This window comes from Miniopterus natalensis, chromosome 7 (assembly GCF_054644295.1).
Source record: "Miniopterus natalensis isolate mMinNat1 chromosome 7, mMinNat1.hap1, whole genome shotgun sequence".
NCBI lineage: Eukaryota > Metazoa > Chordata > Mammalia > Chiroptera > Miniopteridae > Miniopterus > Miniopterus natalensis.
In genome coordinates this window covers 37,436,723-38,557,481 of record NC_142087.1, presented here as the reverse complement: position 1 = coordinate 38,557,481, position 1,120,759 = coordinate 37,436,723, and the positions used below count along the sequence as shown (strand labels likewise).

At 41.2% G+C, this 1,120,759-nt stretch overlaps 4 protein-coding genes, 2 non-coding genes and 2 pseudogenes across 6 annotated transcripts; 4 read left to right on the top strand and 4 right to left on the bottom strand.

Annotated features, from left to right (window-relative positions):
- The first annotated feature begins 36,948 nt into the window (after nt 1-36,948).
- Nucleotides 36,949-37,854, top strand: LRRC30 (leucine rich repeat containing 30). The gene has a single exon (XM_016211540.2). It carries the CDS (start codon nt 36,949-36,951, stop codon nt 37,852-37,854), a length of 906 nt encoding a protein of 301 aa, XP_016067026.2.
- Nucleotides 37,855-112,275: 74,421 nt separating this feature from the next.
- Nucleotides 112,276-112,380, bottom strand: LOC148092747 (U6 spliceosomal RNA). Its single transcript, XR_015714865.1, has one exon. It is a non-coding gene; the product is annotated as a U6 spliceosomal RNA (small nuclear RNA).
- Nucleotides 112,381-170,734: 58,354 nt separating this feature from the next.
- LOC107535927 (G1/S-specific cyclin-E2 pseudogene) lies at nt 170,735-171,969 on the bottom strand (annotated as a pseudogene).
- Nucleotides 171,970-267,688: 95,719 nt separating this feature from the next.
- Nucleotides 267,689-884,835, top strand: PTPRM (protein tyrosine phosphatase receptor type M). Its single transcript, XM_087818949.1, has 33 exons — nt 267,689-268,124; nt 416,200-416,322; nt 496,188-496,459; nt 513,189-513,267; nt 527,990-528,105; nt 545,535-545,709; nt 550,535-550,828; nt 623,630-623,938; nt 628,224-628,333; nt 633,840-634,041; nt 636,799-636,901; nt 659,880-660,153; nt 661,148-661,184; nt 667,657-667,731; nt 691,491-691,623; nt 760,269-760,420; nt 764,117-764,191; nt 769,437-769,624; nt 805,012-805,099; nt 815,085-815,161; nt 818,969-819,005; nt 837,575-837,672; nt 853,988-854,104; nt 854,807-854,857; nt 858,506-858,660; nt 858,901-859,036; nt 860,813-860,962; nt 861,632-861,805; nt 863,440-863,571; nt 867,888-868,013; nt 870,070-870,233; nt 875,650-875,785; nt 884,088-884,835. The coding sequence occupies exons 1-33, from the start codon at nt 268,055-268,057 to the stop codon at nt 884,139-884,141; spliced, it is 4,482 nt and encodes a 1,493-aa protein (XP_087675075.1). The 5' UTR covers nt 267,689-268,054; the 3' UTR covers nt 884,142-884,835.
- Nucleotides 452,207-452,338, bottom strand: LOC148092746 (small nucleolar RNA SNORA51). Its single transcript, XR_015714849.1, has one exon. It is a non-coding gene; the product is annotated as a small nucleolar RNA SNORA51 (small nucleolar RNA).
- A 57,688-nt stretch (nt 884,836-942,523) lies between the features above and the next one.
- Nucleotides 942,524-943,089, bottom strand: LOC107535926 (large ribosomal subunit protein uL5 pseudogene; annotated as a pseudogene).
- Nucleotides 943,090-958,515: 15,426 nt separating this feature from the next.
- On the top strand, nt 958,516-984,360 carry RAB12 (RAB12, member RAS oncogene family). Its single transcript, XM_087818948.1, has 6 exons — nt 958,516-959,014; nt 974,078-974,138; nt 979,316-979,454; nt 981,419-981,508; nt 982,141-982,245; nt 983,176-984,360. Exons 1-6 carry the CDS (start codon nt 958,516-958,518, stop codon nt 983,287-983,289), a joined length of 1,008 nt encoding a protein of 335 aa, XP_087675074.1. The 3' UTR covers nt 983,290-984,360.
- A 22,897-nt stretch (nt 984,361-1,007,257) lies between these two features.
- MTCL1 (microtubule crosslinking factor 1) lies at nt 1,007,258-1,118,622 on the top strand. The gene is given in 16 exon segments (XM_087818947.1): nt 1,007,258-1,008,267; nt 1,008,269-1,008,418; nt 1,016,384-1,016,608; nt 1,017,954-1,018,112; nt 1,068,517-1,068,576; nt 1,069,691-1,069,768; nt 1,073,699-1,075,000; nt 1,076,102-1,076,257; nt 1,084,090-1,084,320; nt 1,085,532-1,085,729; nt 1,097,255-1,097,422; nt 1,100,862-1,101,116; nt 1,106,100-1,106,393; nt 1,108,097-1,108,128; nt 1,110,674-1,112,213; nt 1,117,434-1,118,622. Coding segments are annotated over 16 exon segments (5,988 nt in total). The 5' UTR covers nt 1,007,258-1,007,367; the 3' UTR covers nt 1,117,674-1,118,622.
- Nucleotides 1,118,623-1,120,759: the final 2,137 nt, after the last annotated feature.

Sequence of the window (1,120,759 nt, the reverse complement as noted above, 5' to 3'; positions counted from 1 at the left end):
CTGAGCAACCCCATCCTTCCAGAGCTCAGACACCTTTCCCTCTGGCTAGGATGCCCATTCCCTTCTTTTTTCACCTGTTGAATTCCTGGTGATCCTCTAAGACCCAACTCAGACACCTCCTCCCCTAGGACTGACTGTGCCAGTACCCATGGGCTACTTGCCCTTTCCTGCTGCCAATGTACTTTGTAATATAGTCTCTCTTGTAACCTATTTACTAATTTTATTAACATATTTTTCACATTAAACAAAGAACTCATGCTCTTTTTCATTTTAATTTGTCTTAACATTTCCCACAGTGTCTAAAACTTGACAAATATTTGTTGAATATGACAATAATGTTGTTGCATTCAACATATGTAATCATGTTGTTGCAATTCTTGGTTATGTGCTATGTTCCAAGCATTATGCTAAATGTGTAATATAGACTATTTCGAAGCACTATAAACGCCCCAAGGTGGCAGAAGGAAATGTAAGCTACTAAGCATAAACAGAGTTCTCAGTTACAAGCAACACAAACTAACTGGCCACCTTAAAAAAAGACAAATTAATTGGGGAGATATCAGGGGGCAGGAAGAATGGGGTTCACAGAATCCACAGGAGCCTGGAGAACACACAGAAACAGAGTTAAGATGCTAGGCAATGGGATCATGGCCAAGGTCACCCACAGAAACTGTACAGCTGAAGGAGACCACAGCACAGTGAGCCAACTGACCTTCAGACACTCACTTCACCTGTTTTACTAGCTCAAGGTCCCAAACCTGGGGAACCAGTAACTGCTCAGCTGAGCTTAAATTGTGTGCCCAAGGTGAGGGTAGAAGAGGCAGTGACCCCTCTCTCCCATGGTAGGAACTGGGAATGAGAAAGAGGGAAAAAGATTTTACACAACAGGAACCCTCCCTACCCGACAACGCAACCCACGGAGAGGACAGTGTGCTAACAGGAAGAGACAACCAAAATAGCAAATGTCTTCTGCTGGTGGTCAGAAAGAGCTTTATGGAAAGGGTGAGACTTGCGAAGTCAATAAAGAATCAGTATGACTCGGAAAGGCAGAAAGAAAAGTTTGTGGGCGATAGCCTAAGCAAGGAAACAAAGCAAAAAAAGAAAAAAAAAAAGGATGTGTTTGGGTGGGTAGGGCCACAGGCAGACAGAATGCAACATGGCTCATGGGCCTCCTCAGGTCCCTTCAGTGCTGGACCAACCTGGCACCTACCTGAGCTGTTGGGCCCTCTGCTCTGGCTTCTCCTGACAGCTTCTGGAGTCTCTCTCCTCCTTATACTTTTGGCCTTGCTGAAACACCCCATGCCACACTGCGTGAGATCTGGCACCTGAAGCAGCAACCAAACAGGACCCATGACAAAACCCATGAGTGGGGCGAGTTTATTCACTGTGGGGGGAATGTCAATCAATGAGAAACAGAAGACGAAGGGAGTCAGACTGAGAAATAGCTTCTGTTTCTGTCTACCACGCGCTGCTCGAAGGCCGGGGATCTCCTTGAGCCTGCCCAGAGAAGCCCAGCGTGCAGACACTCTGGTCAGGCCCCTGGTGAGCTCCTGGTGGCCCACCCAGAAGCAGAAGCAGCGCCTAACGCCTCTCCCCGTTCAGCTTCCCGCCTCTCCTTCCTTCGCCACATTCTCCTCTTCTCTGTTGCCATGGATTTTGCTTTTCAAATAAAACATCAGCATTTTAATTTTCACCTCGGCGTCTGCTTACAGAGACACTTAGCTAAGAACAGACCCTCCTGAAGGGAGCAGTTCATTGAGAAGCAGGTTTAGATACTGCAACGAGGCCACCACGTGTAGGAAGAAAGCAGACTGAGGAATTAGAACTTGAGACAGGGGTGATGGGAAATTATTATAGAGTCTTAAGCAGAGAAACAAGACCGAAGTCCTTCTAAAGAAAATCTGTTAGAAATAAACAGAAAGAATGAAATCAAGAGAAATGGAAGGTTGGTGGCCATGATAGTAACAGAGTGGAGGTGCGGAGGGCCTAGAAGAGAGTGGCAGTGGGCCTGGGGAGTAGAGAGAATAAAGTGGGATTTCAAAAGAGGAAACATGACTTAGAAACTAATTGGATACAGATGATAAAGGAAATTGGGAATTTAAAATTTCCTTTGTGAGAATGAAAAAATAGGTTAGAGGGGAAGGTGAGCCAATGGGAGAGGAAGTAATGAGTACAGTTGATTGTTGTGGTTCAGATGTTACCAGATAGTCAAATGGAGATGTTAGAAAAACAGCTGGGAATTCAAGGCAGATGGAGAGCTCAGTCTTCTCGGCATGATCACAAAGCCATGGTCATGAGAGAGCTCAGGAACAGCGGGGCTGCTCAGGGAGAGGGCGTGAGGAGCTCCAGTGAAGGCGAGGCAAGGAAACAGAGCCCCGGGCAGATGGTAGACCACTTTCATGAAAAGGAGATGCAGAACTGGTCCAGTGAAGGTAAAAGTCAGTGTAAGGAAATTTGGAGGAGAAAGGACAAAGGGTGAAGTAATGGCTATGGTGAATACTCCAGAATGTTATGCAGAAAAGGGACACTCGCTCTAATGGGCATTCTGTATGTCAGCTGCTTAATCCTCGCCTGCAAGATAAACATTATTTCCAGGTTATGGGTAAAACAATAGAGTCTCAGAGGGGAAAACCAACTTGCTCAAAGTCACACGGCTATAAAGTGTATCAGTCAGTTTTGCTATGTCACAAATCAGCCCAAACTTAATGGATTAGAGCAAAATTATTTCTTTTTCTCAAGATGATTCTATGGGGTGATGGTTGGGCTGGCTCAGCTGGGTGCTTTTCCTGCTGGTCTTCCCTGGGCTCCTTCATGGGTCTGTAGTCAACTCCAGGTAAAGGAATTAGGTGATTTAGGGGGAGCTACAGCTGGGATGCATGGGGCAAAACCTCAGAGTTCACCATTGTCAAAGGATGCTAATAGATTTAGTGAATTAGAAATTAGAAAGAAGTTAGAACAAAATATCCCAAATAACAGGAATTCAGAGCAACTCTAATAATAGCAGTTGCCAACAGCTCATCATAATGACAACGATTATTAGAACTAACAGCTATTAAGCATTTGTAATGGGCCAGGGACTGCTCTTAGTGCTCCAAATAGATTATCTCATTTAATCCCCACAGCAACCCAGTGAGATAGGTGTGGTTGTCAGTTTTGGTTTTTTTGTGAGGAAACAGGCACAAAATGCCTAAGTAGTTTAACCAAGATGAATCTGGGAAGAGGGGTCAGGAGTTTGAAATTTTGAAGAAAGATTTAATTCAGGGATTTTAGTCTTGGTGTAGATGCTTTATAATGAGTTTTAGGATATGATCTGAATGGATTATAAAGATTAATATAAAGAAAAAAGTTCTAAATGTAAGGAGGGCAGAAACTATGAGTCTAAGATACTGAAGGTCATAAACACAGATGTGAAGCCCATAAGAATAATGATGAATAATAAGGCACAGACTAAAAAGCTATGCAAACCGAGTCCTGAAAACTCCAGTGATGCTCAGGATGTGAAAAGGTTACACAATACTGTGAAACAAATGTAAAAGACAAGCACAGGAGAGGACATTTTGTCAGGAGAGGACAGATTATATTGCAGTAGCAAACGCTCCCAAATCTCAGAAGGTTAAAATAACAAGGGCACCTTTCTCGATCACTGTGGATTAGCAGCAGGCTCTGTGCACTCTGTACCTCAGGGGTCCAAGCTGATGGAGGCTTCATTTCAATACATGCTTCCATTATCACCGAGGCAGCAAAAGAAACAAATTACATGCTGGATCTTAAAGTTTCCATTTACATTTTATTGGTCAGGGCAAGTCACTTGGCCATCCCTGACCTCAGTGGAATCCTATCATGCGCTTATAAGTAGAGGAGAATCAGAAACATCTGGAGGAATAGTGCTAGTGACAGCCACAGAGAAATTCCTGTGGACTATGATAGGGCGTGATGGGCAGACAGATTAGCACAAGGACACAGATACAGGGATCCCGGCTGAGTGTATAGAAGTGTAGTGGGCAGTTAGATAGGCACGAGCGGAGCAAGAATGATGGGCCCAGTGCAGAGATCAACAGGGTGGAGAGCCCCAGCTGCCTAGCAATGGAAAAAACTACAAGTTCTTGCACCAGCGCTCCCTTAAGCATTAACTCCTGGAGGTGACATCTCCTGGAGATGTGTTTTAGCTCCAGGCTCGGAGAAGCAGAAAAACCAGGTGGAGCAACTCCATGGCTTATATCAGGACCAACTGTAATGACTAATGACATGCTCCCCTGGTGCCGACCAATCAGTAGAGGCCACGACCTTGAGGAGACACACCAAGAAAGCTGATGGGTATGCTATCGAGATCTTCCCCCAGCCTTCAGATAAAAGCCTTCAGGATGGGGAACCCAGGGCTGCCCTCTCTACGGAACAGGTGCCTTTCCCCACCTCCTCCTTTCCCCAGGGCATGCTTTCTTTCTCTCTTTCCTCCCTCAGGTGCATCTCTCTCTCCCTCTTTCTCCTAAGCTCCAAGGGCCCTTCTTTTGCTGTAACTTATTTCCTGAGCCCATTTCTTCTACAGCTCGTTTCTTCTGTGACTTTCTAAGTAAACTTTCACTTATAGTTTGTCTTGGCTCTGAATTTTCTTAGCCAGAGCTCAAGAGCTGAGGTTGCTGGACCAAGGCTAACACCTGGTGCAGGTTTTCCACTGCTAACAGAAGAGGAAACGGAGAGCAAGAGAGAAAGATGGGTACTGAGGCCAGATTAGCAGGGAGTAAGATCAACCCAAGCTAAGATCAAAAGCACAATGAAGATTGCTGTCCGAAGGCAGTTGTGCAGATGGAGGATGCTGCAATCAGGGAAGCTTATTATTAGAGCAGCATGGGGCTTCTGCTGAGACCCTCCTCCAACCCAGAAAACTCTGTGCTGTGTTAGGATTGAGGTTTTTTTCCTTCTGATCCGGACATTCTTTAAGTCTGTCCTCAGACAACATTATCAATTCAAGGTGTGGAATGAGAACTTCACTAGGGACAAGAAAAGCCTTAAATTACAGAAGTGAGCAGAGTCACGTTGTCTCCAGGGCCTGCGTCTCCATAGCTGAGCACCTTCCAGGGGCCCTGACCCAGACCATTTGAAAAACCAAATAGTTTAGCTATGAATCAGTATCCAGGTTAGGCTCCTCATTACAATTCTTTCAAAGATTTAGCTTTTAGGTTTCCTAACAACTAAGGCAAAAATTCAAGTGCCAGTGGCTATATCGTTTTCATTTTTTAATAAAAGAAATCAGCAGGATGAGCATAAATAAATGGAAGAATGAATTCATTATTTGTGAATTATCAGCATAGTGGACAATATTTTCAGTTACACGTTTCCAAGAGACAGTGCTGTTCAAACAGATTCTTCTGTTAACCTTCTGGAGTGCCCAGGGCATAGCTTCACCTCTGTAACTCAGAGAGGGCTTTCAGGGAGAAGGGGACTATTGAGATAATGAAGCCAGGTTTGTTTGTTTTTTGATTACCTACATTCCTAAGGTATTTAGGGCCTAAGTAATCTAGAAGCATGCATCAATTAGATCGTCTTACTTAAATATCAGATGTTTCAAGTAAGCCTGTACCAGATCTCAGTCACTTTATGCTGAATTCTCTAACATCTACAGGAATGCATCGAGAGCAGAGAAGGTAAGTTATGCATAGCTCCATAACTCACAGGTGAAAAGCTATGATCCTAAAATCTAGAAAGCAGCAGGCACCCGCCTAGGCCTATTTTAATGAGAACCATTGGTGCAAGGCAGACTTCTTAAATTTCAGCACAGACATCAGAGAAGAAAGCAAAACATGTAGTGGGGGAAAATAAACAGATTTCAAGAGCAAAGCAGCATATGTCTTTCCTCCCTGAGAGTTCAGCCAAAAATGTCCTCCCTTCAAAGTCAGAAGGACAAGCTAAGCAGCCAAGGATTTAAAACATAATAACCCATATGAAGAAAAGGAAAAGAGTTTAAAGAAGGTCACATACCACATGTGCTGGTCACAATGTTGTGACTGTTCAAGGGGGAGCTTAATCTACTCTTCTCTAAGTCACCAGCTCATTGAGCTGGAGGATTTTCTTGATATGTGTCTTAATTGAATTGCTACTTTTCACTAACATTCTACACAGTTTTGGTTGTCAGGAATGGTTCCATAGGCAGTTGCTATTCTTGAAAGGCTGAGGTTTAATTATGAGATGAAGATCATATATGATTAATTTTAATAAGGACAGTAGTGTTCACCAAAGCCTGTATATATGACCCTGGGTAGAAGACACTACGAGTTATAACCCCACCTCCCTTCTTGCTAACAAACCCTCAGTTTATCCAAGTTTAAGATTGTCGTGCTTGAAGGAAGGCCAGCTCTTTCTCACACCAGGGAGTGAAGTTGATAAATTCAGACTGATCAGGGTAATTCTATTCTGTTTGCCAGGATGGCTTAGATACAAGCTGGTGACTCAGCTCTTTTTTCTTAATCAGTATTATTGAGGTATATTTATGTATATATATATATTAAAAATATAATATAATATATATTAACATAATTAACATAGATACGTAATAAAATCCATCAAATGTAATTGTTTGATTTGATAAGGTCGACAAATGTAAACTTGTAACTACTGCCACGTTCATGATATAAAACATTTTCCTAATCCCCAAAAGCTTCCTACTGTCTTTTTGCAGTCAGTTCCTTCCCCCACCTTCTATAAACAACTGTTCTGCTTCATGTCACTAAAGGTTAGCCTTATTGAAACTGTCACACAAATAAAAGTATCAGTATGTAGCCTTTGAGCCTATTCCCTTTGACTTAACATAATGCGTTTGCGATTCAGCCGCGTTGTGGAAGTCAGCAGTCCGTTCCTTTCATAGCTGAACAGCTTTCCTTATATGGCTGTACGGAAACTTACTTATCAATGTGGGTGACTTAGATTTTAGCTCGTGCTAAAAGCTGTTGTAAACATTCAAGTACAAATCTTTGTGTGGGCAAGTCTTATCATTTCTCTTGAGTAAATACACAGGAGTGGGTTTTCTGAATCACGGGATAAGTCTATATAAACTTAAGAAGCTGCAGAAATGCTTTCCAAAGTAGGAGTCCCGCAAGGGTCGTAGTTGACACAGTGAGGATAACAAACGGAAACAGGCAAAGAATTTGGGTCCTTGATAATATTGCTGGGCTATTGAATTATACAATCTGGATCAAGCTACTTCCAAACTTCTTGTTATGTGAGAAATATTTTTTAAATTATTTAAACAAATTAAATTGTATTTTATGTTACTTGCAGCCAAAACCACCCTAATTGAGTCGTTCTTTTAAATACACATATTTTTGCCAGCTTTGTTATTCTAGGTTGCTTGGTCATTCCCCTTTTTTAAAAAAGTTGAATTGAATAAAAATTATTGAGTGAGACACTGTGCCAACAATTATGGGAAATGCAGAGATAAGTATTACCTACCTGATCCCTGACTTTGAGGCACTTATATTCTTGTATAGGAGAAAATAAAGTAACAATCTAACATCTATGCTAAAGGAGCAGTAAAATAAGTCATAGAAGGAAAAAAATAAGGTCAATAAACCCTTTTGAGTGAATAATTGAATAAATCCAGTTGAGTTTCCAGAATGTCTGCAAGGGTCAAAACATTAGGTGACATAAGTGACCTTACTCTTAACAAGGCCCTACTGTGTGTTATGTACATTAGATTTGCATAATATTAAGTATTATATATATATTTAAGTTAAATGAAGGAACAAAATGAAACAAAAGAGCAAAACCTTCCCAAATAATAAATTTAGCCATAATAATATATTTTCACTTTAAACATTGGCCTAATAAAAAAGATCGGAACATCTATGTAGATAAAGGAATACATGGAGCTGGCTTAAATTTACTTTCTTCTGTTGCTACTACCTGTTTTTTTTAATTGAAAAATCCTAAAGAGATCTTCCACTTTTTGGAAACAAGTATATTAAAAAAAATTATTTTGGAAATGATTATAGTTACTCTATTGTCTTTCAAATTAGGTATGGTCAAGAATATAATTAAATCTTTTTTGGGGGAAAAAAATCTGCTTACAAAACATGAAGAAGGGTTTTACTTATCCTAAGAGCTTAACCTGAACAATGCTACTTCTTTTTCCATTATGTGTATAACTGGTTGAAACAAGTCTACAAATGTGCTTTAGATTATGTGAAAAATGTGATAGAAAAATCACCAGTGTCATGAATTGAGACCATCAACATCCAAGAGAAAGGAGAGAGTAACCAAAAGCCATGAAATCCAGGAAGACTTAGATTGAGATACAAGAATCCTCGGTGATGGCAGAAAGAGGGTATTTTAGCAATAATGCCAAAGAGAGTAAATGGCAGTGGAAGACCATTTCTGACACACAATTAAAAACACAGGGGATGGAACAACCTCCCTCCTACATTTTCTTGTGGGGTGAAGATAATTAAACATTTGAGAATTGTGTACTTTCCTCTGATGTGATTTACCTTCCAAATACCTAGAACTGTTTGCTGTTGGACAAGAGTGATAAAAACAAGAGGATTAGCTTTGTCTGCTGATAGTGCATTCCAATACAGTCTCAGGTACAGATTGTGAAGACCTCTCACCCAGCCAATGTCCCCCTCCTTGTCCCTCGCCTCACAATGTCCACACTGCCACACACTTAATTGGAAAAAGTGTTAACACCAGGTCACATGCAACCACTGTGCCTTGGACTAGTTTATTGGTAGTTATGAGCGAGAGAAATTACCAGTGACTATCTCTCATTGGTCAAAGTGTACCCGATGGGGTGCTGACTTCGCTGACCTTGCAGGTAGGGAAGCTAGATCCCACGTCCAATATGCATCATCTGAGTCAGGAAACGAAGGGACAACCAGGGACTTCCTTTGGTTCAGTTGGGTTCCAGGATTGCTACAGAGCAATGAAGGCCATACCAGAGTCTGACGTTCACCACAGGGGACAGAAAGGCCACCTGTGATGCTAAGAGAGGAGGTCACTCTTGTGGCATCTGGAGCTTTCAGCGGAGCAAGGCATCAAGGGCCTGGGAGGCAGATGGGGGGAAGCAAAAATAAGGAAGTGAATCCGCAGCAGACACACGACAGTAAGATCCGTCTTCCTCCACCTTTGCCAATGCTAAATATTGTCAATCTTTTCTATCTTTGCAACATAATAATATGAAGTATGTACAGCTTTAGTTATTTTTTTTTCATTTCTAATATAATATTTAAAATGTTAAATAATAAATGTATTGCTTATATGCCTTTCTTCTTTTTTGAATTGCTTATTTGGCTATTTTTCGATTAGGATATACGTTCTTTATTAACGTGCAGGGGTTATTGCATTAGTGATATTAATGCTTGTCATTCGTGTGGTTGGAAGGGAAATAAGAATCATGAGTCCTGGACCTTGCTCTGGCCATATGAAAACACAATGTTCTACTGACCCTTTCCACTCAGATGTAAGAAGAATTCACCCAAGTATTTGATTTTGAATTTCAACCATCTTGCCAGCTCTTAATGTTGCTAAGGTGGAGATGTCCCTTTGTTTTGTAAAAGACCCCGTGGGCCTCTGGCTGTCAAGGGAGTCTAGATGGATGGGGATTGCAGCAATGAAAACTAGGCTTCCCTGATTACAGGAAAAAAAATTTGAAAGTAATAATGCAAAATTTAAATCTTTCCCTGACTGAAAAGCTGGGTAGACAAAGTTTTGAGATGCCTGGGACTGGGCAGAAGAGTTGAGAGAGGCGAGCTGAGGGTCTTGGCAGGGGTCGGAGGGCCAAGCAGAATGGCAGTAGGTGGGGCCATGAGGGGACGGGTGTTGAATGAGAGTCTCCCATAATTAAAAGTGGAGAAATGGAACAGTGACGTGTTCTACTACATTTTGAAACAGCACCCTGCTGAAATGGCCTTTCCATTAGAAAAGGACTGCTCCCCGCCGGCCCTGTGGTAGAGGAACCGAACAGAATGCGGGAAAAGAGGCGGTGCCCAGGGTGGGCAGGGGCGAGGACAGGGCAAAGCCGCCTGGCACTGGCACGCTGCGAGTTCCTCCGGAACGGTGATTCTGAACAGGGAGTGACAGCTGACCCCCACCGAGCCCTTCAGAGGACGCTCGGGAGGCGGTGTCAGGGCACAGGCACCCCAATACACGTACATGGGGTGACGACGGATTCATTTCAATTTGATCTTAAAGGAACAATAAGGAGGATTTAGGAACCTCAGTGTGACAGACACCTGGTAAAACGCATGTGGAAAATGCTTCCCTCCTGCTCTGCGGGTGTGGCTAAGCGGGCGAGCGTTGACCCAGGAACCTGGGGACCACGGTTCGATTCCCGGTCAGGGCACTACCCAGGTTTCCCCCTTGATCCCCAGCAGGGGGCGTGTAAGAGGCAGGCAATCAATGAGTCTCACCATTGATGTTTCTCTCTCTTCCCTTCCTCTCTCTGAAATCAATAATAAAATAATAAAATTTCCCCTCTTTATTGTCTACCTTTTAACCAGGATCATGCTTTCAGTGCTTTGCTCTTTTGCAGTAGACAAACCTACCTTGTGGCCTCCCTTTTTTGTCATTTACTTTGTTCGATCTTATATCAATTCATATCACATTCCACTGCATATAACAAAAGGAGCACAGTAATCATGGCTTAAACGTGTAAACCTTTATTTTCCCACAAAGAACCTGGAGGAGCCAGTTCAGGACTAGTTTGGAGGTTCCAGCAAATCTTCAGGAACCAGGGTGTTTCTGCTTCATCACTCTCACCTTAAGGATTCTTTCTTGAAGGTCACCTCATGGCCCAATAACTGCTGGAGCTTCATCCAGCAAGTCTGCGTTCCTGGCTGGCGCAACAAGCAGAAGAGTGAAAATGACCCAGCTCCTAGGTTCAGCTCCTGGCAAGTTAGCTTTCCTGGAAGTCCCCCACAGTTTCACTTATATCTCATTGTCTAGACACGGCCACATCTAGAAGGAAGGGAGGCTGGGAAATGTAGTCTTTTATGTGAGGAACATTTTCGCCCCAAGGAAAATCGAAGTTCCTTAACTAAGCAATAACTTCCAATTATCAATTGCAAGGTAGCAAAAATTGTTGTCTGCCACACTCTATTACATCATCCCATCCCTAAATATACGTAGGACTTGTCTAAGGATCTTTCTCCAACCTTTCTTCTGTTTCTCAACACCCTTCTCTTCAGTAGTTTTGTCCAAGACAGATATCAGCAATTACCTCTTTGACATCCTGTCTCCGATATCACTTTCAAACTCTCCTACAGTACTGCCAAGTTCATCTCCCCAAAGCCCACACTACATACTGTCCATCGCCTACCAGGCAAGTTCAAGCGCTCCAATGAGGCTCTGCCCCTCTACAACCAGCCTGACCCCTTTCAGTGTCCTTTCCCAGTGCCTTCTGTGCATACAGTACTTTTAAAGTCAACTTCTACTTTCTCCAAACACAGTTTGCCTTTCTAGCCCACTTTGCTTTGTGTGGAAAGACCCTACAACTGATTCCATCTGGTGAAACCCTATCCATCTTTTTAAAGGAGGTGTAGTCACAGGAAGACACAGCTAATGTCAGAGACACGGTGCCAAAGAAAGTAGGGAGCAAGGAAGGAACAGCATGACCTCTCCCCTCCCCTTTCTCTCTCTGAATGATGTCTCTGATAGCTGAATCCTTTAGAGGCAGTCTGGACAGGGAGTTGGGTGTGGTCACTGGGATCAGCCGAGGCATGGAGCTGGGCAGAGAAAGGCAGGGAATGGAGCTGGAAGCAAGTAGAGATTATCCACACAACATGTAATAATGATGAGTAAACTTAAATATATAATGATTGTTCATTTTTCCCCCCTGTAATACAAAAGTCTCTTGTCGTTAATTTTTTATCCTAATCTGGAATAAATTGATTGAACACAGGCAAATGGAGCAATAGAGTTTTTGATGTAGGAGGGGACACCGACTTCAGACTTCCGGACCACGAACAGTTTGTCCAGAGTGCCACTAGATGGCGCTGCTTATCCATGCTGCTGCATAAACCTGTACTCCACAGTTAGTTTCCAAACTTACTCAAATGGGACAAGTGTGAATTTCTGCATGAAATCACAGAGTGAGTGTACCATGTCATTTGTTTTTGGTAATAGCCTATCACTAACCAAAAATACTACCTCCCGATAATGCCTAGCACACTTAGCACCTGTTTAACTATCAAACCCCATCCCTGCCTTGGGTCCTCCTAAGTTTTCACCAGAAAGGAGCCAAAAGAACGCCACTTCTCCTGCAATAGTAGACGCCTAGAATTTATTTCTCCCTTTTTCAGTTCTACCTCCATCTTCCTCACAACTCTATTGCTGTCCTAAAATATCCAGAGCCCTTGATCTCCATGGCTTCTATTCCCAGGGGTATCAGGCCAGTCCCTAACACCTAACCTGCTGGCTGGGGGCCTCCATTGGAGTTTGGAGCCGGATTTCAGTGCCTCCTCTCTACCAGGTGGAGGGAGGTATTCCTGGCACCTCAAGTCTTCATGGGGACGAACACTGTTTAGCCAGTTGTCAAATGCAGCATTTTACTTCCACTAGACTAGGGATTAAATGGGTTTTAGGGAGCTGGTGGAGAACCTAGCCACCAATCCTAACATTGTCATTTAAAGAGTGCAAAACTCAAAGGGGGTGATTGACAGAGTTAAACAGGAATCAAAATTCGTTAACAGTAGTTCATCTTCAGTATCCCACATTGAGTGCTGGAACAGGGCCCTGAAGAAAGTGCTGTGCGCAGGGTGACTCATTCTTCGTGGTGGTGGCAAGCTGAAGGAAGGCTTGCAGAGGAGGTGGTGCTGAGCCCCAAATCTGAAGAGCTCGCTCAGTGGAGGGTGGAGAGGCATGGGGAAAGCCCACAGAGCCCACTGCATGCTGCTGGACTAAGGCGTTCACGAGGTTTGAGTGTAGACTGTAGGAGATTGGCCAAACACAAGACTGGAAGGCAGCTGAGGACAGACTCTGGGGACTGTGAATGTTCTGACATTTATATGTACCTGAAACACTAAACTATGAGAAGTCAGCAAAGGTTGCCCAGGTCTGTCTCCCTATGAAAAGATGTGGATTCTTAACTCTAGTGCCTATAAATGTGACCTTATTTGGAAGGAAGGTCATTGCAGATGTAATTTGTTTAGGTAAGATGAGGTCATACTGGGGCATGTGGTCCCTAACATAACATGGCTGGTGTCCTCATAAAAGAAGACTCACAGGCACGCAAGGAGAGAACGCCATGTGATGAGAGGCAGAGGCTGGAGTTACCCAGCTGCAAGCCACCAACTGTGGCAACCACCAGAAGCTGCAAGAGGCGAGGAAAGACCCCCTACACACTTCAGAGGGAGCATGGCCCTACTGACACCTTGATTTAGACGCCTGGCCTGCATATCTTGAAGATAATACATTTCTGTTATTTTAAGCCCCGCAGTCTGTGGTGCCTTGTTGGAGTATCCTTGCCTCAAGGACCAACTCCAAGCCTATTTCATCACTGCTCCCTCTCGGGAGCGGCACTGTCAGACGCCCCCAGCTGTGTGTGTACCTGAAGAACCCACAAGAGCGATCATCATGGGACCACTGCCTCCTGGAGGGAGGGCACTGACACCAGATAATGACTAAACACTAGTAATTCCTTTCACTCGTCCACCTCCACCCTGCCCCTCACAGCTGCCCGGGTGATGCCAGCTCCACATCAGGCCTGAGCTATGGGAAGCTGTGATTTGAATGAGAGACTTACATTTTGAGTCATAAAGGGTCTGAACTTTTTAAGGTCTAAAAACGAGACTGTTCTAATCCTTGAAAGTGACAATGAAAGCCTCCAGACATCTTTCAGGCCTTGGAAACAGAGATCAGACTGAGCAGATGTTACAACAGTAGGGGGAGAAAAAAGTTCCTTTTTTCTTGTTTCCAACAAGGTGAGTTCATCCAAAAATGAGTTAAGTATGTGGAATGCTTTCTTTCTACTGACTTTATTACCTTCAGTTTTAGAAGAGTTGGCATTTTAAATGATCCTAATGACATCAAATCTATCTTAATTACAACCTTTCCTCTCAGGGTACGGAGTTGCCTATGGAAGAATTTTCTAAATTTCTTAATTAACCTGAAGTGAATTTATTTTGCCAAAGATTGTGCTCTGAAACCATTACAAGATATTCTCGACATGCTATCCAGAGTAGTTAAAAATAAAAATAAAATAACTACATCAAAAAGCAAAAATCCTATAACAAAAAACTACTCAATGATAAAAAGTCATAAAGACTAAAGGAAATAGGCAGCAACTAGATTAAAAATGTATAGTTCCAAAGTTGCAGAGGTCCGCATTCACATTCTGACCACATCATTTCAAAGGGAGTATTTAAGGATAAATTCTATTGTTTTTACCTGTTTCAAATCTAATTTTCGATGAGGAGGGTTTTTTAAGCAAGCTTAAATTCATTAATATATGGCTTTTTACTATCTACTTTATCTTTCAAAGAAAGTAGTTAATCCTTCCACTAAACAGAGCCGTATCTTGAGTTTAATAGGATTGAGCAGAGACGTGACTGGGAGGAAAACATATCTTCCTTGTTTCTCTCGGTGCTCTTATCCCTTCCAGCTGCAGAAGGCTTACCTGGAGACTAATGAAACGTCAGTGTCCTCCTCAGGTCTGTTGTAGGCCTGAGAGGGACTCAGGACCCAACAATATCTTCACCTGGTCATTATGGTACATCCCAATGACAAATTTAAGATGATTTAACTGCAAAAGATCAAGAGCACCTTATCTTTCCACTCCAGCTTGCCCTTTCCAGAACTTACTTTGGGTTGGGTGGCATTGGGGTGGCTGTGGGCATTTTGGGGGCTCGACTAAGGCAAAATTGAGCTAATATGGATTCAGGGTACAGAGATATGAGGTGTAGGTGGAGAATCCCTGGCATCAGGCTGGTTCTTGATGGGTGCTGCCCCTCAGATACTGTCCCGGGTTGCTGGGGACTCAGCAATATTCCAAAATACAACTAGGATTTACACTTTTCCCAAAGCTTTCTAAACCTGAGAAATGCTAAGCTGTAGCTTTATTTTCCTCCTGAAAGCTTACATGCCTCTCCCCTTCCCGTCCACAAGAGGCACCTCCAGAAGGTGTGGCTTTTTCTCTTCAGCAAGACTAGAGGCTTGAAGCCAGGCTCTGTCTTGAGACAGGAATTCCCAGATTCCTCCAGTCGCATCTTAGTGCAGAACCAGCAAGGAGCTGTACAGCTTAGAGCAAACCCTGTCTCTAAGAACCGGGAAACTGTCAGGGAGCCCTCTGGAATTGCAGGCCAGTTTGGGGTGAATGGTGGGACGTGTAAGTTCTATGCAAAATGTTTGGTTCAGCAGATGACGTCATAATGTTCATAATCAGGTGCTGACCTTTTGGATACTCTGGCTGAGGAGGGGAGAGCTCTTAGAAGTAATTTCAGCTCATGTGAGATACACGTCCCACCATTCACCCCAAACTGGCCTGCAATTCCAGAGGGCTCCCTGACAGTTTCCCTCCCCGTGCAATGGACAGTGGATTTTGTGTGTGTGTGATTGCCAAGTTTTTACCACTAAAGATTCACCTTGGGGGTAAAAAATAAAATCAAATGGTAACACACAGGGCCCCTCAGGGCGCTCATCAGACCATCTGCAGCCTCACACCTGGAGGAGGGCAGCTCTGTAGGAAGCCACAGGAGTAATTTTGAATTTGTGGACTGTGGACAGGCACCTGCATAAGTTGGGGCAATATGGGTGCGAGGAGGGAAGAGCAGTAGGGAGTGGGGCAGGGCGAGGGGGGCTGGGGTCCCCAAGGTTGGCATCAGTGCAGATGGGTGGGCGCTCAGGTACAGGGACTCCCTCTTTTTCTTAAGGGAAATTATTTTATTTCTCTTTAAAAATGGGCAGATGATGTTTTATTGAGCTGTACATTTGAAATCTGTAAGGTTTTGCAAACCAATGTCACCCCAATAAATTCAATAAAAGAAAAATATAAATAAGACAAATTTTATTTTATAAAAGCACATATATACATATTAGAAACATATATATAAATATTTCTAATATATATGTAAGAAAACAGATACACAGAAATAAAACACCAAGTTCATACCAATCTAACAGTAGATTTCTACTGTTAACCCTTTCGTGTATATCCTTTCCACAGACATAAATACTTTATCCAAATGAGATGGTTCTGTCCATGCCAGTGTGTGAGCTGCTTTTGTCAATGAATGGTCTCCAACTCTCCATGGATTTTCATCCCATCCATTGTCCATTCTGTATTCAAATTTCCCAAATAGTCCCAAATGTGTTTCACAGTCAGTTCATCCTGACCTGGATCCAATCTGAGCACGCTTGCTGTGCCTGGTTCATATGTCCTTAGGTCTAGAATATTGAGGGGTCCTGCCAGGTGTCCTACCAGGGTTCCTGCAGAACATAGCTGCCAGATGTGTTTACTCCATGGAGATATTTTGCTCTTCACCTCTGGCGTTTCCAGTAACTGAGAGTTGTATCTGAAGGCTTTGTAAACCAGTTGAGCAAGAACACATGGTTTCCTCACATAAGCCTGAGACCCAAAACCCCTGCATGGCCCCCTATGGACTAGGACTGGCTCCTGAACTCAGGCCCTTTGTCTTTTTAAATTTTATGTTGTACATATGCATGAACACATGTATGCATGTAGGTATTATTACTGCAGATGGGAGAACTGAGAAGTACAAACATCTCTTCAGGCCAGGCATGAGGAATTTGCAGCCTGGAGCCTAACATCTGACCTGGTTCCCATCTTCTGTGATGTGCTGCGAATCTCTCCAATCCCTCCACAAGTTAGAGACATTTATATTAGCAGTTAAATGACAACAGCAATGTGGATCTCCTACATGACAGGGACGTTTTGAAACCCAGGCAGGGTAGAAGTTGTATTAAAATGACTTGTACAGTTTAAGTTTCTATACAAACACAAGTTCTTCGTGATGGATGGGATGTGAGAAAATAGAGAAAAGGCATAAAAATCACTTTGTGGCTGTTGTGGCTGTTTGTTTGTGATGCAAAATATCCCCAACTCAACTAATTCATCGCACAATGCTGCTCATATTCACGATGCCAGCTTTTTGTTGTTTGTTTTCCAATAGTAAAGGTCCACTGGTCCTCCTGTGCCCCCGCCTCCCTGCTAAGCACACGGACAGACCTCATGCTTTATCTACTCCTATGCTTCCCAAACGACTTGTTTCCCTATGCAGTTTCACCTTTGCTTGTTTCTCTTATTTTCTGTAGCTGAATTGATTATCTTGAAGTCATACAACAAACATGCCCTGCAAACCCACCTCGGTCCGCATCCACCCTGTCCTGAGCCACAGGCCCCTCCTCCCCCACTATGCCTCCCAGGGCTCCTCAGCTGAAGGCCTTTCCCTCCCCCTTTCTCAGAGGGTGCTCTCCAGTACCGCCCACGGCCCACAGCGCTGCCCACCTAAGCCTCTGCAGCAGGTTCACTTGTTGGGGAGGAAAGACGCTGTGCCATCTGAGAATTTGCTCCCTGATTCTGTCACCAGCTGGACTCCTGTAAAAGACGAAACTGTAAGAGAGGGAGACGTGTCCTCAACGGGAGATACTCCCTGGGGCTCTCAGAGATTCTAGAACTGGGGAGGACTTCTCCATGGGGCCAAGATTCTGCAGTGACAAAATGGGTTTAGCAAGCTAACAAAAATTCAGGTCTCAGGGATATTGTGACCTGTTTTGTACCCTCGGGCCGTGGGGGCTAGCAATATCCAGTGTCTTTGAACTGGATTGAAAAAAAAATTTTTTTTAAAGGGCGCCTGGTTAATTGACAAGGTTTTCATGGCCATTTCTTCTTTAATAAGCAGGTTTAAGACCACTTACCACATAACTCTTGACCTACTATTCCTTTCAACATTAATGAAATGTGTTTCTTATATGCATTTTTTATAATTTTACTCTATATTAGAGTAGTTAGCATTTGATGATGAACATGAAGCCAGCTGAACTTTCTTTAGACTTTCAAGGTAGCTGATTGAGTTTATCAGCTTTTTTCTCACAGCATCGTTACTGCCTCTCTGAATGATTAGAGAGTGCTTTCGTAATTGTGGCAAGCCTGAAGTGATCATGAAACACTCCTAATCAGAAAGCGGCTGAACAGACATGCAAAATGATAGCTGATTTACTGAGTAATGAAGGGCTAACAGCTCCCCCTAGTGCAATTACAGGGGTATAAATGTTTATGCCAGCTAAATTAGGAACCCCATTAAATCAGCACAAACTCACGTTTAAAACACATTTTACTCCAGGTTTTCACAAGTAGAATAAAAAACTCTAAGTGAAAATTCTAATTGTCAGTTAGAAATAAGTTAAACACTATGTCAATTATTCTTTTTGTAACTGAAAGACTATAATAGCATGCATTTATTTAAATTGCCATAAATCTGAAAAGACACAGACAAAAGCTAATTCAATTATCTCAGGACAATCATTCATATTGACTTATCAAAACATAATCATAAGGATTTATTAGAACATCAAATATTGATATACTACTGGTAAGACCAAAGTATTTTTGACTAGATTTTTATAAGAAATTTGAAATATAGTTAAGTAACTGCCACTAATAAATTTGGGGAAAATTATAAAATACTAAGAAAGAAACACATATTCAATTTTTCTTTTCAAAATTTTCCCCAAGTATGAACAATGCTTAGTAGAGATTGGCGACATTTTCCCTTAATTGCTTCATTTATCTAAATAGAAAATGATTCTAAATAATTCTACATTAATATGCAACAAGAAAGAAGAGATTCCTAGGAGACTTTAAAAATTAAACTGAAAAGACCCAAAGGCTAAAATTATATGGAGCCACAAATTGCACAGGAAAATCAAATCAATAAGGTTTTATCATCTGATGGAAAAGACTTGATAGAGAAGAAATCATTTTTTTCAGACTCTTCTAGTCATTTAATATGAACATGTGTTAATGGTATTTATTCATAATTTAATTGAATTCACTTATCAAATTAGAGGCAAGCTACTATTAAATTAAATTGAAAAATGTAGGCCATATAGAGTTGATTAAATTTAATATTAACTCACTATTATTTTGTAGTCAATAAAGTGCACGAAGAAAAGGTCACGCATAAAACTAGGCAGTGAGACATTCAAAGTTGTTTTGGGTTTCAGACAGAAATATAAATCTAACAATTCATGATTAGCTACAGAGTTTCTGATATAAACATCCAGAAAAATGAGTTTCAAAGCAATTAGTTTTCATTAACTAAACCTGATGGGTCAAAAAAAAAATCAAACCAACACCTTAATGTGTGTAATTTCTGGAACGGAATCTAAATTTGGAGCCCTGGGTATGCCCAGCAGTGGTTATCTGGGCCTATCCATCCTGACCGAGCCTGTTCAAAAGCACCTGTCCTGATCGCAGAGATGCGAGAGTGTGAGCAGAGCTCACTGTTTCTGGCTCAGGACTTAGCGTAGCCTCCCGCCCATTTGCTTGCTTTTAAAACCCTCTGTGCTTCCTTGATGACCTTGGTTCTTTAATTCTATTTTTTCTTCTCTACCTACATATACGCTCTCAAAAACTTAGCTATGAGGACAAAACAAGGAAGCATGTTTTCCAAAAGTAGCATCTTTTCAATATTCTCAATTAGACTATGTTGCCATATTATGACAATTGTTAAGATTAAGATGAAAATACAAGAGTACTTGAAAATACAACAGTATGGGTATAGACGTGTTGACTAATTCTTCTGCTTACCTGAACTAAATATGCTAGGCAACAAAATAATTACAACATACCGATAAATTAACATGAAATTAACATATGCATACAGGCTGAAAGCTAAGTGAAAGGAGAACCTGAAATAGAAAGTAAGTAGGAGGCAAGTTTTAACCTTGAGTACATTTGCCAAACCTGGCGCTTTGGTCTTTGGTTTTTATGGCGGGTCCAAGAAGAAGACTTTAATAGGAGACCCCCTTGCATTAAGCTGGAACTTCACATGATTTCCCACTTGATGTCAGGGTGGACTAAAGATACTGAGCTCCCATCCCCAGACGACTATAAAGGAAAGAAATCTTTAAAAACGTATTACTACCAGGTGGCCTCTTGCAGGTTTGCACCTTGAATTCACTCAGATTTGGTAGTCCAGAACTTTTTTGAACTATAATTTAGCTTACAGTAGTCCAGGGTTGTTGGAGCCCTGAGATAACTGGCAAAAACAGACCAACGTTATCTTTGGAGGCATTTACCTTCAATTGAGCCCTCAAATAATTTCTTTATATAAAATCCAAAAATATGAACTCAATGTTAAAAATAACAAAATGCACAAGGAATCAAGGCACCATGATTGAGAGCCAGCAAAAACTAGGTCAACAGAATCATACTTACAAAACTGCAGGTATTGGGGTTGTCAGATACAGAACATAAAAGAAGAATGTTTAATATGTTTTAAAGAAATAAAAGTGAGAGCTTAAAATAATAAAATAGAAAGCAGGTTTTGCAAATAATTTCTAGATAAGACGTGTAATAACTGACATTAAAACAGTTGGAAGGTTTAGCAGCAGTTTATAAATAGAGAATTATGTACAAATGAAAGCTAATTCTGAAGAAATTATCTAGAGTTAGCCCCTGAGGACAACAGATAGAACATATAACAGAGACGTGGCAGCTAGAGGGAAAGAGCACCGACAGAATGGGTCAAAGGCAATATTTAAGGAGATAACTGCGGATTCTCCAAAACTATTAAAAACTTCAGTTTCACAGAATAAACCTCAAAATTTCCAAATACTATTAAAAGAAAATAAGAAACTCCCATTTAATTATATCATAATGAGACAAAGTGATCTTTTCAAAAACTAGAAAGAAAGCGGGTTAACAACTGAATGACATTTAGTTGGGGACTTGATTTCTTACTGGCAGCTGGGAGGCCAGGGCAGTGAAACAGGATTTTTAGTGTGCTTGGATGAAATAAATGTCAGCTTAGAATCGTATTCTTAACAAAAAACATCTATCAAAAATGAAAGTAAAATAAAATCATTTTCAAAACAATAAAAACATTTCTAGCCATCAACTTTTATTATTTAGGAAATTCTGAAGGATGTATTTCATGAAAAGGAAAGTGATTCTAAATGTGGATCTGAGGTGGAGGAGAAGTGCTGAGGAAGAATAAATCTATGTAAGCACCGACTCTATAAAATATCAATAAATCCTACAGAATTAAATAAAACAAGGAAGAAAAATGTACTACAAAAGGAGTAATCGCAACAAGGCATGAGTTTCCTTTTCTGTGCATCTTCGCCAACATATGTTATTTGTTAACTTTTTGTTAATAAAAATTCTCACAGGTGTGAGTTGATAGCTTACTGTGGTTTTGATTGGCAGTTCCCTGAAGGGTAGTGATGTTGAGCAACTTTTCATTGTTTCATATGTCTGCTGGCCATCTGTATGTCTTCTTTGGAGAAATGCCTTTTTACGTGGGCATCTACTATGGAAAACAGTATGGAGATTTTTTAAAAATCTAAAAATACCCCAAAATTCCACTTCTGGGTATTTATCTGAAGAAAACAAAAACACTAATTCAAAAAGATGTATGCACCCCTATATTCATTACAGCATTATTTACAATAACCAAGATATAGAAGCAACCTGAGAATCTGTCAATAGACAAATGAATAAAGAAGAAGTGGTATATACATGAAAGAATATTACACAGCAATAAAAAAGGAATAAAATCTTACCTTTTCAACTACATGGATGGACCTAGAGGGTATGATACTAACTGAAATAAGTCAGACAGAGAAAGACAAATACTGTATGATGTCACTATATGTGAAATCTAAAAAACAAACAAGTGTACAAACAAAACAAAAACAGACTTATGGAAATAGAGAAAAAATGGATGGTTACTAGACTGGAGGGAAATGGAGAATGGGTTAAAAGGTGAACGGGGAACATAGTCAATAATATTGTGATAAGTTTGTGCAGTGACAATGATTACTAGAATTAGTGGGATGATGATATTGTAAAGTATCAAAATGTTGAATCACTATATTGTACACCTGAAACTAATAAACTAATATTATATATCGACTACACTTAAAGATAAAAGAAGAAACAATTTTTTTAAAAAGGGGGAGTAATCAAACTTATAATGTTCCAGATTTCTTACAGAAAGTTGTAAAGGTATTAACTCTAACCTTGGTTAAGGTAAATAATATTGATACCAGACACAAAACAGGTCCATTACTGCCTGTCACCACTAAGCCAATAAGCAGAGACAAGGTTGAATCTTTTATGAGCATTTATTAATCAGATAGTTGGCAATCTAAGAGAGCAGCAGGTATAGGACCTTGAAAAAACACAAACTCATATAAGGTTAGTGGGTGTGAAAAAAATCTAAAGTTAGTGAGTTCCCAGGGTCTACCTTGTTTCATTGACTTTGCAAAGATTAGCCCGGAATGCTCTCTCCCTTCAGATAGGTCCAGCCCTTGATCTGGGCTCCAGGCTGCGTTATCTCCAGGGTGTTCTTCTTCTTGTAACAAGTCCTTCAGTTTCCCAGGGTCTGTAAGAAAATCTCTTCTTTATAGTGATTAGCTATTAAACAAATGTGATTTTATTTCTATTAGGTGTTTCTCCCCTATCAATATGTCAAAATTTGGGGAGTTACTATATGCCACTTAAATGCCAAAGGCTCCAAAATTTATATCTTCAGTCCAGATCTCTGCTTTGAACTCCAGATTCATATATCAAACTGTTTTCTTGACATCTCCACTTGGTTGTTTATTAGACAATTCAATCTTACCACATCCAAAAGCTAATTCCTTATCTGCCCTCCTCCCACCAACAAAACAAAACAAAAACCCTGTTCTAATTACAGGCTTCCCAGTCTCGTCATTGAAACTCTTCCCAGTTGTTCAATAAAAAAAATAAAAAAAAGTCTCTTTCTCAATCCATCAGGAAGTGTGGGTGACTATGTTAAAACTATTTCCAGACCACATCCCACCACTTACCACTGGTAACATCCTGCTCTGAGAAAAACTTGCTGGGATGTTTGTCTAGATTTATCAAATTACAGATCATTTAGAGGACAATTGACATTTAACAATGTTGAGTCCTTCAATTGATGAAAATCTTTTCCTCTTAGCAGTGTTTTGTGGTTTTTAATGTACAATTCTTATACATCTTTTATCAAATTTATCCTTAAATATTTCATATTCTTGATGCTGTATAATTGGTATCTTTTGTTTAATTTAAATGTATAATTGTTTGTTGCTAGGATATAGGAATAAACCAATTTTTGTACATTGACATTGTATCCTGAAACTTCTGTAAACTCACTCATTGGTTATTTTAGGTATTTATATATTCTGTAGAATTTTCTAAAGGTCATTTGTGAATGAGCACTGTTTCCCTTCTTCCTTTCTGATCTAGAAGATTTTTCTTTCTTTTCCCTCTTTTATTGCATTGGCTATGACCTCTAGTTCAATGTTGAATGTAAGTGGTGACAGTGCACATCTTTTCCTTCTTATTGATCTTAGGGGGAAATAATTTAGTCTTTAACCATTGAGTAGAATGTTAGCTATAGGTGTTTTGTAGATGCTCTTGATCAGTTTAAGGGAGTTTCCTTCTATTTCTAGTTTGTACAGTTTTGTTTTGTTTTATCAGGAATGGATGTTGAGTTTTGTCAAATGATTTTTCTGCATCTATCGAGATGATCATATAGGTTTTCTTTTTTAGTTTGTTAATATATTAATCACACTGATTAATTTTCAAATGTTACATTAACCTTGCATTTCTGCAATAGGCACGCTGTATAATTCTTTTTATATATTGCTTAATTAAACTTGTTATACTTTGTTAAGAATTTTTACATCTATGTTCTTGAGGGATATTGATCTATAGTTTCCTTTCCTATAATACTTTTGTCTTGATTGGTATCTGAGTAATGCTGGCCTCACAGATGAGTGGTTAAGTATTCCCTCCTCTACAATTTTATTGAAGAGTTTATGTAGAATTGGTAATATTTGTTCCTTAAATGTTTTTTTAAATTTTTTATAATTTTAAAAAATTTTATTGACTTGAGAGAGAGAGAGATTGATGTGAGAGAGAAACACTCATCAATCAGTTAACTCCAGCATGAGCCCCAACTGGGGATGGAAGCCACAACTTGGGTATGTGCCCTGACAGGGAATCAAACTCGCCACCTTTTGGTGTACTGCCCAATGCTCCAACCAACTGAGTCACACCGGCCAGGGCTGTTCCTTATGTGTTTGATGAATTTTAACCAGAGAGGTGAGTGCTACATAAAGAAAGGGCTCTGAAGATCTGCTAGGTCAAACTGAATAGTTCCATCTAAGTATATGCTTGATAAGAGGCAAGAACCAGAGTGACCAGTTTTTGAAAAAGTACAATTAATAACTTAAATCTGTATAGTAAAGCATGATTTACAATGAGTCATCAAATCTGTTATCCTGCTGAATCACTTTCAAGACCTGTTGTAGATGATGGCTTGTCTCAATTTTTAAAGAAGAACCTGAAATGCAGAGGCAGAAGGAGACGCATGTTGCTCAGGCAGTCAGTGAAAGAGCTGGATCTCAAAGCCAAGCCTCCTCACTGCAAAGTGAACCCTCCATTCAGCACCCAACATAATGATGACACATTGCCTCCAGTGTCTCCTTTATATTCCTGTGAGGGAAGGAAGGTTTAGAGGCTCCACATTGACACCCAGTGTTCTGCATGCCCACCCAAATTCTCCCTTTCCTCTCCCAAAGCTCATTTTAATTGGAGGGAGAAAAGGCAGGCACACATTCTCTTCAGGGGGTATCTTAGATGTGCAAGGCAGTCCATACCAGTGACCAGAATATTTCTATCTATTGACTAAGGCCTGGAAAGTCAACCAATCAAAGCCTCATTCTATTTATTTTGAAGATTTAATTCTTCTTAGAATACAGTATCACTGAGAAGGGTAGTCAGGATTCAAATTCAGCCTTGGCTTTGCCATCAGCTATGTAGACCTATGTGCATTACTCAACAGCACCAGATCTCAGTTCAATTATCCATACATTCAGGGACAGTAAACCAGAGACCTGGAATTCCTCCCAGCTTTTGGATGCTAGGTTTTTGTTAAGCTTTATTGTAGTGTGTTGATGTTTAGACTTTTCAATTGTTTTGAATTATGAGATTAGAATCAACAGCCGAAGAATATAAACCTCTGATGACATACTTGAGAGAGGCTTTAGTGTCTACTGTTTAGAAAGAATTTGTTTGGCTCCTAAGAGATAGTTGTGAAGCGTTTGGCAGAACGTTATATAGAAGAACTTGACTATAGCCAGCCTATTTCAAATGATGCTTGTTGAAGTTGCTGAAAACAAAATCTTTCTTGAATACTGTTCTAGGAAAAGATGCTGTTATATCAACTTAATTTTGAGTGCCATTATGTTCCTACAATTACTTTCAAAAATGATCACCTTTCCAAGTCCCTCCAAGCACTTACCCTCAGTTGTCATCACACCCTATTTCTTTACATATTTACTACATGCATTTTATTTTCTTTTCACTTCTCTCTTACTCTCCACATATTTTCTATTTCATCCACTTTAACTGTCTATTTTGGAAAAATGCCTGGGGCTCAGTGTTTCATAGACTTAGAATAAACACAAGAGTTTTATTGCATCATTGGGGCTAATCTAGTCATTTGTTAGAATTGCTGAATCTGTTAAATCTGCAAAATGCCGTTCTTGGGATTATGCTTAACCTTGCAATTAATTAATAAAAATCATTACACTGCAAAAAGTCTGTTCAGCTCTCCGATTGAAGCTTCAATTTTCCACCTGTCTTCCCCCATCGTCTACTCTTCTTCTGGCTGCTGCTCAAAGGCAGTGTCCGTATCTTGGTGCCTCCCCACAGCAGATGCCATAGTGTCTGATACATAGCAGTGATGTTGGGTTGAATAAGAGATAGAGAAATAGAAACACTAGGTACATAGTGCGTAAATACACACAAATAGATTGGGAAGCAAGGAGTAAGAGAGGGCCAAACAGATTTCATTCTGCCTAGTTTTCCCAGTGTACTTCTTGATTCCCATTTTGCCTGCCCTGATTTCTTTTAGATAAGTCACCTCTGTACTTTTATATGGGAGGGAAGAAGTAAGACAATGAAAATGATAGCTGCCTTTATTTATTGAGCTTGTCCTGTGAGCCAGACTCTGTGCTGAGGCACACTCAGTCCTTACAACAGCTCTCCAATATGCAGAGAGGGACCTGAGGCTCCAGGAATGCAGAGACAGTGCCGTAAAGGCAAAGGTGCTTCTCTCCCACTCATTTTGAAAAGAGGTAACTTTTTTGAACTAGGAATCAATTTTTGGGGAAGTAATTCTCAAAAGTAAGGGTAGAAAACACAAGCATTTGTAGATATTTCAAAAGAATCAGGGTCTTGAAAAAAGTAAAAGGAACAGAAATGTGATTCTCAAGCTACGGCAAGAAAAAACTAGAATCTCCAGGCTGAAAAGTTAGATGTGAAATATATTCTCCCACTTATCCTCAGTGCTTCCATTTCCACCTCTCCCACATACTTTTTACTAAAAGTCAGCATAACTCCTTCGAAGACAAACATGGCCAGAGGGAGGTGGTGCATGAGAAAGAAGCTTACATAGTGATGGCAAGTCACCATTCATAAGAGACCTCTGCTTCCATGCTGCTTTATAGGAGGTCATGTGGCAATTTGTCCTGGACATAAGTGATGAAATAATGCAAGTTGCTGTGCTGGGAAACAAAAATCCCTTCCACCCTTCCACAATCTAACCTGCAGCCTGTCAGTAACATCATCCCAAAGAGGCGGGCGGGGTGGGTGGGTGCTCGGTGCTGGATGGGTTGTGCTCTCTGGGTCTGCTGCTGCCCCATCTCAGCCTTCCTGAGCTTTTACATGTAAGCTTTTCTACTTAGCAACAGATTCCCCGCTGAGCAATGCTTCCAAATTACAGAGAAGTGTGGCCCAGATTTTGAAGTTCCTAAAACAGCTATCTTCCCCCCCTTCCTCTCTGTTCTTTCCTCTCATCCCCTCCGCTCCATCCCCTCTTCCCTCCTTTCGCCCTCCCTCTTCTTACCCTTTTCCTCCTTTTCTAGGCTCTGTTGAGTCACTTCAAATCTTTTCTCTAGGCTTTTATATCTTTCCTTTTTTCTTATTTGTTTTTTTTTCCTCTTAAGAACATCTCTGCATGCATTGCAGAATGGGTGCCGAATCCATACACTGAAATAACACTATATTCAATGCAGCATGCGAGAAGGCTTTTAGAAATATCTTTATTACAAGTGCTCTCCCTTTTAACTGAGATATAATAGACATGTAACATTGTGTAAGTGTGAGGTGTACAACCAGTTGGTTTGATACTTTTACATATTGCATGTCATTACTACAGGGAGTTGGCTAACACCTTTGTCACTTCACATAATTATCATTATTTGAGTGTTGAGTACAATTAGAATCTAACCTCTTAGCAAATCCAAAGCTTATAACACAGTATTGTTGACCATAATCACCATGTTTATTAGATCTCCACAACTTATTTATCTACTAGTCTCAAGTTTATACATGCAAATAAAATAATAAATAGGGGAAAAATTGGAACCAAATGTTCCTGTAGCTGACTGTGCATTTCCTATGAAAAGACAGCTATAGAATTCTAAAGGAAGAGCTTCTTCGAAAGGAAGAAAATTAAAAGCACTAACAAAGACCATTCAAAGCAAGGAGGAGAAGGTGATTTTCCTTGCCATGTGGAGATAGTTTCTGTACCCTCTCTTCCTGTAGCCACTCTGCTTTCCTTATTTCCCCTAGATTCCCAATAAGTTTGTAAGAGTGAGACTTGTGCATTGAACAAGCTGAGCTGGGGCACAGAAAGGAAAGTTTTATTTTCTCCAACTGCTGCCTTCAACTATATTTTCCTTTCCCTAAACATACCTTGGAAAAATTCCCCAGTTCTTTTGTTCACTTTAAGTATTAAAAATGTCCATTCCAATTTAAAACTTGAATGTACTATCCTCTTGCCTCCTCACTACTGTGTGATTCTTACAATTTGCTTCTCACAGAGTAATCTCAACCAATTTAATTGTTCATCTTCATCACTTTTGTTTCACATTCCATTTCCTTAAGAAACCTTTTAAACAATTTAATTTGAATTAATTTTAGACTTAGAGAAAAGTTGCAAAATGATACAGAGTTCCTACATATACTTAAAACAGAATGTTCAAATAATATTTTACCTCATTTACTTTATTATTGTTTTATATTTATAGTATTCAATAAATATATTTATATACATCTATTTTTAAAGCATTTTTAAAATATATATCTTTATTAATTTTGGAGTGAGGAAGGGAGAGAGTGAGACAGAAACATCAATGATGAGAGAGTTGTCATTGATCGGCTGCCTCCTACACGCCCCTAAATGGGGATCGAGCCCACAATCTGGGCATGTGCCCTGACCAGGAATGGAACCACAATCTCCTGGATCTTAGGCTGATGCTCAACTGCTGAGTCACGTCCGGCTGGGCTACATCTATTTTTACTCATTTGAGAGACAGTTGTAGACATAATGCCTCTTTGCTCCTAAATACTTCAGCATGCATTTCAATTAAAAAAGATGACATTCTGAATATAACCATAGTATGATTTTCAAAGCATAAAATTAACATTGATGCAATCCTATTATCTAATCTACAAACCATATCCAAATTTCAGAATTATTCTACTAATGTTCTTATATTAAGTTAAAAAATTAATTTTTCCTGATTCAAGATCCAATCAAGGATCACACATTTTATGTTGCTCATTTCTCTTTAAGATCCTTTTATCTGGAACAATTCCTTAGTTTTTTTTTGAACTTACATGATCTTGACATTTTTGGAGAGTATAGGCCATCTTCATTGTAGAATGGTGCTCAATTAGGATTTGCTATTTTATTTATTCTTTTAACTGAATTTTCTCTGTTTTTTAATTTTTATTTTTAGTAAATAAAGTTAAAGATGACAAAAGAAGGTACTCTTCCTATACACTCAATTCATGAGTCCATGATTTCTTTCTTGTTATATTGAAACTTTCCAAAATATATTTCCAAAGGCTATTTCCAAAGGCTTATTCATGCTTTATCATTATTCCCATGAAAAAAAAAAGAAGGAAGGAAGGAAGGAAGGAAGGAAGGAAGGAAGGAAGGAAGGAAGGAAGGAAGGAAGGAAGGAAAGAAGGAAGGAAGGAAGGAAGGAAGGAAGGAAGGAAGGAAGGAAGGAAGGAAGGAAGGAAGGAAGGAAGGAAGGAAGGAAGGAAGGAAAGAAAGAAAGAAGGAAGGGAGAAAGGAAGGAAGGACATAAAGGAAAATGTATAACTCATTTATGATTTTATACAATGTATTGTTGAGTACATTTCTGACAAAAGAGAAGTATTTTCGCTAGGCATGGTTGAGAACCAAACCCACTGTGTATAACTTTACATTGCTGCATAACAAACCACTCCCAAATTAATGGCTTTAAGCAATGACTATTTTATTTGCTCCCGATTCTTTGGATCAGCAAGTTGGATTGGGTTGGGCTCAGCTGGGTGGTTCTGCTAATCTGACTTGTAATCATTCATGAAGATGCGGCCATCTGATGCTTTAACTTGGCTGGCTGGGCTCAGACGACCTCACTCACACACCGGGTAGCTAGTGCTGGCTATCAGCTAGGTGTCTCTTTTCTTATGGACTTCTAGCCTCAAGGGAGCTAGCCTGGGCTTCTTCACGTGGTAGAAATAGGGTGAGAGTGGAAGCTGAATGCAGACCTACACAACTTACTGAACTGCAGAAAACAGAATCTACCACTTCTATTATATTCTTTTGGTCAAACTAAGTCCCAGAATGGCCCAGATTAAAGGCACTGGGAAATAGACTCCACCTCTTAATGAGACATGCAAGAAACACACATAGTAAAAGTAGATATACAGAGTGGGAAGAGCTATTACAGCCAACTTTGCAAACAAAGCACCACAATGTCTGACAACTGAAAAAAACTTTCCACAAATTAGCTTCTGGTTCCAGGAGCCACAGGACACTAGTATCTCAACATGACCTCCGGTTTTCACCTTCATGTCATGACATCAATTGAAATATACAGTGGATGATAAAAGTTGTCCTAGAAGCTATTTTGACTCCAGGATCGCTAGCAATAATTTAATTAACCATGGAAGTAACAGAGAACCATATAGATACATTCCACTAAGCCCAAACGAGATGTGCTACTTGTATAAATTTCTTTCATCTGAATCCCCAAAATGTTTAGATACTTCAATGTCATCTGAACCAAGAGGCAGTGCAATAGAGGGGAAGACAAGTGGTCCATAGCTGAAATGCCTCACTTTTATACATTTTATTTTTTTAAATGCCACAACATGAACATATCACTAGGGTCTCACCTGGTGTTATGAGAGCATCTGGGACAAGTGGGGGCCCTGGAATTTAAGCTGCACCAGCTTCACAGTAAATCTGCCTCTGCCGGGGAGTTCCTCAGAGCACCTTACAGTGAGTACAGATTGGGCTCTTCTAAAACCACAAGTCCAGGTACATGGAGCCAGAAGTCTCTGAAAGAAAATTTGACTCTAGGGCTGGATATTTCATATGCTTACAGACTGATAGAGAAGATTTTGAGTGGCATAAGGTACCATTCTAGACTTACTCTTTTGGAGCATATTTCCTTCTGAAAGGGCAAATATACAGGGATGTGAGCTGAACGAAAAGCCAAAACAAACTGCTCCAATTTACTGAACTGCAGAACAAATTGAATCCAAATATACAAATCTTTACAGAGCCATGAACCATGGAAAGGTTGATTTTCTTTTCCTTTCAAAAAAACATGTTTTGCTTTCTTTCCCATGATGTTTTCATAAATTTCGTTTTTGAATTTTAAAAAACTCTGTAGATAGAGTATGCATGATTTTCAGTCAAAATGAGCTGTGCAAAAAGTAAATTTCTTGTTTTCTTATAACCAAACTGAAGTCTATCTCAAGCTCTCACAGCTTACTGGAAGCTAAAAACCCATACAAAATCATCCACACAAATGCAATTAAAATCAGAGATTTTGCAATAATTTTGGGTTTAAACTCAATCAAATTTAAAAATTTCTCCTTCCCTGCCCCTTGGTTGGTTCTGAGCTCTCTGCTGGACTTACCATCCTGTAGAACAACCAGACAGGAGGTTGGGAAACCACTCTGTGGTTTACAGCCTCCAAAGAGGGTCATCAACATCCTCTGAATTCTCAGTCCCCTAGGCAAGCCCCACCATCAGGAAGTTAGCTGGGGCTCTAGGCAGTGCACAGGGATTTGCAAAGATGTGAGCTCCACGCTGGGGAATGCAGGTCCTGGTGTAGGACCCAGTCTAGTGCCCTCCAGAAAGAGGCCTGCATGCCTCGGGGGAGTTTGCAAGGGGAAAAGCATAGAAGGTGAGAATATGTGACCCTAGGACATGTGTTAACGTGGAAATAAAGTTTACTTAGCTGGACATAATATATAACTGAGAAATTTTAAGCCTTTTCAGTACTTAAGACTTCTTTCCATTTTTTTGAATTATTTTAAGAGTTATTTAAAATCCATTACAATATTAAATAATTAAATCTTGTGAAGGCCTAAATGCACAGTCATTGAACCCTTGGGGAGACTGAACACGAAACCTTGGCATATAGGGACGATGCTATAACCACTGAGCTACCTGGTCAGGGCCCAAGTGCCTTCTGCATTGTTCTTTTCTCAGATCAAACTTTCATGGGGGCCCAAATGTTTGTTCTTTCAGGAATCGTTTATTGGGCACTTACTGTGTCCTGAGAATTGTTCGAGGGCTCTAGGGGAGACAAGGAGCTTGAAATCTAACTGAGCCAGCAGCAAATGTGAGCTGAATGAACAGAGTGAGACAGTAAACAAACCTGAGGAGAAAGGACTTGGGAAGAGGAGTTTGACATACAGAGAAAAGCAGTTCAGTTTAACTCTGCCTGACAACCTGCCCCCAAACCTCTCACCTCCAAAGCATGTCTTTCCCTAGGAAGAGCAGATTGCCTGCTGATTGACTAAGGAAGTTTTCAGGAAAGAAAAGAGCCAGGCCCACCCTGTGCTGATGAAGATCCTTGCACTTGAGCTCTTGGAGTGGAATTGGCTGTCTTCCCAGTGGGTCATCAGGTATCCATTCATGAGCTACCTATGGGGACTGTTCTGTTCATTACAGAGACATGTTTTATGCATTTTATGTGTATTAAGTCATTTAAGCCTCACAACTGCCTCATAAGGTACTACGATGATCTCCATTTTACATATGAAGAAATGGAAATACAGACAAGTTCACACAGCCTTTCAGTAATAAACTCAGGATGAAAACCTAAGACGGTCAGACACAGCAACCTGGGCTAATGGCATTAACCGCCAGGCTGTTGCTACCTTTCAATATGGATGCTGTGAGCTGGAAGGCTGGGACATGTTCTAATCAGAGTAATAATAAGCCGCGTTACTAAGAAAATAATCTGTGCAGAGCAAAGCCAGTTATTCACATAGTAGAAGGAGAACAGGAGTTAGATCACAAGACCAGGTTTCGATAATAATGCTGATACTAACTAGTTTTGTAATTGGAGCATAAGTCAACCCCACTGAAGGTTGGCTTCGCCGTATTTAACATGAGGTTAATAATATTGACCTTATGAGTCTTACGAAAGTCAGGTAGACCAAATAACACTGTCTAAAATAGCTCTTGACACTCAGTAAATACTCTGTAAATGTAAGGTGAGTGAAAGATAAATAAGAGTGCTTCACGAATACAGCATTAATTGGCCCTGAAGAGAGTGTAAAGTTCATGTACAAGGACAAAATAAAATCCAACACGTGGAGAATGTTCAGTAAATGCAGCCAGGGGCATGTGTATGTGTGTGGGGTTTTCGTGTATAATATCTACCGTTCATATAAAATATATCATTTACCATCACTGTACTGTGGGTCACATACCACCAATAACCATGGTTTAGGGGATTTTGTTATATACTTTGGATTTTGTCATTACATGCAACTTACAGATGCTTAACCATGGGCTATTCTGAGACATGGTGGTTTAACAGAGCCTCTCTGCAGATGTCTGCAAAACCTGGCAACAGACTGTGTTTGATGCAAAGATGAGGCCAGCTCAGGATGCATGGCCCTTATCTCTTCTACCTCCTTGTCTGATTTTCCAGCCTCCTTACTTTTACTTGCCTGGATTGTACTAGCCCCGTAGCTTTTGCCTCAAGCTCTGCTTTTGAGGAAATCTGGACTAAGACAAGTGAAAAAAAAATTGTGTTTGTATGTGAAAGAAAATACATTGACAAAGATAAGCATAGGAAAAATATCTAGATTTATATATGCAAAATGTTAACTGGATTATCTTTCTTCATATTTTTCTATATTTTCTATTTAAGAAATTTTAAATCAGTAAAATGGTTATTTTAATAAATTTTTTAAACACACACATTTCTTTCTTCCAAAAGTAACAGATATGACATGTCTGTTAAACTGAAAAGCCATTGCAATAATAAAAGGAATTGTTTTCAATAGATATTCCATTAGTGTGAATTCAGGAGCAGCTTTGGATGTTTTTAAAACCTACCATTTTATACTCTCATATACTCATTATTTTAGTTTTATTTTACTTAGGATTAAAAAATAATAAATGTCAATTTTTATATGTTGGAATTATTAATTGGAATATACAAAAATGTAGTAAATGCATGAAGCACACCAAATACACTTCAATTATTACATAGCTTCCTTAGGTTTTAAAGACAGCCTCAGTACACACCATGCCCTGGAATTTCAAACCTCCGTCCAGCAGTGCCTCACTCTGAGACTCATGCCAAACTGAAGTCCACTCAGAGAGTCCTGAAAAGCCTCTTTGAGGAAAAGTCTGATGTGTGGTCTCCATAGTGAATCCTAAAACCAACAGCATTCTCTGGTACAGTTTTGGGTTTTTTTTAAATAAAAAGTTTATTTAAAAAGAAAGGAAAGAAGGAAGGAAGGGAGGAAAGGAGAGAGGTAGGGAGCCCTGTTACTATTTATTCCCCAGGGATCAATATCAATGTAAGCAAAATAAAAGCTGCCTTGGATTTTGCATGCTTTCACCAGAAAAGAGGTTAAATGTGACTTACACTTCCCTACAGTGGTTCCATGTGTAGTGAGAAGCCAACTTGCAGAGTGAGAAGGGGCCCTGGGAAATCATCCCCCCCGAAAGGCCTGTTTCATAGATGAGGACAGGGACTGAGAGACCAGGACAGTCTTCTAGGTGACCCGTGCTCTGACTGCACAACCATGATTAACTAAGTGGACAGTATCTGCATTTCAAAAAATTAGAAGAAATAAAGTCAGCGATTCACACACTTGTCCATTTGATATATGAGAACCTCACTAGAGAAGAACTGAACTATTTCTGGAGGGGATTAAATCCATTAAGTCAAGGTCTTCTGGAATGATATTTTAACTTTTGCTTTTCCTAGCTGTGATGGGGCAGAGAAAGCAGGGTTAATGCCTACCTATGTAGTTATGCAGTCATTTCTTTACCTATGGTCTTTCCAGACCTAACCTTTAGCAACTTGAAAAGGAAAAAACATAATCTAGCCATAGTTATTCCATCTTTCTACAGAGCTAAGCCCAGAGTCTTCTTATGGTTCCAGCAGGCTGTAGAGCCCGACTCACTGGGTTCGAATTCTGTTTCTGCTATATGACTAGACAGGTACTTGAACTTGGGCTAGTGACTTGATCTTGCTTAAGTTACTTGACCTCTTCCTATCTTTGCTTCCTTATCTGTAAAATAAAGATAATTTTAATAGTTCCACCCTGCATGTAAAGTGCCTAGCGCAATGCCTTTCACATAGTAAACATTCAATAAATGTTGGCTATTGATAAATGCTCAAAAAGTTGTTATTGGAGAAAATATCTTAAGAGGAAAAGAGGGAACTGCCACAAAGAAGAAAGCTGTTGATCCTTGTTCAAACCATTCTAGCTCCTACTATTTTCCACATTTCAGGAGCTCTAGCATAATTTCTCATGTTCATGAAAGAAACAAGGGAAAGGAGCCTAGTTAACTTTTTCTAAAACAGCAGAACTTTACTGTCATATGCATATATAAGGCATGGTTTGTTCCAAAAACTTAAGGTACAAATTTAGCTACATTACCCCCTCTCCAATTAACAGAACATTCAAGTATTCCATTAAAAAAATCCAAAGTCTCCACCTTTGCCCAAGATTTCCAGGGGCTTACTCGGTCCAAAGGGGTCAGACCTCTTTCAAATCCTAAATGGAGTGAGAAATGGCCTTCATTGCTTTACACCTCCTGCTGCGGCTCCTGCCCAAACACTGGCCACTCAGTGGATGGGCCCGCAGATTCCCCAGGCAGTGCCCAGTCAGGGCCCAGCTCCAGCTTCTGGCTTGGTGATTAGACTCTGAGACCACGGTCACTGGACCAGCATCTCTCTCCAGGATACACAACTGCTGTGCCGGGGTTTGAGCACAAGGCTGCTGCCTGCAAAAGCCACAGACTTCCTGGCCAACTCAGACCTCACTTCAGGCTGCAAACCCCTTTCTCAGAACCTGAGTCACCAGCCCTGATATCGCTTCTCTCCTTAATCACTGCCTATTTTTATAATTTTTTACCTAAGCCTGTCCCTGCCTCCTCCCAGCCGTATCAGGGCTGCTGGGACAAAGCACCACAGACTGAGTGGTTTAAAGAACAGAAATCCACAGGGTACACATCCAAGTTCAAGGTGTCAGTAGGACTGGTTGCTTCTGAGACTTCTGTCCTTGGCTTGCAAATGGTGGTTTTCTCCCCATGTTCTCACAGGGCTCAATCTCCTAACAGTCACATCCTGAAGTACTGGGGGTTAGGAATTCAACATTTGAAATTTGGAGGAAACACAAGCCCACAACACCAACTATTTATGCTATTTACTTAGGGTATAAGTTAACTTTTTTTTTTTTTAAATTCAAGAGTGGGGCAGGTGGAGAGGGAGAGAAGGAGAGAGGGAAAGAGAGAGAGGTACATACCCAGGGAGGTCTCTCTATACTATTTTTTCAGATCAGTGGGCACCCTGTGCTCACTTACTAAGGCAGCCACTTTAGAGGTGGTTCGGGCATTTAAAGTGCATGCACCCTACTAAACTCAGAACCCCTGTAAAACAGAAGACCCCAGAGCTTTTCTGGTTGGAATGGGAGTGGAGGTACAGACCCCTCCCTTCTCTCCTCACTGAGTCACCTCTGACAAGCACTGTGTAAAACTGTGGCCTGGAAGGTTCTAGGTGTCCAGGCCACTTCCATCTATTTCCCACAACTACACAGTTCACCCAAATATGAAATGAGTGAGTATAATATCGTCTGATGATCCTTAGTTTTGGAAACGAAAACTCTGTCACTAGGATATAGTCCAGTTTCGCTGTGGAGTCCGGATGAGTCTGGGAGCCATGTAGACTGATGTTTGCATGACCCGCTTTATTTTTCCACTTGGCTTTTTGGAGGTGGGCTTGTTAATCGCCCTGCTCAGCTGTGGTACCCAAGAGAAGCTGAGAGGGGAGAGTTACATAAGGCCTCCCTGCGACCTGTTTGCACACAGCAGCCTGGTAAACCGGGCAGAATGACAGTGACAGCTGCCTTGCAGCAAACAGAGGGACTGAAGCGGTTCAGTTCCACAGCCCAGGGACAAGTATATCATTACAGCCCTGCTGCCCAGAGGGAAACCATCTGAACTCGCCGCCTGTCCCGTGGCCTCGGCGAGGCGCCTTGGACATCTGACCCAGGCCCCCGCGAGCGTCCTCGGCCTGGCCTGCCTGGCCGCCTCCTGTTCTCGCCGCCACCTGCGCTCCCTGACTGCGACAGCCAGGCTTTCAGCTGGGGTAGGCCCCATCCCAACCCTCGGGCAGCAGGGGAAGAGGGTGGAGAGGAAAGTAATGGGGGCCAGGCAGTCGAGTGCCGGTTCCAAGGACAAAGGCCCCGGGGGGATGGCGTGCCTGCGGAGGAGGCAGAAATTGTCCCCATGGGATGATGCCCTCCTCTCGGGAAAGGACCCCCGGTCCCTGCTGAAGCGGGGCATGCGCCACATCAGCTTCAGCCTGGTCACCAAGGGAATGACAGACATCCCCGACTTTCTGTGGGGCTTGTCCGAGGTCCAGAAGCTCAATCTGTCTCACAACCAGCTGCGGGTCCTGCCGCCCGAGGTGGGGAGGCTGAGCAGGCTGGTGGTGCTGAACCTGTGCGGGAACCACCTGAAGAGCCTGCCCCAGGAAATCAGCCTCCTCAGGGGCCTGAAGGTGCTGTTCGCCAACATGAACTGCCTGGCCGAGCTGCCGGCCGAGCTGGGCGCCTGCAGGGGCCTGGAAGTCCTGAGCCTGTCGCACAACCGCCTGTCGCAGCTGCCCGCCAGCCTCGCCGACCTCTCCAGGCTGAGGAAGCTGAACCTCAGCAACAACTGCTTTGCCCACATCCCCATCTGCGTGTTTGCGCTGAAGGAGCTGGATTTCCTGCACGTGGGCTCCAATCGCCTGGAAAACATCGCCGAGAGCATCCAGTGCCTGAGCAGCCTTCAGATCTTCATCGCGGAGAACAACAACATCCACTCCTTCCCGCGGTCGCTCTGCCGGCTCGCCAGCCTCGAGCTGCTGAACCTCAATGACAATGACATCCAGACCCTCCCCGATGAGCTCTACCTGCTGTGCAGACTGCCGAGGATTGCTTGGAATCCCATGGACAAAGGGCTCCACATTTCCCACAACCCTTTAGCCAAGCCTCTGCCTGAGCTGGTGGAGGGGGGCCTGGAGATGCTGGTCAGCTACCTGAAGGAAAAAAAACACAACTGACTGGCCTCCGGAGGCAGGAACAGTAGCCAGCCCACCGGGACTCTGCCAGCTGGGTACTTCTCTAGTCTAAACTTTCTCCTCTTACTGTTTGTTCTTTGGGTTGGTCAAGGCTCGTGTAAATATTTGCTAAATCGTAGTTGAACACCATTCTAGGCAGGGGTTTGTTTTAACTCTGTATGTCCCCATAATATGTTCATCTCATTTTCAACATAAATTGAAACAGGACTTTGGTTTTTTCCAAAGAGAAATGATTGCTCTAGTTTTCCTGAGGAGCAGTGGGCTTTGACCCTTGGAATAATGGTCTGCAGGTCTGATTCAATGGGATCCAAAAGTTAAATATTTACTAAGTATGTGCCAGGTATGGTATGAGGCCTTGATAACATCTGGTTTCAACCCTTGAATTGGCAACCTGTAGCCAGGTAGCAACAGCAAGACATGCTCCTGCACCAGCCTGGACCAAGCATTACTTGGGACCAAAGAGCAAGCTGGAGCCTGCTCTCCTGGCAATGACCAAATCAGGCAGATTTTCCCCTCGAGTTCTGGGGAAACAATCAGAGGAAATTTGACTCTAAAATGGCTGTAGAGTAACAATCAAGCTGCTCATGTTTATGTGTGGTGGTGAGTGATTGAAACAGCATGATGGCTTTCAGATAATAAATACAAACTGATTTTTAAGTGCAGTTTCAGCCTTCTTTCCCAGTCCTCTTGCAACCATCGTCATATCCCTGAGCTTTTCTAAAGATGCCAGCCAACGCTTGTCATCTTTTACTAACTTCATGTCTCCTCCCTTACTGCATTTGCCCTCTCAGAGATGAGATAATTATTGAGAAAAAAAATGGCCAAATGGCAGGAAAGGAGGTAAGGCATGGACAAACCACATAAAACATGTAATTACCCTTCTAACATTCAGAGAAGGGTAATATTTGCCACTTGGCTTTCACATGTGGACATTTAAAAAGGCTGTAAAATATTAAATTTGTTTTGTTTTTAATTATAAAAGCACACAACTGTTACCTTAATGTGACATCAGGATGAGCAATTTTAGAGTTCCTGCCACAAGGGTCATTGGGTCTTACTGCTGTCACAGTAGCCAGCAGCCCCTAAGACATTTACTATTTATTGAGAATTAAACAATTAGAATGAAGTGGTGGCAGTGAAGGAAGTACAGCACCTACAGATCAGTGGAGAGCCCACTGTTCATGTGTCTTGGCACTTTTGTCTACAGAATGTGGCCAACAATATCGACAGAATTTGGGTTGGCTGCCAAGACTTGTCTAACTTCTTAATACCCTTGGATTAATTCAGTTAAATTTATGTTTTTTAGCACCTCTCTCTACTCCACTGGGCTGGGAATCTGAGAGGAATAAAACCCTGCTCCTTCTCCCAAGGAGCTCAGTGTGGTGAAAGGGACAGAGACCCACCTGGGTTCCTGCAATGTGTAGCAAGTCGAGATCCCTCTCAAGAGAAATGTAAGTGATGGGCTGGAGTAAGGGTAACACGCTGGATGGTGTAGACTAGACGGAGCCCCAAGTTTTCAGTAAACAAAGAACGGTAACCAAAGAACAGGACTGGGAGAAATCAGTCAAACCCTTATTCACTGCAGCCATTGTGCCTTAATTCCTCCACCTCTTACCTTCACCCTATGTGGGAAAGAGCAGCAAAGTGCTGGAACAGTGGGTCTGAGCACAGGCAGGTTTTATGCGGAGCTGCCATCTTCTTCTAAGGGCTGTTCAAAGAGGGTCCCTATAATTTATTAATAGGTCAGGTGATTTCCCAAACAGACCTCAAAGTGAATTTTCCACTCATAAAAGATGAAAGCCAATTCCTGCTCTCATCATTAGATACTATAGTTCGTTAGCACAGTTGTGCATGAGCTTTCATTACAAATAGATCTTACCAGTGTCACTGGGCCGCAGCTGAAGTTCCCCCTTCATTCCCTCTTCAGTAGCAACCAGAGACCTCCCCCTCCCTGCCAGGCACACACAGGCACGCTCCAGTGTCCTCACCCACATTAGCTTGCCAGAGCCACGACTATTTAAAGACATCAGTGGGGTTTTGACTTGACCTCATGACTCAGTGGGAAATTGCAGGGCGAGCCCCCCTCTGCAGAGCAGAGCTGGGCAGATCACTTACTGAGCGCTGGCTGAAGCACATGCAGCCGTCAGACAAACGCGGCGGGTGCCAGGGTCACGCCTGCTCGTGCCTGCTGCTGAAGAACCTCCTGGGCTCCCGCTGATTTCCATGACCTTGCTGTGGGCAGAGAGGCCGGCCCGGACGGCAGCACCACGCTTTTCCTGCCGAGCAATCAGTTTCTTTCCTCTCCTCCCTTTTTCAGTCACTTGATCCCACAGTAACTCCGCTCCAGGAAAGGAACCTAACCGTATTTTAAAGGTGGCCCAAGGGCTCATTACACTTTTTATGTGAAAAAAAAGTGGTATGAACTTGGTCACAGGCTTCCATAGGTGCCTTTTAAAAGTATAGTAACAAGGTTCTTTGTTAACACTTAGCATTGAAGAAATCATAGAAGTAATAGTAGTTGCCTAATGTGCTTTAGATATTAATTCTTTGTGAATGCTCCTTTTTATTGATAAAGGGAAGTGCTGACTAAAATACTGGTTAATGTGCTCAGTTATTCAAAACAGTAACGTGGGGGGAGTTTGATACAACCTTCTGTGTTTTGCTGTTGAACTCTACAGTTTGCTGATTGACTCTGAAATGCTTCTTCCCTACCTTTTTGCAGTTCTAATCCTGCCACATTCAAATAACTCCCAGGTATTTCTAAGGCTTCTGAATTCAAAGCACTGCATTGGCTGCGAAGTATATTCAGCCGAAGAATATGAGCTAATTGGGTGCTCGATGTGGAAGCTGGCTGCTCACATTCTTGATGATATTGTGGTCTTCGTGTCACCTGGCACAGTGATGGAGCAATCTCAGTGGTGTGTTCAGAGCACCATTTGAAGCAGTTGCATCTTACAAGTACACAATTAAGAAGGAATCCTCTGTCCCTAGGCAAGAAAGACGACTTTGAAAAGACACATCTGTTCCAGGAATAATACTGCTAAATGCATAAAACTGCTGCATATTAGAAAGGAATATGTAGTCATTACTTAGCTTGTTGACTTAATAAATGGTTAATAGAAGAAATGCACTCCATTCTCAGGCTTCAGTTAAAAGACTGCCTTTCTGTACTAACCAAAGATAAAATGACTCCAGCACTCTGCACCTGTACTTCACAATGATATCCTGTCTACGCTGAAGAGGGATAAAGAGGGGATGCTGTCATTATTTGCAGGGATGCATTAAACTAAACCCTTTTCTTTTGGTGATGGATTAGTGCTCTTTAAAATTCATATGCCTCAAAGCACATACCAAATATGCATTTGATAGCTATGCATTAAAAACAGAGGGGGTAGGGTGGAGGGAAAGAACAAAAAAGAGAGAACTCATGGACAGGTTACAACGGTGTGGTTATTGCATGGGGGAAGGTAAAGGGGGGGGAAGAGGGGCGTAGAGGGGATAAATGGTGATAAAAATAAAATTAATAAATTAAAAAATAAATAAAAACAGAGGAAGATTAAAGGACTGTGGGCTTGGTCACTGGAAGACACATGGAGGTATCAACATGGACCGGGTTGATTCATTTCAGTAATATACAGACAGTAGGCAGAGTCTGGATGGAGTCATTGAGATTCTGTTACAAATGGTGACAAATAGAAGGTGAGTTCAGGAAATGGTCTAAAAAGAGAAAAAAATACAAAAAATTTGAGCTGTTAGATTTAGCCAATATGAAGATGCTAAATACTCAGTTATTACACTTAAGTAACCACATGTGCTCTATCTTCTTACTCCACCAAAGAATGATTTTCAGTTCTGTGTAAGATATACAGTTGAGAAACACAAAATATCCAGCCTGGATTAAATGTGCAACTAAGTACCAGTAGCTTTGATGATGCAACTAAGTACCAGTATTAGTTAGAATTCATCCAATAACAACAGCAAAATACAACCCCATCATATATTTTAAGAAAGCAAAATAAAATATAGAGAAATAGTAAAGCTATTATAAACAATAATGGGAACAATCTTGACCTTGTTGAGAAAAGAACTTCTTACAAATGTTTCTTTTAATTTACCTGTCAGGTTACATGTTGATTCCAAAGCATTACTAATTTAAAAAAGAAGAAAAGGACAGCATAATAATAAAAGGGAAGCAAAGAGGGCTCATAACAAATCTGTAGGAGCATGGGTGTCATTACGCAAGCATAACTGAAAGCTATTAGCATGAAGCTTGCTATGCAGATTTTTTTAGTAGTGTCATAGGAATCTACTTGCAAGCAGGGAGCTTTTTTTCTACTGTGTCTAGGTTCACTCCTTATTTCAACACAGGACAAAAAATAAAAGATGAACTAGAGTCCACTTGAAAAGTGTCAAAGTATTTCTTGATCCCTTGAGAGAAACATGCATTATGAAAATAAGAAGACTATTGGCTTTGATGGTATGAGTTAGAGCTGCCAATGGAACACAACACAATCCCCCAGATTCTTTGCTCTTGAGTGATTTGAGTTTCCTAGAAGTCAGTGTGCCAGGACATGCCACTTGGGAAGTCTATTTTTTCCTGTGTCCAGAATATCATGCCCATCAACATATGCAAGCCTGAGATAAGAGGCCCTGTGGGTGGCAGGATAAGCCCTGGACCAAGAGCTGCCCATTGTTGGTTTCATAGCACTTACTGAGCATCTGTGTATCCTAAGACTGTGCAGGTGTTGGAAACTTAGCTTGGGGACATGCTCCCTGCCCTCTACAGGGTCCCAAATCCATGGACAAAGAAGATGAGGCTCAGCTAAACATAATGCAATCCTGTGATTACAACTGCCTTAACAGTTGCATAAATGTACAAAGGCATGTGGGTGAGATGGCAGGAGGGACAGAGGTGTGATGTGACTAAAATGGCATGAAGAACACACAATCTAACACAACAATTACTGATCCAATGGTTCCTTTGTTTTGCTTTGTCTTGATGGAAAATTTGTGAATCTCACTGTCCCAGAGTGGTCAGCTTTATAACACTTTGGTGTAATTTCCCCCCCCTACCTGAATCTAAGATGTTGAGCAGGCACATGGCTGGAAATACTGCATATTATGATAATGGCGACACCGTGTGTCATAGGCTCTGGTACCTCGGAGCCTCCCCTACTTCACTGTGCGGTAAGTTCTTTCCTGAGGGTTCTGAAAGGACTCAGGTTGGCAGTGGTCCCCAAAGCTGCTGCTCATCAAAATCCCCTTTGGGACTTTAAAAAAAGAGAGAGAGAGAGAGAGAGAGGGAAAGCCCTTGACCCCAATTTGAGGGATTCTGACATAGTTGGTCTGAGGCCAGGGCTTCTTTAATTTGTCTTTAAAGCTCAGTAGATAATTCTGTTGCTGACTCTGAACTGAGAAATGCTAATACAGGCTCCTACTTAAAAAGTCAGAATGCGACTTTTAAGCCAACTGGGTCAGGAGTTTACCAACTGAAAGAGGGCAGTAGAAGGTGAGAGGTCGCTGATCGTGGTTGGCCAGCAGCTGAAGCTTTGCTAGTGCCTCATGATTAGATTCATCTGGGCACTTGTTAAACATTTAGAGTCCCAGGTCCCTTTGGTATACTTTCAGATTCAGGAGGTCGAACCAACTGCCCAGCTGTTTCCTATCAAAATGCAGACTGGAGAAAGCCTGGGCTAGCAGAAGGTGCCCGCTGGAAAATGGTGAAGCACTGTATGTATTCTAGATTCAGCTGCTACCTGGTGGTGCTACTTCTCCTGACTAGCTCTGTCCTAGACTTTGAACTCTGCTTTTATCTTTGCATCCAGCATAGGGAAGACATTCAATAATAATATATGAATGAGTAACTTGAATAAGTGAAAAAGTGAACCAGTTTGCGCAGATGACTTGATCTCTCTGGGCCTCAGTTTTCTATAAATTGAACTCATGTTAAGGTGAACTCTCTTTAAGTTTCTTTCAGATTTGAAATTCAGGCTGTATTATTATTATTATTTGCTTTGTCTTCCCCTCGTCAAATGCCTCAATAAATAGATACCTGAGATTATAATTATCATAATTACTCAAGAAAAGCAAAAAACATTGAGGAGACGAGACAAGTTCAGTATGAGTGTTTTAATATCCCCTTGCAGAACCATAAAAATATAATTTAATTTTGGTTGACTTTCAGAAGTATACAAGGAACTAAGCATTTATTAAGGGTGAATCTAGAAGTTTGCAGACTTCCAAATTGTCTGGATTCCATCCCTAACTTTTTATTGGATTGGAGGCTCAGAGGGAACATTTCTATTTGCTTTGTTGATTGATTGATTTAAAACTCCTCCTATGTTTCTGGAAGAGAAGGAATTCCTAATTATCTGTTTTTTATTTTTTTTAAAAAGCCTCATTGGATTTGATTCAATATTATTATTTGGGCACTTAGAGCTGAAATCTTTCCTATTTAAAAAAGCATACTCTGTTCCAAAGAGTGAGTTGAGCTCTTGTAATAAAACTCATGTCTCCTCCACAGCACTTCCCTTCCATATACACTTGAGTCAAACTTGAATTTTGCTATGGATTTTCAAAAACAACTTCTGCAAATGAATACACATAAAGCTGTAAAATAACTCTTCCTTTGGTTTCTTTGGTTCTTAATAATACTCCTTCTCTCTGCCTCTGCTGTCTTAGTCAAAGTCACAAATTGATGTCTACATGATGAAAACCAGAAATTTATGACTTTAACTTGTTTTTTACTAACCTTCCTTATAAGAGTTGGTAAGTTACAATTGTGTTTGATAAGAATTCTTGAATTGTCATGACAAACATTATTTCTTCACTGCTGTTCCTGCCAGCTGTGCTATCTGGGCATACCCAGAACTTTAAACTAAACATGGCAAGGAGAAGAGCTTAAGAAGAATTTCTCCATATGTTTCTTTGGTTGCTGTCTAAAGTTCAAAAGAGAAACCTGGGGTTTGGTAGGTGTGCATAACGGGAGCACATACCATAATAAGTCTGGAACATGTGAGTCCAGAACCCTGGCTTGTTATTTTAGCTCTCAGAGCTGGAACACTCAAATATAACTTCCAACTCTGCCTGTGAATAATTGATTTCGCGGTAAAGTCTATGATACCTTAATATTTTTGCAAGAGATTTTTCCTGAGCCATTAAACATAAAGCGGATGGAAGGTAAGATACAATAGTAACTCTGAGCCAACAGTCAGGAAATTGTTTAAATTTTACTGCTTCCATTTCTCTAGCATTTTTGTATGTATGTACATGTACATTGCCCAATATTTTTAATAGTGTTTTAAGAAGAAATTGTAAGTTACCTCTGAGACTCCTGGCAGTCTTCCTGCATTGTCTCTCTTTACTTCCTTTTGTTTGTACCTTGGAAAAGTCCCTCTTGGGTTTTTAATCAGAATGTGACTTTTCATTTGTAAAATAAAAACAAATTTGAAAACTCATAAAAAAAAAAGAATTCTTGAATAATTTTGTTTCCATAACTACTTTGAGGATTCAAAGTATAGTTCTGGTATTATCCTCTTCAGCCAAGACATATAAGAGAAGGTTAAGAAATATTTTTGTTCTGGAAATTACAGGAGTAGTATAAATAAAGAATCTAGCCAAGAAGGAGATAAATCTTCTTTATGTTTACTCTTTTATGCTTTCTTATTATGATGATTAAACTTCTATCATAAATAATCTAGAAATCTGGTTAATCTCCCAGAAATGTATATAATATGTTAGTTATAGATGAATCTAATTGTTCATTTGACCATATAATATGCTGGTTATAGAAAATTGAGTTTAGTCACTTAATTTGTAAATGAAATTTCCAGGCATTTATTATTAACTACTACCACAAATATCACTTTAGTTGACCTTCTCCTATAGCTTAAGAAGGAAAGCATTTCTGTTTCTGATAGAGCAAAATGAACAGGTTAATTTTTTTATGCCATGTGAGGTTGATTCCTTCATAGTCATCTATTGTGCAATGCCAAGGATGAATTTGAACAAATCACGTGGTATGTATGCAGTAAAGCATTGACTCAGCAGATCTGGGGTATTCAAACTCTGCACATTTCAAGGAATGGCCTTTGACCAACTCCTGGGAAATGACCTCTAATTCCTTGGATCTTCTTGCCTGATAATGATAAATATATAAAGAAAAATAAAGCAGTGAGGGGAAAATAGAGCTGGAGGGATATTTGTTATAGGCAGTCATGAAAGTTGCCCAGAAAATCATTTTGGAACAGAGACCTATAGAAGGTGAGGTAGAGAGCTAAGTACATACCATAGGAAAAAATAATCCCAAAGAAGAGAAAGCATGTGGAAAGGCAGAAATGTGACTGGCTTGCCCATGGCATGGAGTGGGTGTAGAGGAGAGCACTGAAGTCATATTGATGTTGGGGATGACTCTTGTAAGGCTTTAGGCCATTGGGAGGACTTTGGCTTTTGCTCTTAGTGAGGTGGAAAGCCATTGGAGATTTTTCAGTAAGGAAGAAATACATGCTAACTTGCATTTTAGAGGAGTTACTTTGATTACTGGATTGAGAATAGGGGCAAAAGTAAAAGCATGGAGATTAGTTAGGAATCTGTTAAAATATTTCAAGTGATGAGTAATGGTGGCTTCAACCATGGTTGAAGTGGTGGATGTGATCCGATTGTGGAAATATTTTGATGTTAGCTCCAGTGGAAATTGCTGATGGATTGGATGGGATAGAAAAGATGCAGACTAATTTTAATGTGTTTAACCAGTGCAAATGGGAAGATAAAGCCATGTATTATGAGAGGAAGAATTTAGGGAAAAAATATCAACATACTAATTTTGAGATGACAAATAGATTTTCAAATGGGTCTGCAGAGCAGGATTTGGATAAAGAATCTAGGGTTCTGGGGAGTAGTGTTGATTGGAGATATAAATTTGGAAATCACCAGTAAAATACACGGGAGGAAGTCATGAAGAGAAGTACCCATTGTGAAAGGTTTCAATAAAAAATAGTAATTCTTTTTCTTAAGTTTTGGTACTCAAAGTGCTATCTATGCTCAGTCACCTGGAAAATTCCCATATGTGATAATGCTTGTTTTTTCCAGAAGCTGGACAAATGGGATATTATTATATCTAAATCTCAGACCTGTATTTGTGAAAACCCTTGAAATTATTGGTTGCTAGGAAGAGAGACATTCTCTAGTCACACAGAAGTTAAAAATTTGTAGAGTGGCTTTGTGTAGTAGGTGTGCTGTAGCGTCCAGTGGCTCAGCCTCCTCAGTCACCTGAGCTGGGCCTTCTAGGTGCTCCCCTGTGTGGGCTGTGTGCACTGTCCTGTTGTAGTTGAGCCTTGGTTGCTGTTGGCATCCCTGGGAGGAACTGACCCCCAGGCCAATCAGCTGTGAGGACCGGCTGCAACTACAGCCAAAGAGCTGCTGTGCTGGAGACACCCCTATGGAGCAGGATTTACTTAGGTGGGGCTTTGGTGTTCACCAAGTGTGCCCCTTGAGTGTGTCACTCGTGGATGTGGTAGGGTTGTAATCCAGCGTGGTCAGGTCTGCCCACCAGGTGCACTGTCTCTGAGGCCTCCTGGGAGGTGCAAAGTCAGCCTGTGCCAGTGCCTTGCCCAGGGCCACCCAACCTGAGCTACACAGCACTCCGTGGAAGGCTGCTACTTGTGCTGGGCTTGGAGGTGTCCAGGAGAGGCCAAGCTATGAGCCAGTGCAGGCTGCCGCCAGTGCCAGGCCTGGGGCCACTTATCAAGCCGTATGGGGCATGCTGCTGCTTGTTTGAGACATTTTAGGAAAGTCCTAAGCATGAGGCTCGAGAGGCCACTTGCACAGAAAAGCCCCTGGAAATGGCCTGGATGAGCTGCAGGTGGGGAGGGGCGGGGCCTCCGGGAATCACGGGGCGGGGCCAAAGGTGAGCCAGGTGCTGGCGATTCAAATATGGCGCCTGCCTGCCGGCTGTGTGCGGGGAGGACTCGCCAAAGGAGCCATGGCCTCCGCCAGCCCTTCTGCCTGGGAGGAAGCCGCCCCTCCGCCTCTCGCCCGGATCTCAGGCAGGTTAGTTCCTCCCCGAGTGTCCCGGGTCCTTTCAGGCTGCTGCCCGGCGCTGGGCTCAGAGGGAGCGTCCGAGTGAGTCCGTGCCGGGCCCTTTAGAGGAGCTGCTGGGGCTCCCGCAGCCTCCGCGACCCTCAGGGACAGTCCCCGCTGGTTTCACAGCCCGAAGGTGTGGGGACGTCTCTTCCTGGCCCTGGAGCGCTGGGCTGGGGGCCTGCTTTCGGGCTGGGACCCCTCCCTCCTCCGGGAAACCCCCACTGCCGAGATTCCCTCCCGGGTTTCAACCGCGGCACCAGGTGTGGGCCCGTGGCCCCGTCTCCCAGATTCAGCCCTGATCTGCCCAAGTCTCCCCCCCTCCTACTGCTCTCGGTGCGTCTTCAGCTCCCTGGCTGTGGGGCTTCTGTGCAGCCAGATCTCAGGAGGCTCTGAGTGATGGTGGCTCTGTGTTTTAGTTGTAATTTTGATGTGGTTGCGGAGGCGGCGGGTGCAGCCGTTACCTACGCGCCCTCCTGTTTCCCCCCCAGGACATCTCGATGGGCCCGTGGGGCAGGGGAAGCAGAGGGCTTTCTGCTGCTCCCTGCTGTAGCAGGCGTTCATTCCTCTGCTACTCTTGGTCTGAATTACTGATGTATCTCCTATTTAAGCAGAAGTGAACCTCTCTCTTTCGAAACTCTAAGTAAATTATATCCTTTATTTCGGCGGCGGCCCATATCCCTCCACAGGCATGGAAACACCATGAAGTCATGAACAAGGTGGAATTACTGCGGCTGGCATTCTCCGCCTTACATATGCGCAAGAAACCGCGCCCTTCACGGCGATGGGTTTGCACACAAGTCACCCAGAGAGGGGCTCTCTTTCTGGGATCAGTGCAGGATGTGATCCATTGTTCCCTCCCCCCCCCCCAGCAGGATATTTGAAAGAAAGTAAAACACAATGCTGAATAGTTTTGGAAAACAAAGAAAAAGTTCCACGGGCCTGAATGCGTGCGCATTTCTCCCACATACTGGTGTAATGATCCGCTTGTCATTTGTATCCTGCTAATACAAGGGCTTTGGAATAGATTCTACACTCCTGCCTCAAAGTGCAGGCAGCTCACAGAATTTTATCTCCTCACTGGGAAATTATTTTCTCCACATGTGTTTTGATGATGACAGGCTTTTTCCATCTTGCAGTTCCTTCTCCTTGGGGGATAGAAATGGAAGAAATAATTTCTGATTTGATACTTGCCGTTCCACCCACGTATCGCTGCAGCTTAAAAACCGTCTACAAACTTGCTAACAACTTACTTTAAACCTTTGCTTTGGGACAATGAGAGACAAAGAGGAAGAGAAATAAGAACCTGTTAAAATAATACATTTGTGAATATATGTGAAATATTTGGAGGAAAAGACGACTCACTAATTCTACTGGATGTACAGCATGTATAAAGCTACATCTATGGGGCTGCGCAGGATCATTTCTAAAGTCCTATAGTTCTGCTACATAGGAAGCCTCACTCTAAGTGAGGATATCTTCCTCTATACCTTTCTTAATTAAAAACTATCATTGTCCATCATTATTCAAGAAAAAAGTGATCAGTATTTCTGTTTACCAGCTAAAATGAAATGCAGTTATAGGAAAGTAACATAAACAGGATTCAAAATTCCCAGGATTTATCAGTTTTGGAATCATAACTTTTGATTTTTTTTAACTTAGGAGATTGTCATTATTTTGAATTTTGTACAAAAATAAGGCTTCATGATAATATTACCACATCATTTCACATAGTTTCAAAACTCCAATTTTCATATAATGTAACAATATTGTGTAATGCAAAGAAGCAGCAATTAATTTAATATTAAAGGCAATAAAAAATTACAAGCTGTACCCAATTTCATAGGTCAAGGTGTGGTCAAACATTTCTTTTCCTTTTTTTCTTAGTATTATCAGGCTAACATCCATGCAATGGTTGAAAACTTTAGAATTAGAACAAACCGACCTTAAAATTCATCGAATCTAAATTTCCCCATACATATTTTAAAAAAAAAAAGTTTATGCTTAAATACTTTCAGTAAAAGGGACTCATCCATGTGAAAACAGTCCAGTCCACTGATTTCTTGATAAATTTTCTCTTTGATATTATTCCCCTCCCTGTTTTCCATCTCAAAATGGGACCCCATCCACCCAGAAACCTGGGGTTCATTCTAGTCATCTTCTCATGCTCCTTTCATCTAATCTGTCACCCAGTTCTGAGATTCCCTCTACAATTCTTCCCATCTCTTCGATCAGCCTGCCTAAGCCCCACCATGCCTCCCTCTGGTCTCCCTAATTCCTCCTCTCAATCCCTTTCCATCCATTCTCCACATAGGCACAAAGAGGGATTTTTAGAAATGCAAATTGATCATGTTAGATCCCTGCTTAAAGCTCCTCAATATTTACTTGCAATAAAATCCAAAATCCTTAACGTGCTCTACAAGGCCTTGCAAACTCGAGCTCTCTTTCTTCAGATCCATTGCCCAGCGCTCGGTTCTCTCCCAAATGAGCGCCCATACCAGCCGTCTTCAGTTCCTGAAGATTTTCTGAACACCACCCTATCTTAGGTCTTTCAAACACACTCCTCCCTTATCCTGGGATGACCTTGCATGGCCAAAGCCTACTCATCTTTTCGGGTTCAGTTCAAATATACTTTCTCAGAAAAACTTTCTCTGACCCTCCACATTTCCTTCCTAGTACTTACCATAACTTAAATTATATGCATATGATTGTGTACATGTATAATTAATGCATGTGTAATTACACAGAGTCATACAGATGTATAACTTGTATAATATCTATTTCCCACCCCACCACAGTAAGCAGCATAGCCACCTTATTTCAATGCTGCATTACCGTGCATGTAACTTTTTTTCTGGTCAACATTAGTACTTAATACATTAGTACAAAATGCATTCATTTCTAATTATTAGAAATCATTGATTTGGAAATTGTGCCATAGTTGAAATTTTTTAATCAATCAACTGATACATGTGAATCCCTGATTAAGAAATACCTTTTAATATAAAACAAAGTTACATTTAATAAAATATATTGTACTTGAGAAGTAAATCAACATATGAAAGCACTCATCACTTATTTAGGTTAACTTTAACATTAACAGTGCATACATAATTAAACTCACAGTCCTGAGTCAAATAAATAAATGATTAGCCTGGGGACAGGATGGTTACCATGGGTAGTATCATCTCATTGACTGTTTGTCAGAGGACATTATCTAGTTGCTGCGATTTAGCTACTGTTTTCTAGTTGGTGGTACAGTGTATGTGGAGTAAATAAAAATAATGATTAAATGTAATAACACAAATACAGATACCATTTATTGAGTACTTAGCATGAGTATTTAATTGTTATAAGATGCTATTATTAGCCCATTTTACAGGTTGGAAAACTAGTTCTTGGAGAGCTTAAATTACTTATCAATCTAGTAATGGAAGGAGCTTGGCAATGACCATAGAGCTGTCAATTCCACTGTTCTATGTGATATCTCAGGTGTATTTCCCTGATCTACCCAGGGAGGGGAATGGGATCGTGATTGTGACTACAGGGGACCCCCTCATTTTGCTTAGATGTCTCCCCTTAGTACACAAAACTTCAACTCAAAACTTTATAAGAAAAGATTGAAGTAAAGAGAGTTATATAGTTTATTGATGATTAAATTCAGTTTGTACATCTGAATGTATATCAAAGAAAGAGATCATTAATATTCACCATGACCATGGTAGTTTTTGGAATTACTAACAATCCCCCCAAAATTGGTACTGGTGAATCCTCATATAGGAACTGATCTACATTGAATAACTATATAGTGATTTATATCTCCCAATTAATCTTTGCAAGAACCCTTTTAATTGGTTATTTTCCATAAATGTGGAGAATGGGGCACAAAGGGTGCCCACAGTTATGTGTCAGCAACAGCGAGCCTGGAGGGAGCGATGCCTCTGTAGCCTGCAGGTGGCAGCACTGCATGCATCCCAGTTGCTGCACTGTGACAGTGCCACAGGAAAATTTCAGAAGCCACTTGAACAGGAGGCACCATCTAAGGCCGGGACCCTTTGGAAGAATCAGAAGTCAGTGTGGGTGAAAGCTGGAGAAAATAAGAGAAAGAGGGGATGGATGGGAGATGGTGAAAACTGAGGCAAGTCAGATTTCACAAGCTTCCAGGACAAGAGCCAGGGGCTGGTAAATGTCCAGGAGCCAGGGCAGTGGGCAGATCCCTGACTATCTTCACTCCTCTGCCACCCAGCCAAGAGCCTCTGGGGCGGGCTCTGTCCCACTTCTGGGCAGGCCTCTTTGTCATTCGACTTTGATTCTTCTTGCTTGTTCCATCCCTGATGTCACTGTTGGAGTGGTTCCCTCCTGTAACAAAACCAGCATGTTCCTCTAAGAGAGCCCTTCGTTTTTGTGCCATGCAGTTCAATCCTCCAGGAACAGCCGACTTTGCACTGAGATGCATGGAGTGCACCCCTTCTGCTCATATTTCTCCCCATATGATCTTTGAGTTCCTAGTGATGGATACCCAAACTCATACCACTTTGGAATCAGGGTGACTCTGATGTGTGTGCCCCACCACAGGCTCCAGAGCCTCCACTGCTCTTGTGGGCACATTCTAAGACTTCGTTGTTGTTTACTGGGAAAGAAATTCTCATCTCGGGTGCATGTTCACAGAGAGATCTCTGCCATTGACCAGGCAGTCTATCCTCTCCCTGCCTCCCTCTCACAGGCATCTTCCATCTGACTCTTTGGGCTGAGACTGGAAGCCCATCTCTCCAGGTTAAACACTGTCTATGATACCTGCCCAGTCCATAGTCCAGGCCAGACAGTGGTTAACTGCATTAAGCCCATAGCATTTCAGGCTCCAGAGCTTTGGACATGCCAACCTGTCCCGATTTAAATTCTATCATTTCTGACTCAAGCAGGTCTGCAAGCATTGTAGTTATACTTTACTGATTATCTTTCCCAATAAACAAATATACACATTTTTACACTCTGGTTTCAGTTGTAGCAACTGTGTTCAAATATTTAGCTGTGAAAATCGAAGACAGTTAAGAAGTGTTGTAGACATCAACTCAGCCCTTCAAGAATGTGTTCAATACTTCTAAAAGTGACAGTAAATCAAGGATGAAATGAAACAGTAAACAGAGCGAAGGCAAATTTCACATATGGTGGCAGCTCTGTCATTTCAAGCCTCGGACGGAACACTGGATCAAAATGACAAATGTGATGGATGATGTTTGCATGTCCCAGATGAATTGCTTTGGCTGGTGACAGAGAGCATGCTTTTTGCACTATGTATTCCAAGTAAAAAATAAAATAAAAATAAATGTAGAGCAAAGTTTATTTCATCCCATGGGAATCTCCGTGCCCTGGGATATCCTTGTAAGAGGTGCGGGTCCAGACACGCCATTCCGGAGTTTGCCCCTGGCTGGGAGGGGGCATCAATGAAGAAGGAAGGTCAACAGCTCTACCAGGGTGCCGGGGAGCGGCCCACCAGAACCCTCATGTGCCAACCCCAACTTTTAGAGGCAGATTCTACTCCTTACTGTTGTTTCACAGCCTCATTCACCAGCAGGAGTTTCAAGCTCAAGTCCCCTTTCTCCCAGGCCTTGCCTTCACATTTCCTAAAAGCCTCCTTATGCAGGGTCCATTTCCCCACTGCAGTGTCTCCTAGTTCTGTTTCTGGATCTGGTTTCTATTCAGATACCTCTGAAGTTATTCCACTTGGCTGTGTGAAACCTTTATTGTCGAGGTCCAAGTTAGCCACTGCCTGCTCAAATCCCAGGGCCCTACATAAGATTCCCTCACCCCCTTTTGAGGATGTGGTTCTGAGGCAACATATCCTCACATGTTACAAGTTTGAAATGCTGTTCTGGCATTCCTTGTTAAGTGATTGACAGGAATTAATGTCACTTGCCTCTTACCCTCTTGCTGTGCCTCTAATTTCAAGAGCCATGATGTAGAGCCACCTGTCCTCCACTATATTTATCAATATATTTAGACAAGGCTAATCCCTCTACTCTACTGGGCTGTCCATAGCCTCTGGGGCTGACATCATAGCCACCGTTAAGCACTATTGTAGGTATGTGCCTGTGAGGGACTCGTGTCAAAAGATGGCATCTAATTGAGTGGCCAGATCTTTTCATGCCTTCTGTTGATGATAGCAGTTTTGTGGCATCATGGATGCCATATGGCAAAGTGTGAATTTCCTGGCACAGCCCCACTATTGCTTAAAATAGTTCCTTACATGTGGTCAGCAGGGTTGGTTGTCACAGAGACCATGTTACAGGAGGGATTTTCCAAGTCTGTTTAGAAGCTGGAATTAATACTGTTAGATGAAGTAAAGTATCTCCTCTTATTGTTCCTTTTGAACTAAATGAGCTTCAGCAAATTACAGCCTGCACACCAAATCTGGCTCACTGCCTCTTTGTGTAAATAAAGTTTTATTGGAACGCTGCCATGCTCATTCTTTTATATGTTGTTTCTGACTGGGTCCACATTACAACAACAGAATTGAGTAGTTGCAACACAGACCCTTGGACTGTATCTTTGCTTCTGAGGTTTGTTCCTTTGTGAACACAGGACTTCCTTGGTGTTTGTGAATGTGTTCAGAGCATGTGACCTTTCCTTCAGTAGAGTTTCGATGATAGTGGGTCATGAAGAAGTGATTTGTCCCAAAGAGATAGACATTCCATCTATTGCAGCAGTGGTTTGAGAAAAGAAGCTTATCAAATTCTGATTTTTCCTTTTGCCTACATATCTAAGGTTAATGATCATGGTATTCCAGAACTGGTCCTCTAAATTCTATATGGAATTGAAATTACTGCTATTTAGTCCCATTTATCCTGCCATCTATAAGTTTCTTTTTTCCTTTCTTGCTCTCTTTTAGATTTAATTTTTTTCTCATTTTCCTTTCACCATACTAGTTGGAAAGTTATGCAATATAGTTTTCTAGTGCATACTTACCAAAGTCTAAATTTAATCAATGTCTCTATAGTCCTGTACAAGGTCTTTAAAATAATTGTGATTACCTCTTTCCCTACTACTTATTACACATTTTCCACATTTTAGTACACATATGCATTTTATATTTTGGGAATGTGTTCTCTTTTTAAAATAAATTAAGCAAGACAGTTTTATTATTGTTTACTAAAATTTATGTTTTAGTTTTACCCACACATTTAGCCCATTTTTGTCTTATCATTCTATCTTCTAGCTTAGACAGCCCACCTGGGAATAACATTTCTTTTTTAGCCAGCACAATCTATTCAGATTCCCTTTGATTAAAGTATATTAGTTGTTATTGAAAAATGTTACCAGTTTTTATTTAGTTAAACATATCTTTGTTTTGTCTTCATTACTGAATTATAATTTTTCCAGAAATATATCTCTGGGCTGACTTATTTTCTTTTAGCACATTGAAACCTTTTATCCACTGCATGTTGTTCTTCCATTGCTGTTTTTGAAAAATCAGCTGTCAGTCTAATTGCTATCTTTTTAGGCAACTCATTCTATCTGTGGCTGATTTCATGATGTTTTTCCCTTTGCTTGTGTTGTTCTTCACTTTCATGATGGTGTGTCTTACTGATTTATTTATCAGGCTTGACTGGGATTCAGTGCTTCTTAAATTTTCAGACTGATGTTTTTCCTCAGTTCTGTAAAATTCTCAGCAGTTACATGATTGTTTCTCTCAATTCTAGCCATACTTGGTCTAACTCCAAATCAGTGTTTGCTAGATTTTTCTCACTCTATCATAGATCTTAACCTCTTTTTTTCTTAATTTTAAAAATCACTTTCTCCTTTCTAGGCTGAATTCTAGAAAATTTCTTCAGGTATATCTCCTAGTTCAATAATTTCTCTTCAGTTAAGTTTTGATCAGTTCAACCACATTCATTGAATTTTTAATTTCAGTAGTTATGTTTTAATTTCTAAAAATTCTACTTGGTTCTTAGTCCAATCTCTTAGGCCTTTCTTTCTAATCCTTTTCTCATTACTATTTTCTATCCTTTTTCTTTCCATGTCTTTTAACTTATTAAACATACTTATTTTATAATCCATTGTCTGATTCCAGTATCTAATGTCTTATCCCTATTCTACTATTTTTGTTTCTATTGCCTCTTACAACAGAAATGATCATCATTGCTACAATTTTTTACTGTGGGGCTTTCTCTGAAGAAACTGAAGGAACCCTTTGACACCTAGGCTGAAGGTGAAGAGGCGATTTATCCAGAGAGGAAGTGCATCTGCTTCTGCTAGTTCGTGGAACCCTCACCTACATAGGATGGCTTTAAAGCTTTGGACTATCCATTTGGTGCAAATTTGGGCTGCACACCTGCTTGAAGCATAGCATGTTGTATAAATTCTAGGTGGATATTTTTTTCTCTACCCAGCCCAAATCTTCAAGACTGGACATTTCTATAGCTGTCCCTTGAGGAGAGGAATGTAGGTTTATTCCCAATTCACATTTGCCTTGATGGTTAGACATTTGGTTGCAGTTTGGTTTTTTGTTTTTGTTTTTTGCAGGGCAAAGGACATCTCACCTTGGGCAGACCCCAGGCTTTGTGTCTTTTTCTTCATGCCCTGAAAAGCTATAGAAATTTAAGCTCAGGTTTATCTAGGTTTGGCAAATACTTGGGTTTGAAAAATAACTGCCTCATCTGTTCCCTTCCTTTTCTGAATTCCCACTTGCCACATCACTGCTGCATACAGCTAAAATAATTTTTAGGCCCTGGCTAAGTAGCTCAGTTAGTTAGAGTGTCATTCAGATGTGCCATAGTTTCGGGTTCAATCCCCAGTCAGGGCACATAATCAACCAATGAATCAATAAATAAATGAAACAAATCAATCTTTCTCCCTCTCTCCCTCTCCCTCTCTCTCCCCTCCAAAATCAATCAATAAAAAATAAAAATAAAATAAAAAAATAATTTTTAAAAAATGATACACTGACTTTTTATTTGTTGTATGTGGGATCATTACTCAGGTTTTGCCATGGTGCTAGAGACAAAAGCCTGGAATTGAGACTTTATGAGAATGTCAACTTATATCTATCTTTTAAATAACTTCATGTGGGCATAACATACATTTAAATGGGAATTTTTTTTTAAGTAACATTTCACATATTAAGATTTAATATAATGTTTATTGTGTTTGTTCTGATTGACACAATAAACATTACACTACAGACATTAAATGAAATGGAAAAGTATTAATAAGAAAGTGATACCATCCCTACTCCTCCCACCCAGAAGAAACCCTGGCTCATATTTTGTTAATCTACTTTTATCCAGCTTTTTGTATGCTATCCTTTTAAAAAATAGTTCAGAACACATTGCTTTAAATAGATTTATTTAATCAAAAGATTACCTTTTTTGAGATGTAAATTATAGAATAGCATTGTTTCTCTCCCTTTCTATTCTGAAGTCATAGCAGATCAGTTAACTGCTTGTAAGTTATTCTGCATTCCTCAGTGTAATCTATCCTGCTGGATCTAATCAAAAGAATTCACTCAGAAAACCATGAGGGAATAGTAATTGAAGAAACAGTGCACTCGGTGAGGGGTGGTAACATGTCTAGCTATAAAAAAACTAATGACATTGTCATTTAAATGCTGCTGCAGGCAGTGCTTGATCTCCATTTAACAGAAACGGGCTTATGATGATATTATGACTTGGATTGAAAGAATCATCTGTATTTTACAAATAAAAATACTTCAATATAATAACCCAATTACAATTACAAAGTTTCACATGAGCTCAGACCTCTGTGGGTTCATCTCTGAGATGGGGATAGAATTACACCCATTTCATACCCCATGCAAAGGCCTGAACATGCCCATCTTGACTCCCTGTGGTAGATACAAGCTTTATGTCCAAGCTACCAAAATCTCTGAAAAATGACAAAAATGTCCAATTGATCTGAAATATTTTGGCCCATAACCATGCTTTTCTCTCCACTAAAGCCCGGAAGAGACCCAGTATCCTTATGGGTGGAGGTGTAAGGTATGCAGAATACAGTGGAAGAGGGTGCCAAATAAAGACCCTAGGACACAGCTGACAGCAAGGCAAGGAAGCCTCAGACCTTCCCTGTCGACCTCAATGAGCCAAAATATGAGGTGTCTTTTTTTTTTTTAAACTCCTTCAACAAGAGGTCTTGGTGGGTATGCACTGCCCTTTGACTCTTTATGAGGGATAACAACCATTACACTTTATTTAGGGTGAGTGGGACCTACTATTACAAAAAGCACAGGCTCTAGTGTCACAAAGATGAGTCCAAGCGGCAGGTCAGCAACTTCCTGGCTGCATGAATCCACAAGAGGTATTTAGCAGCTCATCTCAAACATAGTGATGATAATACCTATCATTGCAGGGCTGCTGGAAGGATTGAAAATGATCTCTCTAATGCACCTGGTGCAGGTAAAAGGCAGCAATTCCACCTGTAAGTCCATGATTTCTGGAACCATTCCTTGATCATCACTGCTTCTAAAATAGCTGTCCAGTAGTAGTTATTCTACAAATAGTCACTGAATGAGTGGATAAAGTAATCTAATATAGAATGAATCAATCTTGGAAGACAGAGGCAAAATGTGCATTGCTGTCCTATTAGCAAGCTTTCAGTGGACCAACCTTGATCATTTCATACTGGATGTTCCAGCTGCTGCACGGATGAAAGTTGTCACTTCTCTGCCTGCTGCAGCCTCAGACATCTGGACGTGGTGGTGGCCCTTATTTCCTTGCTCGTTGCCTGACTCCTGACTCTGTCTAACAGACTGACCAGACATCCATCTATACCAGCTTTTGGTGCCCCCCGCCACCTTCCTTTGCCCCCTTCCCATTGACTTCTCAGCCTGCCCACCTGTTCTACTCATGTAGCCAGGATTCATCAGCTCCTACATGCCACTCAAGGGAAATAGGAAACAGATGGAGGCAGAAGGGGGGAAACGTGTTTGCAGGTACGGCAGAAGAGGACATTGAAAGTCGAACCCTGCTGTGAGAAACTATCAGATTGTGTTACTTGGAGGCAGATTTAATAAATTATAGCAGTGACTCAGAAGGGTGATGTCAGATAAATGAAATATTTAACACGATGTAATAATCCCACCAGTAATGCTAGAATGCTTGCATCTATTAATCTAAAGCACCTGCTGATGAGACGGTTGAATGGTTGAACATGCTGGGAGGCTTCTTTCTACATCGTGGCATCCCCTAGAGTCAGGGAAGGGAGATCCTCTTTCCTGGTCTTCTCAGGGCGGTGGGATTTACCCTTCAATCCAGAAGGCTTTCCTCTGATTAACAAATAATGAGTTAAGGACACCTAGTAAAGTACTCTCTCCCTTGTGGACAGAATTTGCACATGCCCCCTGTATGCTTCTTGCTTAGATGGGAAAGGTTGGTAAAGTACTTCCGTTTATCTTCCACCTTGCAATTTAGTGTTGAACTGAGGAGACAGACACACAACAGACACTCCCCAGGCTGGCAGCTGGTTTGCTTGTTCACAAAACTGAGATCAGCTGAGGCTTTGTCAACTTTCAGGTTTCTATTTATTGGCATAAAAGAAGAAAAAAAAAGGAAACAAACAAACAAAAGCCTTTATTCAGAATCCCCAGGCTCACGTACCACAGAGTTGTCATTTTAAGACCAAACTGCTTAGATACTTAATTCACAGCATGGTTATTAATTTATTTATTAAGTAGTTGGTATCCATTTCTGGATAATTTTCATTTGATAATTAAACTACTACCTCTAAGGGAGACAGACAATGACAACTGAATTGTCACTACATCCCAGCGGACCCTTTGCTGCTGATAAATCCTTCCACAGTATAGTTGTGAACTCACGGAGGACTGATTGTTGCATGTGACAGGAGGAGTGCCACCTGCCAGTCACTCTTGGGTACCTCTGCTGGACCCCTATGGCCGCTCTGAACTTACTGCACATGCCTCCCACGTATCAGAGAAAGCTGGAAACCAAACGGGAGGCCAGAGAGATGGCTCTTGGCACAAACAATTCATTTCAGTTCTTTCAAGCCTGGGGTGAATTTGGAGGTTATTGGTCAATGCATTTAGGTTATAAAAATTATCTAATTAACCAGACCCAGAAAGTAGGTTATCTGCCTGTGTGGTAGTTCCAGAGCTTCATCTGTGGCATTTCTGGCTGATAGAAATAGGGGATGCCAATTAGATGTTTGGGGCAGTGGCCAAATATCTATCAAAGGCTGGAAAATAGTCAGCTCTGATATTTGCAAGCAAAGCAGGGTTTTGTAGCAGGATCCAGAGGTGAATGTCTGTTTTACTGGCTGCATAGCTGAAATGTTTCTGTTTTGACAAGGAGCTGGCAAGAACCATATTCCCTTACGTTGCAGAAGTGGCTAAAACAGCTGTTTTAAGATGTTCCTCTGGAATGGCAGATGATGGCAAACTATCGGCTGCCTTGTCACTTCTGGGACCCTCAAGGCATTCTGGAAGTGGGAAAGCTATAAAACAAGTACATTTGTGCACAGGTGTCCACTTGGAAACTTGATTTTTTGTTTGTGTGTCTATTGGTTTGTTTCAAGATCCCCAAACAAAATAAAAATAGTTTATTGGTAGGTATCTTCTTTCTCAGGGTATACATCCTTTATGTTTCTTCCAGTATTTGATCTTGTCTCAACCACATCTCAAAAATATGTGGAAAATAGTCAAGGGAAATTCTAATGGGAAAAATGAAAATTTTGAAATATTTCTATATCTAATAGCAATGAGGTGTTGATTTTTGAGAGGACTGTGTGTCTCTCAGGTAAGGGTCCAGTGAGCTCTTCTTCCTGGAGGCTGGTCTACAGAGATGAGCTGAGAGGCAGGGAGGGGAAGGGGCACCCTTGGTCTGCTCCAACAGGCCAAACAGAAAGAACTGTTACCAGATCCAGAGTCCCAAGACACCTTCAAAGTCCTTTATTAACCAGAGTCACCCACATAGGCCAACGGTAGCTGCTCAGCATGCTATTTGGCAAAGGAGATCTCTCAAAGGCACAATAGTATCTCATTACCTTTCAAGCCCTCTAGTCACCAAAAACAATGAGGGGAGTAAAGTATCCAGAAGGCTGTGATTGGTGGCCACGTTTGATTGCTTTTCTTTTGCCAGAAGATCTTTGGGGCAGGGGAAAGAATGTGGTCATAATTTCTATCCACTTGGCCGTTTGGCTGACTTGGAGACCTAGTTCTTAGGTCAAAAGCCAAGCAGAGAGGAAAAAATAGCAAAGCTGGCTCTTCTACTCTGTGCAAGGCTAGTGGATATTTTCTATTTTTTTTGCTAATTGTCACAATGATCCCCATTCATAGACGAGGAAATGGAGGCTGACAGTGGTTATATACTTTGCTGACTGTGAGAAAATGCCAGACCTGGAATTTTAACTCAGGATTGCTCTCTAAGGCCCAAAGTGTCAAGAATCCAGGTCCCAATGGCACAAGGCACAGTGAAAGAGACTTTGGTCATCACTGGGGTTTCAGTCATTCTGATGGCTGATCCAGGAGGGGTCGCCTCACAGACTGGAAAGAGCTGAGATGACAGGCCCATGCTTTCCTACAGGGACGGGCGTAGGGAGTCCACCAGGAAGCCCCAGCTCCAGCCTCAGCTAGGGAAGGAAGTAGTGGTCAGGCAGAAGCTAAGGCCAACTGGACAGGACAACTAATATTTTGCTTTAAGTATTCAGAAGTTTAACAGACGTTGCTGAAACTGGCAATAAAATCTTATTGATTTCTACATAGCTGGTTATTGTCACAACTGTTTCTCAGCAGTTTTTGTTCTGTTGTTGAAATAGTATATCTAATTCAAATTACAAATTGTTATTTTGCTAATTTTCATTTAACCTCCCTCCTCATCTAATATCCAGAAATGTTGAGTAACCGCAATTATGCTGGAGAGAAAAGGAATCTTTGATTTATGTTACTTCAGGCAGATGTTGTCCCCACTAAGCCTAGAATGGTGATGGTTCCAGCCCAGTGTCCAGAGCAGGTCTTTAACGGGGCGTTTGTGTGGTCTCTGGAACAGTGCTGGTGCTGGTGCTGGTAAGGACAGCAGGAGGGTCTCCTCACTGAGCGGATTTTCTGCATTCTGAGTGAGCCACCTTGGACCCCGCAGAGGGGTCAGGACCAAGAGGAGCAGCGCACATGGTTCCCTCCGGATCTGCTGGACAGTGGTGCCCCAGCCCCAGGCAGGCCAGGATGAGACGCCCCCAAGGTGCAGTGGGCACCTCGGCACATCGTCCTCATGCATTCCCTTTTATCCCTTTATTGATTAGACACTTAAAACTTACAATGTTAAGTTCTCTGGGAGTTAGTCAGTGATTCGGTGATTTTATTTTTATGTTGGTAGGGAAGGAAATGCAAAGAAGTTTTCTAATTTAAAAAGTCATCTGTCCAGCAGTTCCTAATTCAGTCTCCCTAAGCTCTCATGAAAATAACTGTCAACTTATAAGAAAAGAATACATTCCCAACTCCATCACCAAGACTGACAGTCAATCTCTTGCCAGAGTTTGGGAAGAATTTCCACAAACGGTGGGCCTAACGGGACTCCCTAGCTGCCCCCCCCCCCCCCGCTGGTCCCCCAGGAGTGGTCCTGAGGGCTGGGAGAGGCAGGGGCCCTTTCCTCCTCCCACCCTGCCTGGTTCAGAAGCTCCGAGTCTGTAACAGACAGGAAGCTTATGCCTTGACTCCCCAGGTGCTACTTTTTGACACAGTGGACTTCTGTCTTCCTCCCTGTGTAAGTACTTTTGTTGCTGGATCTAGTTGGGTAAGCTGGGTATCTAAGGCACGGCGCTGCGTTCTGGAGAAAATAGTGCCCTGAAAGAAGGCCCATTAAAGGTGAGAGCGTCTGGAAGAGCCCAACTGGCAATGCCTCCTGAGAATTGTTACTTGTCAGATCCTCAAATTTTACAAAAAGTCAGAAGGTCAGACAGTGAGGGTAGGAAAGACACACTAGAAGCAAGCTCCATAGACACGGGTAGCTGAGAGGAGTGCACACATCTGCTGCTCTTCCTAGGAGTGGCCATGTGCATAGGGTGGGGACAGGGACCTGGGGCATGCCCACTCTCCTTCTCTAGTGTTGGACAGAGCCCTGTGTTCATAGATGAGAAAACAGGAAAAAGGGGGAGTCTTTGAAAAACTCCTAGACCAAAGGAAGTGAACTTGGTGCTAAACTTTCACCAGAAGCAATTTTTTCTACCAAAACCACTACAATGTTTTAGAGAAAAATGATCATCCTTCATAAGATGAAAAGTTGTGTTGCCTTTTTGAAATAGGAACAAAATGTCTAAAGGAGAGTGGAATGGAATGGAACTAAGACAGAACGTGAAGAAAAGGGAGATAAAAGAAGGAAGTATTACAGGAAACTAAAAGTTCAACACTGAATTAATCCACCCGGATACAGTAAGGAGCAGAAATGACACCTTGGAAACCCAGATCAGTAGTGGGGAAGACAGACCTGAGACATTCTGCTAGAATGAAGAGAAAAGCACATCACATGTAAAAATGGGACAAAAGGTGGGACTGATTGACAGGAAAGGAAGAGAGCACAGTGGGGGGTGTCAAAGGGCATGAGCTTCGGGCTCACAGACATAGACTTGAAGCTCAGGCCCAGCACTTGCTGTGATGTGGACTTGGATACATCTTCCATCTGCAAAACAGTGATAACATATCCACTCACAGCACTATGGGGAGAGAGCAAGCAAATCTGTGTGAGAAATTAGCATGACAAATGGCATATGTGAGCACTCACTGTGGTTAACAGGAGGGAGGGAAACAGAGAGAAGTCAGGGCTGCTCCCCCAGGACAAAGACAAAGCAAGTGGGACAGATACAATAATAATCAGACATGATGGGGGAGGGGAGGAGAACTTTCCTGAGCCTGAGCTGAAAAGAGGACCTGAGTATGCTATTAGAAAGAAGTCACTGAACTGAGGCATCAATGGCATGAGCTGCCACTCTAATATTTTTGAATTGCTAGGATCAAGAAAAAAAATTCAACAAGCATTCAGGCAGAAAAAAATAGGTTACCTACAGAAGTTCAGAAATTAGGTGGTCGCAAAGAATCATTCAATACCAGAGTCTGATGACAGAACATTTGCCATTTTGAAGCCAGGCAATTACAACCCTAATATATATGCCCAGTTGAGTTATTTTTTTATATGAAGACAACAGAAAGACATTCCAGAATATTTAAAGTTTAAGAAATAGGCATTAATGTACTATCCTAGTAAAAATTGCTTTAAATGTCCTTTAGCCAACCAAGAAAACCACTGTTAGTGAATGGATAATTGTGATATAAAAGGACCAATGCTGAACAATGAAATCTGCTTAAAATATAGCATAAAACCTATAAATTTGTTATAGATTTAACCTGAAAACATACTGAAAATTTTGAATTTGATGTAGGATTATATTTGATAGAAAAATAATTTATCAAGAGCAAATTGGTCTAAAACCCTAGATTTTATTAGCAAAGTTCAGCATATAGGAGGTGATGGTAAATTAAAGCAATGCTAAATACCTTCTCTTATGTGAGGTACATAAAAGCTACCATGTCATGGTCTTCCTCTGGTAGTTAGGGAAATATATGTGAAGTTATAGTTTTATAGCTTAAGATTTAATAGGTTTAAAATAGGATGTGACTTCCATATCTTTGAAAAAGATACAAGCAGGCAAAACCTAGTGTTTAACAAAAAACTTAAAATATAGCCTCAGTGAAGAGCCAGAAAAAACAGTGAGTTTTTAATGACAAGGGACAATATGCAGAACTTAATTTATATACACAGTATGATTTAAACTTTAATATTTGTGTGTGTACATGCATGTGAGAAGGGATGTTAGGAAAAAAGACCCCCAAAATGGGCCAAAATTTGTTGGCTTTTATAAAACATGTTGCTTTTATATTTAGAGAAAACAAGCAATATGACAACCTTAACAACACCCCTGATATGTAGACAACCATCCAGAATATCACTGGGCCAAACCCTTGGTCGACTGTAAGAAGCTGGCAGGTGTGGGGTATGAGGTCTTTCCCTAGAATTCCCTCAGCAGGCCCTCACTAAGCCCATTCACCTCTGCTCCCAGCATCTTATCAGAGAACGTGGACTCAGATATTTGCCCTTTTTCATTTAAATTTTATATAAGGTGCTAATTTAACATCTATTCTTCCAATGACATTTATACCTTAATAGATATACAGTTTAACCATTAATTTTCTAATGGTGGGAATTCAAGAAGCAGAAGAAATGCATTTGTGTGGGACACACTGCTTAACCCTCTGAACCAGGGCCAGCTTACCCATGTGGCAGGCACAGTGCCCTGGCCCATGATGGTTTTAGGGGTCCATTAAAATGATTAAATTATGATTTCTTTAAAAATCAGGAGAAAAACTGAACATAATAACAAACATATAATAATGAAGCCAGCTTGTATTATATTTGTCTTATGCCAATACAGTCAAATGATATAAATCTTAATATTTTTTATGGAATAAGGGACACAAAAATGCTTAGGGCACATGAAAGTCATAGTGCAGTTCTGCTGTGAATTCACAGCACCCTGAGTTCATTGCACCCTGCATTGATAGCACCTCTCGGCTCATAGACCACTAAACTTCTAGGATCCTGAGTTCATTGCACCCCTGAGCTCACAGGATCCTTGAAGCCACAGCTTTCTAAATCAGAACTCCTGATCTCATAACATCCCTGAACTCATCCGCTCTGTACTCATAGCACCCTGAATTCTTAGCACGTCTGAGTTCATAGCATCCCTGAGCTCATTTCACCTCTGAACTCATAGCACCCTTGAAATTATAGACCCCAGAGCTCATAGCACTTATGACCTCATAGCATCCCCTAAAACACCACCCTCATCTCAAAGCACCCTGCATTCATTGCACCCCTGAGCTTATGGCACCCATGAGCTTATAACACCCCAACTTGTAGCACCCTACTGTATTCTTTCATGCTTGAATCACCCTAACTTATGAGGTGGCCCCTGTCATAATGTTATTATTCAAATACCTTATCAAGGGCAGAAAATGTCACACTTATTGGCAAATCAGTGTTACTGATCTATACAAACAATGTTGTTTGTATTCTATTTTTATGTGAGAAAAGATTTTGACACTTTTTATTGTCCGTTGTCTGACACAAAACAAAGTACACATATGAGTGGCCATGGAAAAGCCTGGATTTGGAAGTTAGGATAGTTTGACCCACGGTCTAACTTCTATTAGATGCTAAACATAAGAGATATTACTAAACTGGCCTGAGGTTCAGTTTCCTATCTGCAAAATGAGGGTAGCTTTTATTTTTAGAGTTTTCATGTAGTTAATATGAAACATACGCAAAGTGCTGGCACTTCTCTGGATACGGTTTTACTCAATAAATGGTTGCATAACAGATCTTTAATAGCATGTCTGGGAACTGACCTGTTTCAAATTAATGATATTTCTAGAGTTTATCTATCTTAATGGGAAAGGCTGTAATGACTAGAAAGTAAAAGACTCTTGTCCAAAGGATGTGTTTAATAATGTGAGACTCATAGTTTGGTAGGAAATGAACAGTTAAGAAGATACATTTGGCTTCAAAATGTTGCATGTTTATAAATATAGCATGCATAGCAATTAAATCACCTATGAAATTTCCCTAATCATTTGGCATAAACCAGAAACATGTGAGTTTACTTGAAATGTAAAAAATAAGCCAGTATAAAAAATACCATATACTGACATAGACTTGTTCAACCATCATTCCTGGATCTACAGATAATTATTGAACACTTATTTTGTGCTTCTAATCACTGAGGATTCAGTATCGAGTGAGACAAAGTCCCTCTCAACAAGGAAGGAAATGCATAGCAGTGGTGTGCTTCTGAGTGTGCAATACATCATTTTGCATTATATTCATCATATATTATTTCAGATGGTGTTCACTGCTTGGAGAAAAATAAACCAAGGTTAACAGTAGGTAGTAACATGAGTGGAGGGGTTGCAAAGGAGGCAATTTTTGTCCAAATGTTCAGAGAAGGCAAGTTTATATCGTACTCTTTCCCTCCCAGGGTGCTGAGGACAAAGTCTGAGGCCCAGTAGGCTCTCAAACAGCTTTACTAAGTCAGTGTTATCAGTATCATGAAAATAGATGTTATGACTGACATGCTTTGATAGTCTTTAATAATTTTTTGAGATCTACCTTAAGATATTTTTCCTTTGCCCAGGAAGCCTTCAATTATTGAAATGAAAATGTTATATCACCATAGAAACTAATTTGACTTTATTGGCTTCTATTGCAAATGATGTGTGAGCATCCTTGGAAGAGGAATTCTGGTCATTGATATCCCAGTTAACAGTGAGTCACCGAATGTCACATTTAGCACCGTTGATGTTCAATTTTAGGAAATTGGATCACAGGAAAATATACTTGACACTAAAATTTCACTGAACATAATCCAATCATTGATGATTTAGAGGCACCTTAAGGTCTCATAGTGTCTCCTGTGACTATCACTTGCTTCTGCTCATGTGTCAGGAAATAGATTCATGAAGAATTATATGGTAGATAGCAGGGAGAGGCGGTGTGAATGCATTCTGATCATAATGGTGGTAGGACAGGGGATAAATCACGTATCTGTCACAAAGCTGTGAAGTAAGTTCTGCACAAAATAAAAATGGTGCAGGAAAAGGTTGAAAGAGAAAACAAGACCCTCTCACGTTGGAGACATAGTATGGAGTTATCCTGGTTTTACCTAGATCACATGTTGTGAGCAGGTCGGTAGCTATCATGGGCCTGTCCCTCACTTTCCCAGGCTGTGGGTGGAGGGGCTGTGCGGGCAGGAAAAGGAAGGGGCACGCCTCACCTTTGGGCTACACGGGTCTGCGATCACCTTCCTGATCATGGCCCGGTGAGCTGTGCTCGGTTTGTGGCCCCTTTGTCTTGATCGCCATTGCCAATCCATTTCGGTTTATTTTGTCTCTAGCTCACTCAGGTTAGACACACCTCCCGCACACATGCACAGATCCAAAAGTTGTTTCCAGAAAGCATTTAATGAAAAACCCTTTGTTTTTTGGAGTAACACGTGTGAGTCTGTGTGTTCTTCTTTTCTGTGGTATTTGCATTTTAATTTTCATTTTAAATTTTATCTAGAAGTGCTAACTCTTGTGAAAGTTTCAGAAAATGATTGGGAAAAGTAGATCCCTGCCCTCACTACAAGGAGGAAGTTAACAAATAATGTTTATCACCATCATCATCATCATCACACTCTATACCTTCAAAGCCCTTGCATCGGCACCACCCTCGCCGATACCCTGAAATGGCACCTGTGCTCTGTCAGCCACTTCACCTACTCTCATGGCTTGCTTTGGCCGTTGCAAAAAATTTTCCAAGACCCTTTCTAGTTCTAACCTGCTACAGTTCACTGATTCCATGGGACAGTTTCCTGCAATCTTATTATTTTATCTAACCCACAGTGACAACTATTTATTTCCATATGTTAACTATTCAGTTTTAGTTCCATCTGCCAGGAGTTTTGCTGGGAAGTGTGGCGTACTTCCAATCTTCAGATGAAGAATCTTTCCAAAGAGCTAGATGCTTGGGAGTATGCCTCCCTGGATATCTCTGGAAATGTGAAAATAACTCCAGGCAGGGCAAAACATAGTGTGGAAATTGAGAGACATAGGCTAGCATGCCTGCATGCCTTCATACAGCATCAACAGACGACGTTTTTGTGCACAGTTGTACAACTTTGAGTATGGGTGTCAAAGTGAACACCACTTTCAGGTCTGACAATGGACAGCAGGTGGCACTCTTGTTTTAGGATTCCAGCTAGTAAGTAAGGCAGTAACAAGGGAAAATTTCAGGTGCATTTAAAAATTTATATATATATTTTTTCCCTCTGCCAAGCCAGAAATGCACTCTATTTTCTTTAACCAGGTTCATTTGCTTCCTACTGTGTTCCTCCAATTGGGTAATAGTCAACCAGACTCCTCCCCTGGCTATGTTCTTTCCTAGAGCCCAGTGTGAGGTTTTAGATTTGCCAGAGTTTGGGCCTTAGCTGTAAGTGCAGATCTGGCAGACAACAGACATGCTGCATCTACATGCAGAGCTGGGTGTCCCTCCCATAACGCCCAGTGCTCACGCAGACACCGGCTTGGCAGGGGGCATGTTTACTCTGAGTGTGGAGACTGTCTGCTGCCCTCCCCTGAGGCTAGGGAGCCCAGAGGAGGGAGTCAGAGAAGGGCTTGCCTAGAAAGCTGGGTGGTGGTCCAGGTGACAAGTGAGGGAGTGTGCTGGCATCACTCCTTGTTGGGCCCCCGGGAGCACCTTTGCTCACTCCACTGAGTCTGCAATGAGCATGGCCTTTGGTCAGCTACCAAACAGCACCGCGAGCGCTGGTTCATTCATTCGGTCATTCATTCGGCAAGTATGGGCCTCCTAAATTCCGAAAGTGCTATTTGTTCGTGGTGCCAGTCAGGAGACAGAAACCACACTAGTATTTTGAGAGCGAGGCATAAAGTTGTTAACTAGTTAACTAAACAGACAAAAGGAGCACAGCAAGGCATCCAGGGTGGTGACCGAGGAGCAGCCGCCTCCCTGCGGCTGGAGCTTCCTTCTGAAAGCTCAGCAGTGCGTGGTGCTGGGCCTCGGCCTCTGAGGAGGGGGCTCTACTCAGCTGGTGCCTGGCATGAGGGTGCTTCTGTGAGCTTCAGAAAAACTGCTGCTTGGATTCGGCTGCTGCTGTGGAGAGGAATCGCCACCGTTGGGAGAATGAACTGTGGCTAGGGGACACTCAGGAATGGGGAGCCAACAGCAGGATCGTTTCTCCTTCCTCCCTCTAGCGGCCCCCCCAAAGCCTGGCCTGTGCTGGGGGCACAGCCGTGATGTGGCTTAAGGTGCCAGCGCAGCTTCCCAGGGCAGGGTGCGGAGACAGTAGAGAGTCACCACCTACAGACACACTCACAGAGCTTCCCCCACCCTCATGGACTTCTTTCTACCCAGGACCAAGGGCCATGGGCCTGAAGGACTGGTCCTCTGTATTTGATGAGGCTCGGAGCCCAGGAGGGAGAATGCAGTCAGTTGACTCGTTTCCTTTCATTGCTTTGATGAGACTTAAAACGTCACAAAAAGCAGCACAACTGATTTTCTCTCTTTTTATTTTATAAAATAAAATCTCCTCATTTTACCTTTTCACCCTCCCCCATTACATCCTCATATTTTCTTAGCATGGTTTTACCTTTCACACAAATCAGATCCAAGAGGAGGGAAAGTATGTCAAAATGTCATCATGTGTCTTTTGTTAAATGTAAATGGACACGGTGAATTGAATTAATGCGCTTTCAAACTAGGCAGAGTGACTACACTTTCAACAGCTTTCATTGTGATGCTAACACCTCTTGTCAGGCCTAATAAATTTGACACATATTGGCATTCCCACTCTTTGTTAGGATGTTGACTTGTGCATTTTTTTCTTTTATTCAAGAAAAGTAGAAGTGGAAGGGATTAGGGAAGTTTGGGTCCAAAGGAGAGAAAACAGAAGTGAATGGAGAATTATTTTGAAGACCACTTGGTCATTGCTTTTTATTTAGGAAATGCGTTTATCTAGGACAGTAAGCAAAAGTGAGTAATCACCTGCACTGACCGGGTTGCTCAGTGGTTGGAGCGTCATCCTTTACAACAAAAGTAGGTGGGTTGGATCCTTGGTTGGGGCACATGCGGGAGGCAACTTAGTGCTATTTCTCACATCAGTGTTTCTCTCTGTCTCTCCCTTCCTCTCCTTAAAATCAATTTTTTAAAAGTTGGGTAAGCACCAGTCAGAACTGTACAGTGGCTGAAAGTTAGGGAGGCTGTTGTTGAAGGAAAGACACCAAATTAGAAATACTAAGATAGAGGTTGGACTGGGTGTTATCTGTTGGCAATAAATTTTCTTATGTTTTTTCTCATGTTTCACAGGCCAGAAACTTGGAAACCACATTTCTCCTTCTCTCTTGCCAGGAGCTCTGCACACATTTTAAATTCCATCAGTGAGTTGAATTTACTTGATAGTTGGCAGGTGAAATGGTGACAGGAGCCGGTTTTCTTCTCCCTCTGGAAGCCATGGAGTGGTCTTGCAGAAAGGAGTTGTCCAGCAGCTCAAGCCTCCGTATCTTGTTCGCCTCAGGCCTACAGAGGACCACCTGTGAGACCTGCAGCAATTGTCTGTAGGTTCCTGACTCAGAGCAGTGTCCCCTCTTAACTTTCTAACAGCAAACCCCAAAGTTAAGGTGGTCCCAGGTTTTCCCTTCTTCAGGATTCCAGTGGTTTTACAAGCACCTCAATCCCTCTACCCACTCCCTTCCTGCTCGACCTACCAAGAGAGGTCTCTACTTTCCTGAGCACACCCACACTGATTCAGAAGCGTGTGGGAGTATGGTCAAAAAGGCGCATTCCATGAGAAAGTCATTTTCTCTGATAAGTTAGTCTTATTTCACCACGTTTACCAGCTAGACAGGTTTTAAGAAGCTCAAGAGGTTATATTCTCTACATATCTTGATGACCCAACTTAGATTTGTATGGGTTGTCGGGAGATTTAGAAACCTCTTGGCCTCAGTCCAGAATTAAAATATCCTCATAGTATCTTTAACATACAAAGGACAGCTGAGGTGACCATGAGGAGGAAATGACTACCCTTTTTTGCTGGTCTGAGCCAGGCAATCTAAGTCAGAAGCAAGGAGGGGGTGTTCTCCTTCTTGCAGATGACATAAACCTAGAGTCACTTTTCATGCAATAGATCTGGCTCAAGTCCTTTATGAGATGTGAAATTTAATATTCATCTCTGGAATGAAGATTCATCTCTTTGAAAGCTGCTCACCACCTCACTCAGGTGTCAGTATGCACACGGGATGAACTGAGAAGGCCACTTCAATTCTGTCTTCCCAGGGGTTCTGGATTTTCAGGAAAAGAATTTAGTCCCCGAAACAAAATTCTTTTCATCAGTACTTGTCTTAAATATACTCTTTGTCTTCGCTCTATTTCCCACTCTTTATCTTTTTAAAAGTCTGTCTTAAATATGCGTTATCTTATGAGTTTATAATTATAAGACAATATTGTAAATTGCAGATGGTTAAATAAATACTTCCTAATCATTTCTCATTCATAATTTCTTGAATAACTTCTTCCTTGAAGATACTGAAAAGTAAAAGGATCGTTCATTGGCCAAAATAACAGTCTGGATGGAGGCCACCTAGTGCCTCTGGTCATGGTGTTTCTGAGAAGGGACCATCAACTCTGCAAAGCTACAGTCTGTTCATTTGGGTGATATATTTGGTGTCAGAGCTGAGAGACATTGGTTGACAACACTTAGTATTTGCTTTTCTTAAGTGTGATCACAGATTGTCCTATGGGTTGGTCACGATGGCACTGTGAAGTGGGTAGAACACATGGTAGCATGCTCCCATCTAACCACACTGAAAAGAGACACACTTTTCTCAGCAGCCGCGAGATCTTGGTGCCCCGGTGTGGCCAAGAACAGAATTACCGAAGATTCTGACCACTAATTTTGGCATTGCCCAGGTAATCCTTGGACCAATTACAGAGTAAGACAAAACGAAAAATCTAAAATGTTCAAGAGAAGTAGGAATCAAACACTTGTAGCTATTCTAAAACCCTAAAGGGTGAAGAGAATAATTTTATCCTGTCACTCAAAGAACTGGGATTCTGTTTGACTACAAACTCTAGCTGGCCTTCCAAGCCCCTGATCAAGAACCACAGCCACCAAGATCCCTCAGTGACCCTACAAGCCCCACCTGTCTGCTCCTCTTCACAGCCCTACGGCTCCAATGAACACATCATGGATGTTGGTGAGCTGACACAGGGTGCCCCAGATGGCTCTCTATTTCTCTCAGTGTCTTGTCTTATCTCCTGACTAGACTGAAAGAGTCTGGACAAAAATTGTGTGCTGGAGAGCCACACACAACTCTGGGGCTATCCTACCAGTCAGCCCAGCTCACATGAGGTTGACCCAGGACACCATGTGGCCACCTCTGACCCCCTTCCAGCCTTCCCTGGCATATCCAAGCACAGCTCCGGCACAGAGGACAAAGATGCAATCCTTCCTGTAGGGCAGTGTCTCCCATTTTTACACCCACCCTCTTCTCCAGGAGCTAGCTCTTCAGCAAAAGAGGATTGTGAACTTATGGAATTGGGAACACAGTAGACGAAATGGCCTAAGGAAGGGTGGACACAGTGATGCAAATAATATCACCATTCTTTCTCTTCTTTTTCCTCTCTCTCCAGTTGGTCTTTGCTTAGCTTGGTAAATTGGGTTCTTCTTTCCCTTCTAATTGAAACAGATTATATCCACTGGGCATAGGGCACTGATGAAGCCAGGCTTATGCCATGTCAAGGAAGCAACCCCAGAGGAAAGGAACCTCTCCCTCCTGCTTCAGTGTATGTGATTCCCAGGGAAGGTGTCCCACTGGCCTGCCAAGGGTGGCGCAGTCACTGCTGCGGCCAGCCACTGAGTGTGGGCTGGTGCTATCAATCTCCAGGCCGGCTATCAGGAACCGAGTAGAGCTGAGGAAAAGCAGCTCTGCCAAAATGGGGGGGCTGTTATATCCACATCGAGTGTCCATTATGGTGATTTTTGGAAGAGTCAACATATCATTTGTGCAGTGAATTCCTCCTGTTAATAAAGGAAACAATGAGGAGAATGAATGTTTGACCCATATATATACACTCTGGCACAAGTACCCACTGGCAAGGTCTCTTGGGGTGAGCAGTAGAATTCAGTTCAGAAGTCATCCTCTCTGATAGAAACACGCAGGGAGGCATCCTACATGGCCGTTCTGGGTATTATGCGTGGCTCAAGCCAACATTATCTGTCACTCAGTTTCAGGAACATCTGACACACCTTTTCGTGCTGAGAGCTAATTGCCCTATTTTCCACCCTAGAGCTGTCCCTCCTGTGATATTTTTCCAATCGTGGTGATATATTTGTCTAGCCAGCAAGCGCTGCCAAAGCCAGAGCTATTCTGGAGAGAAGTTCGGGTGGGGAGCAGGGGAATTATTCAGTAACCCAGTAGACAAAAGGAAATTCTCTCCGAATCGAAAGTTACAAAGCAATTGCGTACTTTCCCTAATAACACATGTATGAAAATAAAAATGGTTTGCTCTCCATTTTTAATCTTCATGAAATGAATACACTCAATCATAGAAGTTATGGGGGAGCTGCTTACTTCAAATAATGCAATGAATACATTAGAGAAGTAATGAAGTGAGAACTCAAGTGAAGTAGAGCTGTGTTCTATACCAATGCTTCTTCATAACCGAATGAAAAACAAAACAATACGGGAAAGAAACAGGAGAAAGATAAATAAAAACCAAGACAGGAGGTATGCAGAAATAAATAAGGTCCAACGTTGAACATCGAGTTAGGCTCCATACTTCTTTACCCCTCAAAATATTAATTTTTTCACCTAGGACTGAGGAAACAATAAATACTTCAACCTGTACTTTGATTTATTTATCACTAATAATTAGTTACTATCATTTGCTACATATAAAATATTCTTGCAAGAATGTAGAGGATACCAAATAAAGCATAAAACATTGATCCTTGTCTTCCAGGAGATTAGAGCCTAGTTAAGGAGTTATATCCAGAGCACACAAGACTATAAAATTAGGTGAGCTGGGTAGTATATCTTATGAGCAAAATACATGGTATTTTCCTTTGGAACTTAGAAGAAAAGAGAAATTAGGGCATAACTTTTTGGAGATGCCATTTGTCCTTGACTTTGAAATGTGGACAGGGATTCCATACATGAAGATGCTGAGGGTGGCTAGGAAGGGACCTGCCCTGGGAAAGCATGGTGGGCATGGCAAATAGTTGAGTATGAAAGAAGCAAAAATTCCAGTAGGAAGGCCAGGAAGATGCAGCTGGAAAGGGAGATGGCAACAAAATCGTGGGAGCCTTAAATGCTAGAACGAAGCTTTTCAAACTTACTATACAGGTGGAAGGAGGCTGTTGGAATTTTTTGAGAAGGGGAGTGTACTAGTCAACTTGGTGATTTAGGGAAACTTTTCTTGCCCTTGGTCATGCAGAAGGACATTGTCATTGGAAGGGGAGGGACTGGGAGCTTGGAAAGTGGTTAGTAAGCTAATTAGGGTTTGGGGGTTGTATCAATCTGTTAGGGCTGCCCTAACAAAGTACACAGACTGGCTCAGACAACAGACATTTATGTTCATAGTTTTGAAGACTGGAGAGCTGAGATCAAGGTATCAGTGGGGTTGGTTTCTTCTGAGGCCTCTCTCATTGGCTTGTAGACGGTTATCTTTTCCCTTGGCCTCATGTGATCTTTCCTGTGTGTGGATTTTAATCTCCTTTTCCCATAACACCAGTCATATAGGATTAGGGCTCACCCACATGACTTCCTTTTACCTTACTTACCCCTCTAAAGGCCCTATCTCCAAATACTGTTACATTCTGTGGGACAGTAGTCCCTCCGTATCTGCAGTTTTGCTTTCTGTGGTTTCAGTTACCTACAGTCAGTGGTGGTCTGATAATATTTAATGGAAAATTCATAAGTTTTAAATTGCATGCTGTTCTGAGTAGCATGGTGAAATCTCTAGTCATCCTGCTCCATCCCACAGGAGACATGAATCATCCCTTTGTCCAGTGTCTCCACACTGTATATGCTCCCCTCCCTGCCCTTTAGTCACTTAGTAGGCATCTAGGCTATCAGATCAATTATCATGATATCACAATGCTTGTGTTCAAATAATACTTATTTTACTTAACTATGGTCTCAAACAGCAAAATTAGTGATGCTGGCAACTCAGATATGCCAAAGAGAAGCCATATAGTACTTCCTCTAAGTGAAAAAGTAGGTATGTATAGGAAAAATATAGTACCTATAGAGTTTGGTACTATTCATGATTTTAAGCAAACACTGGGGGTCTTGGAACAACTTTTGATGAAAGGTGTGGGGAAGGGAGAAGGCTGCTTGGTGAGGCTGTGGGTAAAGTTTGTTTTTTCTAAAAAGTAAGGGATGAAAGAGAAGGAAAAACAAGTATAAATATAGACCACACATAAAAGCTTTATTTTTTGTATAGAGCAAAGTTCAACAGATTTAGAAACAAAGGGGAAGGAGGCAGGAGACAAAGAAACCAAAGATGATTCAAGGAAGCACAGAGAAGGGATTAAAACAGGCAAAGAAATTCCTTTCAGATATGGGAGGGATAGTCCTTATTTATTTATTTTTAATTAATTAATTTATTTTTAGAGAGGGAGGAAGGGAGAGAGAGAAGCATGGATTTGTTCTTCAACTTAATTATGCATTCATTGGTTGATTCTCGTATGTGCCCTGACTGGGGATCAAGCCCACAACCTTGGCTTTTCAGGATGATGCTCTAACCAGCTGAGCTACCTGGCCATGTCAGGAGGGGTAATCTTTTAGTTAAGACAAGAGAAAATGAAGAGAGTGCAGATGACTCCAAAGATACATTAAAATGCAGAAGATGGAATACAAGGGAACTCAACCTGGGGATCTCAATTTTCTTGGTAAAGCTTGAGGCAAGATGTAGTAGAAACATCTGGATTAGTTAATAAACTCGAGTTTTATGTTTGGGAGTCAGAAAAGCTGTTGGAGTCCCAACTCTCGTAAGGGATCCTGAGAATTCCTTTCTTTACCTGTTTGCTGCTGTCTAGAGCAGGAATGTTACCTCCCCGGAGCACCACTGAGATAGACAAGTAAAAGCATTTTGTGAACTAGGAAGTCTTCTAAAATCATTGGCTGTTATCATTATTTTATTTATTTATTGTGAGTGTGAAGATTACCCACAGATAAAGCAGACCCTTCAGAACCACCGTGGACCCAAATGGATTTCAACCTTCAGATGTCCGGGGGTCCCCTCCGTGGACCAGATTGGGCTGAAATAGGCCTATTCTCTAATACACTGGGAAGACCCCCCCTTTCCCAAGAGCTCCCACCTTTAACCACTAGACCTTGAACTTAGTACTTTCACAGCATGGTGTACTGAAGCACCTTACCACAGCATCCAGAGTAATTTAATGCCCACGCCGTGAGAGTTCACATAAAGCTAGCTGCTAACACTTCATAAATTACCTTAGTTTCTTGCATTTTTATATCAGGATGTCATATTCCCTTCTAATCTAATATATCACTTCAGGACACAATGTCATTCTAAAATATTTGAAATACTATAGGAAATATTCTTCACGTCTTTGCTACTTATCAATGACTCTTATTCAAAAATTGCCACTATTACTCATGAACTGATGAACAAGTTGGTTTCCAAAAGTTTGTTTGAAGTCAACTGTTTTTCCCAAGATGGAAATTTTCTGTTACAAAAATTATATATATGCTGGTTAGGTTTCCAGGTAAACTTACGAAAATCTATATAACTCTGAAAGAGAATGGGACACCACAGCCTTACACCACTCAGTCCAAAGCAAGGGAAAGTATTTCTTTTACTAGCTTTCTCAGAAGCAGAGAGAAGATTCTTTCTCAGAAACACTCATTGCCCCAAATTATGTCCATTTCTAAACACTTCCTCTGGGGATGGTATGTGTTCATTGACTTCAGCCATTTGGGGGTGGGAGTGATGTAAAGTCTCCCTGAAACTCCTGGACTGAAAGGTGAAAGGACTAATAGCTGAATAAATAAGGGAAATGAAGGGAGGATGCTGGACAGCCTCACACAGCGCCCTATTCACTACTCGTGTGCTGCAGAAAGAAGCAAGAGGAAGAAATGTTTTCTTTCTGGCTTCTTGTACAAAGTCAGGTTACATACCTTGAAAGTCACCTGTCCTTACTAAATCCCTCTGTTCCGCACACCTAGGCCCTCACTGAGGCCAAAGTAGTGCACATAAAGAATAACCCATTCAATTCTCCTAAGTTCTTCATGCCATCCATTCTCTCTTCCAAACCTCCAACTAGTAAGAAGACTAGGTGACTAGTAAGAAGAAGATAAATAGAAGCTAGACACACTGAAGTTGGTAAGTCACTAACTCAGATATTCTTGTTTTTAAAGTAGATGGTTATTTCTACCCCAACATTCCAATAGATTGCAGACTGGTGAAATTTCAGGCTGCATAAACATAGAGAAATAATAAATGCAAGTAGAGATGACAAGCAAACCAACTGTGCCTGGGTCCCGCTATGTCTAGGTGTCTTCCTCGGGGTACACTTTCTTTACTACTCCTTCCATTTATGCAATATTCTCTTTCCTAATTCTCAGTCCACTGACACCTTACAAGCTCTAAGGAGACACCTGAGAACATGCATGTCAATGGCAACAGGGGGAAGGAACAGGGTAGGGCACTGTCACATTTTGATGTAAGTTATGGACTCCTTCCACACGCATCCATCAAGTAAAGGTCACCGGTGGAGTTATAGATGAATTGCTAGATAGGCATGTGACGAATGATAGATACAATCGCACGGCATTCCATTAGCTATAAGTCATCATCCATTATAAGAAACATTATTTTATATAATGCCAAGAAAGGCAAAAATTACTACCAATTATAAAAGCCATCAGTGTTTAAAATGAAAAAATGTGCATTTTAGAATTGATGGAATACAGTATATGCACTCTTTCCAAAATTAGATCATTTTCTAATTTATCTGCAGTTTGAAATTAGTAGCTAGGAGTGATCATACGCCAAGACGGTGTCAAAGAAATCTCTCATTGCAGTTCAGGATTAGCCTTGCAGGTGAAGATTCAAATAGTTAGTTTTTCTTTTTTATCAAAAATCCAAATATATTTTCCCATTCCTGGGCCCTTTAAACTATTCATTCAAAAACCCACTAATAGTGTATGAGAACTATATACAAGTTAGTGTGCTAGGGTCTGTGGAGAGTACAAATAAATATAAACTGTGGTAATAGCTCTTAAGATGTTTATAACTTAGTTGAGACAAGAAATCATATAAAATAAAAATAAAAACTTAACAAACAGAGGAAGGCATTATGCAGGGTGGGGTAAAAGTAGGTTTACAGTTGTTTGTATGGAAAATAATACAATAATTAATAAATAATAATACAAGAATAAGCTCTGTGTTTTACATACTCAGAACTGAAAACCTACTTTTGCCCCATCCTGTATTATGTTGCAAATGATTCTGGAAGGATTACTATAGCCTGGCACCATAGGGGAGACTTTGGACTTGAACTGTATCTTGAGGAATGGGTAAGATCTGGACAGTGGTGGTAGGGGTTCTGTGTTCTACTAGGAGGGGGAAGAGCAAAGTGCTCTGATGTGCAAATGCACCTGAGACCTCCTGGAGCCAGCTGGTTGCTTATTCACTCCTATTCAAACTCCACTAGGAAAAACAGCTGGAGAATCAAAGGCACAGTGAGTAGACTGACTTGGTTTCTTCCACCTTCCCCAGATTGCTTCTCTAGTGCTCTTCTGGCCAGTGAATCTAAATGAGGTTCTTCAAACTCAATTCTTAGCCATGCATCCTCGTTAATTGAATTCTCTTTATGCCCCAACTACCGGTATCATGGGATTTTTTTTGGTAAAGTTGTTATATGGTCAGATTGGAAACTACCCCATGGTATTTTGAGAGCTCTTGGTCAAGGAGCCAGGACTATTAAAACTCACCCTTGATCACAATTTCCTCCTAAGCCTCTGAGGATCTAGGACAATGATTAGCAAATCAAGGGCTAAGCAATGTTTGTGTTGCGTATGGCTTTGACCCAAATCCCACTGAAGAACTTCAATAGGCTGGGCTGGGTCCTGGCAAAGACCCATTTGTCCAGTACTGAAGCTTAAGTAGCCACTTTTCTCTCTGCCTAAATCTAAATTTCAGATTATACCACGCTGCAAAGAAAGGTCAAATATATACAGTCCTGACAGAAAAGAATTGGAACAGAGAGTTCTCATTTCCTAGTAGAAGCTTATGCCTATCATCAAGCTCAACCCACCTGAAAATGTGGCCTAATAGGTTGGGCCAACTGGTCTCCTCTTTGACAGTGGCGTCAAGAGGACAGAGACAACTCTTCCCTAGGGAGTCAAGGGCATGACCCTTACTCCTGACCCCAAAATCACTACAGTGGACTGGCAAAGGAATAATACTTAAATCACATATGATGCTCTTTCTAATGAATATTGAAAAGAATAAATGATGTGAAAATCTAGGCACTATAAAGACCAGAGAAAGAGGTAAAATATTCTCTGATTGTTTATATACATAAACAGAATGTCTCAGATGAAAATAAAAGTAAAAATCTTCTCTTCAAAAACAAGTTGGGGAGGGGAACACCAGAGACTCCCTGCAATATCAGGATTATTACAACATCTCTGTACTTGGCACCCTTTGGGCCATCCAAATATTGACAACTGGGTCAGCTCCTGGTTGAAATGCCAGTTCTGCACCCTTGTACCCTTGCTTTCACTTATAACATTTATCTACCACCACATGACTCAGCATCTCTGGCTTTGTCTAAAATGTTAAGTAGTAAAAGATCCTAGAGAGTTCTTGACTTACTATTTAAAATTGATCAACCAATCACTGAAAATAAGGCTACAATTCATATCATTCTATGGTAACAACAAATTATGGGTCATTAGTCTAAAAAAAGGCAGGGGGAGATTGTAGCCAAGGTTTTACCTTCCTGCTACATTTTTTTTTTAAAGGAGCCAGTGAGATGTTCATTTGTCTGCAGAGCTTCAAGCTCCTATCCTCTGGAAAAGAAACCAAATCTCCAGAGTGAAATATGATTATCTGATCAGCCCTCCTTGAGGGTTGCCTGAAGGAGCTGAGGTAGTGGTCAGTGACCTAAGTGGCTTTACTTTCTAAGGTCAAATGTTAATCTCAAAGGGTGCAGCTCCAACAAGCAAACACGCATGTACTCTGACTTCCACCCACCCACCCATCTCCCACAGCTGCTCATTCCCTACTTCTCCCAGCCCCTCAGCCTAATGGCTCTTGCCTCAAATGGCTGTTCTTTGCCATATCATGTCCACCAGGTCAGAGATCATGAGGATAGATAGATAGATAGATAGATAGATAGATAGATAGATAGATAGATAGATAGATAGATAGATAGATAGATAGATGATAGATAGATGATTGATAGATAGATAGATAGATAGATAGATAGATAGATAGATAGATAGATGATAGATAGATAGATAGATGATAGATAGATGATAGATAGATGATAGATAGATAGATAGATAGATAGATAGATAGATAGATAGATAGATGATAGATAGATGATAGATAGATGAGATAGATAGATAGATAGATAGATAGATAGTAATTGATCATACAACACCCAAACACATGCACACACACATTACACCTGCACATACATATGCACAACACATACACACACATATATGATTTTTTTTTTAATTGTCACAATGCTTCCTCTTAGAAACAAATTCCTGGTTTTCCCTCCTAGCATTTCCTGTTTGAGTTTACAGTGGACGGTGTTATAGTCAAATGCTGTAAATAATACTCTCCAACTAAATGACACCTGCTGGAAAGTTACTTCTTTATGGTTTCAGAAGGCAGAGTTGGAGTGGGGGGAACGATGAAAGACTTGAGATTTTCAAACATGACCCTATTGATACATGTAAGAAAAATACGGAGCCTGCCCAGGCAAACAGCACTACGTTAAATGGAAAATGCAATACCAGCTGCAGTGGCCACTGCGGCCAATACACATATTTTAGGAAATCAGTTTACTTTTAAATGGAAGTTTAACATTGGTAAAAAGAAGTCACGCTGAATCCCTTATTTATATGAAAACTGTCTTCAGCAGAGAGGAAAAATGCGCATGCTCCCATAATCTGCGGAGATAGGAAACTAAGCAAACTTCAAGAAACATGTTTGTTTTCTCAATTACTTATTTACATCCAGGCTAGGTGGGCAAAGATGGGGAAGGAGGTGGGGCGGGGAGAGGGACGTGGGAAGGTCTGCGTCACAGGCCTGCCTGCTCTCTTGTTCCTGGCTGTCCATGATTGGTGCTTTTGAGCAGAGTTTCTTTCTCCCACACACTGTGAGTCCTCTTTCAGGACTTGGGGACCTGTCTTCCTCAAGAGAGATGGGAGATGATGATGCCTGCAGAGAGCTACATTACTTTGCTGAAGACCTATACAAAATGGAGATCCCATTCTCTAATTCAGCTCTGAATTAGAGCTCTGTGACCATGGGCCTGTTGCTTAACTTCTCTGGGCTCAATTTCTTCATCTGTAAAGTAAAATGACAACACTCACCTTTAGGCATTTCATGAGAACTAAATTAGAGAACATATATGCACAAGAGGCATAGGGACTAGCTAGTCAACAAAAATAACAACTACTTCTCTCTTTTTCTTTCCCTGGTTGAAATAAAGACTTATGTCTTGGTCCAAGTCCAAGAGTCAGATGGTCCACCCATCTTTCTGATTCATAAGCACAGCCAAGCAAGGGTCTTTCTTCCTCACAAGAAGGGGCCTAAGAGGAACTGAGACTGGTTAGTGCTAATGACTCAGGTAACTTGGTTAAATTTATACACTTAATTAGCTGAGGCTCTGGTTTATTTTGGCACAAGGGTACTTTTTCTAAGAGCTTAAATAAAATTGTATGAACAGTAAGCCAGAAAATCCCCTTGGCTGGGCTGAAGATTACCTAAGCAAATAGCAATTCTGATGATTGCACATTTTCAATGCTGGGAAGGGATCCTCTATTTAGGCAGAAACAGCCAAGTCCTGCCTCTCCCCTCCTTTTGGAGCAGGGAGTTGCCCTGGGAGGAGGGTCACAGAGTACCCTCTTCAAGAACAATAGAGTCCCAGGGCCCCAGGTCTACCATAGGGAATTCAAGGTCATGTCTCTTGCTCCTATCTGATGGCTGATCCCCAGCATCCTGTAGGGATCTCCAGTGACCATCAGTGAGGGCTCTTTGTTTGCATCACACACAGGCCTTTTCAAAGCCCCAGGCCTGGGGACTCACAGGAGACAGTATTTTTCTCTGATCTTCCATCTTGGCTACTTAACTCCTTTAGAAATGACGTGAAGAAAGAGTTTTATTAATATTATAATGTACAAGGTAATCCATGTGAGTGAACAAGAATCCACACAGCCAATTTTGATTCTAATAAGAATCTGAAAATAAATTCTCCACTGTGAAATTTGTATCATTTAATCATCAAATTATGTATCCTGTCCACATTGTTCCCATATTTTGGTATTTTTAATATAAATATCAATATAGAATGGATTACCTATTTTTGGTTTGATATCATAAACACAGATATGTTCCTTTGGAAAGATTATAAAGAAGTCACTTAAGCACCACAGATCTCCCCCAGTCCCTGCCGCATCATCCACATAAGCCTTGGGGAGACATACACAAGAGCACAGGAAAATTGACCTTCGACTCCCATCATGCCGAAAGAGCTTTTTGGCATCTTTATGACTACTCCTTCTCTGTCTCTCTCTTTCCCTCTCTCTCTCTCTCTCGCTCTCTCTCCCCGCCCCCCTCTGCAAAAAAAGGCTAAACAGATCCCAGTTAGACTCATCTATCAGAATCACAGGAATTGTAGTGTTAATTCTACCTGTGTTTTTTTCCCTTCCTTTTTACACTGCAGGTGCCTTGGTACATATTGTGTTAAAAGTTGATTAATTTTCTCCATTCTGGCTCTAAAACGCATTAAATTCATCATGTTTTGGATTTCAAAGCTCAGTGTTTCTGGATGGGTGAGCACTTTGAGTTTTCAAAACAGACTTCTTACAGGCTATTATTTTCTGTCCTTACTCACAATGAAATAAAATGTGGATTTAGTGCCACACCCACTTCAACCTGTTTTCTCTGTGCCCTTACCAAATCCAGAGCTTGTGGCTGGAAATACAAAACTAAGACTCAAAACCTAAACTAACAAAGACCCAGAAATATGCCCAGTGCTGTGGTTGTTTATGTGTACCCTTCATCTACACCCATGCTTCTCATGTCAGGAGAGGGACCCCTCTGTTGCCAGCTTTCCTGCAGATTCCTCCCTCCTTGAGTAGCATGTGGCCTGTATCTCCAGCTCTGCACCTACCAACTGAGTGAACCAGAGTAAGCAACCTTTTCCGCCTCAATTTTCTCATCTCTAAAATGGCAATATAATTGTACCTATCTTATAGGGTTGTTATGGAAATGAAATTTGGAATCCAGGGACATGCCTAATATCATGCCAAGTGCATGTAAACATTCTCACATCATCCATCATTATGCCCCTAAACGTTCTCCTCCAATGAAACATAAAGATGCTTAAATCTGCATCTCTTGCCTCCCATTGCTTCCCACTCCAGCCTTCCTTGGCCCCCAGCAGCCAACATGGGTACTCTAACTTCTTCAATCTCTTAACCATATTTCCTACAGGGACATGGGCCATTATTGGGAGACTCCCACTCTAGCCACTGAGCAACACCTGCATCTCCATCAACTCAGCTAACACCGTTAGCCCCGCCTTGGTGATTCCCTGAGGCCCTGCCTCACACAACTTGTGGGCCCATCCAAGCCGTTCCCAGTGGCCTTTCCATACAACTAGCCTCTCTTGCCTCATGCTTTGGACTTTCCTAAAATCTCTAGGACAGGTCAAATAGTAATAATACTCTAAGGATGGGATTTGGGAAGAGCTCCAAATCCATTCTGCTTCCTCCAGTGGCTGCTGGGGTGCTGGGTTTTTTTGTGTGTGTGGGTTTTTTTTTTTTTTGTCATTGTTGTTTGTTTGTTTGGTTTTTAGCTATGACAGTTGTGAGGCTTGTTGGTTCTCAAGATTATCACAGAGCTGATGAGAGGGAGATAGGGTTAGTGCATGAAAAAATGGTACAAATCTTATTGTAGTTACCGAAATTGAGCTTTCTTGAAGAAACTTTCCTCAGACTATTGCAAGCCTCTAGTTAATTTCCAGAATTCTGATAAAGTTGAATTTGACAGTTCTCACTAGTGTTCTCATTGCTTTTATGGAGGAATGGATTTACAGAAGTTTTTACTCCACTGTCCTGGAAAATAGAATCCTTCAATGCAAATAAAAGTCCAGCATGTAGAGAAGGCAGTGAAGAGTGTTTCAGGAATTGGGGTAGAGCATAGAGGCCAGAAGCATAAGGGAGTGTGGCCCATGAAGGGCAGCTCAGTGTGGTTGAAAACAGAGATTTCCCTTGGGAAAGAATTGGGGAGATGAGAATGAGAATTTAGGCAGTGATCACACTGCAAGTGGGCTTACATCCAGGTTATTTACCTCTGGCTTTTAAAATTTAGAATTTTGTATCATAATGGGGGAAAACTGTGGTTCCAGGACAATTATTCCCTTTGGTAATTATATGATTCCAGTTGCCTGACTGCTCCCCAGTTCTTGGGCTTTGTGCATCGCACCTGCCACCTGCTCTCTCTTTCCTCCCCCCCAGGATCAAGGGAGCCCTATGTAGACTGGGCCACACAGCACTGGGCTGGCCACTGAGAGGAATATGACCCTTAGCCCTGGCCCCAGAATGCCATTTCTGCCTGAAATCAGTGTGCACTGCCTCGGGGTAAACATAAAGATGTTATGTTAGGTATGTTGATGGAAGCGATATGATTAAACACAGAAAGATAGGGAGCCATCAGACAGTGTCTGAGAACTGAAATAAGCTGATTCTATAGTGTACTTTTCTTCTTTTATTTTCTCCCCACTAGTTCTGAAAACTTTCTTAATTTGGTGGCATGACCACCTTTGCCCTTCACCCTCCAACACCAAACAGTCCAAACGTACAGATTTATGACAAACTGCATTTGGCCTGAGAAGCGTGAGCTGCGAAGAGAACGCTGCGCGGGGCTCAGGCCTGGCTCGCGTCCGTCTCGTCCACCTCTGTGCTCCTTACCGCTCGCCTTCCTATCTGGTATCTCATCTCCCGCTCTTGTCAGGCTGCGGCGAGGATCGCGGCCCCTTTCTGACCTAGTTCAGGCTTTTGAAAAGCGATTTGGGATCAGAAAGCTTTAAGCTCTTTGACAAAACTTTCCCATTTAAAGACAAGACTCTCTCCTCGTCCTTACGAGGGTGATTTATGGCTTAACAAAGATTTATACATGTCACGAATTGTAGCTCTGGACTTGAGCTCTGTGCTGACAATTCAGAGGGGGAGAGAGTATTTACTATCATCGTGACTTCAGTCCAGATGAGGGGTGAGCCAGCTGGAGCAAGTGGTAGGAAGGGACAGAGATGGGGGAAGTGACCACAGGACTGCTGTCCCCGGCAAATACTACCACTTACCCCAAACAGGCAGGCATTCTAGAACTAGATTCAGCCCTCAGAACCACATGGAGGTGTTTTCTACTTTTATTTTTTCCATTAAAAAATAAAGGCAGTATTTAAAAACAAACTTCTTACTTATTTTTTTCTTAACTTCTGTGAAAAGCAAGCTTTCTACAAGAAATACTCGTGAGCCCTGTTGCTGCGAGCTGTCAGCACGGCTGTGCAGAGCGCCGGGAGCAGGCCTGCATTTATGTGGCACACAGGTGGCGATGTGGAGAACTTCGAGGGGACTCTGCTCCAAGCCAAGGGAGATCAGTCAGGATGCTGCTGGCTCCCCGAGGCTGTGAGCACAGGGTGGAGCGGAAGGAGCAAAGATATTGAAGAAGTTTACTTGACTGACTTCACGATTTCTGGGGTTGGGACAAAGTGGGAGAGGGTAAAGCTACTAAGATGGCCCCCGGGTTGTGGTTTGAGTAACTGGAAGTTGGTCCCTTTCACTGAGACAGTGAAGAAGCCTGAGGAGAAAGATGACCTTGGTTTAGAACATGTTGAAGCTGGTGTATCTGGAGGACTCAAGCAGCTGGGTCCGCAAGCAGGTGAACATATAAGGAGTAAGAGGGTGTTTGTATTGTTTTGCCTGTTTTTCAGAATAATCATCATGGCAGCTAATCTTTGTAGAGCTACTTCTATGGGTCAGCCCCCATTCTAAGTGCTTCACGCATATTAACTCAGCTGGTACTCCCCAAAAGAGACAGTGCTATCGTGTTGAGAGGCTGAGAAGTTGTTGAAGATCTGAGTGCCAGTGGGGCAAAGTCCACAAGGAGACCTTGTCTGCTGAGACTTAGGAAAAGAAAGGCGTCAGTGAGCTTACACTTATGAGGACCTGTGTTGGTCAGCGTGGCCCTGTGAAAAGAGGGACAATGAGTTGGGTGGGGCTGGGCAGAGGGATTGAGGACAGTAGCGAGGTATGGGACAGCCTCTGGGGGCAGAGGGACACGCTGAGCAGGAGACCAGGTGTTTGCAGTGGCCGCCCTCTACAGCAGCATGGGGGTGGAGGACCACAGGGACTGCTGGTTCTCTAGCCCAGATCCACACCCCACTTTCCTTACTAATAGAGCCCTATTCTGTTTAGAGAGGCAATGTGACAAGTGAAAACACATTTATTAACCTCCATTGCATTCAGGGGTGACCTGTCCCTAGATAGTCCTTTTATGAAAGGTTTTTGTTTTTTTTTCAATTATTTGTTTGTTTGTGGGCACATTCACCCAGCATGCGCCCTTTACTCTTTGACTCTTTTCCTTCCTGAAATACAGACACAATGTTAGATGTAGAGCAACTGTGTTGGGACCATAAGACAACAAACATGAGGACAAAAGCTACATCCTAACAATGACTGAGTGAAGAGGAAGAAAGAGCCTGTTGTGAGCATTGTACATGCACACATCAGCCCTGCAGATTTTTTAATGGGGGAAAAAGTAAAACCTCTATGTGATTAAGCCACCAGTGTCAGGTTTTATCACATACAACAAAATACAATCTCAACTGATACCGGGAGGGAAAACAGATTGTGGAACTGCTCTGATTGAAGCTCTGCAGGACGGGATGCTAGGGGTGGAAGGTCTTGAGGAAAGAGTGGTTATATAATCAGCTGTGGGGTCTAGACTGGAGCGGGAAGGAGGAGAGGCCCAGAGAGAGCCAGAAAGCTGGGGGAATGGTGGGTCAATGACACACGGGAGTCGGCAGACTTAGTGCATGAAGGCCCAGACGCTATGGAAGGACAGGAACTTGGACTTGTTTGTTGATTTCAGGATAGACATAGAAAAGACATAACCACTGAGAAGCTAGGGAAGCCAGAACCCACTCCCAGCAGGGCTCACAATGGGTTACTTTCCCAGGGATGCCCAAGACAGTTCAGTTAAGATCAAAGCCACCCCTCCTCTCCCTGCAGAACTTTGTGCATTTGTAACAACTTCATCTCGGTCCCAGGGGATGTCATTTGGCCCTGTTCTTAGACTTTGGTTACCCTTCTCTTCTTTTCCCTTCAAAGGTAAATCCCTTTGCAAAGGTGTTAATGGATACTTTTCAGAAACTGGCAAGGCTCTGTCAGTAATATTTCCTGCAGGACTGCAAATTTGAGCCCGTCTCCACAATATATAACCTGATTATAAATCATGATACCCACTTTTCCAAAAATCTGTCACCTCCACGACAGATCTCTACTTTGGGTTCTTCACAAAATGACGAATGGCCCCATACTGAGACGGCCATTAAATAAACCAAACCAGGTCTGGATGCATAGCAGAGGGAGAGGTTAGCAAATGACATGAACTGAGTGGCCACCACACCAGCCCCTCCTCACTAGCCCTCCCCTGGGCCTCCGCCCTGGGGCTGCATGTAGACTGACGGGCCCCTTCCCTGCATGCCCCGCCTCCTTGTTGCTCCAGGGCATTATAAAGGGGTAACTGCACCCCAGATATTTATGTCCGGACAGTAACTCCCTGTGTTTTCTTCTGGCTGCAGGGTCTCTACGGCAGACTCGAGACTCCTCTGAAATCTCTCTTCCCATTAGCTGGCGAGTGGCACAGCTCTAAACCTTAAGACGGGATGATTTGTTACCCTAGAGACATTTCATTCTAATTCTTTAAGAAATTGCTCACGGTTATTCTTGGGGAAAAAGAAAACAAAATTAAAAACTATAGTTGAATCTTTTCACTCAAAGCCACTTGCTATTAAAACCACTTGCTGTTTAAAATCGACTACATTTTTTCAGGAATGCTTGACTGATTACGCGGCCCCTTCTCTGGAAATATTGACGGATTCTCAGGCTGTGTTGGTTCCCCAAGCACACATAACACATAATCCTTGGCAAAATTACTAAAGGAATCATTTATATGGGCTGGGAGACTGCAGCTCTCCTGGAGAATTGCGTTATTTCTTATCTCAACGACGCTGCTGTCACTCTCAAAGTGGGCTGGCAGCACGGCTCCCCGGGGACCTCCCACCACAAGGCTGCGCTGCCTCCTGAGATGAGCCAAGTGTCAGGCGTGAGATGGACGGCAGCGGCCTCGGTCACGCCTCCTCCAGAGAGCGCTCCTGCTCTGCCCCAGTGGACACTGAGGCCGTGTGGGCTCCTCTACGCCACCCTGAGGAGCAGAGAAATGGCTCCGAGCGAGGGTTCAGGACCGGTGCAGGCCTGGCCTTGGCTAATTTAGTCAGCATCTGTCTCGGCCTGACATCCCTCCGCATCTAGAATATCACTACCTATTTCTCTCCTTTGATTCATAAGAGGATGAAATTGGCTCAAGCAGCTACAGAGCCAAGAGCACCATAAACTATCCACAAAGGGTCCTTGTCATCCTAGCTCCTAAGGACCATGTTCCCTGCGATGCAAATGCAGCCTTGGTCCTGAACCAAACTGGAAAACTACATTGTTCCTAAAAGCCACCCAAACCTTGGCTTGCTGGAAAAACTGATTCTCAAGTTATGCATCTTGAGCAAGGAAGGGAAAGAGTGAGAAGGGGATTTCTATCAACTCCATAATACAAACAAGCAAAAGCAAACCTCAGCTAACTCTTCCTACCTCCTGGTTAAATGTACCGGAGACAGAGGTTCCCAGGAAGGGCCCAAACCCCTGCCAACACCCCCATCCCTACCCAGAGGCGTGTGTGTGTCAGATGCTTCCCAGAGGAGGTAGTGCTGGGACATTTGTATGTTAATTAAAGAAATCATGGTTTTAAAGTTTGATAAACACTAATTAATACATACATTGACAACATTTTATAGCCCCTGCTTTAGATTTTCATTTCTTTCCCACAAATATTTATGAAATATCCAATCAATCTTCTGAATACCCTCCAAAATAGAAAAGAAATACCTGCTGGATTTCTTCTTGCCCTGGCCTGCAGTGGAGCACAGGGCAGAATGCTGTTTATTTCTAAAGGACACAACAAATATTTATTGAGCACCTACTATGTGCCAGTCACTGTTTTAGTGGTAAACAGAAGAAAGCATCTACCTTTATAGAGATTATATTTGGGTGAGACAAACACTGAGTAAGCAATAAATAATGTAATTTAAGATGACGATAGATGCTATGAAGAGAGGACAGAAAGGACAGAGACTTGAACCAGAGTCCTTGTGTCCTCAGTCACACCTCTGCCCCTAGTATGTGAGCCTATGCCCCATTTCCACCTAAGCAAATGGTTTTTCTTCTCTTTATTCTCACCGGAGGATATGTTTATTGATTTTAGAGAGAGAGGAAGGGAGAGAGAGAGATGTCAATATAAGAGAGAAAAATTGATCATTTGCCCCCCTGGACGCGCCCCAACCAGGGATCAAACTAGCAACCTAGGTATGTGCCCTGACTGGGAATTGAAACCCAGGAAGATGCTCCAATTAGCTGAGCCACCGACCAGAGCTCTGTTTCAGCAAATTTGAGCTGAGTCTCTAACACTTGCAACAGAAGGGGACCCGACTAGCCCACAGAGCTAGCATGATTTTTGGTTTTGCAAATGAAGACACTGAAGTTCAGAGAGGTGGTTTGCCCAAGGTCCCACACTGATACAGTCAGAGCTGAGACTGCGACTGGGTCTTTGTCCATAGACCCTGCTCTCAACACCATAGCCTTCTGACTCTTGGGGGATAACTCCCAGCGCTTCCCTCTGTCCCACCAAATCACATCTGTCCTGCAGGAAAATTACACTATCCTGGAGAACTGGTGTCTAAAAGGAGCTGAGGCATACGGCGGGGGTGAGGGGAGGTAGAGGGGTGCAAAGGAGGGTGAGGATGGGGGACAACTGTGGGGAAGGAGGCTCTGCCAACACCCAGGGTCTCAGATGACATGGATATCTCTAAGCAGCCTGCGGCGGGGCTTCTGTGGGCTAGAGAAAGGTGATGAGGCACCACACTGGCCCTGGTCTTGGTCGTTTTGTGTATGCCGAGCACCTTTGCCCAAGGATAGAAGACAGGGCTCAGCTCTGCGATGGTCACTTTTGTATCACACCCTGGGAACACAAATAAAGAAATAAAACAAAAAGAAGCTGGGTTTCAGACCTAAGAGCCCACGACAAGGAAGCAAACAGATTTAGGCTGTTTTCATTTTCTCAAAAATAAAAGAAGTCACCACTTGTGTTTAAACTGGCATTCAAAGGCGGTTACAAATCAGTCCATCAGCAGCTATAAAAATCCATGCTGATCCACTCCAGAAAAACTGAAAGAGAATGAAACCTGGGAGAAGGGTGATTGGCTTGCTTCTGAGCAGGCTGATGGCTATATCCCTGAACAGCCACAAATGTTTCCACCACTGAAACACTGCAGAAGTCGAATTGGATAAAACATACTCAGATCAGATAATTTTGTATTCAAAATACCTTCAGAGGAAACACTGCGCTCTCCCCTGTGGCTGAAGCATTCTAGGGGAACACCAGGGCCTGGATTTGCAGGCTTACTTGGCGTGCATGCTGAGCGGAGGAATTTGCTGTGCGTTATGCCATCCTAACTTCCCGGCGGTGTGTGGAGAATCCAGGAAAATCTGCACAAGGCTGCTTAAGCAGACAGCAAAGATGGTCTTGGCAGAAAGGGAAATTACTTGTCTCCTTGGTCGTTTTCTCACTGCTTCCCTCCCAGCACTCTCCATTCCTTGCCATCACACTGGCTCAGCAGCTCGTGGCTCTCCCTCTTCCACTTGCTGGAAATTCCCTTAAACTTTAACTCTTACCCGGCTTCCTCCATGTGACAGGCAGGACTTGGGAGCTGGCGCAGAAGAGTGCTCTGCCCAATATGAGTGTTGAGGTTACTCATCCTCTTTGTGCCTCGATTTCCCCATCTAAAAAGAAATGAAAATGAAACACCCACTTAATAAGGCCCTATGAAGATGCATTGAGCTAATCAAGATGAAGCCTTCACACTGTGCTTTCCGACATGGTAAACACCCAGCAGAAGCAGGCCATAGCATTACCATTACTATCTTTCTCAAAAGCAACGTTCATTATTTCCCATTTTGGCTTCAAAAACGTCCTATCATTTCCAGGTCTTCATCTAGAGGTATAGCATTCCAAGTTCTATCACTGTCTCTAGATGTCCCCAACCTGATTTTTCACTGCTGTCCTAAAAGCTAATTTGCATCCAGGAGACCTACCCGCACCTATGTGCCCTGGTTCAACATTGTAGAAATTCCATTATGTGCCAGGTGCTGTGCTAGGGGAGGTGAAATAAGATGAACAATGCTTATTTCCCTGGCGACAGCAAAGCTCTCCACACCGATCTGCTTTATCACAAGTCACTGGTGGTCTCTGTTTCTAATTTTTTAATTGATACAATGGTATAGAGCTTTCCCCATCCATTGTGGAAAGAGGTGTACTGTTGGTTGTGACACTGATAATGGTGAAACTATAATGAATGCATAGAAGAAGTGTAGGAATATAGCTTAATGGATATGTTCTTTGGTGTGTATGCTTGTTGTTGGTTTTTAATCCTCACTCGAGGATATGCTTATTAATTTTAGAGAGGGGAAGGGAGAGAGAGAGGCATCGATTGGTTGCTTTCTGATACACCCCCCAAACGGGGATTGAACCGCAACCTGGGTTTGTGCCCTGAATGGGCATCAACCCCTCAACCTTTTGCTGTACGGGACAACGTTCCAACCAACTGAGCCACACCGGCCAGGGCTGTGTGCTTGTTTTTGTCCCATGGTGGCTAAAGGATGAGACATGGGAGTCCTGGTGGCGAAGCCTAATTTATGACTTAACTGAGGTTTACAAAGAAGCAGCAGCTCATAGACGCATGTTGACTGAGCATTTAGACAGTGGCCTCGGGTCTTATCAGCGACCTTAGGAAGGACCGAGGTGGCGGCCCTGTAGCTCCTTCCTCTGGGCCCCAGAGAACACAGCACTGGTGACCAAGCCCTGCGTCTGCCTCCGGATTAGCCTCTGAGCCCAGGAGTGCAGGCCACTGTCCTATTGATCACGATAGCCCCAGTGCCTGTTAACTAAACGTATGAAGAAAAGGAGGTGACCATGCCCATATCTTTTAAGAAAACCTCTCAGCTTATATGAAAGGACAAAGGAAGCATTGCTTCCCCAAAAAGATTCCACAAGAAAATAGACCTGCCAATGTTTATTTCTTATATCTGTTCAAGTGTGGAACATGGGATTCGCCTCTCAGGTGGATGTGTACACACAAGTACACAATGTGATCATTGGGTGAGGGAAGAAAATATCAGAACTTTATATTTAATTTAATGTCAACTTTTAAAGCTTTATATTATCTATCCTTTATAATGTGCATAATACATTAGCACAATGACATGTAAATATGCAGAATATATGTGTATATATTGAGGATGCTTAAAATTCGTCGTGGAGAGTATTACAATACAAATGTTTGCAAAGTGTTGATCTGAATATTTATATATTGCACCTGAGTTGTATATAACTTCTGAATGAGTATTAGTAAATATTTAAGTACATATATGATATCAATTTTAATTTGCCAGTGGCTCCATCCAGTCTCAGGGCAATTTCCTTTTCTTAAGACAGGTAAACATAAATTTCAAAGATGAACAAGTAGGTGGGTGGGCAGAGGGATGGGAGGACTGACAGTGCTTGCTTGTACTTACTGTAACATGGGGTCCCCCAATGGTGTCAGGGATTCTGAGAGCCACCTAAAGTTGCACATGATATATCCCTAAAAGGTTAAGGTTAAAAATTGGGGGAAACTTTTAGAGAAGTGTTTATGACATAATGTAATTCAAGATGCTTAAAAGCATTTTATTCTTCAGATCATTTTATTGATTATAATGGCTCATGTAACAAGATTACGCCATGGGAGGGCAATTGGAACAGAAAAGGCCCCCTACTGTAGATTTTTATATGGGGAAGACAGGAAAGGAGTGTGACAGTAGAAACAATGTGAAAATGATCATAGAACTGCTTTTTTCTCTTTGCCATAAATGCAGTTCAATCCTAAATCAGAGGTGGTGATGTTTAATATCAATTAACATTTCTTTAGCCTTTAGACATTTACTGATGTTATTTTAACTTTGAAAACCTTGTCAGAAGACGATGAGCTTCAACTTATTTATATATTTATCCAGCATAGCAAATAAAGTCCAGGGCTTAACAGAGTTTCTCACTCAATATAAGCTATTGAAAAATATTTGTCCCATTGAATGCCTCCCTTCTCTGAGCTCAAGGAGCACCTGAATATGGGACACCCGTTGTACAGGTGTGATCTTGTTCCCTGACACCTGTGTGGGCCCAGGGGCTAGGGACTCTTCCACTCAGTCCTGAGTGTCTTGTCTTCTTCCCTGATAAAATTTCAGCAGAAAAAAAGAAAGAAAAACACCCTACATACCATGATAAAGTCATCCTGATGATGAACAGTGGCCTTAATTGGTATTAAAGGTTATTTATGTTGGGATGGCCAAGTTAAAACCCCTAATTGATTGGAGACACTTGAGTAATACTATCCATGGAGTCCCATTAGTTTTACGTGGACATATTAGCTTAGCACTTGATGGTTAAAGGATACGGATGAGAGCCTTGCACTGTAGCACTTCCAGGGTAAGATTTCTGACCTTAGATTTATGTTATCTAAAGCAACAAGCCCAGCTGCCTACTGCATGGTCTGAATTACAGATTTTCCATTTAGCCACACAATGTGAATCTGCTGCTACTACACCGCCCCCTTGAGTGCCAGCAGCATTCTAATGAGCTTGTTTACTCTACCTCTGGCTTTTTCTTGGAGTTCAGGCAGAGCCCACCCCCTTTCCATTGGAAGGCAGGCAGAGCCCACCCCCTTTCCTCCGCAGAGCTGTCGCCAGACAGATGCCAGTGATACTCTCAGGAGCGACTTCCCTGCTATTCTGTTCATTGCTGCTTTTTTCTCTTCTAAGGAGATTTCTTTCATCAGAACTTTCCAATCTGAAGAGTAATGAACTCAGTTCTCCCTCTCTGTTCAGGGAAAGTACATTCCCAGAGCAGAGCAGAGAGGAGCTTCTAAAATTTAGCAAGTATTGGCTGAGCCCTGCATTGCACTTGGCCCTCGGGTAGGAGAGTGTGCGTTCACATCCTGGGCCACCATCAATGTGTCTGTTCCATGATTTTCTCCCAAATGTACCCTCCAGCTGCTTAGCTCTGGTCCTGTAATTTTGAAATATAGTCTGTATTTTATGTCCAGTCTCTGCTTCTAAGCTTTTCCTTTTTCTTTCCTTTTAATGAAAATGTCATATTATATGGGCTGTTTTATGATCTGCTTTTCAAAAATGTAAAAAAGTTAACAACAAGTGTTGGCAAGTATGTGGAGAAAAGGGAACCTCATGCACTGCTGGTGGGAATGCAGACTGGCGCAGCCACTGTGGAAAGCAGCATGGAGCTACCTCATAAAATTAAAAATGGAGCTGCCTATGACCCAGTGATTCCATTTCTGGGAATGTATCCAAAAAAACCCCTGAAACAATAATTTGAAAGAATATATGCACCCTTATGTTCATTGCAGTGTTATATACAATAGTGAAGATCTGGAAGCAGCCCAAGTGCCCATCGGTAGCTGAGTGGGTAAACCAGCTGTGGGGCATTCACACCATGGGATACTTCGTGACTGTAAAGAAGGATCTCTTACCCTTTGGGACAGTGTGGATGGACCTGCAGAGCATTATGCTAAGCGAAGGAAGCCAGGCAGAGAAAGACAAGCACCATAGGACTTCACTCATATGTGGAATCTAAAGAACAAAATGAACTTACAAGCAAAATAGTGACAGACTTTTAGAAAGAGCGCAGGCTAACAGCTGTCGGAGGAGAGTTCTGGGGGGGGGGGTGAAGTGATTGAGCAAAAAAGAAAAAAAAGAGAAAATTCTCACGGACATGGACAACAGTGTGGTTATTGCCAAGAGGGACAGTTTGGGTGGAGGGAGGTGGAGGAGGGTATGGGGGGTCAATGGTGACAGACAGAGACTTGATTTGGGGTGGTGAACACACAGTACAGTCTATAGATGGTTGTGGGGAATTGTGCACCTGAAACCTGTATAATTTTGTTAACCAGTGTCACCCCAATAAATTCAATAAAAAGGAAAAAAAAGGGCATAAGCTTTACAGTCAGTCTACCTGTATTATTCAAGGTTTATTATTAATTTTTCACTAACTCCATGACTCAGAGAAAGTCTCACCTTCACTCAGTTTCTGCTTCCTTAACTGGAACTTGGATGTAATAATGCCTACATCACAGGGCTATTCATTCACATATTCATTCTTTTATTTCATTCATTCTTCAAATCCTATTGAGTACCTACAATGGACTGCCCTAGTTGCTGAGAAGACAGCAGTGAACAGAACAGCCACAATCCCTGCCTGCATTTAAATGGGGACACATACATCAGCTGCAACATCATTTATTTAACTTATACTTCAGTGTTTGATATTTAGAACATTTTCTATTTTTATGGTCATAAACAATTATAGGGTGTAGTTAGTGGTAGAGAAGAGGAATTAAAAATAAATAGTAAAATAAATTGTAATTTAAATGAATATGAATGCTTAAAAAAAATAAAGTGAGAGGTGGGGATAGGAGTACCAAAGAGGCAGTGAGAGAGGGGACAGTGTTGTGGTTTTAGAGAGGCAGCCAGGTAAGACTTCACTGAAAAGATGATGGCTGAGTGAAATCCTGAAGGAGATGAGGGAGTGAGCCATGAAGATATCAGGAGGAAGAGTGTACTGGGCTAAGGAAACAGAAAGTGCAAAGGTCCTGAGGCAGCACCGTGCCTGGAATGTTTTAGAAAGGAAGTCAATAAGAACAAGGTGGGTGAGAAAGCTAAGGCCAGCCAGGTAATGGGGACAGTTCGTGTTGTAAGCACTTAGCTTGTATTGTCCCTGTGTCTAAAGCCATTGACAGATTCTTAGTGAAGGCATGATATGATCTAACTCAGTGTTTTTCAAAGCATTGTCTGGGGACTCCATGTGGAGTCAAAATACCTTCACAGTAATAATAAGACATAATGTGCTCTTTTTAACTTCATCTTCTCAGGAGTATACAGTGGAGTTTCTAGAGGCGTAATACTTCACAGATTGAAAGCAAAAGCAGATAGGAGTAGCCATGTACATTCTGTTAAGCAAGACATTAAGGAGATTTTCAAAGTAGGCTTACAGTTGTCAGTACATGAAACACAGAGTTAATAAAGCTACTGTAATAATCATGACCTGCATGTCTTTTTCCATATGAGCAACTGTAAACTTACTTTTGCCCACCCCTGTATACTTTTCAAAATGTACACCACTTTTCTCACTTTATTGTTTTGTTTTATGAAATGTTATTTTTCATAAAATTGTTTTATTTATGTTAACATGCAATAGGTTTATTATTATTTTAAATAAATGAATTACTTTTAAACTTTCAGTTTTAATTTAGAGTACAGTAAAGATCAATAGATATTCATCTCCACAGCAAAAGCTTTTCAGGGCCCTCAATTTCTCCTAAGGGCATAAAGTGTTTCGAGACCAAACACGTGAGCACCGCTGGTCTAACAAAGGTTAGCTGGGGCTTCTTGTGTTGAGCAGAGACTGGGAGGCCATATCAATGGCAGATGGTGGGTTGACTAGGGTCCTGACAGTGGGGAGGCTGAGAAGTGTTTAGATTCTGGATATATTTTGAAGGTAAAACTGACATAAATTACTGATGACCATGTGTAGTTTGAGAGAAAGAGTTAAGAATTGCTCATTGGTTTTGGTCTGATCAACCAGAAGGATAGAACTTTTCACTAAAGTGAGGAGGACTTGGGGAGCAGGCTTGAGGTGGCAGGGACAGGGAGGGCAGGCAGATCAGGAGTTCTGTTTTGAACATGATAAGTTTTATGTGTCTGTAGGTATTCAGGTAGAGATTTCAAGTAAGTAGATGTGCATATAAGTCTGAAGTCCAAGAGAGGGAATCAGGCTGGAGATATGCTTTTGGGGCGTCACCAGCACATAGCGGCATTTAAAGTCATGCAACTGGCTCCAGGAGCAAGTGTGGTTAAGAGTGAGTGGGTTACCAGTATAAAGGGTGACACATCCAAAGATGCCACAACATCCAGAGCTGAAGAGAAGAGGAAAGAGCAGAGGAGACTGAGAAGGAACAGTAGAAAGAGAAGAGATGTGGGTTTCTGGATTCCAAGTGAAGAAAAGATGTTAAGGAAAAGTGTCGACAATCTTGAACAGTGGGTATTGACTACTGAGTTTACAACTGGAGGTTAGTGGTGCCTTTGATCACAGCATTTCCGTGGATGGGTGGGAGAAAGTTGACTGCAGTGAGTTGGTGAGAGAATGGAGAACACGAGGATGGACAATTCTGCTGAGTTTGCTGTAATGGGAAGGAGAGACATCAAGTGTTAGTAGAGGGAGTGCAAAATCCAAAGAGCATTTTAAATTAATTTATTTATTTTTGATAGAGGAGAAAAAGTATTCTTATTCTTGTTTTTTAATTGTTATTAAACTTATACAATGTTGGGGAAATATTATTGGGGAAACATTGGTTAATAACATTGTATAAGTTTCAGGTATACAACTTTATAATATGACATCTGTGTCCTCCATTGTCTGCCCACAACCTGAAGTCTAGTCTCCTTCCATCACCATGTATTTGATGTCCTTCACCCTCTTTGACCTCCCCCAACCCCTTCCCCTCTGGTAGCTATCATTCAGTTGTCTGTGTCTATGCATCTGGGTTTTCGTTTGTATGCTTGTTTTATTTGCTCATTTGTAGATTTCTGTTTTTTAACCCACCTGTGAGTGAAATCATATGGTTCTTCTCCTTTTCCATCAGACTTATTTCACTTAGCACAATACTGTCAAAGTCCATCCATGTCGTTGCAAGTGGCTATATTTCTTTTTTTTTTTTTTTGGGCTGAGAAGTATTCCATGGACATAGACAACACATCTTCTTTACCAATCATCCCTGGAGGACTGTTTGGTTGTGTTCGTGTCTTGGCCACTGTGAAAAATGTTGCAGTGAACATAGGGGGTGCATTTATCTTTATGAATAAGTATTGCCAAAATTTTCAGGTAAATAAAAGAGTAGAAAAGCATGCTTTGACAAGACAGAAAAGAGCCTGGAAAATTAATTGCATAAAAGAATTCTTAGAAAGGAGAGAGGAAGGAGTCTAGTGAGATGTGAAGGAGTTGGCCTTGCTCAGGGTGATAGGAGGGAGACAGAGAACATGGATGCAGATGCAGGAGCATGGAGAGTGAGCCAGTCCTTTCTCTCTGCTTCTCTTTCCTCAGTGAAATTGGAAGCAAGTGCATCATTGAGAGTTATGCTGGGGTAAGAGTTGATGGAACTTAAAAAAAAAAAAGAATGTGTGAGATAGTTATCACGGTAGTCATAAGACCACGTACATATTCTTTAGCTCTGGATAAATGCTTGATGCTGTTTATGCTTAACTATAGATCTGGGAAGGCAGCACTATTTTTTGCTGTGTTTTATGTGTCCCCAGTATAAAGGGCATCACTATTTTCTATTGGTCGAATGCACACATTCAATAATATTTGTCTTCCTATTGACACCCTCCCATATTTCCCACTGTAATCCTCAGGTCTATGGAGATGTTGAGGAGACACTGCTTTATAATATGTACTTTAATATAGTTTTGATGACTAAAGATGAAAAATGAGTTCATACCTCTGGCCCCTAGTTACCCATTAAAAAACCTGGAAGAATTAGATAAATTAAGTCACCCGGTGCACTTTCATGCAGTTTATAGAAGATGTGCCTGGAAAATGCTGCCTTGTATGTACATCCAGAGCTATAGTACCTGTAAAAGGAGAAGTGCCAAGTGAGGAGGGTGCCAAGGGAAGATATTAAGCCATGTGTTCTCTTTCCAGTCAATTTCTCCACAGGCCCCGGGGGCCTCCCTCCAGCCCCCGCAGCTAGCAATGATTCATCATTGTCTTAGGGGGAAGTCACCTTTGAAGAACCAAGGGCAATAAATTCTTGGCTTTTCAGTTCAAGAGCCTTCTCTTTTCCCCTCCCTCACCCAAGCAAGAGAGGTGGACACTGGCTGCCAATCCCCCCAACCCCTAGCTGTATTGAGGGTGGTAAAAAGGAGTAGAAGTCCAGATGGCCAAGGACGCAGTGACAGAGGGAAATCTCCCTAGCGCGCAAGGACAGCGGAACGGGAATATAGCAAGGTGGGCCTGGAGCTGGGAGAGTCTGCCTCTGTCTCAGAGAAATCAGGGAGAGCTTTCTCAAGTTTCCTGAGTCCTAGAGGAGCCTGTGGTCAGGACAAGAAAGATACAAAGTGGAGACAGCTCATTTGAAGTGTTGGTAGAACTCCAGTGGGTGCAGCAGGAATGACTCCACAGAAGGATCAGAGAGGATGCCTGCACCGTGCTGTGAGTGCCAGCACAAGCAGGCCGAGTCTCAGTATCAATGCTGATCCCTCCTGAGAGACATTGCAGCACCTTGTAAACACGCCAACTGAGCAAGAAACCCTGAATTGAACTTCCTGAATTCAATCCTGAAGATGACCAAGTCTACTCATTACAGAAATTATATTTCTGTCATCAGGAGGGTTAAATTAGAAATTAATTGGGATACAGAAAAATTCACAATTCTACTCATATGCATTGCTTCTCTTTAATACCACTTACAAAATGGAAGTATTCATTGAAGAAATAACATCATAAGTCACTAACATGTTAGTATGCATGATCTTATTACAATGGCCCTCAAAAGTGGAAGATTTTGCTCCCTGAAGACACTGGGCAATGTCTGGAGAAGTTCTGGCTGTCACAGCTTGGGGAGAGGGGTTGGTTGCTACTGGCATCTAGTGGGAAGAGCCCATGAAGGCTGTTGAACACCCTACAATGCACAGGTCAGACCTCCACAACAAAGAATTATCCAACCCCTAATATCAATAGTACTGAAGTTAAGAAACCCTCAATTTCTTTCCTGAATCAAAAGATAAGTTCATCACAAAAGGATCAAATTCCTCATGGAGGAAGTTGGTACAGATGGAGGAAGAATATAAATTGAAACAGAGAGAAAAATAAATTCTAGACTACTCTAGACTTTGAAGTACCAGTAGTTTCCGCATGGTAATTTATGATATCTAACACCCAGAGAAGAAAGAACTTCACAGCTAATTGCATCCTATTTCCAATAGCACACAAAACAAACACTCAAACTACTAACAGCCACACAATACAACAAAAACACTAAGATTTTATTTCATCACCATCTGGCATGCATAACAAACACTTCCCACATTAAGTTGGGTGAGATTCGGGCCAAATTGGGCTAACAGATTAGTGAAATTCTATCCTTGGAGGTTAGTGAACTTCCTTCAATAGTCAAAGGCAAGATAAGCCTCATAGCTCTTTCTCATCTACTTTACATACTTCTCTGATTCTGAGGAAGTTTCTTGATCACTTTTCTTTTAAAAAGCTTGGTTTAATGGTAGCTCCAGGCAGAAATGACCTTTCACACACACACACACACACACACACACACACACACACACACACCCCTTTTCTTACTCCTTGCCTCAGCCACCCTGCTTCCTAGAGCCAACTGTAGCTTCCAAATGGGCTTCCTGCCTCCAAGAACATGAGGCCAGGGGGCAACCTCCACACCATGCAGAATGTCAGGAGCTTGACATCTGTCCTTTATCTGGTACAAGATACCATCCCAACACACTTTCCATTCCTCCTCTTCCCCATTCCTCTATAGCATTCTGTACTAATGAACTGGTCACTCTCTCTACTCTGGCCATAGTTTTCATGAGGCTGTCATTTTCATTTCTCGCCCTCTCTAATTGGATCTCCCTCTCTACTTGCTCCCTTTGGGTCTTCCTGACCTGTTCCTCCCACTATCTCCAGTTTTGTTCTTTCCCCTGTCCTTTGTTTTAATCTTTATTTTGGCAACTCACCTGGACCTCTTGGCCCCCTTCACCAGATGCTTGTCTCTATTCTGAATTCTCTCCTGAGGCCAAGGCCAGAATTTCCAACTGTTTACTAGTCATATGACTCTTTCTGTCCAGTTACATCACCTCTAAAATGAGGGTAATAGTAGTACCTTTGTCATAGGGTTATCGCGAAGAATAAATGGGGTGACACTCTGCTTGATGTAAAGTAAGCACTCAAGAAATGCTGACTGTTATTATTGTTATATTTTTCCACTTAGAAGTCCAAACACTACATCAAACCTATGTCCACAACCAGATACACCTTCCTCTAAACCTGTTTCTTTTTCACTGTCTCACCCTTCTAGTTACTCAACTCAACATCACTTCTAACTGAGGCAATCATGTAATTTATTGTCCAAACTGGTGCTCTTGTAAAGAGAACACTATTAATAATTACACTAGAGCATGCCGAAGCCACAACAGTTCCTGGAAAGCTAGAGAGATGTGTGGTCCTTCTGTCTTTAAACGTTTTCTCTTCCCGTCACTGGTGGGCAGGCCCTCATCAGACCACCATGGCCTCTAATTTGCATTATCATTAGCATCACATTCTCCTTGCAGATGGCCCTCTCCTCACTTTTCCCCTTCCACTGAGTGCCCCACATTCTTCCCTGCTCTAAAACTTTCAGTTTCCTAATAAGGAATAGGGAATAAATTATGTACCGAGTTCAAGGCTTTCTAAGATCTCAGACAACATTTATACATTCATGGCTCAGAACCAGGCCAACTGAATGCACCCTTCAATGCCTACAGGCCCAGCCTGGACGTCCCTCTCCTCTTCGATGCCTTTGTTCTGGAATGCTCTTTTCCCTCCTTTCCTCAAGACCTCCTATCCCCATTCCATCTTCATAGATCTGCATCCTACCTACCCCCAGAGCTCATTTCCCGACTCTCTCACAAGCCTTTCTACAGTGAGCATTTTGAGGGTAAGGGGCCCTGATTTCCCAACTGTAATGTTCTCTCCCCTGAGCCCATATCATACTTAATTTGTATCTCTTTCATGGCACCAATCCCCTCCAACCTGAAATTAGTTACTTGGATTCACACATTTATTTTCCCACAATATACTGTAAAATCCTTCAGAGCAAGGATGTGAGCTCAATAATTTATCCAAGGAACCTAGTTTTAGTACTTGGTGGATGCTCAGTAGATATTTGTTGACTGTGATACTTACACAGTCTCTTTTGATTATTTTTTGTTGACTGCATATCAGAGTATATTTACTGAATTTCCTTACTGGCTTTGCCATTAGACGGTTTCAGCCCATGTATGGTCCTCAGAAACTCTCATTTCCTTTCTTTGTGTGTGTGGGGTGGGTGGGAGGGGGTGGAGGAAACAGCATGAGGGATGCTTACAGAGAGCTGGGGGAAAATGTGAAGCTCATTAATATTTATATTAAGTAAAGAGCCTTAGGCAATGGCAATTTGGGTGTGCTGATAGGCAAACTGAGGCTCAGGAAATATCATATGGCTTTAGAAGATAGTCCTGGTCAATACCCAGATGGAGTTATTGCTGAGAGTTGTTTCAGCCACCCCTTCCTTTTACCTCAGAGGAGCCCACAACACTGAGAGGTGAGACGAGGTGACTCTCCCTTCACTCCCATCCCCATCACGGAGAATATGTCACAGAGCCCTTATCTCTTGCCCTAGATGGTTTGTATCTTTAAAGACTTACATTCACGTAAAAGAGATGAGTCACTGGTTTGTATCTTGTGAAGTAGAAAGGAAACATTTAGAAACTATAATTTCTGTAAATGAATAACTTTCTCATGTAGTAAAATGTGGGCCACTGCCAATGGCATAGTTGGTCTGAGAAAACTGGGTGGCCTGGCACTTGCCTGACTGGCTGGTCACTTCCTGTGGGTCACAAATGGAATGGGGGAGTTGCTTCCCACATACCAGGAACAGCACAGAGCTCTTTAGTCAACACCTCATTTTATTCTCACACACCTCCATAAGCTCTGTTCATGGAGATTAAGTACTTGCCCAAAGTCGGGTAAGTGGGGAGTTGGGATTTGAACCCATGCAACCTAATTTTAATAACTAGTGTGCTATATGCAGCAAGAATTTGAGGAGGAGAGGAGTGGAGGGAAAATTTCATGACCACACACACCCAGGACCACAGCACAAGAGGAGAGCTTGGCTGGGCCAAAGTGGCCAGCATGGTCCCCTCAGAGAGGCGCACTGAGTGCAGGCACATATCTTCCAGAGGCTTCTTCCCTTTGCTCACAATATGCATTTGTCTGCAGGCAAATGAGGATGAGCAGGGCCAGCCAGATGCAAAGCTGAGACACTCCCAAAATTGTTTCTGAGCTCCCTTTTATTTCAATAGCACCTCCTTCTAACCCATGCCAGGTGACCATTGCTTTTCTACATTTCTTCTGTCACAGCTATTAAGACCTGATGTCATTTTATACTGCTTGCCAGAAATTTATTCACACTTTTGTGTAAGCTCCCCTGGGGATTCGCATATTTGAGCTTTCTTGCTATTCCAGCAGAATGAATGGCATGACTCCCCTGAAATGAGTTTTAGGCAACATCCAGGCCTTAAGGGAGAGACTTAGGTTGGTTGTCCCTAAAATTATATTCTGCCTTAAGGCTTGCCCTGAGGTACACCTGCTTCCCTTACTGATGTGCTTGGGGCCTGAGAGACCTGGAGTCTGGGCCACCTCCCAGCACCATTAAAGCAGAGCAGAGGGGTGGGGAGAATTCAGAACGAGCACAGAGTGGGCATTTTCACTTTCCATGTTGCCTTTGTCTTCCTAGCAGTGGCAGCAATAATAACAGACTAATAACTCCTTTATTCAGGAGTGCCTACTGTATGCGAGGCACTATGCTCTGTTCTTTATATACTTCTTTTCTAAAGCTCTGATCATTCACTGAGTGTTTGGATTTGCAAAATAGGCTATCATAGTATATGACATTAAAGATTTGCTGTGAGGATAAGTGAAAAAAACGTATGTAACTACTTAGCACAGAAGCTAGCATGTAAGACCTGCTCTGTAAGTGTCAGCCTTTCAGGGGAGGTTTCACTGTCTCCCTTTTACAAATTTGGAAATTGAGCCTCAGAGAGGTAAAGTGTCCAAGATTATACAGCTAGAAAGCAGATAAGTTAGGATTTAAACCCAGATCTAATTTTCTCCACTACCAGTATTCTCCACTGCTATTTAGGGGACGCCATAAGTATGAGCTACATTGCATTGTATGCATCGCTGGTTTGGGAAGTATAATGCTCCTGATTCAGTACATTATATCTGTCTCCATTCATGTGAATGAATGGATCCCACATACCATCTCGGGTGAGGGACTTTCCTACCATGGTAAGGCAATATGGTAGCTGTTTTTACAATAAGCAAGTTTTATTTTCAAAATAGCAATTTCACTTTTTAAAATTTTGAGATAGTATTTCCAAGATCACTCGTGCACCAAAACCAAACCACAAACCCTCTTCATTCCAAGTCAGGGCTCTTGTATATGGTAGTTTAAGGAATGAGAATGACACATGGGTTTGTGAGGAGTCATCCCTGGTGGTCTGTATGTGCATATACAGTAACCTGCAAAGTGCGCAGACAAGCCCACCCTGAATCCCATCGAAGGGGCTACAAAAGCTATTACAGCTACTTCAACACACACATACACACACACACAGGCTTTAGGTAAACTTTCTAGAAGGTGTTTCCATTACCACACCCAAGGACAACTTAGAGTCAGGCCCCAGCTGGTGTCCGTTCCACTTCAAGCAAGTGGCTTACTCATTTGACTTTTATTAGTAAAATCTGGGTGCGGCTAACTACCTCTCTTCTAACCAGTTCAATGTCCCACTATCCAAAAGGACGACTCTTAAGTTTCTTTTCTGTTGTTTATTGCTAAAAATGCCATGATGCAGGCCCTCAGTTCTCGATGCTCTTGTCATGGGAATCGGGACCATGGACCCAGTGTGGTGCACTCTAATGCTCAGCTGTGGATCGGGATCATATAATAATATTACATTTCACAGTTAACTCACGACTCTGGCAGTACACACATGTTCAAAATGAATATCAATGCAGCTGTATTACTTACAGCTTCCATGGCTTTGAACTCATCTTTATTCATCTCTTTCTCTGGATAACATTGGCTCTGTAGAGCACAGAGACAAACGCAAACACCTTAAATCCCCCTTTTCAACTCAGCTGCAAAGGGATATTAGAGTTCACGTTACCTCCCCTAGAACATGTTCAGGCCAAACAGTATCTTGCAAGGTCTGGGGTTAAGGATCACTGGAATGATCCACAGCAGTGGTTCTAGGAATATCTGTGTTAAAGGACCAGTTTGTTTGTTTGTTTGTTTTTGTTGTTGTTGTTAATTCTCAACTGAGGATATTTTTTCCATTGCTTCTCAGAGAGAATGGAAGGGACGGAGGAGGAGAGAGAAAGAGAGAAACATTGATGTGAAAGAGACACATCAATTGGTTGCCTCCTGCATGTGCCCAACCAGGGTCAAGGATCAAGCCTGCAACCCAAGCACATGCCCTTGACCGGAAATCGAACCTGGGATCCTTTGCTGCACAGGCTGACGCTCTAACCACTGTGCAACAATGGCCAGGGCCAGTTCATTTTGTTGTTGTTGTTGTTTTATAATTTATAATCTATTACATGCTGATACTTAATTTAAATACAATAAAAATGAATTATTAGAAAATTAATAGAAAAAAACCCATAAAGATATAGCCCCCAAATTAAAATTAAGATTCAGAAGACATACAGTGACTCTGTCAAATTCCTGTAATAGTTTCTAAATGCTTACTCTCACTTTCTGGACTCACCCCCCTCATGGACCTGAAACAAATTGCATATGGGCACTTTCCCCAGAATGCAATTTGGATATACTCAATGTGTTGAGCAGTGGATGCTCTCTCAAGGCCTTCATTCCCACCCCCTGCCTCCCTGCTCTGGCATCCGAAGTCCTATGTCTACCTTAAGACCCAGCCAGTCACAGAGTATCACTTCATACTGAGCAGAGTAGCCCAGGCCACGTGTTCCTTCTGTGGTCTGAACAGCCTTCGGCTCTTAAATTATGACCCTGATTGTGTCAGTATCTGGTTCAAGAGCACAGCTGACTGTTATCTGCTCTGTTCATGAGCACACAAATCACAGCTTTCCAATCGGGACTGTTAAGAAGGGATGCTTTGATGCTCTGATTAGTTATACATCAGTTAATTAATTTGTTGGCTTTAGTGAATTGAATCAATTATTTTAAGTGGCTTTTAATTGCTAATATATGCATTCTAACAAAAGACAAGCTGTTAATAGAATTTAACATGAAAACCTCCCAGGACAGGACATGGCCTTGTAAAATAGATTAAAGTTTCCCAAAGTGTCTCTGTGACTCCCCAAAAGCCAATGGTATCTGAAGAAATATGGGATTCTGTTTAAAGGTCCTGTTAGAAATAATCATAAACTAATACAAATGAATAAGGTCCGAGGATTTATTGAAAGATCACTGTCATCTATACAGCTATCTCTAATCTCCTGCATGTAGGTCTCGCAGGGAAACTAGAAGGTTCTTTGAGAGCAGGATTACCTCTGTTCAGCAGCATACATCTCATCCAGAGCAGCGCACATCTCATCCAGAGCTCAGCGATGTGTGAGTGAGGCGGGCACTGGATGTGTTAACAACGAGTGGCTTTGAGGATTCTAGATTTTCTCTCACTCCAGGGAAGAAGAGAAGTGAGAGGGTGGAGTCTGGACAATACTGGGCTGGGGGTGGAGGCAGGGGGGGTTCTTCAAGAGTCACCATCTTGTCTCCTCCAGTCTAGAAATCTGGAGCCAAGAAACCAGTGGAGGAAGGAGACAAGGACTCAGCTATGCCTCCTGAGGAGGGGGAGGGACACTTGAGGGACGCCCTCCCTCTGTCTTCTGTTCCTGGGTTAACCCCATGGGATATGAGAGGAAGAGAACAGAGGGAAAGTTAGAGAGTGGGATTAGAGCAGTTAGCAATTTTCTTCCCTACGGTAACTTACTCAGCAGCCACAGGGAAGATCTTCAAGAATGAGCCAAAGTAGCTCCTTGGCTAAACTTTCACAAACTGCAGTATTTTTACTGGGAAGTTCAGAGCTGATCCACAAATAAGCCTCATTTTATAGACTGATTCTTGCCTTTGAAAACTGTCCCAGGTGTCCAAAAGAAGGTAATCAGAAGAATAAGTGTATTTTTAAAAATATTCTCTGATTAATTCATCTATTGTTCCAACATTTGAAGGCCCCCTATATGCCAGGCCATGTGCTAGGTGCTGAGTTAAAAGAGCAAACTGTGTGCCTGTGCTCTCAACAAGATGAAAATCTGGTAACAAACAACTGGAACATCATGTAATAAATGCTACAAAAAGGCGAATAATGAGGGTTTATAATAACATAATGAAATGCCACTTCATTCAGGCTTGCAAAACCATGAAGGATACAAAAAGTAGGTGAGTCCTGAAGGACAGTGCAGGAGTTAGCTAAGCAAAAAATCAGGTCAGAGAAGGAAGATATCTGGCAGAGAAAGAACCAGAAGACTTGGGAAAGCTTTGTCAGGGCAAGAGTGCAGGCCGGCTGGAGGTCCAGACTGAATCACACAGGTGACAAGAAGCCATTGAATGGTTTTAGGATAAAGAATAGCATGATTGTGTCTGTGTTTAGAATGATCATCACAGCAGCAGTGTGGGAATGGATTGGAGAGAGGTACAGACAATAAACAGAAATAAACTAGGACCCTGTTACACCAATTCAGGAAAAAAGTAATGGGAACCCCAAATAACTAACCTGCAAGGATGGAGGTAAAGACTTGGGGGTGGCAGTGATGTGGACACTGTGATGTGCCACTCAAATGTCGTGTCAGTGAAGCGCCTGCTGCCCCACTTCCCGGGAGTGCAGTGAGCTGTCGTATTCAGGTGCCAAGCCCTTCAAGGATTGCTGGGGTGGCAGAGAGTTGCTCACCTGAGGCCACTTCCCATCCCAATGTGTCCAATGACTGAGTGATGTGAAGGGATGACGGCTTGGCCAACTTGGTCCCATTCTGGGCCACTCTGAAGGGTCGTTCCAGCTCCACGGCTCCCTGTGGAAAGACGCGAAGCTGGTGCTGCTTGACATCTCCCTCTGTCCACTCCTGCTTCGTTCTCTTCTCTTCCACAGGGCTGATCAGAGGAGCATACCTTAATAAACACCCCGCACACTAAACTCCGTCTGCGTCTGCTTCCTAGGGAACTCAAGCTGCAACTTGATTCATAGGTAAGGAAGGGGGAAAAGCCAATAACAATTCCAAGATTTCTACCTTAGGAAATAAAGGAAGAAGAACATTTTAGAAGGGGAGCGCTGCATCCATTCTGAGCATTGTCTTAATTTTTTAGTGACGTCACAATTTTCATGTTTCCTTGGCTTGATACCCTATTAGCCCTTTTCTTAACTTCAAACTCAATTGTCAATAAGCCTTATCTATTATTTCCTTCATACATCTCTGGGATTCAAGCCTTCTACTTTATTGCTACTTTTTACTTTTATCTATTCCAAGTCTTACCATTTTATGACCAAATTGCCACATCAGCCTTAGAATAGACCTTCTTGGCCTCTGTCCCTAACTTCTTGGTTCTAAACAGCTTCCCTTAAGGACCATTTTCATTATGCTACTTTCCAGCTTAGCATATCTCAAAGTTTAGAGCCATGTAATAGATATTGGTAAACTTCTTGTCCCAGTCCATTCAATTTGATTCTATTTAAGAAGTAATGCTTGAGCTCCTACTACAATCCAGGCATGATACTAGTAGCTTGGGGTTCCAATGTGAATAAGAGATAGTCTCTGCCATCCAGGAATTCTCAATTTAGTCAGGAGACTAGTACTTAAATAATAGTGAAACAGTGTGATGACAGCTCAGTTGAGACAGAGGTTTTTATAGAATACAGAGTAGAAAGAAATTATTTCTGTCAAGACTCTTTTGATGGATATAAACTATTTCCAATGTACTATCATCTGGATCCACCATGCTCATCCATTCTAATTTTCCCACTCCCCAAGTTGGTGTATTCACTGCCTGTGGATCATAACCAACCTCCAGGAATCCTTGGCTTCAGATACTCATGCTCTGTGTAGTCTGTCCTTACCCCACTCCCCAACATACAAATACTGGAAAGAGATACTTTCTCTAACCAGCAGGATATTGTGGAAATGATGAAGTGTACATTCTGGGGCTAGGTCATAAGACTTTTTACTTTATGTGACTAAAATATATGACATCTGGTTCTCAAGACACTGGACAGTCATGAAGGACAGTAATTGCTAAAAGGTGGGAAAAACTTTCTGATGTTACTGTCTTGAGAGAGTTTCCAGGGCACAGCACAGGAAGGGGAAGACCAGGAGGAGCAGACTCACTGTTGAGGACCCAGAGTTGAGAATCTATGGAGAAGAGTTTGCAGAACAGAATATTAGGAGTGAGAACTCCAGGTCCATCTATGTTGATGCAAAAGGTAAGATTTCCTTCTTCTTTATGGCCAAGGAGTATCCATGGTATAAATATGACACAGCTTTTTTATCCATTCGTCTACTGATGGACACTTGGGCTGCTTCCAAATCTTCGCTATTGTAAATAATGCTGTAGTGAACATAGGGGTGCTTATATTCTTTCAAATTAGTTTTTCAGGTTTTTTCCAATAAATTCCCAGAAGTGGAATCATTGGGTCTTAGGCAGCTCCTTTTTTAATTTTTTGAGGTAATTTCATACTGCTTTCCACAGTGGCTGCACCAGTCCGCATTCCCACCAACAGTGCATGAGGGTTCCCTTTTCTCCACATCCTCACCAACACTTGTTATGTGTTGATTTATTGATGATGCCATTCTGACAGGTGTGAGGACTTGCACTCTTATAAGAAGAGAAAGGATCAATTGTTCTTGGTCTCTCCTGTCCACCATGTGGGAACACAACAGCAATAAGAAGGCCATTTACAAATCAGGAAGTGGGTCTTCACCAGTCACAAAATCTACCAGCACCTTGATCTTGGGCTTCGCATCTTCCAGAACTTTGAGAAATAAATGTGTGTTGTTTCAGCCACCCAGCCTATGGTATTCTGTTATAGCAGCAGCCCAAACCACCAAGACAAAATTGAAGTGGTGTAATATCTCTTGAAGGTCAACTAGGATAAGTTAATGATGTTTACTATAAACCCTAAAGGAGCCAGTCAAATAACAAAACAAGTAGTTAGAGCTAATAAGCCAACAATGGAGATAAAATGGAATAATAAAAAAATATTTAGTTAGCTCAAAAAAGGGGTAGAACAAAAAGAAAAATGGAATAAATAAAAGATGAAACAAGTAGAAAATAAACAGCAAGATGGTAGATATAAACTTGAACATATCCATATTCATAGTAAACATTATTGCTCTAAACATTTCAACTAAAAGGCTAAAATTGTCAGATTGTATAAAAAAGCAACACAGTTGTATGCTGCCTACAAAGAACACAATTTAAATATAAAGGCACAGATAGATTAAAAATAAATGAAGAAAAATATATTGCATGCTACCATTAATCAAAAGAATGTTGTGGTAGCTATATTAATTTCAGGCAAAGTAGATTTCAGAGCAGAGAATATTATCAGGATAAAAAAGTTCATTTCATAATGATAAAGAGGTCAATTCATCAATAAGACATAAAAATCTTCAATATGCACCTAATAATAAAGTTTCAAAATACATAGAGCAACAACTGATAGAAGTACAGGAAAAACAAACAAATGAACAGTTACAGTTACTTACTTCAGTATCCTTCTCTCAATTATTGATAGAAAAATTAGATAGAAAACCAGTAAAGAAATAGAAAACTTGAACACATTTATGAACCAACGTAACCTAACTAATATTGATTCAAAATAGATCATACGCCTAAATGTAAAATCTAAAGCTATAGAGTTTCTAGAAGGGAAGAGCTGTAAATTTGGTGAGGCAAAGATTTTCTAGATGTGACACCTAAAGCACGAACCATAAAAACAAATTTATTCATTTATTTATTTGTTTGTTTATTTACTTACTGGTTGGATTCACTTTATTGTAAGTTCTCCCACCCCATAACAGTAGGATCTCCCTTATGGTGTAGGGCCCCAGATGAGTCTCCTAATTTATCCTTCCATGTGACAACCTTGCTCTTGGTGACTGGAGGTACTTTCCACCTTTATTTCCTTTCTTCTGCTTAGTTTTGGTTTTATTTTCTGAAAATATGGAACACTTCACAAATTTGAGTGACCCTTGTGCAAGGGCCATGCTAATGTTCTCTGTATCATTCCAATTTTAGTATATGTGCTGCCGAAGAGAGCACAAAAAACAAGTTTATTCATTAGACTTCATTAAAATTAAAGGCTGCTTTTTAAATAACGCTGTTTAGAGGATGCAAACTTAAGCAAAAACTGAACATATTGAGGAGGCTATGCAGGAACTAGAAATCTTACTCACTGCTGGTGGAATATAAAATGATATAAACACTTTAGAAAACAGTCTTAAATTTCTTAGAAAGGTATACATAAACCTAGCACACAATCAAACCACACAAAGACTTGTACACAAATACTTACAGTAGCTTAATTTGCAAAAGGTCACACCAGGAGACAAGCCAGCTGTCCCTCAGCAGGCACATGGATAAACAAAATGCAGCGCATTCCTGCAATGGAATACCACTTAGCAACGAAAAAGGAAGGAACTACTGATATATACCAACATCATGGGGAAGTCTCAAAATAATCATGCTGGATGAAAAAACACATGAAAAGAGTAGAGACTGTACGATTCTATTTATATAAAATTATAGAAAATACTAGCTGATTTAGAGTGAGGAAAGCACATCAGTGGTTGCCTGCAGGCAGGGAGAGTGGAAGAGTGACCAGGCAGGATCACTAAGGGACAGGAAAAGACTTTGTGAGATGATGGATATGTTTACTATCTTGATCACGGCAAATTTTTCCCAGGTGTATCCATATATCAAAACATCAAATATTACAATTTTAATATATGCATTTGAATGTGTATCAATTATACCTGAATTAAGATAATAAAAAAATTTCTGAAACTTATTAGCTACATTATAGTTTCAAAGAACTCTGATCTGGCTATGTAAGCAGCCAGGCTAAGGAACACATACATTACTCCAGTCTTTCTCTGCCAGAAAGTGTGGCAGGTAAAGGGGACGGCATCAGCATTTCCCCCCATTAGATTATGCACCTGCCAAGCCCCTGTGCCCTGACTACAATCGCACCAGCAGAGCTGGCCTTTCTTTGCAACCTTTTAACCTCCAGCCCAGCATGAAACCTTTGTTCAGACTGAGCCATCCTTCTCTGGATGTTGCAGGTCAGCACCAGGTGACTGCAGAACTCCCCTAGAAAACCCACATCGTTATAAGAGCTACGCTGGTTTTCGACGGGCCCAGAGAGCCCGTCTTCTACCTGCCCTGCAGACAGGCAATTGTTCTCCTTTATTGCTGTGTTCAACCTTACCGGCCTCCAGCCACCTCTCCGTCACTCTAATGATGCCAAGCACCATGCTGGACCATTTCCAGATGCCATAAGCTCCTTAAGGAAGGGTTGTGAGCTGTGTCCTATTCATCTTGCACTCCTGACACGAAACATAGTTCCTGGACCAAAATCGGCAGTGAATGCATGTTTATTTTATGAATGAATGGACAAGTGAATGTTTAATGTAAAAAAGACATTTTTCAAGGTAACCCTAATATGTAATAATATTCACAGTATAAACAGGTTGTTATGTAAACCGTAATTCTTAAGAAAGTTACTTAGAATTAGCAACATATTTACCTACAGAATAATGATAGCTAGCACTTATCACATGCCTACTATGGTAGACACTTTCCTAACGTTTCATTCATGCATTGCCCCTTGGAATCCTCACAAGCACCTGTATTCGTTTGCCAGGTCCACCATAGCAAAATACCACATCCTGGATGGCTTAAACAAGAGGCATTTATTTTACACAATTCTAGAGGCTACAAGTCCAAGATCAAGGTGTCAGCAGGGTTATTTTTTTCTGAAACCTCTCTCATTGACACAGATGGCCACCTTCTTCCTATGTCTTCACATGGTCTTCCCTCCGTGTGTGCCTGTGTCCTAATTTCCTCTTCTTATAAAGACCCTAGTCATATTGAAATAGGGCTTACCCATGGGACTTTATTTTAACTCATTTACCCTACTAAAGGCTCTATGTCCAAATACAGTCACATTCTGAGGTACTGGGGTTAAGACTTCAACATATGAATTTTAAGGGGACACAATTCAGCCCATAATAGCACCTTTAAGTTCAGTTACAATTACTGTTCTCATTTTACAGATGAGAAAAACAAGGCAAAGAGCAGCCTCACTGTCCAAGGTTATATCTTTAACCAATGTTGGAGCCTGGAAGCTTGAACTCTCCAGAACTGCTAGACCCCAAAGCCTAATTCATCACAGTTGGAATCAACACAGTTGGACTACTACTCAGTATCCAAAGAGCCAGTGTTGGAAGCCTTAAGGCACAAAGAGAAGTTGAAATTGGAAATGAGCGCAGGGCCTCCACAAGCAATAGCTCTGGGGCACTGGCTGGGTCAGTGGTAGCCAGGGACTTTGGTGACTGTGACATTATAAGAGGACAGAGGATCAATGGATATTTTTATGCAAGGGCTTTTTGTTAGTCAAGTGGTTTAATTCTGAGACTGCCTATGTTTACAAGAGACTAAATGAATAGAACAGAAGGCATAATTAATATGCCACTGGGGCCTTGAAATAATATGTGGATTGTTTTAGGGCTTTTAATTTACTTTAACCTTCTTAATGTATTGTAATATACTACATAGATATGTGCAATATAATTTTAAATCACTGGAGGCTTTCTTTTTTGATAGTGATTAATTTCACAGCATGGCAATGCTTCTTAGACTAAATCTCTCAGGCAGCAGGCAGTGTGGACTCCTTTCTCCCTTCACTTACAATGCACCCTGCACCCTGCAACCTATTGTTTAAACCATATTTTCCTGGCCTGTTTGTACCCTATGTGACATTCAGGTTTGTCAACACCAACTTTTGCTTGGTCTCTATTATGATGTAATGCACATTCTAAAAGGTACTTATAGCCTGGCCAGTGTTGCTCAGTGGTTGGGCTTCACCCCATGCTCCAAGAGGTCATCGTTCAATTAGTGGTCAAAGCATATGCCTGGGTTGAGGACTTGATCCCCAGTAGGGGGTATGCAGGAGGCAGCCGATCCATGTTCCTTTCTCATTGATGTTTCTCTCTCTCTACTTCTTTCCTCTCTCTCTAAAAGATCAATAAAAACATATTTAAAAGGTACTTGAAAAAGAGCCTATTCAAAAGCTGCTCATATCAAGGGCTATTCCCCATCTATGTGGTTTCAGTCAACAGATATTTAGGCATGATTCTAGGCATGGGAATGATTTTAATGCCATAGGACAGATAAGGACAGTACCCTGTCCTCTTGCCCACTGAGGGATGTGGCCCCACAGGGGAGATGCCCATGTGCAGGAAAGGCTGTGCTGGGTGTGCTGAGGAGAAAGTCTAGACTACATGAAATTCTGAGTCACTGTAAAAGTTCTTTGGTTAGCGTTGGCCCAGCCCTTGGCTCTTCAGCCTAATGGTCCTAGGATGGCGACTTTCAGCCTTTGCATGGGCAGGTCAGAACTGAGAGGCAGGAAGAAAGGCTGATTTATTTCTCCTCCACCAGAGGGACAGAAGTTACCTTTGATGTGTGTAACCCAAAAGAAGCTGAACTTTCAAACTCTCAGCATCACATTCAAAAGAAACACCAATCAGCCTGGCTAGTGTGCCCAGTGGTTAGAGCATTAGCCTGCACACCAAAGGGTTGCTGGTTTGATTCCCAGTCAAGAGCACGTACCTGGGCTGCAGGTTCAATCCCTGGCCCCAGTCGGCCCTGGTTGGGGTGCATATAGGAGGCAGCCAATTGATGTGAGACATCGATCTCTCTCTCTCTCTCTCTCTCTCTCTCTCTCTCTCTCTCTCTCTCTCTCTCTCTCCCACCTCCCTCCTTTCTGCTCTCTCTAAAAATCAATGGAAAAATATCCTTAGGTGAAGATAAAAAAAAAAAGAAAAAAGAAACACCAGTCAGATATCAAAAGAAGCAATTAAAAGTAATTTTTAAATCTTGATAAATTTTCAAAAGAGACCAAAATGGTATTTCGTTCATAAATTTGAGCAAAGTTGTTAAAAATCTTCTTTCCCATATATTTCCCCAGATCCCCACTGATGATAACACAGCAGCTGCCTCCATTGGCTCCTCAAGTGCCTAATAGAGATGTGGTGGGGCAGAGAGCTGCACTTGAACCTCTCACCAAGCCTGAGGGGTGCCCTCTGTGAGCCTGGCTTGACACAGAACAGGAAGCTGTGACTTTTATGGTATCCTTCTGTCCTGGGAACTCTCTGCCTGATTCCCAACCTGGGTCCCCTAGAGCTGGGTTCCAGGTCGCCCTTTCCATGGAGCCCTGCTGCCTGCCATTCTCTCTGGGTAGAGCTGGTGTCAAGGGGAGTGAACACCTGCCCACTGGTCAGAAACACCTGGGCTCGTACTTTCTATGGGTCGCCATCTCCCATCCCCCATATACCCCAGGGACGGAGGTGCTCAACAGGCTTAAACTCCCTTCTCCTCACATTTCCAGTTATATCTCTTTAGGAACATTCCATCTCTCCACCTCTCCAGAAATCTAGAGGCAGGAGAACAAACTTCCCCCTTCCTTCCTCACTCCCTGCCTCCTTTATTTCTTCTCTCTATCCCCTCCTGCTCTCCTTCATTCCTTAGAGAGAAATGAAGTTTGCTTAATTAGAAGTTGGTTTCTACTTTCAATTACCACGTTTTGAATGTCTATGTAATCCCAGTGGGCTGTGTCATGTGATGAGCGTTTTCTGGGATATTGGCATTGTCAATGTTAGAGTTTGGTCTTCGTTGCATTATTTATAGTGACCACTGCTTTGTGCATCTCACTGCTTCCTTCTGGATTTCCTTATATTTTTGATGAGGTACATCCTTTGTCTTTGTAGCTTTCAAATTATCATGCCCTCATTCTTGAATGGTAATTTAGCTCTCTGTGCAATTCTAGGTTGATAGTGTTCTCCTTCAGCACATGGATGATATTGCTCCAAGCTCTTCTGGTCCCTGGGTTTCCTGATGAAAAGAATGCTCTCAATCCAATTGTTATTCCTTTGGGATAATCTGGGTTTAGGACTTTTCCTTCTCTAGTATCTTAATTTCTCTTTTTCTTGATGATGTAGAGTTAATCTGTGTTTTCACAACTCTGTGTTCTTGCAATCTGAAGACTTGTATATTTATTTATTATTAATTCTCAGCCATTATCTCTTTGAATATTGCCTCACCACTATTTCCTCTCCTTCTGAATTACTAATAGATGTCTGATGATGGCTCTTTCTCTAACATATCTCAACATTATTCACTTTTCTTTCATCTTTTGATCTCTTAGTGTTGTATTCTGAGTAAATTCTTTTTTAAAAAAATGTTTTCATTGATTTCAGAGAGAGGAAGGGAGAGGGAGAAAGAGAGAGAAACATCAAGGATGAGAGAGAATCATTGATTGGCTGTCTCCTGCACACCCCCTATTGGGGATTGAGCCTACAACCTTGGCATGTACCCTGACCTCTTGGTTCATAGGTTGATACTTAACCACTGAGCCACACTAGCTGGGCCTGAGTAAATTCTTCAATACGTAATGCATTTCTCTACTTCTTCTCTTTGGCTGTATCTTATACAGATTTGATTACTTCTGTTGAATTTTTTTTCAATAACTATGTTTTTCATTTCCAGGCTTCTAACATGCTTTTTTATATCTACCTATTGATGATTAATATCTTCCAATTTTTGTATTTTTTAAATAAAGTTTTTCCTTTTTTTTTAACCTAATTTGAAATATTACCATACTTATTTTAAACCCTTTAAGATTACTCTATTACTTTCATTTCTTCAGGAATGAATTCTCTAGTTGTTGAGTGTTTTGGCCACTTTTTATGAGTAAGTTTTCTTATGTGTTTTGAAATTTTGAGTGTGAATTCTTTGTTTTTCATCTCCTCTCCTCATGTCCAAATTTTCATGTCTGTTCTTTTTGAGATTGTCATCTCCCAGCACTGTAGCATCCCTAGTTATAATAAAGTTTTATGTGGGGAGAGCATGAGTCCTTACATGTAAGCAAACGCAATTTTTTGCCACTATAAAGTTAGGCCTAACTTGATATTACAGAACTATTTCTATTCTTTTCTTTCACCCAAGAAAGAAGGTAACTTTCTACCACAGCTCTAGTTAGTAGTTATAACTCATTTCAGACTATGTTCTTTTGTAGGGAGCACCAGGTCATCCCACCTGGTTGTGCAGGGCTAGTTTTCCATCCCTTTTCTTTCTTTGCAGTAGAACTGGCCACCCCAGCTTATCTCTGCCCATGGTTTCCAACAGGCCTGGGATTTGGCCCCTGCTCACCATTCAGTGTTCCCATTTATTTGTGGCCCATGTAGATGATTATGTTGCTTCTTGAGTACTGGGTATTTATTTTAATTGAGTCTTTTAAAGTAAGCAAATATATATTTTAAATATTTTTCTTATCATAGCTTTGTGTTTAAAATGGAATCTGGGTGTTTCTGCAGTAACTTGCTGCCTTCTTGCCCACCTCTGCTGCAGTCCCTTCTTTTGCTCCTCCAACAAGACATATTACCATGCGTGAGTTTTACTCCAACTCAGTGTCATTCTCATTAAGTGTATATTTTTTCATTTATTTACATATTTAATCCCTATATTTGGCTTTGCCTAAGCTAAAGAAAGCTGGCCATTGGGAGGAGATAAGGAAAAATGTGGGGTCAGCAGGATCTGGTTTTGGCTTGCCCTGATACAGGGAGATTTCTAAGCCCAGGCTGGACTGTAAGCATGTTGTAGGCTTTCTAGGATGCCTTTCAATGCCAACTCAGCAGGAACAAGAGGATGCTTCTGTTGGTTCATCTTTTTCTCCCCTTTCTTAGCTTCCTGCTTCCCATTTTTCATACCTATCAAGATCCATTATTTTGGAGGATTCAACCTCTCTTCTCCTTGTAGCTCTTTTCTTCATGCCACCGATTCTTAATTAGATCATCTCTATCACCCCTAAGTCTACAATCCATAACTGTGTAAGCCAAGATTACTTTTGTATCAAGCTCCTCCACACCCAAGACACTTAGTCATGTTGAGTACCTACTTCCAGGCCTTTGTCAGAAGTCAGGGAACTGGCAGGGTTGGGAAGCTTTGTTGAAACATTCTTTTTCTAATAAGAATGAGTGATGTAATGTGTATGAAGGGCAAATATTCTATGACTAATCGCATTAGGGAAAAATGTTTACTTGATGCTGATTGTAAATATTTGAAACTTGTAAAATAAGAAAGGATAAAATTAAAATGTTGGTGTTTACTTTCTTTTTAATGGGCTTCCTTCTTCTTATGTTTAACTACTGCATAGTATGCAAATTTGCATATGACAAATTAACTTTCTTATAAGTTTCATTTCATTACAAAAGAAAATAAAGAAGTATTTATTATGGAGAGAGACCTAAAGTTAATAAATTTCTACAATATTGTCTTATATATGTATAATATAAATATATAAGTATATATACAAATATATTTGTCATAGTTTATTGTATATGTATCATGAGTTTTGCTATTGCCTTTGTATATTCTGCTCAAAACTATAAAAAGTTTAGAAGAAAAAGAGTGTGTGATTTAGTAGCTAATATGATAAATTAATTTTAGCAAAGATTTAATAGTTGATAATGGCTTGCCACCCATAAGTAATATATTGGATTTTAATAAACTCTTTGAACATCTTATTTAAAGATTGAGCAGAAGAAGAAATTAAATTACCTATATTAGGCTAATTTGGAGATATTTTGCATAGATTTTTCAGTATGCTTTAAGTCCTATTACAATGACAGTTCAGAAGGCAGACATAGTTCCCTCTTCATGTGGAACTGGTTCTTATCCTAAGCAAAACAATATCTACAGCATGCCACTGAACCAACCTCATGATAGGAAGGTGATCTTTTAAATTTTTCTAATATTTTGCAATTTGATAAGTTAAAAATGGAAATGAAACCCCAATGTTTTACCTTGCACATCTTTGACTATTAATGGGAGCCACTGTAATCAAAAGAGCCTGGTACTGGCACAAGAACAGACATATAGATCAGTGCAACAGAACAGAGGACCCAGAAATTAACCCATACCCTTACGGTCAATTAATATTTGACAAAGGAGGTAAGAGCATACAATGTAATAAAAATAGTCTCTTCAATAAATGGTGTTGGGAAAATTGGACAGATATATACAAAAAAAAAAAAAAGAAAGAAACTAGACCACCATACACAGGAATAAACTCAAAATGGATAAAAGACTTAAATGTAAGTCACAAAACCATAAAAATCCTGGAAGAAAACATAGGCAATAAAATATCAGACATCTCGCATAGCAGTATTTTGCCAATAGATTGCCTAGGGCAAGGGAAAAAACAAACAAACAGGACTACATCAAATTAAAAAGCTTCTGCACAGCAAAAGAAACCATCAATAAAATGAAAAGGGAGCCCACTGTATGGGGGAACATATTAGCCAAGGATGTATCTAATAAGGGGTTAATTTCCAAAATATATAAAAAACTTACACAATTCAACACCAGAAAGACAAACAATCCAATTATAAAAAATGGGCCAAGGACCTGAATAGACACTTCTTCAAAGAGGACATGCAGATGACCAATAGACATATGCTCAACATTACTAATCATTAGAGAGATGCAAATTAAAACTACAATGAGTTATCACCTCACATCTGCCAGAATGGCTACTATCAACAAATCAATAAACAACAAATGCTGGTAAGGATATGGAGAAAAGAAAACCCTAGTACACTGTTGGTGGGAATGCAGACTGGTGCAGCCACTGTGGAAAACAGTATGAAGTGTCCTCAAAAAATTAAAAATGAAACTACCTTTTGACCCAGGGATCCTATTTCTAGAAATATATCCTAAGAATCCCAAAACACCAATCAGAAAAAATATATGCACCCCTATGTTTCTAGCAGCATTATTTACAATAGCGAAGATCTGGAAACAGCCCAAGTGTCCATCAGTAGATGACTGGATAAAAAAAGCTGTGGGACATTTACACCATGGAATACCACATGGCTATAGAAAAGAAGAAACTCTTACCCTTTGCAACGGCATGAATAGACTTAGAGATTATTGTGCTAAGCGAAATAAACCAGAGAAAGACAAATATCACATGATCTCACTTATATGTGGAATCTAATGAACAAAATAAACTGATAAGCAAAATAGAACCAGAGGCATGGATATATGGAACAGACTGACATGTCAGAGAGAAGGGGAGTGAGGGACCCTGGATAAAAGAAGGTGAGAAGATTAGCCAAAGGACATAAATATGCCTAGCTCATGGTCACAGACAATAGTGCGGTGAAGGCCAGGGGAAAGGGGGACATCTGTAATAGTGTCAACAATAAAGAAAAAAAGAAAATTTTAATATGTCTTTGGTTATCTATGTTTCTTTCTGTAAATTGTCTTTTCATATTCCTTCACCACCTTTTAAAGGGTGTTTGCCTTCCTTTGGATTTAAAAAGAAACTTCTTTGTATGGTAAAGGTTATTATGATATTTTAATTGACAAAAATCTAAAGATATAAATAAAAGGAGTTTTATTCTCTTATTTTATAATAACACAAGTTTCTGATCTTATAAATTTACAAAGATAGGCATTGGCTACAACTGAATGCACTACCTCTGTTCATCCTGAATCCTGCCTTCTGTTGTTGAATTAGCTATCTCACCCCAAAGGACAGCACATGGCATTGTTCTTCCTCCTTTTTGACATTTAAAATATTTAAAATTTGGCCAAGATAAAAAGACTAGAAAAGAAAACATCAATTTCTTATAATGAATCACCCACAAGAGATTTTTGTATTGTGTAGCCAGCATTATATTTGCATAAAGTGAGAGGGTAGGACATATGAAGTGTTTGATTCATCAGCAAAAACAATTTGCAAATGTCACATTTAAACTGTCTTTTACAGTTAGCCAAATATGCAATACAATAGGACCCTACATTTGTTCAAACCTTTCTAAGGGGACCTTAGAATCTTTCCCCAGCTGTATGGCCCTCTTGCCCCTTATTTTACTATGCTAACTTAATCTTTGTCACCTAATTCTCTCTTATTTATTAGGACATATTTCAGACATCAAAAACATATGCAAAGGCTAATTTATCACATATTAATTTGTCCCTTTTCAGCTTAACTAGTGAACATCACAAAGGCAATGGGCACTCTCTGTATTGATCCTTAGCCCAAATATCCCATTTCCTCCCCATGCAGAGGTAACTGCCACCCTGGATTTGGTATTTATATGTCCCATGCATGACTATACTCACATGTGCATGTACCTTTAAACAATATATCAAACTAACTGGTTTGCATGGTTTTTAAGCTTATGTAAAGAATACAAGACATGTAACCTTTACTCAACATTATGTTTTTGAGATTTACCCATGTGGTTACTTGAAGCTCTACTTAATTTACTTTTGCTGCTATAAAGTATCCCATTGTATGATTTCCCACTAAACTTGCTCTCCTTGAAATTCATCGCTCACATTTATTTTCCTGTATAAAGCCAGTGGAAGTGAAGTATCTCCCACTCATTTCCACCCCCATAATTCCAGAGCATGTCAAGAGAGCAAATACCTTCTCTAATGTTACCTTTGCAAAATATTGTTCAGTGCGTGTTGGTGTTGGTGCTGTTACGTTACCCTTTTGCTTTATCTGCAATTCTCCCCCTCTTCATTCTCTATCATTTTACACATAGAAGAAGAAATGAAATGGAAACTTTTCTCTGGGAGCCCTGACTCTTATCGAGGTTCCTCATTTGTATACAGGTCATTGTTTACCCACCAGAGGGCTGTGGAGTTCCTGGGCTGATTCACACTTTACTCCCACTTCAGCAACACTGATACCCGGCCCTTGACCTCGCGACTTGCTGCCGCCAGCCACAAAGTTATGAAATGGAGGAAACATGCCACCAGAAACACAAGTCTTCCTGATTCCTGGACTCTTTCCTTCATTCAAACTAATGGAGTTTTGCTTTTTATTACAAATGAAAACCTTTAGTGTTTGAATTTCTCCCATAGAACTTGAGGCATCTGCACATGGGAGTGGAGATGAGAGGGGTGGAGGCCGTCTGCCCCTGCAACACTGTTCCCTGGAAGTCATGGCTGCTGGAGTCAGAGAAAGCTGCTCTCAGCCCAGCTTTGCTGCATGCTGGCTCTGAGACTGTGCAAATTACTTACCCTCCCTCATCCTGCACATCCTCATTTAAAAAGTAAACTTCTTTTCAGGATCATATAAGATTAAACACATTACATATGCAAAAGCAACACCCAGAGAGAGTAAATGCTAAAAAACTGTTAGTTGTCTTCATTTCATTTCTTCCCTATTATTCTCCCTTGAGTTCTGTTAACACCAAGATAAGACCTGACTACCTTTCCACTCTAGCAATCAGAAGATCTGGGAGCCCAGAGAAGACCTCTTTGTATATTAATCAGAATTTTTTCATTAATAAGTGAAGGAAACTCAACTTAAATCAGTCCTGGGGGAAACAGTAGAGGCTGGGGCTTTATTGGAGCCTGTAACTCTGAAGGCCAAGGGTAGATTGGATCAGATGTGGTTGGTTCCTGGGTCCCAAACACATCAGAGCACACCACCCACTCCCACCTTGTATGTGTGTATGTGTGTGTGTGTGTCTATCTGTCTGTCTAGCTTAGCTTTACTCTCCTTTTCTTATTGTTCTCATTTTTTCCTGGCAGAGACAGGAATAGGGAAAGGGGCTCCTTTCTTCAAGGCCCTTTCCTTTTAGTTCATAATACTATGGAAATAGAAGGCTGCCCTGCCTTAATATCTAAAGGAGTGTCACATTTTAACACTAATGCAAGAGCTCATGACAGACAATCCCACCGGAACCATAAAGGTCAAGATAAAGGGGGATCTAGAACAGAAGGGAGGGTGCTGGGTGGATGAAAAGCATCAGATATCCTAAGGTCCAAGAGACTGTCAAGGTTCTATATTCTGATATGACAGAAATAAGAAGCACTATCGAGCTCAACACACATTCAGGAGCCCTTTTCTCAGTATCTATAGGGATAGAAGGTGTTATTAGCTCTCACAGAGGTTTCCTGTTCTCCTCCCTTCCCAGGCTTAGCGAAGATCACACTTCCTGCCCCCTTGATGAGCTGTGGCCATGTGGTTTGCTTTGAGCAATGAAATGGGAGCAGAAGTGATGTGGGTAACGTATAAGTGGAAGCATGTAAGAGTCATCGTGCAATTTTCCATACTTTCTTCCCTTGTAGCCATGATCATGAAGGAATTCTTATGGAGAAAAGAAAGAGCCAGAGATTTAAGAGCCATTTCAGGTCACAACAGGATTTGGAGTGAGAAATAAACTTTGTGTCATAAGCCATTGAGCTTTGGAAGTTGTTACTGTAGCATTGCTTAACCTATCCCAACTAATGCAATTGGGTGTTGAAAAACTACATAATTCTAACTTTTCAATAAACTCTGTGAACTTGGACATTTCACTTAACTCCTCTGAACCGAAATTCATTTTTGTAAATTGTGTAAGATCATTGCAGAGAAAAGCATTAGCTGACTATTAGTGGATGTGATGGCCTGAGATAGTGTCCATGGTGTCAGAGACTGGCTATCTGCTCACTGGTACCGTTTAGGTGTCCTGGCACTCAAGAAATGTACATTTCCCAGCATGCCTGCAGAAGGCTGGTGGAATATGGGCAGAATAGTATCTTTGCCTTCCAGGCTAGTCATTAAACATTCACATGATCTTCCTTGATTTCTCCCTTTCCCATTTGTGAGGCTAAGAGTGAAGGACTCAATAATTATGGGGCATACAATGACAGGACCCTAATTTCTGGGTTACATTTAAGGAGAAAGTTGGAGGATTACTGATGCTGACCTTGAAAGTCACCTGACCAACACAGCAAAACCTTGTCTACCTTAAATAATATACCAAGTTAGAATTATGTCAAGGAGCAGACCCCACATTCAGAGAAGGTAGGAAGGTTCTGTGATTAAATGAGGAGCATGGGCCACCATCAAGGCTCAGGGACTGACACCCAGGGTCAATATTCCAAACTTCTGGCTTTTATTAAATGATGGTGACTAAGCACAACTGAGTGGATGGCCACTGAGCAAACCACTCCAAGATGAAGGCCCTTCACAAACTACTTCCAAACTTATTTTTGTTTGACTGTTTTGCTTTGTTTGAGGAGCACCCCTGTTCATCTGCTCTGGGATCAGAGGACTGTCTGGAGTGTTTTTTCCCCTGTGGAGGTTCTTTCCACAATCACACTGAGCCAGGACCAGCGGAGAGGCTGTGGGCTCTCCCTCCTGCCCAGTCCCCTAACCCCAACCAATACACACATTTCTCTTCTCTTCTTTGTTGTGCCTGGGCACAGTAATGAATAATTATAATAATAAATATTAAGTGATATTTTAAGAAGCTTTTGATAATGTTCCAGATTTACCTTTAAATACCCTAGGGGGGAAATACCTGTTATGAAGAAAAGTTTAAAAGCTTTAATTAGGGTTTTGAAATTCAAACCTAAGACATGCTAGCTATATTCCATCTGGGATTTCAACCACATGTGTCCAAATTCAAAACCTTTGTTAGTTCCAGTGTACCAGGCTACGGTTCAAACAGGACTTGTCTTCAGCTTTATATGTGCCAAGCACTGTGCTAAGCACTTTATATGGTGGGATGGATGTTATTAATTCTAGTGAAATTCCTTCCCAAATGGCAGAGTCAGTCCTGGAACCTTAGCCCAAGTTCAGACTCCTTGGCTAAAACTGTTTTGTGCTAATATTTGCTCTTCTGTTGTCCTGACTTTATATCCTTCAGAAGATTAATGAAAACCATGGTGACCAGGGAGGGTTCCCCCTTCCATAAACTGACCCCAGTCATAGCAGGATGGGGTGTGCCAGCATCCACAAGATGCTGAGAGTAGGGAAGGAATTTAAGGATGAATGAAACATACAAGCAACCCAGAAGTGCTTGGATCCATGATTATTATATTTCTGCTGGGGTAGAACTCAAGAATAATGAAGCATGCTTCTCATCAGGTTTATTGTAGAATAAACAATTCAATAAACACAAAACAAAGCTGCTGAAAAAGCAGTTTGTTTCATGAAGCATAAAGGGTGATTCGGGTGCAAGCATTACAATAGCTATCCTGAAGCACTTATAGATGTAAGTGACCTTAGAGAAGCTCTGAGTTAGCAACAGACCTTGCCCCAGAAGCTTGAGGTGGGGAAGGGGCAAAGTCTATTCTTTATGTCAACAATACCTCTTTTGCCCGTTCGCACACTAGAAGAGAAGGAAATACTTCTCACACAGCTGGGGAAATAGTCTGCATTCCTGTGCTCGCAGCGGTGGGGCTTATAATACTGGACAATAGAGCGACGTCCCACAGCTGTCCTGTGGGTTGAGGAAGCAGTGCTCAGACTGCCGTTGTAAGAAAGACCCTCAGATAAAGATTTAATAGCACCGACCCCTAATAGGTATTGACCTTCGTCTCTGTGGTGGGCCTGTGCATGTGAACCTCGTGACCATCCTCTGGGACAAGCACTTTGATGATCCCATCTCAGAGATGAGGAAATGGTACATAGCTTACCTAAGCTCTCACAGCTCCTAAGTGATAAAGCCCAGGGCATTTGGCTCCTGAGCCCAAACACAGACCCACAGTTCTGCGCTGTGGGACCCAGGCATTGAGGGCCTGGCACTATCCCGGGTTTTCAGGCCAACGCAAGGAACTGCTGCTGTTCCCTGTGCCATGTCCAAATAGCCTGTCTGTGGCCCACTTTGGCCTCAGCCTCCCAGTCATGGGCCCCATGGGAAGATTAGGGCAGCTCCCAGGGAAGGAATGGCAGCCACACAATATAGGGGCTCGAGTGAATAGGCTACGGTGACCACAGGGCCCCTTGCCACCCCCCTTGGCCACCTCTCCTTTCAGCTGCTGTTGTGAGAGAGGGTCTTTGTAATGCTCCCAGTGGGGCCACTTCCAGTGTCCAATGAGTCTTTCATCTCTTTGGCTTCAGGTCTTTGTCCAAAACCTTCAGAGTTCGTTCAATCCAAGAGCTAAGCAGCCTGGCAGGTGTGGGGAGGGCATGAAAAGGCAGACAACCCTCAACCAACAAGATCTGGAGTCAGTGAATAAAAGGAAATTCCAAGGCACATAGTCTATATGTTCCTTAGAGGGTCCCCAGAAGGACTGAGCCTAACTATCCATGGGGTTAGGCAGCTCAACAGTACCTACCTTCCTCTTCCACCTTACATTTCTCCCTTCTTACTTCTGCTCCCTGGTGTCACCTAACAAACCCCTGTATCCCAGGCCTTGTCTCAGGCTCTGCTTTGGGGGGAAACCAAGCTAAGACAGGAGTTATTCAGGGTGTAACCCTTCCACGGCAATGACAGCCAGGGAGAAATCCCAAGACTCGGAGCCTCTTTCTGAGCTCCTCCCCCCACTCAGTCATCGTGGTGGCCCAGGGCCACCTTCTGGACACACTGCAGCCTGTCTTCTGGAAGTTGATGCTGAAGTGGAGTTTGGGGGACAAGGTGTGGATTAGAGATGGGTGCATGTGGAAGGAAAGGCAAAGCAGAATCAGGAACAAGGGGGCTTCAAATGCAACTCAGGCCCTACAAAGCCTCGGCCCACCCTGCAGGCTCTGGAACAAATGCGGCCCTAAGTCGTCCTGCGCTGGGCCTTTATCCCCCTGACGTCTCTGCATCACTGGGTGCAGCTGCCCAGGAAGGGCTCGACCTTGGACCCAGGACTCTGCTCCGGGCAGCAAGCTCTTCCCTAAGTGAGGACAGGCGGCAGGCCTCTGCGCCTGCCGCATTGTGGATGGTGCTGCTTGTTCTGGACTTGTCTGGACCCCAGTGCGTAGGGAGAGCCTCTTGGGGGCAGTGACTGGTCTTCAACAACCAGCACATTGCCTGGCACAAGTGAACAGCCAATGGCTGTTAAATGATTTCGTATTTGATATCAGTGATTAAGAAAGGTCCTAGTACATCCTTCATTTTACAGGTGTAAAGAGCTGGAGCCCAGAGTGATTATAGGACCTGCCCAAGGTCGCATAGCCAGGGAGGGGCAGAGGCACTTCTAATCCAGGACTTTGACTCTGAGTCCCTTCATTCTCCCACTGCTCTCAGAAACCTGAGCTGGTAGTAGTACCCATTTTCTCACGTCGATTCTCTGCTGGATACATACAGCCCAGCAGATTTCTAGCCATATTAAAAATAATGAAGAAAAAAATCCAGAACCATTAACCACCTAGGAGCCTCAGGGCTAGAAGGACACAAGGGCAATGTTCTGTACCCAGTTGTCACCATGTGCCTTGGATGGAGGCAAACACTACATTCCTTGAAAGGTGATCCCAAGCTTTATTTATTTTTTTATTTTATTATATTATCTTTTTTTGTTGTTGTTTAAAATATTACAGGTGTCCCTTTTTCTCCCCAATGACCCATTGCACCCCGTCCCACCCCCCTCCCCAGGCCCTCTCCCCACCATTGTCCATGTCCTTGGGTTGTGCATATACGCGTATAAATTCTTTGGTTACTCTCTCCCCCTCCAAGCTTTCTTTTTAAGGCAGACTGTTGTAGGTCAAGCCTACATGCTGTATCTAATCCTCTGCGCTAATAAAATTGTACACTTTCCAAGCCACCCTCCCAACTCTGGAAAGTCACCCCAAAAGGAGGGCAGGTCCTTTGGACAAAACTATAGCTGAGCTGGGGCTGCCCAAGGATCAAGAAGGTGGCATGTATATCCACGAGTGCTGCAGTGTGGGCTCCACGCCGAGGCTCAGGGCTGTGCTCCTGGGGAGTCCTGACCATGTAGACGGAACCAGCGCTGGGATCCAGGTGCAGACCCTCACTGATTCTGCCACAGCCCAAAGCCCAGACATTGCCTTATCACTCAGCGGCTGCCATTCCCGGGACTCTGATGACTAGTTCCTAAGTCTGGCCATCTGCAGGATGTAAGAAGAATAGAAGGAAGCTGGGGTCCTCACGGCCACATTTATAATTAGCAACGTGATGATTTCCAGGGTGCTCTGAATGGGACTTGAATATTTGTGCTGCACCGCTGCATGGTGATCTGGCCCTGATGATTACAGCCGTTTGTGGAGAATCAAGCACCCATTCCTATTGGGAAAGCAAAAGAGGTGTCCTGTACAGCTTACTCGTCAGGTTTAGAGGAGCTACCGTGGCAGGCCAGCGAGAGGACCCCTAAATCATGGCGCGAAAGGAAACTTGGTGCATTCATAATACTTTATCTTAGGTCCCTTTTATTTATGCACTTATTCTGTGCCACCCAGCAAAATCCATTTCCCAAAAATATTTTGGAAGCTGGGGAAAAAAGAAAAGAAGAAGAAACTAGGACACAGCTAGGTCTTTTATGTCTGATGAAAGAAACTCCCAGAAAAGTTTGCAGTCCTCTCACCTCCCAGTGTGAGGAGTCTTCAGACACCAGCCCTAAGGCAGACATGGAAACTAGTCAGTGAAAAGGGTGCCTGCCAGTCACCCTTTCTTTGCCTGTGTCACCCCGGCTCGAAGGACTCACCGGCGCTCTTCTCGTTTTGTCACTGTGGTGTTTACAGTCATCGGGAGAGGGTTCCACTAGGGCCAGGCAGGTGCACAACAGCTGTGAGCACACCTTTCTAGTGGCGCATTGATCTGGGTGTCTAAAGGAAGGCCGTGAGGATGACAGGTACACACATGCTGACACAAACACAGGCACAACTTGTCCCTTTATCTGGGACACGCAAGGAAATGTTAGGGTTGGTCAGAGAGCTCTAAGAATCTCCTGATACTGAGGATGGGGTGAGACAGAACGAGGGGGAGTCAACAGGGATCACACCATCCAAGAACCCTCCTCCTCCTGAGGGATGTGTGGGACCCACTGCAGACATAAACCCGAGGGTCAAGTTCACACCTGCCCCCAGCCCTTGTCTGTCCGACAGCGCGGCCCTCCTCTCTGCCGCTCCTTCTCCAGCCTTCCACTGGGGCCCCTCACTCACCTTGTTAATGACATGTACATCTCACACAGATGACTTTCTCCATGTCATTTGTTCCCTGGTGTCATATTCTGCAAAGGATTCAATAAAAACTGAACTGAAGATCAGAAAGGTCTAGGCAGACAGGCAGCTGAATGCCAAATACTCCTGACTGGGGGAAAGCAGCATTCCCCACCCGGTGCCACCCCAAAAGCGCTGGCCTTTGAACGCCAGCCCAGCCCAGGAGCCGCTGCCAGGCTGCCAGGGCAACCTTGAGCAGGGCACAGCAATCGCCCTGGGAAAACCGACCCAGTGCTAACTCTGGTGGGAGGGCATCCTGAGAGGAGGGAAAAGTAATTGACTTTCAGGAAAAGATGTCATTTTCTCCCAGAAGTTGAAAGGGGGGGAGGGAGGAATTCGCAAGGCTGCATAGTCAGATAGGGCCAGTGTTTTGAACAAACATCTTATGGGTAGTTTAAATTAGAGACAGTCACAGATAAAGATGTATTTCATCCAGCTGTTTGCTCAGGACTTAGCCCTAATTCTATCTCAAACGCTATTCATTGTTTAAAGTCTTTATATTCAGAAGTTGTTCCCAAGCATATCTGCAGGGGAAGGAGCAGAATGCTGATAGCATTTGTGAGCTGTGTTGGCCAGGCTGGGTCTCAGGAAACAGAATGAGATAAACGCCTGAGTGGGAGGGCCCCCTCTCAGTGATTGGATTCTGTGCACAGCCCAGACCTCAGATGACACCAGAGGCTTCAGCTGCCCTAAGGTCCCTCTGAGTGGAGGGGCCAGAGCAGCTGGGACCAGCCAAGACCTTTTCCGGAGCCAGGTCCTGGCACTGAAGCCAGATGGAGGAAGAGGAAGAGGAGTGGTTTCCTGTCTGTGTGTATCTTTCCCAAAGTAGGGTCCACTGGTTGGGCAGGAAAAAGATGGCCTCTCTGATAGGAATGCTGTTTAATTGTTTGGAACAATAGATTAGGGTCTTGGTAAAGGCGTTATTTGAACTCAACTGTTTTGTTGTGTTATGAAAAAGGTTATTATGTGATTTCCATCTGATTATTGTGTAGCTGAGTTAATGATGGATGATGCAATTGCTTTTCTGAAATACGAAAATCACAATAAGCTTGGATTTAATCTTTGCAGATATTCACTGGGATTTCTAAAGCAGTTAAGGGCAAAGTGCAAAATAATATACGAAGGAAAGAGGGATAAAATATATTAGTGGTCGCACCCCATCCCTGTACTTAAGGAAGTGCTCCAATAGCCTACAAGTGCTTGAAAGAGAAACACTTTGCCTGTTGAGGGAGCCAAAAGTTGACCAAGGAGTAGAATATGAGAGTAAGAACATAGAGCTAGAAGGAGCCCCTTCCTTCTTTTTTTTTTTTTTTTTAAATGAGGAAACAGTGGTGAAGTGTTTTTGCTTGGAGGCCAAACAGCTTATTCAGCCATAATGAGGTCTCAGACCCAGTTCTTCTGACTCCCAGTACAGTGCTCATGGAAAACTAGGATGAGCAACAGGGGCTGTGTTCTCAGGGAGGTGCCTGGTGGGTGAGGACAAGCTTGGAGAGAGGGTGGGTTGTGGAGAGCTCTCAATTTGACTGATGGTCAAATTAAAATGGGCAGATTGGAGATAAAGACAAGAAGATCAAATGCAAGAATATCCAGAGTAAAGAACAAAGCCAGGAGAGGTCAGAGAGGGTGCAGGGCTGGGAGAGGGTTTGTGAGGCCATTACACTTACGGTGAAACAGCATCATTTAACTTCTTTTTAAAGTCTCTTGGGGAAGTGGAGCAAACCTAGTTGTTAAAGTGAAAAAAAAATTAACTACTATTTTTAAGTGTAAATTGCATGCCTGTGTGAAGGGCATCTATAGGGCCCAAAAACAGAACAGGAACCTATCTCTGAGGTAGAAAATTGTTAGGACGGTCTGGAGATTCTTTTTCCCCCAGGGGAACAAACAAACAAACAAACAAAACATTTGTTCAACAGAAGCCAGTTGAATATGTGTTCATGCACCATGAATATTCATGATGGATAAGTGCTAGTTAATATAGGTGTTTGACATCAGTATCCAACAATGACAAAACTAAAATGGGAGGCCTCAGCTTACATCCCAACAGGGAAAGACAGAAAAGTAGTAAGTAGAAAACAAGATTATTTCATAAGGCATCTCTTTGGGTTATCAGCTGCTATATGACAACCATGCCCACACTTAAAGGCTTAAAACAACAGTTTATTATTATTGCTTGTGTTTCCATGGGTTGACTTGACTCAGAGGGGACCTAGCTCCCAGAAGTCTTAGCATGTTACTTCCACATTTTATTGGTCAAGCAAATCACTGTTAGCCCAGATTCAAGTGTATTTGTTTCTTACTCTACATTCTTGCATCTGACCTTTTGGTTTTTATCTCCAATTCTCTCTCTCCAAACTTGCATTCACCCACCAGGCACCACACTTTAGAAACAGAGCCAATGTCCAGGACTCCCTGTTACTCAGCTAACTTTTTCTTTTCCATGAGCACTGTACTGGGAGTCAGAAGGACTGGACCTGGGAATTGGCCATGCTGAAGATAACCTCAGAACAAGACATTTCATCTGTACCTGTTGTTGAGGGGTGGCCAGTCACACTACAGAAAAGCATATGAGATGGGAGACCATGCCACAGCCATCTTTGGAAAAGCATTCTTTCCGAGTGGATTCACTTTGCTTTGCACATTAATTGAATAGATGTATTCTTTACAAATAATAACTCTACTCTCTCCTATTTTTCTTGACATACACAAGCCTCCCAGGTCTATTTTTCATTTTCCTTCTTTTGATAGAGACATAGTACAATAAATATTCCAATTTCCTTTGAACACATCTATGAAAAAAAATGACAGTGCAAGCATAATGACAAATGGGAGCTCATATTATCACAGGGAAATCTGGGGAGAAGTAGGCACTGTGGTGAAGTGGCCCATGCATGCCCCATCTAGCAGGGACTGGCACTCAGCTGGAGCTGATTATTATCACGTGAGAAACACTGTTGATTATATTGCCTATAATTTACTTTAAAATACTCCAGCACATTCAGTGTGATACATAAGTGTATACAATTTAATTTTAATCTATGCCCTAGGTGCAGTTAACAGTTGAAGTACCTTCCAAATTAGAAATCCACACTCCTGGGGTGGTTAGTTAACATTTTAAAGACCCTAATCAAAGGTCTCCATTTCAGACACAAACACTTCAAATATTGCTATTTAAATCTGCACTAAATGGTTCACTAATAATCCTAAAACGGGTGACTACACCTCCTAGTGTTGCTAGTGTACACCTGCTGTTCAAGCACAATCACATACAGTATGAACCCACCTGCCCTCTACAACTCCAGGATCCCATCAGCTCCACTGAAATCAGGGAGTCCATTCGAAATGGCCAATTCCCTATGGTCATACCTGGCCTACAAAAGAGACTGACCTCAGAGTTTTTCAGGGCTGCAGGTGCTCCCCTCATTAATATAATTTTCAGTACCTTAATGAAACAAAGGTCTCCCAGACCTCCGTGGTAGTTGTGGGGGGTGGGGGGATGTATAGGTCATACATGATAAACCCAGTTACAAATTCCTTTTGTTCTAAACCTTTGGATTCCCTCCTCTACATTATGCCAGGGATGCTCTGGCATGTCACCTTCAGTAAGCCACTGCTGAGTCACAGTTTCAGCTAACCAAACAAGTTTATTGTTAGAGCCACTTCCAATGGCAGGAGCTGACACAAGAAATCCAAAAACTAGTAAGTGAATTGACATCAAGGAATTTGGTCTTATCCACTACTATATTTCTCCCTCCCTATCTATCACCCTTGGAATCCACCCCTACATGTGTTCCCCAGGTTTCTATGGGTATATATTAGAGAAGTCTTGCAGTTCTTTTGGTGTGTAGCCTATTTCTCCCTGGCCATAGTGTGTGCCTGTACCCCTCGAACATACTGAGATGTGAGCCAAGTTATGGGTTAGTGACATGAGGTGGTTCTGGATGGTGTCGAGGAGAATGGGCAGACTCCTTCAGGGCACCTGCCCCACTGGGGTGAGATTATCACAGAGTTTTCAAGCAAACACCTCTGGTCTCCCCAGAACTGGAGGGCAAGCCACTTTTCCTGGTAGGTGAGACTCGGATGTCAGTTTCAGGTGACAATGCATCCAGCGAGATGTTCCCATTCTAAGTTTCAGGAGCCTATTTTCCCCCATTCAATGTCCTGGCTTTTACGTGAGAAACTTGGTGAGACTGTGAATCCAACTGTCATAATTAACTAATACAATTAAATTTTGTGTTCAGTTTTCAGCAATGTGAACCCTATGGCAACAAGAAATAAGAAATTCTTTTAGGGCTGTCATGGAGCTTCCTTGGTTCGCAGACTGTGACTTGAACTAAGTAAGAGGATCTGAACTTGTCTTTTTTTTTTCTGTATATGCTCAGTGCACTCAAAGGAATCCATCCCACACCACAAACCTTTAGTAATTATTATAATGGTCAAGTGTACCAGTAACTTGGGCTCCCAAGGCACTTCATCACAATCCACCACAGGTAATAACTTGATTAATGTGATGTTACTGTGCCATGGCCTACTGGTATCCCATCTCTATTGTTACTGAGCTCAGCATTGTGCTCAAACCAAAGGCAGCACCGAACCAATCCCAAATACATCTTTTGCAAGTCTATTTCCTGGGACCACTCTATGTACCAATTGCGTATCAGTCAAGGTCTAATCAGAAAACAGGAAACACACAGTAATTTGTATAGGGAATATTTAATATAAAGAATTTGTCACAGGAGATTGGGATATGGGACTTGACTGGTGAGAGTTAAAGAGAATTCTAAAGAATTATAGAATTGCAGATATAAGATACAGCCTTGGGGACAAGGCTAGGATATAGCACCCATGTAAGGGACATAGTCCTGCACCTGCAAGGCTTGAGTTCCAGGCCTCCTCGGAGAGGACATGGTTGCAGTCCCTGGGGAAATCAATCATTGTAGTGCCACGCAGGTGGAACTTACTGTAATTCTGCCTTCTAGAGCACCAGGAGAAGCTTTCCACTAGGAGGTGCTGTGTCTCAGAACTTTGCTACAAAGTCCTTAGGGGATTCCAGGGAAGCCATGCACAGAGCAGTGTCTCCCTGGTGGCACTGGGCTGCAAAGCTGTTCAAGAGGGTTCTGGGGGAAGCTGCTGGCCACTTGGCATTGCTGGCCACCAGGCGCTGCCAGACCCAGGTGCTGGAGAAACCACATGTGTAAAACCCTGGAGAGGAATATACCAGAATAAGGAAGGGAAACCCTGCCTCCTCCGACGTCCCTCCAGTGTTCTGTATACTGACAAAGCATCACCACGTTCCAGCTGGTGAAGGAAAATATTCACGGGTTCGTGTGCATTACAGAGGAGCAGGCAATGGGGGATGGATCTGAAGATGAGACGCAGGAAACTGAGAAATGGAACAACCACCTTTATACTTACAAGTGTCCTGGTTTAGACAGTAGATTATATAGTTAATCCTGTTCATAAGGGTTCTTAGAAACAATTTCTTATAGATGTAATGAATACACTTTATTCATACACTTCCATTCTTGCATGAATGGGGCTTGAGAATCTTGAAAGCCCAACATATTGGGAGTGGCACCTTTGGTCTGGAACTCTGTTTGGTCCTTTGTCTCATAACTTATTGAATGATGACATTGACTAATATCATCAGAAGGGCAGTCAATCTTCTATCAGAACACTGTCTCATTTTTGTCTGAGCGAATCTTTCAGAAATATGTTTTTCAGAGTACCTTCAGACAGGACTGGGGACTTCCCAGAATTTACAAAATAGATATGACATTTTATGCATATTTCTAATAAATGTTGACATTTTATAGCTTCATCTTGCCATAGGACCCATCATCATCAGAGTTTCCAGTTTTGAAAGAAACACCACAGATCTGGATATTTTTTGTGCAAAATTTCCCAAGTTGTAAATGTTGGTAAGTGAACTTAGCCCATGTTGTTAGACAAATAAAATCCACATCTGTGTAACTTTAGGCAGTTGCTTAACCTCTCTGTGCCCCCATCAAATGGGATACTGCTACTACTACTTCATAGGGCTGTTATAGGCTATATCAGTCTATGTTTAGTGTTTAACAGGGACTGGGCACATATTAAAAACTATATGTGTTGACAATTAAGAAATAAATAAGTAAATTTCTGCCAGCCACATGTCCAGGGGCTGCCCACTTTTAGCATCCTCTCATCCCAGGCTTCATGTTACCTACCCATTTGCATTGCTCGCTTAGGCTCATACGGCTAATCTACAGAGAAGGCAGAAGTGAGATTTTCAACTAAAAATACACTGAAGGAAGAAACTTGACCAATGACTGAGACAAGTGTACACACTGAAAGAAATGTTCAGAACTCACACTTCTCAAGAAGGCTGTCTTCTCTTTCCTTCTGCCATTCTGTTCTCCCGAGGATAAAGGCAAACATGTACACTGCTGCTGCCAAACACTCAGAGTTGATTCAGTTCAGTTCTGGGCACAGGGTAGGTGCCCAATAAATGTGTTGACTTATCTGGACACATGGGAGTTTAAACGCTTCACCTAGAAGCCATCTTTCCCTGGTAGAAATGTTGGCTCAACACTTTGGCATTTAAAGCACCAAAAATCAGCCTATTAATTCCTATTTGAGTCAAAGCCATGGATAAAAATCTTGAAGCTCTAATCAAGGCATTTAATCTTTCCTTCATAGCAGTTGGCATTGCTACCTTAGGAGTAGATAGGCCTGAACTTTGAGCACAAACAGAACATTATGGCTTCTTTAAGAAACCATATTGCTTCTCCCTGTCTCAGGAATCCAAGATTTGATTCCCACAACTTACCCCACACACTCTGACTGAGAGACCCACAGTGAGTCATCTCTCACCTCACAGCTAGTCATCCCTCCAAGAGGAGACCTACGGCCCTGGGACAGGATGGGAACATAGCTAGTGCTCAGCAGCTGACAGTGGGTGCAGCCCATGTGATGGGCCCCTGTCATTCGGTTTTGTCTTTGTGCTCCTTCATCAGTCTTACGGGATGAACATGCAGACACAGCCTGGTGCCGCAGTAGGGCTCCCGTGCTTTCCCCCATAACTGCTCACGGGGATGATCACCTTTGTCAGCCAACATTAAAGCTTGTTCAATGTTTGAGGGAATGCCCTCTTTGGTACTTAAAACTCATTCCCACCAAACACACACCAGGGCATCCAGGAAAAAATAAACTTCTTGCCATCCACCAGATGTGTTTATTGCAAGGGAGATAAAAGCCAAAGAACATCTCCCCAGGTGGCCAGAATCTTAACAAGGACAGTAATTCCCTTAACATTCAGATAGAGCGTTAACTGCATCCATAAACAAAATCTAAAAACAGCAAAAATAGTAATAAAAAGAACCTATTTATGTAGGCAATGTAAGAGATAACAGTAAAGAGATTCCCATCGCCTCGTCAATCCCTGAGCTCTGTGGTCCTGAATAACTGGCAACCTTCCATCCTCATAAACTCCAAGCACTGCTGTGTCCGTCCAGCAGCACCTCCTGCCCCTCCGAGTCTTGGGTTCCTTAAAGAAAGGTGAGATGATCAGTGTGCATACATTGTATTGGGACGGAAGGTGAAAGAGGCCTTTTGCTTTCATTTAAAGCAGAAAGTTTCCCATACTTATGGGAAATCACGATCTTTGTGTATTTTTAAGTTCTCATTTAATTAATGAGCAAAAATGTCAGAGCCACTGACAAGGCTGTCCCCATGCTGTAAGGGCCGCCACCCTCTGAACAACCCAGAAGCCAGAGGCCTGGTGGGGTCTGCATTGTGGGACAGGCAGCGACAGTTTCTCAAGAAGAACAATAGAAGGCCAGCAGAGGAGGGGAGAAATAACAACAATGATTTATGTGCACGTCACACATTTTGTTCTTGACTTGAAAGCCCTACCCACATAAATTAAATCTCCAGCATTCATCGGAGGTCAGCCTCCTCGCCCCATTTTACAGGTGGGGAGAGAGGCCCAGCGCATGACAAGGGCAGCCCACCCCAGCAGTAGAGCTATGGATAGGACTGTTGTTGTTGGTGTGTGTGTGTGTGTGTGTGTGTGTGTGTGTGTGTGTGTGTGTGTCCGGCTGCTTCCCTCCTGCATTAGAATCCAGCCAAAACCTCAGACGGGAACAGAAGCAACGACTCGGCCTCTCCTCCTTCCGCGGGAGTCAGGGCTAATCCCCAGTGCTGTGAGTGGAGGGGCCTTTGGAACAGGACCTCTGAGAAGCAGATCTCCCATCTGCTCTTTGTGGACATTTAATATCTCAGGGCAGCTTCCACAGAGCAAAGTTTATCCCAGTCCCTGGGCTGGATGCTCCTCACAGATCGCAGGGGCCACGTGTTATTTGTGTTCCTGGCTGTGGCTCTCTCAGCCCCTGAAGAGGCTGAATGAGAAGATCAGGCGGCCTGCATGTCCGAGGGGGCCGGCAGAAACACACAAGGGGGTCCTCGTCTTTAACCCTGTGTCAGCAGGGCCATCCCATGTCCAAAGGACACCATGTTTTCCTATCAGGCAGATAAAATGGACTTCCCTCGATGGTGGGATGCCTGCAAATTTGAAAACAAGAAAGCATTTTACTTTGCTGCAATTCAGTTTTTGGGTAAATAATACTCGAAGAGTTAGGAAGATAAAACTCATTTTTGTCATCTTCCAGCCCAGAGAGGGGAAAAAAAGAAATTAACACTCTCAATTTGTGTGAATGTGATGAGAAACAAAATTCAGAGTGTAACTATTAAGCAGTAATTTCCAGAAGACTTGAAGTGCCGTGGGAACGATTCGGAAGGTCCTGTGAGGGGTCTTGGATGGCCAGCGGCATTGGAGCTGTTTGCTCGACCATCTCTGCTTTTCCCCTTCCTCTTCTGGTTTCTAAGCAGAGAGGTCAAATCCAGAGTAGCAAAGCAGGCAGAAGGCACGTCTGGATTTTCTGTCCTCTCTCCTGCTTATCTTTGTTCTTTCCCCCCTTGTCAATTTCCCTTTTACTCTCTGTAAACTTTGTCTCTCCCACCACCTTTCTATACACACACACACACATATTGATTTCAGATAGAGGAAGGGAGAGGGATAGAGAGAAACATCGATGAGAGAGAATCATTGATTGGCTGCCTACTGCACACCTTCTACTGGGGATCGAGCCCAAAACCTGGGCATGTGCCCTGACCTGGAATCTATCCATTGACCTCTTGGTTCATGGGTCGACATTCAACCATTGAGCTACACTGGCTGGGTTGGCCATTGCCTTTTAAGTAAATCCTAAGCCTCACTTTCACTGCCTGCAGAACTTCAAGATTTCAAAGCATAATGCTAAGCAAATGAGTTTCTGCAACCTCAAAAATTTTGAATAATGAAATCACTACCAAAATTCCAATGATGTTTTATGCAGAAATAGAAAAATTTATCCTAATAGTAATATGCAATTTTAAGGGACTCAAATAGCTAAAATAATCTTGAAGAAGAACAGAATTGAAAGTCTCACATTTCTCAGTTGTAAAAGTTTTTATAAAGCTATAGTAATCAAAAACAGTGTGGTACTGGCATATAGACAGACATAAAGACCAATGGAATGAGGAGTCCAGAAATAAACCCTCACATTTATGGTCAAATGACTTTTTAAGAAAGTGCCATTCAATGAAGAAATTATAATCTTTTCAACAAATAATACTGGGAAAATTGATATTCACATGTAAAAGGATAAAGTTGAACCCTTACCTTATAACATATACAAAAATTAACTCAAAATAAATCAAAGAGCTAAAACTATAAAACTCGTAGAAGAAAATGTAGGAGAAAAGTTGCATGACATTGGATTTCACAATGATATCTTAGATATGACACCAAAAGCACAGTCACCTAAAGTAAAAGAGAGAAATTGGGCTACTTAAAAATTAAAAACTTCTGTGCATCAAGGGAAACAATAAACAGTGAATAAGCAACCCACAGAATAAGAGAAAATACTTATGAATCATATCCAGAATATATAAAGAACTCCTCAATCCGACAACAAAAATAAACAACCTGATTCAAAAACAAGCAAAGAACTTGAATAAACATTTCTAGAGAGATCTACATATAGCCAATACGTATATGAAAAGATGTTCAACATCACTAACCATCAAAGAAATGCAAGTAAAAACCACCGTGAGATGTCACCATACACACATTAGAGTGGCAACTATAAAACAAGCAGGCAAACAAACAAAAAACAAAAGATAACAAGTGCTGGGGAGGATGTGGAGAAACACTATGTTCATAGTATTATTCACAATACTGAAAAGATGAAAGCAACCCAAGGGCTCATTAGTTAGTGAACCGATAAACAAAATGTGGTGTATACATACAATTGAATATAACTCACTCTTTAAAAGGAAGGACATTCTAACACATGCTACAACATTAATGAAACTGGAAGACATGATGCTAAATCAAATAAACCAATCACAAAAAGATGAATACTGTGTCATTACACTTATATGAGGTGCTTAGAGTAGTCAAATTCATAGAGTCAGGAAGTAGAATGGTGGTTACCAGGGGCAAGGGGGAGGAGGGAATGGGAAGTTACTTAATGGGTACAGAGTTTTAGTTTGGGAATATGAAAAAGTTCTAGACATTGGTTGTGCAATAATGTGAATGTACTTAACACTATTGAATTATACATTTAAGATGGTGAATTTTGTCATGTGTATTTTACCATAATTTAAAAACTTAAAAGCACACACATACAAAAAATTTAAAAACACAGCTTAATTGTTAGAAAGTTAGAGCAGGGATCAGGAGATTGGGTTGCTGTCCTAACTTTGGTTAGTGTGTATCTTAGCTTGGACTTACCTAAAAAATAAATGAGAACCAGCACTTTGAGCATTTTTTTAAAAAAGGATGATATTATTATTAATGACTATTGGCATATGTCACTATTAAAACACTATACTATGAAACGAACATTTTACCTGACAAATTTTAGGCGAAAACAGATGACAGAGAAGCTCCCCTATCAGCTCATGTTAACATCCTAATAGAAGAAAGGGCAAACCTGAAAACTGAAGTCATTTATTTAAAAGCAAAAAATAATAAAAATAGTACAGTAAATCTGTGACACAGGCTTCATTTGCCATTAGGAATGAATTTGGATGGGTCTTAGATCCTTATACTATGAAACAAAAAAACAAATTTGAATTTGGATGATTTTCTTTTTCATATGATATATTTAACTCTGATCTGATGGATATATGGGCAAATAAGTAATGCCATGTGCACAGCAAATTAAGCTAAAGCCATCTTCTTTCTTTAGGGATTTAACCTGGAGAAACCACTATACAGGAATGATTTCTTCAGGCACTCACCCCTGTCAGAGACTGCCAAAGACCTGAATTATTAACATAGTATTAAAGAAGAAATTTGGTCCTCTTACCCACGTGCTCTCCCTGAGCCCTGTTAACTGGACTTCAGTGTTCCCTGTGTAATGGGCTTGTTGCTAGGTAACAGACACAGGGACCCCAGAAAGTCTTTCCTCCGGCTGCACATATTTTCTACTGAAGCCCCAGCTTCTGCAGTCTGAAAACTATTTCCATTACTCATTGTCTCTGTTGCTCTTCCTCACATTTGTTTTTGTTTACAGATCCCAACTTAACAAATGAGTCCATACATCTTCTTCCATTAACCAGCTGTGTAAAATGGAGACCCCACTTTAATGGTATGGGGCCACTACAACAAGTAATTTAATAAAGAGCATTTGGCTACCGGCATTTGTCTTCACTTCATACAAAGAGAAGTGTTTAAAATCATGCAACCATATTAAAATATTTTATTGCAATAGAATGCTGTTTTGTTTTGTTTTTTAAATTTATCTTTATTGTTGAAAGTATCACAAATGTCCCCCTTCTCCCCCCATTAATCCCCTCCACCCTGCATGCCCCCTCCAGGCCTTCACTACACTATTGTCTATGTCCATGGGTTATGCATGTATGTATATAAATTCTTAGGTTAATCTCTACCCCACCCACCCTTGCCTTTCCTCTGAGATTTGTCAGTCTGTTCCATGCTCTATGCTCTATGTCTCTGGATCTATTTGGTTCATCAGTTTATTTTGTTCATTAGATTCCACATATGAGTAAGATCATGTGATACTTGTCTTTCTCTGACTGGCTTATTTCACTTAGCATAATACTCTCCAGGTCCCATCATGCTGTCTCAAAAGGTAAGGGGATTCTTCTTTTTTACAACTGCATACTCTTCCATGGTGTGAATGTCCAAGAAGATGTTTGATATGATTTCAATCTTCTTGAACTTGTAGAGACTTGTTTTGTGTCCTCATATATGGTCTATTATGAGAATGTCCCATGTACACTTGAAAAGAAGGTATATTCTGCAACTTTGGGGTGAAATATTCTGTAAATGTCAATTAAATCCATCTGATCTAGTGTGTCATTTAGAGTCACTGTTTCCTTGTTGATTTTTTGTCTGAAAGATCTATTCAGTAAAGTAAGTGGGATGTTAAAGTCTCCAACTATGACTATATTGCTGTTGAACTTTCCCTTAAAGTCTTCCAGACATTTTTGTTTTTCAGCTTGTGTGAGTCTTTTGTTCTGAGATGGGTCTCTTGTAGACAGCATATATTTGGGTCTTGTTTTCTTATTCATTCAGCTACCTTATGTCTTTTGATTGGAACATTTAATCCATTTATATTTAAGGTTATTATCGATAGGTACTTACCTATCGCCATTTTATTTCTGTATGCCTTTTTATTTCTTTATGCCTATGTTTCTCATTCTCTCTATTTCAATTTCTTATTATAGCAGTCCCTTTAACATTTCTTGCAATGCTGGTTTAGTAGTGATAAAGTCCTTTAGCCTTTTATTTATCTGGGATATTCTTTGTTTCACCATCTATTTTGAGTGATACCTTGCTGGATAGAGTATTTGTGGTTTCAGATCCTTGCTTTTCATTTACTGAATACTTCATGCTGTCCCTTTCTAGCCTATAGAATTCCTGATGAGAAATCAGCTGGCAGCCTTATGAGAGCTCCTTTGTAGGTAACAGATTGTTTTTCTCTTGCTGCGTTTAAGATTCTCTCTTTGCCTTGAATTTTTAGCATTTTAATTATGATGTGTCTGGGCATGGGCCTCTTTGGGTTCTTCTTGCTTGGAACTCTCTGTGCCTCCTGAACTTGTGTAACTTTTCCTTCACAAGGTTAGGGAAGTTTTCTGCCATTATTTCTTCAAACAGATCCTCTAACCATTGCTTACTTTCTACATCTTCTGGAAGTCTAATGATGCAAATATTATTATGTTTCATGTTGCCCCACAATTATTCAGTAAATGTGCTACACTCAAAATGATTTGTGAAAGTGGAAAATGAGTCAGGTGTCAACTTTCATGTTGTAGGAGAGTCAAAGATATAGGATGGCAAGACAATCCATAAATTTTCCCCTTTCCATGGAAGTCAGAGTCATAGGTGACCATGAGAATCAGGCTCCTTAGACAACCATGGAAACCTTTGGAAAGGGTTTGAATTTTTACAGAGAATTAAATTGGACTTGAAGCAATCTCATCTTGATATAAATGGCTCAACTTGCATTGGGGCAATACCTTTTAATTTTTCTTCAGGTCTGTGAAGGTTGAAATAAAGTGTTATATTACCCCATTTGTAACGATGTAAGGTATATATTAATTTATTAATTGCTCAGATCATAAAATAAGTAGAACTCGTTTACTGTGACAGTCATTCAACACAATTATTGAACATATAGAGTGTTTCAGGTACTTGTTATGAGCTGAAGACTGATGTAGTGGCAGTGAGCTTTATTTTGGCATGGTTGTAAGACAAGGATAGGTAAATATCACCTGAAAATAATGCCAAAAGAATTTGCTGATGAGTTAAATATGAAATTCAAGATAAAAAGAAGAGTAAACAGTGGGATTACAGTTTTTGGCCTGAATATCAGGAAAGATTGAGTTGTCATTAACTGATATGGGGAAGGCTATGGGAGGGGCAAGTTTGAAAAGAATAGTAGAACATTAAGGCCTGGATATGTTAAATGTGAGGTACTATTTGACATCTAGTGGAGATATTTAGAAGGCAGATGAATATATAAATCAGGAGTTTACAGGAAAGGTCTGGAATAGAGATATAAATTTGGAGTGTGTGTGTGTGTGCGTGTGTGCCTGCCAAGGTGAGATGGGCAGGCAGACTAAAAGAGGGGAATTGTGGGCAAAAGCCTTGACTGTGGTTTCCATAGGAAGGAATGAGCATGGCAGGGTAAACAGGCTTGTTGAATGGCTGGCTAATTGGAATAATTTCAACACGCTCTGGGGCCTAGGGATTATATCTATATAACTGGCACCAGGCAGATTAGGGATGATGAGGGCAGATGCTTAGTGTTCTGGAGTGGTTGGTTTGCATTTGAAAGGCACGCTCACAGGCAGGCAAGTTGTTTACAATCCCTAGGAATCGTCTAACCAGGTCAGGCACAGTCCCTCCAGGGTCAGCAAGGCCCCAAATATCAAAACATCATCCTGAAGAAGATAAAAGACATAGTTATGATAACAGTGTTTAAAGTCATGAGCATAGATGAGGTCACAAAGGGTTGGAGCCCTGGGCACTTTAAGCAAGAGGTCAGCAAGATGGAAAGGATCCAGTAAAGCAAACTGATAAAAGGAAAAAAAAAAAAAAGCCAGCAGAGAATGTGAAGGGAAGTCAGCAGAATGTGTTATCCAGAAAGTCAATGAATAGTTTCCAGAAGGAGGGAAACTGTGCCAAATGCTACCGACAGGCCAAGTAAACATCACTTGGGTCATTGGTGACCTTTACAAGAGTAATTTTTGGTGTAGTGCTAGGGTCCAAAGTTCAAACGAATGAGATTTAAGAGAAAACAGGAGGGAAAAATTGGGACAAAGTAGCAGTCACTCCTTCGAGGTGTTTGCTGTAAAGGGAGCATGTCTATGAAGGTGAACCTGGAAGGGGGAGAATACATCACAGCAGGCTGAACCGGCTGGGTTTTTTGTTTTGTTTATTTTTTTTGTTTTTCTTATCCTCACCTGAAGGTATGTTTTTCATTGATTCCAGAGAGAGAGGAAGAAAGAGAGAGAAACATTGATGTGAGAGAGAAATGTGGATCCGTTGCCTCCCACATGCACCCCGACCAGGGATCAAACCTGCAGCCTCAGTATGTGTCCTGACTGGAAACTGAACCCATGACCCTTCATTGCACGGAACAACACTCTAACCAACTGAGCCACACTGGCCAGGGCCTGGCTGGGGTTTTCACTGTGGTCCAAGGCTGGCAGTTTCTTGACTTTGCACAGGAAAGAATTCAAGAGTAAATCGAGTGAGAGTGAAAGCAAGTTTTATCGAGGTAGAGAAAAAGAGGCCGGGACATGGGTTCCTGGGGACAAGATCGGGGTGAGCCGGGCGAGTGCTGCTCCCCCTGCTCCCCCGGCCGCAAATCGCACTGGGTGTTGCTGTGAAAGAAGCAAAAGTACACGTCCGAGTGGGCGGGGAAACACGAGTGAGTTTCGCACCACAGCCAGTCAGTTCTTGAGATTTTATATGTTTCCATGCGTAGGTTGTTCCTGAACTTTGGGGTGCCAAATTCTGTCTCTGCCTTCTGGTTGGGAGGGGGTCTTATTCCTAACATTGCTCATTCCAGAAGTATCATGCTGTTCATGCCCCTCAGGCCCCCTTCTACTTGTAGTATCAGTTTTCATTATAAGGATGGAATAATAAGTTTTGGGGCCTTTTGGGGGGTCATTTTTCCTCCATCTTGGGTTGATCTGGTTCTAGCCAGTTCTTGTTGATTTCTGTGACACCACAAGAATTTCCTGCCCTAAACTGCTTCCCTTCGATCCTGCATGGAGGTGGGACGACTTAGTGCCTCATCAGCCTGTGATGCTTGTTCCTAGTTCCTCATTTCACTTGTTGGGGGCTTTCCCTAACTTCTTTCTACCCTGCCTCAAATAGAGGTTCTATTTTTTTTTTTTTTTTTTTAAGATGGAGGAAAAACAGTTTGTGTGTGATCAGAGGAACAGGAGTAGGAAAAACCTGGCGAGATGCCTCTGAGAAGACAAGACGGGGCCAAGAGGAAGGTCCAGCTTTGGGCAGGACCCTGGGCGGCTCAGCAGCAGCAATGGGGAGGGGGTGTGTGGGCACAGACTGCAGATGTGGCGGGAGCGGGTGGAAGTGCTTCCAGGGGGCTCTGTTCTCTCAGTGCAGGAGTGACCAGCTCGAGGCTTGTTCTTTTAGCTGATGCTGATTTGATGGGCTTCACTGGATGGGGGACAACAATCTGATTCGTATGAAGTGAAAGAGACTGTCCCATCTCCTTTTTAATTTTGGCATGGCATTGTAAATGAAGGAGAGTGAAAGAAATGTAAATCTATAAATTTAGAAACACAAACTAGAAGAGTATGATCCTGATTAAATGGCTTATCCCATCTTGTGAACCAATGTATGTGGGAAGAGAAAGAACTGAGTGTGATAACAGTAAACATTTTAATGCTGCTTCCAATAAGCAAAACGTTAGTTACCTCCCAGAGTATTCTAAAGGTAAAAGAGGGAGGTGGGGAAAACTGTGGATTCAGCATTTAACTACAGTGAGAACAGCTTAATAGCCTCCTAGGGAGTTCCTTAAGCAACTGGTTTAGGGGAAAGACATGTGCAGGCACACACACCCTCTGCACTTAACACGCTCACCCCCTCTGATCCCTGACAGATCACCGTCTTGGGAATTATGTTCCTGGAACTGGGACGCCTTTATTCAGGCAGCTTATTCTTTCGACCTTGCAGTTGTTATATGCCAGTCACAATGATGTGTCCCCTGATCTCCTCTTATAAATAAAGACAATTTACTCATCAGCTGTCAAGCAGGGCCAGAGGATACCTATATTTTTTTCCACGTTCCTAACTTAATGTGCAAAGTGGGTGGGGTAGACTTCCCAGACATGATGGGGTTCTGAGCCTGATGGGAAGTCAATGCTCCCGCTGCAGGTAAGGATCATTTCTGAGAGTTGCCTGTCCGGTGCTCAGGTGCGGCAGGAGGCAGGCCCTGGGCCTGTGAACCACGGTGCTGCTGGCGAATTTTCTGGGAGGTCTTCTGAGGGGCTGGGCCTCATCAGTACAGGGCTGCAACTCCTCACCCAACACAGAGCCTACAGGCAGTAACATGGGCAATGGCTTCCTTCATTTAATGAATTCCCCCACCACTTCCAAGAACCTCTGTGCTTCACAGATGCCCCGTGAGCATTTATCACCTCCTTTGGGTGAACATTTGATGTCCAAATCCTAGGTGTCTCAGTTGGGCCTTAAAAGTCACTTAATTTCTAATTAACCCCTTGACTGCCATTTTCAAGCCACTTTCTCACCTGTGTCATATCTGTCTCTTGCAAAGACCTATCTCCAGAAAATAAGTGGCAGACAGCGGGGTTTTATTTGTAGAGAAGGCCCCTGTGTTATCTGTCATGCTTTTCACAACTCTTTTTTCCAGGCCTCCTTCTCTGTTATGAAAATATATCACAGTTAAGAAAAAGAAAGCTCCAACATCTAGAGTCCTCTGAGGTCCTGATTTAAACCAGACAGGCTTTTCTGTTTGCCCTTTCTTGCCATGGAAACAGAATCTGCACTCTGTGGCCAGTGTCCAGGGAAGGGAGTTATTCGTGTTTATCATAGGGATAGCCAGTACTGCTCCCTGATTCTCGTTTTTTTTCTGGTATGGATTGCAGATTAATCTTTATTCAGACACAGGAACTCTTGATTTATGTCACTAATAAGTATGTGCTTTGTGTTGCAGCCAGTGTGAACTGCTCAGAATACGTGATGTGCTGGTTGTGAATTGATAACCATATACTGCGGATCATGGGAGCTCAGAAGGAGGCAACGATGTGAGTCAAATTCATACGACACGGCCTGGTCCCAACAAGCAAGTCCCAGCTTGGCGGTCAGGGCGTCTTCGTGAAACCAGATTACGCAGCATGAGTCTTCCTTATGAATCCAACTGTACACTAGGAACCCTTATCTCACAAATGAAAAATTGCCCCGTTATCTGTCTGCCTTATGGGGAAACGAAGGTCCCTACACCTTAAGAGGTAAACTTCAATGATACACGAATGAACTTTGACTTCACACAGAAGGGTACAGTGTCTTTTTCTAGCATCTTCAGAGAAAAATAACGCATGGTGTACACATGAGAAGCAACAAAGTGAACTGCAGGTCCAGCAAAGCCCAGCCACATGGCGTCATCTCTTTGCTCAGCCTCCTTTCCTAGTTCACTCCTTTCATCGGTCAAGATCTCACAGAAACATATTGAGTTAAAGCTTCGGTTTTATTCATTGCTTCATGGGCTGCTTTTCAGAAAGCATTTGTGATAGTCCTTGAAATGGAAAACGATGAGTGGAAATTCACAAGAAACACTGATGAAGTTGAAATGCCTTTGCGTCTGTCTTGGACTCTGGGACCCCCACGGAACTGCATTGTAGCGCAGGCAGCAAGGTGATTGAGCTTCCACAATGACTATGGGCTCCAGTAAGTTCATGTAGGAAGGATGATGATTGCTTTGCTTACCTTAAAACTTGCCTGATTGTTAGAGTTATCTGAGAGAGCGATTTTTAAGATTTGTATTAATAATTATTTTCCCCAGAAAATGGGGGACATCAAAAACCTGGTTTTCCTTTTACAAAAACCTGATTGTTCCCCCCAGGGAAAGGGACAATCCACTTCCTCTAAAGTTCTTAGTCATAATATTAAATATCACAAGAAAATAAAAGCATGGCACTCCACCAGGACTGCCAGCTGAGACAGAAAACCTGATTAGCAGCAAATTTGGCACCTGAGACTTCTGCAAACGGGATGTACTGCCAAAGGCCTAGTGACATTGCCTTTCATTCCATTTTAGCAGAAGTATGTGTTACTCGATATGGAGCATTAATTGTTTTCTTAGGAAGCTGCAGTGTAAATATAATTTTTAGTATGTTTCTTTATAGAGGCATTTTATGTAGCTGACTATTTAATTAAATGCTTAAACTTTTAAAGACATTGTGCCAAATTTACAAATTATCTCAACTAGCAAAAACCATATAGGGCATGCTTAGGTTAATTACTGCCAGGAAGATTTTGGAGGTCCTGACATATTTTCAATTTCAGTAAGAAAAATGCAGCATTGCTAGGGGTGTTATGCCAATAACTAATTCCTATAAATGAAAATATATGACTGTATAAATCTCAGCTGTCAAGATGGATGGTTTGGGTCTATAGTGACACTACTTAGGAAAGTAGAAATTCTAAATGAAAAGTTCTGGAAGACACGGAAAAGGTCAGGTAGCCCATTCCCCTCACTCTGTTTATCACCAATGCAAACCTCTCAAATATTTATATTTTTCATTTCCTTAAAAGTCAAAATATGAAGCTGAGGTAGTTACCACATCTGATAAAGGGTAGGAACAGAGTTGAGTACAATTAAAAATTTAGCACTGAACATATTTGATATAGCATTTTTGTCATTATTTTTTAAAAAATAGACACAATTTTCCATCTGCAGAGCCTTAAGTTCTGCTAGAGATGTGTCAGGACCTTTATAGCACAGTAAACGATTGGGGAGGCCAACATGAAATATCACTGAGCCTCCTGCTCCGCACTCTAAAAGGAGCAGCTCCACCTTTATTTCTCTATAATCCCAGGTTGTAAGAAAGAAGGGTTCTGCTATTTAAAGGAGTTTGCAAACAACTGGGTTATTTTCATCTATTTAATACCAATAAGACCTTAAAGAATATTATAGAAACAATTTAAAACATGGAAACCCATTTATGACATTCTAAAATTTTAAAAAATGGTAACAACAAACTATGAACATTATAAGCCCTTTTGGCAAATATACTCATTTTACACACACACATACAAAAGATGATTAAATAAAAAACCAAATCAGATTGAGAGCAGAGTATTGGGAAGTAAGATACTTTTATTTCATTATGTTTGCTTCTTAGTATTTTTTTAAACTTTCTGTTTTGAAACAATTCTAGACTTACAAGAAATTGGGAAAATAGTACAGAGAGGTCCTGTGTACACTTTACACCTTTCCTCCAATGACAACAGCAATAGTAGCATAATTATGGCATGGTATCAAAACAAAGAAATTAACATCAGTACAACTCCAATTTTACATGCACTTATTTGAGTGTGTGTATGTGTGCACAAAATTCTATGTGATTTTATCACATGTAGATTCTTGCAATGACTACAAAAATTAAGATATAGAATAATTTCATCACCACAAAGATCCCTCATACTCTATTTTTTAAAAATTTTCACTGATTTTAGAGAGAGGAAGGGAAAGAGAGAGAGAGAAACATTGATGTGAGAGGGAAACATCAGTCGGCTGCCTCCCGCACACACCCTGACCAGGGATGGAACCCACAACCTGGTTATGTACCCTGACCCGGAATCAAGCCCACCACCTTTTGGTGTACGAGACAATGCTCCAACCAACTGAGCCACACTGGCCAAGGCCTTCATACTCTATTTTGATAATCACCACCCCCAGCCTTGTTTCTAACCTCTGGTAACCACTAGATCAGTTCTCTATTTCCATCTCTGTGATGTGGTCATTTCAGGAATGTTATATACATGGAACAATAGCATGTAGCCTTTTGAGACTGGCTTTTTGTCACTCAACATAATTCCTCCCAGTTTCATCCAAATTGTGTTTACAAACTGTTCCTTTTCATTGCTGAGTAGTATTCCATGGGTACGGCTGTAGCACAGTTTGTTTTGCCAGTAGTCACCCACTGAAGGACATGTGAGTTATTTCCAAATCTGTAATCTTTATTACAAATAAAGATACTGAGAATATTCATGTATACATTTTTGTGTGTGGACATACATTTTCATTTCTCTAGGATAAATTCTCAGAAGTTGGATTTCTGGTTAAATACTAAATATGCTTAGTTTTTAAAGAAATTGCCAAACTGTTTTTCAGAGTGGCAGTACCAGTTTATAGTCTCACCAGCAATGCATGAGAGAACCAGTTTCTCTGCATCCTCGCCAGCACTTGGAATTGTCGCTCTTTGTATTTCAGCTGTTCTAGTAGGTTAGGGATGTCTCATCATGGCTTTAACTGGCATTCCCCTAATGGTTAGTGATGTTGAACATATTGTCATGTGGTTACTTACCATCTGGGTATTCTCTTTTGCCCATTTTCTAACTGGGCTGCTTGCTTTTTTTACTGGAGAGTTCTGTGTGTTCTTTATGTTTTCTGAGTCCTTTGCCAGATAGTGGTTTCCACACATTTTCTTCAGGTCTGCAGCTTGTCTTCTTATCCTCTTAACAAGGTTTTTCACTGCACATGTTTTTATTTTGATGTTTTACTCGCCATTGCATCTAAAGAGGCCTGCACGGTGGCTGGCACATGGGAGGCACTGGGGAAATATCTGGTGAAAATAGGGAGGGAAATGGCAAGGAGGGAGGGAGGAGAGGAGAAAGCAGGAAAGAATAAAGGAAAACAGAGCATCTATCCCTAGAAACAGTGCCCAGGAAACCACAGCATCACCCGAACTCCATACAGGCCCCTTTTTTATGTTACAAAGAGAGGTTTCACGCATCTGCACATCCACTGCGGAAACACTCCCCCTCTGAGCCACAGGCAGAGAGGGCTGTCTCTCACCAAGTACACTCTCAGAGACCCAGCTACCAGAACTGCCCGTGGCATCTCCAAGCCCTTTCGTCATATCTCTTCTGGTTGAGACAGAAAGAACAAGACATGCCCCCCCCCCCCAAGCCTGGTGTGTCTGTGACTCTGGGAAGACAAGATGAGCAGACCCTCGTGGCTTCTCACCGGGAGAGTCGTCTCGAGGCCTAAGGGAAGCTCTTATTAGAAAATGTCAGGCAGCACAGAGATGAAGTGATTTAATGCACACGAAAAAATGCTGAGGAAATCCTCAGACAGGAGCCTTCGCCAAGATTATTTAGAATTAAAAGATAAAAAATACATTCAGAGGGGAAATAATGTTACAGTGTCTGGTGAGATGGATTTGCTCTGGCCCCTGGACGCTGGGACAGGTAGCCCGCTCCCCGGGAAGGCCTGCCGTAAACCGGGACCTGCGTATATGCATGAAGACGAGGCCTTGAGAGCGAGTGCAACCTCCGCTCTGTCTTGATCAGTTTGCACGACTCACGGTTGAAAAATTGAATTCATTTCCTGGCCTTATAAATATTGAAATGCAGTTTCTGGTGGAACCTGAGAGAGCCTTCTCCCTTATTCCCCTCCCGCTGGCCTGCGTGTTTCCACGTTAAGTGCTGGCCCCGGCTTCCTCTCTGAAGACAGAAGGGCAGCTCTGAAGGGAGTGACCCATCCACACAGAAGAAGAGCTTCTAGGAAAGGGAGATGGGCTTAAAGGTTAGAGAGCCTTACAAGGACAGGATGGAAACCTGAGCGTGCCACTTTGAGACGCCAGGGGAGAACCGGGGGCCAAAAGGAGCTGAGAGTGAGGCTGGAGGAGTCAGAATAAAACAGACTAGAGGGAGAACTCTCCACCAGCTTTGCCTGTTTTGTTTTGTTTTATTAAGGCTTTTCTTTTAGCGCTATTTTAGAATCAAAGCAAAATTGAATAGATTTCCAATACACCCTCTGCCCCCACGTACACAGCCTCTCATTATCAACATCACCAGAGTGGTACATTTGTTACAATAAATGAACCTACATTGACATATTATCACCTAGAGTCTATAGTTTACATTAGAGCTCCCTGTTGGTGTTATTACATTCTATGGGTTGGGACAAATGTGTATTGATCTGTATCCATCATTATGGTCTCATACAGAGTATTTGCACTGCCCTAAAAATCCCACCTATTCACCCTTCACTCCTGACCTTGCTTGTTGTTGTTAATCAAAACTGGAGTCTGAAAGTTGATATAATTCATCCCACAATAAGAGAAAGTAAGTTTTATTTGGTTTACCCCCTAGAGAAATATGTCGCCAAGAGATTTTTTTTCTTGAAGGTTGAAAGGTAAAGCAATTTAATACCAAACAACTCACTATTTTATATGTTGGAATTTATGATTAAATGTATATTGGGGAACGGAAGGCATGCTGGTTGCCAGCCTTATTCAACAATTAGGATGGAGTTAGAGAACATGATTTTGTTTACATCATCTTACCAGGAATTTTGCAATTATTTGCTACTACATCTAAAGCCCAAAGTGGATTTCATCTTGTTTCTTAGTTTATGTTATAAAACTGAAATATTAAGCTTTTTCTGCCAATTGTGTCTTATGTCTTCAGAATTATCCAAAATGTAAAATTAAACTTAGTCCTTGATATTATGAATTTTCTTCCTTACATTTTATTAGTAGTTGGTTTTCATAATTAATTTAACAAACAGGAGCCACTGGAAACAAGGCTAAAATCATGTGGCATTGCACTGATTTGGTGAGTGACTTTTATTTATAGCATTAACTAAAATATATTAATTATATTTTAGAACTAATAATTAACCAAATGAGATTCCTTCCTAAAGTCCTGAAATACAAAGATGTTCAATATAACAAAACCTGTTAGAATAATTTACCGTTAGTCAAAAGAGAAAATGATTGTCTTAGATGACAAAAAGCCATCTTTTAAACTCTTTACATTTTCTGAAAAATTATTGTTATATGCACATATGCATAAATTAGAAACAGCAAGCATAATGATAAAAAACAGAAAACAAAAAAAAAACCATAATCCCTCAAATTAGAGTTAGAATCAGTTTATGTTTTACTTAACCGATTTCTGTTAATATTAGCTTGGACATGCTGACATATATAAGGGAAAACAAAAATGAAAGAAAAGGTATTAACAACGAAAAAAAGAAGAAAATTATTGTTATTTTCTGATGATACTTTTACATATTGAAAACCTAGGATTAACAAATGCACAAAAATTAGGAACAATAAAAAATCTTATCAGGTGACCATATACAATAAATATTGAAAAACAAGATATTGAAAGAAAAGCAGGTGTTCATTTCAGGCCCTTTGCACTGGTTGTGCTCTGGCTGTGCCTGGAATCTGCATGGTTTACCCCTCATTTCCATTCCAATTTTTTGCTCAAGTGTCACCAGCTCAATTAGGCATATCCTGGTCATCTTTTTTAAATGCAATATCTCCCCCCCCCCCCCCCCAATTCTCCCAGTTCTCCAGAACCTCTTCTGTGTTTTCCCTTTTTTTACACCTACCTTTCATTTTCTAGCTGACTATTTAATTCACTTAGTTTTAATCTGTGTTGATTGTAGTCTATCCCCATTATTATAAAGATTCACAATGATAAAGATTTTTGTCTGTTTTCTTCACATAGATCTAAGTCTAGCACATAGGCAAGCCACCTAGGAATATTTGTTGAGTGAATTGCTGAACAATATTTGTCATAAGCTTCTCTCCCTGGTAAGATCTAAGTAAAGCACTGTAATGATCAAATGGAACTCATGAACGCACAGTGCTGATAGTTAGATTCTAGGAAAACTCAGAGAGACACTAAGGAAATTGTTGCTGTTTTCATATTCAGTTTTAGATGATCATTTATTATTTTCTTCCAAAAGATTATCTTGCAGCAACAAATTGAGAACCCATTTAAAGAACTAATGACAGAAAATTTCCCTACCCTAGTGAAGGAAATAGAAATACAAACCCAGAAAGAGTAGTGTCCCAAATAAGATGAACCCAAAGAGGCCCACATCAAAACACATCATAATTAAATACAAAAGTTTAAAGAGAAAGAGAGAATCCTAAAAGCAGCCAGAGAAAAGCAGTTAGTTAGCTACTATGGAGCTCCTATAAGACTGTTAGCTGATTTCTCAACAGGAACTTTGCAAGCCAGAGGGATTGGTAAGAAATATTCAAAGTGATAAAAAGTAAGGATCTACACAAAAATTACTCTACCCTGCAAGGCTATTATTTAGAATCTAAGAACAGATAAAGAGCTCACTAGATAAGAAAAACACATAAAGAACTTACTAGATAAGAATAACCTAAAGGAGTTCATCACCACCAAACCAGTATTACAAGAAATGTTAAAGGGACTTCTTTAAGAAGAGAAAAAAAATAAGATAAAAATATGAATAATAAAATGGCAATAAATACTGTACATACTGATAAATAATTACTTTAAATGTAAATAGATTAAATGCTCCAGTCAAAAAACAAGGTGGCCAAATGGGTAAGAAAAAAAGACCCATACATATTCTTCCTATAAGAGACCCACTTCAGACTAAAAGAACCACATAGACTGCAAGTAAAGAGATGGAAAAAAAGATGTTTCATGCAAATGGAAACAAACAAACAGAAAGCTGGGGTAGTAATACTTAATATCCGACAAAAGAGATTTTAAAATAAAGGCTATAATGAGACAAAGAAGGACCCAGCAATTCCACTTCTGGATGTTTATCTGAAGAAATCCAAAACATTAATTCAAAAAGACGTATGCACCTCTATGTTCATTGCAGTATTTATTATTTACAATAGCAAAGATATGGAAGCAACCCAAGTGTCCACTGATAGATGAACAAATAAAGAAGATGTGATAAATACATTCAATGGAATATTACTCAGCCACAAAAAGAATGAAATGTTATTGGCAATAACATAGATGGACATAGAGGGTATTGTGCTAAGTGAAATAAGTCAGACAGAGAAAGACAAATACCATATGATTTCACTTACGTGTAGAATCTAAAAAGCAAAATAAATCAACAAACCAAACAGAAACAAACTCATAGATACAGAGACCATTTTGAAGATTGCCAGATGGGAGGGGGGTTAAAAAGGGGAAGGGATTAATATATGCAAATTGCCAGCTATAAAAACAGTCACAGGGCTGTAAATGAGTACATCATAGGGAATATAGTTAATAATATTGTAATAATTATGTGTGACCAGATGACTACTAGACTTATTGGGGTGATCACTTTGTAAGTTATATAAATGTCTAATCACTATGTTGTACACTTAAAACTACTCTACTATTATGTCAACTGAAATTAAAAAATTAAAAAATTATTTTAAAGTTTCTCTCACTGATTGCAGGCCCACCCCAATCTCCTAGCCACAATAATAATAAAAAATAATAACTATAATGAAAGTAGTCCCCTTACAATTTCAGAACTCACTAATATTTGTCTATCTGTTATCTATTGAATCCTCATGAAGAACCTGTAAGTTAGGTAGACAACTATTTGGTGGATCAAAAATATTACTTTTTGCTCTAGCCAGTTAGCTCAGTGGTTAGAGCATCGGCCCATGGACCGAAGGGTACTGGACTTGATTCTGAGCAAAAGCATGTACCTCCCAGGAGGCAACAAATTGGTGTTTCTCTCTCTCTCTTCCTTCCACTCTCTCTGGAAAGTAGTGGAAAAAATATCCTTGGGTGAGGATTAAATAAATAAATAAATAAATAAATAAATAAATAAATAAATAAATAAAAATACTACTTTTAACCACGAAGCTACTTCTTTTCTTTTTTTTTTTTTTTATAGCTATTTTCATTTTCATTTTGGCTTCAGTATTAAAAGGGGTTAAATTATACTGAAAGGATATTATATAAGGTAAAAATTGTTGACAATGCTTCAAAAAATTTTCAGAACAACTAGATAAGAATGGAGAGCTCTGTAGTTGTTATTTTTGTCATAAATATTTAGTTCAAAGCCAAGAATTTATATTTGATTTCAAAGCTATTTAAAAGCTCCAGAGAAAATTATTTGTCTGCTTATTTTAAAAGTCCACTCTTTGAAATCAGCCGCAAACTCAAGGAGTTTTACAGAAAACTTAAATATGATTGGATGTCTGAGAGCACTCGGTTTATAAACAGTGCAGACTTGAAGTGGCTGCTTTAGGGGCCAGGCTGAAGGTGGAGGCAGAGAAGGAGGGGGTGGGTTTATGATTCTGCTGCTGCAAGACAACCTTTCCCAGATCTGCCAACCCCCAGAGCCAGAGCTCTCAGCTCTCCCTAAGGGTCCCAGATAGGCCTAGGCTTTGCCACCACTTTGTTTTATTTTATAGATGTCTTACAATCGGGGGTGACACAACACTTGCTAAAATTTATGAGGCTACTTTTTAAAAAGGACTTTTATGAATTTTCCTCAGCATGGAAAATTGAAGTTAAAAGACTAATTTAATCATTTTTCTTTCTGAGTCTAACGTATTTGTAAAACAATGTCAGGGTTGTGAGTTTTATGGTTATGTCTATGGGTCAGCAAAAACTGTGGGCTTAAAATGGATCTTATTATTTTAATCGTCCAAATACTTGAGTTCAATTGGTGCTTTTCATCCTTGAGACCTCCACACGGCCTGCTTTTAACTGCAACAAGAACACTGTGTGTCACAGCCAAAGACATCTCTGTACTGAGATCTGACACATATTGATGGGATGTGCAATTTGTAAGTAAAAGCTGCTTCTAGCCTAAAACTGCATTTTCAAATCTATTTGTATTTGATGTTTGATAAGAGGAGAAAATGAGGAGTTTGGAAACAGGGAATGGGGAAAGTGGAAATAAATTATGATTTCAAGAAACATTTGAAGTGGCAAAGTTAGGAAGAAATTATTCTCTTTAGGGCTTAATATGTGAAATGCCAGTGTGTGCCATAAGTGTGTGTGTGCACACACGTGTGCATGCGAGCCTTTGTATTTTGAGGGTATAGTTTAGGAAAATGTGGCTAACTATTTTATTTGATTAACCTTCAGAATCAACTGATTAATTGCAAATGATCTGTTGAGAGTCTCTGAGCAAAATATTTGTCATTAATTACACACACTTAACATTTACTGAAACTCTCAACCCAGCTACATTAATTTGTAAATGAAATTGTTTTACAAATACCTTAGACTCAGAAAGAAAAATGTGGATAGAATAATGATTGAATATCTCCCTGTGGCCCATTGGACTCGGCATGGTGTATTTTAACAGGACCCACCCACACTGAGCCATCTCAGTTGATGCCCCCACACCTATGCCCTGGTCATTTTCAGCTTAGCCTCCAGTTCAGCAACGGCACTTTCACCAGATAGGGTTCCAGAAGTCCTCCAAACTCCAGAACTTGGATCCAGCAGATCAACTATGCATACAATGCGGGCACAGCGGGCCCCTGCTGGAGAGAGCCAGGCAGAGGCTGACAGGTATGGATGAAGTTAACAAGTTCAGTAAGCAGTCAACATTTTGCAGTGCATATTCAAGCCAAACCCCTGCGTTAATTAATTGGGATGTCGAGGAAATTCACAGGCATACACGGATCACTAGGGCTTTACAACAAGGAAGAGGACATTGCCCCAGAGGATCCATTACAGGGCCTGAGGTGCTTGCGGCACCCAGAAAGATGAGAGAGCTTAGCCAGGACCACAGCGGTGACACTGAAATCCCAGAGACCCCAGACCCCAAGACTCCTTAGATTCCCTCTAATGCTCCTTCTGGTGGTCTCTGCACTGTGAAAAACTTAAAGAGTACTTTCCAGTTATTAAACACAGTTTTTAAATATGTTAAATTTAAAAAAGAGCAACATCTAAATGGATGGCATACCCCTTTCACTTCTGATGTTTTCCCATAAAATGAATAACTGAGGCTCTATTGGTACACCTGAATATTTGCCTAATGGCTATCAAATATCAAGCCAGATGATAAAAACCAAATACTTCTTAGTCTTTCTATCTTGGAAGCAGTAAAACAAAAAGATTTTGAGTGTTCATGGCTTTTGAGAAAACTTATTTTCTCAGTCTTTGTAATATTACTTCCATACCTAATCAATATCACCAAGATAAACAACTACTGCATATGTTGTCTCCTGTCATCTTTAAACAGCTGGATAAGGTAGGTGGATGATGTATTTCCCATATCAGAGATGCAGAGTGTGAGGCACTGAGGAGTAGAGTCACTTGCCTGAGGCTCCAGCTGGAAAGGACAGGAGCTAGACATTGACCTGAGACCATGTGACCACACAGTGGTGACCTTCCTGTGCTATTTGCCTCCTGGTTCACAGTCTGATTTCACAAATTCAGAAATATTCCTTGAGTCTTGAAATCTTTAACACAGACAAGTGAACATTGGTTAAAACAAATGTGATGTCAGAGTTAACTTCCATCCAGAATGTATGTTCTTATAGTTGTAATTTCCAACAAATGAGAACCATAACTTTCCAGTATGCTTCAGACACTTGGGTAATAAATTATGGAACTTCAAGAACACTTGCAAAGCACCTACTATGTACCACATGCTGTTCCAGAGTCTGGGCTTACAAGGGTGATTTAGTTCCTGCCTTAGAAGAGCACAGTTGGGGAGGTGGTGACAGGACAGGTGATGTCAGCACAACAGATACTATGGTAATGGTTTGCACGAGGTGCCCTGGGTCACAAAAGGAGGCACCAAACCCAACTGATGAGGGGGAGAGGCTCACGGAGTCATTCTGAGGAGGTGACATCTAAGCTGAACTTGGAGTATAGTAGAAGCAGGTCAGGGGAGGAAGGAAACACTAGAAGGGGGCAGTGTGGGTGAATGAGGAGGTTCTAGATGAAGGAAATGCCATGAGCAGAAGGGCCCAGCAGGAGACACTGCAGTATTTTCTGGAGCTTAAAGGGTGTTCAGGTTTCATCCTGAACGCTGCTTCCTCAGAGGAGCCTTTCCAGACCACCAAGTCATCTAACGTCGGTTGTCCTCCTATTTCTCATAACATCAGTTTCTGCTATTTGTGATGATGTGTTTGTGTGTCTGGCGTATTTCTCTCCCATTGCACTGTGAAACCTATGACAGCAGAGATCAGGTCACTTTGGGGCACCGCTGGAGAACCAAGCCTGCCCCAGCGCCTGCACCCTGCAGACACTAAGTATGGAGCCACTCTGCAGCTGGAGATGCATTTGAAAAGGCTGGCAGGTAGAAATGCTTCCAAGCAGAGAGATTAGCATGGACAAAGACAGAGAGGTCGATGTCACAGCACACAGTTGAGTAACCCGAGTAGTAGGTACAGCCAGTGAAGAACATGCCGGAAGCTCCAACCCAGTCCGATTCTGAGGTTCTCCAAAGCTGGCTTGGGAAGGTTGGTCACACCTGAGATGGTGGGACACCTGAATGCTCAGTCATGTCTAAAGTAGCACTAAGTTGAGGTCTAAGCACAGGTGGGGCCCTGACTAAGACCCTAACAGAACACAGTTGAGAGCTGCACAGAACAACCTTTGTCCTTGAGCTTATGTCCAAGGGGGGGCAAATCAAAATCGTGTAGCACCTTGGCACTGAATGCCACATCCCAAACTCAAGAATCTCTTCGTCTTGAGCTGAATGTTAGTAAATGGCTATCTTTGTGGAAAGCAAGCTGTGAACACACATAAGTTTGTTCCAAAATGAATGAAAATATTTAAACTGGAGAGAGAATTTATAAAACAGCCAAGGAGTGATGGAGTGGTGTGGAGGAAACCACCCCCACTCGCCCTTGTCCAGGCAGAGCAGCTCTGAAGTCCTGCTTCCACACACTCTGTGTGACTCTGGGCGAGGATGTTACCTGTTGGCCCCATTGTCTCATCTGTACATCGTCGAGTGGTGGGTTCACCTGAACTTCCAGGCCTTTGTAGATAAACAGGGGCCTCTGGATCGTAAACAGCTTGAATGCACTCAGACTTTTCTAGCATTGTAATTCCAAGCTGACAATATTTTCATTAAACATCACAATCTGAGATTACATCATGTGGTAATATCATAAGAAATTTATTGTCTGCAATTCTGCTGAAGTACAGCGTGATCACAGAAGCAGCACTCTCATATTGGAGCTTGTTTGTCCTTTTATTAAACACTAAATTCTACACCCTTATGCTCTCAGCCATCTCTTAAAATCATTGGTAAAATTCAGTTAACCCAGAAACACAAGTCTGAGCTTATAAAAGAACTCATAAAAAAGTCCTGAAATAATTCCAAAATGAAATACAAAATTGCCACCTAATAACTGAGAAAAGTGAGACACAAGGCCTGAGCTTTCTCAACTCTTCTCTCACTGACATATGTATTTTTATGTGCACCAGCATAGTCTACCGTCCATTTCATGAGGATGAAGCTTTCCTCTGTGTCCTTGAGCTGGTCCCTCCTGCCTGTGCCAGGACCTCACTCCATTATCATCCCACTCTCCCTCCTGATGTATCTTTATTTTCTGTCTGCCGAATAGTTCCCTCCACTCAATCTATAAACATCTCTAACTCTCACTTTCTGAATATACTGTATTTTACCAATTCTAAGACTTACATTTTTTCACAGTTAACATCTTTAAAATCAGGATGTTCCTTACAATGAAGGCCTTTACAATTCTCCTGAAAGTTTTTTCTTCTTTCTTGGAACATAAATAGTCGTGTGCCTTACAGCTGATGACATCTTAGATCAGACATAATACAAAGCAAAGCTCTTCTTTGTCCCCCGCCCCACCACCACCACCACCATACCACCTGCCTTGGGGTGGGCTCTCTGAGGTTGTCAGAAAAATAGGATCACTTGGATATCTTAGTTAATGAGGATTTAGTATAAGCTGCCACAGACAGAGAGGAAACCGTGTTGGCAGTGCCCCAGCCAGCAGAACTGGGAGGTCGTGGCTCTTTGGTGAACAGCAGGAGCTCTAATGACTCAATACAGCAATGATCATCCAGGATCAACTCTGGTGCCAGCTCATGACTCAGCTGTCCCCTCTCGGCTTCTACAAAGTCAGCCTCACATTCAAGCTCGGTAAAAGAAAGGATCAGGTTCATCAGCAAGACTCTTGCCAGGCTATTGCAGCTTATATAGATTAGACATCAACTCATTTCAATCTAGTCACATGTGGCCAGAGCTGGGACAAGACATGGTGACTTATAAGTAAAGAACAGACTCAGAAGAGGCTGTGGCTTGGGAGGTATTTATAACTTAATAGATTTATCTTCACATCTGCCTCCAGCTGATTTTTCAGATTCTGTTTTCAATCCAAGTTTTCCAAAAGAGTGATTTAAACTCGCTGTTCCCACCTCCATCCTTCCACCCAGTTCAAACCGACTTCCCTCCCAGCAGCTCGGGAAGCGTGTTCTAGCCGTGCTCGCGCTCAGCATGGCCTTGTGCCGGTTACTCCGGCGGACACTTTGCAGTCTCTGCCTTACCAGGTGTGGGGCTGCAGAAGTCACGCTAATGTTCTCGCCCCCCAGGCCCCCCTTCATCAGGCCGTACGCCCATCTTCTAGGTGCTTCAAGAACTGACTGCTAAGGGCTCACAGCACAGCTGACGGGAGCCCGCAGGTGACACCGGCTGATGAGGCTGCCTCAGTGCTCGGGCTGGTTATGCTCCGGTCAGGCTGCAGCCAGGCGCCAGCTAAACACCCATCTCCACTTAGCTTCTTCTCCTGTTCGATCCTTTGCACCTCACATCTTTCTAGGTTTCTCTTAAGAGGGCTTCCTCAATAAATCACCTGCCCAAGAAGCTCCATCTGAGGCTGTTTCTAGGGAACCAACTAGGATACCTTGTGCCTTGCAAATCTCTGCTCCCTAGATTTCCTTGTTACCACAGTCTCTTGCTTTCCCCATCCTTTGATTTTCAGTGTTTCCTGGGCTGGCACACTCCGTTCGTCTCTTTTCCCACTCCACAGCAGCGGTTCCCAAACCAGCAGACCCACACGCTGCTAATAGCAAGTATCTCATAACGCCCCCTTTACTATCCTGAAGCGGACAATAGCACTGCCTTCTGGAATCTCACTTGCTGAAAAATGTAATTTTATATGTTTGTGTGTGTGTGTGTAAATGTCAAGTAAAATGTAAACATGACTTTAAATGTAATCTGTCGTTTCATCAGTTCATTATTAAGATAGAGAACATACTTTTAAATATGAGAGATCAAAATATAAATTAGGAAAAAAAGAATGGTATAGGAGTAAAAAACACAGGCTCAGGAATCAGACTGCCAGGGTTTCACCTCCACAAGATTCCCTTTCATAGCCGTGTGGCTTCGTGCAAGTTACCTCATCTCTCTGTTTCAAATTCCTATTTACCTACTTGATAGCAGTGTTGTAAGTTTTTTTTTATTAAAAAAAAATTATATGTGAGCATATAGGACCACTGCTGGGCCTATGTGAGTTTTAACTTATGTTTTTTAGACAGTAAATCATATTTTCTTTTGTTCTAGCACAGGGGTAAACCATCTCTTTTTTGCAGCAGCAGGAACAGCAGGCCAGATAGTAAATAATTTAGGTTTTGTGGGCCATACCCTGACTATGTTATATATTATTCTCCTTCTTATTTATTTATTTTTTTACAGTTCTTGAAAAATGTAAAAACTTAGCCTGTGGACCTTAGTTTGCCAACTCTGTTTTGGTTAAAGACCATAGAGAGTTTAATATGTAGTATTAAGAAAGGTTTCCTATTTGCACCACTTTTGTTCTTTTTAAAACTGTAAAACATGTAAACACGAAGTATGGAGAATGATGTAATACCATGTACCTTTCACCCAGCTATAAAAACGTTAAATTTTGCATACTTACTCCAGTTTTCCTCTTTTCCTGACTACATATAGCAACTATCCAGAAGTTACTGTGTACCCTTCCCACCTGTGGCCACTCACCAAAATCAGTTCTCTTTCTTCTTGGACCCGAGGTGAAACTACAGTTCCCAGGCCTTCGCGCATTTAGGTGTGGGCATGTGACTGATTTCTGGCCACTGGAACTTGGGTAGAAGGGATGTCACTTCTATGCCCAGGTAGTGACTTGGAAATATGTCTTGCACATGATCCTCCCAATCTGCCACCTGAAGAGAGGGGGACCAGGGTCCACAAAGTGGAAACAGCCAGGTTCCTTGAGTGGCCATGTAAAACCAGGAACACTTCATTACACTGGGATGTAAATGAGAATAAATAAGCACTTATGGCATTAAAACCATTAAATATCAGGGCTTATCTGTTAGAGCAGCTGGTGTTATATGATTTTCAATAAATCCATGATTTTATAATTTTACTAAACAAGTATTTACCTATAATATAATACATAGTACCACTTTGTATTTCAAAAATTTGAACAAATGGTTAAAAAATAATATATAGCATTCTACAACTTGTTTGTGTGTGTGTATGTATGTGTGTGTGTGCTCAAGAGTATATTTTTGAGATCTATCCACATTGGTAAATGTTCACAGTTTATCAATGTTAATTATTTGTTTGATTTAAATAAGCTACCTTAGGCCCATCCAAATGTATTAAAATATTTTAATTAATGTTTAAAAATGATCATGTGTTCAAAACTCCAGAAAGGTCAAATTGTTTTCAGTTAGCATGTAATTAGCACTAGTCAGCTTATGATACACATTGGTCAGGTTGTTTATGTTCACATTGCATTTTCACATATCTCCTTTTATATGCTTCTCTCAAAACGGCCCTGTGAGTCAGGGAGGCTGGCATTACCATTCTCAGTTTGGATGTGAGGACCTGGATAGGGAGAAATGAAGAGCCCGGCCTTTGGAGAGAGAGGTATGGGCTCTGACCCCAAGCACCGCCAGTTGTGTGACTTGTGCCCATTACCTGACCACTGCTCATTCAAGGTCTTCTTTTCTGACATGGATATGAACTGTACCTATATCTTTGGATGCTTATGAGAATTAAGTGCATAAAAAGCACATAGCCCAGTGCTGGGCACATAGTAAACATTCCATAAATGTTAACTACTATAATCCTTGTGGCAGAAAACGTGACTATGTTATATGCAGTTAATATAAACTACAACCCTGAGCACACAGGCTCACTGAGGAAAACCAGGCTCATCAGCCTGAGTGCTGTTTTCTGAGTCTTTTCACCACATCTCTCCATTGTTCATTTGTTTCATGTCCACTGGGACCTGTTTACAACCACTAAATATTGTTGGGTTTGGTTTTTCAATTTTCAAGCAAAAATTTAATATCCCAAACACTCAGCCAATTTGTTCCCCATTCTTGAATTTTACAAGTAGTGTCACTGGGCCCAGCACTACGGGCTTCACTGTGCCCTGCGTCAACCACATGCCTTGATTTCTCCTTGGCCAATCCTTGTTTACTTACCCTGGTCTTGCATTACAAATGCCTCATGCATACTTGCTTTTCTTTTTCAGAGGTGTGCATTTTCCCACTTCTTTTCTTTTCCTCCAGGTTACATCTCTGATGTTCCTCCTGTGGCATTTTCATCTCCCTTTCCACTTTTAGATTTTAGCTTCTGATTCTAAGTTGTTGTCAACTGAGATGTCACTGAATTGTAAACAGCTGTTATTGTTTAGTTTGGCGTTAGTGGTGTCTTAAAAACCAAACGTGTACTTCAAAATTCTGTTTTTATACAACAAGGGCTAAGAAAACACAATCTTATTATTAAAAGCAAAACAGAAAACCTCTTTTCCACGGTCATCCCACTAATAAGGTGGTACTTTCCCCCATAACCAGATCTTTTGACTCCAAAGTCATGCTGTTTCCTCCAGGCTCCATTGGAGACATACCAGATCAAAGGAAAAAATAAAACCACTATCCAAAGAATCAATAACCTGAGGGGAAGGGCTTCAGAGAGAGAAATATCTAGCTTGTTTTCCTAAATTCTTATCATTAAATTACTTATGGTCCTGACTTCTCATGAGTCACATCTATAAATAGCTAAGCCTCTACAGGAAAATAAAAGAAGGGAAGGTCTCTGGCCAACAGAGGAGCTGAGGAAGCCAGAGCTTAAGGGGTGGGTTCTCTGGTCAGTGTGCCAGGTGAGCGAGACCCTCTTCCTTGCCCATTCCAGGGCTGTTTCTGCATGTAGACAATATCTTCCCCAGAGGACATTCTGTCCTGTTATTTAAAGACTCGACAGTACTGGCAAAGGGCCTAATTGGTCTTACTTATTATATGCTGTGCAAAATTTCACCTGGTTAATGCATTAAACTTCTAATTATTTCATTTGTATCACAGGAGCAGAGATAGCACCATCTGCTTCCCATGGCTTTACAGGAGAGGTATTTAGGTCTTTTCAGCTGCTCTGACTCTGCGCCTCCTACACCAACCCTAATTCAAGATCCAAGAGATAGTATCAGGTTTAAGAGCATTAAATTGCATGAAAATAGGGCACTGCATTTAGACATTCTCCCTGGAGACTCTGGGAGAGGCGATGTGCAATGGCCTGCTTAAAGATAGAAGTTAATTGGCAGACTTAAGACGGTTGACCAGACCTGTAGATTAATTATCTGCTGTGATGGAGAAGGAGAGCCTATTGCATAGCTGTGTATTTTTAGATAGGAGGTCAAATGGACCTAAGTTCGGAAAGTAGTGAGCTTTTAAAAGGCATTTATTCTTTGCCTGTAAACTGAGGTGGACACTCCGGTCAGCAACCATGTAAAAAGATAGGGCTTCTTCCTCTCACATCCAAGGAGTTCAGTTTCCAGTCCTTTCCTGGGGAGGAAAAAGAAGAATCTTGAACGAAATTTACCTTTCTTACATAGTCTTATATTTCAAATTGTGTTGATACTTAGAAATCTTCGATTTCCGTATTGTATAGGTAGGTGATTCTGCTTTCTTAAAATTACCTTATGATAATCTTATAAAGCTACATAAAACAAGAATAGAGTCTATTTTATTCATTAGCTATCAAAGGAAATAATAATTTAGTCATTTTTATCATAGGATTCCTGACAGTTTTCTTAAACTCAACTTTACGGAGAAATTATTTATGTACAAAAAAAATGAATCCATTTAAACTGTGCAATTCTATGAGTTTGATAGTTGTATACACCAGAGAAACCATCACCACAACTAAGATACAGAACATTTCCCTCAGCCTCAAAAGACTCCTCCTGCCTATCGCCCATCCCTTCCCCTACCCAGAGCCACAGGGGACGACTCACTCACCTGTTTTCCCCACAATTTTGTTTAAGCCAGAAATTTGTTTGTTTCCACTTCTGGTGATGAGGAAAAGATGGCCACAGGGGTAAAGAACTTCTGGGGTTATTTTGAAAGACCTTCCAGTACCTGTGTCCTCTACAAGTGCTCATTCACAAAAGGGATACTTTGTCTCTTTCATTTTCCTAATGCCAGAGGAGACAGACAGGGCTGAGGTTAAGCGGACAGCTCTGAGCATTTCAGTAAAGAGGCACAGTGGGGAGACCAGCGCACCCTGCCTCTCCGCCCTGCTACATCGGACAATGCGCACTTGATAGCTAGAAGCGTTAGTGTGAGTGTGTGTGCTGGGCGGGTGGGAGAGAGCACTGGGCCGAGGCAGGTGGTTTCTACCTGTGTGGCTTCGGGTAGGTGATTCTGCTTTCCCAGTCTCTCTCATTTCTCTGGCAAAGTGAGAAGGCTGGACTAACAATTCTCTAAAGACTCTCCCAGGTCTACAAATCCATGTTGAACCATAAACAAGCGACCGTAGGTCATTACAAGTCAAGTTAGGCAATGGAATGAAAACAAAGAGCCAAAAATATGTAAAAGAACTATTTTAAAACACTCCATAGCTCTTGCAGAAATGATCCTTTAACCTCAATTGTCTGGCACAAACATTAGTTCAATTGTCTTTCTTGGCTCTTTTTAACCTTTATTTTAATGATTCTATCATGTGATCTTACTTTGAGAATAAAGAGAGAAATACATAAAAAGTAAACGTTAACATCTCTGAACTTAGCAGAAAAATACTGTTTTCTTGGAAGCAGTGTTATGTTTACTTTTTTAAGACTGCAACATTTTAATTCACCTGCTGGATCACCTTTATTTAAGAAGGCTTTGAAACCAAGTAATACAAAAACCATAATTTTTTAACGCTTATTTTGGCACCTAGGAAAAAAAGCAGAGAAAAATTGGAGCCCTTGCTGAATATCTTATTCCAAACAGATTACCCATATGGGCAATTGTAGTACCATTTCAAGTCGAGTTATAATTAAAGTTATAACTAAGGTTATAACATCTACTTTCTTTCAATAAGAAAAATATTCAGAGGAGGGGCAAGTCAAACTACAAAAGCACTTACTTTTCTGCCTTTTCAGAGATAATTCTACATGTTCCTCCAACTCTTACACAGTTTCTAACTTTGGAGACTTGAATCTTGCAAATATTCAGCTCAGCTATTTCTAACCCAGTCTGTGGATTACACCATTTCCCCCCCTCTTTATAATTACTCTCTGCTACTGCAAATGGAGACCAAGTAAGTCCATTTTTCAACTTATTGTAATATACGTAGTTGGAGAAAACTTGAACCTTTTCATTACAAAGAAATTTGCGGATTTTTGGCATTTTGTAATGGCACCAAAAGAAGTCACATCAGTTTTTCAGAGCCTCTGTCTAAACTGAATCTAAATGACATAATTTTTTTTATCCATTCAGCAAACTGAGACAATAGGAAAATATGCTTTAACTGCAAACAAAGTTGAATATTTTCTTTTTTTTAAGAGTTTTTTTAAAAATTGATTTGAGAGAGAGATGAAGAGAGGGAAAGAGAAACACCAATTAGTTGCCTCCCTAACATGCCCCGAGTGGAGAGGGAACCTGAAACCTAGGCGTGTGCCCTGACCCAGAATGGAACCTGTAACCTTTCCTTGCATGGGACGATGCTGCAGCCAACTGAGCCACACTGGCTAGAGCCAGTGTCGAGTATTTCCTAACATAATTTTAGAACATGAAAATAATTTCTGAACCTGAAACAAACTAATAATTTTTTCCCAAGCAATGTTAAAATGTTACTTTTAAGCAGTTAGTTAAAATTTTTTAACTTTTTAAAAAATATGTCTTTATTGATTTCAGAGAGAGAAAAGGAAAGGGAGAGAGGGAGAGAGAAACATCAATGATGAGAGAGTCATTGATCGGCTGCCTCCTGCCCGCTCCCGAGTGGGGAGGGAACCTGCAACCCAGGCATGTGCCCTGACCGGGAATCCAACCGTGATCTTCTGGATCTTAGGTCAATGCTCAATCTCTGAGCCACGCCCAGCAAGGCTTAACTTTTATTTTTATACAATAGGCTAAATGTAAACAGTATTAAAAGATGTTTAGCCCTGGCCAATGTTGCTCAGTGGTTAGAGCATCTGCCCCCACCAAAAGGTCACTGGTCCAGTTCCTGGTCAAGGACAGGTACCTGGGTTGCAGGTTTGCTCCCCACTCGGTCAGGGCGCATGCAACCAATAGACGTGTGTCTCTCACATCGATGTTTCTCTCTCTCCCTCTCTCTCTCGCCTTTCTTCCCTTTCACTCTCTCCAAAAATCAATGGGAAAAAATATATATCCTCAGGTGAGGATTAAAAAAAAAGGTGAAGTTTCTATATAATACATGTGTACACATTTAGTGGTATTTTCAGCTAAAATACTGAAACAGTTTAAAAACAAAAACTATACAGAAGACTTCATGGCATAATAGCTTAAATTTATAATTTCTTCAAAGAAGAGATTCACATATTCAGTAACAGAATAAACTAACAGTCTAGTATAACATGTTTTCTAATTAAATCCACTTCTGAGGCTGAAATTTCTTTTTTTTTTAAATAAAAAAAATCTCTGTAGAATTAGCTAGTCTTTATAGAGCAAACTCCTTTGTGAAGTTTATTTTGTTTTTTTAAATAGATAGATTGCTGGGAGTTAGTGTACATTTAATACTTCTCCTTTACAGAGGTTTAAGTCAGGTGTTACACTTTATCACTGACACAGTCCTTAACCCATATGGCAATTTAAAAAGGACTTTAATCATTTTGCAAACATAAATAAAGCCTTAGTCATGCTAAATTAAAAAAAAAAAAATAGGGATACCTTAGAGTAATGAAGTGACTTGCTCATATAAATATTTTGAAAGGATACTTCAGATTTTTCACTCAAATCATAATGTACAAAAAATGACTATAAAGCAACCTATAGGTCAAAGCCCCAAGTTAGAGCCACAGCATTTATCGTGCTTATAATTTTTTAAACACCATGTTCTTCTAAGCCTCGGGAGTTAAATATGTTATTTATGGCAAGGCAAGTAAACTACTTAAAACACAGATGAAAGTTCACCATTTGTAAAAATTCAAGTTTTATAATAGCTTGCTATAGCTAGATAAATTAGTCACTTTATTACAAAACTAAACCTTTGTAAACAAGTTTAAATTTTATTTTCAAGAACCAAATTGCACTAAGCAAGAGTATATGAATTTTAAGAATCTGAAAACTAGATCCAAAGTACTATGTCACTTAATGTACCCTTTAAGGTAATAAGTATCTAGTCTAAAACTAATGATAAAATTCCTGGTTTATCAAGATAAACATAGTAGCACCAGATAAGAAAATGTTGTGGCATAAATCATGGCTGGCTTCTATCCAGTCACCTTGGGAATGAATTCATATTTATAAATAAGTCCTGCTGTTTCTTTAAACAACTAACATAGGAATGAAATAAATTTCTACCATAGTGCCAATTTTAAGTGTTGTGTGTGTGTGTTTTAATCAAAGAATGGCAGTGAAATTTCTGAATTGGCCAGAACAGTCACAATACTATTTTCCTGGAAAACTTTAGTAGTTTATTTTATGAAATTCTACCCAATACTCGGTGAATGCTTGTCTGCTTGGTTAATGTCCTTAGTGTCCCCTGGTGGTTTTTCAGTGCTCTTCGGTGGTGTCATAATGCCTGCATTGCACACTGGTGACAACTGTCCCCCCTTCCTGAAGGCGTTTACGTAATTTACTTCACCCAGCGTGGCCAGATAATTTGTATGTGTCTGGATACTGCGTCTGTCTCCCATAGTAATCTTCTGAAAAATCTTCAGCTTCCCTGGACTAGCCCTTTTTGCTACCCTGACCAAGGGCACCATCCAACCTACGCCTTCCGAAATGCTGTCCTGTTCCAGAGCTGAGGCTGTGCTAACGACGTCAGCCAGGTGAGCCGGGAAGAGGCGGCAGCCGGCGTCTGCACCGAACTCTAAGGCATCCGTGGCTGGAATGCACCCATCCGGAGCTGAGCTCGCTCAGTGACCTTTCCCTGGGAACACGGAGGTGGAGGAACTGCAGGAGCATCTTTACGAGCATCGGCTTGGAGGAAGAGGTTTCACCAGGGCATGGCTGTTTCAGGACAAAGCCCCCATTTTAAAGCGTTTAATGTGAAGAGTTCCACCGTCACACGCCCTCTTGGCTGCAAGCACCTGCGCGACATAAGCAGACGCCCGCAGCTCGGGAGCAGCGACTTCCTCACACTTGGAGGCAATGAGTGATGAGAATTCCTGTGGGTTGAAGCATATTGTTATCTATATCCTTTTGTGTCAACATAAATCCAACAGAAAAGTCTTGCACAGGATAAAATGCTTCCCTATGAAGTGTGCATACTTCACATACCTCTAAACCCAGTTGAGAAGCCTTGACCTCGTCCGTGGTTTCAAGTCAGGACGCAGAACTTCAAACTATTTGCCGTGAATGTATCGGGCCTCTTTCTTTAACATGTTGAGGCAAACACCCTTTGAACATCCCCAGCATAAATCAGGCAAAGGTGAAGGACTGATACAAAGATTTTTAAATCCGTAATTTGTAAATCTGGAGAAGTCACCTGTCCTATTTCTCGGTGGGGTGTCTCAATGATAACGCAAGGACCGATCCCCTCAGACAACACAGGGGGCCCACAATTCCTAGTGTCAGATGATGTTTCTTGGCCACCTTCTCCTCTTTTCTTCTTCTGGGCTGTTTTCCTCTTTTCTGCCTGAATTATCTGGGCTTCTTGGGGGGAATCGGTCAGGCTGGGCTGGGGCTGCTGCTTAGCTTGTAAATGGCTGTGTTTTGACATTCTCTCTTCAGGCACAAGAAACCTCACTGCTAGGCTCTCCTGATAATTATTTGATTTGCATCTCAGCTCTACAAATCTATAATTTTATTTATTATCTCATTTCAAAGTTGTCATGAATACATCATCCTCAAAAGCTAACCATGTAGGGTTTGTTTTAAAAGGTTCATATTAGAACAGATTGTGCTCATGTAGCAAAGTTGTATATCATTTCAGTAACTTACACAGATGTGGATATATGTGGATTTATGTAGATATATGTATAATGTATATGTGTGTATACATACAGATATAATGTAATATAATGTATACCATAATGTAATATTGCTATACTTTACAGGTGGCTTAAAAACTATCTTCTATACTACATACAGATACAGACGTATCTTCTTATCTATCTATATCTATCTATTTATCTATCATCTATCATCTGTCTATGTAATCTATCATCTATCTTTGTTTAACAGTTCTTTACCTGATGGTAGACAGAAATATTCCTCCAGGGCTGTGGAGTATGTTCCAAAATTTTTAGTTAGTTCTTACTTGTCCATCAATTCATTTTAGATCAGCTCAATTTCTTTCAAATCCTGAGCTTATATGCCTCTGCTCATTTGCATAGCTGTGCATGCAATCGTAAATGTGAGAAAGATTAACGGTAGCGAATTGAAACGTACTGAAAGAGAGGTCAGCAACTTTGGTCCCTCTATTACCCAGGGGACGAGGGATGGCAATGTCTCAGGTGTCGGGTCTCTTCAGCTAACACCTCTTACCTCAGTGATTTGTTGAAGACAGACAATGGGCTGGGCCTGCACCAGCCAGCATGCTCCAAGTCCGACAAGCAGAGCACCAACAATGCCTCTATTCACCGTTTCCGCACACTAAGGAGGGGTGAGGACACGCTAAAGGTCAACAGGGGCTGTGGCTATCAAGCCAGGTGGGCTCAAATGTCACATTGAAGCCAAAAACTTGTACCTGCTACAACTACAGTAATCAGAGCAGATCACCATAATGGCAGGGCCTCCCTGCCCTAAGGAGGCGGGCTGTGTGCTGAGAGGGACAGCTAATAAACTCTATGCACAATCTCAGTTCCTTGGCCATGGGTGAGGCCATATTTTAAGCAATATTAAAAATATCAAGGAAGAGAAGGGGTTCATTAGAAAACCAGGAAAATTCTCCTGACCAATGTGCCTGGATGATCAGGCTTTGGGCTTCCTGGAATGCATGTTCCATTTGTGATGAAAACAATTAGACTTTTCACAGCACTAACTAATTATTGAGTGTTTGTTATAAACTGTGACCTTCATGAGTTTGGGGGATGTGTGTGTGTGTGTGTGTGTGTATAATTTTTGTCTTTTTGGTCCATTGCTATTTCCCAAGTGCCAAGAACAGTACCTGGCCCATAACTGGCACTCAGTAAATACTTGTTGATTGAGTTATTGTTTCAAGCACTGTTCATAGGTTCTAATATTTTAGATATATTATTTCATTTAAGTTTCAACAATTTGAATAACACAGATACTGAGCACACCCCAGTGTACAGATGAGAACACCAGTCATAGAGAAGTCAAGCAACTTCCCTAGACCACACATCCAGAGGTGAAAGACGCAGGATTCAAACCCTAGCGGTCTGTCCAAAGAGTGTGTACGCTTAACCATATGCACACTGACTCTCAGCTCAGAAAGTCTATACTTCATACTTATTTTATACGAAAACATAACCACCTTATTGTGTTGCACATGGTTCATGACAAGACTGGTTTCTCTGTTTCTAGAACGTCTACTGCAAATGCTCTGACACTTCAGAAATATTACCTTTTGGAATGGCAGTTCTTCTCTGTCTGCCCCTTTAACTGTCTTTGTCTGAGTCTCCAGCAAAGTTTGAATTGATCAATCTGCAGAAGTTAGACTGTAAAAGGCAACTAACGATAGACTTCAGGCTATGGCCATATTTTTCAGGCTGTGGGGAGCCCTTACTTCTACCTGGATTACCGACTCATCCTAACGGAAGATGGCTTGCTTTTCTTTCCGAGTCTGTGAATGAGTTTGGCTCTGAAGATAGATGCTGTATTGAAACCTCTGGAGAAACAAGTTTCTTCAGTTTACGCTTACAAGGGGGCTGTGTGGCTTGAGCCATACTCTGTTACAGCTAATGAGCCAAACCCTACCCTGAAGTGCTCACTCAGAGAAAGGGGGACTAGCTCAGCTTCCATGACTGCTCCCTCCTGGGCCAACGGCAGCTCACAATAGCTTTTGTAACACGGGCACTTGAATTAGGAGCTGGGCTGAGACCATGCAGGCGGCAGAGTGGCAATAAAACAATGTGATTACTTTCTGCTATGATAGGCTCGGACCATGTGAGCGGCAGGTGATAAATTCCATAACCCATTAGTGCTTCTCGATTTTATCCATTTTCCATATGAGGGTATGGTTAGCTTTTTTCTTTTTTTCTTAAAGGATTACTTTCACATTAAGGTTGCCTTTAAAAAAATTTTTATAACTGCCTGATTTGCAGTAAACTTCATTTATGTTCTGGAACTGAGGTTTGGATTCAGAGCAAAATAATCCAGAAGGAAATGGAAGGTAAGGATTATAATCTACCTCCAGGACTTTTTTGAGTAATAGTCAAGATATAGAGAAAGACGAACAGGTTATTTTCTCCCAAAGAATTCATGCCCCGCTGGAAACAATATGAACTGGGCAATCATACCAGCAATAACTATTTGTATTTTGGACATGTTCAATGCATAGAGATTAGAGAAGAAAAATGTATTACAATTTAGCAGTTCATAGCCATTAAAATAAAGTATTCTGTCTGAAAGTCGGTCTGAACTATCTCCTCTATCTTATTTCCCACAACTGTCAAAAAATCGAGGAAGATAATTTAGAAAGTTAAGCTAGAGGAGGGTTAAAGTTGATTCAAGACCTTATGAAATAAATATTACAGGAGACAGGGACAAAGAAGTGTGTGCGTGCTCTAATCAAGATGTCATCGTTTGTGTATCAGAGGGAATAGGAATCCTTGTCATTCTGAAAAGCCACTATCAGGTGTGTTCAAGGCACATGAGCAGTTTTCTGAGAAGAGGGTTCATAGCTTCATCAGGCTCACGTCAGTCATGAATCATTGTTCTAGTGAAGTGTTGAATTTTTCACATTATGATTACATCTGTCAGTGGCCACTTAGGCAGGATGTCTGAATATGACGTTTAGATTCCACTAGAGTTTCCAACTTCTAGGAAGAGACTCACACCTGGATCTGAGATGAACAATCTATAAACTAATCGCAAATGAGGCAATAAAAGTAAACTTCTTAGGGTATTATGAAGCACATGGAAGAAAATGCATTGAAAAGTAGCCTTTTGTTGCCCTAAAAAAAGTTTCTTTCCCTTACTTGATGAGCACTTCACTCTCAGAGATACCTCCCAGTCTCATTCTCACTGTTTCCAGACAAAGTGCAAAGAAGCTGAAAGTGGGAATGATGTTCCTCTCTCAGCACCACCCATGCTCTGCCCGGTCCCAGCTACAGCGGCCCATCATCTACTAGATCTTCCAGTGCATCTTTCTTTACTTGGTTGAGGACAGAACAACATTATAGTTTATTTATTTATGTGATATGTCATTTATGTTCCCCAACAGGATGTGAAGATTCAAAACTTTGTGAAAGCAGCAGTTTTACTGGGTGTTAAGAAACAGCTAGAGCAAGGATGATAGCCACACTGAAACTACAGACCTCCATGAGGATCTACCGACTGAGAGTCATGAACCCTTTCCAGAAATATGCACACTTGCCCCAAGTAGACGAAAATGGGCTCCTGGATCCTCACAACTCATCTGTGAGTCCATTAATGTCAGATCAAGAAGCTCTACTCTAGAGCAGGAGTTCTCAAGTTGGCACCATTGACTTGGGGCTGGAAAATTCTTTGTTGTGAGGTTGTCCTGTGAATTGTAGGATATTCAACAACATGCCAGCCTCTATTCACTAAAGGCCAGTAGCACTTAACCTCTCCATCTGTGACAGTAAGAAATGCCTCCAGAAATTTCCCCTCCCAGTTGGGAAACACTGGGGTAGAGAAACCACAATGAAACTTTATGAAATCATCTCCCCTGTAGAAGGAAGTTTTCCATGCCCTCCATGTAACCAGACTATCTAGATTCACAAGTGGAACAGGAATTCACACTTGTGTGACATTATTACACTCATGTGCTCACTTAGTGCACAACCACCCAGTGAAATGAGCAGCCACATGTGTAAATCCAAGTTTAGAGCCACCCTGACACCAAACCCAATGCTCTTTCCAACATGTATGATAAAATAGTTGGACTATAATTTGAAGAGCTGAGTTCTAGCTGGGGTTCTGAGCCTTCATTAGGCCTTAACTTGTCTGCAAGTCAGCTGTGTGGCTCACCTGTGTGATAAGAAGGATACCTCTATCTGTTTCACAGGAGCAGATGAGAGACTGCTGAGTGACACTTTAAAGACCACCCACACCAGTCTAAATGTAAGGTGCTATTAAATTGAAAAGTATCCATTAGTCTATAAGAATTACAGGGAAATCAGCACTCTAAAATCTTTTTTATGAATAGAATCTTAAAAAATGATTACACTTGTAGAATATTAAAAACTGAAATTGCCCAGGGATTGGCTGTCATACTTGACATTAATTTCCTTTACACGGTCCAGTAGAGCAGGCGTATTCAAAACCAGTCATTGTGTATTCCAAAAAGAAGTCACTCTAAGATGAAATAAAATAGGCTAACAATAACTGATTATTTTTTTGCCCCTTTCCAAAGCCTTCATTGGATTTTCAGTAAAACAATGGTACTATTTGAGTAGAACAAAAACACCCTGACATGAATCTGTAAAGAATTATGGATGAGTTAGTTATATCTCACCTGTGTTTAAAAACTGAAGGCTCACATGACTCCATAAAATGGGTGCCAATGATGTCACCACATTCTAAAGGTAGTTGATTCTTCCTCATGAAACCCTTGGGTGGGAGGCAGAAGCAATCACATCTATCTTAGCTCCTGGGGCTAAATGACAAGCAGGCATCAGCAGCAGTCCAGGCATCAGATGTCATCTTCTGGGTGCTCATCCAAGGGCTATGGCCTCTCTGGAATAATAATTAGGGTAATTCTTATTCAATTGCTGTTGGGAGCCCATGAGGACAGAAAAATTATGCTTAGCCCCAGAGGTCACTTGTTTGGTTAATTTTTCACTAATTATTTCTTAGTTGCTTTTTTATTTCTCAGAAAAGAGAAAAAATATGTTCTTTTACCAGTGTTTTATGAAGAATGGTTAGGGGCCTTTACAAAAGTGCAGGGTTCATAGGACTAGGGCACTTAAAAAGGGGGTATCACACACAGTACACTGAAATCAGTCAAGACAGCACTACACCTACAATATAATTTTTTAAAGGACAAGACCCTTTGGATGAGTACAGCAGATGAGGGATAATAAACGGCTGGGGTGACAGTAGGTGGACTTGGCCCAGAGCTTTTTGGCTCTGAAACGTATTAAAATAATAACAAAATACCCATAGGTAAGGGTAGATTCTGAGGCTTATTGAAATGCTGATGGGAAAGACTGAAAAAGAACTAGTCTGAGCCTTGTGCAGCCAAAGCCAACTGGCCTATGGATGTCTCTTACATATTGCTACTTTTTTATTTATTTTTAAAAAATATATCTTTATTGATTTCAGAGAGAGAATGGGAGAGGGAGAGAGACAGAAACATCAATGATGAGAGAGACATCATTGATCAGCTGCTCTTGCAAGCCCCTGACTGGGGATCAAGCCCCCAACCCGAGCATGTGTCCTGACCAGGAATCGAACCTCTATCTCCTGGATCCTAGGCCGATGCTCAACTGCCGAGCCACGCCTGGCCAGGCTATTGCTACTTACTTAAGACTTAACAACCCAGACTTTTATGCCAGTCCTTCTATCAGATTAGTGTGACTGTGTTGTTAGAACCACAGGGGCAGAACAAATCCTGGTGGCCTGAAGGGTGAAGGGTTTCCACCTAATGGAATTGATGAGTTTGCTGTCCTTCACCCTGAAAGGGGGCCTATCCCATCCCAGCGCAGAAAATGTGGATTGGAGAAGTAAACCAGGACTGGAAGGAAAAGATAAAAGACTTCATTTTTCTGGAGCCAGGAGCAATCTGATGTGATGAGGTGAGCCAATGCATGGGGCACTTCAGGTCCTGGAGATGAGGAAGGGGGAGTAAGGTGGCAGTGAGGGCAGAGGAAGCTGGAGTCAGGTGTAAGTTATTCTCTTCGTTTCATTCTTTTCTGGTATTTTTGAAACTTCAATAAAGCCTGATCAAAAGTGTGGCAGGATAACATTCTGAGGAAATGAGAACTGTTTTTTCCCATATCATCTTCTGCGGTATAAACCCTCTACCATTACATCAGTGCTACCACTGCTTCGGCGGGGGGCCAACACACCAAGAACAAAGGTATCAATTGAATGCTTGAACATAGTTTTTTTAAACTGATAACTAAGATGCTGAAAGCAGATGATTTCTATTGCAAGAGTTAGGTTTTTTGAGGTAGAGAGTGTTTGTGAGCCCCAAAGGCTGGGACAAGTGGGACAAAATGCATGATGACATCTTCACAGTGTTTTCACCCAAAAGAAGGAGTTCAAGGAGCTGATGGGGAGAAAAGTTCTAGAGGAACCATGACCAGAGCACGTATGGTCACAAGTGCCTAAGGAAGGTCTTTACTCTTTGAAACCTCTGGGCAAAGCTCCAGGGGAAGAGGGAATGGCCAACCCCCTAAGATGGGGGTGGAGGAAGCACAGAGGTAGAGTCTGAGAAGGCAGCTGGTATGGAAGTAGAGGACCAGCAATCCACCAGCTCTCCAAGAAAAGGTGGTGGCTTGTAGAAATGGGTGCAGGGTGTTTTTAGCAGAGAGGCACCAAACATCTACCTCTTCTTTGCTTCAAGTCTCTCCCAACTCCTGAATGGTGAGTAGAATAGATTGTATTATTTGTTCCAAACATTTGTTCCCATAGAAGCTGCTGGATTCCAATAATAAGAGGACACTGAGCAAAGCCTCAGTTGATATGTAATATGAAAATGAACCTATATTATTGCAAGCCATTGAGATTTTAGGGGAGAGGTTGTTTTTCAAAAGCTATTAGAGGAGGCCCACCCAAAAGCATTCCAAGCCCCTAAGGTCAGGGAAGGACTGATGGGCAAGGGGTATTGAAGATGTTTTGTAGTTATGGACAGGGCTAAGAGGACAGAGTGACCTAGGTAGGCCTGAAAGCCAAAACACAGCAGGAACATGGGACATTCAGCTGTAGACAAAGCATGGTTGAATTCAATGAAAATAGGCAGTAGATACAATATTGAACTGAGCCAGATAAAGAAGAAATAGATGCTCCCTTCCACTGATGCCTAGTTGGTTCTTAGATTACTCAGGGGGAGAGATAATGAGAAGGGAGAGGAAAACATCCTGAACTATTTACCCAAAATAGAGCAGGAACTACTTAGGAACATAGTTTATAATTCAATTGACAATAACAAGCTCTCTGCCATCAGCAGAAATGGGAGATCAAAAACTAAGTTCAGTTATAGAGAAATAGTTTCATTTTTACACACTTGTGACTATGAAACTCATATCCTCTTGTGTGCATTGTACTGTGCAGAATGACAGATGAGGACCCTGTCCCATGGTTAATAGAGAGAAGCTGAAGAGAAAGATGTTTAGGTTGAAGCAGGGCTCCAGGGGGACAGTAGCACCACCACTGACCACATATCTAGAGCACCAGTGGACACAGAAGTGCAGTGGCAGCCCCAGGGCCAGGTCCCAGGGACCCCTCGCATCCCTGCAGAACACTGAGAAGTTAATTTCTAGCAATCAAGCTGATAGGGCTGGTGCCATAGTAATTTGGTTTGCATCAGTGGAAGCTGTCATTTATTGAGGGTCTACTAAGCACCATCTGCTCTGAAGATGTGGGAAGGTTTGCCTTTTCTTGACATTTATTTGCATATGCAAGACATTAATAGAATGTTTCATTTTTCTAGAACTCAACTAAAAAGGGACCAGCCCCATTTTGGCTAATGGCAGAAAATGTAATCTTAGGCAGTTATAGCTTTTCTCCATCATCGCAGGCGTCAAATTTCCTCCTGGTCTGCTCTTCCCCCTGGGGTGGCATGTGGCCACAGACATCCCTCCATGTTGACTCCTCTTTGATACGTACTTCCCAGCCCCCCACCTCTTTCCACACAGCTTTTCTTTGGCCTGCTGCCCTCCCTCTGTTGATTCTTTCTCTGGGGCAGAAAAAGCTTTCAAATGGTCCACCTTTCTTAGCACACAGAAGATGCAGGAGCCTGTCCTGGGTCCCCTGGTTCCAGAACTGCCCTGACACAAGGCGACCTCCACAGCTGCCTACACGCACACCCATACAGGGAAGATGTGGAGGGGACTCGGGTCTTCACTGCTTCCTCCAGCCTTGTCCATACCAGGAGCCCAAGGTCCCTCTGCCCATAGATGCACAACCTTAGGCTCTGTCATTGCCAGCACTACCCATGTTATATCAGCAGTTCCACCAATGCATCCCCAATACCTACTTTTCTTGTTTCTTTCCTGATACTTGCCCCCCTCTTCTCTACACACACACACACACACACACACTACATATAAGAGGAGTTTTACCTAGTGATGAGAGGAGGTATTGTGGTATTTTTCTAAGAGCTGTCTATCTTCATCCCATGATATTTATTTGTTTTTTAACTTAAAAGCCAAGAACTTGACCTTATTGTTCTCTAGTGCCACTCCCTCGTAGGACACTGGAGACCTCATATTCTGGGGCTTGGATGAATGAAATATGTGAGGGTCAATGCTTTTAATAGGGAGTGTGTGTTAGGGAAATGCATCAATTAACACTTTCAAAAAATTATCATAAGTGTCCTTTCTCGTGGACCTTTATTATTGCACAAAGGATGCTATGTTTCTTTCACCTCTCCCCAGCCTGAGATCTGGGTGTTTGCTGACATTTCACCTCCCTTCACCAGGAGTAAATACTCCTTACAGGCTTTACTCTGCTTCCCTACACCAGGACCATCAGGCAGGGGAGGAGGCAGAGTCTCCACTCAGCTATCTCTCTATAGGCCTGGCAGAGCCTAGATCACAGGCTCTCAGCCCTGACCACATAGTAGAATGAACTGGGGAGCTTTCAAAAACTTATGGAACACCCATTAGGATGGTTACTACTAAAAAAATAAATGTTGGCAACGATGTGGAGAAGTCGGAACCCTTGTGCATTGTTGGTGACAGTGAAAAATGGTGCAGCTGCTGTGGAAAACAATATGGCTGGTGGTGCCTCCAAAAGTTAAACACAGAAGCACCATGCTACCCAGCAATTCCACTTCTGAGTATACACGCAAAAGAATCGAAAGCAGAGTCTGGAAGGAGCAGGTAATCTTACACTTGCAGCCTGGCCTCTGGGCCTCAGGAGGGGAAACTCTGCCTCTGAGCCTAGGTTCCCAGTGGACCAGTCAAGCCTCTTTAGTTTCTAAATGCGCCTAGGCCTGCTCTGTTTCTGCAGTGTTCAGGGAAGGTTCAGGGTCAGGCCTGAGAGAGAGGCAGATCTGACAGAATAATTCTCAGATTGTCCTGTCTTACTCCTTCGGTGAGGGCTGTTCTGTTTTGTTTTCATTAAAAGCAAGATTTTGACTTATTTTTTCTTCTGGTTCAACTTTTATTTAGTGCTAAGAGATCCCAATGGTAGCAGATCATATAAAGAATGGAAAAGGTAAAAGGGTGTGTGCATGTGTGTGTGTGTGTGTGTGTGTGTGTGTATGAATTTGGAGGTACACATTAATTATTACTTCTAAAAAATAATCTTGCCATATATCATTTAGTCCTCAATAAAGCCCCATAAGGAAAATATTATTAACCCGCTTTTTCATAAGGGAAACTGAGGCTGAGAGATACTAAATAGCATGTTAGAGATCATAAAGGTGTAGATGGCATATCCAGAGCCCAGACTCAGATCTGCCACAGTGCAAAGCCTGTGTTTTTTCCACCATAGTACATTCCAATAGTTTCCTTGACATTTTTCTTCCAGAAATACTGTCCAGATCTCATCTGTCTCCTCCCTTGACCATTTGCTTCACCAGCCTGTAGATCTAACATCTGTTGCAGGGCTCACCATTGATGCTGTTGGAGTGGCCAACTCGCGGCTTCCAGGGAGGAGCGTGCACTAGGTGAAGCAGTGGGAATTAGCTCTATGGGGACAGATGATATTTTCTGCTTGGGACCTGTAGCCAGTTCTATAAACATATCTTGCAAGGGCCCAGGATCATGTGCCCATTTTGTAGATCAAAAATTGTACCAACTCCCATTGACATTTGATAGCCCAAAACTTGGAAGTTATACATCATTTAATATATGCATTTGGCAATACTTTCTTCTGCAAGAGCAAAAAGACTGTCTTAGGTGTGTGTTCGAGTCACTGACACTGAGAGTAAATCGTCCCTGTGAAAGCTCTGGGGCACCCTGAGATTCCACCCGCCTGGAGCAGAAGCGTCACATTTGCAGACGCCTGTGGTTTGCCTAATTACATTTTGACAAACCCTTGGAAACCGTTGAGTGCTTCAGCTGCACCATGCATGTGGTCTAATGAGGTTTCTGAACCCTATATTATGAAATTGTCACAGGTTATTTGTCAGAGAGAGGCTGCTTGTCACTATTGCAGGCTTAAAATGTGGAGTATACAGATTTTAATAATGATTCTTTATAATTATGAAAATTATAATTATGAAAATACTACGATTTCAATTATATGCAACAAGTATTTTCTGAGCATTTATTTCAAATGCACATAAGGTTTCCAGATTTGGGTTTTCCTCTGAGCATTCCTGAGGGATTGGAAAGTAACAGGTGCTGCTGCCCTCATCCTTAAATTTGAGAAATAATGTTTTTTTAATAAAAACAGATCTTAAAATGAATTGATCAATATTGATTTCCTTTCCCTGTAGATAGATTATCTACTGTATGCTCTTATGTTTACCTTTTTGGCACATTATTGCATTGCATCCATTTTTTTTATATGTATTTACTGTAATTACTATCATCCCCTGGTTATTAAGGGATTGATGACCTCATGAGAGAATTATTCTTGCCCTTTGCTGGTAGGTCATTTCTCCTCCTTTCTTTCTCTTTCAGGCTCCTTGCTTTGTAACCCTGCTGTTGCTAATTATGAGTTTTCTACACCAACTGGAGCATTACCACAGCATCACCGTATTAACACCCCTGTGGCTGGGGAGCCTCCTGTCACCTGGAGCCAGGGAGCTCAGATACACTAGCAGTTGGGGCTTGGAAATAAACTTCTACAATGCTTTGTCCTAAGGCCAAACTGCCTGGGGCTTACCGAACCCTCACTATTGACAAAGCCCTCAGTGTAGAACCTCTCTAGTCTTTGGGGGAGGAGAACTCATTGTCCATATTCTTTCTACAGGAATCTATTAGCTTCTCAGGGTTTCTCTGTCCTGCTCTAGAAGCAACCTAACCTGTATGTCGAAGAATCATTAAATTATTAATACATGTTCACTGTACAGAATTTGGAAAATGCAGAAAAACAAACACACACAAAACAAGTGTAATGGCATGACCCAGAGATAACCCCAGTTTTAAATCTCTGAATACATGTCAATGTCTATTTTATTTATATCATAATGCTGTTTTATTAACTGACTTTTAAAAATTAATCATATCTTGTTATTTCACATGACATGAAACACTGTGCTGGATGACTGCTAAGTGATGCATCAAATGATTATTGTCACATACTTAAATCTTCTTATTTAGGGTGACTTGTTTTTTATCATAAATAATGTGCAATATAAAAAGATTTCCAAGGATATTTGTGAATATCTTATTTTCTGATAGAAAATTTCCACAATTAAAATTGTTGCTTCAAAAAGTAAGCACATTTTAGAGTGAGAGCTCATTTCTTACCATGGTTCTATCAGTTCTGCTTCCCATGGCTAGATTTCCCTAGTCCTATGTTTGTCAGTGCCGATATCAGACCCACTTTGGAAGAATTACATGCAGGTTCCTGGTTGTCCCACCCCACCCATACCTAGAGTGGCCGCTCAAGGGTCTGCATACCTAATCCTCTCCAAAAATGTTGCTCAGGAATAGGAAAGTCATGAACCACCACTCAGTCTCACATGGCCAGTAACCCTGTTGTGTTAAAAATGTACTAGATTTGTTTTAATCAGGTATAGTAAGACAGCAGACATGGAAGTGATTGTCATGAAGGAATATGTTTATACTCACAGATCCCTAGAATCAGGATGCACACCAAGCCATACAGGGCCACATGGGAAAGCACCAGGGTCCATCGGGATGCTGAAAAGGAGGAAAAAGAGCATGGCCCAAAGCCTGTGCTAGGGTTTTCTCAGGAAAAGGGGGCAAAGCAGGGTAAGTACATGGAGTGAACTTAGTCTTGAATACTGTGAATAATTTTGGTGGGTCCTAAGCTATAGGGTGGTCCCTAGTTGCTTTGTACTTGACCCTGGGGTGATTTAGGAAATAAGGAATAATGGCTTGGTGTGTTGTACTTGTGAGAATTTGATGAAAGAGAAAGTTGGGGATATGGGCTCTGGAAGCTTAGTTTATAAAGCAAAGATGTGCTTGCCAGGGAATTGTTGGCTATCTCTAGGAATGGATCAGCCTAGGGAAAGGCAGCCCCTCCAGGATCAAGGCACCACATGCCAGCACATTAAGAATAGAGAAAATTAGAAAATATGGTCAATACACTTGTCCACTCTGAGCCTCATCTCAGAACTCTTAAGGCCACTGCCCTATTTCCTCTTTGATTACAACCTCCTTTGAAAATAGGTGTTTACTAGATTGAATTAGAATTTTGCCAACTTCTCCAGACTTGATTACAGCTGCTCCATACTCCCAGATTTCCCAGCAGTTGGCACAAGGCCTCAGCTTCCAGTCGTGCCTGCCAAACTCTTTGGACACCCAGAATAGTCCCTAAATGAGCCTTCCTCCAGCTATGACCATGCCAAATCTTCCTCTGTGTCAGTTCACCCAAAATTAGGCACCAAAAGGCTAAACTATCCAAACTCAAAACAAATTGCTTACTTCCAGTGCTCTATATAGAAAGGTCTACTGGGAAGAGACTGAAATTCTTGGCAAGATAATATTTATGAATTAGCTGTGAATTTTAAATATCTTTGCATCAATATCACTTCATCAGCATGGATAAAAAATTCTAATTATGGAGTAAATGTTTTTAAAAAGAGGAGAGAAAAAACTTTTTACCACAATCCCTGGTATTTCTCTTTTATAGGAAAATCTAAATTATACAAGAAAGAAATGGAACTATGAGCTTTCAACATTCTCCTGCGACTGGATCACTACATATGATGATTATTTCTATTCATGGTCTACATTGCTTTTGCTAGAGCTGTTATTACTGGAAATAAAAACAAACAAAAAATAACTCTTTGAAATCTTTTCCAGCAAATTCTCTAAATAGGTAGACGTCTTCCTATCTCATCTCAATTCCTTCCTAAGAGGTCAGCTAATTTTACCTTTTAAAATCATTGATATTTAAATCCACTTTCTTTAATATTTAGTTACTTGCCAAGAATTGTCATATCTCTTCCTTGAGCACAACAGTAAAAATGTCTTCAGCTATTGAGAGGCAACTGATCTGTGTTATCCCCATGGGGAGACAGGGCACCTTCCCCTCACCAGGAGAACCAGTGTTTCATTCTTCTGTTGGTGGGTTGTGTGGCTCCCCTCAGATGGGTGTGGGAGCTGAGAGTTCCCTGTGTGATCTGCAGGCCTGGGAGGGACGTGACAGACAGGCAGCCTTCCCGGAGCTGCCGAGCTCACCCACCTGCCCTGCTGCAGACAGGCAACAGGCAAATGAGCAGGCCTTACAGCCTGCAGCAGCTCTGGCACCTGGACGGAGTGCCCTTCACTGTGTCACTGCTCTTTCCCACGCGCCAGGCCACCCTGGCATTTCACTGGCATAGACCACATAGGCACAATTTTCCTTTCTAAGACCCTAGACATCTATTGCTTGTTCTGTTCTAGCCCTGCAGGCTGGGTCTGGGCTGGAGCCATCTCCATGCTCCCCTCCCACCACACTGCATGTGAATCAGGCCACAAGGAGCAGTAGAGACCATTTTAAGCAGCCTCCTGAAGCTGGGTTTGCTGCAGCAACATCCTTGTCAGCGATCAGATCTCTTGTCCCTTTATACTCTGATGAAAAATTCTGGAACAGTAGCTCCAAGAAAGCTTTTCTCTCTCCTGGCCCTGGCCAGTGTGCCTGCGGATCACCAGTATTTCTTCTGAGGCCCGCCACAGCACACTGGGCCCTGGGGCCGCCGGCTCACTCTGCTCCTTTGATGGCCACATGAATGCAGATTCCTGTCTGTTTCAGCTGTGCTCTCTCTAAAGACTTTCTCTGAAATGCTAAACGCTGAACTCCAGCCAGCATGATGCAGTTTCATTTTGCTTCAGCCAGACCCCAAATACCAAAAGCTCCGACAAAGACATTCAAACTGAGTTTTAGAAATGAGAGAAATAAATACAAGTGTTGGAACACTTTGCAGGAGTGAAAGTTAGATCTTTACAAAGTCAGTTTTAAATGGAATGAAAGATAATACAAACTGGATTCAACTACAGAAAATGGTACCAAAATTCCCAGATAGACCATTATTCAGAATTTCTAAAACAGCACGAAGAGGGCTGTTAGCTGTATATTTTTGCCAAGAAAAAAAAAGTGAGAGCAGGATTGTATCTTCTATCTGATGCGAGTCTCTTTCTTTGTCACCTTATTTCACTGTGCAAACACCAGTGGCGTAATGTCAGCAGCTTGTTCCATAATGAAAAATGCTCCGCATGGGTTTCAGTTGTAAACAGGTCATCAGTCTCCCATGTGCGCAAAAGGGGATGGTTCTCCCAAAGCTGTACAATGCTTGTTTCTCCGTCTCCTTCGAAGAACCTATGTGCTCAGAGAAATCTCAGGTGCTCATCTGCAGCATGTGGGGAACAACTCTCACACGTGGAAAGAGAACACTGGTTATCCAAACAGGTTTTGATAAAACTAGGTGATACCCAGGGGCTGTGCTCAGGCAGGAAGGAAAGAGAGTGCTCTTTCTGGGAGGTATGTGCCGAAATATTTTGTTTCCTATCCTGTGGTTTGGAAGGAAGAGTAAACAAAACTGGATTGCAGGAGGAAGCCTTCTTTTCTGGAGCTCACTTGTTTGTCAGCCTTGCAATGCAGAATAAGTCTTATTTGTTTTTTGGTGAACTGAGAAGCAAATGCTGGGACATGTGGCTTTTGCAAACAGCTTTGCAAAAGAGGAGGGGCTCTCTGATGCTTTTTGCCTTCTGTTGGCACCTTCAAGATTGTCGTCTTTAACACAACCAGGTTGGCACATATGTTTTTTTAATCTGAAATCCTTATTATTTTATATTTTGTTTAGACACCGACTAGTTTTCACTCTCCTGAGGAAGTATATGTCCATGCCTCCAGGAGGTAAAGCAGGGACTTGAATTTTGGACACAGGTTCAAAATCCAAAGGGTTTCAAAACCAAAACCAAACCTAAACACCCCAAACACAATTTCTGAAACTATGTGGTTGTGATGTTCTCCATGATTGCAGCATATTTCATTTTTTCTTCTCTCTATATAATACTAATAATAAATGTTAGAGGATGATATCCTTTTTTAGGACTGGTTTTAAATTTTTCAAATTCAACAAATGATTATTTAAGTGATTAAGTGAAATTGGTGATACATATTTTGTCAGATGAAAGGCATGTGGTTAAATAAATGTGGTTTTCTCTAGGCAATTTAGTAAAATGCATCGTTTCTAGCTTGGGAAATCAGCCATTCACATTCTGTGGTGATATCATTGAGCACAGGTCACTCTCTGGCCAGTTCATTCAACAGTGGTCCAGTCAGTGAGCTGTACTCGCACTCAGAGCTTGGAAACGAGCACTTGCTGTGGAGAGTGGCAGCTTTGCCTGGCTGAGCACTGAGACTCCGTCAGGTGGCTGGGGGCAGGGGCTCAGGCATGGCCAGCATACATTTGCAGCAAGAGTTAGAGTTTCATTTTATGTCAGTTATACCACCATAAAAAATCTTTACAGAATATATTGGTAGGGATATGTAAAAAGTAAATGATGTTTGACTTACAAGAGTGAACATCGGAAAGCTGGTGAAAAAGTTCTTAAGCTCACAGAAATCAAACTGAATCATCCAATTTTTTATTTGAAGATATAATCATATTAACATAGTCTGTATAATTTTTACAATTTAGGAAATATCCCTTTGTGTGTCGTCAAATCAACCCAAAGAACAAACACTACTATATAGTTGAGTGTCATGTTTTCTATGTATTTGTATTCTTTTGTTTTGTTCTTACACATGCGACAGAATATACACCCAAAATAAAAGTGACTGTTTTAGTTTTTTAAAAAAAGAGATTTAAATGTTTATCAATGGATAGGATAGACTCATTTACCGCCTTGGCTTCATATCACCCCTCATCTCCCTTTCATGTTTCCTGATTTGGTCTAAATTTGTAATGGTTTAAAGATGAAAGAGGGAAACAAAGAGAGTGTGTCTAATAATTGGATTATATTTTGACAAGTTAATTCTCCACAGATATCTGTGCTGCCAGTCTCACTGCTACCTGGCTTCGTTTCACATTACACTCTTAAGAGCTACTCACCAGGAAGATCATTTTTAAAGACAAAATAGAGTGTCATCTTATATCAGAAGAAGGAAATTCCTGTCTCTCAAAGTTGTTTTCTATGTGGGCAAAGTAGCTGCATCCAGTGTGTGAAGTACCAGGCAAGATTAGGAAATTAATAAATTTTTATCCACACAAGAGAGAATGTGACTATGAGCAGCTTCACAATGCTTAGTTTTCAGCAGTGTAAATGGAATCTAAACCACATGCCATAAATCAGTGACACCTCTGATTCATTACAGATAATCAAGAGGAAGCTCATCTGATTATCAGTGCTGACAGATTCATAGCTCCTCATCTCCCTCAAATACCACCATCAGTCAAAAGAAGGGACTAGCCACTGGTGCACGTGGGGTAGCTTTAGGCACGGGGTCATAGCCACACTCTCTCAGGTACCTGCTGGGAACTAGGCAATTTAGAATCCATTTCACTGCAGCCCAATGTGGTGGATGCTATAACCCTCCATAGCACAGACTTTGAGGCAGGGTAGTCAGAAGCAAAAAAAAATTCCTGGGCAAGTAGAATGGCTGAGACAAAATAATTTAACAAGGCCAAACAATTTAAGCAACTTACAACCAGCTGGTGAATTGCAAGACCTTATCTTCGCTAACTAAGGTCAGTTGAGAGCAAGTGGTTTATACCTCTTCTCCCTAACCAGAGAATAAACAGCTAAAATCATCCTGGTCCGGGAGATGAAAGACAGAGACCCAATTAATGCCATTTGTACCAGCCAAACCCAAGGACAGGTGAAGTCAGGGGAACAAATAATAAAAACTCAATTAGAGCCAGACAGACCCAAGATAAAAGTAAAATAGCAAAGCAGACCAAAAATAATCCCACACTCACCTACACTCTCATTTTGATGCATCAACATATTAAAAACACACCTGGAAAGCTAATAAATATTCTACTGAAACCCTCCCCTAAGATTCTCATCCACAGAAGAAAGATAAAAACCCTTAAGACAAAGGCCCGTTGCAGACTTGCCTCAAGCATTCCCGCGTCCCTTCTCTGGCATGCACTTCTTATTTCTTCCTAAACACTAAGGGTTCCCAAGAGACTTGTAACCAGGGGAGCAGCAGACAGTGGCAGCTTTTCTGGGGTTTACTCCTGATTCTGTTTCCAAGGCCCCCATTTTCTCTGACTTCCTAATGAGCCAATAGCAGCCCCACCTTGGCGCACTTCTTTCCTATAACGTTTCTAGGGAGTCAAAGCAGACACCACCTTGGCTGTGCCCTGTTGCTTCTTCTACCCCATGTACTTCCCCAAACCATGCACATTGTTTTCTTCATGTGTTTTGGTCAGATCTGTGTGAAATGTCCTTCATCCCCATCTCATTCTTACTCATCCTTCAGAATCCTTCTCAGGCATATTTCTTCCAGAAACCCCTTCCTGAGTCAGGGACCCTGTGTCTGCTTCACTGTTAGGATAATAGGGTGACAGTGAAACCAGGTGTTTACTTGTTACTCTCATCCACTAGGCTCCAGGGCTTCAGTAACAGGGGCTAGAGTGTCTCATTTATCTTTCAGTCATCAACATCTGTTTTATACATAGTAGATTCTCAACCAAAATTTATTGAATTGTTGTTTTCTAGTTGGAGAAATGTTGTTCCTTTAAGAAAAATTATTATGTATTTGGAGTTTCCCCCCCTAACCAGTTCACAACTTGCCCAAACTTGAGGGAGAGAACGAGGGTGAGCAAATAAAGGAGAAAAGCTCGGGCAATAGCTGCAGGAGTTGCATGTGGAGATGAGTACCTGGGACCAGACAGATGAAACAGGCAGACGGACTTCCAGAATAAGTTTGCCAATGACATGAGTGGCATGAAGGAGCCCTTGACCATTGAGCGTCAGCCTCCTGGGCTGAAAGCTCAAAGGAAATAAGTGTGCTCACCACTGGCCTTAAAGTTCATGCTTGACCTTGGGAAAATTGCACATCCTTCCCTGTCTCTTTGATGGTGGGAGGCTTGCTCCCCCAAGTCCTTCGTGGGGAGCAAAAATCTCAGGCAGAACACAATGCTGTCTGGAAACCAGAAATCTGAGATTTCATGCTGCTCAGCTACTAATTTAAGTTAGTGGAGAAAATTAACGCAGGACTACAAAAAAAAAAAAATAGGGTATCTAAAAATTTGAAGCCATGGTCTAAGATAAAAAGAGTCTCCTGGGAAACATAATTGCAGTATAAAGAGGTTGAGGCAATACAACCTGGCACTCCTACGGTACTTTAACCACCCTGCTTCCTTTAATCTCTATGAAGGCTTGTCTTATAGATATGGACTTATATGTAACCTATAGCTGGGGATTTTAAAAAATTTAGTCTGGCAGAAATTTAGTACATTCATATTGATGGTGAATACTTATATATTTGGATTCATTGCTACTATTTTATTTTGTATATTCTGTTTGTCTCAACTTTCTAGATGGCTTTTTTCTTTTCCTTTCTGGCTTTCTTTTGCATTGTTAGAGAGTATTCTCCCTTCCCCCTTATTTTAGTTTTTCTGTTAGTTTGAAGATTACACATTACACATTCTAATTTCTATCAGCTTTATCACTTTTGAAAAATTCTCCTTAATTGATTTCTCATATATTTCCTTTCCTCCATTTTCTCCATTAACTCCTGCTGGAATTCCACTGAGAGGTATGTCAGACTTCTCCCTCTTCCTTTAGTATCTCTTGAACTCTACCCAGAGACCCCCAATACTAACCACTAGTCTTCACTGCCCCCAGCAAAGAGGCCTACTTGCCATGTCTATAGATTTCTGCTCTCCCCACATAAGCAGGAGCTGAAAATGAATTCACAGCTAACCAGGATTCTCGACAGTGACCAGCCTCTGAGGGAGCTAGACAACCCCTGAGAGCAGTAATACTGTCCCTGTGTGAGAAGACTCTTCCTTGCCTAATGAACTCCGCTGAAGGCTGGGGGGCAGAAACTTGGGGTGTTTTCCCATTGTTTCAGCTTAGCAGTCAAAATCCGAGTAGACTGTAGCTCCTGGCCAAATTCTGTTACTAATATCATTGTTTATGCACTTGGGTTTATTCCAACATCTCTATGGAGCCTCATTTAACAGGATGTGACTGGCTGGTGTCATCTTCATCTAATATAAGCATAGATGAGGCTGGATTTACATGTGTGCTCAAACGGCCAAGTCTGTATCTGCCTTCCAGCAAGAATCCCAGCTTTTCCTGGGATTGGGAATAACTCCAGTTAAATAGATCCAAGGTTCTCAAACATGTGGCCTCCCACCCCTCCCCAGGAAGTGACAAACCATGCCACCAGCCCATGCATGTGATCGAGCTCCCGCCCCTCCCTGCCTCATGATGGCCGTTCTTTCACGTCCTAGAGAGAGACCGATGGCACTCTGGTCATGTCCCCCCAACCCCAGCACTGTATCCCTTTCTGTTCACGAAGGTTTATCTGCCCCATGTGCACCGGGAGGTTCCAGGACCTGGCACTGACCCTCGAGCCTTCTTAGGGCACTTTGCCAGGCTCCTTCATACCACCAGGTGAGTTCTTCCTTGGGGCTCCTAAGGGCTTTTACAGAAATGTGCCTTTCCAGCAATTTTTATTTTAGTTTTTGATTGCTCAGGCTGTGCTAAGGTCCCTGCTCATTTTCTTCCAGGATGCTATTTTCATCTGCTCTAAGATGCATTTCCACTTCTTAGCATCTTCACATGGTCATAGCTCTGAAAGCAGGGTGTGCCTCAGCATCAATAGCTTTTCACAATCAGAACTGGCAGCAACTTTTTAAGTTGGTGCATAAAAAACAGTGCATTCTGCAATTGGTGGCATCTTAGATTTAATAAAATACAGCAACTTTGTAGATGCAAAGAAGCTCATGGGCAAAGGGGCAGCTCCTCATATCACTGGTACAGAGCATCCAGACCCCAACACAGCTGTCCAGTCAGGGAGACAAGCTGCCTCCCTGTCCCCGTCCCCTAAGGACACGAGAACCTCTGCATGACAACCAATATTTCCTCTTATATCTGGAAAAATTGTGAGCCAAAAGACTTTCATAGCTATCATTGCACAAAGGGGAAAAGTTGCTGTCTAGACATAGACTATAATTACTATTATTATTTAAAGTCACTGAAATGCCTGCATTGCAGAAAGAAGCAAAGGGGCTCATATATGCCAAAAGCCCTGTTATAATCTCCAGCAAACACTTCCCCGTTTGATACAGCATCTACTCCAGACTTTACAGGGGGTGCTGGTAAAAGAAGCTGCCAGTACCTCTAAGAATTCTGTAGCTGATCCAACCCATAGACAGTATTTCTTTAGTAAGCTTTTTTTAAAGTGCTCTCAATTTCGTTTACTCTGAGGTCAATTAAAATCTTGAAATGACTGTGCAAAGCAGCACAACACGCTGACATGAGCAAAGAACTTGTCAGGATTTCATTCCATTTGTGCAGCTGTCAACAGATCCCACATAATGTCCCTCTTTTTATATTTTAAGAAGTTTGACATATGATTCATTCTTAGATCTACATTGGTCAAAGCACAATATTTGGAAAACAACCACAAGTCGCGGCAGCATATATAAACATTGCAAACTGTTTTTAAAAATAATTGGCCTTCCAACATTTTCTACTTAGCGACCTTCAATCATACTTACCGACATATTTGCTCTTCTTACTCACATCTGTCTCCTTTTACTGCTCCTCTCAACTGCAAAAAATACCTTCTTTCATGGGCAGGACAGAGGACTGGGAGGTAGGTGTGGGAGGCCCCAAAGCTGAGGCGCTCTCCAGTGACCACTTGACTCACGTCAGTCATGGCATCCCTTCCTGGACAAAGCTGCGACCCGCTGAGTCCCACCTACAGGAAAGGCCATCCTCAGCTTCTCTTCCTAGGACCAGTCCAAATCCAGAAAGATTATAAGTCCATCTTTGGAGCTATATGTGAGTCACACTGCTGCCAGGGGACTGTGGCCCTAATACTGAGGTCCATCTTGGCCTAGCCCAGGCATCTCCTTGGGAGATGCATTGGGATCCTGGTAAGCTGCCTCAGCTCCTCTGAGTGCTGGAGCTCTAATTACTTTCCACTTCCATTTCCAAGGCCTGGGTCTCTAAATCTTCACTGAGCCCCAGCTGTGGCAGGGACTGCTCTCTCCACAGCCCTGCCTAATGCCATTGACTCTCCTGCATCGCCTTCTTGAAGATGAGCCACTCTGCATCCCACTGTCACTGTTCTCTGCTGCTGGAGATCTCTTGTTCTGCCATCTGTGTCATTCCCAAAACACTGACATATCAAACATGATAGCATTTGTACAAACTTTAAAAACATAAAGCATTTTAATTAGGCAAATATGCATATGTAGTGGAAATATAAATGTGATGGAGAAGATACTTACCAAAGTCAAGACTGTGGTTCATTCTGAGATGAGAGGGAAATGAAAAAGGTTGGGGGTACATCTGTAATAATGTCAACAACAAAAAGGCCTCAATTATATTTGTATGTTGTCTATGTTTATTGGTTCATTAATCTCTTCCTATTTCCTCCCATTTATTCTTGAGCTCACTTCAATCTGGATTTTGCCCTGACTACAACACTAAAACATCTATTGTCATGCTATCCAAAGACTTCTATATTGACACTTTTCTGTCCACATTTTACTTGACTTCAACAGGAACAAATCCTCCCTTCTTCTCAATGTCATTCTGTCGCTTGACTTCTGATGTCACTTGACTCCTTTTGAGGCTTCTGTCTTAGCTCTTCCTCAGCCAGTGGTAGAATGCCCGTTGATCATTCCTGGGTTTTGTCTATTTTACCAACCTTCTCTCTCCAGGTATTCTTATGCCATCTGCATGTCATTGACTCTCAAATTCATAACTCTTTCCCTGAGCATTTTACTCATATCTGTCAACTTGACATTTTGACTTGGACGTCTACTAATCTCAAACTTAATATATCTGAACTAAATTTCATGATCTTCTCCCACGTGCAAACATGTTTACCTCCTGGTCTTTATTCATAAGTGGTCCTACATTCATTATATTCTTCAAGCCAATATTCTAGGAGTCATACTTGATTCCTCTCTTCAACTCACTCCATTGATTCGTCACCAAGTCTGATTGGCACCACCATGACTTCTCCCACCTCCATCATTTCTTGTCTGGATTAATAATGTGTTAGTCAACCTTCCCCTAGGGAGCTTTGCTTTCTTTTTTTATTGTCATTTTCCATAAGCAGATGAAGGGATCTTTTTTTATGCCTGTCTCTAGATCTTAAATATTTCATAATAACATTTTGAAATATGAAAACAGCCACAACCAACCCCACCCCCCAAATCTATACCCACATACCCACAAGGAAGTTTAAGGAATAACATATTACAAAGTAGTGAAAGCCCTTGGGTAGTCTTCTCTCATTATGTTACCTTTCCTCCCGATCAAAGAAAAGCATTAAATTGGATTTTGTTTGTCATTAACATGTGTTTCTATATATTTTTATCCTTTTGTTCAATTTTTTAAACAATATATAATTTTTGTGTTTTAAAAACTTATTTATGAGTATTCTATTAAGTATATTTTCTACACACTTTTACTCCACACTATGTTTGCGAGATTAATCCATTTTGATACCCATGACTCATATTTCTTCATTTTCACTGCTGTATGATATTCCAAATATATAAAATAATGTATTCATTTTCCTGTTGATGTATAATTTGTTTCTTTTGGTTATTACACGCAATGCAACTTACTGCTATTGACTGTGTCCTTGAAAAATTCATATGTTGAAACCTAACCCCTAATCGCTTTGGGAAGTGATTAAGTCATGAGGGTGGAGCCATCATGAATGTGATGAATGTTCTTATAAATAAGACCCCAGTGAGCTTCCTTCTGCTATGTAACAATACAGCAACGAGTCAGCAGTCTGCAGCCTAGAATAGGGCTCTCACCAAAACCTGACCATGCTGGCACCCTGACCTCCAACTTCCAGCCTCCAGAACTGTGAGAAATAAGTGTCTGTCTTTTACAAACCATGTAGTCTAAGGTACTTTGTTATAGAAACCCAAACAGACTGAGGCAACTACTATGTTTTTGAGATATTTCCTTGCATACATGTGCAAGAATTTATCTAAGGTGTACATTCTGTGCTGGAATTTCTGGGTTGAAGAGATTGAGCATTTTCAGCTTTTCTTGATAGTACCACACCATTCACCAAAACTTTTTTACCAATTTAGCATCCCCCAGCAGTGTGTGAGCTCCTACTTCTCTATATACTTTCCAACACTTTACATTGCAAGTCTAATAATTTTTACCGATCTGATGGATGTGAAATGGTATCTGGTAGCGCGTTATATCTGAGTACCAGCCACAGTAAACATCTTTTACACGTTTGACTTCTATTTCCCATTCATACCTTCAACTCATTTTTTTATTGACTTTATTCCTTTTTATTGACTTATAGGAAAAAGATACGTCTTCCGGATAAAAATTATTGGTTGGTTCTATGCTTGTTTGTTGCTTTACTTTGTAAATCATGTTTTTTGATAACAGAATTTTTTATTTCATTGCAAGATTTATAAATCTCCTTTATGATTTGCTTGTTATGCCTTGTTTAAGAAATCCTGCCCTACACTGGCCTTCGAGCAATGCAAATCAGACCAGGCCATGTCCATGTCCTGCCCAAAGGCCTCCAACGACTCTCTCCGCCTGGAATATGAAATCCAATTTCCTTCCTTGCTTACTTCCCTGACCTGCTGCGCACACCGCCCCCTCGCTCACTCCACGCTCCTTCCCTTCCTCCTCAAGGACGCCGAGCTCATCCCCGTCTCTCAGGTCATGGCACTCGCTGCTTTCCGGTCGATCTCGGCCTGACCAGGAGCACAGCTGGATTCTTTTTACCACTCAGGTCTCCGCTCAGACGTCGCTTCAGCGAGACCTCTTCTGACCCGTCTCTAGTGCTCCTCCGCCCTCCCTTTCTAGAACTCTCCCGTTTTACGCTCTCTATAGTGCTGTTGCCTTATGAAATCATCATGGGCTTGTATTTGTGTAGCCGCAGGGCTGTCCGTCCCCTCCTCTAGCCTGTAACTGTCTGTGAAGCAGGGCCTTGCCATCTGCTCACCTTTGTATGTTCACTTGTGGAGCAGTGATCACGCACTCAGAACACTGAGTGAATATCTGTCAAATGAGTAAATAAATAGAGAACCATTTGAAGAAATCTTACCAAAACGATGGGGAAGCAGAAATCTGTAAAAGTGATAGATGATACATGTGAGGTACGGACCAAGAGGCCCAAGATAGGTGTCATTCTTATTTCTGAAGAAAATACCAGGATAAATTAAACAAAATCAACCAAAGATACAATGGGCTTATTTATTTAAAGTATTTCTGAAGAAAAACACTGAATTTTCCCCACCCTAGTCTGTTCTTAATATAGCTGCCATAATGTTCCCTTCACAGCATGTCCGATCAGATCTTTCCTCTGCTCAAAGCCCTGCAGTGGCTCCCAGGTCACTCAGAGAGAAAGCCAAAGGCCCCCAGTGGCCACAGGGTCCTGCAGGATCCAGCCCCAGCCCTCTCCAACCTCACTTCCTCTCCCTGTCTCCCCTCTCACTCTGCAGTTCCCACCACACCAGCCTCCTGCTGCTTCTGCTCAGCTCTCCCTCCCCCTTCTGCTAGGCCCTCCCTCCTCCTAGAACTCTTCTCAAATGTCGCTTCCAATTCAGGCCTACCCAAACCAACCCACTTAAAATTGCAACCCACCTCTATTCTGCAGGTGCGGTAGCCCTTCCAGAACACTCATTATCTCTCGAAACACTTTATAGCTTATTCTTTATATTATGTTTACTGGCCGTCTCCCTCCATGAGAGTATAATCCCTAAAAGGGAAAGGCTTTTGTCTGTTTTGTTCACTGACATATCCGCAGCACCCAGAATACTGCCTGGCACCTGATAGGTACTTAACACATATTTGCTGAATGAATGAATGAATGAATGAATGAATGAATGAATGAATGCATTCAGCATATCTGTGTGACAGAGAATGGTCAACAACAAGACACATTTGAGTAAATTTATAGGGCCTCAATTTCAGCTGAAGAATCCTATGGGGATCCAGGCAGAAGAAGGAAATATATTCTATAGGGGAGGGGAGGAGAGGACACCAGGGTAGCACTGACTTGTCCTCCGTCATCGGTGCCAGACTACAGTGGGCAACGCCTGTGAATCGGAAGGAGAAAGAGCATGAGACCAGCATGTATAAGAAGCCAAGTTGTTCTTCGTGTATAAAGGCAATAGACTGTCTCAACCAGGCAAGAGCCCAAGGAAACCACAGCCATCCAGCCATCGCTTTCTGCACTGGTCTGCTCAGAGCTGCACTTAGGAAGGAGGGGCCACGTTGTTCGCCATGTGCCACTCTGTTCCCCTAGACTGGTCACATCACTTCCGCCTGGGACCACAGGCCTGTCATTTACTGCCTGATCGATCACTATGGGCCAGAGCTTTGCACACCCTACCCAATGAAAACCTCACACTCTCATTTATGAGGTAGAGAGCCCCTCACATATGAGAAATATATGAGAAATCAGAAGAAGAGCACATGTTAAGCGACTCCCCAGAGTCCGCAGTGACAGAAGCAGAATTCAAACCCAGGCCTGCCCAGAAGCAAGGCTTGCACTACATGGCTTTGTAAATATTAACCAGGTACCTATCAAACTACTGGGCAAACAGCACCTATTGGCCTTCTCTTAAAGCCAAGACCTCCATCATGCAAAAATAGTCTCCAAATCTTTATTTCTCCAATGTTGCAACCACTCAAGAAATGCCAGGACCCGAACTATCCTCCCTGAATTAATACAAAAGAGATTAGGACTTCCCATCTGGAAAAGAAAATATGAATAAAGGACTTCATGAATATAATCTTTAATATTGTGAGTGCCATGGATAATGTAGACTGGTGGTTACCAGAGGCTGGGGGGTAGGAGGGTGCGGGATTGGGAAGATGTTAAGTATACAAACTTGGAACTGGTAGATTAAGTTCTGGAGAGTGTAGTGATTACAGATAACAATGCTGTATTAGAAACTTCAAAGTTGCTAAGAGACTAGAGTCTAATTGTGCCCACCACAAAAAAGAAATGATCATTAAGTGATGGGATGGAGGTGCTACCTAATGCTCTGGTGGCAATCGAATTGCAGTATATACATGTATTAAATCAACACGTTTAAAACTTAACCTTGCACCATGTTATATATCAATTATATTGATATAAAAATATAAAGAGGAAGGGCTCTTCTCTATGATAAATCTGTGCAACTCTTATCCAAAAAGGGAGAGAGGTAAGAAATGTAAATAGATTCAAACTGCTAGGATGCTTTGAGGAATCTAGTGCCCTAAAAATCTTTTTTCCATGTGAGAATGCAGCCACCAGCAGGACGGCTTAGAGTCAGAAAGACCTGAGTGTAAATCTTACTCTTATTTAACACAGCTTTTTATTTACTCCATAAGCTTTCTGTTGGAACAGAGCAATGATTTGTTTTATACTACTCTTATGACTGGTTTCATTTAATTTGTAAGGAATTATTTATTTACATTCTTTCTGCTGCTACTTGATAAAGAAATATTGCATCTTTTAAGAAATGGTTGAAAGCTCAGACAACAAAACAATAAAGAGAATAGAAAAATAGCAGAAATGAAAGAGAAGTAATTAGACTTGAATCTGAAATCATTTTAAAGAGCTAACGCAATATATTAGAACAAAAGAGAGAGTAATGGTTTTTCATTTACCTTAATATTTATGATCATTTTACAAAACACATAATAATATTTAGGGGAAACCGTGGTTTAAGCCAGTGGATACGAAGCTTTCTACTTGCACTGCATTACACTGGTCCATTTCTGAGCTCGTAATTTTTCCTGCACAAGAAAAAATCTTTTGCAGAAAATAATAAAATGTTACAAGCCTCATTCTTTTTTTTTATTTTAAATTTGTACATTTTCAAATAATGAATGCAGTATCAGCTATGTTCCAAAATATTACCTCATTATTTCTTCATCCCCAAAGAGTATCTTTGTGGAGGCTGAAGTTGCAAAAAATACTGTAACGTGGTGGACAACTTGTGATACTGTTGCCCTTTAGCCACATTTTGTTGTTGAGTAAGACACTGTGGCACTGGTTTATTTTTCCTTTCCTTACTGGACGTGTATTCTGAAAGGAAGTTTGCTTCTTACCACCTCTGACTATTGTATTCTTTTAACTTTTTTATGTTTTAAGCTTACGGATTGTGTTATAAGCAGCATAACTAGAATGAGCCCGGATATTCCCTCCTCAGCTGCCTGAGAGGGTGAAGGCCAGTAGGCCCACAGCCGAGCCTGAACGAGTCGCCAGAGCTGCCATTTGGGGCCCCAGCCTGGCTCTCGTCAGGCCCCTCAATCCCAGACCAGCCTCCGGGCCACTTCTTCCCAGGGGCAGCCATCAAGATGCGTGCTGCAGGAGTAGCCACTCCTGAAGGCTCTGAGGGCTGGGAGTGCTCTAGCACCAGTGACCACTGCAGGCTTCGGGGCCATTTGAGGCATCTCACCCACATGCCCAGATATCTCCTGTTCCCTGTCATCCCGGTCAGAGGCAATTACCGGATCATGCTCAGAACCACTCTCCAGACAAACTCAATATTAGTGTCTTCCTCTCTTTGCCGGACCTGGCCAGTAGAAGCACTCTAGCAACACAGGAGGCCCCAGACTCAGAGCAGAAAGAGAAAACTATGTAATAAAAATAGTTTGGTGCCCACCTCGTGGCACTCTAGAGCCACACTATCTGATAGATCAGCCACTAGTCACTGTGGCTTTTCAAACTTAAAGTAATTAAACGCAAATAAAATTTTAAACTCAGTTTCACTATTTCACACACTCACTAGTCGCATGTGGCTAATGACTGTCACATGGGACAGCACAGAGTGTAGCAGCTCTCCGTCGCTGCGGAAAGTTCTTTGGCCAGCACTGCCCTAGAAAGTTCCTGTTCCCTGCAGCCGATGAGTCTGGGCGGAGAGTTCTGCCAGGTCACTGTCAACGGAAGAAAGCTCTACCTCACTCTGACTGATGCCAGCCTGCGATGGACCGGATAAGGCATCCCCCTACTTGGGAGAGCTTCCTGGAATTAGATTTTGGCCCATAATGGTAGAAAGGCAGACCTCACATGGCCCATGGGTCTTACATTACTCATCTCTGCTTTGGCCTTTTGTACAATTGTTTTTATTGAATTGTGGTTTTGTATCGTATCTTCTACTTATATAAAGACAATTATATAAAATCCAGTATTGCATTCATTTTAGGGATATTTTTTGAACATTTAAAAAATTTTATTACATAGTTTTCTGTTTATGAGACACAATAGGAGAAATTTCCCTCAGGCCTCAGGGCCAGGACAAAATGTGTTCCTCATAAGCAAATAGAGGGCATTTAGGCTTTAAAACAATGTGATTTTTGTAACTACTTTTATTTTCCTCTTTGTTGCCTCTTTGAGGAGCCTCAGACCAATAACATTGGAAGCTGTTAAGCTGGATCTTACGGTACTCATTTCTCTTTCCTATTTGTAACTCTAATAAAAGCTTTTAGAAAGCCATCACAATATTTTTTGAGGAACAAGTTGGAATAAATTATTTCATTAATTGGGGGAAATACATGCTCAAAACCCCCAACCCCTTGAGTACATCCTAAAAATGCATAACCTAAAATCCACACTAAGAGAATCCATCTGTTGAGAAGATATTCTTTCAAAGATCTGTGCTAAACAGACTCAACCTGAGATCTGGAAATTGGTAGACACATTTCTGGAGTAAAGTAAAAGACTAAAAGAAATAGTGTGCCCGAAGTTATAAATTCAGATGTTCTAAAGATGGGAAAATGAAAACATATCACTTTGTTCTTAAGCACAGGGTTCTGTTGTTGTGGTTGTTTAAAAAAAAAAAAAAAAATGCATGTTTCTAAAATTGTCACATTGACAGAGTTCTCACCATTTCCACATTAAGCATGATTTCTATTATTGAAAACCTCCTCTAAATTGAGGAATAAATTAGTAAAAGTAAAAGTATCTCACCCCTTAAAACACTTTCATCTTTATTTTCTTTATTTTGATCATGGTCAAAATGTATTTTTGGGGTCAAAATATATTTCTCAAATTAAAAAGTGTTCTAGAAAACTATATGACAACTTTCCACTCAGAATTATAATGTCATCGTACTAGACTTAATAAAGAAGGAAAAATAAATGTTTTGGAATCAAAATTTGGTCCAGACTACAGTGTACCCAGATAGAGTACATAAGAATTATCTGGAAATTACTGAATTTGAAATTTGTGCTTAGTCAAAGTAACAGAGCCCTGAAAGAGTCCCTTAAACAGCAGAACTAGAGTTTGGTTCCATCATGAACACATGCTCTGTAGTGGTCATGTAACATGCACTGCTTTTAAGAAGAATATGCTACTCATTCCTATATTGAGGCATAAAAAACAGCACCAAATATTCCTTTTATCAAATACCTGAGAGTCTCTTCCACTCGTATGTGTAACACAAATGAATGATCATTGATATACTTGTCTTCTCAATCATTTTGCCAAGTAAAGGGCACAATTAGGAGCATTACTTAAATAATAATAAATGATGTTTATTAAGAATTTAGTATGTGCCATGCACTCTGGCCAGTGTTCTACATGGATTCTCTTATTAACACACTATGGGGTAGGCACTGTTCCTGTTCTCATAATTTAATAGAGAAAACATAGGAGCTAACTTTTCCAGAGTCCACAACCACTCAGTAACAAATGGGACTCCAGCCTGAGACTGCCGCTTAGGCAGGACACTGTAAGTCCTTTGCAGAAGAGAAATGACCTGATTGCAAATTCATGGTAGAGTTGAGAAAAAAACCCAGAGAGAGGGACCCACACTTCACCAACCCTACACTGGAAGAATTCTTCTGAGCTTTATCTCCACTGCTTAGAATGAATGAGAGCGGACAAAGACACACAGAGACCCAGGACGAATGGCTGTCAAGTAATTAGGAGAAGGAATTCTGGCTTGGCTTCTTATCATCTGATGTCGAAATTTTTCATTTTGCTTCTCCCTGAACAGATAACAAGTGTGTTTTCACTTACACATGATTAATTTGCCTATAGTGTGCTTAATAATAATCATTCTAATTATCCAAGTTTTCAGACACCAGATAGATGTGACCCTGAGTAGGCTCAGCTCTCCTATCTCTCTGCTTCCAATTCATTAAACAAAAATGGATAAAAAGCTTTCTTATCAAAGTACCTCAGTATTTGATGGCTGCAGCAAACGAATGCCGAGCTGCCGCTGTATCCAGCTTACAAGGCCAGGCATTTTCCAGTAAAGCTTCTATCCACATTGAAAGGCCTAATCCAAATACAGTTTCTATAAAAAATAACCAAGAAATCATATTTTAGAGATAGCATTTTAACATTCACAAATAATTAAGTACTAATGGTTGGTAAGGCATCTCTCTAAAGATTGTGGCTCACTTCATCTTAGAAGTTGCCTTAGTTTCTCTGTAGAGTGAACACATGTTGACTCATCCTTTCCAGGTTGAGTAGAACTGGTTGGGGTGGACAGAAGAGGGGGTAGACCCAATCCCTTATTTTTGCATTTGGGAACTAGAGCATCTCAGCTTGAGGTTTGAGGCTCTGTGGGCTGCCATTGATAGGATGGGACTACCTCCTTGAGAAGAAAGGATGCCCGTCTGGGCGTGCCCAAGCCACGGGTACTGGCAGCTTCCCCAGAAGAGCTATATTTCAAGCATTTTTATGACATTGTTTAGCTCTCTTGGGATCCTCCCCCACCATATTTAGACTTTGGCTTTTATAACTCTTTCCATGTGAAAGTAAGCAACTGCCTGGATTTTGATCTAAGATTACAGTTGCTGTTTATAAATCTCATTGATCTATTACTGTTTGTAAAATAGAGAGAGAAATTGTTTAGATACATTTATTTGATTAATACTTGTTGGGATCCCTTTGCATCTGTTACTTGAACATATTTTCCTGAACATAAAGGAAAATAGCATTTCCTGGGCTTCCCCTCTTTCTCTGGTCCAAAAGGGAAAATAACTTGGTGCTAGTTGACCAGCTACTGGCCACCTGGGATGGCTGATACAATTTCCCATCCCCTCACTAGCCTCTCACCTTCCACCTCTGTATTACACCCAGCTGCCTGAACACAAGGATGTTGACAAGCATCCCCTGGACTCTCAGTGCGTTTGGACTCCGTAAATTCTGGCAGCTTTGCCTTAGAGCAAAGTTTGATTGAGTCATGAGCCAAAGTTGACTAAAAAGTTCTTCCAAGGGGAACTCATCTGGGTCCTAAGAGGGCTTTCTCAGGGGATTTGCCATAGAAGGGCCCTCGGCAGACTGGGATGGCAGGTCAAAAGAGAAATGACCAGTTTTAACAAAGGCATTGTGCCTGAGTGTGACCCGTGGAAGCTCTGCTTATGTTCCAACTCCCTGGGGAGTCAGGTACAAAGACACATTTTATTGCAATAATTAAAAAAGCCATTGACTTACATGGTTCTGGAAATCCATCTAGCCACATGGAAGAACACAAGGAAACAAGAACTACTCCTATTCCCTCCCTCCTCCCTTCATGAATGTGGGTTTGGAGGAAAATATGACTTGTGGATGATGCAGAGAGCAGGAATCCACCTGCTAGTCATCAGTATGGGCAGGGTGGCAGGAGGACCTCATCCTGCTCTTGTTTCACATTTTTGACAATGACCTAGATTAAGACATAAAAGGTATGGATAGTGTAAATTTGTCTTTTTTGCCCTGTCTGGCATTTGAACCTTCCCCTTGTGTTTAAAGAATTACTGACATATTAAGCCATGGTAGGGGACAGAGCTCATCTCTACCACTGAAGAGTACCAGACACTTGCATTCCCAGCCTTTTTGCAGCAAAGGTGTGGGTAGGTGACCTTGGCCTGGCCACTAAGGCTCACATACTGCTTTGAACCAGAGGACGGGGGCTCAGAAGTGAGCAGGGTAAACCCTTCTAATGGCAGCAGATGGGCTAAGCCAGCAGCTCTGGGGGTCCTGAGTGCTGGCACACTGTAAGGCCTGTGTCCATGGTCCAGGGCGAGAGGCCTGGTAGGCTGTGCCATCCAGGCACAAGGGGCAGCGACATCCTCCACATTTGGGATCTGTAGACGGCTTTGCGATGGCATCCTTCCTACAGCTCAGCCCAAGGATCTGTGGCCTTCCCCCTGAGCCTATGAGCCACGCCCTCTTCCCCAATCTTTGCGATTACTTCTCTACTGACTGCAACCAAATTGATTTGGTTGCTTGCAACTGAGAACATTGACTGGTGGCATGCTTTTCAAATCTACCAAGGCATGAAGCTGGCAAGGAGGCAATCTACTGGATGACAGAATTGGGGAAAAAAAGATTGTCAGGACTGGAGCCTAATAAGATGAGGTCAAACAGGGGCACGTGTGTGTATGTGTGTGCGTGTGCGTGTGTGTGTGTGTGAGTGTGTGTGTTTGTGTGAGTGTGTGTGCACGCACACATGCTTAAAGTGGGGCCCAAGAGCCAACTCCATAAGATCAGACTTGAGCAACACTTCTCCAGCCTGAGCTGGAAAATACAGACGCTTTTAAAAACAAAGGGACCCCCTCAGGGTTGATTCTATTTCTTTGCTACTCAAATATAAAAAAACATAAAATTGGGTATAAACTCCTTATGATCAGGGCTCGTTTACAGTTATAAAACCAAAACAAATTTACAAATTAATTACAAGCAGGCCTACAAAAGCAATAACATTCAAATTAACATCATTAATTTAATGTGAGAGATGATGATGTTTTGCTGAAACTGGATCATTGCTCACCACATGGCTCTGGCACCAACTGCTGAGGCACCAGGGGTGTCTAAGTGGGGTGGCCTGTCTGCAGCCCCCTAAGCTAACAGTGCACTGAGCCCTGGGCACCCTCACATCCATCACATTACAGCTTCCCTGGAATTTTCAGCAAGATTATTCTCTCCAGATAGCTTGGCTTTTGTCTTATTGCCTTGACTCACGCTTAAATTTCTTATTCCTAGAACCAATCCCTCTTTAATTGAGCTTCAACACTCTGGGAGTGAACACATTGACCCAACATGAAGTCAGTGTTGACCCCTGGTCAAACCAACTTAAGCCAGGAGGCACAATCGAATGGTGCTAATATGATGGCTTCCTCAGCATTCATGAGGATGGGGAGGGGAGGTTCACAGTACAGTGCTGGACACCCATTTCAGGGAGCAATATGACATGACTAAGTCTTTTGTGACCCAAACTTTCAATTCTGGCATAAATACCACGGGAATTCTGATGTGTACCCAGAGGATGAACATGAGGATGTTCACCAAAGCACTATTTGTGGTGGCAGGGGGTTGGTGGTGATATGGTTCCCATTACTAGGAAAGTGGCCCGTGGCAAATGCACACCATGTCTACTGTGCAACAATTAGGACAATGGAAGTTGACATATCAACCTATATGCACCTAAGAAGCATGGTGATAAATAGAATGAGGTTTAAAATACTATTCACATAAACTAAAGATACCTACCAAAAACAATTACACATTTTGCAAGAGGGCGTGCAAATACAAAGATGCCTATTACATTTAAATATTTGCCTGTGACACTGAGACAGGAAGGGTAGTAAAGTATGATGATAAAAGAGACCAAATATAAAAACAACCAAACTCACTCCCTCACTAACAAATGATAGAAAAACCCTGTACAAACCAACGATAATACCCATGAGCATTAATGCTTAAGAAACGCTGAAGTTAACCCCTTGTACCCAAGGCAAAAGGCAAAAAGAAGGCATGAGAGGAGGAGGAAGGAGGGAGGAGGGAAGAAAAGGAGTGCTGGATACTACAGGTATCTGCCACACATGCAAATTATAAAGATTCTTTCTAAAATCTTATTTCACATGATGAGAGAAAGTCTTTTGAAAGCTGCAATTAGAAAATCTAGCTTTAAAAGGAAAAGGGAATGTCATTTGATTCAGGGTAAGGAACAGCTATTAGGACTGCAGCAGTGCCTACCAAAAGTCTGCCTTATGTTCCAAAATCTACATCTTAAAAAGTAACCCAGTCTTTACTCTGACTTTGACTTATCTAAATGCAAGTCTACCAAGCGTGATTTGAACGTAATGAACATGAAGCTATTCTTTATTGCACAATAAGTTTGCACATAGCTTTATCTTTTCAAGCCAGAATAGGCTGTGTTATTTCAGTTACATTTGAATGAAATACCCTAGTCATGATTCATGAGAACATTTCATTAACTGATTATAGATCTTGTCGCTTCGGTGGGGGAACTGAGAAGTGCACTTCTGACCTGAAAATCCTTCCGTAGAGATTGAGTGACATACCAAGTGTTACAATCCCCCATCCAATTGATAGTAAGAGATGCTGAGAAAGTGACATTTCTTTCTAACCAAGCACCAGCCACATATTAAATAAGGGGATGATTTCCACAGCCATCTCAGGATATATAAAAATCCTTAAGGCTTTGCAAATAAGTTTTTGAAATAGTGGTTTGGTGTACACAAGAATCAACACCAACTGATTCTTAACTCCAAGACATAAAAATAAGCTTGTTATGGTTTGGCATTGAGTTGAACTTTCACTTTAAATTAAATCACAGTGATAAGATACTTATTCTCAATATGCAAATAAATTATATGATATCTCTCAGCTGTATAAAACAGCTACTCTCTTGAAACTTATCTACTCTCTGGTTCATTCTAGACAAAGTCAACCAATTTGTGTAATGATCTGTGAGTTAATCACGATAGATTTTGCTTCAATATCTATGTGCCCTCCCACATTTTACAGTTAGGTGGAGTCTATTGAGTTTCTCTGGTTACCCGGCTGCAAATGGGAGTGATGAGTTTCACATCTGATTTGAGGAACTTAAGATCTGCAGCAAGTTCTCCACCCCCTCAGCTTCCCCATTGTAGTGACCATGGAGCTTACCTGTGAGGTATTGAATTGCCTGTCAGCTGGGGTCCCTGAGCTACTGCGAGGGACAAGTACCCCACTGACTTGCACTGGACAAGAAAGAAACCTCTGCTCAGCTAAGCCACTGAGATCTGAGGGCTACTTAGTTATTGCAGCACAACCTAATCTATACTAATATTCACACTGAGTGACTTAATTAACCCGATTAATCACATCCTGGGATGAAAAGAACAAAAACAAACTTAAACATAACTGTCACTGGAAAGTTAAACAACAACTTAAAAATACAGAAGAAAAATTTCTTGAGGATATATCATGTAATTAGGTGAAAAGTGAGTGATATGGAGAGCAAGTGCTCCAGATTCAGAAGTGGTATCTGGATTGCGGGACTAGAATAAAGGTTAACAAAAGAAGGTGGGCTTCAAGCTAACCCTTGTAATTTAGGCTAAATTCGAAGAGGCTGGAGTAAGAATGTAAGGATCTATAATTAAGAATGGACCTAGAATGGTCCAAAGAGAGTGGAAAGAGAGATTCATGTAGAATAATTGGAAATAAAGTTTGAAAATATTTTCATACCATGATGAGATGATGAGAGAGAGAGATTGAAAGAAAGTAAATCTACACAGTCGTCTCTTTCAGCTGTCAGGGAAAGTGGTTTTAGGAATATTAACTGACATCAGTGTTCATGGTAGATCTGAGGAGCCGACTGAGTAGAAGCTGGAAGATCCATATGACTGAAGGTTCACTGAGGTGCTGATAATGAAGAGAAAAGGAAAGCATGAAAGGCGTTACGGACAATTACAGATATTAGTGACTGAGTAGACTCAGAAAGCAAAGGCAAAGGATGGTTATCAAGTCATTCATTCGTTCATTCATTCAGCAGCAAATAGATATTATGTACCCACTACTTGCCAGACACTGTCCTAGGCTCCCGGGATACAGCAGCAAAAACACAAAGTCCCTGTTCTCATGGAATTTAAATACACTAGTCAGGAGAGACAGACAAAAACAAATAGGTACCAGAGGTTATATCAAGAGAAGAAAAAAGTACTGGCTAAGTGGGTAATGAAAGACAGAGGTTGGGGGAATGGGCAGAAGGCCTCACTGATAAGGTTGCAATTGAGCAGAGTCTGAACTAAGTGAGAAAGCAAACCATGTAAATATCTTGGGAGGAGCATTTAGGAGAGAGAATATATAGACTACCTATAATTTTCTTTTGGTAATTACTTTTTTTGAATAGGTACTACATATACTGGTCAAAAAGTCACAATGTGCTAAAGGGTGTACACTGAAAAGCCTCTCCTCCCCAGCCTCACCCAGCTCCCCTCTCTAGAAGAAAGCTGTAAATGAATGAATGGATGGATGGGTGAGCGAACAAATGCATACATACACTTTTTTTTTTGCTTACAATACTTTCATAGTGAAGTGTTTTTTTTTAAATTACCCTCATTTTCTCATTGAGGAGGAGAAGGAAGGAAAGAGGAGGGGGGAGCTGGAGGAAGGAGAGACAATGTCTGACCAGCTCTTTCCTCTTCCAGGCTCATGGAGTCTTTGAGAAATGCAGGCTGGTCCCTGGCTTTTCCAGGCCTGCTCTAAGAAGAGGGCTCACTCTAGCGTAGAGTTTTCCCAGGCTTCATGGTTTTGGGGAGATCACTGGAAAGAATTGTCCTCCAAATCTCTCTCCAGACGGGGTTTCAGTGTGGCACAGCTATTGACCACCCCTCCCCTGAAAGACACCAGGTTCTGAATCAACTGTTTGTTTATTAACCCATAACATGGAGGGTCTTTCTTATTGTAAAAATAGTTCATGCTTATTAGCAGAAAACAGCAGAAAACATGTAAAAGTATGAAGACAAAAATAAAATTTTAAATAGTTGTAATTCTACCATTTATATAATTGTTTAATCGTCAAGTAGTGATATGGCTACTGAGCTAATAATTGAAATAAACGAAAACAAATTAAATAGGAAAGTTATTATCACATCTAGAAATCACAATACAAAAAGGGGGGTTGAAAATGACTTTAATGAAAACAATCATTATTTTAAGAATTTCTCACATTCTTTAGTAAGCAGGATTTCAATATGGTATTTGGATTAACTTAAGTTTCCCTTACCCTCTATCTTCTCTTCACCAAGATGTAAACATTCGAGGGCGATAAGTATGCTCAAGGGATAAATTTTAAAGCAGATCAGCCATGCCAAATAATTTATCATGTGTTAAAACTAGTCTCGAGATTTAGTTGCTCGCATATTGGTTCGCTGCTCTCGTTCTCGGAAGTTATGCTTAGTGACCGCGCCTGGCCCTGTCCTGTTCCCCCAGCAGCCAGAAACCGAGGCTGTCCCTTCACAGAGGCAGAAGACAAGGGGGCAAAACCACACGGATTCTACTTGAAGACCGTGAGTCAGTGTAGGCAGGAGCTGACTTTCCAAGCAAGTCAGCCTCCTTTTACTGCGAGTATAAATTAATAGCTTAATCAAGATAGATGTTTAGAATATTTATTTTAACAAGTTTGTCTTACACAGTTCTGGTGTCACATTGTTCTTATTTACCATTAAAAAGTATTTTAGCCTCATTTATGTTATTCATAATGTTTATCTTAATGTATTAAAATCATTTAAAGTAAAATATTTCTTTTCTCTTAAGTCCAAAATAGTGAGATTTTACTATAATAAATTGTCCAGAAATTTGTGCATTATACAAAAAATAGGGAATATAGCTGTTTTAGGACAGTTAAAAATTTGAAGGTCTGAACTTGAATCATGGGTGAATAATAAAGTGAAGATATTTATAAAAGTTATTAAAATTAGATTTGAGTTTATTTACCAAGATTTAGCTGGGTACTTAGGACACTCATATTTATCATCCACTTTTATTTTATTTAGAAATGATTTCAGCTCTGACCAGTGTGACTCAGTTTGTTGGATTGTCATCCTGACCACCAAAAGGTTGTGGGTTTGATTCCCAGATGAGGCACATACACAGGTTGTGGGTTTGATCCCGGCCCATCTATGTTTCTCCCTCTCTCTCTCTCTCTCTCTCTCTCTCTCTCTCCCTCTCTCTCTCTCTCTCTCAAAATCAATGAAGGACATATCCTCTGGTGAGGATTGTGACTGTGAAATTGCCATGAACTTTTTCTCTACTATCCAAAAAGAGATGTTGACTACTTCAAACCACTAGCTGAACTACAACTAACTAGTCAGAAGCAAGTGCTTTTTAATTCCATTTGTAAAATAACCAAGGCAAAAGAGCACCACTTTGCAAGAATAATCTGTCACTAAATCTCCTCCCTGCTCTGAATAGCTCTACCATAAAGAAGCTCTTCATTTCAGTTCATTAAAATCTCTAAAACCATAACTTAACCCCATTTCTTCTCCTGGGATCAGTTGTGTTTGAATCTATTGCCTGTGACTTTCACTTTTATCGAGGCATAAGTCTTGATTTCTAGGCTGTTTTGGCTTTGTCTTGCTTATAATCCACTTGTGCTTATTTGTTTGACAAGGGCAATTGTTTGAGTTGTGTACAGGCAACACACAATTGCAAATTCTACTTCCAAACTTAGTTTCTAAAACGGTTGTGACTAGTGGGGTCACTTTTTTTGCTAAAAATTTGTAAAACCTTGTGAAAATTATACAAGAAATGCCAAATATATTCCTATTATAAAAAATTCAAAAACATGGAAGTATACAAAGTAAAACACTGACACTTCCTCTCACCTCTCCCCAATGGTTTCTAGTCCAACCTTTTTCTGCCTACACTCTCAGTCCAGTTCCTATCCCAGGCTTTCTGTCAGTCCGTTTTGATCCTGCCCCCCCCCCCCATTGCCTTCCCAAGATTCAATTAGGGCTTATTTTCTCTGTTTATATAACAATAGAAGAAACACAGATTGATTGAATCAAATTACATCAATAATCAATAGAAAAAAGATTCTTATGTCTTCTTATAGAAGCTGGATACTCGGATCTAGCAGCTGCTTCTTGACCCAGCCATCTTGAGTCACACCAGCGGTCCATTGTGTTCAGTGTCCAGTCTGATAATTGAACCAGGACTCACCCAGGCAGAGAGCTTGACAGATATCCTCAGCAAACCACCCCCTCCTCCCCCACAAAAGCCCAATTTAGCTTCAATTACCCTTCACAGACCTATTACACTTAAATGGTCTTTCATGGCATTAAAGGACCCAGTAACTAGTTGAGTGACCTTGGGAACATCACATAACCTCAGGGGCCTCCTTTTATCATGTATAAATCAGGTAGTCAGATTATGCCATTTCTAGATTTTCTCCCTTCTTCTAAATTCTTTCATATCCTTTATTTTCTTCAGATGAGAGGCTAAAATTAAGATGATGATCTTAGCAAGAATATTCAAAAAAAGACATAGCAAGTGTTTTTCAGTGGGGAATTTTTCTCCTTTCCTATTTAAAATATTGGTTGAGAGACCTCGACATTAACAACTGAGAAATGATTCCTAATCTGCGATCAGAGGGAGCAAGGGATATGCACTGAACTGCAAAGTCTCTGGGAGGGCAACTGCCAAAGGGAGAGGCTGCAGTCTAGTTTGAGAAAAGAGCAGAAGTTCAAAGTCAAGAACATTAAAAAAAAAAAATCAAGTTCCACCAATGAGGCACAGCCATAAAGGAGAGAGAAAATCACATTTCAAAATAGACCATATATAGACTAAATATAAGAGTGGGGGAAAGGCAGTGCCATGGTGGACAATATGAAGCTTTTTGAGTTTCATATTGGTTATTTACTGCTGCATAACAAATTCCTCTAAAGTTAGCTGCTTAAAACAACAAACATCTATTTTCTCATATACTTTCTAAGAGTCATGGAGCTGGGAATGGCACTTAGCTGGGTGGTCTGGCTCAGGGTCTCTCATGAGGTTGCAATCAAGTTGTTGGCTCAGGCTACAGTATCTGAATTCTTGACTGGGGCTGGTGGATCCACTTCCAAGTTCACTTACGTGGCGATGGCAAGAAGTTTGCTCTCCACATAGGCTTGTCCATAGAGTTGCTCATAACACAACTTTCCCAAGCCAAGTGATCTGAGAGTGAGAGGGCCAGAAAGAGATCAAAATGAAACATGTCTTTAATAATGTAATCTCAGAAATGGCACTCAGTCACCTCCACCATATTCTTCTGGTCACACACTGACCCTAGTGCAATGTGAAAGGGGACCACACAGTGGTGTAAATGCTAGGATCACTGGGACCATCTTTAGGGACTGGTTACTACAAGTCCCATGTTGCAGTCCACCTGTTTTGGGATGGCTTTTTTGTTGTTGAGGAAAGAAAAACTCAGTGTGGACTTTTAATCTGAACAGAAACTTCACAGAGTGTTAGGAGTCAGGTCAAAGGTAACTAATGCTAGGAGCCAGCAAATGAAGGGAAATGGCAGGGTTATCTGCCTGAAACAAGTTAACAGAATAGAGCAGAAGTCATCAACCTTCTTTTGGAAAGAAAATAAGAAATACTTCAGGCTTTGTGGGTCATGCAGTCTCTCTTGCAATCACTTAACTCTGCTATTATAGTGTAAAAGCAGCCATAGGCCATACATAAATGGATGAGCATGGCTATGTTCCAATAAAACTTTATTTGCAGACACTGAAATTTGAATTTTATGTAATTTTTGTGCATCACAAAATATTATTCCTTGGAATTTTTAAACCATTTTAAAATGTAAAACTGTTTCTTAGCTCACATGGTATACAAAAACAAGACTGTGGGCCACACCCGCAGCCCATAGTTTGCAGTTCCCTGAGGCACAATGAATGGGATATCTGAAGCTTAGTATGTCCTGCTTGAACTAGGATTAATATAGCAAAGTGCTGCTTTTCAAGATGAATTTTAATCATAATAATATGGTGAATACTTAATGCTCCTCACCAGATAATCAAACTTCAAAATATGTAAGCTACACTATAAAGGTTTATAAACAACTTAAAAATTTATCTTTATTGATTTCAAAGAGAGGAAGGGAGAGAGAGATAGAAACATCAATGGTAAGAGAGAGTCACTGATCGGCTGCCTCCTGCACGCCCCCCACCAGGGATCGAGCCCACAACCCAGTCATGTGCCCTGATGGGCTGCTGAGCCACACAGGCTGGGCTATAAACAACTTTTAAGCTCCAAATGTTTTAATCAAGAATGTTGGTGGTAATGGAACCAGAACCAAAGATAGAGGGGACCAAGATATAATTAAAATTCATATTATCTTTTACAAACTAAAATCCAGAGATTATTATTAACAACTGCTATGTAAATATTTCATTTGATATTTACTAATTGAAAATCTTTCTCACCTCTTAATAAAATAATTTTTAAATTTTGACATGTAATTAGGAGAATGGAGGCACTTTAAGCCAAATTTATTTCACTAGGGCAAGCAAAGAGAACCATAGGAATTTGAAATTGAGACTGAGAACTTATCTTTAAAGGACTAAACTTTTAGACCAATGTGATTCCCAAAAAATAGACACTTTGAATTCATAAACCAACCCTACTAAAACTGCAAGTAACAGGATGTTAGGACCATGCATTGAACATCTTCAAGTGTGCTGTGACTGCATGGGAGAAAGTTAGTGCTGATGTCTGAGCTCTTGCTCTTTCGAATTTTATTTCATCCTTTAAACAGATGAGAGATACAATGGGAAAAATATTATGCCTATTATTTGTGTTTTTGAAGTTGGAAAAAATTAATCACTCTGTCTCCTTTAGTGATTGCTTATATTTCATTTCAACAGCATGCTAAATGCAGGCCTCTTTAGAATAGTAATAAGACAATAAGCCATCTGCTGGGTAGTATCTTTCTAATTGGCAATGGCCTCAAAGCACAGAGCCCTCTGAGCCATTCATTCCCAGGGTAACTCAAGAAATGTCTCTGAAGTGGCCAAATCACTACAAAACTTTGTCAGTCATTTCTCAGTCTCATGCATTCGCTCCTTCCTCATTCATCCATCCAAACATCTACTTTGGAGTTTCTGTTATTTTTCCAGTCCCCAGCTCCACATAAGCAAGCTTCTATACAGTGCAAATATGACCTAATCTCAGCAGGATTATAGAGCCCCTCGTCTCTAATAAAACTTTCTTATTTGTGCAGTCAGAAAAACTCAAATCACTAGTTTGCCCTGACATTTATAATAATAAAACACAGTGCCTTTTTTATTGACTTAATCTTAGTTCTTTTTTAAATGTATCTGCCAAAGCTAAGAAAAGCCCAATAGCACATTCTTAAATGATTAATAAATGAACTTAATATTTATTATACATATATGGCTGCTAAGTAATAAATTTGTACCATTAAATGAGAAAAAAAAAGCAGACACAGAGACAGTACTTTTCAATTGCCTTTTAATTACCTCAATCAGGGTGTTGCATAATAAAAAAAACACATTTCTGATAGCTGCATAGCATTTTTAGTTCAGGGAATCAGGGTTTGTAAGTGGACAAAAGAACCATCTGGAAAAGATGCCTGGTGCTATTCTCACTTCTCATAGCTCAGCGTGACATCTCAAAAACATTAGAAGAAGCTCAGAGCTAGAATAGAAAATTCTGCTTTTAATTTGTCCAATCATTGTCAGTTATCAGAAGGGGTTGTTTTGGTTGGGGAGACTATTGGAATGCCTAGGGAAATCTTCTGATTCTTTATTGATTTCATTTGGTCAAGAGATGCACTGCTCTGTGAACCACTTTCTTTCTTACAAGGGAGAGCAATTAGTTAGAAAGAAAATGAATGTACTTTTTGAAAGAAAGATCATGAGAAGGGACACTCCCTTGCTAGAACTAAAAGCAATCCATTAGGAATCTAATGAAAGTTGGCATTTTTTATAGTATCTGAGATGGGATGAAGTGTAGGAAGATGGGCACCCCTGCATCATTGCCGTATGTGATGGCTCCATTTTCCCACTCAAGCCTGGGAAGCCATTAACCAAATGTTCCCCATGTCATTCCTCTTTCTGCCACATGTTGACCTCTGGAAAATTAGGTCTGTTAATACTTCAGGGCACTTGTGAAAACGATAGTTCTGAACTGATTTAGATAAGAAAAAACACATATAATTTCAAAATAATTCTTTTTCATGGGTGATACATTTAACCATAGTCATAACTGAATGAGCAGAAGATTGCACTTCATCCTCAAGTGAGGAAGGAAACGCATTCACCATTTTATATATATCACCTCAATGCATATCAAAGAGATTTTCACAAGCGTATCTCCTGTCTTTCAGGAGCTGCCCATTCCAAGTTGAAATCATGTAAATGAAACAAGAACTTGGGCATGAAAGCAATAAACCAATGCACGAATATGCAGTGCCTTATTTACACCAAATTCAACTCAAAATGATTTAAAGATAGTGATTATGAAAAACAGTCTATCTGGGGTAGAACTAAGGAGTTTGGGAATAAAATTTCAATTCTAGTCAGGAGGGAGACGTTTTAATCAATCTTCCTAATCAATACAGAAATTTTCCTAACTGTGTACCTAAAACAAGCAGCTAAATTTGAAATGACTACCCGAGAAAAGGGGCATGATTATTTTTTCTTAGAAACAAAGGAGTGACTAGAGCTTAGTGAAGGCCAGCACCCTGTGCTCTGTCACCCACAGAGGACCTAGATTTGCCCTTGGGGTACTACCCTGGCCAGTCCTTACAGACCCAGGGGCTGCAGGCCTCCCTCCTTTAGTGAAGATTTGTATAGTGTAAGTTTCTCACTACAGGGATCAGCTAGACAGCACACACTGCTGGCAGGGAGGTGGGGGGTAGTGTTTTAGACTGGATTTGGGCACAGTAGTTTACTGTGGAGATGACCCTCAGAAGCAGAAGTGAGGGAGGAAACCTGGGAGAGATGGGAGTAGTAAAAGTCACTATAGTATACATTATAGAGTTGGTTACTGCTCTGGACACCTGAGTCAAATGTTCAAGTCATCAAAGAATAAGGGAACTGACAGCCCTGGCAACTGACAGCCCTGACCTGGAAGGTTGAAGAGGGAAAAAAGAGTTTTCACTTGAAACCTGAGGAAAATGAATTCCCGTGGGGGTAGCCAGCTTTCTGATAAAACAGCAATCAGAAAACTACCACCCCAGGCCACGTCTGGCCCTTGATTATGCAAATAAAGCTTTACTGGAACTAGCCATGCTCACTTATTTATATACTTTCTATGGTTGCTTGTGTGCTAGCATGGCAAAGTTAGGTCACTGGAACAGAGGCTATATGGTCCGCAATGCATAAAATATGCAGTACTTAGCCCTACTCACAAAATGTTTGCCAACACCTGAGTTAGAGCAAGAAGGGGAATGGAATACTCAGGCAAGAGGTTAATGATACATTGGGACTTCGTTGATAATGACCTATGAATTTCAGAGGAAGCTTTTCAAATGATTTGGGGGAGGGAGAAGGTGGATGATGAGGTCAGATTAGGACATATTTGGGACAACGATGGTGATCTTGAGGCTTAGACTTCTAATGTTGATGGAGGCAGCCTGGGTGGTGAGAAGCTTAATGAGCTAGGCCCTCCAGGTTGGGGGAGCTCCACGCGGGTGGAGGTGCTGAGGCAGCTGGAGGAGCTTACAGTAACTGAAGACCTTGGGAAGTTGGTTTGCCCTTGGCTAGTGCACAGGAACATGCAGCAGTGAAGATCTCTGGAGGCTGGTATTGCCGGCATCTGGTCTGGGGCAGCTCCTTAAGTGCAGGCACTGCCTGGTTCCTAAAGGGGTTCTTGGGATATAAAGGAAGGGGAGAGAAGGACAGAGAGAGGGAAAGGCAGCAGGCAAACAGACAAGCTATATAAATGAGTTAAAAATGACAGCTCTGGGCCTAGCTGGTTTTGCTCAGTGGCTAGGGAGTCAGCTTGTGGACTGAAGGGTCCCAGGTTTGATTCCTGCCAAGGACACATGCCCGGTTGCAGGCTTGATCCCCGGCCCCCGTCAGGGTGCATGCGGGAGGCATCCGATAGATGTGTCTCTCTCACATGGATGTTTCTCTCTCTCTCTCTCTCTCTCTCTCTCTCGTCCACTCTTTCTGAAAAGCAATGGGAAAAAAAAAAAGACAGCTCTGGGTTACATATATTAGTTCTAGAAAATCATAAACCAGATAAGATATCAGCATACATTTCATATTAAAAAGTCTCTTTATGACCTTAGACAACCCAAGTAAGAAATCTTATTATCAGTGCTAAGGTCTCTTCCAAGTCCGAAGAACTCCATGGTTCAGTGATAGTCAGATACACTGTATATTTTATTCCCTTTCAATTTATTATCCTTCGAATCAACTACCTACAGATCTAAACAGTGATTAGAGTGCTTCTTTTAAATTTACCTGCCTTTTAACTTGTGTGGAAACTCTAGCAGGGTAAATAAGTAACACAGGGCAGCCGGCTAGCCCTGGTGGGACTGCTTTCCCCCAGTTACGCAGTTAAGAAGTTTCTACCTGTCTCAGCCACCCTTTCTCACCTTCTATCAGAATAAAGAAGGGCTTCTTTATTCTTGTCTCCTGCCATCTCAGTTCTTCTCTGGTAAGATCCATGCTCCACCACTTAAAATCCTCTTTTCTGGCTTCCCATGAGGATGTACAGCTGTGTCATACCCCCAGAAAAACTTAACCCAAATGCCGGGTAGGTAACTGCCAATTCTAGGACACTCCACCAGTTAATGACTGATTTTAATACATCCCCTTTTCATAAGGGTAGAATTGCCTCCCTTCCTTTTCTTTCAGTCCAAGAGCTGACTACTGGATTTGCATACTGTTAAATATTTCTCAGCTTTGCTGCCGTTAGCAAATGTTTTTCCTTCTAAACTTTTTGAGACCAAATGGCCAGCCCTAACAAGAAAAATAAAAACAAGACTCTCAAAGAAAAGATTTAATAGCAATTCTGAGCGGAGTTGATCTCGTTTCATCATAGAATCCCTGACATTCCACAGGGAAAAAACCTAATTTAAGGGTGGAGAGTGAAATAGCTCTGATAACCAAAAGTTCTGAGAGCCAGAAATGACATCTAAAAATAATTTTTGTAAATGTACCCAGAGGCTATTGCATGATGGGCACCCACAGGAGCAGGGCCCTAGGCATCTGCTTATGCCTCAGGCTGCTTGTGTTGATTGGCCAAAAATAGCAACAGCAAGCTTTCACCTAAGGTTCCTACCAATATTCCCCCTAGCTACAAATGTAACTCCCAACCTAAGAATCAGACTGATTCACTTACAAAAAAATGTGTTCCATTGTGAGCAAGTCTGCATTTTGCTGCAGTGCACAGTTCATTCACTTTGAAGCCGATGAATTTCCATTATCATTCTTCCAGCTGCTGTCTCTTGTGTTATTACATTTACTTTTCTTTACTAACTCATTTCTATGTGCTTTCTCTACTTTTCCTGCCTCTATTTCTACCTGGGCTTTGAAACCCCAGAGAAAGAACAATTAATTCTAATATAGGCATTCTTAGCTCTTAAGAAGACTTCACAGAATGTGCAACTCTCTAGGGAAAGGAAATAGCTCAAAGTCACTTGGCATGTTCTTGGACCTATGAGTAGTTTATTGTGGCTAAAGCAAAGGATATGTCAAAGCTTGGGTTGGACTGTGAACCTTTATCCTAGAGGCAGTGGTCAGTAATGAAAGATTCTATGCTAGCGACACAATGAGTTCTCTGCTGTAGAATAATTAATCTTTGAATTACGGAAGTCTGTAATAGTTCTCTATGGCTGTGTAACAAATTACCCCAAAATTTAAAGACTTAAATCAATAAAAATTGACTACCTTATAGTTTCTCTGGGTGAGGAATCCACATGGCTTAGCTAGATGCTTCTCTTCAAAGTCTCCCTGAGCCTGCGATCAAGGAGTCGGCCAGGATGGCAGTCCTCTCAGGGCTGACTAGGTGAGGATCCAGTTCCAAAGTAACTCAAGTGGTTGTTGGCATGATATAGTTCCTCACTGGCTATTGCTTGCAGGCCTACCTTAGATCCTTGACACTCTTCTCTGGGTTTCTACATGTGAAGCCCACTTCCTATTGGCTTCTCCACAGAGCAGCTCACAGTACGGCAACTGGCTCCATCAGAGTGAGCAAATGATAGAGCAAGAGAGGGCAAGCAAGATGGAAGCTAGTGTCTTTTTGTAGCCTAATCTCATAGGGGACATCCTATCATTTTTTGTGTGTTCTATTCATTTGGAGGAAGGAAGAGGAGGATTTCGAGGATTTCGAGGATTTCGAGGAGTGGGAAGTCATACATGGCAGAGAGATGTCAATTCACCCCAGCCAAAGCCTTCTAGGCACCTACCGGTAGTTGAACAGTTGGGCATGCGTGTTGCAGGTATGAAGGCACACACTACAGGGAACCACAGAGTATCTAGTAATATCTGGGTTTTGGCTGTCTGATTTAGGGGAGTCTAAGGAAGGAGAGACCCAGTGTGGTTTCTGTCAGGGAGCAGGGACAGTTCCATGATTGGGTATCTCAACGCATCTTATCTACAGGGAGGGAGAATTAGAAAGAGGATAGCATTGTAATCATTTTGGCCGAGAGAAGGGGTGCTTGGTATTTTGTGATAGCACAGGGACCTTGCTTTTGTCTATTCTTGGACAAAATGATGAAATGGACTTACTCTGGCCCATTTGCCATGGTCTAACAGTAGCCTTGGCTGAGGTTCTCTGAAGCTGTTTACGTCTAATGGAAGAATAGCATGACCTACCCAGGAGTGCCAGGCAGCTTCATTCAGAGTAGCAGGGGCTGCTCTTCTTCCTTTCTCAGTGGTCAAGTTAAAAGAAACCATCAATAGTGTAATTAAGACAAGTAGGGGCTAAGAACATGACTCTGGAGTCAGAGAGCCTGGATTCAAGTCCTGACTTCATCGCTAACAAGTTATGTCACCTGGGTCCTTTGGTAAACCTTCCTGTCCTTTAGTTTTCCCAACTTACAGTGGAAAATTTAATAATATCCATCTCATTGGCTTGTTCTGAGGATTCATGAATTAATATACATGTAAAGTATTTCGAACAAAATTAGCAGATAAGAACTATATAAACGCTGATTATCATTATCATCTATGATCCTTGAAGGAGCAATTTTGTTAGAGTGGCAGAAGACAGAAGCCAGGCTGCAATGGGCAAAGATAAATAGCAGCTGATGAAGTAAACTCAGCATGTGCCCAATAGTCCTTCAAGGGGGATCCTGACCAAAAATTCTGGAAATCATGCAGAAAGGGGAAGGAAATTGATTTATCCAAGGTTGGTATAGAGCAGTGTTTCTCAAAGAGTGTTAGAAATGCAAAGTCTCAAGCCATCCAGTTGATTCTTTTTAAAAACAGGTTTGTTGAAATATGGTTGACATATAGTAAATTGCATCTATTTAAAATATATAATTTGGTCAGTTTTGACAAATGCACACAGCATAAAACTATCACCACAGCCAACACAATCATTTCCCCTTGGTAGTCCCTCCCTCCTGTTTTTCCCTCCACCCCACCCCAAGTGAGTCTGATGTGAATGCACGACAACCACTGGGGTCTTAAAACAAATTCTGTCATTAGGAGGGGACCTAGGATCATGGCTCAAGAAATAGTAATAAAAATGAAATGCTAACAGTGAAGAAATGAAGGAAATGGAAGATAAGCAGCAAGATGGTTGTCTGGGAAAGACAGCCTGAGCTTTACAGAGCAGGTTAGGGAGGACTGTCGGACTCAAGGCCATGAACAGAGCATGTACTCAGTTCTTTCACTAGGTGAAGGCCGGCGCAGGGAGCAGTGAAGACACGGTGGCTTTTAAGGGTCACCACTCACACACTTCTGCTAGAAAAATCTTTCCGCTTCAGGTCTCTGATTATGGCACATTCCTGTTTAAAATCCTTAATGGATCCCCTTTTCTATAAGATGTGGTGACAACAAATAGACTGAGGAACAGGCACAACAAAGCCTTCTCAGCCTTGACTCTACGTGGTCTGGCTCCAACTGTCCGTCCAACATTCTTTTCCTCTCCCCCTCCAGTGACTTCTGATCCCATCCATGGGTTTGTTTCCTGTTCTGCCTAGTTGTTCCTTTCTTCCTTCCTTCAGAAAGCACATCCCCCTCCTCCCCGCATGTCTACCACCCATTCATTTAAACATTGCCATTTCCCAAAGCCTTTCTGAGAGCACACCTGGGACTAATCTCTCTTTGCTCTGAATGGTTGGATCATATATGATATCATTCTTGTTGAAAGCGGCAAATTCTTAAGGGAAATGATTGTGTGCCTCTCATCTTTACCTCCTAGCACCTGGCACACGACCTTGAATACACGCACCGAATGTTTGCTGATATATGGGTTCTTATGGCTATGTTTCTCAACCTTGGCACTTCTGACATTTTTGTCCAGATAATTCCTTGAGGTGGGGGCTTTCTTGGGCATTTTTGGATGTTTAGAAGCATCCCTGGTCTCTGCCCAATAGATGATAGTATCACCACTTTCCGAGTGCAGCAACCACAAATGTTTTCAGAGATTGCCAAATATTCCGTGGGAGGTGGGAGAGATAACCCTGATTGAGACACTTGAACATTGACTTGTCAGGTTTTCCTATAAAATATGCATTAAGAAAAAGATAATGGCAATGATTTAATCCAGGTCAAGAAAAGAAGGAAAGTGTTTAACAGCTGGAACCCTTTCCAAGTCCCAGGAAACTTTGTGCACTTCGGTAAGTGGCTTCCTCACTATTTTTTTTCTCTTCCGTCTTCTTTGCTGCTACTTGGGACTTTATTCTAATAGACTGTCCATCAATTCCTGCTAACAGCAAAAGAAAATACATCATGCACCAGAGTAGTGAAGTGTTAGAATGGAATGGATTCAAGTAAATTGGTATTTTGAAATGAGGAGTCCATTAGGTTCCTCAAACTGAGCTATGCAGGTGCCTCTTACTTTAGGTCCTCATAATGTCTGCTGTACAATCTACGACCCTCTGTTCTCAGGAAGTGAAGATGGTAAATCGCTCTCCCACATTTGTTAGGAGGTAACACATTTACCATCTTAACTTTATGTGGACAAGTTCTGAAAGTGACAAAATCAGGAAACACTGATTCCTGCTCTGTCTCTCTGAGCTATTTAAAATCTTAACTATTCCCCCCTCCACCTCATGATCCAGTCTTAGTTGTAATACATTTTCTTCCTTATTATGATATATGGTGCTCATTTTGCAAGTCTAAATCAATGAACTATTTGCTCAATGGGCTATTAAAATAGAAGAATGGCCTGTTGCCCTAAGCTGCTGTCTGATTGCTTTAAGTGCTCAGCCTCCCTCCTATCCTGCCACCCACTGCCCCCACCATGGCGCCCTCCACTGCTACAGGCGGGTTGCTCCCTCTCTCTTTCACAGCCTCTTCTACCCACTTGTCCCCTTTCTTCCCAATCTACTTCACGCTGACATTTTCCTTTGATCTTTTTCTGCTTTATAGATCGTTTGTCTCTGTTCTCATACTCAGCTTCTCTCTGGGTTATGTGCTTCAATTTCAAATCACCAGGCACATAAGCTGTATAGCCCTGTTTCCCCCCTTAAGTCACAAAAGCAAAAAAATTTTTTGAAAAGTAAACTATCTTTCTACCCGAGTGAAGCCTTATTCATGCAGTTAGTCAGTAGGTCTGTTGCTCAATACCAGCTGGCATGAATGCTGGACACGATCATCTTAATGAGGGAACTTCTGATGCAAATGAAAAGCATATGCTTGTGGAAAATAGCCTGAGAAAACCTGGTAAGTTACCCATCAGTAGGAAAATCAAAATTAATAATGGCATTCTCATCGTTTTGATATAATAACAATACTTAGCTTTCCAAGAACAGTAGAATGTGTCCTTGATACAATGATTTTGGATTTATGAATTAATTTTGAGTGTGCCTCACACAAATGGAAAATATATTTGGTCATATCCTTTGGTCAGTAACAAGCAATGAGAGATTCAGCAACTCAGGTCAGAACAATACTTCAGAATCATAGCCTCTAAAACGAAAGCCAGCCCCATGGTGAAAGATCTTGCCATTCTATGCAGGTCACTGTGTTTATATCCATCTGTTCCTTTCTCTCATTGTTGTTAGGAGCATCTATAGCTATAGATGGGATAAACAGAAATGGACATATGACCAGAAATGTAGACTTGAGTCTACATATAATAGCAGCTTAACAAATGTTACAAACCAGTTTGGGGAATAATGATGTACTATTTCCTAAGAAGGAAAGCATTAAGCTCTCTCCCAGAGGTCCTCTGTTCTCTTTTGAACTCTTTTATCGACTCGTCACCTTCCCTGATTACATATGCAGCCTGCAGAATCTGGAAGGAAAGATATTCCAGGTTCTTCCTCCCAACTATCAGAAAAGTCTTTTCAAAACTCTCAAAAACCATTTATGTATCTCTTCCAGCCCCAGGGAAAGCTGAGAGCTTGACAGACAAGCAAGTTTAGAAAGGCAAATGGGCTAAGACTGAAAGGTGGTGGCAACTGTTGCAGGTATGGAATTTCAGACTGGAGATTAGAGAACCAGAGGTAAAATATGGAGATGTTGCTAATTCCTCCTGAGTGAATCCTCACAAGGTAGCCTCTATTTCATTTGCTATGAATGCACTGAATAACAAAGATACCCTAATTCATATTGCAGTCCAAAATTTATTTTCCAAAAACAAATAGAAATAATGTCGAATGTTTTTCAATAACAGTGTATATATTCTCCCATATCCTTTTATTAAACAAGACATTTAAAAAACGAAGCTGATCTTTAAAAATATATAATATAAAAGGATTGTAAATCTGTAAATGATATCTCATGTTTATTTTGAAATTGATATTTCTTTTCTTTAAGAAAGGCAAGATAATGGCAATGCTATTTTAGCCTTTCTCCCTACTGAACTCAATCAATTTACAAAGATAAATGTCATAATTAGAGATCAGCAATCAGACAGTATAGGATATTACAAGGGATTTCATTTTGATCTGGCAGGAGGTATTGCTTTGCAGTATTTTAAAATTTATTATAAAATTTTGGAGGATTTTTTTTTCTTCTTTTTAATTTTAACTCTTTAGCTGATATAGTATTTTCTTTGTCTGTTCTCTCACGACTTTTCTTTCTCATTTTTGTTCTCTGAGTCACCTCTGTTTTGTGATACTGCGTCTCTATGAGTTGTACATAAATATACTTTCTATATTTTTCCCCATTTTTAGTCACACTGGACCCTTGAGTTGTAACCTTTGGGGAAATAAGGCTCAATTGTCCATAATATCACTTTAGTCTTCATGATATTCTGAAGTATCGTGTGGCAAATGGTCAGATCTGGAAGTGAGAAAGGTGATAATCATAACAGCCCCATTTGAGCCTGACATCAGATGAAGCCCTCAATACAGAGTGCCCCTGACATCATTTTATATGTTCTACACTGTTGCTCAGAGTTATGGCTTGATCTCATCACAATAAGGCTCTGTACTTATGAAGAAAGTAGACACAGGACTAAAGGGTGACCAGGGCTCAAAATCACTAAGCTGAAGTGCAAGAAAATTATATCAAGAGCTTGAATACAGCACAGTGTAAACTTATATGTTGCTATAATGTCAACGGAACTCTTGAATGGTGGGGAAGGAGTTGTACTAATTATAACTTTGAGGGAAAATCTGATAATGGAGTAGGCAAAAGGTGCTTATGGAATGTTATTACAGTTCACAAAGATTCTTGAAAACATGCCGTCATGAATAAATAACTTACCAGTATTTCTCTTGACAGGACCCAGGAGCAATATTGAGTCATTATTTATTAAGAAATACCCTCAGGAACTGGGTAATATCTAAAGGCTAAGAGGAGAGTGAAGGTTCTGGACCATAAGAAGAGATGGTATTAAATTACCCCTCCTCCTCATCTGTTACACTATTTTGTGATTCTACCTGGTATATAGAAAGAAGTTGATCCCTCATTGCATCACAAAAAAGTAAGGTGTGATTAAAGAAGTCTTTTAAAGGTAATTAATGATTATAAGTCACTGAAATAAAAAATATTAGCTATAAGGGGCTTTCACTTTTTTGGTTTTCTTTTTTTTTTTTTTGTCTTTTATGAGGAAACAGGGGTAAAAGAAAGGCTAACTGACATTTATTAAATACTTCCCATGAAAAAGGCAACCGTTTAAAGCCTCTGCAAATGGTCCTAAGAGCAAAGAGAAAATAAAGAAAACATTTATTCAATAAAATCTATGAAAATTTGGTAAGAAAGATGAGAGTCTGGTATTCCCCCCAGCTCCCAATAGAAGGGCTTCCTTCCCCAAAAGAAAAAGACCTCAGTATTTCTCATCCTGCCCTCTGCACTTGAAAAGTGGGGACTCTCTTCCTCTGCACAGCTCCGACTCACGGAATGGAGGCTCTGTCTCAGGCACAGCGCACTGAGAATCCTGGGGCCATGGACCCTTGCCCTACCTCCTGGTCGTATGCTTAGAGAAATGAAGCAAGGGAACCTCAGGCTGCTGCAGATCTCCATCCCACAGTCCACCAAGTGCTCAGCTCCTAGAGCAGCAGCGTCAGAGAGAAGGTTGCCATTATCCCACTCCCAGCTCCAGGGTCCTGGCTTAGAGGTTTTGCCTGGGAGAAGAAGCCGTTGTAACACCCATAGTTCTCAATCTCTTCCCAAATGAATTGCCTCCAATCACAACAAAGTATGGATAAATTTAAACCTAAAGCGCTCTCAAGAACAGTAGAGATTATAGTGAAAGGCAATTAAGAGGACATTCAAGGTACTATCTAAATTGTTATGCCCCAGAACATTGCTGAAAATACTGGAGTAAAAATCAGCAACTACTAAAATTTAACAACTGGGTATAGTCAAAGAAGGAGAGAAATAGAGCCCCACCAAAACCACTGCCATCCCAGTGTCATTTTATAAATTACGATGTATTTGAGAGGGGGAAACAAGATGCCGGCGTAGGTAACAGTTGCACCCGCCGCCTCCCGCAACCACATCAAAATTACAACTAAAATACAGAACCATCGTCACTCAGAGCCTCCTGAGATCTGGCTGCACAGAAGCCCCACAACCAGGGAGCTGAAGCAGCACCGAGACCGGTAGGAGGGGCGGAGACGCGGGCGGATCGGGGCTGAATCGCAGAGACCAGGCCGCGGGCCCACACCCGGTGCCACGGGGTAAACCCGGGAGGGAATCTCAGCGGCGGAGTTTTCCCAGAGGAGGGAGGGTCCCAGCCCCACAGCAGGCCCCAGCCCAGGGCTCCAGGCCCAGAAGAAACGTCCCCACAACTCCGGGCTGTGAAACCAGCGGGGACTGTCCCTGAGGGTCGCGGAGGCTGCGGGAGCCCCAGAAGCTCCTCTAAAGGGCCCGGCACGGACTCACTCGGACGCTCCCTCTGAGCCCAGCGCCCGGCAGCAGCCTGAAAGGACCCGGGACACTCGGGGAGGAACTAACCTGCCTGAGATCCGGGCGAGAGGCGGAGGGGCGGCTTCCTCCCAGGCAGAAGGGCTGGCAGAGGCCATGGCTCCTTTGGCGAGTCCTCCCCACACACAGACCGCAGGCAGGCGCCATATTTGAATCGCCAGCACCTTTGGCCCCGCCCAGGGATTCCCAGAGGCCCCGCCCCTCCCCACCTGCAGCTCATCCAGGCCATTTCCAGGGGCTTTTCTGTGCAAGTGGCCTCTCAAGCCTTACACTTAGGACTTTCCTAAAATCTCTCAAACAAGCAGCAGTGGGCCCCATACGGCTTGATAAGTGGCCCCAGGCCTGGCACTAGTGGCAGCCTGCACTGGCTCATAGCTTGGCCTCTCCTGGACACCTCCAAGCCCAGCACAAGTAGCAGCCAACTATGGTTTGCTGTGTAGCTCATGCTGGGTGGCCCTGGGCAAGGCACTGGCACAGGCTCACTTTGCACCTCCCAGGAGGCCCCAGAGACAGTGCACCTGGTGGTCAGACTTCACTACGCTGGATTACAACCCTACCACATCTACCAGTGACACACTCAAGGGACACACTTGGTGAACACCAAAGCTCCACTGAAGTAAATCCTGCTCCATAGGGGTGTTTCCAGCACAGTAGCTCTTTGGCTGTAGTTGCAGCTGGTCCTCACAGCTGATTGGCCTGGGGGTCAGTTCCTCCCAGGGATGCCAACAGCAACCAAGGCTCAACTACAACAAGACAGTGCTCACGGCCAACACAGGGGAGCACCTAGAAGGCCCAGCTCAGGTGACTGGGGAGGCTGAGCCACTGGACCCTACAGTACACGTACTACACAGAGCCACTCTACAAATTCCAGGACACATAGCAGCTCTATCTAATACATAGAAACAAACACCTGGAAGCAGCCAAAATATGGAGGCAAAGAAACATGTCACGAAGGAAAGAACAGAAGAAATCTCTAGAAGAGGAGCTAAATGAAATAGATCCAAACAAGCTAACAGATAGAGAGTTGAGAATTTTGGTTATAAGGATGTTTAAACAAATGGTTAGGGAAATAACTGAGAAAATCAATAACATAATAAAGTACCAATTTGAAATGAAGGCTACACGAACTGAAATGAAGAATAATTTACAGGGAATCAACAGTAGAGTAGAGGACGCTGAGAATCAAATCAGCAATTTGGAACATGGAGAAACAAAAAACACCCAACCAGAAGAGCAAAAAGAAAAAAGAATCCAGAAATATGAAGATAGCATAAGGAGTCTCTGGGACAACTTCAAGAGGCCCAACATTCATATTATTGGGGTGCCAGAAGAGGCAGAAAGAGACCAAGGAATTGAAAACCTATTTGAAAAAATAATTACAGAAAACTTCCCCTACCTGGGGAAAGAAATCAACTTTCAAGTCCAGGAAGCACAGAGGGTCCCAAAGTAGAGGAACCCAAAGAGGCCCACAGCAAGACACATCATAATTAAAATGCCAAAGGCTAAAGACAAAGAAAGAATCTTAAAAGCAGCAAGAGAAAAGCAGTTAGTTACCTACAAGGGAGCACCCATATGACTGTCAGCTGATTTCTCAACAGAAACCTTGCAGGCCAGAAGGGAGCGGCAAGAAATATTCAAAGTGATGAAAAACATGGAACTACAACCCAGATTGCTCTACCCAGCAAAGCTATCATTTAGAATTGAAGGTCAGATAAAGAGCTTCACAGATAAGAAAAAGCTAAAGGAGTTCATCACCGCCAGACCAGCACTACAGGAAATGTGGGAGGGTCTTCTTTAAGAAGAAGCTAATGAACAAAAGAACCTGATGAACTAAATAGATCCAGACATTGACACACGCAACAGACGACCATATTTCAGAGGAAAGAGGGGCGGGGGGTGGAGGGTGGGAAGAGATTAACCAAAGAAGTTATATAAATATATGCATTACCCATGGACACAGTCAATAACGGGGTGAAGGCCTGGGGAGGGGGTGGGAGCGAAGTGGAGGGGGTCAGTTGTGGAGGAAAATAGTATACCTGTAATACTCTCAACAATAAAGATAAATTTAAAAAGTAAAAAGAAAAAAGATGTATTTGATAAACTCTAGAGCAACCACCAAATAACTCAGAAAATGCAGTAACAACGTCATTACAAAAATTAAAGTGCTGCACTAGAAAATACTGATTTATTATATAAGGAAGCAGTAGAGAAGAGATAGAGAAAAAGACATAAGACATAAAAAACAAAAAGAAAAATGTCAGACTTAAATCCAACTATACCAACAATAGCATTAAATGTGAATGGATTAACTAATCCAATCAAAATGCAGAGACTGTCAACCGTGACTTTGAAAAACAAGATTTATCTATATGCTGTCTACAGGAGATAGACTTTAGACTCGAAGATATATCAATCATATACTTACATGTACTTTAAACAAAGGTCCAAAATACATGAAGCAAAAACTGACATAACTGAAGGGAGGAATAAACAACACAACAATCGCTGGAGACATTAATATCTCACTTTCAACAATGGATAGAACAACCAGGCAGAAGATCAACAAGAACATAGAAGGCTTGAACAAAGCTATAAACTAACTACACTTAACAGACAGCTATAGAAAACTCCACCCAATAACAATAGCATAAACATTCTCCTCAAGTACACATGGGACATTCTCTAGGATAAATATATGCCAGGCCATAAAACAAACCTAGAAAATTTAAGGATAAATATAATACAAAGTATGTTCTCCAATAACAATAAAATAAAATTAGAAAGCAACTGCAGAAAATAAATGGAAAACATAAATATGTGGAAATTAAACAGCACACTTTTAAATAACTAATGAGTCAAAGAAAAAACCACAAGGAAAATCAGAAAACACTTTGAGATGAATGAAAATGAAGACAAAACATATCAAAACTGATGGGATGCAGCTAAAGCAGAGCTTAGAGAGAAATTTATGGTTGTAAATGTACATATTAAAATGAAAAATATTTCTAACAATAAGCTTAACTTTCACTTTAAGACACTGGAAAAAGAAGAACAAACAAAACCTAAAGCAAGCAGAAAATACTAAAGATTAAAGCATAAATTAACAAAAGAAAGAATAGAAAAATAATATAAAAAATCAGTGAAACCAAAAGCTGGTTCTTAGAAAAACATCAACATAATTGACAAACTTTTAAGCAGAACAACCAAGGGAAAAAGAAAAGACTCAAATTACTAGAATCAGAATAAAACAGAGGATGTTATTACTCACCTTACAGGGTTTTTTTAAAGAGACATAAAGCAACATTATAAACAACTGTACACCAACAACTTAGATAAACTAAGTGAAATGGACAATATTCTTGAAAAATACAAACTACTAAAACTGCCAAAAAAATAGATAATCTGAATAAACCTACGACAAGTGAAGGGATTGAGTTGGTAATCAAAAACACTCACAAAGAAAAGCCCAGGCCCACAGAGTCCCACTACTAAATGCTACCAAGCATTTACAGAATTAATACCAATTATCCATAAACTCCTCCAAAAAGTAGAAGAGGGAACACTTTCCAGCGCATTTTATGAGGCAAATATTACTCTGATACTAAAAACAGACAAAAAAATTACAAGAAAAGGAAACTAAAAACCAATCTCTCTTATGAAGAGGGACACGGATATCCTCAACAAAATGCTAGCAAACGGAATGCAACAGCATATAGAATGGATTATATACCACGACCAGGTGGGATTTAGCTCAAGGATGTGAAGTTGATTCAACATCTGAAAGTTAATTAGCATGATACAGCATAGCAATAAAAATTTTAAAACCACATGATCATTTCAGTAGATGCAGAAAAAGCATTTGATAAAATCCAACATTGTTTGATGGTGAAAAAAAACAACAAAACAGAACAGCTTGGTAAACTAGGAATAGAAGGGAGCTTTCTCAACATAAAGACCACATATAAAAAAATCCACAGCTAACATCATACTTAATGCTGGGAGACTGCATATTTTCCTCCTATGTCAGGAGCAAGACCAGAAAGTCTACTCTCACCACTTTTATTCAACATTGTACTTGAGGTTCTTACCAGGGCAGTTAAGCAAGAAAAAGATATAAAAAGCATTTAAATTTGAAAGGCAGAAGTACACCTGTCTTTATTTGCATTTGACATGATTTTGTATATAGAAAATCCCAAGGAATCCATTAAAAATAAACTGCTAAACTAGTCTGCAAGTTTTCAGATTAAGAGATCCATTATTAAACATCAATTGTATTTCTACACACTTGAAAAAAAATCTGAAAATTAAATTAAGAAAACAATTCTATTTATAATAACATAAAAATAAAAATATTTAGGAATAAATTTAACAAAAGACGTGCAAAGTTATACTCTGAAAACTACAAAATGTTGTTGAAAGAAATTAAAGATAAATAATTGGAAAAACATTTTGTGTTCATGGATCGTAAGACAATATTGTTAAGGTGATGATATTCTTAAAATTGATCTAAAGATTCAATGCAACTCCAACCAGAATCCCAATTTATATCTTTGTAGAAATTGACAAGTTGATTTTGAAATTCATATGGAATTACAAGGAACAAGGAATAGCAAAAACAATCCTGAAAAAAAAAGAACAAAGTAGAAGGACTCAGACCTCACAACATTAAAACTTACTACAAAGCAACATTAATTGAGCCAATGTGGTACTAACATAAGAGTACACACATAGATTAATGGAGTAGAAATGAGAGTCCAGAAATAAACTCATAAATCTATTGTCAATTGATTTTCAACAAGGGCGCCAAGCTCATCCAATGGGAAAAAAATAATCTTCAACGATGGTGCTGGGAAAACTGGGTAGTCATATGAAATAGAATAAAGCTGGACCATTGCATTACACCATATACAAAAATTAATTTAAAATAGATAAACGGCCTAAGTATAAGATCTAAAACTATAAAACTCTTAGAAGAAAATATAGGGAGAAATCTACATGACCTTGGATTTGGCAAAGCATTCTTTTTTTTATCCTCACACGAGGATATTTTTTCCATTGCTTTTCAGAGAGAGAGAAACATTGATGCGAGAGACACATCATTTGGTTGCCTCCTGATCCTGTTAAATAATAATCAGGGTATTACAATGGCTTCAAAGCAACATCTAAATGGATACATGAAGAATGAATAAACAAATGTGGTATATCCAGATAATGGACTATTATTCAGACAAAAAAATATTAAAATACTGATATATGCTATAACATGGATGGATCTTGATAAAATTATGCTAAGTGGAAGAACACACACTCAGAAGACCACGTAATATATGATTCCATTCATGTGAAATGCCCAGAACAGGGAAATCTATAGAGACATGAAATAGATTGAGGGTTGCTTAGGACTGGGGATTAGGGATAGAGAAACAGAGGGGTGATAACTAAAGGAGGATACAGGGTTTCTTTTTGAGGTGATGAAAATGTTCTAAAATTGACAATTTTGATGGTTGAACATTATCTAAAAACTAGAAATCATAGAATTTTACACTTAGTTAGTGAATTGTATGATATTTGAATTATATTTCAATAAAGTTGTTTGTTTCGTGTTTTTTTTAAATTGATCTTTATTTTGAAAGTATTACAGGCATCCTATTTTTTTGCCCCAATTGACCCCCTCCACCTCGCTCCCACCCCCTCCCCAGGCCTTCACCCCGTTATTGACTGTGTCCATGGGTAATGCATATATTTATATAACTTCTTTGGTTAATCTCTTTCCACCTTCCATCTCCCTTCCCTTTTTCCTCTGAAATATGATCATCTGTTACATGTGTCAATGTCTCTGGATCTATTTAGTTCATCAGGTTCTTTTGTTCATTAGCTTCTTCTTAAAGAAGACCCTCCCACATTTCCTGTAGTGCTGGTCTGGCGGTGATGAACTCCTTTAGCTTTTTCTTATCTGTGAAGCTCTTTATCTGACCTTCAATTCTAAATGATAGCTTTGCTGGGTAGAGCAATCTGGGTTGTAGTTCCATGTTTTTCATCACTTTGAATATTTCTTGCCGCTCCCTTCTGGCCTGCAAGGTTTCTGTTGAGAAATCAGCTGACAGTCATATGGGTGCTCCCTTGTAGGTAACTAACTGCTTTTCTCTTGCTGCTTTTAAGATTCTTTCTTTGTCTTTAGCCTTTGGCATTTTAATTATGATGTGTCTTGCTGTGGGCCTCTTTGGGTTCCTCTACTTTGGGACCCTCTGTGCTTCCTGGACTTGAAAGTTGATTTCTTTCCCCAGGTAGGGGAAGTTTTCTGTAATTATTTTTTCAAATAGGTTTTCAATTCCTTGGTCTCTTTCTGCCTCTTCTGGCACCCCAATAATATGAATGTTGGGCCTCTTGAAGTTGTCCCAGAGACTCCTTATGCTATCTTCATATTTCTGGATTCTTTTTTCTTTTTGCTCTTCTGGTTGGGTGTTTTTTGTTTCTCCATGTTCCAAATTGCTGATTTGATTCTCAGCGTCCTCTACTCTACTGTTGATTCCCTGTAAATTATTCTTCATTTCAGTTGATGTAGCATCGATTTTCTCAATTATTTTCGTCATACTCTTGAGCAACCTTATAACCGCTATTATGAACTCTGTATCTGTTAGCTTGTTTGGATCTATTTCATTTAGCTCCTCTTCTAGAGATTTCTTCTGTTCTTTCCTTTGTGACATGTTTCTTTGCCTCTGCATTTTGGCTGCTTCCAGGTGTTTGTTTCTATGTATTAGGTAGAGTTGCTATGTGTCCTGGAATTTGTAGAGTGGCTTTGTGTAGTAGGTGTCTTGTAAGATCCAGTGGCTCAGCCTCCTCAGTCACCTGAGCTGGGCCTTCTAGGTGCTCCCCTGTGTGGGCTGTGTGCACTGTCCTGTTGTAGTTGAGCTTTGGTTGCTGCTGGCATCCCTGGGAGGAATTGACCCCCAGGCCAATCAGCTGTGAGGACCAGCTGCAACTACAGCCAAAGAGCTGCTGTGCTGGAGACACCCCTATGGAGCAGGATTTACTTCAGTGGGGCTTTGGTGTTCACCAAGTGCGCCCTTGAGTGTGTCACTTGTGGATGTGGTAGGGTTCTAATCCAATGTGGTCAGGTCTGCCCACCAGGTGCACTGTCTCTGGGGCCTCCCGGGAGGTGCAAAGTCAGCCTGTGCCAGTGCCTTGCCCAGGGCCACCCAGCATGAGCTACACAGCAAACCATAGTTGGCTGCTACTTGTGCTGGGCTTGGAGGTGCCCAGGAGAGGCCAAGCTATGAGCCAGTGCAGGCTGCCACTAGTGCCAGGCCTGGGGCCACTTATCAAGCCGTATGGGGCCCACTGCTGCTTGTTTGAGAGATTTTAGGAAAGTCCTAAGTATGAGGCTTGAGAGGCCACTTGCACAGAAAAGCCCCTGGAAATGGCCTGGATGAGCTGCAGGTGGGGAGGGGCGGGGCCTCCGGGAATCACGGGGCGGGGCCAAGGGCGTGAGTCAGGAGCTGGCGGTTCAAATATGGCGCCTGCCTGCGGTCTGTGTGCGGGGAGGACTCGCCAAAGGAGCCATCGCCTCCGCCAGCTCTTCTGCCTGGGAGGAAGCCGCCCCTCCGCCTCTCGCCCGGATCTCAGGCAGGTTAGTTCCTCCCGAGTGTCCCGGGTCCTTTCCTGCTGCCCGGCGCTGGGCTCAGAGGGAGCGTCCGAGTGAGTCCGTGCCGGGCCCTTTAGAGGAGCTGCTGGGGCTCCCGCGGCCTCCGCGACCCTCAGGGACAGTCCCCGCTGGTTTCACAGCCCGGAGTTGTGGGGACGTCTCTTCCCGACCTGGAGCCCTGGGCTGGGGGCCTGCTGTCAGGCTGGGACCCCTCCCTCCTCCGGGAAACCCCCACCCGGAGATTCTCTCCTGTGTTTACCTTGTGGCACCGGGTGTGGGCCCGCGGCCGCGTCTCCCAGATTCAGCCCCAATCCACCCACTTCTCCGCCCCTCCTACCGCTGTCAGTGCTTCTTCAGCTCCCTGGTTGTGGGGCTTCTGTTCAGCTAGATTTCAGGAGGCTCTGAGTGATGGTGGTTCTGTGTTTTAGTTGTAATTTTGATGTGGTTGCAGAAGGCGGCGGGTGCAGCGGTAACCTCCGCCTCCATCTTATTTCCTCCTGTCAAAGTTGCTTTTTAAGTAAAAACCTATCATGAGATTAAAACAGCACTAAACATTTTATATAACAGTATCTCATTTCTATGTTCCCATTTTGCAGATGAGGAAACTTAGGCTTACTAGGGCTAAGTAGCCATTCCAGGGTCATGCTATGAGGAAGTGGTAGAGCTGGCACTAGAGGAAGAAAACTCCCATTTCACTATCAGATACAACATTTGTTGGATTTAATTAGGTAGTGAACTCACTGCTTTTCCATGCATTGTACCATTTATTTTTGAAACACTTGCTGAGATATAAATATTACTTTCCTTACTTTAAAAAAAAGGAAATTGATATTCACCAAAATTATGAAACTGGCAAAATTTCAAACCATTCTTTTTACTGAAAGTCTCATGCTTACTGCACCTCACCAGAGCTAAAGGTCAGCAGAAAGTAGCTGACACCCAAGTACAGAGACACTTTGACTGTAATACTCATATTAAATGGAGACTTTTAACTACATGCAAAAAAAAAAAAAAAAAAATAGGCCTAAGCTTAGAAAATGCTTCTGCAGTTGAAACAATGTCATCAACTCATTATTTCAATTTATTTATGATTTTTGGTCTTAGCTTAGACCACATGAATGCAAAGACCACCCTTCCATAAGCCAAATTTTTCAATGCATTAATTTAATTCAAGAGTAATGTGTTTTGAGCCTGCATCCTATCACCACTTATTTATTTAGCTGAATTGCAGATCAGCTTAAAAAGTCCATTAATTGTGAAACAACCTCTTTCAGAAGGACAATTGTACAAAATGTGTCAGTACTTTTACAGAGAATAAAATGCTTATTACGAAAATTTGTCTTCAGAGATTTCCGAAATTTGGGCAATGCGCATCTGTTGGTGGGATCCACCAGGTGAGCCCCGTGCTGCTTTCTAGAGTTTCCCTAAAACAACTTGAAGAACAAGAAGCAAATCCTAAGACTGGGGAAGTAAAGGGGGTGATGGGCAGAAGGAAACTATTTCCAGGACAGGAGAAGGGACACCCACAGGGGCCTGCATTATCTGATTACGTTCTCTCCTCCTTCCCCATCCTGAGAAATAACAGCAAGACAGGGAGCAGCACCCTTTCGGAAGAGAACATTCAGAGCCTGCATCTAAGAGCAGAGAAGCTGCAAATCCCACGTGGTTCTTCCTAAAGTAGGTCTTGGGCAGGAACCCTTATTGTCCCGGGTTATTGTTCAAGACATAAATAGCATTGGTTTCTGTTTAAATATCGTATGTTTCTACAGAGGAATATAAGAACTATATTTAAGGGCCACCAGTGAGACAATTATTTTGTGACACCATAGCTGACCTACAAGGGTAGATTTCATGGAAGCAGCTTTTCTTGTATGCAAAATACCTTTTTACATCATTGCTTCAGCAAGGTACTTATTCTTTTTAAGATTACGTACCTTTTTAAGTACCTTTTTAAGATTAAGTACCTTTAAGGAATGCCAAATGCAATACGATCTTCTGAGAAGAGGGAGAAAGTTCCTGGAGAGCCTATTAAATACCAGTGCAGGTATTGCCTGAGAGATTTAGGATCATTTGGCATTTTCCCAGGAAAGTCAGTCCTTCAACTGCTGGCTTGTCATATTTCCAACTTTAGACTCTCTCAATTCCAATTTATGCAAGGATAAAAAATCTTTAAGACCCTGAAAGCATTCAGAAAAAAATTCACAGCCAGTTAAATGAACCAAAACCCAAATGCCTGGGTTATCTACTCTTCTCATTGTGTTGGTAACGGAGGCAATCAGTTTTTCTAAAGCCAAGAGACAATGCTTCTTGCAGTGCAAATGCCCCCTTCATTAGAGCCCACAGAGTGTCCTTCACTAGCGCAACTTCTGATAGCTTCAGTCACAATTTTGAATTACTTTGAGAGAAAAGATGTGTTGCTAGGAAGCAGTTCAGATATCCATTACTCTGAGACAAGACAGGAGCCATTCTTGCTGGGAAAGGAATGCCTGCAAACCCTGACAGTGAAAGGAGAAAACTGCTTAGCTCATTCCCTCCCTCTCTTCCAGCTGAAAGGTGCACGGGCAGGCTAAATAGCCATCTCAGATGGGCAAATAAAGAAAAATTAAAATTTTTAAAAGGGGATTGGGATATCCAGAGGGAAGGGCTACACAGCACTGAGCCAAAGGGCATTGGGTCCATGATGTCAGCAAAAATATACTTGGGACAGCGAAACAAGAAAGAGCATAGAAGACGCAACAGGAGAGCCAAGGCTGGGCTGCTTTGGTTCCCTGAGAAGTCAGAGAGTGAAGGGGGCCTTGGAGACAGGTTCGGGGCTAAGCCCAGAACAAGCTGCAACTGCCCATTGCTTCCCTGGTTGCAAGTCTCCTGGGGGTCCCCTCGGAGAGATGGAGATATCACTGGCATGCTCCCTTGATGGAGAGCACACAGTGGGTCCTTTGTCCTGAATGTATTTATCTCTTTCTTGTAGGCAGGAATCTTAGTGTAGGTCTCAGGGGAGCCTCTCAATAGAATATTAATCAGCTTCCCAGGTGTGGCTCTTTCAGGTTCATGGTCTCCACTGATTGGTTGGTGCCAGGGCAGGGGCGTCATTAGTCAGTGTAGCTGGTCCTGAGGCAGCCACAGTGCCATTTGTCTGGCCTGACTGCTTATCTGGGCCTGGAGCTGAAATACAACTGAGGCCTGGATGTTTTCTTTAGAGAGGAGCCCTCTGGGGTCTAAGATATGTGAGAGGAGGACAGATTACCCTGGGGACAAGGGTCTTGTTTTCCCAGTCTTCCCCCTTGCTAGGCATCGGGGGCTTCCGGCCTTGGTGAGTTTCTGTACCTGGGTCTCTGTACCCGGGTCTCTGCCTGGCCCATCTAACACCAGCTCTGTCTGTTTTCTGCAGATGTTTTACATAGCTTACACAGACAACAGCTGACACAGGCCACTGATTCAGTTTGGGTTGAAAAAGTGATCTCCTGAGGACAACAATCTCTTTAGGCTGTGATTGTAGAATTGTTACTCACTCTTTTAGTAATGCGAAAAAAAAAAAAAAATCAACTTAGAAAAAATATATGAACATTGTCAGTAATAAACTTCTGAGGAAGTCAGGTTTTTTTACTTTTAATTTTAGATGGGTAAACATGATTCGATGATAGGGTAATATAACTTCCAGCTAATGGCTCTTGTCCTCCTAACTCATCCTACCTTTGGCTTTCCTCTTTTGTGATTGGACAGTGATTAGTGTGAGAGTGAGATTACATTTCTAGGACTTCTTTCCACATTCCTGATGTTCTTTGACCTTATAAAGGAACTTCCATTAGAGTAAGTCTGCTGTCCTCTCCCACCTTCATCCCCACTGTCTTTTTCCTATGGGAGGGCTTGTCACATTTTCCTGGACAGCTTGATGGAAAGATTGAACGTGCACAGGCCAAGCCCTTCTGGGCACCTCTTCAGGGTCTGCCTGTCCACAGAGTAGTCTAGCCTGCACCCATGCTTCCTTGGCCAGTCTGTCACTGTGAGAAAGGCCAAGAGGATGGGAGGAGTCTGTGGTTGGCAAGTAGTTGCATGAATTTAGTTTTGGAGAGTTAATGTAGAGTTAGGAAGCTTGTTATGACCACCCATCTAAGCTTCATCTTTCAATCCAGCATTTATTTGTAACAATGCTGATTTTTTAAAAATCTCCTTCTGCCATAGTCAGACTCATTGAGATAGGAAGTAGAATGGTGGGTGCCAGGGCCTGGGGGGATGGGAGGTTATGGAGTTATTGTTTAAGGGTATATATTTTCAGGTTTGCAAGATGAAATGGGTTCTGGAGATGGGTGGTGGTGATGATTACACAACAAAATGAATGTACTTATGTACTTAATACCACTGAACTATATACTTAAAAATAATTAATCTGGTAAATTTTATGTTATGTTTATTTTACCACAATAAAAAAAATTATAAAAAAATCTTCTAATGCCTATGCTTATGTTCCCCAGGGTTGGACAGGTTTTATTTGATCATACATTTAATTGTTAGTTTCAATGACTTAAAGGAGCCATAGCTGGAAATGTTATAAAAGAGACTTCATCTAATGGTCTTTTGTTCTATGATGGGACTTCCCCTGAGAGTAACATTCTGGCCTCTCTCCATTCTCTCACTCCTTCATTTCCTTGAGAGGAAAAGTGATTTGCACTGCCAGGCAAGCTCTGACTCGCTCTCTTTGAACCATCCTGCCTGGAGGAGGCTGCCATAAATGAAAGCCTTGCCATCTCTACAAAAGAGATTATGGGTTGTCCAGATCTTCCTGGAACCAGATGGATTACTTAAGTTCAGAAATGTGTTAGGCCACCAATGCAGTTGTACAATAAGCTATGTTTTTCAGTCTTGTTTTCATTCATTTGTCTAAATATTTCTTGAGTATCTATATGTCCCAGTCACTCTTCTAAGTACCTGGGACAAAGTAATAAAACTGTTATTTTTATCTCTGTCTGCCCAATTCCTGGGTCTTAATGTTTCATTGGGGAAGGAAAGAGAAAGGTATAATGTATTGACCTACTTAAAACTCTACAATTAACATACTTATTCTAATTAGCTCAGTATGGGATGCATGTCAAATTCTCTATATACCCTAAACAAAAGTCAGTCCTCCTTGAGCAGTTTCCTTTACAAATGTTGGCGAATGCCAGAAATATGGAAATTTAGAAAGGAAGGCTGAAGTCTAACAGAAAGGAAAACACAGCCTAAAATTAGGACAGAGTCAGATATAATGCTTAGAGGTTAGCAGTAACAGGAATCAACATAAAATGGATAACATTAGCCATCTGCAAAATCATCTCAGGAAATAAGCCACCCAAGAGATGATTCATGAACATATTGCTAGCAATTTGAGGGTGCTTTCTAAGTCTCACCAGGGCTCTAGCATGCTTCCCTAAAAGGGAAGTCATCAATTTAAAATGTAACTGGTAGAAGATTAGCAGTAATTTAAGAAATTGCAAACTGTCATAAGGAAATGACAGAGGTTTTAAATGACAGATACAGAATATAGAAAATGAATAGTATAGTAGATTTTGTCACTATGTCCTCACAACTTCTAGGGAAGGGAATGTGCTGCTACCAAAGATTACTAGGGGTTATTATCTTAGACAGAAATAGCCCTAAACCAAGAGGAGCTATTCATCTTGTTCAGTAACTGGATGGCCCCTGAGTATAACCAGATCTATCTTATTCTTGTTCCATGTTTACTAATCACCTGCTGATCCAACTGATGGGCCAGCACCAACTCCCACTTCAGTGGCCCAGTAATCATGTGCAAATGACCACGAAGAGCCATCCTATTATATATAATTCCTAAGGTAAATAAATGAATGGATATGCTCATTCCCAAATCACTCTTAGTGAATTGGATCAAAGGAATTGATCCTCTAGAGTATGCTTATCTTAGATCATTAATAAATTAATATGTATTCTATAAGTGTTGCTGTCATTCAGGTTCAGAAATATCAAAACATGGGGTATAAAGAACTAGTTTGTCTATCTCATTTTTTTAATTGCCTCAGCTTCCTTTATTTTCAATTCACTCAAGTTCAAAATCTTAAAACTTTCTTTAAATTCTCAGTCGACATTATATTTTAACACTAACTGTATATCCAATGTATTTTTCCTTCTTAAACTTTTTTCTACCTAAGTCTAGGCCTTGAGAACATCATAATTATGTGGTGGCAAAATTTTTAAAGTACTAATTTATGTGATTACCTATGCTCACTCCTAATCCCACTTGTCATTCATTTGTTCCCTGAGAGCCCCCACCCAGATCAAAGTTAGACAGGGAACACTCATGGTCACTGTGAAACTCACTAAAAAAACAGGGGAGAAAAAAAGGCAGCAAAGGCAGAAAATGCTTGATTCTTAAGTTCAAAACCCTCTGGTCTTCAGGCAACACTGAAAGACTCAGATGCATGTATATGATTCCCTTACATAGACTAAAAGGAAAAAACTAAACTAAAAAAACTCTAAAAAACAAGCAAACAGATAAACAACAACAAACCCAAGCTGAAAAAGAAGGAAATGAGGGGAGAGGTTGGCAGAGAAAACGCAACAGAGTTAAACATGAGTGCGATGAATCCTAAGAGATTTCAAATAGATCCTCTTAGTTAAGTTTGGGGATCTATGGATAGAAAGTTGATCTGAAAGAGTGGAGGTGGGAGATAGAAGACAGCATATGTGGGAGACAACCCCACTTTCCTACCCCCACCATCTCACCATCATTGAGAAGAAGCTTCGAGGTGAAACTGGTGGTGACTCACGTGTGGATAACAGCTGAAGACAATTCACCTGGTGCCTATGGGCTGGAGTGGTGTGGATAATGTCTGAACACTCCCATGGCCCTCAATTCTGGAGACTAAAGTTATCTAAGAGAGGGGCCTGCAAGGGGTTTCATAGTCAGAATGAGGGAACTTCTCAGAAAGAGGATTTTGTGTAGACAGTCAGAGCTCCCAATGACCATCCACCCTTCGCCTGAGAGGACAGATGAGAGGAGTGGCATTGGGAATAGACTCCCACATAGTGAGTACAGGTTACAATGATTATCTCCCACACCCACCTTCTCATTCCTTCCACCCCATCCTGAAATGATGGAATTCAAAACCCCCAGAAACACAGAAATGGACTTAGTTTACCTGGAAGTGATTAGAGTAAATTTTCTTCAGCAAGTAGAATGGAGACTTAGCACCAGAAATTAAAGTGAATTATAGAAAATGAGAATAGTTGCCAGTTTTTTTTTATGTTGTTGCTGCACACTTGACTAGGGTCTTTAAAATTTGTACCTGCTACCTTTATCTTATTAAAATATATTTTTAATAAGCTCCCTGCATCTATCTTACATATTGCTGCCAAATTAATCTTCCTAAATACCGACTTTAACAGTGCATTTGATAGCATCCTGTTGCTTTCAGGATGAAGTCCAAACTCTCCATCCCTGAAGCATTGTGCAAGGCCCACACCATCTGCTCCCCAACTGCTTTTCACCCTTTACCTTCTGCCATTTCCAATAGGAACTCTTTGTTTCCAGGGAGCCATCCTTCTGCCTTCCCGCTTCTACCCTATGCCTTTGTTCACCATCTCCTCTAGCCACCTTCACCATATCTGAAGCCTTCTCCCTGCTTCTTTTCTTTCTCTTATGGAGATCTCAACTTACCTTCTCATTTGCTTAACAAATGGTTTTTAAAGTCCATACTTGTAGTTTTTAAAATACATCTATCCATTTTTATTCCATGATGTCCTAAGAAAAGTGGCGGTGAGCTGACCTGGGAAATGAGAGGAAAGGTAGATTACTCCTAGATAGGGCTGTCAGGGGAGGCTTTGCAGAAAGTGTGCACATGTGCTTGGCCATGAAGCTGGGGAAGATTTAGAAATACAGAGATGGAGGAGGTGCTGGAAGAGGACTCCACAAGAGATAAAACTATGAGCAAGGAAATTACCTGTACATTTGGGGATTGCTAAATGTTTGAATCAGGCACAAACCGAGTTCCACTTTCTTAACTCCCCAAATATTTGTTGTCTCTTCCACTTCCTTTTGTATGTAACATATCTATACACCATATCATCTCCCTGTATACGCTACTTTACTTAAGTTATCTATCAACCTACCTACTGGGATGGTTCATGTACATGACTTACCTCCAACTAGAAAAACATTAGCTGGGTGTGAGTGGCACCTCTTAAAAATCACAGACAATTTCTCACTGAGTAGCTCCAACTTTATTAGTGGCAATGCATGAGAAGTTAGGGAAACAGGTTCTAGAACTGAGAACTGAGTTCTCTGTGGACCTAATTGCCATTTATATCTCATTTAGTGTTTCTAAAAAATGAAATATATAAGGTGACATGAACAGATGCTTAGAGTTAATGATGGTGATTAAAGACTCTGGATGCAATAAAAGCAACTAGAGAGAAGACAGTGGACATGAAAGAGAGAACAAGATAATCTGACGCAAGAACAACAGGTGCTTCTGATACAAAGAACTAAAGCAAAACTAAACAATACAAGATGGTTCAAGCTTACAGGAAAGATTTTTCTTAGATTCAGAACTTTACGCTCTGTTGCTCAATGGAAACTTTGATCCCAGTATCACTGCTGAAAGAGCCAGTTCTTCTAGGTAAGAAGTTGAAATTCTAACATTGCATATTGGAGAACTGATTTTTTTCATAGAAAAAAAAATAGTGTTTAAATACAGTTAAATATTTTTAGGATAAGTTCAAATAATTTTTGAGTCAAACTGGCATTTGTGAGCTGGTTTAGATAAAGAGTCAATGTTTTAATATTGTTTCATGTGGAAATGCATTGAGTAGCAAAGCTTTACCTTAGACATAAACTTCTAGAACATAAATCAGTTTTTAATTTGGGAACTATGTTTTTTGTGGGGGTTTTTTGGTAATAGTTTGAGAGCCTAGCAGAAAATTACACTCATAACTGGAGGCTAGTAAATACCTGTTGGAAAAAAAACAAATGTATGCAGGCATTTCTGTCTGAATTCACTGGGTAAGAAGAGCAGTGGTTTGAGTGCTGGATGGAAAATGCTCCCATTCTTCAAGCAATAATTTTGAGAAACCACAAGCACAAAATAGTTACTACACACTAAAAATGATAATAAATCTTATCACAGCAGGGCAGGGATGGTGGTTTCAGCATGTAATTGTGTCCTCTTGGAGCTGTAAATGGTACAGAACTGTGACATGGATCAGCAAAGTGACAGGAAAGCTTCAAAGGACCTTGGAAGTAAACTGGATGTGTGAGTCTTAAACTCATTTGGAAATGTATATATAACAATTTCCACTCTTAAACCACATTTGATCCTTCCATTCATTCATTTTTATTTATTATTTATTTATTTTTCACCTAAAGTATTATTTTCTACCTCTGTGCTAACCAATACAACAAATTTTGCAGCTTAGTATAACAAAAATGTCATTTTACAATTACGTAGGTCAGAGGTACCTGGGAAAATCAGTGTATCAGCCAGCTTGACTCTTTTTTTTCTATTTCTGAATTTGTTTATTCATAGTTTTATTCTCTTTAGGAAACTCACTCCCATTTGAAAGAAATGTGGTCAAGCAGATTGAAATGTATCTTTTTAAATGGCTTGATCCTTCAGCTCACAATGCTTCCAACCATGTGCTGGTGTTAAAACAAGCAGAGAGAATGAAGCAGGACGGGGGGGGGGGGGGGGGGGGGGGGGACAGGCGGAGGAATAATGTGAGAGGAGAAAGTTATAATATGAGTACAGTATCTAGATCTTCACTGATGAAATCCTTCTTGGGAATGCTTCCAAGATTTAGGAATTCAGCTCTGGAAATACTACGTTGCAAGTTACAAATGATGTTGTATTTTTCTGCCATAGAGTTCGTTATAAACACTCCTGGAAATGAGGCCTACATCTCGTTACGCCTACTATATAGAAACTTCTCCAGAGCCACTTGGAAGAGGAGAGAAAAAAGGGGATGTTAAAGCACTGTGGCAGCAGATTGAGAAAAACTGGAAGTCCATATAAGTAAGTAGATACACAAAGTGGTGGCTTTGTGGTCTTCTGTTACACATGCCTGAAACAGGCCTTCAAAATGCACCTGTCCTGAAGGAGACATCATTCTGTAGCTGAGAGCAAACACATGGTTCCAGACTCAGACACTAGGTTTCTTCCTAGGAAGAAACAAAGACCCCCTCTAGGGCCAATCCTTCTGAGCTTATCTCAGTAATAAAGAATCATGACCTGCAATTGCAAAGGAGGACTTAACATGGAAGTATGTCTTTTATAGATGTGGTAGACGTGAAGCCAAGTTGAATCTATTTTAATGTTTGAACTAAATAGAAGCTTCTCTTTGGAAACATGTCAGACTTGAAAATTTTTCTCCATGCTGCAATGGACTCTTACATACAAAGTCCACTGGTTTGCAGCTTTGATTGAGTGGAAAGGAATAGATTCTGAGTTCGGGTATAAAGTTTGCAAAAACAATGTAAAGAATAGCCAGAGTGGATTAAAAATTCTGTGCCATTCTCTTTAAGCTTGGGTTTTTTTAGTTTTGATTAAAAAGATCACAGAGAAGGAATTACTTAGATCCCTTCCTCAGGGGGTTGCTGGCTTAAGAGACCGAACTGATAAAACAAGAAAGATTAACTACACTCCATTTCTAATATGTGACCCATATCCCTCAGGGTGAATGATAAGGCCTGGCTTTGGTTGCATAGATCACTGATTAGATTTTTCAGGTGGGGACAACTGCAGTAGTCCCCCCTTATTTGTGGTTTTCCTTGCCTTAGTTTCAGTTAGCCATGGTCAACTGTGGTCTGAAAATATTAAATGAAAAATTCTAGAAATAAACAATTTATAGGTTTTAATCTGCATGCCTTTCTGAAGAAATCTTAATCCATTCACCTCTGTTATACCTGAGATGTAAATTATCCCTTTGTCCAATGTACCCACACTGTATACGCTGACCACCCCTTAGTCACTTTGCCTTCTCCATGATCAGATCCACTGCGATAGTATCAAAGTGCTTGTGTCCAGCTAACCCTTATTTTCCTTAATAATGACCTCAAAGCCATTCACATAACTTTCATATAGTACATTTTTATAATTATTCTAGTTTATTATTGGTAATTGTGATTAATCTCTTATGCCTAATTTATAAATTAAGCTTTATTATAGGTATATATGTATAGGAAAAAACATAGTGTATGTAGTGCTCATTACTATCCTCAGTTTCAGGCATCCACTGGGTGCCTTTGAACTTATCCCCCATAGGTAAGCTATGACTACTATAAGAAAAAGCAGGAATGTAATGATCATGGTGTAACTAATCATGATCTTTCTTTATGCATGTAACTCAGTGAAATAACAGCATAAATATTTATACATTATCTTTAATTTCTTGGTATAAGAATGGGATAAATGTGGAAAAACTTTCAAAAAATATTTATACCAAGGCAAAGTAACATTTATAATCATTAAATTTGACTGTCATTGTTAGCAGCGTAATGGCACCGCAATGTTACCTTGGTTCAGCAACCTCAGTACTTGAGTTCTGGCTAAGAAAGAATTCTGAGCCATGACTCGAATACAAATAAAAGTTTATTTAGAAAGTCACAGAAGTAGAAAGAGTGAGCTGTGGAAGAAGTGAGCCAACTGGGATCTTTGGGCTCAGGAAACAAGTTACAGAGATAAAAGAAGGGCCCTTGGAGTTTAGGAGAAAAAATAGGCAAGGCTATATGTGCCTGGAGGAAGGAGAATCTCAGGGGAGGGTCTCAATAGAATATTCATCAGCTTTCCAGGAGTGTCCTTTCAGGATTGTGGTCTCTACTGATTGGTTGGTGCCAGAGCAAGGAGTCATTAGTCATTGGGGGGGTCCTGATATCAGCTGTGGAGTCGCTGCTTTTCTGGGCCTAGAGCTGAAACACAACTGAGGCCTAGATGTTATCTCTAGGGCTTAATGCTTCAGGAAATGGTCATGCAATGGCTTTTATGGTGGTCCTATGAGGCTATTCTCAGGCCCACTTGCTCCCCCTCTAAGGGGGTCTACACATGACTAGAGACATTCCAGGGGAGGAAAGGTCAGGGGAGGGTCCAAACCACATGACCAGTGACAAGAAAGGTCAAGGGATCTAAATCTCATGGCCAAGGATCTGCTAGGGGAGGAAAGGTCACTCTGCAGGTGAGGTCCCACCCTACAATTGTCCATTGCTAGGCACTCAGGGCTTTCCACCCTGGTGACATTCCATACCTGGCCTATCTTTCCTACACTGTTCACGCCTGTCTAACTGCCTACTATGCCATCAGTATAGTTAATATAAATTTACTTTTTTTATCCAGGCTAAATAGAAAATAAATATTCCACTCTGATTGAGTCTCTGGGCTCAAAAAGTTTTTGGCTCTGCTCACCTATTACGCACAGTATTTGTAAACTTTAGATAAATAGGATATAAATATTTGCCATTTTGGTCTATTCTGCCTTCAAGTGACAAAGCCTGTATTATCTGTTAACTTTAATTACTGTGGATAGGTACTTATCTGTGCCTTGGCTGATCCTGTCCCTCTAGTCATGGTATTGGATGACACTTGGAGACACCAACTGTCTTTCTTTCTAGGACCTGGATTTCATCTGCCCAGCTAAAGAGCAGCAGTGCAGGAGACTCCCTCCCTGAAAATGATACTCTGCTTCTAATCGGGTTGCTTACTTGGCAACCACATCAGTGTATCCCTCATTCCCTAGAAATGTGTTTAACTGTTGGAATTGCTCCACCAAATTCTGAGTTCCCATATTTCACCATCATTCACAATGTTTTATACAATTACTTTGAATCCTAAGGGAGTTTTGCTTTTTCTTAATTTGAACCATATTTTTACACTCCAACCTTAGAAGTAAAACACTTATAAATATTCCACACTCTCATATCTACATTCATTTGTGAATTCCAGACACTTTTGTCTATATCCTGAATGTCCCTATATTCATGATATTAATTCCTCACCACTTAAAGGACCCTTTCATCTTAGTCTCAAGTTGGCCATTAGCAGTGAAGTCAGGCTCTCAGAATAGCCAAGTGAAAATGTAAATTGGTGGTCTTTTTTTCTCTTTCTTGATGTGGACATTTAATTAATTAATTAATTAATTAATAGTTTTAATTTTTTTTTAATTTATCTTTATTGTTGAAAGTATTACAGATATCCCCTTTTTTCCCCCCATTAACCCCCTCCACCCTGCATCCGCGCCCCACCCCAGGCCTTCAGCACACCGCTGTCTGTGGGTTATGCACATATGATATAAGTTCTTTGATTAATCTCTCCCCACCCACTCCCCACCCCCCCTTCCCACTGAGATTCGTCAGTCTGTTTCATGCTTCTGTGTCTCTGGATCTATTTTGTTCCTCAGTCTATTTTGTTTACTAGATTCCACATATGCATGAGATCATGTAAAACTGACTCAGGGAGGATCAGAAGACCTGAAAAGGCCAATAACATCTGGTGAAATAGAAGCAGCAATAAAAAAACTCCCAGCAAACAAAAGCCCTGGTCCAGACGGTGTTCTTTTAATTAATGTCATTTTTGCTTTTCTTGCTTCTCACTGATATAAGCCTTCGATCAAAGTGCTAGAATACAACAGTTTTTGGTGAAGACTGAAACTGGGTCAGAGGGGATGGCTTCTTGGCTAAAGAGTGAAAAATATAGGTAACTGGGGAAGTGGGTATACATGTCTAAGTTCATGCTCTCCAACCACCCTCCAAATGTATGCAAGTGTTTGTTAAGTAAGAAATCATTGCATTCTACTGTATGAATATAAAACTTTATTAAACAGTTTCTGTTACTGGATACCTTTACAGCTTTAATCTATAAAACTAACACTATGATGGATAGTCATGATGTTGTTTCTTTTAAAAGTTCTTTCTTAAGATCCATCCATGTTGCCATAAATGGCAGAGTAGTATTCCATTGTATATTTTGTACCACACCTCAATGCTAAGCAAAATGTGTCAGACAAAAAATTAAGAACCATATGATTTTACTCATATGTGGGATATAAAAGTGAAAGCAGCACATGAACAAACAAGAAACGCAAACAAGAACTCATAGACACAGACAACAGTGTGGTGGTTACCAGAGGAAAGAGAGGTGGGGGTGGTGAAGGGTAAAGGGGGTCAAATATCTGGTGATGGAAGGAGATGCAACTTTGGGTGGTGGGCACACAATGCAATATACAAGGTGATGTATCATAGAATTGTACACTCAAAATGTATATAATCTTATCAACCAATGTCACTCCAATAAATTTAATTACAAAATAAAAAAATAAAAGTTCTTTCTTTTTAAAAATATTAGTCAAAATATTTCATGTTATTAATGTGACATTTGTTTAATATATAATTTTTATTTTCCTAGGAAAACAGAAGAAATTAAAAATTGCTCATAATCCTACCACTTTTAGGATTTGGTGTTCTGGCACACCTATTTCCAGAAGGCATGTCAGTCACAAGTGAAATCTTGTGAATATCCAACAAGGTATAAATTATAAATACAAGGTAGATAAAATTGCTCATTAAATAGTAAGCTTCCATTATTTAAATTTTATCAAACATTTAAATTATATCTATAAAAGCCACCTCTCTGTACTTCATCTCTGTCTCTCTCTCTAAGACCCTGAAGCCTACTAAAATTTAGTTATTTTATATGTGGTTTATATTTGGAATGAAAGCTATCCTGAATATAAGGAGGCATTCATGAAATAACACCAGGCTGGCAATCGAATGCCTATGAGGGTCCTGCAACTGCGTTCTAAAATTTCCTGGGCAAAGACGGAGTACTACAAACCTCCCAAATCTGTTCAATCTGGCCATTGATTTCCCAAATGCCCCCAAGGAACTCATTGCTCACTAGGAGAAACATGGGAAATCGGGGCTAATCTGTACCCTAATTGGGGACTTCTCTTCCCTCCAGATCAAACAGTGCCAGTTTTCCTGTTCCCTCTAGCAAAATGTACATAAAAGGAAATTATACCTGATTTATCTACTAGAGCTTTTGAGAGGTAAATAATGAAAAAACTAAGGGAAAACTAATAGAGCCAATTAATTTAAAACTTCAAAATAAAATCTGACAGTTTCAAAACAAAGGCAAATGAGCCATCTCAGTTTGGAGAGGCAGGCTATGATTTTCTTTCCCATCAAAGAAATTTTGTTTGCATAAAAAATAGCTTGGGAATAAATAAGCAGGTAGAGCTCTGCATGGTTCAGCACTGAAACTGATCTTATTTTAAATATTATAAAGTTTTAAAAAGGGAGAGAATGTGACATGCCAAGCCAAATGGAAGCCACGTGTAGATCTTTTGAAGCTGAAATGTGCCATTAGAAGATCTTCAGTGCGGGTAGGAAGAGGACAGATTATAGGAATAATTTTAGGAATAATGATTTAATTGTGGGTATTGGATTACAGAGTCATCATGGAGTGTTACCAGCATCTTCCTTCATGCTGCACACCCTGCTAGAATCTTTCACACAAATTTTTAAGTAATTCTTAAAACAGATCCTGTGAAAATATGTATCTTCATTTTACATATAAAGAAACTGACATTAGGAAAGTGTAACTAACTTACCCAAAGTCCAACAGCTTATAAGAGGAAGAGCTAGAAGATCCTCAACATAGTCATAGGGATTTGGAAATTGTCTACTTAAACCAAATGCTTTGGAATACCCATGTGTGCATTTCATGACTCTCTACTTCTAGTCAAAGGTAAAATCAAGTTATTCCTGAGAATGCCTGTTAGGTTTTCTTTTCTCTTTTTCCATTGTCTAGAAATGCTTCCTGTCCTCTTCTTTCTCATCACCTGACTCCCGCTCTATTTCTTTTTCTTTCTCACTTCAAAGGTCTCCTAAATGAAATGTGCCAACTCAATTGAAATGTGGTACCTCAGCGAATTGCTGTCAGACACTGTAACCTTTGGACCAGCTAGAATCTTGTCATGAAAGGAGACAGTGCATATTGGTGGAAGTTTAGGAAAATAAATCTTAAGAAATTTCATATTGGTAAAGTTCTTCCTATGAAGAGAAAATTTTTTTTAAAAAGTTAAGTTGTAAAATGGGCACTGTATTTATTGACAACGTTTTTATATGAAATATTCTGAGCATATAAAGTAAAATATATGTTGCAGATACAGAGACTTGAGGTAATGTGAAACAATGTAGCTTTCAAGATTTATCAAGAAGGTGGCTTTTAAAAGTTCCTTATGGTGTTTCAGATTAACAAGATGAGGAAAGTTGGACTTAACAGTTAAGCATGTAGTAGGTGAGTGACAGGGGGAAAAAGAGATTGTATATCTAGAGGGAGGTCTTTAGAAAATCTGCCAAAGGCCCTCTTTCATTTGATATGTTTATTAATAACACCAATTAGGCCAGAAATGGCATGTTTATCAAATTCAAGCATGACGTGCGCTGGAAGAGACAGAGATGACTATATTGAATGATAGTATCTAAAATGAACCTGACAGGCTGGATCTTGAACTAAATGTAAGGAGACCAAATTTAACTGACCTCTATATTAGGTTAATATTCAACCTCCCAAACGTAAGATGCGGTAACTATCGTTTAACAGCACTTTTGAAAAATAATTTTTTGGTTAACTGCTAGATCAACATGAGCCCAAAATGTGTTAACTGAATTTTAGTTCTCTGGCTGACCAACAGAATCCAGAACTGGGGGAATGATAACACCTTTGAGTTCTGTATCAGTCATTGCACTTTCAGTGAGTCGCAGGCAAACTGAGTTTGGTCCAGAGATGGTGAATGGCAGGAAACCATGCCATCTGGGGAAGTACTGAAAGAACCAGAATGCTTAGGAGAAAATTTATAATTCCTAAGTCATAGATGAGTTTTCAAAAGTTCAAACCATCCAGAGTCCCACACCATATTTTCAGAAATTTAGATTTAGTAGTCAGGCATGAGATTTCAGGAGGTTTTCACAAACCTCCCCAGGTGATGATCAGACAGATAATTTTCAAAACTCGGGTTATATGACTTCTAGAGCAGCTTTCAACTCATTTTACACTCCCAAGAATTTCGCTTTCCAAATTGCACATATTTTTTTAAATATTTCTTAAAATTGATCTGCCCTCAAATATGTATTATGTGTTCACTTTACGTCCAATACTGAGTTAGATATTACAGGGTAGTGCTACTGTTTCTCAAACCTTGCTCAGCCTCCCAGCTCTCAATCATTGGAGGAGCTTCAGGAAATAACACCCTACCATGCACACTGTAAATACAGGGTGGGGCCTGGGAAACATTTCTAAAAAGCTTCAATGATACAGTGAAGGAGATACTTCATTTGCTAAAAAATGTTTGCCTCGCCCTGAGGGTGGGCTCAGAGGTTAGAGTGTGGCCCACACACCAAAGGGTCTCTGGTTCGACTTCCGTCTGGTCAGGAGGCAGGCGACTGGCAACCAATTGATGTTTCTCTCTTTCTCTTCTTTCTCTCTCTGTCTCTCTCTCTTTCCCCTTCCCTCCCTCCCTTCTACTCTCTCTAAAAATCAATGGGAAAAATATCCTTGGGTGAGGGTTAGCAAGGAAAAAATATTTTTTGCCTTTTATAAATTGACAAGTTTTATTTCAGGGAGTGTGATGGAAGAAATGATGCAACTAGAAACAAATTCCAGGTGTGGCAGGTGTCGGCTGACACTCCCCACATCCTCTTGTAACACAGAAGGTTCCCGGAGATTAGATTCATAATTTGTTCTCCTTAATTGGTCCTCAAGATTTCGTGTGTGTCACCCCCGTTACTGCTCATGCCAGTTCTGTGTACTCAGCTAGGGAAGAGATCACTGATAATTGTGGGATTCTGTGTTTGAAAAGCAAAGTTACATTTTATGTCCGTACTTTGTGAAGCCTACTTGGCAGCCTTATTAATTTGCTGTTACTGTGGTAATCACTATTCTGAGTGTTGTTGTTTTTTAAATGGGAAAGGAACCTAAGTTAGCATTATACATTTTAAGGCATACATTCGCATCCATCATAAACTTTAATTTATACTTTGGCCAAATAATTTTAACAGTTGCTATAAAATCAGTTATTTAATAACAGTTTTTACTACTATACTGAATGCAACGAAAGACAAGCTTAATAGCCTCATGTCCACAACAAATTTCCAGCTATTATTTGTATATCTCACATGCCTTTGACAACTCCATGGACTAGTCAAATTCCCACTGATTACTTTATTTGAATCTTGCTGAAACTAGTTTATCACATGCACACAGTAGTTTTTTTTATGAATACATCTGTTTTTCCAACCTCAATCTTACTTGGATTTACGTCATTATAAAACTACTGTTATTTTCAATAGAATAATTTTCTATAATCATATCTGTGTCCCTTCATAGGACATCTGCAATTCAGTTCTAAGTACAAAGAGAAAAATGTGCATGAATAAAATATGCACTTAACATTTATATTTGCAGTAGTAAACCTAAGAGAAGGTTTCAAGGGGGTTAAGTAAAGGCATATTTTAGACATATGCCAAGATAGTTAAGTAAGAAAATTTAAATTGGGCAATTTTAGAGAAAATGTAAAATAAAAATTTTTTAAAAGCGACACTAACCTGATTTCTCTTTTTGGAAACCTGCTTTTTAAAATTATGTTCATTTTCTTAAAATTATGAATACAGCTTTAATTATCTAAACTTAAGATAATTTTGAATATCTGAATTTAAGAAAGTCTAAAATTATTAAACCCAATGATATGAACTACTCAACTTATCAAATTTATCATTGCCTTCCATGACACCCAGTGCAGTACTTGGCATGTGGAAATAGAGCACAATATGTGGGTGGATAAATGTAAGGGTTTGTCAAGAATTCATTGTCTTCTTGAGCTTGGATTGTTGGTTTAGCTAATATTAATTCTTGACCAATCAAATGGCTTTTGGTCTTTGAAAATTTGCAATGCATCAAAATAGTGGGTGGACGTCAATGAAAACCAATCAAGTGAGAACAAGCAAACGGTGCTTATTAAGAGCTTGCTGCAGCAGCAAGGGAGTCAGCCACTGTCACCTGTGTTTGTCCATGACTCAAAGGCAGGCAGAGGAAAGCTTTACAGTGGGACAAAGAGAAGGCTTCAGGTGTGCCCTTGGTGGAGAATGGTGGCTGTAAGCGAGCTAACTAGGGGAGGAGCACCTACCCTGATTGGTTAGGGGTGCGTATTTGGTCTTCACTGGTTGGTCCTAAGTTGGAAAAAGAGACAAAGATTAGGGATGCTGTTAGTTATTGATCAAATTCTGGCTATTTGGGGGCCAACTGTTACAAAGGGTTATGGTCTGATTTCCTACAGACCTAAAAACTCCGATTTACAGCAGGTTGGCTTGCTGGGCTGGTTACAATGGATAATGGATTGGTTTCTTGGGCTAGTTGCTGTAGATTGTGGGTCAGAGTCCTATTTTTATATTTTGTCTGGCCACCATCCATTTCTAAATTCAGTGTTTCAAGTCTTTACAAATGGGGCCATTTGTATAATCCAATGAGCAAAGAAAGAATTGGGTATGAGAAACTATAATTTTGTCCCCTGTGCCAAAAATATAGTTTGTCAATTGGTTGATTTTTTTGAGAATTTTATTTCATAGTTGTATTACAGTTACATATGCACAAAATCTGTCATAATGAGCACATTATGACAACCCAAACACACACATATGCACATTTCCCATTCTTGGGGCCAATTGCTGTCAAATCGGTTGGCCATTTCTTTTGATGTTTACCTTCATATATCTAAATATGTTTATATACTGCAATTTAAGACTTTGCTATTGAGTCCTCGCCTTGGAAGGTAAAGATTATGCTCTCTTTTACCACCACTCCTCACCACTTCCACCCATCTACCCTCATACAGCAGAAGCACCATACTTCTGTGCTTCCATCTTCTCAATACGGTTATATCATAACTTTGGTCAAATAAATACTCATTGTTAGCTTTATTATAACAAGCAAATGCTGTTCACAGCTGAGACATGTTGTATCCTATGATTGCATTTTTTTTCCCCCACAACTTTTTGGAGTTAATAGTAGAGTTGTTTTTGCTGGCTTAATTTCTATCTAATTTCAACTTAATTTCTATCTTTATTTCATCTAAACTCTATCACAAATTCATTCCAAACTCTACATACAAATATCTAAATTCTCCTCTCAATATGTTTAAAGATTTAAGTATTCTATTTATTTCACCTTCTTAAAGATGTCTCTCATGGACCTTCTGACTCAATCCACTCTTCTCTGGATCTCCTGCACGGTTTCATTCTATGAAAAGCTCTCCCTATGCTACAATCTTAAAAATTCTCTCTGTCTTTCCTGTGTTGGTACTCTTGTATCCCAAATTCTATGCCTTTTTAATTCTTGGCTTACTCTCTCATTTGGGTAGAACATATCTGTTAATACTTTCTTTAGAAACTATTAATTTTTCTCAAACTTTGTATATTTGAACATGTTTTTATTTTACCTTCACTTTTTATTATAGTATGGCTGAGAATACAATTCCAGATAGGAAACAGGGTTTTTTTTTATTTTTATTTTTTGGTCTGTTTTAGAATGTTGAGGCTTTGCTCTATTGTTTTCCAGCCTTCTGGGTGCTATTGAGAAGTCTGAAAGTCTGAAATCATTCTGCTTCACAATCTGTTTTCTGGACCCATTTTTTCCTCTCTGGAAGTTTGTGTTATCATTTCTTTGTTTCACATTTCTTTGTTCTGAAATTTCACAAAGATATGCCACAGTCTGACTCTATTTCCATCTATTATACTGAGCATTCAAAGGTTTCTTTCAAACTACAAATCCATGTCCTTCATTTCTGGGAAATTTTCTTGGTTTATTTCCTGATCACTTATTTCCCATTGTTTTTTCTTTCCCATTAGAACTTTCTTTTCTGGATGATAAATTTTCCTGGCCTAATTTGATTTTCTCATTTTTTCCCCCACCCCATATTTCACCTTCTTGTCTTTTTGTTCCACTTTGAGGAAAATTAAAGTCATTCTATTTTAATGAATAAATTCATCAACTTTATTTTTCATCTTTTCTAGTTTAATCTTTAATCTCTGCTATTATAGTTTTACTCTTTAAGAATTCATTTTAGTCCTCTGAATATTCCTTTTCTATAGCATCCAGTTCTTAGTTTTTTATAAAGAATAGTTTGTTGATTTTTAGAGAGAGAGAAAGGGAGAGGGAGAGAGAGATAGAAACATCAATGTGAGAGCACAACATGGATCAGCTGCCTCCTGCACCGAGCCCTCAGCCCAGGCATGCACCCTTGACCTTGACAGGGAATTGAACCTGCCAGGGACCATCTGTTCTTATTTTAAAGAGCCTCTATCTCATTGCTCTAAGAATATTATTGATAGTTTTTTTTTAAGTTTTCATGTCTCTGCTCAATATCTGTTGGGTTTTTTGGTATTATTTATGTTTTTCATATTAAAGACTTTTCTCAGCTTTCTGGGGGTCTCTGGTCCTCTATTCATATTTAAAATTGGGGCATTATTTTATGGTTGTAAATTATACTTCAGTAGAGCTCTAAACAGATAAAAGAAAAAATGAGGCATTATGAAGCTTATGGGAAGGCCCAAGTATGTGGGTGAGGCACGTGAACTTTAGTTAGCTACTGGATGGTTTGATTGGGGGAATCCCAATGTCAGAATCTGTGTCTTGTCTCTTGGGCTGGTCATATTCCTCAGAGAAGACCCTTCCCATCTTTGTTTTGGAGGGGAAAAGCCTGGCTTTCAGTGTTCTGGAAGCTAGTGGAGAAAAAAGGGTTGAGGTGTTTCAAAATTCATTGCACATACCATCACTCTCCATCTTTAACATGCTATTCCCAACCTCGGTTGTGCCTAATGTCCCCAAGCAGTGCAGACACTGACTGTCATGACTTCGCCAGGCAGTCAACCTCTAATCTTTAGCAAGAGCAAATGATTGGCAGTGACCTTGGCTCAGTGGAAAAAGGATGAGTCTGCTAGGGGGTTGTTAACTACATTTAAACAAACGTTTTAACCAGTCCTCCTGTGTGCAGCCCACTTAGACCCCCACTTCCTGAAGCCTTTGGGGCTTCAGTGGTGCAGACTGAGTACTTGGGTTTTTCAAAAGCCAGCTTAGGGTTAGTTTTTTCTTGCTCTGCTGGGCAGGTTGCCACTCTTCTTTCTGCTTTTCCACCTTCAAAATTCTGTTGCCACTGCCTCCTCTCCCATTTATTGTCTTTGTGGGTTAACTCTACTTTTTGCCTTACCTCTTTATTATCCTTATTTTGAGCCTCTGGGAGGAGGCAGAGGCAAAGGCAAAGGGATGGTTCAGTATGCCATTTTTAACCCAAAGCACTGATAAATTTGCCGGCCTTTCTGCTATCAGCATGTTTCCCTATCGACAGAATAAGATTTAGGCTCATGATACCATTTATAAAATATAATAACTTTCATCTCTATGTCACTTCATGCTTCACAAAGTGTTTTACATAGATCTCATTTCCTCCTCCTGCTTTTATAAGTCAGTCAGGGCAGGTATTGTTAGTGTTTTTAAGTGGAAACTGGGGATCACAGAGGTTCAAGTGCCCAGAGGTCACTCTGCCAGCAAGGGGTAGAATTGGACTAAAGCTCTTTGTGGTCATGTGGCCTAAGGGAGTTATTTGAACAAACAGGACAGGGAGAGCAAGAGAGCACTAGAGTTGATTCTGGAAGCTGACAGAGTGTCTACATAATTTGACAAAAATGAGAGTACTAAGCAAGAATAAAAGATCCCAGTTTCTACCAGTTTTTAGAAAGTTGAAGTGCATCTATGGTTAGGGAAACAGAATGAAGCCAAGAAATTTAATCAAGATTTCAAGACATCACATTAGATTCCCTGGGAAGGATGCCTGTGCCACCACCAGTCATTACCTAAGCATGAAGCCCTATTTCTTAGGGTTAAATGCTGACTTTCTAGCTCACATGTCCTCTGGGGATATTACCTTCATGGCCATTCTTCTACATTAAAGTAGCACTAAAACAGAGTGAGCAGATGAATCTGTCATTCCCCCTACTAGTACCTCTCTTATCTGCTGAGTTATAAGGCCCATTCTGAAGAAAAATACAGGTAACCTTGGGACTTATGATCAGTTGTTTCTTCCCAATTCTGTCATTTTTTTCTTCAGTCCCTTATTTAATTACTTAGCAAATACCCATGGAGTACTTTGGAAGGAGGCCCTGAAGGAGATGCCAAGAAAGAAAAGGTGTTCTCTGCCCTGAAGAAGTCATCATCTTTGGAGGGGATAAAACATCACATTATAGCTATAATTTACTGAGGTCAGGATCGCAGATTCCAACAAATTATGGGATATTCACATCCTGTCAAAATATATTATTCAAAATAATTTATTCCTTCAAAAATATCGAGCTGCTTTCCTGTGCAGCTGTTGAGTGATTGTGGCTGACCTGGTTAGATTAGTGTCATGTAAACTTGGGTTTCTATGAGAGGTGTGCCATCTTTCAGACTATTCTCTGAAATTGGGCCATTGACCCCAGTGCTCTTGGGTACCTCTGCCTTGATGTCTGTCCTCTGAGCTCTGCTTTCATTTTATTTTTCTTCCAATGTTTGTCTGCCCCCCGTTCTCTTTGACATGAACTTCCGCAGTACACCCTCCTCCTTTGTGAGGTGACAGCATTCTGTCCTCTTAGTAGGGGACATAGTGGTGGACCAAGGGCTGGGAGAAAACCTTGCTTATCAAGAATATAAAAGATATTCTGCCTCTCATCTTGCCAATTGCATTAAGCCTTATGAAGGAAGTAAAGAGAGTGCTAAAGCAGAGGCTATGAGGAGAGTTCTGTACTCATTGGGGTGGTTAGAGATTCTTTTCCAAGGAGAAGGCAGTAACTGGAACCTGAAGGATATTTTTTAAAAATGCAAAACTATGGATCCCAGAAAGACAGAACCATACATTAGTTCCAAAGAAATAGTAGGAGTCATGTCCTTCAGTTTGGTATTTAGAAAAGACAAGCAGGTGGGATATGAGCTGGGTCTTTTGGGTGGTTCTAGAGGTCGCTTCCCTCAACCCATTCCCAACCACTGCCCCCTGCCTTCCTCCACTGGAGAGGCTGGGGAAGGGAGGAAGAAAATGCCCAGCCACCATGGAAGTGAGCCTGGCCATACAACACCATTTTCGCTGCTGAGCTGTAGGAGCAAGTTCTTTAGGGGGCCTTCCCTTCCCAACTAAAAGACAAAAGTCCTAAGGAGTCATGTTGTCCTTTCCTTTCCTGTTTCTTTCTGCCAGGCACGCGGAAGGTGGCACTTAGGCTTTGCGAGCTGAGAATGAGCAGTGAGGCAGGGTAAGCTGGGTCCTCAGTGGCGTGGTGATGTGGCCACTACCTGGACTGCCTGCCTCCATGTGAGAAGCTGTGTAATGGTAGCTTATTTTTTAACACTTTCTAAGCAGTTTATTTGAATTCATAGTTGATCCTCATAAGATCTTAAAAAAGTGAGTACTGTTGTTATCCCAGTTTTTAGATGAGGAGGTTGAGGCATGAACAGGTCAAGTAATGCACCCAAGTTACTCAGTTAGTAAGTGGGGAAGCTGGGCTTTGGATGCAGGCAGAGTGCTGCCTGGCCCTCTTCCCCTAACCGTTGTTCTATGCGCCAGCATTGGCTGGGTTTTCTGTTACCCATGGACAACCGCAATCCTACCTAACACATCTTTGAGGGGTGGAAGAAATTTAGATGGGAGCTTTTAAAGATCATTATATAAACAAAGATCAGTGCAGTGTGTGAACAGAAGATGGCAAGATAGACAACAATTTGATGAATTTATGGAAAGAAATGAGACAAAGATGAAGATAGAAAATACAGCAGAGTTATCAAGAAAAGGAGTTTTGGAAACGAGAATATTTGCCTACAAGTCATAGCTCTACTAGTTACTACTAGTTGAGTGACCCTGGCCTAGTATTTTGCCCTATCTTTACAAGGTTTAAGTTCTTTTATCTTTTTTTAATTTATTTTTTTAAATATGTTTTTATTGATTTCAGAGAGAAGTAGGGAGAGGGAGAGATAGAAATATCAATGATGAGAGATAGCCATTGATCAGCTGCCTCCTACATGCCCCCTACTGGGATCAACTCCAAAACCTGGTATGTGCACTTACCAGAAATCGAGCCCTGATGGCCTGGTTCATAGGGCGATGTTCAACCACTGAACAACACCATCTAGGAAAGTCATTTTGTCTTTAAGCCTCATTTTCCTCACCTCTAAAATGGGCATAATAATCATTCACCTCTTTCAGAGTTTTAATTCCCTGGCAAAAGGTTTTGCTCATAGGAAGACTTCAGTAAATGTTAACCCAAAACCATACTGTGTTAAGTTTGAATGTTTTCTTCTACGATTTGTCTCATCTTGACAGTAATGACTGTCTAGAAATCTTCAATTCAAAATGCAACATTTCAAAACTTTAAAATATCAAAGAGGAAGAGAAAATAAAGATGATATTTTCTTTGATGTTAGCAGTAAAATGTTTTTTTTTTATTCTAGTGGAAACCCAGCCTTATTACAGATCACAGGACCCAGGACAACACTGTTGAGATCATTTAATCTGAGGTAGGACTGACATTGTAAGTGTAACGTTTCTTAATAAGTATTAGTCAAACCAAGCTTTAAGAAATATACCTATTGACTTCAAAGGGTGTGTTTTGTAAAAAAGTGAAATAAAAAGAAAATAAGTATCCATGGGAACATGATACAGTAGCATGATTTCCACCCTGAGTTTTGGAAAATCTGACTAACCTGCAAACTGTGTTCTTAGAAAAACAGTTGTCTCATACAAAGGCATAGGAACTAATATAAAAGGTTAGTTCAAAACGTCTGGGGAAAAAAGAGGGGCACAAAGACCGTCACTCTTTCCTTTAATGGACCCCCACGTGGAAAGTAGCTGCTGCCGGTGAGCCGGTGCCTGCGCTTTGAACGGCCTGTGATTCAGACAGTGAGGTGTCATTTCTCACGGCCCACGAGTGAGGCAGCCGATCTCTACAACTTCCCAGCTCCAGAGAGGTGGCAGAGAGCATTTTCTTCCAGGGCTTCTTGGTGACTTAAAAGAAGTGGAGTGGCTCTAAAGTGACCGACTGCCAGAGGGCTCTGATAAAATCTTCATAAATCAGTTTTTTTTCCTTTGTCTTTTTTCATATTCAGTGAACCAGCCTGAAAACTGTTGCTGATGTGTGTGTGGGAGGGTGGTGACCGTCTATAGTGTTGCCACAGCTGGTCATGTAGATGGAGCTCTGCTTCCAGACAGGAAAAAGCCTGCCACTGGCTCTCTTGTGCCAGAGGAGCAGGGCAGACAGGCTATTCTGGTCAGAGGAGTGCTTTTGTGTAGGCAGTTGTTTCCCCTAGTCCAGGATGCAGGAGCGGAAGGAAAGGGTACAGCATGACCTGTATCGCCAGAGGGCCCTGGGTGTGAAGCAGCTCTGATGTCCTGCCTACACAGGGCAGGGGAAGTCACCCGGATGTCTCTGTCCTTCCCTGCAGAGCTTACATAACAACCCGCAGAGGAGACAGACATTCTGGAGATCAGACTATTGCTGGGGACTCTCCAGCAGGTCACTTCCTATGATTACTGTTCCTGGGAACACAGACATAGCAGTAATAGTTATATTACCTAGTATACTGAGGTCTCCATGTAGGATCCACTTTGCTATTGAAACTACGACTAAATATGGATTTTTTTCTGGAATAGTAATGTCCCTAAAGATTTTACACTAAAATAGCAAAAAGGTACAAGTTCCAATCAAAAAAAGCATTTTTATTAAAATATGACCTACTTGCAAATTGTGAACTTTTTTTAGTCCTCTCTGGTAAAATAGAAGAACTACATAATGAGCTCCAAGTCTAGTGAGGGTCTGTTATAAACACGTTCATGCACTGTCCTTTATTCTCTTGCAATGCAATAGTGTGGACAGGACAGAAATTATTATTCCCATTTTGCAGATGAGCAAACAAGAAGGGCCTGCCATGATAAATCATGTAGGTTCCCTGGATATCGTCTGGTGTTGGGTCTGGCAAGTGAAAGAAAGTCTCAAGGCAAAAGGACAGAAACATCTGTTGAAGGTCTTTCCCACCTAAATGCTGCAATTAGCTATTTCTGTCCCATTTCCACCTGTATGGAACCTAATCACAGAATTTTGCGCATAGCAGACTCTCTTTAGTACAGTATTTGATTTTAAAATCAATGGTTAATAACAATTTAGATACCATTATATGATATATAAGTTGCACCAGAAACTGTCCTAATCACTTTACATTATCTCATTTAATCCTCACAACAACTCTGTAATGTGGGTACAATTATTACCTTCATTTTACAAGGAAGGAAACTGAAGCACAAAGAAGTTCAGTGACTTGCCAGATGTCACACAGACGAAGTGTTAGGGTTAAGATTTTTAAAAAGAACACTCAAATGCACTACCCTAGTACCAAGGTATCAGGCGTTGAATTAAAATTCTGAGGGTAATGTGAGCAAAGGAAAGAACTAAAACCTATGCCCTCTCCCCCTTTTAATTACACCATGAGAAGGAATTCCTGGGGCCTCTAATACTTTATCCTAGTGATTTAAGCCTCTGTATAAAAGCAGCTTTGAACTGTGCCTGAATGAGCTTCGCCTTTTGTCAGTGACAGGTTCTGACCTTAGGTAAGATATGAACAGCTACAAAAAAGGGCACCTGTCCTGAATTCTTTCTTCTATTTATGCGAGAACAGGGCTTCACTGGGAAAGTTTAAGATGACCTGGTTTCTTCTGGCTGCTGTTAACACCTAATGATGCGTTTTTCATTTTCGTCTCATCCACCCGGTTTCATGTATACGCCTTCAAAAAGGGAGCGAGCTGTGAAGTGCTGGGGGAACAGCTCTGTCTGCTCCTCATGTCTGAATCCAAGTACAGTGGGCTGCGATGGTGAGCGTGGCGCAGAGCGGGGATCTGCATTCCACTGCGCCCAAGTTCCCCATCACTGCCCGTGGCTCACACACCCTCTGAGGTCAAGATGACGACGCACGGCTCCCTTAATTCTTTGCTTAGTCAGAGACCAATGCAGTAAATGATCAGGTTCGCTCAGTGCCTGGGAGCTCACACACAGCTCACATGGAATAGTGTTTCTACAAGCCAGGAATTGGAAATTAACTAATGTAACTTACACAGTTGAGACTCAGTCAGGTGGGACTCCAAATTCCTAGCTCTCTGTGTGTCTGACTCCCTCTCTTCTCCCCTCTCTTCCTCCCTCTTGCCACAATTCCTCCTTTCCTTTCTTTCTTTTCAAGGACATGCTATCTTTGATCACCTAAAGACAATACATCATTATGGAAACCTATACAAGGGTGCTTATTTACATTTTCCATTTATTTTCTCAAAATATACTTTCATGATCTTAATATGCCCCTACAAATGGAGAATAATCATTGCAGCAAGGCCTAGAGAAGAAAACATGAGCAACAAAAATAGAGGCAGTCTTTTCTGCTGGGCCACAAAAGTCCCAATTATGCAGTCTTGGGGGTGTTTGAATGGTTTTATTGTCTATACTTTTTTGGCAGGTGTGGTGATACTTTGGATAAATTGGGAACTTTCTGCATATGGTTAACCTCCAAATTCAATATAACATTTCAGATAGGTAGGGATGGGTTATGGTCAGATCAGTTTTCTTCTTTTTAATTTACATTTGACTTTAACAGGGTTTGGACAAGTTTTACAGAGTTACTGCTGCCAAAGATACCATCACTGTGTAAGGACAGATGGTGGACCTGCCCACAGACCTGGCAAGGTGGGCTCTTGCCCTGGGCCTGTGCCTTGGGGGGAGCTGAGTATCACAAACATATAGAAATAAATGTATTAAGGGACACAAAGTCACCTCTGTCATGAGGGATCTGGTGCTCAGTGCTAAGAGTACATAAAACATAACCTGAAATGTCTGCTCTTAAGACTATCTCTCTGTTTGGGCCCCAGAAAAATGCTTTCCCATAACTTTTGTCCTTGACACAGCACCGAGAAGGTTATTGGGGTGTGCTGCTCTGGCATGTGGACACTCCTGGGTGTGTGGATAATGCCATGGCAGAGGAATATAGTTTAAAAAAAAGAGTCAAACTAATTAAAAATCAGATCCTTCCTTTCAGATAGCAAGAATATTAATTAAACGACCTTAAAAAATGATGAGTGTTCTAGTAGTGCCGTCAGGTTTCTTGCTTCTCTTTGTCTTCCACTCCATGCTTCTGCTGGGAATCGCACATTGGTATAGTATTTACAGTTGAACATAGTGATGGAGGAATATTTTGCAAAATTAAATAATATTACTGTTAAAATAATAGATATGTAGTTTTAACATATGTGAAACATGATACTGATTCTTTACCTTGACAACTAGGTGAACTTTGAATGCTAGACTTGCTAATAGTTTTCTATTTTATTAAAAATTAAGGCAAAATTAAACATTCATTTTCAAATAATGAAAATTTTAAGTTTTTTACAAATAATTTTTATTTAAATGTTGGTATTCATAATCATAACTTGTAGTTTACATTTTAATTCCAGTAGATAACTGAACCATTTGGAAGAAAATAGCTTTCAACAACTATAGAAAAGTAATTTTAATTTTCTGATTTCAAAATTTTAATTTATATTTTTGATGAAAATATACACACAAATTTTGACTAATTTGGATACAAAAACCCTTCATCAGTGTTGTCCAAAAGAACTTCCTATGATGATGGGAATGTTTTATATTTGTGCCAACCAATACAGTGGCCATGAGCTACATGTGGCTACTGAGCACTTGCAATGTAGCTAAGGCCACTGAGAAACATAACTGAAATGTGGCTGGGTATGTCATATGCAGAATAGCATAGCTTCAGATCACAGCTGTCACTGGAACACAAATTATGTGACAATTTTCATTATAATTAATGATTTTAGTAAAATAAAGGGAAAAATCAGGTTTATGGAATAAATATATAATAATGAATGAATTGTATATGTCTTTATTTTATTACTTATCCATACGGACAGAAAATCTAGATATTCATAATGAAATTTTCAGTTGTCTTTGATATTTTGCTGACTTCTATCATATAAAAACTATAGGTTTTCTTATATTTCAATATTGTTGATTCGTTTGTCAAGTAGGAAGATATATAATAGCTTGCTAGCTTAATTAGTAACTTGTAATATTTAGACATATGATGGGTCTCCATTTGTACCCTTACCCCAAACCTACCATGTTCAGGTTTGGCCTGATAGCAGCCCAACTTTGACCAGCCACTCTGCTAATGTTACATTGTCCCTAGAGAGCCAGGAGTGTCACGTGGTTGGCCTAAAATTAAAAAAATCTCCCCTCCTGAAAAAAGAAGTTAAAGTAAATGTCCCACTGGAAGGATTCTAACAGGAATTCCAGTACATCCATTTTCATTTAGAGGAAGTCCAATCCATCTGTTTTCCATAGAGGCCTTCCATTTGGGCTCAACACTGCCTTGGCCAGTTACCTGTAAGAGGGAGTAGTGAAAAAGTAGTTGTGAATTGCAAGGAAGGGGCTGCTGGCAAAACCACATCATTGTTTGCAATGTGGATTGCAAGTTAATAAGGGTAGAGTCAGCTTAACTTTGGAATGTTAGAGAACAAAGATGATGGAATTTCATTGACCCTCCCACTAAGCTTTAAGTAACTGAAGGAAGGGACAAGGTATCTTTAGGTTACCAGGGTGGCAACAGTTGGAGTCCCTGCAGAGCTGGGAACATACTGCATGCAGGGGTTTCCAACCCTCCCTCCCCTCACCAATCACTTTACACATTTCCATGCCCCTGACTGCTCCAGTTCTAAGGCTTTTCCAACTTTTTCACTGAGGTCACCAGGGGACTGAGTCCTTGTTGCCCACAGTGGTAACCTGCTCATTAATATACCCTATATTGACTTATTTTCCTCCCCTCTATTTCACTTTCCCATTCCTCTTGTACTGTTTCCTGGCATTATTTCCCCACTAAAACCCAATTACTTCCAGGTGTGTTTCTGGGGAGCCCAGCCTAAGACAACTTCCAGCATACAGCACACTGCCTGGCATATAGTATGGCCTTAATTAATATTGAAAGAATTAACATACTTTGCAAATGAAATCCTACCCTAATGTTAACTCCTTAACGCAACGTAAAGAAGTTACTCAGAATTAAAGTGACTAGGTTGACTTCTATCTCCTTCTCTGGATTCTCCACGCATCTTCTAGCATACAAGCTCCAATGGAAAGCACATTACCACTTAAAAAAAAAAAAAAAAAGAAAAATTTGCCTCCATCATAGTGCACACACAACCTCGACAAAATGAAAAACTGGGTAGCAGATTGGACCGTCCTCACCTGCTGATCCTTTAGAGGCATGCGGCTCCTCTTCTTCTCTGATGCCTCAGGTGTTTGGTTTCTAATTTAAAGTAAGGTCCAACAAGAACATACTTGGGAGAAGTAGCAGGGTGATGTAAGGTCATGCTGAAAGTAAATGATTAACGTGGAGCCTTTTAAAGAGCACTTCTAACAAGGATCTGGTAAGTGGAATTCCTGAAAAAAGAAGAGCTGGTGGTGGTTGGGACACCAGAGGCAAAGTTGTCTAGTAAGTGTGACCCTGTAGGGTGACAGTTGTAACATATGGCTGCTGGTTGGTCCTGGAGTCCACTGGAGACATGATCAAGGTGAGTGTGGAATCAGTGTACTTTATGAATCTTTATAAATACTAGGGGAAAGCAGAGCAGATGAGCCTGGGCGCACCTGTGTCATGGGTTTGCCTCCTTGCCCACGTGGCTGCCTGTGCTAGAACAGGCATTACTTATGGTTAGCTATTTTGGTTTCTGCTTTAACCTCTCCCCAGGCCTTCTGTTGTGTGCAGTTTGCTCTAGGCCAGGTGTTGATAGCTGTTTGGTGCTGGATTATTATGCATATCCCCAGGGAGACAGTGTTTTGGGATTGGTTTTTCGTAATTTTACAAAGTGGATCTCTTTTCTGAAACAGCTGAAGCTTTTTTATTCACTTGTTAGAGTCATCCCATACCCCGAATGGTAAATTAAATATTTCAAGACATTATTTGATTCATTACGCACACCTCCTCCCCATTTTTGTAACACTTTGCACCAGATACAGAAATCACTGGTTATGTCCAAACCCTCGTCCCTCGCTTCGGTGTGACGCCGCTTTCCACGCGTGCACTGCCCGCGGCCCGCTCGGGACGAGGGAGGCACGGTGAAGCCGCGGGGCGCGTGCGGCCTGGCGGGTTCGGGGGCGCTGGGCCAGGAGCCCGTGTGTCCGCGGGCCCGCGGGGCGAGCAGGAGCGCTGCAGGGTCGCCGCGCTCGAGGCTCCCGCCCCTTCCCCGGGCGCCCGCCAACTTCGTTCTGCCCGGGGCGCGGACAAGCCCGGCCCTTGGAGCCTCCCTGACCCCTGGCTCGCCTTTCCCGCGCCCTCCAGGGAGAGCGATCCCCGCACTGGAGTCAAGCGCGCCCGGCTCGGTAACGCTGGCGCCCGGCGCCGCGCACCGACTGCCTCGCCGCGCTCGCGGGGCCGCAGGCCGCGGGTCCCACTCGCCGCGCTCACAAACTACTAGCGGCTCCTGACCCGGGACAAACTTCTGGCCGAGGCGCAGCTCCTCGCACGGTCAGCCACAGAACGGCAGACGCGTCCGGGGCCAGGAAGGGACAGGGTGGAACGCCTTCTCGCCCTCCCTCCGTCCTTCGGTGACGCCGCATCTGCGGCGGCCGTGGCGGCAGCGGCGGCCGCCCGCAGCCCAGCTCCCTCCCCGAGGCGCCGCCGCCTCCCTGCGCCCGGGCGCGGGCCGGCGGGCTGGCGCTCACGCCCTCTAGTGGACCTCGGCGGCGCCTGGCGGCCGTGACGTGGGCTCTCCCTTCAGCCGGCCTGCGGGGCACCGCCAGTCAGTCCGGGAGCAAGAGCCCCGCGCGCAGCCGGCGCGGGCTCGGCCACTGGCGCGCCGCCTCCCGGGGGCTGGGCTCGGGGCTGCCGGCGGAGAGGCAGCGGGCAGGACGCGCGCACCCACGGCCACGGGCACGGCCACGGCCGGCCGCTCGGGTCCCGAGCAGGGGAAGGAGAGCGGCGGCGGGTGCAGCCGCCAGAACGGAGGGCGGATTTTGGCTCGGCGGACGCGCCCTCCGCTCCCTCTCGCAGCAGCGCCAGACGGCCAGTGGGGTCATCGGCCGGGGAGGAGGACCCAGGACCCTCTCGCTTGGCCCTGGGAGCCGCTGGAGTTCGGACTTCTGCAACTGTTGGCACTTTGGGAGACTGGGTCTGTTTGGGGTTGTTTACCCTTCTCTTCCCGCTGCCTTGAACCCAAAGCTCTCGACCGCCCTCCGCCCTCCCGCGCCCACCCACCGCCGCCGGGGAGCGGCCCGGCGCACACTCTGCAACATGAGACTTGGGACTTGCCTGGCGACTTTGGCCGGACTTTTGCTAACTGCAGCAGGGGAGGCATTTTCAGGTAAGCGGGGCCACTTCTGCCGTCGCCTGGGGCACGCGGGCCGGAGCGGGAGCCCGGGATGCCGGCAGCTCCGCGGCAGCTCCCCGCTCGGCGTGTCCAGGGAGGGGGCGCGGCGGGCCGGGCAGCGCGCCCGCCTGTTCGCCGGCCCCGGGCGAAGGGCCGGTGGGGAGGAGGCGGGCACCTAGAACTCGAGCTGGCGCTGGGTGAAGTGCGGGTGGGGAGGGCGGGCACCTAGAACTCGAGCTGACCCCCATCTCGGTCCCCGCTCCTCCGCGGCCTGGGCTCGTGCTCGGGGCGGGAGGCCACCACTCCGAGTCCCGGCCGGTTCCGAGAGGAACAGCAGAAAACTTTGCCTGAAGTTCGGAGCTGCAGCCAGCCGGCCGCCGGGCGTGGGCGCTGCGCGGTCCTTCGGACCCAGAGAGCGGCCAGGCGGTGTCTCCGGTGCTCAGCTGCGCCCGCGGCGATCGTCCGGACCCGGCAGCAGCTCCAGGGACTGTGACGGTCGCCCAGCTCCCTGCCATTCCTGCCGCCGCCCCGGCCGGTCGTCCCGGTGACCCGGAATCGTCCTGGCGGTCGCGTGGCGGCTCCGGAAAGCCAAGGCTGGCGTTCCTAGGCTGTCTCGGCGGGGGGACGCGGCGGCCGGGGAGGGAGCAGCCGGGACCCCAGGCCGCGCGCCTCCGCGGCCCCGCGCCCGCTGGCTCCACGGTCCCACCCTCGGCCCCCAGCGGAGCGCGGCTGGCCAGTGGCAACTTGCTAGCCCAGCCGCCCCGCGCCGCCCCGGGGCTCCCGGGCCGGCAGGACAGGGACGGGCAGTGCGTGCTGGAGTGTGTGGGAGTGTGCGCGCGTGTCTGCTGGCGCGCGCGGGGGCGTCCAGACCCGGAGGGGCCCCTTGCAGAGAGGACCGGTGGAGGCGAGTCCGGCGGGAGGGAGGGCCGGACCCCTCAGGGTGTCACAGGGATTACTTGTATGTTGCCAGTAGTGCCCGGAGCACACACGTGGAGCAAACACTTGCACATTTGCACACTTTCTTATGTGTATTAATTTCATTAAGGGCTAGATACAGTGGTGGCACTGGGCTGCTTTTTCTTTTCATAAAAGGCCAGCTCTTTGGCCTTAAACTTGGCTTGCAAAGTAGGTTTCCATTCTGCAGGAATGAATAAGTTGGACTTTTTTTTTTTTTTTGGTAATTTGTTGGAGACTTTCACTGGCAGTAAATGCATATTTTAAACGTTGAAATGACATTGGGCTCTCTGGCCTGGGGAGACATACATGTTCACTTCTTGTCCGAGGTACATAGAGTCAGGAAAGGCTGTCTCCGTGTTTGCTGAGCTGCGGGACCCTTGACCACAGCTGGCGGCAGAGATGAAGTTGAGCTTGTAGTTAGTTGGCTGATTGGCTCAGCGCTGTGAAAACCAAGCCATCAACTTCAATAGAGAAATACTCTTTTCCTAACTTTAATATTTTCTTAACTGTCTGGTAATTGAACTTGCTCCAGAGGATTTAACAAAATGAGACGCTGCTGCCTGATATAAAATTGATGGAGATGTTAGCCTGCGTTCTTTCTTCTTAGCGAAAATGGAGTAGACTCGCCAGCTTTAGAACTTGATAGCTCGTTAGTATCAGAAGGCAAGTGTGAGGACCTTAGAACTCCTTGCCTGGGATTTCTTTAAAGTTAAGCTGCGTCAAATAGCATTTGGATGGATTTTTAAGTTGTGTGCAAGAGGATGGAAACAAATATTTATGCAGCTTATTTACACAATTAGTTCCTCATCATTAAAAAGTATTTCAGCTTGGGTAGTACTGACCCGTGTCTGTGTTAAGTCTGATTTAAATTATGAAACCAAAAGAGATCTTTACTAAAATTTAGCCAGATTTTTTTTTTTTTCTTGGAGGAAATAAATCATTCTATTTGTTTGAGTTACCATACCATTACTTGGAAGTGTGCTTTCTTTTTATTTGGAAAGCTAGAGTTATTTTAGTATATTCATGGGTAAAGGGAAATGAAGGACAGTATCTGAGAGATTGCTTAGAAATGTTGAAATTTTTAAAATTCAAAGTTAGCAAATTTTGTGTGTGCAAGGATCAGATACGTTGTAGCACATTACCATAATGTTTTTCTCTCTTCTTTGTATTTTAGGTAATGCAGATGTGAGACACTTAATACTGTGGAAGAGTTCAGGGTTTTTTGTATGTTGAAAAAGTTAATTATGATATTATTGAGTGACACTAACACATTTCTTTATGTGATTCTTTTGGAAATTGTATTCATTGGCTACTTTTCACCTGACATGGGAATCAATTTTAAAGATAAGAGAAGCTAGACTGTAAGCTTGTTGAGGGCAAAGTCAATTATTTACCTCTTGGTTCTCCATAAAACACTTAGTGTAGAGCCTTGGACCTAATAGGCATTCATTATTTGTTAAATAAATTACTAATGAGAATCCTGATCATTTGCGAACATTCAAACTGTAGGTGAATTGACTGACACAAAAGGGAGGGAGAGAAGTGATTGTTAGAAATTAGAATTGGCTTGCATTTTTCCTTCATATGAAATGAGCATTTTTCTCTGGGGTCCTCTTTAGGCCATCAAGAGGACTAAATCATGAGGTTTTATGTCATTAGTGGAGGTATTTTTGTGTAACTAAGATTTATACACGAGGTACTTTGCTATTCCCCTTATGAGGATATTCTCATATCCTCTTGTGGAATGGGTTTGGAATTTATATGACTGTTAATTAATCATTTCTGGAAGTATACTACATGTAATTTGGATGCCAGACATCAGAAATAAAGTGCTAAACTTATTGTAAGAAAAAAAGAGAAGAAATAGGTTTTTGGCCCAGGAGGACTTTATTTACTATGAACATTCCATTTTAAAAATTACTATCTATTCTGATAATTTTTAACTTGTTAGGCAAAATATTGGAGGCTCACTTTCTGTCTTCTAGGCTTTTAATAATCATTAAAAATAATTTTTGTAAAAAGATATACAAGTGAGCTGTGAGGAAGAAAGTTAAATCATTTTACTTTTGCTTGAAATTCTTTTCCGTAATGAGAAGCCAAACAGCTGGCAAGTCATTCCTCTTTGACCCAGTTTCTCAAAAAGCCAGGTTGTAATATATATTATACAACAAAGTGCTTAGTTTTACATTGTAATGGGACTGATGTGTTAAGTTCTGTTAAGCAAACTTTGGTCTACAGAAATAGAAATACAAACAGATTGGGCCCTTTGTTTCACTACAGTATTTGGAATAGATTAAACCTTAACATAACCATGTGAATTTGGGACTCTAGTTGAGAAATTCATTTTTCAAAATATTACTTTAAGAACATTTGTGGGAAAACAGTCTAATTTAGTTAGTATATTTTAGCAATGTTTTGGTAATTCTATGGTTATGCTAAGTGTAAACATTTGGGAAAGGCAGGTAAAGTGTGTACTTGAAATCTTTGTACTATTTTTGCAACTTTTCTCTAAGTCTAAATTTATTTCAAAATACAAAAATTTAAAGTATTTAAATTTACAAATAGTGGGGGTAGATTTGTCTAGCAGTTGGACTTTTTGTTTTTCAGATAACTAGAGTCATGACATTTTACATTTTTATGGTGCTTGCTTTAACTAGATTGATAATGGATGTGATTAAAATACTTAAAACTGGCCTGGCCAGGTGTGGCTCAGTGGTTGAGCGTCTACCTAGGATCCAGGCGATCGGGGTTCCATTCCCGGTCGGGGCACATGCCCGGGTTTCAGGCTGCAGCTGATCAATGACTCATCATTGATGTTTCTGTCTCTCTCTCTCTCCCTCTCCTTTCCTCTTTCTGAAATCAATAAAGATATATTTAAAAAAAAAAATACTTAAAACTGAAATCAGTAGGCATGAAGGAAATATGCCAAGAAATTACTATAACATTTTTAGTGTTATATTTATGTAAAGAAGTATTGCTTACATGCAATAAATTGTTCAGATCTGGAAAATTAAAGGGTTTAGTCTTTCCTGTTTTCAAAGGGTTAGTTTAAAGGTTTTTCAGAAGAGAAGTTACTTACATATAGTGATATATGGATAAGTGAATATATATAACTAGAGTAATTCTAAATGAATTTAATGAACAAGTGATTTGTATTATGTGTTAGATTATATAAGCCTTATATGAATCAAGCATAATCTTTAGTTTGGGGAAATGTAAGTTTTAACATATAAGTATTTATGTGACAACTCTATAAAAGTTGATGACTTTATTTAAATTGTTCATAGTTCCATAGCAATTGTAATATATCCTAGGAATTAGTAGGCTGTGTATATCCACTTTGGTGGAGGAACTCCTTTGGATTAAGTATTGTTTCCTTTCAGTGAGTGTTATTATCTGAGTACCCTAAGACGTAGTTTTACAGTTAGAGGGTCAGGCGTTTTAAAAAAGTAGTTACATACTTTTCAACAGTATAACATTTTTCATAAGGGTGGTGTCTATCATGCTTTTAACTTCAATCTAAGATTCTTCTTTTTGAAATCCAAGTTCCCACAAACTTCCTTACAGTTTCATATCTTAGAAACTGTGTGCTTATTATCTCTGTGATCAACATATTAATAAGCTTATGTTATAAGTGAGAAAAAGTTTAATTACTAAAGTGTTTTTCAAACTCACTAATAACAAATTTAAAAAAGATACAAAACAGTAGAAACTTCCCATCATAGGAAGATTTAGCTTCTTGGGTTCCTAAAATACTGTTGTGGTTTTCAGTTTAGTCATCAGAAAGCCCGAGTGTACACTGTAGCTCCAAAAAACTGGGGAGAGAAAAGTAAGTAGGGCTGGTGTTGGGTGGGGAGTAGGAAAGCTTTAGTCATCAACCTTGGTAGTCTGTAAACCCAGTCCCCTTCCATCGGTTGGGTGGCTCGCTAGGCCAGGGCATAATTAAGAGGTGGGGCTGTGAGAGAAAAATAAAATGAAACAGGCACGAGAAGGAAAGGGTTGTGTGCTCAGGTGTAAGCAGCATAATTTCTGGAGATCCTAGCAGGGGAGGGTAGCTGTCCTTACACTCTCTTTACTGTCGAGGGTGGAACGTAGGGAAGGGAGGGTAGTCAAGAGAGTGATAAAATGTGCAGGTAGATCAAGTGGACATTCTGCACTCCGGTAGCTTCAGTGGGTTTGGGAGGGCCTGGGGGTATTGAGCCAGTGTTGACAGCGAACTTTGTTTAAACCTGTGCTTCTCAAAATTTAGTGTGTCCCAGGATCACCTGGAGAGTGGTCCTTCCCAAAGTTGATTTCTATGGTGAGCCATGATGATTCTGAAGTGGAAGGTCCCACTGCATCCCCAGCTACCCTGGTTTGCGGCCACATTTTGAGAAACATTGTTCTAAAAGAGTGGTTCTCCAAGTGTTGTCCTTAGAGCTGCAGCAGCAGCATCTGGGAACTTGTTAAACATGCAGACACTGGGGCCACACCCAGACCCACTGAATCAGAAACTCTGGGCCTGCAGGCAGAGTCTGTTGGAACAGCCCTCCAGGGGATTCTGATACTTGCCGAAGTGTGATAACTACTGTCCCAAAAGCACTGGGCTCCTCAGCCTGCATTTTCAGCCTCCCTTGACAAGAGCTGGAAGAGAAGGGTGAAAATATAACTCACATCCATGCACTTATTAGCCTCTTGGTGAGCACTGCCAAAATTGTGAGCAGGCTGATGTGACGGTTAGGTGAAACTGCCAGCGTGACATTTCAAATAATAGTCTTATCTGGGGAAGATATTGGATCCAGCCAGTTGTAAAAGAAAAGTTTTTTATAATTTTACTTACCACAATATAAAGTTTTAATTAAATTTTGCAGTGATGATCAGCCACTGGAAATGTTTCTGGATGGATATCGTGTATAGAAGCCATTTGTTGGCTTGTCGTAATAAGCACAGAGCCCAACGTGCCTATTAAAATGATGCCTTTAATTCAAGTAAATATTTATTGAGCATTTACTCTTTGTAAGGCCCCTTTTTGGTGAGGGAGCACTGGGTGACAGTGAGCAGAGGTAAGAAAGATACAGTTACCATCCTTTGAAAAGTCAGCCATCTATAAAAAGTTTCAAAATCAGCTCAAATAGAAAAGAAACAAGGACAGCAGAGACTGGGAATTAATATACACAGATGTTGGAATGTAATGTGGTAATGTGAAACTTTGCCTTTGGAAATGAACTCAACTTTCAAATAGAAAATGAAAGGTTTTCATTATGCATCTCTTTAAAGTACTGACAATGTATATCCCAAAATCGAGCCTTGTTTTTCTGTTATCCACAAAAGACAATCATTGCATCTCTGCCACTTAACACTCCAGGCAAATAAGAGTGATTGTGATGTCGTTTGACGGATTTATCTTGAAAACGTTGTCACCAGACTCTGAGAGGAGCAGCTGGAGTGCTCTTCACCGCAGCTCAGCCTCCTGCCTCCTGCTCCTGCTGCTGCGATCCACAGCCCATCACTAGGTGTAGCTGCGGCCCACCCCCACCGGCCTGAGCCTGACGGCCCAGCCTGCCCCTTGGCAGGGTTCCCGGGCTCACAGCAGAAGGAAGGCACGCTATTTAGTGGACCTTCACCTTCCTGTACGTGCATCTCTGACTCTTTCTTGTAAAATTAAATTCTTTAGTGGAAGCTCTAGCTCCACTAGTAGTAGTCGCAGTTTAGTTTGTTGTTCACACATCGACCCCAAGACCGCTTTAGACTCATCTGTGATAATCTCCCTCATCTTTTCTTTCTGGCTGTAAGATACGTTGCTGCTATTCTCTGTATAGCAGTAGAACTAGAAGAAGTGTGTATCTGCCAGCTAAGGAAGAGTTCACACTAATCTTTGGGGCCTTCTCGATCAGGCCTTTTAGTAGTAGACCAGAAAAGGCAGTGGGGCGAATGGCCATGTGTAGGTGTGTAACATTCATGTGAAGTGGCTCGAGTACTGTGCTTGCTTCTGCAAGAGATTACTTCTCCAACACTGTTGGTTTAGGTTTATAAATCAGGAAGTCATTAAAATTCTCATGGAAATCTGATTCAGTCCGTTTGCCTACTTAAAACTCAGAAGACCAATGAGTCATCAAAAACTTTTTCTATGAAGCACAAGTATCGGGCCGTGAGTCGAAAGCCAGGACAGGACGGAGGATGTGCTCGTCAGAAGAAGGCTGTGTCACTGACCCTGGAACCGAGGCGAATGGGCGAGGGGCATAACCTCACAGGCCGAAGAGCAGTGACTGCAGGGTGGGCAGCAGAGAGTGAGTGAGAGCGGAGCTGTCAGAGACTTAAAATGGATAAGACTGTAGAGAATCTCCCTTGGAGGGAAAGGCCACCGTTTAACAGAATGATTTATTTCAAAACACAGCAGCCTAAGCAGAAGCAAAGCATTTACTTTTTTATGGGCTACATTTACGAAGCATCAGTTTGCTTTTAGATGGGTGAATATTCATTTTAATCTCTCATTCCTATTCAGTATGCAGAAAGCGGAGTTATTGCATGCAATGAACATAGTATATTTCAGTTTGAGTTATTGATGTCTCGCTACTGCTCCCCTGCTTCCAGAGGTAGAATCAGGACAGGTCCAAAGGTGGGCTTCTGGCAGCAGGTGAAAGGGAACTGGGCCACACCCATGTTACAGTCCAGTTCTCACGGATCCTGTTTGATCTTTCTTCTCAGTTGGAGTAGTTTGAGGTACTTTAAATCATGTCATGCTTGAAACTGACTCACTGTTTTCTTTTTACATACAAAATTATAAAGTGGTCTAAAGCATTCCTTTTAAAATAAATGCTGGTAATGTATAATTCAAATTACTGATCAGTGTTTAGTATGTAGTAATCACTTAGTTAATATTTGTTGAATAAGTGAATAAATAAATGACTGAATGAAGTTCCCTTGTGGGAGAAAAAATATCAAATTCCTTATGCTTATTGCTGACTTTTTCTTTCTTTTATCAACTTTGACTTTTTTAAGCATTTGTAATAACCTTAACCATAGGCCCAGGTGGCGGGTTTTGTGCTGGTACCCTTAGCAGTTTATAGGGGTGTAGAGATTCAGTTGCTAAATTTAAGGGAAAAGTGTTACCTTTTGTTAATTAAATATGTAAAAGTAAGCCTTTAATTTTATCATGTATAATAAAAATGTATAAATCATTTATTGCCAGAAAGTAGAATTTCAGTATAATACTGATCACTAAAATATGAAATTTATTTTACGCTAAATTTATCATGACTCTTGGGGGGATTTGATTTAGTCGCTGGTACATTAACAGAACCATGGTTCACTAGTAAGAAGGTGCCATGACAGGGGATAATAGATATTATCTCTGCAGTTCTTACATCTGATACAGAATGAAATTAATTATACCTATGCAGAGCTCAGGCTTCCTCCCGGTAACACTGGCTCATCTTTAGCACAGCTGGCATGCTCTCCTTCCTTTTCCATCCAGTGTGGCGCACTCTCAGGGGATGAAACTTAATAAAAAGAGGCTACTTTAACAACAGTCTCATAAGCTGTGGTCTTCATTTCCTTGACTTTTGAAATATGGACCACTGACAGGGGTGCAAATCTTCACAGCTGTTACCTGCTGGCATTATGTCATGTGTGTATGTTATGGGGGCTCTTGCCCTATTTTCTCAGTTCCTCAGTTACCATCTTCTTCCTGTTTGTGGTTTGTGTGGCTGTTTAAAGAGCCCCTCCCTTTCTTTCCAGGACTGGTCGGTGGACAGGGAGCCACTGTGGGCAGCTTGTTGACAGCTCTGTTACTGACTCGCGGAAGGTTTCCAGTGGGGGCCCACCCAGTCACAGAGGGACTTGGGACGTGGAGGGTGTTATGGCCCTGATGTCAGCTCTGAGGTCCCTGGGATGTGGAAAGAAAGAGTCCCCCTCCCCTACCCCTCCTCCTACTGCCTGGGCGATCAGGTATTCCAGATTTTGAATTCTGTTTTTACCACTGAATACCATGTGGCCTTGGGCATGTTATTTAATTTTTCTGAGCCCCAGTTTTATTTTCCGGAAAAATACCTTGTTGGACTCTCTGAAAGACTAAACCAGGGCCATGATGTTAGGAGGCCTCTTGAGGTGATAGGGCTATCAGTTCAGTCGTGAGGAAAAGAGGGGATCAGTGTGTTCTGCCACTGTCCATGTCCATTGTAGGTTTAACCATATGAACTTGCTGGTTTTATAAGTCAGAAGTGGTTGAATGTTGGCAATTTCATATGGTTTAAACTAAGAGCTCCCTTTCTTGGTCCAAGGCTTTGATAGTTGTGCATGGAGGCTGTGTAGATGTGTATATATATCATTAATTTATGGTCAGTATTATGTTTTAAAAGAAAAAAACCTGAAAATAACAAAGTGATCACCTTGGAATTGACACCATGAAAAGCCAGCACTACTCAGTGCCATGGGAGGCAGTGTGAGGTACCTGTTTTGGAATCACCCGAGGCTCTTGTTAAAAATGCATATTCCTGGCCCCACAGACCTACTGAGTCAAAATCTCTCGAGCCGGGTCATAGAAACTGGTAAAGAAACATCTCAGAGGAGTTGTATGCTCATTAAAGTTGAGAGACTACTGAAATTAACAATGACTCAGAGATCCTGCCCTTCGGCGAACTTATTACATCTTCTCTGGCTAGAGTTAAGAAAGCATCTGAGGATCATTACATGAAATTTTACATCCCAAACTATAATTGACTGGAGAGTATTTCTTTTTTGAAGCAGAGGCTCTGGTGTCAGAAGAGAAAATGAATTGTGAAGCAAGATATTTTATAAGACCTTATCTGCGTCATACCCACCTTCCAACTTGGTGACCTCTAGTAAATGTGACATCATTCTGGAATTTTTAGGATATTGTAGTGAAAGAATAAAGACATTTTAGAACAAAAGTAACACAGATGATTTTAGATCTTTAAATTTATATATAGGAGCTGCATTTTGAGATGTCTCATTCACAGAAGATTATGAGACATGATATTGGGAAGATTATTTTCCTTTACCTCATGTTTACTGAAACATATGGACACTGTAGAGTTATTGGGACTTGGGGACCCTGTAAGTATGGGCCAAAAACTTGGCGTTTTGATTGTGGGAATTCTTCAAAACTCACAAACCTAAAAATGGGCATACCAGTCTGTTAAATAAAGCACTTGAAATTTCCACTAGCTCATCATTTTGACCAAGGAAGAAAGGTGCTTGTTGAAATGTCATCTCTGGGAGAGGTGGCTTATTAAGTCATCTTAAAGATGACATCCTCAACTAGCTGTCACCTCAATAAGTTGACATCCTTAGATGTCAGATTTTTCATTCGTGAAATGAAGACATTTGATTCAAGGATCTTTGAGGTCTCTCCAATCACTTAAAGAGCGTGAGGCTTGTCATCTACTATATCTTAGCTCAAATTAGTTTGTCAGATAGCAAGGTATAAGAGAATGAGACCTGGATCAATGGGTCATTTTTGATAGATGACTCTAGGAGAAATGTCTAGAACATTGAGTCCGATCTGAGAGCGTGCCTGATATAGCATGAAGTTGCTAGTTAAAAAATAGTGGGTGTTGAAGGGATGTCTGAAGGATTTTAGATGCTTCCCACACTTGCCATCAGCTGCCTCTGCACAAAGGAAGCTCGCTTTTCTCCCTCATGCTTGAGGAGGTCTTTGCCATTCACAGGTGCCGCCAAAAGCTCTGCAGCAACTAGACTGTTTAGTCTGTGATTTCCTACTTAAATATTGCCAACATAGATAAAAACCTTATTTCAGGAGCTTAGAATTGATAGTAGTAAGTGAAAACCATGTATTGAGCACTAATTATGTGCTGGTACTATGCTGAGAGGATATGATATTCTCAAACTTATTGCTGCCCAGAAGCTAATGAACGCTTGACAGAGAGATCGATGGAAGCTTTGGGAGGTAAAGCAGTCTCCCTTCCTAACAAAGCCAGGTCCTCTGGGCATGGGGTATGTCCACCGTGTTATATTTGCCTTCCCCATACACGCAGATGCAGAGTTACTTTTTACTGATTTATGCTTTTATTTGATGCCATCCACCTGTGTTGAAGTGTGCTCTATGCAAAAGCATTTTAAATGGAGTGCTGTGTCTGTTAGAAGGATGTTGAGGTATGTTATATAACACAATATTGAATCTTTGTAATGACCTTCTGGGAAGAATATTTCCTTCTGGGTCTTAGTTCCAGGGAAAGCTGTGGTTCTCCTGTGTAGTTGGTTTCTTCTTGTGGACAAAGTAAATCGTATAACGCATCAAGTTTTCCTCTTAATGTTAGCTGTTAGAAAGCCAGATTCAAATATGTGTTCCGAGTGGAACAGAAAAGCTCAAAGCCAGCTCTCATCAAACAGGGAAGTGGTTGGCTTTTGTAAGTACCAGAAAAGGCTGTGAGTGGGCCTGACTGGTCCCAGGGGCTCAACTCAGTCATCAGGGTTCCGAATTTTCCTCTCTAAGCACCTTTCCCTCTATCTGATGTTTCTAAGTGGTTATTGGCTGAATCCTCCAGCTCCAAGCCCAGTGGAAAGAGAGACTCTCTCTTGCAACAGTATAAATCACTCCTGCTGCTGGGCTCATGGAGTCAGTTCACATCACCTGCTTCTATTTTCATCTCACCCTCTGCTTGGCCCGCTTACTGGATCAAGGTGTGGTCAGCACACCTGAACAGCATAAAGTAAGAGTGGGGAAATGGAGATTTCTCCACAGACAAATGGCTCCTGTTACCAGTTGAAGAGAGTAGGTGCTAGTTGGGCAAAACCAACAAGACACCCAGAGCACAGATGTGTGCAATAGAACTCATTTCTGATTCCTTTTCTTGGCTTGATTCTGAGATTCCTCTTCACTTTTCTCACCTCAGTCTAATTTACCTTGCTGTATTTTATATATCATTATAAATGTATTAAATCTTTTTAGAACCAGGAGGTGGTAGCAGAAAATAAATGAGTTCCAAATCTTCCCATCTGAGTCAGTGCTCTAATGTAACTTTTTTGTCTATGCATTTCTTTTACTTCCTAGTGACACCATGGACACATTCATAGCTCACTAAAGGTGAGGAACATTGGAGCTGGAAGATAGTATAGAAGTTATTATAACCCAGTTCAGTAGTTTTCAGCTTATTTTTTAAAACCTCAAAATCTTTTCGTTAAGCCAAGTTTTACATAGGTAAGAATGCATAAAAATATTCTGGTTAAACAAAATTTTTGTTTGCAGGTTTTAAAAAATGACTCACCCAATTGGGGAACAAAGTGTAATGGTTAGTTACTACTATAAAACAAACCTTGTAAAACTTGGCGGCTTAGAACAAGAGCCATTTACTATTTTTTATGTCCTATGGGTGGTCTGTGGATCTAGGCTGGACTAGGTATACTCTATTTATATGTCTCTATACAGCAGATCTTGGCTGGGCTCTCTTGATATTTTGGGGTTGGCTGGCTGTATGTATGTTGGTCTAGGATGGCCTCGCCTGGGACAACTGGGCTCTCCTCCATGTGGTCCTTCTTTAGCCAGCAGGTAGTTTCCAAAGAGAGGGCAGAAATGTGCCCAGGCCCCCTGGTGTACTCATGGGAAGGACACATTCTACTGTATTCTTCTGATCAAAGCCAGTCTCAAGGCCAGCCTACTGTCAAGGATGGAGAAGTAGACCTTACTCCTTGCTGTGTGGGGCTGCAGGGCCACACTGTAAAGGATACAAGGAGAGGTGGGGAATTGAGTCCCATACAGGGATCTGCCAGAACCCTGTGTCCCTGCTCTGAGATGGTTCTGCTTTGTAGAACACAGTTGGGAAGTCACTAGCAGCATGAAGAAAAAAAAAAAGGAATTTAGTCTTGAAAGATCTGCATTCCAGGGCCCACCCTCCCACATATGTCATCTGAGAAGGAAGTTGTTTAACTTCAGTGAACTCAGTTCCTTATCTGTAAATAGGGCCATTTAGTGGCATTCTCACGCCTAGGTTTGCTTCAGAGGTCACACAGGCTAACTGACAATAAATAAATAAGTAAGTAAGTAAGTAAATAAATAAAGCTTCTGCAAACTCGTGTCCCTAGGTGTATTCTGAAGGTGATGACGCCCTAGTTTAACTTGAGTTTTTCTCGTGGCTGTGTCATTTACCAGCTGTGAAGGTCACATTGCCTGTCTGAGGCCAGTTTCTTCATCCACAAAAAGGGGATGATGTTTATGTCCTTGGTTCTCCTGTGGAAAACACCGTGCCTGGTCTAGGATAGCTGCTATCATTGTCGGAGCCCTTAGACCATGGAATAACCTTGAGCCATCATCACCTTGTTTGTTTCCTTTCTGTCTGCACACTCCATAGGTGTGGTGGTTCCCCAGCCCCAGGTTTTCTTCCACTTGTGATCCTGTTGATAAACTTACCTCTGTGTCCCCTGGTTTCCCAGGAGCAAAGGAAGAAGCTATACGAACATTGCCTGTCACCCAGGTGTTGAGTCCTTTACATATTACTTACTACCAAAGCAGTCCTAAAATGCAAAAATGGTGGTACTGTCGTTTTATGGTTTATGGAACTGAGGCCCCAACACATTTTTAGATGTCACACAGGTAGTGGGTATAGCTCTTTAGGGACCCCCAAAGTGTTCCTCTCCTCCAGTGCCTCTTGGGCCCAAAGCCTGTGTTCTTGTCCCTGCCTTTTGGGCCCAAAACACACATCATACTTTTCAGGTGTGCTTAAGTATTTGGTACAATTTCTCATTTTGACATTGAAAACAATCATAAATTTGGTGGAGCCCAGCAGTGCAATGTAACTATTGCTGTTCTACGGCCCTCTGAAATAGTGAATTAAAAGGAAAAGCACTTAGCTTCTAAGTAACCTGAATGAAATTAGTTGATTAGAGGCATTATCTATATTTTTCATGAGCAGAAGAGGGCAGACTGTTGTCTTCTGTGTCACTTCAGATCCTCTAGATAGCATTGTTTTTGTAATTTCTTGTGTTTGGCATCTGCATATCTGACTGAAGTAGAAAGTGTAAAACCCTTTGTAAATGTCTTATCTGTGTGCCTCAGTGACCTCAGGGGCAACGTGCCACGAAGTCAGAGAGAATTTATTTTAAGACTCACTCTAGGTGTGCCGGGGCAGGCCTTTGGAGATTGATGTTAATCACTTTCTTTAGAACAAATTGCTTTTTCTTTTGAGGTTAAACAGAGGCAAAGAAAGCATGTAGATCCATATTTGAAGGATTTAAAACAATCCAATGAGTCGGGTCTAATTAATCACAATGGAAAAGAGCTATTTAGTATGTAATAGTCTACAGTAAATAGGTTATGTACTTTGCTTATTTAAATCACTTTTTTGCAGTATTATTGGGGAGATTCATACCAAAATAAGCTGTGTATTAGTAAAAGTAGAATAAGTCAATATTAAAAGAATCTTAGTATCTTTCAGAGTGATTTTTGAAACATGGATTTAGATTCTTTTTATGAAATGATGATCATTTAATAGATGCAAATTTATGCATAAGTACTTATTTTGGAAATATGCCTGAGCAGTTGGAAATAAGAGGAGGTGGTTTGCTTGTTGTTGAGGATAAGGAGGATCCCAGGACTGGACCTTTAGGTTCTAATGTTTGGTTCTGCTCCCACCTGGCATGTCATTTGGGTCAGGTCTTCTAATTGTGACCCAAGTCCCTGAAGAAAACAGATGTTATAACACTATGAGTACCTAAAAGGATTATGTGGATCAGATTAAATGATTTTAAAAATTGATTCCTGAGCTCTGAAGTCCTCGCCACATGTGAGCTGCCTCACTGTCACACAGCCTGGGTTGGCGTTGTTTCCCAGGGTCTCAGTTTGAGCAGGAGCAGGACATTCTGTGGAGCTAACCTGTGTTCCTCACTCCACCCCTGCAGCCCTCCTCCCAGGCCTGCTTTTCATGAAAACCACAAAGCCACCAGCCACCAGGTTGTTCTCTATCTCTTCATAAATGGTACTAAGTTGGCATTTTTTTCCTCTCAGGATGCTATCTGAATGCATAACGTTGTTGTTTTTTCTATTCCGGGCCACCCCTCATACCCCAGGATTATTCGTTCATGCCTCAGTTCCATAGACTAAAATTGAACACAGGGGTGAGGGATCCTCAGTGACTGGAAGAATTGTCAAGGGTTGTTTGCAAGGCATAGTGTTTTCCAAAAATAAATAATTATGTAGGACTGGAGTGGAATGAGGCAGCAGAGTCCTCCTGCCTTCGGAGGTGGCCGCGCCTTCTGTGGGAGAGGACTCCCGGATGAGGTCCGTGTGAGGCCAGGGGGCCAGGCTGGGCTGGCCGCTCAGGACTTGAGGGTGTCCAAGGTGAGGATTTGCTCACAGGAGCTCACAGAAAATCCCGAGGAGCACACAGGTAAGCTGGGGGCTGGCCTGGCAAGCGAGTTGGAAACAGTCTGCAGGAATGAAGACCCTGAGGCAGGGCTGTGCAGTGGTCAGCTCGCAGTGGCAGGATGTGGGGCTGCAGCGTGTCAGTGGGAATTAGGAGCTGCCCAGGAGGCATGTGGGCATTATCTGGGTGCGATTTGGAGGGAAGGGTGAGAAGAGACCTCTAAATAATATTTTCTTTGAATTTTTTTTCTCCTCTTAAAATGGAATGTCTCCTAAGCAAGTTATTTTTTGAAGGTACTGTCATCTGCTTAGAGCAGATGCAGAAGAGAAAAGGCCTGGGAAATTGAAGAGAGGAACAAACTTTTAATAGTTTTGTTTTTTTAATTGGAAGATCCTGTTAGTGACTTGGCCTCTTTCCCTTCAGTCTCCTTGCAGTAGCTTGTATTTGTTGCTGTATTTAAGGATGACTGTGCTGGAGGGGAATTTGACCAGAAGCTGGAAAAGTGTGAGGGATTAAGGAAGGTTTGGGAATTAAAATCTTGGCTTCTTTTATGCTCGTGCCTGCTACACAGGGTCCGAGACTTTCTCTATTTTTTTTTTCTCTTTTCATTCTTTTCCTTCCTGCATTTTCATCTTGAGCAGTAAGTGGGGTTTAAAAGAAAGAAAGACCATCACCATTCCTCTCCCAATACAACTATCACTGCCCAGGCTACTGGCGTTCCCTTTCTCCTTTGATGGGTGTGGACAGGACAGTGAGTGTTGGTCCAAATGGAGAGAAATGGTAAGTGAAGTGTAACCACTGCCATGTCTGTGTCAGCCACTGGCTGATTTATCTGCCTTGTATCTAATCAGCACAGAGTACTTAAGGATAAAAGTATTATAATGTAACCAAAGGACAGCTAATGCTTATTGAATACTTACAATGTCTGGACAATATAAGTGCTTTTTTATATGTATTACCTAAATTACCCCCATTTTACAGGCTTGGAAATAAGCTCACAGGCTAAGCAAAGTGACCAAGCTCAGAAAAGTTGTAAAGGAAAAGCTGAGATCCGGAGCTTTGAACTTGCCCAGCCTGAATCTGAAGCCACTAGCACATTGTTCCTGCCAAGTTCTTTGTCTGTCTCACACACAGACTCACTCTGCACACACTATGAACTTAACCTGCTTCCCTTTCGACACCCTGGATCTTTGTGTATGTATCCTTTGGACTGGTTAGCTCGGAGTCCGCAGGGTTCGTATGGATGGTTTAGTTGTGAAGGGCATTGGCCCCTGAATGACAGGGTGAAGGGACAGGGGAGAACCCTGACTCTCCGGACACTTATCAGACTAGGCTTTTTACTTTGGAGGCTGATTTTCAGAACAGAGTCAACAGATGAGTTTCCTCATTCTGAAGAGTACATTGTAACATAACAGCAAAACCGTTAGGGTGAGGAACAGAAGAGGGCATAGAGACCGCTTTATGAGGTCTTGCTCTAGTGAAATGGTTGCCCTGAGAAGGAGCCGGTGTGATAAGCTCCAAGGTCAGGGAGGCGCTGACCCTGGAGAGTCGTCTGACTTTTATGCTTGTGTATTCAGTTAAAGAATTTTAAAAACTGGGCACTTCCTTGCACATTGATAAGCTTACATCTGAAATTTTGCAACATATGTTTATAAAGTTGAGACGGAGGACATTTATGTCCTATGGTACCTGTTGATATTTTACAATAAAACTTTTATGAAATTCTTTTAAAGGCATCCATCAGAAACAGAATTCAAATTATCAAAGGGATTTGATACACTCCATTGTCCATTTAAAATTACATGAAAAAGCTTTTATTCAGTTGAAAGAAATTTTACCTCCTTGATTTTTCTCCTTCCACTGGTATTTACATTTTATTTTCCTCATAGAATATTATCCTGTTATAACATATTTAAGCTTGAAAGTCTTTTATTGATTACTTATCCATCTTCTGTGTAACAAAATATGTATAAATTGAAATTTTAATTCTATCTTTAACTTTATGGGACTATAAAGCTCTAAGTGCTAAATTTTATTCAGAAGAATTCTCACTAAAATTATTAGTATGTAATTGACTCATTGTTAAAATTTATTGGGAAAGTAGTTCAGAAATCAACTGAGCTTTAAAAAATTAGTTCATGTATCTATGGATAGATATTACTTACTGCTAAATAGGTAAAACAACAATTCTATTTCCGTATGTAAAGAGAAACTTGTTCATATAAAGAGGTAGACAGGAGTAGATGATTTTTGTTAGAGCAATGCAACTTTGAATTGTTTTCAAATTACACGCGACGATTCACATTGAGATCTAGCACCAGAAATTATTTTTAATGACCTATAAGCTGACAGTCGATTAGTTTCATTTTCAAAATTGTTCAAAGCAAAAAACTGGAAACCAACTAGTCCCTAAAGATTTATTGTCCAGTCATATACTTTCTCATTTGCTGGGAAATAAATCAAGTAGACCAAGTAAACCAAGATTCATCAATAACTATTAATTACACTTGTTACTTTTTAATTAAGGACACCTTGTTTATCCCAGAAATACAGAAATATACAGAAATGGTTGAGAAAACAAAAATAATATTAATTTGAATATACTTTAGCCAATGCATGCGTTATATATACATATGTGTGTGTGTGTGTGTATAAACTTCTTTTGTCAAATCTTAGAGATGAAGATTTAGGCTAATCAGTGAATGAAAAATATTTATCGTATGATCCTCTTAGCACAGCGATTCTCATCAAAGCTGTCAGTCAAATCAGTCATACTTTCTATCATAAAAAGTCTAACTTAGTTTTTAATTTCAAATAAGTGTTAATTTGCATTTTGTGGAACATTTTTTTAACAAGTATAAAGAAATGATATGACATTAAAAGCAGTTTAGTCAAGTTTAAAATGATGTAGATTTAATAGAATTAATTATGTTTTGTAATATGTTATAAAACCATGGCAAATCTGTTCTGTTTTTCATTAATTTATAGTAATATAATATAATGGACACCTAAATTATGAGGAATTATAAAGAGGATTATAATGAAAAAGCATACTGTTTTTCTGGTAAATGTGTGTGACTGTGTGTTTGACTTCCGGGAATAATTAAAAAATCATGGGCATACTTTCAGAAGTAACATGTCAATTTCTGAAGATAAAAGGATTCAACTTTTCCTATTGTATTTAATAAAGGAGAGGTATATGCTACTCCAAGTAAATTGACACAGCAGCAAATTGGCATAGCATATTTTTGTTAAGAGGTAGAATATATTAAAGATTTTATAAGGGTTGACTTTCATTGGAAAAAAATTACATCATAAATGCATGTTGGATAAAGTGGATTTTAATTATCTTACCGTAAAATGCACACTAAACGAAATCTCATGTATTTTATTTGTGAATTTTCCGTATAATTTGAAAATTTTAGGAAGTACTGCAATTATATTCCAAAGAATCCATGTCAGGCACACAATGCAGTGTGCAGATGATGTTTTGTTGAGTTATACACTTGAAACCTGCATGGTTTTGTGAACTAATGTCACCCCAATAAATTCAATAAAAAAATAAAATAAGATGACTACTAAGAATAATGTTTGGGCTTATAAGGCTCAGCTCCAAAAATATATCCTCCTAGTTTTAGAATTCAAAAAGCTTTTGCTCTTCTGTAGTGTCTACTATATAACAGCATTTAAAAATATAAGATTGGTTGAATTTGACAAAAAATAAATAAATACATAAAAGAATCAGTGTCAGGAACATCCACACTTTTAGTTATTTGAAGGTACTTTTCGTTCCACAGAACTTGAAGCATGGGTTAAATGGTTTGTTCAGGCCCTAGAGAAAGCCAGAGCTGAGGTTTCCCGTGAGTCTAAAGGGAGGCAGCAAACCTTTTGTAACACACTACTTAGGAAAGTGATGAGACGCATTATGCCTTTACTACTAATAAGTCAAGTTTCTCCTTTACATTTCTTACAGAAAATACAGCACTAGCGTCTAGTAAGAATTTTAGTAATTTTCATACATAAGAATATTTACAATATGTTTGGAGGCGGGGACTGAAAAAGATGGCAATGTCGTAGGTTATCCAAGGTCAACCCATGGCCAGTGGTTGCTTCCAGAGTGATGGGCCATCTAAAGCATGGCTCTCTAAAGGAGCATGTACACACCTGGAGCCTAGAAAGATGGTGCCCTGGGGTACAAAAAGAGGGGAACTTTATCCAAATATGGTAAGTTCATCCCAAGCAAATAACAGTGGAAACATACAGAGAATAACCTGAAAGCATATTCACTAAAGCATTATTTAGAGGAGTGAAAAATTGGGAAAACCAACACTCAACAATAGAGAATAGATTAAGGCATGGTATACTGATATATTAGAATGTCATCCAGCCACTGAGAATGATGACAAAGAACAATATTTAAGGATGTGAGATGATCACAGTGAAATGATGTGAGACAGAAACTAGTGACAGAATCATGTATATAGGGTAATGCCAGTTTTACTTAATGATTTAAAATGTTTATTTAAAAAACTGTGGAAATGTTTGAAATACAAGCCAAAATATTAATAGTGGTTATTTCTGGAGAGTGGATTTATCGATGTTTTCGCTTCCTTTTAACTGTTCTGTGCTTACCAGATTTTCTTCTGTGTGTTTATATATCCATCTTCTGATGAAAGTTATTTAAAACAGTGACTGTGTAAGAGTTGAATCCCTGAGTATTTAACTCAATAAAGAGCTGTGATGATTTGGTGAGTATGGATTGGCAAAGACTGATGACCATCCCCTACTTCTAGAAACAGTGAAAGAGGAAAATTCTCAGATGATACAATTTACTTCCATTTTTCTTTGCTCTGAAATGTATAAACACAAAACATATAAGTGTAAATGTGAAAATGCATTGCAGTGTGATTTTTTAAACAGATTGTACCCATAGCCAGTTGTCTTCTAATCTCATTTGGCTGCTTTTCCTCTGGAATTGTTTCTTTGCTAGGGTGTTAATGGATTGGTTAATTTGTGAGCAACATTCCTAATTGTATTAAATCTCTACAACCTTATTAAGCATTTGTGCAGAATTAGATCAGAGAGCTTGGGGAAGCAGCATGCCAGTGGTTGTATGGGGGGGAAGAGGAGGAAGGATGGATGAGGCTCTAATTGAGCCCCCGTTGCCACCCCCCACAACATAAAACAATACAGAATGAAAACTGTGCTGCTGAAAATCCAGAAGTATCCTGAAGGACATAAAGTGGCTTCCTTGCTGTATGTTTCACATCATTACAGACAGAGAAAGAGAGAGAGGAAGAGAGAATGAAGGAGAGCCAGCTTGTTCTTTTTATTTAGATCTGTTAGGATTTACTTTTATTTGGGGGGCAAGAAATGAGCAAGAATTAACAAAATCTCAAGTGCTTGATTTTTAATTCTGGTTGCCTGTGTTTATATTTAGACACCAGACAACAGGACAGGTAAACAATTTCAGAAAACATAACTGGACCGTGTCTATTTTGAAAACTAAAGATAATAGCCTGAAATAACTGATATTTAAAAACCATGCTGGCAGCTGCTTGCTTCTGTAAGTAAGGGGATGAATTCAGGCCCTGAGAATGTCTGCCACGCCTCGGAGAGTGGGGATGGGGGAATGGGCGAGGAAGCAGTAACACTGGCCTCCGGCTGTACTGACCACGCGTCCCGTTGCTTACGTGTAAAATAACTTAGCAGCCTGTTGGTTGAGTTAAAGTTATTGGTTCTCTGTATTACGTATTGTAGCCCTTTCCAAGTAAATACTGAAGTACCATTGAGAATGAAAACTGATTTAAAACCAGAGGCAGTCAGAATTTTTACTTTCTTAATAGCTCCACTGTACCTTACTTAGAGTGTTTTTCTAGTTGGCATTGTTGTTTTAAATTGTGTGACACCACAGGTTTTAAGAGTCATCTGGAAAATAGAAAAGTAAAGGCTATAATTAACTTTTGAAGTTTTATGTAATTGTGTGTGTTCAGGCCGTGCGGACCTGAACGATGAAGAGAGGGGTCAGCGAGGCTGCCTCCCCAGGCCTGGAAAGCTATGTGACGTCCAGTGAGTGTTCCCAAAGCTGTCCTCTCCTCTGCCGGGCAGGGCCTTCTGTCCCTAGCGCCATGGGGGTGTCCCTGTCTCTTACTGCCGTAAGCATAGACCAGTCTTTCGGCCTTGTGGGCTGCTGTGTCCCTCATGCTCTGGACTTTCCCCGCCCTTGGGCTGGTGGGCTGCTGCCCACCTGAGGAAGGGGACGGACACGCACCTGCCGCTCCCAGCTTCCTGCGCTGTCTCAGTGGCATTGGAAGTGGCTCCTTATTTAGTGGCTCTGCTCTGGAGCTCATTGGGGAGTTTTAAAAGATTGGAGTGTGTGTGATATTGATATAGAGTTCCAGCAAGAGATACATTGTGAAGGTTTAATTAATAAATACTAAGGTCGTGCCCTGACCAGTGCGGCCGTGTGCGTTGCAGCATCGTCCCGGTCCCATGGACCAAAAGGTTTCAGGTTCGGTTCCCAGTCAGGGCACATTCGGGTCGTGGATTCGATCACCAGTCAGGGCATATACAGGAAGCAACTGGTCGATGTTTCCCTCTCTCTCTCCCCTTCCTCTTTCTCTAAAATCAATAAACATGTCCTCAGGTGAGGATTAAAATAAACAAATAAACAAACAAATAATAAATACAAAGGTCTTGTGTGTGTGCCTGTGTGCGCGCTTGCTTGCTGGGAAAGGGAATTGAACTCAGACCCTAACGTTGCCCTTTGCTTTGGAGGCCTTCGTAGTGGGTTGAAAAAGACTCTGGAGGTTCTTTCCATATTTGTGAGAGGAGAAAAAGGAATGCGGCTTCCATTATAACCTGGATTTCAGCATTTTCTAGACATGTACAGCAGGTTCCTTCCATTCCCCTGACTTTCTAGGTCCTTGTAATGATGTAAACACATTTCACATTGTTCTGCAGTCGGTTAAATATATAGGATGCTTTCTGGAATAAAATTCGTGGCAAGGAAAGTGTGCAAATGGATTGCTTCGTTAATAATTGCTGGTGTGGAGCATTCTGTGACTTTGCTTTTCTGCCCTTAATTGGTTGAGTATTAATAAACTCATGGTTTGTTTCAAGGGCACAGCTAGTTTTTAATGGTCTTACTGCAATTTCAGGAAGAAAGCTAAAGAATTAACATAATAAATAATTATTGCTTCCAGGGTTTTTTGTTGTTAAGATAATAAAATGTTAAAAAGCAAGCCGCTTGAGTGGAAAGTGATTGCCCTGACGGCACGGCGCAGGCCGCACTGGAACGAAGCGCCCTCCCCTCGGGCCAGCCAGGCTTTTGTCCACGTAAGTGTTTCCCCACGTTATGGAAATGTGCTTTTCCTATCGACGCGGAGAATGAAACTCCAGGCTTCTAATTAATCTTGGCTGACGTTTGATTTCATACGCAAGTTAAAGGCAAGAGGCCGCGTGTGTGCCTCCTCCCCACCGCGTACATGACCGCAGGCAAATCTCCCCGTTAATGTCAGACTGCATCCGTGTGTCTCGTTGCTGCCACATGTCAGTCGTTAATGCATTAGCAATCGCTTAAGTCCACTTTCTACCCACTAGTTCCCCGCTAGAGGAAATAGCATTGCAGGAATTTTACTTTGCAAGCCTTTAACCTTGAACCTGCGTATTCATAACATAAAGAGCTTACTCAGATATAACGCTGTACAGATTATAACTTGCCTGCACCTACTCTACCAGTTGTGAATCTCAACAGCTTGGTGACGGAGGCCACACATCCACAGATCACAAATGTGGAGACTGAGATTCAGAAAACCTACATCCTTATCTAAGTTTTCGTGGCATCCAGGTGGGGTGAGCTGGAATTTGAACCTGGAACTCTTCGGTCGGCTGTAATGCTCTTTTTCCTAAGTGCTTTTTCCTAGAGAGCTTTTTGAGGATAGGATTAAGTCTTAACTTTTTCTCTCTATACACTTCTCCCAACTCCTTCCCCAGTCTAGGTCCTGTGGATGTTAGGGAAGCAGTAGACATTTTTTATTGGGAAAAGAAAAAAAATCGAATTTATAGAAGTAGTAGTCAGTTCCATTTAACTTATTTGAAGTGAGGCATGGAGGAGTAAGAAAATTCTTAGCAGAAGAGTGAAATATAAACCGTATTTACCGTTAGATATTGGTCTGAAGCTCCCTTGCAGTTATGGGAAAAGGGAAATGCAGGAAGTCTTTCTCTGAGAGACAGAAACCGTTTTTCCTGGTGGCTGTTTTCTCCCAGAGCTCTGTATTAGCAGGTTGAGTGAGTTAATGAGTGGTGTTCTACTCATAAATAGTTTTGGTGTCATTGTAGCAACAGAATGCATGTAGCTTATTTTTTTTAACCTGACCTCCAGATTGAAGGAATAACTTGAAAACAATTCAGTTCAGGCAACTCTATGGGATGCAAAGATGATGTATAACTGATTTGATTTAGGGACAGAAATCAGCTTACTTAGCAGAGTAAAAAATGGCTTGTTTCTTAAATTATCATCCTCAAAGCCCACTTCTGGGCAGAGGTCTGACAGTCACGACCACAGCAGTACTCTCCCAGTACCTTGGAATTGAAGGTCTCTCTGAATGTCTCGTTCAATGACGTCAGCAGGCTGGACATGAGCAGGAGCCAGAGTACTCTTCAGGCTCAGATAGGGGTTGGTAGTGATCCCAGAGCTCCCCACTGTTGATGATGGCAGAGATGGTTTTTGCCTGGAGTATTTTGGAGCTGTTAGTACCCAGGAAGTCACCATGGCTCTAGGAAAACCTCAGGAAGGCCCCTTTGAAATATCAAAACCTAAGCAACATTGGTGCCATCCTGATGTGCCTCTGAGGAGGAATTGGCTGCAAAAAAGCCCCTCCAGGAAGGAAACAGATTGACCTAATTATGCAATGGCTTTTTTATTGCAGCATAAGTGGGGATGTCTGTCACACAGTGATTTTTGTTCTGACATACTTAATGTTCACCCACTTTTGGGGGGGTACTCATTAGGTGGAGGTTGTTTGGTAACACTGGTTCATACTAGTGTCATCCTACGAGGTGCAACATTGCAAGGAAGGCTCAGCATGTCAGATATATTTTATTCTGCTGTGAAGTTTCAGGTCATTGCATTAAAAGAAGAAAGTGGATAATGTTATTCTATCTGCATTTTCAATGTGTTTACTGTCAGTAATAGATGAAGACATTCCTGTTGATTATACAGGGTGGGACAAAAGTAGATTTACAGTTGTGAGTATATGAAGCACAGAGTTTATTCTTGTATTATTTATTAATTATTGTATTATTTTCCATACGAACAGCTGTAAACCTGTTTTTGCCACACCCTGTATAATGAAGAGTTTCGGTCCCTTCTTGGGTCTCTGCCCTACTCTGCTGTTTATCTGGAAATATTTGATAATGCAATACATGTCTGTGTTGAGACCACTTGGGGCTGAAGCAGTAAAGTCTTCACTTATTAAGATAATAATAGGCCTTGGCCGGGTAGTTCAGTTGGTTAGAGAGTCATCCCAGTATACCAAGGTTGTCAGTTTGATCCCTGATCAGGGCACATATAAGAATCAATCAGTGAATGTATAAATAAGTGGAACAGCAAATCAATGTTTCTTTCTCTCTCTCTCCCTCTCTCCCTCTTCCTCCCTGTCTCTCTCTCCCTCTCCCTCTCTGTCTAAAATCAGTAAAAAATAATAGTAATAAAACCTAACATTTACATAATTTTGCGGTTTTTATTTTGTTCTTCCTCAAGAAATTTATTGCCTTAAAAAATAATCCCATGATATTGGTGGTAGCACTCACATTTTAGAGATAGGGAAATATGCTTAGGCCTGGCTTGGCTACTAATTAGCAGATTCCAGGATGTGAACACTGGCCATCAGGGTTCATATTGGATATTTTTCCCATGGCTTCCCAGTGCCTCCCTGCCCCCAATTTGGAATAGGATATGTGATTTTTTAAAAATATGTTTTTATTGATTTCAGAGGGAGGAAGGGAGAAGGAGAGAGAGATAGAAACATCAACTATGAGAAAGAATCACTGAGCAGCTGCCTCCTGCATGCCCCCTACTGGGGACTGAGCCTGAAACTCGGGCATTTGCCCTGACTGGGAATGGAACAGCGATCTCCTGGTTCATGGGTCAACGCTCAGCCACTGAGCCACGACAGCCAGGCAGGATACGTGATTTTTAATGCCCTTTCCGCAGCTATCCTGGAGCAAAGGAGCATGTTTTGCTTTGAATGCAGCTAATTTAACTCATGAAAAACCTTGGGAACTAATCATCTTTATGTTTTAATAAGTTATATCTGAGTCTTCTCACACCCAGAACACCGTGGCTTTTACTTACCTGATCTTTTTATACATGAATGCTAATACTGTGCTAGGTACTGGGGGCGAAGGAATGAGCAAACAGGTTTGGTCCCTGTCTTCCACGAGCCTGCAGTTTAGTGGACAGGACACACAAATACATATACAGTGAAAAAAAGTTTATAATGCTGCTACTCATTGTCATTACTATAGTTCAATACATTTCCTTCCAGTTGTTTGCAATTTATATGTGTGTTTTTAAAAATGAGAATCATACATATGTAATTTTATATTTTTCTATTTAAACTTAACCTGAAACTGTGACCTTAAATTAAATTAAACTTAAATAATATTCAACTATATTTTTATATTTTCTTAAAATTTAGGAAGTCATTCAAAATCGTGATTTTCTTAGCTGCATAATACTCTTTGATATAGAAGTACAAGTTTTTTATGCAACTTTCCCTTACACTGGATATTGTTTCCAAGCTATGGCTATTATGCTAAATGCTAAATTGTGCTGCAGTTAGCATTTTTCTACATATATTAAGGTTTTGCACATCCCTGATTATTTAAATAGGACAAATCACCAAAAATTTATTAGTGAATTTCTAACAAACTGCCCTCCAGAAAGGTGTATCCCTTTATATATATTCACACTCCCAAAACACAGAAATATTTTAGTCTTTGCCAAATTGTTTGACAAAGATGGTTTTCTTTGGAAATATATTGGTAAGGTATTGCCATTTGTGTGTGTTTATTGACTTGTCTATTTTATTTCCTATTGGAGTTGTCATTTGTTGTTTTTTAAATTTTTTTGTAGGAATGTCACTAACCCTTCTCTTCAAAGTATTTTTCTCACTTTCTTCACTTATTTTAAATTCATAGCATTTTCTTAACATACAGAAACTTAACTGAGTGTGTGTACATGTGTGTATAGAAAAGGGGAGGTGACTGTTTTGTTGGATCTCAGGTAGGGGCCTTGAATCCTGATGGAGAGATGCTAAGTGGGCTAGAAGCAGTTCCTGTGGTCTTTCCTTTCTTGTCTTTTTGCTCTGTCTTAGACTTTGATGCTTACCGTTTCTTTACTCATTCTATCAATGTTGTAATTAGAGGTAATTCTTGCCCCTAAAGGGCAGATTATTGATTTACTCTAGTTATTTGTTACTATCTTTTGTGTGGGTATGTCTCTGTTTTAGTGGGAAAATACAGGTAGAGTGAAATTAGATACAGGTGGTTAGCATCTGTCACAATCCTGAGGTTAGCTGAGGTTTTTAAAAAAGTTGTTTTTGTACCGAAGTTTCTGCCTTCCTTCCGAATTCATTCTTTTTCTGCTGCACCATGCTGGTCAGGCAGAAAGGAGAGGAGAATCAGAGTGGATTATTGCCCTGCCAGTATACCTAGATGAAACAGAATAAAAGTATCCTTTAGTAACCTGTATTACAGATTTTATGTAGAATGCTAATTTAGATATACCTAAGTATTAGAGTTTCAGCAAAGATTTCAGAAACCACACTATTCTAAAGAGAATGCAAATTTGCAAAGAATAGAAACATAACTGATGAGTGAAAAGAGTCTTCCCTAAAACTGTCCAGGCCTGGGTAGTTTAGGATCAAGTGTCAGAACCCTTATAATTAACCCATATTAGCATAATGAACACTGAAATAGCCAAATGTGGAATAATGCATTTCCAAAATGGGATATTTTGCATTTTCAGAAATGGCCTATATAGCCCAGCTGGGCATGGCTCAGTGGTTGAGCATCGACCTAGGATCCAGGTGATTGGGGTTCTATTCCCAGTCAGGACCCATGCCCAGCTGCAGGCTCGATCCCCAGTCAGGGGTGTGCAGGAGGCAGCCAATCAATGACTCTCCCGTCATTGGTGTTTCTCTCTCTCCCTCTCCCTCTCCCTTCCTCTCTCTCAAATCAATATATATATAAAGGCCTGTATAGAAGGAGCCCTTTTGAAATTAATGAGATGTTTCAGATAGAACGTTAGATCAAATTCTTGAATTAAACTGTTTTTTAAAAAAAAGTCTACTCATATAATACTAAAACAAAATGAAATTTTATCTTAAAATATATATAGGTTGATATTCTTGTTTCTGAACTCAGAATTACTAAGAAAATCTTTGGTTTCCCAAAACACAAAATGTTTATTGCCAACAGCCAAGTAATTTCTTCTGGTAAACAGTTTGGTTCAAAATTATGATCCTATGTTTATGTAACTGAAATCTGAGTTAAATGTTTGCGATTGTATTTGAAGTTATACATACTTTTAGATGAGTAAACACAAAACATAATTATGAGGTTAAGATAAACCTGTTTGGTATTTATTAAACTGTATCCACCAGGTCTGTATGTGTTTATTGATCATCTACTATATCCCCAATTCAGTGCTTAGTTCTTTGGGGTGAGAGGGAGGAAGTTAGGTACTTGGAGAGAATTTTCCAGAATTAAGTAACATTATCTTTTAGGCAGATATAAAATAGTGCTAATCTAGCATCCTTTTCTAATAGGGTTCCTAACCGTAGTTGAGTTTTGCTGTATTAATAGCATTGTTGATGTCAGCACTTTCTTGGAAGAAGGGGTTTTTGCTTATTCAACTTTTGCCTCATGTTAGATTTTTTTCTGGTAAACATTGTTATCTTAGCATTTGTTTTTTGTTTACTGGCTCTTTGGCTAAGAATTCAGTTTTGAATCTTTAAAAAAAAAATCAACATAGAATAATCAAGCAACTGTGTGTCTCTTGGTACAGTAGCCAATTTAAGATGATTTTTACCCACTTACTGTGCCATAAAATCTCATTCCTAAAGTATATAAACTCTGTACTCCCTGTAAGGACCCTCGAGTTGTTGGAACTCTGTACATGGTAAAGCATTATTATCAAGTTTTAGGCCAAATAAAAATGTTCTGTATCATTTTAATTTTTGCCATTCCAAAACACAGTGGCCTTCTGTGACTTGAGTAGTTTAATCAAGTGTCTAGAATTTCTTGGCTGCAACCTGTTTTAGAGTTTAACTCAGCTATTGTTGAGAAGAGGTCATTCTTCAGTCACTACTAAATTTTTGTCAACTACTAAATTTGCTGTTAAAGAAAAAAGAACTTTAAAGTCTTGATTAGATAATAAGATATACTCATTGTGCTTTATGTTTTGAAATATTATCTAAAATACACATTTTTAATTGCTATAAGGTCATGTTCAAACTGGAATAAAAAATGGCTCTACTCCTAGACAGATTGAATTTGTAATTAAGAGCTGAGTTACTAAAGTTAGCATGTGGATTGTATTATGAGAATTAATGCAGGTCTAATTAGTCTCAAATGGTTCTTCATTTTTTTCTGTACAATTTTAAGTTTAATATATATGAAAATTCTACTGTCTAATTGGGACCCTCCATCTTTTGCCCGGATGATTGCTACAGTGGTCCCATTTGCCACAGGAGAGTTTCTCCAGCATGGGGTTCACATCATCATCTTGGGGGGCTTGCTAGAGCACAGAGACCTGGGCCGCGCTGAATAATTTTGATTCAGAAGGCTGGAGTGGGGCCTAGGAGAACCTGCAATTTAAAAAAAGCAACTTGGGTGATTTTAAAGCCCTCTTGGGAGAAACCAAAGGCCTTTTTGTGGTCAAAAGCTGATCTTGGCCTCCTTTCCCATCACACTTGGTCCATTTTGGGGGAGCCCCTAACAGATGGCGGTGCTGCTCCTGATGAAGGTTTGGCTTTCACCTCTCCCCTTGTCCTCTTGCCCAAGTTCCCATGTGAGGTCCAACCCACCTTCCTCGTGGTAGTCTTTTCATCTTCCATAGTCTAATTTCATGTCAGGTCTCTGCTGTACTTTTTCCTACAACATAGGACTCTTGTCTCCCCTTCCATTTCCAACACCTAACACACCACTCACTCCCCAGAGTGCCCTGCAGATGTTGATTGAATTGACTTTACTAGTAAATACCTTTCTTGACTTGGATGTTGCCAGACCTCACCAGTTTGTGGCTATAGAGCATACCTCTTCATTGCTCGCCTCAGAGCCTCTGCTAAGGACATACGGTAGTCCCCCCTTATGTGCAGTTTTGCTTTCTGAGGTTTCAGTTACACAGTCAAACCACGGTCTGAAACTATTACATGGAAATTCCAGAAATAAACAATTCATAAATTTTAAATTGTCCGCTGTTCTGCAAAGCATGATGAAATCTGGAGCTTTCCTACTCCTTCCCACTCTGGACATGACTCATCCCTTTGTCCGGTGTTTCCACCTTGTATAAGCTCCCTGCCTATTAGTTACTTGGTAGCTGTCTTGGTTGTCAGATCAACTGTCCAGGTATTCCAGTGCTTGTGTCCAGGTAACCCTTATTTTACTTAATAGTAGACCCAAAGCACAAGAGTAGTGATGCTGGTAATTCACATATGCCAAAGAGAAGCCATAAGCGCTTCCTTTAAGTGAAAAGTGAGTTCAGTACAATAATATATTTGGGTGGGGAGAGAAAGACTACCTATAGTGTAACTTTTATTACAGTATATTATTATAATTGTTCTATTTTATTGTTAATCTCTTACTGTGCCTTATTTATAAATTAAACCTTGTCTTAGGTATGTATATGTAGGAAAAAGCATAGTATGTATAGGGTTCAGTACTCTTTGTGGTTTCAGGCATCTGTGGGGTCTTGGACCATATCCCCTGCAGATAAGGGGAGATTACTGTACTTCCCTTGCTCCTAAGGCCGTCTCCACGATGGGCCCCGCCCTTCCTCTGGGTCCTCATAAGCTGCAGGAAGGAGCACCTGTGGTGGTGTTGGCTATGTGCCCTGTGGGCTGTTGGCATCTGCACTCAGGATGTCTCTCCTGATCCCCCTGAAAATGCCTGCAGTTTCCACGCGCTGCACTTGGGTCTCCCTGGACCTCCCTGTGCTTCCTTGGAGGCAACTGCTCTGTCGTTTGCAGTGAACTCTGCTTTCCTGGGAACAGCTCCTTTCCTCAGAAATGCAGAGCCTGATTTTGCATTTGGAAAAGACCGCAGTCGTTCAAAGGCACGGAGCTTGTGAGTTGCATCTGTGCATTCATAGAGTCACTGCCCAGGCTACATGGCTCTGTCCTGCACGGGAACAAATGTCCACATTCCTACCTCTTAGAAGGTAGAAAACTGACCAGAGTATCCAAATGATCGTTTTTCCAGACCATAGCAGTTTTCCCAAACTGTTTCTAAACAGTTTCACAGATCTTAAGTCCAAGTTCCAATCAGGTTTTTCTCCCTCTTAGCAGTTTTGGCAAGAAGTACAATCCCAGCTGTGGAAATTTCTCTTCCCCTTTTTATTTCTTGCTTGACAAATCACTGTTTGTTTTCTATGGTGTATTAGTTTCCTGGGGCTGCCACAACAAAGTACTACAAACTTGTTGACTTAAAACAACAGAAATTTATTCTCTGAATTTTGGATGCCAGAAGTCCAAATTCAAGGTATTAGCAGGGCCACACTTCCTCCAAAGGCTCTGGGGGACAATCCTGTAGTTTCTAGTGGCTGCAGCAGTCCTTGGCTTATAGCCACATCGCTCCAGTCTCTGTCGTCATTTCCACGTGGCCTTCTCTGTATTTCTTCTTTGTGTGTCTCTTTTAAGGATCCTTGTTATTGGATTTGGGGCCCACCTGGGTAATCCAGGATTGTCTCTTCATCTTAAAATCTCTAATTATATTTGAAAAGACCCTTTTTCCAAATAAGATAACATGTACAGCTTCCCAGGGATTAGGATTTGATATCTCTGCATGGCCATTATTCAGCCTACTGTATATGGGTGATGAGAGTTTACATGATCATATATTGTTACATCATACCAATTTCATAAGCTAAATATGTCAGATAACTTTGGAATTCTGGTTGCTGCGTGGAATTTTCTATATTTGAGGGAAAGAGAATAATAACGACAGAAATAGTTTTTTGAGCCCTTAGTATGTGCCAGGTACTGTAGGGTGCACCAGCTCATACTTCCCTGGCAGAAAGGTGCTACCATTATCCCCATTTTCCTGATGAGATGACTGAGGCATGGGGCATTTCAGTCATTTGCTAAGGTCTGCTTGGCGAGTTGGTAGCAGAGTCAGCAATGCACTGCTGGTGGTCCCCTTCAGAGTCTGTGCTCCTAAAGACTCAGGGATGCAGAGAGGTGGCTGCAAGTCAGGGCTTGGCAGGGGTCTTACTGTGCTAGGTTCCACTAACATGGTGGTAAGACCATGGGCATAGTCCACCTTTATGAAGTTGACTTTCAGTCTTACCCAGTAAAAGAACTATGACTAGGGAATAAATAAAGAGGGAAAAATCCAAAGAAAGCCAATGAGAAGCTTTAAGTTTGGACCAAAGTTAGGTGGGCTTAGGTTGAATGTTAAATGATACCGTTACTCTGTGATTCCCATTTCCCCTTGTAACATATGACCATGGTGCCTTAAAAATAAACCTGTTAAGAATAACAAAAATGCTTTTAATGCTTTAATGAGTTTAAATACCTGTATTGGGCATTAAAAATATTAGAGAAAAATAAGGTATTATGAAAACATCTAAGAACAATTTTTTAGAACCATTTTCATAATTTTGTTTATGCTATCCTTTAACTTTATGGTGAAGAAATAATTGCATTTTTCCTTAACTATAGAATTTGTTTTATTGAGATTTCATTGCAAAACTCAGAAAATACCTTCTTGGAACTCCATTTTAGGAGAGTCATTTTGAATCTCTCTGGTTGTGTCTGATTTGGATATTAAGCTACTTACCCTTTGCTTAGGGCTCCTGCCTGTTGACATCTGCCAGGCTTTTACTTGTCTGGCATGGCTTTTTCTCCTAACCAGGACTGGGGTCTGTCACAAGGGGAGTCTGGCGGACAGGTCCTGAGGGCTACAGAACCTCCCATTTCCCTCTCCCCCTCTGCTTTGTGTGGACTCTCTGTCTCTCTGAGGCCTGCCTGTTAACTCTCTTCCTCCACCTTCATTTCTTTCTACTGCCAGTTGGTAGATTTGGCTTTAAAACGGACAGACCTCCCCTTTCCCTGGTTCAGAATTAGTGATTTTTATCCTTTTGGGGATCTTGCTGTGAAACACAGTAGCCTGTTGAGTTTCTGCTGAGCCTGCGGGTTCACAATGGAGCATTGATCCTGTGGCTGAGTGGAACCCAGGCTTCTGCAGCTCAGTGTGAGTTCAGTCAGAACGTACTTTGTGCGTGTTTAGATCGGACATGTTGGTGTTTGTTAGAGTTAAATCGGGGGTGTGCTTCCCCTTCATCTCCATCCTTTAGAAAGTGGCGATCTGCTACCTTATATCCTTTTGATGCCCACATGATCATTTATGAAATCATCAGATTACATCAAATGTGCTGATTTTTTTCCTCATACAAGAAATTATTTTCCGTTGGTGCATTGATTGGTGTAGTTGCTGCATATTGAGACTGATTCATTTATTGCTTTATTTGAGATTTACTAAAATTGTCTCTCTCTTTGGGAGACTGAAAAATGAACCAGATTTCGAATGAGTTGTTCCAATTCTTTTCATGCCAAGCAAGGCTCTGTGCTAAATTAGGGACCTCAGGAGACAGCTTTAGGATGTGGAAAGTTAAGAGTGAGACATGGTGGCTGCCTGACCACATGCCACATGCTAGGAGGTAACGCTGGGGGTCCATGATGGGGTTTGGACACAGGGACATAGCTTCTGCCCTGTTAAAACAAAACAAACCAAAAAGACCCAACTTGATTCGTATGGAATATGTGCTAAAAATCTGGAAAACAAAGATTCTCTGGTGTGAGACATCTCCTGGTGTAGTTCTCAGCATTAGTGGTGGCACCTGGAAATTCTACCTTTAATTCAGATTAGTCTAAAGTAGGCCCTGTAGGGGCTGCTGGGGGAAATTTGCAAGTGATGCTTTTTGGGGAATGTTAACTGTTGATGGTGATGCCAGGTGTATGAATATGGAAGGAATATGTGTACTCAGGAGGAGGAATTAAAAGGAATCTTCAATTTTATTTTGCCATCACTGTCTGTGAAATACACGATCTACCAGTAACTGTAAACAAAGAAGCATAAAGGGTTTAGTTCCTGGAAGATACCAGGGAGGTGTCCTGTTCGTGTTCATTCCATGGAAATGCGGGAGGGAACACAGCAGCCAGTCAAGGTTTCCTTCAGTTGTGGTCAGAAGAGAACTGGTTCTTCTAATTTAGTTTCAGATGGAATGATAAAACAGTTCTAATATTCTCGTATTTCTCAGTGGTATTGCACAGTAACTTTCAATTTACAGTACATTAAAGCTGCCATAGGCCCCTAAAATGGGGTTTTGTCTTTTCTCTTTTGGTGCTGACACTTTGGTACAATTTGAAATATTGAGAAAAACTTCCAGTGTAACACAGATGAATTTTTAATGTGATTGACTAAGTCAGTTTTACTCACTAGAATATTAATACATTTTGTGTAGCAAAAAGGCTATGCTTATGTTAAATTTCAATGTTAAAGTCTAAGAAATTAGCTGCGTTTATTACCTTAGGTTTTTTTTTTTAAGAAATCAGCAAAAATGTCACACAAACCCTCTCCTTTTTTGGTAGCGTGCTTCATACCAAAAAGCTTAGGAATGAAAACATATTCTTGTTCCTGACACATCAACATTCTTTTCTTCGATAGAAATATAAGGAAGTCAGGTGAAAAATCAGCTTGTCTTTTCAAGACCTTGCAGGGGATCAAGCCAGATCTTCTAGGTTATTTTAAGGATTAGTCCCTTGGTTACTGTGTGGAGTTGGATTGTATGGAGTGAGTTGATGCTAACCATGCACGGCTTATTCTGATGTCACCTCTTCCAGACAACTTCAGTTTTGTTTAGGTTGTGAGCTACAGATCTCTTGAGGCCTGTGTCTGTGAACTGGGGAGGAGTCTGCTGTGTTGCCAACCCTGCCTGCCCAGTCCTGCTTTCCAAGGCTCACTTAGGTATAGACAGAAAGATTATATGGGGTTAGGTGATACGTGTGTGTGTGTGGTGGGGGGTCTGGTTCTCACCCTGGGATAAGCCTTTGTGGAACAGAACAGACAGAGAGAGGCTGCAGTTTGGAATTGGGCAAATGTGTTTGGGCATGAGCAGGGCCTTGGGAATGGGGGAGGCAAGAAACGCTTCTGGCCTCCCTCAGAGCCGCCATTCCCTTTACCTGTCCTCTTGGATAGAGCGGAGTGGGGAGGGGAGGAGTCCTTAGCTCCTCCCAGGACTGAAGTGTAGAGTGGCTGCCCTGGGTCTTGCTAGCTGCCCTCTTTCTGAATTGAAGACTGAGGATCTTTAAAACTCCTGAGGATCTAGTGGCTTGCTTTAGGTGTTTGGAAGAACACCCCTCTAGCTAATGGTGTTGAAGAGCTGGAGAATTAAGTTATCACCACCCCAAGTTCCCTGGGCACAGGTGCTTGAGGAGGCCTTTTGGTTCTGCGCAACTCCAGAGAGAAGAGGCACTCTCTCTGTGGTTGCTCCTGAGGTCTATCACCCTTCTTCTTTGAAGAACAAATCAGCCTCAGAGAAGGTAAAAATTATTTTTGATGTGATTTTTTTTCATGGCTGACTTTAAATTGTTGAATTCATCCAGGGGTTACAATTCCTATGTGCCGTATGTACAGTCATGCATGCCATGTGCTAGCAGAGTGTGATGGCATTTTACACTTCCTGCTTTGTGGAGGTGAGCAAGGTAGTGCTGTGTTACTTGGCTAATTTATATTGGCCTAAAGCATGAAGAGGCTGTTTGGACTCTGGCCCTTATTACCTTCCTAATCCCTAAGATTTCTCTAGATACAGACCCTGGCTTTGGTTCAGTGGGAGGGGAGAAATGTCTTTTGCTTCCTTCACTCTGCCCTACAGCTGCTGGGGGAAGCTCCCATGTTATTTTCAGGCCCCTGGATTCCCTCAGAAGCAGTTTTTCTGACCTCCTTTGCCTTGGTGTCTCTGTGCACTCCTTCCACCCCATTTTGATTGAAACTGCTGTACTGGAGGTCCCTGACCCAGCAGCTCATCCAGTGACTCCCTGAATTTTAATTCTGCTCTACCATTGACTTCCCTTCCTGCTGTTTACATCTTGCCTCGGAGTTCCTAATCCACACCTGAAGTCTTGCGTTTGAATTTCACAAATGTCTTCTGAAAGGTGGAGAGGAGAGCTGGGTGTGTGCCAGGTCCTGGCTGCAGTGCTGTGCAGGTGTCAGTTCATTAAATGTTCACACCTGCTTCTCAAGGGAGATGCTACCATTCTCACCATTTAAATGATGCAGAAACTGAGATTCAGAGCTGCAAGGAATGGAGCGAGCTTACACATATTTACTGCAGAAATTCTCACTGCAGCCAGTTGATGATTCTGTCTTCACTCATTGCAAATGGAGAAGCCTGCAGATAAACTGTGGTCAGAATGGCTGATATGCTTGGCTGTGCTGAGTTGTCTCTTCTACGTGCGTCACCCACCTGAGGGACGCAGCCTAGTGTAGGGGTCAGACCCGAGTTTACACTCTGGAGACAGATTTCTGGCTTTGAGACTTGTGTGACCTTGGGCAAATTACTCAGCCTCTCTGTGCTTCACTATTTCTGATATTTGTTAAATACATTAAGCATTTGAATATGATCCTAATAGAAGTTTTTAACCAGAAAATGAGCAAAGATTTCTGTTGCACATGCCAGCTTAATGTGATTGAGGCTGGGGTTAGGCTCTAGGCTGTTAAGTTTCAAGTTGCTGCCTGACTGCCGAATGCTAAGATGTCACTTTTCTAAAATAAGAATCCTGGATGCCATAGGTAAGCTACTCACTCATTCCTCTCTTTGCTGCCCTCAGAGAACTGATCTTCCTTTCCACATATGTCAAAGTCCTGTGAGCCCTCCAGCACCCCCACCCTCCAAACGTGATTTTCTTCTGCCCCATTGTCTGATATTTAATCCCAGATGCCATGGGGGGCAACGGAGTGGGGAGCAACTCAGTAGCTGGCTTACTGCCATTCTAGCCTTACCAGCTGCCCATGCTGGCCTTTTAGGGTTGCTCTGCAGGATCGCTCTCCCACCTGTTCCAGGAATGAGTGAAACCCTGAAGCCTTCCATTCTCTAGTTAGAGAAGAGTCTGGAAGGGCTAGAGCTCCTGGGAGAGGCCTCACATCAACAGGGATTCACGTCAAAGAAAGAGATTCCCTCTGCGTCTGAGCAGGCTCCTGTGGAGATGATAGGGTAGAAGTGCTGCTATGAGAATATTGAGATTAAATGGAAGGGGAGGCCAGCATCTGGAGAGACGAAGAAGCGTTTTTCCTGATTCAGGTTTTATTTCAGCCTGGTGTGCTGCACACTCCTGACATCACACCAATTCAAATACAGCTTGTCTAAGATAAGAAAAGTTTCTACTAATTTTCTACCTCTCATTTTTATGAAAAATCTCAGAGTTCTCTGTAAAGTACATTCCTGTTGATTTGTGAGATTACATTAAGAAACTACCATACAGGGTATTGGTTATCTGAGTTCTTTTTTCCTTTGAAGCGCCACACTGATCTCTGGAATTAATGTCGGTGAGCTTTTGAGGTCTCTAAAATGAGAATAGAAGGACCTGGCTCTTTTTCATCCCTGGGAAAGTGACTGAAGCTGGTGTGTGGATATCTATAGAGTCTAGATTTTCCTCAGATTTTCCACTTAACCCTTTCAGACTTGGGATAAAGGCACTAAATTTTTTCATGTGGGGATATTTCCATTCTTTGGTCCCATTCTTGAGCCCTGCAGATTTGGGGGTGAAATGGAGCTTAAAAAATTGTAGTAGTGTTGCTAGCTCTGAAACAGCTTAGAGAACTTTTAGAAGAATTCTCTTGAGAGCTGGATTGGGGATGTGGGGTAGGGACAGTCTAATTAAAGAGTAGCCTCTCCCACCCTGGCCAGATGGCACGAGCATTGTCCCGTGCACCAAAAGATTTCGGATTCAACTCCCAGTCAGGGCACATACCCAGGTTGCAGGTTTGATTCCTGGTCAGGGCATGTACACGGGAGGCAACTGACCAATGTTTCTCACATCAATGTTTCTCTCTCTCTCTAGTCCCCTTTTCTCTCTCTCCAAAAATCAATTAAAAAAACATATCCTCGGGTGAGGATTAAAAAAAAAAAGAGTAGCCTCTCCCTGTTAGAACAGATGTAAGAAGTAAAGAAAGAGCAACTGCAGGAACATCTGGAAAACTCTGGAAGTGCAGAGTCCCTGTGCGCCCCAGAAGGTCGAGTGATCAGAGGCTAGGGAGGCAGATGTTGAGGTTAGCTATTTGGGATGCTTTTTGTAATTCTTGTTTTCTCCCCCAGGGTACATTTATGCTATTATTAAATGATTACACATACTAGTTCATTCCTTCCTATTGTATACTTTCTAGCTAATATCATTTAAAGCTAAAAATAATTTTGTAGTTCTTAGAGTTCCTGAGATTTTTTTTTCTGCCCATCCCTTTCTTTCTTCTTCTGAGATTTTGGTCTTCTAAAATCATAGTGGATTTGCCCACATACTCTTTTTTTACATTGCTGTAAGTGATGGTAGATTCTTGAGGATGAGGCTGAGCTGTCAGTTCATTCAGGAGCCCCAGCCTGTGTAGGACAGGCGCTCAGGTAGGTCCTGGAGTGAAGGGTTGGCTTGAGGACAAGCCTAGGTGTTCTTTCCCAGCTGCTGCCACTGGATGCTTGCTACCTTCTAATGTCCTCTCACCTTAAAGAGATTCAGATTCATCTCATGTAGAATGAGATCATGGAATAGCATTGCATTCTCAAGCCTTACCCGCCCCTTTCAGGAGCAGGGAAAAAGTCCTATCTTCAAACAGTTTAATATGGAACTCAGTTTAGAAAATGGAACTGATAACCTTCCCACTTCACCTGCCCCTCAGTACAATGTGCCCCCTGCAGGCACCACCCCCAACTGTGGAAAGAAACATTTTTTGATATACTGGAATTAGGGGATCCCCAGATTCTGTCAACTCTGGGATTTCTGCTTATTGCCCAGTTATGGCTACTAGCCTTAAGTTAGGGAAAATACTTCCTCAGTGGTGAACAGGTTGTTCCAGTCAATATCTAATGGTTTAGGGGAAACTGGCATTGCCAGATGGTGAGAATTTTACTATTGACAACTGCTAATGAGTGATGTTTCCCATGTTTTTGGTGACTTTACCTTTTTCCCCACTGTAATATTTATCTTCCTTTGGGGAGTTATCAACTCATGTCCATAAGAAGACAGCTTTGCTAATGGCCTCCAAGGACAATTATGGGGTTCTCAAATTTGGGTCCCTGTGGCAGTTCCTGTGATAATATCTATAAATTAAGATAGACCCTTAATTTAAGAGTTAAACACAGTTTAACCCTTTTGTATGTATTTCCGTAGTCACTTTTGCTTTGTTCAGTAGGCACTCAATAAATAATGCTTGCAACTGATGCTGATCTATCTACCTTGTCTCGTCCAAGACCATATTGCCTACGCCATTATTGATCAGAACAGAAATGTTTGGTTGATTTTAGTGCAACAAAGAGGTGACTCTGATTAATCTCCTGGGATCAGCAGATAATTATTGTCAGTTCCAACAGGGCTAACTCATTATTTTTTCATTTGGACCAGGTAAGTTGTAATGTTGCTTAGATGGAAATGACCTTATTGAGTGGAATTTCTGATAGCTTTACTTGAACTGCTAGATAGTTAGTAGAAAAAGAAGACAACACATGGATGCTTTAGTGGGAGATTGATGGATTTGGCTCATTGAGGGGATAGGGTTTGGTGGTGGTGAATGTATCACAGTGGAGAAAAATTCCCATCCTCCACAGAGTAGTTTAGGGTAAGAAGCAGACACCAGAGAACATGTTTTAAATAGAATCCAAATCAAACCTACTAATTGGCAAATGATTTAAGGGTTATTGTGGAAATTTACTTAAACTGCTAACTCAGCAGAGAACGGAACAAACATGAAACAACACCAGAGTTGCCATAGTGATAAAGTACACAAGCTGATGAGCCTGTGGTATATGTAAAGCAATAGTTAGAGTACATCTGGAATGCTGGTTTCAGAAACAAAAAAAGATGCTGGAAGTTTGATTTAGTGTGATCAAAGATCATTTCAAAGCTAAGAAACGGAAGGAACATTAAATGTTCCTGTTGGAATGGTTGTGTTTGAAGTAATTAGAGCTTCTTGTAAGCTTAGAAGTAGGGAATGAACGGTAAGTGATCCTAAAAAAGAACAGAATAGCTTGTTGTCACTCTGAAGGGATGTCTTTTTTATTAGAGAAAATTGGATCACTTATAGGCAATTGATCCAGTTAATAATCTGAATTTTACCAGCTCCAACCAAATCATCTGGATGATTTTTTTTTGCCTTCCCTGCCTAATGTGCAATACTAGTTCAGAATACCTCTCATTTGTCATTAAGAAATTGTCAGCTGACATTGACAAGCAGATAATGGGTTTGACACAGGATCAATATTGCCATCAGTCTTTAGCACAGACATGTGTTTACCTGCAATATGGCTTCTTAAAGCACAGGCTTAACGAGTTGTTTTCTACTCCAGGGGACAGATAAACAAACTTCATTCTAACAACTATTTTTAGAAGTGTCATCAAATTTTTAAGTGGATGACTCGTGAGTTTTTAACTGTCTTGTGCATCAAGATGAGACGGCAGTTGAGAAATTAATTGTGCCTCCCCCTCTTGTCCCTCCCCTCACCAGTATACACAGTAGAATATAAAGATCCAACAAGTGGCTTCTTTCTCTGTTCTAAAATTTTAAGTTGATGTTCCAGGAGGTTAACACTGAGAATTTTAAGGGATCCCTTGTTCAAAATCCCTTGTTGCTTAATTCTGATAATTTTTCAATTTGGAGAGGGAGTGGGTTTGATTTTGCTTAAAAATTTTTTTTTACATAAACCTCCTTACTTAAATAAAATTATTTTAAATTATATTCTTAATGTAACAGTAGAAAAAATAGGGGAATTCTAAAGGGGAAAAATTACCCATGATCTTGTCACAAATAAAATTACTATCATTATTTGTAAATTTCCATTTTTTTAGGAGCATGGTTTATTTTATATACTCTGTTCTCTGGGTTCATTTGATCTCAGTGTAGCTAAAAACACCCAACAGCTGGATGTCAAGTGCAGAAGGTTGACCCTGGCCTTGTGGATTATCTGTGATTATTCCTTTACATATTGCACAGGGGTGACTGGCTTGGTGTTTAGGGTCAGGATCTGACTGAGGGTGAAAGATCCCCTTCGTCTAATGTGGAAGGATGAGGGTACAACAGGGCAGGACCACTGGGGACGGGTGACCCTCACCTAAGATACCATCACTCTGTACAGCCGATGCTCTGAAAGACTGTATATCCTGTGGGAGTTCCCTTCAGAACTTTCTGTTTGCATAAAATAATCTAGACTTGGAAGACTTTTCACTGTATGTCTAAAAAGCTACCTGTGTATTAACATTTACTGCATATGACTTCTGTGAAAACTCTGGAGCTGCATAAACTAATTGGCATAGCTAGGCCTCCCCATCAAACCAAGGAGCCAACTGAGGCTTAATGTTTTTTCAGCAAAGGCCTGACTTCATTTTCCAAATCACACCTATGTGTTAATAGGTGTCTCTCTGGCAGCCCTCTCTCCTCTGCATTCTAATGCTGAAATAGAAAAGGTGTAGGGCCCTGTTAGCAGAGTTTTCTGTCTCCTGCATCTTTCCCTTGGTTTCCCTTTCCTTGGCACACCAGTGAATTCCCACAGAAGGCTGGGGGTGGGGAGCTCTGCAGGGACAGGACAGGCCGGCCTGTAAGTTTAGGGGTGTGTGTGAGTCCGTTTGGGATGGGGGTGGCAGTGGGAAGGGGGACATGCACACCCAGGACAGATGTGCCTGCGGGCAGACCAGCCTCAGGAAGAGGCAACTGAGCACTGTCCTGAAAGGCTTTGATCGCTCCCCTCCCGCAAGGTAAAGGGACCTCCCTTTGAAAGATCTCTGTGCTTCCCCAATAAATAAACTCTCCACATGTTGCTTATTTGGGGGAGTCGATACAGTTTGAGATGACCTGGCCTTTTTAGATTTAACCTTTATTCTTGAGCCCTCACCCCTTTATTTTGCTAGCACTGTAAAAATGCAGTTCGTGAAAGACTTGACATCAGTATACCAGAAAAGTCTCTGTCCTTAAGCTTCTATTCCGTTAAATTACTGAGAGCACAATTAACAACCACCATCAGCAACACCCCCCCCCCAAATTAAGAGGGGACGTGGTCCCTCAGAGTTGTCCAGGCAGGCATTTTAAAGAGGAAGTCCGTTCTTCATGGCTTCAGAGGGACGGCTGGTTTCACGGGGGAAGGTGACAAAGGGGTGGGGTTGTGCTCAGGGCAGCAGGAATTTTCTTGCAGTGCATCCCCTCAGTGGTCAAGGAATGGGCTCCTTTCCCTAAAACATTATGCGGGATATAGGAATAAGTTTAACAGAGCTAAACAGGTTTCTTTATTAAAGGCCAAGATTGCGATGCTTTGCAGAATATCCTAAATGTACTCACCTGCGGAGCCCTTGAGCGGCTGGTGCCCTTTGGGACACACTCAGAAATGTGCTGAGTAACAGAGTAATAGGCGCTGCCACTGGCAGGCTGGTGGGCTCTGTGTTGTGTGCCTGGAGGGGATGAGCCTGGGGCCCTTTCTAAAGTCAAATGTCTGCTTTGGTGAAACAGGGAGACAAAGGAGGAAAGCTTTTATATAACCAAAAGTAGCAAAGTTTTGGAGCAGGGCCAGAAGTCATGTCCTCAGCATTGCATCTAAACACCTCAGTGAAGGGGAGCCTTCACAGAAGTATTGGCTCCATTTGACCTGAGGAGCCATCTGTGTCACATCAGAAGCGACAGGAAAGAGTGTAGAAGGCCTCCACCTGCCACTTTGGGTCCAGAGCAGCAGGAGGAGGGAGGAGATGGAGCCAGTTCTTGTCCCTGAGGTGCTCTTGAAGAAGTCTTCCCTCCCTCCTTGTAAGGGATTTCAGGAAACCTGGATTTCTGTGTCGGATGCTGCTGGTGTTACAGACATGCATAATGCTCCCCTCTGCAGATACCAGATATCCACAGACTTGACTCAAAGTAACAGCCTGAAAGCCTTAGGGATTACTTGCTGATTTCTTTTGGTTGTTGAGACTCTTCTGGCTGAGTTTAGCCATTTTGGTTACAGTTCTCAGAAAGGCCCTGGGTTGCTCTGCAGAGCTTTGCATCCATTCGCCAGATCCCAGCCCGGGCAGTGGAGGAGTGGCCAGCTTCAGCTTCAGCGCCTCCACCCCTCTTTGGGCCTCCTTTCCTCTTTTCCCCTGTCCTAGGGTTGGCTTCCTAGACTCCTCCAGGGCAGGCAGCCAGTTTGTGCTTGGAAGTACATGACTGCAGACTCTCCTCCTGTTTCCCTTCCTGCCTGCCCTCTAAGGAGAGCAGAGCTGCTGGTGGCCTCTAGGGCGAGGATTTATGAGAGGCCTAAGGAGGCCCGCCCATCTGCACCACTCACAAGGCCAAGTTGATCCTGGTGTCTCTCATTTGTCTGGCCTGCTTTCCTGGCCTGTGTCCAAGATGTGGGTTTCTTAGTGTTTCCACATGTAAATGGCTGAGCTGGGTTGGGTCATTTGACATTGTTCTCACCATCACCACCTCTTTGATCAAAAGAAGTGCAGAGAGGGAGGTGTTCTGCATTCACAAAAAGCAGGAGGAATTTAAAATAATATATTTGAGTAGATGCCTTAGAAATATAGTTCACAGCTAAATGGAATTCTTTCCAGTACAGAATATCTAGGGCTTTAAATCGTTTGAAGGGCACCCAGCCCTGTCAGTGGACGTGTGGCCATCCTGATTCTGAGGGTATTTTATAGTTTGAAGATGAGTTTGGAAAGGGGAACTTGGGAAACTTGAAGTGGTAGGACAGACATTTTTATTTATAGGTTGAATAATCAAAAGCCTCAATTTTCAAGTCCTTGCTTCGATGTCACCTATTCTCTGAAGCCTCCCCAGATTCTTTTTGAGAACTAATATCACCATTTGATGATTTTCTAGTTCCCAGAATAGGTGGTCATTACACATTGCAGAAATTACTGTTATTTGTTTGAATCATTAACGAACTAAAGGGGTTTGTTTGCCTGCATGCATCAAAGCCCAATAAGACAGGAACAGGAGCTTGCCACAAAGAAAATAATGGTTTATTTAAGGAATTGGCACCAAGCCCAGAGACAGAGGTGAGCTAGTGCTCTAAGACCTGGCTCCCTGATGGCCTCAAGGTGATAGATTATAAAGGGAAAAAGTCATTAGTCACGGTAGCTAAGGGAGTTGGGGTCCTGGCTTTACTGATTGGTCAGAGTCAGGGCAGGGAGTAGTGGATCATTGCATCAGCCATGGTGGTGTTCTGTCGTGTTTCATGAGGATGTGGCTGGTAGGATTGTTCTGCTTTCATGGGACTGGGGCTGAAACATAACTGAGGTCAAGATGTTATTTTTTGTTTGACCTAACCTGGGTTCTCATGGTGAATGGACCTGAGGCTTTATTCTTTTTTTAAAAATATATCTTTATTGATTTCAAGTAGAGGAAAGGAGAGGGAGAGAGATAGAAACATCAGTGATAAGAGAGCCATTGATTGGTTGCCTCCTGCACTCTCCCAACTGGGGATGGAGCCTGCAACCTGGGCATGTGCCCTGACTGGGAACCGAACCTCGATCACCTGGATCCTAGGTCGATGCTCAACCGCTGAGCCACACCTGGCCGGGCGAGGCTTTATTCTTAAGACAGTTTGACACAGACCAGAACCCAGTGTCCTAAAGGCTTAAGGATTGAGGGACTGGACATGCAATATATCAGAGGTGGAAGGATCTGGTTAAAAGGAGGCAAGTGAGTCATGGTGCGATTAGATTGGACGAGGCTAGTTTGAATTAAGGAGAAAATTATATTAAGGAAAAGACGTTCCTGTGTGGTTACAAAATGACTTTCTCATCTATTAATCTGTAAGCTCTTTGAAGGCATAACCTCTCCTTTTCCATTCTATTTCCCTGGAGCAAAATTACATACTCAATAAAGATTCATGAAATTGAATTAAAATATGTAAGATAGTTTTTCTCTTTCTGTTTGGGGTAAAAGTGTACTTTTCCTGGGTAAATTTAGAAGTTATTTGCTTAAATGAAAAAAACATAAGCTTTAATTTAAAAACTTAATTTTAAAGAGGGTTTGCATCAAGCTTGAACACACACACACACACACACGGGATGAGCAAAAATAGGTTTACAGTTGTTTTTGTGGAAAAAGACCTGCAGGTTTTGATTATTACAATAGATTTAGAAACTCAATGTCACAATGACACAGTGCACTTAGGTACAATCTTGTAAGTGCTCAAATAAATAATACAATAATTAATGGATTAATAATAAAAGAATTAACTCTGTTTCATGTACTCACAACTGTAGACCTGCTTTTGTCCACCCCTGTATACATATAAATATACATATACATATACATACACATACACATACACATACACATACATATGCATGTGTGTGTGTGTATATATATATATTTCATTCTAAGTCTTTTGAAGACAATAATTGTTAACCACATGAGTTAGTGTGGTGGAATGTCTGGGAAGTGGGAGGCTTAGGAATGCTGCATCGTTGAATAAATTGTGAACATTTCTGCTTTCAATTTGGTTTACCTACTCTTAGTCTGGATGCTCTGGAACGCTGCCCTGGACTTTTGGTTCTCTGTGAATTGGCTCTGAGGAGGAGGAATGCTAGAAGTAGCTGTTGGAATTATGAGCTTCAGGGCCTGAGATCATGAGAAGTGAATGGACTGGAATCTGTTCTCTAAGATGTTGCTTTGTGTCTGATTTGTAGATGACAGCCCTGCATTAGAAATATTCTTCCACTGTTAGTAAAAATATTTCATTTTCACAAGCAATTTGCAAAATCCTGAAACAAAACAACCCCCTTCCCCCTACCCCCCACCCTCCAAAAAACCCACAGAAACTTCTCTGGAAGTGATTACTTAATAGTGCACATTTCACAGACAGTTGACTAAAACACTGCAATAAAGAAAACATTGTCTTTCCTTCCCTGAGGGAAATGAGCTGGGTTGACAAGTTTAAATATATAAAGGTATCGCAGTTCAGTAAGTTTAAATATATAAAGGTATCACAGTTCAGTAAGTTCACTCCTCTATCTTTCTCTCATTACTGCTGCTTTTCTTTTTCTCATTTATTGACTATTTATTCTACTTGAATAGCACATCCTTTAAAGTGTATTTTCCCCCTCACTTTTACTCTGACAACATATTTTGGAACTTCTGTTTAATTTATTAATAAACTTAGCTTTAGGAGGAGTCGTACATCTAGGAGGTCACAGGTAGACTGGGCAAACAGAATGACCAAGTATTGTGCCTAAAGAGTTGTGTTGTGCCCGGTCGGAGTGGCTCAGTTGGTTGTGCTGGTTCTGTTCCAGGTCAGGGCACTTACCTGGGTTTCAGGTTCAGTCTCCAGTCAGGGCACATACGGAAGGCAACTGATGGATGTTTCTCTGTCTCTCTCTCTCTCCCCCTTCTTCTCTCTAAGCATGTCCTCGGGGGCTGAGGGTTTTTTAAAAAAAGAGTTGGTGTCCTTTGATTATACTTTTCAGGGTCTTATACCTGAAAACAAATCCTCTTCACTGGCACCTGGGCACTGCACGGGCCCATGCACAGACTTTCCCCCCTTAACTTCTGTATAGCATGTATGTAGGGCAGCGAAGAGTGCATGGGCTAGGACTGACTAGCTGAGAGAAGGCAAATTTCCCAGCAGGAAGGTCAGTTGTTAGTAACAAGTATAATATGATATAAATAATGACAATTATATCTCTTTAACTTCAGAACTTTCTTATCATCTTAGTTATTTCAGTTTGGCCTACCGTTCAAATTAGTTTCCCAAATTAAAATGGATTAATGAGAGAAGAATCCCCAAATGTGTTAAATCAGCAGGAAAAAAACAGGTTAGGATTAAGAATACGTCTTGAATAGTGAGGTGACCTTATCAAATATGAAGTCTTTATAGTTTGGATATTATTGAGAAAATATCAAGATATTTACTACAGTGCTTCTGAATCTTCTGGTCAAGTATAATCAGCTCTCATGTCATATTTTCACTGCCCATAATAGCAAAGCTAGAAAGTGCCCTTCTATAGTAAAACTCCATATTGTTAGAAGCAAACCTAATATGAAATACTGTAAAAGAAAAAGGAAATTTTAATGTATATTTGATTGTTGTCCGACAGAATACCTGGAAGTAAAAAAAAGCAAAAGAAATTGCTGCGACATGATTTGAAAATGATCTGTTTTTTAAATTGATATATATGGACTTATAAAGGGTGTCCTCCAACTGGTGGTTGACTTATAGAGTGTGTATTCTAAGCCATTTTAAAAATACTAGTATAAGAGCAGAGGGTGTATGTTTGGAAAAAATAATGCCCCAGTGCCATAGGAAATACAGTGGCTCTTTAATTTAGGAAGATTTGCACTGGAGAAGGTATTATTAAAATAGGAAATGTGTCATCATTGTTTTTTAAGTCAAGATCCCAGTAGGGACCAACTGTTTTTTACTTCGTAATAGAAGTAATGTAGCCCTAACCAGTTTGGCTAAGTGGTTAGAGCATCGGCCTTCCAGCTGAAGGCTCTTGGGTTCGATTCTGGTCAAGGGCATGTACCTTGGTTGCAGGCTCGATCCCCAGCCACTATAGGGACCAGTGCGGGAGGCAACCAACCGATGTGTCTCTCTCACATCGATGTTTCGCTCTCTCTCTCTCCTCCTCCCTTCCATTCTCTCTAAAAAAAAATATCAATGGAAAAAATATCCTCTGGTGAGGATTAAAAAAATAAAAGAAATAACCATAGAATCCTTTCCTCTAAATGACCAACAGCAGGAACTGCTTTTATGGAGAGTGATACCTCACTAGGGAGCCTCTTCAGGAGTTAGAGAAGAGCTTGGTTAGCGGGTGTGTAATGAGAAGTGATATTCATAAAATGTAAGAACTAACTTGGAATACACATTTTGGTGGTTCACTTGATAATCTTACTCCATGGTTTTCCCTGAAGGAACTAGTATTATGATGACTGTTTGCATGTGTGTTGGAGGATTGTGGTCATGGTGGGGGAAATATTGGAGATCATAGACCAGTTGAAAAAAATTGCTTTAATTTTATCCAAAGATTCCTCTACTGGAAAAGATGCCTGCCTAACCCTGGTTGGTTCTTAGAAATTTTACAAGCATATAAATTACTAAAGGCTAAAAACAATACAAAACAAAACAACTTGAAAGAAAAAAAATCTAAAACAAAATCCCAGAGCACCCCATATCTACTGTCTTTTAAAACCAAATAATAAGAATTTCTGTTCTACTACATCTTTGTTCATTTTCCTTTTCATACTTTGGTGTAACCTTTGATTTGAGTTCAAAACTTAAATATTTGGTATCAGTTTTAAAAACAAAAACAAAAACAAAAACACCTGGGACTGTTACTTTGAATCACCGTAAAAAAACAAGAAGCAAAACAAAAATAAAACTCTTGTGAAAAGCCTCACTAGCCCTGGCCAGTGTGGCTCAACTAGTTGGGCGTCATCTGGTGCACCAAGGGGTTGCTGATTTGATTCCCTGTCAGGTCACATGCTCAGATTGCAGGCTCCATCCCTGGTGGGGGGCATGAACGAGGCATCGGATCGATGTTTCCGTTTCACATCCATGTTTCTCTCTCTCCCTCCCTCTCCCTCCCTCTCTCTCTAAAAATCAATAAAAAAATCTTAGAAAAGAAAGAAAAGCCTCACTGTGATCAGACTTCACCCCTGTGACATTTAAGATGCATGCTACACAAAATACAGTAGCTGGCTAACTAGCTTCATAGCCCTTGTTAAGCTTTTTCCATTCTGCAGAGGCAATAGCTCTGAAATATAGAAGTGATTGCACTAAATCCTTGGCTGGCAATTTTGTGTGGGATTGGGTATTGAAATGCAGCAAAGCAAATAATGAAGGCATATGTTTACCTATAATTCTTTTTACCTTGGGAGAGGGATTAAATAGGAACAGTTTGGTTGTTGTCAAATTCTTAACAGTTGCTTTCAAGCATGAAGCAGTCCCTGGGCGCTCAGGATTTACTTAGCTGTTTGAATGGAGAGGTCTGTGCTGCTAATGGAACTGAGATGGCAGGCTTAAGCAGTGGGGTGCTTTATAGCCTCTTTAGCCACTTGAGAAGATGTACCATCAAATAGCTGAAGCCATCCCTGTCTCCATTGGTGTTTAGGAAGTTGTGCAAAGATAGATGAATAAGTAATTCAGGGTTGTACGAGTGTCTGGATGCCAGAAGTGTGGCGACTCCTGAAGGCTTGATTCACAGAAGGTTTGAGTTCTGGGAGAAGCTCTGGAGCGCCTTCTTGAGCTTGGCCCCAGGGAACATTTACAGAGGATGACATTTCCTAAGAAAGAAAGAAATTTCACTCTGGATTGACTGAGCTTTGTAAAGCAGCTTGTCACTGGGGACTCCAATCCTGGAAAAGTGTTATTCATTAAAAAGAAATATTTCATTTTAGTACAGGTGGTTGGCAATTACTGCTTGTGTATGTATGGCTGTGTGTATGTTTAAAATACAGGATAGTGATGATTACTTAGAGTCTTAAGTAACCATTTAAGTTCTATACTGCGTAATGGTTAGGCTCTAAGAAAACTCTTGTTAAGGAGGTAGGCGAGAAGCAGTCACAATTCGTCTGATGGTGGCCGATCGAGGCTTCTGCTTCACATCGTCTAGTCAGTCTGTTTGAACCATGGTGGAGATGTTTCCCAAGTATTCTCTAATGAGCAGGTGGGAGGGCAGGTCTTGGGAGTCTCCCATGCATCAATATTCACAAAATTCCTGATTCTTTCTTGGCATAGAGTAGGACTGTGCCATGTGACATCTCTGGCTAATTAAATGTCAATTCTGTGCAGAAGCATTAAGAGCCAGTGTGAGTTTCACTACCTCCTGTGCCCCCTGCCATGGCCACTTGCTGTAGCTTGGCTCCCAGGTGAGGATGGCTTGGGAAAGAGCCTCAGCTTCCTGCAGTGGGCATGGAGTAGGAATGAAAAGTGATCTATTTCCTGATATTTTGTGATTGTTATTGCAGCATAATGGCCTACCCTGACTGATAGACCCAAAAGGTGCTAGATTCTTGTTGGGAAAAGGGAATGTGCTCAGGAGGTGCACTGGTATTCATTACCCAAGGCTGAGTGGGGCAGTTCCTGTGCTGATGTGGTGAGTGGTACGTGAGGGATAGACAACCTCGGGGCTCCTAATCTAGAGCAACTTCACCAGGGGATTGGCCTTTCTCTTTAGTTTCTTTTCTTTTTCTCTCATAGGTTGTCTCCAACATTCTTTCTGTTTTTTGTTTTTTCTTCTCCAGTTAGCTCTCTTTTATCCTTTGGATGCTTTCTTGGCAGGAATTCTCAAGTCTGTGTCAACCCCAAAGTGAAAAGCAACTTCTGTCTTCTTGATATCTGCCCCTGAGTGATGGGATCCTAGGCACTCTCTTATCATCTGCCACAGATGAGGAAAAACTGTGTCCCCAAGGTGATGAAAGTGATCACCATAACTGCCTAGTGGTGAGATTTATATGCTTTCACGGCCAGGGCTGTTGGCACAGTCACCTTCTAGACCTATTGTCGTTAGGATGCATCTCAGCACTTTTTGAAATCTGCTTTTCAACAAAAATTCTTCTCTCTTCACAGAACTCTGGGAGCTTGGTGATATAATATGCATTTTATAGATGGGGAATTGAGGGTCAGAAAAGGTGATAACGTACTTAGATCATCCACATGACCAGCTTCAAAATATCCTGATTTCTAAACAGACCCCCTTTTCCTGTATTATCACATGACTTTTGAGTATAATTAAATAGATGTAGTTGAAAGAATCAGAAATATTTGAAACTGTATGCCAATTTTAATAGATAACAATAATAATAAAACAACTAATAAAATAAGCATAGCAGCTAAAACTTACATAGTGTTTACTATATGGCGTATTGTTTAAATGCCTTAAATAGAGACGTTATGAAACTTGCTCAGGGTCACACAGCTAAAAACTGGTAAGCTGGGATTTGAACTCAGGTTTTAGAATCCTTGCTCTAAAGAACTACATTTTACTGTAAAATGAAGAAGAGAAGAGTATTCTTTAATTGAATTTTTATAAATAATTTATGGCCTGCATTTTATGAAATATGTAGCCTATGTATGCATTATTGCTTTATCTTTTAAACTTCCAGTCACTCCCTGCACCCACCCACACCCCCCTTATTATTGCGGTCCATAGTATAGTAGTTGTCAGGACTCTCATATGAGAGGAATTGATACTGGGCTCCCAGTATCATTCACAGGCCTGTGCCAGGTTCTCTGGTTTATCAGTTTTGTCCTTTCAAAAAGAGCTGTCAAAAAATGCAGGTATTTTTTGGTAGGATGAAAACAATTACAGGAAAAGATCTAGTGAACTGACTGGGGACTGTGCCTGAGATTTGCTAGTCTTCCAAAGGTGCTGCCATGTGGAACCTTAAGAAGTATAAATGCAGCAGAGACAGGCCTGGATGACAGGTCCCCTGTGGGCTGTGTTCTGCAAAGCTCTAGATTAATAGGGTGGTTACCCAGACGCAGGCCCCAGGATGGGCTGGCAGCCCTCATGCCAGTTTGGGAGGTGGTCAGTGAGTTGGGTCAGGAGCACAGAACAGGCCACCTATGTCAACTTCAGTGTTGAGGACAGAAAGCTCTTCTGCTATGGGTGAGGCTCTGGGGTGGGGGGCAGGGGAACTTAGCTCTTTTAACCTGAGGACAGAGTTAAATACTTGACTAGGCCTGGCTTTGTGTGTATATGGGTCTGTGTTGACAGAGAGAGAAAGAGAACAAAAAATGGGGTTGTTGAAGCAAGCCAAAGTTTGGCCAAGTTCTCTGCTGAACCCGTACTTCCTCCAAGATATTTTTTTCCAGGCATAAGAGGAAAAATCATTTTCTAAGTCTTTCCATTTCTGATTTTTCTGTGATTCTAGGCAGGCACTTGTATAAAATTATTATTATACCATTTTTATTTTTAAATTCTCAGTATGTTAACCTTGCTTATTTTAATGCAATTTGAATTTCTGGAAATTATTATTTTTCTATTTTTCTTTTTGGTGTAAGGTGATTTCTTGTTGAGGCAATATTTTACAATTTAGTTACATAAAAAAGGTTTTGCTTTTAGTGTAAACCTTACCTGTATTTGAAAAAATGTGTATTTGTTCTTTGTCAAAAATTACTTTGTTTTTAATACCTTTTCTGATTATGTAAGTCCTGTATCATCATTGTAAGAAAAACTAGAAAGTGTCAGAAAGTATCAATAAGAAAATAAAACATAATCCAGTGGCTCAGAGAAGCACTGTTAACAATTTGTTGTATTTTTTCCAGATTTCCATGTATGTATGTATGCATTATACATGTGTACTTCTGTGCGTGATAGTGAATATGCTATATATGCAATTTTTAAAGCTTGCCCTTTTCAGTGATCAAGATAATTATTTTTCCATGCTGAGAAATAATCTTGGAAAATATGATTTTTTAGTAGCTGCATATAATTTAACACTCTTCCATAATTTATATATATATATTTTTGCAGTGTTGGGCATTTAGGTTGCTAGTGTTGCCAGCAGAAGTGGGGTCCTTGTGGTGTCATGAGAAAAGTATTTTGGGGGACCCACAGGAGAGGATGAGGTCTGGTGGTAAAATTTATTTAGGTGAAAATAGAAGGCTTCCCCCAGGTTGCCAATTTCCTATCTCTGCCCGTTCTGCCATGGAAAAAGTCCAATCTTGTCTTCATCAGGCCCAGAAATAGGGCCAGTGTCCAGAGAATGTGTGCCTTCCCTAGGCCATTCCAGCCCAGTCTCTCTCCCCAGCCAGCTAACTTGGTCTGTGTTCCGGCTGCACTTCAGGGGGCGCTGTGTCCCGGCTGCACTTGGAGCCTGCGGGGTCTGCAGCGGGCCCCAGGTGGCTGCTAGGGCCACACAGTGCTGTGGAGAGAGAATGCATAACAAAGGGAGACAGAGAAGGGGCTTTGTCCTTCTTAGGCTCAAGCTTGGGAGGGACCAGGTACCCTTTTCAAACTAACCAATCAACTTCCCAAGCTTTCTTCGGCTTCCTATGGATTCACCCCCTAACCAGTCTATTTCTTAGATCTTCTGGGGTTGGGTCTCTTATCCAATCTGATCCTTTGCCCGGGCTAGACATACAGGCCTTTATGGTCACCATTTTGGCTCCTGCTATGCTCATGCTTGTCTCCCCCTTTTTTGCTCTATCCCTTCCCCCAGTGATCTGTGTGAAACGGACTGATGGATCTCTGGGGAGTGTGTGCTGTAGCTTCCCAGGGAAGCAAGCTCATGCTCCCTAGTTGATTATGCTAAATAGTGTCTGATTTCCTTTATTAGTACTTACCTAGCTACTCTAACATATTTTCTACCTGAAGAACCTTGGGCTTTATAATCTTGTAAGGATAAATGGATGAAGGTCTGATCTTCTGTAGCTTCTTCTTGCTGTCAAGGGGCATAGTCCTGCCTATTCCCAGGCCCAGAGATTCTTCCTATTTGCCAAAGGAAGAAAGGAGCCAAAGGGAAGGGGAATCTTCATGCGAGGGAGAAGCATTTTGAAAAGTCCAGGTCAGTTTGGTCCTGTCCATTGGGAGTGGCATACTCAGTGTCGAGAGGATGGCCATGTCTAGAGGATGGCGCTGCTGGACAAGCTGGCATCCTGTTGTATTCTTGAAGTGGATATAAACCACGTGATAGAGGGAGGGACTAACTTTATAGAGTCTCAGATTAAGATGAAAGAGTGGCTTTCCTGGAGGAAGGTGTGTCACACTTCTCTGGAGCCCTCTTATTTACCGTATTTAATTCAAATTAGGTTGAGGGGAACATTTTAAGGTTTCCCTCCTGAAGAACATTGGGCCTTTTCTGTCTGAATCATTTGGGCAGAAAAGGAAAGCAGTTTCAAGTGAGGCTGATAGACTGCTCCATACTTCACTGACTCAACTATCTAGTCCTGAGAAGCCAATCCAGCCAAATTGCTGAGTCTCATTTCAGGAGGTGGCAATGCATAAAGTGAGGCCTGTCCTGTGTAAACAAGCAATCAGGTAAATAAGGTCAAAGGCACACATCTTATGAAAACAGAAGGAAGAAACACAAAGGTTTATGAACACAGCAAATCATGAAGCAGTTTCTGAGTCTGCAAGACTGTCAGTTGAGAAAACTTCCAAATGCAAGGCTTTTGCTGGAATGAAAGCGAACAGGACAGTCTGATAGATCCTCTTTGTCTGTATGTTGTACACAGACCCAGCCTTACAAAAACAGTTTTAGTTCTCAATAATTCCTAGACCAAAGATGGGAGGAAAAAAATGAAACATTAGTTTGGAGGGTTGAAGACAACTAGAAGAATTCAGGAACCAGTCCACAGGTGAAAAACAAAACTTTGAGGAAAGTTAACTTCACTAGAGTCCAGTTTTCATAATTGGAAATTATTTCCACTGAAACACAATTTTTCTCTGTTAAATTACCATTATTTTTTATCGAAGAGACTGTATTAAGTCTAGTTTCAATTTGGCCTGATGATTTGCATAAACACAGCAAGAATAGCAACTGATCCTATAGGTTCTTTAAATCTATTTTGCTGGAATTTTATAAGGAATCTTCAGATTGAGCTTTAATCAGCCTGTCAGGGCGAAGAAGCCAAGCCACACGGCTGTTAAGGGGATTTGACTGCAATACCTATAGGTTTGGGTAAGTTCCTCAAGTACCCCAAAATGTCTTGAGGTTCTTTCCTTGCATCTCTCAGGAAAGCAACCTTCCTTTCTTACCCGGTAAGACTGCCATGAACCACGTGATTAAGCAAGGTACTAGCCCATTTCTCCAGTGGGCTTCCGTTTGCTTCAAAAGTCAATCTCAGTTCCTTGAGGCTTTCTGGTGACATCCAGACTCCAGGCATGTCTCTCTCAGACATGACATTCCAAAGTCTTGGTTAATAAACTGCAATTGGAAACTGGTTCTTATTGGATTTATGCAAACAAACATATTGCCATGACTTACTCATTAAGAATTGCCAAATTCTGGAAGGATTAGGTAAGGAGCAAAATATAAAGCAAAAAGAAATTCTTTGTTCTTCCAACAGAGTGAAAGGACCTAACTCCAACTCTGTATTAGACAGCTAAAAGGTAAGCAATTAGCATTCCTTAGATTGGCAAACACATTTTATCTTCTAGAAACATGGGCTCCTTTACTGATAAACACACTCACACTTTTAAGAGACATACTTTCATGAGACAGGTATTACGAAGCAAAACTCAATGATCTAGAAAGTTTGAACATCTGAAATAAGTTAAATTGATTTGCTCAGATGGCTAAGGTTTTTCTCTCTTGATAAAATTTACCTCCCAGAAGTTTGCATTTCAAAAGATCGCCCAGGTAAGAGTTCTTGGAGATCAGATATTTGCATTTTCAGGTACAGACTTTGGTTTCATAAAGCCAAGTATTTATAAGCTCTTTCCTTGAGGAACCCAGAGTTAAATTTCTGCCAGTTGGTGAGTATGTACCCTAAAAGCGGTCTTCTGAGGCACTGTGGATGGAGATGGTATTGCCTGTTCTCTTCAGGAAGAGAAAACTTTCTTCCTCAAAACAGAAGAAATTGGGTAGCTGAGGGAAAATATGGACATCCCTAATTTTCCTTAGCCCCACATCATGTAACTAGAGCCTAGGATGGCACAGGACACCCCCACTGCCAGCCTCAGTGCCCTGAGGTCCGTGCCGTGCCCTCCCCTGATGAGGGCGGAGACCTTGCTAAAGATGGCAATACAGTTATGTCCTGGTGTGAACTCTTCAGGGGTGATTCTGATGTCCCTTGGCCTCAAGTATCCTTACTGGAGGTCCTCACCCTTGTGACTCTGTATGATGGGTGTCTGGTACCTTCAGTGCCTTGGGTGGGAGAAAACATCCTATAACTCTGGCCTCTAGGTTACCCAGCCTTTCATATTCCCAGAAGCCATTCCTTCGGGAGATAGCTTCCCCTAGGAGGGGAGGGAACGTTTCTCTTAAAGCATCCTGAGAATCAGCTGCTCCTGATAGCACCTCCGACCTGGAGGCAAATCCTGTCAGTCTTCTCTAGGAAGATCATAAATGCTGGTGCTTCTGGGTAGGAGTGAGCGTAAGAGTTGTGAGAGAAGTTAATTTAACAGTCTTCAGATCAGTCAATATAAACTTTTCTATTTCTGTGAGTATTTGCATCTGAGGCTCTCTACTTATTTATATACCTGTAGCTGCATTGAGGACTGGGGGTTCGGTGCCCTGGGTTGCAGCCGAGCTGCTGCATTTGCAGCATGAGCCGGGAGCACTCTGGGAGGGGAGGGGGGCAGCTTCCCTTTTACCAGGCTCTGGCCAGCAGCTGCCCTCTGACCGTGCAAGCCACCAGGGTAGAGGCCTGGGGAAGCAAAAGGGGAGTGGAGCTGTTTGCCCATACCCAGGTGATGCTAGCTCTCCTAGGCTTTGTGGCAGCTCCAGGATGTCCCCTCTCCTGCTTGCCAGGTTGAGGCCCTAGCAGGGGCAGCTGGGCACGCCCTAGGTTTTTGTGCTAGGAGCAAAACCCATGAAATCAGCACTGGTTTCCTTGTGCTCCCTTCTCCCATTCTGCGTTCCCTGGCACTCCATGGGGACTGAAAGGGCTGGGGCCGTTTTGCACACAAGCTGGACATGAGGGAAATACCCAGCCTGTGTGCCTTGGTGGCATTGGCTCTAAGGACAAAGGGTGACCGAGAGAGTGCTGTGATTAGGCATGGCTGCTGAGAATGAAGGGACCCTGGGTGGGCTAACAGAAAGGTGGCCCCATCCTCAATGTGTGCTGGGTGGTTGGCAGTTGTGGCTCAGGAGGCCACTCGACCCACACCCACGAAGTTGGAGTGGAGGGAGTGAGAGCCCAAGGGCGCAACGCAGAGGTGGCCATGGGGATGGAGAGGTGGGTGAGGCTGTGAGATGTGTGCTGTAAGCTGCACCCTAAGCCCGCAGGGCCGGGGCTGACGGCATGGGACTGCTGAAAGAAGGGTCATTTCCAAGCTGTGGCCTGACTCCTGAGAGCTGTCAGGCTAGGGTCACTTGGGCAGCACACTCGTGTGGTCTGAGCTGGACTGGGGGTCGGGAACACAGAGAAGATGAACTGGAAACGCAGGCAGCAGCGGGGGGCAGAGAGGTGGGTAAAGCAAAGATTGATCTTCAGGCAATTTTCTTACCACAAGGCAGGGCTTCTCCTGATCCTTTCGTGGTTCCCAAATGTTGCTGACTGTGCTAATACTGCTGGTAGTCTTTCACTATTAGTAGTGCCATGTGTTTTTTTTTAATATGTTTTTTATTGATTTTAGAGAGAGAGAAAGGGAGAGGGATAGAGAGATGGAAACACCTGTCAGTGGCCTCCTGCATGGCCCTTACTGGGGATGGAGCCTGCATCCCAGGCCTGTTGTCTGACTGGGAATCAAACTGGTGACCTCTTGGTTTATGGGTGGATGCTCAACCACTGAGCCACACCAGCTCAGCTCTTTCCATGTTTTTATGAGGCTTAATAGTTTAGGTGAGAATTAAGGTTTAGAGCAGCAATTTTCAAACTTCCTCATCTGATGGCACACATAAACTAATTACTAAAATTCTGCAGCATACCAAAAAATATATTTTTTGCTCATCTGAGAAAAAATAGGTATAATTTTTGTTCATTCACACTAGACAGTCATTGTTGTGTTGACTGCTGTCATTTTTTTATTTGACAATCAAAGAGAAAAGAGGTCAGTGCCCTTGACTACATAGCCAGGGATTACATGTTTTAAAAATTCTTGCAGTACACCTATTGAAAATTGTTGGTCTAGAGTAATAGAAATAACTCCTATTCATATGCTAGGCCTTGGCCCCTTTATGTACCCTGAGAACAACCAAGTGAGGTTACTGGCATTATTCCCCCTAAAGGAAAATACAAACCTGTCTGGTGCCTGCCGCTGGTAGGCCGTGGAGCCTGGGATGTGAACACAGGACTTTCTGGGTCAAGCACTGCTCCTCTGTTCTGGCTTGGTCACACGTGGAGGGCACTGAGACCGAATTATGAGAGGACTATTGAAAACTGTATGGGAAAAAGCTATTATGATTAAACAAAACCAGCAATACTAGTGAACCTGAAACCAGAGCAGATGTGAATATACTGGAAACCATCATACGAACTCTTTCCCCCCAGCTTCTGGCATTTTAAATTTAAAAAAAAGGTCTAGAATGATTTGTCTAAGGCCACACAACTAATTACTCATAGCTGTGAGTGGGACCATAACCCTTGCAGTCGGTCTTCCATGTTCTTTCCTTCCATTGTAGCAGACTCTACAGGAGGTCCCCATTCTTGACTCATAATGAGATCCGATTACATCTCTACAGAGGCTGCTCCCCAAGTTCCCTGATTTGAAATCAGTCCGTCCCTTCTGAAGAAGGATGGCAGTATTGTGCACTGGCTGGATTTGTATCCCAGCTCTACCTTTTCTTATCTGTGTGGCCTGGGCAAGTTACTTAACTTCTTTGTGCCTCAGTTTCCTCTTCTTTAAAATGGAGAGAACAACAGTACCTGCTACATGGGGTTGTTGTGAAGATGTGAGCATATACAAGGCTCCTAGGACAGTGCTCAGGGTGTAGTGAGTACTGTGTGTGTGTGTGTGTGTGTGTGTGTGTGTGTGTGTGTGTGTGTGTGTGTGTGTGTGTGTGGCTACCATCTGAGGAACCAAGCATGATGCCTTCGCCAATTCCTTCCTTCAGCTAAGAATTTCAGGGACCTTGGAGGAATCCTATTTTGCCTCTTACAAAATTTATAGAAGTTCTGTAAAAGCTTGAAATACAGTTGTAGCTGTCACTGAGTATATATTTAAGGAAAGTAATAAGATAAAAGTGTTTGTGAAAAAAGCTTTTAGAAGACTATGAAAACTGCAAGTTCAAATATCTTTTTAAACAGGCATTTAATATGTCATCTCAAATGTGTTTCCTTTGTTTTCTGATATGAAAGTTGTTGGAAAAAAACCAAAACAGCACAACCTAATAGCATATCAATAAGCCAGAGATTTCCTGATTTGGTTTCACCTACTAGTAATTTTCCAAGCTCTTATCACATTGAATGCAAATAGATGTTTTAAAAGTCTTGTTTCCCACACTATTTGAATCAGTTTGCTATTTTTGGCTTTAAAAATGAAGAAGGAATATGGCCTGATTCTTGCCCTATAGTGAACTTATATTGTGAGGTAAGAGAATAGAAAATAAAACTTTCATTAGAACTCCCCCATGCCTTCCTGAAGAAAACATTGGGAGACAGCAAGTGGGGGAGGGGAGCGTCATCAAGATGCACTTATTCTGTCCTTGTCAACCACCAGTGAAGTCATAGTAAGGCTAGTAATAGCGGATAGTGTGTGGCATTGACAGTCACAGGCGTGGATTTGAAACCCAGGTCTATAGTGTGCAGCTGTGTGACCCGCAACAGGTCACACCCGTGCTCCAGTTCTGTAGGATAGAGATGATAATTTCTTCAGTGAGCATGGAATGAGTTAACACTTCTGAAAGCCTTTAATGGAGGGCTCCTGTGATTTCGCACCTTCCCTGATGATGATGATGATGATGTCCACCCGAGAAAGGAGATGGAGCATCAGACCTTAATTCTTCAAACCAGGACTGTGTTCTAGGTTTGTTTTTAAACTAGGTTATTTTCTTACACTGTCCAGTCAGGTGGTATGACACAGGAGATGGCCTGTGTTCTGTGGGACTAGCACTCCACTCTGGAAAAGGAGGTTCCCCCTCCACTTGGAAGGACTTCACCACCTTTGGACTTTAGCTGGGTTCACATAGTATATGCCTGATATACAGAGTTTAGGCAGAGAAAACATTTCTCATTCCTCAGTCTCATACATAGGGACCTATAAACTGCTTTCGGAAACTTCAGCTGTCACCCTGGTGGTGGATGACCAGAACATGGGGCTGGGAGGTAAAATTTGTATGTAGAGTGAAAGGGAGCATGCTGATAACTTCCTGCATAGCCTCCCCACTCCACCCCCAACCCTGTAATTAAGCTAGCAGGTTCATGGACATAAAAGGCCTGTTGTCATGAAGTTGTAATGTGTACAGACCCAGCCCCTTGCTCAGGGTCTAAGTCTGACCTTTGTTACTCCAGGCTAGGAGTTGCTTGGGTTATAGCTGTGAGGCTTTGAGATGCTCTTATGCTCTGTCTGATCATATCCCCTACTGGAATTAATTATATTTGGCTGTCCTTCGCTTAGACACCAGACTCCAGGCCTCCTCACCCAATGCAGGTGGCTTAGTGTTCTTCCTCTCTGCAGAGGGATTCCTCTGGTCTCCTCCTCTTCTCAAGGCTCTTAATGGCTCACACTTAAAAGAGTGATGGAATTGGGATTCCTGCTTGAAGCTGTTGCCTCCATCCCGCACTGTTTTTGACACACCTCCTGACCCCACTGACTTGCACAATCAGTCACTATGCCCTCATGCTCGGTAGGATATTTTTTTCTTTTTAAATTTTGGCCACCAAACACCAAACATCACAGTCCTTTTTTACCTCAGCTGTTGGTCTTTCCCTTGCCAGGGTGACAGTTCCCTCCCTTGAGGGCCTGATGACGCCCAAAATAAAGGCAGGGAAGCAGTTTACTCTTTGCTAATCGGGCCCTGTGTCCTGTTGTTGGCCTCTTGGCCCCTGGGGGTGAGATCTTGTCTACCCGGAGCGCTGGCCCCTCCCAGTGCACCCAGTGGGTGAAGGTCTTTATTCAAGTGTTTCAAGGCTGAACTCCAGGTCTTGGCGTACCTTGGAAGGGAGTCTTTGGGATAGAGGGTGCCCAGGGGCCTGGGGTAATGCTCAGGTCATTCCAGCAAGTGTTTAGGAAGTACCTGGTCCTTACTCGACTCAGTGCTGCACCCTAAAGGCATATAAAGAAGACGCCTCTGGGTGGGTGCAGAGTGCTTGGGCAGTGCTCACCTTTAATGCCATCTTAAATATTTCAGGTGGGGAGCTTTTGTGGTAGGGAATAGAACTGAACTTTAACCCAGTTACTTCCCTTCTAAAAGGAGCAGTAAGGAAACCAACAGTACAGGCTAGGTAGGAAGCTTCTGGGATGCTAAAGTGAGCAGAGTTCCATTTATGCCAAGGAAAAAGCCCTGAACACATTGACAGTCTGGTGTGTGTAGCTCCCCTTGGACCTCTGTTTGAAAACAAAACAGTCATCTTATTTTTTTCTAAAAGAATTTGTGGAATTTTCAAATAGCCATATGATAGATGTGCTAAATACATTTAGTATATGTTTCAGTAGTGATGCATTTGTCAGGATACATATTCTGTGAGCCACTAATTAGATTTCTGTATGCCAGACTGGATTCTTGTGTCTGAAGCATTCACTGTTTTTCACTTTAATATCAAAATATTAAAATAATTCAGAAACAAAGCCTGTTAAGTAGTTTAATGATTCTACTTAAAATCAGTGCAACTGTTTTTATGTATTTCTGTTATTTCCTAGTGTACCATTGTTACATGATAGTTATTATCTTTGAAATGAGAGTTGGAAAAGATAATATAACTTTCTGAACATTGCAAATATTGTACAAAACTTGATTCTAGATTAGACAGTTTTATTCCATTTTATTTAAAAGAAACATTTAAATCATTGTAAGATGTCAAAACCATTAATTGGCATTTTAAGAGTCACTTGAAAAATGTATTTAAATGAACCAAAGGAAAACTAAAGTGGAATTCATTTCTCTCTTACTCCCGTTGTTTTCTTTTTCAGCATATTCAAAACAAAAAACTTTGTTATTTTAAATTCTAGTTTTGTCCACGACTGTGAATAATTCAGTCATTTTACAAATAATCAGATGCCCACTCTGTATCAGGCGCTGATCTAAATGCTAGCAGTACTAAACAGAATTGACATGAAGCCATGTGTGTCTTCGGGGAGCTCCCATTTTATTTATGTGTACTTCTCTGCACCAGGTGTCAGACTGTGAGCTTTCCATGTGCGAGCTCTTTTAATTGTTATATCCGCCCCAAAAGGAAGGCATTATTACCTAAATTTAACAAATGAGGAAGCTGAAACTTTAGTGTGGTTTACAATCTAGAGCCTCACAAGTGACTGGCTAGGTTTCCAGCCCTGCTCCATCTACCCCAATGCTGGTTTCATGATCACTGTGCAGTTGAAAGAGTCCTTTTGAACCACTGACTTAGCTTTAAAGAGGAATTAGCCTAGAATCGCTTAAATTTGGCATTAGGAACTTTGCTTAATAAAAATGGTGGTAGCCCGGCTGGTGTGGCTCAGTTGGCTGAGCATCGTCGCATGCACCAGGAGGTTGCCCGTTTGATTCCCAGTTAGGGCACATGCCCAGGTTGTGGGCTCCATCCCCAGTAGGGGGCATGCAGGAGGCAGCCAATCGATGTTTCTATCTCTTTCTCCCTCACCCTTCAATAAAAACATTTTTTTTAGAATGGTGAGAGACTAAGGACTCTGGGCAATAATGATGTTTCAGTGGAGGTTCACCAGTTGTAACTTATCTACCCTCTGCTGGTGAATGTTGACAGGGGTGAGGCTATCCATGTTTGGAGGCAGAGGTATGTGGGAGATCTTTGTACCTTTCCCTCAGTTTTGCTATGAACTTAAAACTGCCCTAAAAATATGAGTCTTTAAAAAAAAAAAAATTGGTGCAGACACATGGAAGCTGCCTCAGAGGAAAGCTGTCAAGATAGTGGGGATGCCAATCATGTCCTACAAGGAAGATTTAAAGGAGTTATTGAACTAGGATCAATTGGTACAGGGTTCCAGGAGGCAGGTCCCCGATCAGTATAAGGAAGAGCTGTCGAGCCCGTCCAGGGGAGGGATGGATTGCCTCGTTAGTGGTGGGCAGTGCCTGAAGACCTCAGGCTTGTGCACGTGGCCAAGAGGATTAAGATTCAGGTGTTTCGATGGATGATCACTTATAGCAGGTCCCCAGACCTGCTCATCAGAATTATCCACTTGTTGATAGGATGCATACTTTAGTCCTGAGGAGGTTTTGCTACCCTGAAATGTTTTGATTCATTACGCTTAGGATGGAGACTGAGCATATGATTTTTTGATGTTATTTTATTATTTTTACTTTTTGACCCTCTTCACCTATCACTCTCACCCCCCAACCCCAGCCTCTGGTAATTACCAATCTGTTCTCATCTATGAGCTATTTTTTTTGGGGGGGGAGAGATGTTGTTTTTTTCTAAAGATTCCACATACAAGATAGATCATACATTATTTGTCTTTCTCTGACTTATTTAACTTATCATAATGCCCTTAAGTTTTATCCTTGTTATTACAATGACAAGATTTCATTTTTTATAGGTGAATAATATTGCATTGCATTTATCAGTGATCATATAGTTTTTTCCATTTTTTTGAGAAATAATTGACATACATCTCTGCATAAGTTTAAGGCATATGGCATGGTGGTTTGATTTACATGTATTATGAAATGATTACCACAGTAGGGTTAGCTAACATTCATCTTATATAAATACAATAATAAGAAAAGAAAGAAAAAAGAAGGAAAACATTCTCCTTGTAATGAGAACTCTTAGGATCTACTCTCCTAACTTTCACATCTATACTATACAGCAGTGTTAGCTACAGTCATCATGTTGTACTTTAATCCTAGTACTTATTTATCTTATAACTTGAAATTTGTACATTTTGTCCACCTTCCTCCAATTCTCCTCACCCCCTAACTATCACCTCTGGTAACTACAAGTCTGTTTTTCTATGAGTTTTTAATTTTAATTTTTATTCCACTTACAGGTATAAGTGAGACCATTCAGTTTTCGTTTTTGTCTGACTTATTTCACCAAGCATAATGCTTTCAAGGTCCATCCATGTTGTTGCAAATGGCAGAATTTCCTAGTTTTTAAAAAAATGGCTGAAAAATAAATGGTCCGTCGTGTGTGTGTGTGTGTGGGTGTGTGTGTCACAACTTATTTATACATTTATCCATTGATGGACACTTAGGTTGTTTCCATGTCTTGGCTATTGTAAATAATCAGTTATTTGATTGTTTTTTTCCTTTAAATATATTCCCAGAAGTGGAATTGCTTGATATTAATCTATTTTTAATTTTTTGAGTACCCTCCATCCTATTCTTCATAGTGGCTGTACCAAATTAATGTTTAATCAACATACTAGACAGCCCATCTGCAGGTAGTGGTGGTGGTGGTGCAGCCGAGATCACAGATGTGCAAAAGCCCTTTTATTGAGGAGAGTCGATGGAATGTTTTGGAAACTGTAACACAAAGAGTAAAAGGAGAGTTGTGTTATAAGAAAGTGGAGATACAGATGAACACCAGAAATGTGAGAGTCCCCTGAACCATGTGAAGGAGCCTACGTGCAATTGGAAACCATTGCACTTAGTCTAGAGCAACAGAGTGACAAGATTATATAGGTGTGTGTGAATGTACACACACAAACATAATATTTTTAAAGCTCACTTAAGCCGTGAAGAGAATGGATTTAAAGTGTGGATGGAGAGGGGCAAGCGCGGATGGTGGTAGGTGGGTTCACAGGCCGTTGAAGTATTCCAGGTGAAGGACAGTGGGAAATGAGGGGGTACTTGGGAGCTAACGTCAGTAGGACTTGATGATAGATTGGATGATGGGGGTGAGGGAAAGGGTGTAGGGTGACGCCACCCACTTATCGAGGGAACACTGGAGGACACCCAGGGCTGTGGGGATGTTTTGAATGTATGGAATTTGAGGCACTGAGACAGCCACTCTGAGATGGCTGATGGGAGCTCAGAAAGAGAAATCAGGCAACGGAAGCCAGCGGGTGGGTGACATCGTCAGGAAGCAGGACAAGCGATAGAGGACCAGGGCCGATTCCCAACGCCTGGTGGCTGAGGGCAGCCAGGGCCAGGGTGGCGTTGTCACGGAAGCCGGGGAGAGAGTGTTTCAAGGCAGTGAAGTGGTCAAGACAGGAGGAAAGATGGGCCTGAGAAGACTGGCCTTCGATTCCCTGGCCTGGAGATCCCCGCGACTTCAGTGGGAGAACTTTGTGCGGTGGCGGAGGCTGCGGCCAGCTAGAGGGCAAGGGACAGAGAGCCGTTACAGAGAGTGCTCCTGAGAACTGGCTGCGAAGAGCAGCAGAGAAGTAGACAGTCGCTCCAAGGAAATGAGGGGAGGTTCTGGAACATTTTTAAAAAATGGAATAGATTTTTAACCTATTTGCTGATCTATTTTAGAATTGCTTGTGAGAGAAATAAAGAAAATTGGAGTAATGCTTTCAAAGTTTCATCTTTGTTATTTTAAAATATTTTTTTTGTCATGAACTTGAAGAAATCTTTGATTTGATGATGGATTTCCATGGTCAGTGCCTTGACACAGGCACGCCCTTGTGAACGGAGACCAAAGCTTCGTTTTGCCCTCCTCGAGATAAGATAAACACACCATTAATTCCGCGGTTTGCCTTGTTATCTAAGAAGCGGAGGATGGTTCCAGATGAATACTGTAGTATTAATACGAGCCTGCGGTTTTGCTCTGGGGCCTGAGGTCAGCTCACTTTATGTGCCATGTGAATGTGATAGCCTGCGTCCAGGATCTGATTTTCCTCTGAGTATCCCATTAAATTCAGGAGCCTCGGGGACTACCTTTCAGATCCATTTTTTTCTCATACTGATCTGCTTTTCTGGTCTGTAAATCTATGTCCTGTTTCATTTAAAACAAATGTAAGTCTTTAATTAAGAAGGCTTTAAAGTCATGAGATTACAAAGTAATCTTGAATCCAATCCTCTGGAATTTTAACCAAATCACCCAATATCCTTAAGCTCAAAGAGTCCTTTCAGCTTTAAATTGAAACTGAATCCCACTGAGAAAATATTACCCAGTCTCATCAAAACCTATGCTAATTTCTTTCTTTGTTTTTTCCCTTCCTTTCTTAAATAATCAATAAACTTGATTTTCTGCAGGAATGATTCTCAACTTTAGTAAACTGTGATAAGATATATTTATTCCCATTAACGTAGCTGTAATAACACATTTGTATTCAAAATGTGAGGGAGTTAACTACCATAGGCTGACTTTTTATTTTCATAATAGACCAGGGAATTATTGGGGTGCTCCTGAAGATTGTAGAGTCCAATTTGGAAGTGAGATAATGGTTCAGAGATACAGAACTGTTTCCTGCGTAGATGGGTGATTCCCTAAGACTGTCCCTTTCTCCTGAGTCTGGGCTTTTCCTTTCCATTGTTCTAGTGCTACGTATCCATCAGTGATGAAGCAGTAACACTAGCTATGGGTCTTAATAAATATCTTTCTGGATATATTGCGGTATAATTGACCAAAAAATGTGTATATCTTTAAGGTATACATAAGAATGTGTATTTGATATGTGTATACATTGTGAAATAATTACCATAACCCATCACCTCATACAGTTACCTTTTTGTGTGTGTGTGGTGAGAACATTTAAGATTTACTCTCAGCAAATTTCAAGTATACAGTATGGTATTATTAACTATAGTCACCATGCTGTACATTAGATCTCTACCTTGCATAACTGAAACTTAGTATCTGTTGACCAACATCCCCCCATCCCCCCAGCCCCTGGAAATCACTGTTCTACTCTCTGCTTCTATGAGTTTGACTTTTTTAGATTGCATATATAAGTGAGATTATGCAATATTTGCCTTTTTGTGTCTGGCTTATTGCACTCAGTATAATGTCCTCCAGGTTCTGGATGTGAGTGAAATTTGATTGTCAATATATCCTTTGCTTATTGTACCTCAAGTTCAACAAAATCACAAGGTGTAGAGGTATAAAGACCCAAGTGGCAACAGTCAGTTTATCAGGTTACATTGAGAATGTGATGTAATATTCTGTAATGATCTGGGCACACTTGTACCTAGATCTAAACAATCTAAGCGGAAGCCAAGTTAGTAAGTTAGCTGCCTGTGGAATCAGGCACTAGGGGGTGATGTCAATGGCCAGTTGTCATCAAGCTGTGGGACTAGTGTTTCCATGTCCACTGTAGCGACACACCTGTGGCAAGAGCCAGACCTTGTTTTCTGAATCAGTGACTGTGCCATTTTTCTAGCAGTGCTCTATCTAGTACACGTTTTATGTGCAAAGACATGAAGTGGTACCCTCATTTTATAGATGAGGAAAGGAGGCTCAGAGAGGTGGTGTAATTGGCCTAACAATTGCACAGATAATAAGGGCCAGAATTAGAATTGGAACTCATGTTTAATTCTAAAGGCTGTGTTTCTACTCACTGTACTGTGCTCTCAAGATTTGGTGGCTCAGTCTTCGGTGGCACAAATGATCTTCAAGGAACCTCAGTGCTGCAGCACGAGAGGGCCTTCCCATGAGTAGAGCATCTGGGTCACTTGGCTGAGAAAGGCTCCCTGGCTGTCACTGGGGCCACATCTCTTCCAATTAGGGGTGTGTAAAATTCTAGTCATCCCCTGTGCCTGGCGTCTGGATAGAGTGAACATTGCAGCTGATAAATGACCTAAGGCAAATTATCTGGATTTAGGGATAGTATTTGGTATGGGGTTGTAGAGATGAAATGAAGGGGAGTTGTAGTGGTCTCTTCCCAAAGCTGTGTGTTGTTTACTGTAGGAATTAGCGTGACTGATTAGTATAGTGCTCTGGAAAGCTGTGAAAACATCTGAAAAAAATTCAGCAATTGCCTCAGTGCCCTTAATAGTCTTATGTCAGCAATTAGCATTAACAATCTTTCATTAATCCACCGGCTTTCTGATGCTGCACATCCTAAAGCGGGAGATAATAGAGAATCCTCAGGATTAGCCGCCCCTCATCACACCACAGGATGTTATTACGGCAGTGGTGCTGAGACGGCACGCGAAGTGGAAAACGCTGGGGCAATAGTGCTCTAAAGGCAGCAGTGTGTTCCTTTTCCTGATGCAGTCCAGCGTGCTCCGTGACATGGGCACATCGCTAAGCAGTGGTCTGTACCATGACCTCTTACACTCTCTGGAAGCAAGTGGGCCTTGTAGTTATTGGATTAATAAGACCTTGTTGTAAAAACAAGACATTCCAAGTGCCTCCTGGAAGGAGGAGCATTGCTGCTAAATTCAGAGAGTGCAGATTGTGCAACCATTCCTTGCTGAAATGGGCTCCCCTTCACATATTCCACGACCATGTCACCTGATCTGAGCAGCGGTCTCCATGTTCTCGCTCTTCCATTAATTCATCTTTTGTTGATTCTGTATCAGAATCATTCAGCAAATATTTCACATCTTCTTGATGTCTTCAAGTCCCCAAATGCCTTCCCCTCCCTTTGTTCCTGGCACTCTGCCTTCTGTTTACTTCCCCATTCTTGTCAACTCTCCCACCTCCCCTCCTCCCTGCTTGGAATTCCTCATGTCCTCACCTATTTGTTCCAGCATCTTGGCCTTTATCCAAGCTGAAGGGGAGTGTGTAGGCGTTGGAGTTTGACAGATCCAGTTTCAAATCTCACCTCTATATGTCACCCTGGTAGAGTGACCAGGCACCACTCACTTGAAACTCTTGATTCTCTCATCTCTCTTTGCAAATGCTCCTCCTGTATCTTTCCCGTCTCAGTGCCTTTTGTGTAGTGCTCAGGCCAAACAATGAACGTGGTGTCATCCTTGCTTTCTCTGTTTCTCTCACACCCACGGGCAACCTGTTAGCAAATCCTGTTGGTTCTACCTTCGAAATATTTCTAACCACCTTCCCTGCCGCCATGGGGGTCTTTGTTAGCATGATTTGTTCCAGGGATTATTGCACTAAGAACTCCCCTTCCTGCTTCCCACATTGCCCCATGCTGGTCTACTCAAATACTCTCAACATATGAACAGATTATGGAATCTTCAGTGGCTCACTGCTTCACTTGGCAAAATAGAGGGTCCTTGTCAAGGCGTCCAGGTGCTGTACGATCTGCTCTCAACACCTCCCTGATTTCCTCTCCTGCTGCTCTGCCTGGAATCCTACCTCCCGTCACAGGGCCACTGTACTTAACACGTCACATGCTTCCTCTTGGAAGACTTGTTCTTGCTGCTTCTCATGCCTGAAATACACATCCCCAGTGTTCCTCGTGACTTCTCTCAATTCCTCAGGTCAAATGTCACCCCAAATTAAATACCTACCTTTGTATTATACATTAAAATACCATATTTTTAGTTAAAAAAATTTTTAGCTGTCTATAGCCACCACAAGAATGTTCCCTCCTTGAAGAATAGACTTTATGCATTTTGTTCACTGCTGCACCTGTCTCCTTCCCCTCTCCCTATCTCCCGTGTGTAGTTTGAGAAATGCATACCTATGAAATAAGGTTCGAGCTCCTTACTATAGCATCTGATCTCCTCCACAGTGTAGGCCGTTACAGTTAGTGCCCTGGCTATCCCAAGTGTTTATTTGACCCCAGGTTTGCCTTGGTTGTGTCTTTGTTCCCGTGGCTGTGAAGGTGGCTGTGAGAAAAGTCCTCTCCTCATTTTTACCTGTTGAAGGCCTGTTCCTATCCTTAATGCCGAACTCAATTGCCACCCACAGAAACATGTCTTGGATTCCTCCAAGTAAAAATGTATACTTCTGTCCTCTGAATTTTCAATCACGTTTGGCCTCATGTAAGTTATCTGTGAACACTTTTCTCCTCTTTATCTTTGTAAACTCCTTGATGACGGGTTTATTTTGATTTCATTTTTGGTTATTGTATCCTCGTGAACTGTGTTTAACCAACTTACTGATAGAAACAGCTTTAAGTTCGTATTTCAAATGATCTCAATTAGCGTGGAAATTGTATGAATTATTTACATGAACAAGAAATAACATGCATGTAATAAATCATAATGTGTTACTTTAACATTAAATGTCCCTAAGATAATAAACAATGAATTATTAATGTAGCACATAGGCATACATCTTATTTCATTTTTGTTTTGTAAATTGGTTACTAAATTGGTTTCAATAGCTTGTCTTTAGGATTTCAGGGGAAATGAATATTTTTACTTAAAAAGAAATTGCTAGCTAAAAAGAGAAAAAAACCTTCAATTTGCATTGAGTCCTCTAAAATATTGCCATATATTTGGAACGTATGCTCCAAATGAATTTGGAATGAATATTTCATGTATGTTGGTTTTTAAATATTTTTACAAAAGTATAGAAACATGGGAGGAAAAGACTTCTATTCATTTTTTAAAAAAAGATTTTAAAAAATTAATTTTTAGAGAGATAAGAAGGGAGAAGGGGGAGAGAGAGAAACATTGATGTGAGAGTGCAACATCTATCAGCTGCCTCCTGCATGCCCCACAACAGGGATTGACCGGGCATATGCCCCTTTGGTGCACAGGAGGACACCCAACTGAGCCACACCATCCAGGATTTTCTGTCCATTCTTAAATTAACATTTATTTTATATTACCATTTTTAAAGTACTTCTGATTTTAGTGGCAAAGGCAATTTTATCATGCAGGGCCCAAATCTCATTTTCTTCCTATTTAACCTCCCACCACCACATAAGTAGTACTACTTGATTTAATGCACAATATTTTGTCTCAAATGCTTAGTGCGGTACTCTGTACTTAATACATAGTAAGTGCTCAGTAAATGTTACCTTTTCTTATTCATAAAGAAGTGACCTTCCCTTTTCAGACTCCTCCTTGACTTATCATTCATCATATATTGTCTTATGTTTTACTTATTTTTATGCCTTTTCTAGCTTACTATATTTTAAGATTGTAGAAAATTTTTTACATTTGAGGGGATTAATACATTATTTATCCACTGAATAAATAATGAATTTGTGAACATTCTTTTAAAATTTAAGTAGCTTTTATTATTTGATGTTCCATAACACTGAGCCCAAACATAGTGGAAACGCCTGAGCCAGACAAGTTAATGCCTAAATGATCCCAGAAAAGCCACTGGAGACAGCAGGAGCCCCTGGGGACTAACCAGAAGTCACATTGACTGTCTACGGCTTCCTGGCTGAGGCAGTTTGACTAAATTAACAGGGGATATATTACAGTGTTCAGAGACCTCTAAGGCACCATAAAACCCACAGAATGCCCACTTCAACTAAATTTGATTGAGTTACCCATTTGGTTAAGATTAGTTACTCAGTTTATTTATGGTTAATGACTCATTTGGCTTCCATTTGTTAGAGAAAGGTAGGAAAGCAATGGAGAGAATGTCAGTGACTACACAGCAAACAACTGCTTCTGTTTTCTGACTATAGTCACATGAAAGAAAGCCTTTCTAAAAGCATTTGCTTGGGTGCCTCACATTTAAGATGAGAGTTGATCTTGAGAGCTGGGACCTTGCCTGTAACGTGTTTTTTTTTGTATACCCATTAACCATTTGCAGCACCTGGAATGTAGTAGTCATTCAAGGAATACCTGGAGGGCTAGATGACAAACAGGAGGCAGGATTCCAGGTAGAGGAGATAACTCAATTGTTGGAGATAATGCAATTCTAAGTCTCATTTGGTTCTCCCAAGGCTGTGTTTGCCTGATGTTAAATGATTTTCAGATCAATGTATGGAATCGGTCATTACATCATTGTCTTATTCCATTTACAGTCTTCCCTGTCATGATCATATTACATTTTTTATTCTCTTAATGATTAAAAAATACTGTGTAGCTCAGAATTGTAAATCCTTCTATTGGGCAATAGTGAAGCTAACATATAAACAAGATGCATGCAGCTGCCAGAGGTACTTGCAGCCTTGCAGGAGGGGAGAGCTGCTCACATCAATCAGTACAGGGTAGAAGGCCTGTCATTTGCCGAGAGACTCAAGGGAAGGGAAATTTTATAGATAGCTGGAGAAATCCGAAGGACTTTAGAGAAGTTGAATTTTGAACAAGGCTTTGAAGAATACTTTGGATTTAAAGAAATGGACTAGTGGGAGATTCAGAGTGAGGACGTTACAGTAAGAGAAAGTAACAGGCAAGGTAATCAGTAATCGTGTGGCCATATCAATAAAGTTATGGTAATTAAAATTTTAATTTATTAATACATGTGTATGTATCTTAAGATTTTGTCAAATTTAAGATGTGTTTGATTTTCTCTTTTATCTTGTGGTACATGACATTTCAGAATAAAGTTTTGTTATATTCAGGTTTTAATTTTAATTTTTATTTTATTTCTTTGAAGAAGTGGGATGCTTCATAATCAAAATAAAAAAGTAGAATCACATGTTGTGCTCTCCTTTGAAGTTACATTGGAGAGCATCATTGGTAGAAGTAGGGAAAGCGAAGTGCCTCTTTCCCACTGACATGGAGCCGCCTCATTCACTCACTCAACATTATTCATTAGATAACTACTATGTGCCAGGCAGTGTCTAGTGTCTTTAAATTGTGCTTGCGTGACTTATAGTATGTTTTATATTCTTTTTCTTTCACCTCTTCTATTTAAATTCATTTGGGGGATATATAGTAAGTTCTTAATAATTGTCAAATGAATGCAAATTGAAAAATCTCACAAGGGAATTAGTGCATTGAGCAAGATGAACTTGTTGGACATGCCAACAAGTTTTGGACTTGAATAAAAATATAAAACACAGTGTTTCATAGAGCATCATCAGAACAGACCGTGTTTACTTCTTATTACTTTTGAAAATTTCCTAGTGTTTTGCACTAATTTAATAGGTAATTTCACAGATGAATCAGAGCAGTGTTTAAAAATTTAATTTTGTATTTAGACTAACCTTATCATCTAATAGAGTTTTGGTAGTGATTTAAGCATGAAGGACTTTTTCTTGGCTTTTGCCAGGAGAATAGATATTTAAAGTTCTTCATATATTTATTAATGCTAAAATTTCTTTAGCCTATTTCAGCTCTTCTTGAAGGTGAGCAAGAAACCATTCAGTCAACCAAACAGAAAACTAAAGATTGATTAGTTAAGGCCTCACAGTATTTGACCTCTCTACCCTACCTCCCAAAATCTAATTAATCACATTTCCTGAAGTGACCTGGCAGAGCCAGATTAATAGAAAGAGATTTGGAATAAAATGTCTGATGAAGACCATTATATCTATAGGAGGAAAATCTTTTGGGTTATAGAAGTTGAAGTTTAATCATTTTCACTTTATGTGATTAATCTAATTTGTTTCATTTTAAAATTTACGCTTTTTAATATTGTGGTCTAGGGCTCAAATTTTTGGAAATGGAGAAAGACAGTGTAAGAGTATAATTAAAGTTTCAAATTCTCTTATTTAAAAACCGCCAGTGTTTTTGCCTTTCCTGTGTTGTATAAACTTCTCAGTGGCTTATCATGTGTTTAAACATTGATCTAATTACAAGTTCTTGCAAGCATCCACCTTTTGTGTCTACTCTTTTAATGATTTTAAGTTCATTTTTATTGGTTGATATTATGTAGACTGTCTTCTGAGGCAAAATCACGGAGGAGTACATTATAATGTGAAGCTATTTAAATTAGAATTGCAGTTTTAATGCATTTGTTACTTGAGTATTATTAGGTTGATTCTTATGTTAATTTTAGATTTTAACAGATCTACTTGAGTCTGCCTATTATTAATTTTCTCTTGACTCAGCATTCACTTTTATAGTTCAAAATGCAGATATATTTTTAATGGTCTTTTAGAAAATGACTTTCTTTTGATTTAATCACTTGGTGCAAGACATATTTCTTAATAGCACTTCTGAATTAAATTAAATATTAAATTATTCTGCAGGCAATAATCATTATAAACTCTTTTCTCACAGTGGAAACACTGAGCTTCTTAAATAAACGTAGCCATGTTTGTTTCTCTAAATCTGTAGTATTTTATCTTGTTAGTTTTTTTAGTTTCCAGGTGGTGCATTTAACCTAGATATCTCATTTCTATTTTTGAAACTTTTTTTTTCTGATTTGATTGATGTGTATTATTCTAAATGCTTTTTATTTCTTACATATGTTGAGCAAGCAGGTACTGTCACTGTGTTGTGGAGTATGCAATGTTTTTGCTGTGTCATTGACTCTTTTTCTGTGAACAAACAGAATGTCTTCACGTTCGTTTTCCTCTTCAGTTAAAATACATCTGTGCTCGAAAAGTACCCAGAGAATGCTGCCACATGTTAGTAAGTGCATTAGTAGCATAGGTAGCAGGCTTGTTTCATGCTTTATTTTACTTGTAACTGGATACAACTTCCTAAATCATTGGAAAGAAGTGAATACTTAGTCTATTCCAGGTAATTTATTTGGTGGGAATAGCGGGGGTAGAGGTAGTCTGTAGTTCAAGATGAGTGGTGGAATGGAAGGGTAATTGGCAGAGACAGATATTGACCTAAGAAAGGGAGTGATACTTACGCTGTGTTTTCTGTATCTTAGAAGGTTAAGGAAAATGTTATATACTTTATATTTCATTATACTGATGACTAGCATTCGGGTGCGCTGTTCTGCACCAGTGCTGTTTGAGAGCCAGACCTCACGGCAGACAGCGTTATGCCATTCCGAATTCCCTGACAGTCACAGAATATGAAACCAATAATGATATGGAAGGAGCTTTAGAGATTATCTCATTGGGAGGAGTTTTGTGAGAATGAGGAAAACTGAGGTGCAGGGAAGATTACATTTCACAGGCCGCTGTGTATTGGATGCTTTCAGTTGCAAGGGACAGAATCCCCAATTGAAACTAGTTGGGGGAAAAAATGTACAGAGGGGAAAAAAAGAAATTAATTGGAGCAAATTTAAAAATAAAAAGAGGTATTGAAGTATCACCAGGACATGTCCCTCCACCTCTTGGCATAGCTGTTCTATCAGGGTTGGCTCTATTCTCTCCTGAGATGACAAAAGAAAATTACACAACAGCAGTTGTGCATCTTTTTTGTGTTTCCTACACCAGGCCCCTGAGGAAATTATGAATTTTATTAATAATGGCAATTGAGCCTATTCCTGATTGGTGATCAGCTGAGGTGGTATCTCAGTGCTTGTGTGCAAGTGACCCTAATTTTACTTAATAATGGCCCCAAAACACAAGAGTAGTGATGCTGGCAATTAGGATATTTCAAAGAGAAGCCGTAAAGTGCTTTCCTTCGGTGAAAAGGTGTCGGGGAAAGTGAAAGTGTATAGGGAAAACAGTATGTACAGGGTTCGGTGCTGTCTGTGGTTTCAGGCATCCACCGGGGGCCTTGGGATGTCTCCCCACAGATAAGGAGGATTATTGTAGTTACAGTAGGCTATTGACTCACGGTTCTGTGAAGACAGTGAACATTTGTTTCTGAGAATGAACCAACACGCAGAGTGCCCTACAATTTTGTCGGCTTTCAAGAATTGTTGTAGGCAAGAAGAGTTTCCAGTTTTTTCCTAAGAAACGCGCCACAGCAGCGTCCCCTGGGAGGGATGGAATATGAATTAGCCCCTTCTGGAGAGCTGTTTGTTGTCCTCTGGAGATGTGATCGGGCCTTAAGCATTGGCAGCTTCACATCTGATTCCTCCACTGTCATTACAATCTCCTGCCCTAATCCTGAACCCCTCGGGGAGTTTATTACATTGGTTGGTGGCATTAGCCTGTCAACATCTGGATGAGACAGAAGTTAGAAAATGGACTTTAGAGGTTAGGAAGCTAAGTAACCAGAAGAAGCAATTTGTCAGCTCAAATCATCTTGGGGATGGAAAAAATTATTCCACAGTGTGAAATAAAAGACTGCAGTAAGCCCCTATTTTGTTTTCTTCTTTTTCCGGCTTGATCATGTCCAGATACAGAAAGTTTAAGTGTTGACCTTCTTTGTGAGAAGCTGTGATAATGTTTATGTTGTCATTTGGTAGGCTTATTTGAACATTTATCATAAAAGTTGTAGGTGATTTTTATCCTTCTGGCTTCATTCCCTGAAGCCACATCGACCTGACAACATTTGAAAGGTAAAGGGGTCTGAGACTTTAGTAACAGCCTCTCATTATTTAAGTACTTTAAAAAATTGTAATCCTTATATTATCTTTTATTACTGATATCTTAATAAATTTTCCATGTTTGGGGGCTTGATAGCATAAAGGGAATGAACTCCACTTGCTGGTTTTATAAAACATATTCTTTCATGATATTTAGGGATACAGTTTAGTATTTTATAAAATTTAAATTTAGTATGCTTTTAAAATAGGTATTCTTTATGCTCTGTTACATGAGCAAAGATATAAGATTCCTTTGTGAAATCATGAGATGGAGGCATTCGTAACAGAAAACATGTTTCTCATGAGTGTTGGCTGGGTGCTCATTTGCAATTACTTGTGCTTTGTTTTACCTAGTGTGATTCTTTATAAAATAAAACTTTATATAATAACATGGCATGAAATAAAAGCCATTATTGGAGACCTCTGTTTCTTAATAAGGCTCAGAGCTACATTTCTCTATTTTTAGTGTGAATCCATGTTTTTTAGGTTATTTCAATGGACTGTGAAATCCAAATTACATTCTTTAAATAGTAAAGCAAACATGCAATTTAAAAAAACCTGGGCTTTTTTTTTTTTTTTTTTTAAAGAAGCACCAGGAAAAGTTGTTAATTTTACTAGATTACCTTTTTTATTTCTTTTGTTGAATTTGTACATATAAACACAATTCATGAATGGATAATCCACTAATTTCAAAATTTTATTCTATTACAATTTAATACCAATGAAATCAAAATGTTAAAAGGCAAGAAAACTTGTATTAATCAGGCAGCACATATTGAAACATAATAATTATGTAGGAATTTGTTTTTAAACAAATTTCATGTACCCTAGCATTTCTTATTGTAATAAGAATGTTTTTCTCTTAAAAGTAGCATATTAATTTAGATGCTATAAATATAATATTTTATAATACTTTGAGGGTTTTCATTTACTAAAGAGGTACTGATATTAATTCTTTTGCAAAATGAGGAGTTTTAAAAATAAGCATTGTTCTTTGTGTTCATAAATTTATTTACTGTATATTGTATTATTCTTAGAGTGAAGGACATTTGTATTTATTTTATTTTCAAATCAGACAGTCTTGATTTCATGTGGAAACATTTTTTAACTGACACAGTCAAATAATACTCTTCATTACTTCTGTAAAACATGCTAATTAATGTCGACTTCGTGCTAAACACAGTAGAATTGTATGTCTAGAAGTGTCAGTTATATATGTTCTCAACCCTGTTTATGCTGATTGCATTTGTAGTTTAACTAATTTACAAATTACCCTATCAAGAAATTGATGAAAGTGAATTGGGGATAGAAAGAGAGTTGACCTATAACAACTCAGATGAATCCTTTGGAAAGACTAAAGGTGAGCTTCTTTAGGGGAAACAAATGCTGTTGCACTAAGGTAAGCAATCCAGCTGGAAAAAATTAAAAAAGAATGAGAGGAAACCTTGAACTGAAGCTGACAAAAAGCATAAATGGTTGAGGTTTATTCAAGACAGATGAGTGGGAACTCTGATCAGCAGACCTGTTACTCTGAGAAAAGACTTGGGCCAGACATTAGATTGGTGAATGATACACACTTGTATCACTTACATTCAAAATAAATGGTTTCACTTATTTATTGTTTTTTAAATATCATTTTGAAACTTCTTTTCAGTTAACTAAAAACCTATTCCTTAAGGTTGAATGGGGGCTTTGTTCTCTAATGATTATTTTTAAATATTCAATATATGTTTGCCACACAGATTTCATTTCAGTTTATACAGTGTATGTTTATATAAAACTTTTGTCAGCTGTTTCAAACAGATATGTATTTTCTGTTGGGTGAAAGTAAAAAGAAAAAGGATTTGCTTTTTCCTAAAACTCTTTAAAAAGGTATGCTTAAACTTTGGAGTAGCTCTGCAGAAATGGTATGTTTTTAGGTGAAACTCGAGTATTTAATTAAACATTAAATATTTAATTGAAGTAAGAGCCAGTTTTTAACTTAATTATATAAAATCTAATTTTTAAAAACCCACCTATTTGACAATATTTATTGGGGGAATAGTTCGGTGCCAGGCATATTTGTATGCCTATGACTTAATGATGTGGCAGTTCTAGTTGTATAACCATTTTAACAATTCCAGGAAAATCTTCGTGTTTAGAAATGAAATTGACTCATGACCCACCTCTTTTATCAAAATGGTCAGCTTTGGTTTTCTTTTGTTTGGATCACTTCTAATCATGCAAAAATAAAAGACATTTTGAGAAAGCGTGTAGAAATAAAACTTGAAGCCATTTTTAGTGATAGAATGCTGAAATGCATCTTGATTGTTGCAAAGATTATAAGAAAAAATGCTAATATAAACCATACAGTCACACAGGCACCGAGTGTTTGAGCTGTCTTCTCCACTGTGGAATGCTACTCATTTTGGCTGTCAGACCAACAATAATTCAGTATACCACACAGATAATGATAAGCCGTGGTGCTGTTCTCCTCTAGATTTATAACATCTGTGAAAATTGAAAGGAAAATCCATCTAGTGAGTCACATTGAAGAGGAATAGACTTTTTAGCTGCCTGATGATCCTAATAGGGCGGTGTCTCCTTTATGAATTTGCTAAGATCCAGAGTCTGGCCTTAGGTTTGAAGCAGCAGTCCTTTCACCAGGATCGGGTCTCTCCCAAACAAGAGTCATATTGGTATTTTATTATTTATAATGAGAAAATAAGACAGACCTAAAAGAACTGGGTACCCACAACCTTTAACAAGGACAGCTTTTCGTTATTGGCAAGCTCTTGGAGATCCCATTATAATCTCACTGTTCTAGGTAGGCCTAGAAGCAGGGAATGGAATGTACTGGAAAATTTCGGTGTCATTCGTAAAAATAAGCCCAGGGTTTAAACTTGGGCCATGTTAACATTAACAGTAATGCATTCCTGTCCCTGCCTGTGTCCTGTACATGCTGATCCGCTGTGCAAGCACCAGTCCTGTCCGTATAGAGTTCACAGTCTAGAGAGGAGGCATCTTAAACACATGCTGAGGCTCTATAAGAGCCTGAGGTGGGGGATCAAACCAGGTCTGGGGTCCTTGTGGACTAGACACCCATCTGAGACCTGAAGAAAGATTGGGGTTACTCATGGAATGAGGGGCACAGAGCATGGCAGGGAGGGATTCCGCCCTGAGGCGAGGAGGAGCGGATTCCCGAGGACAGGGGACAAGGCCAGTGCCAGGAGTGAAGTGAGGAAGGGGAGAGCAGGCAGGGCTGGAGAGGCAGACCAGTGCCCACTGCCCGCATGGACGTCCCTGTGCCCTGCTTTGCCGCCTGCTTGGTACTCCACTTCCTCAGTGGCTGCCCTGTGTGCCCAGGTGAGGGCTGCTGGTGCCCTCCTCCTAGTGTCCCCTTCACTAGAGAGGGTCCAAACCTGACATGTTGGTGGCCAGACTTGTCAGTGACAGGGTCCATGTTTTACTTGAGAGCTCCCTCCGCATAGGGCTCAGCTGTGAGTGAGAGAGGAATTGAACCAGGAGGCACGTCTCAGCAGCTAAGAACTGCCTCTGTCCTGATGATGGAGGTGCCGTTGCCATTTCTTCATTCTTCAGCCTCCCTGTGGGATCCTCATTTTTTTATGTGAGTACATTTCAGATGGGCTACCCCAGCTCCTGTTGGGAGAGGGGGAGCATGGCTTTGGTTGCAGCTGGGGTCCTTGTTAGGCCGGCCTCGTGCGTCCATTGCCCGAGTAGGACACGCCTGTGTCCCTGCAGGCCAGGCGCAGCTGGTGGCTGGGGCATCACTCCTCTCCGTGATGGGCATTGCTGAGGTTTGCCTTGAGGATCTCCGTGGGTGACAGGGCGACAACAGTGCATCGGCATGGCCTTTCCTTTGCTGCATTTCTGTAAAAGGTTACTTATCTGTCTTTGTGACCCGTTGTGTTGAGCTATGCAGTTTTGACTTTGAGGTGGCAGCCTCATGTGTGCCACGACTCCCAGTTCTCAGGCTTCCCTTCATGGCAGGGCTGTGTCCTGCCCACCTCATCCTCTCTTGGCTAATTGTGGCACCCTCCTGGTCCCCCCGTCTCTCTTTCAAAATAGATCTGATCATGTATTGCTTTCTTTAAAAAGATTGAGAGGAGATAGCTGTTTCTGATCTATCTACTTTTCCTTAAAAAGATGCTTAGAATCACTAGACTTACCCTGTGATTTTAGCGTTTACCGAGTGGTGAGCAAGGTTTGGAGGCCAGGAGTGCCTGTGTGCTGCTATTTCTGGATTTCCTAGTGACAGCAGCCAGATTCCAGTGAAGCCCATAAACTGACAGTTTAGGGCAGGCTTGCTATTGCCGTAGGCAGTCAGGGACTGCAGGCCTCTCCAGCCTCCTAACTTAGGACATTCATTCCTCCTGAGGTGGCTCGTCCTTCCTGGTGATAGATTGAGGGAGACAAGCAGCACATGGGCAGGCAAATTCCCCGCCCAGGCATTTGGTGCCATTTAACAGTTTCCTTGCGCTCTTGACATTTTCATTTCCCTCCTTCACCTCGCTCATCACTAACTGTTTGCATCTTTTTTTCTCTATGCCACAGTAATACAAAATGACAGACTACACATACAGGCTCCATTACTCGTTTCATAGGCTGTATTCTAGTCAGATAACACAGTGGGTTTTACCCGTGCTGAGCCATGAAAGGAGCATTAGGGTTTTAATTGTGTTCTGGCCTTGTACAGGGTGTCATTCAAGGTGGACTGAGATTTTCATAAAGTGTAGCTGCTCAAAAGCAGTAGTAAGATAAAGGGTGTTTCATTTATGATTTACCCAGGCCAGCTGGGGCTTGCTTTGTTTTATTAGGAAGCCTCTTTCCCAGAAAAGAACAATAAGGATTTTAGTCCCATTCCTTTGGGAAGAGAACCCTGATGTCTGCTGTTCGTTGTCGAATGCTGTTCTGGCCATGAGGCAACCCAAGTGTATTGTCTCTTTATCTCCAGAGCCATCCCTAGGAGGCCTGAGAATCTATTTAACATCTTGAGATGGCTTTAAACAAAGGTAGCTTCCTTTCATAAATATAGGATGGGGCAAAGGTAGGTTTACAGTTGTGAGTACATGAAACAGAGCTTATTCTTGTATTATTATTTATTAATTGTATAATTTTCCATACGAACAACTGCAAACCTATTTTTTCCCCCACCCCAGGTATATACTGAAGAATTGAACAAGCTAAGTGCAGAGGGTAGAAGAACGCTCAGTGACTGATGCATTTTCCAAGGGTTTAGCCTTCAGACTTAGATTGGATCAGCTAGCCTCTACTTCCTGTTTGCAGCATTGTAATCTCAATCACATTAGGGACTGCACGCTTAAGCTATTTACTCTGTTTTTGAATGCTCGCTTTCTACTCCTTATGAAGACTTTTTATTGGTAGGGTAGGAGGTGATCCCTGAAGCATGACATGACTTACAGAGAAAGGGCAGTGCCTAAAGTCTTACTTATAGTAGGTGCTCAGTAAATAGGAGGGTTGTACAGGGACAGACAGATGTCTTAGGCACAACACTTAGATCAACTTCCCCGGACACCTGGAGCTCTGTCCTCCCCTCGAGGGGCCCGCTGGCTCTCCCGAGACCACAGTCAGGCACACTGTGTACCATGCTCCTGTCTGCTTGCTGGCAGGATGAATCACGTGGGGCAACAGGAGCAATTCGTACAGGAGAGCAGGAGAGTCTTTGCACAGGGCAGAGGGATGGCGAGACAAAGTGAAAGATCTCTTTAAGAAACCATTGATGCACTGGCAACAAAATTTTTATTTTATTTTATTTATTTATTTATTTTTAAAAATATATCTTTATTGATTTCAGAGAGAGGAAGGGAGAGGGAGAGACAGAGATAGAAACATCAATGATGAAAGGGTCATTGATCGAGCCCGCAACCCGGGCATGTGCCCTTACTGGGAATCAAACCCCGATCGCCTGTATCCTAGGTTGACGCTCAACCGCTGAGCCACGCCTGGCTGGGCAACAAAATTTTATTTTTAAAAAGCAATTTTTCTTTTCATGAGAAATGACTTTTAGCATCCATCTTCATTTAGTTTTCTGACACTCAGAATATTCATAATGCAGCACCGATGTGGCTTTCAGAAGCTCCCTTTACAGATGTGGTTCAGTTTCTGAATTCCACCAAGAGAAAAGAAGACCCGAGGTGGGCAGTTGGTTCTGTCTCTTGCATCAGCTGCATCTGTGGGCCATTTACATGGCTTACATGGGATTCTCGCCAGTGAGTTTGCTGTTCTAAAGATCCTGGCCCTGACCGAGTTCTCAGTAGGGAAAAGTTGGGAAGCGTCTTTGGGAAGGCAGTGATGATGAATGTGGCAAGAGAAGAGGAAATCTGTCTCTAGCCAATTTCCAGGCTTGTTAATGGAAACATAACCCACACTTGGTCAGAGAATATCTTTCACCCAACCATTCATGAAAATGAAGTCATGGATAAAACAAACTGGGTGGCTCAGAAAAGTCCAGTAATCCTGCAGAAAGGTGAGCATGTTTCTGCTGCAGACTCGTAGCTCCTACTGCACAGAAAATCTCCCACGCTGCCAGCATGTGTACTCCTGGTAGATGGTAGATCCCTGGTTTATACCTTCTCTGTCCTGGTTGAGCAAGTACTGAGCCACATCCGAGAATCCTGGAAAGAGCCTGAATAATAGTCATTATTACTATGAATGGTTTTCTTTGCAAGTGGCAATATAGTTTGCCAAGCATTTCACATGTATAATCTTAATAAAATATTAATGCTGAGGACTATGCCTTGTTCATGTTTGTACCTCCTTTCATGGGCTGGAATACTTCTTGGCATCTAGGGGATATTTTGGCCATGTTTGAAAAGTAAGTGCATTCTCCCCTTTGTTCCTCACAGTGGGCCTGTGAGGCAGGCATGGTGGTCACAGGCCAGGACATTGTGTTCTGAGGGTTAAGTGGCTGGTCAGGGTGGGGAGGGCAGCCCTGTCTGCATGGTGTATCCTTCCAAAACCACCACACTACTAATGGCCATGGGGGAAAACCACACCCTCCCAGAGCGCACTGGCCATGAGCAGGCACGCCTTGCACACTTTCCAACTGTTTACCCTTCAGTGTTTAAAACTCGTAGCATATTCCTGTATTGGTGACCACTTATTTGTAGCCTCATCTAAAGATAATGTTTCATCCAAATGGGATTTTTTCAGTTCATTGAACTATTGTTTATTGAGCAATTACTATGTGTGAGGCACTATTCTAGGTGCTGGGGATACAGCAATGAACAAAACACTCTCCAAATCACTGCCTTCACCGAGCATGTGTGCACTCTTGTTTGGATGTGTGTTGGGGAAGGAGTCAAGGTAAACACCTAAGTAAGTGTTTCTTTATCTTTTCCTGCACAACCAGCCAGCCCCAAACTGAGTGAATTAAAAGCATAGCAACCATTGCTTCTGGTCAGGAATCTGCAGTTAGGGCAGGGCTCAGTGGGGAAGTCTTGTCTTGGCTTCAACTGGCTTTGGCTGGGGCAGTTCATGTGAAGGCTGGAGCAGGCCCACTGCACAGTGAAAATAAGAGGCCCCTTGTTTAAAAAGCAGAAAAAAGTGCCGTTGAAAGTATTAAAATACAGAACATTTTCCCTTCCTTCCACGGTGTCTTTCTCAATATGCCATGGTGTTTTTATTTGCCTTTAAAAAATAAAACGTTTTTTTAATTGATTTTTTTTTTTTTTTTTTTAGAGAGAGAGGAAAGGAGAGGGAGAGAGAAAAACATTGATGTGAGAGAAACGTTGATCAGTCACCTCCCATAACCTGCAACCTGGGCATGTGCCCTGACTGGGAATCCAACTGGCGACCCTTTGGTGCACGGGATGGTGCTCAACCAGCTGAGCCACACTGCCTATTTGCTTTGTAATGATGGGTTCCCTTGGACTTAGGGATATTTGTTGGGTAGTGCAGACCATCACTGGCACCTGGGGGTTCTACCTTGCAACTCAACAGAAGTAGCCTACCAGCTGCCAAGCCCAACATGGACACTCTGTACCCTGGGCAGGGGTGGGGATGTCAAGCCAGGCTGCTTCCCTTCCCTTGGGCCTGCCACCCAAACCCAGAGTGGACTGGAAACTCAAGGGAATGCAACCTTCATGCTGGTCATGCTTGGTACCTGAATTTGGGGTGGACGGGAGTTTGCCCACATTGAGGTCACTTGTTACACGTGCCATTGCTGCCAGCTCAGGATGGGGAAAGCCCCTGCCATGCTGTACTCTGAGACCTCACAGGATACCTTCCCTATGTTTGCACCCAGGCCCTGCCTAGAACAGAAGCGGCAGCAGTCACTGAATGAGGGTGGGCAAGGGAGCCAGGGATTGGGGAAGTGGGCAGCTAAGAGCCTGTCCTGGTGATGAGGGACCATGCAGGAACTGAGGCTCTAAGTCCCTGGCACCTGTTCCAGTGTCTCATCAGGATTCAGGTACAGAATGCAAGTTCAAAGATAAAATTGTTAGGAATTTCAGGACTGCGACCACAGAGCATTAAACCCCATAGTGCAAGCCCTTGTGGGTACTGGGCCCTGTGTGACTGCACTGGCCCCACATTCAGGGCCCTGTGCTGGAGGAGGTGCTTCCAGGTGACTCATTCCTGTTGAGCAGGTTGGTGCTGGCTCTGGGCAGGGAGCTCGATCCAGGCTGAGGTGGGTGGAGAGAGGATTGGTTTTTCTCTGTATGGGCCTCTTCATGTGGCTTGGCTTTCCTTGTAGCATAGAGCCTGGATTCCAAGAATGAGTGTCCCTAGAGAGCCAGGCGGAAGCTGCATTGCATTTTATGCTCTAGCCTTGGAAATCATATAGAGTCACTCCCATCTTACTTTATTCGTGCAGGCGATCACAGAGGCGCACCCAGCTTCACAGGGAGAGCATACAGACGCCCCTTTTGTTTTGGGAGTGGCAGCGTTCTCGAGGAACATGTGTGTCTGGACATATTGCTAGAGCTGCATTTTTAGAAAGCATAATCTGCCACCTTAAGTTAGTGTAGAGATGGGAATAAGTGCTATGGAAAAAAATAAAGCAGAGAAAAGCAGAAAAGGAACATTGGTGGGGATGAGATGGTTTGAGACATGAAATACTGTGGTGAGTTCATGCCTCCTGACATTTGAAGAAAGTTGGAGATGGAGCCATGCAGATGGCTGGGGAAACAGTGTTCCAAGCAGAAGAGCGAGCCTGTCTCGAGTGAATTGTGGAAGCAGAGATGCGGAAGCAAAGTGAGAGTGGAGGAGGGTCATGGGGGTGGTCAGAAAGGGAGCAGGGCTCAGTCACATTGAGTTCAGTAGGACACTGGAAGGCTTTTACTTGAATATGGGAAGCCACTGAAGGTTTCTAAGCCAGTGTCATATGGTCTGATTCACTTTTTTACAAGACCACTCTAGCTGCGTTTTATAGACTAGATTATACTGGTGCAAAGGTGGAAGCAGGGTGACCCATTGGGAAGTTATTGAAATAGTGCAAGAGACCTAGTTGGCTTGGAGCTGGTGGTAACAATGGAGGTGATGAGGAATGATCAGTTTCTGGGTATATTTTTAAAGGTAGAACCAGTAGGATTTGGTGACAGATTAGATTTGAGTTAGGAGGGGACAGGTCAAGACTGACTATTACAGTTTTTGGCCTGAGCAACTGGATTGATGTTGCCAACGACAGAGATGTCGAAGGCTATGGGAGGAACAGGTTTGAAGATGGGGTGTGGTGAGGATTATCAAGTTTGTCTTAGATATTTTAAGTTTGAGGTGTCAAAGATATCTGAGTGGAGACATTAAGGTTGAAATTGGACGTATAGGCTGGTGGCTGTGGAAGAGGTCTAGCTTGGAGATACAAAATTTGAAGTTGTCATCAAGACATTAATAAGAGTGAATATATTTCTTGGGAGGAGTCCCCACATGCATACAGTTAACCTGCCATTGAAGGTGAATATTCCTTTTACGTTCAGACTGATGATTAACTAGGTGTTAGTATCACATTTCCTCATCCTATATGTCTGGATAGAAATGATATTCAATTGGCCACTCAGTTTTCCTTTTAATGGGTGCATGCATCCCCAGGGGTGTATTTGTATATATTGCTTTCTAGAAATATCAGACTTGATCTATTTTTGAGATATTGTATAATTTGTGGTTTTATTTTAGCTTATCTGATTTTTAAGATGTTCTAATTTTTATTTAAATGGATATTTTATGTACACTTTACTTATTAACTTGTACATTTTGTTAAGGCATATCATATAGACTCCAGTCCAGTTTCAATAGTGTTTCAAAATTGGGAGATCAAATTATTCCTCCTGCTGCCTTCCAGTGGTCTGCTTCTTTTGGAAGGTATCGTGATTTAAAAGAGCACTTCATTTAGGATTTTTGGAGCTATTCCTTGGATCAGTATGCTTGCCCTACAAATACTTGAATCAGGGTTTTATAGAATAGGTGTTATTTAAATTTTGTTAATATATTATGAATCATAGGTGGCAAATACTCTTGGATTTAAACAATGAGATACACTGATTGATGGCAAAATGACAGGATGTGTTTTGATCTTAGGAGAAAGGCATTTCATAAAATATTTTAAAGGTATATTATTAAAATACATTTTGTAAAATAATGTTTATTTAACAACAACAACAAAAGCCTTAAGAGGTAAATCTATTAATGAAAGCTTTGGTTAAAAAAAAATGTATCCCTGAATTTAACATTCCTTTCCCTCCCCTCCCCCTTCTCTCCTTAATCCCCTGTATATATTCCTTATCTGCCCTGCTATTTCTCTCTTCCCTTCCCTTCCTTTACCTTTTCTTCCCCTCCCTTCCCAGAACAAAGACCTGGATTCTTGCTTGCAAGGGGGAGATTGAAAAGTAGTTGGAAAGTAAAGCCCAAGTTAGATCAATAATAACACATCTGTGCTACTCTCTCCTTCCGCCATAACTGAACCTGAAGAGAGCCGAGGTACCAGGGTGCTTGACTAGGATAGACGCCCAGGGTCAACTGTGTTCAAAGCATACTGGGCAGCCGTATGCTTTGGTTAACAGTTGTATTTTAGTTTAATTAAGGGAAGGCTCCAATGCCCAAGGAATCTTCACAGCGCTTTGTGCCAGCACTCAGGCTGTCATTTAGATCTAATTTCAGCCCCTGGAGTTCTAGGCCAAGTCTTCTGAAACCCAGCAGGTGGTTCTGTCTAGGCCCCTGGATTTCTAGGCCAAGTCTTCTGAAACCCAGCAGGTGGTTCCGCCTAGGCCCCTTCACTCCTCAGCCCCACCTCTCAGGAGCACAGCCTTCAGATGCGGCCCTGGTGTTTTTGGTGAAGCATGTCTGTTTTATGTATCCCCCTCAGCCAGCCTTTCCCCACTATTTCCAGTCCAAACGATTGCATAGCAGTTCACAGAAAGCTAGTAAACCTTATATTTGGAGGTTCCAAGGCAATCATCAGACTTTGAGGGGCCTGGCGGTTGGGCAGGGTGGGTAGGAAGGTATTAGGGGGAGGTAGAATGCAGGGACTAATGGTTTCATTTTAGGCTTTGCCTGGGAGACTGGTCAGGGAAGCCAGTCTGCAGTTCCAGGCCATAGTTCAGTGCACACTAATAGCCTTGTGTTGAAGCACATTTTTTGAAAATAATACTAGGGACCAACTCTGTTAATATGCCCAGCTGAGAGGAAATTAAGCGCGGTTCCTTGACTGATAATGATGCCAAACAGTTTCAGGTGTTAGGATTCATTAAGACTGTGTGTTGTCTCTCACCATGCCATTTACATGTTGTCAGGTATTTCAAATTAATCATGAGCATAATTAATAGTTATAGTAATTGGATTGCCATTTGTGATGATCTGCAGCATCACAGAGAACATGAAGTGGCAAGAGAAACAAGAAGGACCGCTTGCGTCTGTGTAATCAGGGGTCTTCACTCTGAGACTTATCAAAACAGGTCCCCTCTGAGGATGAATGTCCTGATGCCTCAGTGAGGGGAACTCTCCTAGGGCCGTCAGTCCCCAACCTCCAAAACTGAATTGTTTTAAGAGGATAGTTTTGTAACCATGATTCTAGTTGAATTATAGACCACTTTGATAACTGTGGAGTAACCAGAAAGCAAATATACGGTTTTATATTCCTTAAAAGCTCGAGTTAAAGATCAGTATGTATGATCTAAAAAAAAAAAAAGAAGTTTGGCATCTTAGAACTTGAATGAATTATTAAACATATTTCAGACAGATTTTTAAATAGCATTTTGAACAGCTCTTGTTAACCTAAAGAGACACTTAGTAACCTATCCACGGACTGATAGGAAAAGGACATTTATATGGAAGTCACTTTTACCCATGGTTTGCCCGGGAATGATTTCAAATAATTGCATAATGAGGGTAGAAGTTGCAGGCCTGCCTATGATAAACTGCATGCTACTTAATAAATTATTCATGGTAGCCCAAAGGTATAATTATTCAGTGAAATGAGAACTCAGAAAATTAGTTCTGTATTAATGTTTATTTATATTGTTAATTTTTTCCCCCTTTACATGCTCACATTTTCCTGCTAGAAGGTAACCTAAAGGCAGTCCGCATGAAACGTTGAATCAGGTTGGAATTCCCAGGGTCAACTGTGTTCTTCCTTTTCTATTTGTGTTGTTGTTGTAACTTGTTTGCTTTTAGGGAAAGAATTTCTTTCACATGAAAAGGAAAGTCAAACTCCTGTGAAAGTAGTCCTGTTCCGAAGGCCAAGAGCAGTAAGGAATTTCACCGCAAGCTTGTGTGCAGACCTTGCTGCATTTCTCCCACACCTGGTCTTGAGTGAAGAGTTAGAAAGACACCCTTTTGTGTCCTGGCAACATGGGATTCCCCTACAAGGCCTGTAGCTTCCTTGACAAAGATCAGTCCTTACCTAAGTGAGCCAGTCTGTTGTCTTTTTGCATCTAAGATAACATAACCTTTTTTCCCGAAACCACATTTATTTGGCTTTAAATAATTTTTTATTTTTCAAGTACAGCTGACTAACAGTATTTTATTAGTTTCAGGTGTACACCCAATGACTAGACATTATATAACTTACTAAGTGATCATCCTGATCAATCTTGTACCCATCTGACACCATATGTACCTTTGAAATGTCAGAGTAATCTCCTTTTCCACACCCCTCAGGGCACACCCACTGCACCAGAGCACTAGACCATAGAACCCCTCATTGTTATTTTGTTCCCCCAAATAACATCTCTACGTGCTTTGAGTGTTAATTACCTACCCTGAACCCCCCAATGTAAAAGACGTATGTGTCTCCCTGTTTTACTTTTTATCCAGTCCCAGAGATTTCTCCTTCTTGTTTTCTACCTCCCCCTTAGTCTACCAGTAGTGGATTTCATGTAACCCTCCTATTCCTTTTCCTACTCTAATGTATAAAATAAGCTGCAAAACTGCCATGATCTGGAGTATTTTCTCAATTCATTGAGATTTTGCTTCCCTGCAATTGCCATCAGTTTTGCTCAAATTCATAAAAATTCACTACAGGTTTGGATGTTTCTTACATTGATACTGTTTTGCTACATGAGATTTGGTCTGGCTTAAGAATTTCTGTACATTTCTTTTTTGTGTATCATAGTATTTTTTTTTTTTTTCAAAACTGAGCTCAGGTTCATATAAAGTAGTTATATCTTGGATCTTTTCCAAGGAATTTTAGCTAGTAAACACCCCAAATTTCTGAATATTCTAAGAATGCTTGTGATATGGCAAGCAACTTGATTGACTGTGAATGATGACTGGAAGTGATAAATGAGGTGAAGACGGTAGCTCTTCAACTCAGAAATAAGTAGCACCACATTATTTTGTTCCTGACCTTTTGAGCAAAACAAAAGTAACAACCTTTAGATTTGAAACAAACAAAAATGTTGCTTAAAGATGTTACAGTAAAAATGAAAACATTTTATGTTGGAACAGGGCTCAGTTCTCTTTCACATTAGGCCTTCTAGTTCATTCTCCTCTGTAAACACTTTGCCTTCCTTGTGCTGTTTTCCACTCCCCATCCCAATTCAGAGAGACAAGTAATTATATACACACCAGCTAAATGTCTGGTAAAATCTCAGGGCAAAACTGAGTTGACTTGTGTGGAACTGAATTTAAAAATACCTGATGGAACATTGCTGCAGCCTCTGACGACTTGTCAGGTTGCATTTCCCACCTTGCCTCTGTTAGCAGGACATGTGCCCTGGTCCCCAGGGATGCTTTGTGCCCGGCCCCTCCTCCCCGCCTTCCTCCCGACTGCTGACTGCAGCGTCTGAGGGCTCGCAATCTAGCAGTTCTTCATTTTGCCACTCTCAGTAGGAAAAAAAATATAATAATAGCCTAACCAAAATTTGTATTTGTTTTGTTCCCAGATAACTGTCATTTTATGAAGAAAATATTTACATATAAAATAGAGGAGCATTTCATTAGTTGTGTGAATGAATATATAATACTATGGAACACAAAACAATTATTATTTCTAAAGTATTCTCTCCAAAGAAAGTAAATGGAGTTGGAGAAAATGAGTGATCATTTGTCATTTGTAAGTCACAGAAATATGTCATTGGCCATTGCAGTTGATCTTGGTTTGCGTTTGAGGTTGTGATAGCTGGGGTGGGTTGGGGGGGAAGGGAAGAAAAAGCCCATACAGTTGCTTTAGTTTCAGTTATTTTTTCTTGATTTGAAAAGAAATAAGCAAATAAAACACTTAAAACATAAATGGAGATGAGATTAGAATTTTATATAGTAACCTCTTTTTTGGCTGGTGCAAGTGGTGAAGTTTATAAAATCTTTATTCATACTTGGCAAGGCTAAGAGAAGAAGGTGGTCATCTATAATAAACATGGTTAATTTTTAAATGTAATTTTTCAGGGAAGACCCTCCCTTTTCAAAGCACTCAGCCTGAATTTTTTTCAGGATTAAGTCAAATGAAAATTAATCCTTGGCATTGGTAGGAATCATAATTTTTTCAGGCATGTCATTCAAGGACCCATTTTTAAAATTGCAATTCCCAAGCCCAATGAATTTTGGACTCCATGGTTATTGAAATGGGTGGAGTGCTTCCTCATGGGGATTATTAATGACTAGAAAGCAAAATATATATTTATGATTTTTGTGTAAGGACATAAATGCAGAAAAAAATAATTTGTTTTTTATAAATGAGTCCAGTCTTTGGAAATATTCAGAATAGTATAACTTGAAGATTAAGGGATTTTTTTCCCATAGTTTAATCAACTTAGTAACACTTTTAAGATAGTTACTATTTGGTCTTGACAGAAAAAAACATTTATTGGCCTTAGTGTAAACTGTTTATAAATTAAACAAAGACCTAGTTAAAGATAGTGGAGTAAAGGCATTTTCATTCAATTTTTCTGCCCCGAAGCCCCCAAAAAGGAATAAAAAGAATGAAAAGCAAAGAAGAAAATACTGCCTTCTGTTAAATAGCTACATCCTCAAACCACAAGCTATAAGGAATGTCTGCCAAATGTGATATTTGGACCAAAGGAGAGAAGAGGCTGTGAGTATGCACACTCCTCAAAATTGGGGCAGATACAGATTTCTGAGGCACATACAAGTGTCTGAACTAATACTGATTTTCTGTGTTTTGCGAAGTTTTGCCTATGAAGTCACTGATAAGCCAAGTCTAGGGCCAGCGATATAAATTATTTGGGAATTTAATTTAAAGAGTGGAGTTTTCTCTTCATTTCATTATAGCAGACACTTTCTGGACAGACTACATTTAATATCCTGTTCATTCCAAATAACCTTCTTGTGTCCTCCTAAGATCATACTGTTTCCAATCTGATAAAGCAGTTGTGTAGAAACTGCATGTTCTAGAATTGTTTTGAGGCAGCCAATGATGACACATTCCTTATAGTTTATAAAAACCCACCAGATACTACTCTGAACATGAGCATTTAGAATTGTTTGGAAATTGACAAATGGATTATGTAAGGAAACTACTTTACTTTTTCAGCGGTTATATTGGATGTTTGCGACTAAAAATGACAAGTGATTATTGGCTCAACAGCTGTATGTTTCAGCAGCAATAGCCAAACAATTATGTATATATAGGGATGGCAATTCACCAGAACTTCAGTTTTTTTCACTTTTACCTTTAGCAAGAGAAGTGGATGGATCACAGTTTCAAAGCCAGTTGATGAGAGCTGCCTTCCCTAGAAGGCCTTTATTTCTCTGGTTAGTTAATATCTTCCTGACCCCCTTAGACACTAATTCCATTAAGGCAGAGTCTGCTTGGTGTCTGCTCACTGTGGTGTGGCAGGGTTCTTGGCATGTGTTATTTGGCTGCTTTGAAGGAGTAAACCTGAAGCCCACCCCCAGCTGATCGGCCCACGACTTCCCTGTGCTCACTCCTTGAGCACCATGCTCTTCTTTTGGAGTCCTTCCCTGCCCTTTCTCCTGCCCCAAATCTCTGCTTCTTACTCCTTAGATCTCTGCTTAAATGCTTTGTCCCACAATGTCTTTGTTCCTAACCTGTCACCTTTTTCTCAGTGTGTCTTATTACTCAAGCTGTTACATATCTATTTATTTTTTATTTTCTGTCTACCCCAAGCAGAATGTGACCCCCACAAAGGGTCTCTGTGCTCCTCGCTGTTGTATCCCTGGTGCCTGAGTATATGGCAGACACTCACTTAGTAGCTGAAGGAATAAATGAAGGCGCGGAGGTGCTCAGATGTATTTGTGGGAGGCACTAGTGAGTGAGGGAGGGTGTGGCACTTACGGCATCTGCGTGTGGAATGACTGAAGGCCCTGTCCCTTAGGAAGTAGTTGGTGGTTATACTGGATAAAGGAAGACATCCCTAAAGAGGGGCCCCCATGAGGAAGGGGGTTGGTTAGCCAGTCATGGCTTGATGTTCATGGATCTGGTGACTATGTCTGTTTTGTTGGGATAGTCCCAGCATACACCATTTCTCCCAGCTCAGTATTTGGTTGCACCTCTTTGATTCTCAGAATTTTGCCTGACTGGATGATAATATATGGCCATTCTACTTAAGAGATTTGAGTGCATTCGGGGATGTAGTTCTGTGTATGAGACCTAAAAGTGGGAAGCAGCCAGAGAAGCAACTTTGGGGGTACTAGCATGTTGTACCCTTTACTGGACATGGCCCCAGGGGAGTGGGATGGTCCTTCAAAGAACCACTGAGCGTGTTCAGTTCCGGACCAGCAAATGCTATTGCATTGTCTATCAGTTCCTACAGAAGTGGACTCAACAGTGACTCAAGAATATCAAGAATGATAAAGATCTTAGGAGATTCTAGTCTGTCTACCTGACCCGTGGAAGCCACACCCACTCCCTCACCTCACCCCATCCCGCAAGCCCTCACTTAACCAGCTTCAGTTCTGGGAGTCTGGGGCAATTTGGTGGTGGTAGTAGACTTGCTAATGGGAAGCTGTGTCGTTAAACAAAGAAACTAACAAGATCTGACTAGGAGTATAGCCTGAGTTTGGGGAGCAGTTGATATCAGGCAATATTTAAAAAGAATACCAAATGGGCTCTATTTTTACTGCCAGCAGTTAATATTTAACTAAAAATTGTATCTGTATACTTAATTCTTGATTATGTTTTCCCTTAATAACAACTCTAAAGGTTTTACATTTAATTTACATTATTTTAAAATTATTATTTATGTGTTAAAAATGTGGCCATCTCATCCCTGTGGCTGGAGATGAGTATATTTGTGGTTGAATTGGGCAGATGTAGGGATGGGGGCCCCGGAAGAGAAGTTCTCAGAAATCTCCCCTTGCAATCTCTCCACAAGCATTGATAATGGGTGTGGAGGAGAGTTTGTGAGTATAACAGAGCAAAACATTTGTTAGAGCTGAGACTTATAACTGCGCCTGGCACCTGGTTAGTGCTGTGGAAAGGCGCTGTGTGTGTTAATTCATTTCACCTCTGCCACCCCAGGTAGTGACTAGTATTGCCGTCTGCATTTTCAGAAGAGGAAGCTGAGGTTACGTGTGGTTCTCAAGGCCAGGCAGCCAGTGAGTGGCGGAGAGGGAGTTCCAATCCAGTTGGTCAGGTTCTTGAGCCCCAGTTTTCAATCCGTAGGCTAAATTTAACCTTACCCTCATTCACGGGTATTTAAATATTCTGGCTGGAGGATGCCTCAGCTGGAGCTATTTGGACGGAATGTCTAAAAAGGTATATGAAGCATCTTGATTGAGAAACTAGCATTAAAAATCATACTAACTGGCAATTTTATTTAGAATCATTTGGCTATGTGTTCTGTGTCATTAAGATTTTAAATGTTCTTGGAAAACAAAGAAATATAGAAGAATAGCCTGTGGCATCTTAATTTCACTCAGGTCTGCTTCCTGACTTTTATTATTACCCTCTACCTGATTTATTCTAGCTTTCTCAGGATTGTAGGGCAACTGTCACATGATTGGCACAGTGTCTTCTTGGTTTGCACGTGATGGTACGAAACAGCTCGGTTTGTTAGAGATGCCAAAACGACAACAAGCAGACCCATTGTGGTGTAATTGAAGGGTTAGAGAAATATATGATCTCTTCAAGTTAGTTTTAAAATGTAGCTTAAAAATTAGACATTATTTATTTATAAGAAATCACAAAATTTTAAGGTTCATAAATAACTTGCTTAAGGGGCTTTGGGGAAGTTGTTTAGGATTTTTCATTTTAGATGGCACTGCAAGCTATCTTTTCCTCTGTCTTAGGCATTGTGAGGTGAGGATTATGTTGGCCAGAGGGTCCTGGGATTGCAGCCTACTCTGGGTTTCTTGAGTGTCCTTGGGGTTTAGTGCCCTGCAGTACTTTTCAGGTACCTGTAACTGATAGATTTAACAGTCAAAACCCAGTTTAGAGAACAGCCTGTTCCTCACTTTCTTTTGCCTGCTGCTGTGGAACTTTGAGCTTCTATGTAACCTAATGTCCGTGGGGCTTAATTTCTCCTTCTGTGAAATGAGGATGCACCCTCTGCGACCAGGTTTGTTGGGCCCGTGAATGAAGTTCCCTGGTGACATCCCTGACGCTAATCCTCACTGACTCTTTCTGTCATTTCCCTTCATCTTTCTTCCCCTTTATTGACTGGGCAGGTGGAGTTGGTAGAGGAACGTGGAGCATAGTGCCCTAAAGACACCCTCTTTTCCATAGAAAAAGACCTAGATTCTTTGGTGTGAGAAGTAGTTTTAACTGATCAAAAGTTTCTTGACTGAGGAATGTCTTATTTTCTATTGTTGCTTAAGAGGTTGCCCCAGATTTAGCAGATGAAGACAACAGGCGCTTGGCTTACAGTTCTCTCAGTTAGAAGGCTGGGCTGGCTTCTTATGCTCAGGGCATCACAAGGCCAAAATCAAGGTGTGGGAGGCGCTAGGGAAGAATTCACGCCCAGGCTCATTCTGGTTGCTGGTAGAATCCAGTTGCTTGTGGCTATCCCCTGAGGGTCCCCAAGGCCTTGCTGGCATTCTGCAGGGTCCTTCTCAGATTCTGTAAGGCTGTCTGCACTCCTTCTCCTCACCCCTCCATCTTCCAGGCCAGCGGTGGCCCTTTCAGTCCAGTCTCTCTGACTTCCCTTTTTGCCACCAGCCCAAGACAGCTCTCCAGTTTTGAGAATTCAAGAGATTTGATCAGACCCAGAGATTAGAATGCCCCACTCTTAAGGTCAACTCTGCCTTATAACAACGTGGCCAAGTCATTCTATCAAAATCATAGTTATGCATAGAATGATAAGATTAACAATGAACATATCATAGAAGCGATACGTTTTTAGAATTCCACCAGCCACAGGGGTATCTGAGAATGCCTTCCCGCATGCCTGGCCCAGCGAGCCCTGCTGCACAAGCTGAATCCTGTACCATCATTACTCAGTGTTCCAGCAAACATCTTATTTCAGTGGGGATCACTAATTTCATTTGTTTTTAAGAATTTGTGGGCAGAGCCCGGCCGGGCGTGGCTCAGCGGTTAAGCGTCGACCTAGGATCCAGGCGATCAGGGTTCGATTCCCGGTCAGGGCACATGCCCGGGTTGCGGGCTGCAGCCGATCAATGACTCTCTCATCATTGATGTTTCTCTCTCTCTCTCCCTCTCCTTTCCTCTCTCTGAAATCAATAAAAAGATATATTAAAAAAAAAAAAAAAGAATTTGTGGGCAGAAATTTTAGCTGCAGTATGACCATGATAGTTTGATACTGCAGAGGGTGTTAGAGGTTCCTAAAGATGATAGTGAGCATATTAGAAAAGGGGAAAGTATTGTTCAGGGCTTTTAGAACGGTTTCTAATATAGACTCTTAATGTGTCTTACAGGTGAGCCAACGGCATATTATGGGACAGTTCACTGCTCATTTTATTGTGGGAATGAGTCTGTGGAATTGTGTCACTTGGGGTTTCAGTAGATGTAATTGAGATTATGGGTCATAAATTAGAGGGCCATTATATAAATGGGCAGATGTGGTAGTACCATGTTGATCAGTTACCAAGTCCTAGGGAGACGTAGGAACAACAAAACAAAAAGTTCTCCTCAGGCTATTGATTTTTTTTTTTTTAGTTTACCTCCTAAGGACTCCTCAGGGCCACCAGACAAGGTCAGGCAATTATTCATTTCTGGGAAGAGCACCTGATGTTCATTACTTTATCAGAGATAATCTCACAAAAGGGCACCTGCATCAGTTAGAGTTCTTCAGTTGCAAGCAATAAAATTGGAGCACAGTTAATTTAAAGCAGAAAAGGAATTTATTGTAAGGACATCAGGAAGCTCACAGAATCCAGTGGCAGGTCAGAAAGCTGGGCTCGTGATAAAGATCAGGAGAGGTCCAGCGTAGTTTTAGGGAGCAAGATTTATTACCTAACTGCCACCCTGTCTCTTCAGGACATGCTGCAGGAAAAAGGCAGAATCCTTTTCTCTTTTTGGCACTACACTAATCAAGACTCAAAGCCCAGAAGAGACTATTCCATAGACCTTTCTCCAGGAAGGCAGGGACCCCAAGTCTGCACCCACTGATGGAGGAATACGTACATACCTTGAAGGGACTCTGGGTGCAGTTACCAAGCAAGGAGCGAGTAGATGCTGGGGGAAAACCCTAGGACCTTTATTCTAGGATCTTTTTGCTTAAAATGCTTTCTCAAAAGCTATTCTAGACAAATGTATTGGGTGGTGATTTAAAAAACACACTTCTGCCTTAAACAAAATAGTCTTTTATGTTACACAATTGCTGTCTCAAATCATAGAAATCCAATAGTCAGTCTGATGCAAATTAGAATATCTAAATTAGAATATTTCAGGCATATCCCCTTTCTTGCTTACTATCAATGAAATCCTTTGACTAGGTGGATAAGAAGGGCCCATTTAGCATATCACAATGCAAACCTGTTGGGGGGAGAAATCTGCCAGCAAATAACATAGGAGCAAAAAGCATTGTTTGCTGTCCTGCAGTCTTGTTAACTGCTTATTTATTTGTAAAGTGAATACAAGCTACAAAAGTAATCCTCATTCTGTTTGTTGCATGATAATAGCTTTTAAAATGAACATTTGTGTCTAACATAAAAAACCCTCTGTATCTGACAATTTATGGGTAAGTGATCATGTTGTAATAGCATTGTATCAAAAGCTGCTTTTCTTTATAAACCTTTATATTTAATCCCTCCAGCCAGCCAACAAGCTACATGCTTCCCAGGGAATTAATTTAAGATTGAAGATTAAAAAAAAAAAAAAGAGGCCAAAGTTAATAACATCAAAGAGAAAGCTCTTGAAAGAAGTAATAGTTTCAAAAAGATTTTGACACTTTTTATAAAACAACTATAAGCTGCTCTAGAAAGAATTGGTGTAAAGTAAGGTTATTGCTTCTGACTTATTTGAAATGACTTTTTCTAGTTTTTAACTCCAACTAATATTGTAATAAATATTTCAAAGTAAAATTTTAATGTGAACATTAGAAATAACACTGGCCAGTTTTATAATTAGATTGCATAAAGTGTCTTAAATATTGATGGTATGATTTTGACAAGAGCAAATCATTATGTTTGACAGCATTGAATTTTTATTCTTAAAATATGAGATACTTAATGGATAAATAGGCAAAAGGGGGTTTGTTGGTGAGTTAGATAATATCTAATATTTAATTGTATTCTAGCAAGGAAATAAAATAATGGGATACAACTACCAGGGAAAATTAAAAATGATACTTTTGGTGAATGTTCTTCATTTTAAATAAAAACCTTTCCAAGTAATGACTTACCCCTATAGTGAAATTGAAGCAACACATTATTACACATTTAGTCTTATTTTGATTTACTCTAATTTATCTGATATCAGCCGCCTGTTAGATGATAATTTAAAAATTTGCTGCAATTGCTTTAGGAAACCTTCCTAGTGATAATTTTATTCCCTAGAATAATTTAACTTTCCATTTAAAATGCACATCTAAACAACGATAAAATATGTTTGGCAACAGAAGATGTTTATGTTTATATAGAATGATAATTTCCTTAATGGACATCAATACTATGTTTCATATTTTATGTTAATGGAGATGGATTGAAATTACTTTTACTACATGTACCTTCTGTGTTCATGTGTAGTATAAACAAGGAGCTACAATTTAAGACATTAAAAATATTCCCCAGAAGTGCCTTCATGGGGGTAAACTGAGATTATGACATCATATTTTGCTAGCTCTCGCTTATACTCCAGTTTGAGCTACTTCTCCAGCATGGTATCACGTTTGAAGACCTGTATCTGGCTTTTTCCTGGGAAAATGGGCAAGATTGATTCTTAGAATCCAGATGTCCTATTTCTGAACCTGTGCCCCACACATGGAAGACAAGCCCTCTCCTGCCTAGGACTGTGGCTTCCTGCAGGGAGCTTTATTCTGCAGGGAGAAAATGCCAGAGAAATCCTCAAGTGTACCCATCCTCACTAGAAAAAAGGAGGGAAAATGATGGAAAATCTTCAAAGGAAAGATGGTGGTGGAAATAGAATGTCAATCCTTCCAGAAAGCTCTGGGGATACTATTACCCTAAGCTTCTAAGGATGCTTTCTGTGTATCCGTTGCCAATCATTGTAGGACAGAAGCTGCTTCCTCTGTTCCTGCAAGTGTTGAGGACAAGGTATAGGTGTTGGGGAAAACTGTGTCCCAGATTATGGCATTCAGGAGAATCCCAAGGTCATCAGGTGATGGACTACTAAGAGCTGTGGAGGAAGGTTCAGAAGACTTCATGCGTAAGGTATCAACAGTAGGTGTTCATGAAGTCCGGAAGAGAGGGGCACAGGCGTTCCATTTCATGGGGTTTTGTTTAGGGTGATAACAGTTGCCCCTCAGGTATCTCTAACCTGTTCTTTTTACTTTGGTTGGAACACCCAGTCCAGTTGATTAAGTCCAAGTTGCTAGGGGATGTTTATTCTGGGAACCTGACTTTGTAGACCAGAGCAAATGTATATAGACAAGGGCTGCTGAGGCAGAAATCCTTCAGAAAGCACCAGTGCTTTGTGCTGAGCAAATGGCATATGTACTTACCAATCTTCATAATAGCCCTTATTTTATAGATAAGGAAACCATTGCTCTGGGTTAAAAAGTATGGGAAACCTGAACTTGACCCATGTCGACGGGCTCTGCACCCCACACTCACAGCAAGCAGGTAGCTTAGTGCCTCTCCACACACTGCAAGACCTCACTCTGCATGTTGCCTCCTTGTGGTGGCAAGCAGCAAGGGGGACTGGCACAAACCATCAACGCTGATGTGCACCATTCCTACATGAGGGAATGGAGTGAGCAGTACAAATGTGCAGTTGAAATTCAATTTAAGGATCTACTGGAAACTCTACAGACCAATGTCAGAAAATAAGCAGCCAGTGATTCCTGCTGCATGGGTTTACCTGCTTTATCAGTTGACAACCCTGGCTCTATTCTTATGTATTGCACTCATCTCATTAAAATTTTAATTAGTATTCAGTACCTTTTAATTTTAAAAAATAATTTTTTAGTTCATATTGGTGATTTATACTGTCAGTGTTTTTAATGAAAAGTATGCCTTCCTAAAAAAGGGTTTATTTTACCTTGAAGGTGATAAATCATTCTACCACAAGGAGCCCAATTAAAAAATTGTCAAATAGTTCCACTTATATTGTCTTTCACATTCCGGTACGTTAGGCATATATACTGTATGAAGAGACTATTCTATCAACACTTTGTTGGTCAAATATCAGCAGAAATCAGAATGAGGGGGTACAATCAGGATCTTTTATAAATAGCTATAGGAATTAATGTCATTCAGCAGCAAACCCTGAATTGTGATAGTTGGACTCTGTATGACAGAAGCTACTGGAGGCCAAACGTCTCTGTGACTCTTCCTGTCTGGAAAAGCACATGTAAGTAGAAACAGATTTAAATGGCCTTCTGGTCACAGGCAGCCCCCAGTATAGAGCAGAAGGTTGCATTTTTGTAAATGATTTGTTAGTTAGTTGTTTGTAATGACTTTTGTAGAAAAATCATGTTTTAAACTGTGGTTAGGCTCTGAGGCCAGCTCTCAAAGTGCATATTAAACCTCTATGTATTCTTCCATTGCTCTGCCTTGTGCGTTATTTATATTACTATATTTTGTATATTATACCTGCTTTTATTTGTTGGTATTGCTTTCTGGACTGAGAGTTTCCTATGAGCAGGATGGTGTGCCTTTAAAAGTGCTCCAGCCTGTTCTGGGCACATATGATTTATTATGAGGTTTTTTTTGTTTTGTTTTTTTATGAATGGAAGTATAACCTTTAATTGGTTCCAAGAAACTCCATATCTGAGGTGTTTACAGGAGAGAAATCTATTCAGAATTCCAAGTCTGGATGCCAGGAAATACTCCTGGAATAGATACATTGAAGAAATGTCTGCCAGCAATGTAGCTCAGAATTTGAAAATTATGGTTCTTGGTAAACTTCATTAATTCTGCTGGTCTTGATCAAACCCTTCAGGAAAAGGCTGCCGTTTCTTCAGCTGTATAGTGATCAGAAATAGTGTTAGTACTGATTCAAGATCGGCCTTCTTCAATTCTATAGTTCTTTTCTAATCCAAAGGGAACTTGAATTATGATTATATATTGAATTCTTTGTTTTCTGGACTTTTCATGGAAAGTGAATAATGCTTTTACAATGGATGTCAAAAGTCTAGTCCTATGACCCAGAAAAATATTTACCCTTTTTCACTTTAGGGATAAATATTTCTTAGATTTCACATCTCGATTGATTAAGTAATTTTAAAAAGAGAGTTATTCATGTCTCTCTCCCTCTCCCTTCCTTTCTCCGAAATCAATGAAGATATAGTTAAAAATAGAGTTGTTCAGTAAATGTTTTGATTGTATATTTTTGTATTTTTAAGACCTCTAATTACTTCACCAACTTCCTTATAGGGGAAATATAAAAATCAGAGCTCTTTATGTTTGGATATATTGAAAGCAAAAGTTCTAAAATGTTTGTGTTGGACATATGGGAACAAAATGGACCTTTTTGAGCAGTGTCTTAAATAAAAACTTGAATTGGGTTATAGGTTTATATTTTGAGATTTAAGTCTGTATTAGACTAGACCCCTTTCTAACTGTAAGCCCCTCAAGAAGAGACCCATGTCTTAATTTTCTTTTTACCCATCTGACTTTTAGAGCCTTGTGCGTAATAGAAACTAATGATGTTTGTGGAATGAGTGAATTAGGAAAAATTGACTCAGGCATGTTAAAGACAATGTAAGTATTTTGCCTTCTCTTTCTGGGACACTGTACCTCATGCAGTCCTAACTCTATAGGCATGCCTCAGAGATACCAGTTCAGTTCTGGGTCACCACAATAAAGCAAACATAGCAATAACGTGAGCTACACAAATTTTGGGGTTTCCCAGTGCATATAAAAGTTATGTTTACACAATAGTTTAATAAGTGCAATGGTATTAGATCTAAAAAATGCATGTCTTAATTGAAAATTCTTTATTGCTAAAAAATGCTATCATCTAAGCCTTCAGTAAGTTATAATCCTTTGGTGGTTGGTACAGGATCTCAACTTCAATTTGTAAAAAATAAAAAAGCTCTATCTGTAACCACAGTAAAGCAAAGAGCAGTAAAATAAGGCGTTAAAATCCATCATAGTACCTTTGATTAAGCCTGAAGTGTATTAAGTAGTTTTTAAAAATCAGAGTGTAGATAGTTGAACATTTTAATGAGAGCAGAAAATGTATTGCTATAATGGCATTATAAAAGGCCACCAACATTTTCCTTTTGAATGATAATGCGGAAACAGTTGGGTAATTAGAAAATTTTAAGTGATTTGTGAGGTCAACCATACTTATTCCTGTGTTCATGAATGGGTTTACGGATGAGTGCAGCTAGTCATATCAGTTCTATCTCCTCTGTTTTTGTTGATTAAAACCAAATCATCTTGGTTTTCTAATGATACCAGAAATAGGCCCTCACTGTGTCCATCAGAATACACAGATTCCAGGATGATTGCAAAGAAATGTGGGGACTCTCTAGAAGTGTCTTTATGTATAGCATACATACGTGAGCGGTTCGGGTGGGAGGAGGTATCTTCATCCTTCCTCGATTTACTTCCCAGTGAGAAAGAGTGAGCTGCACACAAACCTTGAAAGTTACAGGGGAATCTGAAGAAGTGAGATTTCCTGGAGTTAGTTTGCTTATATTTTGGGAGTAGTTTTTCTGGGGCTCTGAGCTCACACCAGCTTCGCATCAGACATACCCTGCCTTGTGTGAATTCTCGAGCTGAGTTCTGTAAATGCTGTCCCTGAAGATGGGCTAGGAGGACTGGCTTGCCTTGACATTGCTTATGTTCTTCTTACGTGAGGGAAACTGGTGCCCTGCATGGATGTGTTGTCATAAAAAATTTAATTGCTAACATTGGAGGGGTTACACTCCACGTTCATGATCTTATTCCATTTCCTGTGGACCCTGTGAGGGAGGGGCTGTTACTGTCCACTTTTACATGTGCCCCATTTGTTGGCAGTAACTTGTCCACAGACCCTCAGTTAACAGGGGCCAGAAGGAGGATTGAAAACCAGACAGTCTGATTCCAAAGACTAACCCTTCTACTTTTTTGTTATGCCCTTCTGTTCTAGAAATATTAAAAAGCCAGTGAACAGAAAGAAACAAATATATAGCTCTAAAATTTGAAAATATTTAACTAAATTCACTCCTTCTGCCAAAAAGATATATTGACCATCTACCACGTGCAGTGCTTCATGGAAAGTCGGACGAGTCACACACAAGGCTTTTTGCCCTGCCGGTGAGTGGGGGAAATAGAGGCAATCTGCAATCTGTAATGAACTCCAGCTCAACATGGAAAGCAGGTGCGCTGTAAAGGTTCTAAGAAGAGAGTAACTATGCCTAAGAACCATCTCGGAAGGTGTCATAGAGTGAGTGGCATTTGTATTGGGGTCTGGAAGGCCAGGTGGCTATCAGAGATGCAGACTGGGGGTCGGGAGGGAGGGGTAGGGATTGGGCTTAAGTGGGTGGGACAAGAATGAATACATATAGGAAAGGGAAGAAATGGAACTGGTGTTTTCAAAAATGAGAAGTGTAGTTTGAATTGTAGTGTGTTATAGAGAGAGATTTATGGTGCCAGGCCTTAGAAAGCCTTAGAACCCACCCACTGTTCAGTAGACAGTGGATGTTATAGAAAGCTTGGGGCTAAGTTGTTTTAGGCATGACTGGTTTCTGCTGCACCAACCTAGTGCTCAAGTATAGCACACGAGGTCACAGAAGCGTGTTAGTTTGCATCTGGGGAAATGGTCTTCCTGAGGCTTGTAACGTCCTTTGTATTGTCAGCTTCCCTTAAATTTAAGCACTCATCTGCCCAGGGCATAGGAGGGGTGTGCATTCTAGTCTTAATAAGTTCCATGTGTCTCATGTTTCTGCAGTCATTTTCCATTCTGTGACATGTGAGAAGTTATTGATGGTATGTAATGATTCTTCCTTATGGAAAATAATGCTTTGGGAAACAGTTAGGTTGAATTTGATCAGGTGTGGACAGTTAATAGTAGCAAGAACAGGAAGCTCCTCTCTACGATAGTATTAAATGTAAAGAGAAGGAATAGGCTATAAGATTGTATTCATGAAAGGTTATAGTTCTTTTATAGGATGTGGTAAGTTTATAAAGGTCAGAATGAATAAGTTTATCACAGTATTTGAAACACTGAGGTTAAAAGATAAACCCTTAAAGAAAGGAAACAGCAACAAAGCTTTAGTGAAGGCTTACTGAGACCAGCCCTTGTGCCGAGTTTTTCCCAGGTATCATCTCATTTAATTCTGACAGTAGCCCTGCGCTGGAGAGGTGGTTGTTATCGGTATTTTGCAGAGGAGGAAACAGAGGCTTAAACTGTTTGAGCGACTTCACCAGCGTGAAGTAACTGCTGCCAGGTGACAGAGTGGAGGTTTGCACCCAGGTTGGCCTCAGCCCTGAGGCTGCTGCTCTCCTTAACCTCCCCTTATATCAGTGGGGAGTCAGAGCTCCTGGTGTCAGCACAGTGTCTCAGCAAGACATACAAACCACAAAGGAGTGACAGGTCTTTTGGGTTATTCTTGATAAAAAATGTAATTTTTAAGTGTCAAGTGGGTTTTGATAATACTTTGCCCCTGTCGGTTGTTGGTTGTGTGTACATGAGCGCAGAGAAGCCCAGATTCCCTTCAGCCAGTAGAGATGGGCCGTCACTCAATCATTCCGGCTACTGCAACATGTGCCAGTCAGTGGCACTGCGTGCTCACATGGGACATGCAGGCCCTGTGGGGTGGCTGCACTGCCTTGCAGTCATTTCTGAACATTGAGTGCATTCAGCAACACGTGCTATTCTGAGTTTACAGCAATTTACTTGATCTCTCTGTGCATCACCATGCAATTTTAAGTTTTAAAAATGCTCTTGTCTGGCTTTGACACGTAGTTGTTTATTTTCGATTTACTTGGTATTTCTTGTTTAGATTTCATCTATCTCAGAGGGCTTTTATGTAGAATTAGCCGCTCTGACTGCTGGCTTCGGGAAAGTTAATAGGAATGGTGTTGTTTAGGGCCAGGCTGCTTATTAAGGCAGTTCAAGTGGCCTGGCCCACAATGTGTGGCCAACCTCCCATCAAAGTGCAGCTTTCACTTGACACCTTCCGTGAAGCAAATGGGTTTTGACAGAAATATTGACAGTGCTCTCATGGATGGTTTGAAGATAAGCAGATAAATATGTTGCTTATGCTCTTTAATGTAAAATTCGTTGTTTTACAAGTTCCTTTCTCAGTGCCTTGGTGACACTGACAGCATTACTCATACTTTCAACATTCTAATGTCAGTAGTCATTTGCTATTTAATGATTTTACTAGTGACTGCTGGCTTTTTAGCATGATCATTTAAATACCCCCCAAAGATTGGGGTGATTATCCATCACCAAATAGATTCATTTTAATGTCAAGAAAATTGCATCATTAGATATGCCTTTTCAGGGGTTTTTCTTAAAATCAAATTGTCATAACTTGTTCTTGCACTTACTTATAGATCTATTATGACTTACTTTATTTCTCAATGGGATCACAAAAAAGTATATTTGCAAATTAGGCTTTGGAAAATGAAAACATTGACGTTTTTCTGATTCTAACAACACTGGTAAAAGTTGAGCACACATCTCATTTATAATTTTCCTAGAAAAAGATTTCCAGAGTAGATCTCTCTTCATATACAGTAGTCTGTTGTATCTGTACCACAGATAATTGTTTGAATCAGATTTTTGTTTTTGAAGTAGTAATGCATAGGAATGTGTAAATGTTTCATTAATTATAGAAGTGCAAAGGCATCATATGAGAATAATTCAAAAAGTTCTGATGGCATCTCTGTTTTCATGGTTACCAGTTCACACTGGCCACCTGATTGCTGGGTCTCTGTTTACACACGTTTCTATGCAGAGACCGTTCGTGGGGCTTTCTTAACTGAGCAGGCTTTTTGCTTGCTGATGATCCATGAAAATACAAACGAGGAATTGTAGCACCAGTATTTCATTCCTAAAGCTGAACGATGGCAGGCGTAATTACTGAGACTAACATCTGGAGCGGTTTATTAAAGGGAAACCTGCCAGGATTGTTAGCATGTACCAAACAGCATTATCCATATGTGCCGTTTTATCACTGTTGAATGTCGGGGTGTGTTTCTATGAAGGGAAATGAATACAATCCAGCAAAGGATCATCACTGACACATTATCTTTCTAGAGCTGATATTTGTTTAGCTCAGTGAAGCAGTTTGCTAGAGATTTCCAAGATCATGAACTCGCCCATCTGGACGGTTTGCAGATAGACAGGTACCCGGTTACTTGATCTTGCCAGAATTAAAATGTACTCTTCATTGAAGTTCTGCTGAGTTCTTTTTTTTTTAATGTTTTCCAAATCCTAAAAAGAATTAAAGGACTATTATTAACAAATAAAGAGATTAACAGATACTGAAGGTCTCCTGTTTGTTCAATCTTATGGAAAGCTTGGTACACACACTTGAGGAATTTAGAAGGTATCTTGTCCAGTTGGGTGATAAAAGAGGACTACAGTGCGATTCCCAAATTTCTTGGAGTGAAACTGAATTACTGTTCATGCTTTTCCTTAGCAGACAGCTCTGCAGTTGAATAGAGGGTGTTAAGTGAGCAGTGCTTCATAAGATGTGCCCCATATTCTCTGTCTTAACTGATTCAGGGAAGAAGAAAAAAGACAGAAATAGTGGAGTTCATATTTGATTGGAAATCCTAAAACTACTTCTGGCTTTAGCAATAAAGGGACATGTGGCTTGGAAAATCACTTAACCTTCTTGAGTTCAGTCTTTTTCTCTATTATGGGAGAGGTTGAATTTATTAGTAGGTGAACTTCAAAGTCCTTACTACAGTATTCTATTGGTGTGTTCAGACATAATGGTTCCAGAAGTTAATACCCTATCTATTGACTTTTTCCAGTATTCTATCAAGAGTTACTTTAGCACTAGAATGTTGCAGAATATGCTATTTAAAAGCGTTTTTGATTATTTATACTCAACTGCTTTATTTAGCTCTTGAGTTGGCTTTCAGAAAGCATATAGTAAGTAAAGTATGCTTTTTAAATAAAGTAAATATCTAGACTATGGAAATATAAATTAAACAGGGACTCAAGAATGTATATTTTTGGTGGTATGTCCAACTTTTACAGTATCATATCGAGAGCCTTAATTATAACCAAATAATGTTTCCGTCTGTATTTAACTATACATCAACTCAGTGGACGATTCATAAAGAATATAATTGACAGCTAGTAAAACCCTTGCGAAAATGAATCAGCTTTTAACTTCGTATTAAATTATCCTTTTCTAAAAGACTGAAAACTGTAATCAACTTCTTTCTGTGTAATTTGCTATAGATTACTGCTTTAAGAGAATAGCAGCCTTTGTTAAAAAGGCTTTTCTATTATTGGCTTACAGTGTCCCCTCCTCCCACTGAATTAAAGCTTTCAACCTGCTGTTAGATGCCCTGCGCTTTTCACCTGAACATTTTTATAATGAGAGCATAATGAGTGTTGAAACTAGTATAGATTATTTAAAATAGGCTTAGATTAGCTCTCTATTGATGCTTTTGACCCCCAGAGAGAGAAGAGAAACAAGTTCCTTAGTACAGAGATGGAATTTTTACCCAGTGCACTAAAGCTTAAATTGTACAGGTAAAGTCTGTAGACTTTCACTGCTAGTTTTTCTTTATTTGTTGGGTCCACATATTAGATGAGCAAGTATTAATACTCTAACAGTTAAAATTTGCATTTTATGTCCGTCATATATTATAAACACTAGAAAACCATATAATAACATTATGTTATATAGAAGAATTAGCAACTTAAAATTGCTCATTCATTGATTTATCAAATAAAATACTAAACTTTATGTGTTAACGTGATGTAGATAGAGTGTTGAAAAATGCAGCCGAGGTTCCTGCCTTCATGGAGTCTATGGGATTATGGTCAAGACCTTTATTGTGACTCTCTTTATAGATGCTCAGAAGACCTTTAACAAAATTCAGCACCCATTCCTGGTGTTAAAAATAACACTCAATAAAATAGGAATTGGTGAACAATTCTTTTACATTAGCTGAAATATTTAGACTGCAGAAATAAAGTCAACATTTTACTTAATGTTGAAATATGAGAAGTATTCCCCACTAGCCCCCAAACAAGGCATGGATGACACCATCCTCACTTCTTATATTGTAGGTATTCTTCAATGAAATCAGATGAGAGATAATTAGAAACATAAGAATTGTACAAGAGGAAGTGAAACCATCTGTTGTAGACGATCCTTGGAAAACCCAAAAGAATCAGTGAGAAAACTGACACAAACAGTAAAAGAATTCAGTCAAGTACTAGGATATAAAATTAACTTAAAAAGCAAACATTAACTGATCAGAAAATAAAATTGAATAGAAAATCTTATTTATGGCAGAAACAACAATAATAGAAAACAAAACAAAACGTGGGAGTAAAATTAAGCATAAAATTAAGCATATGTACCAAGTCTATATAAGAAAAATTCTGTTGTTGGAAAGTGTAACTTTAACTATTTTTTCCTACTTCTAATTTTAAAATAAAAAATTGAAAGTCACGTTGACCCAGTCAAACCTGGATTAAATTAGACCAAGCCTATAAGAAACCTGGCCCTAGACAAGTGGTGAATATCATAAAAAGAAGACTGACTCGTTTATAACATCGTCACACCTGTAGACTACTGGTGCATTGTATTTTTTCCTGCAACATGGTTTTCCGCAAGGATCAATTACTTGACCTTCACTGCAAAGAGTTTTCAGGGTCCAGCTGTGAACTTTTATTATTTCTTTAACTCCATTATGGGTACACAGGACTCATATAGTTCCCAGTGGTCAGAGCACATACACTCAGATAAATTTAACAGTAAAACCGAAGGTAGCTTACAATTCAATTCAAGACAGGGAGATTAGCATGATTAGCATGATTAAAAAAAGCCGTGTTAAAGGCCTGCTGGCAGCTCGGCTGCTCTTGGTATAGACATATATTCGAAATAAACTTGAAAATTTGATGGGACTCTGGCTCTTAATGTAACTTTTATTTTAGATTATTTATAATTATAACATTGTTTTTGAAGAATAACTATTAAATTAAAATGTGCATGTTTTTATTCTTCATACACTTATCAGTTACATAGACTGTTAGTATTTTAGAGTTGCATTTGACCCTGGATTTCAAAAGATCCAAATAATTTATCTCAACTGCAGGCATTCCATCTCTGGCAGCCAGTTCGGACGCTTATTCAGCTTCTCCCTGAACTTGCAGTCTTCAGCTGTGAGATGGCTCGTTCTGGATAGTGGCCCATCTAAATGATGGATTGTCAACTTTATTCTGCCCACAAATTGAACTCTCATTCTTTTAAGCATTGACGTTTAGGTCTGCCTTCTGAAATAATTGTGTGTCAATTTGTTTGTTTGTTTATTTGTATTTTTAACAGCTTAATTGATATATAAACCACACAAAAATCAATTTACTGACATAAAGTGTACAATTATGTGGTTTTTGTATAGCCAGAGTTGTACAACCATTACTACAGTCTAATTTTAGAGTGTTTTCATTACTCAGTTTCTGAGCCCATTAGCAGTCAATCCCCATTTCTACCCCCCTAACCCTAGCCCTAGGCAATTACTAATCTCAGCTCTGTCTCTATTGATTTATTTATTCTGGAAATTTTATATGAATGGAAATCATATAGTCTTTTGTGAATGGATTGTTTTCACTTGGCATATGTTTTCAAGGTTCATCCATACTGTAGCATGTGTCAGTACTTCATTCTTTTTTATAGGTTAATAATAGTCCATTGCATGGGTATGCCACATTTTATATATCCATTCATCAGTTAGTGGACATCTGGTTTGTTCCCACTTTTTGGCTGTTCTTGAATAATATTGTTATGAACATTTGTATATAAGATTTTGTGTGGATGTATGTTTTTATTTCTCTTCGTTATATCCCTAGGAGTTGAATTCCTGGGTCATATGATTTGTTTTTGAAGAACTGCCAAACCTTTCCAAAGAAACTGTATAATTTTTAATTCCCACTAGCATTGTATAAGTGTTCCAATTTCTCCACATCCTTGACAGTTCTTGTTATTGTCCCTCCTAATTGGTGCAAAGCAGGACTTACTATGGATTTGAGGTGTATTTCCTAATGACTAATGATGTTGAGGATATTTTCGTATGCTTTTTGGCCATTGGTAATCTTCCAAGGATTATTTCTTTAGATCCTTTGCCCATTTCGAGTTATTTCTTATTGAGTTTTAAGAGGTTTTTTTATATATTCTGGTTTTAAGTCTCTTATCAGATATATGATTTAAAAATGCTTTCATTCTGTGGGTTGTTGAGGGTATCATATAATTTTAATTTTTTAACCCTCGTAACCCTTCAAATATTTAAGGATTGCAAATACATGACTTGCACAGTGCCTAGAAGGCACTGGTAGTTGCCTGGTACCTAGAAGGTCTACAGTAGAGGTTTATGAGTAAATGAATTATGTATCCTCACCTCCTATCTCAGCCTGCCACTCACAGTAAATATAGTTTAGTACGTAGTTGAGTCTCATGTTCTGCCATCTGTTAATCTCTCACTAAGAGTGGGGCGGCTATTCTTAGGAAGCCTGTGATTTGCCATTTTACCTTATTGAAGAGCGATGCTCTAACTCAGACCTAATACAACAACCAGCCGTGGGCACCCTGGGGCCATCACCTCCTTTGACTTGAAACTACTTTTCTGTTTGCTCAGCCTCAGGTTTTATGACCTTTTAACCACAACAACTCTGTTATTGTTTTCAGGTAAATGAACTGTAATATTCTATCTCAGAATAACAGATGGAAGCAACACATAGCTGTGCCTTTAGCTTGAGAAGAATCTATTCATAAGCGAGGAATGGAGGAGGCCAGTCTTGACTGCAGTTCATATGAAAAGATCTGGACTTTTCAGTTACCTCATTATATATAATTCACTAGTAGGATAAAGTGTTTGTTGTTTTTTGTTTGTTTTGTTGTTTGGGGTTTCTTGGTGGTTATATTTTTAATGAAGAGCCCCTTTTCAGTTAGAGAGGTAAAATAATGGAGTGGGGGATCTGAAAAGTACTGACTTCCCTGTCACTGGCATTATTTAGGTAGAGGCTGGATGAACACTGGTCAGAGATATGATAGAAGGGACTCTTGACTAGATAGGACTATGGACTGAGTAACTTTAAAGACCAGCCTCTTTCTCCTCTAATTCTATTATGTGCCCAAGATACTTATGAGACAGATCAGTTCTTTCTGTGTTTGTGTGCATTCTGAGATGATATTTTCAACTTTTTAAAATCAGATACTTTTAACTTCAAAACATTGTTTTCATTCCTTACTAAATGATTTTGGTGTATAAGGAAAATATGCTGTCTTCACTATTAAGCCTTGATGCATTTAAGAGTATAATGGGAAATTTTTGCTTAGTTGTGTGTTCTCACTTTTTTTGTTCTTAAGTTTCACAGCTCTATTTATAGTAAAGTCTTCTGAGAGAGCCGAATGGCTGATTTTTTGTGGCAAGCCAATGGCTTGTCAAATTTGAATTTATGTTGGAAAGCTGTTTTGCAAACATGAAAGTCCAAATAAACAGTCAAATTACCATTTCCACCCATTTGCCATGTGGGAAAGTATGTGTTTGGCTTTTATTTCTGGATAAGTAGGTTTTCCTGTGTGCTGTGTTAAGCATTTAGAATTTTGCAGCAAATCCTAATGTGAGAAATTTAACCCCAAAGAATTATGTTAAGTGACTGAAAAAGATCAATTACTTAGGATCCTCTCATGTGTTCCAGGTGTTTTACAAATGTTATCTCATGTAATCCCCCAAATAGTACTGTAGGTATAGTGATCATTTCTGTATTATAGGCACTAAAATCCAGGGCATCAGAGTTTAGGTAATTTTGGTCAAGGTCACAGCATTAGTTAAGTATGAATAACAAATTTGGGATTAGAACCCAAATCTTGTCTTCAGTTTCAGGCCTTTTCTTTTAAGGTGTCTCCAGTTCTTCTAGTTTCAGCACTTTGGTACCATAATATGATACTTATTTAACATTCAGGTATTTTGATCTTTAAGAATATTACTTTGGACTCATTTTACACTCTTTCAATATGTTTAATTATTCTGCTTTTTGATGTCTATCTGAAGTCTAAAATAGCAGCTCTTCTGTATTTTAGTTGCTAAAAACAATAATTGACTTCTGTCCTGTACTATTTGCGAATCCTATCTTAATTTACATATATATTCATAGGTTAAAAAGAACTGAAGGCTCTAGAAACTTTGAATCATTTTGAAAACTGATTTACCTCCAACTTTCTGTGTGAGGTATTCCTAAATGAAATGCCTTAACCTTTGTTGTACATCAGAGAAACTGAGAAACGTTTCCCACTATGGCTTAACTTTTGTTTCCAGAGGATTTTGCAAGGGTGCTTGTGTCCCTGATTCAGGGCACAGGAATGAAGTGACGATCCTCAGGATCGGGTATAGATGACCATGAAGCTCGTCCCTGGTGGAATATCATCTCTTCCCTGGTTTCCCCTTAGACTTTAATTTTCTGCCTCAAGCAGAACTTCTGTTGTATATAAAAACAGCATTTATTTTGTAGTAAGGCGAAAAGAAAAGCAAACATAAAAGACATTCAAAAGAATATAGTCAAAGCAGAGTTCATGTCAGAAGGAAGTTGTAGCATCACTGAAGTTAAAGCAATTAAAAATGGTTTGGGGGGTCTCAGTTTTTCTTTCTTACTGTTTGTTTTAAAAGCACTCTTAGGTTTTTTCCCCTTATCGTCCCAAAGCACACATTTGAGTTTATTACTTACATTATTATCCTTACTTGCTGCTTCGATGTTTTAAACACCTCTAACTTCAAGGGTTTTTAAAACCTCTAATCCTATAGAACCACATAAAGCTAAGCTAAATTTAAACCCTAGTCTCATTTTTCTCTTAGAGATAAAATGAATTTAAATCCAGCTTCTGGGCATTCTGTGTTGTTAAAGTTTTCTCTAGTGTATAATGAAATTTATATACTCCATGAATGAAAAATATGTAATCTAAATATACTTTAGTGCTTATGTTAAATATCTTCCAAGTGTAAAATATATAGGGGAAAATTCTGCTTTGACCCTAAATCTTTATTATACCTAAAACCTTACTGTAACATTATCTTTAGGTTGTGTAGGTATGGAGAGCCCATTATTGTAACTATTTGGCAGTTATTTAATAAGACCTGGTTTGTAACGTCCCAGATGGACTTTTGTGAATGAATGTGAACTCCCAGTATTATGCCAAAACACAGAACTTTAAAGAATCTTTTCCCCAGGTTATTGAGAGTGTGTCACCAGGACGATGGATGCCCACAGCGGGCCATGTCGTGTTCACCTCTTCTCTGTTGAGTGTTAAAACCTATTCATTTAGAAATGTGATGCATAAATCAGTTTGTTAGCGATTTAACTGCTAGTCATTTCCATGTTAGTTACTACATTAGCTCCTAAGTTATAAATTTGTGTTTTCATGGGGCGGCAGTCTCTATTACCTTAATCCATATACAATTAGAATCATATAAGACTAAACAAACACCTATATTGTCACCTAAAGTCCAAACGATTACTTTTGGATTATCTAGGGTTTAGCTGTTTTGTATCACTCTTCATTCAAATTTAGACCATTAAATTAAAAGTCCTTTATCTATGATTGTATTACTCAGGAAACAGGTTGTGTAAAATTTACCGGTGTCTCATACTAAATTCTTTCCCTGAAGGCAAAGGATGATGGAGCCAGAAGTATATTTTCCTAGGGTAGGGGGAGAGGGTTACTTAGAAAGCTTACTTGAAAGTCCCCCAAACTGCAAATTTGTTGAGACAGTTTCGCGTCACTGACTCACGTTACACACAATAAGAGGGACTTGGTCTGTAAGGTTCCTGGCCTTCCCCTTCATCTTAATTGTGGAGTGTCACATTGTCTGAAGGGGACGGATTTAGAGCAGTTGTTGATTAGAAGCTCTCAGTAGAGACGGAGTTCAAACATAGGCTCTGTCTGGAACCTCAGCGGTGAACATCGCTCATCTATCATCATTTAACAAATGGAAAAGATCAAGACAGCCTGCCATCCATCATATCTATTTTATTGCACTCCAGAGCGGATTAAATTGTATTTAACAACTCTTATCTTACAGGATTTACACTCTAAAAAGGGGTACCTTTTCTTCATCAAGATTTTGCTTTGTGTTTATGAATTTGAGATTTTGAAGTTTGTTCCAAAACATTCAGTATTTAATTAATTCAAAGTCTTTATGGCCCTTAATTTCCCCCAAATTTCGTTTTTAACAATAACAATGAATATCAAACTCAGTAGACTAGCAATGAAAATGTATTCTTATGATACAACGGTATAAGAATAGTGGCTTATTCTTAAATATAAATTTTCTGAATTGAAATAAACTTGGTTGGCATTGAAAGTATTAATTTGGAGCCTTTTAAGAAATTTTAAGTGGTATCATTTTAGGACTAGGTAATCTTAGAGTTAGAAGAGCAGCTAATGGTATCATCCAGGCCTGGCCTGTGTTGCTCAGGGTTAGAGTGTGGCCCACCCACCAAAGGGTCCTCAATTCAGTTCCTGGTCAAGGGCATGTACGTAGGTTGTAGGTTTGATCCTGGCCTGGGTTGGGGTGCATCTGGGAAGCGACCAAATGATGTGTTTCTCTCACATAGCCGCTTCCACTCTCTCTAAAGAAAATCGATGGAAGAAATATCCTTGGGTGACGATTAACAACAACAAAATCTTGTCCAATCCCAATTTTCTTAGTTTACTGTTTTCTTAGTTTACAGCTAAGAAAACTGGGCCCTCAGAGGTAACTGACTGCCATAAAAAGGTCATCTGGATTTTCTGTAGTATAGGAGTACACCCCATATTTGTGGTTTCACTTTGCATGATTTACCTCGGTTTAAAAATATTAAATGGAAAATTCCAGAAATAAACAATTTGTAAGTTTCAGTTGCATTCAGAGTAGGGTGATGAAATCTTGTACCATTTCGCTATCCTGCCCAGGACGTGAATCATCCATTTGTCCAGCATCTCCGCAATTACACACTCCTGGCCCCTTGCTTACTTAATAGCCATTTTGGTTATCAGATATCTTAGTCATCACATGTCTCAGTGCTTGTGTGCAAGTGACCCTTATTTTCCTTAATAATGGCCCCAAAGCGCAAGTGTATTGATGCAGACAGTTTGGATATGCCAAAGAGAAGCCGTAAAGTACGTCCTTTAAGTGAAAATGTGAACATTCTTGACTTAATAAGGAAAGAAAAATAATCACATGCTGAGATTGCTGAGATCTAAGATAAGAGCAAATCTCCTATCTGTGAAATTGTGAAGGAAAAAGAAATTTGTTTTTGCTAGTTCTGCTGTTGCACTTCAAACTGCAAAAGTTGGAGCCACTTGCTTGATCAAGTGCTTAGTTAAGATGGGAAAAGCATTAAATTTATGGGTGGAAGGTATGAACAGAAAACATGTTTTGATTGAGATCATCCTGTTGAGCCAGAAAGCGCTGAGCCTTTAGGAAGACTTCAGCAAGGCATCCCTTGAAACAGGTGAAACTAAACCTTTTATTGCAAGTAAGGGATAAAATATTTGGGGGGGGGGGAGGACATTTTTTTGAGCACCTGTATATTTCAGTTCTCTTTGATGTCTGTTATTTGAAATGAATGGTAGAATTCAGTGAGAAGTCAGACTTGGAAGGATTTCTAGGTCCAGGCTTTCCCACTAAATAGACTTGTGCACACAAGATGCAGGGCTATCAATATTGAGGAAGGATCTCTTTGAGGCTGTGATTGTTATGAAATGTATCTTCAGGCTTATTTTCTCCCCAACCAAACCCTTGGTTCCTCTTCCTATCCATGCATCACCTTCCAATACACTTCTGGCCTCTGCGGTAGCCTTAACCTTGCTGCATCCTTGAGAGAGGAGGTTCGGTGCAGCTCAAGCCAGTAGGGAACATTGATTCTTTAATCTACCTAATCTTTGGAAACTCCTGGGGAACATTTTCACAGTGCAGACTCTTGGGTCCTATACCTGAACCACTGAATCAGAATTTCTGGTTAGAAGGCTTGTGGGTTGATTTTTAACAAGCTTTTCCAGGGCTCTATAGGCAGCCAGCCAGTTTCCTGCTGCATTTAGGAATCTTTGCATTATATATAATACAGGAGTTAGATACCCCCCCCCCAAAAAAAAAAAGGAAAAAAGCTCTCTACACTAAACAGTTCACACTTACTAAGGGCTCAAAACTCCCAATCTTATGTCCCATACCTACATGCAAAGCCAAATGAGGCTTACTCTAGCTTCGTATTAATCCAGCTGAAGCCTTTTCTGAGCCAGCTGTGCCAATGGACCAAAGGACAAATGATTAGTATTAATTTCAAGCACCACGGAGGCCAGAGGCCAGACTCCCCTAAATCTGTGTGTGTCAGGGGAGCATGGTTTTGGGAGGCGACTGGAAAAGCTTCCATAGGAAAAGTAGGAATGGGGTGTGCAAATGAGGTTGCAGTATAAATTTCGTGCATTTGCTCACATTCTGTGATATTTCAGCTTTAAAGTAGGTGTTGGCTTATCTAATAAATCTGTACTATGTTTATATAATTGTGATTTATACATACTTCAGAGTTTAATTGTATAATTAAGTCAGTACTGGTGTTCTAAGTACTAAATCAAGAGTATCATATAATCCTGTGAACAGATAAAAATTTGGGGGAGAGGCCAGGCAAATCTGGATTCTATTAGAGTTGATATTTAAAATTTATTGGAATTGTAGTTTCTTTCTTAGGTGATGTTGACTACAGATCTATTATATGTGTTAATTAGAAAAGGGGAGGAGATGGTATGGAATTTTACTACTGCTTGAAAAAGCATTATTGGCATTAGTGTTCTGGGAGGCATTAAGACATTGCTGAAGTTCAGTTAAAATTAGTCTATGGTAGCCCCATTGGCATACTCGGGGAAAAACTTAATTCTCTGAAGCACGATGGTTCCAAATTCATTAGGACAAAAATGACCTGTCTTCCTCTGGGTACTTTTGCTTCAGCCAGGCTGTGTGAGTGGCAGTACCACTTTATAGCACAGACACCTAATGCTCATGGCAGGGGACACAAACTCAAATGACTTCTTGGGTGAGGGGCAAGTGACATTAATGAGTGAAGCAGGCCAAGGATAAGAGGGGCCACCACTGCTCATGTGGAAAGATGGGCCCAGTTTTGCCAAATCTCCTGAGTTTTCATAAAAGCTCCAAGTCTGGAAGTTTTAAATAGAAATTTTCCAATCTCTTTATGCTGCCAGTAATTCAAATAAAATAAAATACAGATCATTGGGTGATCAACACTATGTGAGTGAAATAAAAGTTGAATATGGCCTTCAGGCCACCTGTTTGCTGTTTCTCAACTCTGTTGTATGAAGTTTAGTTTGACCCCACATATTAGACAAGACTCAGACCTCATATTCACTCAGTATGCAACAGGTTTTTAAACAAGTTAACACACTTGTATATGTATTGATAAGCAGCCACTGCCTGGTGCTGGAGCTCCTGGGAAGCTTCCTGTGCGATTGACTCTGGGGGCCTGTCCTAGCCCCTTTTCTGCCAACCTGTCCACTGCATTTCCTCTGCCCATCCCCCATCCCAAGTAGCCATTTGGCTAATATGGACCTAGACCCTGACAGGGACATGGCTTTCCCAGTGGGATGGCGATGAGATACATGGAAAGGCAAATATCTGGTACCCAACAGGCCTTCTGCTCCACTAACCCCAGGCGATGGCTATGGCCGGCCATTGGTTTACCCCAGTGTTACCCGTGTATGGCCAGTTATAGGCACTGTAGCTTCTCCAGTGACCATGCACATAAAATATTTTGGGTTTCACTCTGCCTTCTTAATGCATGCTTCTAAAAATTGCTCTCAATATATTTTGCCCTTTACTTAGAATAATCCTTTTCCATGGACACATAGTTCGATTTTTTGTTTGTTCGCATTACTGATGCCTTTCCCTTGATTAGGAGACCGTTTTCCTTTTGCTCTCACTCTTCAAGCTGATTGTGGAGAATGCACACAATAAGCACCCTACCAGCTGCCGTGCCTGACTGACTTCACCACGTGGAGCAGACGTTTGTCGTTGCCACTGAGAAAGGGCTTCCAGACCAGAGCATTTTAAAACATTGACAGCAAGAAATTAATTTTCTCGTGCCCAATTTCCCTTGTGAGTTTTAGTAAAACGTTACATTTGTCAGTCGCTAATATTTTCAGTTAATGGAAATGCACAGGAATGGCTCTGTGTTTCCCATATGGCTTCTCTGAAGCACTGAAGGTGGTCATTTTTGACAAAACTGTTATAACTGTTAATAAGTGGCTTGACCTTTAAGATCGAGGAAACTAAATCTTAAGGGTTTTCATCTCAGTAAGTTGCCTGTGCCTCTGATGAGATTGGTTTCGTCTTTCAGGGTTGTATTCTGAAAGAAAGCAAGAATTCCTTCAGTCTAAATGAAACCTCATCCCTGGCTTAGCCTCTCCAGATGCAGGGGAAACCAGCCTTTTTGTCCTGTAATTGCTTTCCTCAGTTCTCTAAGGCAACAGCCAAATTATAGATCCCAGGGGAGGAAGTTTTCCTGCAGGGAAGTTCCTGTTTACAGGAAAGACTGTGCACCCATTTGTCAAGAGCAATTGTTATTCTGATGTGCCACCTTCTATCCCTCCCAGTTCTGTAAAAATCAGGACAACTTTTAGAAGCTAATTACAGATGGCATTAACACATTGTTCCCCACTTGAAGTTTCCTAGAGTTTGAAGGAAGACAAGGTATGGGTATATGGGAAGCCATGGACAGATATCTTTAAATATCTAAAATTAAGGGAATCCTACATTCAGTTTTTATCTTCCCATTTTTAAGGCATTGTGGACATTTAAAGCGGAATTAATTTTGAGTTGCAGTGAGTGAAAAATCTGTTGGCTGTTTCTAACAACTTTGAGAAAAATATCCCACTCATAATTTTGGATATATGGATGTGGAACTGGGCTTTAAATTATTTTTCTTATACAGTGCATAGCCTCCTGCGATTTTCTCGGTCAGATTGTGCAAAATAGTTGAGTCACTGGATTCTTCCCATCCAGTGATGTATCTTTCCATTCATCAGTTCATCTTTCCCTCACCTATCTAGTCTTCATTTCTACTTAAGGTACTGTATTAAGAAATTGGACAAGAAGATATATGTTTGAGAAATGTAGCTCTGTCTTTTAAAAGAACTTTTGGTTTGAAGGAGACTGTGGGATTCTGAGTAGCAGATCACAGTTCAGGCACTCAACAAGACGGAAACATACGTGAATTTCATAAGACAGACTGTGAGAAATAACCAGAGATAAATTATAGTAAGCCTAAATTTATAAAGTTGTTATAATTTCTACTGAATTTTGAAATTTAACTTGAAAATTGGAAATTAAACTGCATTGATTTATATAGGAAAGTATTTGCCCTTTACATGGGCACCAGTCCCAATGTTTTTGTGTGCTTTTCCTGATTTAATTCTTATAACAGTGTGGTGAAATCAGAGATCGTATTCCCATTGGACTGATGAGCAAAGAGAGAGGCAAAGATGTTAAGTAACATGTCCAACTGTCACCTAACCATAAGCATTCAAATCTAGTTGGAATTATTAGAGTCGAGTGCTCAGTGAAGCCTTAAGTTGTCCCAAGTAGAAAGGTGAAGAATCCAAGTATCCAGTTCTATATAACCACCTTGTGTGGCCACTGATTGTCCCTTAACTTTCCTTTGCCTAATTTTTATCACCTAAAACAATAGGAATTGTTCTTATCAATTTTAATACACTATGTGAAAATATTACAGAAGAATGCATGTAAAAATATTTGCTGTAATGTATCTTCTGTAAGTGAAAGTTAATATTCTTATACTTATTTCATCACATCTTTCACAACACTCTAAGAGATTCTTTTGTCCTAGCTAATGTCAGTGAGTTGTCAGTTTGTTCTTTAGTGTTTATTTATTGGGTGATTAATGTGGAATGCTAGAGTGGTAGAGATAGAGACAATTACTTGACAAATTTTAAGTAATATCATATCCTTAAAAAGGGAGAGCCTAGCTAAAACCTGGTATTTTAACAGACTAGATAAATGTAATTCCTACCTTATTTAAAAGTAGATGTGGGGCTCTATCACTATAGACTAAGTATGCAGCTGGCTAATGTCAATGAAGTTTCCCTTGAATATTTTGGACATAAAACAAAAAAGGGGAATTTATATGTAATATGAATTATCCCTCACATGTGTTTTGATTTGCAGACCGGTTTATGTGGAAACCTATTCTCTTCTTTTAAATTGTAGATTAAGAATATTCATAGAAGCTATCAAAATTAATAATACTTTTGTTTATATAAAAGCAGAAATGCATTATTCAGTAGCTCTTATTCTGGGCTTAGTGTGTTCTTATCTGAGAGGCTTCGTTAGTATTTTGAAATAACTGTAAAACTCATCAAACAAATGGCAATGATTACCATGAAATCAGCTTCTGACTTAGATTTTTCTGCAATTAATGGGAAAGCATCACACTTGGATTTATGTTATTTAGATTGACTGGGAAAATCCTTCTTAAAGCCTAAACCAGACTATATAGTTTCTAGAATTACTCAATAGAGCCTCTTTAAAAGGTCTTGTGAAAAAGAAGTAAAATCAGGTTTGAAATTAGCAGACCTCATTTGTCTGTAGATTTTGGGCTCAAAAAGGCCACAGTGTGGGGAATACCATATTTTGTTGCAAAAGAGTAATCAGTGTGTTTGTTTCCCTATAAGGCATAAAAGCAGAATAGTTAGAATGAATATTGAGAGCTAAGGTTTTTGTCTTAGCGCATTTAAGGGTGATAGGAAACTGAATTGGCAGGTGTAAAAAGGTTCAGCTATTCTGTAAAGAAACATGTCTTTATGATGAATAGAGTAAGGGTGGGTGGAGTCATTATCAACTATATTTTAGAAAATCTTATATAAAAGTAAAGTCGTGCATCCTGTCCTTTATCCCTTGTCCTGCCCTCCCAGTCCTTTTGCACAGTTCTGTTTTCCTCCATAAAACTTAGGACCTATGTAAATTGGCTTATTTATGATGTTTATGTTTATATTTTGTTTCACCTATTAAAATATATCCCAGTTGCCTACGACAGTGCCTGGCATGTAGTAGGTAATAGATAAATATTTTTTGAATGAATAAATGAACCAAAAGTCAGGGTCTTTTTCTGTGGTCTTCAGCTTAATTGTCTAAAAACATGAGTACTATGTTAGACACCCCCAACATTTTCCCAGAGCTACTATAAGGATAATTCTGATAATAGACATTATCTTATTTTTAATTGAGATGTGATTGCTTCTCCAAATGTCATTTTTTTTGAAGTTCAAATTTATTTATTTTCCAAAGGGAAAAACAAAAGCTAAGTGTATGTTGATTCCAAACTCCAGTAGAAAAACCAAGACATAGGTGGAATTTTGAAGCCAGAATACTAGGACTGAACCCCAGCATGCCATTTTCTGAGTCTTTCTATAATGTAAGTTGTATTAAGGATAAAATGAGGTAAAGTATAATAAATAGTGATTAGAAAACCCAGGTCTGAAATTCTATTAAACTGGGCTCAAATCCTGACTAGTCTTTTGGTAGCTGAGGAACCTAAGTAAATTATCAAAATTCTCTAATTTTCCATCTCTGCTGTAAAAAGTCATTAATAAGTTGTACTTCCTAAGGTTGTTGGATTGGAATAAAAGTTTATTAACCCATCAGTTAAGGCAGTGGGACTAAGTTGTTTTAAGCCAACTGTTTTGCTGAGAACAATGAGAAAACTGAATTATGTGTAGGCATGTATTTGAAGTCATCAGAAACCAGCTAAAGAGTAGTTGCATGATCCAGAAAGTCCAGAGTTGTGGGACTATCTCAGCTCCCCAGCCTGTGCTTTGGTAATTCGTAGTAGATATCAAAGAGCAGAGCTTTCAAGAGATTCTCACAGGGCTGGAGGTAGGGTAACAAGATTGGAGTTCCAGGCCTGCCAAGGAGAAGGCAAGTACCCCAGGCTTTGGAACCACAAACCTACATCTTACATGGCAGGGTGAATAAGAAATAGGCCAGTTCATATGGCCTTGATCTCTGATTGGATTAAGGTGGTCTGGAATTGCAGTATCCCAAGCCTCTCTGCTTGTCAGAAGCTCATCAGAAATAACCAGGCTTATGAAGAGATGTCAAGCCTATGACCAAAACCCAAGAGAAATACAGACAGTAGAATCATCTACAAGGTATCTTGAAAAAGGAATTGAGATGTATGTGCTTTAAAATAACTATTATTTATATGTCAGAGGAATTAAAAGACAAGTTTGAGGATTTTGATATCAGTTACTAGAGATTCTAAAATTTAACAGTACAATAGCTAAAACTAAAAACTCAATAGATGATTTAAACATGAAGAAGCCCGGCTGGCATGGCCCAGGGGTTGAGCATCGACCTAGGATCCAGGAGATCGAGGTTAGATTCCCAGTCAGGGCACATGCCCGGGTTGCGGGCTCGATCCCCAGTGGGGGGCGTGCAGGAAGCAGCTGAACAATGATTCTCTCATCATTGATGTTTCAATCTCTTTCTCCCTCTCCCTTCCTCTCTCTGAAATCAATAAAGATATATTTTTTTAAAATATGAAGAGAAAATTAATGAAAAGACAGTATAAAATATCCAGACTCATGCAAAGAGAAAAAAATATGAAAAATATATTTAAGAGCCTAAGAGACATATGGTGATGGTGGGTACATATGAATATGAATTTAGAGGCCCAGAAAAAGCAGAGAAAAGAATGGGATAAAAGCAATGTTTGAAGAGATGGTACCTGAGAATTTCCAAAATTGATAAAGGCTATCAGGCAGAGATTTGGGAAAATTACAAGCCTTAACAAGATAATCATAAAGAATAGTATACCTAGGCACATCATGGTCAAATTGCTGAAAATCAAAGTCAACGAGAAAAGGCTAGAAACCGTCAGAGAAAAAATACATGTTTTTCAAAGAAGCAACAATAGGATTTTGAGTTGATTTCTCATCAGAAACAATGACATCCAGAGGGCAGTGACATGATACTTGGAAGTCCTGGAAGAATTCTGCCAATTTCAAATTCTGTATTCAATGAGGATCCTGAAGACATAATTTCAAATATTTTCAAGTATCTACAATTTTATCTACCCCCTAAATTCTTTAGAGCCATCAACAGAATATCCAAAGAACTGTATTTTAAGTCAATACAACCTGACGGTCATGTTGCAGTGATCTTTCTGTAAACTCATGTGCTCAGAGCTTCAACTTGATATACCTAGAATACCTCTTCCCTCTGTCTTTTCACCCCCTATAGCCTTGACAGCAGGGCAAAGCCCCCCCCCCCCCCCCTTTCCTGTATTTCTTTTACCAGCTTTATGGTGAATGTCTGGACTATTTCTATTTCCATGCTGTAGTGTGTGAGGATGGAAGGAGGTAGAAAGGCATCAGGGGCTGTATATGTACATTCAAGGGAGAGAAGAAAGCTAATGAAGACCTCTGTGGCTCCCGGGTCTCTTGCAGACATGAGCCCTTGGTTGACATAGCTGCATGTGGCTAGGAGCACTGAATTGAACAGCCTGGCTCTAGACAGTGGGCTGTGTGTGGAAGTGCTGTGCACAAGTTCCACCAAGTGTCTTCAGAGGTGGAACACAAACTTTCCCCTCCCCTCCATTCTTCTGTATGGAATCTGGATATGCTGGAAGGAGCCCCATATTGACAGTGACAATCAAGGCTACCCCTTCAGACTGTGGAACCAAGGGCTGGAGGGATTTGGGGTCTCTGTGGACATGTGGAATACAGCTGCCATAGGAGCCCCAGGCTATTTACACTGACTCCATTTATTTGGGAGAGAAATACTCTGGTGTTTTGTTTAACTCCCTGACATTGAGTTTTCCTGCTCTTTTGACTAATCTAATCACTAATTGATACAGGATGCAAAAGCCAAATATAATTTCCCAGCATCATTAGTGATGGTGATAGATAAATATTTAATAGCACCCCAAATCCTTGCCATCACCATTAAAATGAGCTACTTTGGAAGCAAGAGGCAGAATTCTTCAGCTTCTTAGCACAGTGATTGGAGACAGTGTGCCATTAAGGAAGCCCCAGCTCTCCCTCCCCCATTGGCAGCAACCCTCAACATTGATGAGGTGTCCTGGAAATTTCTGTTCAGTAAGAAGTTTAAAGGCAATTTGCCAGTGTTTCTCTCTAGGTTAAATTTAGAATTCCTCAGTTGGTCTAAGTTTGCTTAGGATGAGACTACTTGCATTTGAGGAGCAATTTTACTTAGTGTGACACTCTTTGAAGTTCTGCTAGCCCTTCTAGTATGTGTCTTTGGGGTTACTTGCTGCAGTGGCCTCCTAGATGGCCTTGGTAAGAACCAGAGAACAGGACTCTGCAGAAACAGGATTGGGACATGGTTGTCCCTTTAGAAAGAGAGTCCATAGAGGGCCAGAGTGGTTCTCCTCATCCTACCACCATTTAGCAGCATTTTAGCTGACAGAGTTACCACCCCATTTCTGTTGGCAGCACTACTGCAAGCTGTGTGTATTAAAACCACCATTTTTTGTGTCAAGCTGTTTTAACAGGGATTTGGTCTTTAAATAGCAATTTCTCATTAATTGCATTTCTCCCTACAACCCAGAACCTGCCTCATCTCCTTGTAAACTTTGGAATATCCAAAGACATAAACCAATATATTTTTATTTTTACTGAGATTATGGGTGTGTTAAGAAAATAAAAACTTCTTTGGGATCATGTAGGAAAAATGTATGACTGCAGTTGGACTTGGAGCCCTATTAAGTGTAATTACAGTCTGACCGCATTTGCTCATAGTAGCCTGAGCCCTCATAATGAGGTGGCATATGGTTGGTGCTTATGGGGTCACAGGCAGAAAGATGGGCTTGCTGGGAGATTCACTAACCTTAAAGGTGATTTACCTGAATCAAGTGCTTTGTGATTTATAAAGCATGAATGTATATTCTCAGTCCCAGTGTTAAGGATATTAAATAGAAATCTTTGCAGAAATCCCTAGGGTTAAACAATTCTGTTAAGTGAAGTTGTTTGCTTTGCAGGCCAGATCTTTTCTGCTTTGTCAAGCATTTAAACAATTCATTTAAAGCAAGTTGGATAAAAGCCGTGTTTGCAGATGGCTTAAGAAGCCTGGTATCTAATGTTAAAATGACAGTAAATGTCCGTTAACTGTTGCTTTTTTGACTTCTGAAGCAAGATTCCTTATTCAATTTAGATTTTAAGACCTGGTATCCTACTTGATAAGGGTTTCCATATAAATCCCTGAACACATAATATCTTTCTAGGTTTTGGAATTAAAAGTGGAATTATAGGATAGTTTTTTTACTAAAGGTTATTTTTCTCAGTTATTTTAATAATGGTAAAGGAAATTCCATGGGGATAAGTTTTGTTCTGATAAAGCTAAATTTAAATTTATTACCTTTGTTCACTTTAACATCCCGTTATTTATTTATTTCAAGATCATTCAAATGATTCCTAAGCCTGTCAGTGAAACAAGCTTGTTACAGGCTATTTTTTTTTTTTTTTTAACATACCATCTTTTATATTGCCAAATGTATCTCAAATACTTTGTGGGAAGCTCTTTATTTCACCATCTATCTTGATTGATAACCTTGCTGGATAGAGTGGTCTTGGTTTCAGATCCTTGTTTTGCATTACCTTGAATACTTCATTCCATTTCCTTCTGGACTGTAGAGTTTCTGATGAGAAGTCAGATGACAGCCTTATTGGGGCTCCTTTGTAGGTAACAGATTGCTTTTCTCTAGCTTCCTTTAAAATTCTCTTTGTCTTGAATTTTTGGCATTTTAATTATGATGTGTCTGGATGTGGGCCTCTTTGGATTCTTCTTGCTTGGGACTCTCTGTGCCTCCTGAACTTGTGTGACTTTTTCTTGACCAGGTTTGGGAAGTTTTCTGCCATTATTTCATCAAACAGGATCTCTAACCCCTGCTTACTTTTGACCTCCTCTGGTACTCCTATAATATGAATATTGTTACGTTTCATGCTGTCCCACAGCTCCCTTAGACTGTCCTCCTGTTTTTTAATTGCTTTTTGTTTTTGGGTCTCTGATTGAGTGATTTTTTTCTATCCTGTCTTCTAATTCACTGATCTGATCCTCAGCTTCCTCTAATCTGCTGTTTATTCCTTCCAGTGTAGTCTTTATTTCTGCTATGTCATTCTTCATTTCTGACTGGTCATTTTTCATAGTTTCCATATCTTTTTTCATGCTGTTGAGCATCCTTACAGTCAGTATTCTGAACTCTATATCTGAGAGATTGCTTATCTCCATTTCATTTGGCTCTTTTTCTGGAGACTTCTCTTGTTCTTTCATTTGGGACTTGTTTTTTGGTTTCCTCATTTTGGCTACTTTTTTGGTTTGTTGTTTTTTTTTTTTAAGTGTTAGGTAGAACTGCTAGGACTCTCAGTCTTTTTGGAGGGTCTCTGGTATAGGCCAATGTCAAACCCAGTTTGTGACTGGCCCTGAATACGTTGTTTGGAGTTATCAACAACCCCAGGCTTGAGGTCTCCACTGCTGGGGCAGGGTGCGTTTGGACAGGACCAAGATGCACACCAAAGTCTGCTTTTCTAAGGCTCGGGTCCCAAAGCAGATCAGGCACAGACTCAAAGCACCCTGAGGTCTGCCTCTGCCTACAGATTGATTAATTTGATTCTCTTAATGAGCCTCAGTTTGTAGAAGCTCCACATGGAGGGGCAGCTGGTTGTTATCAGTCTCTTAACAAGCCTCAGGTTGTAGAAACTCCTCTGGGTAGGGTGAGAGACTCTCCAGTAGGGTGGGGCAATTGCTTTCCCCCTCAGGCAAAAGCCAAAAATTCGCTGCTGCCAATAAAGATGTCCTCCACAGTCTGGGGGAATGACTTGGCACAGGAATCCAGACAGGCATCCCCTGACCTCACTCTCCAGAGCCCACAACCCCAGACTCTCCCCACACAGCTCCCGTCCACTCCACTCCTCTGCCGGAGCCCAAGGTGAGTGTCTGCACAGGAAACTTTGTGCGTTGGCTTGTTAATAGGGGGCCTGCATTTCCCGCCGCCTCTCCCTGGCAGACAGAAACCCAGCTGCTTTTCGCAGACAGAAACCCAGCTGCTTTTCACAGCCAGGTGTTATGTGGGCAGTTTTGGTGCTCTGGGCTGGGAAGCCCAGCCTGGGGTTCAGGCCCCAGAGCCCTCTGTGGGGACCCCTACAGCTGAGATCTCCCTCCAGACCTTCAGCTGCTGCCTGTGGGAGCCCAGCCAAGCCTCTCGCGTCCACACTTCCTACCAGTCTCTGTGCGGTCTCCACTTTTCCTCCTTGGCTATAAGGGTGCTCTTTAGCTTGTCTTCAGTTGGTTTTCAGGATGGTTTTTCTATGTTTTAGTTGTAAATCCAGATTGGTCCCGGGAGAGTGTCAGTGTAGCTTCCACTCAGCCCACCGCCATCTGGGATCTCCCTCCACTGAGACTTTTAAACATCTACCATTGAGCATCCAAGGCCTGAAATGATAAGATGGAAGCAAGTCCCCTCAGGAGAGGAACAAAGATAGTTTCTTTTTGGTGCCTGTGGTGGAGCAGAAATCGCCAACCCATGTGCCTCATATGGGTTCCAGGTGTTACTTTTCTCCCCAGGGGGCAGGTCCTGGCCTTGTTACCCTTGACCCCAGTGAGATGTACAGATACTTGTCCTCTGTATGTTCTGTGATGTGAGGAAGCCTGGGTGCTGTTCTCAGCTTACCTTCCCAAATTGATCTGCTGAATCCAAGAATGTCTGTGCTCCTTGGCTTACACTTGTCCTCACACACTTTTGAGATGGATCTGCCATTGCTGATTGCCTGCTGGATGTGTCTTAACGTCGTTTCCCATGAGTACCTCTCATGACTCATTTAGTTTTGTAAATAGCATGAAATGTTAGGGTCAGATTTGACTTTTCCTTATGTCTCCAGCCCTAGATTTAACATGCCTGGGTTTTCATTCCCATTGGTACACACTTCTGTTCCTTTCTATACATTGCCACTGCCATCACCTGCCCTTACCGGCTCTGCCACCCAGGTAAGTGATTTCATGGCCGGGGATCTTGATTTTTCTCATCTGAAAATGAAGGGAATCAGCAGTTGGGTTCTTTACATGTAATTTTGGAATCAAACCAGTGTCTAAAAAGATAATTTTTTATTTACAAGTTGTGTGACTTTTGGTAGAAAATGTGTTTGCTCCAAACCACAGTTTCTTCATTTGTGGAGTGTATATAGACTTGTTCCTGATAGAGTTGCTGTGAGCATGAAATGAGATCCATCTTTGCAGCGTGACTTGCACCGTGCCAGGTACCAAGGGTACATCTGGTAGATACACGAGCTACCATAGTTATGGAATCTGACAGGCTCCACGATCTGCCATCTGCAAGCTTTCATTGTGTTTTCCACTATAGTCCAATACTCAGTCCTCAGACCACCACACACACTCTGTGTTCATGCGTATTTGTTGAATGGATGACGTTTCTACCTAGCATTTACCAAGCCTGATAGCCCCTTTAAAAAATACTCTCCTTCCTCTTGCTTCCCTCCAACCTTCACACATATACATTCAGAATCAAATGAATTGTTTTTTTTTCAACTCTTAACAAAAATCTCACCTTGTAAGGATTAGCTAGGTTTCCTGCCTAAATTAATAAGCCAAGGTGAATTATACTGAATGCATTTCTGTGTTTTCTGGATCTTATAATCTTTGTGGTGTAATTCTTTCAATTTATGCTTGGACTGTATGACATTCTAGACAAGTATATCTTATAGGCCTTGAGTACTTTCTTCTTTTTAAATATTTCTGTGATTTCTACAAGTAAGAAACATGACAGTAATAGCTAATTTTAGGTTTTATTAGTGCTGGACATGCACTTATGAGCCATGGAAAAGATACTCAGAGACAACTGCTCAGCTCAGATATCCCCTGGCTTCTTAGTTGTGGCCACTCGGCAGATAATTTGATTTACAATTTTATTGGTTACTTTGATTGATGCCCTTGGCTTAAACTCAATTATGTTTATTTTTTGTAAGTATTCTTAATTGTCTAACCCCTCTTTAAAGTGAAACGACGTTTAGGAGTTTAATGATTGGGAAGGGGTAGATTCTGGAAATGTTACTATGGCTAAGACTTGAGGAACAGTCTTACAATTTTTGCCGTAGTGGTGTATTGAAGCCAGTTTGGAAGGGGATACAGATCTTTTGGTAGCCATATAAATCTGATTGAGCATGTTTGGCAAAATTATTAATTTTCTAAAACATCCATTGAGAAGTAGCCAGTGAGCTCTGTATCTCATCCAATATTTGTGAAAGGAAAAAAAATTGAGGTGGCTATGTTTTGAAAGCAGGCACATCTTGATTTGAGTGCTAGTTACTGTTATATTAACTTGCTTATATTATCTCAAGAAATTTATCTCTGCAGACTTTAGTTTGGTCATCAGTTAAATGAGCACAGTACTTCTTACGCGAGCGGGTTTTGTGTATGAGTAATAAGTGAGGTATGTTAAGTAAATACTACACAGCCGATAATTAATAAGAATCTCATTCCCTGCAAGAGATATAACCAGAGTTTAAATCAACACAGTGGATTAGTTCATATACTACTACAGTCTGGCTTCGCCATGCTGCCTTTAAAAAGATCCAAATGGTTAAATCTGTTTCTCTTTAAAAATGCCATTTTTATCATGTTCATGTCATTTTGTTTTTGGCTGTGTTTGCTAGTGTTTTTGGTGGAATCGCACCACTTTCTGTTGGCTTAACTTGTAATTCTATTTTCTTTTTGTCTGTACTGTTTCATTTTGAGACCCATTTACTGTTGGATTTTTGCCGTTACTCACCTTTTCCCCCCCTTCTCCTCTTTGGCCCATCTCTTCCTATTTCATTTTGTCATTTGCTAACATGACTGTTCACGTATGTGCTGTAAGTCTACCCAATACGTCTTTAAGGGTGCAGTATTCTTTTTTATTTTTCATAATAACAAGCTTATATTTTGAAGTATGTGAAAATGCCTTAGAACTTCTTGTTGGATATAGACTAGTTGACATTTTAACCAGGGTTGTGTGGTTGTGTTTTAGTTTTCTGTTTCTTCTGTACCGTTTTCATCATACTCCTCACAGGTTTGTCATCAGTGAATGATACTTAAGGACCCCAGTGTCCACAGCACTGTGCTGGGTTGTGCATGGAGCAGCTTAAAGAGACCCTGTGCAGCCACCTCCTCCTTTCTCTGTGCTTATTTCAGGCAGAATTTTATAGAGTACAAATGATCATCTTTAGGTGCTTGAGTCTAAAACAAATACGGACACGTAGTCCAAGCAAATATTTGAATTGGAGAGTGTATAAACTAGTAAACAAATAGAGATGAGTATCCTTTACCATAGACTAGACTTCTGGCTCCCAGGGAGTTACCTCCCTTTACTGCCTTCATTTTGTGTAGGTGTTGAAATGCCAGGCTCCTTGCCACATTGCCTAGAATAATTGCTAGGCATTTGTGCCACTTGAAAAGGAGGCAACGGGTCCTTTAATTGGACTAGCAGTTGCACTACCTGCGAGAACATTGTAGCAACGGTGTTGCTTTGTTCTCTTCATGGTCTGTTCTCTTGAGAATCAGCAGCAGGAGCGGACAGCACATAGTTCAGGGAATCTTCAGGCAAGTGGGAGGCAGGACCTCCCTGCCTCTGAGGAGGCCAAAGAGAGATGGGGAGTCCCTCTGTCTTCTCCCTGGCAGTTGCAACGTGGATCTCTGACTACGAGCAGCCAGAACTAGAAGCTCAATGCCGGAAATGTGAACCACGAGGGAATGACCTGTGGGATTAGTTAGAGATAACTGCGTGGCTTTTGCAGAGGGCAGGGTGACACAGGCATCGAGTGTTCCGAAGCAGACTGCTCCTCCGGCCTGATCCTGCCTGTGTCTTCTCGCCGGGTCACCGTGAGAGCACGGTTCTCTAGTCCACCACTTCTGAGCTGCCCTCCTGATGAATTGCTCTTCTATATAAATTTACCAAGGTACACTCTGTGCTATTCTGAGCCAGAACTCTGAAGATGATAGTAATCAGACGTATGAAACAACTAGTAGTGGGGACTTGTACCTTTACAGGAAAACGGGGGGGGGGGGGGAGGGCGGAGGGCAGGGAGGAATTATCAGTGAAAAAAACAGACCAACCGGAGATTGGGGCGGAAAAGAAAGGCCCAGCCAGGAAGAGCCAGGGTAGATCTATTAGAGGGGAGAATGGAAGGGCAGGGCTGGAAGATAGAGGGCACACAAAGAAGAAAGTGAGCTTGGATTTTCATTTTGAAGGCCCTTCGAGGAGCTGGATCGTGGGATCGGTGCAGTCGGCATGGCTTTTTTCTAGCGCGAAGGAGGGCCCGAAGTGAGAGGAGGGGTAGGAAGGTGGCAGTGCATCCTTTTAGAGTATGTCTAAGGATGTCTTCCTGCTGCGGCTGAGAGGGGCATGTGTGGCCCACGTGGAGGAGCCATTGAAACGCTTAGTAGCTGATTGAATTTCGGTCCAAAGCAGAAATAGGATTTGAAGACAGTGCAAGAATTGTATTCTGTGCAGTGTGTGTCACTGGGTTTTTTAACCAACTCGAAATGAAATGAAATGGAAATAGTCTGCCTCCATGTCCTTGTTTCTTTTCTTAAATATTGTTGGCCCAGTGTGTTGACCAAGCCTTTTATATAGAAATCCTGCTTTCAAAAAAAAGATAGGATACAATTAATTATATGTGTGCTCTTCTACACATTTTTTATTTTGCACTGGTTTCTTTCCAATTACCTGTCACCCTCTGTGTGGGAGGCTGAGGAAAGAGTTTAAAGAATACCAGGTTTTAAACTGAGAGGCTGCTATGGTCATATCCTTTTCGATGCAAACCTTGTTCTCCCTCTCGAGTTTCACTTGCACGGCTTTGTTCATTTTGGATTCTTTGTAAGATCTGTCTTCATTTCCTCTGTTCCTATCAGACCCCTGTATTTCCTTGTACTCTTTGGCCAAGCACCATTGTTTTCATCTTACTGGGTGGAACAGTAGATGCTGTTCCAGCTTAGATATTAATTTCCTTTCTAGTACTGCAGTTCTGAGCTGGAGTTCATTAGCATGTCCTTTCAATTTTGAAAGGAGATTTGATCTCTAAGAACCCTGCCACAGTGTCTGTGTTTTCTTGATGATTCATTGTGGCTATTTTCAGTGTAAGGTCAGCTTTCTGCTGCACATAGAAAAGCAAGCAAGCAGTTAATTCAGTGCATCCTTGTATTTCCCTGCTGCAGTTTTACCTCTCTCAGTGCTCTTGCTTAACATGCTTCCATTTGTAAAGGATTGATTTGTTGGGCAGAATTATTGGTAATTCAAGGATGACCTCTAACCTGTTCATTTTAGTAAAGATGCAATTCCCTTAAGTAGTAGGAATGCAAGGAGCGTCCACAGAATGGTCATCTTACTGTAATTTTGTATAACAATTATACTGTAAGGAAAAGGTGCCTCCTAGGGGGTTAGGAAACCAAGGGCCAAGTTCTACCTCTGCTGTCATCTACCTCTGGACTGTAAGCAAGTCAGACCAATTTTATGACCTCTTTCTTCCCTTGTCTGTAAGGTGGGATAACATTTTTGCCCTCCTTTGTCATAGACTCTTGTGGATGGCTGTATGGAATCGTGAGTGTGGCAGTGTGGCAATCCTGTTCTTGCCCAGGGTGGACCCCAGCCTGGCTCTGGTCCACCTTTGCATCCTGATCTTCAGCCCTTCTTTGTATTATTACTAACCTCAATGAACTTTGGTCCCGCGCACACCTAGTAGCCTTCTCACAACATGCATTCTCCCCTCTGTGTTTATGCTCTCTGGAATCTGCCCCTCAGGACTTGACCCGTCTCCCCAGCCACACCTTGAATGCCACCTCCCCCAGGGATTCTTCCTTGTTCTTCCTAATCTGCAGTAGCCTCTTAGTAACCTCTGGCACTACATCACCTTGTCTTCACAAAGCTGAATTATAGCTGGTCACATGTGTTGTTTACTAAATTAAAACCCAGTGTTTTGGCATCTGAGACAACACTGCCCTTGTATGGACCCGGAATTACTGGATGCTGACTGGCATGCCTTTGATGAATCGGGCAAATACCCCAGTTGTTTTTTTTTAATTGCATACTACTTTGAGTGATCTCTGTTCCCAAATTGGACATCCTTCAGTCTTATTACAAACAGTTAAGGAGTGATGAACCTGGGCAGCCAGGCACCAGGTGTTGCTTCTGCAATAAAATCTAGGTTCTCACCATGTAGTTGGGAAGACCAGTGCACAAATGCACACTGTCCAGAGGGGGCAGAGGGATAATCTCATTCGTGTGAGAATGATGGGCATTCAGGGAGGAACTGATAACCCAGGAATAAAGAGGAGAGCTAGTGCATTCTATGAAAATGGCTCTGAAAGGATGGATTAGCAAGAGTTTGCTGGGAAGGTGAGTAGGAAGTGCCTCAAGTTAATGTAGGGAGGAATCCAAGGGCCTGCTGTGCGTGTGAGGCCGGAGTGATTGTGATGTTCAGAGGCCTGTGTGCAGAGCAGGTGAGGATGCAGGTGGAGATGCCCCCTGATCATGTGGAAGTGACCTTGAAGTGCTCGGGCTCCTCAAGAGAGAGGGGAGTGGGTGCCAGAGGAGCGTCTATTTCTGAACCAGTTGATGCCATGAGAGGGTAGGAAAATGCCCATAGCGAAGGATCTTACATGCCCTTCACCCAGTGGCAGAAACACCAGGGAGCAATCTAAAATTCAGAAGCACAACCTCACTTCCAACAGTTCTGATTCCATATGTGTACAGTAGGGCACAGGATCTGTTTTAAGAAATTATCTGGGTGATTCTGGTGCAGGTGGTCAGTGAACTGCCCTTTGAATAGTTGCTGAATTATCCCTAAGAGTTTTGTAAAGCCAAGAAATTATAAAATGTGTACATTACTCTTTGCCCTGGGGAGACAGATCCTGGATAGGTCTGTTCAGGGGCTCAAAAAGATCCCTAAATTCTCAAAAGTTTAAGAATCACTGAGCTAGAAGGAAAGTATGTAAAACAGACTGAGAACAGTGCTATTGGCAGGAAGGCTAGAGAACAGAAGCCTTTAAAGAACCATTTTGTGGTGGAGGGAAAGTTGGTGTTTTTAGGAGGCCGACTATAAACAGATTAGAAAAGTAAAGTCTTGCCACTCAGTTTATAAATCAGAATTTTGTTTGTGTTAATATCTCAATGTTTAAAGGAGATAGTGCAATGTTTGGTGGATGTAGAGATTTAACAATTTGTCTATTCCAGGGTGTTGTGTGTTTTTTTAAAACAAGTTTTTTTCCTGACCTAATTAAATCTTCTGGTTTCCCCTGGGTTTCATTTTTTAATTTTGAGGTTAGTGATATATAAAAGTTCAGTATAATGAAGGTCTTTATGAAGTAAATTATTAGTAATGGTGCCACATTTTGCTCTCCTGTGGTTAAGGTCATATCTGCATTTCTATCATAGACATTTTCTGAAATTTATGGAAGAAAAATGATACTGATGCAACTTGGTTTTTACTCCCAGCTTTCACATCAGTCAAGTGTACTGCTGAAAAGTGGTGACTGCTCCCTCTTTTTCCTAAACCCAGGGAAAAGTGGGCATATTGTTTATACTGGCAGAATCAGTACCACAGATGGGATGTAGTCACTCGAGAGGGGGGCTCTGCTCAGAGGTGTTTCCCAGCGTGGCCCAGGCCGAGCAGCCCTCTGGGAACTCTGGCTTGTGCAGCGGTGGGGTTCGGCTCTCAGAGTGCCACCCTGCATTTTTCACTTAAACATTACAGAATTAAGCTGGCCTATGAAGTTTAACCTACGCAAATTTCTGGCTCCATGAAGGGTTCCTATTTCTTAAGCCCGGTCAATATTATATTGATCCACAAGGGTTTATTCTTGTTCTCTAGTACCCAGTGCTAGGTTAGATATTGTTAAAAGTAAGTATCCAATATGGCCAAGGGCCAACAATAAGCTCACTGAAAGATCATTCTATGAGAAAGAGAGATCCAGACCATGTGTAATTCAATGTAAATTTACACACTCAGATTATTAAAACCAAGTTTATGGTGACACTTTGATTAACTAACCCCGGTAACCACAGCTTCTTATAACAAATCAGCCATATGGTGGGGAAAAAAGGTTTATGAGAAGCAAAGCTGTCCACTCTCCTGGCTTTATATTTAAAATATCTCAATGAATAGTTTCTGAAGCAAATAGGACTCATGCCAGGTATATTATGAAATCATTGAATTTGATATTTTCTTGTTTTAAAACTGTTCCCCATCAACTTTCCTATGTCTACTGTCCTTAAGTTATCTTTACCAAAATAAGAACTATCTCATATCTAGTTATTTGTACTTGTGGATTCCTTGCATGAGTCTGCACATGGTAGGTCTAAATAAATATTTGTTTGGAGTGGAAGTGGCTAGAGGTCAGATTGTATGAATCCATTTTAATATAGTGTTTTTTGAGTTTTAGGTTTTGCTCGTCTTTGTTATAGACTGAAAAATGTAAACTGATTCCAGAAATTATAGACACTAGTAAGCAGATGGGGGGGGGGGAGGTTTGAGAAGAGTCCTTCTGAAATTATATTAGATGCTCTCAAATGATTCTTTTGGGAAATTTGAGGCAGTCACATTGGATTGACTTAGATAGGACTGATTGCACCATATCAGCCCCAGCTTACATAGGATTGAGAACAGTAGGTGCTATATGGCTAACTGATGAGTAAGCGATTAGTGATTTTAGGTCTGTTTGACGTAAGCAAATAGAGCTCATCATAATTATTCCTCATAGGGATAGTATTAGGAATGGATAGGCTAGAGAATGCTCCTCCTAGGCCAGGAGCCTGGCCAGCCCTTGCACCAATGTTCCTATCAACAGGTTTCTTCTACCACCTCACTGCCTCTTCCTAAACCTTGTCTTCTTTCTTTAACATTGAGCTCAACCATCCTTTTTGCTTGTTTTATTTAACATCATTTTATTTAAGTTATATTTTATAGTAAGTCTCCCCTCAACCGTACGATACATGCAATGAATTTTAACCTTAATCATCTTCCTTATAAAGAAGTATTGTATTTAGAGAAGGGAGAAATAATAAAATGTATAAAATTAGAATGGAAATATTACCTTAGAGATCATCTAGACCTGAAGTTGTCAAATATTGTTAAATATTAACTTTTGTGGTACAAGTCTTTTGTTGCCCAAAGAACTCCAACATTTAAAGTAAATGAGAGTTGAAGTAGGGTTGTAGGAAGGCCTGCAGTGGGCTCACCTTCACAATCTGAGGGTATCTGAGGGTACTGAGGATCACTCTGAGGATCTGAGTTTGAAAAACCAATGATTAGTTCATTCATACTATTTTATATAAATCAGGACACTGAAAACCAGAAAGAAAAGAGTGCCAATGTTTACCTATATATGGATAGATAGTAGATATGTGGATAGGCAGGTAGGTATGTAGATAGGCAGTTAGATGAATAGTATAATATATATGTATATATATAAACATACACATATATCCCATCATTTAATCCTTATAATATTCTAGAAGGTATATGGTTCTATAGATAAGTAGATGAGGAAAGCTTTTAAGTTGATAGAGTTAGGTCTTTCTGGGGACAAATCTACATTCTTTCCGTTGTATCTTCACAATGTCAGCTGGTCACCTTGCCCAATGCCACACATGGGGAGGGACAGGACTGGGACCCAGACCTGCTTTCTGATCCAGAGTTATTCCCTCAGATCACCTGTTCTTTTTAGTCAGTGACAAAATAGTACCTGCTAAAAAACTGAGCAAATAGAAAAGGAAAGACACTCTAGCTGTATTCACCTTGAGAAGGGTTAATGTTCTCAGTTCTCTATCTTTTAACAAGTAGTCAGTTGTGTAAAATGACTGGAAGAAAAGCTGGTTTACAATAATTTTTATACTATGTAAGCATTTCTCTTAGCTTGGAGAATTTTGCATGAAACCCAGCTTCCTAATTCAAAAAATTATATAATGAATTATTTTTTCTCAAAGTGTACTTTCTTTATGGCCTGAGAATTGAAGGTTGACATTGAATAAGTATTCACTATTTTAATGTTTCATAAATTTGAGGGATACATACTATGTAATCATTAACATTACTTTTACATTTGGAACATAAAATCAAACACAACCAACTGCGACATTAGAGTTCCAAAATGATACACAGAAAATCTGAATGTGCCCTGTTGACTTATGCTGAGGTACGCCAAGTACAGCCTTATTATGCAGATTCTTAGAATAACAGGCCATGGATATCTTAGATTCTTGCCTCTAGTTGCTGACACTCTGGTTTTGTTTGCTTGTTTGTTTTGTATCTTTTTAAAAATCTGGACCATTTAGGGACAGATCTTCAAGATGAGGTGTTTTTATTTTAGGAACAGATCTTCAGGATGAGGTTTTTTTTCTGGTTATTTTTTTCTCTTGGCTCCTATATCATTTTTTATATTTCTTCTTTTTAAATTCTTCCTGTCCCTCAAGTTTTCTTCCATAGGACAAGGGCTTCTTTTTAATCCTCTGTGTGTCCTCTAACCCCCTCCCCCTTCTTCTTCAGTGCTCACATAATGCCTGGCACTAAGTGAGAGAGAAGGGGGAAAGGATATGGTTGAGTCAGATCAAAAGGGCAAGAACTCTAGAATCAGGACTTCTTCCCTTGGTGTAGCCAGAGTGTTTTGTGAATAGAGTCCACTAGTATTTTTTCTTCAGTGTTCTTTTCTAACAAAGATAGAATAGTGAATAGTTTTTGATCTTACCTTTGTTACGAAACACTTTACAATAGTTATTTAATGAGTAGCAGCACCTTTCCAGGACTGGGGTACACAAGTGAAAGGAACACTGTCCAGGCCCCAGGAGCTCGTGGTGCAGTCGAGAAGACAAACATGCCCACACTCGTAGTGCTGTGTGGGGTGATAAGGGCATCGAGAAGCCCTGTGTATTTTCCAGTGATGGTACAAAGGAATGAGTGATTGACTCTCTCTGTGAAAAGGAACCAGCAACAGGTGCCCAGGAGAGTGGCATGTGAATTGGGATTTGAACAGTCAACAGGAGTCTGCCAGCCAGACTCTGGGGTGCGGGCACAGGGACAGCACAGGCAGACATGTGGCATGTGGGCAGCATGGTCATTGGCACGAATCTACAGATGTTCTGGAATTACTAGAGTATACTTTGAGAGGGAAGTGGTGGTAAGAAATTAAGACAGGTAGGAAGGGATCAAATCAGGAGAACTTCATATGTCACATGATAATATTTCAACATTATCTGATGGGCAGTGCTGAGCTGATGAGTAGTTTTAAGTAGGGAGAGACTATTTTCAGCTGTGTGTTTTATGGAATGTCAACTTTCTGTTAGTATGTGGGATATACTGGAGAGGCAGAATGTAGGTGTGAGGGGATGGGTTGAGGTCATTGGGTCATGAGGTGAAATTCAAACTGGTGTGGCAGGAATAGGAAACCGATAGGAGGAACCATTCAGAATGTTGTTGAATGGAGAGGCGGTGTCAGCTCAGGTTTTTGGCTTGAGTCTCTGGTTTGTAATGCCATCAACCAATATAGGCAACATTGATAAAGAAATGCCAATCACTTTAATTTCCTATTTCAGATGGCACACACCAACCACAGTTGTGGCTTTGTTTGAAATTTAGGCTCTTGAAAGAGTGAGTACACTTTCACGCTCATCACCATGTTCAGCCTTTACCATCTCCCTGGGAAATAGGTAGTAAGTATGACAAAAGGGTCATATCTTCTATAGGGAATTAATCCTCAGGTATTTGCTTTTGTTCAAAATTGCCCCTGAAAGTCCTGTAGGGAACTCTGGGTTGAAGACCAGCTTATTATTTCTCAAAAAGACTTCAGATCTCTAAACATGAGAAGCATGCTGAACCCAGTGAGACGTGCTCACTAAGAGAGGCATGAAGAAGGAACAGTGACTCCAGGTGGGGGCGGGGCACCAGTTAATTTCTCTCATTTCTCAGTTCCAGCTCATTGGGGCATATGATTGTTAGGCTCCTGGGCTAAATGAAAGATTTCCCAATCATACCCCTCCGTTTTCATTGTTGAAATAATATATGTTAGTTACACCTGTGGCATAAGCACTGCATGTCCCCTTTTTATACAGTGAGCCAGACACACAATCTGTCACTTGTCCTAAGATAGAATAGTTAGCTGGCAGAGCTATGACTTACTGTACCCAGGTCTCAGATTCCAGTTAAGGCGAATCTTACCAATTTTTGTTTTAGAATAAGTATTCATAATGATAGGAAATTGGAATGAATGTTTTACCAAGAGGATATAGGAAATTGCATTTAATTTTCTTTATAATTTGATTCTACACAATGAATGTGATATGTAGAAAAAATGTTCATTGAGGGAAATATATTTAGTTGAATTTTGGTTAATCAGCATTCAGTGAAAATAAACAGTTGTCTGGCTGTCATAAGCTGAATAGCATGGCTTGGCTCTACTGCATTTTGGTTAGTTCAGGAGTTTATCAGTTGTCCCAGATGATGATTTTATGCTAATAAAATCATCAGGAGATAGATTTTGTAAATCATACTGAGCTGGCAGGTGTGCTACTGGGCATAAAATGAAATTCTATTTTTTAAATTAATTTTTGGGTATCTCTGACCAACAACCAGGATCATTTTCTACCTAGGGTATCTCTTGTTGAGTAGTCCCACTTGGAGAGAAATTACAGATTGGGGGTTTCTTTGCATGAAATTACAGTCTGGAACACTGATCAAGCAGTGCTATTCTCTTATCCACACCCTTTGAGGATTTTAATTTGAACATCAATTCTTATTTATTTTCTAGTTTGTACTTTTAAAGGTCAATTATATGTGTGTCTGTACAGTAATAATCTGCATATGTAGAGTACTACATTTTATAATTTATAAATAATTAAAAAAATTTAAAAACCTGCTTCCTTCTTTAAAACATTTGAAACTACTGATCTAGAGCACTGTTCTAAAATAGGTCAATGATTAGATTATTCTGGGAACTTTTTTACAACCACAGATTCCTGGGGCTGCTCCCAGAAGATTCTGGTTAAGTGGGTCAGTCTAGAGTAGTAGCTATCAAACATCAGTATGCATTTCAGAATCACCCAGAGGTCTGGCTTGTTAAAACTCAGAGTTTCTGATTTTAGTGGTTTGGGGAGTGGGGCCTGAGAATTTGCATTTCTAACAAGCTCCCAGGTGATGCTGCTGCTTCAGGGATGCACTTTGAGAACCGCCGGTCCGGTGTGGACTCAGGACACGGGCCTCTCTGAGGTCAGGTGATAAACATGATCTAGATTTGCTCTCTTCTCCCCTAGACAGTTCTTGCAGATGTTCGTTCATTTTGTTTTCTCTTTTTTACTCCCGTTACTGTGAGAGAGGCAAGCGGCTGGTTTTCACACTGTAGTTTTCAATATTAGTGTGGAGGGTAAGAGCACTAGTGTGTTCAGGCAGATTCAGACTTACAGGGAATACATACGGGTGGCTTAAGTCAGTCCTGTAGCCGCTCTGTGAGGTACTTATTTGCATCTGGAAAACTGAGACAGGTCCCTCATGGCTTGGCTGATTTGTACAATATTTGGGAATAGAAATAACACTGTTATCCATTAAAGAGCAGATTTTAAGTCAATAAGAAAAATATACGGTTGTTACAATCAGGTCTTTTTTAAAATTAGGAATCAATAGATTGATATAAAATGAAGTATGCAATGAGTGTAAATGCCACAGAAACTTTAGGAACAAGACAATTCATTTCCTTTGAATTATATAAAATATATCCATCGGCAAATAGCACTTTTACAATAGTGCATTACATTAGCCATTTAAATGCCTGTGCAATGTGTAAAAACTGCTTGCTAGATTAAATGATGTAGAAGAGCATTTCTATAATGCTTAGTGTCTGCTTCACTCACCGTCACTGGGGCACTCAGAAGTTTAAGAGGCATTATATACTTTCACTGTTTGGCAGGCAATTAAATGTAGATGTCACTGGACTGATTTACAAGAATAAAAGCAGTGGCTTTGCTATGTTGGTGCAGGTTTGTTTTTACAACTCTTATAACAATTATATGTATATTACACTTCCTTTCTGTTTATCCTTTGAAATGTGTAGTTTGTTGCCTTTTATCTCACTGTTTTAAAATTGAAATAAATGGGGAGGACCACTTGAGATTACATGTAATTTAGGAAAATAGAACATATAACATCAATTCTTTTGGGGGGTACTTTGGCACTAGTTTTTGATCTGCCCTCTCGGCAGAGAGACCCATTTAATACTTCATGCATTTGATAAAGGCTGCCTTAAATGGGGTCATTCTGTATTTAGAACAAATGAGAAAAATGTTCCAGAAATCTCCTCCAGGAGTATTAGTCTTTTTACAAAATAGCTTTAAATGGACTGTAATTATAACAAGAAGAACCATTGCTAGAGTATATAAGTCAGTTTAACCTTTTAAAGGCAGAACCCAAAATGTGTATGTATGTTATAAATAAGTTTATGAAATTAACATGTGATTGTCTTCCACTCGCTTCTCAGAATCAGGAGCTTATTTGCAATTCAATTCATGTAACAATCAGTATATAAATAGTACACGTGCTTTGCTTACTTTATAAAGGTGGGTGAAGGGTGATAATGTGTAGACTGAAAAGAGTATGAACTTTGGACTCAGACCTCAGTTTAACTGCTGGCCCTACACAGAATTCTGTGTGACTTTGGGCAAGATATTTGATCACAAGAGATTAGCTAGTGTGGAGTGAATTGAGCTCTAAAGAATAAAGGAATAGCAGATGTGAGGAGTAGCCACTGGTCCAGGACAGAAATAGAGCTCCAAGGAGGAGATCCTTCTAGAGCTGAGATCCAGGACATGACTGTGGCTCAGTGGATGACACAAAAGTCACTGTGGGGACACACTGATACAATGTAGAAGAAATGTGTCCTTTAGGGTGGCTTGGACAGCTGTTTATCTGAGGTGCCCCTTTGGAGGTGCTACAAAAGCCACTGAGGGGGGCTGGGCAAGCTTCTCTCTGCCGGCCACCATGCACCAGGGCAGCTGAGCACTGGGGGGGCCCCTGCACCGCCAGCCTTGTGCTGGAGAAGCCTCGAGTGCCGAGAAGCCTTCAAGGGAGCCCACTCCTTCCCCCTGCAGTGCCTCTCCAGAACCCACTACTGTCAAAGCTTAACATCTTAACAACTGGGGCAGGAAACTTAGTTGGCCTGGATACATTTTTTGCAGAGCAAGCAATGAAATGTGAATTTAGAGCTGAAGGAATATGTTGATAACTGGCACAAATAATATTGATAGTTGCCTTTAGAGTTTTTAAGGTTAAATAATACATGTAGACATTTGCATGGTTTTTGCTATGTAACACATTCTTTGAATCAGACATATTGAGACAATAGACTTATACTGGTTGTGAGGAGTAAGTGAAATAATTAGTATTTATTGCCTTGAGCAGACTCTGGCTAGCACGTGACAGATGTTCACAAAATGGTAGCTATTAATGCCAGAGAACTTTGTGGGTCACAGGTTGCACCCCGACTGTGTTAGTAGGGCTCTCACATAGTAGTTTGATTGATAACCTCAGGATGAATAAATAGCCCCAGGTAATGGTTCTAACTCCAAATCTTTAAGACCACAGGCAACACTGTTGGAAGAATTGTTAAGTCAGTCTAGTGGATCTAGACTCGCCTTTTACAAAATTGAACGGTACAGAAATGAAAAAAATACCAGTGTATGCTATGGCAGTAGAGAGAAATTTGGCTTGTAAAATGTACGTCTGCATGTCCTGGGTGAAGACAGTGGGTGACAATCAAAATAATTTTAAGTACTGCCCTAAATGGTGGGCTCCGACCCTTGTCTGCTTCTCTTTGCCTTCGCACCAAGCCTGGCGCTTCAGGAGGGTATAGAATGGTCCTGCGAAAGATCCTCCAGGGTCCTTTGCGGGAAAAGTGGACCATCTTCATCTTCACAGCTTCTCTGTTAGTGATGTCATCCTCTTCTTAGATCTGAATAATTCTCTGCTACTCTAAAGCAAGAAGAAAGATAAATTCTCCCCAATATGCAAATGACAATATTTTATTTTCATAAATCAAGAATGACCTTTATAGACAACTAGCCTTGCTATGTAATTATTGCCAGAAAAAGAAGACTTCAGCTTTTCTAACGCGAAGGCCATAATTTGTGGAGACTTCATTAACATTTAACCGGCTTATAGTTTTCAGCCATAATAAAAAATGAACGTATTCAGTGATGTAGTCACCTTTGTAGCTGATTCATCTTGGAGTACACCAGGGCAGGGCTGGGTGTTTTGTGGGGCTCCATTAAAATTATTTGCATTGTTTAGATGGATATTACATTATAATTGTAAAAAAATTTGGACAAAATTATTGCAGCTGAATTCTGCATAGAATATTGGGGAGTTTATTACCTATTTTTCTAAAAAGAATTTATTGGTGCCTGTCATGTACCAACTCTAGGAAATAACAAGATGGCAAAGATACAGTTATAATCAAAATGACTTTTGAGCAGAATTCTTACCCCACCTATAGGCTTTCAGATACCTTTCTTTTGTAATTCTTCAGTTTTCATGAAAAAATACCCGGCCTACTGCTGTCTAAAGCACATGGTTCTACACTTCAGTAATAGCACAGACTAGTTGCAATTTTTAGTTAGGGAGTAAATACACAAACGTTAGCAGCCCACTAAGACTTTGTTGGGAGAAACAATATTCATAAAGGCCATTTTCAAGGATATTACAGCTTTAATCCTAGAATGTACCGAGCTCCCACAAAATCAAGTTTATTGAATCAAAGTTTGATGACATGCTATCATACCATGTTACTTAATAGACCCTAAAACCCATTGCTCTGCTCTGGTGGATGCTGTTGAGAGCTCTGTTCATTAGCTTATGTTGATTGCTTCTTACCACGGTCCTGGGATGATAATTCTCTCTGGATTGGGAGTAGTTGTGTTTCTTTTGGATTTGCAACTTGGAAAATACTGTCACATCTTGTTAAGAATCTGGGCTGTCAACACAAGATACCTGGGTTCAAATCTCTGCTTTATTACCTTCCAATTTTGAGACCCTGTGTAAGCTGTAACCTCTGTGCCTCAGTTTTTAAATTTGCAAAACAAAGATCATAGTATCAACCTTATAGGGTTGACATCAGGATTAAACAAGTCCTCAGTAAATAATAGCCCCTATTAGTAGTTTTAGTATTAATATTATTATCTCATGGATGCTGTGAATTATGTAAATCAATTATATTTTCTTCATTGCACTGACTATCCCAAGCTCAAAGTGAAATTTGTGGCTAACTTCCAGTAAATGACCCTGGTGACAATTTTTATTACTTGGTGGTGATGGTAGAATCCTCTTTATATTCCTGGTATAATCTTATTCTTTCTTCCTTCCTTCCTTCCTTCCTTCCTTCCTTCCTTCCTTCCTTCCTTCCTTCCTTCCTTCCTTCCTTCTTTCCTTCTTTCCTTCTTTCTTTTTTGCTTACTTTCCTTGCTTTTTAAACTTTTACTTTTCTTTGATTTTGTTAATTTAATTTTTATGTCATTTGTAGCATAGCATGTCATGGAATAGGTCATGGAATCATTTTTACACAGGAATCATCAGTGTTGTCCATGACCTGAGTATTTGACACCCATTGACACTTTATTTTGCATAACAATTCATTGTTCATTCAGCACGTGTAGTATTGTAGTGTATTGTGCTCACATTGGTTACGGAAAAGCCTTTCTTTCTCAACAAGGTATGATGGAAGCGTGTGGGCACGTCCACACGTGTAAGTATGTGTGTGTGCGACAGAACATGAATGATGCAGGCCACCGCCCCACACATCTTGCATCACCTTTCCTCCATCTTATATATGACTTGGCTTAGTCTTGATTCCCCTCCACAGAAGAGAAATAATTTACTTTGATTTGACGGAGGAATATAGTCCAGCCATGAGCTGTTGGGCGTCTGTCCAAGTAAGACAATCCTGGACGAACCATGGCAGAGTCTGCGGCTGACCACATGCCTGTACGTGATGGCAAGCTGTGTGATTCTGGAAATCAAGGAGACTTATTTTTGGAAGTGCTCATTTATTTCACTGAGTTTCAGCAGACTTTGCTTCCTTTTCCTGTTCTTCACGGCCCCAAAGCATTCGCAAACCCTAGCCAGCCCTCTGTCCTTCGTTCCCACATGCTCCATAGAGGAGCCCACAGGAGTGTGCTGCAGGAGCCCTCACAACTCTTTACCTTCTTATGAAATGCACTTTGAAATTTCCAATTATATATTCCAGCTATTGGCAATGAAATGAACTCACGAGAGTAATTGTTGTATGAGGTTTATGTGGCAAGAAGAAATGTAAAAACTAATAATAACTGATATGGCTGAACATGCCTGACACTGTGTTGCAGTAGCTTTACATTTGCAGTGCAATTGAATGATTAGAAATACCGCATGAGGTACATGTTATCTTTATTTTGCAAGTAAGGAAATGAGAGTTCAGAGCTGTCTACAATCACAAAGCTAGGAGTGGAGGAATGGAGGGGGTGCCAGGTGTTTGACCGCAGAACCTGTTCACTTCTTCCACTACACAGAGCTGCCTTAAAAACCAAAAGTTTAATTTGCTTACTCTCAAATTGATTATTTCAAATCTGATGTTGTTTGCCTTAATCTCAGCTCATTTTAGCTCAATAAACCACCTTTGGTATTTTAGGGTCTCTCATCTGTTGGATGAGTGCCAATAGATCTGAAAATTGGTGTGTAGGGGGATATATCTTCCAGCAATAGGAAATTCATAGTCTCTCCCATTTTCCAGCGGTTCGATAATCATACATGGGTCCAGAAAGAACCATATCATAATTTTTATGCTTCCTTTCAAGTGATAAAAGTAGCTTTATGTAATAGGAAAATTATATCTTTGCTCCAGCGCTGCATTAGTCTTTGGGGCTGCTGTCAGCGGTGCATTCTCTTCCCTATATATTCGGTTATATCTTTAGTGCCAACAGTCGCTTCATAAACCAGGTCTTTAACCAGCCTTGAGTTGTTTTGTGGATGCCCATAGCTGTTTCTCACTGTTTAAGATTGCACTGCAGGACTTCCATCAATGTGCTATCTATGTTTCCATCGAGGGGTTCCTTCTCTGTCAAAATTCATGGTTATTTTTTTCTTTCTGAACATTATTAGTGCTACCCACTGTTTGGACTTATTGCTACAGTACAGAAGCTGTTTTCTACATCAAATTTAGGGTTTGCAACCAAGGGAAAATATTTTTCTTACATGTTTGCATAGTCTTCTAACATTTCTTACCCCAGATTGGAAAGTTGTTGGTATTATGTGCTTTAAACAAATCCACTTTGTTTCTTTGAACTTGTTAAAACTGAGTGAGAGGGAAGTATAAATTACTACTTGTCAAGCTGAAATATTAAGTTGACGCTGCATTTTGTAGTATGTTTCTGTTCCCAGTGGATTGTTTAATTGACCAGTTCTGTTAAATGTGTTAGAGAAAACAGCATCCAAGGCCGCTGATTTCACTGTCAGCCTGGAGCTAGCAACTATGAGAAAGTTAGAAAGCTGGAAGAGACTTTTTGAAAGGGCCTGAGCTCCCTCACTCTGCCCTGTTTAACATTTTTTTATCAGTGATTTGGAGGCAGACATAAAAGCATGCTTATCAAATTAGCAGATAATTCAAGCCTAGGTAGGATGACTAATATCCAAATGACAAAATCAGGATTCCAGAAGCTCACAACAGGCTGGAGTGATGCACTGAAAACAAAGAGATGGGGTTTAGTGAGGATAAATGTCCGTCCTGTGTTTGCATTCCGAAAGTCACTTACCTTAGTACAGGAGAGGAGAAATTGGCTCAATGGCAGTGATGTGAATTTCAGGCTTCTGTGGGATTTCAGGCCCCTACAAGCTCAAAGTGGACCAGCACTCTGCTCAGACTGTTGGAAGAACATGAGGTCCAGGAAAGCTGCCAGTTAACTTAGTACTGGGAGTCCTTCTTTTGGAAAAGTGCTGATAAACCAGGATGGTGAAAGTCTTCCTACCTTCTAGTCAGAAGAACTGGGGGGAAGGGGGGGAGCAAAGCATGTTTTGCCTAGAGAAGTGAAGACTTAGAACATGACACCTCTTTTCAAATAAGCAGCTTTCCTGTGTAAGAGCTGAGACTTTTTACTATTTCTCCAGAGGGTAGAGCTAAGATAAATGAGTAGACATTTCAGGAAGCACAGTTTGGGCCTTTATAAGGGGGAATTATCTACATGGTAGGGATGCTTTTTAAAATTCTCAGTGCCTCACCTGTTCACAAGCTGTCTGTCTGTCTAGAAGATTGTAAAACTGACTTAAGCATTTGGATAGAAGTTGAACCAGATGACCCCTAACATGTGTCTTACCTCTGAGGTTGTACAATTGCTGTTCTATTTATCTTATTGCTGCCAGGGCATACATTGCAGACATAGTGTAATAATATTCCTTTTTGTGTGTGTGATTGATCAGAACCCTTAATTTTTATCATTGACAAGTAATTGTAATTAATATTTTTAATGAATGTAATGAATAGAATTATATAATGGATAGTAGAATTTTCATAATAATTGATATGGCCAATTAAACCATTCACTTTTGAAATATGAAACATTGGAGAAAATAGCTGCTACTATAGTAATTTAAAGTAACAGGAGACATTTAAAGATGTGGAGTGGGACTCAGAATCATCTGTGTGCCCCAGGAAGCTGAAACAGCTGAATTGCTTTGTATATACTGCATTTTGTTTTCTTCTTTTTTTTTTAAGTAGCCTTATTTCTAGCACCAAAATTAAGCAGATGTTTACACATGTTTAGGTTTAATTTATTCTTGCCTTTAAAAATTATGGACTATAAGCACATTTATAATCTCTTTTAATTTTGAGGTCTCAATTATTCAAATTATTAAACTAAAACCAGTTTCTATGTTAGATTTAGAATAATCCTTAGAAAAATATTTTACAAGCTATGCCCATGGTCTCTATTGCATTTTGTCCCCTACTATCATGCCAGTGTTGTGGTGAAAGCATTTCTCTTTTACTCTTTTTGAACAAATTATAATGGCTTTTCTGTTGAAAATGAATTGAATACTTTGGGCGGTTCTTTTAAAGTTTTGAACACAAGACCAGTTATTCTAAATTCCTGTGAATCTGGAAAATATGAATTATAAATTTGCTTAGGTCATACTTTGAATGTATTTTACAAATATTGGTTCTTTTGGGGGAACAATATAATCTAGCAGTACTGGCAAGACATGGTTAATACTCAGCTAGTGCTTAGCAAGGGTACAGTAGGGTCAAGATCCGCAGTTCCTCAGCACAAAGTTTAAATCAAATTCAGTTAGCATCAGGTAGGTTTACGGTAACCTGTAATCATCATAGCTTTTTCCTGAGGTCTGGTGTTATTTACATTGCTTTTCATTCTTTTACACTTTAGGAGGTTGTCTCTTCGATGAACCATATAGCACGTGTGGATATAATCAAGCTGAAGATGATGACTTCAACTGGGAGCAGGTGAACACCTTGACCAAACCAACTTCTGATCCATGGATGCCATCAGGTTTGCATTTAGTTTTAAATTTGTTTGTTTGTTTGTTTTTTAAATCAAAGGTTCACAAGAGTCTTAATCACAGTGAATATTCGCTGGATATAGGTTGAATGAATGAGGGTATTGGTCTTTGAGTGTGGCAGTCAAGGGCCAGTTAACTAGAGAGAATGCTACTGCAATTAAGAGGACTGGTTACAAAGAGTTTACCTTTGTCTTTCTTTCTTTAGCAGGGGCGGGGACCCTTTTTCCTCTTAAGGGTCATTTGGATATTTATAACATCATTTGAGGGCCATACAAAATTATCAGTTTAAAAATTTGCCTGCTATATTTGGTCAAACATTTAATTAACTCACCCCTACAGTGTTAAAGATCAAAGACCAGTTGTATCCTGGAACAATCAGTTGGGTAATTTAGGGAACAGAGGGGAAGCAACTTTGTAAATATCTGGCCTTTGAAGGTTCTTCAGCCTTTGGAAGAATGAAGTAGGGATATTTAGATGTTCTGTTTGAATTTACTCTCATTCTATTGACTAATAGAATACTTGGTGATGAATATTAGGTTTTTGTAGCTTAATATCTCTGAATGTTACCTATTCTAAAACTTTTTTAGTTCCATATGATTTCTAATAATTATAAACAGTGTGCCCTCAACCATTCCCAAACAGGTTGTAAGTCATTGTTGGGACATGCGAGTGGTTTGGGTGTCAGCAGGAAGGTGGGGAAAGACTAGCAGTCCAATTCCTCTACCTCTCTATGCCTATGGGAATGGTCCAGATGAAACACATTTCAGTCTAGCCGGTGTGGCTCAGCAGTTGAACATCGAGCTAGGATCCAGGAGATCGAGGTTCGATTCCCGGTCAGGGCACATGCCCGACTTGATCCCCAATAAGGGGTGTGCAGGAAGCAGCCCATCAATGACTCTCATCACTGATGTTTCTCTCTCGCTCTCCCTTCCTCTCTTTGAAATCAACAAATACATATTTTAAAAATCAAAACACATTTCAGTTGAAATGTAATAAATGTTCCATTGATAATTATCCCATCAGATTAAATGTTTTGCCTTGATATACAACTGCAAATACTGGTATTTTTTTTCCTACTATGTATTAAACAAAGTTTAGTCATTAAAAAATTTCTTTGAGCCCTAATATATGCTAATCACAATGCTGATTACTGTGGAAGATGAAAGATTATAAGAAATGATTCTCTTTTGGAACTTATCTACTTGGGAAAGAAAAAGTTACAAAACTAGAATTAGTGAACCATCTAAAATGATATATAATGATATAATGATGTACAGATTCGGTATAGGCTGAAGGTATTTGAAGAGCAGTTGTCTGACCTTAAAACCAATATGTATAAAGATTATGGACTTGTGCCCAGCTGAGAAGTTAAGTAAGTTCTCAGTGAAATGTCATTGTTAGAAGTGAGGAGATATCATCTTATAAATTTGTGGATGGTATCCTAAGTTACGAATTTTAAACTGAGTTGTCAAAATGTATATATAGCCTTGAGATTTAAATACTATTTAGTTTCAAGTGTTTCCTCCCCTCCTCCTTTGTTCTCTCCCCTCTTTCTCCTCCTTTTTCATTAATATGTAAAACAATTTATTCTTTTCCTAAACAAACTCTAAAGGTGGCCCTCTCACACTAAAACAGAAACTAGTTTTATGAATTTTTTAGGAAAAATAGGTGACAAAATCAGATACAACCATAACCCTTTGAGGCTTGATATTTTAAATCTTCCTGTACAGTATCATTGGATGTGTTCTTGCCCGTGTATTTGTGTTTGGTCTCCCTTGTGCAGGCTCGTTCTGTGATCCTTAGACCATGGGTTGGCAAACTGTGTCCTGCAGGCCAGATCCAGCCTGCTGCCACTTTGTGTATGGTTTGCAGACTGAAAATGGTATTTACACTTTTGAATGGTTGAAAGACCAAAATAATGGTAATATTTTGTGTCACATGAAATTCAGATTTCAGTGTCCGTAAACAAATTTGTATTGGCACACAGCCATGCCCATTTGTTAAATATTGCCTGTGGCTGGTTTCACGCCACCACGGCAGGGTGCGTAGCTGCAGACACGCGGCAGTGTCCACAAAGCCTGGATATTTCCTGTCTGGCTCTTTACAGAAGAAATTTGTTCCGCCCGTCTTAAACCATTTTGGCACCAGCATATAATTGTGGCTTTGGACTCTTGGTTTATATTGTTATTGTTTTCTGTACTCATAATTATTAACATACAAGCATTATTTCACAGTTTGTTTCACTTTCAGATTGTATGTTTTCCAAACATTGGGGCTATTAAAATCAGTAAGAAAAAAACATGATGATTAGGTTTTCTTCTATCTTTCCCATAAATGTGCTATCTATTAAAAGCATTGTGATTTTCTTTATTGTTTGGTAACAAAATTCCTGTGGGACTATTGTGAGTCTAAGAAGCAAATAACCCATCAAGATGAATTTAAAAATTATGATAGTGAGAGACTAAAATTTATATTCTAATTTTTAAATTTAATTAAAATTTTACTTTTTCTGTCTTCTTTGAAATAGGTGATCCAGTATGTAGGGTTTGTTTTTCTTTATCTTCATGTGTGAGGTTATTTTTAGCCACATTTAAAAAATTTACAGTCTGTAGCTTTATACAAGCTGACATGATAACTACACGGAGGCTCTGACATTGCTCTGGAAATACATATTTAGGGCAAATAAATACCCAATCATTTATATTTTTGTACTTGAAGTCGACATTTATGTTATAATAGATTATGCTTTTACAGCTAGCTTTGAATCATACAGTTTTTCTGATGGTGGGGAATTGTCTTAAACTTTGTCATAAGAATTACCACTTCGAGCACAAAACCTTTGATTAAGTAACCAAATAATAACCTGGTACATTTTGTTACACTAGTTCATGCTATCACTTTATATACCATAGTGCATGTATAATTATCAGAGTAGATTAAGAAGTATTGATTGATGCCCGGCTGGCAGGACTCAGATTGAGCATCGACCTAGGATCCAGGAGATGTAGGTTCGATTCCCAGTCAGGACACATGCCTGGGTTTCGGGCTTGATCCCCAGCAGGGAGCATACAGGAGGCAGCCAATCAGTGACTCTCATCATTGATGTTTCTATCTCTCTCTCCCTCTCCCTTTCTGTCTCTCTGAAATCAATAAAAATATATTTTTAAAAAAAAGAAGTATTGATTTAGTTTTATGATTTAAAAACACCTACACAGTTTGACAATGGTTGATGTGTTTTTTTATGTTCTCAAGTTCTTTATTTACATCAGTTAAAAGATTTTTATTATCTTACAAAATTATAGACACTTCCAAATTCAAAGCATAATGTATTAAAATCAATACAGTTTTCCTCTAATAATAAGGCCTGTCACCTTACTTTGCATGATCTACAAAAAAGAAGGCAGAATTCACAGTTACATCACCCTGCACCTTACTGTTGTATTGACATTCCCGAACATTTGACATAACTTAATTCAAATCACATTTACTGAGAGGTTCTGATATGTCTGATTTTGTACCAGACCATAAGTTTCCGAGGGTCATCTTTATATCTTCAACACATAGCACAATTTTTAGTGCTTAGTAGTTCTCAAAATATGTTTCCAGAATGGGTACAGAAAATGCACAGGTCCTGCTTTCAGGGAGCTTACAGTCTAGTGGGGAAGATGGATTTTAGTCTAGTGAGACCCATTTCAGACTTCTAACCTACAGAACTGCAAGATAATAAATGTCTATTGTTTTAAGTCGCTAAGTTTGTGCTCATTTGTTATGATATGGTTGATGTTTTTATGTTTTACTAAAATATGTTGTGTAACTTAGTGCTCCAGTTCTGTAAAATGGATATTTTACAAGTTCCATAGCTTATGTATAAGAATATATGGCCATGTTTTATATTTTAAAAAATAAACAATAAATCCATTTACAATATAAAAAGTATAAAGGTAGCTTATAGCTGTAGGCATTTGATACACATAAACTTGACATTTATTTCTACCCCACATGGTCCCCTTAAGATATCATGCCTCTAAAAAGGCTATAGTTAAGTGAATGTGGGTCCTAGGGCTGGGGAAATGAAACATTATGCTTAGTGCTTTTCTGAGCAGCATAGCATGTGTCTAAGGGAAGCTCATTTAGCCTCCCACATCCCAGCTTTACATATTGCAAATTGGGGGTGGTATTGTTTCTGATCTTTATGAAGATGCTATGACTAAGGACTGGGTAATTTCTCTGGGTATAGAGAGAGGGAGGTGCCAGGATGGAGGAGCAATATGCACTCTTAGTGTGATGACCCAGAAAATAGAAAACATGACTGTCTGTATTTGTGTAGAGTCAGTTTCGCATTTGGGAGCATGATGGATTGACAGACAGAGGAATTGAAGTTTTCTCTTTGGGCCCTTTCATCAGGCATGTTTCCCTCCTGTGAGGGAAGACTTCCCTACTTATTTACACTTCAGGGCTTATATAGGGCTTAGTGAGTGAAGAGAAGACTGAAAAAGGCTTGAAAAGACATTTTTCCTCCTTAAATTTCAGTGTATCTCTAGTGATAATATTTTTGGCACAGAATATTCAGACAGTTGTCTAATTATCTCATTCATTCTTCGAATCTTGTCAACATTCAACAAATATTTATTGAACACCTGCTATGTGTTAGGCACTGTTGGAGAAGCTTGGGATCATCACTGAGTGAACCAAATAGGATTCCCTCCCAGGTGCACCCCACACTCCCAGTCTGGTAAGATTGCTCTTGGCCTGCCAAAAAAATTTATCTATAATACCATGCTCTCCGTCACCTATTAACAACTTTCCAGAAATGAATACTTCATAAATAATACGAAATTTAGTTCATCAGACTCAGCACATTATAACATCAAATTCAACTTTCCTTTATGCTTTGTCCTTAAAAAAAAGAGCAAAAACATCTAAATCACAGGCAAGGGGCAGTGTAGTACCTCCTGGTAATTCCTCTTTATAAAACAAAGCAATCTTGTACGATAAATGACTCTCAGCAGTTGGTAAAATTTGCTTTTTTGCTGTATAGCACTTGATCCTCATGATGACCCTGGGAGACTGGGTGGCATTATCTCTATTTTGTACCTTTGGAGACTGAAGTTCAGAGAAATTAAACTTGCCTCAGGCATCAGTTGAGAGGAGCAGCCCCCATTTTTGCTCTTCTGAGTGCCAAAAGTGTGAACTTCCCATGTGAGCACTTTATTTGGTGAAGGGGGTTAGTCTTTATCCCAGGTGACAGCTCTGAGGACCTTGAAGTGCACATGAAGGCTAGGGGGCTGCTAGCCCTGCCCAGTCAGATGCTGGCTCCCTCACTTCATAGCTATTGACCTTGGGCAGGTTCTAAAGCTCGCAGATTCTCAGGCTCCTCCACCATAAACTGTTAGTTCATAATCTGTGTTTGCGGAGTGACAGAGCTATAGTAGTAGAGTCTCTGTCCATCTGCCAGTTCTGTCCCGTGGAGGAGGCAGGCAGGCAGGTAATAAGCAGAGAGACATGTGATGCAATGGGGGGACATGCTAAGGGCTGTGAAGAAAACCTAAATCAGGAGAGGGCCTTAGAGAGTGATGGGAGCAGTAGACAGGAGCAGCCTTTGTGAGCAGAGACTGGAATCCAGCGTGGGGCAAGTTGGCCATGGAGGCTGAGTTATCAGGGTGGAAGAGCAGGAGCAAACGCTGAGGCAGGGAGAGCTCTGCTGGAGGGAGTGGGTGGTCAGGGAAAGCTCTGGAAAGATGTTTAGAATCTGCCTCATGCGGTTGTGGACCAGGTGAGACAAAGGAATCCGCTTCAGGAACTTAGCCTGAGCCTGGCCCAGCACAGCATTTGGGAAATGCCCTTCTTTTATTGTTATTAAGTAATTTTCAGAGTAATTTGATATGAATTCATGTTTTAGCTAAATTTGTACTCTCTGTAAAGTAGGCAGTTCATGCAAAGTTCTTATTTTCTCTTCTAAATGATACCAAATAAGAATCAGAAGATATAGACCTTCATATAATGTATGCATATTTTAAAAAACAAGCTGAAAGAAGTCCATTAAAATACTAACAATGTTTTTGTCGTCATGCTAGGATTTTGGGGTAACTGACATCATTCTATTTGAAATAATTCCTTTAAGATCAAGTAAAACACACTTAAAAATTTGAAGGGGGCGGGGTCATTGAATTTGGTATTATTTTAGTTGATTCTGATTATTTCCAGGCACTGAAGTCAGGAATTGGAAACATTTTAATTGCCCTTGAGCATCTCATTCAAGTGTCCCATAATGAAACACTGCCTGGCATGCAGTTGTAAGACAGTCACTGACAAACACTCTTCACCCTGACGAGGTGTATGTACACTGGGTTTCCAGTTAGCTTTTAAACAGTGACTGATGAGACGTAGTGAAAGAAATTGAACTGGAATTATATCCTGACAGCAGTTTCTCAGTTACAAAATCTAGAAAAATAACTAGGTAATAATGAAAAAAATACATTTCAGAGCAGGGTGGTTCTTAATTAACAGCACAGGGCTCTGGGTAGCCTCATTTTAACATGAAAACAATTTGTTCCACTCAAAGCTAAAAACATGACATAAAATTTATATTGTAATCATTTTTATTATTATTATTTTAATATGTTTCTACTGATTTTGTAGAGAGAGGGAGAGAGAGAAACATCGATCGCTTGCACAGCCCCAGGGGAGTTGAACCGGTCACCCTTTGGTGCATGGCACGATGCTCAACCAACTGAGCTACACTGGCCAGGGCCCATTTTAACCATTTTTAAATGTACAGTTCAGTGGCATTTAGTACATTCACGTTGTTGTGCAACTATCTCTACCATACAGCTCCAGAACTTTTTTATCTTCCCAAGCTGAAACTCTGCACCCATTAAATACTAACTACCTAGTCCCCACTCTTCCCGTCCCCTGGCTACCACCATTCTACTCTCTGTTTCTATGAGTTGGACCACTCTAGGTACAAGTGAATTCATACAGTGTGTGTTCTTTTGTGTCTGGCTTATTTCACTTGACATGTTTTTGCATGCAAGAACTTCCAAGATAAGGGCAGTCTTTTTTTAAAAAAAAAAATCATCATGATTTTCAATAGTTAAGTGCTTCAAGGGGGGCAATGTATTATGTATAACCACTTATTTCAATAGTTTATATTCAGTGTCCAACAAATGCTCTCCTTTAAATTTGTTCTAAATTCCTGTGTTGGCTAATTGGAAAACTGTTACAAGAAGTAAGAACAGTGGCTAGCTATTTTTAAATATTTGCTTAAAAGTATACAAATGAGCCTGTATATATAAATATGTGTTTTTAAGATAGGTTTATGTCTTGCTTAATTTCCCATAAAATTGTACATAAGAGTTATGTGAAGTCCAGTAATGGAATAAACAGGCGGGCCAATCATGACAGAATTGTAAATCTCTCAGAATCCCAGTTGAGGAGGGGGTGAGAGGTGCAAGAGGGAGGTCCAGGGCAATGGGATGATGTTATGGTTATTATAGGCAGCTGGAGAAGATCGCACTGAGGAGTTATCAGCACCCACATATTGTGCATTCTGTGTATTGGTCCCCCAGTGCAAGCCACCTCGAGCTGCACCTGGTCAAGTTGTTGGACTGGAGAAACCTTCTTTGGCAATAAAAGTCAAGAGAGGAGACACTGGGTTTTGATGTGAAATTTAGGGACAGTCTTTTAGTCTTCTGAGTACAAATTCCTCATTGGACTGCAGAGGGGCAGTGGGGTAAGATGGGAAAATTTCAACACAATTTCTTTAAAGACCAGAGAGCCTAAGGCTGAGGAAGACTTGCCACTTTGGGTCTGGGGCTGCCCAGCAGTAGCCTCTCTTTATGGAGGGCAGGATTTTTGGGGCAGATTAGTTTTGGGTGACCACCAATATACCAGTTTGCACAGCCACTGGCAGGTAAATGATGGCATTAAAGTTACCCTTGCACAGACATCAACGTGGGGAAGGCCTTGGAAATTCTGTGTGGCCCCAGGGCTCCAGTTCCCCCATTCTCCTGCTCCAGTCAGGCCAAATCATCACAGGCCCAGGCTCCCTTTTAAGTGCCTTCAGGACTTTCCGTGGTCCAAGAAATGGAAGAGCTGAATAAATTTAAATAAGAAAGGATTAAGTCTGGGTTATTCTTTCACCTTAAGACCAGGAAGAAATGAAACTCCTTTTTTGGAGCACCAGCTGTGTGTGAGGTGCTAGAGATGTGTGTTCCAAGCACTGGAGATGTGGTGAGCTGCATTCATTCTTCCAGGAGACATACAAATGGTGTGGCCACACTGCTGTTGTCCAGACGGAGACTGGTTGGTGAGGGCAAGTGGAAGGCCTCTAGGAGGAGGTGGCTCCTGAGAGGGGCCCTGAGAATATGATGATGAGGCCAGGCCAGGGAGAAGGAAGGAGCATCCTGTCCTGAGGCAGCGAGTGGAGGGTGGTAGAGCACATGCGTAGGAAAAGTGGCGCAGGAAGCTGCGAGAATCAGGGAACTAAGAATTTCGTAGACTGAGGAACAGAGAGGTGGGAGACAAGCTAGAGGTGAGACCCTCCCAGGCCTTGTGGAGCTGATGAAGGATGTGAAGTCAGGAGGTAATTTGTTGATTTCTGGCAAAGAGAGGAAAAAAGAAATTATTTGACTGTGTATGCATAGAGGAAAATTCAAAGTTTCTCGTAAAAGGGTATAGGGAAAAGTGAAAATAAGGAAAGCTGGTTAGTAAATAAGTATCACAAAGCATATGAATATGTAGGAGAATGCCCAGGACATTCATGCTAAATTATTTAGGGGTAAGTGCCTGGATGTTTGTGCAGAAAAAAAGTACATGTGTCTGTGTTTGTGTATAGTGTGTGTTGAGAAAGTATGTGTGTGCAAGTGTGATAAATGTGAACAATTGTTAAGTCTAGGTGAAGTATATATAAGCATATCTTATACTACTTTTTCAATTTTTCTATAGTTTTGAAATAAAGCAAAATTTGCTATATATGTAGGAAAACAAAAGATATGACTGAGTTGTGCCAACTTAGTTCCACGCCAGTGCGATTCTCATCTACAGATGCATTTTAGGCAAAATGCCATCTTGTCAAATCACATTGAAAATTTTATATTTAAAAACCTGGGTTGACTCACGTCTTCCCTTTCTGAGCATATCGGGATGATTCCTTGGTCTTTACTGCAGTTTAGTGGAGCTGATGGACCGATTTACAATGACTAAACTTCAGGGATATAATTTTAGGACTTTCTAAAATAGGACAAATGCTTCACACTGTGGTCTTCTGCTTCAGAGGGTGCATCAAATATAAAGATCTTTGTTCTATCAGGAGATATTTTGGTGACTGACTGAAACTTTGCAAGAAGATGCATAAGGAATTATTACATTTTATTTTTGGATTCATGCTTGCATTTATTTGTATCCAGTCCATAATATGGGACGTTATATAGAAAAAAAATCATACAGAATTTTTTGGCAAACTTCATGAAGTGATTGTGCAGGTCATTATTTTAAATAATTGACCTTTAATGCATAGAGTGCTATTTTATTCTAGGAGCTTATGATAAATTGCATCTCACAGTGATATTTAAATCTCAAGTGGTTGAAAGAGAAATAAATATGGCTATTAATTGTCTGCTGGACAATCCCAACTCCTCTCTCTGGTGGATGGGCAAATTGAGACAACTGATTATGTGGCAGTAAGTGTCTGAATCAGATATGTGGGGTAGCATATGAATATAGTGCTACTCTTAGAGAGGACTTTGCTGAAAATTTGTTTTTCAAATGTCCTGTCCTTATTTGTATGCTTTAGGTTATCTAATACTGAGTTCTTAATTTCATGTTTCCTGGTTTCTTTGAAAGAATTTGAGACATCTTTTGTATTTATTCTGTTACTCATAGAAAATGTACAAAATATTGAAATCCTTGGCATAAGACTTAGAAACAGGGTTTGATCCGTTGCTGTTTAAAGCAAATATAAATCAATTAGGTTTCTGGTATTCATCCTGGGAAATATGGAATCTCTCTCTAGTCATTCCTTTTCATGCTGCTTCCTCTTTTCAACTCTATTGAATATGACACTTGTCCTGTTAAACCCACATCTTGTGAAAATGGTATCACCTCCCCAATTGTACTCTATAAGCACAGAGTGCCTTACTTCCTCCCGATGGTCCTGGCTACTGTGGAGTGACAGGCTGCAATTTGCAAGCAGGTCAACTACTGAGCTGATGACAAGTGACCTTTCTAACACTGCAATCAATGCTTGTTATTTGGAAAACAAAATGATACAATTTGTATTTTTTAGCAGATGGGTCATTGGGTCAGCCCACCATTGACACATGAATTTGTTACTTGGGCTTCATGAGTCATTTCGGACAGGAATGTTAATTTATTTGAATCGATCTGGTTCTTGCTCTTATAAAAGGGTGTTGGACATTTGTTAATTTTTAAATTATTAGAAATAATTGGTTTTATGCATCAGTCAAACAAAGGCTGTAGAAGGCCCATTTTGCTCAATAGTGCTACAGACTAGCTTTGGCAAGAGTTTACCATAATATATTTTGTTCAGATTTGATGAGTCTCAATTGTTTAAAAATTTTTTAAACAGTATGTGAATTTGTACATGTCATATTTAAATAGTATATTTCCACAGGTTTCTAAAAGTGTGTTTTGTGAGGTGCCATGAATACATGATCATGAGGGAGAATAACTTTGGGAAAAGATGCTGGAAGGAGATAAGCTGCCCAAAGACAGACCTCGTGGTAGTTAGCAGTGGTGGTGAAGAACTCATTGCTTTCAGCTTTCACCTTCTAGAAACATGGGAGGATTGTGTGTCTCTGGCCCCTTTTATTTAGATGTGGCCATACCTGATATGGGTGGTGAAATGTGAGTGGAAGTAACTTGTGTCACTGTCAGGCAGCAGCTTCTGTATGAGATTCCCCGTGTTCCTGTCCCTTTTTCCCGCCTTAGTAGCCGTGGAAGCATTGAGATGCTTTTATTTAGGCTGGTTACCTGAGTGAGGAAATGTTGAACTTACTTCTCTAGACCCCACACACATACATGCACACACAGCTGACTGCAGGGGCACATGCCTGAGTGAGAAATTTCTTGCATTATGCCAGATTTGGAGGGTGAATGGTTCTCAAAGTCTTTGGGTTTAGGACCCCTTTACACTCTTGAAAAGTTTTTTAGAAACATTCTAAGAGCTTTTGTTCATGGTGAGTAGTATCTATATATTCTGGATTAGAAATTAAAACTGAAAAATTCTGAGAACAGAGTACATAAGCATAGATTCCTATAGCCATCAGAGTAGTGCTGTACACCTGCTAATAATTGAGAGCAAAATGGGAATAATAAAGTCAAATATTGTCATACTATTATCATGAAAATGGTTTTGACTTTGTAGACTTCCTGAAAGGGTCTTGGGGATTTCTGGGATTCCTAGAAGACACTTTGAGAACCACTGACCTTAGACCCTCTTAAAAGATCTGCCTACCTGATGACCTATAATTAAAGGCTTGGAAGAGTCTAGGAAAAAAAATAAAGAAGAGAAAAAGATTTTGGAAATATTGCAAAAAGGACATGTCTGAGTGTTATAATTCACTTTTTTTTTTTTTTTTTTTACTCCTTGCCCAACAATATTTTTTCCATTGCTTTTCAGAGAGAGTGGAAGGGAGAGAGAGAAGGCGGTGTGGGGGGAAAGAGAAAGAAACATCGATGTAGGAGAGACATTGATTGGTTGCCTCCCACATGCACCCCATCCAGGGCTGAGCATGGAGCCTGCAACCCGGGTCTGTGCCCTTGGCCGGAAAAAAACCTGGGACCCTTCAGTCCGTGGGCCGATGCTCTGACCACTGAGCCAAACTGGCTAGGACTATAATTTTATTTTCGCATAAAGACAATGTAATTAGTTCATTCCTATTTTGAAATCTATTCCTTCTTTATAATAATAAAAACCCATTTTAAATTAAATCATACATATAAAATTACATTGTATAAAGCCACATAACTGAATATTACTAACTGTGAAAGTTGGGTTTAAATCTTATGTTCCAGAAAAATCTGGAAGTAGGATTAATATTCATATATGTGAAATTGTTTGGATGTAGGCTTTTCATATATGCAGAGGTTTGGATAAAGCGAATTATTTAAACTTACTCCTATAAATTCATTCAGTAGTGCTACCTCTGAGATTTTTAACTGTGGAATTGTCATATATATTATCATGATAAAATAATTTCGACCCCTTTTATTATGAAGTGTCTAGTGACAAAATGATATAAAGATGACTGAGCCCTAGTGAGGGAGACTTGGAAATTGTGCTTGGTAGGAACTGCATCTGAATTGATAAGAAATCCTGTAGGTGAACTTACCACTCTCACTTCTTCCTTCAGTAGGCCCATTATGTGAGATAATACATTTATTTCCAAAGGTCTGAGTTCTAACAGAATTTGCTAGTATTGGAAAGGCATGTTACATAAACCTTTTGTTAGCTTAATGTTACTATAGCCATGGAGAGAATTACCAGGGAGCCCTAGTGATCTTCACAGATTTGTCCAGCTATTCTGAATAGTGAATGCTCCAGCTTGTGGAAGAAGTGGCTTCCTAGCTCTGTCTAGCGCTAGGACCTTTTCTCCTTTTTCAAAAAGTACTCATGAAGCACCTCCTGTGGACGGGCACAGTTTCTTATCCTAGGAGAGAAGGAACACCACAGACTACCTAAGCAAGAGGAGGTGATGCCTTACTTGATACAACAAGTATTAAAGTAGAATAAAGCAGAATAAAGGAAGAAAGAAAATTAAATTCATGAAGTGACAAAGATTCAGTAAGGATTAATTTCATCTACTAATTGCCTACCCATTACGGTGGCTTTTGAAGCCTGGAGCTAGCTTTAGAAAGTCCTTGTTATTTGGAGACCCCCGCAGGCTGAGAACACTTCAGTTTCCTAAGAAGACTTGATAGATGTAATCAAGAGTCGGAAATGGCCATCTGCCCGGTTGCTGTAGCTGGCATCCACAGCTTCCCCCAAGAGGCTGAACGTACATCTTGACCGGCTCCTTTCTCAAGTAGAATTGTATGGTGGGAGTGGCTGCCTTCATTCTAAAATGCCTCTGTTTGGTTCATTTTTACCCTAGCACTGAAAAGAGAAATGGCATGTAATTTGCTTCATTTCAACTTTTCAGTATCAAAAGTATATAGTTGTGCCTGGGATGGCAGTCACATTTTCTTTAAATGAAGTATTTTCTTTTCTCATTTAATTTATCTTTAATAACATTTTTTGTTGTTCAGAATATTAAAGATGTCCCTTTTTCTCCCCATTGACCCCTTACCCCGCCCCACCCTCCTCCCCAGTCCCTCAACACACCAGTTGTTTGTGTCCTTGGGTTATGCATATATGCATATAAATTCTTTGGTTAATCTCTCCTCCCCACACCCTTCTCTTTCCCTCAGATTCCTCAATCTGATCTATGCTTCCATGTCAGCGAATCTATTCTGTTCATCAGTTTAACATTTTTAACAAGTGTTAAGCCAAGTCACACTTTCTAACGTGGGTAATTCTTTCATTCCCCCAGCAGATGGAGACCTGTAATCCTTTGCTTTTTTATTGGATGGTCAACTTCTTGCCCCAGGTGACACTGCCGTACTTTCTCTCTCTAAAAATTAATTTAAAAAAAACCAAAACCTTTGAAAAAAATTAAAAAGATATAGTGTCAGGTTTTGCAGATGAACTAATGAATATGCCCTCTGCAGGCCTCTCCTACTCTCCTTTGGTTCTTATTTATTCTTGAGTTTCCTGAAGTCTTTTTTTAAATTTATTTTTTCCATCAGCAATTATCCCCTTGATGCTCTCTTCCCCCTCCTCTCCCCCCACCCCACACACAATCATCACGCTGTTGTCCATGTCCATGAGTTCTTTCTCTCTTTTTTTCTTTTTTGCTCAATCCCTCTACGCCCCTCCCACACCCTCCCCCACCTCCTTCACCAGAGCTGTCTGCCTGCTCTCTATCCATGAGTCTGTCTCTATTTTGCTTGGTAGTTCAGTTTGTTCATTCATTTCTACATGAGTGAAATCATATGGTGCTCATGGAAATCATATGGAACACTTAGCATAATGTTCTCTAGGTCCATCCTTGCTGTTAAAAAGGGGTAATCATTAGTGACCTTCCCTAGTAGATAAAAACAGTATTTCCTTTAATGACATTCACCACAAAGCAAAGAGCAGAGAGCCTCCTGAGCTCCAGGGGAGCAGATTTCAATCCAATGTGATCATTTCACAGGCCACAACCTGCCCATGTTTTGATTCTGAGTAAATCCCAGAAGTCAGATCTTTTTCAGCCACAGATTTTCTGAGGTCAGTGGAGGGAGTAAAGAGAGGCTATCTATCCTCATATGCCTCTTTACATGCCCACTCACGCAAAGATGGGAATTTTATTTTATTTTTATTTTTTAAATCTTAATTTATTGGGATGATATTGTTTAATAAAATTATATAGGTTTTATGTGTACAATTCTATAACACATCATCTGTATATCGTACTGTGTGTTCACCACCCAAAGTCAGGTCTCCTCCCATCACCATTTATCCCCTTTACTCTCTTCTGCCTGCCTCCACCCCCTTTCCTTCTGGTAATCACTATACCGTTGTCTTGTCTAAGAGGGTTTATTTTTGTTTTTTAGGGTTTTTTTGCTTAATCCCTTCACCTTTTTCACCCAGCCTCCCACCCCCTCCCCTCTGACAGCTGTCAGTCTGTTCTCTGTATCTATGAGTCTGTTTCTATTTTATTTTTTACTTTATTTTGTTCATTAGATTCCACATATAAGTGAAATCAGACGGTACTTGTATTTCTCTGACTCGCTTATTTCACTTAGCATAATACTCTCCAGGTCGGTCCCTCCTGCTGTTGCAAATGGTGAGATTTCCTTCTTACTTAAGAATTGAAAATGAAAACTGGTGAATAAAAATAAACGCAGAATGCAACTCACCAACCGAAGGAATAAATGAAAAACTAAATTGTGACAAAGGCATTGTTCTTTAAGGAGCTAGTTTATTATATTTTTTCCATTATTAGGTTTTCTCTGCAATTGGAAGGCGCAATTTACAAATAGGTTGGTTCCAAGCTAATAATTAATTATATTCATGGGAGACATTTTCACTTACTTTGTAAGTTTTTGTAAGAGCAAATGAAATTATTCCACAAACATCTGTTGACTTGTTGAGTGAGTTTTGAGAACACAGTACATCCAAATTCAATAGGCCTTATAATGTAGATCTTTATTTTACGATTAGAGTTTTCTAAAGAAAATGAAGCTTTCTTCATTTTTTTGCTAAGAATTTATAAAATACAAAAATATATTAATGCTGTGACAAATCCCAAATTTTCAGTGCTTTAACACTGTAGACATGTATTTCCCATTCATATAGTAGTCTAGAGGGGTTGGAGGTTTGGGGGTTAGGAACCCCATTCCACACCGGCATCCAGGATGAAAATGACTCTGCCATCTTTAGCATGCCTTCTTCAAGATTGTCCTCATGTGCACAACTAGATGGCAAAGGAGAAAATCTCTGGAGGATCGTGTGGGAGGTTTCTCCCAGATTTGGAAGTGGAGAGAACAGTGTCATGTAGTCCCTGCAGCCTGCGAGGTTTGCTGGGTAGTTTACTTGGATGCCCAGGAGAAAGAAGAACAGAATATTTAATGGCTAGCTTGCAGCCTCTGCCACTCTTGGCTTTAGAGGATTTTATTTAAGAAAAGGTCATAGTCCTGGTAATTACTGTAAGAGAAAAATACTTGAAATTGAGTATAATGTTGGGTTTTTTTCCCTTTAAAATGTCCAGTTAATTGACTAAAATAAATTTGGAGAGTTAACTTTAACTTTATGGTATTTTGATATAAAAGTCAGTGAAGAATTCATCCATAGCTGGCGGATCTAACACACCCAGAGCCTTTCCTAAGCTTTATGTTATTAAACTATGCCCTAATATTTCTATAAAACAGATAGTCTCTTACCTTAACTCTGAGAAGATAATTTCCCAGATCTAGCAAAGATATATGAGTATATATTTCTACTTAATTCAGTAAAGTAAATATCATTGAATAAATGTCAGCTTTTCCAGGGAAATCACTGCATATAACCTCTCTGGATAATATATTTATCAAAAAATCAATACTAAGAGTAAACAGATTTTTAATACATCTGAAGAAGCTTCCTAATAAACTAAAATGCCAACCTATAATTTAAAGCTATTGATACCAATAGGTATTTACAGATGACATCATAATAATTTTTGTAGATAATTCTTCATAGTGGTCTGATGCAATACATCAACTTTAATTTTAACCTTGGGCCAGGTAGAAGTGGTTTATTGTAGAGGTATATAAAGATCACTCTGGCTTCTCTTCCTATACAGGAAAGTCCACAGGGTGTGGAGCCTATGGCACTTCTGCTCTCTTCCCTCCTTTTTTTCTGTTTAGTGCTGTTTAGTTTGCTGCTCTCATGTTTACCATCCCTGTGACTATCTGTGCTCAATTTCCTGGGGCCCATACCTCTCACTATATGGGCCTGTATTTCTCAAACTTTTGGTGCCCACTGATTATATGACTGACACATGATACATTTTGTAAAAGGTCAATCAGAAATTTTAAAATAAAATTTGAAAGGTCTTTTTTTGAAATTGGCAAAAAATAAAACTTGTTTCTTTACCATGAAATAATTTTTAAAACTTTATTTTCAAGGTATCTATATAGCTGGCCCTTGGGATTTCAACTGTGTAAGGACCACATCAAGGAACATTTCACAATTGAAAGCTGGAAGCTTGGATATTTTAACTTGGAGATAATAATACATAGATTCCCAACCCAAAATTTGGTTGCATTCTTTAGCTTCAGAAAATGCTTTCTGATTATATTGGTGTATTAGGGTATGGGTTCTTGTTATGCTTTGTAATGTGCCTAGTAGAAGGGTAGTTGTTAGCACCTCCTACCTGTATGACCTTGTTCAAGTTAGTTGACCCCTGTAAGCCTCGGTTTTTTCATCTGTAAAATGCGGAGAATATTACTCATGCCATAATGTTTTTGTAAGAATTGAATGAGAGAGACTGTGTACAGAGCTTATAACAATGTCTGGTGCAGAGTCCGATTAATTATTTTCTTCTTTTCTGGAGAGTACTTTTGGTCTTGTATTTCAAGATCAGAAAGATTTTCTCAATTTTTTTCTCCTAAAAGTTTTACTTTTGTCCTAAATGTCTGATATTTAGGTTCAGGATCCATTCAAGTTAATCTTATATATGGTTTGAGATAAATATCTAAGTTTATTATTATTATTATTATTATTATTATTATTATTATTATTATTTTGCACATTTATATCCAAAAGTTCCAGTCTTATTTGTTGAAAAGACCATCTGATATGGACTGAATTATGTCCCTCCACGCACAAATCCACGTGTTAAAGTCTGAACCCCCAATTGTAGCTGTATTTGGAGATTAGGTCTTTCAGGAGGTGATTAAGTTGAGATGAGTTCATTAGGGTGGGCTCTAATCCCGTCATTGGTGTCCTCAAAGGAAGAGGAACAGGTGCCAGCAGGGTGCATGCACCTAGGCAAGGCCACAGGAAGACATGGTGAGAAGAGGGCCATCTGCAGGCCAAAGAGAGGACTCAGAATGATGCAACCCTGCTGGCTCCTTGGTCTCAGGCTTCCAAACCTACGCTGGGAGAAAGTACATTTCTGTTGTTGAAGCCCCCCGGTCTGTGATATTTTCAAATGGCAGTTCTAGCAAACTAATCCACCATCCTTTCCCATTGAATTATCATGGCCCTTACATGGGCTTATTTTCCCCCAGTGAGTGGCGAGTGGTTCAGCACACTGAGTATGCTGCTGAAATACACGAGTTGAGTTGGCCGCATGAAGGCGTAGACTGTCTTCACTGGCATTGTCTGTGCCCAGCCAGGACGTTTCACTGTAGTAAGTAGCTCTCTTTCTCCATGCACACTGTGCTGGAAATTTGGCTAGAATTTGGTAATTTCTCAATTCTCACTTTTATTCAACAATGAATCAAGATTAGGAGGTTTATGGTCTTGAGTCTGCCCAGTGTGTCATGGGGTGGAGGTGGAGGGACTAGAGGACCATGGGCCCAAACGTCACACTTGGACTTTCAACATTATCTTCAAAAAAAAAAGAGATGAACTTCAGGACATAGAGACACATGAACAATATTGAAAGTAGAATGTGTTCATCATATGGCCAAATCTATGTCTTACTACTGGATCACACTGTTTATAGTGTACCAGAAATTAGTATGTTTAATCTATTTTATTATCTTATGAGTAACATAACTATAATGCATTATTACTATTTTTGACGTTTAAAGTGTTCATATGTTACACATGTAAAATAACACCATTTAAAAATCAGATCTTGGCATCTCTGCATCTTTAATGTGCCAGAGATCTTAAAAATAGTATTGGCATGGAACTCTTTGACCCTGAGCTGCTCTGTGCCAACTGTTGCCCATGACTAAATCAGGGTGTGGGGTGGTAGCCAGGTGCAGCTCTGAAATCCTTTGATGGAAGCCTGGCCAGGGCTCCGGTAAGACAACCCAGAGCACCCTCCCAAGTCTGCATCATGACTTACTAAACCGGCCTCAAATGCATTAGGGAGAATTCTTTATTCCTGTCAAAACCCCAAAAACTGTAGAGCAGTTCTCCCCTCTAACTCCACCTGTTCTAAAAGCTGGTTCACAGGTTAAATTCAGTGGTTCTCTGACAGGTATTGTGGAGAACAGTTGTCATTTCTCATCAGGTGACTTTGAGAGCTTTTTCCTTTTTCTTTTTATTCCTTTTAATTTTTATTGAATTTATTGGGGTGACATTGCTTAGTAAAATTACACAGGTTTCAATTTTCTGTTGACATTGTGTTTTTCTATTAGATTGATGGCCAGAGTGTCATTGATAGGGGAATTCTGCCTGGAGAGCCTTCTGCTTTCTCCCTGTGCATAATATCACTCATCAGCCTTGCGGCTGGCTTCGGGCGGGTCTCAAAGTGTGATTTGTGCATCTTTTTTTCTTTGAGAACAATTTCGAATGGTGCCTCTGTGATTGAGGACCCTCGCTTTCTCTCATGACAACGTTCTTTAGGTTTATAGAGGAAATTAATGTGCCTTTTCTGGAAAACCCCTATTGGATTACTCAAGATGACACTGAAAGTTCTGCAAACTTTTTGTTGTGCTACTGTTTGTGAAAGTTTTATGATGGTTCACTTACTGAGAATTAGAGGCCAGTACCTGGTACACAGGACAAGTCAAACCTCACTTTCAGATACTCAGCATCTTTCTTCCTATTTACACTTCATCTATTTTTGCAAATTGTATGAAACCATCACTCTTTTAACTGCTCTTGTACCAGGACATACTAACTTACAGTTTATATTTGCATTATGGTATTTGTTCACCGTGATATTACTGTTTTGAACTATACATTTCGTTACTATTTTTGTCATTACTTTTTGTTTTAACAACACTTTTGAAACCTGGATTCATTATTGCAGATTGTGGCTAAAGTACCACACAATAGTAACAAAGATGATGGATTTCACCGGTGTGATTAGTAGCACTGATGATGCGAATGTACATTAACCGCTGTGAACTGCAGACTGCGCTGCTTAGTGCTTGTGGGTGGCAGGTGCCTGTGGCGGTCACTCAAGTCCACCACGGCGCTGCAGATCAGATTACAGGTCCCTTTGAGTTTAGAGGGAGGAAAAACACACACATGCGTAACCTTTCAGATCAAGCAAAGGCTTCTATGCCTGTGTGCACTTGGCCACCTGGCTCAGAAAGGGCGAGTGGGAGCTGACTAGTCTAGGAGAAGGGGAGACAGAGCTCACTTCACTTCCTTCAGAAGTCCTATCAGGGACAGTGGTGTCACCCACCCAATGGAGTGTCTCTGACGCACTGGACCATTCGCAGGAGAGGGGATCGGATGAAAGGCTACTGCCTTTCATGGAGCTAGTAGGTGTAGCTGCTCTTACTTCAGTGGAGTCCAAGCATCTCTGGATGCTGTTGTCAACCTCCAGTCAAATCAAAGTATCCAAACCCAGACCCATACCAGTATTAGCATACCACAGTTGTCACAGTGTCCTGTCTGGTGACCATCTTGAAGGGCTGTTACTGAGCCTGAGGATGCCACCCCCAAGGACAATGTTCCTGTCGTTCCCCTCTGGATGCCCAGCACGGGTATTACTTTCAGGAGCCAGACAATTTTTAGTATCCTAACAGGATGACCATAAACAACATCATTATTCTTTATTTCAAATCTGTCAAATGTATGTAAATAAAATGGCTTCAACCCTCTTTCGTCTGCTATTGACGCATCACCCATGGATCACCTTGGGGGACCACTGGCTGGGGGATTCTCCAGATAGAGGTAAACGCTTCGTGAGGCCAGCTGTCAAGGACAGAGGTGCTGCCACTCATCCCTCTGACTTTTTCTGACCTGGGTCCATTGGTTTTTAAGTTCTTTAAAAATAAGATGGAATGCCTCTTACTCTAGTCGAGTGTCCAGGGCTGGGCTTTAATCAGTGTAGGTGGCCCCTCCCTCCTCGCCCTCTTGGCTGGCCTGAACTGCTTTCAGGTACCTGGCCTGGCCCGTCTCCAATACCTTTGCTACTCAAGACACTTTCCCTGTGATGTCCCCTTTCCTCTCCTGATGTCCTGAGATGTGTGCCCTGTGTGCTCTGTGCTCCTGCTGCTTCCTGCGGAGATTTCTACGGCGCTGTCCTTCCTTCTTTGCTGTCTGTAATGTTCCCACTCTGATGTGGTCTTTCCCTAAGACCCAGGGCGCCTTCCACTCAGAGAAGCCTCCTCTTTGGCCTGTAGGTTTGTTCGTTTAACACACAGCGGTTCTCTATAATTGAAGATGACAGTTTCAAGAAGAGTTAATTATGCAGATCATCCTCTGTGGCTTCCCAGCTATTACATGTATGTGAACTTTGATAGGTGTTTAGGCTATTGTCTGGTGCCTTGGGTTGGAAACTACTTAATTGAGCATAACCCTTACTTCCTTTGGCCTCCAGATCTGAGGGAGCAACACCAAGGAGAATGCATGTAACCTCAGGAGCAGCAGAATCCCTGGGACCTGAGCCCCTCGAAGCCTGCCTTTTTCCTGGCAAGAGCCTAGTAGCTCCTGCAATATTCTGGGCAGCCCAGTGGGTTCATTCACCATGGTCTTGGAAGTGGCTAATCCCAGGTACAGGATTAATGGCTGCCGTTGCTACAGCTATCAGCACTGCCACTGACAAGGACTCCCTCTGACTGAGTAACCTTAGCTTTGCCACTGGGGCTTGATTTTGACGCTGCCTGCCTGCCTGCCTGCAGATGTCCGGTGCTACTTTCACCCAAGCAGGTGTGGACTCTCCCGTTCAATTTAGGGCTCCAGTTAGATTCATGAAAAGGTCGCCCTGTTGCTTGCTGGTTATATTTACCCTAGGGTTAGAGCTCTCTTTCTTGAGTGACAGAAATATACGAGTTGTGATATGCTATCTTAGAATAAAAGGGGAAATAAAATACCCATGAAGGTTGATAGTTTAAAAAAATCACTGAGATTGGTTGCACAACAGTGTAGATCTATTTAACACCACTGAATTGTACACTTCAAAATGGTTAAGATAGTACATTTTATGTTATGTGTATTTTATCACAATGAATAATTTGTTAATTTAAAAAATCACCTCGAAGTCTCTTCCAGGCTTCCCATGATTAGTGATGAATTAGGATTCAGAAACTATTAATAATCTCAGTAGGCTAAAAGATACTTCTCCAAACCCAGTTAATCAATATGCATTTTAAAAGTTAATTTTTCACTGTGGCCCGTGTGGCTTAAATGGTTGGGTTTGGTCCAGTGCACCAAAAGGTTGCTGGCTAGATTCCCAGTCAGGGCACATACCCAGGTTGCAGGCTCAATCCCCAGCAGGGGACATGCAGGAGGCAGCCAACTGAGGTTTCTCTGTCTCTCCCTCTCTCCCTCTCTCCCTTCCTCTCTTCCTAAAAATCAATTAAAAAGAAAAGTTAATTTTTCTACCATTTGCTCATATTGATGTTGATATTTTATTAGTAAGAATTTATGAGATAATGTAATAAATAATATATTTCATAAGTATTCTTCATTGTTCTTTTACCACCAGTAGGCTTCTGGTTTCCACTTATAAATATTTAGACTGTATTTCTCTTTGCAATCAGACTTGTATTTTTAGCAGCCAACTGGACAGATACTTAAAACTCAGGATGTTCAATATTGCACTTAAGTTCATGTCTTGATTTTGCCAGGCTCCAGTAAATTTACTGAAAACACCTATGGTTCAAGACAACAAAGTTGTTCAAAATGAATATTGCGAGTATTCATTTTTGGGTTTGGTTTATGAAATTAGAGGAATGTGAATAAGAGCATTTGGCAATATTTTGTTTTAAAAGAACTTTTTCCTTGTGCTTAAATTCTAGTATTAATTTTTATTGGGCAAAATATATTAACAGTGTTGTACAATCATCACCACTATCTAGTTCCAGAACATTCTCATCACCCCAAATGGGCACCCTGTTCTTATTAAGCAGTCACTTCTCCCTACCCATCCCATCATCGCCTAGCTTCTACATGTGTCTATGGATTTGCCTATTTTGACCAGTTTGTAAAAATAAATAGTATTACTTTGGAAGCAAAATTTATTCTTTAGATGGTTAAACCTGTTCTCTGTGTTTTTCTGTGTGTGCGTGGTTGTGATATTTTTAAAAATTCTTAATGTCCAACAACCTCGGGTTGGCTATACTCTGTATTTTAGGAGACTCTGAAGCCATTAAAGGGAGTTGTACATATACATCTATTGACTTTTAAAATTGTTCATAACATTAACTAAGGGAAAGTTCAGATTACAAAATCAGATTACAAAATTACATGGTGTAATTGCATCCTGCAAAAATACAGGACCATAGGCGGTATCTAGAAAGATATAACCAAGGTATTTACAATGACAATTTAAGGCAGTTGAGTTTTCTTTATGATCTTTTTATAGGTCCCTATTTTCTGATTTGTGGGAACATTTGCTTAAACGAGAAATAAAGACTTATCTCTTTCTTGCCTTAATCATCACTAAAATGATTAATGTAAGACTTCATGGTATTTTAAAAATCTAAAGTATATTAACATTCTTTTAATTAATTATCTTAGACAAAATTTCATTGCTCATGCAAGCTTGAGAATGAAAATATTGCAAGTGCATTAGTATTGAACCTCCTCAGTCTATCCTCACAGAATAGACTGCAGTGATGGCAAAATCAGTGTTTGAATTTTTTTTAAATGTTTTTAAAATAGATGTATAGATTAACTTGAGTAATGTAATCCTTAGAAAAGGGCAGACAACTCAACCAAGCACTAAAATAAGGGAGCTGGCCTAGATATTTTAAAGACCTTTAATTCTGCAGTTATGTGGCATAGTAATTTCAGTGCTCATGTTGCCTGTTTTTTATGACTGTTAAAAAAAAGAAGAGAGCATCTAAGTGTGTGCCGTGTACCATAGTTCATAAACCTGGAAAATGATTGAATTAAAAGAAAAGCGAGTCTACAAACCTATTAAACTACCCCTTTATGTTGCCATAATGCAAATGCAACATCTTCTCAGAGATATATTTGAGATGAAAAATCTATTTTAGTCTGGAACTTCTTATGTTCATTACCTGTCTTTAAGCGAATAAATATTCTCTGATTCATGGCACTTCTTAGTATTGAACAAATACTAACCATGCCTGTGTTAGGATAATTTAAATTGATAATGTGCTGCATTCTAATGTGAATTATTTTCACCATGTAATATTTTTTAATTTTAATTCATTAAAGTTTAAATGTACATAACCAGATGTAGCTAATGGTTACTGTATTGAAAATGCAGTAGAGAACCTACATTTAAAAATACTCTATTTCTTGCCTTCTCTTAAGTCTGGCAGCCTATAGCTAGAAGAACTATTCCTTTCTCCTTGTTTTCTTTCCCTGAAGCTTTCTTCTATCTTTTTCGGTTAACTGTAGTTCCTAAGCTTCGTTGTTGACCCTTGTGTCCTGAGGCCTCTCACCTTAGGCAGCCTATCCTGCTACCCATTTCACATTTCTGCCTGTTTTCTACCATCTATATGACAGCCCACTGATATTATTACAGATGTGCAATATTTAATCTGTATTTCAATTTGTAAAGACATGTAGACTAATCTGAGCATTTGATTACCATTGATGTCACTTCTGAACCTAAGCACTTTGTAAATTGAGTTCTGCCTCATGAGAACTAGTCTGTTTGAGTTGGACAGAAAGTACTACATCTCTTTATTGATTCATTCATTGATTATGTCATTCATTCACTAAAATAATTATTGAAAAACTATTATGTATCAGTCACTCTGTTAGGTAATGCATATTCAAGAATAAATGATCTTTCAAGGAAATTACAATTTATAGACAAGTATAGAGGTAATTCCAATTGTGTAATAGCAGACTTAAGGAAAATGAATGCTGGGAATATAGGGTGTTATGAAGGCACAGAGAAGGGCACCTAACATCGGAAGTTCACACAGTGCTCAGAGGAGGAAGTGATGTCTAATCTTAGACTGGAAAGATGGTAAGAGGATGGGGGAAGGAAGAATATTCCAGACCAGATACATTAGTTTCCTGTTGTTGCTGTAATAAGTTACCACAGATTTAGTGGCTGAAATTTTTTTTTTTAAATATATCTTTATTGATTTCAGAGAGAGAGGAAAGGAGAGGGAGAGAGGGGGATAGAAACATCAACGATGAGAGAGCCATTGATCGGCTGCAGCCTGCAACCCGGGCATGTGCCCTGACCCGGGAATCGAACCCTGATCGCCTGGATCCTAGGTCGACGCTTAACCGCTGAGCCACGCCTGGCCGGGCTTAAATTTTTTTTTTTTTTTTTTTTAAGTTATCTTACAGTTCTGAAGGTCAGCAGTCCCAAAATGGACCTCACTGTAAAGTCAGGGTGTCAGCAGGGCCACACCCCTTGTGGAGGCTCTAGAGAAGAATCCACTTGCTTGCCTTTCCCATCTTCTAGAGACTGACTGCTTTCCTTGGTTCATGGTCCCTTCCTCCATCTTCAAAGCTAGTAGACTGGCATCTTCACATCTCTAACTCTGACCTCCTGCCTTCTCTGCCACTTATGATGACTCATGTGAGGGCATTGGGCCCCCCAATAATTCCTGATAATCTATCTCAAGCTCAGCTGGTCAACCTTAATTCCATCTTCGACTGAAATTCCCCTTTTGCACGTAAATTAACATATTTACAGAGTCTAGGGATGAGGGCTTCTTGGAACTAGGACGTGGGCATCATTGAGGATGGAGGGAGGGCATTATTTTGCTTACCACAGAAAACAACATAGCATAGTTGAAGAGCTAAAGTCCAGAATGGCTAAAAGCCTAGCCCATGGAGGAGCAAATAAAAGTTAAGGGACTGAAGAGGGAAGCCATTAGAATATGATTGAATTTGCCCTGGCCAGGTGGCTCAGTTGGTTAGAGCATCATCCTGTACTGTACAAGTGGCTGCAGGTTCGATCCCTGTCCAGGGCACATATACCTAGGTGGTGAGTTCCATCCGGGTCGGTGCATCTGCCAGCTAATCAGTGTTTCTCTCTCACATTGATGTTTCCTTCTCTCTCGCTCTCTCAACATATCCTTGGGCAAGGATTAAAAAAAAAGATTTAATTTCATCGTAAGGAAAATAGGGGGACCATTAAAAATGAAATAATTAGATTTGAGTTATTGAAAATGTCCTCTACCTGCAATTGGCACTCTTAACTGGTAACACAAGCCTGCTTCCTTAACTATAAATTGAAGCTTATTAATTTAGAGCCATCAGAACTAAATCTGAACTATGAAACATATTAAGAAAAAAATGAATATTTGTGTATATATAGGCAGGACACTGAAAATGCAGTTCTGAAAATAATGTTATGACAGACTATTAATATTGATCAATATTTAAATTACGACTCTTCCATTTTGTGAATACCTATCGCAGGTGGACCCAGACTGAGCAGGAGGATTATTGGTTTGTGTAAGTGAAAATTCCAAGGGTAATCTTTCAGGAAGAGCTGGGACCAGGGGTTCAAATAATGCCGGCCCAGCTTCTCTCCATGCTAGTTTCATCATCTGTCAAAGTAGGCTTCGCTTGTGAAGACAATATGTCCAACTGGAACCCTGGCTGTAACCCTACTGGATCAGTCACCCCAGCACCACGAGGGGCCAGGAGTTCAAATAGAAATCCTAGGATTCAGTCCCGTTGGACCACTTTGAGTCCCATTTTCATTCCTGAGCCAATCATTGTGGCCAGGGACATGTGATATATGAATTGGGCAGGCCAGAGTAATAGTTGTTTAATTTGGTATTTAGGCAATGATATTTAGAAAGCTTGCTTCTGAAAATAACAGTATGAGAGTTGGGCTGAGCTTTGTAACCAAATTTCAGTTAAAACTGCTCAGATGGGTACATTGTCTAAATTCTTTGTTATATGTTATCATCAGTATGGATCTGAAGTCTATCATATTATTTCTAGTCTCTGTTGCTCTTTGACAGATGGACACAGATTTGAAATCTTAGAATGTACATGTCTGTGTTCTGCAAAATTACCATTAAAATAAGCACAAAGACTTTTGTTAATTGACATCATTTGCTTGACTTTGAAAATGGAAATATTTAATTAGACTTCATATCAAAATGAAATAAAATCATGCTTTTTTTTTTTTCTTCTCTTTAAATCACTTTCTTCCCTTAAGCAACTAATTGTCTCTTTCAGTCTGGACTAAAAGTTATTGGTGGGAAGAAAGCATGGCTTATACTTACCCTACAAAGCATGCACAACACTGAGTACTAATTTTTATAATAGGTAGGTGCTCAGCAAATTTAATAAGAGGATGATAAAGGAGAGTTTTGAGATTAGGTAAGAAACTTGTCTTTCCTTCACAATGGCAGAACCATTGACATGAGTAGCCCCCTTCACTCTTAAATCAAAGGAAATTGATAGAAAAATGTCAAAATTTTAATATTAAAAATATTTTAAAAATACACACTTAAGCTCAGAACCAAGAAAGTAAAATCTTCAAATGAAGATTTACCACAAGTGAAAAGCCAGGCGATGAGTTGAGCAGGTCTGTGCTTTTGGGTCTAGAGTATTAACCTTGGGCTTCAGGCCAGATGCCTAGTGGCGTACTGGAAATGGGCTTAAACTGGGGCAGGGAGGATCTCTGGAAAAACTCTTAACTAAATCTGTGTTGGAAATTGGACCCCCTAACTTGCCTTTTCATGTTTGATGAGCAAAATTTTCATTTTGTAGAAGCCCAAGTTTAGTAACTAACATAAACTTCAGTCTGTAGTTCAGTGTACCGAAAGAACCTTGTCAGCGATGCCTCCACACCCCAAGACACTCATGAGAATTCCAAGGCGAAGACAGATTCTGAATTATTACGAACTCTCAGATGAATATTATGAACACATCTGAAAATCCACTGTCCTGGGGTACGGTCAGCAGACACAACAAACAAGATCAAACTAATCAATTATAGATAAGAGTTAAAGAATATAATCTACAAAGAACAATAAAATAAATTACAGAGTAATTTGGGGAAGGAGACTCTAGAGACAAAAATAGGGCCATTAAGATTCTAAAAATATTCAACAAATTGGTTCAGGAATAGACCAAACACAGCAAAGAGGGGATTGGTCTCTCTCAAGATAGAATGGAGGCCACAGCAGTGTTGAATTGTGCAGAATTGGGCTGTGCCCAGAGACAGGGGCTACACAGCAGGTAAATGATGCTGTTTGGGGATGTTCATTCTTCACTCACTTGCCCCCATTCTGGTGGATTCCAAGCATTCGATAGGTGAGGTTGATTTTTTTGCCCCCTTTCTTTTCAGTGTAGGTGACCTTATTTTTATTACCTGTGGATGTGGAAGTAAAGGTGTGACGCTTGTATCTGAGTCATAGGGCTGCCATGTTGGTGAGATGATATGATGTCCAAAATTGTTCCAGCGATGGAGGGGGGCTGGAAAACAAGCTGGCTTCCCAGAGAGCCGAACAGCCTTTTCTTTCCCTTTTTCCCTCTCCCCCGACTGCATTGTTTCCTGCCAGGTGTTACTGTCCTCGCGATTCCGTCCCACCTTCGTTGGAGATGGCTGCAGGTGGCATCTACTCCAGCTTGGGTACCCGGCCAGTACTCCTGCTGGGAGTCTTGCCTCGGACAGGCACTCTCACAGGATAAGCAGTTTTCTTCCACTATCCCCAGCTTTTTCTCCTTGATAAACCTGAGTCTGCTTCCAGGTGGTCATGTTTCTTCACAGATTCCAATTTTTAAAGTAGAAATTGTTGATGCCGTTATTTTTTCTTAGAGGGCTAACATAGAATAGATTTTTTAAAAAGGTATCTGTTGAAATGCCCTTTTTAGGAAAGAACGTTTCCTTTTATACAGGTTATGGAACATTGGCAGCAAAAATGAGATACAGAAAAAATCAAACTTTTTGTAAGTTAACTAAACTTTATTAAAATACAGGGTATTAGGCAGTCCTTTCACACTTTATTTCTCGCCTTCAATTTAAAGAAAACAAATCAAAACACCTAATACTTATAGGCTTTTAAAAGCTTGTTTGCTACCCACCCACATATCCATCTAGCTATTCCCCCCTCACACTTTATATATTCCATCATCAAAAATTTCTGGATGTCTGACTCAAGTTATTATTTATGTATTAGAAAGGCATCTGGAGAAAAAAGCATCTGTGCCTAAAAAGTAGTTGCTTGCATTTGTTCTTTTTCATTTTAATCCTAGATATTTTTGTGATTTTAACAGACCAGAAACCCCCCAAGCAAACAAAGAGGTGCATCACTACATTGAGAAATGAAAAGCAGCATAGTCTGCTGAGACGCTGGTCGTTGTTTTTTGGTGGTTTCATGTGTTTAAGGAAATAGGTATAAGTATTTGAATATATGGAATTTTTGACTTAATTTTTACATTTGACTCAGTGTAGGTGGTGTCTATGCAGTTTTACTATTTGTTGCACAGGTACTATAGGCTTTGCCTCCCATAATTCCTCTCAGTGTACAGGCATGATCTTTTATTTTTTTTAATCTCAGATTTTTAACATTCTTTGTAAGTTTAAAGATAAAGTAGTAAGCCCAGCTGGTGTGGTTCAGTGAACTGAGTGTCGTCCCATGCACATGCCCGGGTTGCGGGCCTGATCCCCAGTAGGGGGAATGCAGGAGGCAGCTAGCTGATCACTGATTCTCTCTCATTGATGTTTCTGTCTCTCCCTCTCCCTTCCTCTCTCTCTAAAATCAATAAAAACATATTTTTAAAACAGTAGTAAATCTTTCCAGCCATCCCAGGAAAAGATGTGTTTTCCTGTGTCCCAGCATCTTATACATATTCATAACATACTGAAGTCTGTCATGAGGGTTGGAAAGAGCTTGAGTAAAGGCATGTCCCAAACCTCATATTTGCTAGTATTTCTTCCTTCATTTCTATTTCATTAAATCTGTGAACTAGAAACAAAATTGATGGTGGAATTTAATTTTCCCTTTTTATGTCTTTTTATACTCCCTTGAAGAACAGAGATGTGTGATGAAGTGGTTCAAAAGCAGACAACAGAAGGCAGAGAGGAGAAGCAGAGAGTGGGTGTGCTGGCCTAGGAGGCCCCATCCTTGAACCCAGAGGGATTTGGTATCAGTGGCAAAAACAGGGAGATTCCGAGCAGTGAATCCTGGACACAATCTGACCACATGGAGAAAACATAGCCTGTATCTCTCAAGGAAACTCCATCTTTATGAGATTTCTTTGGATTCATATAGTAGAAAATGAACCTGAATTTGGTGACATATTTTGGATTTTTCCCTGCCATGCTCAGTCTTACTGTTTGACAAAGGACTGATTTTTGCACATATATGGCAGCCTCTGTTTGTGAGAGACCCCAGATAGATTAATATCTGGGATTACTTTTTATAAAATTAAGCTCCAGCGCATGTCACTGGGTGAATGTCAACCCTGGTTCTGAAAGCTTTTGTGTGATCGATCACGTCCATCAAGGCCCTTGTCCACTGATGCCTAATCAAGAAAAAAAAAAAATTAAATTCAGATTCACTTTAATATATTTTCATTAACAATCCTATCTCTGTGATAACATTATTAGGTAAATGAGGCATTACTGAGTGACTGATACTCCTTCAATCCTATCTCTTCTATGGCCATCTTTTACTTTCCTTAAGGCTTCCTTTTTTTCTTATTTTAGCTTTTCTAGTGACAACCTTTTTAAAAATTATTTTAATGAGGTTGTAGGTTATTCAGTCCATTGTGTGCTGTTATTGCTTGCTCTTTTACCTCTCCTTTCCCATAGCAGGAGCATTTCTTACCAGCCACTTTTCTCTTTCCAGTTGAGGTACCTAGAGGCGGCCCCATTAATATTTGTGTGACCAAAGGTGAAGAATGACCTTTCACAGTGGGAAGTGAGCCTCTTAGATCTTAAACTCCATGGGTCTAGTGCAGGAGAGGCATGATCTGCCCCAGGAATCTCCTGCAGCTATTTATATAAAATGGTGGACTCTTTCTCTCCCCGTAGGGGCCAGAACATGATGGATTGTCGTGGCACTGTATGAAAATAAATCTCTACAAAGCAGTATGGGAGAGCTGTGTAATCTGCCCAGAATTTAAAATATCCAGTTGCCAACTTACTACTGAAGGTTGAAAACAGACTTGAAAAGGTTTTCTCTTCTACAGTGATACTTGTTCAAAGTGAACTTGCTTATGAAGGAGAAGTTGGGTCTAGATGGCCCAGCTCTTTGAAGAGGGAGCTTTAAGTATCACTACACAGAGCGGGAATGGGGTGCGGAATCATAATGAGCAGCCGGAGTGCAGAGGGGCATGGTAAAACGTGTCAGCCTGAAGTTGGACTAAAGCAGAGAGAAGGGTGTTTCTAAAACTTGACAGAGCTTGTTTGTGCTGCTCATGTAGAATGCAGCTGGCAGTGGTTTAGCCTCCAAATCTTTCTGAAACATTATGCTCATGAATTAACCCCTGGGACTTACATGTGATTGCAGATTATGCCCATTTTGGTGAGGTTTCTCTATAAGAGGGTCTCTTACTTGATTTCCCCATGACATAATCATATGCCAAGACCAGGTTCCCATGGTTTTGTATGGACATGAAAGTAGATGGGTGTAAGGAGTGGGGGCAAGCAGAGATAGAGAAAGAGAGAGAGAGAATGAGAATGAATGTGAATATAAAAATATGTAGGAATGCAGTAGGTACACATTTTAGAGGTATGATCTTGAAGAGGAATTTTGCATCAAAAACTTTGCTGAGATTTACAAAGATCAAGAGCCTGGTTTTAGTAGCAGGAATCAGCCATTCATTTATGGGCTCTCCTTCCATGCCCTAGTTTAAGTAGTGAGAATCCTTTAAATGCAACATTTCTGGTAGCCACAAAAGGAATAGTCAAGTGTTTATGAAAGAGGACTTGGCTCCACGGAGCTTCCTATCCAGATATGGATGAATGTTCCCGTCATTCTGCTTGGAACTTCATGAGCCCTTTTGATGGAAGACATGTGCCTTCAACTCTGCACATTTTTTTAAAAATATGTTTTTATTGATTTTAGAGAGAGGAGAAGGGAGAGGGAGACAGAAAGAGAAACATCAATGCAAGAGAAACATTGTTCCACTGCCTCCTGCACACCCCCTACTGGGGATCGAGCCTGCAACCCTGGCATGTACCCTGACCAGAATCAAACCTGGTACCTATTGGTACATGGGATGGTGCCCAACCAACTGAGCCACACTGGCCAGGGCTGAACATTTTTTTCCTATAATTTCTTTGGTCTTTCTGTTACTTTATTTTCTTCTTTCAAAGTTCATATTAGACTTAATTCAAAACTTCTTGCTTATCTTTTCTATCACATTTTTAAATTTCTCTCTCTCTGTCTTTGTCTCTCTCTCTCTCCTTGCCTTCCTCCCTCTCTTCCTCGTTCCCTTCCTCTCTTTCTAGTGAGAGGGGGTTGCCTTGTAGGATAATTCTTTGTCTCTGTCTTCTAGATTACTAATATATTTTTCAGCTGTATCTTTTTACTTGTTTGTTTAGACCAACTATTGTGGTTTTCATTTTAAAAATATTTTTAAAATATTTCCCAAGTCACATTTTTAGTGCTACTTCTACTAGTTGTTGTTACTGCTTCTCTTTCTTGGTATTTGTTTTCTTCAAATGTTTAATAACTTGCGGTTTTCTGTGTATCTCTCTACTTGAAGTTTGATATTACCCAAATTCTTAAGGCAGTATTTGTTTTCAGCTACTTTTCTCCTGAGATTATGGGAATGGGTACTGGGAGGGGTGTTTGGTAGCTTCTGTGCGGATCCCTGTTCCTCCAGGATATCAGCAGCCTGCTATAGCAGACTTGCGAAGACCTGCCATGTGCATGCACTGTGCCAGGTGGGATCTCTTTGGGGGATTCTGAGACAGGCCTTGAAGAATGGATGTGAGGGAATGCAATTTAAGTGCAGACAACTTAGTGGACAGAAGGGAAACCCGCATCATCTAGTTCACTAGAGAGGGGTAATAATGATAATAATAAGAATGATAGTGGATGAAATCAGTGGAGACTTACATGTGTCAAGCACAGAGAAGCTTTTTCACTTTATACACTGTACCACCATCTATCTAGTTGCTCAAACCAGAAATTGGAGAGATGCCCCAGCTTCTTCCCCTCGTCCAGGCAGTTGGCACTTCCTATACTTTCTTCTTTCTAAATATCCTTCAAATCTATCTACTTTTCTCTGTTCCCATTCTACCATGCTTGCCTCAGTCATTGATGAAATAGCTAGCTACTAAATTTTACTTTTGTTCTGTGAAGACAGAAAAATAGATTTTGCTGAAGTAATACATTTGGTTGGGGGCATGTTTCTATCTTATTGATAGTGAGTTTTCTTCATAGTGATGTCCAGTGTGTGGTTAGAAATAGAGGTCTAGTATTTGAGAAAAAGTTCAGAGCAAAGGCAGCAGATTTGGAAGAGATTATAAAGTATGGGAATGGACTTAATGCTTGGAAGGAAAATCAGTACAGAGGGGTAAAATGAAGTTTTAGTACAAAACCAATGAAAACTCCTAAAGGTAAGGGAACGTCTGCATTGCTACACTGTTTGAAGGATGTCAATGTATGTTATATTCTCTCCCTTTGAAGGAATTCTAATTTAACAGAGGATATAAGACATGTCTGAATGAAACATTCAGCAACACTGACTAGTGCAAAGTGAGTGATAAATACTTTTGGGTCCCAGGTTATGTTCTGCAAGATTTAATAGCTTCATCAAAACCAGAAAATTCTGTGACAAAATAGTTTGACAGTTTGTTTACTCTAGGATTTCCCAAAGTTAATTCATCTGAATATATACAGTGTCCTCCCCCCCAAATTTAGGGGCATCCTGCAAATTTTGATAAGTGTATTTTGATATTTGCTCAGTTAAAAACACTTTATAATTTTCCTTTAGATTTTTCTTTGATGCTGAGTTATTTTGTAGTGTATTAGAAATACACAGATATTTAAATATTTTCCAGATATCTTTATATTATTGATTACAAATTGAATTCCATTGTGGTCAGAAACATATTTTGGTATTTTTTGAGTCTTCTTTAAATTTATTTAAGTTTATTTATAAACCAGAATATGCTATTTTGGCAAATGTTTGTGTGTACTTGGAAAGAACTTGTATTTTGATGTTATTGGGTGTAGTGTCCTATCAATGTTAATTAGGTCAGGTTGATTAATAATGTTTTAAAAATCTTATTTATTAGTACTGATTTTCTGTCTACTTGTTCTGTTAATTATTAGGCAAGGAGTATTGAAATACTGATTGTGATTGTGAATTTATTTCTCCTTGTAGGTCTATCATTTTTTGCTTTATACATTTGGAAGCTCTATTATGGGGTGCAAAAATGTTATAGGTTGTTATATATTGATGAGTTGGCCATTTTATCATTATGAAATGACTTTCTTTATCCCTGATAATAATATTTCATACTGTGGAATCTATTTTATAGCCACTCTAGCTTTCTTTTAATTAGTATTAGTTTTATATTTTTTTCACCCTTTTACTTTTAACCTACTTGTATCTTTGTGTTAAAGTGCATTTCTTGTAGGTGGCATGTAGTTGGGACTTGCTTTTTAAAAAAAATCTAATCTGTTACTCTGTTTTTTAATTGACATATTTAGACCATTTACATTTAATGTAATTATTGATATGGTTAGATTTAAATTTATCATCTTATTTGTTTTCTGTTTGTTCCATCTTTTTTTTGTTGACGTTCCTCTTTTTCTGCTTTCCTTTATATTAAGTATTATTTTTAATTCTTTGATGGCTTTATTAGCTATAAGTCTAATAGTATTGATTTATGTAATTAACATATTGCAGGTTACCTTTAAGTGATAGTATACCAATTTAAGTACAGAATAAGAACCTTCAATAGTGAACTTCCATTTCTCTACCCTCAGCCTTTTTAAAAATATTTTTTAATTGATTTTAGAGAGAGGGGAAGGGTAAGGGAGAGAAAAAGAAACATTGATGTTGAGAGAGAAACATTTATCATTTGCCTCCTTTATGCACCCTGACCCTAGGGACGGAACCATCAACCTGGGCATTTGTCCTGACCAGGAATCGAACAGGCAACTTTTTGGTGCCTGGAAGGTCACTCAACCAACTGAACCACACCAGCCAGCGCTCTACCCTCAGCCTTTTACTGTTATCATCATGCATTTTACTTTTACATCTTTTGCACACTCCAGAGTGCATTGTTATTACTTGGTATTATACGGCTTTCTTTTAAGGAGATTTAAATAATGGGGGGGGGGAAACCCAAATATTTACTCATATAGTTATCATTTCTGGTGCAATTCATTGCTATATGTAGATTCATATTTCCATCTGGTATTTTTTTTCTGCCTAAAGTACTTTATTTTTTATAGTTTGTGTTTGTTGGTAATGAGTACTTTCAGCTCTTCTATGTCTGAAAATATCTTTAGTTTGCCTTCAATATTTTTGAAAAATATTTTTGCTGGATGTGGAATTCTAGTTTGACAGTTTTTTCTTTCAGTATTTTAAATATGCTGCTCTACTTTCTTCTCTCTTGTACTGTATTTGATGGGAAGTCAGCTTTCATCTTTATCTTTAATTCTCTATAAGTATTGTCTCTTTTTTGCCTATGGCCGCTTTTAAGATTTTTCTATGCATCACTAGCTTGATGCAATTTGATTATGATGTACCTTGACATAATTTTTGTTTTGTTTTGTTTTTTAGATTTCTTGTGCTTGAGGTTCATGAACTTCTTGGATTTGTCAGTTCATAGTTTTTATCAAATTTGAAAACTTTTGACATTATTTCTTGAAATAATTTGTCTGTCTTCCCTTCTTTCTCTTCTTCCTTGGGGATTCCAGTTATATATTTACTATGTCTTTTGAAGTTGTTTCACACACCATTGATACTGTTAATTTTTTAAAAAATTATTTTCTGTCTGTGTGTCATTTTGGATAATGTCTATTGTTATGCTTTCAAGTTCACTGATCTTTTATTCTGCAATGTCTAAATTGTAATCAATACAATGTAGTTCTCTTCTTACACATTGTAGGTTTTAGCTCTAAAAAGTTCTACTTATTTTTTGTAATGTCTTTCATGTCTCTACTTAACTTTTTGTACCTATATAGTTGTAATAACTTTTAATATCCTTGACAACTAGTTCCAGTGTCTATGTAAGTTCTGGGTTCATGTTAATTGATTGATTTATCTCCTCATTATGGGTCCTATTTTCCTGTTTGTTTGCATAGTTGATAATTCTCCCACCATGTCCTCCCATTCATGATACAGACCAGACAGAGGGCTGGGGCTGAGGTGTGTATGGGGTGGGTTTACTCTGCCTCCTCTTTTTCTACAGTCAGTGTAAGAATACAGCCTATGGAAAGCAGCGGAAGGCTGCATGGTTGGTAATGTTTGATCAGATGCCAGACATTGTGAAATTTACATTGTTGGGTACCAGACATATTTGTATTTCTGTAAATGATCTTCAGCTTTGTTCTGAGAAGTGTTATTTGGAAACAAGTTGATTTTTTTTTAATCTTGCTTTTAGGATTTGTTAGAGAACTGGAGCAGTGCGCAGTCCAGCGTTAATCATTCCTCACATGAGGCAAGACTCTCCTGGGTCCTCACAATACTATGTGCATTAAGAGGTTTTTTCAGAATGGCTGGTGGGAACATACGCTGTTCCTGCCCCATGTGGACATTATCATCTCTAATCTTTTTGGGTAATTTTTTTCCAGATTTGGGTAGTTTTCTTACATGCTTGTGCTGAGGAGTACTTAACTGAATACTTGAGGGGAAAGCCCTGTGGGTCTCCAGAGCTTTCCCTCTGTGCAGGTCACTTTTCTCCACTGCTCTGTCCTGCTAACAGTAGCCACCTTGGCCTCTAACCTTTCTCTACTTAGCCCCTTCAACCCAGGGAATCCACTGGGCTCTGCCTGAGTTCTACCTACTTGTTCACAGTCTGTAAACTGGGGTAATTTTAGGGTTCACCTCATTTGTTTCCCATCTTTCAAGGATAATTGTCCTTCATTTCCTGTAACCCAGTGTCTTCTAAACTGTTATTTTGTACATTTTGTCAACATTTAATTTGTTTACATGACATGGTAAATCCAACTGCCATCACTCTATCATTGTGGCAAGCAGAGTTCCCTTTGCAGTGTTTTTCAGATTTTGAATTTGGAGCCCTTTTTCCAGAGTGTCTAATTAGACTAGCATTGGCTTTGGAAAATGCCAATGTAATAAGAAAGAAAGTTGTGTTCTGTTAGTTAAGGAATATTTCTCTTATGTGTGGTAGTCCTTAGAAGCTGGAGTCTCAGAGTTGACATGGCATAGAGTTGACATAGAGGTATGCCAGTCTCTTTGTCTTCAAACTTGAAAAATTTTTAAGGCAATAATGGACTCCTCTCAAGCAGTTATAAATTGACAAGCAAAGTTTTCCATCGGAAGTTGTAATATGTATAAAGGATATAATTTCCAATAAATGATAAACATTGACATTCTGACATGTTATAATTATTCTCTTAAATATATCATCTGGAATCTAAATACCATAGTAATTTGAGGCCCATATTTTTCATTTTAAATCATGAGGAAATTCTTCTTTAAAATTCAGAAATTTTACATTATTTCTCTTTTTTCTTCTTGTCATAATTTCATTCCACTTTCCCCACTGAATTTATTTCTAATGTCATGTGTGTGCTTTTTTGAAACGTTTATGAATCACCATAGTTTGTTTATCTACATCAAAAATAAACATATAAATTAAATCAATGCTCTAAAAAAATTCTCATGATCATAAAAGTTCTGTGTTAAAATCAAATTCTTCTGGTTTGAGTTAACATTGCAGTTATCAGTAGCACACAGTTGATCTGAACAACACAAATATATGAATGACTGATACATAATATTTTAGCATAGGCCCTAGCTATGTAGCTCAGTTGGTTAGAGTGTTGCCCCCAAAAGCCAAGGTTGCAGGTTTGATCCCTGGTCAGAGCACATACAAGAATCACCCAATGAATGCATATGTAAGTGGAACAACAAATCAATCTCTCTCTCTCTTCCCCTCCCCCTTTCTCAGCATAATGATTGGAATTTTATTTAAAAATGCATTTCTTTGAGAAGAAAGGGTATTTTATTTTTTCTAGTTAGTCTTTTTACCTGTGGGTGATAGTTACTTATTGCTAGAATTAGACCAGGTGAATAGATCATATTGATAATTCAAGGTAAATTTGACATTAAGGAAACATAGTGATAATACCTAAAATATTTATGGATTATGTGAAATAAGTTTATATAAATATAATGACATCTGACTTCTGTACTTAATTTATTTGGAGTTTCTGAAGTTCAGAGACAACTTCATTTTTTGCATGGGGGTAAATAGATAACAGAGCATTAGAAAACAGTTTGGGCTATTTTTGTACTACCTCTGCTCATTTTTAATAATTGACAGTTGGCCACTGTATGACCCTAAACTTGCACAATGGGTAAAATATAAGATATGGTTTTTATTATAACAAAAGTGTTCCTAGATTTTGAAGGGTTTTAAATGCTTCAACTTATGAAACGATTTCTCTGCTGTTTTTCATATGTACTCTGTGAAATAATACATACCTGTGCAGGGATGCACTTTGGCTATTCTGTTGTCCCATAACAGGATGATGGATAGAAACATCTCCAGTAGGATAATTGGGGTCACATTGTGAAACTGGACTTGTCCTTGCCCCATGCGATTCTCAGAAGTCATGGAATTTGGGCTCAGGTCCAGGGCAGCCTGTCAGGCGCTCCTCTGAGCAGTGTTAATCACACTGCTGGTCTTCACTTGGAATGAGTTTCCAGGAAGCCAGTAGGGACTGAGCCTCCTGATCTCTCTATCTGAGCTCTTTAAGGATGAAAAAGGCTTCATGCCAGAAAGGGATGCTCTGCCAGGCAGATGGTAGCACAGAGAATGGTGTCTGTCCTTAGCCTCTCTCTGCCCAGTCAGATTGGCTGAGGGATTTTACAAGTTATCTGTCCCTTTCCCTGGAGCGAAACTAGTTTGCTTTTATCTTGGCCAGCACCCTCTTTGGAGGGAGCTTTTAACTAAAGTTGTCAAGGAAAGATGTAACTTAATTTCTGGGGAATAGGATTTCATAGAACAATACTGTTTCTTCTAAACTAACTGAGATATTTTTTAAGAGACTTGGGGTGAAAAGTAACTGAAAAGGTAAAGAAAGTTTATTAATTGACTAGACCTGCATATTACTGCTTCTGGATGAGAGCTTCACCTAAGCACCTTCACTTCCTTTACTTCATTCCATAGCAGTTTTGAGTATCCTGAGATAAAACTCTTTGTGCCTCATTCTTTGGCATGGAGTGGCATCCTAGTCTCTAGGACACTTAATTAACCCATCACATACCTTGTCTTGGCCCAATGGGCTCTGGGTTCTATCCGCCTTTGTACCTACCATGGAACCTGGCACACAGTGGATTCTGGGAGAGAACAAATAAAGAATTGCCCACAGCACATCTGAAACCGTGCTTATACTTAGTAGCTATGACATCTTGGGGACAGTTACCTACCTCTGGTCCAGGTTTCTATACCCCAAAATGGAAATAATCATAAACTCTACACACAGAATTGTGGTTAAAATTGAATGTCTACAAAATACTTACTTGGTGCCTGTGCCATGAATGCTTAGTTAGCATTAACTGCCGTTCTTGTTGTTATGGGGGTGAATGCGGGAATCCACATGTGTAGTTGCTGACATCGCTGCTGAAATATGAGGAGTGGGGCCTCCTGCCCACGGGGAATTCATGTTCCAATAGAGCGACACATGGAAACTCAAGGCAAAAGGACAGTAGAGGGAAGGCTTCTATTAGGAACCCAGGAAGACTCAGGAGCACAAGGTTTCATTCATTTAAAGGTTAGGGTTGAGGAAGGCTCTCAGGAGAGATAAGGCCTGGGCGGTGCTTTGAGGAAAGAGTAGCATTTCCTAGACAGCCATATGGTAGAGATAACATGTTTGAGGGATGTCAAGTGGGTAGTCCTTCCAGGGTGTGATACTGGGAAGGGAAAGGGATTGCTGAATGCCGGGAGAGGGCATTAGAGAGGGAAGCAAGGCCCCTCTGCAAAAGACAGTGGCTCCAGTGGCTGAAGGATTCTGTATGCCAGAGGGCCATGATCAAATATGAATATGTGAAAAACTAATACCAGTGCATTGCTGATTTATACCTACCACCCTACCTTAAAGTAGGGTGAGACCGGGCAGGATCTTCTTGAAGGGAAGTGGTGGGTAACCTACAGGAAGGATATGCTCGCCTGCCCTTCTAAACCCGCCAAGTCAGCCACATCCACACTCATCCAGACACTGTTCTGCCTGATAGCAGGGAGCGTTCTCGAGTAAGACCTCTTCTTGGAGCCCTGAAGCAGGCAGTGAGTCTCCAGGTGTCCTCTGTGTCCCTCCTGCTGCCTCCCTCTCCTCTCGGGTGAGCTCCCTGCTGTGCTGCCGTAGCCCTGCTGGTGTGCACCTGCTGGGATAGTAATGAAATACCTGATTTAAGCTGCCCCAGCTCCCTCCTGCCAGTCAGTATCACCAACTAAATCAAAGGTACTTATCTTAGAATGCAGCCTCTCTGCTTCTTTGAACAGTAACCCAATAGCTACTCACTCTACACAGTTAAACCTGCTTTGCTTTTATTTTTGTGTGATTCCAGAGGAAAGAACACTTAGAATCTCTCTGCAACAGATATTGATACTGTGTGTAGAGAAAATTATGATGACATGGTCCCCAGGATTCCTGCTGGAAACTCACCCCTCCAGGGTATTCCCAGGTCCAAGAATTCCTTCCCTGGGGAGCTCTGCCACCTCTGTGCAAAGACTTTCCCTCCAAGACTCCAGTTGTGTCATGTTGCCAGGTTGCTGATCTACGGAGCACAGCCACCATCAGTTACTTCTGCTGCGAGTGACTTCTGCTGTGAGAGCCACTGTGGCCTGTAGGGAAAGGCAAGTGCTTTTCCTTTGGCTATTCCATCTCAAGTGTCAGTCAGGCCCTCCCCACTGATTCTAGACAGAACAGAGAGACCCATTTACAGCCTGACTTTGCCAGAGGTTCAGCTGCAGAGGAGGGAAGTGTAACATGGGAATCAAGTAGCCTGTCAGGACCTACTTGTGGAGGCTTCTGCTGGCCCCAGCCTGTCTCCAGTGGCAGGACCCAGCTTCCCCCCTGCAAGACTGGGAGCCCTCCACAAGGCAGCCTCCCTCCTCCCAGTCCATATCAAGGGGACTATTGACTCTAGAAAAGAGATGTTCTACCTCCACATTGCGTAGTAGGACTGACCTTAGTATGAGCGATGGGCAGAAAATCCATCTGGAAAGGTTCTCTCCACCCTGGGGCCTTGGTCTAGCTTCATTGCCCCAGCAAACCAATTCCATAACAGAACAGCATGGACACAGTTCCCACAGCCTGGGATCTTTGAAGTTAAACAGTGCCTGTGAGGTATATGAACTGTCAGTACAAGGTGGGCTGTGCCAAGCAGGAACAGTTCCTTTGCACACTACTTCCATTATAATTTAGAAAAATGCCATGTGAAACACGAAGAAGGCCTTCTTGTAACCCAAGATGTTTAAGGTGTTAAAGCAGCCTGTGTGAGGTGGTGATGTAAAGCACCCTTTGCTTACTTATGGACAAATGGATAGACACATGTTAGAGTATTACCATTTCGTAAATATATTGGCTTGAGATGTGATTCTACTTACATTTCCTTCATCAATAATTTGTTTCATTTATATTTATTGTCATCACCCTGACTGTGATCTATGCTTTTAAACTATATTTTCCTTTTCTCTAAACTTCAGTACTATTTTTTCCCCGTTCAGTTTCATTGCAACTATATATATCCAGAGCTATTAATGTGAACTCAAAAAAGTTTTGTGTGCTTCAGAATGCCTGGCCTGGGCTGTAATGTGTAAATATTACTTTCTCCCATTGAGATTAGTTTGACTAATAATCTCCAGCTATAATATTTTAATTTCTACTGACCAAAAAACAACATCAGTAATAGAATTAATTAATCAGTTTTTGTTTCACTTGAAAATTTCAGCAGCATTTGGAGAGTTGCTCCCCAGTCATGGTGGAAATGTATGAACAATCTATGGAGGCCTATGGTCCTCACCAGCTAGCTCAAGAGCATTTTGGTTTTTTGTTGTTGTTTTTTAATATATATATATTTTAAATATATCTTTATTGATTTCAGAAAGGAAAGGAGAGGGAGAGAGATAGAAACATCAATGATGAGTCATTGATTGGCTGCCTCCTGCACGCCCCCAACTGGGGATTGGACCCGCAACCTGGGCATGTGCCCTGACCGGGAATCAAACCCCAATCGCCTGGATCCTAGGTCGACACTCAACCACTTAGCCGCTGAACCACTCAACTGCTGAAGAGAAACTCTGGTTTCTCTTCAGATCACTCAAGAGCATTTTGAGGCTGTTGCATTTTTGTGGTCCTGATTGTTTTGTTTTTATTTTGCTCAATAGCATTCTCTTTTTCTGAGAGAAGAGATCCTTTAGTGTGTTTTTTTAAATCACTTTTATTGCTCATTTTTTCTCTATAACTTTCAGGGTGTGTTTTTTCTCTTTGTTCTTTTTTTTTTTTTAATCTTATCGTTTTTTTCTTTAACTAGTAAAATAGTCCTATCAGCAAGGTACATTTTTAAATATAGTGTACTTTTTATTTCCCTATCCAATTATTAAGGTTCATTTACAATCAAACAGAACACAGCCCCTCATGCTCTCTCCCTCTTGGGATGTGGTGAAAGAAGAAGGACTCAGTGTCCTAGCTTGCTTTGTCCAAGGTGACGTAGTGCTTGTCACGCACCTGCTGCCAGGGGAGTGGCTGGGGCACAGGGGAAGCTTGGCGGGGAGGGCCGGCCACTCGAGATGGCGTTGGCCGCTGACTGGATCTCCTGCGTGAATGGGATCGCTCCTGTGCTTTCCAGACTTTGCTTTTTCTTTGTGACTCTATACCAAATGTTTAAAAGTACCTGTCTTTTTGTTTTTAAGATTTGGCCATACTGGCCTTCTCTTGCTTCATTTGGTATGAGGCTTGCTGTCATCTCGCAGGCCCTGGCTGTTGGTACTGCTGGGGCCAGAGTCTCTGTCCAGCGACTGAAGGAGAAAATCAGCTAGGAGCCAGGATGTTGAACTAAATGCCATACCCAATTTAGTTGTAGTTTATCCTGAAGAGAATAGAGGCTAACTGCCAAAGCCCTGCTTCCCAAATTGTGTGCCCGAGCACCCTGGAGCAGACTGTGGTGGGATGTTTATATTTCCAAAGGAAACACAGCGATGTCAGCTGGACACTGCACAGCAATTACTACTAAATTGTCTAGATTTAGCTGTTCACTAAACAGAGTGGTTCCTTTGGCCTAGGGGTACCATCACAAACAGCACTGAACTGCTGAGAGTGCCGTGGCCAGAGAAGGCTTGGGAGCTTCTGCTTAAGGGTCCTTTAGTGCTAGGTGTTTGTGAGGGATGGGGGAGTAGTAGGAAAGAAGGTGAGAAAAGAAGAAAATGAAGATTTGGAAGTTGGGTAATTGGACCAAAATGGCTTTAATGTAAAAGACTTCCAGATTGGTTGGGGGGGGGGGGGGGGGGTGTGTGTGTGTGTGTGTGTGTGTGTGTGTGTGTGTGTGTGTGTGTGTGTGTGTGTGTGTGTGTGTGTGTGTGTGACTATTGGTTAGGGGTGTGTGTGTGTGTGTGTGTGTGTGACTATTGGTTAGGGGTGTGTGTGTGTGTGTGTGTGTGTGACTATGTGTACCTGTGAATAATGTGTACACTTGGTCCTACCTCATACTTATTGAATCAAATGCATGTAGGGATCTGGAGTTTTAAAAGCTTTCACACAGTTTTGTTAGTAACCAGGCTTAGAAACTACTGAGTTAGAATTTTTAACACCAAGAAAATTTGTCAGAAGGTAAGTTGAAATCTGAAAGCAACAAGACTGTAAGCCTTTAGAGCAGAGCCATGTCTTATGCAGGAGCTGGTTTAGGGCCTGTCATTCTTTTTTTTGTTTTTTTAATATATTTTTATTGATATTTAGAAAGAAAGGAAGGGAGAGGGGTAGAGAGAGAGAAACATAGAGGAGACACATCATCAGTTGGCTGCCTCCTGCATACCCCCAACTGAGGATTGAGCCCGCGACCCGGGAATTGAACTGGTGACCTTTTAATTCATGAGTGGATGCTCAACCACTGAGCCACACTGGCCGGCGTGGGCCTGTCATTCTTGTACCTGGGAAGGCGTTTTGTTCAAGAGCTCTGCTGAACCGGGCTGAGAGTGATAGAAATGCTCTGTTCCATGCATCCACGGGCAAAGATGCTGTTTCTCTAGACTGACTAAGGAGTCAGAAAGACCACAGTGAAAGGCGCTGTTCCAGTCTAACAGAGAAACAGTGTTTTAGAAGCCATGTGGGAAAACTGGATGTGGAGCCAGCCCAGCTGGTACTGCAGTTGGTATAACACCTGTGCTAATTCTACACTGCGTTCTTGAAAAGATAAGTGAAGTAACAGGTATGAAAAATATTTGTGAAAGAAAAATTGTTACACAAATGAGTGATGGCATTCTATCAGTACTGCAATAAAGAACCAATTTTGTCTCTTTTTTGTCTGGCCCCTAGTCAGTCCCAGCAGTTCACATCGAGTGCTGCTGAGTCCCACAATATCAAAGATGTGCAGTGATTATAAAAACTGAATTGTATTTTGAAATCAAAATGAGATGATTTTCAGATCGCCTCCCATTTGGATTATCTGTACCATTTTTATCATAAATAATGAAAACCTGAATATAGATGATGATAATAATAGTGATATCTTTGTGACAGTGTGTATGGTGCAAATCACTTCTGTGTTGAGAGGAATAAACAAAATAACATACATAAATGCTAGAGATATTTATTTTTTTCAGAAAATCTGAAAACCTGAGTACATAATAATTACATATTTGCCTGCCTTAAAATTCAAGATGACACTCTTTTCATAGTCAAGATAACAATAGATGCATATTTTATTTCCAGGAAAATAGTAGTATATTCTGTGTTAGTTAATCAAGGTATTTATATTCCAGATACAGATAGCCCAAACTAGATTGCTAATGTACAGTGGCATTTTTATATTATGGGTTTGTAGATATGTGGAATAGCAATTGAAAAATTATATGTATAAGTAACCAAAACAAGTGTTTGTGTTATGTTATTGCAATTTTTAAATCATGGCTGTGAGATCACCCTTAAAGATATCTTAAGTGAATGTGACATACAAATCTCAGAGCATCAGAAAGGATCTGCAAGGTCAGCTGCAAGACTAGTAGATGTAACTGTGGGTCTCATGAAGTGGAATTCTTTCATTTGCTTATAGGAAGAAAGACTTCTATATGGCACTCCTAAAATGTTTCTATTGTTAGTGGAAACTAGACTGCTCCTTCTTGGGAAAGAACTGCCTAAACAGAGTCCTTTCCCCCTTGAAAATTTGCAGTTTTCTTCTTTTCTTTCTGTACATTTATTTATTTACTTGTTTATCTGTCTACTTTTCCCCTTCAGGTTAGTGTTGATCATTTTAATAGCTGAATATTGATTTTCTTCATTTTTTATGTTCAGTTGGTAGTTAAATTATTTAACAAATATTGTCTTATACTTTATAGAATGAATGTTCTGGTTAACTTGGACCTAAATGGAGTGCCTCCTTCCTTTTGACTGTTTTGAGTTAAATCTCATGAATATCGTTCAAAGCACTTTAGTATTTTATTAAGTTTAATATAATAGAATGTGGCAAAAATTGTGTTTTGCTCTCCAATATTTATTTATCTTCCTTTCTTTTGGGCCCCACCTTTCTTCCTGCAGATCATGTGCTTCGGGTGGGGCTCCACTCCAATTGCAAGAGTAGGACATGTCACACAGGGCTGCTCAGAGCCTCCCTTCCCCCAGCATAAAGATTGGCTCAGAGGTGGGGATCTGACTTCAATATTGCAAGTCCATGTAGTCCCATCTCCCTGGCCATCACTACTTATTTAGAGACAGAGATCATCCAGTAAGAATGTATCATGAGATGTATGTCATAGTTGCTAGGAAGACGCACTATTTCCCATGGCCTTGAATAGACAGGCTATAGGCCCATTGCTGCTGCCGCCTTTCCGGGCTGAGATGAAGGCAGCCGTGGGAGGGCAGTGCTAATAGATAGAGATTCGAGGCCAGGCATCATCTGAGGCCTGCTTTCACTCTGCACCTGCGAGCCTTTTTATCCCTGGATCTGTTAGTTACATGGGCCAATATATTTCCTTTCTGGATTAGCCTGGTTTGATTTGAGTTTTCTGTCACCATGAAACTGAATAGACACTGCGTTTTGTTTGTTTATGAGGTAGGTTGTAGAATTTATTTTGAATCTCTCATCTCACTACTTAAAAAATTTAAGTATAGTGAAAGGAATTATAAGGAATTTGTTTGAATGTATTTTGTGATTTAGGTAAATTTGTGATATAAGGTGGGGAGAATTTGAGTTTCTTGAAAGTTCTGGACAGTCACAGTCTTCAATATTACAGCACTTAGTTTTGAGAAAATCACATACTCCTCTTTCATTTTCAACAAGGCCTGGATTGCAGTTGTCAGCTATTGATTATCTCTATTGGGAGGTGGAACAATGGTCTTAAATACTGTCAAAGGATATTTATATTTCCTTTGAAATAAAACCCTTGAGGAAGGAGCAAGTGTACCTTTCTTATCATGTCAGTCTTAAACCAACACAAAAATATATTTATTTCTCAAACATTTAAATTAATAGTCCAGGCACGATCACTGACACAGAGGAAGACTTCCTTGAGTTTTAAATTTTGTTCTAGATAATTTGCAAGGAAAAAAATAGACATATGATTGTTAAGAAATAAATTACTTATTAGAAGACACGTATCCACATATGGTCATTAGGCAAATTCTTCCTTTGATGGTTTCAGATCTTGAGGCTCTAGAGGAAGATGCCTGGGGGCACCAAGAATCACTCTGTAGGTCAATCTCCAGAAGTTCACAGGGAAAGGAATCCAGATTACTGCTCTGTCAGGCTCTGTGCTGGGAAATCCATTGGCAATGTGTGTCATTATTTTCAGGCAGGATTCAGCTTCTTGTTCAGACTTCAGAGCTTGCTATGGCAAGAAACTGACAAATGGTCAGAAATGTGCCTTCAGTGACGTGCCTCTATGATGTTGTGTTTTGTCCAAACGATAAATTGGCCCTATGAAGTGGGAAAACCATTAGAAGCATATGGTGCAGCAATTGGCTGCAGAATTTGTTTGTTTTGTTGGAATCCCAGAAGCTGCTCTTTGGCTTTGACATGCCCTTGAAAATCCAAGATGCTTTGGTCAATGCGTTTGATGTCTTAAACTTAATATAAATTTTATTGGGATTTTTGTTACATAAGACAGGCTTTCACTTCTTTTGTTTCATTTCAGTTTGATCTGAGATGAAAGGACAGGATGCAATTTGTAAGGTACCACAATGGAAGTAATTGGAGAAGCTACGTGCAGAAATCAGGCTCATTATGTTATAGTCACATGGCATTATTGTAAGTTCCATGAGCTGAATTCTTCCATATAGAAGGAATTTCTGTCAACACTGAAGCTCCTGGCAAGTTGTAAGTGAGCATAATATGACCAAAATTGTATAATTCAGAAGAGATATAGGGGCTGTTCTGGAGCTACTGTTCTGCCGAATCCTCATTACAAGAACAAAACAGTTGTGTTTCTAACTTTAGGTCAGACAGATTAGGGCATTTGGGGCTCAAATCATTGTCTAGTGGGAGGCACGGTCAGCACTTGGTTATTCAGACAGCAATTTGTAGATTATCCAGCACCAGAGTTGCTTAAAATACCCTGGCTTTAGTATAATCGTGATATTAGCCGATTGCCTAGAAGGGAAAGTGACTTCATGCTACTGATGCTCTGCCTGGCCTTTGCTGGGTGATTTGAGAATTCTGTAGGATGCCACCTTGAACTGTAGGGTCAGAACATTTGTAAAGTGAGCCCCTAGGCTTAGGACTGGGGGGTGGGAAAGGATGGCACAAAACAGCTATTTAACTTACACTTTGAAATTCCTGTCCTTTGGGCATAGAAAAATGATATTTGCACTTTTGTTGTTGTTTTTTACTACCCTGAATTAATTTAAACAGTTTCTGATGTTACCAGAACTTAAGCTTTCTAGAACCTGAGAAAGGAGTCGCTGTAATGTTTTAACACTTAATAATGTTAAGTGTTAAATGGATGGAGCATTTATTCAGTGTCCAGCACTGTGCTAAGCACCTGTGGGTATTATCTCACTAAGACACTCAACAGCCTGATGAACTAGGGGCTCTTTTATCCCTGTGATGGTTAATGTCAACTTGACTAGGCGACGATGCTCAGTTGTTTGGTCATATGCTAGTCTAGATATTGCTGTGAAGATATTTTTTAAATGTGGTTAACATTGAAATCAGGGGACTTTGAGTAAAGATTAGCATTTAAATCAGTTTTGAGTTCAACGAATTACCTTCTATAACATGGTGGGCCTTATCCAATCAATTGAAGGCCTTAAAAAATCGAGCTGTCCTGAATAAGGAATTCTCCTCAAGACTGCAACACAGAAACCCTGCCTGAGTTTCCAGCCTGCTGCCCTGCACAATTCAGACTTTCCAGCCCCCACAATTGCATGAGACAATTCCTTAAATCTCTCTCCAAAACATACTATTATAAAACCAATATATACTGCTGGGTTTGCTTCTCTGGAGAACTCTGACTCATACAATCCACACTTTACGGATATAACTCATCTAAAGTCAGGTCACACGGTTCATAAATGGAAAACATGAGATTAGAACCTAGATTTTCAGACCCTAAGGCTCAAACTTTTTACTGTTAAGAGTTCTTGTCTCTTAAAAACAAAAATAAAACGACAACAATAAAAAGCCCTAATGTGATTTTTGTTTCCAAAAACAAAAATCTCCTTCTGAGTCTTTCTCTCTGAGTCTCTTCATTGTTACTGACAGTTACTACTGTCACTGAGCACCAGCCAAAGCCTTTTTGATGACTGGGATTACAGTGGGTCACAGGCTCTGCTCCTCGAGACTGAGCATTCTTTGATTGTGCTTATACCAAGTTTGTTTAGGGTATATGAAGAATATTCCTGTGCATTTTTAGAATTTCTCGTAGGTGTTTCAGGGGAAGACCTACTCCAAGCCTACCAATAGATGATCAGTGTCATTATTAGTTACACTGATTCAGACATGATGCAACAGACTGGCATTTCCCAAACCTACTGGACTAGGTAACTCTCTGAACTTAATACTGTATGGGCATAGGAAATATTTAAACTTTCATTTTTACCTTACACTGAGAGGTAAATTCCTGTGTTGAGTTTATAATCAGGATTAATATTTTGAGGCTTAGGAATATACATGGCTCAAAACAATAGTCATTATTGCTGACAGTTTCTATGTGTCATGAATTTGGACAAGAATAAGGGCAGGGTCATGGCTTATCTCTTTCATAATACCTGGAATTCAGTTGGAGGTCTCGAAGGTCAGAGTTTGTAATCATCTGAAGGTTTGTTCACTTACATGTCTAGCAGGGGCTGTAATATGGGGACCTTAATGGGGCTGCTGGCTAGAGCACCCATGTATGGCCTGGAATTTCTCATAGCATGGTGGCCAGGTTCCAAAGACGAGCATCCTTGGGGGCAGAGCTGGATGCTGCATTGAATTTTATGACTAAGCCTCAGTGTCATGCAGCATGACTTCCGCTGCAGTTGCAAAGGTCCCCCCCCTCCAAGTTCACATTCAAGTGGAAGGAACATAGACCCCATCTTTCAGTGGGGGCACGTCAACATCACTTTTTAGAAGGTCATGTGAACGGAGTTTATATTGGTGTGCCCATCATTGGAAAATATAGTCTGCTCTGCATCCACCACAGTTCACATCACATTCCTCCCACATGCCAAATACACTCTCCTTTCCCCCCAAGAACTAAAAGTCTCACCTCATAAAAGCATCAGCTCAAAGTGTGGGATTTCACCATCTCACTCAGGTTCAGGTTCAGGTGCAGAAGTGGCACCTCTGGTGTGGTTTTATACAGCTTCCCAAGTACAGATCTTCTCAGTCTGAAAACCTGTGAACTGAAGAGACATGTTATCTACCTCTCCACCCCCATGCAACATACAGTAGTGGGACAGGCCTAGGAGAGCTGTTATGTAAAGCCTCCTGTTCAAAAATGGCTAGAATGGGAAGCTTGCAGGAGTCACTGGTTCAGAGAAATTCTGAAACTGCCTGGTGTGTGGTACAGCTGCCTAATTAGCACTCAGTTCCACTGCCTAGAAATGATTCTCCGTGACTCCTCCCTTCATTCTGTCTTATTCTTCCTCTTCTACAATAAATGGCCAATTTCATTGAGTAGTCTACCCAGCCTGATTTCTGCTCATAGTAGCTTGGGCACTCAAAGGTCTTTTTTCATTAAAACGGTCCATTTTGATCTGAGCTGGCAGTGCTTCTGTCAACCCAACTTTCTTAAAAACCTAGTGGTTTTCACCTGCATCTAATTGAGGTCCACTCCTTTAGACAACAGTCACCCCCACCTCTTTGAGATAAGCCCTTGAACTTCTACTGGGAGATGTCACCGTTAAGATATTTAGAGACAGGATCTATGAGGCATGTCCTTAAGAGCCTTAGGGTTTTGTCTGATGACACAGTTTTTTGAGGCACTGGCTTGTGTCTTTCTGAGATTTTATTAGAGAATTTTATAGTGTACCCTTGACTTCATTAGCAAATCTGTTTTCTAGTGGAATTCATTATTATCTATCTCAGAAGAAGATTAAACTAGAAAAATTTGAGCTTCCGAAATTACATTTTTCTTAAACAACAATTAGAATATGATCAATCGTGTTCAAAGTGCATCGCATGAGCTTGCATTGGATAAGTCTCAGGTGAATGTGCAACACTTTTGAGAACTTTATGTAAATATAAAAAATTTCCAGACCTATATATACTTTACATAAGTTAGGTTAGGTGTCCAGTCACTTTTTTTTTTTTCTTTAAATCAAGCAATGGACCCCTTACTTGTATTGCCACTCATATGAAAAGCATCCAACCTTCTTATGACCACACAGGTTCTGCAGGATTTTCTTATGATTAAAACTTTTATTTTGTGAATTTTTTTCAGTAGGCTGAAACTTAAATATCTATTAGATAAATAGCTGTTTAACCAGCCTGATTAACAGTATTTTTCTATTGCTGTTGATCACTCCATTTTATAGTTACTAAATATACAAAACTCCCTTCTACTATAAGTTTGGCAGCATCTTTTTATTTTTGCTCTTTATCTTTCAATGGTAGAAATTTAGGAACAAGAGGGTTTCCCCCCCTTCTTTCTGGAATTCCTGTGGCGTTCCAAGTATCCATTGATATAGCACATTATTGAAGATTGGGTTCCCTGGGATCCAGGTGAATGTGCAGAATGTCTTTTTGGGGTGCTCTTGGAATCAAAGTCTATGGAAGGGACAGGAAGGGAAGGAAGCAGTTCTACCTCTGCCCAGTCCTGAAATACAGCTTCAACCAACTCCTCAGCCAACCCCATCTGAAGCTCTGAAGCCTCAGCCACCCCTCCTGAAATACTGGATGCTTTGATGGCCTTTCAGAGTTGAGTTGGAGTGAGGAGACTGAGTCTTCATTCCCCAGTGTTGACCTGTCATTGGATGTGGGTTACCTGGGTGAGGTAAGCTCTGCATCCAAGGCAATGCTAGAGGCTGACAGCTGATGAGCAGTGGTATTTGCTGCAACTGGGGCAAGATGTCCTTCAGTCCCAAAGGTGGGGAGCGACCTGGGTAGCACATCACAGTGTGCAGCACACGCACCTAAAACGGAATGAGGTGGAGGAAGGCAAGATAAATTATATGTAGGGGGTAGTGGTAGATCTCGCATCAGATAGAACACGTGGTCTTTTTGGTTGATTTGTTTACATTGTTAAATCAAGGAAGAATTCTTTTAAATCATTGTGTAGTGAATGAAACAATGACTTCTTTTCCACAGGAATCTTAGATAACTGGATATGCTTTTGACTGTTTTTCTGTATTTTCTGTAACTAGTAAAAACTTTTTCTCTAAGATGTTAGGATATCATTTGCAGCAACCAATAGTCTTTGTTGTGCCCTGAAGCTTCATTCTGAGATCGTGGGCCTCCCCCATGCACCTGTAGTCAGCAGCAGTAACCCGTATGCAGTATAATTGGTTGCTGTTGGTTTATGTGTCCTTGCCCCACAGAGCATCGGAAGGCTGGAGCCATGTTTTATTAATCCTTTCTTATTTGCCTAGCAAAGTGCCGGACACTCGAAGGCACTCTCTAAATGCTTAGTGATTGGCTCCTGCCTGCTGTTCCCGGTCATAAGGCATTGTTTTACCTTCCTTCTTATCTATGGAACTTCACTCAGCTATTCTGAGTAATTGCTGCCTGCTCCTAAATCTAATCCCTAATCTTACTGGGCTTTCTGGACTTGTATCTGATATTGGTCCCTCTTCCAAATACTTTTATTTTTCTTTATTTCTTCTATATTTTATTTGACCCCTGGGACTTTCTTGATAACCGACCTCTATTCAGTCCTCTACCTGTTTCAGAGTATTACTTTATTTTCAAGGGCAGTGCAACCAAGCAGGTTTAAACTATGAGTCTTTGGAAGTTCCCTTAGAATTTAACTTGAAGCTAGTTATCCAGTAGTTGTTTCTTTACTGACAGAGCACTGTTTAGTGTTGGACGTAGAAGGTGTTCTAGTCCACTTGCTTGGTTGTAGTTTCCAAAACTCAAATCTAACTTAATCATAAAAGAGAATTTATTGGCTTTAGTAGTTGGTAGAGGGTGGTAGAGTATGACTTTAGGCATAGCTGGATCCAGGGACTACCAGCCAGGCTGTCTCCCTTTCTGTAGCTCAGCTTACCTCTCCCCGTGCTGTGGCTTCATTCGCAGGCAAGTTTCTCCCTATGGCATGAGAGATGACTAATGACAACCTCAAGTTTAGCTCTCTATAACTCAAGATTGAAAAGGAAGTGGGAACTCCTTTCTCCCTTTCAGCATCCATATTACATATTTTGTGGAGAGGGTCATGTATACAAATGATGCACTCACCATTAATTACCATTTGGGGATGGAGAATTCTCACTTGCCAGCCTGACTTATCTTCTCACTTTGATTGACAGATTGACCCAGACTCTGTGCAGGTGGAGAGTCCCCTCAAAGGAGGGGACACTGAGCAAACTCAAGTGTCTTGTGTCACTGAAGAGGGAATGTATAGAGAGCTAGTTCAAGAGAGAAACAGACAAAGCAAATAAAGACAAAAGCTTCATATCACAGGTCCGTAAGGTCAGTGACTTAATGAGTCAGAATTTGTGCCCAGATACATTTCCTTTGAAAATATGTAGACATAGGGTTACTTCATAGTCACATTGTACTTACCTTCTTTCATGTGAGTTGGTCTCCTCCCCCCATGCCCCTCCTGCCTGGTCGCATGCCCAGCCTATAGGAGGCATTACGTAGTCTGCTGGAGTAAACTGGGACCAGAGTATCCGGGTTCATTTTTGCATCTGTATCTAAGTGAGTAGAATATTTCAGAGTAAGATTGGCCAGACATCTCTGAGAGATTTTGTCTTTCTATAATCAGATGAAACAGTATGAAAAATGCATTATTTAGTTTAACTATCTATGCAGGTTATCTTGCTACTGATAAACCTTATTCATGCAATAATAGGCAAACCACCATATTTCCCATGGAAAAAAGATGTGGTCTATTGTTGTCTAATGTCTTTGTTTACATTAAGTTCTGAATTACAAGGAATTGCTTACAAATAAAATTTGTTTTGGAGTGTTCCTACTTTACACCGTAAGAATAAACTCACTGTTTCTAAAATGAAATATTTTCATTTTCTTTTAAAACTGTGGTAATTTATTGTATGAAATAGCACATTAACTTCTGGAAGTTAAATAACTTTCATTGTAAATGTGGTCATTTTCTTATAAATAAACTATCAAGTATGATTGAGCCTTGATTCTGGTTTAGAAATTTGAAAGTTCTTTTCCCCTCTAGTGCCACAGGGGAGCATATGGCTGATTTGCTTGATCTGAGATGGCATCTGCCTCATTAATATATACTTTTTTTAATGGAATATATTGTACCCAGAATGATTCTGACTTTCCCTCTTACCTGTGAAATGAATTTTCCTCTGGCGGCCTACTGTTATGTTTTGCTCATTTCATTTTGAGTGAAAACCATATGTCTGTGATTGTATGCAGCAAGTCTCATAGATTTCAGTGGGGACAGACTGTTTCAGGTTATCAAGACGGTGATCTCACAGAGAAGTCTGCTGTGTGTTTTAATGATATTCTCTCTAGGCCTCCCCCAGGTACCCCATGCTCACTTTCTGCCCTTGCAATCTTTATTAAGCAAAGAGAATAAATCCTAGATGTCTGTTTTAGACATAAGAAGTATAGTTGAAATATTCAGATCTGGTAGATCTCTAAAAAAATATCCATAACTCTAGCTCCCATCCTTGAGTAGGAAATAAAAGCCAATGCTGCCTGATCCATTCTTCTGGGGATGCTGGTCCCAACTATAAGGTGGTTTTTGAGCTTTCTGTCTGTCTCAGCTTAAATGCAATGAATCAAATTGGGTTGTCTGTTAACATGTTTCTTTGTGACTATGATATGTAGAAGTTTTTGAAACACCTTAGAATAATGAGATGCCAGTGAGAACTGTAGGGAAATCACTTAAAAGAATAGACTGACCATGCTGCAGAAATCAGCATTGAGACGTGTCTTTTACTCAGAAAAGATTGAAAGAAAAATGTGAGAATGAAAAGTGACAAACTCAGGAGAGAAACTTCCAGTATAAACCATGGAACTGTCTTTAGGAATGGATGGTATGCAAAATACTACTAACATTGATATTTATTTTAATAATAATCATAATATTTTGCTAAAGCTTATTGAGGTTTACCACATATAGTAGAATATACTCTCCTGAATACTTTCAAGTATTTCATTTATATCCTCACAGCCACCTATGGCATAGGGAGTAAAATTATCCCCATTTGACAAATAGTGAAATGGATGCACAGGTTGAGTAAGTTGTCCAAGGTCCAACAGCCAAGATTTTCACCCTGGTAACCTTCATATATGGATAATTCACATACCTTTGCATCGTCTTTAATAAGAACTTTCATTATATAATCATATTTATAATAATTTTGCCCCAAGGCACATTTCAAATTATATGTAATTTGGGAGAAAATGAAAGGGGAACTTAAGGTTCTGGGCTTCGTTCTTGAGCTGTTAAATGAGAGTGTAGGGATTCCATTTCCAGCAGTGGCCTCTTAGCTTGTTTGGGACCTTCGTTCATTTAGAACTAGACAATTTGGAAAGATTGAAGGATATCAGTTTGAAATCACTGAGATTTGTAGGACAGTAAGAATTTGTGGAGCTAGTATCTCAGTCAGCAGGCAGCCCAAAAAGATGAGCTTAGCCTTTGGTGTAAGTTTTCACCTTCAGGCATTTGCTAAATCAAAAGTGTCATCTGGGAGGCTGCAAAGAGAACTAGATTTTGTGCAAGACCATGAAGCTTTGGAGTCCAGGTCCTGCCAAAGAAGAGGAGCCCTGGTAAATAGCCTAAGCTTTCCACTGGGATCCAAAGGGTTGTACAGAAGGAACTATAATGAACTGGAAAGAGACCAGTGATTGAAACCCTGTAATAAAGTAATGTCTCCCAAACTCATTCATCTTCCAGAAGCAAAGTAAATCCTCCCTGGAGTAAAGTAACATCAATTGGAGCCTCACATTTTCTCTGTAATTTGTCATTTACAGTGTTATGCAATTAAAAATAACCAGGTTCTCTAAAACACAAGATTTAACTGAAAATCAATAGGGCAAAAAGCATAACAATAGTAACCCTTAGGTGATCCAGCTGTTAGAGTATTTTAACTTTATTATAGCATTAACCAAAGAACTTTAATATAACCTGAAGTTCAGAAAGGAAAACAGGATAGAAAACACAAAACACAAGAAGTGGAAGGTCTAGCTGACAAAATTGGAGTCCCAGAAAGAAAGAAGACAAGTAAAGGGGCAGAAGTAATATTTGAAGAGAGAATGACTAGTTTTTCCAAGATTGACAATCTTCAAACCACAAATGTGAAGAAGATTTATGAACCCAAGCATAATAAACGCAAGGAAAATTTAAGCACACTGTAGTCGAACTGCTAAAAACCAAAGACAAGAAAAAGTCTTAAAAGCAGCCAGAGAGGAAAGACGTGTCACCTTCAAAAGAGCAATAATAAGATGGACAGCTACCTCCCAGCAGAAGTGACAGAAGCTAACAGCCAGTGGAGTGACATCTTCAAAGTACTGAAAGCTTATTCCAGTTTACAGTGATGATGAAACAAAGTTATTTTTTTATACCAAAAAAAGGCTGAGGAAATTAATTACCAAACAATTGTACTAAAGGAATACTAAAAGGAGTACTTTAGGCAAAAGAAAAATGATCCTAGATAAAGCATGACCTTCATGCAAGAAGCCATGAGGAGTAACAACAAGGGTAAATCTGAATAACAACTGACTGTGAAAACCAAAAGAAGTAGTAGCTTTTTTTTTTTTTTTTTAAATATATCTTTATTGATTTCAGAGAGAGGAAAGGAAAGGGAGAGAGAGACAGAAACATCAATGATGAGAGAGTCACTGATCGAGCCCGCAACCCGGGCATGTGCCCTGACCGGGAACCGAACCCCGATCGCCTGGATCCCAGGTCGACGCTCAACCGCTGAGCCACTCCCGGCCGGGCAGAAGTAGTAGTTTTTGGGGTCTCACCTAGACATTTGAAATGCATGACAGCAGTAGCTCTTAAATCAGGAGTTAAAAGTGCTGTAAGTTTCTTGGGTTTTTCGGAACTGGTATAAATACAAGTTGATCTTGAGCTTCAGTAGTTCAGGGAGCCATATTGTAATCTCCGGGGTAATCATGAAAAGAATACAGAAAGAATATGTAACTTATAAGCTACTGGCATGGAAATTAAAATAATAAAAACCTTTAGTCCAGAAGAGGATGTTGATAAAGGGGAGAAAAAGAAACACAGAACAGGTGACTGGATAGAAAGTCCCAGTCCCAATATAGCCATAATTATCCTAAATAGACACAAAGTAGAGCTTCACTCGCAAGGCAGAGATAGATTGGATAAAAAAAAAAAGAGGAAAAAGAGCCTATTTGCTGCTTATGAATATTAAGTATAAAGAGAAAGTGTGAAGATTAAAGGATACAGCCCCTAAATCAAAGAAAAGCTGTCGTACTAAACTGAAATCAGAAAAAGTTAAGGCAAGAGGTATTAGCACCAATAAGAAACTTCGTACAGCTAAATGATTCCATATAACAAGAAAATAGTACCCTTCTAAATATTACCTACCTAATAGCATAACTTCAAAATTTATAAGAGACAGCATATTACCTAATATTCTGGCAGCTTGACTGTTAAGACTAGAATTTGCCAAAGGCAGAACAGATAGCTGCCAGGGCACTGGGAAAACATTGATACTGACTCCATCGTTATGTAGCTTTCAGGTTCAGCCTATGTCATTCCTTTCCACGATCCCTTTCAAAGGAGAGTGATGTTTCCTGCCATCTCACTTGTATAGTTGAGGAAATGGAACACGGGGCTCTGTGTGAGGTGGGAGAGAACAGACTTGGTCTGCCTTTCCAAGGGGTTGAAGCTGATGCTTGGGTGGGCCCCCTCCCTCCAGGAGCTTCAGGTAAAGTTAATAATTGGGCCTGGCCGGTGTGGCTCAGTGGTTGAGCACTGGCCCATGCACCAGGAGGTCACTGGTTCGATTCCTAGTTGGGGTACATGCCAGGGTTGTGGGCTCAATCCCCCGTAAGGGGTGTATAAGCAGCCAATCGATGTTTCTATCTCTCTCTTTCCCTTCTTCTATCTGAAATCAATATAAATAAATTAAAAAAAAAAAAAATTGGTAGTAAGGCTGTTTGCTGTTGTGCCATTAGTGGAAGTACCAGGAGTACATTGAGTCTAGAAGTAAGAAGCTAAAGCATCCACGGTGAGTGAGAATCTCACCCTCCTTCTTTCTTTGGCATTTCACCCACTGCATCAAGAATGTGAGTGCCAAGAAAATAGCACTGGATTTCTGAGCCTTTACTTCGTTTTCCACGTTGCAGTTTTTCATTGCCTAGTGAAACATCTCCAGTGACTAGAAGTGATGGAGACATGTATGTGCCTTTGGAAGGGAAATCTATAACTTAAAAAACAAGTATTTTTGAAAGAGATTAAAATAATATTCTTTACCAAGCTGATTCTCATTAGAACTTCTGTTGACCACCAAGATAAATAGCTTCAGTCAGGGAGCAGTTTTTTCTAATCAAGTTTACAGCTTTGAACGCCAATGAAACTGATTTTGTAAATTGTGAGTCAGTGGGATTACGTTTTCAGTCTGGTTGTTTTCTTTTGAAGAAGCCTAACTAATGAGAGCAGGTGTTGGAGTGAAAATGAGCCATGAAATGATCTCTGTCTATCTGTTGGACCTAGACTGCTGAATTGGCCGTTTGTTAGGATGCATTTCAGTATTTCCCCTGAAGTTCCACAAAACAGAAAATTTAAACAGCAATATTAGTTTTTATGTACCATAAGAGAATGAAAGAAAAGAATTCCTTTAGCTAAAGGAAATAGTGGATGTAGTTGCTTTTGAAGAAATGGTTATCTACCATTTTTTAGTAATTGTCATTCTTCTTTTACTGTGTGACCTCTGGTTTTTATTGCTGAAATATAGGAGAAATAAGAGCATATTAGAGAAAGAATTATATGAACTCTCAATTCTGGTCTCATGCTTCTTTTTTCCTCTGTTGGCTCAAGTAGAAATAATGAGAATCTAGTATGTTACCCCTTTATACTTCCGCAAAGGTTCTGCTTAACTTTTGTAAGAATCAAGTGAGTTTTCCATGTAAAATCTTGACAGATCTTGTCAAAAAAATTTAGTGTAAAAAATGTGATGGAGCCTCATTTCATTTTACTTGAAATTCCATTACTGAATAAAACTTTGTAGTAGAAGATACTAGCAACTACTTGAAAAAGCAGGTACCAGAAAAGAAATGGTCTTTGATTTACTTCCTAACCTTAAAATACTATTTAAAGATGAATCTAATACCTGGGAGTGCACACATGAGGTTTTTAGCCTTTCATCACCTCTGAGGCTTGGAATTAAAGGTTTGCAAGAATGGGAGACTGTTAATTTCTACACTTTAAACTTTGGAAATGTTAGAAATTTTTATACTGGTAAATAATTTTTAAGAAGGGATTTTAATCACCTGGAAGTTTCCTTTTGTAAACGTTATATTATTATGTAAGGAGCATGGAAGAGAAGTTTCATTTCTTATTGCTTCATTCAGCAGACCAGACTTTTGATCTTTGACAGATTTGTTTCCAAGGAAATCATTTTTAATAAGTAACCATTTTATGCATGTCCTTGGAGCTGGCATAGCAGTATCTCATACTTGGCACAACAAGTGTGCCCACCAACTGCCCTGGGCAGATGAGCATCTTATACTGAAGAGTTTCCAGGGGAGAATTTATAGCGTTATCTGCTCTGAGGATGTTCTTGAGTATTTTAAAGTGACTTGTGCTGTATTATAAGCCATTTTGTTCCCCTTCTCCACCAGGGGGAGAAGGAGAAGAGCTGGTTACTTGCCTCTGTGCACAGCCTCTTAAAGTGTTAGAATGCTATGCATTAGGGTCTTCACCTCAAGTTCAGCTGTACTGAGCAGTATCCCAGACATTCTGTGACATGCTTGGCAAACAGTAATTAATGAGATGTGGTCTCCTGCAGCATTGCAGGCATGGGGCTCAAGCCTTGCGGCTTTGGAAACGCTGCCTCATCCATATCTCCGCCCGGCACCTCTCTGTCATATGGGATTGATCCCTACCCACAAAGGTCCCTTCACTCACTTTTGTTTGTGTCTTTCATATTTGGGGAGTGAGGGTGAGACCCACACAAGACAAGAAGGTGGCCGTGATACGGTCCTAGTCGCAAAGACTCAAAACCTGGCTTGCCTGTTTATTTTGTCATCACCTTTCATGGCCAAACAATCGGGGCAACATGCTTCCCCGCACTATACCTCACTGCATCATTTGTGAAATGGAAATAATGACACTGAATTCACCGTGAAGTGTTTGTGACTAAGCGAGTTTTTGTCAGTACATGGAGAATGGACCGGCTTCTTAGTAACAAATTCTAGAAGACCTGTGCAAAGTTAAATTTCAATTTATTATATTGCAATGAAAAAAATATAACTATCAGTCAGAGAGAAGACTAGGCTCGTCTTGGCTAACACATGAACTACTGGGAGAGACATTGTGTAATTTAGGAACACAGAATCAGAGTAAGAAGAATTAGTGACATAATTCAGATGTTTAACATTGCCCAGGAATGTGGTTGAAAGGGGCATCCCCACAGTAAATAGGTCATGGTAGAAAAGGTACAGACTTGGAAATAAGATGCACCTGGGTTTGGATACTACTGGCCTTGGAGACTTGATTAAGTTACTATTTCTCAGCTTCTGCAAAACTTATACAATACTGTTCATTGTCTCAGTTCAATTATTAATCATTCAATGTGTATAAAGCCCTACAGGTGCTAGGCATCCCCATTTTTCCTTCTAAATATTGATCCAAAGTGGATATGTGATTAGTGACTTTAACAGCATCCAATAGTCTGGACTTCTTCTACCTTCCATAGGAAAAGAAAACTTTTCAGGTGCCTGCTCTGTTCTTATTTATGCTTATTTATATCATGCTGGCCTTGAAAACAATAGTCAATTATCTTGATAACAAAAGTTTACAAAGAAGATTTACACATTGTACATATACATACTCAAAGACATGTGAAGCAACTACAATAGCAATTCTAAAAGTGGACATCGATAATCTATTTTAACTAATGTTCATAAGCACTGGACCAATTAAAGATATCATCACAGTGTCATTTATATGTCTAAACAGTATCTCATTGGTGCATTTTCAGGGGACAGGAGGGCAGTGTCTATATTTTCTGTGTTATATAGAAGCAGTACTCACTGCATATACATATGACATAAATAACTCACAGATTAGAGCATTATCTCCAGCCAGACTTTCCTTGCCTTTGCTCCTAAAACTACCTTTTGGAGAACCTGTGAATTCAGAATGCTTTCATCGTTCTTCTGTACTTTCCTTCTCTTCTAAGCTCAGGTTCCATCTCTTTCTGGGAAACTCTTCTTGACTCCTGCTGAGAGAATCAGTTGCTGGCTTCTCTCTGCTATGGGAGCTCATTGAAAGTCTCTGTGTTGAGTAGTGTGGAGGCCCAGGGCAGATGGGTTGAGAGATGCTAATACAATAGGCAGACTGAGCCCAATTCGAAAGGTCCTCTGATTCATGCTTAAAGATGCAGGACTCCATCCTATAAGCAACTGGGAAACTAGATTTTTAAACTTTAAAATAAAGTAGCCAAATTAAATTTTTAAAAATTGTGTTAAAATAAGCAGCCTGGGTCTGCTTGGCACTGTGATCGAATAGCCGTACTAACAGGTACACTTCCAACTGAACACCAACTTCAAGGATTCTGGATGAAGTAAACCTTCACGCAACAGTTGAAATATTATAGGAAAGAATGATGACAACAAATGCATGGGTAATTTGCTGGAGAGGAAAGAGACTCTACCTCTGTCGACATTTCACTTGGCGTTTCTGTGGCTGGAAACATGAGCCTTTGACAACCCTGGATAAAGTGGAGATGGAGGACTAGTGGAGTTGAGTTTCACATTTGAGAAATTTATGGAGAATTTTCCCATTTTTGTTGCATTGTGAGCATTTGTACCATATATCTTAGATTTTCTTCTTTTAGTTTGGGAAGGATAAAGCAGATTGAGATAAACAGATGGCTGTAAGTGCTTAGTGAGAGCAGAACAGCCTCAGGTCCTAGGCAAAGTACCTGGTACATGCAACTTGGGAAACCCAACCGCAAATGTCGTAGAGCCCTTGAGCCTTTCCAAGCCAGCATCACCTGCTCAGCCTCTTTCCCTTTCTTTCTAGTTGTTCATTTTGTCCCCTGCAATACTTGTATTTAGCAGAAACAAATTTTACCCAATATTTAGGGAAATGATCTGAGATATACTCTAGAGGAATAATTGTATTTGACACATGAGGATCTGTGATTTGTACCAAAATTGCGCATGGATCATGATGCCCTTAAGCATGGCAGAGGCCCACCCCTTACTCTATCTCAGTGGCCAGTCTTTATTTTACAGGCCATCTCTGGTTCCTACCCCTGCTCTTTCAAAGGAATTAAGCTGACCAGTGCTCTCAATTATGCTCTGCTTGAATCCTTTCCTTGTTAATCTCTGCCTCAGAGGGCAAGCACATCCTTTATAAATATCTCCTCTGAGAAAGAAGCCACTTCTGATCTGACCTTCCAGTTCCATCTTCCCTTAATTACTCCCTGCTCTGTGCTTCCACTGTGTAGCCTCACTCATGCTGGGTTCTTAGTTACGCCGTAGACACATCTGTATTCCCGGCAGGATGAGGCTGTGCTCCCTGGGGCCCAGGTCCCTGTCCTCTTCAGCTTTGAATCCTGACCCTTAGCTCAGTGTCTAGACCATTAAGAAGTGCATTCTGAGTGACTGAATGTATGATTTCTCAGCCTCTCAGCTTTCTCTGCAAATGTTTTTTGAACTGGAGGTTTTTAGTTCTGTAAATCCCCTAAAAAATTTATGCTTTGTGCTTTTAAGTTTCCGCTTCTAAAGTATACAGAATAATGAGTAAAATGAAACACACTCAGTATTTATAGTAATATGAAAACTGAGTGAGATTAACAATTATTCACCGAGAATTTTCACGTCTTTAATATTTGAATGCAGTCTGGCTCATTGCAGCCGGGCTTGCAAGTGACAGTGAAATATTTTAAAATATTTATACTTGCACCTAATAAGCATTTTCTACAGCTTATTTTGGATAAATTAAAATGAGCCTAAAAACTCTGCAAAATATCCACAAAACAAGCCTAAAAACTATCACACTTTGAAGGCTTTTGTTAACTAAATCATGGTGAGGTGAGACTGGATTATCCTTCTGAGCATGTGGTATGTTTGGGTGTGTTCAAGACAGACACACCTAGATCCTCTGGTGGACACATGAGGCACACACACCTAGATCCTCTGGTGGACAGAGAGTCTACATGTAAAGATCTTCTATCTTTTACTTACAACCCTGCACACCCTTCTTCCACAGAAGAGATGGTAGGATGGATAGAGGCTGTTTGGTGTGTGTGTGTGTGTTAGACACAGAGAGAGAGAGAGAGAGAGAGAGAGAGAGAGAAAGAACAAAATCTCATGTACCTAGGAAGCAAAATCCTGATATAAATAGCAGTACTTACCAGAAAAAAAAGCAAAAAGGGATTTGTAGGCTGTAAGTTTGATTGAATATTTGGAGAGAAAACCTTCCTCCAGATTTATATTTATCTAGGTTCCTGACATTCTCTGTTTTGTGAAATCTTTAAAATGCAGTGGTCTTAAGGGAAGGGGAATCATAGACAGGCATGAACATATAGAACATAGGATCTTGATTGTTTTGGGGCCATGGACATCCTTGGCTGACCACTTCGCAGAATGATGTTTCTAAATGCATAAGATCTACAAGATTACAATGGAACCAATTAATTTTAAATGAAAGAAGCTAAATCTTTAATATATTGTGATGCAATAATAACAATGTCTTTATATGTCACTAAACTAATAATGAGTATATCAAGTCTGATAATTTCAAAGTAGTTAGCTAATTTAACATGATAATATGATTTGAAAATCTCTGATTTTCTATCTGGTGACAAAGTCACAAGTACAGCTAATAAGGTCGTGGTTTGTTGCCTACACTATATTTGAAAAAAATGCTTCATTCAGTTAGAAGGTATTGAAAATTAAGAACTAATTTTGTTCTGACCCGAGTTCATGGACCCCAGGAATTTTATCCATGAACTCCTCTCAGGGATTTTTCTGACTTAGTTGAAGAAGTTCTTAAGCAAATGAATGGAGTGACAAGGAGGTGGACGGTAAGAGAAGTAAAATGGGGTGAGGAAGGTGAATTATGAACTTGACTCTTGTGCTGGGTCTAGTTCTGCTAAAACTGTTAATGCCGTCCTTATGATATGAACAGGCTAAGTGCACTTACTCAGGAAATGTGATTAAGAGTCTGAATAATTTCGTTTTCATTTGAATATAAGAGGAAAAGATCCCTGTTTCATTAAATACAGAATCATGATCTGCCCAGCCCCAGGCCTTGTTGTACAGCAGGCCTGCGTAAATTACCTGGGGATTAAGGAGGCAGGACCTACAACCTCTCTAAGTACATTAGGTTATTAGAAGTCACCAAAGTAGAAACTGGCCAGACAAAATGAAACATGCACATATGTAGCGGCTCTGGAAGATTTCTATGGAAACTCTTTTCAGCTTCCTATAGTCATAGTTATCTTTCTACCATTTGGTTTATAATGGGAAAAAATTTGGCAATAGCATTAGTCATCAAAATTTTACCACCATTTTACTTAAGTGCTTTCAGTTTTTTAAGTATAAAAATGTAACATAGCCCAGGTGGCATGGCTCAGTGGCTGAGTGTTCACCTATGAGCCAGAAGGTCATGGTTCCATTCCAGGTCAGGGCACATGCCCAGGTTGCGGGCTTGTTCCCCAGAAGGGGGTGTGCAGGAGGCAGCTGATCAGTGACTCTCTCATTATTGATGTTTCTATCTTTCTCTCCCTCACCCTGCCTCTCTCTGAAATCAATAAAAACATACTTTTCAAAAATGTAATATAAACTGTGGGTTTGAGACAATTTCATCTAGGTAGATGTGTGATGAGGCTTTAAGTTTTTTAGATTTTTAAGCTTCCTTGGGTAAGAAATTATATTTTCTTCCTACAATGGCCAGTAAGTGGCAATTATTAAACCAATGGCTTTTTTAGGAGTTCTCATTTCTCTGAGCATTTTCTAATGCAGTTATTTATTGGATGCTTTCTGTGGTTTAAGTACAGCTGACATTTTGCTTATCCTGCCACTGGTAATGTTTCATGGCTATGGATCTAAGAACTCTTCTAGTTAAAATCTCACAGATACGTAAGAGATATTGTTTCTAACTCTGGGTTTACTTATGCCATAATTATTTGCATTCTTCTCTACTAATTGTATGTATCTATATATACACACTTATGGGAGACTTCAGATTATTACTATCCTAATATCCAGACCCAGATTTGTTAAAGGTTGTATGATAATTTTGTGATAAGCTGGGCCTGGAACACAGGGCTGTGGATTTCAGCCAATTATGCTTTTAACACTGCCTACTGTTTGGGAATAAGCTAAGAGACTCGATGTCATTCATCCAACGATTAGTCCACCTGCACTATATTTTTGGCACTGTGGCAAATGGTGGTATAGATAGATAGTGAGAGAGAAGCCCTCTGTCCTGAGAGATGGCAGCGTGGCTCGGCACGCATGCAGTGTGAGGTGTCACGTGCTAGTAGGGGGCTGCTGTGGGAACTGTGTGGCCCCAGCTGGGAAGAGCAGGTGAATCATAAGATTTTAGGAGAATCATCCAGAGGGGACTGTGAGGAAAGAATAGGAGTTCTCCAGGAGGATTGGGGTAGAGATGGAAGGAAGGAACAGGATGTACATGACCTTGGAGATGTGGCATGTTAGGCAATAATTTTTGTTGGTGGAACATTTTTAAAAAATCTATTAATTTCAGGGAGAGGGGAAGAGAGAGAGAGGGAGAGAGAAAGAGAGAGAGAGAGAGAGATCAATGATGAGAGAGTCATTGATGGTCTGCCTCCTGCACGCCCTTTACTGGGGATCGAGCCCACAACCCAGGCGTGTGCCCTGACTGGGAATCAAACCGTGATCTCTTGGATCATATAGGTTGATGCTCAAGTGCTGAGCCACACCAGCCGGGCAGAACATAGCATTTAAAGGAGGAGGAGCAGAAGCCGAGGCTGGGCTGCGCTGGGAAAGGGGGTTCTTTTTTCTTTGCTAATTCATCTCAAGCATAAATATCCTTTCTATCTGAAGTTCAGACTGGCTCTGAATCCCCAGAGTTAGCACAGACCCCACAAATTAGGGGCAAAATTTTTTTATTCTGACACTAACTAGCCACAGTTAACATCAGATCCCATGAGTTAAAGAACAAGCCCCCCGCAAAAGACCACCTTTACTTCAGATGCCAGCTGCAAGGAGGGTTTCCAGGTCACCCACATTTGTGTTCACCTTGGCTACAAATTTGAGGATTCCTATGATCCCACTTCAGGTTCAATAATTCACTAGAATGACTCACAGAACACACACAAGAACCCTACTATTCTTACAATTAGTTTTATTATAAATGATACAACTTGGGAACAGCCAAGTGGAAGAAGTGCTAGGGCAAGGTTTGGGGGCAATGTGGCTGGGCACACAGAGCTTCCAGGCCTTCTCCTCATAGGATCCAAGGATGCCACCTCCTAGTACGTCACTGTGTTCACCAACTGGGAAGCTCCACTGAGCTTGAGCATCCATACTTTTAATTGAAGTTTTGTTACATAAGAATGATTGATTAAACCATTGGCTGTGAGATAGAACTCAATTGCCAATCTCTCTAAAAATGTCAACCCTCTAATCAGTTGTTTTGTCTTTCTGATGACCAGTCTCCATCCAGAAGCTATCGAGGGGTCCCTCCCTGAGTCAACTCATTAACATCACAAATACACTCCTGTCACTCAGGAAATTCCAAGGGTTTTTGAAGCTCTTGCCAAGAACCAGGGACAGAGACCAGATATATTATTTTTTTTATACCGATGATGAATTATAGGTGACATTCTGTAACATCCTAGACTCTCAGTGTAAAGATGGTCTGTGCATTTGCCAACAAAAATATTAACGTTTTATATGTTAGTGGTTATTAGATTACTCCAGAATTTACCTGCTTCGAAAAGAAATAAAATAAGGTCTTTCAACAAAACCCTTCGAGTCAAAGGTTATGATGGAGAAAGAAAATGGTATTTTTTGCCATTCTTTTTTAATAAAAGTAATATATGTTCTAAATCCAGGTTAAGATTGGATTTATGACTTTATCTCCTTAAAAGATAAACCAGTTACCCTGCCTGGCATTCTTAATTTAAAGGTGGAAGGTAAGTTGTTTTTCATCAGCACTTTTCACCCTGTGCCTGGGACTCCCTTTTGAATGCCAGATTTTAGCAACTTTCTGCCTTTTGGTATCAGTAATGGAGCATTTATAGGCACCTCTTGGGACCAGATGCTTTGCAGCACTCTAGAAAGGAGAATAGCCGTTTATTTTGAATCTTTTGTCCAAAGCTATCCAAAGCATGATGGAACTAGTTAATACTCTACATTCTGTTTAGGTAAGTTAATTTTCAGTAGGAAACTCTGGAAACCTTTGTGAGGTTGTTGGCTTGGTTGAGGCCAAGAACGGAAACAACTCACGAGCAGCAGAAAGACCTATGGGGTCATGAGTATCAGATCAGTTGGTGTCTGACCATGTGTTGTTGTTCTGTAAGCTCTTAACTAGAACCAGCACCATGAATATTCTAAAAGCTAAGCATCCAATGCCTTCCCATAGACTAGAGATTGGGCCATGTGTAGGTTAATCTTAGTCATGTCATCATGAAAGCTAATGTTCTGAAATTAAAAGTGAAACTGAAGGTGAAATTACAACACAGCATGGGTGTCCTTAGTATGAAGTCTGGAGAGCTGAATTTTCAAGGCGGCTGATGATGGATCCCCTTTAGTACCAGGAAATATTTAACCACTTTTAGATGACACTCATTCTGAACTCTATCAGGCACCCCTCTGCTTTGCTGAGCATACGCTGACTGGGTGGTAAGTGAAGGTTGTCATGAAGAATATAAAGGTTTTCCCACAGTCCTGCAGAGTAGTGGCTTAGTATGCCCACAACTGTGGTACTTGAACTTGTCTTGACCGCCTTTTATTTTTATAGTGTCTTCCTTTTTGGCAGATCATTTCCCTCGTCGTTGTCTGCTTTTAGAAGTCTCTTCCTTTCCTGTAAATTTTTGAAGATTCAGAAACCAGACAACAATTTTTGTGTATGTGTGGAGTACAGGCTCTGAGTCCCCTGAATAAGTGAATGGACTTGGTGAATTCTGTTTGTGTGGGGTTTTTTTTGTTTGTTTTTGTTTGTTTGTTTTTAGTGTACTTACACTCTAGGACTTTTCATGTTTCTGATAAATAACTGAATTAAATAGAAAGTACCCCATTCTCTTGTCTTTTTATTTCACTGCCTACCAACAAATATAAGGTCTGATAGATAACTTTAAGTATTAAACCAAGTGATTTTTATTTAAAAACATTATAAAAACATTTTAAGTTTTTTCTGAACAACTTTTAAGTGTTCTTTGTCTGTAGTTCAGTGTTCTCCCCTGGGTGTGGAAGTAAGTCTGCCTAATGAAAAGGTTTAAGGATGCTCTCTAAAATGCTCTCTCAAAGAACTGCCTCTCTGGCAGCTAACTCTCACGGGGGTAAAGTAGCTTTCAAACCCCTCCCAGTAATGGTTAGGTTTAAAGTACCTGACGTGTTTGTGTGCCAGGTGGGAGTTCAACTCCCTGGAAGACCACTTATGGTGGCAATGCAGCTCTTGAAAGTTTTATAAAAGCAAATCATCAAGCTGTAGGAACAAAACATTTTAACGTGAGCCACTGTTACTTCTGGACGAGCTCTGTTGCTCTCCTGGAAAGATGTACTGAGATTCCTAAAGCAACTGAGGAAATTCTGCTCCTCAGTCGCATTTTGATTTCAGTTGCTGAGCCCTGGTTAATCCGTCTAAAGTTGGCACAGTGAATAAAGTGAAACACAGGTATTCCTTCATCCTCGTATTTGTGTGGGGCTTTAAAATGTCTCAGTGATGGAGCGGCTTAGTTCTTAATTTACGCTGACAATAATGCTGATGTTGCACGAGCGTCTCTTTTCTTCACTGCTTCTCCTAGTGCTTCGGTATATCTCCGACATACACTTACAACTTTGCATTCTGGTTCTTTGATTATGTGGCGCCTACCCTGTTAGACTTGAAGCATCTGAAGGGCCATGGACCTGTCTTCCTCATGTCCAATTCCAGTGTCTTACCTGGAGGGAGCCTCATAGTGTATGAATGAATGAATGCGGACCCCCTGACCCATTTCCCTCCCACCGCTGGCCTGGCTCTCATTCTGGGGGACAGCTTAGAGATGGCTTCCTCTAAAGAGCCATCACTGACACCCACCTCCCGGGCCAGCTTTAGTGCCCCTTTTCTCTGCGCCCTGAACGCCTGTTGGAACAGCTCTGTCGCTGCTTTCGCCATTGCAGTGGGGCTGTTGGCCTAGCCCGCTAGAATTAAGAATGGGGCTTGGGTCTTACGCAGCTGTGACTCAGCGGCGCCTGCGGCAGGCCCTGGCACCCGTACGTGTTCACAGGGCGAGGAGTGAAAGGGGACAAGGCCGTGATTGTAGACCGGTGAAGCCCTGAACGCCCTGCTCAGAAACCGTGGGCAAATGCATCCTGGAGGCACTTGCAAAATACCTAAAGTTTGCTCTTTCTTCCTTGTGTGCTAATTATGTAAATGATAAAGAGGAAAAATTAATGAAAAAATACCCCTACCAGTGAGATATATGAAGTGGTTTTAAAATACATTCATTGCCATTTCTTTTTTCTAACACATTCAGGTAATTTATTCAGCAGCTAAGTGAGTGCCCACTGTATACCAAGTAATATGCAAGGTTGGGGATATAGAAGTACAAAATTTACTATTTTGCTCTTTTGTAAGGTTAAATTCAGTTGTCAGAATAATATGGAATCACTGTTGTTACGCATCATTGGGCTAAGAATCATATTAGACACCATCAGTTTCCCAGCCTCTCAATATTTATTTAGACAAAAAATTATTTGATTGTAATTCAAAATGTCTGTTTTACCCTTCCCTGCTTTCAATAACTGCTCTAGATTGGTCTACTATTCTTAATATTTCCCCTGTATAGGTTAACATAAAACATTACATGATTGTGCATTTATATTTATGTTGCTTTGCAATTCTACTTAATGTGTTTTTGTCTACATGGTTTGTTTCTCCATGTGGATTAAGAGCAATGTCTTGTATGAGTTATTCACAAAAATATTGGTTAAATGAAAGAGAAATTAGTTTTGAATAAAAATACCTATGATAATCAGTATTTTTCTTTTCCGCATTTCTTCCCCTTTCATTATCAGCAGCCATAAATGTATTATTAATTGTACAGTAATAAATGTTGGGAATGATTCTTGTGATGACTCTTGACAAAACATGGGAATGGAGGATTCTCTGTTGAGGAAGAAAACAAAGTGTACTTAGTGTCATCGAGTACCTCTGTAATTCATCACAAATGTTTCTGACTCCCGGCTGCATTAGCACTTAACAGATAATGTTTGTCTTCTCTGGGGTTGTGTAAACTAAGGAAATAGGACATCTGTTTTGAGTAATTTGACCTTAAATCACATTTTTAAGTAAAGCCACATGAGTGTTATTATATAATTTTTTTGCATTAGGAAGCAACAAGAATAAACAGTATCCTCTGGGCTTCTGAAAAGATCCAGGAATTGATCTAATTGTTTATACGATATTAAATGTCTCATTTAAAATTCATGTTTTTTAGTGAACCTTGGTAGTTTTGAAAGAAATAGGTTTATTCTTATCTCTTTCTCTTGTACTTTGTCACTAACTCTTTTGTTTACTTGAGAAAAAATAATAAAACTAATTTTGGCTCCACATTGTTGTCTAAGCATGGTGTGTTTTAATTTTTGTTTTTAAGTAAGAGAATGGCTCATGTGACTTGAGAATAAACTAATTTTTAAGAGTTGTAATTCAAAGCTGAAGATGACTCTAATAGCTTCTAGTGCAAGCGCATTTTTTTTGGGTTTTTTTTGTTCCTCTATTTTTAATTTGCTTTAGAGAGCATATACCACAAATATTTGGTTGTCTGCCTTTGTGATGTGCTATGAAATCTTTATTACATGCTAGGTTAAAACATTAACCCTAGAATGAGACTGACTGGGTTAAAATCCTAGTTTTTGTTTGACCCCAGGGAAGATTTTTAACCCTTAATAATATAACATAGTTGTCCATGTTATATTATTGGTTAAGGGACAAAGCTACACAGGAACATGTTAGATTATTATTCTTTGAGAAAACATAGGAAATGGCTAAAAAATACTTCATTTTATATATGTGTCACAGCGTTTTTTATCCACTCATCTATTGATGGGCACTTTGGTTGCTTCCATGTCTTTGCTATTGTAAATACTACTGCAGTGACCATGGGATACATATATCTCTTCAGATCAGTGTTTTCAATTTCTTCGGATAAATACCCAAAACATATTACTAAGTCACATGGTAGTTCTATTTTTAATATTTTGAGGAACTTCCATACTGTTTTCCATAGCAGCTGCATCAATTTTTAATTCCACCAACAGTGCACAGGGTTCCCTTTTCTCCACATCCTTGTCAATACTTGTTGTTTGCTGATTTATTGATGGTAGCTATTATGACAGGTGTGAGGTGATATCTCATTGTGGTTTTAATTTACATCTCTCTGATGACTAGTGACATTGAGCATTTTTTCATATGTCTCTTGGCCAGCTAAATGTCTTCTTTGGAGGAGTATCTATTCAGGTCGTCTACCTATTTTTTAATCAGATTGTATCCTTTTGTGTTAAGTTGTGTGAGTTTCTTATATATTTTGGATACTAATCCCTTATAGGACATAACATTAGCAAATATCTTCTCCCATTCAGTAGGTTGTCTTTTTGTTTTGTTGATGGTTTTCTTTGCTGTGCAAAATCTTTTTAGGTTGATAGAGTTCTGTTTATTTTTTTCTTTGTTCCCCTTCCCTGAGGAGACATATCCAAAAAATATTGCTAAGCATCCATTTGTGATAAAAACCCTCGGTAAAGTGGTACTAGAGGAAGCATATCTGAACATATAAGGCCATATATGACAAACCCACAGCTGACATCATACTCAATAGTGCACAGCTAAAAATGTTTTCCTTACGGTCAGGAACAAGACAAGGAGATCCACTTTCACCACTTCCGTTCCTCATAGAATTGGAAGTCCTAGCTACAACAGTCAGACAAGAAAAGGAAATAAAAGGCATCCAAATTGGAAATGCATGATCCTGTATAGAGAAGAGCCTAAAGAGTCTGCCAAAAAACTGTGAGAACTGATAAATGAATTCAGTAAAGTAGCAGGATACAAAATTAATACTCAGAAATCAGTTGCATTTTTATACACCAATAACGAACTATCAAAAATAGAAATTAAGAAAATAACTTTGCTAAGTTTTGATAATCCCTTCTTTCTTTCTGCATTTTGACCACACAGTACAGCCTCTGTGTGGCTCTGGCCTCTACCCCAGCCAGACTAATGAAACATCTTAAGCAAGATTTTTTATTTCCTGTTCAGGAATATGGGGAGCTCTCAAATCAGGTATATTAACAGAACCCTTGCAGTTTTCTGGAGAACTATTTTTTTGTGTGTATGACAGAGCACCACTGTTACACTTTTTCTAAGCTGAAAATGTCTAAATGATGCACTATTAAAATATTTTTTGGTTTATATTTTACATTGAAGCTAATTGTATATTTTTTTCTTAAAGCAAGACATAGTTTAGCTGGTAGACTATCACCAGTTATATATGTGAAAAAGAAATCATCTCTAAATCAACAGTGATTTAGGGGGAAAAAAATAAGTGGAAGCTTATATTGTGATGACTTGTGTCATTCTGAGATTTTGAACAAAAATGAACTACTTTCTAAAGATGTCAAGCAATAAAAATCCTGACATAGGAAATTAATTAGTCTCATAAGAACATTCTCTCACTTCTCCATTGTTGTACTTGTGGATCATTTCCTGAGATACAGTCATTAGTGCCATCAGGTAGTTAAAAGGTTGTGTTTGTTTTACTCTGTTTGTCTTTACTTAAAAATTACAGAATACGCACCTAGTATTTTCCAGCTACGTCACTGAAGCAGTTTGGCTAGATGACTCACTGTGATATAGTCAGTTCTCATTAAAGCTTCACTTTTCTTGTACGAGGGGAGCACATTACTTTTCCCAGTGGAACCCCCAGGGCTTCTTCCATTTTCCATGAGCCTCTTCATTCCTTCTTTGTCTCATATGATAACGGTGTCACAAAACTCTTTCTTTAAAAGTTATTACTCGACAGTTCTAAATTCACAAATTTTACAGTCACTTCAGGTTGTAGTTATGTAAATGTTGCTAAATTCAATGGATCTGATTTGTTAATTTTGTGAATTTTTTTCTATCTGTGCTGAATACAGAATATTTAAAATATGACATACACCTAATCTGTGAGGTTCTTGCTGGAGGAATCGGTCCAAGTTTTACTGTTTGTAGTTCTCAAAATGCCCAGCACATATGGGTGCTCAGATGAGCCCTGTCATGGCTAAAGGTGACTAGTTAAGGTAAATGAATCTATTTCGGTCAGCTCAGTATTTTTATGAGTAAGAAGTAATACCCATTCAGTTATGCTGTGAATCCTTAAATTGACAATGGTTATTTAATATAAATGTCCTAAAGAAAGTGTTTCATGAACACTTTAGGTATATGAAGTATGCTTATATTAATTGTATAGCACTTAGAGCGATGTGGATTCCCTCGGGGGAACAGGGTGCGTGTACTAGCTGGCACGGCCTGTAAGAAGTCTCTGGTCAGTGAGCCCTGCTCTCTCCCAGGGAGAGCACCAGCTGGGCTCTTTAGGGGCGAAGAGGTTGTGCAGCTGCTTAGAGTTTTGCTGTGATACGGTGTTACTTCTTTGCCTCCTACTGTACATTCATGATCATATTAGGAATATGGCAGAAATTAGTGTAGCTAACAAATGGTCTTGCCCAGTAATTGTTGAGAATGTACAAGAAAGGTAAGAAGACAGAGGGCGGAATAGAAAGGGAGATAGAACATTTGGGTGAAAAGACACCTTTTTTATTTGAGTTTTATTCTCTAGTAGATGCAAAGTAAGTATTGTTTGCACCAGGGTGAGATTTTTGAAAGGGCGTAGAAGGGCCAGTAGCTTCGGAAGGGCGCAGGACATCTGGCCTGCAGAACGTAAGTGTGGCCATGGAGACAGCTGTTTCCTCAGGCTGATATGGGTGCTAATAAGTATTTTTAAAGTGATAGTGACAGCTCCCTGCAGAGGCTTTGTTCACTTTGAGCTTTGCTCCCTGAGTTCATTTATTTCTCCACAGGCTCCATCTTCCCTGTTTCACGAGGTTTCTCATCAGAAAAAACATATTTTTTAGGACCATTGTTAGTACTGGCTGAGGGAGCGGAAGGAGGGATATAACGGGGTATCTTGATATTTGAGGGTTGAGATCAATTTGAAATTGCAAATTAAAAATGAAAAGCTTTCTTACTAAGGAGGCGGAACACACTTTATATCTTGTTGGTTTGGGTTATTGGAGCGGAGTTGCAGTATGGCCTCAAAGCACTCGTGGGCTATGAAATCAGTTTTGGGTTGCACCCAGCATTCATTTACTTATTTATGTTGCAAAATGAAACAGGGTAGATAGGAAATGTGAATATAACCACTGTTAAGAAAAATATATATATTTGGGTACCACCAATGCCATAACCCTATAACTTTAAGGCTATGCCATGCAGTGTCCTCTGCAGATGAAAAGTGGTCCACACATTGTTCCTGGTCCATGACCAGTACAGAAATTGAGGGCAAGTCTTTAGAAATTTTTAGAGGAATTTGACAGAATAATTTTATCTTTATTTAATAAAAGTTTGTGCTTTCACTTTGCCTGTCTTTTTCTAAAAACATATGTTTTTTGTGCTTGACATACACTTAGTCTGAGGTTCCAGAAGTTTAAAAAGCTGCTCCTTTATCATAGGTTGGTTGAGAAGCCTTGCTCTAGATAACTTCATTGTTACAAACGGTGTATCTAAGTAGGTCCAAGGAAGCACAGATGGCCATGTAAACTAGAGTCAGGCAATATGCTAGCAAGGATGGAACTTGTAAACTTTTTATGTGGCTTTTGGATCTTAAGTTCATAAATGTGAAGGCGTGGTCATAGAGGGGAAAACGAAGATGAAACAAACAAAAGGAGTGAAAGACTAATGATCTGTGCACTTTTATTTAAACTAAGAGGCTTAAAAAGTGAATTTTATAATGGTTTTAAAGTTCATAAAATGCTTCTTCTCTGTCAGCCTAAGTATTTAATAACACACACCATTCTCTCTTCCTGCTGGATGACAGAAAACGCTTCCTTTTTTGTTGTGTGCACAAAGTTTGTCAAATGGAGGAAGATAATTCATACAGTTCCCTCGGCCTTTAAAAATCTAGAGCCTCTGCCACACCAGGGCAAATTTTAATGATGGGGTAGAAGGGAATAACTAATTATATGTAGTTACTGCTACTGTGGCAAACAATGATGGAAGATAGTCTAATCAAAAGCATTTGCCAGTGGATATGATTAAGCTAAATTTAATTCACCCAAAGATTCAAGAATGTGAACATTGCATGTTCTCGTAACAGAGTTTTCCTTTTCAAAAAAGTGAAAATAATTATTCTTAGCAACCTTCAAAGTCTACTTGGGAAGATTGTCCCTTTTGAAGTTGACTCCATTACGTGGAGCTTTTCTCATTTGCCTGCAATGTTATATCTCTACTTCCATAGTAGGATTTAAGAGTGTTTCGTTATCTAAACACAAACAGAATTTCTATGCCAATTTGAATTCTGATTTCTTTTATTTATGTGCCCAGTTGGGGTGTTTTTTATAAGGGAAAAAAGTTGAAGTAAGGAAATACTTACCAAGGGAGACGCAGTTACTCTTTGAGAATTCACTTCCCTCACAGTGAAAACATTGAAGCAGAAAGCGAAAACTGAACAGTCAGCCATATAGGGATATTTAAAAAACAAACTAACAAACAAAAAATAAACAGACTTAGTCTAAGAATATAAAATGTTTTGAATTTTTTAAACATCAGCTGATGAGTTGACTTTACTTTCATAGCAAATAGGTGATACAAACAATGAAAAGGCATCTCTTTTCCTCCCACTTTCCATCCTTCATGCACAACTGTGAGTTTGCCAGAGGATTCTGGATTGCTAGACTATGCTAAACATAAGTGTTCACACTTTCTTCTGTAAACTCACAATCATACAGTAGTGCAGCACTGTCAGGGAATACAGTGTTAGCTGAAATGTCACCTCCTGTACTTTGAAACCATGAAGTAAATTCTCATGGTCGCATGGAAACAAAGCTTCCCTTCCCAAAGCTTAAATGTAGGGGCAAGATTGAGTCAGTACTCAATTCATTGAGCTTTGTAATACTTAATACTAATGGTCTTCTCTTACAAAAAAAAGGAAACAAAAAATTATCATTTAAGTGAAATAGGATAGAATTAGGAAGGTTGTGACGTGAGCAAGTGGAAATCCAGAGAGCTAAATGCTAAAGAATTGCAGAAAATTTAGAGAAGTTGTGCAGTTAGGAGCTATGAGGAAACAAAATAACCATAATGATCATCACAAACCTTTTTGAGCTTATGCTACACGGCAAACATTGTCCTAGGTGCCTTTATGGGCATTAATCCTCGATTGCAGGGGCTGCGCAGAAATACCAGCTGAGCGACTCTGGAGGAAGGAAAAAGGGGACCTCTCAGGGGAACGTCCCAGTGATAGGCTCTCAGTAAAGAGAGACTCTTCCTCTGAAAATTTGTGTGTGTGGCCATCAGAGTGAGGCTCAGCTGGTTTCTGGACATTGGGGGAGGGGTGACTTGCGTGTGCCTGGAGGGAGCCCAGAGGGACTTGCTTTCTGGGGCCAGAACAAGCGAAGGAGGAAGACAGTGTAGGAGAGCAGGTGTTTTCGCCAGCACTGCGCAAGTGTACTTGGAACAGCTCTGACTCATTTCACAAGATCACACACAAGGACAGATCCTGTGAGAAAAAGGGGCTTGGGGCAGACCACTCATAATCTATGCAGATTTGTAGCCAGATTGCCAATAAAAACAGTAACAACGCTGATCAGAACACTGGCCCATGAACTCCCACCCGGCATTTAGAATCCCAGTGAACCCGTCCTTAGCCCTGCACCCTCGGGCTCCCGCCTCCCTCCTCCTCACTAACAGGTCCTCGAAGCCATTCTCTTCGAATAGAGAGCACTTCCCACCAACTTAAAAATATGACGCGGGGTTTGTCTTCTTCATCAGTCCATGTTCTTTCCTTTTGAAACCCAGGAGGGGAGCAGAAGCTCCACAGCTTCTTCATTTGCTCTTGCAGTTTGCCAGACATCTTAGCAGAGTAGAAGGGGAATTTGCTCTGGAAACCACTAGACTTCTTGCCGCTTCCTAGCCTAAGCAAAGGCGCTTCTGCAGCCTTTTTAGCTTTGTTTAAAAGGTATCACGTAGCCTTTTATTTCAGTGAAAATTTGTCCCTGATCATTCTAAAACTTTAATGCCCTGCAAAAAAAAATCACACATGAACCAAAGGGACTTGTTTGTTACATGGATGTCACTCCCCTGTTTGGTAATCCTATTTCAGTTCATCTGTGTTACAGAAGCATGCCATGTGACAAATCAGACTGGATTCTGGCTCCAAAGGGGGGGGAAGGAGAAAGGAGTATGAAAATTAGGATCATTTGAGTATGTAACTTAGAATGTCACCCTGACATCAACACAAAAATTTCTGCGTACTTTCAACAGCTCAGAAAGCTGACAGAGCCTTTTGTGCTGTAATGGAGCATATTGAAGTATTGGAGGCTAGGCTGTGTAGGTAGGAAAACTATTTTAGGGAACCCTGGTGATTCCCTGAACAGTTATGGCAGGAAGTTACCAAGTTTTTAACCAGCTGTGAAATGAGACTCGTCTGTTTCAGCTTTACTCAAGCATCCAGACTAGACTTCACAGGATTTGGGAAACATGGACTTTTGCCATCCTTTGCATATTGTCATGTTTGCCACCCATGGTTGCCCAAGTTTAAATGATGGAAACACTGCAGGAAATGATATTATTGGCAGTGTGGCGATACTGGAGGTTTTGGTGATTGGGAGCTGGCCTCAAGGCCGTGTCATGCCTCAGTATACACTATAGCTATGTTGCAGGTAACAGAGCCCCAAATGACTGAATATGGAATAAATCTGCTTATATTTTACTAAGAGCAGAAAAGTACAATTTTAACTCATGTTATAAACACTAAAAGCTTGCTTTAGATTTCTTATGGGGTTGGCCAACCCTGTGTATTTTGAAGATTTTTCTGCATTTTGTAGTATATAGCTAACCCAAATCATTTCAATGGCATCCTCTTGCCACTTGTTCCCTTTCTCTGTCCCCAACTCTTTCTTAATCACATTTCAGTTTTTCCTTATTACTGGAATATATGTTCCATAGATAACCCTTCCCTTGTGGCTTGGCTTTCACATTTACAGGTACATAACATTCATCTCTTGAAAAACGGCTCCATTTTCAAATAGCTACTGTAATTTTCCTTCACTGTTATGAAGGGGTTTGTTTGCTTCGTATATGCTCAAACAGCACACGGAGAAACATGGGGTTATTGGAGTGTGGCAGGATGAGTAATGGGCTGGAAACTCAGAGGCTCAAAGTTCTGGTTTTGCCACTAACTCATCCTAAAGTCTGGATGAGCTGATTCTTAATCTCTCTGTGAGATAATTCCTACTTATCTTAAATGACATTAACACCAGCTCGCCTCATATAGGGACACTGTGAAGGTAACAGCCATAAGCAAACATTTTCCAATACCAGATCACTTCACAGTAGCCTGTTAATTTATAAAGGATTTATCTACATTTGTTTTCTTATTTAGTTCTCCTAATAATTCTCTGGGGAAGTAGTCTTCTCATTTTGCTGTTTAGGAAATCACAACTTGTAAACAATATAAAAATTCCATACTTTTTCTTAGTATTGTATATGTATGTTTATACATATGTGTGGTATATATAAAATATATATATACGCACAAGTGTGCATACACCCCTCCTTGAAAATTATGCTTCATAAGAGAAGAGTTTTAACAGGAATATGCAAGGGTAATAGTCTCCTCACCCAGTAGAAATCTTGAATTCAGCCACACCTGAGTAGTATTTTATTTTTCATCTTTATACTCCAAATTTAGGTGTTCCCCCTCAGAGTTTCAGAACATTTTTCCTCTTTGCTTAAGAAAACTTATAATGATCTTTTTTCTCTTTTATTTTAGAACATTTTGCTTTTGCCTTTCTTTATGTGATCTATAAAATTCATATAATTATTTTAGTTGCCATTTCTGTTCATCTTAAACATGGGGAGGGCCCACATGACACAGTTGATGCCAGGGTATCTGGCAAGCTTGATTCCATGTGGAAACACTCCCATGGTTGGGTCAGTGCCATGGATGCAAAGATAGAAAAAAGCTCATGGAGACTTCTGGAAATGACCATCCTCCAGTTGGCACAGTGATTGCCTCAGTATGCCCAGTCATGAAAACATCCCCCTATCAACAAGTCGGTTGTTATAACAATGTGCGAGGGATGGTGGAGCTGAACTGCAAGAATTTTATTATATTGACTACAAGAACCAGTCAAGCTTTCTAAGATGCCACAAAACAAACCAATCTGTTATTTTTCTCTAGGTTATGTGAGAATCTTACAAGTGGGTATGATTTCCAAATGGTGGTACCATTGTAATGTATTATTGTTCAGTAGAACTTTCTGAGAGGAGGGAAAAGTTCACTATTTCTGCTGCCCAACATGGGAGCCACCAGCCACATGTGTCTGTGGAGTAACCGAAACATGGTTGGTGTGACTGAGGAACTAAACTTTTAATGTTACAGAATTTTAATTAATTTTAATTGAAATAGCCACATGTGGCTGGTGACTACCAGAGTGACCAGTGCATGTCTGCAAATTATGCACATTTCTGTTACCTCGGAGACTAATTGCAGTGACATCAAAGGAATTTCCCATTCACTGATCTTGAGAATACATTTGGGGTGAAAAGGTATGAAAGAGATGGGATTTTCAAAGCCTACATAGTTGTGGAACTTCAGGGTCAATCCATGTAAATGATGGTGACTTTTCAGAAGTGACCTGGAAATTGTTTCAGATTGTGACTGTCCCTTGATTTTGTTTCCTCAGGTTCTTTCATGTTGGTGAACACATCTGGGAGGCCTGAGGGTCAGAGAGCCCACCTCCTCTTACCTCAGCTTAAAGAAAATGATACCCACTGCATTGATTTTCACTATTTTGTATCCAGCAAGAGTAATTCTGCTCCCGGATTACTCAATGTCTACGTGAAAGTCAACAATGGGCCTTTGGGGAATCCTATCTGGAATCTATCTGGAGAGCCGACGCGTACATGGAACAGGGCAGAACTGGCCATTAGTACTTTTTGGCCTAACTTTTATCAGGTATGTTTTGTTTCCATTTCATGTTTGGATGCATTCTCTAACTTCTAAAAATCTACTTTTATATTCCATAATCAGAGAATGTATAAGAAGTGTTGGTATTTTTTATACCAATGTAAGGAAAGCTTATGCTATTTGATCGGGAGTGTATTAAGGCTTTGTTTGTAACATTACCTTGAGAAAGGAGTAAAAGACACAATTCAAACTTGTTTATACACATATTGTTGTAAGGAAATAAAAGTGGTGGCCTGCAGCAGGACAGGAAGTGCTATCTGCAAGGATATTTTACATTCTATATTAAGGAAGCCTAGTCTGACTCAGGGAGACAGAGCACTTGATTTTAAAAGAAGTCCCTTCTTCCATCAGTGGATCTCAGGAGTAAATGAGCCATTAAGAGCCCTCATGGACATCAGCTAGTGAGGTGCAGGTCCCTACTCCCATCCCATAAGCAATGGGAAGAAAATGCCCTGTGTCAGCCGAGTCGTCATTGTGGGGGCTGCTGTCCTTGCTGTTGTTATTGGAGATGCTCTCTTGACTCCCACTTTGAGTTCTAGTTTAAAGTAACAAGGGTTGAGGCCCAGGAGAAGCTAAGAAGTGGCACAAAAGCAATTTTGATGTCACATCCTGCCCATTGGAGAGTTCCTATAAGCAAGAGCATCCTGACTTGGTGTCACAGGCGGGAAATTAGTGGCATTTGGTGCTCTCTCTCCTTTTGTCCACAGCACCTTTCCAAATAACTTGATATTTTAAAATAACTCAATTTCCGGCTCAGAGGATGCATTAAGAGGATTATGATATTTTGCTTCTCTCTTAATTCCTTTGGCTCACTCAGGAGCCAAATGTAACATGTATCCAAGATCATCTCTTATGTTTAATTGAGGTGCTTGGCTAGACTCAGGGAAGGGAAAAGTGGCTCTTCTCAAGCCCACTTGTCTCCTTAATGGTATGAGTGGCACCCAGGAATCCATTCTATAGGTTTGGTGCTTATTAGAGAAATGCATCAGTTCCTCTATCCCTGGATTTGATCATGGGAATAAATGGACTGTAAATTTCTTGCTGTGTTTATTTTTGTATCCTTATACCTATAACAATTTGTGGTATTTAATGAGTGGTAAATGTTTCTTAAATGGAAATGACGGTGTAGTGAAAGCTGTTAGTTCACATATAAATTATTAAAATCTTTATTTAGAGTACACTTTGGCAATATATTTTAAAGGTGTTAAAAGTTTAGGTGTGTCTAAATTTAGCAATCTACTGTTAGGAATTCTTTCTAAGGAAATAATGAAGAGTGGTTGCAAGTAATTAGCTATAAGGATAGATATTCATGGCAGTTTATTTATAATAATAAAAATCAGAAACAGTATTATTTCTAATAGAAGATTAGTTAATTCATGCTAGTTCAATACAAACATTTATTTTGCAACCATTAAGAATAATGTAGAGAACCATTTAATGAAGAATTTGAGCTTATGCTGTTAGGTGGGAAAACCCTATATGAAGCAATATGTTAAATCCTATTGTTTAAATTAAGGTTTGGGTCATATATATATATTCTACAATGTATGCTGATAGAAATATATTAAAATATGGTATCTCCCCAGCTAGTGATTTGATTTTTTTTCTTTCTGCCATCTGTCATAGTCTGAATTTTCCCCAATGTACATGTACTGTTTTACTTATGACAAAAAAGAGTAAAAACTAATTTTTCTTCCTGAGGAAAATATCCTACTTAATGAGTAACCTTTTTTATAACTGTATTATCTATCTGTGGTATAATTAAAAAATACGGCCTCTGGGGAAAGTTTTGTCTTTCATAGGATTAAAATGGAAGCAGGGGAAATGGGTTTGGCTAGGCCAGGTTTCAAAGGGCTTTTGTATGGTGGACGAGGCTAAGAAGCTGAATGTCTTTAGAAACTCCTTTTGGAGGAGCCTGTCTAAAAGTAGAGAAGGCCTCATCTGGTGACGTTCCCACTGCGCCTCTGGCACCTGCGCTCAGCTCTTCCTTAGGCTTCCACTGGATGGAGGCCAGTGGGACACAATTCCAGACAAGATCAGAATGTATGTCCTGCTCACAGGTGCCTGCTTTTCTTTTTTTTTTTTGGTGAGGGCCCTCTTTCTGCCTTACAGATGGCTGCCTTCTCATCTACTCTTGTGCGCTCATAATGTCTTTCCTTCATAAGTGGAGAGAGAGAGCCCTGGTCTCTTCCTCTTCTTATAAGTATGCTAATCTCATTATGAGGGCTCCACGTTCATGGCCTCATATAATTACCTCCGAAGACTCCATCTCAAAATGCCATCACATGGGGAGTTATGGCTTTAACATAAATTTGGGGAGAGGGGTACAACATTCAGTTCATAGCAGTCTTTAACACACCTAGCTCAGACCATCAAAATTAAAGGAATGATTTAATTGATAAAGTCTCAGATTAGCCTTTCAAAGGGAGTTATCAACTATATTGAAAGGCACTACTGTATATCAAACCATTTTTATTTTCAGTGAATTCTTTTCTTTTCACTGATCTCTTTTGAATAAAATATTCTGCCTTCCTAATTGTGAACCTCTGGCCTAACCCCCAAGCCCTCCCACTTCTTCTGACTTCTTTCACATTACTGAGCAGTATGTGATTCATCATAGTGAACTGGAACTTAATTCTTATTCTAGCTTTTCAGTTCACTGGGTGATTCATTAGGAATAGCTTCATACTTTGAATTTAAAGGTGGATTTGTAGAGACTCTTTAATATAGTGTTGCTAAGTGTTGAAGAACCTGGTAATCAACATCTGTAAAGGGCTTGGAGCCACTAAAAATGCACTTGTTCATTTAATTCTTGAGCACTCCAACCGAGCATCACCCTTTCAAGTTTTAAAAGCATAGTTAAGGTAGTACTTCCCTTGTATTTTCACTTTATCTGCTGTAGTAAACATACTGAAGTCATTACCCTAATGGTAACATAAGCTATTAGGTAAATGGCACTCTGTAGATGATACAAGAGAGATGTCAGCAGGAAACTTACAAACTCTGAGCAATAGATCTTAAAATCACCACATAAGACCTGGATGATGTTTCCCAGTTGGGATGAGAAAGACAAGCTGTATTAACAGAGGTGAAGAAGGAAAACACCTACCAAATCCTGTTTCCACCCCTGGCCTGACGTATCACCCGAATAGGAATTGATCAGAAAAAAGTCAGAAACATAAGTTGTCTGTGTTCTGGCAGCACTACCCTAGGGAGGGGCTTCCCTGCAGCACCCTGTGGTCCTCAACCCTCAACCAGTGGGGCTGGTGCACCCCTACTGAGGAGACAGGCTGTCATATCCTTATGCTCTTAAAAACATGAAATGTGCATGAGCCTGTCTGCTTTTGAATTAATTTCCCATATAGATTTCTCTCTACGGAGTTCTGCACTAGCCCGAGGAAGTGAGTCTATTTTATGTGACTATTATATTTCTAATTGCAAAATATAAAAAAATTAATTTTCTGGTATCACATGTGCATGCATGTGTGACATTTTCCTTGGTGAACATGGTTCATAAAAGTTAATAGCCAAATGGTACATTCTTAGGATACAACTAGGCTGTTTCTGAGCCCAAAAGCTGAGGACAAGACATCTAAAGGAGGCATTACCATTGAGAAACCCTCTCAGTGCACAGGGACTCAGTTTCCCCCAGACATCACCTCTGCATGAATAGTTACGCTGCAAGATACATTATAGAGATCTAAAACAATTAATGTAAAGTGAACGGATACTTGAAATACTAGTATGTTAATTTATACTCATACAGCACTTTATTTCCATAACATGCTTTTTACACTTTTTAAAGTAGTTTGGATATAATGAGTTAAGATTGATGAATTAATTCTTTTAAAGTAATTTCATATTGTTTGAAAATGGGCAGCATCATAATGTAGTAATAGAACATATGCTTTGGGTCAGACAGAAATGGATTTGAATATCAACTTTGTTTACTTACAAACTCAGGCAACTGATATAAACTTACTGGGACTTACTTCCCTAATTATGGGACAAAATATAAAGCCTGTGCAGGGCATTATGATGAGAGAAAGAGCACATTTGGGATGTACTAGCCTCTCAATAAATGGTGGTAGTTTATTGAGATAAAGACTTGTGGAAGACAATAAAAAGGGAATCAACTAATAGTGGAGGGCTTGATTTCTGCTATGTCACTCCTTCAGTGTGTTCCATGGAATGGCAAAAGGTGTTCAATGAGAAAGAGTTTCAAGAACAAACCTTTTAAGTAGAACACTGGGTGAAGTGAGGTAAACCAAGTTCCTTTCCACTAGAACCTTCCAGAAGTGCTACCACGCAGAAGCATGAAGCATGGTGTCCTGAGGGTTCATGAGGGTGGTGTCCAGAGTCCAGCCTCTCTGGACTCTGACTCATCTTGGGGAGCCAGTGCTTCTGAAACCATGGTGGGATGCTGGGGTGGGCTCTTCCCTCTCTCTGTCCCTTACCTGCTTGGGCTTTTGTCAAAAATATTCACTTCTCACTCCATTTTGGCTGCAAAATACTGAGTTGTTTTTTTATCTTGGTCAGGATCTGAGTTTTATAGTAGTTTGATTTGGGGATGTTTTCAATAAAATGAGACACAACCATCCTATGTACTTCTGATAATCATAGTAGGATGTTTTGGGCATCTCTTGCTTTTGTAATCTTTCCCCAGTGGTATCTTTATTATGCATTTGTAGAGTTTCAAAACGTTTCTTTGCAGAGTAAACTGTTCTTGCCACAGTAGTCATTTTATGTAGCTTTTCTTATTTATTGGAGAGTAGTATTCTACAGGTACAAAACACAGTGGTAACCTGCACAGAATACAGCTAATTGTGGGTTAATTACTATTCATTAAAACATAAATTGTCAACTACTTGCTGATTAACACATATTTAATTCCTTAATTAATGTTTGTCCTAATTACTGCTGCTTACAACCTGCCCCTCTGCTGGGCAGCAGCAGTGGGAAGTGAGAAGTACCTGCTACCTGCTTTCATCAGGGCACCTGGGCTGTAGCACCTGCTTCCTTTCATTTTGGCATTGACTTCCTACCATTTTAACAATAGTATTTTACTTTCACAAGCACCCTCTTGCTTTATTGTGCTCATTAAAAAAAAAAAAAAAAAAAAACACCCACAGAGATTCTGCTTTGACTTTTCCTTCCTCTTTTCTCTGGAACCCAGAAGTTTCCAGAGGCCACCCACCAACTTTTCTGGGTTCCTAACCCTGCGGGCACCTAGCAGAGAGGCTGCTGGAATCCCACACGGGCTGCCTTTCTCCCTGCTTTGGAACACAGTTATTTTGAGTCTAGCCCGAGGCCAGGAAAGCAGTGATCTTCAATACAAATGGTTGCCCTGCAAAGAGAAAAATGCACAGGTGGCCTTGAAAACTCCTCCCCCATTCCTCTCAATAAAGGGGCAGGGCTGGGGGCGGTGGGCAGTGACAAGAGGGAAGTGGGGATAAAAGCATGGAATGATGAAACTTCTTGTTTCTCTAGAGCTTCCCTGTTCAAACAAATTCCTTAGATGTACTGAAGGTCCTGGGAGAAGATGAGGCCCTGCTTGAAACTCTGCAGGGAGGAGATGAGGAGCTTGCCCTTTGGGGGAGGCTAAACCCAGATTTACCCTTTACCAGTCTGACGTCTTTCCTGGTAAATGAGCAGCTGTGGTAATCGGAATGACTTGATCTTACCCATCTCTTCACATTTAGCTCCAGCTTTTACTCCCCACCCACCTCGGTTTCTTTGCTGTGTTTGCCTCCAGCTCACTTATTTTACCCAAACATCACCCTGAGTGACAGCAGCTCCTCATAATTTGCTGTTCAGAGACAACGTTTTAGATTCGAATAAGTGTTTTCCAAATTTCGGTCCACAAATACAAGAGATGTTGGAGCATATTAGTTGGCACAGTGAGAAGCAGCACTTATTTAAACACAGTTGGACACCCTCTGTACTGCAAGACATTTTGGAGCCGGTGTTTGTTTCCAAATCTCTGGGAGGGACAAATGGCAGGTACAGGTGCCCAGCTGGAGTTTGGGGCATCATTTAGGCTTTTGCAGAGCATCTCTTGAGCCTAGTGTTCCCTAGAGCGCACTTGAGAAATACTGATATGTACTAATGGAAAAATAGAACATTCCCTGACTCCATAAATTTCTTAGCTTATGGCCCTTATTTCAAGTGCAAGGCAATTGAATTGCATCATTCCTTGAGGCTGACGTGGGGAATGAGGTGTGGCAGTGACATATAAGTCTGTGTTAAGCAGGAAAGCTATTCTAAGCAGTTGCCCCAGTCCTCTGCATTTTGTGCTTAAAAAAGATCAACAATAGTCTGTTTTAAGAAATCAGTGGGGACACCAGGCAGGCCCTTTAGTATGGACCCAGAGCTGCATTTAGGAAGTACATGGGCTCATGTGTTGGTTTTTTATCTTTAAAGGTAATATTTTAAAAATGTATTTATTTTAAATGTAACCTCCTCTCTAAGTAGTATTCTCAGCTTGTACTTATTACTTGATGACCAAGGACGAGTATTTCTTCTGGGCTAACATCTTATACTTGTTTCGTGGTCTGTTAGTTCTTGCTCTCTGTACTTTTCCTATGGTTTTTTCCCACTCTACCTTAATATTATTCCATATTCCACTTTATGGAATGAGTATTTGAGCTATGATTAGAAAAAATTGGGGAAGAACATTAGTGGTTTTCAAAATTCGAAGGGAAACAGAAAGAAAAGTGAGGAAAGTCATGTTTATTGTCTGGAAAAAAACAGATGAAGCCATTTACGAATGACTTAAATGAACAGTCATGACAAGGCATGGGCGGTGAGCTGCATCACAGACCTTGTCCTTTGAATGCCTTTACCTTTGGGACAGTGGTAGGTTTGTACTTTACTTTGCTAACATGTCCATAGAAACCAGTGCATCAGTATTTTATTCCTGATATTTTTTAAGGTCACACAGTTTGTGGTTGTGCTTTGGCTCTTTATCATTAGAGAAACATTTATTTTATTGTATATGTTTTGGTTTTTATTTAACTCATTTGGGGGGAAAAAAGCAGTGACTTTGTAAATGCGTATGATCCACCTTAGCTCTTTATTTAAATCATAACTGGAAAGGATCTACTAGGTTATGCATGGAAAAAGAGACATATACCATCTAATCCCCTTTATTGTAAGTAACTGACAGAAGGCTTCCATCAACACGTTTTCCGTGCTGAGTGTTTGTGTTGGGGAGCAGGTCTTTGCTCGCACATGGCCAGGGAAAGTGGCAGCACGGAAAGCCAATTTTGCCCTTCACTGAAGCAGGGAGGGTCCGAGATGCTGCTGTGTTAAATTGCTTCCTGTCCCCCGTTTGGCAGGCGTCTTAAGGAGAGCCTGATGTCAAACCCTCCCCAGGCCAGCATCCAGGACGGCTTTTCCTGAGCAATGAAAGAGCCTGTGGTTAAATGGTGGTTTCCATCGACGAAAGAATGTGCAAACCTATAGAAAAGTTTTATAAGAGTTTATTTATAAGAGTTTGCAAGAGCCAAATGTTTGAGGACATGCCTGGAAACAAGATGTCAGTGGACAGAAAATGCTCTGGAAAATGACAAATTTTTTTTCCCTTTTATGTATTTAGAATCAAAGGAGAAAATGTAAGGAAGGTACATGAAAACCATTGGAGGTAGATTGAGGAGGTGGGAGAAAGCAAAGCAGGGAAATCTCTAGGACTAGATAAAAAGCAAAAAGGAGAAACATACTTCTGTTACATTGGTGGATATGGGATTGTTAATAATTAGCATTTGCAGCACATAGAGATGATATGTGAGCAGCAAGATGACAGTGAGGGGCTCTGTGGTCTCATGCTCGAATGCCTGTAATTGTGCCTTTGAGGAGTCTAGAAAAGAAAATTATTCTGACATTTCAAAGATATGTTTTCTTAAGTGCATAAGAACAGCAGACAGGGGTCACCTAAGGTAAAGATTGACCTTTGCTAAGGAATCTCTAGGCCTGGGACATGACTACCTGCCGTGGCCACCCCAGTTAGCAATTTATTATCAGGCCATCCTGTGGGATTACTTTTGGTCACTGAGCTTGTCAGGCCTGCCATGTGGCCCCCTTGAGCTTGTCAGGTTTGTTACATAGCCCCATTTTCATTCACATTTCCTACCTGGGAGCAAATGGCTTTTCCCAAAGGCCATGGTGATACAGCATCTTGTCTCCTAGGATGTTATTTGTTGAACAATTGAATAAATATTTTTTAAAATTATATCTTTATTGATTTCAGAGAGAGGAATGGAGAGGGAGAGAGAGATAGAAACATCAATGATAAGAGAGTCATTGATTGGCTGCCTCCTGCACGCCCCCCGACTGGGGATTGAGCCCGCAACCCGGGCATGTGCTCTGACTGGGAATCGAACCCCGATCGCCTGGATCCTAGGTCGAGGCTCAACCACTGAGCCAGGCCCAGTCGGGCATGTTTAAAGAATATTGGTCCTCTCAATTCTACATTTGCTTACATCTCATGGTTATAAATAGCATCTGGGAACCATTAGCAAAAATGAGTATTGAGGCCTTCCTATGTCTAAGTACTTTGATAGAAATGGGGACTCAGAATGAACCAAAAAGTACTAATACAGTCAATTCTCATTATTCTCAGTTGTTTTGTTCCATAAAGCCACAGCAACCACTGAACTAATGAATACTGAATTGTTGCCTCTGTAGGAAATACAGGATTAGTTCTGTAAGCCTCTGGTCAAAACATTTTCATCAACCGATCGATATATAACCTTATTTTATGTGTGTTTCTCTTAAAGACACCTGTTTAAAATGAATATATATTGTTGATTCTTAACATTGAGCACTATGGCTCATGCCTGAATAAAGCTTATCTAACACATATTTTCTTCATAAGGCACATGACAGCATTCTTGCATGTAGGAGCAACACTAAACAGCACTCAGCACTGCATTAGAGCCATTGTGACCAGCAACATCAGTAAAAGGCAGAAAATGTGAAAAATATGGCATCACGTAGACTGGAATAAGGACACTTGTTACAGTGTAAGAGCTGAAGCAAGAAGGCAGAGCATTGTCTTGTTCAACCTCAGGTGGCATGAGTATGTTGGACAACTCTAGTTTTTGCCACACTACACATTCACAAATGATCGCGAAAGCTTTGCAAGCATTGATTTGGGGGTTTCAGATAAATTCATGAGTAGGCAAATTCACAAATGCAGAATCTTCAAATAATGAGGATTAATTCTATTTCCTGTTAAGCCAGATCCAAAAAAAGGTTTTGTAAGATTAAATACTGTGTTGTGGCAAAATTTTTCCAGAGTAAGATAGGATGGCTTTGTGGTTCTGTTATACTGATCCACTACCTTAGCTTTCAACTTTTCAAATATAGGAGTTAGTTTCCCCTTATCTTCAGTTTCACTTTCTGAGATTTCAATTACCTGTGGTCAACTGTGGTCTCAAAATATTAAATGGAAAATTCCAGAGCTAAACAATTCATGTTTTTAAATTTATTTTATTTTTTGCATCACCATTTATCCCCTCTATGCCCTCTTACACCTCTACCCCCACAATCACCACACTGTTGATAAGTTTTAAATAATGTGCAGTTCTGAGGAGCATGACAACATCTGGAAACTTGACACTTGGTCCCACCCAAGAGGAGAATCATCCCTCTGTCCAGTGTATCCACGCTGAGGACATTCCCTGCCCACTTGTCAGTTAGTAACCATCTCATTTATTAGATCAGTTATCAAAGAGAGATAGAGAGAGAGAAACCACATTTAACTTTTATTACAATGTATTGTTATAATTGTTCTATTATTAGTTATCGTTGCTAATCACTTACTATGCCTAATTTATAAATTAAACTTCATCACAGGTGTGTATGTATAGGAAAAAAGGTATATATAGGGTTTGGTGTTATCTTCAGTTTCAGGCTTGGAATTTATCCCCTGTAGATAAGGGGGAGAGGACTACTGTAATCACAAGTTAGGTTGCACTAAACATTTTTTTCAAAAAATGTGTGTGTTTAAATAAAAACAACCAAAAACCGTTGGTTTGCTAATGCCAGAGAACATTGTGTAGAATGAGATCTGAGGGTCAGGTTTCAATGATAAAGAGTTATAAATTTTCAGTAGTTCAGGTTTTTATAGAAGATTTGACTGCTGAATGAATTGAGATTTGTTTTATTTTTAATTTAATTGATTTTATACAATGTTTTGAGGTTTATAAAATAATTTGTTTCTTTGGTTTTGTTTTGGTATATTGCAGTTATGCTTTTTAAAAAGTTGATAATGATACTACACACTGAAGTGGGCATTTAAAACCCCACCTGTGTGATACAGTTGAAACAAGTCATGCAAGCAGAGTTTTTCTCCCTGCCACTGCTGGAATACACGGTTCCCACACAAAGTGCAAGGCATAGTGTATTTGGCTGTGACAAACTATTGCCATTGATAAGTACTTTCTTGGTATCCAGAGTAATGACACTTTGTTGGTGAGCCAAGCAGGAACATTTTCTCTTAAAGCAGGAAGCTGGGTAGTAAATATTTCAGGCTTTGTGGGCCAGATGGTCTCTGTGGCTACTACTCAACTCTGCTGTTGTGTGAGAGTCATCCTAGACAATAAGTCAATGAATGAGCATAGCTGTGTTTCAATCAAACTTTATGTATGGGCATTGAAATCTGAATTTCATAAAATTCTCATCTCTCACAAAGTACTATTTTCTTAATGTTTTTCCACCAACTTAAAACTGTAAAAACCATCGATAGTTCGTGAGCAATACAAAAACAGAAGTTGGGGCAGATTTGGCCCCATTGGCTGTAGTTTGCTGACCCTTGTCTTAAAAGTTATGTTGTTAAAACTATGTCATATAACTGTTCCTTGCATCCACATTTCTAGATCAAATAGGTGATTACTGCATCTCTTACTAAAATCTGGAAGTAAAAAATTTTGAACATATATATGCATTAAAGAAGTATATCATTGTGTGTATACATAGTTGTGTATTTTATATATATATGTGTATATGTATGTGTATTCTCCCTATATAGAGCCTCTTCTAGCTGCTAGTTCAGGCACTTTGATGTAACACGAAGAGTCTATAGACTTGGAAGTAAAACAGACCTAGAATCACACCCTGACCCTGCAATGTGCTAATTGTATGACCTCAGAAAAATTACTTTCTAAATCAGCCTACTCATCCCTTCCTCATATGGCTGACTGGGGACATGGATGTATACAATATACAAATGTTTTTTGAATTGAATTTTTTAAAAGAAAATACTTTGTGTGGCTCTGTGAGGAGACCCAAGCCTCACCTCTAATACAAATGTAAATGGATGCTGATCTGTTTGATAAGCATGGCCACTCCCACGTCCATCGGTTAAACTTTTCTCTTTTTCTCTTTCCAGTGGCGCTGTCAGTGCTCTAGTGTTAGTGTTTCCTCTGACCTCAATCTTCCTGGCCCTAGATGCTGGCATTTTCAGACATTCCAGGGATCCCACTGGGTTCTGTATACACTTGTTATACTTCACTAGGGCAATACCCGTACTTTCAATAGAGTAGTCTCTTACTTGACAAAAGACAAAAATATTTTTGCTTTTGAAGCTTTCTTGGTAAGTACAGTGGCTAGAAAAAAGAGTACAAAATGGAAAACTTGCCATATAACAAGAGTTTGCGACAAGGAAACCTTTTTATGGGATGCTAAAATCTGTTTTTAAGGAACCTCTTGCAGATCGGCCTCATCTTTTGAGCTGCATGTTTTAACCTTCTCGTTTGTTAGAAACAACAAAGTAAATCTCTTAATGGCCAGGTGTTAAAATCAAGTTAGAAATCATCCAATATTGTTCTGCAGCACTTAAATTCAGATCTCTTCATATTTATTTCAAAATAGCAAACTTTTCAGTAGAAATGATACTTTTGTGGTTTATGTTGAAACATTTATTTTATTTCTAAAGATTTCTTTTTATTGATTTTTTTTTTTTTTAAGAGAGAGATGGGAGAGAGAATCATCAATGTGAGAGCAAAACATCAGTAGACTCCCTTCCTTCTGCACACCCCCGACTGGGGATGGAGCCCACAACCCCGGGCATATGCCCTGACCAGGAGTCAAACCAGCAACCTTTTGGTGCATGAATGACACCCAGCCAACTGAGTCACACTGGCCTGGGCTGTGTTGAAACATTTATATACTAAATTATTAACTTGATAAAGCAGCTAATATAAGTCCCTTAATTGAAATTATGAAGAAAGCTGGGAGATGGTCTTTTGAAAAATCTGCTTTCAAAGCAGCATTGAAGTCATTGCTTCAAATTTGTAACCTTATATAAAAACACCTAAATATGTCATATAAAATTGCATATTATATGTTATATATAAGTATATATATGTGTTTATATGTGTAGACACACACACACAAGCATATGTATAAAGACTGTTTTCCTACCTATGTCTGTATATTTAGCTGTAAATTAGTTCTAGAAACTGTCAAGTTCCAGAGGTTTACTTTCCAAAGTTTCTAATGAACTAGAAAGGGCAGTCCATTATTCTCTTAGTGTATTTATTATCAGATGCTATCTTTCTTTGCTTCTTGGTATTTCAGCTTGAGGACTGAGGGGCGCAGAAACAGTTTCAGAAATAAGCATGAGTTTAATTCTTTCAAGGATGCCTCATTGGTGAGTCATCTTGCTAGGAAATTTGGAGCGCTTGGTACAGTCTCTTTTTCTAGTCTCAAAGGGACTCTGGGTAAGTCCTTGCTCAGGCGTCTGTGAGTTTATACTGACGGGCTGGCAAATTGGGTGGAAGGTCGTGTTGGCTGCATCATCGACTTCGTGGTTGGTTTGGTAAGGAGGTGGCGGTCCTGTGGTGGAGAGGGATCACAGTCCTGGGAGCTCCTTGTTGCGCCCGACTGTTATTTGGCTCTAGTTGTCTTCTTCGGTTCTTTCATTGTTTTTTCACCAACTAAAATATTCCTTATTTTTTCACCAACTAAAGCTTAAATTTCATAAAATTGTTTAATTTTTATGTATCCCCATAGAACATGTAGTAAATATTCTGTAAATATTTGGATAATAACACTCAGGATTTTTGAGCATTTAGTGATGGGTGAAAAACAGATTCAGGGGTTTTAAGGTGGCTTTTCTAGGCCTCTGATTTCTTCCCCTCCTTCCCTTCTCTCTCTGGTAGGGCCATGACCCCATACTGGTTTAAATAAAATATTGTGCATTAAATGTACACATGTCAGCTTCAAAAATAGATCCATATGAATGTGTTTTATATGTATACTATAAAGGTTATTCTATTTTTATGAGAGGCCTTGGACCTTGTAGTTGATAAAGTAGAAATATAACTTTCTGTAAGGACAATTTTGATGAGGAAAACGGTTTTCATTTGTTATGTTTATGATACATTCCAAGTGCTTATCTGAGTGCCTGGAGTGGAGGTGACGCTCGGGGGAGTGAGTGAATGAATGAGAGGGAGGGAGGGAGGGAAGGGAAGGAAGAACAAAGGGAGAACAGACGAGAGGAAGGAATATTGGATAAAGGTTTTGGGTTCAGCTTTCAAAATACCATTTCATGACCAGAGCGATGCTGCCCTCAGGTTGCGGGTGGATGTCAGTCTGTAAAGTGGCCATTCTGGCCAGGAGAGCTAGCCAATTCCGGCACTGCCCACTGTCGCTGTCCCGGGCCCTGCAGGCTATGACTGTTTCCAAGGGGCCATGTTTTGAAAAAGGCCTTGGGAAGCCTTTTTCCTCTACTTGCTTGCAGTGTTCACTGACTCTGGGTCCCCACAATTGTCCTCTTATAGACTAAAAGTAGAGATTAATTGGTGGGAATATTCCAATTGCTGGATTATCCCTGCATCTCTTTCTTCCTGTGTGTCATCAGTGAAAAATATATTAAATTTATAAACAGGACAAAGCTTTATTTCATTTCCTCTCTACCATTGGGCCTCTTCTCTTCCCGTGTGTTTTGTGTTTCAATGTGGTGGCATTGTGGCACAGTGTCATCTAGTCTGGCAGATGTATCTGGGATGACTTCTTATCTAGGAGGCCACCTGAGCGTTCCATTTGAGGCTCTACTGATTGCTTTCTCCATTTTTGCATCGGTTGCACAAATAAATAGTGCTAGGATTGAAGTGTTTGTTCAGGCAGTGTGTACTAGAGAGAGCATCTTGATATTTGGAATCAGAAAGATTGGGTTTTAAAGTTATATCTACAGTACACTCGGTGGATGTTTTTGAAATATTTAATCCTTGAAGAATGAACTAATACATAAATTAATGATGTGACATCTGCCCAGTGTATGTAACATAATATGTAAATGGCAACTTATAGTTCCTTTTTTAAATTGAAATTTTTATTGAGATCATTGTAAAGTCAGATACATTAGTAAGAATCATACTGATTCTTGTGTACACTTTACCCTGTTTCCTCTGATGGTAACACTTTGCTAACGTAATATATATAATATCAGAGCCAGAATATTGACATTGTTAAAATCTACAGAGCTTTTTCAAATTTCTCCAGTTTTGCCTGTACTTATACATGCATACGTGTGTGTATTTAGCTTTATACAATTGTTTTCACTCTTTTATTGTAAAATACATATAACATAAAACTTATCACCTTAATTATTTTAAAGTTGTATTTAATACATTCACACATAATGTTATGCAACCCTCACCACCGTCCATTTCCAAAACTCTTCATCTTTTAAAATTGAAACTCTGCACCATATAAAACAATAACTTCCTACTCCTAAGTATCTCCTTAGTTCCTGGCAACCACCATACTACTTTTTGTCTTTATGACTTTGACTACTCTAGGTCCCTCATATAAATGGGGTCATATAGTAACTACACTTCTGTGACTGGTTTATTTCACTTAGCATAGTGTCCTCAAGATTCACCCATGTTGTAGCATGTCAGAATTTCCTTCCTTTTTAGGACTGAGTGATATTCCATTGTATGTGTATACCATATTTTGCTTATCCATTCCTTCTTCCATGGACTCTTGGGTTGCTCCCATGTTTTATCTATTGTGAATCATGCTACTATGAACTATATATAATTTTATTACTGAGTAGGTTTGTGTTTCCACCACCACAGCGAAGATCTTAACAATTCCAGCATCATGAGGATTGTCTGCTTTGTTCTTTTGTGACCATACCCATCTCCCTCCTCCTGCTCCCTCCATTCCTAACCCCTGGCAATCACTAATCTGTCCTTCGTTTATAAAATTTTGACATTACACAATGTTACGTAAATGGAATCATATAGTATGTAATCTTTTTTGATTGGCTTTTTCACTCAACACAGCTCTCTGGAGATTCATCCAAGTTGCTGAGTATATCCATAGTTCCTTTAATTGCTGAGTTATATTCCCATGCAATGGATGTACCACAGTCCATTTAATTAGTTATCATTTGAATGACATCTGGGCTGTTTCCAGTTTTGGGCTGTTATAAATAAAACTTCTATGAACATCTGTGTGAAGGTTTTATATGAATGGAAAATGTCATTTCTCCAGGAGAACAATTGCTGGGTTGTGTTTTAAGACTTACCGTCTTCAGCCCTGATCAATGGCTCGGCTGGTTGGAGTGTCGTCGTCCTGTGCAGTGGAAGGTCAGGGGTTCGATTCCAGGTCAGGGCACATACGTAGGTTGCGGTTTGATCCCCGGTCAGGTGCCATGGTGGCCCTGGTGATACTGTTTCCTGCTGTGCATAGAGGTTCAAATAACGTTAATGGACCTTTTTAATAATAGCCTTAGGATGGCCACCTTTAGGCAATCATGTTGAGAAATTTCATAACCTTCTTACTGGTTCTTTTTTCTCCTTTAACCTCAATTTCTCTGAGGTGGCTCCACCATCTCAGAAATGCCATCCATCCTGAGACCCTCCGAGCATGTGGCCCTTCTTCTCTGCCCCGCTTCTGCCATGATCAAGCAGCTGCTAAAGCCCCCTGGATTTCACCACTGCGGAGATTTTATCTTTCTCCTCTGCCATCTGAATTTCAGTCAGCATAGCCTTCTCTCTATATTATTAATATGGTGTCTTTTCTGGAATCTCTTCCCTGTGAGTAGAGCCTGGTAACAAGGTCACAGCAGACCTTTAAGGCTGTAGGTCCCAGTTCTCCTCTTCTTGCCATGGCCTGGAAGGACCCTGACCATCCTCACACTGGGAGCTCATTCACATTCAGCTGTCAGCTCAAATGCCACCTCCTCGTGAGAGGTCCTCTTGGTATATGTTCTTCTAGTATCTGTACTTTTCTTTCATAGCACTTATGGTAGTTTTTAAATTTTACTTGTTTAAAACCTAGGGCCCCACATGGCTCAGTCTGGTCAGAGTCCACTCAAAGGAGTTAACCAGGAAGTACATTATCGAAAGCAGTTTGAATCTTAACATTGCCTCCTGTAATGACTTTAAGCCTTTATCTTCCAAATACCAGCTCTTAGCCACGGTATTCCCCGCTTACCAGTGAGTTCTTGAGGTAGGGTGCTGTCCGACCCACCCATTCCCATTAGCCTCCCTGAAAACTGGGTGTGGATCTTATTTATCTTTGAAATATTAGAGCCTGGAACATTGGCTGGAAGATGTCAGGTGCTCCATCAATGATTGTTGGGAACAGGAATGAACGAATGAATGAATGAGTGAAGCTGCCTACCTCTCCATAGGAGACATTTGGTAAAAGTCTGACAAAATGAGTGAATAATGTAAGTTTTTTCTTAATTTTCCAGGTGATTTTTGAAGTAATAACTTCTGGACATCAAGGCTACCTCGCTATTGATGAAGTGAAGGTGTTAGGACATCCATGTAGTAAGTTGTTTCAACTTTTAAACATTTGAGTGCATTGTTGTTGGGATATTTACATTACAGATTAAGAGAAGGCACTGAAGCCTGGGGAGCAGTAGTCCTGCTGAGACAGTTCCCTGATAAGTCTCTAGGTGTTGCTTTGCCAGCCCAGAAGTCCAAAAACATGTATTCCGGGTGTAACGTCATTGAATGTATCTAAGTGGCTTTAAAATGAAAATCAGGAATGCGGACTAACAGAATACTTTGGTGTGCTCAAACATCCTTGCAAAGATCTTTGGATTTCCCTTTTGAATGGTAGCACAAGTTAAACATTGAGAATTTGTGTATTTTGTTTCTAAATCTAGTATGTTGCTGGCATAGTTCCAAACAGTATAGCCCCAAATAGGCCTGGGATCTGGTGAATGTAAGAAACCTTCCTAAACCACCTGGGGCCCCCAGAAATGGCCTGTTCTTCATCTTTTATAAATCAGTTTGTTAAAAAAGTCCAATGATAGTAACACACACTTTTCTTTTTACCACCCAGTATGACTTGTTGAACAATCATTAATAATTTGTCATATTTGCACCTGAACTTTGTCCTTAAATCAGTAAAGTATTGCAGATTGCCAGTCCTGTTTCTCCCTCACCTCCCCAGGGGCCACCACTGTAGTGAACTTGCCGCTTTCCCTCTCCATCTGGGAGGTTTCTAGTCCACAAGCAGCAGAAACAGATGCAGCTGATTTTAGCAGAAAAGCTTTATATTGAAAGGGAACTGATGGCAAATAGAATCACTGGGAACATTGGTGATAAAGGCTCCCATAGTGGGCAGGAACTGAAGGGAGGCTCTGCAGGCACAACCGCTATGCCCATGAGGGCAGGGCTGCTGCGGCCCGCTCCTGGGCCCTCTGACCCTTTCCACCCGCCTGAGCATCCGTCACTGTCTCTGTGCCTTGCACCCTCAGCCTTCAGCACAAAACCCTGAGTGGCATTGTCGGGGTGGACAAGCTAAACCGTGTACTCATCCTCCGGCTGGTGACAGGATGATCTAGAAAAGGAAGCTGTGGCTTTTACAGCCCCTATCATGGGAGATAGGCCTAGGCTTTTACCAAGAAATATACAGGGGAGAATTTCCCAGTCCCAGGATAGAGATTTGAGAGCTGAGCAACTAGAAAGCTGCAGGTGTGTGGGTGTGTGTGTGTGTGTGTGTGTGTGCATGCATGTGCATGCACTACCCACGCTGTGTTTCTCATAACCACCATGTATTCATGAAAAGTAAGAAAGTACTGTTTGCCTATTGTAAATTCTAATGAATGATATCCAACTGTACAAATTACTCTCTATTCTTTCTGCCCCCTCTTGGCATTACATTATTTAGATCAATCTATGATATTCTCTCATGTGACTATTCTACATTTTATTTTTTTTTATTCTTCTACAAACATTTAGTTTCCCCCAGTTTTTCTCCATGACAAACATTGCTGCAGTGAACATCATGTGTGTGTCTCTGGAGCCATGTGGGAGGGCAGGGTATGTTCTCGGTAGCAGAATTGCTGGGTTGTAGGGTAGCAACAGTTTTAGTTTTATGACATGCTGCCAAATTGCTATGAAAAGTGTCTGAAACAGTTTCTATTCCCACCAGCAATGCGTGGAAGTTTTATTTTCCCAATATCCTTGCCCAAAATTGACATTGTCAGACTTTAAATCTTTGACCAGCTGAGGGATGGAAGCCTGCTTTATTTTTAGGGTCCCTGGCATTAAAGAGAAACTGGCTAGTTCATACATTCCTGGATCTCTGCTGATGGTCCTACCCAAATTCACAAAAGAAAGGTTACATCTACAATGGTATTAGAAATATAAACACTGCTTTTATTGCATGGATTGACTAGATCATGAGCTCACTCCCTGTACTAGTTACAGAGAAGCCCTCTGTGGTTGTGATCATGATGTGGGTATCATGGCACAGTCATCGGATTCCATCCAGAGGGGTTTTGCTCTCTGAGATCTTTATCTGGATACAACACTGAAGTTCACAGAATAGCAATCATCTTGTTCATTACTGAGGCAGACGTTACTTTTGTAGCACGTTGCCTTTGCCTTTTCTTCTGTCAGCAAGACCGGTGAGCTCAAGAAGGATTTCTTCCCCCTTTTTTCTGAAAAGGTAGAAAAACGAACAGTGCTGTACCTAATTGAAACAGCAGGGCAATTTAATTGCTCATAATGACCTGAGCTGGAAGTTGGCCAAATCCTTGGAGTAATAGCCTGTGGTTTGGAGAACACACATGGACTGTACTAATGTGCATACATGTCGCAGCCTCTGATTCACCTCTTACCAGGAAGTAAAAATCCGAGGCAGTAATACTGAATGCCTACTATGTGCTGAGGGCTCCCTGTTTCTCAGAGCAAATCTCGCCACAAGGCAGATTTTATTGCTGCCCTGAGTGCAGATGCAGTGGCCAAGGCCGAGTTTGCGCAGGTCTTTCTTGTAATGTGTCCATCCTGGGTTCCTTCCACATCTGGCCACTGGCCAACAAAACAGCTCCTAAGTGTAGCCCCTCTCATTCCACAGGGTTTGAGTCCCTGCCTTCAGTCATATAAAAAGACTTAATGCTTGTCCTTCTATCAGAGCCTTCCTGAAATGTATCTCCTGCAGTTTTGCTCATTCCTTCCAAGCCCAGCTGCCTGTGGTCATGTAAAGGTGTTTATGGTCTCTCCTTTGGAGAATACGGGTGCTAATACCTAATTGGCTTTGCAGACTGCTGTTAGGAGACACAAAATTGCAAAACAGGCTCTGTACCAAGGTGAGGTACAGTACAAGAGCATTTTGAACTGTAAGCTTTAAATGGTTTTGATGATAGCCCTTCTGTAGCTATTTTTTCCAAACCTTGAAGTTTATGGAAAAAACATGCAAATAAAGATTTTAAAGAAAGCAAAATTTTAGTCATTAAATGGAAAGCTTTAAAGGTAATATTTTAAGGGATTTCCTATCAAGATTTATAAGTAATCCTTATTTCATATCCAAAACTATGCTTTTCAAAAGATGCAAAGCTGCTAAACTTTATTTGCTTCACCCTAAAGGCTCCTGTTTGGATTCATATAGGTTTATGAGTAAACATTACAACATTTTTTAAAAAGTAGCTGTTCTGTTATGAGTATACAGTTGCTCATAAAACTGTTTTTACTGTAGTCACAGTCAGATGCAGGATCAGCTTGGAAATGTAGAAATGGCTGTGCTGATGGCAGCTCTGTCTTAAGACCACTTCTAAGGAACATAGATACTTTTTGTATTTGGTATGCACACTAAAAATGTATTTTGAATTTGGCTCAATAATCCTAGTAGGAGAAACCAAAGAAGCATTTTATCAGTTTCATAAAGTTATCTCCTACTTTTAAGTAGGTTATAAATTATAAATATATAGGTATTTCTATTATTGCCATGTGGTGCTGATATATATATTTTTATATCTTACAAGTCATGGAGCATTTTAACATGTTTATTGAGACATAATTCATGCACCATACAATTCACCAATTTGAAGTATACAATTCAATGGTTTTAGTATATTCACAGAGTTGTGCAACCATTATCACAATCAATTTTAGAACATTTTCATCACCCCAAAAAGAAACCCTCTACCCATTAGCAATCATTCTCCATTTCCCCTACCCCCCACCCCAACTCTAGGCAACCAGCAATTTACTGTCTTTCTTCATTTTTCATTTAAATGCAATCATACAATATGTGGTTCTTTTTGTCTTTCAGTTAGCATAACATTTCATGGTTCATCCATGTTGAATGTATCAATACCTCATTCTTTCTCAAAACTGGGTAATATTCCATTGTGTGATATGCTCCTTCAGCTTAAAATATTCGGTATACCAAGGTGCCTTATTTTGGGGTAGTGTGTCCTGAATCCCACCAGCTAGTAGAGCATGATGTGGTTCTGACCTTTATTCTATTGGGGTTTATTATATTGATTGATATTTGATCAATATTTTAATCAATATTGATTATATTGCATTCCTAGTGTAGGTTCCATTTGGTTACAGTCTATAGTCTTTTTTATATGTTGTCATATAACACATTAGATAAAAAGTTATTTGCATATGTGATGCCTTGAATCCTGAAATCTAAAAATTACACAGAATGATGCTCCACTATTTTTCTGCCAACTTAAAAACATAATAATATAAAATCGTGATGGAAGGAGACTTGACTCAGGGTGGTAGGCACGCAATACAATATACAGAAGATATATTTACAGATACAGAAACCTTTATAATTTTTATTAACCAATGTCATCCCAATAAATTCAATAAAAATTTTTAAAACATAACAATATAATAAAAAAGATTGAAAAAATCCTTTGCACCATATATTATACAAAGTGAATACAAAATGCATGACTATTCTGTGTTGCTGCTTTGCAATATAAAATAAGTCAGCAGTTTAAATATTTAAGAAATGCTGAGTTCAAAATATGGTTCAAAATTGTTTTTATTTTATAAAGGAAAATTAATTTTTTACTTATTGATATATTGGTGTACCCAAACATTACTTGCCTACTTCCAAATTTAGGGTTTTTTATAAAGACATTAAACAGTGTGATTAAAATAAGAATAGCAGTGACAACTACAAAATTAGAATTGTTTTATGAATTATGTCCTGTTGCATAAAGACAGACCCACGTGCTTTGGCTCAGAGGCGCATAGGACTCAGAACTGACATCTCATTTTAAACACGTCGGAACTTAACTTGCATTTTTCTCCAAAGGGTTATCATTCTTTACGATATGGGTGACTTGTAACACTTATTTGTATATAGCGGCTAACTTATTTTTCTATGATAGGAATGTTGAATCTGTTTTTCTACTTGAAAAATTATCCCATTAAGATCTATTTTAACTTTCAAGCAAAAAAAAAGTTTTGTCCTGAAACATGTTAAGAGCAAACTTTCTTGTTTCTGTCGCAAGAGTTATTTGACTTCTTTGGCTCCACAAACTTATTCACATAATGGATTAATAACTTTAAGGCTTTCCTCACAAGGTGAATGTTGGGGTTAAATGAATTAATGTATAATAAAGAATTTAGAGGAGTGCTTAGTGCATTCTAAGAGCTCAATAAATGTTAGCTGTTATTATTATTATTATTAGCCACTACATCTTGACAGTCCCACTAAAATGAGTTAGCTGCAGATTGTAACCTTAAGTAGCTAAATTGATTTAATATTTAAATGGGGTAATTTATCAGTGTCCATTTTAAAATGTAAAACAAAAATTGCGAATGTATTGTTTTCCAGTGTTAGAGTAGGCAGTACCAGGCCGTTCTTTTTGGCAGAAGCTGTTTTATTGTTTGTTTGTGATGATTTGCTACACAAATAGAGAGAAACACTGGCTGTTTATTTTGGCAGTTGGGCGTGCCTCCAGTTCATTTCAACCTATGCCGTTACCTCAAAATGTAAATGAAAATAAAAAGGGGTTAGCACACAGTCCTCTTTTGTCCCACTTCAGTTTGCACTTCGATCCCACAAATTACTGTTCTCTGATTTTGTTAGTATTTTGATGCAGGCTTTGAAGAAGCAATAATATGAAACATGTAGAAAAAGATTTGCATCTTGGTCAATGATAATTCCTGATCAAGGAATCAAAGGCTGATTTGAGATCAATTAATATCCCCAAACATCTCTTCTTTGAAAAACTGTTTTCTTAGTGACAAGCAACAGAATATGGCAGAGATGAGAAAGTAGGAGATGTGTACTAAAAAACTATTTGAAATTCATGGAGGATAGTTTTTTAGAACTCCTGCAGATTTTAGAAGAAAGCTGGCATAGCATTTTGAAAGGGTATCTAGGAGACAAATGGGCCTATAAATCTGGAGAGAGAGAGAATTTGTCTTTTTGAATATGGGATAGATTGAAATTTTCTACTCTAGCGGTGCTCTACCTGGTGTTACAATTAAGGTAGTTTGGCAAGGTTCAGAGCATACAGCTCAGCATGGGATCAGAACTTTCCTGGCTGTAGAGCTCTTTTTCTTGGGATCTTTTCCAGTTTCCAGTAATAAATCAATTCTTTTAAATAGTAATGAATATTTTTTAGACTAAGCACCAGGCACACTGTATGCCTTCCCTACATCATCTTGTTTAATCTTTATCCCAACTCTCTGATATAGGTACTTTTAAAATCCCTATTTTACAAATTTTTAAAAATCCACTAAGGTGTGGGTTAGGAACTTTTGCTTCTATTCAGAGGTAGTAAGGTGCTGGAGTATTGATGCTTGAACACACATGTACTAAAATCCAGTTTTAAAATATTATCAGTCTTAAACTGCTTCCCAGCTGCAAACAGTTGTAGGATTTACTGCACAGGAGAGGGAGGATCCAGGAATCCTAAAACTTTAGAAAGATTAGATAGGCCTTTAATATTTATTTTAAAAACTTACAAATGCCATTAGTAGAAATTCTGACTTTCATGTTCTTGAAGGGAACGGATACTGGAAAATAGAATCCCACAGTCCTTTTGTCTTACTTACCTGGGTGGATGAGTTACTAGCTTCCATTCAGGTCAAAAATTCTCTTTCATTTGAAAGGGATAATTTGATTAAGTGTGTTCATTCTTAATATATTTGTTTGTTATACATCAAATTATTTTTTTCTAGCAGTCTTTTCTCAACTAAGCAACACTATTTTTTCCAAACCAAAAGAGTCAATCTCTTTGCAGAGAAGGGCCCTCCCCAAAATACAATTTGAACAGAAATATAAATTCCTCAGACCCCGAACCTCACTACGTAAGGAGTATGCACTGCCCTCTTTGAGAAAGCTGTATTGAAGAGCAAAACAATTCTAAAGGAAAAGTGATAACTTTCATTCTGTGTGACATGTCTTTATTAAGAATGGGGTGAACAAAAAAAGACTATAACACAATCATATCTTTGGCCTCCAAATTAAAAATGCAAGTTATATCCTAACAGACAGTCCCCTGCAGACAGTAAGTATTAGGAGATTGTGTTGATAAATGAGTGTTGCTGTGTCTTTCTCTTGTGGCTCAGGTAGCCATTGTTAGAAACAAGACCCTTAGGAAGCTGTCTTACAAGGATGGATTCCTGCACGTGAACAAACTGACAGAACCAGAGACAATCCTGATGTTCAAATTATTTACTATTATTCACTTAGCCGATAGAGCAGAGTACATATATTTCCCAAGTTTATCAAAAGAGTTTACAGAAATTCATCCTTAGTGTTTTTGAGCAGGTGATGAAAAGAGTCCTCTCATATACCCTGCTGGTAGAAATGCAAATTGTTATATGCTCTAAAGAAAGCATTTTGGCAATTTGTGTCAAAAGTCTTTTAAAAATGCATATTTTTTGTCTTAGTAATTTGATTTCTAAAATCTTATCCTAAGGAAAAAACAAAATTGTCTACATGACTAATTATGAAAACCTTTATCTTGGCATTGTGTATAAGAAACTCAAATGTCCAGCAGTAGGGGAGTGTTTCAGTCGACTTTTCTGTGTCCATATAATGCATACCAGAATTTCTCAACCTTGACACTGTTGACATCCTGAGCCTGTTAATTCTTTCTCATGGGCACTGTCTTATGCAGTAGGATGTTTCACACCATCCCTGGCCTCTGTCCACTAAATACTAGTGGTACCACCATCTTCCCCACCCTTGTTGTGACAACCGAAAATGTCTCCAGACACTGCCAAATATCAGCTGGGGGATGACAGTGCCTCTGGGAACCATTGATATATATTAGGCAGATTTTTAAATAGTTTTAAATGAATATTTAAAAAGGAAAAATTCTGAATATCTTGTTAAATTTTGAAAAAGGTGCATTGTTGCGACAAAAAGGTAAAAAGATATCAATAGACCAATTCAGAGGATGTGAATTTTTTTTAATGACAGAGGGCTGCTCTGATGGTTCTGCGCAAAGCCAGATACTCCCACCAGATCTCTCAGAGCAGCCGAGAATAACAGCCACCCACAATATGTCCACATGAGAGGAGTCTGCCAGGTGCTAGAAGCTTGCCTTTTTTAGTTCCAGTAGAAATTTAGGATTTTTTTTTTTTTTATCTTAACCCCTTTCCCGATTCCTACCCCATCTGTACTCAGCATCTGGCTCCTCACCTAGTGCAAATAATCTGTAGGAACATTCCTGAATTCAGTGAGCCTGGATGAATCAAAGTTTTATTTCCCAGCCTCCTTCAAGAGGCCCAAGCTTTTGGTCAACATGGTATGTATGTGTCTTCTCAACAGGTTAACAGGTTCAGGATGCTTTTCATTAAAAATAGATTAAGTGTGCAGAAATGGAGGCATATTTTAAAAGTTACTTCTTAGAGATAAATTTCTATATGATTTAAAAATGAAGCACTTTAAGTGTTTATTATTGAAAATATTTTCTAGAAGAGAAAAATAAATTATTTAAATCATAATTCTTAGAAAAAATAATTAAATTGATTTTAGATATCTTGGACAGCTTTTTATGTATTAGTCCTATTAATAGGAGGAATATATAAATGAAGATGGTCTAGGTAAGTTGTTTCAGGAAGCCATTCAGATTTGAGGGAAAAATTATATTATTTCTCAGGTCGTTCAGAAACATGCTATATAATATTAAAAAGAAGAGAATCTATATGGGTAGCCCACTTTTGCTCTTCCGAAATAACTCTCCTTACACACTTGATAAGGAATGAATTCATTTTCTTTCAATGATTTTAGTCCGGGAAAGCTTACTCTGACGTTACAAACTAAATGTATTTTAGCTTTCCCCTTATGCCCCTCAGAAAGTGTGGAAGCTTTTGAAGGGCTGCAAATCTCAGATAGCAGGAGAGGAAAGGTACCTATAGGAAAGAAAACCTTTCCTGCATTTCTGCATCCACCGGAGGAGGTGGGTGTAGAGTTCCGTTGTTCCCACAACACCCTGATGGTCCTTCTGTTGGAGAAAAGAGAACTCAATTGTAATTCATAAGAAAAGCAAGAGGGCCCTGGCCAGTGTGGCTCAGTTGGTTGAATGTTGTCCCATGAACAGAAAGGTTGGTGGTTCGATTCCGGGTCAGGTCACATGCCCAGGTTGCAGGTACAGTCCCAGGGGTGCTCCCTGGTTGGGATGCGTGTGGAAGGCAACTAATCAATGTTTCTCACATTGGTGTTTCTCTCTCTCTCTCCCCCCCTCTCTCTCTCTAAAAAAAAAAAAAGAAAGAAAGAAAAAAAAAGCAAGAGGGATTTTGAGAATTTGAGCAGCCTAGGGTTGGGAGGGAGAGAAAAAGGAGGAAGGAGAGTGGGTCATAGGGGTGCAGGTAAGACGCCAAGGCCTAAGATGTATGTGAACAATACATGGAGATTTTGTAATGGATTTTTAGGGAATACTTTTAATTTTTAATATTTAGTAACTTAACTGTGTGGGGATATACTAGGGGTGATGCTGAAAATATTTAACAACACTTCAGCACAGGCTCGACCTGGACTTAACCAAGTGGGGGTGAAACAGCAGAATAGCAGCCTCAGATGTAACACCCCTTTAGGCCAAGTTACAATGAAAGATGGCTGCATACCCAAACACCTCGTGTCAGAGACCCAACCCGACCTGCAGCAAGAGGCGAGCGGAATTAGGAGGCCAGGGGACAGACAGGAGAGGGCGACATGAGTGAGACACCCTGCTACCTGAGTGTGCGGGGCAGTCCAAGTGTAGCAGTCCGCAGGGATATGGAAGCGGGGCAGGGCCGGTTAAAGCATATAGGAGCAGGCCTGGGAGATGTAAGTTTTCTCAAAGAGCCATGGAAGTTCCAAGTTATCATTAGCAAAGTCATGGCCACAAGAAAGGAAGCAGACCGAGTTAGCGCTGTGCCGGGGGAGCAGTCAGGGGGCTGTGGGGAGGGGGTTTCAGTTGACCGGACAGGCCTCAGGCGAGGGGCAGGAGCGGGCCAGGTGAGCTGAGGCTTCAAAACCAAAACCAGGCAGAAGAAATTCCGGCCCAGGAGACACCTTCCAAACAAAGAAGCCTGCGATTCTAACCCTGCTTCAGAGAGTGTCCTCATTCCAAATGTGGCTCAAACCATAAGCCTTTTTATGATTTGACCATGGATGCAAGAGGTGCTCCCAAAGATGCAGGCCCCATACCTAAAGATAGCCAAGGAGAAAGAAAGCAAGGACCCCATTGCCACAGGCTAACCACTGGAGGCGGAGGTGCAAGGGCCATTTATTTAGGCTTGAACGAACTCCCTGAGAATTGGCAACACTCAATAGGACGCTAGTCACAAATGGAGTGCCCAGGCTACCCGCCTTTCCTCCTCACCAACTGCTAAATCTGTCTCCATAAATAGCTTCCCACTGGCCAGCTCACACCACGTCTGTCAGTCCGTGTCTGGAAACCCTCCTTTACCTCTAGGGAAACATGCCTCTCCATAGTCCCTGCATACTGTGTCCATTTCACAGATCTGAAGTCAGCAGTCATTCTTAACCGCCCCTACCCTTCCCCTATGCCCCAGTTTTTCCTCACTAGATTGAAGGGTCTTCTTTAAAAAACAAACTGTTCTTCATAGGACAACAGTTCCCTGTAGTCTTTATCACTCTCTGACAACTAGCTTGTCAGCTTTCATCTTGGTGTGACTCCAGCAGTGGACTTTGGCTCCAGGACAGAAGTGACCATGTGGGCTAGTGGCTGTTGTTTTCCTTGGTCTGGATGCCCTTTGTCTGGGGCCCAGTATGATGCCGGGTGTGACTTTGGAGGGGCCTGTCTGCCCTTACGGGGGCCACTCAGTTGACAGCAGTGGCTCCAGACTATTAATCGTCAAGAAATTCCCTTGTGGCTGGCAGAAGTGTTGCCCACTGAGACTTTCACAGATTCCTTGTTTCTAAGAGCCTCAAAAATGCTATTTTCTGTTTTGTTATGTTTTTTAGTAGAGCACTGGGGATGGGACTTGGGGAGTTCTCACTGTGCTCTGGGTTGGTGACTCTATGGAGGCAGAAGGCATCTACCGGGGAGAGCACACACTCGCAAAGGAAATTGAACCTAATTCTGGGACAAATCTACGTTTACAGGAGGAGCATGAAGACAAATGAACAAAGGAAAGAGCTGCAGGAAAATGACTTTGAAAGTAGAATTTTAAAAGTTTTGGGAGTTTTGAAAAAAGGTCCGTGTGGCTGAAAGCATTTCTCATTACAGGGAAATGAGATGTGAGGAGAGTAGTTTTCTTAGAGGGGCAGAGGCTGTGATAGTAAGTGGGAGAGCCCTTAAAAGGGGATCACTGGTGGCTGAGGATGGTTGGCACTGGTCTAGCAGCTCCTTAAGGAGTCAGCAGTGAGAGGCTGTGTGTGTGTGTGTGTGTGTCCTGAAAGATTGCAGAGAATAAACCGCTCTGATCAGCTCCTGTAGAATTCATGTGAAGTAGCTAAAACCTCCTGTTGTACAAATATACTGGTGAACACAGGAGTTTTCACTTCCACAGTTTCTGTTTTTGTCTTTCTTAATGGTATGTACATTGTGTACTTCTTTGTCCGTGTGGCCAGGGATAAAGTGCTTAGAATTATTTTACAGGGGAAAAACTTTTGAAAACATTTCCAACTGTTGACATTTGAAATATAATAGATGTATTGTGTTGGATTAGAAGAAAAAGAATACTCAATTTTGCTTCAATTCCCTTGGCAAGATAACAGCTTCCCTGCTTCCAATGTAGTTCTATTAATTAATCAAATCTCAAATTCTTAGTGATTTCTATTAATGTTGGGGATCTCTGATGTAGGTAAATCTAAAATAGTAATTGTTACAAATGTTTGTATAGTAAAAGTTTGCTCATTTTTATCAGAGGTGAGGTAGGAGAGTAGAATTCTACAGAAGTTGAAATCTCAAGGTCAGTTGACCCTCGAACAATATGTGTTTGAACTTTGTGGGTCCATTTATACACAGATTATTTTCAATAAATATTATTAATGTATTTTTTCTTCCTTATGATTTTCTTAATAGCATTTTCTTTTCTCTAGCTCACTTTATTTTACAAATACAGTATATAGTGCATATAACATGCAAAATATGTGCTAATCCACTGTTTACATTATTAGTAAGGTTTCTGGTCAACAGTAAGCTACTAGTAGTTAAGTTATGGGGGAGTCAAAAGCTATATGTGGATTTTTGACCAAAGTAATCCCAATAAATTTAATAAAATTTTCTTTAAAAGCTATATGTGGATTTTCAACTGTATGAGGGTTGGTATCCCTAAACCTGTGTTTAGGGGTCAACTGTAAACAATTTTCAAGGATATCTGAGTGGTTTTATTAGTTTTAAATAATATGAATTCAATTTAATTATGATATTGAGTATCTGCTATGTGGGAGGCATTACCGTCAAGTATTTATTGTACATACACGTGATTAAGACAACAGTGAATGTCATCCCAATAACTGTAACACAGTAGTCCTCCCTTATCACAGTTTTATTTTCTGCAGTTTCAGTTACCTGTGGTCCGCTGTGGTCCAAAAATATTCAGTGGAAAATTCCAGTAATAAGCAATTCATAAGCTTTAAATTGTGCTCCCTTCTGAGTAGTGTGCCAAAATCTCTCACAGTCCCACTCTGTCCCACCTGCGACGTGAATCATCTCTTTTTTCATGATAACCACACTGTACCTGCTATTGCTTTTTAGTCACTTAGTAGCCATCTCAGTTATCAGATCAGTTATCAGATATTTTAAGAGAGAAAAAAACCACATTCACATAACTTGTATTTATTACAGTATATTGTTATAATTGTTCTATGTTATTGTTGCTGTTAATCTCGTACTGGGCCTAATTTATAAATTGAACTTCATCATAAGTATGTATGTAAAAAAATCCATAGATTATGTAAGATTCAGTACTACCTGTAGTATCGGATATCTACTCGGGCTCTGGGAATATATGCCCCACAGATGAGGGGTGACTACTATATATAAGACAGAGGATATGTGATATTGGAAAGGTCTAACAAGATAAGAGAGTCCATGGAAGCTTCATGGAAGAAAGAGGATTTGGGAAGGACCTTAAAAGAACCTAAAATCGCAGCAGTCAGACAGGGAGCCATTGCCAGTGGGCTGAAGAGCATGGGAACGGCAAACCCGGGGCGGCAAGGCTGGCAGAGGCAGTGTGCACCGTGGGCCATGCTGGGCTTTGGAACTGGGTGGACACTCTGGTTCTCACACTTACTAGCTGAGTACCAGCAACTTTCCCATCCCCATCTGAACAATGGAAAGATCTACTTCACAGGACATCTTTGAGTATTCAGTGGACTAGTTTCTGGCATAGAAATGCTAAAAAATGTTATATTTTTCTATTTTCTAAAAAACAATGGATCTTTCAGCTTTTTGGGAACAGAGAATAGAAAAGAAATTTTATTTTGGGACTTTTTACAGAGATCTATAAAAACCATAGAATAATGTTATTCTTGACCAAGGGTAATTTGATTAAGTTACCGAAAAATAGTTTATAAGGTTTTAAATTAGTATTACAACCAGGGACCCATTGTTATACTGCTTCTTTAGAAGTTCTTTGGGGTATTTTGGTTTTGAAAGCTAAGCATCACTAATACATTGCCTGAATTATTCGTAATCTCCAAATTAGCAGTGGGGGTTTCCTATCTGTTGTTGATATTAAAATTCATTTTTCTTTGTCCTTGGATTGTAACCCATTTCCATTCCTAATTATGTTCTGCACAGGCTCATATTAGTGCTAGTTATCATCTTTGGGTACCCAGTAGTTGGGCACTGTTCTTTGAAAGTGTCTAGACATGACCTAAAGACATGTTGGCCCTTAGAGAAAGCTGTCATGGCATAAAAAAATTTATTCTAGTTATTGTCCAGCTTTGCCCATACTTCCCAGAAAATACTATTGCCCAGTTCTCTTCCTTTTCTACTCTCTAACCTCTCCCATCCCCACCCCTTCTACTCTTTCACTCTATCATTGTGATAAGAGAATTTTTTTCCTAAAAGTAGAAGTTATCATAAAATTTAATTACTGACCTTTCACTCCAGTTCCTTGACACATGTTTTCAGTATGCTGTGGAAATTGGTCTGTACTTCTCAGATCAAATAGAAGAATCCTTTATTTAAACAGCTGTCCCCTATGGCCAATGTATGTTATGAGACTTAATGCTGTTTGGCATTTGGAATCATTCTTTGTTCTTGAATGGGAAATAAGAATCAGCAAAAACTGCCGTGCTATGGCAGTCCCAGCATAATTTCAGAGTCTGTCTATAGGGATAGTATTTTTGGTAACTGGGAAATATTATACAAGCAATGCTGCATACCAATTAGTTGTATTAAAATATACATTATGCACAGCTCTGTACTTGGCTTAAAAAGTTTCCTTGACAACATCATTTAACTTCTTACTGTTCTTTTCACGTTGCTAGTATAAATATCTAATATGTTTTTGTTCAAAACATCAATTAGGCCTCAGTATAATCTTTATTAATACAGATCTGTTATTACAAGAAGACTGCTGAGCTGTGATAATTTGCACAGCAGGAACAATAAAATATCTTCTTTCTGTTTGGTTCTACCCCAGAACACTTGGCTTTTTTATTTTTTTTTACAGAGCACACCAAAGCCTTTTAGGATCTCTTTTATAATCATAATGAAATCTTTATAGCCCTGATAAGCAAAAGCATTCTTTTCTTCAAAGGTAAACAAAATGGAAAGGCCTAAAATTATAGAGACATTCAAAAAGACACGTATTAGCTATAGATCTCCACTGTTAACATCTTTCATTATTTTTCTCCATGTAGCCAGAACTCCCCACTTCCTGCGGATTCAGAATGTGGAAGTGAATGCCGGCCAGTTTGCCACCTTCCAGTGCAGTGCCATTGGCAGGACCCTGGCAGGGGACAGGCTCTGGTTACAGGTACAGTAACTCACTTTCACCAGTTCATTGAAAGTCCTGTGGAATCGATACCTGCCCCTGGGGAGGGGCCCAGGGAAATGGATCCGTGCCAGGTGCTTAATGGAAGATAGATGCTGTGGAGAGTTTTCAGGTTCCTTTCCTTCTTACCAACAGCCAGATTACTAAGAGTTCTAGAGAAGCTAATTGTTATTCATCACAGCCCTTATTTTGAATTTGTTTTTGTTTTTTTTGCCCTTCTGTTTAGTCATCTTACTTTGAAGAGCTGATTGTCAATTTACATTAAAAGCAATATATTAAAGTATAAAACAGTACCTTTTCCCTACTCTTCTAAAGTTCAAGAATACTATCCTCCCCTCCCCTCTCCTCCTCTCCTCCTCTTCCCTCCTCCCCCTCTCCTCCTCCCTCCCCTCCCTTCCCCTCCCCTCCCCCTCTCCCTCTCCCTCCCCTCCCTTCCCCTCTCCTCCCTCTCTCCTCCCTCCCCTCCCTTCCCCTCCCCTCCCTCTCTCCTTCTCCCTCCCCTTCCTTCCCCTCCCCTCCTCTCTCCTCCCATCTCCTCCCCCACCTCCCCTCCTTTCCCCTCTCCTGCCCTCCCTTCCCCTCCCCTCCTCTCTCCTCTCTCCTCTCTTTTACACACACATTTATAGGCCTTTTTGTAATTTGCTTTTACACAGCAATAAGCCTCAATTTAGACAACATTCATAACACATTTTTTAACTTTGAGAATCTTAAGTGGACATTTTTTAGGGTAATCATAATTTATGTGTTTTACAGTCTTTCCCATTTCACCATATGTATCTCGCATGATAAGTCATTTCATGGTTAGATCCCTGGTCTCAATGATTCTGACAGAATGAGGGACCTGCCCCCTCTGACCAGAGTCCTACCCACTTCAGGCTCTAGGTTTCATTTACGCTCCCATAGAATTCTCCGGTTTCCTTCCTTTTCCTCCTTTTAAGCGTCAATCTGCAGGCCGCTCATTCTTCATCTTGAGCTGTGTTGATCTCCCCTTTCCTACCGATCCTGTAGTTGGGTTGGGTTGGGTTTGGTTAATTATTTACTTACTGTGTTTGCCCTGATCTGCTTCCTTTTAACCTTCCTGTGTGTCTGTTCCGTTCACCTTCCTTTCCGTTTCCTGCACGCGACTGTTCCTCTGTGCAGGTCACCTCTCCACCTTCCATTACCCCTCTTCTTCTGCACTGTAATAATGATTGCAATGTGTCACAGTCGGTGACACTATAATTTTTAAATCCCTTATCCCTTTTAATCATCACAACTGAAATAAATGGCCATTTTTATTCTTCCCTTTCTGGCGAAAATGGAAGATAGCCAAATGTGCTATCCGAGATTAGTCAATAATGTGTTGACAAGTGGGGAATACATTCCGGAGGAGGCTTTTTAAATACAGCTGTGTCCTCTGCACAATCCCTCACCCTTCTACTTTGGTGTCACTCTCTTTTCTCATCCTTCTGTCCCTGGGAGTGTGCCCTGGCCAGGAAGGAGGAATGTGTGCAGCGGACTGAATTCATCTTCACTGTTTCCTTCTCTCTAAAAGTTGTATAATCGCTGCTTTAAAAGCTTTTGTAGTGTGTGAAAACTGTGCTTCACCCTGTTCTTCAGTATTTGACCTTTTCCTTTTTATCCCACTTTCCAATTATTTTAGATTCTTAATGTTAGTGATTGAGAATTATTTTCTTAGTGGTTGTTTGGTATTAAATTCTATCAAGATTAGCTGTTTATGGTAATTGATGAGATTTTTTAATTGGCATTTTTCACAATGCATTAATGACCTTTTAAAAATGAAACTATCCTTGTCATCTTTGATTTATCTCTAGAAATCTTAATTGTTCGTGGAAATTTTTTCCTGATATTTATATTAATGTTACTTGAGAGAATACAATATAAAGTCTAGGTTTTAGCCTCAATAGAGTCTTAGATATTCCCAAGAATTTACAGGCAAGTTGAGGATTCAATTTGCTCTTTATGTTTTTGCAAGTATCGTGGACTTGGGATGCTCATGCTTAAACTTGAGTATTTCCTTGGGGGTTGGTGATCCTCACTTCCTATTACAAAGTGGGAGGCTGTTTTAAAGAGAATCTCTCATGTTGTAGGGAGAAAGCTAGCTGCTGTTCTGAAAAAAAGAGCAGGGGAGGGAGGCTAAGTGCAGATTTCTCAGCCCTGACTCCACTACCTCACATGGAAAGTTTTGTTTGTTTGTTTGTTTGTTTTTTAATGTCCGTTCTACACCAGGATTCTGATTTAATTGGTCTGGGGTAGGGCCCTGCCTTCAATATTTTGTTAAAGGCTTCCCAGATGATTCCAGTGTGTGTCCAGGGCTGACAATCACGAGTCTGAAGCAAAGTGAAACACATGTTCCAGTTTAGGAAAGTAAAAGGTAGACATAAATGATAACTGGTACCTGTATTCAATAGCATCCATCTGACTCTCATGTTGAATTTCTCATGTACAGGTCTCTCCTGCTTTTGTTCTATTAAATTTGATCATCGTGTTGGTAAATTGTTTTTACAATCAATCCATTAATGTCGTTCTTTATCTATTGCCCAGTCCTTTCTTGCCCTTGTTAGCATCAGTGACTACATATTGCCTGCAGATTTCCACATGGTCCTGTCCAGAAGGGGACAAAGATAGAACTGCTGTAACTTTGAAATTCTAAGTGAAACTTACTTTGTCCTGGGTTCAGTATGCTTTTTGGTTTGTGAATCTTTGTGATGTTAGAATAATTTTACTGTTAAATGATTTATTTCCTATAGTTGGATAGGCATTTTGTGGAGAGATGTTTATTTTTATAATAGCTGATGAAATAAGACACTATAGTGTCCTTTACTTGCAATGATGGTTTCTATTGACCTGTCTGTGAGGAGTGACTTCCAGTAGCAGTGAAGATTTGCAGGAGGTAATGGTTTCACAGAGCCCTCCTGCCCCCTTGTGCTGTGCCCCAATCCTTTGCCTCAGGCCATTCTTTAGACATGGAGAGAAGCAAACCTGGAATCATGGACCATGTCTGTCTAGTCTCGAGGTATTACTATGAACATTTCTTCCTTATTACACTAGTACTCTAAGTTTCAAATATGCTTTCCTGCACATAAACTCACTTAGATCCTCAAAATAATTCTGAGATCCAGGCAGAAAATTGAATACAAAAATTGTTTTGGTCATTTTATAATTTGAATCTTCCCAACAGTAAGTCAAGATTTAGAAATTAATAATACATCTTTATTTGGGGAACATCAGTATTCTGGAGTATCAGTATTTGCAGTAATTTGTGTTACTTGTGTTACCATCTTTTGAGCTCTACCATAGGCATTTTGCATAGAGTTTCATGGGTGTATCGCACGGTCTTATGCTTCTTTTGTAGGTGAGGAGGTTGAGAGGCGGGGTTGTCCAAGGTCACAAGGTAAATGGCATAGCTGGGAACAGTACACCTCTATGTCTTGACTTTTATTTTACTACTGTTTATTCTACTCTACTGTGGAGTCTTCTCATACCCCAAGGCTAGGTGAATAGCCAACATTCACTTACCACTTTGTCATAAGAATTTGGATGTGACTGACATTACATGATTAACATCAAGGAGCCATCTTGACAAAATTAAAAAGTCCATATGTATTTCATGTACATATATTGATCCACATCTAAGAAAAATGGTCAGTGGTTTGATTGTTTTAAAATATAGATTAAATATGATCACTGTCAGAGTCTTTCACAAAAACATAGCACAAATAAATCTGATGATGACACTAATGAAGAAATGTTTATGATTAACAGATGTGTCCCATCTGCTTACATTTTCTTTGTTGCATCTATGGGCCACACAGGTTATTGCCAAAGCAGAATTGGTTTTTGTAGAATACTGAACAACAAAATAAAACACAGTTCAAGAACATCTATTATTATAGCTGCAGAGTGCTTAAAACATCTTACAGACAATTACAGTAGGAAGGTGGCATCTATAAAACTTTTTTATAGTACAAAACTGATATGCAATGGGTTGGTTGAAGATACTTGCTATATTCTGTCAGATATGGTGGTCTATGCATAGAACATTGACATAACCATGGGAGATAGTCAAATGAAATGAATTTGTAAAATCATTCAAGCACCCAAACATGACCATATATCTTGTTATTATCAACTTTCTGATCACCTGTGGAGCTTACATTCTGAAAATATTTTAGAATGACTATATACGAATATATACATATCACTGAGAAGAGAAAATGGAATTTTAGATGTTCTCTTTTATACTTATAATTTGCTGATGTACTATTTCTTAGTTATATATTTTTTATGCAGTCCTTGACCCTTTAAGCCATATGTGATTTTTTAAAATTACTGTTCTTTCTTAATATTTAAATTTTATTTTCCTACATCTGCTTTTTTCTCTGAGAATTTTTATAGCACATATTTCAGCCTATCAATAAGTAAAGATGATCACCAAAGACAGTACTGATGTGTGTAAATCTGAAGCTGTCTTGTGCACATTCTTTTCCAGGGAACACAGGCACCTCTCCCTCCTCTGGATCTGCTCCAGTGTGGGCGTTTTATTAACTTCTGCTGTTTAATTCACTTTTGAAACATTGCATTGGCTCCTCCATTCTTGACTCTTCTTAGTGTCTTAGTCACCTTGGGCTGCTACAACAAACTACCATAGACTGGTGCTTAAACAACAGACATTTATTTCTCACAGTTCTGGAGAGTGGAAATGCAAGATCAGGGTGCATGCATGGCAGGATTCTTAGTTAGGGCCACTCCCTGGTTCGAAGACAGCCTTACTCTTTCTGAATCCTTACAGAGCGAGAGGGAGAGAGATCTGGGCTTATCATGGCCATATAAAGGCACTAATATCATGGGAGGGCCCCACTCTCATGACCTCATCTAAACCTAATTATCTCCCAAAGGCCCAACCTCCAGTGCCATCATATCTCTTCTCAGTGATATGTATATATTCGTATATAGTCATTCTAAAATCATATTGGGAAATAGGTTCCATCATATGAATTTTGGGTGGACACAGATATTCGGTCTACAGTCCTCAGCTACAACATCAAACTCAGAAGTGGGTGGGAAATGAAAGTGGTTCAGCCTCCAGAACAATGGCAGAAAGCAAGGAGGCAATGGAGATGGGAGACAGTGAAGATGCCTTTTCAACAGGAGATAAATGGTCTCTTCGATCAAGCCAGGGATTTACATGTGCATGTTGACTGAAGAGCAGCTGGCGAAGGAAACCTGGAAAATAATCATTTTCTCTTGACCGATCTTAGAGGCCCCTATCATTATTCATTGGCTTACTTTTTAGAATCACAAAATTATGTGACTTCTGAATTTTGAGCAGTCTTTAAGCTAAATTCTTCATTTTATTAATGAGAAAACAGAAGCCCAGAAAACGTTGGAAACTTTAACAGTCATAGATTTGCATTTATTATGATACTTATTTGCTAGTGAACCTCAATTGAAGTACAAATATTTTTACTTATTAACAAATTAGTAAATTTTGTCACTTGGACATTTTTCTTCATTGATTAACCTTGTATTTCAAGTAAAATTGGCCTTCGAACCATATATTCTCATATTTATTGCAAAAATATCTGTGTTAACTTTAGAATCATCATAACACAATATGTTTGAGTTTTACTGTTTTAGCAGACAGCTTGGTGTTCATTAGAAGTAATGCATCTGAGTAGCATTTCAAAATGATTTCATAACATGCGTCAGTTCGTAGAAATGGAAAAGAAAATCGGGTGGCATTTCTGTGAAGTACTCATTAAAAACAATGGTTGCAACACAGCATCTAGAATACTGCCTGTCACATAACAAATAGTAAATACCAGTTCATGGCATGTGGCTTACTGAGTGCCTGAAAAAATCAGGTGTCTCTCCTTCAGGTGAATCTCAAAGGTCCATATTAGACCAGGAAAATGAGCACAACTGTGTCCTTCGGGGATGCTTGTTTTAGGGTCATTTGCAGAGGGTTGGTCTTTGAGGAGAAAGGGTCATACAGAACCTAGTGGTACTTCCTGCTATTTCAGAATATATGGCAAATATCACTCCAAGTAAGAGTAATTTTAGAAGCAAATGTGATCAATATATCGTCTTTCCTAAGCCTCTATTTCATGTACCCCTTTCCTAGGCACTGTTATTCCCTGTTGTAAAATGTTCGTCTTTAATTTCCCGTTTTAAAAAATTTTCTTGCCATAGGACCTCAGTTAAATGTAATAGAAATATACCTCTATTTAGGATAACCCATTTGAGTTCTCACCATGACAACAGACCTGTGCCACAGTAATTGATGAATGAAACCTATCCCACTCATTTTTTTTGTATGACATGTAATTCAATATGAGCTCTTAATTTTGGAAGCTTTGTTTTCTAAAAATAATATTCACTTGGGATCAAAACATTTTTAGTTGCTGGCTCAGAGTTGTTTTTCTTTTGAGTGTTTGATATATAATTCCACTTAACTGGGTATAAGCTACCCAATTGTGAAAAAAGTATTTTTCACCAGCCTAATCAATTTCTCACATTCCTTGTCTGAGCTCAGATAATTGTAGACCTGTTTTTGAGAGAAAAGGGAAAATCATTTTTGTAACTTAAAATGATTCTCGTAAGAATAGCTCCTCTGACCTATAAAATTTTGCTCAAAAATGAATAAATTATAAATTGTATTAATATCATTTACATTACTGACTTCAACAGAAGTGTTTGAAGTAAAATAATTACAACTCCATTTGCTAGACACTGCTGTGTGGTAGATACTCTGCTAGGCTGTATTCAGGCTTTTTTTCCCCCTCAACTGATCCCTAGGAGAACTCTCTTTCTTATATGTCCATTTGTAGAAGAAACTGAGGCTCAGGAAGTTTCAGTCATTTTTTTCCAGTGGCCCACTGCTAGTAACAAGAGCTGGGATTTGAATCAGGCCATGTAAGTGGAGAATCTATATTCCTAACCATTCCTCCTCTTGCATAGTAAAGACACAAATATTTCCATGTGGATTTATAAACATCATGTAGTGATTTAAGTGATAATTTTTATCAAATTTAAAATTAAAGTTATATTCACATATGTGGAATTTTGCCTTGCCTTTTGTGTTGAGGGATGTATATACATTTGGTCAACTTTTCTTAGTGGCTTTTAGTTTCATTTATGGATAATGAGGGAAGAAGTTACAACAGTATATGAGAACAATTTTGCTGTTATATATAAAAGCCATAAAATGATTTGGAAAGAAGTAAAATTACGGTTCCCTGGGCAAGCTTAACTTGAGCATTTTACACCATATATATTAAAGCATGAATTTAACATCACTTACCATCATAGAAAATACTAGGAATGCATAAAAAGGACTGTCTTCAGTTGCTATAGCAACCATTTGCTCCTTAAAATTATGAGTTGTTGAAATCACATCCATTATTGTTCATATATATGATACAATATTGTACCTTCAGACAGAAACCATTAAAAGCCTTTGAAGCATATATTGTGTTTTAATTTAGTATGAGTTTGGATTACATTAATTTGAAGGTTAAGATTTATTTTACATTGATGAAACAATATGATATGCCTAGGGAGATTCTAGGAGAAATTAATTATTAAATTTCACTTTGTGATATTACCTAATTTAGTCAAAAGAGATATGAGCAGTTGTTGCTTTGAGTAGGATGCACCAGGTAAAGCGGGAGCAGCAGTGGGATTTCTCCTCCATGGCAACCTGAAGGCCTCCGGGCCAGGATGTGAAATTGAACTTGGAAAACTGCAGGTCCGGATGGTTCGTTTGGAGGGTAGAAGAGAAAGGCAGCAACTACTAATTTTAAGGACTGCTTGCTTTGGACCCAAGAACCATAAAAGCATTTATTCTGTTTCTTTTCTCATTTTATCAAAAACTTCATTTGTTTATCTTGTTTCCAAGAATCTGCAGCTCTGTCATGAGAAGGGAAGGCAGAAAGGGCCTTCAGAATTTCTGTGATTGAGGGCCGGGACACCTACAATCAGCCTCTTCTGTCTCCTTTTAGAGATCCAGGCCTTGGAGCAAGTGTCCTAGAGCATGTGGATGCTGTTAGGATGTCTAAGTTTTTCCTCTCTGTCTCTCCTTTCTGGGATAGAAGGAAGAAACTGGAAAAAGTTTCAGCTAGGAGGTTTATGTATCTACCTTAGGTGGCCTTGAAAGTCCTGGATTTTCAGTCTGGTAATCTGGAATTATCTACTAAGAAAAGAGAGAGGACAAATTACTTAGTTCTTCCTTGAGATAGAAAGAAAATTTGACAACTTCTGATGGGTTTTAATTTCAAAAATTTCCTTAGGACTGTAGAAGTAGAATAGAGAACAAACCATGCTGCTTCTAGTCCTAGCATGACCCAGTTTGAGACAAAGCTATAGACATCTCTGAGTGGCACACAGTGGCAGCCAGGAAGCTTCTACAGAGGAAGAGCTTTGAAATTATAAAGCAGACCATTCTCTTCTGCATCTGTCCTGCTTATAAAAATGCCACCCTTCATTCCCTTCATTCAAAGGAAAGAAAATTGGCTATTGCCCAAGTGTAATAAAATTCTATTTTCCTCTGTTATAAGAAGTGATGTCCACTAAGCACAAAGGAAAAGTGACAAGTTGATGTAGTTTCTGTTTATTCTTAAGATTTGGAAGCTAATTATGACTTTCATTCAAGAAATGTATATTACACACATTCCATGTGCTGGGTATGTGACTGTTACTTATGAAAACATTGATGGAAAATAAGGCTGCTGCCTCTTTTGCCAAACTGCATTTTCTCTTCTGCGGTGGTACCTTTACCATATAAATGGCTTGATTCTTCTGCAGGAAGTGAATGCTACCTTGACAAAATGGTTCTTCAATTCATATAGCATTGGAGTATGTGTAAGCCAGCGCAAAATCATCTTTTTTCCGGGAGAAATAATCATAGTCATTCAAAAATACAAAAATGGGAGATGACTTTCTAATTTCTTCTTCGAAAAAACGTTTCTTTTCACTTTCATTATAGAAACTGTGAGTACATTCAGAGGTAGAGAGAATAATATAATGAACTTAATATATTCAGGATCCAGTTTCAACAACTAACAATATGTGGCCAATTGCTTCATCTATATTTCCACCTGCTTCCCCTCTGATTATTTTGGAACAATCTCAGTCATCTTATCATTTAACTTGTAAATGTTTCTTTAAAACAGTAGTTGGCAAAGTTTTTCTGTAAAGGGCCAGATAGCAAATTTTGCAGGCCAGTCGTCTTTGTTACAGCTAATCAGTTTTCCCATAGTCGCAGGAGAGCAGCCACAGACAACACATAAAGAATGAGTGATTGTGTTCGATACAGCTTTATGTATGGACACTGAAATTCAAGTTTCATATAAGTTTCATTGTCACAAAATATTATTCTTTTGATATTTTTCTACCATTCAGAAATGTAAAAACCATTCTTAATTTGCGAGCTGTACCAAATGGGATGTAGGGGGGTGGGTTTAGCCTCAGGCTCCTGGTCTAAAAGGTAAGAGACTTTAAAATAATAGTAATAGTCACTATGTAAACCCTACAAAAACAATGTTTACATTTCCTTGACCGTCTTATAATTATTTGTTTTAGTCTCTTTTTGTGATGTTTTCACCCATTGATGATTATTCCTAGGTTTATTAATTCATTAAGGGTTGGGCTACCCAATGGCTCAATTATATCCGCCCTTTTTTGTTGAGTAGCTAGAATACTTCTAAGAGAAGAGCTTTTTCGTATCAACTGTTTGGTTACCCTGATAAATCAATAATAAAGGGAAGATGGCATAAATACTTGATACTTTGTCTTTTTTAACAAGTTTCCAAAATAATGAGGTCATTCACTGACATCACCTAAAAGTGACCAGCGGGGTTTTTCGTATGATTGTCATTGTTTTTATTGTCATTTTCATCAACTTCTAAATTTCAACACATTTGATGTGTTTTGATCCACCATACTTATTATCTTAACTGCTGCTCAGATCTTCCGCCCCTGAACAGTGGGGCTTCCTCAGCATGGGTGATCCCTGCCCTAAGCCATCTAAGATAGCTTTCTTGCTTTCTGGTGTGATAATATATTCCAGGCTAATATATTTTTACATTTTCTACCTTAATGACCTAGAATCAGCCATTACTTCAGGGAGTCCCAATTCCTTTTTAGTGGAAACTGTTAGAAATTATAATCTGGCCATAGACATAATCATTACTGCTAATTAATGTTTCTGGGTCTTCCCATCAGACAGTGGTAGGATATGTATGTATTGCACACACATACACCTTTAAAAATAAAATCGGTGTCCTGAGATCATTCTGACAATTCCAGTTCAAATTCAGAACTGCAGGGCTTTTAGCTTCCATTGTCTTGCATCTTTATCTTTTTTCAACTATGTTTTCAGAAAGAGTAGTGTATTTTAAGGCATATTGGTTGGGAAAAAGTTATATTCTTAGCAGGCCTTGTTTCTGACTGGTCTGGTCTTTCAGATGATGAATGGTTACGTAGGCACTGCCACCTTCCCCATATTAGAATGCCATTATTACAGCTTTGAAGTAATCGGGGTCAAGTCCTTGCCTTCCACACCCAGACCTTTAGCCCAAAAGGAAATGTCAGTCACTGTTAGGCTTCTTAGTTTGATGTGACTGTGTTAATTCCGTCAACAACTGGATATTTGATTTTAAGGCTAAAGAACTTCTAATTTCATTGGTATTCATAATTACTGCATTTATTATGAATACCCTATATTATTTGGATGAACTTCTAAATGAAATTTAAACACAGGTTGCTTTAATATTATCAAATATTACAAATATATAATTAAATGGACTATGTCTAGGTATCAGAGTGAGGTTCTCAATTTCCATAATCAAATTTTTTGCTCAAACATGCCTATAAAGACTATATGTTCAAATAATTTATCACTTTGGATATCTTCATATTGCTCGGCAATATCCGTTAGCCAATTAAAGTATACTTGTGAATATATATTTATAGTATATGATAATATAAGTAAGAACTTCTGGTTCTCACATCCCAAATTGATAAATATTTGTGTTAGGTTGGTTATGGCCTAGAAACCAGAGGTCGACACTATCTTATTTTTTATTAAAATAAAACACATATGGGCCCCAGAAAATAGATTTGCTGAGATATTCAATTATTATTGGATTTAGATTACATAAAATGTTTTGAACAAAATTATTCCAGGCCCTGCTGATATTATTAGTGAGCCCAATGTTAAGAATTTCAATCAGTATCATACAAATGAGCATATTTGAAGGTGGGATAATAGAGATGATTTTCCCTATTGAATAAATGAGAGTGCAATTTAATCCCCACCTGTATGACTAAGGAAGGGTGATTGGCCCATCTACCCTCTAAGCTTGTGCACTCAGAGGGGCTGCAAAAATGCCTGGGATTGATTAATTTTCTCCAAGTGCCGCTAACTTCCCAGACCTCAATTTCTTTCAATCATTGCTCTGGTTATTTCGAACTATTTCTGAAAGACTTAATATGTATCTTTTTGCTGGTAAATTACTGCTCATTTAGAAGTCCTCGAGTTAGTCCACTGCACAAAGAAGGTTATAAGTCTAATTTAAATAACTATAAGTACTTTTTTTCTAGCTTGCTCAAATTGAAATACATGCATGTTTGAAGATACTCTTGTGTTTATAAAAAGCTATATTTAACCCACCAAGATCATTTCCTCTCAGATATGACCATTACAGTTGTTTCATTAAGTTAACAAAAGATCGGTCAGCAAATTTTTTAACAACCCTGAACATTCAGATGCTGTGCTTTGCGCTCAGCACAGGGTTTTGTTCTGGACAGTTGGATCCTAGGCCCTCTCCCCCAGTGACCTCTGAGATTGTGAAGAACAATAGGAATGCCCATCCTTGGTGACTTATCATTGTCCTGCTGTAATGGTGTTAAGGACATAGAGCTCCAGTCCTTGGCAGGACTGCCTCTTTCTAACTGTGAAAATTGAGAGAAAACTGGCTGACAATTTTGCTGTCTCTACCCAAATGTACATTTTCATCATTTTGTTCTGCCAGAATAACAAAGCTTTTCCCCGTAGGCTCCTAGATACGCGGGAGTACTGGATCCTGAGCGCATTGTCCTATCTGGTTATCCCTGTCATGTGGAAAGGCACACAGGGAATGGGACGCTTGTGCCTTTTCACACCTCCTTGCCTGACTGGCTCCTATTCCCCACACTTCCCTGTTTAATTCCAACCCGAGGAAGAGTATCTGGGGACCAAAAGGCATCGTAAAAATCAACTTGTTCAGTCATCCATTCAGTGCCTAAATCCCTTTTAATATTACCATCAGCCCTCCCTAGGTTGCACCAGGCATGGCTTTCATGCTAAAGAAACAGCAATAAAAAACCTGGCAAAGATCCCTGCCTTTGTGGAATTGTGTTCTAGTGGGGGAAAATAGACAACGACTGTAACTAGTAAGTAACTAGTATGTCAGTAAGTGATCACGTGCATTCAGGAGAAGCTAGGCAGGACATAGGGGTAAGCAGGGCCACGCACAAGCAGGTTTCAGTTTTAAATCTAGGCTCTGGGTGGGCCTCAGAGTATAAATTTGAGCAGTGACTGGAAGGAGATGAAGGCGTTAACTGTGGGATAAGTTGGGGAGAACATTCCAGGAGGAAGGCAGAGGTCCCTAAGGAGGAGTGTACCTGGTGGGGGTGGGGGAGACCTGAGTGGGGTTTATGGCAGAGTGATATTGGAGTGTGTATGGGGAAATGGCGATGGTATGTGCGGTGGTGAGACTGGCTGTGTACATTCTTGGAGGTCATTCTTTTATTCCCAAATCTAAAAACTGAACGTTTTCCATATCTAACTTAATAGCAAAACCTGCCCATTTTTGTGATTCATTTGGTGACAAAACATGACCAGAACTGATGTGAAGCTGTTCATGACCTTCGTTTTACCTCCTTATAGTAATAGTCGTATCTTTTGTTGCAGAAATATCAATGTGTCTGGTTATAAGGTGCTGACTCAGGCTCTCCTGAGGACATCACATAATATACAGTATACACACTATATATTTAAAATAAAAAAGTATCTGAATTCTGAACCACGTTTTAACCCAAGAGTTTCAGAGGAGTGGTAGAGCCCCATGGCCATGACATTCGAGTTCCCATTTTACAGGGCCCAGTCTTTCAATATGGGCAAACAGCTATCCTCTCTCTCTTGAGCCATCTCTTTCTAGGCACTTACCAGCACTTCACCTGGGGAGATGAGTGTCCTGTTCACCATCCTTTGAGCAAGACTGCTACTCGTATGCTCCTCAGAAAGTGTGTGTGGTGGGGGGTGGGGTGCCAGGAGCACACTGCTGTCTTCTTGGGGTGTCTCCTAGCACCACCTTGCTAGATAATTTATTTCTATTAATACAACTGAAAATTGAATTAATGTTTTAAAATACCCACTTCCCAATCTTCATATACCTTTAAGTGATGAAGGTGCTCCTAAATCACAGCTCCAGTTATCTACTTGCAAAGTCTGGTTTTATAAGGAGGAAGTACAGGATTGATTTACATTTATTTAGATTATTGTTTATCTTGTTAATTTAAATTTATTGTTAGGCTTTGTTGAAGTCTTTTTCTTTTATCCCATTTTATTCATTCACATGCTGGTTAATTGTCACCTGTACATTTGACAAACAGATCTAAGACTTTGTCAGTTCTGGGGTCCAGCCCCAGGGGTCCAGGGATCCCCAAAGGTGTGGACTGCGTCGGGGAAGAATGAAGGACACGGAGACAGTGTTCAGAGCATCAGGACAATCAGCTTCTCTTATTGCCTTGTTACAACTGTATTTATACTATTTGATTTTATTGCTGGTTAAACAGCATGACGTCATGCTTTGTTCCCTTTTTCGGTTTTAGCCTTTCACAGTTAATGATTATACCTTCTTATCTGACCTTTGCTAAAGAATTTACATCTGTTTAGGTATGTTAATTTTAGTCTTATCTATTGTTTATATTTCTATAGGCTATTCTACAGGTTAATCTCTAGTTTGTTATTTATATTCTGAAGTTACTATTTTATTGCTCTACCATATAGCTTAAAGGAGAAAACTAAGCCAGCTTTGCTTATGTGAAGGTTATGCAAGTCCTAAATAAGGGTTCTGTAGCTTGCGGGTCATTGTTTTTAGCTGTGGTGACTGACCGCCTGTCTGGCACCCGCCTCAGTCTCTCCGCTTACATTCCCTGCAGCAGTCCGTCCTCATTGTAGTATTCTGTGTATGATTATTCTGCGTATGATTATTCTGTGTATGATAAGGGTTCAGGTGTAGATTGAAATAATCTCTTTCCTAGACTGCTCTTTCCTTGTGGGGATTCCCAGAGTTTTCCATGAATATAAACCTCCCCCAGTAATACGTTCCTTAGTGGGAACTCACTGGTGGCCTCCCTGTGGATGGCCCTGCGCAGCAAAGTCAGCAGGGGCCCCGACCCAGGCCTCTTCCCTGGTGGGAAGGTCCCCGGGGTAGTGGGCCTAACAAGTCCTAACTCTTCTGCTGACAGTCTAGGTTCCTTATAGGCGCCACATGATATCTTTGTAATATTTGGGGCTTTTACTGAATCATTGTCTTTTCCAATTCTGTCCGACTCCCCTGCTAGGGAAAAGTTTTCAGCTAGGGCAAAACCCTTTTCTGGTGCAGTGACTCGGGTAAGGACTCAGCATCAGGAAGGGGAACAAGCGTAGAAAGAGGGATATGCCAACACCAAGTCCCGTGGAGCATTGGCTGTGCAGATGTCTCCTCCTTGAAGGGCTGCGGCAGTCAAAGGCATCCATAAACATTTGTGAGGAATCAACAAGTGCATACTTAAAAATTCTTTTGAATAAACATTCTTTTGAGATAAGCTTATTCTACTAGGAAAAATGTTACCAGATTACGACAGAAATATATTCTTATAAGATACATGCTACAACTAAGTAAATGAATAAGTATAGATAGCCCTTTTTGTTGTTGTTATTAGTAAACAAAACAAACAGTTACAGATATGAAATCTGCCTATCCATAGGGCTTAATTTTTTCCTCAAAACTGGAGATTGCCTTTTTTTTTCCAGTTCAAAAAAAGACATTAATTTTATAGAGTAGTAGTTCTATTACTCCTACTAGTAGAATTCCATTATTTGTTTATTTGAGGGAGAGGATGGGAGACTGAACGTATGGAATACAGAGAGGAATAATGTAATTAATAATGCTAGGTTGATTTTGTTTTTCTAACATCTTGGTGCCCTCTTCAGACCAAATTGAGAGGACAAATATAAGACATATAAGGCACATATATAGCTTCACATTCTGATTTACAACTTTTTAAGCTATTAACAAAGCTGCTGTGACCGTGATACTAAAGATCGTGTTGGTGGAACTCTTCTTCCCCGCGCCTGCTGTCTCCTTGCCTGTGGCAGGAGCTGTGCCCGCGCGGCCCTCCCGATGCCTTTTCCCTGCCGGGCGGGGCTGCCTGGGAAGGAAGCTCTGCGCTTGCACAGACCGGCTCCTTCCTTGGGAGCTAAGTCCCTGTATGAATGAACCCCGTTCCTCCATCCTGGGAGTTTTACAGCAGCTCCCAACATGCAGGAGGCCTTGTGATTTTTTAGTGCGGCCTGTGGCTGTGTGGGTGAGTCTTTTTAATTCTATGCTTCAGTATTAGGAATCCCATTGTTACTGCACATCAGCCATATTCTGCAGCATCAGTAAAAAGGTGGTATTTTGACAGTCTGTCTGCCTTTCTCCTTGAACTCGTGTGGAGCCAGTCGTTACGCCAGTGTCCTTGTATACATCTTTAAATTCTCACAACAGCCTTGAAAGTGAGTTGTATCATTTTCTTGTTACAGATGAGTAAAGGGAGGCTCTAGGAAGGTAAATCAGTTTGAGGTTAGATTTGACACCCTGATCAGTCTAACTCCCAAATTCATGTCCATTAGGACATACTGTCAAAGAAAATATCACAGATAAAAGCTTTTAAGGATTTTGCATAATATAAATCACAAAGTAATATAGATGAATTCTATTATTTTGTAGACTAGTACTTTCAAAACTATAAATACAGGCATTTTAATGTAGCCTGCAAGTTCCTGAATGCAAAGGTGCTTGCCTCCCTTCTCAGTTCCCCTGGCTGCCTTAAATACATCCAAAACCTTCAGCTCTTTCCAATCACTTGGGTTTCCTGCCCTGTTTCCTCTGACTAGAATGATCCTCCCTCCCCCTCCCCCTTTGCCTAATTAACTCCTACTTACTCCTCAGACCTCAGCTCCAATGTCACCTCCTCAAACTGACCTCCCACAGCCACCATCTCTAAAGTTGGTTCACCTTGTGATTTCTGCCAGCCTCCTGATCTGTCCCTTCATCACTTTAGCCATCCTTTGTGATTATGTACTTAGGCCTCCACTTTCCACTAACAAACCCCATGAGCACATCAACCACTTTTCTTTAGTTCATTGTTGTGAGCCTAGTGTCTTAACTCAATGAGAGCATGGGCTTGGCATCCCAAAATCGTTGCTAGGTGAGTAAATGGATATAGTGCTTGGCATCCTGCATTAGCCTTTAGATCTTTGCTCATTGTTTTCTACTTAATACTTGCAAATAACATTTTAAAGATAGCTTCTTTCCTGATAATTGTAAAAAAATTATAGAACTAAAATCTGTAAACTTCTTTTGGGTTTTAAACTATAGAAAGCATAGAATGGGTTCCCAAGTATGCAAACTGAACACTTACTTAATATATCAGGGATGGTATAAGACAAAGCTGCCCCAGTGGTGGAACCTGCTCTATGTGGTCCTGAGACTATGGGATGTAGAGAGGAACTGCTCATGTTGCATTTCAGTGTCAGGTAATGTTAAGCATAAACTTCTGCTTGGATTTTGTATATTCAGGAGGAATATCATAAAGCTTGGACTAGTCCTTCAAATGCACTCAATAAGGAAAATGCTAATGCCTACTTACATTTTTAATGTAATTCTTGATAAATTGTTTATATGTTCATATATAAAATGAGGTCAGTAATAGGGTAGTGTGTGAGTTAATTTTGTTTCCTAACCAAGCGTGAAAATAAGAATAAAATGTTATAAAAAGACCAAGTCTTGATAGTTTGGGAACAAAGTAAAGAATTTTTCCATATGCTTTTTCTCTCTTCCTGTTGAGCTAATTTAACATAATTAATATCTTGAAGGGGCAAAAACAAAACATTTCTGCACACTTAATTTTGTATCCCTCAATCTTGAAATTGTTGATGGCAGCAGAATTTCAGTTTCCTGGCCAGCTGTTCGCCTGGAACAACGGCCCACGGGTAATAAACAATGGAACCAAGATCTGCATGGAAATTACATCGATGATAAGTCGTCAGGTATCTTACTGTTTTGATATGACAGCTGACATTGTTTCTTTTTGCCCTCCCTACCCCGTTTGTACAGGGCATTGATGTACAAGATGCTCCTCTGAAGGAAATAAAGGTGACTAGTTCCCGACGATTCATAGCTTCCTTTAATGTGGTGAACACAACAAAACGAGATGCTGGAAAGTACCGCTGCATGATTCGCACAGAAGGAGGTGTTGGAATATCAAACTATGCAGAATTGGTTGTTAAAGGTATTTAATGTATTTTTATACCCCAAAATAGTCCATTAAAATAGATATGTTACACGGTTGTGAATCCATTATTTGTTTAAAGCTCAAACGTATCCTTGTATGTTTCTTAACAGTAGTTTGGTGACAGGCTATATTGATGGATTGCATTTTAAGTACAAATTTTGCACGTGAGCAATATTTTTGAAAAATGTATTTTATTTATATTTGTTTAGTTGCATACAAAGCAGCGAATGTGCTCTTGGCAAGTTCTTGTTCCAACTCTGTATACAGAGTTTACAACCTATAAATTTTTTTAAGGGATGAAAATTTTTTACTGATAGAAAATCACTTAAAATGCAAATATTCACCAGCCAGTGTTTATGATAGTAGAATGGTTAATAAAATGAAGCAATGTCAGTATAAAAATGCTCAGTCATATCACACAAGCCATATTGATAATTCCGAGTTAACATTTATAATGTTGCAGTTAGGTCCTATTACCATATTTTGCATAACCTAAAAATTGAGCCATTATATCCAGGAAGGTTGGGGATGAGGGAAAAAAGAAGTGGAAATAAGTTTTCTTTACCTGGTTTAATGCTTTTTTTGTGAGCTGAAGAGTTTATAGTATTAAACTGCTAAGACAAGTCTTGGTCCCAGACAGAATAATTTGGACTTTTAGATGTCCCATGAGACATTTGTAGACAACATGTGGCAGGCCATTGCTGTTTTGTCCTAGTAGAACAGAATGATGTTTGTTTTCTAGAATTTTTCCCCTGCATTTGCTAAATATGGAACATAAAATTGATCTCTTTTGGATGAGCTATTCCTTTTGTCAGGAAATTTCTCTCTGCAGGCAGTTTTAAAGACTTCAGGGTTCAAACCCCAGCACTAGTTTATGTGGGCGTGGGACAGTAGCTTACCCTCTCTGTGCTTCTGTTTCTTCATGTATAAAATAGACATGAAAACATTACGTACCCTCTAGATCTATCAGGAGGATCACATGCAAAAAGTATATGAACTGCACTTAGAACAGTGTACCTAGTAAGCAGCCAGCCCCTGTTTGTGCTGGAAAGGTGGAGGAAGACAGGGTGATTCTTCCTCTCTGCTCCTGTACATTAGTGGTCATCATCTGGGAATGCATGTCATTATGGCCTTTGCAAATTTTAAAAAGTGTAAGTGCCCGCCCACCTGTTCCCCCCTCCCTCACCACATCCAATTGAATCAGAAGCTTGGGGGACGTGATCTGTTATAAAAGCTGTAGGTGATTTGGGCATATGCTTCTGTTGTGGAATCACTGCTGCCAGTATCAGTCTCTGGCTTACAAGGGAAAGTGTTTATCAGCAAGCCTTCCTCAGGCAGTGTTCATCTAGAGCAAGGGTGTCTGTGTCAGGAAATGCACACCGAAATACCTGCTTGAAAATATATTTACCATATTGGATCCGTATGAATTTTGTTTTCTAGAGAAAGTTGAACTAGCTTGTCTGGCTAATGTTTGAGTTTAGGTTTGATATCTTTGAGGAAAGTGAAACTCTTTATAAGTGTGCTCCCCAGACCCTGCAGAAGCTCTCTGGGGAGTGAGGCCCCTGCTTACCAGTAGGGGCCAGTAGAGCAGCCTCGGTGTTCCCATGGCTCAGTTCTCTGTTATCATTGTTATTTGCAATTGTCATCTTGGTTTGGAGTTCCTTTTGATTGTTACTGGTGTATGGTTGCTACATTAGCTTCGCTCTGACCAGCCAGGGCCCGTGTTTTTGAGGCATCCGTGCTTCATGACCAACATGATGCAAATCAGGTCACTTCTCTAAAAACTGCCTCTGTGGAAACGTTAATTTGTTGGGAGTTATAAGCGAGTTAGAAATTTCTTGTCTGGCAGAACAAACATAAACATAAGAATGAGTGGGTCCTATTCACCCTTCTGCAGCATGTTTTCCTGTCTTGTATGACTGCGTAGAGGTACTTTGGCTCATTGTGATAAAAATATCCAGGCACTTCTTCTACCCCTGCACACTGCCAAAGCCGGCGACAACTGGCTTGCAGTCATGGCTCAAATCTGCAACTTGACTTTTCCTCCACTTAATTTTATAGCCATATTTTGCATATATCTTATTTTTAAAATGAGATAACATGCTAGATTCTACTATTTCAATAAAGTATTATCTTGAGATGATTACTTTAAAATATACAATGACATTTTGGGGCCACCTGTATATATTTTAACAGTTTTCTATATGCATGTAATATTTGGAGTGCTACTTTTCTTTTTTAATGGGAAAAACTAAAGTCCATAGAATTTATAACTTTTTTGTGGCCACACACTAATTTGGTGCCAGTTTCCCAAATGAAGCGCAGGTCACTTTTTAACTGTTACTCTTATCTTATTGATATATACCATTGCTTTTTTTCTTTTTTATTGAATTTATTGGGATGATATTGGTTAATGAAACTGTATAGGTAATACATCATCTGTATATTGTATTGTGTGCTAACCACCCCAAGTCAAGCCACCATTTATGCCCCCGTTACCCTCCTCCACCTCCCCCTACCTCCCTTTCCCTCTGGTACCATTGCTTTGGGTAGTCAACAACGAAAATATTTTATATAATTTCTCAAATGCATGTATATATGCATATATATCAATATCGTATTTAATTATATGAGATCTGTATTAGGCATTCACATATGGATATCAATTAGAAATATGTATCTATACATGCATAAGTTCTCTTATTGCTGGTATAATTTAGAATTACTTTTATCATGTCCTTTCACTTTCACTTGACTCAAATATTTTAAATTGTTTTTTATCACTTAGTATAGATTTTCCTCTCCCTTCCCCCCTTCCTTCCTTCCCTTTGCAAAAATGTACTCAAAATTTAAATACTGACTTTTATTTGTACTGATGTTTCCAGCAACCCACAATTCCTTTTGAATATCTGTCTCAGTTATTTCCAGGTTCTAGTTAAATCTCTCATTTGATTGAACATATTTTGTGCTTTTCTTAATAGGGAATTAATAGAGAAAATATTCTCAGGACAAACAAGCATTAAAGATATGTCTGTATTAGGCTATGGATAATATCCTAAATGAATTGGTGTGCTCACTAACCTTTGTGGCCTTGCCCGAGTTGTATTTTGAATGGCAGTTCAGCAATCCTTGCTAGCATTCACAGTTTCAGAGTGACTAACTGCTCTTTCAGTCTAGCTGCATAAATGTCTTAGGAGATACTATAAAAGGCACATTTCATGTCCTGTTTCAAGGAATCAACCTAATGAAAGAAATTGATGTTAAATCATTATGAGTTGAATCAGAACTATTTAAAACAATGAAAAGTTAGCACGAAGTTGTAGTTTATAAACAATTGGAACAGTATTCTAGTACATTACACTAAATTTGTATTCCCCCAAATAAAAGAATCCTTTAGTGTCTTATTTTTGACTCAGTCTAGTGAGATTCCCCAGCTCTTTTAGGAAATCAGTATGGCTTAGTGCACCTTGAATATAGAACAGAACAAGGACACCCCATCTCAGCAAAGGGAACCATGTGCTGGTGTGTTAGTCAGTGTAGGGATCACCTGGCATCATCTCAAAAGCCCAGGTCAGCTGGTATAGGTGCCCTGAGGTTCTGTTCAGCAGGAAACATGACCGTGATCAATTAGCTGCATGTGCCACGGAGCAGAGAGAAGTTGTATCATGCAAGCCACTGTAAGCACAATGGAACATAGCAAGCCTTATTTTCCATGCATTCATATGAGGCTAAATGAGGAGTTAAAAGCAAAAACACACCAAAGAGGCACAAACCACCTGCGGACATATTGTTGAAAAAAATCACTGGATCTTAACGTTTTTTTATTCAGATGGAGATTCATTAATATGTTATTTTGTACAATTACCTCCTTTCCTACTATCATGTGTGGTGCCACTCACAGTGACAATGGCATATGAAATGCCTTCATTAGGTGCCTGAAGAGCCATTCAACTAGCTTAGCTCCTCAGTAATATTCTGGGAATACTATTTAAAACAAGATTGTCTATCTCCCCCTTCTCTTCTCAGACAGTGATCTGGAGAGAGTTGGTCTCAGGTTTTAAACAATGAGAGACTTTCTTGGGTGGTGAAGAGTGTTTGCTATTGATTACTTAGGGCTTTATCAAGCTGGCATAGTTTGTGCTTTGCTTCAGAGCTTTTCTTTCTTTTCACTGATTTAATAAGACTCCTTACGGGAAGTGCCCTGAACAGCAGCCGTGGTGGACTTCATTATCCACACTGCTCGCTTCTCCTGAAGCTAAATGAGTCCATTGTGATCATTTCTTGGGAAATGAGTCCTCCTGGATGTGCATTTATGATGAGATAAACTATAATTTCAGCCATGTTTTTAAAGTGATGATATCTTTGGAAAAGAAATATAAGGAAACTGAATTTAATGATACAGATAACTAGCACCTTTGATGATTTCAGACATCCTCAATAAGGAGGTTGACAATAGAGTACCTCCTAGAGCTTAAATACTGCCACTTGAGAGAGCTTTGAGAAGTTACTTTTAGTGAAAAAAAAAAAAAAAAATCCTTTGAAGTCTGTGTAACTGTCAGAAAAAGGAGTGGTGTTCTAAAACAAATTGGAGGTACACCTAGTTGAGCAAGCTTAGGTTTGAAAAATGGTTTATTTCACAGATTTGAACATTGTGAAAACCTGTATCAGCATGTTCTCTGTTAATAACCTAAACAAAACTATTCTCATCAGTTTATTCTAGAAGTGTTAATGTCTTCTATATTTTAATAAGTGATTTACGTTTAGCTCTTTCAAAACTAAAGACTGGAGTGCCTGAAAGATGGTTCTTGGGTTTGCTTTTCAGAACCCCCTGTTCCGATTGCCCCACCTCAGCTGGCCTCAGTGGGGGCGACCTACCTGTGGATACAACTCAATGCCAACTCCATCAATGGGGACGGGCCCATTGTTGCCCGAGAGGTGGAATACTGCACGGCAAGTGGGAGCTGGAATGACCGGCAGCCCGTGGATTCCACGAGTTACAAGATTGGGCACCTCGACCCAGACACCGAGTATGAGATCAGTGTGCTCCTCACCCGGCCGGGGGAAGGTGGCACTGGATCCCCTGGGCCAGCACTCAGAACAAGAACAAAGTGTGCTGGTGAGTGTGGGAAACTTGGGACTTGTCATTGTCTTTCTGGGCCTTGACCTGTAGCACTGGTGCTCATCAGGTGGCTAACACGCTTCCCCAGCGCTGGAGCATCCTGTACAGGAACAAATAATTCCCTTCGCCTGTGAATAGTAGCCCAACAACCTGTGGACTTAGGGACCTCAAGGCTTGGCATCTCTCAGGCAGCTCCCACTCCTTTCTTTTGCTGTTGTTTATTTCCACCTTCCTATTTGTATCACACAGTTCAAGTGGGAATTGGTGCTAAAGTTGACAGCCGTCTGCTTTAATAATGTCTGTTCATAGGTCATAGCCTCTCATCCCGGTCCCTTTGTTTTATGTTCACAGTTAATGTGCTTATAGCCTGGAGGAGCTTTGGAATAATAGATTTCATCGAAGAGATAGCATTAAAGCTGTGTTTTTATTGATGGATATTTAATGGAGGGCTGCTTGCCAATGACATGGGCCCATTTGTTAAATAAGCAGGGTGATTTGTGGGCTTCATGCAGTCTTTGAGTTTAGATTATATAGTTCTAATTGACTGTGCTGAACCCACTCTGCAGCTTAAATAGAAGTAGGGCTGGTGGACAGAGAAATGGTGCGTCTTATAAAAAATCAAAACCCGAAGATTGCTCCCATGAGAGGGTATATTGTCGTTTCTGTATGGCTACGCTCTGACCAGAAGTAGAAATAGTATCTTGGGATACCGAAGTGTTCTTTGATCATTTAAATCAGTGATCCCTTTATTGAATTATGGGTTTAGGTGAAGAGATTCCATAAATTTTTATGGAGTTAATTAATTCTTTAGATAGCATGCTTTAAGTAGATGTTTCATTTTTTCTTCGTGATTTGTAGTATACTGTTTCCACAAGTTCAAAACTCATGGAAAAAATTCTACTTAGTTTAGCTTTTTTGTTTTTTGCTTTTTAAAAATAAGGTTTTTGTTAGAGAGGGGAACAGGTAGCTTTTTCTTCTGGGGATACGTGTCGGGCCTGTTTTAGTCAGCCCTGCGTCTTTGCCAGATCCACGCCCGCATGCTCATGTGACCCCAGTGCAGGGTCTCTGGAATAAGAACTGCTGTTTGGACTGGCCGTCCTCACAGCCCTGGTTGGCAGTTCCAAGGAGGAAGGAGTTGGCTAACCCTTTCCCCTCCTGGCCTCTGTAAGCCCTGTCATTTCCTCGCTCTCTTCAGTTGAATAAATTCCCCTTCCTTTTTGTGAAATAACTAATCATCTGTTGTAATGCAAACAATAGCTATGGAGAACACTGTACATATCATTCTACAATATAGGAATTGCTTTCAAATCTGTAATTTATTTCTTAACTACCTGTGAAGTCTCCAGGGCAGATGCTTGATCTTATTACCGGTGGGATGGGAGCCTGTGTGATCTCTGTCCCTGTCTGAGCATGCTCTGTAAGCAGTACATGTAGTGTTCTTCCACTTCAGTGTTATTTTGAGGAATCCTGTGTGGGATGTGCCAATATATAGTCTCCTTTGCTTTCCAAAAGAAGGTTAGAATTCTGTTGTCTAGACTGGAGAGAGGGTACATTGTTTTATTCTAGTCACTAACAACCCCACCTACTTTATGTTTCTAGTTCTGTTGTTTTTACATATTTTGTCTTTTCTCTTGGTTCGCTGCCTGTACATTTCAGCTATTGACACAATTACTATATACATTTCCCTGGAGTACAATGCATGCATTTCTGTTTTCAGAAAGTGTCTTTGTTGTTGCTGCATGATGTGTAAATATATAACTCTCAAAGAGACAGTGAGCCTTTTTAATAGCTTGACAGTCTTTTTAAAAAAATTAAAACCAATTTCAAGTTGATACTTGCATACCAACACTGTATCTTAAAGTCTTAAGCCTCACTTAAGCAAGGAAGCCCAGCGAGAAAGCACTGTCTTCCTCTTGCCATTTGCAACTTGCCATTGACTCTACTCGTGGTGTATCATGCACTGGTGTTAAATGCTTTTGAAATCACTGTAGTTGAACAAGTCAGTCTTAGGAAATGTTAGGTGACAGAATCAAAGCTAGAAATAAGACAGGGAGGCATGGTATGTGGGTGAGGAAAGTGAAGTCAAATGAGACTTTTTACTGTAGGAAGAAATATAGTTTCACCCTCTCTTGACCTGAGGCTTTTGAGAAAATCTGAAGATAAGACTAGTGACTGCTGTTGGTGAGCAGTGGGACATTGTGGAAAGCAGACTTAGTTACAACGAAGAAGACAGCTGCTGCAAACTATAGACTGAAAAATTGGGTAATGGTCCCAGACTATTACTCAGATGGTTTGTGAGCACTTAGGGTTCATAAGGAGCAAGTCATGGGTCTCATAAGCTGGGAGGGACTCCAAGCATTCTGCAGAGTCAGTGGAAAATGTCCAAATGTCCTTGGTCTGGCTTGAACCAGTGGATGAATCTATTAGGGTGATATGTAGGAGGAATAATTCCACATTCATCTGGTATGATTTAAAAAGCCAAGAGTACTAGTACAGAATTAGAGTAATAAAAATTAGCAACAACATACATAAAAAAGATACTGAGAGCTTGGCTTAAATGCATATGAATCTATAATATGATCCATATTGTATTAAATACTCTGTAATACTATTGCCTCACCCCCAAAAAATAATTTAATGTAATCCAAGATTGCATTAAGAAAGCAAACTGCCTATGTTGAACGAGGTGATAGTCTTATTCTACCAGTGCTACTCAGCCCCCCTGTAACTACTATATTTATTTCTGTTCCTGCATTTTAAGAGCAAGAGCACAAAATAGACTGTGCCTCAAGGGATAGCACAGGATAGGAAAGATTCTGAAACCTTGCTCAACCAGTGAGGAAAGATGGAAAGAAATGAGAAAGGTAATGGAAAAAAATAGTGTCTGCAAATTTTCAAGAGCCGAATCATGAATAGTGGGTTTCCAATGGCTTAGACATTCCAGCAGGACCTGAGTGTAGAAAGGGATTTCTGTATTCCAAAGAGGACTGAGTGGTTGAACCTGAAGAATCTCAACATGAAGATTCTATGATTCACGTATTGTTCTCTTTCTAATGAAATGATCCATCATATGTTTCTACCCTGACAGTATGAATTTCACTTCTGTGTTATCCTTGTGCAAGTACTCCACAATTATGCTTATCAAGGCCTGCTTTGCAGGCCTGTGGAGGTTTACAAAAAACTGAGCAAAAGGGGGGAAAATAGTGAGTTTTTAATATTGCTAAATAGATTAAATTTTAAGAAATGACTTTTATTCTGAGATATCCTGTCTGGGTGTTGTGCTAAAATATCTGTGTTATGAAATGATGAAGTCAGAGAGTACTAGAGCCAGAGTCAGCGCTTGAGAACACAGGCTCTAGGCCCAGGCTCCCCGGAGCTATATATGTGACCTGGGAAAACTGCATACCTTCTCTGGACCTCTGTTGCCTTATCTGTAAAACAGGGGTGATAATAATAATATGTGTCTTGTAGTGTGGCTAAGACACCCTAGTAAGCTAATGGGAAGAAGGTGCTTAGAAGAGAATTTTACATATAGCAAGTGGTCAATAAAAGTTAACTGCCATTTAAATTTTTTTTTTAATTCTGTAACATTTTCAATCAAAAGAGTTAGATGTTGGCAGCCTGATTTCATTGTCCCAGATAAATTGAAAATCTGAGGACCACAGTTTTATAATATGGGCTCATAGAATTTCCTGCGTATTTGCCTTCGTGACAGACATCATTCCCTCATTCTTGTAAATTAAATCTCTTTCTTTTCGGCAAGCTTTCTTCTCATTTCTGTGCTAAACTAATGAGATCCATCCTATCATGTTTTGGTGACACCCATGAAAATATATTTTGCTTCTTGAGTTAAAATGGCAAAATCGCTATTTATTGTCCTTCTCTATGCAGCGGAATCGATTTTCATGTGTGGCTAGTAGACACAATCTCATTACCTGCTCAGGTTTCTCTCAAGAATTGTATTGTGGCACACTTCCCGAGTTCTTGCTCCTGATGCTTCTGAAAATTATTGTCAAATATATGCACAAGCTCTCCACATCGACCTTGACCAAATCACTTAGCTTTTCTGGTTCTACTGCCTCTTTAAACAAGGGCTGTGACATCTGCCCTGTCAGAGGTGTTTTTGAAGATTGGATTAGATATTATCTGTGAAGGTATTTTACAAATTATAAAAGTGCTCTGCCTACATGGTGGGTTTTTTTTAATGATTATATTCAGGAACTTGTTTCAAGAGTTAAACACACATCCTGTTATTTTCCAGCTTTGCAGTTCAGCTATAGTTGGGTAACCTCAGGGAGTTGAAATTACTTCAGTATCCAGTTAAGCAAAATGCAATTTAGTTTGTGTTTTCTATTATATCTCCTATTCTTATAATTATGTGCAGCTTGTATATCACAAGCCATTAAGTGGTAGCTACTTGAAAAAGAGAAACGGATAATGCATTTAGATTAATTTTCACAGTGGACTTTTTATGTGTTTTATTTTGGGATATTGCTTTTTATGTATTCTAGTTATTGTTTAACTGTGGTTAAGTGGTTTGCTAATAACTGTCCCCGGGAGTTAAAAAAGGGTGATGATAAACTAATGACTTAACAATTAAGACTGGTGAGAGTAAAGGAAAGCTGAACTGAAATGTGTGTTTTAGAATTAATATACTAAAAATCTTTGGAAAAACAATGATTGCACCTTTTAAAACTGTATTCATAAAATATTTATTGAACTCCCATATTGCAAGATACATTCCCAAGTCCTAAGGGTATAACAACAGGACAAGATCCTGCATTCGGAACTGATAAATTTGGGAGTATTGGAGGGAGGAAATGTATAGGCAATAAACAAGTATGCATCAATGGATATATAATATGATAAATGCTATAAAGAAAAGAAAAGAGAGAGAGCGTGCAGGCAGGAAATTTTTTTAAAGATTAATTTTTAAAAATTTAATTGTGGTAAAATAACAAAATTTACTATCTTCACTATTGCTAAGGGTACAGTTCAATAATGTGAAGTAGGATCAACCAGTCTCTCGAACTTTTTTATCTTGCAAAACTAGAACTCTGTCCCCATGCTCACTCACCATATCCCCTCCACGGGGCTTTGTCAACTGCCACTCGCTTTTCTGTGTCTATGAATTTAACTGCTCTAGGTACCACATATAAGTGGAACCATACCGAATTTGTTCTTTCAATTAATGATTGTCAAAGTTTAAAAAAGCTTTATCCTTATGACTTATGGAAGTCTTGCCTACTAAAGCAGGTAGTACTGCTGTGTTTCCAGAGAGTCGAAGTACAAATAGGTACCTAGAAGTACTATGTCAGAGTGGAATAGCCATCCCATCAGCTGTCAGCTTTCTGTTTGTCAAGAATGAAGAGCGATATAAGCAATGAGAGAGTTTTTTAAAATAATATACTATTCTTTTAAACTAGTATGAAACTAGTATGGGTGAGTGAATATAATACCTATTTGCAGAGGCATGTATTTAGTTTATATATGCCTAGTTAGTACCTTTTACATAACTGTAATAAAAACTTTGAATATGTGTTATATTAAAATTCATTTTTGTTCTCAGTTGCTTTGATAACATGCAGTTATAGCCATTTTATCTGTAGTATTTTCAGTGACACAAGAGGTGGGACATATTTTTCGTCTACTTCCAATCACTCCATTTTCCAGTGCATCTTGGTCTGAGAGAGACTGAGTTTGTGCCAGCCTGTTGTGGTACGCATTTTCATGTACCACCTGTTCTTGTATCCAACATGGTAGTTGTAACTGTGGCACTGGAGCAAATATACCTGTGTAGCCCTCTTATGTCCTTGCCATAACTTAGATGAACACACATGTACGTGAGCAAGGGCTCAGCAGTCCTTCTGGGCAGAGGCCCAGAAACCTGGCCTGTGGGAATGTTCTACCAACTACAGGGTTGAAGTTTTGCGTTGTCTTATCAGATATACCCTGAGAACATCTCTCAGTGTGGTTTATGTAGTAGCATACTCTTTCCCACCAGGTCCAGTCTAAATCTCATGAGATTTAGGCTCATATTGGTTTTTAAATTTTAATTCACCCCGTTTGTGAAATGTGACCCTGGAATGGCTTGTTTTAAATACGCCTGAATGAGATTCACATATGGGAATTGAGTGGTGAATAGATTTCTTGGCAAGGGGGCTTTGCATGAAGCCCAAACTGTGATGCCTGCATTCCACCGAAGGCCGACCTATGTCTATTTATTTTTTTTAGTTCCTCTTATGGGGAAAAAAAGAAACAGTCTGGTTTCAGTGGCGTTGATCTGAAATTAAACACTGCCAAAAACCAGATTTGTTTTCTTTCTAAATCAAGGATAGTCAGATTTATCTTTTCTGTACAAAACTGCTGCCAGCATTACAACATGTATTTGGACTTACAGGGCTGACCCATGAGCCCTCGGGGGCAGCTGGGAACCCCTCTAAGATCTTACAATGGCTGTTATTCAGAATGAATACAGCCCAAGCGCCTCATTGAATGGAACATAATTTATTTTTAATATAAGTTTACTTACCAGGGAAAAAAATTAAAGTGTTCTAACTCTGATTCTAAAATAGCTCTGCCAAAGGGCAACATGTTTTCAATGCATTTCCAACACATTGAACCATTAAGAACCTTTTTTAATTATAAGTACTAGAAGGGCATAAAGGTGTCTTCCCTATTTAGACAGCAGAGGTAAAAACATCACATTGGTTAGCATCGCATTGGGGAGGGGACAAGAACATAGTAGCAATGTGGCCCCTTTTTTATTATAATATTCTGTTCCTTCCTTACAGATTTTTATGCCCCAGGGGCCTTGTAATATCTGAACCTCAGATCCAGCTGCCTTTAAACATTGGGTCAGCACTTTCCCCCATCTGAACCTTTAGGCCACACAGAGTAATCTTGTGTGAGAGGTTTAGAAGTGCTTGAACCAATGTCACCCTAATAAATTCAATAATAAAAATTTTAAAAAAAGACCCGACAAATGGACGCAGTTGCTTTCAGAGTCATCCACTGACTTCTCTAGTGCCGAGAGCGTTCTCGAAGTGTGTCCAGCGGGGTCCTTGCCTGTGAAGAATGAGAGTATTAGCAGCACTTCCTCTAGGCCTGATGTGGAAGCCCCCCAGAGGCAGCTTCCTATGTAGCTTTGAGTCAGCTGAGGAATTGGCTGAGGAATTTGAGAAAATTAAGAGAAACATCTGGAGATTATCAGTGGCCTCGCCCAGCCGTGCCTCTGATGGGTCATTTAACCCTGAAAAATATCATAGAACTGTTTGGGGCCACATTTGGGGTGGGGGCAACAGTTGTGAGTATGCGAAACATAGAATTTTTTCGTGTATTATTTATTAATTATTGTATTACTTCCCATATGAACAACTGTAAGCCTACTTTTGCCCTGCCCTGTACGTCTGTCCATTAGGAGCTTGAGCCAATTCCTGTTCTACTGCTCTGAGTCCATCAGCCTCTGTTAAATAGGGTTTGGCTATCTTAGGGAAACAGCGTTATCAGCGTTAGTCCCTCATTGGGTACCACCTACAGTATGTGGCGTGTGGCCCTAAGGCCACTGGAATGCTTAGGGGTGCCTCTGCTTCCCACAGCAGTGTCTTCTAGAAAAACGATGACACCTACTAAATTTTCTTTGCACAATTTTTAAAAAGACCCTGGGTCATCTAAACTTCCCCCAAAATCTCATATATTTACCAAAAATAATAAAGTATTGTTAATGAAATTATTAGTTTTTATTAAATCAAATGCCTTTTTCCTTATCAAATTTGTGATGCAGTAGAGTTGTATTTTATGGTCTCTATGTAAGCATTTATAATATACTGGGGGACCCTACATAATCAATATATACTGCATACTTATGTTTTCTGATAGAACTTGCAGTATGATTGACCATTCTAAATTATCATAGAGTTTTATAATTTTATCACTGCCTTTGTGTATATGTTGGACGTATTTAGAGAAGATGAATGTTCATTGGTTAACTTCCTTCACTTTAAAGCTGACTGTCTTGGGTTGAATGCTGGTTCCGACACTAATAGCTAGAAAATACTGCAAGAAATTACTTAAATGTCCTGAATGTAAGTTCTCTAATAATTCTAATTAGTTTTCTAGCAATACTGGCACCTTCTTTGTAGCACCGCTGGGAGAATTAAATAAGCTAAGGCATAAACAATGGCTAGCAGAGTACCTGTTCACCTGGTGCACCCTGAATTCTAAGTAGGCTTGCTAGTAAATTCTGATCCTTTTATAAAATCAATAAACTTGTTACAACTGAGGATACATGCTACTATGGCAAAATCTCCCAATTAAGACGATTAAACTCAGTAGGTTGGGTTTTGTTTGACACACACACATCAAGTTGCAGTTTGTCTTAAGTAAAACAAAAAGAATATGTATCTTCTCAAGCTAATGTCAAAAAATTATAACATGTTTAGAACCTCGGAGAACATTCTGACTCTTTCGCTTGTTGTCAGGACAGAAAACAACATAGTGACCTAGAGTGGGTGGCAAAGAAAACAGAATGTGAATGTTTAATTCACCTGTGAGACCTCGTTATTCTGTGGGCGAGGAAGTATTAGCAATTATCAGCAACTTGATGAATACTTGTGACACCTAAACTTTTTGGAGAGTGAAGAGCACTGCCCTGACCCTGAAACCCCTGTTTGTCCAGAACACACAAAGCTTGACAACCACAGTATGATTTGAGTAGCAACACAGCCTCTGGGGTACGACCAAGGTGTTTTGGGGGACATCTTTCCCTTTGTTCACTCACCTACAGATCTCAGGAAGGCAGAGGACCCTTATTGAATGAGATTTGTGATGAGGTTATGATGCTGTGGATCTAAGGAGTTGAAATTCACAGGTAAAATCTTCCACTGCGACGTTGCTTCTGAGGCAAGCTTTTATTCTGCGCCCCTTCCCCAAGAGCAGAACCGGTTTTAGAATGGCCTTTGTCTTCAGAACATACTAGGAAAAGTTCACTCGCTCTTACCCAACCAGGAGTGCTATTTGTTTGTGCCTGGAATCTCGAACTCAGCGTGGTCAGAACCACTTTCATAAATTGGGAAACAGTTGGATTTTATCTTTGACCTTATATGTCCTGTGTGCTTCTGTCCGTTGTTCCCTAAGCATGCTCAGATCCATTCTCTTATCAAACCTGCTCTCAACTTATTTGTCCCCATTAATGTGGATAAATAACTTATCAGAAGACACGCAGTGACATTTGGCCTCCAAATAGAACTTGCCTACATCATCTGTAAGGATATGCTGCTTATGTTGTTCAAACTAAGTAAAATAGACAAGAGCTAACACTTCCACAGGAATAACAGCAGACTATAAAAGCTTGGTGATATGTCAAAATTTTAGTTTATAAAGGTTAACCATGATCCTTTGTTTGTGTAATATTTTTTATAAATTAATTTTAAGAATAAAAGGAACAGGTGATTATATTACCTATTAGAATAAATTACAAGTGAATAGAAAGCTTTAAAAATGAATAATGCATATAAATGAAATTAAAACTACAAATACAAGAAATTTGATTAGAAAGTGTGGTTATACCTATTATTAAAACAAGAAAGATAATAGCACTGCTTGATATCAAAACTGCCGATCTCCCATCCATGTTATTACCTTTGTAGAGTGAGTAATAGGAGTAATATCACTATGCAGGTAAAACATTTCTACTGACCAGAAAGCAATATTTCTTTCAAGTAGATTTAGACAAGTAACTGTAGACACCTTTTATAATTGGCATTGAAAACCTTTTCTAGTATAAATAATTGGTAGAGAAGAGACAGGTGTTAAAATAAATTTCCATTTGCTGTGGTCAATGTGGTGCATTCATTTGGCATGTCAGCCCGTGCACCTTAAGGTCACAGGTTCAGTTCCCAGTCAGGGCACATACCTAGGTGGGATTCAATCCCAGGTATGGGCAGGTGGGATACACAGCCGATAGATGTCTCTCTCTTACACCAGTGTTTCCGTCTCTCTCTTCCTCCTTTTCTAAAAATCAATAAAGAAAGAAAAAATATGTTTCCATTAAATATTATATGTTGTCATTTCACTTTTCTTTAGGTAGGCTATATTGCACTTAATTTGTATCACTGCGTTATCATAAATAATATTTGACATCTTAATGTTTATATTTTGTTAGTGATCTGTTTTAATTACTGAAATCAAAGATGCTATATAAGAGGCAAAAATACAGAAATGTATGATGAAGTAATTAGTATCTTTCTTCATCTTTCCTTCCATGCTTTTTCTGTGGCTAATACATAGGTGTTTATCCTTCTGCATCTCTCTCTATGCCCATTTAGACATATTAATGTCAATGTATGTCCCAGGTCTGTTCCTTACTGATTATGACAAAATGAGATCATACTGTACATAGTAGCATTCTGCAAATTTATTTTACGTCTTTCAGTATTTTCTAAACATCTCTCTACTTGCTGAAGTCTAACGCAATATACACAGTTTTAACTCACTCTTAGTAGTAGCTATTTATTATTCTAGAGTATCTACACCCTAATTATTCAGCCCTCATTTTTTTTTTTTTATGGATAGGTTCTTGTTATTTTCTATTAAAAGTAATATATCAGTAAATATCTATAAAGATGTGTCCTTATATAAATTATTTTATTCCTGTAGGTTACAGTTTTAAGGTAGAATTGGTGGGCCAAAGATAAGTGCATTTAAGATTTTAGTAGATGTCACATTATTTTCCCAAAGGCTAGCAAGTTAAACTCTACCAGCAGGTGTGAGAACAGTAGTTTCCTAACAGGCTTTTGAGCATTGAATATTAATGCTTGTTTAAAATTTGCTGCCAGTTTATTGGTTTAGAAATGGTTTATTTTAATATGCATTTCACTTTTTTTCATGTGTTCACTGAAACACATATTCTTTCATATTCTTTCACCATCAGATCATCTATTTCTATTCTTAGGATGTTTTTCCAGTCTTTTCCTTTTCAATTTGTAGGAGTGGTTTATATCAGTAAGTTATTAACCATTTGTCTGTCATACATGTTTTATAAATATTTTCCCTCATTCTACCATTTGCCTTTTGACTTTATTCATGGTACATTTTGTTAAGGAGAAAATGTTTACATTTTCTATAGTTAAATCAATCATATCTTTTAGGGCTACCACTATATATTAATATATGTTAAAAGTTTCATTAGAATTTAAATCAATCCAAACATAATTTATTCTAGGTAGATGGCCAGATATGCAGTAGCATTTGCTAATTACACCATTGTTTTCCTTGTGGCTTCTTGCTTTCCAATCTTGTTTTAGAAGGTATTTTTCAACATTTTCTTTGAATATTTTTAAAGAGTATTTTTTTCCTTAGGTCTTCAATCAGTGAAATTCGGGTCAGAAATCTTGTGGGGAAGTCTACAGGGCTGGGAAGACCTCTGGGCAAGGTTTCTTCACTCTTTAATGATGAACAAAGGAAATGGCCCTTTCTCACCTTTGTTCTGGGAAGGAGTGTGATGTGTCCAGGAATGCAGCAGGCATCAAGTGACCACAGGGAAGCCAGCTAAAAGTTCCACAGCATAAAAACTGAGTAGGCATAACTGAATTAAAATACCCCCACACCTAATTTTGGTTTGCTTTATTTATCTATTTATTTTTATATGTCTTTATTGATTTCAGAGAGAGGAAGGGAGAGGGAGAGAGAAAGGTAGAAACATCAAAGATGAGAGAGTCATTGATCAGCTGCCTCCTGCACACCCCCTTCTGGGGATCGAGCCTGCAATCCGGGCATGTGCCCTGAACAGAAATCAAACCGTGATCTCCTGGATCATAGGTTCATGCTCAACCACCAAGCCATGCCGGCCGGGCTGCTTCATTTATTTATTCATTTATTAATCTATCCAACAAATATTTATTGAGATTTTGTTATCTGAGAGTTACTCTTCTAGGCTTTGGGGATACAGTGGTGAGTAAAACAAATGAGTACCCTGGCCTCATGGACATCGCTTTCTAATTTATATTTCTCCATTGCTTTGCAGTGTGGGTGCATATTTACATGAAGCAAAGCTTGAATGGATTCATAGAACAGTGTAGGGAGGAAGTTCTAAGTAAGCATAAACATTAGGGCAGACTTTACAAATAAACTGTTTTAATCAGGATGTTTTGGACTGCAAGAAGCATAAAGCCAGTTCAAGCAGACTAAACAATAAGGATATTTATTAACTTGTAGTAACAGGAAGTCCATAGATGATCACACTTTGCAGTTTGTTGATTTAGTGGCTCAGTCATATTATCAGGGACTTGAGTTCTTTCTAAATCTCTCCTGCATTGGCTTTAACCCAGGGCTGGCCCTCTTCATTGTCATAAGGTGACCTTTTGAAGCAACTAGAAAAACAAGCTTTGTTCAAATCTGACAGGAGGGAGAGAGAAACTTCTCAAACCTAAGCTATAACTCCTTCCTTTCAATCTGTTAGGCCCAAAAGTGCCAGTAGTAATAACTGGGACATTTTTATGAGCTGACTGACTCAGTCCTTAGTCTCAAGCCTCACTGTACTTCAGTGATGTTATTTACGTCAGAATCACGGGAGGCTTGTTCAGCGATAGCCTGCTGGGTCCCACCCCAGAGTTCATGCTTTAATAGGTTTGTGGTTGGGCCCAGGAATTTCTGTTTCTAAAAAGTTTCCAAGTGCTGCTGCTGCTGCTGGTTGAGAATTGCTGATTTGGAGTAATGAAGCTGCACCCCTGCACTATAAACCTATTAGAATGGCCAAAATCCAGAACACTAACAGCACCACTTGCTGGTGAGCATGTGCAGCAATAGGACCTCTAATTCATTGCTTATAGGAATGCAAAATAATACATTTCCTTATCAAGACAGCTTGGCAGTTTCTTACAAAACTATACTTTTAACATGCAGTCCAGGGATCGTGCTCCTTGGAATGTATGCAAAGGAGTAAAACTTACGTCCACACAAAAACCTGCACATGGATGTTTATAACAGCTTTATTCATAAATGCCAAAACTTGGAAGCCATCAAGTTGTGCTTTAGTAGGTGGGACAAATAAACTGTGGTACATCCAAACAGTGGAAAATTATTCAGTGCTAAAAAGAGCTATCAATCCATAAAAAGACATGGAAGAAATTTAAATGCATATTACTAAGTGAAATAAGCCAATCTGAAAAGGCTATGTTTGTATAATTCTAACCATATGAGATTCTAGAAAAGGTAAAACTATAGAGACAGTGAAAAGATCAGTGGTTGCTAGCAGGGGAGAGAGGGATGAATGGGCAGAACACAGAGGGTTTTTAGGGCAGTGAAAATCCTCTGTGTGATATAATGGTGGATACATGTCATTGTACATTGGACCAAACCCACAGAATGTAAACTGGTGGGAAATGTTGATAATGAGGGAGATTATTTGAAGGGACAGAGAGTATATGGGAAATCTTTGTACTTGCTGCTCAATTTTGCTGTGCGCCTAAACCTGCTCTTAAAAAAAAAAAATGTAGCCCGGCCAGACGTGGCTTAGCAGTTGAGCATCAACCTCGGATCCAGGAGATCGCAGTTTGATTCCCGGTCAGGGCGCACGCCTGGATTGCGGGCTCGATCCCCAGTCAGGAGCCTGCAGGAGGCAGCCAATCAATGCCAACTCTCTCATCATTGATGTTTCTCTCTCTCTCTCTCTCCCTCTCCCTTCCTATCTCTGAAATCAATAAAGATATATTTTAAAAAATAAAATAAAAATTTTTTAGTGTGCCCTTGGGTCTAGAGATGGGATCAGCTGTCCCTGACCCACAAGGTGTGAAGAGCTAAATAGTTGAATGAAACCAGGGATTTGGCAAGCTGCTGGGAAAGGAGAGAGAAAAATGAATGCTGGAGAAGAATTGACAGGGTCCTTTATAGTTGATATGAACTGAAGTACTTGTAGTCAAATTACTGTTGAGAAATTGGATAAAGGTTAATTTTGAGTAAATGTGTTTGAGGTTAAGTACTTATATACTATGAATCAGAATTGAGATCTGCAAGAACCATACTTTTAAAAAAAAAAACAACAACGTGATTTTATTAGAGATACTAGAAAATTTTACTACAAGGATTAATTGGAAATCCATTCTTCATAGTCATTGTGGATCTTACCTTGAGTCCAGTTATAATGAGGGAAATTTACAGCACCTGAATTGTTAGAGGATGTTGGGATGCCATTCTCTGTGGACCTCTCATATTTTGGCACAACTTGCCAGAAGAGGCACTGATGGCCTGTGTTCTGGGCTGCCTTTTCAAGAGTGTTTGTATAGTGAAGTGCCTTGGCAGATAGAGATAGCGCCTGCCACTGGAGCAGAGGAGAAGTGTCTTATTGTTCAGTATAATATAATAAAGATAATGTATCTCTCTGGAGCAAAAGGCAGACAGGTTTACTTACACCCATAATAAAAGGTTTGGATTTCCTAAACTCAGGGTTCTTCAGATATAACACAAACCTACTGCGTGTGCAACATGACTTGGACCCAGTGTGTTGCTCCCATGGACTTTAAGGGCAAGGGGAACCAAGGGCAACTTGAAGCTCATGCTACTTGCTGTGTTGTTAGTAATGAAGTCCATTGTCTCTAACCTAGCTATCTGTCAATGTATGTGAAACTAGGGCCAGTAATTTGTAATATGAAAATTGGGTAAAATCTCAGACCCTTCACAGTTCTTGACAGAATATACGTATCAGAAAAAAAATTGAGTTCTTTATAATTTCATCTGACTCTTGCATTTTGTTGACTGGGAAATTGAGACCTGGAGAATGGAGTGAGTCACATAGTGCACAGCTAGTCCATTTGCACGTGTAAGCAATGACTCTATTTGCACAAGTGCACATCCAATCTATTTATAGAAGTACATATATAGTCTGTTTGCACAGGTGCACAGGGAGTCTTTTTACACAAATGTACAGCAAGTGTTTGTGCAAGTTCACATCCATTCTGCACAAGTGCACAACAAGTCTATTTGTGCAAGAGCATAGCCAGTTTGTGTATACAAGTGCACAGCAAGTCTGTTTATATGAGAGCACAGCCAGTCTGTGTACACAAATGCACAGTGTCTGTTTGCACAAGTACACAGCAAATCTGTAGCTGCAGAAGCAGCTCAGAGCCAGCACTTGAGGCTCTCAGTGCACTTTGTTTTTTGCCTTGCTGTAAACCCCAGCTCTTTGAGAAAAGCCTATAGCCCTCATTTAGAGTTGATTTAAGGATGTGGTTAGACAATAAGAACTTCTCATTTCAAGATAAAACCAGATAAAATTGACATAAATTGAGTGGGGTGGTTAGTTGTATATAGTATATAGATATAACCTGACAGGGCTATTCAGCCCTAAGAGATATTTGGAAGAAGAAAAGATAATTATCTGCCAGAGTCATTTAGGTGTAACTCTACTAAGTGAAACGTGAGGTTAGTTGACCTTCTCTACTATTTCCCAATTTGTGTGTTAGCTTGTTGCTCTAATTCTGAGGCTATGTGTCCATTTATTTTTAATTATAAAGCGTAACTCTGCTTGACTACCAGATACGAATATGCTTTCTAGCTAAAAGGATATGTAGACTTAGCAAGGTGGTCACATTAACTGTTTTGTCCTCAGTTACTCTCTCACATTAGCAAGACCATCCCGCTCACTTATTAGGTGTACAATGGTGATGCTTTTTTGTTTTAATACATTAGTATGTATCTTTTTCTCTTTAAAAAAATAATTTTTATAGTACTGTGAAATTGTAACTCTTGTTCTATATTTTATCAATATTATATCTGACCCATTTATAGCATACTGATCACATATCAGCTTTAATTATTAAAAAGGTTCATATTACAATAGCAAGGTTAGACTGTTTACTGTTATGAAAGGTCTGTGAGCAGGGGACAGAGTATTCTTTCATATAAATTCCAGTACTATTTCATAATTTTTTTAAAACAAAGACACACCTTTTTGCCCTCAGAATTGCCTATAGCGACTTTAGAAAAGTAATACTTTGCCGTGGAAGCTAAGAGAACATGGCTCTGGGCTCCAACCTGTGTTTTCACTCAGCCATATACCTGTGTCAAAGAAAATTGAATGTTACCTAGGTGACCTATCTATAAGCTGGGTCTTTAATTTCATTGTGGCTATTGGAGCTCTCACTGTGGTCAAAGTGAAAAAGGAAGCGAGGGCAGAGAAATGATTTGTGCAGATGATCTGTATCTAGCCAACAGAGGAAATCATTGACCCTCCACTGCAGGTTGCTTTTCTGGCCACCTTTGTCTAACCCTGTCTGAGTATATAAAACACACAAGCACCCCATTCTAGGATAGAATCCTGGAGTTTCTAAAGATGATTTTTAAAGAAAGTAGCAATGTAGGTTAGTTTGTATGTAAAATTATTGAGGGTTTAGGAAGCAGAAATTCCAACTTAGCAACTGAGCATTCTTCCCGATAAGTTAATCATTTGGGCAGCCTTGGAAACATTTTAATAATAGGTTTAGAAATGGACCTAAGCTATTCTTTTGGACAGATTATGAATCTAGGATGTTTCAGCTGAGACAAATGGTTAATGTGCTATGTGATGTATTTATTAGTCCAAATGAAAAATATTTAAGTTAAACTTTCTTTTCCCAAAGAGAGTGTATAGCTCATAATATATTTGCATTACTTATCTTTTCCCAGCAGTTTATGCTCAGAAAATGACATATTTTTTATAATTAATAGCAGAATTGAAATATAAAGTAAGATGTCAGAATGGGAAACCGTAAGCTCCCGTGTTTGGTGATGCGGTCCATGTCCCTTTGTCACCTTGACGCCTGCTGCCGGTGCGGGGGGCACGCAGGAAAGCTGTGATGGCTGCACTGGCGTTTCAGTTGCAGCTGCTTTGGACCCATTTCCTCGCCCTGACCGAGGAGGGCTGCGGGGTCGGCGGAAGCTCAGCCTCACCCTGGTCTGATGTAGGGGGTGCGCCTGCATCTCCGTGTCTGTCCGTAGCCCAGCTCAGAGGGAGCTCCAGGCGCTGCCTGCTAGATCTCGGCTGCCCTAGGTGTGCTGTCTCTTTCCGTCTTTACTTAATTACCTGTGTATTTCTGACTCTTCATCCCGAAAATGTAGCTGAGCATCTTTCCCCACAGCCTTCTCTGCCCCGTGCCCCCAAGATAAGTATTGTTCTGCCAGTGTCCCTTAGCTCAATAAATATTGCCACGAACTTCCCACTTATTCCAGCCAGAACCTTTTGACTCACCCTTGACTCTTTCCGCTACTTCACCCCCACACTGAATCTATGTCTGAATCCTACCCATTCTTCTCCCAGAGCCTCGGTGCGTGAAGGGCCTCCGCAGTGCCACGCACCAGCCTCCGCCACCCACCGTGCTTCGCTCTGCGTCCCTGTGGCCCATCATCCCAAGTTCCTTTTGCTCCCCTCCGGACTTTCTCTGTCCTATAGACAGAGGTCTTTTAAAAATGCAAATCTAATCATACCATGTCTAAGCAAAAGAACATAAAATACAGACGCCTTCCTGTGCAGCTTGCCAGCACGTAGTGTCCCCTTCCCTGCTGCCTTTTGCTGCGTTGCTGTTCTCACCGCCTGACATACCACGCGTGCACTCTGTGTGTCAGTCTGTCTCCCTCCACCAGAACGTAAGTTGCAGGAGGGCAGGGCTTTTGCCCGTTTCGTTCGCAGTGCCAGCGCCACGGAAGGCACTGATGGGGCAGGGATGGAGGACAGGCCCCCGTCCCGCACTGCCTGGCTCTGGCCTCCCCTTCCAGCGGCTCTCCACGTGGCTCCTGTGCTGTCTCCGCTTCAGCTTTATTGCACTTTCTCTTTCCTCAACTCAAGCTTCTCCTTCCTGCCTAAGAAACAGCACTTTCCCCTCCTTTGTGCGCCCTCTTCAGACCCTGGCTTAAACATCCCTTCCTCCTGGAGTTCCCCTAACCTACCTCTAGGCAAGAGAACCACGCGTTCCCTTGTAGTTACTTTAAACATCAGATCTCTGCTGCCCTGGAAGCCTCAAGTCTTCGGTAATAATGTCTGTGGGCTCTTGGCAAATACTTAGTGAATGAATCCATGCCATTCAGAGTCTGTATTAGCGTCCAGTGAGCAGTGAATTATAAGTTTTTCTCCTCAAAGGGGCCAGGTACACTAGTGGAAGTGTGAAGACGTCAACCTAATAGGCAGCTCCCAGCATCCGTTCCTCACCGCGCCTCGTCTGCCAGCTGCAGGCCTCCCCTCCCGGGCGTGCTCCCGAGGAACAGCACGTGCAGCTCTTAAGTACAAGCGAGTATTAAGTATACGGATCCTCTGGGAGCTGTCAGAATTGGGGGCTTTAGCAAGGTCTCCGAGGGCCTTCACATTCAGGACTCAAGACTCCTGACCAGATGCTCCCCCGCCAGCTTGTTTCAGTCACATGGGACCTTTCCACGTCCCTGAGCACATCATCCGGGCGTTCCCTGTCATAGCCCCAAGCCTTCTCACATGCTGTTCCCTTTCTCAGAATTCTCCTTCCTCCTCTTTTCTGCTTGTCAGCACTTCACACCTCCTGTGTGTGAAGGACCTGTGAGGCTTTGTCCTACTCACCGCACAGAATCAGTGCCCTGTCCCCACCCTGCGCTCACACCTTGAACAGATCTTTGTAATGACTTTGGTCTCATATACTAGGAATAGGGTGTGTCTCTGGCTCCACATTAGTCTCTAAGGTCAGGAAGAAAAACAGAGACGCTGCTTTTCCTTCTGTGTGCACCAGTGCCAGGCACATGCAAAAGCTCGGATAGGCTTTGGACGTTTAAGAGCTGCTCCTAGCTCTGTCTAGGTCAGGATGCTTTTCCTTTTCACACATCACCCTGTCTTCTTTGCCACCGGACTTCTTGGAGAAAATAATCCGTGGAAGGTCATTATCAAGTTATCACAGCACTTATTTAATGTGTACTTAGCTGCTTTACTGTCACATAAAAATGTGTGGTAGTAAAAGAAAGTAATAAAACTGTCAATAAAAGCTCCACTTCCACTCAATATTTAATGCTAAAGAGCAAGAGACATTTCAGATTTTCATCTATAATAGTAAATCGGCATTATCAAGATTGGTAGGCAGTTTGCCATGGAATATTGTTAATTTGATGAGAAAAAATGTAAATCGTTACACTACAGTGTAGTCTAGGAGGCAGTGTTCCATATGGAACAGTCCCCAAGTAAAGTCAGGATATGAAGTAGCCCCGGGCCACAAGGCCGCCTGGTGTTCTCAACAAGGAAGGGCAGTGAAGACTGCTGACGGGCACCAGACATTGAAAAATCAGGGGAACTGAAGGATGCCCCCTAGTGATACCATCGTTAGTACATACAATTTATAAGGTACTGCCACATCCATTTTCTTACCTAACCCCCAAATGATTACCTAATCCCCAAATCAGGAAGGCTAAAGTTCCAAGAAGTTAAGAGATATTCAAAGGTCACATAGAACTGAGGTGCAATGCCAAGTGTGTCTGACTCCAAATCGGGTCCCTTCTGCTATGGCACGCTACTTCATTGCTAGGCAACTAAAAAGTGATACAATTTTTTTTTAATTCTCACCTGAGGATATTTCTCCATTGCTTTTCAGAGAGAGTGGAAGGGAGAGAGAGAGAAACATTGATGTGAGAGAGACACATCGATGGGTTGCCTCCCACACATGACCCATCCAGGGCTGGGGATCGAGCCTGCAACCAAAGTTCATGCCCTCGACCAGAACTGAACCCGAGATTCTCAGTCCATGGGCTGATGCTCTAACCACCGAGCCACACCAGCTAGGTAGGGCTTGATACAATTTTTATGCCAGTTCAAGGTGATACAAATGTAGAATATATTATGAAAATCTACCATTATAATTATTAATCAAAGAGTAACTTCATGTAGTGCCCGGGGTTTAGGTGGACTCGAGCAGTTGTAGCCCTGACCACCATCTAAGGAGGACGATGAGGAGGCAAATGAAAGTTCCTTTAGAGTGGGGGATACATGTCTGAGACCTTGGGCCCACTGTTCCTGACAGCATAAAACTTTCAGAATTCACAGGAAAGTAAACCTTTATTTCAAAATTATACTTTGAACTTGAAAGATAAAAGGAGAGCTGTCTAAGGCCCAATGCTCAAATAGATGGAATAAAAACATTTTAAAAATTCTAGAGAGCTTATCAGAATTTGAAATGAATGTGGTAACAGATCCCCTGTAGTTCAAGTCTTCAGTTCTTTGTAACAGGTTTTAAAGAAGCTTAGCTCAGCCTAACACACAGAATCAAAGACTTTTGGAGGGTTTTTGAAATGTGTTTTCATTTTCTCAGGGAAGAGAAGAGCAGATTCTTTACTTTCAGGTGCCTGGTCGCCGAGGAATATTTTATATTCTGTGGTTTGGGTCCATTCTTTGAGCAACCCAGAGAAACACAGTGGCACATACTAAAATCTGCGATGGGCCAGCCATCACCAGGGCAGTGTTTCGCATTGCCTCTGTGTGCCAGAAAGAGCGAGCGTTGCTTCAGGGGAGATAGAAAGCTCAGACCCAACCCTGGGAACCGTGGACGCGCACCCACAGCCAAGGTCCCTGCATGAAGATGCTGTGATTTGTTAGAGGTTCAGTAAGCAGTGGCAGTTAAGTGTGTACCGTCATGGTCCAAGTTGAGCAAACATTTTTAACCTTAGAAAATATATTTCTACACAGGAAGTTATAGTGGTGTTCTGAATAAGTGTTATGAGCAGAATCGTGTTCTCCCAAATTCATATGTTGAAGTTCTAACCCCGAGTCCTCAGAATGTGACTATTTGGAGATAGGTTTTTGAAAGAAGTAATTAAGGTAAAATGAGGCCAGTAGGTTGTACCCTAATCCAATATGACTACTGTCCTTGTCAAAATTGGAGATTAGGACATATACACACCGAGGGAAGACAATGGGAAGACACAGGGAAAGACAGCCATCTACAAGCCAAGGAGAGAGGCTTCAGAGGAAATCAACCCTGCTGCTGCCTTGATCTTAGATCTTACAGCCTCCAGGACTGTGCAAAACTAAATGTCTGTTGCTTAGACCACCCAGTCTGTAGGTACTATGCTATGGCAGCCATAGAAAGCTAATACAGTTGTTAACCCCGACATAGAGACTGACAGCCAAACACAGCTCTTTCAAGCTATGACTGTACTCCAAAAATTCGTCTTTATTTCCCTACTCTCCACAGTATGTTTCTTGAGAAATATGTGTTAAAATTTATGTAAGCCCTTGTTAGGTTGTGTTTAAATACGATTTTATAGGGATTATTTTTACATTATAATTAGAAGCAAGTTAACTCAGTTCAGTTCATGTGAGTCAGTGAAGCTCCTTAAGCCATTGGTAAAAGAACAAGGAGAGGCATCTTTACTGTCTTTAATTGTTCTTAAATTATTACTAGCGTAAGCTCGGCCATCAAAATATTTAATACATAAAAGATGTGAGAATCAGTGATTGGGGAAGAGCAGCCATGAATATTTCTTGGCAGCCTACCTGTTGTTCCACCGTGTAATAACAGACTTGCTGTCAGCCGAGGGCAGACCAGCAGCCAGAAGCTGTCAGTGACTCCCTGGGGAACAAAGGATGGGGAGTGGTGAGGACCACTGGACTCCAGGGCACGGTGAGGGCTGGTGTTCAAATGGAGGGTGATGTTTTGATTTATTTTACCTGGCTTATAAAAACCTATGGAAAGTGAATACATTTAAAGCTCTCATTAATACCATGCTATTTTAAAATATAGATATATATATATATTTTTATTGATTTCAGAGAAAGGAAGGGAGTGGGAGAGAGAGCTAGAAACATCAAAGATGAAAGTCATTGATCAGCTGCCTCCTGCATACCCCCTACTGGGGATCAAGCCCGAAACCGGGCATGTGCCCTGATGGAATAGAACCATGATCTCCTGGATCATAGGTCGATACTCAACCGCTGAAAAAATGCCAACCAGGCCATGCTATTTTTTATAACATGTCATTAAATATTAAAAATAAAGTTTTCAGAGTCAACATTGTTATGATTTGTTTTTGTTCACAATGCATATTGATTTATTTTGAAATTTTAAGTAAACAAAAAACTTTCATTTTTCCTTGATGTCCTTCAAAGCAAATATGTGTTTGAAAATAAAAAATTATTTAGAAATACAACAATCTGAAATTTTTGGTGAAATAAATGGAATTCTTTCATTAGTTTATCATTTGAAAAGAATGAATAGAACCTTTCTAGTTTTGATTAAAAGAAAAGTCATAGGATTCCCAAGTGAGGGCCTTAATTTTTTTTATTGTAAATATGCATAACAATAGCTATCATTGGAACCATTCATAAGTGTGCAATTCATTGTCATTATATATACTCACATTGATGTGTAAACGTCACCACTGTTTATACTGAAAACATTTTCATCATTCCCCAAATACAATTCTGTACCCATTAAACAATAACTCCCTCCCATCCCAGCCCCTAGTAACCTCTATTATATTTTCTATCTCTGTACATTTGCCTGTTCTGGGTACTTCATATAAGTGGAATCATATAATATTTGCCCTTCTGTGTCTGACTAATTTCATTAAGCATAATGTTTAAAAATCCATACATGTTGTAATATAAATCAAAATTTCATTCATTTTTATGGCTAACTAAATTTCATTGTATGATAGATCACCTTTTGTTCATCCATTCATCTTTTGGTGGGTGCCTGAGTTGCTTCCAAACCTGCTATGAATATTTGCATAAAAGTATCCATTAAAATTCAAAGGGATTTTGATACAAGTTGCATTTAGGCCCCACAAAAGTTTAGGTTGAAGGTGGAGTCCAGTAGAAGCATGCGGAAAATCAACCACAAAGTAAATCGCTATTGCTAACACCTAAAGGTTAGAGAAAATGGCACCTTTTCTTAGATGGTTATGTATCTTGCCTATTATATTAACATATATTCAGTAAATATTGATAGATTTAAATAAGTTGAAAGTTCATTTGATGTTCATCGGTTATTATTATATATGTTAACATTAGGTAATGTTGGGCTAGCCATTTTATAAAGTAATCTGTCTCATACACCAAACGGAGTAAATGATTACAGTAGACTATACTGTCTACTGTACTGTACTATCCATACTAATTTGATTTTAAGCATATGGGAGGTGGCACAGTTTCTGTAGAATGAGAAATCTGCTTTGAATTCTGGCTCTGACACCTTAGTAGATAACCTTGAGTAGAGGTCAGTAAACGATGGTTCTTGGGTCAAAGCCAGGCTGCTTCCTCATTCTATAAGGCCTGAGAACCATATAATGGTTGAAAAAAACTCAAAAGGACAATGATATTTTGTGACACATGAAATTATATAAAGTCAATTTCAATGCTCATAAGTGAAGTTGTATTAAAACATTGTCCCACTCATTTCTTTACATATTGTCAGACTGTTTTTGTATTTGCAAAGTTGTTTTGACAGAAACTGGCCTGAAAACCTAAAACATTTACTCATTGGCCCTCTACAGAAAAAGTTTTCTAAGCCCTGACCTTGAACAAATTGTTAAACCAGCCTAGGCTTTAGTTTCCCAACCCATCAAATGGAATTAAAAACAATTCCTCCTTATTGGGATCCTGCCAAGCCTAATAAGATGGTGAATGTATAGTACCTGGTATAGTCTGGATCATAGTAGACACACAACTACCGGTAATAGGATTTTTGTTCTATGATTATTGAGTTTATTATTATAATGACTATTAACACAAACGTGAGAGAACAATGTGATTGATGTAGCTAACTTATCCTAATTGCAAGTGAAGTAACAGGAAAAAAACCAATGCCTCTAGTAAACAGCACTCTTGTGCTGAATCATGGGCAGTATGCCACAGGCTGGTGGGCTCAACTGAAATCTGCACTCATCTTGCTTACTTATAGCTCTTATTATCCCTAAACAAACTCCTCTTGATCCGTCTAATCTTTACAACGCATATCAGTTTTCACTTCTTAAAGTTTAACCATGACCCTCCCTGTACCCAACTGCAAGCACTAAGAAACACTTCTCTACCTTCTGACCTCCTGCAAGAAGCTGCAGCTTCCTCTCCACCCATTACGCATGTATGTCCCTTCACTGCATCCTCCTGGATAACCTCCTATCCTCTTGTTGACTTCAGCTTCTCCACCATATCCACTCAATTCTTCTTGGTCAACATTTCTTTAAATTTCACCTTTATTGAGGTATAATTGACATATAAAATTGTAAGATATTTAAAGTGTACATCGTGATGATTTGCTGTATGTACATTGTGAAAGGACACCCCCCCCCCATCTAGTTAATCTCTTGTCTTTTTTATAATGGCTATTCAAGCAGATGTAAGGCGATATCTCACTGTGGTTTCGATTTGCATTTCCCTGATGTCAGTGATGTTGAACACCTTTTCATGTACCTGTTGGCCATTTGTATGTTAGCCAACAATTTTAATGTTGAGGTCATTTTCTATAAAGCTATATTTTATGGCCAGGATATGAAAGCTGTGTTTCTATATTATGAACTTGCTACCCTCTACTCTCTTGGTCCTCACTTCCCCTCCCACAGGCCTCACTACTCTCTCTTCCTTCATGTGGCTCTTAAGGTCTCTAATTTTCAAGATAGTATTTTCTTCTGATCTTACCTTTTCTGAATATGTACCTTTCACATTTATTCTGACACTAACCATCATTCCAAATGGACCAGTGCCTTTGCATTTTAACAGTGTGAAGAATTGTTTATGCTTGTGATTGTATGTATGGTACATGTGTTTTGTTGTTTGATTTATCTAGATATTTCTTTGCAGTCAGTTCAGATTGACAGTCTTTGGATAATGTAACATATAGATTGCTGTCTATTAAATGGTTTCAGTGATGATATTTTTGAGGGGTAACTATTTATAATTATTAAAAATATTAATATAAAAATTATTCAATATACAGCCAAAATATCTTAGGGTTGAAAGCTTCAGTTAGATTATTTTCAGGATTCACTAGTTCTTCCCAGAGGGTTGGCAAGGCTGACTAGCACTGATTTCACGGATATGAAGGTGTTAACCTTCTGTCCTTGAAGAAAAAAGGCAGGAGGCTCACATACAGGCAGACTACAGTGATCGCCCAGACAGAGGAGAGCCTTCTCCCTCCGCACTGCCTTCTTATAAGTTGTTTTTCCCCTCAGGAATATGCTGTGTTCTTGTCAGCCCAGTTCCATGTATATAAATGATGGTGGGACCTTGGGGGCAGGGGGATGGGTGGATTGCATGAAGCTTGTCTCAATGTGCCAGGTTTTACAGGCGACAGGGTGTTTTTAATGGTTTCTTACATGAATGATTGTTGCAGCTAATGGAGGCCTTGTGGAAATGATTAAGATTAAGCTTCTGGTTTGCTTGAAGCTTACCGACCCAGTATAATTGAGTGTAATTCAGTGGAATCAGTGAATTTATATTCTTACAGTTAATATCAATATATTCTTGAGAATGAAAAAAACATGAATGAGGTTCCTAATTTGCTTTTCTACTTGTGCCCTAATCTCAGGGAGACTATCATGAAAGCACTGGGGAAATTTTTAAAAATCCTCTTCAAAAACCCTTCTCACCCCACCCACTATTAAAGTTAAACACCATGTTCACTGGCCACCGTTCTTAAGTGAAGAATAATGCAAAATAGAGGGTGTGGGTTTTACTCTAGCAACACAGTGCTTTTACCCTCTTGAGGACTGTGGTGACATTAGCAGTAATGTTAATGGAATGACTGGCTATTCTTTGTGACTGGAAAATGGCCCATGACTGAGGAGGGAGGGATGGAAGCATGGGAGGAAGAGAGGGAGGGAGGGAGGGAGGGACGGAGGGAGGGGACAGAGGCAAATCTAAGGCGGACTGCAGAAGTAATTATTAAAGCAAAACAGAAATATTTGTTTGAAAGGCAGTAGCACATAATAGAATTCCAGGGCCTTAATTCCATTAACATCTTTGCAACAAGCAATTTTCCTTAAAGAAAAAAACAGAAAACAGCTATACCCGGCAGATTTATACTTTTTAGTAGCAACCCATTCTAGCAACTTTATATGAAACATCTTTGGTTTGGTTCAGTTTTAAACTAATAAAATATTAGATGCTTGATTTAGGAGAGCTTGTTTCCATTTGTAACTGCTTTGACACTAAAGCTTTTGCTAATGGTCCATGTGGTTCCTGATTCCCAGAAAAACATGAGCAGTGAATGTTGTAAAGGCTCATAACTTATGGGATGTGTGTAGGAAGTTCATAATTTGTGGGAATTATGCAGGAAAGAACCCATCATGTATATGGGTGATGTTTTAGATTCTCAGGATTAACAACTTCTGTTTAGAAGTATAACATTTGGCCAAATGGTTCATCCCATGACCAAGTTAACACATAAAATTCACCATCATGATTGTGAATGCCAGAAATTTAAATTTAATTTGTAGATAGCTAAAAATTGTGCTGTATTTAGGCAAAATTTCCATATGAGATAAACTTACTAGTAAGTATATTTACTAAAGTGACATGTATATTATTAATCAAGTTCATTTGTTTATACCACTCTGATTAATTATGGTCTTACTATGTGTCCATAAGAAATAATACAATTAGAGTTTTACAGGTATATTTGAATAACAGAATCTCATTTCTTGTGAGAGAGCCTTGCCTCATCTCACATTTTTATGCAAAAATAATTATTGATATGGTACAAAGCCTTGGTTAAGCAAACAAATGATCACCCTCTATAACTGAGCTGGAAATAGGAACCTTAGGAATAAATACTCATGTGGGATCTGAGACCCACCTCTTGAGACCAAGTCTGATAGAAACAGAGGTGCACCTCGCGGAGGCTGCCTCGCCCATTGCAAACCAGGCAGCATGAGGCCACGAGAAAAGAAGGCAACGGTCCGCTCGGGATGGCAGCACGCGCTAAGTGCTCCCGCGCAGGAAGTCAGCCAGGGAGTCGGCTCTCGCAGTTGCTCCTGCTTCTCTGTGCTTTTCCAAAGACTTATTCCCTCCTCCGCTGGTGGCAGGCGCTTGAATAAACTACTCAGATCAGAACTCAGCGAATGACTTAGAGACATATGAAAAATGGTGGTTGGGATAAATCGGTGAAACATTGTGGGCACCTAGCATTTCCAAAATGTTTCGTGAAAAATGGCATTTTAGAACAAACTGGAAATGTCTGTTCTGAGGCAGAAGAGTGAGCAGCCGAAGCTTTGGAGGAGAGCAGACGAACGTACTTGATTCAGCGTGTGCCTGGACTAATCGGCCAGGCAGCCACACCCATCACTCACTCCCCTTGACAGGACTGGTGTGGGGGCGAATCCGCCCCTCTGCTGAGCAGGCTGCCCCGTCCCATCCTGTGTTCTCTGAGGGGACACAGCCGGAGACCTCTCAGGAGCCCCAGGACGGAGCTCTGCTTCGGCCTGAGGGCGCTGGTGCCTTTGCTGCTGGGATAGTGACTGCTCCCTTCTCAGCCTGTGGCCTGAAGGGTTACAGGAGTTCTACTGGAAGTGAACAAAAGCTGTGAGAAATCGCACTCAGGCTGGAAGTTTTCTACTGAGAAGTCTGGATGAAAGGTGCTGTTTTTGACTTGCCCCTCTGCCAGCTTTCACACACACTTGACTTTTTTGACCTCAGAGGCCTATTCTCAGATATATATTCCAATATTAGGAATAATTATGAAATGATTCCAAGAATCCAGTAGTCCAGTCCTCGTTGCTCATAAGCCTTATGACCCATTCTGGACCTGGAGGGTATTATGCTAAGTGAAATAAGTCAGTCAGAGAAGGCAAATACCCTATGATTCTACTTATACGTAGAATCTAATGAAAAACATAAATGAACAAACAAAACAGAAACAGGCTCATAGACACAGAGAACAGACTGGTGGTTGCCAGAGGGGAGGGGGTGGGGGTGATAAAGGGGAAGGGGTTGAGAAGTACAATTTGGTAGTTACAAAAGAGTCACAGTGATGTAAAGTACATCATAGGGAATAGAGTCAATAATCCTGTAATAACTATGTATGGTGCCAGGTGGGTACTGGAAATATCAGGGGGATCACTTTGTAAAGTATATGATTGTGTAATAACCACTATGCCATACACCTGAAATTAATACAAGATAATATTGAATGTAAACTGTAATTAAAAGAAAATTTTAAAAAATAAATCATACTTTATATGTTGTTAAAAAAAAAAAAGAAACCTTACAACCCATTCTGTGCCCTGATCTTTTCCAGTGGAAAGTGGGCAGTGTCCCTGTTGATTGCCCTTTGCTGAACTCTGGCAGCAGGTTGGCCTGATCAGGTTGACTAATGTCAGGTACCTCTGTCAGGCATTTGGAAAACCTAGAGGCAGAAAGCTGTAAGACTGGCCTTACTTATAAAAAAATATTCTGCTAATGTCAACACATATATTTATGTCTCTTCAGCACAAAGTTTACTGTCATCATCTCCTGTGCATTATAATCGATGTTTTCTTTGGTTTCCTTGAGCAGTTCTGCATCAGCTAATGTCATTAAGACTCAGAATTTTAAGTCATTGTTAAATATTGAAAACTACTCCTGATTATTTTGGCCATCAATTTACCACATGGATGAGATAGTAGAAAAATTGCAGGTTATCTAGTCACTTACATTCAAGCTACATTTAGATTTATGAAGCCCTACCCCACGGTAAAAACCACACACCTGGAATAGGTGGCTAATAGACATTTAGGTGTCTGGATGCTGAGAATACATATATACACATACTTTCTGTCCTTTCTTACTTGAGCTTGGTTTCTAAATCCTTGCTGACATTGAAAAGCAAATATTAGAAAGGAATGAATATCCTGCTCTCGGGATACATTCAGGTAGCACAGCAAGTAATTCCTTACCAGGTGTGATTTGACTTAAACATATGCTAACTCATTAGCACCTACCAGCACCCACTATTGGTTAGAGAAAAGTCAGAGCCACTGGCAGAGAAGACACAATGTCATTGGATGCCTAGTGGGTGGAAAATGCTGGTAAGAAAGATCCATGAGTCTGGGAGAAGCTGGGCATCCTTGTTTCTCAGTGCTTGTGCGGAGCAGCCGTATATTCTCGACTGTGTCAGGGGTTCTGTAAGTGTGATCTCAGGACCAGCAGCATCCGCAGTGTGTAAGAACTTGCTGGAAAGACAAATTCTCAGGCCCCAGCTCAGATGTATTGAATCAGAAACTCTGGGTGGTGGGGCCCGATAATCTTGTTTTAGCAAGCCTGAAAGGTGATTCTGATGTGTTCTAAAGTTGGAGAACCAATTACTAATCACCTCCCAACAGACATAAAGTGAATTTCTCTTCTATCTTTCCATGATGGCAATTCTCAGGCTGAGATGAGGGGTAAGAAATGCTGATACATCTCTGCTCACAGTCATGACACACAACTCAAGAGACTAACAGGTCTGGGCAGTAGTTGTTTTGTAATTCCAAATATTTCTCTTCCATTAAAAACCGAAATGTTAAAAATTCCTCTAAACGTTCTCTCTTAGGACCAAAAATAAAATGAAATATTCAGAACAGTCTGATGTCTGCTTTTGTGCTGAATTAATCAGAGTGCTTCTCACTTGTCATGCTTGGGAGAGAAAGCTGGCGAAGCGGGCGTCCCTCTTTGTGTATACATGACAGAACTGTGTTCTCCAGATTACAAGGAGGGAAGAACACTCCTCAGAGCATGTGGTTTCCACACTTGCAGAAGGTGTTTTCCAGGCCTTAAATCTGCCCAGTGGTGAAGGGACCGGCCCTTTCCCTCATGCCATCTCAAAGTTGTAGAGGCAAAGCAAGATTTTAACTTCTGCAAAACAATCATAGCTGTGGCTCAAAGCCCTAAACTGAATCTCTGGGAATTAATTACATCATATACATTAAAGATTTTAAGAGAGTGTGTATTTCTTTGCTTTTATGCAACTACACCATTAGTTTAACAGCTTCATGTAATGCTACTAGGAGGTGGCATTCCTTACTGATGCTCGCCGGTGCTGCCTCTTGGACTTCTTCCTGCGGCCAGTCTGTTTCAGGAAACCTGGAGAAGGAGGAAGAGACAAGTCCCCTTCCCTCTCCTTCTGCACAGAGCACGAGGCCCAGTTTCCCGTTTCCTGCCAGAAGCCCCAAGAATGCAATTATAGTTCTGGCCAGTGGGAGCTCAGTGAATTCTTCAGCCTCAAAAAGCACTTACTTTAACTTTCCTGATGGCCGGGTGTGCTACTGGTACAGAAGCATCTTAAAAGAAATGGAAATTCTTTCTTCCTGGACCGACCTATTAACCTTCATGAGCCCATGTAGCCTGGAGAGAAAGTGACCGGAGGAGTGGGGGGAATCTCAGCTGTGCACTGAATTTCGCTAATCCAAATCACTTTCTCTGCTTTGGGAGTGAAGTGAGGATTGTTTTGAAGGCTAATAGTGATTTGGGCTTTCAATGGAAAGCAGCCACTCATTTAGAGTGAGGGTTGAGAGGCTGCAATGTTGGATAAGCCCCTTGTTTTGAAATAATGAAAGAGAGCCATAGAATCTCTAAATTCTCAATTTGTGGGTTTTTCCTTTTTTTGTGTAAATTGTGTGTGTGTGCGCCTGTGTGCCAGTGTGTGCTTGCCATGTGAGTAGTCTGTGGGGGAGGGAATTGGATAGAAAAATTGCTTAGGCAATTCGTATTGATAACATTTGGCACTAGTTAGCATATTTTGACTGGCTGTTTGCCTGCCTGTCTAGTGACTTAAAGAAAGAGAGAGAAAAGGATATTCTAACAGGCTTGAGGCTGAGTGATGCAAAGAGAAGATGGGCGTGGGCCTGAGTTAGTAGCCTTTGCAGCCCTGATAATTCAGTTCAGAAAATGGTTGACCTCTAGTATGACAAGAGAAAGTCCTAATGAGAAAAAGCCTGTAGTGCCAGGAAAAGGAAAGACCTTGGACAGCTAATTACCATGGGTTTCACAAAGCTGAAAAGAACCATAAGGAGAGCTCATGGCTCATGGCGTAAGTCAGAATAAACATAGAATCATATAAAGAAAATCAACTCCCAGTCTACTTTTATAGAAAACTTGTGTTTTATTTGCTTAAGGTTTGGATTTGTTGATATCTCATCTCTCAAATGGTTCCCCCTCACCCTTGCATTTCAGTGAAGAACATTTTTTCAGTGCATTTGAGTGATGACAAAATTTGCATTTCTGTAGACTCCAGCTGTCTGGTTATGTAAATGATAAGCATGGACTATATTGTATTTCCTAAAAGCATATTTCCAGCTTGTATAGCTGAGTGTTAAATTTATTTCCAAGCTTGTTTAAAGAATGGTCCTTTGGGCATGGCTGGTGAATTGTTGCATGGAAATGTAAGACCTAAAGGCAGGGCAACAAAGCTGGAAAAGGTTTATCTCAATCAAGGAATCCCCTTTGATAATCAAGTCAACTGTGCTATAAACAATCCACATGATTCAGAAATCCTCTCCAGTAGAGCCACTGGATTTCATAGCTGCATAACCAAAACAGCTTCACATGCTGTGTCTCTTTGTCTTTATCTCTTTAAAAAAGCAAACAGCTTTACTTTGGACAAAGTCATGTCTCTGGGAGGTTTACTTTTCTTGCCTTAGGCTTCTGCTGCACAAATATGACTTGACTTTGGTACATCATTATATACGTTCAAAATGCTTTTGTGTAGAGGTGGGGAACCTTTTTTCTGCCAAGGGCCACTTGGATATTTATAACATCATTTGAGGGCCATACAAAATTATCAACTTAAAAATTAGCTATGAAAAAAGCTCCTAGATTTATTGAATTTTGAGTCCTGCCTGTGGTTGCTTTGGCAGGGCCAGATCAAATGACTTTCAGGTCACATATGGCCCGCGGGCCGGATGTTTACCACCCGTGGTAAGTAATGCATCTAAACCCAGAGCAATGGCTGAGGTTGACATCACTTCCATTTTATAAATGGGTAAACTGTAGTTCAGCAAATTTAAGACTCTTAGAATTTTACAGTGAGTGAACAGCAGGACACATGTTTGTATCCAAGACTCCTGCCCCCAGCTCCAGTGGCATTTGTCATTGTAGACAAGTGTCATTTTGTCACCTCAGGGGTTGCCTCTCCCATTTCAGGAGCCTAGTACTTCCCATGGTGTTCACAGTCTTCCTCTCCTCTAATTACAGTTTTCAATAATTTCATTAGTTATGTTATTATTATTATTGCTATTATACAGCTGAAACTCATTTATACTTAACCAATGCCTTAATCAGTCTTTTGTATTTTAAGCCTTTTAATTTCTAATTATGGAATAATGGCTTTTTTCCTTATTAAAAGTTATTTCATGAGCGACAGTGGATAAGCCTGTATTGGAGACGGGGATATGCTTCAGAGAGTCCTTAGAATCACACCAGATCTTTGGAGCTCTACTTAATTTATTTGGTGTTAGGGTGACTTAGAGGGATGTGAGGTAAAAGGATTCATGATCTCCTTTTCCGATGGCTGCCTGTGGCTGCTGAAGGCCCAGCTGAGGGTTTGTTGAAACAGATGAACTACAGACCTTCCGAACTAGCTCCTGCTAGGCCTGCTGCCAACCAGGACAGGTTTATGTGTGTTTTGATTACTAATTAGAAAAATCTAGTTTTACTGGCTAATAGCTACTGCTCTATGAATTACTAGCTCAGTGTCCTTTGTCTCAAACAAACATAAATACTTTGAAGAGATGTCAGGGATATTTAAACTTCCTTATAAAACTTCCTAAGGATAATAGGTGTACACATTGTGCAAAAGGGAAAACGAAACTTAGAGCCAGGATCAGTGATTCTATGAGTGAGATGCACATGAGTTGCCGTGGTCCAGTTAGCATAATGAATATTTAACAGAAATTATTTGCATGTTACATTATGAGACCTACCATCTAACCTTTCTATACTTGATTAATTACGAAGTATTTTGGAAAGTCCTTGTGTATCAAAAATATCATTGTAAGTATATGTCCAGAGAAAACGTGGTGGAGACAGTTTCCCTCCTACTTCTCTCTTACCTGTTGTCTTTCCTGAGGGTGGAAGCTGGTATATTTCTGGCCCGATTTCCAGAAGTTGAGAGCTAAATCTAAAAGACTCTTTAGTCCTAAAACCATGGCAGCCTTGGACAGGGTCAGGTCTTCAGGACCGCTCTGGTGTGCTGGGTTCTCTGCAGGGAAGTGCCGGGCCTCCCAAGTGACAGCACAGGGTGCCGCCGTTCTTGACCTTCCCTATTGTCATACAGCCAATCAGGTCCTCAAAAGATGGGCCAGAAATGGCCCTTGGGCAAAAGTGTCTTTTGTATCAGTTCTTGCTCCTCAGTGTGAATTTTAATGTGGATATTCTCTGAGAAGTCATCTGACTCTACTCAAGGCTATTTGAAGTCCTATTGAGGGGAACTCACCGCATATAACAAATACATATATATATATATATATATATATATATATATACGTATATGTATATATATATATATATATATATATATATAATTTTGTTCTTGAGGTGCCTGAAGAGATTAATTTCCATTTCACCTCTCTATCGGGTACTTTTCAACTTTACCAAAAAAACACGCAACTGGATCCTAACCTCTGCCTCCCCAAGTTAAACAATATCACTTCAACTGAATGACTGTGTGTTAAATTCCATGAGATCCAGGAAGCTGAACAAAAATGTATTTGTCCTTCTATTCCCTTTACAGTTACCCTCCTCAGAATCTGACTTGCCTGTTTCGAATCTCAGGGGTGGAATATAGGACTCTGCATGGTCACAAGTGGGAGTGAGCCTTATGATGAGGCAAGTTCAGATAATGAAACCTGTTTCTTAAACAAACATTTGTTACATAAATATTACCTTTAATTTTAGCTAGTTACTTATGCTTCTCAAAGCACTTGGCACTGTATTCTGTCTCTAATACTGGAACATTCTTAAATGAGTCAAGTAAATAGTTGGCCTCTTTTTCAAGTGATATTAAAATGCAAGAAATTCGAGTGACTCGCTCACGGGTGCCCCCAGCAAGCCATCAGGTGGGAACGGATTCCAAAGGGGGCTTCTCGAGCAGTGCTCATCCTGACTTACCAAGTAGGAACAAAACTGCAGCTGGTCGAACCATTGAGACCCCATGGTTGAGGTCCGCTATTGTGGAGAATGAAACAGTCTAACAGGGTAAAACAGGGGTATGGACCTGGTGTTTAGATTAAATAGTAAATCTGCCATTGGCCACCAGGAGTCTAAATTCTAAAAATTGAAATGTTAACGTTGACTAGAAAACTATATATTAAATTATCTTATACATTGTGATTATTTCTGGTGGTAGGTGCTCATCTAACAGTTAAAGATGTCGGGAGAAAATTCGATCCTGATCCTTTTGACACATTTGAGTCCCTTTAGGTAACTGACTGCCTTCCCATGCCTGGGCTGCCAGGTGCCTTCCCTCCTGTGTGCCTGTCCTCACTTTGACAGCGCAATTTTGCCTATTCTGTAGGGCCCATTTAATAACTAAGAAATATTTCTATGGAAATTATCCCTGAACTACATATGAGGCATCTGAAGTTGGACTGTTGTTTAAAGACTAGAAAGTCAGCTGACACAAAGCGAGGCATTGTGTTAGAGACCGCGCCTGCGTACTCACGTGCCAATGCAGCTGCCAGCTACCAGCCGACCACAGGTCTTCCCCCCGCGCCCCCGAAACAGCAGAGAATCAGATGGGTGCGGTGGGGGGTCGGCAGTTCAGGTCTGTACTACACAGAATAAATTTGTGAGAAATCAATAAATAGCAGCTGACAAGACTAACTATGGGAAAATTAAGGGCTGACGAAGAAGGTTGGTGAGAGGTTAGATCTTTCAGCTTAAAATGTTAAAAGCCCCTTTTCTTTTAAAACAAAAATGTTTTGTATTTTTAAATAAAATGTCTTATTATTTTTAGGAATAGATAATTAAAGAATCAGAAAAGAAAGTCTTTTCTATGCTAGCACTTGAATGCCTTGGTTCAAAACTTAAATAACTAGTAATGTTATTTCTTTGTGTTTTGGGTGTTTTAGGATTTAATAATGTGGTTGGTTGACAGAGAAAAAACGAACGGATTTTTCTCTTTGACGCCTCATAGCTTTGGATGTGGATGTTGTTTTTTCTTTCCTCTGAATTTTGAAAAGTGTTGTTGCTGGAGGCCCCTTCTCCTTCGTGTTTAACCCCATGGAAATGAGCATGTGCTTGGAGATCTGACTTCACCTTCACTTAGTTTCTGTGCTTGTATTATTCAGCAGGCACTGGGAATATGAAAAGATACAAGAGCTAAATCCTGCCCACTTGGACTTTAGAGTCTAGAGGGAAAAGCAAAGGGTAACAATTAGATGCTTAATCGCAATGGAAGGAGGCCTCAAATCAACTGGATGGATGGTACCAGCCCTTCAGAAGACTTGCTTAGATTGGCAATGGCCGCAGGAAAGGCTTTCCAGAGAGTTTGGAGCTTAGGCTGAATTTTGAAAGCCAGGGACGACTTGGAGAGGTAGGGGCAAGATAAATGGAGGCGAGGAAGCAAGGATTTCAAACAAGGGAATGTCTACAGTGGCCTTGCTTATTTATAAGCTGATCTTGTGCACTAGGTGAGATGTCATGGCAAAGTGTAAAACGTGGAGCATGGTGTCTGACCCATAAGGTGCTCAATAAATATTAGCTGTTGCTTTGACAAATTGTGGTTAAAAGATATGGAATTATGAGATAATGAATAAAACAATTATATTTCCTTTGCCTCTGTACCTTTAAAAAAAATATCTGGGAGCCTGAGTCAGTTCTTACTCTAGTTAGAATCCTAATTTTGCTGTTAAGTAGTTCAATTAAATAATGCTTTAAGCATCACTTTTCTTCCATGTAAAGTATGTCAGTTGAACTAACTGGTATCTACTGTGCCTTTCACTTTAAAATATAGCAAATTTACTTTGCTATAATGAGCAAGAGAAACTGGGACTGGAGATAGTAGTAAACTATTTTGTTAGTTTTTTTCTGTTTTATATTTTTCATTTAAACTGTAACTTTTATTTGAATGCACACTTACTTTACCTTCCTACTAATAGTAAAATACTAAATTATTTGGGAATTAAATTTTAAGAATAGGTAGATTAGAGTTGGCTGGTGTATTTTATATTTAAGTATCTGTTCCATCCTGAAATAAACAAAGTAGGAAATCAGAGAATGTCTATTTTTATGGCAGATGTGATGCCTGTAATAGCGAGTTGTGCAGAGCTGGGAGAACATTCTAGACTAAATGACTTTTTAAGGCCACTTCATTATTTATATCATGATTCCCATTGCTTTTCTTTTTCTCTATCCCATTACCAAAATAATTTTCCTAATAGCTCTTTGGTCAAGTCATTTCCTGCTCAAAAGCCTTCAGTTACTTTTGTCCAGATTAAGTACAAAAGTATTAGTCTTTCTTGTCCATGTTCAACTTTTCTTTTCACTATTTTCCTTTTCCAAAATTCTGTTCCTACTGTCCTAATTAACTCACAGGCCTCAAATATGTCCCATTTTTCCTCTTTTATTTTTCTTTGTTTTTTGTTGAATTTATTGGGGTCACACTGGCTAACAAAATTATACAGGTTTCAGGTGCACAATTCTACAACACATCATGTGTAGACTGTATTGTGTGTTCACCACCCCAAGTCAAGTCTCCTTCCATAACCGTGTACCCCCCCATAGCCTCCTCCACCTCCCCTTATCCTACCCCTGCCCTGCAGTCACCACACTGTTGTCTGTGTCCATGAGTTTTTTCTCCTTTCTTTTTCTTTTTTGCTCAATCCCTCTATACCCCCTCCCAACCTCCCCACCCCTAACAGCTGTCAGCCTGCTCTCTATCTATGAGTCTGTCTCTATTTTGCTTGTTAGCTCATTTTGTTCATTAAATTCCACATATGAATGAAATCATACATTCTTGTCTTTCTCTGGGTTATTTCACTTAGCATAATGCTCTCCAAGTCCATCCATGCTGTCACATATGGTAAAATTTCCTTCTTTTTTTACAGCTGAGTAGTATTCCATTGTGTAAATGTACCACAGCTTTTTTTAGCCACTCATCTAGTGATGGACATTTAGGCCGCTTCCAAATCTTGGCTATTGTAAATAATCCTGAAATAAACATAGGGATACACATATTCTGTCAAATTAGTGTTTCTAGGGATAAATTCCCAGCAGTGGAATCTCTGGGTCATAAGGCAGTATCATTTTTAATTTTTTGAGGAAACTCCATGCTGCTTTCCACAGTGGCTGCACCCATCCGCATTCCCACCAGCAGTGCAGGAGGGTTCCCTTTCCTCCACATCCTTGCCAACATTTGTTGTTTGTTGACTTATTAATGGTAGCCATTCTGACAGGTGGGAGATGATAATGTGGTTTGAATTTGCATTTCTCTGATGATTGGTGGCATTGACCATCTTTTCATATATCTGTTGACCATCTGTATGTCCTCTTTGGAGAAATGTCTATGCAGGTCCTTTGCCCATTTTTGATTAGGTTGTTTGGTTTTTTGGTGCTGAGTTATATAAGTTCTTTATAAATTTTGGATATTAACTCCTTATCAGATGTATCATTGGTGAGTACTTTCTTCCATTTCATGGGTTTTTTCATTTTGCTGATGGTTTCCTGTGCTGTGTCAAAACTTTTTAGTGTGATATAGTCCCATATGTTTTTCTTTTGTTTCCCTTGCCTAAGGAGATATATCAGAAGAAATATTGCTATGAGAAATGTCCAAGATTTTACTGCCTATGCTTTCTTCTAGGATTTTTATGGTTTCAAGTCTAACATTTAAATCTTTAATTCATTTTGAGCTTATTCTTGTGTGTGGTGAAAAAAAGTGCTCTAGTTTCATTTTTTGCACATATCTGTTCAGTTTTGCCAACACCATTTATTGAATAGATTGTCTTTTCCCCAATGTATGTTCTTGCCTCCTTTGTCAAATATTATTTGACTGTAAAGGCATGAGTTATTTTCTGGGCCCTCTATTCTGTTCCATTAATCTGTATGTCTGTTTTTATGCCAGTACCATGTTGTTACGATTACTGTGGCCTTGTAGTACAGTTTGATACCTGGTAGCATGATTCCTCCAACTTTGTTCTTCATTGTCAACATCACTGTTGCTAAATGGTGTCTGGTACTGGGCCTGCCTAGTGACAGGGTGTTAGGAAGCAGGTGACTTTTCCTCCATAAGGGAGAGGCTGACTGGAACATTTTCTGATGTTCAGTCCTTCAGGGCCAACCATTGGTAGCCTAGAGCACCACTTGCATGGTTTTACTTCATTCCGCTAAGTTTCTTTTAATCCATTTTTGGACTTATTTAAGATTTGATCATTTCTACTGAATTCTGCTACTAATGCTTTGCTCAGAATCACTCTTTGCCCAAGGCAAATGATTGTAAGAGTCCTGGAGAGAACTCTTGCAGAAATATGAAACTTCTTGGGACAATTGCCTGCTATGGCTCCTCCATCTTAACTTTCAAATGTAAAGGCAAACTTTAGCTATTAGTAAAATTATTACAGGTGATGAACTGAATTTTTTGGTGGCTAATGATCTCAATCACCTGGAATATCAGGTACAAATTTAAAGTGCTGTGCTTGTAACACAACTAACCATTTAACATAAACTGTTGGTTTTTGAAAGGATAAAAGGAAAAATATACATTTCTTAGGGCTTATTTATAGTAGAACAACCAAATTATAGGTATAGGAATATGTATAAAATGTAGTGTTTTCTTGTACATTTTTCTTTCTCATACCTCAGTCCTCTCTTCCTCAGAGAAGAAAATCAGGATTTATTGTTGCTCTGGTTTTCTTTTCTATATTTCTGCTACTCTCTAGTGGATCAGTCTGTGCGTGATCATGGTTGCCCTGGGTCAGGAGACATGACCATGAGTAACGTTAATCTGTGCATTTTACAGCACTATAGTGAATCCTCACCTCCTTCAAAATAGTAATTAGACCTCTGGTAGTTTATTTGTTTAGACACATAGTTTTCTTTATTGATTCCATACAACTCTGGGAAATGGTACATCTGTTTTTATTTCAAACTTAAGAGTTGTTTTTGAAATTCTTTTGTTTTCTGAAACTCTAAAGGTTATCTATTTCCATGATAGATTGACTAGTGGAGAATTTCTCTAGAATAGTTACTTTGCTTCTACCAGGTTGTCCCACTGGCATTCCACAGCCTTCCAATGATATTACCTTTGTTCTTTGCATGAGCACCTCTGTCATATTTGGAAGTGCTCTCAGTTAACAAAGGGAATCATGATTTGCTGAATGTATGTCTCTCAAATAAAGTATGTTGTTTTTAACCCAGAGTGTGGGCGAGTCGGAAATACACAAAAGAGCTGGACTCACTCAAGGGTGAAAGGGGGATGCCCCCAGCTGCTCCTTGGGGGTGGGGAAGGTGACGACATAAACACTATTCTTAGTGTATTTATGTTTATAAGGACTGGTTCAGTTTTCGACAGCATGTATACCTACAGAAAGCAGTATTAAAATAGTATTAAATAACAGAATATTTTAATTTGTAGCAACTAGAATCCTAGATTTCAGTCTCTCTTAGTTTAGAAAATACTATCTCCTGAGGCACCTTCCTTTGTTAGCCCCACTGAGAGAGGAGTGATGTGAGTTCAGGATAACAGAGATTCATTTGGACGAGAAAATCCATTTGAGCTTCTAAAAGTTTTCCTATAGTTTCAAAAATATCAAACTGTAGTAGTTATATCACTACTTATGGAGATTATACTTCATAGTTTTAAAAATTTAGGCTTTCAAGAGAAAAGTACCAATACATCTTTTAAGCACAGAGTTCTTTTACACCCATTAGTGAAAATTATATCTAAACATGTCATCCAGAAATTCAAGATTTTATTGTCAACAAACTCAAGTTAAAATGAAAAAAAAAACACACAAAAACTGAGGTTTTTAGTCTCACTTCCAGTTTTTCTTCTTTAACACGGGCAATGTAAGAATGAGATTTTATTTGGTGTAAATAATTTAATTAGATTTTGAGGAAATTAGGTAACTCTTTTCCTGACTGTTAGAATATAAGAAATTAATATTGGGCCAATTAAAAAAAATAAAAACAGCTTACCTATCACCAGGAATTTAGACAAACTTTTAAAAAATATGTAAAAGTTCAAGGATTCAGTTATTTATGGTAACTAAACAATCTTTTGACTGGTAATTTTATTTTTCATATTTTGTCATTTGAAAGATTTTTTTGTTTTTGAAGAGGTAACATTCTCCTGGATTAGTGAATTGTTAAAAAGAACATCTTCTCTTTGTTTTTTTCTCTTTTTTTAAGAAAGCAAACATTTGTGTACCCACACACTTAAGGAAAAGAGCAAGTGTTACAGGGTAATTAGAACTGTTAGAGTAATTGCCTTTTCTGTATATATTATGCCTCAACTGTTTACTGTTAAATCAAATGTAAAACTGTATGTTAGACTTAATAATGATGCACAAAATAGATCTAAAAACAAGAGAAGTAGTGTTTTGTTTGAAAAGTTGTGGATAGATCTACATTAAGAATAAATTAAGAAGCATACACACATATATATACGCAGGCATGTGAGTGAATGTGTACATATACACACACAGACTTCCTATATACACACCAAACATACTGAACAAGTGTATACTTAGTGACAAAAATTTGTGGTGAAAAACAGGGATTTATCCTTTCTAATAGGTCTTCCTTTCAGGTGCCTTTCGGTAATGCATTGCTATGAATCCAGAGATCTGTCCATTACAGAATGCATTTTTTCATGATCCAGTATTTACCTGGTAGCTCAGAGGAAAGGCCTTTGCTCGTCTCTGCCCCTTACTTTGATGTCTGGGAGTGTTACTGGAGTTCACCAGCTGAACTTAGTCCTGATAAACTCCCTGAAATTCGGAAATTATCTTTCTCAATGAATCCACGCTTATGCATGTGGTTGAGGGAGCCTCTCACTGACTCATTCTTAGCAAGAAAGGGCATCAGGTTTCTGCATGACAAGTACAATGGGTACGGATGGTCCCACACTGACCCCAATTTCTGCCCTAACACAAAGGCCCTCTCCAGAGACAAAATGAAAAATTGCTCTTATAGGAGTCCTGTAGTTATGTATTTTTTTATTTTATTTTAAAGATGACAGAGAATAATTATACTTCTAAAACCTCTGTTTTTTTAAAGGAAGTCCTCTTATTTAAAGTTGTTTATACTTCATTTAAAATATGAAACATAACTTCAAATTCAACAGATAAATGCCCTTAACCCTTTGAATAACACATTAGGACTTGAATCTCTGGCCTTCTGATCACTGTTCTTGACAGCATAGCTTACTCTGGTAGTTTACTTCATTTAGTATGATCGTTCTAAAATTAATTTAGAACAAAACTTCCCCATGGATCTGTGACAAGGATGCTTAAGTGCATAAGTGTCAGAGAGGAAGTTATCTTCATATAGATGTCTCTAAGCTTTGAAAGGATTATTACTAATTATTTTAAAGATAAGTGTAGAATTGAGTATTTATCATTTTAAGGCTTTTAAAATCAGAATTATAATTGAAAATGCCACTCCCAAAAAAAACCTTACAAATTTTTAGGTGCCTAGAGATAGGAAAAACTTGGATTTGTCAGAATTAATCTCGAAATGAATACTAAAGTTAATTGGAAAGCTGCTGAGGTGGTGAGACCTCAAAGTATAACCAAGTAACTTAAGATGCTACATAGAATGTCATCTAAGAAATATAGCCTATTAACTAAGATTCTTTTCTTGTGTGTGTATAAACACTGAAATGAGATTTTTGAAGTAAACTGGAGGTGGTCTTGAGATGCTATTACTAGGAAAACAAATAATTGGGGGGTGGGTTGGGGGAGAGAGAGGGAAAGAGGAGAGAACTAGAACTCTACTAATGAATGAAAGAAAACAGATTCCAGTTTTTGATCCTGAGTGTTTGATGTAAACACCCTGATTTGCCTCACATAAAAAAAAATGTTTAACAAAAGTGTTAGAAGGTTATCAATTCCTTCTATAAGCAGATTCTTTCTGGTGGATCCAAAAGGTACTGATTCCTGCATTTGGTGGGTACAGGATAAAAAAGAAACTAAGGGTGTAGTCACAGAAGCTAGAGGACAAGAAGTTGATGATAGCATTACTTAGACAACTAGTGTATAATTAATGTAGCTGTTGATACCATCTGATCACTAGAAATGTACACTCATTTTTAAAAGAATATTTCTGTCATTATGCTAAGTGAAATAAACCAGTCAGAGAAGGACAAGTACCATATGATTTCACTCACATGTGGAATTTAATGAACAAACTGAACTACCAAGCAAAATAGAGACAGATCATAAATAGTGAGCAGGCAGACAGCTCAGGTGGGTGGAGGGGAGGGGAGGGATTGAGCAAAAAAGAAAAAAAGAGAGAGAATTCATGGGCATGGACAACACTGTGGTGATTTCGGGGGTATGGGGAGGGAGTTGGGTGTATGTGGAAGAGTCCATAGAGGGGATAAATGGTGATGGAAAAATAAAATAAAAATATTTCTGTCCATATAAATAATCCATGTTTCATATGTGGAGAGTTTACAGCCTGACTTCCATGTGTCTTTCTGAAATCACTTTTATTTTGCTAAGAGACCACTTTAAAACTAACTTTTTGACTAAGATACAACTGAAACAGGAGCTGATAATTAATAACATTAGGGATTATTTGGGAAACCTATGGGTGCCTTTTTATGTGGCAGTTTTTGTACTTGCTTTGCATTTGCAAAAGGAAGAAACAGCATTGCGGGAACCCAGTTTGAGCAGAGACACGTTGCTTTATGATTTTTTATGCTCCCCTATTATCCCAGAGCATTAGACTTGTCTCCAGGCAGAAGTAGATATCTGCCACTGATGAACGGGAAAAGAAACATCAGAATGACATCATTTTTTTAAAAGAATTCTTTAAGGAAAAAAATAATTAATCGACATTATTAGGGGATCGACTCCTTAAAGAGAGCAAAAATATTTGAGTGTAAAGTGATGGAGAAGTTCATTTTCCTTTCTCACGTAAATTGTTGTGACATGTAAAAAATAATTTATGTAATTACAAAAGGAAATTGGATTTTCTTTCAACCTTTATATATGGCTGTGTGGTCTTAAGATTGAATATATACTGAATATTAGGCTAGAAACTGAATGATGACTCAGAATAGTATAGTTGACATTTGGTTTCATTAAAGATTAATAGCAGCGTGGCCATGTGTGTTTTACCATATCACAAAATGCAAGATTTAGTGGCTAGGGCTCTGGATTATGTATTAGGTGGCAAGACTTCTAGTCCAAACTGCCACTCACTTGCTGACATTCCCGCTCACCAGGGCTCACTCTCATTTTCCCGTCTGTAGTAACGATAGTAATAACACCAAAAACCAGAGTACCAAGATAAGTGGTCAAGATGAGTAAGGTAATGTCTATGACAGGCTTTAGGCTTCTTAGAGCGCATCATCAATGCCCTTCATTTTTCTAGGAAGGAGCACACTTCAGCTCTCCTCTGCAGTGTCAATGCCACTTGTAAGGCGGGTTAGTGAATGAGTAGGTGCAGTGGAAGCGCAAGGGCATTGATTTTGCTACTTATTATTTGTGTGACTTTGGACAAGTTACTTAATTTGACTGCGTCTGTTTCATGCCTTGTAGTTGGAGATTCCGTGCATAATTCAGACTTGTAAGAATTAAATGAGTTGACTTATTATAGTGTTTAGTGGCATGCACAATCAGAAAAGCCTACCTAAATTTCTCTCTTCAGTTTTGGCCTCGGGAGGAAAACACATAAAAGAATTATTACCCTGTATATTTGACATAATGGTGTAGTAGACCATAGGATGCTTTGGTCGTATTTCTAATTTGGTCATTGTTTCTAATAATTTCACCATCTCTCTAGTCATTCAGTCTTTTTAAACTATGCAACAGTGGAAAAGAAAACACCTTTCCCCTCCTGATCTCATTCCTTGCTGTCAGTGGAACTGCACGAGGATTAGAGGTAATGCCTTACCTTTGTCAAATGGACTTAAAGTTCATTATATGCCTAAATGTTGAGCCATTGAGATTGTTCTCGAGTTAAAACCCTGCAACTCAGAGTAACTGAAGAAAAGATTCTCCCAAGAAACTTGACTGTTATTTTATAAGGGGGCACTATTACATTTTCCCAATAATCTAGGGTAACAAGAATTAATACTTTAAGAAATCTTATCAAGGAAAAGCCTTGAAGGCAAATTTTAATATAAATGAATCATTTGTAATTATCTGTTGACACTGATCATCATTAGCTATTTTTATTGAAGTATCTGTGGCAAAAAGTACTTGAGGTATTTGCTCATTACTCTCAACTTAATAAAACCCCACCCCACCCCACCCTTTGTTTCATGCATATGGCAAAGTCATCCCAAATCCCCTGTCCAAATAAGCATAAATTTAATTTGATTCACACTAGTGCGATTTTCATTGTTTGTAGGTTCACACGTCTTTATGGAATAAAGAAGGAGAGAGTCATATCAGTATTATTATAAACTATGTGTCTGAAGGAAAGTGCATGTGATTAAAAAGAATTTTTCCAGTCCTGTGAATATTCACAATTTGAGGGGGGAAAGTCTGACTTGTGCGATGCTTCACATTCTGCTTTTTTGAAAAGTGACATTTTAGCAAGATGAAAGCACTTTTGAAAATATTTATAGCTCCCAGGAGAATTATTAAAAGTGTTTTAGAACATGGAGCATTCTCTGTGCTACACAGAGTTGTGGATGTCTCTGCCTAATCGGCTGAATTGCTTCTTGGTCTCCTAATACTTGGTGCATTGACAGCCCAATTACGGTGTATTTATACTATGCTGTGCACTGTTCTTTCAGGGTTTTTTCTTCCACTCTTGCTGGACGTTTTTGAGGATTGGTGGTATTAAAAGATGACAGTCCACCAACACAGTAAACACTGCTTTGCATCCAGCAGATGAGCACAGAATCTGAATGTGCTCGGCAGAGAATTATCTGGAGTCATTCTGTACAGGACTCTGACTTCTCTAAAGCTCTGGCACTTGTGATCACCAAAGCTTCCTAAGCACAGTTCCAGTGGCGTTCTCTGAGCCTTCTGTTTCCAGTGCAGTAATGGGACTTGGTTGTAGCTAGAAACATTCTGATAATAAATGTGTGGAGATTCTGGCCAGAAACACCCGTCAGTAGGTCTTTGAGGAAAGTTGTTAGAGGCCAGCAGCCTTCTGAGAAGCAATACCTAGTGACCATCCTGCTCCGTGCTATGTTGGACAATTGCATTGGGCAATAAAAACACTTAATTTCTCTCCCTGATGAGTTAAGCATTTCTGACCTAGCCTTCATTGATGTGAGGAGGCTGCTTCAAGCAGAGCTGTGGTGTACTAGTTAACCTGTTTTGTTTCCAAGGGACAGAAACAAAGTGATACATGCTTAAGACATGGATGGTAAGAAGACAGACTTGCCTCTAAGAGGACTGTAACCGTCTGAAATGTAAATCAGTGCTCTCTCTCTGCCTGGCATCTTTGCTCCCTCCCTTCATTTGTTCTTTCTCTCTAAAGGCCACCAACTCCTGCCCTGTCGGTCTCATGGAAGATTAAAATGCTGTCCAGAGCTCCCAAGTTGAGTTCCCAGGGTCAGGGATGCTTTAAGGAAAATTACCTCTGGGCCTTACTTCTGTGGATGAAAGGACCAGTTAAAAAGACTAGTTGTAAGCTGGGCAAAAGCCCCTAAAGCCGTCCTCATGTGGTGATATGTTGCTCCAGATATTTCTGGTTCTTCTACCCCGCTTCACTAAGCACAGGCAAGAGCTGAGTATACCGAGCAATTTGGGGCAGCAATTCAGAGACCGATTCTTTTCTCTCACTACTAGTTTTTGCTCACTCCTCTCCATGCGTGACCCTCATGTTTCACAGCTCATGGCACAGCTCTTGAATCCGAATCTTGGAGGGATCTTTAAAGCTCATCTCCTCACCTCAGAAACAGTCACCTGCCAACAGCCATAATAGGTGTCCACCCACCACTACCAAGGACATGCAGGGGTAGGAAGTTCACTCCTTACGAAGTCAGTAGCACTTAGGCAGCCTTTGAATGCACTCTTATCGATCCGAAGTTTGTTTCTCTGTAGCTTCCTCCCAAGGCCCGCACTTTCTCTCTGGGGCAGTGTGAAATCAGTCATGGCCTTCCGTCATATGAGTGACTTCAGATTCCTTAGCATGCAAGAAGTTAATCTGTCGTTCACTTAACGGTACTTAAGTGCCTGTAGATTACTGGGTATTGTGTAAAATGCTTGGCAGACATTCAGAAAAGAAACTGAGGGAATGGAAGGTAACAGAAGAGAAGTGGAAGCTTTCTAATAACGTCTGAGCCCCAGGAAGACTGGACATCGTTAATCTCGCGTAGAACCATCCTCTCATTCAGTTAGCCAGCAGCCTACCAAGCCCTCGGCTTAGGAGGGAGAGTCAGAGGATGGAAGTCTCACGAGGAGTGTAGGATCTGCGTGCGAGGCAGAGGAAGGACAGGGGCAGGGTGCTGTGACAGTGAGGCTCACTGAGGGGATGAGCCGGGACACCCCAGCCGGGGGTGAAGGAAGGAAAAGTGAGGGAGGAAAGAGATGGATAGCCTGGGAGAAATGGAAAGATTGTAGAAACTGAAGATTCTGTCAAGTTTGAATTTGGAAAGGACATTAATTCCCGGTAATAATAAAGTACTTATGTGTTCTCAGGAGCGTGGATTGCTGAAATCATAGACTAACGTAAAAGACCTATAGTATCTTATGATTGGTTTCAAGACAGGCTGTATTATTATCTATGTTTAACTAAAGATAATAATAGGTATGGTTTTATTTTAAGTAAAGCTGGTATATAAGTTTGCATTCATAATTTGACACAAAGGATTTTATTCTAGAAGCTACTAAAATTTTTTATAGTTCATTGCAGTAAATTGGTATATAAATGAGTAGTTTTAAAGCATTCTGGTGTTTTTCTCAGAATTGAACTAAGTGATGTGAAGGGAGGCTTAGAAAATTAAAAACTTAAGGGGAGTAACATTATCAAGATGGGGACGTAGGTCATTCCCCAGGTCAGTATCCCTCACAAAAAGACCAACTAGCCACTATCCATAGATAAGACATCACTGTGAAAATCCCAGAACCCCAGGGGGGCCTCCTCCCGCTACAGTTTCTCCAGTGGGAAGAAGAGAACCGAAGACATCCAGCTTCCCCAGCATTATGGGATGCTTTCCAGGAGACACACTTCCCAGGGGTCTCACCTCACATGGATCATTGGGGGAATCAGCAGAGCATGACCCCGGGAATCAGATAGATATGGAGAAAGGGGGCGGGACTTATAGCAACCAGCAGTCAATCCTTGGCGCACTGTGTTCCTGCTTATAGTGGTACCTAAACAGAGAATCCCAGCTGGTGGCTACACCTGTCTCCAGAGCTAAGTTGCTGGCCCTAGCTGGTCAGGTAGCTCAGTGCTGCCTGACTTGGAGCCCCAGTCAATGTGCCTACTCAAGAATTTTTAGAGAAATTGCTAACCACAGACACGGCACCCTTGGACTAAACCACAGGGTCAAAGACAATTTCTTTGGCATTGAAGAGGCAGGGTATCTCAGCTCACTTTTGAGTTACAAGTTCAATCAATGTTTTTACTTCCTTGGATGGTGGGTACAGTCTGAGAACAGCATCGCATTTGTTGGAGAGAAAGACTTAGAGAAGGAAAACAGATGGTATCAAATAACTTCTTTTTAGATTTGCTTAGACATATCCAAGGCCTCAAGTCCTTTCCCAATACTTGATGTGTGTCAGGTCTAAATTGAATGGTATGTAGTAATTAAAATAATACTTGCGAGTATAGCATAGTGATATAAGAATATAGTAGGTACAAAAATAATAACTATACAAATTTATACATTAAGAATCTCAAGAGAAGTAAAAAAAATAATAGTAGTTCTGTTTACTTAATTTCATGCTAACTTCCTAATATATGGAATATATTTAACCAGTATTTCAGTTATCGTATTTCCAAATTTTGGCATACTTAAAATCAAAGCATGCCATTTAAAATTACAATATTTAGGCTTTGCTGAGTGTCTTATATTATAAGGCACTAAACTCCTGGGGCTGGTAATATATTCATAAACAAACTATATCGCCTATCAAAGAACCTCTTTAAAAGGTATCTGTAATACTTTTCAACAATAAAGAAAAAATTAAAAAATAAAAATAAATAAAACGTAGATACCAAAATACCCCAAATTATTGATGTTTATTAGTGCACAAATAGATATTCAATTGTACCGATTTATATTCTTCTATAATATGTACATTAAATAAAGAGCCTTTGCCTGAATTTGCTAATACTCATTTCTTCATCAAAAAAATTTTTTTTTTACTTATAACAAATCACTATAAAATATTCTTAAAGTTGATTAAGTTTTCATCTATCCATTTAAGGATTGGTCTTTAAATATTTGACTGACATATAATTCAGTCTTTTTATAATCGTAATATAAATTAGTTAGAAAATTATATTGTGTTCCTAATTACATCAATTTTTACGTGAGAGATGGCTTGATATTTAATTCTCTTATATTCTAGAATGAGAAAATTTTATCTCTTAAGAAAATGGAAGTCCCTGTGGCTTTGACATATTAAAGTTATTATGATTTTACTTTCCCCAGGAATACATTTTGTATGGAAATGTATACCCTTGTGAGGTACTAACCTTTGTAAATCATTATGAAATTTCTATTTAATTAAATTCTGCACATTTCTGCTAACATTTCATAGCCAAATATATGTGTATAAAAATATCTATTAGTCAAACATCAAAGAGACTTCCCACAAAGCAAAATAAAACAAAACAATAACAACAACAAAATCACAGCAACCTAAACAAGAAGGAGCTTAACCTATAAAAGTTTGATTTTAAAAGGGTAACATAATTCTGAATTAGTATGGAAGACTTGACAAAGTAGAAGCAAGGATAAAATGATAGGTTTGCTAGTTTTAGGAGAAAAATTGGCTAGATACAAAATTGGTCTTATATTTTTTTAAATTTCAGATAAAAAAGTGGAACTTATCTTTGGGTTTCTTTGCATCTTTTTACCATTTCCTTTACCTCTAGCTCCATCGTCCTGCCTCTCTTCCTTTCCACTGCCATCTCTTCCTCTGATCTTTTACCATTGCCCTCTAGTTGGTCATCTTTACGCTGCTTAACAAGGCCATTCATTCTTTCTAAACACCTTCCAATCAGAGTATCCATCCTAACTACCACTCTTAGATGTACAGATTTCTAATCTGATAAGCTATTTTTTTCTTCTTGAAGACAACCAAGAAAATTCTGCTGTTATGCTTGGCCCTTACTTAGTATCACTACAGGAAAATTTTTTAAATACATGTAGTTACTACACGTGCATTTCTATATTTATTGGTAGTACATTTGATCCATGGGCACAACTAGTATGAATTCTTGTCCAGAACTTGCCCCTTAAAACCATACATATACTATTACCTGTGCTGCCTCCTAGAGCCCTGCCTAGCAGTTCCCTTGATTACTAAATTATTCTTGAATTAGCTAATATTTATTAAGTACTTACTATAGCAGATACTGGAGTTAGAGGTCATTGCCATCGTCTAGATAAAAGGTGGTAGCTTGGTCTGCGATGTTGTAAATGGACATGGTGAAAAATTAATTCTAAAGATATTTAGGAAATGAAACACAGACCTTGATGATCAACTGCATACAAGGGGAAGAGAGGAGGGACACAGTGAGGTATCAAATAGTACTTCTACATTCTAGCATAGTCAGCTGGTTAAACAGAAATAAAATTTACCAAGAGATTATAATAGAAGAACACAAAGTGTGTAATAGAGGTCATGAGTTTAGTTTTGAAGATGAGCCCCGTTTACCATGTCTTTTAATAATTTTTTAAAAAATTTTATTGATTTTTTTTTTTTTTTTTTTTTTTAGAGAGGGAAGGGAAGGGGAGAGATAGAAACATAGATGAGAGAAAACATCGATTGGTTGCTTCCTGCACGGCCCTCACTGGGGATCTAGCCTGAAACCCAGGTATGTGCCCTGACGGGGAATCGAACCAGCGACCTCTTGGTGCATGGAACAACGCTCAACCGCGGAGCCACACCGGCTGGGCAATCTTTTAATAATTTGCCAGTTATATCTCAAGTGCTGGCAAGGTCAATACATTTTAATTCATTATCTTTGCTTTTTAGTTGTAGAACATTTTAATCCAGCTAAATCCTCCTGGAAACGAAAGTGAAATCCTGTATTCTCATTTTCCCCAATGCCCTAGGCTGGGCTTCATTATGCAGAGGATTGTGCATGTATTTCCTAAATGGGGTGTGAGTAGCTCCTTATCCGGTGTCATTCCCATGGCTTCCCTCACTTCAGACTCACCTCCCCCTGCAGGACCTGTTTGCCCTACGGGGAGTGCCCCTCAGCCTTGCCTGCCTGGCCATCATCTGTCTACGTCTCTCCTCCTAGCTCCAGTGTCACCCCCTTTGGGAACCCTTCCGTGCACTGACCCCCTACCTCTCTTTCCTCATGCCCCATGTGAGAAACGATTCCTTTCTCCCCTGTGCTCTGTCATACCTTGAGGATATTTCTGTTATTTCCCCGACATACTGTTTTATGATTCTTAGTTTATATATCAACCTTCGCCACTGAACGCAAGCTTCTTGAGTGTAAGAGTTATTTCTCATTCAATTTTGTATCCCCAACATCAGTATAGTCCTGGTGCACAGTAACCCTCAGTAAATATTTGTTCAATTGAAGGTTTTGCTTGTTGTGTCTTCCTGATGGCCAAGGGGTGAAGTTCAGGCTCGGCTGCAGCCTCGGGCGAGCTGATCTCACCCGTGGTGGAGCAGCCTGTCCGCGTGGCCCCTGCCCTCGATCCAGGCACATTCATTCCACATCAGACTTTTGCTGATGACGTCATCGCCTTTCTCCTCACCAAACAAACAACTCAGACCACTCTCTCTCTTAAAGTATAAGCCTAGGTATCACCATCTTCATAAACTAGCCAGTTGCAGCCTGTGTTTTGTCTCTCCTCAGAGCCCTCAAAGAAATGGTATCATCTTTGCACATTACAACACAGCATCGCGTTATGGACCATCTTCATTAGATTCATAGCCACCCCAAAAATAGCAAGCTTTTTGAGCATATTATACCTTATGTTCCTTTTGTATTCCCAGGAGTACTGAACATAGTATTGGGCCTAATTGGTCAGGTAATCAGTTTTTTGTTTCTATAGGAAAATAGAGTGGAAAGTGATTTGGAGGCCTAGACCCTGAGGTAGTGACTTCTCAGAGTCACTTCTGAGTAAGTGCCCAGTAATTCTTCCCTAGCCCTGTAGCCTTAAAGTGAGAATTTACTCAAAATCACATGTATTGAGCACTTTATATGTGTTAGTGGTGTTTCTGTAGTGCACATTCTTCTTTTTTTAATCTTCACCCGAGGATATATTTTTTATTGATTTCAGAGAGAGAAGGAAAGACATATCAGTATGAGAGAGAAACATCTATCAGTTGCCTCCTGTACGCCCAGCCCAGGGATCGAACCCACAGCCTTTCTGGTGTACGGGGCGTCGCTCCAGCCAGCTGAGCCACCACAGGCCAGGGCTGCGATGCACCGTCCTGCAGTGATAGGTTAGCATGCTGATCCTGGGGTTCTCGTAAAGCTTATTTGTGTGTTTTAATGTAATAAATTTTGAAATATTTTGCCTTTCAATACCATTACTGGAAACTTTTTCCTCCGCCTCTCCTTTGTGTAGAATAGAGAGAATTCCAGAGTGAACTCTTCCTTCTCCAACAGTGTGGAGAGTAGTGCCAACCTTACGAATAACGTGAGGACAATATGAGGCGATTCCAGTGAAATTTTAATACAGCAGCTAGCACATAGTTCCTGCACATATTATTGTTGAATGATGAATGAGCTCATTAAATCCACATAAGACTCTGTATGTTTTATATATAAAGTGAAACATTCTGTGTCACAAAACTTTGCAACAGACTTTTTATTCTTAAAGTCTTTGAATAAATCACTTGTGAACTACCCAGTCTTTTGTTCCTAAATTACAACATTGAACACTTATAATTTCTTTCTGTTTGGATCCTTTTACTTTTGATTCTTTCCTTGGAAAACAGTGGCCATTTCATCTCATCTTTGAGAAACTTAATCAAGCAATTAATATTTATTTCTCTCTTTCAACTTTGTCATAAGTGGCAGGCTGTGCAGCCTGCTCAGTAATAACCATTTTAGTTAGCACATCCCGATCACATTCTGAGTCTTCACCCACTTGCAGATAACTGATATAACCTACTAGGAATTAAGGCCATACATTTTCAGGTAGGGATTTCAGTGTTACTGCAATCAATACTTTGCAGATAGTGCTAACAGTTTTTTTCTATGAAATATGTTGGCTTGTGGGAGGAAAATCAATGCCTGGGAATGAAAAACAGGTGTCAAGTTTGATAGGAACATCATGCGTTTGATGTTTGGAGGCCAGAGGGTTCTGTCAACAAACATAGCAGTAATTCTGTCAGATGCAATATGTGTGGAATTAATGAAAATGCCAGAAACAAAGAAGTCTGGACAGCAAGCCAGGTCTGCAAAAAAATGTCTTCCTCTTGCATCTAAAGTGAATGCATCACAGAAAGAACAGACAGTGTAGTAGAGTTGAAATGGAGGCACATTTGCAGTGCTCTACTCCCCATTTGCAAAGAGGAAACCTGGGCCAAGGAGTAATAGGTGGCCTTGCCACCAAAGGGACTATAACAAGTGTCTGGCAAAGATGTGGAGAGAGGTGTTAACAGAGTGCTGTGACTTTGGAAGTTACAAATGAGCAGTCCTTTCTAGGCTAGTCAAGCTTGGCCTCATTCTAAATTTGGTGAAGGATGACTAAGGTCTGAGTTATCCAAAAATAGGAGTAAGAGCTATGACTGAGGACACATTTATAATATGCAAAACACTTACAAATACAGTAGCCATTGATGTCCTAAAGTAAAAAATGATTCACAGTTACTCAGTATTAGGGAATTGTTTGCCAGTTTAGTAAACTGGGGAAAATGGAGTATAATATTTTTAAAAGAGAATAAAATTATTAGTTATTTTTTTCATGGTGTCCTCTTACTAGAAAATATAGAATTCTCTGAATATTGATTAAAATTATTATGAGAGTCCAGTAATATAGATAGTTGCAAAGTTAAAAATATAAACATCAATAACTATGGAGCCATGCTGCCTAAGTACAAATCCTGGCTCAGCCCTCTATTAATTATGTAATCTTCAGCAAATCACCTAATGCTTGTACCTCAGTTTCCTCATCTGTAAAAAGGGGGATTGTTATGAGAATGAAATGACTTATTATATGTAAAGCCTTAGAACAGTGCTTGCTACATGGTTAGTACAGTGTAAATATTTGCTGTACTATTGTTTTCATTGCTGTTCTTAGCTTTTCTATGTTTATTATATAAAATGTATTGAAGAAGATTTCATTTACAATACTACTAGGACAAAACCTAAGAAGACATACTGTGATAAATGGAGAAAATAATATTTTAAAGATGTCACTGCTCCCAAAAGTAACTTATAAATTTAATATAATTTCAATTAAAATCCCAGTAACTTATAGGGGCCTGCAAAACACCTTTATGGTTTATTTGGAAAATTATAGACATGTGAAACTAATTTTTAAAAATTGAAATAGAAGCATTCAGGAGAAGGTGCTTTGCTCTACATATATGAAAACATTTTCTATACTTAAAAATATTATATTTCAATGGGATAAAAATAGAAAGTACAAGCATATTAAGTCGATAAAAGTAGCATTTCAAATCTAAATGAACAAAAATGAATTGTTTAATAAATGGTTTTGTGACAACAAACTATCATTTGGAAAGAAATACAATTAGATGTTAATGTCACCCTAATAATGTAAATTTAAGATCAGTTAAGACCTAATAGAAAAAGATGAAGCCTTGGAAGTACTAAAAAATAGGATAGGTACATGTATTTGTACTCTCAGGCATCAAGGACCATGAGTTTCTTCTCAGCGTGATGTCAGAACTGTTTAAGGAAAGATTATTAGGTTTGACTGCAGATTTTTAAGTCTCTTTCTTACAGAAATCATAAAAAACGAAAGGCAATTGACCATTCAGAGAAAATATTTAAAACCTTAAATAAAAAAACTATCTTCAATATACAAGAGTAGGCAAAAGTAGGTTTACAGCTGTGAGTACATGAAAGTTTATTTGCTATTGTAATAATCATGACCTGCACCTCTCTTTCCATATGAACAACCGTAAACCTACTTTTGCCCATGCCCGTATTGTGAGCTCTTAAAAATCAATAAGGTGAATGCTACAAAAATGAGGAAAGTACTGCAACAGGCAATTTATAAAAACAGAAGTAAGAATGGCTATAAACATTTTAAAAGTTAGCATAAGTTCTACATAGAAAAAATACAAATTTAAATGATATATCAGATTGTCAATTAAAAACAAAAAGTACCTGTATTATGTTTTAGTACCCTGACTGTGACGTTACCATAAAACTGACCTCACACTTCATCGCTTGAGCAATAGAAATTTATTTTCTCACAACCGGGAGGACAGAAGCCCCAATTCAAGGTGTGTGCCTGGCGGGGGCCGTGCTCCCTCCGGAGGCTGCAGGGAAGCTCCCATGTGTTGCTTCTTCAGTGTCTGGGGGTGGCCGGCATTGCTTGGCCTGTGCTGCGTCGCCCCACTCGCTGTCTCCATCTTCACATGGCCTTCTCCTCTTCTGTTTGTCAAATTTTTGCCATGGTTTACTATAGAGGCACTGATTATTGGATTTAGGGCCAACCCACAAATCCAGGATGATTTCATTTTTAGATCTTTAAATGAATTTAACCCATAAAGACCCTTTTTCTAAGTTAGGTGATATTCACAGGTATAGATACATATTTTGGGGGCCCACAACTCAATCAAACCCAGCCTGCCATCTGGCCCCAAAACATTCACACCCATCCCATGTGCAAAATACGTTCCCCTTAATTCAGCATCCCCAAAGGCTTCAACCCATTCAACAGTTTTAAAAATAAGACTTGCAGGATCATCATAGCCCTTCACATATGACAGATCCTCTGGGTGGCAGAAGGGTAAAGATTATTTCCATTGACTTCAAGGGAAAAATAAGTTGCTTTGAGGAAGCTTCTGACACAATGGGAAAAAATATTCTGCATTTACATTTGTCCCAAGCAAAGTGGCTACCTCAAGGCCATGCTTGCTGAGACAGAAGGCAGAGTAAACTTTAAAGATTTTTAAGAGGTATTCATGCATTGGGTAGGAAGTTGTACTAAACTACCCCTGATTCCTTTTCAATGCTAAGACAGTGGGAAGCCAGGCTGTAAGTGGAAGACTTCTAGTTTCCCTAACTTTATACTTTTCTCTAGGATGGAGGGACCAGCTAAGGTGTGAAAATGGTAAATGGAAAACAATTCAAAGTGACTTTATTATTCTAAGTGCATCATGCAATTAATTTCTGTGCACAGAATGTAGTTTGTAGGCACTCAGATATACACAAATTTGAAGTTACTCTTTCCCAGAGTTAATACTAACCGTGGATAGATTGAACACCGGTTCACATTGAAGACCTAGGCGTGTCCCTCAGGCATTGTCTGACTCTTGCTTATTTCTTCCACTGTTACCTGAGCGTCAGCAACACTGAAGAGACATTTGGATGCGTGCACATTTCACGCGGGTATCTATATTTAATATGCACTATCCCCTTTCAAAGATTGCTGGATTTGTACCTGACGATGTAAATATGGTTCTCCTTTTGTCTACAGTGCTGTAACTTCATAGTGCAGAGGAAGTGGCCATCTCCGTCTCAGGGTGTTCATCAACGCTGGGGCTTGTGCTTTGATCTTTCCCTGAACTGGCTGGCATGGTGAACTTGTTTTATTAAAGAACATGCACCTTCTAGAGAGAGTGAGACTTTCAGCCAGATAAGCAATCTGAAAAAATAGGGGCATCGTGTATAAGTAAAAAATGAAACAGAATAAAACACCTAGAATAAGGGGAAGGAAAGTCCCATTTTTTAGAGCTGTCTTCTCAGAATAAAGGCTTTGTCAAAGTTTGTGTGCTTTTGCGCACAGTAGCTTTGTACCTCTCCCACACTGAGTACTGTCGTTAGTTAGAATTACCACATTACTATCTCATCTGCTTAGCAGAAAATAAACCTCTTACATCTTTACTAATTTTTCTAGGCTCTCAGAACATACCTATAAGGAAAAATATTTTGTGCCTCAGATAATGGCTTCTTTAGATATTTGAAACTCTCTTTCCTTTTTAGATATGATTTTACTGTTTAATTACTGAGGCACACACTGTCATTTTTCTACTGATGATTCAACATTGTAAGTGTGAGAAGCCTATGTTTAGTTAACTGCAGTTATTGAAAAATATCCATTCCTCTTGAGGTATTAAGTTTCTCATTTTGAGCCTTAGCTGATTTGTCTCAGTGGTTAGAGCGTCGGCCCACAGACTGAAGGGTCTCGGGTTCGATTCCCAGCCAAGGGCACATACCTGGGTTGCAGGCTCCATCCCCCGCCCAGAGGGGCTCATGCTGGAGGCAACCAATCGATGTGTTTCTCTCTCTGTCTCTCCCCCTCCCTTCCACTCACTGTAAAAAAATCAATGGAAAAAAATATCCTCGAGTGAGGATTAACAGAGAAAAAAATCTTTTCACATTTTGAGAAATGAGTTAAATGTATATGTGAAAAAAGCAGTCTGAACCCTCCACCCTTATAAGTAAACCTTCCCTAATATAATAGTTTTACAAATACTTTTAGGTTCTAATTCTCTGATTACTTTTTTCTCAGCCCAGTTCAGATTTGTAGAACTCCTAAGTGGGTTATATTTCCTTCAGTTAATCCCGAGGTGCTTTTTGAAAGCTGAGCGATTGGGCAGCGCTGCCCTCCCCGTCGGAGGAAGAGGTCGGGGATACTGGCTGGACCCAGGAGAGAGGCCCCCTCGCCCCGAGTGTGTGGAATGGCCCTGAGGCCAGAGCTGCCCCGTTAGCTGGGCATCGCTGACATTTGCCTGTAAATACTTTGGTTTTCTTTTCCCCGCATATGTGTCACCACTGAAAGAGCATCATCCTACTTTTGAGATTCTTACTCTGTTCTGAAACTTGATGTGTGACTGATGTTATACTCTGAGCTCCTTGTCTTCTTCATATCTATATACCCTTATAACTCATGAAACATGCTCATTCACCATTCATTGAGTGACTGAAGATTTTTCCCCAAATACTACTTGTGAATCTTTAGAATAGAATGAGAGCTGTATCTACCTCTGTCTCCCACCAGACCCTGATGACACCTCTGGAATTTAGAGTAAGTTTAATTGTCACGTTAATCAAAATTTCATCTGTTTTAGCAGGAGGGAAACAGCTGGGTGGGTAGAAGGAAGAAAGGAGCCTACACAGTTGTAAAAATGCACACTAGCTTTCTGCTTTTTCCCGCCTGCAGTCAGCATCCTGAGTGTTTAGCAGGTAGCCATATTTCTTCTAGTCATAATATTGTCACAGTGTTAGCAGTATTTTCAGTAGCCATTTAGCCAGCCTCTTCGTTTTGATCAGGCGAGCCTTCCTCCCCACTTTGAATTCTGAGAAACTGCAAAGTGATTAAAGTTAAGCACATAGCCAGAATTAGGGCATTTGCTAGAGTTAGCTCTATTACCGTAATCCAGGGTTGAAAACACGTCTTTATAACATCTTGTAAAGGTCTTAATATTAATAAATAACTGGAACTACCTTTTTTCAGTTTATTTTTTACCAAAATTATGTTAGAGAAAGCCTGATACATTTTATGATTTCATGCAACTCAGAAGTAATTACCAAATTCATAATTCTGTAAGTAGCAGATTTTTTAATACCTACATTATTAGAACACAACAGATTTATTGTCTAGAAGCCAGACTTTGAAGTTAATAAAATGCAGTTGTCATTGTTGCAAATACCCGTTAAATCTTGTATATTATTTTGTATGCATATGAACCATCATAAGGAAATGAAGCCTCATAAGCAGTTCTGGGAACTTTTAAGACTACTGTATTTCTCTCCTGAACAATTTGGTACTTACTCAATTCTGCTTTCTTGTTTAAATTAAAGGAGCTTTAATCTTATACTTACACAAAGTTTGAAGTGTAATTTTTAGAATCATTCCTTCTACATTTAACTAATAATTTTGCTAAAAATTATTTATGGCTACCTACTCAGAATACTGCTTAGAATACAAGATTTCAAAAATGGTAGATATCATCTTTAATGTCATTATTTATAATGAGGTGTTCGATACATGGTTAGATCCATATTTGTTCTTTTCCAGGATAGATTTTCGGAGATAGCAGGCAATTGAGATGAGGCCAAAGAAAGTTTCGAAGCTTTGAGATTATTGAGAGGACCTTCCCATAGTGTGGATACCCATGCTCTGGTCAAAAATAATAATTGAAGGCCTCAATTTCAAAAAAAAAAAACTTCTTGGGTATATTTCAAACTGGACATATTACAAACTGATAGAATATTAGGGTTAGTAATTTAAATTGTTTTCATTCATAGCTTTACAGAAGAAGTAAACATTTTTATGAGATGAAAACAGTGAAACCTTTGGTGGGTGATTTCCCCTTAAGCTGAGCGCTGACGCGTATATCGTGGGCCCCCTTCCCAGCTTGGCCACTCGTTCCCCGCAAGCACAGCTTTCTCAGGCTCTGACACTTCTTGCATCTCCGCAACTCAATTCAACTTCCTCTTGCCCTTAGAGCCCTCATGGGCGATGATGTGTTGTCTTTGCTGACCCATCCCAAGCTTCCAGATGCGAGCAATAACGTGGGGCAGTGTGTTTCAGCTTGTGAAAAATAGACACGTGCTGGCTGGCATGCTCTCTCTGAATATGCACCGCGTGCTTTGCTGTGTGGCAGCCAGATCTGGTTCTTGCTCTCTCACCCTCACCCAGATAGCGTTCCCATTCAGAATTACTTTGTCCTTGGGTGATTCCCCAGGCCCAGAGCCAGCTACTCCTGCTCCCTGTATTACAGTTGGGTACAATTAAGTATACGGTCGCATAGGGCTAGCAGTATGTGTGCTGTTATTAAAATAGCAACTCAACCCAAAGCTGACTTGGAGCTAAAAGAAAAAGGTATAGTTCAAGGTCGTTGGTAGTGATAGGATTTAGAAGAAAAGAATCACAGCCTTTTGCAATCAGTGATGTGGATTGTTTGTATGGGGAAATATAAAGAGAATGGGTCAGTCAAAACTTACAAGTGAATTTCTTTTCATTTGTTACCTTTTCATCTCAGCTTGCTCCATTTTCCCATCTATCCTCTGTTCTGTCTTGTTGCCAGATATTTAAAACAGTTAATGCATAATTGCTTGGTGAAAGAGCTGTTTCTGTTCATTCTGGGCCTGAATGCACTGAGCAGTTCAAAGTTTATTTCACCAGTTGATCTGGAGAGCAGTGTTCATTTATCAGTTCTTTCATTTGTGAATTAATTTGCCAAAGTTGATTTCATTCTACATTCCTTGGTTCAGGTTGGTTACACATATCAGACTGTATTCATTTTGAAAAAAGTTAGCTCTGCTCTTTAGCCATGTAGCATTAATTGTAACATTTCTTTAGCATAGATTTATACGGCCATGCAGTCTTGTCACTTTGGTTCAGTGAAGCCCTGTCTTAAATCCTTGATTTAGCTACCATTGTTGGGGATAATGACTTAGAATCAATGCAGTTTGTCAGCAGTAATAGACTGCAGTGATAGCAAGAACATCCTGCTACGTCTTCTTCAGACTGATGTATGAAAGAGCTGACCCATTTATTTTTGTAAAGCATTATAAACAACATGTGTGCCTGTGCTCTCCTGTAAGGATGAAGCTGCTAAAATCTGAGATTTATACCATGGTTTATCATTTTACCAGGTGATTTTCATGGCAACTTTAAAAGCTTAAACCAAGAGATTAAAGTATTGCTCAGGTGTGGACCATGGATTGTCTAAAATAATGCCTCGAAAATCAGTTTACTCTTTCAGCTATTTGGTGCTATATAGACACACATTTGACACGTGTGAGGGTTTTGAATTCAATAGCAGGTGTCATAGGCATGACCTTGAGTTTATCTGCGTCAAAATGCCCTTTGTGTGACCAAATTAACATGGCCAAGCGTACTTGCCATTTCTACTGCAGTCTGGTTATATTTCTGCCTTATAGAATGTGCAAGCTGAAGGTCTGCGTTATGTTTACATAGCATTTAAACCCACGACCGCTTATGAGGATCCCACCATCACACTGTGTTTAAGTCCCATTGTGTTTGGGACTCTGAGCCTCTGCGTTGCAACTCTTTAGCTTGGGTTGAAGCCCAAGTGTGAGCCTAGTTACTTTTTGTTGACTTAGGTATGTCACATAGCACCTGGGGTGCAACTGGGGCAAGTTGTCACTGGCAGAAAGATGATGTGAAAAGTATATGTCTGTAGTCTTTTATCTTTCATTTAGCAGCAAGCCACATGTTTCCTTCATGCAAAGGAAAGAAAATCACAAGAACCCATGCTTGTCTCTCTTTAGGACTCTCTAGAATTAGCTTGTCATGAAATGTAAAACTAATGTGCAGTTGTAAAAACTGCTGCCAGCCTTTTCCTCACTGCTGCCTGGTGGCTAAGTAGATTTGGAAATGAAAGGGGTTATTATAAAGTGATTACTGAATAGCTAGGTATGTCATTTTAAACAAGCCGCTAAAATCTCTCTTGTAGACATGCAGGCTGTAGCCTTGTTTTGTATCATTCATACTTAAGACGTGATTTTGATTGTGGAGGAGTAATCAGGCACTGGGGTAATTTAAGAAAAAAATATCCTGGGTGATATTTTCTTTCATTCCTTATTAAAATACATTAGAATTTAAATGAGGCATTCTCTAGAATGTATAACTATTAATATGTATCAAATATAAAAATCCAAATACCAGTTGGCTCTTGTTCAGAGCTGAAAATTCTTCTCTTGACTAAAAACTTATTTATCTTCTTCTAAAATTCAAGGAAAATCTATTGTAAAATAATATACTGGAAATGGCATGTATCAAAGAATGAATGGCTTAAAATTATAACTCTTAATATCTTATTACTGTCAGTTTCATATGGGAGGGCAGATGCCTTGAAGAATCTTTTAAAAAACCATAAAATGAAAGTAAAATGAAGTTCAGCTAATGTGCTCTTTTTCATTATTCCTCTCTTCTTTTAAAATGCTTTTCCTTGAAACCACCATCTACACCAGTGGCTTGAAGAGTCACATAACCTCCAAATCTTCCACCCTGACCTTGAGCTTCAGATTTATTTTAAGTGGCAGCCAGGTATCCTTTTATGGATATTGCACAAGCATCTCCATCCAAGCTCTTCTCCCTGTGTGTGTTGTCTTGACAAGACTGTCTTCAGTTCAAGTCATCTTTTCATCTTTTTCCTGTCCTTTGCCCCACTCTTCACAGTCTCACCCCGACCAGCTAATCAACCACATCCCATGATTTGTGTTTCTGAGCTATGTCTCACGTTGCCATTTTCCTGTACAGGCTGAGTTTACCATTGCCAAGACAGTCGTCCTGTGAGAACCTCCAGCTTTGACACCTTTCCTCAGCTTTCTCTTCTCCACTCTGTCCCTCTGCTGCGGACAGGCTGGTCACCCATGTCAGCTTCACCGGCTCATCAGATCTCTCCCCATAGCTGGAGCCAGTGGAGCCCAGATGTAGGCAGAATCCTGTCTTCAGGACCTTTCACTGACCTCATGCAGGGCAGACTTGAAGAGGGGAGCAGTTGGGGAGGAAGTGTGATGATTTGAAGCCACCTCCCCCACAACCCCCCAATCTGTGCATCTGCTGATCCTCTATGATATGGTTTCCTTGCTTGAATCTATGTTACCCATAGACACCATTTACTGTTTTGGGTGTTTTTTTTTTTATCTTCCGCTATCCAGCGAGGAGATCTAGTTTCAGGTCTCAGAAATTCTCAGTATTCCCAGTGTGGTCAATTGACTTTGTCAGGTTGCTACATTCAGAGCATAGATATGATCATATTAAACAGCTCCCCTCAAAATCTAGATTCCCGGGCCTCCATGTCAAAGCTAAGTATCACTCCTCCTCACCCCATCCAGGTGAGTCAAGCCCACCACGTGTTCTTCCTACAAGGTATAAGGAAGTGAGAAAGCATCTGGAAATGCAAGAAAATGAGCACTAGAACAAAGAAATATTGGCTTTAATTTTGAAAGACTTTATTCTTTATTAAGGATTCCACTTCAGAAAGCATTATAAAGTTATATTTTACTGTTTATTATATCAATAACCCATTAGAATTATTATCTGTGGATCCTCATGAAAATGTCTAGTGAATTTTCAAAATGTACAAATTATGAGTATTTTTAACTAAATTGAACACTAGATGGCAAATGAATGATCTGCATTAGTAGTATTATTCAATATAATCCATAGTTTTTAAGCCACTTCTAAGCAATGGTCGAGGAAGCATACATATTGGTAATTTTTTTTTTAAGTTTCTGTGGCAAATAATTAAAAAATGATAGAAATGTATATCAATGAACTGCAATTTATTTTCACAAGTTGAGTGAGGAATTAGCTGTTATAATAAACCTTATTTGTGATAGTTCCCTTGTTATTTTATTCAAGAAAATAATACCTGGAAAACAGAGCAAGTTTAAAAAAAGAAAAGATAGCACCAAACAACCTAAGATCAAAGGTATGTGGCATTATATCAGTCACATAGCATACCTTTCCAGGTGGTAAGTTAATAGTATATGTGTGTTAATGTTTGTAATGCAGGGATTCCCTGCCAGGTGGCTTGGTGGGGGGAGCTTTGTAAAACCCCACTTTACCTTGGTCCCTAACCCCAGCCCTGGCCCTCCCCGCAGGCAGGTCTCTGACCGTCAGAACCTAGGGAGGCGGGCGGTGAGGTCAGTGATGCAATGGCAGGGGCTCCTTGGGGGACTCGCGGGCCCCCCTCTCATGTTTGTGGACTGCGGGGATGGGGATGTCTGGAACATTCTCCAGCTGAGTGCTGTGAAATCAGGAGACAAAAGTTCATCTGAAGGAGAAGTGTGGAGTAGTTGTTCATAAATAAATGTAACAGGCTACTCTGAACGGATGTGAAGCAGATGACAGGCCTCCAGGAGTGTTGGGATAAACGACTGAGTCAGTACATCTTCAATAAATAATTGATTGATTTTCTGGCGTGTAGGAAAACAACACAAAAATTCATATTGCCTTTCCATTTTTTAAGTCAGAAAATTGAGCTTTTGAAAGGGTTAGGAAAGTAACATAGCAAAGTCAGAAAGGTGGGGAAATGGAGTTAATCCCACACAAAAAGTACTTTTAAGGTAAATTATCTCTAAACCAGTGCTAATTTCATAGCAAAATCTGGAGATACTTCAGCAGAGAGGTAAACTACTCTTGACAGAAAGAGCAAGCTTCTCTTTAAGTTGTTAGTTGTTTGGGGGAACAAAAAATTTCAAGGTAGAATTTCTGTTTTCTTTTTTCCTATCTTTTTAAAATAAAAGAAATTGGACCATACCTGTCTGTGTTCTGATATTAAAATCCTCAGTAGGATGCTAGCAGCATGCCGTCTGCCCTTTAAACTGCATTTTCTACCCTTCATTCTCCCAGCTGCGCTGGAAGATATGAAGGATGGAAAACTTAGGCTTTTTTAAATACAAACTTTTCAATCATATGCAGTTTTAAATTGAAGAAAGCTCTTTCTAAAACAAGTTATTGATGAAAACACAGAAGAATAATTCTAGTATAGTGATCAGTCTGGCATAGTTGAGTATGGTCTTTTGAAAAACCATTTGCCCAGACTCAGAAACAACTTAAAACAGAAAACTATGCAATCATAAAAAGATTGTAAATACTGAAATAGGAGGCTCTAAACAGGTAAAAAAATTTGAATAAGATTTATCTGCTTAGCGTTAACTAGAGAGAATGGTTACCATAGGTAAAACCATATTGTACTTGATTTGCTTTTTTCCAGCACTAATCACATGACTTCTGTAACAAAGAATGAATGGTTTGGATACTCTTTTGCTCTGGGTAAAATATCAGATCCAAACTTCCAAGGCTTTTTGTGGGTATCATAGCTTTATGAGGGTTAGAAAAGGTCAAAACCCATTCCAATCCAATTTCTGACACTTCTGAACAACTCTGTGGAAATCATTTTGCCTCCTCCTATTTTATATGGTCTGAAATAAATACCAAGGAAGTCTTTTACTGCAGACTCATTTTTATTTCATACAACAGTTTTCTTGTAAAGTTCATCTATAGGATGAATTGCAGTTTGTTCATCCCAGTGCATCGAAACAGTTGAAGATTCTGATTTTGCTGTGTGGCAGCAGTGTTCCTTCTGCAGCGATGACCTTTACCCTCTGGAAATGTCACCAAGGAGCTCAGGCGAAAATGGACCATTCCCGTGGTTAGTGGAAGCCACGTTTTTACGGCAACTACTTTAAAGCGATAAAGTAAAACAGAGATGCAAGTCCCAGCGCAGAATTTGGAAAGGTTTTTCATAGAAAATTGGTAAATACTGGAAAAAAGGAGATGTTTCCTAAATTGACTTATGAGAACAAAGGAACTGAGCTAGATGGTGAATATTTATTATTTCGTGTTACTATCCTTTTATTAAATGTGTTGATTAGCAGATGTAGACATCTTCTAAAGCATTCACATTAGACATAGTATCTGTACTCAGTGAACTTGATTGTTATAAGACACGATAAAACATGTAGAAACATAACGAGCGTATGAACATTAGGGCTTTGACCACGTGGATCTATGAAAGTCTCTCTAAGCTTTTATTTTAACTAAAAAGAAACAGTCATAGGAGAGATTGATTTTGATCGAATATTAAAAGAAATTAAAGGCTACATTTTGGCAGATGAAAGGTGACTGTTACTGTATGTGTATGGATCCCTGAGAGCAGAGATATTAATTTTGGAGGGAGAATGTATTTGGAATCCAGCAGATAGATTCACCTGACGAGTGCAGAAAGTAAGAATGGTTATGTGATTTGTTTGATAGTTCTGATTTACTAATGGAAATGTTTTTTATTTGGTTTATATGATAAGGGGGCAACAATTAAAATTCCTTTCATTCAGCTAAATGTCCCATAGGAAAGACATTTTGTCTGAAGCAGGAGGGACTGATAAATTAGGGAGGAATAGCTAGAATTGGCACCTTTGTGAAAATGCAGTTTAAGTACTTTACATGTGTGTATGAATATTGACATCTGGTAAATAAGTAAATGGCATTAGGCCCCTGAAAAAAAAATTCGTCAACCTCTGTCAACATGTGTAACCTCACAGCATATTTACTTCTGAACTGGTTTTTCCTAAGTTTTGAAATTGTTCTTTAAAAATGTCTTCTCTAAAAACTTTCAGTGTGTGTAATATGTGTGTATATATGTGTGTGTGTTTGTATATCTATATGTATGTATATGTGTATGTGGGTGTGTTTACGTACTATATATATACACACACAGATATATATATATATATAATACTTTCTACCTGATATATCTCTGTGTGTGTGTGTATATATATACATATATATATAGAAGATACAGGGTAGATCAGGTAGAAAGCTATCATTTGAGCTTACACTTTGTTTTAGACAAGAAATATGGTGTCAGGTGCCGCTAAGAAGATATCCCATCTTGTGCAATAAAATAATTATATTATTCATATTAAAATAATTATATTATCCATTTGAAGTGGAGAGTCCTTCATGGTAAATGACATGTATGCTATTTTTTTGTAATCAGAAATCTTAATGATTATTTTAGAGACATAAATATATTGCCCATCAGTTTCTTGATTTATTTAATTCTTCTTGATAAGTGAATTTATTTTATTTTGCTTTGATACAAAACACGTAGTGATATGACATGATGAGTGGCTATTATCAGAGAGTCTTGACATAAACACTTGTTAAACAGAGTTGCTATAGCTGAGGAAAGAAATAGTTCTGTACATAGTATATATTTTTATTTCAAAAGTTGTGTCAGATAAGTGATGCAGAATCTGTTTATTTAGATTTTACTGGAACCAGTACCAAAATTTAAGATCTATCCTCAGAAACTGGCATTAGCTTAGAGCCTTGAAATAAAAATGTCTTTGGGGAAAAAGGAACATCTGAACATTGTTTTCGTTTTTGAGAGCAATTTAATATTGTCTAGAACACTTAAAGATGTGCAAACTGTAAAAAGCAACAGTCTTATTTTTGTGTTTACCCAAGGGAAACGGTGGCCAAGAGGACATATATACAAGGAGGCTCATTGTACACTGCTTGTAATAGAGAAAAAGTAGACTAGCCCTGTCTGGTCCTCAGTAGTACAGTGAGTAAGTAAACTATGGTTCGTGTATTAATGGCATTCTGTACACCAGTTAAAATGATCTATATGACCTATCTCTTACATCTACACTAGATCTATATGTTTCAGCTTGTCTGATGTTGAATGAAACCTCAAGTTGCAAAGAATGGTAGCATTTACCTAAATTTTTAACCATCCCAGATATATGTAATAAAAGTACAAAAACATGTCTGGGAATGATACAGAATAACCTTGGGATAGCCGGCAGGAATGTGGAAAGGATTTATATCAGTAATATTTTATTTCTTTAATAAAAACTGATCTGAAGCAAAACACAAAATGTTAACATTTGATATTAGTAGGCACAACAGTGATTGATTGATTTTGTACTTTTCAATGTGTTTTAAAGTTGTATTACTTAAAATTTCAAAAACCTTATATTAAAACCAACAAAAAAGAATACTTCATGCTCAACAGAATAATGTCCTTTAACAATTATGGGACTCCTAGCCTTACTTTGTACAGTTAACCAATTCAGGCAAAATACAGTCTGACGAATATTATCGCCATTGGGTACCTTATCAATGCTCATATTTCTTTATTTCAGAAGGTGTCAGTAGTAAAATTTTTACTGCCTTTTTTTTTTCCAACTGCCATTCAACAAACTCTTTAGTAAGGATTCTTTTTAAAAATCATCCTGAAAGACATGGTGAAATTATCCTGAAACCAGGCACCTTGGTGACTACCCTGAGGCCTAAAATGTATTATTTTACTTTATTTTTTTATATGTCTGTATTGATTTCAGAGAGAGGAAGGGAGAGGGAGAGAGAGAGAGAGAAGCATCAATGATGAGAGAGTCACTGATCGGCTGCCTCCAGAACAACCCTCACCGGGGATCGAGCCCCCACAACCCAGACAGGTGCCCTGACCGAGAATCGAACTGTAGTCTCCTGGATCACAGGTCGACTCTCAGCGACTGAGCAACACCGGCCAGGCCTTTTATTTTTTCAGTGTACGAACTGAATTAAACACAGCTTTTGTACACACTGCTGTTTCAGGGTCACCTGACCCCACTGAAGAATGCTTCCTCCAGGGCCTCACTCATCGCTCAGGTGTAGAGAGTGAGCAGTCTCAGCCTCTTGCCTGAGAGGGTCTGAGTGCTCACCAGTGTGTGTCTTAGTCATTTTGTTACATAAGATAATCCTTTACATTTCCCATAAAATGTGAATAGGAATTTCAGCTTTCTACTGTGATCAAAATTAAAACAATCAATATACCTGATATGTGGATAGTCCATTTCCCAGCAACATGGAGTAGTAGGTTACTTATCTTTCTGATTTAGAACAAGTTCAAACCAGCACTTGGAGCATATGAAAAACATTGCGAAGAGTATGTCCCTCCTAAATCAAGAAATAAAGTAGAGTGTTTGATTCTCTATAAGGCTTGGCATTGCTGCACTTTCATTCACTTATTCAGTAAGACTGGTTTTTCATATTTAAAATTAGTACTACTTTTGAAATTCAGTTTGTTGTTTAGAAAGAAATTATTCTTTGATATAGGATTATGTGATATAGTTAAGAAAAACAGACTTTTCAAGCACATTTCTTGATTCTAATTATGATACAATGTAAAAACTATTAATGTAATATCTGTGAAAAATATTTTGGTGGAAGGGACTATTCAAATTCATATAATTCTTATAATAAGTTTTCGTTTATTCAATTACAGCACAGGAAAATAGATGCCCATAGGGTAGCATAAATTAAGAATTGTTATATTTCAGAATTTTCAACTTCACTGACAAAAGGCATTTTTTAAACCCTGGAAAACATTGACTATTAAAAACTATAGCTATTTCACTTAAAAATAGTGCCATCATCTACATGGAATTTAACTTCTTGCTACTTAGGAATAATGAATGACTGGGTAGGCCAATACAATATTTGTTAATCAGGTATTTGCTTTGATTTAACTGAATAGTAAAGTTAATAAAGCTATTATTTTATTATTTTGTCACCTTCTTTTGTGTAACTGGCAAGGCAGAAATACAGTAGCTGCAGGTGCCAAAGGGGGTTCACCGTGTCACTCTGCTGGTTATCCCTTCTATTGTAATAGACCTCCAGATAATTCACGAAGAAGGGCAAAAGAGAAACCTGTTAGTGGGAACCTTGGTTGCAATCTGTGTTTTTGATTATTAATGACAGGATCCTAAAATTACACCCAAATATCTCTTACAAGTTCCGAAATTGAGTTTCTGAAAAAGCACTCCAGTAGTAATAGAAGGTAAGAGTGCAGAGTTCCGGAGAAATGAGCTGTGAATTGAACCTGCAATGGAAATTGATCCTATCAGTCAGTTTCGTCCCTGATTCATAGAAAAACGGGAGTGAGTGTAGATAGAGCCGGGATCACTGATTAAATAGGATGCTAAAGTGCTGGAGGCTAGAACTGGGCTTGCTGGTTCCCTGGGGTCAGGACTGCAACTGTCAGATTTCTGAGCTTGAAACCTCAAACTGGCAGAAAGAGAACAGAATGAAAAATGCTGCCGGCCAGCAGGGGAATTGGTGAGAACTCCCGGACGAAGCTGCAACATGACAGCCATTGTACTCCTTCGAGAGGATTTTCTGGTCCTTTATCCTAAGTCAGCAGGCCCAGGTTAGGGTGGGTGGCCTCATGATTCATGCCAGCGGGGCCTGTCACTGTGCCCATTTCAGTGTGCGCCCAGGGTGTGAGTGTGAAGAGACGGGGCCTTGGAATAGACTCCACGTCCTTTTAGCATCTTTAGGATTATGACGAAAGAGAAGCAAATATTCTGCAAGTAGTGCTCCCGTGAATATAATTTATTACCCTGTTATCTATCTCCAAGAGACTTATTTTGCACACAAAGAATGGTAGTAATAGGATGCCAAATGTGGCAGTGTGTATTCTCCCAGAAATGCAGTATGAGTTGTAATCAGCCTACTAAAATTACACATTTCTGATCATGAAGTTGCCATTCATTTCCTGCAATATGATACATCTCTTAAGTCTTAGTGATCATCAGTGTAACTCACTGGGGTAAAGGTCCCCGTGGAAGGCCGCGTTCACACTCAGCAGCACACTAGTAGAAACGGCTCCGGCGGAAACACGGAAGGGACAGGCCCTGTGAAGCACTAGCTTAAGATGTGACCGCTATAAACCACCGCTGCATCAGAGCTCAGTTCTGTAGGGTGGCGGAAGAAACGGGAAAAAGAAGCAATGAAATCAGGCAGTGCCAAGGGTGAGCTGAAAGGCTTGCCAGACTCCCTTAGTCACGGGCCTTAGCCGCTCCGTGCTGGCGTCCCAGGAGGATGTTATCCCAGGTGCTTGGTAACCCTTGACGTTACCAGACGGCATTTTCGCAGCTCGCTTAATTCGGGCCTGTGGGCCCTGGCAAGAAGAGTGACAGCTGTGCGTCTAAGGCGGACTGTTTCATCCATGTGATGGTATTGATTCAACTTCTCTCTTAAGCTTTTGACTCCTGGGAGAAGTGTTTAGGAATGTGAGTCAAAGTAGCATTTATCCCGTCCCTCTCTGTGTGAGTGGGCCCTGCCCTGCTGATGCTGACCTAATAGGAGGTCTATATGCAAGACCGCAGCCATACGGCCTCTTTCTCAAACCTCTTACTCAACACTCATGACAGTAGGGACCCTGGAGCCTTGGTCACAGAGCTGGTTGTTTTGTGCTAGGTTTAGCTATTACATTTGACAAATTTATGGGAAATTTCAGACATAATTTTACCATGATGGAATTCCAAGAGGTAGTAACAGAGAGGAAGAGAGTATGGTTTTCAAGAAAACGGCCAGTAGATAGATAGAACCTTTGGTTTTTTAATCCTAGGGCTTAATTCGTGTGTGTATCCTCTTGGCTAAGGAATACTGAAATGATACAGGCCTATTTATACAGTGGAAAGTAGTTTTCTGTTGAAATTAAGTTAGAACTTCATTGTTTTGTTTAAACTGGTATTTGAAGCTTTTAGTCATTTTATTAGTCAATAAAATGGATGAAAACCTTGGGAAAATGCTTAAGAACAGTCCTCGTGGAGACTGTGATTAATAAGGAAAGGGACAGAGAGATGCATGTTAATCTGTTTATGTATAAGGGATCTGGAGCTTATTAAGTTTTTGTAAACATTCAACTAATGAAGCATTATATAAAATTAGACATTTCCTTTATAGTGTGAAAAGTTTCTAGACTGGAAAAAAAAACATTGTTATTTTTAAATAGCTTATTTGTGATATTTTCTCTATCATTAGTAACTTATGTATAAAATATTAATTTTGTAATAAGGACTATTCCACGAGAATGCCACTCAATTTTCTCTGGGGGTGTTTTCATCTCACTCATCCTTGACTTCTCCAGTTATTACAGGATGGAGTAGCATGAATAACCATTAACTTCATTTTACAGTTTTTTCATATATCTGGGTGATTAATCCCAACTAGTGTATATAAAACCAAATCATTATTTCATTTTGAATGTTTTCATTTGTTGGAGGTCACAAGGAAGGGGTGGTTCGAAGTTCTCTCTAGGTTCTAAGTGATGAGATAATGCGGATTGTATACACAAATGGAAATCAGTAATCATCCAGGCAAATTTCCAGTTGCTGCAAAGTATAGATTGGTAGGGTTTTCTGGGAAAGCTGAGCTGGGGAACATGGCCTGGGAGTCCTCTTCTCTGGAATTAGGAGAAGGGAGAGGATTCTTTTCAGCATTTTTGTTCTAAGATTAAATAAATGGGATATTTATTGTATTTTACTTATTTTGGTCATGTTTTTGGTATCTTTAACATCCTAACTTCTTTTTATCTTACTTTCTTCATTTTTGGTAGAAACTCCACAATAGAGTCAAAGTAGCATACGTTTAGTTGTCAGACAGATATGAATTCTGGTGCTGTAGTCAAAAATCTCAATCCTGGTCAAGCTATTGACCTGACGTTGGCCATAGGTTTTTTTTAATCTGTGTATTGGGGAAAATAGTACTTAATCCACAGGATTTTTTGAAGAACAGAGAATATATATAAAGGGACTCACACTTCATAAGTGCACACACAGTGAATGGTAGTTGTTATTTCTCAAGTTTTCATGCTTATTTTCTCTTACCAGTTGTAGATCACTTTAAATTCATATATGATGACTACAATTCAGGAAAATAAAAATCAAAATATATGGATCAAATGCATTTATGAACATACCAACACAGATCATTTTAGATTAGGTTCTCCCCAAACCATGAAAAGTAAATTTTTTAGAAAAATCTATAGCATATGGCGCTCAATAAATATTATATATTATTCTATTTTCATCATCATTTCATAAACAGGTTTAAGCTTTCTCTGTATATATTTTTTCTTTTAAACCATTCAAAGTGCTTATATGCCCTGCATGTCATTTAGATTTCTAAGCTTGAAACTCTATCTGGAGCTCAGGCTAAGGAATAATACTAAGACTTTGTGAGGGATAGGAAAGAAATACGTGAGCACTGATTGCATGGAACTGTGTACAAATCAAAACTCAAAAGACCTGGAGTTCTGCTCAGAAGCTTATACTCTTTCATCATCATATTATTTCATGGTAAATTCTCAAGCTTTTACTTTTATGCTTCCCAACTATATAATTATAAATTAATAGCAACAAATGAACAAATAAGAAAAAGAAACAAACAAAAATGTATAGACACAGATAACAGTAGGGTGGTTACCAGAGGAAAGGGTGGGGGGAGCAGTAAAGGGTAAAAAGGGTCAAATACTTGGTGATGAAAGATTTGACTTTGGGTGGTGGGCACACAATGCGGTATACAGATGATATATCATAGAATTGTACACTTGAAACCTGTATAATTTTATTAACCAGTGTCACCCCAATAAATTTAATTTTTTTTTAAAAAAAAGATTGGTTTCTTATATCAGAGACCCAGAGGAAAAGATGCTTAAATGAAAGCATTTTACTTCTCTCTACTGAGAAACTTGGAAGTGGGCGGTTCAGAGCTGGTGTGGTGACTCGGTGCTTCGTCGGTGCTCTGACTTCTTGATGTGTAAGAACCTCATGCTTCATCATGGCTGCACGAGCAACAAATACCCTGTCCTCAGTCCAGCTAATAAGAAGGAAGACAGAACAAGGAGGGGGAGCCCCTTCTTTATAAGGATGCCTCCCAGAAACTCTTCTTGACTTCTCTTCCTTCACCAGAACGTAGGCACATGGCCACATCCGCTGCAGAAGAGGCTGGACATTTTATTTAGCGTTTGTTCTGGGTGGCCTTGGGCCCTGATAAGATGAGGATTTTATTATTCCAGAAGAAGGGGAGACCACATATTGAGGACAAGTAGGACTATCTGTAACGTCTGGGCTTCACCAGAGCTTTTAAAATTCATTTCTCTCATGTTTCCTTTTTCCTTCTTTTCTTTTCTAAATAGATCCCATGAGAGGCCCAAGGAAACTGGAAGTAGTGGAAGTCAAATCTCGACAAATCACCATCCGCTGGGAGCCATTTGGATATAATGTGACTCGTTGCCATAGTTACAATCTCACAGTCCACTACTGCTACCAAGTTGGAGGACAGGAGCAGGTGCGGGAGGAAGTGAGCTGGGACACGGACAATTCGCACCCGCAGCACACCATCACTAACCTCTCGCCCTACACCAACGTCAGTGTGAAACTCATCCTCATGAATCCCGAGGGCAGGAAGGAAAGTCAGGAGCTCATAGTACAGACGGATGAAGACCGTGAGTACTTTTAAAGATGTTTACCTGAAATCTATATCCTTTCAAAAAAGCAGCTTTTGTTTCTTTGAGATCTTTAAAATGAAAATAGAAGGAAGAACTGCTTACTGTGTTGAATAATGAAATATAAACAGGTATCTGTGCTTCTGTGTACTTAAGTACTGATTAAAAGGGTACAGGGAATAAAGATGTAGAAGTTTATTTTAATTCTTTATGCATCACATATTCACTTTTCTATGTATAATAATTCTATTTTATTCTAAATAGTTCTTCATTCAAGTTTTATTATCATGTTGGACTGAAAAGTTATTTTGGGTACTAGATTATTTATATGAAGTGCTTATTTAAATATATTTAAAAGGCATTCTGAAACATTTTTCATAGTTCAGATAAAAATTTAGACAAAAATAGAGGCTGCCCTTACTTTTCAGTGGAGTGCTGAGAAATGACCTCATTGGGTTTGCAGTCATGAAATAGATTGTACTTTCCCATAGGAACAATGTTGCAATTGGATATTACCTTAATAAACAAGAATTTAACAAATATACTACCCATACTACCAGAAACTCATCAGTAAAAGTAAATACATATTGCAATTAATCTCTGAAACAATTTAAAATAGTAAAATTACACCTTGAATTTCATAGCAAGGATATAAATGTGCTTTTACACTGGTTATACAGGGGACTGTCGGGTACAATCACATGTTCATAAAGCACATAAGATACAGTGGTAGTATTTCATATATTTGACCTCCAACTCATTTGTCAGGCATCAGAATAAGTCTCAAAAGAACTTGGGAAGTTCATTAAATGAATATACTTCCTTATTCTTGGAAAAAAATACATAGTTGATTATGATCTTTGATCGTTGATTATAACAAATATTTATAACACTTGATTATTTCACTTAAAGAGCTAACAAAGTACTCTAAGTATTTCTTATCTACACAATACTGTGCATATTGCTGTAGAAGAAAAACATGGAAAAACATGGAAACATCCAGAGTAAATGAGGTGCTCACCCCACATCCTTCTCTTTTATTTTGTAGCGCCTTTAAAGTCCTTCCATACTGAAAATAGTTGGTTGCTGTCAAATAGTTGTTTCATTACAATGAATTTTGTTAGGAGTATTAGTTTTATAGTAGTCAGTCAGTCAGGGCTGCGACCAGAAGCCCTATTTCTATTTCTTCCAACTCTTCCTCATCTCCCAGGAAATAAGAATGCTCTTAGCATTGCCAACAGGTCATCTCTCAACCTTTTCTCCCCTGTTTAAATGTTTGATTTGGTCCTAACTCCTGTTGTTTCTATCTCCATGACATTACATTTCTCTTTTCTCTCAATTTTTATGACCTATATTCAGCTCCTCATTATTTTATACTGAAATTTCTGCAACAGTTTCTACCCTTTCTTTGTGGTGGCTCCAGCTTTTTCCCATTCTAATGCTCCCCCTACTCACTAATCTTTGAAATATATTTGCATCATGTCACTCTCTCCACAAGAACCTTCAGTGACTCTATCCAAGTCTTGACTTTCAAGGTCTTCTGTATTCTTGACTTATACTCTAGAACTTCTAACTTTCTCCACTGCCATTCATTCTTCAAAACTGTCACATCAGTATTGGTCCTTCATGCCATACTTCTTATGTTCTGAGCTCTTCCTCATCTCCTGTTGTCATCCACCACCTGCCTTTCTACCTGGTGGCCTCTCAATTCCATCTCCTCCACTACCCTCCAAAGTTCTCAAGTATCAGGTCCTTCATAAAACTGTCTCCAACTTCCCTGCTCCACTTTCCTCTCATTCTTCTGACCTAATTTGCATTTGATTGGATCTGTAAATCTCTGAACCTTAATTTCCTCATCTGGGAGGTTGAGAATAACAATAATCAGGCATATTAGGGTTAGAAGAAATTCACATAGACAGCTATTTGTAGCTGCCAGAGAGGGGCCTTCAGTAGGTGAGCACAATTATTATTGTTGTGACAATTCAAAGCAACTCATTGTGACCCTCCCTTGTTCTTGTGTTATATATAATTTTTTTCTCAACTATAAACGACTTGCAAAAAGAAGCCATCTCTTTTTCTTCTACAGCAACATGCATGACATTGAGTAGGTAATAAACACTCACAGTATTTTATTAGTTTTTAAATAAAACAATAAATTTTGTTGATAATCATTTAATTTATGTTTTAATTAACAGTAATGTTTTAATCAATGAGAGAGGGATATAAATGAAGTCACTTCTAGAGATAAGCAGATGTGTCTTTCTGAAGCATGACACCATTCAACACTTTTGGGTTTCAAATTGAGAACAGACATGAGTTAGAAATAGAAGAACTTATTTTTTGCTTGTCTAAATGATCTTTCAATTCCCTGAAGTTGGGGCATGCATTACTTCCAAATAAAAATTTATTGTCATTATAGCACACTGACATCCAGTTAATGAGAAAATTTTTAATTTCAAATTATATTTCCTAACAACCAAAACAAAAATACTTCAAAAAAGACAGAGAAAAGAAAGACAGAAATAAAATAATTGTCAAACAATACTGAATTTGAAGAAAAAAGAATGGGGGGTCACTACCATTGAACATTGTGAGTTTTATTATAGTACAGTATTTTTATTGAAACATTGTTTATTTCATGAGAAAGTGTGTGGAATAAATTTATCTTTTATTAATTTTTAAAGTATCACTAGACAGAATACAGCTCAATTCCACAAGCTTAGATTTTAAGACTAAATATCCCAAATCCTGAATTCCTAGAACTTCTAAAACAGGTACTACACCTAAGTTCCTATGAGGCACCATATTCTCCCTAACAAACCAAGGTCACGAAGATTTATTCCTATGTTTTCTTCTGAGAGATTTTCAGTTTTAGCTCTTACATTTAGCTCTTTAATTTATTTTGATATACTTTTTATATATGGTGTGAGGTAGGAATCCAACATTATTCTTCTGCATGTAGATATCCAGTTGTTAAACACCACTTGTTGAAAAAATTATTCTCTCCTCATTGAGTTTTTCTGGCACCCTTGATAAAAATCAGTTGACTACCAATGTGGGGATTTATTTCTGTGCCTTCAATTCTGTTCCACTGATTTATATGTCAATCCTTATGCCAATACCACAATGTCTTGATACTGTAGCTTTATAGTAAGTTTTGAAATTCAGAAGTGTGAGTCCTCTTCAACCACTTTTTGATTAATCATACCAGCACAAAAACTTTTTATCGTGATCCCCAAATATATGTACCTTTGTAAGTAGTTTTGATATACTGATTTATAAATAGGATAGACATACTTATACACTGAGTTGTGTATAATATGTAGCATATTCAAAAACTGAATTTAAATGAAAATGAGATATTTTTTAAATAATATTAATCTTATTCTATAGAAAATTGTCAAGTAAATTTCTATCTTTCCTTATGTCTATTAGTATTTTTTACAAATTAATCAAAAGGTGTTATATATTTTAGGTTTAAAAGAATGACATCAAACTTTCTCAAATCTCTTATATTATTAATAAAGTAATTTTAAAAATATATTATTTCATCTATATTACATCTTTTAAAAACTTCTATTTAGTATATATTTTAATAGATATATTAAGTATAAGTACAGTAGTTCATATATAGTCTTCTTTGACTTGCTTTTGTCACTCAGTGTTATGATTATAAAATTCACCCAAGATGTTGTGTATCACTCATTTATTTTCAATCATTTTTGTGTTTTACTGTGTGACTATAAAACAATTGATTAAGCTATTTGGTTTATTTCAATTTTATTAGTTTTATTTTTAAATGCTGCTATGTTGACATCCTAGTGCATGTCTCCTGATACGTATGTACAAGAATATTAGTAGGGAATGTACCTGGAGGTTGGGTTATTATGTCTTATGATATATGCCTCCTTAACTCTGCTTAAATACAGCCATTATTTTGTAAAATGGCTGTACCAGTTTACACTGTCACAAACAATGTGTGGGAATTTCATTGCTCTATAGACTTCTTTATTTATTTTTGAAGAATGAAAAAGTTTATTTAAAAGATTATTACTGAGTTTTATCTAATTGATTCAAACTTTAAAAAATGAGGGAATTTTTTTCTTTATAAGGACAGTGTAGTCACAATGGTTTTGAATTTCAGAATTTTAAAAAAAAATTCAGTGTATCTATGGATTATTAAAATCATGTGCCTCAATAGAGAGTTTAAAACCTATCAAGTATAGAAAAATCTTTTTTGGAGGGATTTGTTACTTAAATATTTATTACTATTCCCCCTTTCTAGTGCCAGGTGCTGTTCCTACTGAATCCATTCAAGGAAGTACGTTTGAAGAGAAGATATTTCTTCAGTGGCGAGAACCAATTCAAACATATGGTGTCATCACTTTATATGAGGTAGTATATACATTTGTTAGTAATTTTATTTTTTATTATAATTTCTATGATAGCTAGGCTATCTAGCATTTAAAAATGCATAATGGCATAATATCTTTTAAGAAGTTAATTCTTTGAGTAGTTAAAATGGTTATACTGTATAGAAGCAAAAAATGTAAAAATGAGTTTTTGAATTATATATATTTTAAATGCATATTTATAATGATTTGGATGTTTACAAATTATATATTATACGTAAATATGCTAGATAATATATTTTTGAATCAACTTTATTAAAAACAGTAAGTATTTTGAAGTATACATTGAATTAGGAAGCAACCACAGAATTCTATTTTTGCTTACTATAAAATATTTTACTACTGAATTATAGAATGCTGATTATCCAATTAGCAAAGTCAATAGATGTTGTCTCAGAAGTAACAACAGAATACTGTCTTTTGGTTTTTTAGTAGTAACAAAAATACATTAGACTTTCTGTGACATACTTTTGTCTACTGAGGCATATCAAATGGTTGAATAATAGATAACAGAAGAATTTGATGAATTGTTCAAGGAGGAAAATAATGGCAATAATGGGGTGACAGTCATCACATCTGTATGAGCATCCTTTTACGATGCCTATTGTCATAGAAACAAGCAGGTGCATTTTTTAAGCTAGCATTTATTTGAATGCAAATTCAACAAAATTATATGTTGTTAGGCTTCTAAAAACCTCGACAGTTCCTCCTATGGCATCTCTGCTTGAATACCTTTCAGAACTACCGACAAAAGCCTGAACAGATTAGCTGTCAGACAGTAATCACTGCTAAACCGTTTCATGACCCAACTAGCCTCACACTGATGTTTCCTTATACCTTTTGAAAATTGGTATTGAAATGCAAAAAAAAAAAAAAAAAAAAAAAATTTTGTTAATTGAAAGCTAAACAAAGTAAGATAAGAGATCAAAGAAAATGACTGTTATGTTAAGTTATTGATGCTGTTCATTGGCTGCTTCATTGTAAAAGAGCCGAGTATTATGAAAATCATGGCTTAGCTTCTATAGAGTGAAGTTTTATAATTAAATCAAACAAGTTCATGCTTTTGTTCTCAGTGAAGGGAGTATTTCAATGAATATTTTTGGCCCATGACCATTTTCAAGTCTCAGTTGGGGAGATTCTGGACATCAAGAATAACAGGATTTTTTTTTTTTACCAGAAAAGATACAGTCTTTGAAATTGACTGAAGTTCCAAGAAATAAGTCTAAATGTCCTAAGGTTCACATGTTGGTATCTAGACAGACTGATCCCACTGAACATATATCTTTGTGTAATAAAGTAACTTTAACATGGAAACAATAGTAATAATAATTCACAAGAAGACCCATTAATCTCTCTGGCTTCAGCAGCCAGAATCTCCCAGTTGAACACTGATCTAAATAAATGCTACTACAATGGGGATGTGTGAATGTGTCATAAATCAGAGTTTTAAAAATCAGATGTAGGCAAGTAAAGCAGGTTGGTTCATTTTTCTAGATACCAAAGAGAAAATGGCAAATGTGTGAACCAGGCTTAAGTAATTAAATATAAGTTTTCCAACTACCAAATCTTTCTCTCTCTTTTGTCCATGTTTTCTAGAAGTAGGAAGGAGGGAGTTCTAGGTTCCCTAGATGGGGTCTCAGGAGGGAGCTCTTCTTTAACTAAGAACACTGTACACTGTGACTCACCCAACCTGTGCCGGAGTCAACAATAGAGCTTCCTTCTGGAGCGAAGGATTGATGTCACACCAGACTAGGTCCCCTCTCTGGAGGACAACAGTCTCTGGGACAGACATCATGCTAAGGAAGTAGAACCATTGCCCAAAGGGAAGCAGGGGCCTTAGGGCCAGTGTATTCTGTCATAGAAACACATTTGAGCATAGGTAAAAACTGGAAGAAGAGCTAAATTATCATAGTTGGAAAAAAAAGCTTAGCAATAAACTATACAGGTGTTTCATAGGCAGGAAGCACACTTGGATAGTTTTCGAAGGAGAAAAGAAAAACATTGAATGGTGTAGGTGTTATAAATGAATATGCTATAAGTTCAGGTTATTCTCAAGTTCTCTTTATTTACCTCTTATGAAAGATATACACCAACCATTAATGTCATTGTACATATTTTGCCAGGAGTTATGACAATTGACAGCGTTAAAGCATTCTTCCGCTGTCATCCTTTGCCCCCTCCTTTATGTTCCCCTGATGTCCATCTTCAGCCTCTCGTACTAGCCTTTCCTTTCCCTTCCCTTCTCCATGCCTTTGTTCTGGCTCCAACCCTTCTCATACCTTATGTACCAATCAGCCACTTAATTTTATCAGGCATCTTCCTAAACCTGGATTGATAATTACATTCTTCTTCAATAGCTATAAAAAACTTTTTATGAAATTGTAATTATAACATTACTCTCTGAAAGGATATTTTAAGTACAGAAGTATTCAAAATAAAATATCTTTGCTTCCCAACTTCACTTTTCAGAGGTATCTATTGTTAATAACTAGATGCATGTCCTTGCAAAATTTATACAAGGTAGAAATTGTAGTGCAAGTTCATTTATGAATACAGATGGATAAAATTTAATAAATGTTAGCAAACTCAGCATTTTATTACAAGAATAATGTGCCTTATAAGACCCCCACCTTACATCATATAAAAATAAATACTAAATAGATTCATGATCTAAATATCAACATTAAACAGTAAGAACATAGAGGAAAATAGAGGAGACATTATTGTAATGTAGTTGAACCTTGAACAACATGAAGGTTGAGGTGCCAACCCCAATGCAATAGAAAATCCACATATAACTTTTGACTCCGCAAAAACTTAGCAGTCGTCCCTTTGTATCCACAGGGGATTAGTTCCAGGACCCTCCGTGGATGCCTGAAACCATGGATGGTACCAAACCCTATACATACTATGTTTTTTCCTATACACACTCCTTTTCACATAAAGGAAGCACTTCCCAGCTTCTCTCTGGCATATCTGAATTGCCAGCATCACTACTCTTGTGCTTTATTAAATAGTCAGGGTCACTTGAGTGCAGGCACTGTAATACTAGGACAGTGGATCTGATAACCGTGATGGCTAAGTGACTAGCAGGCAGGAAGTGTACACAGGGTGGAGACCCTGCACAAGGGATGATTCATGTCCCCAGGTGGGATGGAGCGGATCGGTGTGTATATTGCATCACACTCCTTGGAAGAGCATGCAATTTAAAACTTATGAATTCTTTATTTCTGGATTTTCCCATTTAATGTTTTCAGACTACAGTTGACCCTGGGTAATGAAACTACAAAAAGTAATACCCCTCTACTATCCCCCCCAATATTCTTTATCTTAGCACCCTGTTTCTTCTACAGAACCTTGTGTTTTAAAATCATTAATTTACTTAGTGTCTCTCTACCCAGCTCCAGCCGCCCCAGTCCAGATTCTTAATCACCTGAAGGCAGGGCTTGTGTATACCTGCTGAGCACATTGGTCAAAGAGTGTTTGTTCAATTAATCAACACTTGAATGGATTGAATAAATCTGATTAAGTAGAGAAAACAGGACGGGGATAACCTTATTGTGTTCCAGGAAGATGAAAGTTAGTGAACAAAAGCAGTGTGAGAAAAGCCCAGGGAGTGTTCATAGCAGAGTAACCAGGACAGAAGGTAATACAATGCCATCATGTCAAGTATTCAGAAATAAGTGGGGAGGATGTAGGCAGGTCTCAAACACAAAGTTAGGGAGCTTGGATTTTGTCTCCTATGCATTTGTGTCCCATTAAAGTTTTCAACAAGGCAGTAAAATAAACAGGACCATTAACCTAGCCCTGGTGGGCAGTGCTAGTCCTTATTTTAATTATACTCTGTCATAGTTGTTGAATTGCTTCTCTCCTTCCCCGCCAGACTGTTACCTCCTCCAGGGTATGTACCATGTCTGAACCACCACATGAGACCCAGCCCAGAGCACAGTGCTTGGTACATAAGGAGGCATGCAGTTAATATCCTCAACTGGCCGACTGAATGAATAAATAAACCTCGGGGGAGCAGTTCAGCTGCCGTAGCTTAGATCATCCTCTGGGGATATCAGAATGGGGAACTAAGTGAGCAGTGAGCACACAGCAGTGACATTGCTGAAGGCCCTCCCGCAAGCCGGGTGGTAGACTCGGTCTTGCCTCTTGATTCACAGTTACCTGGTGAGGGACATATGCGAGAGGGGTAACCACAGACAAGCTGCCTGACTCTGAGAGTGCCAGTCACCGCAGTGATTAATATATATAGCAAACATTTTTTTGCCAAAGCTTAGTTGACTGAATCTAAATATTCTTTCAGAGAGGTCTCCTTAATTATAATGACATGGTATAAATACAAGAAGAGAGAATGCCAGTTATCGCTTTGTATAATAATAACAGTGTTACTGTTCATGCACATAAATTATAAGTAAGTTTACCTACTTAAAAGCAAGAAAAGTGCTCAGTTGTGTAATTTAAAACTTTTGAATATGCCACATTTAAAAATTATGTCATTACAACCAGTAGAAGTTAGTAATCACCACTAAAATGTATGTTCTTGAATAGTTGATGAACTACTTACAGTGAAATTCTTTTAAAATTCATTTGAAGGGAAGAATCTAAAGGCACCTACGTTACATTTATTTTCACACATTCCAGACTCACCCTACATGCTTTGAACACCTGTTATGTGGCAAATATTGGGAAAGCTTCTAGAGTTGCACTGTTTGAAGTGGCAGCTCCTAGTCACAGGTGGCAATTTAAATTTGAATTGTAGTTAATTTAAATTAAATTAAATTACATCTTAAGTTCCTTGGCCTCGCGAGCGGCATTTGGAGTGCTCCATAGCCACTTGTGACTAGTGGCCACCATACTCAACAGTGCAGAACAGAGCACCTCCATCATGACAGAAAATTCTACTGGACAGCTCTAAAGAAAAGATGCAAATATGACCCATCGTGAGTGCGACAGTCATAGCATCAGGAGCTACTGACACATCTAGGATTTATTTTTGGAGCAGACTTCTTTGCCCACATTGATAAAAACACTGAAAAGTGTCCTTGTTTCCAGGAGACAGTAATCCTATTCAGTGCTAAGTCAAACTGTGGCCACTACATGAGAGATGAGGCCTTACGCTCGTCAGCTTCTTATCTGTTTGAGCTAGTTGTATATTATTTTGTGTTGAACCAACTGTAGTGTTGTTTTCCAAAATGACATTTTTGAAAGCAAATGACTTCAAGGTATTAGCTTAAACCTGAACTCATCCTTTATGTTCTAATCTACTGGCTTGAAGTTCCTCTGTCTATAAAAGTAATCACTCATAACAGTTTTGGCTGAGTTCCCGCGTCCCTTCACTGGGTCCAGGATTTGAAGAGTCTGAATGAATGGGGAAGTTTATCATAAAGCGCCTGACAGTGCAGACATCAGGAGGGTTTATGGATAAAGATGAAATCTTGGCCTATCTGCTCCAGATGTTTAACCGCTGTCTCGTTCTCTTGCAGATCACTTACAAAGCAGTCAGTTCCTTTGACCCAGAAATAGACTTATCCAATCAAAGTGGAAGAGTCTCGAAACTTGGAAATGAAACCCATTTTCTGTTTTTTGGACTGTATCCAGGGACAACGTACTCCTTTACCATCCGAGCTAGTACAGCTAAGGGTTTTGGACCTCCAGCAACAAATCAGTTTACCACCAAAATATCAGGTACTGTATCAGTCTTACGTGTTTTATCAGAAGTGGCATTTTGTACTTTTTCATTCCCATTGTCAAGTATGCAGAGCTCACCCAAACTTACACATCACATTCAAATGAATACTTTTGGATGTCTGAAAATCAGAATCATGGAATTAAATGAAATACTACAAATATTCATAATTTGAGAGCTTAAGATCCTTCTGTGTTAAGAAGTAACCACTGTCTCAGTAGTTTGCATTGGAGACTTGGGCATGAGCAGAAGGTTCTGTTCTGTTCACTCTTACCCCTTCCCAATCCCCAGTTACCAGAGCAGCAGTGCTGGAAACATCTCTGTAATGAGCCATGAATGATTGAGTGCTCAACAGAAAGACAGCATTCTATGGAGTTCAATGCCAGAAGGATCAGCCTTCCTTGGGACCTTCCCCATTAGCAGTTTCACGTCCTAAAGAGAGGCGACAACAGAGAAGTTGCACCAGGCACTTACGGCCTCTAGCGTTTTTGCTTGTAGACTCAATTACGCCATCCAACAAAAGATATAATTTGAAAAATATTTCTGGGCATATGCAACTGTGCAGAAAATTTCTTTGTGCTTCAGACTAGAGGAAATGGAGTTGCCATCTGGTGTGGGATATGTAACAGCAATAAACACTTTCCGTGGACATTTTATTTTTCCATTGTTTTCCCCTTTGGGTAGGAGAGGGGAAGTATTTGAGTTTGGGCTTTGATTGTTTGGGTTGGGGGCAGATGAGCAGAAGGCGGGTGAGGAAGGTAACTTAGTCAGGGGTAGCTATATAATATTTAGCCCGATTTTCATATATATTGTCCCTCATTCCTTGTTTTATAAAAGTTCTTGTTTGGAAATGAAGGAAGGGAAATACAACCAGAGTACTGTAAGTGTTCTACTGGGTTTTGAGGGAGGAAGGTTTGGAATTTTGTTTTTAAGCAATTATAACTTAAAGGGAAAATTTTCATTGTACAAGATTTTATTTATGAGCATAAGCTTGACTTGAAGTTTAATATACAGTCAATACTTGATATGAAGCATTAGGTTATAAGAACAACGTGGAGAGTCGTAAAGACGAAGAAGGCTTGGGAGGTTAGGAAAATAGCACATGTTGTACAGATGAGGGAGCAGAAAGACCACTGGCTTGCAGTCTGAAAGTATGGGTTCTGTTTCATTTTTCCATGTACTTCCTCTCTGATTTTGATCAAGGAATTTACTCCCAGATGTAAATTAAGATGATATTATCTGATGCATGAATTTATCACGAAGATTTAGAGAGGAAATGTGTACCAATGTGTATACCTCTTAGCCCTTTTTTTCTTTTCTTTTTTTTCTGTAATTTTCCCCCATGGATACCGCATTTCAAAAGATTATTATCTTAAAAGATGTGTTCTTTTAGAAAAATAATTCATTTTTACCATTTTCATTAAATTAAAATTCTGGTTGATATGGGTCTGAGCATTGTTAGCCCACCAGGTTCATACAATTCTATCCAAAAGCAAAGACAGTTGACATTTTAATTAGCCTACACAGGCTTATCAAGAATAACTATGTAATTTTTATAGTTCAAAAAATTACAATTTATGAGCCCCTATTTTCTACTTTCATGGATCCCAGATAGAGAACTGCTCTCTATACAAAATGTAATTCTGTATTATAAATTTAAGTTCATTTTAATGGAATCGGACTTAATTTTTAATGCTAAGAAAATCCAATAAATGGAACTGAGATATAACCTATGTCTTTACATGAAAGCTCTTTATATCTAAGAGATTTTTAAAACTATATTTGTAAAAAATGATCTCTAATGTTCTCACCAGGTACCTATCCCTGTGGGCCGTAAAAAGACCATGTGCCCTCTCACATCCCAGCCTTTATGAAATGATTTGTCTTGTTCATCATGATGACAGAATTACCAGAGAGCTCTGTTGTTATCTTCTCGGAATAAGAGCTAACCAGCCATCTAGAAAACAAAGAATGCCAGGAAATGACCTTGGAAATAGGAGTCACATTAGGAGAACTAACATTTATAGAATTATATTTGCCTGGCTCTCTTTATCTCTAGCTCTTTGAATTCCTATAACAACCCTAGAGGGTAATTTCCTATTTGGAAAGATGGGTAGACCAAAGCTCCAGAGATTATGTGCCAAAGCACCTCTGCTGGTTAGAACGAGGCACAGTGTAAAGTCAAGCCCAGGACTTTCTTACTTCAGTTGCCTTATCTTTTCCACTCCTTGCTTTTCCTGGGAGCCCACCAGTGGCCACTAATTTCAACAGGCATCTCTGGCTCCTACCATCTGCTTCAAACCCCTGATGGATTTTTGGTACACAAAAAAACTTGACTTCAAACTGTAAAGTTCAATGTTATGATCCTACTAATTATTTCTTAAATGGGCATTTAAAGTATATATTTTTAAGAAAAGAACACAAATTATAAACGTACAGGTCAATGGATTTTCACCAGCTCACTACACTTATTTAGCAAGAATCCAAACAGAAATTTACTAACACTTCACATGCCCTGCTCATGCTCTCTCCAGCTTTGATCTCTGAGATCAAAGAAGTCAGCATATACTGGTTTTAGCAGTTGTCCCTGATATTTTGTGTAGGGTATATATGTAACAGCTGCTCATGGTCAGTGGATCGCTGCAATTTCATCTAAGTGCACGGTGTTCTTAATGTTTTTTGTAAATGAAAGTAGACAGAAACTGAAAAGATAAACCAGAAATAATGAGTCTCCCATCTTATGCCTTTTTCCCCAGCACCCTCTATGCCGGCTTATGAACTCGAGGCCCCTTTGAATCAAACTGACAATACAGTGACAGTCATGCTGAAACCTGCGCACAGCCGAGGCGCGCCTGTCAGGTACCGAGCAGAGGAGGGCTGGGCTGGCTCTGGAGAGGTGGAAACTAAAGTCAAATTGATTAATTTCTCCAATGTGTTCTCTAGGGATATGCTGCAAACCTCAGTCAGCATGTAAACTCGTATCTTTATTAGTTCTAATTAAAAGAAATGACTGAGGAAAAGGCAAGTGCTTTGATGTGGGGTGATCAAGTATTGTGTAAAGAGTTCGAGGCTGCGAGTGAGGTTGTCTTTGAACACAAGGAACAAAAGCCCCAGTCTGCTGGGAGGTGGCTTTGCAGTTGGCTTGCAGCCATTTAGCTACCCAAGGGCACCTGACATCTTTGTCCTGAACTCTATTCTTTAAGTAGCCCTTTGTTTGTTTGTTTGTTTACCTGGGGTTTAAGTTTGGTTACCTTTTTTCTGAATTGACTAATTTCTTAGTTGAATATGTGGTGGATAATTTTTTAGAAAGAAGTAGACCAGCGATTTTCAACCGGTGTGCTGCAAGAGCACACTGGCATGCCACAAGAATTTTTAAAACATGTGATATCTGACGAAGTGACAATAGCCATTTGATGTGAATGAATCGAAATTATACCTGCTTTTGTCAGATCAGCAAGAAATATATTTTTTGGTGTGCTGCAGAATTTTAGTAATTAGTTTATGTGTGCCATGAGATGAAAAGGTTGAAAGTCGCTGAAATAGACTATTGGAAAGAGCATTGTGAGGTCTTTATTTGAACAGATTTAAGTTTATTACCAACATGTAGGTCTCATTTCTCATTCCATGATGATTTATATAGCCAAGAAATTACAAAGTGTAACTTTTACAGTGGATGAATAAAATAAATTTATTCTTCCTAGGAAGGAGCAAAGGAATGCCTGAATAACTCTTGAATATGAACTTGTCATAAGCTCATTAATCTATATAAATGAAATTTCTGCTTGTTTCAGAGGGATTCAGATGTTCTGTACTATGACAAGTGATTCCTTTCATAATAATCTATTACTTTCAACAGCATACTCCGAGGAAACATTTACATTCACAATTAAGGCTATATTGGATTTGTTTCCATGTTCCTTTTGTAAAATTTTATTTCATTAACCTTTTGAAACCTGGCTCTTTTCTATCATGTTTTTACTATAGTATCACGCAGTGATCAGTTGGACTTCTTGATCTCTGAGAAGATATATACTAGTTTTAGTCCACAGAATCAAGAGTAAGAAGAGAATAGCATTAGTTGATAGTGAAGTCACATCAGGGTAGAATCACAGAAATTATTTGAAAATCTACAAAATTATAGTAAAACTTTTTTATTTACTCCATTGACTCTCTCAGCATAATTTATAGCTCATATAAAAGAATTAGGATTGCCATTCATAGGTGCAGTTTGTGAAAACACTATGAACTATGTGAAAGCTCTATTCTAAACTTCAGTTATTATCACTGCTAGAAGAGTGATGCCACTGACACCACCCCAAACCTTAGGGTTGATTTGTGTGTGGTGTTGACTGGTTGCACTGATCTGAATGAGCCAAGGCACACGCTCATTAGATGGCTATCCAAGACCCAAGTGCACTGGCCATGGGTCATTCTTTTTTCGCTCCGGAAGGCTGAATTATTATTAAATGAAAGTTGGTGCTCTAACCATGGCCTTTGGAACATCATTTTTTCTGACCAATTTAACAGTTGCTCGGACTCAGCAGCAGTGGGCCATTAGGACAGGAGGTGGTGGTCCCAATAGAAGCATCACGATAAAATGAAAGGGTGGAGGTCACTCACGTTCAGTGCCTCCAGGCAGAAGGAGACTGAAATCCTAACCATTTCTCCAAACAGCCAGTTATTCCCTATTCTACTTTATTCCTGTATAAACTCATTTTTCACATCTTCTATTCTTATTGCATTGTTCCTTCAAACCCTTTCTTCAGATTTTTATCTATGTCTTTTAATGGATCTTTCCAAATCTAAGTTTTCAAATAATATTCCTTTGGGCAGGTTAGTCCTTCCAGGTTAGTCCCCCTTCCCTTCTTTGTAAATTGTCACCTGCATTTCAAACTGCTGTTCATATTTTCTGTCATATGTGTTGCTAAAGTATGATTTTATTGTTTCCATTTAAACCTTTCTGGTTGTTTTTGGAGACTTTGAAGCCTTACTAGTTCATTAATTATAAATATCCTCAGATATCTTATGCTTATAAAAATACAGACTCGAATGCTTGTCAGAGTATCCAAGATACAGAGCTTTTACCACAGGTCTTACATCATTTCGTCAGGCCCAACTCTCTACCTCTGCTAAGATTACAACTTAGGTTGTGACATCTTCTTTCACAATTGCCGTAATGCCCTCTGGTCCAAGTTCAGCACTGCTCTACTTTGATTAAACATCATGCTATTATTAGCTAAATATTCTTTGAATTTGACAGGGTCACTTTGCACTCTGCCTCTATTATACCTTCACCCACAATGTTAGCATCTGGAAATTAGTAAATTTACTATCTATGTTCATTATCTAAATCCAAAATGCTAGAACCAATTTCACCTCTTGTGGGACACTATTCAGTAAGCATTACAGGGAAATCCACCACAGACACTGCCTTTACTGGAAGGATGTTTGTCTTGAATGGGTAAGTTTTATTGCACAAATTTGAGAGAGGAAATTATCTCAGTCTCACCTGTCAAAAGATTTTTTGCAGGAAAGTAAATATTCTCTTCAAAGAATTCATTATTATAATACAACAAAGTGGGACTGATGATCTATTGAGTAAATAGAAGACCAATATAACTAGAAGGATTAGTTTGGGCGGGGGAAGCCTATAATACTCTCAAACTAAATGGGCTATATGAAAATTTTCCATTTCATTTAGTGTTTAGAGAAATAAGAACTCTGATTAGGGAATCATAGGGACCTAAAATATAAAGCCATAATGTAGATTAAAACATTTGAACACATCTGGAAATTTGCAAAATGCACATGTAATCAAACTGCAATGCAAGAAAGCGTTTCCCAAATGATAAGATAAATACTAGAAGAAAGAAGGGAAATGGAAGGAACATCTGTTTGCTTTCCTGGGTTTTTCACAGTGTTATGTGTTCAAAAGTACTGTCATTGTGTGATTTCCAAAACACATTCTTTCAACTGATTTGATTTTGTTAATCCATGTTCATCAGTGTTACAGATTCACTCGTACTTCGTTTATGCACTTCACTAAGTAAGGCATTGATTCCACTACGAGCACTCAGCGTGGTTAGTGCAGGTTCTTGAAATTGCACTAAACTCTCAATGTAAGCAATTGTTGTCTTTTTATTGATCAACACATCAGCTCTGTCACAAACAATTATTTAAATCCTAAGGTGGCTAGAAGAACACAAATTCCATCATTCCAGCTGGTAAATAAGCACCTAGGACAGAATTTAATGTCTGTTCATGGTTTCAGTTGTTGTCTTTAATAATACAGGGAAAAGCTTAATTTTCTTTTACTCATTTAGAGTCACCTCTTTTCTCTCTCTTTTCTCCATTGCTCATCACATATAGACACAACCCAGCAGTGAAAAACCTTGTAATTTGCCAATAAAAGAGCAGCTCTAAATAAAGAATGAGTTGTACACAAACTTTACACAACAAAAATTCCATCTGTGACTTTGTTTTTCACATATATATGTACATATATATAGACACACACTCATATATATATATTCTCCTGTTTGCACTATCCCTCATTAATAATGTATTATACCTTCTAATAATGGTCAGTATGCTTGAGAATCATTTTTGAGCCTAGGCAATGGTGTTTTCAAATGACTCTCATTTTGGTTCTTAGGACATTGTTGCTTCAGTTTGTTCATAAATGTTTTGGACCTTCGTGTCTCCTTAATTAAAACTCAGTGCTTGGATATGTTGATTAATTAAACATTCTGATATTTATTTCGATGAAAAGATAAAAGATTAAGTTCTTACTTTTTAACTCATTCATTCAGGAGATACTATTAAATGGAGAAGGACCTGTTACAGTTTTGTCTGTCTGTGGGGGTGGGAGGTGGGCAGTAATCACATCAACAACCCAGACACCTAAACATATGAAAGTAACTTTAATTTGTGGCAGCCACTTTGTTGTTATTCTAATAAAGGGAGCCCCAGTTATTTTAGTGTTGTGCTTTTATTGTCACTGGTAACTTATTGTACTGTGTTAGTCCTTGCAACCAAATGCTTCCTCAGTGGTTATATTTAAAAAGAAACTAGTGAATAGTTTCTGTAGCTGAGAATCAGGACAGCAAATAGGAACCTCAACATTAAGAATAGGGAAGAGAAGAGGGCATAAGGAATGGAAGAAATATTTTGTCTTATTTTTTTAAGGATGTGTTCTAGTTAAGTAAGATTTCAAATGAGATAAGAAATGTTTTCTATTATGGCAAGCATAAATATTTCATTCGTCCAAAACACTTCTGATTTTATTTTATTTTATTTTTTGTTAATCCTTACCCAAGGATATTTTTTCCATTGATTTTTAGAGAGAGTGGGAGGGACGGAGGAGGGGAGAGACAAAACATCAATGTGAGAGAGACACGTCAATTGGTTGCCTCCTGCACGTGCCCAGCTGGGGCCAGGGATGGAACCTACAACCCAGGTATGTGCCCTTGACAGGGAGTCAAACCAGTGACCCTTTGGCGTGCAGGCCTACACTTTAACCACTGAGCCATACTGGCCAGGTCAGCACTTCTGATTTTAAAAAAGACTTGTCTCATAGAGTAGCTTCAGTTTTACATATAAATAAAGAACTATTTTTATATAATATGTCCAGATTTTTATTTAATTGGTTTTGCCCTGAATTCATTATTGTGGTAGACTTTGCAAATGTCTGCTCTTTTTATTTACTTCTCTCTGTCAATTTTCCCCTTATGCTGCTTTGCCTTAAGTAGCTAACTAGGAAAATGTGAGCACATTTTAAAGCCTCATTGTTAACCTGGTTTACTCAAACTACTCATCAAATATTCTTTTGTAACAAATTAGACAGAAAATTAGAAGTGTATTCAAGGATGCTGTTTTTTTCTCACTATCAAGTCCTTTGTCCTTTGAAGAGCCCATACTGTTTTCTTAGAACAAGGTGAAGGACAAGTTTTCATTCCATTGAAGATAAATAGGCAGTAAAGCCATTGTATTTATTTTAAGGTAATGTGTTGCACTTCTTAAAATGTTTGTATTTGATCCTGGGGCTATATGGGAAATGAGATTTATTCTCCTTGTAGGCCATCAGCCTGCACTCATGTCCCTAGCTGGTTATCACACAGCAGTTTTTGTTAAAGGGACTCAGCACGAGGGTGGGAGTCAGGATGTCTGTGAAATGGCACCTCAGATGGGACAGCGAAACAGATCTTTTGACATAAAAACAAGAAAAGAGATCATTATTATTAATGAAAGGTAGAGATAATCACACATTTTGGTTTAAGAAGTTTCTAATATTAGGAATTATAATTGTTGGCATATGATTTAATACTGTTTGGAAGTTGAATGTTAAGAAGTATGGACCATTTTTTTTAAGCAGCAGCAATCTTCATGATTGCCTACCACTTATAAGTCCAAGGGAAAACATGTTCATTCCATTACTACCTTCTTGGACGTCCCATTCTCTTCTGTTTTGTGTAAGGAGCCTTTGAGCTATCAACATCATAGGGTTCTTGTGAAGATTATATGAGGCAATATTTTTAAAACATTTCAAGCCATACTTCACACATACTAAATACTAGACCTACTATGGAAGTGTTTTTTTCTTACGCAGCATGCTTCAGACCATGTCAATGGGTGGTTTGTGTTGTTTCTTTTCATAGGACCAGCTCTGGTCCTCTGACTTTTCTTTGTGTGTTTCATTTAATCCAAATCTGATATCATGAAAGGTCTAATTTTACATGAAAAATAAATTAAAATTTAACAATTGTTTCTATCAATAAAAATCATAAATAGAATTTCTGTAAATTCTACTATCTTTACCGGATTTCAAATTTTGATTGCATCTGGCTACCTTTTATTTATGCATTTCCAAGTTTTTAGGAACTGCTATTATAAGTAGGAAATGAACTTTCTGCAGGCCTCTGTTCTGTAAAACAACTTAACTCTTTTGAAAGGTTAGGTGTTTCCCTGTTGACCCCTGAATCATTAGTTAATTATGGTTATTATCAGATCTACTGAAAAAAACATAAGCATACAACAAAAGGAAACTGACCTTCTTTATATGGCTGCTCTAAAAGTAAAATTCACAATATGGCATCCCAGTGAAGATTCAGTGAGACGTTTTACTTGCTTGTCTCGATGAAGTCCAATGTTCTGTTCACCCTCGAAGAATCTGAATCTCTCCACTTTCTTCAGAGAAAGATATTTGTGGTGCAGGTGCCATTTCACAATTATGTTAGAATTGAATCCCCAGATTTCACAAATTTTGTTTTTTTCTTTTTTCATGTTTGTGTAGATAGATGGTAGAGGTAGCGGTAGAGGTAGAGACAGAGACAGAGATAGATGAGAGAAAGAGAGAGAGATTATTGTTGACATTATTACAGATGTCTCCAATTACCCCTCTTTTTTCACCCTCCACTCGGCCCCTGCCCCACCCCAGACCTTCACCACACTACGGTCTGTGTCCAGGGGATATGCATATATGTATATAAGTTCTTTGGATAGTCTCTTCCCACCCCATCCTCCCTCCCCTCTGAGATCTGTCAGTCTGTTCCATGCATCCATGTCTCTAGACCTATTTTGTTCATCAGTTTAATCAAAATAGTTTCATCTAAGAGTTTGATACTGGCTCAGAGGAGCCAGTTAATGATTTAAAAATATTTATTACTAATGATTCACAAAAAAGTGTATCCCTTTATTTTATTTTATTGCTGTAATGGCAATGTTATTTTGAGAAAGAGAAAACTGAAGTGTAAAATCTCACAATGCAAAGTTTGCCTTCAGATACAAAGATTCTATAACATACATATAAAAGTAGCTTCATTTTTTTTTTTTAAATATATCTTTATTGATTTCAGAGAGAGGAAAGGAGAGGGAGAGAGAGAGGTAGAAACATCAATGATGAGAGAGTCATTGATCGAGCCCGTAACCCGGGCATGTGCCCTGACCGGGAATCAAACCCCGATCGCCTGGATCCTAGGTCAACGCTCAACCGCTGAGCCACGCCCGACCGGGCATAAAGTAGCTTCATTTTAAATTAACCTGTTAGAAACTGATGTATAATTTCCAGATCTAAACAGTGCTGTGCTCTAAATTAATTAGAAACTACCAAATCTACCAATAATTAATAATCAAGATCAGTATGGCCTAAAACACAATATAGTGTCAGGTGTCACCTATAGCCTTTTGGACAGGCAAAATCACTCTTTCCTCCTTCGGCATATTCTAAGGAGGAAACTACTCTAGTATCAAATGATTACTCTGGGCCATATAATTTGTGAACCTAACTTTGAAATGAGCCACATGATATAGAGATGGAATATCCTCTTTGGAATTAAACCTAGTTTCAAATCCCAGCTCTCTCAACCACTAGCTATGTGACCATTACAGATTTCCTAATCCTCTGAGCCTCGGGTTCCTTATCTTTCCAAAGCAGGGATAACACTGTTGTATGTCATGGAGTTGCTACGATTACATTTACCGCATACTCACTAGGGTCCGGGCACTGTGCTAAGCACTGGGGATGCAGAGGAGCTTGTGATGGCGGGAGTAAGTCATCCAAGGATCTAGGTTAGGAAGGACAGTGGGAAGATCAGCGCAGCAGCCTGCAGGATGGACCAGAGGGGCGGGCGCAGGAGCGGGTGAGGGAGGCGCAGTCTGCAGGTCGTGCTGAGCCCTCCCAGCCGGCCTTCTTTCCCAGTAGGCCTGGTTAAGATATAGCTAACTCATAGGGCTTGAAGGGAAGGGGTCTTGTAAATGCCAAATGCTAATTTTTAATAGAAACCAGATTTAGAGAAATCAAAACCATTTAGTCCTTTCTAGAAAAAATAAAAAAGAGAGAATGTATTTACTAATCAAAGTGGTGATGTTGGCCATTTAAAGTACTGTTAAAGTGAATACTGGAACACTAGAAATTGAAAGTCTGGCTTACCAGTGACCGTGATAATTTATTGGAAATTACAGATCGTCTGAATATTTTTCAATCCATATTTTCGTAAGCGGTAAATATGTGGCATTATTAGTCCCTCCTGTTCAGAAGACTCCTCTGGATCTTCCCCTCTTCTCTATGCCTTCCATCTGCGGCATTACCCTGGCCTCTTTGCCCTGACCCTGTGGGAGTCACTTCTGTAGTGATTATCATGTGTGTTGAGGACGTATGCAATGCCTATTGAATGGGTGCGGCAGGGTTTTTGCTTATTGAAAGCCAGAGTGCAGATGCTCCTCAGCTCCTAAAGGAATGCCACGCCGCCAGCACACTCAGCAGATGATTGTGGCTAAGTCTTGACCAGGGCCAGGGAAGAACTAAGTTTTTGATCAGACTATTTCTCATTCCTACTATGCCCAAAGGAACCCTTGCTTGTCGCAGAAAAGATAAATGCCTGCGATTGGAACTAGAGATTACATGAACGCCCTTGAGTGTCATTTACAGCAGAGGCCATCCGTTACACACAGCTGCCTCCCTAGAGGCCAAGCAGGTGTGCTGCGCATTCCCCGTCACTGACCAGTAGCCCAGAAGCCATCTGTCACGGGGAGGGAGGTGCACATACAAGTTGATTTCATTTTCATTTTCCATGGACAACAGAGAGAGTTACATGCTGTTTTTCCCCCTCATCTCTCTATGAATGTGAACAGTGGAATAATTTCAAAGTAGTCTCAATTTTAAACCCAGAAGTTGAAAATGCCTTGAATTAAACTGTATATTGCCTTACGAATCTCAGAGCTGCTATGCCATTTGCTCTCAGGAACTGCTGGGTCTTCCGAATCACAATTATTGATTCCAGGGAGTTTAAGGGATAAATTTCTAGAGGTGTTCTAAGCTAAACTGATGGCCTTTGGGAGAGGGGATCTTGGAAATTTTGACAAAGAGTGACTGATTTGACTATATAGATGCCTCACTTTCACTTTTTTAAGGTGTTAAAATCTCAGGTGTACACGAGAAAAGATTACAAGTTCTAAGAGACTGATAAAGTCACTTATGGGGCAGATAGTGAAAGTTAACCCTCTGTGCTGCTTAGAGGCACAGCCTTTTCAAGCCCAGGAACAACTCAGAGAGGACCTGACCACCTGCCTCTCCTTAACACTGCTTCTTAATCCCATTTCAGGGGGAGGGGCACAGTCATATAATAAACTCTGTTTTATATCATTCTCTTCAGCAGAACATTTTCTCAACCAGCACTTACAAATAATTATTTATCATGAGAACACAAAAATGCTGATTCACCTTGTTTCATAAAAAATTAAAGTATATGTTTTATATTTTATGTTATAAAATATAAGATATAAATATATATTATATTATTATATTATTCTTATGATGGTTACCTGTATTTAGTTTTCATCTACTTAATTAAATTAACATTCAATTCTTCAACCTGTAGTAAAAGGATTAGGAAGGGATGTTAGCTTTTTTCCATATTACCATATCCCCTTTTAGGTGTTCTCTATGTCCCAGTTCTTGCATTTCTCTCCTTTTACTGCAAAGTGTTTTCCTGTCCAGCATCAGTGTTTCTTCTGCTCAATGAGAAGTGAGAAGAGCTCTCTGCAGTTATGAGTATCTCATTAAAGTTCTTTTCTTTATAATACTGCAAACTGTTACAGGAAATTTTAGGGTTGACATTTGACTATTATTCATTCATTCTTCATTCATTCACCAAATATCTATTGAATGCTTTTCTGTTCAAGTCTCTGTGCTAGGATGGTGCTGAATGCTGCAGAGAAAAGTCCAGGGTACTCTACCAGCATCTGACATAAGGGTGGAATTCCAACAAGGGAATCAGGATGTGCGATTTAAGCTGAAACCCTAAGGAGAAGTAGAAGATAGTCATTGAGGAGCTGGAAGACAGGTATAGGTCCACCAAGGAGAAGAACAACCTATAAAAAAGCCTGAGATGCCCTGGCCAGTGTGAGTCAGTTGGTGGAGCATCGTCTCATGCACCAAAAGGTCACTGGTTCTGTTTCCAGTCAGGGAAAATGCCCGGGTTGCGTGCTTGATCCCCAATACTGGGCCTGCAGGAGGCAGCCAATTGATGTTTCCCTCTCACATCGATGTTTCTCTCTCTCTCCCCCTCTCCCTTCCTCTCTCTATGAAATCAATAAAAAAATTTTAAATAAATAAACCTGGGATAGGAGAAAATTAAGAGGCAAACAGTGGTCATCCTAGTAAATACAATTAAAAACACATGCAGAGTAAATGAGGTTTGACCAACACGCAAGAGTATTGGATTTATGCAGTTAATGCTGAAAGTGAGCATTTTCCCAGGTTAATCATTATGTAAAATTTATGTAAATATCACAGGAAATGCAAAATGATTTTCATAATTTAGCCTCTATCATTAGTACCTCAGACCTAATTTAGTGTGCAATGAATGTTTATTGACTCGAACCTCTTCTTTTTCTTACCAAGAGTAATTATCACAGAAGCTTTCATAGATAAGAAGCTGAAGGTTTAAAGCTGCCTTTTAACTAGCCAGAATATCAGGAGTAAGAAGGGTTTTAAATTTATATTTTCATCTCTAAATAAAAGTTAAATACATTGACCCTTCCATATAATGCATATGCATAAAAGCATACCCTGCCTTTATCCTTGAATCAGCCTCTTATGTTTTGTTAAATGAGAAGAGAAATTCAGAAAGACTCCTTCAAATAAGCCACTGCTACAAATTCACATTCCATCAGGAAGGTGACTAGAGTCTTGCCCGCCTGTATTAACTCCTTCGAAGACCTGCCTCCCTTCTCACCTCTCACTTCTCGCCTCGCACCCCACTTTCTCCTTTGCTGCCTTAGTGCTTCTGCTTTTCCAGCTGTCCAATCGGCGCTCCACGCTGGGGCTGCAGGGATCTTTCATTCTGCGCTCTCTCTCTCTCTCTCTCTCTCTCTCTCTCTCTCTCTCTCTCATACACACACACACACACACACACACACACACACATTCTCCCTCTCTCTCACTCAGTTACCCTCTGAGGTGTAGCCCAGATATCTGCTTCCTCGGAGAGCCTCCTCTCGCTGCTCCCCTGGCCTACCTAGGACTTGCTCACCTCACTGTGGTGACTGCTTGCTCTGCTAAACTGCCCTCTGTGATTTAACCTCTGAATTTCCAACCCTGTTCTGCACTGGGCAGAGCCCTCAATTCATGTTTTGTTTTTCAAGAACTAATTGGACTGTAAAAGGATTTTTAATGGGACAAAGTTATGATTGCATTTTCACCTTGGGTCAGTCGTTGGGCAGGGACATGGAGGAGTAAATGGGCCCATGTGCTTCCAGAAACGCAGGGGTCTTGGTGGGGAGAAAGCTGGCAGGTGATTCTGTGGTGCTCACTGTGTTCTCTCCAAATGACTGAAGTTTAACTTAGACTGAGTGGAATCTTGTCTCTCTGATGTAAATAATTCATAGGACTTAATATCTTAGGAAGATGGTGTCACAAATTAAAAGAGCATGTAGCATGGACCAGAAGCTTTGGGCTGACATCTGGGCTGTGTTTTTGCTATTGTGTAGTCTAGGCCATCCTGCGGACTCAGAGTCTTTCTTCATTTCTGTAATCAGAGTTCATATGCAGCTCACATATCTCACAGTACGGTCATGAAGATTAACATAAGTGAAAGTTCTTTGTAAACTGATAAGCTAAAAAAAGGCAAAACTGTAATATTAGGATTTGCTTAACAAAACATGTTGACTGGATTGCTATTCAGTCTTTATTCCCTTTATTCCTTGCTTTTTGTACGACGCTTAGCATTTCTAATCATTACCACCCTTTAACTTACACCAATATACTGTGATTATCACTTTAATAGGATCTATGTTCTAATAGTACAGTGACCCATATTTTGACAATAATTTTTTAAATTTTATTGACATTTAGAGAGAGGAAGGGGGAGAGAGAGAGAGAAAAAAACATCAATGTGAGAGAGAAGTATCAATTGGTCCCCTCCCACACATGCCCGGGGGATCAAACCTGAGTATGTGCCCTGACCGGGGAATCGAACTGACCACCTTCTGGTACACAGGACGAGGCTCCAACCCACTGAGCAACATCAGCCAGGGTGAGAGTAATTTTAGGGAAGCTGTAATAAATGTGTGTTTGGTATTAATATTGTATATGCATTCTGTAGAAGATCTTTTGTTCCATCAAACACCAGGGAGATGAGAAGTCATTGTTGATTGGAATAATTACAAATAATAGCTCTTTCCTAGAAAGAAAGGTACAGAGATATGCAGCCAACCACAGCACGGAGTTTGGTGACCCTGGATTTAAGTCCTGGCCCCTACTTGCTCTGTAACCTTGGACAAGTTGTGTAACTTTTCTGAGTCTCATTCTGCTCATCAGTTAGATGTGAGTAATACTAATATCCACCTCAGAGGAGGCAGGAGAATTAATGACATGTAAGAAAGCTCTCGGGACAGCATTTAACACACGTGTTATCTCATCAATGTAGGAAAGCTTTTCTTATTTATCATTGACACTGTTCTAGCCTGTAATGATGGCAATGACTTGTAATAATGTGGTATCCTGGGAAATTTTCTAGGTTCTAGTACAATATTTTTGAACCTGAGTTATGATCTTCTGAGCAGCTTGTGATAGAGGAATAATAACTTCAATAAAAATAATAATCATTGTTTCTTAGACTGAGTAGCTCTAGTGCACCAGGCCCATGGGTGGTCCTCTATGAAATGATTTGTAGCCATCCAAAGCAGACTCCCTAGTCATATGTGAGCACCCCCATCCACAGGTGAAGGAACTGAGATCTGGGGAGGTTAACAGGCATATCTGCTGTGCTCTCTCTGTGCAACCTTACATGGCTGGGACGCCACATTAGCCAGCAGGAACTGGTCCCCTCCCAGGAGCCATCCCCACTCCCCTTCCCTCAGCCCACAGGCATCTTCCTCCAGACTCTCTTTGGAACCAAGGTGGTTACACCTTCCTTTGCAGACATTGGCTATTCTGAAAATTAATATTATTTCTTTACTATCTATCTCTTCTAGTGTTAAAAAAACAGATTACACCTTTGTTTTTAGATTATGACCATTGGACTCTTGGGAGTTAGTCCTGTTACTTAATTCTTAGAAGTTAGAAACATGGTTTCTTGTTGTTTTCTTCCGTATTTCTTCATTAATATTTTTAAACTACAGCTTTGTTTTTGGTAGTCCAGCTTTATCACAGTCTGCTCAATGTGAAGGAGAGAAATTTTGAGGACTTGAATAACTTGGATTAAACAAAGTTGTTTTAGTGTATTAGATTGTTTTAATCAAGTCATCCCATCTTTTTTTGTTGATATATATGTTCCTTTTTATTTCACCATTTTAAAAGTCTCCAGAGGGTCAAGAAAGACAAAACCAGTTGTTTTGAAGTGCTTACTAGTAGCTTTTTAATTGTTCCCTCTTACTTATTGAAGAAATAAACTGTAAGAACACCTTAAACCTTTTGGACTAAATCTTCTTTTGTCACAGTTCTTGAATCTTTGGGGAAGGTTCTATCCGTGGCAAAAATTGTTTAAGGAAAGGAGGTCTAATATCTGACTTCCAACCTAAAACTTTTCCTTTTTTCATTGGGGTACACATAATCAGAAATGCCATTCAGTAGTGAAGCTTCAGTTTTGTATTCCTACATTGACCTGGGTATTTCTATTACTTACTGTAGCTGAGTTGCTACAATGTGTATTAACCAAACCATGCTGGATCCCTTATTCCCGTCACTGCCACCCTTCCCCCACTTGATTTTAGGTGAATTTTATTGTATTAAAAAATAATACTCTGGATTCCTTTACTGCCAAGAAACAAAGATCATTTTTATTAATGTTCCTTCTAGGATGATAATGTCAGCCATCTCTTTGAAAATTCATTTTGGAAACTAAGTTTGTTCTTCAAGACCCTTCAAAAGGAGCTTTAAAAATGGCAGGGGAAGATAATAATAATAGAGTATTTGAGCTTTTATACAATGAAACTTAATTTAACCTTCCCTCTAACTCCATTTCAAACTTGCTTTTGTGCATGAAAATATAGTGCATAGCTTTTCTTCCCTGATTTTTCGGGGGGAAAAAAAAAAAATCTTGCACATAATGTCCTCTGAAAGATCCTCTGTATGAGGTCAGAACGCCAGTCTTCCTACCATGGCCTCAAGGGCAGGTTCAAGTGAGCCCAGACCCCCATACTCAGAAGCACTGGCCAGGCCTTCTGTGGAGAAAGCCAAGCAGTGAGGCTGCCTGTGGACAGGGAAGGCAGGAAATGGCCAAATTCTCCCACCACCACCCTCCCAAAGAAACAAAACACATCTGCAACATTTTGATTTGACCTTAATGATTAAAATAGATGTCAAATGAGATGCTAAAACTGAGAAATTATGGATCTTTGTATGGAGGCGTGATGACAGGAGGTAGAAAGAATAGTTCTCAATCTGCCTGACAGATTAGGAGAGAGGTGGAGGGGAACAGAGACCAGAACCCTGCGTGTTGCAGGCTGCTCTCCCCGCCCACCCCAGAGAGCCTCCGCTCTTCCTCCTGGCCTCAGGCGTCTCAGGCAGGGTGGGAGTGGGGACAGTGTAGTTCTGCCAGCGGCTGGGCAGCATGAAGCTGAGGGAAATCTTGCCACTCTAGCGTTCCTCTTAGCATCATTCAGGGGACCCTTGGGACATGCCTGCCAGGACTTCCTCGGGTATCTGAGCTTGGTCCCCGCCCATGACCTTCAGTCTTCTCTACTGTTGATAAAGCATCCTCGTGGGTTCTTGGAAGCTCCTCTGTTTTAGTGAGTCTGATGGGGAAAACTTGTTGGAACTTGGAGGGGTTTTGTTTGTAAATGATTGGAGTGAATGGAGACTGCACTGGGAATCTAAAGACCTCTTTATTTGGGGGAGAAAGTTGGTGGCTGTAGGCAGTGCAGGGGCAGGCTTCAGGTGTTACTGGTCTAGGAATGTTGGGGCACGCAGTTCAGGACAGATCTCAATGAAGCAGATGCTTCAGGAGATTTTGATGTAGACTTTGACACTCCTCCCCTGTGCTCCCTTACACTGCACAACCCTTTATCAGATCCTTATCATCGCAGCAGTTCTTTGTTTGAGTGGCCTGTTTCTAGCACCCTTTAGGCTGGGCTTCTCAAGGACAAGGACAGTCTGTGCCTCATTCCTCTTTTCATTCTTCCCTCTGGCACAGGGCTTGATGCATGAAAAATACTGTAGAGTGAAATGATGGAGGAAACGTGAATGAAATAATTTTCATTTGTTAATCTTACAGCTTGCCTGATCTTGTACCAGGAGTTATAAAATATTAGACCTGGGAAGGGCCTTAGTGGGCAGTCGATGATTTAGTGGCAAAGCTGGAACGAGTTGTCTATGGTGTGTGACTCCAGTTCAGGTTCTCTCCACACACCTGCCTCTTTGATGGTGGGATTTGCATTTCAGCTCACCTGACCTGCAGTATCACTACTTTTAGGAACTGAAAGATTTAGGATTGAATGTACTACAAACATATAATAATTAAGATATTTAATGTGGCTTTGATAGTATTCAGTTTCTCTTTTTATTCAAGTCACTAGCACTATTTAAGAGAAAATGCTTTGCATTAACAATAAAAATAAAGTTAAAAAATAAAATGAGAAAAGGCTTTAATAATAGTAGCTGACCTTGAATTATAACTTTTGTGAAATTGTGATGATTAAGTTATGATAAACTTGAATGAAATAAAATGTGCAAAGAAAAATGTCTTTACTTGTTAAAAAAGGGAGAAGTCACTCTTAAAGATGTTCCATCTAGGACTAATTTACTAGAAATTTGGTGCCTGTTGTGAAGATTAATAACAGGTGGCCTTTTATGGAGTTTCTCAGCCTGAGTCTAATGTCCTAGTTGCTCTTTTATTATCCCAAACCTCCATAACTAAAGGATTTTTTCTTCCTGCCTTTTGTTCACAAGATGGAACTATAATTGAGTTCGTATTTCTCACCCAACCTTTCAGCTGTAATTAATATTTTATTATATCAGATTTTATCTCTAACTAGCAGAGCAGCAGGCTATTGGTCCGAATGCTCAGACATGCTCCACGTGCACACACACATGCCTGCGCACACACGCGCACGCACACACTTGCGCAGAACAGTAGTGACCTACACATGCTAAGCACACTTCTCGGGATGACTTATGGCCGAGAGAACATAAAGTGTATTTGTGGTGCCCTGCAAATATTCCATGGCAATATATTGCCAATCTTACCTAGAACAAAGCAGAGCAAAGAGAAATTAAAGTTGCTAACACAGAATATTCAACCCCACTGATCTGTTTATGCTGTGTATGCTGTGCAGTGCCCATCGTCTGTGCAAAACTAGTTATCAGTCCTCATTTATGGGTCAATGAACAGGACTATGTTAGGTCAGCTACTCTCAGCACCAGTGTTGCACGAAGGACTCTAAGGAATCCTAGTCATGATAACAAACATATTGAACATGTTGAACTAACCTTTTTTTTCTTTTCTAATTATAAACTGGTGGCAAAACTCTTAAAAATTAGTTCAACTGTACCAGATTTTTTGTATCAGTAGGGTGTCATTTCAGTGAATGCTGACAGCTTTAGGAAAGGGGTGTGACTGAACAAAGTACAAGAAGAAAATAAATTTTGTGTTGTTACATGGCAGTGAACTTTAATTACATATTTATTTTACATGCTTTGCATAAAGTTTATACTTTTATTTGCCCTCACCCCCAAATATTAATCTTCAGGAAGATATTAGCACTAAGCTCTATTTTTTATACATTTAGAATGGATGGTTTTTACCAAAAATTGAAAATCAAGCTAAAGGTCGTTCTTAGGTACCATGAAATGAGCACTTTTCCAAGCCCCTGAAATAGAAGTGCCCACTGTAAAGGATTAGCAAAGCAACAAAACAGACCCTTCCTTTCCTCCCTCACTCCTCTCCCTGTTCTGTTATCCACTTAACCCCCCCATGGGTTATGCTGCTAAGAAGCAGAATGAGTGGGTAAGAAAAGTAGACATACAACTAAGGCTTTAATCTGGAAATGAATGACGACAAAAATTGTAAAGTCAACTTCAAATCTGCAGCAGGCTTTCCCTCACAGTCTTCAAAGTTTGAAAAGACCAGAAACATTTTATCACATTTGAACTTTCAGGTTTTTAGCAAAGTACATAAAAGATGTTCAGATGTTCTTTTCTAGCGTATACTTCATGTGCTGTTCTATATAAATGCAGATTTCCCACTCTCCTTGTGAAGCCTTAGAGTTTTGTTACAGAAAAGCATAGCATAAGTTAAACTTGAAATTAAATTTCATTCCATAAGAAAGTCATGACATAGTGATGTCACATTTTTGGCAGTTTCATCTTCACTGTGGATTGTGCCTTCGTATTGCCAATGCCTTAGGAAGATTTCATGTTACTTTAAATTCCAGAATAATGATGGAACAAGGCCAGGAGTGGTGTGACTTTAATAAACAAAGAGAGAATGAATAACACATTAGAGGGATAATAGAATTCTAATTCAGCTCACTAAGCCAGAAATTTCTGCTTGGTTTTCATTCTTGAGGATTTGTGTGTTTTTTTAATCATCTTTTAAGAACGAACATTCAAACAGTGAGATTTTCAAAGCTACTTTTGAGATTACAGTTGTGGTTGGAAAGCTTTTATGAAATTCATTAGTGAAATGATGTTATTTGTACAAATGAAAAACATATTAGTCATAAAGTTCTGGCAAGGTACCATTGACCTAGGTGCCAATAATGTGTTAATTTCCAGCAGTGTGTGGCAATTGGTCAGCAGATAGGATTTAGCTATTTTTCATTAGCACTTGAACTTTGATAAAGGGGAATAGAAAAGAGCTTCTTGACCTTTCAGGGCTTAAATTATTAAAGAGCAAATAGATTTGAGGTCTGGATGCTTGCAAATCTAATTTGTCTTGTGGAGCAAGGATGAAAAGACATTTTGAGTTCGAAATTGCTCTAGTCAACTTAGTTCTTCCTTTAATATATCTGAAGATGAGTGGACGGTAGCCATTTAAAAAGTAATATATCTGGAATAGAGTACATAGTATAACATAGTAGCTGGCTAAAATGGAGACCCATTACATGATCATTTAATTCTCAAATTATCATCTAACCCTCATAAAATTGTTTCTTGGAAAAATTAATTTTATTAATCCATACTCAGATGATATTTAAATTATAAAAATTTTCTTTCATTAGGGAATGTCAAATGTCATATTGTTTTAGTTAAAGTAGATTACTGCCTGGTACATAGTAGGCACTCAAAAATATTTAGTTAATAAATTAGTAAACAGACACACAGCACACATACTAGCAAAGCTGGGGAAAAGATGGATGGAAAGTGAGAGATGGAAGTGAGAGAAGAGAGTAGACAAAGCAGAGACACAGCTTTTGATGCTCTCAGGGTTCATTATTTAATTGTGGGTTATCCAAGATAAACTTATAATCATGCCAGTACCCTCTTATCACAAAACCTTTTTTTCATGTTAATTTCCTCCTCTGTTATCTCTTTGGTATTCAGGAAATGAATACAAAATAAATTTAGTATTGAATTTTAGTAAAGAAAAGCATATTCGTGAATACCAGTGTATTTCCTCCCTACTACTACATATAATAGAGAGAGAATAGAAGTTACTTCGGGATTATATTATGCTTTCAAAAATATGTACTTCGTGGCCACTTCATTCTAAGTGTCATGAGGTACGGAAATGACTAAATCATAGTCCTCCTTCTCTAGGAACTTACAAGACTTTTAGAAATATTGATAAAAGGACATAAATAACTCTAAGCCTTTACAGAAAACATGTTTTTGTGAGTTTGGAGCAGAGCAAGAGTACATGGGAATGGGGAACAGATTGTAAGCCCCTGAGAGAAAATTCATGAAAGGACCTAGGACTCTTTATGAGGTAGGGTCATCTGCTGAGAGTGACAAAAGATTTCGGTGTGTTGGAGAGAACAGCATTTAAATAACAAGCTTGGGCCTGGCCGGGCGTGGCTCAGCGGTTCAGCATCAACCTAGGATCCAGGAGATCGGGATTCAATTCCCAGTCAGGGCACATGCCCTGGTTGCGGGCTCGATCCCCAGTCGGGGGCGTGCAGGAGGCAGCCTATCAGTGACTCGCTCATCACTGATGTTTCTCTCTCTCTCTCTCCCTCTCCTTTCCTCTCTCTGAAATCAATAAAGATATATTTTAAAAAATAAATAAAAATAAATAAATAAATAACAAGTTCGGTCCAGGCCAGGGTGAGAGAATAGAGGAAAAGATGTTTGTGGTAGAATTTAAGAGCTTGGCATTGGAAAAGTCCAGAAGTGGTTGTGCCAATCTTTTGTCTAGCAGAGTTAGAATCAGGAGGGAGCTCCCTCCAGGTTGAGAAGTGAGTGATCACTGTCCTCTGTGCCATTGATGAGAAGGTTCCTGGTAGGGATCAGGAGCTGGAGAGGACACCAGCTGGCGTCACTGCGGAATCCAGGAGTGTCCTTCTTGGAAATCATTAATGACCCAAATACAGATGGGAGAAGGAACTGAGGTCAAAGGTATAATTACCATCTATGGCTCCCTTGATCTGATAAATGAGAAGGAATCTCTCTACACAATACTCAAAGTGAACTGATTATGGGGAAGTAGATGCGGACTGGTTTGTGTGTTGGTTGTGTTTTCATGAGCAGGAGAAGATGCCTGTGGTGCAGACATTTCACATGAGTGCCTTAACCAGGAATTTTTAACAGGAGATACGAGTACTGTCTTGCTGATGGTCAAGATACGACATCCGCTATTTAATTAACTTTGTGCCCCTGTTAGAAACGAGCACTTCACCTCTGAACCACAGTTTTCTCATCAGTAAAATGGGAAAATAAAACCTGCATGTGTGAGCCAAGTAGCTTATTTGGTTAGAGTATTGTCACAATATGCCATGGTTGGGGTTTCAACCCTAGTCGGGGCACATATAAGAATCACCCGATGAATGCATAAATAAGTGGAACAACAAATTGGTTTCTCCCTCTGTCCCTGTATCACTCTTTCTCTCTCTCTCTCCCTTCCTCTCTCTCCCAAATCAATAAATAAACATTTTAAAAACTTAAAAAAAAAAAAACACCTGCAAAAGTGGCTGGCCTAACACTTCCTGTATATTATAATTCCTGCAAATATTTTTTATGTATCTTCATAATTCCACTTCTCCTACTATATGGATTTCCCAGAAATAGTTTTTAAAGTGAAATTTTGGAAATCATGTCATATAGCAAATAAATTGTAAAAGCTGACTGATAGGAGGAGCCAGTGTTAAAAATTATTTTATTTAATGGAGAATCCCTTCGCAAAGCAATTTATACCTTTGATGTATCCCTTTTGTGACAGTAGTTCCTGTATACTGGATAAAAATTATGAATAAAAAGATAAACTGCACCATAGAGATCCATCTAATTCTCTCATTTCAAAAGAAAAAAAAAATAAGATCTAAAGAAATTAATTTAAACCTCAGTTGTTGGCAGAAGGATTAGAGCCTAGATTGGTGTACATGCCGTGTTCTTCCACCCCTATTAAAGGCATTTCAAGAGAAAAGTCACACTTTCTCAATGCTGGTTGTATTTATTGGCACACTGGATTAAACTTCTTCACGGGTCAGCTGTGAGCTGTGGTGGTGCTATGGTCCTTTTTTGACCTTGACCCTTCACTCCTGCTATTCTGTGACCTGATACTCTTGTTAATATTTGCTGCATATCCAACTACTCCAAAACTTAGTATCTTAAAACAACTTTCTTATTTTGCCATGATTTTGTGGGCCAGCAAAAGCTTTGGCTTGGAAGTGCCTGCTTAGGGTGTCTGCCGGGCTGCCCTCATCCGAAGACGCAGCTGCGTGGCCTTCCACGACGGCACACGGCCACGGCTGTCGGTGGCGCTGCCTTGGCTGGGAGCTGGTCCGGGCGCCAGGCACAGTGCCTGCACGTGGCCTCTCTGCCGTGGGAGGTTCGGGCCCACTGGGCCACTGACATGGAGGCTGGCCTCTTTGCCCAGCTGGCTTCCCCGGGGAAGCAGGCTGAAGACGCATGGCATGGCCTTCTCTGAACAATGCCTTGAGATTTCCACATTGTTCTTCTGTTATATTCTCTTGGCTGAATGTAGTCATTAAGGTTCGCCAACCCCATTCTTGATGGGAGAAATTTCAAAGAATTCGCAGATGTATTTTATCACTTTTTAATCCTCACTCGAGGATATGTTTTACTGTTTTGAGAGAGAGAGAAAGAGAGAGAGAGAGAAACACTGATGTGAGAGAGAAACATCAACCAGTTGCTTCTGTGCTGTCCCCGACCAGGAATCAAACCCACAACCTTTTCGGTATACAGGATGACATTCCAACCAACTGAACCCCCGGGCCGAGCTACAGATATATTTTAAAGTAGTCACGTCTGACTGTAGCTGTAAGAAGTCAGGAAGAAGATGACAAGAAATCCAAGTCCACTTTGCCTCTATTGTGTTCCTCTCATGTTGGGCCCATCACGCAGTGAGGATTCTACCCGATTTCGCAGAGCAGAAGTCTCTGATGTTAGGAAATAAGAGTTGTATTTCTTTTTTTTTAAGGTTCCATCACGGCTCAGAATTCACTTTATCATTTCACTATAAACATGCTGGACTGCCTGTCTACTGAGCAATCATTTTGATGTTCTACAACAATTGATTTTTGTTTAGACAGAATTTCGAACTGAACAGCAGCTGCATTGCATTAGGCTAATGCACTAAGTGGTTGTACTCCCAGAAACAGGTGATTTTACTGAGTGCAGATTCAGAGTTCACACGGACACGAGCCCAAAGAGGGACCTCTGCGGGCCTTCCCCGGCAGGCAGGCGCTGTAGGCGGGAATGAGTACCCAGTACAGCATTGTTTGGTGGAGAAACTGCGCTTTTCTGATATGATTAGAAAGAGATACATCTCTTTGCCAGAAGGACTTTCAATCGAATCTGGATTCAGTTTTTGAAAGCTGTTAAAGGTTTAGTTTTTCTCAGTATTAGAAAATTTTATTTTAAAAAAACTGCACAAATGTTCATTCTAATAAATGTATATATCTTAATAAATAAGGTCATCCCTTCAAGGTTTCTTCCATTCTCCTCAGGTTACTTCAAGATTCAAAAACATTGGAGGGGTGGGAGGGGAAGGTGGGAGATCCACTCCTCCGTGGGGTGTCTGTCCTTGCAGGCATCTTCGAAGGATGATCATTTCCATCTTCATATATAATTCAAGTAGCCCTGTTCATGATTTACTCTTAGAAACTGCTTATAAGTCCAAGGCCTTGGCTTTTGAAATTCCAGTCCTTTTTATCTGCTTTTCTTATGCCATCTCTTTCCACTGACTGAATGTGGGGGAGGGCAAAGGAATGTAAGGAAATACCAAAGTCAAACTTTAGTCAACGAGTCATTGCACATTGTATTTTGTGACTTGTTAAAATTTCACATGCATTCATACAAATGTCATTGACAAACATAATATATTGCCTTTTAAAAATCTTACAGTTAATATAATTCCATTTATTAGGTAAACTGGATTAATTGTCTACAAATTCATCTTTAATCACATGTGAAAAAAGTATTATTTTAGTGTCCTGCTTACAGAAACAGCAGATATTTTTATATAAAACTTTCGTAATTATGTGAACTTTGTTTCCCTCAATAAATTGTATTATTTGGGGTAAGAGAGTTCTGTGAAAGATGAAGAACTGTCCCCCTCTCATTGAGCAAGTATTGTGTGAGTGTCCATTAGGCACTTAGTACTTATTATTGACTATATCCAGTGTACTCTTTTTTTGGATATACTGTGGAGGCAATTGGAGGCAAAGGATATCAGCTCAGTTATCATAAACTATCACTGATAATTCTCTTTTTTTCTAGTGTCTACCAAATAGTTGTTGAGGAAGAACGCCCTCGAAGAACTAAAAAAACAACAGAAATCTTAAAGTGCTACCCCGTGCCAATTCACTTCCAGAATGCTTCCATCCTGAACTCACAGTACTACTTTGCTGCAGAATTCCCAGCAAACAGCCTGCAGGCTGCTCAGCCTTTTACTATTGGTGATAACAAGACATACAATGGATACTGGAACACCCCCCTCCTCCCCCATAAAAGCTACAGAATTTATTTCCAAGCTGCTAGTAGAGCCAATGGGGTAAGTTTTATAGATGGCTGTTTACTTAGGCTATTTAGGGTTATTAATGTGAACATAGATTAAACAAGAAAACAGTAAAGAAAAGTCATGCTTTTGTGTTTTTTTACTTGAAACAATTGTGCGGTCTCTTCCTCTCTTTAAAATTATTTTCACCTAGAGAAGTTTATGGAAAGAAATGAATATATTCATATTTGCTTTGATAGAAAGAATATATTGTCAACATGATGGTTTTTATTTTCAGTTTTTACTTGTTTCCAAAAGTGGCTAGTAATTCTGCTTAGCTTACTATTTTGCAGGGAAATAGTGTAGCTACAACACACACATTCAGCTCATTTAAAATTTTGTGAGATTCACAGCATCTGTCTTTTCAGCATATTCTACCCCGTTTCTTTGGATCCACGAGAGTTTATGCTTCCTATAACTATGACTAAATTAGGTATCTTTTTTTCTTTCGAAGAGAAAACAGTGTTAGAAAGATGAGATGTTAACGAAATAAAAACTATCAAGTCATTTCTGAATCTTTTTTCCCTTTCCTGTTCAGACGAACGCAGAACTCTGATGAGATAGTCAAGTGTCCTGAGAAGGAAGGGCAGGCTTTCCAGCTGGGACACTGGCTTGTCTCTTTCAGGGCATGGGTCCGGGTGTCCTCACTGACGCCTTTGCCTGTGAAGGGGAGGACATCTGGGACACAGAGTTCCCTAGTAGTGCTTGCTCGGGGAGCAAGTGAGGGCCTGAAGGAGGCCAGGGGCCACCAGGCAGAGGCATTTCGTGTTTAGCTCCTCACTCCTCGGCTGCCCCGGACATGTCCGCCACGGTCAGCACTGGAGCCAGAAGGTGTATCCGAGCTGGTTCCAGGAGTACCCATCAGGTGGTTAATGCTACACTAGGAGCAATGTCACCTTTCCTTAGCAGTACTTGAATAGAACTGCAGATAGTTTCATTTGTTTTAAATAAAACACGTATAGTGATTTTCCCCCCTCTTTATTTGATACAGGAAACCAAAATAGACTGTGTTCGAGTGGCCACAAAAGGTAGGTTGAAATTGTGGGATGCTCTCCAAATCGTGTCCTTTAAGATTTTAGAGGGTATTTTAAAACTTCTTGAAATATTAACTTCATTGAAACGTGTGCATGAGTGTGTGCATGTATTTATGTATTAGGATCTAATGGCAGTTAATATTGACCGGCAGTTAACATTAACATTGAAATAATTTTTAAAATAAGTCATATTGCTGTGTTCCAAGCAGTTTTCAACGGTTATCTTTTTAAAACTTCTTTTAAAATAAAATGTCCTGTGCTCTCAATACACATTTTTTAAACCATAGTACCACATGTAGTACTACTGGATTTAGTACCTCTTCGTATGCGAAGTAGTAAAATACTGCCCGCTGTTTGAAAGGAATTATCAAGTTGTAATAGTTCTATAGAGTCTACATGGGCTTTTCTTTTTTTCTTTTTACTGATGATGTGGCTCCTTGAACCCAGTAACCAGGTGATGTTACTGTGGAACCTCTGCTTCCCAGGTGTGGTTCAGATCCTGGAAAATATGACCAGGGATGAGCAGCAGAAACAGGGCCAACCACCACGAGCTCGCCACAGCACCTCCTACACAACAAAGTACAGTTGTGGGTGTGCCTGAGCTGTCGGGTCATTTCGCCAACATTGCAGTGCGACTTGAACCATCACGTGTGGAAGTGTAGGAGGAAAAAGTGTGAGAAATGTAAAATGCTGCATTAAAATGAGGCATTATAAATTAGCATCTGTAGTTAAATACACCCCTCCAGACATTAGAGTAGCCCTGAGACAGTGAGCAAATTCCTTGTGTTTTAATTTAGACGTGATGACAGAAGGCATCATGGGCCTGTGGCACTAAGTTTAAGCAGGTCGTAGGTGGCAGTCACTGGATGAGTTCTATTGGGTAAAAATATCCTGTTGATTTCGTCGTTTACTGCCAGGCAACGTAGTTTGAGTGTACTATAGATGTCCATTGGATTTTCAAAATTCTCATTGAGTTCTTATTAATGAACATACATGAGCTTTTTATTCAGTTCACTTGACAAGTAGTTTTTGGTTTCATGTTATGTGCCAGGCGTTGTGTGAGGTACTCACCCCATTTGTATTTTCTTTGTTCTCATGGGCTCATAGTTTTATTTCCAAGAATCTACTTATATTGATTTTAAAATGCTCAACTCTTCATATAATGTACCTCATTAGTACCTGTATTTATAGGAATAAATTAATAATAAATAAAATTAAAGATATTGGTGGGCTTTATAAGCTGTAATACACTATTAACTATTATTTATTATAGTATTATGTGGCCCTTGAATGAGGTATTGATGTTCTTAGACCTCCAGGTCATTGCCCATGTTCAAATTGCTTTATTGAATTCTACATATCGTTGAGATCTCAAAAAAGTAAATCCAGTTCCAGAGTGCCTAATTTATAATGCCTTATGTTTAACATCACAGCTGAAAAGCACTTTCACACACATGTTCTCATTTATTTCTTTAGCATTACTGTGAGATAGGAGACAGGTATTGCAGTTTTTATTGAGATGAAGAAAATGCATATTTTGGAAGACAAATTGACTTACCAAGGTCACTCAGCTAAAAACCAGTGGGTCTGGGCTTGATCCCGAGCCTTTGGACTCCTACTCCTAGTGGCTCGCTGTACGTCAGGGCCCTCACCCAGCAGAACCTCTCGCCAGCTTTAGTCTTGCGTTGCGTGGTTGTCTGTCCTCCTCTTTATTAGAATTAAGTCACTGCCCCTTTACTCTGAAAACAGTGAAATACCTGTCATCATGTTCATTTACTTAAATAATTACATGAAGAGCACACTAGTAAATATGGAAAGCTGGTGTTTGCAGTTTTCACAATAGGTTGACTTAGCTAGTGATTTGGATCGTTTCTTCCATCAGCCAGATTTAATCAATATTGTAATTTGTTTTTCAATTCACCAAAGGATGATTAGGCAGTCAGATGACCTGATTGACTGAATATTCTCCATTGATATTTTCTGAGTCATTTGCAAACATTTACACAGCAATAAACTATCCAAATAACCTCTTTAGGGGTAAGAGGGAAACAAATTTTGATATTCATTATATAACATTGTCATTTCTATTCATAAAATCATAATACAGGAGAAAACCTTGGGAGATATTCTTATTCTAGGAGAAACTACACTGTCTGGTACTATTTTATTTTATTAATTTCTACATGTACAGGTGCAGCAGCCTCCCTTTACAGCACAGTTTATTATTTCACCACCTTTATAATCACATTATTTTTCCTCATTCATACTAAAAATTCTTTTTGCAGCATGGGAAGCACTTCCATCCTGACTACTTAGTCATAACAGAGAAATAGGTCTAATAACTTTATTGGTACCATATAATAAAGATGTTTGAAATTTAAGAGTCCAGACATCCTATTTTCTGCCACATATTGCTGACAGTGTGGTGGCTTAATTGAATTTTCAGATACTAAACCATTTTCCTAAGCAATGTTTTGAATTTATAAAGACTTCAGTGTTCTCATGAAACAACTGTTGACAAGTATCTTTATATAAAAAGTATGGAGGTGGGTATTTTTTATAAGGAACTAATTTGCAATTTCAAATATGGGTATGTCTCTTAAAGATCCATTTCATACTATTTATAAATGTAATGTTTTGCTTATTTTAATCATATACCAAGGATATATTTTGACACTAATCATCTCAACCCTAAAGCCTCATAAAAAATAAACACAGGAAAAAAAAACCTAAGGTATGTTATTTCATATCTTCATATGTGTGGGGGATGGCCTATATTTTTATGTACCCTCCTTTAATTTGTATATCTAGATTCCTCATAGATATAGGTTTCTGTATTTTATTGTTCACTGTAGACAGACATGACAATATTCTGTCTGTTGAGTTAAAAGATAAAGACACCATACAATGACAGATTATACATGATGTTTGGATGTTACCCTCCCAATTATAGGATTCTTTTTTTTTTTAAATTTATACAGTGGAATAGATAGTAGCTTTTAGCTATTCTTAGATTCTCCTAATTTTTATTTTTAATCACATTCACATTTTTATAGTTGGATTCTTTTCAAGATCATTTGGTCCAACTGTCTCTTAGCAATTTGTATATGTGTTTTCTTTAATTCTTACATACCTTATGGCTGCCTTATGGTAACTGATAGGGTTGAAATGGTTTTTATGCTACTTTTGGAAGACTTTGTTGATCAGTTCTAAACTGACAGGATACACTTAAACATCAAATCCATCTTGTTAGTAAATTAGATTTCTTATATTAAATGAGGTATATTCATTCTGATTGATATAACAATCAGTTTAAAATGTATACTTTTCATTAATCTTCAATAAAATAGTATTTTTCATAACATCGTGCCAGCTGTGTTTCTCCTTGACAATGTAGCCATTTGTGAATTTTCTTATAATACATCGCTTTTTAAATTTGGAGGATTTTTAGTTCATAAAGGTTTTGAGAGTTTTTGTTTGTTTCTTTGTTTTTAGTGTATGGGGAATGGGGTTATATATGTTAACTCTTTACATGCTAAGATTTGGCTAACAGCATTGTAGCTAGAAATCAAAACAAAAACTGCATGAGAATATATGCTAAATTCCTTCCAAAAGTATTATAACAGTCAGACCATAAATCTTAAACAAAAAGAAGAATCATTATTCTAATGTCATATTTTAAGGTGAATTTAAAATTCCTTCACTGTTTTTAAGTTTAGTGTTTTATTTAACTTACATTTGTACTGGGATGTGCATATGCTTTGCTAGAAGACCTTCAGGAAACTTTGAAGGATTTTCATTGTTCTGATACAATTTCTAACTATATTCAGAAATTTGAATGTTTCTTTTTTTAATCACCATGCTCTTTAAGAAGTTTTTCTAGACTGTTTTTCTGTTCACTATTTTGTTCAAAGGAATACCGTCCCTTCTAGGCAACAATGCTACAGAATGAAAGTTCTCTGACAAAAGAACTGAAAAGAATGTCTGTAGAGATGTAAAGCTAATTAAGATTCCTTTTAATTACTCATATTCAATGCAGGAGAAAACAAATTACATAGTAAGTCCACTTACATATGCTAATCTGCTATCACTGAGCTATGGATTTAGAAATAGAAACATAAACATGGTATAGGTTTGTCATTCAGCATTTTATAGAGAATATTTTCTTTTCTTGATCTGAAATAGTCTTCATAATGTACATCATGAATACATTAGGGCTTCTGGAAAGTTCCTAAGGGGGGAAAAAAACAAAAAATCTGTTTAACTTTATTCAGCCCTATATATTGCCCAAATTTATTTGACCCAGACTCACTTTTAAAGGAACACTAGAGTCACATAAAACACAGTTGAGCAAATACTGGTTCATCAAATTCCAGAAGATCCCACTACACACAACTGAAATGGCACTTTGGAAATCTGACACACTGAGTGCCTTTGTCACTCTTCCGTGCATACTTTTGTACCTAAGGGAGACCCCAAATTTATTAGCACCAGAAGAATCATCAAAGCATAGGATTGGAATTTCTGACTTTATTCTACCAAAATTAGCAATTTTCTTTTTAATGCATCTTACTAATATTTTAAGACAGAGGACAGCAAATTTTTATGTGAAAGGCACATGGTAAATATTTTAGGCTTTGTGAGCCAGATGGTCTCTTTCACAAGTGCTCAGCTCTGCCATTGCTGTGCAAGAGTAGCCGCGGGTAGCACATAAACAAGTAAGCGTGACAGTGTTCAATAAAACTTTATTTGCAAAAGCAGGCGGTAGGCTGGTTGACCGCTATTTTTAAATAATTTGTAACATAATCCAGTTTTTTCCTTGTAACTAAAAATAATAATAATAGAACATTTTACAATGCAGAATATAAAGGTCAGATAAAAATCCTTCCTGATATGTGTAATGTACTTTTTTGATGGGAGTTTTGAGCCTTAGATTACAGTTAGCCTTCCTGTCAGTTGTGGAGTCCATGGCTGCCCATCATAGCCACTCTCAAGTAACCTTTTGTTCATATTGTTTACTTTTTTCAGAATTGTATAGTTGCTCGGTTTTTGTGTAAGACAATATAATTTTTCTCAAAAGTAGGTAGGTACGATTTTCCTGTAATTAATGAAAAACCATACAGGGGTGTTGGCTGAACAACAGCCATCTATGACCAAGCAAATATTATATGTATGAACTTGGAATTGGCGCCAACTCTGTAACGAGTCTGAGAACTAACATTTTACTGTTCACAGTTTATTATATCAGTATGCAAAATTGCATACCATGTCATATCAAGAAAATTATCTTTGTAATACCCTGGGAGGTCTCTGTTCTCTGACCAAACTGTTAGTTTATTCATCTCACTTAGCAAGACTAGAAAGTTTTCATTAATAATGTGTGAAAGATGATGCTACCACTTTGAAACCCAGTTGTTGCAGTTGTCTAGTTATAAGGAGCAGCACTGCTTGAACGATGCAGAGGGATATTTCAAAATATTATGCAGCAGCAGTTTTGGGTTTAATTGTCTGCAGATGGTAGATGATCTATTTTCCTTACTCGCTGCCACATTTCTAATAGCACTCAGGCTGTTCCGTGTAAATTAGTAATCTTTCATGTAAGCCTGTCCTTAATTTTTCAGACTTTTTTCTTTGCTTCATTTCCAGCTGTATCATGTTAGAACTGATGTTTTAATTTCTTTTCTTTTTTTAATATCTGTGTGTCATAACTGTTAACCATTTAAACACAACTACTGAGCTCTGCAGGCAAACCAGAAGCCCACCTGGTCTACTTCAAGACTCTAAATGATTTCTTCGGTCACCTGTTAGCCATGACAACTCTAGCAAAGGCAGTGATTCGTTTTTATTTTTCTTACCAATGCTTTGAGATGCATGTTTTCATTCCCTTAATGTGACACAATGAGGTTCCTAAACAGAAATGCTCTACATGAAATTCAGTTATTACAGAGGTTTCTCTACATAAAATTTTTTTAGCAAAAGAGGATAATGTTCTTCACAAAGGTGATTTTAGCAAGAAGAGAAAATATTGTGACTTAAGCAGCAGAATTTTAACCTAGTAAACGCTAAAAGCCTAAAGTTCAGATCATCGGAGTTAGCAATGAATCTTTATACATCCTACTCTATAGCAGTTGGAAATATTGCTTAGTCTAGAGCCTTTCTTGGGACTAATGTGTGTGTTTGCACTTTTTTCTTCAGTGGATCTATCCAAAACCTCAGACAAAGCTTACAACTGTGTCGTAGTTGCCAATATAACTGCCTGCCTAAAGCCTGTTTAAGGGAAAAGAATGCAGAATATTCAGCACCTTGCTGTGGGTGGTTGTGTTTTCCTTTCCTTCTCTTTTTGCTGTTGTTGGAACAAAGTTGAGACAATGTGATATACTGATGGAGATTCTCCTTGCTAGCCTAGCTTCAGTCTGGCTTTTTCTTCCCTCATGCATGCTGACCCGGGGATCTTCCTTTGCCATAGCTGCGATAATCGTGACTCAGCTTACAACACCTTACATTCGCATCGCCCCTGCCGCAGGCGACGACCAGCTGACAGGTCAGACGTTCAAGTATAGATGAGTCATCTTGCCCATTTCCTGCTCATTTTTCTCAGCTTCGTTTCCCCTCTACATCTCCTCCTTTGCTTAAGGCTTGTTTACAATGTTTCAAACTCTTGGTACAGACCTGTGCCCGCGTTAAATGAAGTGATGTGCTTGGCCTCTTCTCTGTGCACATTTATACCCATGCATTAAGCACAACTCCACTGCATGTTTCCATTGTGTGTTTGTCTGTTGGTGTGTTCCTTTCTAGCCTAATGTTATACAGAAATGAAATTTGCTGGACTTTCAATAGCAATGACATCAAACAGGATTTCAAACAAAATCCATAAAGAAGAATTCACAGTAATCCAAATTAAGCTAAAAAGGCGCTGTGATTTGAGGGTGAGAGAGGTTCATTTTCACCTCGCAGGATCTAGTTTGCACACACAGTTAGCAATACAGGAGCTTGTCTGCCAGTGTTATGAATTGAAACCACTCAAAGCTGTTTGGGGTGATGCTGTTCAAATAGCTTGTCTTGTACATACAACTGGAGCAGAGCTGATTGCATTCCTTTTAGATCCTTGTTTCAAAGCAAAGTATTTATATAAAGCAGTGGTACATCTGCAAGTCAAATGCATTGAATAATTTAGGGAAGCTTTTAAAAAACCAAATGGCTTAGAGTCAGGGAGTTGAACTGTGTGCTTCTGTTTACCAAGAGAAATGAGCTTGCCCATTCATACTGCCTCTAAAGGTGAATGGCCATCTGTATAAACTCATATAGGAAAAGAGTCCCGTAAATTACTCCAGATTGAAGGTGAGTGGTCAGAAAACCCCAGAAGACAAACTTTTTGTCCTGTAACAAGGAAGGACAAGCCATTGTCCAGATTTCTAACATAGTTTTGTTGCATGTAGCATAGGCATGATTAAAGCTGAGTAATAAACACAACTGCTTACCATAAAATGTCTACTCCAGCAATTGTTTTGTATGTATGAAGCTAAGGAATGTACCCTGACGTTTAAGGGGGAAAAGTAAAGCTTAACTCATGGCAAAAATTCATAAATGTTTAGGTCCTGTGAGCTTATTATTTTGGAAGTTGTGCAACTGAGGCTCAGGAAAATTATAGACTAATCTTTATAAGGTAAAGAAATGTAGGATAATTCCACTTCTTTCTCTGCTGGAATTCTCTACATATTTTCAGCCCTCTGTTTCAGGCCTACAGGATATAAACTTATTATTAACAGTTCTGCTTCCCCTGCTTTCAGGTTTCTTTCAAGCATATTTCTTTTATTGATTGAAGTTCTTCTTGTTACAGATTCTTTCTTATCCTGAACTTCTAAAGTGTTCTTCCCAACAAAAGTACTTTAGTGACAGTGTCTTTCTTATATAAGTGCTCCCCTTTAAAACCTCGATGTTTCAGGACTGGCCCATGGCACTCTGTGCAGGGTTAGGTGTCCACCTTGAAGGTAATCTGGGATCCTTCAGCAAGTCTGAGCCCACTATGTCTGAGCTGGCACCAGTCTTGCCAGTCAATCATTAAAAATGGGTTGTCTGCTCTCACTATCATAAAATAAGTACTTATGGATTTATGGGAAATACAACTTAATAGCCCCTTTCTCAGGCCTTACCTATAATCTGCTACCTTCAAATTAAGCATGCTGTTATGAGACATGAAGTAAGTGAAACTTCTGACTATAGCTTTTTCTCAGACTTGCACGAGTAAGAAGATACCTCGTAAATCAGCTTCCTTTGTAAGGCTTTCAGATCCAGTATGTGTTGTTATTCTGGAACTAGTCAGTGAAGGACACATATGTAGCTGAATATATGGCTGCCATCCCTTTAAAGGCTGCAGATGATCTCCATCATTTGCTTTGGTTCATTAGGGATTAAAATGATAGAGTGTTAGAAAAAGCCTCAAAAACCAGTAAAAAAACTACTCTTGTTCTTTTTTTAGTATTTACTGCTGGTTTTAATGATGGTTAATCTTACCCAGATAAATTCAAACTCAAGTAATAGTTCTTTTGCATTTTTCATTTGCATCAGCCATCAACTCTGATAGCAGTAACACTGTCTTTTTTAATAGATTTATTCATGAGTCATACTGCAAGCTGGAGACTTAATCCGTTCAATCACTGATTTGACATTTATTGAGCACCTTCTGTGTGCCAGGTATAGATCTTCCAAAGAGTTTTAGTTTGTGGTTGCCCAGACTCTTGGCACCAGGCATAGTTGCATTAGTAACATCAAAACCTACACATACACATGCTCTTATGAATGAAAAATTACTAGCATACTTGTCATTTAGCCTTTTAAGAAAAGACAACAGTTAATGTAGCTAATGGGGGGAAAGGACATATATTTCAAAACCTTTCTCATTGTGTCCAGCAGCGTAGAAATGTTCAGTGGGGCAGGTCTGAATATTTGACCCATTGAACATTTGTAGTTTTTCTTACTAGATGAGCACAGTCCCTTCCAGAAGCAAACAGAAGATTCATGAGGGATACATTTAGAAGTGCCTTCAGCAACTTTTTGTTGGTTTTGTTTTAATTGTGCTGACATCATGCTCCTACAAATGCTGTTTGAGGCTATACTTACACTAGGAGACTTTGATAAGACAGTGAGTCCTCTGTAGTTCCTTTTGGCTCAGAATGCAGTACATGCAGGTTAGGTTTGCCTTGGCATAGGTGGGACCTCCCTTTCTTGTCTAACACCAAAGGAAACAAGCACCTGGTGAGCTGACCTCAGCACAGGACTGTGCTAGACACAACAAAAAGTGTTCATAAATACTGGCTGATTTAATTCACCAAATGAAGGCAGCTCAGCCTACAGAATGCTAGTATGTCATTGCATTGGGAATGTTTCTTAAACTATTTTGTCCTCAGTGAACAGTAAGAATACATCAGCACTCAATTCACACACACACACACACACACACACATACACTTAACTGAAGAGAAAGCTCTAGACACTGTATTAGCAGTGCTATTCACTGAATAGATGCACTCTGATTTGTTCTATTTTGTTCCATCTTACTCTAATTCATTGTCTTAAGTTCTAGCAACCAGCTAAATTGATTCATTCCTCACCAATGGGTTATAACCCACAGTTTTTTAAAAATGCTTTACTGAACCACTGGATTTAGGAGATGATAAAATAGAATATATGCTTGGAATAAAAATTCTGTCTACCTCAAAAATCCTACTCTCAAGTGCACACAGAGAAAATTCTAGAAACTGGACATGCTTCTGGTTTCTACTTCATTCCTTTTATTTTGTGATTAATTGCATATACGTAATATAGAACTACTTTGGAAAGAAAATGTAAAGCTACACATGATAGAAACTTCTCTTTAAGATTATCTAATTAACTTCATAAATATGTCTAGGCTATTTGTTTTATATTAAGATATTTCTATTTATGATTTAATGACCTAGCCAACTCAGAGATGCTGTGGGGAGTGATTTCCTTAAACAAACTTATCATCTGTTTTGGTTAACCCATTCGTCTAATGTGATAAGATCTGCATCCTAAAGTATTTATAAACTGGGTGACTCCTGGGATTCGAGTACAAATCTGATTATGTCAGAGCATGTAGAATTACTTGCTAGATATAATTAGTACCTTAAAAAATAACAGAACTAGCCAACAGTTATTCCCACATAAAGTTCCAGGTTTTGAAAATGATACAAGTAGCATGTGTCTGTATTGTCAGAGATAAACACAGCAGACGTTAGTTAAAGTGGTGAACAGAGATTTTATTCAATTACTGCTGATGGGTGACGGAGCTGAGTTTCATCCAAGCTGTAGAGAGGTGACTAAGAGTTTTAACAGAGATTGAAGGAGAAGGGAGGGCGGCAAACAGGGACTCCATAGTCAGGGAAATGGGAAATTACAGAAAGCTGGAAGGGTGTTTTGGTGCGTGTGAAATCCATCCCTGTTTGCTAACTGGCACTTACTGAAATAGGCTCCTGCGCCCCCGGGAGGCTGGGAGACAGGGGCTCTGTTTGCTGGAAGTCAGTTCTTGGGAAGCCTGAAGTTTTCTCAGGCAAGCACTTTAAGAGAAACTAGGGTCACCTAGAAACTATGTTAATGTTTTGTTTAATTCTTTATAGATCAAGGTTGAAACCTAGTTGAGAAAGGGCTGAGGACGCTGGCTAGACTTTGGTCAAGGAGACAATTTTTGTCACTTCTCACCCCTTCCCTTGTGAAGAGCAGGGACTTACTGGATGGATGACATTTGAAAAAGGAAGTGAGGATATTTGATCAACTTCTGTGCATTGTCCTCAGGACACAAATGTTCTTCTGTGTCAAAAGGACTCCGAAGAGCCCAGCTGGTTTAGTCACGGAGAGAAGCTTTGTCAGTGTATAGGCAAAGCTATCATGAAAAAAATCCCAAGGAAGTTCCCTTTTTCTTTGTAATGTAGCCCTTAAAGCAAATATAGAGGGTTTTTTAGTGTAAAATATAAAACATGGGAGTCACTGAACTAGATCCCCACTGAGGAAGAAAAGGAACTACAGTATTTACAGAGAAACTTCCAGGTTCTGGATACTGTGCTGGAGACTTCCACATGCATTACTTCACAGACTCCCCCAACAACCACCCGAGAGAATCATCGTAATGCTTCTCGGTTGAGAAAAGGAAACACAGAGGGGTGATACTCACCTCCATAGGCCCAGAGGCCTGATATTCAGTTAAGTGAGGGGTGTAAATTTGATTCCAGGCTTTGTGACTCGAGCCCTGGCGTCCTTCGACCTCAGTGTCTCTTTGAACATACCCCCTTTCGCCCTAGTGTCTCCTCCCTCCTCCTGGGCCCTCCAGGCCCGCTCAGCCCTCACACCCTCTGCAGCCCTTTCAGTTGGGTTCTCACTAACACCTGGACCCCTTGGCTCCACACATTATGCTGATCCTCAGCCCTGAGAAAATCCCGTTGCCCGCTTTCTTGGCTCCTGTTTCCATACTTCCAGGCATTACTGGAGAAATGGCGGAAACAGGCAGATTAATTCTACTAGAGGGATGTGCTTTGCCCCCCTACACCCACCTTGGTGTTTTCTGCTGATCAGTAAATTTCTTCTGCTTATGCACTGCTGGAACACCGGCCTCCACCCCTACCTCAGGGAAGGCAAGGATTTCAAATCCTTCATTCCACAAATGCTCATTACTCAGTTGCCATATCATATAGACCATCAGAAGTAGAAATCCTATAAAGTGACTGGTCCATTGGTTCTCAAAAAATGCTTTGTGGGTTCCATAGAAAAGCCTTAGGAGCTACTTTTCATTCAAATCCCAGCTATGCCACTGAACAGCTCAGTGACTTTGGGCAAGTTATTTTGCATCTCGGAACCTCAGTTTGCTCATCTGTGAAGTAGGAATTATATTTTTTTTACACTCAAAAAGTTATGTCAGGATTAAATAAACAAATAGAATACTAAGTAAACCCTCAATAAATGTTAGATATTTTTGTTTTCTTATCTGAACACACATTTTTAATTATGGGAAGAATGCAAACCCATTTCTTCATTGATTCACTGAGCACATATTACCTGAGTGCCTGCTATATTCTAGACACTGTGCCAGGCTCTTGGGACATCTTAGAAATACTGAAAAAGTCCACCCTGTGTCTTCACTAACCTAATCCATGTTTTGAACCTTCCACAACTTTCTCTGTATGTAAAAATATACAAACATAAATATATATATACAGTTTTTTTCACTACCATCTATATACTTAACTATGCAACTTACATTTTCCTCATAATATGTCATGAATTCCCCTTCAAGCCAATGCATATCAATCTAAGGCATTCTTTTTAGTAGCTGACTATTGCTCCTCTGTACAGTATGGATATGTTATGATCTATTTACTCGGTCTCTTGTTAATGGACATTCAGATTTTCACCAGTTTTTTCCCTAACAACAACAACAAACTGAAATAAACAGCCTTTTCTATGTGTTCTTTACATTACAACTTTTATTTCTAAATGATTCCCAAGTCTGAGTCAAAGGGAAATTTTGTTTTTCATAGGGATCTGACCAGACTACCTTTCCTCCCAAGTGGTAGCAGTTCACCCTCCCGCCAGTGTCCGTTAAACTCCTTGCCCTGGACGTTTACAACTTAATGTGTCCAGTATGGCGTGAAAATGGTATTCTCATGACTTTCCCTGAAGTTTACAGTCTTTGCCTATGTTCATTAGCTATTTGCATTTCTTTTCTATACCTGTTCCTACATATTCCTGTCAATGGCTGTTCTTTTGGCATAAGGATCTTTCATTCTTAGATAATCAAATATGTTCTCATTTTCGTCTCTTTTTCTCAGGTTTTTAATTTGAGAAGTTCTTCACATATGTCAGATTATTCAGCCATTGCCCTGATTTTTAGCTCTTGAATTACCACTGATACGGTGTGGAGTGTGGCCGGGGAAGAGGTCTTGCTTTTTTCCAGATAAGCAACCAGTTAGGCTGTTCCAGTTATTAAGTAAACAATTGTTTTCTCACAGGATTGAAATGCCATATTGTCATATTTAAGTTTTCACATTTAGGTTTGTATGGTCCTCTTATCCTCTTCCTAAGCTATTATCAAAACCTTTGCTTATACTGATGTTGTGTGCTAAAACTAGAATTCTCTCCTAATTCTTTGCCAAAAACCCCTCACCACTTATGTTTCCAGGTCTATTTATTAATCCTTACAATGGACTTAAATGATGGGCCCCTTCTCACCTTTTTAACTCCCCTTCTCTCCCTCCGCCTCATTCCACACCACTCACCGTGGCCTCACCGTCGTTTGGACACCAGCCACGCTCCTACCCTAACCTTCCCCGTCCCCGTCGTTTGTCCCGTTGCTGGAATAGTTTCCGCAGATACCCACTTGGCTCATTCCCTCACCGCCTCCAGTCTTCGCTCAGATCTACCTGCTCACCGAAGTCTGCCTTGGGAACCCACCCGTCTTAGCACTGCAGCCTGCCGTGACACGTCCCCGTCCCTCCCACACGGTCTGTCCCCTCACACTGCTACTTTCTTCTTTTTTATAGCACTGTCACCCTCTGCTTACTTGTTATGTTTGCTCCTGTCTTTCTCCCCCTCCTAAAATATAAGCCTCCTGAGGGCAGGAATCGTCATCTGCTGTGTTCTGATATATCCAGGCACCAAGAAGGCGGCCCAGTCAGTGCACAGTAGGCAGTCAGGTCCCAAAAATGCCCCTGAGATTCTCATTGGAGTCTTATTAAATTTATACATTATCAGAACTGTGGAAAATATTATCAATTTCTCCATTTATTCATACCTTATCATAAGACTTCTAATGCAAAGTTAGAGTTTTTATATAAGCCTGTCTTCTCAGGTCTCCCTTCAAAATATATTCCAGGTTCAATGACATCTTGCTCTCTCACGGCCACCACACCAGCCTGGACCACTGCAGAAACATTTAACTGCGCCCCAGCTTACTCTTCTGGCTCCCTGTTCATTCATTTGCCACAGAGCAGCTGGACTGACTTTTCCTGAAACTGAAGTCTGGTTCCATCACTCCTCTTCACTCCTCTTCTTAAAGCCCCCGAATAGCTTCCTGCTGCACTGAGAATAAATCCCAGACTCCCAATCACAGCATAAAGGGCCTTCCCCATCCCTGGTCGCTCACTCAGTTCTGATCTTACTGTTTCCCCGGAGCACCCCGCTGGATCATGTGCCAGATGTTTGTGTGTGCTGTTCCCTCTGACTAAAACCTTCCCCTGGGCTTCGTATTGCCAGCTCCATCTTAGGATTTAGCACCAAGGTCATATTGTCGGAGAGGCCTACCAAACCACAATACCTGAAGTGCAGTGGCCCTGCTGGCTTCCCAGCCACTGCCAGCCCATCACTCTGCCACCTTTTGAGGTTCCCTGATGACTTTATGTCTCTCTCCTAGAATGTGGTCTTTGTCTACCTTGTTTCCAATGTAGCCTCCTAGGCACCCAGCATGTATTCAGAATTCTTTACTGAATAATGAACAGTTGATGATCTTATTACATTTATTCTTAGATATTTGATAGCTTCTATCACTATCGTGAGGTTTAATTTTATTTTAACCGTTTCAGAGAGTGGCCTGCTCACTCCACACCATCATTATCTGTGTTCTACTCCCACTCCCAGACAGTGTCTGCCCACTTCTCTTCCTTCACCTCTCAGACCCAGCCAGGGATCCTTGGGACTCTGTGAGCAGTAAGCTGTGACAGGGCTACATACAGAGAGGTGGAATTATCCTGTTCTGGACCTCAGGCTCTCTATTCGTAAGATGAAGACGTAACTAAAACCAGGTCTTAGCCACAATGAGTAGCTCAGACAACTAGTTACAGTTTGAAGATGGTGGGATTCTTCACTGAACTTTAGCTAAGTCAGTGGCAGGAAGAGCAAGTGCAAGAAGTCCTGCGGGGGGACGTGGCATGCCCAAAATGAAGAACTGCACAGAGGCCATCGTGGCCAGAAGGATGCGTGGGGAGCAGTCAGGTTGCGCAGGCAGAAAGAGGCCAGCGTGAAAGACATTGGTCTTGATCGCAGGAGCAGTGAGTAGCAGCTGAAGTGTTTTCCAGAGGGGGAGGCAGGTTCAAGTATGCACTGTGGACTCCAGCCTAGAAACATTGGAGGGGAAATAAAAGGGGCCAAAAGACAGAAGTAAAACTAAAAAATGGAAGATTGTCCAGCCTAGAAAAAACAAATAGAGTGAGTGGATAAGAATAGAAGAGCTAAATGCCAGGAAATTAAAACAGTTCAAGTACTGGCCCTGGGGTATGCATAATCTGTGATCAGCATGGAAGAGCACTTGATAGGGAATTTAAGGGACAGGTTCAAACATATCAAAGGGCACTGAGTACCTTAGAGAGAGCACGGCTTCATTCAACCTCTCGCCTGAGATATCCACTTCATTTCTTTTTGAGAGCTATTTACTGAGGTATGCATATGAATAAAAACTGACAAAGAACATAAACGATAAAACTCAGCCATATTGTTTGAATATATGGACACTGAGATTAAAAATCTCACCACCTTTAGCTGCAAGCAGTTATATTTTCCCCTTCAACAGCTCAGTGATTAGACTCATAAAGTGTTGTATTAGAGATTGTTAATTGGATCTTCTATGAGATGTGTGTAGAAGTATTTTTATCTACTACTACAGGGGCCATATTTTACATATCTGTATATTTTTCACAGCCTCTACTCAGCCCTTGGCACTTAAAAGGCACTCAAAGGCCAGCTATAATTTTCCAATGAATGAATTCATTTGTAAAAAGAGGAAATTGCCTTAAAGGTGTGGACTAATTTCCACACCACTTTTTTCAAAAATATCACACAGGAGCTCCCAACTGTGACTGCCTCAGGAAAAGTGGGACTCCAGGAGTTGCAGTGGGGCCAAGTGTCACATAGACCTCCTATGGTCAGCCTCCCATGGGACACTTTTAGGAAGTGCATGCAGTTCAGTTCTGGTAGAAATACAAGTTACAACCTTTCAAGCTTTGAAATACTTAGCTGTAGGGCGCTCTGCTCTGCTCTGCTCTGCTCTGCTCTGCTCTGCTCTGCTCTGCTCTGCTCCAAGAGTATTCATTGTCCCTAATATAGGAGGGAAGGTTTCACTCAGTCATCCTGTTCTTAAAAAGCTTCTTGTGTCCTTGAACACTTTTCTGTGGAATTAGCTGTGTTAAGAGATGAGAATTCAGAGATGTGTAACTTGTGCTCTTTGTTCTCAAGGAACTTACATTTATCATCTCTGTTAAGACCAACATAAACAGTTCAATATATATTTCACTTAAACAGATTTACCAGCATCTTAAACTATGTGTAATGAGTGCGTAATGAAATAAGTTAACATACATTGAGTTAAACTCTAAAATGGCATATCTCTATGAGACCAGAGTCATTTTCAGTGTTAGGAGCTTTGATTTGACCTTTTGAGAGAATTTTAGGTAAGAAGTAAGGGGAATTTTTCCTCTTTTAAGGCTTCCTCATAAGTAATAATAGCCGAACTCTTCATTTAAGCTGATAATCAGTTTATTGGAAATAGTGGCTTAATTGAAACTTCTATTTTCCAACTAGGTATCCTGTTTTTTTCAAATGTAGTATCGCATGTCGATGGAGAATTAATGATTCGTATGCCCCATCTTGGGCATTTCTTATTATACAGTGAACAGGGTATTAGTGCTATATATTTGGGCCATGGAGGCCAATATAGAAACTTGGTTTGTGGAGAATTTGGTTGGACTTTGTTATAAGGCTTGCTTGAGGAATCTAAAATTTCCTTTCAGCTGGAAAGAATGTAAAGTGAGGGGAAATTTTTATTCTTCCTGCAACACCAGCTGAATGCATTTTAATGGGCTGCAGTGTCACTGGTGATTTATTGCCCTTTTTTGTTCTTTTATGTGTTATATTTGTCATTCTGCTATGGCAGTTTCATCTATAAAACAGTATAGTTACAAGAAAATGGTGAGAGGATACAGGACTGCCATGGGAGATTCTGTCCCTTTTTCCTTGTCATTTTTTGTAAGGAAATACTGAGTCAAATGTCAAGCATTTGGTTTCAGAAATAATATATTTTAAAAGATGTATACTGCACTGAGATTGTATTGTTTTCCATTTTTGCTACATAAACTTTAGGATTACTACGTAAAAGCTTTTCAATATAAGACAATTAAATTTTTCAATATTTTTTTGTGTTTTCTCTTTCTGTCAGCAGTGTAGTGAAGGAAAACAAAACCATGTACTTAACTGTCTTCTGTTTGCTTAAAGCATAGAGCTTTCTGGCTTGAAAAGCATAAATTGAAATTTTGTATTTTAGGAAATCTACCTCTTAATTTTGTTAACAATCTGGTGCATTGTGCATGTCCAAAAAGAATGCTGAAACTAAAGCTTTAAGCTCAAAATAAACTAAGATTTCAGCAAAAGATGCAAAATTCTTGGAAAAGGAAATGCCTGAAGTTTAAAAAATAGTTTTAAGAATTTTGCATGAGTTTGCTTATTCTTGAGTTTTCTATAAAGAAATATATTGCGTCAATCTTATGATAAATTAATTTATTTTCAATATTAATAAGCATGGAAAAGGCACGGATATTTTAAAGATATTTATCAAAACTGAGTGACAATATCATGTCACTAGGTCTTTCTCTTTACCCCAATGGCTAACATGAGATTCCACTGTACTGTTGGTAGGTATCAATTATGATATTGTGATTTTCATCTATTTACTTGCTTTAGAATTACTACAGTTTAGGATATAAGGTAAATTTGTAGGCAGAGGGCCATGTTGTACTACTGTGTGATATTTGTTTGGTTGACTTTGGACTAGTCTCTCTGGTAAACAAGTATTTTTAGAATACTGTAAAATGCTTAGTATTTGTGAGTTTTTTTAAAGTATTTATGGGTGTGATCCAATATATTTAATCAGAATGGAAAGGAAGGCAGAATTTCTTTAATTATCCTAACTCAGCCAAAAGTTGAAAAGATGTCAGATCAGATAGATAAAAAAAAAAAATGAAGGATAGATCTAGAATAAACAAAACTCCCTTTTGAAAAAAGAATTCTTATTTTAAATACTTTTCTGACCATGTAAAAGAATCAAGGGAAAGTAGGGACCGGTCAGTGGAAGGAGGAAACACAACAACAATCTTTTCAACAGAAAGACCTCATTTTATTTGCCCTTTTGACAGTGTCAGTGTCCAGACATGTTCATCAGTGTCTTCAGTGTGGCCCAAAGTCTGGCTTGTTCAAATTACATACACCTCCCTCCTCCCCACCCTCATGCCCCATACACCTACTACTTTTAGAATTATTGTTTTTCATGTGAGAGGATCTGGGCTTTGGCTTTTAATGTCTGATTTGTTCACAAGTCGTGGCTTTTCTAGCTTAGCTACCATATATTGTCCTGAGGGCAAGGGGAAGAGAGAGGTGGCTGTCCTTCAGGGAACTGTGCACTCTCACCTAGCTGCTTCCCTTTCCTTATGCTTGGCAGACTGGAATCCTGGCCTTCAAAGAGGGAGTATCACTTTCCCTGATGAAAATCATTTAAAACATTATTTTTATTAAAAAAATCAATATGTTGTGGAATAAAACACAACTTTTGCATGCTTTATTTAAAAAGCTCAAACAAAAGAAAAAGCTTCAAAACAATTTCAATCTAGTGGTAGGCCTCTAGGGGTAAACCTCAGGTTGGTGCTAGTACTTGTCTCTCTTCTGCACTTAGGGGGACAAATGACCAACTCATAGGGATAGTGAGGTTTAGAGTACAGGTCATTTTCTAAACTACATGGCACACTTCCTAGGGCAGTTTTCAAATATGTCAGACAGGAATCTGGTCCTAAGGATTCTCTGCACCAAATTTTAAGAGGGCGGTTTACATGGACACTCCGGATCCCAGTGCACATCATTTGGAAAGCATTTACTTTATATAGAAGGCAGTGAGTTCAAGTTTAGATAGAAGGCTCTTGGGCAAATCTCTTAATAAATTTCAGCTTCCATATGTGTAAAACAGGGAGAATACTGTTTCTTAATTTCATGATGGGCAGTGGGAGAATGAATACAGTAATATATGCATATTAAAGACCCCACACAAAGCTGGTCCAGGGTAAAGGCAGAATTTGGAAATGGCAGTTGCTGGTAAGTTTTTCTGTAGCTTTGTAGTTTTTATTCTAATAGAGGATTGTTTTATGGCTCTTAGGGCTTTCAAGAGAACTAGGTAATTATACCAGGGCCACTGCCATTCCAAGTTTGAATTTCGCAGCCCTTCAGAGAGGTACGATGTTGAACTTCTGGGAAAATGAATGGATTTCTTCATGCTACATAGGGTGTTATTTACATGAACACAATGTGGATGGCATGGTGTCCAGGAGCACCGGAGCATGAGAGGAATATTATTCTGTCATATGTCAGAACCTGCAATGAGTCCCCCACAGATAATATTTTCCATTTGCCAGTCTTTGGGCTATAAACAGCAGCAGCATGACCCAGGCCATTATCTTGATACCGGTAGTGATGGTGATGATGATAACAATGAAAAAAGTGACTGCATTTTAAAGACAACTACTTTATTTGAAGTGGTAATATGCCCAAAGCAGTGTATAACCTATTCTGTGCTTCCTGTAGCCCAGCACATGGAATAAAATGCCTTGCTCCCGTTGTTGTCCTGGCCATTCGGGGTTCCTTTGTTCCTCACTGTCTTTGGTTTAAATGTGGACACCATTCTTTGTGTTTGTCCTTCAGTAGCACCAATTCTCAAGAGAACCTAAGAGGATGCACTTTAATAGGCCTGTGTTTGAAGGGTTATGGATGATCTCATTAAATAACTTTTCAGACACTGAGTATGAAGTTGGAAAATATAGAGTGGTTTGTAAGGGAATGAGAAGCATCACAAGTTTTCTTCAACATGTTGTTTTCATTTAGAAGAGTAAGAATCTATCGCTGAGAAACAGTCTTTGAAAATAAGCCTGGCACCTGCCTTGGGCCTAATAAATGGCATCTGCTCAGCACATCTATCAGTATCTCTGATGAGCTTTCCCATTTACTCTAGTAAATATCCAAGCAATACATCACTTCAGCAATGTAATTGATGTTCAGTTTAATATGTATAATTTACTTATTGGTATTGCTAATGATGCAATTATTAATTATGGTTTGTTATTAATTGTAACAAACTATTCTTCAAGTTGAAGCTCTCTTAGTCAAAGCGCATTTTGGCAGATCAGTTTTTGTCTGGGAATTTGCCTAGGTGCTGTCTTATTTACTCAAGATTATTAACCAGTTTGGCAGGTTCTTCTCCTATATCTTTGAAAACTTCCTTTACCTTATGCTGTATATATGTGTACAGTTATGCATGCACATGGGTAAAGATACATCAGAGTGAGTTGCATGTGTCTTTTATTCAGCTTAGAGGCTTAATAAAGAGAATTTTCAGATTTCTGCCTTATTTCTCCTATGAGTAACAAGGAAGTTGGAAGATGATTTCAAATAAGGGTCCTGGGAATGATATAATCACTTTATTAAATGAAATTATTCTAAATAGTTGAAATCATGTTTGCATTATCTTATTAGAAGTTTCTCCTTTTTGCTTTCTAAAAAGCCTCAGACCATTGTAATTACTCTGCAGCAAAAACTTTAGCTAGTTTAAAGACTTCTAAAACAAATTCCATATGTGATCATGAAAAATGGTCTGTAGCCACTTAATCATTACAAGTATTGAGTTCATAACACTTTATTCTTGACGGATACTCATTTCCTGTTTCTCTGATATGTACCCAGTTAACTTTCTCGTCATTGATGGATATATATTTCACTGCTTTAGTGCTGGAAATATAACATTTTGCCACTGGTATTTATTTCCGTGCTCTTTTTTTCTACTAATCTCATTTTTTTTATTGATGAAAGTTTGGTCAGTAAATATACTGGTAAAGACTTTTATCTGTCACCAGCATACTGAGAAACACCCTTCCTCTGTGCACGGTCTCTCAGCATGTTCAGACATTTTCCTTCTTTCTCAGCATATTGTCTTGATGCCCATGTAGGTCATTCAAAAATAGCTGCAGATTTCTGTCTCCGTAATAACACCCTCACCAAATACTGCGGATCAGTGGAGGAAAGACCACCAGATAAAGCCTGTTGCCTTTCCTTTCCACTTTACCTTTTCTTCCTCTTTCCACTTATACCCATTGTCCTGTGTCTGAGAACTTTAATATAAGTGGAAAATGAATAGGTGGGCTATGCAAACCATGCAAACGAGAGAGACAGAAACATTTGAATGAGATTTATTGTGAGAAATCTTTGATTCAGCAAACATGTTTCTGCACGTACTGTGGACACATAAAGAGACACTAGGCCAGGTCTGTGAAGGCCAAAAAGCAAAACCAACTTTGTCCCCAGGGGCCTATATTATAGTATATGATAAGAGATTTACCAAAATAACCTCACTCAAGGTTGAAAATAGTAAGTTCTATGCAAGAGGGGTGAAACAAGGTGCTCTTGCTGTCCAGTGGAGAGAGAATACCTTCTCCAAAGCAGTCAGGAAAGGTATGGGGGCTGGGTGCCCTTTGCAGGCTGAGTGGGATTTAAACCTACGGAAAGGGAGGCGGGAATGCGTCCGCGCAGAAGGAGCAGCAGGAGCAAAGGCCCTGAGAAGGGGAAATGTTGGATGGAGGAGGAAAACTGAGCATTTCCATTTGTTTGGAACCCAGGCCGATGAAAGAAAGTAGAAAAGAAGACAGGCATCAGGTTAGGAGAGGGGATGGAGCCAGCTCATGGAAGACCTTGATTGCCTTTTGAAATAAGCAGTGGCGAACTCATCGTATTTTTGTTCTGTTTTTAAAATGAAAGAGTGACCTGATTAGCGCTATTCTCTAAGAAGATAAGTATGCTTGCAGTCTGTAAAAGGGACTGGATGCGATGTCTGCTCGGGAGTCAAGTGCAAAAGTCCAAAGGGAAGTAGACATGTTGGTGAGAGTGGGAATGAGAAGGGACGAAAAACGAATAGCGTCTTTTGACTTTTTAGAGATTGAGGGGGGAGGTGAGAAAACCTGTCTAATATCATGGGACTGCTCTTCAACTGAATGATAAAATGACTAAAACCTCCTTTGTCATATGTTTCATTTCTGTGTGCTGAGGGTCAAAATTTCCTTTGTGTACAACCAAAATTTATTCACTTGCTCTGACTTTTACTGTGTAGCTAATGTGTTCTAAGCACTAAGGACACAGAGAGGGAAAAGATGCAGCTTTTCTCTATAGGAACTTGAACTCCGGCTCATTCAAGCCTATGTGTGTATATTAAAAAATATGCCACATTCATACACAGATCACACATGAAAATTGTCTTCTTTAAAAATGCCTCCTACGTGTCTTAAGACATTCATTCAGTAGAGACTTGCCAAGTGACAACTATGTCAAAGACATTGTGTTCATCGCAAGAAGCCAGCGGTGGACAAGAAATAGTCCGCACCCTTGAAACGCTCCAGGGAAAGAGCATCAGGGCCCTTGTCGGTCTTTCCCTTGGTTACAGAAATGACCTCAATTTCTTTTTTCTTTATTCATAGTCCTTTTTTCTGCCCTGTAGATCATTCGTATTTTTTTTCTTTGATTCCTTTTCAGCATTTCTACTTGGCCCAGCATCGCGTACCCTGGAAGGATTATTATGTGCATGTCATTCCCCTAGTGCATCTCAAAATCACACTGACTGTATCACCAGGCCTTTCTCTTCTGCACTTAGACCCAGAAAGTCCTTTGTCCTCATATATTTATCGTATTTTTCTTTCAGGATTTTCCTCTTCTTATTGCATTGCTCTGTACATCTGTTTGTTTGTTCGGTTGGTTTTGCTCTTGTGTTAGGCTCTCCTCCTTATAACTGATCAGGATGATTTTAAACTTGAATCTGGTCTTCTAAAGTGTTAGGAGTAATCACCAGAGTTCGCTGTATTATTGGGGAACGTTGTGATGTAGTGAAACAAGAGTGGACGTCACAGACTGACCTAGATCCAGAGTGTAGCCCCTTCACTTTCCTTCTCACTCGCTAAGGAAAAACTCCTTATCTTGACTGCTTCTGCTGCCTCCGTTTTCTCATTTGGAAAATGGCATTATTTTTACCTCCTGGTGCAATATTAAACAAAAGTTGTCTAAGATACCTGGAATATAAAGTAATTCTTCCAAAATGTCAGCCTTCTTCCTGTCTTATTTAGTAGCATCTGGTCAGCATGCTTTAAATTCCTTTACAATTAAAAATATCTTCCAATCTCTACTTATTGTGGTTAATTATAAAACCAAGGTTTTATTCCACCAGGTTTGCCTCTTAATTGTGTAAAAGGATATTTTAAAATAGTGCAGTGAAAGAAGTTGGCTAACTGATAAAGTACATTAATATATTAGGTGTTTTAAAAACAACAACCCAATTAAGTATTTTTTCCCTTTGCCATAGTCTGGGAAAACCTTCCTCACAGATTTTTAGGAGCAATGGTTCTTGAGTTGGATTTTTCTTCATGTTGCCTAAGGAATCACCTATAGTGTTATATATAGATTCCTGGTCCTACCTCAGACCCTGGATGTGGAGTCAGTGGGAAACCCAGCCATCTGCATGTTTCAAAAAGTCTCCAAATGATTCTTCAAGTCTCTTTCATTAGAGAACCTCTGTTCTAGAATAAATTGAACAGAATGACACAATTAATACCAGCCTTATTTATTAAAGAATTTCATTGTTTGAGAAAAAGTTGTATGTTTACTGAATGAGAATTGGGGGATTATGTGACCCCACCCTCTCCTAAGACCCCAGGAATACTCTGTGCATTTCTAAGGGCCACCTTGTGTGCATGCAGCTTACCAGCCTGTGAGGCACATCACACTTCTGCGTGCATTTTGCTGGACTGTATCTTTTTGCACTTCAGAAATACTGATTCTTCTATCAAGCACAGAATTTGTTAGGTGTTATGTACTTACTTTTTGATAAGATAGGGAATGACAAATTCCAGTCAGCAAATTACAAGGGGTTTTTGCAAATAGCTATGACTTTGTTCAGGAAGCTGAGGTGATTCTTTCTCCCACAGGCATGTTGTTTAAAAGCTAAACATAGGCTAGACCATGACCGAAAGGCACAAAGTCTGGAAGAAAATTTGAGGGGCAGTAGTTTTTATTTTAATGCCTTCAAACTTAGTTTCAGACAAACTGTTAGAAATGTCCACTGGTAACTGGCGCATCCTCAGAAACATCTACTCCCATTGCCTTTATGGATTATTCACTCTGTATGAAAGGTGAACACAGCTGATACCTTATTATTGACAAATCGTTTCTTCATTTTATTACCTGATCATGATTTGAGAAATGCAAATGGAAAACATAAAGCTGTTTCATCACAATAGCAGCAGCACTGATAATTCTCTTGAAACTTTTAGTGCCCTGATAGTAAGTGATAAGGCTTTGATAGATCATCTTACCAGCAGGGTATTGGCCACATCAATAAAGGAGACAGTGACTATCATGAAATTAGAAAAAAAATTTAAAAGTAGATTAATTTTTTAAAGATGGCATATATCAAACAATCCAGTATCTCAGTTTTATATGAAAAATTATGATTCTGATTATTATTTGTAAGTCATACATGCTCTGCATGCCCAACGGTGGAAATTAGGGACAAAGGAAGATTTATAAATTCAAAAGCATAATCAGGTTACAAATAACACATAAAGTGTGAATGTAGATTATTCCAAGAGTAGTGATTGACTTTGCATTCCCAGGGAGAAAAACAATGATATGTAATTTAAATGAAAAATCATGGAGATGTTTCGTGATTATGTGTAATGTTAAGGTCCAGCTGAAAAACCTAAACACAGACTGCAAAGAATTCAAATTCTCTGAGCACAAGACATGAATGAACTGTCTCACAGTAATCTTTAAAACTGGGCGGTTGCTATTATTAAGGAAAAAGAAAATAAATCTACCTCTGCAAAAGGTAAAAAAAAACAACAAAAAAGGAAAACCTAGAGGGAAGGGGGGGTGGGAAGAGATTAACTAATGAATTTATAGGCATAACCCATGGACAGACAATAGTGCTGGGGAAGGCCCGGGGAGGGCGCAGAAGTGTAGTGGAGGGGGTCAGTGGGGAGGGGGCACATCTGTAATACTTAAAACAATAAAGATAAAAAAATTTTAAAACCTATGAAAATTAAAATTCTCTATGCTATAAATTCATAAAAATGCTAGTACAAAACATCTAAGGCTTCCTTAATTGAAATTTTACAGTGTCTTTTGGAAACAGTGCTCTTTGAGGCGCACTTGGAAGAACAATATTTTTATATATTTCCACAGCTTCCACTTTATTTTCTACTTTTTTTCTCATGTCTCATTTCATAAGTTTTCTTGAACTCGTCGGTTTCTCTTTTCAGCAGTACCCATCCATGGTTGCTGTCCCCAACTTTTCCCCTCTTCCCCCCCATATATCAGGAGTGATATTTTGGTTTTGTTTTACCAGTGAAACATATTGTACTAGTGAGACAAAGTATTTTGTGCTTGGATTCAGTTCAAGCACTGAACCCAAACGTGTTTCCCCCCAGGAAGCCAGCCGTGTTTTTCCACCGATGGCACCAACATCCACCCAGCCCTTCCCCCTCCGAGACCTGGGCGCACCTGTGTGCGTCCCTGTGTCCATTCAGTCCCAGTCGCCCCCTTAGGTCACACACTGAAGACTCCTGGCCTAGGTGAGGCAGTAGCCTTCCCGTGGCTCTCTGAATGTCCTTTTTCTTTCTTCAGTGAGCCTGGGTAGTACTGCCCAGCTGTTTTCAGGGCACAGCTCCATTGCCCTCCGTGGCATCTCTTTCTTAAATCTAGCACAGGCTGTTCCAGCCGGTAAGCAATGCCCACGACCCCGTAACGCTTCCGTTTCCCAAGCTGTCTCCATGACTTCCCCACCCACCCTGGGCTTCAGCCAAGCTCAACAACGATATTATCACAGACCCCTTTGTGCTCCCGACCACCCTGCCTCGGCTTGTGAAGCGTCCTCCCCACCCAGCCACTTTCGTCCTCGCTGTCCTTCAAGCCCCCATGTATTGTCACCTCTGAGAAAGCCTCCCCTGCCCTCCCTCTGCACTGCCCCCACTTGGGCTCTGTCGCTCACCCGTGGCACTTCGCGTGGCTCTCTGTATTGGGCACAGGAGGATGAGATTTCATCTCCTCTCTCACCTTGAGTTCCCCTGGGGAGCCTGGTTGCAGTGCCTTGAGCATAGAAAGCCCTCCATAAGTTGCTGCTAATTTGAAGACTACAGAGAGCAAGTGGGCTGCGTCATGTGAGTGGGCTGCTCAGCAGGCGTCCTTTCCAGTGCTTCCACCGCTCATCTGCCCGCTGCCCACTGCCCACTCGCCTTGGTGAAGCTGCATGGATCACCTCTGCCTCTCCCCCGCTCGTCCCCTCCTTCACCTAGTTACGAGGAGCAGGGAGAGGGCCCTAGAGCCCTGTGCTCCTGGGCGGACCCACGGCTCCCACCCCAGCCTTCACATCTCGCCGTCACTGTGCGCTTTGCAGTCATTAGCTGCGTCTCATTGTGCCCTTCCGCTCAAGAAGCCCCGGTGCCTCCCCTTCCTCCTCTCCCTAGACCTTCACCCCCTTGCCACTCCGCACGACCCTGCCTCCTTCCTCTGTCCACTTCTCAAAACCCTTCTTCTGTGTCCTCTGGGCCTCGAGGCCAGTCGCCCGCAAATCCCATACATCAGCAGCCTTGTCCGTTCACCTTCCAGCTGTCCCAGGCAGCTATTTCAAAGCGTCTCTTTTTTATTACAGCATGCCATTTATGTAGTTTAAAAACAGAGGCATACAAAACTCCTTTACAAGGCTGTGCGCGTACACATATGAGGACCGGTACCCCGCGTACTGGAGCGCTGGCCGGGACAAGGGCGGGAGAGGAAAGGGTGCGGGCTGCAGGGCTGACGGCAAAGGGGAAGCAAAACCCAGAGCTGCCAGTAGGAGCCAGTAGAGTGGGCGCCTGTGAAGGTTATGCTCCATCTCTGGAGATATTTAGCATATTCATTATTTTAGTGAATACGTTTAAGCCTAGATAGTGCTCGTTGTTAAATGTATATATTTGAATATTTGAATTTATTCTCTTTAAAATGACCTAAATGTGCAGTAAACTCTAAATAGAATGTACAGTAGAAGAGAAAACAATGCCTTTCCATGAATAATTAGAATTTATACCCTCCCCCCCCCCAAAAAAAGAATAAAAATTTATGCCATTAGGAACCTGGCAAGAAAATAACAAGACAGAGGGGGAAATTTGAAAACAACTCTTTTGCCAGGCCGTTTGTAAATTGTACTGTTAAATTCAGAGATTTGGGTGGGGGGCAGGGAACAAGCTGTCATTTGCAACCACATTCTGTCATTAAATTGTCCTCTGTCCGAGGCCGACCGACAGCTCACAACCACAAGTTCCCCAAGAAACAAAGTGGAAAGAAGAGCATCCTTTGGAAGGAGAACATGAAGATACCCATTTCAGGGGGCTGGAGGGCAGGGCAGGGGAGAAAGGCAGGAATGACCTGTATCTAGAGTGAACCTGGAATTAGTGACGCACACCCCCATGAGCTGATCTCGGGTCCTGATTTATCTCATCCCAACTCGTGACTGTGCTCATGCTTCCCCACAGCCGTGCTAAACCCAGACACCCGAATCAGTGCCTTCGTTCAGGCACATCACAGGATCTAGTGGCTGAGCCGTTGCAGGCAAAGGGTGGGTGGCTCACAGGCAGCACCAGGCAGCCCTCCTCGCCCTGAGTTGCCCTCCCACTTTGTATGATTGCTACCCTAATCACATTGCAACTGTGTCCTGCAGAGATAGAACATTTCATTTTCTTGACCTGCAATATGAAATGAGTTAAAAGTAAGTGCTAAGGAATGATAATACTGAGGCTATGCTGGCTGCATAGCAATGGGCCTGCCTGCTTCCTAAAGGGGATGGAGGGCTGCAGGGGTGAGCTCTTTCCTGACCCAAAGCTGCGTAGAGTCATTCACCAGTTCCCACAGAGCACAGGTAAAAGGCTCAAGGAACACACGCTCCTTGCCTGGTTGGCGGAAGCAAGTGCATGGCCTTATCAGGATAAACTCCTCTCTTACTGAGTGTTCACAATGTATGGGTTCTAGCCGTGTTATTATTTTACATTCAAATTTTTAAGCTAGATTAAGGTTTTCCAAAAATTTTCTTTCCCAAGTGTTGTATTTACTGGCATAATTTAGTTACCAAAAAACTTAGTGAATCATTTATGTAGAAAAAGTAATTGGAGAACTCACAGTCTGTAACTAGTGAGATACATAGAATGACTCTAAATATGCCAACATTTGGAAGAATAAAAATAATTTAATTTTACTATTTTTAAGTTAAGATTTTGTACTTGGGTAGAAAACATCAGAATTAGAAACATTGAACCTTTTTTCAGTTTTGTGAATTTGAAATATGTTATTTTTACATGGATTGCTTTTTTTTACTTTTCATTTATCTTTTTATAACATACACTTTTTTTTAATCCTCACCTGAGAATATGTTTTTTTATTGATTTTAGAGAGAGAGGATCAGGGAGAGAGAGGAGAAACATTGATGTGAGAATGAAACACTCATGGGTTGCTTGAATTCACAACCTTTTGGTGTACAGGATGGTACTCTGACCAACTGAGCCACCCAGCCAAGGTTATAAAATACACATTTTATCTTTAAATTTTTCCTAGCAATTTATTTAATGTAATGATCTCCTCCAAGTCTACCTCTTGGTTGTATGTTCCAGTGGCATATTGCAGAAGAATACTTAAGACATAATTACAATGAAAGGAGTAAGCATTGATATTTTCAAGGTTTATCTGGACAACTAGTTTGAAGGATATTCATTCAAACAAAATAACAGGACATCCTCCTGAAGTTGTCAGAAATAAAAATGACCTAAAAAGGGTTATCCAGAAGATTCTGTATTTAATAAGGTGTGAATTTTACATCACTGTTTTCTCTACGCTTGTCACTTTGACTGGAACATACACACAGGGTGCAGACTCAGATGATCATGGCCCTCTGTGTTCAGGCTGCAGAGTCATCTGTACAATCTTAATGTGAATGTCTTTTGAAAGAAACATTGTTAGTATGTTCCCAGTGGAAATGGATGCAAAGTTATAGTTTGACACTCCCTACTTCTCTGAGTTGACTCATCTTAGAAAAACCCAATCTAGAATGCACAAGACACAAGGATGGTTAAGTTTTTCAAGAACCAGATGAAGCACGATGGAAAACCCAATGAAAGGGTAGGGAGAGGTGGTACCAACATGCAATTTTAATTACATTTTTACCAACAAAAAACAAAATTCTAAGGTGAGAAATTTGAACATACAATTTTCCTCCTTTTGGCATGATTTGTCAACCTAGTGAGGGTGACGCAATGGCTCAGATGCTGAGCGCTATCTCTCTCTGATTAAAAAGGTAGAAGCCCTTAAAAAAATAGATTCTGTTTAGTGAATTGAACATTACCTTCCTAATATTTTTCATCCTGAGCTCATTTAGCAGAGGAAATGGATATTTCATCGGACGGTGATGTGACATTCCATCACATTATACCATAAACAGGACAAACGGTGTTTGGAAATGGGAAAGCAGGCGAGCTAAGACAGCCGCCACTGGAAGGCTCTGGTTATCTCATTTCAACAGATATTAAATGTGGGTGCCAGTAGTGCGATCATCAGCTGCTTCCTACTTTGTATAAATTGCTTAGAAGGAATCTTTTGCCTACCAGATTTGACCTAGATTTAGAGTTCCAATGGCAAGGGGAGGGAAGTCTCTATTGTGTTAAAAAACAACAACAACAATTGCTGGTAAAATGCATGGTAAATGAGCTTATCTTGCTTTTCCAGGTGTTTGGGTTAATATGTTATGGAATTACTGCTTCATTTATGAAAAATAATGGAGGAAAATATTCCAGCAAATCAAATTTGGATAAAGGCTTAGGATAGCTTTTGTGCTGTTAGCAAGTTTTAAAATAGCAGAAAGAGCAGGGAGCCAATAGAGATAATCAAAATATAAAAAGCTGTGTTTGAGAAGAGTCTCTGATACAAGGGTCAGTTATGGGTGTGCTATCCAGCCCATATTATAATTTGGTGAAATTCTGAAGAACAGTGTGAACAGTTACACTCCTCTCAGTGTACATGAAAGCTGTTGGAAAAGTCAAAGCTCATCTGCCTGCAGCCTCGGGTAACAGGTCTTAATACTGTTACACACAGCAGAAATTTTTTTAATGTGACATCTTTATTCTGTCTTACCCTCTTTCCTTTTTCATTTCCTTTCATCTTTAGGAGCTGCTACTCCAAAACCTGTCCCAGAACCTGAGAAACAAACAGACCACACAGTTAAAATTGCTGGAGTCATTGCTGGCATCCTGCTGTTTGTTATTATATTCCTAGGAGTTGTGCTGGTGATGAAGAAAAGGTGAGTCCTCGCTCCTGCCTAAGATGTGGTTCTGTCCCATTGTTGTCAAGCTGCTTCATACGGGTGGAAATATTCAGTTACTGAGATGGCTTTGATAACCAGGACACACCTGTGACTCCAGTTGTTGGCATTTTTCATCATATAGCATTCAAGGTTATGGGACAGAATTTAGAGTACATTTTTATTTTGGATGAACAGGCAAAACAAATCATGCCAAGTTAACATAAAAATCACGTGTTTTCCCACAAGTTGGTACATAAAGCTCTGCAGCATCTTTAAAGGCACTTATTCACCAGGAAATTTTTAACATATTACTGACATATTAACCTATTTGATGTTCTTGGAGATACGAGCAAGCAGACTTCCTTCTCATTATAATGAAAATAGCGACGATGACAGTATCGAGCCCATGTTATGTGCAGGCACCTTGCTAGGGGGTTAATCGGCACAACACCCCATGAGAAAGGGACCCGAAGGACAGCCTGGTGGAAACACAGGGCTTGGGCACAGTTAAGGGCAAGAGGTAGAGCACATTGCATGTTATAAGGTTGCACTGTCTAGCCAAGGGGTGGTCTCGAGGAGGAGGAAACAGATATGGCTATTTTGAGCAATCCTCACCTCTGATACTTGAAAAATACAGTGTCTTGTTTTGTGAAAATAAGCAAAAACTTGCTTAATAATACAATATTCAATTTATATAAAAATTTACCAACATAAAAATATAGATGGTAAAGGAACGATAGGATAAATTTTCCCAAACAGGTAATACTCAGATCTTGTTTTGTTTCTCCATAGTTTTAAAACAATTATAGAGTGGGAGTAAAGTCATGGATGGCGGGGTGAAGGAGAGGCTGGGAAAGTGAGGCCTTGAAAGCCTTGTCCGGTCATCTAAGGAGAATGGACTTGACCCTAAAACCTGCTGATGGCCTGTAAGCAGGTAGTGGTGTGATAGAATTTTTATCTGAGAAAGATCGCTCTGATGTTAGGGTTGAGCACAGTCTGAAGGAGAAAGAACTGGCCGGAAAGACCAGTTGAACGAAGAGGGGGCAACTTTAGAAAAATTAGGAGAGGAGGTAAGTTTTAGTAGCCATTTGGAGGCAGAAGCTGAGGGCGATGGAACAATATAGAAAGAATCTAGTTACTGGCTTAGACAACGTAGAGGAGATATGCCTATTGACCAAAATGTGAAATATAGGGAGTAGAACGTTTTTGGGGAGCGAAAGTACAGAGTTCAGCTTTGCACTTCTGAAGTTCACTGTTCCTGTAAAGTTAAGTGGAGATACCCACGAGGCCGCTGGATGTGCTGGTGTTACTGGGATACCCAGGTGCCATAGTCAAAGTTGTCCACACGTCCTGGAGTGGAAGCCATGGGCTTGGGTGAGGACACTCAGAGTTCCCTGTAGAGTGAGAAGGAAGTCAAGGATGGGATAAACCCTTTGGTAGCAGCAACATTTAAGGGGTAAGTTAGCACCCAAATATATATGCATTCTTATTCTTCCTTTCTTATCTCTTGCTTATTTGATGTGTATGGTTGTAGTCAGGCCTCGGGACGAACGGATGCCCTGTCCCAGCTGTGTGTCACCAGTGGTCCCCATCGCTTCAACTCTTCCTTTCCACTTGCCATATTCCTCTGTTCCTTTCTCTCTTTTTTCACCCATCATTTGATTTCTCTTGTTGCTTTTAATTTTGTTTTTCCTTTTCATGTCACTTCTCTGGACCTCTTTTCTTTACCCTTCTTGTCTTCTTTTTTACCAGTTTATCTCTTTATTTCTTTCTTCCTCCATATCTTCCTTTTTTACTTCTTTACGTCTGTCTCACCTCTCATATTCTTACTCCTGGATGTACTTCGTCTCTCTCCACCTTGATGTTTATGTAGATAGCTTATCTTTGGTACTAGTGGCCTGTACTGTTAGCTTGTGGTTTTTTTAGTATGATGATGTATAAATTCCAAGCAACACTAGGCCCTTCCATACCTGCATATTAAAACTAAACATTCTGGAGAGATTTATTTTTAGTTGTGAGAACATGTGGAGTTTTGTGTTATCTGGCAAGCAGTTGCCCTTGTTACCTTAGCTAAATGTGAACTCATCCTCCCAGGGTCTGTTTCCGCTGGGTTAATTCATTGTTTACCTAGGTCTCTCAGGTAGTCATGGAGGTAATGTTATAAATTATGCATTTGAAGATATTACCTATGGTAACATATGCCCTTGATATAATTTTAGACGAAGTCCCAATAACTCATACTAAACTTACATGATTATTTACTAAATATTAATCTTAAAAGGGTTGTTTTCACAGTGTGTGCCACTTTCATATTTGCTTTTTTTCAAATTATAAAATATGTTCTCTGTAAGGCAAATTTGCCAATATACTATGCCTGTGAGTACAAGACTTATATGATTGAGACCTGAATAGTCATGTGGTACAAACTGTCATATTTAACAGAAATTCTTAAAACTTCTAGTTGTTCAAGGTTTTCCCCAAAAATGTAAATCTATATCTTAAAAGTTTTCTTTTTAAACAGAATAGTTAAAACATAATATTAACCATGGATGAGTTATTGGAGTGTAATATGTAATTGATATGTAATAAGTTACATTGTTTGGTTACCAGGAACACTGAATATATTTTTCATTGAGGTATAATTGACAGATAACATTTTATAGTTTCAGGTGTAAAGCATACACTGCAAAATAATCACAATATATCTAGTTAACATCCGTTACCAATTACATAATTACAAAAATATTTATTCTTGTGATGGGGACTTTTAAGATCTACTCTCTTAGCAATTTTTGAATATGCAGTGCAGTATTATTAACTTAAGTCACCATGCTGTATATTACATCCCCATGACAAGCATTTTATAGCTGGAAGTTAATACCTTTTGATCTCCTTCACCCATTTCAGCTGCTCTCTGACCCCCCAGAGGAACACTGAATTCAGACTGGGAATTCCTAGATCTGTATGTTAATTAACTTTGTGATTCTGAACTTCTCTGGGCCTTAGTTTCCTCATCTGTAAATTGAGAGATTTGCGCTAGATGATCTCTGAAGTCCCTCCCCATTTCAAAATATCAGCTTTTCAATTATGTAGCACCCTGTGGTGACAGTACTGTGCATTTGTTATTCTAGAAGTACAGTGGGTGGCTCATTACTGTATTTCATTATTTAAACATACCCAATGGTTCTTCCAAAGGCTCTCTTTGCACAGTCAGTTCAAGCCTAGAACTGTTAGTGGATGAGCGGTTCATCTTTTAGCCGTGTTTCCACTGTCACATAGGAGGTACTCAATTTTAAAACGGGAAGGAAAAGAATTACTCAGGTGTGGGTTTCAGTATAGTATTAGTCATCTTACAGGTTGGAGCCTAGAGCCAACTTTGAGTTTCTGTCCTATACGGGCTAGTTAGCCTCTTTTTCTTCTACCCACAGTACCAAGTCAGCCAACGCAAATACCTGCCATTGGTTATAAAGACAGGGTGGGCCCAAGAGGAAGTGTGGGTGAAACAAAGTCATTCATATTTCCTGAAATACAGTTGGAAGCCTGTCCTGCTGAGGAAAAGCCAGTAGTTATTATCTGTGTTGGTCAGCAGGCCAGGCCAGGTCGGCCTGAGATTTTGGGAGGAAGAACAGCAAATACTTTTGGGAGCTGTTTCCACTATCAGTTTAACTAAGACTGTGTTGCCTTCTGAAGAACTAGCCTTCTATAAAAAAATAGTTGCTGAAGGTAGGCCTCTAGTAGAACAAGGAAACTCATACTCACTCGTGGAATTCTTTTACATCTAAGCAATAGTGACTCAATCCAGGAATGACCAGTTAACTTGGCTAGAATGTTTCATAAACCCTTTACAAATTAATGACTAGTTGTTAATTTGTGTAAAAATGTTAATCCATTTGAGCCTTGCCTGGACTAACTTTATCTCTTCCTTAAAAACTGATCTAAAACTTTTACATTTATTATCCTTATTCCCTAAGTAAAGCTATTTCTTATATTTTTCTCTTACCCAAAAACATGCATTCTTTTGAGGGTGCAGTGTTTTGATGTCACAAGTGTTAAGAAAGGGTATGAGGTGAATATAAAAGTTTCATACATGACAATATACTCTCAAAGTTAATATAAAAGAAGTTGAGTAGGATATATGTAGTGTTTATCATGTTTCATCATGTGTCATTAAATATATTTGTGTAAATTAAAATACCTGCATTTCCAACATTTTTTCATAAGGAATAATTTATCTCAATAACATGTTTGACAGAATTTAGCATACAAGCACCATCAATTTTATCCTGATGAATTATATTTACTATTGTTTCTAAAATTGCTATAGATTTTCTAAAAATTTGAGAATATTTATATTAATTTCAGTAAAATTCAGTCTCAGCCATTGTGGCAAATAGAAATTATGGAAGTTGTGGCTATATGGAAATAATTAAAGAGATATGCATTCTTGGTCAAAATAGCAAATATTAGTTATTCAACTACATGAGCATGTGTTACAGGTAAATATAGCTATTTTAATCTTGAAGCACTAAACCTCTGCCTTCTTTCCATAACACATTTTAAGAGATGTATATTTGTCATTAAATGCAAGTGCTGCATATGTCATTAAATATTTAGCACCCATTCTATTATATTTAAACAATACTGGCACTTCCAAGAAAAAAACTTCAATAAAAATAGGAAGTATTTCTGAAGACATCATGAAACAAAAGGGATGAAAGAGAAATTGATGAAAGGCCTCTTTTCAAAGAGCTGCCTGCAGCACGTGGCTAGAGGCAAGCTGGCACTAACTGTAGTTCTCCCGCTCTACCTGTTTCCCCACGAGATGGGGATTTCTGTTCCATTATAACCAAGTATGAGTTGTATGTGGAAAATATTTTGGAAGCTTTACTCAAAGTCCTGTTTCAAAGTTACATTTTCAGAAATGACATTAGAAAAGTAGACAGCCCAGCTGGTGTGACTCAGTGGTTGAGCATCGCCTAGGAACCAAGAGGTCATGGTTCAGTTCCCAGTCAGGGCACCTGCCCAGATTGTGGGCTCAACCCCCAGTGGGGGGGTGCAGGAGGCAGCTGATCGATGATGTTTCTCTCTCATTGATGTTTCTGTCTCGCTCGCTCTCTCTCTCAAAATCAATAAAAACATTTTTAAAAAAGAGAGAAGTAGACATTTATGATTTTTATTTAGAGTGTGTGAATTTAATATGCAGCCGTATAAATGATAGCCAGAGGCTGAGAGTGTTGTACACTAGAGCATGCGTTGACATGCGTGAAACAAGAAACATGTACACACAAATGGACATGGAGATGTCGTCCTAACCTGACAACTAGCTCTCATGCCCTTCAGTTTTATAGACGATGATTGAAATGGCTTGCTGTACGGAGGTAAGTTAAGCAAACTGACCTTTTTAAGGGCTCCTCTAACCTGGTCCGCATGTGATTACCCTGATAGCTCCTATATGAGCCAGTATTTCTGGACTCAACCTAATGGTTTAATTATGTTATATTAGGGGTTCTTTGAGAACTCTTTATAAGGAAGATTTTATTTTAAAAAGGAGTGTGGGGAATATAGGCACCAATTTTTCATTTTAAAGGAGGAAAATGTCAGCAAATGATAACTTGGGCTTTAAAATCTTACAAACCTGGTTAGAATCCCAGCTGCTACTTGGTAGCAGCGTAAACTTAGATGAGTTACTTAACCTCTCTGAGCTTAGTTTGCAAATGTGAAATGTGATGATAATACGTACTTCATAAGGGAAGCATGAAAATTAAATAACTCATGTGCATAGTTTGTGCTTGATACATAGTAGCTTAAGGGATATTATTGGAGGTGGGGAAGTTCAAGGTGACATAGGTAGTACGCCCAGGATAAATCCAGGTGTGTCTGATTGTTGACCACCTTGCTGCAGAGTCACACGATAAAGCTCAGATGCCTCCTGCTCTGGAACGCTCGGATACTCTGCAATCAGTAGCGGGAAACAGCATATAGCCATCTCGTTTCAGCTTACTCTGCTGTAAGCCTACAAATACTTGAAACCCTGCCAGCATGTTTTAATCTTCTTTTTGAGCTATCACTGGAGAATTAGCTAAATAAAAGCTTTTTCCACTTCCTTCAAGAAAGTGTTTTTAAGATACTTTCAAATATGTGAATTTGTGTATTCTTTGAGTCCTAAGTTTACTTCTGATAACTCACAGTAGTAAAGATAGTGCATCTTTGTCTGGCTTAGTGAGTGAGAGAACTTTGTGAAGTTTTCTCATAAGCTGTGAATCGGGGGAGCCTTTGCTCTTCCCCTTCCCCCTCAGAGACAAACACTAGAGCCTAGGCGAGAGGGGGCTTGTAGACAAATGCTTGCGTGCACACCTTGGCTCTGTGGCTTACTAGCTGTGTGGCTTTGGGCAGGGTAATTAGTTTTGTGTTCCTCATTTTTCCCAGGTGTGCCAAGGCATAATAATAGTATTTACCCCGTAAGAGTGTTAGGAGAAGAAAACGAGTTATTACCACTGAAGTTAATAAATACTAACTATATTGTTAATATACATAGCACGTAACTTTAGTTTATGAGCTGTAGCTGACTCTGCTTTCAATGTCCACTGCACTCATGCCTCAAAGTCTTTGTTTCCATGCTCAGAAGAGCAAGGGCAAGGAACAGCTTCTCCTTTAGAGGGAATACACCTCCCCTTGCTGTGGAGACCAGAGGTCTGTAATTATGAGAATAGCTAGGAACACCGCTACCTGGAGTAAGACAGTTCGCTGTCCCCATCACTTGAGGCCAGGCCTTGGTGTTGGTGACAATGCTGTAGCTGAAAGCAGGAAGGAGAACTGCTCTTTGGCCACACTCACCCAGCAGTGTTCCTGATGCAGAGGCTTCTGCTCAGGACAGGGGGTGGCTGGAATATGGAAAAACATTCTCTGCAGAGAAGTAAACCAAAGTCCTCTACCATGTATGCGGACTTCCCAATAAGCCCCAAATTTTTCTGAGTGGGCATGGCCATGGCCAGGTGGCTCAGTTGGTTGGAGGTTGGAGTGTCATCCCTTATGCCAAAAGGTTGCAGGCAGGCTGAATTCCTGGTCAGGGCACATACCTAGGTTGTGAGTTCGATCCCCAGTCAGTTGTGTATGAGGCAACCAATCTCTGTCTCTCTCTCTCCCCGCCCCTTCCTGCCTCCCTCCCTCCCTCCCTCTCTCTCACAAATCAATAAACACATCCACAGGTGAGGATTTTAAAAAAAAAAATCAGACTGAGACCCAGTAAGGGGCCAAGTGGTCTGCCTTCTGGGGTCAGAACAAAAGAACAGAATTACTCTCTTCAGGGTGCTTAATAGTTTCATGCATTTATATGGACTCCTTGCTCAGCCAACTATTCCAGCTCCAAGAGGTCAGGATAGGTCTCTGGAGCGTCTGGAGTGTGGACCCTTTTGCCATGTAACCAGGCACCAGCCCTGAACCTGCTGGACTGTAGTGGGCCATCTCAGGGCACAATTGTCCTACTGATTTCTGTTTTTAATGCCCTCTAACTTTTCAACACAGTTCATTTTTATTTGATATCTGTTAGCATAGCTTATTAAAATGTTTTTTCTGTATATCTTACCTCTGAAGTTCAAGTCTAACAGTACAGACAAAGACGTTAAGAGGGGGTTGCATATTTACCACTGAAATCAATGGTTCTCCACACTTGATGTCTGCAGACAGCGTGTGTTGACATTCCCATCTCAGTCCTACCCTGGCTCTTCTTTTTCCTATTCATGTTGATCTGGCTTCACTTTCTACAGGGGGGGCAAAAATAGATTTACAGTTGTGGGTGAGCAAAACAAAGTTTATTCTTGCATTATTAAGTATTAATTATTGCATTTTCCATCCAAACAACTGTAAACCTACTTTTGCCCTGCGTGTAATTTGTAGAGTTGGAAATACCCAGGGCCTAAAAACAGGATGTTTTACTTGGGATAATTGTCTAAACTGTCATCTTACTTAGTGAATCCAGGAATTCAAACTTAATGGTATAATTTCTTCAATTCTTACTACTTTTATTTTGTATTAATGAGTAAAACATTAGTGAAAAATAGAGTATAGGGGAAGAGGTTCATGATCCTTCTTTGGGAAGGTTCATGATCCTTCTTCTAACATAAATCTAAATTTCTTTTTAACAAAGAGAGGAATCATATCTGGAATCTTTAACTTAGGTTTATTTATAGAAAGTCACATAAAATTAATTTTTAGCTAAAATAGACAGGAGCTACTGTGTTAATTAAGGGAGGAAGGCTTTGTTGGTTTGTTTGGGCGGAGCTCAGCAATACAAGATGCAGTACTGTATTAAATAATATACTAACTTGAACAGGAAAGGCGCATTTTGCCCAGTGTCCTCCCAGAGTGAGCTTTGAAAGTAAATAATGCATCCCTAGATCTACTGGATGCTGTTTTTGTTATTTCCACATATACTATTTCCTTATTGGCACTGCTGTGGTGGAACTAAAGTAAAGCTATTTTTATGGGCTTTACTGCAACAAGTGAAAAATGACTCATTTATTAAATTCAACGTACTTCTATTTGTTTGCAAAAACAACACAAAACAAAAAATTGGCAAAAATGTACTCCCGGTTATCCTATCTAAGAATGGCCCCTTTTCTCTCTCCCTCACATGCATACACATGAGTACAACTTTCTAAAGTTAATTATGTGCCTGAGATGGCTTGAAGCAGCACCTGCCTGAAGAGCAGAATTCTAATTTGGACCCAGAAGTTTGGTACTTTCCTTACTCACCCCCTCATTACAGAGCTCACAGCACACTCTCCTTACATTCAGGCTCTTGAATTATTTGGGTGCCATCTGTCTTTTCTATTAAATTATAGCATGTTAAGGGCTGTGATGTGATCTTTTTAAATCATCTTTGACTCCCCACCTCCCACACCCAGCACAGTGCTTTGCCCGTAGGAGATATGCAGTATATTAAATAATTAAACACAAAAGATACTTCTTTAATACAAGCCTTTCAGTACAACACTGGACTTTGAATTGCTTTGGCTTTTTATTTAGGGGGATGTGAATTTTATAATATCATAATACATTTTATTAATTTTTCTGAAGTGCAGGTGTTCTGGTGGACATATTCCCTTTTTCAAATAGTGTGATTTCTTAAAGTTTGAATTCCTTAAGTTTTTAATTTGAAATATTAGAATAGTTTAAATGAATAGAGATATATTTAAATTCAGATACAGCTTAATCAAAAGAAAAATTTGCTCATAAGTATCATTTACTTAAATTATCATTTATTTTTAAAACTCCTTGGAGTCTTTTTATACATGGTGTACTCTGTTGCATATTTTTCAAAGGCAACATCAAATTTTTTTTTTAACCCTCACCCGAGGATATTTTTTCATTGCTTTTCAGAGAGAGTGGGAGGGAGAAAGAGGAACATGGATGTGAGAGAGAGAGACGTCTGCTGGCTGCCTCCCGCAGGCGCCCCGACCGGGCGCGTGCCCTCGGCTGGAATCAGACCCGGGACCCTTCAGTCTGAGGGCTGACGCTCTAACCACTGAGCCCAACCATTTAGGGCTGAAATATCAATTTAGATAAAAATTGTTATATTCAAAAATTGAATAAACAGCCTCCGGATGAATTTTTCTTTATGTTATGAGATTGGTCCTAAATAAATGAAAATATCCAATTTTTCAGGTCTCCCATTCAGTGGGTTGATAATGGAAATGTTCAGGCTGACATCTTGCTATGCCAGGGCTCTTTGTAATTCATCCAGGTCTTCTCATTTCCAGGCCAGACTGCTAATAGCTTTCCCCTTGCATCCTCGCATGGGATTGTTCCTTTCAGTGTATGTGTTTGATACGAATTTTTGGTAAACAATGGTTTACTGTCCTTTTGTCAGAAAGAAAACATTAATAGAAAACACAATCAGGAAAAAGCATATACTGAACGGCTTAGCCTAAGTGTAAGTTATTGGGAGCTATCACAATGTTCTTTATCGTTTTACCTGCCTTGTCTAAAAGCCTGTGGGTTGTGGGTCTGAGTCAGCAGTCAGTCTTTGAAGAAATTGGCCATTTCTCAAAGAGAATGGTCAGCTATTAATGCCTAATTCTTAGGTAAGGTCTTATTCTTCACCAAAGGGAAGGGTGGGAAATCTCAGTAATATGTTACGATCTTAAAAAAGAAGCGGTAGCATAGCATTAACTCAATGGCTGTCATCAGGGAATGGTATTGATCACTTAGGGGACACTTGAAAATTTGTGAAGGTTATCTTACTGGGAATTGCTTCATTATAATTGTGTCTGTTGATTGTATAGTTGTCTTGCCCCAATAGTCAAGATTTTTCTTTTATAATTTGTCAAGCTAGGGTTGACTCAGAATTTTGATCCTAAAAACCATCTTAAGAGTCATAATCTGAACTGCCTGTGGGGCCAGTAAAGGTGATACAGCCGAGTAAGGGAAGCCCTGGTGAGGAGTTTGTCTTGAGAAGGCATCTGTCCCCAGTTCAAGTTCAGTCAGGTATACTCACTCCAATGTCACCAATCTTCCTGTCCCTGCCCCTCGCCCACTCAGGGAAGCAAGGAATCTTGATTTATTTCATTAAATTTTTTATTTTTTTATCATTGACAACTAATCAATTTTTAAATGTTGTGTTGGTCACATAAAATTTTAAATGTTGTGTTGGGTACCGCACCAATTTGTGATTCCTAATTCTAGTTTAAGATAAACCAAGAGGAAGACATATAAATGATATTTTAAAATTATTTGATCACTTACATGTTTCTGGCTATAAGTATTGTCTTATGCCAGAAAAGACAACAAACTTTCTTTGCCCAAGCTTCCTCTCTATCCAAGTGCTCACTGGTACCTATGATGCCATCAAATAGTGAAATGGGCGTGCAGCGTATTTTGTGAATAGGTAGCTCCTACTTGGAAATACATGATAACCTAAGCTTCACTTACCCTGTTGGTGATGCCACCAGGAGGTTTGGATTATGCATTGCTCCAACTCTCTCTCTAATCCAATTTGGGAATCTCCGAGCCTCAAATAGTAACTTACATCTACACGATTGCTTTTCTCATAAGAGTAACATCGACTTTTTAAAATGTTGTTTACAGTGAGCATATTTCTGGTCTTTTAAAACAGTTCCCCAACTGTAGGAGGGAGTACCAGGCTGCCCCACAATGTTCATCTTTGTGGATGGGTCTAGGGAGGCACTGCCCACACCAGCCCGGCCCTCCTTCCCGAGTCACTTGATGGATTGTGCCTGGCTGACCAAGTCAGAGCCCTGGGTTCTCCTGCTGCTTAGCTCAGTGCACATAGCAACCAGGAAACCTGGAGGTTGTGTGAGAACAGGCTCTTTGCCAACACTGTGGCTATTTTTTCTTTATTCAGGGTTTGAGAAGGAGTAAGATTTATCGATCTGCTGTAACCTGAGAATAAGCAGATAGTGTATATCCCTATACATATATCCTTTAGCTTCCACCCTAACACACACACACACACACACACACACACAGTCTTTATGAGAGTTCAAATTTAAACAATCTCCTGAAGTGCCCCAGTGTCCAATCCACTACCTGGTGACCCCACTTGGTCTTGACATCAGCTGCAGTTATGAAAATGTCCTGCTGCTTTTGCTCCAGTGAACACCGGAGCCCCATCGGCACATCTAACAGACCAGACACCACAGCCCTGCCACCCTCTGCTCAGCGGCATCTAGCGCCTTCCTAGGAGCCCACAGAAGCCTAGGAGCCACTGCCCAGCCTCGCCGCAGCCGGCCCCCCAGGGCCAGGCCAACCCACTTTCTTTCCTTGACAGGAAATTGCTCAGGTGCCTGAGCGCCACAGGCTTCCCTCCCAGAGCAGTTTAATTTTCTGCTGTCCTGATTGCTGTGCTGGGGCCTGGACTTAAATGACCCATCCGCTTGGATCTTCAAACAGCTTCTAACTCTTGTCCCAAAATGTCTCCCTAAGTTCTAAAATTGTGGGGTTTTTATAACCTGGAACTTTGAGGTGCTAGCCTGATTCTATAAACCTTGCCTGACCTTAGAGTAAGCCCAGGATAGTGAATGTTCCCTCAAGTAACTGCACACTTGTCAGTGTTGAGATGGCGGGGCCCAGGCTCTGTCACCTCATAATTAGTCTGAAGTGCCCCTCTGCTGCCCAGAGCCGATAGCCAGGTTGCTAGTGATTACTTCCAGGGTCCCTGACAAACACAGAGCCCAGGACAACACTTTAACAAAGGGAGAGAACATAAATAAATAGTTCTTCATGCATGTTCCTTTTTACTTTTATGATTGACACTGATGCAAAGAGCAACAACGGCAACTGAACTAAAGTTATAAGTCATTAACTAAAATGATAACTCATTATGTGAAGGGAGAAATCAGCTCTAGGAAGAATGTGGTTGATTAATGAGCATCATTAACAAGTTCACCGTTTCAAAGGTCAGCGTTATCGATCTGATTATGTGTAATGCAACGCTCTTCATTGATGTTCAGGTTCTTTCCCTAACACAGAAAGTTAGAGGAATTTACCAACAATTATTTTAATACTGTGTGTTCTATGACTTACAAAACTTTGAATTCTCAAAATATCTTTTAATTACTATTCGGACCACTGAATTAGCTTTAGCATTTTTTTAGCTTAAATTGGGGGCACTCAGCCTTCATTTCTCTTTCAGATGTTACACTGCTAATTTTCGTGATAATAAGTGAAGAACTTACAACAGTTAAACTGGAGCTCTGAACAAATTACACATCAAGCTAAGCTGAGGTAAATGAAATAGCCATATGGAAGATCTGTAAATTAAGAGAGAAAGCAAGTAGAATATAGAAAAACTAATTAAAGCAGAGTTTTGGTTTCTAAAATGTTCCTTATTATGATGCCTTAAGGAGCCTAGTGGAGGATGCTTTGTTAGCCAAGTCTCCTACTTCGTCAATTTTTGTGATTTGGCAAACACAGTCTATTAAATTTTTTTCTCTAGCAACATGCAATCCCTTTTTTAGGTGTGCATGAAATGAAAAACATTCTAAACTAGGACTCAGCAATGCAGCACTGCTGGTTTTATTTACGGAAATGGCTTTCTCAGTATTTGCCCAAAGGAACTGCAAGCAGGGTCTTGAGAGATATTTGTTTACCAATGTTCAGAGCAGCATTACTCACAATAACCCAAAGGTGGGAGCAACTCAAATGCCTATCGATGGAGGAATGGGTAAGCAAAATTGGGTATATACATTCAATGGAATTTTATTCTGCCTTAAAAATAAAGGAAATTTTGACACATGCTACCACATGGGTGACCCTTGAGGCCATTCTGCGATGGGAAATAAGCCATTCACAGGCGGACAGATACTGTACTTGAGATACTTCAATAGTCAGATCCACAGATAGAGGAAGTCGAGTGGGGACGCCAGAGGCGGGGGAATGGTGGGCTGGGGCGTGAGTGTGTAAGGCAGATGGAGGGCGCTGCGGCTGCACAGCAGTGTGGATGTCCTGAGTGCCACTGGACTGGACATCTGGAAATGGTTAAGTCAGTAAATTGTGTCATGTATGTTTTACAGTGTTAAAAAATGTGTTAATACTGGTGGACAGAATGACGTTTTGCACTCTCATTGCCGCCCTCGTCGTTCTAATCAGCGGTCAGCCTCAGAGCATTAGACCAGCCTGTGGTAGCTGTAGACTAGGCCTGTAATGGAGTGTCTACTTTTTGGACTGTTAGGCCAGGGCTGGTTAGGACAGTTACTTTGTCCAGCTCACAGCGAGGGAATACTGATGAAACTGGGACGTGTTTACCCGAGGCTAGCAGTGTCTCAGAAATACATCAAGCCCGTTTGAAGCTTGCAGCCTGAAGTATTCCAACATTGTTACTGACAGTGGTGACAGTGCAAAACCAAACTGCCTCCAAAAAGCACCTCCTGAGTTGTTACCATAGCACCCCCAAAGCAAGGCAGGATGGCCATCGACCTGGAACTAGTGAAATACGTGCTCGCGTTACTTGTGATGCACTTATTTCAGTAAGTGGAGAAAACAGTGTGTTCTGCTGTGGCGTTTTTAGACACCAGTGAGTGAAACATAGGTAGCATGAGGCCCATGGCTTTCTCACTCGTCAGCTTTTTATTTTCTTTACTAGTAACAGTGACTGGCACAGATCATCTACAAACAGAATATGAATTATGTTCGGCATCCAGAGGCTCACAGTGCTTCAAGTGAAATCCACATAGCTCCCCACAAGCAGGCCTCAGAGTATATGCAGCTTCAGTCTTGTGGGTTTGATTTTAAAAAATAAAAATAAAAAAGAATTCAGTATATGTCCCCTAAAACTTGGGGCTGGGGTTCCTCTCAGTTCATCGAAGCTTCAGTTACTGAATTCTGACTTATCCTCTGGGTTGCCTGTTTCTGAGTAGCCTTTCTAGACTGAGCTGACTGGAAACTCCTTGAGGGCAGGCACCACGGCTTAGGCATCTTTGTCTCGCATTTCTAGCCCAGGCTAGATGACTGTCTGTGATCCCTGAAGAAATGAGTGAATAAACCGCAGGTCTTACCACATGTGAGCCCCCGTGCTCTTCCCCTCAGCTGCTCAGGGAGGCCCAGCTGACCCCAGACTGTTCGCTTCATGTCATTACTGACGCAGGGAACAAGCCTGTTCTTGCTTCCGTCTCTTCTCCTTGCAAAACCCCTTTGCCTGAGCCGCTGCCTTCTCCTTTTACTGAAGCTGCCACGTGGAGAGCACCCCATGAATGGAGTTCTGCTTCACCACCCTATTTTGAGCACTATGTTTACATATTAAGTATAGCATATGTAAGAAGCTTCTTACAGAGCCCATCTTTCCTCCAAACAAGTTTATTAACCAAAGGGGTTGGTAATGACTAAGAAAGAATAAAAGCAAGACGTGCCTTGAATAATCTGAATGACTAATAAGACATCCATTTATGAATGTGAATTGACTATACTAAATAGTCTTTCCATTTGTATTAGTTGTTACTTTTTTAATAGTGGTGATGCCGCTGCTGCTGCTGATAGCCTATGTATAAGCATTTGCCTCATCCTAGGCACTGCTGTTTTTCATGAGTGTTATCACAGTTAGGCCTTGTAACAACTTTATGATATATGTACCAAGACCCTGTTTTTGCAGCCAAGGAAGCTGAGATAGAGAAAAGTAAGTTTTTTAAAGAAGCACAGCCACTAAGAGACACCACCGAGGTGAAGCCAGCTTTCCTCCGGAGCTACCATTCGGAAACGTTATGGTTCTTCAGTTGAGATTTAATAGAAATAGAAAAAGGTGGACACAGTACCTACTGGCTGAGCTGGAAAGAAGCCACAAGAAAATCTCATGACCTGTATTGTGACCAGCATTCCTGTAGATCTCACCGCACGCATTTGATGGTAGAGGAAAATTGTGCCCCGTGCGAAAGAGGAACCCCAGGCAGGGAATCTGAAAACCGCCACCGGACATCAGCTCTGCTGCCTTCAGGGCAGGAAGCAGAGAGGGACCTGGGTAACTCGGGCTCCTCCAGAAGTCTTTGACAATCAAGCATCTCAGGAGACTTGAAATATGCTACAAATGAATGGCCACCTTTATGCATAAATATCTTTCAAGCCCTATAGTACACACATTACCCACATTGTAAAAACCAAGTAAGTTTGGCAGCCTCTCTCACCCAAAATGCAATGAATACTTGACTTCCATTCCCCTCCTGGTACCACACGACATTAGCCCCATGACTTGAACAAACAAAGCCTGTTGTTGCTGTGTGTACACTGCCTTATCCAAGAAGGCCAGGCTTGCTGCGTCTGCGTCTCCGCATTGCCCTGACCCACTGGGCTCACCTCTGAGCCTCAGAAGTCCATAATTAATAGCCTGTTTCCAGCCCACAGAAAACTGGAGCTTGAAACTCCAGCTGTGCTCTCCTTTCTTACACACTCACTTGTGAGATTCTGGAAGAGAATTTCAGGCTGCCAGACTCCATGTGGGACGTGCTCCTGCTCTGCGATCCGTCACTGCTGCGCCTCCGTGGGCTAATGAGGAGGAGATTGGGTGTGTTGGTAGGAGCATCTGTGGTTCAAAGGCGAGAAGTCGAGTGTCTGGATTGAAAAGATGCTCTGCAGCATGAGGTTTGAACTCTAGCAGGCCAGATACAGGCTCCCAGTGGGGCTGCAGACCCTTCCTTCAGAAACACACAGGCTTGTGGTTCTGATAATGGAAAGCCTGGGTGAAGGGAATGTGATACAGCAGCTCTTATTTTTGTGTGTGTGCTGACAGTGTGGCATCTGATACCGAGATAAATGTTACCTTTCGATGATGCAGGGCAATGGATGTTAAGCCTTTTTTTAAGTACTTATTTACTGATTGGAGAGACAGACAGACAGACATTGATTTGCTGTTCCACCCATGCATTCATTGGTTGCTTCTTCTATGTGCCCTGACCAGAGATTGAACCCACAACCTTGGCGTATGTAGGCGACGCTCTGACCAGCTGAGCTGCGTGGCCAGGGCTGGATGCTAAGCCTTGAAAGTGATTTCTGCCTTGCCATTTTGGCTGGCATTAGGTCTCTAGACTGATGTCCATACCAGTTTTCTGCCCTTGTTTGTTTATCCCAGTTGTAAGCATTTCCCATTCGGATTGTCTCCACCACACAGGAAACAGTCAGCTGCTCAGCTCTGGACAACACTGAGTATGTTTCTAGCGCTCAGCTACAAATACTTTCTGACATCTGTGTGCTTTTTTTTCATCTATTTCGACATTATTTTACAGTATTAATCTTTAATCTAGAAGGTATTTCCTGAAAATTATTAAATATTTTCAAATGAACTTGATATAGACATATTTTCATTTTTTATCATATCTAATCTCAATTTTATACCAAACTGTTTGGTTTTCACATTGACTTTGCAATCCCAGACCACTTTATAGCTAAGACTAAATTATAGGAAACCATGGTAAGGTCTTTATAACATCTTTTATAATCATTACAAAATAAGTACCATTATAAATATATTAAATTAAACTTAGCAGAAATAATGCATAGAATACATTTAATGCCTACCATACTCTTGTTTTAACTGTTTTCTTCTCTCTAACAAATTTGCTAAGTTTGGTAATTTACATATTTGTTTTCCTTTATTAGTGAGAAAAATAAGTTAGTTCCCATATTCACTTTTCTTAAAATAACTGTTTTAAGTAGAATGAACAATCAATTATTAAGTAGAATCAACAATCAATTATTTGTATTAATGGAGGACAGAGGAAGATCCAGATAAAACAATAGGTAATCACTACTTATTTATATAGGGGGAAAGTGCTGGCCATTTCCTCCTCTCATTAACTTTCACGGAGCAGGATTTAACCAATGTAAATCTACATGACGAGAAATATTGCATTGGAACTCCCTTCTGTATGTCCTTGCGGTTTTGTGTACGACTTCACTATAGCACAGGCCCCTGTCACCATAGATGGGTTATAAACAGAAACATATGCTCCTTCATAACCCAGATATAATGTAATACATATACTCTAATACACATGTAAGCTCTGCCTAGACTCAGTGGAATAAGTTAAATGAAATATATTGTGTCCCTGTTTGACTTCTGAATTAACTTTCTTTATAAATATCATATTAACCACCTTAGAAATCATTTTCTTAAAGAAATATTGTGAGTACACGGAAGAAAAATGAAGACTGAGAAGGATAAGTGTCACTGAGGTATCACAGTGAGAAACACAAGACAAAAGGCCTGTTTTCACCTCCATTTTATGTTCCTTATTTTCTTTCCTGTCCCTCCAAAAAGTTAGTTTAGAAAGTCCTGTTGCAGTGTGTGACAGACACATGTTAGCAATGGCTGCCCCAAATTTACATCTTCAAAAATATCTTGTTGAATAGAGCAAGTATCATTTATCAAAATAATGAAACAAAAACGTTTTGCTTGTTTTTTTGCGGAGGGGGTTGAAGGAGGGGTACAAGTAATGGATTTATTTAAAGCTACTTCCCCCACTGCTGAGTGCATTTTCTGAACACTATATAAAATGTACCTCCATGCAACTTTTTCAGATAGCCTTGATTTAGACATAAAAACATTATCAACAACAGAGAAGAAGAAAAACTTAACTGTCTAACCTATAGCTATCATGAGCTTCCATATACATCATAGTATCCGTAAGAATTTTACCCAAGGCAGGAATTTTGTGTGCTATATGTGTGTACTTTTATTTAGCCTTGAGGAATCACATGTTGATTGCTAATGTGTCTTTTTTATTCTGCAAAGCATGTATATATTCATATAGACTGAATGGATACTAATTTCCTGCAATATGATTTCTTTTACATTGGGTCCATTTTTTTGTTTTCTGCAAGTACACATTCCTGAAACAACAGTCTAAGTAATCTGGAGAGATGATTTAGTATGCAAGTATTCACTTTATACTTCAGTCATTTGGAATGCATTTAATGCACAAGATTGTTCAGCCTAAATGATGCATAGAATTTCAAGAGCTGCAAGGAGCCTTGGGGTTCATCTAGTCCTAACCTCTCATTTTATAGATGAAAAAACAGAAGCCCAGATAAGTTAAATGCTTTGGTGGGGGAAGGGGGAGCCCACAGCTGCGAATCCCAATTTGCGATTTCTCCAGATTGCTTTAATGTGACTTTTCTGGTGACTGCTTAACTGAATGATGTCAGCTATGCTAATTTCATGACATGTCACTGACAATGCAAGAGCCACTCGATTAATTTGAGAACGTCTGTATTTTTTTTAGTACAGCTAGGTGAGCTCCACTAAGCAAGAAGTCTTAATCTGTGACAGTCCCCAGATGCTTGCAAAAAGCGCTCAGCCCAGAAGAGGCCCCAGTGTTGTGTGATTGATCGCTGTGCCAGCCACACAATTACAGCCAGTTACAGTCTGTGCTCCCTCCAACTACCAAGCAGTAAATTTATAAATGAGCTGAGCATTTGTTGTTATTAAAGCTTCATTTTAGTATTTTCTTTACGCGACAAACATTTAATATTAAACTCAAGAAGAAAAAGCAGCCCTCAGAATTTTATATAGGCAGTCTTTGGTCTGTAGCTAGTTTGTTCAGGGCCCTTAAGAGTAATATGCGAAGATTTGCCTACCTTTCCTTTTATTATTACAAATAAAAGTTTAGACTCATTGCCTGGGGTAGAAGAAACTCATTAAAGGAGCAAATTACAGGAGTTTTCCTGAAGAATCGATCTCTGGACCAGTCCAGGCACTTTTTGTCTCCCCCGGCATTATTATTGTAACTGGAGGAAACGGCCTTTCCATCCCTCCCGATAGCCATCATAGGTGTCCCAGCTTCTGTCACTTTTAAAGTGACAACCACATTTGAAGGTTGTGTGGACTGACCACTGATTGTCAAACGAGTCCAGAATGAAACTGCTCACCCACACTTAGTTCTGAGTCACATAATTTGTAGGTGCCCTGCAGCCAAAATAAAGAAGCTCTAAATTTTCTGGTGAGCAAAGCCTTCGGATGGGGCCGTCGTGGGAATGCCCTTCAGTCAATTTGCTGAGGGTGACCAGAAGCTACAGAGGTGGCAACCAAAAACCAAAACTCGCATTTCCAAGAAAAGAGTTAGCGTTCAATTCCTGGACAATTAAGGCAAAACACAAAAATTATCCATTCTAGACCTAAGTAACCATTTCCTGCTCAAAACATTTTTTTTTACGTTTTGGCATTTACTGTCTGAGGGAGGCTCAGGAGGTTTGCTTCTCGCATCCTGAGCCTGTGGAAGGTCCACAGCTATAAATGTGTCCGCGGCAAATGGGCTGCGCGGCGTTGCAGCCACGGCCTGCTAGGTAATTTATGTTGCTTAGGGACTGTAGTTTTCTAATAGATTGAACTGTTAGTTTTCAGGAGGGTTTAATGAAATATTGAACCAGATGCCACTGGTCTGCCATGGACGTGGGACTGTGAGAAATGAGGAAGCGTCGCTTGGTAAACAGCTCAGGCCTCTGTGCCGGGGAAGCCTGTTGGGGCCTCGGGAAAAGAGAATCGCAGCCAAGAAAGAACATGGCAGGTTCTGTTTAAATGTGTTTGCGTCTGTGTCCTGTGCTCATGTAGAATAAGAGGTTGTGTGTAGCCCGGGGTAATTTGGAGCATCAGCAAAATTGTCTAAACCTGGAGGTAGGTAACGGGCGGAGGTCTTTCTGTGTCATTGTTGTCCTGTGTTAATTCTCTGAGCATCCCTGTAATTCCCTGGACAGGCTCTTGCTGTATTCCCATTTTCAACAATATTATCAAATAATTGACATCAGGATTGAACTAAAAAATTTTTGCAAAGAAAACAGTCCCTTCAGAATGAAATTCTAATATGTTATTTTGAGAGCCTTGGTAATTAAACTCTTTCCCTAACATTTTAGAACTATTTCTTTTTATGATTATGATTATGATTATTATTATCAACATCAGGAAAAGAGCTAGTTTCTCAAAAAAAAGTATTCAACTTGTAAGTTCAAAGTTTGACTTTTATCTTTAAGAAAGGCAAGTATTCTTAGGTATTTTCTCTTTATATGCAATTATTTCAACTCCAAACATTTTTTGGAGCATCATCCTGTTTATTTTGCTTATGATTTTAAAAGTTGGCATTTAGAAATGCACCTTAGTTGTCTTACTCTAAAGAGCCTTCTTGTTTCTGTATGGCCCATCCTAAACCAGTGCCTACCAGGGCACAGTTCTGTCAGACACTCAAATGTACTTCCCCATTGAAACAAAAATTGTGGCTTTAAAAATAGTCAAGCCCAGCCCGGCCGGGCGTGGCTCAGCGGTTGAGCGTTGACCTAGGATCCAGGCTATCAGGGTTCGATTCCCGGTCAGGGCACATGCCCAGGTTGCAGGCTAGCCGATCAATGACTCTCTCATCATTGATGTTTCTATCTCTCCCTCTCCTTTCTCTCTCTGAAATCAATGAAGATATATTAAAAAAAAAAAAGTCAAGCCCATAAGGATTCATGTTTATGGAGCCATTTCTTTCTAAATAACTGTCTGCTGATGTAGCCTGGATTAACTTTTAGCAATGTAAAAGTGAAAGTCAACAGTTTTACCTAAATACTTCTCGATAGACAACTTAGTTGGAAACCTTATTTATGAAATTGTAAGGTTTGGTCCTCGGCCAATCCTTAGCAACTGATACCAGAAAAAGGGTTGAAAGCTAAAGGAAAGAAGGTACCTCTTCTTGTCAAGATCCCTGTAAAAGCCATGGTGACTGCTCTATACACATCTATTTGTACCCATTTTATGGTACAGTAGTTACTTCTTGCAGTCCATTCAAGGGAATCCTAGGGGAGTAAAAATGTTAGGATGATTCTGAAAAAAATTAAGCTTATCCTGGTCTGGAAGAGCAGGCACTGGTTATAGCCCCAGCAGGGCCACCAAGTCAGTCTGTGACCTTTGGCAAGTCCCGGGACCTCTCTAGACCTCCCCTGTTTGATCATTTCAAGGACTGCCAGATAATGCGTTAGGTTCCTTAGCTCTACTGATGTGTGATTCTGATATTACCAGTCTGACCTTTACAACAAAGAAATAGATTGGATAAACTAAAACTCAGATTGCTTCTGTGAGAACTCCTGTCCAGCTATTCCACTTATTTATTTCTATGACAGTTACTCTAGTCTGTCAGATCTGTAGCCTTAAACGAATAGGGAAATTTGTTTCCTGTTATAATTATTCCATGTGATGGCTACAAATAAAGTTTGAAACTCATTAATTGTATTTTCCCATACACATGATCTTGGTCTCAGCTACTCCATTTAAGGATTTACTGCCCCAGCATCATACACATCACTTCATTGGCTTAAAGGGGAAACATGAGTTAATTTTTTTTTAAGCAAGGATTGGCAACTATATTTTCAGACAGTTTCCCTCATGTCACTCATATTTATATGATGGATGAAAGATGGCAAGTGGTGCAAATAAACCTGGCTATGCCAATGTAACATTTCAAGTTTGACACTTTCTTCATAGGCTAACCTACTCCCTGCAACACATGCAAGGTGTAAATCATCTCAGCCTTCTTTTATGGTCTTGCCGCTATTTATAGCCAATTAGTAGCTAGGTCTTCAATGCACTGGGAAATTTAGTGTTATGCAGGTCAGAGCGTTTCACAACACAGCTGTGTTCCTCAGTGTTTAGTCCAAGGACCCTCTACCTGAGAATCACCTCGGGTGCTTATGATTAGTGACTACGTCCGAGTCATACCCCAGGCATAGTGGTGGGGGGAGAATGTGTGTAACAAGTTTTTAGGTGATATAGTGATCCTTACTGTTCAGAACCACTGCCCTTGAGGGGTAGGCCAGTGGCTGACATTCCTGTGTATGACAAGACCCTAATTATTAGAAGGTTCTCAACCATAGAATATTGGCTTAATCACTACAAGAACTAGATGCTTAACTTCAGAATAAACCATTGGAACAGAGGGAAGATTTCCAGGGAAACACTTTTCATGGTCCTGATTGTGCTGGTACTGAGTGACCGACCATCCTATAGCAAACACCTTTGGGAATGGCATTGACTAATCTTGAATGGCTCCCAGGATGGACTCACTATAATTAATTGTACCAGAGTGTGACGGTAGATAAAACAGCTCTGTGTGACTGTGTGTACATGTATATAAGTATACACACAAACACATGCTTTTTCCTTAATTTATGATGTATTTTTTCATCCTTAGTAAAAGATTGTGCTCAGTTCAGGGGTTAGGAGTGGCAGAGTGTCACAGTCATTCATTGAGTGGCTGCTTGAGTGCCTGCTTAATCAAGGCACTAAGCTGGGTGTCATGGGGGCAATACATATTAGACTAACCCACGATCTCAAGAGCATTATAGTGTAGTAAGAGACAGAAACCATGCACGTAAAAACAATATTAAGCTCAAAGTGATAGAATACCACAGGATGTTTGGGCAAAGGCTGTGCGAGTTCAGAGGGAAAACTTGCATTCAGCTGGAGGAATCAGGAAAACTTCAAGGAGGAGTGCCAATTATGTTGAAATTTTAAGATATAAAAAAAATGTAAAACAGGTGGTATATGTGTTGTTGGAGAACGTATTATTATTGTTTTCATAATATTTCATAGCATTTGCTATATCAGAGCACCTAGCTTACTCATCTCATGTCAGTGTGTCCCAAGTGATAGAAACAGGTCAGGTAGAAAGACTGCTTTCCAATAACGGATACTGGTCTGTTTACAAAGCAAGCAAAATAAGTGTGATTTTGGAAGTAATCTTAAACACCAAAGCAAAGACAGATGGGTTTGAGGTTTCACAGCCTAAGTATCCGTAATATATTATAGCTAATTTGATTAACTAATGAAGTTATCAACCTAATGGTAAAATACAGTACTGATGGGGTGTGGAGAAGTTCTTACCTCAGAAATAGTAAAGCAGTGAGTAGGAGGGGCAAATACCTAAAGAGAAAGTACAGCCTGCTGTCTCTTATTAAAATAAAAAGGAATTGCTACATGAGGAAGTAGGAGCATACTTTCTCATTAAAAATACGTCTGTCTTAAGATTGCCTGTTATTGTTCGAGTCATAACTTCCACTGCTGCTTTCATTCAAAAGAAGCCATTAAACTCATGCACTTCCTGAATGTGCCCCGAGTGTGAAAGCTTTAATTAAATCTACAAGTAGAGCCTTAAAAGAACAAGTATCAAATTAATTGCAACATGGGCCACGCATTTGTTTCTCTGACAGCCCCTGTGCTTTGGAGAAAAGGCAATCCGTGTGCCCTTATCTGAATTAGTAAACTCAATATCACTTTCCATTAGCATGGCCAGTCGGCGCCATGCGTCTTCTGGCTGACACTGTTTACATGTTAATGCCCTCGCAAATAGAGTCGGTTCCAGCTGGCTGGCTCGAGGGTTCCAGAGCAGTAAATCCATGAGGTGGAGGAAGCCGTCTTCTGCTCTCTGCATCATTGGCTTTTGTGAGTTCTTCTCTAGATTGGGCCTCATAATTAGACGGCAAGGTAATTAAGGAAAATTCAGCACATGAAAACAGGGCAAAGGGACTTGCTGCTAATTATGGTTGCTATACCATAGTCAAGGAAACTTAATTTATAATATTATTTTTCAACTTTCCAATGGCTTACAGAAATCTAATGTAAGGAAGTGATGCTTTTTGCTCAAGAAAGATTTCTACACTGGAATTAATAAGCATTCACCCCATGAAGCTATTAGAGATAAAAGCTATATATTTGAAATTTTAGACCAAAAAGGGCTTTAAAATCCTGTAAAAGCTTTAATGTATATTTCCTTTGTTTTTATTTTTTGTTCTCTTTCCAGAAGGTGCTGTTTTTTTACTATGCCAATGTTATAATCACACTAGCAATCTATAAATACCCATTTCCCACACCAACTTGCAGCATTTGCAACTGGGAGTTTAATTAGACAGTACATAATTTTCTTGTTTTAAGGTCTGCACCTATTAATACAGGAGGCCAAATGTTTAAAGCCAGTAAACTGTGACTGGTTATAGATTCAGAGTCTGTGAAGGCAATAGCCTTAAGCAAGGGGGGCCTGGCAGAGCATGCTGAGTCAAATAGATATCTTTAAGGTAATTTTGTTGGTTGCACATAGTTTAGAATTACAATTGCAAGGATTTCTACTTTGAAACATTACATGTTTTAGCATGAGGATTGTTTCACAGGCAGAGAATTCTATTTTCTCACTGAAAAAGAAACGCAGGTTTATTTGTGAGCTGTCCGCCCTGTGGTGCTCCAAGCTTTCTTACTTATTTCTGTTTTCTGTGATGCTAAAGACTAAAAGACAAGCACATGTTCTTCTTATGAAGGGGAAAGCAGCATTTTTAACAGTTAGGACTTTGCATGTTCATTAAGAGAAGCAATAATCACAAAGTATTAAAAATTAAAGATTTAGTCCACCCAGGGTCAAATTGGGAAATTTAAAAATTTATGAGCTTATATCATTAATAATTTCCTGAGGGCTAATTCATCTAGTATTTTGAGTGATTAATGAATTGCTTGTTGTATAACAGAAAAAGAGAACAGTTAGACATAATCTAGTTCTTCTCAGAAACTAGCTAACAAGGGAGCCTGTGTAATCTCTGTCCATTGAAGTCTCTAAAAATAGGTCCATCTATCTTCAGAGATTTCAGAGTGATGTGCCTGGAGGCAGGGAGTTGGAGCTGGTGACTTCTTAAGTCCCTTCCACTTCAGTAATTCCCATAATTATTCACTCAAATATAAATACAGACGTGATTTTCTTTATTCCAGTTTTCATTGTGAAAAAAAAAATCTAGAATTCAGCTCTCCCATTATAGAACATTGCTGTCAATTATTCAGCTTAACACCAAAGTACTATCTCTCTTAACAAAGGGAACCAAAGTGCACATCATCACCAACAGGATGGTAATTTGTGAGGTCTTTTAAACGTCCAAATGACTATTGCATGAAGGGCTGAGAGAAAGGTCATCGGAAGATTAGCTCCAGACATGCACAGTTGTTACTCAAGATAGGTTTTGCTCTGATTAGCAAGACACCAGCAGCCAGTCAGGGGAAAAGATCAAGGCCAGTAACCTTCTGAAAGGGAAGTCAACCTCGGTAATAAACAAAGGCTGCCACTATCTAGCAGTGCTCCAAACCCAGGCAGAACTGATGAATAATATCCTCCACTGGGGCTTGACAGCCCTGTTGACAGTTTCATCTCTAATTATTTGTGGTACAGGAGGAACAGAAATGCATTTGTTTCTTTTCCATCCTTTCCTTTTGCCCTTCATTTTTTCCCCCCTTTTGTTTATATGTGCAGTCATTTCTTAATTATTTTTCACTTCTTTTTACATTTTCTATCAACTCCATTGTCTCCTGCCTTTCTAAGGGGATGTGTTTTCTTACTACTCACTCAAATACTGGTAGCCTTTGGAACAAGCTAAATGATTTTAAGTGTTTTGTTTTGTTTTACCTTTCTAAAAGTATGAGGAGCTTTTTCTTAGACTTACAGTGTATACTTACTCAGCCTATCATCCACCCAACAAAATAAGTAGTTTCTCTAGTAATTCTTTACAAAGTTTTCCATGCCTCTTTATTATATGTCCATGCCACAAATTTCTGAGACCCTATCCTATGCCACAGCCTGTGCTAGACATTGTGGATGTAGAAATGAACAAAATAAACAAATCTTGACCTTTCTGGAGATTCAAAGGTTACCTCAGAAATGTTGCTCCCTGAGCAACAATCAAGGGGGAAACGTGAGCCTGGCGTGCTTTTGGCCCTTGTCCTAGTGTAACCTGTCCTTCCTCGTTTGGCCAAAGCTGAGTAAATGACCAATCTGCTAAAACTAGCCCAGGGCAGACATGCAGTTGCCAGAGGCAAGGGTGCCCGGCGCGTCTGCAGGGCTGGGAAGGAGCGCAGGGGTGGGGGCAGCGAGCAGCAGGCAGCGTCCTCCGCTGAGCTGCCCCCCCCCCCACTTGCCCCAGCCTAGTGCAAGGTGGCAGTGACCTTTGTGGACAGGGACGTGGGAGCAGTGCGGCCTGGGGCCTCACTGAAAGATGTTGGGCCTCGCAGAGGATAGGGCCGTCCGTCGGAGCACATTGTCCTTTCCAAGTGCTTGAAAGCCTGGGGCGGTGAAAGGAAATGAGGCTGAACTTGGCTAAGTGGACAAGGCAAATAGCCTGATACGAGAAAGGTGACTGTCTTGGGCAGCTGGACTTCTGCCTGAGTTAATGTTCTTTTCTGCTGCTGTGCACCTTAGAAGACTAAAATTGTGCTATGAAATATCTCCACTGGTGCTTCTCATGACATCCAGTTGAATCGGACAAACTGAGGGCCTCTCCGGGAATGTGAACCTGCACCAGGCCCTCCCCAGGTTAATAATTCAGAACCCATTTTCCTTCATCGGTGCAGGCAACTTGGCAAAGACAGTTCTCTGTTGTTGGTCATCCTAAAAGTAGTTCAGCCTTTTAACTTCTTAAAAAGAAAAACTGGACATCAGAGGGAGCCTGTTTCTTTAATTATTTGGTTCAATTTTAGGACAAAGATGAGTAGCATTCGTTTGGGGGGGTTAATTATACTAGGTCTCTGGCTCACCTCATGAGCTGCCTTTGATATTTTCAGTTCTTACTCCAATTTAATTATTGTTATGTGCCATGAAAGGGAATTCCTCACATTGTTCACTGTAGAACAAAATTGAACAAGGGTGTGAATATATTTATAGTTGGTAAATACATTTTAAAATCTCATTCATCTCATTTATTTTAAAGAAGTTGAATGATTATTAGCTTTTTGTCTTGTTTTCCTTAACCAAGGAAAATGAGGCACAGAATTACTTGGGATCAGACTAACATTTAAAAAATAGCTAAATATCTGACAGTTGTAGCCAATATATAAATACGGACTCATTTGTAACATAATAATAATAAATCAATTCTAATTAAATTAATCAGCAAGTACAGGCATATAGTAAAAAAGTAAAGCATCTCCCCATGTTATCCCCTTGCCTGCTCCACAGATTCATTCCCCAGAGAGGGAATCTGGTTCCTAAAGATGAAAAATACAGCATACTATTTTATACTTAGCATAAACTGAATTATTCCATACTTACAGTGTATGGTTTTGTATTTAGTTTACTATGTCTTAAAGCCTCTTTCATATCAAGCAGGATAGACTGATCTGTGTTATTCTTTTAAACCATTGCTCAGTGTTTTGACATTCCTTTATTAGTGGAAATTCAGGTACTTTCCAGGATGTTCTTTTGCTTTCTTTTTGCTTTCACAGCAACAACTGCCCTCAAATCTGCTTTCTGTGGACAACTCTGACCTCCATTTCCACAGCAGTGACATTTGTCCCCTTCTGCAGGAATACGGACCAAAGTATATTCTGTGGTCTTTTAGAATCCCCTAGAAAATCACTTACTCACTATCTGCAGTGCCTTTAACAATAATAACTGTAGCAGAGTAGTGGTGGTAGTGACAGTAATAACAAACACTTATATAAGTCTGTGGACCAGGCTCCATTCTGAGTTCGTTGTCCAACTAATTCATTTAATCTTCACAACAACTTTTTTTTTCCATTTCGTAGATGGAGAAACTTAGGTGCAAGGAGATTAAATAACTTTATAACTGGTAGTGCCAAAGTAACATACTTAACAATTGGTGGTGCTAAGATTTGAACTGAGGCCAGAATGTCTGTTTAGCCGCCACATTACACTCAATGAGCCAAGCACAGCGCTAGATGAAGTACAGTGAAAACCTAAGGCAGCCCATGCCTGCCCTCAGGGGCCTTTCACAGGTCCTAATAAAATTATATTATGCAAGTGCTTTGCGGCAGGTGTAACAGAAGGTGGGGCACAAGGTGTTCTATCTACAACCCCATAGGGGAGTGACTTAGCATGAAGAAGACTGCCCTCAGGAAGAGACTCCAGTGAAATCTACGGTTGAGAGGGGTTAAGGAGATGAAGTTGAAGGCAGAGCAGTGAAGCAGTGGCGGCCGCAGCGTGCCGGGCCCTGTGGCAGGAGGGACGTGGGCAGCATGAGTGACTAGGAAACGGCCAAGAGAAGGAGGCTTCTCAGGCAGGAGGCAGAGCCTGGCAAGGGGGCTGGAGACAGGGCTGGAAGCAGGCCACAGGGTACCTTCTAGGTCAGGGAAAGAGCTTTAATCTCATTAGGAGAGAAGTAGGAACCACTACTGCATTTTAACTAAGAGTATAATATGGTCAGATTTGTGTTTTAAAAGCTCTCTGTGGTGACAGTGTGGCTTCCAGAGACCTGCAGGGAGGCAATTGCAAGAGAATGGAAGCCTACACCAGCTGGCAATAAGAAGACAGTGAAAGTGGACAGATTCATGAAGTGAAATTAACAGGACGCGGATATTAGGAGGTTAGGGCCAGGCAGATGTGCAGGAGGCACGGTAGTGCTGTTCTCCAAATTGGCCAAAATACAATGTGAAGTGGAACACCAGGTGTGGAATCTGCGCCCAGCTGGAGAGCGTGTGGACTCAGGTCGGCTGTCGTGAGATTCACACGTTTCTTTGAGAGCTACTTTCCCATAGAAGAGCAGCTCTCCTGTGTATATTGAACAATTCATCAGGCTTTACTCCATTTGTCTTTTGGAGATTTATATGCAGATGGCAATTTCAGATGCTTATATTTAATGTCATTTTTTTTTATTTCTTTTCATCCATTCTTAAAAGCATACAAGCTTTTCATTCCATGAGCTAAAAATATATTCCATTTCGTAAACACAAGAAACTGTCAGAAAGTGTAGGTTCTTAAATCTAAAAAATAAATTAAACTTTCTAACATTAATTATTTCTCAGATATTGATGGAGAGGTGGAAAGGAAATGTTCAGCAGAATGTCTCATTTTCAAAGGGTAAAACAAAACAAAAATAAGTCCAGAAGGATGCAGTTCTGCATAAAGCTAGCCACAGTTGTGCACAAAATTTGAGTACTGTGTAGTCAGAGGGATGTTCCTTCTGTGCTTTATACAAAGAATGTGCACAGCTGGAATTTGTACAGTCTTTCATTGTAGCAGCAGCCAACATTGCTCTGCATACCGTAACACTGAAACAACTCATAATTTTGAAGCAAACTCTGCAGGAAAGATCTAAGTAAATAATGCTGTTCTCTAATGAAGTGAGTGCTGAATGTTTGCTGTGTAACAGGCAGTGCATTACCATAATGCTGAAGAACATGTCCATCTTAAGGATCCTCAGCCGTCATAGTTTGCATATGTTGTTTACATTCAGCCCTTTAAAAGGCACTAAGTGAGTGATGCTCTATTTGTTTAAATTTGGTAAGCAACAAATGACCTAACAGTGAAGATCATGTCTTTACCTTGAAAATTTTCTTAGTTTCACTATAACTAATTTAATGGACAAAATGTAATTTCCTTAAAATGGAGAGGTATCCATCAGAAGCACCAGGAGAGTTGCTGTTTTGTAAGTACAGAGACCCAGACTCCACCTCAGACCTACTAAGAATCTCCAAGGATTATGTACAAACATGTTTAACAATTTATAACAAAAAAAGTTACACCACTTCCAGCTAAAAGCCGTTGGATTAATAAGACAAGAGTAGCCCGGCTGATATTGAGTGTCGACCTAGGAACCAAGAGTTCATGGTTTGATTGCCAGTCAGGGCACATACCCTGGTTGTGGGCTCGATCCCCAGTCGGGGGCGTGCAGGAGGCAGCTGATCAATGACTCTCATCATTGATGCTTCTCTCTCCCTCTCTCCCTCTCCCTTTCTCTCTCTGAAATCAATAAAAACATATTTAAAAATAATAGTAAGACGAGTAGTGGCCACATTCAACCAACTTTTCAGAAAATGCCTTACTTAGGATTGCCAGGTATAAATGATTTTTGTTGTATTCATTCAGAGAGCTCAGGGAAGGAAGGTAAATGGAGACAGCATTCCCTGTTTTGGAGCGAGATCAGCTCAGGGTGGTTGCTGGGATTCCTAAGTGGCCAAGGCAAGGACATACCATTCTTTGCAGTACGTCACTATGGACAATATCTTGTCAGCACAGTTCTTATAAAAGCTAAAGCATTCCTGCTACTAAGGAAGCTGATTTTCTTATTGTATCCTCAGCCCAGAGTGAGATAATGACAAAGAAATTTTGAGAACTACTTACCTGCCTGCGATTGGCATCCCTCAGAGCTGATAAGTGAGGGCTTCACCTGTTTCTTTCCTGGTGTGAAGTGGAGGGGCAGGTAACCCCGTGCCCGAGGAGTTCGGGGTTGCCGCTGCCGGAGGTCACCTCCTCAGCTGGCCTGGCGTATGCAGGGGAAACTCCCATCCAGGAGACCTGACCCCAGAGTGACCACAGACCACCCTGATACTGTAAAGAAGTAACTTCTAAGATGCGACAAGATAGTTATTAAATTTATTTTACTGGCATACAAATTGGTTGTATTATAAATTGTTGGGAATATGTCCACCTTTGAAGATGCTTTTTTACTTTTATTTACTTAAAAATTAAAGTTAGCAATCCCATATTTTTAAACACACACTCAGTAAAACTCTGCATGACTGAGTTTACTTTATCTCATTTTTCTGAAATGAATGCACAGTTACAGCTGCTAACATGTTTTTCCTAGTGATTGTTCTAGACTTCTTTGGCTAGACAGAGATAATATAATTGTGTTTAAGAATCAGTAACTAAATAAATTTTATTTGAATATCTTATATTTTAGTCCAGCCTGTTTGAAAATAATAAATTCGTGTTCTACTGTTTACATGTAGTAATCTTATATAAAGCTAACTTAACAGATAATTTATTTTCAAATACATGGGTATTAAAAGTAATAGATAAGATATTTACTTTATTGAGTGCAAATAGTTGTAATTCCAGAGAATATATGTGGGGAAAGGTGGAAAACTACTTAGTCATCACATATCTGACAATATTACTTGACTGAATTTCCTCTTAATGAAAAAATTTGTGTTGGGGGAAATGTCACATGGGAAGGTCATTCCTTAATTGTTAGAGGCTGGCATAGCAAAGATTATTTAATATTTTATTGGGTGGAGGCCTACTAAGAGCACAGTTAGGAAATTGGGCAGGCCTCTGGAGAAGGCTAAATTTGTCGTGGAAAGAATTACCAGGGAAGTTGCAGGATAGTTGAGAGAGGCTTTGGTCAGATTAAGCCTGTTTATAGCTTTGCCAGGCCAGCCAAGGCAGCCCCCTGGAGCTCAGCTGTGGTCTCAGCTTCGGTAGGGCGCTGTTCAGGTTGTTCCTCTTGATACTTAAGCAGCTGGTCTGGAGATCTAGTTTAAGGCACAGGTTGGTACAATATAGGAGACACGTCTGAACGGCCCATTTTATTGAAAAGCCTTGAGAAACTATGGAACACACACGAGAGCACCACACAGCTATAATGGTGCGGAGAAGGACTGGGGAGGGGGAAGGAACGGGGTGGAACGGATCATTGGGGAGAAAAAGGGACATCTGTAATATTTTAAACAATAATAAAATTAAAAAATAATAATAAAAAATAAAGTGGAGGAATCCCCTGTAAAAAAAAAAAAAAAGAGAGAGAGATGGGAAAAGACACCTCTGAGTAGAAGCAGAGAGATTTCCAGAGGAGACAGGCAGAAGAAAAGTGCTTCTTTACAGAAGGATGCCAGCTAGTAAAAGTGGAAGGGGTGGTGGGGTTAGAATGCTACCATTTTGAAAAGGCCAGGAAAACATAAGGTGCAAAGTAATTGTATGTGCAGTGATGCGTTTTGCATAAGATAGAGAAATAAGGAAACCTATGGGTATGCTTGTCTATTAACACACTCGCACACACATTTTTACAAAGAGAACCTGAGAAGGATAACTCCAGACACCTGTGAGCAGTTACCTGCGTGGGAAGGGAGTGGGGATGGGGTGGAAGGAATCAAGGGCGCTGAGCAAGAGACTTCTCTGAGTATATTTTTTGTGTAGTTCTGACTTTCGAAGCCTATAAATGTTTTGCATATTTAAAAAATTGAATTAATTACCAATATGAAGCAATCTAACCCTGAGATTGAATATAGATAGAAACAAATGAATCTAAGCATATATCAAATTAATAATTTTGCCACCCAGAGGGGGAAAAAAGAATTCAAGTAACTTTCGAACACAACTCTCTGACTATATATTTTTAGTGGCAGATATTCGAAGAACAAAAAGAACTACAATGAAATATTAAACATTTTAGTAGATTTGTTTTTATAGTAATACTGGTATTATTATTAAATTATATATATAATTATATATTTATTTTTATACATAATATATGTACTAAGATAAAGCAAATTAGCCAATATTGCTGTAATTAGGGACCAAAATTTTCACTCTGAGAGAAGAAATGCAGATAGCTTTTTAAAAGAAAAATCTTTGTAATGTTAAATTTGAATTGCAAATATCAGTATGAACGAAATGATGATTTAAATATATACAGGTATGGGCAAAAAATAGCTTTACAGTTGTGAGTACACGAAACAGAGTTTATTCTTGTATTATTATTTATTAATTATTGTATTATTTTTCATAAGAACAACTATAAGCTACTTTTGCCCACCCTGGTATAATATATAATACATATAAAATTTCCTAAGCCCTGTTTACTCAAATGAGCTAGAAATAATGAAACTCTAGTTGCACTGAGATGCATAACACCAAGATCTTGATTTCCAAATGCTATTCCCCAATAAAAAAAAACTAATGCTTCTTGAAGAAATATCTAATTCCCAGTTTAAGTCAGGGGGAAAAACCCAAGTGAGCCTGTGACATCTGCCAGAAAGCAAGGTTGTTATCAGCAACTAATGGAATAATGTCAAAGGACGGAGGGACCAGTTTGAAAGGGCTGTGACAGGCCAAATTTGGGACAATTTGATCATAAGAAAGAATAATGGCAGTAATTGATTATAACACATTGAATTTTTTTTAATTTTTAAACTTTTTTTTAAATCCACACCTGAGGATATGCTTTTTATTGATTTTAGAGAGAGAGGAAGGGAGAGGGAGAGAGAGAGAGAGAGAAATATCGATCAATTGTCTCCCCTATGCACCCCAACTGGGGATATCAAACCCACAACCTTTCTTGGGATGACGCTCCAACCAACTCAACCATACCAGCCAGGGCAAAATTTTTAAAACTTTTAAAAATAAAATTAAAAGAAGTAAAGAGAAGGGAATGAGGGAAAATTTTTTTCTTTTCAGCTTAATACCAGTGAGTAAATGTGGAAATGAGAGGATTAGAAAAATCACCATTTTGCAAAATCCAATATAATAATTAATTTAGATAAGAATCATCGGTGTTTGTTAAAAGACAGTGAGAGATAGTCTGGGAGTCAGAATATTCACTTAATCTTAAATTATCACCCCAAAGATTATCTTATTATGAAGGAAAACTGAGACTACAATGGAAGAGTCTGGTGGCCAATGCCTTGCTCATCAAATTTAACAAAGCCAATGGTGCACAAGTTAACATTATGTGCCCCCTAATGTGCTCCAAATAGAAGGGCACGGAATTAGCTTGTAGTAATTGTAACATAAATGTTTAATCTGGAGCAATCAGAAATATGTGCCTAGAATGTGGGACATTCTGTAATATAACTAGCCTGGGCTCTTGGGAAAGTCAGTGTTGTTTTAAAAAATAGCAGGTAGTCTGTTGTGGATCATAGGAGACTAAAAAGATGTAACCATAGCAATGTTTGAACCTGGATGCAGAGTAAAACAAACAAAATTGTCAATATTGAGTAAATACAGACTGCATACCAAATGGCATTATAGAGTCACTATTTTTCTCAGTTGTGGTAATAGTATCGTAGGAGATGCGTGCTGAAGTATTTATGGATAGAAACAATATCTAAAACTCACTATCAAATACTTCTGGGAAAAACCCATGTAAGACAGGTATATATAGACATCAAAAGAGAGCAAGAGAGAGCAAATGCTCACAATTGCTGAATCCAGGGGAAGGGTATTTGGATGTATATTGTTCTGTTCTCCTGCCTTTACTGTAGACTTGAGAATTTTAAGGTAAAAAGTTGTGAGGAAGAAAGCTATCAAGTAGTACAGGAATAAAGCTGCATCTTCTCTTCCAGATGCTTATAAATTGATTTCATGTTATTTTTACTCTTCCTTCCAGTTTTATACTTTCCAGTATAAAAGTTATGTCAACAAAATGTGTGTAACTCCCAAAACCCTTTAAAAAATATGAGCAGATGACAGGATAAGGGTTTTCTTCCCCCGTGAGTTATGGTCCGCTGTGAGCAGTGCAAGCGGCCCGGGCGGCCGTCCTGCAGCCTGTGGTCGGATGCCCTCCCTCAGGCAGCCTCTTGTGCACACTCAGGGTGTCTGTCATTAGGGCCCAGCATGTGGGGAGCGGGAGGGCGCAGAGCAGCACCTCTGCTCTGATTAAGATGCAGAATGGTGGGGAGGTCAGAGGGCAGGGCTGTGTGCCAAGGTTTAGAGAGACGGTGCTGAGCTGTCTCAGCTCCAAGATCAGTGGCCATAAGGACAAGGCTTTCTGCCTTTGGCCCACTCTCTGTACCTTGGCCTGTCTTACGAAAGTGCTGTGGGTTTTTTTAATTGTTTCAGGCACAGCGGGCCTTATATTTTGGATTATTGTACATGCATGCCGTATTAAGAAAAGCATCCGGTCATATTGATTCGGTATGAATGGTTTGTATGGACATTGAGAGTCTCTCTGTGACTCTCTGTAATATCACACTCCTGTCAAAATCCTCCTTGTTAGGCCATTTTTGGAACCAAACAACAACATATATTTCCAGACATTCGTTTCTGTTTTAAAAGCTAGTTGCATCCAAGATAGTTGCATAGTCCTGTGGTGACCAGTGTGCAGGTTGTTTTAGCCCACAGAATTTTGAGATGGTGAGAGGAGTATGAGAAAGTTGTTCAAAACAAAGAGATAATATGAAAAATAAGAAGAGTTCAAACAAGGTTTTATCTGACTCTAGAAAGTTCTGTCTGTGGAAAGTTGTCCATAGCGGAACAGTGCGCTCAGGGCCGTGCAGGAGCCATGGGAGTGCACTGGACTCCAGACTGGATACAACCAAGCCCTTAGGATCCATCCGTGGTAGCTCTGGGGGTCCTTCATTAGGCCTCATTTATCGTTGTGCATGTGGTATCAGAGTGATTTATGCCGGAGGCTTCTGGAAATGATGCGAACAAGAAACAGGGCAGCCACAGCTCCATTCACCCAACATATCCTGTCTGTTCAAAGTAAAGGTAGAAACCCGCTTCTCAGTGACAATTTTGTGCTGTGTTTTTATTTTTCTTGCTTTTGAATTAGTATGTTGTTCTGGACACTCCTGTTTGGGAATGCCACTTACTTAGAGTGAAATAGTGTCAGTCAGCCCAAGACGTGGGGTGTTTGGTTCATTAGATCTGAGCTGCAAGAGTGCTTTTTATTACTGGGAGTATCAGACATACAGAGCCTTCCTCTTGGGAGTGGAAGATCTCCTGGGAGACTGCCTTTCAGGCACCTGAGAGCCCAGCCGCCCCGAGCAGGACTCGGCCTGTGAACACATTCCATCTTGACTGACATTCCTGCACAAAAACCTCTTAGAAGCTGCAGAATTGTTATCCACACATTGACCAGGAGTACTGGGATGTCGCCAGGGTGGAAATGAGTCAAATTTTGAACCCTTAGAATTTCACTTTTTGTGTGTTCTGGGAAAGCCAGAGCAGAGGCCTTTCACAGGGACTCCACGAGCGGATTCTGATCTCTGGCTCACTCATAAGTTTAGTGCTGAGTGCCTTTTAACAAAGCTCAGCAGCTGTTACAGACTATCCATTCTGAATGGGCAAAGAGAGAGTAAAAAAGAAATATAAAATCAACCTGACACAGACAAGACAAAATTAAAAGGCACCATTTGAATCCTCCCCTAAACTTGAGTACTATCTTGTTACTAGGTAGTGTTCCTTTTCAGTAAAGCAGCTTGTCCAGCTGGTGGCAGACTTTTAGGAAGGTCTTCAAGAGCTAGAATTACTGAGCCTCAGCTTCCATTAACTGTCTTCTAGAACCTGAGCCATAATTGGGATTGGATATAACAGGTGGTCAGGGATGTTCGTAGGATTACCTTACATCGACATCTCCCAAGAACTCTGGGATGTCTTTCCTACAGTATATAGGTTAGCCTGCCTTGGGTACCTTAGGTCAGCCAGGTTTTTACCACAAATGTAACAAAAGCTGTGAGATACCATCTCTTTTTTTCGGGTAAACTCTTATACCTCTGCTCCTGAGTGCTATTACTGTAGAGAGATGGGAGCAGGAGGGAGTGAGATAAGCAGTGTTTATTTCCTTGAAGAAAGTGGTATGTTGCTACAAGGGGAAGTTGTGCAGATAGATGGAGCACCAGCATCATTCTGCAATCCTCCTGCGAGCATATAGCATTTGCCTACATTGTCCCACTATCTAGGATCAGTGCCCAGTATGGGGATTGACAGGGAAGTTCTCTGTATTTGGCTTTCACATAATTTTTCACATTTGACAGCAGCTATTTTTAAGAAAGACCTGAGATTATATCAAAAAGCAGTTTGGAGAAACACTTATCAGTTGGAGGGACTCCAGCACTGATGTTTCCAAATGGTGTGCCATGTTGTCATGGTCCCATACTGGTGCTGGCCTTCCCTGTCATGAGCTTAAGTTAGAAGCCACTGTCCTTCTGAACCAAGACATCACTAAAGGAACTCTCGAATTCTCTGGGCACTCTCAAGTTCAGAATTGCATGAGGTATGTATGTGGTGGGACAAAAGTAGCCAGTATACTTATATCATACCTTGGGCAACTATCTGACCTGAGGTATGGAAAAAGGCAAACTGGAGGGTCATTAAAAACTAAGTTTTGATCATCTCTAAGTAGTTAATCAGGAATATATTATGTAGAAAGCCAAATAAATACTCATTTCAAGCACTTTGCAGTAAGGACAATATTTGATTCTGGTTTGTTTCGAGAGGCTAGAATAGTTTGTACACATAGTAAATGCTCAAAAACAATTGTTTGTGTATTTGAGTGCATATCAAGGCATCAGATAGTGTCGTAGTCATGATCTTTATGAGCTTTCGGCCAGTGCTCTATGTAATGAGGCAAATCCTTCAAGGTTCTTATCATGTATTATTTTAGGTAATCATGTTTCTGGTTACCCAGTATGTGTTTTCATGGAAAATAAGTTACACAGATGCTGTGTCATAAGCAAGCATCTATGGAGCATCATTGATATTCACTCAGTTAACTGTTACATATAAAATTTAATATGGCCATCAATACATAATTGTTGAAAAAGACATATTTACAATGAAAGGATGGGAAAACTAAAAAAAGTAACTTTTCATCACTTTGTGGAATTTCATGAGTCGCTAATTTGGCAGATTAGTTTCTGTTCACAGGACAAGGTTAAGAGAAATAGAATTAAGAAGTTGCTTAGGAGTAAGCTTTTCTGTTTATTGGGAGTTGGTGCTGTACATTCATAAATTTATAATCTGCATTATGTTCCAGCAATATGTTAATGCTGAGTTCATAAGATTAATCAGGCCACATGCTGTCCTGTGGTTTCACTAATATAGTTCTCGGTTACGTCGGCATTTTCTCTTTCACACCACACGCAAAAAGCCTTACAGAGCAGTATGTAAGCTGTCCTAACAGGCAAATGTTCAGACATAATTAAAGATGAAGTTTAACTTTTCTGGTGTGGCTGATGAACAAGATAATTTTCTTTAACTGTGTGATAAGAAAATAGAGCAAGCCAAGGCATTTGGCTGCCAAACACACTCTCATTGAAACTTCACACAGGACTTCACTAGGTGCTAGAAGCTCATTCCAGGAGCTCCACTCCTAAGGAATCAGTGAGAAGCCTGGTAGAAGGAGAGCCTTCCAAGTCTGATGGGCAGAAACAGGTCCTCCCTGCTCTTTGGCCACATTTTCTTACGTGTACCCTCTGCTTCTAGAATTTGTCGTAATTGGGTATTTTATTGGGAAATCAGTCCCTTTGGCTGGACTGAACTAGGAAGATGGGTGCATGCGTTTCACTAAAGTAAAATTTTCCATTGATTGTTAGAAATTGCATTATAATTTTATACTGAAGTTGTGTCTTCTTACAGACAGACCCCCAGATTTATAACAAACCAGCAGCAATAGTCATTTCTTCAACAGATATATACTAAGCAACCAACTTTTGCAGGGCACTCTGCTCAGTGCTGGTTCAGTAGTGGAGAGAGGAACAATTGAAGCATAAAGTCGTCCGAAGGGTTACACCTGCTGTCCTGAACAGTGAAACGAGTGCTTTCTACCTGGCCCTCGTGGCTCTAGCTGCTTAGACAGCCTGCTCATAGTCTCTGTTGAACATAATCTGCCCAGTTAGATGGGCTGAAATACTGACATCCCCTTTAACGGATTCCAGAATCAGATAGCTAGGTCATTAAGATGATGTATGTAACTGGGCAGGCAGGATTGACTTGTCCAAATCACTGATGTTATTGGGTCCTGTATTGGTGACAGCAAAAGAGGAGCTGAGGCACAAGCTCGGAGCCTGCCTGGAGGAGCAGGACGCGGGCTCCGCCCTCCTTCAGAGGCTCAGCTGCTTCCTGGGAAAGACCAGCCCAGGCCGCCCCGTCCCGGCCACCTCCTCTTCTCCCGCCCCCACCTCCATTCTCTCTTGATTTCTTAATATGTTCATAGTCATTTCATTTTCCCAACCCTCCCATGGCAACACCTAGTGGTCCTGTTTAAAAATATTATACAAACCTGTCTGACAGCAAATAGCCATATTTCGAAGTGATGCTAGAAAGAGGAGGTGCCTCGCTGCGCTCTATTACAGTTACCATACTTTTATTCTGTATTGTGTTTGGCCCCAAAGAGGACTGAATAATGTGCATTTAGTAATTAAACACCTCTCCTCTGCTACCTGCTTTTCAGCGCATATTCAGAATTTATCTCTATGGGGGGAAAAACACACCCACAGGTTTGTATATATCTAGAATAACCTTGTTTTTTAAGATGTCGGTATCTGGTTTCAGTCAAATTTATAATTTTTCCTTCCTGCTCTCATTTGTTCTCTTAATTCTTTGGAAATGATGAGACATTAGCAGACTTTTCAGTTCCATGTCAGTTCCTTGTCCCATAGCAGCTTTATCATTTCGTCACAGATCAAGGCCGTCTTCTTATTATCTTAACTACTTTTCTCCTTGACTCTGTCTCAGTCATCTTTTTCTTCCCCCTTCTTCTAGTCAATCATCTTAAAAAATTCAATTAAAACAACACATAATTCCATGGCAAATACACAGTGAATTAAACGGAATTGATTCTGTGTGGTCACTGCTAGTTCAGACTGTTCTTGGGAAATATAGGACGGGACTCCTCTCTGATTCAGTTACTTGGTGCAGCTCCCCGTGTCCAGCGACTCTAGGTTTTGAAGTCACCGTGATGTAACTGATGTCGTGTATCAATATCCATGGAGCTCCTGTGCACTTTAAATAACTGGAACTTGAAGAAGTCCGGTACAAACTGCTGTGGAGTGAATGCCCCAACATATGTCATATTCAAAACACACGCACAGGTTTCTGGAAGTTTGTATAAAACAACTGGCCTTAATTCTTCAAAAAGGTCAATGTCATGAAAGGAAAAAATTCAGAGGACTGTTCTAGATTAAAAAGGCTAAAGAAACCTGACAAGTAAGTGTAGCGTATGATCCTTTATTGACTCTTCGGCAAAACAAAGCCAAACCCTGTGAAGGACATTATTGGGACAGTTTGGAAGATTTAAATATGCATATATGCATATTAGATAATGCGTTTGTAGTATTGTTAGATTTCTTAGTGAGTAATAATAATAAATCTGTGATTATATAGAATTCCTTGTTCTTAGGTGGTACATGTTAAGAGAAATTTTCATAATGTCTTCAACTTTCAAATGGTTCTGCAAAACAGTGTATATATACACGCACACATGTTCATGTGTGTACATTTACATGGAGAGAGAGAGAGAAATCTAAGTTGCAAAGATTCATTCTTTCCATTCCTTATTTCTTCTAAGTGAGTAAAAGATAGGTTTCTAAATTGAGTTTCCTACTGGTAGGTAAGATTTTTTTCATGCTTCGTAGTGAAGAATGTGGCCACTGGAAGAGGCCAGAACACCTAAGACCTTTTGTTTCAAGGTGTGGATGGAAATACATCCTAATGGTGTTCCATATGTGCAGAATTGAACCAAACCACATGCTAACTGCAGAAGGTTTTCTTGGCGATTTCTTTTTTTTAAATAATTTTTTTTTGGTAAATATATCTTTATTGATTTCAGAGAGAGGAAAGGAGAGGGATAGAGAGAGAGAAGCATCAATGATGAGAGTCATTGATCAGCTGCAGCCTGCAACCCGGGCATGTGCCCTGACCCGGAATCGAACCCCAATCGCCTGGATCCTAGGTCAACTCTCGACCACTGAGCCACGCCCGGCCGGGCTCTTGGCGATTTCTTGAAAGAATGTACCCAAGAAATTTAAATCACTTGATGTCAAATTATCTCAAAAGGATTGCTATCTTTCGCATGTCATTTTCTCGCAAGAGGACTGGAATAGGGGAGGGGTAAATTGCAGTCATTATTATACTTTTTTTTCTTGCACTTTCAGCAATAGCAACTCCCCTGGCCCCAAATTTGACACTTTTTATTTATCAGCACTTTGGGGGATAGAGGTTGAGGGATGTATTTGGCCCTCTTCTTTGTATGTGTGTTGAATTGTGTGGGAACATGAATTGAGTCTTGACATTTTGAAATAAAATAGGTTTGTTTTCTTTTTAAATCCCTCTAGTACTTAGTGAAATACTCCAGTAAGGTTGTTTTTATTGATATATAAATAGAAAGAAGATTAGTTTTGAGAGCATAATGCCATTGTAGAAAATACGAAAAAAAGGAAAGAAAAAAATATGAAACCTATTCCTTGATGGCCACACAGCTTTGGGAGGAAGTGAGGGAAATGGCCTGCTCGCTGCCTCGGTGGCTGGGCAGCATTAATGCACCAGCTGAAAGCAGTGCGGCCGGAGGGCCATTTGCCTACACTTTGCTTCACTTAAGAGCTGCCCAAAGCTGTATTTGGACTTGATACAGAAAATGACTGGACTGAGAACCCCTCTTCATAAGTATCCTGATATGGTAGCTAAAAACAAAACAAAAAATCAAAACCAAATATTTCCCATTATAAAACCAGAATTTTTTTTTTTTGAGAAAATAATTTCTCTCAAATGTATCGGATTTGTCGTTCGTCCGGTCAGACTATGGAAAAGGTTTGCATTATCAGCATGTACCATCTTCTGTTTGTTTCATATGCATTTGTAAGGATAAAACGATATTTTACTGTTTAAGTTTCTAAGTGCTTATGTGTTTTTTGTACAGAGTTGCTCTTACATTGTTATTAGCCAAAATACTGTATGGCCAAATGGTTTCAGTTTATCTAATTTGCTTGACAGTTAGACAACCATTCTAGTCTTGGAAACAAAGTATATTCATCATAAAAAAATTAAGAATTTGTTCCAAGGTTCAAATGTGAAATATTAAACCATTTAGGAAGAAGAAAGCTTTAAGAACTATGCACTTAATATGCAAAGAAACCATCATTTCTCACTGCTGTAAATTCCGATCCTATTTAGAAAAGGGAAATATAGGGTGGGGCAAAAGTAAGTTTACAGTTCACATGGAAAATAATACCATACTTAATAAATAATAATATAAGAATAAACTGTTTTGCATACTCACAACTGTAAACCGACTTTTGCCTCACCCTGCATATCAAGTTTAATTATTTGATATTAAAAAAATATATTTCCAATTGACCCCCTTGTGGGTTCTTCAAACAAATAGCCCTGTTATTCCTACATGCACGTATCACATTAAATTATGATTCTATGATATCACTTGTAGAAATGTTTACCAAACATCCATATGGTTTCCATTGCTAAAAATAAACTACACTAAGCTCTTTGGATTTGCATTCTTTATTATATGTTTAATTTGTCATAGACTTTATAACTTTCAATATTTTGGCATTTTAGAATACAGCAATATGCTGCATTGCTGTGATTCATATATAGTTATATTTGGAATATGTTATGCTTGAGTTATAAAAATAATTTGACACATCCACTATGTTCAGTGGATATCATGTCTGCCAAAAATATTTCCATTTGCACACTGCTAGCTTTCCTACATAATTACTCACTTGTTCATTTCAGGACATAATGTCAGTTTGTACTTTGTAATAAAAAATAATCTCATCTAGGTGCATAATGAATATCTATTGTGTCTAAGAGTTGTTTGCATTTCATGACATTTTTCTTCTTTGGGAAAATATATTTCAGTGAAAGGAAAGTTGCAAACATTTTAAAAATCTGTGCTCATTTTTTTGGCATTACAGTATGTTTGCAGTGCCCTGTGATTAGGATTCAGTATTGTTTTATGGCAACATGCTAAGGCTAGAATGTGTGAGAAATGGTTTCTTACCTCCTGGATCTCATAAGACATTACACATATTGAAAGATAATTAATTAAATAAGACAAGATGAAGTGAGGATAATGATTGCTTTAGAGTTCAGAGAAAAGTGAGGTCACCACTGCCCAGAAGGTTAGATGCAGCGAGGAACTGAGCCAGGAAGGATGGGAAAGAAGTAGTTGTGGAAGAAGAGAGCAGATGCAAGATGAGATACAATGGAGACAGAGCGGTAGAGGCAACAAGAGACTTAAATCCAGACTCAACATTTTGTGAGTAACAGATGTTATACTGATATTCTTAATGTAATCCATTCAAATCCACGAATGACACACTGAGATTTTAGTAGAAAAATGGGCAAAGGATATGAGCAGTCGGTTAATAGAGGGGGAAATGCAGATGATCAATATATGTATTTAAAGCTGTTCAACTTCATTAATAAGCAATGAAATGCAAATTTAGAAAGTAAAATACCCTTAATTTTTCACATGAAATTCACAACTACTTTTAAAATCCGGTAGGGTATATAATGAGAAGGGTATCCTCATGCATTTTCTGGTGAGAAGAGAAATTGGTAACAAAAATTTTAAAAGCAGTTTGTAGTTTGCATCTCTGCTATTTTAAATGGACATGTCAGTCCAGTACTGCTTAGCATGTTTTCTAAGGGAAATTTCAGATTTATAGATAAGGATGGTCATCACAGGATTACATATAAAAGTAAAAAATTTGGAAACTACCCAAATTTCCAAAAGTGACACAATGAAATACAGTATATAATCATTTGATTAAGTATTGTTTAGTCATTAAAACCTGTTTTCAGAAAATTTTCTTGACATGAGGAAATCATAGAAATAAGTGATACTATAAAATTCAAATTTTATTTAAAATAACTATGTGCTAAAAAAGACTGGATTAAAATATTGTGAACTGTTAGCAATTATTCTGAGTGGTAAAATTATGAGTGGTTTTTTTTTCTTTAATGATGTCTCTATTTTCTAGATTTTATTTAATGAAAATCAGTTCTTTTTTAGAAAAATTATATTACACTTTCATTTATTTCAACAAAATTTATTGAAATAGGACAAATAAGATAAAGTCTCAAAGAAAGGATTTTACGAATCAATAAGTGCCAGTATTTTCCTTGATCAACTAAATGAAATGAAGTTGCAGAAGAAAGGATGTGTGTGTGCTGATGTACTGAGAGGCTAAGAAAAATGTTTGAATGGACCCTATGCTGAGAAAAGTCCGGGTCTCATCCATAGTCTGGAGCTAAAGAGGCACCTTGTCACACCTGGGCCAAAATGTTAGTGGGGGTCAGAGTAGAGTGGGAATCAGTGCACAAGATTAGCAAGAACCAGCATGGTTTAAAATAAGTAAAACATAATAGACAATAGCAAGGACTTTAATGGTACCCATTTTGTGTAGTAAGGGCAGGAATTTTTCTAAGAAACATTGTGTCATGTATTTACACACAAATTGGGCTCAAATGAATGTAAATCCTAAAAACTAAGTGTCCTTCTTAGGGTCATTTTGGCCTGACCTGCCCATATGTCAACAAATCATCATATCTCATCAGTGTGACAACATCAGTGACTAATGAAGTGATTCATGCTTATATTTCAGGTATATTGGTTGTTTGTAAATAGTCACAATCAAATATAGGCAAAATCTAGATATCAGAAAATCCCTTTGGGGGCTCTTTTGTTTGAAATTCTACCAGTTACTTTAAATATACCTGTATATTTATAATAAAGGAATAAAAAAATGATTCTAATTAATGATTACTGTGAACATTGTCAACTGTATAAAAACAATTTAAAACTTTCAGATAGATAAACGCTAAAGAAAGTCATAACTTTAGGATAAAACATATATTTTTGCTCTAGTACATATTAATAAATGAAAACATGATGAATAGCAAAGTGGAATTAATTCTAATATTTGTACCATTGTCTGATTTACTAGCTTTCACAATAAATTAAAAAATTCATAGTAAAGAATATAACCTTTTAAAAAATGTTTGGCAATTTGAGAGAAATATATTTGGCCAACAGATATTCAGAAATTTGATATTATGTCTAAAAACCGCAAGCATTACCTGTCAGAAGACAAACAGGAAGTACCAAGTTCAGAGGAAATGAGCAAAGAGTGAGAACCTAGAGGGACAAGTGATAGGCACTGTCAACAAGCATAATCACAGGCCAAGGGCTATTCAAATTCATGCTGGTCTGGACCTCATGTGCACCCACATGTACAGCCACTTCATTCATATGTATTGATACAATACATTTGCAATGCAAGTGAGTTATTTTAATCCTATAATAAACCCCCTCGCATAGGCTAGTACATATAGAGATGCTGAATATGTGTCTTCATTCATTTAGAAAATACCAAATGAGCAGCTGTTAGGAGCCAGGCAGTGTTCTGAGATTCAGAAAACAGACTTCCCCCCCCCGCCCCCCCCGCCCCCCCCCCCCAAGAACAGAATTAACAAAATTTCTTTTCTTGTGAAGCCTGCTCTCTGCTGGGAAGAGATAGACCATAAAGAAATCAGGAATTTCTTTGTACTATCAAGAAAAAAATAAAGCTGAGAAAGTAAATAGGGATTAGAGTGGGGGGAGAGAAGTGGGCAGAGGTTAAACTTATAAATAGATTGAGCAGAGAAGATGTTAATTTTGAGTTCATGATGAAAGGAGGAGAGGAAGTGAGCCCTGACAGAGGGAACAGTGTTCAGGCAGAAGGAAGAGCAAATGTAGAGCTTGTAGAAAAGCATGCCTGGTGTGCGAAGGAACAGCACGGATCCTGTGTGGAACAGCAAGGATTCTGTTGCAACAGCATGAGTAAGAAGGCAAATGTTGGGAAGCAAGGCCTGAGAGCCAATGGGAAAGCTAAAGAAATCATTTAGGGCACAGTAGCTGTTGTAAGGACTTTAGCTTTTACTAATTTTGAGAAAAGGAGTGACATTCTAATTTCTATTTTAAAACAGAAGTGTTTTCTATATATATGTAGGACAACCAGAAAAGATAATTCCCAAGTAAACAAAGGGAAAGGACTGATCATCTTGATCAAAAACTGCTGATATGTTACATAAGATAGGGACTGAAATAAAAACCATTGGATTTAGTAACGTGGTGGTCACAGGAAATATTGATTGATGGTTTCAGGTAGGAGCAAAATCCTTACTGTAATGGGTTCAAGAGAAAATTGGAGAGAAATTAGAGACAGTATAAACAACTCTTTAGAGTTTTGCTCTAAAAAGAAGTGGAGCAGTGGGATCCAGCTGGAGGGAGATACAAAGTAAAGATGGGATGAAAAACAGAAGAAAAATTGAGGATGCAGAAAAAGAGGGGAGGATTTCTAGGGCAGTGTCCTTGAGTAATAGGAAAGGGTGGGACGCGATGCCTGTGGGGAGGGTTCACCTCGGGGCACGTTTTTCCCTCATAACGGGATGGGAAGCAAGAGGTGCAATGTGTGGTGTCTTCTGGGTGCCTCCGTGTTCTCAGTGAGGGAGGAAGCGAAGTCCTCAGCTGAGAAGGAAGGTGGAAAGATGAAGATTCAAGGAGAAAGGCTGGGGTCTGAAATTGTTTTGTAGCAGAGAGAGAAGGCACACAGTCCGGGGAGACACAGTGGGATTGACAGGTGGCCTGAAGGGCTCGCTGGAGGTTAGCGATCCCAAACTCATCCGAAGGACTGTGCGTGTGTTTCGGGTCATGTGCACCAGTGTGGACGCAAGCCAGAGGGGTGGGTGGAGAACCGACCCAAGGCAGGCTCTTGTGATGTGATGGAGGAGCTGAGGGTTTCATAAAGGAGTGATTGTCAGGACTGGCCATGGGATGGGAGCTGGGTAGGAAGAGCAGTAAGGACATGAAAAGATATAAAGATCTCATTGAATGAATGGGCAAAGTTTTGTTTTTTTTTAAAAGAAGAAAGAAAGAATCATCTGAAACAATTCCCAATTCCCAGTATAGCAAAGAGAAGAGTCATAAAAACAAAGTGACCAGGACTACAAAAGAGGACCACAGAAGAGAGCAGGAACAATCCTAGAGAACGAAGTGTCCTCGATAATTATCAACCTAAAAAAATTCCACTTATCAAAAAGCTGTGGACCAGAGAAGGTATATTGGAACAGGAGCTGAACACACACACCTCACTGGGGCAGAAGCATATTGGGGGGCAGGGTAGCAAAGAGAGCAGGCACTCTATTGGAGCACCTTCTGTTAGTGGCATGTTCCCAACTGCTGTGTGAAAGAATCTATTGATAAGACAGTAGTAAAGGATATGGATTGGGGACAGGGAGAGGATTGGCACAGTGACACCTTTCTCATTCATTCATTTATTCAACTAGTGCTCATTGAATGCCCCCGTTGTTGTAGTGACTGGGACTATAGTAAGACAGATAAGCTTGCATTCTACGGAGGGAAGACAACTTTAAAAAGTGAGTGTATAAAATAAATATAAGGTAGTGCTATGTGCTCTGCGGAAAATTTTAATGGAATAGAGAATGATTGATGATTACTGTTGGCCTCAAACAAGCCTCAATACCTATGAGGCCGTGTTCGACATGAAATATTCAGGATGGTCAGTCTCACATTCACCTAGCATTCATTAAACATACATTCTATGGCAGGCCTTTGGCAGGAGATTTCATAAAATGGATTCCTTGTCATCATTCTTTGGAGACTTCATGAATGGCAGAGGTCATCAACAAAAGAGTCTGGGATTCCTGAGATTCAGATATGTGTCACTCAAGTTGATATTACTTTTGACTGGGTTAAACTTTGAAGTGGGGATTACTTATATCACACTTTAAGTTCAGACCCAAAAAATATTGGAGACTGAAAGAATCCCCAGAGCCACTGGGATTCTCCCACATTTGGAATACCAGGCCCCACCCATAGAGGGCTTTGGATAGTGGTCATTGGTACAGCAAGAGCCAGGGTCCTGTGAGCACAGCCTTTCATGAAAGGCATACAGAGCTCTCAGTAATGCAGAAAGTAGGTCTTACTATGTCACTAGATGAAATTATGACCCCTAGCACCTATAACAAAGGGTGTTCTTCTGTTTGGTGCTGTATTTGTAATGACACAGTGACAGTATTAATCAGCAATAACATTCAGTAGCAATTTCTGAACCACAGCTTTTAAAAGTTTGAGCGATAGTTGTTTCCAATTTAATTTATTAAACTGTTGTTAAGAAGATTGGTTATTACCTTTGATGGCAAACAAAGTGCTCATTGCACTAAGTGATATGTTTGTATTTTTTAGTATTCTATGTTTTCTCTATCAGTTGATGCATTTTTAACTGCAGTGACTCTGTATTTTAAATCCAGACTTTAATTGGATTTTCAGTGGTTGGTTTGTGTTTCTATATAAAATTCAGAACATCTGCATTAATTACTTAAATACATTCTCGGTGAGACCAAGCTTGATTTTCTTTGACTAGCACCATTTTGACTACATCATTAACCCCAGCAAATAGGATGAAATCTGAAAGTTATACTCTTTAAAAGTACGTTCCCTACCTCCAGAACTGGTCTTCTAAAAAATCGTGTTTTAGGAAAATTCATGTTTGAGGAACAGATTGGGAAGCAATGGGAAGAGAAGACTGTGGCATCCCTAAAACAGTCATATCTCCATTCAACAATACAATAAAGATTGTGTTATAGAAGCACCATGCAAGTGGGCCATCAATTGCATAAACATATCTTAAAATAGTAATAACCAATATCATGCAATAGCTGTCATTTACCATCTCTTGCTTGGTAGGAACTTTTCAAGATATGCCATTCCCAAAATTTCAGGAAAATAACTTGGACTTGTAAAAGTATTTTCCCTTATTCTTGGAAATATTCATAGAAGAGCCATTTTCCCCATGTGCCTGGCATTACAGACAATTCTTCTAAGCCTTCCTGGTTTTTGAGACTCAGCTATTCTCTCCTTACTTTAATACTTTCCTTAAGCTTTCCTCTACTTTGAATGTAGTTCTCTGAGAAACAGAGTGACTTGGCTGATTTGAATAAAAAAGGCTTGGAGTCACCTTCATTTTACCAACATAACATCTTTCACATAATCTCTCCCCATCTCCCAACAGCCAGTTATTTAGCCTCAGCTAAAGCACATGCTAGGACGCCTCCTCCCATAAGATGCATTTCCATGGCCCTGCTTTTCACTTCATGTTCATTGTTTTGTTTTTGTTTATTTACTTGTTTGTTTTATTGTTGACAGTATTACAGATGTCCCCCATTTTCCCTACCTTTGCCCCCCTCCACCCAGCCACGGCCCTAACCCGTATTGATCGGTTTTATTGCAAAAACCTTTTTTCCTGCTCCATTTTAAACTTTATTTTGGTTTTCTATTTCTGACCCAGGTCTCTCTCTTATTACTTATTTCCCAATAGGATTGCCTGCCGTTTATATCCTCTGTGTCTGAAATTCCCCCAATAATTTCAAATATTTGGAGATATAAATTTATGTACACTAAAATTTTGAATAAAGAGAATTTGTGGTTAGGAGAGATCCTTATATCCTATTTTAATTGATTTCAATCTATAAATAAATTATTCTAAAACCACAGACAGTTATATCTACACATAATAGTAATAACAGTTCAGATAATAACAGTAAAACCTGTTATTAATGCTCATAATAATTTTTCCTTTTGTTGTTGTTTTGTTTTGTTTTGGGGGGGTTTTGGGGGGGCTTGGCTGGTGGGAGGGTGTTTTCTGAAAGACCAACTCTCTCACTTGGTTACTCTTCCCCAACATTTTGTTTTTTAAATTCTAGGTATATCTTGATTTAACTTTTTGCCCAACTAGTTTCTGCCCAACAAACCGTCTCTGCGTCACATGGTGACATAATTTCCACGGGCATGCCTAAGCACTGTGGAAAATTACAAGCATTCCTCAGAAAGGGGCGCTCTTTTTTACAAATAACTGGCGAAGATTGTTATTATAAATGCTATAACCCAACCTACTCTTGATGTTCATCAAGGATGACCAAGTAGCGCCTTCAGCGCTGCTGAGATGGGCTGCTTGGGGGAAAAGCCGACTTCTCCCTGGAAAATCTGTGTTGAAGGCCTTGTGTGTATACCGGGGTGAAAGGAAATGCATGTGCTCACCTCTGGAACTGTGTTCCTTACGAAACAGCTTTGTGGAGAGGTTTGGCTCTTGGGCCATTTGGAAACCTCCATCTCGGTAATACATATATCTGTTCCGTTTGCTGCTGTGGCAAGGTTAATGACGTTTACACATACTTTTCTCTGTGTTGTGTGATGTTAGCATAAGTTGGAAGTTGCTGGCTTATCCTTTTTAAAGTGAATCAGTTTATCTTTGGTTTAACCCGAAATTGCAGCAGAGAGTACGCTTCCTCCTGGGACTTGAATGTAAAATAACTGGAACAGATTGAAGTTGGCAGTGACTAATGAAGTCTCGTGCAGAAGCTGACAAGTCAGTGGGTTTCTGCGTATGGGAGGAAGAGGGAAGTGGCCAGAAGCTCTGAGATGAAGGCGGTTCTTCCCTTCCCTCCTGGGCCCAGCTCCAGTGGGGAGGGAGACTTAAATATTCCTCCTACGTTCTTTCTAAAGACATCACATTTATGTATACAAATTTGTTACATTACTGATAATTCCCAGCCAGCTTCCTTGTTTAATGAGCCATTTTAGCTGCCTGAAGGTATTCTACATACAATAATTTTAATCAGTCACATAAAATTTATGAACCTGAGATTCTAGTGGAAATTAGCATGTATTAGAATAGTGGTAGTGCTTCTTTGAGAACTTCAGCAGGCCTGGCCACCTTGTCCCACCATTAAGGGTCCCAAGAGCCCCCTTGCTGGTCTCAATATGTTTTATTTGTGGTTGGTATCTGCATATAATCTCATTCATCCTCTATACATATACACAATTACTTCAGAAAATACCAGAGTAATTTTTTTTTTTGTTTTTCTCTTGAAATCTTTTTATTTTTTCAGTTCTGTTTTTCAAGCTTTAAGTCGGTTGCAGGGATCCATAGTATCATATTGCACTTACTAGCTTACACTTATACAGTGTGCTTGGTGCATTCAGAAATGTGTTTTGAAAGGAATTGGTGCTCTCTCTCCCTTTGGCTCATCTCTCACAGCCCGTGCCCACACGGAGAGCAGCAAGATTTGTGTTTTCCAGCTCATTAAACTGACAGCAGAAATTAGTTTGTGGTATTAAAAACTAAAAAGTTAAATTACAGCTACACGTGTTCTTTATGCAATGGGGCGTGTGGAAGATGTTTGATTTTAATGTTTGCTATAATGGAGAATTTAAATTACAATGTTTGTCAAATCTCTAATCTTTGTTACAGAGTGGAATATTAATTATGCTTTTAACTATGAGAGGTAAATAAAATGAACATCCACTGCACGCCCAGGGGTAAATTGCAGATTACCGACAATGTGACATAATGCACTAAATGTCAGTTTTGTCAAACAAATTTAGAGGAACAGTTAAACTATTAGCTTCCTGTTGTTCCTGGGCCTTTCTTGCAGGGCTGTTTTGATTGAGCAGCAGGGACACTGTGCCTTATGGAAGACTAAGGGAGTTAAATTGAATAAACAAGATAAATGAGCACCACGGCCGCACCAATTAGTTTATAACTGTCTGTTAACTTCTGTAGGTGGTTTTGAATGAACAGCAGATTAACTGTTGCACTTTGGTGGGGCACTTGGGGAGCCCATGGCAAAGGGGCAGCGTGGCAGTCAGTGGAAAGAAACATTTTCTGGGGCTCCTTTGTCCCTGCCTTCCACTCCCACCTCCACCATTCTGAACCTGAAGAACCGGTCACGGTCACCAGCCTTCTGCCAGTTCAAAGGAAAGCACCGAGGGGGGCGCGCACCCTGGCCTTTCTCCTGCCTGTTCTTGTGTGGAATAGCCTTGCGCTCTCTCCAAAGAGCAAGCGGAATTCAGGCCGCCGTGCACCCATCCTGGGAAAGAGGATTGGCTCTTGGTGCTTCGGGTGAAGGAAGAGAAAGACTCCCCTGCATGCTGAAAGCCAGGACGTCCTCCAGCTCGTTGAGTGGCGCCGGGGTCCTGCACGGTGGAGCCTCTCTCATGCGCAGCGACACTAAGCGCACAGGAGCTTTGAAGTCAGCCCTGCGCCCAGAGAAGGCGTTATTTTTCAAAGGTCCTCTTCTGATGCTCACCTTGTTCTGCATTGAGGAAGCATTACATAGTAAGATTATCATCAAGAGGAACGGCTAAATTTAATATGAGATTCTTTTTTAAATATTGAGAATTAAAGGGGAAGAGGGAGATAGAAATTTAGAGAGGCAGAGAAAAACAAGAGCAAGAAAGTGTGGGAACTGTGAGGATGGTTTTAGAAACTTTAAACGTATATCTGCTGGTTCTGAATTTATGTACTTCAAATATGTACCAACTTGCTTTTTGGAGGCATGTGGACATTACATAATGCAAGCCATTTATGGAAATCATTTATGTGGCACAAAGCAGTCATAAAATACTGCTTTCGCCCTGGCCGGATGGCCCAGTTGGAGCATTGTCTCGTAGGTTCAGGTCGCAGGTTCGGTTCCTGGTCAGGGCACATACCTGTGTTATGGGCTCGATCTATGATTGGGTGAGGATTTTTAAAAATACTGTATTTTATTATATACCGCACCACACATGCACAATGATTTTTTTTTTTTTGAAAAGCTAAGAAATTTACACTAGATACTCTCAGTGGTCAGGCTAGAGTATTCCCCATGTTGGCCTGTCTTAGGAGAAGCAGTTGTCAAGAGAGAATCAGGAAAAAACACATATAGCAGATAGGTGCACTAAATCCATATTATCTTTCTGAAAGATAGGAAAGCTATAGTTTCTCTTTAATAAGACTCCTTGGGAAAGAGAACCAAGTCTTGGGTATCTCGTTTGACACTTGTGACTGTAATTGTTGGTTGACTTTATAATAGAACTGTTTTCTTTGACCATCCCTTGAATTACCTATCCAAAGATCATTGATTTTTTTTTTTAATACCTAATTTTACTTTGGACTAAATGTAAGCATTTATACATGCTGATGGATATTATTAAACACAACATCTCCTTTCTAATTATTAATGAGAACCATGGCGTGAGGCCATTTACTCACTAAATACATCATAAAATCCTTAGGAGATAAGATCCCAGTGAACAAAGTGATAACTATCAGGTGAAGTAATAGTCAAGTGATTGCCCTTGAAAAACAGAAACAGTTTGCTGAACTTAAACATGAACTCTTACTTCTGTTTATCTCCCCCTGCCCAGCTGATTTGAGAGGGCATTTATTTTGCAAACAACGATTAGAGGGATCGGATAGAAACAAACAAGAAGAAAAGCATTATCCAAATGATAATGCGGAGTTTATTTTCCCATTTGCCTGTGTTCCCTGGTATCCGTAGCCTGCATGGTGACGCGCTTCGCGGCTGCTGCTGTAGTGGTTCGGACACACCCATCTATCCCAGCAGCTGCGAGTTTCCCAGAAGCAAGGGCTGTTGTCTTCATCCTGTATCCCAAGCTGCTAGCACAGTGCTGGGCTCACAGGGTGCTTAGGAAATGCTGAATGAATGAATACTGAAAGGTATCTTTTATGGATGCCCAAATATCCGAGGTGAAACAGCACTATTGTTTAAAGCAACATTCAGCTTTTAGGAAAGGGTCCTGCCTCACTTTCCCCTCTACCTGTTGAGTCCTTACCAAGTACCAGGAAGGGTGCTCTACCTGTATGCTCATTTAATCCCCATAATCCCGCTGCAGAGTAGTTGATGTGCTCTCCGCTTTACACATATGGGAGAACCAAGACTTACGAGAGTGTCCGTGGCCTTCATGTGCAGAGCTACAACTGACTGGGGTGGGGTGGCCCTCTGGTTGCTACTTGGTGAACTAAGACACATTCATCTGACAGATGAGAGAGGAGGGGCTGGTGGAAGTATAAGGAGGTAAGAGAAAATGGAGAATTTGTTTTCCTAAAATGTAATCCCTACTATATTATTTTCTGCTCAGCCCAACTTTTCTTATCTAAGCGTTATATCCCAACTTCCCAGCGTCACCTCCGAAGCCTTCCACAGAATGACACCTGGGCTTCACTACAGGCAGCTCATACCTGATGTGTTTTTCTAAAGTTGGTTGACTAATTATAAACTCTGAAACGCATAGCCATAGAATAGTAATTGTAAAAATTGGTTATTGTATCTAGTCAGAATAAAAGGTTAAGGGAGCTTCAAGTCATTTTCTATAAGGGACCTGAGCATCCGAAGACTTTAGCACCCACGAGGGGCCTGTCCTCCTTGGGTGCTGAGGAACGACGGCATATAGTGTGTGAGGAGCTTTCAGATGCCTTCTACCCAGTGCCTGTCCCCCTTTAACTCTTTGATGTGAGTGAAGGGCGCCATAGCATGACGCAAACTGGTCATTATGTCTGAATTAGTTGACGATGTGCAGGGGGACAGTAGAGTCTTTCTCTTTACTTCAGAAATCAAAAGAAAATGTAGTACCTGCTGGGTACATATCCCCTAAAACGTGCCAGCGCTAGTCACCAGACAGCTCCCAGATAAGCAGATGGCTTCTTTAATGATTAAACCCAATTTTCGTGAAATGCTAATTAGTTTGAGAAGGATAATTTGGAAGTCTGTCATACATTGCAGGAAATGTCTTTCATGTCTGTGTTATTTGCTCCTAAGAATCACCTGAGGGCTATCAGCTGAGTAGGCTCCGTTTCTCTCCTTTTATTTAAATCATGTGACTCTTGGGTAAAAGACAGTCAATGAAGAAAAGAACTCCTTTTCAGTATGAAACACTCAATTAAAAAGAAAGTTATTTTTTTATTTTTTGGAAAATCTGCCTTGTTGTTGCTTTTTGACTATGCATTTGGAACACTCTTTTCAATGGCTTCATGGGGCATGTGCACCTCAATTCATTTTTCTACGAATTTTCATTGGAACATGAAAAACCAAATTGCCCATACAAAAGTTAGTTCTTACTATCAACTTGTCAAGCTAGAGTTCTTGGAGAGAATGTCCTGGAAAAAATGAATTAAAGTCATGGAAACCTGGATTTTTGTCACCTAACCTTGTATAAATGATTCCTTATTTGTAACATAGAATAATGAGTTCTGTCCATACCTCATTTATTTATTGAATAAACCCTTCATTCTATAGAATTTCCCATGTGCTGAACTTGGGTGATGCATTCTTGTAATGTCATTTAACATGTCCTTTATTATCTCTGTTTTGTGTAAACTAGGGCCAGAACTAGAGGCTTAATCAGATTCAGGTTTCTTATTTTGGTAAGAATTGTTCATAGGTAATACTTTGTACTTCCTATTACATTGCATCAGGGAGCACATAATGCTCAGACTGATTGATTAGTGGGTGGTTTTGCCAAGCTGATCCATCCATTATAAAGTTCCACATCAGCCTGTCACTTAATGGTTTTTTAAGCTACTGAAGATGATAGCCTAGATCTCGTATTTTATTAGGGGTTTCAAAATAGTGACATCCTAATTCTATCATTCTTCTGTATTTATTAAGTGCCATTTTCTTCTCAACTGTTTGCTCACCCTGAAACAGTCCATACAGGAACCCAGAGATGAATGTTTGGTTCATTTTATTTTTATTTTATTCCTTTATTTTCCGGTTTCAGAATGAATTGGTGTTATAATGGCTTTATGCCATGACCGATGGTGTCATTATGGACTCAGGATTTCAGTGTATTTGATATGTTTGAATACTTCACAGTAATTAATGTTTGAATTTTCAGAGTATCTCATCTTTGGCCAACAGAAGTCCCTTCCCATTGTCTCTTGTGTTCTTTTGACTCCAGAACTCTGAGAATTTCTTCCATTTTCCTTACAACAGGATGTTCTCAACTCAGCTTGTGCGTTGTCTTCCCCATGACTAGAATTAACCATTTCTCTAAGAAACTCTGGTTTCTTTTAGTGGGAAATGGCATTTAGGGACCACAATCTGGCTGCAAGGGGTAATCATTGAACCAGGTCAGCCACAGCTTCTGTACCTACGTCAACAACTTTCGCCCCCATCTTGAGTCCTGTTGTCTGCTTTTCCTTCTGCCATATCTGACGAGCCAGCATCTAACTCACTCTGTCACTAGGAAGAGAAAGGCCATTGGTATATAATAATATACATAAGGGAATATCTTTATGACCTCAAGGTAGAGAACTCCCTAAAATAATAATAGACATAATTGATAAATTTGAATACATCAAAGTTATAAACTTCTGTATACCTAAAGATACCATAACGAGAATTTTAAAACAAGCTGTGGATTAGGAGAAAATCTTTCTAATGCTTATATGTCAAAGTATTAGCGGCCTAAGTATAAAAAAATATCTAAAGTGCAACAAGGTAAACAACCTAAATTGCAGAATTGATATAAAATATATATAGGCAGTTCATAGAATAGTAATGTATGCGAAGTAACATTTGAAAAGCTAATCAGCCTCACACATAATTGGGATATGCAAAAACACAATATGAGATGCCATTTTTTCACCCATCAGATGAGCAAATATTTCTGTAACTGATCTCAAGTGTTGGCAAGTGTGTGAGAAAACACAGCTTGTTAAATATGCTAGCTTAGTATAAATTTGGTGATACTTTTGAGATTTCATTTTATTTTTGAAAATAAAGATCCTACTATTTCCCACCATCCCCCTCACACACAAAAAAATAGCATGTAATAGCCAAATTATTTGCTTTTCACATTTTTGTTAAAAAGTAAGAACCTTTCATTGCAAGTGTACCAAAAAACTAAAATAAATCTAATTTGCTTTGATAGATTTATCTGTAAAAAAGAGAAACTCACAAGTTCAAAATCAAAGGTAAAGACTTTTAAAGTGTGATTTTTATACTTTTTCACGGAGAAAATGGTATTTTTGACAATGATGTAACAATCATTTAGGATAAGTTAATAAAAAAATGTAGTCCTGTGTTGGGAAAAATGGTTGATAGATAAATATGTGTTTGTTTTTATCTTTATTGTTGAGAGTATTACAGGTGTCACCTCTTTTTCCCTCATTGCTCCCCTCCACCTGGTTCCCACCCCAGGCCTTCACTGCACTATTGTCTGTGTCCATGGGCAATGCATATAAGCATATAAGTTCTTGGGTTAATCTCTTCCCACTACCCCTCCCCCCTTCCCTCTAAGATTTATCAGTCTGTTTCGAGTTTCCATGCCTCTGGTTCTATTTTATTAGTCAGTTTATTTTGTTCATTAGATTCCACAGATAACTGAGGTCATGTGATACTTGTCTTCCTTTGACTGGCTTATTTCACTTAACATAATCTCCAGGTCCTTCCATGCTGTTTCAAAGGGTAATAGATCCTTCGTTTTTACAGCTACGTAGTACTCCATGGTTTAAATGTACCACAGCTTTTTTATCCACTCAGCTACTGATGGGCACTTGGGCTGTTTCCAGATCTTAGCTATTGTAAATAACACCACTATGAACATAGGGGTGCATGTATTCTTTCTGGTTAGTGTTTCAGGATTCTTAACATATATCCCTAGACGTGGGATCATTGGGTCAAATGGCAATTCCATTTTTAATTTTTTGAGGAAACTCCACCCTGTTTTCATTTTAGAATGACCAAATGATCAGTCAGATGACATTAAGAATGCCTGTAAGTGCTAAAATATTAAAATTATTGACACTGATTAAATGCAGTTGTATTAGGGGCTTTTTGCTGCTATAACAATTTCTATAAGCTTAGTGGCTACAATACCACAAGTTATTATCTTACAGTTCTGGAAGTTGGAAGTTGGACACAGGTCTCACTGGGCTCAAATCAAGGAGTCAGCAGGGCTATGTTCCATTTTGGAGAGTCTAGGGGAAAATCTATTTCCTTGCCTTTTTCAGCTTCTAGAGGTTCCCCGCATTCTTTGGCTTGTGGCCCCTCCCCCATCTTCAAAGCCTGCAAGGGTGGGTTGAGTCCTTCTCACACCACTTCTCTCTGACCTACAGTTCTAACATTTAAGATGTCCCAAGATTACAGTGGACCACGCTGATAATTTAGGATAATCTCTTTATTCTAAAAACATCTGAGTAGCAACCTTAATTCCATCTGTAGTCTTAATTTCCTTTGCCATGTAACCTACCATGTATTTACAGTTTCTGAGATTAGGAGGCAGACATCTTCAGTGTGCCATTCTGCCTAGTGAATGAGATCTGGATCCAAGAACATAGGACATCCCTTCCCGGGATAAAGCTAGGGATCTCTTTTAGTTACTATGCTCCATGCAGGTTGCTAGAGCCCCTAAAGAAATAGCTTGTATTTGTTCCTGAATAAATTAATCAGCAGCTATATTTTAAACTTGGAATATATGATTTTTTAAAATTTTTCATTCTATATGTGTATGAGCTTTCTGAATAATTAGCTCTGCAATATCCAAGGGGTCACCTGGATTTTATGATAATGTCACCGCTTAAATTAAGATACAGAACATGCAATTTTCTTGTTTATTGGGCTCCAAATTCCCTGTGTGCTGACACCAATGCCTTGCTCTGTTTTTATTAGACAGAGGCATTCCAATTTTTTAGTGAGTTTAACAAACTTCGTCAAGAGATAACTGGAGTTACTATTCCAATATGGCATGCATTAAAAAGTCCTCTCTTTCTCACTTGTATTTATAGTCTGATAGAGGATCAACAGTATACCAATTTAGTCTTGCTGCAGAGTGACATTTTTGAAACCATTAAATTCAAGAGAATGTGCACACACAGAATTCAGCAACATAAGCTGACTGAGCGGAGACCCGCTATCACTAATGTCACTTTATTCCCATTGTGCTCTGTTGTAGATTGTACCTGTTCCATATTTTTTGTGCCATCACTGGTTCCAGTCCCTCTGGGTTCATATTTCCCTGTTATGAGAAATAAAACTAAACAAAATATTACTAAGGATGACAGATACTGCATCTGCTATTTTTACTGCTGACTTTTTTTAGTGTTTAAAAATCTTCAGCTAGTTTGGGAGATTACCTTCAGTGCTAATGTGAGCTGTGAGTTATTCTGGAATGAAGGATGTGTTTGTCAGGAGGGCTCTATCTGCAGGTGGATCTTGGCGAGCAGAATGTATGTGCATTTCTTGGTTCTTTCTGCAGCATGTGTTTAAAGGAGCCCAGCATAAAACAAACAGTTACAAGACATAGCTCTAACCCTCGGGGCACATGAGCCAAATGTACAATGAGGGGGGAAATGGGGAAAAGTGGGGTTCACAAGGAATTTCTTCTTGATAAGAAAGATAACCTAAGGGAGTGGGAAAGGTGCCTGAGCACGTAGGTAGAAATGAAGGAGAGTGACAAGTAAGTGCATTTCAGGATTGACCCAAAGACTTCTCCTCCAAGGCTGTTAGAGGAATAATTGTAAATTCAGGTTACAAAAAAAAAAAAAAAAAAAAAAGTTGTATTTATTTCAAAAAATTCAAATACAAAATATCTATATCCGTGAATTGGGTATATGTTTTCAATTGCCATGATCTTTTTCATTCTTCCCACAAATTTAAAAGTTTAAATGGGAATAAGCTATGAGAAGTGTGCATCACCTGCAAGCACTGACTCAGCATCCTTATGAGTCACAGACGTGCATCAGAGTCACTGTCTGTCTCACACACAGTGATGTTCATCAAGAATTTCTTCTGATCAGGAAAGGAGGTGTGGTTAATCAGAGAAATGGGAAAAACTAGAAATATGTAAGTGCCTACCGTGTCCCAGACACAGTTCCAGGAAGGATACATATCAAACAAAAGAGGCAAAAGGCCCTGCCCTCATCCAGCTGACACTAACGCTTGCCTACAGGCATCGCAAAATACCTGCTGGCTCAGAATAAAAGCAGAGGCTCTCAAACCGTGTGTGTAGAATGCTTTCTAATCAGAAGTTCCTTTGAAACTCAAGAGTATGGAAAAGTGTCCTTTTAATTTGTCTAACACTATACAATTAAAAAGCTTTAGATGGTTGGGCTCCCTCCAGAAAATGGCAGACTCTATTCTTAACATTGTTAATTTCTAAAATAAAAACGTTTTACTATATGAGGATTGAAATTATTTTTCTCACATGTTGATTTAATCTGTGAGTCCATGACTTTTGTTGAAATCAATAACATTAGAAGCCCAAACCCCTTATTTATTGTAACTCATGAAAATAATCATCATCATGGTCATGCCAAAGATATGTGTCATGATTTTGAAGTGATCCTAGATTGTAATGCATGTAATTTCAACTTGTTTTAAAGGAAAGCCAACTTTTTCCAAATATTCCATTTTCAACTAAGTTGGAAAAAGTAACTTTTAAATTAAATTTGTATAATATTACTATTATTTGATGCTCTTCAACATGAAATACACATCATCTTGAGTGTGTGGGTACATGTGTACAGAGAGCCTGACAGCTAATTGCCTAAGAGGTCCACACGGTTCTTGGCTTCTCTTGCCCTAGTGTGTGTTCATTTGTAGACACCCTGACTCGCAGGTATCCACCATTATAGTATAATACAGAATAGTTCACTGCTGTAAAAATCCTCTGTGCTCTGCCTAATCATCCCTCCTTCCCTCCCTGGAAAGCACTGATCCTTTTGCTTTATCCACAGTTTTGCCTTTTCCAGAATGTCATATAGTTGGAATCATACAATATGTAGCCTTTTCAGATTGGCTTGTTTTGCTTAGTAATATGCATTCAAGTTTCTTCCATGTCTTTTCATAGCTTGATAGCTCTTTTTTTTAGTGCTGAGTAATATTCTAATGTCTGGATGTACCACAGATTATTTATCCAGTCACCTACTGAAGGGCATCTTGGTTGCTTCCAAGTTTTAGCAATTATGAATAAAGCTGACGTAAACATTTGTATACAGGTTTTTGTGTGGAGTTAAGTTTTCAACTCTTTGGGGTAAATACCAACTATGATTGCTCGATCATATGGTAAGAGTATGTTCAGTTTTGTAAGAAACTGTCCTACTGCTCCCAGAGTGGCGGTACCACTTTCATCCCTACCAGCAGTGAATGAGAGTTCCTGTGGCTCCACACCCTCACCCCAACTTGGTGGTGTCAGTGATCTGGATTTTAGTCATTCAGATAGGTGCACAACGGGATCTTGGTATTTTAATTGCATTTTCTAATGACATGTGGTGTGGAGCATGTTACCATAGGCTTATTTGCCACCTGCATGTCTTAGGTTATCTATTAAGGTCTTTTGCCCATTTTTCCATCAGGTTGTTTGTTTTCTTATTGTTGAGTTTTAAGGTTTTTGGGGGGGGGGGGTGTATATTTTTGGATAACAGTTTTTTATCCTGTGTCTTTTGCAAATACTTTTACTCAGTCTGTGACTTGTCTTCTCATCGTCTTGTGTCTTTCACAAAGCAGAACTCTTTAAATTTTAATGAACTGTAACATCAATTATGTTATTCATAGGTCATGCCATTGGTGTTTTATCTAATTAGTTGCCAATTACGAGGTCATCTAGATTTTCTTTATTATCTTCTACTTAACATGTTTTACACTTTACATTTAGGTATATTATCCATTTGGAATTAATTTTTATGAAGGGTGTAAGGTCTGGTGTCTAGATTCCTTTTTTTTTTTTTTTTTTGCATATGGTTGTATGGTTGTTCCCGCACCATCTGTTGAAGAGACTATCTTTTCTTCATTTTATTGCCTTCACTTTATCAAAAACCCATTAACTGTTCTGTGTGTGTCTTTGAGCTCTCTTTTCGTCCCATTGATCTGTTTGACTATTTTTTCACAAGTACTATACTGTCTTGATTATTGGAGCTTTATAGTAAGTCTTAAAGTGTGTAGTCTCAGTCCTCCAACCCTGTTTTTCTCCATCAATATTGTGCTTGCTAGCCTGGGTCCTCTTCCTCTGCATATAAACTTTAGAGTAAGTTTGTTGATATCCACAAAATAACTTGCTGAGGTCTTGATTGGAATTGCATCAAATCCATAGATCATGTGTACAATTATTTTTCTACATCATGGGATTCAGTTTGTTCAGGATTTTTGCACCTATGTTCATGAGAGATACTGGCTGTAGTTTTTGTGTTAGGGTAATGCTGACCTCATAAAATAGGGAAATACCCCACTGTTTCTGTCTTCTAGAAGAAATTGTAGGGAACTTCTATAATTACTTTCTTAAATGTTTGGTAGAATTTACCAGGGAACCCATCTAGGCCTAGTACTTTATGTTTTTGGAAGGATATTAATTATTGATTCAATTTCTTTACTAGAAATAAGCTTATTTATATTGTCTATTTCTATTTATGTGACTTTTGACATATTGCATCTTTCAAGGAACTGGTTCATTTTATCTAGGTTATCAAATTGTGGTCATTAGTAGTTTATAACATTTCTTTATTATCCTTTTAATGCCCATGGGATCTATAGTGATCTCCTTTCTGATTTTAATAATATATGTCTTCTCTCTTTTTTTTTTAGTCTGGCTAGAGACTTATCAATTTTGTTCATCTTTTCAATGAACCAACTTTTGGTTTCATTGATTTTTCTCTGTTGATTTCCTGTTTTCAATTTTATTGATTTCTGTTCTAATTTTTATTTCTTTGCTTCTGTTTACTTTGGATTTAATTTGCTCTTTTTATCATTAGATGGAAGTTTAGGTTATTGATTTTAGACATTTATTCCTTTCTTATATTTGCATTCAGTGAGATAAGTTTCCCTCTAAGCATTGTTTTTGCTGCATTTCACAAATTTTACTAAGTTGTATTTTCATTTTCATGTAGTTTAAAAATCTTTTAAATTTCTCCTGAGATTTATTTTTTGACTATGTGTTAAGAAGTGTGTGGTTTATCCACGGGTTATTGCATATGTACATATAAGTTCTCTGGTTAATCTCTTCCCACCCCCGTACCTCCCTTCCCTCTGAAATTCAACTGTTTATTGCATGCTTCGGTGTCTCTGGATCTATTTTGTTTGTCAGTTTATTTTGTTCCTTAGATTCCACATATAAGTGAGATCATGTGATACTTGTCTTTCCCTGACTGGCTTATTTTGCTTAGCATAATACTCTGCAGGTCCCTCCATGCTGTCTCAAAGGGTACGAGATTCTTCTTTTTTGAAGCTACATACTATTCCATTGTGTAAATGTACCACAGCTTTTTCATCTACTCATTTACTTGGGCTGTTTCCTGATCTTAGCTATTGTAAACAGCACTTCTATGAATATAGGGGTGCATATATTTTTTCTGATTGGTGTTTCGAGTTTCTTAGGGTATGTTCCTAGAAGTGGGATCACTGGGTCAAATGGCAGTTCCACTTTTAATTTTTTGTGGAAACTCCATACTGTTTTCCACAGTGGCTGCTCCAGTCTGCATTCCCACCAACTGTGTACTAGGTTTCCCTTTTCTCCACATCATCAGTACTTGTCATTTGTTGATTTGTTGACAGTAGCCATTCTGGTAGGTGTGAGGTGATACCTCATTGTCATTGTCATTGTCATTTGCATCTCTTTGATGATTAGTGACTGAGCATTTTTTCATAAGTCTCTTGGCCAGCTGTATGTCCTCTTTGAAAAAGTGTCTATTTAGATCCTTTGCCGATTTTTAATTGGATTGTTTGTCTTCCTTTTATTAAATTGTATGAGTTCTTTATACATTTTGGAAGTTAACCTTATCAATTTGATACACCTTACCAGATGTATCATTGGCAGATATGTTCTCCCATACAGTGGGATCCCTTTTCATTTTGTTGATCCCTTTTCATTCCTTTTGCTGTGCAGGAGCTTTTTATTTTGATGTAAGCCCATTTGATTATTTTTTGCTTTGTTTTCCTTGCCCTAGGACATGTATCGGCAAACATATTACTATGAGAGATGTCTGAGATTTTGCTGCCTATGGTTTCTTCTAAGATTTTTATGCAGACAATAGTGTGGTGAAGGCCTGGGGAGGGGGCTGGAGTGGACTGGAGGAGGTCAATGGGAAGGGGGAAATGGGACATCTGTAATGCTTTCAACAATAAAGATAAATTTAATAAGAAAAAGGAAAATAAAAAGAAATGCTAAGACACCCTGTGTCTTTGTGTCATTAGCTCTTGACTCAAAGTCGTAGGCAAATGCACCTGATAAAAAAAAAATAAAAAAAAATATAAAATATAAAATAAAATAAACAGGAGGTGTGTGGTTTACTCTCCACATATTGGGGGGGGGGGGGGTTTCCAGCTTTCTCTTACTAACTTGTAGTTTAATTCCATTGTGTTCTGAGAGCATCCATTGCATGATTTCTATTTTTATTTCTATTTTAAAGTGTGTTTTATGCCCAGAATGTGCTCTATCTTTGTGAATGTTCTCTGTGAACTTGAGAAGAATGTGTATTCTAGTTTTGTCAGATGAAGTATTCTATAGATGTCAGTAATATCAAGTTGATTGATGATGCTGTTGAGTTCAACTATGTTCTTACTGATTTTTCTGCCTTATGGATCTGTCCATTACTGATAGAGGGGTGTTGAAGTATCCAGCTATTATAGTGGATTCATCTATTTCTCCTTGCAGTGCTATCAGTTTTTGTCTCACATAGTTTGGTGCTCTGTTGTTAGACATACATGTTAAAGATTAAGTCTTCTTGGAGAATTGACCCTTTTATAATTATAGAATGCCTTTCTTTGCCCTGATAACTTTTCTGCTTCTTACATCTCTGTCTGAAATTAATATAGCTACTCCTTCTTTCGGTTGATTAATTTTAGCATAATCTATCTTTCACTATCCTGTATTTCAAAATAAGTATTTCCCTACTCCTCTGCCAGAAGCTATAGGGGGTTTTTCTTTCAGTCTTTACTGTGAGGACCTGGTAGGGCTCCTGGAAATAAGACTCACAAAAGTATGGGGCCCCCCTAAGGCTGGATCCCCCTGTAGTTTATAAGTCTCAGACTTGTCCACACTGAACCTCCAGTAATGCATCAGTTACAGTTTAGGTTTTCCTAACCCATTGCCAGTACTCACAGAGATTTCTGCTCATAGATTTCTGCTCATGGATTTCTGCTCAGGTGAGTTGTCATTCTCTGTATCCACCTGTTCGTCTCTGTAATTTTAGGGGCAGTGGTTTGTCCTGTGACCTCAATTATCTGGTGACTTGCCTAAGAAGAGTAGTTGATTTTCAGTTTGTTAAGCTTTTTACTTGATAAGACAGAGTGATGACTTCCAAGCTTCTTACACACTGGACAGTAAACCCAAAGGCCTCTCTCTAATTCTTTATGATTTGTTTTTAATGTCGGTAGAAACTTTTTTTTATTGTTACTAATGGCCTTTGCGATTCATGCAGTTCAAGTTTGAAGATTTGAGATTAAAATATTTCAGGCAAACCATTTGTTAAAAATAAAATGGGAAATAAATTGTCTCATGTCTTTAGATAAGATTGCAAAGAAAATTGCTTCCACTTTATGAGTTTCCCTGCACAAAACACTTTATTTCATTGTTTACAAGGTTTTCCTGACAGTTTTTGAAGTTTCACTTGGAAAAAATACCCAAACACAAAACCCGTAAGAGAGAGGAAAAGAGGAGAGAACTCCAGTGTGTCCACAGTCATTCCCAAGTTTCAACTGCATATCTAGCCTTCCTCAGCCACCTGTAATTACGGACCACGCATTAGGCTGTGTACAGGAGCATGGAAATCCCAAGCAGCAACTTAAACATCACAGCCAGGCAAGGTACTTTTGATAGGGAGGCTGCAGACTAACCCTCCTTTTTTTTCCCCCTCACCCGAGGATATTTTTTCCATTGCTTTTCAGAAAGAGTGGAAGGGAGAGAGAGGGAGAGATAAACATCAATGTGAGAGAGACACATCGATTGCTTGCCTTCTGCCCACTCCCCGACCAGGGTCAGGGATCGAACCTGCAACCAAGATACATGCCTTGGCTGGAATTGAACCCGGGACCCTTCAGCCTGGGGGCCCACTCTCTAACCTCTGAGCCAAACCAGTTAGGGCAATAACTATCCTTTCTCGTGGTTTGGTATGACAATGATTACTTCAGTTAACAAGCACATTGGGTACCACCTGCTTTGTATAAAGTGTTGGCTAGCTGCTAGTAAATCAATTCTACTTTTCAAAACCTAACATTTAGTTACAATATTCCTTCATCTATAAAACAAGAAGTAAGAATAGTTCTTATCAGGTTTCTAGGATTAAATGAGATAACACTTATAGAGTACTGTCTTACAGTAATTGTGCCCTGTAGGTTAATGTCTGCTTCCTTCCATTCCAGTATATTTTTCTAAGCGCCATTATTAATGGAGAGCAGAAGTGCCCACAAACATGCTTTGTTTGAGTTCACATAAAATCTGGATTTGTGGTTTCTCCTGAAATTTACAATGCCTGGAACCTCCATGGGGCAGCAGACGGTTGGAGCTGAGTGGCTGCTATCCCCTTCCATTTCTCTAGTCTCCACCACTCCTCACTGTCTTACGCCTACTTCACTTATGTCACCTGCCTGGCTCTAGTGAGATATTTGTGTTTGTGACATTTGATGCCACTAAAAATGTGGTGAGACAGTAAGATTAATGCAGGAAGCCTTGCTGAGCACATTGTGAGCTGGGTTTTGAAGAAGTTTATGGAGATAGAGCATGTGCTTAATAGATATGAGCTTAAAGCTGTAGGTCCCTGACTTGTAGGTCTGTGTTTGATTTGAACAGGTTCTCTTGAATCTTTAAGAGGCTTTTTTTGTGCTTAAAGAAGATCACCATTGAAGTGTATAGCATGACATTACTGAAATTAGTTCACACATGTGGAGGATTATCAAGGAGAAAGAGCTTCACGAGTTCAAGCTTGGCTTTCATTGGTGCACACATCCCCCCATCCACCACCACCTCCCACAAACAACATCACCAGGAGCACATTCACTGTCATTTCCTAACTTATAATGATCAGAGGAAGACAAGCAGGAAAAGACAAAAAGGGAAATCTGATGAACTTGGCTATGCCTTTCTTCGTAGGCAGAACAAAAGAAAACATTGAGACAACTATCAGCATAAATCAGTCCAAAGCCAATCAAAGAAATTCCAGCAAAATGGGGATGTTTTGCCTTAATTATGGAGCTAATTATCTCAGCCCTGTACTTGAGTGTTCCTGGGGAGACCTGGCCTAAGAATGCTTTTCCAATGAGCTGGCACAGTCAGAAGTGGAGAGAAAATGTGTTATTGTAACCGCAGCTGTGGAGCTTGAGTCCGGTGCTGCCTCTCTGTCCAGAGCACCTACTGAGAACATCTCAGCCCAGCTCTGCCTCTCAGACTAGCACGGTTGGCAGGAAAGCGGGGGCTCTGGAGAAGGCGATCATGGTCTGCACGCTGGTGAGAGAGGAATGCCGGCACGAGGGGAGTCACAACGGCTTACTTTTCAAAATCTTTACAACCTGAACACTATCATGGAAGTTATAGATGACTGTTACTTTTCTATTTAAAAAATGTATCTTTTTTCTAACAAGTTTTAGCAATAAAAAGGGCAACTTATTAATGAAACAGTTCTGCCTTCAAAGTACAATATTAAAAGATTATTATAACTACAGGCAAGAGAGCATTTGGACTATGTGGCATTTGGAAATGATGATAAAGATTATCCATATGGTCTCACGTTGTCGATGCCTTACGTTGCATTAGCAATCACCTAATATGGGGGGGGATTTTGATTATGTGGCTTATTTTAAATTCTGCTGTGTTCTAGGTCAATCAGAGTCAAGATGATTTACTAGAAATAGCTGCCATTTTCTTTTGTAAATGTTGCTAGGTGCTTAGGCAGAATTAGAATATTTCAGGACATAATATTTTAGGTATTATGGTGCCATGGTCCTCTTAAACCTCCCTTTGTGTACCTTCTTAAGCATCTTTAATTCTATTCTTGTCTGTCTTGGGTGCATAAAACCACCTCCTCTGGTGGTAACAGCTAGAAAAACGTGTTTGACCTGTTTATTTGTATGTAAGCTTCTCCTAGGTTTATGGCTTTTGCCCAGGTGTCTGTAACCTTGGATCAGGAGCTTTTGGGTGGCCAGTGAGAAGGAGGCAGAGGCCTGTGTTAAGCTGTGTCTCCAGAAGAGCTGGAAATCTCTCTGCCTTCCTCAGTCCTTTGTGTCCGACCTTCCATTGAGGGAGGGAACAAGGGTGCCTACCCCTCCGCTAAACTTTCTACGGTAGCCAGCAACTTGAGGGGTTTTTACCTTCTCTGTTGGCAGCCCGTGATGGGGAACTAATTTGGGTTCATCTGGGGTGCGGCCCAGTGCCCCCGAGGTCGGGGCTCTCCTGGCCGCCGCAGGAGCGTCCCAGTTGCTCCCTTTATGCACTCGCTCCTCACCTCCCTTTGCTGTTTCGTTCTGCCCTATGCCTCTTAGAGTCATCCTTAGGTTATCAGGGTTGTGTTTGGTAAATAGTTCCTAGGGGGATCTGCTCTTTGCCACTGAGTATGGACATGTAGAAAATAATTTAGTAAAAGGTTAGTAACTAGAAGCATATCAGTAAATAGAAAATGAATCTGTTATACTAAATTAAAACGGCCACTGTCTTTTTTAATTTAGCTTATAGTAGCAAGAACAGAAACGAATGTTTTCATCACTGTGGACTTACTTGAGGATAGGCAGTGGATGATTTCCATCTCCGTCTCGGTGCAGCTGACAGAGAACCTGATATCTACAAGGCACAATAAATCAGTGTTATGAATGGATACGATTAATTCAGTAGAAGTTAGTCCTGATTGCGGGTGTACATGCCAGTGCCCCATTTTTCATTCGGATGCGTGCCTACATAATGAACTCTTTCCTAAGGAAACTCGCCAAGAAGCGGAAGGAGACCATGAGCAGCACCCGGCAGGAGATGACTGTGATGGTGAACTCCATGGACAAGAGCTACGCCGAGCAAGGCACCAGCTGCGACGAGGCCTTCTCATTCATGGACACGCACAATCTCAACGGGAGGTGTAAGTGCATGTTTCTTGGCTTCTGGTACATCTCTGTGGTTTTCCAGAATTCCAGATGGTACTGGAGGATTAAAAAACAAAAACCTCCCTAAGAATTCTTACGTCGTATTGGTTTTCCAGTCCCCTTGAACAGTTCTGGAAACTTCTCCATGTGCCGTGGGTTGCTTGGGTGAAGTGATATTGTAAAGGTGACAGGGCCAGATCCAAGAGGACAGGAAGCCACAGTTCTGTTTCTGGAAAGACTTAGCAGTGGCACAAAGGCTTCTCTCCGCTCCATGAAGAAGGCACCTGCTTCTCATGATTCTTTTTGCTGCTGAGATGCTATTTGTAGGCTAACCTGGGGTGGGACTGCACAAGGGAAGCCTGTTACAAAGCAGTTCACTAAGTGACAGTAACAAGTTCATTGTTTATTTGTTTAGCTGACAGGTTCTGCCTTTATTAGAAGGTGATCAGTGGCAATTAATAAGTTAGACTGTATTTCCACTTCACAAGCCTTACATGTCACACCAGGTGGGTACACCGCGCTCAGCTGATACCTTCCCACACTAACACCTGTGACCCAGGTACCAGGCGCTATTTTAGGAAGCTAACAATTACGCTGATTATACAGAACACAAAAAGAGCAGTTGTAGTGTCCCTGGTGATCTTCTCAGAGGCCAGAAGAAAATCCCAGGGTGTATACCTGACTATGGCTCACAGCCCTGCTGGGTTCCAGGCTTCTTGACCATGTGAAATCCATGCCACAGACTGATGCTCCCCTGGCTGTGCGATCAGGATGTGGGACAGCATGGTGACAGCACTGTCACCGTGACTGATACAAATGTGTGAAGCTGGGGACCTCGTGACTGAGAAGCATAGGAATCTGGTCTCTGAGGAGAGACGGCAGATACCAGGGCGGACAGTGCATGCTTGGGTCCTGACCACCCATTTAGCCTGTTCTGATTCTGCAGCTCTCCCCATCCACTTCTCTCTCCAGTCACCACATGGTCACCACATGGTCACCACACATGCCTTCCCCCATGCCTTGCCTTTCTCTACATTCAGCAAAGCTTCGTAGATTTCATTTGCCTGCTTCTCTGTTTGTGATGGCTTCAGTTGTCCACCTGTTCCTACTTAGAGGTGCTTTATTTATTTATTTACTTATTTATTTTGTTAATCTTCACCCCAGGATATTTTTTCCATTGATTTTTAGAAGAGTGGAAAGGAGGGAGAGAGGGAGAAAGAGAGAGAGAGAGAGAGATATCAATGTGAGAGACACATCAAGTGATTGTCTCCCACATGTGCCCCAAACAGGGCGGGGATAGAACCTGCTACCCAGATACATGCCTTTGACCAGGAATGGAACCTGAGACCCTTCAGTGCATGGGCTGAACCTCTAACCACTGAGACACACTGGCCAGGGCAAGGTGCTCCGTTTATTTACTCTACATGCACAACTAGCCTGGTGGAGCAGGAGTTCTGAAGGCACGGCCTTGACCCAACACTCCTCATCCTTGGTTGTCGTTCTTAGCCCTTTCCTGACATTTTCAATGTGAGTGACAGAATGTGTGGTGCCTCGGTACACCACGAACTACATAGGACATTTTTCACTTTATGATGCATCTCTTCTGGCCTGGGATGGAAAAGTCCTCCCACCACAGACGACGTTAGAATTGTCGCTGCAGTTATTTCCTGAATGGCACTATGTAAGGGACCACATAGATATATGTTCTCACTTTCCAGGATAACCCATTAATGTTCCAAATTTTCTATTTCATGGTGAAATTCCTCACGAATAAATTTATGAATAAATTTGAAGAGTAGGAGATATTTGCCTCTGGACAGGAAAGTTAATTTGACATTCCTTTTTAAAAAGTGAACATATCTGTGGAAGTCCAAAAACGCTCATGCAAAGAGGACTGCTGCAGAAGCCAGCGTCAGCTTCGAAGCCAGCTCGTCTGCTATCAGGCATTATTTTTTGCCTCCTATCAATGTAGCCAATAGAGGAAATAAAGCAACAGGCATTCCATTTTCTTCCCACTCCGAACAATGAGTCGAGCTCATCAGATTCCATCCATCAGGAGTGACGCCGATGGTAAACTTTATCATAATGCTCTCTTAATGCCTTTAAAATAAGAGTGCAGTTACTGAGGGAGGAAAAGTGTTCATTAGACCACAGAGGTTCTAGCCCCAAACCTATTACAAATCAGAGAATGTTTGAGATCTTTTAGGGTTGAGAAAAAGTGCTAGCAGTTGGGAAGTGAGTAGCTTTTAGAAATGAGACAGCGAAAAATGAGATTGGAGAATTTAACAAGAAGCATGAGCGTATAAAATCTATCCACCAAAACAAATGGGAGTTGTACATAAAAAGGAGGAAAGTAGATACATATAGTGGGAATGAGTTTAATTTTTATACTAAAAAACAAAAGTATTTAAAATGCCTTTTTTTAAAAAGACAAAAATAAACATAGTTGCTTTGTATCTGCTTTGCACATTTTTACCAACCATGTAAAAATGTCTGCAGGAAATAGGCATTATTCTTGCTGACCCAGGCATATTTTATAGGTTTTTTTGTTCTTATTTTCATCAATTGCTCTCTTTTTTCCTGGCAGCTTACCATAAACATGCATTATAAATGGGATACTTTTCTATTTTAGAAAAATATCTTGTAGATCGTAGGTAGCCTGAGTTCTGGTTCTTGCTCTGCTACTCACTAATTCTACATTTTAAAAACATAAACACAGGGAAAACACAGTCCTAGAGGAACTTCTCCAGGAGAGCTAAATATATTAATCATCAGAATAAAGATAACATTCAACATCCATCAGAACTTGGTAGTGGTTCCCATAATAAAATGATGTAACTGGGTAGAAACTCAACATGATAGATAATATACCTACATCACAGGAGTTAAAATTTAGACTTACATTTAACCTGCTTGAGCACATTCAAATTATCTATCCATACACTTTAATGAAATTAAAGTGTTTTTAAAGCACTAATCAATTAAGACGTTGAAGAGAGTTAACAAACTACAAATTGGAAATACCCACTTTCAGTGGAATCAGATAAATTGGATGGGAGCGGCTTTCTTCTTACTAACCGAGAGGAAGAGAAGGTGTGATAGGCATGTGTTTCAGAGGGATATTTCAAATAAAAACAAGCATTTTTAAGCACTGAAAAGACTAATAGGACAACTGAGCATGCAGGGTTCACCTGAAATGTAGCACACATGAAACATCACCTTTACTTTTCATAAACCGGGTCTTAGCACCATGGAAATTTCTCTGAATATCAAAATATGAGGAAGGAGAGGATTCTGCAAACTATAAAAACAATTTGTAGACAGATTCCCATATTCCTAATTGTGAGAAATCAGTTCAATGTGACACTAGAATTTACAGGCAAAGGCTACCAGTCAAAATAGAGATCTAAGGAATTTCTTGATTCCCAATGGCAGCTTTCGTTATTGGTTTTTCTTCATTTGTGGGGCAAGAAAATCTTTTAAGTGACAAAAGGGTGCCCGTTCCCTAAAAGACAAGTGGTTGGCCCAAGACAGCAGGAATGGTCAGGTTTACCACAGAGACTTCAGTAAACCTGTGATGTGTCTGCAGTCAAGTCTCCACCAGCTGGTGTCCCTGGGAGTGATCTGAGTGCCACATTTTCGGGTGTCCCAGCCTCTCCACATCCGCTGACCGGCCTTTCTCTCCTTTACAGCTGTGTCTTCACCATCGTCCTTCACGATGAAAACAAACACACTGAGTACATCGGTGCCTAATTCCTACTACCCAGGTAACAGATTTTTCCATTGTCTCACCTCTTCATAAGCCTTAGCAGTCAGATCCAACCCGTGCTCACCTTGCTGTCCGTGATGCTGTAGGAGCTTAGTATGTTTGATGTCTTATAACCCCGTGCTTTCTGTGGCTTTCTGTGGGAATACTGGGGGGCCTTTCATCAATCATTTACTGTTCTTTCTCTTTTTACTTTCTCTGCATTGACCTGCTTATGATGTATGACAGACCCATTTGTGCCAACTGCAATTTTAGGTGAGAACATTTCCCTTTATCACAGTTTATTGCAGGAGTAATTTAGAGAGTCAATGGCCACTCTGTGGGAGACTGGCGTTTTAATTCTGTGTGATGTAGTGATTGCAAGCAGGACACGAGGGTAGTGGGTGGCCTGGGGTGAGGGCTGGGGAGTGGGGGCATAGATTATAAAAATACTTTCTCTAAATAGCCTCCATTGGTAAGAAGGGTTTGCTTCATGCATGTTGAGAATGGTACCAAAAGGTTCAAATGAACAATCCCAGCTCCAGTATTTTCCCTTTCTGTGTTCCAAATTTTAAGTCAGGTCTGATCCCAGGAAAAAACACAGTATGTAATCACTCAGCTGTTTACTTCTAAGAGCTGAATTCTGTCCAATGTGACAGTCATAAAAGTGAAAATAGCTTGTTATTTTCACTTACTGCTAAGCACTAAAAACTTCAGTTTCAAAAATAGCGTTTTTCTAATTATGCCAAATGTTGTGCAGAAAAATGATCACAGTAGAGTTTGGTCCCCCTACCCCTCCTTGGTGACACTCGGGGCACCCCAGCATTCCAAAATGTCTATTGACACAGTGGAATTGCAAAGGAGCTGATGTTCCCAACAGCAAAATGACAGGATGGCACTTTATAATCACATGGTTTATTATGTGTCAAATGTCACTAGAAATGAAATAAAAAGTTAGAAATAAAGTGTGGGGCATAATGCATTGAAAGTGTGAAATGTTCCAAGTGGGGAGTTAAAGAAAAAACTAATCCCGTTTGTCCAGTATAAGAAGGATGAGGAGAAATATTACCTGGCTGTGAGATGGCATTACCAAACAAGCATGAGCTGCTCCTGCATTTGAGACGCACATGTAACTCGAGTGGATCATGGCTGTGTTCTGTTTCTACCACTAACCTTCCCGGCCAGGAGCCCAACACCAAGGGCTTCAAGGTATATAACAATTGGTTTTAGCCAGAGCTCCATCCTCAGCTGTGTGACTTCTGCCTCCTAATTCTCTTTACAAGGGTTTATATCTTTGCAACATAACTTTTCCCCCTGTGCTTCTCTTTTCTCTAAGTCGTTACGATTTTTGTAAAGAGGGTAATTTTTTTTTCTTATGGTCTTTTCTGGGCTTAAGCAAATTCATTGCCTGAGGAAAAAATGAACTCAGAAGTTTAAGAATGGACATAAATCAGAATTTTTGAATTTGCATCATTTTGGTGGCTGACAAACAGAACCCACTAAAGCTCTCACCTTTTAATACCAACAATAAGGGGAAAAAGCTGCATTTTATTCTTCTCATAAGTGAGGGGCTCAGACTAATCTTAGGCTCCTGAACAATGCAATCTTCATGCAGATGACGTTTGCAGAATCTTTTGATCGGCGAAAATTTGCATTTCTTTGTGTTCTGTGGCATTCATTCCCAGTTCCTCCAGTACACATTCTGACCTTGGAAGAGCTGAGCGGGGAGGCCTGAGTTGTGCATTGTCAGAGGCGGGAAAATGTTCAGGTTTCACAGCAGGATTTAGATAAGCTTATTAAACAAATAACATTTTTTAAAGTCACTGCTTCATTATTGTGAACACTAACGTCATCTTTTAAAGTTGGTTAGGCTTCTTGACTGAGAGAGAATCATTTGAACAGACAATTCGAGGAGCAAAATGATGCACATTGTGAAAAATAAGTCCGCTAGATAGACAAATGGCCGTTATCATGTGTAGCTGATATCTGCATCACCGAAACAAAGGGCATTGCTGGGAACTCTTCCTTCCACATTACTTAGTGCAAATGTGAGTCTATAGTACATACTAAGGATTAGTGAGGTTATCACCTGGAACTGGAAAGAAAATAAGCTGTACATCTACTTGCACTTGTTGAAAATAGTACTATTATTGCTTAAGACAAGAAGAAATGTTTGTTGTGACTCAGAGCACGGCCCAACTAGATCCTCTAGTTCCTCTACCTTTTATCCCCATAGGCTAAGGTGCCCAGCCCTGATATGTAGAGTTAGTATGCCTTTTATTATTTTCTTGCAAAAAAAATAGATACATAGATGACGATAGACAGATGATAGAGAGAGAGAGAGAGAGAGGCATGATGATATAGATAGATAGATAGATAGATAGATAGATAGATAGATAGATAGATAGATAGATAGATAGATAGATAGATAGATAGATGATAGATAGATGATAGATAGATAGATAGATAGATGATAGATAGATAGATAGATAGATAGATAGATAGATAGATAGATAGATAGATAGATAGATAGATAGATGATAGATAGATGATAGATAGATAGATAGATGATAGATAGATAGATAGATAGATAGATAGATAGATAGATAGATAGATAGATAGATAGATAGATAGATAGATAGATAGATAGATGAGATAGACAGACAGACAGATAGATAGACAGATAGATCCTCCCCAACCTCAAAAACACAGCATTTATTTCTATTCAAGACTTTTTTAGCTGGCTTGTTGAAAAATTCAAGGTAGTTTATTAAAGAATATAGGTAGAATTCATCTTCAGTTCTTAGAAAGCCATCAGAACTGTTAGTGAGAAGCTTTATTTCTGATTTCCTTTCATGCATAACTTTTAATTTAAAAATATGTCAGTGGGTAAATCTTAACAAGTATAGCAAATTAATGACAAATGATAGGTTTTATCAGAAATCATTCTTTTTTAAGAAGTCAGAGGACACTGATTAATCACTGAGGCAGATGGAATCAAGAATTTCTACTAGTTTCCGTGACCCAATTTCATAACAGATAGTCTATTCCCTCTTTGATATCTAAATACTGGATAACAGTACTCTTTTCTTAGATGGTCTCTGTAGTGTTCAAATGCTTTAGGACACAGCCACACTAGTAATGAGGCCAAGATGTCACAGTGCAGTGGGAGATGATACATATAATGGTGACAGTGGTTTTAATCACGTGGTTCAAACTTCGAAGAATGCCCAGCCCTGGATCAAAGCTCTGCTCAGTTGCCAGTGTATGCACATAAGAGGCCCAGATGATTAATTTTAGGGAAGTTTCGAAGGTCAGTCCACAGTGGAGGGCACTTAATTATGTTCATCCCGAAAGATACAAAACTGAGGGAATGAGAGAGGCACAGGGGGGAAACTAATTAATGTTCCATTTATTTTAGTATAAAGAAGAAACTTCCTACTGGAGTAGCTAAAACTCAATGGAGTCCGTACTTCCGTGGAGATCCTGGATCCCACTTTATGAGCTTGGCAGTTGCCAGCAAGCAAATCTGTCATGAAAATTACCCGGTTTATTGGTGACTGTTCTAATAAAATGAGAACATACGAATTTCCAAATTTCAAAGCAATTCCAAATGAACAAAAATCATAAAATCAACTTACCACCCTTTTTATTTTGTCTTTGTGTCTTTAGCCACCTTGTAGTGATCCAGGTGCCATTTCAGCAACAGCAACATAGCTACACACTTGTGTACCACCTTTCATACCATGCATCCCCAGGTGCTTTGCGATGCAGATAGAAGTGAGGTTTCAGAACCAGGCCCAGCTAACGAAGCGCCCTTGAACTAAATTCCTTTTGGACCTGAACTTCCCAGTTTAAAAACAAACCCCATAGCTGAATTCCCTGTTGATAAACAATCTGGTAATTTTTTTAAAAATTGAACAAACTTAATTATGTATACCTAAAATCAATTTTGATTTAATATCCTAATTTTAAGTGACTTTGCATTCTATTTTGATGAGACACATCCTCAATTATAAAACAGCTAAAGGGAGTCAGCATTATAATGAGTTAACCTGTAGAATGTAGAACTCTTAATCTAATAGCACTTCCCTACATAAGACATTTTTTAATAGCTACAATTTTGGCAGTTCATTAATCTAATTTATTAGTAGTCTTCCATTAAAATACAGCCTCTTTAGGCTTGTTTGACCAAATTTTCACATTAATTTTGTAGTACAATTTGGTTGACTTGTTCAATAAATTCAAATAAGAAGATGTGTCGAATACAAATAAGACTTATTTGATCATTACTTGGTTCTTGGGGGTGAGAAGCAATTGCAATACTACTTTAGCTTCTTTTTGTTGTAGAGTAAAAACGTAAACGCCTCCATCCTAACGCGATGGGAGAACTGAGGCTCTGCCCTCTGGCCACCTATGTATAGAAAACTTAACTGTAAAATTAAAGCACAAAATAAAAACTACCTGTAATTACTCACACAGTATTATTGCTTATGCCCTGTTTCCTTTTTCTCCTCTTGTCTCCTGATATGTATCTTCTTAAAAGTGCCAATAAATGGTAAGTTCCCCCACTTGCCCCATGGAGAAGGTGTGGAGGGCGTGGGAGTGTGTTTCTCGTCTGTAGATCCCGACGAAGCCAGCTGGCTCTGCTGCGTGTTGGCCTGCATGCTAGCTCCTGTGGGGCATTCCATGCGTGATGTGCTGGTCCACAGTATTTCGTCAAGCTTTCCAATACCGAGCATGCAAAGGACTCATCACACCGACTTCCCTTTTCCTTTCCGGCTCTTCTCGGACTTCATGCATCGAGCCCATTCTCATTGCTAGCTTTATAAGCCAACCCATTTTGTGCACTTTTATTTTGCTCACAGAACATTTGTACAGTTTACTTACTTCATCATACAAATGAGTTAACTAATCTTCGGATGAAACACAAGACTGGTTTTATACCAGGCCTTGATGAAGTTTCAGGAGGAAACTTCTATAAACTTTAGCACCCAAAGGCTAAAGGGTTCTTATCAACCAGCTTTGTGAAAGCAATAGATCGTTTGGACTGCTTTGTAAAACCCGAGATTTCTGCCTCATGCCTATCGGTATGGCCAATCCCATTTAAATTCCTAAACATTTAACTTTTCTTTTTTGCGAAGCCATTGTAGGGATCAGTGCAGCTATAGGTTGAGGGGATGTCAGCGGCCACCTCTTAGCATTCTTAGTGACTTCGACAGAGCCTGCTGGGTGACCCTCACTTTCTCCACGCCTTCTCTCCCTAGACGAAACCCACACGATGGCCAGTGACACCAGCAGCTTGGTGCAGTCGCACACGTACAAGAAGCGGGAGGCGGCCGAAGTGCCCTACCAGACGGGGCAGCTGCACCCCGCCATCCGGGTAGCAGACCTGCTCCAGCACATCACGCAGATGAAGTGTGCCGAGGGCTACGGCTTCAAGGAGGAATACGAGGTGAGCACGAGCTCGGCGCCGGGCCCCCCTCAGCCTCCCTGGGCACCATGCTGGGGACAGTGCTCCCAACACGCCCAGCCAGCTGGGGGCCTCACGAGGCTGCCAGAAGGAGACCAGGTGCTTCAGCCATGGCTCCGTTTCCATCTGGTGGTGAAATTTATTACTAGGAAGCTAACATGTTACATGCAAAGAGCAGGGTCACATCCCTTTTTCTTTTATTTTGCATAACTCTGCAATGAAAACAGAGGCCTACCAGGCTCTCCCCCATTCTTGATCATGTTGTTGGCTTTTCCTGTAATTAAATCCTAATAATTTTGTAGTAGTTATCTCAGGAAGAAACTATCCACTTAGAACAATTATAGACCAACCAGCAATGTTATGTGGTAGAGATTAGAGGGACTGGCTAGTATCGTAATTGTGACAGCTGTTACTGTCCGGCCAGCCCAGGAGCTTGTCGCCATCCTGGGATCTAGTGCAGGCAGCTTTCAGGGGCATTTCCAGGAGCAGTGATATTCTCTCACCCTATGTAAAATGTAGGGTTCATCTCCTTCACCACCTCTGTTATTAGCTAATTCTTTAGGAAAGTCATTCAAGAACTGAAAAGAATGAATTGATTTGAAGAAGTGTGATTTGAAGAAGCCCTGGTTACTTGAGTGTACAAGTGAGGGGAGTAGGTTTCTCTTTTTACCTTCTTAAAATTAGTTCACAGTCACAGGTGAAGATAAAGGAGATACTTGTAGTGAAAATAGGGTTAATAGATATGTGGTGTTTTCAAACCTTAGACTTTGTTTCTGGTCCCATACCTACCTGACTAGCTCACAGTTGGAGAACATCTTGTCCGGTATGAGAGTATTTTTGAATCAGTTCCTGCCGTCTGTCTGTCCTGCAAGTTTCAAACTGCTCCTCTCTCCTCTTGGGGAGCACTCATGAGACTTCATTTTATGTCCCAGATGCTGCGCTGTCTTAGGTTTAGTCCCATTTCCGAGCTTAATGGCCAGGTTCATTACAGCCGTGAGAGCCGTGCCACGCAATGGCTGGTCTTTTAAGACCAGGCCTTTGTTCCAAGGCAGACAGATAGACACACTTTGCTGCCATGCGCATCCTCGTATGTTGCCAATGGACCTCTGTTCAGGAGACTGCAAAGCCACGGAAACTAACTCAGACCAGGCCCCAAGGATTTGATTTAAGTCCAGCAAATATTTTCAGTTGAAGTTCTGCATTTTAGCAATCCTGAAATTCTTACTTAGCGGTTATTTTAGTTTTACCTTAGCGATTTATAATTCAGTGAGATTGACTGCCTTCACGTATTTCCTCATGCACTTTTAAAAGCTAGCTTAGGAATTAATAGGATTAAGAGTGAGACTTCCAAAAGCATTAATATCTTATGAAAGACAAAATTAGGTTATTGAGAAAATATAAGCCTAATGAATAGAAGTGAAGTCTGAATTCTAGCCAATATTCTGAATGCAGATATTGCTCAAATGTTTGTTAAAGTTATTAATGTCAAAGAGATTAGTTACAGGCTCAAATAGCAATTCATAAAATAACCCAATTCCAATTTCTCATGGACTATTTAAAAATATCTACCTTGGCACTTCCTGTAATATACTATGGATGATACATATTTGAAAGTATGCAAAAAAATATTTCCTATTCAGATATCCTACAGAAATATGATTTGTAAGTGCAAACTTAAACAATTTATACTCATTTTAAGGATATTATAAAACATGATTCATTGAGTTGCTATACTTTGAAATAAAATGTTTTATTAATTAGTTACATTTCAAAATACTCTTTTTCTCATTTTAGTTGGTGGATCAGAGAGGACTGCTTAAAAGCAATATAGACAAATATATCAAGTCATCACATTATACACCTTAAACTTACATAATGCTGTGTATCAGTTATATCTCCATAAACCTGGGGACAAAAGTAAATACTTAAACATCAAAACCATTATCAGTTTTAAAAAAGGAAAAAGAAAGGAGGAAAAAAATGAAAAAACAACATATACTAGAGAGGAAGGCAGGAATAAGTAAGAAGTGCGATTGGGAGGAATATAAAATGGAAACTTCTGTTAGGAATAATCCTCGCACTGAGTGATTTTCAGTGCTGAGTGCTGACGGTGGCGGGGGGACCCTGGTGGGACAGGAAGTGGGACGTGAGGAGTGATGCTGGTGCGTGAGTAAACCTGGGCAGCAGCTGCAGGGAGAGGGCTGCCTGCTAAGCTGTGTCTCACGTCGAGCCTGGAGTCCTACCTTTGCCATCCTCACCTGCATGTGTCCCTGAATTACATGCCCAGATCTTTTCGAGGCACAACCAAGCTGATGGGAATTAAAGGAGCAGTGACCCGTCTAGGCTATATTTACTCTGCTCTCCATTCTCTAACCTTAGGAAATATTTATTCCAGTGTGAATCTGAAAGTCCTCAAGCAGTTATTTGGCTTTTAGAACTCTAACCAAAGGTACCTCTTTGAATCATGCTGGGAAGTGTGCATCTTTCCCTTTAACCTGCACAGAGAGTCAGAAGTATCCTGCGGCCTGGCGTAGTGGGAATCTCTCAGGGCAAATACTGAGAGGCCATGGTGTGGGACACAGGCTCTGGTGCCAGACTGCCTGTATTGCAACTCAACTCTGCTTCCTGCTACTGGAATGTGACCTTGAGCAAGTTATCTAACCTCTCTGGGCCTCAGTTTCCTCATCTGTAAAATAGAATAACTATAGTATCAACCTCATAAGGTTGTATGAGGATTAACCCACTTATGCATCATAAATGCTAGAACTGTGTCTGACATTGAGTTAAAGTCTTAGCTAGTAAAAGAGAAAAATACTAACTAATGCAGGGTGGGGCAAATTAGGTTTACAGATGTTTGTATGGAAAATAGGACAATAATAATAAATAATAATACAAGAATAAGCTGTTTTGCTTATGTACAACTGTAAACCTACTTTGCCCCACCTTGTATAAGACCAAGAGCAGTTCACATGGTGTTCTTTGTAGGGAAACTGCGCCACGTTGCAGTTCAGTACAGCTGTCGTCTCTTGTGTTCAGCACTCTGTGGATACAGCGAGCCAGCCACTTTATGGAAAGGGCTCAGTGCATTTTTGTTTTAGCTCTAAGGCTAGGTAATTCCCCTACTATGCATCATATATCATCAAAAGCTCCTATTAAAAAGTAAAGTAACTTACGTAAGTAGGTAGGTTTGATTCTGTGGGTAAAGTTTGAGAACTGAGAAAAAAGTGTTTTTAAATATATGCTATCACCTTTAATTGCTAAAATAGTGTTTTCATATCTGTTAGGAAAGTCCTAAGGAATAGTGTAACTGGAGACCACAGAATATTCTTTTCAAAAAGAGGTTCTACTAGTGTTTTTGGCAAGGCAGGACTTAGGTAAAGTTTAATTTAATAAGTTGCATTTAATTCACCAGAGAACACTAAATAGGTGCTATGAATCTGACACTGCTGGGTGCTGGGCACCTTGCCCTCAAAAAGCTCAGTCTGCAGGAGGAAGGAGACACATAGAAATTGCCGTGGGTTAAACCCCACAAGAGAGATTTGCAGTGGTGCTTTTAAGGCCACTGGCCACACCTGAGCCAGCCTGGGGTGCAATACTGGGCAAGCATGACTTTTTCCTTGAAGGATGAGTGGGAGTTGGCCTGAGAAGGTGAAAGAGGGCAGATTCCAGGTAGACACAAAGTAGAACAGAGCGCACTGGGAGACTGGCCTGAATCCTGGGAGGGCTGGCGGATGCGGATAGTCAGGGCTCCCATCACGAAGGGCCCTGTGTGTCCTACCGAAGAGCTTGGACTTCATTCTGGAAGCCATGGGACGAGAAGACAGACACAGATAACATGAGTCTCATGCTTGTACTTGGATGAAGATCTATTTAGTACAAACAGCTTAATTCTTAAACATTATTTGTATAAGGCACACAGGAATTGACCAAAAGATAGTCATCAATACCCACAGAAGAAAGGGGAGCAGGAGTGTATTAGGGAGAAAGTATACTATGAACTACATCGCTGTCCCTTTTCAAAAATGCTATGGCACCCTTGGCTTGGATACTTGTCGAAGCAGTGAATTGCTTCAGTACTGAGGCATACGGGGGGATAAATGTCAGGAAAGTCTCCAGTTGCTGCTGTGACTCCGTGTAATCATCCGGCCGGTCTTCCTGGTTTTCTTCAATCCGTGTATATTGGGAAAACCAGCTGCGTAGATGGTAAAACAGTTTCGAAACAGGGACTTTTTCTCTGTTGATAGCGATTCAGCCAATTCAACTTTAGCTTTTCCGAGACAGAAATGTCTGAAAATTGGCCTAAGCACCGGGAGGATTTGTTACTGTTCAAGTAGATGACAGAAGTGTGTCCAAACAAAGGGGAAGCGTGGTGGGGATGAGACGGAGCAGCGCTCAGTACAAATTTTATATTTGATTTTGTTCTAACAAGACTGTCGTATGGCATGTCTCACTAGGGAAATGCAATAATTTGATTCAAAAGAAACTCAGACATGAATCACAATAAAAAAGTAAACATGCTGAATTGAACAGAAAATGGCATATTGTCTGTGGAGAGTGGATCAGAGATCTCTGGAGAAAGACGAAGCAGAAAGGGCAAGTTTATTTACTTTGCTATGAATGAGGAGCTGGTTCTTTTTCCCAAAAAGCAGGGCATCTGTGCTCACCCCTCGGGGAAATTTGTGGGTTTACCAAAAATGAAAAATGGGGGTAGCTGTGCCCACGGGGGCAGTGAGGACTGAGCCATCCTGCCCCTGCAGGCGTCCGGGCCTGTGTGACCTGGGGTCAGAGAGGGCGATGGCCATGGTGCTGCAGCTTTGCCGCGAACCCGTGAGGCCTGTCTACACATGGGTGACTTGTGCCCCCCACTTCTCTCTGCCCCTGCAGCTTTCGAGCTGGAGTACTCCACACAGGCAGTGAGCAGGAGGGGCTCCCCACCTCCATGGTGGCCCTGCAGGGTTGCGTGAGTTTCTCCCCCTCTCTAGTCCCCAGAGGCCTTCTTTGGTCCTCAGCTGGTTGGTTGTTTATTTTTTAACTCATCCTACATCTCTGGGGATCCAAGCAGAAAGAGATTAACCTTCAGTATGAAAACAGTCATGTGGTTCTGAAAGAATACATTTTTCTATCACTGTAAAATTAAGATAAAGGGAGGACAGCAGTTTAAAATTACTCCCAGATAGAGCACCCTGAGAAACACAGATGGCACTGTTTTGTTAGCTAATAATCAATAACCCTCTGGGACACAAAAATTTATTTCCCAGTTACTACAGATGAAACTTACAAACCTAAGTAACTCTTGGCAGCCTACTTTTCAAAAAGTATGTATATCTGTATCTAAATACAGTATAAATATTTAAATATATTTAGGAAACCATTATCTTTTTTACTCCACCCACTTTTACCCTGTGTATATCTCCAGGGTACAAACAATGGTGATTAATTTTATAATTGAACATGGAGATTGTTTGTGAGCTCAATTTAAACTGGGAAATTGTTCAGGCTTAAGTACAACTATGCATTTTTTCTAAGGAATCTGGATTTTCTTTAAACATGTCTATCCCCTTATAGCTCCTTATAGAACTTTTTTTAAATGTATGGGTTGTATATTTTCCCCTCTCATCCTTCCCCCGTCTTCTAAGTAAAACATCTGATTTTGTTAAATACGAGCACAATGTCGTGTTCAATGCTTTCATCTACAGGAGTCCCTCATCCACAAGGAATATGTTCCAAGACCCCCAATGGATGCCTGATACTGTAGATAGTACCAAACCCAACATATACTATATTTTTTCCTATACATCCATACCTATGATACAATTTAATTTATAAGTTAGGCACAGTAAGAGACTAACAACAATAACTAATAATAAAATAGAACAATTATAACAATATACTGTAATAAAAGTTATATGAATGGCTTTGGGGACCATTGTCAAGTAAAATTAGGGTTACTTGAACAAAAGCACTTCGAAACCACACAGTAGGATAACCAAGATTGCTACTAAGTGACTAATGAGCGGGGAATGTACACAGCGAGGAGACGCAGGACAAAGGAATGAATGATTCATGTCTCGGGCGGGACGCAGCGGGAATGCGCTTGATTTCATCATGCTACTTAGGACAGTGTGCAATTTAAAACTTATGAATTGTTTATTTCTGTAATTTTCCATTTATTATTTTTGAGCCACGATTGAGCACAGGTAACAAACTGTGGAAAATGAAACTACGGGTAAGGGAGGGCCCACTACATATCTCACAAAGTTGTAACAAGTTAAGAAGGAATTATCATTAAAACATCTCACTTGTCCTCCAGAATCTATTTTTTACTTACTTGCCTCCCACTCCAGGGAATCCAGTGAAACCTTCACAGTAAAGAAAGAAATAAGCCTCTGCCTGAAAGCCGCCTCCTCTCTGTGGAGGTTGCAGTTATGGTTCCCCGTTCAGATGCCCTTAGGACAGGCCCGTGGCTGCGAAGACAGGGCACTGTCGTCGAAGGGCTGGCAGCAGAGCTCGAGGAGAGGGTCAGGCGCCTTGCCTCTCCCCTGGGGGAGGTTAGTTGGCCGAGAGAGAACTGCAAGTACTTTTGGAAAAGTTTTAAGAGCACATCAGCCCCTTTGTGGGGTGTTGAAAAGGGAGGCAGGGCGGCTGGGATAATAGGTGCTTTGCTTTCTTAGCCGATGGAACCGTTGCCTGCCACAGCTGGCTCCGTGCTTCTGCGCGCCGTCCGGGCGGAGGCGCCCGCTCCGCTCACCTCCAGCCCACACACTTCTCACATGTGCTTTTCAGTTCCCATTTCATATTCTCAGGCACCAGCTGAGTCAATCAATTGCCACAATCAGTGCAGGTTATTTTCTATCCCACAGGATGCAAAACAAACAAAACAAAGCCATTGAAAGCTCAGGACGGGAGTGGGGAGCGTTGGCAAGCACTGTAAATGCATTAAGAATCACAACAGCTGCGCCTCCAGTGGCTGTGGCAGCCAAGTGAGTTTTGATATGTTTTTTCCTATAATTATTATGGTGATGCAAAGCCAGGTCCATAACAAAATGACAGAAACTTCTATCTGAAATTTCAAGGTTGCTTCAAGCTATTTGGGCAGGTCAGATGTATGTGTTTATGAATACTTTCTTATAGATAGATGTTTCTGCATGTTTCTAAATAGTGCAATAGAGAGGGTTGATTATACCCTGAATATGTGGTTTATTTTTTTCTAAACTACAACTATAAAAGTATCTGTTTTTTTTGTTGCATGCTCCATTTTGTTATAGTAACTTTAAGGGCCTCTTAGGTGTTAGTTGATTTTTTAAATCCAGTTTCCTTTTGCCCGTGCCCCTGATAATATCATGTGTAAGCTCGAACTTCAGAAAATTGGATTAAAAATTGTTATTTCCTATGACTCTCCATCCTGATGATAGTTCATGGTGGTAGACATTTTCCAGTTTGTTTGAGGCACTTCTAGTCAACTGTCTGGTTTTTATTTTGCAGCTGGTTATTAGAATTTTTTTCTACCCTGGGAGTTAAGCACTTTTCCCACTTGTTGACATGCTTTTAGTGTCAGATGCCATTAGCCGCAGGACCCGACCCAGGAGGGACTGTAAATGCACTGATGTCCTAGCACCTGCTGACCTCACAAGTATCTGGTATCACTTAGATGGAGTCACCTCCCACTAACTTGGTCTAGCAAGTTTCTTCACAGCTGTCATGGCCCCCTCCCTCTCCGTCACCTCCACATCAGCAGGTCACACATCCTAACTACTTTCTCTCCCCTCCGTTTTCAGTTCCATCCCTTCCTCTCAGTTCCCACTCGCCTGGCCCTCATCTCTGTCCTGCACTGTTTTAGGAGTCCCCTAACTGATCTCTAGACATTTCGTCTCCTTCTTTTAAATCTGTCCTCCACTATGCAACCAATTTTCTTTGTAAGACATAGATGTTATCATGTTTGGCCAAGGCCCATATATCTGCTGTGATTCCTTTCCAGAAATAAAGACTGTTGTGCGTGGCACACTCTGCCCTCCACAACATGACCGCAGCCTGTAGTTCGGGCTTTAATTTTCATCACAGCTGCTTTCTGCCATGTGCCTTATGGTCTAGCTCTTCTGAGTGACTTGCCATCTCTCACGCTGCAAACACCTTCCTGTCTCTGAGCTGTGCTTGGTGTTGTAGCTTTGCCTAGGGTGACTTCTGGCTCCGTCTTCTCTTGCCAAGTCCTTTCAGATCTATGTCACCTCCTCCCGAAGCTTCCCCTGGCCTCCCAACCAGAAACAACCATTCCCTTCACAGGCTCACGACTTCGTGTTTGAATAACACAGTAGACATGTTAATTGATAGTGCAGTGGACAGTATATTAATTGATGATACAGTGGGCAATTATTTATAATATAGTAGGCAATAGATTGATTGATTGATTCCAGAGATATTTGACAGACACTGTTAATTTACTTTATATTTGCTGAATTGATTTATGTGTATTTAAACACATAAAAATGGAAGTGAAATTAAAGGTAGATAAAACTATTAAAAATATATGCTCAGAATGGTACAAATCGTCAAGTAGGATCAAGTGAGTTAGTGGCATCTAACCAGAAAAAAAACTGCTAACCAACTTGAACGTGACCAATACTAATTGTTTAAAAATAGCAAGCATGGACAAGGTTCTGTCTGATCATTTTAACCATATGTTAAAAAATTTTAGGATAAATATTTATAATCCATGTTTGCTTTACATTTCTTATGTAACCACTAATAAAAATAATAGAGAATTATTTAAGTGAAACTTCAGTGCATTTCATAACTGTTCCAGCAGAGAAACTATATATCATCGTACACAGTTTCAAAGCTCATAAAGGTAATCTGTGTTCTCATGGACGTATTTTAGTTGGGAACAAGGCCTTGCCTCCTGGAATTTTGATGATGTCGATGGTGTCTAACTGTGTCTAACACCTAATGTGTCAGTACTGCACAAAGATACACACACACACAGATGTATTTCTAACCACAGGGCTATCACGGTATTATCATACCCATTTTACAGATGAGAAAATGACTCAGAATTTAAGTCACTTGCCCAAGGCCATCACATTGTGGTGTGGCAGAATGTATTCCATAATCTATTGACTCTAAAGTCCATGTTCTTTCCAGTGCATGTCACTTCCTCATGTAACACCACAGGGACATAAACCTATGGAAATTAACCTTGTGTATAATTGATTTGACTTGTGATTCCATGGCAAGAGTGTTATTTTTCCTCTGTGCAGTTTTGTTTGCTTTGAAGTGTTCTGTCCTTTGGCAGAAGACCCATCCAGCCCTGGGGCCCCGTTGACAGTGCCAGCTCTGGTGTGTTTTAACATCTCAGCAGCGGCAGATGCTGCCCATTAACCTCATTCAGTCCCCAGCTCTGAAAGTGAGGTCACTCCGACATTGCCCCTCTCCTGCTCCAGTTTTTCATTGTCCAGAGATGCAGGAAAATCATTCTGCAGATATCTGCCAGCCTGGCTCATTAAAACCCACCAGAAGCTGAAATCAAGCTATAGCTCTTGAGAGCATGGATTCTATATGCCACCTCCCTGGATTATTACTGCCAACCAACCGACCCAGTAGAGGGAGAAAGGGAGAAGGGAGGGAGAAAAAGGAATGTGTAAACGTGAGTTGTGTGTGAAAGCCAAGGTTTTCTAAAAGAGCCTCTCTGGAAGATGTTGATATTCAGTGGCATAACACAACATGACGATGACTGTTATATTACCTGGACCTCTGTTACACATGATAACAGGATATCCTCTGTTAACTGGATCACATTAACTGGATTTCTAACCTCCAGGCAGAACCAAGGTCATACCTTTTAACTTTGAATAACGAATGACCAGTTGAAAAGTCAGTTACTTTTTCCAAACAATAGTGCTGTATAGTAGAAAGGACAATAGATTAGTCAGAAGACTTGGATCCCATGTCTCTGACCTGCCATGTCACTGAAGAGTCTCCGTTGAGACCCTAACGCTGGACCCCTGAGCAAATCACTCAGCTCACTGAAGCAGTCAGTGAGTTGAGAAGACCAAGTGCTCACTGCAGGTCTCTGATGTTAGTGGTGCCTTCACCTCAGTGACGCCAGGCCTCCTGTTTGGACGGGATCTTTTCCAGCAGGTGGCAGTCATTGCTGTGTGGAGTGCCATCACCTAGGATGCACAGGCTGTTCTCCGGCTTCCTTTTGCAATTCTGAGTTTATTCTGCATTTCTCAATGAAGTCGTTTCTATCCTGATAATGCCCTTTTTATCTTTCCCTCCTCTCTCTTCCCCGTACCAACCCATTCCCTTTCTCACTTCCAACCCCCACCCCATCTCCAAATGCTGGGAACTCTGAGTTGAGAGAAAATGATAATGATATTAATACATATTTTTATCAAGCTCTCATGTTTCTAAAATGTGTTTATGATTATAGTTCCATTATATCTCTAATCCCCACTATCCCAGTTTTTAAGGATCATAAATAATAAGGGAATATATGAATTAAATGTTTCAAAGTACAGTAGTTAATTTATTTCATATTTTATATTGTATAAATTCACATTATTGTCACATGTATTATTCAGACCAAAATAATATTGAATCAGAACCCATAATCTTTTTGACTTGTCATATCACTGAAAAGAAAGAGAATATGCTGACCTTTTCAGTTTCTTCTATTGCATCTTCTGAAATAAAAGTAGTTTTATATCCATGATGGAATTCATCCATATTATTCAATATCTTATAAATTTAAAAAACTTCTTCATTCTCTTTATCTTCTATTGTTGCCCTTTAGGGACACATGGAAAACCCTTTATCTGTTTACTTCAGGGAAATTATATAAGAGATACTGAATAATTATAACATGTTCAGTGTTAATTATAAATACACAGCATATGTTTTTATATGTATTGTATTTATATGCTTTAGGTAATTATGCATTTTAGTTTCTTTCCAATTTTATGGCCAAAATATTTTACTTGGTTGATTACTAAGTATATTTTAAGCTTACTTCTTGAAACATGAAGAGAATATACTACAAATCCAATTAACATAATTTATCTGCCTAAAGAGAGTGCTTGCTTTTATTCTTTCTCTATTTTAATAATGAGAAACAGTTGTAAGGATAGAGAGTAACAAAACGTGTTTTGTAAGGTTTGCAAGTCCTGATTTATTGTTGTTTTCCTTTAAAAGCAACACCATTTTTGAAAGGAATTTCAAAATTTTAAACAAACTATAAAGAAAAAGTAAAAATTACCCATAAACCTGTTACCAGTTTTCATTAAGTTTCCATTCAATATTTTAATGCATTGGGATATTTATATAAATAGTTTTCTGTCTTATTTTCCCACTTAATATTATATCACAGGTGTTTCTTATGTCTTTGCCACAAACACTGCTGTGAATAATTCTTTGGATTTACCTTCATTATTTTCTATGGATGGATTTCAAGAGAGGGAATTACTGGTTCAAAATGTATAAGGTGTTTAAGGTTCTTTATGTATATTGGCAAGTTGCTTTCTGGAAAGGTGCGAATTCAGAGTCCCCATCGGCTTTCTCCATGAGAACGCTCACCTCAACACACTGGCACTAAAATCAGCATTCATTTTTTTTTTGGTCTTTGCCAGTTTAATAGGTGAAAAAAAGAGTATCTCCTTATTGTTCCATTTGAAACTGGACATGTCTTCATATGTTTACTGGCCATGGGAAAGTTTTCTTTTTCTGAATTTGTTCATATGCCCTTTTTTATTTTCTACTGGGGTGTAAATGTCCCTTATGGGCTTGTCTGACCTCTTCTGTGGCCTGCCTTGCTCTTCTTTAGGAATGTGTTGGCTGTCCTTAGGCTTTGTGCTTCCATAATTTTAGAATCACCTTGTACATGGAAAATGTGGACATTCTATACAGTCAGCTTCATGAAAAACTGTAATTTTGTTTGGAATTGCATGGGATCCATTTATAAAACTTGGGAGAATTACTTCTTGGTAATATTGGATCTTCCTACTCGTTCATGGTTTCTGCTTCCATTTATTTGGATCTTTTATATTTTTCAATAAAGTTTCAAAATGTTCTTCATAAAATCTTGTACATCTTTTAGTTATGTGCAGTTTTTTGTTATAGCAAGAGTATCTTTTAAAGTTACATTTTCTTTTTATTGCAAGTTTATAGAGAACATATACACACATTTATATATTGCTCCTTTGTCCAAAACCATTTTTCAGCAATCTTTATTTCAATCATTTGTAGATTTTTCTGGAGTTTGCTATGGAGAAATCATGTCTATTCTCATTAATTTTTTTCTTTTTAATCCTTAATAAACTTATCTATTCTTTCTTGTTCATAAAGCTGACTGGAACCATCAGGACAACACTGAATAAAACTTATATTGGCAAGCATCGTTGTTTTGATCCTGATTTTTAAAGAAAAGGCTTTTAATGATTAACAATTACTTATGATTAGGCTGAAGATATTCCCTTCCATTCCTGGTTTATTAATATTATTTACTGTGGGTAGATACTAAATTTGATAGAATGACTTTTCAACATTTATTGTTCTGCAAACTAATGATTTGATTTCTCTTCTTAATATGTTAGTATGGTAAGTTAATGTAATCAATATTCTAATATTGAACCAACCCTGCATTCCTGGGATAAGCCTAACTTGGATATGATACATTATTGCTGAATACCGTTCATTATTGATTTTTGCACTTATATGCATGAATGATGAGCATTTTAGAATGAAAAGTATATCTTCCTTTTTAAATGAAAGAGATGACATTCTGTATTTTTTCTGTTCTCTCAAAAGTGTTTATGTAGGATTCAAATTACCTTTAGAACTCACTTGTAAACTGACTAGGTTGGGCAGTTTCCTCATAAAATTTTTAATTGCTAATTTTTTCAATAGATACAGGACGATTCTGGACTTCTAGTTCTCTTTTTCAGTTGATATAGGAATTCTTGCATTTTGTCTAATTGTCTTAATTTAGAGGCATACATTTGTTCTTATTACCTTTTAATTTGTACTCATGGGTGTGTTTTTTCTTTATCATCATCATCATTGTTTTTGTGCCTTCTTTCTTTTTTCTTGAATATTCTTGACAGCAATTTGTTGGTTTTATTAGTTGTTTCAACGAAATAACTTTTGGCTTTGTTTATCTTTCATATTGCATTTAAAAATGTTTTTCCTATTCCTGTTCTCTATTAATTTCTTTCTACTTTCTTTGAGCTTATTCTGTTCTAATTCTTAAATGGGTGTTAAACACAATAATTTTTAACCACTCTGTTTTCAAATATAAATATTTATTTAAAACTATTTTTTCTCCAGCAGTTGAGTACTGCTATCATTGAGTATTATTTTAAAATTTTCACTACAATTTCTTCTTTCACCCTTAAGTTGTTTAGAGTATATGAGAGCGTGAGTGTTTGTTCTATTTATCAGTGCATGGGAAACTTTTTGTTATCTTTTTATTACTGATTTTTACTTAACTGCGTTATGATCAGAGAAAACTCGCTGAAATTTGTGGACACTACTCAGAGCATTACACATGGTCAGTTTTCTTAAATATTTTACATATTCTTAACAACAACGTTGAGTGAACATATCCTGTATATTCTTTAGATCAAGCCTTTAAAACCATTTGTTGTTCAGATTTTCTGTATACTTACTAACTTTTTGTCTATCAGCTACTGAAAGAGTCTATTGAAAGAGGTCATATATTTTGAAGCAAGGCTATTAGGTAAATACAAGTTTAAAACTGTCATCTCTTCCAGGTGGATTGAGCATTTTATCCTTAGGCAGTGCCACCATTGTCTTCAGTAATATTCTTGCTTTACAGTTTATTTGGTCTAATTTTAATATAACTATTACAGTTTTCTTCTAATTAGTATTTTCCTGGAATATACTTTGGACATTTCTTATTTTAATTGAGCCTCTTGTAAATAAGCATATAGTTGGATTTAATTCTTTCTGTCAAGTCTTAAATCTTTTACCTTTAAATTCTACTAATCTACTAGTTAGTACATTTTTAATTTGTTGTGTTTACTGATATATTTGAATTCATTTCTATCGCCTTTGTGAGTTGTTTGTTCCACTTTTTCTTATGCTTCTCCCCTCAGCCTGCCTTTTCTTGCCTATTTTTAATTAATGGAATTTTTATTTGCCTCACCTATTTTTTTCTCTACCAATTTGGAAATTATGCACTCTCTTTTGCTAGTCAATATAGAAATATTAGCATGCATATTTAAAAGGCTAGAAGTAATTTAATTGTGTAAACTTCACGTAAATCTCTTTCTTCCTCTCCCAATATGCAGTGATGAGGGGTTCCCGGGTAGCACAGGCTCCCTGGGACTTGCAGCATCTGCAGGGCAGTGTTTTTCATTTGCTCCTTCATTTAGCGGCTGTTTACTGAGGACCCTCAATGCTAGCCCTAGGATTTAAAGATGAATAAATCTTGGTTTCTGTCCTTAAGACCACCTGTATTTATTTTCTCCTCAGGAACCTACTAATTAGGAACCTACCAGAGTCTGCATTTCTTTCTTACATCCTAAAACCATGTTTTCGACCTGGTTGTCACATAGTTCAAGCAGTTGCAGGCTTATAACAGTGGTGACCATGCTTTCCTTGCCACATGGACCTCTGCTACCCTTTGCTGTTGATACTGGTGACAGTTGTCACAGTCGGCCACCATCCTCCCATTATCAGAGATGCTTCCTGCAGTTGCCAGTTATTGCATCTCTCTCACCCAAAAGCAGACCGCTCACCTCTGACTTTGCCTTCCAGCTTTGCCCTTTGCGTTTCCACGTAGGATACACCTATAAAATGGAATGACTACACCTGTAAAATGGAATTTCCCTTGACTACATGGACCTCTCTAGTCTTGATAATTGGTGTCAGCCCCTTGCTAGCTGCATTTTCCTCTATGAATTGTAATGGGTTTTTTTTAAAAAAGGATTGTATGTTCCACTGCTCAGTTACCTCTTCTTTCCTGTTTCCCTGGGCTCACCAGTGACCTTCCTCTCTCGTCACTGCCCTGAAGCCTGGACTTCAGCTAGGCCCACACATCTCCCATTGCAGCTCCCATGTCTTCTCTTCTTTCCATTGATGAGCCTTTTCGTCTTTGTCTAAAAGCTCTAATTTTTAAACAAGATTGTCCCGGTGGAAACATCTTCTCCAGTGTCAGTGGCTGTGGGATATCAGCAGGTAAAATGGTAATAGTTAATATAAATGGGTCTTTGATAAGTAGTACTTGCAGTTCAAGGCTGCCTGTATTCAGAAACAATGCAACTTGTACTGTGAAGTCTGATGACCAGAAAGGAGAAAATGGAGCTGATAAACAATTTAAAACTGGTGTTCGCCCATTTTCCTCTGCACTTTCGAAATTCCCCTAGATGTTCGTTCTGACTGTCAGCGCGCAGCCCGGTAGTATTTCCCTTTTAGTCCTGCAGCACTTCTGCAGCAGGTGGCAGCTGACCCGCTCCCAGGGTGCTGGAAGCCACGTCACTGTGCTGGAGCATGGTGGCACTGCTGGATGAGCTGGCTGGCATTGCGCATTGTGTGCTGCTCCATGCTTTATCGGTGGGGAGTAAATCTTTCTTGGAGTCTTCAGTGGTTTATGCTTTGTTTAGGATTTTGATGTCCAATTTCCTTGTCCAACTTTTTGTTTATAGCTTGGCACAGATCTCATTAATATTATTGACCCCTTAACCATTTTAAAGAGCATTGGGTGGGTTGCAGGACATGGGATTTGATCTATTTCGCCCTAACTGAAAATTTTAATTTATGTTTTTGAGTTCTAGCCATGATTACTGCATTGGTCAGATAACTTTAATGCTTTTTTTTTTTTTTTAATGCCAATAATGTGACATCAGTGCTCCCATAAAGTAAATAAATGATTCTTCATAATTGCTTTTCCAGTGCTTTTCCCATGTGACTCTTCCCAGTAGTTTTCCTCCAAAATTGTTTGAGTAGTGGCTGTCATGATTCTTGTGAACTGGCAAGTATGTCAAAACAATTTAATCAGTACTTGAGCTGCACTGGCATTGCTCTTGGAAGAGCACTTTTCAGAATAACATTCCTCTAAGCATTTGTTAAATAATTAGACCTATAAACACTTTACCCACAAGGACCCTCAGAAGTACTGTTGGACGTTTTGAGCCTTAGGGACAAAGACTGTTCACCACTGTAAGTGCCACAACACCCTATTAAGGAAAGAAAATTTTGAGCAAAGATGAATAAGAGTCAGAGTTATTTGTCCTTAGGAACATTCCTGCATTGTCATTGTCAGGAGCTTGCATGCATAATTAATCAAGGAAGAGCTCACAGGGATTTTGATTGACATCAGACACCATTCCAACGTCTCATGTTGAAGGATCACTGGTGCAATCGCCCCCTAATTGATGGGACATATGTGATTATCCTTCAGCCCATAGTCATTGTGAAAAACATGTTTCTTCTGCAACCTGAAACTGGTAGGTGCTGTCAGAAAGTGACTGCTTAAAAAATTAGTACAAGATTTTAAAATTGTGATTAAATGGATACTAAAAATCAAAGCATCCTCTTTCAAATATGTCCGTTTGATTTATGAGAAGGCTAATAAGGAAAAAGTGAAAACGTTAGTGGTTCCAAGAGACTCTCTTGTGTTCAGACCTTTGCAGAAAAGCAAATATGAGAGCAGATAAGTAAGGGGGTTGTTCTATTGTTTGGGTGAGATGAATGTGGGCAGAAAGTCTTAAAATCTCAAGACATTTGAAAGGAGGCTCCTGTTACTTCTGTTCAGGTTCTTTATCATCCAGGTCTCTCATTCAGTCAACTTTGGTATTGTGGTTACGAAATGAGGCACACCCATTAAGAAAGAGACGTTTCCTGTGTCCATGAGGGCACACTTGGCTATGGGTGCCCCTTCTGAAGCACCTCTCAAGACCTCCGAGTCCTTTAGGAAAGGGGATTGTCTGCCTCGTAGGATTGCTGTGGGACTGATACTGTGTGTATACACGTCTATGTCTATATGTAAATGTATAAATAGATCTTTTTACTGTGTTACTAAACTCATCTCTAGGATCGCTGCTGGAGACATCAAGCCAACATCTCTGATCAAATCAGTTATTATACCACCCCCAGGCTATGCTTTTTTGAGTCACAGTGAAATCTTATTTACTCCCCTGTGTTTAGAAACCCACAGTGTCTAAAGCACTGGGTGGTTATGACCTGCCCACCCCCACTGGTGAGCTTCATCTCACCTCTCCTTGTGGCCCCTTCTTCTGTCATAAAAACTTTGCACTCAAGTCAAATTACCCCCCCTCCCACCTTCCCTCATTTCCACACCTCTGTCTTGGTAGCAGGCATCACTTGGCCTCTGCTGGGAGCCTACTTGTGTCTCCCTCTCCCTTTCCAAGTTTTCTGGTCGATTCTTCAAGGACCAGGTCAAGACCTGTCTCCATAAGCCTTCCCCTGTTCACCCATCAAGGCCCCACTGACCTCTCCTTTCTCCAAACCTTTGTAGCATGTGAGAGTCCCTGCTGCATAATTTAGCCTCTATATACAGCTCTTTACTGTTTGCTGTCTGTTTTATGAGTGTTACAGCTGGATTGTATCTTCTCCAAGGATAAGGCCTTTTATTCTTTGTTGTAATCTCTGCAGTGTCCAGCACTATGCTTTAGCACCTAGTAGGCATGGTGGTTGACTGTTTTGGGCAAGGAACTCATTACAGGATTGTCTTATGGTATGTCAGCATAAGCCAGTGATGCTGAAGTTCAACAACCAATTATTATAATTTCATGGTTTTGAAAATTATTAGAACCAGATGGTGGGCCTCTTCATGGTGGTAGTAAGAACAATCAATATTTTTATCAAAATAGCCACTAGCATTGGTAGAGCATCAGCAATTTGCCAGGCCCTGGGATAAACATGTCCATGCATTATCTCATTAGAAGCTCTCCACACCTACCCCATTATAGACATAAGAAGACTGAGCCTTAGAGAGTTCAGTCTCTTACCCATGTCAGAAAGCTTACGTGGGTGTTGGAATTTGAACCCAGGGCATCTGACTTCAGGGCCCATGCCACCTTCTGGGCATCAGAAGGAAGTAGAATCTTTCCCATCGTTACCCTGTGCTTTGAACCTCTAAAAGCTGAAGGGATGGAAAAGATGAGATGATTGGAAAAGGTATTCCATGTATATCAGATATCCAGAAAGCTTGACAACTTTCTCCTAACTGTAAATAACAAATCACAGTTTTCCAAAATAATATGAAATAGTAGAAATGTTGGGAATTAAGTTTATTGACAGGATGATGATAGTGTTTTGATGTAAGAATTTTAAGCTTGTAAACTGGCCTTGCTTTCTGTGTTTTGTGTGTACAAGTTTCACTTTATTTGAAAGTGTTGAGTCAGTCTGAAGTGTAGATTTGCTCTAGTTCGCACTGACGAGGCACGGTGGAAGAAGGCTAAGGAGAGCAAAGTGTGTTTGTCCTTTGGCGTTGGCACCAGTGGGATGCCATATTGCACTTAAAACATTGCAATACTTTTTTGCAATAAGTGCAGAATGTGTGATCAAGTAAAGGAGCAGTGGGAAAGAGACACAATTTGTCAATGTTCAATATGTAGAAATAAACATATTTTTAAAAGTCAGTCTCCTGGTCCTGGCCGGGTGGCTTAGTTGGTTGGAGCACCGTCCTGCACACTGAAAGATCACAGGTTCACGTCCCAGTCAGGGCACACACCTAGGTTGTGGGTGCAATACCCAGTCAGGGTGCGTTTGGGAGGCGGCAACCCTTCGATGTTTCTCTCTCACATCCATGTTTCTCTCCCCCCTTCCTCTCTCTCTAAAAATCAATTAAAAAAGCAACAACATATATTCAGGTGAGGATTTTTTAAAAAGCCAATCTCCCAATTATACAAACTTTCCAAATCTAACTAATTAAAATCCTCTAGGGGAAAGCCAAAGCTTACCGTGATCAAGACTTTTATATATTATTTTTAATCCTGACCCATGGACCTTTTTTCCATTGCTTTTTAAGAGAGAGTGGGAGGGAGGGGGGAGGGAGGGGGAGGGGGGGAATGAGAGAGAGAGCAATATCAATTGGTTGCCTTCCACTCTTGCCCTAACTGGGGCGGAGCCAGCAACCAAGGTAGGTGCCCATGGCCAGAATTGAACCCTGAACCCTTCAGTCTCAGGCCTGTGCTCTAGCCACTGAGCCAAACCAGCCAGAGCTGATCAAGACTTTTAAAAGCTTGTTTTTTGTGTGTGTGTGTTTGTTTGTGTGTATATGTGTCTGTGTGTGTTTAAAGTTCTCTTGGCATGGTGAGTTGGACAGTATTCCACTGATTATCGCAGGTATGCTACTGAAAGAGCTACACATTTTCAAATTGTTCTGTTTCTATCACAATAGGTACTTTTAAAGACTTCAGATAATAATGATTATCTGAAAACATTAGCACAGTAGGATCTTGATTACCTAATATATAATATTTCATTTTGTTATTCTGAATGGGTGGCCCCACACCCTTTCTTTAGCTCTTTTTTTTTTTTTTTTTTTTGGCCAACGCCCTATTGTGCTTTGTAGTACAGAACCCATACAAAATCTAAGAAACAACCTAAATAAATCTATAAGGGATCTAATGAAAAAGAAAGGCCTATAGTCTTTGTAAAGATAATATTTATATAGCAATCAAAGTTTCCTAAACAATTTTATTTGAGGAGAAATGCAAAAAGCAAAAGCGTCTACTATCTCCCGGTCTGAACCTTTCTACTATTTTACAGTGGCTAATTTAACTTGAGTGCACAGTTCTAATGAAGGAGTTGCAGGATAAAAAAGTAGAGCTGAAATACGTATCTTTGGTGTCCTTACAGATCTGATAAACTGACATACTTTCCTAAGCTTATGCAAAACCGAAAGTGAAGAGGCATCTTGCAGAAAACTAAATTATACATAAAGCCATTAAACCTCAAGCTTCACTTCTGATTGAGGGATTGCTGCAGGAGTCAGTGAGAGCAGAGGCAAAATGAAAAAATAAATAAATGAAAGCCCTGATCACATTATACATTTCAATGGAAATGTAATTGCCTATAAGTTCACTTGAAGTTCTTGGGTACGTGCAAAATTGCATGTAGCTGCTGAAATTAAGAAAGGGGCCCTGTCATACAGCTCATTGGTGCTGATGTCTGACTCTGTATGTGCTGCTTGCCCCAAATTCTCTGTCTATTGAAGTGTTCACTGTTTTTTGTGACCCGGTTTTGCACCCAGCGATGTATTCATGTAGGTAGCATGTGCCTTTTACTTTTTTTTCAAAGTGGTTTTGTAACTGCCAAGTCTAAATAGACAAACTCTTTAGGATGCTTGCAAAGTCCCCATTTTCAAAGGTCATATATCTGAAAAATATTCTCTTCTGTCAAGGATGATCTAAATATGAGCATTTTCAAAGGATGGCAGTGCAGTAATGACCTCTCTGGAGGTCGTCTTCTACCACTAGGAATGTGAAAAGGAAAAGGCATGAAGTCGGCATATGCGCGAGACTTCATAGCTCTGAGGCCCAACAGAGCAGGCAGAGCTGGAGAAATCTGGAAGACCTTTTTCTGACCCTTAATTAACTGCCAAGACTCTGCAGATTGCTGCTGGCTCTTCAGCATCCCCAAATAGTTCTTAATTAATTCTAGCTGCCGGGGTTGCCCACACTAAATCATTACGAAATAAGCCCTACCTGAGGAGTGGGTTAATGGCCACGGTAAGTCCCATGAACCATGTTTTCTTTCATCTGATGCTGTGTCTTGGAGGCTTTGGCAGTGGGGTTGTCTGCCTCTGTGAGTGGGTCTGTTTTATCAGCACATCACAGGACTGTAGTATTGAGACAGAAAGTCTGCCTGCTTGCATGAATTATGGCTTGACTAAGTATTCAGTGATAATAACACCCCAAGAAGTGAAGGATTGAATGCTCACTATGGAAAAGATGTTCAGAGGAGCAGAAATTGTATGTGTACATCCAGCTCTGCATGTCAGCCTGCAGAAGGAGACTGTGTCTGCCAGAGCCAGGCTTTCTGTTTCCACATTTAGGTGACTCATTCCCACAAAACATTCCACTTGGCTTGCTCGAACCCAGTGTTCACCGTCTAGCATCAGCGTAACAACCTGGCTTTCCGGCAGTGCCACTGCACACAGCACCACGGGCATAATGGACACTCCGAAAGAAAATATCCCCATTTTAAATTAGTACATTAGCACCCTAGGTTACACATCAGAGTCACTTCAATTTAATATTTGTGCTCAAATTCGTCTCTATGTGCTAAGTGTATTAGGGTTGCCATGACAAAATACCACAGACTGGGTAGCTTAAGTAACAGATACTTATTTTCTCCCAGTTCTGGAGGCTGAAATCCATGATCAAGGTGCCCAAAGGGTGAGTTTCCTCTGAGGTCTCCTTCCTTGGCTTGCAGATGACACCCTCTTGGTGCCACTTTATATAGTCATCCCTTTGTGCAAATCTTCTCTTATAAGGACACCAGTCATATTGGATCAAGGCCAACACATATGACCTCATTTAACTTAAATAGCTTTTTAACAGCCCTATCTCCAAACACAGTCACATGCCACATTCTGAGGTACTGGGAGTAAAAGCTTCAACATATGAGCTTGGAGAAGGGGAATGGTGGGACACAATTCAGCCCCTAACACCGAGAAAATCATATTTCTATTCAAAAAGGCTGAGAGATCTTCCCATTTGAGACCCCACCAAGTGGCTTTCCCTGAGAGGCTAGGCTAGGGAATCCTCTGGCAACTCCTGTCCATCAGCCCCATGGGTGTGTCCTCTGTAAATCATAACCTGAGCTGTCCAGTATGGTAACTGCTAGTCACATGTGTCTATCTAAATCTAAATTAAATTAATTGAAACAAAGTTGAAAATTCCATGTTCTAACCTCATTGTAAGTGCCATCATCGCAGAACTGCCATTACCTTTCATGTTCTGGAATGGCCATGGGCTTTGGCAGTCATTGAGGTAGTTCCTGCAAGGAGCACCCCACAGCCACCTGCTTTGTACTCAGCTCTCTGCTCTGCAGGTGTAAAGTAGGAACATGGGCCTCTCTTTGAGCAGCATATAATTTAATTGTGGTCATAAAAGTAACATAAAATGTTACATATCCGATCTGTAAAGAAAATGTACATAGCACATACTTATAGGTACAGTAGAATTGTGAAGGGGAAAAAAAAGATCAATGGAAACTATAGAAGAAAATGCGTGGAAAAACTAGGTTTGAGCTGAGTTACAATAGTTAGATCAATTTTTGAAGGCAGGGTAAGGGAAGGAAGGGCCATCTGGGTAGAGCAACATCATATCCCACAGACACTGGAACATAGAAAGTCCTGGGAGAAAACTGTCATGCTCCCTCTCTTGGGCCTACATTAACGTGGATGCTTTCATTCAACCCTTTATACTTCTTCGCTTCTCTTGCTCCTTTCTCACACAGCGTTTCCTCTTCATTCATTGGCACAACCCTTGGCTCTTGTGCATCCTGGAAGTTCCACAGAGATTTCCTTCATTCTACTATCTGCCTCTAGAACTGTTTTGCCTGTGCTATCTGTCCCTCAACCTACAGTAGGGTGCCTGTTTCAGGAACTACCTTCATGACTAGCAGATCCACTGAGCATGGTCCCCCCTATAAGGACAGAAGTCTGCACTATCCAGTACCATGGCCACCAGCCACTTATGCTATTGAGTGTGGCTGCAGTGAGTAAGGAACAGAGCATTGGGGCTGGAACCCCTTGAGGTTGTTTAGGGAGCTTGAATGAGCCATCAACTGAGTCAGCATCTTCTTTTGTCTCAGCCCTTTTAGCGACTCCATCTTTTCTCCAAAGGATGCAGGACACGTCAGTAACCCTGGGAAACTGGGGCCGACTCCCAATTCATTCAGAGTTAGAAGTAGAGTAAGGAAAGAAGAGCACCTAGGAGTCGTCTTGGAGAGCCTGTGTGATGGGGTCCGCAGATGTGTTCATGAACACGTCTCCTGGTGTCTTGTATACTGATCCTGACACTGCCATCACTGACTCAGTGTTGCTTATTTAATTATAATTATCCAATTTATTAATATAGCTATCAGACATTATAGACTTTTACAGTGTTATAAATAAAAGTTATTTGGGGGGGGGGGGACCTAATGCTTAGTGAAGAATTTTTAGACATTGCACCAAAAGCATGATCCATAAAAAAAAAATCAAGAAATTGTACTTCATCAAATTTAAAAATGTTCAATCTGTGAAATATTGTATTAAGATCGTGAAAAAACAAGCTCTAAACTGGGAAAAATATTTGCAACCTGCATATCCAATAAAGGACTTCACCAGAGAGGGTAGGGTATAGGGAGGGCAAATAAACACATGAAAAATACTCAACATGATCAACCATTAAGAGAATGCAAATTAAGACCACAATGAGATATCACTACACAAATATTAGGACAGCTAACATAAAAAATAAGGACAATAGTAAATTCTGGTGAGAGTGCAAACACTGGATTGCTCATAAGTTGCAGGTGAAAATGTAAAATGTAGAGCTACTCTGGAAAATAGTTTGGCAGTTTCTTAAAACACTAAATATGCATTCACCATACAACCCTGCAATCACACTCCTCAGCTTTTATCTCAGAAAAATGAAAATGCCCACCCTTCCCCCCATGAAAGAGCATAGAACTACTCAAATGCATTGTACCAATTTCTCTTTCCTGGTTTTGATATTGTACTACAATTATGTAGTAACTTTTGGCAGGAGGCAGCCGATCGATGATTCTCTCTCATCATTGATGTTTCTATCTCTCTCTCCCTCTCCCTTCCTCTCTCTGAAATCAATAAAAACATATTTTTACAAAATCATTTCAACCATATTTGTTACCAACATAATGATTTTTTTAACTCATTGGGATAATGACTGTAAGGTGATAATAATCATAAGATTAACCGATATTTATAAATATGCTGGAATCACTTATCATGAGCATAAGTTACAGTTATAACAGGAAAATAATTGAAGGATTCATGTCTGTTAAGATATCAACGCAATCGGTGTTACAGATAAGTAACAGATATGCAATAGTGTATAATAGTATTTAGCATTTGTATTTAGTACAGTTAGAATATAGTTTAGCATCTATATGTAGAGTAATATTTAGAACAGAACAAGTATGCTGCACTTGTTTTATTAATGTCATCTATTATTAATATTATCTGTTGTTATTATTCATACTACTGAACTGATAGCTTATTGTGACTGCATGAAAAGAATTCTTATGTAATCAAAATCTTTTGAGCCAAACGTTTTTTCTTCTTCCACTTGGCAAAAATTCAAATCTCCTTTCAGGAATTTTCTTTGCTGAAACAAGTCTCAGGACACTGTGTGAAAGTTCATTCTGTTTTATGATGGAGATGGTAATATAGGTCCTCCAAGGGCATTAGATCTTGGTTGTTTGCATTTCAAAACTGACCCTGAAGTTTACTTTAATTTACTTTCAACTCTCTTGCCTGGTCTAAAATGTTTTAAGGCAGTACTTCTAATAGCATGAAGCATCTTAGTTTAGTTTAGTCCCAAACCTTGTGATTCTAAATAAAAAATTGAACCATGTGCCCCCCAGGTTTTAATCTAATATCTGGTTCCTTGAATTAGGGCCAACTCTTCATTTTTTAAAGCATCAGCGAATTCTAAATACAACTTTTGGCTATTTCCTTTTAGCATCTGACCTTAGTTCACTTAAACTAATTGTTATTTTTTCATCAGATTGTAATTGTAAAAAAACAGCAAGAACAAAAACTATACTGTAGAACATTAGAGGAATTTTTTAAACTCTGAGTAGAATACACTTCATGTAAAATGTGCCTTTTTATTACTCCCTCAATCATGACAGCAGTTTATTTAAAACCAGATGCAATCATATACTTTTTTAAAACCCTTTTTAAGAACCAGGCCTCAAAAATTCAAATGCATTTATGATGTAGGAATCTTCTGATTTGTAAGTGTCACCAATTACAATTAGTATTATTCACTAATACTTACAGAGCTCCTCCTACGTGGCAAGTAGATGCTCGGTTCAGAGGAGGCCTAGAAGCTCGGCTCCTCCCTGTGGGCTGGTGGTTGGAGAGGAGACAGGCGGTCCTGCTCCAATACTATGCGCATTTCCATGGAGGTTCTAAAAGTTACATATTTTACACTGATAACATGACAGCTGTGTGGCACTTTATATGTACAAGTGCCTTACATGTTCTTTTCACTGACATTCATTGGTTTTAATACTGAAGGCAATTTTATTAAGTAATTTAAATTATCATCATGTTTCTGTTGCATAAATTAAAAAACAAATCCAGTAACTGACCTGTGGCCACACATTTGGAAATCAGTCAGAGCTGGAGTTTAAACCCAAGTCTTGTGGTCCTAAATACCTCCATGCTCCTTTCCTCTTCTGTACCCGGTGTTGTGAGCCAAGATTGCTGATGAATTCAGGGTTCTCCCCAAGTGTGCTATGCAAACAACCGATGATGTACACAGTGATTTTCTTAGGAGGTCCACTCTCAAGGAATAACAGTACTGAATTGCAGGGGGAGAGAATGGCTGCGGCCTGCTGAGTTCTGCCGAGCCTTTCGTTCATCGGCGAGTCTCGGTTGGACTCTAGAGTGCTGTTGCGTCTCTCCCCGGCGCGTAAGGGGCCTTGGGCTCAGAACCTAGCCAAGCAGTACAGCCAGGCTGGAATTAATACCACTGTTTTGTTTTGTTTTTTATTTGCCTTTCCTATTATCTTTACCTGTGGTAAATGTTTTGGCTTTCCATTTGCTACAATGATGTGAAATATCATTTCCAAATAAATGTATTTAAATATATAATTGTTAAAACTTAAATCCTTAGGCAAATTAGAGGGAAATGGTAGAGGGAAATTAGAGGGACTGTGGGAAATGGTAAAGGTGGTTCACGGTGATAAAATTTGGGAAGAACTTATGTATTGCTGCTGACGCCTCGGTCATTATCACTCGCCTTGGGGATTCTTGTTTCATCTTTTCCTTCGCCTACTTGCAAACCTGGTCCAAAAGTATCTTAATAAGGTGCTACCCGTTCATAGGGAGCACATTCAGATGAATAAGGCATTCCACCTAGGGTCTGTGGTACGGTGATTTTAACCAATAATGTTTGATCTGTTCTGAGAGGTGAATTAGTTCTTTCAGGACTCCCCACGGAGGCTGTGAGTAGCTCTGTCTCTCTGAAGGAGTGATCATTGGCAACTCTTAGAAACTTCCACCATGCCAAGATTCCTGCACTGTGCTTGGTGCAGGCTCATGGTTTTGACTCTGTTCAGAATTTCCTTCTCATGCCTATAGACTAAGGTTAAGAGCCAAGACTTTCCTCTGTGGACCTCTGAAGTGATAGTGTCCAAAATCCCAATAAGAAATGTTTAGCAAAACATCAGTCAATAAAGAAGAGCGGCTGTGACTCAAATTTCATTTTAGGTTCTAATTTCAATGAAAATGTTTGCTTTTAAGAGTAAAAATTGAACTTCCTGACACAGTAAATGGAGATGCAATTAGTCTTCACTAAGCTGTTTGAAAAGTATCTCTAACCTTGATGTCCAAATTTCTAAAATAATTCTTCCTTCTGAATTTTTATCTTTAATCATCATGACTTAGTACTATGAAAGAGCCTGGGAATTATGCTGATAGGTTTTATAAATTAATCGATGTCAAAAAGAGAGTCACAAATCTCTCATTAAAATTCATTTTTCTGCCACACTTATTCATTTCCAAGTCTGTCATGTCTAAAAAAGTATCATTGGATTTTCAATCACATTTGATGGAGCTTATGTGCTGTTATTTCTGAGGTAAGGACATTTTAAAACTCACAGCTCTCCAAGAAATACCGTGGAAAGGATGTTTGATATTTTTTAAAGAGGGAGTCAAGAGTGAAACAGCAATAACCCCACTTCTAAATACTGTGTAGAATCAGTGGAGAAAAAATATAGAGCCAGAGAGGAAAAAATTGAAAGGGATTATTGTCAAGGAAACAGTAACAAAAATGGCAGCCAAGTCAATAGGATGTATTGTCATCAAAGTCTCAAGCTCTAATATGAGAACAAGAACAGTACTGCTGGTCCTGATGAGCACTTACTGTGCACAGGGTGGCTGCACAAGTTCAGGCCCCCAGTCCTTGTGACAGCCAAGCTATCATCAGGGAAACTTGCTAGGTTTTCAAATAGGTAAGTGGCAGGTGTCCAGGTGTGTTTTTAATTTTTTTTTTTAATCTTTACCTAAGGACATGCTTTTATTGATTTGGTGTTCTTTTAGAGAGAAAGGGGGATTATTGATTTTTTTTTTTTTTTTTTTTAGAGAGAGAGAGGAAGGGAGAGAGAGAAAGAAACATTGATGTGAGAGTGAAACATCAATTGGTTGCCTCCCACATGTGCCCCAACTGGGGATTGAACCCACAACCTTTCAGTGTCCCGGACAACATTCCAACCAACTGAGGCATACTGGTCAGGGTACCCAGGTGTATGTTTAAGAGCTTACTCTGTGAGAAGTGTGTAAACTGGAGGGCAGTGAAGCAACCAGATAGGAAGCTACTGCAATAATGATAACTAGGAACTCAAGCTCTCAGGAGGAAAGGAGCAGCTACATTTCTACAAAAACATCCATTTTTTTCTCTAGATGTTTCAGGGAAGCCTTTTTCCAAGGAGGTAGTCTTCCTCATCTCTAAAGATCTGGGCACATTTAGCACAAGCTCACTGACAAATCACTCTTCCAAAGGAGGTTCAGAGGTGGAGGGAATTACTGTCCTTGAGTATTAACATCTCAGACCCTGGCAATGTCTGCATCTGAGAGGACATAAAAATAGCTCTCTCTCTGAAATGTAGGTGGCAATCCTGGAAGTCTGACTGAAACCCTACAAAGAAACTGCAAAGCCATTGAATCAGATATTTTCACCTGCCTTTTGAACAGAATAGTCCCCTTTTTGGTACCATTTGTGACAAGCTGCTCATTGACATCACTGTTTTGACACCCCAACCAATTACTGTGGCCTTCTTGGAGTTGTCAGGGTAATGCAATGATAAAGAGCAGGTCCAAGTTCCAACATCTTTATAAAATTGGTTAATCTTATGATGTACACCATGATCTTGAGATGGGCAATACCCAGCCCCCAAAAGTAAACTTCAACCAAGTTTTATATAATAAACATTAACACTGCCATAAACCCCTTGCAGTCCAGCCTCTCCACTACCCAGTCTTCATTGCATAATCTAGAAGAATGAGTCTGCAAATGCAGCCTTTGAGTTTCAAACTGAGGAAAATCCTTCTCGTGATGGGCCCTTGAAATCCCCCTTCAGGGGCAAGTAAGTGCCAGGGAACCAGGGACTCCCCAAAACTCTCAACTGCCTCTGCAGCATCAGAGGGTGTAGGAAGCCAGAGGTGTCTGGCCTTACAAGGCATCCTAACACGAGGAGGCCGGTCCCTGCTGGACCTAGAGTATCTTTGTCACCAAGGTCTCTTTTAGGGAACAAAGGAAAGAGGAATGCAGGCCAGGAAAGGGTCGAATATCCCTGAACAGCTAATCTGCTCGACCACAACTCACCCCAATTATATCAAAACAGCCCCCTTTTTAAGCCACCTTGCTGCGCACCAGTCTCAATAATTAAACAGAACATTGGCCTTGTTCAAGGAAAGTTCAGCAACAGCCAGTGCTCCGCAGTGACCTTCTTCATCACTGTTTCTTCTGTCACTCAGTTGAAGAGTATTTTTTCTCTCTGGCCACTTGATCGTGGTTTGCAGATGTTTTCTGCTTCAATACACTTGAGGGATCTGCTACATCATTAGCGAGAGCTTACTACTGTAGTGATTCTGCAGGTGGAAAAAAGGGGACTTTGAAATTGGGCAAATTTAAAGAAAAGCAGGTGGATTGAGGGCCCCTCCAGGGCGCACATGGCTTCAAATCCCTGGGACAATCACTATGCAGACAGTAATTGAACAGGCTTATTCTATAAAACGTGGAAACCAGAAATGCTTGGTGGCTTATGACCTATGCAAGGGTGACTTTAGAATGCTATGTGCACAGTGCAGCACAGTGGACACAGAACCACATGTTCTCGCCCAGCTTTGTGGCCAAGCATTAGGAGCATTAAGTTCAGAGCTGGCCGACTTCAGTTCTAGGTCCCAGCTCTTCTGCTTACGGTCTGCATGATCTCAGGCAAACCATTTCATGCCTTTGATCCGGAATTTCCTTATCTATGTAATAGGAATAAAAAGTCTTACTTGATAGGAAGACTATGATATTGCTGTGAAAAGTCATTCATTCTGAGTAATATTCAGCAGAATAAAAAACACGTTCTGAATTTCAGGCAAACACCCGGAGGTGTGGGTGAGGGGGTGTTTCTGTGCACAAAAACATGATATTTTTAGACCACAAGACTCAGTTCAGTCACCAAAAGAGAAAGAGATGTTAGGTAAAGGAAGGCAATGTGACAACTATTACCAAGGTCATCACCCACCTGGATCCTGCAGAACAGAAAAATTCTGCAGAATTTGTAATCAGATTAAGTTGCCATAAAACGAGGCCATTAGAAGCGCTGAGATGGACTAGCAACTTTTTAAAAACGTCAGAACGTTTACATTTAAATTTAAATGTCTTTAGAAACAACACTGTGTGTGTCTGCAATCTTGTTTTCACCCAGTCCCCGCTCCCTTCGGCTGCCTCCTTCCAGGACATTGGATTATGACAGTGGCTGGTGATCACCGCTGCCCTGGGCCTGAGCTTCTGGGGCCCCCTGCCCATTGGCCCTCCACTCCGTGGCCCATCGGGCCACATTAGGTGGCTTCAGTTGCGGTAGTATGACCGCAATAAATAGTTCATCTGGGCCCATAAAACGCAGCGCCTGGAAGAAGCAGAAGAGAAGGGTGAGCAGAAAACAAAGACAGTTCAGAGACTTCGCATGCCCGGCGAGCTCATCTTTCTTCTTTCCGGGTGAAGATTTTAGCCATTTTACATGCACAGTTTTATTCATACGAGAAAGGGAGGAAAAATTCCATTTCAGAAGCTTCTGGAGAAACCTGGCCCTGCCTGGACCCGCGTCCCCGCCTGGCAGCTTTCCTCTTCAATAGAATTGTTTTCTCCTGTTTTAATCTGGGAGCTGTGGCATTTTTAACAGACTGCATCATTTTGGAGTAATGTTCTCTTGAGGTGGGCAACTGAGATGTATAATTATATGCTGTGGAAAATGACGGTGGCAGGAGGGACGGGGAGGTGGTTACTGAATCACGAAAACATGTTTCCGATTCAGAAAAAAATGACCGCGCAGGGTGTTCGATTTCTTCTGCTCTGTGCCCGCGGAGAGCGCAGCATCCTGAAGTGGAGAAGTCATTGGTATGCACTGGAGCCTGCCTGCCTTCATTTTTATTGTTTCAGGGACTTATTACTCTCTCAGAGTTGTTCCCAGGTTTGCTGCCTTTTCTCAGTATGTATGAGCTCAAGTAGGCAGAGGAAACACTTTAATTACATTTTAAGGAGAATCAAACCATAAGTATATTTATGAAAATTCTAGCAGAGGGTACAGTGAGACCATTAACTCAAATCCCCAAAATATATAAGGTGTTTTATTAATAATAAAAGTCCATAGTTGGTGTGTTAAATTGTATCCGCTTATTAAAAATCTGCCCTAAACACTAAATATTGCCTAAGTGTGCATATTATGTTTAAACTCCCTCCCATCCAAAGTGTCCTGGGAGCATGGGCCATCCTGGTCTGTCCCCCAAGCTTGTCCTTAGGCAGCTGCTCCAAGGACGGGAAGCCCGCAGCTGCTACAGGGTGGTCTCAGCCACGCTCCTCTTGTCACCTCCGCGGCTCTCTCTCAACAGTCGTCTTTTCAAAGTCATGCCTGCGTGTTGGTTGAATTTGATTTTAGTGAACGTGCTCATACTCTTGTCAAGCAAAAACTGAGAACTTAAGGCGGAGTTAGAGGTTGTACTTAAACTTGAACATGAAAGTTTGTTTCGGGTGAAGGGAAACTTCAGCAGCAGAGTATCCCCCTGTGGCCAGAAGCCAGGAGTTGGCACATGCTCAGGAATCAATCCTCTGATTCCCTCCAGGAGCAGAGTTCTCTCTTCCCCAGCACTGGGAGAATTCAAAAGTGGGTTGGCTTTACTCCCAACAGATGCGATAAGACCAGCTCTTCTCTACATACCATGTGAATTATGTGGCAATTAACTCATTTCCCAAGAAAGTTGGTTCAGAGTAGAAGTCTTCGCAAAGCCTTCAGTAATTCAATGTATATAGTTTTCAAGAAACACATGTAACTTTTGGCTTTCTTGAAGATAAAGAACCTTTTATTCTTGCCCAAAGAAAAAATATGCAGGAAAAAATTATATAAATGTGTGTTGATTTACTTAATTTGTTAAAAGCTAAAAAGGGTGTGAAATAGGATATAGTAGGATGATTGCTTAGCAAAATTACCTAATTTCCTTCAGATATACATTTCCTGTGGGTTTATCAGTGACTCTCTCTTTACCTTATGATCTGACCCCCAAAAAAGAGGTGGCTACAGGGTAGTGAGAGAAGGCTCAGTCTCCAGTCTCGGTGCAGCAGGGAGTGGATGGGGAAGTGCCTGGGCTGCCCCTGGGGTCACCTGTGCAGGCCTCGCTGAGGACCGGGCAGGAAGCAGGGTGCTCCAGCACTGATGGCCTGCGGCCCTGCCCTGACTACTATTCTTGCTTAGAATTCCCAAACCAGGAAAGCAACCCGGGACTCTCAATGCAGTAGACCCATATGTCACATCACAGCTTCTCTGCGTGCCTAGTGGTTCTAGAGCTACATATTCTAATTAAATATGCAAACAGATATAAGAGGGAATCTAAAATCTAAGATAAATATTTTCTCAGATGTTTTTAAAATATGCTAACAGAAATTCATAGCATTTAAAACTGTGTCCACCTTAGGAAAAAAATTTACATCTCCATATCAAAAGGAAACAAAAGCCAAGTCATCCAATTCAGAAGTTCATTTTTCCTCTTTCTGGGCTCTGCAAGCCAAGGATACAGAGACATGGTCTTGATAATGCAAATGTATTGTGGGGAGATTGGCTATGTAATTGGAAACAAAACTGTTCCAGGAAATGAATGACCCAGTCACCACATCCATGAGGAGTCAGGAGACAATGGATGGTGCTAGTTATCTGATCTTTTCTTGGCAGCTTTTTTTGATTGTCTTGCTTTTGTTTAAGAAAAAACTAAATTTTGCTGCTTAAAGTGATTCGAATAATTCCTGGTCAGGAAGCTGGGGCACGCATGGCGAGAACTACAACTTCTGCTTGCTCTCCTGCTGTGGCTTCCCTGCAATGATCACATTATCTTACGACATAAGAAATTTTCCTATTTTGTAAAAGTAATTGACAGTTAAAGTTTACTTGGCATCTTTTATATTCTCTTATTGTAAAGCTTCATGTAGAAACAAGATGTAATCAAGGCATGGAAAGCAATTGTTAGTCATGTGTATTTAAGAAGGTTTCACACTGGTTTCCCCTTCAGAGTCCTTGCAGGAGGAACAATGGATGAAGAGTCAGAAAACGTTGAGGTCTGACCCAGGTTGGCCTGTGATGAGCTGGTTGTGGTCTGTCTGCGTGTCATGTCCCTCGTGTAAAGCAAGGAGGCAGTCCCTCTGTGCCTGACTGCTCCTGAGGATTAGTTGAGTGGATGGATTTATTTATTCTGCAAGAACTCACTCATGCTCACCATAATTAGTGCTGGAGATAGAGAGCAATCTCCCCCCCTCCCCCATGAAAACATGCTGGGAGCTGTAGGTAATGCCCAAATGCAAGGAGATTGGTTATCACTTCATTGTTGGTTTGTGACTGTTTCCTGGTCATCAGTTAAATGAAAACAATCAAATTAAAATAACTGTTTTTTAAAACCAGGGCTATTAGAAGTCCTATGATTACACACAATCTAAAGAAACACAGCTGTGATGTGAGCACCGTCCTCCACAGGAGAGCATCTGTGTGTCAACAGTGGGAAGGGACTCGTGTGGCTTGGTATGGCTTTGCCTCAGGTGACCTAAGAGCATTTTCTTCTACTAGTTGAACAAGTACCTTTTCCCCTAATTCATCATTGACACACCCCTCCCCACACACACATACACACTGTGATATGTGACACTGTTAACTAGTGGCCACGGATCTGCTGGAAGATGCCGAGATCTCCCTCAGAGTCACTAACCTTCTTCATCTTTCTACAAAAAGACAAAATTTGAAGACGTTTAGATGGATGGAAAAGACTGAGGGAAATGAAATTGGTAATTACATCACGACAAACTCAAAGTAGAATTAAATTGTTATAAGGGAAGTTAAATAATAGTTATTACTCAACTGTAAAATAGTCATTCATAGAGTAACAAAGACACTATTCAAAAAAGAGTATAACTTTAAAATCCCTGAAGCTATTTTTAAATGCATATTTTATAGCAGAATAGAAGTTACATGTTTGAATAAGTCCCCTGATGATATCATGGTCTTGTTCTAGATGGAATTAACTAGTGCTTTAATGCTAGTGTTTCTATTTACTTAATTTATTAATAAGCTGAAAGTGTTTTACTTGTATTTGTCCAGTATTATACAGTATTTAACCCTTCAGTTAGCCATGTATGGTGTGGATCTATTAATATAGCTATAGGTATATAGTACATGGGATCCAGGTCTGCCCCCAGCTTTTTTCTAAATAATAAATATAATATAAAACCTACTATGCTAATAAGTTGTCAGTGATGATCATGACTAAGGTACCCTAAATTAAGACAGCAGTTTAAAACTCTAACTCTCATGTTTGTGCTGTTAGCTTTTTGCTCTGCCATGTTATAAAACGGGGTGCCCTCCTGCTGTTTTGTTGTGTGGAAGTACTGGGTCCAGGGGGCGAGTGCTCTCTTCCAGCCAGCCTCTGACAAGGGCTCGGCTCTACGGTGACAGCAGGTCACAGAAAAGGTGTGGATTTTACAAACGGTGGCAGAATGAAATCTGCAAACTGTGCATATACAGGTTTCCCAAGCATTCCAACCCCTCACACACTTAAGCCACAGAAGTAAGGTTTTATTTTGAGAGCAAAGCCACACAGACTGTCACCAAACACCAAGTTGCTCATTCATTTAATAATTAATGACTGGATTCTGACTGTGAGGCATGGGCTCTGTGCAAACAAAATGATGACCACACAGCCCCTGTCCTCAGGGAGACAGCAGACTGTGCTGAGCACCGTCCAGCGCGTGGTCAGATCCGCGACACGCGGGCGGGCCGGGCTCACGGGGGTCTGTGAGAGGTGCGGCCTCCCTGCCGCAGCAGTTTAACCAATGAGGCACAACTGGGCCCATGAAAAGGAATAACAACCACAAACTAATCGCTAAATATTGGGAATTGTTGGAAATGACCAAGATGACCCAACACCGTGGGTGGGGTGGAGACTAGAGTAAAAAGCTTCAGTTCCAGAGAGTATTTGGACAGCCATCTGGCATGTTAGAGGAGGGGAGCTCCTGGCCCTGACGCATTGCAGAAGGGGGCTCGTTTATCCGCTCTGCCTGTACGTCTCCTTCCTTCTCTTCTTTCCCAGTTGGTGCCAAGAAGTGTAAGAGTAGCTGCGGCAAAGACAAGAAATCAGTTTTACTAACTGCTTCTTGCTACCATCTCTATTCTCATTACCTCCTTAATAGCTGACCATGTGAAGGAAAAATGGAAATAAAAGTCCCAGATGTTTCTTTCACTTGTCAACTGACAGCAAAGGACATTTTCATTATAACTTGAACAGAAAAAAATATATATCTGACTAATAACATGAAGATTAAAGACCCTGGGTATAATAATGCCAAATCCTTAAATAAATGGACACCTAAGCTCCATTAAAAATGAAGAGGAAATTCTAGCAGAATTTATAAAAGAAGTTTAGCCTTGAAGTCATGGTGTCTCAGCTTACCTACTTTCACAGTTTTAACCAAAAATAACCTTCTTCCAGTTAGTAATTGGGAAGAAAAACAATACGTTTATATCTCAAGAGAATATTGAAAAATGGTAATATAATTCAGAAATTGAGAAAAATGTTCAATTTTTCTGTATTAAATATTAAAATAGGATGGGGTGAAACACAACCATTTTTTAATGGATTGTACCAATAAATTGTGGGATCACTCTTCAGCCCCCATTTGTATTTGTAACATTTGCCTAAAAGGAAAAAAAAAGCTAAATGAAATATTTAAGATATAAAATGCTTTAATCAGTTACCTCATTCCTGTGAACATTCTTTTTCCTTCTAGACCCTTGTACATTTTTTAAGACCATCTCTCCATCGTTGATCCTGTGTTTATTGCACCAAATTGTAATTCTTGGTGTCACTTTTCTCTTTCTTCCAGAGCTTCTTTGAAGGGCAGTCTGCGCCATGGGACTCTGCTAAGAAAGATGAGAACAGAATGAAGAACAGATATGGGAATATCATTGCATGTGAGTATTGACAGTGTAATTGTGCTGTGGTATAACTTCCTTCCGTGTCTGCTGAGATTGACCACCAGCCTCAAGCAGTGAGAATTTACAGGGCAATTACTGCCTTCATCCTGCTGGAAGGCTGGTGTCATGTTCATATTAAAGGAAAGGAAAAACCACCTACATACCCCACTACATCAGTGTGTCTTGCTATGGGGCCAGTTTTACTGTTAGATTTAAGGTTTGGGTAGCACAGGTAATGTTAAAATGCTGAGAGAGAAAATGCATTTTAGGAGTAAACATAACAGTCATAATGTTATCCAGCTGCTACATGGGAATGAATAGAAATAATGATGCCCAGCACGCCTTGCTGCAAGGAGCTCAGAGTTCTCCGCAAACATTAACTCATTAATCCAACAGACACTTGGGTTAGGTAGGTCAGTAATAGCCCCATTTTAAGGACAGGAAGCTGAAACTCAGAAGTTAAATGATAGTCCCCATATCACAACACTCATTAGCAAAAGAGCTAGGATTATATCTCAGAAATCCCCAGTTCCCGTGGAACTGAATGTTACCAATCCATAATGCCTCGGACGGTTTTTAAATTGAGCCCAACCTCATTAATGTTCCGTAACGATGCTGAGACACGTGGTAGATTGATGAGCCTCCTCCCAGGGCCGAGGCCATCCATCCCCTCCATTAAGCTGCTCTAAATCACACCGTCTGCACCAAGTACTCACAGGGTACTAACAGAATTAGTACTAATTCTAAATAGACGTAAATTAACACACACAAAAAAAAGAAAGAAAAATGTGGGAATAGACCCAGAGAGCATCTAGCTCATCATGTCTTGTTACTTACAAAAGAACACATTTGAAAGGTTTGGATAGTCCAGGGGAGCAATATATTGGCTCTATTGATTGTGAAAGTGCAATTAAACTTTATTTGCCTGAGTTAACATTTCTTAGTAGGACTGTAGAGATTCTGTAGCAGCACCGGCCAATAGAAGTTTCTGTGATTGTAGAAATGGCCTGTGCCTGTGCTCTCCAATGCTCACCAGGTAAGCACTTGAAATGTGGCTGGTGCAACTGAGGAACTGAGTTTTGGTTTTTATTTTTAATTAAACTTTTTATTTTGAGATAATTGCAGAGCTATATGTAGTTGGAAAAATAATACAGAAATAACGTATACACTTTACCCACTTTCCCCCAATGGTAAGATCTTATAACACTATAGTAATAGTAAAATGTATATAGTTTATAACTAGGGTATTAACACTGATATAGTCAAGATACAGTACGTTTCCATCACCACAAGAATTCCTAATATTGCTCTTCTATAGTTACACACACTTTCCCCTCCTTCACCCCTAGAAACCACTCATCTCTTCTGATTTCTGTAATTTTGTCATCTCAGTCATGCTATATCAATTATACATTATGTAACCTTCTGAAATTGGCTATTTTTCACTTAGCAAAATTCTCTAGAGATTCATCCAGGTGATTGCACATGTGAATACTTCATTCCTTTTTATTACCAAGTAATATTCCTGGCATAGCTGTACCATCTTATTTTATTTTATTTTAAATTTATTTTTATTGACTTCAGAGAGAGGAAGGGAAAGGGAGAGAGAGAAACATCAATGATGAGAGAGTCATTGATCACTGCTTCCCGCACGTCCCCTGCTGGGGATCGAGCTCGCCACCTGGACATGTGCACAGGTGCCCTGACGGGGAATCGAACCACAATCTCCTGGATCGTAGGTCGATGCTCAACCACTGAGCTACACCAACCAGGCTCTTATTATTTCTTAATTAACGTATAGTTGACATACAATAGTATATGAATTTCAGGAGTACAACGCAGTTATTCAACATTTTATACATTGCGAAGTGATCACCCTGATCAGTCTAGTAACCATCTCTCACTGTACCGATATTTCAATACTACTGACTATATTCCCTCTGCTGTACACTACACCCCCATGACTTACTGATTTTATAACTGGAAGCTTGTACCTCTCATTCCCCTTCACCTTTCTCACCCATCCCCTCAACAGTTTGTTCTCTGTATCTATTGAGGCCAAACTATTATTCATGCTTTTAAAATAAGGTATCCCAATACTTAGATACTACTCTTAATCCATCCCAGCTAACTAGGGAGAGTTTAATACCACATATGGGCTGCAGAAATACCACTGCTATTGGCTTAAATACTGGAACTGGCTGGTGCTGGCCCCTGCCCACTCTCCGTGTTAGACCTCACGGGCTGAGTGTTATTCCCCTAAGGAGTGGCCCCGATCTGGCGTGAGCCTCCCAGGGGAGTCTGCTGAAGCCACTGCAGCGCTTGGATCGCTCCGAGAGCCATCATTTGGAACTGGTTCATTTGATACTTGTCTGTGTGTCTTTAGTTAAGGCAGTGAAAAAAAATCTTCGGTATTGTTAGAGCTGTAGAAGGACTTAAGGAATAAAGAATGAAAGTACTTCTCTAAATCATACTTATGTATATATCCATACTGGCTGTTTCTTTAAGTCATAGTGAAGAGCACTATTACTGTCTCCCTGCCCCCCAGAAAGTATGTGATTGTGGGAAGATGATTTCACTAACTGGGAAGCCTGCTTCCTAGCACCTAGGCCTTGGGAATAACACACTAACTGGGATGAGCAATGGGGGGATTCAGTCAGCATGTCTTAGGGATTCTCATTAGTGCTTTTCTGAGAACATAAGAGGTGCTAGTGATGATCACAGTCATTGTTTTGCAACAGTGTTTGAATATAAAATGCTTTTAATGGTGCTTAAAACCCGTTTATTGGCTTTTGCTCTTAAGTAAGTTAAACTTTTTTTTTTTATTTACACCATAAATTTGCTGAGCTGGCTCTTTCCAAATATAAACTAATACCCAGTCCACCATTAGCACACCACACACACAAACATAGCCCTCCTGATACTCTCAGTTCCTAATTATAATTAAGTCAGAGTTTAAACATATACCAAATCTTCCAGCTAATGGCAATTCTTAAATCCGGGGTTCCTCTCTTCAGGGGGCAGGCAATTAGAGGTAATAAATAGCCAGAACCTGCAGGTCCTTCCCAGGCTCCCTGCTCCTTTCTGTGGTCCAGTCAACAAAGACATATTGGTCTGACGTGCCAGGCTCCATGCCAAGCTGAAGGAATTCTTTCAACAGATATTTATTGAGTTCTATTACATGCCAGGCACTAGCCTAGGCGTCAAAGAGAGAGCAGGAAACAAAACAATTCTTTGCCCGCATAACATTTAACATGCATGTGGGGCTGACAGAGAAACAACCACTAAGTAAACTGTATAATGCATATATTAGAAAAGTGAGGTGCATAACAAGAAATACAGCAGGGAAGGGAGATGGGTGGGACAAAGATTTCAGGTTTTAAATTGTAGTCATTCAAGGTCTCCCTGAGAGGTTAAGATACAGGCAGTACCTGAGGAAGGGAGCCCCGGCCAGGCAGATGGCTCGAGGGCGTGGTTCTGGGGGCCAACAAGGAGCCAGTCACTAGAGCAGAGCATGACCAAAGGGGGAGGTGGGAAATGTGAAGATGCTCCAGTGGCCTCGGTGAGCCAAACAGGCACAGTCCCTACCCTCAGGAAACGGACATTCCCTGGGGTGGGAGGGGAAGGTTAAATGATTGTACAAATAAACTAAATGATTATACAAATAAGTGAAATAAAGGGCCACAAAGAGAGGTACACGGTACTGTGAAACCCCATCATGGGGGCTGACTTATTCAGGAGGTGTGAGAAGGCTTCCCTGAGGGCGTGAAATGGAAGACCACTGCCACTGAACAGACCCTCACGGGAGGGAACCCTTGAGTTTGAGGACCTGAGGAAGGCCAGGCGGCTGCTCAAAGAGGGAGGGAAGTCCAAGTCAGACCTGCAGGGCCTTCTAGGGGAGAGTAAGGATTTTAGTCTTTATTATAAGAACAAGGAAAACCGCATTCAAGGATTTTTTTTTTTTTTTTTTGAGGAGAAGGGGTGAGGGTTGTTGATTAAATTTGCCTTTGGAAAATTTAACCTAACTGTAACATTAAAAAAAAATTAAGTGGAAGGGAACACTCGTTCAGAGATTCAGTAGCCCAGGTGGGAAGCAATGGTAACATGGACTAGAAAGAAGTACATGGATTCAAGAGACATAACTGATCAAACTGAATGGATAAGGGTAAGGAAGTCAAGAATCAGAGGTGCCTCCTGTGTTTCTGACTTTCGGGAGGATGGGTGTGTGCACAGTTGGATGGATGGACAGATGGAAGGATGGACTGTTTACTCAGATGGGTAACCCTGGAAGGGAGCCAGATTCAGAGGGGAGCTTACAGGTAGGCGTGAGGTTGGTGGTAGCAGGGAAAAGCTAATGAGTTGAATCTGGGGCCATACTGAGATGCCTTTGAAACACTCAACTTGAGAAGCAAGTAGGCAGCTAAATAGACTGCTCTGGAACCCCAAAGCGAAAGGTCTGGGTCCAAATATAAATTAGTGAATCTTGGGGCTTTCGGGTGTTGGTTGAAGCCATTGGCGTGGTAAGATCATCTGTGGATGGCGCAGAGAGGGCATCGGGAGCCTAGAGGGCCTTTAATGATGAGAGATGCTGAGACAAAACCGCCTCACCGTACCAAAGAGCACTGCGCCATGGAACAAAGGGCGAATCGATAGTGTCCTGCTGGAGGACACAGTACAGAGAAGCCCAGAGAAGCCCGATGCAGCAGCTTGAGGATCGTTCTTGAGCACAGCAGGAGCCGCTTGAACGGAGTGGGCGAGGGCTGAGAAGGCAAGGGAGTGAAGATGAGACAGTGAGGACAGACAGTCTCATGAAGGGACAGAACGGGGTCCCTTCTGGGCTTTGGTTTCCATCTTGACTAGGTTACCCATGCCTTCCTACTCCATTTTCCCTGCTAATTGGGAAGTAACTAAGTGGAGAGTGAAAGCTTTGACCCAGGCTGTCCCACCCAATCCTTTTAACCAATAACCCAAACTTGATGGCCCCTGCGGAAGACCACTTTTCCTGTTGTAATAGCAACGTGCTTCTCTCTGCTAACTCAGTGACTCCTACACTGTCACTTTTGAGGACTCCAGCGCTGTCATGACCCGGCTTAGGTGTGAAGGCAGATGAAGGGAGGAGTGGGGAACCGGAGTTTAGTTACATGAGAACAGCAGGGAGAGCTTTTGGCATGAAAACGCAGGTGGATGAGAATGGGGGAGAAACAGACAGATTGATATACCATGTTTAGGAAGGCAAAAAGTAAGTCTAGAAAAATCAGGCAAAGTATAGGACAGGGCTCCTGCCAAGACTCTGAAGGATAATGAGTAAGAGTTTCTGACAGAGTGTCTAAGTAAAAAGAAACTAAATTAGTAACACCTAAAACCAACAGCAAGAATAAAGCTTTGCAAGAGCCACCCACCACTGCACTCAAAGGTTCCTTACTTGCTTCATGCTGAGAACCTGCGTGGCCTGAGCACCAGGTGCACACAAGCGGGGACACCAGGCCAGGGTAGGGATCACCAAGAGGTAAGGCACCCAGCACTTCCCAAAGGTTACCTGGCCTTTCTGCATCTTGAACCATGAAACCAGTGTAGTGGCAAGAATGTAACCACAGGAGGAGCAAAGCCATTATTTGAAGATCAATTGTAATTAAAATTAATTTCGAGTCTCCTCTCAGAGGGCAAAGGTTACTTAGATCACTGTGGGTCCAGTTTACCTTAAATATGTCACCAATCTTTAGCAGAAAGAGCGAATTGGTTGGAGGTGGAAGATTATCAGTGACATGATCCACTTCGGCTGCTATAGTAATATCTAATCACACACAAGCAAGCCTATTACCCATGCCTATTGTGTTTAATGTGAAAATCTTTAAATACTTGAAGCTACTTAGCAGTATTTTAAACATAATGTTACTTGAAGAAAAGGGCATCAGTAACATGTTTTAGGGGCTTAGAGCATAGAGAGCTGTTTTAAATCTCAAATTACCCTACAGACATGCACACATAAAAAATACATGCATGCAGCACACACACATAAATACACACGTGTGTACATGCATATATACTCATAAATGCATACACATATGCATACACAAATGCATATGTAAACACATACATGCATGGACACATACATACATGGGGAAAAGCACCAGCAGATTATAATTTTTCAGCAGTGAGCAGTGGTTTGTTATGCTTTATAACAGGTTTTTTATATGCCTGTTTCTTAACCCCTAAAATATAATTTTTGCCCTATTTCATATATTAAAGGATTTTTTGAAAGAAATGAAAGGAATAGCAACAAGGCCCTTATGCAGATTGTTTCTCAAAATGTCAGATTTTGTTAACTTTCTTGATGGGTAACATTGAGTTATGATTATAATATAAAATTTAGTTGGCTTTTGATCATATTCCAGGCATCCATGGCTAAGTAGGTTTCTTTTTTTCCTAATTATAAAAGCAGTTGATACACATTAAAGAAAAATTGTGCAGTAATGAAAACTTGGGAAAAATTGCCCAGAACCTCACCAACAAAATTCAGACCCAGCTTTTTGTCTGTTCCTTCAAATCTCTTTTTGTTCTTTGCCTTGAAGTTGATGGCTTTATTTTTGTTAAATAAAGATAGGTCTGTTGTTTTCTTTCTGATTATAAAGTTAGTATAAACTGTGTAGACAATTGAAGTAGTATGTAAAATCACAAAGATGGAAGTAAATACCACCCCAGATTTTAGCACCCAGCAGAAATCCCATCCATTCAATTATCCCACCCTGCATTCCTACACATATACAAATGCATAGAGTGTCTCATATAAATAGACTCTTACGAGACATGCTCCTTGTAACCTGCTCTACTTCACTCTACAGTATGTCGCAGGGGTCTTTCCAGGTAAAGGTAGAGTAATCCTTTTTAATGATTGTATCATAGTCCATTGTTTTATAAGAACACTGGTGCTCACCTGCTATGTGTTAGGCAGGACCGCTGCATGTGGCCATGCAGACTTGCTGTGATTGAGCTTTGTGGCCTTGGCAAAGAAGCTCTTGGGGATATTTTGATTGAAAAATATGTGGTCTCTGACTACAAGAGGTTATAATTTAGTACAATCAACTTTAAAATAAATAGAAGATACTACTATGCATATAAAGAGAAAGAAAAACAGTCTGTCTTCTCAGGAAATACTCTGTGTGTCTTGCTCCACCATCAGAGGAGTGGAGCTATTAAATTTGGAGAAGTAGCAGCCAGAATTTAAAAAATTTTGAAGAGTTAACTGATGAACGGTAGGCAATGATGGGAAAACTCTATTTCAAAGGTGCTATTTGTGGGACATGAGAGTGCAGTCTTGTCAGAGATTGAAGTCCCTAGTGAGAACATTCCTGAACAATTTGAGGAGCCCAGGGGTGGTAAATCACGGGGAATGGGTAGCATTTATCCCAAAGGCCTAAGAGAAATAAACTGTGAAAGGGGGATTCTGACAAGGAGGTGCAATAGATCCTAAGACAGGCCTGCTTCTAAAGATTGGGAGGCTCTAATGCGGTGCCTGCCTTTTAAAAAACTGCCCAGGGAAAGTCGAGGACTACAGGGAGGTAAACCTAATCTCCCTCTGGAGAAGCTGCCTAAAAGCCTGATATGTGTACAATGGCCATGATTCAGTTCTATTGTAGCATCCTTCATCTGGGAGGCTCAAGCGGCTTTACCAGCGGAATTGCTTATAGCTCCACTCTGAAATAGCTGTGTGTGCACCAGCTCTCCTAACAAATACAAAAGCCGTGACTATCCACACACACCCGGCGCCCCACGGACTCACCTGGCCCTCAGCACGAGCAATCTATGGACAGGGAGCCTCGGGTCTTAAGCAAAATGTATTCTAGGAAACTAGTTCTTAAAGCAGGTCACCATAAGAGAAATTCTGACTGCATATGCCTCCATTCCTGGGTTACTATCGTCTGTTAGGGCATCAACTATAAAGACAGAAGAAAAATGTGGCATCTGTTATGCAGCACATGAAAAGAGCAACAACTGACATTTATCCGTCACTGACTACACGTTGGGCTTGTATCTAATCTCTTTTTGTGTTTTACTTTCCTGCTCACCATAATCCATGCGGTGGGCATTGCTAAGCCCCACTTTATAGATAAAGAAACTAAAGCAGAGATTAAACAACCTGTCCAGAATCACAAGTGGGGGGCTCTGACCTGCGCAGCAACCCTGGAGCTCGTGCACAGCACCACCCCCCATATGATCTTTCGAGCAGAGCAGGAAGACATGGCTTCCTCCAGGTTTTTCTCCTTGTCTGACCCACTTTGTCACCACATTCAAGATAAATGTATTGATCCCCAACTAATTATAAAGCACTGACATGAAATAAAATGACTATCATGAACTGAAGTGAAAAATCCCATCAGTGATGGAAGGTTCCATCTACACTGTTGAGAACATTCATCCCACAGGGGTTGAACTTGAGGGACTGATATGAAATGTTGACTTTCATCCATTAGCAGGTCAGACCAAGGAACAGATCCAAATCAACGCTTATTCCAGTGATTGTGGATAAAATGGGCTGTCACCTGGCCAAGTGGTCTGTCACCTTGGCCGCTTAGGGTGCCTTCCCAGACACTACAAAAAAGGATGTGGGTTCGATTCCCAGTCAGGGCACATACCTGGGTTGTGGGTTTGATCCCTGGTCAAGAAACAAATAGGAGGCAACTGATCGATGTTTCTCTCTCCCCATTCCCCTCTCTCTAAAAATCAGTAAAACATCCTCAGGTGAGGATTTTTAAGAAAAGGTCTGTCACCTGCAAGCTTCCTGGCTCTTGCTTCAAACTGAGGTGTCATTTCTCACCACTAACCTAAATGAATTGTTGAGGTGAGTTAGCAGTGTAGAGGGGAAGGTCCTTCAACTGCTCCAGTGCCATTGGAAGTGAAGTTCTGCAAAGTGTTCCCTTCCTGCCACTTGCTTCCCTTTTGGAGCATCTGGCTTTTATCTGTTCTAAGTACTGGATTCGGGTAAAGCTTTAATTGGAAAGAAAGGTTCCTCTGCTAAAAACAGCATTAATTTAGGAAAATAATTTTTAAATCATGTATTTTTTCAAAAAACAAAAGGTTCATTTTTTATTCATTTAAAAAATTGGGGAGAAAACCAACTATGTTCCAAGCCTTAATCTAAGGGTCAGGAGTAGAACAGTGAGGAAAATTCCTGCCCTTATAGGGGTATTTTTTAACTTTTCTTTTTATAGTATAGATTTTCAAGGAAATAATTGAGATATCTTAATGGTATTTGTGGAGAAATTTTTCATTCAGAAAAGAATTTAAATATAGTTGACTAATACCACAAACACAACCCCTACATAATATTTGTGTGTCAGACATTGTGCTTGGCAATCTCTGTTTTCATTAAATCCTTAAAATGGCCCAATTTGAGGCCTGTGTTGTCAGCCCCTTCCCCAGACGCGTTGCTCGGGCTTACTGGCATAAATGAGTGGTATGTAGTCACATGACTGATGGGGAGAGCCTTGTTCCACCTGCCTGTGCCCTCAGGTGCAGAGGGAGGGCTTAGAGAAATCACAGATGACTGAAGTTAGATCCATGTCCTCACCTCCCAGAAGGCTGGAGTGTGGTTTATAACCATCATTTGTCAAGTGGATGTCATAGGCAACCTTCAAAAATCTCAGGGCTTATATGTGATTTAGTGAAGTTGCTAAACTTTAAATCCAAGGAATAATTCTGCTGTGATTCACAGGACTCTTATGTAGAAGTTTCAAACCTCTCCCAACTCTACACATCCGTAAATGATCAAAGAATAAGTTAATGAGATTTACTGTGAAATGCAAAGAATTATAAATTCTTAACCAATCTTAATAGCAAAATAGGAAGTATAGAAAGTGTGTAGTATTTAACTCTTTATCTTTAAAGCGTCATGGATGTTGATGATCTCCATGTAATGTGCTTATATTTGGGGGCTCTGAGCATCTCAGCAGATTGATTTGTTAATCGTTTTCCTTTCCCTTTTCAGATGACCATTCCAGGGTGAGGCTGCAGACCATAGAAGGAGACACCAACTCAGACTATATCAATGGAAATTATATCGATGTATGTACCTTGAAAGTGTCAGTAAGCCCACCTGTTCTGACATATGCCACATGGTGTGTCTGCCTCAAGGATTGGTGGGCACATGCTGGTCCAGCTCCAGAAGCAAACACCCTAACATTGCCCTGTACACTGTAGAACTTTCAGTGAGAGTATGGCCACTCCTTTTCTCAAGTCAGCCTATTTGCTGGCAACTCCTCTGAGCATTCAGTGCCTTTTTTGCTGTCCCATGCCAATGTGGACTCCGAAAATGTTATTTCCATTTTTTATTAACAGCTTTGATTGTTCTACACATTAAAAAATCTGTTTGCATGTTAATAGAACAAAACTCTCTAATTCCTAATTCAGTGATTTGCCATCTCTTGTCATCACTGCACTTTTAAGTTGCCTTCAAAGTAGTCCACAGCTGTTAACCAGGGCTTCTGATGCACACAAGACATGCCATTAAATATGCAGGCTGTTTAATTATTGAAGACTGCTTCTTTGTTCATCCTGCATCATGTTAACTTAATGTCTTACATTAGAATAAATTCTTTAGGCGACAGCATGTTTACAGTTGAAAGAATGAATGAAATCAAAAGTAGACTGAAAATCAAGGGAAAGTTGCTGTTACTTCTGTGACCCAAATTTACATTATACAGATTTCAGCCTTCATACAGTTCCCAAGCCATTCTCTGCGTGGCCGTCACACTGTTTCCTGGTCCACCAATGCTCCCATAGACAATACTTCCATGGACAGGTTTTACACACACACACACACACACACACACGTACACACATATATATTATTTTACTTTCTTGGTTGAGTATTACTCAGATGCTACTAAAAGTCCTAGCATCACAATCTCTAAGATTTATCTAAAAATTACAATAACAATGTTATTTGTAGTGGTACTTGAAAAGGGTTGGCAGTTCGGTTATAGATTTGCGCGTGGGGCCTGAGCCATGGTTATTTGAAGAATAGTTCATATGTTGTTCCTCAGATGCAGACCCCTATACCATTTTGATAATGACCAAAAAACATACTCAACCTGTTAGATTTTTTGAGTAAAGTGCATTGCACTTATTCTTTTATCCAATAATCATTTAGTGAGTATCTTACGTGAGTACTTAGAGGTGTGCAAGGCCTGTTACCTGCTCCCCAAGGCCTCACATTTTAGAAGACAAAGCAAGAAACATCTTCTCTGTAACACTCCTTCCCTTGGCATAGTCCAAGCGAGCCCTCCTCATGCTCCGGTTTCAGCTCCTACAACCGGTACCGGGCTCTCGAGCACAGGGACAGGGGCCCTCTCACCTTCGTATTCCCTGCACATGCCCGAAGTAGTGCAGGCACCTAAGAAGTGTTTGTTGAATCTGACTGGAGAGGTAACCGTGATCAGATTAGGCATTATAATGGAGGTAATTTGAACTAAGCTTTAAAAATGGGTGGGTAGAACTACAGAAGAAGAAAGACATAAAAGTAATGAAAAAACCAGATTCATTAGTTTTCATTTTAACATTGCAAAGAGTCAATATTCACGGCCCGTTTATCCACTTAGTCAATAAGATTTTATCGAGCACCTATTATACGTCAGGTGTTACTGTTTTAGGTACTGGAGATGTAACTGTGAACAATTCATACCCAAACAAACCTCTGACCTAATGGAGCTGATGAGTCGATTGAGAAAAAGGGACAGTAAATAAGTTAATTCTGTATGGTATTAGATGGTAGTATGTGCTGTGTAGAAAACAAAAACCATAAAGGCAGAGTAAGGAGACAAGCAGAGGTGGATTGCAATTTTCAATAGAGCAGCTGGAGTCAGATCCACTGAAAAGGTACATTTGAGCAAAGAGGATGAGAGATTGAGCCATGTAGATGTCTGGGGGAAGAGCATTCCAGGCTGAGAAACAGCTGTGAGAAGGCCTTGGTATGAAGGATGCCTGGTGAACTTGAAGACACACAAGCTGGTTAGTGTTGGTAGAGTGATGTGAAGGGAAAGAGAGTCCTAGGTGATGAGATGAGAGAGGTCGTGGGGCCAGGTAATAGAAACAGTCACAAGCACTTTGGCTTTTACTGTGAGATGGGCAGTCACAAGAGGGATTTGAACAGAGTGACATGATCTGGCAGCTGAGGAGAATAAACTGTAGATGGGTGAGAGCAGAAGCAAGACCTGTTAGATGGCTGTGGAAGCAATCAGAGAGATGGTGGTGGCTTGGCTGAGCGGTGGCACTGAAGGTGAGAAATGGTAGGATGCTGGCTTTATGCTGAAAGTGGAGACAGTGGATTTGCTGGCACATTGGCTGTGGGGTGTAGGAGGAAGAGAGGAGTCAGGATGCCTTCAAGAGAGGGAGTTGCAATTACCTGAGAAGAAGAATGTGGGTGGAGCAGATTCAGGTGGGAGGTAGGGAGGGCATGAGTTCCACTTCAGATGTTAAGTTTTAAACAAATGTTAGACACCTAAGTGGAGGTGCCAGGTAAGCAATTGGTATCACCTCAGGATTTCAGGGGAAAGGCCCAGACTGGAAATAAGAATGCAGAACTCATCCGTGTGCAGACAGTACTGAAGGCCGTGGGAGTGGGTGAGATCAATAAGGAAGTGCGTGTAGACAGAGGAAAAAGGCCAAACACTGGGCTCTCCAACATCAGCATCAGGGGGGGGAAGGAACCAACAAATGAGTGAGGAAGGGTAGCGAGGGAAGTGGGTAGGAAGAAGAGCAGGAGAGGGTTATATCCTAGAAGCCAAGGAAGAAAGTATTTCAAGGGGATTGTGTTCATGCTGCTGATTGGCCAAGTAGTAAGGATTGAAAAATGACCATTGTGTTTAACAATATAGGTCATTCATGGATTGTGTGGATTACTTCAGTTTGACAAACGCGTTCCTCCTATTCCTAGCACCTTGCTAGCACTAATATATAGAACAAATAAGTCAGATCAGTGTCTTGCCTGTGGAGTTTATCAGCCAGCAAGAAATGAGGGATCATCGAAATAATTGTATTTAATCTGTGTCATGATTCTGTATTTGAAACCTATAGCAAGTCAGTTGTACAGAAGAATGTGTTTGCTTTTGTACAAGCTTTATTCTGTTTTATTCTGTTATAAAGTAGCTTTATTCTGTTTTCCATGTGGCTTTGGGCACAGTATTTTAGGTCATCTCAGGGGACAGAAATGGAAAATATTAAGGTCCGTGGTGATATTATGTTACCTGTGTGTCATTTTCTCTAAGTTGACTTTATCTTTCCCAGATATTGATTCTACAGTGTTTTTTGCTCCCTTCTTTATGTGGTCTCAATTTTCATCTTTCCCTTCTTATAGGGTGATGATAAAAGGAAGGGGTCTTGCCTCTTTAAATTCCTGGCCTTTGCTGCAGCATCATGTCATGGTATTAGCAGCGTTTAAGAATGATGTTTAGTATGACTATCGATATAACTGCCTATATCAATATAACAGAATATGTGTTACAGCCTTGGCTCTTTGCCAATAACATCCAACCATAAGTGCAATTCTATTGTACATTCTCAGACTGTTTGCACTCTAATAAGAGTCCCGGTCATGTTATTTCAGAGAATCCATAAGTTGTTGGTCCTTATTGCTCATCTGTCATCTTACAGCCCGTGTATGATTCAGTTACTCACACCCCCTCTGCAAGCATTGGAACTGCAATATTTGAGGCACCTTTGCTTATTAAGAGGAACTCAGTGGTACTTAGGCCGATAATTTGACTTTTCAGATGATGCACGTGTTGGTATTTGTGCATGCATTCATTTTGGCAAACTTAGCATGTGACTCCTGTGCCGCTTATTGATCAAATATTCTTTCTCATTTATTTTTAGGGCTATCATCGACCCAATCATTATATTGCTACCCAAGGTAAGTTTATTCCAGCTTTGGAATCAGTCTTTAATCGTTTGCCCCTTCTCTGTCATCGCGTACCTACTGCACCCTCCCTCGGGACTGTGTGTGCACTGCTACAGCAGCGTTTATTGCGGTGCTAATCACCAACGCATACACCCTGGTTTTTCAGCACAAGTTCTGATACTGTAATTGCTTAGTTAGAACTTCATGTTGAGATCATTAGAAGAATTGTATTCATCAGTTTGTTACCGAATTAAATCTGTCCACCTTAGGAATGAATCTGACCTTTGCAAATATATATATATATTCATTAAATGTACGTGTACTGAATATCCTCTGTTCAGAGACCTGTGTCAGTTGCTGCGAGAGATGCAAGCTGGGCTGAGCAAGCTCTCCTTCCCACACTGGTTGTGGTTTAGTGGGGAAGATATGAGATGACCTACACATTAGTACGCACAACATCAATTAAAAACTTGTGTGAGAGGTACAGAGAAAACGTTAGGGGAAGTTGGAGAAGAAAATATATTTTGGATCAGATGTAATGATCCAAAAACAGCTTTGTGGCCGAGGTGAGATTGGGAGAACTTCTAAATGGCAGAGACATCATAAGCAAAGATCTGAATTCAAGAAATTTGTACTCCTGGGTAGAAAGCAGATGGTGGATCGCTTTGGCTAAAGGAAAACTGAAATAAAGCTATAGGAACATGTTGAGGAAGTTCACGGCCTGGTTTTTCTTTCATCTTCCCCACCAAGTATGAGGCAAGTTATCTATGGAGAATGAAGATTGTGAGAATTCTGAGGTTTTCGGGAGCAAGGTATCATAAAGGATGAGTTAGTGAGTCAATATAAGATGAATGGAAGAGGCACTAAGAAGCGGAGAGGACCCAGTTAGGGTTAAAGAGCTTACATTCTCTCCATTATATTATATCATTGTTTCCGGTAATGCATTATGTCCCAGAAACTAGCGCAGGAAAATCAAAAGGATGTGATCTGCCGTTGTTTAGGGATTTGCAGGGGGCTGTACACAGAAAGTCAAGGAACGCCGGAGTCAGCAATGCCAAGAAAACCGTGGTTGGAAGGTCTAGGCTTGGTGGCAGGGGAGTAAGAGATGTCTGGTGGGCCACAAGGAGAGGGAAGGAGGCCAGGTTCAGTTAAAAATCATAGGACAGGAGAAGGGGCAGTTGTAGCCAGAGAGCAGAGTTCCAGCACTTGCAGGAGCACTATCCAGTGGAACTTCCTGCAGTGGTGGAAATTGTCTCTATCTGTGCTGTCTAATGTGGGGGCCACTAGTCATATGTGGCTACTGACAGTCAGAAAGTATCTACTAAGAATGAGGAACTGAATTGTAAATTGTAATATTGATTTAAATAGCTGCATGTTGCTGTTTCCTGCTGGTAGTGTTGGACAGCAAAGCTCTGGGGTGGGAAACTCTAAGTGTGGCTGAAATGGAGCCACTGTGGAGCCTTATCTTCCTAATCCTGACAGCCTCGGCCAGAACCTGTGTGGCACCATGTGTAGAGTCTACGCCAGGTGCAGAGTCCACAGCCACACATCACCACTTTCAGACTCTGCACCTGTGTCTAGGTAACCTGCTTGACCTCCAAGTGTTTTCTCCTCTGAAATTAAGTCAGTAGCGCCTCCTTCCAAGGTAGCTTTGCTAGTCAGAAGAAATGTGGCATGCAGAGTACCCAGCTTGAACTTGGTACGAAACAGCCCCTTTCTTAGGAGTTGCTAAGGTCTTCAGAGTGCAAGCTTCTGGTTCAAGCTCTTACACCTGAGACACAACAAGGACATGTGCCTAGTCCAATCCTAGGCGCCTTCTCCTATACCCTGCCACCTCCAAACTGAATTAATTGATGCCTTTGGAGAAGCCCTTTGTTCTAGTTCTTTACATCCAAACTAAAAAATGCTAACCATCATCTGAGCCTTCAGCGACTCATAATCTTTTTGCTGGTGGAAGGTCTTGCCTCGATGTTGATGACTGCTGACGGATGGGGGAGGGGGCGGGTGCTGAAGGCTGGAGATACTGTGGCGACTTCTTAAAATAAGATGACAATGAAGTTTGCCATATCGATTGACTCTTCCTTTCAAGAACATGTAATGCTGTTTGATAGCATTTTACCCACGGTAGAACTTCTTTCAGAATTGGAGTCAATCCTCCCAAAGCCTTCTGTGATTTATCAACTAAATTTATGTAATATTCTAAATCCATTGGTGTCATTTTAACAGTCTTCATGGCATGTTAACCAGTAGATTCCATCTCAGGAAACCACTTTCTTTGCTCATCCGTAAGAAACAACTCCTCATTCATTAGAGTTTTATCATGAGATTGTAACAATTCAGTCACATCTGCAGGTTCGGATGATTATGATGATGGTGGCTCCCCAAAGCAATTAATATTAACATCATAGATCACCATAAGAAATATAATAATGAAAAAGTTTAAAATATTATGAGAATTACCAAAATTTGACACAGACATGAAGTGAGCAGATGCTGTTGGAAAAATGGGGCCAATAACTTGCTTGACGCAGGGTTGCCACAAACTTTCAATTTGTAAAAAAACAAACCATCTGCAAAGCACAGTAAAATGAGGCATACCTGTGTAGTATGCTACAAGTCTAATATAACTGCTGGTCTCAGATTGCCAGTGATGAAGACTCTGATCACCTCAGTAATTGGCATGGACAGGTAGCACATGCTCACGGATCACCTTCATTAAAATAAAAACACAAACACCTTATTGTAAGAGTCTAACAAAACGGGTGATCAATACTAACAGACAAATGCAGGTTTTACACCTCTGCTCCCTTTCCCCCCTCTATTTTATACTGATATAATTCTTTAAAATCTATTCCCAGCAGGAACCCATGAAACTACATGAGTGGTCCAGTTTATTGACAAACACTTTTATTCCCAAGGGTGGAAATACATAGATTTTCAAAAGTTCCTTCAATACAAAGGGCATGTCATGAATTTATCTATTCAGTACCGCCGCCCCTCGACTTTATTGATTTTTCTACCAGTAACTGACTTTGACCTTTGATGATAATGATAATGTTTCTGCAAATTGAAGGGACCACATTCAAGCCAGATCTGTGGCTTTTTTAGTGTGTTCTTCCTGTCTCCCCTCCATTTAATTGTTTCCCGTCTGGCGGCTAATACATTGATGACCCAGTATTCACTTCATCACATCTGCCTGACCAGCCATTAATACAACTGTAGCATTTAGGATTTAGGATTTGGCACACCAGAGATCAAAGGAGAAGAAGCACGCCTGTTACTGCATGTCCACACTTAGAGCCAGGGCAGAGTTGGGATTTCAAAAGCACAGTTCCCGGTGAGGGGCAGATGAGCACGCAGGTGGGTAGGATTGCCCAGAACTTACCATATTTCACATGAAAGATGCCCACATACCCCACAGAGCGTGCAGGCCTTGAGCGGGAAGCACACATTTAGAACAAATTTAGAACCACTCCTCCAAAATGATTTGGGAGAACACCTGCCAGCCACATGGTGTGCAAACGAGGGAGCCCTGGAGTAGTGTTCTTTTCATTATTGTTTAGTTTTATTTTAAAACTGACTTCAAGACTCCTGCTTTAGAGAACTCAGAAAAGATGGTGCAAGGTCGTTGTGGAAGGAAACTCAGTAAGATGGTGACAGGCACGGCCTGCCCAGCACCAAGTCCCTCTTTCTCACTTCTAAGCTCATCTGTGGGCTGGATACACAGAAATATCAGAGGATCCAGTCAGAGGCACTTGCCAGTTCCTTCAGGGAGAGCGGCCATGCATCGTGAAATCTGGAGGGCACATCATGGTCAGGTGCCAGTGCCCCAGCACTTGGCTGGGATTTCCAGGAGCCGAAGAAGGGTAGAGGGTGTGGGGGGCCTGGATGGGGGTTGTGAGGGAGGCAGGGAAAGTCATCAGCTGGCCTTGAAGGGGGGTTTCTGTTGTCAGAGGTCAGGGAGGAGCACTGCCCCCTGCAGAAGGTGTGAGGTGGGAAAGGTCTTCACCTCTGTGGCATCTTGAGTCTTCTTTATCACTTGTTGAAATGGATCATCCCTCAGGAAAAATTCACAGGTACATACAGTTTTATGTAGATGTTCAGGCATTCACAGACTTAATAAAATCCAGCCTGAAAAAATCTGTACACCCCAGATAAAAACGCTGAATTGGAGGGGGCCAAGAACAAAGGGCTGAGAGCTAAAGTGAGGACACTTGTGAAAAGACTTTGAATAAGGGGTGTTATTTAATGAAAGACAGAAAGGCAGGGAGAGAAAAGGGATGTTTCTAAGCCACGTAGTGGTGAAAACAGTGCTTTAAGAAGATTAATTAGTGTGGAATTATCCTGGAGAGAAAACTGGAAATAAAGATAATAGGGAGTAATCAGAAAAATCTGGGATAGAAGTGAGTAATTCATACAACAGTAATAGCAGTGGGGCAGTTGTAGGTTTTACTTTATTCAGTAATCTAGGTTGCATATGACTAAAATATGTTTTCTAATATTAAATATAGTGTCAAAGCTTATTTATTTTTAAGTGTGTTTCCTTCTCATTTAACAAAAAGTGATAAATATATACTTTTTCCATTAGTAGTTTGGGTTGATATAATACTTTTCTTTCTGAAACTCAGCATTTTTGTCTATTCATTCAATAAATATGAAGTGCCGATCATGTACTAGGCTTTGTGCTATAACCAATTTAAGGTATTTTGTTATCTGACTATATTAGTATTACTCATCTCATTTCATAAATAGAAGAATTGAGACCCATGAGGTGAGAAGTGGGGGTTAGGAACAGAACTAACATAGAGCTGTGTGCCTGCAGTGTGGGGACAGGGACTCTAGTAATGTGTGATAACCTGTGATGCCCCCCTGAGAAGAGGCTCGGGGCTTACGCTCCTTCCCATGTATTTCATGTGGCCTCTTTCACAGGCTTTACATAGCACACCCCTCAAAATCACATGGTCAGTCTTTAATAAATGAATCTCCAGTGCAACCCCTTCCTTCTAAGTTATAATGTTTCTCCAAAAACGCAAATTTCCTATAATACAGTCATATCTGAAAATACCTCTTAATTAAAATTGTCTTAGCTGTCCTCAAATATAACACTGAGCGTCCAGAGTCTCCCTGTTCCCACACAGGCATCTGTGCACCTGTTTGGGGACTCACTAGTCCAAGGCTCCACAAGGGTGCTGCATGGGGCTCACGCTGATGGTGACAAAAAAAGAGACCCTGCATGGTGAGATCAAAGCTAAGCTCAGAGCTCCAGTCCAGTAGCCAACCCACCAAGTTAGCGAAGTTCAGACAAAAGAAATGATGAAGTGGATGTCAGGGCACCTGTACTCAAGAAGAGCACAATGCATGGATTTTAACAATGTAGAGTTAAAGTTACAACATCTGTGATGCTCAGAGACTCTGCATGCTCAGTGTCATGCTTCAGGACTTCAGGTCACACTAGCATAGATCACAGGGACTGATATAGACAACCAGATACAGACAGTTATTTGCAATGAGAAATGTCACTGTCCATCAGACAGAACTGCCCTCAGCCTGGCAAGGACATTCTGTGTCACAGGCCAGCTAAAGAGGGAGATGCTTCAGCAGAATGTCTCCTCGTGACCTCACACCACAAGAACACCACAGAGCGCATTCATTGATTCAGCAAGTACCTACCAGCTGCCTCGTAGAGAGCTGGCCAGAAGCAGATGCTCAATGAGAAGCCAAGAACGAGTGAATGATGAATGAACAAGTTGGGAGTTACTGTGTGCCAGACACCAGTTAAGCAGTAGAATATTCCAACTAGGCAAGAAGGATACCTCATGTTGGCCCAACAAAGCATCTACTCACCTGGGTGAATTTGAGAATCGTCATCTCCAGCACCTCTGACTATTTCTTTTCTACGTTAAGGGCTAATCAACCCCTTTTCTTTTTTTTTCTTTTTTTTATCTTTATTGATTTCAGAGAGGAAGGGAGAGGGAGAGAGAGAGTTAAAACATCAATGATGAGAGAGTCATCAATTGTCTGCCTCCTGCACACCCCGACTGGGGATCGAGCCCGCAACCCCGGGCACGTGCCCTGACTGGGAATCGAACCACAACCTCCTGGATCCTAGGTCGATGCTCAACTGCTGAGCCACGCCCGGCTGGGCAACTCCTAGTCTTCCTAACAGTTTTTCTTTAGACATGTCAGGAAATCAAGGCACTGTTTTTAGTGATAGTCCATCTTGTTAAACTAAATGCTTATTTCCACACTGACCTACCTCTTCGTACATATCCCCCCAGCTCCATCTACACCTTATGTAATAAGTTTTATTTGTTCATAATTATAATTTGCTGATAATTTGAAGTAGAGAAACCTAAAAGAGATTTCCTCCAGGGACTCTGAGCTAGGAGCAAACTTTTGTGTGAAAAAAATAACGGTGCAGAGAGGGAAGATTAAAGTGGAAATACCTTTAGAACTTCCACTTCTGCACAGAGTAAGCTTGGCTCTAGTGACTTTCTTCTATTTGCTGCTCATCTGTTTTTCTTCTGCATCTCTTCCACATACTCTATGTGGAATGAACATTTTTAATAAGGATTTTCAGAAAGATAAATATGGTTTATATTTTCGTAGCTCAAAGTTCCCCTTCAGGCCTTTGAAGCAATAAATAACAGTTCTTAGAATAAGACCCAGCTTTCCTCAGCTTGTCACCCCTGCAGCCAAGACTCGTCCGAGCATCTACCCAAGTTCTCCACACTGTATAAAGGAGCTTTGGCTCCTGCATTCTGGCCCCCAGATGCAGGTGAACAGTTGAAATTATTTCTCAGTAGAATTGAAAGAAAAACGTTTTTTGAATCAAAAGCTAAGTCTTCTGTAAAAACTTTTGTTTTTATCCCTCCAAGCTCCAGTGCAGCTCACTCCTTAAGTACAGATTGTAGGTCAGCTGGCATTGCTCTTCCTGGCTAAGATGTCCCCACATTGTCAGGGCGTGGTAGGTTATGTTTGGATTCATTTACTCAATCCTGTTTGAGATTGATTTAAAAGTATTGCCCCATAAATTGGAGTATTCTCTGGGGCCCAAATTTAAATAGGGAGGCTGTGAGGAAGTATGATTCATACTCAGGCAAACAGAGACCCTCACGAGGTCTAAGTATTCTAAAGAACAGTGCCAAGATCTCCATGCAGGGCCTGCCCGAATTTCACTCTCGTTTTCTACTTTCCCAAGGAAAAATGAACAATTAAACAATTAGAATTAACAGCTTATCCACAAACTTCCTTTGAAAGATTAGTTTCTCTTCACCAGATTAATTTTAAAAGATATTGGCCAATTAGCTAAAAGGTCAGATCATAGACATTTCTCATTCCTGTGCTCTTAATAAACTTGCTCATTACTAGTGAGAATGTTTAAAGTCAGGTTGCAAATGAAAAGATAAAACAAAAAATTGCCCTGGCTGGTGTTGCTCAGTGGTTGCATTGTTGTACTTGCACCAAGGGGCCATGGGTTCGATTCCTGTAAGGGTACATACCCAGGTTGTGGGTTTGATCCCTGATCGATGTTTCTCTCTCACATCGATATTTCTCTCTCTCTCTCTCCATCTCCCTTCCTCTCTATAGAATCAATGGAAAATATATCCTCGGGGGAGGGTTGAAAATAAATAAATAAATAAATATTAAAACCAAAAGTAGATCGCATTAGGTAGCATCCACCCATGTTGTTAGAGATGCCATAGTGGGAATATACCCATCGAATAATGGGGCCTAAATTAATATAAAATAATTTGAAGATAAATGACGTCCTGCTGTTAAGCAGGCACCCAGTTTTAGACTATCTTAAAACAAATGCTTTTTCAATCTTTAAGAGTACTTTAGAGGTGTTCCTCACTTGAAGTAGAAAGGTATAAAATCTTTTTGAGCTGGTTAAAACTTCAGAATCTTGAAGCCCAACTTTCCTGTTTTGTAATTGAAACAGTTGAAATTTAAAGAACAAATGGATTTAACTGGTCTTCCTCCACATAAGTTCAAATGAGTTATGTGTGCAAAAGTATTTGCAAACTGTATGGACTAACATGCATATTTCATGGAGTGTATGCAGTATTCAACTTAGGAGAAATGTCGTATGTTTCTGATCTCCTAAGGGGCCTTTTGTTCAACAGCAAGGAAAATATGAGGTCACATCTTTCTTCCAGCTTCAGCCCTTTGCAAGGAGCTAAGTGTCCAGGTAGTTTCCCTGGTGCTGGCTTCCCCAGGCCTCCAGCACCATCATCCCTTGCAAAGCAAAGCAATTTCCTTCAGGCCTAGTTCATCCAAAATTGAACAAACATTTCTGTGCACCTACCAAGTGACTGGCTTAGTAAGGGGTCAGGACCCCTGCAGTGACCTCAGGAATTACACAGCACTGGTATCTTTGTAAACAACCAGATCTTACTAATTTGTGATTTTGCTGCAACACCAGATTTGGAAACTACTTTAGACTCTTTCTCCCCATCTCTACCCCGTATAGCAGGTGAAAAAGTGAGACCCAGTGTAGACCTAGAACCACTCTTCCTGACTTTCATGACAAGTTCCTTTATCACACACGGACACAGCACTGGACAAGTTTGTCAAGGCAGCAAACAGCTTAGGAAGTTCTGGCCATTGCAAGTTACTTCCCTTGTCTTCCTTCTCACTCAGTGCCTCTGGGAATTTCCTGGTGTAATGCCCCCCCCCCCCCCCCACTGCCATTGAAAATTTGAGATTGCCTGCACTGAGCTATGTCTAGGGAGTCAACTTACCTCTATTTTACTCATTTATTAGATTTATTCCCCTTTCTTAAATAAAAGCAATCCCACTTGTATAGTGGGAAAAGCTTAATTAAAGAAGATAGAGAGCGATGAAAGCTTTTATTTATCTGGCAGTGGCCCCGAAGCATGTGAATATAGGCTTTTCCCTTCACTTTCCTTCTCTGTGACAGAAGGCAGCCAGATCCTTTGGGTCACCAAACCCCTCCATTCTGAAGGCTGCCATTCTTTTTTCTCTCCTTGAGTGCCTTCTCTCTGTTCCTCTCTTTACGGCATGAACGAGTACTCGGGATGGGTTTATGAGGGTTCTCTTTGGAGACAGGCCTGATGAATGCTCCGTGACTCAGCCAGTGGGAGGCTCTTGTAGTGTGAACATCTGTCATGTTCCTCCCTTCTGAGGCTACAAACACTTCCTTGTGTGCCTCTTCCCAGCTCTTCATACAATATTGCTGTACAACCTGTCTCAGGGATCAAGGACCAAAGGTCCCTCTGGTAGCAGAGCAGATTGTTGCCACTCCCTGCCTACCAACCCTTCCATTCTTTTCTATATAAGAGTTTCTCTTTGGAGGCCTAATGTTTACCCCTGTCACTCAAATCTGACTTGTCTGCCTTTATTATTCTGCTTTCCATGTCAAGAATAATAGCAGCTTTTGCACTCCCACTCACAGTGGTACCACTGCAAGCTGGAAATGTTTATTAACTGTTAGGGAGGACTGAATATAATCCAAAAAGAATGCAATCCAAATAATGGTTCTTTTAGGTAGATGGTGTTTCCAGAAATGCTTCAGAACATTATAATTTTAAGTCCTGCTAGGAGTCACCCCATTATTGGTTTTTATTTACAAATATTTCTTTGCTCATGCAACATGGTCACAGTCATGTCTTTCAAACTTGGCCCTAAAACTCCTTCCATATACAAACATGTTTTATGTCAGTAACCAGAACAATACCTTTCCCTTCAAGAGATAATAGAGCAGAGTGGTTGATTAGAGTGTAGACTCTGGAGCTAGACTGGCTAGGCTCAGATACCAGCTCTGGAAGTACCCTCTCAATAAATACTAGCTACATTCTTATCATTGTGATTAACTGGGTTCCAAAGAACACATATCTCAGTAGCACGTAGGTAGTTCAGGCTTTAACCCAAGTATAGTGTATACTCCTAGCTTTCATAAAAGCTAACACATTCTACACATGTCAGTGCCTCCTTCCAGAAAGAATTGTCAAAGGGAACCACTTATGTTTTCACCAACATACTTCATCTTTCTCCAAAGTACAAAGATTATCATCATTGTTCTAAACTTTTCAACAAAAAACAAACATGGGTTAGAAAGGCAATAAGCTAGATTATAAACTGGGAGAAGCATATTTTCCTTCAGTTTTTAAAGTCTTGCAGAAATGGAGCAGCTCTGATGGCAGCTCAAAACAGCAGCCTTGGCTGTGTCTGAAGCTGCCCTGACGCACCCTTAAGGCTGGACTACACGTAAGTGAAAACAGCTTAATTCCATAGACCTGACAGGTTCCTTCCCGAAAGACTTCGTCCAAACCAGCTTGTGAGACTCGCACAAGGACGTTTTAAAGAGGAGGTTTGGAAGGCTAAGAAACCACTGGAGAACTAAATGGGGCTGAGAATTTATTGGGGTGACATTGGTTACTAAAATTACGTAGGTTCAGATGTACAATTCTGTAATACGTATCTGCATATTGTATTGTGTGCTCACCACCTGGAGTCAGGTCTCCTTCCATCACCGTTTATCCCCCTTACCCTTCTCTGCCTCCCCCACCCCCTTTCTCTCTGGTCACCACCATAGTGTTGTCTTTGTCTATGAGTTTTGGGGGTTTTTTGCTTAATCCCTTCACCTTTTTCACCCAGCCCTGCAACCCCCCCTCCCCTCTGACAGCTGTCAGTCTTTTCTCTATCTGTGAGTCTGTATCTATTTTGTTCGTTAATTTAGTTTATTAGATTCCATTATGAGTGAAATCATATGGTACTTGTCTTTCTTTAACTGGCGTATTTCATTTAGCATAATGCTCTCCAGGTCCACCATGCTGTCACAAAGGGGAAGATTTCCTTTTCACGGCCAAGTAGTATTTCATTGTGTAAATGCACCACAGCCTTTTTATCTAGTCATCTACTGGTGGACCCTTGGGCTGCTTCTAAATCTTGGCTACTGTAAATAACACTGCAATGAACATAGGGGTGCATAGATTTTTTCTTTTTTTTCCTCTTTTTTTTTCTTTTTTTTTAAATATATCTTTATTGATTTCAGAGAGAGGAAAGGAGAGGGAGAGAGAGAGACAGAAGCATCAATGATGAGTCATTGATCGAGCCCACCACCCGGGCATGTGCCCTGACCGGGAATCGAACCCCGATCGCCTGGATCCTAGGTCGACGCTCAACCACTGAGCCACGCCCGGCCAGGCCATAGATTTTTTTCAAAGCAGTGTTTCAGGATTCTTAGGATATATTCCCAGATGTGGAATCTCTGGGTCATAAGGCAGTTCCATCTTTTAATTTTTTGAGGTAACTCCATACTGCCTTCCACAGTGGCTGCACCAGTCCGCATTCCCACCAACAGTGCAAGAGGGTCCCCTTTTCTCCACAGCCTCGCCAACACTTGTTGTTTGCTGAAGCTATGTTAGAATTTCTATGTAGCCTGCCCCTAAGTGTTTGGTTTATACCAATTTTCTCTTACCTAAATCTGACATGACCTTTTGGTGTCCAGAGCCAGCATTTCGTATGTTCTCTAATGTGCCTGGACATCAACATTCCATGAAACTAATTATCTAGAAAAAGCCGCAAATATTTGCAGTTAACGTTGACGGACTTTTTTATTTCAGTCTGAAATGGGAGCTTTAGGGAATGTTATGAGTGAATTATAAACATCAGTATGTGGAGTACGTGTTTGAGAGGAAATGCTATTCATGCATAGAATAGAAAGTGTGTCCCTAGTTCTAGGTTACAAGAAGAGCACACACCTGTGAGCCAATTTAGACGAAACCGGGTAATTAGCAAGTGGCTGCCAAGCAGCAGAGTGAGGCAGTGAAGGAAAAAGGCTCACGCCGTGGGAAACCTCCTCCACTGAGCGGAGATTTATCACTGGGTGGGAGCCACTGAAATTTATTAACTGAAACCACTGTTTAACATCATTATTTAAGTCATTGCTTTTGACACTACTTCTAAAAAGGTGTATTTTATTATAGCTCCAATGCCTATTCTCTCCTCTTTTACTGCCACTAAATTAAAATTCCAGTGGACTGGTGAGCATTTCTAACCCAGTAATTCTGGGTGTGGAGGGTGCTTCATGTGAGAGCTATCCTTAGAAAATGCTCTTGTAACATGCTGCCAGTTAGATTTTTGAATTTAGGTTAAATAAAGTATTCCCAAGTTTTCTTCATCATAGAACAATTCTCAGCGTTTGCTTCTAATTCATTAGTTGATTTTTATTGTTTCTTTAATGGGGTGGGGGGTGGGGATCCTTAGCAATTCAGGAAAATGAACTAATCACTTCCCATGCACCCAGCCATCTCAACTTGGGTTTTCTTTTTCTGCAGCTGAAACCAAAAATTATTCATCAAAATTCCAAGATTTTAACATCCATAGCCTCAGGGGAAAGCAAATGCACCTATCAAATAAGTGTTGTTAAGGATTATTAATGCCGAAGCCAGCTGTTTTCTGTGTCACCATTATCGCTTTTGTGACACGCGAGGCAGATTCAGTCCGTAAAGCATGGTGGCATATTTTACCTTGTAGATTTCACTCCCACAAAAATGAAAAGCTACTTAATGTAAAATTATAGACGTAGGTGTTATGGAAGCATCATATTGAAAAATCGCATAAAGTTTTTTAATAAAAACTTATTCAGAAACCACTGAAGGGACATCTAATGCTCTGAATACTGAATAACTGACTTCATAATACTCTAGATTATCGCCAGCAGCAACAGTAACAGTAATGCATCAAAAATACAGGGCCATTTTTATTTATGAGCAAGAGCTTTAAAATAAATGCATCAATCCCAGGCTCATCTTCTTCCACATCCACATTCCTCCTTCAGCGGTCTTCAGTTCTGATGGCATGAATTGGATGCCAAAGGACTTGACCAAGCCAAGGCAGGCCAGTGCCCAAAGCAAGGACCTCTAGGTTTCCTACAGCTACTTTGCCTGCAGGGTCACTGTCCCTTCCCTCTTCACTCCCACCACTCAGTGTGTACCCCACACCACACAGCCCCTCCTCCCACTCCCAGGACTAGTCACATCAGGGGCTTAGAGAACTGATGTGCACAAACAAGGCACCCACTCTGTTCAGGTCATTCTGAAATTCAAAAAGGGACCCGGGTTGGAATCCCATCTTCAAAGATTCTTAGTGTCCTGAGCCTTTCTCATCTGAAGGTGGAAACTTACACAGTTGCAGTGGCGAATAAATGAGACCGTGGATATAAAACACACCTGGCCCACGGGACTTATTAACATTGTGCTTTATTTGTCCACCATCCTTGTGAGCCCTGCTCCTGGATCCCCCTCACTTTCCAGCCCAGAGCCTTTGCTGACAAAGCAGTAGTCTTGCACTAGGACAGCAAGAATCCTGCTCGTTTTCATTCAAAACTGCCCTCCAAGGGCAGCCCCTTCCCCAGTGGGACTCAAACGTAAACCCGTCCATGACCCCCCACTTCCTGAGCCAGCCTGGCCCAGGCCCACCTGAGCCTTGTGTCTGGACTTGGGGAGCCTTGGGTGTGCCAGCGGTGTGAGGCCAGCTTGGGGCCTGTCACCCTGCCCAGCACACCTTCGACCTTCCTACCCCGAGGCTCCCTGTGCCTCTCGAACTGAATCACCACCGGGACCCACACCGCCACTGTCCTTGGGATTCCTGGCATCTTAGCCTGGACATTTTCGCTGCTGGTCTCCACTGGCCATTTGGATGCCAGGGAACCATCTTCCGAATAAGCTATTTTAATGATTTTAAATGTATCTGGAGCAAAATATTTAAAAGTTTTGCTTTTCATTAATCAATATGGAACATCATCTCTGTATTTACTCTTCTTTACTGTTCATTTTCAACATACTCCTATTTCTTGGGAGTTTTTGTTCAATAGATAGAGAAGAACCTTCCACTGTGGACACATGTGATAAATATATTTTAACTACCTGATAGATTAAAGCATACCAAACCTGAAATAAGGCACATGGGTTTCATCCAAGAAAATTCGGCCTCCTGCACAACATTCCAATTCAATTTGAAAGAATGAGAATTACCAGCCTGTACCACTTCGGGAATTCTGAATTCATCCCAACCTGAACCAAAATATCCCATTTTTAACACCAAGTTTTATCCTTAACAGAAATATGTTTCAGACAGGGAAGGCAGGAAGCTCTGTAAGTTTTTGGAGTCAATATTTCAATCCATCTCTTAGTTGCATATCTGGAGGTTTTTTTCACCCATTTTAATATTTGAGATGTCTTTTGTCAAGTGCAAGAATGATGACTATGCATGGGGGCCCCTCAAGATGATCAGTTTGGGCAGAATCCATATAGAAAATAAATACCTGGAGATTAAAACTTTTAAAACTACTTGTACCCCCCGGAAAATCTCCAAGTGTCCTCAGAGGTGTGCATATCTCAGTATGAAGTTTAAGTGTCCTAGGATGCTTACCTTATTGCACTTTATATGAGTGTGGTATGTCCTTGCCTGTCTCTACTTCAGACAACTGCAAGCTTCTGGAAAGTAGGGGCTCTATTTCTATTACCTTTGTATCCCTCACCATACCTCACAGAGTGCCTGGCACAGAGCAGGATAAGTGCTTCCCTGTAAATTTGGGCTGCACACCGGAATTCCCGCTGGGGTCAGGAAGGGGATTTGAATGAGCAAAGCAAGGTGGGTATAAGACCTGAGGGCACAGAGAAGCTGTGTGACCCGGATGGGCAGATCCACATTCACAGACCACTGAGGATGACATCAGATGTCATGAAGAAATGGGAGTCATGACTTGGGTCTTGAAAAACTTGCCTGAGAAAGTGACATTTAGTCTGCCAAGCTGAGACCAGCAGGCCACGTGGGCTTAAACTGAAGCATGAGTGGGAGGAGGAGGGCCCCTGGCAGAGGATCCATGAGGAGGTCTCAGGAAGGTGGCCAGGGATGGGTGGCACATGGGACAGTAACAGCCGAGACTATAGAGACCCAATGCAGGCACAAGTGTGGGGGGCCACATTTGCCATTTAAAGAAAATAGGTTTTACTCGATGAGCAATGGAGACCCCTTGGAAGATCTTTAGGTGGGACAATGATGTTTTTTAGAGATGAGCTCTGGCGGGTTATGAGGCTCGTCTGGTATTCAGAGGGAGATTATATGGCGTGGGCTAGGCCCGGGGAGAGAGCTGAACATGCTGTGTTCTGGATGTGTGCAGAGGTCCGAGTGCGCAGAGAAGGGGACTGGGGAGCTGGCTGTGCTCATGAAGTTGGATTTTATCCTGTAGCAGTGGGACCTTGAGACGTTTAAAGAAGGGAACTGACCTGATGTAAAAACACATTTAAAGAGGTTGTTTTCAGGGATTCACGTGGGTTTTCTTATATTTTATTCTCTCCGGGCCCGTGATAACTGTCCACACAGGCCTGTCAGGTAGAACCCTCCTGAGTTGCTTTGACGTCCAAATGGAGGCAGTGGGACACATGGGGTCAGACCCCAGAACCCAGCTCCACATTCACCAGCCCTGTGACCTTGGACAACTTACCTGACTTTTCAGTAAAATGGGGGGAAACAATAACACCTATTACAGAGGATGGTGGTTTTTAAATTCAGTGAGTTGATGCATGTAAAATACTTCCAACAGGATCTTAGAAATAGTAAGTGCACAAAAGGAGTCAGGTATTATTGTATTTATGATTGAATACCAGTTCTTATTTGTACTATCTTTCTCCCCTAATATGCCACTGTGAGCTTAAAGGACCTTGACTTCCCACAGCTCTAGTTAACACACAAAACATACTGCATAGAAATTAGAATGTGAAAAGAAGGATACAAGCCATCTATCAAGGTTTGAAATGATAATTTTTAATATGTCTCACTTTTCATGAACTAGAGAATTCATCTTACACAATAGAGTCTATCCTTGAATGTCTTTCACTTAATGCTTTTCATTGCTTTTAATTTTTCTTCTTTGTGCTCTAGTTCTTTCTGCCCTTTTTTCGTTGTTGTTCCTTCAGGCCTTGGTGGTGGTAAGAATGGCCCCCCCACACCTTTCCCTCTCAGCAGAGGTCTGCGTGTGCCAACTAATGTGAGGGAAATGGAATGTATTACTGGCCTGATATTATTGAAATTTCAAGGCCTTACCTTTTAAATGCTTTAGTCCCACAGGGGGATGACTGCTGAGAATAACTTGCTTGCCTACTGTGCAAACATCTGTAAATGCACAGGCACAGCAATTGTGTCGGCTCCCACCCAGCCAGAAACTGCAGAAATCAAATCCTGGGACTGGATCGCAGCTGTTCACACTGGGGAGGGAAGGAGGGAAGGAGGGAAGGAGGGAAGGCTTTCGGTCCTTTGCCTGCTACCCTAGATTCCTTGTCTTGGGAGTTTAGTTGTCTGTTTTCTGTGAGATCCCAGTGACCTCTATGGGTTATTCTCCTCATGGTAAGGGCACTTGCCACACCAGCTCTGGGGAGACAGACATGGCCCTCTCATGGTCTCCCTCCCCCGGTTTCGGCCCTATAGCCTAGAATGTCTCTGGGGAAGACTCCCGCTGGGCATTGAGGAGAGAGGTAGCTCTCCTTCCTGCCTGCACACGCCGGGCAGGATGCCGGAACACCGGGTGCATCCGCTGTAGCCTTGTCATCAAAACTGTTCCTGGAAGTTTCAGAGCAGGTGGCACAGGCCTGTGTATCTAATGAAGGAGGTAGAAAGTGGCTAGGCCACGCCTTTATTTCATGGGTCACATTGGGAAGACTGTCTGTTTGCACAAAGATGGACTCAAGGTATTTTGTTTCTTGGGAATAAGCAACAAGCTGTTAAGTACACAGTGGAGGTACCTCTCTGCAAACTAGCAATGTAGTGATTGCTGGATCCGCTGTGCACTTGTCTCCTCTGTAACCTTCAGCCTGTACATCAAGAGAATGGCACACATGTGCCAAGGGACAGGGGCCGAAATGGCAGGTGCAACTTCCCGGGCGGCGGTGTACGAGGCTCCATACAGGGACTAGACCCAGCGATATCCAGAAGTGGAGTCAGGTTTTCACGGGGAAGCTGAAATATGTCTCCAGAAGCACAAGGAGGAATGGTAGAGACTTGTATCGTGGAAAGAAAGGAGGGAGACTTGGATAGTGAGGAAGGAGAAAAAAATTACACAGAACCACTGGATAATTGATCAAGAGAAACAGGAGGTGACTGAAGGGGCCCCTTGCGTGTGCCACCATTGCTCAGTATCCGATCCTCAGCCAAGGGAACACCATTAATAGATACCTTTCAATGCGCCTTGTTTCTGTTTAGTGCTTTGCTATTTATAAGATGCCTGAGTGTGAATCACCTCCATGAATTCTCAAAATAACGCCGACAAGTGTTCTTGAAATCATTATGTAGATAAAGACGAAGACACTGAAGCTCACAGGGGCTAAGTGGCTTGCCCAAAATCGCACAGCCAGTTCACAGGCAGGGCCGGTCTCCAGTTCAAACACTGAGCTCCAAATCCAGTAGTCGGTGATGGCCAGATCCACAGCCCAGCTGGGCGCCGGTCCCAGCACGTACCCCAGTGTCTGTCGGATTCCGCTCGCAGCGTGGGACTCTCCACGCCTTTGCGGCGATACTCCTCACACTTCCTTGCATTTCTGCTTGGCTTAGAAAGATTTATATGGGTACATTTATACCCCCAAATATGCATGATCATCAAATGGAGTTTGGGGGTTTTCTAAAATCTGGATTAAAAGAAATTTTGAATTTCAGCTTTCTATATGTGCTAGTATCTATAGCACTGGCATTTTTTATGTTTTTATTGATTTTAGAGAGAGGAGAGGAGAGGGGAAGCGAGAGAGGGAGAGAGAGAAACATCGATGCCAGAGCAAACATCAATCGGCTGCCTCCTGCATGCCCCCTACTGGAGATCAAGCCCACAACCCGTGCATGTGCCTTGACTGGGAATCGAACCAGCGACCTCTCGGTGCAGGGGATGACTCTCAACCATCTGAGCCACACTGGCGAGGGCAGCACTGGCATTTTGTAATATATATTTTCCCACTTTTTTATTCCAGTCCATTAGAACGAGTTTTGTAATTCTCAGATCTCCCAAGAGCTAAGAAAGGAGAACCTAATCATGTTCAGTGACAGGAAGTACAAATGCTTAAAACTCTTAACTTTTCTCTCACTTTAGGAAGTCAGACCCCCAAAAAGGATTAATTTGACAGAATAAGAAAAATATTAGACACAAGAAAAGGACATTTTCCTATAGAGGCCCATTTCATTCTATATACCATTTCCCTGGGATGTCTGCCAATTGTTAGGAGGGAGAGTAATGTTATCCCTGTTTTAAAATATCACTCTTGAGTATCACAGCGACAAATAGCTAAATGACGGGAAAGTCACTTTCGTTCATGGCAGTAGTTTAAGAGGGAGAAAGAGCTCAAATACAGACACATTTGATGACATGAGAAAACTCAACCGTGAGTGACAAATTCAGTATTTCTGTAGGTACTCTTTTAGAAAGAGTGCCCTTTTTCATCAGCACTAAAAAGGAGAGCTATGCCCATCTAGAAAAGTGAGAGAGCTGCGTGTGATTTATTTGCAAGCCCAGAAATTTTCCAGTCGCAAACTTACAAAGGAAAAAGAAAAGTTTCTGTTCTGTTTTGCTGCAGGACCAATGCAGGAGACCATCTATGACTTCTGGAGGATGGTGTGGCACGAAAACACCGCGAGCATCATAATGGTGACCAACCTTGTGGAAGTGGGGAGGGTAAGTGAGACACCTGCCTGTCCGTCTGTTCCTTGCTTAGTTGGTGATATGAAGTAAGGCAAGAGCAAGCTTTTGAAGTAGTATTTTGTGTACTCCAGAAAACATTAACTACCGCAGCTCCTCCTACCGCCTGCTGCACTTGCTTATAAATTATCAGCAAACATAGTCTGCATTGCTTTCATTTGTTGCGATAGCAACAGACAGGAAAGGCACTGACTGAAGATTTAAAAGCAGTTGCTATCTGACTCTATTGAGCACACAGAAACACCTCTAAGCATGAATGCTGGTTGTTGGATGTCAAAACTCATGGGTGCCGCATTAGACATAACTACATTCCCTGCTTCAGGAAAACTGACTCTAGAAACAGTGTGCAGCGCTGGCTTCAGTCCTTAGGTTAGAATTCCAGCATCTCCTCTTGCTTAGATGTCACTTCCCTGTGCCTCCACTTCCCAGCCTGCAAAATGGGGGTCATTATCTGCCCGGGATCTTGGGTTACTTTATCTGTGTCAACCGGTGATGAGTGCTATTTTTGTTTAACCAGGAAACTCTTAAAATATTTCTAATCCCGGGGCTGGTATGCTGCAGGATTATTTCCAAAGTTAAATTTTAAAATGAGAAAATAAAAAGAGGGCAATTGCTTTGTTTTATAGTAGGGTCAGTTCCATGGTTCTGCCCAACTCCAGAACCCATTACTTCTTAGAGAAGCTGACATTGTGAGATCTACCCTCAGCAAAGGCAGCCTAGAGATCAGCCTAGAATTAAAATATGGGGGCAGAAATCATAAAGGTATTGCTTCTTAAGATTCTTGATTAGCCTTAAAAAGATAAACCGTTTATGGATGAACCTGGAGGACATTATGCTAAGTGAAAAAAGCCAGTCACAGAAGGAGAAAAAATATCTGGAGACTGCTTTCTCAGTACTGTACTTTCACAATAACTGTATTCTTTGAAAATTATTCACCTCCTCAAAATGTTACATATGTGCATCAGACCTTACTTAAAATAATTACAAGGTAAATTATTTTGAAAAGTAAAAAGTCATTCAAAATAACTCCTGAATTTTTTAAAAAATAATGGCACACATGTGCATGGTGTCCCAAAAAATGTATACACGCTTTAACAGCTGATAGCTCAATTTTTAAAATGAAATGCATTTTTAATAAACTCTGCCTTTGTAATTATTCAAAGTGTGTGTATACATTTTTGGGGGGACACCCTATATTTGTTACTTAATTGAAATTCGAAAGTACACTGTCTCCAGACTCAGTGTCTTGGGAGAAAGGCTATTTCCATAAGATAAACCTTTTTTGTTTAAGGAAATATGAAGATAGTATAGTCTGTGGCTAAAGGTCAAAAAAAGAGTATGCAATAAAAAAAGAAAAAAACCACCTACACTAAAGCCCACTGTCTCTTTTGCAGAGAGCCAGGTTCCATTTTGAGTTACCTGGGTTTAGAAACTTAAAAAATAAAAAGGCTATGCAGCCCTGGCCTTGTGGCTCAGTTGCTTGGAGCATCCCCCCGTGCACGGGAAGGCTGCAGGTTCAATTCCCAGTCAGAGCAAATCCCTGTGTTGCGCGTTCAATCCCCTGTTGGGGCACATATAAGAGACAACCAATCAGTGTCGCAATTTCACATTGATGTTCTTCTTTCTCTCTTTCTCTGTTTCCCTCTCCCTTCTTTCCTCTCTAATATCAATAATAATAATAATAAATCTCCAAAAAATAAAGCCATGCAGCAGTGGTGGCCTCTGTTCCTTCCATCAGGCACTTGGACCCGTCACATACAGGGTAGTCACTTGATTTTTCTTTTTTTATGGAAACTGTTCCTTCTGACACATAACCATGGAAACTCCAGCTAAAAGTGTGCAGCTGATGGAGAGAGGGTGACTAGGTTTCAGGTTTACCCATACATGGAAGCCCAGAGGCTAATTTTGTTTTAAAGCCTTCTAAATCCTTACCAAGGTTGTGGGGATGTGGTAAGCTCTGAAGAGTCCCCCCCTCGTTACCATCAGCCCCTTGGATGGGCCTGTCTTCAATCAGTAATGAATTTAATGGCATCTGCCCTTGAAATGTCTGTCCTGATTTGGTGGTTTTGACAAGAGGTCACATTCCCTCCAGGCCAAGGTGCTGACCTTCTTCCAGGCCATTTCTCATTGTTAATGCTGCACATTTGTCTGGAGACGACTCCCCCATTTTCCACGCTGAAAAACAGCAACAACAAACCACCGAAGAAATCGAAATGCCATGGTTTCTGAGGCCAGCGACTACCTACTTACATGTTTGCTGCGCACGGCGCCCTTCATGAATTAGGCATGAGTGAGCTGGGTGCCGCTTGTTTACGCGGCCTGGCTGCGGATCCATCAGGCAGCAGCCGCCTTCCCCTGATTTTGCCCCGAAGCTCTCTGCAGCAGGCGCCGTAATTGCCGGTGCTGGGCCACTGGGAGCCCTTCCCTGTCGCAGCACCTGGTGCAGAAGACACCGACGCTGCGCTTCCCTCCAGCAGGGTCCCCGGCACATCTGCCAGGACCTGTCATTATCTGAGACTTCCTTGTCACCACTGAGCATCCCCTTTCAGCCCGTGTGTTCTGGGATGGGACCCTTGTCAGTTTGCCTGGCACCTGCCCGACGGCTGCACACCTGGCATTTAGATTGCGTGGAATGTGTTGTGATTGTTTTCCCTCTTTAATGAACCCACCTGAGGGACATTTAACTTTTCATCCGGTCGCCTGTTTCCCAGGCATTCCCATTTACACTGTTTGTGTGGAGATTCACAAACTCTGTTGTGTGGTACTAATCCATCTGCCAAAAGTCTTGTAACCAAATCTGTGGGACTCCCAAAGGAGATTTTGCACTGGTAATTTAAGCTAATGATTTCTAAACATATTTAGTAAGTTTTATGAAGACCTCATTAGAATGTGACTGTGTATTAAAAATCCAAATAAGATCTCTTAGTCATGTAGGAAGATTTGTACAGTTGCTCTGAATAGTTCTTATAACAGGCGACAAAGTGTTTTGGAGCTAAAAGATGTAGGGACTGAGATGTTAACCTCTATCAGTATAGAGGGAACCACCTAAATGGATGCTTTAAAGATTATTACCCACCCAAAGAGGCTCACCTGTAATTCCTTTCGTAACATTTGTCACTGAAGAGTAGTGAAAGAAAAAAGTTTAAGATCAACACCACACATCAGAATTAACTTTCTAATTCACATGCAAGGAAAGTATATTAAGATTCCAAGTGTCCCTTTCACATTCCAAGAACATCTGACTTTTCTACAAAAGTCACCAGAGCCAAGGTCAATGGAAAAAGCAAGGAGGCAAGGTTGGCCCTTTATAAAATGTGGAAATACTGCTTAGTAGAAAAAGTAATGTAGATAATGCCTAAAAGTACAAGATAATGATAATATTTTCTGCAAAATCTCTCGAGTTGTTCCAAGACATCAAACCCATCCATGAAAGGGAAGAAACAAATTCTTTTCATAGACACTGCCAAGTGTTTTCTCTCTTGAACCGTCACTATTACCTTTCATAGCTCTTTTTTAATGAACTGGATTTTTAAGATGGATATTTTTTGACCTGGGTAATTATAGTTCTAACTTTGATCAATTTATACTTGTTCAATAAACATTCCTCTCCATTTCAACCTACTGTCAACCATTTCAACAATCATATTAATGTAGCTGATTCAAGCCTTGCCTCCCTCCATAATTCCCACCCAGGCAATGATACACTTCATATCACCTCCCCCCAACATATCACCCAAGAAACAAGGCACTAACTGAGCTATTATCAGTAGGAGAGGGACCCCCTACAGAGCCCTCCATGGCAGCAGGGCTCTTCCAGAAGAGATGACTCCCTTGGAGATCCTCTCTGCCCAAAGATATGACTCTCTCCATAAAAAGTTAGAAAATCAACCAAAGAGCCTGATTTGTCTTGTTTACAAATTAACTCAAAGTAGGCTTTCTAATACCTTTTCATTATTTAATGATACACTTATTATATACCTGGCACTAAGAAATTCAAAGATGTTTATAATTCACTTAGAACGTAGAATACTATAATAGGTACCATTCGAACAGTTGACTGTAATACATGTGGGTCAGAATGATGACAACAGTAGTGAAGGGACCAATTCTGCCTGAGGGACTCTCAGAGGACTTAATGGAGAATGTGGTGAGGAGCTGGACCTTAATAAGAGAAAGAACTTTAAATGGCAAGAGTGGGACACTTTAGGAGGAAAAAAAGAGAAAGGAGAACAAATGGCAAGGTGGGGAAGGAGCCAGTGGCCTGGTGTGGCTGTGTTAGAGAGCTGATGGGGAAGTATGGTAACTCTGAGGCTGTTCGGCTGGTCAAGGCCTTCTCAATGGGGGTCTGAAATGCGTTTCTAGGAGTAAGCAAAGGTAGACGCAGGAAGTGGATGGTGTGTTTGTTTTAATAGAAGGCGTCGAGCTGGTGAATCATATATTCTAGAGTTGCTGGTCTAATCTAATCTTCATAGTCACTGGATTTTACACAGAGAAGGTCATTGGTGAGCTTTTGCTTGAGTAGTTTCAGAGGAATGACAAATCCGAGTTCTTTGATTATATGCCACAGAAATCAACTCAGGCTAATTTAAACCAAAGGAAAATTTATTAGAAGAAAATCAGGAGCTCAGAGTGTTGATGTAAAGGATAAGTCTTGCAAACAGAGAGAGAAAAGGCACCAGCTTCAGAGGGACAGTGAGTGGAGGGGTCTCACAGCCAGCCAGTCTGGTCACGCTGGTGCTGAGAGGATGAGCGCCAACAATTTCCAGGCTTTTCTCACTGTGTTCAGGATTCAGAGAACAAAGACAGAGCATCCGACTCCCCCAGGTTGGTTCATGTGCTCATCCCTTGCTCTCCAAGGCCCCTAATTGACAAGCCACCCTTTGGGGAAGAAGCAATTCCCCAAAAGGACATCAAGGACCATTAGGAAAGGTGAATGGATGAAGTGATGTTGAGGGACCAGAAAACAACCTGCATTCACTATGAATGGTGAGGACTGAAGGCAGTCTGTAGGGTCAAGGCAAGAGTAGAAAATACAGATGTGTAGACTGAGTTCAAACTCATCAGAAGCTCAGATGAGAAAGGAAGAGAGAGAAATAGAGGAACATTTACAATCAAAGGATATTTTAAAGGTGAAAGACCTTTGAAAAGTTTATGTGTTACAGAAAGAATCAGGAAAAAGGGAGCGATTGACACCTTAGAAGGCGGAGTGCTGAGGGAGTGTTTCCCACGGAGGCAGGAGGGAAGGGGTCCAGAGTGCAGGTCTGCCCTGCAGCCTTGTAAGAGACATCTTTCTGAGCCTGGAGAACACAGACACATGAGGATGCAGTTAAGTCACTGTAACTAAAACATAAACAAAAATACTTGGAATGGCACCCTCTCCTGATGACCTCAGTTTTCTGGTGAAGATCTGGGGGCTGAGAGACATGGGGGAAATAGCTAGATTATGGAGGCGTGAAGGACACAGGTGAAGGGTTAGCCTGGAGCAGGAGCTGGCCTGCTCCTTTCTTGGAGAGAAAATAAGAATAGGGGAAGATGCAAGCCAGACTCGGGTGGCAGCAGGACCTGGGTAATGGGAATCCTGGGACAGCAGTAGCCAGAGCCCTCACAGAACTGACTCTGAGGGGGACAGGTCACCACAGCTCAGGCTGCATGTGGGCATTTCTAAGTGAACTCTCACCCTGAGCCTTAGTTTACACATCCCTAAAATGAAGAGAAATTGGCTGAATGAACCCTAAAATTCCATGTTTATATGAAGAATTTTTATGTTTGTTGTTTCCACTTTGTCTCAGAGATCTATTTAAATAACAGGCGCATCTGCAGCCCAGATATGTTCTAATGCACATGGCCTCCGGACCCTCCTGGCTCACTCACTATGTCTGCTCTGAATGCCAGCCATAGGAAAAAAGCATGGAGTCTGGATTTTCAAAAGGGAATGAGTCCATAAAAAGACATGTGTGCTCTTTCCTTAAGAGAGGGCCATCCATTTTTATTTCCTCTGCACTATTTTATACACATTTTATAGAAAATCTAGAGCAGAATATTGTAGTGTGTGATTTGGTATCAATGAGATGAATTCTGCCAGTGTTCTATCCATTTTTAATTTATACGGACTGTAAAAAGATGCTCAGTCTAAAATTTATAGACCTTCCTTTGAAAATGAGCTAATCTGACTATAGTAAATTACGATTTTGAGAAAATATCTTCTTTTCAAAAGTTCTCAAAATTGCTTATAGCAATTCACTGGCTTATCAGCTGGCACAGTCAAGCAGTCTTACCTTCCAAGCACATTTCTGTTTCTGGAACCCATGATCAGCAGTACCGCATCTGGTTCCTGCCTGCCGCAGGGAGGGGCCCTTGGGGAGAGCAGGGCTACTTTGGAGAACTCTCGCAACCATCTAATAAAGATGTCTCTGCACACCCATCGTATTCTGCAGAACTGCAAGTGTAGCTTTTGCATCTAGAAGATCTCCTTGTGCACAGAAATAGTTCTTTTACCCTCCCCCACTGAAATCAATAGAGAGTCGTCATCATCACTTAATGTCCATCAATCCAGTTTGGAGAACAAATGTATTTAATTGAAAGGTAAACTGTGGCATAAGGGACATGCAAAACCAGATACAATTGTAAAACAAATTCATTTAACTAGGAAACACTTCATTGACTACCAAATTGGGTGGTGATTTTGAAAAATGTGAGACTAAAGGAAAACAAATACTTTCAGAATAAAGCAAGGAGAAAACCACATAACTTTATTCTTCATTCTGACTGAAGGCTTATTAAGTCTTTTAAATTAACTCCTAAGCACAGCATTTGAAAGCTTAAAGTAGTGGGGTTTCTTATGTAAAATTTCTTATGGGTAATGCTAATCCTGGCTTCTGTAAACTTTACTCAGTAGTGTCCCTGCCAATAAGTGTGGTGTGTGTGTGTATACATACATGCATTTTTTAAGGCTAGCTGTTCCCCTCCCTTACCTTTGCTCACGTGGGTAACCAGACTAGATCCCTTTCCATGAACACATTTTCTGTACCTGATAAAAGGTTCTTGCCGAATACAAGCATCACACACGCGCACACGCTCCTTTGCTCACACGTCCTTGCTCAGCTGTAGAAACGTTCTTTGCCTTCTTGGGAACAGCGAGCTGCTATTTGTTCTGAGTGCAGACCACTGTCCCTTTTTTCCCTGAATTCTGCACGGGCTGTCACAGTGGATTCATGAATTTCCTGCGGAAGGACAGCATCAGTCACCTGTCTTTTTCTCACACTTCCTGTTGCTCTGCTGTTGTCAGTGTTAGAGACCTTAATCCCTTGGGGTCTAGTACCCCTCTCTCCTAGTACACATGAAACTAGTTAACTGGTTATCAGGTGACCTCTCGCCCTCCTGTCAGTGAAGGCCAGAAAAACGGAAGAGAGGATCCCTGCCTTCAAGACACTTACAATCCAAATGTAGAGGAGTGACATGCAGTTGGTGCGAGAAGGAACAAAACACCTTTGGGTACCATCCTCCCTCCTCCACCAGGCCAGGCCTCTGTGAGTAAACACTAGGTTACTTCACCTTTGAGTCCCAGAAGGCTGGGCACATAGAAAGTAGTAGAGAGCATTCAGTGAATGTTTCTGAAGAGTTGGAAAAGAATTACAAAGGAACATATGAACTAGTGGAAATCATTTATTTCATACAAGGGAAATTTCTGTGTATTGCTGTCCTTCCCTTGACTGCTCATACACTGGGTGAACGGACTGAAATCTAAAGTCACACGCGTATATGTGCAACCTGGTCATTAGGGGTGGGAGTGACGTTCTACAGCTTGTGTGATATTTAGCCTACCTAATTAACACTTATGTATTAAGTTCTTAGCAATTCATTATGTCCCTTTTTTAAAAAGCTGTCATTTTTACCCAAATAGTGATGAATTATAAAATAGGCTTCAGAGATGATTCTTTATGTGCACTAAGTCATCTGACACTTTCCTATCAGCCGTCTCTAATATTGCCACAGTGGTGGGATATTGCAGGATCAAAGCAAAGCTGCAGGTCTGAATCAGAAGTGTTTCTCAGCACACACTCTCCTGGCGCCCCAGGTAACTACGAGCTGCGTGCAGCTCAGCTGTGTAACAGTCTCTAGCCGAATCCGTGGAGATGACTGCGTTTGAGTACCGCTTTCAGGGTCACCCTCGCCGAGCCCTGTTGCTTGCCCTCAGCAGACACTCTTGCTTCTTTGCCACATTTGCCTGGCCCTGGATAAGTCCTCATGTGCATCAGTGTCTGGGCTTCCCGTGTATTCATCATTTTACTGGTCTGGGCGTGGATCCTCGGCTGTCTCACTCTGTCACCTCTAACTATATCTGCCGTTGTTTTGGGGGTGCATGTAGGTGGTAACCTCCCTATTGTCTATAAGGCACTCATGAGGGTAGGGGGCCTGAATGAACAGGTGAACCGTTCACACTGCCAGGCTCCTGCCTGAAGTTCCTCCCACCTGGTTTCCGGTTTTCTATCTGGTCTTCCAATGGCATCTATTAATTAATATTATTAACTGATGGACATATAATACGATACACACAAAGAATTCAGATGAACAGGTGCACCTGGGACAAATGTGCCTTAGCCTCAGAGTTTTTATAGCCCAGTCCCTGTCACCCTCATACTTGCTCAGGCAGCACATCTGTAGTTTCTTAGAAGTGTAATTGCATACAGTATGGGATGGTCTCAAAGCTGCAACAGCCCTCCTCCTTTGTTCTGCTCACATGAGCTCTTGAAAATTGGGTTTTTTCCCTCACTTTGCACACTATAGGTATATCCTATTCTTGAATAATTTGTTGGAAAACAGTAAATGATGTCTCACCTGGAGTGCAGAATTCTATTTTCCCTTCTCAACTCTCCAAATCTGCTAACTTCATCTGAGGCCTGGCTCTGCCTCTCCCTGAAGGCATGAGGTTTTCTGGCTAAGTAAATATGTGAGAAATGCTGGGGACTTCTCAGGAGAAGAGGGCCAAAGAGGCAGAATAATCCAGTGAGTAGTTTTATAGTCTGTATACAACTCCTTTCAGATTAGCCAAGTGGCAAGACATCATTATCTCTACTTTAGTTTAACTAATTAAGGAATTTAAGTGATGAGGGATTTAATTTGGTAGGCTAACAGACAAACAGAATCCACTGCCTCAGAACATTTTCTCTGAAAGTACCTGCTATAGAAGACAACATCTGATGGCTGAAGCTGCTGCCCCATTTCTCTGGGACCAGGTTTCTAGCAATGAGAAAGTGGACAGCTCTGGATACTTCCCTGATGAAAAATCCAATTAAAGAGCCCCCTTCACACCTGTCAAGAAGGTGTCGAGTAAATTGCTTCTTTATCCTGTAAGACTCAGGATCCAGGAATATGCATTTGGATAACATGATTTGAAAATTGTGGGGGTGCTGCTGGATTACAGAAGCGGATTGGTCACATAGCCAACAGTGAGTATAGTAACAAAATGAGTTAACTGCCAAGGATGTCACTGGATTACCTGCTGGAAGTTACTAAAAAGAAGCAGAGGCTGCCAGGGAAACACTAAAGGAGACCTGTGGCATACAGTGGAGAACACTGCCTGCAGAAGGAATATGAAAAGTAAGAGGAAATAGATATTTCAAAACCAGTATGGGGTTTACTTCTAGCTTTTGGCTTCGGACTGTCTACCATGATATAGATACAGAACCCTTATAATTTAAAATTCCAGATGGAGAGAGAATTCTTTGTGTGTATCGTATTATATGTCCATCAGTTAATAATATTAATTAATAGATGCCATTGGAAGACCAGATAGAAAACCGGAAACCAGGTGGGAGGAACTTCAGGCAGGAGCCTGGCAGTGTGAAAACTGGATTTACTCAGGCTACACAGTGATTTTCCCAGTTCAAACTGTCCAGACCTTCAGAAGTTCTTGATTTTTGTGCCAGTTTTCAAATAGGCTTCAAGGATGGTGCCCAAGGGAGACCCCAGGACCAAACGAAACAGGTTTGGAAGGGAGGAGCTGGGAAACCTATTATAAGCCAGGTACTTACACAAAGTCTTTATACATATTATCTCATTTAACTTCTACAACCTCCCTAAGAAATTCAATGCTTTCACCCCATATTATGCATGATAAAACTGAGGCTCAGGGGTATAAGTCAAAAGTAAGCAAAAAAAAAAGAGCGAATGTACTTCCATCTTCTTCATCCCACAGAACAAAAAAATCTGTATTTCCAAGATATTTAAATGAGTGAATGTTTTTATTGCTGTGAAAGCTCTGTAAAATAAAAAATAATTTGGATACAATACATCTGTTCTCTTGGAAACCTCCCTGGCAGCTACTCATGGCTGGGGTTCTTTTGGTAACCGCGCTGCGTAGCAAGCAGCCTTTTTGCTCTTGCTGTCCAGTATTGCCGTCAAAGCTGTACTCGGCTGGCCCAGAACACAACTATTAATAGAGCTGTGGTCACTCCTTTTGGGTGTCTCTTTTTAGGGGAGAGAGAGAGAGGCTGTTGAAAACCCCTTGAGAAATCAAAACTCCTAACAGTGCCTTTTTTCCCCTCCCACTCCTTTCTACCCCTGTAGAGTACTAGTTATTAGATCACACTGTGGTGCCCCAACTGAAGAGTTAACATTCAGTACCTTAATCCTCTTAATCATGGTTTTCTTAGTCCTTGGACCCCTGCACAGAAACAGGCCTTCCCATTCCACCCCAGGCACATCCCTGCAACTGGTGGAGCTGGTGATGGCACCAGCGGAAGCGTAGCAACTTGTGATCAGTGTCAAAAATGAGTGATGGTTTCAGAGTGTGCTTCTATTCTCCTTGCCCCTCCACCCCACATACTGTCTCTCAGCCCCCCAAAAGGCAAGGAAGCTAAAGTCATTTTAAGGCTTCCCAGTTGGCATCTGCTCCTGAAGCCAGACCTGGCAAGGGTGAAGAAAGGATGATGCCCCTTGAGTTCCAGCTCCCCAAATGCCCTGTGCTTGGAGCTGAGCTTGAGTCTGCAGCCTCTCCTTCGACACCTGAAGCAAGTCACTGGCTGTCCCTGGGCCTGTCCTTTGTTTCTTTATCTGAGGACAGGAGGAAATGGAAGCAATGAAGAGGATGGTGAGCAGCCCTGTCCAGAGCTAGCCCTCCTCTCTCAGGCCAGTCACTTGCCCTCCCTGAGCCACTACATGAGGCCCCAGTCGTGAAAATGGAGTGATTCCAAACAACAAAATCCAAGCATGAAAGGCTTATGTGGCAGTTGTAATGATCTTGAAAGTGAGTGTTTGGAAACTGGGCTGTCTCTGCGATGCCTCGCAGCTTCATTTGATATGAATCTCCTCCCCACAAATCACAGGCAGCATTTCCTAATTTCTGCTGAGTGTTCACCAGACCACCCTAGTCGGAGAACAGGCCTGCTGGCCGCTCTCTCGAGTCTTCTCCGTCCCTGGAATAAGGTTTGCAGAAAAGAGGTTTAAAGGAAGCTTTGGAGTTTCCCTTTGTTTTGTTTTCACCCGGGGTTTTCCCCACCATAAACCATGCAAGTTAGCAATGCTCCGTTTACCCTCTTACTTCTCCAGAAACCCTGCCTCATCTCTCCACCCCCTTAGTGGGCCCTTGCCCTCTGAAGTCCTGTGTCACCTAGAGTCCAGATCACAAAATTATCATTTAATAAAAATATGAATTTCCATTTTGTGAGCACTTACAATGAGCCCACACTGGGGCAGATGTTTTAATTGCATTATATCATTTAATCCAGTGGTTCTCAAACTCATCTGGTCTTAGGAGTTGCCTAGGGAGCTACGAAAAACTACAGATACTTCTGTCTCACCCCAGAAATTATTATTTAATTGTCCTGGAGTGCTTCCTGGGCTTTGGAATTTAATACTCCCCCAAAAAAATAAATCTAATGTCCAGACAAATTTGATGACCCCTGATTTAATCTTAGATTACTTTGCAATAGGAACTAAAACCATCCCCTCTTTACAGACGAAGAATCTTAAGCAAACCTGAGTAACTTATGCAAGCTCATATCAGCATTAGGGAGAACCAGACTCTGCAGTCAACTTGTGTTGTCTAAATCCTTGGCACTCAAAGTGTGGTCTCCAGGTCATCACCTGGCACCTGGGTTGAAATGCAAACTCGGGAGGCCCCACATCCTCAGACCTACCAAATCAGAAGCTCCTGGGGTAGGGCACTGGGGTGTTGTAACAGGCCCCAGAGGGGATTCTGCTGCCTGCTGAAGTTTGACCACCACAGCTCTCGCCATCTCGGGATGCCCTGAAGGTCACAGTGATGTGCTGCTAGCCTGGGGAGCTGCAATTCCAGCCCACCAAGGCCCCTCTGACTTTATTGTACACGGGGATCATCTAGGCTGCAGTTATGACCCACCTCAAATAATTTTTTTCAGGCAGTTCGAAACCCGGGAGGTATTCTGCTTTCTGTACTGTTTCATGTTTGTGAATTTTAAATCCGACAGTGATCCCCATTTGGAGGCAGGGGCCACACCATGCTACCCTGCAGCCTTTCAGTGTATGGCACACAGCAGGGCTCAGTGGCAGGTGCTTGATTGATGGCCGATGGAACCAGGGCAGAGCACCCAGGTAATGAACCTGATCAGGGCCCCCTTTCTGGGCTGAAGGCTGTTGCTTTAGGATTAGGATGTGTGGGAAGCACGGCCTCTCCTGGATGGTGTGCAGGTAGCCCCCGGCTGCAGAAGGCAGCCAAGCCTGGCCTCCTCCCGAGGAGAGGCGTGCCTGGTTCTGCTCCAGCAGGTGCCACGGAACCAGCCGTCTTAACACCTCTGTATGTAGACCTCAGAAGCAGGAGGCGACTCAAGCCCCTAACACCAGGCGTGGAAAGTCTGCATCCAGAAAGCAGCATACATTCCCCCTTCTCCGCCCCTCCACCCCCCTCCTCTTCCTCTTTTCTTTTCTTTTTTTAAAGCAAAAGAACTTGACACAAATCCAAGCAGTTAAAAAGATACTAAAAGGAGCCCAATTTAGAAAGGTTTTTAGTAGGCGCAGACAGATGTGGTGAACCATTTCAGGATCTTCGGGAGACGAGAGGGAGGGGCGGGGTGGGAAGTGGCCCGGCCGCCGCCTCGGGTGCGCCCCGGGGGTGCCCTGCGCAGAAGGCGCGTCCTGAGCAGGTGCAGGTCAGGCAGGAGGCACCCCCAGGCTCCCCTCCTCCCGGCGACCGCCCATTGCAGGAAACCGGGCGGGGCGGGTTAGGATCTTACCGAGCGTTTGGGGGCAGAGCGGGTTTCTTTAAATCGGTGGCTCGCTTCGCGGAGGGAGCGTGGCATCTGTCCCACGCGGGGCGCGGCTGGCCCTTTGGCGACCTCTGGGTCTCGCGGCCGCTTCCTGCCGCCAACGCGAGGGGGCGCCCGGCTGGGGTGGGCGCGTAGGATCCGATTTCCCAGGGAACCTGCGCGCACCCCGGGAATTGGGAGGAGTCTCAAAGAGAACTCGGCCTTCGATAATGCGCATTGCAGGGGCCTTTGTCCTCCCTGACTTGAAGACGTTCGAGCCTCCCCAAAAACACACACACACTCATTGAAGACTGGGGGCGGGAAGGATACGGAGATAAAATAGGTGACCATGCCCTACAGGGTGGGGCAAGGGTAGGTTTACAAGGAAATGATAATACAAGAATAAACTGTTTCGGGTTATCACAAGGGTAATCCTACTTTTACCCCACCCTGTATGTTCTCTATCAGTTGCATCCTATAACAGTTTGCAGGGGGTGGGGGGGTTCTCTTTTAATTTTTGGAGAAATAGATGGCTTTTTGAAACCTTTTTGAAACATGGCTTATCTAAAACCTCACTGAATCGTATGTCCCTTCCATTGAGAACTGTGTCATTTCACAAGTGCACATATATGCTCTATTTGTAATTTTTATGTCTATCCACTACCCTCTGCTTGCATAATTGAAGTCACACAAAGTAAAAACAAATCCCCCACTATAGAGGACCATTGAAGCATCTTTGTTAATTACCCTTGTGAAAGTAATTAGACATTCTGTAGGTGAAATTAGAGGTCCTATCAAATTAGACATCTCCACAACTATACATGCTCTGCTCAGGTCCACTTTGCATCCAGGAAAGGAACAGAGAGATTACAGGTCTCTCTTTTACTGGAACATTTTAGATCCATGATGTAAATCTTCGAAACATTATGGATAAACCATAATATGTATAAGTATTCATACTTAGTAAAGTCACAGATAATGTTGCCATGAGAAATAAAATGATTCCCAATGGAAACTAAAAATTTAAATGAGGGCAGGGGCCATTTTTGTCTTATGCTGCACTGTATCTGCAACTCTTGGTGTGTCTGGCTTACATCTTGCCAAGTCAGGGTAGTAAGGCTTATCTAAAACCTCCCTGAAACAGCTGCCAGGAAGTTCCATAAGGAAGCAGCTAAGATCATAGCCAGCCAGCCCCGCACTGGAAGTGTTAGAGTACCAAGGTGCGTGGCATTCTGGGAAAGGTCACCTCATATTTCTTTTTGTAAACTTTCCCAATCTGGGATTTTCCTTCTTACTCTGACCCTATTATTTTCTCCATAAAATTCAACTCTGTGTGTATCTATTGCATATTTAGTGTGTCTGAGACACAATGGGGGACTGCAGAAATGAGCAATAAAATGCCTTCAGGATTTGCAGAAATTAGCAATAAAATGCTTTCAGGATTTGCAGAAATTAGCAATAAAATGCTTTCACGTGCTGGCAGGTAATAAGCAGGTATCAAATATCCTAGCAAAACATGCACATTTGACCAGAGGATCAAAAAGAGAGAGAGCTCACATCTATGAAGGAAAGACTCGGAAGGGATATAGCGTTCATGATATACTTTGAAGAAAGGATGAGATTTTCAGCTGGGACCCCATGGTCATAAGGAGAACATTCTGAACAGAAGGAGCAGCAGGAATAGCCTGGATCACGAGGTCTGTTTGGGGTCCCTGCAAACCACTTGTCTTTGAACATAAGTGGATAGAAAGGGGAGCAGTGAAAGGTAAGGATGAAAACAGTAGTAGTGGCCAAATGAAAGAGACCCCTGAAGGCCAGGCCACATGCAATTCCTACTTACTGTCATGAGCAGTCATTGGAAATAGAAGCTTGTTGAGCAGAGCAAGTAAATGCCATTGGTGTGGGTGTGTGTATAGAATGTTCATGCAGGAAGTTACCAGAGCCTGAACTAAGATGGTAGCAAAGGGAATAAAAAGTTGGAAAACGTATTTGAGAGATATTTCAAAAATGTCTTACACTTAGCAACTGGTTGGGTTTGGGAGATGGAATCACCGATTTTGCGCCTGGGTAACTGAGGATATTGTAGCATCATTAACGCAGGCAATCGGGAGGAAACCCCTTGATGTGGGACACAGAGTTCTTTCAGGCGTATTGCCTTTGAGGTGCTGGCAGGACCTCTGAGGGAAATACCCACAAAAGAAGTTAGATATCGATTCAGCACTTGGAGAAATAGGACCAGAGGTAGAAAAGTTTATCCTGGAGAAGGGGTGACAGGAGTGGAGGAAGCTGCCAGGAATTCAAGACAGAGCAGCAGAGGCTGAGACAGAGCCCTGAGGACAGCTCCATGGCCCTGCCCAGGTTCCTCCTGCTCTTCCCTCCTCCCAAGCTTTTACTGAAGCCTGCAAGAGCTACAGGACAAAAAAATTACTAGGAGGGGCCAAGTCTAACATTTTTTCCACCTGAAAAATCCTTAGATTAGAGGCTTCCAGTAATATGGAAAGACTGTTCATATTCTGCCAAGTTTTGTATATTGACTTTATTTAGATTAAAATGAATCTGTAATTCTAACTTGGGAAAGCCACATAGCTACTTCCTTTTTCAGAAAGAAAAGAAAAAAAAAATCTCTAATCTTACCGTTGGTTTTGATTTCCTGCTCACTCCTTCACAAAAATGTTCAATCGATTCCTGAAACTAGAAGGAATTTAACATTCAGAGGAGCTAAAATATTGCAAACTACCTTTTATAGTTCATTTTTCCAGGCCATTCCCTGAGTAGAGATAAACAGGAAATGAATGGTTACTGTAACTGGGATATTTGCAGTATAAATACAATTTGTTAACTTTAGACCATTTCCCTAGGTTTTACTCCTTCCATAACTCACATTTTCTTTTTTCCTGGGGAGAGAAGAAAAGCATACATGATCTAAAAAAATAAACCTTGCTCTGTAGTATACAGCTTAATTTCTGTTTCTTTGTGCAAATTTTATCCTTTATATCATACTGTGACCCATCATTTGGGGAACTAAAAAAAAAAAAAAACTAAACCTTTTATTTTCTTTGTGTTTTCTAAAGGTCAAATGCTGCAAATACTGGCCAGATGACACAGAGATATATAAAGACATTAAAGTTACCCTAATAGAAACAGAACTACTGGCAGAATATGTGATAAGAACATTTGCTGTTGAAAAGGTAAGTTTTCACACTACGTACTTTGAAAAGCCGCGGTCAGACATTAGTGATACTAGCCTTATTAACTTACTAGGATAATTTATACATGGTCACACCTGATTGCAGGTAGGCGCTATCTAGTAATTTCTCAAGATTGCATCTCACCCTCTGATTCTACAACAGCTCAGTTTCATCTTCAAAACAAATCATTCCCATTTCATAAGACTCTATATTTTGCAACTAAACCGAAAGATAATGCCTATCTGTCTGTTTCCTTTTTCTTTGTAACCTGGTTGATATTGCGCAGCCCGTCTCTCTCTCTCTTCATTCATAGACAGTTTGATAAACGGCTTCATGTAGTATGTCCATGTGGGGTTCCCGTAGTGAGTTAGTATCAGTGTCGAGACCCAGATCCTAACTCCTCCTGGAATCCCTCTGCTCCCTGAGGCTTTTCCAGCCTCGGGTTTCATACGGACTGATGGGCTTTCCAGGTAGAGGTGACTTACCTGGAAACATAAGATACCTTTGCATGAACCAGCACCTCCATCCATACTCACTCCCATACTCGTTTCAGCCTTTGGTACTTGCTGGTGTTGGGTCGTGAATGCTCTGCTTTGGCTCTCCTCTGCCTCATCCCATGTGCATGGATGGGGCTGCTTCCCCGAGAAGCACTGTAGGGCATAACAGGGAATTTCCTTATCCCCCCTCTTTCTGCTGATATAGGGAGGGGCCGGAAGTGAAGCAAACTGCAGTCCATCCAGAGAAGTGTCACAGGTAGGCTGTGGGGAAAGTGGAGGTGACATGGCCGAGAAACGTTCTTCCTTCCAGTCCTCATCTTGCCTTTGATGAAGGGGACTCATGATATTGTGTCTGAGGTCCACAGACTTGGTCAAAAGCTGATTGTCAGAGCTGAGCCCTACATTGTCACACTGGACGTTGCCATTTTGTTGTGAATTTGTTCAGTGCAAGCTTGTACTCGTTTACAGTAGCAGGTCCCCTTGGAGGACCTGGGTTGTCCATGGGCTGCTGGGCCTTTGGCTTTGGCTTTCTTCTCTACTCTGTATTCACACTGCTCCTAAGGGCGCTTTTTGGGTTAACAAGACCAGTTTCAGGAAATTAAGGAAATTGCAGCATCTGCTTATTGGCTAATTTACCCTTATGTTTTGAACTACCTGTCTTGGGTTTCAAATCCATATTCGTCATAGAATCACAAGGCTGAAAACACTTTATTTTAATCTGTCTCTCATACTGTTTTTTTCAGCCTGTCATTTTTAATAAGCAGTCAGGAGGCTTGGGGACTTCAAAGAATGTGGAGCTCTAGTTGCCTCAATTCTTCAAGTTCTGAACCTCACACTTTGATGTTGGATTTTTTTCCTTCTTGGGCAGGTTTGGGGGAGGGGAGGATATGGAGGATTCTGTATGGCTCCTGGCAAGAGCACTCACGATGACTGCATTAAAAGAGACAGCGATAAAGGACCCTCAGTATTTTTTCTTAAAAAAAAAAAAAATCATCCAAAAGCCATCACTTACACATGGAGTTCTTTGAACAGTTGTCAGCTCTCTAATAAGCTGAAAATGCATCTCCGATGCTAAAGGAAGGGTTTGTTTGTTTCTTTGCTCTTTTTAAACCTCTTACTATACTCTCCTACATCCCCATTTACACAGAAATGTTTTAGAAATACCCAGTTATTTTAGTCACCAGATGAGCAAAGAAGTGGTGGAGGGAAGGACGAGGAGCCTATTCAGAAATTTGGGGAAATCAAAAATGACCTGCTAGTGATTTTTCTAACTGGGCAATTGGAAACTTTAAGGAAAACAAATCATTAGCACTTCTGTGGAGCACTTCTTGTAGATTTTAAACTTTCTCATTAGAAGGGGGGGAAGCAATTGAGCATATACTGTGAGAGTCCTGCAGTTCTGATTCTATTTTGAGAGTATGTTTCATCTAGGGACCTAAGGTGAAAAATGGATTTGGGCTCAACTCTGCAAAACAAGCAGGCACATTGCAATTGGAAACTGATGAAGTCCTGTTTTGCGTGGGATTGTCATCGTTCCTTTCCCACGTAGCTGATGACTCAAAGCTAAACAGATATTAAATAAGGTATAGTGCCCATTGTGTCAGGAGGAAGGCAGCTCAAAAGTCTCCCTGGATCTAGGCTGTCTGGTGAATCTATCCCCATCTATCCTGGCAGAAAGGAAGCTGACAGTGGCTACCGAATTCTCTCTACCTAGGAAGTGTTTGGGGCTCCAAGAAGGCAGTGGGAATGAACCTGCTATCTCAGAGACAAGCATACACTTAGTGATTCATTCATTCCACAGACATTAAGTACACACTTTGTTCAAGGCACTATATCTTGGGTTCTTCTTTCCCATTAAATTACATGGGAAAATGAAGTGAATATTACTTTTTTATATTGCATTAATACTTGTTATAATGCAAAATAAATAAAAATAATGTATAATGATATCGAATTGGGAAGTATTTCTGCTGTGATCAGTAATCACATCTGTGATTCCCCCCCCCCCCCAAAATGAATTAGCTCAGAAGCTATTTCCTTTGCCAGTCTTGAACATAGAAGAGGGTGGAGGTTTATTCTGGGAAAAGGTTTTCTGCATCCCAGAAACTGACATTTACCTTGCTCTGAAAGTGAGTATTAAAGAGATCGGATGGATGGAGTTTAGGACACGGGATGCTGGAGCTGAAGTCCAGCAAAGCTACAAGAGGAAGTTCTCAAAAAATAAAAATTTAAAAAAAAAAAAAAAAAAAAAAAAACAGTATATAGGAGAAAAATCCCTGTAGTGGTCTTTGGAATAAGTAAATATGTATTAGAGGCTTCCCCACTGCTTGGGACCACCGCTGGCCCAATTGTCACACACAAAACCAGGGGAGCTCTCTGGGGGTTTGGAGGATGACCCAGCTTAACCCTTTGTCTTCTGATGGAGACTTTGGGACTGGCCAAATGTGACCATGGTGTCAATGATAAGAAATGTGGGCTCCTAACCATCTTATAATGTTACTCTGGGGTCATAGAGCTTATTCAGCAGATGACAGTGTTGATTTTCATTTGTAACTCCCTGATAGCTTAATTCCTTAATGCTTAAACTTCATTAAAGAATAGCATGATTTTCAAAGAGTAATAAAGCTTCAATATTTGTGGGTTACTAAGCTAAGACATATTAATACACTTATAGCAAACAAGTCTTATCTTAAAATCTGTAATTGTTAGCCTCTTCCAGTCTTTCAAAGCACATAAAATTCTGATTTCTTCTTTGTTCACTAAGTATCCATGAACAATGACTGATGGCGAATGTGATAAAGTTAGTGGGTATTTAATGTTAAGATAAATAAAACCCAATCCAGGGACTAACGCAAAAATGGTATTCAGTGAACAGTCACCAAATGAGAGAAGGGAGAAAATTAAATTTGATCTCAAATTTACATCCAGCCTTGATTCTGGAAGTAATTGTTGTTTTCAAAACAGAATTTGACTTCAAGATGCAGTCTTAGTACATAGGCTCATAGTTTTAAAAAATTTGATGGATATAAATCAATTTAAATATTCTCAAAACAAGAGTAAATTTTTTAAAAACAAAACCTTAGAGTCTCTTTTCTTCTGCCTTCCCTTCACCTCAGTGGCAGGCATCTCTCCCACTTCAACTTACTGATCCAACATAGAATTCCAGCAAAATTTCATTTCCATGGTATATATTTGCATGCATGCCTATTTCCTACAAGCCAACTGTGACAACTTGAAGACAGGAGGCACTGTCTGAACATTTCTCTGTCCCCAGCACCTGGCGTCATACCTGAAGGAAGCATTGCATTATCCGAATTAAAAAGAGAAATCTAACAAAATAGAGTTGCAAATGAAAATTAGTTCTCTGGCCTATGTAGTTAGAAAGTAGTCCTCATTCATTCTTCCAGTGACACTCTCTGCATCCAGAGTGTCTGCTGCTCAAGGACCTAGGACAGAGGGACCAGAATAAGGGTCTTAGATTTTAGTAGCTAATCTCTCGAGCACACAGATACCATTTTTCCTCAGGTCCCTGTTCTGTGCCTCTTTCTCTGTGAACTCACACCTCACACAGTAGGATTTAAGTGATACACAAACTGTTAACTGAGTCTACTTTTTAGAAAGGAATTTCAAGGAACCAAAGAAATCCATTCATTTGCTGGAATTGCACTGTCAATTAACATTTTCCCCAAACATCACCCCCCCCTTTCACCCCATGAATATCTCCCTGCCTGTGATAAGGTTTTCAAAGTGTGTAAAAACTCTAATAAGAATGACCTTGCTCCCAGCATTCATAGTTTCTATCCCCAGGCTTACTGACTGCTGCGGGGTGCCCGATGCTCCGCTGGCCGCTCATCCTGTGTTTCCCTTTGCTCTCTCCCTGCACTGCGCTGACTGCTGACGGCAGAGGGGCGTTCACGAAATCCGAGAGATCAGGCAGTTCCACTTCACTGGCTGGCCGGATCATGGGGTCCCTTACCATGCCACCGGGCTGCTGGGGTTCGTCCGGCAGGTCAAATCCAAGAGCCCGCCCAACTCAGGCCCGTTGGTGGTGCACTGCAGGTGAGCGGCAGGGCACAGTGGGCGGGGGCCGCGGGCCTCCTTTGGGTGGTGAACACGCCGCGGGACCCAGCGGAGGTGGTGATAGCACACCATTGTGAGGGTGTGAAATGCCACTGAATCGTACGCTTTCGATGGTTCGTTTCATGTGATGTGAAATTCGCCATAATAAGATTTTTTTTTAAAGCAGCAGCAGCGCAGGGGGCTCCTTGCCTCCTCTAACAGACACGTCTCTCCATTCAGTGCTGGCGCCGGGAGGACCGGCTGTTTCATCGTCATCGACATCATGCTGGACATGGCGGAAAGGGAAGGGGTGGTGGACATCTACAACTGCGTCAGGGAGCTGCGGTCCCGGAGAGTGAACATGGTGCAGACGGAGGTACTGGGCGCCCCGTCGGCCCACCGGGTCCTGGGCTGGTCCCCAGGGCTCTTCTGCGTCCCCACCCCCGAGCCGAGGAGAAGAGAAAGGCCGGCAGTTCGCTCTCCCAACTCCCTAAAGAGAAAGTGATGTACCTGGCAGCCTTCTTTCCTTCCTCCCTCCCTCCTTCCTTTGGCTCTTCCTTTCATAAACGAGCAAAAGAGGCCTGAGTCTCCCAGGTAACAGGATCTGTAGCCATGAGCCTAAATCTGCACGTGCTTCTGTGTCAAGGAGCCAGTGAGTCTCTACATTAGGGCTTCGGGTTTCCAATACCTTTCTTCGTATTAAGTCTTTTAAACTAGCTGGTAACCAGAGCGAGACTAGCCAGGCATTTGCCAAGCAGCTTAAGGGTAATGTCTATACCTTTTGTTCTTCTCCTGGTCCCTAAAAGCTCTGCCCAGTGGCCTGGCATCGTGAGAGTTTGCCCATTTTAGAGATGCACTCTACCAACTAGTACTTCTATCAACTGAAATTCAAGGGGTATCAGGAATTTGAGCTTTTGAGGGAAAGTATTACATCCTGCTCCTAGGAAATTCATGTTTTTACTAATATTTGATTGTTTTAAGTAAACATTACACCTACCACCTGAAAAATGATTCATGAAGTGGAAGAAGAACAAAAAAGAATATTACATTTTGATTGTGCATCAAGTTTACACAAGCCACTGGGAAACCTAATTTTTTTTTTTTAACATAATGAAACATAGCAGAAACTGTAAATGCTACTTTCATGATCTCTTTCTCTTTAGAATAGGGATTCTTTTTTTAAAAAATGATGATGATAATGTATTTTTTTAAATATATCTTTTTTTTTAATGTATCTTTATTGATTTCAGAGAGAGGAGGGGAGAGGGAGAGAGAGAGAAACATCAATGATGAGAGTCCTCGTTGATCGGCTGCCACCTGCACGTCCCCAACTGGGGATCGAGCCCGCAGTTGATCAAATGTTGTCTCCCCACTTTCTGACTTGCTCCTCTTTTTTGAGGTGATGTTTAATAGTGGTGGGTTGTTTTTGAGGATTAAGAATCCTGGTTATTTATAGAAATTAAAGTAATGAGACTCTTTTGCATCTCCTATATTAAAAGTCAATAATAAGCATAGTAAAACTTTAGTAAGTAATTGTAGGGAAATTCAGTGCCTATTCTGAATTAGAGGACCCATTTTTAAACTGTGGACTTCTACATACAAACAAGAGCCCTTCTCTGGACACATAAGGACTTTCGTAATTATCACATTAATTAATGTTTCAAAATAAATAGTTCTAAGTGCTCAGAACTCCCCCCCTCCCCCCACTGTAATGTCAAGTTTCCCTGGACCTTCTTTGCATTATTAATTGAGTGAGCAAATTCTTTTTATATTATAGATAAGATTCTGCTCATTTCCTCATCTGAAATACTGAGTTTCAAACTCATGGAATCAGAATTACAGAAGTATTTTAGCCATAGTTACTGTAGCATTACAGTGCTTGCCCTAGTACTTATCAATGTCTGATTGGCTTTAACCAGTCCATATAATACTTGTGCATTGAGCCCATTTGTCTCTTCCTCCATTTGGTAATGTGCCAGCTGTGCCACATGAGAATACCCCCTCTCCCAGCAGTCAGGTCCTGACACTGGATTTCTCTCCATCAGAACACTGTTCCATTTTCCTGACCATGTGGGCCTATCATCCCTCTGTCTCTAGACCTCTCAGTTACCTTGGTTTCTCTGTTACTAACTAGTCCCGTCTGCTTCACCAGGAGCAATATGTGTTTATCCATGATGCCATCCTAGAAGCCTGTCTCTGTGGAGACACCTCCATCCCCGCTTCCCAAGTGAGATCTCTGTATTATGACATGAACAAACTGGATCCACAGACAAATTCAAGCCAGATTAAAGAGGAATTCCGGGTAAGTCATGCTAAAGGGAGAGGCAAGTGGCTGTGACTTTGTTCCTCAAGAAATATATAAGTCACATCTTGAACCATCAGGCAACACAGGGTTCCTCAGCCTCAGCAATATTGATATTTGGGGCTGGATAGTTCTTTGCTGTGGGGCTGTCATGGAGGATGTTGAGCAGCATCCCTGGCGTTTGCCAGCTGGATGCCTCAAGACCTCCACTACGTCAGTTGTGACAACCAAAAATGTGTGTGGACATTGCCAGTGTCCCATGGGGGCAAAGTTACCTGGTTGAGAACCACTGGTCTGGCAATGCCATTTCCCTGCTTCAAAAGCAGACACCAGGCAGTCCCATAATGCCACATGGGTGCAGCAAAAACAAACAAGGTACAGAGCACTTGCCAGGCAAGAGTTCCTCATATTCAGTCCAGATGGACCTGGCTCTAGACCAAACTCCTGCTCCCCAGTGCCCAGGTCTAGCCCTCGCTGGGCTCCATGGCCCTTAATCCTACAGAGCCACAGCGGCCCTTACGCCTCACGGGCACTGTGTAAGTGGGCGACGGGGAGGCGCAGGAGGGGCCCGTCTTGTGCTCAGCGGCGGGAAACTCGGCTGTGCCGGTCTGACCTGAGACGGTGTGCCATCCGGCGTTCTCTTCCCCACGTGTCTGTTTGGTCACGTAGACCCTGAACATGGTGACGCCGACGCTGCGCGTGGAAGACTGTAGCATCGCCCTGCTGCCCCGGAACCACGAGAAAAACCGGTGCATGGACGTCCTGCCCCCGGACCGCTGCCTGCCTTTCCTCATCACCATCGACGGGGAGAGCAGCAACTACATCAACGCCGCCCTCATGGACGTAAGCCCGCCTGCCTTCCCTCGCAAGGAAGGGCCCGGGAAGGTCTTTCTCAGGGGAGCAGCTGGGAGATGACCAAGTGCGTGCGGCCTGGGTCTTCTTTGACTCATCTGCCCTTGCTTTTTGGGGATTTTTGTTTTTAAGACAGAAACTGGTTTTTCAGCAAAGTGCATTTCAGATTCCACATGTGTTTTTGTGTCCGCACCAACAATCTCGGTCTCTGGGAAACCACTAGTCCCAAAGTATTGATGAATGAAACAGTCCCACTTACTCTCTGAGCACCTAAATGTCTAACCTGCTGCCAGAGAGCAAGAGGCCGCTCTTAGACCGGTCACTGAGGCAGGGAAGGGGGACAATACGGCTTGCGGCGTTATTTTAGTGCCCTTTCTTCCTAGCTTAGCAGTAATTAACAGTGCGGAGGAATTGCCTAACAGTACGAAAAGAGTGCACAACTCATTATTTACTTCTAGCTGAATGAACAGTTGCTAGTCAATTGATGGGAAAGTGAATGGCTATTTTTAGTGCTAATAAGGAAATTTTAATTCTCTTGGTGTGATTTCAGTAAAAGGGTGCTTAAACTTGTTTGAAGCTCTCCAGAGCTATTAAAAGCATGTGTATCCTTTTATGGCAAAAATAAGTAATACCATCACACATATAAATGACAAGGGAAGATTTTTAGGAAAAGCAGAACTATTTTAATTATCCATATTTTTAAAATTAAAGTTAAATTTTCTTTATTAAAAACATAAAAATCCAACTCTATGATATTTATAGGAGAATTGACTAAAACAAAAGGATACAAAAATTTGAAAGAAAAAAAGAAATAGAAAAATATGGTTACGTACTAACTAGAAGGCAGTGAAAGTAGCTGTATTAATAGCAGGCAAAATAGGCTTCGAGGTAAAAAAAGACTTTACAGATATCTTTAAAAAAGATAAGATGACTATTATTTTATGGAGTCATTTCATAGGAAATAATGTTTGATGCATTCACAAGAAATAACAATGCTAAACTAAAATTATGGCATCAAAAATACATAAAACAAAAATTGAAATACAAAGTGAAATGGAAAAATTCATCATCATATAGGGAGACTGTATTGTGCTTCTTTCAGAACCTGAAAAAAGAAACAGTCAAAAAGTCCTTTAAGTACATAGTAAACTTAAAAAGCAATCAGGAAACTAGACCTAACGACAGAAGTAGAGCATTGTATTGAACAATTGAATACACCTCCTGCCAGCCGGGGACCAAAACATTTAAGTGCTTCCCACAGAGATATTCCTATCAGTTACTGATGAGAAAGGGTTAAATTTTTAAAATGCTTTGAGAGCTACATCCCAAGCCCTAGACAAAAGCTTATTCCTCAGGGAAAAAAAATTGTGTATAAGGCCAATATTACTTTGCAACCAGATATATGAGATGCTATTGTTTCCTTAGTGTCAAAGTGAGAATATTTTATCATTACTATTCTGCATATAAGTTTATATTTAGTCTATTTGACATTGACGGTGATAGAATTCAACAGTTGTTAAATATGTTCAGTGTTTTATGTCACAAATTTGTATGTATACAAAATAACCTTAGCTTTTTCCCTTCATATTTCCTGGTATATTTGGATCTTTCTTGTGTGTTTGCAGAGCTATAAACAGCCTTCGGCTTTTATAGTCACCCAGCACCCTTTGCCAAATACAGTGAAAGACTTCTGGAGACTGGTCCTGGATTATCACTGCACATCTGTGGTTATGCTAAATGATGTGGATCCGGCCCAGGTGAGACTCATGAGTTATTACAGCCAAAGCTCATGCCCACGGTTAGATCTGTGTCTGCTTTGTTTGCACATTGAGAAGTGTGGCCTCCAGTTCCAGGTCACAAAAGCCAGGCAAGGATTAAGCACTGGAGATGCTGAAACACGAATGTTAAAAATCAGATGGAATTAGAAATTGGGGCAGAAAGTGGTCTGAAACCAAAAAGACAGGCTGGAATTATAGATGGTGAAAGTGAGAGGGCAAGACAGGGTCAGAAAGGATGGAAATACTGATTGGATGGAGAACAAGGTAATGTGCAGAGTCAGAGCTGAACAGGAACAGGAAATCAGAGCAAGCAAACCAGAGAGCCACGAGGATATCAGCATCTAACTCAGTTCTTGATCCCATCAGGGATATTGTCATGGTAGAGTGACAGTGGACACCAACTGCTGATTTTAAGGGGCAGCAATTAGTTTTGTCAACTCTTTGATAAAGATATTAAAAAGAAATAACTGGGACTTGAAGATAAGAGAAGCTCAGAATGATAAATGGGGCTTTTTCATAGCTCCTCTTCTTAAACATAAAGATATAGAATGGACAGTAATGACTCTATATTAGTAATGGGGTTTAAAAACAGTTTCTTAAAGAGACATGTCAGGCGAACATTAGCACAGTGGCCCTTTAGGAGCTGCTTTAAGGTACAGCTATACCAGGCACAGGCTTAACTGTCATGACAGTAATGCTAAGTTTGAACTTAGTGTGTTTTAAGAATAAACTTGCTCTGGAACTAAATTCATTTCCTATCTAGTAGAGACAAATTCTTTAAAAAAAAAGAAAAAAAGGACTGAAGTATTTCAGCATCCAAACTGGATAAGCTGTTTCCTTCCTAAAATCCACTTTATTGCCATCAATCTGCTGTAAATGGCATGGACATTCAAGTTAATTCTGTAATTTTTTAATTATGTTTGAGATACTACATTATACTGTTAAGGCTCTAGCCTGAAAGTTAATGAAATTATAATGATAATCCTTGTCCTAATCTAGTCCTTTTTGCCTAAGAAGCTTAAATGTTTTAGGACTGATCCATTCCAAAGGATAGATTGCAGCCATTTATAAAGACAAGCAGACACCACAGCTCGGAGAGCTTCAAAGACACAACTCAAAATAGAACCAAGAATCCTGGTTTTCTAACTCACTATGTCCAGGGTTAAATTTCACTACTTCAAGATTCCTTAGTCATAGACAGTTATAGAATAAGGGTCTTGTTCCCTCTCCAGAATCATTCTTTTTCTGCTAATGGGAATCCTGAAATGCAGTGATGTACTGTTTTGTTCATATTAGTGAGCCAGACGTTAGTGATTTCTGTGTGTTCTTTTTGAACAGCAGTGTTTGAATTCTAAAGCTGCTTTCTAAACCCAAACTGCCTGGACTCAAACCAAGCCTTGCCTGGCCAGTGGGAGGAGAGACAAAGAGACTGTAATTCCATTCAGCAGACAGAGCTGATTTTCAGAGTGAGAGAAAAGAGGCTCCTGGGAGTTAGTCTTTTAGAGAACACTAAACTGAGCATTTGAACTTAAAGGCTTTGCAACTGTACAAGAATAGCACTCAACTATTTTAAGTATTTATAGGTCTGGTTCATGGATGTGTTATACACCATTTAAGCCATTTTCTACATGGCTTACTTGGACAGAGTACAGAATGCAGTGTGCCAAGCGCCAGCCTAGGCCATTCATATTTCTTAGGTGTAAGTGATGAGCTTTTGATCAGGGCTTGAAATGAGAGAGCAAGCAAAAAGCAAAGCTAGCTCAGTCAGGAGCAAAATGGGCAGAACAATTCAAATGTGCGTGTTAGGATTTTTATTACCATCTCGGCTTCCCATCACAATGCCTATTAATTTTAACAGTGGGTACACTTGGATATCAAAAAGAAAATAAACATTAGCATTCTGTAGTTTGATAAGGCATTTTTATAACTTGTCACCAGGAAGTGTTGGTGAGGAAGGAAAAATATCATGAAAGCATTATTTTAAAATAAATAAATGTCTGGTAAAGATGGGGGCATAGTGTAACATGGTACTCAAATCCCCCCACAACCACATCAAACATACAACTAAACTACAAAATAACCACCATGCAGGACCACCTGAAATCTGGCTTAACAGAAGTCTTACAACTAAGGATATAAAGAAGCCACCCAGCCAGGCATGGCTCAGCAGTTGAGCATCGACTTAGGATCCAGGAGATCGCACTTCAATTCCCAGTCAGGGCACATGCCCCGGGCTGTGGGCCGAGCAGTGACTCTCTCATCATTGATGCTTCTATCTCTCTCTCTCCCTCTCCCTTCCTCTCTCAGAAATATATATATATATATATATGTTTTATTTTTATTTTTTTATTTTTAATGCCAAAGGTTAAAGACAAAGAGAGAATCTTAAAACCAGCAAGTAAAAAGCAGTTACCTACCAGGGAGCTCCCATAAGACTCTAGCTGATTTCTCAACAGAAACTTTATAGGCCAGAAGGGAGTGGAAAGAAATATTCAAAGTGATGAAAAGCAAGGACGTACAACCAAGATTATTCTACCCAGCAAAGCTATCATTTAGAATTGAAGGACAGATAAAGGGTTTTCCAGACAATAAAAAGTTAAAGATGTTCATTACCACCAAACCAGTATTATAAGAAATGTTAAAGGGCCTTCTTTTAGAAGAAGGAGAAGGAGAAAGGGAAAGAAGGGGTCAGGGATGAGAATAGAATGGGAATAAATACATATCTGTCAACAATTGAATCTAAAAAACAAATAAACAAGCAGATCATAAACAGACTCATAGATATAGAGAACATTTTGACGGTTGCCAGATGGTAGGTGGGCTGGGGAGTTGGGTGAAAAAGGTGGAGGGATTAAGAAGTACAAATCAGTAGTTACAGGATAGTTCACAGGGCTGTAAAGTACAGCATAGGGAATGGAGTCAATAATATTCTAGTAGCTATGTATGGTGCCAGGTGAGTACGAGCTTTATCTGGATGATCACTTAGTAGGTAATATGTCTAATCACTGGGGTGTATACCTGAAACTAATATACAAATTTTAAAAATAAATGAATGTAATTTCTAAAATACTATTAAGAAAGTACCCTTAGTTATCCTACTTTCATTCTTAATCATAAAGTCCAAATCTCTAACTTCTTTACAATAGAGAAAGATTGCTCTTAGGGTGACTCACTGTTAACTGAAAACTCTTACATATAAATCAACCTTTGCAACCTTTGACAATGAGATTTGAGGTCCTTTGAAATATAAAAGTCATCAAAAAGGAAATTCAACTAGTGGATTCTCCTGTTGTGGTTCATCATTCTGCTTAAAGCAAGGTGATATGTGTTTTCTTCTGCTCTTGGCCTAATAGGAACTGATTGTAAAGTAATGAAATAGTTCCTTTTTGCCTCACCACGGCTATTTTTCCCTCAGGTAAATCAGAAAGATAAAAGTTACACAATACTCCCCAAAGTGTCACTGGAATATCAAGTCCCAAAAGAAGTTTAATTTCCAACTTTAAATGCCTATTAAAGTCTTAGGGCTTTAGGAAATGTTTGTAAGAATAAAAGATGTTCGGTGTTCTCTCACCTATCTCCAAGTTTAGTATTTCTGTGGGGTGGTGGCAAATGGAAGTGCCTGTTTCATAAGCCACCATGCCCAGCTGCACTTCTACCACATACAGTTGCACATCACTTCCCGTTCATGCAAAAGTTCTAGTAACCTAGTATCACCAGTACCTAGAATCTGAGACTCTAAGAAATTGAGTTTTTTATTAAAGCCACGTCCAGGTAAAACAGTAAAACATTTACTCTCATTACACGAGGTTTTCTAGAACAGAGCCGGGAGGGTTTGGACCAGAGCATGGAAATGCAACCCAACACTGTTATCAGTATCTTGTCACAAAATAGCCCTATTCCCCAAAGTGATTACAAATTACAAAGCAATTTCAGGGGACAATGGAGATTTGGGTATTTGCATGTATGTGTGCCATCTTAAGTATCTTAGCTCTTGTAATGGCAGCTAGTGACATCTCCCCAGAGTCAATGGGATGTGTAAAACAGCATCCACATGACCTCCTCAGAAAGCAGATTGTTCATGGCTTCATTTCCGAGAAAATGAAGGTGGAGCTGCAGAATCAGCCAATAAGAAAGTCCTCAAGTCTATTTTCTTGAAGGAAAAGAGGAAAAGGAAAGAAAACTAAGTGAATCAAAGAAGTATTAAGAAGTACTGAATGTCAATAGTGACCTTATCCAAACTGTTCACGGTAAACTTTTCTTGTAAATAACCTCGTGTTTCTTTGTTTTGAATTCAGTTGTGTCCACAGTACTGGCCAGAGAACGGAGTACACAGACATGGTCCAATCCAAGTGGAATTTGTTTCTGCTGATTTAGAAGAAGACATCATCAGCAGGATATTCCGTATTTATAATGCATCCAGAGTAAGACTCACAGCCAATATCACTCATATTGTGGTTTCATTGTTTTCTCATTCATTGAATATTTAATGTGCCACTCTGTGTCAGTCACTGTTCTAGGAGTATGGACTATATCAGTAAACAAAACAAAGCTCCCTGACCTTATGGAACCTACATTTTAATGGGAAGTGATAAATAATAAATAATAGATATAACATTTATAATGAGATATGTTAGAAATTGATCAATGCTATAGAAAAATAAAAAGCAGGGAGGGCCCTAGCTGGTTTTTCTGAGTGGTTAGAGCATCGGCCCACGGATCAAAGGGTCCCGGATTTGATTCCAGCCAAGGGCATGTACCTCAGCTGCAGGCTTCGCCCTGGTGGGGGTTCGAGCCGGAGGCAACCACTCAATGTGTCTCTCTCACATCCATGTTTCTCTCTCTCTCTCTCTCTCCCACTCTCTGAAAAAATAAAATCTTTAAAAAAAAAAAAAAAGGCAGGAGGTAGAAAGTGCTAGGGCATGAACAGGAAGGAGCGCAAGGCTCTGTCTTAAGTAGATGTGCAGTGTGAGCAAAGACCTGATGGAAGTGAGGGAGCAGCCATCCAACATTCTGTGAAGTTAGCTTTCCAGGCAGAAGTAATGGTCAGTGCAAAGGCCCTGAGGCGGGGTTCCTACAACAGTCAAGAGGCTGATGTGGCTGGAGCAGTAAGCTAAGGTCACCTAGAGGGAATGGGAGGTATGGGTGTGGAGTAGCAGAGATCATGTAGGGCCTTCTGTCCACTGCAAGGATTTGGGTTTTTGCTCTGAAGGAAATAAAGAGCCATCACAGGGTTTCAGTAGAAGAATCACATGATATAATTTACCTTTAAAAAGGGCCACTCTGGTTTCTGTGTTGAGAACAGAATGTAAGAGAGGCCCATCAGAAGGCTATCGTAACAGTCCAGGTGAGAAATGACAATGGCAGGACAAGAGTAGTAGCAGTTGGAGGTAATAAGTAGAGAGATTCTGGTATATTCTAATAGCAGAACTAATAGGATTTGTTGGCAGTTTGGATCCTATGGAGCTGAGGGTGAATCTCTAGATTTTGGTCCTGAGAACTAGAATGATGGAATTGACATGAACCGAGTTAGGAAAGACAGTGGGTATAAACAGGACTGTTGGGGGGGGGGGGGGGGAGTCATATGTGGAGAAAGGGTGAGGAGTTCAATCTGAAACATACTAGGTTTGAGATGACTATTAGACACCTAAGTGGAAATACCGAGTCAGCATTTGAATCTATGAGGGTGAAATTCAGGACAGAAGTCTGACCTGGACATATGCATTGATGATTTATTGGAATATTTAAAGCCATGAAATCATCAAGTAGGAGACAAAAGAGAAGGAGACCCAAGGATTGAGCCTGGGGCTTCCATCAGCAAGAGGTCTGGGAGAAAGGGAGGCCGAGACAGAGGGGAGGGAGCGGTGAGGGAGTGATGAGAAAAGCATGACCACCGGTGTCGGGCTGCTGGGGGTCCCGGAGGACGTAGTGCAGATGGTTTAGCCATGGCAGGATTAAAACTTGCCTTTTCTAATACTTTCTTGAATACTGCAATTCTGTTTAATTATGGCTAAAGATTAACTATTAATATCTTAGCAAGATTCACACCAGTAAGCAAAACCATATTATGCTCACAAGAAACACACTGCAATCTATAAGACCCTGAGCTCACAAACATCTGATTGTAATTTTCCTTTACCTTTCATTTACCTGGAAGTAAAGTAAAGCCATTGTACCATTTATTGCACAATGTTGTGTGTTATTTTTCACTTGGCTTTTGCAAAATCGTGAGCCCTCTCTTTCACTTTTATTTGTCTGGTCTGTCATTTAAAACACCTGGTTTTTTATAACAGCTCGGTATTAAAACTCATAACTCTCCAGCCAGTAGAAGCTTCCTTTGTTATTGATAGGCAAGCCTCTCCTTTAATATTGCCCTGCTTTGATGAGAAGATCGAGTAGGTGGGATCAGCCCGCGGGAATTCAATAAAGTAAATAATGCCTGTTTTCTTTTCACTCCCTGATCACTGCCTGACTGTCCAGCCCCAAGACGGATATCGGATGGTGCAGCAATTCCAGTTCCTGGGCTGGCCGATGTACAGAGACACGCCAGTGTCCAAGCGCTCCTTCTTGAAGCTCATCCGCCAAGTGGACAAGTGGCAGGAGGAATACAACGGCGGAGAAGGCCGCACTGTTGTACACTGCTTGTAAGTGTGGGGTAGAGCTCTGCATCTCAGAGTGACCAGCGGGCCCTCAGTCACCTCCTCGTTCACTCGTTCATTATCTCTTGTTTCACTATAAATGGAGAAGAAATAAGTAGGTGTGGGTGAGAGGAGATGGTCTACTTGATGAGGGTTTGGTTTGCTTTGCAGAAAACAAGTTATGCATATTTTCATTTTGCATTTGGATGGACTGTGACTCCTATAAAAACAAGCCCTGACCTTGTGATTAGGAACACCCTCCCCCCAAAAACAACACCTGTGTGGGTTCATTGGGTTCCTAGCAGTTCTTAAGAGCCAGTTGTTAACATTTTGGGGGATTTTCTGAGCTGGTTAAACTTTCTGAACTGTTGGAAACTTGAGAAACTATCCATAGTGAAAGCATCTACATCACAGAAATTAGCAAATACTACAAATCAGGGCTCCCTCCCACCCAGCAAAGGTAGTTAGGTGATTCTATTGGAAATCATGTCAGAGGCTTCAAAGGAACTGTCTCTTTTTCCTTAGCGGCTTTTAAGAGAATTTTTGGTGGTTTTGTTTTGGGGTTGGGGATGTATATATTGGGAAGATTTGGTTAGAGCCATTGTCTCCAAAGTATGGTCTCCAGGCCACCAGTTTTACCAGGTGCTCAAATGGGAGAACCTCTGCTACAGAGCAGTGACTCCCAACCTTAGCTGCTCATTGAGAGTCATTTGGGAAGTTTAAAGAAAAAAATCCATGTCCTGGCCACACCCAAGCCCAATTAAATCAAAATCACTGGGGGATGAGGCCCACACGTTGGTATTTTTTTAAACTCCTAGATAATTTCAATGTTTGGCCAAGATGAAGAGCCACTGAAAAGAGACTTCCATGTTTTTCAAAGCACTTTCACCTGCAGTTTCTCATTGGTGATGATATGTAGCTAATCAGCCAGCTGGAATTGGCTTAATGGAGCAGGCAATTAGAAAGTCAAGGCAATTAGGGAAGATGTTTAGAAAATTTGTGGAAATTTAAAAGTATTAAGCTTATGTCTCTTTTCCGTGGAGTGTCATTAGAAGTATACAATGAGATCTCTCCCAAATTGAAGGGAAAATAAAGTTTTACTCTGAGCCCACTACCCTAGTTAAAATGATAAGCTTGGCTAGGGGCCTGGGTTACTTTCTACTCAGTAGGTACCTGTATCTCATGCAATGCCAACCCCCAGTCAGGGCCCTAGGAGACCTCTTGGAAGCCTAGAACTCTGCCCTGCCTCTCAGCAAGTCATAACATGGTATGTCATTCCTTGGAAAGAATCTTATGAATCTCCTCACACTTAACTCTAACCGGGAGGTCCTAATCCTTTGTCTCCTAAAAAGCTGTTTATAAACCCCTCCCCCCTCACTACTCTCCCCTTCCTTTTCATGGACCCAGTTCATTAAAAACATCTCTACCAAGAATATGCCAAAAGAATGATTAACAACTCACATCCCTATTTTTATTCCTTTTCATTCCAAATATAACCTCTGATCAGAATAAGATCAGAAGGTCACCAGTGTGAGCTGATACAATCCTGGCAAGGAAAACTGACATTTTAATTAGAGTTTGTATTATATCTGTTAAGTTTTTTTAAAAAAAAAACTTAAAAGTAGTTTACAATACCCATTTCTGCATCTGGAGTCTGCCAGCTCTAGAACTAGGAGCATGGTACCCAATTTGATAAGTGGCTCCCTTACACGGGCCAGTGCTGTAACCCAAAGGACTAAGTCACAGTAGGGGAAGTTGAGGCACCAGGACAAGCCTGAGGGGAAGATACAAGGATCCCTTGCATCACTGACCTCATAGACAACCACTGACTGTAATTTTCTAGGACACAGCTGTGGCCATAGATCTAAACAATTATATCACCTTTCCATGTGATATCTAAAACAGGGGACTGCTATTTAACTGTAGTGGATGGTGGTGGGAATCTGTTGTTTCTTCCCCTTTCTCTGTTAGGAAAGCCTTGATTTGGGGGGGGGGGACATTCTCCCCCATTATAAAGTCCTTGTAGTTCCTATGGGACTGCCTCTTGCTCTCTTGACAGTGGGGTGGCCATGAGACCCAGGTCTGATGAGAAGGTTTATTGTTGTTTAGGTTTTTAAATCTAAATCTAAGATTTTTTAGCTGTGAGAAACAAAATTAGGTTAAATTGGTATCTTCCAATATAGGCCAGCAAAGAATGCTTTGAACCACAACTGTTTCCTGCCATTCTTCTGAGGTAAGGACACCTATTCAGCAGAATGTAGCACCACCTAATGGCTGTGGGCAGAGCATCCCCACGCGAGACAGACTTCCAGGTGCTGTGAATTGAATGGTTCCTTAAGCCAGATATACTCACAATAAACAAAGAGGGGATTTTTTTTTATATACATACCTTCCAGCTTATAAAACTAGAAGAAATGTAAGATACCACCATTTTGCAATCCTTGATGAAAATGATGGATGTAGACAGTGGTTGCCGACAGCTGCTGAAAGCATTAGGTGAAAAGCTAAGGGAGGAAAAGCAGTGTGGTGTTAGTGCAAAGACAAAATATAGACTAATGGAGCAGAAGAGAGAATCCAGGAACAGAGCCACACCTCAGGGTCACCTGATTTACAACAAAGATCTCACAGCAACACACCTACTGCTGAGCAGCAGGAAAAGGCTGCCTATATACCTGGTGTCCCTCCTCGCACTACATACAGAAATCATTTCCAGATGCACTGTAGGCCAAAATGTGAAAGGAAAACAATGAAGTTTCTAGGAGAAAATCTTTATGACCATGATGTAACCAAAGACGTGTTGCACAGGACAAAGAACACTAGCCATGAAGGAAACGTTGGTAAATTGGATTTCAGTAAAGTTAAGTACTTTGGTTCACCTAGGACACCAATGAGAGTGAAAAAGCGAGAGACAGAGCTGGTGAAGGGTTTTGCGATGCATGCATCTGACAAAGGACTCGCCGCCAGAATACCGAAGAACTACTGCAAGTCAATAGGAAAAGGAAAGACAACACAGTTGTTTGGGCATAGCACTTGACAAGAACTTCATTTTTTAAAAAAACAGAATGTCCAAGTAGCTAGCAAGCATAGAACTGGTCCTCAGTACCATTAGTTTTCAGGAAAATACACATTACAATTAGGATCCGATGCCGATGCATACTCACCAGAATCGCTGAAATTTAGAAGACAAATAAAAACGATAATACCAAGTGTCGGTGAGGGAGCTGATCATGGTCTGTATTTTTATTTGAGTGGTGGTTACATGGCATATGCATTTGTAAAAATTAACAGATATATACTTCGCATTCATGGACTTAACTGTAGGTATGTTATACTTTATTTAAAAAACTGATTTGGAACTTAATTATGGACTGATCAAGCTGGCATTTGAACACAATGATTAATCTTAAAATCACCAAAGAAGAAACAATTTGATATCTGTGCTTGCTTCCTAATGACAGTATACTTATAAAGTATCCTTGTTCAAAGAAAAAATTGTTATGAAACTCTGGAGCTAACTCCCAATTTACAGGAAATAAAGGATTAGAGAGCAACATGTTAAATTATTCAGAGGCACAATGAATGAGAACTCAGATTATGGAGCTCTCTACAGGAAAAATGGCCCCATTCCCTCAAGAAATAAATTGCCAAGGAAAAAAAGAGAGGGAAGAGGGACCTATAGATTAAAATAAACTTGCAAGACGTTTCAACCAAATGCTATGCGTGGACTGTGGTTGGATGTGTATATGAAATAACCATAAGAAAATGTCAGAAACAACCTGGGAAATTTGAATAGTGTCTAGAAATTTGATTATATTAAAACAGTAATGTTTATTTATTTTAACTGTGATAATGATATTGGGTTTATTTTTTAAAAGATCCCTAGGTTGGTTGATTCTAGAGCTGGTGTAGGGATGATAAAGAATGAGTCTGGAATGTCTTGTGGTTTCAGAAAGTAAGGACATGCTCAAAGAAGGATGGAGGCTGTCAAAAGAACACAGGAACCAGCCTGATGGAGCTCCCCATGGCCTAAGCTAGAACAATTTCAGCAGCAAAATGAATATATGTATCCCTGGATTTTAGCTCATAAAATAGAATTAGTATGTATAAATCTAAACTGACATAAATAATAAAAATAAATAAGCAAATAACAATGTTAAGTGGGGGAAAAGAGACAGCTCTCTCAGAATAGAATGTTGAAGGAGAGAGGGAGGTAGGAAATCAGTTAGGCAAACACCACCGTGATCATTGTTGCAGGATCCGCCAATGTATGCTAAAATCAGTGGGTGAAACTTTGAGGAGAAACAAGATATTTGCATAATCCCAAAGTATCCTTCCCAAGATGTTTATTAGCTACAAAGAGAAAGGTAACATCTACACATGGAAAAAATCTGCCAGACACCTACTCTCTCAATAAGTGATCAGGGTTACCATCACCAGCAATAAGACAGCTCAACATGAATCCCTTGTAGGATGCAACAGCCCTTCTGTGGTTTTCTTGCCAAAATGTATAACCCTATTTCCAGTCATGAGAAAATATCAGATAAACCCAAATGAAGGGGCAGTCTACAATTTGTATTTTGTAATGATTTCTCAAATTATGGATGGGGATCATGGCTACTTCCCACATCTACATTCTGTGTTGTATTCCAAAAAATAACTGACCAGTGCTCTTCAAGTAAGACAGAGACTGAGGAGCAGTCACAGATTGGAGGAGACTAAGGAGACATGACAACTAAATGTAAGGTGGGATCCTGTAATGGATCCTGGACCAGAAAGGACATTCATGAAAAGGCTGGTGACATCTGACTAAGGTCTGCAGTATAGGAATAATTTTGCTGCAGCGTTAATTTCCTGCTTTGATGATGTGCTGTGGCTGTGTAAGATGTCCCCATCAGAGGAAGGCTGCTATGCAAGGGAACCCTGTGCTATTTTTGTAAAGATTCTTTCTGTATGTCTAAACTTCGTTCAAAATTAAAAGCTTTATTTAAAAAGAACCCTTATGTTTTAGAGATAAATTATGAAATACTAATGGATATTTTTAAGGCCAAGTCCATCTTTGAGCAGAACCCGCACCCGGCACCAATTTTCCTGGCAGATCCTATTATTTATCAAAGCTGTGTTTGTTCATTGAAAATTTTCAGAGGTGGGCCCTCGCTAAAAAATGATAAGGTGCTGTATTAAACCCTATAATCTAGGGCTGGGGTGAAGCCGGGAGATCAGGCCGGGCCGGGCAGTTCATCGCCTCCAGGCAGGTGGATCGTGGGCGCGGCGCCGAGGCTCAGGAGCGCCTCCCGCTTTCACTCGGGTCCCCGGCGCGGAGGCCTCCCAGCAGCACTCGTCTGGGTTTAAGTGGTGCGAGCCCACAGGTCGTGTGCAAGTTAAGGGCAAACGTGGCCCAACCGTGTGACCCCTCTCCCGACAGGAACGGGGGCGGCCGCAGCGGGACCTTCTGCGCCATCAGCATCGTGTGCGAGATGCTGCGGCACCAGCGGGCGGTGGACGTGTTCCACGCGGTGAAGACGCTGCGCAACAACAAGCCCAACATGGTCGACCTGCTGGTAGGTCCTCCCGCCCGAGGGGGCGCTGTCCCGCTGGCGGGGAACGAGGCGCAGGAAGCAGCTCGTTTTCACAAACAAACCGTAATTGCTTCGCTTGCAGGGGTGTTTCTCCCGCTCCCTCGCTTTGCTTTGTCACAAAGCGACTTCCTCCCAGCGCATGTGAAATGTGAAAACAGTTGAAACTCACAAGCGAACATCCTTATTAATTTCCGTTCCTGGCAGTGCCTTCCGCGTGGCTAAGCACTTAGTCTTCAGGAAAAGAAATAATCATAGCGCATGAAATGCCAGATTTTCAAATTACATATCTTATAAATAGCATAATCACCTAATATTTATCAAAGCTGTGAATTTAGTTTGACATCAGAGTATTGCACTTAATTATGGTGGCCGTAGCTGAGGAAAGGATTAGAGGAGTCGAGAAACAAAGGACTCTGTGCAATTATTTTCTTAGAGTGTTTCGTGAAATCCCTTTTGTGTGTGTGTGGAGCTGTTGAAATGCCAACCACTGTGACTCAAGAATAGTCAAATCGTTTAAAGGAGGAAGCTTTTTAGATTAGGGTTTTGTACTTATCTGTCCGTGGAGGAAGGATCTGAAGGAAATGGGAGGACTAATCCCAAGGTGGGGAGAATGGCCTGGGGAGAGGGAAGAAGAGATGGCCATTGCCCACAAGCTGGGAAAGCCAGTGTTCCGGGGCCACAGCACTGCAGCAGTGGGGTTAAAATTTAAAATGTCATAAACTAAAGAGAGAGTTGAGATTTAAGATAAAGTTGAGGAAGGAGCCATGGCCCCGTCATTATTACACAGTACCAGGGGCTCGGTAATGATAGTGACCCATGACATTCACCCCTGGGACACGACCAAGTCACTCCCCAGAAGCATCTGCTTTCCCCAGACATGTGTATCATGTTTGAGAGCTATTCTGTTTCAAGAAGCATGATGCTGGCTAGGGAATCTGGAACAGGAGCACCTGTTTGGCCAGGTGTAGACCCACACAGCCATCAGAGGTTATCACATTGGCTCCTGTGGGAAAAGGACTGTGCTCCCCCCCCCCAACTGCTCTCCTCTCATTCCTGCCCTGGGGGAAGCCTGCTACTAATTCAGGTTGTGACCTCAGACAAGTTAACTTGTCAATTTAAAAGGCAAAAGATTATATGCTCTGAAGAGAAACAATAGAGTACTAACTTGTCAATTTAAGTCTCCTTGGGCAAGGCACTTCACTCTCTTGGGTCTGAGTTGTGTCAAGTAGAGATGGTATTGGCTTATAGAAGGGATCCCATGTAATGATGTATTTGAAAATGTTTTGGAAACTGCAAAGGTGAGAAAGGTGGTTCTTGGTAGTGTAGGTGCCCACAAGGCACCTCGCAGCCAGCAACCCTTCTAAAGTAGTTACATACAAGCGTTAGATGAGGAGGAGGTGGCGGCTAGCAGCTAGTACTTAATGTGGGGCTTACTGTGTGCCAGGCACCACTCCAAGTGCCTTTCACATTGTCACAGATCTCAAGTAGATGGGCTGAAAGGCTGAGGAGTGCGTCCGTGGTCACTAGAACCCTCCCAGAGGCAGGACCCACCGTGAATTTTAAAGAGTTCTATCAGCACAGAATTCTCAATCTCCCGGGCTGGACGCAGTTGAGAAAAGGGCAGTCGGGTAGTCAGGGGTGGCCTGAGTTTAAGACAGACAAGAAGGCCTGGCAGAAGATGAAAAGAAGTGCATAAGTTAGAATATTCTGTGTCTTCATTTGGTAATTAACCTTCCCGGTTCACAGACAGATGTGTAGCTTCCAAACTTTGGTTGGTACCTGAGCAAAGCTGACCTTGCTTAAAAAAAAAAAAAGTCACTTCCCTCTCGGTGCAGCCTAAATTAAGCAGTTCATTAGGACAGACCCCTTCCAGGCTTTTCCTCTGATGGCTCTGGCTGCAGCTTTCATCGCTCACACATTTTTATGGGCAGAAACAATGTGGCTTTTCCCAAATCGGTGATGCTGACTATGGAACAAGGTGACTCTTCATGGAATGGAGACCTGGGTGGCTGGACCAGAAGGGAGCTTCTGATCCCAGCTCACTACTTAGAGGTTTCTGTCATTATGTGTAATTCAACTAGAGTAAACAGGATTTTTGGATGCCCAGCACTCGGAGGGTTAGCACCAATTTTAGGATAAGTTTCCGGGACTGAGAAATGTAGGAAAGTTTTGCAATTTCCTGAGAAAAAAATAGCTGATAAATTTGTCACAGTGAATATTAGCAAGGTAATATCTAGTGACCGAAGAAAAAATGTCACAGTGCTCTTTACAGTGGGCTTGAAGTTTCCTGAATTAAATAAGGGCTCTTGTCATTTGTTTTTGCCTTTAAGTACAATTTCTGTTTAGTTTGGTACTCATACGTGTATGTGTATTGGCTAAGGGGATTAATTCAGGTTATGATGATAAAATCTGGTACAATTCTATTGGGCAACAAAGGTCACCTGAGACCTGAGTTTCTCCTAAGCACTAGATGTTGTGTCAGCAGCTGAAAGTACGGAGTGCTAAGTCTTCTTAGCTGCATCTTCATAGAAGGTACCGTGTGTGCCAGAAAGCTTTGGAGGGCATTTCTGTGCTGTCAATGGGGAGCCAGGTGGGCTGGGGTAGGGAGAGCCCTGGCCTGCGCCCCGCTAGACTTGCTCATGTATCACATGTAGAGGCTGAATCCCACAGTGGTCCTCTCCATTCAAAACCACTGCCCCTCCCTGCCGGAGTGGGATGAATGTTCAGAGAGGGCTCCATCTCTATCTCCCTTTGAGGCTCTGATTTTTCTAAATTGCTTCTGAGTTTGAAGATCCATCCATCTTTTTTGAAGCATGGCACTTTGAAGAGAGGTCTAGAAAGCCCTAAAAGATTTATTTCTTCAAATTTTTAGTTGTGGGGGCTCTGGAGAAAAGCCAATTGATTGCTAGAAAGCAAAATAATTTATAACACAAAGCTAGGTGTTTTTTATCCAGCAGGGGCAGGATATTTTTTCCCTACCCCCTTTTCAGCCCAGCTTCTAAGTTATCTCTTCAACCAGCCTCCAGTCTTCATCAAAGGACTAGGTCCCAGGGGGCAGGCCAGGACCCACAGCCTGAGATTCTGAACTCCTTTGAAGCTGTGATAGTTGTGGGAAAACCGGCTACTTCAACAAACAGCTTCCCTCTCACCTTTGCCCTCCTCACTTGGCTTTTTGAAGTTTCTAGGGCTCTGTTTTAACAGAGAAACAGCCTTCAGGGACAGATCTTGCCTAGAGATACATATTATCCCCTGGGATGTGGTGGGAACTTTGGCCAAAGTTACCAAGATCAAGGTATTTAACACATAGTTAACATAGTTAACATGTATGTATGTACGTATGTATGTATGTGTGTGTGTGTGTGTGGTGAGAATACTTAGCATCTACCTAGTCTCAGCAACTTTGAAGTATATAATACTGTATCACTTACTATGGTCACTATGCTGTACATTATATTGTCAAACTTCTTATCATTGAAAATGTATACCCTTGACCAACATCACCCTATTTCCCCCTCCCCTCAGCCTCTGACAACCACCATCCTAGTCTCTGTTTCTAGGATGTTTCTGTTTCTGTCTCATTGGCTGTTTTTTTAACGGGAGATTTAAAAAATTTCAGCCCCTCAGCCAACAGCAGAGACTCTGACCCAGGTGACCTGGGGCCTGGTGATTGTAAAGTGCTGCAGGTGAGAAACAGGGTTCAGCAGGGTCAATAGGCCGCCCTTTCCTGCCAGCAGGCTGCTTGCCCAAGCCCACCTCCCCACCTCCCCAGCTCCTGCGCTCCTGTGCTCCTGTTTGGACCATGTCTCTGCCAGTATCTCCCCACTAGTAATGCAGAGCTGGCCACCCAGATTCAGCCCACTTTCCTCTTCAGGGTAATACATATATGTACAAGGTACTCCCTGCAAAATGGCACGTGCTGTGGGGCTACCGTTCTCCCCCCATACACAGTGAATCTACTATGTGTATAAACTGCCCTTCTACCTGTGAACTTGCATGAAACTTGCAGACTATTTGAAAGGCAGGGTGTGGGTGTATGGAGGTGTGGGGATATGGATGTGTGGGTGTGGGTTTGGGGAGGTATGCTTTTGTGGGGATAGAGGTGTGTGGCTGTGTGTGTAGGTACAGGTGTGTTTGGGTGTGTAGGTGTGGCTGTGTGAGTGTATATATGGGTAGGTATATATGTGAGTGTAGGTGTAGGGTGTGTATAGGTGTGGGGGGGTGGAGGTATAGATATAGCTGTGTGGTGTGTATAGGTATATATGCAGGGGGTGCATATGTGAGTGTAGGTGTGGGGTGTGTATAGGTGTGTGGGGGGGTGGAGGTATAGATAGCTGTGTGGTGTGTATAGGTATATATGCAGGGGGTGCATATGTGGGTGTAGGTGTGGGGTGTGTATAGGTGTGTGGGGGGGTGGAGGTATAGATAGCTGTGTGGTGTGTATAGGTATATATGCAGGGGGTGCATATGTGGGTGTAGGTGTGGGGTGTGTATAGGTGTGGATGTGTGGATGTGGGTATAGCTATGTGGTATGTATAGGTATATATTCAGGTGTGTGTATATGTGGGTGTAGGTATAGGTGTATGTGTTGGAATGGAGGGTGTAGGACTCAGGTGGGAAATCAGAGATGTGCACTCAGGCCCCTGAGCTGTGCCCCACCAGCTGTGGCTGGCAATCTGAGGTGGCTTTCCACCTCTCTTAGGCCTGGCCCTGCCACTGACACTTCGCCCCAGAGGCTCACAGCCCTAGAGGAGCAGCCCCTGCCATGCACTCTTCTTAACTCCTCCTGTGGTCAGTTTTCCTGCATCTTAAGAAGCATTTAGGGTAATCTGTGCTAATGCCCTATGCCCTCTCTCTGCCCAAGACCCTGGTCTCCTTGAGACAGGGGCTGGCCAACCCCCTTAGCACCAGCTGGGCTTCTGGCTCTAAGGGGGTAACCGGTAAATATTTGCTGAGTGATGGCATTTCTTCTCTGTACCCAGACCCACGTCCATCCTAAGCTGCCCCTGGCTGCCATCTGGAACCTGGGAAAGGCTGTGGTTACACGCCTAGGAAATAGGCACAGACTACATGGGGCTTTGAGGGAAGAAAGTTCTCCAAGCATTTTTTAAAATATAGATGAGAGTAATGACCCATTCGTTCATTGTCAGAGGCAACCAGCTGTCTTATTGAGGGGTCTCCTTGGTACTGTGGCTGGCCGAGAACAATGAACCCAATGTGGGGACCACTTTACCCTCCTGACAGAGGCATCTGTCAGGACTTTTCCACACTGAAGGATCTGTCAGCACAGGATCCAGCTGAAACTATGAAACTCATCTGAGTTTCAAAAAGCAGGTGCACTAGAGAGGGAAGCTTTGCTGCAGGCAGATGAGCCAGCAGGCTCTTCCCTTTGACTCTTCTCAGGCAGGCGGCGTGGGGTGTTTGAAGCACGAGGCCGCCTGTAGGGCTCCAGTTCCTCAGACACGGGCAGCCTGTGTGACAAAGACACAGCTGGGGCCCTTCAAGGAGGCTCCCAGAGCCCTCCCTGAGCTAGTGAGGACTTCTGAAATATAACCTCACCCTTAGGTGCCTTTTCAGATTTCACTTTCTCCCTCTTTGTGGGAACAGGAGGTGTGATCTGAAGTGGGGTCAGGGTCTCAGAGAGGAATAGCAGGTCACCCTGGTCACCATCCTACACAGGGATGAGCCCCTGCTAACATCACTTCTTCATGCCCAAAGCCAGCTAATGCCCCCCAAGTCGGGAGAGCTTGGGACCAAGGCATAAACATTTTTTTCCCTGAAGCACAGGAATAGCTCATGGGCTTTAATTATACAATTCAAAAGCAAGTGAGTTGAGAGGAAACCTTAGAAGACAGGCCTGTACCTGGTGATCAAATGTAATCAGTTTCCAAGGTAGGAAGATTTCAGGCATTTCCTGAGGCTCTTGGGGGAGGGACACAATTTATGATCATTGTCCTCATTCCTCTTATTTTTCTGATTCAGAAACCAGTCATCACAGAATCTATAGGGACTGTCAGCTTGCTTAGGATGTGTAAAATGAGAGAGAGAATTCATTTGAAAATTATAGTCATGCCTGCAATGGCAACCTCAGTGACCAGCACAGCAGCCTCTTGGCAATGAAGCCTGAAGTCTTTTCCTCCCGGTGATGTGGCCGGAGGCCAGCAGCCACATTTTCAACTAAATGAAATTTTAACATTTTCATATGTTAAAAGGATGGGTTCATAGTAGACACTGAAATTAGTTGCACAATTAGGTTTGTACAAAATCATGTTTATCCAATAAGGAATTGGAGCTCTTAAATTTCCATGAAAAATAAAAGTTGTCTCTGTGATTCACAAAAAAATTAAAAAGGGAGCACTTTATAGCCAATAGGTTAGCGGGGTGATCTGACATCATCAGAATTTTGAAATTCAACTAACTTCTTTTAAATATTCTGAAAATAAAAGTATCAAATCCTGAAATAAAAAATACTGGAATGTGAATCACAAAGTATTTGTGTAGACATTATTTTCATTTCTCTTGGGTATATACCTAGGAATGAAATTGCTGGGCTATGAGTAATGCTATGTTTGACCTTTTGAGGAACTGCCAGGCTGTCTTCCAGAGTTGCTGTGCTCCAGTTTCTCCCCATCCTCCCCAGCGCTTGTTGTTGTCTCTTTTTATTTTAGCCACCCTGGTAGGTGTTACTGCTATTGGTGCTTGAGCTTGTGGCACCTTCAGTGTATGGAAATGATCTGTGTACCTTCTGTCTTCACCTCTAGATGTCAGCTCCCTGAGGACTAAGGCTATACCTTGAAATCCCCAGTCTCTAGCCTTTCATGTTTGTTGGGCTGAAAAATGCTGCTAAACCCTTTGTCATCATTTACATATATGACCAACATTTGACTCCCCCAACCATATGTCAGGTTCTGTGCCAACGACTGGTGTGCTATAGCGAGACAGATAAGCTTTGGCCCTTGTCACCAAATAAATAAGTTGGACTGGTGGAGCATTTAGAGAACAAATAATAGGTGAAGAAAAGGAAACTGCAGTGACTAATCAGGAGGCACATATCCCCCCCCTCCAAAAAAAAATTAGAAATTTGTTTTTAATTAATTTGGCAAACCCAAAAATAAAAGACCTATTTCCTTGGTTGTGACCATTGTGTTGGGCGATGAGATAGTGCTACTGACTCTCACAACTCATGAAAGTTTGCCTCTTACTAAGCTGAGAAGAGAGCCTTACAGTTGCTGAGCCCCTGTGCTCCAGACACTGGGCCACTGCATCCTCAACCCCTGTGTCCCTTTGCTGGTGCAGAGGCCATACCCAGGTAAGCATCCATCAGCACAGTGCACAAACACTCCCCTGCCACCTGAGACCCCAGGTGGCTGGACCAGGACCTCACACAGAGCTTGCTCAGGCCAAGGTCCATGATCTGAGAAAGTTGTGCTAAAAAAAAAAACACCAAAAAACAGAAGTCACTGCCTGATTAAGAGCTGGTATGTGGTTTCCAGAGGATATCAAACATTTCCTCCCTGTCCCTTTATCCTGTTCCCTCTACCTGGAATGCCTGTTTTAATGCCAGTTAGAATGACCATATACTTAACTCAAACCAAGATACTTTTGAGAGTAAAAAAGAATGCTTATGCCAGGATAATAGGCATAAACCAGCTCTGTCTGGGCAAACCAAGGCACATTACCACCTATCCCAGCTCTATACATTTGTTCCCTCCCTCCTATCACCTACTACCTGTTTCCAGATCTTCCCTAAGAAGTTCCACTCTCTCTTCCCCCACATGCACATTGGAGGACCATTCATGGGCCCTGCTCAGCTCAGTCTTATCGGTTGTCTTGGGCCATTTGTCTCATCCTCCTCATTGGACATGGACTTCTCAAAGTCAGAGCCCAGGTCCAGGTGCTCAGTACTTAAGAGATGCTTTAAAAATGCTCATAAAATGGAGGAAATCCTGCTGACCAAAAGTCAAAGTTAAAGCTGGACCAGGAGTGAAGCTACACTCATTTACTGAGGGCCTTATATGAGCAAGTCATGAAGGCATTTCCTCCAGCACTCATTATCTCTCCTTATACCTCATGATTTCCCCATGCTTCGTGCTCAGCATGTTGATATACAGGTAAACATATATGTGTTCAGACATATATATATGTGTTTCAGTTGTCTAGAACTTTCCAGGAATTCTAATGAGCATAGATATCAAAATACCTTTCATCAGGCCTTATGGGAACGTCTACAAACAATTTGTGATTCAGAATCATGACTTTCTAATTTATTTCTGATTACGTTTTCCAGGATCAGTACAAATTCTGCTACGAGGTGGCCCTGGAATACTTGAATTCTGGCTGACGACATCGCAGCTCTGCGAACCAACCCTTCCATCCCACAAAGCCGAGACGTCTTGTGGCGTTTGTGAAGATGAGATCAGGACTTCTCAATATGCTTATTTTGCTTTGCATAATTGGCTCTTTTTAAGAGCCCAAGGAAGTATGTATAAAACTGCTTGCACTGCCCAACTCCCAGTAATGCTGCTGCCTGACAGAAACACACACACAGCATACAGTCGTCCAATACTGTACTCCTGGGCATCGGCCTGTTAGAGCAGCGTAGACAACTGGTAAATTGAAGAGCACAACTATATTCTTATGAAGGAATTTGTACCTTTGGGGTATTATTTTGTGGCCCGTGAACCTTTGTTATTGTTACGGCTGAGTGTACATTTTTGTTCTGTGGAGAATGCTACCTGGCATTATGATAATATATTATTTTAGTTAATATTTGTATTTTAACATGTTGCATAATATAAGCTTATGTAGCTTTCCAAGACTAACAGATAAACATATAATGAACAAAGATATGTTGTATGAGTTGTTGTTTCTATCAGATTTGTATTGTTTCCAAGGGGAAAGCTTGGGCGGAATTCAGTTCAAAAATGCAAAGCTCAGCGATCAGATTCACAGATCGAAAGCTTTTCCATTTGTTTATATTGTAAATATTTTTGATTTCATCAAATTATTTATTCATTAAAAGAAATTTTTGTGAAGCACAGTGAGTGACAATCATTTTTATTAAGCCCAGGAAATGATTTACTGTATGATGTTACCTTGTGTGAATTCTCAACTCAATAAATAAAGACCAGTGAGCAGTCGTGGTGTATTCCTAGTGTCCCAGCGCCCAAGTGGTGGAACCACGTCAGGTCACCCCCAGTCACTGGCAGAGAGATTGTACATGGAAACTGTTGGCCTGGAACAAGTAGAGTTGAAATTTTTGAGACAGAACTTTTGGCAGAAACCTAGGCCCATCCTGGGAGCCTCCCCTGGTGCTGAGGAAACACGAGCCACAGAGTCTGCCTGGGCAGTGAATTCTCCCCTAGTGGGAAGGCAGTTACAAAGGGCACTGGGCCAAACACCAGGGCTGTAACTTTCTGACTGGGAGCCACCTCTCCTCTTTCTCTCTTTCACCTGTTAACTGAGGTTAATATCTGTCCTCTCCAAGTTCGTTCAAACCTGAAACTTGCTGAGAGAACACTTTTAAAGGGTTATAGGATCAGAGTGTATTTAAACAGGACACAAAGCAAAACAGTTCCTGGGAAGGGAAGTCACCACAGGGTACTCAATGGCTCTGCCTGACCTCTGCAGGAGGAAAAAGCTGGGCTATGGACTCATAACATGAGTTTAAACAGTTCCAGGCTATGTTAAATGATGACCAGTAGACGATGGGGAAAACCCTTATCAAACACCAATTCTGTGCCAGGAACTGTGTAGGATGCTTTCCCAAGTGGCAGCAGATCCTCCCCACGACAGAATGATCCAGGTACAGTTATGGAACCATCTTACAGCTGGGGAGCCTTGGGTCAGAAGAGATTAAATAACCTATCCAAAGTCATCCTAGATGGTTGGTACCAGGTGCCTCAGAGCCCAAGGAGGCAGAGGGATGGCAGCAGTAGCACAGGCACCCTTGTTACAACACATGGTGTAGGAAATCCCACTCCTCCTGAGATGAGGAGACAATGCCCATCGCCTACTCTGGAAAGTGGGGAGGCCTGAGGGTGATACAGGAATACCACCCACTCAGGGGATCTGGGTGAGCAAAGATGCCTAGAACAGAGGTCGTTCACCAAGGACACTAAAATTGACACCTGCATCTTAGGCCTGCAGGATTTCACTATACTGAGTATATAGTCCATGCTACTTGTCATTCCACTTGAGCTAACTGATGGTCATGCCCTATAGCTGTTACCTTGAACTACCTCACCTCTGAAATCTTAAATCAACACCCCAAATTCTGACCTCCTTATCTTCAACCACTAGCTTTCTCTTTGCTTCATTCCTGCCATCCTTGTTCTTTGAATTTATGAAAACGTTCAGTCCATTCTCTGAGTGACTTCCAATTCCAGAAAAGCTGGTCTGACAAAGACCATATTTACCCTCCTAACTGAAACAACTAAAAAAACTGAAGGGCAGGGGGAATATATATGTATATATATGTGTGTGTACATATATAGTTTTCAAGAAACTAAACATCAAGTAATGAAGGGAACAGGAAACAAATTAGTAAACTCTAGGATTGCTCCAGTTTACAGCCTGGGTGGACCAGCCAGACCATGGCTGGAGGGAGGCCAAATCCAGCTGGAGCCCAGTGGTCTCCCAGATTGGAAATGAGTGTTCCTTTATTTGAGCTGAGATTTGGAAAAGTCAAGGTGGCTAGAGTTTGCAGAGCTGAATAGCAGAAATGAGAGAGCTGCATGGAGAAGGGGTTCTGAAGATCTGCAGTGTCCCCCTCAAGTCTTTAGCTAAGTGCTGATTAGGATAAGCATGTAAAGAAACTACCTGAGACCAAAGAACCACCCAAAAAGATTAGAGGTAACAACACTCAGAGTTCACCAGAGGCCAGAATAGTTCCTGTTCTCATTGGATAGAGAACTCAGAAAAATTTTGCCTCAGTAAGTGGTACAAAATTATCTCTAAACTAAACACAGCTGTGTTTCTGCCTTACAAAGCAATAACTGAAAAGATCAAACTGTTTCCAAGTAATTTGACTGCATCACAGAACAAAACTCAAGAACATTTATAGGACTACAAAAATATGCAGCACCAAGAAAGTAAAATTAACAATGTCTGGCATCCAATCCACACAAAGAAGCAGGGAAATATGACACAGAATGAGGAGAAAAATTGATCAATCGAAATTGACCCAGAAATAACATGGATGATAGAATTAGTATACAAACACATTAAAACAGTTATTTTATCACTATGCCATATGATCAAGAAGCTAGAGAAAAGATTTAGCATATTTAAGCAAAGACATGAAAGATATTTTAAAAGACCCAAATAGAATGTCAAGATGAAAAGTACAAAGCCTGAAATAAATAAAAAGATCAGGTTAACAGCAGATTAGACTGCAGAAGAAAAAAATAGTGAACTGGAAGACATTAATAAAAACCATTCAAAATAAAACAGAAAAGATTGAACAAAAATGAACAGAGCACTCACGAACTGTTGGAGTCTCTCCAAAGTGGGGAAAAAGGGTGACAGAAAAAATATTTGAAGGTAAACAGTAACAAGTTAAAGATGTATACTGTAAACCACTATAGCAACCACGAAATGACGCCACAAAGAGTTACGGCTGTTAAGCCAACAAAGGAGATAAAAATGGAATCATAAAAAAAGACTCAATTATTATCCAAAAGAAGGCAGAAAAAGAAAAAAACAGAACAAAGAACAGATGGGGCAAATAGAAAACAAAAAGCAAGATGGTAGATTTAAACTCAACTATATCAATAATCACATTAAAATGTAAATGGGCTAAATGCCCCAATTAAAAGTCAGAGATTGTTGGATTAAATAAAAAGCAAAACCCAACTGTATGTTGCATACAAGAAACCCACTTTGAACATAAACAAATAAACCTATTCATCTGCTTTCTTTTCTACACCCAAGCTGCTGAGAGCTGCTAGAAAAAATAATTACCCAAATGGGCATATTATTGCTGCTGTAAATCCATGATGCGTATCTTTCCTTTCCAACCGTTTCTGGTAAATAATACAAGACTTTCCACACTCAAGCTACATATGCTGCAACAATGGTTTTAGTCCCTATTTCACAAACCTTCATACCTATAAAAGCATTTATCCCCACACCCATCCTCACCTCCTGTTCACTAAATTCAGACAAACTATCCTTTAAGAGACGACAGGTCCTGAGGGCAAGAACCATTTCTGAGGCCCCAGGTTTAGGACCATTTGAGGGGATGGACGGGGGTTTGCTGTTTCTCTCTTTGGGATAACCTTCTTGCTTCTTTATATGACACCCTATTCCCCCAGTTGCTTAATCAGGAAACCTGAGCATTTTCAGATTATCTTCTAAAAATCTCTCAGATCCATTCTTGTCACTCCATCCCAACCAAAACAACACCCTCTTAAGCACCATTTCTCTGCTCTCCACAGTAGTCTTCAAACTGCTGACTAGTGTGTGATCATCCCCTCCCCACCCATTCTCCAGGCTTCATCCAGAGTGACCTGTTAGAAAGCCAAATGTAGTCCTATCACCACCTCCCTCCCCCATTTAATTCGTCCCTGCCTCCCCACTACATTGCTTTCCAGGAAAAGCCCTGGCTGTTCAATTTGCCTAACATGACCTGGTCACATCATCCCCCTCCAACCTCTCTAGTCCTCTCGGCCACAGTCATCTCCACGTCTTCCCACAACTCATGTCTAAAATGCTCTCAGGTGCTCTTGCCTCAGCCTGTGGCTCTCTTTGGGGCCCACTCTTCAGCTCTCAGCTTGGTTTTAAATATGTCTCCCTCCATACAGCAGGATAACTCAGACTACAACCCAGAGCATGCAAGAAGCTTCACCCTATTTTCTTTAAATCAGTTTATATCTGACTCCAGGTCCTATCATTCCAGGCTTTGAGAGAAATTAGATCTGTTTTTCTTGAGGCTTTTTTCTACCACATCTCCCAACTGTGTAAAATCCCAGGTCTTAAGTAGCTAGGAGCCTCTCACCATCTCCCTGTGATAGCCAGGAAACCCTTGTCCAGCCCATATGTGGTCAGACCACCTTGAACTGCCTGAACCACAGGACATGGGTAGGCTGGGCAGACACTGAGGGCCCCATGTTCTGGGGGCACTGCACAGCCAGCTCCTCTGGGGTCTCATCACCTCCCTGGGTTGCAACCATGGATTGGTACACTGCTCCCCCACTTTCTCTCTGAGAATCCACAGCTCTCTTTCTCCCTACCCAGTCCTGAGATACTGTTTTTCTCTTGTGCTTCTTCTCCTAGTCGCCCCCTACACCCCCTTCAGGACACTGATAATGGCTCCAATGGTAGGCTCTCAGGCAACTTCTGCTCTCCTCCCACCCACGAAGATCCCCAAGGCCAGGAAGTGGAGCCTCAATTCCTGCTTCCTTGGAGAAAGGGAAGAGGTAACCTACCAGAAGGAAACCTCAACTCAGAAAGGTATCCTACCTCATTCTAGAAAGCCTTCCCTAGCCCTGAAGACTAGAAACAACTAGCTATGCCCTTTGGTATGCACATATACTCTGAAACATCCAAAAACATTTTTTTGGTCTTACTTGAGAAACTGCTAGAAAGCCCAGCTCATCTGTGTTAGAAGGAAAGGAACTGGGTATTTGTCTTGGCCCTGACAGAAAAAAAATTAAGAAAGCTAAGTCAGTGTACCTATTCTAAAGGAGTAGAAGTTAAAAATGCAGACAATTAGCAGACAATGTGATGTTTTCCCTCTGTTTTTATTCCAGCTAATGGCGTGATAATGACTGTGGCGATTCAGAGTGTCTTGGCCATGCACACATGCTCTAGAAGGAAATCTGAAGTGTGGGAGTGACATCCACACAGGCTATTGGGTTCCATGTTCAGAACAACCACCCTACCTTCATCCCAGCACTCATACTTAGAGGCAGCCATGGTGGTTTTAAAAATAGGTCCACAAATTCTCTGATATGCTTTGCTTCAAAAGGTGGAGCCTGATTATCCTCTCCTTGAGTGAGGCTAGAATTAGTGACTTGCCTCTCACAAATGGGACGAAGTAGAAGTGAAAGTGTGCGACTTCTGACATGAGGTCATGAAAAGAGTGAATCTCAGTCTCAATGTTGCTTCTTCCTTATATCCTTAGTTGTAAAACTTCTGCTAGATTTCAGGTGGTTCTGAATGATGGTTGTTCTGTAGTTCAGTTGCAATTTTGATGTGGTTGTGAGAGGATTCAAGTACCATATTTACCTATGCTACCATCTTGACAGGAAGCCAGCACTTTTATAACACCCAATAAAATAAATTCAGAAATGTTTAAAAAAAAATGCTCATCTTTGCACCAGCTACAATAACCTGGGATTCACTTAGCAGCATGAACTGACAAATGCAGATGACTCATACAACAGTGACAGAACATTTGCTTGCATAAACCTCTAAGCTTCGCTGACCATTCTGGATCCTTCCAGCTCACTGCAACCCATGGCACACCCGGGCCCTCACTGTGTTTCTCAGTGGGATCTCATCCTTCAGGAAACATCCATGGCAGACAGCATATGTGAGCATCAGCCCAAAATAGACTGGATGATAGGTCTTATGATGAATCCCCCCATCTCTGTGGGCCTTCTCTCCCACACCTCCTCTCTTCACAAAGGGTGGGGGAGCTTCTGCAAGGAAAGGGTTGGACCAGATCCCTGTCTCTGACCCCACCTTGAACTTCCAGTTTTTGTTACTGTGCTAGTACTGAGCTGGAACCCACTAAATAAAGATGCAGTTTATCAGAGCCCCTGTATTATGATTGCCTAATCATGTGCTAGTGATGGGGGTGGGGCCACAGCAGTTTAACCCCCTCACCTTTTCCTGTAAGAGAGACGACGCAGCCCCCTCAGCCCTCTCTGGTAAAAATCTCAATGTACATTTAAATAAATCACAGATGGTCTTAGAAACTTGACCTCATTGGGTACTTATCAAGGGTGTTTGGAAAAAGTATAGGACAGTGATTCGCTCCACTTTGTCTTCCCATTACAGAGCAGAGACTGTGCTCCAAAGCCCTGGTGGCCCTGTCAGGTGGAAGTGAAATTGAACTAGCTACAGCCCCCTGGGGGCCTGCCTGCCCAGCCCCTTCCCTGCCTGCACCCCTCAGCCAGCTGACAGTAGGGTTTTCCCTGTGACAGTAGAATATGCTACCACGTAAAGAAATAGAAAGGCGTGGTAGGTATTAAAAGGCACGCAAATGTAAAATACAGCCACTACGGGTATCAGATGTAAGAAATCCTATCTACCAAAAAGATTTCACATAGAAAAAGTAAAAATTGTGGTAAATAAAATGTTAATTGGTATAGCTAAATTCAATGGGCAGGCATAGAAAGAAATTGCTCCTCATTGCTATATCTGGGCAACAATGCCAGTGTGGACTCTGAGCTCTCCCAGCTGTTTTCATGATCGAGATGGGCCCCCAGGCCCGGAGCTGGGAGAGCAGCCCGCTGGGCCATAAACAAAGATAATGCCACCACCAGGGTGCAGATGCTCAGCTTGGCAGTCCGTGGAGGCTGTCTCTCGGTTCATTAAAGCAACATTAAGATGCCCCCTTTCCCTCTATTTTAATATAAATAATAGAATGAAAATGTAATTACCACAGCTAACTTAATTAAGAACATCTCTGAAAGTTGCCCCTTCTCCCTGGTATAGAAAAGACGGAGTCATTTGTCCTCAACAGCTGCACCATTTCCTCCCCCAAAACAATCCCAGGAGACTGTTTAATCGGCCCCATTTTGCAGGTGAAGAAACTGATAGGGGTGGGGGTTAGCAGAGATGTGGCTTCCTTGAGGTAGCACCATCCCAAGGGGCTGCTGCACGGCTTGAACTCAGAACTAGCTGTACCCACAGGCCCCATAGGCCCTTGCTGGGAGGCCTGGGCTCTGGAGCCAACCTCCCAGGCTCAAGCCACAGCCACTGGCTCTTTGGCTGTCGGATCTTTGGCAATTTATCCAATTTCTGTCTTAATTTCTACATCTAGGCAACTCAATCAGGTGCATCCTGGCAACTGGCATAGATCTAGAAAATACACGGGTTCTTTTCTTCCCTTTTTTTCTCCCTTATTGAAAATGAACCTCTGTCTTGTGACTAGTCTGGACTTGGCAGTCTCACCCCAGGGCATCTGAGCTTCCTTTCACTCACTCCCACGTGGGAGACAGAAGGTTTGCAGTTAATTCATAGGATGAAAAGAAACACAGGTGGATCAGCAAGCCTGTGAACACATGATGAAGGCCAGAAAATCGCTTTGCTATAGCATCACTCCTAGTGGCCTTGGAAAATAGACCAGACAAAAACTGCTGAGAGGACTGGAGCTCCCAAATGGGATACCCATGCCCATGATGCAAAGACTCAGAAGCGCCCAGAGTGGGAGCTAAGTCAACATCTGCTCTGGGCTTCTGAGGGCCAGCTCAGACCCTGCCATACACGACGGGCACACAGCTGTGCCCCATGAGCTCCTGAGCCTCTGAACAAAGCCCCTGACCACCTGGAAGAACTGCAACTGGCGAAGGCTTTGCTGGCCCACCCAGCTTGGCCCTCTCAGGACATAGCACTGCAGCGCAGAGAGGCCTCCTGGGGCTTGAAAGGTTGAGTGGCAGCTTCCCTCCTATACACAGGCCTGGGTTGCCCTCTGCTCCCACCTCACCAGCCCCACACCACTCGTCTCTCCCCACTAACCTGGGGGAAGTATGGAGAACTGGTGGGCCTGTGGGGAGTGCTGGAACTGAGGCCTCCTGCTTCACCTGCCCCACCAGCCTGAGTTAATGCATTGGAGCGCACTCTTGCTCCCTAGGAGGAAGCCAAAGGGATAGCAGGTTGGCCTACTTCCCACAGGCCAGCAGAATGCAGGCCTATGAGTCAGGGAACCCTTGCCCTGGCCTTGTCACAGCACCTGAAGATGGGTTTTTCAACCAAGTGCTCCCTAGGTATGTACTGAACCACAATGGGTCCAGCTTGGAGGTGGGATTCGGGGAGCCATCTCATGGAGGAGATGCAAGGGTTTCTTTCCTGAGAGTTCAGGCCCAGAGTTCAGCTGGCAGAGGGAGCACCCTGGCCTCGCTGGGAGAGCAGGTAACTGCTGCTTCAGGATGGTATTTCAGGGGTGACTTGCCACCTCCAAGCATTGTGAGCTGGCGACAAGAAAGATCAGCCTAGAACTTCCCCAAGAGGTGATACCAGCAGGGGACCGGGACTACAGGACTAGCAACTCCCAGGGGATCCCACACTCCAGGCATCTCAGTGCTGGAGCCAGGCCACAGAGAGTCCAAGCCAGCAGGGCAGCTGTGGGTTACTGGGGGCCTGCTCCAGCTTATGCCTTAGGGCTTCTGCATCCTTCCAGGATCTTCAGACTAATAGCTCCTGGCTAGTTAGCAAAACGGGGAAGCTAGTGGCAGCCTTCCCTAGGCTAAAGAGAGATTTTCTTGGTGCTGAAAATCTATTGGATTTTGGGTGCGTGTGCCCAAGGGCTGGCTCTCCCTCCCAACCTGAGGCAGCATGCTTGGCTTTAGGCTCATCTGATTTAATGAGGGGTCTGTGTTCATCCACCCAAGTCTCTCCCTCTTCCTCACACTATCTCAGTGTCTTCATCTATTTTGTAAAGCACCAATTTATCGGATATTACCCTCATTTTAAATTATATAGATCAGTTTCAACATAATTCACCTACTCTTTCCTAACCCATTAGCTTATAAAAGCATTAGCAAATTGTCACACGTTTAAATGACCGTGTAATAGGTATTGGTTTTAATTGTCAGTACTTAAGTGGCCATTATAACGAAGTGTTTTGCTTCATAAGTCAGGTAAGCCCCTGACTCTCCAAGGAAAAATGGTTGAGACTTGGCTGCTGAAAGCCAAATGTGTAATCCACTGGTAACACACATATAGGATGCTGGTATTTTGACATTGGCCTCTAAAGTCTTTTTTGTCTTTTTTTTTTTATTATTCTGGCAAAATATACAAAACATAAAATTTATCATTTTAATCATTTAAAATGTACAGCTCATGGGCATTAAACACATTCACATTGTTGAGCAACCACCATCACCATTCATCTCCGGAGCTTCTTCATCTGCCCAGACTGAAACTCTGCATCCATTAAACAGCATCTCCCCAGTCTCCCCTCCCCCTGCCCATGACAACCACCATTCTACTTCTGTCTCTATGACTTTCACCACTCTAGGTACCTCATGTAAGTGAAATCATACAGTATTTGTCCTTCTGCGTTTGGTCTATTTCACTTAGCATAATGTCTTCAAGGTTCACATTGTGGCATGTGTGAGAATTTCCTTTTTAGGGCTAAATAATATTCCACTGTATGTATTTATCACATTTTGTTTATCCATTCATCTATTGATGGACATCTGGGTTGTTTCCACCTCCCAGCTATTGTAAATAATGCTGGTACTGGCCTCAAGTGTCTCAGTTTTGTTTTAGGTTCCAATCCCCGTGTTTTCCTTTTGCTTCCTCACCCACTTCTAATTCATGCCTCCCTGTGACTGACACTAGATTCTGCTGTGGCTCCTCAGTAAATTCTGTTAAGCTTCCAAAGCAACATGAGTTCTAACATCAATGTGAGAGATAAAATTCCAAAATGCAAAAGGGGCCTTAGCCAGTTTCTGGATTACCAATCCACCGGAGACTCTAAAAAAGTTTGAAACCCTGTTCCATTTTAAAAGGTGCATGCACTCCCACAAACATTACACTTCTGTTTCCATGGACACCTCTGAGCCTATCTTTAGTCCTTAGGTTTATCTTTGCTCTAGATAATTAATTTCTTCCCCAAAAGTTGTAAATCAAAGGTTTTCAAAACACAGTATGGTTAAAATACACGAGTAAAGCAAATGATCACTCTGGTTTGACAATTACATAAAGCTGAGTGTCTATATTTGGAACTTCCCTGACATGGAACAAAGAACAGGAAGAAGATCTTGGGCATTTACAAAGCATCTCCAAAGGACCCGCGAGGTCAGGAGCAGAACACACAGTTCCATCCCAGGTGCAGAAGGGATCGGTGACAGCAGGCACCCAGGGAAAATGGCTCGAGAGGAAAGCTTGCCACGGCAAGAGGCAGAAACTCCTCACTCTTTCCCAGGGCCTGCTCATTCCCTCCTGATCACTGGCAACTTGGCCACAAGTTTACTCTCACACCTGCTTGCTTAAGCATTAAGGGTTTCTCAGCCCAGGGAATCAGTTAGGAAGCCAGATACTCTGGTTTCCAATTTAACCCCACATAAATTTGTGCTCCTTGCCCCGAGAAGGGCTTCAGTGGGGCTGGAAGGCGGAGTTCCACCTGAGGGCAGTGCCCCAGAATGGCCCTGGCTGCTGGTCTTAGCACCTTCACTGCAGAGCTCTGTGATCAGCCAGTATAGTCTACTGAGGAAGGGAGTGTTTTTGCAAATCTCTCATGTCTGAGCAGGAAATACTGATCTGGCTGGACTTAATAGTATTTGAGACTGAGCCTGGGCTGAGATGCTGAGATGTGTTGGAGGGTTTGTGCTCTGACATCCAGGCATCTTTACAGAAGGTGATTTATACGGGGAAAGCAGGTCCTTAGGTGAGCATATCTAGGGCAGAGCCAGGTGTGTGTGTGTGTGACCTGCCCATGGCACTGTGGTTCTCATCTGGATTCCATGGCACCCTCTCCCCATGCCTTTCCCATTCACGGAGATTCTCTGAAGTCATCCCTTGCTTTCAGGCCCTTCTCACCTTACCCCTCCTCAGCAGGGTCTTGCAGCTACTCTGACCAGAGTCAAACCCTCATTCTTGCTTCTACCACCTCTCCTTTTATAAGTGCCTTTTTCCATGTAAATACAGCCCCTTTCCACCACACACTTCCTAATTTCAATCAGTCATGCACTTAACCATCTCTAAAATGAGAGGCAGTAAGATACAGTGATTAAAGCATGACCCAGGGAGTGGCAGACATGGATTCAATCCAAGCTCTTGTAAGCAAGGTGATCCTGCACATGCTACGCTGTCTGTCAGCCTTAGTCTCTTCATCTATAAGAGAAAAAGTCTAATGACCAAGTCATGGGGTTGTTAAGAGGATTAAATGAAATAAGCTTGATTGGCTTAATCTTAATCTTGTGACCTAGGGTATGTGACATGGGCTGGCCCAATCAGTGAAGCTCAGGACCTAGAAGATTTGAGGAGGAGAAATTTCCTTTTGTTTCAATGACATATAGTCTATGAGGCCTTTAACCCTAAGAGCCATTAGGTACCAAGGAAGCCAGGCTGAAGAACAGGCTGACCACAAAGGAGGGCAGAGAGGAAAGAGCTGACAGAAATTGAGCCAGAGCCCAATTAAACCACATCTGATCCCTCTACTATTTCACTTATGTGACCATGAAATTCCTTTTATTCAAAAATTTCAAGTGCATTTCCTTTCATTTACAACCAAAAGCATTCTAACTGATTTAGTATGAAAAGCACCTAACAAGCACTTAATAAATGGTAGCTATTGTTATCGACTTGAGGATTTAAAAGATCATGTAAATGAGATTGTATAAAACCAGTACATTAAACAGGTCGTGTAAATCCCTTCCTCCATTCCTCTCTCTTGCCCTCCCTCCTAACTTTTTCTGGAGCAACATGTCTGTCACTTAAAGTGGATTTTCTGTTCTGTAGCAACATCTACAGCTCTGGGCCATGCTCTGGGATTTTGCCCAGAGCCCTTAGCCTTCACTCTACCAACCAGAGCATTTCCAATCTCCACATTCAGAGTCTAACTCAGGCAAATCTTTTTTTCTATGAGACTGGAATGAAGGGGAAAAGGTCTCATGTGGTGGTTCCCCCCCAAACAGAGCCTGCCCACCTCTCAAGGTGCAAGTATATTCCACCTCTTCCAGGAGGTCCTCCAGCTCACTCAGGCCATCACCCCTTGCTCGTCTCAACTCACACTTGTTGTGGTTGGGCAGATATTTCCCCCTTTCCCTGTGTGTCGCCTGTGCATCATTGATGTTGTTTCTTCAGTGTTCTTATGTGTGTGTCCTGGGGCTCCTTAAAGTTGGGAACATACTGACTTCATTTTTAATTTCCCATAGAGCCTAGTAGGATGCTTGGCACATAATGAGCACCCAGCGTCTTTTTGATAATTGATTATCTCATTAAATGAGGCAAACTTGTAATATGATAGTAATATAAAAAATTGACTCTGAGCCTTGCCTCTCTCCTAAATTAAATGTAGGAAATAGGGAGTTCTCTGCTTCTCCATAAAGCCCCAGGGTACCAGGGCTCCTCACAGACTAAACACTGGACAGCTTGCGCCCTTGCTGTTTGAGCCCAATCCTGGCATTGGTGTCCAGAACAGAGGGTGCTAAGTCCTTCTTCTAAGGAAGCATGGTCATCAGAAAGCACGAGGTTCAGGAGCTACTTCCTTAGCTGCCCCTGTCTGGCCTTAGAAGGAGAGAAGAGCCCTCAGCTTCCTCTTTCCACTCTCCACAGGCTGCTAATGCCCCTGAGCCCAGCTGCAGAGGCAGAGTGCTCTGACCCCCCGCTGCGGGCCTTCAGAGTGGGGTGCATGCCCACAGCAGGAGCTGGTGCCTCCTCGCCTGGCCTGCCGTCTTGGGGCTGATGCACGGATGGCCCCCTTCGCAGCAATGAAATTGCCTGCTTTGATGAACTAATTACAGCAGTACACTCTGTGTTCACCAGTTGTCACAGTGTCGCTGCTGTTATTGAAATCCAATTCCTCAGGGTGGAGGCAGGGAGCCAGGGCAGGGGCTTCAGCTGGCAAGAGCAGGAACCCAGCTGACTATAGCAACCATGAAGGACGGGTTGCCAATATATAAATTCTTCCGTCAACAAGCACAGAACGTGCTCATAACTCTATCATTGTACCCAGGGCTCTGCTACAATTCCTGTCCTCCTTGTGGTTAATGGCATGTTAGCCTACTGATGCCACATAACCCACTTCATTCATCCAGGGGGAGGCTCCTGCCCACAACTGAAAGCTGATTTGTGAATTCAGACTGATGAATTTCATCAGTAAATCTATTTCAGAATGAGGCAGTAACATTCCCACACCAATTAATGTATCTTAGCAGATGTTTAATTTTTAATATCCTGCTTTGAATATATATTACCTGATAATGTACATACACTGAAAGTATTTTTTATTTCCAGTCATTAAATCTCAATCAAACCAGTAAACATCCCAAACTGCTACAGAGGCACAGAAATTCCACTTCCGTTTTTATGAAGTAGCCGCGGATTATTGTGGTGTAAAATAAATGAGCTGCTAATACAATTTAAACAGAACAGCAGCAACAAAGCCACAGGTGCCACGTCCCTAAGTGCAAAGCCCCCTGAAGGGGGCGGGCCTGAAGCCTAGCTCTGCCCCTCTGAGTGCCCCAACCACTTTCTTCTTCCCACCGGCGGCCATTCCCCCTGAGGAAGGGGGACAGCCGTCGAGCTGCCTCACAGGGCTGTGCAGAGGGCTAAGTGAACTAGCAGGTGCAGGGAGTTTAGAACTGTGGCTGGCACCACTCATTTGCTCCTATTATTATTTTCTCAGTGACACAATAGATAAAAGGAAGTAAGGAAAGTACTTCTTCAGGTACGGCTTGAGTGTCAGGACCAAGGCAGAACCTGTTTCCAGCCTTCTCCTCCCTCGTGTTGCTCACTGGGGAAAGCAGAACCTCAGTTTCCCCAAGTGCAGGCCCAGACGGGCAACCTCAACTCCCAGGTGCGGCAGAGCCCATGGGCAACCACAGGTTCTCCCTGAAGTGACCGATGCCAGCTAGGAGACAAGAAGAGAATAGACTTGGCCTGTCCCCTAAGCCTCAGGGTGCAGACAGGATGAGGCGCGATGGAAACTCCTAAGCAAGACACGGTCGCCAGGCGTGGGGGCCGCGCTTCTGTTTTCTTACTGCTCCTTTCCCCGCGGGCGCAGCGCCAGCTGCCTGGCTGCCTGGCTGCCTGCTGGGCCTCCCTTCTCTTCCTTCTTTGTCTCCTCACCTCCTTCTCTCCTCTCATTCTTTTCTTGTTGCCATTTCTGACACTGACCGCTGTTCTGCACTAGCCTTCGTTCCAGTTGCTTCGTCTTTCCTGACGACCTCACCTGGAAGCTCATTCCCAGAGCCATTCCTTCTAAGGGGCTTGTCTAACATGGTCCGGCTTTTGCTCTCACCGTGGGGGGATGCGGGAAATAGAATGGAAGCCTATTATGTGGGATGGAGCAGGGGCCTCAGTGGGTCTTGAGGGGAGCAAAGCCTCATGTGGTCAATGCACTCTCCCACTTGGCCGAGCTGGGAGGACAACCCTCTCGAGCTCCAGAGCTGGGTTCCCTCCTCCCACAGTGGAGATAAACTGGGTTGGACAGGCTGTGAGTCCCATTCTGGCTGACTTTTGAGTGTCTGCCACATGCCACGTGTGGTGTAGGTGCCCCAGTGGTCTCACAAGGCCAAAATCAAGGTGTCAACTGGCAGATGTCCTTTTCTGGAGACTCTAGGGGAGAACACATTTCCAAGGTCATTTAGTCTGTCAGCAGAACTCAATTCCGTGTAAATAGAGGACTGTTTCCTGGCTGGCATGGGGCGTTTCCTTGTTTGCAGCCAGAGGTGATGCTCAGATTCCAAAGGTCACCACATTCCCTGGTTCCTGGCCCCTTTAAAGGCAGAAATAGCCAATGAGTCCCAAGAGCTCATTGACCTCCTCACCCACCTCATCTCTCCTCCTGTCTTGTTTCACCATATCTCATGGACTTCAGCCAAAGAAATTTCTCTGCTTTTAAGGGCCCAAGTGATCACATTGGACCCATCAGGAAAATCCAGGGTAACCTTCCTATTTTAAAGTCAGCTGATTTAATTGCAACTGCAAAGCCCCATTAGAGCCGTATCTAGATTACTGTTCAGTTGGATAGTCACAGATGGGAATCTTGGGGGGACATCTTTAGAATTCTGCTGACCTCACCCAGCAGGAGACTGACCTGGGAGTGAGGGCTCCCTCTCCCCACAGAGGAGAGGAGGGGCTGCATGAGGTCTCTAGTTGCCATAAGCACAAGGTCCCTGGAGGCCATCAGCATGGCAGCAGCCCCCTTAGGCAGTTAATGTCTCATCCAGCAAGGGTTCCCTCAATGCCATAAAGTCCCTCACTATTCTGGCTTGGTCTGCCCCCAAAGGCCCTAAAAAAGAGAGCGCAGCAGGGAGGCTCCTGGAGCCCAGCTCACCGCATGTCTGGCTATGCCTGGTCCACACACACTTTGCATGGGGAGAGGAGAGGCTGCCTTGTTTGCCTTTTGGTGTTTGCCTGAACTGTCTGCTTGAACCTATTACCTCGTTTAATCTTCACCACTGCTCTGAGTCAGATACAACTATTAGCCCCATTTAAGATAAACTAGCTAAAGTTGTATATGTTCTCAAGGTCCCCAGCAAACTGAAATTTGAACCTTGGTAAGTGGCTCCAGAGCCCACATGCCTCATAAACATTTTACCGGAACATCCCCCAAACACCCAGCCATCTCTGCAAGCTGGAAAAATGTCACTATTCGAACCAGCTCTCTTAAAATGGGGAAGATGCTGGCTTTGGGTTTCCCTGGCTTGTTTTCCAAAATGATTGTTTTAGCACAGACATATTCCCACCCCAGGCCATCTCAGGCCTCCCTCAGGGGCACCAGGCCAGGCAGCATTAAAAGTTGGCTCCTTTTCAGCACCTACAAAGTTCCCTGCGGGGGCAGTGGGAGGGCAAGAAAGGAGTTGGGAAAAGCCTAGATTCCGAATATAAAAATGCCTGTTACATTTGCAAGAGATTAACCCAAACAAATTCACTGAGCTTTGCACCATTTCTTGGTAAATGGATATAAACAACTACCCTTTTCTTCCCCTCTGTTGTGCAGAAAGTTCAAAAAGAGGAAAATATAAGGAAGATGAGTGAGATATCACAGGGCAGAAGGAGAGAAACTTCAGAGGAAGTGACGAATGCATGGGGTACTGACCATCACTACTGATACTAGAAATTTGTGCTTGCTCCCTAATAATGCATCAGTGTTGTCCAGTGGTTCCATAGAACAACTGTAATGGATTGAGTTTTTCATTCAGGAAAGCCTATGCATCTGTAAGCTCTAAACTCAAGCCCCCTATTGGAATTAGGCCAACAAAGGGTGGAACTGAGCACAGGACAGAAAAGAATAAACCTTACATTTTAACTCCTCAAGCCACAAATGTCAATAAAACAGAGTGCCAGCCCTGCACCATCCTCTCCTCCCACCCCCATGGTGCCAACCAGTCTGTCACTATCTCAGGGGGCTCACTCCAGGACAGCAGCAGAACCCCTCTGTGTCTTTATCTGCAAAGCAGAGGGACTAATCACGGCTCACAGTCTGAGATCCGAGGTTCTCCTGAAATCAACTGATGTTCAATATTTAACATGGCTTAAGAAAACCATGCATTTAGGAGCAGTAAGCCAGAAGAGTGCTGATAAATACCAATCCCATGTGACAGATCGGCTTATCAGTGGGGATCAAAGGCTGTGAGTGGTACTTTGGTAGATTTTGTGTAGTTCCAGTATGATTTCATTAAAAACAAAACAGAAAACACACACAACACAGTTTTGATATAATTTCAGACTTACAGGCAAGAACAGAATTAAGAAATCTCATGTACCTCAGTCTAGTAGCTTATCAGAACAAAGCCTGCCAACAATCACATGAACGAGCTTGGAAGCAAATCCTTCAGCCCCATGGTCTTGCCAAAAGAACGTGTCGTTACACTGTCTTAATCCATTCGGAGTGTTATAGCAAAACATCACCGTCCTGGACGATGTCTGAGATCAGGGCACCAGCCTGGTCAGGTGAGGGGCCTCTTTCGGGTTGCGGATTTCTTGTCATATCCTTACAGGGTGAGAGAGGAGGGAGTACTCTCAGGCCTCTTTGATAAGGGCAATAATCCCACCCATGAAGGCTCTGTCTTCATGGCCTAATCACCACCACCCCTACACCCCCTTCTAAGACCATCACCTTGAAAGTTAGGTTTCAAAGTATGAATTTTGGAGAGACACATTCAGAGCATAGCATCCACTTTTTAACGTTGCCAATCTGATAGGTGAGAAACAGTATATTTTCGTTTTAATTTGCTCTCTTCTTATTAAGAGTGATGTTGAATTCTTTTTCATATATTTAAGAAATATTTCTATTTGTTTTTGTGATTGTTCATGTCTTTGCCCGGATATATGTTAACCATATATGTTGCAAGTATTTTCTCCCAGATCTTCATTTTCTTTTGATATGCAAAATTATTTTTCCGTAGTGAAACTTATCAGTCTTTTGTTTCATTTAGATTTTGAGTGATAGCTTTTCCCTATACCCAGTTTATAACTCATAAAGAAATTCATCTGTGTTTTCTTCTGGTTATTGTGTGATTTCATGTCTTACATTTGGGCCCCGACCCAGTTTCTTTTTGTGTATGGTGTGCGTATGGGTCTAATTTTTATCTTTTTCCAAATGGTTAACCAGTTGTCCCACCACCACTAAGAAGTCTGTTTTTGCTCTAGTGACTTAAAATGCCACCCTTATCATATACTAAATTTTCAGATGTAGTTGGGTCTATTTCTGATCTTTCTCATCTGTTCCACAGCTCTTCTTATCTGTTCATACATCAGTAAAACAGCTCTAATTATAGAGGTTTTATAGCATATCTTAATGTCCAATACAGTAGTCCCCCCCCCTTTTTTTTAATGTTCTTGCTATCTCTGCACTCTTGTTTTTTTCCATACAAACTTTAGTATCAACTTGTCTGGGTTTTAAAAGTTTGTTGGTATTTTGATGAAGATTTTGTTAAGTTTATAAAATAGAATTGACATCTTTATCTTGCTGAGTAGTTCTATCCAAGAACAAGGGATGCTTTAACATTTGTTCTGGATGCTAGAAGTCTGTATTTGATCTCAACTATTTCAGATTATTTTATGTTGAATTTACACCATTATGTTGAAGGTGCTACATTTCTTTTTCTGTTATGATGTGTTTTCTTTGTTCTTTTAGCTTTTAATTTTATTTTGGTATTTAAGAATGTTTAAAGTTTATTCTAGTGATTACTTTTATACTCATACCTTTTTAACTGCCACTAGTCTCTTGTTATTTTATTTTTATCTTTACCATGTCTCCCATTAATTGCATATAAAACAATCAGTGAGATTATTCTGCTTCTTTTCTGTTCTCTTCTCCTCCCACTGTTGGTTGATTTATCCTTTGTGAGACTATATAACACATAACATGACATATAGTGTATAAAATGTTATTCTCCCACCCTTGTTCTGACTTATTGTAGTCATGGATTTACAATTATATATAAGCTCATATAAGCCCTTTTGTTGAAGAAATTTTCCCTTCCGCTTTGTTTTTTTTTAAGGCCACACACATTTTTGTTTGGGGATTTTTGTTTGTATGTTTGTTTGTTGCATTAGTTTGTGAAACACTGAAAATCAGAACCTTTAAAACATCATGTGAGCCTGGCCAGCACAGCTCAGCAATTGAGCATTGACCTAGGATCCAAGAGATCTAGGTTTGATTCCTGGTCAGGGCACATACCCAGGTTTCGGGCTCAATCCCTAGCAGGGGGCATGCAGGAGGCAGCCGATCAATGACTCTCATAATTGATGTTTCTATCTCTCTCTCCCTCTCCCTTCCTCTCTCTGAAATCAATAAAGTCATGGTATTTTTTTAAAAAATCATGTGAGTGGGAGAAATGCCTCTCATGCATTTCAATTGCTTTCTCTGAGCCATTTTTTTTACATCTTTCTTTATATTATTTATATTTTTTAGTTACTTTTCTACCTTTTTTAAATGCTCCTTCCTATCTGTTGATGGTTAAGCTTTTGAATTTCTGAGTCAAGGTGGGATTTTACATCCTAAAATGCTTGCTTGATGATATTGAATTCAGTTTGAGTGTTATGTTACACTTAGCCCTGCTTTGTGACCATTTGGGGGAAGAAGAATTTTATCAACTGAAGGGTTCTTTCTGTTACAGTAGTTGTGTATATATTTAGTGTTTCCCTGCTCATTTCACTGAGTGGCTTACAAGATGCCTCATCCAGGGCACCTCTTCCATCAGTGTATGGAAGTGTGCTTTCTTTAATGGCTGGCTTTTTTTTTTTTTGGACGAGTGTGGGTGAATGTCTTTTGCTTCTCTCTTGCCCTGCAGAGCCCTAAAACTTCTCTCTTTGGCTTCTTTCTTCCATATACCCATTCTCCAAAGAGTATGTTTCCTTCCTTAATAGCTTCTCCCCCAAAAGCAATGTTTACTAAAGAGTACTCCCTTTAGTCATGCTCCCTCAATCGGCATGTTTTCACTTAAGTGTTTTAGATCAATCTTAGTCCAACCACCAGGTCACTGCTTCTATTCCATTCTGTTTTTCCCAGGCTTCCCATGCCTTCTATAGTCTTGAGATGGGGTCATGAAAAACAGCCTGCTGGGGTTTGGCGTTTGTTTCTCTGCTCGCAGGTAGTTAAGTTCAGGTGTTCTCTGTCTTCCTGTGCTGCTGATTTGGGCTCTACATGACCCCCTGGCTCTTTCTGTCATTCCCCATTGAGTTTTGGAGTGTATGTTGAGAGACCCAGATTGATGCAGCTGCCATTACTTCGACTACACAGAATTCTTGAAATGCTTTGATTAACATAAAAGTAGAAGGACTTACTTGATATTTTTAAAATTTCAAAAACCTATCATCAAAATGAAATGCATTATATCAAATTTCAAATTTGGAGGGTATCTTCAGTTCTAACCTAATTCTGTGCAATTTGACAAACAAAATCCCAAAATGTGATATCGTTGGAGGGAAAACAATAAAATGTGTCCGTGGTGGTGTTACTATCGGGAACCTCTAGAGTGACCTTGCCTGACCCTGAATCCCCAGGAGTCTAATCACACCCCAGTGAAGCTGGTGGAGGCTGTCACAGGCCCTAAGCCAAGGGGAGTAAACAAGACCCCTGCAGGAGTCCTTCCCCCCCCCAGCACAGAGCCTGAGTCTATGCAGATCGCAGCCCTCTCTGGGGGTCTGGCTGGGGTGTTTCTGCTCACACAGGCACCAAGTTGTCACTCACCCACACCCTGGCATTTGTCTCTATCAAAGAAAGAAGAGAGAAACAAGATGGCGGCGCAGGGAACAACTGCACCCGCTGCCTCCCACAACCACATCAAAATTACAACTAAAACACAGAACCACCGTCACTCAGAGCCTCCTGAGATCTGGCTGCACAGAAGCCCCACAACCAGGGAGCTGAAGCAGCACTGAGACCGGGAGGAGGGGCGGAGACGCGGGCGGATCGGGGCTGAATCACAGAGACGCGGCCGCGGGCCCACACCCGGTGCCGCGGGGTAAACCCGGGAGGGAGTCTCGGCGGTGGGGGTTTCCCGGAGGAGGGAGGGTCCCAGCCCCACAGCAGGCCCCAGCCCAGGGCTCCAGGCCCAGAAGAAACGTCCCCACACCTTCGGGCTGTGAAACCAGCGGGGACTGTCCCTGAGGGTCGCGGAGGCTGCAGGAGCCCCGGCAGCTCCTCTAAAGGGCCCGGCACGGACTCACTCAGACGCTCCCTCTGAGCCCAGCACCGGGCAGCAGCTGAAAGGACCCGGGACACTCGGGGAGGAACTAACCTGCCTGAGATCCGGGCGAGAGGTGGAGGGGCGGCTTCTTCCCAGGCAGAAGGGCTGGCGGAGGCCATGGCTCCTTTGGCGAGTCCTCCCCGCACACAGCCGGCAGGCAGGCGCCATGTTTGAATCGCCAGCACCTGACTCTCACCTTGGCCCCGCCCCGGGATTCCCGGAGGCCCCGCCCCTCCCCACCTGCAGCTCATCCAGGCCATTTCCAGGGGCTTTTCTGTGCAAGCGGCCTCTCAAGTCTTATGCTTAGGACTTTCCTAAAATCTCTCAAACAAGCAGCAGCGGGCCCCATACAGCTTGATAAGTGGCCCCAGGCCTGGCACTAGCGGCAGCTGCATTGGCTCATAGCTTGGCCTCTCCTGGACACTGCCAAGCTCAGCACAAGTAGCAGCCAACTATGGTTTGCTGTGTAGCTCATGCTGGGTGGCCCTGGGCAAGGCACTGGCACAGGCTGGCTTTGTACCTCCCAGGAGGCCCCAGAGACAGTGCACCTGGTGGTCAGACTCGAACACACTGGATTACAACCCTACCACATCCACCAGTGACACACTCAAGGGGCGCACTTGGTGAACACCAAAGCCCCACTAAAGTAAATCCTGCTCCATAGGGGTGTCTCCAGCACAGCAGCTCTCTGGCTGTAGTTGCAGCTGGTCCTCACAGCTGATTGGCCTGGAGGTCAGTTCCTCCCAGGGATGCCAATGGCAACCAAGGCTCAACTACAACAGGACAGTGCACACAGCCCACACAGGGGAGCACCTAAAAAGCCCAGCTCAGGTGACTGGGGAGGCTGAGCCACTGGATCTTACAGGACACCTACTACACAAAGCCACTCTACAAATTCCAGGAGACATAGCAGCTCTACCTAATACATAGAAACAAACACCAGGAAGCAGCCAAAATGGGGAAGCAAAGAAATAGGTCACAAAGGAAAGAACAGAAGAAATCTCTAAAAAAGGAACTAAATGAAATAGTTCCAAGCAAGCTAACAGATACAGAGTTCAGAATAATGGTTATAAGGATGCTCAAGGATATTAGTAAGAGTATGATGAAAATAATTGAGAAAATCGATGACATAGTAAAAGACCAATTTGAAATGAAGGCTAGACGAACTGAAATGAAGAATAATTCACAGGGAATCAACAGTAGAGTAGAGGACGCTGAGAATCAAATCAGCAATTTGGAATATGAAGAAACAAAAAACACCCAACCAGAAGAGCAAAAAGAAAAAAGAATCCAGAAATATGAAGATAGCATAAGGAGCCTCTGGGACAACTTCAAGAGGCCCAACACTTGTATTATTGGGATGCCAGAAGGAGAGGAAAGAGAGCAAGAAATTGAAAACCTATTTGAAAAAATAATGACAGAAAACTTCCCCTACCTGGGGAAAGAAATAGACTTACAAGTCCAGGAAGCACAGAGGGTCCCAAACAAGAGGAACCCAAAGAGGCTCACACCAAGACACATTATAATTAAAATGCCAAAGGTTAAAGACAAAGAGAGAATCTTAAAAGCAGCAAGAGAAAAGCAGTTAGTTACCTACAAGGGAGCACCCATACGATTGTCAGCTGATTTCTCAACAGAAACCTTGCAGGCCAGAAAGGAGTGGCAAGAAATATTCAAAGTGATGAAAAACATGGAACTACAACCAAGATTGCTCTACCCAGCAAAGCTATCATTTAGAATTGAAGGTCAGATAAAGAGCTTCTCAGACAAGGAAAGCCTAAAAGAGTTCATCACCACCAGACCAGCACTAGAGGAAAAGTTGAAGGGTCTTCTTTAAGAAGAAGCTAATGAACAAAAGAATCTGATGAACTAAATAGATCCAGAGATATTGACACATGTAACAGATGATCATATTTCAGAGGGAAGAGGGGCGGGGGGTGGAGGGTGGGAAGAGATTAACCAAAGAAGTTATATGCATATATGCATAACCCATGGACACAGACAATGATGGGGTGAAGATCTGGGGAGGGGGTGGGAGCGAAGTGGAGGGGGTCAATTGGGGGGGGGGAATAGGACACCTGTAATACTTTCAACAATAAAGATAAATTTAAAAAGAAAAAGAAAAAGAAAAAGGGTGAGTCTGTAAACAAGTGCAGTAAACAACTGTGTGATTTCTTTACCCTTTTCTTCTCACCTTTAACCCTCCTTTCCACAAGACAGACAAATGGACAGAAATACAAGTACAAGGACAAAGACATACAGCAACCTGGAGCTGCTCCAACAGTCTAGCCTTGCCTCCCTTAAGCCCCCTTCAAATGCAGTGGTGACGCAGGATCTGACAGTCCTTATTCAAAAGGAAGTGATTGGCAACTGTTGGCACTGCTTCTGCCCTGCACACCCACGTCTCCAGCTCATGGTGCTGCCCAGAGATCAGGGGGACAAAGGTCCTGCACCTCAGTCTGTCAGCACCACTCAGGACTTCTAACGACCAACTGACCCTTGAGGGGCCTGGGCCACTATCTTTATTACAGAACATTAGTCCTCATAGAGTTGTCATGCTCTGATGCAAGGAGAATGAGCAGAGTATTAAGATCTGTAAAAATTTTGTTTCTGGAACAAGTGATGAGCATGAGGTGCAGAACTTGGGGGTAGCTCAGGATGAACATCAGCCTAGCCTGCCTCTTGCCCCCTCTCCATGGAGCTGGCCTCACACTGCATCCTTTACCATTTCCTGTGAGCAGCTGAGTTCTCAAGCAGGTTGAGGGGGTGGGGCAAAGAAAAATCACAATAATAAAGATCTTTCCTCTCTCTTCTGCAGTTTTCCTGCAGTACCAAAGATTTCTTTTGTGCAAAAACAAAAAGAAAAAAAAGTCTTTCATCTGCCAGGATTTTTACTTATCACGTATGAAAGGGTATCGTCTTCCACACATTTTGAAATGCCTTAAAAACTGGTATCAAAGAGTCCAAGGCCCATTAATCTAAATTGCTTTAACACTTAGAGAAGAATAAAAGGCACTTTCTAAAATCTACAAATGAGTTTAACCTACAAAATTACAGATTAAATGCTTGGGGGGAAAAACTTAGGTTCTCAACTTGGAACAAACATCTTTAAAGGGAAAGAGAAATATTACTTCAATATTTTAAAATCATGTTTTGAAATATGTGAGAAAAAGAAAGATATGAACCTAGACACGATGGAAAAAGACAGGAAAAACAATTCTAGTTCTGCTAAGACTGGTCACCATTAAATTTCACTCAATATAGTTTCCTAAGGAGGCATCAGCTCCACAGGCTATTTTTACCACCTTTGCAAAAACCCATATGCATGAATCAAAACTACTAAGTCATTTTTCCCCCTTGAAAAAGATACAAAGTTCTCAAGGTTTAGACCTGAATTCTCAATTGATACAGTTGGTAGGAAAAAGGTCATCTTATTTTTAGCCTCTCCCATTTAAATTTATTATCCAGTACTCCAATAGTAAAAAATAGAATGAAAGGCTTATAACATTTGATAGTCTTGATTTTGCAGCCCCAGCCAGAATGGGGAAACTATAATAATGTAATAACATCTTAATCTTACTTCCTGCATATCTCTAAAGAACTATCAGTTTTACCAGGCCATTTTAAGTCTAATTAATCCCATCATCATTCCTGACTGGTAGGTTCTATGGAGGTGGGGTCTGGGGGTCCTCCCCTTACCAGGTGATAAAATGTCATAGATGAGGAAGGCCAAGACTTATTGAATACCTACTATCTGCCAAGCTCTGTACTCAGCCCTTTGTATTTTTTCTATCATTTAATCTTTGTGCCATCACTAAATGGTTGAGATTTGGATAGATTGTAAGGATACCCACAAATGGATAAATTCCTAGAAACGTACAATCTCCCAAAACTAAATCAAGAAGAAACAGAAAATCTGAACAGATTGATTACAGCTAATGAAATTAAAGCAGTAATAAAAACAAAACAAAACAAAAACTCCCAACAAACAAAAGTTTTGAACCAGATGTCTTCACAGGTGAATTTTACCAAACATTCAAAGAAGAACTAACACCTATCTTTCTCAAACTATTCCAAAAAATTCAAGAGGAAGAAAGACTCCCAAGCTCATTTTACAAGGCCAGCATTATCCTAATTCTGAAACCAGATAAAGACACTACAAAGAAAGAAAGTTACAGGGCAATATCCTGATGAACATAGATACAAAAATCCTCCACAAAATATTAGCAAACCAAATTCAGCAATACATTAAAAAGACCATACACCATGACCAAGTCGGATGTATTCCTAGGATGAAAGGTTGATACAATATTTGCAAATCAATTATTGTGATATGCCACATAAACAAAATGAAGGATTAAAATTATATGATTATATCAATAGATGCAAAAAAACCATTTGACAAAATCTAGCACCCATTTATGATAAAAACTCTCAGCAAAGTGGAAATAGTGGGAACATATCTCAACATAATAAAGACTATGGCAAAGCCACAGCTAACAATCATAATCAATGGGGGAAAACTAAAAGCATTTTCCTCAAGATCAGGAACAAGACAGGGATGTCCTCCACTTCTTTTATTCAACATAGTACTGGAAATCCTAGCCACAGCAATCACATAAGAAGAAATAAAAGGCATCCAAATTGGAAAGGAGGAAGTAAAACTGTCATTATTTGCAGATGGTATGACACTGTATATAGAGAATCCTAAAGATTCCACACAAAAAAAACCCTATTAAAACTGATAAATAAGTTCAGTAAAATAGCAAGATACAAAACAAATATTCAGAAAGCAGTTGCATTTTTTTAAAATATATCTTTATTGATTTCAGAAAGAGGAAGAGAGAGAGAGAGAGAGAGAGAAACATGAATGATGAGAGAGTCATCATTGATCAGCTGCCTCCTGCAACCCCCACAACCCAGGCATGTGCCCTGACCAGGAATCGAACCACCACCTCCTGGATCCTAGGTTGATGCTCAACCACTGAGACCATTTATATACCAATAATCAACTATCAGAAAGGGAAACTAAAAAAAACTCTAATTTACAATTGATGATTACAAACAGCATGGAGATTCATTTAGAAACTAAATTATAGAACAAAGCATAATTTTTAACAAATTTTTAATTGAATTTAGAGAGAGAGAAGCATCAATAATGGGGAATCGAACCAGCAACGCTTTGTGCATGGGACAACACTCAACCAACTAAGCCACAATGGCCAAGGCAATCCGAACAATTTTCTATAATGTTTTTAGCTACCAGTGGCAGTAAAATAGACATCACCACTGTTAGATCCTTATTGGGGTTTTCAGAAGCATGCCTCTGACATGTATGTATGAGAGCAGTAAGGCTGGAACAGGGACTGTCATTTCTGTTTATCTCAAATGATCTTTAAGTGCAGGAAAAAGCTGCTACTACATTCCTCTCCTAGGTGACTGTCATTTAGATCTGATGGCCCACAACTTCTCCACTGTGCAGTTGTTAGTCCAAGACAGGTAGATTCTCTTTGCCAGATGTTCTCCCTAAGCCAGCACACCCACCCCATCCTCCTCACCCTTCTTTGGGGGCTCAGAGTAGAGACCTGCTTACATCATGCTGTGACAGCCATTTCTTTCCCCAAAAAAGATGGCTGGTTGGTCTCCAAGGCCACAAACAACAGCTGAGACGAGGCAATCTCAGCTAGAAGATCTAGCTTCAGAATGAAAAGAGCAAGCAGATAATAAACATGTGTTGCAGGAAGTTAAAATGAGTGTTTGTCTCAGTAACTTCCTCATTCCAAAAGAAGGTGAGGGGAAATCTATACCCTACAGTCCTTAGCTCAATACCCACTTCAAAGGTGAGAGTTGTTGCAATGTAAAGATTAGAGAAAAGGAACCCTGTAAAGAGACACTGCTGACACTGCAGGAGAAAGGAGATACTTTTCTCCTCAAATCTAGTGAGGAGGTTTCATGAAGAATCGTCAGAGCACTTAATTCTCAGGGCTGCGTTCTAGACTTGTACAGATTGATCCTGCCTGAGGACACCTGGTCAACGGGTAAGTGGTGACCAGAATCAAGCCCTGCTCCCTCATCAAGGCTTGCACACCCCTCTATGGGGCCACATCCACTGAGAGAAGAGATATCTAAACTGCCACTTACATGCACGTACACATAATCAACAGACACTCACCTGGAACTAAAGTCCCCAAGCGAGAGGTAAGCTGGGGAAGCAGCTGCCTGTGGCCAGGGCCAGGTCTAGATGCGGGCCGGGCTCCAGTGATCGCTGGCCTGGGGTTGGCTTAGGCTGCCCGAGGGTGTGATTTGGCCATCTGAGGAGACCCTGAAGAAAATACTGCCTTTCCCAAGAAGGTAGACTCTTGGAAAAGAAAGAAAAAATGGTCTGTTTATAGGAGACACTTATTTGCCAAGGTATTTTCTTTAGCCCTGGGCAGAATAAAATACACAATCTAGATTTTTCTCTTTGCTTGAATTTAAATGCAGTGTACGTTGTCCTATTTCCTGCTAGTTGAAGGGTTTTGTTTTGTTTTGTTTTTAATCTGACAGGAGGATGGGGAGGGAGGCTATTCACCAGTGGCTATTTGAAGTTTAGTGATTGCCCAGAAAGGGGGGGGGGGGGGACTTTCTAAAGTTATTTTTGAGCTGTGAATATTTTTCACTCTCCTAAGAAATTACTGCAATTTGACACATGAAATCTAAGGCACAGATAAGTGTGATCTTGAAAAATTATCTTTTGTTGGCTTGATGGGAATAAAAAGAAAATGTCAATGCTACAGGCATCTCCCCGTGGGTTAGTGAGGCTTCGGCCTGTGCAGCAGAAAACCGCGCAGCACTTTGGCTGCATTGTTATAACAGGACAAATGGGGCTAACCGCTGGGAAGGATGGGCGCGGCCACTCTGCCCATTGGGCACAGCAAATCGTGGTTGTCACTCCTTCAAAGGAAATCATTTCAAATGGCTTTCCACTTAAGATGAATGACACCTTATGACATACTTAAAGTTCTGCCTTTGTATTAAAAGGTATAGAATTCCCCAATTAGTGTTATTTTTCTGGGTTTGTTTTTGAGAAGAGGCTACCTGTCCTCCAAGTTATATTGAACACATTTGAATAAACACATATATATACTTTATAAGTTTTCATTTACCAATAGAAATACTAGATACAAATCTCTGAATGTAACGTCAACCTTCGAAAACCCTTCCATCCAATTACTCTCCTTCAGAGTCACTGTCTATGCTGTCATTCTCCAACGGTGACGTGAGAGTGGCTGCTGACCTTGCAGCCTCGGACCTCCGAGCAGAAGTGGATGATGGTGAGCAGACTCTGGGGGTGGTCTCTATACTTTTGGGATGTGAAGACAAAGGACACAATGTCCTTTTTAAATTTTGAGAATTTTTACGAAGTGCGTGAGTATGTGTGTGAGTGTGCAGGGAAGGGCAGTTTTTGGCTAGTTTTGCCAGGTAGAGTCAGTTCATGTGAAAGTAAGCTCCCTACGGTGCCAGCAGGAAGCTTAGTGGGGAAGGAAGCAATAAATGCATATTCTGCAGTGACACAGACCTGAAGAACATGAGACCTCAGGGTCAGTCCCCTGGACTCTGTCCCAGGCCTTCAGACCTGCCCACTGTGATAGAGAAAGGCACTTGAAGGGCTCCAAATGGCTTGAGTGGGACAGGTAGAGAGGGTGAGAGGAGGTAGTGAGTAGCCCAAGAGCCCTGAGGATGACCGGGAAGAAGGAACAGCAGAGTCAATCAGCAGGGGAGGCGGCCCTGGAGCACTTTCAGTAGTTTATTGGAGAGACACAGCTAAAATGTAGGATGTGGAGGGACACATTTGTTTCTGTTATTGCCTCCCACCTGCTGGCTGGTTGGGGTTGTCACCTAACCTCTCAGTGTCCTACCCAGTAATCTGTACAATGGGCATAACCATCTAGCCACTTAGCCAACTCACCCACCCCCTGATGGTCACAAACAGCTTTAAAATCACCAAGAGCAACACTCAAGGCGCTACAACCAGGGTGCTCCTCTGGTGGTAATAGCTCCAAGAGAGGAGCCAGCTTTGAAGATGAAGTGTGTTTCCTATTTGACAGAGGGATGTTCCAGGTTACAGTGCAAAAGATAAAAGGGTTGGAACTAGAATGGAGAGCAGGGGACAGGGCTGGGGAGACCAGCAGAGCTAGACTGCATTTATTCCTGATTAGCATTCTAATGTGCTTGTGTTAACGGTGGCCCAGAGGGTCAGATTAATCAGAGAGGAAAGCATTTCTCTCTCAATTGCAATTACAACCATTATTTACGTTATTGAAATTAATCAATCACTATTGACGGCCTTTACTATTTTTACATCACTTTGGGGGAATGGGACAAACAAATCTCCAGTCCCTTCTAGGGTAGGCAGCTCCTTGCCAGGAGGAAGGAATATTCTCAAATTGTAATGGAAGAAGTAAGGAGGGCTGTGTGGTTATTAAATTTTTAACGTGCAATTTCTGTGTAAAGCTACATGTGATTTATGTTCTTATATTTTCTTGGCCAACAGCTTAGGTACTTTTTAATAGACCTATACCCAGACATCAGTCAGCACATTGGCACCACATTGGGGTGTGCCAACAGAACTTGCTAATGTGACATGACCATTCTGCTGATTAGGGGGTGTTAGAACTGCTGGGCAGAGAACTGTTTCCACCATCCACAGAGTTACTTGCATATAAATTGGAGAACCATCCTCACTGGTTTCTTGCTAGTTGTAATGTATAGCATTTTTCCTTAACACACAGAAAATGGGTACATTTTGCAATATGGTAAAAATCATACCCACATTTTGAGCAAGACCACAATTAAGTCTATGATAAGGGAGTTTTGAACACCTTCCAATGTATAAGACTTTCTAAACATATACAGGGTGTTCCCCAAAAATGTATACATACTTTAACAGCTGATAGCTCAATTTTGAAAATGAAATGTATTTTAATAAACATTGCCTTTATAATTATTCAAAGTGTGTGTAAACATTTTTGGGGGACACCCTATATTTACTTCCAGCTTCTCCTTTCATTCTTACTGCTGGGCCAGGTAGCTACTAGGAAGCTGCATGACACGGTAGAAGGAGCAGGGCTTTGGGCATCAGAAAGACATGTGTTTGAATGTTTGGTCATCCACTGTCTAGGCTACATGGAAGAGGAGACATGTGAGTTGGCCTTGTGTTAGGAGTCCGAAGGACAGAGAGGTAGGGCAACCAAGTCATCCCGATAGGCCGGGGCTTTCTGGGTGTTAGCACTGAGAGGCACTTGTCCAGGCAGCGCTCTCAGGCCAGCGAAAGCCGGCACAGTTAGTCACCCACAAGCAGTGGAGTGTGGACAGGATTCCAGGAGGAGCAGAGAGTGAACCTGCAGCCTGTGTTCATCCCAAGCCTTCCTGGGAGAAGCTGGGTGGTGGCAGGTGGTGCTGGAAGTAGCGGACAGACTGGGGTGGCCTGCATTTTTGTAGGTGGGCAAGGGTGACTGTGGAAAGGGGAGGGGCAGGGTGGTTGTGCATGTTGGCGCCTCCTCTGGCCCTGTGTGCAGGGTGCACAGGAGGCCAGGCTGGTTCAGGTAAGTCGGGTGGCAACACCTTAAATGCAGCTGGCAGGCTCAGTGAGCAAAAGATGACTTTTGTTAAATGCTTTGGGAGCAAGAAATAAAAAGCCCACCAGAATCAGCCTAAACAACACCTGGGTTTCACATTAGGGAAGGAGAAACCTGTGGAGGCTCTGACTTCCCTCCACCCTGTGGGTTCTCCTGGCTCTGCCCTCCTTGTGGCCTCACTGGGACCTGTACTCAGCTTGGAAGGCTGCAGTGGGTTCAGGTCTCACCCCAAAGACAAGTCTCCAGGAAGAATGACCAGTCTTCCTGTGGCTTACTTTTCAGAGCAAGGACGATTCTTTCCCTCAAGTGTCCTTGAATCTTGTCTGTCATTCTGAACCAATGCCTACAGTGGGGTTCCTGGCCAGTTCCAGGGAAGAAGCACTCAGTGGCCCTTAGGTCAACCAGGCTGACTGTCCCTTAAGCATGTGGCCTGCCAGGAGGAGGGACAGAAAACTGAACAGAACTTGGCATGCTCTGAGAAGGAACACATGGGCCCCAGCCTGCCCGCCACCCAAACAGAGGCGTAGCACAGGGCAGAATGGAGGCTATCAGTGATCATTTGGATTCGGAGATTGATGCGGAGAAATATGCAGAAAGCAGGCCTCTGGGGTTCTGGCTGCTCCTTAACAGTTCAGCTGTGCTTTGCAGTCCCGTGCAGTAAGTCAGGCCTGGAACCTGGGCACTGCCATTCCTTGGCCCAGGCCCTTTCCTCCGGCCTTCCTGGGGTGAACATTACATCCCAGGAGCTGTCTCTGCAAGAAAGCCATCCCAAGAGAAGGCAGAAGGAGGCCAGGCCTGGCCCAGGGTATCTGAGGAAGTGCGTCTGCCCTTCCAACCACCTCACACAGAGGGTTCTCAGACCCCACCACACAGCCCACACACCGCCCATCCAGAGACCTGGAAGGCAGAAGAGGGAGGCCCAGGGAGGCCTGTATATTTTTCAAAAGCTCAAAGGCAAACTGCTTTTAAAGTTCTGACCATTCTTAACTGTCCACTTGTATCCCCGAGGTTGGAAGCTCCTGTCAGGAAGAAGACAAGCTCATAATAGCATAGCAGGTCTCACCTTGACATGTTTACTTTTCCCATAGCTAGTAGTAGTTCTATTCCTCCCTGCCAATTCCTCCAGAACTCTCTCACCCAGCCCCAGACCCGAGACCTCACAGCCAGTTCCAGAGACCTACACACCTGGCCACCCAGCTGGTCTAAGCACATGAGGGCGCTGAGTCTCTGCCACCAGTAGGAGGGCCCACTAGACCAACCAGGCCAGATCAAACCAGAAAACAACCTTCCGGACCTTCGTGGATAAAGACCAAGACTCAGCCTAGGACTCATTTTACCCAGGAGGCTTTTTCTAGTCCCAGACCAGGATAAAGCCTGGCAGAGCCCTCTGTGCAAACCACCATCATATTTCTCATTTTATTGAAACTATGTTTAAGTGTTTGTTTACCCTTCCCCCATCAACCCATAAACCAGAAGGTTTCAAGAACCAATCTCAGGCCCAGCACAGTGACTGAAATTTAGCAGATTCTCAATGTGTTGAATTAAACTGAATTCAAATACTGTGTTCATGAACAGTAAGTCCAACTGCCATCTACCCGTTTGCTTTTTTCAGTTAAGAAAATGAATGGCCCACTAAAAATTAGATTAATGGTAGGATCAATAATAGCCTTGTGGAACAGTGTATCCCTCGTCCATCCACTTATGTCCAGACACCGTGGGCATTTCAGCATTAGTCTCAGGCCTAGTTTAACTTTATAGATAAAAAGACTTCTCGGCTCTCAAATCCTATTTGACTTTTAAAGCTCCTATTAGGATTCTTGGCAGAGCAAAATACATTTTCTGATTCTTCGTGGAACATGTTATGTTTTGCTGTGAAGCCGAGAGAAGAGCTTCCTTGAAATTATTGATGATCTAACGCTGACACCTGGAAGCATTTCTCGGCTTCCCCTTCAGAACAAGGTTGCAAGAACCAAAACCTCTGGGCTGGATAAATTCACTTCCCATCCCCACATTAGCTCGGTTTTAAAACTCTACAGTTCACAGAACGGCGTTGTCTAAAGTCTCCGAAATCTAGTGCATCTCCCATCACAATTGCAAGCAATTCTGCCCTGATTGCTATAACCTAGATGACCATGCTTTTTGCTGTACAGGGAGAAACTAATGAGATGAAGAGCTTTCTCAGATGTGAACCTGCTGGCCCACTGCCTAATGCGCCATGCCAGGGACCTGTGGGAGCCCACCTCCCGGATTGCCGATGTGCCTGGTTGCAGCAGAACGTGCTGATGTGTCTATCGATTGCAATAGGATGTAAGTGGACTGTAAAATAGAACAGCAGGTGAAAGGAGACCCTGCAGGGAAACGACTAAACGGTTCCTCCCAGCACACTGGATATTAGCATTATCGCTGGAATAGCCTCTTCTTGATAACAGGGCGGTTATCTGCTCAGAGCACACATTAGGAGCACGGTGCCATGAACCAGGCGGGGAACGTGACAGCCACTGGTCTGGGGTACAGCAGCTTTCCATTCAGGGACACCAGAAGCAAAGCTTCAGGCCTGGAAACCTGTGTCAGGGAGCAGTTATATTTTATTCTTAGAAATGACTCACCTCACAGCAGCTGGTCTGCATTGTCGTTAATGTTATTAAGGTGAGTCCAGATTGTGGGAAGAGTTCTTCACGGGACTTATTCTTTTCAGTTCAAAGCAACGGGAGGAAGTGGTATCCCCGATGACTTGTTTCTCTGTGAGATCCAAATGCTGACAAAAGAAAAGGGGGAATAACAAGAGTTTAGGCAGACGGCCTGAAGGTTCTCCAGAAAGGATTAGAAGCTTGGAAAAGTGAGCTGCCACCTGGCTGTCCCACATGCCCTGTCAGCTTCCTGGCAGAGCCAGGCAGGACACCGACCTAGACAGTGGGTCACAGGCGCAGTAGTGGCAGAACCACGGCTGTGTTTTCCTTCCTACCAGATTTGACATGTCTTCCTACCCACTTCAGTTCTCTCTTGGGATCAGGGTGGGCTAACAACATTAAATAGAGCAAACAGGAGAACAGAAATGCTCTGTTTTGCCCTAAATTGCTTTGCCCTGAATCGTTCCTATGGAAGAACCATCAAAGCCACTTTCTCCATTCTATTTGCCAAATTCCCATGAGACTCAATGTGAATGGCTAACCCAACACCTGTCTTTCTCACATTTCTGTCTGCTGGGTGATGAGGCAGATAAAATACCTGTGGAGAGAGTAACCTTCGCCAGACCTGAGGCCAGGTTCTATCGGGATTTGTGGGCTTCAATGACCTTCCCCAAGTCACAAAGTCTCATGGACAAACAAGCCTTTGGCTTCAGTGCTCGCAGCTCTGCACTTTTGGCCACCACGCCAGATGCTGTCACTAGAACAAAATGGGTTTAGCCTTATCATCTGAGCAAAAGGAGGAATGTGGTATTCTCTGTAAGACGAGATACAAAACAAATCAACCACACAGCACACAACCTGGGCTCTGCCGCAGACGCTGGGGGTGTCTGGGTTTGGGTCAATGTCAAGGTTTGCAGCCCTTTCCCAGGCTCTCTTGTGATCCAGGAGCAGAATCCCTGCCATGAGCTCTATGGAGACCAGCTGCAGGCACTTGAGGTTTTTTAACAGCGGTCTCCTACCTTGACACCAAGCTCATTAAATCTAGCCGTTGACAGGGGATCTAGAGAGCTCTGCTCCCCACTGGCTTTTTAAGTCCCAATTGTTCTAGGCTTCTTCCAAGTTCCAGAACACTGCTTCCTGCTCTCTCGATGAGGAATACTTTGACTCTAACCTGGAGACTGACTATTGCCTGCTAGGTAGTTTCTAGGGAAGGATATCTGAGCCCTGGGGGCCAGCCTGGGCATGGCACTTGCAAACACTGAAGTCACCTCAACCCAGGCTCTCATCTGCCAGGATAGTCTCTGCATGCCATGATCTGCCTCTAATTACAATGGACTGAGATTTTTCTGTGCACGATGCTTTTTAGCTGGAAAACTGAGACAATCACAAAACCCTCTGGGGCACTGTCAAAACTGGAAGTGGGCTGTTGAAATGAGTACACGTACTTCGAGGCCCAAACCACTTTTTGAGCCTACACTTTGTGCAAGATGCTGAGCTGGGTGCTCAGAGGGTTTATTCTCCGAGTCCTGCTAACGAAGTTGAGTCGGCTGGAGGGATAAGCCTTTAACACTGGGAGATGACACTAGCAGGGTGGAGAAAATAATACATGGACGGAAGGATAGAAGGTGGTTGGAGCATCGTCCCGAACATCAAAGGTGGTGAGTTTGATTCCCAGTCACGGTACATACCTGGGTTGTGGGTTTGATCCCCGGTTGGGGTGCATACTGGAGGCAAATGGTCAATGTTTAGCTCTGACATCAATGTTTCTCTCTCTCCCTCCCTCTCTCTCTAAAAATCGATAAAAACATATCCTTGGCTGAGAAGGTGATAAAGGCATAGAGTACAGACAGGGCTTGTTGATGGGTCTCCTCTGTTCCCCTGTGCCTGACAGCCACTTGCATCATTGTAGCGGCTGTAGGTGCCCTCTAAGAGGCAGTAAAATCTATCATCCTTGCATGAGATAAAATCCTTTCATAGGAAATGAAATCCTGTTGGCCTTGGTTATCCGGTGAACCTGCAGAAACGGAATAAATGTTTATTGTATGAATTAGTGAATCACTAAGCCTTCATTCCCACATCCTGGGGAACTGCTCTAAATACTGGCCTTGCCCTCACTGAACCTACATCTGCTTGTGTAAAGGGCAGTGCAGTGGGGTGGGGCCTGAGGATTATTCAAAAGTGCCTTCATGCCGCAGCCAGGGCTGTGCTGGAGCTAGCTCCATCAGATTGGGGGTTGATGGTAAGCCAGTGGTAAGCTCTTAGTGCCTTGAAACTGGCCAGAAAGAGAATATTATACCACAGAAATCCACAAAGACTGCACATCTGGGTACCTTGTTTTATTGTATATTTTTCTGTGTCTGCACATCACTGGTTTGGCCATGTGGCTTCTCAAAGCCTCAGTTTCCTCATCTGTTAATCTAGATAATGACACCAGTTTCGAAGGTTTGTTGAAAGGGTATAGAGAGAAAATGCATGTCAAGCATAGTACAGTGGCCAGCACGTGGGCAGGTCTCACTAAATGGTAGCCTGTTGATCTATGTATATGGAGGGATCCATCCTCTCCCATAGTCTAAAGAAAATTGTTTCAGAGCATGATTTTCAAAAACCCCCTTTTCTCCAGAGGGTAAAAACCACTATTCTGGTGGACCCATGCCATCTTCTAGGACTTGCCAAGCTTGAGAAACCTTCCCATGTCCAAAGAAACCACATGGGTAATTCCCATGCCCAGGGCTGGCAGCCTGAGAGTTCCCATCCGCAGAACTGAAAGATCAAGTGAGTCACCGCAGGCTTTGAAGCCTCGGGAAGCTCAGCCACTGCTGACGCTCTGGCTGATCAACAGGAAAGACCTATAATGTGCCCTTTTATAAAAAGTTGGGCTGGTCTCTGCTCAGCCGACACCCTCCTCAGGCATGTGTGCGCGCCACCCTCTGCCCGTTGGCTCACATGCTCGGCCCGTCGGATGTGGCTTTCCCAGCACAGTTCTATCGGGTGCTGCTAGTTGACAAAAGGTGGGAGCTCGTTTTCAGTTTCTGGGAGGAAGCATTCGTGTTTCTTATCGAAGTGGTGTGTCTGGTCTGCTTCAGTATATCAAGAAACACTATTCAGTGTTTTACATTAAAAATTACTTTTCCCCTGATACAAAACCCACACAGTTCTCTGTAGAAAATTAGGAAATCGGCCTTCATCTTAGAATTGATGATATTTGTACTTTGAGTTCGTTCAAATCTGGCCACATAGGTCTGTTTCAACAGTTGAGTAAGTAGGAGAGAAAGAGGCTAGTGCAGTTACCTACTGTTCAGGGGCCTTTCTAAGAGGGGAAGGAATGAGCTGGTAAGTTTGGGGGCACTTATTTTGAGGATGGGACTATGTATTGGATTTTTTTCTAGCGCCTTTGATGACAAATACGGCATCAGGCCATTTAAACCTCTGTTCTTCAGTGGTGAAACCTTCAGTCAGATGCAGCCTTCCTGAACGGGCACCCAGCTTCCGGGAAGTAATGAAAACCTGACCATCCTTTGCACTCAGGAATACATTTTCCTTCAGCGCCATCAGAGGACTAGATTCGTTAAACTAATTAGAGACTGGAGGCTGTGATATTGTATCTTCAAATATGCAGGTAGCCAAGTTCTGATTATTTGCATCTCCGACCCTGCTGTCATCATCTTGGAAAATCAGGTTGAGTGTTTTGAGGGCAAGATCCAAAGCAGCAGAGAAATAAACCAAAGGCCCAAGGAACAAAAGAAGTACCTGGATTCATCCAAAACAGCCTATGAGTTTAAATTTATTGTTACTATTATCATTATTATTATTATTTTGATAAGTAATTTCTGTAATGTGGCTCTCAAGAATGTTGATGGAATGAAATGAGTAAATAGATAAACAGTGAATGCCTCTCTGGGTTGACCCTCAAACTTAGATAGTAAGTTCACTGTTGATGAACATTGTTAATGACAGCAAGGCTCTCTGATGTCTTAGTCTCCCCTCGTGTGACATACCCAGTGGGGGCCAAATCCCAGGCCAGGGCAGTTGGCTTTAGTCAACCACACCAGCTGGCCTGGGATGTGATTCCAGGCCCATGCCAAAGCAGAGTTAGTCAGATGAAATATCACGGCATACCTCCGGCCCCATCCTATGCTGATGTAGGTGATGGGGAAGTGCTAAAGGCTTTCCACTCTTGTTGGAGTTTGAAGGTGGGGGTGTGGGGAGGGGGAAGGCTAAAGACAGCAAGGTGAGTTTTGGACTCTGGTTGAGCTGCCCCTGGGACACACAGGCAGGTGGTCCACAGCAGCAGGAGTTGTGATCCTGGAGCTGGAGAGTGCTCTCTAGGAAGGAGCAGTTAGAGGGTCCAGACCACAGAGAAGAAAGTCTGAAGAGAGCGGAGCAGAAGGGGACAGGCCCCACCCCAGAAAACATCTCCATTTAAGGGACACAAGAGAAACAGGAGGCTTCAAAAGGGTCAGAGATGGAGCGGTCAAGTAGTTCTCAAAAGGAAAACCAGAAAAAGAAATCAATTGAATTGACTATCAAACAGATGGGTTTGGCCAACAGTGTCAAGTGCTGCAGACTTGATAAGTCAGACAAGCACTGAAAAATGAGCACTGAGTTTAGCTGCAAGAAGGCCAGGGGCAGCTTTGGTGAGAACAGTTTCAGCTGAATGGTTGGAGCTGCAGGTAGGATGCAGGTTGAAGAGGGGACAGGAGGTGAGGAAGTGGGAAGGGGGAGTGTAGACAAGACAACACGTGCACTTGGCCAGGCTACAAGCAGAGAAGGAGCACATAAAGGAAATGAGTTGGTCTGGGGTTTCTTTTTCCTAAGAGAGAAAAGACTTAAATTTTATATTTATATATATTATATTTATAAATATAAACATATTTATAAATTTATTTTATAAATTTCCTATATTTAAACAAGTTATATTATATATAATACATATTATATAGATACTATATATAGATATAAATGCTGTAGAGAAAGAACCTGCAGAAAGGGAAAAGATGAAGATGCACTTAGGAGAAGGTATGATTGATGGACCTTTGTCCCTGAGGAAGGGAGACGGCATAGGATCCAGGGCACAGATGGAAAAATTAGATTGGAGAGGTACCAGGAAATGTGACTTGTCACGGGGGCTGGAGAAAATAATCATGGCCCTGTGTCTCTTCCTTCCCTGTGTGGAACCAACTGGGAAATAAGGAACCAGAGACCTCACAAGCTAATTGTACTAAGAGAGCTTGGCTTATACACGGGCCTTTCCTCTCACTGTGCCCCACATCCTGCCCCGCACACTCCCCTGACTCTGGCACTGAAAGAGGCATCACATCTTCCCCCATCAGGCACAGGACAAGCTGCAGATCACAGCATCAGCGTCAGAGAAAGCCACTTACCAGGTGTGGCTTCCAAGGACAGCCACCCTTAAGAGAGAGAAATGGTCAGGGCCCCTGGACTCATTCCTTCTGGAAAACTCCTGGCCATGGGAGTAAGTGAGGAGGTGGAGAGGACAGGGAGCCTCTTCCCAACTTCTGACTTTTTCTGGAAGGGTAATATTTCATATTTAATGGACTTAGGCAGAAATGACAGAAAGAGATAATATTTCCTTTGACACTTCCATAAAAATTCAGAGGCAGGCAAAGAGGAAACTGAGGGGTTCAAAGCTATTTATGCAGTTGGCGGTGGGACCCTTTATTGATAAAGCACCAACCACCATATCCCGACACTGATGCTACTGTGGCGAGTTCCTTATACACCTGGCACTGTGCATGGTCTCTACCCTTGGATCACCCTCTGCTGGGTAGTTGCTGTTGCCTCCTGACAGGATGACTGAGGCACAGAGGCTCTGTGACCTGGAGGGGTCCTGCTACTGGGGCGGAAGACCTGAGGAGCCAGGGGGAGAAAGAGCTGTCATGAGGAGCGGGACAGAGCTGACGAGGGACCCATCAAAGGACTGCTGAGCAGCGCTGATTAGCCGACGGAGACCAGAAACTCTACACTTGTAATGGTCCGGATCCGCGCGATCGTGCGTGTTCAGCAGCCCAGTGTTAGAAGCAGCAGCAGCAGAAAGTTGGACTGATCCAGGACTGCAACTCTGCTGAGCAAGGCAGGGACTGAGGAAACAGATGTGGATGGGGACACTTAGAGCAGTGGATCTCCGTGCTGGCTGTCCCTGGGAATCACCCGGGAGTTTTTAAAGCACAGGAATGCCCTTCTCTAGGGATTCTGGTTTAATTAGCCTAGGGTGGAGCCTGGGCATAGCTGGCTTGTAAAGCTCCCCAGGTGGTTCAAATATGCTATCAGGGCTAAGCACAGCTCAAAGCAGAGCTTCTCAAGTGTCAGCAGCAGCAGCATCGCCTGGCTGCTCCTCAGAAATGCAAATTCACAGCCTCCATCCTGGACGTCCCGAATCAAAATCTTTGGGGTAAGGCCCAGCCAGCTGTTTAACAGCCTTCCAGCTGTGTTTAACTGCCCTCTGGGAGACTCTGATATACCCTAAAGCTTAAGAACCACCCCTTAAAGGATCTGAGAGGGACCAGTGGAGTTTGAGATCTGCAGAGTTGGAAAGGTCCAGGATATTGTGTGTGGCTGATGTGGAATCAAGACTCAGGTCACTGGAGTTCAGGGCGCAGGGACACTAGGGAGTGGGTTTGTTGTTGTGGGACCGTGAGCTCCCTCAGGGAATGTGGGACTTTGGATAATCAGAGGGTGGTGGAGCCTCAGTACACAAAGGGTGTAGGCAAGTGAAAAGGAAAATCAAATGGCAGATTCTGTAAACAGAGATTTTTGAAGAGGAAGAGGTTGGTAATTCCTCAGAACCAGCTTGGGGAGCAGGTGAATCCTGACCTTGCCTCTGGGCCCTGTGGTTCTGGGGGTACAGGGTGGGCAGGCGCTCCTCTTAGAGGCCCTGGGGAAAGCCCAGTTTCAGGTGGTCAGCAGGTGGAGAGTCGGAGATTGAAGATGCTAAGAGGATGCTGCAAAGCAAAGGTTTGAGAAGTAAAGGAGAAAGGCTTCCAGAGGGGAAGGAGCACAGAGCCCTCCAGGGAGGGGGTGGGATGCACAATGCGGTGCCTGGGGCCACATCTACTCGCTCTGGGAGACCTTGGGAGAGTTACTTAACCTCTCTGAAGCCCAGTGTCTGTAAAATGGGGACCAGGATAATAGGACCTAGGCCGTGGCTCCAGGCACAGTGGGGGTCTGTGCTCTGAGGCTGGGTATTGCTGGAGCCCGATGCCCGTTTGCTGGCTGGTGCCAGTCTCTGTTGTGCCGCCTGTCTGTTCTCCAGGCTTCCTCCTTTCATCCGGGGCTTGCTTTCTGTGGTGTTCTCATTTGTCACTTATTTCCTATGTGACTCTGGACGAAACAGTCACCAAGAGATGCTTATCTTCGTCTGTGGTAAATGGGGCAATACCTTGCAGGGCAGTGGCAAGATTAAATGTAGCAGCACCAATGCAGGCACCTGATATACTGAGGATCCTGACCGCTGGCATTGTTTCTGTCTCTCCCTTGCCCCCATTCAAGGATGGATGAAGTCCAACACTTCTGTAGAAATTACTTTGCCTGTCACTAATGACTCAAAGCTATGACAAATCCTTTCCTCTCTGTGCCTCCCAGAAGGTCTAAGGCACTGTGGGGTGATGTCTCAAATATTGGCAAGGTGCTAAGCGGGGAGGGGGTGACAGGTGTGTCTCCTACTCCAGTACCTTCTGACCAGTTAGCTCACTAACCCATTGGTTCTTTACCCTGTCTGCACATGAAAATCACCAGCTGGGGGAGCGGGGTGGGAGATGGGAAGGGTGGGAGGTTTTCAAACATCACTGTCTGTCCCCACCCTCGACTATAAATTCATACACAGGAATCACTTGATGTGATTCTAAGGTGCTCCCAGCTTGTGTCTCTCTCCGTTGGCTCTGGATACCTTGCTGGAAGTCATTGCCAGGGCTCATGTCACATCCTCTGCAGAGATGACCACCCACCCCTCAGTCTGAAAGTTCCCTTGGTTCATGCTTCATGCTCTGCAGCTCTCCTGGGCTGAGAGAACATGTCTTAGATGTCATCGCCATGTCTTGGAGAAAAGGTAACTTTGCCGAGAACAACCCACACAGACATGGCTGCTTATGGAACCACAGCACTGCACCTAGTTTGTTCAGGGACATGCTGTTTTCTTTCCATAACTGGAAAAAAAGAGCTACCTGAGCCCTCATAAACTGTCTTTTCCCTTGAGACCTTGAATTAAGTGCTTTCAATGGAATCGGGCTACAAGGAACAGTGTGCTTCTTGCCTATTAATAGCAGGAAATCAACCCATTTTGAAAATTGCAATGAGAAATGTCTTCTTGGGGGATTTATAGGAACAAAAAATTGTTCTGTTATTTTTAAGCTTATCTTTCCCCCATTTAAACAAAGTTTGTAAGGAAAATATGGTGGTGCCTGGAATAGCCACATAAAAATGTTTATTTACAGATGTGCTTTTATATAGTGTCGGTATCCTGTTTGTTTACACATTAAAGTCACCTAAGTAACAAATTAAGCAATCATTAAAGAAGAAGGGAAAAGCCCAGTGGCCTCTAGAACTTCACCAGGATGTAGTTATGACCATCAACAGTGCCACATACAGGCCTGGTGAGTGCTTGCCCCAGCTGAAGGTCCCTTAGCAGGGAAAGTGGCTGGGCTCTAACACAACCTTTGCTGTAGCTACAGAGCCACCTTGTGGTTCCCTGCAGTGTTTGTTACAAGGAAATGCGAGGTGCCCAGCCTTTCTCAATGGCTCAGCTCTGCTAAAATGCAGCTTGGAACAAATCCTTGTTTGTAATCAGTGAAAACCATTCCTTCACACCGCGCTGTGTAAGTGTTTGTAGAACCGTTCTGAGTAGGGGAATGTGAGTAATACCGAAAGGCCACGTAAAGAGGAGGGCAGGTTTAAAGCTGATAAGAATTTGAGCTCTGGAAAATCTCTAAAGCTTTAGGAATAACATATTCATCTACCTACCACGATCCTACACAACCAATTTACTGGTAAGGCCAGGAGAAAAAGCCATCTAGCCTTTTCTGAGTGGCAAGAAAACAGCAACAATAGATATGAGACATTTCAGAATTTTCAACAGTTCTCAAGGCCTGGAGCCAGGCTGCCTTTGGGAAAAGGAATTTCGGCAGAATGTGTCAGATCCCCCCGTGTTTTAATGTTTCTGTCAAACAGTGTAGGTCAGTGTTGGCACTCTAGCATGCAATATCTACAGGCCTCCCTCTCGCCTGACATTATCTTGCTTTCAGGAACATAAGCACAGCACTGCTTGTGAATAGGCTCTGTGGCCTTTGGAGCTGATGTGTTCCGGTTTGAATGACAGCTGGGCTTGTTAATTATGACCGCTGTGTAGCCTGGAGAAAATCTAATAAAGATCTTTATCAAATCATTTGAAAGGAATAGTATAGTAATTTCTTGAACCACTTGGAATAGGCTTGAGACCTCTAGCCGAGAATATGCAGAATAACTCGAGATACACAATAACTCTGTAGATAGGTATTATAATTTTTTGATTAATTTTTTAAAATCCAATATTTTATATAGTTGCTCAGAAACAAAAGTAGGTAAGTATGTTTAAAAGGACTTAAAATCTTGGGATATTTTTGAAGAGGTTATATATTACCTGATTTCAATGCTATAGGAGTTTTGCTTACAAGCATTGGTTATACTTCCAATTATAAAGCAATACATGTCTATTACATAAATTTGAAAAAAAAGCATGAATATAAAAAGAAAATAAATTACTCATATACCTATTGCTGTTAATATTTCATTGTATTGCTTTCAAGGTTTTTTGTCTTGTCATTTATTTTTTTAAAAAATAGGTTGTGATAATAATAGATATATTGTTTCCTTTTTCTTCTATTATTTAACACTATATCTCCATGTTACCAAATTCTATATAAACATCATTTTAATAACAGCTCAACAATTCTAATATAGACTAAAAGTTAGGCACAGATATACATTTACATCGCTATTAAAGATACACAAAACAGAGGAAGCCAATATGTAAACTAGGATTATTTCTTATCTCTTGCCATTATAAATAACACTGCAGGGTGAGTCTCTGTGCAAAAATCTGTCTAGATTTAGAATTATTGCTTCAGGATACAAATCCAGAAATAAAATGACTGCATCAGAGGATATTAACATTTTCACAGGCCTCTCTTACCACATTGCTTTTCAAAAGGATGACCCCATTAGCAATTTCACAAATAATATCTGAGAATAGTTATAGACCCGTATCCTCTGCACTAGATGCATGAGTCAGGAAAGGATTCAGGATTGCCCCCAGATCATCGTTCTGTTCTCGGTGAATCCGTGAAACCTCTGGCTCCTGAGTTTGAATCCCAGGCGCTTCATAACAGGCACCTGTCCCCAACCCCGAACACACACACAGTACACAGAAGTAAATGGACGTAGTTTCCGACTTTTTCCTGTCTACACTCGATTCCTCTTCTCTGGTCAGGCCAGGCACTTGCCTAACCTCCCACCCCCAGGCTCCACTCCATCGTCCCAGCGCTCACCGCTCTGCGCCAGGCTCTAGAGGCTGGGAATTAATAAAGCACCTTCTCTGGCCATCCAAGTTCTACCCATCCTTCCCCTTGTGGTTTGCAAATGCTGGGTAATCCCCTCAGTTTACATGACTCCCACACGTACCCCCCATTTCCCCGTCATGGGGCCTGATTCATTTTCTTGGGTTATAGTGTAAGTGAATTTTCTTATCACCTTTTAAAATGCAAGCACTCTTGGGAATGGTAATATGTTAAACTGTTAGGGATCATAATTATCTTAATATGAACTAATTTATCAGGTCCTTCCCTCCTCCCTCCTTTCTTTCTTCCTCTCCTCCCTTCTGAGCAAAGTTTCATGTATATAAACACTTTAAAAAGCCAAATGATTTGTAAGGCTTATAACAAACAACAGAAGTCCCCTTCTCCAGCACTGCCAGGTCTGACTCCCTAGAACGCAGCCACTCTTTTAGCATTTTCTTCTGTTCTTTTGCCTCCATAATTCTAAATACAATGTGGATGCTGTGATTTCTGGATTTTTCTTTTATATTTAGATAGTGCTTATTAGTTTCTGTTGTAGAAGATGAAGATATAGCTGTTTTTTACCCAGACCCACATAAACACACATACACACACACACGAAGGCTTACATTCTTGTGATAATTAAATATTATTCTCAGCTGAGCCATATATGTACACTAGTTAAATTTTCTTCCTTGACCACTTTATTTTGTTGTGGCTCTTGTGGTTTTCTTTGTAGGTATTGTTCATTTATCCTCAAATTCTCTACCATCTATATAATCTCTCAGTATGTTCAAATACCTCAGATAATCATATCAATTTCACCTTTTTTCATAAGGCCTGCTTCTTGGAGCCCCTGGTTGAAAATCACTATTTAAAGAGACTCCAAACCCCAAGGAATGGGTTTTGGAAAGAGTTGCATTTCTATTAAAACCACTGACAACTGGAGATACGGTTTAAAATCATCGACAGTTGATTCCATGATGGATGTTAGCAAAGCAGAAGGAAACAGTCAATGATAGGAAAGCATAATCGCTTCTAAAAGGGACCCGCAGAAGGTTACCTGTGCCTCAGGTAAGTTTAGAAACGACCATAGGATTAAAAAGAAGATGTGATGCTTGCTCATACACTTCCACCTTCAACAATTTAATTTCTGAAACTGCTAAACTAAAATGAACAAAATCATTTTAATTATTAAATTGCATGTTTTTAAAAAACACAACCTGGTAGGTTCCAGCTCAGGAAAATCCTCATACTATGAGCCTCAACTAACCATTTATAACCATGAAAAAATGCAACTTTAAAATTGAGATTTTCTTTCAGACTCTAAGTGCTGCTGCTGCTCTTTGTTCAAAAATAACCTCAGCTGGTATTATGTCCATCAGAATAATGCAGTTTCCTTCTCCAGAATGAGGTTCACCAGACTTTCCACCAATATATCAGAAGCCAGTATAAATAAGAGTGTACTTTTAATGTGAATAATTAAGGTATTCTTTTTAAAAAATTAATATCCAACTTCTGTTGGGTAATAGCCTTCTAGCATTATTTTAGTTTGTTGCAAACTAGAATATCATAAGTTCTATATAGGTTACTAATACATTGGAAAATAATTTTGTTAGCTTTATTGTTTAGGAGAAAGATATGTTATGTGCTCATTGTAAAATAAAATGTAAACAAGACAGAAAACTACAAAAGCGAATACAGGTCATCTGCTCTTGTATCACCTAGAGACAGCCGTAATTAATATTTCCTGTACATTTTTCCAATATTTGTTTCTGAGGATGCTTGTGCACTCCACACCACATGCATACTACATCCATACTGAGACCACATTGTTAACACTGCCGTCTGATTTTTGCATTAATATAGCATGAACCGTTTTTTTTGTTGTTGTTGTAATCGTCTGCTCATGGTTTTTAACATCTACATAGTATTCCATCCTACAGCCGTACCAACATTTACTTAACATTCCCAGATTATTGAACATTGGGTGTGCATTTTTCTGGTTAAAAATAATGGTGCAATGAATAATCTGTATATATAAAGTATTGTTTACACCTCTGTTGGCTTATTTAGAAGACATTTCTAAAAGTAGAATGATTGTATCAGAGAGCGTGTTATACACATTAAAAATTTTTATTGTAAGACTTTATTTTTGAGGGCAGTTTTAGGTTCACAGAAAATGTGAGAGGAAGGTAGAGAGATTTCTTATACACTCCCTGCCCCTACCCATGCGCACCTCCCCCATTATCAATACCCCTCACTAGGGTGGTATTTGTTACAGCTGACGAATCTGTCCTGACACATCACCATCGCCCAAAGTCCGTTGTTCACATTAGGGTTCGCTCTTAGTGGTGCACCCTGAATGGGTTTGGACAAATGTGTAATGACGTGCATCCACCTGTATGGTGTCATACAGAATAGTTTTACTGTCCTAAAAATCCTCTGATTATACATATTTTAAAGGCAATTTAAATATTATCTTAAAGGGGCCACTTCTTACTCTACCATTGTGTATGAGAGATTCCATGCCCCTCAATTCTTGCAACCTTAAGAATGATTAAAAGAAAAAAATTCCTTGCCAGTTTGATAGCTGAATTGGCTTGGTTGGGCTTTGTTGTATTGTAGGAGTTCTTTATAATTCTGGATATTAACCCCTTGTCAGAACTATGATTTGCAAATATTTCCTCTCATTCAGTGGTTTGCCTTTCATTTTCTTGATAGTATCCTTTGATGCACAAAATTTTTAATTTTGATGAAATCCAATTTATCTTTTTTTTTCTTCTTTTACTGCATGTGCTTTGGGTGGGAGAAACATTGTTTTTTGCTCTTTAAAATTCAAACAGAAAAAAAAAGAGCTTACCTGTGAAAATCAAAAAAACAAAAAGTTTCCTGCTATTATAAAAGACTTTCTTATCTTTCTCCTAGAAATAGTTGGCTGTTGTTTTTAAGAACTCCCAAATATTGCGCGTTTTGACCATGTGACTTGGCATGAGGTTGAGCCACAGTTGTTGCTGCTACTGAATATTCATTATGCGCCAGCATCTGTCAGACCAATCAGAGCAGATTCAGGGTTGTCAGCGCGGCAGCTGTCTGTCCAAGTGGGCGAGAGGCATGTTCGTTAGTAAAAGCTTTCCGTTCAAGTGACGGAAGGCCAGTTTAAAACTGTTTCGACAGAAAGGGATTCACCAGAAGGAATTCCTTCTGGGGCAGGAGAAGACTATATTTACTTATACTATTTCTTGTCTTTTAAAAAAATGATCTGAAGTAAATATGACAAAATGTTAACATACATGTTAACCTGAGTGATGCGTAAATGGATGTGTTTTTTAAAACAGTAAATATGCATTAAATTAATTCCCTCTTCATTGGAGAACTACCTGAGTATCCATTTTATTTCCTTAATGCTCTGATGCCATGATGTGCCGCCGTTACATGAAATTAAAAGTTAAGGAAAAAGGATTTTTAACCACTTTTCCTTTCCAGACAAATGAACAGAACTGGCAAAAAAAAAAAGGGGGGGGGTACTAGGTCTAGAGGCTAGATCTCAATATTCTCCACCCTCCCCTCCTTTTGGGGAAGGAGGGAAATATACTTACCTATAATGTTTTGTATTTTAAAAATCAGCCCCTTGAGGCTGGTTTAACACAGCCAGCTTTTCATGAGCAGCTACTGTGTCATGACTGGGGCCAGATGCCATTGTCCTGCCTTCTAGAGCTCCTACCTGAGGCCACAGTCACGGGTGCCAACATCCCTCAGACTCTCCAGGACAAAAGCTTCAACACTGTACCCTTCAGGCCATGGGTTTCGGTTCAGAAACTCATTCTGAGAAACTCTGAAGGTTTCAGTGACAGAAGTTGAGAAAACCGATGGGCAAGCCCCGAGAAGTGTGATTGCTGGGTGGAGAGAAATCCTCCCAGAAGAGACAGTGTTCCTTCAGGCCTCTGGGGTTCTGGCAGTCTGAGGAGAGGGCAGAGCCCGTTCTAGCGGGGGGGGGGGGGGGAGGAAGGCATGTTTAAGAGGGAGCTGCTGTGTGTGCATCCGGGGGGACCTGGTGCTGGGAGAGCCGTGGGAGACGAGGCCACAGAGGGAAATGGAACCGGGTGACCAGAGCCTTAAAGCCTGATCCCAGTGGGCAATAAGAAACTCCTGGAGGTTGTGAACTTAGGAATGGTGTGCAGTTTGTGACAGTCTTTGGGAGGGGATGAGACTGAAGGCATGGAGACCACCTCATAGCAGAGGGGAGAGAGGCGAAGGCCTGAGTTAGAGTGGGAGGGTGGGTTATGGAGAATGGTTGATTCCGAGGGAGAACCAATGCGTCCTGGTGGGTGCTTGGAATTTAGCAGGTGAGGGAGAGAGCTGTATTAGTAGAAAAAATTATCAACACATATTCATCAATGGCTCTCACTGCACGTTTTTTTTCTGCCAGTTTTCTGTAGGAAACTTCCTTCCACCTGATTGCAGATCCTGTTTCATTTGAAACCGTGGCTGATTTGGTCCATTCTGTCCCAGGTGCCCAGGACCACAAGACTCACAACAGCCCTTTCTGCTTCTAGCATGTGGTCCTAATTTCCACAGCAGAATTAGCCACGGTGCTCAGGAAAATAGGACAATTGTCCTTCACTGCTGAGATGCTAAGATGGGAGGTCCTGAGGAGGGAGCTCGTGCTGAGAGCACCCCTATCTATGAATGCAGTGGGGCCAGTTCTGGGAGTGCCGGGGTGACCAGGTTTGTCCCACCGACACCACCAGGAAGCAGAGCTGCTTGCAGGAAGGAAGCGCAAGGTCAGGGTGGCAGGAGGGCATCGCCTGAGGAGTATAGTCCCCTTGTTCCAGAACTCTTCAGTTGGCATCTAGTTTTGTACCTCTGTTTCTTGGTGATGGCACCTGAGCCAGGTGAGTAAGGTGACTGGCTGGGAGCAGTGCCATGGGCAATGTGAGAGAGGACGTCACCCTGTAGAAGGCCTGCAGGAGGGTCTGCATAGAGAACTTCTAACACATAATCCAGTTGGGCATCGAGATAATCGATAGATTGAGGTTCTTTAGAATTAGCTGCAAAGCGCCCATTTCCAAAACTTGGTCAGCTCTTACTCTGCTGACTTCACATCTTGATTGAAGAGCTGTGCTTTAGATGCCAAACACATATTCTTAACACTTTCTAACTGAAGAATGTGATTTATTCTAGTATTTTAAAAATCCAGTCTATCTTATCATCTGTTATTATATTTTTGTCATCATGTATATTTAAACACATTCCTTTAGTGGACTTAAAATGCTTTTATTTTATTCCCTTAATAAATACTCATTTCAAGGTGACAGCCAGATGAGCTTTAGGTAGAAAAAAATAGTTTATCCTTTGAGCAAATTCATTATTGGTGCATTTTCTTATATGCTGTCATAAAGGCCAGTCTTACAGAACATTAATTTCATGACTTTATTTGAACACCAAACTCCAATTCACTTTTTTATCTACTCATGGGCTGAATGGCTTTATTTTCCTTTGCAGAAAAGAAATGTTATATTATATTAGGCATGAATTTATAGCAGGCTTAAATTTTAGCTTACTGGAAGATCTCTTTCCGGAAGCAATGTCAGTAAAAAATGAATTTGGCTTCATGGCAGGACAAGACTATTAGTATTTTCAATTGTGGAGTTTCCAGTGGAAGCCCTCCTTAGATTTGTTATGCCCTTGTTTATTAGCTGAATTCAAACTAACTCTGATAGCAAGTACCTCCTAATCCTCACTTGGCCAAGTTTCAATATTTCACATCCAGTTCCCACCCTCCTTCTGTTCCATCTTTGGGGTAATGGTGCCAGCAGAAGTGACTTGTCAGTGGCACCACAGTCCCAAGGAGACCTCAGGGTGAGGGCTGTACACCCACCTGTGTTCTGCTGCCTTATATGTACCACTGGCTCCAGAAGCATCTCTGAGTGGGGCCGTGTGGATCTAAAATTGAATTTCATTTCTTCTCCTAAACTAATCTTGCTGAACAGTTTCTGTAGCTTCAGACTTTCACATCATGTGGGCTGCAATAATTTGTAATCAAAAGAATGAATAATCTTTATTATTAAAAATATGATGCTAGCGAGCAAGAATTTTTCTTTCTTTCTAAATTCCAAGGGTCCCTATGAGACTTACGGCCAGGGGAGCAGTGGGCAGCGACAGCTTGGCCCGAGCTTACCCCCTGATCCTGTCTCCAAGGCTCCCTTTTTCTCTGACTTCCCAGTGAGCTAAAGCAGCCCCACTTTGGCTCGCTGCTTTCCTATAACATTTCTAGAGAGACTAAGCAGAGCACCGCCTAGGCTCTCTCCTGTTGCTTCTTCTACCCTAAGTTATTCCTTTGTTTCACTGCCCCCAGCTTTAACAAAAGCACTCTCAAAATCACCAAATAAATAATAATAATGATGATGCTAGATTAATGACATTAACAGATAAAGCATACCGTTGCATTTGATCCAGGCTTTTAAATCTTGGGTTAAATTATTGGCGTGGTATGAGAGGAGGGTCAAAGGGCACACCTAAAACTTTAAAAGCTATAAAACTACCTTACAGGACAGAGTTTGTTAGTGTGTCAGCTGAACCTCCTCTGGTCAAAGGCAGCCCTCCCACCCTGCTCCCCCTCCCTGGGCTTCTGCTATTACCCCATTCCTGAAGGGAGGGGGCAGATGCAAAGCCCAGCCTCTACCCTCCCACCCTTCCCACTCCCTCCAAACACTCAAACCTCCAGTTCCCCCTGAGCTTTCTGAGTGTGAAGGCAAAAGAAATGTGGATGAACAGGGTGAAGCAGTCAGTGTCTGGGAGCTTCAGCAGGTTTAGGTCATGAAGTAAAAGGAGAAGGTCAGATATATAAAGGGATGGGAAGAGTCAGAACTGAGCCCTTCCACAGACTGATCTCAGGGACAGCTCCTGTCAGAGAGAACTGCTATTCCTCAAATTAAAAATGAGGCTAAAAGAGTAAATGGAATGAGTTCGCCTGTCAATGGCCAAGGTCCAGGCAGGCTGGGATTGCATGGACTTTAGGCAAAGACTGTTCAGTGAAGGAGGGATCAATGCAGCTCTCAGTCTCCACTTGTGGGGATAGTTCTGAGAACCACAGGCTGGCAGGGACTGCTCTAGGAGGCAGGACAGGCTGTGGCTGCAAAACTGGCTGAAAGGCTGAGTGTCCAGGGTCCACCAGATTGGAGCCACCTATGTGGCTCAGCCTGCTTAACCACATCTCTTGTGGAGGCTGCCCTCTCCTTCATCCAGAATCCACACTCTGGGCCCAACTTGATGGCTCTTGGGTTCTTTCCAGAGGCCCGGGCCGTGACTCACCTGGATGCAAACACCCTCTCTAGGATCCTCTGGCTGCTCAGTTCTTCCTCTTCTGGAACTGCAGTCAGGGCATCTGTCGCGGCTTCCAATATGGCACCCAAGACTGGTCATTAAGACAACAGGCCTCTGCTTATCTTAGATTTAAGAAGAACTGTGCACTCGAGGCGAAGATGATCACAGAAAACCTTTTATGTGAGGGCATCACTGGAGCTGCACCCATACTAATAAACACTTGGGTATGTAGGGATTTCAGATTTGCAGTGTCTAGTTCTGTACATTCTGGAGAAAATGTTTTGAGCTGAACAAAAATAACACCTTAGTTTTTTAAGCTTAAAACAATTTGCATAACACTCTCATATCCCTGGTCTCATTTGATCCTCACAAATGCTAGTAAGATAGGCCAAAAAGCCATTTTTCTCATTTTATAGATAAGAATGAAGCCTTGATTAATCAAACGACTTGCCTGAGGCGTCAGATGTAGGAAGTGGCAGATCCGATCATCAGGCATCACTTTCGCATCCTGGAGATTTTCATCTCCCCAAACCGGTCTTCATTTTCTACTGTATCCCTTCTAGAAACCTGGTGTTTTATTGTTTGTTTGTTTTTCTCACTTACTCAACCTCCCAAAAATCATAGATCCAGTCTACAGTAGCTCATATTTGTTTGTTTCTCATATTTTTCTCAAGTGAATTTTATGTCTAAGTTAATTCTCTTTGAGTTTAATTAAGGAAATTCTCACTTAATTCTCAACTTCTTACATTCTCTAGGAGTTTAAATGACTATGCCAAAATACTCCTAAATATCGTTGGCAGTGAAACTCTTGATCTGAATATAACAGTTGCATCAAAAGCCATTTGTAGTTGATCTCATTAAGTCCTTTTATGATCAGGAAAAGTTAAGGGCCTGGTTCAGTCTGTATTCTTCAGATGCAAGCCAGCTAAGAAAGAATTATTGCCTCTGTTGTTCATAAAAATGACACATACAATTAAAGTCCCTTCTAATAGTTCTGAAATTTTAATTTTTTAATGGAAGGCTAAATAGGAAAGAGTAAGAGATGATGGGCCAGCTGCTTACTGTGCTACACATGTTCATTCTTTTTATCACTTGCTTAAAACCATTTTCCATTTAGAATTCTCGAGGCTTAAATGGCCATGTCAAGATACTCCTAAAATCATAACCTTAGCAATGCATTGTAATTTTCATCTTCACAGAGAATTTAGCAAGAGAAATCTCTGCTGCCACATTCACACTCTGATTAACTCATTTACTCTTCCAGAAGGTGCAGTAGAAAGACATTTAACTAAGTGCTAAAACCTGAGTTTTTATCTTGGGTCTGCTCCTTCCTATCTTTCCCTCAGGCAAATCACTTAACCATCTCCGCAGGATGTCTTCCCTTCCAGCCCCACTGGCATCTTCTCTGCTCCGTGCTATGCCCTAGGGGCTGACCTGGGAGGCCAGTGTTAACCAGCCTCTCCTGTCTGGCTTCTCATTAGTTTCAGCCAAGAAAGGGAGGTTAGCATAGGTCAGAGGGCCAGGAGATGGAGGGAGAGTATGTATTCCTGAACAAAATCTTGTGGTTGGCTGTCCTTCTACCTAAAGCTCCTAACAGGCAGCACTCACACAAAGCTGCCTGCTCTGGATTCTGCCTCCTTTTGCAGCTTCGGACTGAAGGAGGGTAGCAGCTCCCAGATGTTGCTTTCCCCCTACCCTGCCCATGCATTTAAAAGTAGTCCCTTTGTTAAATGCTCCTTAAATTACCCAGTTTGAAAGTGCCATTTGATTCCTCCAGGAGCCATCTGGTCCTTGATTTTCCTGTCTGTACAATGGAGGAGATAATAGCTCCCCTGACAGCCTCAAGAGGTCATAGAGGACCAATGAAGACAGGGATTGAGAGTTGTATCGATAGGGGCACTTATAATGTCCAAAGATTGAGCACCTGAATTAATCCGAAATATAAGTATATTACTTATAAATTACAGAACACATATTCTCATGTGAACAGGGGTTTAAGTTTCTTTTTCCTTAAGTTCCTTTCTCCTAGGCCTTTGGGCCCATAGACTCCCCTTGATCCCGGAAGAAGCAACTAAGGAGGTGACACAGCCGTGGACAATGTATTATTGAATGGGCATGGTCAGGCCGGCCCAACCAGGAGTCAAGGTATCACCTCATCAAGACATCGCCGGACCACCAAGATGCATGGTCAAGTCGGTCCAACCAGGAGTCAAGGTACCATCTTATTGAGATGTCCCCAGAAGACCAAGACCAATTGCCGACACCTGCGGGCCTCCGGGGCTGCACAATAGCTGCATTCCGTTCCCAGCCTCAGTTTACCCCATTTCCCTATAGAACCCTATCCCTCAGGCCACTCCTTAAGACAGACTTAGGATGCTCGTATGCTCCCTGCCTTCTTGGTTGGCCGGCCTTCTCAATAAACACCTGCCTCTGTTGAACTGGATACCTTGACAGGCAGCCCGAACCCCAGCAGGGTTTCCTGGTAACAGTATCAGCTGTAACAAGCTTTAGCTCTTCAATGTAAGGCATTATTATTGGGCAACCAAGAACACTTGTACTTTTTAGAATGTATATCTGGAACCTTATGTCCTTTATAAAGAATACATTTTCCAGTTCTTATCTGTTAGTACTCACTAAAAGAAGATACAGCAAAGGAGGGCTTGAATAATCCTGTTGATAGGTTATTTAACTTTGGCATCTCATGAAATTTTCCAACAGTTTACAATTTGTGATTATCTGCTACTTGCTATAATATACAAATTAAATATGAATTTGTCAGTGATTCTTTTTAGATTGACTCCATTCATGAAGATCCCATACAAATTGTCCCCAGTACCAGGTTTCCATCCCCTCCACTTTGGACATACATGTCACTGATTTTACAGGCTTGGGAAGTGAGCCCCTGAAAACCATGAAAAGGAGACAAACGGTACAGAAGAAAGCAAATTCCCCACTTGGAATTAAAGCGAGTGTGGTCCTAGCAGAGAACAAAGCAGGCACCAGCAAGCCCCGTCTGTTTTCGCGTGGGCGGCTCTTAATTATCCTCAGGATGGAGGAGGGAGCAAGTTCACTGCCACAGAGATTTCCCGAGGAAAGAAAAGGCAGCATTTTCTCAGCCGTGCACCTCTCAGGGCAAGGCCCTACCAGAAGGCCATACTTTAATTCCATTTCTGATGAGGCTGTGGCTACGCTAAGTGCACAGCACCGTTTCCTGTCCCCCGGGACGGCACTTCCACACGCAGCCATCCCCTGTCTCACAGCCAGGGAGCAGTTCCTCACTCTGAAAGGAGCCTGGTTTCTGCTGAAACCACCAGAATTGTGGCACCACAGCTCGAGTCAAACCTCCCCTCTTTCTAGAAGTCTTCCTTGAAATGGTTGATGTGCTGGACTGGGGAAACTCGCAGGGCCTGGGTGAAGCTGGAACAGTCCCATGTCTGTTTGATTATTAGACCAGCTGAAAGAATCTTAAGAGTAGATGAAAGTTTCTCCTTCCCCCACAGTTTCTTATATTTTGGTGATCCAAGCGCCCAAACTTCAGGAGCCTGTCCTGGCTCAGAAGTTGATAGAGGGCTGTAGAGGATCTGGTCACATGCAGAAGTGGAGGCGGGCAACGTGCAGACTGGCCTGAGTGCTAGCGCCAGTTCGGAGCCTTTTGATCTGAGTAACTCCCAGGGAAGGACAAGGGCCTCTTAGGGCACTTCTTGGTGGTGGAGTCTGGTGGAGTCGTGACCTTAACAGGTCTCCCTCTAACAGGTCTAACACCAGGTCTCCAACACAACATTTTTCTTATGATAATAATATAAGAGGCAAGTAAAAAGATTATGCCAAGAAAGTGAAACAAGATGAAGAGACGAGGGGAAGTTTTAAAATCAGTTGCTTTTCAGAGGGATAAAACCATTTAGAAAGGCACAGGAATAATGTGGAGTAGATGCTCATGGACGGTACTGGGGGGAGAAGGGATCTGTTGCATAAAGGTAGGGGGGAGCCATTTCATTATACTCAGGGGAAACTATGTAGGTCGTCAGAGTTGGGGGTGAGGGAGGAAGTGGCAGAGGGGGAGCAAAGGCAGGGAAAGTACCCGCCGACTGTGGAGTGGTTTGTGTTCTGGTGCCCACAGAAGTGAGGTAAGCCAAGAGCAGGCACAACTGGAGTCGGGCCCAATGGAACACAGTGAGTCAGAGTCTGAACTGAACCTGTTCCACCCCCGGTTGCCTGGTTGCATATGAGATCCTTTCATGGTGTTAATGAACTACAATGAGGTGAGCCAGAGAAATGGAAGTAAATAGTAATTACAGGCAAGGCTACCCGGGTCTGGTTGCTCCACCAGGGGGAACATCTGGGGAGGAGTTCAGTGGTAATTTGTCCCTTAGGAGGAAGGGGAATGCTTTTCACTTACTGAAACTGTGCTTGAGAGAGCTGCTGGGTTCTGCTGATCTGCTTTTTGGAAGCTGGTGAGCTACAAGGTTGCAAATACACATGGCCTAGCCTGCTCTGATCCCTGGCCTCACCACCTCAAGGGACGTCTGGTCTGGGATAAGGCCAAGGTGCACACTCCTGGGGCTCAGGTGAAGTTGTCCTGGGTTCAGAGCAATGCAGGCATCACCCCAGAAGGCTGGGCCAAGCAGAAGGGAGAGTGGACCCCAGAACATCCCCCTAAACAGTGGCAGCAGCTGCAAATTATTTCACTTTTTTTTAAAAAGATTTTTTTATTGATTTTTATAGAGAGAAGAAGGGAGAAAGAGAGAAACATTGATGTGAGAGTGGAACATGGATGGGCTGCCTCCTGCACACCCCCTGTGGAGACTGAGACTGAAACCCAGGCATGTGCCCTGACTGGGTACCAAACTGGCAACCTTTCGGTGCACAGGAAGATGCCCAACCAGCTGAGACACACCAGCCAAGGCTATTTCACTTTTTTAATCACATCTTCTTCTTTCCAGTTATATGTATAGCTCTAATACACACATCTTCTATTTGCAGCTCTAATTTGACATTGCAGAAGTTCTCTGAGCTCTGTGTTCTCCTATTATGATGTTTTCAATCAGGCATTTGAATTACTTTAAGAGTAGGTAAAACTGCTTGTCTCAGGCAGGAAAATCTTCTCATTGTTTTTCCTAGATTAGAAAACTATTTATACCTCATTTATGGTGTGGTAGGAGATTCCACAAAGCAAAGTGATTTTCTGCTAAATATTTATCATTTTCTTTGAAATTTCTGACATGTTAGGATAAGCACAATTTAAATTTATTCAGAGATCACATTTTAACACTAAGCAAATTGAAAACATCTAAAAAGACCTCTTAAACATTTCTCTCTTCTGTCAACATTTTCAACCTGGAACATCAACCATTTACACTTGATTTGTGTAACTGAGAGATTCAAAGCAGCACACTTGGCAATCATTGTGATCTGCTGCTTTCATGCATGATGAACCAGCAGAGAGTGGTCAGGATTTCCTACATATCCACATTCAGTACTTGTTGGATGCTAAGAGTATTCATGGATAGCCTCTTAATAGATAGGTAGAGGATGGTTTTGAAAGCATTCAAAGTGTTGTATTCCATTGCACACACACGCACGTGTGCACACACACCCCCCACACCGCTATACCCTGTTAGAACTAATAAACAAATTCAGCAAAGTTGCAGGTTACAAAATCAACACTTAACAATCAGTGTGTCTCTTAAAAGCAAATTAAAGAAAAACAATTCCATTTACCAAAGCATCAAGTAACAATAAAATAGTTAGGAATTGCCCTGGCCAGTGTGGCTCAGTGATTCGAGCGTTGGCCTGCACACTAAAAGGTGGTCAGGGCAAATGCCCGGGTTGCAGGCTCAATCAATCCTTGTAGGGTGTGTGCAGGACGGAGCCAATTGATGTTTCACTCTCACATCGATGTTGCTCTCTCCCCCTCTCCCTTCCTCTCTTAAAAACAAAACAAAACAGAAATCTTAAAAAAATCTAAAAAAAAAAGAATTTCTATAACTGGCCACTCTAATTTGCTTACCAGAAAACTATAAGAGCTTTTAAGCCATAGCACGGGCCTTCCTGGCGGGGGCTAGAAGAGGGTCGTTAGCTCTCTCTTGGAGGCTCAGTGGCAAGTTCTAGACCTTCTCTTGGGGTAAAGAAGGAACCCTGTCAGCCTGTAGGGCTCAGCAGTTAGAAAAGGCAGGATATGCATGCAGGAGAGGAAATAAGAGGGTGCCCTGCTCTTCTGGGCTCATGGCAGGCAGGAGGAAGAGGGAACGGGGTATGGAGAGGGGGGAGAAAGGAGGCACGGCGCTCTCCTCTTCCACCCACACCCGCTCGTCTCTGAAACCAAGCCTTGGCGAGGGGACAGTTTTAGGACGGGCAGGAACACATAGGATAACTCAGGTACAGGGAGGTATCTGCCTCCTTCCTCTCTACAAACTGCCCAAGCCCTGTCTATAAATCTGGAAGGAAATGGCCCCCCAGGATTCTCCTTCACCATCCCCTCTACTAACAGCCAGAGAGAAAACCCAAGTTCCTCCTCAGAGCCATCCTTCAACAAGGAAGGTTTCCAGGAAAACCCAGATGAGTGAACCCAGAAGGTAGCTAAGAGCACAGCTGTTGAAGCGACGCCCTGCACAAGGACCCCAGAAAGGGGACGCTGTTCACAGATGGCTGGGCTGCTGTGGATGATTTGTGCAGGATTACATGTTTGCACACTTCAAAGGAGGGCCTTTGTGTGCTTATTATTACAGTTTCCAGGAGATGGCAGTAATGTGTCTCGTTCTAACAAAATCAGTCTATATTGATAATTTTTGATGAAGAGAAGTGGCTTAGTCCAAGAGCGTATAATATATATGATTCTTCATTAATTTATGAAGCAAGAATTAGTCAATAATCACACACCTGTTGACCTAACCCATCTACATAAATCTGTGCTTTAAACAAGAAGCTGCCTTTCAGTCTGGTGTACTAATCTGTGAGCATCTTTAAAATTTTAACCTCTATTGGAATTAGTGCACAGAGTGAATTTTTTAAAAATATTTTTACTTATTTTTAGAGAGAGAAGAACAGAGAAGGAGAAAGAAAGAGAATTGATTTATATACAGATATAGACATTCTCTTCCTTCCGAAATCTCACCAAGATGATAATAAGGGGTTGGGTTTTGCGGGAACCCGCACATGTCCTCCCCTTTGTGATTCTGTGTTTGGCCCCAGTGCAGCCTGTCCTGCATTTCTTGTCTGCGATGCTGAAACCAGGCCTACCCAGTACCCGCAGAAGTCCAGGCCGTAGATACCAGGGCTTGGCTCCCATTTGACCCCCAGACCAGTGTGTTCCTGGATCCCAAAACCTAAGTTTCCAATATCTGGGAAGTTATTTTTTGGTAACTCTTAGTCTCACACCTTTAGACCTTTCTCCAAGATTCCTTCTGCCTCAGGCCCACAGACTGTGCGGTGGATGGAAATCTTCTCGTTTTTCCTGACGCCAAAGGACCTGCCTGTGTCTGGCTTTGAAGAACACAGGGGGCTGGCCTGTGAGCTGTTCCAGGGCCTTGGCTGCCGGGGTCAGCCTGTCTCCACTCTCTCCCACGCAGACGTTGAGGCAGAGCTTTCGGATGCGAAGCTCCCGCATGGGGCCTCCTTTCCACCTTGATCCCTGGCCATGATGAGAAACAGAAGACAGGGTGTGTGGGTTTTTTTAAGGAAAAACCCCTCAAGGGTTAAAAAAAAGAGACGACAAAGTTTGGGAGCAGATGGAAGAGTGATAAATGACTCAGTAAATGCAAGGAAATTGAATCTTAAGTCAGCAATAGAGAAAGCTGAGAAGCAACCTGACATACAGTGGTCCCTCCGTGTTCCTGGGGGATTAATTCCAGGGCACCCCTCCCTCCCCTGCAGATACAAAATTTCGAATGCTCAAGTCCCTTGTATAAAATGGCATAGTATTAGCACATAACCTATGTGCATCCTCCCATATACTTTAAATCATTTCTAGATTACTCATAATACCTAATACAATGTAAATGCTATGCAAATAGTTGTTACACTGTATTGTTTGGGAATATTGACAAGAAAAAACAAGTCTGTATGTGTTCAGCACAACCACGCAGACACAGACACAGACACAGACACAGATGCATCGTAGGCCAGTCTACATATTACACGTCAGCAACAATGTAACATTATTTTTTCAAATATTTTTGATCCATGGTTGGCTAAATCCACTGAGGCAGAATCCATGGACATGGAGAGCCGACTGTATACTGAAGAATCCTCCAAAGGACTCAGGAATTGCAGCCTATGTGAAGGAGAAATGAGAATTGGTTGTATGTTTAATAAAAAAAAAATGCCAACCCCCTTTCTAATTCTATGCAATAGAAACTCCCCCTCAGTTATCCCAACAGGAGAAAGGAGATTTATTCTCTAGGCAGGTGAAACAGAGAGTCTCTGAAAAGAATAAAGTGTCCAGAAAAAGAGACGTGTGTATTTGAATTTATGAAAGAGAGGGCACTGCAGTTCAAGTTCGCTTTTGCCCATCTGACTGGTGCGCAGTGGTATTTAATTGTGGTTTCAATTTGCATTTCACTGATTATCAGGGAGGTTGAGCACTTTTAATAAGATCATGGCATTTGGAACACCTCTTCTAGAAAATGTTTGTTCAAGCCTTTTGCCCATTTTTCTCTCGGGTATTCTTTTCCTTATTGATGTCCTGGCTGCTCAGAAATTCTTCATTTTAAATGTAGTCAGAGAGGCGATTTTTTCTGTATGCACAGAGCTTTTCGTGTTTTGTATAAAAAATCTTTCCCTTCTAAGATCACGAAGTTTTTCTCCCAAATGAACTTGTAAAGCCATTTACAATCTGTCTTTTCATTAAGTCCATGATCCACCTGGAATTTATTTTGAAGGATGGGGTAAAGTGGAGACTGAATTTCATTTTATGACCATATGAATGCCCAATGGTCTTAGGGCTCTTTCTTAAAAAACATAGTCCTTCCCTCACTGTCTTATGGTGCACCTCTATCCCATATCAAATGTCCATATGTATGCTTGTGGGATTTTTTTTCTGTCCCATTTGTTTGACTATCCTTGTACCAGCTTTATTTTATAGTAATAAATTTGGAATTTATGCAGATCTTGACTAGTAATTTTAATGAACCCCAGTTTTCCCAGATAGTTTGAATTCATCAAGTTTCTCTGACAGCCCCGCTCACACTCCCTTGGCCATTTCAAGCCTAGGATCCTCATCATTGCCCAGTTACTTGTGTTGCAAACTTCGTAAACTAATGTGGTTATATACCCACACCTGTGACGACTTCTCCACACCAGTGAGCAAAGAAGACTCTTCCTTGCAATTCTGCCCACTGGAGGGATATCTTTCACCACTGTCCTGGAGGCCCCTCCTAAGCAGGGCTGTAGTGTAGCAGCTGTCCATTTACAGCTAGCACCAAAATATCATGATAAACCATCAGTAAAGAAAACCTGAATTTCTTCCTCCTGTGCCAGCTAGTGTTAGGAACCCTTCCTCCCACCCCAGCCCCATTAAGCCACAAGTTTGAGTTGGGGCACAGGCACTGTCATCAAGGAGATTGTTACCATGAGATTTGGGGCCACCCAATTAAATATCTGGGTTTTATAAACCTTCTTGGGCTGATCCTGAATGTAGCATTAACCTCTGCTCTTATACTGTGGTAGGTCTGATAATACCAGCTGGTGTTGGTCAGCTCTGGTCACACAGGCGCTTGGTGTCTCTGGTTAGGAAGTCAGCCTCTGATAGGGCCTGGTAGCACACCGGGAGTTGTATTTCAAATGGCAAGTATATTGCAACAGATTGAATGCAGAAGCACATAGGAGACTCCAGCTGCATAAATATGAAACAAGGTCACTTATCACCAAATTTTGTTTCGTTTTGGAAAATTTATGAGCAAAGAACTCAGAAATTTTTTAAGAGTACATTGGAGTCCTGAGAATAAAATGTCTGAGCACTGCTGTTCTAAACAACTGCTATTACTGTTGAATTTTAGTAATACATGTATTTCTTTGCTGCAGAATGTCACTACTTCCTTTACAGCCTCTACTTACTTGCCATGGACACCTCTGGGAACATCAGCTCTGTTGAGTAAAATGGCCTCATGGGAGGGCAGCCTGGACCTTCGAAGAGCCCTCTCTTGCTCTGAGCCCCACCTAAAACTGGTAACCTTCTGAGTCACCCAACGAGTGGATCAAAGTAGTATTCCCAAGTGCATGTGCTGCGTCTCCAAAATCCAAAGGGTCTCACCAAGTGCTTTGTCTTTTTGTTTTATTTTTTTAAACTGGTTGAGAATATAAGGTGCAACCACTTCCCCTTTTTCTTAGAAGGGATTTCCCTTCTTTCCCCAAACTATTAGATCCCTAAAATCTTTACCAAAAGTGGCAGATTCTTGAATCTTTATGCCATTTATCTCTCCCCCAGGGCCACACTTGTATTTTCCTAAGGCATCTAGAGTTCTGGCCACTTTATACTCACCAGGTCCAATTTGCATGATACAATCAATAGAGTGGACCAATATGGTGGTTTGGGGAATGTCAGGATAATCAATGCTCCTATAGATTATATCATGACAAAGATTAGGAGAGCTCAAGAAAGTAATAGTCCACCTCTCTATAAAAGTAAGCTGCTTTTTATTCTTATTATTGATGGAAAGGTCATCGAGAGAAATTCATTTACCAGACCCAGAGCTGCATGCTGAGTGCCAAAAGAGGAGCTAATCTGCTCCAGGAAAGGTTTATATGTATGTATTTTTACAGCCATTGCCTTTGGCTACCATTTGTGTAATTTTCAGTGACCCGTTGGTCTCTTCTATGATATACCTGGAGACTATAGGAACCAAACAGAGAATTGAACAGAATATGACGGGGCTCAGCCCCTGACATCTTTTGTCTGGATGACTGTGCTGGTGGGTGCAGTGTCTCCCAAGGTGTGGTATTGCTCCTGGCTTACGGTCCTGGCCAAGCAATGAAAAGGGGACGCTCCCGTTGCCCATGGGTCGGGGCGCCCCACCAGAGTGAACTGCCGCACGTCCTGGCTACACGCACAGGTGCTAAGCAGGTACCCACGGAGGGACCTACGCCGACACTCAGGAATCCTTGGGGTAAGAAGTGAGCGGCTGTTGACATGGACCTGCCAAGACGCAAGACGCTGTCAGGGTGCTCCTTCCAGCCGTTCAGAGCCACCCTGTGCAGGCGGCTGCAGCTGGAGTTGGAGCACAGTGTGGGACCAGGAGACTTAAAGTGGCTCCAGAGCTAATCAATACACTGAGTTCTGAGCGTGCTAGGAGGCGGACACAGAAAGAGACACACGTTCTCTCCTGGACTGTGAGCTCTTTAATGGCAGGAATCCTTCTCTAGACCTCCCGTATCAGCTGACACAGGAGTGTCAGGTCAGCAGACAGGGTAACGTGTTGGCTGCATACGCTAATAAAGTAATTAAATGATAAAATAACATTGAATGAAAGATCCAGGTCACATTAGAAGGAGTGGCAAGGTTGGATCTTGTCGTACCTGACAGCCCTGAAAGGGGAAGCACTGAAGTCAGTACTGCTGAGCCAGGCTTGCTTGCGTACGTCTGGGAGCAGGTTAGAGGAGGTGCCAGGTAGCGGTGACGGCTGTCCTGGCGCAGACTGAAGAATACAGCACCGGCCCCAGGCCGACGGCTGCCAGCGTGAAGAGGTTTTTGATAGGCCCCATATTGCTCATAGAGAAAGCCATTTTCTCTCATCACATTTCTTAAATACATAGTCAGATTTAAGAAATTGAAGAAGTCATCAGGAGATAAAGATGAAGGTTAGCCCGCTTCCTCAAAAAGGCAGGGTGGCTTCCTCTGGTGAGGGACCACGTATGACCACTTATGGGGTGGCCAGTGGGGTGGGGGACTTTCCATGTTTCCTGCCCAGGCACTGGAGGAAGGACAGCTGGAAGGGAAGGCAGACCTTAGTTTGTGACTGACAAGGTTTTTCTCCAGCACAGGAAAAAATTAGAGGCTCAGTCACCAGGCAAATGCTAAGATAGGCATCTTTAGCTGGGCTTGAAGTTGGAGTGAATGGTTTATGTACAATAAAATAGAAATGGGGAGGGAAGGAGAGGGAGAGGGAGAGGGAGAAAGGAGAAAGGAAAGAAGTTGAGAGAGATTTTTAAAAATTGCTGTGTGTGTGTGTATGTGTGTGTGTGTGTGTGTGTGTGTGGCCGAAAGCCACAGTTCCACCATTAACAGACCTTTATTCCAGAGAAAATGACTAGCCCCCGTGGGGAAAAGGAACTTAGACTTTGTAAATGAAATTAAGGTAGCAGTAAAAGCAACGGGTATTGTCTGGGTAAGAAGTGGCTTGAAGCCCTGACCTCCCTGCAAGCACCCTGCTTGGGGCAGACTCCCTTGATCTCAGGATGCATGTGTGAAACTCTGAAAGACAGCATCGCCTGGAGAGCAGTCATTTCACTCCATTAACGCCAGCGAACATGTTCGACATTAAAATACAGCATCACTGAGTTTAATCTTCAAGTTTGAATGCCTCCTTTCAAGGAAGAACAGAAAAACCTGAGTTTTTTGTGTTGGGTGTTTTTTTTGTGTGTGTTTGGTTTTTTTTAGCAGCATGACCATCAATGAGTAAATCCAGAAGAATATTTGAAATAAACAATAAAATGGTCATCTCAATTGAGGTGCAAAACTCCCAAAGTTGTACAGTCTGTTATGTACTTGCTCACTTGCTTACTGCTTGAGGTGGACACAGAGGGATACATTATTCATAGCTCTATCTTTCTTTCTGACAGTTCTTTTATGTCTCCTAATTCTGAACAATTGAGTGTAGAAATAAGCAATTTGGAAGCACACTTTTTTAAACCCCGAAGTGCTATATAAATGAAAGGTATTATCACTTCCAGTTTTAACTCTAAAGCAGAGCATGATGTAAAACCCTAAGATGTGCCCAGAGCTTAAGAATAAATGTACTGAGAACGAACTATGGTTGCATTTTTTAATTTTCCAAATGAAAAACAGCACTGAGGAGTGAATCAATATTTATTTATTTATTTTTATTTAGATGTTTTATTGTTGACAATAATGCACATGTCCCCCATTTTCCCCTTCCACCCAGCCACACACCCCTCCTTTGGCCCTCCCCACACTATTATCTGTGTCCTTGGGCTATTCATATATATTCTTTAACTAATCCCTTCACTTACCTTTATCCAGTCCCCACCTACCCACCTCCCCTCTGACATTTGTCAGTCTGTTCCATGTATCCATGCCTCTGGTCTATTTTGTTCATTTGTTTATTTTATTCATTACATTCAACATATAAGTGAGCTCATATGGTGTTTGTCTTTCTCTGACTGGCTTATTTCACTTAGCATAATAACCTCCAGGTCCATCATGCTGTCTCAAAAGGTAAGAGTTCCTTTTTTACAGCTGTATAGTATTCCATTGTGTAAATGTTCCAAAGCTTTTTTATCCACTCATCTACTGATGGGCACTTGGGCTGTTTCCAGATCTTGGCTATTGTAGATAATGCTGCTATGAACATAAGGGTGCATGTATCCTTTCAAATTGGTGTTCTGGGATTCTTAGCACATATACCCAGAAGTGGGACCACTGGGTCAAAAGGCAGTTCCATTTTTAATTTTCTGAGGAAACTCCATACTCTTTTCCACAGTGGCTGCACCAGTCTGCATTCCCACCAACAGAGGACTAGGGCTCCCCTTTTTCCACACCCTCACCAGCACTTGTTGTTTGTTGATTTAATGGCAGTAGCCATTCTGACAGTTGTAAGGTAATACCTCATTGTGGTTTTAATTTGCATCTCCCTGATGGTTAGTGACCTTGAGCATTTTTTCATATGTCTATTGGCCAGCTGTATGTCCTCTTTGGAGAAGTATCTATTTAGGTCCTTTGCCCATTTTTATTTGGATTTTTTGTTTTCCTGGTGTTGAGTTGTATTAGTTCTTCATATATTTTGAAGATTAACCCCTTATCAGATGAATCTTTGGTGAATATGTTCTCCTGTACAGTGGATTTCCTTTTCATTTTGTTGATGGGTGTGTGTTTTTTGCCATGCAGAAGCTTTTTACTTTGATGTAGTCCCATTTGTTTTGTTTTTCCTTTGGTTGCCCTTGCCTTAGGAGCTATATCAGCCAAAATATTGCTCTAAGAGATGTCTGAGATTTTACTGCCTATGTTGTCTTCTAGGATTTTTATGGTTTTGTGATTTACATTTAAGTCTTTTATCCATTTTGAGTTTATTGTGTATGGTGTAAGTTGGTGATCTAGTTGTATTTTTTTTTTTTTTGTATGTACCTGTCCAATTCTCCCAGCACCACTTGTTGAATAGACTGTCTTTACTCCATTGTATGTTCTTGCCTCACTTATCAAATATTAATTGGCCATAGAGGCATGGGTTGATTTCTAGACTCTCTGTCCTTTTTGATTGATCTATATGCCTGTTCTTGTGCCAGTACCAGGCTGTTTTGATTACAGTAGCTTTGTAGTATAGCTTGATATCTGGTATTGTGATCCCTCCAACTTTGTTTTTCTTTCTCAAGATTCCTGAGGCAACTTGGTGTCCTTTTTTCTTTTCTTTTCTTTTTCTAGATCTGCGAAATATTCCATTGGTATTTTTATAGGAATTGTGTTGAATCTATAGATTGCTTTGGGTAGTATGGACATTTTAATGATGTTAATTCTTCTAATCCATGAACATGGTATATGCTTTCACTTGTTTGCATCTTCCTCTATTTCTTACTTCAGCGTCTTATAGTTTTCCAAGTACAGTGGTACCTCGGTTTTCGAATGTCTCCGTTGACAAATATTTCGGTTTACAAACGCCGTAAACTCAGAAGTAAATCCTTTGGTTTCCAAACACACCTCAGAAGTCGAACATGCCACATGGCTTCCGCTGAGTACAAGATCCTGAGAGCTAGCTGTCGGCTGTTGATCCCTTGGTTTTTGAACATTTCAGAACTCAAATGCTCTTCTGGAATGGATTACATTCGAAAACCGAGGTGCCACTGTACAGGTCTTTTACTCCAGTTAAGTTTATTCCTAGGTACCTTATTTTTTGGTTGCAATAGTAAATGGGATTGTTTTCTTAGTTTTTCTTTCTGAGAGTTAGTTATTGATGTTTAAAAATGCCACCAATTTCTGGAAATTAATTTTGTATCCTGCAACTTAGCTGAATTAATTTATTAGATCTAGTAGTTTTTTGGTGGAGTCTTTAGAGTTTTCTATGTATAATATTGTGTCAACTGTAAATAATAACAGTTTTACTTCCTCCTGTCCAATTTGTATGTCTTTCATTTTGTCTTCTTGTCTGATCACTGTGGTTAGGACTTCCAATATTATGTTGAATAAGGGCGGTGAAAATGAACATTTCTGTCTTGTTCCTGATCTTAATGGAAATGCTTATAGTTTTTACCCATTGAGTATGATATTGACTGTAGGCTTTTCATATGTGGCCTTTATTATGTTGAGGTATGATTCTTCTTTTCCCACCTTGCTGAGAGTTTTTATCCTAAACGGGTGCTGGATTTTATTGAGTGCTATTTCTGCATCTATTAATATGATCATGAGATTTTTACCCTTTGTTTTGTTGATGTAATGTATTACATTTATTGATTTGCCAATTTGTACCAGACTTGCATCCCCATAATAAATCACAATTGGTCATGGTGTATGATATTTTTAATGTATTGCTGGATCTGGTTTGCTAATACTTTGTTGAGGATATTAGCATCTATGTTCATCAGGGATATTGGCCTATAATTTTCCTTCTTTGTGATGTCATTATTTGGTTTTGCAATTAGAATAATGCTGGCCTCATGAAAAGAGTTTGGAAATCTACCCTCCTCTTGAATTTTTTTGAATAGTTTGAATCTGTCCCATAATATTTTCCTGACCTTGGCAGGGTGGAATCCCTTGTAAGCAATCCAGTGGGGTCTGCCAGAAGCTGGGAGCTTCTATCAGCTCTCCCATGATGGAGAGGCACCAGTCTGATTCCTGGAAAAGTGGGGGGAATGGCCCTACCTTAAAGCCAGTCACTGTCACCCCCTGAGACTGCCCAGAGGGGTAGGCTTAACCTCTGCTGCTGCCTCCTCAGCAGAGGTTGAGATAGATGCCGGGTGGCACCAGTGGGACTCCCAAGGGTTGGGGGAGCAAGATTCCTGAGGGTAGGGAGAGCTGTATCCCCAAGTGCAGGGTAACTACCTTTCCCCATGCTGCTGCTGGGAGGGGCTTGCACCTCTCAGGAAAAATGGCTGCTGTGGTATGAGGAAGACATTGCTAGGTTCCCATGGCTCTGTGCCAAACACATGAGCCAGAAGAAGTCATCGCCCCCAAATAGGGAACTACAAGTTGGAGATTCCCACACATGGGTGGCTGGAGGAAGATCCCTGAGGCCTCCACACAAATGCTCACAAGAGAAAAGAATCAGCCTTACACACCTGCCAGCACCAAGAACAAGCAGCCAACTCATGCCAGTATCACTTTAATCCAGAGTGTTCCTTGTCTCCCCCTTATCTCCATGAAACCCCCAACCCTGTAGGCATCAGGAACCATGGTTGGCAAACTGCAGGGGTTTGGGAAGAAATAGAACATTGGATGGGGAGAGGGAGGCAGCCCTTCCCCCAATTGTAGGCTTTCCACCTGGTAGAGAAGAGACACCTCAGTTAAATCAAGTTTGAGTTTAGAAAATTGCAGGGAACTGGAAATGTTCATTTCTGCACTGAGACGATTTGTATTACTTAAGAGTGATCTGTAAAGCATAGAGCTGCTTGAATTCTTGTCCAGGTACAGAGAAAAATTAGCCCCACTGAATAAATTGAAAAGAACTGTGATGCCATGGCCAGTGTTGCTCAGTGGTTAGAGCGTTGGCCTGTGCACCAAAGGGTCTTGAGTTCAATTCCCAGTCAAGGGCATGTAGCTGGGTTGCAGGTTCAATCCCCGGTCCGGGTCATGGGGTGTGCGGGAGGCAGCTAATCAATGTGTCTCTCTCACATCAATGTTTCTCTCTCTCTCTCCTCCCTCCCTCCCTTCCACTCTCTCTAAAAAATCAATGGAAAAAATGTCCTCAGGTAAGGATCAACAACAACAAAAGAAAGAACAGTGACGGATACAATAAAATTACTTCGTATTGACACCCAATGAAACATATCTGTTCAATGCATAGGTCACAAGTGTTCAGAAGACAGAAATAACACTTTGAAAAACTCAGTGTCTCCTGAAATACCTCTCTTACTGCCTTTTAAGAATAGGTCATTTTTTTAAACAACAGAAGTAGACTTGTATGGGAACTTAGAAATTACATAAAAATATTAAAAGAAAACTTTAAAACACCTGCACAAACCTAACACTATTTCTGTCTTAAAGTGTGTACAGAAAGTGTCCTTTCACAGTGAAAACACAATGATATTCAGATGTTCCACCTATTATTTTTAAATGGTGTGATTATAGGTCTTTCCCCTCTTTTTTTCCTGTTTGTGGAAGGAGACAGCTGTAATTTTGTCTCCCCAGCTCCCGGCTCACACCAGCCGCCTGGTTGCACCTCCCTGGAGTCAGGCCTTCCTGGGCATGAATCTGACCGCGTCAGAGTTGCCGTGCTCTCAGGTGATGCACTTTCACTGCTCTCTTCATTGGTCTAAAGATGGAGCATGCCAGGACAATCAGGGGCCTTCCCTGGGAACTTGGCAATAGAACAAAGAGATGCACGTTTACATTCTTTCTGGGGGCTGCAGATAACAGCTTTTCCTCTTCTTGAAACTGGGAAACAGTGATAACAAGAGATAAGCAATGGAACTGGCACCCAAGAGAGGCCTGGCTGGAAGGTGAGAGAAGATGCTGATGGCCTTTGAGTCTCTGGTTCTGAGTCAGAGCGGTCCACGTGCATTTCTCTCTGTGGTTTTCATGTGATGTGTCCATACTCTAAAAATAAATTTCCCTTTTTTGCTAAAGCTTGAAAATCTTAAATTTCTATAATCTGAAACCAAGTACATTAATCAATGTCTTTACATGAGAATGAATTTATTTCTTTCACACACACACACAAAGGCAGGCTCTAACTGGCTAAAAAAATCTTCTTATTTGGGCTATGTTTAAAACAACTGGATGTATAAAAATGGGATTTGGTACCAGCAGGCTTTTATGCTGGAGGGTCTCAGCCAGCTGTGAAGAAATAATCAAGCGAGGGGCCAGTATACCCTGGCCATCTTTGGCTCATTTACAAAACAAGGAGGCAGGAGATGTTGGAAAGAAGAAAGAGAGGGTAGGCGGTCCACATTTAATTCCTTTACAAGAAAAACCGTAAGTTAATGAAAAACAATAGACTTTTATAGAACTTCTGATTAACTAAAGGAATGAATTCTGATTTAGTAAACTCCTAGGTAGAGTTGGGTAGCTTTAGTCAACCAACTCTGAATCTCATCCACAGTCATTTCCTTTGAAGAAAAAAGCTCACATTTAGAACATTGTGACCAAGAGATGGCACCTTTTGAACATACCCACTTATGGTTTTTTTTTAAAAAAAACCATTGTGTGTGTGTACATTTTTCCTTTCCTTTCATTTTTTGGAGTGCAAGATTTTGATGTAGCCTGCACTATATAAGTTTCTACCAAGATATCTAAACTTCCCATCCTTTTGACAGGGAACACTATGACACCCCCCTCACACACACATTTATTCCAAGGATCAGTTTATTAAGCAGCATAACTCGCAATGATATGTTATTAAATAATACAATTAAGACAAGCGTATTTTTTCAGTTGAGCCATTTCATGCTGGTAAAAAAATATTCAGATCAAATGAAAAAGAATATATAAAAATTTCAACAGAAAATATTTTCATGTTGATAAAATTAACATACTGATAAAGCATAATAAAATATGCAAGTCACATGTCATTAAGAGGAGACAGAGCTGACCTGCAGGAATCCAGCAGAGAGGGAACTTGGGCCGTAAAATCTCGCCCTCACTCTGTGCTCATGAGTGTCTCACCGAGTGTTTATAAAACTTGTAAGAGTCATTTTGCTGCAATTTGTTAAGGCCGCTGATTCTTCCCATGCCTTCTCTTCGTTTCTCACACTTCCCTGTATGTCAGGCGGTGTTTGAGTGGCCGCACCTATGGGGAAGTTGAACTGAGAATACTTTTAGTTTAGGCTTAATGGGATATATTACGTGATTCGTAGTCCCTTGTACGTATAGTCAAGGGACTGCTAATAATTCCAGGTAGGAATGAGCTCTGGGATTGTGACACCAAGGTTCATGTTCAGAGGTCATATTGTAATTAAATCATGTCCTATAGGCCAGGACCAAAAATATATGGGCAATGGAGGGGAAATGGCAGGTGCAGCTACCAGAAACTCGCCCATGGAACTTTCTTCCAATCATCAGAAACATAAAATTATAAGTGCAGAAGTTTGTTCTCATCAATGCCTGAGTGGCGTGGGGTTCTCTCCAGATTGAAGCATAGACAGTTACAAACATACGATACATTTTGTTTTCTTTTTGGATGAAAATGGTGTGAAAAAGAGTCAGAATTCTGTGTTTGTAGGACATATGCCTATAGCAGAACTATAAACAGAGAATATGTTTAATATGAAGTTTCATGTTTTACACATTCTAACTCAGTAACAAAAAATAGAAAACTCCAATCAACCATGCTAAAGGAGAGGCTGCATTTTAACTTTCTCTGTAAAAGGTGGTATTACAAAATCATTGTCATATAATCAAATGTATGCAGCCAGCACATGTAGTTAAAAAAAAAAGTTACAGAAGTGATCCAGACAATTAATAAAAATGCAAAGTTTTTGTGTGTGTTTTTTTCAAGTGAGTTGGTTTAATTCCAGGCAGCACAGAATTCAGGTTAGAACAAAGACTGCAGAACGCACTTTGGCGGGATTCTGGGCTGGGTTTACTCTGACCTCACAGCAAAGGTTGCAGTGGCAGAGTGAGAAGAACGAAAGAGATGATTATTGTTGTTTTACAAAGGTTTATTCTTAAATGTACAACAGGCTCCAAGACAACACTTCATGCTAGCTATAGGTGGCAACACATGGTACAGCAAGGAATTCAGGTGTTAAAACAGGAATGGAATTAAGGATCACCATTGCCCCAGGCACAAGAACAGCTCACTTTTTGCCAGATTTCTTCGTTCCACCTGTGACCAGGGGGCCTGCCCCACGGCCTTTGCTTTTAGGTCCTCTAGTTCCCCCTGGTCCTGCTTTTGCTTCTGCCCCGATGCCCCATCTTCCTCATTCATGACCTTGGCCTGCTTCTTGGGCCGCTGCAGGGGCTTCTTCTTGTTTGTTGTTTGTTTGTTTGTTTGTTTGTTTGTTTGTTTGTTAATCCTCCCCCAAGGATAATTTTTTCATTGATTTTTAGAGAGAGTGGAAGGGAGGGAGGGAGGGGGGGAGAGAGAGAGAGAGAGAGGAACATCAATGTGAGAGAGGCACATCGATTGGTCGCCTCCCGCACAGGCCCGGGGATCAAACCTGCAACCCAGGTAAGTGCCCTTGACTGGAATTGAACCCGTGACCCTTCGGTGTCATTGTGTCACCTCCTGGTCTCCCAATGCTAAACTCACATGACATTTTACAAAGACGCATACTCAAAAGAGGACATTGACCAACAAAGCAAAGAAACAAAAAGTGAGGATGCTGGGGGTAAAATTCTAATCCACCTAAATGGACTTAAAGAAGAAAAGCCGGCTGTGGGAGTGGTGACCCTGCCGCCCTGCAAGAGATTTTGGATGTGCAGACAGAGGAACCCGGTGAAGCCCAGCTTGTCAACACCCGGGGCAAGGCGGGTGGGTGAAACGGACGAGGGTCGCCCACAGGGAGTGATACCAGAAGTTTAACACGAAGGGGGCTTTTGAAGATATTTCATAACATTGAAAGAAAGAACACACTCTAATTCTCAACGTTTCAGACGCGTTAATGTCCTAAATAAGTACTAGTTTTATTATTTTTTACATTTCTTTATACACTTATAACCCAACAGTCAGTTTCCAATGTTTTGACAAAAATTATATAATGGCTATATAAAACAAGTACAGGCACTCCTCACTTTGCATGGCACTGAGGGACCATAACAATGACCAAGCTCAAAACGTGCAAAATGATCTTCATAATCAGTGGGGGAAACACGGCCTCTTGTGAAAGCTGCGCCTTCTCTGCCGCAGGCGGTGAGAGTGGGGTTAGGGCCATAAGGACGAAAGGGGCTTTGCAAAATGGTAGGAAGGAACTCGGGGGAGAAAAAGGGTGGCAGCGCGTCACCTTTATCTCACAGTCTGGATGTAGGGCAGAGCCGGAGAAAAGCCAACTAACTTTATCGTTACGGATATCTGAGAAAGCGTCATTCACTCTTTTACAAATATTTGCTTAATTGTACTGTGTACCTGGTATAGTTCTGTATGCTAGAACACAGGCAGTGGCCGACAGCTGGTGCAAAGCAGCACATTCAATTTAGTATTATTAATATTGATTTGAGAGGGAAACTATTTGTTGTTCCACTTATTTATGCATTCATTGGTTGATTCTTGTACGTGCCCTGACCAGGGATCAAACCTGAAACCTTGGCGTACACAGATGACACTCTTTAACCAACTGAGCTACCTTTGATTTTTAACTACGCCCTCTGGAGGTGCTACTGGAACCTTTGCCATTTAACCCACTGATGATTCCAGTGGAGGAAATTAGAGAGCTGCTTTATGGGGAAGATATTTTATTCTGGGCAAGAGGGTCTTCAGCCCCACAAGCCATGCCACACCCATCTGCCCATGAGGACAGGCAGTGCTAACAATCAGAATGGACCTCACTGAAAATCTTGAGATTATCTTTGCAGGTGTATCTTGCTTTGTGAAATCATGGGATTCCCAAAAATCATGCATAAATCAGTTGCTTTAACTCCTTACATTTACACAGTGAGTTATGGTTTACAACAGACTTTGCATAGATTGCTCATTGATCCCCACCCCCTAAAATGCTAAATGGCAAGAGTGGGCACTACTCTCATTCCTGTAGAAAAGCAGAGAAATCCACAGCTCAGAATGGTTCCCTGATTATAAGTGATGGAGCTGTGTTTAAAATAGTAAGATCCAATTTTATTTTAAATATCTCAAGAACGACTGAAAAGATTCCCACTGTGATTGTTTTTGGAAAGCTAAGAATTCTCTCACAAATGCAAACTTCCAATTTATTTTGTGGGCAATGCTAGATTTTTACAAATCAAGTTTTTAAACTAACATCCACGTGTCCTATGCATTACTAAACCCAGTTCTAAATAAAGCTGAAATCTGGGTGGGTTACGTGGTTCTCGGCAGACGTGCCAGCTCCTATCATATTCAGAACCCCGTGTTCTGAGGCGCTCAGGTTTACGCGGAGGAATTTGCTAAACAAATCCCTGGCAATGAGTCGGAGCAGTGATTTTCTGTATCCGTAAATCTTTTCAAAGAGAAACAGCAAGGCATATCGGAGTCCATCATTCTAAATTTTTGGAGCTTCAGTCTTGGAGTTTCTTACTATTGTTTGAGTACTTACTCACTCTCTTCCCCCGAAAGAGCATCCCACTTACTTTGAAAGTTAAATGGAATAAAAGCTTCCTAACTTTGAATAGGGCAGCAATTGGGGCTAAAAATAACTGATTTCGTGCGTTTCCTGTGGGAAATGGAAGACACACATGCTAGGGAAAGATGAAGTCTCCCTCCCGGTCGGGGGTGCGAGGGGCTTCTGCCTGGGAGTGGGGTCTGCGCGAAGGGGTGCGCACGGGTGTGACTCCGGGAGACCCGAGGTGGCCGGGTGTGACGGTGGGGACTTGGCTCGGGGACTTGCGACCGAAGATAAAAGTGTCGACAGAAAGAGAGGAAGAGAGAGCTGGCGAGCAGGACACCGTGGAAGCGGAGCGGAAGGGCTGCAGGAACGCAAAGCAGGTGCAGACAGAAGCTGCAGCGGCGACGCGGCGCGCAGGGCGGGCGGTCCTCCCGCCGGCAGGGGGCGCGCGCGCGCCCGGCCTCCCGCCCGCCGCGGGCCCGCCGCCCCCCCGCCCCGCGCGCCTGCGCTTCCTGCCCCTCCTCGTCCGGGATGCTCCTGCCGCTGCTGCGGAGTAGCTGCTTCCCTTCCTCCTCTCCCGGCGGCGGCGGCGGCGGCGGCTTGGACGCGGGCGCGGGGAGCCAACCGGCGGCGCAGCTGCAGCGCGAAGCGCGCGGGCCGCCGGGGCCGCTCGAGCGGGCGGACGCCGAGCCCGGCGTCGACCTCCGGCGCGCGGCGGAGGCCGAGGGGGCACCGGGGCCCGGGGCGCGCGGCCCGGGGGCGGGCGGCGGCGGGCGGCGGGCCGAGCGGGAGCCGTATGCGTGCATGGATCCGGGCGCCGCGCTGCAGAGGCGGGCAGGGGGCGGCGGCGGCCTGGGCACGGGCTCCCCGGCGCTGTCGGGTGGCCAGGCCCGCCGGAGGAAGCAGCCCCCCAGGCCGGCCGACTTCAAGCTGCAGGTCATCATCATCGGCTCCCGCGGCGTGGGCAAGACCAGCCTGATGGAGCGCTTCACCGACGACACCTTCTGCGAGGCCTGCAAGTCCACCGTGGGTAAGGGCTGCGCGGCGGGGCCGGGGCCGGGGCCGGGCCCGGGCCCGGGCCCTCCCGCCGCCGGCGCCGCCTCCCCCGGGGCCCGGGGCCCGGCGAGTGCCCTTGGCTCTGTCGCCCCGTTTCTCCTCGCGTCCCTGCGCCGCTCCTCTTCGGCTGGATGGCCCCGGAGGGCCTTGCCTTTGGGGGCTGGGTCTCCCGGTGAAATCTGGGGGTAGGGGAGGGGCCCGGTGGAAGCCCTCGATCCTGTCCCCAAAGCCAGAGGGAGAAATGTGGTGTAGCCTCCACGCGGACCTGCTCTCGGAGCCTCGGCTCCCGGCACAGACCCCTCACGCCCTCGCGAGGTCCCGGTGGGCGCGGGTTGTAGGGCACAGCGTGCCCTCCCGCACCCGCAGGGCGGTCATGAGGTGGGTGAGGCACTGGTCCCGTCCAGCTGTCGGACGCGGGGTGAGCATCTCCCGGCGGAAACGCTCGCCCCTCACGTTACTCATCGAGGGAAAGGTGGGGCGAGGGGGGCGGGGCGGCGAGGTCGAAGCCCCGCCCCTGGCTGGAGGCAAAGGGTCACCTATAGCGGGTTGTGGTGCCTCTGCCTTACCTCGCGGGGAGCGCTCCCCCTGAAACCAGGGCTTATTTTATAAATCTGAACTCACTCTTATGATATGCAGAAATAATGACGTTTCAAATGTCCTGTGGAGGATCTTTGAAGAATATTAAGATGAAAACTACACTAAATATTTTGCTTTAACTATAAATGTGGGGCAGAGGGACATCGGCTGTACCAGTCCATGACCTCAAATAACCCAGGGACAAAAGTCGAGATAAGTCATCCAGTACCACCCAGGTGGATGAAGTGCAACAATGAAGTAAATACAGTAACACTCCAGGTCAGGAAGTAGAATGCCCTCGGGACCTAAAATTGAAACTGCACGGGAAATTTTTAATGAGGTCAAATGTACCGTACTTGGCATTGAGGACTTTCAAGTGGGCGGTGGGTAACAGTTTCTATGGAACACCCCTTAAAAGCTGTCAAAGCTGGGGGAACCACATAAATGAGGTCGTTCTTCAAAATAAAGGGCATTGACCTTCAGCGATAGGCAGTGAGTGGTTTCCCTAGGGAATGTCCAAGAAACATTGAATTGTATTTAAATTTGAAATTCAGAGTTAAAAGTATCATTCTGTATTCTTGTACATATATTTAGTACTGTAACCAGTGGTAGCTCCAAGGCAGTACAGTTTGGGGCGAATTGGTTTTAAATTACCATATAACAAAAAAAAACCCAAATTTTGTGTTGTCTTTTTGTTTTGTTTGTGAGAATTTCTTTCCCTTATTGCTTGTTTGGAGTAGATCACTTTGGAAATCCTTGTGCTGTCTGTTCCCTGTTTGTTTTTTCAGTGTTGGCCTTGGGACCAGGCTAGTAAAATTCAGTAGCATAACTATAACTTTTTCAAATTCTAATCTTGGATCATATAAAGTACAGGGAGTTATTAAACCATCAAATGAGGGTTTATACTGTTACTGTAATGCCTGACATATATAAAATAGAATTAAAAGCAATTTTAGAATCACCAGTCTTTTATGTCTCCACACTTAAAATATATAAAAATAAGGGATAATACAGTTGTACTGTTTAATGAACAGAAATCAGCACAGGCACTAATGGGTGGGTAGCAGGGCTTGGGTGGGTGGAGGTGAGATAGGAGATGAGCAAAGGTGTGCTTTGGAGTAAGGCAGAGGAGAGATAAGGAAGGATTTTCTTTTCTTTTTTTCTTTTTTATATATCTTTATTGATTTCAGAGAGAGGAAAGGAGAGGGAGAAAGAGAGAGATAGAAACATCAATGATGAGAGAGTCATTGATCTGCTGCAGCCCGCAACCCGGGCATGTGCCCTGACCGGGAATCGAACCCCAATTGCCTGGATCCTAGGTCGATGCTCAACCGCTGAGCCACGCCCGGCCGGGCGGATTTTCTAAGCTGGGGCCACAGTAGAGCAGCACCCCCACATTCTGAGAAAGACTCATTAGGGGACATCAGAAATGCGTGCTTCAAGGCCTTGGCTGGATGCTGAGGAGCATGGACCTTATTCTGTAGCAGCTGGAGCCAGAAAGCCTCTGAGGATGGCTTTGGCATGAAGACAGTGAAACTAATTGGGCAGGATTCCATATGATATTTGGGAATGAGAAAGAAAGTGGGAGGCCAGGAGGCCAGGCAGTTTGTTCCTCTGTCCCCCTGACAAACATAAATACATACACATGCACATGCCTCGTCTACCACTACCACGGCCAGGTTCCCGTGTGCTTAGATTCTTGTCTTCCTCATTTTTGTTTCCTCCATACGTAGCCTGTAGTCCTTGGCTTGGTAAGTGTTTATTAATTGTGGGAAGTTCAGAGAAAGATGATAGTTTCCGGTCTGGTCCAGAGTATGAAGACACTTTAAGAAAGCTCATTAATCCCCATTCAAGAGCTCTGCCTCCGAGTTGCTTTCTCCTTGGATGCTATGCTCCCCACTGGGGACTCAGTGGTGAATAGGACATAGTTTATCCAGATGTGGCCCAGAGTCCTGGGGAACAAGGTGATCCAGGTTGATGAGGGCAGCGGTAGAGATGTGTACAGAATATTTGAGGAGCTTAGTGGAAGACTTTCCAACCAGAGGTAGGGTGAGGGCTGGTCAGGGGAGGCTTCCTCCCCATTGGAATGCTGTAAAGATAAATTCATTCCTCAGGTTCCTTTAGAAAAATGCTATTTAAATATGGCGTTGGGTGTGGTGTAGAATTGTGGTTGCCTCACCTGAATGCCTGCCGTCTAAGCAGTTAGCTCATAGGGCCTTCTGAGGAGGCCAGTTTGTTGAGTTTCGTCTCCATGTAGTATAGTCAGCTCCACATTGAGAAAGGTTCTCTTCCACAGTAACACTTTTCCCTTACCCTGTCTGGACTTGCAGATGTGGTCTGCTCGTGACAGCAGTCTGGAAAAGACCATGCGCATGTCCCGCAGCATGTTGGGGAGAGTCTGAGCATGCACAGACCAAGGTGCCTCACTAAAGTGATGGCCAGTGTAATTGAGAGGCTTAGAAGAGACTGCCTCTGAAGTACCTTGTAAAAATATATATAGCCCAGCCAGGCGTTGAGCATCAACCTAGGATCCAGGCGATCAGGGTTCGATTCCCAGTCAGGGCACATGCCCGGGTTGCAGGCTCGATCCCCAGCTGGGGGCGTGCAGGAGGCGGCCGATCAATGACTCTCTCATCATTGATGTTTCTATCTCTCTCTTCCTCTCTATGAAATCAATAAAGATGTATTTAAAAAAATAAAAAATAAATTAAAAATATATTTTTTATTGCTTTGAGAGAGAGGAAGGGAGAGGGATAGAGAGAAACATCGCTGAGAGAGAAGCATCAGTCTGCTGCCTCCTTCATGCCCCGTACTGGGGATTGAGCCCACAACCCGGGCATGTGCCCTGACCAGGAATCGAACTGGCAACCTCTTGGTTCATGGGTTGATGTTCAACCACTGAGGCACACTGGCCTGGCTCCATGTGCCTTTTTAAAGTGAATCACACTCACCTGGACTTCCTATAAAAGATCATTGTGGAAGTCCTGGGAATTTTAGATAACCTATTTTAAGAGCAAAATGTTGACTTTTAAAAAAAATTATTAAGTCAGAGGTTGATTTGTTTTCACTAGGATATGAAAAACTAAAAAGACTTTTTAATAATTGACTAATGGAAATTGTCTAGAGGATTATTTTCAAATAATTGGTATCTTGTATTCATGGAATTGAATTGCTTAGTCTGATACAGCTAGCATAATTTGACAGTCTCTTTAAAAAGTACAGGAGCAGCTTTTTAAAGTTTGAGAAATGGGGGGGGGAACTAGTTGGCTGTAGAAATCCACAACTATCTAATATACCCAAAAAAAAACCCATAAAATTATGTGTTTGACCACTTTTGTTTTATTTCAATAGTTTTATTTCAATTGTTGCTTTGTTTTATTCCAATAGTTGTAACTATTGGAAGCTACCTGTTAATTTTATTTGGACTGAAATGGTTTTATCAGGCAGCACCCACCCCCTACTCCAGCAGCATTGCATTCTAGAAAAAACACTAGAGTAAGATTAAGTTGCCTGGGTTCTTTATTTAGGCTCTGCCACTCGCTAGATTGTGACTTTGGATAAGTAATTTAGTTGTCTACATATAAAATACAACATTCTCTTAGTAGCTACAATTTTTTGAGCATTTTACTATGTATCAGCAAAAGTACACTCTAATCCTTTTAACAATCCTGAAGGTTATCCCCATTTTACAGATAAGAAAGCAAAGTCTCAGAGAGAGAAACAACTTAGCCACTGTGGCACAGCTGGTCAGCAAGTGGTCAGGGCAGGGCTACAATAAGTTCTTTCTATGTTCCTTAGCTTACTTTGAGATTTATATTTACTTTGCTTTGTGACATTTCTGATGGATCAAAATCAGAATCATGAAGCCCTTTCCTGCTTATCTAATTTGGTTCTCCCTACAGCTCTTTGAAGATAGTGATGTCATTGATTTATGGTATCAATGAAATTGACTTCTTCTATGCCCTTATCATCACTTGTCACTTGCCTTCTTGATATTAAAATAATGCTCTAAGAATTAGATTTCTTACCTAAATATTCAGTCACTTATATGTCTTAAGCCTTCTACACATTTATAAAAAATTTTCCAAAATTTGACATTTTAAGTAAAGTAGGAGTAAGGCCATCAAGACCAGAATTCTGGTTTTCCTGGGCAGTAAAAATTCCCCCCAAGTGCTGGAGACCAACATAGGGATTGCTAATTCTTTTTATTTTGCCAATAAAGACATTTAATGAAAACAAATTGCCAACTATTCAAAAGAAAAGAAAAAAGACTTAAGATGAAGTAGAACCTCCCCAAATTAGGAAAGAACAGAATATCCGAATTAAAAAGTTTTTAAAATTTAGTTCTGAGACCCCCCCCCCCACTCTGTCTTTGTTTTTCCTGTTTTGTAGCAGTGCGTTAAACTTCACAGGCTGCCCCCTGAGTGTAACTGGTCTTAGAAAATGGTGCTCTTTACTGAAGCCCTGGTTTCACTCCGTTGCTGGCCGTAGTGCCTGTGTTCTCCATGAGAACTCATCTTTCTTGAGTCTAGTGTTGAGAGGAAGGTGCACTCAGAATGCCCATTTCAAAGTTTGGGAAACTTGGTGGTGCAACTGACTGCATTTTATCAGGACCAGCAGTCAAACTGGAAGCCTAATTGAGGGGTCCAAGAAACGGGAATATAAACCCCTGGCAGAAATGGCTGTCTGTGGGTCTGGCCTTGAAAGTCAGGGGACATGATCACGAGTGCCTGGTCAACTTTACCTAGCAGCAGTGGAACCACTAATAAGGATGTTGGTGATTTGCCCTTTATTCTGGAAACTTAGAGATTTTTCAGAAACCCAGAATGAACATCTATTGGATTCAGATTCTAAACTGTGTGTTTTATTTTGCTCTTCTGTATTCGTATGTAGTCTTCCAAGCCATCACTGATCTGCCCAAGTGTTTCACTTGAAAGAGAATTAGGGAAAGTTGTCCAGAATTCCCACTGCAGAAGCCCAGCACTTCCCTGCCAATACGATGACTCAGGGAGATGTGAGTGTGAAAGGGACCAGTGCGTCGTGGTTAATATTTAGTTTGTATACAAGCATATGCGGTGCATTGTGTGGTTAGGTTTATTTAATGAACTGATAGGCTTGTGCAGAGTGTATCCGTTTTTGTGAAATAAAGGAGCTATCTTTCACAGAAAACATGGAAATGTAGTTGCAGTGGGGTTGTTTAGGTTGAATAAAAATCTATTTAAAGACCTGGCTTAAGCATTCAGCCTTTCCCTGTTCAGCACTGGCACTGAAGAAGAAAGGTTTCATTATGCATGAGAGAGATCCAGATTCTTAGAGATTGCTTCTCTCCCTCCAGCCTGTGGAGCTTGCCAGGAGCAATCTGGTACAGATCTTTGAAGGCAGAGCTGGTTCCCTTGAGAGGTCCAAATTATTCTCCAGCCTTGGGTGCCACATACATTGTTCTAATTAAGTATTTGTTTGAATTGGTAAAGAAAACATTGCTTTGTACAGTAGTCAGCAAATATTTTTGACAGGCTGTTCACACTTACATAAGATGCCATTCTGCTAACCATTTGTAGGACACAAAGCTAAGGCCTGCTTACCTGGCCTGTCCTTTTCAGAAGGGGAAGTGAGTCATAATGAGGGGAAGTAGCCATAATGAGACGTTAGGAAAGGTAAAGTGCCCTGCTGCTGTGCTACAACTGAGGAGGAACCGGATTCTTCTCCTTCTTTGATTGCACTCCTGACGTTTGGGAAATATTTGGAAAACCAAAACTGTACAGACGTAAAATAGTGCACTTAATTGAATGTGATGGTTGGGGCGGCGAGTGGTGCTGATGGTGGCAGTTAATGCTTTTCCTTTAAAATCAGATAACACATGCCTAACAGAACACTGTATTCCATAGAAAACCTTTCCCCACCAAATCTGACAGCCTCCAGTGTGGTTTTTGGTGCTTAACATAATACCTTCTTAGTCTGCAAAAAACCCAGCAACCTGCATTTCCTCCTCAGGCAAACTTATGATGGAAATAGCTGATGAATAAAACTCCTCTGGTTTTCCAAGCTTAATTGAATGCACAAGCTTCAGACCCCCTAAACCAGGTGAAGGAACACGCCCCTTCTAAATGGGGAGCTGTGTTACTCTTATACACTGTCCCTCCCCTCTTTAGGCCTGTTACGCAGCAGAACTCCACTCTCTTGTTGACTGAAAAGGAATCACACACCTACCATCAAATATCCACTTTTAATTTTTCACTTCAGAAGAAAACCCCTTGACCTTCTCTTGGCCGTTACTCTCATTCTGGGAGCTCTCCCAGGTGATGGCAATTGTGAGAAGGGTGTGGTTTCAGAGGTGGGCTCAACGTCTTGGACTTAAGCCCCAGTTCTACCACAGCTGTCACTGTGTCTTTAGGGAAGTGACTTAACTTCATTTTCCTCATTTAAAAAGGAGGGGAAAAAATAGGGCTTACCTTCTTTTTTCTATCTCCTGGTATAGGAGTAAGTGGGGATAAAATATCTTATGTACCTGGCCTAGAAAAGGCTATTATAAATGCCAGTTATGTTCCCTTCTCCTAATTCAGATGCAAAAACTCTGAAACACTCCCCACAATCACCCTTCCCTGTAGAGATGACTACTGAATACATACAGGAGAACATGAATAAAATGTAAGCACGTGGCCTTCGTGAAGTACAGAATCTACTTGACAGTCGCTGCAGGTTTAGGGACCCAGCCTGAATAGTAGTAAAGTTAATATTTTTTGCATAAGAAGAAAATATTACTGATCCACCATTTGATATCTGGGCTTCTGTGTGTGTGTGTGTTTAATTTTCCAGATTCTTCCCTCCTGCCTCCCCCTCCCCCATCCATATTTTCTTGTGACTAAGGTCAAAATGACTGCCTTTTCAGATAAGGGCCTGCTTAACCAGGGAGCTGAGGAAGGAAGGCCTGCGATGCAGGAGCAGCCTGTCCAAGCCAATCAGCAACCCTTACTCTTACTGGGACAGTATTTCCCTAACAATGCAGAATTCTTTTTTAACATTGAATATTTGTTTATACCTCTCTTCCAGCCATTCTCATTCATCAGATCAGGCTGTGCAGGGAGGCGCATAGCCTGGAGCCATTCAGCCCAGGTTCAGATCTATCTAATACCAGCTTGGTGACCTTGGGCAAGTAGCTAACCTCTGATGTGTTTTTTCATCTGTAGAATGGGGACAGTGATATTATCTACCTCATACATTGTTAAGAGGATATACTGCAGTGAGTTAATGTATAGTGAGTAAATACAAAGCCTTTAGACTGGTACCTGAAACAGTAAACATGATAAAATAGTTCTTACTCTTTTTGTTAAGAAGGGGATAAACCCCTGTCTGTGAATTTCTTTTATACATGTATGGTTTATGGAAATGGAACTGCCCGTCTGTTCTGATGGGCTCCCGGGTGGCACATGCATTCTGTTCCCCACACCTCTCCTTTGATAACTTCGGACTCCCTGCTCTCCCTGCGTGATGTAGTTCGTGGTGTCACTGTGTTTGTTGCAGCCAAGTGCAAGGCCCTTTCCTTGTGCTCCTGTGTATGTCAGAGACATAGAGGTGCTGGAGCGGAGGCAGGTCATAAACTTAGGATGGACTTTTGATATCCTCAGGCCTGATAAGCAGTTTTGAATGACGTGCAGTTGCTTTATTAATTTTAATGGTACCTACTTCTGAGAATGATCAATGTTTTACGTTATAGTACTTAGTTTCTGTTTCATCAAATACTCATAACAGTGAAAGCAGGAAAAGCCAGATAATATTAAATAATAGTTCTCAAGGTCGGTGCTTGAAAGGTGGTCTCCTGATGGCCAGTATGCATTTCCTTTCCTTTATGTGCTGCTTCCCTGTGGGAATTTCTGTTGTTCTCTGCTCTGGTAGATGGTATTTAGACAGAAGACCGGCTTCACTGTTGGGTGACTTGTTTTTAAATGTTAAATTTACCTCTATGTGACCTTTATGTATTTCTTAATTTCTCACTCTCAGTGAAAATGCTAGACACCTTCTCCCTTGGTAGAAATATATCTAAACCTTTTCAACTTCCTGGAAGCATTAAGTAAGATAAAATCTGTTCTTTGGTGGTGCGGTAGGGCAGAGAGGAAAAAGGGAAGACGTCCTATCCATTCAGCTGTAATCGTAGGCATGGGCCATGGTGTTATTTTTGCTTTTTTAGCTTTTGCTGGAAAGGAATGTGCAGAAAGAAGCCTCTGTTTATTTTTGCTATATTCACTTTTGTAACTTTTATGGCCCAAAAAGAAATACAGTAATGTTTTGGAAATGTTTTGCCTTTAGGGAGGGGAACTTAAAAGTCTTATCAGCACTAAGTACACAAATTCCTTATGCTTTTGCTAAAATTCACGAAACACAAAAATAAAGACAAATTGCAGAGTTAAGCTCTGTTCTCTAACAGCTTGATGTGATTCTGGGTCATTTACAGAACATTTCACACTTTCCTTTTTTCAGGCATCGTGATTTTCATTATAACAACTTTCCATTGTGAGCAGTGTTATAAATTTCAATCTAGGTTCTGCCATTCAACCAGCATGTGCTGTGACCTTAATGCAGACCCCCTTGTCCTCTCTCCACTCTCCTGTTCTCTGTAAAATGAGAGTAATAGTACATTCCTTATTGGGCTGCTGCAGGATTCCATGTGTTGGGTGTCAAGGCACAGCGTGCCTGAGAAATGTCCACTGTCATTACTATTAAGTCATTAAGATCAAAAAGAAGACACATATACCCAAAGCAATCTATAAATTCAATGCAATCCCTATTAAAATACCAAAAGCATATTTCACAGATCTTGAACCAAACACTTCAGAATTTATATGGAACAAAAAAACACCCAAATACCCAGGGCAATCTTGAGAAAGAACAAAGTTGGAGGGGTCACAATTCCAGATACCAAGTTATCCTACAAAGCCCCTGTAATCAAAACAGCCTGGTACTGGCACAAGAATAGGCATATAGATCAGTGGAACAGAACAGAGAACCCAGAAATCAACCCAAGCCATTACACTTAATATTTAACAAAGGAGGCAGAGCATACAATGGAGTAAAGACAGTCTCTTCAATAAATGGTGCTGGGAGAATTGGACAGTTACATGCAAAAAGATGCAACTAGATCACCAACTTACACCATACACGATAAACTCAAAATGGATAAAAGACTTAAATGTAAATCACAAAACCATAAAAATCCTAGAAGAGAACATAGGCAGTAAAATCTCAGACATCTCTCGGAGCAATATTTTGGCTGATATATCTCCTAAGGCAAGGGCAACCAAAGGGAGGGAAAAAATGTGACTACATCAAAGTAAAAAGCTTCTGCATGGCAAAAAATCAACAAAATGAAAAGGAAACCCACTGTACAGGAGAACATATTCACCAAAGATTCATCTGATAAGGGATTAATCTCCAAAATATATAAAGAACTAATACAACTCAACACCAGGAAGACAAAAAATCCAATTTAAAAATGGACAAAGGACCTGAATAGACACTTCTCCAAGAGGACATACAGATGGCCAAGAGACATATGAAAAGATGCTCAAGGTCACTAACCATCAGAGAGATGCAAATTAAAACCTCAATGAGATATCACCTCACACCTGTCAGAATGGCTACTATCAATAAATCAACAAACAAGTGCTAGCGAGGGTTTGGAGAAAGGGGAACCCTAGTGCTCTGTTGGTGGGAATGCAGACTGGTGCAGCCACTGTGGAAAACAGTATGGAGTTTCCTCAGAAAATTAAAAATGGAACTGTCTTTTGACCCAGTGGTCCCACTTTTGGGTATATATGCTAAGAATCCCAGAACACCAATTTGAAATGATACATGCACCCCTGTGTAGATAGCAGCATTATCTACAATAGCCAAGATTTGGAAACAGCCCAAGTGCCCATCAGTAGATGAGTGGGTAAAAAACCTTTGGTACATTTACACCGTGGAATACCATGCAGCTGTAAAAAAGAAGTATCTCTTATCCTTTGGGACAGCATGGAAGGAACTAGAAAGTATTATGCTAAGTGAAATAAGCCAGTCAGAGAAAGACAAATACCACATGATCTCACTTATATGTGGAATATAATAAAATAAACTGATAAACAAAGTGGACCCGGAGACATAGAAGCATGGAACAGACTGAGGGATCTCAGAGGGAAGGTGGGGATGGGGGTGTGGGTGGGGAGAGATTAATCAAAGAACTTACATGTTTATAAGCATAACCCATGGACAGAGACATTGGTATGGGGAAGGCCTGGGGGTGGAGTGGATGCAGGGTGGAGGGGATCAATGAAGAATAAAAGGGACATTTGTAATACTTTCAACAATAAAAATTAAAAAAAGACACAGTGACTCAGAGCATTGTACAACCATTGATACAGAGGTTACAGCCCTGAGACCTGTGTCCTTTCTGATTAAAATATTTCTGGAGCCCATCCAGGCGTGGCTCAGCAGTTGAGCGTCGACCTAGGATCCAGGCGATCAGGGTTCGATTCCCGGTCAGGGCACATGCCTGGGTTGCGGGCTGCAGCCAATCAATGGTTCTCATCATTGATGTTTCTATCTCTCTCTCTCCCTCTCCCTTCCTCTCTCTGAAATCAATAAAGATATAAAAAAATAATAATAATAAAATATTTCTGGAAAGACTTATTACATAACATTGGCTTAAGGAAAGGTAAGCTCCCGCCTTGGCCAGGTGGCTTAGTTGGTTGGTGCGTCATCCCACACACCAAAAGGTTATAGGTTCTCGGGTTGGGGCGGGCACGGAAGCAGCCGATCGATGTTTCTCACATCAGTGTTTCTCCTTCTCTTTCTAAAATTAATAAAATAATGTCCTTGGGTGAGGATTTTTTAAAAAGACAGATAAGCTCTTGTCAGGATAATTCACTTATTGTTCTACTTCCCATCTAAGCAACTGAATTAACTGTTACCATAATTCCTGGGATGGGTGTGTGTAGGGAGAGGACATGAACATATTAGGACTAGAAATTGTAGGAATCCCAGTGCTCTGCCCACCAGACACAGGACATCTGCCCTTTCCTTTTTTGTTTTTTAATATATTTTTATTGATTTCAGAGAGAGAGAAATAGAAACATCAATGATGAGAGAGAGTCATTGATCGGGTGCATCCTGCACGCTCCTTGCTGGGGATAGAGCCTGCCATCCAGGCATGTGCCCTGACTGGGAATTGAACCGTGATCTCCTGGATCTTGATACTCAACCGCTGAGCCCTGCTAGCTGGACTGCCCTTTCTTTTTACTACTTAAGTGCTTTGTTTGTTTGGGTTTTAAAAACATAAGTCCTGAATTTCCCCAAAATAGTAGCATTCCTCCTTACATATCCAGCATTTGATGAGGGTCCAGGGGGAGTTCCGTTTATCAGATTTATTGAGTTGTTGTTGTGTGCCAGGCAGTGTCCTAGGCTTTCAGAAGTGAAATACTGTCCTCGGAGAGGACACCAACAACAAAGGAGGAGCTAGGTGGTAAGGTCTAGAAAAGAGTTAGGGTCCAAGAATGGAACACACATGAGGAATGAGCGTAAGGGGTAGGACCATCATAAGGGTTCAGATTGGAAATCACTAAGGACTTAAATGGTTTCTGGGCAGACAAGGAGGTTCTCTAAGAGAGGACAGCAGAGAGAAAAGCATCTTTGCCAAGTACATGGGGTGGTGGTTGATTAGGTCAGTATGACTAAGCTCTTTGAGGGCAGGGACTGTCCCCCTCAACTGATGGGAGTAGTAGGCCTGATCACTTCCTCTGTCAGTCAAGAGACCTGTAGGAAACTGGGTTTTCAGCAAGTGCTGTGGATGGAAATTCCGTTGTCTCCCTTTTTGTCCCTGTTTGTTTATAAACATTGGTCCTAGGCATTCATTCCTAGTCGGTGAGAAGGAGCCTCTCTGCTGACTTTTTCCAAAACTAATCTGAATATATAAAACTATTAATGACTTGATACCTTTTAGTGGGGATCGTTACCATTTCTGTGACATTTAAATATAAAAAATGGCCAACATTAAGAGATACTTTGACTTGATGTAAGAAGGTTTTTAAGAATGTTTAGTCGTACCCAGCCAGTGTGGCTCAGTTGTTGAGCATCGACCTATGGTCCAAGCGATTGAGGTTCAATTTCCAGTCAGGGCACATGTCTGAGTTTTGGGCTGCATCCCCAGTGGGGGCGTGCAGGAGGCAGCCGATCAATGACTCTCATCATTGATGTTTCTATCTCCCTCTCCCTTCCTCTCTCTGAAATTAATAAAGACATACTAAAAAAAAGTTTAGTCATGCTCTGATACAATGATATGTTTCTAAGCTATAAATTGGAGTACGTCCAACAGCCACCTAGTGTTTGTTGGATGTAAAGGATATTTCATTCAAAAGGACTATTTTAATGAGCTGTTTTCTTTTATGGGGGTTTAGAATTAGCCACTGGATACTTTTCTGTTGTTAGTTACTTTGTCATTAATCTACTCACTAAAACTAGACAGTTTTCATTTTGGCTAAACAGATTATTAATCCTGTTCACTGTCATCTTTGTTTTCATAATGATAACATTACCACTTATTAATTTTGAATATTAGTGCCCTTACCTTTTATTTATTAAACTTTGTGGTTACAAAATAGTCCTAGTGTGGGACTGCTAAAGTTGGATAAGTTATTCGAGTTGATTGGGAGTGTCTGACATGTTTAGGCTCAGAGCAATTCTTAGAGAAAACAGACTAATCAAAACAAAAATTATTTGCGCTGGCTGTTTCAAAGGATTCTTTTAGTTGATTTGAAGCAGAGCTCACAAGTATCATCTGCCACTTCTTTTCAGTAAAGTAGCAGCCACTGTGATACGTTTTACAAAAATTACAGTTCCCTTAACTAAAGCTTAAAAAATAAAAATAACTGGAAACAAAAGTAAGAATAATAGCCATAACAAAATATGAATTTGATTTGTAAATTGCCATCACAGAGTAACATAGTGAGGTCCCAAATTGGTGCTAATATAAGGAAGACAGTATTTTGTCATTGAGCTGTGCCTTTTTAAAATCAAAACATAGCAAATATCTCCAGGCTGCTTTTTGTGCCTTGTAGAGGATCACTTTAAGCTACACTCTTCCCCTCTGGTTGAGCCATTAAGGAATTCTGAGGATTTTGGTGGTGCACAAACATGCTTCCTGTTTCAAGGCTGTTTCAGTGTCATTTGACTCTGGAAAGCAAATTTGTTCCAGAACTGAAAGTGAAATTGAATTAACCAGGTTTGACTCAGTGACATTTGAAATTATATCTGGTGTAAGAGATTAAATTAATGGAATATGCTGTAGCTTTGTTTTCTTGTGACATTTTATATTCACGTAACTTCTCTGTATTGTACAGATGAGGGCTACTGCCCCGCCTCCACCAAGGTTGTAAACAAGTCTTTTGGTATTGCATTGGTGTCTACAGTGTGTTACTAATTTTATAAAAGCCAGTCATATGCCTTTCCCTTCACCTCAAGAACATCATCTGACTTTGAAGTGCTTCATCAGTCCCCTGAGATGGAGAGCCTGCGAGTGGGGTCCCTGCTCTCTGTGTGACCACATGACACTCACTGGTAGACACATTCCCCCTGCTTATTGGAGGCCAAGTAGCATGGGCACCCTGGGTCCTAAAAGCAGTCAGGAAGTAGTTCCTATGAAGAATAGGTTTCTAGTTCTCAAATTTAGCCAGCATGCCTCTGATTTACTTTTTTTTTTAGTTTTAAAAATTTGTACTGTGAAATATTTACGTTTTCTATAACTGAGAAGCATATAAAGTGACCTACACAAACAAAAACTTGGTTTAAATGTTATCTCAATTGGAAAGGGACAGTAATACATGATAGTTTGCTTGTTAATATTAAAATAAATAAAAATTGGGTATGTTAATTTTTATGTGTAAATTTTAAAAAAATAATTCCTCTCCCACACTTGACAATATAATAAAGAAGTCATGTTTATATATAACTAAATTTTGTGTGAATGCTAAAAAGTTTAATACAATTTCTAAATTCAGACTAAAGCTGTTAGAAATCAAGATTATGTCCAGTGTTCTGTATAAGAATTTTGCCCAAGATAACATTTTTTCAAGCCATTTGTTAATATGATAAATGTAATTTTAAATGATTTTTATGCTAAATTTATGGTAGTAATAAATTATATTATGGTAATTGAAAACTAAAAATTCTTTTTAATTATGTAATGACTAGTAAATGCTACACAGTGTTCAGGGTAAAACATACATAGGCTGACCTGCAGTTGTGAAGTGTGGAATGGCTGGGCTCTTACAGATACTCGCTACTTCTGCTTTTCCCTTTTGAGATTTATTGATGTCCATGTTGTTGTTATTTGTTTTTCTGATAATGATATATTAAAATGTATAAATGGGTTTTGTTTTGTTTTTTACAAATTGCAAATTTATTGTTTTTGCTTCATCTTCATTTGTTTTATTTGCAGGTGTTGACTTTAAAATTAAAACTGTAGAGCTACGAGGAAAGAAAATTAGGCTACAGATCTGGTAAGTGGAGAATCTGTACTCAGTAATTGCCATACATGTTTAACAATCTATATGCTTGTCTAATTCAATTAACCATTTGAGCTGGTTTGCCTCTCCTACTTTTCCTCTCCTTTGCTCATGTTTAAATACAATGAACAGTGAGAGAGAATTTAGAAGGGTCTACTTATTTCATATGCCATTCGCACGTGGGGAGTTGTGCAAAGAAGAACATTAATGATAGTTAATATGGAGCCTTTATGCCTCTATTTTCAAGTCATTTGACAAAACTGTCACCACTAAAATGATTGCTGCAATGCTTGTCTTCATGTTTTTACAGTTGTTTTGTTTGATAGTATTCAAAGAGAGTTCAGTATGTTTCTGACCAGATTTGCAGTTTCAAGCCAAAAAACCTCTAGATAGTTCAGAGACTATCCTTGGTGGCACAGTGTGAGTATCACTGTGGGACACACACACTCTCCTTCTGGCCATATTGCTGATGCCACGTGAAGTAAGCCCCAGTTAATGTCAACTGGAAATGAATCCACAGCCCCTTTCTCACATTATAATTGTATGAGAGACCAAACCAACTGTGTTCAGCTCTAAGAACTCTCCGCTGGCTCTCAGCAGCCCACAGGGGTCATTAGGAAACCGATCTGTGGAGAAAGGATCAGGTCTGGTGGTGGTTTAAAAGCCGCCACGGAGGTGTCCTGAGAATGCCCTTTTGTTTTTAACGGCACAGCTGCAGTGTACTCAGCTTACTAACTCCTCTCGGCAGGTCAACCTCAGCTCTGAGTGTTTGTCCACCATGTGTGTGTTTGCTTTCATCTGCGTTAATTGCTGCCTCATCTGTGGCATCATCGGTCACCTAATGCTTGAATGTTAGTGCCATGCCTTCATTCTTCATCCGTGTCCCTGTCTGGGGCACAGCTGCAGCCGAACCAGCATTGCTTGCGCACCGGAGGTGTCTGAGGTAATATCTTTATTTGGCCATCTGTGACTATATAACCCACTTTAAGACTTTTTGGTTTTTGTTGTTTTTTTGGTTTTTGTTTTAACTTAATTATGAAACACGAACAGTCTCGCCTAAATACTTGATACCAAAAATAATGCATATTTCTAACTAGATTAGCCCATGATTAGAAAGGCAGCAAACTTTGTGTTTTGCTGTCTATTTTTTGAACTCTGGAAATGGCAACAAAGTATCTTTCATATGAGCTGCTGTTTTTAATTTTATAAGCTCTTCAAGGAAAAAACCATCTTTAAAAGTATCTGGAGTATGTCCACCTTTGTACATAGCACCTGTAGGTGAGATACTTCTTGATGGAAATTGCCTCACTAACAAGATAAAGCTAATATTAGAATGTTGGTGAAGCTTGCTTAGTGGATGACAGCGGTGTCTAAGTGATGACATGGTGGCCTGTGTTAAAAACATACCTTAATTAATGTATTAATAATTTTGTTTTCATCTCAGGCAGTAGTAGTCTGTTTTACAGAAGTGTGTCCAAATGCCCTGTGCCTCCCTTGGCTCTGCTCCCTGAAGTCTGCTGGTGACATTGGGTACTTCTGGAGTCTCACTTCAGTGCCTTTGAATCTGATTTGAGGGCCCTACCTTATGAATCGCAGTCCATGGGGAAAAGTGATTGTGAGAGGAAAACAAGATTCACTGAACCTGCTGAAAGCATGATGGCAGTTTTGCATGGGACTAGCCCGGTGATTGAGTTAGGAAGTGGGACTTGTCTTCTCCTGAAGGGAAAGACTTTGTTGTCCAGTAGGTAGAAAGGAAGCACACTGGAGTCGTAATTCATTGCTTAAAGTAACACGTGGCTTATTTTGGAGTGAGCAGCAGTCCTTGTGCTGTTGCTGCTGTAATCTTGCTTGTCAAGGGCATGTTTTCGTCACTACTGTCACCAGTTGAGGGCATAGGAGGAGCTCATGTAATTGGAAGGAGCTCTTCAAAGAGACTGCTAATAATAGCTGTGCTCCAGTTTTGTACACTGTCAGTCCATGGGAGCACTGACAGTCGGTCTTTACAGAGAGATGTCGTCAGAAGAAATGCATTTTTTCTTGATGATTTCTGGATATAGCCAATCTAAGAAAATAGTATTTACTGTAGATTCTTAAAGGTTTAAGGTACCAAAAGCTACAGGTGTCACATTTTTAGGTCACATTTTTCAGTTCCTTGATATCTGGGGTTAGAAGGAGGACCATTTTCCCATCTCTGTACTTAGAGTGTTTGTACGTGTATGTATATAAGAGCTTAAAGTATAATTAAAATTAAAATGTTTCTGCTAGAATACTGTTTCATGAATTTACATCCAAACACTATCCTGAAAACTATACACAGTGACTTAGAGTCATTGCGTTCAAATGGACTTGAAGCCTTGAAATTTGTCTCCTCTCTTTAGGCAAAGAGTTGAAATGCTTATATAAGGGCCCCTCATTCTGTCCATCATGTCAGTCTTCACTGTTGGGGAATTTGGTTTTCACCAGTGTTCTTATATTAACATCAGATCCCTTTCCTTTCATTCTGTGCTTGGAAGAGGTAGAGCATCTCACATACTGAAGTTGGTTCCTGCCCTTCAGATTAGTAATTGTATCATTTCGCTGGATATAATAAGTATAACAAATGAGAATCTTTGAATTTTTAAAACATCATTGTATTACCAAATTGGGGAAACAGAATTGCAGGAATATTTTAATTTACAACAAAAATAGAGAGAGAAATAATAGTAAGATCACATGCTAGCCATAGTAAATGATGATTTCGCTGACACTAATAAACTGCAAATCCCTAGAAATAAGCTCTTTGTCATTACAGTGACAATTCAGGTTCATGGTGATAATGGGGGGGGGGGGGATACTAGAGTGTGCATCTTTATAGAAAGATGAAAGCATGATCAGATTGGTACCTTATCTGATTTTTTAAAAAGGGGAGACTTGTGTAGGTTTTTTTATGGTACTGGCATATAGTAGGCACTTAATAAATATTTATGGAACTGAATTCTACATTTTAAACATGTAACCTTTTGGTCAGTGCATGTTTATTGACAGCCGCTCTGGGTCAGGCACCCTACTGGACCCTGGTGGACAAAAACAGACCAGCCTTGGCTCACCTGGGCCTTCCACTCAAGGGCAGCATGGGATTCTTATGTCCTCTGGAACAAAGCAAATGGCTTTGCTTTTTATGTGAAATGAATTTGGTAACGAGTTTTTTTATTTGTTTGGCATAACATTAGTAATGTGAACTAATTAGTGGTAGGTTCAGCCTGAATGAAAACATAAATTATAGCACTGCTGCCAGAGGGTATTTTAGGGACACAGTCCTCACAGTTGCACCTCAATCAGATGCATTTGGAAAACGTTGCACACTCTCTCCCCTAAGTCAGGCACTACCTTGCTACAGGCTTTGAATAGCCTTGCAGTAAGGAACCTTATTTTTGTTACTCCACCGCCCCTAGCTTACTCCATCCACTGTGGCCCCTGGGGGTATGCCAGCAGTTAGGGTTTGGGGGAAAGCTAAAAGATCATCTTTAGAGAAATTGTTTCCCTGATCACAAGCCCTGCCCTGCTGAGCCACATTTGTCTCAAGCAGTTTCTTAGCTTATTAGATGGAGAAACTAGGTCTCAGCCAGCTTCTGAACACTGTTAGTGTGCTTATGTCATTTCTCATGTCGAAATGGGCAGCTTCAGCCCGGAGAATAAATAGTTCTTTCAAAGTAGCAGTCAGAGAATAATGAACTTGACTGTATCTGTAAACTATTTGGTATCTCCCCTCCCGTTCCCTTTGACCACTTTTTCTGTTCAAAAGGATTAAGGAAAGAACAAGATGATTCTGTAACATTTTACATTAGTGGGGCTTCTTATCAACAAAATCCGATGTTAGCCACTGAGGTTGATTAAAGGAGAGTTGTACACCTTAGTAGTTTAAATTACTGTCCATACATTTTCTCCTTGTTGATAACTGCCTCCCATAGAGGGTGTTACTCTTTCTACCATTTTACAAAACTGAGCTCGTTCCGGAAAAGCTGAATTCTCTAAAGAAGCAAGACTAGGCACCCAGGTGCCTGGGACTCCGCAGTGGCCGCCCTGCCTGCTAGAGCAGAGCTTACCAGGAACAGCTGCTATGCATCCCAGATAGGATTTGAGTCCCTGCTTTTGAGGAGATTGGGGGAATAACAGCATATATACCTGTTAATATACCAATTATAGAGTTAAAATACCTAGAAAAACCGACTCGAGCATAATACTTTATGACTTAAAAATAAAAGCTGAGCATTGGCCTCTGTGGCTTAGTAGTTAGAGCATCGGCCCACACGCAGAGGGTCTCGGGTTCGATTTCCAGTCAAGGGCAAGTACCTGGGTTGCAGGCCCTGTCCCCACCCCCAGTGGGGCGTGTACAGGAGACAACCAATCATTGTGTGTCTCACATCAGTGCTTCTCTCTCCCCCCCTTTCCAAAATCAATGGAAAAAATATCCTCGGGTGAGGATTTTAAAAATAATAATAAAGAAGATGAAAGTCAAACGTCAGCCTGCCACCTAACTCCTTGTTCATTTCTGCTGTCTCTCTTATTCCCTCCAGAACAGTTCCTCGCAGTGTAGATGAGAAACTTAGGACCTTCTGGAACAAAGTTTATGGGTGGGGGGGAGAAAGTGTGGCCAAGTGTGCTTACGTAATTCGTAGTATTAAGTTCTCTCATGCTTTCATAATTTCATTCTAGAATGTCAAAAAATTTATCCCAAAGTTAATGTTAGCTTATGCGAGCCGCTTAGGTATGAGTTAAAAAATCACTTTTATGCTTAATGATATTTTTGCATGAGTTTTCACATTAAAAACATTTTTTTTTTAAAGTTAAGATTTTGTTATGTATAGAATTTTAGCATCTTTAGTTAAATTATGTGGGATCTACCTTCTCTCCCCCCCTTTTATTATAACTTTTTGCCATAAAAGTTCTCTTTTTTTTTTTTTCCCTAAACTTGGTTTGAAAGACATCAGGACTCCTTTATATTTTTGTTTGAATCTAACGAGCTCAGAAAAGCTATCCCCACTAATAGTGAACATGCACAGATGTGAAGAGTTGCCTGGTGGCTAGAAGGACTCGGCCTGGTAGGGCCAGCGCTCTCCACTTGTGCAACGGAATGTGGGGTTGCTTACTATGGGTATTGTTTGGAAACTGATTTTCTTGCTACTATTTCTTAGGGACACAGCAGGTCAGGAGAGATTCAACAGCATTACCTCAGCTTATTACAGAAGTGCCAAGGGGATCATATTAGTATATGATATTACAAAGAAGGAGACATTTGATGATTTGCCAAAATGGATGAAGATGATTGATAAGGTAAGTGTTGCATTTTTCTTTCAGCTGTGAACTCTTTGCTCGTGGGTATTAATCCTTATAAAAGGAAGGAGAAAACATATTTATGAAGCATGCTTTTACATACTAAAGGTCACTTAATCCATATTACAACATATTAAGTCAGTTTTATTTTAAGGAATAAAACCAGGATTTTTATTGTGTCTTGGGCTGTTTGATGTCAGAGCCCAGACATGCTCATTCCACGATATCAAACTGCTTCTGTGGAATTAGATGAAGGGCATTCTCGTTTCTGCATAACATTCACTTAGACGCTCATTTTGTGAGTGTCTGCAGAGAAACGCCAAGGAGATGGCCTGTCCACAGTGCTTGTGGACACTCCAAGGGCCTCGGTCATCTATACAACATCTGCCCTTAAAATTGTAGGTGTCCTTTGGTTTCTCATTTTGAACAGATTTTCCTCTTTGGCTCATGATCGACTACATATAGATACCCTGTGTCTGTATGACTAATGTAAACTGTGGGTTCCCCTCTAAGAAATGTGTACCCAAAATACACATTTAGAAGACAGCAGTGGGGGGTGAGATGCGGTGGTATACAGTGACCACATGTTGAGTTTTCTTCTCCTTAATGCAACAAATTGATGTTTAAGTTCCTTTGCATAACAAGCACATTTTATATATTATAAATTGAATTTTTGTTTACAAATTGTATTAAACCCATCTGTTAGATAATGTTGGAGAATGTTTGTTTGCCTATTTTACCAAGCCTGTTATCAGTGTGTGCCTCTTTAAAATGTGTTAGGGACCAAGGCTACCGAGATGAGACCTGAGGCCAGCTCTGTGATGGTGTGTCACTGGATGCTGATTTCCTCTTATACTGAAGCCACAGGGTGGGCTCCTAAGGAAATTAAAAAAGGCAGTCCTAATTGCTGGTTAAACTTTTCAGAATGTAGTGAATTGAAAACCGAAAGCAATGGCCTTAACCTTAAGGGTCCCAGTAGGTACTTCATTTTGTGAATATGCCAGTGTTGAGGTCTAGTGCTCTCCTCTCTTTCTTTCTTTTCTCTTGCTGTTTACTCATTTTTAAGGAAGTACAATCATTTCTTGGGTGCTTACTGTGTACCAGGCACTGTTCTTACTCTATACCAGCCTATTACTCTTCCCTGTACATTGCTAATAAGGAGACCAAGACCCAGTAACTTGGCCAAGGTCACATCATTCAGTTGCCTTTTATTGCAGTCTAGATATCTCAAATAATTTGTTAGAATACACAAAATTAAATGAGTTATTCAAGACATCTTAACTTTTTAAAGAGAAATTCTATTGTGCCTGTATATTTTTAAAAACTTAGAAATGTAGCTTACCTACTATACTTTCCTGATTATAAAATTAATGATACCTCACATTATAGAATATTTGGAAAATCAAGAAAAGCACAAAAGTAAATTTTAAAAATCTGTAGTTCTGCTGCCCTGAAAAACCAAATTGGATTTATACTTTACTTAAATTTAGTGTTCCATCCTGCTTATTTCACTAAGTATTCTATCATGAAGGCCTCCCTGTGTCATTAACTATTCTTCAAAAGCTTTTTTTTTTTTTTTTTTTTAATGGCTGCGTTCTTTTATGTGCCTTAATTTATTTCATTCTTTGTCTATTTTTTTGGATTTTTACGATTTTTTATTGATGATCATTTTAAGTATAGAGCTTTGCCTGTATTTTGAATCATGTCTGTAGGGTAGATTCTAAGGAATTACTGGTGAAAGGCTAAGAACATAGTGGTTCATAGTATCTATGACTGTGTTTCTTTGTAAACGCCGTGAGCCGTCCTTCACACCACGATAACCAGGCCTGCCTGGGGCAGAGGAGAGCTCAGAGATTTGTAGAGTGAATGAACAAATGAGTGAAAAATACTGGATTGGTTTACATTTCCTGTCAACATATGACAATGCCCATCTTTGAAATGCAGCTTCTTTTGAAATTCCACAGTATGCTTCGGAAGATGCAGAACTTCTCTTAGTTGGAAATAAGTTGGACTGTGAAACTGACAGAGAAATCACCAGACAGCAAGGTGAAAAGGTGAGAGAAATATGGGGAGCAGGAGAGAGAAGTCACAGTTCCCACACTTTGTACATTTAGCAGTTGGCACACCTTTTTCTTTTAACAAATTACTCATTTTTTTAAATTATGAAATAGTTGTGCAATTATCACTCAGTCACATCCCTCTCATATGTTTGCCTTTTTTTTTTTAACTTCTTCCTTAAATTCATTTTGAAATGGAAGGGAAAAACCACATTAGTGTATGCTGTATTATTATCTAACCTGACAGTTTATACAGAGACTTTTTTTTTTTAAAAGCATAAAATTGTTTTCATGATTTTCTCTTACTCTAACGTATTTTAACCTTCCTCGGAGAATCAGTGATATTCACATTTTAAATGTCAGATACATTACAGTTTTAGAAATTTGGCCACGTAATTTGACTTGAAGGTCATAGTATCACCATTTTGTTGGTTACTTACTTATAATGTAGGAATTTGCCGCACTTATGAACTTGACAGTTAAGCATAAATGAGCTTTTACAAACCTTTAGCTCACCCCTTCCCTTCAAGCTGAAGCCCAGAGAGTATGATTCCCCCATCGGTGGCCTCATGCCCATACATCAGACTACATTGCACCCCACGCAGAGCAAAAACGACTCTTTCCCTTAGTTTGCACAGCAGATAACTGGGATGCGGTTCTGCGAAGCAAGTGCCAAGGACAACTTCAACGTGGATGAGATATTTCTGAAACTTGTTGATGACATTCTGAAAAAGGTAAAAAAAAAATACCTACATGAAAGTATTTCATCTGAAACTTACGATTTTTTGGTTGAGAATTTTTTATTTTGAAAGGAAAGTACAGGAGTTTTTCTCAGGCTTAGGAACCGGGTGAAGCTGTTACTCGGCCAGAGGCATCCAGCCTGCTATAGTGGCAGCTGCTTCCCATCCAGTGGTTTTCAGTGTCCTTGGTATTATGTCCAGTATATTTGCAGTTTGGTGGAGTGAGTGGAGCTGGTATAACAATGTGCTGTATTTATTTGACATTTGCTTTTCTTTTTTTCCTGCTTTCCTACAAGAATTAAGTTAGATACAGACAGATTAGTGGAATGTGCAGATATGTCAGCTGAGAAGCCCCTGGTCCTTGCCTCGCTTAGTGCTCTGCTCTCTTGCAGGGGCCGGATTCCATTGCCAGAGCCTTTCTGTGATGCTGAGTTCCAGTAAAATTGCTAGACAGCTTCACTGAGCAGCAGCAATTTCTTAGGCGTCTTTAGGCTTACATTCAGAGATTTTTTTTTAGTAAGAACTTTCTGTTATTACATTTTATCTGCTCAGTTCAGACATAATTCAGAGAGGTTATTTCTTTCTTCAGTAATGCTGTACCCCTGAGAATGCAGAACAGTGTTTTCATTTATTAATTAACTGAGTTTCCATTGTACTGGGTTATGAAAATACACATGTATGAGGTCCGTCTTGTCTCTTCCACCACAGGTGTAAAGGGAGCTGGGCAGTGTTTATGTTCTGCCATGATGCATCCTGAACCTGGTTTTTGGTTTTCGGCTTAATATTTGAATGTCTAATTAAACGTTGATGATTAGAGAGCTTTATATAAAAATACTTTGTTTATATGTAATGGTACAATTTGAAGAGCACTTACATACACATTGTATAGTTAAAATGTGTTTTTGTCTTTTGTTTATCCTGAAGATGCCCCTGGATATTTTAAGGAATGAGTTGTCCAATAGTATCCTCTCATTACAACCAGAACCTGAGATTCCACCAGAATTGCCTCCACCAAGACCACACGTCAGATGCTGTTGATTTGCTACTTTGGAGACAAAGTGGAAACGATTCCTAGAAAGGGGAAAATGTTCTATTCTGCACTACAATCATTTTGAAAATTTCCTTTCGCACTTTGTAATCCAAGTCAGAGCTATACACTAATTTGTAAATATGCAAATATGCAATCCTAGGTAAGTTTTGGTTATAAATTACATATATCCCTCCAAATTATTATATTTCATTCGTTATCCCAGTGTCTAGTGTACATACACTGGGAAATGTAGTACTTCTAATATGAAGAATGGGAAAAATGAAAGGTATAATGTTTCTTGAAATAAATAATATAATTGTCCTTGTTAATTATATTATGAGGACAGAAGATATTCTGATAAGAAGAAAGAATGTGGTGCTTTGCTTACTGTTTTAAAGAAAATTTGTAAAACTAAGGACTTTTTGAAGAAAGAAAAAAAAAGCTATCTTAAGTGCTTTTTCTTTACTTACAAGACATTTCCCCAGCTGTAGCATCTTTGAAGTATCGGAGTGTTTCTACCACAAAGCAAAGCTCCATTCATAGCCGTCACTGAAGGTTATTTATTAATGTTATATAATGGTAGAATATTACTAGTTAGAGGGTAGGATTTGACTTGGTCCTGAGACTGCAGTCTCTCTCATAGTTTCCAAATGGATATCCCTTAAGCTTTTAAGAACTACGAAGATCCAATAAAGAAAGAAAACGCTGCTGTCCTAACCAAATCCTGTTTAAAGGAATTTTAAAGAGACACATTTTACTATATCAAAGAACATACATGTATTTGCTTAAACATTCTATACCTTTGTAATGGTAAAACTTCTCCCCATTATGATGAAGCTTATTCCTGTTAATCCTAGACTGTGTTCTTTTTTTTTTTTTTTTTTTTTTTTTTGGTCTGATAATGAATTTGTGAACTCTATCTTTGGTATATCTTTTATTAAACTGCACTGTTTTGTTTAGTCAAGATAAATAAGTAATTATGTATTTGAATAACTTGGCGTGTCTTGAGTGTTGTGATATGAAAAGCATTGTGGTCTTTCTACACTAATGAAGTACAAATAAAATTTTGTATTTATGAATGATGGTTGATTTGCCACATTTATTGTGTAATTATAAATTGAATATCTGACAATAATTCTTCATATACTCCACTTCTTAATCTTTTGATTGTTTTAGATAAGAAAAATACAGTGTCCTTCATTGTGGAAAAATAATTTGACATTTTCTCAAAAGGTTTAACAAAATATAGCAATTCCACTTCTGGGTATATTCCAAAAAAAATTGAAAGCAGGAACAGAAACATACTTATACACCTGTGTTCATAACGGCATTATTCATAATTGGTGAAAGGTAGAAACATACCAGATATCCGTCAGTAGGTCAATGGATAAGCAAGGACGGTATGTCCAAACAGTGGGATAGGGAAGGAAGTGCTGATGCGTCTGCACAGTGACTGAACCTTGAGGACATTATGTTAAGTGAAGTCACCAAAGGACAAATAATGTATGATTCCACTTATATGAGGGACCTGGAGTAGTCAACTCATAAAGAGAAAGAATAGTGGTTGGGGGTGGGGGAAGGGTCATTGTTTAATTGGGACCTGGACTTAGTTTGGGAAGATGAAAGTCCTGGAGCTCGATGGTGGCGATGGTCGCACAGCAGTGTGAATGTGCCTAATGCCGCTGAGCTGTACACTTGAAAATGGTCGGCCCTGGCCGGTTGCCCAGCGGTTAGAGCGTCAGACTGCGGACTGAAGGGTCTCGGTTCAGTTCCGGCCCGGGGCGCACACCCCGGCTGCAGGCTGGGGCCCCGGCCCTGGTCAGGGCTCCTGAGAGGCAGGCAGGCAGTGTGTCTCTCACACGGACCTCTCTCTCTCTTTCTCCCCCCCCCCTCTGAAAAGCAATGGAAACAATATCCTCAGGTGAGGATTAAAAAAGAAAAAACAGGTCAAATGTACAGGGTGTCCCAAAAAACTGTATGCACACTTTAACAGCCGAGAGCTCAGTTTTGAAAATGAAATGCACTTAATAAATACTGCCTTTATAATTATTCAAAGTGTGTATCATTTTGGGGGAAACAGCGTACATATGATGTCCTCAAGAAAACTTTCTTTTTAGTGTATGTGCCACCGAAGTGAGCACAAAGCTTTGAATGTATGTACCTTTTATCACCCAGCAGTCAGTCGCGGGCGGTGCCGGCCGTTCACCTGTTAGCCCAGCCCACGCCTGCCCTCTAGGCCCTGCTGTCTGCTCGCAGGGCTGGACTCTGCGGGACCTGCCAGACCCTACTGCTCTTCCAGTTGGGCCTGCTGCCTGGAGAAACTGGGAACTGGGGAGGGGAGAAAGAAGGGGCTTGCTTGCCCTGTTCCTTCCCGTCAGCCCCCTGCAGTGACACCCCATAGCTGGCTCTAGCTTCCAGCCTCCCGTGGGCCCCCCAGCTCCAGCCTCACTGGTCCCCACTGGACATAGCGGAGCACTGGGCTGGTCAGCGTGCTTCCTGCCACGCTCCTGGGCCATCCCGCCCCTGCTGGACAGCCCTCCTGTCTGTCCCCACCAGGTCCTCCTGTCTGTATCCGAGCACCTCTGTCCACACCCCTCCTCAGCAGCATAGGCCAGCCTGCAGGATCCTTCCTTAGCTCCTAAGTTTTGGCAACACCCCCTCTTTGCCCCAGCCCTGGGAATACCAGTTGCTTCCTTCCTTTGTGGATCACTGAGTTACCTTAGCATTTCCTCTTTGTCAGTTTAGCATTTTAACAACTCTGGCTAGTTCTCTGTATTAAATTCCTCTGTTTAATGATTCCTGTGTCTTTTCCTGACTGCTGGAGTAGTTGGTATCAGAAGGGGTCTCAGGAAACATCCTCAAAGATGAGTTTAAGAAAAAAGTGCCATGGACATTTGTGGCTAATTCAGTAATCTGTGGTCTGTTTTATATTCACAACTCAATCTTCGCTCCTGCATTTGTGCCTGTCAGCTGTAGTAGTAACAAAAGTACCTTTCTTGTTCTGTAGAGTAGTTTTGGGATTAAAGGTAGGACTTGCAGAAAGCCCTAGTGTGCTTTATATAGCTCTTGAGTTTGATGACATTTTTGTTTTCTGGTTTTCCGGTATACTTGTAGGTTTTTTATCTAATAAGTAGGATTTTGTGATTGTTTGGGGATGAGCATGTGACCAGTCTTTTTTTTTTTTTTTCAAGATTACCTCGAGATTTGAGTGGGTTTTTTTTTAATGTATTAGTTTCATTTGTAGGAAACTTCACACCACTTAATTCTTACTGTGTAACAATCGCCCCTCACCCAACCTCACCACTGATGAGAACACGCAGCTGCTGCTTTCCTTCCGCATGGGCCCTCTTCACAGGGGGCCGGCGTATGGTCCTGTTGCCGTTCTTTCATCCTTCCTACTTCTGCTCAGTAGTTCTCACATGATCAAACTTAATCAGAAACTAGATGGTCAGGCCCTTGGATTGAGCTGAGCCTAAGCCACAGCCCCAGGTGAGAGGCAGAGGCTGCTGCACTTGGGGGCAGGTGGGCAGAGCCTCCAGCGGCCCTGTGACCACAGTTTGGCCAACAAACGGGAGTTCAACTTGACTAAGTGGTTTCTGGGAAAGGGTTTTATTCCTAAAAAGAGACACAAACAGCCTGGCGGGCGTGGCTCAGCGGTTGAGCATCGACCTAGGATCCAGGAGATCGGGGTTCGATTCCCGGTCAGGGCACAGGCCCGGGTTGCGAGATCCATGCCCCAGTAAGGGGCGTGCAGGAGGCAGCCCTCCGATGAGCCTCTCTCATCACTGATGTTTCTATCCCTCACTCTCTTTCTCTCTCTGAAATCCATTAAAAAAATCAAAAAGAGACACAAACAGCTACTCCGGGGCCTCAAATTAATCATCTTCGTGGCATGCTTGGCACCGCAGCAGCCACCTCAGAACTGGAAAGGGATTCTGCCTTTGGACAAAGTGTCAAGGCAGACCAGGAAAGTGGGAAGAATCACGTCCTTCCATTGTAGGACTGAGTTAACCTTGTCACCTTACTATGGGAAGTAACAGTTTACCCCACTTTGCTTGGGATTGCCCTTACTAACAGCTGAAAGCGTCCTCCCTGACGTCTCAGGTCCCGTGTGCCCTCAGCCTCCTTCCCAGTGTGTACACTCGCCGCACGCCTGTGGCTCCACCTGTGCCAATGTCTTCCACGTCTCTGGCCCAGCTCACTCATGAGCTCCAAGTACAGAGATCAAGCCAACCTACTGGCACCTCCACCTTCGTCTGTCACACACACCTCAAGAATCGACATTGATGGAAATGGATATTACCTTCTACTTACGAGCCTGCCCCCTCCAAATAGTCTTCCTGTTTTCCCTGTCTCTGTGAAAGGAACTGCCCTGTGCTAACTTCCCAACTCTGAAACTTGAAAAGTGATCCTAGACCTCTCCCTTTTCTGTGCTCTCTTTCCAATTGGCCTTCAAACCCCTTTGAACTGAATCTTCTCCCCAGCCTCCTGCATCGGTTGAAGCCTCACAGTTCTTCATTTGCATCCTCACAGCAGTTGATGACTTGTGTATATATTGTAATTCCCCCTGTCTAAAAAAATACTCTCAAGTTGACTGCGACTATTTATTAAATCCCCTTTTATCATCCAAACACATTCAGAAATCCTATCATCTCTGGAGCATTTTCCCCAAATCAAGAGATTCTCTCCCAGCTCTACCCAAGGTTCAGAGGTAGCTCCTCGAATGGCTTACGTGTTTTACTTCATCAAGTCTCAGGGAGATTCAGAACGTGTCCCAATCTGCAGATCTAGCAAGGTTAGAGCTAGGACAGAGCCCCAAGTCATCTTCTCTCACAGTCTTTGAACATAAATGTGACACCTAAAACTATAAACCCTCTAAAAGAACACATGGGGGGAAATCTCTCAGCAAGGTCCTGAGCCCTCTCGGCCTCACAGAGCAGGTTGACGGGATTGTTAAGAGTGAATGACACTGAAAATGACGGTGGCTAATGCAGTCCCTGCTCTTTAAATATTGGCTCCTTTGTGACTTCTCCATCTTCCCCATGAGTAATCCCAAAACAACTTAGCGCTGCCTGTTTTAGAAAGCCAACAGAAGTATTAAGTGATCGTGCATAAGCTGAACACAGTACCAAGAATGCCGCTGGAACAGCCGGGGTGACCGTTCATTCAGTCTAGCATTTTCATTAGGCTTTTTATGTTTCACAGAAATGGAGGCAGCCCAACCATCTGCTCGGTGCTTATAAAACATATGGGTTGTTCTTAATCGGCTACGCAAATTACCCACACTCCAAGCTGTTAAAATTGAACACAAGCTTCAAATATCTGCTGCTCAACTTTATCAAAAATTCTGTGCTGCGGAGTTCAAAAGTCACACTCTCTGTTCCTTTAGTAGTATTCCTCAGGTCAGGATAGCTCACAGGAGAGCTGGATAAAGAAACTCATGTTCTAGCCCAGCAGGGCGCGGCTCAGCGGTTGAGCATCAACCTAGGATCCAGGAGATCACTGTTCAATTCCTGGTCAGGGCACACGCAGGGTTGCAGGCTCAGTCCCCAGCCGGGAGCATTCGGGAGGCAGCCGATCAGTGACTCTCTCATCATTGATATTTCAACTCTCCCTCTCCATCTCCTTTCCACCCTCTGAAATCAATAAAGATATATTTAAACAAAGAAAAGAAACCCATGGTCTTGGCTGCTTGGAATTGTCTTCACATTGCCCTGATGTCATGCCTTCAGCTAACAGGGAACAACCTTAGGAAAAGCCTGTGGAACCCAGTATTGCCTTTAGTAAGGGAGTGCATTGTAAGCCTAAATTTCTACTTATTTATTTTTTACTCAGATCCCTTGGGAAATTATATGACTATAATACAATGAAATATTTTAGTGGTCCTGGAATCATTGCTGAGGTGCTTCTGCAATAATTCAAACTGCCCATTAGGAGGAGCCAGAGCACTAATGATAAAAACTGCACGTTAAAATATTTACAAATTGTGCCATTTCTATGCTTTCTATTATACACAAAAGGCATATATAATTAAAATGTACCATTTGGTATCTATATATGATATAATTTTGGAAGAGGAATGTAAATCTTTAAAATTATGCCCTACATTTTAACAGTAATTTGAATAGACCTAATGAATTCAGTTTGAACTCGGGAATTTTCCTACAGGAGGCTGAATATTTTTAAGCATAAAGAAGTATTAAGAGGTAAACAGAGTCAATAATGGTTGTTCCTTTTTTTAATCCTCACAGAATGATATGTTTTTACTAATTTTAGAAAGAGGGGAGGGAGGGGAGAGAGAGAGAGAGGGAGAAACATCGATGGGTTGCAGAACCTGCAGCCTTTCAGAGCACAGGGACTATGCTCCAACCAACTGCACCACACCAGCCAGGGCAATAATAGTTTTAAAGATAAGTATTTTGGTAAAAATTATTGTTTTCTTTTCATCTTCACCCTAGAATATGTATTTGTTGGTTTTTAGAAAGGAGAAAGAGGGAGAGAGAGAAAGAAACATTGATGTGAAAGAAAAACATTAATTGGTTGCCTCCCATACACCCCCGACCGAGGATTGAACCCGAAACCTAGGTATGTGCCCCGACCAGGAACTGAGCCCACAACCTTCTGGTGTGTGGGACAACACTCCAACCAGCTGAGCCACCCAGCCAGGGCTATTGTTTTCTTTTTAATCTAGGTGTCATTCAAGGAAGATAAAACTATTTTATTCATTAAATCTACTTGGCATTTGCCCTTTAATTTGTAGCTCTGGACTGCACTCAGAAATTATGACTCATGGCTGTGGGCATCTATTCAGGACCAGGTGAGGAAAGGAGCGGGGGCTTTGATGACACAGTGAGAACGCTGATGGGTAAGGAATCCATAGAGCGTGAAAGGGAAGTAACAAGGGACCAGTTTCCACAGAGGGTCACAGTCCCTGCAAGTCTGGGAAAAAGTTTAAAGAGGACACACAATGTCAAGTACAGCATGGGGAACAAAGAGGCTGGAAGTGTAAAAACTTCTCTAAGGAGGAGAGAGAGAGGGAAATTTTTTTTATTATTATTATTTTGCATTTTGTGCCTGGCATAATTTAAGTGGCACAAATTGGCACTTAAATGAAATCCAGTTTCATACTATAAGAAAGGTCTAATTTCACAGGAAGAAATACTTTAACTTCAAGGCCGTGCAAAACCTCTAGCCGTCACCAGCACCGACATAAAACAGTTGATTTGTTCCTGGATGCTGAGGGTGGCTGCAGCAATTCCAACAAAAGCCTGGCTTGGCCACTGCCAAGGTCATTCCCTGCCCCTCCCTGGTCACTCACTGTCCCGGGCTGCAGGCTGAGGGAGGTGCCTTTCTCCCTTGGCATGAAAGGTCCAGGTTGGTCCTTTCTTCCTTTGCCTTTTCTCCTTGGGCAGGGTTTTTAACTCCACTATTATATTGTTCTCTCACTATCCTGCACCTTAATTTTTACTGTCCAGCAGCTGGTCCCTTTCAGGTTTTTACTGCCATCTTTCCTTTTCTCCACCATTTGTGCAATTTTCTTCATCATCACCATTTTATTATTTTTTTCATCCAGTCTTGCGTATACTTGAAGCTCTTTCCCAGACTGCTGAACCCACTAGGCCCCTGCAAGCAAGCCTAACAGCTGACCCTGGCCTTCCTCCTCTTAGAACTCCACAAGAGGGAGGGGGGAGGTAACCGGCATACTGGGTCCCAGCTAGCAAGCTGCCCAGCCAGCTAGTTCAGGGCGTGCTTCTGTGGCCTGGGGCTGGCCCGGCCAGCAGACCCTCTCTCAGCATTTCAGAAACAACCCTGTAAGGTGTCCCCCAGGTCCCAGCAGGATCACCCACCTCTCTGTGGTCACCTGTCCTGGCAGTTACTTATGAAGTTTATGCCCACTGAGGGCTCACAGAAACTGTACGTATTTCTCTGCAGGAAAATCAGTCATAATTCTGTCCTCAGAGTAGGTTTATTTGAAAATCAAGAATGGTCCTGGCCGGTGTGTTTCAGTTGATTGGAGCATTGTCCCATATACCAGAAGGTGGCCAGTTTGATTCCTGGTCAGGACACATACCCAGGTTGCAGTTGGATCTCCAGGTGGGGCACGTATGTGAGGCAACCCATTGATGTTTCTCTCTCTCTCTCAAATCAATTTTTTAAAACACTCAATACTGAAAATCAAGAATGAATGTCTTAAGCTAATACGACAATCCCCACTTGTTCTTGGTGCTTGGGGCAGGGAAGACAGAAGGACTGAGAAACTGGAGGGGAACAGCCAGACAGATTTTGTATCTCCTTTGCAGAGGCAGTTTTTATTGCATTTTTAACATCTCGCCATTCCTGGACTATGCGTAGCAATTCCTCCTGGAGAAGGGTTCCCATGGCAGCCCTGTGGAATTTCCCTCTTGAATGCTTCTCTATAAACTAGCTTGAACCAACGTGGAGGGATCCACCATCATTTATAAACCACTTTGTAACAAAAGATCTCTGGCGCTAGTCTCCTAGAGAAACAACTCCCCGAGGCAGGCGGGGCGGAGGGGCGGGGAGGGAGACTGGCTGAGCTGCCTCCCGTGCGGGCCTGTGTGACCTCAGCTGCAGAAGCAGCCGCCCGGCTGACCCTAAAGAGGAAACCCTGTTGATCGGCGGTTGTCTGAGCACTCACGCTCATGAAGTTGAAAAGGGCTCATTCTTCGCCTTGTGTGACTTTGCCACTAATGATGCTGATATTAATAACCATGCTCAGACTGAAGCTGTTTCCTCACAGGCTGCAAATGGAAAAAGGAGCCACTGGAGACCGGTGGCTGTGACGCAGCTCGTCTGCCTGGGGACGGGTAAAGCCGGCCCAGCCCGTCACGTCCCCTGACTGTAACTAGGGAGAGGCCCTGAACTCCAACAGATTTCAATTTCAGATTTAAGTCTGCGACTTACTGTGAGTTGGGAAAATTCATTGGATTTTCTTTAGCCTCGATGTTCTTTCATCTATAAAATGAGAATCTGAGGAGTACAAGAATGAAAAATGTCTCCAAGTAAGGTGTCCCAGAAAAACTATATAATTATAAAGGCAGTGTTTATTAAAATACATCTCAGCTGATGGAGCTTATATGTAAGTCCTGAGAGAAACACTGGCTACGGTGTTCAAATTTTCTTCATTTGGTGAAAAAGGAAAAAAAGAAAAAGCCTATTCCCTGAGAGTCAGGCAACCTTGCAGAAGTCAGGTTGGGTCCTTGCGGCCCAGCTGCCCACAAACCCTCTTCCTGCAGCCCCGTGACTTCTGACTTCAGCGCCTTCCCCTCCCTCCTCAGGTGACCGGCCCCCTCTCCCCAAGGAGAAACTGGAGTCGCCCTTGGCTTTCAAGGATTCATTATTGGCCATGTGGAGGCTCTTCGAAGACGATTCTGAAGTGTCCGAAGAGGAACAATATGTGACTTTGTTGGAGCTGGAATTGGAGCCCGGAGCACAGCTTTAGTGCTCTCAGTGCCTCCCTGGCCCTCGGCGATGCTTCCTGTCACTGAGTCCTGAGAGCCTGTGGATAGGTATCAGAGCCACTTCACGGACGACACTCACACTCGGGGCCTCTGTGTGACCGACACCCAGAGTCCCAGCTCGGAGGAACCTGGCAGTGCTTCCCTCCTTCCTTAACCGCACATCCTCTTTCCCAGCCCAAGGCTGGCCGCAGCGCTTGGCAGGCCCCTGAAGGCATTCATCTCGTTCCACTCTGCATAGCTCTTCCCTCCCCTCCAAAGGCACCACCTGCCCTCTGCCAATGCAGACCAGCTGCGCAGCCTTGAATATCATACAAACGGACGCACAAGGTATCCTACCGTTGGGCTTTTACAAAACTGGCTTTGTTTCTATGGGCTCTGGTATTGGAGACCTGTGAGCTCCCCCTTCATGGAGCTTTACCTGCTTGCAGGCACAGTCAGGAGCAACTTCTGGAAAGAGAAACCTTGGGGTGAAAAAAAAGGTTTCCTACCAAATGCCCCATGGGAACTGTATATACTCAGGTGGGCTTCTGAGCTTGGCCTCCTGGTGTCTCAGATTCTATGCAACTTTGTGGACCATTCTCTTAGGTATTTGAGACCTGTGTAGTCTAAGAAAAATTCATATGTGAAAATACAAACCAAATAAAGTTGGTTAATCAGGGTCATAACAAAGTCATGGTAATTTCCTCGATTTGCAAAATGATTCACTATCAGGTTGCTTTAGGTAGTGAGCTCCCTCTCTGCATTTTAAAATATGTACATCTAAAATGAATTGAACCAATTTTCAGGAACATAGTCATACATACTATGTGAAGACATACCTGATTGGAATGTATTTACATTTCATTCATTTATTTATTTGTTCATTTCTTTGCCCATCCTGCTTTAGCTGTTAGCCACATGGGAGGGGAGGGAAAGCGGGAGGGAGGATCTGTGTGGAGGTGGGGGCAAGAACGGGAACTTGGGATTGCCAATGTTATGGCGACTTTCTCCCTCCCTCCCTCCCTCCCTCCCTCCCTCCCTCCCTCCCTCCCTCCCTCCCTCCCTCCCTCCCTCCCTCCCTCCTTCTCTCTTTCTTTCTTTATTTTTGATTTACATTTTTTATTGTTGACACTATTGTTATGGTGACTTTCTTGGTTCCACAGGTTGATGAAGCCTGTTTGATATTTGAGTTATAATTCCTGTGTCTGCCTCCCCAACCAGATTGTGAAGTAGTTGAGGGCAAGGGGCATTTCAGTCTTTGTAAATGAGTCTCCAACCCAGAGCAAACATTCAGTAAATGTATGCTGACAATAAATGTGCCAGGAAAGACGAGGGGGGAGGGGAGGGGAGCAAGCAACTGTTAAATAAACAAATTTCAGCCTAGTAAATTTGAAGATCTAATTGGCTTTAAGCTATTCATGAATCTGGTTTTTTTCTTTTAATACAATGTACTTGTATATAGCTGTGTGTTTCTGTGTAGGTATATGGAAGGATACACAGATACATTTAAACCACAAATTTACGAAGTTATTGAAGATTGCTATTTCTCTATAATTCTGAGACAGAGAAAGTCTTTACACCCATTGAAATTTCACTGTCATATTGTAACTGCGGAATTTAACATTAATGGCTACACAAAAAGCAAATTGCACTGTTGTGCGTTTTTTGTTTTGTTTTTGTTTGCCTATTACTACAAATTGAATAATAAATAGTGAGTCATCCAATTTGCCATTGATGATGCTGATCAGAGGAGGGATTAGGGAGGTAGGACAGATTAGAGTACGGTCTGCAATTCTCAGTGTTTGTCAGAGGCCAGGCTTTTATTAGTTAGGAGGGTTTCATTCGTCACTAACGATCATTTTTATTTTTATTTTCACTTCCTTCTCTCTGAGATATTACCCAGGAAAATGGCACCGTCTATCACCTAGGAGACTGGTTCTCACTTGAGAGATTGGAGACAGTGCCCTTTATCACTACAAATTTGCATTTGCAGCTGGTCTCCGGGTGACCTCTCCTGAGGACGGCAAGCTAATCCGATCACGCTGGTGAAGGAGGGTGCAGGGGACTTGCCTCAGCCGGAGCTTATTTAAACTGTTAAACACACCCATTTCTTCCCTTGAGGAGGGGGCTGCAAAGTATTTTTGTTTTGAAAATGATTAAAAATAAAAATAACGCAATCTCTGCATTGAGACTGTGCACACCCGTGGTTTCTAACTTGGACCACCTTTCTTTTCTCTGTGCACCCAGAGAGCCTACAGATGAGCATGAACTAGAGACTGGGAGAGAGGGGGACAAAAGCCTTGGGCCCCAGTTAGCTATGTTAATTTTTTAAAGGGCGGGCCGGGGCGGGGCCCGTGAGATTGTGTTTACACAATAGGGATCTGGGGGCATTTGCCAGCAGGATAAATCTTTATTCTGTGGCTTTGCCAACAGCGGCTGCTTTCTCTGCCCCATTGTGTGCCGGTTGGCTCGGCGACTTCTGCGGAGCCTGCTCCAGCTGTATGCAAAGTGCGGGTCCCCAGGATGGGCCTTGCGCGTTGTTTCTCTAGCACCAGCTTCCTGGACTTCCTCCTTTCCCTTAGGTAACAGCAGCAGCTACACCCTTCTCTACCAGGGGCTATTCTAAGCCCTTCGTTTGTATGAAATGGCTTAATTCCTACAACAGCCTACGAAATGGGTACTGTTTGTATTATGATTTTAGACTTGGGGGCCCGCAGGCGCAGAGGGGCCAGGATCTGCCCGGCCCCAGAGCGAGCGATGGCCATGGGAGGGCGCAGCCCGGCAGCTCCACCCTGAGCGCCTGCGGGACTCAGCCCCAAAGGGGATCCAAAGATCTGGCCCACCCCAGGGGCGGGAGCCCAGCTGCCACCCGCCAGGCTGGCTCTTCCCCAGCACACCTGGGGTGAGCTCCCCCTCCGCCCCCGCGGTCCTGCGTGACCGGGGCCTGAAGGAAGAAGCCCACACTTCTGCGCCTGGCCCTCGGTCCTCTGCTGTTCCCTGCTGACGGCAGGCCGCCGTGTGCAAGGCCAAGGGCAGCACCAGCCCGTGTGGACGGTGGGACTCCAAGTGGAAAGATACTTGCTTAACTTGTCTAAAGAGAGGCTTTTGTGTATCTTATACCCAGGAACACGATTAACTAATGATTTTTTTATTCTAAAATTTAATTTTTAAGTTTCTTTTTTATTGAGGTATAACTGACATATAACATTCTATTAGTATCAGGTGGACAACATAATGATTCAAAATTTGTATATGTTGCAAAATGATCTCCACAATAAGTCACGTCCCCAGACAGAAGGCCTCAAACTTGACAGGTGGCAAGGGCGTCTTTCTTTAGAATGAGGAGCAGGGGAGGAGCCTTAATAATCGGGAGAACCCAAATTTGGAAAAGACGAAAATGATCACCTCCTTTCCAGACCATTCTTCACCATTTCCCACCAACTCCTCCCACCTCCATCAAGGGAAAGCTGTGTGCCCCACTGCAGCCCCCATCTCCCCTTATCACCAGAAAGGGACCAGGCCCAGAGCATCTCTGCCTCCAGCCAGCCTGTGGAGTGTGGGTTCTTCATGCAGGAAAGATTTCACAACACAAGTCCAGGTGATTTTGAGAGTGCATCTATTAAAACTGGAGACAGTGAAACAAAGGAAGGGTTTAGGATAGAAGCAACAGGAGAGAGCCTAGGCGGTGCTGCTTTGGCTCTCTAGAAACCTTATAGGAAAGAAGTGAGCCACAAGGGGCTGTGTGGACTCACTGAAAAGTAAGAGTCACAGCGACAGAGGGGAGCGAAGGTGGGGCTGCTGTTAGTTCACTGAAAAGTCAGAGAAAAGGGGGCCTTAGAGACAGGTTCAGGGTGTTAGCCCGGGACAAGCTGCTGCTGCCTGCTGCTCCCCTAGTTGCAAGTCTCATGGGGACCCTTAGAGTTTAGGAGAAAGAGAGCAAGAGTGCCTGCCGATAAAAGAAGGGGCACAGGCTTCCTTTATCTTCAGGGTTTTTATGTTTTCTAAAGGCGGGAATTTTAGGGGAGATTTAAAGGAGGATCTCAATAGAATATTCATCAGCTTTCCAGGTGTATCTTTCAACTTGTTGATTCTGCAAAATGAGGGTGTAGAGGGGTCAGGGTCATTCTCTGGTCAGTTTCATCTTAAAAAAATGCCCCACAGTGTAAACCATTTGCTCCTAAGTGTCCTTGGTTAGAGAAGACCAGACCTTAAGATTTATTATCTGGTGGTAGATTGCTCGACCAGTTTGTTCAGCTGCCTGCCTCAGTTTCCCCATTCCAGTTGCCAAGGCATTTTCCTAGCTTCTTGCTATCCTGCCTCTCGCTGACACAGCATAATACATTATCCTTGCTTGTGTACTTGCTCCTTAACAAGACTCTTTGAGGACTAAAGCAAGGATTAGTCATCTTTGTATTCTCTGTGTTGGGCAAAATTTATTTGCTGAATGAATGAGCCTTACCTAGGCTGATCCAGCTGTTTGGTGGGAAATGAAGTCAGCCAGCAGATCCTAAGACCCATTCAGTCAAACCTGCCCAACTCTGCAGATCTCTGTTGGACAGGCGCACACGCACGCGCACACGCACACATACGCACACACACACACACCCCTTGATGGTGATTTCAGGTCAGTTAAAATACTCTCACTTTAGAAAAACCTTTAAATGGCTGTCATAGCTAATTGCAAAAGCTCATCTGAATAGAATCCGTTTCCACCGCCTGACTTCCAGACAACACACATCTCTCAAAGGAAGGTCCTATTCACATGCAGGCTCATTTCTAGTCCTATCACTGGACAAAAAAAAATATCTTGAGATTTCAAACTGCCTTTTGTCAACCTTGTGAGTTCCTTAGGGGCTGGTCAGAAGTGTACCTTTGTGTTTTCAGTGAGCAAGTTTGCAGGAAAGGAAGAGTGTCAATGAGATAAGACACCGCTTTCTTAGCTGAGTGACTGTTCGGGGACTTGGAGTGTAGTTTACAGAGAAACAGTGTAACTGCCGTGATGGCAGGAGCTGGCATGCACTGGGCCAGTGTTTTGGGTGCTAATTATAATACTGTCATCATTGATGTAGACTGTTTGGAAAGAGAATTTAGAATTGGAGAGAACTGAAACCTGTGAGGTTAAGTGACTTGCTCAAAGGCCACATGGCTGACTAATTGGGAATTTTCTGTGTCTTTTGAATGTGCAAAAGGTCTTATATACAATATTTCATTTAATTCTCTCAACAGCTCTTGGGTGAGCATTTTATTACTATTATTGTCGTGCTGCTCGTGAGGTAGGGAGGCCCCATGGGCAGAAGTGAAGCCTCAGCATGCCCAGGTCCTCTCTGCCAGCGCTGAGACCAGTGCGTTCCGCTGAGGTGTCTGCTGAGATCATTCTGGTCCCGAAGTGGGACATTTGCAGGGTGTCCCAGTCCTTAAAACAGCCAGGAGCATATGCAGCCAACTCCCCAGGATTATACTTAGAGGTTGTTTTCTTATATCAGGAAAAAACTATACATTTTTTATAAATTTAGTTAGTCTTCTAGTTGGTTCCTGGTCAAACTTACTATTAACAAAATATTTGTACCTCATTCCATTCAAAGGTTGTCTAAATTGCAACAAAGATTTTACTAACATTGAGGATCAGGAGCAAAAAAAAATTTCCTCCTCATTTGAGTGTATCTAACAGTGATAGATGTGGTATATTCTCTGTTCTTAATTTAAAAAAATTAAAAAGTAAACATTCAGGCTTACATATTTGAAGAGGAGTATTTATACCTTTGCATAGCAAAATAGACAGACAAAGGTAAATAGATAGATAGATTCCTCCTTTATTCAAAAATTTTCTCAGCAACTAGCAGGGCTTATCCTGAAATTTTTACAGCCTGGTCCTGGCTGTTCACACAGGATAAATACAGAGGTGGTGTGATTTATATGCCACAAGCCTAGTGTAGGCATTCCCCTCCCCGTGCTCCGCCCTGGAGCTGGCCAGCAGGCTGTGATAGGAGATTGGTTGTCAGTCCTGACCCAGAGGCCTTAAGAGCACTCATATGGTGTGCAAGGGGGAGCTGGGCGGCTGGGGCAGGGGCATGGCGAAGGAGACAGGTGATGGCTATGCCTGGCATGCAGTAGATGCTCCACAGCACAGTGCTCTCTGATGGATGGCTCAGAAGTCTTTGGGGAAGAAGAAAGAGAAGGAGAAAGCTCTGGAACCTTCTGGAACTTGTAGAGCCCATACTAATGAAGCAGCAGGAAGGAAACACAGAGAAGGGGCCTCTCCTCTAAGCATCTGCCTGCTCCCCAGCCCTCCAAAGTGCCTTCCTATTAGAATTTCAGGGGCTCAGTGCTGGCCATACTTTTTCTTTCTTCTTAGGTCACCCCTCAGACAGAATATCACTCCAATGAGACCTCAGTGTCCTCCAGAACAGACAGGGAGCATGGACTGTGGCAACTCTCTCCCTAATCACTAATGTGGAAAAACTGCCATGGAAGATAAGGAGCTGGAAGCGTCTAAATCCGTGACATAATAAGCTAAGTCAATCACACACACACACACACACACACACACACACACACACACACACACACACGTGAGTGCACAGAATCATCAGTAACCTAATGTACCTTGGTAACATGGTTTTTGCATTCAAGATGCTATTATTACCATACCAAGGCCTTTCCTAAGTCAGCATTTGATCCCATCATGTTGCTCTGTGCTCAATGAATGTCTGAGACTGAGATACTTACAGTTTTTGAAAGCGTGGGTCACACTCATGCCTCAATATACCCTGTGGCACGTAAACACAGCCAAGAGCATTTTTGGCGAGCTGGCCCTCGCGCACTATTTATTCACTGTGCGGCACAAAGGGAAACTGGTCCCAACACCCTGGTGTCAATGAAGGGACACTGGACATTCACAAGTAGGTCCTGTTTTCCCACATCTCAAAGAATCTAATTGCTTCTTTTTTCGATCTTCTCAAATATCATTCTCCCAGGACATTTAAGCTTCTGAAGGCATCTAAAGCTAATCAGTTATTTCAGGAGCTCAAGGCCAGCTTTTCCTTGGAGCACCGCATGGCTTTGTGCAGCTCCACACTCAATGGCCTAATCAAGTTTTTAATTAAAAAAAACCCACTTCTCCACCTTTTCAAATGTCAGCTTATATAGAATTAGTTTGAGCAGAACTCGCCCTTCCTATAGCGACTCCGTGTACTCCCAAAGCCTCCGATTCCTGATCAATATTAAACCTTCCTTCCACCATCATCTCACTATGAATGGAAATTCTAAAAATGCTCCTGGCTTTCTGACCCCAGAGAGCAGCCATCTGGCATTAAATCTCCCGTGAAGAAGTAAGACGTCCGCGTGATGACCAGTTCTTCCCTCCCAGCTGCCTCTCTGGCAGCTCTGTCCTCTGTGCACCTCGCAAGGTGGGCTTCGTTTCACCCCAGGGAAGGCCCAGAGGGCTCTGTGGGCGCCTGATGCCCAGGGTGGGGAGGCAGGGGCCCGTGCTGGGAGGTGGGCCAGAGTGTGGGGCGGGTGTGCATTGACACGGGCTTCTCAGCACCAGCGTGGCCCCACTGCTCCGCAGCCTTGTGAGGCTGGCGAATTACTTGTTTATCTCCTGCCTTGGTTTCTTCATCTGGAAAACCAAGAGAACAATAATATCTAGGACCCATTAGCCCATTTGATAAGGCTCATTTGCTGTCTCCAGTCTAAAGCCTTGCCAGACCTAATTATTTCCCTCTGTGTTGTTTTTTTTTAAATTTATAAAACAGAAAATCTGTTTTTTATTTTCCAGTGACAAATGAACTATCAAGCACATTCTTTGCCTGTAAGCAGATTTATATGGGAGGCTAAACCACTGTCAGGAAGCTGGTTGGTGGTATGGACTCAGAGATACTGGCATTACAAAGCAATGATACATTGCCTCATGCCACTAGTAATAAGTAATGTGCAACTATAAAGAGGCAAAATAAAAACAGTTGAGTTAGTCTGGGGGAAGCATTTCCACTATTCTGCCAAGAATAATATACATGTAAATGTATGAGATTCAAAATACAAATTGTGTAACTTCTGTGGTTCATGTTGTTGCATTTAGAAGTGGCACTGCTCAATATAAAGACTTATGGCAAAATTCATGCTAATTGTTTGAAAATCTTAATTTTTCTTTACTTAGAGCAACGTTAAATAGCAAATAAAAGCACGATGACAAGTTGACAGAGAGACCGTGAATGAAAGGAAAAGCTTCCAGTTTTTAAACACTTAGTAACACTTTCCCCCTGCTGTTTGAATAAGGGAACCTGCGTTTTCATTTGCACTGAGTCCTGTCAGTGATGTAGCTGGCCCTGGTTACTGCTGGTACAGCAGCTTTCCTTCAATATTTTAATTTTTTAAATGCCTGTTTCCTCAGAAACTTCTAAAGGGCAGGGCACAGGCTTTTTTATCTTTTATAGTCAGTGCCTTTCACAGTAATGTCTTTTGAAAGAATAAATAAAAAGTGAATATGAATGAATGAAGGGCGGCAGATATTTAAAGAATGTGTTCCAGGGCACCTCTGGATCACTTTCCTAATCAGCAGTCCTCAGAGGCCAAGAAACAAAGCCAGAAATCAATTGGTGAGTCTCAACACCCTATGTAATTGAGAATTAGTTTACCTTCATACATCAGGACAACTGGTTTAGTATTTGTATTTTCCATTTTGGTCAGCTTTTGTCAATTTTAAATGGTTTTAATGTGGCTGACTTTTTGTTTGTTTCCTTGTTTTGCCCAAGAGGAAGACTTGGATCGGTGGATTCCCAGTTGAAATGCAAGTGTTCTGGGCATCTTAAAGATTCACAGAAAGGACCCAGTGGTACTGAAAACATCAACTGTGGTTTAGGTAAGAAAGTTACCTCTCAATTGCATCTTTCAATCCACTTTATGTCCATTTCAGGAGGTACAAGACACAACATTTATATAAACATTACACGTTGTGAATTCTTCGCCGATTTTCACCCCTCAAAATTGGCAGGAGCACTTGCCTGTTCTCAGTAGTTCCTGAGTTTACAAATTCTTTAAAGGGTACAGATCTGTTCTATAGTTCACTTTGAAAAGTTCCAGGCATCGAGAAGATATTAACTGCTGCTTCTTTCTATGGTGATTTTTCTACACTTCATCATTTTAGATTAAAATGAGTTTTTATTTGAAAAACTACAAGAAAATGATACTTCTGGTCCCTCTTCTCTCCCTGGGCATATATGTGGAAGTAGTAGAAAGGAAAGCCTTGGTCTCCATAATTTTCAGTGAGTAAAGCAAAGGTGAAATCCAGAATGCTCTACTTGATAGAATGTTGTCTAAGATTCTGGGATCCTACAGAGTGAATAGATGGAAGGGCATCATCCCAAAGAAGGGATTTGAGCAGGAGACAATGCTAAGTTGTTCTAAGTTCTAAATAACAACTCCCTTGAATTTGATGATACATTTGTAGAAACTTTTAAGAGTAGGAGCAAGGAAAGAAAGAGAAAGGCAACTCTTACAATTGTGGAATGTTCTCAGCGTGTGGAACATTCAAGGTGCCAGGCAAGGACAAAGATATTACTCTTGTCGTCTTTAAGAATAAAGACCAGAAGGAAAACCATAGTAACAGTGGCAGCTTTTGCAACTCTCCAACTATGCAAATTCCTAGCTGTCTTCCTCCTTGACACCTACTTGCTCCACTGGTGAGTTATATTAGTTATATAACAAGTAAAGATACATTAACTAGCTATTGTGTGTAGATTTCTGTACTGCCTTGTGGCTCTATACTAGAGAAGGTTACACTCTACAGAAGAGATCAAGGATATAACCACAGAGCAGAGAGAGAACGCCTTGTCCCGATAAGAACCTTCTCCATAGCATCCTTGAAAGATGGCCATCTGCCTAGGCAATCCCTTGCAATTATATTTTTGGAGACGGTCATTCCATTCTATTTTACTTACCTTTTTAGGGATGAAAACAATTATATTTTTCAAATACTGTATTAATGAAACACAGAATGTTTAAAATGTTGAATAAGCAATGACTTATATTTAACCTCCTCTTTCTATGCTTCTGTAATTATTTCATTTTTCATTACTAGATAAATTTCCAAACTCACATTAGTAGCTCTCTGATTATATTTGAGAAGCATCCTACAGAGAAAATAGAAATAAATACAAATTCAGTTGCTTGGCAGAGAGGACTTAGGAGTGCATGAAATGGCTGAGTGCTGTAGCCTAGATTATAAAATGACATTATGTTGGTGCAAAAGCCATTTTATCCAAGGTAACTGAACAATCATTGTGACCAGGCATAGAACAAACGTTGTTCTATCCCCTCATCAGTAAAATTTGCTTGACAGGAATTTTACATAGAACTAATAATTAAAATGTGTTTTTATGTGTGATCTTATGCAGCGTTCTATCTCCCAAATTAATCAGGAAATTTATTCCATAAGTACTATCTTCCAAAGAACCTTTTGTGAAGTTATTGTTCCATTTGCAAAAATTGTTCTATTTTTGCTTTCTATGTAAACATATTCTTATTTTGTATGTAAACATGTGGCCATAGAATCTGCATTTTTGACAGGCTTGCCAGATGATTTTAAACCTTGTACTCAAGGTTTAAGAGCCTCTGAAGTCCTCATCATTATCACCACCACCACCACCACCACCACCACCACCACCACCACACACAACTGTCAGTCTGGCCATGAGGAGGAGTCAGCGATCCATGTAGGACTGGCTTGCTCTAGGTCCCATATGGCAGTAGCCCTGCAAGAGGATCTGGGAGGCACCTACCCACTCCCAGGGTTGGATGCATTGACTTCAACCTCAGGAGAGTCACCTGACTTCAGCTTGTCCCTTTTAAACCCTAACTTTCCCGAAGCACCAAAAAAATCGCCACTGTTAAAAATCTCTTCTTTCCATTCTTTTCAGAGGATGATATCTTATTATTTAAACCAGGAATAATCTTATATTCTAAATGTGCTGTTGTGTTAAAATAAGGGAAAAAACTGGCATATAGATACATGCCTAGGTGTGGATAAGGTTTTGAGGGTGCAGAAATTCTGTATGTAATCTTGTCTGTGAGTATAGAGCAGTAAAGGAAGTGTAGTCCTAAGTCATATTTTTCCTCTATGAGTCAAAGTAAAAAAATATATATTTCTTTTTATATAACTGTATAGACTCAGACTAGATTTCTAACCCTCCCCGCCAAATTTGGTTTGCTCACAGTTAAAGAGTACTGAAGATTATTCCACTGGTATGAAATCATAATGAAGATGTTGACAATAATATCTTACCCAAGGGCATGCAGAGTACAGGTGACTCAGGCAGGATTTGAACCCATACTTACCTGCTGTCAAAGCCTCAGCTCTTGTCACCATACTACACTGCTCTTTGGCAAGGAAGTCATGGCTGTGTCACAGCAAATTACATCTTACACCAATGATTCTGCATGCAGTTCCCTGGGCCTATTCTTAGGCCTCTGGAAATGAATGAGAAAATTGGAACCTTGGAGTATAGTGCAGTATTTATGACACAGGGCTTACAATGAAGGGAATTGGTTACAAAGGTAGGGGAGAATCAAGAGTCAAACAGGGAATGGTAAAGTAACCCAGAGATCTGCAACCACAGGAAGCCACTAACACCCTTGACTGAGACAACAGGAGGCAGCAAAGTTACCAGAGGGAGCAGGTCCTCCAGTGAAAGCTGGAACCCCAATAAGCCAGTCCATAAAGGAGATCCAGCCACTCTGAAGTAGCCACTTGGGGCAGAGAAAGAAGATAAGAAATACCCTGGTTTCTCCTTTGCTGTTACACTCAGATCTCCTCACACTCCAGCCTCCTCCTAACTGGCCAAACCCAGCAACCTTGAAAACCAAGCTTTCTGGGTTGTTTGTTCCCCTCTCTACAGAACTCAGTGAGAAAACGGCAAGGACTGGGTCTGAGGACAGACAGACCCAACAGGCACACCCTCGCTGGATTTTGTTGTTGTTTTCTAGAATAATGCACTTTAAGGCTCCTTTAAATAGTAAACCTCCCGTCTTTAGACTAACTGAATTGAACAACAAAAAAAATATTTTGTCACATGTGACTTTAAAAACATCTCTTATGCAAGCAGATATCTCTTTAATACTGCTTGTAATTCACTATATATTGGAAAAATATGGAAAATGGAAGCTGGCTACAAATTGTATAGTCATCTGGCTCATATTTTTTGAAAACTAAGTGAAACATTTTAAAGGTGGCTTTTTACATGATTACATATGGTCTAAGGAGCTGGCAAGTTTGTGCTAAGAGTCTTGGACATAATTCCTCAGGGATGGGAGGGTGTTGGAGACTTCTGGGCTCTGGAGTAAGTTCCAGGTGAAGGTCCTGAACCCCAAGATCCAGTTAGTTGTGCTCTGGTTACTGACAGCTGCCACTTTCGGATTAACCGGCAGTCTCCGGACGGGGGACGTTAGGGCGCCCTCTAGGGGAGACCTGGTACCGGCTGCGCACCTTTCCGCAGTGTTGTCGCGACCAGCGTCCTTCCCCCACCCAAACACTCCCTGATCTTATTAAATATTGCTTCAAAGGAGATTCGGTACAGATTGTATTTTGTGTGGGCTGTCACACATTTAGAGGAACTGCCAGGTTAACGACTCAGAGAACATGAGGCAGCCGCCGAAGCAGCGAGGTGTCAGTGTGCCCAGAGCCCAGTCGCAGGAGGTGGCCGGGCAGACAGGTCTTCTGGGTGCATGGCTCATTGACTTACAGGGTTTACTTTTTAATCATTTTATCCTGCGTCTTTTTAAAGAGGTGGCTAACACGACAGACTTTGAAGTTTGTTTTCCTTTTATTTTCACAGGTCTGTCCCCTTTTCTCTACCCCCTACGACCACTGCTGTGCTTATTGCTACAGCCACTGACGGCTGGCCTCCCCAGCCTCCCTCTCGCGGTGGGGTATTTCTAAGCAAAGAAGATCAGTCGTACTCGGGATCTTCCGCCTGCTCCCCCAGCCCCTGGTGAAAAAAAAGCTGGCCCCACCCGCTCTTCTGCATCATCTCACCTAGGGTGCCTGCTCTGGCAAGTCCTGGGCCCTCACCTCCAAGCCAGCCCGTACCTCCACAAAGCTCCAAGCTCATCAGGCCGGGACTGGCCAGCCCCCAGCTCACAGTTATTGCCGCCCCTTTGCCTCCCGGCGAAGTCGGATCTAGACCCCAGGCTGGGCCTTGCTCATTTGAGGATTGCCCAACCTCCAACGCCTGAGATTAAAACTATGCCAATGGTATTTGAAAAGCACTTTACAGTTTATACAGTGTTATCTCCGGCTTGCTCATTTAACCCCACAAACACTTCGGCAGTATTTTCCAATTATGTAGGCAGGGGAACTGAGGCCCAAAGAGGTCAGTGGCCCGCGTTAGGCTCGCAAGTGGCAGACGGGGTGCTCGAGCTCCTGGTTCTCTGAGGGGACCCCATGCAGGGCTGAGAATTCTGTGGGCTTGGGTGCGAATCCCGACGCAGCCAGGGACTGGCCGAGGCACCGACTGCGCTTCCCGGCGCTTGTGTCCTCTGCCTTAAAGAAGGCAGTAATTCCAGTTGGGGCTCGTTATGAGTCTGAAATAAAACGTCTGGCTCGCAGCCGGAACTATAAATTTGATTCCCCTTTCCAACCCCGAGCTCGGCGAGCTGCTTCTCCTGTTTCTACAGCAGCAACTCCTTCTCCGAGCTCCGGCGGCCACTGAGGGTGCCAGTTGTGCAGCACCCAGTCTGTCTGCCGCGATACCTGCACCGGGGACCAGCAATCCTCAGCGGAGTGCGCGGGCTGCGGGCACGGCGTGGCGGACACTGGGGCAGGCAGCCAAGGGGCCTGGGAGGCCGGGTTTGGATGGAGGGGGCTCTGGCAGATGTTGGTCAACGGAGGGAAAGAGGCGCCCGAGGGCACACTCCACAGGGGCCCACCCTCGCCTCCCCGACTTCCAGTCCCCCCAAGTGGCCGGCGCCCGCACCCCACCCACTGCGCCTCTCCTGCCCTCCCTTCCAGTACCAGGACTGTCTCTGGGGAGTGAAAAACCGAGTAGGGTCTCAGGGCGGAGAGAGCTTCGGGACGCAGCCTGCGCGAGCCCCGGAGCGAGGCTCCGCCCCCCGCCCCCGCCCGGCGCCGGCTGGCTGCCGGCGGGACATGCGCACCCGCGGCGGGGCTCGGGGCGCCGGGAGGCGGGGAGCGCGCGTGCAGCTCTGCGTCCGGAGCCGGCGCCAGTGAGGGGGCTGGCCGGCCGTGCGCTGGGAGCTCGGCGCGGGAACGGGGAGCGCGCCTGCAGCGCCGCCGCCGGACGAGGGCGGGTGTACGGGGACGCGGGGCTCACCCGCGAGCCCGGGCGCAGCCTCCCGGGGATGCGAGCGGCGGGGAGCCTCCGCGCGACTGCACCCGGAGAACTCCGGCGGCCGTGACCTCAGCAAGGAGAGGGCGAGGCAGTGGCGAGCTCCGCGGGATCCTCGGGCTAGGGGTGTGTGCGGGGGGGGGGGGGGGCCGCGGCGCGGGAGCGCAGGGCGCAGACCGGGCGGGGCCGGGACAGTGATGAGCGAGCGCGCTGGGAGGCTGCGAGCCGCCGCCGCCACCTGGAGCATCTGCCGCCCGAACCGCCGCTCGCGGCCCCGGCCCCGGCCATGGAGACGCTGAATGGCCCCGCGGGCGGCGCTCCGGACGCGAAGCCGCAGCCGCCCGGCCAGCAGCACCGCCACCACCACCTCCACCCGCTGGCCGAGCGCAGGCGGCTGCACCGCGCACCCTCGCCCGCCAGACCGCTCCTCAAGGACCTGCACGGCCGGCCCGCGGCGCCCGGCCCGGCCCCGGCCGCGCCCTCCGGCCGGTCCCCCGCGCCCGGCGCCCCGCGCTCGCCCAGCCTCGCGGGCAAGGCGCCGCCCTCGCCCTCCCTGGCCGCACCCGGCCGCCTCTCCCGGCGCGGCGGCGGCGCACCGGGCGCGAAGGACAAGCCGCCGCCGGGCGCCGGGGCCAGGGCGGGCGGGGCCAAGGCCGCTCCGGGCCCCAGGAGGGCGGCGCGCGCGGCGCCCGCGGAGCCGCTGCCCCGGGCTGGGAAACCGCCGCCGCCCGCGGCCGAGCCGCCGCCCGCCGCCGCCAAGAGCCGCAGAACCAAACGGGGCTCCGGGGCGCTCCCGGCCCGCGCCGGGCCCCAGGCGCCCCCCGCCCCGGCCCCCGCGGTGATCCTCGCCGTGACCGCCGCGGCCGGGCCCCCCGCCGCCGGCTCGCGCATCAGCCACACGGACAGCAGCTCGGACCTCTCGGACTGCCCCTCGGAGCCCCTGTCGGACGAGCAGCGCCTGCTCCCCGCCGCCGGCAGCGACGCCGAGTCCGGGACGGGATCCAGCGACCGCGAGCCCCTGCGAGCGGCCTCCGCCGCGAGCCCCGCAGCTCGGGGGGCGCCGCTGCTCAGCCCCGAGCCCCCCGCGCTCCTCGCCGCGCCCCCAGCTGCCGGCGCTTTCCTCGGGGGTCGCAGCAGCCCCGGCGGGTTCTACGCGGGGTCCCCGGGGCCCAGCGGGGCGGAGGATGGCGGGGGGGCGCGCGGCGCCCGAGCGAGCGGCGCCCGGGGCCCCCAAGGAGCCGGCCCCGGGCGAGCAGACCCCGCCGGCGCGCGCGCCCGAGGAGGAGGAGCTGCTGCGGGAGCTGGAGGAGCTGCGCTCGGAGAACGACTACCTCAAGGTGAGCGCGCGCGGGCCGGCCGGCGCCCCCCGCCGCTTGCCTGCCGGGCCCCGAGCACGCTGCGCGTGGGCGCTCCGGCCAAAACTTCTGGCGGGCGCGGCAGCCCCCGTGGGCCCAGGCAGGTCCTCGGCGCTCGGCTTGCCCCGCTCCTGGAAGCCTCGCCCCCTCCCGCCGCCTCCCCCTGTCGAGGTGCAGGGGAGAGGGGCTGTGATCGCATTTTGCGCGCACCGCCCCCCATCTGCGGGAGCGGGTTACCCCGGTGTGGAGCTCGGGTCCCCGCCACCCGCGGGGGTGCCGGCTCCCGGGGCGCGGGACGCCAGGCAGCCCAGGAGCCAGCTGCTTGTCTGCTAATCCCCGAAAACCAGGCGCCCGGGGTGCCTGCCTCCGGGGCTCAGACAGCACGGGAAGAGGGGGTGCTTTGAGTGGGCCTGGTTTGGGGGACAGCCGTGTTTTGCTTCTCAGGCCTGTGCCCGCGTCCGGGAGCCGGTCTTCCCGGGTCGCGGGGCCCCCGACTCCCTCCGCAGGCCCGCACCTTCGAGGGAATCGCAGCCTCCGCCGCCCGCCCCCGGGGGCTTTCCGGCGGGGCCTCGTGGCCCTGCTGGCTTTGGGGCGACGGATCTGAACCCACGTTCTCTCGGAGGAGGGGGCTGGCCGGTGCTGCGGAGCAGCGGCTCCCACAGCGCGGGCGGGGGGCGGGGTAAGGCAGGCGAGGTGCGAGGCGGCCTGGGGAAAATGAGGGGAATTCTGTTGAGGGCAGTGGTTTTAATTTATTGCAGTCCTCGGGCTGGGAAGTAGCTCCGGTGAGACAGACACGTCCAGGCTTCTGTTAGGTGGTGATGTGCACCCTCCGAAGCGCCGGGGTGGCCCTCCTTTATCCCGGGTTGTGCGACCCGAGGCTTTCTCAGCAAGGGCTGCACCTAGCTGATGGAGGCCGTTTCTGGCCAGCGGGACCAAAGGTGTGTCCTTTTATGATGAATGGTGCGAAGCGCGGCCCAAACTGGGGTCAGGTAACTGCTGAGCGTTCCTAACCCTACACCTGCTACCCGGCGCTGCTCTGACCCACTGAACCCAGCAGTTATTTTATCCTGTGCAAAGAAGCAACAGTGAGGCAGAGGAGAGACCCGAGAGACGAGCAGACTGTGACCTGGAGGGAGATGTTTCAAACAGGACGCTTGCTTTTGTCACCTACTCTTATGTAATAGACGACGGTGAAATTCAAAGGTGTTGAAGAGAAAGGGCGGCTGTGTTTCGTGACTGTCTGAAAACAGCACTGTGGTAAATCTTCAATAAATGCAAATTCCCTAAGGGTGAGAAAGATAATCGTGTTAGCATAATCCCTGACCCACCGTGTTTCTGATTAAATGATGTTTATGCACATTATGACTGCTAAGCAGGAAAAAACCCCAATTTTAAAAGAAAAGATGTTACATCTTTGACCTTAAGGTAGGCAGTCTGACATCATTTCAGGGTTCATTCCTAGGTAACTGGTTATTTGCATTGTTTTTTTACATTGCTAGTTTCTCAGCGAATGGAATAAATGTCTGATCCTGAAGTCGGGTCCGGTGTATTTGATATTTCAGTGAATCTTCACAGCAACATAGGGTATGGTTGTTGGTATATTTATCATAATCCCGATTTCACAGGCAAGGATGCTGAGATCCAGACAACTTACATGACTTCCCCAAGGTCATACAGCTGGTAAGGGTGCAGCTGCTGTGTTCTCTGCCTCCAGAGCCTTTGCTCTTCACTGCACCAGGCTGCACCCTCTTTCCAGCAAGGCTGCTTTCCTGGGCACGCTGCTTGCTTAGCATTGTTTGTATTAGCTACAAATGTTCCCAGTGTTTAACTTTCCTAGGGACCCTATTTTCTTTCTGGGTGAAAAGGCCATAATGAACATCTCTCCACTAGCTTGTATACAAATGGTCATATAAGTCCCACTGGCAATGTTTGATCTGTGGGAAATGTTCAGTTGCCATTTCCTGTGGAGCAAATGTCACGGCCAACTGTTTACTATGCCTGAGTCCAATCTCCCAGCCTTTCTCTGACAGCAGGAGAGAGAAGTGGGTAGAGGAGGTCTGAAGGAGAAGAAGATGCCAGAAGAATGTTAACAAATATATATGTGAGTTACATGTTTGATCATTCGAAAACTTACATTACAATAGTTCAATTTGGGAAAGAAACACAGCAATGCTGGTAGACTTTTCCAAAGGTCAGGGAGCCCGCCCACTTACGCAGAGTGGGGAGGGGAGCACCCATGACTTCCTGGGGCAGCGGCGGTAGGCATGCCTTTGCACGTAGAGTTTAGAGCATGCACATTATAAGTTGGAACTTCTCTTTTTGTTCCTCTTGTTGCTCAGCAGTACTTTTTAAGATGGTAGGTAAAAATGCACCCTTGACCTGCTGCTTTCCTAGGGACTATTGCCCAGAACTCTGGCGACTGGTTAGAGCATCTCTCTGTTCAAATGTTTTCTAACAAGAAGAGATGCAGCCCAGAAATTTCACTTTACTATATTCTGGAGGAATGTGACAACATTCTTTCCTGAGTCAGTTTTGTCATTATTACTATACAAGATGGTCATTTCTGAGCTAGAATGACCACGGGCTAACAAAGCAGAAACACAAGCCCTGCAAAACCATAGGAGAATGTCCTATTGATCAGGAAATTCAGGTGGAATTCTCTTGGTTTTTAGCCAGACTGTTGTATTTTTTAAAAAATAGCAAATGTCAACAGAGAAGTGCATGCCTTCTCTTGTGCTGTATGGGGCCTGCTCTCTATTCCTTTCTACCTTCATCCAAGGGCAACAAGGTGACTCGATGAAAAATGCAAAAATCGCTCAATCCATTTTTTATGAACACGGTCAGAAAAACACTCTTGTTGTCCCTTTACCTCTGGTGAACTCGGATGTATTTGGAAGTATTCAGAAATTACGGTTTGGTTACCCAAAGGTCTTTGCTTCTTTCTCAGACCAATCCCAAGCATGTTTCTTAATGATGAGGACTTCTACAAAATGCTGTTGCTGTGTTTCCCCCTGCCCACCTGTCGGCCACCGCTGTGCTCTGCTTGAGTGCTCTGAGATCACCAGGCAACCTCAGTGCTCATTGTGAACATAATTATGTTCTCTGTTTCCACAAGCTTTTCAGAAGGATTTAATAACTGAGTTCTTTGGCCTATTTTGAAAATTACTTTTTATATTACTGGTGATGCACTCCTAACACCCACACCCTTGCTCCCAAATAGTATAATCCCGATGTCCTGTAGGGATGGGCAAGGATTGGTGTGGGGAAGGGTTGCTTATTCTTGCTCTGTTTCTGTTATTTCATAAAAATTATTTTTGGTTAAAACAAAAGAGCCAGTGCTAGTTTCAAGGACAGACAACACTGAATTCTTTGAGAGAAATGATTTCCTAAGGGAGATCATTGGGAAGGTCTTTTTGGTTTTTGGTTTTATAGGATGCACTGATCTAATCGTACCACTCTGTTTCTCACTTGAGGTTGCCTCTTGAGTTTCAGGCTCTGAAATGGTTTTGTTAAATTTGGCTGTCTGGATTCTAAGCGCTCAGTATGGCCCAGAGGCGGAGACACTATGAGGCAGGGCCCCAGCAGTTTTAAAGTGTTTCAGCTCCTCCTGCCTTCTCTGACCCCTGCTATTCCTCCCTTCCCTTTGGAAGGGTTAAAGTGGACAGCATTTCAATTCTTTCCTGACATTCCACTTTCCACATCCATTCTTTATTCACTCTGTGAAAGAGAGGCTGTAATAATCTTGGGTGGCAAGGTAATGTAGACCAGGGCAAACAGGCCGTCAGCTGCTGGGTGAACTGTCACTTGGTAAACAATGGTGGCAGCCCCTGAGCCTTCTTAGCTACAGCTGGGACTCTGCAGAGAACATTTCCATTGTCCAGAGGGAAATGAGGTGGATTACTTGTGTATTACAACAGGCAGTAGTTTCTGTCTACAACTCCCAGAAGATGGAATTATTGCAGCAGTAGCCAGATGACTCCTCCTACTGTCCAGATTGGGTCTATTTAAGAAGGGATTATTAAATCAATAGTAGTTATTGATTTTGGGTTGTTTAAAGGAGATTATCAGTATGATCAAGAGTTTTTATCAATTATACTAAGAAACCATGGCTTTGGTTTTTATTTTATGTTTGAAGCTAAAACTACTGTCATAGAGGTTTTCATTGAAACATTTCATTTTAATCTTGGTTTACTCTAGTGAATACATGGTGATATCTTGTTATTACTCTAATTTGGTATATAAAATAGGCTCAATTTGTTATCTGTAAGCAAAGGGGAATAGTTGAAAAGATTCATACCACTTTAAGATTTCATTTTATATACAAAATTTGAAGAATATATTTAATTTAAAAACTAGACGAGTTTTTCAGTGAGATAATGATCTAACATTTAAGTATCTGACAGACCCAATGCTAATTCAATATGAAACTTAAGGGCAATTTTTTCTTATTAATTTCTGTGTATTAAAAAAATAGCAATTTTTCATTTTTACTTACTATGTCTAAACTATATCTGCCAGAAACATTATATGTTCTGCTTGATTTGGCTTTCTTAAGCATTTAAACGGCAGACATCTTACAAATTAGAGCATGCTGTCAAAAAATTAATGTAGTTAGTTTGAAAATCATTATCCATCATGACCCTCACTTGAATAATCATAGTTTTTGCTTTCCAAATGTCTGCTGCCAGCTTACATGGTTTATAATTTTCTTTTCTTGTAACTTCTTTTCACTGAACCTGAAAATTGCTTTTTTTCAAGGCTCTATGAAAAGAGTTTAAACACTGGCTTCATCCCATCTCTGAAACAGACTAGTGTTGGGAAGCCATTTATACTTTTAGAATCTCAATTTCCTCATTTTAAAAAGGGGGATATTAATCTCTTTGCTGCACATTGCAGTGTTTTTCTGAGGACCAATTGTGATAATGGATATACTTGCACATTGACGATTGTCAAGCTCTAAATGTTAGCCTGCTTTTGTTGTTTTACACTGACAGTGGGCTTTTAAAAGTGCAATTTAAAGCCTATTATTGTTTCATTTGTCCTGGTTGTTGCAAATAATTTATGGTATTTATTGGAAGGATCGTGTGTTTGGAACCAGACAGCCTGGGTTTGCAATCTAGCTTCCATTTATTATCTGGGACTTCAGATATGTTAACCAGTGTGGGTTTGGTTTTATTGTCTATACAATGGGGGTAATAGGTTCCTAGAAGGATTATTATAGGGTTAGTAATGAAGGTAAAGTGCTTAATAAAGAATGTCTTCTATTCTATAAAGTTAGGTAAAATATGAGTTATAAAAGCAATCATTCAAATACATGCAATTATGGTCTTTCCCTACCTTTGCCTTGGTGCAATTAATATTGGTAATTATTTATGCCAAAAACAGTTAGCTGTTAAATCTGGCGTACTCAATGATTTGAAGGTGTGGATTCCTCCAGCCCTTAAACTGTTTTTTTAGCCTGCATTGATGATTTACGCATCTATGTAACATATCCAGTTTGTATCGAACCATTTTTTATTATTTATCCAGTGACACAAATGCCTTTTAACTGTCCTCAGACACAAGGGTAAAGGTTAGACTCTTTCAAAGTCTGATTCATTATATTCATGAATGGAACCAGGGTGAAACTTGACCTTGATTTTGAGGATACTCTCTTTATCAAAAGAATGGTAAAGCTTTCTGGAGCAGTTGGTCTCCTCCAGCACAGGCTGAGTCAGGGGCACAGCTCCTGCCTACACTGTGTCATCCAAGCCTCAGTGGGGCGATCCAGCGTCAGTTACAACCTCTTTGCCGAAGGTTGGCAAGGACCTTCATGAAATACCTGAGTTCTCCAGGCCTCTGAAGAGCCCAGCCAGTCCATTCTGCTTATGTATGTTCAGTGGAGGCGATTCTCTTGGTTAGGGTAGTGTGGACAGGGTGGGGAGAATCTATAGGCCGGGTCGAAAGAATGAGGTGGCACCTCTGTGCTTTGCGATAGACCACTGCATACAGTTGAGGTTGGCTGAAGAACTGTGTTTGCCGTTTGTACCAATCTGTATTTTTCCTAAAGATTTCCAATTTATTTATTTGTTAGACTTTTGTACTTCATCTTATGCAGGATACAGTACTCTTCGGGAGGTTTCTTTCTGTTGAATTTTTTATCTACCTGAGACTCTGGTATTGGGACAGTCTTGTGCTTCATTATAAGTAAATCCACAGTTTGAAGAACAAATGCAGGATTAGCAAGAGTGGGGACAATCCAGGAGCAAACTGAATGGCAGCATGTGAGCTGACAATTTAGGGTGAAGTTTTGTAGAGATGTTTTTTTTTTCTTGAGCCTCAATATTAATTGAACAAAACAAATGGGAATGACTGAGTGTATTCCAATCTGGAGGCATCTAAACCATCAATTATCGAATGAATCAAGAAAATTCCTAGCACGCTTTCCTTAATCTCCCTCTTTCTAAATTGTTCTTTGTTAAAATCTTTTATAATACTTCAGAAGAATTTGTATCTCACATATTGCAGCTATGTCCAGGGGACTGGGAAATTTTTTTATAATTGGGCTGTAGTACTGGAACAAAGCAAAGGTGCAGTTATGTCTGATTTTGGTCATCTCTATGATTTGGTGTTTCTACGTTGCATACTCACGCCACACGTTTATTGAGGGCCTGCTTATGGCTCACACCACTCTGAGTGCTGTGAATGCAGAAGAGGAAGGCACTCAAGGTGTCTGCCCTCGTGGAGCTTACCTTTTAGTGTGGGCGACAGGTGATAAATTGACAGCGATAAGAGGTGGAAGAAAATAGAGCAAGCAAAGGGTGGGAGACTGGGTTTGGAGGGGAGGTGGTCAGCGAATGCACTGTGTGCCCTCCAAATAGAGCCTCACGAAGTGCTGGGAGGAAGGAGCATTTTAAGGAGAGGGCATAACAGGTGACAGGCCTGGAGCAGTTCTCTGCCTCGTGGGATCAGAGAAGAAGGGGACAGCTCAGAGGCCTGGGGAGGCCTTTGAAGAATTTCTGGGTGCGATAGGAGGCCCCTGGAGGGTTGAGTATGGGAGGTGGTCCGAGTTACATATTAAAAGGATAACTCTCTGGGTAGAGAATAGACTGTGGAGGAGGAGAGGGTAAGAGGGGAAGCAGGGGGTCCCAAGTGGTGAACTTAACCTATTTGTGCAGCTGCCCCCTGAGAGGGATGGAGGGTGTGGTCCAGGAAGAGGGCTCCTGGTGTGTTTTGGTGTTGAGCTGACAGCGCCGCATTGGCTGTGGAACAGGAGGGATGGAGGGGAGCCAGGGACAACGCCTGGGTTTTTCCCATATTTAGAGGGTCTTCATATTGACAACAAAGTAAAATGGAGGTGGGAAATAAAAGATAGGCCGGTGGGGAAAAAACAAACCCCGTGTGTATTTGAAACAATGCTAAAGGTTTTATCTTTAGAATTGTGAGACACCTAGTCAGTGCTGAGATGCGTATTGTGGAACAGAATTTTAGGGACGTTGGCAGCGGTGTTATGATTCCAGGATAGTTCACAGTTATGATTTCACTAAAGCTTATGTGCTTTGAAGGCAGAATCTGTCCAACTCATCTTTGAACCTGGATTGTGCCTTAGAAATGGAGGTCAGTGTTTGGTTTGAATCTAGAGGTTTAATTATCTGCAGAGTTACTTCATTTATGACCGTGATTATGTAAGGAAATACTGGAAATGGAATAAATATTGAGAGGTCACAATGAATAATCCAGGCTGGATTTTAGTTTCTGGATCCATAAGATTTGAACAGACATCTGGCGATATTCTCTCATATAAGAATTTCCAGAGGCTCCTGTGCCATAACACACAGGTGTGGCCATAGGCCAATGGTAAGCGTACTGGTAGTTAATATTTAGTATCACGGAGCGGGGCTGGAGGGGAGACATAATCCTTTTTATGATGTATTCGGCTTGTAAATGTACTCCGTCTGGCTTGTGTAGGATGAGTTGGATGAACTCCGGGCTGAAATGGAAGAGATGAGGGACAGTTACTTAGAGGAAGATGTTTACCAGCTGCAGGAGCTTCGGCGAGAACTGGACCGCGCTAATAAAAACTGCCGAATCCTGCAGTACCGCCTCAGGAAAGCCGAGCAAAAAAGCCTGAAAGTGGCAGAGACCGGGCAAGTCGACGGCGAGCTTATCCGAAGCCTGGAACAGGACTTAAAGGTGAGCGAGCGGGGCTGATGGGACGTGCACTTCCAGAAGGAGCTGCTGACGGGGTCGCAGGTCTGAAAATGCAGCCCTTGGGCCCCACTTACCTGTGGTCCTAATGTTCTGTTCATGCCTCTCTCAACAGATTTCAGCATGAACATTTTGTTCACTTTATGAACGAAGGTTCATAGGGTATGTGTAGTGATATGGCTTTGATGGCCCAAGATTTAAATCTGTCATATGAAGTAGAATCCTCAAATTTTAAAAAAAAAGAAAGAAAAGAAATCGTAGTAATAGATCTGTAATAAAAAAGAATTAAAAGCTAGCAATTGGTTTGGCAGTTGTATAGAAATTATACAGAAACTCCTTCTAAAGATCTGAAATATCTTAAAAATCTCTTGATTATTAATTCAGTTATAGTCAAAGACTACTCTTAAGAGTTGGCCATAATCACTTAACATTTTTATTGTTATTTAAGTTTCTAGGATGTAGAAAACCTGAAATTATCAGAACCCAAGTGAGATTTGTATGGTGTAGTGATGATTTAACTGCGGAGAAATAGGGTCATAACTAATTGTTGAAAGTGTCTTTGAGAACCATGGACAGAAGTGGGAAGGAGATGAAGAAATCCTAGACTTGAAACCACTTGCTCTCTCCATGGGTAGCACGGCTCCTCTCATGCCCAATTATCAGATCACTCATCTAAAGATGAACCACGCATAATGTCTTCCTTATTATGGGAGTACTTATGAAACCTCATTTAGCCTTTCATTATGATAACAGGAAAAGAATTATGTCACTCTATCAGATTTATAAAACACTTAGAAACTGTCATTCATGTGATATAAGGGTGATTTATATTTCTTTTGCAAAATCTCTTTCTCATTTCCTTTTAGAGTGTAAAACTGTTTAACTGCTTTTAACATTCAAATATTTTACCACAGTAGACAATTTAAAACTTGACTGCATTAAACATCTACTAAAGAATTATTATTATTTTTTTAGCAGATAGGTTTAGTATTACCTTAGGGAATGGAAATATTTGTTGTTTATTATTGTTATTTCTAATTTGTCATTTAAAGCATCTGCACCTGAGCAGAATTATCATTCTTGGTGATATCCTATAAGGAATTAGGGCTATCCGAAGTAGTGTTTTAGTCCAGATAAATGTTGTATTCTTCCTCATAATGTGGACATCACACTTTAAACTAATACCCTCCTTTAAAATAAGTTTGTTAGTATTGCTGAGGTCTTCGCTCTTTGGGGTAATACCATATCACTTAGTGATTCTGCCTCAAAAGTTGTTTGGATGTAGCCTTGGCACACAGGAAGCTTCACATACTGATGATCGTCTCTGCAGGTAGCCAAAGATGTGTCTGTCAGACTGCACCATGAACTTGAAACTGTGGAGGGAAAGCGTGCTAAAGCTGAAGATGAAAATGAAACCCTCCGACAGCAGATGATTGAAGTGGAAATATCCAAACAGGCCCTCCAAAATGAGCTGGAGAGACTGAAAGAGGTAACCTGCCCAGAAATGTATGGGGATTTCTCCTTTGGGTTTAATTGTGAGGAACTTGGGACTCCAAGTGTCCCATTATTATTGTGGTTTAAAGCAGGGGTGGGCAACCTGTGGCTTGTATGTGTGGCCTGGGAAGTAAGAATGGTTTTTACATTTCTTATAGCATTGAAAAAGAGTTACCACTATACAAGATAAACTTAAAAAAGCCAGGAAGACTATGTGACAAAGACTGTATGTTGCTTGCAAAAACTTGATATTTGCCCTCTGACCCTTTACAGAAAAGGCTTGTTGAACCCTGGTCTGAAGCTATTTTTAATAATTTCTATTTAAATGAGCTGACCAAGAATTGTTTTTATGTGTCCAAATGTTGTGTACCATTACTAGAATACAACATTAAGTCTTCTCTTCCAACAAGCTGGGAAATATGTTATGGTTGTCTGTGTAAATAGGTAACGTGTGTATACTAGGTATATCTGTTATTCAGCCAAAATGATTAAAATATAGATTTTTTTAAAATTTCGGGGAGTGGCTATATCCTAGCAAAGTGGTCTAGAAAATGAAAATATATTATTTGTGTGTGTATGAACACACACACACACACACACACACACACACACACACATATATACTCATTTGCATACAGTAATGTAAACCCTGTTTAGTTGTTGACTTCTATTATAAGATTAAAGCCGAGTATTTTCTTGGAAAATATTCTGCATATTGATGAAATGGAAAACTGTTGGTGAAGGCTTTAAGATGGTGGTTAAAAATAAAAGATGCTTATTAAAGCCAGCATATGACCTGCTGACAGCCTTACTTAGCAGCTTCGTTTTCCTTTGGCTAACCTTCTTGACTCACCAGCCATTCCCCGTCCATCCACCCAACTTAATTCAGGCCCTGAACTAGGCGCTGGGCGTGCGGATGTGAGTGTGGCAGCACAGGCCCTGCTCTCAAGGTAGTTACAGTTCAGTTTGGCTCACGATGACAAAACAAATTTCAGCAAAGGAGCCAGTGCTGCGACCTCTCTGACTCCTCCCCCCCCCCCCCCCCCAGCATCCAGCCTCGAGCTTGCCCTCCCCTGAAGCATTCTCCTTCCAGAGACCCAACCACTTGTGGCTCACTCCCTCATCTGCAGGTCTCTCCTGACGTCTCACCTCACCCAGCCTCCCCTCAACACGTACACGTTAAGCTGTCCCCTGTCTGCACCGTGGCCATTCCTGCCTGCCTTCCCATCTGATACTCTATGGATTTGGGGAAAGTACATGTATATTGTCACCACTTATCTGAAAATGCGGCATGTTTTATTTCTTTGTCTCCCCCTTCGCTAATGCTCCTCTAGAACTCGAGCTCTGTGGGCTGGGGCCTTGTTTTTCGGTTCACTGTGGTGTTTCTGTGCTTAGAACAGTGCCTGGCACATAGGCGTCGTTGGAGACTTGCTGAGTGAGGGGGTGAAGGAGGGTGAGACTGGAGCTGTGGTGACTGCAGCTTGCCCGGGGACTCGGCGAGCTCCACAGAGGAAGAGGTAGATGCTGACATTCTTCATTCCGGGAACCCTTCCCCTTACCTTACACACGTCCTCGCCCCGAGGACTGGAGGAATTCCCTGATTGTGGATCTCTTATCTCTACGCTTACTGTTCCTAGTAGTTTACGTTCCTCTTTTTCCTTTGGTCTAAGCTTACTAGAAGGTGTGCCATAATGGTTTTTTCCTCAAAACTTCTGGTTTGATCCTGACCTTGAGGGTATAGAAAACAACTTAGAAGTTCATTTTATAAATTTTATGTGTATGTATGTTTGTGTATAAATATATAAATTATATACACATAAGTAAATACATGTATTTTAAGCAAGCAAAAATTCTTTTGCATGCATTTAAATGGATTTGTGCAGGACTTGGCATCAGGTCATGAATAATAGCTCCTTGGGGAAAGAAATGATTACTGTTGCCTGTTGCTCTTGCCATTCATAGCCACAGGCAGGTGTGAGGTAAGGATCTTCAGAGCTGTGATGTCGGGTCAGGCTGGATATGAGGAGAGAAGGTGGAGTGGTCAGCCCTTCCCTTCCTTTGTGGGTGAAAGTTACTCAGAGAGGAATTGCTCAGTGGGGACGCAATAAGTATTTTCCCTCCAGAGTTACACTCAGACTGGTGGGGCTGCGTATTTACACCAAATTTCTAAACCAGTGATTTTCAGCTGGTGTGCTGAATTTTTAAAACATTCAACACCTACTTAGTCAGGGGCACTGACCTCTTTTCCCTTAGATTATCAAATAAAACATGACAACAGCCAACACAACAATAGCCATCTGGTGTGGATGCCCTGTCTTGAACCATGAATATATGGGTCATATAACAGAGTTGCATCCTATTGATCACTTCGCATAAGGTTGCATCTGAATGGTTAATTCTTGGTACCAGCAATCCTTATATACAAGTTTAGGTAATTGATTTTTAAAAAGGTCACTTTGGAGCAAAAAGGGTAGGTAATTACTATTATTAATTTTTTGTATATCAATTAAAATTATACCTGCTTTTTGTCAGATCGGCAAAAAATATGATGGATGTTCTGCAGGATTTTAGTAATTAGTTTATATGTGCCATGAGATGAAAAAGGTTGAAAATCGCTGTTCTAAAGAAATCATAAAACCGATAGGAGTCTGCGGAGGGTGAGGCTCTGGTATACTATGCTGGAAGCAGGGAGTGATAGAGCTCAGCGATAAGCTTCAAAAGCGGTGGAGGAGGTATTTCTTGGAAAATGCCAGCAGTGGTCTCCATGAATGGGTTCTTTTTATGAAAGCCAGAACAAAATACTCCACGAGTTTTGCTCTAGGGTAAGGATAATATTTCTCTCTCCTGAGCCTTCCTCATTACTGTTCACCTCTGAAGTTTCGTAAATGGATCCATCACTTCCGAAAAAGGCAAAGTCAGTTTGTGTGTGTGTCCATGATAGAAGCATATGTCCCTCTTGGCCTCAGACAGTGAAACAGCGCATCTTCGTGCCTCTTCGGCTCTGTAGCCCCTGCTGGGGCTGCTCTCTCAGAAGCTGGAGACTGTTTTCAGCTGCCTGGTGGGCTTGTCCAAGATGGATTTCTGCTAACACTTCTAACTCAGTGTGTCAGAAGCAGACTTATCACCCTCACCTCCACCTGTACCTCTTCTGTCTTTCCCAGTTGGGTTAATGGTGCCCCTGTCCTTTAGTCACCCAGCTTAAGTGATTGTGACTGTTCTTACATCTCCTGCTCCCCACCCTCAGTTGCCTGCCGGGTGCTTAAGGTTCAACTGTTACTTGTCTTGGCAGTCTTAGAAATTTCCTTTCTCACTGATACATGCTGTAACATGGATGAACCTCAAAAATAGGCTAAGTAAAAGAAGTCAGACATACTGTATGATTTTATTTATAGGAAATAATCCAGACTAGGTAAATCCATAGAGTCAGAAAAAGGTTAGTTGTTTCCAGGGCCTGAGGAGAGGGAAGAAAGGGGACCAACTGCCTAATGGGTATGGAGTTCCCTTTTGAATAATGAAAATGGAGCTAGACAGAGGTGAGGGTTTCACAACACTGTGAGTGTACTGAGTGCCACTGAGTCTTATACTTTATAACGGTTAATTTTAACCTTAATGAAAACTTTTTACTTTCTCTATTCTGTCTGTTATGATGGGGCGTTTTCTGCATCCCCACCTGTTACTGGTGGAAGTGGAGTTCTTGGGGTGCTGCAGGAACACGAATTTCCGGAGGTTCCCACAGGAGGATGAGGTATTGTGGAAAGCTTTATTGATGAGGTAACCTTAAGGGAGTTCCCCTGCAAGGCTCCATCTCCCTCCAGCCAACCATGGAAAAAGTCCTGTTTTGTCTTCAGCAGGGCTAGGATCAAAGCCACTGCCCGGAGTTTCCATTCCATATTAAAGCACAGTCTAGTCTAGCATCAGGCTCGCTTAGCTTGAGCTCCCAGCTGCAGTCCATTGTGTGTGGGTCCGAATGGGCATGCGGCTTCTAGGGCCACATAACAGGCTAGCTGGGGTCACAGAGTAGCTCGGGTCACAGAGTGCAAGGAAGTAGGAGCAAAGCAGGAGGAACAAGAGAGTGAGAACTCTTTGTCTCAGGATTATAACCAGGGGCTTAACCACTAAGCCTTCAGGATTTCACAGCTTGCAGTGGCTCTGCCCCTCTTGCCAATTCACGGCTCCCCAGGCTAGACTGACAGGAAAGCACCCTTCCTATGTCACCTCAACTTCACTGCGCATGCACCCATCTTCCCCTTTGTTGGATCCCTTCCCCCAGTGATCTGCAGGGAATGGACCAGTGGTTCCCTAGGGAATCGGAAGCTTGCAGCTTCCTGATGAAGCTGCCCAGATGGCCATGCTTATTATGTCTGGCCTTCCATTTGCTTCATTCTATTATTAATATTAACTAGCTAGTTACAATGGTAACCTATCAATACTCTTCATCAGTGTCCTCTCAAATGAATATTTAAGGGCTGACACTCTGTAATCACCACATTAAGCCATTTACTACTTCTAGTCTCTCCTTCTCTGTTTTATGTTCTACATCTCCCCCAAATCTATGTTACTCTCTGCTCAAACAAACTGACTTGCCTTGGTTCCCAATTGTTAACTCTAGCATGACACAGAGGACCTTCCCTGCCTGGCCCATCTCTGTCTCCCAGCTGGGTTCCCCACCCCATGGCTATAAACCCTGGAGTGGAATAAAAGGCAGCTGAGAAAGATAAAAAGAGACTGTGCCCTCTGCTCCTCTTTGAACTAGTAGAGGAGTGTCTAGGAAAAGTTACTTCTCCACTGATAGATGAGATGATTAAAGAGGGCTGCGAATTATCCCTTCTGGTTGCTTGCTTCCTGCGCCTAGCATGTTCACACCATGGTCCATGTGCCCAAATGTGTACCCATACACCCTTCCATTTGTGCAAGCTCAAAAATTTTGCCTTTTGGGGGGAGGGGATATATTTCTTCTAGTACTCGACTCTATGGTAAAATATCTCAAAAGGTTAAAAATTGTTAACCTTAACTTAATTTCAGCTTCTCAAAGATTGCCCAAGTGCTTCTATTTAGCAACATTTCTTTCTCCTAAGAAAATTTAAAAAAATATTTTTCTACCAAAATTTTTTTAGTACTTATTACATGCTAGACACAACTAATATTAACTTAGTTGGCACTTGAAAGGGACAGCAATTTGTTCTAGATCATTCCAGGGAACTAGGGTTGGTGTTTTATTTTATTCTTATTGAGGTAAAATTAACATTATATTAGTTTTAGGTGTACAACATAATGATTTGCTGTTTGTATATATTGCAAAATGATCACCACAGTAAGTCTAAGTAATCTCCAACATCATTCTTAGTAACACATTTTTTGTTTCTCTTGTGATGAGAACTTTTAAGATCTACTCTCTTAGCAACTTCCAAATATACAATACAGTATTATTAACTATCGTCACCATGCTGTACATTACATCCTCATGACTTATTTGTTTTATATCTGGAAGTTTATACCTCCTGATTCTTTTTATGACTTTCAATCACCCACCCCTGGGATTGTTGAATGGAGCTCGGGGAACCAACTAGCAGTCAGATAGCTCTTGTGAGACATCTGTCATCACCATTTAGGATATGATTCTCTGGGTTTGGTTGAGACATCTTTTGTGCCTAGTAAATGGTCAGTTTTTGTAAATATTTCTTGAGTGTTTGAGAATAATATGTATGCTCCAATTTTGGGGTAAAGACATTTAAATTCATGAGATTGAAAATTTTCAAACTTTAACCCACAGCAAGAAGTACATTGTATATTATCACTCAATATACAAATATAAAGGTTTCACAAAATAATGCTTATCTTTGCTATATGAGATACATTCGGATATTTCCAATTCTATTCAGTTTTATTTTTTTAGTGTGGCTGAAAATTTGATTTATAGTCCACTAGTGGATTGCTGCAATTTAGAAAAAATGTTATCAGATCATTTGTTAATTGTGCTGTTCAAATTTTCTATATCCTTTATAGTTTTGTCTGCTAAATATATCTATGTGGGATAAAGTTATGTTAAAATCACGCATTATTTTGCATTTCAATCTTCTTGTAATCTGTCAAATTTTGCTTTACATACTTTGAATATACATGCATACAGATTTAGAACTATTCTTTGTAATGAATTGTTCCCTTTATCATTTGGTAATGACCTCTTTATTTTCATGTAATGCATTTTGCTATAAAGTCTACTTTGTTTTATTTTCTATACTAGATTTATTTTGGTTAGTTTTTGCCTAGTATAGCTTTTTTGTGATTTTGTTAGTTTCTATTTTTCTGTGTCATTTAACTGTATTTATTGTGAATAGACTACAGCTACCTTTCTTTTTTTTTTTAATCCTCACTGGAGGATATGCTTATTGATTTGAGAGAGAGAGAGAAACATTGATGTGAGAGAGAAATACCAATCAGTTGCCTCCCATACACACCCTAACAGGAGATTGAACCCCCAACCTTTTGGTCTACAGGATGATGCTTAAACCAGCTGAGCCACTGGCTGGGGCTATAGCTACCTTTTAAAAAATGGAATCTGAGAATCTCTCTTTCTTTTAAAAAACTTTCCATTTACATTTATTGCTGTTATTGATGTATTTGCATTTATTTCTATTATTTTGTTTTATGCTTTTTGTATTCCATGCCTTTCATTTATTTCCTTTTTTTTTTTTTTTAATATTGATTTTCCTTTGATTGATTGAGTTTTTAATTCTCATGTTCTCTCTCTTGGTAGGGAAGCTATACATTCTATTACTATTATTTTAGTGATTTTTCTTGCATATTTTATATACATGCTTCACTTAACGTCTAAAACTGATCATTGCCTCCATTATGAATAATACAGGCATCTTAGAAGGCTTCAACTACAATTAACTTCTGTCTTTCATCCTATAATTGTTTAGTATTTTAGTTTCTTCTTTTAAAAAGCATCCCCCAAGTTATTAAGTTAATAATTACAGCTTGTTTAGATTCATTTGCATGTTTTCCAATCTGTCATTATTGCTTCATGAGTGTTGCTCCTTCCTCCTGAGTTCAGTTTTCTTCTCACTGATCTATTAATTGCCCTTTAGTAGTTTTTTTCAGTAAATGGTGGTGTCTGAAAATGCTTTTATTTCATATTTAGTCATGAAAGATATTTAGTTGAACATACAGTTATAACACTTTGAAGACAATATTTTTATTATCTTTTGGTTCTATTTTACTATGAAGAGGCCTGCTGTCAGATAATTCTCATTTTTGTTAATAATCTCTCTACTTGGTTACTTTTCTCTTCATCTTTGCTATTCAGATGTATCTGGGTTTATTTTTATTTTGCTCAGCAGTTATTGTCAATATGAGAGTCTTTCATGAAATCTGGAAAAGATTGAGGTTCAGTTCCCCGTCAGGGCACATGTCCGGGTTGCGGGCTCGATCCCCAGTGTGGGGCGTGCAGGAGGCATCCGATCAATGACTCTTTCATCATTGATGTTTCTCTCTCTCTCTCACTCTCCCTTCCTCTCTCTGAAATCAATAAAAATAATAAAAATATATTTTTTTTAAATAGTGTTCATTAGTGAAATTAGCCCCTTGAATTAGTGTTTCTGCTCTATTTTCTGCATGTCTTCTAGCATCCCTGTTTGTCGTACGTGGACTCTTCTTCTGTTGGCCATTCTAATTCCATCCTCTATCTTACCTAACCTTTTTTAAAAATCTTTGTATCTCTCTGTGCTATATTCTGGATAATTTCTTCATTTCTTGTCCAAGTTACTAATTCTCATTTTTACAAAAAACAAACAAAACAACTACTGTTTTATTTATCCACTAAATTTTCATTTCAATGAGTTCACCTTTCATTTCAGGAATTTTTAAAAATGTGCTTGTTCTTTTCCATAATATTTCTTTTCCCCCCATCTGTTTCTTCTTTTAAATCTTTAAGCATCTTCAAGTCATAGTCTCTTTCAGTTTGTTCTGCTATTTTCAGCTCTTGGTGTTACTAATCCTTCTGTTCGTCCTATCTGCTGACTCTCTCTCAAAGTGGGTTTTATTATGAGCTCTTAGGTGGAATTCCATGAAGTTTGTTAAAATGTCCCTCTAGTGAGATTTTTGCATTGATCTTTTCCAGAGGCCTCGGTAGTATCATTGGTCCAAATATAATTCTTAATTTTTGCCTCATAAAGCTGTGTACCCAATGGGCTGTGTCAATTGGAAATCAAATTTGCAGGGGGCACAGGCTTAGGGTATTTGTATACTCCAAAGGAGGTTTTGTTTTCCACCACCCAGTGTCCTAAAAAGAAGTTAATTCTCCCCCTCCCTGAATGATTTTTAGTTTACTACCAGTTGGGGTGCATCTCTTCAGCGGGCTGCCCGGGTGCTTTCATGAAAGCTTCTTGTCACACTTCTGGCTATGAGAGCCTATTTCTGCGTCTGGTAGCTTCTATCATTCCTCCTACCCGAAAATGCTTAGCACATACCCTTGAGCTAATTGCTCTGGTTTTCAATATCTTATGCATTTCTGACACTGGGGAATTTTCCTTTTTTTGTGAGTTCAGCTGTGCATAGATTTTTGCTTGTTACATTTTTCCTAGCATTTCTAGCTGTTTATTGTGGGAAGGCTCATGATAATCCAGTGCACTATGCTGCCAAAACAGGATGTGACCTCTCAGGGGTCAGCAGAAGCTCTCCTAGAGCAGCTCTGGAGTCCATGAGTAACACCAGTCGTCTTCCAGTTCATGACTCAGTACTTTCCTTCTTCCTTCTCGGTTCAGTTTTTTCCACCCTGCTACTCACCAGCTCTCATTTTCCTTAGGGCCCTTTTTAACTCTGGCTTCTTATGTTATGGCTGAGAGAAGACACTGTCTTCTCTCTGGGTGTCTGTTGTAGACTGAATGTTTGTGCACCCCCCCCCCCCCACATTCATATGTTTAATGGGGCCTTTGGAACGTGGTTAGGTTATGAGAGTGGAGCCTTCATGAATGGGAATAATGCCCTTATAAAGGAGACCTCAGAAAGCTCCCTTGCCCTTCGACCATGTGAGGACACAGTGAGAAGCTGTCTGTCTATAAACCAGGAAGTGGAGCCTACTTTGATCTTAGATTTCTTAGCCTACAGAACTGCAAGAAAGAAATATTTGTTCTTTAAGCTACAATATTAAAATCTATGGTATTTTTGTTATAGCAGCCAGAACAGATTATGATAGTCTTTCTACTTTCATCTCAATAGTGGGCAAGCACTTTTCTCTGTATATCATTACCTTCAAACTATCAGGCAGCCATAAGGTCTGGAAATATAGGTGTACAACATAATAAATGATTTTATTGCTATTATGCTACACTTTAATAAAATAATATTATCTTTGTTTTCAGAGTTTATGGTCCCCCTTGTAAGAAAAAGATTTGCTTGGGTGAGCTAATGTAAAGCATCTTTGGGGTGGAGTCCTGATGCCAGGCATCTGCTGGGGCACTGACCAGGCTGTCTGTGGCTGCCAGGGAATCAGTCAGGACCTCACTCCTGGTCCAGTCAACAGTGGATGGTAGGAACAGCAGGCCATGTGGGATAAAGGCAGCTGTGTTAGCTTGATGGGCTCTCTAGGACACCTCAGAAGGAATAGTGGCATCTGGTTTCATTTGCTAGTCATGAGTTTATGAGGAGGGGCAGGGTGACTAGCTAAGGAACAGGAAGGAGAGAGAAATCTGGTGCCCTGAATGATATCCCAGCTACATGGCCTGCTAATTTCATGATGAGGTAGATGGGATGAGAGTGGGAGCAGAAACAATCAGAGGTGTCTGGGTAAGTCTTTTTCCCGAACACTGAAACATGAGAAGGGTCTGGGGGGGTGGGGGGGTGGGTGGTGGTGTGTGTGTGTGTGTGTGTGTGTACACACAGTGTCTGCATAGGGATCTAGAAGCAAACGGCCTTTTAACCAAGGAGCAAATACCAGGCCTGGAAATCCAGAGGTCAGAGGTTGGAGGATTAGGAACAGGGCAGCAACTACAGGAAGATTTGGCATATGTAGTTTTGAATATATAAGCTATAAATGGAGCAGTTTTGGTGTCTGGGAAGAAAGGGGTTCTGTGTTCAGTGAAACAATCATAAATATCACTAAATGGCTGATTCACACTGTTGCTGGAAAGGAGTGACAGCCTCTCACAGTCTGTCCTTGTCACTCAGAACCTGTGCCCTTGGAGCCCTTTCTTGTCAAAATCAAGACAGAATCACATTGGAGTCTTCTACTAGGCTAGTCCTGCACCCCACTTTATAGTGAGTCCTCGTGCTGTCCTGGGGGCCCAGCTCAGTTGAGCCCCACAAGGCCCCTTCCAACATGCAGGGCGGGCCTTTTCTTTCTTCACCGTGAGCTGTGGTGGAGGCACGGGGGGGGCGCGGGCTTGCCCGGGTTCAGGTGTTTGAAATGCTTTCATTTCTTAGGTTACGCTCTTCATTAAGTTCTGCTCTCAAAGGAATATTTCACTTCTACTTTGTGTGTTTTTTATGTTGAAAGAAAGGAAACAGTGGGAAGGACAAAGGAAGGATGTTGGAAGGAATAAGTTCCTTTGACAGCTTGCTCCTGAAGGGGCGTGAAGGCATGAGAGGCCGGACCTAGGCCCGAGACGTCAGGCTCGCTGAGTGCTAGAGCCAGAGGAGTCCTGGAGATGAGTAAGCCAACCTTTTCGTTACCTACGTGAGGAAACCAAGGTCTGGCCATTAGTCGGGTGGCCCATTCATAGCAGAGCTGGACTCGACCTACCCCACGTCTCCTGACTCCCAACAGCTCTCTTATCTCCCTCTTTAGCTCTAGGCCTGCACTCTCCTTTCTTCGTAGGCTTGGAAGAGGCCAGTTGCCAGGTGGGAACCGGAGGTAAGCGCTCGTGGAGCCAGCTTGAACCTAGTGTCTCTGGGGGAAGCCGCTGGAGGAGCAGCTCCAGGTTCCTCACTCCAGTGGCTTGGCGAGGGAGGGCACCTGTATCTTATTTTGACCCGTTAACGCTTCTCTATAAAATTAATTCCTACTTTTAGAAGTATTTATTAAGCTTCTTCTTTCATCTCTACTGAGAAAATTATAGGAAGAGGCCAGGATTTACCTTTGAAGAGAGTGAGCGTGGGTCCTCCCAGCCTGCCTTACCACCCTGCTCAGTGGGAGCCCTCATGCCCCTGTTCCCTCCCATCCAGCTTGTGGTGCTTGTCATTCCCTCCCCCCGCCAAGGTTAAAGGTTCCTGGACTCAATTCCACTGTGTGTATGTGTGTGTGTGTGTGTAGGCTTCCCACACTAACAAGCAATTCTTGGGCACCAGCAGGTGCTTCTGACCAAACTGGCTCTACAGACTATAGGTTCCAACAATCCCTCCATCTCAGGATGCCAGTCGCAAGTAAGTCCCAGTTCTTACCTATACTTCTGAAGAAGTTTCCACAATCTTCTCCTTGGGTTCAGTTAATTGGCTAGAACAGCTCACAGAACTCAGGGAAACCCACTCACTCACTAGATTACTGATTTATTGCAAAGTATATTAAAGGATATGAGTCCACTGCCAGGTGAAGAGCTACGTGGTGCAAGGTCCCAAACAGAGGAGCTGCTGCTCTCACGGAACTTGGGACCTGGCAAAGTGGCATGTGGGAGTGTCCTGGTTCTCCAAACCAGAAGCTCTCTGAACCTCTTCTCTTTTTTTCTTTTTAATGGAGGTTTCATTACACAGGCATGATTTATTAACTCACTGACCGTTGGTGATTGATTCAACCTCTAGCCCTTCTCTCCTCCCTGGAAATCAGGGTGTGGGACCAAAAGTTTCAACCCTCAGTTTGTGATTAGTTCCCCTGGCAACCAGCCTGCATTCTTAGGTGTTTTGCAAATGTCCTTGTCATTGATATAAACCCAGTTGTGGTGGAAGGGCTTGTTGGGACTAACAAGTCACCCGTTTCACCTTGGTGGCTCTGAACCTCGTTTAGGAACTGAGGACAAGAGACCAAATATAATAAAAGATGCTCCCATTGCTCTTATCACTCAGGAAATTAGAAGGGTTTTGGAAGCTGTGAGCCAGGAACTGTTGATGAAGACCAAATATATCTGAAATATATTTCGCTCATCTGAATGACTAAATATATATATTTCTTATAACTCACAATATCACACCAAGATTATACCTAGATTCCCACCTCTACTTATTAAAATGCTGCCTATTCTTTAAGATTCTCCCTGAAATACTACCGTATTTTTTTTTGAACTCTGAACAAATGTTTTCATATGATTAAACCATTACCTGGTTACTGTAGAAAGTTTGAAAAGTAAATAAAATTGTAGAGGGAGAAAGTTCTCATCATGCTATCATCCCAGAGATATCTGACTTTTCATACGGAATTGGAAACATACCATGTATACTTCTTAGCATAGTACTTTTAATTACCCTTTTTGTTTCAAGATACTTGTAGATTCACATGCAGTTTTAAGAAATAATATAGAGAGGTCTCATGTGCCCTTTACCCAGTTTCCCTCAATGATAACACTTCTAAAACTCTCAATTGATATTACAACTATGATACTGATGTTGATTCAAACTATAGAACAGTTACATCATCACAAGGATCCCTCACCTTGCACTTCTGTGGTCACGCCCACTTCCCTCCTGTCCCCACCCATATCCTTCACTCCCGGCGACCACTGCTGTGTTCTTCACTTCTATGACTAATTTCAAGAATGTTGTATAAATAAATCATACAGTATGTAACCTTTAGGGCTTGCTTTTTTCACTCAGCATCGTTCTGGGGAGATTCACCCTGGTTGTTGTGCATGTCCATGGTTTGTACTTTTTATTGCTGAGTAGTGTTCCATGATATGGATGTACCACAGTGAGTCTCATCACTCACTGGCCAGAGGACATCTGGGATGTTTCCAGTTTGGGGCTATTACAAATGAAGTTGCTGTCAGTGTTTATGTGCAAGTGTTTGTGGGAATGTAAATCTTCATTTCTCTGGGATAAATGCCTAGAAGCTCATTTCCTGAGTCATATATAGTAGTTGCATGTTTCATTTTCTTAAAAAAGTGCCAAACTATTTTCCAGAGTGGCCGCACTGTTTAACACTGCCACGAGTGCTCCAGTTTCTCTGCATCCCCACCAGCATTTAGTGCCACTGTTTTTTATTTTAGCCTTTCTGAGTGGTGATAGCTCATTGTGGTTTTAACCCACATTTCCCTAATGGCTAATGATGCCAAACATCTTTTCATGGGATATTTGCCATCTGTATAACTTCTTTGCTGACATGTCTCTTTAGGTCTCTTGCCCATTTTCTAATTGAATCACTTGTTTGCTTTACTGTTCTTTGTTCTTCACTATTTTTGAGTTTTGAGAGTTCTTTCTTTTTTTATGCATAGGAGTTTATTTATCTAGCTTTTCTTTATTTTCTAAATTTTCTTTTCTTGTTTTTTAACTTCGCATTCTCCCACCCTCTCCCCTTTGGCAACCATCAACTTGTCCTCTATCTCTGTGAATCTGTCTCTGTTCTGTTCGTTCATTTATTATTACTTTTTAGATTCTGCGTATAAGTGAGATCATACAGTACTTGTCTTTCTCTGTCTGTTGCAAATATTTTCTCCCATGTTGTAGCTTGTATTTCGTCCTTTTAACAGTCTTTCTCAGGGCAAGTGTTTTTAATTTTGATGAAGTTCAATTTATAAATATTTCCTTTTATGGTATCAAATCTAAGAGCTCTTTGCCTAGCCCTAGATTCTGAATATATTCTCTTATGTTTTTTTGAAAAGTTTTATAGTTTTATGTTTTACATTTAAATCCATGGTTCATTCTGAATTCATTTTTGTATGGGGCATGAGGCTTTGTTCAAGGTTCGGTTTTTTTTGTTTTTTGTTTTGTTTTTGCTTTTTTAAAATATATCTTTATTGATTTCAGAGAGAGGAAAGGAGAAGGAGAGACAGAGAGATAGAAACATCAATGATGAGAGAGTCATTGATCGAGCCCACAACCCGGGCATGTGCCCTGACTGGGAATCGAACCCTGATCGCCTGGATCCTAGGTCGATGCTCAACCGCTGAGCTACGCCCGGCCGGGCAAGATCCGTTTTTTTAATGCCCGCGGATGCCCAGTTGCTCCAGCACCATTTGTTGAAAAGGCTGCTTTTCCTCCATTGAATTACTTTTGCAACTTTGTCAAAAATCAGTTGGACATATTTGTGTAGGTCTATTTCTAGGTTCTCTGTTTTGTTCCATCAATTCTGCCAATACAGCCTTAATTACTTAGCTGTATAAATCTTGAAAGCGCCTTCTCGGTACAGTGTCTACTCTAATGATCAGTTTGAGAGTTTAATCTGATCCTTTCATGGCATTTCAGAACACTCACATCCCTGCCTTATAGGATATATATGTGTGTGTGTATACACATCCCTCCCTGACCGAGCATTCAATAAATATTTGTTGAATGAGTTAAGGTTTTATCATCTTTTGTTTTCCATGAGAAAGAACCATAACATTAGTTTTAAATCTCTTGGTGAAGAATTTCTGATTCTGTAAATGATTACCCCTGGACAGTTAATACAAACCAGTAATTCCACTCTAGGTCAGGTATTTTGACAATGACCCTGGGTTATAAAATCACACTGTGAGTTAGTGATAAGCAGAGCTTCTGTTTGTGGCTTCCTGAACACCCAGCCAGGCTCAGAGTGTCCATCACTGGGGTCACGCCACACCTAGTTGTTCCCTGTGAGCCGGGCAACTGTCTCCTCTTTACCTGTTTCCTGTAGGATCTCACCAACAGGCACTGCGGGTGCTCAGGTGACCTTTCAGGCAGAGAATGGCCCCTTTGGGATGGCCACATGAGAAGCAGTGACGCTGTGTGAGCAGCCGTCGGTTTGCAGGCCACACTCACTCCCCCAGAGATTTAAGATGTAGCCATTCCTCCTCTTCACCCAACACAACCTTTCTTGGCAGATGGGACTCTTATATGATGTGGATGACAAAACTTCAACATGTCATCTGCCACTGTTTAAGTGTTAGAATGGAACTTTTGTGAATTTTAGTGAAATGTACTGTGTTCATGTTGCTTTTCTTAAAAAATAATTAAAATGTACATTTCTAAATAATTTAGATTTTCACTAGGCAGTTAATTACATGAAGCTTGTGCTATGGGAATAAATGAAAAATATTTCCCTTTTCAAAATTTACATTTGATTCTTGGGATCTGTTCAATTTTTATGCTATAAGTGGTGTTATTTATATTATATAATATTATATATTAAATTATAATATAATTTGGGAAACTTATATCCTCAAATACAGAATCAAGAGTCAGAGATATAGAAATGCTTAGAAAACACTATGTGGTATTGCCTATTTCTTGAGTATACTTTCTTTGTATTTCTCTGACTCAAGTGAGAGCCATTATACATTGATTATGAACCAAATAAGCAGGGTTTTTTTCCCCCTTAGTAATAAAAAAATTATTCAGCATTGAAAAGGCCCTAAGGCATACATACATATATGTATATATATGATATATATGTGTGTGTGTATATATATACGCACATATATAATATAATCATACAGAATGTCTTACTGTTGAGCAGTTGATCAGGCAGCATTTGAATTCTTGACCCAAGGAGGAGCCTCAGAGAGAAGAGACCCTAAGCTCTCCCAGGGCACTTTCCTTCATGGTTTATTTGTGCAGGTTGGTTAATTCTTTTTCTGAAAGAATGTTTGTGTGGGATGGTTGGGTCCTCGTTTGTTTCCCAACATCTCAGATATTCTTTCTTGTGGCCCACAACAGTTTTACTGGAACAAGGGAATGCAGAAAATGTGGGATGCGCTTATCAGACAGTTGGCATTTGAATATAGACACTATTCATCTTTGGATGCTGACGTGAGCTGGTTGCCAAGCAAAGCAGTGTTTATTTATCAAATACATATTTGTGTTTATTTAATTCTGAACAGTTGGAGTAGACCTTTGTCAGTTGTTTTCCCATCACATGTAGTTTTGTCTCTTCTGGCTGGAACCTGAGCAGGACTGGGAGATGGAGAGAGAGGGCAGTTTGGGGCACCAGTGGTGGGAGGTCAGGGCACCAGGCATGCCTCCCAGGACTGTTGAACTACCGTGCTGGGAGTGGGATGCGAAGAGACTTGTGAACGTTAGGTCATTTGTATGTACTCACAGGGTTTAGCAACAACTTTTTTCCCCATAAATGAATGAAACAAAATCACTTCTGAAAAATCCTCCATTTATTATTTTTCTATAAGTCATAGGAAACATTACAGTTTAAGGATGATAGAATTTTTTGCAACAAGTGCCTGTCTGTTTTGGTCTAATATGTGTGTTTAAAACCCTTTTAATGATCAAGACCTTTAAACATTCCTGCTAGAGAGTTGCAGGAACATTCTCGTGTGTGAATTAAAGACGATTTTACCCCTGGCTAACTGATTCAATGGAGGGGGTTGGCCAGCCGTTTTTTTTACTTTTCAATTTTGAAGTAACACTGAGAGTTTCTTGCTTGTTTCTAAGAATTCTCTTGTGTAGGACTTTTTTTGTTTGGGTTTAGATTTATCTTCAAACAAGTTTACTCCTGGGTTCACCTAGGTGATGGGCCCAGATGTGATACAATGCTCATGGAAACATCACACATTGGAATTGTTTCAGGAATCACTTTTGAGTAATCTGCTTAGAGCAGGGGTTCTCAGCCTCTGCACTTTGGACACTTTGGGCTGGATAATTATTTGTAGTTGGGGACTGTCCTGTGCCTTGTAGAATGCATAACAACATCTTTGACTTCTACCCACTAGATAGGAGAAACAGATCTCCCCATCTCTGATCATCAAAAATGTCTGTGGGCATTGCCAAATGTTGGAGGGGGTGGGCAGTTGAGCACCACTGGCTGAGAGCGACAAGCAGGACATCTAGCAGGCTAGTAGGTCATCTCTCCCTTCACCCCCTGGAGGAAGAATCTTGGTTGACCAGAGGACCATGTGGTGGTTGGTGTTGAGCTGCATTTGGCTTTGACAATGGTATTAGGCTCTTTCCTCTTTTTTTAAATATATATATATATGTATTTTTTTTATTGATTTTAGAAAGAAGAAGGGAGAGGGAGAGATAGAAACATCAATGATGAGAGAGTCATTGGTCGTCTGCCTCCTACACACCCCCTACTGGGGATTGGGCCTGCAACCCAGGCATGTGCCCTGACTGGGAATTGAACTTCGATCTCCTGGATCATAGGTCAACGCTCAACCGCTGAGCCATGCGGGACAGGCAGGCTCTTTCCTCTTGACGGAGGATTTGACATTGTGAGGGAGTTTCACAAGGTTTGCTCTAGTACCTTAGGCAAGCTGTCTTGTCTCTCTGCTTACTATACCTGGGTTCAAGTCCTAGAAGTCTAGAGCTTGGTTGGTTATTATTTTCTGAAGGGCCTACATTTTCTAACTCTGCAATGGGGTGGGTGGAGGGTGGGCACTACATGTTCACCTTTGCTCTCAGACTTTTGCAGAACATCTTCAGAGGTGCCCTGTGAGATGACTGTGCAGACGTGTGGAGACTTTCTTGCAGGAGGATTAGAGAACAGCAGTGTTTAGAGCAGGTTTTGACAAGGTGTGTCTTGCACCTCTGCTTTTATTAGGCAGTTAGTGAAAGGGATTGTAGAAATGTGATCCAAGGACCTAACCCTTTAGCCCTGTGAAGCTCCACCCTGGCTGCACATTCTGTTCCCTCGGGAGCTGTTAAAAATCCTGATGTGACAGCAGAACCTCTGGGGGTGGGACCCAGGCATTGGTATTTTTAGTTTCCCGGTGATTTTAGATGAGCAGCAGCCACTGCCACGGGATGGTGTGTCTGAAGCATCTCCGTAACTATAGCTAAATATTTCTCACCCAGAAGCAGTGCTGTGGGTCGAGTAGATTAATGAAGGGTAAAGTAAGAGTTTCCAAAGCAGGTGTTTGGGGAAGATGAGGCCTTGGAGTACCCTCTTTCCATTAAAGCAGAGGCCCCAGAAGATTGAGCTTACAACATGTAATTGCTCTAGTGAGTTAGTCAGTTCACAGTCTCGAGGTGTATATTTACAACAGCAGAAGTTGTAAAGGGCAGTGACAATGTGGCTTCTAGTGCATTCATTATAGTTTTCCTAAAACACATCAAAGGCTAGATTCTAGCATAGGCATGACATCTAAGATTTGTTTGAACCTGCCTCTCACCAAATTCACTCCACCCCTCTCTGCCTCCCTAGGTTTTTGGGTTTTTCTCTCCTATTTTTTTCTCCTTTCACCAAAAAAGTGCACCCTTTTAGCTGTTGTGGATTGTGCTGAATAAACATATTTTTCACTTTTGTTATTTCTCCTTCAGTACTATTCAAGAAATAACAGTTTAGTCAGTAATTTCATGGCTAAAAGCATTTCCCTCCAAAAACGTTTTGCCTGGTCCCCCATCCACACACTAGAGGACGTCTTCTTTCTCTTCTGTAGCTGGGAAGGAGAGTGGGCAGCCACCTGACTGAAACATTTAGGAGCCCGTTTTCTGCCTCTGCCCTGAGCTTACTAGTGCAGTTTTTAAAAGGTAATTTTAGGCATTAACCATTTACTATACGTCAATATTGTCATTTTAGTTAAGTTACTCTATATATAATAATAAATCTTTGCATTTATAGGTTATTACAGACATATTTTTATCCCAGTTTACATAAAGTAGGAAACTCAAAGACTGAGTATAGGTGATTTTTGTCTTCCTTTGCAAAGTTATTTTTATAGATACTCTTAAAGTGAAGCCCTGAGGGTTTATAGCACAGCTTTTGAAGCGATGGTTTTTAATATTTTGAGACATGTTGTCCAATAAACACAAATAATTAGAAAACTAGCATGGGGAGATTTTGGAGGTCTAGTTGACCTTATATGATTTGCAGAGAATGAAGCCTTGGCATTTCATTTGCTTTCAGAATAGAAAATAGAGCTGCCTATTTTGAGATTGCCTCCCACCCCTCCACACAATAGACAGTTTTGCTCAAGAACTGCCTTTTAAAGTCAGGTTAGGCTGACCTGGTCCTTGTATAGGTAGAATACGCTGCTTTGAGAGTCTGAAGGGAGGCCCAAGGAGTCCTGCTTGGCTACCTTCCGCCATGAACGGTTCTGTAGCAGCTATAACGCATCAGCAAACCAGGCTCAACAGAGTGAGAAATCACAAATTAAAACCTCGAGCTACAGATACTGTGGTGAGCCCGCCTAACTCAAGAGACATCACAGAAGTTTGGAATTGGTGTGTTTCAGTGCATGTCATGTTCATCCAAAAATATACCCTGAGCCCAGCCGGGGTGCCTCAGTGGTTGAGCATCGACCAAGAGGTCACTGGTTCGATTCCCAGTCAGGGCACTTGCCTGGGTTACTAGCTAGATCCCCAGTAGGCAGCAGGAGGCAGCTGATGATGTCTCTCTCTCAGCGATGTTTCTCTCTCTCTATTTTTCTCCCTGCCCCTCTCTAAAAATCAATAAAAACATATTTTTTAAAAACTAAATATATCCTGAAAAAATATATCCTGAAATGTAGGGGGTCCAAGGGGTGGGGGCAAGAATAAGGGGCAGGCTGGGGACTGCTCCACGGGGAAGCACATCCTCCAGCAGGACGGGGTGTGTGCCTGTGCGTGGGGCACGTGTGTGCACAGGGGGGCAGAGGCAGTGACGGGAAGGTGCTCTGCGGAAACACAAATGTGCTTTCCCGTAGCATGTTTACGGCATAATTTATAAGAGATCCTACCCTACCCAGGACTTTTCCCCCCTTGTTATTAAGGATACATTTTCCAGAGATCACCATCAGCATCTGTCTTATATACAGAGAGAGCAGAGTCATCCAAGAACTGACAAGTTCAGGGAGGGCGTCAGCGTGTGAAGCAGTGCTGTCTGATCTCGAGCCCTTGATCAGAGGGAGGCCTGTCTGCATGTTTAGTTTAAGTGCTGGACAAAGAGAGTGGCTGCAGATATCCACGATTGTAAAGAGGAGATGAGAGCGCCATTTCTTTTCAACGTTATGATAACAACTGCTGTCTCCTTGGAAAACGTGTTAATGTCTCCTAGAGCCAGTTCTGCTGAGTGAGCTTGGAGGCAGGTATGTCTTGATAATTGGTTTAGTAAAGAAATAGTTCTTTGTTGCTCTTTCTACTCACTTCTTTATCTGGGTGTTTCTTCCACTGACTAGCTTTCAGTCTTTAGAGCTCACTTACTCATAAGCATTCAGGGATGCAAGAACCTGCTCAAGCACGAGGAATCCTTGAGAAACAAGATAATGGGCATTTCAGGATAGTGCCTCATGCTTTGGTTTTATTTAATCTGTATAGATAGCACTGTGGAGGCAAGCTGATTGTTGCATCACCCCTTTTAGACTGTTACCTGGAGGAGATTAAGGAACAAAGGTAATCGTAGATAATTCATTAAGAAAGCCCAGTAGCTCTGCCTATAAGCTTCCTCAGGGCAGGGCTGTGATCACTGTTGTAGCCATAATGCCAAGATGGCACCTGGCACGGTAGTTGCTCTTATATTTGGTGAATGGAATTGAAAATTAAACATCAAACCCGATCTTTTGCCTCTTAAGTCTTCTCCCCACAAATGCAGTGTTCTCTCCACAAAGCAACCCCAGACCATCTCCCTTTGCACAGAATAGCCCGGGGGGCAGAGTGGTTAAGTGGCATGGCCAAGTTTTCCTTGGTCTTGGCAAACATTTGAAATGGGGTGAGTGGAAGGTTTGAGGAATTTTTGCCTTAAGAGCTTGGTCAGGTCTGCAAAAAGTACACAGATAGCAATAGCAAACTGTAAAAGATCATAGGATAGGAAAAATAAATGGAATAACAGTGAAATAGAAAACTGCAAAAGGTGAGAGGAGCCAACTAAATGCACAACAAACTAGGAAGGGCATGAGGGGAAATGAGAAAACAGAAATGATTTATGTTTGTGCTGAGCAGTAGAGACTCACATATCAGTTAATGGATGCGGTAAATTGCGATGTGCTTGCTGTTCAGGAGTTTATTTCTCAGTACTCTTGGTGGCCATCCAGGAACTTATCAAATCAAGTTAATGGAGAGTTAAATGGCCTTTGAAACAAGCTGGCGAGGGGCAGCTGGAGGCCCTGCGGTGTTCCCGTCACTGGGCTGCACTCCGAGGGGAGGCGGTATCCGAGGGAAGCTGTGGGAACCGCTCACGCGGCATCCAGGAGCAGCCTCTCCCCTGGCTGGACGGGGTGGCGCTGCCTTGGTCCCCCGGCCCAGCTCCCCCAGAGGCAGCCTGTTTTCTCGGGAGCTCTAGCGCAGGGCAGAAGACTACACAGCTGCTGGGCCAGCCCGATTGTCTCCAGAGGCAAAAAGCCACTTCTCAACAGGACACACAGCCCAAGTTGGGTGGGAGTATGCTGGCAGGTAGGAAGCATACCTGATTTAATTTTTTTAATAAGGGAGAGTTTTGAATATAGACAGCATTTTAGAGATAAGTATACCGAACCTCCAGATGCTCATTACCCAGCTTCAGCCACTATCGACATGTGGCCACTCATGCTTGACCTCTTAGTTCTCTGTTCTCCCTCCCTTTCTCTACATTGAGGACTTTAAAGCAAATCCCAGATATCGACACGTATGGTACTTAGTACTTCTGAATTCCCTTTTTTCAAACAAAAAATGTAGAGCATGTGATAACACGCGGAGGAGTCCGTAATTTATGCAGCTTCCTTTAACAAAGCCCACAAAATGGGATTTCCAGGGAGCAAGTATAATGACAGCCGTAATGCTGTGAGTTTTCATAATGCATGTGCTACTCAGTTACCTGTATGCCTCAGATGGTGCCTTGAGGGTTGGTAATATAAGTTATTATATTATTTTTTTACTAATCACAATTGGAAGTACTTTGCCTTATTAACTTAAATTTATTTGGGACATTTGAATGACTTTAAAACATCTGGGAAAATTAAATGAGGTACTTTAAACTACTTTGGGTGAAACCCAGGGTGGACATGCTCAGGATGGATAAACTGGAGAAGATACTCTAACCTTGATTCATTGATATCTTCCTGTTCTTTAGTACAGAATATATTCTAGCAGTTTAGTAAGGCTTAAACAATTAAAAATTACATATCCACATGCTAATGTAAAACATACATGAATGAATTGATCAGTGAAATCACATATTGCACTACTAGTGTGTAGGTCTAGTCCCAAGCACAGTAGTCTTAGTACCACAGACGGTGCATTACTTTACTACTGCTGCTGTAACAAATGACCACAAACTTAGTGCTTTAAAACAGTGCACATTTATTATCTTACAGTCCTGGAGTTCAGAAGTCTGAACTGGGTCTCACTGGCTGGAATGAAAGTTTGCAGGACTGTATCCTTCCTGGAGTCTCCAGGGGAGAATCCATTTCCTTACCCTTTCCAGCTTCTAGATATGTTCCCTTTTTTCACTCAAGTTCTCTTCCCCCATCTTCAACTCCAGCCATGGTGGGTGGAGATATTTTGATTCTCTCTCCTGCCTCCCTCTTCCATTTTAAGGACCCCTGCATTGTATTGGGCCCACCTGGATAATTCAGGTGGGTCCTATTTTAAGGTCAGCTGATTAACAGCCACCCTTCTCCATATGGCATCATGCAGTCACAGATCCCACGAATTAAGGAAGCGGACATTTGGGGGAAAGGGGAATTATTCTGCCTCCTACCTCAGGGAAACAAATTTCAGAGCTGGTGAGGTTAGAGCTCATTTATTCCTTCTTGCATTTGTATTCTTGGAAAATGGAGGCATAACATTTATCATGCACCATTGCGTATTACATGCTTCCAAATGCTTGTCTAATCTTTATGACAATCCTTTAAAATAGGCATTTTATATTCGTACTTTAATGATAAGAAACTGAGGCTCACCATGGTTGACAAACCTGCCCTATGTCATGCAGCTGGTAAGTGACAGAGCTGAGAATCTCATATCCACAGTCATGAGATGCCCCCGCCCATCCACACTCTTTCTACCATGTGCTGGCTGTGTGTAGTTACCTATCAGATCTCCAGTTTCCTGTCTGGAATTCTTTTTCCATTATACCATTCTGCCAGCTCACATTTTCCTCCAGTGACATGAGTAATAATATGTTTTCCACAACTTCCTCTTTGAAGAAAGATTTAAATATCATTGGTATTTTCAAGCCTTTTTAACTTTTGTGGCTCCTGATTTCCTTCTCTAAGGGACACCATAATTTTTTCATCTTCTTGGAGCATGATTTTTATTGTAAATTACCCAGTTCAAACACCTCGGAAGATATATATGGAAATCCTAAGATAAAAGCCACCTGGTTTCCATTCCTTGCCCTGCCTCCTGCTGCTTCTTAGGATTGAATCCCATATATTTGTCTTTGATACATTCTTTCTGTCTGTTTTATTTTTTCCTTTAACAAATTTGGAAACTTTTTAAAGTGTATGAACTCCTGTATGTATATGTCCCGTTGAAACCATGGTATGATATCTATCAGCTTTCTGAATAGCTACCACAGCCCCCTTTGTTAAAAACTAGGCACTCACATACTGTTTTCCGTTCCTTCTCTTTGTTGTAAGGATTCAGTTGTACTAAAATTCTGTAAAACAGTCCCTCACCCCCCCCCCCCCAACCTCATAGGTGCCCTTGTTCTGAGGACAGCTAAAGACCTATGCAGGGAATGTCTTAAAGTTGGTGGCCCAGAACAGGGCAGCCAGCCCCACTGAAGTTTTCCAGCAGTGGTCTGTGGTCTGCACTTATCCCATGATCCACAAGCACATGACAGCTGGGGAGTGGCCTGGGCTGCAAACGGATGATCAGAGGAACAGATTCACCTCCCGCCTCTGAATATTTGAGAGGGTTTGAGATTTTAGATTCCCAGTCATAAACCAAATTCATGACCTTAGTTTTTTAAATGATTAAAAAACTATGAACTACATTATATATAAAAATAACATTTTAAATATATGTGTATATATACACATATATGTATATATACATATGTACATATTATATATATAACTATATATATAATTATGTGTGTGTGTATAATTTAAAGAAGACTAGTAGAAAGAATTCCCATCTTAGGCAATAGAACATTACCATTTGGTTTGAAAAATCTATGTTTGACTGTCTCCCACCCTCAAATCAACATTCTGTTGAATTGTGTTAGTTTTTTCTTGCTTTTCTTTATCGTTTGCCAGCTGTGTATCCCAAAGAAGTATGTTGTTAGTTTTGACAGCTGTGTATCCCAAAGAAGTATATTGTTAGTTTTGCTTATTTCTGAAGAAACAACAAAAGAGAGTCATAATGTAGGTCCTCTTCTGTGACAGGATCACTTGACAGTGTGTTGCAGATATTCACCCGTGCTGATGCATGTAGCTGTAGTCTAGCCATTGTTACTTCCCTTTATTATTCCATTGTCTGGATATCTGTCTTGTCTTGTGGGTTGCTTGGTTGTGTCCAGGTTGCTGTTATCAAAAAAATATGTTTCTGTGCACATGCCTTGCCATCTCCTAGTTCCTGTGTGCGTAACTCCTCTAATGTACATTCCTAGGAGTAGGTATGTTGGGCTATAGGATATGCACATGTTCAGTTTCGTTTTTCTATTTTTTTAAATGGTGGTAAAATATATATAATATAAATTTTACCATTTTTAGGTGTACAATTCAGTGGCATTAAGTTCATTGACATTGTTATGCAACTATAGCCACCAACCAGGTCCAGAACCTTTTTCATTTTGCAAAACTGAAACTCTTCCCCATTAAACAGTAACTCTTCATTCTCACCTTCCCCCAGCCCCTGACAATTACCATTCTACTTTCCATCTCTGTTACTTTCACTGTTCTTGGTACCTCCAAGTAGAATCATAAAACATTTGTCCTTTCATATCTGGCTTGCTTCACTTAGCACAGTGTCTCAAGGTTCATTCCATGTATCAGAATTTCCTTTCTTGTTGAGGCTGAATATATCGTCATTGTATGTACATACCACATTTTGTTTATCCATTCGTTCATCAGACACTTGGGTTGCTTCCACCTCTTGGCTATTGTTGATAAAAAACAATTTTTGGAACTACTATAAACATTTCTATTCAAGTTTCTTAAAATTTCCCATGGTTTCTGATTGCTTTTTACCAACAATTTGTAAAATATTTTGTGACTTTACACAATACATATGTTGAGTGAGATAAATCCCCATTTGAAGAAAATACGAAACAAAAATCTCAACAAACTTAATGAAACCAAACATTTATAACCAAGAGAAATAAAGCTAAAGTAGCTGATGAAAACTTATTTTATAATGGAGGATGAATGAAAATTCATAACTATAGAAAAATAGCACTGATTCACATTTTTCAGGTACCAAGGTACCTGAAAATACCGTGTATGTATTTTAATATACACGTAAGATATATAATATAAAACATATATTTCTTTTAGAATAGGGGAAATGTATTGACATAGTACAGATCTTCAGAATTTTTTTTTTTTACATCAGGGTCAGCCACTTCTGTCTTTCAGGATGGAATCACTAGACTAAATGCAAGATTTTGAGCAGGGAAGCCACATGGTTCATAAATCAGATCCTTGCATGTTACAGCCAGACGTCATAGGCGATCAAGGCTCCTCAGGGGTTGTCACAGTCACCTAAAGGTTCAGTCCTTTCAAAGTACTTTCTTGTGCACAAGGACAAATGAAGTGTCCTCTGTTAGCACCACTAGCACGTGGTGCCACCCCCACAATGTCATGCCTCATCTCTACTTTTAGTTCTGTTATAAATGGAGACCCTGGGCTTGCCTCAGATGACCTTATGAGATATTTGGCCACTTACCGTATTTGTTTGGCAGCAGTAAAAGGTGGCGCTTTTGATCAACCAGCAGCATTTTCAGTTCCTGGGACATTCATAAAGGCATCGAAGAGCAATTAGGAAATAACAGATGGACCATAGCATACCCAAACGCAGTTGCCAAAGGCTCAGGCCATAGCAGTAATTCAGTCAGCAGAACAAGGCAGCACTGGAGTGAGAGGTGGGGCCAGGCAGCCTGGGACCACTGCAGGGGGCTCGGTGTGGGGAGCGCGCAGAGGGAAGACTGGCCAGGGCAGGCTGGCCAGGACAACCACAGGCATCTCATGCCCCGCTCAGTGTTGGATGTTATTCTGAGGGCAGTGGGGTGCCACAGGAAGACTTTATAAAAGGGGAATGACATGATCAGAATTGTATCTTTGGAAGATAACTGGCAGTTGCATGAAGCTGGAAGAGAGAGGCCAGTTAGGTGACTGTTGCAGTAATCTAATGGGAGAAAAGAGCCAGCCTGAACTAAGGCAGATGCCATGGTGGTAGGTCTGTGAACTAGAAAGATCTACGAGCTGTTAAATACCCATGAGAGCAATGTCTTTCACTTGTAGTGGCTCTAGAGCTCAGTGTATAGTGGCTGTAGCCTGCGTTGGGCATTGTTCAGACTTCAAATCCTCTTCTGAAAGATCTGTGACTTGGGCAGGTTACTGAATTATTTGAACTTCAGTGTCTGCAAATATAAAGTAGAGATAACAGTACCTGCCTTGTAAGCTTGTTCTGATGCTTAAGTGAGATAAAGCTTTGCTGTAAGAGGAGGTACAGGCCAACATAAAAACATATGTTGAATTTCTTTCTGTTAACCCATAGGGAATATTGAAGTTGTTGTCAGCTGGGTGGCCATATGTGTGACTGCCAAAGCCTGACCAGCCTGGAGAGAGCCCAAACCCATAGCCTGTCCTCCGCAAGGGTGGGGCCACACCTGTTGTCTTTTGTGTGTGTGGCACCCTGCAGAGGTCCAGGCACCCAGGATCAGTGCAGCGTGTGCTTTTTGGCTGGCTGGTTGGATGAAGGAAGGAAGTTTCTATCTTCTAATCAGATGGAGGGCAGAGAGGAACTACAAAATGCCACCAGCTCTCCTTGGGGCTAATAATCTTGGACCCCCAAAGCACAAACCCAGAGGATACCGTTCTGCAAAAGGCTTGAGAATGTTTTTTTTCTGAGTGTGGAAGGAGTTTTATCAAGATTATTATCATGCTTTTTGAATACACTGCAATGATAAGCAGATGATCCACCCGACTTGAGGGAGTTCTTGGCTCATTAGAGTGTTTTATCTTCATTACAGTGAAGCGACTTGCCAGCAAAACTTAATTTATTTCAGGGAGTCACAAGATAGTCACCTTTGGCTTTGCTGTGGTTGAGGCCTGCAGAGCTGCCTTCTATTTATATGTAGATATATTAGACGTGCATTGGAAGCAAGTTACAAGGGAGCGTGGGAAGCAGCTGCAGGCCAGGTACGCCACATCGCTGCAGTGCACCTTGGCCAGGTCCCCCCTGCGGTCTCCACGGCGGGCACTCAGGATCCGAGGATGGTTGAATAGACAGATTCTCCAAGCACCAGACATGGAGTGGGCATGGGGGTGTGGGCGTGGGGTATGGGCGTGGACGTGTGACTGTGCATGTGCATATCTCTCAGCACATGGATTGTGTATGTTTGGAATCTGTTGAGAAGAAAATATTTGTGCAAAAAAGAGATTTGTAAGGCTCAAGCTGTTGCTGACCCTGCACTTTGACTTGACTATTTACAAGGAATTTTGAACATGTTTGGATATAGTTTGTGTGTGTTCTGTCAAAAGAAGTCTCCCGTGGGGTATTCCGCCAGGTGCTTGGTTCTCGGTTGTAAGTTTTGTGCGGGGAGACATCAAGCACACCTCTTCTAGTGACCACCCAGGAGTGTAACGTGATATTTTATGTCTGCTTCTGGGGATATGAGTAATGCTGCTACTACTGTTCTGGGCTGCTCTCAAAAGTGGACCATCTCAGTCCTTCCAGAGTAGATTGCTGTTGTTTTGGAACAAGATAACTTAAATTTTGTGCTATAATTTCTCACTGGGATGCTGTTTTTGACACTCATTTCTCGTCTATCAACACTAAAAAATAATCACCTTTTGTTCCTGAGGTGTTTTGCTGCATGTCCACCAGTCAAGGAGATACGGGATGAACTTTCTCATTCTGAACCCCACAGAGCCAGTGCAAGATGGGTGTTGGGTGAGATATGGGGGAGGCACCATGCAAGTGAGGTCAGCTCCTGGCTCAAAGAGCCATTGACTTTTTAGGAAGAGGGGAGCATCATATCATGTTGAAGACCAGATTAGATTAGACATGCTTTGAGTTGAGACAGAAGGAGTCAGTAGATTAAGAGGTACAGATTGGCAGTTACAGAACAGTCATGGGGGTATAAGTACAGCATAGGGAATAGAGTCAATAATATTGTAAGAACTGTGTATGGTGTTAGATGGGTACTAGATTTATCAGGGCTATCACTTAGTATGTTATATAATGTCTAGTCACTGGGGTGTACACCTGAAACTAATACAATATTGTATGTCAGCTGTAATTTAAAAATAAAAAAATATTTAAAATAACAAAAAGAAGAAGGCGTCAGTGATATTCTCACTGGAAAGTTGTTCATTAACCTGGGAATGAGGTATCAAAGACCTAGATTAGGGCAGTGATGCTGAAAATGTGGAGGAACAATCATGTAGAGGTGTCTTGAATGGAGTTTGTTGTTGAATCTATAAGACCAAAAGGAAGGGGAGAGGTTGAGAGGACTCTGGAGCTTTGAATCTGGTACATCTTGGTGATAAATGGAGAGGGCCAACTTGGGCAGAAGATGACAACAAGGTCAGGGCTGACTTGCAGAATGAGGTAAAATTAAACATCATCTAATATTTTAAGCGGGAACATCTAAATAGTGTCATTTTGAGCGAGATATGTGAAGATCATGGCTATAAAAATTATCTGCATATTAGAAGTATACTGAATAGTAGTTTTGTAAACTTAATTAAATGTTTGTTTGTTTTTTCATATTTAGGCCTCCACATACTAGTTGCATAATAACTGAAAGAGAGGCTAGTTGATAACTTTTAAATAGAGAAAAAAAAAACCATTTTAAGTTTTATGGCTCTTTAGCAACTGTTACTTGTTTCTCCAGATTTGATCTGGAGGAAAGTTTAAGAAAGGCCTGGTGTGGCTCCTTGTCTCAGAGAAAATGATGTGGAATGGCAAATTGAAGAGCCAAACAAAAAAGAGCGAAAACATTTCCAGTCTGAGGTGTGCTGTACTTTTTAGGCCAGACACACAGAGCAGTGCTGTGATCCCTGGGTTAACTGAGTAAAAATCCTACTTGCTACTTTCCCACTTTTCAAACCCAACTGCATGATGCTGGAAAATACTGTTGCAGAGGAGAACTAGAAATGATAAATTGATTGCCTCATTCATCAAGTATTATGCAGTTGCAACTGGGAGCCCTCTTGCTATTCGAGCAACCGCATAGCTCCTGCCCTCCAAGAGGGATGAGATGGGGAGGCCCTGGGCTTCGTACAGCAAACAGTAAACCGTAAGTGAGGCGTAAGCACTGGGCCATGGACAATGAGGACCTGAAAAGCCTCAGAGAATACAGAGGGCAAACAGGGAAACGAGTGGCCCTCACGTGGCCATTCTGACCTACTACTGCAGGGACAAGGGTGGAACTGGGCCAAAGGCAGAGGCTCGTTGCACTTGAATTTTTTTTTTTTTTTAATTTAAAATTCGTCAATGAGGACATCTGTAATAGTGTCAACAATAAAAATAAAGTTTAAAAAAAGAATATGTTGTTTACAGAGAAAAATAAGTAAATAAATAAATGTATGTTATCAACTATCAGACCACAAAACCAGTTGCCTTCAGCAGAACCGCAGCACCTAAGAAAGAGACGAGAGTAGAAGCACATAGGCCAACCCCCTGGCCGGCCGTGGAGGTGCCTGGCTGGGCCACAGATAGAATCTTCGCGCACACTCAGAACCGGATGTAGAAGAGCCCATGGTGGGTGAGATGCTTTTCAAAAAGTATTAAAATCTCTTTTTAAAGTACTCAATGCTAAATTCTATTGTTATAAGCAGGACCTTTGAATTAAGTCGTTTGCCTTTGACTCAACTCTTCTGTCAAGTGAGGACAATCACTATTTGAAGTAAGACATGGGCAGATCTGGAATTTGATTTTACCCTACTTACAAGGTAATAATCAAGCCTGTTCCAGGGATGCTGGAGGAAGTCGTGGGACTCCTGGGTCAGAGACAAAGGTTTTTATTTCTCTGGGCACTGCAGTCGGCATCAGCAGTCAAGTTTCCCTTACCCCGAAGTCCAAGGAGCAGGACCCAGTGGGTGAGATGGATGCTGTGTGCACAGTGGGCCTGTGCACACAGCTGGGGAGCACTGAGCTGGGGATCCATAAGCTTGCATGCTCTTTGCTGCAGACGGAGATGCTGCCTCATCCCTCAGGGTTGCTCACTGCAAACACAGTCCTGAGAAATAGTCCAGGTAATGACTGATCTGAGCCTTGTGTCCTTGGCACACCCTGCAAGATATGTAGGAACGGGAGAGATCTTCTAATGATGGGAGACCATCTCCTAATGATACAAAAATATGAATACCACAATGTTCAGGTGAAACCCTGAGAGTAGTGTTAAAACTGGTGTCTATTTAATAAATTGCCATTTCATAGCATATAATTACATTATATATTCCAAATTTAAAATAGATATTCTTATTTCAAACTATTTGAAAGTCCTGTCACTTTTCCTACAGACTGTGCAACCAATTGAAAAATGTTCCCCTTTCTTCCTTCCTCTCCCCCTTATTTTTAAACAATCCCTTTGTGCATAATATGCTGCCAGGTGCTGTTGGTAATATGGAGGAAGTAGGTTCTGTCAGTGCCATTGGGTTTGTAACATGTTAGAATGGAGACAGGCTTGCATGAGACAACCAGTGTAAATCTATCAGTGGCTTGATAATGAAAGATCAGTGACGGCAGAGGGAAGAGTGAACCAAATCATTTTGAAACATTTCTATCAAGAATGGCTACACATTTTTTAATTGGTCTGTATTCTCATAGCCATAGCCACCCTGTTTCCTAATAGCTATAGAATAGCAGCATGCAGTTCTGCAAAATGCCTGCTGCCTGAGACTGCCCCCCCCCCCCATCGTATCTCTCTTCATCTCCATTTTTCTGTCTCTGTCTCTGAGGTGTGAAGTGTAGGAGTATTAGTGGAAAGTGGCTTTAGTTCTTCAGACTTTTTGTTGGGAAGAAAATAGCTGGCCAGGTGGAACTTACCCGAAAAAGTCTCCCCGATGCTGCACGAACCCTGATCCTTTCCATGCGACAGTATCGAGAGCACCTGGCTGAGAGCAGCCTGGCCGCTGAAGCAGCTCTTATTCCTCCTGTTTGGATGCAGGGGTGGCCCTTTACTTGCAATCACTGAACACATGACTTTAGATCCCTAGGTAACTTTTCTGCTGAGATGGCTATGTAATGATATAGCCCATTTGAGTAATGCCACGTGCTCCTGTGCCAGTCTCACGCCCCACCTCCACTCTGTTTACCCACAGAAGGGGTGGCTCAGGAATGCCAAGGAACTTGCCTGAGTTCACACAGCCAGTGACAGGGCAAGGTCCAGGACTCAGGCCTTCTGACACCAAGGTCTCAGGTGCTTTTTGGGTGTTGTTGTTGTATGTAAACCAGGATTTTTTGGAGATGAATACTACCGTATTAGCATGACGTGTAGTCCTCCCCTTATCAACCTTAAATTTATTAAGTGGTGGTGATAGAAGAGAGATAATAATCTAGTCTTGGCGCTTGAGTGTGGGCAATTGTCACTCTATGTGAAAGTGATAGCCGAACAAGGCTTCCTTCTACCAAGGACACTTTGAGGGCATCTCACACCCTTCTCCTCACTTTCCCTGGGACCAGCTTTGTCCCAGAAAATCCTCCTGAAGCCAGTGCAGCTTCTTAGATTCCAGGACATCTCTCTGGGGCTCCCAGGTAACCTGGCCTATTTTGTGATGGGTCGTGACTATTTTTAATGTCTCGGCCACTTTTGAAAGACAAACCATCACCTGTGTGATTGCATACAGTCTGTTAAGTCCATGGAAGGTTTGCTCACAGGGACCTGTGCATGAGCTGGGCTTGATATGGAGGTTATATGGCGAGTTGTAAAACATCACACAAATACAGTTATTCTCATCTATTTTGTTAGGCTTATATTCAAGATAAGAATCCACAGGTGGAGTGAGGGCAGAGGCTCTGTCCGGGGAGTAGGGTGCTGAGCTTTAGCACGTGACTGCTGAGGTATCCTTTGCAAGGTCCCAGGCCTTTCTAGAGGTTGTAAGGTGTTTGGTGACTTCTGGCCCTTGTCCCATTTCCAGTCTAGAACAGCGTGAGATTTCAGCCTCAGCGAGCCATGAGAAAGAATTGCATGTATCAAAGGCAAGAGATTCAAGTTCTCACTTAGATACAGTTTCAGGAATATTGAAGGATAGAACCAAGCTTCTTGGAAAAAAGAGAAATTTAGAGACTTTACAGAGAAAGGAGAAACAGAAGATAAAGTATGAAGATGAGAGTGTGTCTTTAACTGGAATTCAGGTGTTGTCAGCTTTAAGCAACTAGGACATGGTCGCAAATCCCAGAGCATTTCACAAAAGGCTCTGAAGCCTCAAAGAGGCTGTTATGAACCCCAAGTGATGCACTTACTGGGTGAGGTCTCCTCCTAGAGCCCTTCTACCTGATGTTAGCTGGATTTTTACCTACTTCTAGTGGCTGTGGTCATCCATACCCCAGCCCTTAATTGAGCTGACGTGAGAGGATCAGGCTGGAGCCGGGCGAAGGAGAGGCTTTGCTAATGCCCTGGTGATGACTGAGGGGACAGTACTGGCCCTGGGGCAGAGTCGGGGAGCCCACAGCAGAGTCCCTGAGGTTGGTAATGGAACCCCATACGCAGGTCAGGGTTGACCTGTGCCCTATAAATTCCAGTTAGGAAGGTAGGAAAAAGCACAATATATTTTTTTTAAATGCTAACTGGTAACTAGAAATACTGGCTTTCCCACTGCCGAGTTCTGTGGGCCACCACGGTGCTCTCCTATACAGTTCCAAACTCCCCGGAGCCTGGAACTTCATAGTCATCTATAATGGTTGACTCCATTTATTTATTGTTTTGAGTTTTAGCTCCTACAGGGAAAAGCTTTAGTTCCCTGGAAATCATGTGGAACTCCTATACCTGAGGATGCTGCATCAGCAAACAGTCACTGTGGAAACTAAAGGTGTGTGTCCTGGTGACCAAGAAGACCCCCACCAGACTTTGTAACAGGTGATTCACGTGAAATACTGCTGAGGAACAAAACTGAGAAGGCCAGGGCACCAGGAGGTCTGTGATCATGGCAAGTGTGAGTCTTATGGCCGATCAAAAGTCGTGGCACGCTGAGTAGTGGGAGAGCTGTGCTTCCATGTTCTAACCCACGGGACACTGCAGAAGCACATCTGTGCCAGCACAAGGGTATGTTTGGAGATGAGTATGTAAAAAAGGAGGTCATTTGGATTTTGAGGAATATTGTCTTCTAATAGAAGTGGTCTGATAAAGTTTTATAGTTCTTTAAAAGCAATATTTTTTACTATATCATTGTCTTTTTGTTGTTAATTCTCACCTGAGAATATTTTTTCCATTGATTCTTAGAGAGAGTGGGAGGAAGGGAGGAAGGGGAGGGGGAGAGAGAGAAACATCGATGGAAGAGAGACACACCGATTGGTTGCCTCCCACACATGCCCTGGCTGGGGCTGGGGATCGAACCTGTAACCCAGGTACGTGCCCTTGACCAGGAACCAAACCCGAGACCCTTCAGTGTGTGGGCCGACGCTCTAACCACTGAGCACACCTTCCAGGGTGTTCTATCATTGTCTTTTTTATTGTTGCTGGTATTAATAAAATGCGCATGTTCTATTGATCTAGGTATTTTCCCTTTAACTGGTTTTATAACAGGATTTGGCTAAATAAGGTTTTAAAGACTGGTTTGTCAGCTTTTTATCCAAGAAAGATAAAAGGAAGTGTTTTCAATAATGACTCACAAACTGGATGGTAGCACCCGCTCTGCTAATCTCCCTCAGGAATTATGCCACACGTCACCAGAGAGATTTTTCCGGTTATCTAACTGTGACTCACTTCACTTTTCCTGGGTAGAGATAATTCCATGTGACGTTTTCTTCTGTAGATTACAGCAGTGCATGTCACCTCGGGTTTCCTTAATCCATAGGATTTGAGATAATTAAAGGCAGTGGGTAAATTTTTCAGGTTGCTTAATCTGATCTGTGCTGAGATTGGCACTTCTGCCTTAGGATACTAGCTAAGCTCAAATGACTTGATCAGTCTGTAAAAGTCTGGTTTTAAGTGAGCTGTGACTGTGTTATTTTGTGCTGAAAATAGTAAATGCTAATCACATATTTAGGCACACTCATCGCAAGGGCCAGGGACCTCAGTGAACTGAGAATTCTTGGTTATCAGGTGTTTGTGATCAGACAACTGATAGACAGTAATAAGTGGCACAAGGAAGCAAAACTCTGTTATTGCAAATTGTGCTGATACCTGGAGAAACCAGATGCAGGGTTTTCAAAAGAGAGATGAAGAGGGCTGACAATAACAACATTGTAGATTTCTCTCAAATATTCCTCCTTTTCCCCCTCCACTTATTAGGCAGTAAACTACAGTTGAAATGCCTCCTCCAGAATGTCAGTCCAGGATAGCAGAGGAACAGATGAGTAAAACAACAGAAAGGGACGGGAGTGTGTTGTGGGGGAGGAGGAGTTGTTATTGTTTAATTTTACATTTGGGATCACTTTTGGAGGAAAATTGCCTTTGAGTAGGAGACCTAAGTAGCAGATCACACACACAAATTGTGCTTGTAAACTCATCGATAGTGTCTGACAGGCCTTCAAGCATACCTTTCTGTAAAGTGCATCTGTGTGGCTTAAGGTCTGAAAGTGAATGCCGCTTCTTAAGGCAGAAGAAAACTGTGGCGTGTTTTCAAGATTCTTCCTGGAGCTGAATACTGTTATCACTCCTGGCCCTTGCTAGTCTCCAGTGGCGTGGAGGAGCTGAGTTCAGGAGGGTTTCTGAAAAGATACTGCTGATCTCAAGACTGCTATAACATTGAAGAGTTACAGTTTCTTCCAAACAGCCAGGAATACACAGGAAGAAGGTCTCTTCTCTGTTCTCACTTCATGGTGAGACTGCTTCCCCCACAAGGGCCCTCTGAGACCCTTCTGATGAAGTTGAAGAGGTTCTCATTTGACGCAGACAATGAGAAAACAATCTGCGAAGAAAAGATGTTTAAAAAGCAGAGCACCATAATGAGGTTGTTCTCTCAAGCCCTGGACTATGAAAAGCATGCAGTTGGCATATATTTTTAGAGAAGAGTATAAATGTTCATAAGTGATAAACTTATTATAATAGTCTTCTGTGCCCACCAGCAACCCAGAAAACACTAGACCTGGGTCACTGGGCTCTCGAACTTGAAGAGGGTAGAATGGGAGACACGTCAGTAAGCTGTGGGCGTCCTGACTGACAGCACAGTGGCATGGTCTGGGATCCCTGAAGAGCTGGGCCCATGCTTGTGGGGCCTCAGGGCCTGGAAGATTGGGTGTGCTGTACCTTGTAGGTACATTGTAGGATGGAGTCCTTTCTTGCATTATAAAAGATGGATAAATGTGAAGTGACTTTAGCAAGACAAGGTATGCTTTTTGCCCCTTTGCCACCCCCAGAACACCAAAGACGCATCGCTGTTCCTTGCTGCCTACTTTCCCGGGACGTAGGTTAACCTCACAGGCCCACCTGGAATGAGCAGTTAGCACGGAGGTGAGCGGCCCACCAGTCGTCTGAACTGGTTTCTCCCAAACTCCCTCATCTGAGAGGCAACACAGTTTGGTGGGAAAACTTAGGCTAGGAGGAGGGAGATTGGGTTCAAATCCTGCCTGTGGTGATGGACAAGTTACTTTCTCAGCTCCTCTTCCCTTGCATATGAAATGAGACCACTAATATCTCATAGAGGTTATGAGGAGGAAAGATCTTGAATATAAAATGTTTGCCTATAATGGAGCAAGTTATTAGATGTAAGATGCAAACAGCGTGTTTGCTGACCCGCCTGACGTCCTTGACCAGTGTCCTTCCGTGGCTGTGTGGTCATTTCATCAGGTTTGCCCTCCTAACCTGTCAGAAATCGAGTTTTATGATCTTGGCTTCTCAGCTGACACAGAGGCTAAGGTAGATAGATGGTCAGCTAGAGCTGTATCTAAGAAGAAAATGTGAGGCTTGGAACTTTTCCATTTTTACTTCCCTCTTGTCTTACCTCCATTCTTTCCAACTCCCTTCACTCCTTTCATTCTTTTTCTTCCAATACTTTAGTAACAAGCAATGTATTTGTGTGTGTATGTACAGAAAGCAAATATAAAACAACGTAGCAGGTATTCCTGCATTGCTTCCAACTGGTAAATTAAAATAAGTTATCACTGAGAGAAATGATTTACTTCTTATAAAGAAACCATTCATGTAATAGTTGGTGAAAATTTAGTGGCCTGAAACATCAATAGAAGAGAAAAACTGCTGTAGAGGTATAAGAAAATAAAATTTTAAAAGTGTGCTGTTGTTTAAAAAAATGTAAGGCCTTTGGAGAAAAAACTTGCTAAAGCTTTGCTCTCTGTTTAAAAGCTGCCTTCAAAACATTTATAAACAGTTTGAATCTATCCAAATGTGTGTTTTACAGATTAAAAACAGTACTTGATCATCTTAGCTTCTTGGCCATAAAAGGAGAGAAAGGATGTATAATATTGTACACATGGAAAGTGAAATAAGTCACGGGATCTTATGGTGACACTCAAAATATAAGCTATAGCGGTCAATAGAGTTTTGTGTGGGGTGCTTTGGTATGGCTTTTAAAATAGACTATTTTGGATAGAGTTATTTTTATTGTGATGAAATATACATAACCTAAAATTTACCATTTTAATCCTTTTTAAGTATATAATTCAGTGGCATTGGATACATTCACAATGTTATGCCACCATCACCACTATTTCTAGAACTCTTTCATCATCCCAAACAGAAACTCCGCATCCATTAAACAGTAACTCTTCCTCCCCTCCAACCCCCAGTCACCTCTATTCTATTTTCTGTCTCTGTCAATTTGCCTAATCTAGGGATCGCATGTAAACAGAATCATAACATATTTGTCTTTTATTTTGGTCTGTCTTATTTCACCCAGTATTATGTTTTCAAGATTCATCCATTTATCAGATTTTTCTTCTTTTTAATGGCTGAGTAGTATTCCATTGTGTGTTTATGCCATATTTTGCTATCCATTCGTTAAATGTTTTTACTGATTTTAGAGAGAGAGGAAGGGAAAGGGAGAGAGAGATAGAAACACTGATCAGCTGCCTCCTGCACGCCCCCTACTGGGGATAGACCCTGCAACCTGGGCATGTGCCCTGACCGAGAATCAAACCAGTGACCTCTTGGTGCATGGGTCCACACTCAACCACTGAACCACACCAGCTGGGCACTTATCCATTCATCTGTTGGTGGGCCCTTGGATTGTCTGAAAGATATTCACAGAGAAGTTATAAGGGCACATTGATGACCCTCATGCAATCAGGAAAACCAGCTCCTGGAGCTGTGCTGTGCAGCCTCGGTAGTTAAAGCCGGCCACTTGCCTGTGGACACTGCAAACACAAAGCACATGGTCCATAAACCAGAAGCCACCACCTGGCAAATGCACAGTGACATGTAAATGGGATGGAGGTGTCTCTGCAGATCCCCCATGGAGAAAACATTGCTAAACAGTTCAGCATCTATGGCAGAGGGCGGGTGTCACCACCAAGGAGCCTTCCAACAGAATGATTGAGGTGATCAGGTCTTCCCTTGGCTGCAGGAAAGGACAAATGCAAAAGATTATGTGTAGTGGATGGTGTGTTACAAACTTGGGGTGAGGAGAGAGGAGCTGATAAAACCCCATGGCTTCTATCCTTGGGGACCGATGAGGGGGATCCCAGGAACCCGCCCCCCCCTTCCAAGCCCCCAGGGATGGAGACAGAGAGATGTCCATAGCATGAGAAGGTATCAGCAGATGGGGTACAGGGTGTGGTGAGAATGATAAGTTGGGACCCTCTCTGGGTTACAGGCTCCTGTGATCCGAGGCTCTGCAGGAGATAGGCGAGGAGGAGAGAAACGTGAGAAGCGGTGGCCCAGGAGGTGAGGTGGGGTGTGTACATCCTGCCCCTTCTCACAGCAGTGGCTTCTGTCCCACTCTACAGTTCAGCTTCTGTGTATTTTTTTTCTCCTCTTTGTCAATTGCATTCTTAATTAATTTTTGGTAGCTAGAGTTTCTGTACACTTTTTAGCCTGAAATAACCTGCTAACTGCACAAAGAACATCTCTACCCTAGAATGTTAATTCACAATTAAGGCCATTCTAATGTCCTAATTTCTAACAAAATGTGCAATATCTATCTGCCCAGAATGAAGGAGACCTTGTGATAAGACCTTGTGTCCGTTTTCAGTCATGTGGAAGAAAACAGAGAACCAAAACCCAGAAATTACCGGGGGTTAGAAAGAAAGGAGGAGGGAAACAATGTCTCACAGGGAGGGCTCTCCCCGCAGACAGGAGCCCGCCGGCAGGGACTCCCGCCTGGGGCCAGCCCAGGACACGTGGGCCCGGCTTGTCTAGAGGCCTGAAAAGTGCATAATCTCGCTCTTTCCTCATTTTTCCCACCTGGATGTTGGTTTATATCCAGATGCAGTTCCCTGTGTTTGCTTGTCTGACGGATGCCGTGACCAGAGAGGAGGTTTTTCCAGCGTGTTGCCTCTCACTCTGGGTGCTTAGTTCCGTCGAAAACCAGACAGGAGCTGCTGTGGGGAAGAGGTTTCCAGTCTTTCTTCTCTTCATCGCCTTTTCTTCTGCTTCGTGCTTCTGCTATCTTCCCTCTCAGCCCATCTCCCACAGCCTGATTATTCTCGTAATGTTAATATGTTAAAGAAAAACCTTGTCAGTCACAGAGACGAGTGCCACTCCTTTGGTCATTGGGATCTGCTGGGATCTGCTATCTGGGGAGGGCATGTGCTGTCCTCGCTTTTCTCCTTTTAGTTTGACTCCGTCTAAACATTGTGTGAAGCCATTTTTTGCCATTGGCTCTTGGCAGACTTAATTGCTTTGTGGAAAATCTGACCTACTTATCTCCCTGAAATGGTGCAAATAACACTCGCTTAATATGAGAGATTTTTTTTTAAGTTAAAATTTCTTCTGTGAGTTATTAACAGACAAGAGTAAGATATTTTCACAGTAGGTTTTATGTGACCTGGGATATGAATTTAGAGTTCTGAATTATCCAAATTCCATTCCGTATGCAGAAAAGAACATGCAGAAACCACACAGATGTACAGGTTTACACTCCAAACACACATTTCCCACGCAGACTGAAGAACACATTTCTGTAAAAATTGGTCTTTTTCCTAGGGAGAGAAGAAAGCTGGAGTGATTAATAATGGCTTTTACTCTCGATTTGCAAAAAAAAGGGAGTGGGGGTGAATAGCATTTGAAAATATTAACCAAGGAATGCATTATAACTGTTTAGCAGGCTAACCTTTGCTTTTTATGGCTGTCACTTATTAAGCATATTACTTCATTTAGTCCTCACAAGAACCCTTTATATAAAGTAGATATTAACATTATTTCCACTTTTATTTTTATTTTATTTTTAATTTTATTTCCACTTTTAAATAAGGAAACTAAGGCACCAGGAGCCCAATGACCTAGTCCAAGGTCACAGCCATGCATGATGTGCCTGGATTGAACATGAATGCCCTTGTCCCTAATTCTCCTTTCCCACTTACTCACATGACTTACATGCTTTCACATGCTTGCTGGGAAACTGAAAAATTCATGAAGATGTTTGTCTCGTTTTGGAATAAAATGTATTATTTTATGCAGAAAGAATTATAATTTGAATTTTCAAAGTTCCTTTAAAGCCATACTGTAAAACCTTTTAAAAAACCAGTTGAAATTACACATTCAACTCTGAGAGATCTCGGGTGCTATTACTCTAGATGACAAAAAGAGAAGAAATAAAATGCTAAAAACAAGAATCAAAGGAAAATAGTGGAGTACAGAGATGTATGGCCAAAACCGTAGTGCTGGCATGAAGCATGAGCTGTGTGGCACAGAAGTACGTGGACACCCAGTGGGAGGAAAAAGGCCTTTCCACTGCATTTTCCTGTTTGCAGGGTATTTGCTACTTAAACCTCCAAAGAACTCTCTTTGAAACCAGCTAATGTTCTGCATCCCCAAGTAAATGTTTGCAGCCGCCAAGCTTGTGCATCTGAGTAAGGTGGAAGCAGAGGAGGTGGCTGCTGACTTCCTCTAGAAGCCTGTGAAAGGGATGGAGGCATGAAAAGGGTGAAAACATAGTGCAGCCCCGCAGGGCAAGTACCCCTGGAGAACCCGAGGGGTGAGAAATGGCTGACTGAACAGCTGGCAGATGGGCAAAGCAAAGACACCAGGACTCGGAGTCACCCAGCTCTCGGTGGCCTCATCACGGCACTCAGAGCAGACCTCTCCAGAGTGAGGCGTGACTCCGCCCTGCGTGCCCCTGACTGCTCAAATACCTTTGCAAACCTGAGTTTGCTCCTGGTCAGTGAGGCACCATGATTCCCACTGACCATCCTGGACCATGCAAATAGCAAGGCGCTGTACACACCTTGGGGGATCCTTCCCTCTTCCCACAGTTCCTGCAGGGCACCATTGGTCTTTCCAGACCCAGGGTGCTTGGGGTGGGAGTGCTCGTGTCGAGCAGTAGAATCAGAGAATCTAAGGGTTGGAAGGACCTGGGACATCTGCTTTCGTCCTTGGACAGGCAACGGCTCAGAAGTAGGCGTGCTGACCTTTCAGAGGCGAGCGGTTTCCCAGTTGGGAATGGCCACGAAAGGTGCGTCAGGGAGGAAGCAGGATAACGCTTCTAGCAGAAGGCACTTCCTCATTAAGCCCTTTTTGCTCTGTCAGCTCTGAAGCCATTAGAACCCAGCTTGATTGTATAAATAGATTTGCCTCCAGCCTGGGGAGGAGCCATCCTAATAAAGTGCTGCCGTGAGTGGGAATAAAGCACACCCTTGCCCCTCTACACCTGGACAAGGTTTTCTAAATTGTTATAGCTTGCGTATAAAGATCCAACAACATCTGCTTTTCTCAGACCAGCATTTCATATACGAAACTGGTTATAGATTTGGTATCATTTTAGAAGACAAAAAACTAGACTGATGTGGCTATAATACCACAAAGCAGATTTCCTACACGAGAGAAGTGCATTAAGGAGCACTGCAGCCCTGCATTTTGGGAGGGCCACGCCATGGAGTGACACCTAGCAGGACACCTCTTTCATTCTCAGTGTAGTCTGTCCCGTGAGGCTGACCCACGAGCTGTTGGAACTCTCTGGGGGAGAGGAGCAGCTTTCGTGTGTGTGTGTGTGTGTGTGTGTGTGTGTGTGTGTGTGTGTGTGTGTGTGTCGGAGGTTGGGGAGCTCCTCTGGGGGAGAGGAGCAGCTTTCGTGTGTGTGTGTGTGTGTGTGTGTGTGTGTGTGTCGGAGGTTGGGGAGCTCCTCTGGGGGAGAGGAGCAGCTTTCGTGTGTGTGTGTGTGTGTGTGTGTGTGTGTGTGTGTGTGTGTCGGAGGTTGGGGAGCTCCTCTGGGGGAGAGGAGCAGCTTTCGTGTGTGTGTGTGTGTGTGTGTGTGTGTGTGTGTGTGTGTCGGAGGTTGGGGAGCTCCTCTGGGGGAGAGGAGCAGCTTTCGTGTGTGTGTGTGTGTGTGTGTGTGTGTGTGTGTGTGTGTGTCGGAGGTTGGGGAGCTCCTCGGGCTCTCTTGGTGGTTGAGGGGCTGCAGTGGACACACACCGTATGGGGTAGCTGATTGTGCTTTTAAACATTGTCTGGGATGTGCTGTCTCATCAACATAACATGCTAGCAGAAATATGCATGGCTTGGAGTGTTAAGCTTCTTAGCCTGTGTGTTCACAAAAGGAGACAGGACCACAGATGATAAAACTGGCTTCCTTGCTTTTAATCACCTAAACCCAGGGCTGTTTTCATTTTTCCACAGAATGCCCCAGGCCTTCCCCGACCAGGCTGGGCAGGGCTAAGCAGGCCAGCCCCTCCCTCTGCTCTGCTCTGTGCCTATCTTTAGCCCAAGACAGCTATTGTTGTGTTTTGGGGCCCAGGTTTCCTTCTACTGGAAGCATGTTTTTTTCCCAATGCTCACTGGCTGGCCCACCTCTGAAGGCAGGGCTGACCAGTTCCTACCACTGTGTCCCAGCAGCCCTTGGCCTCTAAGGGTTTCTCAGGCTACACGGGCAAGTAGCATCCTGCCCCTTGCCCCGCAGCTCAGTTACTGGTCTTGCTTAACTGAATCATCCACAGTTTCCCGAATGGTGGGGGAGGCTGTCAGACATTTGAGAGAGCTTTTGCTCCATAGGAATTATGAAACCATGGGCAAGCATCCCTACTTTCCCCTTAAATCACTCAGAGCACGTCTTGGTATTAAAGGTGGGAATCCAAGTTGCGATGACAGAGAAAAGAATTGTTAAAGATTTACCTAAGGGACAGGATTGGCTTTATGCAGAATACTAACCAGGGACACTTTTGAGATTTCAGACCGTTTTGGTGGATGATTAATGGAGCTGAGCAGTGGCTCCAGATAACGGGGCTCCCGTCAGCTTGGGAGGGTGATTAGAATCTCAGATCCATTTGCTGTCCCCAAATGTCCATTAGGCCCTTCTTTGTCCTCTGTTGAAGATGTATTTGATGATCCCTAACAGCACAGAGCTAATCCTGCCTGGGGGCTAATCCTCCAGTTTAATTTCCCGTTAATTTCTGCCTCCCTTGAAGGCTCACAGTCGGTCTTGTCCCTCAGTCTTCTCCATCAGTTCCAGAGGAGGCCGGGCAAAGGCAATGCAGTATTAGGTTTAGTGGGGACATTTGCATTACCAGACAATTCTGTTGTCCTTAAAATATAACATCTTCCTTTATTTGAAAAAATAATACACATTAATTTTGACAATTTTGGAGAAATACAAAAAGTGTATAAAGAAAAACATGAACTCACCCATAATTCTACGGCCTATTGACAAGGCATATTAGCATTTTAGTGTATTTGCTTCCAAACGTTTCAAAGACAAAAATATTTAACCTTGGTGATATTATATTTGTTTCTTACCCTCTATTTCAAAGACTGGCATTTAATAAAAAATGTCCTATGTCATTTAAAGTTTTTAGTAATCATAATTTTTAATGTGCATAATGGTTTTCTTTCCAACATTATGACAGTTTTCAAATACAGTAAAGCTTAAAGAATTTTATAGCAAACACCTGTACGCTCACCACCTACATTCTAAACTAACATTTTACTATACTTGATTTATCACATATCTATTGTCCATCCACCCCTCTGTTAACCCATCTTACTTTTTGACACATTAAAAATAAATTGTAGACACCAATTCACTTTTCCCTAAATACACATCGTTATCTAGAGCTCAATTTTTGCTTTGATTTGATTTATATATACTGAAATGTGCAGGTCTTGGGTTTACTGAGTTTTGACAAGTTATATAAATTTTAATAGTATGATAGTGCACTCTATTATTTAGAACAATATACAATTAAATTAGAGGTTCAAGGGGTGTGATGGCAGATTATTATGAAATAGTTCCACAAGTAATTCAGAAACTTTTCCCTTTGTTTTGTTTGAAAGCTAAACAAAGTACTAAATATTTTCTCATGTTATATGCACCTGAAAAAAAAAAGTGATGGATTTTCTCTGAAAAGGGGGCAACATTTTAATTTATATGTTTTTTTGTATTTTTGGCTTTCCTTGTTTTTCAAAGCACTTCTCTTTTGTATTATTTCATTAGACTAAGGAAATAACTTGCCTCTCTTGATGGACTGGTATATATATATTTTTTCCAGTAGACCACTGAAAGCCAGAAACAGATTATTTTTTAAAAGACACAAGCCTTATCTTCAATTTTGACAGGCAAATGGCATACATTTCTATCAATTTTCAACTTTTCAAAATGCACAATGGGCACTTATTGGTCACCTACTAAGTGAGTCAGTAGAGACTTCTGAAGTGTGGATTCTAATCTTACATTTCATATAATGTTTGGTGGTGTTGCTCAGCGCCTGCATGGATGTGCACATTAAGAGTTGGGATTCTTGCCAGGTGGTTCAGTTGGTTGGAGCATCTTCCCATACAGCAAAAGGTTGAGGGTTCAATTCCTGGTCAGGGTGCATACGTAGGTTGTGGTTTCTATCCCGGGTCAGGGTACATATGGGAGGCAACTGATCAATGTTTCTCTCTCACATCGATGTTTCTCTCTTCTCTCTCTCTCTCTCTCTCTCTCCCTCCTCCCCCCTTCCTTTTTCTCTAAAAAAATCAACTAAAACATATCCTCAGATGACGATTATGGAAAAAAAGATTTGGGCTTCCTACAATTTGGGGAAGGACACTTTTTTTGGTGCAGTCATCATCATGGTCTTGCGATGGTCATAATTTTTCTTTTTTTTTTTCTTTCATACTAAGGATAACTTACAGTTTTACTTTATCATCTCCAGTTTGTTTATTTTATCACGTTTGGTTGAGGTCATTGTGTTGTAGCATGTTTTAGCCAGCAGTTTTCTAATCATTAGGCCTCAAGCTACATGTCTTGAAGGTTTAAAATGAGTCAACTAGCCCATACTGCAAAGCAAATGTGTACCACGTTCCCCAGTGTGCAGCGACCTGTCATTTCTTATCATCATGTCCTTTCCCAGGAAGTGCCATTTGATAGGCTGGGCATGCTGGGGCCTCTGTCTGCTCCAGGTGGGCCTCATGGTCTGCACAGCGCGGCTGTGGCCTTCGTCAGCCTCAGCGTCTCAATATAACTTTCCTCCTCTTATTTACTTTGTGGTATTTTGTCTCTGATAGTAGCTTTATATCTTTCCCAAATAAGGACTTTTGCTGTCTGCAGCTCAGATCCTTTCAGAAATAATCAGAGTGCCAACAAGTACTTCATGGCCATGAGGTATCTTGTGAGCAGAGCAATTTGCAACCATTCCTAGAATAGTTCTTTGTGCTCTTTCTTTAAAGAGAGGAGAGACTCTTTGGATCAGAACACTCAGCAATTTGGGGCTTAGAAACCCTGAGAAAACAAAGGGAAAAACAGCCCAAATTAGGAGATTGGGCTGTGGAAGGCCTGAAGGCAGCTCTGAGGTTGGAGTCTGTGACTGGGAGCGAGGGTTGGAGTCAGGGTCAGGTTGGTGGCCTGTCTCCAAGTCTCGGGCACCTTGAAACATTACCTAACTTCTGCTGTGTTTTCTTGTCTGTTAGTCAGTGATAATAATATATGCCTCTTAGGGTCTTGTCAGAACTAAATTAGATTAGATGTGTAAAAATGAGAGAGTAGCGTTGTGCCTGGCACACGTAAGTGCCCAACAAATGCAGTTGTTAATATCGTATCATCCTCCCGAACAGGGCCCAAGAGACAGGGTTCCCTTCCCTTTGCGGCCGTGGAGGGTTTTCCACGGCGTCCGAGGGGGTTTGTGTTGATCGGGCCTGCAGTGGAAGTGGTGCAGCTGCTTCAGTGGAGCACTGTGATTCTGTGGCATGAAGGGAGCCTGCTTCCCTGGGAGCTGTTTTAGGGGCAAGTGGAGAGGAGACAAGGGCAGGAGGCATCTTCCAGCCAGGACTTGGTGCTTCTGCTGAAGAGGAAGCTAATAGTTTTTACTCTTTACACCCTGTAACACTCAAATGAGAACTTCAATATGGGCAGAAGAATCCTGATAATGTCCTCCTAAAAGGAAGACCTGTGGACTGTCATTTTATTCTGATTTTGTAACTGTGTGTTAGAAAGCAGCCCCCAAACCCCAGACTACTTTCTAAATAATAAGAATCTGTAAGAATTTTGAAAATCATCCGCCTACATCTATACCCGCTTTTCCGCATAGACTCCTAATATGGCGATCTAATTTGTATTTGCCTCCTTTTATTACCAATTTAAATTTTAAGCCCAAAGCCTAACGCTGAAGACACTTTAGCCATTGAGAGCTTGTTAGTTTTTCAGAAATTGCTTGGAAGAAACTGGCTCACTGAAAGTAGGAAGCATTAAGAATTGATATGGAAGTCCAGATAATTGCCTGACTTCATATTTTATTTAATCATATTTGGTACTCAGCAAATGCATCAGACTTAGATGGATTCACATATCCATTTTTTTCCCTTTCCCTAAGAATTTAGAGTTGGGTTTCAGGCAGCTGGCCAGACTAAAAAGAAAGAGCAGAGTTAAGCAGCGGGCACAGCCCCATCCTGGGCCCCATTTATTTGACAGTCCACATTTTCTTCTTTCCCTTCATTGTTTCTTGGGAGAGACTCTCCACTGGACCTTTGAGTCATCCAGAGGAACGAGCTGGCCATGAATAATCTCATACAAATCACTCGGCACCCAGGGTTCCTTGGCCAATATGTGGGTGAGCAGCGGGGAGACCACACCCCAGCCTAGGGGCCTCCTGACTGCTTGGAGCTTGGCGAGGGAGCCCTATGCCAGGGACCTGCAGTGCAGGGGGCACCTGGCCAGTTCCCCTAACCCTTAGCAGGCTCCTCGGTCTTTTTAGAGAACCGTGTATGTATAGGTTACACCTCAAGGACTAGGCTAATGAAAACAATTTCTAATTATGGAGAAAAGCCCAAGACGTTGTCAAATAACTTCCGATGAAGCTCTGCTGCTCCAGCACTGGAGATGAGCAGTAGCCTCTTTTCTCTCACCTCTTTAAAGTACAAATTTTATCTTCCTGGGTTTCTTTTGTTTTGTTTTGCAAAAGAAATAGTACTTATTGTAGATAATTTGCAGACTATGAAAAGCCACAAGAACAAAAATTAAAATCACCCATAATTCTATCACCTGACGATGATCATTATTAACATTTTGATACATATTTCTGCAGCCTACTTTTCCAACAAACACATGTAACACATACATGTTTACATATAAATGGAAGTCACAAAATACATGCTGTTTGTAACCTATATTTTTCTTTTAATGTATAATATTTCCTAAATCTTTAAGTATGTCAACAACATCATTTTAATAACCTCCACAGTATATATTTACTATTAAAAAAGGAACTGTGATGAGCATTCTTACCCATAAATGTTTACACGTATTCCTGCATTTTTCCTTAGGGTACATTCCCAGAGGTGGAATTGCTGGGTTACAATATATGCATTTGTGAGGCTGAGTTGCCCGCCTGAAATGCTGTAGCACCCCCCCTCTCATTGATCAGTGTGGAAGTGCCTGCCTCCGTGGACACTCCCTAACACCGGGTGTTGTACTTCTTTTGGTCTGTAAATCTCTAAGTGAAAAAATGATATCTTGTTGTTTTAATTGTCAATCATATATTTATTGGCCACTTGTTTATTTTCTTATTAAGGTATTTTCTTATTGCTTGCAAAATACTACTCTTTTGTCTGTCTTGGGTTAGAAATTTTTTTCCACTTTGTCATTTGCTTTTTAATACTGTAAATGGTTTCTTTTGATATATAAAAATTAAAAATCTCTCCAAGTCATTCTATTGATTTTTTTCCCCATTAGATGTTTTGGCTTTTGTAGCTGTGTTTATAAAGGCCAGCCCCAAGGACAATAGAAATTCATCTCCTTTCTTTCTAGTTCATTTATGATTTCTTACATCTAGATTTTTTAACTCATCTGGAATTTTCTTGGCACATGGTATGGATCTTGCTGTATTTTTCCTGTGTTAGACAGTTGTTCCCCCAACCTCTAACAAATAGCCCTTTCTTCCCCCCACTGTTTTAAAATGCTACCTGTATCAATTATTAACACCTTATAAACTTTCTAATCTATTTTGGAGCTTTGTTTTGTTCAATAGATCTGCCTATTCTTGTACCAGCACCAAACCATCATGTTATATTTTTATATCTAATAGTACAAACCTACGGTCATCAGTCTTCCTTCTCAAAGTGTTTTTGTCTGTTTTTACCAATCTGTTTTTCTAGCTCAGAGGTCAGCAAACTTTCTGAAAAGGGCCAGATAGTAAATATTTTAGGCTCTGCAGACCGTACCATTTGTCTCTGCTCAACTCTGCCCTTGCAGCGGGAACAGCCACAGACCACAGTAAGGAGGCTGCACTTCAGAAAAACCTGCTTTCAAAACAGGCTGAGGGTTGATTTGTCCCGAGGGCCATAGTTCGCCAGCCCCGTTCTGGATGAATTTTTGAATCATTTTACCATCCTCTTACCTTCCTCACAAATAAACAAAAGGTGTGTGTATATATATCTTCACACATAAATACTTTTTGTGTGTATGTGTACATATATTACATTATACACATTATGTATATGGAGGGAGAGAGAAATTTGACTAAAATGTTATCATACTTAGAAAATGATTTGGGAGAAATGTGGTATCTTTATAACACAAGGCCTTTCCATCAGATACCATTAACATCAAGCATTGCTTCATGTCCATCACCAAAGTTTTACGGTTTCTTTCATGTAGGTCCTTCAAATTTCTGGCTGCCTTTAATCCTCGCAGCGTTTTTCATCACAGTTGCTGTTGGGACTGGGGTCTGTGACGGGGGATCTGTGCTGCCTGTCGCTAGAAGAATCACAGGACTCAGAGGCTGTTGTATTCAGGGCTCAGCGAGGGGAAAAGACCCATCGGGGTTGGAGGAATCTGGGCAGTGCTACCCTGCTGCCTCCCTCCAAGCAGGAGGCTCACCCGGAATGTGCCCCCTCCTCCAGCCCCGGAGTGCAGCAACCGGGGAATCTGCCTAGATTTTCAGAAACTTCTGTCTCCACTTTTAGCTGCATCTCACTTCTGGATAGTTTTCTTGCAGTGCGGCAAAATCTGTGTTTATTGGGAGAATGTGGTGTGATGTGGGGCTCACAGCAGGCGGGTTCCTGCACTCACAGCCCCAGAGTTAAGTCCCTCCGGCTGAAGCGTTGGGAGCAGTCTCTCTCCTGCTCCCTTATTGTAAGTCTTCTCTGTAGGGAATTATCAGAAGTGTTCATCTCACTGAGCTCATTCAGATCAAAGACACTCCCTCACTGCAGCGTGACGAGTCCAGGAAAACCTACTTATTATGGGGGAACACTCAAGCCCTTCTTAAGACTTGCTTAATTTCACCTATAGGAGGAGACTGGTTCTCTGTGTAGTGTGACCCTGCTTTTACCAAAAAGCCTCAAGGAAACAAAGCCGCTCCTGCAGAGGGGCACACCCCCTCGGTGACCAAGGAGCACCCACTCTCATGCTGATTCTATAACCATCTCACCCCTTTGCTCAATTACCTCACCCCCCACCCCTCACCCTGGCCTCCAGCCTCCTAGAGGCTCAGGGAAACTAGAATTTTGTTTCTTAACCCTGAATTCATCCAGTAAATGGCATGGCCTAGTCTTCTGTGAGTGAGACACTTAAATGAACGGAGTTTATTAACTTAAGGTCTGACTGTTACATAAGTGACCTGCATAAGAGCCTCCCTTGCCAGGTTTTGGTATGTGGGGGCTCTGAGCCCACCTCAAGGTGAGTCCCCAGAGCAGCCAGGTCCTTGCCTCAGGTAGGGCAGAGGGAGGGGGGCGGCCCTCGGAGGAATCTCTTCCCATTCACAGGTTTGCCAAGGTCTGAATGACAGCCAGCAGTCTTAACTTTCCGAGCTGCTTTCTTCCAACTTGTCTCAGGATTACATGAATTCTTTCAGGTTTCGAATTCCTTTGTCTTCCTCTAGGATGCTTCCCGCTCTTGTTCCAGTCAGTTCTGTCCTCATACTTTACTGTAGCAGGAGCTGTCTGCCTCCTGTTATCCCATTTCAGACACCCCTTGGCCCTTGTATTTATACTTATGTTTATATTTCAGACACATTTCTTGCCTATAGCAGGCAAAGGTGCACTGAAGGACAGCCAAGGCCACACCACAAATGAATAAATTATGAACTCTCTTAGAGCTTTAAGATGTAGGTTTAATCATGAATTGGGGCTTGTTCATGGAGAATGTTGCAACCTACATTATTAGGTTTTCTCCATAAACAAGAGCCACCTTTTTCCCCTCTCTACCACTTTTTTTTTTTTTTAATCTGGCCATTTATTTTTAGGCATTCAGGAAGCATCAAATAATTTTGATATTAGTCCAAACAAAACATAATTAGGAAGATACAGCAGCCCAGAAATACTACATATCTATTTCCAAAACTTTCTACTTTTTCCTGTTCTCTCATCTTTCCTCCACTGGTACAAATTATCCAAACCACCCCCCTTTTTCATGAAACTGAGTAACTGAGGAGTACCCGAAAAATAATAAGGATTTAAAGCCTTTTAGGATTCAAAGACCTCAGCAACCTATTTAACTGCTTTGAAACATTGACTGTAAGTGGTTACTTGATTTCAGTGAGGAGGAAAAAAAAAGACCTCGTCCTTGTGTGTCACTGACCAGTGGGGACAGTGCCCACCCAGGGCAAGTTCCATGTGTGACACCTCCTTAACAGAATGTCACTTGGATCTATTTCAGAGTTCCCTGAAAAGAAGAGGCAGTCGGGAAACCTACAAAGAAAAGAAAACCTTTAACCAGGTAAGCAGAGGTTTCGTTCTGATGTTGCACCTCGTCAAGGGGCCGTCACCTCATTTTGATTTTTCTTTAAAGATGTTAGCAGTGCCTTTAACATATTTAAGATATTCAAAGAAAACATTACCTGCCAAAAAATTTGGACTCATTCAAAACCTCCTTGGGTGAAACTTTTCTTTCCAAACCAACAGCTCTTTCCTTTTGTTTCTTGCACCAATAAGCTGGCAGTACTCATAAGTGGTAAAAAGTGTTTGGGCCTTCAATGTCATTCACACAGTAAAACAGCAGGACTACTGTAGTGCTGGGTCATTCGCAAGGCACTGTTTTTGAGCGTTGGTTGTTTTATATATATATGTGTATATATACATACACATGTGCAAGCTGAACAGTATCCTAAATTGTCCTAAATGAAAGTGAAATATTCTTACCAAAAGATGGTAAAGTGTGGCCTTTTCTATGTACATGGTATGTGTTCTTCAGAACTTTCTTAGCTTTTCTGAATACTTGCTTTACTGGATTCCTTTCTTCTTTCTTAAAAAAATCGCTGCTAATATTAGTGTTGGATGGAACAAAGGTATTACTGGGATATCAGCTCTCCGAGCTCTCAAAGCAAGTAGTAATTAGAGAGACACAGTAGGTCCGGTAACTAAGAGCTGCTGACCTGCCCCTGTGAACTCCACGTTGATTCCTTTGGGTTTCTCCAGTCTCCAAACTCACTGACCCCCCAGAGTGCCCTTCAAGGGGAGCCAGGCCATGTGAACAGCAGGGATGCCAAAGTTTAACTGTTCTCTTCTACTCTCTCTACTCCCCAGTCTCGCTTTGGCTTCACTAATAACAGGGAAATTTAAACCTGTCGTCCCGCTGCTGGGTGCTTGAGCCCTCCTGGGCTTTGAGTAGGTTTCAGCTTGCTGGCTCTTGACCAGGGAAGATATTTTTCTTAAAATGGTAACTGCTGCCCCATTCTGGAAGGAATAGCATGGCATTGCCTTCCCCTGTGGGTAAATCAGGCTGAGAACAGCCGCTGCTGCCCCTCGGGAGTGTTTGAGAAGCCCTGGGCACTGGGAAGGTGTCCAGTCCCCCTTCAGCTTGCAGTATCATTGAGAAAGGAGTTTCTGTTCAGCAGAGTGGTGGAGCGGAGCGCCTTGGGAACTGCAGGTCTGCAACCAAAACTCAAAGGAAACTGGCACCCCGGCGCAAGGTAGGAGTGCGAGCAGTCAGCGCTTGGGGTGCTGGCTAGACATCAGACTTGCAAGCCAAAGAATATATACCCATAGTGATATATTTTTGTTGCTTGGCAAGGCCTTTCCAGCTGGTGGTAGTGGTGGTGGTGGTGGTCCTGGGTGTGTCCTGCCCCATGCCATGCTTGCCTTCTCTGCTTGCCACAGGGACAGTGTCATGTGGAAAGTTTGACTCAACCTTCTGCTTTCATACTGCATTCCTGGAGCTATCTGATGATCTCTTGAAACCAGAGCTTGATATCCTTCAGCTTAGGATTTGGCCTAGACCCCTTCCCCAGAGTTTTGGCAGAGTTTGGAAAGTCTGTGGTTACAAGATAAGATGGATAGCCAGCCTCCCGCTGCTTTAGCTGAGGCTGTGATTCCCCATCTTGCTAGAAGGAGTGACTTCCCGCCCCCAGAACAGGCTGAGCCCAGCACCTTGGCCTCCCCCTCCCACACGCCGGCCCCAGAAGGCCCAGCACCTTCTCCAGCTGCCTAAGCGGAGTAAGGATGTCTGACCCCTTTGTGAACTGCGCACACTCTCATGGCTTCAAAGATTGTCGTTCTTTCAAAAACTGCTTAAAGTCTTGGTGGCAGGCCTGATAGTGCATGGGTGCTTAGTAGAAACGACAGCATGCTCTGATCGTGTCAGAATTCCTGCTATGTGTATAGTTCTCCTTAAAGAAGACTTTTTGGATATTTTATCGATCCTCAGGTCATCTAGAAATCGGACATCGTTAGCATATGGCATGGAATCTTGCTTTTTTAACTGACGTGGGTTTAGTTTCAAGGAGATGGAGGAGAGTGGTTCTGGTTTATAGTCAGACTTGTGGGAAAGGCGGATGGAAAGGGATGGTGCAAGGTTCAAGGTTTCCAGAGATGAAGGCGATTTGAGGGCTTTATAGGCTTTTTCTACCCTAACCATTTATAACCAAGTGTTTCAGAACCCTCACGTGAGGTCTGGGTTCCATGTGCCTCTCAGAGATCCTTCCCATGTCTTCAACTTCTTAGCTCCACTTTTGAGCAAAGACCCTCAGGAGTGATCACCTGAGACTCCCTGATGTAGGTTTGAGACAAAATCTCCCAGAACTGAACAGGTAATTTTGCCCCTCGTTTGCCCTTTTCTAACCTGGCCTTCCATATCAAGGCCTCACCAGTTGCAAGTTTCCGTGGAAGGAGGATTAGGACATTGATCACAATAGGTGGTCTTGTCCATCTCTGGGTCTGCCCAGGCTTGGGGTGGGCAGAGGGCAGAGTTTCCTTGTGGCTGGCGACATTGTCTCCCATGATCTCTGCCGCCGTCCTCAGGTACTAAGGTGAATTTCTCTGCTTCAAGGTGGAGATAGGATCACTTAGGTGATTTTGGACAAAGGACAAACACTGGCTATCGAGTTAATGATATCTCTAAGAGCACTACCTTGTCTTCTTGTCCCCAGCTTTTTACTCCCAAACTAATCCATTAACAAAGTATTGATAGTCTGTCTCCATTGATTTCTTGGGGATCTAGGTTTAACAAAAAATTGAAAGGGTGCTTTTGATTGTTTTACTGTAGAAAGTTTTATGAAGCTGGGGTCATTTGAAAGTAAAATGCCAATTTCTGGTTCATAGTAGGTACTCAGTATTTACTGAAAAAAATGAATGAACAAATAAGCATGATTTCTCCTTAATATTAGGAGAGACTACAATATATGTCTTTTATAGCCCATCTATTCAGTGTAGGTTCCTTTAAAAAATATACATATACATATATACACATACATATATATATCTCTCACTACCCCAGCAGTGGTGATAACCCATTTTGCTTGGTGTGAGTGGGCAAACAGCTTCATTTTCCAGATAGTCACAGAAACCCTTTTTATACCTGTTTAATCCCCCCCCCCAAAACAAATCCTTAATGGGATAAGTTGTTAGAACATGAAGACAATGCTCTGTTCCCAATGATATTTATATATTACTGATGCACAAAGAGGGGGGAAAAACAGAGTTACTGGCTCCTTCCTCCAATATCAATTGTGTTTCCGACAAAGCAGAAAGTTAATTTCAGGGTGCTAGAGTATGAAGATTTATCATACATATACAAACCACTTTGCTGTGCATTATTCCATTTGACCTTCAAAATGACCTTGCAACTGAGTGAGGATCCTGCTTTAGACTGAGGAGATGGGTTCACCAAGGCTCTGTGATCAGTCCATGGTGCCAGGGACAGAAGGGGCAGAAGTGGGACTCAGGGCAGCGTGTTTGACCCCAGGACTGGCAGGACTGGTTTTTCTGCTGCTAAGAGGATGGCAGTGGGAGTGTTGTCCCTCAGAAGATGCACAGATAGCACCAGGGCCTACTTTCCATGCAGCACTGGTGCACCATCGGCCTTAGGTTTTTCTTCAAGTCTGCCCTGTCACATCCCCCCCCCCTTTTTTTTTAACTTCCATAGATTTGTGGTGTGGGGAAGAGGGGTCTAGGTGGATGGAAGGATGAAAGTTGGGGGTCGCCAAGGGAGGCCTTTCTGTATCTTTCTGACTAATGGTGAGAGTGTGGCAAAAACATTGGCAGAGCATGAGTGTGAAAGCTGTGTCAACTCTACCAGGCCGTTTGAGCACAAAGTATGATCTCAGAGAGTTCACTCTCCCCCAGAACGTTGACTTGTTCCACACATTGGTTTGATGACTCCTCTTCTGCTGAGGCTGATGGGTTTGACTACCCTCCAGCATGCTGTTGAGTTTCTCTGTGTGATGGGGAAGCCTCTGCTGAAGTCTTTGTCTCCACGACAGCCCTTTGAAATTCCTGATAGCCAATCAGAGAGGAATGATTCATGAAAGTGGTCATTTTCCCCATTGAATGTGACAGAAAACTTATGTGCAAGCCCAAGTCAGGTTCATGTTGCTTCATGGCTTTGAGACCTGCATGGTAAAGGCAGAGTCAACTTTCCAATTGGCCAAAAAGTGCCTCTTGACCTCAGCCAAACCGTGTGGGCATTTAGGAGAGAGAGTCCGTGTTTGTGACCCTCAGAATCCTCTGGTAGTCCAATAAGAACTACATCTCAGGTTTTGAAACACTTACCTCCTTGCCTTGGGTTTCTGAGCTTACTTTCCTGCTGTGTTATAGCAACTAAAGGGAGCGGAACGTAACCCCAGGCTCTGAAGTTGCACTTGCATGGCGGAAGGTTGTGAGTAACCCAGGTGCTTAGGTTTGCAGTAACCAACTCATACTAACTGTCAGAGTTTGGTACTTACTCCACACCTTGACTCCCAAAGCACCCTCATGCCTATCATCTCATAATTTTGTCCTCATGTCATCCTTGTGATACACTGGGGGTAGGGAGACCAGGGGATAGGGAGAGGTGAGTTGCCATGTCTCAGGTTCTCAGCTAGTCAGTGGAAAGCCTGGCCCTGATTTGGGGTCACCTGGCGGCTCCCTCCTGGTACTACCTGTGGGTTGCTGACCACTTTGGATAAGGGAAGTCTGCACCATGGAGTGAGTGGCAACAGGTGGAAGTGACTACAGAAGCCTGTCTGCCTGCACCAGGCTTAGCAAGGGGTTCTGCTCTCTCCCCCCGACACTGGTCATGAGTCACATTGGATCACAAGGTAACACGGGATCACCAGCGGGTGTTGAGTTTCATTTCATCTTCTCACTCTCACTCATCACCTGTATGATGGTTTTCATGTGCACGTTTCTTCCAAACTAATTGTTTGGTTTCTTTTGTGTCTGTGACGAAGCAGGAGACTTTGTGAAGTCCCCAGCTCCCCTTGGCTTTGTTTTGGCCCTTTCTACCCTAACCCGATGCACTGACAGAAAGATCGGTGTGTTGTGTTTGTGCGTGTGTTGGGGGCGAGGTGCGAGGGAAATCATCAAAAACACGAGCATTCGGTATTTTCAAATAACCCTTTTCTCGGGCTGTTCTTTCCTGGCAGGATGACAGTGCCGATTTGAAATGCCAGCTTCAGTTTGCCAAAGAGGAAGGTTCCCTGATGCGCAAAAAGATGGCCAAGCTGGGGAGGGAGAAGGAGGACCTGGAGCAGGAGCTGCAGAAGTACAAGGCCCTGTACGGCGACGTGGACAGCCCCCTGCCCACAGGCGAGGCCGGCGGGCCGCCCAGCACCCGGGAGGCAGAGCTGAAGCTACGGCTGAAGTTGGTGGAGGAGGAAGCCAACATCTTGGGCCGGAAGATCGTGGAACTGGAAGTGGAGAACCGAGGTCTCAAAGCAGAGATGGAGGACATGCGGGGCCAGTACGAGCGGGAGGGCCTAGGCCGGGACCACATGCCCAGCGTTCCTACCTCACCCTTTGGTGACTCCCTGGAGTCCTCCACAGAGCTCCGCCGGCACCTGCAGTTCGTGGAGGAGGAAGCGGAGCTGCTTCGAAGGTCCATATCTGAGATCGAAGACCACAACCGGCAGCTGACTCACGAGCTGAGCAAGTTCAAGTTTGACCCGCGTCCGGAGCCCGGGTGGCTGGCGGACGGCGGGGGCAAGGGCGCGGGCAGTGGGGCTCCCCTGCAGGAGGAGCTCAAGTCCGCGCGGCTGCAGATCAGCGAGCTGAGCGGGAAGGTGCTGAAGCTCCAGTACGAGAACCGCGTGCTGCTGTCCAACGTGCAGCGCTGCGACCTGGCCGCCCACCTGGGCCTGCGCGCCCCGAGCCCCCGGGACAGTGACGCCGACAGCGACGCGGGCAAGAAGGAGAGCGACGGGGAGGAGGGCCGCCTACCCCAGCCCAGGCGGGAGGGCCCCATTGGCGGTGAGAGCGACTCGGAGGAGACATTCGAGAAAACGTCAGGCTTCAGCAGCGGGAAGCCGTCGGAGGCCAGCGAGCCGTGTCCGGCGGAGGTCCTGAGGGCCAGGGAGGACTCCGAGTGCTTGGTGAGCATAAAGCACGAGGCTGAGCGGCTGGAGCGGACCGTGGACAGCCTCATCACAGACACCAGTGGCTTTGTGGACGACCTGGCCTCGCCGGGGCCTGGTGTTCAGGGGGAGGGGGACAAGAAGGAGCCCCAGCTGTTAGGGACCATCAATGCCAGGATGAAGGCCTTCAGGAAAGAGCTCCAGGCCTTCCTGGAGCAGGTGAACCGGATCGGGGACGGCCTAAGGGAGCGCCTGGAAGGCCTGTCCCCCTTGCCCCACCTCACAGAGTCGTCCAGCTTCCTCTCTACGGTGACCTCCGTGTCCCGGGACTCCCCCATCGGGAACCTGGGGAAGGAGCTGGTCCCAGAGTTGCAGGTAAGGGGGCTCCTGGCTCTGCCTCCCTGCTCGGTTTTGCTCTTCCTTCTTGCTGGCATTGCTGCACTTGAACTCATTCTGCTCACGGCTGCTTGGTTATGATTTCAAACCTGCATTGTACTAAAGCCTCAAGTGTCAACCAAATCCTTTCTATTGGTTGGGTTTCTTTTTTTTAAGTTCTCTTTTATTTCCTTGTCTCTTTCTCCTTGCTCCTCTCTTATTTTTAACTGCGCCATTGCTCTCGGCTTAGAGGTCTTCCCTCATGACGCAAGGCCAGTCCCAGTGGAAGCGATAGGGACGGAAGCAGCCCATCCTTTCTCCTTTTTTGGTGTCTCAAACGACCAGCTATCCTGATGAAGAAGCAAAGAGGCGTTTAAACCGAAGCACAAACTCATTTCACAGTCAGGATAATTAGCAGACTCGCTCAGGAGCGTTTGCGGGTTTATTGCCAAAGGGACAGTTCTGAAAGGCCCTAGGCAGCCAGGCCCCCCCACTCCCGCTGGAAGATGAACCAGAATGGGGGAGAGGAGCGTGGCTCTGAGAGAAGGCTGGTTTGGATGGAAACTCGCTGCTGCCTTGCTCCCGCTGCCCTCCCCGAGCCGAGGGTGAGGGAGGAGTGGAGTGGTCGTCCCAGGACTGCTTTCCTATGCGTCGCCCTCGGGTGCATGACCCACCTGCCGCCCTGGATTATGGCTTTGGCTGCTCGACCACAAGCAAGGAAGGAGGAGCCTTGCTTCCGTATCCTTCATGGGTAGTGTGCTTGTGGTTGCGTCTGTGACTCACGCACCCCCATTGCATGCGCCTCATAACCAGTGTTCTGCATTCCTCCCCCTCTCTCTTTGCTTTTCAGATCTTTCAGCCCATCATTTTGCTCACCCTCATTTTGGTTCTGTTCTCTTCACTCTCTTATGCCACTGTGTTCAAGTTGGTTTTTCTATTCATGCTTTTCTTCGTCTGGTAGTGTTCTCAGTCGTCTACCTTACCCATTTCTGTTTTCTTTATCTCCCCTCCCCACCCCACCCTCACCCTCTTGTCCTTTGTTTTTTATTTAAAATTTTAAAAAAAACAAAAAACAACCAAATCCCTCCATGCACCTAACAGTCCAAACTGAGAGATCAGATGGAGTGGCAGCTGGGTCAGGAGCGAGGGGACGAGCGGGAGCACCTGCACCTCCGAGCCACACGGGAGCTGCACCGCAGAGCCGACGGGGATGCCAGGAGCTGCAGGCCGGGAGGCCAGAGCTGCTTCAATCTGGAGGTCAGCAAACTGGCCGGTCCCTCCGGCCACTCCCCCCTGCCCTCCCAGCCCTCCCTGTGCTGTGTGGTTGGCTGTGCCACACTTCCTACCTGAGTCCAAGGCCCTTAGGGAACACAGTGGGAGAACATGGAATCGGGAATTTAACTAGAAGCAAACCCACTGCATGGAACCAGGCTCGGAAGGTCTGCACAGGTGAATGCATCCTGTCAGACAGGTCTTATCCCACCAGTACCCCTGTGTCTCCAGGGCCCGCGGCACCTGGAAATGTAGCAAGATGTAGGAGACTGATTTGTGATCATCACCTGGCTTCTTGTCAAATGGTAAAGAAAGCAGGGGTAAAACCAAGCACTGCTTGTGCTACTCTGGAGAAAACACCCTCCCCTGTGTCTCACATGCCGTATAATTTCTGGCAACGGCACTCTAGCCACTGGAGCTCCTGACCTGGAGCTCTTCAGCAGGCTCTGTTGTTGCCACAGTAACCCCTTGTCAACAAAGCCCTTAGCCACCACAGATACTCTGTTGTATGAAACAGTTGTTAGCAGTCCTGTCAGCAAAAGCTCTAAGTAATTCCACCCAGGACAAAAAGACAGGTGTTGTGAGGAGTGAGTCCCTGACTCTGATACTGATGGTGAAGGCAGGTTACTTCAGGGTTAGAGCAACGTATTCCACATTAGAAAATATCTGGATAAAGAATCTTAATTTATTTGTCTCAGTGGGGATGTTACCACCCAGCTCTGAGGCTTCTTAGTGTCTCCCAAAGGGCAGATTGGAGGAGAAGGGGAGGAGCTCTCACACCTGGAAGCAAACAGAAGCTCCCTCAACAAGAAAATCGGGCATTTCACTAGGAAATGAAGTGCACAGAGGCGCTAGGAGCGGAGCGCTCGGGCCTTTTGCTCAGCTTGGAGCTAATGCGTTGGTTAGGCTGCAAGTCCCACTGGGGCTTGTCCTTTATCCTGTGAGAGAGTATGTCACGTTTCTACCCTCCTTGATAGGACACACAGTAACATGAAAACCTCCTCCAAAAAGCTTAAGTAGAACAACAGTTTCAAAATAGTCTGTGTAGTCCCACCATCTTTACATCACCTTGGCAGAGGCCAGGCTCACCCAAAGGTAGCATCCAAGTCTGTGCCCCAGAGGGAAGTAACTGGGCCACACGGAGGTGTGACCGGGAGACACTGCATGCCCTGGGCCAAGCACACAGCAGCGCCAAGCTCCCAGAAGATGTGGAAGCCCAGCGTGCTGTGTGTGGCTGCTGCGTGCCGTCCCCAGGGCGGCGATGCCCAGGCCCTCCCAGTCAGGAGTTCACAGTGCCCAGAATAGGCATTTGTGATTTTTAAAAATGTTTTCTGAGCACGGGCTGTGGACGTGTATTACAGCATATCAACTTAATGTGTTGTCATTCCAAATTTGCAGGTAAGACGTTCCAAGGACATTCCTAGGTTTTATACCAAAAGTAAAACAGAACACTACATATTTGGGTTTTCCCTTTGATCAATCCTTGCCCCACACAGGGTCTTCATATGAGAATGCTGGTTGCTTGGGCACTAGCAAACCCACAATTCTGTACATTTCAAATGAATGATCCATCTCCAAGACCGAAAGCTCAGGAAGCCACGTGTCCTGGCATTTTGTTGACGCTGCAGCACTAGTGATTTCTAACAGGGCCATCATGCTGTGCTGGAATCAGCCCTGGCATGGGCACCTATCCAGGTTCTGGCTCTAGTCCCACTGTGTCCATTACTAGCTGTTTCTCAGGCAAGGGTCAGCCTCTGTTTTCTCATCTGTAAAATGGCTATGGTGGAAACACTACACGAAGCTCCTGTCAGGGCAGCTGACTTAGAGGCTGCTCCTGTTGAAGACACCCCAGTAACTGGGGGAAGGGAAAACATGATGCTTTCATCTAGAATGAGGCCAAGACTCAGGCTGGGTGTACCCATAGCAGTTTTCTTTATTTCCTCTTACATTACCCTTGAAATCACCACTAATTATCTGCACAAGCCAACTATGACCACATGTGAACTTCCTCCAGCTCTTTGCCCTTATTTCCTCAGGGGGTGGGGTGGGAACTTACAGGATACCTGGTATCGGTGGGTTAAAAGAAGAAACAACTTTCTGAATTTCAGCTGAGGTTTTAAAAAAAGATCAATTTCTCAAGTTCCATTTGTGAAATACCTTCTAAAGATAAGTTCTTATTTTGGAAAATGTTGACATTTCGGCAAGGGTAAATGACTCCTTGTACTAGGAGTACCAGTAGCAGTAAGAATAACAACAGAAGGAGAAAAAGAAAATCTGCGTCCTTGCGCTGTAGCGTTTTCGCAGATAACAAGTTTGCAAAGAAGGCCTGCTGCTCACATGGCACACACGCTAACCGTAGGAGGTGAGCGGTGTATCCGCGCCAGGCCTCTTAACACAGTCACAGGCAGGGAAGGCTGAAGTCAGAGTCCACTGACACCCACTGACCCGTTAGTGCGGCCACACAAAAATTAACTGCTCAGAAAAAGAATTAAAAAAGATTTCAGGGGGCCAGTATTCCTGTTGCTATTCATCTCAGTAGATATTAGTGAGATTCTCACACCACGCACCAGATTCTTCCCTGACCTTGGCCCCTATGCGAGATTTCCATTTGTTAAGAGAGAGCAATGTATAGAATATGTGGTTTGGAATGTGCAGGGCACCTTAAAAATAGTTCTCAATGAGAAGTAGCCAAGCATGGGCACTGGTCAGATTTCAGATATAAATGAAGCCAAGCCTGTGCCCAGAGGATTGGGTTTCTGCATCAGAAATCTCAAAGGGCTCTCTTCCGTAGCTCCCCCTTGATCCTTTAATCAGCGAAGCACACGGAGCATTTGTGGTCACTTATGCCTCAGCTGTGACATACCAGCCACGATAAAGTGATGTGTGTTGGTTACATGCCAAGTATGTGTACACATTTGTTGACCTCATAAACCGCTTTTGGAAGAAGCAGTAACAAAAGTGGCCAGAGCAAAATGGAGCTCACCAGACTGAGAGCCCTGGTGATATAGGTGGTGACATTGAGTCCTAATGTCACAGCAGCATTGCTAGGCGTCAGAGTGGCTGCCATGGAAAGCATTCCTTTCTTTTGTAGAAGGAGGTAGGGCAGTTATCTTCCTAAGCATGGGAAGTAACATACAAGCCACTTTCCCTGAAGATGTCCAGGAAACGGGCACTGTCAGTGGGTGTGGGTCCCAGGCGTGAGGGCAAAGCGTGGCAGAGGGTTTCAGAACATGAACAGGGAAGGTGGTTGTGATGTGGAGGTGAGTAGGCCTCAGAATCAAAGAAGGATGGTATTTGTTTAAATAAACTGCCTTCCCGGAGATGTGAAGATGAATTTGTTTGATGTGTAATCGGAATCGTAGCTAAGTGGGCAAAGGATTGCTTTAGAATCAACTCTTTTGAACCGGGCAATGAAGGGAAGTGTTTATATTCTTGGAGGAGAGCTATGTGTCATGTGGAAACTGTCTTCAGATGTATGTGCCTGTGTGTGGCGGTGTGGCAGTCGGCTCATTCTGTACAAAATCTTTTGCCGTAGCCTGTTTGTATTTTGTTTTGTAACACTGGAGTGATGGCATCCCAAGTAGGAGCACCTATCTGTCTGTAGTTTTAATATTCTGTTAGCAAAAATGAACAGTAAAGGAAAGTAAACTTCTAATAGATGAGAATCTAAAAGCTTCTGTTGTGGACCAGCCTCTGCAGGCACCCGGGAACCACTGTAGGTAAACCAGGTGCCCCAGAGGAGCCACCCTTCAATGGTGTGCCTCACAGAGGGACACACATTTAATCAAATGGTGCCCAAAGGACGAGACTCATGTTTGCTTAAAATAAAAATGATTTAATAATTATTTATTAAAATTAAAACTGAATTAAATAAGTTAGTGTAATAAATAGAAACTAAATTAATAGATCTTTTCTTAAAAGATGTTTGATTAGGGTGCCCATTTTAACATCTAATATGGAACTTTGGGCTAATACCAAATGTGTTAAAACATGGGGGATTTCTACATTTTAACAGTATACAGTAATATGTAATGGAGCAGCTGGGGTCACCTGAAAACACACCACAGCAGAACACCTAAAGAGCCAGAAGGGAAGCCCCAGGAGCAGGGATTGGAGGCAGCTTTGCTAACTGCTACATCCCCAGTATAGTGCCTAGAATGATAGGTGCTTAATAAAGATGTGTTGAAGAAAATGCTGTATAAAATATAAAATGTCCTTTAAAATATATAGCTGAATTTCCAAGAAAATTAGAAAAATCTTCAAGGGTTGGAATTGATTTCAGATTCGAAAGCCAGAGCAGTGTTGGTCGCCTTTAGGTGGGTAAGTTGGGGGGACAGTTGCCACAATTGGTGCCCCTGAACCGTGGGCTTTAATAGCTACAAGAGGACAGGAGACATGGCCTTGGGCCCAGTACGGGCAGGGAAAGAAATGAACCACGGCCCTCGAAGGGCTGCACATCATGAAAGGCCAAACTGGAAAAACATCTGCCTACTGAGCAGGAGAGGCAACAGGGGAGCTTGTCCACCAGCATGGAGTCTCCCCCAGGTAGCTGTAAGGACCGCCAGCCTTGCCAGGATCAGGCTTTGAACTGATGTCACCTGGAGGTCCAGGAATCCCCAAGGAAAGGAAAGTTTATGTTCCGTTGCTGGCTTTTGCAAGCACAAAGCCCATCTGGAGGCACAGTCTCAGCCCAGGCCACATATGAGATCAGAGCTAACTCCCCATTGAAGACTACCTCACAGTGCAAAATTGCAAACACCCAAGCCAAAAACGCACACCTGGCGCAGGAGTCAGCCAGTGTCCAACAGCAGGATTCAATGCTAAGCCCTTCAGACTCTAGAATTACCAGAAAGACACTATAAAATAAATGTATTCAAAACTATGAAAGACAAGCAAACAGGAGAAAAGAGTCAGTCGTTATTGTAAAGGACCACACATATTAAAAAATAATAAGATAGAACTTTTAGAAATGAATTGGAGTAAATTCAATGTGTAGACAAGTGCCACTCCAAAGAGAGCCCAAAAGCTTGCCTAGTAAATAGAAAAGACTATAATAGGAATCCCTAATAACTAACAAATCAAAGAAGCATTAATGGTCTCAGTAGGTCTTGCGTTTCTTGAAAGTAGGATGAACTTAAGTCTTTCCAAAATGTTATCCAAAAGTTGGTGAATCCCCAGCATCTGATTTTCTCTGTTTAGATCTTTCTTTCTATAAACTCTGTCTTGGTCATCCCTTGTGCTAAGGGACATGATCTACCCTTTTATTTTCTGTCTTTCCTGTTTTGGAGGTGTGATTTTCAGTCATGACAACTCAGGTAACATCAGATTAGGAAAAGCAAACAATATCCTCAATGAGAAATAACAGATTAGTTAAAGGTAATGAGAATGAACTAGTGAAATGATCCCGGTTTTTACTGCAACAACCCACTCTAATTCCTAGCTATATAAATCACCGATCTTCAGGTAGCATAAATCGGGGTAAAATCTCATGCTTCAATTTTAACAATGCCTAAGATTTTTAATATAACAGTGTTTCCATCTCTGAAAAAAAAACTCTTTCAAAAGTAGTAGTTCTGACTCTATTGTTGCCATTTGGACACAAAAGGCATGAAAGATAGATTTTACCAATAAAAAGAGTTTTAAAAGATTCCTTTAACTATTTTTAACCTAAAATGTAACAAGCAGATTGTTGTGCACTTCCTCTTAGGCACAGACTGTGTGCAGTGGAGGGGCCCAAAACGCTGTGCCTGTTAGTTGAAGGAGCCACCCTGGTTACTCTGAGCATCCAGGCTAGGACTGCAGGAGAAAAGAGAGGCAGACAAACTCTAAAAAGAAAGCATGCAAACAAGTTAATTATGCAACTTAGACATGTATGAACTTGGGCAGTGAATCTAAGAGGCCGACTGTGTGTGAGGGGTCATGCCTGACTTTGTCATAACCGCCAGCTCTGATCACCCCCAGCAGTTTATAAAACTTTCTAGAAGCTGCTGTGGTTGCAGAGACCTCTCTGGTGGACCCTGGCTCCCTTCTCATTCTTCAACATGGATTTCAGTACAACCATGTCACTGACTGCAGAGCCCCTCTAGAGAGAGGATGAGGTATGTTTTAAAAGAACAGTGTCTGTTGTGCACAGGCTCCTCGACTCACGGGGCTGGAGGGTGTATGGAAAGCTCATCCAGCGGAGCGCCCCCTCAGACATCTCATAAAGATAACTACCTACCTCTGCTCTAAAACATGCTTTTCAGTATTTACAGTGTGGCCTCAGAGGGTTCTTAATATCTAATTAAAAATTTCCTGCAGCCAGAAAAGTAAAAGTAAGGGTCCTAAATGCAACTGGACCAGAATTGTGTCCAACAACTTTTACTAAGGTGCCCCTAACACACAGGGCAGAGGAGTGGCTCCCTGCCTGGGGAGGTGCGTGCGAGCCAGGGAGGGGCATTTCCAGGAGGTGCTAAGAGAATATCCTCCTCTGACTAATACCCCGGCGCCTCCGGAGCACCTGCCTGGAGCTAGGCACTGCACAGCATTCCCTGTTAGCCTAATCATTTTGCAGCTGAGGAAGCTGAAACTTTACCAGAGGCAGTTAATGGCCTAAGATAACATGCAAGTAAGTTGGGAACACCGGATTTCCAGTACACTAGCCTGCCCCCTTACCCATGCCGTTTTTGTGTCCGAACCGGGGAGAGAACCAATGGTGGGACTCAGGGCAGCTGAGAAGCTGAATTACATCAGCAAGAAGTGCAAACAAAATCTGATGTTAGGACAGTTACCACGCAAGTCATTGCGCAGTCCCGGGGCCCTCCCCAGAGCTGCCTCTCGTCTTCTCTGGCCTTTGCACAGCAGTCGCGCTCGTCAACCTCAGGCAGTGACAGCCTATTCCCATGGTTTCTGAGCATCAATCTAGTACTTTAGGAAAACAGAACAAAACCCCCTGCCTTGGCTTTTGGCACAAGAGGGAGTGTTAAATTAGGAGAGGAGAGCTGATATAAAGATAAGGCTGGCACTCTAATCCTTTTTCATCCCACTTCAGCTACTACAGATATTATTCCCGTGCCCTTGTCTGTAACTTAAGATTTTATTCATACCCTTTTGCTTAGTCATTACTGACATATAATAATTGTTTATTGCTGGGAAAAGTGCCTAGACCTATGTTGGAAAAGCAGGAACTTATGTAGACATGGAAAACACTTCTTTTTCAGCAGTGCTTTTATTTCCTTAAGAGTTACCCACGTGAAATAGGAATGTGAAGTCTTCAGCGTGGAAGTGGCTGTGGTTACGGGCCTGCTTTCCTGTTTGCTCACCACCGTGTTCAGAAAAAGTGCCCCTGAGCTCGCTCTCAGGCTCTCTGTGGGCCTCTTCAGCCTGCTATTCTCTTTCTGTCGGGCTGGGGCAGGGGAACCAGAGGGCCCAGGAAGTCAGCGGGAAGGGTTTCTACTTCCTCCCCCTTTACAACTGCAGTGTGCCTTTGGGTGCAAGCCCAGGTTCGGAGGGCAGATGGAATCTGGTAGCCATTCATCCAAGAAATAATTTTCCCGAAGGCATTCAGAAACATCTAAAAACACAATGAGAGACTTAGCCCTGAGAAGTTATTATAATGCCTTACCTTGAAATAGCACGTTCGTCTAAATCCAAAAACTCATAAGGTTTTGTAAAGAGTGAGCATCTCAAGGAGTTCACTAAACTTTTGGTGGCTTCTGTGTTTCACGTACCATATGCAAAATGATATGGATTGACTGGCAGTTTGCAAAGACTGTTCGTTTGGTGTGGGTGGCAGATGGGCATAGCTGCTTGTCACACTCCCTTTTCTCCTGTTCAAGACGGAGGAGGAGCCCCTCTATGCCTGGAGGTGGAAAGAACTGGAAATGCACAGCCTGGCTCTGCCGAACACCCTCCACGAGCGGACCTGGACGGATGAGAGGACTCTGCTGCAGCAGGAGCTCCGGTCCTTGAAGCAGAACATTTTCCTTTTTTACGTCAAACTCAGGTGGCTGCTGAAGCACTGGCGGCAAGGGAAACAGATGGAGGAGGAAGGAGAGGATTTCACTGAGGTACCTCCACCCGGAGAGCTCATTTTATTTGCATCCGTTTTGTTCTTGACCCCCAGACACTGCTGTCCCCCTCCCCCTGCACACAAAGTCATGTTCTATTAGTTCAAATTATTTTGTCAAGTCCACTCCAGACAATGGTAATGCAAGAGGTCATCCAGTTACATATCAGACCAAGAGTTCTGTGCTGTCCTTTGACCTCGTTTTAAGAGCATATGGGTCTGTAACTCCGTTCTGCAACAAAGCTTTGCTGCCATCTGTCTTGTTGCTGATTTATAAATTCATTTAAGTGATCATCCTGAGATCCCCGACGTCTCCCTCTACCTTGTTAGTTTGTAAAACCCAGCTCTAAGTGCTTCTCTCCCCTTTCCATTTCAGTTTTTATTCCTAAATACCAGAGCCCATTCTGCCAACGCAGTTTTATAAAGGTATCTTCTAAACTCCAGATTGGAAGAGGCCTTGCCGCCTCTGACATTTGTGTATGTTCTCCTAAGAAAGAGAGCAATTCCAAGATTCATGAGAGAACCAGAACAGAGTTATGTGTTTGCAGATGGATTTTTATTGATTAGAGTGGCCATGAGCTCTGCAGGCTCTTTCCTGGCCTTGCTCTCTGGTGAGCACAGGGCTGGAGTCACTGGTGTTGGGTGTATCCGCACCACTGGCTACTCTGTCAGCTGCTTCAAGGCATTGTGAACACTGGTTTCCTTTTAGTCCCCAGAGACCTTTCATCTGTTCTTCACTCTAGTGAGCAGTGCGTGTAATTTTAAGTCATCCTAAGAATGGGAAGATAGCTGATTCTCTTTTCTCAGGGTGGAGAAAGTCTTCAAAAATTAATTCAGCCTGCTTTCAAATGTCCATGACATAGAAAACCATCATTAAGCAAAACCTAGAAGTAGCTGTAAAGTTCCATGTTGATCAATACTTTGGACTCTCTCCTCTAATTTATAAAACCTTAACTGTAAGCAGTAACAGTTTATAAATAGTAAAATTTCTAGTCTTGTCTAATAAACTGTATTTACTATACTGATGCTATTTAAATAGAGAAAGTGGCCAATGAGTGAAATGGCCAGAATGAGCATATGAGGGGTAAGGGCTGAGAAGTGAAGTGTTGATAAATCCCATAAAGTGAATAATAATCCTCAAGCCATAAAAATCGGACTGCCCAGCAGGAAGATTTGGGTAAAGCTGTGATTGTCTTCTCTTGCTGTTTTCAGAGTGAGCACCCAGAGCTCTATCCCAGGCTTGGTGAGCTTGGAGTCCAGGTGGACCCAAAGGCGGATGGCCCTAAGCGAGACGATGACAGTCCAGGCTGTGGCTCTTCAGTGGGGGAGCATTCTCCACACTCCCCTGTGCATGTCGGCAACCACGGATCTCGGGTGCAGCCTGCCGATGGAGGACAGCCACACGGGCAGGTGGGTGCTGAGGTTCCAGCCCCCCATTCTGCCCGCACCTGGGAGGGAAGACTCCCAATCTATGTTTGTATCATTTTTATCATGGGCCGGTGTTCTGGAGAACAGAAAACTTCTCTGGTGGCCTGTAAACACACGTCAAGTGTTCCAGCTTCTTTTGGAGCCACTTGAAATATAAAGATATTTGATGACACTTAAAAAAAATAGAGAGAGGTGAGATTTCAGTGTAAATATTAAGTAATTATTAGTGTTGCCAAAGGCCACATTTATTAATTATTAAACAGATTGACCTGTTGCTGTATTTTTGCTAGAAATCACATCGTTAAGGCTTGCATGTTAGCGTCAGCCCGTTAATTCATTTGGCTTACATGTATAAATAAGGACCATAGTGAGAGCAGATCAGCTGTGTCCCCTCAACGCTAGCAGATGTGCCACAGAAAGAGAGAAGGAAAGTAGTCTGTAGAGTGGACCGAGGCCTTATGAAAGTTGACCATTCTTCCACGGAGGGGACAATACCGAGTGCCGCGCATTCATCATGCAGAAAAATGAAAGTACGGGGCTTCTGTGTTGATGCTTAGCGAATGGGCACTTGACAGTATCACTAATTCAGTAACTTAATGCGTAAGGAAGAAAGAACAAGTACTTTTTAAAAAATATTCCAAGCATGTAAAGTGTTTCAGATCCTTTTGGGGCCACTTGAAATATAAAAATATTTGATGACACTTAAAAAAAGTAAAGCATTGAAGAGAGGTGGGCTTTCAGTGTAAATATTAAGTAGTTATTGCTGTTACCAAAGGCCATGTTTACTAACTATTAAGAAGATAAACCTTGCTTAATAAGCCAAAGGAGACTATTGATACCACCCAGATTTCTTGCAGTTTTATACAAAACAGCAGCTGTGGTGGGTTTGGAGTGTGAGACCCTCGAAGGCACCGGGTGTTAAAGCTTCCTTGCTCCCCGACTCCCTGTTCCGAGCCTTTGTGGACCCTGTGTTGCTTCTCCGAGGGTTCCCCAGAGCAGAGCCTGAGGCCCCAGCCCTGGACCCTGGCTCTGGGGGGAGGGGCAGGGCTGGAGTCACCCTGGGAGGGCGGGTGCGGGCTGTGGCCGCTCCAGCACAAACATATTTGGGCACTCCCTGTGCCCCGAGGCCACAGCTGCAGCCCCTCCCTCAGCCCAGAGCCTCAGGGCCAGCGGAGAGGGCTGTCATCAGCACTTGGGCTCAGATCCAAATGAGGAAGAGTGGTGAGGTCTGAGCACAGCCTGGGGGAAATGTGTGTTTTCCCCTCTGCACTTACTGCTTTCTCTCCATATACAAATAAGATTTTCACAACGGAAGAGCTGCTTTCTTTTTTCTTTCTTTCTTTTTTTTTTCTTTTTTTTTTGCTGCAGGCATTAGTAATTTATTGTTTAATCCAAACACATTCAAACTGGAAACTGAAAGAATACTTTTCACCTGAAACAATTTAACTAGATTCTATTAGCATATAATGCTTACCAGGTTACAGCAATAAAGATGGTATCATTGTCTCCTATACCAACTAAAGCAGGATGGTCAAGCCAATTTGGCTGCAGTGGTGTCATAAGGATAGACTATTACCATAAAAGAAAAAATATCAGCAAGTAACAGGGATGGTACATGAATATTTTCACTCTGGTCCACCAAAAAGGGAACAAAATGTCCACAGTACTGCAGGTGAACAATCACCATGTAAACTTCTCCATGTGATGTTTTAATGATTTATTCATGGTATGTAAAGACTGAAGCTGAATGGCTCTTTGCTCTAATTTTCTATTATGCTTGACATTTGTCATTACTTTTGGTGCCAGAACATTTTTCATGAGTGGCAGGGCAGTATCCTAGATTGGAACTTTTATATCTATACAAAATGAAAGAAAGAAAGAAGAGAGTAAATGGAAAATACACTATAAAAAAATACTGACAATAAACCACTAATTTAAAAGTAGTTTGAATAAAGGTTTCCAAATGCACAAGTAGTTTTCTGGTAAGAACTTCAAGTACTATATACCCCTAAAAGTGTAAAAAGTGTTTTAAACAGGAAAAAGAAAAATTTTTAGGGCCCCCCAAATGGAAACTATTAAATATCTGTGTACCCAAAATATAGTGCAAGACTTTTTTCAAACATGGGCAGCCCCATTCAAAGGGGGAAAAAGGGACAGATGTAATTTTATTTATATTGCCAAGTACATGAAAAACAAAATATGTGTGTCATTTGCTACTTTACTAAATAGCAGTTTTCGTAGTTCAAAACCAGTCTGCTGCTATGTCAAGTGCACATTGGGTTTTCCCTGGACAGAACGGAGAGGTCCTCCATGCTAACAAGCAGCTGCAAGTGCTCCCTCTGAAGAGCTGTTTTCTCTGCACCCCATCCAGCCTTCATTTTCCCTGACTAATATGACTCAAGAAAGAGGAATTTTCAAAGGAGCTTTTAATTACAGTTATTAGGAAGTTCGTCATAATGCCAGCATCCATGGGGAGAATTTAGCTCATGGAATGAATTTCCAACAATGACTTAGAAAATAAAATGCTACTTTGCAAAATAATCCTTTAAAATCTGCCAGGTTTTGTTTTGTTTTTTTTAACAAATATTTTGCTTATTTTAATGAAGCTGGCACAGACAATGTCCATTTAAAACCCATTTCCCAGGCCAAAAAGTACAAATAAAATAAAAAAGAGCAGTGTTCTGTTGTACACACTTCTACACAGATAACTTTTATTAATGGCTCATGAAAATCAGAACTTTCTGGGGTCTTCTGACAAGATTTCTCCAAATGCTTTCTCTGTAGTGAAGCCATCGTTGTTAGCCTTTACTCTGACCTTATTGGTCTTCTTGACTCCAGTCTCATATTCCTCTTCTTTTTGCCCAGACCCTCAGATTTTAAAAGTAGCTTCAAGTTAAGGAAAGGACGTTTTCCCGTCTCCCACTGAAAGTCAGTCCAGGAGTGAAGCCATCCCAGGCTAGGACTTCGGGGCCGGTTAGAAGTCATTATGAGCACTTGCATTCTCACAAGCCTGCAAATGCACGGTCCTGGAGAAGGTGGCCTCCCTGTGCACACATGTAATATTTCTAAAGGAGAGGGCGATCTGAGGGAGGCTGAGGTTTGCTCACCAGTCATCAGCACAACGAAAACAAACAATAGTGAATAATGGGCACTGGAATTCCAATTGCCAGGTGTTTTAAAGAAATGGGTGCCGGTTTTCAGTTCCATTTTGAACACCACATTACAAAAGAGCTACTTTTTAAAAGAAAAATGGACTGAGGGAAGAGAGGAAAACGAATATCTAAACCGTTGACCGACGCCCCAGGGTTCCTGATAAACGCCAGTCACGCCTTCTTCCCCATTCCCAGCTCTTTGGGAATATCACTGCCAGCAGTCTCTGTTCTCCAAAGAGAAACCGGAGCGAAGTCACTGGAACGCCCTGCCTTCGACAGAACGATTCTCTGTTTCTTGAGATGTGTCGTCATTTTCATTTGAAGTGGATCTCACAGTGATCCTGTCCAGTGACTTTGAGTTTAATGTGCTCGCCTCCCTTCTTACCCCCCCAAGCCTTCAGGTGAAGGTTTTGCCTCCTGGTCAGACACAGTGGTGGCTTCTCCCGGGGTCTCCGCACAGCCATGGCCTGGGGTAGGCAGAACCTCACTCCGGGGTTCACAAATCTGTCTCTCTTCCCTGCCGCACAACCCTGCGGCTGGACCAGTGTCATTACTTTTAAAAGAGATATTGGCAATCAGTACTATACAGCATCTGTGGTTAACTCAAATAGTATTTCTTGATTTCCACTTAGTCGAAAACCTGCTGCGCTGAGATCATGTGTGTCCAAATGCTTTGGAAAAAGGAAAAAAATTGAACATCTGGTTTTCTAAACCATAGTCATGGAAAATGTTACCCTTGGGGTGGAAAATAATGTAAAGTCGCTCAGCTGGAACCTCACATTCAGTGTATTTTAATATCTCTCCTTTCCCCCTCTTCCAACGCTGAGTTTTTAGAGCTTCCCCTTTACGTGGAGATGGACCCGTGAGGTGCCACCTTGTGCGCTGTGCGGCAGAGGCTCGTGAATGGGCTCACAGGGTAGAGTCCAGATGGGTGGAATCAGCTCTGCCTTTGATGGCCTCATCTTTCCATAGTAACGAAGTGCGCAGTGCCATCCTTCCAAGGACAGAAGATTAGTGAGCTCTACCGTAGGCGACAGCTGGTTCCCTGAGAGTGAACACTCTTCGTTAGAAGTGTTGCCTGCTCTTTAGTGGCCTGGGCATTATGGAGGCAGCCTGCGTGTCTTACGGAGCTGCCCAACAGAGCCACACCCTTTCAGAAACTCCGAGAACCTCCCAAGGTGATAAGCAGAATGAGAAATGTGGCCCAACTTCTTTCCCAAGGATAAACTCTCAAGTAACAAAATTTCCCAGGCCTTGGTTTTTGCCTTGTGTCATATTGAACATTCTCAGAGTCGAACACAGTAAATGGCAACATTTATCATGTCCAATGAGATTTTTAAAATTACATGTATTGAATCAACCTTGGAAATAGTTCATGAAAATCAGCAGGTTGGAAAATGTTTGGCTCTGCGAATGCTCCCTGTTGACTGATCTTTGGTTATCCTATCTGGCAGCAGTAACCCGATTGTCCTTAGGAACAGTAAGCTCTTTCAGTTTGCCTTGTGGAAGAGCCGAGGCTGGGAATACGCAAGGGCATGTAGACAGTTCTCAGTGAATTCTAAGATGCTCGCCACTTGCCACTATGTTAAGCTTTTGGGACCAGCACTGCTAAGGCTGAGAGCATTTTATATTAATTAGTAATTTCTGAAATCAAGGGTTTTTTAAAAAAAAACAACAAGGTGATTAGTAGTGCCAGAATTATGACCCCCATGGTTCCAACAGCTAGTCTTCCCAGAATTGGATTAATTTTTTTAAAAGAGAAGTTCCTTTTTCATTCGGGGATGTGACAGAATATTCTTCATTAAAGCATCTAAGTATAAATATAAGGAATCGAATCTAAAATTCAGAGCAAGATCTAATGAAATTTTGTTTCATATTAGTCTTAAAGTCTTCAACTGGGACTGGTCACTGAAGAGTCTCACTCAGGATCTATCCTTAGGACCAAGCAGATACTGCTCCTCCGCCACTGATCCAAGGCTCAGTCTGAAGCTTAGGATCTTCAGGGGCTACCCTACGTAAAAACCAGCCTTTCTTCTGTAGCCAAAGTGCCTTTGGCCCCCTGGACCTCTTAGACTTCGACTCATCTGGCTGCCCAACAACTCACTTTTTGGCTGCCCACCTTTTTGCTTTGCCCAAATACAGAAACTTCCAGAAAGAGTACCTCTTTCAGACAAGGCCTGAATGTCAGAACTGTAACATGCCCTGAATTTTTCCTCCTTTTTTTTTTTTTTTTTTGGTCATAAGAAAACTCTCCTCTTGAGTCTCAGTAGCTGTCACATTTCAATTTTGTATGTTATGCCATGGTTTATTCTTCAGACTCTGCAACTTTATAACCTCACCTAGGAGACATGCAACTCTATATAAAAGGAACCGGACCAGAGCTTATGATTATGATACATTTAATTTTTCTGTTTACTTTTGTTTGTTTTTTTTCTGTTACTGTGGAAATAGCACCTGCTGGAGGTGAAAAGTCACCAGTACTTTCAAGGAAAGGACTCTGTCTGCCCCAGTCCCACCTCCCAGAGTTAACCCCAGTTGTACAGTTTACAACATACCTTTCAAAGTGTGAAACAAACTCTAAACCTCACTGATGAGTGATTTCTTCCCATCTAGCCACTTGGTTTTCCTCAGACCTGCCCTGGCTCCTTTGAAGCCTTTGACTGGTATCGCTGGGTTTATAACTTATTAAATATATGTCCATTAGTTCTTTCCTAAACCTACATTTATTCTTGGGAAGGTCTCAGTGAAAACTATGGTGGCCTGCAGGCACAGAGCCCCCATGGCCAAGATCACCTGGTATATTCTCAGCCAGAGGAAAAATGATTTCTGTACATAAATGAGTCTATCATCTCTGCAAACCTCCAACAGATATCATATTTTCACGGCCAGTCTTCAATGACTCATTGTCTTTTATCCCTGGGGGGATAATGGTTTTAGAAAAGAATCTTAAAGTTAATCTGAATGTACCAATGAAGGTAAGAATGATAAATGGCTTGTTTATTAAAATGTCGTTGGATGTGCAAATGTATCCTTTCTGGCTAATCTTACCGAAAAGGACTTGTCTTGGGACTACACTAATAAAGGAGTTACTATTATTGAGTGCTGCATGAGTTCCCCTTCTTCATTTGTATCAAATAAGAAATATGCAGTGAATGTTGGTGGTCAGGAGCAGCTACCAGAGCATTCCAGAGCTCCCCGCCTGCGTCTAACAGCCTAAATGAATAGGAAGTGAAGGCCATCACCTCTATTTCGTGACTCGCTTTTGTGGGTCAGCCTATAGTAGCAGGTCAATATATCTTTTCCAACTTTAGATTAAAATCATTTCCAAAGTTAATGGCTCTGATGCAAGCAAAGTAGTTGATAATAATTTAGCTCTTTCACAGAATTGTGATACACAGGTTTTAGAAATCTTAGGCAAGAATGATTTTGTAAAATTGCTGGCATTGCATCACTATAGCTTGGTATGTTACCTTTTCCATAAGCTTCCTTTTCACTTTCTACTAATAATATTTATTGTATATTTGGATAGCAGTCCTATTGGCTGATGCCCAACCTTGAACCTGTTGTAAAGTTTAACACTTTATAGCACAGCCAAGCTCCTGATCCCATTTTTGGGACTATTTTAAGCTTCACCCAAGAGAGATGAATTTGGAAGGGCTGAAATGCCTTTAGACTGGGGAAAAGAAATGGTAGAGCCATTTTATCATGCTTCTTTGTGAGTAAACCAACCAGCTGACCTTGAAGAGATCGAAAAGTTGGCCTTTTTTCATTGAAATTGACCTACATTTAACAGATACATAGCTGAAAGGTTGCATATCTGGGCTCCTTGCACAGAAGGTTTAGAAGCTCTGAATCAAAAATACTTCCACCTAAAGACCTTTAAATACACCAGAGAGTCTCCGTTCCATTCTTGACTCAATTTGGATAATCTTTTTACCCAAAGCATAGCCCAATAAGGGCCACCGCTGGAGGAAAAATTTGAGAGAATTAACTTTTAGGTACTTTTTCGGGGTGGCTCACTATTATTATTTCCCTTGATATGGGAATGGAATTCATTTCACAGAGATTAGATGACTTCTCTAAGGCCAAGTTAAAATAAATAATAATAATAAAAGCTTAGGCAGGGTATGATGTCAGAATTCAAATATCCTGACTTGGATTGTTCAGCCTTGGAAGGGACAGACCTGGATTGCAGTCAGGGTTCTGCACTCCAGCAGCAAGACCTCGGCAACCTCTGCACATGTAGGTCCTCCTCTGTAACACGGGGAACGTGGCAATGCGTACCCAGGACTGATGTGAAATGCAAGTCATGTAGATGAATAAGGTAGCGTACCCCTGGCCCACTGGAAGCAATATTAGTTATCATTACTGGGGGATTTGTATGTAAAAAAGTCATTTAGATGGATCATGCCCATCAGTGGCTGATTCAGGGTCTTCAGAAAATTTTGCTTGGACATCAGTTCTTGCTGTTGTGCACCAAGGCAGAGAGCTGGTGCGGCTTCTTGCCATGCCACATGCCGCTCCTGGGTGCTTATAGTGACAAGTACCAATAGCATGGATTCTCTGAACTCTCTGGTTATCTTGGCCACCTTTATACCCCAAAGCAATTTTGAGCTCATTCCATGATGAATAATATTATACTGATATAATAGGACATTATGTTGATTTCTCTGACCCAAATACACATGAAAACATTAGGCTTAATTTGCTTTCAAGAAGCACAAAGTGCTGGCCCTAATGTTGTCAGAGCTGTTTGGTGTAAGGTTAAGAACCCCACAGGCTGACCACAGATGTGACCTGGGGTTTACAGGAAGTTATTGATTACAAATAAGAATTTATTATATGGTTTTCTGCTTTTCAGTGAAAATTAGATGACTACTCCAAAGACTGGATCAAACATTATCATTATTTTATGCTCAAAATACTTTGCCTTAAAAAGTAGTGATATATTTAAACTTTAAAAATCCAAAGATGAAAATACCAAATAAATCTACCATAGAATATACATAGTTTTTCAGCAAATCCTTACTTAGAATGATATTTCTGAAAAGATTGTTGCAACACCCTTTCTCACTCATCTGCACTTATATAATTTTTAAATACTTTTGGTGCTGAGTTTAAAGAAACTGCATTTAAAGAAACTGAGTTTAAAGAAACTGTTCTGCATTTATTACGGTTTCACACATTTCAAAAGCATCTCTTTGAATATAGAGGTAATTTATTTACTTTATTTTTATTGTTTACACTATCACAGATGTCCTCACCCCCCCACTCCTCTCCCCCACTGCTCCCTCCCCCCCTCCCCCTTCCCTCTGGCCATCACCACACTATTGTCTGTATCTGTGGGTTATGCATATATGTTCTTTGGCTAATCCCTTCACCTTCTTTCACCCTGTCTCCCCTCCCCCACCCCTTCTCACAACTGTCAGTCTGTTCCATGTGTTCATGCCTCTGTTTCTATTTTGTTCGTCAGTTTATTTTGTTCATTAGATTCCACATATAAGTGATATCATATGGTATTTGTCTTTCACCAACTGGCTTATTTCACTTAGAATCTCCAGGTCCATTCGTGCTATCTCAAAGGGTAAGAGAGCCCTCTTTTCTAGAGCTGCATAGTATTCCATGGTGTAAATCTACCAAAGCTTTTTTATCCACTCAGCTACTGGTGGGCACTTGGGCTGTTTCCAGATCTTGGCTATTGTAGATAATGCTGCTGTGAACATAGGGGTGCATATATTTGTTCAAATTGGTGTTCAGGATTCTTAGGATATATTCCCAGAAGTGGTATCTCTGGGTCAAAGGGCAGCTCCAATTTTAATTTTTTGGCAACTCCGTACTGTTTTCCACAGTGGCTGCAGCAGTCTACATTCCACCAGCAGTGCACTAAAGTTCCCTCTCCTCCACTTCCTCGCCAGTGCTTGTTGTTTGTTGATTTATTGACGGTAGCCATTCTGGCAGGTGTGAGGTGATACCTCATTGTGGTTTTAATTTGCTTCTCTCTAATGATTAGTGATGTTGAGCGTTTTTTCATACGTCTCTTGGCCCTTTGTATGTCCTCTTTGGAGAAGTGTCTATTCAGGTCCTTTGTACATTTTTAAATTGGATTGTTTGTCTTTCTGATGAGTTGTGTAAGTTCTTTATACATTTTGGAAATTAACCCCTTATCAGATGTATCATTGGCAAATATGTTCTCCCATACAGTGGGATCCCTTTCCATTTTGTTGATGGTTCCTTTGCTGTGCAGAAGCTTTTTAGTTTGATGTAGTCCCATTTGTTCATTTTTTTCCTTTGTTTTCCTTGCCCTGGAAGCTATATGGGCAAAAATATTGCTAGAGAGATGTCTGAGGTTTTGTTGCCTACGATTTCTTCCAGGATTTTTATGGTTTCGCAACTTACATTTAAGTGTTTTATCCATTTTGAGTTTATTCTTGTGTATGGTGTAAGTTGGTGGTCTAGTTTAATTTTTTGGCGTGTACCTGTCCAATTTTTCCAACACCATTTATTGAAAAGACTGTTTTTACTCCATTGTATGCTCTTGCCTCTTTTGTCAAATATTAATTGATCGTAAGTGTGTGAGTTTAAATTTCTGGGCTCTCTGTTCTGTTCCATTGATCTATATGCCTGTTCCCATGCCAGTACCAGGCTGTTTTGATTGCAGTGGCCTTGTAGTATAGTTTGATGTCAGGTATTGTGATACCTCCAACTTTGGTCTTTCTCAAGACTGATGAGAATATTCAGGGTCTTTATTTACATTCGGGAGATTGGAAAGACTGCATAGGATTTTTAGAAGGTTTTCTATCTACTGAGCTTTGCAAATGTTAACTGAACTGTACTCTTAATAAGCCTTTCATCTCAGAGCTATTAAAGTGAAAATTGGTGTTCAAGGTGAGAAAAATCGAGGAGCAATACATAAAAAGTCTAACTAATAAGTCTTTCTACTCAGTCAAAAGTATACTGTATCTAATATTATAACTTCATATAAATTATGGGAGCAAGTATGGAGTCTTCAGTAATAAATCTGTTCATGTTAAAGAATTTCTCTTTTCTAAGTCAACTTTATTTGAATCCAAGCATATATCCAAAGTATCTTGAATTTTTCCCATGTGTGGTTGCCTGAGCATCTTTGTGTGTGTACGTGTATTTGCTTAGTGCATTAACTAGATGGTTTTAGAAGTACAACTGACTCTGCATGTGATGGAGGGGAGAAGGTGATGCGTGCGTAGATCCCAAGCTAGGGAGCCAGGGGGACTGTCCTTGGTTTGCCAAGTAGGGGGATTCCACCTGAGAGTAGGAACTCTGCCTTTCTATTGGAGAGACGGTCTGCATCCAGTAGTACTTAGAGCTTTTTTCCCCCAGTCTCACAAATGTACCAAACAAGATTGCCCCGAGACCACGTGACGCACTTTGTGTTTTCTGTCTGGTTGGAAGAGATGGGCTGATTTGGCTATTATTATTGAGGTACAGAGTTAATTCATTTGGACAAACCTTACTGATAAAATGCCCATGCTGAAATGTACAAAGACAGCTGTCATAGTTTTGAAATGTGCCTTCAAAGAGCGGGTTTTAGAAAATATAAAATCTTTTATGTTAGGTATAAGCAGATTAGTAATAAAAACTCCATTTTCATTTATCAGATCTGTTTGCATACTTCACATGAGCCAGGCATTGTGCAAGACGCTGGAAATGTTGGGGTGAGCCAGGCTCTGTCTTACTCTGGTGAGGGGGGCACAAGAAAAACAGCTGCAGTGGTTATTTGTTCTGTGAGTGAAGCAGAAAGGAGGGGCAGCGATTCTACCTCAGGGGACCATGAGGAAGCCTGCCGAACCGGGTGGGCATTTGATTTTGGCTTTAATTATTAAACCTTAAAAGGTCCCTCCTCCCCGTGGCCATGTTTGCCATATATATCACCTCTGAGTAACTACAAGTCAGAGGATGACCACCCCACGTTTGTAAGAAGCGCGGGGCCTTTGTGCATTCCCTGCTGTTGCAACAGCTGCCGTTAAAAGGACAGCACGCGCAGGTGAGCGTTTGCATTGTTACATCCACCTCCCCAACCAGGGCTTTGGACGCCTGACGGCCCAGAGTGTCTTGCGGCCTCTGCCTCCGCGGCGCCCTTGGCCTCGTGCACCCTCCTCCCTTTACTTCGGGTCCCCGTCGCACCAGCTCCAGTCCTGGCCTTGCTGTCCCAACAGGCCCTTAGCAGACGGCCGGCACGGGACCCCCTGGTTCTGCTCCCATTGCCAGTGGCACCTGGGAAACGGCCTAGCACCACCGCGACTGCCAGGCTTCTCCCCGCTTCTGACCTAAAGAACACCCTTACGCGAGGTGACAGTGTTGGCTCCCGTGTCCCCGCAGGTGCCGGAAGACCAGCAGCTGTTCCGCGCGCTGAAGACCCTGCTGGAGGACCTGCGCGCGGAGCTGCGGGAGGACGAGCGCGCCCGGCTGCGGCTGCAGCAGCAGTACGCCAGCGACAAGGCCGCCTGGGACGTGGAGTGGGCCGTGCTCAGGGGCCGCCTGCAGCAGGTACGGCCCGCAGGCGGGGAGGGGCCCAGACGCCCGCGGCGACCCTCCAAGAGCAAGAGGGCTCTGAGGAGACCGGGCACCGCCTGCTGCCTCTTCTAAAGCCCCCAGCCTCCCCGAGGCACCTTCCTCCCCCATGCTCCCTCTCCCACGTGTGGAAGACGGTCAGCGCTTTTGAAGTAGCATTTGCTTTCTCACTCCACGTTGAACAAGGTTGTGTTTTGCCCCATCAGAGGGCCTCCGGCATGAAGTGGGGATCAGAGTATGCGCCGAGGGAATTCAGGCAGGAGCCGAGGAAAAGCAGATCGTAGTTTAGTTACGTCTGAGAAAGGCGCACACATGCTTTCCCTTGGCTTTCCCAAGCACTGCGGCCTCCCACCGCACGCCCTAGAGGCCGGATCCGTTTCTTATTCACACTGAAGGAAATGGAGCCCAGTAGAAGTGGCTGGTCTCGGATCACAGAGCCTTCAGTGCCCAAGTGGAGAGGAGAGTGGGTTCCTGCCTCCGCCCTTCCCGCAGAACACAGCCTCCAGGGAGAGTTTAGGCGTGGCATGGTTGTTTATTAAGGCCAGACTTAGCCAGAGGCGTCCTTTTCTACATTTTCAGAAACATTTTCTCCCTGGAAATCTTAAAAGCACAGTCACTTCCTGCAGGGTGTCTCCTTGTTCAGATTGTTAATTCAGGTTTCTTCCAGCCCTTTGATCACGATGAGGGAGGAAAAGTCTGTGCATCTTTGATAATCTATTTTCTAGGCCCTGTTTTGAAGCAAACCATAAAGTAATTAATATTTTATATTAATTGGCTCAGTCCTTCATGGAAAAAGAAATCGCCCAGAAAGGAGACATCTTCTAAATGGCCTTAATAAAAGAGGAAAGGACTTATCATATCAAAAGAAAACAGCTCCTGCCCTGCCTGGTGTGGCTCAGATAGTTGAGAGTTGTCCTGTGCACTGAAAGGTTGCCGGTTTGATTCCCAGTTGGGGTACATACCCAAGTTTCAGGTTTGATCCCCAGTCGGTACTTGAGGGAGGCAACCAATTGATGTTTCTCTCTCACATTGATATTTCTCTCTCTTTCTCCCTCTCTCCCTCTCCCTTCCTCTCTAAAAAAATCAATAAAAACGTACTTTAAAAAAATAGAAAACAGCTCCTTTGGTACCCACAAGTTCACCCTCATTGCCACCTGGCTCAGGGGAGCAGTGGTGTGAGGCTCACAGCCCTGGGAAGAGCAGAGACACAGTGTTTTCTGCAGAGGAAGCTGCAAAGCACAGGAAAACCAAAGTGCCAGGCCAAGCTGGTCAGGTGACAGAGCCACTGACCCAGTTACTAATCCTGCCCACTGCCTGGTAGCAGACTCTTAATAGATGCTCTGTTTATGTTAGCACACAGCCTGAACCGTCAGCAGCAGAGGGGATATGAGTAAAAACACTTTTTGATGAGCTGCCTTTAAACCTATTTAAAAATTTGTTCATGGGAGGGGGAACTATTTTCAAAGACATTAAGTGTAGCTAAAGAAAGGAGGCATAATCTTTGATGCAAACCAGTTTGAAAACATTTCATCTTTGTTTTAGAGAAACCTTGTATCCACCCACATGTTTGCTACAAATAAAGCCTCAGGTAGAGTCATTAAACACTATGAAATAATGCTAGGACTTCAAGCCTAGAAGGCAGGTGGTTATAGGTAAGATTCATCTTCTGCCCGAATTGTTTAAGATGTTTCTTAAACATTTGCAGCCCAGGAATCAATGAATGTGGGCAGATGCTTATTCATTTATCATAGTCCCATCTTTACCCTTTTCTACTTAAAAGCAAAACAAGCGAATTCTACCAAAAGTTAAGTATTTTCTCTCAGTGAAGGCCATGTTGCATCAATTACCAAATCTATGAGTCCATCAATTGACTCCTAAGTCAGACCTTGTTCTAAATGCCAAGGATCAAACAACAAATAAGATATTTCTTGCCTGGGTTCTCAGTGCAGTGGGAGGCCCAGACAAGAGCTGTAACTTATAATAGTGTGAGAAGTGCCCTGCCAGGCCTGTACACAGTGCTGTCGGGGAGTAGGGGCATGCAGGGCACACACCTCAGCTTGAGGGCTTAGAGAAGGATTATTTGTGAAAGTCCTGCTTGGAATGAATCTCAGAGGATAAGTAGGAGTGAGTACTTGGAAAAGGAGAGAAAGGATATGTCAGAAAATAAACATCATAAGGAAGGGAGTGAGCCACATCTGCAGAGCTGCACCTAGTTAGGTGTGGGAGAAAGAGCGTTCAAAGAATTGAAGGGATAATCTTGATTTTTAACGTGGAAGTAAAGCATTTTGATTTGCTTTTTAAAAGGTTATTCTGGCTACAAGGTAGAAAATGGATTAGAAGCTATTAGAATTGAATGGATTAACATAGGTCCGTGGGATCAGCTGAACCAAAATAGGAAAGAGATGGTCTGTATATTCACTAATCTTTACCTAGAATTTATTGTGTCTTCTAACAACAGTACACTCCTAAATTTTTCCTCCTGTCCTCTCTGCTGTTGTTGTCATACAGTTTACTTCTACGTGTTCTAGAAACACACAGTATGTTGCAACTATTTTTCCTTTGGGCACTCAATGATTTTTAAAGCAATTAAAAATAGGGAAAATGAATTTTATATTTGTATTTATTTATGCCATTTCCAGTGTGCTTTATTTTTTTCTTTGTAGAACAGTGTCTATTGGTATATATTCTTTCTGCCTGAAAAGTTCCTCTATCATTTCTTGAAGTGCAAGTCTGCAGGCAGTGGGTTTTTTAATCCAATTTTATGTGTTGAAAAATGTTTTTTCCTTTATTTTTGAAAGATATTGTTGCCACTTTCTCCCTTCAGCCCTTTAAAGATGTCATGCCATTGTCCTCTGACTTACATAGTTTCTGAGGAGAGATCTGTTGTCATTCATATATGTGTGCCTCTGTGTGTGTGTGTGTGTCTTTTTTCTCTGCCTCCAAGGCTTCCTTTTTAGTTTCCAGCAGTTTGAATATGATATGTCTAGATGGGAGTTATTTTGCTTGTTTGTTTGTTTTTGGTATTTAACCTGCTGGGTGTTTGACAAATATATATTGTAGATGCCTAGGGTTCCATCATTGCCCCATCATTAGGTTCCAGTAGGGGCTAAGAATATAGGGACAGACTTGTACTTGTCCTCAAGGAGCTCTACAGAAGGACAGGTAAGAGATGGTGGTGACTCAGTAGGGAAGTAGAGCTGAGAAGCAGACTATGAGAACATTGACATTCTGCGTGACTCTGTCAAACGTTTGTAATTAGGACTTTAAAAATGTAAATGGGTTTCTTCCATGGGATTGGTCAAATCTTGATTTAAACATGTCTTCAGGCATAATACATTAATATCTGAGATTTTCTTCACCTACTAATGTGAGACTTGGTGAGGACTAAGTTCCTAAGTTTTTTTCTCCTTGACAGCTGGAAGAGAAGACTGAGAAAAACTTGGGAGAACCAGGCTCCACCCCTGACAGCAAAGGGGCATTCAAGAAGGAGAGGGAGACACACCAAAAGCTCCTCGCTGACAGCCACGGCCTGGTCATGGACCTGCGCTGGCAGATCCATCACAATGAGAAGAACTGGAACCGGGAGAAGGTGGAACTTCTCGACCGCCTGGACAGAGATCGGCAGGAGTGGGAGCGGCAAAAGAAGGAACTCTTGTGGAAAGTAGAACAGGTAAGGAAGCTCCTAGACACCAGAGAACAGGGAAGATAGTGGAGACAGCCAAACTGTCTTGGAGATCAGAGCATGTAGAGGGAAAAACAACCAGGTTACTCAGAGGTCCTTACTACATCAGGATTTTTCATGGGCTTCCTGGGGAAGAAGAAGAAAAGAAAAGCTAGAATTTTTAGTATTGGAAACCTGGGTTCAACCCTTCCATTACACAGATCTCTTCATTGCAAAGTTTGTAGGTAATTTCCCTGTAGGTGTATATGTGTGGTGTGTGTATATTCTGGGGTGGGAGGTAACTTTTTAAAGGAATTTAAAGACTAAACTTGAAAGAGGAGGTTATTTCAGGTCTTTTAAAGTGATTTCTGCCAAATAGCAAATTAACTTTTAAGTTTCCCACTAAAGATGTGGTCACAGTGATTGCTCCAGCTTAAATGGGATTATTGTCCATTAGTTAAGAAATTGTTAAATTAAATTGTAAGTCAGGTTGTTTGCACCTGCTGTGGATATTGCTGAGCTATAATTAGATAGGACCATAGTCAGGGGAGGTAGCCGGTAGCTCATTGTCTTCAGCTAAACAAATGATTCAGAAACCCAGATGAATTCATGGGGAGAGGGGTAGTTGTTTTCCTAATGCCCAGATCATTATTCTCTGCATTGCGTCAGACTTAGGACAGTTTGCGTAGCTGTGGCTGTACCTGAGTGATGCACAGATTACATTTTTATGTTAAATTGATGAAGATTTGGAATTCCTCCCTGGCTGGATTTTTCCATAGCATACATTTTATTTCAGCTTGTCACATTTATAAATTCATGAGGCCTCAAGGAAATGTATTCATCAATAAGAAACTGAGTTCAGGAAAAGTAACCTCCCTATTCTATCACAAATACCCATACTGCCTGCATTTATGAGGGAGCCTTTTAAAAAATGTGCTTCATTATCCTTAGACATATGGTACCTGTGTTACGCAGGCGCAGTAGCAAAGGTTAGTTTCTGCATGCTGTAGGGGAGTCAGGGAGGGAGAGTGAACTGAAAAGGAACTGGAGCCTTTGGCTCAGAAAGCCTTGAGGAGGAGGAAGTGCACTGCAGGTAGAAAGGAGCTGAATTCCTCCTAGGCCGGATTACTCACTCAACTGAGTCACCACACTGACATGTGATATGGCTCATTTCAGAATCATCAAAGGAAAGTCGGCCACTTCCAGTTCAGCCTAGAAATGCCAGCACTTCAGGAGACTCTTCTGTATTATATCCTCTGTGTGCCTGTGTTCTACCGAGTGCATCAGTTGTTAGTGGAAATTGTAGGAGCAAAGTGGCATGTGTTCATAAGAATAATGGTCACAGATTTATTGTGTCCAGCTGTAGCTGATCAGTATCACAGTAACTCTAGGCACCTTGGTACCAGGGAAGTTCCCTCTTGGTCTTCCCCCTAGGATTGCTCACTTGTCTTTCCCTGCTGTACCCCAGCAAGACCATCCCAATCCCTGTCCTTCTGGGCCCCCTTAGCCTGCTAGCCGTGGGCTTGTTGGTGTTGTATGGCTTCATTTTGGAAGTGACACCTTGGATATAAGTTTAGCAGGTCCTTTAGGGTTTTATTTTACTTTGGAGAATGAGGAATTTCTTGTAAAGGAAAAATTGGCAAGACATTTGATGATATTCAGCTTTCAAATAGTTAACAACAAAGGGATGAGCATTTGCCTCATTTTTAGACTATTTTGGAAAGAGAAAAGGAGACAGGAGCTGAACCCCATGTCTGGATCGTTAATATTGCAACAGCTCTACCAAGCTGACAGCACCAGAGCTTTAGTCCCCAAGGTTAACATCTTTGAGCATAACAGGTTCCGGGCATTCATCTGTTTCTGAAATCTGTGTGTGTGGCAGATCCCACAGGCTTCATACAGTGACTTCACTGCTGTTTTTAGAAGAGGGTTTGTTGCCAGTGAATGATGCTTCAGATGTGCAATTGTGGCTTTCAAAAATAAATCTGGTCTTTCCCCCCAAATATTAGAGATTTTAAAAGAAGATTTTATAAATCTCGGTGCCCAATCCTGAAAATTAAGTAAAGCATTTATAGGCATTCTCTGTGAAAGAGGAAATTGGCTGAAGTGTGTATGTGTGTGTATAGATTTTGTGTATCAGTGACTAGTTGCTCACTCATTTAACTTTTAGCTACACATTCTACAGATAAACAAGAATGAACATTCTTCATAGTGTATGCTCTTGGTATTTGACTACCTGGTGAGCCATATAACCTTGACTAGGACAACCTAATACAGATGGTAAAAGAAGTAGCACTAAATCCATTTTCCACTTTGAGAACACATGCTTCATACTTGTGTGGCGCCATTGAATTCCTACATAATTTCTGTGCCACACGAGGCATTTTACATGATGAATGACTATGGGAGTGTGGTTAAGGTCATATAACACATATCATCTATCTTATCACATCTCCTGTCTCAATCCAAACTCGACTGGGTGCTAGTTAACTTTTATGGAGTTACACTGTATTTCTCCTTGGAATTGCTAAGTTCCCAATGAACATGCTGATGATCTAGGACTTGCAGCAATAAAGAGCTAAAGGAAAGTTCATTCTTCTCCCAGCTGACTTTCTTAAGTCAGTTGCCTCTACAACATGCAAGGCTATTCTTTTAAAACCTGTTCACAAAGTGACCTTTTTTTTCTTTTGACCAGTTCAGATAAGGTGACACTCTTGAGGGTTTATTGTTTCTTGTATTATTTGAAATGCAAATCTTTAAAATTTTCTATTTGCATTACAAGTTCTTCTGCTGCAGGATTCTCAGTACAGTAATTGCAGACGCCTGATTTGAAATGACTCTCCTAGGAAACCCTATCCTTTTAAGGACCCATTATTCTATTACAACACCCCAGAGGCATCTCAGCAGCAGACACCTCCAGCTAAAACCACTCGGGTTCATTTTTAGGAAACCTAACACCAGCTCCAGTGCTCCTCACTCCTGGCTGCAGGGTTTATTTTTGAAATTCCACTTTACTGAGTTTGAACCTGCTAGTTCATAGCTCTCCTCTTTAGTAATTCTTCCCCTCTTCACACACACCCCCGGTGCACATTTACAGCTTCAAATGTGATGCTTGCATTTTAATTCCTTGCCCAAATTAGCTTGGAGATGATCATGTGTTGAAACTAAATTGCGCTGACGTGCATTGGATAAACATAATAGAAAGCTTTCCTTTTCATTTTTTTGATTAAAGAAAGCATTTAGCATCCTTTAAGAGAACTGTGAAGAACTGTGTCATGGGGAGGGAGGGGTAGAGAACGGAGGTGGCGGAGCTGAAACCCAGAGTGATGTGTTGGTTCCTAATACAACTGTATCCTGCCTCAAACCCTAACACTGAAGCTCTGGCTGCTCGAATCTTCATCTTTCTCATAAAATGAAGATAATACTCGGGGACTTTGGTTCCACCAACTCAGAAATTAAAAATAAGTCAAAGTCCTTTATCCCCATTATTTCACATGGCTTTGTTCCTGATGATACAGCCACACTCACAGCCAGTTTGTGGATGAAGGCTGAAATTGGGACACAGAGGTAAAGTTTATGAAAGATGCTTTCTTAAAAATATTAATTAAAATGCTTCTAAGGAGTTTTAGAACTTCCTGGCACTGTCCCAGCACTTAGGGATTGAAATCCTGCCACCCCTTCAGGACAAATCCAAATGTCATTTCAGTCATTCAAATAATTGCTTATTCAAAAGAGTAGCCAATGTGTAGAGTGCTGAGCATGTCATTCAACAAAGACCCCATTAAGGATATGTAGGTGGAAACACCCTCAGTTCTCAACGGTGCTTTCTGTGCATGTTTTGACAGGGAGGCAGTGAGCAGAGCTGAGCGAGGAAAGCTCAGACGAGTAGAGGGAAAACCGACCATCAGGGCTTCTTGAGGAGAGGAGAGGGAAGGGGAGGGGAGGGCTGGGGAAGGGAGAGCCGGGGAGGGGAGGGGAGGAGCGAGAGTATCTGCCTACAGGCATTTCTCTGACTGTCCCTGTGATTTCACCTCGGGGCGCTTCCTGACCATCCACCACTTGGTTCTTGCGCTGTAAATAGGCAAGGTGGTTATTAGTGCGCCCAGCCCCAGAGGGCAGGCCTAAGGGAAGTCAGCGGTGGCTCCCGACAAACAATGAGTCCCCCCTGAACCTGGGAGGGCGGTATACTATCCCTGTTTATAGATGAGGAGACTGAGCTGAGAAGAGTTAGGGACCTTGTACCTGAGAGCAAACCAGCAAGCCACTCAACAGTGGCTCCAACTCAGGTCTCTCTAACTCCAAGTGGTCCTATGTGTTTCCCACAATTGCTTCTTGAGCTTCCCACGCCAGGTAAAAAAAGCATGACTCAGAAGTATCTGCCTTGTGTTTGTTTGTTTTCAGTAATAGCAGATCTTAATTACCTTTTAGCTAAGTTTCAATCCTCTCAAGCAAAGTATAAGTTGTTTTGACATCCAGTGATTATAATAGTTTGATCCCCCGGGCTATACATAAGACCCATTCCACATGATTTGGAAATAATACTCTGTTATTATTAGCAAACTCTGCTAGTTAGGAAAATCAAATTTACCCTCAGAAGCTTGCTGTCACTAATGGTTTTCACTGAGTATACCTTAAGTTCTGAAGGTAATTACAAAAATAAAAAGAGTTCTAAATATGCCATTTAATGTTAGATTTTTTAAAAAATAAATGTATAGTTTCCTGTGAGCACAGCACTCAAAGTGATGTACAGTAACATGGATTCTTGTCAGAAGGAGTTGGCTTATATGTGGTTAATGCAGATGTTCAGTCCAAACAAAATTGTGATTTTTTAAAAAGCGTTTGTAATGGTGGGTTGCATTTGGAAATCAAGGCCAGAACTTAAGAACATTTACTTCTCTAAGTCTTTGAGATGTGAGCTGTGGTGAGACCGAGGTCTTAGGAGAGAACAGATAGAAAAGTGAGGCTAATTGTTTTGATTTTTAAACCTTCAAGTTGCAGAAAGAAAACAGTCCCCGCAGAGGTGGAAATTTCCTTTGTGATCAAAAAGAAGGCGACATCCGCCCTTTTGCTCCCCCGGGAAGCCCCCGCGTGCCCCGACCCGTGGGGATGTGGCCCGGCACAGACTCGGACTCAGCCCCGTTTGAAGACCGGCCGCTCTCCAAGCTGAAGGAGTCCGACAGGTGCTCGGCCCGGGAGAACCTCTACTTGGACGCCCTGTCTATGGAAGATGAACCGGAGGAGCCTCCGGCCCGCGGGCCCCAGGACTTCAGGAACTGCCTCCCTGAGGTCGGCCTGGGTTTTCGGGTCCAGTTAACCACTGCAAGACCAAGGGGTTGTTGGGAAACCCGGCCACATGGCAGGCAGGCACCAGGGCTTACGGACACATGAAACCTTCACAGTGCCAAGAGCATTGCTTGGTGGCCTTAACCGCAGGCCCCTAGCTTGTGCTGTGGTCAGCTTTATTCTGCCACTTTCTCTCAGGTTTTGTGTCCCATGTAAATGTCGTGTCCCATGTAAATGGAAAGGTCTCATGAATGGGCATGTCCAGTGAAACACATGGGAGGAAGGAGGTCATTCTAGGGAATAGAGATTTTCAACTTCACTTAAAATTGTAGCACAGTCTTCTGACTCTTGAAAACTTGTTACTAACAGAAAAAAATCTGTTTTAAAGAAAATACCTGATATTTGGAAGTAGCAAATGTCACTAAACAGTAACATACCATAAACACCGTATTCCGCACGAAGGGAAGGCAATTCAGCATTTAGAAACCTTACGTAAACTGGATGAGCAAGTAGATGAGCTAAGCTCTGTGCTGGAATTTCCACAGCACAGCACAGCATTAGGTTTTCCTGGTTAAGCCCTTTTTAAAACCAGGTTTTAAAATTGATTTTAGGAATCGTTATCTGTGAGTCCATTTAACAGTTGCTATACATGCACTTAACCCGTCCCAAGTACTTAATGGACTGAGAAGGGTTCATGTCAATAGTGTTGTTGAAATGTGGGGAAATTATACTTGGTCACATGTCGGTGAGGTCAGGCGCCCTCTCCTCAGCAGTAGATTCCCAGCTGATGTGACATTACCAGTGTGCCTCCCTGTTTGACCTGTTGGCGATCTCCCATGGTCCAGTCTCACAGCAGCGAGAAGTCAGACGGGTCAGGAGGCTGGCCTGGTGCCAGCCCCGCAGGGCAGGGACAGGGACCCCGACTGACCTGCTTGGCGGGCGGTGCTCACTGGGGGAAGCGCAGCAGGCTGCTTACTGTGCCGACAAATAAACTTCCCTTGTCAAGGGCTTGCTAGGGCCCTTGTTCTTTCTCCCAGACCACGTCAGCTCGAGGGTGTTTCAAGTCAACCCATGTTCATGTTGCCCTCTGCCAGCACAGCTGTCTTTCTTCACCAGCAGAACTTCGTCTTGGATTCCAAACGGCAAAGTTTAAAATTAAGAAAGTACTTGGGCCTAAGGATCTCAAACCAACTTCTAGAGCGAGGCTTAGACCAAGGCACATCCATCTTCTCACTCACTCTACCAGCCTCATCTTCCTTTCCCACCTCTCTCTCTCTCTCTCTCTCTCTCTGTCTCACACAGAAATACGCACACACACACACACACACACACACACGCACGCAGGCGTATCCAGGTCATTACAAATCAAGGTTGAAATCCATGTAGTCAGCGAAGTCCTTTGAGGAAGCACAGGAGAGCCACTTTCTCCATGACAACATTTGTACAAAGTTTACAGCCAGCTTTTCTTACTCATGTGGCCTCCGCCCTGGATGCTGAAGCTCCAGCCCCTCGTCACGCGGTGGGTGATGGTTTTATTACTGTGTTGCAAAGGGCTGGGGGCAGTGGCACTCCGGGCAGAACTTGGCTCCATGTGCATTGTCAGTGGTGCTTTCCTAGGCAGGCGAGCAAAACAGATCACACAGCACACCGAAAGCTCCTAGGCAACCAATATTAACTGATTCAGACGAACTTATTTCTTCTTTTAGGAAGAAGAAAATCACAAGGGAAATCTTCAAAGGTAAGTGAGACTGGTGAAAACAATAGTAGTCGACCGAAATAAAACCCTCTTGTCTGAAAACCCCAGCTTGTCACTGCGGCCTATTGTAATACTCTGTTCAAAACGACTTAAAATAAGACTTCTGAATAAGTAGTTGCTTTATTCTTATTAATTTAATAAATATGGTATTTTATTTTTTTTATTAACCACAAAAAGGCCAGAGATGTGCTGTGTTTGTATATTAGTGTTAGGGTAAGAACTCTGCCATTACAGCTGTGTGTTGTGTATATTAAGGAATGATTGTGGTAAACGGTTTTTGAGAAGTCCATGGAAATTCCTCTCTTCTAACTTAAAGTCTGAAAAAACTCCCTTTTGATAGGCTATGAAACATTACACTATACCAGCGATTTTCAAACTTTTTCATCTCATGGCACACATAAACTAATTACTAAAATTCTATGGCACACCAAAAAATATATTTTTTGCCGATCTGACCAAAAAAAAAGAGGCTATTGTGTCATTTTTTTATTTGACAGTCTAAGGGGAAAGAGGTCAGTGCCTCTGACTAAATAGTCAGGTATTGCATGTTTTAAAAGTTCTTATGGCACAGAAGTTGAAAATCACTGTACATTTAAAAGCTCTATTTGTAGGATTTATTAAACTATTTCTCTGCAGTAATCCTTGAAGTAGATATAAACTAGCTGATGTTGTTGATGTTTGTAGTCAGATATTTTAGGTGATCTGTGTGATGGGACACATATAGCAAATTTGTTTTAATTTAAACTTTAAAAATATACAATTGACAGTAATGTTCAGAGATTTCTCATAACAACCTCCCTACCAGGCCACATAACGCAGCCTTTTTCTTTATAGATGAATACGTATCATTTCCACTACATGCAATTTTTTCTCTGGGCTGTTCAGTATTTTCAGATCTTCTCATCCCTGATTTTCCTATGAACTTCAAGTCCATGAAATAGTACTAAGTTTTGCCTTCAGTGAGAAATAACAAGATGGAAAGTTTAACAGTGGCATTTGTAGCCTGTTCTTTTACCCCATGGTGATGACCACAGAGCATGTGCCCCGGGGTGAAGGCAAAGTCACCGGGAGCTATGCTGGTTCTGTTGCCCAGTCCATGTAGTACACAGACCCCAATTCTGGCCTCACCACCATTAATGGATCCTACAGTGGAGAGGCCCATGGACTTCATCTAAGACCCCTTCTGCAGGGCCTGGGCTGGTCTATAACCCCAGGTATTCAAGCCTCTGTTCAGAGGTAGGTGGATATTAATTTGTCCTATGAGAAAGCGGTCTAGTTGCAGAGACAGTGAGTGTGCACACACCTCACCTCCTTGCCACCCCAACCAGGGGGACTCCAGGTCAGAGGGCCCAGGGTCTGAGCCACAGGCATGGCCAGCCCCAAGCCTCCTTCCTGGCCACCACTTCTTTGCCCTGTGTGGGCTGACAAGCTGCGTAAGCCCTCCAGCAACCTCCCGTCTTAGTGTGTCAGAATCTCCAACACCTGCCTCAGCGCCTGCCCCAGCCTATAGGAGGCAGTCAGTAAATTCATGTCAAATAGAAATATATTGAATTAAAGTGCTAATATATTGAGGAATCTACATCCAAATCCACGTCTATTAGGCAAGAGCTTACCCAAAACTGGCTGTTGCCTTAGGTCTCCTGTCTTCACTTTCCACTGTGTGCATGTGTCTGTGGGCATCTTCCTCTTGTCCAGAAATACAGGGGGAGTGAGAACAAAGAGAAGGCTTGACTGCAAAGGGAGCAGCGAAGAGGAGAGAGGAGAGCAGAGCCCCATGGGTAGATTTAGGCAGGGATAGATGCAATTTTCATTCGAAATAGTATTTGGGAATTTATTTGTCGACCTGGTTACATCTTCCACATTCCTTCCTTCTCCGTCTTCCTTTTGGCCTTTGGAGATGGTTAGTACTTCAGGTCAGAAGAGGATAAGACCAGTGGGTGAGAAAGACTTCAGATTACAGTTATTTTGTTGTGGTATCTCCTCCGCCCCCAGACCATTAGCTGGCTCTGGATCAGGACTGCAGTGTGTTCATGTCTGTGGGATGAGCACCCAACACAATGCTCCACACTCAGGAGACTCCCAGTATGTTGGGAACTGAAGGCACACTGTTCAGTAGATAGAGAGGCCACGCCACAGCCAGGTGTCCCTTCCTCCTGCCAAGCAGCATAGGCTAAAATGAAACCCCCAAAGTGGATTTGGAGCTTAGCTATGCCTGCCCGATAGCCCCACCCTTCCACTTGTTTCCAGGGTTTGAGGGTTGGTTGTATTACATTCAGGACCAATACAAAGCTCCTGGAACAATTCCAGAGCCATAAAAAGCCCATCAAACACCCACAGGGTTAGCTCAGGAGTGGAGAACATCAAGCAGCTGGAAAGTGTTCTGATAGTTCTGGCAGAGGCTGACACAAAACACACTTGCGTGGGCAGGACACACGTGCTGTGCTGGGTCAGGGGGTCTCAGGTCAGCGGACTCCCTGGCTGGTCTCAGGTCAGCTGACACTGTCTTCTCTCCCATTCATTCTCCCAGGGCAGTGTCCGTGTCCTCCATGTCTGAGTTCCAGCGCCTGATGGACGTCTCTCCCTTCCTGCCGGAGAAAGGCCTGCCCACTGCCAGCAGCAAAGAGGACATCACCCCACCCCTGTCTCCTGATGATCTGAAGTACATCGAGGAGTTCAACAGCAAGAGCTGGGACGAGAGGCCCCCAGAGCCCTGGGCAGACAGGACCGAGGGGGGGCAGGCAGGGAGTGAGGCTGGTGCTGAGCCTTTCCCTGACTCTTCCTGGTACCTCACCACGAGTGTCACCATGACCACGGACACCATGACCAGCCCAGAGCACTGCCAGAAGCAGCCCCTGCGGAGCCACATCCGCACTGAGCCATCTGGGGTGCGGGTGCTGCACAGCCCCCCTGCCGTCCGCAGGATGGACAGCATCGTGGTGGCGGGCAGTGAGAGCTCAGGCCGGCTGGAGCCTGAGGTCCCGTTTCCTACAAGCAGAGCCAGAGGAGGCACAGGAGACACTAAGGGGGGCCCCTCAGAACACATGCTTAGCAGGTGGCCTTGTGCCTCTTCCCGGCAACCCCGAGACTATGGGGAGAGAGGGCTGCACCCCCTTGATAGCACCCTCTGTACCCCTCTGGGTTTCACCTCCCCACTGCACAGCCTGGAGATGTCCAAGAACATGAGTGACGACATGAAGGAAGTGGCCTTCTCCGTCAGGAATGCCATCTGCCCTAGTTCCCCCGAGCCCCTGGTCAAGGACATGGCCTGCCAGACCAATGGGTCCCGGACAACGGGGACACAGACCACCCAGACCATCAGTGTCGGCCTGCAGACCGAAGCTCTGCGTGGCAGTGCCATCACCAGCAGCCCCCACAAGTGTCTCACGCCAAAAGCAGGGGGTGGTTCCACACCCGCATCATCTCCATCCCGTGGCCTTAGGAGCAGGCAGGTGGCCCCCGCCATCGAGAAGGTGCAGGCCAAGTTCGAACGCACATGCTGCTCCCCCAAGTATGGGTCTCCTAAGCTGCAGAGGAAGCCCCTCCCCAAAGCTGACCAGCCAAATAACAGGACCCCACCAGGGCTGGCCCAGAAGGGATGCAGTGAGTCGGCCTGGGCCCGCTCCACCACCACGCGGGAGAGCCCCGTGCACACCGCCATCAATGATGGCCTCTCCAGCCTCTTCAACATCATCGACCACAGCCCCGTGGTGCAGGACCCCTTCCAGAAGGGGACTCGGGCTGGGAGTCGGTCACGCTCAGCAGAACCCCAGCTGGAGCTGGGCCCAGGCCAAGACACCAGCCCCAGTTCCCGGGGACGGTCACCCAGCCCCATCGGGGTTGGCTCAGAGACCTATAGGGAGGAAGGGGGAGAGGGCACGCCTGTGAGGCAGGACTTATCTGCTCCCCCTGGCTACACATTCACAGAGAGTGTAGCCAGGATCCTCAACAAGAAGCTGTTGGAGCATGCCTTAAAGGAGGGGAGGAGGCAGGCGCCTCACAGCCTCCCAAGTCTTAACAGTGACAGCCACATGGGAGAAACCATCAAAGCCGAACCAGGGTCCATCGAGGTAATGAAAGCTGAGAGTTCCACACCCTCACCCTACCAGCTCTTACATTCAAATGTTGGGAAAACTAGTTTGAACCTGGGATTGTACTAGGTCATCTGACTTCAAGAATCCTGGTCCATAATAGGTTCTTGTGAGCTGGGGAGATACCTGGCCTATGGGAGAATGGAATGGGCAGAAACACTAGCCCTGAGCTACTTCTTAGAAGTGATTCAGGTTCTCAGGTCCAGGTCATGGCTGCTCATCTGTTTATCTGAGCTTTTCACTTGGGGTCATAATTTGCCACCCTTCTGGATAAAATTGTCCTAGGAATGTCTGTGTGGGAAGTATGGGAGGGTTGCGTTAGGGCTTTCTGGCTCCAGATCTCTATGTGTGGGGAGGGTTTTGAGAGTGTGGATTCGAGAACATCTCTCATGAGGAGCTACAATCGCTGGACTCTAGCGTTGGCTTCAGTGAGAAGTAGCAGTCACACATCTCACAAATTACTGTCTCTGTCCACAAATCCCTCCAGTAATAAACCCAGGTGAGGCAGACATGCAGTCACAGCCCTGCCTTCATACAGGGTGATGATTGTCATCCCCCTGACACATCCCGTATTTTCTCATTATTATTATATAACCACACATATTATCACATTATGTAATTATTATTAATATCCCTATTAACAATATTCTCAAACCAGTCAACCTTGAATTCTGTTCTGATGCATATCCACATGTGGTATATTTGTACCACACCACTTTAAAAAGACAATTCCCATTTCCACTTTAAGAGTGAGCAAAATAAAACAAAGCCCGATGACAACGCTGGGGGTGAAAGCAGTAGTGACCCCAGCTTCACAGTTCACGCAGTGCTGACAACATGGCCCCCACCCCTCGGCAGTCCCTGTGCAGGAGCGATGCCACATGTAGACTTCAGTGCAAGCCCGACTCACCAGTAGCCCAGATGGACAAAGTCCACCCCGGTGGAATCCAGACACCCACAAGCATTCTCCAGGCAGGCAGCCCAGCAGATGGCCAGGGTCTGTGGGAAGGAGAGAAATACCCTCTTCGAGCAGCCTGCTGCTTTCCCGCCCGCCATGGCCTGGGCCTCATGAGTGAGGAGAGGAGAAAGGTGTATTTCTACGTTCTGCCCCAAGTTTCCCACAAGGGGAGCAGTGATGGTCAGGTTCCCAGTCTAACCCACCAAGTACTACTTAACTGAGAATATAGAGTTTAAATGTGAAATGGGTTAAACCACGTGAAGTTGCCAGTGACCTGTAGAAATGGCAGTGCCATGTGGTTCAACCTGATCTTGACAGTGCATGGTGCACATGTTCTGAGGATGCGAGTCTTTGTGATAAAGTGGTTTACATGCTCTGAGAAGAACACAAACCGTGGTTGAGTGTTCTCAGGTGACAGATGATGTCTTCTGCAGGCCTCTGTACCCCCATCCTTCGGGGCCCTCAGGTAAGTGAGTCATCCCCTTCGTGGGAATGCCTGATTTCTCGGAGCTCTGCAGGAATCAGCTGAAATCAGGGCTTTGTCCCAAAGCATTAACTGGCTGTGTCTGGAGTGTCCATTTATATTAGAAACTAAATAGAAATTATTAATTTTTAGGAACCAAAAAATGTTTTGCGTTAAATGCTCCAGGTGATCTATGATAATATAAAGGATGGTTTAATGACTGAATCACAGCTCTAAGGTGTGAAAATGGTTTTATCCATGCAAAGCTGTGCCCACTCCCTTTCTCTTCTCACTTGGTGCGTTCACTGCCTCAGAGATGATTGGCCCATTTGATGGGAGCACAGCACAATTTCGGGGGTCCAGAACCTGCCTGGAGCTGTGGCAATGTCATCGGCTCTTTCTTCCTTTTTTTTTTTTTGTTGCAATTTTGCTTATTCTAGATTCCAATGGAATTATTTCTTGCCTGAATTGACTTACTGTATTAGGCCCATTGGAGAGCCCTTCCTGCCACTCCATAAATTTTGTGGTAGTTCTGGGTTTTCATTCCAAAATCACCAGAAGCAAATCTGATTTCCCAGCCTGCTGTGCGAGGCCTGTCAGGGACTCTCCCTGAATGTTCAGACAGCTAGTTGGGGATGTAGGGATCCTGGCTAGGACCCTGCACAGCGGAACATCCCACTCTCACCCCACAAGCTACTTATTTTTCTCTTGAAGCCATAGCACTAATGCAGCGATGCAGAGAAGCTGTGAGGAGTTCTGGTGTGAGGCGAATGGGAGTAATCTGGAAATGTAATTATTTTCTTCTCTCCCAGGTCTAAGTGGAAAATGGGAGGAGTTTTTAGTGTGAACAGCAATCGCTTGATCATTGTGACTGAAACTGGCTGTTCTATGCTTCCTTTCAAATACAAGAGTCCCGTGACTTACATCTCTCTCTGCCAAAGGGTGTTTGAAATGTTAAAAGCCAAAGGGCAACTCAGGGAAGAAAGAAATCAGAAGGGAAAGGGCTGTTGCTTCCACAGTGAGGTCCCCCCTCCCTCTGGACCAGGCAGAGAGGTCTGTGCGCCCCGGGAATGCAGTGCCGCTTCTGCGGGCCTCCTGCTTCTTCGGATAACTGTCCCTGGGGCTGGCCCCCAGCTTGTTGACATTAAACCTTTACTGTTCTTCTGTTTTTAAAAACACTTCTCAACCTACTTGCTTTTCTTTTCTTTCTCTGTCTGTTCTGTCCAGAACCAAACTGTCTTACTAACTGCCCCCTGGGGACTCTAGCCCTGCCTGCCTCACGCCGTAAGTGCTTTCTGTCCTTCTTTCCAAACTGTCTGGAGAGGTCATTTGTGTAACTCGGGGTTGGCATCTGACACTTAGAAACAAGGCGGAATCATCCCAGGTAGATCTGCTCTGTAGAGGCAGCCGCCCACACTGGCTCTGGGTCCCTTTGCAAGTAGATTGGTGGCCTGGACAGTCCCTTTTGCCAAGTGTTGACTGCTCGATGCAAACGAAGGCTCCCAGGTTGTAGAGATCCTGCTGAGATTTCTGCTCTCCTGTGCAGTTTGCAGCCAATATGCTGTCAGAGGGGTAAGAGACATTGGCCAGAGAGGGGACTGTGTGTGGGGATCTTTGAGCCAAATATTTTCCCAGTGGGCCTGGACCTGCTACCGGTATTTGGTGGCACATGTTATTGCTATGTGCTATATCAGGTGTGGCCATAATGAGGCTGCTGCTGCCTTTTTTTTTTTTTTTTTTTTTACAACAACCACACCAGAATAAAAGCAAATACATCTTGTCCTTCCAGGTGATCACCATAGGTGACCTAGCAAGTGCTCAATAAATACCTGTTGATTGGATAAACAGCACAGTCATCCCTGCTCCAAAAATATTCTCAGAAATGACTTCAGAGCCTAAATCAAGCCACATGAGAAATCAGGAGCCTTGTTTTTAATCAAGGACGTAATTACCCATCTCGCTCATTCACTGATCTCAACTCAGAGCACTCTGTACCAAAGTACATTTGTCTCTCTACCCAGAGAGGCGCTCCAAGGATCACATCCCTACATAGCCCACTGCAGTGGCCTCAGGAAAAGGACAGCATGGTCTGCTTGTGTGTGCTGGTGTGGTCACGCGACATTTCTTCCTGTAGGAGTCCCCAAACAGATGCGAGTGAGGAGGTAGCCCAAAACTAATGGGAAGCCCCTCGTCATCCAGCATCAGCCAGGTGGAAACTGGCTGCAGCCCTCCCAGCACACACACACCTGCACACAACACACACTCCTACACAACGCAAGTACACACAAACTCTTACAAAACCAGGAGCAGTGACGCCAAAAGACACAAAATAGCTGATTTCCCAAACCACATGTCCCCGCATACCCTGCGCTGAGGTGAGGTGAGGACACGGCTCACCCTGCATTAGTTCACATTTCAGCTATTTCAGGGCTGACAGCGTTTTCACAGGCGAGGTATCTCTGGTTGCCATGGTTCTCATTAGCATAAGTGCTTTGCTGATTGGGGCTTCCCTGTTGTCATATAAGGTGCCACCCACAGAAGAGGCAGGGTGCCTTCAGAAGCGCCCCCAGTGTCAGTGCTCCCTCTCTGCGGACCCCACAGGGAGGCAGCCTCCTCACCATCGCTCTCCTGGTCCGCCTCCCATCTTCCTCCTTGTCACAGTGTTTGTCACATCACCTTTCAACACAGCCGCTGACTTCCTGTGTCGCTCCCTGCTCTGCTGAAGAAACGCTCCTCACTCTGATCTTTGCAGTTGCTTGTCACCTCTCTAAATTCTCCGCCTTACTTCCTCACTGGCCCCGAGGGTCTTTGCTCTGTGTCATCGCCATTGCCGTGGTGGACCATCCCAGCTTTCTGTCTTCTGAGTGTCATTTGGGCAGACGGGTCCCACCCTGTGGAACCCACCGTTTCCTCATGCCATGGCTTCTCCCATTTCTCTGTGCCAGCACATTCCAAGTGTGGGTGTCGTTGTTCCCTGCCGTGGAGACTAGGCCGTGAGAGGAAGCACTCCAGGTGGTCTGCACCGTGGTGGAGGGTGTCTCGCATTACCTCTTCTCAGGTGTGGGATGCCTGCAACACAAAAGCACAGGCACACTCTGGCTCCACTCTTTAAAATATGGCAAGGAAGGGTCATTAAAGAAAACTAGACCTAAATTAAAATTTCTGCCGGCAGCATTTTTTCATGTTGTGGGAATTTGTTTCACCCACTGCCAGTCAGTTTGGAATTACCGCTAGCAGAGTTTTGTGTTAAGGTGAGTCTCATTTCTAATCCAGATGGATGAAATCATGGGCCCTCAACAGGCCAAGGCACAGGGAGGCTGGCCTCTTAGGACCGTCTTTGTCACTAAATAGATCATTCAGGAAGGCCAAAGTGATGGGACCAGCTGGGTCAGAATATGACCACGTGGCCTGTGTAGACCACATGAGGCCTGTGGTTCTTCCACCTTCCACATGCTCCGGCCCTGTTCTCACGGTGCTCTGTAAACACGCCCATCTCACAGCTTGGCCATTTTAACCCTCGTGATACCCTCCCATTACTGTCATCTCTGATCATTCCTGATGAATTCTTTACTTACCATTTTAAGTCATGCTCCATGAGCAAATATAAGCTAGCATTCAGAAGTTGCCCCTGGTCTATTGCATTAACTTGAGCCTGTCAAGATGTGTGTTTGGGGGAAATCACACACACACACACACACACACACACACACACACGCACGCACGCCCCGGAGGAACTGTCAGTCTGAGTAACCCTGTCTTTCTCTTTCTGGCTTTGAAGGAACTACCTTGTTCCGCACTAGCTCCATCCCTAGAGCCCTGCTTCTCCAGGCCCGAGAGACCAGCAAACCGTCGCCCTCCATCCCGTTGGGCCCCACATTCCCCCACTGCCTCAGCGGCTCAGTCACTCGGAGACCCGGCCTCCTTGGAGGAGCTCGGCGACGAGGAGCTGCCCGGGGAGAAGCTGCACCAGTGACGTGATGCAAGTTTGCATGGATTATCACGGAATAATTCACTGTAATTTGCATAACCACACCATCATCGTCAACCAAACTCTGCCCAAAAGGAGAGATCTAGTTTTCCCAAGGTCAAAGAATGTGTTTTTAAAAAAACACATGGCTGCTGAATGTTCAACCTGTGAACCTGAGATGTTTCTAGAATGAAACAGTAAATGTGCCTGTAATAACTTAATTTTTTTCATAGCTCAGAAAACTATTTTTGTCTCCATCTTTTTTACACACAGTATATTAAAAAAAAGGTTAATAAGATATAAATAAATTTAAAAAATAAAAGTTTTAAAGATGTACATTTTAAGAGATTCTGAACACCCTCGCTCTCAATCCTGACTGCCTGTCTGTTAAATTTGCACTGTTACATTTTGGTTTGGTTTATTTCCACGTTGAATTAGAGTGTTTTAAGTTAATTTTATTTTGTCAATGTTTTTGGTTTTTAAGAATTTTTGAAAACTTCAGACTGTGTGATTCAGTGAACTTTTTGTAGTAGAAAAGCCAGGAAGCCAGTAGACAAGACAGATATATCCTGGAGGGGACACATGTCAGTGTTCTGGAAAAGGTACTGAGTCCTCAGCTGGGCTTACCAAATTCTTTGTATAATCCACATATTCTACTCGACTTGCACGCCTCCGGGTTCGAAGCACTGGGGTGCATGTACATATTGCTGCTGTGGTCTCCCCATCACCTAAGTGTGAGTCGTCTGTCCCATTGTGGCACATTGTGAATTCCCTTGTACTGTACTTTCGTTGTCTTCTTGCATCGACGATACAACAGCAATGGCATTTTAAAATAATCGTTAAAAGAGTAACTGGCAATATGCAGTGTTTACTCAAAATTTTCTGTTTAAGAAAAAAATACTATAAAAAGTCATGAGGATACCAAACTGAAGCAAAGGATGGTCCTCGGAGTCTGTATGAGACGATGATGAAGTAGAAATAAAGCCTTTACAAGACGGCAGCGTGTGCCCAGGCCTCATGCTTCACGTGCCCTCGTCTTTCCTGAGGGCTCAGAGGAAAGTGGCCATAACCAGGGGACCTTGGGAAAGGGGAGCTCGTGTAAAAGGCAGCAGCTGCTAACATGTCTATCAGGGAATGCACCACGGGCGTGATGATGTCGTTTCACTGCCCTGTAAGAGCATCCTGGGGTAGATAAAAAGGCAACTTCATTCTTGTTGAAAAAGCCAAAACGGGTGGGTGTGGGGGCTTGAGGAAACTGGCCATCCACAGGTCAAAGTGTGCCCAGCCTCTGTCCCTCCTCCCTCCTTGGGAAAGCAGGAGCGGCCAGTGACTCCAGAGCAGTGTTTCCACCCCCGACACAGATGTACTCGATGGCGTAGGAGCCTATAGAGGCGCGATGCTGCCCAGAGCACACGAAGGATGATTTCAGCCCAGGTCATCTGGCTTTAATGTTTCATTAACTCAATAGTTTTTTTCTTATCTAGACAGGCTAATAGAATAAGTTCTATTCCGAGCATTATCACAGTTCCATCTTCAAATATTTTCCAAAAAATAGAAAGCAACAGCTATTGACAAGGACGTAGAGACATGGGAACCCTGGTGCACTGTTGGTGGGAATGTAGAATGGCGCAGCTGTTCTGGAAAACAGCATGGTGATTCCTTAAAAAGCTGAACAGAATTTCCACATGATCCAGCAATTCAGCTTCTGGGTTATAGGCCCAGAGGAATTGAAAGCTGCGACTTGAACATATATTTGTACACCCATGTCCATAACAGCATTATTTACAATACAGAGTACTCAACCCCCATGTCCATTGATGGACGAATGGATATATAAAATGTGGTCTACACATACAGTGGAATATTATTCCACTGAATATTATTCAGCCTTAGAAACGCTGGAGATTCTAATACGTGCTACAACGTGGGTGAACCTTGGAACATTGTGCTAAGTGAAACAAGCCTGTCACAAAAATAACAAATATTGTAAGATTCCACTTATAGTGAGGCAAAAAATAGGTTTACAGCTGTTCATATGGAAAATAATACAAAAATTAGTAAATGACACAAGAATAAACTGTTTTGTGTCCTCAACTGTAAACCTATGTTTGCCCCACTATGTGGGACCTAGAGTAGTCAAATTCATGGATTAAAAAAAGTAAAATAATGGTTACCATGAGGTGGGGAGAGGGAAGAATGGAAGTTAGTGTTCAATGGGTACAGATTTCTGTTTTTTAAAAAAAAAGTTCTGGAAATGGATAGCGGTGACGGTTGCATGACACTATAAGTGTATGTCACTGAACTCTACACTTAAAATGATTAAATGGTAAACATTGTATTTTACCACAATAACAGTGTTTTAATGCAAAAAATAAATATTCCATTTAACCGCCCTAGACATAGCTGCAAATAAACTATCAACAACTTGACAATTTTTTTGTGCCTACCCTGTACCCAGGGTAAATGCTGGGAGTTACAATAACATCCTTTCAGCTGGAAGCACCCAGCCAGCAGCAAGAAGGAAAGTTGTCAGTGCTCATAACTGAAAAAGCTTTGGCGTCAAGGGCAATCCAGAGCCTCGAGCAAAGCCGTCAGGAGTCTGCTCTGTCTCCTGGCTCTGCTCTTCTCCGTGTGGCTTTATTCTCAGACAAGCATCCCAGGAGTTGGCAGTGATGGTTCCCAGCAGCTCCTATCAGTTTAGCAACGTCTAAAGAAGGAGGGTCTCTTGCCAGTAGCTCCTGCAGAAGCCCCAGGACTGATGAGTCTCCTGGGTCTGCTTTAATTCACAAATCTGCCCTGAGCCCATCACTGACAGATTAGCCCAGCAAAGGAAAACCAGGGAGCTTTTAGAATAGAGGGGAGAGAGTGCGTGGAAAAAAATGACAGCTGCTCACGACTACAGGGCACCCTAGAATTTTAAGGAAAGGTTCCCAACGGTCATCAGCAAGAACTTTCTATCTAAATGGGGGGGGGGGGGGATTCCCAGGCACAAAAACAAAATGAAGAAAAAGAAAAGGTGAGTAAATATAAATTAAAGGGCTTGAGTTGGACCTCGAAAGAAGAGCAGGATTTAAATGTGAAGACAGAAGTGGTTGGTGGGAGAACAGTAGGAGCAGAGAAGTGAGGAGGTGGTGATA

Excerpts from the sequence above, each read along its gene's own strand:
- PTPRM (XM_087818949.1), top strand. The coding sequence starts at position 268,055 with ATGAGACTTGGGACTTGCCTGGCGACTTTGGCCGGACTTTTGCTAACT. Across the intron at positions 819,006-837,574 it reads TCATTATATTGCTACCCAAG|GACCAATGCAGGAGACCATC; the intron begins GTAAGTTTATTC and ends GTTTTGCTGCAG. Across the intron at positions 858,661-858,900 it reads CCGTTGGTGGTGCACTGCAG|TGCTGGCGCCGGGAGGACCG; the intron begins GTGAGCGGCAGG and ends CTCTCCATTCAG.
- RAB12 (XM_087818948.1), top strand. The coding sequence starts at position 958,516 with ATGCTCCTGCCGCTGCTGCGGAGTAGCTGCTTCCCTTCCTCCTCTCCC. Across the intron at positions 959,015-974,077 it reads GGCCTGCAAGTCCACCGTGG|GTGTTGACTTTAAAATTAAA; the intron begins GTAAGGGCTGCG and ends TTTTATTTGCAG. Across the intron at positions 974,139-979,315 it reads AAAATTAGGCTACAGATCTG|GGACACAGCAGGTCAGGAGA; the intron begins GTAAGTGGAGAA and ends ACTATTTCTTAG.
- LRRC30 (XM_016211540.2), top strand. The coding sequence starts at position 36,949 with ATGGGGGCCAGGCAGTCGAGTGCCGGTTCCAAGGACAAAGGCCCCGGG.